The following is a 1,085,163-nucleotide window of genomic DNA, read 5'->3' as shown; positions in this document are numbered from 1 at the left end:
TCCTCATCATATGCTTCTTTGCACACCCCCTTCCTGGTACAGACTTCCTAAAAACTTCTGAGTTTTCTAAGGCGAATGATCAAGGTGTCTTTTGTTATGCTAATAAGGTGACTTTTGGACCTTGCCTGAGGATGGGACCTGATTGCCTACGATTAGAGGGTTGGACTTTTCAGTCCCACCCCCAAGACCTTCAGGCTGGGGAGAAAGGCTTCAATCACCAATGGCCAGTGATTTCTTCAATCATGCGTATGTATTGAGGCCTTCATAAATCCCAAAAGGACAAGGTTGGAAAAGCTTCCAGGTTGGTGAACACATGGAGATTCAGGGTGAGTGATGTGCCCAGAGAGAACATGGAAACTCTATACTCCTTGCTCATACCTTGTACTATGCAACTCTTCCATCTGGCTATTCCTGACTTCTATCCTTTTATAACAAACCAGTGATCTAGTACGTGAAATGTTGCTCTGAATTCTGTGAGCCACTCTAGCAAACTAATCAAACCCAAATGGGTCTTAAGAACCTTTGATCTGTAGCAAGTCAGAAGCCCAGGTGTCAACCTAGATTGTGATTTGGGAGCGGGAGGTTGGGGGTAGCCTTGTAGGACTGAGCCTTTAACATGGGATCTGATGCTATCTCCAGGTGGACAGTGTCAGAATTGAGCTGAATTGTAGGGCACCTGGCTGGTGTTGGAGAATTGCCTGTTGGTGTGGGAAATCCCTTCTGACACCAAGCTGGTATTAGGTACCAAGCCTTCTCTAAACTTTTCCTTTCTATAATTCACATATCTGTGACATAGAGGCATCCTTTCATGTAAATGAGTTTTAATTTTCTTTAACAATGACTAGAATATACCCATTATGGTGTCTGCCTCTATAGGATGGCGGCCCCCAAATGAGGGGTGACAATCAGGTGGAAGCCAGTGGCAGAGGAGAACAAAGGCAGAACAAAGGAGATAGATGTTTATTAAACAGACTGCATGGGAGCTGCAGGCAGTCAACAGAAGAGAGGCTGTCTGCAACCCGGCAGTGGGTAGGTGCTGTATTTAAATTGGGAAGGTGAGAAGGTATGGGGATGTAAGGAATGCTCCCCTTTGCTATAACTGTGCCTGGTTGTAAGTAGGGCCTTTGGATATTTTGAGGTGAGTCAACTGCTGGGCCTGTCTGTACTTAACCAGTTGGTCCCTGTGGGCCCTTCTGCCTTGATCAACTTTCGTTGCTCAAGCCTGTTGACTAAACATGGTCTCTCTACCCATGTCCTATACAGCACTTGTTCCAAATGACCCAGAATTCATTCCACCAGTTTCCCCTGGATGAAAGACCAACAAATGATAATGAAACATTCTGGCCTTTGTAATCTTTGATCTTTTGTAATTAGTGCTTTCTTTCCTCTAAAAGTGGGATTTGGGGAGGCTGGCTCATTCCCTCACCAGTGGACCATATAAGTTCATTTGGACTACCAGGAGATAAGGTAGTTTTACCCTATAAACAGTTATTTTGTCATTTTCTTTTATTAGAAACTTGATAATTCAGAAACTTTGCATAGCATTTAATCCTTATTATAAGAGAAATTAATATTAAATAAAAATTGACCTTCCTGCCTCTGTAGTTTCTGTCATGCATAAATATGTTGACCAGCAGTTACGGACATAATGGGATCTCAGTGTGTCTGGCCAGAATGATAGGCCAAGGTACATTGTGACACCCAAAGAGGCCCAGAGATTGTAGAAGTCATTTCTGATGTCTTCCTAAATCTGACTTCTCTTTCATTCATTTATGACACACAGAGATCACGGAGTGTTGTGCACTCACTACCTCTGCTGTAGCATTTTTACTGTTGGACTTGTGAATTCCAGCACAGTCTTAGGACAGAATGCCAGGAAATGTGCTTTGGAGCTTTTTTTCCCCTTCCACTGCCATCTCTTGAGATGTCTTTTGATTTAAGAACACTTTGGAAAGCGTATTTATCAGATAGTTCTATTTTCTACTTTAGTGATGTCCTAGCCAGCACCAATCTTATGTCCCTTCCTACAGATTCTCTGGTGAGATTCCTTTTACAGGCGTTAGTGAAAATACGCAATTTTTCCTTGGGAGCCCTGTTCAAGTACAGGATTAATTTTTTTTAGTCACCTTGTCTTCTGTGGATGCTTTCATCCCAGTGCCTGGCACATAGCAGGGCTTTCCATTAAATAATAGTTGAATGAATGAAATGCTAAACCTGAGCATTCAGATTTTCTAACTGCATGATGGTGTGTTATTCTACTTCTTCTAGTGGTTGTTTTATTTAAAAACTATTTCCTTCTCCTTTCTAGTCATAGTTATATGAACTTGGCCCCTCTCAAAAAATCATGAAAGGTACAATTTTTCTTTCTGATTTAAAAAAAAATTTTTTAAACTATTTTTATTTGATAAACATTGATTGTAACTTTTAAGTTAAGACCTCATGTTTCATGTTCTTGTCAAAAGGACCTCACCTGGCATTGCCACATAATTGCGTGACTTTTCTCAATTGAATTACAATATGATTTTTTAGGTATAATGCTCTTTTTACTTTCATATATTTTTGTATGTATGTATGTATGTATGTGTTCGTGTATATACGTGTATATATGTTCTAGGGTAATTGTCTGGCAAAAGAGTTCGTTAAAGGCTATGAATTTCTTTTGGAATATTCCATGTTAATGGCCTGCCGTGAAAGATTTGATCAAGTTATAACCATCAACAGTACATGGTACCCTGTAAACACATATAAGAGTTAAAAGATTACTATCAGAACATATAAAAAATTTCCACAAATCAATTAGAAAAATAACCAACCCAATAGAAAAAATAGGACAAAGACTAGTGATTTTCCACTCTGGCTGCACAGTAGAATCATGGAAGACTTGAAAAAATACAAATGCCCAGATCTGATTTAATTGGTTTGGTCTGAGACCCTAAAATCCGCATTTTCTTAAGCTCCCTGGGAGTTCTAGAGTGTATTTGGGGTTGAGAAACACACTGGTAGAAGATATATTTGCCTCCGGTCTTGAAATATCAGTAAATTCACATAAGGGAAAAAGAGGAATGAAGTATTTTGGGTGGGCATGGGAAGACATGACCAGGAATCATATAAATAAGTGAGCAGAAGTGAGAACTACTCAGCAGAGGCAGGGAATCTTGTAAAATTTTAGAATTGGAAGGAACCATCAAGACAACCTAATCTCTGCTCACTTCTCTTTCACTGCTACGCTTACTACTGCTGCCACTACAAAAGTTGTTAAAAGTATGTGTGGGTTGAAGGGCAGAATGCATCACCAAATATGTCTCTTTGGTAGGAGAATTATTTGGAGAAACTAGACACAAGAGTAGCTCTGAAAAGGGAGTTAAAGTTACCCTTTTGTAAGGGAAATTTATGTTAGAAAGAGGGCCTCTGCCAGGAAAAGAACAATTACCAGAGATAACTTTTTCACCTGAGAGACTTATCTGCTTTACAGGGCAACCTTTGTTTTTCAAAGTCTTCCTCTCACCTCCCCAAGAATTGCCTTACCTCACATTGAACCCTTTCCTTAGCTTGAGATTGTACAAGCCTCAATCACCTGGCCACCTTTTGAGTCTTATATCTTTATGTGGCTCCTGTACACACACACGTGCTCTTAAAAATGAGGCAATAGGCCAAAATGGAGTTGCTCATGCTAAGCACCACATCACGAAACTGAGACTTAATCAAAGTTTCTGCTCTCCAAGAAATGCAATCTTAAAAACCAATCAAACGAGAATCGCCTGCACAGCACTTTTTGGGTTATCCGCCTGATATACCCTGCCTTCCCCTAAAAGAACGTAACTTTGTGATTACCAGCCTGCCCTTTGCCTATATGACTTCCTTGTTCCCTCTTCTTTCTGCCTATAAAATCTTTCACTTCGGACAACTCCTTGGAACTCCCTTCTATCTGCTAGACTGGATGCTGCCCTATTCAAATCAATTTTTGCTCAAATAAACTCTTAAAATTTGTAATATGTCTCAGTTTATCTTTTAACAGTTAGTAATTAATTTTTTCCTCCTGTTAATTTGTCCTTTTTACAGTGGCATCTCAACCAAAAACAATGAAAAGTAGAAGAAAAATTATTCTCATATCTTTATGCTATATAATGTATTTACCATTTAAGTAACTTATTATATGTAAATATTATACACACACACACACACACACAGAAATTTGTTACCTAAAATTTACTGAGAACTTTTATTTTAGTTATCTTGAGTTCCATAATTCTATGAGGTAATGAAAATCATTAGCCTTATTCTATAGTTGAGAAACTGAAGCAACCTTTGACAGCTGTTGGTACTGAGATGCCAGTACACAAAAGTGGGAGAGAAGAAAGGTCATTTGAGGGATTTCCACTTCAAGTAAGGGTTGGGGTATAGTTTATTCAGATCAGCACTCCCACTGAGAAGATGTTGGAAGATGTCTGAAAACTTGTTAAAGCACAGAAGGATTGAAATATCTTGAGGAACGACCCGGTTAAAATCTAGAAGGCAGGCGAGCTCCCTGTGGGTATCTGCTGATCTGGATGGAATAGCTGTTACACCGGCCTGTTGGGAGAGGCTAACAGAGGTGAAAGTCCAAGGTGCCCTACAGAGAGAAAGACCACATGTGTCTCCCTCACAACCAGAGTGAACCCAGAGTCAGCCATTCCCCATTTACCATCTTTCTACAGTCTTCTTGTGGAGAGATGGAAGAGTCACAGATGAAAAATTGTCTCTGAGAATTGTTTATTTATTTATTTATTTATAAAAGCAGGACCCCCCCCCCCTTTTTTTAAAGTTTTATTTATTTGAGAGAGAGAGTACATGGAAGAGCACAAGTGGTGAAGAGGGAGAAGCGGGCTCCCTGCTGAGCAGGAAGCCCAATGCAGGGGCTTGATCTCAGGACCCTAAGATCATGACCTGATGATCCCAAGGCAGCTGCTCAACTGACTGAGCCACCCAGGCACCTCCTTTCTGAAAGTATATAAAGCTAATGCCTATCCTTCCTAGGAATGGTATCCTATTTATATAATTAGAATCGAACAGTGAATTTAAAGTGGTTGCAGTGGTTGTAGATTAGAAATTCCCCAGGAATTCAGCAAATACAATTGCAATGTTCAACAGAGGAAAGAGACAATTCTACTGGAGATGCAACAACTGCTCCAGGGTTATTAGAAATGAATCATCAAAGAAAACTAAGTTCATTTTGAATGAGAATCAGCTAAAAGAGCACAGGATATAAACTGACCTCCAACGGCTTTGAAAATTGAATTTATAAGACAAATTATTCTAAAGGATGATTATAATATTTTAAAATATAAGACATATTCAAAAATATTTTGAGAAACAAAATTATAAATCGAATCACAGCAAATCTGGAAAAGAAACTAAAAAAAAAAATTCTACAAAGGAAAAAATTCAGTAACTGAAATGTAAAATTCAAAAGTTGCAGATTTAGAAAATAGGTCACAAAGTATTGTCTACAACACCACACAAATAGCAAGATGGAAAATATGGTAGCACGTTAAAGAGACATGAATGATAGAATAAGATGGTCTAATATAACATTAAATCAAAGTCTCAATTAGAGAGGAGAGAGAATTTAAATTAATAAAGAATTAATGGCAGTGAATTCTCTAGAACTGATGAAAGACTCCAGTCACATATTCAAGTTAAATAAAATTTTTAAAAGCCATATCTAGCACATATGCTGCAGAAAGTAGAAGGTAATGGGAATACCTCAAAAGCAGTAAAAAGAGAGAGAGAAAAAAAAAAGATTCTCTTCCAAGGAGCAGCAGTGAAATTGGAAGCTGACTTCTCTGTTGCAACAGAGAGAATAAGGCCATCAGTAGGCTGGGGAAAAGCTGCCAACCTAGAACCTTTGTTGAATGAAATGTCTGTCAAACACATGAGCAAAATAAGGGCATTTTAGAAGTAAACAGGAGAATTCTTCACCTGTAGATTCTCATCTGATGAGAATTCCAAAGGATGTGGTAAATATGTAAGAAGATCTATATAGATGTTGACTTCATCAAGCAGAAAAATGTCATGAAGTTTTTTAAAAAACACTTAAAAAACCTAAAAGACATAAATGGAGAAATAACTTGGAGTGATAAATGGAGTTAAAGTATTCTAAATTTTTTATTATTGAGGGTGAGGTAAATAAATCAAACTTAGACATTAATAAATTATTAAAGCACATTGTAATTTCTTGATCACCACAAGAAAGAACAAAAATACATAAAATCTGTTCAAACAAAACAAAACAAAACAAAATTCAACCAAGTAAATTTGAAGAAATTGGCTTTATTAAATGATTCCAGATTTGAGAAGCATCTCAACTGGTAAGTAGAGAGGTGCCCCAAGGAGTTGTACAAAATAGGTTTTTATAAGGTGGGGCAAAGAAGTTATTGGCAAAAGAAAAGAAAAGGTTGCCCCAAGCAAGATCATTTTCTTTTGAGGGAAAGGGTAGGGATCTTATCATGCAGATAATTTATCTTCCTTTGAGGGATAGACAGGGCCCAGTGACAGATTACCTTATTGGTGCTCATCAAAAAATTCCTGACTGACCAGTTAGGGCCCTTTTCTGGGGGAGAAACCACAATTAGATTGGGTATTAGTTCCCAATTTGAGAACTTGGTATAAGTGACACCGTTTTGGGCCTGAGGTTTCCTTCCTTCCTTTCTTTCTTTCTTTCTTTCTTTCTTTCTTTCTTTCTTTCTTTCTTTCTTTCTTCTTTCTTTCTTTCTTTTTTTTTTAAATACCTCTAAATTAGTAAAGTGGGGAAAAGTAGATTAATAAAATATAATAGATGCCAAGTAAAGAACAGAGGCCAGGGGGAAAAAAAACAGAAAAACAAATAAAAAGTATAGCTTTTATGGTACAATAAAACCCAAATGTGTCATATTTTTACACTAAATGTAAATGGATTGTAACTCAAGGAAAATTTAAAATTTATTATCCAGTATAAAGAGATAACATTTAAAGCATACATGAAGACTGAGAATAAAAAGGTAGAAAAATATATACCATGCAAATACTAATTCTCCCCAAATCTGTATAGCTATATTAATATCAGACTAAATTGACCTAAAGGCAAAAAGCATTGTAAAAGATAAAGGAGATGTACCATTATGATAAAATGTTCAGATCACCAGATTAGTCTATAAACAAAAAGCAAGGCAGAGTTTATAAAAGCAAATCTGGAGTCTACAGAACAGTGACCCCCACATCCCTTATGTAAATTAATTGGTTTTATCAGTACCCTCCAGGAGCTCAGCTATAGTTGAACCAAGTTGAGTTGTTAACTCCTCACAACAAAGGAGAATTTGCACCATGGGGATCTGTGGGGTGTCCCAGTAAGAGGGCTAGAAAGGAGGCACAGGATTTGGGGTTGTGTGAGGGATTTGGGGAATGTTTAGGATGCAGATCTTTGCTAGGGATTTTGTAGGGCTTTTTCTATGCTTGAATATCTAGATATTTCATACCTAGAAGGTAGGAAAAATAGATGGTGGCTAATGCTGCAACTAGTCAAGGATCAGCTGTCACGCATTAACCAGGATAAGGTGACGTCTAGTCAGTTTTGTGGTTTGGATGACGTTCCTGTTTTGTCTGTGTTCACACGATTATGGAGCAGCCTTGGTTTGTCCTGATCCATCTCTGTCATGGTGTTTTTATTCTGTGAAACAATTTGTGTCAACTGGAGACCCCATGGCCTAGCCGTGTGTGCTCTTGGCTTCTGGCTTGGCGGCTGCTCCTCTGTCTCAGGCTGTGAGCTGGGGAAAGGAGCAAAGGGGAGGATAATTTCAGCTCTTTGTGGGTTTTCCAAGAATCCTTGTGATTTGGGCTCTGGAGTAGACATGACGTGTTTGTCTCTGCTAGTGACCTGCCTTCATCCCTTCTCTTTGGTTAAAGCAGGTCTGCACTGTTTCCTCATTATGATTCCTCAGTCTTAATTTTAATTTTTTTATTTTGCACAATTAGTGTGGTTTTTGAAGGTAATTTTCCTTTAACCTTAGATTTTTATTTATGAGGTTAGAGACAAGTTTGGTAAAACAGGAGATTTAATTTTGGGGGCTCAAATGAGTTTGCAAATGTTTAGTACCAGGGCCAATGCCCATAAAATGTCTTTATTCATACATTCCATGTTCTTCTTTAGCATGAATCACTGACTCACTGCAATACTCATGAAATGAACAAGGTGCTTGGTGTAAGTGAAGTGTTTTAATATCCTTTGATGGAAGATATATGCAAGAGTAAAATAAACTTAGTGTCTTTTTCCTTCTTTTTTGGCCAAAAGATCTATGCAAGATTTTGTTACTGTAGCTCAACAGCTGTGACTAATTTTATTGTTACCAGAAATTCCCTCCTTTTCCCTCCTCTGTCTTCGATTTCCCTCCTGGTGGTTGGAGTCTTCCCTCCTGGTCCCTGCTCCCACCAGTCACCTGGGCCATTTGCTGCTTTTGGGTGATGTCATTCAGGCCTCCAGTTGCCATGACAGCACCAAGACTTGGGAGGATTATGCTTTCCTTCAAGAAGTCTTGTTACTGTTAAAAGGCCTGAGCAGCTCTTCTCCTCAGGTGACAAACTCAGGGTCCTCCTGGTTAGCACTCACCTCAAAGACAGCCATTTAACTTCCCTGGCTACTCCTCCTCCACCTCTGTACCTAATCACCTCTCCCCCATGCCAGCCTTTCAGAGGATGTACCCATTACATGGTTTAAAATGGTTTAGACCAATAAATGTATATTGGACAACAATCCATCGCTTGCCCATTTCTAGATGCTCAAAAGGTGGTTGACTCTAGATTACTCATGGAGAGAATTCTGGGTTCTTGAGCTGTTGGGACTTCCCAGACCGTTGCAGACTCTAGATAGAGTGGCCCTGGAAAACTGGAGACTGTGAGGCCTACCCCTCCTTGATTCCCGGGACTGGCTGCCTGCTATTTCCCAACTTCACATCCCATCCTTCTACATTCCTCCATTGCATGACCAAGACAGGAATTTTAAGAACCTTAGCCTAGATCCAGACATAAAAATACACCTGCTAAGAGTACAAACCAAGGTTCATATAATTGCATATTTAAATCATAATTATTTAAGTCAAACTAAGATTTTAGATAAAATAAGTTCTATCTTCCTGCTTAGAACAATATATCTTCACAAAAGCCAGGTTCAGATTTAGAATTATGTGACTCCTGTGTCGGGGCCAAGGGCAGGCTGCTCAAGATTGGCCACTTTGACATGAACATTATTTTGAGTTAAAAGTAAGCAAAACCCAGCTGATGCAGAAGAAACTCTTCCTGGTCCTCAACTTCCTAAGTTTACATTAGAAAGGAGACCCTATATTGGGAAGAGAGCTAGTAAGGATTGCCCTTTACCTAAGAAACCTACCTGCATAATAGTGCAACCTTTGTTTTCCCAAGCATCCCCTTTTCCTTTCCTGCTGATGGCCTTTCTCCCTTTTGTATCCTGAGATAACCCTACTCCTCTCCTTAGCTCATATGAGCATCATGTTGCATCATCATCACCTTTGGAACTTCCATGTGTGTATGTGGATTCCTATTAAATTTGATTTTCTCCTGTAACCTGTCTCATGTCAATTTGATTCTTAGTTCAGCTAGGAGGACCTTGAGAGGCAGAGGAAGGTCTTCCTCCCTGACATCTGCATGGGGCAGGGGGGCAGGAAGGAGGAGGGAGATATCTTGTTCCAGTTTCAGGTTTGGTCCCCCTCTCAGCTCTGAAGTGCAGGGGACAGGGAAGGAGCTCATGCAGGCCTTCAAAGTGGGCTGTGTTCATTTATGTCGGTAGTTCTGGGGTTCCCGTGTCCCAGCATAGTTCAGAAGAGTGTGAATTCTGTGTGGACCTGTCCCCTTGGCATATGAACTCAACCTCCTGGGGAGGGGTGTGGCTGGAGGAGGCCCAAAGCAGTGACCTTCTAGTCAGGGCCCCGGGGCAGGGGCTCATCTTTCTCATATCTGAAGGTGATGCTGAGGGCAGAGCTTGGCAGAGGGCAGGAGCCGATCCCTACTGTGTTACATTCTTTTAAAATGGTTGCTTGGAAATAGACTGCCTCAGTGGATTCCCATCATTTTGCTCCTCTCAATTTTACTCGACCACACTCCTCCTTATTATTAGGATTCATGTGCTGACAATTGCTATACCCCAGTATAAGTGGGGAGGTAGAAGCCCAGCTCCAATCACAGGGACGGTCTGTGTGCCCGGGGAGCCATCAGTTCCCTGGCAGAGGGGCAGTCCCACATGCAGAAGGCCCTCAGTGACTGCAGTGCACATGTGGGGGTGATGCTGGAGGTAAGGGGGCTCTGCTTATGAGGAAGATGCTCCTTCCCGGACCAAAGGGGCCAAAGGGGTCTCCCCGGGCCCTATACTCTAACCTTGTAAACCCAGCTGCTTAAGGCAGCCTCCCTTGCATGTGAAAGACACTGTAAACCTAGAGAGTCCAGAAGGAACCTGCTGGTTTTCCCATCAGAATTTATTGTCCCTACTGTCTCCTGCGGGTCTTTCTACTGCAGTAAATGCTAGCAACATTCATTACAATGTAGTGGATCAGCCCAACACTGGGCTTCACCCAGATTTCTCTTTCCTCCAGTCCCTTCCTGGCACCTCTGAAGTCCTGACAACTTAACTTCCAGATTAGACTTTGAATCTGCCACCCCTCTTTATTTTTGCCACATGCTCTCCCTGGACCTCATGTATCTACTTCTGCTTCAAATCCTATCCTTCTCTACACAGTCACGGTGATGACCTGAGGGTACCAACTGGGTCATTTAGTAACCAAACTAACATGAAGTCACTCCTTGCTGAGTTACAGGTAGAGATCGCACCAGGGGGAGCTGTCACACAAAGTAACCTTTATTTGCAGCAAATAAGGAGATCATGGAGAATAACTTCTGAAGCCACAGCTGCCGAACAGGAGTGAGTGGGTTCTCTTTATTTAGGGTTGGATGAATATTCAGAAAGGGAAGTTTTGTTATGATATGTAGAGATAGGCATTAGGCCACACAGATATACTTAGGGAACGGGCTGGTCCATCATTATATATTACCTGAGGTCTGTGCTCCTCCTAGGGCAGAGACTTCAACATTACAGTGAGGTAGAGGTAAAGGTCAGGCACCCAGGCACCTGCAGGTGTGAGTCAGTGGTTGAGCTCAAACCGGTCTAGGCTGGCCAGATCTCTTCCTATTGTTGGCCTCTAAACAATAAGGTTAACATTCTTGTGAAGAAGCAAAGGGCTCTTGGGGGCACGTGGGTGGGTAGTGGGGTCTTGCTGGTGACAGTTTCACCCCAGAACTTGCAATTCTGTAATGATTTCTCATCACATTTTGAATAATCACCGCTGACATCATAAAGGTGCTGTGTGGTCTTTCTCCTGCCTGCCTCTACTTGCTTCTCCCCGACACTGTTCCTTCTTCCTGCTCCAACCTTCTGGCTTTCTGACAATCCTCAGAACAAAGGCACCACATTCCAGGGCCTGTGGGGATCAGCAGGAAAGGCCACCAAGAGGCTGAGGACTGGGAGTGATAGGGGAAACAAAGAAGAAGAAAAAACTTTAAATTTCCTTACTACCTACAGCCCATTGACAAGTTCTTAAAACAGGCAGAGTGACATTCCTCCAGGGACTCAACTGTCTTCATGTTAATACTTTGCTAAGGGCAAAAGGCAATTTTAGCCCCATCCCCAGGATCCTGTAAGTCTAAAATTCCTGTAGAAGTTCCCTTTATCTCTGAACCCTTCAAGATAGTGTTGGGCAATCATATGCTCCCAAGCACATCACCCACCGACATACATCTGAAGGGTCTAATGACTCAGGTTTTATTAGACGGTAATAAAAGACCTTTTCCCAACAATAGCTAGTTCTTTTAAGGTCCTAGAAACCTTGCTTCCAAATTCCTTAGAGATTTACACTATCTCTAACCCCCTCCCAACTTGAAAGTATATAATGGGCCACTCCTCATGACCCCAGGGCAGCTCTTTCTGCCCTTGGATCCTGTCCCTGTGTGTTAATAAAACATCTCTTTGCACCAAAGACATCACAAGAATTCTTTCTTGGCTGTCAGCTTGGAACCCTAACATCTTTCCTACATCTGGAAGACCAGGCTGCTGAGGCCCTCCTGCAAAATATCTTCCTGGAGGAGAACTAAAGTATGTATTTATCAGAGCCACACAGACTCTCCAGGAACGTTCAAGAGAAGCAATTGGAATGTTTCTGTTAATGGGACAGGGACCCTACTCTTCCTCTAAAATGGGATCATAAAGCAGAACCAAACTGTCACATGTTTGAGGACAGAGTACAAGTGATTTTATTAGATCTGATTTCATACAATCAGAAGAGGAAAAAGAAAAGCTATGACTTCTGGGATATTTGATCAGAGAAATAAAATCCAATCCCTGACAAGTGAAGGTGTAGAGGCCAGGGGAAGTCTGCTCAAGGTGGGCCACTTAGACATGAGCATTCTTTTGAGTTAAAAGTGATCAAAATCTAGAAGATACAGGAAAAGCTTACCTCCCCCCTCAACTTCTTGCTTTATAGGAATAGAACTATTAACAGAGATTCCTCTTCACCTAAGAAAGCTTTCTATATAATAACCTTTGTTTTCCAAACATTGAGTCCTCACCTAGAGTATAGCTAATGATCTTTCTCTTCTTTGTATCCTCAGTCTGTATCTCTCTTTGCTCATATAAGCATCATGTTGCCTACCTTTGGAATTCATGTCTGTGTGGATTTCCTGTAAGTACCCTATTACATTTGATTTTTCTCTGTTAATCTGTCTCATGTCACCTTGGTTCTAAGTCCAGCTAGAAGGATCTGGAAGGGCAGAGGAAATTCTTCCTCCCCCAGAAAGATCGGTACCTGAATCACCCAGGTAATTGCATCCATAAATTCTGCTATACTTGTATGTTGTCTTGGATAATTTTCTGGATTACAAAGTAATGTGAGTTCACTGCTTGGTGAGGTACAGATGGAGATTACAGGGAGTTGTCACCCAAAGGAAACTTTATTTGCAGGAAACAAGAAGATCAAGGGAAATAATTTCCAAAGCCATGACTCCTGGAGCAGGGTTGTGGGTTCTTTTTATTCAGGGTTGAGGGTGAATACTTAGGGGAGCATTATCATCACATGTAAAGGTGGGTATAAGGTTGTGCAGAGTACTTAGAAAACATGCCTATACATGCATTGCATATTATGTTAATGAAACTTGTGTTCCTCCTAAGGCAGATTCTAACATTATAAGGAAGCACAGATAACCTGGGAAGAGAAGCGGCCTGGGACTTGCTCTGAGAGTCTGTATAAACTGAATGGGATCCTGGGCTCCCTATCTGGGATAAGGAATGCAGAGCCTTGCCTACTTCTGCATCACAACTGATTTTTTTTTTTTTTTTCACAACTGATTTATTGTGTCTGATAGAGTTGGTCTATTTCCTGGCCTGGTAGAGACAGTTCTTGCATCTTGCATCTTCTTCTCCTAAAATCCTTAACTGCTGAGGTTTTTGCATTTCTTTGAAATTCTGACACCTCCTGGGAAGTTCTGCAAGAAGTGTGCTCTCAGGAAAGTAGGGCAGAGATCATGGAAAAGAAGTAGAGACCTAAAATGGCTTCTCTCATGTCATGAAAGCTGTGTCTTGTCTTTTTCTGGGGACCCCTAACTCTTTCTACTCAGCCTATGCCTATGTCTTTTCCCTGAGTGCATTATAACTCCCTTACTGAAGAGCACTGGAGGTGGGATGTGCGTAAGCATTAAAGACTACTCTTTTCTCTTAATTCCTTTAAAGTGTGTATGGGTGTGTAAAGCAAAGATTTAGAACTTGCACTGTGTGGTGTGGGACACATGCTGATGTACACCGGACAGTTACAGAATAGGGGAGAAAGGGTAGGAAATGGCCCTCCACAGGTGCAGGGTTCTTATATTTTATGTGAAGCGGCATAGAACATTGTTAATTCTAAGCAGACTGTGAAAAGCTAATGATGTATATTTCAATACCTTTAGAAACCACTAAATAGTAATAATAACACCAAGAGGTATAGCTAAAAGTCAATTCCGTAATCCAAAATGATCCACTAATCCCAAAGAAAGATGGAAGTGGGGGAGGGAAAACAAGACAACCAGCAAACAAATCACCTCCTTAAGGGTAGAAGACTTTGTTGAACAGGAGAGGTGGGGTAGACAGAATTAACATCACTGAGCATTCACATTAGCCTAAGGGGTGGGTGTTGCCTTGAGGGCCTCAGGATGCCCTGCCAGGGAGTTGGGGAAGCTTAGGGGGTGGGACTGCTCCCGGGCCTGTCCTGCACGGGTCCTGTGAACTATGAGTTAGTGCAGGGAACCCAGATCTATTACTAGTTGATGGACTCACATTTTCTGGGCTCATATGAGTAAATACAATGTGCTAATTAAACGTGATTAAGTCATCAGTGTGATCTGGACACTCTCTCCCTAAAGTCCTATTTGCATGGGAAACCACTTTATAACCAGAAGGGTCTTGAAAATTATGTGATTAGCATCTCCCAGTTATAGTCTGGAGAGAGCACAAATACTGAAGCAAACCCTGAGAACTCCACTGGGGGCTCAGGGGCCTGTAGGATTCTCTTTTCCACTTCTGGACTGTTATTCAGCTCTCAGACCCCCTTGCTTACCACCACACAGAATACTTGGTTGTAGATCTCCAGATCTTTCTAATATTTGCATTGAAAGACATACACACTTTTTGATACTTATTATAAAAATGAGATTATCAATATATTCCCTTATGTAATTTTATTTCTATTGAAAATATCATAAACACATTTCCAGATATGCATGTACATGTGGATCCTGTCACTTTTTTGTAGCTCTGTAATATTCTGGTGAACAGATGGCAGCAACAAAGGACTCTTTCTCCCTTTTGTTAATGGTTATGTAAGCAGACAGAGTAAGGGGTCCCTGGAAAAAGAAAGGTGAGACATAGCACCTTGACATAAGAAAAGTCATTTTAGGCACCTGGCCATCTTGTGATCTTTGCCTGGCCAGCACTACTTGCCCCAAACCCATTTCTTACAGAATGTCCTGAAATATGTTGAAATTGCAGAATAGACCTTACTAATTAGTAATTTTAAGGAAATAAAAGAAATAAGAGAAACAGGTACTCTCAGGCTAGGAGATAGCCCAATTATTTCAGGGACAATAAATTAGTGGTAAAATTCCCAGGGCTGATTCAAAAGTAGAGATTGACTTGAAGAACACTCTTGGGTTATCTTGGCAGGATCTAAGCCAACTCTTGCAGGCCTCTTGACTCCCATCTACTAAGACCTGGACTCTTTCACCTTGAGAGGACTTTTATCCCAGTTCCATGCTGAAGTCCTCCTTCTGCAAATCCCTCATGAATTTTTATGTACCCTTAGCTTAGAACTTGCCCAGTTTTGTTGTTCAAGGAGACATTGCTTTGGGAAAGATCCCGAGTGTACTCCTTTTCTTGTCATAAGTAAAACCCTCCCTTCTATTCTTTGGCTTAGTTGTGTCTTGGCTCAACACTCACCAAAGGTGAACCCAGTTTTGGGTAACAGTTACTTGTTTGTTACCCTGCCACTTTTACTGAAGAGCCTCTGAAAGGCCACCATGCTGGTTAAGAGTGTGAAGGAAAGGAATGCCAGCTCCATCTGTGGGAAGGTCATCGGGGCACAGGCCAAGAGCAACAAGGGGTGGGACCTCATTCCAGCACAGCCATGCTCTCTTGCTGAGATTCCAGGTGGGCTACCCAGTTTACCATCTTGGCCTGGGAGCTGCTCCTGTGGGCTCAGGGCTCTGCTAAGTGACATAGGGGTTAGACAAAAGTAAATCCTGTGGCCCTGGCCCTTGCAGACTCAGCATTGCTGCAGAGCCAGGACTGTCACACATAGCAATCACAGCAGGGCCAAGCCAGTGTTGGGACCAGAAGATGAATTCTTCAATAGATGGGTTGGAACAGTGGTTCAGCATTTGGGAAGTAGGGGAGCTGAATCCTTCCCTCTGTTATTACACTAATATAAATTATAGGTGGATCAGGATTGATGTGTAAAATGGACAGAAACTTAGCAAAGTTAGAAAAAAAACACAAAGCATTTTTGTCATAATTTACAATCAAGGAGGGGAACACTTATCCTAAGCAGGACAGGGATCCCAGAAACCACAAAAGAAAAGAGTGAAAAACTGGATCTCATAAAAAATTGACAACATCTGGAAGAAATAAAAAAAGCCAACCATAAACAAAATAAAAAGGCACTGTTTTGCAGCACAGGTAGCAGATAAATTTCTCAAATAAATGAGCAAAGAGGCTTATAAAACATTAGAAAAGGGGCAGCCCAGGTGGCTCAGCGGTTTAGTGCTGCCTTCAGTCCAGGGTGTGATCCTGGGGACCAAGGATCGAGTCCCATGTCAGGCTCCCTGCGTGGAGCCTGCTTCTCCCTCTGCCTTGTATCTCTGCCTCTCTCTCTGTGTCTCTCATGAATAAATAAATAAAATCTTTAAAAAAAAAAACATTAGAAAAATGATGAGCTCCTCCCAAACCCCAAATAAGCAGAATTCACTAAAGAGAATAAGCAAATTGCCAATTAACACTTGACAGGTGCTAAAAAACAGACACAGAATAAAATAGTATTGGGTGATTTTATACCTTATAGAGTGATAAATTATTTTTAAAGATTTCTACTTCCAGTATAATGATGAAGTGGGATTACTCATGATGACCAAGTGAGATTGATCCCCTGGATACAAGGGTGGTTCAACACTCATAAAACAATCAGTGTGATAGATCACATCAATACAAGGAAAAACAAAAACCATATGATCCTCTCAATCGATGCAGAGAAAGCATTTGACAAAATACAGCATCCAACCTGATTTAAACTCTTCAGAGTGTAGGGATAGAAGAAACATTCCTCAGCATTTTAAAAAAGCATCTTAAAAGAGAAAGTAATCTACGAAAAGCCCACAGCAAATATCATTCTAAATGGGGAAACACAGAGCTTTTCCCCTAAGATCAGGAACACGACAGGGGTGTCCACTCTCACCACTGCTATTCAACTTAGTACTAGAAGTCCTAGCCTCAGCAATCAGACAACAAAAAGAAATAAAAGGCATCCCAAAGTCCAACTCTCCCTCTTTGCAGATGACATGATACTGTATATAGAAAACCCCCAAGTCTCCACCCCAAGATTGCTAGAACTCTTACAGCAATTCAGCAAAGTGGCAGGATACAAAATCAGTGCACACAAACCAGTGGCATTTCTATACACTAATAAGGAGACTGAAGATAGAGAAATTAAGGAATCCATGCCATTTACAATTGCACCCCAAATCATAAGATGCCTAGGAATAAACCTAACCAAAGAGGTAAAGGATCTATACCCTACAAACTACAGAGCACTTCTGAAAGCAATTGAGGAAGACACAAAGAGATGGAAAAATATTCCATGCTCGTGGATCGGAAGAATAAATATTGTGAAAATGTCTATGCTACCCAGGGCAATTTACATGTTCAATGCAATCCCTATCAAAATACCATGAACTTTCTTCACAGAGTTGGAACAAATAATCTTAAGATTTGTGTGGAATCAGAAAAGACCCCGAGTAGCCAGAGGAATATTGAAAAAGAAAACCAATGCCAGGGGCATCACAATACCAGAATTCAAGCTGTATTACAAAGGTGTGATCATCAAGACAGTGTGGTACTGGCACAAAAACAGACATATAGATCAATGGAACAGAATAGAGAACCCAGAAATGGGCCCTCAACTCTATGGTCGACTAATATTTAACAAAGCAGGAAAGAATATCCACTGGAAAAAGGACAGTGTCTTCAATAAATGGTGTTGGGGAAATTGGACGGCCACATGGAAAAGAATGAAACTGGACCATTCTCTTACACCAAACACAAAGATAAGCTCAAAATGGTTGAAAGATCTAAATATTAGACAAGAATCCATTAAAATCCTAGAGAAGAACATCAGGAACAACTTTTCTAACCTTGGCCACAGCAACTTCTTGCAAGACACATCTATGAAGGCAAGGGAAACAAAAGCACAAATTAACTATTGGAACTTAATCAAGATAAAAAGCTTCTGCACAGCAAAATAAATTATTTTGTCAACAAAACTAAAAGACAACCTACAGAATGGGAGAGGATATATGCAAATGACATATCAGATAAAGGGTTAGTATCCAAAATCTATTAAGAACTTATCAAATTCAACACCCAAGAAACAAACAATCCCATCATGAAATGGGGAGATGGGGAGAAGACATGAACAAAAATCTCACCAAAGAAGACACACACATGACCAACAAGCACATGAAAAAATGCTCTGCATCACTTGCCATCAGGGAAATACAAATCAAAATCACAATGAGGGGCAGCCTGGGTGGCTCAACAGTTTAAGTGCCTGCTTTCCAGGGCGTGATCCTGGGGTCTCAGGATTGAGTCCTGCGTCAGGCTCCCTGCATGGAGCCTGCTTCTCCATCTGCCTGTGTCTCTGCCTCCCTGTGTGTGTGTCTATCATGAATAAATAAATAAAATCTTAAAAAAAATAAAACTTCCTAAAAAAAAAAAATCACAATGAGATTCCACCTCACACCAGTGAGAATGGTGAAAATTAACAAGACAGGATACAACAAATGTTGGAGAGGATGTGGGAAGGGGGAACCCTCCTGCACTGTTGATGGGAATGCAAGCTGTACAGCCACTCTGGAAAACTGTGATGGCTACCCTACGACCCAGCATTTGCACTCCTGGGTATTTACTCCAAAGATACTGATGTAGTGAAATGCTGGGACACCTGCACCCCGGTGGTCATAGCAGCAATGTCCACAATAGCCAAACTGTGGAAGGAGCCACAATGTCCTCGACAGATGAATGGATAAGGATGTGGGGTGTGTGTGTGTGTGTGTGTGTGTGTGTGTGTGTATACACATAGACACAATGGAATATTACTCAGCCATTAGAAAAGACAAATACCCACCCTTTGATTCGACATGGATGGAACTGGAGGGTATTATGCTGAATGAAATAAGTCCATCAGAGAAGGACAATAATCATATGGTTTCACTCATACATGGAATATAAGAAATAATGAAAGGGGTTATAAGGGAAAGGAGGGGAACTGAGTGGGAAAAATTAGAGAGACAAACCACGAGAGACTCCTAACTCTGAAAGAAACAAAGGGTTGCAGAAGGAGTGGTGGATGGGGGGATGGGGTAACTGGGTGATGGGCACTCTATTGCAGTTATCTGTTTAGATGTGTGTTGTCCCCATGAAGATGTAAGAACAGGCACAGATACTTGGGCAAGTCTTCTGCTGGAGTGGCCCATAGTAGGTGTGTACATGTGTCTTTTAATAAATGCAGGAAGGGGCAGCAAGCAATCTACTAACAGTGTTTTTTGGGTGTTTCCTCTCATGTTCGCTAGCCTGCCTTCTGCCCAGCTTTGTTGCTGACACCTGCATGTTCAGTCTCAAGATCAGCAGACCTCCAAAAACTTGCTGCTTGACCACATCCACCTCTCTCATTCCCACTCATAAACTACTGGGTTTTCATGTCCTGCCCAAGGCCTTGTGACTCTTTTCCAAAATAAACGCAGGCCACCCTGTCTGGTTGTGTGGGCTCTTGCTTAGTCTGGGTGGGGAGAGGGAGGGACAGGTTACTAAAAAAGGATCACAGATTGTAGATTAAGCAGGACCAAGATGTTGAGGGCATAGGGATCAGGCTCTGAGCAATGATGGGGAGACAGGAGTCAAATATCCTCAGGCCCATCACACATAGCCCTTCAAATGGTATTTGTGCATGGAAACTAGCTGGATCTGGCCTTCAGTGACAAGGGCTCCATCTGTGTCACCCCTTTCCTCTCTGCTTGTATCAGCATACTTATTTCTTCATATACAACATACAGGTACACTCATGGAAATGGAAAAGAGACTCTGCTGAATTTCAGAATACAACAGCACGTTGGCCTGACTTGAGTCAGGAGTCACAGCTTCATTTCTTTTGCAGCCCTCACAGAACTTGAGAGAAGGAGCTGGTGGACCTTAGCAAGGGTCCCTCTACACCTTCAGGTCTGTCTTTCTGGAGAAAGCAGAAAGGACTGGTCTAAACCAGGGAAGGACCAAGGGGTTTTTAGTCAGAGACACGGCATTTTCTTTGGATTTTACAGTTGCCTGACTCAGCACAGAGATGCAGTAGGGGGAAAGAGCAGCAAAGTGTTTTAGTCTCTGATTTTAGGAGAAAGAAGTTGACTTTATCTCCCCAAGGTGGCTTCTTCTCGAGCCAATCTCTCTTTGACACTACTCTCTCTCTAAAGCCCAATTTTTTTGGAAGAAGGTGTTGGAGTGTGCAGGGTGATGACTACATTAAGAGGCAGGCTGGGTTATTTCTCTGTAGTGTTGAACCATGTGGACTGTAGCCTCATTGTGGGTCCAGAGCAGCTGTGCCAGAGTGGTGGAGCTTGACCTCTTCTGAACTTTGCCAAGAATGGGCAAGGGGGTGGAAGTTTATATATTCATACATGGTTTTTTAAATCACTGTAAAACTATGGACCTCAATGTTTTTTTTTTTTTTTTTTTTAATCACCATAAAACTATGGACCTCAGCTATGAAAACAGCCCACTATATAACTCACTGGGCTCCTCTGATACTGGATTTGGTGAGCAGGGACTCCAACCACAGTGGTTTAGCTGTCTTCTTTTACTTGCCAACATTATTCTATTTCATTTGATTTTTTTTTTTTAAGATTTTATTTATTTATTCATGAGAGTCACAGGGAGAGGCAGAGACATAGGCAGAGGGAAAAGCAGACTCACTGCAAGGAGCCCAGTGCAGGATTCAATCCCAGACACCGGGATCATGCCCTGAGCCAAAGGCAGATGTTCAACTGCTGAGCAACCCAGGTGCCCCCCATTTGATTTCTTTTATCCTATTCTAGAAAAAAGTGTTTGCTTTTATTTGTCAGAATGTTAAATTCATTTGTTTTCACTAAAATCTTTCAAATACTACAAATGATTATAACACGGCCACCCTTGGGGTATGTGAGCCCCAGTAATTTTTTTTTTTTTTTTTTTTTTTGGTGTTCTATCCATATAAATAATATGATGACAAAATGTCGAAATATGGATAAGTCAGAACCAACTAGTGGATGGGCTCCAAGAGAACTCAAGCTCAGGGCTTAGTGGGGAATTCTCAGTGGTCAAGCCCTGAACTTACCCCCTACCCAGTGTCTGACTTGAGTGACAGTCACTCAAAATTAAGGTATCAGCACCAACTAGTGGCCTATTTCACACAATTCCACAAAAGAAATACCATATCAGCCTATGAAAACTATCTGTTCTCTGCTCTCTCTCCTGGAATGAGGACCCAGCCACGGGGCCAGGCAGGGATGATGCATATTCATGAGTCCTAGGGTTCCTTGGGGCATCTGATCACCCTGAGGGGAACAATGACAAGGGACTGGAGAGCATCTTGGGATCTGGCACCCTGTTGCAATGGCAATGGTTCCAACCGACAGGAGATGTCTCAGAAAATTTTGAAGACACTCCAATGCACAGGGCTTTCGGAGGCACAAGGCTGACCCAGGGCAGGGGCCCCATTTGCCTGGGTCTAAGAGTTATACTGTATCTGAGTTTTCCTTTCCACTCAAAAACTCTATTTCTGATTACAAAAAAATCAGTACCTGTGTACTGATTATAGAATATTTACAAATTACAAAAAAATCTCTGGGAATCCCATATTAAATATTAATCATTCATTTCTTCATCAGCTATTATTGAATAATAGTGTCCATGCTGGGCACTTTGCTGGGGGCTGTGACTAGAACTACATACAAGGTAGATACAGTCCCTTCCATGAACCTGACACTCTAGCAGGTTGGTAATATTTAAAATTATTAATTGTTTTTTCAACTAGGCAATTTATTTACATGGCTCAAGTTCAAGAGGTATAAAAGAATGTGTAATGAAAAAATTCTTTTTTAGGGCAATGAAAATTTCCTGTATGATATTATGATGATAGCTATATGCCATTATACATTTCTCCAAGTCCATACCATGTACAACACCAAGAGTGAGCCCTAAGATAAACTGTGAACTTCCAAGGATTGTGATGCAGGTTCATCCTTGGGGAAAAAAAAAAATGTACCTTTGAGTGAATGATATTGTTAATGATGGAGGCTATGCATGTGGGGACAGGGAGTATATGGAAAATCACTGTACCTTCCTCTCAATTTTGTTATAAACCTGAAACTGCTCTGAAAAATTAAGTCTTTGAAAAAAAAATTTCGTCTCTACTCATTTCCCTCCCCAAAGGCAACCAAAATTTTATATATGCACTATGTTAGAAAATATACATATTCCTTCTCCCCAATTTTATTTAAAGCAAATAGTAGCATAGAAAATCCAAACCATTTTACATATGTATCTAAGTTTTTTTCACTTAAAATATATCTTGGAGATGATTCCATATGAGTTTATAAAGTGTTTTCTCTATCTTACAGTTGCATAAACTTCAGCCACATGTCATAATTATTTAACAAGCTCTGATGGATGCTTTATTTTCAGGCTTTTCTGCATTCTGCTGCAGTAGTAAGGACACACATATATTATCTTCTCAAATGTGTGAACATATCATAATTTACCCTTGGAAGTGGAATTGCTGCATCAAAAGATATGTGAATTTGTAATTTTGATAGGTATTGCCAAGTTGTTTTTGTTTTCAATAGAGTTTGTACCAAATAACATTCCAGCCAGGTATGGGTGAGTTCTGATGGCTGGTAACATTTTGACATATTCTTTTCCAGGCTTTTTCTTTTTCTTCTCTGTCTCTCTGTCTCTGTCTCTCTCCTCTGTCTCTGTCTCTGTCTCTGTCTCTCTCTCTCTCTCTCTATATATATATATAGAATGTATGTATCTTGGGGTCCTATGGCACAGCTTTACTTTTGTATCTTTGTAAAACTATTTTATTCTCTAAGTAGAACAAAGTGATCTACTCTTTCCATCATATTCTTTTCTATGTCACATATATAGCTGACCCCACTCAAGATTATAAAAAGCTGAGCCCTGTCATAACTTCCTTTTATATTCTAGTTTCATGCTTTTGGAACGTTAGTGAGTTCAAATATATAGTAATCAGGATTTAGTCAGGTGACTAATCACATTTACACTCAAACTTACAGCCTATTCCCACAGCCTGGCCACCTATCTTGTATTAGAGTGAGGGAAATAGCATATGTTGGCTAGGGCAAAACAGTGAGAGATGGTGCCTCTGCTTGTGCCGGATAAATAATTTCCCAGGATAATAATAATCTTGGATGGAAATAGAGAAAAGAGAGGCACTGTTTAAAAAGGCAGTGATGGGCACCTTTCACTTAACTTTGCTCTTGTGCATGCACATGTACATACACCATAGGAAAACAATGGGGCTTTTGTTTTTGTTTTTTGAATACAAAGTGTTCAAGAATATGACTTATCCATAAGTTCTTCCCTGAAGTTTAAAATTGCATACTGTTTGTAATTCACTGTTTGTTGTTTAACGTAACAAAATCATTTTACTATGCCATTCAGTAGTCTCCTCTAACATTTTGTAATAGCTATAATGTATTCCACCATAGGATTAACATATAATTTTTTCAACCAATTCTCTAATGTTTTGAAGGTTTTTTTAAGTCATTTTAGAAACTGTGGCATCAGTGTATTATCTGGGACAAACAGGTCATTTTCCTATTCCTTGTAAGAATCACATATGAAAATATCTTTGGGTTTTTTATTATTCACAAGGGATAGCTCTACATGCAATATGGGAAGAAAGCTAAATTATCCACCAAAGAAGTAATATTCTGTTTAGAAAGACAAGGTATTTACCAGTTCAACAAGAGAAATCTTGAGGCATTGGGGGCTCTGTCCCTCCTGAATGATACAGTCAATAAGAGATTGGATTCAGAAGGAGAGACTGCTGTGTCTCTGTGGCAGGAAAGGTTTTATGTAGAATGTGATTCTCTGCCTTGATTGTACAGTAGCACCATCTGGACCTTACCTCCCAAGATTCTGATTAAATTCATCTAACTGGGGCTCACACTTCTGGATTCTTGTAGCCATTATAAGGACCACTTTATATAGAAGGTATACTTGTGTGAATCTTGAAGAATAGGTAAAGTTATATAGAAAAAAATGGTGCTGGGTATTATAAATGAGCAGAGGATGGTGAAGATGAGATTTATATAAATAAAATTTACATAAATAAGTGGAGATGGGAAATATTCATCAAAAATATAGACTCTTGGAGCAGCACGGGTGGCTCAGTGGTTTAGTGCGCCTTCGGCCCAGGGCATGATCCTGGAGACCTGGGATCCAGTCCCACATCAGGCTCCCCACATGGAGCCTGCTTCTCCCTCTGCCTGTGTCTCTTCCTCTCTCTTTCTCTCTCTCTCTATGTCTCTCATGAATAAATAAATAAAACCTTTAAAAAATATATAGACTTTTGGAATTTTAGAGCTAAGAACACACAGACCATCAAATCACTGTGCTCACATTCCTCCTAATTGTTCCCTCTGAATGACACTGTTTATAGGCACTTCCACCTAGGGTATCTTATTTGACTTTCACATTGACTCTGTGGGCTAGGAAAAAAATGATTAACCCCATATTAGAGTTGAGGAAATCCTTATGGGTAATACTGGACTGTGCAGGGACTTGATAGAAATGAGAAAATAAATAGAATGATAATTAGGGGAATTTCATTTTCTTTTTTTTTTTTTTTTAATTTTTTAAGTTTATTTATTTATTTATTTATTCATTCAGAGAGAGCGAGAGAGAGGCAGAGACACAGGCAGAGGGAGAAGCAGGCTCCATGCCGGAAGAGAGAGGCAGAGACACAGGCAGAGGGAGAAGCAGGCTCCATGCCGGAAGCCTGACGTTGGACTCGATCCCGGGTCTCCAGGATCACACCCCGGGCTGCAGGCGGCGCTAAACCGCTGTGCCACCAGGGCTACCCGGAATTTCATTTTCTATGACAGCAGACAGCAGGCTGTATTTTTTGAACCACATTCCTACTGAAGATGACTTAAAATGATAGAATATGAAAAACTTTCTTAAAAGTTACTGAAAAGATAATTTCTTAAAAGATCTAGAAAAGACAGTTCAAAATTTGGAAGTCAAGAAATAAGAGGTTACTGGTGGGCTACAGTTCACTCTGGCTCTGGAGGCATTTGCAGATTTGGCTGGAAGCAGGCAAGAAACTGAACTGAAACTGAGCTACCTCAAAAGGACAGAGACCAGAGTATGCCTGGCTCCCTTTTCTCCTCCTTCTCAAGTGAGAAGAGTTTGGGGTTGGTTGGGGAAAAGACCTGCCACTGAGTTTGAAAAACCAATGATGACCCTATGAACCTTTGCAGATCAAATTAACAATATCAGGCATGGAGACATATTTACTTCTAAATGGTTACAAGTTCCTAGTACCCAGGTTCTTGGCAATTACAAATGCAAAACCTCTCTGGTTGCAGAAATGTTCATCCTAGGCCTCTGGAAAAATCTCACAGATAAATTTTCAAGTGAACAAAGTAGCACAAAATTAAAGAGGTTAGCACAACAAAGGAATGAGGTACAATGAACAAGTACGAACAGAAAAGCCAGCATAAACTAGCCCCCAAAGACTTCAAATGCTATAATTATTAGCAACAGGTTATTATTATTATTTTTTAATTAAGTATGCTCCACACCCAACATAAGACCTGAACTCAGGACCCTGAGATTTAAGAGTCATGTGCTCTAATGACTTTGCCAGCCAGGTGCCCCCAAAACAGATTATTTTGAATGATAGTTATGCTAAAAAAAAAATACAAGAAGCGTGAAAATATCTTCAGGAAGGGTGCCTTGGTGGCTCAGTCAGTTAAGAGGTTGACTCATGATTTTGGCTCAGGTCGCGATCTCAGACTGGTGAGGTTGATCCCCAAGTCAGGCTCTGCACTCAGAGGGATGTCTACCTGAGATTCTTTCCCTCTGTCCCTCCTCCAACTCCCACTCTCCCACACTCTCTCAAATAAATAAGTAAGTAAGTAAGTAAATAAATAGATCTATCTTTTAAAAATATCTTCAGGAAACAGGAAACTATAACAAGTGAAATAACAGATTTGTAAAAGAACCAAATATATCTTCTTACATGAAAAAATAAAGTAAACCAAATTAATGTTTCAGTAAAATGGGTTTTAAAGCAGATTGAACACGAGGAGAAAATGACAAATCTGAAAGATAGGTCAGAAGATATTATACAGAATGAGAGAGAGAAAAAGATAGAAATTAAGTAAGAAAGGGTGAGAAAACTTTAAGGCAGAATAAGAAGTTTCCAGAAAGGGAGAGAGCTTTGGGAGAGGCTCTATTTGAAAGGGTTATGTCTGAGAATTCTCTGGAAAGGTTAACCATACCAACATACAGATTCGATGAGCCTAATGAACTCCGAGGAAGACAAACAAAAAGAAAGTCATACGTAAGCACATCACAGTGAAACTGCAGATAATCAAAATCAATGAGAATATTTTGAAAACACAGAGGAAGGAAGGGGGATGGAAGGGAGAAAGAGAGACAGAGAGAATGAATTACCTTCAAAGCAGCCATAGTTGGATTGACGGCTAACTTCTCATTAGCAAAAATAGAAACCAAAAGAATATGGAAGGACCTCATTAGTACATTGGAAGAAAAGAACTGCAAATCTAAATTTCTATACTGAATGAAAATGTATGTAAGAATGAAGATAAAGAGCATCCCTGGGTGGCTCAGCAGTTTGGTGCCTGCCTTTGGCCCAGGGCATGATCTTGGAGTCCTGGGATGGGGTCCCACGTCGGGCTCCTTGCATGGAGCCTGCTTCTCCCTCTCCCTCTCCCTCTGCCTGTGTCTCTGCCTCTGTGTGTGTATGTGTGTGTATGTGTATGTGTGTGTATGTGTGTGTGTGTGTGTGTGATGAATAAATGAATAAAATCTTTAAAAAAAAAGAATGAAGATAAAGACAGTTTTAGATAAAGAACAAGAGAGCTCATCATCAGCAAATCTCAGAAAATGAAATGATTAAGGAAGTGGTACCCTTAGCATAAAATTAATGCCTGATGGAGCTTTAAAAAAATACTTAAAGTAGAATGATGGTTGCCAGGGGTTGGGGGAGGGGAGAATGGAGAATTGTTATCTACAGGATACAGAACTTCAGTTTGAGAAGATGAAAAACTCTGGAGACAGTATGGTGATGGTTGCATAACAACGTGAATACACTTAATGCCACTAAACTTAAAAATGATACACCAAGGGGTGCCTGGATGCTCAGCCAGTGGAGCATATGCCTTTTGATCTTGGGATTGTAAATTCAAGCCTCACATTGGGTATAGAAGCTTACTTTAAAAAAAACCAAAGAATACATTTTAAAAAAACAATACACATAAATGTACATAAATTCTGTTTGACAACAAAAATAGAAGTCTGAGGAGGTGGGCAGGTATAGGCATTTACCTGTTGTTTTCTCTGTGTCTGAAGCCCTGGAGGGGCTGGGGAACCACAGCTACATCTCTGCGACCCCCTGCCTCTGACGTCTTTCTCCTCAATGACCCTCCAGCCACTGAGGTGCCGAGGGGGAGGTGAGGGGCAGCAGGAAGGACGCATTCTTTTCCCGCTTTTGGCTTCTGTGGCGGTTCAGAGCCTAAGAGCAACAGCAGACGCTGCCTACTTGAGGTCTGGCCCTCCTTCCATATCCTCAAGCTCTCTCCTCTTTTATCCTCTGTGTTCTCTAGTTATCCTTCTCTGTTTTTCTCTTCCTGCTTTTAAACATCTTATAGCAAATTTCTTATGTTAAATACCTCTACTTGGAATGCTCAGACTGACTCTGTTTTCCATGCTGCTTCATGGCTCTTTTCATACCCACCTTCCCTGCCCCGCCCCCAGCTCCATCTGGTGCCTCCTCTCATCATCACCCCTCTGCACCAGGATCCCCAGACAGCACTGCTGTTTTGCCCACCCTATTCTGTGTGGGAAAGGAGAGTTCAGCCCTCTGAAGGGCCCCACTGGGCTCCTCACACAGTGGGAGAGCCAGGTCTCTTTGGACTGAGACAATGGAAAAACATCCTCAGTAGTCTTTAATTTTCCTTGAAATAAATCTCAATCAGGATAGAACTTTGGCAACATTTTGTGAGTGTTGTTCTGAATGTTGGGGAAGGGTCTGGAAGGGACTCTATCCTGTGACCAGGTAGCACCCTATCTCCTGCTGTGGCTTCACCTGAGCTGCAGTGGACAACAGAACTGCTGTGTCCTTGGTGAGGCCTAGTCCAGTGTCTTTAGGAGCTTGTCTAGTTTTAGGGCCTGGTTTATGTCCTCTCAGTGATGCACATGAGCTCCTGATACCTGCATGCCCTACCATTCCAAATCTTCTCCACCTCCTCAGTTCCTCATCTTTTTATGCCCTCTTAGAAACTTCTACAATATCATACCCCTAGAATAGGAATCACATTTTGTCATTCCTTTCCTTAAAAATCTTTCAATGGCCTATTAGTATATTTTAAAATACTATCCTTAGTAACTTCCAGATAGTGGCCTTCTAAAAAGAAAATTGAAAACATCTAAAAGCTTTCTTAGGCAGAGTACTGTTTCTTTTTTTTTTCTTTCTTTCTTTCTTTTAAGATTTATTTATTTATTCATGAGAGATACAGAGAGAGAGAGAGAGAGAGAGAGATAGGCAGAGACACAGGCAGAGGGAGAAGCAGGCTCCATGCAGGGAGCCCCACATGGGACCTGATCCCAGGTCTCCAGGACCAGGCCCTGGACTGAAGGCAGTGCTAAACTGCTGAGCCACCTGGGCTGCCCAAGAGTGATGTTTCTTATGGGGAACCTGTACCATGGCACTACAGTCTTTAAAAACACTTACTGTCCCTTCTGGTCTTCTCAGGAGAGTTCACTCTTCTCTTTTTTTTTCTTAAGGTTTATTTATTTTTTTGAGAGGGAGAGATAGAGAGGGAGAGAGAGCACACACACGAGTTGGGGAGGAGCACAGGGAGAGGGAGAGAATCTCAAGCAGACTCCCCACTGGGCACGTGGTCTAAGCAGAGCTCTGTCTCAAAACCCTGAGATCATGACCTGAGCCAAAATCAAGAGTTAGTGGCTCCAGTGAGTGAAGGCTAGGGGCCCTGAAGTCCACTCTTCCTTACTGGCTGTAATTAAAAGCCCTTACCCCTCTCCTGCCTCCTATTGCATGGCTCCTATTTGCTCCACTCACTTCTCAAAGGTCCAGCCACACAGAAATGATTTTCCTTCTTCAAATACTCCATCCTGTTTTCTGTAGCTACAATATTATCCCCTCTCTTCTTGGTCTGGCTACTTCTTTCTCATCATATAGTTGCTCTGATATCACTGCCTCCAGGAGGTATTCCCAGACTCCAGATTTGAACCAGACACTGTAGGTATGTATCTAGAACCCTGTACCCCCTCACCACATTCTGCTGCAAAGTTATGACCATTGAGCATACAGTAGGAATCTGTTTAATGAATGAAATAAAGTTTGAAAATATGCACTTCACTATAAGCCCATGGTATACCACTTTCTAACATCCACATGATAGCATTAAGCTTTTAAAAGTACCTAATATAGGTATTAGGTGGCCCAGGAACATGGTGGGCTGTGGGATGACAGTGAAAGAAGCATGAACAGTGAGGAAATATGCATTTATTGGTGGACATTAGTTACAGGAAGTATGGGATATGACTGGTGGAGGAACAGGTTGGGTGTGTTTATTAGAAGTTTGTGGTAGATGAAATAAGGCCACAAATTCCTTGAAGCTTCTTCCATCAAGAAATACTTTTGATTTCCACACACCTTAAATACAGTTTTGACCAAAGGATATGGTAGAAATAACACTGAGCAAGTCCCAGAGCCAGGACCACAAGAAGACTTGCAACTCCCAGTTTTGCGCCCATGGGATGCAGCCCTGAGACCAGTGCTAAGGAGCTGGCCGAGCCTACGGGAGGATGAGAGCCCACGCGGGTGGCCCACATTGGCCCACCGACAGCCAGAACCACCTGCTGGCCACAGAGAAAGCAGCAGAGCAACCTCCACCCAAACTACAGCATCACGGGAAATTTCCACGATTTTCTTAGGAAATAGTCCTCATCTTACAAAGGTTTTTTTTTGTTTGTTTGTTTGTTTAAGATTTTATTTATTCATGAGAGACAGAGAGAGAGAGAGAGGCAGAGACACAGGCAGAGGGAGAAGCAGACTCCACTCAGGGAGCCCGATGTGGGATTCAATCCCAGGTCCCAAGGATCATGCCCTGGGCTGAAGGCAAGTGCCGAACCCGCTGAGCCACCCAGGTGTCCCTTGTCTTACAAAGTTTAAGGTGATTTGTTATGCAGCAACAGTTAGCAAAAACTGGGGTGTGTTTTGTTTTGTTCCCTATTTTTCTCCTTAGGGTAAAAGGCTTGAATGGAAAAGAAACAGGCAGAACTCAATGGCAACAACAGACCAGGCTTAGAGCAGAGGAGAGAAAGCAGGTCCCCAGGGGATCTTCCCTGGTCCTCTGCCAGTGTGCCACCCCTTCTGCTCCAGGCATGCCTGTCCTCACCCGGGGGACACTCTTCCCTGCTGCTCTGTTTAATGTGTAATAGCTTAACTGAATGTAATGTGATCACTTAAGATAATGGTTTCATTTAATTTGGTTTAATGTAATAGCATTCATTGTTCAACAAAAATTGGCCCAGACTCTTTTTTTTTTTTTTTTTTTTTTTTACAGGGGTGGCAAAGAAATGGTTAAATGAAGTACAACAAAGAATGGGTGCCAATGAAGGAGGGTTCATTGGAGCCCCAGGGTCTGGAAGAAAGATTAAAAGAAGATGCCAAGAAATATTTGCTAAACTTTTTACTGTGTGCCCATTGTAAATAAAACCACTGCAAACATCCTGCTCCAACCAGAGAGGCCAAAACATGTGCACAAGTAGCAATAACAAAGCAAAATAAAATAAAGCAAACCGGAAACCAAAAGATCTCTGCTCACTTGCCATCCTGCACATCATACAGGCTATCTTCCCAGGTGCGTGCAGAACTGGCTCCTTTGTATTGTACGGACCCAGTGCAAATGTTACCTTCTCAGAGACACCTTCCCTGACTCCTGGGTCAAAGTATCCCCCCATCATTCCTATCCTAGGACCCCATTTCGTTTGTCTTTGTATACTTAACAATGCTTCTCTGTGTTTTCTTTTCCCTCACTAGATGGAGCTGCAGGAGGCTGGGCCCTCACCTGTCTTGCTCCCTACTGTCACTCTGGCTCTTAGAAGTGCCTGGCACACAAGAGGTGCTTTTTCGACATTTACTCAACATAAGTGAATTAAAAATGAAAAAAAAAAGAATTCTTTCCCATGAAAATGCTTTTCATTCTCCAAAGCGAAGTCAAAGTTCACTCCCTGTGAAACCCTCTGTGAGGAAACTCTCTCGAAGCACTGCTGAGCACCCCTGCCTGTGAGCTCTCCTATACTCATATTTCACTATCCTTATCCTACTGAGCTCCTCTGCAGTTATATGTCTACATCTCTGTCTCCAGTGTGGGCTGGTGAGCAAGTGTAATTCAGCTGCCATGCAAGACTAGCAGGTTCTCACAAGTAAATAAGCTTTTGTCTTAGACAGGAAGACTGGCAGAGGGGTTAGGAGCCTGGTTCTATACCAGACTGCTTGATTTCAAATCCTGGTTTTGCTGTTTGCTAGCTCTGGGAACCTAGGTGAGTTTCTTGACCTTTCTCTGGCCCAATTTCCTTATCTTTAAAATGTGAATAAAAGTATTTAAGATATAGGATGATTATGAGGAGTTAATGCATGCAGAGTACTTTGAATAAACTCTGGTCCATAATGAAGATTTAAATGAAAGCCATTATTTTAGAAATTCTATTCTAAGGAAGACTATTCATTTAAATGTTTTGGAACTGAGTGGTTACAACTTTGGCATAAATCTCTTCCACATAAACAGATAAAACAGAATCTAAGAGGAAATAACCAAGTCGAGTGAGTGCTGTGGAAATGCAAAGATCATCTCTGTGATGACACAGATAAGGACACCCGCCCCCTGATGAGCTGGTTTGCACAGTCTCCACATGGGGGTTCCACAGGAACCTGTCCACAGCCTGAAGTTCCCTATAATCGAGCACATATGGGACTCCTGGCCACATGGGGGTGAAATCAAAATCCCCAAAGGCCTGCCAGCTTCTACCACAGAAGACACTTAAAATTCATCTCCTGCTAATCACACAAAACCATCACACAAGCTAACCATTTCTTAGAAAAGACTTAATATTTATAGAATTCCTAAGAGCTACCACACTGTCTTAGAACACTAAAGAGGATGGAGTCCCATAAAGATACAGAGACAGGCAGGCCTTCCTGTCATGGTGGGTACTGATCATACAGGAAGCTCCTGGGTGGGGAGGAAGGAGAGGGCAGGAAGAAAAAACTTTAACTGGGCATGGAATGGACCCCTGACCCAGGCCTGACTTACCTTTGTCTGTCCACTGCAAACATGTCTACCCAAGGAGCCTCCTCCCCATTCTAGTGCTGTCTTCAAACTCAACAATTACCCAGGAGGGCCTGTTGAAAGTGCAGATTCCTGGGCTCCACTCCACAGATTTTGGTTTAGTAGATCCAGAAAGCAGCCTGTGAATCTGTAGGATTGTGAGATAGGCAGACCTCACTTTGAGAAATATTGTTTGAGAAGCACACTATATCCACCTGCTGCTCCTCTTGCTGCCTGGAGTCTTTCAAAATGTCAGGTATATTTCCCTGCCTATGCCAGTCACTGCTGAAACAGTGATTCATATCTGGTCATTACTTAACTTTTTATCTATAAAACTTCAGTCCTTGTCCCATTTGGTTCCCTAATAACAGATAAAGAAACTAAGGCACAGAAGTTAAAGGTTTGTGTAGAGGCAACCCAGGTGTCCATGGAAGCAACCCAAGTGTTCGTCTACAGGTCAATGGATGACCAAAAGTGGAAATATACATACAGTGGAGTATTAGCCTTAAAAAGAAGGAAATTCTGATAAGAAATTATTACAGTATAGATGAACTTTAAGGATTTATGCTAAGTGACATCAGTTAACCAGGAAAATACATTCATTGTATGATTCCTCTTGCACGAGGTACCCAGACTAGCAAAATTGGAGAGATAATGTAGAATGGTGGCTGCCAGGGGCTCAAGGGATAGAACGGGGAGTTCATGTTTCATGAGTACAAAGTTTCAGTTTGGGAAGATAGAAAAATTCTGGACCTCAGCAGTGGCAATGGTTGTACGGTAGTATGAATGTACTTAATGTTTCTGAACTGTGCCCTTAAGATGGAATTTTTATCACAATTATCACAATTTTTAATCACAATTAAAATAATAGAAGAAATGAGAGGACAGCTCTTTGCAGCATCTCTAGGGTGAAAAGAGAGCTACTAGAATCCTGCTGGAAGTCTGTTTGGTGTCCTGGAGATTTAAAATGCCCTGGGACGCCTAGATGGGCTCAAAGTACAAGGCCATCCCATCATTAACCAGAACAAATATTCACAGCTCAAAAATGCTAAGCAAAGATGTCTCTGCTTGCTATGAATTTAAAGTGAAGAATTTTCTGTGTGGTGCCAAGAGAATATGTAAAGCCGTGTGTTTTGACAAGTCATTTAAGCAGCACTGGGGTAGCATTTGGAAAGGAATTACTGCTGGAAAGTCTGAAACTCTTCCTCTTGGATTAACGTTGCTGAGAAACAGCCATAATTTGGTTGCAGTTCATAGCAGATTGAATCTGTTGGTAATGCTTAGTTCTGTCCAATCTCCCTTGCCCAAACATTAGAGGCACAGCCAGGGCACTCCTGGGGTGCAGTGATGAGGGACCAAGTTTACATGGTGGTTAGGAGGGGAAATAGTTTCTGAACTTGGTTACCCAAAGGTGGATAAGCCAAAGACCAAACCCTACCATGGCATTGATCTCCCTTGGGAAAGGGTGGAGCTGGGAGCTGGAGGGGTAGAGGGGCTGTTGTAATCTTGCATCTCAAAACTACACCTCATCTCCTTTCTTGTACCAGGTTCTCATTTTGTGAGGGTCAAGGAGTCCCCAAAAGTGAACTCTGTGGTTTGGAAGACGTTTAGGGCAGGGATTTTCATCTGTTTTATCCACTGTTCTTTGTTTTTTTTTTTTTAATTTTTTAAAATTTATTTATTTATGATAGTCACAGAGAGAGAGAGAGAGAGGCAGAGACACAGGCAGAGGGAGGAGCAGGCTCCATGCACCGGGAGCCCGATATGGGATTCGATCCCGGGTCTCCAGGATCGCGCCCTGGGCCAAAGGCAGGCGCCAAACAGCTGCGCCACCCAGGGATCCCTCCACTGTTCTTTGTACAGAGCTCAGCACAGTGCCTGGTGCATAATGGGTGCTTCATATCAATATGTTTAAATGCATTAATGTAGAGATTCAAAATTATTGGGATGGAGAGTAGGGAGTCCCTGAAAATCAGAGGCACACCTATATGGAAGAAGGGGAAGTGGCATCAAAACTCACTTTCCAAAAAAGTCACTGTCACCCCCAGCATCTGGAGTCTGACAAAAGTTGAGATCTAAAAAAAAAAAAAAAAATGTTGAGATCTAAGGCTGACTTTGGTTTTCCCTTGTTGACTTTCCACTGGTTAATCCAGTGACCCTTAGCAGGTCAGAGGAGAATGCAGGGTGTTCTAAAAGAGCTCATAAAAAAAAAATCATAATAAACATTCTGAAGAACTGTCTGCATTAGCCAAAACCTTTGAGAGGTTGTTTCCAGTTCAGGGAGACTCACACACCAGGCACATTTACTGAGCCCGCAGTCAACTATTTTTAGTTTCAGGTTATTTTTTTTTTTACTGAGGCCAGCTGGCAGATGACAACTTCAATGCCTTAAGCTTTATTTTATTTTTTAATTTATTTTATTTTTTTAAAGATTTTATTTATTTATTCATGACAGAGAGAGAGAGACAGAAAAACAGAGACAGAGATAGACAGAGGGAGAAGCAGGCTCCATGCAGGGAGCCTGGCATGGGACTCGATTCCAGGTCTCCGGGATCACACCTCGGGTTGAAGGCGGCACTAAACTGCTGGGCCACCGGGGCTGCCCTTAAGCTTTATTTTTAAAGTCAGCAACATTTGTCTGACTTTGCCTTTCCTCATTCTGAGTGAGAGGAAGGTGGATGTGGGGAAGGTCTGGTTCCTCTGCTCAATGATTCTAGCAGGTGGACAGAGCATTCCCCTATCAAAAATTCCTTAGAGGCAAAATGCTGCCATTGGGCTTTTAAAACACCTGAAACTGGAAGGTTCTTTGGATTTGTTTCCCAAGGCTCCTTTGGAAAATTCTTAGAGAAATGTGAAGCCAGAAATTAAAACACAGTCCCAGCAAGATGTTACAAAATAAAAGAGAAAACACCTGTTATGTCAAATTGAGAGCTCTCACTTTCTTTAGCATTGATAGCTAGACTGATTTTAAAATCGGTCATTCAGAAGATCATCACCTAAACTCTTCCTCTGCTTGAAGGGTCTGAGGCTTTGGGTTTTCTGTGGTGCCTGCATTTTGCTCAACAGCTGTGTCTGTGTCTGACTTAAAAATCCCACAACCAGGACCTAATTCATTCCTCAGCTTCCAAACTGCTTCCAAACTGCCCCGCAGGTGCCAAAAGGAGGCCCTTATGTAGGGCTGTGTGACATCAGGCCTCCTTAACCCTCTCTCCCCTCCCCCTCCCTGGGTAAGAGGAGGTCAGCCCAGAGGATGGAGATGGAACAGCCACCTGCTTGCTGCTCAGAAAGAGTCACTTTGCTCATAACTAGTTCAAAATTTGTCTTTGCTAAAGAAATTAAGATTTACAATGTAGTGCCTAACATGGACCTATGGGCCTAAGCTAGTAATGAAGCAAGTTGACAATCAATTCCTCTTCACCCTGAAATATGTTGTTAGTGTTCACAGTAAGAAATAGATACTCCAGAAAGGTGGAGTGATTTGTCCAGATAAAAAGAAGTGAAAGTGGGTTCAAAATCCAGGTATGTTTCCCTGATGGCAAGTGATGCGGAGCATTTTTTCATGCGCTTGTTGGCCATGTCTATGTCTTCGTCTGTGAGATTTCTGTTCATGTCTGTGTGGAGGTTCCTCAAAGAGTTAAAAATAGATCTGCCTTACGACTCAGCAATTGCACTGCTGGGGATTTACCCCAAAGATACAGATGCAGTGAAACGCCGGGACACCTGCACCCCGATGTTTCTAGCAGCAATGGCCACCAAAGCCAAACTGTGGAAGGAGACTCGGTGTCCATCGAAAGATGAATGGATAAAGATGTGGTTTATGTATACAATGGACTATTACTCAATCATTCGAAATGACAAATACCCACTATTTGCTTTGACGTGGATGGAACTAGAGGGTATTATGCTGAGTGAAGTAAGTCAATCGGAGAAGGACAAACATATGGTCTCATTCATTTGGGGAATATAAAAATTAGTGAAAGGGAATAAAGGGGAAAGGAGGAAAAATGAGTGGGAAATATCAGAAAGGGAGACAGAACATGAGAGACTCCTAACTCTGGGAAATGAACAAGGGGTGGTGGAAATGGAGGTGGGTGGGAGGTGGGGGTGACTGGGTGATGGGCACTGAGGGGGGCACTTGATGGGATGAGCACTGGGTGTTATGCTATATGTTGGCAAATTGAACTCCAATAAAAAAAAAAGAATAGTTAAAAACAAAAACAAAAAACAAAATCCAGGTATGCATCAAAGTAGCATTAGTAGTAGGGCCCTGGCACATCTCCCACAGAGACACAACTGCCTTGCGACCCCTTTCTCACCTCTATCTTAGCCTCTTGTTTCCTTCTTCCCTGTTTCCATGCACATCATTCAACCAATCCCTTGTGCTGTGGGCTTTCCAAATGTGTTCCTTACTGCTCAGGAAGAGAGAATTCTACACATTCCATATCACCTTCACAAGGTTTCCTTCCATGGTTATCTATATTTTCCTTGAAAAAAGAATCATTACTATCATTTAATGACTTTGCAGTTAGAACAGGCTATGCTATGCTGCAGTAAGAAGCACACCCCAATATTCAATAATGAAACATAACAGGGCACCTGGGTGGCTAAGTCAATAGAGCTTCTGACTCAGTTTTGGCTGTAATCCTGAGATTGAGCCCTGCATGGGCTCTATGCTGAGCATGGAGCCTGTTTGGGGTTCTCTCTTCCTCTTCCTCTGTCCCTCCTTCTGGGTAGTCAGCATGCTTAAAAAAAAAAAAAAAAAAAAAAAAAAGGTGGAACAACAACAAAAGCTTGACTCTTACCACATCACAGCCCAAGCCCAACTCATGTGGGAGGCTTTCCTGTTTGCCTCTCTTCTGAAAGAAATTCAGGTTCACATGTGGCTTTACACTTGCAAATTGTGTCTTGTCAAAGTCCCTTGCTTCCACAAGTTCAGAGGAGAACACAGGTGACAGAGACACACTTGCTCTTAACCTTTTCAGACTCACAGTGACACCTATTGGGTATCTACTCACCTTCCACTGATGAACAGAAACCATCTGACCCTACCTATAGGGATGCTTCTATAATTATAAGCAGTAGTGTTCTTCACCACAAAGATTGTTATTTTCTCAGCAATTATTGTGTTCTTTGTTGGTTTTACATTTTAATATTGCACACACAAAAGAATGGGGGCTCTGAGAGTTATAACACTTGAGTTTGAACTTTGGATCCATCATCTACTGTGTGACGTTGGGCCAACTGATACACTCCTCTCTCTACCTCAGTTGCTTTATATGCAAAATAAAATAGTAATAATAATATATACCTTGTGTGACTGTGAGCATCAAATGAATTAGTTAATACATGCAGAAAGACCTGAAACAGTGGCTAGCACATACCACTCAGTGGTAAGTAAAGTTACTTACTGTTTTCACCATTTTGTTATAAAGAGCCTGAGGCTTAGAGAGGTGACACAGAATCTATGAAACAGACAAGGTTGGCCTGGACACCAGACATGACTTATCAACAGCATAAACTTCATCATCACTATTATCCTTCACTGGAATAGGAAGAAAGAACACTTGTGAATTGTTTTTGACATTGTGCTAATCACTACCCATATTTTCTCAGCTATTTCTTCTGAAAAAGAGAACTGAAGTTCAGAGACACGGATAACATGCTCTGGGTTGCACAGCTGGTGGGAATTGAACCACATAAAAACATTCCATTATCATATAATGTGTCCCATTCTTGATTTTTAAGCAGCAAACTTTGGGGTGGGAAATCTTGTGGTCTGTGCAGAACTATTTTCTGAAACAGCTCTCTAGCATCCCAGACTGTACCTTACACTGTACAGACCTTCAGAGTTCAGATCAAAATGGAGAATAAACGTACTATCCATTCAGACATGAAGACTATTTATTCTCTAGTCCCCAAATGTCCATTATAGATGGTCTTTTTAGAAACCATGCATCCTTTAGTGAAGGTGAGCAGACCACCCTCAGATCCTCTGGGGTCTCAGGGTGAGTGATTTGAGGTCCTGCCTCGCAGCCCCCATAACTTCCAGCCATAATCCTTGGTCTCCTTTCATGAATCTGCTTTGCCGGTGTTTGTGTCTTATCCATGGGGATTAAAAAAACGTGATATCAAAACATCTGTTAGACACAAGAGTAGGAAGGGGGAAATAAACCTAGTATGGGGGATCCCTGCGTGGCGCAGCGGTTTGGTGCCTGCCTTTGGCCCAGGGTGTGATCCTAGAGACCTGTGATCGAGTCCCACGTCGGGCTCCTGGTGCATGGAGCCTGCTTCTCCCTCTGCCTATGTCTCTGCCTCTCTCTCTCTCTGTGTGACTATCATAAATAAATAAATAAAAATTAAAAAAAAAAAAACCTAGTATGGGTCTGGAAAATAATCTGGAAACCCAGCTGGAGAAGGTGGCAGGCCTTGAGGGGAACAGCCACAGAGAGGGTTCCAAGCCCTTTCTAAGATTCTAAGCAAATTCTCTTTTTCTTTTTTTCTCTCTTCCTTCTTCCCTTCCCTTCCTCCCTCCCTCCCTTACCCTCCTCCCTCCCTCTCTGGTTAAATTTATTGATTGATTTATACAATAGTTTGTTCCAAACCAATTTGGAACTTGTGGGTCATCTATGCAAACTCTTGCTTTCTGCACCTCTCACACTTGTTATACTGTACTCCCAAAGACATCTGGCTATTGGCCCTTTGGCCTCCTAAGAAAGATATGTTTTTAGAGTTCTGGAGGTTGGGAGGAGGATACAGTGTCAGTCAGTCACCATGATCTGACGGTCTGGTGCCTTAAGAATTTTCCCAGCCTGACCCTAGCCATTTGACATGATTCAGAGAAGCTTAGTTATGAGAACTTTGGGAGCTGCATTAGTTGGCTATTATGGCATAACAAATTATCCTAAAACTTAGTGGCTTAAAACAACAAGCATTTATTATCTCACACAATTTATGTGGGTTAAGAATTCAGGAGCAGTTTAGCTGGGTAGTTCTGTCTTGGGGTAACTCACTCAGTTGCAGTCAAGATGTTGGCCAGGGCTCGAGTCATCTAAAGGACTGATTGAAGGAAGGCTCACTCACGTCTCTGGAAAGCTGATGCCAGCTATTGGCAGAAATTCTCAGTTCTTTTTTTTTTTTTTTTTTAAGATTTTATTTATTTATTTATTTATGAGAGACACAAAGAGAGAGAGAGGCAGAGATGCAGGCAGAGGGAGAATCAGGCTCCATGCAGAGAGCCTGACATGGGACTCAATCCCGGGTCTCCAGGACAAGGCCCTGGGCTGAAGGTGGCGCTAAACCGCTGAGCCACCTGGGCTGCCCAGAAATCCTCAGTTCTTTGCCATATGGACCACTTCATAAACGTCCTTGAATGTCATCAAAACACAGCAACTGGCTTCCCCTTGCTTATCTAAAGAGAACAAGGTGACAGTCACAATGTCTACTTTTCTCACAGCTTTATTGAATTATATTTGACATATAACATTGCATAAGTGGAAGGTATACAATGTAATGATTTGATATATCTATATATTATGAAGTGATGACCACAATAAAGCTAACACGTTCATCACCTCACATAGTTACCATTGTTTGGTGTGTGGTACCAACTTTCAAGATCTACTCTTTTGGCAATTTTCTTTCTTTTTTATTTTTAAAGACTTCATTCATTTGAGAGAGAGAGAGAGAGAGAGAATGAACAGTGGGGAGGGGGCAGAGGAAGAGGGAGAAGCAGACTCCCCGATGAGCATGGAGCCCAACGTGGGGATTGATCCCAGGACCCCAAGATCATGACCTAAGCCAAAGGCAGACGTATAACTGACTGAGCCACCCAGGTGCCCCAGCAATTCTCAATTACATAATATAGTCACCATGCTGTACTATAGATCACTCTAGTCACCATGCTGTACTATAGTTCACCAGAACTTATTCATCTTATAACTGAAAGCTTGTTCCCTCTGACCATCTTCACTCATTTCTCCTACCCTGCTGCTCCTTGCAATTTCCAATCTCCCTGTTTCTTGTTTTTTTTTTTTTTTTTTTTTTTAGATTCCACATTTAAGCGAGATCATACAGTATTTTATGACCTAGCCTCAGAAGTCATAAACTGTCACTTCTACACTGTTTTTGTTTGCACAAGTGAGCCCTAGTCAGTTTGGGAAAAAACTATGCAAGACTGTGAGTACCAGGAGACAGGGATGTTAGGGGCCATCATGAGGCTGGCTTTTTTTTTTTTTTTTTTTTTTTATGATAGTCACAGAGAGAGAGAGTGAGAGAGAGGCAGAGACACAGGCAGAGGGAGAAGCAGGCTCCATGCACCGGGAGCCCGACGTGGGACTCGATCCCGGGTCTCCAGGGTCACGCCCTGGGCCAAAGGCAGGCGCTAAACCGCTGCGCCACCCAGGGATCCCGAGGCTGGCTTTTTTTATTTTCTCTGAGCTTCTATTGCTTCTTCTAAAATAATGGAAACAATTCGAGTACCTTGGTAGCGCAGTTGGCTGGGCATTGGACTCTTGGTTTTGGCTCAGGTTGTGATCTCAGGGTGGTGAGATCCAGCCCCTCATTGGGCTCCACGCTCAGTACAGAGTTGTCTTGGGATTCTCTCTCCCTCTTCTTCTGTCTCTTCTGCTTGTGCTCTCTTTCAATAAATAAATCTTTTAAAAAATAATGGTAATAATTATTTTGACTCCACAGCAACATTCTTTTATTCATTCATTCATTCACTCAAAAAAAAAGTCGATGCTGAGGGTACAATGATGTTGTTGTTGATGCTGAGGGTTGATGCTGAGGGTACAATGAAGAGCAATCATTGTAGTTACATAGTCTTTCTGTCTTCATGGTGTGTACAGCTTACTGAAGAGACAGACAATAATAACAAACACACAAATCAACATAAGATCCCAAGTCTGAAGGCAGCTTGGGTGGCTCAGCAGTTTAGTGCTGCCTTCAGCCCAGGGCCTGATCCTAGAAACCTGGGATCGAGTCCCACGTCAGGTTCCCTGCATGGAGCCTGCTTCTCCCTCTGCCTGCATCTCTGCCTCTCTCTCTCTGTGTCTCTCATGAATAAATAAAATCTTAAAAAAAAAAAAGATCCCAAATCTGATAAACAATGAAGATAGTTAATTGGGGGTTGGGAGTGGATATTCAGACTGAACTAGCTCTTGGTCCACCCTTCCTTTTCCAACCCACTTACATGTAGGAACTGCTCACTGGAACTTCAGATTGAGGAGACAGAACAGAAACTGGCCATTCAGGAGATCTTCACTGCCTCTACTGCCCAGAGGTCAAGTCCAACAGTTAAGACCTTTGCAGTCTGAGCCCCTACCTGACACTTTCTCCCCCAGTGAAAGCCCTCTGATCTAGCTCAGCTGGTCTCTTTTCTGTAAATATACTCTATGTGCCTCCCTCCTTAAGCTTTGCTTACACAAAGTCCTTGTGTGGAATTCACTCCCCACCCTACTGCCTTTTATCTATCTCCATCACATACATTCCCATTCAAGTTCCATCAGATTGTAAATCCTACAGAGGTCCCAAAGAGGGGCCTATTCTTTTCTGCAGGAATATTTGCTGTAGATACAACTGATTTTACATTAATATTGTCAGACATGTTCATATTTAACTTTTCTTGTGTAAAGTTAAGCTTGGGTCTAATCCAATCTAGGATAATAACATACTTATAAAATGACCTCCCTGACAGGCAGGGCATCCCAGGATGATCTACATTAGGAAATGGAGTGAACCTAATGCTTCCAAGAAGGCTGTCAAGTGCTTTTCTCTTTTAGTCCCTTTTCTGTAAATTGAGTCTATATTTTTGTAGCTAGTAAAATTACTAAAATATTTTTGCCTTGGCTAATAAATTAACCTGATAGCCTTAATGACCATGAAATATTGTGAAGTTCTTCATTTGTTTCAAAATGCAGTACTGAAATATTTGAGGAAATGTTTGAATACTGGAAAAAAAAAGCCCTAAAAATCATTAAGAAATAAGTAAACTATGATATGTATTTTATGGAGTTAAAGAGAATAATTAAAAATAAATTAATGTATATTAATTGGAAAAGATATTTACATCACATGCGGATTTTAAAAAGTTACTTGCAAAAAAAATAAATTACTTGCAGAAATCATGCTTTAAAAAAACCACATAAAACAAGACATCATAAAAAATTACCCAATTGACCTGATAATAGGGAGAGGGGATTCGGATTGGCGGTACTAATCAAAAAAGACTTGAAGCTGGTCTATAATGTTAGAATTTTTATAAGTGAGAGTATATTTGTGCTCTATTTGTATCATTAAAAGAAATAAAAATAAAACATTGTACAAGATGACTTTTAAAATAGACTCAAAGATGCTTGCAGTCTCTTCAGACATTAAGCAATGTGGAGGGGCTGTCCTCTTGTGGAGCAGCCTTTAAGAGATTGCTCATGTTTCATTCACAGTATTTTGGAGTTGCAATTTCTGACTTACAGGTCAACCCCTCACATTTGTCGCATGAGAAAAAAGAGAACACACGTTCTGTGGTGTACCCAAAGTCACTTATTTTAGCCAAGTCACAATTACAGATTGAGTCTTTTGATTCGTAACTGGAAATCTTCAATTATTCTGACTCCCCTAAATCATAAGTCAACAAGTATTAAACACCAAAATTGTTAAAAAGTCATTGGGTGCTGTATGATGTACAGTGCCAGGTAACTAGAAATCATTTAATAAAGAGGGATGTGGGACACTGACCATGTTGCCAGGATCTTGCTAGGACTTGAGAAACAAAGGAGGCTTATGCTTTTATTGGGTAGTGGATTGTAAAATCTAATACAATTGCCGCGTTTAATAATAGCATTACCCTCAAGGCTGCACCTAGTCATTAAACAAACACCAAATAACCAATAGCAAATTGCCGGGGCGGCGGGGGGCGGGGGGGTGTAGGCAAGGGTGTGGAGAGAGACTCCTGAGCGACAGGTGCCCGAGGAAGGCTGACACCCAGGATACAGCAGGAACACTGATGAAAACAACAACGCCCTGGCACCAGAGCACCACCCAACCACACACAACATTAGAGGAATAGGACCTCCATGGTGCACCTACAATAATCACAGTAACAACAAATCCAACCCCATTAAACTCCTGACTAGTCTTTACCAATGCCTCACTTCCAGGCAGACATTACTTCAGTCACAACAGATGGCATTCAATCAAAAACTATGACACACACAAATAAACAGGGCAAAAGAAAACTGTCAAACATACAAGATACAGAACCAGACTCAGAGATGACCCAGATGTTAGAAACACCAGACAAGGAATTTAAAGTAAATATGGCTAATATGCGTTCTAGTGGGAAAAGTGGAAAACACACATGAGCAGATTGGGGAATGACACTAGAGAGACAGACACTAAAAGAGTAAAATAAAAACACTAGAAATAAAACCCAAAAACACAGTAATAAAAGAACCAAGGAAAGAACTGGTAAGCTTGAAAACGGATCTGTAGAAAAGACCTGAAAACAGAGAAAAACAGAGTAGAAAGTAAACACAACAGTGTTAAGAGGTGTGGACAATTTTGAGAGTCTAACAATATAATTGGGATCCCAGCAGGGAAAGTGAGAATGGGAGCTAAATAGGGAGATGGGGGGGAGGGGTCATACTCTAGCCTATACTCACGTCATTCCTTCTTTCCAGCAGCACATGCCATCTTTCTCCCCACTGTGTTCCAGGTCTTTCAGGAACAGAGGCTCTCTGGTGCTGACTGCCCAGAGAAAGTGTCAAGCCTTTGGGAAGTGAGTTTAGTTGCTGGATTTTGTGCATGAGTGACAAGATATCTGTGGTGTCTAATTGCCGTATGTCATCTATTCTAAGGTATTCTTTGTAACATTTTTGAAAATAGTGTCTTAAAGTGGACAGTCTCAATAGATTTTTTTATTTCAATGATAAAACTAAAATAATGGTGCATCTAACAATGAATTCCATCTTCAATGTGAGTTGCTATTTAAAAAAAATATTGTAAAACGAACAGAAAACCAAAGTAGTTAAAGAGCTTAAGTCATTATAGATTAACACTTTATAATATGGATAGCTTAATAAGCTGTTATAAGACAAATCCTGCTATACATCATAGCCATCAAGTAGAACTTTGCCAGCCACTTCCAGAATCCCCTCCATGTGCTTGTCCCTAGCATCAATCAATGCCTTCCTTCTCCTCTAGAGTAACTACTATCCTGAATTTTATAATCATTACTTCTTTGTATATCTCTATTCTTTTTTTATCTCTATTCTTTTATCAACAAAGTGTGCATTTCTAAATTATCTAGAGATAATTTAAATGTGTGCATCTCTAAATGATCTATTTTATCCATTTAAAGAAAAAATATGGAATTTCCCTCATTCCTTTCAATTTATCTGTTAAAAATCCCCGGGTATTGAACCTATGGTTTCCCAGTCCGGATTGTGCTGATTGCACACGTAAGCTCCACACGTTCCTTTATCCTCTTTGTTTCTGCATTTTGGCAGCTGGACCCAGAGGCATGATCAGACTCCCCTCCCATCCCTTGGCAAGGCTATAGAGGATGCAGAGTTCTTTCACTAAGGGGCATAACGGGTCTGGTTGTCTCTTTTTGGAATATTAATAGCAGCTGATGCTCAACGTCTGAATCCATTAATCCACCAGGTGCTGCAACATGGTGATATGATCTCATTTCTTTTTCATTATTGGAACACTAAAAAGGCTTTTTTCCCCCAAACGTCCATTTATTTTACCCCATATTACATACCTGTCTAACACTATCAACTACCAGCTAGGCCAAATATTTCTACATTTTCCTATTTTTTTAGTTATACTGTCTGTCATGTAGATATACAGCAATTGCATACTATATTCTCCTTTATAACTCTAAATTTTAATTGTGTAGGCTACACTTAATGCCCACCACTAGTCTTTATGGTGCTATTTCTCTAGTTACTGTTTTTTCTAATGGAGCTCATTTTCTGATTCCTCAAGAATTTAAAGGAACACTATTCCTCCAATTCTTGCATTTTCCCTAGAGTTATGTTCCAAATGTTACTCCATTTTCTTCAAGCACAAATGGTGAAGTCTGATAATCTTTTTCCTTACATGTCACTTTGTTTTTGCCTACCCCAAGATTTCATTTTTTTTAAGTTAACTTTGTTACTTAGGTCTTAGTGTTGCATGTTTTGGATCAATAATATTTGAGTACAGAGTGCATTATGGGGCACCTGGGTGGCTCAGTCAGTTAAGTATTCAGCTCATGTGGTGATCTCAGGATCGGGATCCCTGTGTCAGGCTCTGAACTCAGTTTGGAGTTGGCTTCAATTTTTTTTTTAAAGATTTATTTATTTATTCATGAGAGATAGACAGAGAGAGAGAGGCAGAGACATAGGCAGAGGGAGAAGCAGGCTCCATGCGGGGAGTCTGATGCGGGACTCGATCTCAGGTCTCCAGGATCAGGCCTCAGGCCAAAGGCAGCGCCAAACACTGAGCCACCAGGGCTGCCAGTAAGTAAACTTTAAGAAAAAAGCTTAATTTTTAAAATTAGTTTTCTGAATTTTTTTTCTTTCAGAGACTATTACTATCTGCATATTGGACCTTCTGTCCCTATCTTCAATATTTGTCACTTCCTAATCTTTTTTTCCCCCCACTTTTGCTCAGATTTCTACCTCCCATCTTTTAGGGCATTATCTATAGTATTTATTTGTTGTGTTCCTTCTGGTTTAGCTTTAACTTTTGAAATGTTTTTTTCTAATGCTTATTCGGAACTTACCCTATCTTTTTTCCAGTTCTAAATTTCCTTCATATACTGTTATCATTTTTTCTGTATCATTTCTTAATAACTTTTACCACATTTTCAAATGGACAGTTTTTCATCTTTGTGGGCTTTTGGTAATTTTCAGTATCTGTAAAGATATTATCCTGCTTTTTAGCATCATAAGACATTGATTTGAAAACTTTTCTTTTTTCGTAAAATTAGTTTTCTTTGAAAAGTAAGCATAGTTCACGGAAGCTTCTTGATCATCAATTTTTATTTTTATTTTTTTTATTTTTGATCATCAATTTTTAAAAAGATTTTATTTATTTATAGAGCAGTTGTGGGGGGGGGCACTCTGTGCTGATTGCAGAACCTCACTGGGAACTTGATCCCAGGACCCCAGGATCAAGACCTGAGGCAAAATCTAGTCCACTGCTGAAGCGACTGAGCCATACAGATGCCCCAAACATCTATTGTCTTTAAGTGTTCAGAGACAGGGTATTTTGCTGAGAGTCCTTGGTCACCTGTTCCTCCTCCTACTTGTATTTCAATCTCCTGTTCTGCTCAATTTTGATCTTCCTCTCACCAGTTTCTCTTCTGTGGGGGATCCTGTCCCATGAGCCTTGGACAACTCAGCAGATCAGTTCCAACAGTTCATGTGGACCAGACCAGTCAGTTCCTTCAGATGTGCCCTGTACTAATTCACTGTGGGAATGGGAAAGCCTTGCCTCGTTCCAACAAGATCTGCTGTGCAGGTCCAATCGATATCCTATTGCCTTCCTCTACATCTCTATCTTGTGGCTGTTGGTGGCTTGTCTTTACCCACTTATATTTTGTCATTTAAGGTTACCATCACCTAAATTTGTTGTGATGCAGTTCACAGGTTTTAAATTTTGTTATCTAGTTGTGGTTATATGGGGATTTGCAGACAGGAAAACTACAGCCCACTGCCATCTTTCCCTCCTCCTGTACTGCTTTTGAAAGTTTTCAGCCAGTTCCATTTTCAGACTCTGCTCGAGGCCCTGGCTTTGGAGGAAGCTGCAAGTCTCCATTTACTGAGCTCATCTAAACGTCTGCTTCCTGTTGGCTTCTACCACTACAGAATTGATCATTTCATTTCTTTGCTAAATCACTTACCACTTATCCATCTGTTTCCTTGCCTGATGTCTCTTCCTCTGTTAACCTTTATGGATTTATACTGTTTTACTCCTTTTCTGTCATTTAAGTGGTATTTTAAGTGGGTGAGGAGATAAACATTTGTAGACAATGTCTGAGTCACATTCTTAATTTGTTCTATAACAGGAAACATTCATAGAAAGCTCAAATTTACTTGTGTTCTTTGGGTCCTTTTCAGATTGGTTTTTATTTAGGAAACATTCATAGAAAGCTCAAATTTACTTGTGTTCTTTGGGTCCTTTTCAGATTGGTCTTTATTTCTTTTAACATTTTTATGCTGTTTCTTACAACTTATGTTTTTTGTTTCATTCTCTTTATCCAAGAGTCCTCTACTATCTTATTTAAAGATTAAAATACTCTGGATCCCTTACTTTATCCTCTGTATCTCAGGTAACACCTTTGTCTCCTGCCAGATCCATCCTTCCTTTCCTTCCCCTCCCCCCTCTGCTCTCTCTTCTCCCTCCCCATATTCACTTGCATGGCTGGTTCTCTTTCCAGGTGCCTGTCTATGTCTTTGCAGATTGTACACATCATAGACTCTTTAGTATCTTACAATCACACCTATAGCTCTAGTTAGGGGATTTTCAAGTCCATACTTTAAAAAGACATAGTAGGGAAAACAGGCTATTTTGAAGTTTAAGAATATTAACAACATAAATAGTTCTTTCCACAGGAGGCTAAAAGCAGTTTTCCTTCACTGTCAATCCGTAGCCCATGCAAATCCTTCAAGGAGAACAGAGCAATGTCCCACCACATGTTCAATGATCTTTAATCTTTCCAGCCACCCGGCCCATGCCAGCAACTTTATTTTCAAATCAATCCTGAAAGAGACAGGAAAGGCAAGGGGTAAAATTTAAAACTTGAAGAAATATAGTGATTCCCTCCAGGATAAACTGACTACAGAATTGTGGCTTTTCATTTATCATCCTTATACTTGACAACATGACAGAAACCTTTAGAGTAGATTTTTATAAATTCTAGGGGACTTGCCCCAAAACATCAAAACTTCCATAAACTGTCAAATATAAAATTATTTCTCTACTTAGCTTCTTATGAAAATATAAAAAGCTGAACAAATAATTATATAGTTAATATGTGAAATATACTCTATTTAAAAAATGGCATACATCTACAAATAAATCTTTCAGTCTGGTAATCGCTGCATTCCCAAACAGCACTTCAAATTGGTATTTTCTTGCAGGCAACAGCCTCCCAGCTGCTGCCATTTATTGGAATATTGCTCTCTGAACATGTATGCATTCAGGTTTGTTAAATATATCCTCTTCTGCTTCCGGAGTTAGTTGGATGTTATCTTTGACTGGTGACAGGGGATCTGGCTTCTTACAAGAAGGAAGCTTTTCAGAATCTCTGCAAAATATAATAAAAAGAATTGGTGTTTTTAGGGAATTATTATTATTAGAGAATAGTATCATTAGAGGCAAAAGAGAGGTATAGAAGAGGATAAGACCTTTCAATTTGTCTTAATTGAATATATGACACCTTCAGGTTCTCCTCTGAGTATCCCAATAAAATTTGAGTTTTCCTCAGCTCCCTTTTGTGCTTCCTAAATCACCTTTCAAGGCAGGTCCAAGGCCACTATTAAATATGTGCTAGCTAAGGCAGAATAATTCCAATAAAGAAACATTAGTTCCTTTGCCCTTAGCACCCTCAAGTCTAAGAATCAAGCCAAGTGAGGGATGAATAAGGTTTAAGTCCTTTTATTCCCCCCTCCTCCCAACTGTTTTTTTGGCTAGAAGGGAGTTCTAAGGCTACAAAATTATCCTATTATGAAGATAACACAGGTAATCCTAGCTCCTGTCAACAAAAATCCAAGAAAGTCTAATTTTCTAAAAGGCATTTAGGAATATTTTTGCACCTCAATTTCTCTTCAGTTAGCAGTTCTCAAAGTATGGTCCATGGGTCCCTAAAAATTCCCAAGACCCTTTCAGACTGCTTACAAGATGAAAACTATTTCATAATAATGTTTAGACTTTATCTGCCTTTTCCACTGGGTTAACATTTGTACTAATGATTCAAAAGGAAAATGGAATAAAAACTACTGGCGACTCAGCATGAATCAGGACACTAGCCTGAAACTGCATGAGAAATACTAGCAGCACTTGTATTTCTCTAGCTTCATGTATTTGAAGTTAAAAAGAAAAGAAAAAAAGTCAGTCTCACTTACGAATGTTCTTGATGAATAAAAATCATTAATTTTAATTAAATCTCAACCCTTTCAATTTCTTAGTACTCTATGAAAAACTGGGAAACACACCATGAGTACTGAAGCATGATGGTTATCGCAAGTAAAAAAAAACATGTCTGACACCATGGTTACTCAAATTTAGGTATTTGGCAAAGGGCTTCTCTAAAATGAACAAAGAGGGCCTGTTGTTACCCCCAAGGGAACAATTAACAGTATTTGTTGCCAATGATAAAATTCAAGTCAAAGTTAGAATTTTGGAAAACTTTGGAAAATTTATCCACCACTTGACAGCTTCCCAATACCTAAAGACTGTTGTGCTAAGACTGTGATGTCTTTATATTGTATAATGAAATGTGTCAACTTTTGGAAGATTAACAACTCAATAAACCAACATTTTCTAAATGACCAATGCACACATGAGGAAAAGATGCACTGAAGGTGTACTAAGGACCAAGACTGGAACACAACCCAGAATAGAAGTCTGTTGACTTGGTTTCATATCCAATTTACAACTAACTATGAAGAAACCATCACTTGTTGAATTTTGGTATGATATCAAAGTAGAAAATTTACAGCTGAATAAAATGTCTATTAAACTATACATTTCCCAACCACAAATATGTGCAGACCCAGATTTTCTCTCTATACTTCAACCAAAACAACCTATCATCAGATCAAACACAGAAGCAGACCGAAGAATCCAGCTTAGCCCTATTAAACCACAGTTAAGATTTGCAAAAATGTTAAAAAAAAAAAAAAAAACAAAAGACACTTTTCATTTTTTTTTGTTTTGGAAAGGTTATTTTTTTGGTAATAATACACTACTGATTTTAATATGGGTTTGTCATTGTTATTTAAAAATAAATATTTGAAAATGTCCACTCTAAATTCTAAGACAGTTAAATCAACTGTTTGAGAACTGCTGCTATATGGTTTAATCCCAGACCTTACACAACACAAAATAAAAATAACCATCCAGCACTCGTTTATTTATATAGTGTTTCCACTCGTACCATCTAATCTGACAGTGACATTTCTACTAGGTAAGGTTTAATCCCATCACCCATGTAACTTTCCGTTTCTCTATTCTTAGCACATTTGCTTTATTGAGAAGAACAGGAGAATAAATTAATCATACATACTTATAACTACAAGTACTTATAAATATACTTATAAGTATTTATAAGTACTTATAAATATAATACTTATAAATAATTATAAATCATAGCTACTCTGAGACTAACTTTGCAGTCTAACAGAAGGAAGTCCTGTGGTTCAAACAAGGTAGGTATATAGAGGTCAGCTCTTTTAAAACACTATTTGCCTCATGCATTAGAAATCTGACACATTCATCACCCGCAAGTGATGATTCTCCCCATTTCAGATGTGATCATTAAGAGAAACAAACTGCTTTAAATCAAGAAATATGAGACAGCATTACCTTCCCACCCCTATGTTTTTTTTTTTTAAATTTCTATTTATTATTTATGATAGTCACACAGAGAGAGAGAGAGGCAGAGACACAGGCAGAGGGAGAAGCAGGCTCCATGCACCGCCCACCCCTATGTTTAAGATAACTCTATTTTCATTACAATCCGGAGCTATAAAAGGAAGGAAGCCAAAACACTTAGACCAGAAAAAGTCACTTGCTTAACAGACCCCAAAGCCAGACCAAGAACTGAGGATTTTTAGGTTGTCATCTTTTCACTAAATGAAGGTATAGACGTTGAAGTTAAGTATACTTAAAAAGTGTCAGCTAAAGAGAATAAAGGAAAATAATTCTCAGGGTAAGAGAAAACAAAACTGACTCCTATGAAAACAGAAAGAATTGGGAAAAAGTGAAAGAAATTACAAAAAAAAATTTACCCTATCATTTTTTTTTTTAAAGATTTTATTTATTTGAGACAGAGAGTGAGAGAGAGAGCACAAGTGTCAGGGAGGGGAGAGGGAGAAGCAGGCTATCCACTGAGGAGGGAGTCTGATGTGAGGCTCGTTCCTAGGACCCCAGGATTCTGACCTAAGCCAAAGGCAGATGCTTCACTGACTGAGCCACCCAGGCGACCCAATTTATCCTTAGAGTAAGTAACAAGGAAACTCACTTTTTAAATCCAAAGTTCTTCCACAGCTCATTGATTTTTATCTGTAATCCTGGCCTGTTCTCAGCATCATGATGATTTCTCTTCTGGATGCTTGATGGCTTCTTGCTGAGCCCACTGGCTCGGGCAGGCACTAGAGGCTTGATCTTGGTTGTAGAAAGACTGTCCACAGAACTAGATTTATACAGCCCAGGAACCTACAGAGTAAATACCCCTTTTAACACTGTTCAAGTAATTACCTTTAGCTAATTTCAAACTATTCTCTGCACATTAAGATAGAAAAGTAACCAATAGGCAACATGTAAAAATGTTTTTCTTCAACCTAATATGTTTTGATTCTACTTAATAACGTATCTTGGATAGTTTCCTTTTCACATGCAGATAATTTTGTTTTGAAGAGGTTGTTTTTTTTTTTTTTAATTTTTAAAAGACTTTATATTCATTTATGAGAGAGACAGAGAGGCAGGCAGAGACATAGGCAGAAGGAGAAGCAAGCTCCATGTAGGGAGGGAGCCCGATATGGGACTCGATCCCAGGACTGTGGGATCACGCCCTGAGCTGAAGGCAGACGCTTAACCGTTGAGCCACCCAGGCGTTCCGAAGAGGTTGTTATTCAAACAGATCTCTACTGACAGTTAGCTTTTTCTATCCAAGGGCTACTTTTTATCCTGTGGGGAATATGGAGACATCAATGTTTTGTTGTTGTCATTAGGATAGTAAGAGTGAGGTACATAAAACAAGGCTTTCAAACTGACAAAGTTGATAGAGGAGGTATAAAGAACCGGAACGCCTGCATGTGAAAGATGGAATCTTGACTCAGGGTGTTGGTGAGAGGAAAGAGAGAGTGAGAAAGAAGGCAAAGAAAGAAACGTTAGAATTTGGTTAAGTACAGATGTGTGGTTGCTTTCCTTTACCCTCTGCAGAAGGATTGAGCTGGCAGTTACAAAGAAAAGAGACCCTAAGATTTTGAAACTAAATGACAAAGAGACTCTTTATGTAGTAGATGAAAATAAAAAATGTTCAAGAAGAACTGGTTTGAGATTTAACAACAACAACAAACAAGGTGAGTTTCATTGTAGATATTAAAGGTGGATATTGGGGAGCAAGGGGGAAGGTCCATCTGGGGAATTTTCACCAAAACAGATGTGACAGTTAAAACCCTGACAAAAACTCTTGAGAGTAATAATAATAATAATAGTAATAATAATAATAATAAAGAGACAACAGTTTAATGTCTAGGCATAACTTCTTTTGGGTAAGTACTTTCTACATCTCCAGTCCCATCACTGCAAATAATTTGGTATCTTTCTAGACCTTTTTCTATGATTATGTAAACATACAGTGTGCATGAATATTTTGAGTACTTAAGCAAAAATATGATGCCATACATACTGCTTCATGTTCTTCCTTTTTACTCAAAAATAATATGGACACCCTTCCAAGGCAGTGTATGTCTGAAAAAAGCCTTTAGCACCCAAAGATTTAAAAAATAGTCTTATATTTATATATTCTACATTTATATCTTTAATATATTTAGGATTTATATTTATATAGTGTGAGGTGGGGATCTTTTTTCAAATGGATTTGCAGACCATTTACTGAAATTTTAAAAAGGTTTTATGCTATTAGAAAAACAAAGTGTTCATTATGGAAAAACATGAGAAAACAAAGAAGAAAAATTCACCTGTACTCCCACCACCCAAGAACTAAAATCAATTATGTATTTAATAACTCCCTTATTTTTGGATATTTAGGCTAGTTGCAATTTTCCACTATTGTAACTACTATAACCAATATAAGATAAGTATTCAATGTACTTAAATTCTCATTATTTCCTTAGACTCAAGTTCTAGAATGCACTTACTGGGTTGAATTATTTAAACTCATTCAAATTGCTTTCCTGAAAAGGCAGAGCAATTTATATACAATTAATGTGTGATTATCTTCTCACTATACACTCATAAAGATGAGTACAATTAAAAATATTTTTTGAAAATCTGAGGTAAGAAATTCTATTTCATTATTTTAATTTGTATTATTTGACTACTAATGAGGTAAATATACTTTTATATATTAATCAACCATTTGTAGTTTTTCTTTTGTATTGTTTATGTCTCTTGTGCATTTCTGAGAAATAGTATATAAAATATGCTTTCACTTGTGAGCTTTTACTATGCAAAGAAATACTTATATATTTTAATTTAAAAAATACCCTAGCTTATGAGGTATATGGTTTCTAGCAGGTCTTTTGGCAACATATATCAAAGCTTTAAATTGTTATGTGCCTTTGGACCGGTAATACCACTCCATGGAGTTCATTTCTATGAAGCAATCAAGAATGGGCACAAATACCTATCCGCACGATCTTGATTACAGTACTGTCTGCTACAGCAAAATATGTTTAGGGTAAATGACAAACATAATGGAATTAGCTAAACTCATACAACTGCAACCTGTTCAGTCATTTTAAGTAATGCTGTAGAAGCACATAGAAAAAAGATCTTTCTATTGCAAGAGAAGATAAGGGTTTCACAACTTCACCACCTATAACCAGGCATAGACATGACCCTAATAGGATTGAAAGTAGATATTTTTTCTATAAATAAAAATTTAGGCATTTTAATTTTTAATTTTGTTGATATTTCTCAGTTTCTGATAATAAACATACAATGCTTTGAAAGTAAAAAAAATTTGTTTTACCTTGTTTCTTAGAAGTGTGTCTTTTTTCAAAAACTGAGATAAATGCGGTTTGGATTTTGGATTACCTAGATCATCAAATGACTTCATATTGCAGTCAGAGTCCTAGATTCCCCCAGATTAAAAAAAAAAAAAAGATTTTTACTGTGAATTTTTTATAATAATCCATATTCATCACAACATTAAACAAGTAAAACAAGAAAATCAGTATAAATAAAAATGTAATTTCTCAGAAAAGTATACAACATGGAGTAAGATGAAAAGAAAATGAATAAACTATGCCTGTGGCAAGAGATACAAAAAATGGTGATGCAGAAGTCAGAAATGTGGAAAAGTTCAGTCAGCACAGGAAGGCTTCTCGACAGCACAGGGCTAAAAGCTTATGAAGTCAGAGGAAGAGGTCTGTTGGAAAAAGGAAAAAGAACAGCCTGAAGGAGCTCACCAGACCTGAGAGTATTCTCCAGCATAGGGGGTGATGTGTTCTTTTTCTGCAAGCTGTTGACCACAGAGTAACTGTGGTGGCACCCGCATGGAGTCAAGAGCAAATGTAGCGTGAACCACCACATGAAAATGATGGTTTTAAAATGGGGGCACTTACATTAAGAGAAACAGGGGGTTCAGGACCAGTATGGATGAATCGAAGCCAAAGCAGGTGAAAGGAAAAAGAAAAGCCTGAGTCTCAAAGGCAGCCCTGGGGTTGGCTTGGCATACTCTTCAAAACTTAAATACCACATGGGACAGATTTTGGATTCAATATATTAACTGATTTCAGCTTTCTCCAAATGAAACCAATTTGTTCTCACATTTTAAGTTAGCTTTTTTCCCTTCAGTTTGAGTCCAATACAACTCAAGTTTCTCTTGGAAACCAGAATAAAATATTTTCCTTTTTGATAAATACAAGCTATCCAGATTTATTATTTACTCTTCAATGTTCAGGATAATCAAAGTTCTGCCACACAGTACTGTGGCTATCACTGTTCTTACAACTTGGTAATCAAGAGTTGGTGAAGATAAAACAAAGTATGTTACACTGGTAAGTCTGAGGTGACTCAGATGTGTAGGAAGCCAGTAGACCAGCATGTCATTTTAAAATAGAAGGTCATTGGGAGCTTATGGGCAGCACTTATCTGAAGCTGTGATTTAGGTCAGACTAGAAGGTATTTCATAAATAAGGAAAACAATGGTTAGGATGCTTTTATTGACTTAAAACAGAGTCACAAAGTCACATGTATTACTACTTTGTTTTGTTAGAAAGGGAAATCAGCAAGATTAAGAAGAGTAAACTGTAAACTGAAAACATATTTCTAAGTACTAAAGCTTAAGATGAACACTAGCAAATTCCTAAGGCCACTTCTTATAAGGTCTCTCTTTTTTTTAAGATTTTATTTATTTATGAGAGAGAGAGAGAGAGAGAGAGAGAGAGAGAGGCAGAGACACAGGCAGAGGGAGAAGCAGGCTCCATGCAGGGAGCCCAATGTGGGACTCAACCCCGGGACCCCAGGATCACGCCCTGAGCCGAAGGCAGATGCTCAACCACTGAGCCAGGGACACCTGGGTAGTCCCTCTTATAAGGTTTTTATGTTATCTCAATTCAAGAGTATATTAAGGAATTAGATACTAAATTTATTACAATGTATATCATTCTGCTTAGGTCTTTTCTTAACTGTGCACAACTTGAGATAGCTATTCATGGAGCACACAGTGACTCCAGAAATACAGTTAGGTAAACCATACACAAAAATGAAACATACAGAGAAGTCCTTAAGATGAAAAGAATGTGAACTTTCTACACAGTAAGATCTAGAATAAAAAATTAAGACAGCCAATTATTTCCAAAATGTAGGCAGGATTTCTCCAATTATCTAACACCCTATTTTCTCTTACATATGGATTTGAAAACAAAGGTTTCATAACATAACTTACCTCTGAATCCGAATCCTTACTAGAAGGCTGAGAAAGTTTTGATGCATTTAAACTGTGTGGCGATAATGCTGTGCTTTCCTGAGACTGTGGAGACCAAGCTGCAAGCCGTGAGGGAGGCGCTTCATCGCCTGACTCATCGCTCCTTGACTGGGACATACTGGACACCTCCCTCCGGTCAGGCAGGGTGGTGGGGGGATCAGTCCTCCTCCGGAACTGCTGCAATGCTGCGCTGGGAGAGGGGCTTGAAGTTCGTGAAAAATCTCCAAGACTTCCGGACCAGCTAAAACAATTTCTGAGTGTTCCCAGAGTGGGCGGTGAAATGGTCCTGGTGAACTTGCTGGTCTCAGAAGATAGAGACTCGTCAGCCACCACAGCTGCCTCGTCCGCAACTGGATCACGTGAATTAGGTGCTACGTCCGTACCAGCTGGCTTTGTGCCATCTACACAATCTGATTCACTCAGACTGCTTTCTTTCTCTGTGACAGCACTTTCACCTAGGGTCTCACTGCTTGCTTTCACAGATACACAGTCGGCAGAATCCAGAGAACTGCAAAAAAACCTAACAGGAAAAACAGCAGAAGAAATATATACATATTTTAGAGTTTCCTCACAAAGGCGATAAGACTCAGAAAATGAAAAATGTTCTCGATTTTTCAAGCAAAATCCTATAAATATCATAATTTCATAAAGACAAAAACAGATCTTGAAAGCTTAAATTTTGGTTGTATCAACATTTACACATTTAAAAATTTATTTACACAATGAATTTGTAGATAGGATTTCCTAAAAGCAGTCAGTCTCTACATACATGTACTTGGAATATCCAATGCATATTTTATCTACACCTAAACAGGACATAGGCCTTCTTCCCCCTAACCTTTATTTAATAAATTCCCAGACAGACTAGAAGCTCCCTGAGGACAGATACTATCCATGCTGTCAGGTCCTCCACAGCCCCTACACTAATGGCTAACAGTCAGATACTTGAAGAGTTACAGAGGTATGCAACAGAAGGGACAATTTACAGTTACTGTCTCTTATTCAGTAAAAGCAAAATAAGAGAAATTACACAGTACTCTTTATCTTAGCTTATTTCCTAGTAGCATATTATCTGGGAACTTGTACTGGTATATCCCCTACTGGCTTTTAAAATAAATACCTTATCAACTTTTATGTTATTTGAAATATTGAGGTTACGACTTTCACATCAATAAATTCTGTATTGATAAGAGGTATTACTGACAGTGTGGCAGCTTTAAAAAATCACTTATAAACACTCCAATACAAAAGAAAGATCAGTATCATTGTGGAGAAGATGTACTCAGAGTTTTTTGGTTAAAAAGGAAATTCTCAGATAAATCAGATAAATATGAAGCCTAAAGAGAATTTACTTCCTCAATAAGCATTAGTACGAATCCAAGATAATAAAGAGAATATGTACTACATGCTGGAGGGTAAAAATCCCCTCTCTCCTTTATCAAATCCCACAGTGAAGTGTGGGTATAAGCCAGGAAGGAAGCAGTCCATGGGAGGAAAGGTCTTACTAGCACTATTCACTAAGCACAAAACAGCAGCTCCTAGATTTGTCCATATAATTCATTTTTATATAAGTAAGAACCCCTATGATATCCAATAGTCCAAAGAGAAGTTATAGTGACAGTGCCCAAGATTATAAAATTAATCAACTAGAGAGTAGAATTAAAACCCAGAACCCCTCCCAGAAATATTTATATTTCTAGGTCTCAAAAGATAAACTGGCAGGTGTCTAGGATAAGTATCTATGTAATAAAGAAGAGTTAAAACAGACTTCCATAAAAGCAGACAAGATGGAGACAACCTTTGGCATATTACCTCCTGTTGCATTACATTAATGTAGTGAAGTGGAATATTATATTAACTATAAATCATATTACAGTGAGGTGATAATGAATTCACATTCAGGCCAATGAGACCATGTGTTCCTTTCAATCCACCATGCTGACGAGGCCTAGGAACCTCTGTGTCACCAGTACAAAGTAAACCATTCCGGGAAAGTTGTTTAACCTCTCAGAGTCTCAATGTCTTAACCCAAAATAGAGAAAATAACATCGACTTTGAATATCTCATAATTTTGCTGTGAGGACTAAAAGTATATTCAACAACTTTGAAAATTAAGAAAACTAATTTTAATATCCAGATGTTGCTATGCCACCCAGGTCAGAAAATTTTACATCAAAGACAGTTATTTCACAGGAAACTGATGGAGAAAAAAAAATCATTTCTCCAAGATCTCTTAACAATTTATTAGTAATACATCTACCTAAACCACAGAAAGCGGATTATGTGAAGCTTTGGACAGGTATCTCATTAAGCTTGTGCAGTGACCAGGCCAGTTGTATGGGCATGTGCAAATATGGCCCTCATCAGTTGTCCTCAGAGAAGAGCTGGACATCAAGTGACAGAAAAGGGAAATTTTATTTTCATCCACATGGAAAAATGAAATGCACGTTCCAAGAGTTCCTGCAAGTGAGGAAAGCCAACTTTCTAGAGAGGGCTTTCTTCATTGTTTGTAACCTCCTTTTTCATCATTTCACTGGGAGTAAGCATGTTCAACGAGAGTGAGCAGTACACGCAGAATCAGAATGAGCGTTTCAATTTTTCTGTTCCACTTCTGGCCTTTTAGAATCCACTGTTCACAGCACGCTTGGAATGGTCTATCAAAAGCAGGAATCAAATCATACTCTTCCCCTGACTAAAACCCTCCAAATATCTTCTATCACCTCTAAAGACTAGAAGCTCCTTTGCCTGGCTTACAAATCTTCCATGAACTGGCCCCCTGCCTATTTCTCTCTGTCAGCATCCTTTTGCAGACTTATGTTTTGGCAGGAATAGTGATAGGAGTGGCTGACAGCAATAGTTGCCCCCATGCTCCAAGCCTCGGCCCACAGGGAAGATAGAGGCTCCATTCTTTGTAATGATATTTGATATCTATTCCTTCCCTCTGACCCTTTCCAACCACCCTCTTTAATGCCCAGGAGCACCTCAGGCATACACTTGTCCCTGTACTTACCACACTGTACAGATTTTCTTTATGGACCTGTTTTTGCAACTACACTACAAGCTTCTCAACAAATACCATGCCTCTCATTTCGTAACTCAATGCTTAATATAGTATTATGTTCTCAATTAATATTAGAACTCTACAGTCATCTGTATTTATTTATTTTTAAAATATTTTATTAATTTGAGTAGAGAGAGAGTGACAGAGAGAGACTACGAGTGAGGAGAGGGGCAGGGGGAGAAGGAGAAGCAGGCTCTCCACTGAGCAGGGAGCCCAATTCGGGGCTCCAATCCAGAACCCTGGGATCATGACCTGAGCTGAAGGCAGACCCTTAACTGATTGAGCCACCCAAGCATCTCCAGTCACCTGTATTTAAGTGTATTTCAAAACTACTCTGATGTGATGCCTCAGTGGCTCCATTGATTGGCCATCCGACTTTGGATTTCAGCTCAGGTCATGATCTCAGGCTCTGCACTCATTGAAGAGTCTGCTTGAGATTCTCGCCCCTTCTGTCCCTTTCTCTGTTCATATTCTCTAAAATAAATAAATCTTAAAAAACAAAACAAAACAAAACAAAACCCGGGATCCCTGGGTGGCTCAGCAGTTTAGTGCCTGCCTTTGGCCCAGGGCATGATCCTGGAGTCTCGGGATTGAATCCCACGTCAGGCTCCCAGCATGGAGCCTGCTTCTCCCTTTCTCCCTCTGCCTGTCTCTGCCTCTCTCTCTCTGTGTCTCTCATGAATAAATAAAATCTTAAAAAAAAAAAAAAAACAAAAACCAAACCAAACCTCTTGCGAAATTATTTTTAGCTCTGAAAAAAAGCAGTAGAAACAATGAAGGGACCCTCCAAAACAACAGAATTTCTCTAATGCAAAATATAGATCTACAATTCTTATTTTGCTTTAGTATGAAGAGACGTTTAAGAGAACAGATGTGCGTTTACGTTGGGACTCTGCCAACATGATACTTGTGGTACGTGAAGCCAGGCTCCACACCGACCCCCTAGAGTCAACGTTTACTGAAGACAACTGGAATAAGTACCAATGTAGGAGCTGACACAGCAGACACACAATATCATGCAGAACTGTACCTGCTTCTGGTCCCTGGGACGACAACCGCACCACTCTCTTCATTTTTCCTCTGTAAAAATGCTGCAAATTTATTTCTTGTCGTAGGTGCTGTGCTTCCATTTTTTCTAACAGTGCTTCCATCTACCAGGTCAGATGTGAGCATTTCAGAAGAGTTCAAAGATTTAGGACCTTCACAATTATTTTTCTTGGTCTTCTTTGTAAATGAAAGGGAATACTGACTCAATAGGTCATCTTCTGACAGCTCTTCTAGATAAAAACAAAATGATCTATAAATCTTTGTTCCATGTGGAAACTTGGTCTTAATGTTACAGTCTACATCTCACTATTCTAAGGATGAAGTCTTATTTCTTTAACATTGCATCACAAGAAGAGAGATACAAGGATGACTCAAAAGAAAAAAAAATCCCTTAGCTGTGTTTTAGTTTCACAAATTAGTTAAGATTTTAACATCAATTATTTGTATGATTTTATGTGAAATTACGGAAACCAAAATTTCAGGATACAATCAATTCCATAAGATAGTTATTGTACTGAAGGCTTGATTTTGAATGAAAAAAAAAAAAAAGGCACTTTACATGTCAATGTATGATTTCCTGTTTGATTTTTAAAATGTTCTAATAAAACCAGCAGCCATTTATACATACCACCTATACATTACGGCCCCGGAAGTACATGTGATTGTCATATAGTAAAGTGAACTGCACTCCAGTTCTGATCCTCATTGCCCAGCTAGAGGCCCTAGAAACTTGTGTGACAAATGTATTCTATGGCATTAGAATAAACCATAAAATTAAATAAAATAGTTGGTTGACGACTGAGATAGTCAACAACATAGAGATAGCATTTTTGCTTTAAATTGATCCAACTACAACTAATTCTCAGCCTGAACAGCTTCCACTCACTAACTGCTCACTACCTATGATCAATAAAATGGCTGGGGGTTCCAAATACTAGAGAAAGAAGAAAATACCTCAAATTTAAAAATATACAGATTTTTAATAATTTACAGAAGAAGAAAATACAAACACGGTAGGATCCTGAGAAAGGTTTCTCCAAGCAGCAGCCACACCAGGCTAACTGCATTTTCCTTCTGTGATAAGGCTGTTGGACTAGCTATTTGGGAGAATTCCACAGGTTTAGATATTGAGCAGGGCACTTCGGTGTCTCTCATATTATGCTAGTGGACAAGACAGAGCAACACAACTGGATATTAGTTAGCAAGGAATTACAGCAAGTTGAAGAGTGTTGGAAGACTGCAGGCAACTAGCTGCCTGAATGGTCTGGAATCTAGCATAAGTACTCTTAATGTTGGTATGCTAAACATTATATAAACAAACACATTTTAATCAAAACTCTGAGATATCGAGAGCCATACTTCTCTCATTTCTAGGTGACACAGGTAATACTCGTACGTGAGTAGACAACACAAAGATTTTTCAAGAAAGGCAGAACAATGGATTATAACAAATTAAGATTATATCAATAGAATTTAATCCATATTTAAGTTTAAAATATAACTGTACCTGGCTTAACAACTAGTGTATTTTGATTATTAACTCAATAAATGCCAGCAAAATGACAGGAATGTTAATAAAAGCTATCTTATAGTTTGCAAAAATAAAAGTATGAGCTAAAAGCTTTGCAAAGGACTTGTTTTGTTGTTAGACTTTCACTCATTTGTGTAGAGGTCTGAGAAGGAGAGAAGGACCAGCTTATAATTAGCCTTTCCATTTCTACGTATCTTATGGATAAAAATAAAATACCTTTGCCCAACTTAGTATTCTACTCTCAGTACTTCTGTTCAACATCATATTGCAGGTTCCAGAAGACAAGAAAAAGAAATAAAAGGAGAAGAAAAAAATGATCAAAAAGCAAATAACTAAATATCATCCAGAGTGAAAAAGGAGACGCACAACTGTCTTTATTTGCTGGTGACATGATTGTCTATGCAGAATCCTGTGGAGTCTACGAAAGAGATGTTATGAACATGTGGGTTTACAAGGTTGCCAAACAGGATATTAAAATATAAAAATAAAAAAAAATGTAAAAATCATACAGTTGACCTTTAACAAGAGAGTTAAGGGTGCTGATTCCCTCCAGAGTCAGAAATCTGCATATAACTTGAATATAACTTGACTCTCTAAGAACGTTAACTAATGGCCTACTGCTGACCAAAAGCCTTACTGACAATACAACCAATTACCATATATTTTGTATGTTATATATGTTATATCCTGTATTCTCATAATAAAGCTAGCGACAAGAAAATATTAAGAAAACCACAAAGAGAAAATGAAAAAAGTTCCTGTATGAAAAAGTGCTGTATGAAAAAAGTTCCATATATAAGAGGACTTGCACAGTTCAAGCCCTTCTTGTTCAACAATCAATTGTATTTCTAGCAATGAGCAATTAGAAATCAGAATTAAAAATATCACTTGCGATAGCATCAAAAATCTGAAACAGAGGGATAAATTTAATAAAATGTGTTTAAGACACTAAAAACCACACGGCACTGTTGAAAGAAAACTTAAATAAGCAGATCAGAAAACTCAATCTTGGTAAGAAGTCAATTCTCCCCAACCTGGTCTATAGATTCAACTGGATTCCAGTCAACATCTCAGCAGACTTAACTGTTTTTAAGTTGACATGTTGATTCCAAAATTTGTATGGAATTGTGAAAAACATAGAGTAGCCAAAATAACTTTGCAAAAAACTTAGAGGACTTTTATTACTTAATTCCAAAATTTACTGTTAAGCTATGGTAATTAAGAGAGTGTCCTGGCATAAAGACACTGGGCCCGGGATCCCTGGGTGGTGCAGTGGTTTGGCGCCTGCCTTTGGCCCAGGGCGCGATCCTGGAAGACCCGGGATCGAATCCCACGTCGGGCTCCCGGTGCATGGAGCCTGCTTCTCCCTCTGCTTGTGTCTCTGCCTCTCTCTCTCTCTGTGAGACTATCATAAATAAATAAAAATTTATAAAAAAAAAAAAAAAAAAAAGACACTGGGCCCCATCATACAGAATGATAGAGCCCAAAACAGACTCATACAAATGTGCCAAGGCAATTCAATGAGGAGAGGGCAATCTTTTAACAACTGGTGGTGGAACAAGTGGATTGCCATATATAAAAAAGGTCAACCTTGATTCTTACCTCACACCATATTAAAAAAAATAATTCTAAATGGATCAAAGGCCTAGGTCTAAGAGCTAAGACTACAGAAGCTCTAGAAAAAACAAACAAAAGTCAAAAGAAAATCTCAGTGACCTTAGGTTTGGCAAAGATTTCTTAAATGTGATTGATACTCACTAATATTTCACAACATACACAACCGGCAAAAATACGTACCATTTCTTGGTCTTTTCACAATGGATGACTTTCTTGGAAGATTTAACCCTTTAATACTGATCACTTGTTCAATGCCCATAGTACTTGGATTTTCCTTCAATCTTGTAGCATCTGAAACAATATCTAGCTCAAGTCTAGGGCAATAATTCCCATGCCAAATGCTATTAACGTTAGATGATTTTTGACATGTTTTGTCATTCCAACTCTGACTTCTTGATTGGGCAGGCTAAAATAGTAAAAAGGAAAAGGATTACCTGAAGAAGGAAAATAATCAAATCATTTCCCTCTCCAGCAACATAAATTATAAGTAAATAATTTATTCTTTTCAACAATTTTTGATGAAATATCTGCTAATAACATTTTTTACTTTGATGGTAATACATTTTTCCATTAAATGTGTCTTGTATTCTTGGGTCTGTTTCTCTTCTAATGAAGGTCAAGTGACCTTGTTATCTCATTTCTCAGAAATAAAAAGTGAATCTTCCTAAGATGTACAGTGCAAGAAATTGAAATGCACTTGAAGAAATGTGGCCAGAAAAAAAGTACTTTCAAAATTTGAGTATTATTTCAAAACACAATACCAATTAGTTTAACAATCATCTGGAAATAAGCCTCTAAATAGTCATTTACATACACTTTATAAAGCGCCTGAAAGTTAAAACCATAAAGTTGTATATTTAAAGTAAACTACTTGGGTATACACGGAGTCTCACAAAAAAGTTTCTCTAAGAAAGAGTTTATTGCCAGGTAAGTGCTGGTAAACAATCACTCTCAATGCTAATATAAGTTATTCACAATTACAACATATTCTGGATGATAATGACATAGTAACAGGCTATCAATGACACTCTAACAGAGAAGAGGCAAAGGAAAAAATGAACAAAGACATAAAAATGTTGGTACTAAGGGCATGAATCCTACTTGACAAAAATCCCACCTGAACTTGGAATTTAATCTAAGCCTCTCACTTAAAGAAAGGATAAAAATAAATAAAACAAGGTGACATTATTCAGGATACATTTTAAGGATTAATAAGGACAGTAATTTCAAATAATTGAGTGAATGGTTATCAAAAACAGCTTCAGCTTAAGGATAATGGCTCATGGCATTAGATCCCACTGATTTTTCTTGTTTTTTTAGATTTTATTTATTTGGGAGAGAGCGAGAGCATGAGCAGAGGGGAGGAACAGAGGGGAGTGGCAGAGAGAGAGGGAGAGGCAGACTCCCCACTCAGGAGGGAGTCTGATGCCGAACTCCATCCCAGGACCCTGGGATCATGACCCAAACTGACAGCAGACAATTAACTGACTGAGCCACCCAGGGTCCCCTATTGATGGTTTTATTGCAAAAAGAGAAACAGACTGGGAAAACCAAATTTTAGATAAACAAAAAGGATTAATTAGTTTGGCACAATTAACCGTTCCTACAGAAATTTCTCTGATGGCCATCTTAGTGAGCCAACCATTCTTGTTAATGTCTGGATATATTTAATACAACCAACTATTTTAGTTTCTGAGCCAAAAAAAAAAAAAAAAAAAAAAAAAGGCTTAAGAATCATTCCTAATGAAATTATAATAGCAATAATTCAAATATGTAAAGAAGATTGTAAACCCTTTTCAGTCCTTCGATTATCATCTCCTAAAACAATAAACAAACATAAACTCTATCTGCAGTAAAATTCGGAGATACCTGTATTGTCCAAACCATAGTGAAGACAGAATATAGAGAAATTTTTGGAACCTAGCAGAAGAGAGATCAAGCCCAAGTGTCTGCAGAAAAGAATCCCAAAGGGAAGTCAATTTCACCTACAAAAACATGATAAAAGCTCAGGAATTTAAGGCACCAGGGACCATGCATGCCCCACATGGGGGAGGGCTAAGAAGAGGAGGATTATTTGACCCCTGGGCCCTCATCTTCTACCTGACCATATAGTCAACTCACACCTACCCCTTCAGAACCAGAGCAACTGTTTAGTTGAAACCCAGAAATATAACACAGATATAGTAGCAATTTAGAAGGTGAGAAAATCCATTGGTCTAAAGACAGAGGTCAAATGAAAGGCCCACTCCAACTCACTTTCCCTAATACCTGCTCTCAAAATGCAAACTGCCACATTTACACGTTAAGTAGAAACTGGAGGATCCCTCTTTGGAAAAATGGAACCGTGCAGAGAAAACACACTGACATTTGGTAATTCACAAAATCAAGCCAGCTTGTTGGCAACCAGATCACCCAAGAGTAAAGCCCAAGGCTATAAGCCCACTCAACTGCACAAATATCAAGCTTCTCAGTACCTCTCTCAAATAGGAACAAATGGACAAGAAACTTCAGATGCCTGAAGAAACGCTCCACCATGAAGGGGAAAAGGCCAAAACAAGTAGAAAAAAAAAAAAAAAAACCCATTCAGAGCAAACAGAATGCAGAGAACAGAAAATGTCAAGAGAATAAAATTATATTCTCAGAGAGATCTGTAATACAGAATCTTTAAAAAAGTACAATTAAACAATGTATCCTTCAATAAGAAAATGAAAGCAGAAAAACATTCAACAGAATTTTTGGCAATGACAGGGATGTTCCGGGCTGTCCATTATGGTAGCCACTAGTCCCTAAGCACTCTCAAGGTGGCCAATGCAACTTCAGAACTAAAATTCAAATATTGAATTTATTAATTAACAAATTAACATTAATTTGTTAATTTGTTTCAATTAACATTGAAAATGTTAATTAATTTGAATAGCCTCATGTAGCTACTGACTACTATACTGGATAGTGCAAAGCTGGAAGACAAACATTTCCCAGAGAAATCACAAGACAAAGACATGAATAAGACAGAAAAACTTGAAGATTAGGAAATCTAATATCTAATTAAGAGAAATTCTAGAAAGAGAAAACAGAGAAGAGGAAAGAGTGATCTGAGTGTAAGGTTTACATGATTTGAGTTGATAAACATAAGGTTCTTTCCTAGTGTCATTAGGGATTTCTGCATAGTGCATATGTGAGTTTTCTGGATAGATAAGATATAGTCATCAGAACTTAATGAAGGAATAAATATGAATAGGAAACAGTATGAGAAAGAGAGAATGGTGGTAGTGGTGGTGGTGGTGGGGTGTCAGAAAGAATATACACAATTGGGCAAAAGTAGAATAGGAAAGGTCTCAGAAACACAGCTCAGAGGCACTCAATGAATATTTGTGCAGTGGTGAGGGAGGGAGAAAACAGCTTTTACTTAATGGGAACATTTCTAGGCTCGAATCTTCAACTATGCTAAGTGTCAGAGGCAAATGGGGTGGGATGAGAAGGCATCAAATGTTTATAGATTCAGACGAAATGTTCAGGTCTGAAGGTCTGGTGATATATCATGAGGCTGCTTTTTAATTTAAGGAAATTCACCAATATATCTATGTTTTAAGACAGAGAATTTCTCCAGCATCAAGTTGTTTTAAACCCGCACTCCACACAGTGCTGGGATATAGAGATTCTTAGAAATGCTTACGAAATGAAGATTTGCCTTAGTCACAGTTCCTGAGACATAACTAAAACATGCTTTCTAAAAGTGAAGTCATTAAAAAAAAAAAAAATTAAGATGTTACCATAGCAGTGTCTGGATTGTAGTCATCAATCTGTTCAAAAGTGTTTATATCTTTATTTCCAAGGGCTATTTGAAGAGCTATGGAATCATCAAAATACCTAGGTTGGTAAGATTAAGGAAAAATGCTTTTATTAACAACCAAATAATAGTGTATTAAGATAGAAAAGTGTATTCTATGGTTACAGAAAATCTTCAGTTTCAGGACCTCAGCAGATCCTTCTTATTTTCCACTCAGCATGACTGAAATACCACATGCATTGTTTATCAGGCTCTATTTGTCACTGCAGGAGCTGGCCATTTTTGGAAGCAAAGCCTCAAGTCAACACTTCTTTCCAAGAGAGATGGGGAGGGAATCCTGGTCACCATCTATGTGACTCAGGGCTCTGAATCATCTATGTACATGTAGCCAGGGACTGTGAGCAGGGCATCCTCAACTGGTGTGCTCACGTGTCCACAACCCCCCCCCCCCAAAAGAATGGAGTGTGCTGGCCAAGAAAGAAATGCCACCTTTCAAGTACCTTAAGCGGCTGACTGTACATGTTTCTGTTAAGGCAACTGAAGCAATTAATTAGCACATTATCATAGATGAGCCTCAGGTTTATAAACAAAAAGGTGCTCTGAATTTTCACCAGCATGGTAATTAAAATGAAAAAAAACATAGAATTCACTATAAAAAGGAAGCAAAGAATAATCTGCAGGCTTTTTACTGAATGCCTCACTAAAAAATCATCATAAAAATATGGACGAAGTACAAAATTCCACCATTCTCATTCAGAAAGGATACTGCCCAGCGTAGCTTAGTGTTTCAGGATCAATGTCATCTTCATAGGCATTCAGAGGGATGAGTTTCCTTCTGACGGGATCAAACACTAGCTGATAAAGGAAGGTATTGTTGGCTCGAATAAATCCTTTGATGTAATCTTCTGGTACGGTTATATTCATCTTAAGATAGTGTCCAATTTTCTTGATTACCTAAAAATGGATGTAAAAATATTTACTAGTTATCTGCAAATACAGAATGCGTCATTCCCAAGACCAACTGGTTTACATCAGAGGCAGATGAGGAGAGACAGAAAATTGATTTATTTTAATGGCATTAAAAGCCTCTACCAGCAAACATGATCAGGTCACATCACTAAAACCTCTCTGTAACAGTATTTTCTTCAATTTTTCTATTATAAACCCAAAGAATGAACAAGTCAGTTACACATCAGGTTTATATTCCCAAGTGTGACATTAAGACACATTCCTTGCCCTCAAAGTCCCTTTCATCCAAAAGGCAAAGTACAAACATACAAAAGCCCCGAGAATTAAAAATGAGGTTGACAATCTAACTTCTGTTAGTCATAGGTGATTAAAGCTGGAAGTGATTTAAATACTTCAAATCACACTCGGAGAGGAAGAAGGGAAGCCAGTGGCCCTGGAGTCACCGGCTAGCTAGTGCATGTGGCTCCACGCCCAGCTCTGCCACTGCCTCCTCACCAGAACTACCCCAGGGGAGCAGGGTTGGGGTGGCAAAATGAGCTTCTTTAACATATGCTTATTTTTCTTAAGGTAAAGATATCAGAGAGATGATAGAGGTGATTCAGGTGTCTTAGTTTTCCAGAGGACACAGGGCACATGATGCTGCATCAGAGAAGTAGGTATGAAAACCCAGCTGTCTTCTATCAAGCCTTGTTAAGGAAATTTACATAAATGTGCAATTCCAGTCATAATTTTCATGTTTTCAGAAGACATGGCTATTTTTCATTAAAATATGCTATGTATGCTAATACATAAAATACATGAATTTATGATTATTAGCGTTAAAATTTTTTTTTTATTTTTTTTATTTATTTACGATAGTCACTCACACACACAGAGAGAGAGAGAGAGGCAGAGACATAGGCAGAGGGAGAAGCAGGCTCCATGCACCGGGAGCCCGACGTGGGACTCGATCCCGGGTCTCCAGGATCGCGCCCTGAGCCAAAGGCAGGCGCTAAAACGCTGCGCCACCCAGGGATCCCCGATTAGCGTTAAATTAATAAACAGTGTATCTTTGAATTTGATTTAGTAAATATCAACAGCTATAACCTATTTAACAAAAATTATTGTCACCATGAGCCTTAAAGAGTGGATCCTGAGACCAAAAAGTTTGAGAACCACCACCACAGAGAACAGGACAGAAACTGAAAGATTATACATTTTAACAATTTTATCTAGAACATTTTGCTTTTAAGTCTCTTTATCTTAGTCTTCATTTAAAAAATTTTGCCAATTACTTAAAGCAGGTCCGTCAGTTGCCAAAAGCTAAATTGTAGTGTTTCAGTCATTTTGTCCTTGTGATAACACAATATGGGCTACTGATAGGATAGAATATTTAAAGTTGTTATTCTGAAGGGCTTATCTATGATGTAAGAAACACTCCAGAAACTGACGAGGATGCTGGGTGATTCACTCCTACCTTTACAATGTCTGGATTATTGGCTAGTCTTAGCACTTTGCAGGCCTTTGCTAACCCGATCCCACGCAGTGAGGAGAGGTAGTCACAGCCTGAGAGAATGCACATGTAACGGAACTTCTCCTCCGTGAACACATCCCCAAGCTGTCTGCACATTCCCAGCCGAGCCTGGTCAATTTCTAATCCATTTCCAAACTGGTCCATTTTTAAAATTACCTTCAAAAGGAAGGGAAACTGTTAATATCTATAAGGGTCATTATAGTTTTTCATTAATTCACTGCAATATTTCTAAGAATTCTTTCTTGTTCTGTATCAGCACTGAGAAAGGAGAGGGAGGTAGGCCAGTTAATTACCGTGAAATCTGCAAATAAATTAAACTGAAGCACAGGCTATGACAGACAAGGTTGTGCACCAGGTCTCCTTTGTTCTGACTCTGGGGAAAAGAATGCCCTTTCTGTACCCTTTACCTCCTCCTGACATCCAGGGTTGTCATGGCAATCAAACAGCAATTCATACAAAAATCCTTCTTATTTTTTTTTAAAAGATTTTATTTATTTATTCATGAAAGACACAGAGAGGCAGAGACATAGGCAGAGGGAGAAGCAGGGCCCCTGTGGGGAGCCTGATGTGGGACTTGATCCCAGGACCCCGGGATGAAGACTTGAGCCAAAGGCAGATGCTCAACCACTGAGCCACCGAGATGTCACAATCTTTTTCTTAAAGCAATATATGCTCATTGTAGAAAATTTGGGGAACATGGAAATTCAGGAAGAAAACAGAAGTTGCCTGACATCTCTCATCTATCACTGTTACCCAGCATTAATCCTCTGACAGATCCTCCTAGTCGTCTATGAAATATACAGATATAACCATTGGCAGGGGCAGCCCCGGTGGCTTAGCGGTTTAGCCCTGCCTTCAGCCCAGGGCGTGATCCTGGAGGCCTGGGATTAAGTCCCACATCGGGCTCCCTGCATGGTGCCTGCTTCTCCCTCTGCCTGTGTCTCTGCCTCTCTCTCTCTAGCTGTGTCTCTATGAATAAATAAATAAAATATTTTAAAAAATAAATAAACATTGGCAGTAACAAAAATGAGATCTTGTAGTTTTGTATCTTAATTCCCCCTTACAATATCATGATAAAATTTCCATTAAACAGTTTTATACATAATTCTAAATAACTACAAAGCATTCCATGAGATAAGTTATTTATATCACTTAATTGAAAAATAAAGCATATTGAGTAATACTAATAACAAGAACAGTAAGTGCATGCTCTACTGAAGGATTTGGATAAAACAATAAAACCTTCTAACCTTAAGGGCTTAATCTGAAAAAGTATTCAGAATTGTCAAGCAGCAAAGCCCTTCTTTCCATTTTAAATAATTATTAGCATTGTAAGCAGGTATTAACTGCAAGATTAAATAAAATAATGATTCCTGGAGAGGAAAAATCTTAGCTCCTTGCTTTACACCACTGCTAACTGCACAGAAAAGCAGCATGTAGTAGTCGTAGTTAAGTACCTTTTTACAGCCAAAGGCGAGGAGGTCAGAGTCCTCTGTAATTATAGCTTGTACAATACCAGCTTTGTTAAGATAGGCCAACTGTGCGTCTGCTTCGTATGGAGCCACGAGACAATCTACTCCCTGGGACCGAGCAGCCTGCCAGAGAAGGTCATGGTCAATCTCCAACACAGAGTGTAGATCTTATTACCAGCCTCACGCTGCTGTTATTTTCTGAAATCATTTCCTTTGGAGCAAATTTTTCAACTCTGAGTCCTACGTATACTGAACTAATCATATAGCCACAAAGATTTCTCTTTTTAAAAATCAACTTATAGGAGAAAATACTGCTGCACCTTCAGAGGGAGAAAAACAACTACAAGCCAGAAAACTTAATTATTTCAAATTGTAGAAAGCTTGCATCTTAAGAATGGCTATGCTCCAAAAGCATAGAAGACATTAATTTGGGGCTCTGAATATATCTTCCCCATAAAAATAACATGTTTTCTTTTCAGACGACAAAAGTATCTGACACTGTTTTGATAAAACTACAGAACTTAAACACTATATTTATTTTCCCACATTTACCAAGCAATCTGAACAGAGGGCTGAGGAAGGGGAAGCAAGGGCTGGGATTGCCGGCCTCGGAAGATCTATGGTAGTATGAAGCTTCCATGCAGAAGCAGGCTGAAGAGACTTAGGGTCTGAGAGCTCCTGAGCAGGTGAGGCTGGTTTGACCAATCCCACAGCCTACGAGAGTGGAGGTGGTAAGTGTTGAAGACAACACGGCAGTGGGGTGAAATTGGCCCTCTAGGAATCATCCTTCCATCTCTATGGAGCAATGTGTCCACGGAGCTCAAATAGTCCCTTAATGAGAAAGGGAGAGCATCCCCTAGTTCTTACTCTTCTCAGATTTCCCGCTTGGAGAGTTTTGGACTCCTCTCCTCTGTTGAAGGGTACTGCTCCCTTCCTTCCTGAGCCCTGCCCCCTCCTCAATGTTAGGCCTGGAATCATTTCCCTCCCTTCACTTTCTTGCTCTCCCATCAACAAATGACTCCTAATGAGCTTTGATGGACTTAGCCACTTTTTATGTTGGCTTCATTTCTTCTTTGGCTTACTTTGATGACTTTGTGGGCCATCGCATGTGTGATATTAATAGAACGGCTAAAACATTCTCTGGCTTCTGAGACTTTGCCCTCACGAAGAAGCTGTTTTCCCTTCAGAAGATTGGCCTGTCGTCTTCTGCAAGGGGAAAAAAAAATCAAGAGTCTGACTCAAGAAACTGAAATTTTCCTAGAGGAGAAAAAGTTTGACTCCTCTGAAGTGTTTACCAGGTGCCTGAGAACATGAACCCAAATCTCTTGGGCTTCTAGGTAACAGATGCACACACAAGCGTGTATCCTCAGACTTCCACAGCAATGCTGTAGGTCAAAAGAAAATGAAGTAACACCCAAGAAAATGTGAATCAAAGCTTTTGTACCATCAAAACTAACTTTCAAACACAAAAGTGCACCTTTATCGACATAAAAAGGACTTGAGAAATACTGTTTCTGTGAGCTTTTCTGTGGGATCTACTAGAAAAAAAAAATTCAGAAAAACCAAAATAGCATCTGCATAACAACTGTCTATAACAAGCAAACGGTAATTTGTAGAATCAATACTAAATACGGTTAAACAGGGAGATGGTGAGAGTACACATTCTAAGAATATAGAAGTAACATTTTTAAAATGGGAAAAGAGCACATGCAAAAGAAGAAATTTTAACTGTTTTCAATAATCATATTGGAAGTGGTACTATAAGTATTTTATTCTGAATCTACTGTTGAGTGCAATAAAATAACTATACTTATTTTGTGATAAAACAAATGAGCAATTATGAGATACTGCAACTTCATCACCTCTATCTCCTTGAAAGCAAGGATCCTCGGTATGGAAGAACGGAGATAAAAATGCATTACAGAAGAAGTAGAAAGCCTGTAGTCTGAACTGGAAGAATCAGTCAGAACTCATGGGGTTTTAGCTTTAAGTAAATGTGCACATATACACAAATTCCCTAGTTCCACTTTTAGACTGGGTTCCACAGATGAGACTTATAGAAAAGGATTTTAAGTGCCTCTCCCACTGCTACAGTGGCACAGGGAAAGGTGATCCTACAAGGACAAAAAGAGTTCACAGGTCAGAGACAGACAGCTGTAATTTTTTTAAAGCCATTTTTGAGATTAACAAGAGAAAATTACTAAGTATCTACAATTAGAATTAATAACATGGTGCGGGGCACTCAGGTAGAATGTGGTTTGGATGCATCCCTTAGCCACACCACCTTGGGGCTGTCACCCATCCTTTTAGAACTGACCTAGAACCTATTCATTTTTCATTAAGAGCATACTTAGGAAACTGTACATTATTTGTAATAGAATGTGGACTCAGACAGTTTCAGTTACTCCTCTGTAAATAAACTTTACAAAGTTCTGGCTTTAAGAATCAGGAATCAGGGATCCCTGGGTGGCGCAGCGGTTTGGCGCCTGCCTTTGGCCCAGGGCGCGATCCTGGAGACCCGGGATCGAATCCCACATCGGGCTCCCGGTGCATGGAGCCTGCTTCTCCCTCTGCCTGCGTCTCTGCCTCTCTCTCTCTCCTCTCTGTGCATTCTCATAAATAAATAAAAAATCTTAAATAAAAAAAAAAAAAAAAAAAAAAAAAAAAAAAAAAAGAATCAGGAATCAGAGCCCTCCAACCTGAAACTGATATAACATTGTATGTTAACTACACTGGACTTTAAAAAAAAAAGAATAAAGAAAAAAAAAGAAGAATCAGAGCCCCCCAAGTCAACCAGGTTGAAAAACCTAGATCTGTAAAACTCTAAGCTGATTCTAGACCCAGAGAGAGCAAAACTAGGAAAGCAGCCCCTAAGAGAATGCTCCCTCAGTGAGACTTATTTCTTTCTAAGGTAGTGACTCACACTACCTTTGACAACTAAGCCCAGTGGTCTTTCCTACACAGAAACAAGGACTCCTAGGCCTAAAAACAAACACAGGAGGAAAAAAAAAAAAAAGAATGGATGACTGAGGTGGGATAGCTGCTTTATTAAAATACAGAAATTCTTTCTAAGGTCTGTTGTTAAAAAAAATGACTAGAATCTGTTAAATATGAATAAAATTTCTAGGATACCTATTAAAAGAGGAGAGAATGCATCATTTTTCAACTAGAAACAAGAGACAATACAATAAGGGTGGAAAAAGAAATGGTTCAGAAGTCAAGCAAGGTAGAAGTTACAGAAAAAAACAAAGAACAGAGAGAGGACAAATGTAAAATACCAAGTAAGAGAAATAATGTATTAAAATACATTAGTAATTAATGGTCAATGTAAAAGGAACGAACTCTATTTAAAAGATTTTTAAAAAGTAGCAAAGATTGACAGAATGGATAAAAATAAACAAAACATAGGGTACCTGGGTGGCTCAGTCGGTTAGATTGAGCCTCAGGGGGGGCAGGCTCCCCACTTAGCAGGGAGTCTACTCTAGATTTTCTCTCTCTCTCTGCCCTTCCCCCACTCACACAAGTGTTATATCTCTCTCAAATAAATAAATCTTAAAAAACAAACAAACAAAAACAAACAAACAAACAAACACCACCACACATGGCAATGTGTTATGAGAGGCAAACTTAAAAATCAATGGTGTAGTAAAGCTAAAGGTGAACAACAAACAGAAAAAAGTCATGGGTATGCTAATATCAGATAGAACAGACTTTAGGGGGAAAAAAAGCCTAACTAGAGGCTAAAAGAGTCATTATATATTGTTTCAGTTTAACCACAAAAATGTAATCAATTCTAAACTTGAATGTAACCAATAAAACCGCTTCAAAATAAAACAAAAAGTGGACAGAACTATAAGGTAAATGACAAATCCAACATCATACTTTTCTCCATGACTTATGAATTAAATAGACACAAATAAAAAAAACAGATGGAAAACAAAACAGTAAAGATACATATTTGAGCACCATAATAACTTACCGGACAGATTTACAATCTTCCTCTTAATAATTGGAGAATACAAATTCCTTTCTAGCACACATGGAACATTTAAAGAAACTTGGTCAATACTAGGCTATAAAGCAAGCCTCAACAAATTAAAATTTAAGAAAATTCGTATACAGACTATAATATCAGATCTTAATGCAATTAAATTAGAGTGAATAGAGAATCAACTTACTCTCTTCTAGACTTTTCCACTTCCTTCTTAGAAGGTAAAGTACAGCCATCAAAAATGAGAACAGGCTTGATCCCATGAGAGAGTAACATATTTACAAATTTCATACAAAATCCTACATACCTATGAAAATATAGAAACATGCATTAAGGTGTGTGGCATCTTGTAAGGTAATAACTCTCACTCTTTTTTAAAACCAGGTAAGACAGATTATGAAAAGAGAAGGTTTTTACCATGTAAAAAATAGGAGAAAGCAAATATAAAATCATAATAAATCTTACAGCAAATTCACATATTTTTTTTAACCTGACAGAACACAAACATCAGACACCTGAAGCACAAATCTTTTCAGGTCAGCATATTAGATCTTGAGCCTTACAATGGTCATAAAGGCTTATCATAACACTTTTCCAAATTTTCTGACCTTTTCTGATTAATAACCCCACCCAAAGGTGGATAAGAAAAGAAAAATAAACTCTATCAAATGTGACTTTTTAGTTGCTGTGAGGGAAAAAAAATTTTCAAGTCCATAATATGTCTTTGAAAGTTCTGAAACTTTTTAGTTCAATAAATTACTACATGGCAGGTCTGTGGAGTTCATCACTGACATCTCTAATAAAGGATATTTTCTGCATTATTTTTAAAGATTTTATTTATTCATGAGAGACAGAAAGAGAGAGAGGCAGAGACACAGGCAGAGGGAGAAGCAGGCCCCATGCAGGGAGCTCAACGTGCGATTCGATCATGCCCAGGTCTCCAGGATCATGCCCTGGGCTGAAGGCAGCGCTAAACCGCTGAGCCACCGGGGCTGCCCTATTTTTTGTATTTTGGACGACTCTTCCAATTAGTCGAAAATCTCAGAATCCTCAAGAATTGCAAAAACTAGAGAAATTTCTTCCCCTGTGAAGAACTATTCAAAGAAACATTGAAGATAGAATGAAAAACTTGTAGTCTTTAACTACAATTACAACTCTTCAAATTCAGTGGCAGGAAAGAAATGGCCTTCAAAAAAAAAAAAAAAAAAAAAATTCCCAGCAGATGCAGTGGTAGCAGTGTCCCAGTTTCCCAGTTCCTTCAGATCCCACACATACTATATTCGAGGTCACTTTTGATCACATTAACTTCATAAGACTGAAAGCCCAAAATTTTCACCATTCAATACTTTCCCCCTTTCCTCCAGGAAACAAACAGCATTAACACATTTTACCCATTGTTCATTGTGATTAACCAAGTCATATCAAGATCCAGGTGTCTTCCCTCTAGGACATAAATTACATATTGCAAAAAAGAAAATTCATTAATGGTGATCAAGTCACTCTGGAAAATCTCCATTCTGAAATTATACTTGTTTCTTTTTGTAATGTTTCCATGTAAAAAATAGAGAAGATATTAGTCCATTGAACACGTCTCCAATGAGGTTGCAGTTATGACTGGATATCAGCAAGGCCCACCACTCTGGGCCCCAAGTAAAGTAAACAGTAGTCAGAACACCTTGTCCCTTTGAAGCAACTGCTTTGTTCCGCAAACAGGGCTCAGCAGTGTGTTGTCTGTACCCAAGAACGTGGGAGTCTAAAATGGATTTTCAGAACGCAGTTAAAAAGTTTTTTAGGTAAAGAATAAAGGACACAGTCTTTGGTTTTTGTCTCCTGGTGCCTTGATACTACATCACAGAATGAAGTCTTTTCCTGATTTGGCAGTGTTCTCAGTCTCACTTCTTGGTAAACCTGGCATTGAATGAAAATGATCCCTTTCTGGAAAAAAAGGCAATACAAGTCTGATTCTCAGTTGGCAAAGAATTAATACAAGGTCCAAACTTACTTGTCAGTAGGTTCACCTCTGGCTAGTTTTTCAGCACAAGCAATAGCTCCTTTGTGAAGCCAGCAATATGTATCCACAGCTACTACCTGTCCTTTATACTTCCGCACGTGGATGGGCTCAGAAGCTTCTTTGATAAATTGCAGTAATCCATGTATTCCCATACTGCCAAGTTAACTATGTGACGTGAGAGGAGAAAGGAAAAACAGCAATATTTAGGAACAAAATATATTTACCCAAAAGGTTTAGAAAAGTAAGAAACAGAGCCTGGAAATGGGTATAGCAACTGTTATTGCTTAGATATTTGAGAATCCCTGCTCTTTACTACTTTAACCGGGCTCCTCCTTGCCAAGAATTCCCAGTCTGGAATATTTATGCTAATCACTAATTCTGCCACTTGACAATTCCTTAACGTTTATTCTTTCCAAAGTGCTTTCCCACCTGGAACCATAATGTGTGTTCCAAGCCGTTAACACACTACTATGCACACAGGAAGTGCTAAAGGAACATGAATGTCTAGCTCTCCAAAAAGGCATTGTTAGATCTACCCTCTTCCATTTAGGAAGAAGTCCCTAAGTTCCTCCTATACAGAAATTCTGAAGCTGGCTCAGACCTTTCTGAAGCAACTACAATTGACTCTTGAACAAGGAGGGTGGGGAGGGGTATTTGCTCTCACCCCTACCCAGTCGAAAATCCACATATTTTTGACTCTCCCAAAACTTAACTACTAATAGCCTACTGCTGAGAAGACTTACCAATCACATAAATTCAGTTAAGACATATTTTGTATATGTATTATATACTGCATTCTCAAAGTAAGCTAGAGAGAAGAAAACTGTATTAAGAAAACCACCAGGAAAATACATTTACAGTACTGTACTGCATTGATGGGAAAAAAAAAAAAAAATCCACCTAACAGTGAACTCTCACAGTTCTGATCCCAGTTGTTCAAGGGTCAGCTGTAGCACTCACCCCCACTCCTCAAGATAAAAGGGAAAAGCAATGGGGCCCAACAGCTGTTGGGCATTTCATGATATAGACCTCTTCCAGCAGACGTTAAGTTTGGGGGGCACGTCAGAAAGAACAGGTCAGAAGTCAGCCTCACCTTGATACAGTATCAAAGCTCTGAGCTCTGGGTCAGCGGTGCAGTCGCCAGTTGTGGAGCCCGGTGGAGGATTCGGACTCTTAAATACGGCAGGTAATTTGGATGCCCGCGTTACCCGAGCCACGGTTTGGGAATAACAATCAGCCTCCTACCTCTCCGACAACGCCTCTAAAAAGAGTTTTCTTCCCCTTTGAGGGAAACCGATGTAGTACACGTTTAGGAGACGCGTATGTCTCTTCTAAGCTAAGTAAACGCGCCCGCATAGACGTCTCCTCTTCTGCGCAGAATGAATGGGCCGGCGCCAGCGCTGGGCGGGCATCATGTCAGTGCGCCCACTGGCCGCACGGGAGCTGCAAGCACACGCGGCCTCACCGCTTCGCTCCGGTCCCCGGCTGTGCACGGGTGGTCCGCAAGCCCGTCCCTGGAGACACGCTTTTTTCCCGCCTGCACATCAAGAAGAAAATTCACTGTCCTTCAAGACTCGGGAGGCTGCTGTGAAAACCGGGCTGCTAGCCGGGGCGGGAGCCCGCGCACCGGCGACCCCCTCCCCTGCACCCAGCGCAGCCCAGCCCGGCCTGCTGAGCGATCAGCGCTCGGGACTCGGCGGCCGCGCGGCTCAGAGACGCGGCCCGACACCCTCCTCCCGGTCCCGGACCACCCGAGTCCCGAGAGGACGCCGCCCTGGGCCCACACACAGCCCGCTCCGCTCCCTCCCCGGGAAGGGCTCTCCCCATCCGCCCCAGAGCAGGCGGCCGGGGGGAAGCTCCGAAACCTGCCCCCGACGCCCCCAACTCACCTGGCCCGGCGCACCCGAGGCAGAACACCGGGAGCCGGGGAGCTGCGCGCACCGAGGACTTTTTAATTTGCGCGGGAGCCTGAGGTCCCGCCCCAGCGGAAGTGACGCCAGAGCGCTCCTCGGCGACGCCGGCTCGGCTGCTCGCGGCCTCCGCTTCCGGACCTGGGCGCCGCTCCTCGCGGGACCCCCGGCTGCCGCGGCCTGCGACCCCTTCTGGCGGGCGGGGCGGGGTGTGGGGGGGCCCGGCCTTCCGGACCTGCCGGCATACTGTGCGGCCTTCCGAAGGCGCGGGCGGACCTGGAGCAGCTGGCCCACAGGAAACGGTTCCCAGAAGTCGGTAGTTTCGCTCCCGCGGGGGCTGCTGGGAGTTGTAGTTCCCCGCCGATCGCCGCCTCAGGTCCGGGCTGCGGCGGCTTTAGGAGCGCCCTCGCGTGTTTGCGTGGGGTTTTTTAACACCCGAAAGATCGCTGCTGCAAGTTCGTCCCTTAGTCACTGCGAGGGGCAGTTGACCCCAAGGCTCTTCCTCGCGGCGGGCTCCAGGGAAATAGAAGAGGCGTCGAGTTCTATACCCACGGGACGCGTCCTGTAGCCCTAGCGCGGGGAGAGAGGAGCGGCTGGTATTGCACTGGGAAGGGACAGCCGCTCCGGGACCGCACTCACCCCCAGGGCCGTGGGCCCTGCTCTTATGGGGCCTCATATTTGGCTTATAAACGCTTGAGCAAGACTAACGCAGTTTCTCACAGCTCAAGGCACATCCCCTTTAAAGTGCCGCCTGAGCAGCCGCAGGGCTGCGACAATTACCGGTGTGTTCCAGCCACCGTCCGATGGCAGGAGGTCCGATGGCAGGAGGTCCGATGGCGGGAGGTCCGATGGCAGGGGTCCGATGGCAGGGTGACTGATGGCAGGAGGTCCGATGGCAGGAGGTCCGATGGCAGGGGTCCGATGGCAGGAGGTCCGATGGCAGGGGTCCGATGGCAGGAGGTCCGATGGCAGGACGTCCGATGGCAGGAGGTCCGATGGCAGGGTGACTGATGGCAGGAGGTCCGATGGCAGGAGGTCCGATGGCAGGGGTCCGATGGCAGGAGGTCCGATGGCAGGGGTCCGATGGCAGGAGGTCCGATGGCAGGACGTCCGATGGCAGGAGGTCCGATGGCAGGGTGACTGATGGCAGGAGGTCCGATGGCAGGAGGTCCGATGGCAGGGGTCCGATGGCAGGAGGTCCGATGGCAGGAGATCCGATGGCAGGGGTCCGATGGCAGGGGTCCGATGGCGGGAGGTCCGATGGCGGGAGGTCCGATGGCGGGAGGTCCGATGGCGGGAGGTCCGATGGCAGGAGGTCCGATGGCAGGGGTCCGATGGCAGGAGGTCCGATGGCAGGAGGTCCGATGGCGGGAGGTCCGATGGCAGGGGTCCGATGGCAGGGTGACTGATGGCAGGAGGTCCGATGGCAGGAGGTCCGATGGCAGGGGTCCGATGGCAGGAGATCCGATGGCAGGGGTCCGATGGCAGGGGTCCGATGGCGGGAGGTCCGATGGCGGGAGGTCCGATGGCGGGAGGTCCGATGGCGGGAGGTCCGATGGCAGGAGGTCCGATGGCAGGGGTCCGATGGCAGGGGTCCGATGGCAGGAGGTCCGATGGCAGGGTGACTGATGGCAGGAGGTCCGATGGCAGGAGGTCCGATGGCAGGGGTCCGATGGCAGGAGGTCCGATGGCAGGACGTCCGATGGCAGGAGGTCCGATGGCAGGGTGACTGATGGCAGGAGGTCCGATGGCAGGAGGTCCGATGGCAGGGGTCCGATGGCAGGGGTCCGATGGCGGGACGTCCGATGGCGGGAGGTCCGATGGCGGGAGGTCCGATGGTAGGGGTCCGATGGCGGGAGGTCCGATGGCGGGAGGTCCGATGGCGGGAGGTCCGATGGCAGGGGTCCGATGGCAGGAGGTCCGATGGCAGGGTGACTGATGGCAGGAGGTCCGATGGCAGGAGGTCCGATGGCAGGGGTCCGATGGCAGGGGTCCGATGGCAGGAGGTCCGATGGCAGGGGTCCGATGGCAGGGGTCCGATGGCAGGACGTCCGATGGCAGGAGGTCCGATGGCAGGGTGACTGATGGCAGGAGGTCCGATGGCAGGAGGTCCGATGGCAGGGGTCCGATGGCAGGAGGTCCGATGGCAGGGGTCCGATGGCAGGAGGTCCGATGGCAGGACGTCCGATGGCAGGAGGTCCGATGGCAGGGTGACTGATGGCAGGAGGTCCGATGGCAGGAGGTCCGATGGCAGGGGTCCGATGGCAGGGGTCCGATGGCGGGACGTCCGATGGCGGGAGGTCCGATGGCGGGAGGTCCGATGGTAGGGGTCCGATGGCGGGAGGTCCGATGGCGGGAGGTCCGATGGCGGGAGGTCCGATGGCAGGGGTCCGATGGCAGGAGGTCCGATGGCAGGGTGACTGATGGCAGGAGGTCCGATGGCAGGAGGTCCGATGGCAGGGGTCCGATGGCAGGGGTCCGATGGCAGGAGGTCCGATGGCAGGGGTCCGATGGCAGGGGTCCGATGGCGGGACGTCCGATGGCGGGAGGTCCGATGGCGGGAGGTCCGATGGCGGGAGGTCCGATGGTAGGGGTCCGATGGCTGGAGGTCCGATGGCGGGAGGTCCGATGGCGGGAGGTCCGATGGCAGGGGTCCGATGGCAGGAGGTCCGATGGCAGGAGGTCCGATGGCAGGGGTCCGATGGCAGGAGGTCCGATGGCAGGGTGACTGATGGCAGGGGGTCCGATGGCAGGAGGTCCGATGGCAGGGGTCCGATGGCAGGGGTCCGATGGCGGGACGTCCGATGGCGGGAGGTCCGATGGCGGGAGGTCTGATGGCGGGAGGTCCGATGGTAGGGGTCCGATGGCTGGAGGTCCGATGGCGGGAGGTCCGATGGCAGGGGTCCGATGGCAGGAGGTCCGATGGCAGGAGGTCCGATGGCAGGGGTCCGATGGCAGGAGGTCCGATGGCAGGGTGACTGATGGCAGGGGGTCCGATGGCGGGAGGTCCGATGGCGGGAGGTCCGATGGCGGGAGGTCCGATGGCAGGGGTCCGATGGCAAGGGTCCGATGGCAGGGGTCCGATGGCAGGAGGTCCGATGGCAGGGGTCCGATGGCGGGACGTCCGATGGCGGGACGTCCGATGGCGGGAGGTCCGATGGTAGGGGTCCGATGGCTGGAGGTCCGATGGCGGGAGGTCCGATGGCGGGAGGTCCGATGGCAGGGGTCCGATGGCGGGAGGTCCGATGGCAGGAGGTCCGATGGCAGGGGTCCGATGGCAGGAGGTCCGATGGCAGGGTGACTGATGGCAGGGGGTCCGATGGCGGGAGGTCCGATGGCGGGAGGTCCGATGGCGGGAGGTCCGATGGCAGGGGTCCGATGGCAAGGGTCCGATGGCAGGAGGTCCGATGGCAGGAGGTCCGATGGCAGGGGTCCGATGGCAGGAGGTCCGATGGCAGAGGTCCGATGGCAGGGTGACTGATGGCAGGGGGTCCGATGGCAGGGGGTCCGATGGCAGGGTGACTGATGGCAGGGGGTCCGATGGCAGGAGGTCCGATGGCAGGGGTCCGATGGCAGAGGTCCGATGGCAGGGTGACTGATGGCAGGGGGTCCGATGGCAGGGGTCCGATGGCAGTGTGTCCGATGGCAGGGGTCCGATGGCAGGAGGTCCGATGGCAGGGTGACTGATGGCAGGGGGTCCAATGGCAGGGGCGTCTGATGGCAGGATGTCCTATGGCTGGGCATCCAATGGCAGAAAGTTCGATGTGTAGGCGTCCAATGGCAGGGCATCCAATGGCAGAGCATCTGATGGCAGGACATCTGAAGGCAGGGTGTCCATGTGTCTCCCAGTGTCTGTGGGAGGCCAGGAGCCTGACTTCCACCAGCGCCAGTTCAGTCTCCCAGGTACACTTACTCTCTGTTCTCAGTTTTTGTCACGTGCACCCCCTGACTCTGCTGAGCCCTCATTCGTCCCTCTTGCTCCTTCATTCTTCCTTTAAAACAAGCATCCCGGGGGATCCCTGGGTGGCTCAGTGGTTTAGCGCCTGCCTTTGGCCTAGAGTGTGATCCTGGAGACCCCAGATGGAGTCCCACGTCGCGTTCCCTGCATGGAGCCTGCTTCTCCCTCCTCCTGTGTCTCTGCCTCTCTCTCTCTCTCTCTCTCTCTCTCTCTCTCATGAATAAATAAAGTCTTTTAAAAAATAAAAATAAAAATACCCCTGCCCCACCTCAGGGCAAATCAAAGAGCTGGACTGTTGTTCCCCGCTGCGATAGCGTATTGCTGTTGAAAACTGTCGTTACCGCTCTACCTAGTGTCCAGCTTCGTTCATCTTTGACCTAAACGGGGTGGAGTGGGCTTTGTAATCAAATAATCATGAAAATGAGCCTTATGGTGCAGAAACCTTAAAGACATATTGGACTCTGCTGGTCAGTGGGGTGAGGCTTCCTGTCTTCATGATGCTCTAGACCTTGTATCTGTCCTCTTCCCTTAGAAATGCTGTGGTAAAAAATTTGTAAAGTACTCTAGTTAGACCAGACCACAGAGTGCGTTCCGGGCCCAGGGATGAGCAGGAATGATAATAACTAGTCAACTTAAGGGGAAGGCTAGGGACAGTTCCTAACCACAATAGGGCAAAGAGGAACTTAAGTGTGAATGGAGTGTGTTTGTAGAAAAATGTCCTTACAGTCATTGGACTGCCCAGCTGTGGTAACGGCTTCAGTATATCAGATCCAACCAAAAATATGCCACACTTGTGGGTCTTAGGAAGGAAGCCAAACATCAGAAAGATGCCCAGCTACATTGCATCCATCCTGAAGTGAGCATAGAGGTTGCCTGTACCTTTACTGCTAATTTGATTCCCAAGTGTCAGACTGGTTTCTTGGCTACATTTGAAGCCTGAAACTTTTAGAAAACACCAGTTATGTTTCACTGAATAGAATCTTTTTTAGTTTTTGTGCCTGTCATACTAGGTGGTATGGGCAAGACGAAGAAATGGCTCCTGACCTCAAGCAGCTTGGATCTAGACAAAACATGTATTCGTTAAAAAGTTAAAGAGCAAATCATGATGGTGTATTATTAAGTTCTGCCATAAGTGGTACGGCCCATACGGTGTTCTTAGCTGGAGACTGGTAGCATGCTGCCAGCTTTCTGAAGTTTTCCCTGACATGTACCCAAACACCCTGTGATGACTCATTTGCCCTAGCACTTCTCATGCTCTCTATTTTAATTGACTTTGCCCCAAGATGTAGCAAATAATAATACAGACCCAATTAAGTTTGAATTTCAGACAAGCAAAAGATACATTTTTAGTATGTCTACTACAGTATTTGGGACATACACTAAAAAATAAATCCATGTTTTTCTGAAATTCAAATTTAACTTGGTATTCTGATTTTTATCTGGAACCCTTACCTTGGGGGCAGGGATCATGTCTACTAATTTTCATATCCCTGGTGTTTAGCACTGGCGTTGATAAAAACAGTCAGAATATGTAGACTAATAGATGAATGTCCTAGGTACAGCATTATACATTCTAGATTTTCTGGGCAGCTCTGATTTTTAATTTGTTGAAAGGTCATGCACTTTGATTTTTATTTATTTATTTTTATTTTTTATTTTTTTAAATTTTATTTATTCATTCGTGAGAGACACAGGGAGAGAGAGGGGGGCAGAGAGAGAAGCAGGCTCCATGCAGGGAGCCCGACGTGGGACTCGATCCCGGGACTCCAGGATCACACCCTGTGCTGAAGGCAGGTGCTAAACCGCTGAGCCACCCAGGGATCCCCGCACTTTGATTTTTAATTTGGAAAATACTACCTCTGTTATTAGGGAGCAGTGTTTTTATTTATTTATTTATTCTTTTTTAAAGATTTTATTTACTCATTTGACAGACCGAGAGAAAGAGAGCACAAGCAGGGGGAGTGGCAGGCAGAGGGAGAGGGAGAAGCAGACTTTCCACTGAGCAGGGAGCCTTATGCGGAACTTGATCCCAGAACCCTGGGATCATGACCTGAGCTGAAGGCAGATGCTTAACTGACTGAACCACCCAGACACCTCTGGAGCAGTGTTCTCTAAAATGTGGAACAGGAGTGATCATTTGTGGCCCCTCTGGGATGCCCCTCTACCTTTGTCTAGTTTCAGGCGGGAGTGCTCCAGCCACAGCTGACTAGCACATCCCCCTACTCCACATACTTCTACAAAAACCAGCACTTTCCAAGACACGATGTAAAAATGGGTTCTTTTCCTTGGCAGCACGGGAGGCTTTTGCTCAGCATCAAATTTCCCTCCAAGGCATGGAGACACGGAACTGAGAATGACCTAAAGTACTGGAAAAGTCAGTACAAAATCCTTTGTCATCAAGTTGTGGGGACTGTGTTGTCACTTCGCTTCTCTGTTGAATGCAACATCAATGTGTGAAAAGCAGGATGCTTACAGTGTAAGGGTAAAGATGATGAGCAATAGTGTGATTGTGATATAGACCTAGAACTGATGCGGGAAACAAAGGCAAAGCAAATGTAGCTTAAATTAAAATCTCCTTACAGATTGCAGCCCACTTGATAGATCCCTGAAATGTGCAGAGTGTGGAAGCCACTAAGGCAGCCTTCATGTTGAGAAAGAACCTTATCTTGGCAGCAACTGGCCCTCCCAAGGTCCTGAAAGCCTTGCTTCCAGATTCCTTGGAGACTTGCACTAGCCCTAACTCCCACCATTAAAAAGTATACAATGAGTCACTTCTCACAATCCCAGTAAAGCTCTTTCTGCCCACAGGTTCCTGTCCCGTGAGCAGCGAAGGGATGAAGGGATAAGCAGAAGAGATAGAGGCCCCTGACTCCCCTCACTAGGCTCCAAAAGTCTTTCTGGCAGGTAGAGACTCTTAGACAAAGCAGAACAAGAGATAAAGGGACAAACCAACACAGCACAAGAATCTCAAGGCCACAAGCTTCCAAGTCAGTTCTCAATAAGACTGCCACTAGACGCCCTCAGTAGCAGCCCATTGGGACCCTTCTCACTCTAGAGAGCTTTTTCTTTCCTTTCTGTTCTCGTCTTCACTTAGTAAACTTTCACTTAACTTCACCTTTTTGTGTCCTTGAGATGCATTCTTTGACCCTATGGAACAAGAACCCTGCAATCCTGCGACAAAACAGCACTCTTCTTTTCTCATGGGTCATTAAAAGCTCTAGTTTTCTGAGTAACTTATTTTTAGGTGTTCGTTTTTGAAGCTTAATTCGGCTGATTTTTGCTTACATTTAATTTTTTAAAATTATTTTAATTGAATGACTTGTTTTCATTGTATTTTTAGTTATTTCTGTTAGAGCAAGTGATACTTATGAAATTTGCTTTTTTAAAAATGAAAGTTAAAAATGAGTCAATGTAAAGAAAACCTATTTAGTAAATGATAGGACAAATATGAATAAGTGGAGTTTCCCAAACAGTCATTTCTCCCATCTTTAAGATACTCCTTTGGCTTTTGTCCCATTTCTCAGCTTCCCTTATGGTAAAATGTCTTGACAGAATTGTCTGGGGGGATAGAAAAGGATTGTTTTTCTCAAATTCTTCCGTTCACAATTGTGTATTTTTTAAGTGAGGAATAACTTATGCAGAAAGATGCACAAATGCTAAGCTGATTATCCCCCAAATGAAGGTAGCATGTTACCCCCCACTCCACCCCCCCAAAAGACCTCATTCCCCCTTTCCAGTTACAAACATCTCTGTCTTCCTCAAAGGTTACTACAATCTGTCTTCTAACTGCCTGTCTTAGTTTTGCCTTATTTGTAAAGTTTATGTAACTAGAGGCACACGGTTTTTATTCTTTAGCATTTGGCCTCTTTTACCTTACATTGTAAGACATCTATATTTTTGAGGGAACCTATATTTTTTTTTCTCTGTCATTTTTAAGTATGATTCAGTTATGGAAATACAATTCATTCATTCTGTTATTGGTAGATATCTGAGTTGTTTCCAGGTTTGGGCTATTATTACTGCTTCTGTGAATATTCTTGTGACTTCATGTGCATGTGACTTCAGTTCCTATTACTCTTACTTTTGCATATCTATTTTAGCCACACTAGTGTCCTTACCACTCCTTGAACAGTTACTACCATTGCTCTTGTTTATCTTTTTTTTTTTTTTTTGCTCTTTTTTTTTTGCTCTTGTTTATCTATCCATTTTTCATCTGAGTATAGTTGACACACAACGTAGTGATTCAGTTGCTTACTCTGTTTCAGCTACAGTAGTGTCCTTGCTATTTCTTGAACATTCCAGGTACATGCCGACCTCCAGGCCTTTGTATGTGCTGTTTTTTCTTCCTAGAATGCTCTTCCTCTAGATATTCACATGGCTCACTCCATCACTTTTCTCAGGCCTTTGCTGTTAGGGCACTTCTCAGCAAGGTATTCTCTAACCACTCTACTGACATTAAAATTAAATTTTTATCCCCACCCAGGGATACTCAATTTTTTCTCCTTGGTTTATTTTCTCCACATTACTTGTTATGATTTGACATACAGAAGCATTTTAGTTATCTATTTGATTATTTCTCACCCTACTACAATGAAATCTCTACAGGAGCAGAGATTTTTTTTTTTTTTTAATTTTCTAGAACACAGCTTGACACATAGTAGACTCCCAATTAATAATGATTGAATAAATGAGTGAGTAAATATAATTAGCTACTAGCCTGAACGTAAAATGGTCACTGACATTTTTTGAGCTTTGGATAATATATCTATTTACAAAGCTCTTTTATAGTCAAATTGAACAATCAAAATGTTATCAACACAAGTATTATTTGAACTATCTAGGACATAGGATGCAGAAGGAATAATGTTGGTTTTCATTCCCTACTATGGAGAAAAAATATTTTAAACAGCCTCCCTTTTTTCCTTTGCAAAAATCTCCAAAAAACTATGTAGTGCATTTACAGAAAATGACAATTCTAAAATTAATATCTCTGGCTCCAACATAACATTTTAGAGAAGCTAGCATAGATATTTGGCAAAGCTCTCTTTTGAAATTGGAATAAGCATGATCTACCTCTTATCAATTCATATAAAGAATAGTCTTACTATGAGAGTCCGAATTACAACATTTAGGAAGCACCTCTTGTATTTCGAGTTTGTTGTATGTTTCACCTGCTTATCTTGTTTAAATACTCATCACAATATTATGAGGTTGGTAAATTTATGATCCTATATTACAGATAAGACAGCTGAACTACCAAGGGATCTGAATCCCCTCATCACCATGGCTTAAATCTGGAACTTATGCTTTGACCACTACCTTTAGATGGCCACTATAGATGTTTATCCACATGGACACAGACATCACATTAATGTTCAAAGGTATCCATTTACTGATTTCCCTTCAGAATTATTTTAATTTCTTCTTTTTCTTTAGTTGATTTGGGAAGAATAAAGGAAAGGAACAACTTTTATTTAGAATCTACTGTGGGGGATCCCTGGGTGGCGCAGCGGTTTAGCGCCTGCGTTTGGCCCAGGGCGCGATCCTGGAGACCCAGGATCGAATCCCACGTCGGGCTCCCGGTGCATGGAGCCTGCTTCTCCCTCTGCCTGTGTCTCTGCCTCTCTCTCTCTCTCTCTCTCTCTCTGTGACTATCATAAATAAATAAATAAATAAAAATAGAATCTACTGTGTTTTGCGTGTGTTACTTCATTTAGTTCTCAAAATAGCTCTGAAAGATAATAATTATTGCCCCATTTACAGAAGAGAAAGCTTAAGCACAGAGAAGAAGTTATGCTCATCCTAGTCCTAATGCTATTATGTGAATCAAATGTGTATCAAACCAGGTCTCTAAAACCCCATACTCCTTACCATGACACATGGGGAGCAGAACAGGTGTTACCCACTGAACAGTGGAGACCCAGGAGAGGGGGAACTATAGTTCCCATTGTGAACAGGCAGTAATGGGGCTATGGAATCAGAAAGACAGGAGAGACACTCCTGTCTTTCCCATTTCTGGATCCAAGATGCCTTGTTCTCACTCTGGCCCTCTGGTCTACCCTGTTGGGTCAGTGTTAGGTGATGGGTTGGCGGGGCCCTGTGATCACAGCAGCGCAAACTCTCTATTCTCAGAGAAGGTCTTTAATTAGTCACAAGTCTGGGCTCAGTGGTTCAGACTGAGGAAGCTCCTCTTCCTGCTGTTGGAGCAGCAAGCACACCCACCTCCAGTGATTCTCAGTGTTACCATGACTTCTTCAGGGCCCAAGGTTACTTACTCATCTCAAAGCTTCAGTTCTTTGTTTTTGTTTTTTAATTAGAAAAACAAATGTGAGAGAATGTGAACCCCTTTTCTGGTGAGTTTGGGATCAATCATGCCTATGGCATAAAATATATATGGCTTTTACTTTAGTGGGAAGGTGTGACTTGCAATAGATGAAGGTGGTAAGCTGATGGAGGACACTCTTTCACCAGATAGCTAGAAGGGACACTACCATTGAAAAACTCAGTGAAATACAACCTGGAACAAGAAGCGGACGTCAATACATCAATAAAGTGAGAAAAACAACCAGTAAGAGCCTGCTTAGTGAGGAGAAATACAAGATGGAGAGGCTGAGCTTGAACAAAGGAGTCACATTGATTATGACTCGACATATGATTATGAGGCGACTGAGTAGTCCTTGTGTTGAGAGAGCCAGATTGTGCATGGAGCAGCTGCTCTCAGAATGAAAGAATAATGAATTCGTGTCCACTTATTAGTCTTTCAGCCTCCAGGGCACTTACTCAGCCAGCAGTTCTATTTTCAGAAGCAGAAGATAAACACGTACTTTAATCTCACCATTTAAAATCTAATAAATATTTTTACCAAACATCTGTGGCCAATTTTTCCATTGTTCTTTTGTACATCTATAAGCATATTTTATCTCTATAGCTGTCATCTGTAATCCCTTATGTACTGCCTCACTTGGTTAAGAGCTTAAACTCTGGACATACTTTACCTGGATTCAAATCTGGACTGTACCACCCATTAGGTATTAATTAGCTGACTTGGGAAAATTTACCTACTCTCCTCATTTTTAAGTATATCTGAAATTGAGATGGATAATGGATCTAATAGGATTGTGAAGATTAAGTAAGATGATGTATGTAAAGCAAATGCATTGTCTCAATATTGGTTAAGTGAAAAAAAAAAGCCCACTATATATATATATATTTTTAAAGATTTTATTTATTTATTTACAAGAGACACAGAGAGAGAGAGAGAGAGAAAGAGGCAGAGACACAGGCAGAGGGAGAAGCAGGCTCCATGCAGGGAGCCTGATGTGGGACTTGATCCCGGGTCTCCAGGATCAGGCCCTGGGCTGAAGGCAGCACTAAACCACTGAGCCACCCACCCGGGCTGCCCAAGCACACAATATTTAATAGTGTGTAGTGATTTATAGTGTGCTGAGAGCTTTCACACGTTTTTTATTTTGTTTTCATCACTTAGTGAGACAGTTCAGGTTTGTCTTTTTCATTAAAAAGGTTTTTAGCTCTGTTCAGGGGCTCATGTAATATATAACAAATGGTAGAGTCTGAATATTTTATCTAAAAAGACATTTTTGTCCTTAGATTAATGGCTTTTTATAGCTTTATGCTACTTCACTTTAAAATGAAATTGCTGTCGGGTTTTTTTTTTTGTAGTTGATTTAGCCAACTTCTATTATGAAAACCGAAGAATCAAAATTAGAACCCAGGTGTCCTCCCGCATTACCTCATCCTGAACCTCTGGTTCCCTCAAGTACTACTCAAAGGAACTGAATTGGTTAAATAAAAATTGTATTTATGCATACTGTCACCATTTCTGGAAACTTGCTGGGACTTAAAATAATAGTTATGCAAGGGAGGGAAATTGAAATTCACTGAGCATAAGTCTTTTAGTTGCAAATGACAGAAACCTGACTTAAACTAGCTTTTGTAAAAAGGGAATTTATTCCATTATGGGTTGAATTGTATCCCTCAAAAAAGATATGTTTAAAAAAAAAAGGTATGTTGAAGTCCCAACTCCCAGTACCTCAGAATGTGACCTTATTTGGAGATAGGATTATTATAGAGATAATTAAATTAAAATGAGGTCATTAGGGTAGGATCTGATCCAATGTGACTAATGTCCTTATGAAAAGGGGAATGTGGATATAGAGATGTATATAGAAGGAAGACAATGTAAGAGACACCAGAGAAGCTGACCATCTACAAGCCAAGGGGAGAGACCTGGACACATCCCTCCTTCACAGCCCTCACCTGCCAACCTGCCAACACCTTGATTTTGGACTATCCTCTGAATTTCAAGATACTAAATTGCTATTATTTAAGCCACTTAATTTGTGGCACTTTGTTACAGCAGCCCTGGCACAGTAGTGCACCCTCTTATACCTGAAGAGTTCAGGAGTAGCTTAAGGATTTAGGCAAGGGTGGATTTAAGAGAACAAACAATATCATAAAGACTTGACATGAAGTATTTGCATCAGGCTGTACTTGGGGGCAATCTTGGCCACTCAAATGTAGATATCTAATCACTTGGCAACTTCCATGGAACAAGGGATCCTTTTCTCAACTGTTACAGCAAAAGGCCCAGGATAAGTAGTTATTGGCTCTAATCCACCTAGCTTTGGTTATGCCCAAGCCTGGAAAACAAGGTTGGGAGAAGAGTCAGGGATTCTTAGCACCACTGAAATCACATGACTTAAGTGTGAAGGTAAAGATATGATATCCGAATGAGAAATTAATTAATGTTACCAAGAAAAGGAGGGCTTAAGTGCTCAGAAGGCCCGTGTCACCACACATATCTGTCTGTGCCAAGCACTGTCATACCACTCTTGCTTAATTGTCCTATCCATTGCACTAATTAGAAAACTGAGGCTCAAGGAATCAAGGCTTGTTGGTAGAGCTGAATATTACCAGATGGTTATAGGATGTTTATGATGTGTAAGACATGCTCCTAGGACTATAAATGCAAGGTCATGTATTGTCCTTGTGTGCAGTGGGGACAAGTAGGGAAATAGATCAAAACACTGAACAGCTTTTTGTAAAATAAAAGGGAGCCATAATAGGAATAGGAGCAATAGGAAATAGGAATATAGTACTATAAAAATAAATCTGCCCAAGCAGGAAGTGGGAGGGGGATCCGGTATAGTAGGCGGGTCGGGAAAGGTCCTTCTCACACTTGTCATAAAAGTCTTCTTACATTTGTGCCAGGTTAAACCATCAGAGCACTGGGAGGCAATGATATTATTAAACCTTGCAAAGCCTGGTACCTGGTGAGTATAAAGTATTTATGGAATGCGTAATGGGAAGGATGAAGTGGGCCTTATTTGAAGAAGCTAAATGTTATTAAGGTCTGGTCTTTATAGGTTCTGAGTCTTCAGCTCTGTGTCCATTTCCAGGGTCACTTGTGACATTTAAGTCTTCCTTCCTGCTCATTTCCATCCATTTTGCAAACAGAGGACTCAAAGCTTTGAAGTTTGCATGGTCTTTTCCTCTGAGTTTTGAACAACTTTCTTTGGTTCTTCTTACCCACGGTATTATGAATCATCTCCCACAGAACAATGTTGTCCAAACATTTGCTTTATTTAGCTTTCAAAAACACCTCAGCAGAGCATGATATAGTTCACCAATGCTCTGCTTGCTTAGTTTTCAGAAATAAAAAATGTGATGGTTTTATAAAATATGTAGGCCTTCATAAATCTTTGGGTCTCAGTCTAGGTGATATATAATTTTCATTTCTAGTCTACTGATTCTTGATGATCACATTTTCACAAAGACATGAGTAAGGGTACCTAACTTGTTCCCACACTGGTACCCTCCCAGCCTCCTTGCTCTTTCTTCTTTCCTCTTTCCGGGATCACTCTTTCCCACCTATGAGGTAGGTTGCTCACTGCCCTTAAACCTTTATGATGCCAGTGTCCTTCTCAGTAGGACCATGTCCACCACCACAGCTGATAATTTCAGTGACCTTTCCAGAATGCAAACTTGAACTCATTGACTCTCAGAGTTATTTAGGAGTTGGTTGGATTCCTTTTTTATGCACATTACCTACAGCTGGTCTCCAGACTGAGGCATTTCTGCTCACTGGGGACTAGATCATCAACTACTGAGGCTTGGCTCAAGAAATGTGTCATAGTGAACCCATCCCATTCCACTGGGAGTCTGTCTCCATTAGGCATAGCCTGGGTTTTCTGCATCAAAATTCCTATAAGGCAGTGTAGAATCTATAAATATTTTTGGCAAAAGCACTTCTGAGTTTGCATAACCCAGATATAGTACCCTGATCTCCGTGCCATTGTATCTTTATATATCTTTATGTAGCTCTTCAAGTGATAGAAATACTTTTTCTAAAACTTTGAATTTTCAGGTCTATCTGTAACTGGTACTGGTGAAATGCTGCTAGCAGCTTTCTAGAAATTATCAGACCTCCCTAAAAATCCCTTTTCAGTGGAAACTGCAATGGTATATAAAGCTTTTGTTTGGAAAGGGCACTGACTTTATCTATCCAAACTTCTCAGGTTGGGTGACCTTTTGATAGTGACCGTGAATGGACTGCAGACCATATGTTCCTTCTGTTTTACTCTGCCCATCATATCTCCTCTAAGTGATCTGGCTGTAGCAATGTGGGTCCTAGTGCAAGACAAATCCTGCTCAGTCTCTTTTTCCCCCCACTGTATACTTTGTAAAGATCTGGCTCCTAAAGTATAACATCCACAGAAATGCTCCTGGCAATTACTTTGTCATTCTTGGGTAGCACTTCTGCTTAGATCAGATGTCCTATCCTTCCTTAGATTACCTGTTCATGACAAGTCAAGCTGTCCTTGTGCATCTTAAATCAATATGTATGTTCTAATTATAATAGAAATACATATTTTTTCATTGTATATTTTGTAGTGACCTTAGGTAAAAACAAGGATGTGTGGAGAAGGAAACAAAAATCCTTAGGAAAACTGTAATATGACTATTTAAAGGTAACTAATGTTAATATTTTATGTATTTTTGGCATTATATATATGTATGTGTATATATAATCTCAAGTTTTTCTCATAAATTATTATATCATGAGCATTTCACGTATTACATAATTCCTCATTATGAATGAATCCTAATGACTTAACTGTTTACTTATTGAATATATTTTTTAAAATTTATTTTTAATTTATACTTATTGAATATTTAGCTTGTTTTTATCTTTTCTTGTAGATAGTAGACATATTTATATCTTTAACCTCTTATCCCATGACTTCCTTGGAATGAATTCCATGGAGAGGAATTGGAGAACTTGATTATCTTGATCCTTAATGTCCTTGTCATTGGCAAATGATTAGCAATCTAAACCACCAGCTCTTTAGAAGTGCCTCTTCCAATGTTCCCCTGGTGATGTAGGATATTTTCATTAAAAGACATTTTGATCACGTGCTAGGTGAAAGATGTCACCATATTCTCCCTTTACATTTTATTTCTTTGGCTACTAAGAAGTTGAGCATTGAGTCTTGTATGTTTTCCGTATTTGCATTTATTTTGTGTATTCACTCCTGATGTCCTCTGCTTATTTTTTTTCCTTTCTCTCTCTCTCTCTCTCTCTTTTTTGATGTTGGACCTCAGATGTAGAGTTGTGGAAGTGATATTGCTGTTTTCATGGACATTGCTCCTTTTCATATTGATTCTTGATTCCCAGCTTACTGTCTCTCCCCACACCCAACATAGGCAAACTTTCCAGGGTATTCATTCATGTATGTTGTAAAATATATACATTATAGGCATGTATTTTAGATTGATATATGTCAAATGGTATTGCGTATAACCTTTACTTCTGTTTCTTAGTTTCACTTAGCACAATTATATTTTTTATTTTTATTTTTTAAAAATTTTTATTTATTTATTCATGAGAGACACAGAGAGAGAGAGAGAGAGAGAGAGAGAGAGAGGCAGAGACATAGGCAGTGGGAGAAGCAGGCTCCATGCAGGGAACCCGATGTGGGACTCAATCCCAGGTTTCCAGGACCATGCCCTGATATGAGGGCAGATGCTAAACTGCTGAGCCACCCAAGGATCCCCCTCACTTAGCACAATTTTAAAGATCACCTTTGCTGCTCTATGTTTATGCTTTGTGTTTACTTCTAACTGCTGCGAAGTGATACATGATGGGCGAATATGAGTACATTCAACTGGAATGGAATTGCTAGGACATACCTAACGTGACTAATCACCCATTGCTGTTGAGATGGCTATTCAAGTCTAAATTCCCACCAGTAGTTCATGAAAATTCTTAAATCCCTACATTCTTTCCATACTTATTGGCTATTCTAACAGGTAAGAGTACTATGTTATTATTTTACTATATGTTTCTCTGATTGCTAATGAATCTGAGCATTTGGCTTGGGTTTTCTCTTGTGTATATTGCCTAATCTTATGCATTTTTTTAAAAAAATGTTTTTTGGTTTATTTGTTTTTTTAAGAGATTTCCAAATATCTCGTATGTTTTGCTCTCCTTGACATCATGTTTGTTAGCAGTGTTCCCTGCAGTTAATTTTAATTTTGTTCATATTATTTTATACATGTGTTTTAAATTTAGTGAGTAGTCAGATCTACTAATGGTGTTAGGTGATTTCATCCAATGCATTTATGATATTTGGCAAAATGCATTGTGTTTTGTTCTGCGCTAGCAGCCTATTTTATTGCTTTCCCCAAATATATTCTTCCCAATATGTCAGCCAGTTTAAAAAAGTATATTGTCACTTTTGATCCACTAGGGGCCAACACTTGCTTGAAAGAAACTGATGTCCTTTCCTAAAACTCATCCTTTCTCTCTGAAAGAGAGGAAAGTAGCTGAAATAAGCCTTTTGTAAAATTAAGTGGTCTCCATTTAAATTAAGTGATTAGAAATTAAATTATATAAAAGAATCTGAATAAAATGAAAAGGCTACCAGTTAGATAAAAAGAATTTCAAGTTTTCTTTTTTTTTTTTTTGTGAAAAAAATAAAAGCAGAAAATACAAATACAGCTGTTAAACTTTTTAACAAATTAACTTAGGAGAACATTTTTGTTTTAAAATATAAAATAAAAATGGTCCAGCTTCTATACAAAATCTACATCAAACATTAGTAAATAAAAGGTAGGTAATGAGAAACAGTAATGACTTTTTCTACTTTTCTTCCCCTCTTTGCTCTGAAAGGCCAGGAGGTGGGGCTCTCCGACCCTCCATATTCTTTAGGCTCCTATACCAAGTGGAAATAACCAAGTGGAAAACTGTCCTCAAGCAAGAAAAAAAAATCAGTTGTTTTAATTCAAATGAGGCAATCTGGACAAAAGATCCAGGCTGACCCTAAAGCAATCATTGAGAAGCCCTTCCTCTTGGAGTCCATTAAGGTTCTTAAAATCATATTTATGACATAGAAGTAGACAAATCCACAAGGGAGGAAGCAGAAAAAGAGAGAAGGAAGGACCAACTACCAAGGCTGCAATTCTCTTATCTATGAAAATACAAAGGACAACTGAAAACAGTTCTTTACATATAGATAGCTGCATCTATTTAGTCCTTAAAAAAAAGATCAAGATCAAATGGTGGCCTATATGCAAAATAATGAGGAAAGTAAGGCCCTATTATTGCTACAAAGATCATACACCAGCTTGGGACTTGGCTTCTGGGGTGCCCCTTCCTAGGTGGGGTAGCTATGTCATACCAAATATGACAGCACATGTTCCAAGAAGAGATTTGTACGTGAATTCTCTCTCTCTCTCTCTTTCTCTCTCTCTCTCTCTCTCTTTTTTTTTTTTTTTTTTTTTTTTGAGTGAGAGAGAACACGCACATGAGCAGGGGTTGGTCAGAGGGAAAGAGAGAGAATCTCAAGCAGGCTCCGCGCTAAGCACAGAGCCTGACTCAGTTTGATCTCACAACCCTGAGATCATGATCTGAGTGGAAATCAAGAGTCAGTCACTTAACCCACAGAGCCACCCAGGAGCTCTGTGCATGAATTCAAGCAAATGCATGAAAGATTTATGTTTGTATGTAAGCCAAGATAAAGTTTTAAAAATCAACTAAAACACATCTTAAACATGACAATTTACATTATAAAGAACTTTCAAATTAACATCTTTTCTGCTTACTTTCAATTTAGTACCTATAAAAACTGAGAATGTACAACAATAAGAACACATTTAAAAGTCCCCAAAAGGGATGCTTGGGTGGCTGAGCGGTTGAGCACCTGCTCAGAACGTGACCCTGGAGTCCCAGGATGGAGTACTGCATCGGGCTCCCTGCATGGAGCCTGCTTCTCCCTCTGCCTATGTCTGTGCCTCTCTCTCTCTCTCTCTCTCTCTCCCTCATGAATAAATAAATAAAATCTTTAAAAATAACTAAAGTACCAAGAAATACCACAAATTATTTCATAAAGTTTATTTTTTAACTCTTAATGGACAAGGTTCATTTTTTTATGTATGAGTAATATGCAGAAGGTGGAAAATGCAAATACTAGGAGTTTTCTCTAAAAAGCATGCTATCCTCCTATCTCCATTCCCAACCTCTGGTCTTCCAGTTTTGCTCTCCAGAGGTGGTGAAAAGTATTATTTTGTTGCCAGTTTTTTGCCATCTGATTCATACAAATATATATATGTAATATGGATTGTTCCATACCTTACTTTATTTATTTACTTATTTTTAAAAATATTTATTTAATTATTTGAGAGAGAGAAAGAGAGCACTTGCATACATGAGCAGGGGAAGGGGGCAGAGGCAGAGGGAGAAGCAGACTCCCCACTGAGTAGGGAGCCCAACGCAGGGGTGGATCCCAGGACCCTGGGATCATGACCTGAGCTAAAATCAAGAGTCAGATGCTTAACTGACTAAGCTACGCAGGTGCCTCCATAACTTGCTTTGAAACACCAGTCCACCACCACCAGAAACAATGATAACCACTTAAAATGATAGCTGATTTGAGCAACGTGGATCAGAAATGCATGTGTACACTTATCCGTGAACTGTTTAAAGTAAATACAGCACAGTACTGTAAGTGTGTTTTCTCTTCCTTATAATTTTCTTTTCTTTTTTTTTTTTAATTTTTATTTATTTATGATAGTCACACAGAGAGAGGGAGAGAGGGAGAGAGAGGCAGAGACACAGGCAGAGGGAGAAGCGGGCTCCATGCACCGGGAGCCCGACGTGGGATTCGATCCCGGGACTCCAGGATCGCTCCCTGGGCCAAAGGCAGGCGCCAAACCGCTGCGCCACCCAGGGATCCCCCTTATAATTTTCTTAATGGCATTTTCTTTGCTTTAGCTTACTTTGTTTTAAGAATACAGTACATAATACATATGCTATACAAAATTTGTGTTAATTGGCTGTTTTTGTTACTGGCAAGGCTTTTGGTCAACAGCAGGGTATTAGGAGTTATGTTTTGGGGAAGTAAACAGTTCTACATAGATTTTGAACTATGTGAAGAGTGGGCACCCCTAACCTCCGTGTTGTTCAAGCGTCAACTGTAGTTTGGTTTCATTTCAGGTCAGATCAGAATGAAGTATGTCTTATTCTTTTTAACAGTTACAAAGTATTCCATTGGTTGAACATGTGAGAGTTGATTTCTCCTCTCCAAGTGAAAGACATAGAGGTTAATTTCAATCACTGGCTATCAACACAATATTAAGTGATTTTCTGTGTACATACATTTCTTCTGTGGGAATGTAATTTAGGCATAGACACTTGGAAGAGTAATTGATGGATCAAAATTTATGGTCGTATCATGTAAAGATACTGCTGACATTGCCCTTCAGAGAAATGTGACACCACACTCTCACCAAGACTACTTTTTATCAATTTTTTTGTTCTTTTCCAATATGTTGGGTGAAAAAAAGAATCTTATTGTGATTTTAAGTTGCACTTCTCCTAATATGGGAAACCTTCAACATCTTCTTATTTTAAAACTATTTGTATTTTGCCCTATTTCTCCATTTTCCTCCACTTTTTAAAAGTGATTTGTAGATCCTTGTGTACTGTGAAAATATTTTCCCTGAGTTTATTCACAGAAATTAAAAATTTTTATGCATAAAAACTATTGATTTTTTTACATGGTGTTTGGGTGTTACATTGGGCTTTATTTTATTTTATTTTTTATCCCTTTTAGGGGCTGCACTGTTCCTGGAGGTACTGCAATACCAGGTTGATACAAGAAGTGGATGGAGCAAGCTCCTATTCCATCTCTTTGATCCAAAAGTCCACTCAATATACTATCCTCAGATAGAGATGTGTCAGATATTACACTGATAAGATGGTAGCTACATTTCTCTTGATCTTACCCAAATGGTGGAGAAGCCATGTCATGCCAGGCTTTAAAAAAACCCCAAGTCAGAGGCTGCTTTTTAAAATTCTTCCATATTTTCTTCCAGTATTTTCATTATCTCATTTTTTTCTTTTGTATACTTCATCCAGCTAAAACTTGTGTTGATGTAAGAAACGAGGTTGATAGAATATTTTTTTTCACTAGATGGCTCCCCAAAAGTCTCTGACTGACTTGACAATTCATCTTTACCTTTGATTTGAAGTGTTCAAAAAGTCTCAAACTGCCTTCATAAGTATTTGTATGTTTCTTGACTCTTCTGTTGATTTATCCTTATATCTCTTTGTGTGCATGTGGCAGACTATTTTGATTATATTGCATTTTAGTACATTTCAAAATCAAGATAACAGTGCCCATGGCCACCACTTCTGTTCAACTTAGTCCTGGAAGTCCAAGCCAGAGAAATTGGGTAAGAAAAAGAAAAAAGCATCCAAATAGGAAACAAGTAAAATTGTCTCTATTTTCAGAAGACATGATCTTACATATAGAAAATATTAGATTCCAGACACACACAAAACTTTTAGAACTAATAAGCAAATTCAACAAAGTTACAGAACACAAAATCAACATAATAAAGGCAGTTGCATTTATACACACTAACAGTAAACTATCGAAAAAGAAAATCAAGAATACAATCCCATTTACAATAGCATAAAAGAGAATAAAAGACTTAGGAATAAACAAGGAGGTGAAAGACACATGCATTAGAAGTATAAAACACTGGTGAAAAAAACCAAAGGAATAAACAAAAAGCAGAACCAAACCTAGAAATTCAGCTGATGGTTGCCAGACGAGGGGGACGGTGGTAGGTTGGGCGAATGTGTGAAGGTGAGTGGGAGATACAGGTTTCCAGATATGGAAGGAATAAGTCATGGGAATAAAAGGTACAGCATAAGTGCCTTTTAGTCAATGATATTGTAAAAGCGATGTATTGAGACAGATGGTAGCTACACTTGTGGTAAACACAGCATAATGTATAAGCTTGTTGAATCCCTAAGTCTTACACCTGAAACTAACGTAACATAGTGTGTCAACTGTGCTAAAAAAAAAAAAAAAGAATAAAACACCATGAAAGAAATTAAAGCAGACAAATACATAGAAAGAATTCCCACGTTCATGTATTGGAAAAATTAATAGTGTTAAATAACAGGTGCAAATTACTCCAAGAAATCTACAGATTCAATGCAATCTATCAAAAGTACCCCAATAGTACTTTTCGCAAATGTAAATTAAAAGCAAAAACAACCCTAAAGTTCATATGGAACCACAAGGCACTGAATAACCAAACTTATGTTGCGAAAAAAGAAAGCTTGAAGCTTTACACTTCTGATTTGAACAATATAGCACAAGTCTATAGTAATGAAAACAGTGTGGTACTGACATAAAGACAGACATATAGATCAATGGAACTAAATAGCAAGTTTAGAAATAAATCCACGTATATAGTAAATTGATCTTCTACAAGAGTGTCAGAATATACAACAGTGAAAAGATAGTCTCTCAACAAATGGTGTTGGTAAGAATGGATTTCTATAAGCAAAAGAATCAAATTGGACCATACACAAAATCAACTCAAAATGGATTAAAGACTTAAATATAAAATCTGAAACTGGGATCCCTGGGTGGCTCAGCGGTTTAGCCCCTGCCTTCAGCCCAGGGCATGATGCTGGGGTCCCAGGATCGAGTCCCACATCAGGCTCCCTGCATGGAGCCTGCTTCTCCCTCTGCCTATGTCTCTGCGCTCTCTCTCTCTCTCTCTCAATGTGTGTCTCTCATGAATAAATAAATGAAATCTTAAAAAAAAAAACCTGAAACTGTAGAACTCCTCAAAGAAAATGTGAGAGGAGGACTTCTTGACAATAATTTATTGGGTGACACCAAAAGCACAAGCAACAAAACCAAAATAAACAAGTGGGACTGCAAACTAAAAAGCTTCTTCACAACAAAGGAAATAATCAACAGATGAGAAAGATCCTACAGGATGAGAGAAAATATGTGTGAACCATCTACCTGATAAAGGGTTAATAACCAAAATACATAAGAATCTCCTATAACTCAATAGCAAAAAACAAATAATCTGATTTTTTTTTTTTGTGGGAAAGGAGCCAATTTATGAAATTAAATAAAGTCCATGGAGGGAGTGAAGAACACAGGCCGGACACCTCTACCCCGGCTAGGCCCAGCACAGCTGGAGCTCAGCACACCGTGCATCCCCTGCTTTTTCTCCCCTCCCGGGAGGAGGCTTAAATAAGCCAGGGCCCAGCCTGGCCAAGGTCCTGGAACCTACGGAGGGCAGAAGTCAGAGAAGTAGGGGTGCTGCAGGGCCTCTTCTGCCGAGATGCGCTGGACGGGGTTACACTTCAGGAGGTTCTGCAGCAGGTCCCGTCCTGTGGCATTGAGCTTGGGTACGACATTCACAGGGATGTGAATACGGGCAAAGGACTCAAAGAAGCATTTCTCTGTAAGGACATACAAATGGCCAGCAGGTATATGAAACGGTGCTCAAGATCACTAATCTTCAGAGAAATGAGGTTCAAAACCACCATGAGACCATATCACCTCACATGTTAGGATGGCTATTATATTAAAAAAAAAAAAAGACAAATGTTGGCAAGGTTGTGGAAACACTGGAACCTTATACACTGCTATGTAGAATAGTGTAGCCATTACTGAAAACAGTATGGAGTTTCCTCAGAAAATTAAATATAGAATTTCCATATGATTCAGCAATCCCACTTCTGGGTATATATTCAAAAGACTTGAAATCGAGATCTTGAAGAGATATCTGTGCCTTTCTATTACAGCACTGTTCACAATAGCCAAGATATGGAAACAACCCAAATTTCCATCAACAGATTAGTAGATAAAGAAGATGTGTGTGTGTGTGTGTGTATTCATATGAATATATAATGGAATATTATCTAGCCTTGAGCACTGGGTGTTATTCTATATGTTGGCAAATTGAACACCAATAAAAAATAAATTTATAAAAAAAAGTTGCTATTTGTGACAACATGGATGAACATAGTGGACATTATACTAAGTGAAGTAAGCCAGTCACAGAAAGACAAATAGAGCATTATTATTATATATGAGGTACTTAGATTAGTTAAATTCATAAAGACAAAGTAAAATTGTGGAAAACAAAGCAATTAGGGGTACCAGGGTTTAAGAGAGAGGATTGGGAGGAGGCGGAGAGGGAAATTGAGTTTTTCAATGGGTAGGAAGTTTCTGTTACACAAGCTGAGTAAGTTCTAGAGGTATGCTGTGCAGCATGATACCTATGGTTAACAGTATGGTATTGTGCACCTAAATACACTAAGAAGATAGATCTCATGTTTAAGTATTCTTAGCAATATCCTACCTTCCCCCCAAAACCCCCAATAACTCACACACACACAAAAAAAAACACAAAGAGATTTTTGGAGAGGATGAATATGTTCAGTATCTGATTGGATGATATTATCACAGGTATGTGCATATATCCAAAAACATCAAGATGTTTATATTAAAAGTGTGCAATTTTAATATGTCAATTATACCTCAATAAAGCTGAAAAAAAAAAACATCTGGAAGGGCTAGTTCTTTCTTTTTTAGATTTTTTTTTCCTGAAACATATAAAGATATGTTTTCCCTATGAACACTAGAAGTTTACTTTTAAAAAGTTTGTTATCTTTATTCATCATTTCAAGTTTATATAATAGTTTGGGGAGGATTTTCATCATTATAATGCTTAAGTTTCTGAGCCAATAACAAATACTATTCTATTTAACTATTTTATATCCCTCAGTTTAAATTATTTATTTATTTATTTATTTATTTATTTATTTATTTATTTATTTATTTATGATTTTGTTTATTTATTCATTAGAGACAGAGAGATAGAGAAGCAGAGACACAGGCAGAGGGAGAAGCAGGCTCCATGGAGGGAGCCCGACGTGGGACTCTTTCCCGGGTCTCCAGGATCACACCCTGGGCTGAAGGTGGCGCTAAACCGCTGAGCCACCGGGGCTGCCCCAGTTTAAAATTAAAAAAAAAATTTTTTTTTAAAGATTTATTTATTTATGATAGACATAGAGAGAGAGAGAGAGAGAGAGAGAGAGAGAGAGGCAGAGACACAGGAGGAGGGAGAAGCAGGCTCCATGCTGGGAGCCTGACGTGGGACTCGATCCCAGGACTCCAGGATCACGCCCTGGACCAAAGGCAGGCACCAAACCGCTGAACCACCCAGGGATCCCCCGGTTTAATTTTTTTTTTTTTTAATTTATGATAGGCACACAGTGAGAGAGAGAGAGGCAGAGACACAGGCAGAAGGAGAAGCAGGCTCCATGCACCGAGAGCCCGACGTGGGACTCGATCCCGGGTCTCCAGGATCGCGCCCTGGGCCAAAGGCAGACGCTAAACCGCTGTGCCACCCAGGGATCCCCAGTTTAAATTTTTTAATTGACATTTCTAAACTAGGATTAAAATTGTTTAATATAGATCTTGCATTTTTTTTAAGTTAATATCTTATTTTTTTTAATAATAAATTTATTTTTTACTGGAGATCTTGCATGTTTATTGTTAAATGTATTTCTAAGAAGTTAGTATATTGATTGTTGTATAAATATTTTCTTCTGGTACATCTATTAGTTAATTGTTGTTTGTGTACTGGACACCTACTGATTTTTTTTTGTATTAATTTTGTATCTAGACAATTTACTGAATTTTCTTCTTGTTTACAATGGCTCCTAAGTTAATCCTCTCAGGTTTTCCAGGTATATATACACAATATATGAGAACAACACATTTAAATTTTTTCTGTCTTCATTTTTAGAAAGCAAAGTAAGAATCTACTAAAAAATAAAGCTATTTAACTTTTTGATGTACATGGAACCATTATTGATAGAATAAACATCTGGGATACAGAGTAAAAGTTGTATATTTTAAAATAATTGGGGGGGGGGGGGGCTAGAGAGAGAGAGAGGGTGTGAGAGAGCAAGGGAATTTACCAGGAAAAAAAAAAGAGTGAGCTCTTGGCAGTCATAAGAGAATTAGAAAGCATAGCTAATAGCAAAATATGTATAATAAAAGTAATGGACATTAGTATCTGTCAAATCTGTTATATTATAGCACCTACCCTGAACCTTAGATTAAATTCTCCATAACATTGTGAGTAACATGGTCAAGTCATGTGGCATGTCCTTCAGCCTGCTACAGCAGCAGCTAATGAAATGTCAGGACCTCTGTCCCCTTTTCTGGCAACAAAGCTGCAACGAATAGACAGAGATCACCCTGATCTGCTTCTTCTTTTTTCCTCAGCCAGAGAGGAAAGAATTCTCACTGACTTTTAATAAAAGGAAGGGGGAGAGAAAGGGTATGAGAGAACCCCTGGATTCAGACTCAGTAATGGACTGTTAACTAATGATGACAACCCTTTTGCTGTTATCAGGACAGGAAACACTGAGCATCTCACTCTTCATGAGAAGAGTCACCTTACAGACAGGGCAGTTCCCTTCAGTCTTTTAGAGGTGCTTCCTGGCTTGTCTTGCTTGAAATTGGCATCATTGTATTGGCTGGCAGCCTGCTTCCTCCCTGCTAAAAAAAATTATTTTGCATTCAATTCATAGTTTGCCTCCTAATTTATTTTTACATTTTAAGGAAATTGGATACTCTATTTGCATGCTAAATAAATTTTATGTGCATTTAAGTATTGTCAGGCAGTCCAGTAAATTCTACAGACCTCTTTTTATACAGGCATAGAGGTAACCAACTTGAATGAGAAATAGAAGATATGCTGGTTGTGGAATTTCCCCTACATGAATGAGATTATGTGTTTAAATACACAAATGGACTTATCTGTTCAGACTTGCCTTTTTCACTTTAACAGTACAGTTTGACTTTTGATGTCAGTATGTATAATGTAACTCACTCTTTTTTTTTTTTTAAGATTTTGTTTATTTATTTGCCAGAGAAAGAGAGAGAACACAAGCAGTGAGAGGGGCAAAGGAAGAGGGAGAAACAGACCCCCTGTTAAGCAGGGAGCCCAACATAGGGCTTGATCCCAGGACCCTGAGATCATGAGCCTAAGGCAGATGCTTCGCCAATTGAGCCACCCAGGTGCCTCTAAACGTAACTCACTCTTTTAATGACCTATAATTATGCACTGTGTGAATGTATTATAAATGAATTGACCAATCCTTTATCAAGGGAAATTCGGGTTCTGGAAAAAATTCATTACATTATATGTACCAACCTTTAACTCATGGTAGCCATAGTAGTTGACTTGGTGAGTTCCAGTACCCAGGCTTAGTATCTGCAGTACTGAACAGAAATGACAATAGCGGTCATATTTACATTTTAATAATCCGAAATACTGGCACTAATGTTGGTCTTACTGGCAGTATTTTATAAAAAAGATTGTATGGTGCCATCATCTTCTACACTTTGTCATGAGACACTGACGAACATGGGAGAGAGCCAAGGACTGTTGTTCCTGTGTCCTTCCAGCCTAAATATTCTAGAAAGGGTAAGCTGGGAAGAAGTTAGAATAAATTATCCAATGGGAGAGCCATCTGTTTCTCAGAAAATGGGTTTGGTGCTCACGGGAAAGGAAGGGAAGATCGCTAATCTACAGCTTTCTCAGCTTTTCTCCTCTTCACCCCAGGCCACTCCATTTTCTGTGGGTCCCCTTCTTAAGACCCTATGCCCACCCTCACCCCCATTCAAAGTCCATCAAGGGCTTCTGGAAACTGTGCCCAAACTAGATCTGGGAAATAAAAAGCTATGAGAACAAAAAATACTCAGCTTCACTAGTAATTTAGAAATTGGAATTAATACAACCTAAGAACACTGTAGAACAGGCCTTAGAAGGGAAGCAATGTAGTGAGAAAGCAGAAAGCAAGTCTGATTTATTTATTTATTTATTTATTTATTTATTTATTTATTTATTTATTTAAAGGATTTTGTTTACTAGAGAGAGAGTGTGAGGTGAAGGGGGTGGAGGGAGGAGATGCAGACTTCCGGCTGATCCATCCCAGGACCCCAGGATGATGACCTGAGGGGAAGGCAGATGATTAACCAACTGAGTCACCCAGACACATCCAAGTCATTTCTATTTAATATAAAATGTAAATGCACTATAGAACTCTCTGGATATACCCCATACATAATACACATAATTTAGAGTTTTAATTTTTTGAAATACTGAAATAATGGTGCTACATTAGGAAAAATACCAGAAAATACTTGGATTTTCAAAAAAGTAGCACAATATCCCGGCACATCAGAATGCAGTTGACCACTGAACAATATGGAGTTTGGAATGCCAACCTCTGAGCAGTGGAAAATTCATGTATAACTTTTGACTCTCCTAAAACTTAAATACTAATGGCCTACTATTGACAGAAGCCTTACCGATATCATGAACAGTTAATTAACACTAATTTTCTATGTTATATGTGTTATAAATTGTATTCTTACAATAATGTAAGCTAGAGAGAAGAAAATGTTATTAAAATCATAAGGAAGAGAACATACATTTACAGAACTGTACTATGTTTAGCAAAAGCAAATTCCATGTATAAGTGGGACCCACACAATTCAGACCCGTGTTGTTCAAGGGCCAAGTATACTGCAGAACTATATTTCCATCATTTATTAGGTCAAGGCTGGAAAGACTGTACAAGACAAAGTATCAGGATGGGCTACCAAACTGACAATTAGAAGAAATCCGTGGAACTGAGTGGCGTAGCATCACATAGCAAAGAGCGCCTGAATTTGGAGCCAACAGACTGAGGCTAAGGTAAGTCCTGACTTACCGGGGCTGCTGGAGTTTGGACACATTCTCCCATCTCATTGGGCCTTACTTCTTTCATTGGTACAATAAACACAGTAGCATTGCTCTGCTTCTTCGGGTGCTGTAAGATAAAATACTGGTAACAAAAACTGTGAAAATAAGACGTTAGGCTCTAAGGATGGAATCATCCTTTATTTAAAAATTTTAATGTTGGGAAGGAAACAACATTGTATGGTTTTGCTCTCAAACTCTGCATAAAGGTGACTGCTTTCTTGAATCTTCTCTTATCCTTATGTAGATGTAAATTGAAGGGAAATTTTGCATTACAGGAAAAGTTTCCTTCCTCACTAACAATATTAGCTGGTACCTCTCATGAATATGTTTAATTTTTAGCTATTGTCATCTCCATTCAGAATGATGTATCCTGAATGAAAAAAGAACTTTTTATATCTTACTGTTTGGAGGGCCAGTCTTGTTTAGTCTGTACATGTGGGATCCTCTCCCCATTATTTTGAGGCAAACTTCAGATGTCATATTAACAGAACCTTTGAAGTTGATGTTTAATTTGAACTGTCTTTGATTCTTGCATATCTGTTGGCTTTATGTCCTGTGGCTGAGCTGGTCTTGAAGCTTCGTTGGGCATAAAAGCTTTTGCAGTTTTCTTGGAATGGGAGCTGGGCTCCTCCTGGCAATCATCCTATGCTGTCTTGTTCAGTTGTTCCTTGTTCCTGCTCTCTCAGCCCATCTTTGAAATCTAGAACTCTGGTTCACTCAGTCTTCAAGCCCCTAGTTGGTACTTGTTACCACTGAGCTGGGTTCTCACTGTCCTTAAGGGATAGGGGCTTATACTTTCTCTTCCAGGCTTTCCTGACTTTGGCTTTCCGAGGCAGTTCACACCAGCTCTACCCCTCCAATCCCATCCCTGGCAGCACTGGTTCACTGCCAGCCCAGCATGCTGAGAAAAGAACAAAGACAATATGTGACAGCTTTCCATCATGTTGTGGTGGCACTTCTCCTTCATCTGGTTCCTTAAAGTACCCTCCAATGGACTCTTCCAGGCAGAATTAGCCAGTCCAAATTTCCATGGTTTAGTCATAATAACTACTGGGAAGAAGGCGATAAGTATTCCATTTTGTGTTAAACCCTGCCATTCAGCAACCATCTTGTTTTTGGCCTTATGAGCCCACTTTTAGGTCAGCAGCTCTTTCTCTTGACTTGAAAGATTATGATTCTGATTCCAGTACCATTGTATGGGTTCCCACAACCAAGCAACACTCCAACACCAGCACCAGCTGGGTGTCCTATAATTCAACTCTACTCTGACATTAGCTACCTAGAGATAGTGTCCAATCCCACAGATTAATGGCTCAGCCCCACAAGACTGTTCCCACTTCACATGCCAAATTGTAGGTCTAGACTGTTCCTGTTTATAGTTGCTTCTGACCAACTATAAACCGGAGGCTCCCATGACCTCCTCCTTGGTTCTGTTAAAAAACAAAATCCAACCAAGTAAATCTGAAGATCAAATTGGCTTTATTCAGTGATTCATGAATTGAGCAGGATCCCATCTAGCAAGTAGAGGGACGCTCCAAGAAGCTGTACAAAATAGAACCTTAATAAAGAAGAGAGAGGCAGGAAGAAAGGAGTTTATGAGTGAGGAATGCAGTTTTAGGCAAGCAAGCCCTCCTAGGGGACTAGAAGGACACTCAGCTTCTCTGTGTCTGTGGATCCCCTTCCACCTGAGTGAGTGACTTCCTGATGTAGTACATGATGCTGGGGAGAAGGGGGGCTCATGTTTCTGACTGCCTTGGTGGGGCAGTGTTATCTTTGGAACCAATAATTAGCCCAGAGGTATTCAATATTGTCTCATTGTGGAGGCTAAGGCCCACAGGCAAACAATATGGCCAGCAGACCCAGAGCCTGCTTAAAACACCATGTGATAGGTGTTGTTCTGCTGAAGATCTGTGGCCATGTAGGGAGTGGGGGCCAGCACACAAAATTGGGAGGTCTGTGGTTGAGCTCTACCTCTCCCCTTCCCATTTAGTTAGTTCTAATCCATTCCGAAACGATTGTTCTTTTCGTTTCTACACTTCTGACATGGAAGCAGTGATTAAGCCCCAGGAAAGTGTTAGAACACAGGCAAGAGTAAGCTTTCCATGTGCAACTATCCCTCCCCCCAACACACACACACATCCCCTGACCCCCACCCCGCTCCCTGGGCCTTCAGGGTTAGATGCTCTTCACAAGAGCTCCCACCCTATTCTATTTTGGGTTAGACTAGAATTGGCCTTTGAACTTAATCAGGGTTCATAGGAGAAAGAATTTTTCTCCAGACAGAAAGCTATGTGGGTTTGTTGATGTTTTCTAAAAACATAGCAGAAGCTGCTCCTGCCACAGGAGCAAGAATCTCGGAATTCAAATTGGTGAAGAAAAACATTATCGGTTACCCAAGCTATTTTTACTTATCTTTTTGTTATTTTGAGCCACAGGGGAAATGTCAGAAGTACTTATGTGGATAAAATCGGACAGTTTCTAGGATGTGAGCTTTGTTTTCTCTCTTTCCTTCTGGTTAGATTGCTTCTGTTCACGTGGCAAATAGCAGTGCAGAATGAAGAATGAAGATGGGGGAAAAATCAGAAAATATTTAGTGTACACCATTGGCAAGATGAGAACAAAATGGGGTGAATGCCTGGGTGAAAGAAAACTGGAAAAAATATAAATGCACACACATCTCTCCATCCATAGTCTATATACATATAAATTGTACATTAACTAAGTATATATGTGTAATGTATATTTTGCTAAGCAGTTTTACATACACTATGCAATTTAATCTGCATAATAACACAATGAAGTAGGAACTATTATAAGTTCATTTTGGAGACAGATGGATTTGCACATGGAGATCTCAAAGGACTTGCCCCGAAGTGTCTGTGTGAAGTCAGGATTTTAACCTAGAGGGGTTAATTCCAGAACTTATGCTCTTTACCACAAAAATAAGTCTGATTTAGTTCTGTGAATTATGAAGAGCCCGCACTGACAGTTTCTTTGAGGATTCAGTGCTACTCAAGATAAGCGTGGTTGGCTAGTGATCTTTAGACTGGAGTTGATCCAGATAGTCAATCCCCTCCAGAAGAACCTTTAGAATAACCCAAAGACAGTCCTGGAACCCCAGGTCAAAAACATATTCTGGGTCTGGAATGAATTTGTCTGTCAATGTGAAGAGAAGAAGAGGGATTCTCTATATTGTATGTAATGTTTGATGGACTGTCACATGTTTATCATCTGTACAGGTGAATTTGAAGCATATATATTTTTTCTTTTTTTTAATTTTTTAAACATTTTTATTTATTTATGATAGGGACACAGTGAGAGAGAAAGAGGCAGAGACACAGGCAGAGGGAGAAGCAGGCTCCATGCACCAGGAGCCCAACGTGGGACTCGATCCCGGGTCTCCAGGATCACGCCCTGGGCCAACCCAGGGATCCCCCCATATATATTTTTTCTATTGTTCTGACTTCTGATCCAGTTTTGCAAAGAACTGTATGCAACATTTCTTATCATTCTCCTATTATACTCAGAAGAACATAAGTAGTAAAATTGATGAAATTCCTTATCTTTTGTTTCAGCATATAATTTTTGTCTAAGACTGTTCTAATAAAAACATCCTTTGTTGTATGTTGCAGAAACCTTTTATTTTTATTTTCTTCCCAACATGTTAATCTCCTTTTATTCATGAATGATTAATTCAGTATGGCAGAAAAATAATATTTCCAGACAGTGAACAGAAATGCCAAAGTTGAATTTACTAGCCAAGCACCAAATCTGAGTCATTATACCACAAATAAATTGTGTGTATGCATGAGCAATGCATTAACTTGTTCAATTTGTTCCGATAGCATAAGACATTTTAAGGAAATGTTAGAGACTTTTAGTTTATTTCTATTCATTGAAAAATTTTATTTAGCCACCTATGCCTCTGAGCTTTCTTGCAGTCTACAGCCTTTTATGTAGGAAAGTAATCCTAAAAGAAGATATGACATTTCTTTTAAAATCAAATGCTTCTTCAAACATATTGCCATAATAAAAATAGTAAGTGGTACAGATGGTATATGGCTGTAAACTAAAACTTATTTTGACTTGGATGCCATATGTAATCATCTATCTTTTCATAATATAAAATGGGGACTAGCTTAAGAATAAGAATCCTTTTCGTTGGTTCCTTTTATGTCCATTCCTCTGTATTTCCAAATCTTGCCGACCCTCATATGTATAGTTTTTTTGTCTTCCTGCCTTTAATGTGGTGTGCATTTCCCATAAAAATTGGAGAATGGCTTTCATTCAGCTTAAGAACAAATATTTCTTCCTTTCTGGCCCCCAGCACAGATGATAACCGTCACTGCAAGTACAGGTGTACATTTGTCAGAACTGGAAGGTTTCCTGTGTCCATGTGGTACCTGTACTGACTTACATCTTGGCACCTCAGTGCCCATATCTGATTCCATCTGTGTTTCTTCTCCTAGGCGATGAGTATCATAGAGATCATCTCTTATTTTCCTGGGTATCTCTTTTTTACACAATATTTGTTGAGAAAATTAATGTCTTTTTCTGTCCCTTACCTCCTTACTTAAACATACACTTAAAAACTAGTATCTCAAAGAGCAATATGAAGATAGGCAAGCTCATAAATAGGCAAGTTAAAATTTGGGGACACAGGGGTGCCTGGCTGCTCAGTCAGTAGAGCATTGACCTGAATATTCTAGACTTGTTCTTCTAAACCCTCACTCCTGAGGGCTTGTAATTGTGTGGCTCTGCTCCTTCCATGTTTTTGCCAGCTCTTTCCTTAGCACAAGCATGCATGCATTCATGTGTGTGTGTGTGTGCATACATGCCTCCTACCTACCTCTCCTACCTGACTTTATGTGTCTTATCATTGCTTTTCAGCCTTTTGAAGTGTCAAATTCTCTGACTAATCTTCATGGACGTATTCATGGAGAAGGATGAAAGTCCAGTCAGGGCAAAAGTCAATTTTAACATTTAGGCATCCACAAACAATGTTTTCACTGGATGATTCAAGGGGATGCCCCTCAAATGCCACTAAAGAGCAGATTGTTTTCTTAACCTACAGGTAGGGTTGGAAATCTGGATTCAAGAATAATGTGCTTGATTAGATACTAGAAGACTAGCAGTCTGAATAATACTACACACATTTACAAATAGGATTGATTTGATGGATGAAACTGATCCCTGTAGGCACCACTTACATGTAATTTGAATGAGACCATGAGACCCTCCTGTCTTGGCCTGAGTAATCTTGCAGGGAATCTGAATAATTTCAACAGTTGATTTTGCTGACAATGAGAACATTCTCAATTGTCATGAGATGTCTGTCCTTTCTTTTTGAGTAGGGGAGACCAATGAGGGTTCAAATTCTAGATCCCAAAGTCTGCATGTCATAGGTCCTTAGGCTTGGAACCCACCTTACAGATCACGTGAGCAGATTCACAGTCCACACAGAACTACCTCTACAGAACCTCTTCTTAGATAGCATTCTGCCAAAGCTGAGGCTGAGATGTTTCAGCAAGGAATATTTCATCCCAGGTGAATAAATAGAGCCTAATAAATCACCTTTTCTCTCTTAGATGGAATTTGTAGCTGTCATTCAGCAGCCTGTTATCCTGGCCAGGATAAATATTTACAGATTGTCTTTTCCAGGTTTTGTCTGTGTGCTAACATGCTGTGTAGAAGTTATGGTTGCATTATTTCATTTGCTCATCAAATTTACAGATACTTATTATATCTGTATCTACTGTTTCATGTGGTTTTCTGAATATAAAACATTTATGTTTTCCATTATTACATTTTCAAATCTAAAATCATTAGTTTGAATACATTTACTGGTTCTGGGTGGGTATGTAAGTAAATTTCAGTTGTCATGTACATATTTATTTCAAGGTTAGTAAATACAGGTACATGCTCTTATTAAATCCTTTTCGATGCTTGCTTAGGACAAGAGAAAAGGGAGGGAACACTTGTACCTGGGTACTGTGCTAGGCACCTTCCACCCAAGGTTCTGAGGGAGATTCTGTTTGAGGATATGCATGAGAAAATCAAATCCTGCAAAGGTGGAGTAATTGGCTCTGTCACACAGCTAGGATTGGAAACCAGCTCTACCAGACTCTGTGCAGGCTGTCTACCTGGGGCTTCCTGTTGGATGCTTTGTTCCTATGTAGCCTCCCCACTGTGTCTCACCTGCTCCTTCCATAGGAGAGACTCTTGGTGTTCTGTCTTTTTTCTTTCCCTATTCTATTTCCCCTTTCTCTTTGCATTTAATTTATTTTCCCTGTGAAGTCATATCCATGCCAGGGCCTCAACTCTCAAATATATGTCTTCAGTTCTAGACTTTCCTTGTAAAGTGCATACTGGGCATCTCCCAGGTGTGTCTCAAGATGCTACAGGCTTCTCTCCCCTCTCTCCCCATTGCCTTTCTCAGCAGACCCTTGGCCCCCAAACAGTTGGCTGTTCTGTACTTGGTGATAATGTGTTACCTTTAGATTCCTCTTGTATTACTTGATGTATTATAGTTATTTATTTATGCATCTGTTCCTCTGTGGTTGATTAGCTATGAAAGAGCTTATCTTCAATGCTTATAATAGTTTCTTCCATTTTTAGCACAGTTTCTGGCCAAAAGTAGAGGCTCAGGAAACATTTGTTGACTAAATGACTAAGACTGCAGATATGCCTTTATAGATTCAATTGAATCATTCTGCAATAAATCTGGAAGCACACTGATGAAACTCACCTTTATGGTTCTGTTTTCTGTGATCTATGGAGATAATCTGAATTATTGAGATAAAAATGAGGGCCACTTTTGTTGAATATTCTAAGCATCTTACTGAAGAACACTCCTCAGTTCCTGGCAAAAGTTGGTTTTAGTATCTCATCCCATTGTAAAGAGTTATATAATCTTTGCTATGACTGTGATGACTTCATACCAAAGCCCACCAGAGCACAGCAGAACATTCTAACTCAGGCCCAGATGTCCTGACCATGAGGCTGGATTGCAGAAACACCCTCCAGCTTTGCTGTCTGTGACACCTTCCCTCTTCTTTTTCAATCCTCAGTTCATGCTTATAATTATCCACAGCAGATTTGACTCAGCATCACTCTGGTAAGTTAGAAAGTTCTTAAGGTTTTAGGTGTAGCCATAAGAAGTTATGTAGACTGGATATTTCTTTACAATTTTGTATCTCCAACAAAAGTAAAAATATTATGGAGATGTTTTTCTCAGTCCCATACAGAGTAAAGCTGAATTGGGCAAGGTATGATGGAGCAGGTATCTCTGACTATAGCTAGTGGATAGTTAACTCTTAGAGTTAACTATAGTTAGCTCTTAGAGTGAGCAAGACATTGCATTAAACACAGTGGGTAAAAAAAAAAACACAGTAGGTAATAAAATGAAGAAAACATGTAGTTCCTATTTTTAAAGTGTCTGTATGCTGACTCATTAGAAATTGATCACAAGGATTATGTAATGTCCTGAATCAGTCTTAACAACCTAAACTTGTCTGTACATCACAATCACTTTAGTATCTTTAAAATAACTATGCTTTGAGTCCACATGACACAATTGAGTAAACATTTTTAGGGGATTAAGCCTGGGAATCTGTATTGGTTTTTGTTTTGGCTTGTTTCTTAAAGATTTTATTTTTAAGTAATCCCTATATACAATATGGAACTGATGGAGCTTGAACTCACAACCCAGAGATCAAGATTTTTTTTTTAAAGATTTTTATTTATTTATTCATAGAGACACACACAGAGAGGCAGAGACACAGGCAGAGGGAGAAGCAGGCTCCATGCAGGGAGCCTGACGCGGGACTCGATCCTGGGTTTCCAGGATCACGCCCTGGGCTGAAGGCAGGTGCTAAACCGCTGAGCCACCCAGGCCGCGCCAGAGATCAAGATTTGCATGCTCTTTGGACTGAGCCAGCCAGGTATCCCTGTATTGTTTTTTGTTTTTTTTTTTTAAAAAACAAAACAAAACAAAAAAAAAACAATTTATCAGCTGATTGTAATGCACCCAGTGGCTAGCTTTTAATTTTTTTTAATTTTTTTTATTTATTTATGATAGTCACAGAGAGAGAGAGAGGCGCAGAGACATAGTCAGAGGGAGAAGCAGGCTCCATACACCGCGAACCTCATGTGGAATTCGATCCCGGGTCTCCAGGATCGTGCCCTGGGCCAAAGGCAGGCGCCAAACCGCTGCGCCACCCAGGGATCCCAGTGGCTAGCTTTTAGAAGCTACTGGTCCATATTTCACCTAAGTAAAACTCAATTAAAGTGTCTGGATGTAGGAATAATTGAAGGAGCTGTGTTAATTTATCTCTTAATTTTTAGTGACATGATTTTTCAGAAACTCAGATAAAGGCAAATTTTTAGTTTTATAATTTGGTAAGGTGAAAGCTCAGAGAAAAGAAAAATTTAAGTCCATTTTTTTTTCTAAGTGAAATGTCTGCATTTTTTTCTTATGTGATTTATATATAATTTACTTGTCATGCTGGAATGGTTCATAATTCACCTTTGCTAATCAGTGCTAATAGGAAGAGCATCTGGCATATTGGAATGGAATTAGTTATGGCAATCATGAAATTCAAATCAAACAACAAATATTATCAAGTGCCAGCTATGTGCCAGGAACAATGTAGAAATCACCAAAAATATTTTTAAAATGAGCTACTAAGTAAAGGCAGACTATGGGAAAATAGTAAGTAACAGTGATTTCTAAGTAGTAGCATAATATCAGGGGGCTTATTATAATAATCCTTCTGAGTCAATCAAGGGCAAATTGAATTAAATCCTGTAGTGTTAGAGTTAATGCCATTGATGTTGGTTTTACTCATTTCATATTTTTAATATACATCAAAATGGAATTGAAAGATCTTCTGGTGTTGCATACATTCAGCTGGGTATTCATTGGTTACCCATGCTTAGGAACATTAATTTACTAACTTTTAAGACAGCTAAAAGAATATAGAGGGTAGAATAGTAGTTGGAGGGAAGTGTGAGAGGTATTTTGATCCATGACAATTGACTTAGAAGTAGAAACTAAATTATTCCTTTGGCAGAAGGGTGGGGTAGGGGAAGAGAAAACAAAGGAATAAATGAGGTTGGTTTTGGTAGAAGTCAAGTGTACGAAGTGAGGGAAATGTCTTTAAAGTAGAAGAAAATTATATTTGGAATCCATAATGGTATGGTATGCTGACCTTCTAGAATGTAGAAAGATGTGGTTCTTGGTCAGTGGAAAAGAGGAAGGAATGGTAGGAGGCGCTGGAAAGAGTCAGATCAATATCTAGGACTCTAAGTGTTTGAAGGAAGATTTAACTTCCTCCGTTGGCAGTACCTATCAAAGACAGTTTTGAAATTTTAATTGAGAACAATTTAGAAGTTAGGGAACCTTTCCCACATTTCTAAACAGTAGATTAGCTGTATGGTTAGATTTTTAATATAGCATCCCAAACTCCTGAAAATTCTTAAGTAATAGCAATTAAATCAAAAGGAACCTTTTACCTATTGACATAAAATATTTTTTTCTAATAGTTGCATATTTTCCAAAGGCCCTCTAAATGGCTTAGTGATAACACATTCTCTGTAACAATTACAGATCTTCCAAAACAAGAGGATTGTATTAATAAAAAAAGAATGCTTCATCAGTAATGACAAATGTCATTTATGCCCCAAGTTCTATTTTTGGTGGGTTTTGTTTTGGTTTATCATGATTAAAAGAATCATAAATAAAAAATAAATAAAAAAGAAAAGAGTTTTAATTCTTACTTATTTTCTCTTTCTCCTATATGCCTATTTATGTGGGAAGATCTGAGTTATTCTCTGCAATTCTAGAGGTTTCATGAGTCCCATTTTTGGGAGAAGGCACTCTTTTTTGCACAAACATTGGCTACTGACATTTGGATTTGCAAATAGACTGCTTTATCTGGGTTGTGCTTTATGGAAAACAGGTCAGTTTGGGGAGAAGGAATTTATTATTGACCAGAAGAACATCATAGAAACAGACAAGATCAATTCATAAAAGAGAACTAGAGACTTAGAAGGAAATTTAAAAACAAATTTCGTGCCTTTTTAAAAATTCTTTAAGTGCTGAAGTATAAAATATGTGTATGTAATCATCCATCCACACTCGACTTTATCCGATCAAAGGGCTAAATTAATTTATAAAAATATATACCATACAAAAAGTTAACATAAATTACTTAGACAATCTGGGCAAGAACATAAGATGTAGTAGTGTTCTAAAACAATTGCTAAGGAAGGATACAGATATGGCCCCAAACATTCTGAGCCATCAGAGAAGAGAGGAAACAACATTCACTTACAGGAACTATGGTGTTCTAAGATCAAAGCAGATCATTTCTCTGGGCAAAGCACAGCCTTCCCTAACCCTGAGACCTGAGAGCTCTCTTTGAGTCTTTGTAAAGGACCCTGTGTGATGTAGGCATGATGCTGTCATCTCTGCATCGCTGTGATGAGTACAACAGAGACTTCCATTTGGTTGTTTATCACAGTGTCCTTCAATTTAGGCCCAAGAGAGCCAAAGTACTATTCAGTAAAAGCAATTCAATGAGTGTTACCAAAATAAGGTAACCTGAATAGGTAGCTTTCAAACAGAATGAGGTGATACAAGGAACAAAACATGTATTTGAATTGCCTTTCGCATATATTGACATAGCTACACATGGCATGCACAATAAAACAGCTTATGATGTCAGTCCTGCTCCGGGCTGGCATCATTCTAGAACTTGGGGAAACAACAAGTCATGTAACCAGAGTCCCTACTTTTGGAGAGAGGGGAATAACAGATACTAAAAAACAAGCAAATGAATATTATCAACTGGATGCTAAGTGATATAAAGAACAGTAAGAAAGACAGCCAGGGAGTAGAGGTGGGTAGGGAAGGTGCCATTGCAAGTGAGAATCCTCAGAAAACGACTCTTAAAGGTGACACCTGAAGGAAGTGAAGTGCCTTGAGAGAAAATATTCTCCTTTTATGCCAGAGAGCTGGCTAAGATATATCACCCTCTTTTTTGATTACTTAGCTTATAATGAGAAGATGTGCTTTGGCCTATATATTTTAGACGTATATAAAAAATGTAAAAATTTTCCTTTATGTAAAAATTGCCATTGGTGATTATTATCACATTGGTAATTATTATGAAGTGTTTCCAGCTTGGTGGGAGTAAAATCTGCTAGACTGGAATATATCTAATTATGTCATCCTAAAATGTGGTAAGACATTGCCCAAAATATCCTGGCCACACACAGCCTCAAAACTGGGCTGAATCAAATAGCAGATGGAGTTTTAGGATTTTGTGGAGAAAAGATAGCCAGAATTTTAGGGCCAAGATTGTTAGCTTCCACAATGAATGAGTCCAATAATCCATTTCAATTGGAGTTTAAAAAATATAAAATGTCCCTAATCCCCAAAAGTTTGTAATTTAGTTTGGTTGAAAATAAGTGAAAGAACAAAGCAGATAAAACACAATGCATAAGTGAATTAAGTAATAGTAAATGCCATATAGCTGAGCTGGGCTTCAGTGGGAATTGGTAGACTCATGGATGCTGCTGAAGCAGCCAGTGTCTGGAACTGCTCTGGTTCATATTTCTTTCTCATTTTTGCCCAGTATCAAAGTGTTATACCACTTATTCTGTAATCTAGCACTTATTCTGTAATCTTGCATTGCTCTGTGAGTTGGACCAACTACATGATAAAGGCACTTCCTTTAGTCTCAGAAACTTTCCTGTTGTCCTTCACATCCCAGTTCAGTACTTCACAGCTCTGGCTGCAGGCAAGGGGATGTTATCTGGGAGATTAAGCTGGCAAGGACAAAAATGATGCCCGGGTAAAACTCTTCAAAGTGTAGGGATAGAGGGAGCATTCCTCAATATCTTAAAAGCCATTTATGAAAAGCCCACAGCAAATATCATTCTCAATGGGGAAACGCTGAGAACTTTTCCCTTAAGATTAGGAACACGACAGGGATGTCCACTCTCACCACTGCTATTCAACATAGTACTGGAAGTCCTAGCCTCAGCAATCAGACAACAAAAAGAAATAAAAGGCATCCTGATTGACAAAGAAGTCAAATTTTCCCTCTTTGCAGATGACATGATACTGTATATAGAAAACCCAAAAGCCTCCACCCCGAGATTGCTAGAACTCATACAGTAATTCGGCAGTGTGGCAGGATACAAAATCAATGCACAGAAATCAGTGGCATTTCTATACACTAACAGTGAGACTGAATAAAGAGATATTAAGGGACCCATCCCATTTACAATTGCTCCCCAAACCATAAGATGCCTAGGAATAAACCTAACCAAAGAGGTAAAGGATCTATACCCTACAAACTACAGAACACTTCTGAAAGAAATTGAGGAAGGTGTAAAGAGTTGGAAAAACATTCCATGCTCATGGATTGGAAGAATTAACATTGTGAAAATGTTTATGCTACCCAGGGCAATTTACACGTTCAATGCAATCAGTATCAAAATACTATGGACTTTCTTCACAGAGTTGGAACAAATAATCTTAAGATTTGTGTGGAATCAGAAAAGACCCTGAATAGCCAAAGGAATATTGAAAAAGAAAACCAATGCCAGGGGCATCACAATGCTGGATTTCAAGCTGTATTACAAAGCTGTGATCATCAAGACAGTGTGGTACTGGCACAAAAACAGACACATAGATCAATGGAACAGAATAAAGAACCCAGAAATAGGTCCTTAACTCTATGGTCAACTAATATTTGACAAAGCAGGAAAGAATGTCCACTGGAAAAAGCACAGTCTCTTAAATAAATGGTGCTGGGGAAATTGGACAGCCACGTGCAGAAGAATGAAACTAGACCATTCTCTTACACCATACATAATGATAAACTCAAAATGGTTGAAAGATCTAAATGTGAGGAAAGAATTCATCAAAATCCTAGAGGAGAACACAGGCAACACCCTTTTTGAACTTGGCCACAGCAGCTTCTTGCAAGATACATCTATGGAGGCAAGGGAAACAAAAGCACAAATGAACTATTGGGACTTGATCAAGATAAAAAGCTTCTGCACAGCAAAGGAAACAGTCAACAAAACTAAAAGACAACCTACAGAATGGGACAAGATATTTGCAAATGACTTACCAGATAAAGGGCTCGTATCCAATGTCTATTAAGAACTTATCAAACTCAACACCCAAGAAACATGAAATGGGCAGAAGACATGAACAAAATTTCACCAAAGAAGACACACACATGGCCAACAAACACATGAGAAAATGCTTCACATCACTTGCCATCAGGAAAATACAAATAATAAAAATCAAAACCACAATGAGATTCCACATCACACCAGTGAGAATGGTGAAAATTAACAAGACAGGATACAATAAATGTTGGAGAGGATGTGGAGAAAGGGGAACCCTCTTGCACTATTGGTGGGAATGTGAACTGGTACAGCCACTCTGGAAGACTGTGTGAGGGTTCCTCAAGAAGTTAAAAATAGAGCTACCCACGACCCAGCAATTGCACTGCTGGGTATTTACTCCAAGATACTGATGTAGTGAAACACCGGAACACCTGCACCCCAGTGTTCATAGCAGCAATGTTCACAGTAGCCAAACTGTGGAAGGAGCCATGATGTCCCCGACAGATGAATGGATAAAGAAGATGTGGTATATATTTACAATGGAATATTACTCAGCCATCAGAAGGGACAAATACCCACCATTTGCTTCGACATGGATGGAACTGGAGGGTATTAGGCTAAGTGAAATAAGTCAATTGGAGAAAGACAATCATCATATGGTTTCACTCATATGTGGAATATAAGAAATAGTGGAAGAAGTTATAAGGGAAAGGAGGGAAACTGAATGGGAAAAATTAGAGAGAGAGAAAACCATAACTCTGGGAAAACTCCTAACTCTGGGAAATGATCAAATGACTCCTAACTCTGGTTGTGAAAGGGGAGGTGGGTGGGGGAATGGGGTAACTGGATGATGGGCACTGAGGAGGGCACTTCATGAGATGAGCACTGGGTGCTATACTATATGTTGGCAAATTGAGTTTAAATAAAAAAAAAATGGTAGGAAAAAAAAAGAATGATGCCTGGGTCCCCTGGGTGATTGCAATGTAACTTTTAGCCCTTCCCTCATTGGTTTGTTTTCTATCACTGTAATGGTTTAAAAACAACACTGGGTATTCTATAAGACTGATGAATCACTGACTTCTACCTCTGAAATCAATAATACTTATATGTTAATTAACTGAATTTAAATTTAAAAAACACATAAAAAATAAAAGAGCACAAATTTATTATCTTATTGTCCTGGAGCCCAAACATCTGAGGCAGATCTTACGAGGCTAAAATCAAAGTGTCACCAGGATTGTGTTCTTTCTAGAGACTCCAGGATCAATGTGTTTTCCTGTCTTTCCCAAGCTTCTGAAGAAGCCTGCATTCCTGGGCTGGTGGCCCTTCCTCCATCTTCAAAGCACATCACTCCAGCCTCTGCTTTTATGGTCAAATCTCTTTTTATTAACTTTCACCCTCTTGCCTCGCTTGTATAATGACTTTTGTGATTACTCTGTGCTCACCTAGATAATCCAGGATGAGCTCCCCATCTCAGAATCTTTAATTAACCATATCTGCAAAGTCCCTTTGACATGTAAGGTGACATAGCCGCAGATTCTGGGGAATAGGATGTGGACACATTTGGGGGGAATTGTTCTGTCTCTCCCACTCTTCCTGTCCTGCTACAGACATATTGTGAAAGCTGCCCTCGTGATTCTATGAGAACAGTTGCCCTAGTTTACAGGTAGGATCTATACTACTTTTACATTTTTCTGAGCTATTGATAGGAGAGAAAATAATAATAACAATAATGAAAACAACAGGAAGAATGATGATAATAGAAAACACTTAAATAGTGCTTCCTGTGGGTGGGACATTGAGCCTTTCCTGTATATTCTCCCTTAATCCTCACACAACCCTCTACACTATTGTTCAAATCTTGCAATGGGTGACATGTCACACGACTCAGAGTCAACAGGAGAAGATTAGGAGTAACTTTATGTCATGGGCAAAGTTTGCAGTAGCAAGGTGAGGGAGGGACTACCCCTCATTCTTAGTTAGGTCAGCTTTGTTTGGAATTCTGGAAGTGGGTCTGGAGCTCCATGCCTTCATTCCCATGGTGTCTGGTTGGTCATGGATTTGTAAGATCTGTGGTTGTCAGATTCGTTTTTGTCTTTTATTAAAAAAGCTATTGCCACGTTCCAAAGGTTGTAACTACTGAAAAGTGAGTTTGGTGTTGCGAGTAATCAATGCTGCTGTATAAAAATGATAGAAAAGGCAATAGAAGTTCCTTGTTCAATGAAGACAGAAAGACTTCGTGCAGCGACTGGTTGCCATGTAGATCTAAAGGGTAGCTAAGATTTAGGAAAATGAAAGGAAGAGTAGAATTTGCTCTATTCCAGATCCAAGGAATAGATGCATAATGTGAAAAATGGTTCCCACTACTTTGATTTTCTCTATTTAAACTTTACAGAAACTAGAAGTCCAACAAGAGCTAAAATTTTTGTCCTGCCCCAAAATGGTGCAGCTTAGGGCATCACCAAGTAACTGTGCTAGCTCTCACTGAAATACCTTTATACAAATATTATAGTCAGAATGCTGATATTGGCCAATATTATTATTATTTTTTTATTTTTTATTTTTATTTATTTATGATAGGCACACAGTGAGAGAGAGAGAGGCAGAGACACAGGCAGAGGGAGAAGCAGGCCCCATGCACCGGGAGCCCGACGTGGGACTCGATCCCGGATCCCCAGGATCGCGCCCTGGGCCAAAGGCAGGCGCCAAACCGCTGCGCCACCCAGGGATCCCCCTGGCCAATATTATTTTATCTCTTGTTCTTGCTGTCCTTCACCCCAAATCCTGGGCCCTTCGGGTCACCTGTCCTCATTTATCCTTTATTTTAGTTCTGTTCTGCGCTTCCTCTCTCTTGGCTTGTCCCCATACTCCTGCCCTACTTGCTAATCCTTTCCACTATGCTTGCCAGATCCTCCATTCAATTGCAAACCATTCCATCCTTTTAGTACAACCCAAGGTCAGATGGTGACAATGACACATTCTAGCCTCCTGCCTCTCCCCCGTTTCTTTTTCAAAATCATTCCTTCTTTACCCACATACAAAATGGCTCAAAGTATTTTCATTCAAATTCAGTTCCACCATCTTCCTGGGCATCTTTTATATCTCATGGGAAATTTATTTAATACACATTTGAATTTCCTGATCTCAGTTTTAATGAACTTTACCTACACTTTCTTTCAGGGGTCCTTCCCTGTGGCCCTTCACTATACTTCCACATTAGGACTGTTCCGTTTCTGTAATCTAAAATTTCATTAACACACTCTGACTGGAAAACAACCTACAACTAACTCAGTCACTACTACTTTTCAAATACACTTTGAAAGTACTAAGTGATAAATGGCCACATACTTTCCCTGGGTCATCAGTACTCTGCTAGCTTCACCATCTTCTTGATCAGCCTCCATACTATGGTTCACCATAAAATACTGCTTTGCTGTTTCACTAAATCATTTACCCTGTCCTTCCCTTATGTTCATTCTGTAAAATCTCCAATCAAACCACAGAGCTTTTCAACTCTAATGGAGTTCTAGAGAAGATCCCATAACTCATAGATTAGAACCATTGCAAATTCACATTTTTAAAAACCCACTTGGACTTTTAATGCTACCTGGAAGTCTCTTCCATTCTTCCATCAATACCCAAGTTCCCTTTCAACCAGCACTAAAGCCCTTGCTCCAGTTTCACTACCGGTTCTGATTGGCTAATGATTTGGGCCTGGGAATCAGAATTTTATTCTCAATTACTTAATTTCTCTAAGTCTCTGTGTTCTATGTAAATTTATTTTTAAAATTTATTTATTTATTGTAATTTAAATTTTAGGTAGTTAATATACAGTGCCATATTTGTTTCTGGAATAGAATTCAGTGATTCATCATACAACTGCCAGCACTCATCATAGCAAGTGCCCTTCTTAATATCCATCCTCCATCTAGCCCATGTACCACATACCTCCTCCACCAAACCTCAGTTTGTTCTCTATCATTAAGAGTCTCTTTTGGCTTCTTTCTTTCTTTCTTTTATTTCTTTTCCCTTTTCCCATATGTTCATCTGTTTTCTTTCTTGAATTCCACATGAGTGAGCTCATATGATATTTGTCTTTGACTGACTTATTTTGCTTAGCATAATACACTCTAGCTCCATCTATGTCTTTGCAAATGCCAGGACTTCATTCTTTTTTAAAAAAAAAAATTTTTTTAATTGGAGTTCAGTTTGCCAACATATAGCATTAACACCCAGTGCTCATCCCACTAAGTGTCCCCCTCAGTGCCCATCACCCAGTCACCCCATCCCCCTGCCCACCTCCCCTTCCACTACCCCTTGTTCATTTCCCAGAGTTAGGTGTCTCTCATGTTTTGTCACCCTCACTGATATTTTCACTCATTTTCTCTCCTTTCCCTTTATTCCCTTTCACTAATTTTTATATTCCCCAAATGAATGAGACCATATAATGTTTGTCTTTTTCCGATTGACTTATTTCACTCAGCCTAATACCCTCCAGGTCCATCCATGTCGAAGCAAATGGTGGGTATTTGTTGTTTCTAATGGCTGAGTGATATTCCATTGTATACATAGACCACATGTTCTTTATCCATTCATCTTTCGATGGACACCGAGGCTCCTTCCACAGTTTGGCTATTGTGGACATTGCTGCTACAAACATCGGGGTGCAGGTGTAGGACTTCATTCTTTTTGATGGCTGAGTAATATTCCTGCAAGCATGAGTGTGTGTGTGCAAGTGTGTGTATGTGTGTACTACATCTTTATCCATCCATGAGTCGATGGACATTTGGGCTCTCTCCATAGTTTAGCTATCGTTGATAGTGCTGCTATAAACATCAGGGAGCATGTATTCCTTTGAATCTATATGTTTACTCTTATGTAAATTTAGATACTAAGAGCATCATTGTATTACAAGTATTCAATGAGAAAATCTATGTCTAGTGCTTAACATGGAGTTGATAGGTAATAAATACTAACTGTATGTTAGTTATTGCCACTATTCATGGGGGAAGCTGAGACAAATTGGCAGGAACTCCTTTGATTGTCCCATGGCAACTACTGTTTCATCTCTATTTGTACCACTGATTGTTTCCTGTTCCTTATAAAAGATAAGTACTGCCTCTGGTCTAAGGCAAATCTTCCTTCAACAAATATCACAGGCATCTCTGGTATCTTCAGTTTTTCTCTTAAATGTTTTGACTCCCTTCTCAGTCTTTATATATGTTTAAGCCTCTTCGCTCCTACAAGTCTATATCTGGCTACCCTACTTTCACAGCAAAAAAGATATTGTTTTTGAGAGTAATATGGGCGAGATATCTCAAAATTCTCAGGGCCTCAAGGAAGTTGAATAAAAACCATGAGCTAACACAAAGATCATCCCATCTTTTTCCTCGTTCTCATTGCCAAATGTCACACCATTGATAACTTCTTCTTTGAAAGTCTTGGCCTCTGTGTGTTCAATTCTCTTCTGATTTTCCTCTGACATTTCTAAGCAAGGTTTTTTTTGCCTCTTCATATTGATACTCCTTGGAGTTCTGTCCACTGCAGATATTTGGTTGCCAGGAGCAAGAGAAAAGGAAAATAAGCGAAAGTTTAGAGCTCATTGGGGAATGGTGAGTAGCCTGGATTGCCTAAAATTTAGCGAGGAGATAAGCCTGAATATTTAGTTTGGGGCTAGACTTGGCAGTGTAGTCTTCCTCAAGTTGTTAATGAACACCCATGAATTGCCAAAGGTGTTTTGGGGAGTTCTGTCATTAAAATAGTAATACTTTATATTTCAATTTCCTATTTTTTTAAAAAAAATGTATTTATTTGAGAGAGAGAGACAGTGCACGAGTAGGAGGGGCAGAGGAAGGGAAGACCCTTAAGCAGACCCCATGCTGAGGGAAGAGCCTGACATGGGGCTGGGTCTCATGACCCTGAGAACATGACCTGAGCCAAAACCAAACGTCAGATGCTCAATGGACTGAGTCACCCAGGCCCCCAATTTCCTATTTTTAAAAGTTTACAATTTAATACTTTAAATATTTCTTGTCTTTAAAACATGATGATTTTCAGAGATTAAAACAGTGTAGACACATGACAATTTGTGGAGATCACATTATTTGGCAGAGATCTCATAAGCTTTTAATCATTTTCATATTTTGTTGAATTTCTTCTCATAATGGATATTGACTGAAGGCAGGAATTGTAACAAATGTTGATGCTGAAATGCAATGAGGCAATGAAGACAATAACGTTTAATTCAGTAAATGTCCTCAAGGTCATAACTACATTCACATATTATATGTATTTGATCAACATTTTTAAATAGCACATCAATATGCCTCTAGCATTTCAAAGTAGAATTAAAGGAGAAAAAAATTCAGTGATGATTATAACTGTTTGGCTTTCTTCTTGTTAGAAATAAGACTATATACACCTATAATAATGTGTTATTTTCAGAGAAGAACTTATGATTAGCATTCCAAGCCTTTTTCTCATAGCTCTTTATTTAGAAATGAAACACAACAATTATTAAAGAAACAATTTTTTCATGTGTAAACTGCAATAATTCTAAACAAGTCCTGACAGCAGTTTTGGTCTATTTTGGCTGTAACATGTAATTTAATTATTTTTTTTTAACTTTTATTGTGAAATATAGTATAGCTGTAGAAAATCGGTCTAAAGATAGATGGAAAGCTCATTTTATCATTACAAGTCAAAAAATAAAATGTTCCTAGCACCCAAGAGGCCTCTTTTATGCCTCTTGTAGATCATCCAAGGTTTCTTTTTTTTTTTTTTAATTTTTATTTATTATTTATGATCGTCACAGAGAGAGAGAGAGGCAGAGACATAGGCAGAGGGAGAAGCAGGCTCCATGCACCGGGAGCCCGATGTGGGATTCGATCCCGGGTCTCCAGGATCATGCCCTGGGCCAAAGGCAGGCGCCAAACCGCTGCGCCACCCAGGGATCCCTCATCCAAGGTTTCATTACAGAAAATGATGAAGATTGCTCTACAATATGGGATTTATCCTGACAACTGTGGGAGCTAATGGTTTACATACAGCTGTTTCTTCTGTGTCTCATGTTGGTTCTGAAGTCAGCAGACCAGACAGTCTGGTCCAGGAGTCAGAGAAGCCGAAGAAGGAGGTTTGGGATAGTTGTAGCACAGGACTGCCCCATCTGCACTTCTGTGCATAGGACCAAGATGAACCAGGAAATCAGGAAAATATGCACTAAATGCAACCATACCTGGTACCCTGAACCACCTTTTGGGTGTAAAAATATATATAGTTACTGCTTCACTTTTGCCTTCCATATTGTACTCAAGTTCAGATAGCCTACACTAACCTAGAATTATAGAACAGAAAATTCTGGAAAAAGTAGCTACAGATAAGCTAAGTTGACACAGTACAAATTCCCCCCATACTATCCCCAAAACTACATTTTCCCTCTGCCTAAAAGGTAACCACTATCCCGATTCTATAGCAGCCACTTTCTTGTATTTCTTTTTTTTAATTTACAAACTAGAATTCATACCTAAACCACTATAGTCTCTTGTTTTTGTTTTTTAATTTATTTGAGTGAAACCTGTAGCTTATGTTAATTTGTATGTGGCTTCTGCTCAACATTATTCATGAGATCCATCCATGTTTTGTGTATAGGTAGTTTATTCATTTTTATTGTGTTCTATTATATGAATACATATGAAAATTTATTTATCCATTCCACCATGAAAAACATTTGGATAGTTTCCAAAATGGAGGTATTATAAGTAACAAGGCTGTGAGCATTGTTTAACATGTCTTTTGAGGTACATGTACACATATTTCTGTTGGGTATACAGACCTAAGAGTAGAATTTCTTTTTTTTCCTTTAAGATTTTATTTATTTATGAGAGAGAGAGAGAGAGAGAGAGAGAGAGAGGAGCAGAGACACAGGCAGAGGGAGAAGCAGGCTCCGTGCAGGGAGCCTGACATGGGACTCGATCCCGGGTCTGGGAGGTGCTAGGCCCTGGGCTGAAGGTGGTGCTAAACCACTGAGCCACCCGGGCTGCACAAGAATTTCTGAGTCATGGAATGCACATTTGTTCAATGTTAATAGATACTAAAAAGTTTTCCAAAGAGCATTTTACACTTCCACTTCCACCAGAAGTATGTAAGAGTTCTTATTGCAGATCTTTGCCAATACTTGATATTGTTAGTCCCTTTAATTTTAGTCATTCTGGGGTTTGTGTAGAGGTATCTCATATGGTTTTGGTTAGCATTACTAGGGAGATGGAGTGCCTTTTCATACATGTATCAGCTATCTGGATATCCTCTTATGAAACGTCAGGTCATGCCTCTTGCTTATTCTAGTGGATTGTCTGTAATTTTCTTACTGATTTGTTGGAGTTTTTCATACACTCTGGACGAAAGTCCTTTCTTGGTTATATGTGATTCAAATCTCAGCCATTCTGTGGCTTGCTGTTTTACTTTCTTAATAGTGCTTTTGAACAGAAATTTTAAATTTTAATATGGATCAGTTTTTCAGGATTTTTCTTTGTGTTCAGGTACTTTTTGTATACTATTTAAAAATTATTGGGGTACCTGGGTGGCATCCAGCTCTTGATCTCAGTTCAGGTCTTGATCTCAGGGTCATGGGTTCAAGCCCCATGCTAGGCTCCATGCTGATCATGGAGTCTACTTAAAATTATTTCCCTTCTCCCAGCTCATGAAAAAATCATCCTTTAATTCTAAAATCACTTTATATTTTGCTTTTCATTCTTAGAATTATCATGTGACACTGATTTCTATACATAGTGCAAAGTAGAGGTCATTTTTCATGTTTTTCAATAATTCTAATTCTCCTAATTCTCCCATGAACATTTATTGAAAAGATAATTTTTTAATACCTTGCTGCAGTCCTGCTTCTGACATAAATCAAATGTATAGATATGTGAGGGTTGTTTTCTGTGCTTTTTACTCCCATCTATTTGTCTATTCTTGTGCCAATATCACTTACTCTTAATTACTACAGGTTTGTCATAAGTCTTGATATATAGTTAAGCAATTCTGTATTTTGATCTTTCAAGAAGAATTGTCCTTTATATTCCTGGTTATTCTTGATCCTTTTTATATTCTTTTTTTGACTCTTCTTATATTCTTTTGTTTTAAACTTTTATTTATTTATTCCTGAGAGACACAAAAAGAGAGGTAGAGACATAGGCAGAGGGAGAAGCAAGCTCCTTGTGGGGAGCCCAATGCAGGACTCCCAGGACCCTGGGATCATGACTTGAGCCAAAGGCAGACCTCAACTACTAAGCCATCCAGGAGCCCCAACCTTTCTCATATTCTTAATTAAATATTTGAGAAGCTTGTCAATTTAAATCCTTATAGAATATAAATTTAAATTAAAATTTTTAAAATTTAAATGCAGAGATTTTGATTGAGATGAGATTACATTTAAAGATCAATTTGGTGAATGTGGTAGATCACAAAAAAACACAAATTTTTCCCATTTTTGTATGCATGCCCCTTTGTAATATTTCTTCCCCTGCCCTGGAATTGGGTTTGCCTTGTAACTTAATTAGGCTAATATAACGCAATAGAAATAACATTTTGTGAATCCTCAACCTAGGAAGCCTAGGTTTCCAGGGGTCTTGTAGTTTTTGTTCTTCTTCTGAAACCCTGAGACTATCCTGTGAAGAATTCTGGCCTAGCTTCAGTGAGAATGAGAGACCATATATAGAGAGAGGTCCATCATGAGATGTGCGAGGAAGCCACCCTAAACCATCTCCAGGATCACGCCCTGGGCTGCAGGTGTCGCTAAACCGCTGCGCCACCGGGGCTGCCCTAATTGGTCATTTTTTTAGAGTGTGTCAGACATATACTTGGAATAATGAAAACATAATTGAAGGCCTAAAATGATGTCATTTTTCATCATAGTACTTATTCTTGTTTCTGCAGGCTCCTGGGGGGCTTTATCAATTTTGAAGTACTTTAGTCCGATTTTAGGAATTGAAATAGTTGGAAGGTGAACTGTAGTCCTCAGTAAAGATCTGTCTACCTTCATGTCACCCATATTTCTAGGTTGTAGTTCTTGGGAGCCTCAACCCAAAGTGACAGTGCTTTACCCCTTGATCCTAATTCCACTCATTGTCCCCTTGGCCCTAATTACCACTTCAGCTTCTTAGCTTCCTACTCTTCCCTCCTGGAACCAGCACATGCTTGCATGGGAAAATTGACTTCAAAAGCTGGGTCCATCTACCTGAGCCTCAGTCTTCCCTGAGAATCTGGTGTCTTCATGCTTTACCACCTTATATGCATTCAGATGCCTTCACTGATATACCTTTTTATATATTGTTCATGTTTTCTAGTTGTCTTCAGTGAGAGTGATTGGTCCAAATGACCTAGCCTACCATTATCTGAAGCAGAAATCCTTACCTATATTTTAGTAAACATTTTAAGCATTCCACACCAGACATCATGCAATGAAATGATCTATATTTAAATTTGTCAATAAGTCTAGCCTTTTCTTAAATGATTAATCAATCCATCATTGGATATCTGAATGATAAAGTTTTTTAGTATGTGTATCATAAAAATTACATTGCTATAGTGTCATTTCAGCAACATACTAAAATGAAATCACTTATTATGCAATATACAAAAATGCTGAAATATATTTTTCTAATCTTAAGAAGTTCAAGAAACTGTATATTTGTTAAAAGAAGTTTGAGAGAATTCCTCAATCAAAAAGGGAAGGCAATGTCAATTGAGAGTCTTGAATGCTATGTTAGAGGGACTGAGTATGGGCAGGGTATCCAGTATGGTCTTGTTTTAGGATATATATGCCTAGGGATAAAATGACCTTCTTTTACAATGAGACTACAAGGTGGAAAATGGAATGATTTTCATAAACTTGGAAGTTTTCCTTTTTGCTTTTAGAATTCTTTAAAAAAATCTTCTGGGGCAAGATAGATAAAGCAAGATCAAAAGGTACAGACCTCCCCTAGTCATGGCATTGTAATGGACAGCATGGTGACTATAGTTATTAATACTGAATTGCATTTTGAAAGTTCCTAAAAGAGTAGGTCTTAAGGTCTTACAGGTCCTCAGCACAAGAAAAAAAGAAATGTTGTGAATACATATGGTGACAGATGCTAACCAGACTTACTGTGGTGGTGATCATTTTACAGTAAATACTAATATCGAATCATTGTATAATGAAACTAATATAATGTGATATGTCACTTATACCTCAATTTTTAAGAAAGGATCTTTTGGTTTTCTTAGGTATAGATAGATACTAATTTTCCTTAACTGTGCTGTTTTTCTATAGTCTCTTCTTTCACTTGAGTAAATTATTAAAATTATGTTTAAAAACTTAAAAACCATAATGTTCAATATTTTATCTTGGAACTTAAGTTTCTTATGTAATTAAGGTACATGAAGAAAAAAGTTAAACAAGAAAATTAGTAGGAGAAATTATCACGTTCCTACAAACACCAAAAATTAGTGCCTTTTTAGAAATAGACGTTTAAGTATATGTGAATAAAAATTTTATTTTATTTTTCCAAGGTTGTTAGGATCTTAAGAATTATAGAACCCTTTCAGAATGGAAAGGCAGAAACAAATACTATGAGACTATAGTTTTTTCTTACCAAGTGACATAGTGCTTTGGGTGCATACAACCCTTGACATGGGAATACTTTTATTACTCAGAGCTTTGAATCATTTCCCAAAGAGCCTTGGGTTAGCAAATCTGCAGGCTTCAATTCTGATACTATTCTCATGCCTTTGACTTATGTAAAGTCTCATTTATTGGGGCACCTGGTGACTCAGTCGGTTAACCGTCTGACTCTTAGTTTTGCTCAGGTCTTGATCTCAGGGTTGTGAAATCAAGCCCTTCCCTGGCTTGGAGCTCAGCGGAGAGTCGGCCTGAGGATTCTCTCCTTCTGCCCCTCTCTGTCATTTATTGTTGATCAAATTTAGATGCTTTCATACAAACACAAAAAAAGTGTAAAAATACATGAATATCCATTGGTAAAATTAACCTTTTCACCAAATCACTGGAATCAATCAATGAGAGAGTTAGTAAGAGATGAACATTGTTTTTTTTTTTTTAATTTGGAGTCATTTCTAGATGAAATTTAAATAACATCTAACTTTATCAAAGAAAAAGTTTCTTCCATATGAAATTTCCTTAAATGGGGAAGACAAAGAGCTAGAGGCTTGCTTGTCACGTTTTTCTTTTTAATAATTTTCTTTGCATAACACATAGCATGACACAAGTAATTTGCCTCTTACTGAATACATTCAAATAATAGTATTGGTTATGAATTAGGGTGAACAAGGAGGGGAGGCAAAAAGCTGACCATTGGTAACCATATTATTTTAAATCTACTAAATGCTATTGATTTTCTTTGTTTCCTTATGTGTCATTTTGCTGACAGTAAGCAAGAAATATTGCCTGTTCCCTAAGTGGATTTCCATGTATGAAAGAAGTTGTACACTTGGCTGCTTGCTGCTTGCTTGTTTAGAGTTGAATCCACCTGAGCTCCTTGAGTAAACTTCTCCATTGAAAGGATAGCCTGAGGATATGGATATGGTGACAGTGTCTGGCGACCCTCACTTTCATCCTGAAATTAAGACTGGAGTACCATTCAGATCTTGCCATTTTATATGCAGGTCAGGCCCCAGCAGCCACTTCTGATTTTTCTCTCTTCACTTGGAGATGGACGGGAAGAAAGAAGTCAGATTTATTTGTGGGACCAAGTTTCTTTTCAGACTTCTCTTCCGTGGCATCTGTGAAATAAAAGATATGTCAGTTAATAGCTGGCGTTATATGATAAATACAATTTTTCAGAGTCAAGTAGCACCACTAATTTTCTTAGAGATTTTAATCCTCCTAGTAAGGAAGTATCGTTATTTATTTAACTATCCTGTGTGCCTCAGGATAAAAATGTGGAGTTCCAGAAGGGTGTGATGGAAGAGCAGAAGCTTTAGACTAACTACGTGACTACCATACTGGGACTCAACTGCCCCATCTATAAAGGTTTGTTTAAAACAAAGCAAATTATAGAAGCTTGCTAGACTGTTGTAAGGCATAGAAATATTGTATGTTAGTATCATCAGAGTCCATTGACTTACAGGAAAATAAAATCAAGTAATGATCCCACAAATTAGAAATGTAAATTAGTTTTGAATTGGGTATTTTTGGAACACCCAAAATAACTTTTTATATTAGAGATTAATATAAAAAGTTAAACTCCTTTGGTTTAAAAATTCAAAATAAGAAGTATCTAATTTTTTCAGTAATATTCAGCTAATATTTACAGTACACATCAATTTGATATTATGGCTTATTATGAGGAAGAAGAAAGAAAGACAAAACGGGAGAGTTTTAGGTAAAGGTAAAATACAGAGTGAGCCCCAAGGTCAAAATTCAACCACTTAAAGTTCTGTTAGGCTTGAACATTTACAGGGAACCCAACTACTCCTTCCCTTTTGAATTATAAGGTGGGAAGCAGTTCCCCACACCAATCCACTAACCAACCCATGCAGTTTCCCAAGCTGCACTCATGTTTCTTTAATTTTCTATCCTTATTTTCCTTCGCTTTCTCTTGCTCTCTCCCTTCCTTCTTTGGTCTCTTTCATTCAGCAATTTTTTTTTTTTTTTTTTTTTTGGTATGACTTATGTGTCAGTCTGTTCTGAATGCTGGAGTCCAGCAGAGAATAAGTCATAGTGCCTGCCTTTGTGGATCTTATGTTCTATTGAGATGAATCATTACAAATAAATGAACTTTTCTAGATTGTAATGTCAGGTAGTGACAGAAGCTATGAAGAAAAATAAACTAGAGCAAGGGAATAAGAGAGTAGTGGGAAGGGTGAATCCGTCAGTGTTCATTACTTGCAGACTCTCATCCGGTTACTGCGACCAGGGGAGGCACAGCAGCTTACTTACCTCTGAATCACATTGCGTGTATTTAAGTGTCCAGGCTCTGAAGTCGACCTGCTGGGTTTAGATCCCAACTTTATTATTTACTTCTTTGAGGATCTTAAATTACTTATCCTCTGTGCTTCAGTGTTCTTAAATATAAAGTGAGGATGATAATCCTAGCTACCTTAATGTTATGAGGATTCATTGAAAGAGTATATATCGAACGTTCAGTATGTACTCTAAAAACAAATGTTAGCCATGATCACTAGCAATATCACTCAGATGTAGTTTATATCCTCTTTTACCTAAAATAAAATTGTGTGAGTTTTTGTTATTCTTTGAAAAACTACAGAGTATGCTATCATGTATTACTATCTTTTACTTAATCATTTTTCTATTATTGGGTATGTTTCTACAATTTTGTAAATGGAACATGTCACAAAGTTCATATTCTCCCACTCTCTTCCCACATTTAAACTAAAAAGGAACTACATTTGACCCTTGAGCAATACCCCACCCACCCAGAGTAGGAAATCCATGCATAGCTTTTAACTCCCCTACACTTCACTACCAACAGCCTATTGTTGACTGGAAGCCTTACTGATAACCTGCATAGTTTATAAGCACATATACCATATTGTTGCAATAAAATAAGTTAGAGAAAGGAAAATGTTATTAAGAAAATCATCAGGAAGAGAAAATACGGTACAGTATTGTATCTATTGAAAAAAATCTGCATTTAAGTAGATCCTCCCAGTTCAAACCTGTGCTGTTCAGCTGTATAAACTTATGTTCCGAAGTATGTTTTCCTGTACTATGGTTAATATTTTGTACTTGTTTATTTCTAGAGATTTAGAAACCACTTAATGACATTAATAGTTGGAATCAGCATTTTTGTTAATTAAAAATAATAAGTCAAAGAGATGAGGATACTTGTTTTTGGACTATGCTCAAAGAATTTTCTCTATACCAGGAGCTCCTTGATCTATGAAAGGCTTCTTGATGTCTAGCACAGTACAAGGCACATAGTAGGTAAATTTATTTCAAAAATTGGAATTTGAATATTAAACTTTCTGAGGTAAATTTATGCTCAGCTTCTTGGAAGTACTTTTTATGAAAAGAGGCATTTGATGAGTATTTATTGATTTGACTTCATCCACTGTTTTCCCAATTAGGCTGTATGGGTTCCTAAAATTGCAGACAATCAACATAATGGTTCATTATAACAGTTCCCAGATTTTATTGTCATATTGCTAGGTGCACAATTTTTTGAAAAGGACCTAATTTTATTTATTTATTTATTTATTTATTTATTTATTTATTTATTTATTTATTTTTGTCTCCTAATTTTATTTTGGAAACAGATTTTAGCACCTGACAACACTTAACCTTTTCTTTGTTAAACCAGAAGGAGTATTTTAAATTATGGTTTTGTGGTCCCCTTTCTGTAAGCAAATAGAGACATCTACTCCCTTTGCCCTTCTTGGATAATGATCTCTCAGAGTGTTAAAGACAAAATAAAGCATACATTAAAAGCAACAGATATATTGAAAATTCCTCTCCATTTGGACAAATAATTTATCATATTTCATGATCTTTGATAAAACTAATCATAGTGCAATTTCTGATTATCTAAATGTAAATTGTTCATTACGTACATTAACCATGACTAATTTTTAATTAAATTTTTTTCTTCCCCCTGGCATTTAAGACATATGTGGCTATCTTTTTTCTGTCACTTAGTTTGTATTTAGAGAATGTAAAGTATATTTAATATCAGATGAGGCAAAGCAGATAAGAATGCAAATGCAGGCATAAAATATGTGAATTATAGGATCCAAAACACTGTTTTGACTACTTTTTAGTTTTGGATTATTTATACCACTGTGTTTCATCCATTACTTAAAACAATTAAAATAAATTATAGTATCTTATGAAAACCCTTCTTTTGCCAAAAATTCTTAGAGTTGAGGACTAGTAGAAATCATTCATATTCTCATGATGTGCATGAGGACAGAATGATGGTCAAGTTTTCTATATAATTAAATAAAGTAGTGTTTTGTTGTTGGTGGTGGTTGTGATTGTTGTCTGTTATCCCGTTAGGCAGAGGCAATAAGAACCAGCTCCTCTCTGCTTTTAGTCTGACTTCATAGGATAGAGGCATATTAAATGTACCATATGTTAATAGATCTCCCCCTTAAGGTCTGATCTATTTTAATGATGGAATGAATGGCCACAGGTCAAGTTAGGCCCATACAAGCTTCCTAGAACTAGTACATGAGTGACAGCATTTGAATTTTCTAGGCTGGACATTTGATAAGATGAGCATGACATTTGGAGTCAGAGTCAACCTCAGTTTATCACTTAATTCTTATGTGATCTTTGGCAAGTCACTTACACTCTGGTTAGGCTCCACTTTCCTCCCACTTTTTTGAGTAATTACTGTGAAAATGAAGGGAATCATTTATAAAAATGCAATGTAAACCCTAAAGCATTGCAATGTAAACCCTAAACCCTACTCCTATTCATACATGAGAATACTTCTTGTCTGGTGAGCCAGAAACTTACCAATATCATGGCTTCATCTTGTACGTACAAGAATGGTTACACAGCCTTTACAGATATTATATCACATTGCCTACCTTTTAAAACTAGGCAGTAAATCTAAGTATTAAATTAGCTCTGGAAAAGTTTCATTTGTCAGGTTCAGAGGTCCGATTTGATTTTTCTCTCCATTCAGCAAATTCATGATTTCCATCTTACTGAGCTAAAATGCAAGCATCCTGGAATATTCATGACAAGAGTATGAACTGAGATAATTTCAGGCCGAGAATGATTCTGGGAACAAAGAAATAATTAGCAATCCAGACAGAAATAGGAAACAATCGAATATTAAGTACTAACTTTTTCATGTTGAACATGACTTCCTTTCTTTTTTCCTACAATGCCATCTGCAGATTCCTTTTGTGCTTCTAAACCAATGAATGGAAGGAATCTTAGGCTGGTAGGGCTTGGTACCTAGAAGCCATAAGTAAAGAGTTAGTAGGTCATACTAAAGGCAATTACTTTGTAATGTGAATTCAGGGGTGGAGAATAGGGAACTAAAAGCTCCAACTGCTTTAAAATATACCCTCCTTTCCAGATGCCCACTATTTCTTCTTGACACTTTGTTCTTAACATCATCTGCAGCTTAAGGTTTGATCCTGTTATAATGAACATGTTCTCGGGAAGGAGAAAGAACATTTTAAGAAATTATGAGTTAAAATTAAATTGAAATACTTCATCTTCAGTTAATTATTCTGGGTTTAATTAGTTCTTTAATTTAGCAGAGATTATCTGGAATGGAGACTAGAAGGATGAGTAAGGAGGAGAACACGGGCAAAGTCACAGAAGAAGGAAGAGCGATGATGCTTAAAAAATGCCAAGTAATTTAGCATAGCTGGAGTGTAGGGTACATGGAGGAATGTGGTAGAAAACGAGATCAGACAGTTCAGGCAGAGGCCAGATTATGAAAGGTTTGTACATCAGCCTAAAAGTGTTTGGATTTTATCTTGTAGGTGATGAAAAGCCAGGATAGAGTCTGAAATAATTTTCTGTGGTGGTGTTTAATGTGGAATGGCACAGACAAGTGATCGAGGCCTAGAACTAGAGACTTCTTTGGAGTCTGACACAGCATGCTCATAGCAGCAGCAGTTGGCTGGGTGACATATTGTCTTCAATCTTGTTTGGTAGCCCAGGGTCAGGAGTGAAATGTCAGATTCCCTATTGTTTTTTAGCTATTCTAGTCCCAGAAACCTCCAACTCACCCTATATATAGGAAGGGAACCAAATACAATCCCTGCCTCTCTGTTTTCCGTCATGAATCCTTCTAAGGCACATCGTCGAATCTGCAAAAAATAAGAGTGAAACTTTAAAGCAAAGGGCACATTTCATCAGTGGCAAAATTTCTGGGTTTAAAACCTGACTCTGCTGCTTATTAGCTGGATGATCTGGGGCAATTTTTCCCTTCATTGACTATTTATGAGGGTCCAATAAAATAACACATGTAGTGTGGTGCTGCTTAATGTAACACTTAGTATCATTGTATTACTATTACTGATTATGATATGTCAAAAATAAGTGAATGAATACATTTTATACAGTTGAAAAAGAAAAGAAATGGGCAAAACAAGATTCTGGTAAAATCAGAGATTCCTAAGAAAAAGGTGTTTTAACTCAACTTTAGCATTAAAGTTTTATTATTTTACCAACTAGTTGAAAAGACAAAAGTGTATTAAGGAGAAGGCAATCCTTGGGGCATTTAATCATTTCAAGAGCTTTAGAACTTTGCTAAAGATTTCCCAAAATGTATTTAATGCTTCAGTTAATTTACTTTAAAAGATTATTTCTTATCTTCAAATTGGAAGAGAATATTAAAAGTATACACCAATCTTTATTTTAGGTCATGCTATTTCAATCCTGTTCAACAAAATTAAGTATCTGTTACATGCTATGCACATGTCTTTGGCCATAAAGAGCTCAGGACTTAGTGGTGGGTGGGAAGTAAATGTACGTATACAAATACTCTAATTTTCACTGGAGAACATGGTAAATGAACTATGCTATAAGACACAAAGCAGGGAGAGACTGGGGTTGTCGGGGAATGTGGAATTAGCATTTATCGAGTATCTGTGATGTAACTGGTATACATTTTTCTCAATTCTCAAAGCAACACTTTGAGGGCTATCTAATGAAGAAAGGGATAAAACAATTTATCTAAGTTTAAACCTAAGTGTGTCACACTTCACATCCTGTCCTTCTCCTGCCTGGCCTCTCCCCGTGGGAGCAGCTGGGTTCCATTTGGACAGAAAGGTAGGGCTTATAAAAATTGTTTCATTTAGAAAATATTAAGTATTTATCAAATATGAAGTTGGTACTGTAAAACAATAATGGCATAATAGACATCCATGGACTCACTGCTTTGTTTTACGAGTTGAAACAACACTGTCAACTTTGAAGTTCTCAGTACATTTCATGTGCACTTAAATGTAATGACTGTCTTTAATTTTGTGCTTTTAATACTCTTGCTTTTATTTATATAGTTTTATATTAAATGATTTTTACCCAAACAATATTTTATTTAGTTTTGCCTCTTTTCGACTTTTATATAAATGAAATTATTACCTATATACTCTTAAGCAAAACTTTTTCATTCAGTAACATGTTGAAACTATTGTCCATACAGGTGAGTGTTATGTTGGTCCATTTATGTTCACTGCTCCATAGTATTCCAATCTATAGATACGCTGTAATTGTGTACTGATTATACTGTTCATAAACATTTAGGCTGCTTTCAGGTTTTTGTTACTACAAACGATACTGCTCTGAGCATTCTCGCGCCTCCTCCTGAGCCTGTTTATGAGTTTCCCCAGGGTATATCTCTAGTAGACTATACCTATTTTCAACTTTACTCATTAATGCCATATTGTTTTCCAAAGTGGCTCTATTAATTTACACTACTTCCACCAGCAGACTAGTTTCTGATTGTGCTAAATCCATACTCACCCTTGATATTGTCAGACTTTCTGATATTTGGCAATCTGCTGGATGTAAAACCATATCTTATCATGTTATTGATGTGAATTTCCACATTTACTAATGAGGTTGAGCGTTTCATTGTATCCTTACTGGCAAACTTTGTTTTTTTCCTTTTGTGATAGATCTATTCAAGTATTTGACAATTTTTTAAATTGGACTGGCTCTCTTACTGATTTTTAAGGCATTCTTTTGTATTCTAGATACTAATACTTTGTCAATTACAAAGGTAGGATGGACATGACAGACATAGATGTGGCAAGGACGGCTCAGGCAAAGTGTCAGGGCACAAGACAGTAATGCTCAGGCAACAAGGACTAACCTGATTTGTAGAGGGTGGGGCAATGGTAGATTAATATTGGGAGATATGGTTAGAAAGCTTAAGTTTGGTTTACTATGTGGAAGATCTTGAAATCAACTCCTGCTATATCCACTCTTTAGGAATATTAGAAATAGAATGAATAGCAGCACCCATTTCTCTCCTAATTCTACACTGACATGTGTCTGTGATAGGTAGAATCATGGCAACTAAAGATGTCCACACCCTATTTCCTCCACCCCCAATCTCTGACCACACTGCCTCACTGGGCAAAAGGAATTTTGCAGATGTGATTAAGGTCAGGACCCTTGAGATGGTTCATCCAAGTGGGCCCAATCTATTGAGAGACATCCTTAAAAGCAGAGAGCATTTCCTACTCGGTCAGAGACCTGTGATCATAGGAAAACCATCAGGGAGAAGTCACAATTCTGGGTTTGAAGATGAAGGAAGAAGGCCACAGACTAAAGCATTGAGATTCTCCCCTAGAGCCTCCAGAAAACGAACAGAGCTCTGGCAACACCTTAGTTTTAGCTCAGCAAGACCAAGGGCAGACTTTTGACATATAAAAAAACTGTCAGATAATTAATTTGTATCTTTTAAGCCACCAAGTGTGTAGTAATTTGTAATAGCAGCAGTGAAAAACTAATACACTGGAGAGATCTAAATTCAGGAAAACAAAGTGTTTTCTTTCATTTGTTTGTTTGTTTTTGTTCATTTGTTTTAAGGCTACCTTGGGAGAAGAAAGAGACTTGAAAAACTTAAAGTCATGATCCACTTCAAAGGCCTTGGGAGGTGTACGTTTGAAAAGCAAAGACATTGAGCTCATTTTTTTCCATCTGCATAAAAAGATACAAGGAAAGCTGTTCAGTGTGTACCCAAATCTTTTATTCTCTGCCTATGAAACAAATATCTATTATGTCCTTCTTTCTTCGGGTCCCCAATTCTCTGGCTCCCATGGCACCAGTCCTAATGATGCTATCTCTGCACTTAGTAATCATTCTCTATCTGTTCACTGGAATACCTTTTGAGTGTCTACTGTGTGTGAAGCATTAAGCTAACAACTTGGGTGTATAAAGATGTACAAAACATATTCTTATCCTCAAAGAACTCATAGAGTTAGTGAAGGGGATGCATATTACCAAATTAGAATATACTATTGTGAGTACTAAGATAGATGGATGGTCAAAGCTCAGCAATTACCCAAGGGAGATCAATCAACTTTGCTTGGTGAACTTTGGCACATCTTGAGTCTTGGCTCTACCACACCACCTCCCACATTTTGGCAAAACTTCTCCAGTGCTCTTGCTGGCTAGCCAAGGCAAGCCTTGAGCACCTCCATGGAGTTTTGTCCATCACCTGGAATGCTTGTTGATTTTTCTCAACTTGCTCCTGTCTTAATCCAAATTCTGTGTGACTTGTGTCTCTTAGTTTCAATTCCTAGTCCTACCAGCTGTTGGACTAGATGATGGCACTGAGTCTCTCCAGCTTTGACTCACTTAGGATTTCCCTAAAATACTTTATTTTAGACAATTCTTTCTGATTCTTCCCACTTTGGGCTCCTCTAGTCATTTCTCCCAGTGCTGATCTGCTCCATGTTGCCAGTCCTGGTTGGTCTGGTCCCCTGAGGTTATCCACCAGGCTTTGCTCATGTTGATCTCAAATAAGCACTTATCTCTTCCATTATGACAAAGATCTAACCACATCAAAAACAGGACTGAACATTACAAAAGCACAAAACACCTTCTGCCAACACTCCATTCCCTACTGAGAGCTGTTCTCTTCCTCTAAGCCTTTAAGCAACACTCAAGTGTCCCCGAGGCACAAGTGAACCCATGAATAAAACTCTTAACCAACCGTAGAGCTATCTGACTTCCTTACAAAGTAATCTATATGATTGTCACCTCATGTCTCCTATTTATTTCTCAAGCACCATCCTGTAATTTTAACCCATCACTCCATTGAAATTACCCTCTCCAGGGTCATCCCCTAAAACAATGACAAATCCAAGGTTTACTTTTCTCCTGTCCTATGTGACTTCATGGCTACCTTCTGCAAATGTGTCCTTGCTACCATTTTACTTAACAACTCTCTCCTCCCTTGACTGCCATCATACCATTTGCTTGTGGTTTTCTTTTCAACATCCAGACAGGCTTATTTCAATGCTTATTAAAGATCTCCACTTGGGTGTCCCACAAGCATCTAGACTTAAATCTGTCCAAAACCAAACTCACTATCCTTTTCTTCAGACCTTTTTTTTTTCTCTTGTGTATTCTATCAGTATGGTTTCTGTAAAGTTTAAAATCCTTATGCTAGCCCATAACAAAAGCTCATTGTGATTTGGCCTCTATAAACTTTTCTTGCTCTATTTCCTACCATGTCTTCCCTACTTGCTCACTGGGCTCCAAGTCTTGAAAAATTTTATGTATCATACAGTTTCATAATTTAGTGCTTTTACTTAAATAGGATTTAACTAAATAAAGAAGACCAAAATTATCTCTTTGGTCTTCTTTGTTTGGTTACATCCCATTTGCTTTTCTATGATTATCTTCAGAATTAAATTTTCTTAGAAGTACTCATATACAGAATTGTAGCTTTTTGTTTACATGTTTCTCACTTCTACTGGACTGCAACCTTATTGAAAAGCCCTGGACTTTTCACTTTGGAATTCTCCACATCCAGCACAGTGTCACAGTATCCTGAAAGTTTAATTCTTGTCTGCTCATCTAAAAAACAAAACAAAACAAAAAATAACAAAGGTCTTACTTTTGCCGGTCAAATACCAAAGGATATTCATATTTTTGCTTCTTCTCTGTGAACTTGTTTTCTTCTTTTATTTCTACAGGATATTCATTAACATCACATGGCAGAATGAAATCACTTATTTGTGATAGTTCAAGCAGTCTTCGCTGTCCAAAATATCCACAGTAATGACCACTGAAGGCATGCCAGAGCCTGAGGAGAGGCAAAGAAAGTGGAATTCAGTGGAAGTTATTCTGTTTATAAGATCATTTATATGGATTTTCACTGGTCCAAGAGGGATTTGAAGCTTGATTCTAGGACTCTTTCTATTAAATACATGAGACTAATCAGAGCATTGTCATGTTTTATTAGTTAATCATTTGGAATTCTAATCTACAACAATATTGGGAAGTATTGACTTGAATCTGTACTTCTAATACCTATTCACTAAAATCAGGAAACAAAGAACAGCTATTTCCCCAAATAGCCCTGCTCATTCAAGGTGATCAGAACCCATGTTGACCGACAGTATATTAGCTGAATTAGGCCTTTGAATGGGTTACATTTCAGCTGCCTACTTCTGTATCAGCATCAGTAGAATGTGTGGGAGGTGTTTCCTATGGATGCTTTTCCTATTACCAACATCCTCTCAACCTCCATCCATAACTCCTCTTATTATTGAAACACCATACTAATTTTTTGTCACTGAGTTCTGAAATAGGGTGCCAGAAGAAGCAGCTCTTTATCTGTATGCATTATTTCTCCAGCGGTTCACTGCAGGAGATTCCTCTAAGTAGCCTACCTGCTTTAAAGTACTACAGAATGTCGTTAGCAGGAGTATGTGCCCTGGGTATCAAGGAAAGATAAAACAGTATGTGGAAGATTTTTCTTTTATGTCTTGATTTCAACCTCAGAATAGCAAATGATGGAAGCAGTCATCATGACCCATAAGGAGGATGAGCTAAATGAACTAAAGAGTTAATTGCATAAAGTCCAAGTGGTTTCCTATGTCAAGGGGGCAGGTGTTGAGGAGAAGGCAGAGCAGAGGTATTCACCTAGCACTCCTTGCATCTGACAGCCTCCTAAGAATGTAGCATGAGCACTTTACATCCTTACATAGTTGACTTCCCCAACACTGCATAAATGCTGTGGCTTTGCCAGAGTCTTTACCAAAGTAAAATGGACTAGCCCTTCCAGCATGGAAATTAGAGGGTCAGGACTATCTTCAGGACAACTCTCAACTCTGTTCTAGGACAGGACTGAAGCACTGTCTGCTCTCTTTGTTTAGTGGAATTCCCCCAGATGATTCTTCCTACCTCTCAGCCTGATTTACTGGGCCACAGATATGGATCTTCACCCCTTTGATCCTCTGTCCAAGAGCTAAGCCTTTATTACAGTTTTTCCTATTATAAAATCATAATCTTTCTGACAAGAAGGATTTAGAGTGTTAAAATTGCCTACTCCTTTAGAAAGTGGAAGCTAGTGTTTGCAAAAGGACAGAGCTTAGTTATAAAGAGAACTGTATCTGAGATAGCTATTTATAGAAATACTTTTTCTGAACTGTGTAACTAGGGAGATCTTCCCTTGAAGGAATCATGGAGAAAGTAATTTCTCCATGCCAAGGGCAACTAGTCTGAGCAGAGAATGCTCATAACAACAGAAGTGTGTGCACATATGACGTGTGTGTGTGTGTGTGTGTGCGCTACCATGTTCAATTAGCACTTCTGCTAATAGGTAGCTGAAAATAAGCTAGAACAGAGACCCAAGGGACAGAGTCATGAAAAACATCTATAATAATGAAATGCCATGTCCTTAATTATTCCTATGAATAAAACAACAGATTCCCTTTCTGGTGGAGGAAGAGCTCTATTTCACCCTGGTGAGGTCCTCACCTCCATGGACTCACCTTTAACTCAACATTTCTAAAAGTTTACCTTCACCCTTCCACACTCAAAATATTTTCCTCTTTTAGTGTCTCCTCTCTTACTAAATGGTACAAATGTTCACTGAGTTGTATATGCTGGGAGGTATTCTTGCCATCTATCGATAATCTCCCCTTTCAGTTTACGTCTCCTGGATCTTACCTCCTAGATAGTTCTCAGGTCCAAACTATTTACTTCCAGCACAGTTACCACTGCCCTAGTCCAGGCCACTGCATTCAGCACAGACTTCAAACAGTTTTCTCTTTGATGCTCTGATATCCACTCCCTACATGTTATTTTTTAAAAATGTAAATCAGATTATGTTAGTCCTTCACTTAAAATTTGGGGGCTGTTTCTTTCAAAGTGAAAATCCAAACCAGCCTCAGGCTCACACAAGATCTTTTATGCAACGTGAAATATTCCTTCCTTTTTTAAATTCACTATGTTTAAACTTACCATACACTTTGAAGTCTCTTTGCCTCTCTCAATCTTACATGACTTTATTCTCCCAGGAGGATTATTCATTATCATGATTTTGAGACATTTTAACATGCAGCAATTTGTCTCAAAGAATGTCATGACATTTCCTTACTTTTTGTATACATATGCATTCAGCATTTTGTATCCTTAGCATTATCCAAGCAATTAAAATAAGTAGGCTTTGCAAAATCAATCACACTGTCCATGAAAACATTACCTTGCCTTCACTTTTCTTAGTTAAGTTGCACTTTGCTATGACTTTGTGACTTCTGATCTTGTGTCTCCTGTGGCCTTCCTTGGGTTTGGGTCTATCTCTCTGAGATAATCATCTTGCTTAATTTTTTGAAATGAGTCCACAAAAAAACACTTCTATTAAAGTACTTGTTATACTTCTAACATGGATGAGCAGGGCATCTCATCTCCTTGGGCAAGGAAAAGAATTCCAAACCAGTGGCCATCTTTTCAAATTCTTTGTGTGTGCTACCTTTTGTTTGTTTATGTATCTATTTTAATTACCCAATCAAGAGCGTATTTAGGGTACATAAACAAACTTAACTTAAAAATTTTACTTCTCATGCTCAAAACCCTAAATTCACAATATGAAGGTCCATACCTTACTGAGCCGTCAATGGAGGCAGTGAGCACCACTTGTTTGTCTTCTATATAGATTACTTGAATAATTTCTAAAGAATGAGCACGCCAGGCAAGCAGTTGCTTCAGTTTCTAGAAAGCAACAAGAAAGTGTATCCCGTGGAATAAGTGTATGCTGATCAAAATCCAATCTTGAGCAAAACCATTAACCATCAATGAGCCAAGCTTATGAGTGAATGGTGTGGACATCTGCGCAAGATGAAGTCTCTCTCCCTGTGACCTCTGCTTCCCAAACCCAAACTTCATTTTTAGGTGTTTGCTAACCTGCACACATCCTTTGGAGAGGAATGATCTTATGTCTTTAGCAATTTCTTATTTAAGTGAGGATTAACAATGAGGATTACAAAATGAGCAGATGAAAGAAAAGGGAAGGGCTGTAGGGGAGGTCAAGGCAGAGTGGAATCAGGAGCAGGAGGAAGCAGAGATGAAAGGTGAGGACCAAAAAATAGGCTGGGAAAACCTTCTGGTTTTCAAATTTTATCTAGAGATAGCCCTGGGTATTTTGTTCTCTTTTTTTCTTGTGGTGGCAGTGATGGTAGTGGGGTTATATATGATAACTATATGCCACAAGGAACTGACAAAAGGAACCTGCCTAGCTCGTTCTCTTTGAAAGGCATCAGGATGCTTGATTGGTATGTTCTTTCAAGATGTGCTTTATTCTCAAGTTTTCAGCCCTTAAACAGGAACTAGAGTTGTCCTGTCTAGTGAACTAGAGTTGTCCACTGGGGAGCTGACTCTGCAGCAACATTCCCTTAGAGCATGTTCACTCTCCATCTCTGATTAACATCGACCAAGCACTATGTCTTCCTGGGTCATCTACCTAGAGCATTTGTGTGGCTAGAATTCTGGCAGCTTGGAGTTATCCTATGAGTCTTCTATTCATTTAGACTCTAAAAAAGGTCAGACACAATTCCTCCTAAATTTGTTGGCCTTCTGACTCCGTTCCCTCTAGTTCTTAGAAAACCAGAGTGAAATCTGCATTCTCCTATTTCTTATTGTCTCATAGCTAGTCAAGAATATTATCCAAGCGTTCTTTCTCTGCCTTGGGATGGGATTCTCTAAGGCAGGGGTTTCCCTATCATGGGCCATATCTATAGTAAGAAATACACTGTACTTCATGATCCAATAAACAGATATAATACCTACACATGCATCCTGAATGAGTTTCAGTATCCTTCACAAAAGGATACTTAACTTTACTCTATGCAATGCACACTGGTATTGCCTATTCTATTCTATTGCATTTCATTCCACTCCATTTGCTTTTTTCAATGAAAATATGGTCACCACTCACTAAACTGATTTTATAACCCATAAGATGGTTATAGCCTATATTTAGAAAAACATTGCTCTAAGACTTTTTTCCTTGTAGTCATGGGTATACTATCACATGTATGATTTCTCTTTTCATGGACATGTTTTGACTATCCTATCTCTTAGAATACCTATACTATATGGAGCATTTTTTTAATGGTAATGTTGCAAAAAAAAAAAAAAAACAACCTAGATTAGCATCTGATGTATAGACTGACTTAATAGGTTTTCATTGTAGTTATAATCTATAACTAAACCTGGTTTAATTCATGGTATGTGTCAGTGTAAAAATAGGCATCTTATAATCAGATTCTGTTGTATATTTATAAATAGGCAGCCATGTACAAAGCAGAAATATAAATTGTCCAAATACAAAAAAGGTTGAAATGAGATTGAATATGGAACAACCTCAAATAAGTTTATTAAAGTCCTTGCTTTTAAATTGGTAAAAATGCTGTAAGTCTAATTTAATATTATTTTATAACTTTGTTTTTAAGGTTTTCTCTAAATGTAAATGTCTTGTTTGCCAGTTTTTGGAAACTCCACTTACAAAACTAGGCTTTGGGTCATATTTCTATGTCTTAAAATTAGTAATAGAATATGATAATTATCACAATTCAGAGAAAACATAACTTCCTGCCTCTAAATGTTTCAAGTATGTTATTTGCTTTTATTCCTCTCACAACATGCCTTGATTATAGGCCACTTATAGCTGTTGGTAAGTGAAACTTTGTGCCTTGTGAGTTTGAACGTTGTTTTCTATTTGAGGACAGTGACGGTTCTATATAGATGGAGTGCTGTGTTTGGGGATAAGAAGCCTGTTCTGGCCCAAGCTGAGTCACTAACTGTTTGCATGATCCTAGGCAAGCCAGTCTCTGATTTTCCTTTGACAAAGTGGAGATAATCATACTAAAACTAAACATCTGAACATTATAAAACTCTAACTGGTTCTTGGAAACAGAAAATTCTGTGGATCAAATGAAATAGTGTTTGAAGCAGTAACCATTCTGTGACACTCTGTGAGGAATCCAATCCTAATCTATGTAAACATATGTTACTACCTATGATCCAAAAGCAAAAAAATTACTACTTATTTGCCTTTTGGATTTGAAATATGAATTTAAAAGGAAATAAACCTAGGGTAAAATAGTGCTTCCTTTTTGCAACCCTTAATTAGTGTTGAGTCTTTATAATATATGTAGCTATATTTGTATATCCACATTCATGCAAAAAGTGCATGTTTAAATGGTTATGAATAAAATTGGTGACATTTACATTGCATTAACACTAAAAAGAGCATAAAGTATGTTTGAATTACAAGGAGGATTTAGACTAGTTGTAAGAAGGAGTTTGAATTACAAGGAGGATTTAGACTAGTTGTAAGAAGGAGTTTCTTTCTTTTTAATTGAAGTATATTTGACATACCATGTTATGTTAGTTTCAAGTGTACAATATACTGATTTAACAACTCCATACATTACACAATGTTCACCATGATAAGCATAGCTACCATCTGTCACAACACAAAGTTATTACAGTGTTGTTGAGTATATTCCCTAGGCTGTACTTTTTATCCCCTTGACTTATACATAGTGGCTGGGCACTAGATTAGACTTGTAAAGAAAAGTTATAGAATTTCTTTTTGTGAAGATATAGAAGCTATCTAAACTTGAAGGACTAGATGATGTGTGAACTCTTTGAAGCTCTGGGTTTCTACATAGATTCTCTCAAATATGTGGAAACATGAAAGACGCTATAAAGCAGCCCAGTGGCTGGCTCCCTCACTCCCTCACTCATCCTCTCTGTTCACCAGTAAACCATTGTTATTTGGCATATAGCTTGTTTCTCTTTTCTTTTTTTTTATTTCAAATATAATTAACATGTAATGTTATACTGGTTTCATGTGCGCAAATTAATGATTCAACAGTTCTATACATTTCTTAGTGCCCTGAGATAATAGTACTCTTAAGATTCAATAGTATCATATATGACTCCAGAGAAGGGAGTCTTGTCTTATTCTATTTCTAGCACAGAGAAATGATCAATTAATACATGCTGGTTCATGAATTAAACTAAAACTAAAGTTCTTACCTTTTCATCATGAGGTGGATCTAGGAAGGAACTGATACTGAAAAGGATAACATGTCCTTCTGTATAAAATGCAAGCATTGGAGTCTTTAGTTAGATATCCTATTGTCCAAGCAGATACTACCCAGACCACCAAATTAATTTGACTTAGGCACTTTTAACAGTAAATAAAATAGAATCTGAAAAACCAGAAATGAAAGAAAAAATTCATATCAATTTTTATATGTAAGAATTCTGTTTTGTTGAGTATACATAGCAACTTCATCATGACTTATTGTTGCCATGGATACTCAAAGTCAAAGTTCTTCTAGATGTCAGGATAGATGAAACATAAATAGAAATGAAAACATCACTAACAAATGGAGTCCAAACCGCTACAGAAATAATCATCCTACATTCCAAATGATAGTTACAAAGCTAGATTTAAAAATGCAATAGGGACTATATCTAGGCATATTCAAAATGCAGAAAGAAAAAAAAACAATCTTGAAAGAAACCAGAGGGAAAAATTACCTTATCTGTAAAGGACCAACACAAGAATTACATCTAAATTCTCAGAAGCTGTGCAAGCAAGAAGACGGTGGAATGAAATATTTAAGTGTTGAGAGAAAAACCATCCACCTAGAATTCTGTACCTTGTGAAAGTGTCTTTTGAAAATGAAGGAGAAATACAGACTTTCCCAGACAAACAAAACTTGAGGGAATTTTTTGCTAGTAGACCTGCCTTTCAATAAATATTAAAAAAGTTCTTGGGGTGCCTGGGTGCCTCAGTTGGTTAAGAGTCTGCCTTTGGCTCAGGTCAAGATCCCAGGGTCCTAGTTTGAGTCCTGCATTGAGCCCATATAAAGCTCCCTGCTCAGTGGGGAGTCTGCCTTTCCCTCTCCCTCTGCACCTCCGAATCATGTGCATGCTAGCTCTCTCTCTTTCTTACACATGTGTTATTTCAAATAAATAAAATCTTTTTAAAAAGTGAAATATCAGAAGAAGTTATTAAAAGAGAAGGAAAATTATATAGGTAAGAAATTCAGATTTATATAAAGAGAGGAAAAGCATAATAGAAAGAATAAGTGAAGATAAAGTAAAAATTAACAGCAGTTTATCTGAAGCAATAATAGCAATAATATATTTGATTATTGTAACTTATGGATATTTGAAATGAATGACAGCTATGACACAAGGGATGGGAGGGAGAAATTAGGAATACTTTGTTATTATAAGGTACTTGTAGTATCACTGAGGTGGTGTAGTGTTTGAAAGTTGACATGAATTAGTTGTAAATGTATATTTCAAACTCTAGAGAAAACACTCAAAAATTTTTAAAAGATGTATAATTGATATGCTAAGAAAAGATATGCTAAGAGAAAGTGGGATGATATAAAATGTTCACTTAAAACCACAAAGGCAGAAAAAGTGAAAGACAAAACTAAGAACAAGGATAACAGAAAATAGTAAGAAATATGGTAGGCATTAATGTAACTATATCAATAATCACTTTATGTCAACAATCTAAGTAAAACCACTTAGACTCACATCGTCAGAATGAATTAAAAAACAATACCCAATTATATGTTGCCTACAAGAAATCCACTTTATATGTGAGGACACGTATAGATTAAAAGCAAAGGGATAGAGAAAGATTTACCATGTTAATGTTATCCAAAAGAAAGTAAGACCAGCTATGCTTCAAACAGAGAAGACTTCAGAGTAAGAGAAATTATTAGGGATGACTAGGGGCATTGCATCACAATAAAGAGGTTAATTCTCCCAGAAGACAATGATCCTTAACATTACATGCCTAACATCAGGGCAGCCCGGGTGGCTCAGGAGTTTAGCGCTGCCTTCAGCCCAGGGCCTGATCCTGGAGTCCCACATCGGGCTCCCTGCATGGAGCCTGCTTCTCCCTCTGCCCTGTGTCTCTGCCTCTCTCTCTCTCTCTGTGTGTGTCTCTCATGAATAAATAAATAAAATCTTTAAAAAAAGAAACAAACATTACATGCCTAACATTACAGCGTCAAGGTATGTGGGATGAAAACTGACAGAACTCCAAGAAGAAATAGATAATGTACCTTTATAGTTGGAAACTTCAGCACCCTTCTATGAGAAATGGACAGATCCAGCAAGCAGAAAATCAGTAAGAACATAACTGAACTCAAAAACACCACCAGTCAACTAGATATAATTGATATCTATAGACCACTGCATCAAAAAACAGCAAAACACTCATTAATCTCAAGCTCTCCTGGAACATTCACCAAGATAGACCACATTCTGGGCAATAAACTATACCTTAACAAATTTGAAATAATAGAAATCATACAGTGAGGGCCTTCAAACTACAATGGGATGAATTGGAAATCAGTAAGAGAAAGAAAGAAGGTAAATCCCAGAATAAGTAGAGATGAAGCAACATACTTCTAAATAATAGATCATAGGAAAAAATCTCAAGAGAAATCTCTAAATATTTTGAACTGAATAAAAATGAAAATATGACATTAAAATTTGAGGGAAGCAGCAGAAGCACTGCTTACAGGGCAATTTATATGCACATGTTAGAAAAAAAGAAAGGTCTATAATCTAAACTTCCAGGTTAAGACTAGGTAAAAAAGAGCAAATTAATCCAAATCATCTTAAACAGAAACCATTAGGTCAAAATGGGTTTAATGATGATTTCAGCACATATTTAAGGAAGAAATCTTAACAATTCTCTACAAACTCTTTCAGAATATAGAAGAGAAAGGGAATACTTCCTAACTTAGACAATGAGGCCAGAACACTCTACTATCAAGACCAGACCAAGTTATTATATGAAAATTATAAACCAATAGCTCTTATGAGCATAGATGCAAAAGCTCCCAACAAAATACTAGCAAATTGAATCCAAGAGGTATTAAAAAAATTATACACTATAAGGGTGACTGGGTGGCTCAGTCAATTAAGCATCAGGTTATGATCCTGGGATCGAGTCCTGAGTTGGGGCTTTGCACTGAGCATGGAGCCTGCTTGAGATTCTCTCTCTCTCCCTCTGCTCCACACCCCTTCCCCCACTTACACACTATCTCTCTCTCTCTCTCTCTCAAAAAAAAATGAATTATACACTATGGCCAACATTTAAAAATTAACTAATGTAATTCATCACACCAATAAACTAAAGAAGAAAAATCACATGATCACATCAATAGATGCAGGAAAAGCAGTTAATAAAATTCAACACTAATTCATGATTAAAAACTCCCAATTTAGATACAAACCTTACACATTTCCTACACGTGCACACACACACACACACACAAACCAGCTCAAAACAACTCTAAGTGTAACCTGCAAAATCATACAACTAGAAGAAAACTCTAAATGACCTTAGATTTGGCAATGACTTCTCAGATACAATACCACAGTCAAAATACATGAAGAAAACCATTGATAAACTGGACTTAGTTAAAATTGAAAACTTTCAGGGGCACTTGGGTGGCTCATTGGGTTAAGCATCTGACTCGTGATTTTGGCTCAGGTCATGTTCTCAGGGTCCTGGGATCAAACCCCTCGTCAGTCTCCTCACTTTCCCCAGAGTCTGCTGGAGATTCTCTCTCTCTCTCTCTCTCTCTCTCTGTCTTCCCTTCCCACCCCCTTCCCCACCTCTCATGCCCTCTCTCAATAAATAAAAAAGCTTTAAAAAATTTGAAAGTTCTGCTCTGCAAAAGACACTGTCAAGAGAACTGGAAGACAAGCCACAGCCTGGGAGAAAATATTTGTGAAAGGCATATCTGATAAAGTACTCTTACCTTAAATATACCCAGAAATCTTAAAAGTCAACAATAAGAAAATAAACAACCTGATTTTAAAAGTGGGCAAAAGATCAGAACAGATAACTCACCAGGAAAATATACATATGTCAAAAAGTATATGAAAAGATATTCCACATTATATGTCATTAAAGAAGTGCAAGTTAAAACTACAAGGAGATACCATTACAAGCCTTTTAAAATGGCCCAAATCCAACACATCAAGAATACCAAATGCTGATGAGGATGTGGAGCAATAGGAACTCTCATTCATTACTGGTGGGAATGCCAAGTGGCACAGCTGTTTCAGAAGACAGTTTGGCAGTTTCTCACAGAAATAAACATATTCTTACTATATGATTCAGCATTGTGCCCCTTGGTGTTTACCCAAAGGCACTGAAAACTTTTTTCCACAGAAACACACACACACACACACACACACACACACACAGATGTTTCTAGCAGCTTTATTTATTATTTCCAAGACTTAGAAGCAACCAAGATGTCCTTCAGTAGGTGAATGGATAAATAAACTGTGGTTCATCCAGACAATGGCATCTTATTCAGTGCTAAAAAGAAATGAGATATCAAGCCATGAAGAGACATGGAAGAAACTTAAATAAGTACCTCTAAGTAAGAAGTCTGAAAAGGCTAGATACCGTATGATTTCCAATATGATGTTCTATAACAAGCAAAACTGGGAAGACAATAAAAAGATCAATGTATGCCAGAAGTTAGGAGGAGGAAGGGAAGAATAGTCAGGACACAGGGGATTTTTATTGAAACTATTCTATATGGTATGACAATGGTGGATGTACATCATCAGACGTTTGGCAAAACCCATAGAATATGCAACTCCAAGAGTGAACCCTAGTGTGAACTACGCACTTTGGATGATAATGATGTGTCACTGTAGATTCATCAGTTGTAACAAACATACCACTCTAGGATATCAAAAGTGAGGGGAGGCCAGGGGCACTGGGATGGTGCAGTCAATTGAGCTCCCAGCTCTTGATTTTGGCTCAGGTCTGATCTCAGGGTGGTGAGATTGAGCTCCCCTGTAGGGCTCTGCACTCAGTAGGGATTCTGCTTGGAACATTCTTTCCCTCTCCCTCTGTCCCTCCCCTCATATCTGCTCTCCTTTCTCTCTCTCTCTCTCAAGTAAATAAAATCTTTAAAAAAAAAAACCCAAAAAACAAAAAAGAGAATTCTGTTGCATGAAAGGACAACTGTATGAGTTATAGCAATCAATATAAAAGTCCCTTAGTGAGAACAAATAATCCTTTCTAATTAATGCCATTACTCCCTTTAATAATGAAGATTACTGCAACATAACTCTTTCAAGATTAAAAATAAAAACTTTACATTCTTCCCAATATGTAAGATGAGGGAATAGGTATTCCTGTAACCCCATTTAAAGGTGGAAAAAATAGCATGTCTTGCTTTAAATAAGGAGCTAGGAATGGAATAGGTTCTCATGACATTCATTCATTGTTCTATTTATTCAGCAAGCTATTCATAACACTCTCTCATGCTTAAGCATCCTTCTCATTCTTTTGTCTCAATAAATGTCATGTATTGTCCTACATCTATCTTTATGTCATGTAGGTTGTGGGGCTACTTGTGGCTGACTACCTAAGTGTGACTTACCCACATTGCCAGTCAGAAGTATCCTGGTACACGAATCAGTATACAGCGACGTCAGAGAAATGGCTGAATGTTTTGTGAAAGGCAGCATATTTTTCAGTAGTTTTCCCTGAATAGAGTATTATAATAAATCCTATAAAATACTAATTTTGGAGTTCAACTTTATAAATATTCCATCTAAGAATTATCTCTACTCCTGGAACATGATTCTCTTCTTTGTAATACAAACAAATTGAACCTATCTGTAGGGACTTATTTCCTTGAAATTAACTATTCATAAAGATGTAGCAACTATTAATTAAGAGCAACTAGACTCATTATTATAGACCATTGCTGTACTTGGGGATTGTTTGTGCACTTCCCACGACCGCTTCTGTGAACTTCCTCAGACCTCTTTTCCAGGTGCATGTTCTCCTTCTAAACAAACATTCTTTTCAGGTTTAAGTGTACTTCACTTGTTTCAAACAGTAATGTTATTGCATTTGCCTTTTCAGAAATATCTGCTGAATATTGGTGCAAAATAAGGAGATTGTAAGAGATTCAAATTCAGCAGATTGTTTTAGTGCTTAGGAAAAGTCAGCACCAGGAAGGACTATCATAGGCACTGCCTTGCTTAGAGAATAAATATCCATGCTTCAGAAGAAATAATTTGCGTCTGCTGCTCATTTCCTGAGATTTACTTGAATACAATCTTTCTTCTATTTTCTCTCTTTTACTTAGACATTGCTCCAATACCAAGATACACTCAGGGAAAGTTGTTAATAGTTCACATTTTCAAACCAAGAGTTCCCCACTGATAAGCTAAGAGCTACTGATAAACTTGGAAGTTTTATCCAGTTCTGTGATCTTGGGTCTCACTATCTGCCATATGAAATTGTTGTTCTTTCCTGGATTTCCCATTTGCCTCTTTCAACGATTTCATTGTCACCAAGTCTACTCAAGATTCTTTCTTCCATCATGTCTGTTTTCTCAATTTTAAACTCCACCACCCTCTGCTCCAAGTCATTTAAAATTTTCTGGTTATTTTTTCATTGTAAAATGTTTAAGGACACAGAATACAATGTAATAGCTTCTTCCAATACTTTGGATAAATAAAATTTTATAGATATTCAATATTTGAGTGTTCTTATATTCTTTACTATAGTACATCATTAATATCCTCTAATGATATTTACATATCCAGTGAAATATTTAGTGGCATGTAATCATAGCTCAATATAAAGAAAGGAAAGATTAGGGGTACCTGGCTACCTCAGTCCACAGAACATGTGATCTTGGGGTCAGGATCACTCCTGATCTTGGGGTTATAAGTTTGAACCCCATGTTGGATATAAAGATTACTTAAAAATAAAATCTTTAAAAAGAAAGGAAAAGAAAAGAAAGATTTAAAATAGTTAACTTAGTGGTTTTGACCTCTTGAGTTACAAAATGGTCTATGGTAAAGTTTGAGTAGCACTTTCAGGGAGCAGGCTGCAAAGCCAGCAATTTGTCTATAAGGTTGAAAAATACTAGAATTGGATGCTTTCTGGAACCTTAGAAGGCTAGGATTCATTCAGTAAGACTTTTTATCTTTCTCATTCTCTGCTGCTCCAGGTAAACAATAGGCCCCATCACCTCCATAGTCCACAAGCGAAGATGTCCATCCTCATGAGCAGTAACAATAATAGGGGGCTGAGCATCAATTAGATTGGTGCCTCCAGGATGTTTTTCGTCCACTGGCTGTTGCTTTTCTGCTGTGACATCAGTTTTCTCACCTAAGGAAAAGTTAATGAGCTACTATGTTTACAATACTTGGAATTCCAAATTTTATAGAACATAAAAGAGGAAGCAGGTAGGAAAATAGCAAAACAACACATTCTTTTCCCTAGAACGTGTTTTTCAACCCCAGAGAACTTCACTTGGGGCACAGAACAAAAAGGAATTAACAAATAGAATCTTGGCTCACTAGAGAACCTAAGAAGTTTATTTTTTATCCTATTACAAAAGCCTCTGCCCTGTACACAACAGCCAAAACTCAATATACGTCCCGTGTAAATCTTACATATCCAAAATGGCTTATGAATCCAGAGTAAATTTTAGGAAAACGGGTTGAAGACTAAGAAGCTCAGTAATGCATTGGATTTTTAAAAATCTAGAATTAGCACTTAAAAAGACATGATCATAATGGAAATTCTGCCTCTTAGACTACAGAATCTTATATCACCTCAACATTTAGTCACAAAAAGAATATACTGTGGGGTGCCTAGGTGGTTGAGTAGCTTAAGAGTTTAACTCTTGATTTTGGCTTATGTCATGACCTTGGGGTCCTGGGATTGAGCCCCACATTGGGCTCTGTGCTCAGCACAGAGTCTGCTTGTTCCTCTCCCTCTGCTCCTCCCCCAACTTGTGCTCTCTCTCTAAAATAAATAAATAAAATCAATTTAAAGATAGAATATATTGTATATTCACTAAGAATATTCTATAACCAAAACTCCCTATTGCAAAGGAATTGTTACAAGCCAGAGAGGTAATTTCATACTGACCTTTAATTTCATTGTCATGTATGCTCTGTTTGCTTCCCTGAATTAGGGGAGAAAAAGAGAAAGTATTTCTATGACATTGTAAGGAAATGAGATATACTGGATGAGTGAATTTACATTTTTTTTAATTTTTAATAATTGGAGTATAGTTGACACACAGTGTTACATTGTTACATTAGTTTTAGATAAATAACATGGCAACCAGACATATCTTTACGTTATGCTTATGCTCACCATAAGTGTAGCTCCCATCTGTCACCATGCAACGCCATTCCAATACCATTTGACTGTATTTTGTAGGTTGTGTCTTTTCTTCTCGTGACTTATTCATTCCACAACTGGAAGCCTGTTTTCCCTTCACCCATTTTTGTCCATTCCCCCACCTCTCCCTCCCCTTTGGCAAGTATCAGTTTGTTCTCTGTTAAATTTACACTTCAAAGCAATAATTTTAAAACTATTTTTGAATTAATTCTTCCGAAAAATGTATTGCAGAGATTGTCATGTTCACAAATAGGGGGTATCTGTAACAACATGCTAGTGGCTCAGGTAGAGTATAATGATGAGAGTAATTACATGTGTAATGCATGCCATATTCTTGGTGTACATGATCTCGAATTCTACTAGCAGCTTAGCAAGTTAGGCTTTATTATTCCCTTTTTACTGATGAAGGAACAAAAACTCAGGAATTAGGTGAAATCTCTAAATCTAGTGAGAAAATAAACAGAGCACTTGGATTGAAGTACAAGTCTGTCTGACACTTACAACACTGTAAGTTTATTCTTTTCACCATACTAGTAGTCCTAAAATAATTTTTGCAGTAAAAAGCTTCCTTTAAACAAAATCCTACCAGAGTTGTAATGTGTAAAATCTATAAAACTGAGACTGAAAACAGTTTGAAAACCAGTGTGTTACATTGTGTGTTGTCTCTTCCTCCTGTGAAATGTGTGTAATACTTTTTAGCAAAAAAGATTGCCTAGAATTGCTTTATTATTTCAGAAATGTGAAAATAGCCTATGTAATTTATTTTATTTATGAGTGTGTATCAATATGAAAGCCTTAAAAATACAGGAAATAAAAGATGAACACAGTTTAGACATTACTTTTTAGGAAGTTTTTACAGGCACACGTCCACACAGCATTTTTCGACCTTGACCTTCTATCAAAGGAAGGAAAAATCACTATTTTTGAATCAACATTGGATGTAATAGGATATTCTATTTCTTGCTTACCTTGCTACTCTGTGGACCTTTACTAGAATCACATTGGGACGAAGAGCACACAGAATCCTGACTTGATTTCCTACAAGGAGAGGGAGGAAACCCAAAGAAGGAAAGTTAAGATATTCCATCACACCCAAAGTGTACTCTTCTGTGTTTTAATTTCTGTAGATTACTTCTTCTATCATCTATGAATACGGAGCCACTCACTTAAGAAACAAATCACACCTTATATCTTGTGTTACAAATGTTCATGTGTCTGGAATTGGTAGATGCTTTGGAGAGCCTCAGTAATTAAGATTTATTGTTGCCTGGGTCTGGGAAATAAAGATCTGCCCTGTACCATTACTCAGGCTAGATTTAGTCTCAGAAGCTGATACTGAAATGGCAGGAAGCAGGCTAGAGGTGGGCACCTGAGAAGCTTGGCTAACTTCTGTCCTATAGTATCTAGTTGTGGCCTGGTCATCTTGGCGATGCTCTGCTAGATCGGGCTGGAAAGTGGCTTAGGTTCTGGTGCAGGCATAGATATGGAACAAGTTTTCAAAAATAGTCTCCGAAGGGGAACCCTCTTACACTGAGGGTGTGAATACAAGCTGGTCAATCACTCTGGAAAACAGTGTGAAGTTTCCTCAAGAAGTTAAAAATAAATCTATTCTATGACCCAGCAGTTGCACTACTAAGTATTTATCCCAGAGATATAGATATAGTGAAATGATGGGAGACCCTCATGCCAGTGTTCATAACAGCAATGTCCACAATAGCCAAACTGTGGAAGGAGCCCAGATGTCCTTTGACAGATAAATGGATAAAGAAGATGTGGTATATATACAATGGAATATTACTCAGCTATCAGAAAGGATGAATACCTACCATTTACATTGACATGGATGGAACTGGAGGGTATTATGCTGAGTGAAGTAAGTCAATTGGAGAAAGACAATCATCATATGGTTTCACTCATGTGTGGGATATAAGAAACAGTGAAAGAAACCATAAGGGAAGGAGGGGATTCTTAGTGGGGAAAAATTAGAGAGGAAGACAAACCACGAGAGACTCTTGACTCTGGGAAGTAAAAGGAGGGGTGCAGAAGGGGAGGTGGGTGGGGAGATGGGGTATCTGGATGACAGGCATTAAAGAGGGCAGGTGATGTAATGAGCACTGAGTGTTATACTATATGTTGGAAAATTGAATTTAAATTAAAAAATAAATAATAGTCTCAGAGTAAGGCAATTTCAAGTCAAGGGGTAGGGAGGGTGTTACCTAGGTGTATAGGTATACTCACTGCTCACTACTAGGTGACCTGAAACTAGCACAGAAGCTTTGGATTTCTTCTGAGATATGTTTACCATTACGTGTTGCCTGAAAACCAGAGCTCTCAAGTATATATAAACAGGAAAAATAGCTTTTCCTAAATATTTAAAAAACAATGCCCTGTTCCCCCAGAAATGGATGGAGATGGGTCAGTTTCAGTAGATGTCATATGACACCCGCTGCCATAGGGTCTTTTACATTTACCCTGCAAATGTTTCCTTCTGCCTCATGTCAGTGCTCATAGAATTAGATTTTGGCCACAGTGAGCACTTGATTTTGGTCAAGTGAGCATTGTCTATCTCTTCTACTGGTGTAGAGATTGTTTTGAGGCTGACATGCTAAAGGAAGTTACAACCCCACACAGCAAATTAGATCTCTGGGGACCACCCACCTACAAAAGACAGCAACAGGGAAGACAGCTTAAGCCAAGTCATGCACCCAGTTTATGTCTTCCCTCAGGTGTACCTTCCTTCGTGCTGCGATAAAGAGAACTCCTTTTACACTGCTCACCCAAGTCCCAGACTCCCAAGTATTTCTTGATCACTAAGTACTGAGTTACCTTGCACATTCAGGGGTTCGAAAAAGGAACAGTATGTCATTAATTTTAAAGCGTTTGGGATCCAAATCCGGGTCTCCGGTGAAGCAATTTTCAGGTCTGTACCTGGAAGTAAGCATGCATTCACATAAAAAACATTTACAACTGAGGCAACTTCCATTCCTTATAGCATACATCCCATGCAGAGCCAATTGACTCCGGCAATGTTGAGATCACTGAACATGAAGAGAAAACCCAGATCTTAGGCAAGTTTGAACCAATCTTCTTGAATAAGGCACTGTGTAACAACATGACCATTCAGTGTTTAAAAGTCTTTTAATCCAATAAATAAACAAACAAACAAGTAAATAAATAAATAAATATAGTCTTTTAGTCCATTAGCTGGTCTAGTCAGCCTATTTACAGGTTTGAAGGAGTTTATATATAACCTCCTCGAAGTTTTGAGAAGTTTAAAGAGTAGAATTATCCTCTTTGACTAAATATTTGAATGAAATAGGGTGATTGACCTCAAGTTGCTTAGAAGTGAGTGAAGAAGACAAACAGGTAATTCAGTGATTACACTGCACTAGTTGCTCATCTCCTGTTGACCCAGGTTCCTACAAACCATACACCTTTCTGGGCTGGTTCCTGGGAACGCAGGGATAGCCCCTAAACCACCCAAACTGGCACTTCATGCTTGGTTTCTAAAGTCTTGCTTAACATTCCTTACTGCAAATAGATCTTGTATCACAATGTTCCATTTCCTTTAGTGGAAATTGCCTCTGCTAACTTGGACTGATGATTGATGGAAGAAGCTCCTGGGGAGTGAACCAAGCTCTGAAGAAGAGCCTGTGAGCTTAATGACGTGTGGAGTTCAAACTTTTTAGATACTTCTGCTCTGTGGATAAGCCAAATGGTTAGTAATCAGCAAGAACAATTTCCAATTTGGACCCCAAAAAAGCATAAGGCTTTAAACAAGAAGAGAAGCCCTGTTTCTTCTGATTGGTGAAGGGTCTCAGGCAAGTTTGAGGTGGAGGTAGAGATGGCTTCAACTTTAGAGCCTTTTTAAGGGCTGGGCCCAAATTACATTAGACAGTTTTGTACTAAATTGTATGTTTTACAAAATACTAAAGTGATTCTAAATCAATTATTTTTGTAGAATCATAATCATCTTCTCATGGGAAGGGAATTCAATGTGTGGCTTGCTATACTGTTATTTTTCTCTGACTGTGTTAGGGTTTGCATGCATCCCTTGGCAAAGTGCCTAACCCTTCAATAAGGAGCATCTCCTCCTTCAAGTTGGGAATATTCTTAGAACAGCTTCCCTCTTTATGCTGTGGCAGCAAGACTAGGGTCTTTGCCTTTCTATCTATCTGCTTTCCCTTCATAGTGAGTCATGCACAAGCTGATACTTACAGTGTAAGAAGTGCTTTAATAAGAGAATAAAGAACTGCACAGTGCATATTGATATGGGTATCAAGTGACAAGCATACAGTCATGAGAAAGCCCAAGGGCAAAGGGTTGAAAGGGATGAACAGAAGGATGACAAGAATTCTAAGGGCAGTGCCCAAGAGAACAGAGGGTTGAGGTACAGAGGGAGGGCTCTGCAGAAATTGCTAATTCAACTAAAGTTCCAAAGGAGAATCAATCCAGGTCGAAGAAGAAAGGAATATGCCTCTTCAAAAGTTGGTTAAAAGTAATGATTCAGACTTAGGCAGGAAAGAGGCATGGAGTCCAGGTGGACCAGGAGTATGTAAGGCAGATGCATTCTGCATTTTCTTTTTTTCCTTTATCCTTTCTGTCTTCTTCCTCTTTTATACCTCTTCCCTTCCTCTGAATGCTTAGCTAGACTTGATTTTATATTTGTTCACTCATTAAGGTTCTTGACCATCTTGTACCTCAAAGTATAATATTACAAATTCCTTTGACATAGGATGTTCACACATGGCCCTTGCTTATAGTCCAATTAGACAACTGTGGAGAGCTTATTATTTATGACTCACTCAAAGCTAAAAAACCCAATGTTACATCATTTCCTTTACAACCAATGGCAAGAACATTTAAAAATGGATAGCAGGGGGCTCTTGTATGGCTCAGTCAGTTAAGCGTCGACTCCTGGTTTCAGCTCAAATCATGATCTCAGGATTGTGAGACCAAGCCCAGTGTTAGGCTCCAAGCTCAGCAAGGAGATTGCTTGAGATTCTCTCTTTCCTCTCCTTCTGCCCCTCCCCGCCTTCACGCATGTCAGCTTGTGCATAACTCACTATGAAGGGAAAGCAGATAGACAGAAAGGCAAAAACCCTAGTCCTGCTGCCATAGCATAAAGAGGGAAACTCTCCTTAGAATAAAATAAAAAAGAAATGATAGCAGGGACTGGGTAAAACTTTTGGCCATGGTATAGGGCAAATCTAATTGGTTGAGATTCATTTTTTTAAATATTTTATTTATTTATTCATGAGACACAGAGAGAGAGAGAGAGAGAGAGAGGCAGAGACACAGGCAGAGGGAGAAGTAGGCTCCATGGAGGGAGTCCAACCTGGGACTCAATCCCGGGACCCTGGGGTCATGCCCTGGGCGGAAGGCAGGCGCTAAACAGCTGAGCCACCTGGGCTGCCGGGTTGAGATTTATTTATTTGCATATGCCATCCTCTTGTTAGCACTGACCTCTAATACACTGAGTATGTTTGTTGAGGTGGTGAATAAAAAGGACAACCCATCTGGAATGCCACTTACCATTTGACTTTGGTGACTGAGTAGATGATGGTGGGAATACAGGAAGATATGTTGCATGGGGGAGGGGGAGACTGGGACAATATTTTGGGCTTTAATGGTGTTGCTGGTAGTAGTTGCTAGATATGTGTGTATAAAGCTCTAGGGAGGTTAGTGTTTAAAACATGTACTTTAACTTTTTTTTTTGTACTTTAACTTTTTGTTGAGGTTATAAATTTGGACAAGATCACGCATGAAAGTACTCCTAGAAGAGTGAAAGTCAAGGCATTTGAGAATATGAATACTTAAGGTTCATCTTATTCACATTATTCTGGGATTTGGACTTTCTGAACCAATCTCATGAATATAATTTCTAGAAAAGCCTCTCTTGAGAGTTATCACCGGTGTTATACCACTGTTACTTATTGCCTTAAAAAAAAAAGCATTGAGGGCTACTTTGGCTCTACTGCAGTACAACTTTTGTATTGTTTAAGGAAAAGATGCAACTTACAGTTCTTTGACAGTAGAGTTTACAAAATCCCATAAGATAATTGCACCATTTAAAGTTCCAGCAGCTATCAAATTATATCCTTCTACTTGTAATAAATCAATGCAGTTCACTTCCATATTGATGGCAGGATTCTGAAGAAGAAAGGAAATAGACTCATGGACCATCATGAACACAGTATCTAACCACAGTACAAAAGCTATGTGTACACTTCATTATTCTGTCATTAAAACAAATTGTCTTATTTTTTAAGTTACTTAAAATTACTATTACTAATTATTATGAAATTTAGTAAAATAGAGTTAGTTTTGCATTAAAGCTTGTTTTAACTTGTTGAATTCATTGAAAAAACAACAAAATATACTCTTCCACCTACTGGCTCCTTCCTCTCAGCCTTGATTTATTCTTCCTTGACCAACCAACCCTTAGATCACTTTATCATCCTTCTCTTCCTTCAAACTTTTTGAAAATATTCTGCATTGGCTGATTCTCCTCATTGACCTCCTTTTTACTCACTCTTTGCTTCTGCTCCATAGTACTCTCTGAAAACTTTTTCTTTCTTTTTTTTTTTCAGATTTATTTATTTATTTGAGAGAAAGAGAGAGAGCACGTGAGCAGGGGGAGGGGCTGAGGGAGATGGAGGGAGAGAATTCTCATACTTCCTATGGAGTGTGGAGTCTGACGCAGGGCTCCATCTCAGGACCCTGAGCCAAAATCAGGAGTCAGAGGCCTAACGGCCTGAGCCACTCAAGTGCCCCTGTGAAAACGTTGTGCTAGCCCTTTTAGCACTTTTTAATTGTCTTTCTTCAAGTTTCTGTTGGGCACCTGCTGTTAGGCTCCTGAAATACAAAGTCAAATAGAATGTCTGTGACCTGGAGAAACATAATATGATGAAAGTATTGAGATTAAGTCCTGTACAATTTGAAAGAGCTATATTGGAGGCAGGCACAAGACATTATAGGAACATGGAAGAGTGAGATCTAAATAAGACTAGAGGTCTATTATATAGATGGCCAACAGGCACATACAAAAAATGCTCAACATCACTAATCATCATGGAAATGCAAATCAAAACCACAATGAGATAGCATCCTACACCAGTTAGAATGGCTAAAATCAAAATGACAGAAATAACAAGTGTTGGTGAGTATGTAGAGAAAAAGGGATCTTTGTGCACTGCTGTGGGAATGTAAAGTGGCACAGCCACTGTGGAAGACAGTATGGAGATTCCTCAAAAAATTTAAAAAAGAACTACCATATGATCCAATAATCCCACTACTGGATAATTACCCAAAGAAAATGAAAGCATCAGTTTGAAAAAATATATGCACCTCATATGTTCATTGCAGCATTATTTACAATAGCCAAGATATGGAAGCAACCTAAGTGTTCATCAATAGATGAACAAATGGATAAGGAAGATGTAGTGTACACACATCTCCCCTCATACACACACCATCACTACCACCACCACCACCACACAGGAATATCACACAGCCGTAAAAAAACACGAAATCTTGCCATTTGCAACAACATAGATGGAATTAGAGAGTATAATGCTAAGCAAAATAAGTCAGAGAAAGACAAATGCCATGTGATTTCATTCATATGTAGAATTTAAGAAACAAAATGAATGAGCAAAGGAAAAAAGAGAGAGACAAACCAATAAACAAACTCTTAACTCTAGAGAGAAAACTGCTTGTTACTAGAGGAGGTGTTAGTGAGGAGATGGAGGAAATAGGTGATGGGGATTAAGGAGTACACCTGTCATGATGAGCACCAGGTGATGTAGGAAACTGCTGAACCATATATTGTGTATATATTGTACAACGGGAAATAATATAACACTGTATATTAACTGTACTGAAATTAAAATTTTAAAAAGGATGAGATCATGCCATTTGAGAAAGCATGCATGGACCTAGAAGTTATTATGCTAAGTGAAATAAGTCAGACTGAGAAAGACAAATACCGTATGATTCCACTCACAAGTGTAATCTAAAAGAACAAATAAACAAAAAGCAGAATTGAACCTATAACTACAAAAAACAAACTGATGGTTGCCATAAGGGAGGCAGGTGAGAAGTTGGCAAAATGAGTGAAGGGGAGAGGGAGACACAGGCCTCGAGTCATGGGATGAGTAAGTCATGGAGATAAAAGGCACAGTATAAGGAATACAGTCAATGACATTGTAATAGCAATGTATTAGGTCCAACGGTAGCTACACTTGTGGTGAACACAGCATAATGTATAAACTTGTCAAGTCACTAAGTTGTACACTTGAAACTAATGTGACATTGTGTGTCAGCTATATTCAAATTAAAAAAAAAAAGATTACAGGTGTATTATTCTCATCACTCTCAACTGCTCTCTCCTTCCTGAAACTTCTTACTCTCTTGACATCCTTGACACCAGACCCTGAATTTTGCTTGTTTCTGTATGACCCTTTCTTTTCTTTTTTTTTTTAAAGACTTTATTTGTTTATTCATGAGAGACAGAGAGAGAGAGGCAGAGACATAGGCAGAGGGAGAAACAGGCTCCTCGTAGGGAGCCCGATTTAGGACATGATTCCCGGACCCGGGATCACGACCTGAGCTGAAGGCAGATGCTCAACTGCTGAGCCACCCATGCATCCCAACCCTTTTCTTTTCCTATTTGATACCCTCTTATTCTGTCAACCTGTTAAATATTAATATGCTGAGGGTTTACCTCTAGCCCATTTGCTTTTCCTCTTTTCCAACTTCTTCTGGGCAATCTTGCCAATCTCAATGCCCTAATAATTTAATCAATCCCCTTCTATAAGCTTCAGGATTGTATATTTAATAACTTAGAAATTTTACAGGTGTCTCAAAGTTAATACGTGTAAACTTTAGCCTCCTTCAAGCATGTTATTTCATTCTATTCTGTAGCTCACTGGTAGCACCACATCGCAGTTCAGATTTCAAGTTAGCTCCACACTGTCCTTGATTCCTTCTTTTCTCTCAGGACCCGCCTCCCAACTGCATGACATCAACCACTAATGAATGAAGTCCAAACTCTGCTACTTTTGCCACTTAAATATTCCTTGAAACCTCTCCTTCCACCACCTTCCTTATCATGGTCTTATCTCCTTTAACCAAAACAGTGGATTATTGCCTGAACCTTCTGTCTGCAATCTTGTCCCATTCAAAACCATCATCAAAGCAACATCATAGGTGCTACCCACAACACCAGTATGATGTCACTTCTCATTTAAAGCCCTGCAATGGTTTTCCATTTCTTATACAATATTCATATGTCTTAATATCCTGAGCTCGATCCAGCCCTACCTATCTATCCAGCTCTATCTCCCTCACTCCCTGTCTTCCTTGAGCAATGCTGAGATACTTGCAGTTATCCCTTGCAAACCAAGCAATTTCTTACCTTTGTGGCATTTTTCATTTTATCTCCCCCACTTGACATTCACTTTGCCTTCTCAACCCCCCACCTTAGAAACTTCCTATCTGGGCTGAGCTAAGTCTTGATAATTCTTCCAAATCTAACCAGCAATTATTTTTAGGAACCTCATCTGGCCTAACCCTCCAAGCTCTCTGCTGTGCTGTCATAGTGCAGTGGTACAGGTCCCATACCTCATTAATCTTTGTATTCCTGGTGCTAAGAACAGTGCATGCTACATAGCAGGTGTTCAATAAACAGTGCTTCATAAATGGAAGAGTTTTAGAAAAAGAGAATTTCCAGGAACACCTGGGTGGCTCAGTGGTTTAGTGCCTGCCTTTGGCCCAGGGTGTGATCCTGGGGTCCCTGGATCGAGACCCACATTGGGCTCCCTGCATGGAGCCTATTTCTCCCTCTGCCTATGTCTCTGCCTCTCTCTCTCTCTCTCTCTCTGTCTCTCATGAATAAATAAAATATTAAAAAAAGAATTTCCATACACAGCTCATTTTTTTTCCCTAAGTGACTTTTGCAAACTTTCCATCTATAGAGTAATTTCAAAATATGTTGCAAAAAGAAGTGCTATAAACACTAATTATGATAAATACAAACCTTCAGGACTCAAAATCAGAGATAATTTACCTTTTTATTATAATGCTAAAAGGCACTTTCATTTATTATTTCACTAATTTATTACAGAAGTCTTTCCTTTTTTTCCCCAAAGCAAGCATTTATCATTTATCATCACCAATGTAATAACTTACCAACTGCATCAAATTTGAATAACTTGCATTAATCATCATCCTATTTTTATTAGCTCCTAACAAGGAATGTAGAACCAAATCTAGTGTTTCCAATTGTGTGGAGTTGGAAGAAATGGATTAGAATGACTGTTTAATGTGGAAGGAGCCATGATGTCCTTTGACAGATGAATGGATAAAGAAGATGTGGTATATGTACACAATGGAATATTACTCAACCATCAGAAAGGATGAATACCCACCATTGGCTTCCACATGGATGGAACTGGAGGGTATTATGCTGAGTGAAACAAGTCATTCAGAGAAGGACAATCATTATGGTTTCACTCATATGTGGAATATAAGAAATAGTGAAAGGGATTATAAGGGAAAGGAGGGGGAACTGAGTGGGAAAAGTTAGAGAGGGAGACAAACCATGAGAGACTCCTAACTCTGGGAAACAAACTGAGGGTTGCTAGAGGGGAGGTGGGTGGGGGGATGGGGTAACTGGGTGATGGGCACTAAGGAGGGCACTTGATGGGATGAGCATTGGGTGTTATATGTTGGCAAATTGAATTTAAATAAAAATTTAAACAAACAAACAAAAATAGAATGACTGTTTAAGGAGATGCATTCTGTTCTTCCACCCTGGCACGTGTTATGTGAAGATGTCATCATGACACAGTCACTGTGTATTTTTGATTTCAAATCCTTTGGCAAACAATGATTTAAACTAACAGTGATTGGAATTGGAATTGCAATGCTAAACTAACATTTAAATTTGAGGGAAAATAATCCAACATCTCTCTATAGCATAATAAAATAATTGTTTCCAGGGTTGCCTGGAGGCTCAGTAGGTTAAGCTGGTTTCAGTTCAGGTCATGATGTCAGGGTTGTGAGATCAAGCCCTGCGTTGGCTCTGTGTTCAGTGGGGAATCTGCTTGAGATTCTTTCCCTCTGCCCCTCCCTTCGCTCCTGCTCTCTCTCTCTCTCCCTCTCTCTAAAATAAATATATAAATCTTTAAAAAGTATTTTCCAAAATCTTTAAAACAAGCTATACCATTCATTCTCAAATTAACTTCATTTCTGTAATGACAGTGGTGAAAACAAGACTTTCTTTAATCTCTCCCTCTATAATTTGTAATTTCTTGCATTCTTTAGTCTCTGACCACTTATCTTTGCAAAAACTGAAAAGTATAAATGGTTTGAGCTAATATTAGAGTAAGCAAATAAGGTTGATAAAGTCTAAAAAAAAAATCAATTGACCTAAATTTTTATGGGAACAAAGAAGACAGCTTCCTTATGTCTCTGTTCGTTAGCCTGAAACATGCCACACACTTTACCCCTCAGGTGTGAACACATGCCCCTGCCATACTGAGTAGATATAAGCCCCTCACAAAAAATCCTGGAGATTTTAAATTAATTTATCTTCTTTTTAAAAGAAAGACAACCAGTCATTTTGTGAGTCCTGATGGAAGTATATGACAGCATCAATGGAGTCTTACTAAAATAAAATCAAAGCTCATGCAGAGAAGCCAGGTTAGAGGAAGTACACACAGAACTCCTTAAATTACATGAGGTGAGTGCAATTAACAAAATATAGAAAATGTGAAACTATGGCACCAACTCTCCAGTAACTTCAATAAATAAATTGCAAGAGAAAAAGAGAGAAATGGAAAGATATTTATAGATTAAAAGAGATTTAAAAGACAGCTTCCACTAAGTGCAACAAACGGACCTTGTTTGGATCCTTGTAAACTATAAAAAAATGAGGCAATCAAAGAAATTTGAACACTATTTAAATATGTGATGATACTAAGGACTTCTTAAAAATTATTTTAGAAAAAATCTTAAAAATAATGGTATGCCATTTTTTTGAGTCATCACATAGAGATACATTCTGAAATATTTAGGGATGAAATGACACAATATCTTGGATTTGCTTCAAAATAATTCTTTTATAGTAGTTGTAGTGGTAGGAATAAATAGGAATAAGTCTGGCCATGCACACATAACTTCTGGAGGTGCATGCTAGTTAGTATGTGTAAGTACAACATATTATTTTCTCTACTTTTGTATGTTTATCATTTTCCATAATAAATAGGAAAACATCAAGAAATGAAACTTACATTAACACTTTGAGAAAAGTTTTTCTCTACCAACTCGACATCTGGGAAAGGAATACGCAGGCTCCTATATTTAGGAGATGTCCTCAGATACACAGTGTGATTCCCATCTTGTAGGAAAGGCACAACATTGGGCAGCTCCCATATCACCATGAGATACATATCATCTTCTTTACCCTTCAATAGAAATACAGTGAGTACATGATAAAATTTATTTTATTTGAAGCTGTTTTAAAGGTATAGAGAAAAATAGAACATATAATGATGTACCCACCACCTGGCTTTATCAAATCTTAAGCCCCGTCCAGCCCTCTTTAAACTGTTTTTTTCTTCCTTACCAGAGGTCATTAGTAACCTGAATATGATGTTAGTTAGGGAAATCTTAATATTTCTACATAAACTTATACGTGTATTCTACGAATACATATATCATGTTATTGTACATATATACATGTACATTGTATATATGTAATAAACTGCTTTCAGGCTTTTTAGTGAGGGGAGGAGCAAAGGAGAGGGAGAGAGAGAGAATCTTAAGCAGGCTCCTTGCCCAGGATGGAACCCCATGCAGGGGGTGTTTGTGAGCATTTTTCAGGTGTTTGTGAGCCATTTGGATTTTCTCACCTGTCCTTTGTATATTTTCCTTGATCCCACAACCCTGAGATCATGACCTGAGCAGAAATCAGGAGTCAGATTGAGCCACCCAAACACCCAGCTTTTAGGCTTTTTACCGTCTTATAAGTGTCATCAAATTGTATGAATTCTTTAACTTTTTTTCACTAACATTACACATGTTTTTTAAAGATTTTATTTACTTATTCATGAGAGACACAGACATAGAGAGGCGGAGACACAATCAGAGCGAGAAACAGGCTCCCCGTGGGAAGCCCGATGTGGGACTCTATACTGGAGCCTGGATCATGCCTGGAGTTGAAGGCAGACATTCCACCACTGAGCCACCCAGGCTTCCCTTAACATATTTTTGAGATTTATACAAATTCTTACATGGAACTCTAGGTCATTTATTTTTTAGTGCTTTATAAGATTGTATGAATTTATTGTACAATTTCTTTATCCACTCTTCTACTGCTACGGTGTTTAGGTTGCTGCCAATTTTTCACTGCTTGTTTCATGAACAGGTGCATAGTTTCTGCAGCATATGCCTGGAGTAGAATTATTAAATTGTAAGATATGTGATTATTGACTTGACTAGATATTACCAGTGGCTCTTTGAAGCACTCTTACCCATTTCCACCCCAATGAGAGTCTTTTTAAATTTTTTTAAAAAGATTTTATTTATTTATTCATGAGAGACACACAGAGAGAGGCAGAGACACAGGCAGAGGGAGAAGCAGGCTCCATGCAGGGAGACCAATGTGGGACTCGATCCCAGGATCATGCCCTGGGCTGAAGGCAGGCGCTCAACCACTGAGCCATGCAGGCTTCCCATCCCCATGAGGGTCTAGATAAGAGTTCTCCCTTCTTCACATTCTTGCCAACATTGGCTTAAATTGATTAATTTTTTTTGGGGGGGGGGCTTATGATGGGTTTTAAAAGGGATATTTTAAAATGAAATTTAAAATTTATTAATTATATCAATCACATTTTCCTAATTTAGTGAGTTGAACATTTGTCAGGTGTGAGCCATTTGGATTTTCTCACCTGTCCTTTGTACAGTTTCCTCTTGCAGTGTTTTACTTCTGGATTTGTGGGATTCCTTTAGCAATTCTGTTTCCTAAAACTTTCTCATTTACCTGGGACACAGTCTGTTACCTCTTTCCACAGTGTGTGACTTGTGTTTTCACTTTGTTCTTTAAGACATGTTTATTTTTTTGAATGTAATAAAGAGATCTTTGTGATATCCCACCTGTGAATATAGTGTATCTTCCCATATATTTAGATTGTTCTTTATGTTCTTTAGGAATTTTTTTCATAAAGTTTTGCATATTTTTTGTTAAATTTATTTTAGGTACCTTTTATTTTTGTTTATTATAATGTGATCATTCTGTTTTCTAATTGGTTGTTATTGATGAGAAGCTATTAAGTTTTGAATTTTTATATTTTAATATTAAATATTTAAAAATTTAATTTTTAATTTTAAAGTCAAAATTTTAAGCTTGGTTATCTTGCTAGTAGAGCACAGATATTTTAGGTTGAGAGCAGCTGTGATAAAGTAGAGAGAATATTGGTATAGATGTGAAGACAACACATTTCCAGTCTCAATTCTAGAGAGAAACTGGGCAAACTATCTCTTTCCCTTTGGGCCTTATTTACCTTATTTGTAAAATTAGGACTTCAGCTAGTGGATAGGTAAAAGTTCTTTCATTTTTCAGAAGCTTTACGTTTCTACGCGAATGCCTCTGTTACCTCATACCTATGCTAATTTAGAAGTATGCTAGTGGCCCTCCTACCTGCTAGAGGGGTCTTTGGTTAGAGTTTGTGCCAGTGTGGAGCAGAAGGAAGCTCAGCAATAGCCAGAAAGTGGTCAGACATGGACATACTGAGTAATAGCTTGGCTAAGTTCATGTGCTACCTTGATGGACACGGTGGCTCTCAGACTTTCTAAATCCATGGAGTAGTAAAACCAAACCAAACCAAACAAAAACAAATTTTAGAATATTGACTTAGGATCACTAACATTTAATTTTACCAAGAGAGGACTTGGGGAGAGAAGGGGACTGGAAACTGTTATCATCATTTTATGAAGAGAGGGTATAGATTAATACCAACAAGTAGGAAATATACAACCTTAAATTATAAAAAGTAGGGATGCCTGGGTGGTTCAGTGGTTAAGTGTCTGTCTTTGGCTCAGGGCGTGATTCCGGGGTCCTGGGATTGAGTCCCACATCAGACTCCCCACAAGGAGCCTACTTTTCCCTCTGCCCATGTCTCTGCCTCTCTCTCTGTGTCTCTCATGAATCAATAAATAAATCTTTAAAAATATATATATATAAAGTAAATCTAGCTTTATGAAAAATTACCCTTATTTTTTTTCACAAGTTTCCTTAGTGGAAACTTTTTATCTCAGGTTGGTATTGGTAGGTAGACTTCAGGAATTGGTGCTCCCAGAAGATAGCAGTTCACATGATGCTATGAGCATGTATAACATTAATCATCTTGTAAAGGAAGATCTTTTGCTTTAAGGGAGTCACAAACAGGGCTATAGCACATAAAGTTATGTGGATGGAAAGACAGTAAAGGACAGTGAGTGAGTCTTCAGAATTTGAACTAGTTTTGGTTTAATTAGTCAAAATCTCTGAACTCCCACACCACTAGGTTCATGATGTTATGACAATAATATCTCACCAATCTATTTTTTTTTAAGATTTTGTTTATTTTAGAGAGAGTGTGTGTATGCTCCAGAGAGAGTAAGAGGTAGAGAGAATCTCAAGCAGACCCCCCACTGAGCATGAAGCCTTTCATGGGGCTTGATCTTACAACCCCGAGATCATGACCTGAGCTGAAATCATGAGTCTGATGCTCAACTGACCAAGCCCAGGCACCCCAGTCTGTGATTTTTTATCAGCAAGGGTTTGGAGGCAAATATATCCTGAACTTATACAAATTTTTATATTGGCAGGATGTAATTCTGACTCCTTAAAACAGATCATGAAACGATTATTGTTTCCTTGTCTTGTGGTCAGAACGTTGCATTGACTGGCCAGTGGGTTCATAATCTGCCTCCCCATGATATGGCCAGAAGGCCAGGCCTGAGAAAGCTCTTGCAGTGACATTTGTGACTGGACCAGGCAGTGGCACAAACAGTTTGTTGAGACTTGGGAAAATAAAATCAAGAATGTAAGGGCAAGGGAGCCACTACAGGTCAAGCCACTAAGAACTGGTCTGAAGATGTTAAGAAGAAATACATAAAACTTACAGGGACTTCACCTTAGTGAAGCACATCACACATTAGCAGAGTTCCAGAATATAACTGGCGAAGGAGTTTTTGCTTATTTGTTTGTTTAATGCAGCTGAGCGTCTGGGAAGATAGAGGTTTGTTGCATCTTTCCTGCATTCCACTCCCAGCTCTGACTCTAAGAAGTAACTACCTTCCTGCCCCCCAACGGCTTCCGGAGGCAAGCAGAGAAGGAAGGCTGGAGTCTGGGGAGGAAAGTTATGGCATTGTTACCTTTTGGGCTGAACAAAAGCTTGGGGACCCAGGTGGGGAAGACTCTAAGGGTAAGATTTGAACATGATGATTATTCTGCAAATATGATTAAATCCCCAGGAGAAGGGGGGTACAGGGAGCAATGCAAAGTATGGCATATAGCTAGTGTCCCTTGTCACCAAGGAGTGGAGGAGTAGCTGAACTGAGCCTTCTGTACTTCTCAAATTGGGAGACTGGGAAGCAGGAAGGCTTCCTGCTGTAGTCTCCACGGGGGTGTGCTGTGGGCACTGCAACAGCCAGCTCTCGGAACAACCTAGCCGAACACCTCACCCGCCCAGGACTGCCACCTCCTGTGTTTTTCTAGTAGCTGAATCCGAGAGAGCAGAAAAAGAAACGTAGCCAAGAGGGGCTAGTATCCAGAGAGAGGTACAGATAAAACATGTGGAACAGATCTGTGACTTAGACGACTGGCAATGTGATAACTTGAGCAAAATTGAAGAGTACTTGGGGAAGTTCAGAACAGAAGCAAAACAACAACAAAACATGGCCTTCAAATTTAAGTATTTGGCTGGTGAACTGAAGGAGAATTAATTTCTCTTTGAGATTGAACTGATAGCTTAGAACTAGAGAAAAGTATTTCAAAACAGTCAGCATGAGTAAAAAGTAAAGAAAAATATAAGAAATTTAGAGGAGGGGGCGGGGCAGGGCAAGATAGTGAAGATCGTGGAGGAGCAGGGTCCCCAAGTCACCAGGCCCCACCAACTTACCTAGATGACTTTCAAATCATCCTGAAAACCTATGAATTTGACCTGAGATTTAAAGAGAGAACAGCCGGACCGCTACAGAGAGAAGGGTTTTTGCTTCTAACAAGGTAGGAAGGCGGGAAAAAAATAAAAAAAGCGTCAAGTGTGGGAGGGGCCGGGCGAGGAGCCGGGCTGAGGCCGGGGGAGAGCACAGGGACCGGAGAGCCCTGCCCCGGAGAGGCGGGAACTTTAAAAATCCCACCGGGGATTCTTCCAGGAGGAGAAGGCGCTCAGCAGGGAACTGGGGCAGGACCGCAGGAGGGGCAGCGGGCCCAGTCCCCGGGGTCACTAGGAGAGGAGGGGCGCCGGGGGGAGAGCGCCCCGCACACCGCGGGCGGCGCGGTAAAGGGCTGGAGCCCCCGGGGGGCCTCGGGAGAAGCCGGGGGGTCAGCCGGGGGCTCGGGAGGAGGGGGCTGCGCCCTGCTGCCTTCAGGAGCCGCGGCCCCGGAGCGCGATGCCAGCAGCGCAGGCCCCCATCCCAGGGCGCCGGGGACACAGCCCAGGATCCCGCGCTCCCCTGGGACAGGCGGAGGCGGGGAGGGCCCAGGACAGCGAGGACGCCCCTGCTCCCGGGGGCCCCGAGCTGTGCAGGTCAGCGCCCCCGCCGCCCGGGAGCACCTAGGCCAGTGCGGACTGGGAGCTGCGGGAGATACTGTGGGAGCTGACGCTAGGGCTGGGGAGCTGGCCGCCGCCAGTGGGGCTGTTCCTCCTGGTGTCACCCTGTGCCTGGGACGGAGGGGGCCGCCAGGGAGCAGGGGCCTCACGGGGTCAACAGCTCCCACTGAGCCCGGCACCCGGCAGGGGGCGGCCACTCCCCCAGGTGCACACACCTGAGCATCAGCACAGCAGGCCCCTCCCCCAGAAGACCAGCTGGAAGGACGGGGAAGAGCAAGTTCTTGACCGAGCAGCGCTGGAAAGCTCCAGGGGAAGTCGAGAGATTTACAGTATATAGAACTAGAGGGTACCCCTCCTTTTTTTCTCCTTTTCTCAGTACAACTCATTTTTATATCAGACTATAAATTTCCAATTTTTTTTTCTGCTTTCCCACCTTAACTACAATATGTTACCACCTCTTCATTTTTAAGATTCTTCCTTTTGACTTTCATATTTCTACAATTACAGGTCCTGGATATATTTTCCACTTCTAGATTCCCTTCAACATACTCAACTTAATCTTGGGAGATATACAAGATATGTTTTTGTTTTGTGTTGTGTTGTGTTTTTTGTTTTCTCTGCCTCATTTTGTTCTACAATGGTGGAAGTTGATACCTTCTGAAACATGACCAGTATGCACCCAGAACCAAGTGGTATACCATGCTAGTTCATTCTGTGAGATTCCTCATTCCCATTCTGCCCCCCTCTTTTATCTCATTTATGTTTTGGTGGTCAGTGTTGGGGCCCTCTACAAGTATTTCTGGTTTACATAAATTTGGGACTGAGCATCTTCTAATATGTAGAACTTAATATACACAGAAACAAGAGGATAATTCTCTAGAATCCCTCAGGTAGACTACATTCTCCTACCACTACAACTTCTTCACAACCACCATCTCCCAGTACCCCCCTTCTTTCTTTTTTTTCTTTTTCTTTTATTTTTTTCTTCTTCTTTAGGATTCCTGGCCTTTTATTTTTTACTGCTTTGTTTTAAAATTTGTTTTTCATTTTAGTGTTCCTTTTGTTTTATTTTGTTCTGATCTTTGTTTTCAATTTCTGGTCTCTGACCTCAGCAGAATCATCTAGGGTGAAATTTACTTAGGTCATGGTTGATATTCTTGAGGCAGCCTGCTCATACAGCCACTCTGCACTGAGCAAAATGACTAGAGTTTCTAATGATGAGGGTTAATGAGGTGGAAGAAAGAGTGAGTGACGAGGAGACAAGTTCATGGCAAGGAAAGAGGCTGAGGAAACAAGAGAAAAATAATTAAAAGACCATGAGTAAAGGTTAAGGGAAATAAATGACAGCCTCAGAAGGAAAAATCTATGTATAGTTGGGGTTCCAGAGGACGCCGAGAGGGCCAGAGGGCCAGAAAGAATATTTGAACAAATCATAGCTGAGAACTTCCCTAATTTGGGGAGGGAAATAGGCATTCATACAGGAGATAGAGAGGTCCCCCTCTAAAATCAATAAAAACCGTTCAACACCTTGACATTTAATATGGAAGCTTGCAAATTCCAAAGACAAAGAGAAAATCTTTGAAACAGCAAGAGACAAGAGATCTCTAACTTATATGGGGAGAAATATTAGATTAACAGCACACCTCTTCACAGAGACCTGACAGGCCAGAAAGGGCTGGCAGGATATATTCAGGGTCCTAAATGAGAAGAACATGCAGCCAAGGTTACTTTATCCAGCAAGACTCTTATTCAGAATAGAAGGAGAGATAAAGAGCTTCCAAGATAGGCAGAAACTAAAAGAATATGTGACCACCAAACCAGCTCTGCAAGAAATATTAAGGGGGACTCTGTAAAAGAAAGAGGAAGTCCAAAGAAATAATCCACAAACACAGGGACTGAATAAGTATTATGATGACACTAAATTCATATCTTTCAATAGTAACTCCGAACTTGAATGGACTTAATGATCCCATCAAAAGATGCAGGGTTACAGACTGGATAAAAAAGCAAGACCCATTTATTTGCTGTCTACAAGAGACAGCAACATCTACAAAGAAACAAGAGCTTTAAATGATACACTGGATCAGATGGGTTTCACAGATATTTACAGAACTTTACATCCAAATGCAACTGAGTACACATTCTTCTCAAGTGCACATGGAGTTTTCTCCAGAATAGACCACATACTGGATCACAAATCAGGTCTCAACTGATACCAAAAGATTGGGATTGTCCTCTGCATATTTTCAGACCATAATGCTTTGAAACTTGAACTCAATCACAATAATAAATTTGGAAGAAGCTCAAATACTTGGAGGTTAAAGAGCATCCTGCTAAAAGATGAAATAGGCAACCATGAAGTTAGAGAAGAATTAAAAAGGTTCATGGAAACTAATGAGAATAAAGATACAACCATTCAGAATCTTTGGGATACAGCAAAAGCAGTCCTAAGAGGGAAATACATCACAAAACAAGCATCCCTTAAGAAATTGGAAAAAAACTTGAATACACAAGCTAAGCTCTCACCTAAAGGAACTGGAGGAAGAACAGCAAATAAAACCCACACCAAGCAGAAGAGAGTTAATAAAGATTTGAGCAGAATTCAATGAAATAGAGACCAAAAAAACTGTAGAACAGATCAACAAAATCAGGAGTTGGTTCTTTGAAAGAATTAATAAGATTGATAAACCATTAGCCAGCCTTACTAAAAACAAAAGAGAAAAGACTCAAATTAATAAAATCACGAATGAAAAAGGAGAGATCACAATTGATACCAAGGAAATACAAACGATTTTAAAAACATATTATGAGCATCTATATGCCAATAAATTAGGCAATCTAGAGGAAATGGATACATTTCTGGAAAACTGCAAATTACCAAAACCGGAACAGGAAGAAATAGAAAACCTGAACAGGCAGAAAATCAGGGAAGAAATTTAAGCAGTCATCAAAAGCCTCCCAAGACATGAAAGTCCAGGGCCAGATGGCTTCTCAGGGTAATTCTATCAAACGTTTAAAGAAGAAATAATACCTATTCTCCTAAAGCTGTTCCGAAGAGTAGAAAGGGATGGAATACTTCCAAATTTGTTCTATGAAGCCAGAATCACCTTAATTCCAAAACCAGACAAAGACCCCACCAAAAAGGAGAATTATAGATCAATATCCCTGATGAAAACAGATGCAAAAATCCTCAACAAGATACTAACTAATAAGATCCAATAGTACATTAAAAGATTATTCACCATGACCAAGTGGGATTTATCCCTGGGATGTAAGGCTGGTTCAACACTCATAAAACAATCAACATGATAGATCATATCAACAAGAGAAAAAACAGAACAATATGATCCTCTCAATAGATACAGAGAAAGCATTTGACAAAATACAGCATCCATTTCTGATCAAAACTCTTCAGGGTATAGGGATAAAGGGAACATTCCTCAGCATTTTAAAAGCCATCTATGAAAAGCCCACAGCAAATATCATTCTCAGTGGAGAAACACTGGGAACCTTTCCCTTAAGATCAGGAAAACTACAGGGATGTCCACTCACACCACTGCTATTCAACATAGTACTAGAAATCCTAGCCTCAGCAATCAGACAATGAAAAGAAATAAAAGGCATTCAAATTGGCAAAGAAGAAGTCAAACTCTCCCTCTTCACAGATGACATGATAGAAATCCCAAAAGAGGGCAGCCCTGGTGGCGCAGCGGTTTGGTGCCGCCTGCAGCCTGGGGTGTGATCCTGGAGACCCGGGATCGAGTCCCACATCGGGCTCCCTGCATGGGGCCTGCTTCTCCCTCTGTCTGTGTCTCTGCCTCTCTCTCTCTCTCTGTGTCTATGAATAAATAAATAAAATCTTTAAAAAAAAAAAAAAAAGAAATCCCAAAAGACTCCACCCCGAGATTCCTAGAACTCATACAGCAATTTGGCAGTGTGGCAGCATACAAAATCAATGCCCAGAAATCAGTGGTATTTCCATACATTGACAATGAGACTGAAGAAAGAGAAATTAAGGAGTCAATTCCATTTACAATTGCACCCAAAAGCATAAGATGCCTAGGAATAAACCTAACCAAAGAGGTAAAGAAAGGATCTATACCCTACAAACTACAGAACACTTCTGAAAGAAATTGAGGAAGACACAAAGAGATGGAAAAATATTCCATGCTCATGGATTGGAAGAATTAATATCATGAAAATGTCAATGCTATCCAGGGCAATTTACACATTTAATGCAATTCCTATCAAAATACCATGGACTTTCTTCACAGAGTTGGAACAAATAATCTTAAGATTTGTGTGGAATCAGAAAAGACCTTGAATAGCCAGGGGAATATTGAAAAAGAAAACCAATGCCAGGGGCATCACAATGCTGGATTTCAAGCTGTATTACAAAGCTGTGATCATCAAGACAGTATGGTAGTGGCACAAAAACAGACACATAGATCAATGGAACAGAATAGAGAACCCAGAAATAGGCCCTCAACTCTATGGTCAACTAATATTTGACAAAGCAGGAAAGGATATCCACTGGATAAAGGACAGTCTCTTCAATAAATGGTGCTGGGAAAATTGGACAGCCACGTGCAGAAGAATGAAACTAGACCATTCTCTTACACCATACACAAAGATAAACTCAAAATGAATGAAAGATCTCAATGTGAGACAAGACTCCGTCAAAATCCTAGAGGAGAACACAGGCAACACCCTTTTTGAACTCGGCCACAGCAACTTCTTGCAAGATACATCTATGAAGGCAAGGGAAATAAAAGCAAAAATGAATTATTGGGACTTAATCAAGATAAAAAACTTCTGCACAGCAAAAGAAACAGTCAACAAAACTAAAAGACAACTTACAGAATGGGAGAAGATATTTGCAAATGACATATCAAATAAAGGGCTAGTATCCAAGATCTATAAAGAACTTGTTAAACTCAACAGCAAAGAAACAAACAATCCAATCATGAAATGGGCAAAAGACATGAAGAGAAATCTCACAGAGGAAGACATAGACATGGCCAACAAGCACATGAGAAGATGCTCTGCATCACTGGACATCAGGGAAATACAAATCAAAACCATGATGAGATACCACCTCACACCAGTGAGAATGGTGAAAATTAACAAGGCAGGAAACAACAAATGTTGGAGAGGATGTGGAGAAAGGGGAACCCTCTTACACTGTTGGTGGGAATGTGAACTGGTGCAGCCACTCTGGAAAACTGTGTGGAGGTTCCTCAGAATTAAAAATAGAGCTACCTATGATCCAGCGATTGTACTTCTGGGGATTTACCCCAAAGATACAGATGCAGTGAAACGGTAGGACACCTGCACCCCAATGTTTATAGCTCAATGTCCACAATCGCCAAACTGTGGAAGGAACCTCGGTGTCCATCGAAAGATGAATGGATAAAGAACATGTGGTCTATGTATACAATGGAATATTACTCAGCCATTAGAAATGACAGATACCCACCATTTGCTTCAACGTGGATGGAACTTGAGGGTATTATGCTGAGTGAAGTAAGTCAATCATAGAAAGACAAACATTACATGGTCTCATTCATTTGGGCAATATAAAAAATAGTGAAAGGGAATAAAGTGGAAAGGAGAAAAAATGAATGGGAATTATCAGTGAGGGTGACAGAACATGAGAGACACCTAACTCTGGAAAAAGATCAAGGGGTAGTGGAAGGGGAGGTGGGCGGGGGGCGGGGTGACTGGGTACAGGCACTGAGGGGGGCGCTTGGTGGGGTGAGCACTGAGTGTTATGCTATATGTTAGCAAATCAAACTCCAATAAAAATATACAAAAACAAACAAACAAAAAAGGAGCAATGGTATTTTAGTTCTTCATTTACCTCTCTCATTCTCCACTTACACTAAAATTTTGATCTGATATTTAGTTACCAATATTGTTAGCTCTTTAATGCTAGTTGAGAATTTCAGTAAATATTTTTTCCAGAACTTTTCATTGTTTTCAGTGGAGGGTTGGTCTGAATAATCTAGTTCATAAATACCTTATTTTCCATGGAATCTTGGGATATGGAAAAATATCTAGCACATGTAAAGCACATAGTGTTTCTTGAAATAGTTTGTATTTCATTGGAAATCAGTGGAAAAAGAAATCTACCCCAACTCTGTTTTGGGTAGGCACTGCCCACCACAGTAAATTCATGTAGTACTTTGTGCAAGTATTCATAACCCTTGTAATAGTTAGATCAATATCAACCCTTCATATGAATTGTAAGTTCCTCATTGAAAGGGAAGATGTCTTTCTGGTCCATGAGACACATTTACTAAATGCTCATTGGGAAAAAAAGGAATGAATAAAAGTACATCCGTTGAACAACATGCAGGTTAAGAGTGATGAGCCTTACTCAGTTGAAAATCCACATATAACTCTTTGCTCCTGCAAAACTTAACTATTAATAGCCTACTGTTGACTGGAAGCCTTACCAATTACATACATAGATGATTAACACATATTTTGTATGTTATATGTATTATTAGCTTTATTCTTACAATAGAGTAGATTAGAAAAAATGTTATCAAAATCATAAGGAAGAGAAAATACATTTATAATACTGTTATGTAAAAAATCTTCATATAAGTGGACCCACACAGTTCAAACCCATGTTGTTCAAGGTACAACAGTATTCTGGAAAATAAATATGTAAATCAAACCCTATTTTCTTTTTAATAGGCAAATAATAACAATAAGGCATTAACAATAAATAATAAGTAAATGTGCACTTGACATTATGCTTATTATAAAGTTCTTCCCTCCAACATTAATAAAAATTCCCTAAAACTGCCCAAACATTAGGGTTTCTGGGTGGCTCAGTCGGTTAAGTGTCTGTCTTCGGCTCAGGTCATGATCTTAGGGACCTAGGATGGAGCCCCATGTCAGGCTCCCTGCTCAGCGAGGAGTCTGCTTCTCTCTCCTTCTGTGCTCTCTCTCTCTCTCTCTCTTTCACTCTGGATCAAATAAACAAATAAAATATTTTTTTTATCTTTTTTTTTTTTTAAAGAAAAAGTTTCCCAAACATTTACTATTGTATATTTTTATAAAAGACTTCCTAAATTTCTTCATTCTTTCAATCCTTGAGCACCTGCTCAGGGCAGAGCAAGAATGCAATTCATCAAGCCCAGCCTATGGATTTTGGACACTTGGAGAACCAGAATAATCAAAGTGAAAAATGCTGTGTAAAACCAAAACCGGTTTTGATGTGGGAGCAGCACCAGGCTGTTTTTTGTAGTCATTAAAAAAGGAGTGTTCGTAATAGACATCATCTGTTAGGAAAAGCATCCTAATGGTCAACTGCACTATCTTAAAGAAAGGAAATCAATACGTTGCTGTGTTTAGGGTATGTTACTAAGAAATCCCATTCTATGGTGCTATTTGGATTGCTCAGACAACATGGGAAGAATATATTGAATTAGGGATGTTTTTCACTCCTTTTTTCCAGCAGCAGGGCCATCAGTCACCTTAATCAATGCTGAGATTTCATGATTGCAAACCTAATTTAAGATTTTTTTTTCCTTCTGATCTCAGCTTTCAGAAGAGGAATAATAAAGTCAATGAGTCCTTGAGCTCTAGGCAGAGAGAGAGAGAGATCCACTCTGTAGCCAGGATAAATGATGTAGCCTTCATTTTAAATATGAAGTAGGCATTAGCATTCTTCGGTGGTAATAGACTCACAGAAAAAATAAATTAGACTACCTCAATCCTCCTGAAATGGCCCTGAGCAGATTGCATCATTAACCTTACAGTAAACAAAGCAATTTTGGTGACAAACTGAAAAAGTGACTTGAGCATCCCTGAATGCATTATGGGTTCTAAGGACAGAGAGGAATCACTGCTGCCTCTCACAGCGTCTGCTGGGGAGCAGCTCTGCCAGTGGATTATCCCTAGATGAGGGTGTAAACAATGTCAGAGGTGGTAGCTGTGGGTAAGTTTCACCTTTATGATACCTGCTCCAGAGGTTCCTGACTCATCTTCAGCAAACTCTGGGTGGGTGAGATGCTGTCATTAAGCAGCTACTCTTTTTTGCTCTTTGCTTGGACCTGGGCAAGGATGCTCTTAATTAAGAACCTTCTAGGAAGAATAGTGGAGAAATGCTATTCTCAGATGACTGGCAAGAGAAGAGTGAAATGGGCATCATCCAATAACTCCATTGAGCACATAGAGAAGAGCACATAGAGTACAAATATAAAACTGGGATTGCAAACCTGGATCATTTTGATCTTCCCGTTGCGCTCCAAGGTGAGGATCAAGTACTGGTGTTTTTCCTGAGCTTTCAGGAAAATCAGGTGCCGTAGCCAGTGTTCTTCCTCCTTCCAATCTTTCCCTTCTGGCAACATTTTCATCTTCTTCCCACTGCCAAAGTCCCAGATTTTAATTGTTCCTGAGCACACATGAAAAAGACTATGTAGATAAAAAATAATTTGTAGAAAGCTTGGCTTTTATCTTAGACAAAATTGATCTAATTGAAAGCTTTCTGCCAACAACTTACCCTACATTTATTTCCTACTAAGACTGACACCTGAGTCTCCTTAGCCTTGCTGTGCACAAAATACATTTCTGTATGCCTTGATTTTTCAAAGGCTGATAAAAATGAACAGGACTAGGCAATTTCTTGAAGTTTGCGACAGTTTTCTTGAAACACTCAGACTCCTAACTGAGCTTTCTGTCTGAAGATGTTTTCTGCCCCTATACTCCCAAACTCTTCAGTTTGCTAAATACTGCCCAATATCTTTCCATTTATCTAATATCATGCCAGAATAGTCATTCATAGTAAAAGATCATCCAATAACATCACATTTCCTAAGGTGCTGATGTGTTTGAAGACTTTTGCTCTTATTGGGTAATAAAACATTTAAGAGAATTCCAGCAGGTAGAAATCTATCAACTTTTGAGTTGTTTAGTTGGTTACATGGAAGGAAATGCAAAGGGGATATTGAGTTTCTTGAAATCTTACTTTCTTTATAGTTAATTTAAGTCATTCAATTTACGGAGCTTGATGAAGGGGCCAGGAGGTGTGATACACAGCATGGATGTTGAATGGTTGTTTCTAGATCATCACTCTGTGTAGGAGTCCTCTTCATGTGGCCACCTCAGGTTTAGAACCCAGTGGACTGCTCCTCACAGCTCTTTTCTTCCTTCATTTGCCTCTAATCCTACACCTCTGCCCCCACTTCTGATCCCCCAGCCTACTCCTGCTAGACATCAGGAATATTCTCACTGTGTTGTTTTTCTCCCCTTCTGCTAGGTTCTCTCTATCAGCAGTACTCACAACTCCTGCCATTTGCTCACAACATCATTAAGCACTGACTAAATTCTCCCTCTATCGTCAGCATTGCATGAGGAGCTGTGAATGCCAAGTGAACAGACATAATTCCTGCCCTCAAAGACTTTATAGTCTTGGAGAAACATAGTCGTATAAACAATTAAAAGAAGGAATGCTCTTATTCAGTCCTGGATATGTGGACCACAGTGTCACAGCCAAATTTCCTGCTACCTTATGACCTTGGCAGTCAGATTTAACAGGTCAGAGGTCAGGGAGAGGTACTGCTCAGGTTAGGTGGTGGGTGGGTGGGAATGAGGTGGACTGTTGGCTTGTGAGTAGAGCTGCTCTGAGAGTTAGAGAGAATCCTACTTTCCAGGGTATCCTAGGATGTCCCAGCATCTTTGTCAATTACCTCTGAGGAGGACAAATTGCCCATGTTTAAGAAATTCTAGACCCTGGCACTAACAATGAAATATGACTTGCTTGCATGAAAACAATACTATCTTAGTCATCTGTATGAATTGCTAATGCTTATGTCTAATAACAGTTGTGTGCATTGCTCAGAATTTTTATTATAACTAATTTTCATATGTATGTAGAATGTGCTCATAGAACAGTGAGACTGCTTTCTGAAGAACCGTTCCTCATGCAGAACAGGTACATATACTCACATCCCATCAACTTAGCATTCATGATTTCACCTCATGTGTATTGTTGTCTCTTACACTTTAAAAAAATCAGACTTTCACATCAGGATGTTCACTCATCCCACCAACTGGCTTACAAGCAAGAATTTCTTTAGTAAATGTATCCCTAGAATAAATAAACTATGAGCAGTGCATACAAGTTGGTCATATTGTCTAGATAAAGTAGTTCTTTCATGGGAGGTCAGAGCAAGGTGAAGTGAAAATTGAGGTAGGCTGGAGTGCTTAGTTCCAGAAAGTTCTACTCAGTGCTCTATAGCATGAGGAGGAGCAAGTGACATAACACTACATGAGCTTGACATCTTCTCAAGTTTGACATGACACCCCCCCCAAGGAGCTTAGATTTATAAACAAATCCAGTATACAATTCTAGGTGTTATATAATAAAGTGGGCTGGATTTTGTCTGGTCCCCAAACCTACTGGAAGTGAAAATATTATCAGCAAGCACTAAATCTAATATCCATCTCTTAGCTGGCGGTACCCAGAAGTAAAAGGACAAGAGGAGTCAGTGCAACACAAATAAGTCCCATCAAAGATAGAATGAGATATGTGTGAAAGACTTTTGCAAACATTAAGGCAATAATATAAATGTGATGTGAGGTATTGATATATGGACTTTGATACCCATTACAGAAGAGCCTGCTGATGTTCAGTCAGGCAGAGCAGTCTCTGGCATGCTGACATATTCCAGCCTGATTCATGCTCTCTCTAACCCATATAACTAATGAGTTCCTAGCACAAATTTTCAAGGCACTAAAGCATGGAAGTCATATTCTGGATATGAGTCTAACCATTACATGCTCCTGTGGCAAAAAGAAATCCACTTTCATTAATAGCTGCAGAGGTCAGTTCAACATTGAAGCCATGAGGGTCTAAAATCTGGTATATTTGGAGGCCAGTCTCGAGTTCCCAAACCTGTAGTAGAAAGAATTTTAAAAAATCAAATTATTCATATACTGTTTAGCTCTTACAGAAATTTTATAATATTTGAAACAGCCTCAGAATTGGTACTATGCACTTCTAAAATCTTTCTCAATGTTCTGCCCTGAATGTCAGTTTGATCAAAGAAAGTTCTAAAAGATGCAGTGCCATCTAGTAGGTACCGTGCTACCCTGGAGTATGTCTGCTGCATATGTAGACAGGCAATGACTATTCCAGGTAGCCCTGGCTGTAGATGAAGGAGCCAATTTTGCTACTGTAAGCAGGAAGCAAGATTAGCAGCAAGATCGAAATTTAACAATTACAAGTACGACGGACAAAAAAAACCATCAAACTGGATTCATTCCCTGTTGACACTCATCCAAATTAGTCAGAAGTCACAGGACAGAATCTGTGGTGAACAGCATGGCATCTAAGAGAACCCTGAGAAAGATGTTCACTGACCCTTCCAAGAAGTGTTCTGATTAGGGACGTGGGCCTCACTCTTAGGGGGAGAGAGAATGACTTCAGAGAAGGCTGGCTGTATAATCAGGCTGGGTGTAATCAGAACATTCAGAAATGTGTCAAGACACATCATTATCTCTCTTCAGAAACACAGTTGAGGCTCTAGACCTTCAGCCTTTTTTGTCTAAATCTCTCCTTTGTGGATCTGCCATGCTCACATGTAAACTAGACTGTCAGTGAGTTATGAAACTGAACTGGCAACACAGAACAATTGCCCTCAAGGTACGTGGGGCAGGGGCAGCATAAGCAAAGGGCCAGAGAGCTGAAAGACAGTGGTTGCAGCTGGAGTCAAAGAAGAAAGACAGGACGAGAAGGAGCTCACAGAATCATCTGGAGGCCAACCAAAGGCCACTGACTGATCTGAATGAGGCCAGTCTGGCCCTAGAGACCACATTCTCAACCTCTGAGAGCCCCCCCAAGTGCAGACAAGGTCCTCAAAAGAGAAGAGAAATGAGTGACACTGCCTGACTGGGTCTCAGAAGTCATCCATTTCCTGGCTTGAAGTATGATCCCTCTTCAACCAATGTCAGGTATGAAAACTCACCTAGATAAATTCCTTCCCTGCTTCTCCCCTTATAAGGAAGACATTTCCCCCCTAGAGGTCAGTATTTGTGAAAACGGAGTTGTTATTAGTGTTACTTTTCCTTTACTTATTCTGTAGACATTATCAGAGCTAGGTGATAATTAACTGAGCTCTGGAGATTTGGGCTTAAGAAAATCTCCAGCGGATGAGCACAGAAGGTCAAAGATCCAGAGGGGATTTAAAGGGTCTCCAAAGGATGTTCACTACTGCTCCAGATGTCTCCTTTTGGAGAGCGTGCATGAAATAAAAAGATGACCCTCTGAGGCAAACACTGCTGGCCATCACTGCTGGATGGCTTCGGTGATCAGAATTACAGATGCACTTAGGATGGCTGCGTACCCTGGCTCTGGGGAGCATGGTAATGACAGGGCAGTGGAATACAGAGGAACAGACACGGGTATCTACATTAGACAAACCTGGGTTCACATCCCAGCTACAATGCTTACTAGTTATGTGATCTGGGGGCAAGTTGCTTAATCACTATGAGTCTTACTTTCCTCATCTTTAAAATGGACTCCTTTATCTGTCCACAAGGAACCAATGTGAAGATTAAATAAGAATCATGAATTTAAGGCACTTGTTACATATCCTGAACCTATAGGGGTTATACTAAACATTGTAAATTCCTTCCCCTTCCTTCTTAACATATCCTCTGCTCAGAGCTTGGATTTAAAAATTATCTATCATCTATCTATCTATCTATCTATCTATCTATCTATCTATCTATCTATCCATGCTAGCTCTCTTTCCTTAGTATATTTCCTTTAAAGTTCCTTTCTGTTAGCAAAAACTAGCTTTATTTATTTATTTAAGAATGTAGCTTAATAGCAAGCAGTCTGAGCTGGCTTAAAATACTTGTTTTTCATGTGTTTGTGAGTCCTTAAAAATAGCTCTATTGTCAAGTCTCATCTTATGTACCTCTACATTTACTTAATCACTCAAAGACTTATCCATAAAAAGAGAAAATTTTGCTTTGCCTTTTTTTTTCTGAAGAGCCAATACATACTCACCTTAATGATGGATTCAGAACAGATAGTGAGTACTTGGTGAAAATAGCTGTTGTAAAGCATGACATTGATTTCTCGTTCATGAGTGTGAGGAACCTGTTTTGTATCTTGTACCATCCTAGTTAGAGGGTACATGTCCATTACACTAGATCCTGGAACAGAAATAGGAATCTCACAAATATCCAATATTAGAAGTTTTAAATCACAAAAGACTTTTCCCAATCAGTTGTATTTGGAAACAACTCATCGGTGAGATTAGTAATATCAATTCCTAGGATACCTAATGGAATGAAGATACACTTATTTTCTCTAAAAGCATTTTTGATAAATAAAGCCAATGTTATTCAGCAAGAGAAAAGCATACATTGAGGGCTTCATTAATTTTTAAGTGCAGGCCATTTGGATTCATTGATATCTCTCTTTTCAGTGATTCCTGTTTTTCTTTTTCTTTTTTTTTTTTTTTTTATATAGTCCGCATTTTTCCTTCTTAAGAGTGATTGCCACATACCTCTCCATCTGGTGTATAGTAATCACAGTGATGGGTGATGGTCAGCTTTCTGCTGCAGGTTAAACTTCCATTTAGCGATTAGAATTTATTGTTAGACTTTTCCGACCAACAAGTGATAAAGCAGTCTGTAAACATGGTCTTATTGAATGCAATGCAATGAATGAGAACAGTTACAAGCCAGTGCTTGCAGCATCAATATTGAATAAGATTAATTTCTAAATCAACATGGGGAAGTAGATGAAGAGTGGGTATTCCTTATCTTCATAAGGGTGCTGGTTTGGTTTTACAGGAATACTACAAATGTTATTTAACTCTCAAATCAACTATGTATTCTGCTTCAGTGTAATGTCTAGAAATATAAATAAGAATCTCTAAGTATTTCAAAGATCAAACAAGATGAAACTTCTCTGTTTTATTGATGTGGAGATTAAATTATCAAAGGTCAACTCTTTGTATTGAGTTTCTCATGACTTTCCAATTGCACCTGTAGAATATGATGCCCCAGGAGCTACTAAGCACTTTCCCGAGGCTGCTTAAATTTTAAGATAGAATCTATTCATATGTAAAGAAGGACTTAAAAGGTTTTTCTGGTGATATTTCTTAGTTCAAATATTCTTTTTTTTTTTTTTTAAAGATTCTACCTATTTATTCATGAGAGACACGGAGGCAGAGACACAGGCAGAGGGAGAAGCAGGCTCCATGTGGGGAGCCCGATGTGGGACTCTATCCCGGGATTTCAGAATCATGCCCTGGGCAGAAGGCAGGTGCTAAACCACTGAGCCACGCAGGCATCCCTCAGTTCAAATATTCTAATATGGAAATATGAGAGGAATATGGTAGCCAGATAACCAATACTAGGAGCTTCCTGGTAGATCCTCTAACATCATATTGTGACTAGCTTTAATCAGAACTGACATCAACAAAGCTAGATACACTTATGAACCAGTGGTAATTCTCTACATTTTTAGCTAGTTATACTACTGCTATGGAAACTATGCAGTTACAGAGAAAGAATGTGGTTTCAAGAGCCAGATGCTTTGGGAAGGAATCCCAGTTCTACCTTTTAACCTAGTGGAGTTTTGTTGTTATTGTTGTTGTTGTTTTATGAGAAAAAGAGAGAAGAGAGGAAAAAAGCAAGCAAGCAAGCAAGGGAGGGGTGGACGGGCAGAGGGAGAAAGAGAGAATGCCAAGTAGACTCCATGCTAAGCACAGAGCCTGACATGGGGCTCAATCTCACAACCCTGAGATTGCAACCTGAGCTGAAATCAAGAGTCAGACACTTAACCAACCCAGCCACCCAGGTGCCCCAAACCTGGTGTTTTCCTACTAGTCAGTTGAACTGTTTAATATTTAGTTTGTCATTTAAAAATAGGATAAGTAATAATTTCTACTTCCTGTGGTAGTTGTGCAGGCCAAATGAAATAAAGTACATGAAAGTACTTCATAAAAGAACTTTACAAAAGGGAGTTGTTGTAATAGAGGAATAATACAAGTAACAGTAACAATAACAATACTATATTCTACAAAGCATTTCCAGAATGCAGTCCTGCTGTCATTGCAGTTTAGAAGATAACTGTGGCAGCTCCTTTGGAATCAAAGCACGAAGTATGGGAGATAAGCTTCATGCAATTCTGATATCAAATTGATGGTTGCAATCAATGTAAGTGATACACGGAGCTGTATATTTTGTAAGCAAAGCACTATCAGAATTATTTAAAATTGAGGAGAAATCTTGATTATCTGTTCCTCCTCTTTCTTCACTACTTCCTCCTCCTCCTCCCTCACCTCCTCCTTTTCCTTCTTCTTTTATCTTAATATTCGAGTCCTTAGTAACTCTGGTGATAAATGGATTGGAAATGCTGAGCCCACTAAACCAACATGCAAATGGGGGCACTAGGAGAAAATATGCTTGCAGTTATGAGTATGTTATTTTTGGAGGAGCTATATAGAAGAAGAGTCCTTATACCTAGGATTAAGTTCTGTTTTACAGGGTGGGAAATTATCTATCAAGCATAAAACGCTAGTTTACTCCTAATCCAGAAAAAAAAAAAAAGGAAAGTTAAAAATAATTATATGCTCCACTAGCAGAGATAGCACTAATTTCCCAGCCCTAATTAATCCCACAGGAACTCAGAACAGGTGGTCAGTGAGAAAATGCTTAGGAAATGCATCCTGGGCTGGTGTTCCAGAAGGAAGAAGTATTGTTAACATTGTTCATTTTTCTTCTAAAGCCTGAAGGCATGCAGATGAACAGCATTTAACCTAAATGCCTAGCAGGATCTTTTGTGTCTTTAGAAATCATGTTTTCAAGAGGCAACAATAAATGGAGGTAACAAATATGTTGGCATCAGGACTGTGGATCTGTCATTTGGGACTCTATCCTCTCTCTCCACTTTACTGTCTAGAAGCAAAGGCAGGAGAGAGGGTTAGCACCTTCTAACTAACTGTCTCATTACCAGAATGCATGGGGCTAAATTGTCTCACAGAAGAAAAGGGGCATTGATGCTGGTGGAGCCCCTCAAAGATGGTTCATATTCCAGCTCCCAAGAGTCAAAACAGAGCTGGCTTTGCCTTAAATGCAACACATCACATCCCACTCCTTGCTTTACCCAAGCCATCTTCTTAGGCTTAAGAACTTAGAGGACTGACCTGGTCTTTTCAAAGAAGTACAATCACACATTTTTATCTACCCAGCCCTGGAGAGACCAGGAGTGGAACTGAATTACATATCTACTGTGATGAGTTACAGTTTACACATTCCCCTTCTCCTTTTGCTTTACTTCTAGTTAGTGCTCAAGTGCTAGTTAAAAAAAAAAAAAAAAGGTTAAGTCTAGATATGAGTTTTGTCTGCCATGAATTGGGTACACTTACCTGTAATAAGCATGCCATGATTGGAATCATAGACCATAGAGTAAATCTGCATGTCTCCTGGTCCTCCATGGCTGTCATGGAAGACTTGTAAGAGTGAAAGAGTCTGTATATCCCACACTCTGAAAACCTGTGAGAATAAAGAACACAGTTCACCACTTTTACTCCTTAGTTCCCCACTCAAAGCTATGTAGGTGAAGCATTTTCAAAGTCTGCAGTATGCTCTTAAAAACTTGCAACAAGTATGATTTATGTGACAAGCATACATTTGCCAAACTCCAATTTGGTTCTTGTTTCAATTACTGTTTGTCAATATCAGAGAAAAATAGCAGCAGTGATTAAGTTTGCTTAAAGGAACTGGATTTTTCTATCATTACAGAGCAATGTAATATTTATTATTCTTTAAGAATTTGGAGGACTGATCACTACTTACAGTTCAAATAAAGCCACCTTTCTACACTACTGGATTGGAAATTAGATAGAAGACCTATTTGAAGTGGAAAGTTTCAAATTGCTCTTTTATGACTTAAGAAGACAAAACTTCGGGACATCTAAGTGGCTCAATTGGTTGAGCATCTAACTCTTGATTTTAGCTTGAGTCATGATCTCAGGGTTGTGAGATAGAGCTCTGCGTTGGGCTCCATGCTCAGTGTAGAGCCTGCTTGAGATTCTCTCTCCCTCTGCCCCTCCCCCACTAAAGCTCGTTCAATAAATAAATAAATAAATAAATAAATAAAATCTAAAAAAAAAGAAAAGAAAAGGAAGATGGAAAATCTTATTAAATGAGGTTTTTAAGAGCTTCCCCCTCCTCCTGCCCAGGGATGTAAGAATTATAGAAAAAAGTTTTTAGGGATGTATTAGATATAGTAAGAGTTGGGGAAATAGGTTATTTAAACTCTCCTTTGAGAAAGGAAAGAACTATGTAATTACTCAAGTAGCACTTGGCTTGATATAAGAGAATAGAAAGAACAATGAAGTACAAATACAGAAAAGTAGGTCAAGTTTACCCCTTTGTCACTTGAAATAACTAGTCTGTCTTAGTCTTCTTCATTATTCTGTTTTGTAAGCAAGTTATTGTGTGACTGAATTTCAGAATAGGTGTCATTTAATCAAGGTGGCATTTTTTTTAGTATGCATCCTTAAGTAATATTTTTACTTTATAATAGATATTATTAACCTATTAAATTGGAATATTTGTTGAGTAAATGAGTGATCATTGTAGAGCTAGATATAAAACTTTAAGTAGTTTTGTTAACAGGGAGATACTGACCTCTTATTTGAGACGCTTGTTATTGAGTTAAATGAGTTCAAAACCTCACTGTTGCAAAGACAGTTTGATTCTTATATGTAGGAGCAAAAGGATGTTTAAGTCATGTGATTTAGGGAACACTGGTAAGGAGTTTTGCCTCAAACGCAGATCCTCGGTAGGCCGGTATTACTCAGAACTTGCACATTTGGAAGTTACTTCCTTTGTTCTAGTAACAATGCAAATTTGGGTGAGTAGCTACAACATTGAACCTTATCAGTCTGTTGTATCACAGGGTAAACAAGTATAATGGACTATTTATGAATTTAGGTTCAGAGCCCAGAATGAGAGACAAGTAGAAGAACGTAAAAGTGGAATCTAGGATTGCCAAAGAAATTTACCTCTATTCAAATTGGTTCTGATTGTATTGCTTTATCTGAGATGCATTCACGGTTGGCAGGTTTTTTGCCATATATACATGCTCTGAATTGTGCTCGCTGGAAAGAGCAAGGGATGAGGTGGAAGAGAATTTGGGTTTCAGTTTTAGCACATCACTTAAATTCCCGAAGCCTCAGCTTTCTTGTTTCTAGAACAGACTTACAACACCAGCACTCTGTTCTTCACTCAAATGCTATGAGCATGTTGTAAACTCTGTAATGTTTCTATAGAATAATACTCCCGTTTTCTGTTTTCATATTCCTCTCTTCTTCAGTGTTGGTGCTTTAGGTATTTTGTGAGATTTTAGGGACAGGGTGACTGTTGGGCTGGCAGATCCTGCTGCACCTGTCCTCAGGGTTTTCTGCTACCCTCCCCCACGGGTCGTCTTTGTTACTGTCATACCAAACTGCTCCCCATTTCCAAAACCCTCCTTCTCATTCTGGTCTCTGTGCATGCCACATACTTCCTATCACCTACCACTCCCTTTCAACATCTCTCGCTGTGTGGTTACTTGCTACTCTTTCCTCCAATCTGTCAGAAAGAGAATTAAGGAGTCACAGTTCAATAAGTTTATGCCTTGATATGCCATTTCTTCTCAAAACACAGAGAAATAGTAAAGAATATATATAAAAAAAGAAAGCAAAAAGAAACAGCAAGTCTTCAAAGCAAGACACATACCTCTACAGATCCAAGCAAGAGACACATATGAAGCAATGAAGAGGCTGCATCAGAAGGGCGTGCCCTGGATCTGACCTGCAGGGGCAGTAGGAGAGCAGCCCCCAGGCAGACGGGAGCAGAGGTACCTCAGCGCTCCATGGCAGAGGCCTGCAGGAGCTCTCTAACCAGAACAGTGAGACTGAGTAGCTATTGCTTCACCTTCATCTGGAGGTACAGTGTTTAGAAAGGCTGTGAGGCTGTGAACCACTGAGAGAGGAGGACATTCCCTTCTGACCAGGATCTAAACCAGAACTACTCTGGCTCAGGAACCTGACCAGTTTGTAGACTGGAGCCCAAAGGGCCAGGTGGGGGGAACGTTACAGATATGGAAGAGTGAGCCTAGAGACATATGTAAAGGAAACTATAATTTTTAGAAAAACTTAAGGGAGGATATCTTTATGAACTTAAGAGTTGAAAAACATTTCTTCAGTAAACACAAAAAGCATGAGCCATAAAAGATTGGTAATTTAACTAAATTAGAGTTAAAAATGTCTGTTTTTAGCAGACAGTCACAAAGCCACAGTCACAAAGCCACAAAGGATAGAAGCAGGTCCAATGTTCATTGGCCAAGTTGGATAAATATGAACTAGAGCTATATGTAATAAGTGGATAAATCTCAAAATATAGTGCTGAGGGGAAGAAAGGAAATTTCAGTAGGATTTATTCATAGAGAACATAAACATGCAAAATAAGGCTACACATAGTTTAAAGACACCCAAATATGTACCAATGGTATAAAAACATAGTACTTGTTCTAAGTTGAAAAATCTAAAAACCCCTCTCCTTTAGACAACTTCCACTGGTCATCTTTCTAATTCAGATGTCTCACCTGTAGATGCTCATGATCCCTGTCTACATTAACAGCAATTAGCAGTTGTCATATTGCTATGACATAGCAATGACATAAGGCCACTAAGTGGCCTTCTCTACTAAACTATAACTCGCTTGAGGGAGGAACCATGGACTATTTGACTGTTTCCCCAGTGTCTTATGCCTTCTCTTTAGTTAGGTTGGTTATTTAGCTAGCTTTTGGTCTGCTTGCTTGCTTATTCTCTGTCTTGGTCCAGGACCTTGAAGGAGTTCACAGAGGTGCACTGCATAGACAGTCAGAACTTACACTGTAATAGGATAAATTAATTCATAAATGGGACAGGATCAGAAAACATCATTCATTGATTCTGTTTTTAGGTGGTCTTAATATGTTAGCTACTTTGGAGGAAAGGAGAGGAGGGACATTAATTAGGCTGTGCTAATTCTAGTCCTCTTCTCTACTCATTTCGTTCAGAGGTTAACAGTGTTGCTGTGGTATTAGTGCTTCAAAGCCTGAGAGACAGAATGTAGCCAGGTCAGGCCAGGAGGGGGTTAGGAAGGGCACAGTGTTTCAGAGAGAGAGTGAGTTGCTATAGAAAGAAAATTGGAGAGGACAGGTGGCTTCCACTAAAGGAGCCCTGGGATACACAAGAGTATTTATTAATCAAATATTAAATATTACGTATGTGTATAAAACTTAAATTACAAAAAAATTTCACCTTCTAGTAGCAGTAAAAATAATGATTTCCAAACAAATTGGGAATGCAGGAGTTAGGTGGAAGGATTTTTTTAAAAAAGATTTTTATTTATTTATGAGAGACACACAGAGGGAGGCAGAGACATAGGCAGAGGGAGAAGGGAGAAGCAGGCTTCCTGAAGGGAGCCTGATGTGGGACTTGATCCCAGGACCCTGGGATCACAACCCGGGTTAAAGGCAGATGCTCAGCCACTGAGCCACCCAGGTGCCCCAGAAGGGTTGTTTTATTAACATTGGGATAAATTCAACTGAAAGGCTGCAAGTCTTTAGGATAAAGTTACCATTCCCCAAACATCAAAGAGAAGGAAAATAGAAAGCCCTCCCCTGAAGCTTTTTTTGTGAGGAATAATTAATAAATAATGATGAAGTAAAAACGTTTGAAAACTTTACATGTCTATGTGCCAGGAGTGAGGATTGTTTTGATTTAACCAAGTTTCCTGACTTTTCTTGCAACCTCGATACCAACCGCTATTATCCAAATGTATTAATAAAGTCTCTTTTTGGGGGGGCCTGCGTGGCTCAGGCAGTTAAGCATCTGCCTTCAGCTCAGGTCATGATCTCAGGGCCCTGGGATTGAGTCCCACATCGGGCTCCCTGCTCAGCTGGGAGTCTGCTTCTCCCTCTGGCCCTCTCCTCCCTTCCACCGCAGTGCTGTCTCTCAAATAAATTATTTATAAAATCTTTTAAAAAAAATAAACAAAGGACTCTTTTTTTCCATTGGTGAGTATTATAGAGTGACCTAGAGCAAAATGTCTGATATGTAGGAGTTGGTTTGAGATACGTGAAAAAGGATTATAAAAAGGTGCAAAACTAACATGACACACACAATTCCTTATACAGCAAATAATTCTAGAACTCTGAGCTAGGTGCTACAGAAGCAAAAGATCAGTAGAACACTATTGCTGCTCTTGATCAGACCCTCATCTGGTCAGGAGAGTATATGCAACACAAGTAGTTATCACACATTGTAAGAGTTATTTGAATAGAAGTTTGAACACTAAAACTTACATTGGAAGAAATGTTTAGAATTGAAGTATCATAGAAGGAGGGACATGGGGCATTCAGCATTTTTGACTTGTCAAGGGAATCTGGGATTTTGCTGGTCTTCCTAATTTTACCCAACGACTACAAGAGGTTAATTAGATTTTAGACACCAAATGAATCAAATTAGGGCTACATGATTTTACACTGGAAGAGCCTGAAGATATCTGATATTATGACACTTTTGAGGGTTGACATAATATTATAGACAAATATTGTATTTGAAAAGGGGTATGTTTAACAGTGCAGTACAAATGGTAGGCATCCAACCTTACTTGTATAGGGAACTCACCGTAAAACTGCATTTTTTAAATTCTTACAAATAAGAAAAATTTTTTTGTCATGTGGAACTAAAAGTGTTAATTTCGTTATCTTGTTCTCACATTTTTTCCTGTGTGATAACTGGCAAACAGAAATGAAATGAAGACAGCCAGCATGCCTTTTAAAAATTAACTTTTTAATTACCAAGTTATTATATGTGCCTGGTGGAAAATTTCAAACGGTACCAAAGCCAAAGTCCCCTTTCCCACCTACCCCCTCCTTCTGGGCTCTCTTCTACTTCTTAGGTTAACTACTGTTGGTAGTACTGCCTCTGGAGGGAGACAAGCTCAGCTGAATCCTCTTTCACCACTTACTAGCTGTGTGACCTTGGGCAAATCACTTAACATCTCAGAGCGTTAGTTTTACATTTGAGGGAGATTATACCAAAACTTCTCTCACAGGATTGTCACAAACATTAAATGAGATCACAAATAGGGGCATCTGGGTGGCAAATTGGTCGAGCATCTGCTTTCGGCTCAGGTCATGATCCTGGGGTCCTGTGATCAAGTCCTGCATCAGGCTCCTAGCAGGGAACTTCTCCCTCTGCCTATGTCTCTGCCTCTTTCTCTGTGTCTCTCATGAATAAATAAATAAAATCTTTAAAATTAAATTAAAATTAATGAGATCACATATAGAAAGAGCTTATATCTATATGAGGGTGCATTTAACTACTTAAATTTACTTCATTTTTGCAGCCATTAGGCTGCATAGGATTCTGTTGTTTGAATACTCTGTAATTTATTCTAATTAGTCCCCAGTTGATGGAGTCAGATTTATTTCCTTTATTTTCATTTAGTAAAGTAATAGTGAAACTTCTGTATAGGTAATTTTGTATAGTAGTCTAAATATACCTGTTTGATAAATTCCTAGAATTTATGTCAAAGGGTATGAGCATTTTAAGTTTTGTTAGGTTGCCAAATCAACCTTACCTTTTGAGAAGATTACAATTTTGTGACTTCCTGATTTCAAGTTGCAAAAACAGCTTTCACAATTAGCTCTAGTTCTCTAGGAGAACTGAACTTGATGTTTTTATCATTACTAGATTTTGCCATCAAAGATTTTTAGCAGTTTTGCCTCATTTACTCAACTAGATTTTTAACTCCTTGTGGGTGGAGATTATATCAAAAGATGTTTAGGCACTGGGCAGGATACAATATGAAGCACTTAGCAGGGGCTCGTATATTGATTGATTTATATTAACGCTGCAGGAAGTCAAGATTCCTAGTAGGAGAGCTCTGAGATACAATCATTTTACCAGCCAAAGAACGATGGCAGGCTTTTTCAAGAATTATATTTACTAAGAGATGAAAATTAATGTCCATAGTATACCCAGGTAGTTAGCTTAGGTAGACTGTAGTGAATCTGTACATGTGTCCATGCAAATGTGTGTGTGTATTTGTGCAAGGGGTCTGAGGTTCCTGAAAGCTGATGGGAGTGTGGGTGGAGCAAAGAGGAAATAGTCTCAAGGGCAAAACTCAGAAACATCATGGCTCACCTAAGCAAATTCGCAATGACAGCAAAGTGTCCCAGATTATATAGAGAATGAGAGCCACAAATGAAAGGAAGCTTCACGTAGGGACTGGTGCCCCAATGTCTCTGTTGACACATCAGCTCCTATGGCTCGGAACAATTAACAGGGTCTTCTCTTAAAGATGGTCAGTGAGCTCCAGACCTGGGGCTCCAGACTGGAGGAAAACAAAGCCAAGACATAAGCAAAAAGCTTACTTTTTTGCTTCAGACTCTTCAAGTTGAGTATGACTCCCAAAGCATGTGCCATCACCTTGTTTCTCCTAGTTTGTACTTTTTCTTCATGGGTGGTCACTTACATTTTATTAGCTCAAGGTTCCTAACACATATCTTCCTCAGAAAATAGTCTAACAGTCACTCTGAGGAAAGATCTAAGACAAGTAACTCTTATTCTTGAGGATGTTACAAATCACAGCTAACCCAAAACTAGAATGTCCCAAGCAGCAAAGGAAGGACAGAGGGTGGCAAAATGCTGGGAGTAGTAAAATCAGGCTCTCAATCATGGATGCTCCCAGTTTTCCAAAATGTAAGAAAAACCAACTGGAATTTAAATCATATATAATAATACCATACAAAAAGAAAGCATAAATATAGAACTAAAGCCAGAAAATAGTTCTGATTTTTACAACTTAAAGGTAACACATTTTGGGATGCCTGGGTGGCTCAGTAGTTGAGTGTCTGCCTTTGGCTCAGGTCGAGATCCTGGGGTCTTGGGATTGAGTCCCACATCGGGCTCCCTGCAGGGAGCCTGCTTCTCCCCTTGCCTGTGTCTCTGCCTCTCTCTGTGTCTCTCTCTCTATGTCATGAATAAATAAATAAATAATCTTTTTTAAAAAGTAAAGGTAACATATTTTAAAGGGTCAGCTTTTCTTCCTCTCCCTAAGTCTATTTCAAGCACCCTCATTTCTTACTCACCAAAGAGAGACGAACTCCATTTTTCTCTTGGTGAAGGCTTCATGGAGGATGCGATATGTCACTGAGTTTTGAAGGATGACTAGAATAGCTGGGTTATAGGATGAGAATGATTGTAGACAATGGCAGGAAAGCATGGAGATTGTGGGGAAGAGTTGGGTGAAGTTCAGACTATCTGAAGACAAATAAGTAGCAACAAAACTAGAAAGGTATCTGCTTCCTGACCATGGAGAACCTTAAACACTAGAAAAGAGAATTTGAACTTTATTTATAAGGCAAGAGGTGCCTTTGCAGATATGTAAGAAGATACTGACAAGGTTGTAAATGGGTTAGAGGATGATTAACATGACAGTGTAATATTTGGGTGGTGGAGAGATGGGAGAGAAGTAGGAGGACCACGAGTGACTTCTAATGTGCCTCCTTCAAATGGGCGTCTGTCAGTGGGTCTGAACCAAGGTCCTAGTGTGGGAGGAAGAATGAAGTGCCGGATATGAGAAACGTTTCAGATGGGCCAATGGATGGTGTTGGGGAAGCAGAAGGTTTAAAAGTGACTTTGAAGTTGGTCGTGGTTCGGTGGAAAACATATATCATTAACAGCTGGAGGAAGATCAGAAGTCAGAAAAAGGAGATTTGAAGAGGAAAAGTAATTTGGTTTTAGAAAAGCAGAAATTTTGTAAACGATAAATAAGAACCAAAAGGTCTTTCAAGAAACATTGAAGATTGAGACATTGAGCATAAGAAGAAGAGAGATGCTGGCTGATGAAAGAAGGTTCTGGATGAGGCAGTATTCAACTAGGAAAACAACAGCAGGGATTCGATTCAGGAAGTAAGAGAAATGTTTGTTCTTGGGTGGGAGGAAAAGAAGGGAAAGTAGCAAAAAATACAGAAAAACACAGAAATCTTTTGAGGTTGGAGAAGATGGAAGTTAATGAAGTGACTTGACATTCTCAACTCAGTAGAAGACAAGGTAGCTTGTGGAGAGTGAGGAGTGGTGTCAGGGGTTCAGGGAGAGTAGAGATTGTGTTTAACTGTCATGTAGACTTGACAGGTACTCAGCATGAGATGAATATAAATGACTGAGTGGTAAACCGTAAAAGACTCCTAAATACAGAGAACAAACTGAGGGTTGTTGGAGGGGAGTGGATGGACTAAATCATAATGGGGATTAAGGTGGGGGGCATTTGTTGTGATGAGCATGGGTGTTATATGTAAGTGATGAATCACTAAATTCTCCTGAAACCAATACTACACTATACATTAACTAACTTGCATTTACATAAAAATAGAGAGATTGATCTATAAAAATAAGAAATAAATAAATAACTGAGTAGCATCAGAAACATGGATTTTTGGAAAGCCTTCTCCTATCCCATGCCACAGACCACACCCATAATCTACACCTGTGTGGCCACAAAGGAGATTCAGTACCAACGCAGATAGATCAACACAAGTCCCATCCCCACTATGGAGCGTGGAGAGCAATTGCCTTTCTGATAACTGCTGACGTTTACTGAGGACTGGTTACATACCAGGCACTGTGTTGTGTGCTCACTTGCTCCTCTCATTTCATCTTCACATCAGCCCTATGAGGAAGGTACTCTGATAGCCTCTTCTGTGATCTCAAGTAACTCAGCCAAGGTCGCCATTTGTCACTTTCAGAGTCAGACCTCATTTAGGTTTGCCTGATTGTAGAGGCCATTCTCTTAGCCACACTGCCTGGAAGCAGGACAGTAGCATCATCTTCACTTTGGATAATATCTTAGACACGGTCAGCAGTAGGATGGCATCCAGCCAACCTGCAGGCCAGGTTGGCAACCCCTCTGGTTTGCTCTGACGTTATTCGCCTGGCACCTGATTTCAAGGACATTACTTCTGGCTCCAAAGCACACTCCCAGCCTTGTCAAGCTTCCCCCTTTCTTAGGCTCCCTCATATCACTTCCAAAGTGAAAATTAAAAAAAAAAAAAAAAAAAAAGCAACTGTTAACCCATCTGCAATCTGTTAGAAGTCATCAAAGCACATATATTTCTCTCTTTGGCAGAAAGAAGAAAAATAACCTTTGCAATCTAGGCTCATGGTTGAGAAAGTTGCCAGCCATGGTTCCCATTGGTTTTATTAAGGAAATGAAAGGAAGTTTTTATTTCTTCCTGCATCTGTCAGTGTTCGTCAGCTCTTCGGGAGCAGCAGATGTGGCACGGTGGTTAACACTTAAGCTAGAAATACAATGTTAGCCATCGCAGAGGTAAAGAATATCCCGCTGAAATGTCTGCAGAATAAAAAATAAATTTATTAAAAAAAAAAAAAGAAATGTCTGTAGAACTTTCTGCAGGAAGAAGTTTTTGCAGACGGCAAGGTCTGCAGGAGGAAGGATGAAATTTGCTTTAAGTAGGCATGTGACTGGCTGGAATTTATTAAAACCTGAGGTGATGAAAGCTGTTTATGAAGAAATTTGAAGAAATGTTAGATGTGTAAAAACGTCTGTTATTTTCACTGTTATGAATGATGCTCCCACTACTAATGGTGATGACAGTTCAGCCAAAGCACGTATGTGCCTTGTTTGCTGTTCTTTCTGCCTCAATTGCTTGTTTCTCAGATCTTTGAGGGGCCGGCTCCTCTATCATTCAGGTTTGCACTTTCATGTTCCTCTCCTCAGAGGTGATCTTCAGTCACAGCACATGATGGTGTTTTCTATTCATTATAATACTTATCCTGCTGTCTTCCAGTTTAATTGCTACTTTGTCTCTTCCCCTCAAATGGAAACTTCCTGTGAAAAGAGGCTTATTGCCTCATTCAGCATTCCCTTTCTGGAACCCAGAGCAGCACCTGTCACATAGTAGATGCTCAAGAAATAAATGCTTTCGAATAAGTCATGAATGAGCTCATTTAATCTTTATAACAACCCTGTGGGCAAAACTACATTATACACATGGAGAAACCCCGTGGAAATATATTAAATAATTTGTCAAGTGGAGCTGCTGGGATGCTTGAATGAGCATCATGTTAATACACTCATTACATTTACAAGAAATTGGAAAGCTGATCTCTTGTGTCTGTTTACCTCTGGGCATGAGTGGCCTAAATGTTTGCTAGAAAGATATCTTTGTTTTCTCTAGTTTCTCTAGATGGGACTCCAGGTCTCAATTCATAACATGGTTTAATTTTAGTGCCTCAAAACCTTCACTGTCTTTCCAGTACCATTAAAATTTCTTTTTAATTTGATTACAATTAAAAATAGTTTCCTTACTACAAAAACAATGCTTATTTACTGTTAAAAATGGATAATAAAGGAAAGAAAAAAACACAAAACAGAAATTAAAAAAAAAATGTATCTACAATCATGCACCCAGGTAATCATGAACATCTTGTTAATCACCCCTGGCAATGTAGAATAGCCAAAGTTAGATTTTTAAATGGGTTAATTTTGGAGCACCTGAGTAGCTCAGCTGGTTAAGCATCCAACTCTTGATTTTGGCTCAGGTCATGATCTCCAGGTCGTAAGATAGAACCACACATTGGGGTTCTCACTCAATTATGAGTCTGCTTGAGATTCTCTCTCTCCATCTGCCCCTCTTCCTTGCTATCTCTCTTTTTCTTTCTCAAATAAATCTTCAAAAAATAAAATGGCTTAGTTTCTTACGTACTGTTTCACTATATTTCACATAATATATTACTTAGATATTTTCACATCATCGTTCATCTATAAGTCAATATGATATTTCTATTATGTAAAAGGATACATCATAACTTACTGATAGGGGGACAGGGAATTGAAGGAAGCGGGGTAGAAGGCACAAAATTCCAGGTATAAGATAAATAAGCACTGAGGATGTCATGGACAGCACGGTGACTGTAGCTGACAGACACTGCTGTGTGGTGTGGAGGGAAGTTGTGAAGAAATGAGAGTTCTCATCACAAGGAAAAAAATATTTTCTTTCTTTCTTCTCTTTCTTTCTCTTTTTTCCTTTCTTTCTTATGAGATGGATGTTCACTAAACTTCTTATGATTAGCATTTCACAATAAATGTAAGTCCATACCCTAAACTTGCACAGTATTGTATATCAATTATATCTCAATAACACTGGGAAATGAATATGTAAAATAACTTCCTGAATCAAAGCTTTATTTTTAGATTTTGAATTTCTCATTCTCCTTCCCATTCCTTTTTTCCTTCCTTCCTTCCTTCCTTTTTTCTTTTTTTCTTAAACCAGTGTAAGTAACTGTGCAATGAACATCCTTTTACATAGATCTTTGGGCACTTATCTGATTATTACATTAGAATCAATGCCTACAAGTTGTTTGCCAGTTATATCCCAAGAGCACGGTGTACACATCCCTCCTCTTTTTCTTCCTGATTTGTGAAAATTTTTGTTTGTGTGAGGATCTTATTCCAGTTTCTGTCATTTTTGCTGCATTTTTGCCTGTCTGCTATCTGTCTTTAACCTTTTAAATAATGTTTAGGGAGACTGTGTGGGGTTGGGACAGATGGGATTGGCTATGTTTCTATGTTTACCGCCAGGTAGCTATGTGACCTCACACAAGTCACTTAGGTCTCATATGCTTTTTTATATGCAAAACTTGATAATTATTTTATAGGGTTGTTAATAGCATCAAATGAGTTTGAATATGTACCACAGTGCCTGGTATTTGGTGAACATTTGATAAGTGGTAATTATTTTTAAAATATTTTATTTATTTATTTGAGAGAGAGAGAGAGCATACATGCACATATGTGCACACAGGTAGGGAAAGAAACAGAGGTGGAGAATCCAAATCACGCTTGGGACCCTGCTGATCAGGACCCTGAGATCATAATTTGAGCAGAAACCAAGAGTCATATGCTCAACAGACTGAGCTACCCAGGTGCCCCAATAAATGTTAATTATTATTATAATTCCCAGGAAGTTTGAATGTTTGGGTAGTCATATTAATTTTTTCTTTAGCCACAGGTATTATATTTAGCAGTTATCCTAAGGCTATATGAATATTCACCTGTATTTTCTTCTGGAAAATTCTAGAACTTCTATGTGTTTTTTTAGTATTTTACATTTACAATCTTTAGTATATATGGGATATATTTTGTGGTTTATTATGAAGTGATCATCTGATTACATATTTTTTCCTTATATGATTAATCACTTTTCCCAACATTTAATGAATGAACTATACTTACTCACAGATTCGGAGTGCTACTTTTATTATATACAAACTCCCATACACACATGAACTAATTTTTGCCTCTTCTCATGGATGTGACTAACTAGTTCTGCATCAACTACTGCTTTGTTTTATTTATTGCAGCTTTAGAATATGTGTTACTATCTGACAGGGGGAAAAAGGTCAGCTTATAATGATATTTTCCAAAGCTTCTAAGATATTCTTGTATATCAGTATTTTTACATGAACTCTAAACTTGGCAAACAGATGCTTAAATAACCATATATAGCATTAAAAATAGCTTAGAACCATAGTCCCGTGCAGAAACACAGCATATCCCTCTGTTCATGTTCTTAAATAAAAATACCTCAGGAAAACTCCATAGTTATCTTAATATTAATAATGAATATTGCATAGTAAGGTTATTTCTAGGTATTTCACTTTTTTTTGCTCTTTGAATGCTATCTCTTTGACCATTGTGGTTACTGCTCTTATGTACTGCTCTTACGTAGAAACGTATTTTTTAGAAATTGCTATTGTCACAAGCTTCCTTACTAACTTATCTGCTTTTAAAATTTCAAGCTGATTTTGTGTCAACTGTACTTCAATTTTAAAAATTTAAGCTGATTTTTAAAAATTTTTCAAGGATACAATCACATTATTTGCAAATATAATGATTTAATCTCTTAGTATCTAATATTTGTAACTCATTTTTTCTTATCTGAATTCATTGGTAGGACATTTAAAACACTGTTAATGACATCCACTATGCCAGATGCCTCACGCTCTCTGTCTTTGCAGAAAATGTCCTGTCTGCAATGGGAGGGTGGTATTGGCTCTCTTCCCAGTGCTGCCTTCCTTAACGCTTGTCTTCCAATGTGCTCTTTCATGCGCCCTCGTCAGCAGAAACGGAACAGGACCAAGCTCATCATTTCCTTCTCCACACTGACAATATTTTTCTCAGTGACTAGCAGCTATTTCAGTCAAAGACTGTATATGTTCTAGATTTTTCAATAGTTCATTTTAGGGAAAAAGTGGTTGGTTTCGTTTATGTTGTTTTCTGTTACCTTTGAAGAGGAAAGGCTGATGACGTGTTGATCTTTCTCATTCATCACTATCTCCATGATGCTGAACATGTGCCCTACTAGTTTCCCCACTGGCTTGGTGCTGATGTTGGGATGCCACAGCCGGAGCACCTTGTCATCTCCTGAAAAGGAGGACATGGGGGGATTATTCGTTTTCTCAGGGAGCAGCTGGTCAAAGTTTAGAGTTCCTTTCACTCCCTCATATCCTTATCACTCTTCTAATATCAAACTACAGCTTCTTCCAGGATGCCCTCTGTGATTATGAAGAGGCTAGCCTTGCTTTGGAGCCGCTTCCTCTTGTCAAGGCTGTTTGGGAATAATTGTATTTACACACACAAATGTGAATTTTTATAAATATTTTATGAGTCCATTTCTTGATTCAGTATTTCCCACTCATTCATGCATTAATGTATTATTTATACTTTATTTACTTCTCAAAGTATCTTAGACAGCTGTTCTTTTGTTTTCACACTCAGAGGAAGAGGAAAATTGCACATAATCTCTACCATTATAACAAATCAACTGTTTCCCTGTCTCCATCTTTCCTTCTAGCACGTACCCATAAGCATGTATAATTTACATGTAGTTACTGTCATAACACACATACTATTTTTTAATTGTTAAAATCATATGGGTACACAGTAAAATGTTTAAACAATATAGAAGGGTATAATTTTTGTCAAAAATGTCTTCTTTCCCCTCAGAATTCCTACTTCCACTCCCTATAGGTAATCGCTGTTAACTTCCCCCTTTTCCTCTTTCTTACAAATAAACTTTTTATTGTCAGAGTTAAAAAAAACACTTTTCCATTCATATTTAAATACTTCGAATATTTTCAGTAGGTATTTAGATTACCATTTCTCAACAACAACAAAATCACTATCACTAACTTTTATTTTTGATATACGCATTAAAATATATTATAAATGTTGCTAAAATACAAAATCATTGTTCTTAAAAGGTTTTTTTTTTTAAGATTTCATTTATTTATTTGACAGAGAGAGAGAGAGCACAAGTAGAGGGAGCAGCAGATGAAGAGGGAGAAGTAGATTCCCTGCTGAGCAGAGCCCAGACAGCGCTGGATCCCAGGACTCTGGAATTATGACCTGAACCAGTCAGATGCTTAACTGACTGAGCCACCCAGGTACCCCTTAGAAGGTATTTTTACCAAGAAATCGCAGCATGCTATTTTGAGCAGAGAGAGACAGATCAAACCAAAATTTTATAGAATGGGTTTGTCACTTTGTTGTCCTATGTGGAGATTGCAAGGCAAGTCCCTTTGGGTTTTATCCAGTTTTATTGAGATATAATTGATATACAACATTGTGTGAGTTTAAGGTGTGCAACATGATTATTTGATATAAGTGTAGTGCTCGCTTCAGCAAGCAGCACATACACTAAAATTGAAATGATACAAAGAAGATTAGCATGGCCCCTGCACGAGGAGGGTATAAGTATATATTGTGAGGTGATTACTACAGTAAGGTTAGGTAACACATGCATCACCTCAGGGTTATCTTTTTTCTTATCATGAGAACTTGTAATATTTGCTCTCTTCATAACTTTCAATTATAAATACTATGTGTACATTACATTCCCTAGAACTTGTCTTCTAACTAGAAATTTGTACCATTTTTAAAATACAAATTTTCAATATCCAATATAATTAAAATAATAAAATATAATTAATATACATGCCCACCATTTTTTTTGGAATTTTGGAGGACCACAGGCCCACACCTTCATAATTATCATTTTGGTTGCTACATCAAAATTTCCTACCATTTGTCTATCGATAAATGTTCTTGCTAATTCTAGTTTTTCACTTTATTTAGCAACACTGCAATAAATAGTTATTTGTGGGTTTTTTAATCTTTTGGACATACACACTGAGGATAAATTCTCATATTGTTAGATTGCTTCCTAAAATGGTCATACCTTTTTATTTCTCCTCTTTGAGTATTCCAATCCATTCTTTAAATTGTAACCTGACTGTACCTCCAAGAATATTTCAGACTGTCTTCATATTCTTTAAAACCAAGTGCCACTGCCTATGTGCCCCCTGTCCCTGGCATCTTTTATAATTATTCAATTTTCTGTACTACCCACTTAAAAGCAGAACTTCTTTTTTATTATGCTATCTCAAGTGTGTAACCCACAGTAGGAGTTTAGATATTTATTGAAAGTTCACAACTTGGGATGCTGAATCCTAGCTCAGAGGTTTAACTATCTAGTGGCACAATAGTGGGAAAACATGTACCCAAACAAAAACAAATCTTTGTTGAATGTTTACCTGACTCCTTAATAAAGGTCAGCTGTTTCATTCCAGAGATCCTCAGGGCCTGGAGTCTTAGTAGAAGCAGGCTGAAAAATCTCAGGGCATGTCTCTCTCTTACTTTCCACTTCTCTGACAATTGGTATGGATTGAATTGTTTCCCCAAAATTCGTATGTTGAAGCTCTGACCCCTAATGTGATTGTATTTGGAATGAGGCCTTTGGAAGATAATTAGAGTTAAATGAAGTTATGAGAGTTGTGCTCTAATGATGAGATTAGTGTACTTATAAGAAGAGACCAGAGAACTTGCTCACTCTCTCCCTGGGGGGATATAGTGAGAAAACAGCCATCTGCAGGCCCGCTAGAGAGCTCTCACTGGACACTGACCATGCTGGCACTTTGATCTTGGACTTCCAACCTCTAAAACTGTAAGAAAATAAATTTCTGTTATTTAAACCCTCCAGCCTGTGGTATTTTGTTATGGCAATCTAAGCTAACCAAGACAACCAAGATATTTTAAGAACTATTGTCAGTGAGTAAGTGGGATTTTTTTTTTTCTTTCTCTTTCTTTCTTTCTTTCTTTCTTTCTTTCTTTCTTTCTTTCTTTCTCTCTCTCAAGATATTTTCTTAAATTTAAAACTTCTATGTTATCCTTACTAACAAGAAGAAAAATATCTTGAGAAATTACTGTAGACTTGGCATTTTGCTAGATGTTGAAGGTACAAAACAATTCTAGATAGTGACCCTACTGAAAGTCTTTTTCAGAAGACCAAAACTTATACTATTCCAGACTTAGTTCCAGCATTTCCTTCCTAATGCTGTCCCTGATCACTGTCCCCAGCCTCAGGTGGGGTTAAGGCTTCTTCCCATTCTGAGAGTGTTTTCTTCAGATTTTGTTTATAGCCTGAACTCTATTCAATTATAGTTGTTTGCATAATTATCTGATTGCCCACTATCTGGTGAGCTTTATATTTCTTATCTACAGCAGTGATTGACAAATAGTAAGTGCTTAGTACATGTTTGTTAAGTAAATAAGTTGGCTAATAGAGTAACTCATGAAGTGCTTTAAAAATCCTTATTTTGGGAAAGTCTACCTTGATTTAAAACCTGGCTCTGTCACTCATTAGCCTTATGGCTTTAAGTAAGTGACCTCATCCCTCTGTGTTTGGGTTTCCTTATCTGTATATATGATGGGGATGACTGGAGCTCATGTCATACCCTTATTGTGAGATAAAATGGAGTCATCCATGGATAATCTGAGCAGTTCCTGGACCTCGAGCTGACTATTCCTACTCTGCTCTTCTTCTTCAAAGTCCCTGCCATTTGCAACACATTTTATAAAATGTCTGGGGGAGAGAGAGAGAGGAACTGATAAAAAAATGTGTGAAACATGGGTCCTGCTCTCATGCATTTGTAATCTAGTGGTAGCACTAAGACAAGCATAAAAGATACAGAGGGAAAGTAAGTAGTCACAGACAATATTTCAAATCTGAAGGTAGGACTTAATACTATACATGATATACTATGGTTTATAAGGAGTTAATTCCTTATTGCTTTGTTATTTTCCATTTATTTTAGTTTCTCTCTTTTGCTCTCTCTCTCTCTTTTTTTTAACCAGGATTTAGATAAGGCCACATATAAAGATAGGATTTTCTTTCCTTATCCCAGCTGGTGAGTCAGTGGATCCAAATGCCTCACTCTTGATGAGATGAGCTGGCTCAGTGCAGAGAGAAAAGCAAGGGTGAGAGAGACTGTGTGAACCAGATTACAGTGGTCCTGGGGGTCTGGGCGGGGCGGGGGGGGGGGCGCGGGGTGTCCCGGGGAAGAGCAACAGGCTGGGAACAAAGAGAAAAGACTGGAGCTCAGTTCTCCTAGCTCACTAGTCACATGATGAGTTGAGGCAAATATTCTCTTTCCTGGAGTCTCAATTTCCTTATCTGTAAAATTTTGATCTCCCAAGATTCCTTCCAACTCTAAAGTTTTATGATTGTGTGCTGTGGGGGGCGAGGTTACTCTGGAATTATAAAGGTCATGAGAGAAACTCCAGATTATCAGTTACATGATTCATACTGAAGAATTCTGATAATGCAGTATCTTGCCTGTATTTGCTTTCCATTGGCAATGACTGAGAGGTCTTACCTTACTCCAGTATGTTCAGAACCAGAGCTTCCAGCCCATGGGTGGTTGGCCAGATTGTCTCCTGAAATGGACCTTATCACTCCTGGAAGATGAAGTTAGGCTATCCCCAGAAGAAAACCTGTGACTTGCATGCCACAGGAAGAAGGATACAATAGAAGACTGCCACTTGAGAAATGCGGCAAAGAGTTTTGTCCAGTGTGCATTATGAAGGAAACCAGTTTTACAGAGGGTTCCTCTTGTCTGTGACCAGAGGTTGTCCAGTGCTCCTTATTTTCCATTGATAACAATGGAATCCTCATATAGTCTGGGTGGTGGCTTTTTGGAGCCAGAATGATCAGAAAGGGACGTGACACTAAGCTCTAAATACCTATAATATTTTATCTGTATTGTTAGTATTATGATTATGAATCTGTTGACTCATGCTCCATGTTTTATTGTAGCTGTGTATTGGCATGTCTTACTTGTACCATTAAATTTTTAATTCTTGAAGGTTAAAATACAACCTGATCTCTAAAATTCATGATACCTCATCTGTAGCAGTTGTGCAAAAAATATTTGTTGAATAAAACATTAACAGATGTATGCAGAGCTCCCAAGTCATCTTGGGTGGCAGAGAATTGTTTGTATACACTGGACCTTCCAAAGTACGGGTTTAACTCTTAAAATGCCCAATAGAGACAACTATGACTGAAAAACAAATTCTTGATGGTTACCAAAATAAGGCTCAGGAAATTTGCAATTTTGTTTTGTTTTGTTTTTGTAAGTACCTTGTCCTGGTTTGGCTTTTTCTACCCACCCTGCAAGAACTTCTGTGTTTTCAAGCTCATCAAATGTCCCTGCATATTTCACACATTCAACTACGCCTAACAAAGTTGCTTTCATAGTATATTTTGAGTCATCAGCTGGTACATACAGTACATTTAGCAATGGGCTTGGCTGAGTCACTAATCAACAAGAGTATTCTCCTGAGGAAAACGTGTTTTTAGTCACTGAAGAATTGCATTTTCTACTAATAGAGGCTCTGTAACTGTGACAATTTAATACTTTTTGCATCTTGAAAAAGTATTAGTTGCTTGTTAGTCATACTGCAAATGTTTTGTTTTGTAAGAGAGCTAGAAAAATAAAATTTCAAGCTGTAGCTGGCTAGCTTACACTATAATGACCACTGAGGTTGATGAGGGTCAAATATCTTAATCTATACACACTAAAATGGTTTGAGTCCCAGAACTTTACCATAGACATGTTTTTTTCTCAGAAATGATTAAAATGCTTACGATTACAAAATATATGGAAGCCAGTCAATTCTTATGTTTTGCATTATTAATGTGTGAGAACAAAGGGCTATTCAGAGGACTTGGTTGGGATTAATGTCACAACTTGTCTTCAGATTTTAGAAATCAGATGTCACTTTAACTGTGCCCTTTTGCTTTTTCAGAGGGTTTCCTGTGGAGGGTTTGAGTTGAAGGAAGATAGAAGGCCACTATTTTCACAGAACTGAAGACCTGCCCTGCTGGGGGCAGCATCCATTGCAATTCGATTCTAGGGCAGGTTTGCTGTTTCCTCTCTCACAACCACTATGCTCTTTCCCTCATTCCTGGAGCAACCCCACCTCCTCCTGAAGAGTGGTCCAGGCCTTTTCTCTCACAAGGAATAAGCCATGACAGTCATCAACTCCGCAAAGGGCAATGGGTATCAAGAAATTGTAATACAAGCACACCATTTCTTTTTCTGAAAAGATGTAATTTTAGTATTTGTTTCCTTATGTGTTTTAGACCTCAGTGTGGAGCTCTTTAAAAGATAATCTCAAATAGCACAGCTTACAGATGTGGATCCCTGTTCGTTCTTAGAACCATCACTACCAGACACCAGGAAACTTGCTCCCAGTCCAAGCCATGACTCCTACATACTACTCTGCAGACTTCTAACTCAAATGCCTTGCTTTCTTTCCTTGATGTCTTTACTTGAAATTTAGAAGTTTTTGGACTATTAATGCCTCATTTTTCTGAGTACACAAAGCTCTGACTATATATTGAGTAACATCTAATTGGCAAACGGGATTCCAAATTTTCCAAAAGATATTTTAATTTATCTCCCAAAGAACAGGAATTTCTTTAAACAACAAAATTGGGATACTTTAAGGTCAAGGGGGATCTTGAAATTTATGAGATCCAGGGCAGCCCGGGTGGTTCAGTGGTTTTAGCACTGCCTTCAGCCCAGGGTGTGATCCTGGAATCCCAGGATTGAGTCCCATGTCAGGCTCCCTGCAAGGAGCCTGCTTCTCCCTCTGCCTATGTCTCTGCCTCTCTCTGTGGGTCTCTCATGAATAAATAAATAAAATCTTAAAAAAAAAAAAGAAATGTATGAGATCCAACTTCTTCATTTTACTAGATAAGGAAAGTGAGCAACAAGAGAAATTACGTGACTGTTGAAAACCATACAGTTGATTAGTGGCCAGGCTGTGACTAAAGCCAAGTCTTCTAACTTTTAGCACATTGTTTTTACTTGTTTCGCTTTCCAGTAGATTACTATGTAATTTCTTAAAAATAATATTCCAACCATAAGCTGGCTTTAAGTAAGTGTTGTGGAAGGCCCAAAGCTGAACAAATTTCAATATGAACTTCAAATGCATACTTTACTGGAAAAATTTTTAGCTTTATGTCCTCAGGGGAGATTATCCAGGTGTGAAGTGAGAGTATAACTATTTTTACACAGTTGACCCTTGAACAACATGGGTTTGAACTACTTAGATCCACTTGTACACAAACTAATTTTTGATAAATACACTTCAGAACTGTAAATGTGTATTTTTCTCCCTTATGACTTTCTTAACATTTTCTTCTCTCTAGCTTACTTTACTATAAGAATATAGTGTATAACATATAGAATATATAAAATACGTTGTGTTAACATAATCAAGTTTATGTTATCTATGCTTCTCTCTCTGCCTATGTCTCTGCCTTTCTCTCTCTCTGTGTCTCTCATGAATAAATAAGATCTTTAAAAAAAAAAAAAAGCGGCAGTCTGGGTGACTCAGCAGTTTAGCGCAGTCTTCAGCCCAGGGTGTGATCCTGGAGTCCCGGTATCGAGTCCCACATCGGGCTCCCTGCATGGAGCCTGCTTCTCCCTCTGCCTGTGTCTCTGCCTCTCTCTCTCTCTCTGTGTGTGTGTCTCTCATGAATAAATAAATAAAATCTTTTTAAAAAACGTTTATGTTGGGATCCCTGGGTGGCGCAGCGGTTTAGCACCTGCCTTTGGCCCAGGGCGCGATCCTGGAGACACGGGATCGAATCCCACGTCAGGCTCCCGGTGCATGGAGCCTGCTTCTCCCTCTGCCTGTGTCTCTGCCTCTCTCTCTCTCTGTGACTATCATAAATAAATAAAAATAAAAAAAAAAAAAACAAAAAAAAAAACGTTTATGTTATCTGTAAGACTTCCAGTCAATAGGAGGCTATCAGTAGTTAAGTTTTGTGGGAGTTCAAAGTTATACATTGATTTTCTACTGTTGGTTGGTGTCCCTGACTACTGTGTTTTGCAAGGGAGCTGGATGATCCCTCTTATTAATTCCAATGTCTTTCTAGCTTCAGGTTTTATGATTAATTTATTTCCCATGAGATTGGCTCTTTCTTTTGTTTTTCCATTGCACTTACAATAATTCAGACCCTTGCCTCCTCCTCACGACTTCTAGAACAGCCTCCCAACTGGAACTTCCAATTTCATTGTATTCCAACAAAACCTCCACACATTTGTCAAAATGACTTTGCCTATGTGTTGCAGATGGATTGAATTAATATTTACTGAAAATCTACTATGTGCCAGGCATACATTATTTCAATTAATCTTAAGCACCACCATATGAAGTATGTTTGTTTTTGTTATCGTTAATATTATTATTAGTAAATTTGTATTGAACACGTATTATGCGTTAAGTACTTTATTCAAATTTGTTTAACTCATAATAATATTTGAGTAGGTACTATTATAAGTCCCACTGTAGAGTAGATTGAAGCTTAAAGGAATTAAGTGACCTGTCCAAGGCCACACAACTTGCTAGAAAGACAACCAGGATTTGTACCCAGACAGTCTGATTCCAGAGTCCATGCTCAAAGCCATCCTGCTCTATTAGCACCCCAGGATTATAGATGACAAGTCTGAGGCTCAAGGAACATTTCCATCCTCCCTCCCCCTTCAAGCTGCTTCTTCTTCTTCTTCTTCTTCTTCTTCTTCTTCTTCTTCTTCTTTTGTATATTCTTTTATTGGAGTTCTATTTGCCAACATATAGTATAACACTCAGTGCTCATCCCGTTAAGTGTCCCCCTCAATGCCCGTCACCCAGTCACCCCAACCCCCCGCCCACCTCCCTTTCCACTACCCCTTGTTTGTTTCCCAGAGTTAGGTGTCTCTCATATTTTGTCACCCTAACTGATATTTCCCATTAATTTCCCCTTTGAGCTTCTTATATCATACTCTCCACAGATGACCTGTCTTATGTTCCACCCTATGTAACCCTTAAATGGTAACATGCTTCAAGGCTCTCTCCCTGGCTTCTCCTCTGCTAACTCTAAAACATTGGCCCTTGACCTTTTTGGCCATAGATCCCATTGAGGATTAGATAAAATTTAGGGCCATCTCTGCAGAAAAATGCACATAGACATGGAAGTGTCATTAGGCTTCTAGAGCCTCCAAGATTCCTTTAAAGCCCATACAGTGGCCCCAGGCTAGGATCTCATGCTCTCACATGTTGAAATAACTTGTAGAGAGATTAATATCTAAAGATAAACTATAAACAAAGCAATAAAAAAAGTAAGATACAGAAGAATTTATAACATATTCTGGGGCCAGGGAAGAACTTTCTAAGTGTGCCATCAAATGCAGAAGGCACAAAGAAAAAGACTGACAGATTTAACTTTATAGGAATTTTTTAATTCTCTAAAAAGTTTTCCCTAGGAGTAAAACTCTGTTAGCCACCATATCACTATATTAATCAAGGAGAACACTGTTTGTGAAGTAGAAAACCTTTGTACAGCATGAACTGCCCCCTTACCTCCAGTGACAATCACGTTTGCTTTGGTACAGTAACAAAAAGTGTTTGCTCCTCTTGGCATGGAAAACTCTCTGACAGGCCTAGGAAACACAAATTAGATGTAAAGCTTCTATGTGTTTCTTTATACAGCTAATTCTAACTTATACATAGGTTATGTTCAACTGGTTCACTTCTAAGCTGGTTATAAATCTATTTACCCACAGAAAATATTATAAGTAAGGAAGAAATCCTCACTGACCAACAGAGTCTACTTATCCCATAGTGTGGTGATATTAGCACAGCACTGTGTACTCTTTCTGCTGAACAGGAAATCCAGTCGTCTGCCCTGAGGTTGTGTTTATGCTGGTGGTAAGGATGGGCAGAGACTGATCATTCTTAATCCAGGAAGAATAGTGTATGGCTAACTGAGTCCATTTGGTACACACAATGCCAGGAATGCCTTTGGACACATTCTCCTCTCCCATCACCCACATCCCACCTGCTGTCAAGTCTTGTTGATTTTACCTCTAAAATATACCTGAAATCTGGCCACTTCTTCCCATTCCCACTACAGTGTCTAAGTTCAAGCCTCCATCCCCTCTCACCAGACCTTCTGCAATAAACTACTAACTTCTTAGCTTCTACCATCGTCCATTCTTCTGTCCACCTTCCTATCTCAAATCCTGCAGTCATGTGATAGGGTGATCTTCGTAAAACCTGAATTAGAGCATAACACTTTCTTCATGGGTTTCCTGACGCTCCAAAAGGAGCTGAGCTCCTTCATCTGGCCCAACAGGCCTACCTGGCCCACTTGGCCCTGGATGGGCCCCTATCACCTTTCCAGGCTGGCCCCATGCCTTTCTTTTTCCTCTGCTGCTGTGACCCAGCCATGGCAGTTCTAGTCAGACCCATTCTGGCTGCACTGAGCACTCTCCCCACTCAGGAGATTCTGTACAGGCCCAGGATATGCTGGCGCCAGATCCCAGCCTCTCTAGCAGCCATCCTCCCAGAAGTGTCAGCTCAAATGCTGCCTTTTCACAAGCCTTGCCTCAACTCTACCCTACTGCCTCCACTAGTGAAGTAGTGTCTTTTGTTTTATTCTCTCTCTTAGTACTGTGTTATCTTCCCTACAGCCTGTAGCACCTATCATATAATTTTAGTATATAGGTTTTGAGTGTTAACTTAATATCTATGAGTAGTACCATGCTAGACTTAAAAGAGCCTGGGCTTAAGTGAAAATGTGTAGGCTTAAATCCTGTGTTCATCACTGTGCCTCAGAATTTATTAAATGGGATAATAACAATACTGTCTTCAGATACTAGCAATAATTGAGAGCTGTTACTGCATCTGACCAGATAGGGTAAAGGAGGAGATGTTTTACTATGAAAGGGGACACCAGAAAGAGTCCTAGACTAGGAGGTAAGTAGACCCTGAAGCCAGGAGGGGAGGAGAGGGAAGGAAAGCAGGTGGCTTTTGTCTCCTCTTCACCTTGGATGCATGTGTGTTCTTTCCTTTCCTTTTTTCTTAAACACACATGGAAGCATATATTATTCTGTTCTTTGTTTTTTCACTTAATATTATTTCTTGAAGATCTTTCCAAATCAGCACATAAAATACTTCCTCATTCTTTCTTTCTCAGAGTTCATGAAAAGCCTCAATGTAGTAACATAAATCTAAAGTCAAAATTTAGAATTGTGACAATGTTTAAATGTCCTAGATAAGAAGTAGAAAGATCTGACTAGGGACTCATTTCAAGTTTTTCCAATGACACACTTGGTAACTATAGCTGGTTGAGCTAAGCTTAACTATAAACCAGGAATGGTATAATCTTCTTCTACCTTTGTCTCCAAACATGGCCTCTTACTGCATCACCTTGTACCAAGAGCATGGCCTCTTGGGCCAGCTCCCATAGCACACCTTCTACTAAGATACTTACTATGTCTCACAGGACATTCACGCAGGCTTACCACATGGAACAGTGTCAGTGTGAATGCAGTCTCTCCCTACTATCATGGGTCCCTCCAGCAAGGGAGGAAGGCGTCCATTAGGCATGGAAGGCACAGTGCCTTGGGCTTATAGTACTTTCAGGGTCCTATGCAAATGCTTTAATTGTTCTTAAAATCAGGAGGGGAAAAAATGTAAGTATAGTGTCATGAGAAATGTTTTCATTTGTTCTCACATCAGAAAAAAAATAAAAATTTCAGAAACCATGAAAATCTATTGACTTTTTTCTAAAACAGGAGAAAAATATTGAAATATTTAAAGTCATATCAAAAGTAATATGTAATATTGATAGTATTATGGTGGGAGAGACCTGTGAAGCAAATGCCCAGGACCACTAGAGTCATAATGTAGTCCATCCTGCTGTCTTCAGAATTCTCCATGGGGAAGCAAGTACTGGTCATCATGAGCAAGGTTCCCCACTTTTGGCTCTTTTGGAGCAGGTTCTCCTGGAGTTGGTTCTCCTGAAGCTGTCCTCAATTGGCCTGGAGTAGGGGGAGCTCTCCCTTCAAGCTCCACTTTCCACCCAGAGAAGGCAGTTGAATCACCCCAACATTCCCCTTAGTCCCACAGCTGTGTTCCTTGATCTTTCTTTGCAATTACTTTAGAATTGCTAGTTGTCCTCTTTTTGCTGGGGATTGACAATGGCAGAAGGGTCATCATGGGACTCATCTGACCACCTTGTAGTAATTCTGAGGATATTTCAGTATATCTCTTGGGAATGAGCATTAGCTGAAATCCCAAGACAACAGGAAAATAACCATTTGATACCCTGTTAGTTGATCATGAAAAAAAAAATCTATCAATCATTTTCTTCAATTTCTCAGCATGTGAAGTGGGACTTATACATACTTAGCATTTAACTTTTTTGGTTTTTGTTTTTAAATATTTGCCCAATAGAATTATACTCTTTATTTTTCACAATTAGATGGATTACAAATGAATGAACTGCACCTTTAAATAAAACTATTTCAACTAGAAAAGCTATATTTTATGTCAACTTGGGAAAAAAATTGGAAAAATGAACTGTTTTTCACAGGTATTTTACATACATATTCAAATGCATGACTTTGAATAGACTGCTTTTTTATTCTATTATTCGGTATATCTTACTCTAACTGGTACATACCAAAGTGTTCTAAGAAATCAAACCTTTGTGAGAAATCTATTATGATAATATCAGCTAGTATTTCTATAGCATTTTACATCTAAAGAGTGAAGAGCGTTCCTACTCATATCTTACAATGCAGGAAAATATTTGGTTTGGTGTTTGGGCTTAAGCCCAGGTCCTCCACACCATGCTTCCTCCTCAAGGATGAGGTGGTGGGTAAGAGGGACTAGGAGTGGGGCTGCTCCCTTGGCCAGGGTGCCTCAGTGAGCCCTCATTTGTAAACACCCCTCATAGCAGGATGGCACCAGGCTCAGTCTCATGTACAAGGTAGGCCATGTAGTCCATTCCATAGAAAATAAAATGTAAATACCATCGTACTTTGAGCATAGAATGCTCCCAATAAATATTTGTTTGAATATCCTTAAGAAATGAATACCTGATTGATAATACCTCTTTCCATAGTCACAGAGAATAGAAATGTATCCTGGAAAGTTCCCTCTTAAGTTTTCCCTGGTCCTCTTAAGACAACAGCACTTTTGAAAGGAAATATTTTCTAACAATTTCTTTACAAAAAAATAAAAACCCACTCTAGTGTCAAAAGGCCCTAACTGGGGACACCTCGGTGGCCCAGCGGTTTAGCACCTGCCTTTAGCCCAGGGAGTGATCCTGGAGACCTGGGATCGAGTCCCATGGAGCCTGCTTCTCCCTCTGCCTGTGTCTCTGCCTCTCTCTCTGTGTCTCTCATGAATAAATAAATAAAATCTTAAAAAAACAAAAAGGCCCTAACTGAATGATAGTGTCCTTCCCTTCAGCTTCCCTGCTGTTGTCACACAAATGCAAGCCTGGGAGAGAAGAGGTTAGTCAGATGGAAGTTAAAGGGGTACTCAAGGTGCATGCTACACCACGAGGGCAGTTTACCCATTGTAAGATGGTGCCCACACAAAAAAGCACGGGGGGAGGGGGTCCAGTTCCTGTGATTGATTGATAAAGAAGGGGCATTGAGAAAGAGGTGTGTCCTTCTATTTTTTCTCTCCTTAGGGGTGGGGGTCATTGGTGGAAGTGAAGTCAGGGAGTGAGGAAGAAGTCATTTTTATTTTCTCCTTGAAGAAGTGAAGTAAGAAATTTCAAAGTGCCTTACATTAAGGTATTTTTTAAAGTGGTCCACACTTTGCATTATTATCTACCATTGGATCCATATTGTGCCCATCCCCAAGGGACAAGGGAGAGTGCAACAGAAAACTCTAGATCAGGAGTTGGCAAACTTTTTCTTTGAGGAACCATATAATAAATATTTTAGACTTTGCCTACGGGCTCTGTTGTCACAACTTTTCAACTCTGCCACTGTAGCATGAAAACAGCCATAAATAATACATAAATGAGCAAGCATGGCTGTGTTCCCATATAACTTCATGAGCAAAGAAATCTGAATTTCATATAATTTTCATGGGTCACAAAATATTATTCTTTTGATTTGTTCAACTATTTAGAAATGTAAAAATAATTTTTGGTTTGCAGATGTTACAAAAACAGGTGGCCTGCTGGATGTGGCCCATGGGGTTTTATGTACTCTAGATGCAGGAGCAAGAAGCCCAAACCATAACAGCTCTACAATCACTCCACCTGTTCTCAGTATTCAAATTCATTTTTTGATACATTTCAGTATCTTTATGAAGGGAATAAAAAAAGGAATTTACACTTATTGAGTACTAACTTTATGCCAAGCATTAAGCCAGGCACTTCACATGAGTTAACTTTGGTACTTTTTATAAGACTATAAGTTAGGTATATTCATTCCCATCAAAAGACAGGAAAACAGGGATCCCTGAGTGGCACAGCGGTTTAGCGCCTGCCTTTGGCCCAGGGCACGATCCTGGAGACCCGGGATCGAATCCCACGTCGGGCTCCCGGTGCATGGAGCCTGCTTCTCCCTCTGCCTTTGTCTCTGCCTCTCTCTCTCTCTGTGTGACTATCATAAATAAATAAAAATTAAAAAAAAAAAAGACAGGAAAACAGATGAAGAAGAGCTAATGGTATTGTTTGTATGGTGTTCAGTGGTCACAAAGCTAGAATGCTCGGACAGAAACCAGGTCTGTCTGACTACGTAGCAACCCTACTGTGGGGGTACCATACACTTTCCAATATAATGACCTGCCACTGAATTGGGAAACTGAGAAAATTAATGCTAAATAGCTGCTCATCCCTGGGAAATTGTCAAGCTATCAAAGGGTTAAAGGTTCAACTTCTGTCTTGCAACAGGCCAACCTGCTTTACATGGCATAATTAATTGCAGATGTTCATTTCCTTGCTGGTACGAAACTCCATTTGTGAAATTACCATACAAAATTACAACCAAAATGGTAATCATGTTTGAAATGGAAAATTTTTTCAAGAGGAGTTTTTTCCTGCCTTTTTGGGAGCTGTGCTGGCTCCCATTTTAACAGCTGGCCAATTATGTATTAGTATAATTGCAGTTTCATCTGGTTCAACTTAAGACTCATTATAGGAAATTGCAGAAATAGGAATATGTTGAATCTAGAGATGAAGTGGACCCGACTCTCCTTCAATTGAGATGACTCTCCAGTGGAACTGGCAGTTCAGGAAAACATTATTATACTGTATCACTTGAGAAATCTCTTTAGCTTCTAGATTTAGGAGAGTGGCCCAAGGAAATAGTTGAAAAGCTCAGTCAGAATCTGACTGAATAGATCAATGATCACCGTTTGCTGAGGCTGTCTGAATATTTTTACCTCCGTCTCCTGACTCCCTCAGGCTGAATGTATCATCAACCACGTTCCAGGCATTATGGTAAATACTAGGAAGCTCAGAATTGGGCTCAAAGACAAACTCCTGACTCCTGCAAAATAGATGCTTTTCAGAGCAAAGACCAGAAAGTACTGGCTAGTTTGAAAAATAAAACCTCTTAGCTAATCTAAGTGTTTACAACTACTAAGTACCAAATCTGTGGATCCCTGTGCAGAGTGGGAATTTAAATTCCCTATGATACCATTATACATATTAGAAATACATATATATATATACATATTTTGAAGGAAACATATAAACAAAAAGATATACTAAACCCAATAGAATGGTTGCCTCTGTGTGTGTGTGTGTGTGTGTGTGTGTGTGCGTGTGTGTGCATGCACAGGAAAAATGGATTGAGATACAGGATAAAAAGGAAAAAAACAAGAGAAGGAGAATGTGAACAACTAAGTCCTCCTCTGGAGGTTGCTCCACTGGGGGGAAAAAAGGAATTAGATTTGCCTAGAATCATGCTAGTTGAAGGGCTTATTTTCCTTCACAAAAAGAAGGTATAACATCTAAATGAGATAAAAAAAAGATTACTATCTTGTTTAAAACCTAACCCAAGAATCACCACTTGAATGACAAATCGTAATGCTTAGAGAACGGGAATAGGGGCCCCATGATACCTCGTTTCCCAAGGAAAGGACTAGTACCTTTCTTTTCGCCCCAGTATTGTCATTATTATGGATTTTGATTCTTTAAATATCATTCTTTGTGAAAAAGCATGAATGACTATAAGCAAATAATAAACGTTTTAATTGTTACAATACTTTACAGTTTTCAAGAACCTTCTCTCAACTGAGCTTATTTGAGCAGCACAGAAGTCCCAGAGATGAGAAAGTATTATCCCTATTCATTAATGAGGTTATTGAGGTTCAGATAGGTACCATGCCCAAGACCACAGGGCCAACATAAGTGTCAGAAGTGATATTAGAACTCATTTTCTTCATTGCAAAATTATTCCCTTACTCACATTCTCTCTTAGTGAACAGCACAGCCATGCAAACAGTCCTCCCAGATGCCTTTTGTTGCTCTAAGAATTCCTCTGGATCTTGCATGATTTGATCTTTACCTCATTCAGCTCTTGGCTCAAAGGTTAGCTTCCCAGAGCAGTCTCTCCTGACTATCCTATCAAAAATACTGCCTCCAGTCACTTTATCTGGTAACCCTACTTCATTTCCTAAATTTATATCATTTATTGGATTATGTCTTTCTCACTAGAATATGTGCTTGAGGAAAGGAGAGAGTTAGTCTTCTTTGCATACCATTATATCAATTCTTGGAACAATTTTTGGACTATAATACACATGCCATAAATATTGTTGCAAATGAAAAATGAAACTTAAATTCTTCTCTTTATTCCTTTTATCCAATAGGTCACTATTTCTTATAAAAAATGAATGTATTCTCTCTCTCTCTCTTTTTTTTAAGATGTTATTTACTTATTAATGAGAGACACAGAGAGAGAGAGAGAGAGAGGCAGAGGCACAGGCAGAGGGAGAAGCAGGCTCCATGCATGGAGTCAGACGTGGGACTCAATCCCTGGTCTCCAGGATCAGGCCCTGGGCTGAAGGCGGGGCTAAACCACTGAGCCACCTGGGCTTCTTTATTCTCTCTTCTTTTTTACTTAAACTGATTAAGTTCAAGCTCTCATTAGTTCCTTTCTGAACTATTACCCCATTTTCCCAGTCACCTCCTCCTTTTCAATCTGCCTCCTCCTTTCCCAACCCGTTCTCTATCTCAGTGCTAGGGCAATCTGTCAAAAAACACCTCGTTTTGCCCATTCTATTGACCAAAGCATTTAATAGCTTGTATAGTTCCGCGGTTAATATTCCAGCTCTTCAGTCTGGTATGCAGGCCTTATCATATTGTCCTTGTCCCTCCTCGTCTTTCTTAACCTTTCCCCCTTTCTGTGCTTCAATCATATTGAACCACTTAGAGTGTCTAGAATTCACTCTTTTCTTTTCACTTCTATACCTTTGCAAATGCCACTTTTTTAATATGGCTGCTTATCCACTCTCATGCAATTTGTTTGCCTGGCTAACTCTTACCAGTTCTTCAAAACTCAGCATGAATGATGCTTTCTTCAGGAAGCCTTCCCCAGTTTTTCTCCCTTCAAAATCCTGTGTAAGATGTTCTAGGAAGTCTCTTCTGTTCCTCTCTAATATCTATATCATGACACTTATCCTCCTCTGTGGGAATCTTTTTGTTTTCTTCCTCATTAGACTCAAGATCAAGGACCTAGTCTTATTCATCTTTAAATTCCCATCACATAGAAAGGTGCGTCGAATGTAGTAACTCATCAGTAAGTATTTGCTAAACAAATGGAGATTCAGACTCTAGAACTTCTTCTGGGGTCATCAAATTGCTCAAGTTATAGGACAATTACTTAGATGATGTTGGATATATTAATAACTCTCAACAAGCTTTGTGTCTTGGAAAGACACACCCTTAAACATAGTTGAGACAATAAATAAAAAGATGGAGGCACAAAAATGATACCTAACCCACTTGGGAGATGAAGTACTAGGAGAAGGTCAGGAAAATTTCCTAGAGTTGGTATCATCTGATTATTAAAGGATTTATGGGGTCAATTATACCTCAATAAAATTGGAGAAAATTAAAAACAAAAAATTTCCCTCTTTTCCAAAAAAAAAAAAAAAAAAGATTATAGAGGTTGAAGGAAGAGAAAGAGAGGAAGAGTAGGAAGAGTATTTCAGACATCAAACATGTACAAAATCCTAGCATGGGGTATCCAGGGAACAACAACAAACTCAGAGTTATAGGAACCTAAGTACAAGGCACTGAAGAGAACAAGGTGGAGACACTGGCAGGACTAGACTATGGAATTGCTATAGTAGGGGGTGGAGAAACATGAAAAGTATTGAGGTAGTTGGATATCATCTTCATAAGAATACTCTGGGAGACTAATGGACAATAATTTTGGCAGGGATAAAGTTGAGACAAGACACTAGTTGGAGATAATAGTCTAGGGGGTTGTAGATACAGAAGATAAGACAGATTCAACAAGTGTTTGTAAGAGAATAGAGATGAATTTGTTGATTATTGGTTTATGGGCACTGAGGGAAAGGAAACAGTCACTTGGGGTTGCCAGATTTCTGTCTAGGATGATTTGATGGGTTAACAGAAATTAAAAGTCCTATAAAAGATATAGATTCAGAGGTGAGGGAGTTAAGTCCAGTTATAAATGTATGAGTTTGAGGGGCTATGAAATACCCAAGTGGAGATGGTAAGCAGGTATACTAAGTTCAAAATTCAAAATAACTCGGGTTTTATCAGCATATACGTGTTAGTATGCTAGAGAAGAGGAACATCACCCAAGAAGTGCCTAGAAAGTGAGAATTAAAGTTGGCTAGGCTTACTCTAGAGAAAACCCCATTTAACAGCAGACACAAAAGGAGGAGTCATAAGGAAAAAGACAAGTAAAATAAAAGGAGAAAACACTGCTTCCCAAATAGAGTTTCAGGGTGAGTGAGATCAGTAATGCTGAATGCCCCAAGGCTATCTGATATGTTAAGTTTCCATCAGTTTTACAATGCAGACATTACTGGCCAACTTGAGAGTCCCTTCTACAGGGTAAGAAGTGGGTAAAGCTGTATGAGAGGATTATAGGGAGAAAAAGTAACACCAAGGTAGTAGAGATAGTGAGTACAGAATACTTTTTCCAAAAGAGGTGTAGTATGATAGTTCACAGGAGATTATACATCAAGAAAAGCATTACTCACATCAGAAGAGACTTGAGTATTACAGGCAGAAGTGAGAGAGTGGGAGAAACTGAGATTAGCAAGATCCTAGAGAAGGAGTCAAAAAAATTAAAGGCCAATGATCAAAGGTTTGATGTTTCAACCTCTAAAACAAAAGGAAAGATCAAGGATAAGTGTGGATACAGAAAATTCCTAATGACCTGGAGTGCTGGGAATTACTCCAAAGGCCTCAGGGTTTTGTGGTCATGCAGGATGGGACATCTGTGGAGAGCGAACAGAGACTTGAAGCTGGGAATAGTCTGAGATCCTCTGAGATCCTATAAAGGCGAAGGGCTTGGCGAAGGGCTCTGCTGAGCAGAAAGGTTGGGATTCTGCTGACTGGTGCATGCAGAAGGGATTGCATGGCAGATGGGGATGCACAACAAGAAGAAGGCTAGTGAGATATGAGTTCAGATGCCGAACCTGTGGTCCAGGTAGGGAGGGAGAGAAGGAAGTCAAGGAGAAACCTGATGAAATTGGAGCTAATGGGGAGAAGAAGGATCAGAGGCCTCATTGAGGTCATCAAGAAGGCACAGAGGGAGTCAGAGCCTTGAAGAGCCAATAATGTAAGACACAGAAGCCAGAGAGAGATACTGGGGTTTCTGAAGACAAAAATTCTAGGTGCTTGTCAATATTGTTTGGAACAATGTTTTGATTTCTATTTTGCAATGTGAGATTGCCAATACACAGCCAAACACACCAATGTAAAGATATTCTTTAAGAAGAAATAAGCCACTTAATTCATTCAAAAGCCAATTTGGCATGCTTATTATTAGCTGCCATAACCTTTCTCATTTAATAAAATCCCTGCCAAATTTATTTCATAGTCCCCTATAAAAGACTTGTTCTCATCTCTATGGGCTTGCTGGAGTACTATCATTTATCACTCCTTTATCTGAGCTCCTATGATGCCTATAACCATAAACCTTTCAACTGAAATTTAACATGCTCTGCTTCACAAAGTTAATTATTCTATGCAATTGTATGCTGGTAAATGTTTAATATTCAGCAAAGGCCAGGGAAGTGGAGGTGGAGGTCATTGGTTATAACATTTGCTGTTTTCCATGGTATATTTATATACCTATATACCATATTCCTATGGTGGTCAATTTCAAACTAGCAATGTGAGTGACATCTCCAAACTTGGGGTTGGGAAAAGATATACAGTTGCACACCATTATATAGTATTCCTATATCCTTGAGGACATAAAATCCTCAGGCATATACATAAAATGTAGTAAAAAAAAAAAAGTGATGAGTTTTGAGTGTTTATTGCTTCTGTTTTTAATATACTGGAATTGTGAGCTTATATAAATTTAAATGATGGTCATGTTCAACAAGTTTGTTAAATTCCTGAAATCTTAGCAATGAGCTCTCATAAGCTGGTGTGATCTGACCTCAGCATGCCATTGATCTTATGGCTGTATTTCTTGTCTTCCCACTGAGATTTCAAGCATTTAAATGCAGGGGTCATGCCTTAAACATATTTGTATGTCCACGGTGCTTAACACATAGTGAGTGACTTAGTAACTATTTGTTGAATCACTGATATACTTCTGGATTAAAAGCTGAACTACATGACCTGTATAACTTTCTGGTTGCCATACTGACTGTTAGAATTACCCTGGTGAGTGTTACTGGAGATATATGTGTGAGTCATTTGTGTGGGTAAAATCATACTGTCTGTAGATTCATGTATCTTCAAGATGAAAATCCTTTCTCTGGATACTGAAGTAGAATATATATCTTTCATAGGGCCACAGGGCCTATTATATTTCATATGGTTCACAAATGTTTCTTTATGGTTATTAATTGCCAACATAATACAAGATCAATTAGAAATTAAGTTGCATCTATTTCTTAATTAAATGTTTCAGAAATGCACTTCTTTAAAATGCCAGAGTGTAATCACCAGTAGTTAATTATGTTACAGAAACTAAGTGAAAATTAATTATGCCATAGAAATGATATTTGTGGAATCAGAGCTAGTGTTAAGAAACGAAACTGTTTCTAATGTGCTGTGAAAAGTTGTTAGTTCATTTCTCAGTGCAATATGTTATACGTCAAGATAAACATTTTTATCTTTTTCTAAATGAGGGGAAAATATGTCTTTCACGAAGACTATAACTTTCAAGAAAATGTAGTCAGTCATTTTAGAGATGTGATATTCTTTTCTTCCATAAAATTTCTAATTTTGTTAGGCTGTTTCTTAAATTGAAAATGAATTTAAAGAAATTCTAGCTCTGTTATGTTTGGAGGCTATCTTTTCCTCTCACTTTTTTGTGAATTTCATTTAAAAACTCCATAGCGGGGGCTCCTGGATAGCTCAGTCGGTTGAGCTACCAACTCTTAGTTTTGGTTCAGGTCATTGCCTCAGGGTTGTGAGATTGAGCCCCACATCAGATTCTGTATCTTCCTCTGTCCCTCCCCCCCCCCCAGTTTGTGCTCACTGTCTCTCCTAAAAAAAAAAAAAAAAAAGAACTCAACAAGAAGGACCTAGAAGTTATCATTTGTATTTTGTTAGTGGGACAAATAAACTATTAACCATTTTTCCTAGTACATATATTTAGTTGAACTCAAGTCCTCCAGCTAAGACTCAATCTCACTGCAACTCACTGATCTTTAGATAGAAAAGCTGAAATTCACTAAAAATGATTAAAATCAAGCAAATGAGTTTTAAGAAATGGAATTAAGTCATCAAGGAGGGTTTTATAGTTTTAAGGTTGACCCTCAGTGTTTTGTTTTTATTTTATCTTTTCAGTTTTTTGGATCTAATATATGAATAAATTATGAAAGGATTTCTCTCCCATTGAATTAATTAACACATCCATTATCTCATATATTTATCTTTTTCTTTCTTTCTCTCTCTCTTTTTTTATTCTGAAAAAGTGGGGGAGGGGCAGAGACAGAGAGAAAGAGAATCCCAAGCACAACCCTGAGATCATGACCTGAGCCATAATCAAGAGTCCAAGGCTTAACTAACTGAGCCACCCTGGTGACTCTCCTTTCTTTTCTTTCTTTCTTTCTTTCTTTTCTTTCTTTTCTTTTTCTTTCTTTCTTTCTTTCTTTCTTTCTTTCTTTCTTTCTTTCTCTTGAGAACATTTAAGTTCTACTGTCTTAGCAAATTTCAGTTATACAATACAGTATTATCTACTATAGTCATCATGTTATACATTAGATCCTCAGGTCTTACTCATTTCTAACTGAAAGTTTATACATTTTTCCAACTTTTCCCTATTTCCCCCAACACCCAGCCCCCGGCATCTACTTTTCCACTCTTTGTTTCTATGAGCTTGACTTTTTTTAAACAGTCCTCATATAAGTAATACCATGCAGTATTTGTATTTCTTTGTCTGCCTTATTTTGCTTGATATAACCCTCCAGGTTCATCTATGTTGTCACAAATGGCAAGATTTCATTCCTTTTTATGGCTGAATAATATTTCATTGTACATGTGTACCAATTTTCTTTATCCATTCATCCACCAATAGACGTTTACTTTGTTTCTATATTTTGGCTATTGTAAATAAAACTATAATAAAATGGGGGTACATATATCTTTTTAAATTAGTGTTTTGTTTTCTTCAGATAAATATCCAGAAATAGAATTACTGCATCATATGGTAGTTCTATTTTTAATTTTTTTGAGGAACTTCTGTACTGTTTTCCATAGCGGCTGAAGCAATTTACATTCCCACCAACAGGACACCAGGGTTCCCCTTTCTCCATATCTTCAGCAGCACTTGGTGTTTCTTGCATGCATGTGTGTTTTATTAGTTTCAGAGGTAGAATTGAGTCATTCATCAGTTGCATATGATACCCAGTGGTCATTACATCAAGTGCCCTCCTTAATATCCATCACTCAATCATCCCTTACCCTCATCCACCTCCCTCCAGCAACCTTCTTTGTTTCCTAGAGTTCAGTGTCTCTTATGATTTCCCTCCCTTTCAATTTTCATCTGATTTTATTTTTCCTTCACTTCCCCTATGTTCATCTCTTTTGTTTCTTAAATTCCACATATGAATGAAATTATATGATCTTTGTCTTTCTCTGACTGATTTATTTCACTTAGCATAATACCCTCTAGTTCCATCTATCTATATCTATATATATATATATATATATCAAATGCAAATGGTGAGGCTTCATTCTTTTTGATGGCTAAGTAATATTTATATATATATAAATATGTATATATTTATATATATATAAATCACTTCTTTATCCATTCATCTGTCAATAGACATCTGGGCTCTTTCCATATTTTGACTACTGTGGACAATGCTACTATAAACATTGGGGTGCATGTGCCTCTTTGAATCACTATGTTTGTATCTCTTGGATAAATAGCTTGTAATGCAATTGCTGGGTTGTAGGGTAGCTCTATTTTTAACTTTTTGAGGAAACTCCATACTGTTTTCCAAAATGACTGCACCAGTTTGCATTCCCATCAACAGTGTAAGAGGGTTCCCCTTTCTCCACATTTCGCCAACATCTATTGTTTCTTGTGTTGTTAATTTTATCCATTCTGACTAGTGTGAGGTGGTATCTCATTGTGGTTTTGATTTGTATTTCCCTGATGCCAAGTGATGTTGATCATTTTTTCATGAATCTGATGGACATTTGAATGTCTTCTTCAGAGAAATGTCTGTTCATGTCTTCTGCACATTTCTTGACTGGACTTTTTGTTTTTATGGGTTTGAGTTTGATAAATTCTTTATAGATCTTGGATACTAGCCCTTTATCTGATAAGACATTTGCAAATAACTTCTCCCATTCCATAGGTTGTCTTTTAGTTTTGTTGTTTCCTTTGCCTTGTAAAAGCTTTTTTATCTTGATGAAGTCTCAATAGTTTTTGCTTTTGTTTCTCTTGCCTTTGGAGACATGTCTAAGAAGAAATTGCTGTGGCTGAGGTCAAAGAGGGAGCTGCTTGTGTTTTTCTCTGGATTTTGATTGATTTCTGTTTCACATTTAGGTCTTCTATCCATTTTGAGCCTATTTTTGTGTATGGTATAAGAATATGGTCCAATTTCATTCTTCTGCAGGTGGCTGTCTCAATTTTCCCAAAACCATTTGTTGAAGAGACCGTCTTTCTTCCACTGGAAATTTTTTCCTGCTTTGTCAAAGATTAATTGACCATAGAGTTGAGGATCCATTTCTGGATTTGAATTTGTATTCTGCAGTTTACTGAATTAACAGCTTTTGGTGGAGTCTTTAGGACTTTCTATATATAATATCATGTCATCTGGAAATAGTGACAGTTTTGCTTTCTTTCCAATTGGAATATGTTTTATTTGTTTTCCTTGTTACTTGCTCTAGCTAGGACTTCAAATACTATGTTGAATAAAAGTCGCGAAAGTGAGGGGCACCTGTGTGACTCAGTGGGTTAAGTGGCTGCTTTTGGCTCAGGTCATATCCTGGGGTCCTGGTATTGAGCCTTGCATCAGGCTCTCTGCTCAGCAGGGAGCCTGATTCTCTCACTGCTTGTGTTCTCTCTCTCAGTTAAATAATAAATAAATAAATAAATGTGGCAAAAGTGGACATATTTGTCTTGTTCCTGATCTTAAAGGAAAAGCTTTTTGCTTTTACTGAGTATGGTGTTAGCTATGGGTTTGCCATATTCCTTGTGGCTTCAATTTGCATTTTTTTAAGGACATATGATATGGAATATCTTTTCATGTGCTTATTGCCATTTGTATGTTTTCTTTGGTGAGGTATCTCTTTAGATCTTTTGACTTGTTTTTAATATTATGTTTTGTTTTCTTACTGTTGAGTTTTAAGAGTTCTTGGTACATTTTGGGTAAGAGTCCTTTATCAGATGTACCTTTGCAAATATTTTTCTCCCAGTCTGTGGCTTTTTGTTGCTGTTGTTCTCTTTCAGTGTCTCTTGCAGAGCAGTTTTTAATTTTAATGAAGTCTAGTTTATCAACCATTCCTTTCATGAATTATGCCTTTGGTGTTGTATCTATAAATTTGTTGCCAAATCCAAGATTATTTAGATTTTATTCTAGGAGTTTTATAGTTTTGTGTTTTATATTTACATCTATGATCCATTTTAAGTTGTTTGTGTACTTGTGTGTGAAAAATATAAAATCTGTGTCTTGATTTAGAGTTTTTATCATGGATAGATTTTGTCAAATTCTTCTTTGCATCTATTGATGTGATCATGTGATTTTTCTTCTTAGCCTGTTGATATGATGGGTTACATTAAATAATTTTCAAATGTTGAACCAACCTTGCATACTTAGTCATGGTGTGTACTTCTTTTTGTATCTTATTAAATTCAATTTGCTAATATTTTGTTGAGGATTTTTGCAAGAGACATTGGTCTGTAGTTTTCTTTGATTGTAATGCCTTTGTCTGATTTGGTATTAGGGTAATACTGTCCTAATTGAACAGGTTAAGAAGTTTTTCTCTGCTTCTATTATCTGAAGGACATTGTGGAGAATTGGTATAATTTTATCCTTAAATATATGGTAGAGTTCACCATTAAATCCACCTATGTCAAAATAAATAAATAAATAAATAATAAAAAAAATAAAAATAAATCCACCTATGTCTGATGCTTCTTGTTTTAGAAGGTTATTATTAATTCAATTTCTTTTTTTAATATTTTATTTATTTATTAATGAGAGACATGGAGAGGGGGAAGGGCGGGAGAGAGGGAAAGAGAAAGAGAGAGAGAGGGAAAGAGAGGCAGAGACACAGGCAGAGGGAGAAGCAGGCTCCATGCAGGGAGCCCGATGTGGGACTCCATCCCCGATCCCCGGGTCTCCAGGATCAGGCCCTGGGCCAAAGGCAGCGCTAAACCACTGAGCCACTGCGGCTGCCCATATTAATTCAATTTCATTAACAAATATAGGCCTATTCAGATTGTCTATCTTCTCAGGTGAGTTTTGGCAGGATAGTTTTACAGAAAAAAAAAGAATTCTGCTTTGGCATATTTTTTCTCTCAACACTTTAAATATTTCACTTTTGTCTTGCTTGCATGGCGTCCAAGGAAAAGTTCAATATAAATTTTTTCTTTCCTCCTCTAAAGGTGAGATGCTTTTGATTTCTTTCAAGATTTATTTTTCATCTTTGATTTTCTACAGTTTTAATATGATACTCTTAAGTGTAATTTTTTTTTGGCATTTATCCTGCTTGGTGTCCTCTGAGCTTAGTAGATATGTGGTTTGGTATCTGACTTTAATTCGGGGAAAATTCTGTCATTATTGCTCCAAATATTTCTTCTTTTCCTTTTTCCATTTATTCTCCTGGAATTCCAATTATGCATATGTTATAACTCTTGTAGTTGTTCCACAGTTTTGGGGTATTTTATTCCATTTTTTTCAATCTTCTTCTCTTTGTTTTACTATTTTTGAAGTGTCTATTGATAATATTCTCAAGTTCAGAAGATTCTTTCCTGAGCTTTGTCAGTCTACTCTTGAGGCAATGAGTCTTTATTTGTTATTTTTTCATCCCTAGCATTTCTTTTTGATTCTTTATTAAAATGTCTATCTTTCTGTTTATATTACTTTTTTTTTTTTTTTTTGCATGGTGTCTAGTTTATCCATTAGAGCCCCATATTACTGATAGTTATTTTACCTTCCTGGTCTACTGATTCCAACATCTCTGCTATATATGAGTTTCATTTGATATTTGCTCTAGCTCTTCAAACTGTGTTTTTGCATTTTGGTATGCCTTGTAATTTATTCTTGATAGTAGGACATAATGTATCTTGTAAAAGGAACTGCTGCTAATAGGCCTTTAGTAATGAGGTTGTAAGTGGGTGGGATGAAAGGGAAGTGGTCCACAGTCCTTTGATCAGATCTCAGTCTTTTAGTGAGCCTGTGCTTCTGAACTTTGAACTTTATGAGTGTTCTGCAGCCTCCCTTCTCCTTAGGTGGGTCAGAATGGCTAGAGCGAGCTGTATTTGGGTATTTCCCTTCTATGTGGAAAGCTAGAGTAGGCTAAAGTAGGCTAGAGTTGGATATTTCCCTTCTCCCAGGTCATTTAGTTTCTGATATAACTCCAATAGTTTAGGCTCTAGTAACACAGTTTTTCTCTTAAGGACAGACTTTGTTAAGAACAGAATGTTTGGGTATGTTTGAATGTGGTGCATTTTCTTCTGCCTCTGTTGGGCAGGAGAGGACTTTTCTCCGACATTCACTGTGAGAAACTGGTTGAGTTCCTGGAAATAAAATTCACAAAAGTGTAGGGACCCTCTCTAACTGGGTCCCTGGAGTTTTTAACTCTCAGATTTTTCTATGTAGAGCCCCCAGTGATTTGTCAGTCATAGTTCAGGTTTTCTTATCACAATATATTGGTTTCGCAGAGGTATCTCCTTGTGAATTTCTGCTCTGGTAAGTTGTGATTCATAGTATATGCCTGTCTCTCTCTCCAAATTTGAGGGCAGCAGTTTGGTCTGTGACCTCGCTTCTTTGATGGATTTAAGAAGAGCTGTTGATTTTTTAGTTTGTTTAGTTCTTTTCACCTGTTGTTAGGGCTGAGTGATGACTTCCAAACTTTACATGCTAGACTGGAAACTAGAAGTCTGTATGCATTTTTTTAACACAGTTTTGTTGACGTATAACATATAACATAAAATTCACACGTTTGTAAATGCACAACTCAATTATTTTTAGTCAGTTTATACAGTTGTATAACAATCACTACAATAGGTTTTGGAACATTTTCAATATCCCAAAAACCTCCCCTGTGCCCTCTTGGGATCACTTGCTCTCACCACCACCTCCTGGCATCCACTTATCTACTTTCTGTCTCTATAAATTGCCTTTTCTGGATGTTTGATATAAATAGAATCATTTAGTATGCAGTCTTTTGTGTCTGGCTTCTGTCACTTAGCATAATGTTTTGAGGTCTATCCATGTGGTAGCATTTAACTTAATGCATTTTTAAAACTGAAAATTAAAGATAGCATCTGTTTTATAGTTCCTATATATTATTAACATATAGGTACTATATAGTTATGGTTATGATTATTACATAATAATAGTTAATAATATTCAACCAGATAAAAAATAAGACTACATACTCTTTAAATTCACCTGTCTATAAGAAAGTAATTTCATGCATTTATTACACATGAAACATGATATTTGTGCTACAGACACTCATGGGCTTGCCAATTGACCTGTAAGAATGATTTTCAAAGTATAGAGTTTTACCCACAGACCTATACTTGGAAAATATAGCTATAGATTGACCTGTATTGACTTATTCCAATAGATTGTGGCAAAAAAACAACAAATTAGCAAAATTGCTGCTAGGAGGACACATCATATTCAGATTTGCATGAGTAACTTTAATTTATTCCTAAAAATCTAATTAATCTTGTCAAATAAATGGAATCATTAACATCTGAATTTTCTAAAAACCAGTTTGGAAACTCCAAGATTGTCATTGACTTAATTGTAAAAACTCTGAAATTCACAGAATGTTCATGTATACAAACTATTGTACTTACAAATTATCCTCAAGTCTCTTCAAGGATTCCAAAACCAATGAATGAACACTGTCTAAGGAGCAGGATCCAAAGCAACTTAGGGCTGTAATATATCTAATTTTCATAACCCAGTCATTATGCAACTTCCTTTTAACACTGGCAATTAAAAGAAGAAAAGGAGTGGTTATGTTAGACATACAAAGCTTGCACTTGTAATACCATCCTATGCTTATACCACTTTTAACTGTTTAACTAAATATTTATCATCTAGCATATTTAAAATGGAAAATAAAAATTAATCATCAAATATTAATCTGTAGGTGAATAATGTAGATGAATCCCTGTTCAATACAGACACTATTATCCTTACTTTACTGAAAAATTCTGGTCATCCAAAAGTACTGTGTTTCATATTGTTTTAGATGAATCAATTAGGGATGCCTGGGTGGCTCAGCGGTTGAGCATCTGCCTTTGGCTCAGGGTATGATCGCAGAATTCCAGGATCGAGTCCCACATCGGGCTCCCTGCGAGGAGCCTGCTTCTCCCTCTGCCTATGTCTCTGCCTTCTCTCTGTGTCTCTCATGAAAAAAATAGATGAGTCAATTCATTATCATATTTTCCATGAAGACTTTCAGAACTAGATAACTGGGAAACTTGTAGTCCCAGATCACCAGTGAAGCAGAGGCTGGGACAGTTGTATTCCTAGCCAAAGGCTTGCTAATCAATTCACAGGACATTTCAGTGAGAGCTTTAGCATTAGGGGACAAAACTTTTATAGTAAAATTCTTATCTTAACCTGTAAGAAGCCATCTTCATTTATTATATTTACTCATATTTTACAGTGTGTTTGTTTCCTCATTCACAAATATTTATTGAGCACCTACTGCATCCCAGGTAAAAGGACATAAAGATGACTGAGGTGAAATTCTCGTTCCCACGTTCCTTAGATTCTAGTTAAGGAATAGAGGTGTTGATAATTCAATCCCTTCAATATGGGATGAAACAGAGTAGAGAGATTTCTTTTTCCATATCAGACTGTGTTTAATTTTGCTCTCTGGGTACTGGCTATTTCTTTCTTTAATCTGTAAAACATTTTGCATGCCTGTATTTCCTACCCATATCTCTACTCCCACCCATTGAGTATAATTGAGTTATTAACTGAAGGGAAACATTAATGATGGCTCCAGAGTTTAATTACCCCTTTGGCCTTAATAACTTTCATTCTGTTAGGTTTGAGAATCTGTTGGTGTAAGAACGAACATGTCTCAATACTCAGCTTATCTATACAGTTCAGTCTTGAATAATTTAAGTCACATGCATGATGATCATATACATGATTAAATCATCTACATGTGCATAATTATCCAAAAGAACCAATGCAAATTTGCATGCATTTAGCTCAACTCAGATTCCTCAAATTCGTCAGATCTCCAAACTCATTTCAAACATATCCAGCTTAATGGAAACAGGGATGGAAGAGAGGCCATGGAATTTTCTACAGGTGATACAACTCTTAGAAAGAAAATTCATGTCTCAACTTCTATTCCAAGAGCCTATCATAATTGGAATGAAATACTTGATAGAGTATAGAGCAGCACATCACATGTTAGGAAAATGCCCCATCAGAGTCTAATACTTTGATGGGACTAAGTAGTATTGCTCATATATAAAGGATGGAAAATGGATTCAGTCAATTATTGTGCCATTTTTAGGATTCTAGCAATTGGCTAGTCTTAATTCCACTGTAGTAACAGCTGTAATGAGATTTTAATTGCATGTTCTAACTCTGGGATGAAATATTTGTTACTTTAATAACAAAGTATAATCCTGTATTTTTAAAAGTTGTTTTCTTATTCTATTTTTTAAAAAAAGATTTTATTTATTTATTTGATAGAGCACAAGAAAGGGAAATGGCAGGCAGAGGGAGAAGGAGAAGCAGGCTTCCTATGGAGCAGGGAGCCTGATGTGGTTCTCAATCCCAAGACCCTGGGATCATGACCTGAGCCAAAGGCAGATGCTTAACTGACTGAGCCATCCAGGCACCCCAAAAGTTTTTTCTCATCCTAAAAGAAAACTTTTCAGTGTACAATTTAGAACGTAGGAAAACATAAATAAATAAGGGGAATCCCTGGGTGGCTCAGCGGTTTAGCACCTGCCTTCGGCCCAGAGTGTGGTTCTGGAGTCCCGGGATTGAGTCCTACATCAGGCTCCCTGCTTGGAGCCTGCTTCTCTCTTTGCCTGTGTCTCTGCCTTTCTCTCTCTCTGTGTCTCTCATGAATAAATAAGTAAAATCTTTAAAACAAAACATAAAAAAGAAAATAAAAATCACCTCTCCGAAGTCACATAGAGAATCATAATTTATATATTGGAATATTTATACTCCATTTCCTTAAATAGAAATATACAGACACAGACACACAGATCTATGTATTCCTTTTTATCAAACTGGATTAAAAAAAACTGGATTCAAAAAAAAAAAAAAACAAAAACTGGATTCATATGTACATAGAGAAATTAATTTTTTTTACTTAATATTATATCATGAACATTTTCCATGTTATTAAATATATTTCAAAACGTTATTAAATGAGAGTGCATGGCATTCACTAATATGGTTATACTATGATTTACTGAATGCCCTTGGTACTTTACATTGTTAGACACTAGAGACTTGACTATTAGAAATAATGCTGTGATAACCATACTCATGGTTTTAAATGCATGGAGATCCTGGGTCAAAGGCTTATTAAGACACTTGATGCATCTCCCAGACTGCTCTCCTGAAAGGGATTGAACTCATACCTCCACCATCGATAGTTTGAAAATGCCCATCCACAGAATCTATGCCTTTTTCGATCCCTTCCAATGTTAGAAATGCGAAATTGTATCTGATGTTAAGTTGTGCTTCTTTAAGAGAATAAATTTTAATATTTTTTTTCTTTATTTATTTATGATAGTCACAGAGAGAGAGAGAGAGAGAGAGAGAGGCAGAGACATAGGCAGAGGGAGAAGCAGGCTCCATGCACCGGGAACCCGACGTGGGATTCGATCCCGGCTCTCCAGGATCAGGCCCTGGGCCAAAGGCAGGCGCCAAACCGCTGCGCCACCCAGGGATCCCAAGAGAATAAATTTAATACAGAATTTGTTTCTCTGCTAGTAAAAGTAATATATACTTACTTATTTATAAAAAAACTTCAAAGACAGTGGAATTATAAAGACAATAAAAATCACCTATAATCTCATCATTTGGAAATAATTGTTAGCATTTTTGCCTGATGATCACTTTGAAATGTTTATTGACTATTTGTACTGTGTGTGCCTGTGCATGAATTATCTTTCACAGTCTTTGCCCATTTTTCTTTGGGAATTATATTTTTAAACAGTTTATTTATTTATTCATGAGAGACACACAAAGAGAGGCAGAGACATAGGCAGAGGGAGAAGCAGGCTCCATGCAGGGAGCCCCATGTGGGACTAGATTCCTGCACTCCAGGATCATACCCTAAGTCAAATGCTCAATCGCTGAGCCACCCAGGCATCCGGAATTATTATTTTTTAATTGACCTGCAATACCTCTTAAAAAGAGTATTAACCCATTGTTTGCCATATTTATTATAAATATTTATTCTAGTTTGTGTCTTTTATTTTTAAGGCTTATTTCCAAATATTATTTATTTATTTATTTATTTTTAAGGCTTATTTCCAAATAAATATTTATTTATTTTAGAGAGAGGAAGAGAGTTTGAGAAGGGGGAGGGCTGAGCATGGAGCCTTAGGTGGGACTCAATCCATGACCCTGAGATCATGACCTGAGCTGAAACTAAGAGTTGGAGGGTTAACCGACTGAGGCCATCCAGGCACCCCTCTAGTTTGTTATTTACTTTTAAAATTTTCTTTTTCGATGTCCAGAAGCTTTGTTTTTGCCAAATTTCTACAATTTTTTCTTTGAATTCTGCATTCATTGCTTTTTTTTTTTTACCATTTTTTAATCATATTATTTATTTATTTATTTTTTATTGGTGTTCAACTTACCAACATACAGAATAACCCTCAGTGCCCGTCACCCAATCACTCCCACCCCCCGCCCTCCTCCCCTTCTACCACCCCTGGTTCGTTTCCCAGAGTTAGCAGTCTTTACGTTATGTCTCCCTTTCTGATATTTCCCACACATTTCTTCTCCCTTCCCTTATATTCCCTTTCACTATTATTTATATTCCCCAAATGAATGAGAACATATAATGTTTGTCCTTCTCCGACTGACTTACTTCACTCAGCCATTCATTGCTTTTATGTTGAGGATCTTCTTCCATATTCAAGTGCTAGTAAATAGTCACATATATGTTTTCTAGATTTTTCATGGTTTAATTTTTTCACTTAATTTGCACAGTTTAATTCATTTCAGTACCTATAGATTTTAATTGTCAATAGCGCTAACAATTGGAATTTCAGTGGCTAATTTTCCTATCTTTCTTCCCAATTTTACTGCAAATTCTTTGAGGTAAGAAGTATTCCTTATTTGGCTTTGTATTTCAGGTTACCAGGGGTCTAGCACATTGTGTTCGCTCATAAATACTTGAACATTGTCTGTATTAGAAAAATATTAACTGTTCATATACTACCCTTACCTTTTAAAGTTCTTTGAGTCTAAAACTTGGTTTTGTAATTTTTTTTTGGACTTTGCCTGCTTTAGTCCAAAGTCATCACTATTTACTGTGAATTTGTTCACAAAACCACCATCATCCCCTAAGAGGATGTCATCCCTGCAGAGCTGGTCAGGCAGAGACACTACACACACACAGAGGAGGCAGTGATCCATAGGCTTTATGACAAAATAGTTTTCCTAGGAACAGAAGAATACTTAATAAGTTATTATATTGCTCTAAATATCCACATATTAAATATCACCCTTTGATTTGATGAAAATTTTACTTCCTGATGTTTCTCATTTTAGATATTCCCATGGTGTTAAACTTGGAAAAAAAAAAAAAAACTAGAGTTAACCAAGTAAAAGTTAATGAACATTCACTGTGAGCCCAACATTGTACTTTTGGGTGCTTTGTGGGGAAAAAAAGTGAGGTACCTTTGGCTCAATACATTAATGAGATTTTCTGTTATGTTATTGTGAATGTCCCTCTCTTGGATTTGTAAGGCAATATTAATGGGAAGCATAATGGGACCTGTAAGTGTTATAGGCCCACTGATGTAAAACTGTATGGCAAACAGGAAAATAAAGTATTTACGCCCCAATTATGAAGTTATCAGGAAAAACATATCTTCATATCCAAGTTTACCCAGAAATATTCAGCAAGTATTTGTCAAGCTGACTCTGGGCTACTGTGCTGTGTTCACTGAACTATACAGCCAGTGCTCTCCCAGAATTCAGTCTCTATCTATCTATCTATTTACCTAAGATAGAAGAAAAAAATATTTAAAAATATTTTTGTCATTTCCTTTAGAATGAGTGAGACTTGAACATATTTAGAGCTTCATTCAGTTATTCAACAAATATTTGTTGAGCACCTATGATGTGCGTACAATGTGCCAAGAACTATTTTATGGCCCGGGCCATAAACTTGATGAAAAAGACAAGTTTCTGACTACTATTCTGGTGCAGGAATACTATATAAAAAAGTAGATCATTTCAGATCATGGGAAGTGCACTGAGGAAATAAAGGGTGCTATGATAAAGAGTGACTGGGAGGGGCCGCTATAGGTCTTGTGGTCTGGGAAGAGGACCTTTGATCTGGCACATGAATTGGTTGATGGAAAGATTCAGAGGCGGTTGAAAGGAGGAGCCCAGAAGAAGCGATGAATGTTAAAAAGATGAAAAGGGAAGGGACTTGTCCTGCGCGAGGCAGGAAGGAATGGGAGTGACAGTTGCGAGGATAGTTTGCCTCCAGAGAAAGGAAGGAAGAAAGAAAGTAGGGCGTCCTCATTGAAGCTGTGGGTGGGAAAGCTGGAGTTTGGAAGAAAACAAGCCTCCTAGACTCAGATTTCTCAGGAAAATAGAGGCAAGTCCATCTGCTGAGAGGGAGAGAGCCCGAGGACAATAATGGCCTTTGCCAGGAATGGGAAAGCCATTTGGCAGGGACAAGAAAGAGGATGACAGAAGCCAGTGAGCCCTCAAATGAGTCTACAGACCCTGAATTTGTAGTGATGCCCAATTGTGGTGGCTTTGTGTTTTCTCCAGGAGGGCTTAGCCACCATGAAGGAGCAGAGATAGGCCGTCACATCTAACCAGGACTAGAGTTTCAAAGGATTTAAGAGAATGGAGGGTGAGGATGGCTTCAGCCCAGATGATCCACCCACGTGGTGCAGGCAGTCAGGCAAAGAAAGGAGAGCCAAGAAGCCAGAAAGTGAAGAGGACTCTCTTAAGGACCTGGGGGCTTCCACGGGGCTGAAAAAGCAAGAGTGATAACTAGAGAGAGCTGGACATTGAAAACGTTGCAATCAAACTGCAGACTGGGACACAGTAACATACCACATAATAAAGGACATGAGGCAACAATCTGCCTTCTTTAAAGTCATCCTATATCACTAGCTGGTTACAACACTGGAGACAGGAATGAGAACTTTGGTTTTTCACTGAGCCTAGGGACAAGTAAGGCACAGAGAAAGGCTAATTATTTCTTAATCCTCCTCGTTCAAAGTCAGCCCGCTTTCTGAGGACATTTTTTACAATCTTGCCTCTTCCTGAATTCCTATTGCCCTTGTTTGTTGTTGTTGTTGTTGTTGTTGTTGTTTTGTTTTGTTTTACTATATAGTTTGCTGTCCTATTATATATTATGGGTTTTTTTTTTTTTTCATGAAATCCTTCAAGATTTAGTTTTGTTTGAGTACAGAGAACATGTTCATTACTTCTATATGGCTGCAAATGCTCAATAAATATTGTAAATTGCTTAAGTGGTAACATCCTAGCCACTGAAGGAATAACATTGGCATCTGTCCCACTAGATATTTTGCCAGAATTAGTCATTTGATTTTTAGTTATTTTCTTACCAAATGAAACTGAACTGGAAAGAAAGGATTTGAACTTGATAAAATGAGCATAATCAAAAAGCTAACACTTGGATTCAGAAAAGGTATAAAAGAAGGAAGGAATTACCTTCTCTCTCAAAAACAGAACAAAACCAATATAACCAAATTAAATATGCACTCAATGGAAAGAATATTCCTTTTTAATCATACAGAATATTAATGCTGAACTTGTTTAATGATGAAATTGATTACTTAAAATCATTTTATGTATATAAGGAACTGACATTCAGTGGAGGAAGTGGATTGCTCACATCCTACCATTCTGTCTAAAATTGGAGTACTTGGAGTATTTCTCTTGGCACAATACCTGGCCACCGCCTTGAGCTTTATAATCCCAGACAATCATGGTCCTTTCTGTAGTGGCAACGATTCTTTTCAACTGTGAGAGGTAATCACATCCTGTGATCCAGGAGGTATCCTGAGAGAAAAACAGAGAGTTGGGCATGGGGGCATAATATATTTTGGTCTATCACATGGTAATGGTTACTAAAGAGTAGATTCGTTACATTAAAAGCCTCATTTTGCCCTCCTACTTGCAGGAGAGCCTTGCGATGTCTGTTCTTTGATGTCTGGAGGAAAGGCTCTCATCTTTTGCCCTTTGACTCCTGTCTTGAGTTTCTCAGCACCATCAGCTGGAGAGTAATGAACTGGTGCCTATTGCAGCTCCTGGAGGCCCAGAGCCACCAGCAGAACGGGCATCTTTGTGCACCCTTCCCTTACATGAGAACAGCTCTTCACGGGGGCACCAGGAGGCTGGATTAAGCCAATTCTCTGGCCCTGTCCCCATGCACATTTTTTTTTAGCTAGAAAAGACCTTAGTGATCATCTGGTTAATAACCAAGTTAGAGCCCAATGAGTTGGTCTTGCCTTGCCTAAAGTCACCAAGTTGGCATGGGTAGGAGCTGTTATGTCAACGACATACAACGAAGCAAGAACAATAGCTCCCATTCAGGAGCGCCTACTGTTCCAGACACTGCTGCATGCATTTCAGACCTCTGTTAGGAATGCTAATGTGTGTGGGTTTTGGTTTTTTTGTTGTTTTTTTGTTTTGTTTTGTTTTGTTTTCAGCCTTTGAAGCAAAGGCTCAGAGGCTTGGAGAGAAGGCAGATTCTTCTGCCAGGTGGCCTGGCACCCTCCTGTGCAGTTCAGGGCAGTCAGGGCATGGAAGCAGGCTGAAAAGGCAAGCATGTCCCCATGTCTCACGAAGCCACAGTGGGACTCTGAAAGCAAGTCATCATGGCTTTTCTCCAATTAGTGATAAGGATTAAGTAAATTACAAAATTAGACTCAATTTTTATATGCTATTTTCAAGTTTACAATAAAATGTTTTCAAAGTATTTCCCTTGGCCATTTCCTTGTTGTTCTCCCAGCTTGGATTTTGTCCATGTTTTACATTCCTCAATAGTAGGCACTTGGAAAAACTTCAATGAGACTTTTAAAATGGAAGCTTCTAGGGACACCTGGGTGGCTCAGTGATTGAGCATCTGCCTTTGGCTCAGGGTGTGATCCCGGGATCCAGGATCGAGAACCACATCGGGTTCCTTGCAGGGAGTCTGCTTCTCCCTCTGCCTGTCTCTGCCTCTCTCTCTCTGTCTCTCATGAATAAATAAATAAAATCCTTAAGAAATAAAAAAACAAAATGGAAGCTTCCAGGGAGTAATGTCTCCAAGCACTTCTCCAAAATAAATTTAGCTTCATCTTATTCTTAGAGCCTATTCGGCACTGCATTGAGATTGTGATTAGTTATGGAGGAACCATCACCACAACCCCAAATCGGACTTCATTAGGAGTTTATAACATGTACTTACCGTGACCTTGGTGCTGGTCTGTACTCTCATCTATAAGCAAAGGAAAAGAATAATGAAACCTAACTAAAATTAAAATTTAGGCACTACAATTAAAATCGGGAATGTTAGCACTAAAAGGACACGTTATCTCCGTGGTTTAATCTCACTTGTCATTTCTACCTTCTGTGAAAAGCCTGGCTCTGTGGAATAATTCTGTGGAACCTCTTGCTTTGGACACGGTTAGGTGCTTCTGTGGCTTGTCCTTAACCTTGACGACTGTGCTCTCAGAGTCTTATACTGTACTAATGATTTTTCCCTATTTGCAAACTACCTCACCTTCTTTAGTTATTCAGAGCAACATAACTTATCAAAAAGTGGAAAGGTGAAATAATACTAACTGCTAGAATAGTCCAAAAGAAGGCTAAATAGGTCAATATGGATACAGCTTAACGTGGGAAAAAAAAGTACTGCCTCATTTGATAGTTATCTCTCAGGTTCCTGAGAGACATAAGAACATCCTCTCCACTGGGCTTCCTCTTTTACTGGATAAGTATCTATTGCATGAATCTCATGCCTGGGTCGTGTGCTGGTGGGGAATCATAGATTTATTCCATGCAGAGCTATAATGTACCTGAGAAGTCTCTTTTCCCCTTAGGGCATGTTAATTGCTTCTAAGGTCAAGGTATTTGAAGTATATTAATGACCTAGTTTCTCTGGCATGGTCATGTAGTCTTGGGAAAAGTACAGAAAATGGCTGCCCAGAAGGAATAGATTATGTGAAAAAAGGGAAAAGTAAATTAGATCACTAAAACTGTTAGTCCTGGTCATCTCAGACTGTCTTTCATCTGAAGAGTTCAAAGAGGCTGAGCAGCCCAGGTGGCTCAGCGGTTTAGCGCCGACTTCAACCCAGGGTGTGATCCTGGAGACCCGGGATCGAGTCCCATGTCGGGCTCCCTGCATGGAGCCTGCTTCTCCCTCTGCCTGTGTCCCTGCCCCTCTCTCTCCCCTCTCTGTGTTTCTCATGAATACATAAATAAAATATTTAAAAAAAAATGTTCAAAGAGGCTTTTCCAATCAGGAACTTTTTTCCAGGTGGGAAAAATTAAGTGCCCTCAGGAAATTGGTGAGCAGAGAATAGAACGCCTGTGGTTTTCCTCTCCTATTTTTCTACTTCCATCCTTAGTGGAAAGCACGTGTTTAAATTTCTTTTATCATCTTTAAAAATTGCATAATCCGTATAGATATCTCCTGAATTTTGAAAATCTAGCCTTTTTTGCAGGAATTTTTATTAATAACATTTACAGTCTATATCAGGAAGCTCTCTAGAGAGCACTCTGCAAATCCTTAACTGTGTTTATTTTACTTTATACAGAGCCTAAATCATGGATTAACATATTATATTTTGCATTACTAATGACTACCTTTTAATAAATTTTTCCTGTGACCCACCTTACTGATTATTTTTTCACAGAATGTGTCATCGTATTTGTAAGACATGCAACATTCAAAATGCCATTTATTCTTGGTGTATCAAATCTTCAAATAATTTCTAGCAATTTTTTCTCTCCAATTACATGGTTTTAGTAAAAACAGATGTGTTTGTGATATGCATGTGTGCACCTAGAAGCACATGTGAATGAATGTGTGTGGGTACACACATGCTCATGCACGGGATGTCTCTGGAAATATGAAAATGCCACCTCACTTGTTTTATATAATTCTGAGCCATTTCATTATGAAGATCATTCTTTTCCTTCTTGTGTTTTTCTTTACATTCCATCTTAGTTCTAATTTTGAGGAAATAGAGGTAAGGAAATAAGGCACCAAGGAGATAAAAGGAGGAAAGTTTTCATCTTTATATGAGACAATCCAGTTTTGTTTTCACACCATTTGTCCATAATTGCAACTGCCAATGTTTCCTGAGTGCTTACAGTGATGCTAACTAAGCACTTTGTGAATAGTAACTCACGTAAACAGCACAACCGTCTTGGGAGAGAAGCTCTCTGGTTCTGAATGACAGGAGCCAGGGCATGGAGATGAATAAGTAACACACAGGGCTGGCAAGTGTCCAAGCTGGGCAGGGAGGCCAGGCTCCATTCCATTCCACACCAGGAACCTTCCACCACACCTCCTGAGGCAGCCTGCTTCTCTGACAGGATCCAGCTACTCTGATCCCTGAAGGGCTAAACATTACTGTTGCAGTTTTAAACATGTGATTATTTTTTTAGTTTACTTGTAAAGCTTGTCTCTAGTTGCAAATCAACTAATAATTGGAATTATTTGTTTTGCTATTTAACACCAAATGTTCATGTTTACTTTCATAATGAAATACTGCATAGTTGATAAAATCTCTGATAGTTTGAAAGTGGAAGTCCAAAACTTACAAATTTAGAACTAAGTGACAATAATAGTAATACCCTACATGTATATGGGAATTGGATAAAGTCCTTTTACATTCATTGTGTCATTTACTTTCACTACAGCCCTCTGAGGGAGAGAGGACTGGTTCTGCTGTCCTCATTTTATAAATGTGAAGAGGTGTGAAAACATGTAAGCCAGCTCATTAAGTTCCCTATTTAACAGAATAGCTAGTAAAATAGAGGAGCCAGAATGTGAGCCGCCTTTTAACAAGTCCAAGGGTGTTGTCGGGACCTTCTATACTTGTTAGGATTATGACAAAATCACTTAGCTCGTGAATTTTTCTGATTTTATCTGAGAAGTTATCCAGGATCATCCTTTAATTATGCTGATGCCACATGGCTCAGTAAGACTCCTTGAGGAGTGCCTGGGTGGCACTCTTGATTTTAGCTCAGGTCTTGATCTCAGGATCATGGGATCCAGCTCCGAGTCTGGCTCTGTGCTCAGCACCAAGTCTGCTTGAGATTCTCTCTCCCCCTCTGCCCCGCCCCCGTTCATGTTCTGTCTCTCCCTCTAAAACAAATAAATAAATCTTAAAAAAAAAAGACTCCCTGAGGAACACTGCCAAATGCAGTTACCAAAATCTCAAAAATTGCTCCAGGGCTCAGCAATCTTCTCATTTTAGCAACATCTGGCTTTATTTTTTGGAATAACTCTGAATATGTTTATGTTTTCTGTTGCACCTGATAAATATGCATAATGCATAGGCAAAAGAGAAGAAAGGAAGGAACAAATAAATGAACTAACAAAAGGAGGAAGGAAGGACGGAGGGAGGGAGGGAGGATGGATGGAAGGAAAGAAGGAAGAGGGAGGAATCCAAGCTTTCAAATTACCTGGCTATTAAAGACTGTTATTAATCCTTTCTGAGAAGCTGTTATTAGTAAATCCAACTGAGGAATCTTGACGATACATTTAATCACATCCCGTCTTCTACTACCTGTCAACAGCATAATATTCATTTCAATTCCCAGTAGTAAAGATCTTAAAACTCATTTGTTAGGTTTGTTTTTAAAGAAAGGAGTAAGAAAACAACCTTTTTTACTTTTTTGCTTAAAATGTAGAGTAGAACCAGCAACTCTTGCTTTTTTTTTAGCAAAAATTTTTTAATTTAAATTCAATTAGCCAACATATAGTACATCATTAGTTTCAGATGTAGAATTCAATAATTAAACAGTTGTGTATAACACCCAGTGCTCATCAGATCAGGTGCCCTCCTTAATGCCCATCACCCAGGTACCCCATCCCCCCACCCTCCTCCCCCCCAGCAACCCTGTTTGTTCCCTATAGTTAAGAGTCTCTCATGGTTTGTCTCCCTCTCTGATTTATTTCCATTCCATTTTCCCTTCCTTCCCCTATGATCCTCTATGCTATTTCTTATATTCCACATGAGTGAAACCATATAATTGTTTTTCTCTGATTGACTTATTTTGCTTAGCATAATACCTTCCAGTTTCATTCATGTTGATGTAAATGGTAGGTATTCACCTTTTCTGATGGCTGAGTAATATTCCATTGTGTATATATATCACATCTTCTGTATCCATTCATTTGTAGATGGACATCTCATTGCTTAATTATCCCCATAGATACGAATCTGAATCTATGATACTTTCCAACTCAGTATGGTACATGAATTCACAGAGAAAATTACACTCATGCTCCTGTCACATATTCAAATAGAAGGCATATCTTACAGAGAATGTGCTTTCCAAACATCTTTTTGTCATTTTATTTTGAGATTTCTGCATCTCTCAGGAATCCTTTCTTTGAACTGTCACCATCATGGTTTACACAGAACAAAAGCCTAATATGATCTCAGGCTTTTGGGCATAAAAGAATGAAAACACCGCATTTCATGGTTGGTGGTGCAGGCTCAGGGTCTCAACATGGCGGGCCCTGTGGGTAGAGCTGGTTTCAGGTGTACGATGACGTCATGATTCAACAACTCCGTGTTGTACAGTGTTCACAAGTGCAGTTACCATGTCACCATGTGGTGCTGTGAATGGTACACATCATTGACTACACTCTGCACTTCCTCCTCCTGCAGCTGGAAGCCTGTACCTCCCACTCCCTTCTCCACAGATTGGAATTACGATGTCAAATGCAAACTACATGGTTCACATTTTTAGGAAGTGCCAGAGGCCCCACCATTTCACATTCCCTCTACCAGTTTCTCCACCTCCTCCTCCACTCCTGAGGGACTGCTTACACATGAGACGGACTACAGAACAGCACGTCCCAGAGGTGGAAGTCCAAGTCAAACATAGAAGGACAGCCTCACTGAGCAACCAAGAATGTCAGCTGTACCGAAGACAATCTCAGCAGCAGCAAGTCCCTGTGGTGGATTTCCAGAAGGAACTGAGACAGGCATTCTTGGCTGGTGTTCCAATTCCCCAGGCTCCTGCTGGGTTAGCAGGTCCTGTCTGAGGCGCTGGGGGACCATTCCAGCTGGTAAAGACTCCACAGGGAAGAGGAACTGTAGCAGCTGCTGCAGTTGCTGCTACTGCCAACATTTCTGGGGCCCCAACTCAATACTTACCAGGACAGGGGACCCCACCCACTCCTGTGGGGTGAACAATACCACCTCCAGGCATTATGGCTCCTCCACCTGGTATGAGACCACCCATGGGTGCACCAATTGGGTTTTCCCCTGCTCAAGGGACACCTACAGGCATGCCCCCTCCAGAAATGAGACCACTCCACCAGAAATTAGAGGTCCACCTCCCCAGGAATACGTCCACCAAGACCTTAGGATACTGTTGATCCTTCTTAAGTTAATTTTTTCCCTGCTATGTGTCTTGTGAAACTGTGTAGATTGTTTGTGAGCTTTTGTTCACTCCTTGTTGCATTAATATTAGCTAATAAATGCACAAAGCAATTAAACTGCAAAAAAAAGAATGAAAACACCTTAATACTGTTATTAAGGGTTTGTTTTTGTTTTTAATTTGTGCATTTTGAAAAAATATTGGACACCATTTTTTTTGCCTATGTACTGAATTGATAAAACCACATACATGGGACCTCTTTCCAGCACAATTAGTTTTTATAATTGAACACTCTTAGGAAAAGCAAGTGGATGGATCTCATACTCCAGTGATATCAGCCTAATACATGCATTCTCAACAGACAAAATATGATCCTCAAGTGCAGACTGGTTCTTGGGGGAATAAAATGAGTCTTGTTCTTTTTGTGTATAAAGCACAGCACAGAGACACAAACTTATGTAAACAGATACATAGTATATCTGACATATTAAAATGTCATGGAGTGAGGGAGGGGTGCAATCAGGTAAAAAATGTCTAAAAGACTCCTTAGTGACTCCTATAATGAAAAAATATGAATATAATGAAAAACTAATGAAGGTTGAGGACACTATCCTGTTCCAAGCCACTACCATTCTCTCTACTTGTGTCCCCCCTCACCCTGGAATATTTTCAACTTGGAAGCTGTAATGAACATCTTTTTTTCCTGAAGGTTATTTATTTATTTATCTGAGAAAGACAGCAGGTGAAAGAGGGCACGAGCAGGGATTGGGGCAGAGGGGAAGGCAGATTGTCTGCTGAGTGACGATCACTACTCAGCAGGGCTCCATCCCAGGATCCTGAGATCATGACCTAAGCCCCATGCGCCCCCTAATGAACATTTAAAGTGTAGCTCAGACCATGCCTCCCTTCTGTGCAGGCCTTTTGCCCTCTCTGCTCCTCCACCCCCAAGCCCACACACCTGACCCCACACCTGCCCTCTCTTCTTGGGCTCCCCTACCCTATATCCCCCACCCCCCACTCTCAGCCCTCCCTCCCAGGTCTCCCAGCACCTGCTTGGGGTGGTCTTCCCCAGGCCCTCCTTCAAATGTCAACACCATGCTCCTATCTCCAAATCAACTTCTTCTCCCCACACTCCTATACAGAGCTTCTTCTCCCCACACTCCTGTACAGATCTGAACCTTTTCAGAATAATGTGAATTGTCTCCTCCTCATATTCCTTATTAGTGTCCTTCAGAGCAATGATCATATTTCAAACAACTGCAGGTATAGGGACACCTGGGTGACTCAGAGGTTCAGCATCTGTCTTTGGCTCAGGGAGTGATCCCAGGGACTGGGATCGAGTCCCACATTGGGCTCCTTGCAAGGAGCCTGCTTCTCCTTCTGCCTGTGTCTCTGCCTCTCTCTGTGTGTCTCTCATGAATAAATAAATAAAATCTTAAAAAAAAACCTAATTGCAGGTATAATTTCTGTTTCATTCCCAATTTTTTGAGAAAATATTAAAACCCATATTAATTTGGAAAGGAAATAAAAAATATCACCTGAAATTACAACTCGCTGTTTTCTAGAAACAAGGAAAACCAAATTTTCTTCATCCATCTGGGAAGCAAGAGAATCTTCTTCCGAGGAGAAGTATCCAAAGATCTAAAATGCCAAACAACACACATAAACATGTACAATATCTCCAGGTAGGCTGTTGGTTGAATTTAAAATTTAAATTTTAATTTGGATGAATGGTCAATACGTAGCTTTCTAAATGCCAGGGGATTGCCCGTGGCAAGAGAAGGCAGTTAATTATGTTTAACACATCACATGCTGATAGTGCATAATTTCTGCACAGCTGCTGATCCTTCTTTCTGATGGATGAATCGGTGTACCAGCCTAGTGTCTTTGCTTACACTGATAGTTCTTTTAGGAGCTAACATTTGTTTGGAAATCAAATCAGCCTTCATCAGACAGGCTCCCCACTGACAATCTTGACATTGAATTTGGTGACTCTCAAATGACCTGTCCTACCCATTTTCCATAAATCTTCCTGGGCAAGTTTTTTTCATCCCTACTAAGGAGAGTTTGGGCATTTAAGAGATAGTGCAGTTTCTCTATTTAACAATTCCAAATCCTACTCTGAAGGCATGGCATGAAAATAAATTATTATGAAGGAATCCCAAGAAGGAAAAGTATTCTATGTGAATAAATAGTCAAATTCTGTAATTCCAAGGAATTTGAAGAATAAGGTAGCTGTTCTTCAATTGTCTTACAAATATGCAGAAACAAAATTCTCATAAATTAATGACACAATTATTTCTCATACTGTTGAGACTAAGTGGTGCTTGTCAGTGAATGAATGAATGAACTGTAGAGAATGTCTGAAACATCAATGTGTGTATAAACCACTGGGGACCCTTTTATTTTATTTTATTTTTTTTGCGGGGGGGGACCCTTTTAAAGTGCAGATTCTGATTTAATTGGTCTGGGATGGGGCCTGAATGTCTGCATTTCTAACAAGTTCCACAGGGACCACACTTTCAGTATAAAAAAATCTGGAGACTAAGTCTATTGAAAGTAATAAAAACCAGCTATAAATATTTGTTTATTTTGATGCTAGTTTAGCATCTTAGGTTAACATTTCCTTTCATCAGCTGCTTCACAAATGGTGCTACTTCCTCCTTTACCTTCCCCACATCCAGATCTCCTAACACACAGTGAAAACTTTTATCATTTCCTATAATTAGATTTCATTGTGAGAAGTTCAAGATCATCTAGACATTCTCTCTTCCCATCAGCAAAATCACTCTCTAATAAGAGCTCAAATAATTTTTTATCTTTTCAGAAATCACCTCTCATTTTCCGTGCATACAAAACCTGTGGATTTAGCATCTGGTGCCCTGGGAAGGATTGAGAAAGGAGAAGAGTGCTTTCAGTAGACCCATGTTGGAATGGACAGGAATCTTGTATCACTGTTGTTTCCTCATCCTCACTGATTGGTGTAATATCCAGTTAACAGTCATGTATTGGTCTGCAACTTATTTATTTATTTATTTTTAAAGTAGGCTCTGTGGAGCCCAACATGAGGCTCAAATTCATGATTCTGAGATCAAGACCTGAATTGAGATCAAGAGTTGGACGCTAAACCAACTAAGCCACCTGGCACCCCTAGTCTGCACCTTAGCACTGTGTCATTTGAACCCATGATATGGCCTCTGGCAAAGAGCATATGCTGTGGAATCAGACAGCTCAGTGTTTTGAGTTCAGTCTCTATAACTACCTGGCATTCAGAACTTGGATAAACACTTTCACCTCTTTACGTCTCAGTTTCCTCATTAGTAGAAGAAAAGGACAAACTTCTTTTTTTTTTTAACTGATGTCTAAATGAGGTGATGTGTGTAAAGCATTTTGCACTGTGTTTCGGACATAATAATTGTTTAAGACAAATATTAGCTAACACTACCATTAGAAAGCCTAGATTAAGGCCGCATAGAAATAATAAATTATATCAAGACCACAACTACTCATGAGAAAATTGACCTCTCTGGAGGATAGTACTTTAAAACTGTCAGTCCACTTAGGGTTGGAACTAGTTCTTTTCATAAAAAACACTAGTCAGGTGGGCACTGCAATAAATGGATAGTGTGGGAAAGGGTTACTGGGAAGAGTTTACATGACTTCCCCAGCCAACTAGAACTAGGAGGGAAACGCAGCGCCTTGCCCTCCTAACCCATCAGGTCCTTGTGGCCTGCGCTTCCTTTCTTACCCAGTTTAGAATCGTGATGTGCCACTCACTCATATATCCATACAACGGTCCTTCCTTTCCCGCCACTTTGCCCTGGCTTGGCAAGAACCCCCAGTGCAGGGTAACACAACCGCTTGTGTGGCTTGCACCCATGCTGCTGTGGCTGATAAGCCTCAGAGGAAATTGCCCATTGGAGGAGCTCCTCAATCACTCAGGTGCTCCATCCTTCTAGGGCTTCGGTAGCCCCAGCCATCACCCATGCTTCCCTGGGTGATCTCGATCATGGTGCACAGCAATAGTATTGAATCTCTGCATTCCTATCCTACATGTGTGCCCACCTCCTTGTCCCTCTCACAACTTACCTCACTTTCCACTTTAGATGAGAGTGCAAGCCACAGATGAGAGCTTCCTTGGCATTTTTTTTGCCACTCTATTTACAAAACCAACCTGGATTTGGACACACCCTTTCTTCCTTCTATCCCTTTCAGAGGAAGATGTGTTTCTCTTTTCCTAATCTCCATCTGCTCTCTGTCCCATCCCCTTCATGCTATCCTCAGAGCTTGTCACCTTTCCCCTCAATATCTCATCTATCTCTGCTTTCTTCTTACTTGCTTCCGGGATGTTCATATCTTGCACATCCTGGCTGGCTCAGTCGCTGCAGCATGTGATTCTTGATCTTGGGGTTGTGAGTTCAAGCCCCATGTTGGGCGCAAAACCTACTTAAAATTTTTTTTTTGTGCATCTTAAAGACAAAAATACAACAAGCCTCCCAAAGGCAATTATGGAAAATAATCCTTAGTCCTTTTCTTGCTTTTCTGTCTCCAGCTTCATGTTCCAAGTGTTGTAACTTGTCCCACTGCCGTGGAATTTGAATTCCTCTTATAGCTACATTTTGGGTTGTGGTGGTTGTAACCGCAGACACACTCTTCTTGAACTTGACACTTTGCCCTCTATGTTAGTTCTCTACTGCTACCAAAACAGAGAACCGAAAACATAGTGACTTAAAACACTACCCATTTCTTAGTTCACAGTTCCATAGAAAGCCAACATGGGTCTTGATGAGCTAAAATCCAGATGTCAGCAGAGACATGTTTTTTATTGAGACTTGGGGAAGAATCTGTTCTAAGGTCATTCAGGTCGTTGGCCTGAGATCCCCTTTTCCTTGCTGGCTATGCACTGGGGCTGCACTTAGCACCCAGAGGCGTCTCTTTGGGCCCTCTGTCTCGCACCAGCAATGGCCCTTCAAATATTACACTGGGCCCATGCAGATAATCCAGGATAATCCCCCTATTTTAATTCAGTTTATTAGTAACATTAATTGCATCAGCAAAATCCCTTTGTAGCAGTACCTAAATTAGCGTGTGATTGAATAACTAGGGCATGGGAATCTAGAGTTCTGCTCTCATTTTCAAAATGCAGTACAATATGATTTACATCACTTGTGCAAAATACAACACAAAACATGCCAAATGCTAGCAACTGATTTAACTCCAGACAATAGTGTGAGATAATAAATTTTAGATAATAATGTGAAATGATGATGTTAATGATGATTATTTCTGTCTTAATAAATTTCATTGTTTTTCAGGGGTGTGAGAACTACACACCATATGTGTTGTCACAAAATTTGAAATAATGTTCTATATGTCTAGGACACCTATATTTTAAAAGCAGTTTACAGGCAGCTATTTGACTCAACTTGCAATTTTGGAATATTCTTACAGTGAGTGTGACAGCATGTCTGTTAAATGTCTGGTCATGGATATGAGAGGATGTTCTTTGAGAAGCCATATTGGTGCTTCAGACTAGCACTTAGGTCCAAAGCCAGGTTTCATACCTACTAGTCACATGACCTCAGGCACATTCCTTAATTTCTCTGCTCCTGAGTTTTCCCCTCTGTAAGAAATAATTACCCCAACCTTATGCCTTAGTGTCAGAATCAAATGAGGAAATCATGATTAGATTACTTAGTAATTAGGAAGATTAGAATGTACCTAGATGGCATGAAGTACCAAGTTGGAACTCAACCGATGTCAATATTTGAGTAAATACAATTCCTGATTTAACAAGAGACAGTACAGAAAACAGTGCTCAGGTGTGTCTTCTTTGCTAGTTCAAAGCTGTCCACCAGGCACCTCTGCCCCCTGCCCAGACAGCAAGGCATTGTTCATGCAGTCTGTCCTACATGCGATATATAGTCACATCTATAGGTACCTGCCATCCTGTAGGACATCTGTTCTTATGGAAATGACAAATTTTTACTATTCTTACTTACAATAACACAATATTCCAATGTTTACCATAAATAATTTCCAAAGGATGCTAAAAACTACACTTTCTTGAGGAGAGATTTAAGAGCCTTTAACCAGATAAACTCCTTCAGAAAAGACAGCTAAAGCTTTACATGTTAAAAGGAAATGTTTCAATTAAGCAATATTTTTAAAGAGCACAAAACATCTTTCCTAAGATGAACTATAGCTTCAAGGATCTCAAATTTCTCTTTCAATCATTTAAATTTCAGGGAAGTAATTGTGCATGTGACATGCCTGGAGTACTTTGTAACTAGTATCAATAGTGCATTAGATATTAATTTTCTTTTAACTATGTTATTTAAAGGACTTGCTCCATGCTTTAAGTGATTCATTTATTTAACTACACTTTTTTCCCCTAATTACATAAGGAACATGTAGAACATTTGAGGAAAAGAAAAAGCAGAAAGAAGAAAATAAAAACCTGTATTCAACCTATTTTTTAACCTACCCTGGAACATTTTAAATATATTTTTGAAGTTAGCAGATACAGTTTTAGATTTATAATAATTCACTTTAAATTCACTATGGAGAGAACACAGTTAAAGGCATCCCATGGGGTGGTGCATGCCTCTTTTTAAAATTAGTTCGAGTATGCTCCTAGAAAAAAAAATGTGTTTGTGAATTGCCTCTGGAAACATAGAGTAACATTGTATTGTAGGCAAGTGGGTTGTATCTACATCAGGATTCCCACTGACTAGTTTTATAAATTTAATATCATTACATTCCCTTGGATCTCTTTACATCTAATTTTTCTCCTTATAGATTAAAAAGGCAGGTCTAAGTGATGTTTTAGTTAAGTTATAAGGTTTCATTATTCTATAAACGTCCATTTTTCCAAGTCCATTTGCATCTGAAACCTAGAAAAAAAAGTGCACCTTTTGTGGCATTGCTACAACAAAAAGATTTATATTCAGAATCTGTTTTGGGCTGCCTGGGTGGCTCAGCCGGTTGAGTGTCTGCCTTTGGCATGATCCTGGTATCCTGGGAGTGGAGCTCCCTGCTCATTGAGGAGTCTGCTTCTCACTCTCCCTCTGCTGCTCCCCTTGCCCCACTTGTGCTCTCTCTCAAATAAATAAAAGCCTTAAAAAAAAAGGAATCAATTTTGTACATTTGTGTCTGACTTTAAAAGAATAAACATAGTTCTTATTACCTGACAAGATTAACACTGACTGATTGAAAAAATGGTAATCCGTACTGAAACAAAGTTAGTCTCCCAGCACTGAATCTCCACTTCACAGATGATGGATCTGAAGCCCGAAAAGTTTAGGTCATACAGCTTGGAATAGAAATGCCTCTTAGGAGCATTGGCACAGATAGTTTGTGAGGGAAGTGATGGAACAGAGAAGGAGAAGCTTCCTGCAATATTTTCTCAAACCTCATTGTTCTTCATGTACATACAGTGTGCAGAGGCTGCTCACCAGTGTTTCTGTTAAATTTGTGTGTAATTTATGAGAAGCCCAAGTAATGTGATAGAATAATGTCATATGGAAATACTGCAGAGAGGAGTAAGTCTCAGCTCTAGGACCAAAACCAATTCTCTCTACGGCTTTCGGTAAGTCCATGAACCTTTCTGTGTTTCATGTTCTTCATCTATATTACTGTAAAACATTGTCTGCCACAATCTACATGGGGAGGGGGGAGGGTTGTTACAGAGATTAAATGAGAAAATAGAAAGGACACGTCTGAAAAAAATAAATGTAAGATAATTATGGTGTTCTAACTGGAAAGAGAAGGAGAAGGAGAAAGAGGGGGTAGAGATGGGAAAGATACAGGGCTCTATTTCCTCACTCACACAATGAAACAATCTGGATCTACTTCACTCATTGCTTCATCCATTTATTTCAAAGACAAAGAAGTGTTCTGTTTATCAGCAAGAAAACATTTGTAATATAATTCTCTCTCTTCAAAACAGGGAACCCTATAAAATACACAGAGGCCAAATTCTCAGTTAACATCGTGAAACTCCAGGTAAGCGGATTTACCAGAGTGCTGCGTCTCATTTGTTGGTGCCATGGGACATTTTTAGGGCATTTGTTTTCTGAATCCAAGGGTGTAATAGAATATCAACAGACTTCTGTATTTCATGAAAATCAAAAATTATTTGATGTTGACATGAATCATTTGTTATACATGCATTTTCATATTTTTAGTGACCCAAAAATATTATGTTAGAAATTCAAGCACATGAACAGTTGAGCATGTGAGAAATATTCATTAAAAAACTGAGAACAGTGAGGATATGTGATTCTCAAAATTGTGGCTACTCCAAGTTTAGTGACACAGAATTCAAGTTATCAGTAGATGAGATGGAACAGTATTCAAAGGATTTACACAGTGTGATTGAGCCCAGATCCTTGAAAAAAATGTTCATTTTGTTTACTTACAAAATGTAGAAAAAAGACAGCCATTTCTGTATCCCTACAAAATTACTGATTTTTCTCTTTCATTTGATTTCTTAAACTCTTCTCATCTTTGGGGGGGTTATGGGATTTTGTTGATATATACATTATATATATAATAGAATACATATATGTATATATTTTATTCCATTTTCTTGAATCAGATATATAGAAAGATAGATTTGTGTTCTATTTTATTAAATCAGTGAATTAAAAAAGACAAAAAGCACCTTTGCCCTTGCAGACTCACTTTTAGGTCCATGCCCTGGGACCTATGCTTGTAGAGCAGCTCTGTCCAGTTGAACTGTCTGCAATGATGAGAATCTTCTTTTTTTTTTTTTTTAATGAGACTCTTCTATCATCTGTCCTATCCAATATGATAGTCACTAGCCTCACTGGATATTGAACCTTTGAAATGTAGTTCAGTTTAAGTCAAGGAGTTGAACTGCTAATTTAATTTCAGTGTAACTAGCACTTGTGGCTAGTGTCTACTGTTGGTCAGCTCAGGTTTACAGGGTCCCACTCTAGGTCTTTCCATGGTCCCACTCTAGTTCAGGAGGTTAAGGGATCATTGTCCACCAGGAGTTCATGCCCATGCTTTTAAGCCACATTCTAGATTCCTGGGGTCCCAGAATCCCCTGCCTAAAGGACTCCAGGCTCCCCTCCAGTTCCATGAAGCCTCTCATCCAGATACATCCTCATGGGGGTGAGCCACACACCACAAACCAGGTGCACCTCTAGGATTGAGGGGTGTCCAAGGCAGGGTGTTGATGGTGAAAGAGTTTAGACACATGGGCTGGGGTGTCTGCTGTCTGCACGCATGGTCCCCCATGATGTGGGATGAGACCATTAGTACAAAAAGAAGAAGGTGTTCCAGGGCTAGCTCTTCCTCTGTCTCTATGTTTTAGTATGAACTGCAAGGTGTGAGATTTTAAATTCTAACTTGGACTTCCAGGGCCTTATTAGGGCATATTTGTCAAAATTGGAGGATAGAACATATTTGATTTAACAGTTAGCTGAATTTATATATAAAATATAAAAATATTTATATATTTGATATATGGGCCTCTATTTATACTTTTGCTCAAATAAACAGGGGGATTTTGCACATTTGACTTATCCGTAGAACTCTTTGTAAAGAATTTGACAACACTTTCTTCACAATGAACACTTTTGATCATGGTGGCTAATTGTATCATTTCCTTTGATCTTCTGATATTTAGCCACTCTGTGTTAAATTCTTTTCTCTTATGTTTGTGCTCTTGAAGAACAATGCCAAATGTCCTCTTATACTGTCTGGAATTGTTCCCAAAGAACAAAGTTGAACTCTTTCTATGGAATGTGGTCTGTCCATCTTTCAGTTGTTTGTCAGCAAAAATCTATCTTTGCTAATCAGAAGGAATTCCTTTTATGTCTATTTTGACATTTTCTGTGAGATTTTGTGTTGTACCTTCACTAAGAATAAATTCGATATTTCTCAGTCATTCTTTGTTTTATTAATCCAGCTGTCTGGTTTTACCTGCACCATTGAAGGAGGGGGCATATCCAGATTCTGGTCCAACCTTTGCTCAGGTGGTCTACTTTTTTGGTAAGCTCCATCAGTTCCTTTGAAGTTCTGTGTAGTGTATTCTGACAAGATGACTAACATTCACTGTAATTTTTGCAACACAAACATTAACTCAGGATAGTTCCAGAAAAACAGGTCACCACTCTATAGAACCACACTGCAAATCTCAGAAATCTCTAGCTGAAAACCCAAGGCATATTGGAAAGTTGACCATTGAATATAAGGCTAAAATATTTATAGGGCAAGCTCTGCTAAAACACTTCCATGGGCACAGCGGGCTCTAAAAAGAAAGAAAAAGAAAAGAAGGAAAGGAGAGAGGGAGAGAAAGAAAGAAAAGGACATATACCTGAGAATCATGATTCATTGTCTTTCATACATGAACCCTGTTCTCTGGTAATCCCTTTACACTTCTGCTTAGATTGTATGCGTATTTATATACGGTGCTTTCGTATTTTCACTTTTGACATCATAATCAAGTAAATATCTAAGAGAAAATCATACTTTTACTTTTCATTTCTTGCAAAAAAGAACAAGCTTTAAAAATATGCTCCACAGTAGAATCTTCATGCTAATCTACAGGTATCTAGGGCTTGTTAGTACTTACCAGAAGTTTGTGAGAATGTTTTTCAATTTCTATAAGCAACCTAAAATATTTATAAGAATTATTAATTTGAGGGGCACCTGGGTGGCCCAGTCATTTAAGCTCTGATTCTTGATTTCAGCTCAGGTCATGATCCTCAGGGTTGTGAGATCGAGCCCTTCCTCAGGCTCTGTGCTGGGCATGGAACCTGCTTAAAATTCTTTCTCCCTCTGCCCCTCCCACCTCTCTCTCTCTCAAAAAAAAGAATTATTAAATTGACATGGGATGTATTAAAATTCAATTTGTGGTGTGTTGGGGCATTAACTCCAAAGATCTGTTTTATTGGAATTCTATTAAATTTATAAATATTAACAATTACTGGGGACACAGTTGATATTTTTGCAAATTGAATCCCTTAATTACTTTCCAGATCTTCTCTTACTCCTTCAGTAAAGTGTCATAGTCTTATACATTCCTTAATAATTTTATCTCATGGCATTTTCTGTTATTTGTTCTCGTGAATGAAAACTTTGTTGTTGTTGTTCCCTGATAGTTTTATGTGCATACGTCCAGGAGAGAGTTCTTGCTTATGTTTGTGAAAGGTATTGAATCTGACAGATTTATCTTCTTTGAATTCTCTTGAACTCAGTTCTGATAGTTTGCTATGTGATTCTCTTGTATATTCTTGGCAAAAAACTACATCATTTACAAATAATGAAATTTGCATTTTTAGTTACTATTTTTTACATTTTTTATTACACTTTATTACATATCACTTCCTTTTTGTTTTTGTCTTTGCATTACTTACAATTTCCAGTAAAGTGTTGAGGAGTAGTGAAGATAATAGGCATCCTTTTCTTGTTCTTAACTTTAATGAGAGTGTTTCTAGTATTTTACCATTGAACATGACCTTGGTTAAATAGGTTTCTAAAAGTCTCTATAGTGAGTAAGGTATACAGTGAGCTAAGTACTAGGAAGGAAACCAATAGGGCATTGTGATAGGATTATCTGTCAGTGGACCTCAGGGAAGCTTCTGTAAATACATGAGTAAAATAATTAAGCTGAGACCCGATAAGCAAAAAGGATTCAGCCATGTGTAAAGCTAGACAAGAGCATTTTAGGTGGAGGCCAACAAACACAGACTTTAAGGCTGGACAGATTTTGTCTTATAACTCTCCTCCCTTCGCACACAGTGAGTCACACCTTTGCAGAACCCTCGTCCCTTGAGTATGTCTAGAACCTGTAACTTACTTCTAACCAAATGAATAAGGCAAATGTGCTGCATTATTTCTCCCATGATTATGTTACATTATAGAAGACTGTTTTCAGGGACTGTGGAGAAAGAGATTCTCCAGCCAGTGTTGAAAAAGCAAAGCTGTGAACTGTCTATGTATTGGGTCATATGGCAAAGAACTGCAGAGAGCCTGGGAGATATGAGGGCATTTTCTAGTCTCCAGCTTCTAGACAATAAGAAGCTGAGTCCCTTGGTCATACAACAAGGAAATGCATTCGCTCAATGAAAAATGAGCCTGGAAGGAGATTCTTCATAAGTCAGGTCTCCAAATGAGAATATCTTGACTGCAGCATTATGAGACCTTGAACAGAGGACCCAGTTAAACTGTGCTCAGAATCCTGATCCATAGAAACAGTGAGATAATAAATGTGTTTCTTCAAGTTGTTAAGTTTAGAGAGAAAGAAATCTTGCCATTTGCAACAGTATGGGTAGATTTTGAGGGCATTAGGCTAAGTGAAATAAATCAGACACAGAAAGGCATACTATCACTTATATGCAGAATCAAAAGAAGCTGAACCCAGAAAAACAGACTAGAATGGTGGTTATCAGGGGAAAAGGGACATGTGCTTCAAAGGGTCCAAACTTCCAATTATAAGATGAATGTGTTCGGGGATCTGATATACAGCATGGCAATTATAGTTAAGAATGCTGCATGATATACTTCAAAGTTACTAACAGAGTAAGTCTTTAATATTCTTCCCACAAAAATAAAAGGGTAATTATGTGACATGATGGAGGCATCAGCTAATCCTATGGAGATGGCCATTTTGACATATATGAATATACAAATTAATACATTGTACACCTTAAACTTACACAATGTTGTATGTCAATAAAGTTGAGGAAAAAGTTGCTAAATTTGTGGTAATTTTTTACAGTAGCTACAGAAAATGAACACAATCCTTTACCAAGTTCAGGGAATTATCCGTCATTCCTACTCTAAGATTTTTTTTTTTCTTTTTGAAAAGAAGAATGGCTACAGGAATTTGATTTCTATCAAATACCTTTTTTATTTCTGTGTTTGTTTAAAATCAAGAGTCAGCAAACTTTTCCTGAAAAGGGCCAGGTAGTAAATATTGTCAGCTTGCAGACCATTCAGTCTCTGTCACAATATTCAGTTCTGTACATGTAGCAGAGACACAGCCACAGACAGTATACAGACGGGTGAATGTTCTGTGTCTCAATAAACCTTGTTCACAAAACAAGTGGCTGGGATCCCTGGGTGGCGCAGCGGTTTAGCACCTGCCTTTGGCCCGGGGCGCGATCCTGGAGACCCGGGATCGAATCCCACGTCGGGCTCCCGGTGCATGGAGCCTGCTTCTCCCTCTGCCTATGTCTCTGCCTCTCTCTCTCTCTCTCTCTCTGTGACTATCATAAATAAATAAAAAAAAAAACAAAAACAACAACAAAAAAAACCAAGTGGCTGTAGAGTTTGGTCCATGAGCTTTAGTTTGCTAACTTCTAATTAAGATTATCATATTATTTTTTCTCCTCTAACATGTTGAATGAAATACATTACTAGACTTCCTAATATTAAATTGCCCTTACCTTTCTGGGGTTAAGTTCTACTCAAAAGTGATTTTTTTAATGCACTGCTGGATTTGATTTGTTAAAATGTTACTTAGGATTTCAGCATCTATAGTCATAAATAATATTGGCCTATAGTTCCCTGACATTTTATCTTTGTTCAGTTCATGTAGTTTCAGCTTCATGAAATGAGTTGGATAGCTTTTCAGTTTTTCTTAAGTTGTATGAAAATGTATATATTGAGGGAATTATGTATTCTTTAAAGGCTTAATAGGCTTTTTATTTGCAGTCTTTTTCCCAAAATTAGTTGATTATTTTTTTTTATTTGGTCAGTTCTTAGCAATTTGGGCTGTCTTTTATTATTGATTTCTAATTTGATTATATTGGAATTTATTGAAATGTCCTTTTTAGCTTTATACATGCACTGTTTTGTCATGGCCCTATATATAATTGAGAAAGATAGGTCTTTCTTATATCTTGGGTTCAAGTTCTATTTATCACATCTACATATGTATAAATAGAACTATACATATCTTTGCAAAAGTGATAGTCAAATCCTTTAAATCTTTGCTTTTCCTTTTGTCTACTATAGCTAGTGAATTTTTTTTTTTTTTTTTTTTTTTTTTGAGAAGCGGAGAGGCAGAGAGAATCTTAATCAGGAGCCCGATGCACGGTTTGATCTGACAACCCTGAGGATCATGACCTGCGCCAAAATCAAGAGTCAGATATTTAACTGTCTGAACCACCTAGATGCCCCTATATCTACTGATTTTTGAAAAAGAGCCTGATAATTTTTATTATTACTTCAATTGCTTTGCATGCATGTATGAAATTTTTATAAACATTTTCTTAAAATGTAAGTTACTTCAAATCCTTTTAGAATAGGAAGAATCTGGTTTATAAACAAACCTAGATAGTCTTCTGTGAGTTCAACAAAGATCAGAGGCATTTCTTTCTCCTTTTCCATAGCCCATAGATCACTTAATCAAACTGCATATCTATATGTTCATCCAAGAAGAACAGAAGTTGGTGGAAGAGAGACAAAGCTACACGGACAAGGAAGTGACTCAGAAAATGTAAGAAGTGGTCAATGATAGTCTTTTTCTTCTTTTATATGATATTTCTACATATTGAAACTATTGAAAAAGAATATGTCATTGATAATGCAATGAAGACAATTAACAACTTGGTTGTTGTTAATGGCATGTATAGTTCTTCCATTTAGCATCTCAGTCTAAAAGTATTTAAGAATTACCCACTAATAATATAGCTAAATCTCTGTCTGTCTTATTCTCAGGAGTGGTGGCCATGTCTTTATGGCATTCATATGTATAATATACTCACTGTGAGAATCACACTTTGATTAAATTATTTATTCTGACCAAGGAGAAATAATACCTGGATTTCTTGTGATAAACATGAAAAGTGACTACCTCACACCAGTCTATAGATGCATCGGGGTTGTTGCAGAGCTTCCTATAAAAGCTTTTCGCATCTTGATTCTTCACTTCTGGACCAAAGAGCTCCTGCACAGCCGCATAAAACTTGTCATAATCGATTGCATCTGCATCATAACAAAGTACAAGAACATTGTTACCAAATTCCAAGGACTGTATTGTTTGCTCAGCTCCTTTTCCTCTCTTCTAATCTATTTAATCATTTCAACCTATTAAAACTAGATTGTGCTGCATTTTAAGATTACATTACAAACATAACTCGGCCCTTGACTAAAATATTACTTAGAAGAAAATATTTTGCTTTGGTCCAAAGCTTATGTTTCAACTATTTTAGGAGTTTTGTTCATGAGTACAAAGATAAGAAAGTGGATTGCTTCTTTCCTATTGTGAAAAGTTTTACCAATCAGGAGTGTCTGCTAGAACTCATCTTAGGGTGGAGGGGGGACGGGAGTAAAGAGCAATTCTTGATCCGTTCTTTGACACCATGTGAAAACACACACACACACACACACACACACACACACACACCATGTTTGAATATCAATTTTGCCAAATTTGGTGATTCACTTGGGAGCTACTATTGAGTCTAAAGACAAGAAGGAGTTAGACACAAAAATGCATTGCAAACTTGTTATGTGTAAGAACTGAGCTAGACACTGGGCTTAGAACTAAATAAACAGGTTCTCTTCTTGGGAGTTGATGCTCTAATAGGAGAAACATAAAATCAACAAGTAAACAAACAGAATATTTACTGATTGTGACAAGCAAGACTATTTACTACAGCTAGACATTAGATGAGTGGTTATCTGTATAAGGTGAGAAGAGATGACGGGACTCTTGGGATGCTAGGAATAATCTTTTGATCTGCCTGGTAGCTACAGGTATGTTTACGATGTCCACATTTATTGTGCTATACACTTAAGATTAGTGTGTTCTACAGGCTCTACTGTATGTGTGTCCATTAGTAGCAAAGTAAACATTATTAGGTATACAGTGAGCTAAGTACTAGGAAGGAAACCAATAGGGTGTTGTGATAGGATTATCTGTCAGTGGACCTCAGGGAGGCCTCTCTAAGTACATGGGTAAAAAAATTAAGCTGAGACCCGATAAGCAAAAAGGATTCAGCCATGTGTAAAGCTAGACAAGAGCATTTTAGGCAGAGGCCAACAAACACAAAGACTCTAAGACTGGACAGAGTTTGGCATGTTCTGAGAAGGTCAGTAAGTACTGAGTATAGTGAGGACAGGGAAAGCATTTTCGGGTGAGATTTATCAAGAAGGAAGGTCAAGCTGGAGTCAGCAGTTTGTATTTTACTTTAAGCATGATGGTAAGCATCCTGGTAAGGTACTGCCTTAAACTTTCTTCAAGGCAAACTGGCTACTGTGAGGAGGTAATAGTGACAGCGATAAAGCCAGAAAGGCTAGTGCATTAGTTTGGGTTTTATATAGTGGAGGCTTGGCAGACAGAGCAATGCAGCAGTCGATTGCATATCTTGGACTGTCATGGAAAGTCTCATTTATGCTGATTGTCTCAACTTAGTTATTAATAACAACCCCTATTGCTCTTGAAAATTTCCTCAATTGGATGATATATATAGTCACTGAGAAGTAGCCCTGGAGATGGCAAGATATAGTTGGAAGTGGAATGGCAAAGAATTGTAATGGATTGGATACTGTTGAGGGCAGGAGTGGTGAGTGAAGGACAGGCAGGAACCCAGAGTGGTGGTTCTCATCTAAGAAGGGGTTTGCCCTCTGTCTCCCACAAGGACATTGGCAATATCGTCTACAGACGATTTTGTTTGTTAAAATTGGGGATGGGAGTGCTACAGCATCTAGTAGAGGCCAGGCTGAAAACCATCCAATGATGGACAGTATACCTCCTGCCCCACCCCACATTCACATACACAGAACAAAGAATCATCCAGCCCCAAATGTCAGTAGAAACAAAGTTGAGAAATCCTGTTCTGGAATGACACTCAGGTTTCTGGTTTTAAAACTCAGCAGATTTTGGTGCTATTACCCAAACAGGGGCAACTGAGGAAGAACCATTATTGTTGGGGAAAATAAAGCAATCCATGCTGGTCATATTTTTTTTTTTTTTTTTTTTTTTTTTTTTTTTTTTTTTTTTTTTTGTTTTTTTTTCATGCTGGTCATATTAAACTAAAAATTCCAAATAGATTATCTGCTTTAAATTCACACCATTGTGGGTATAATGTATCTTTATGTAAATGTGTCTCATTGTAAATGCGGCTAGATGAGGATGATGAAACTTTTCTTTCCTGGGGTGATTTTAATTCAATCAGGTCATTGACAAGAAGATTAAAGAACAATACTGCACAGATGGATTCTTGGATCAATTCCTTGACATAATTTTTGAGCTAGACACTGTTACATTAAAAACATACTCTCAAGAAATAGTAAAAGAGACCATAAGGGAAAGGAAGGAAACTGAATGGGAAAATCCATGAGAGTCTCCTAACTCTGGGAAATGAACAAAGGGTTCAGAAGGGGAGGTGGTGGTGAGGGGATGGGGTAACCTGTGATGGGCATTAAAGAAGGTATGTGATGCGATGAACACTGGGTGTTATACGTTGGCAAATTAAATTTATATAAAAATATATTAAAAAATCATTCTCTCTAGTTCTTAGCTTCTTGCCGATAGTGAGTAGGTCCTATTTTCCAGTATTTATGAATGAATATGAATGTATGCCAGTATTTACAGTCTGATAAAGTTAAGATTAAATTTCTCCCTCCCAATCTTTCAAATCAGTCCCTTTGTCATAGAAGGGAATTTAGCATTAATTAGTTTTTAAGGAATCTATACTATATACATATATACACACACACACTTATATAATACATAGTATTTTGTATGTCTACTATACATTATGCTACTATACATCATGCTGTAGTATATTATAGTACAATATTCTATAAAATAAACATCACATATATATCTATAAAATATATATGAAAATATATATTTACCATAACATATGAACTATAGAGAAAGGAAGTTTTTCAATGTGACTTTGTGACGACAAGGTCTAAGCGAAAGCAAGATTAGCTTGTTGGTTTAGCACACTTTTTTTTTTTCTTAAGTAGGCTCCATGCCCAGCTTGAATTCATGACCCCGAGATTAAGACCTGAGCTGAGATCAAGTGCCTGATGCTTAACTGACTGAGCTACTCAGGCGTGCCTGCTTAGTACATACTTAAGGAGCACTTCTGGACTGAGCTAGCCCTAGGGTTACAAAACCTTCAAAGCATTTGTAGTTCAAGTGCTGTGGGCAGGAAGAGACACATATACATCGATTTCAGCAGGTCAAGGGAAATCTTCCAGATGGCAAGAAAGAGCATTCACAGTGTTAAGGATGGCTTCATCTGGGGAAAGTTTTTACAAGATGACATTTGATTTGGGTCTTAAAAGATAAGCAAAGTTTACAGAGACAAAAAAGGGGAGGAAAGGCACTCTACATTGGGAGAACGACACATGCAATATTAGAGTCATTACCAGTATGAGGTGCTTGGGAATGCTGAAAAGTTCATATTAGAACAGAAAGTTCACGGAGGGAAGTTCCAACAGCTGAGGCTGGAAAGGTAGATTGAGGCATGGCTGGGAAGAGTCCCAATTGGCAAGGTCACATATGTGAACTTTACAGCTGAGTTAATAAGCCGGGAATGTGACAGTTAAAAATAACTTTTTAAGGAAAAAACCTTGGCAAGAAGATGATTATATCAAAAGGCGGTTGTAATAACCCAAGAATAAGAGTCCAAGAAATACAGATTATAGCAAGATATTCAGCTTAGGAGACTAGGTGGATGGCATCTGTGCGACTGAGAGAGAACACGGGTAAAGCTCAAAAAATAAAAGAGACAAAGAATGAGAAAAGGGAAAAATAAGAAGAGAGGGGTGTGATGAGAGACACAGAGGAGACAGTTTCTGGAAGCAGAGGAGTGAGCTCCTAATGCAGTGAAAGAGCCAAGAAAGCCCGAAAATAAAAACAATTGATTGAATCTGGCAGCCATATTAGGTGCTGGGATACCTCAGTAGGAACATTTTCAGCAAAGTGATGAGAGAAGTCGGATTGAGTAGATTGAAAATTAAGTGGTGATGCTGTGGGGAGATTTAGTGGAGAAGCATGGAAAGGCATATGGTCGTAGGTTATAGGGAAGAGAAAGTCAAGGTCAGGACATTTGGGTATATTTTAGTTTGAGAGGACAAAGCGAATGGAAAGCAGACTTTGAAGTTGTTGCACCAATGTGATAGCCTTAGACAGGAGGATGGATGGATAAAATGACAGGTGCTGCTTTGTGGAAACTCAGAAGTAGAGGAAGGGGATTTTGAGGGAATTCTTGTCTTTTGGTCTTGCTTTTTCTTATGATGCTGGAAGCCTGGCTGAGAGAAGCTGAGATCCAGAGGGTGGTAAAAGTTTGGAAAATAAATTATAGAGACAGGTAAACAGGCTGACTGAGGAAAAGAAAAGTTCTGTCTGGTGATTTGGAAAGCCCAGCCAAGTTCACACTCATCTAAAAAGCACATCTCGAAGCTCCGAGTCTTAGCTCTAACACATAGAGGTTGAGTGATTCTGGCAGATATTTTACCTGTACCTGCCATCTTTTAACAAATAAAATGGGAGTAATAGCAATGATAGTAATGTTTGTCCATTAGAATAGTCAACAGAATCAATTAAATTATATTAAGGTGATTTGTAAATTCTTTTTTTAAAAATGATTTATAAATTCTTAAACACTAGTCAAATAATACCAGCTTGTGTTTGAACATCCAAAGTCAACCATTTTACTCATTTGTGGCTCTACAGTCTGGCACATTAAGAGGCTGGCCCTGCCGACCTCTTTGCAGCTATATGGGCTCTGCTCTTTTTCTTAGAACAGCAGGCTTTGTTTCATTAGTCTTTTATTCTGCTGGTAAGCCTTATTTGTCACTGCTGTCCTCAATGCCCTGAAGCTGTCCGCTTGAGCCCTGACCCTGGTGGTGTACTCCATTCTGTGTTGATATTTCTGCTGTTAATATCCCTGGCAGACCACTGCCTACCTCATTCCCCTTACCATGGCATGTTCAAAATCATTCCAGCCTAGAGACATGAGGAGAGGCCCAGACAGTGAAGCAAAATGTCAGAAAAAAACTTTGTCCTATTTATGAAAGTCTTTATGGTCTCACAATACTGTTAAGAGATGGCAAGGTGGCTTCCATGGCTTGCTAATGGTTATTGTGTACTTTTGAGAGTCCCAGGTCAACAGCAAGCCATCAGATGTAGATCCCATGGAAGAGCCCTAAGATGTCACTTAATCCAATCTTTTAATTTTACATTTGTGAGACAATTAAGGTTGAGAGAAGTGAACAAAGCTTCCCCAGAACCACTTAGCTATTTAGAGACAGAGTCAGAACTCCGGTCCCTCATTTGATGTCTTTGCTATTAAGCTATGTTGCTTCTCTTTGATGGATTGAAACATTTCACGGTTCTAATCAACACACCCAACTGGTCTGCCCTTCATTACTGATCTTACCTTCTTTTTGGATAAACAGGCCTGCTCTTTCATCTCTTTTCTGGGCTGCTACACGTTCAACCAATATTTCAAACTCCGTCAAAGCTGTCCTGAAATTGGTAATCTGAAGTGCAATGCTTAAGCGCTTTTCCTCCATGATATCCATGGGGACATAGGGAATCTGCTATTTCTGTATAGAAAGAAATAGCACTAATTTGCCAACTTGAAAAATCTTCCAGCTGTCACAGTGCTTCCCTGCTGTCTCAATGTTTGTCCCAGCTCTCATTCCTTTGTTCTTAAAATCTCATACTGTGGGGAGGAGTCAGAGTTGTCAGTAGGAGAGTTGCCATTAGCAGAGAGGAACCTTGGTTTAGTCTAATGCATTTCATATAGGCAAGCATTTCAGTAAAAATCCTGACCTCATAATGTTACCAGTGTCTTTCATATGGTCCTCATTGCATCATAATATCTCTGTAACCTCCCCTTCCTTCAGAAGGTGTGCATTGAGTTTTCTTTCCCCACAAACTGTGTAAGTGATGTGTGTGTGTGTATACACCCTGAGAGGGAAGTAAAATTGGTAAAGGCCAGGGAAGGAAACTGGGCATTACTTTCTCTCTCCTGTATCTCCTCCCACCTCAAACCATTTGCCTTCCTCAAGATGATGAGGAGAGTCAAGTTGACACTCATTCCTGCAGCTGTACTGGATATTGAATCACAAGCTCCTAAAGATGAAAGTCTGTATTTCAGCATTTGTCATTTCTGTCCTCAAAAAGGTTTTTTAGAGGTAGTAGGGAATAAAAAAGTTTCTTCTTCCTTTATGAACTGATCTTCAATTAAAATAATAAAGTGAGGCAGGGATGGGGAAGGAATAGTTTTTGAGTGAGAGAAAAGTTCTTCAAGACGTTATTAGTTGAATACAGTATAGGGAATATAGTCATTAATTTTGCAATGACGTAGGGTGGTGACAAATGATACTATACTTATTATGGTGAGTACAGAGTAATGTATAGAATTGTCCAGTCACCATGATGTACACCTGAAACTAATATGACATTTTTGTCAACTATACTTCAATAAACAAACAAACAAAAAACCCTGACCAGTACTTCTCAAACTATCAAGGTTGTGAGAAATGAGGAATGCCTGAGAAGCCAGGAGAACACTAAGGAGATTTGATTACTCAATGTAATGTGGTATCCTGGTTGGGACCAGGAACAGAAAAAGACATTAGGTAAAAATTAATGCAATCTGATTTATTGTGTGTGGGCTTTAAGTGAAGAGCAAAGTATAAATATTCATTCATTAGTTGTAACAAATAAACCAAACTAATGTAAGATGTTAAGAGAAACTGGGTAGGGGCCACTGGGTGGCTCAGTCAAACATCTGCTTTCCACTCAGGTCATGACCCCGGGGTCCTGGAATGGAGCCCTTGAGTTGGGCTCCCTGTTCAGCCGGGAGCCTGCTTCTCCCTCTCCTTCTGCTGCTCCCCCTGCTTGCATTTTCTCTTTCTGTGTTAAATAAATTAATTAAACCTTTAAAAAAAAAGAAGAGAAACCGAGTGAGAAGGTATATGGGAATTGTCTGCATTACATTCTGTTTTTCTGTAAATCTCAAACTGTTCTAAAGGGGCACCTCGCTGGCTCAGTTGGAAGAACATGTGACTCTTGATCTCAGGGTCATGAGTTCAAGCCCTATATCAGATGTACAGATTACTAAAAAATAAATAAACTTGAAAAAATAAAGTTTATTAAAAAATAGGTGAAATGGAAAAAAAAATAGGTGAAATGGTTTCCCTGAGCTAGTATAAAAAGATGATACAAAAGAAGGCATCCTGATTTCATTCTTCTACGTGCCTGTCTCTTGAGTCACATTCCTGCAGCCTGGGCTGATGCCATCTGTGTGTCAGGACATAGCTGCTATCCCCCTTTGCCATCATTTTGGGAATTCTCTTATCCTCCCTATTATGTCCTTTGCCTTTCTTTTCCATGACTTATTCCTGCATTTTGGTGGCTTACATCCAGAAGTAGTGCCTGGAAGATAAATTTTTGAAATACCTTGCATGTTTGAAAACATTCTTAATCTTCTTTTGCATTTGATTGCTATTTGGTTGGGTTTAGAATTCTAGGTTGGAAATCGCTTTCGTTTAATATTCTGAAGATACTATTTCATTGTCTTTTTGCTTCTCCTGTTGTTACAAGAAGTCTTTTCGGATCAGCTTCTGCTGCTAATCATAAGCTATTCAATCCCTGATCCTTTGTACATAACTTGTTTTTATTTCCCCTGTGCCCTGCCACATGCATGAGCTGAGAATGCTATTTCACCCCAGAGAGTGATATCTTCATTGAGTTATTCTGATTTATCCTGATTATATATAAATCATGACTTCACTAACCAGTTCTTTTAAGAAACTTAAGTATTTACTCTTTCCCAACTCCATGGTCACTCACACTCTGCTTTTAAGAGCAAGGTTGTAAATGAGATTTCATTTTTAAACAAATATATGCATTTTGGGGAAGGAGAGTGTGGATATGTACACAGTTTATACATTAAGCTGATTGCTACATATCTGAGGAGCTATATGCACCAGGAGAATTGACATTCAGAACCACCCCAGATTCTCTCTCTCTTTTTAAAATTCAATTACATTCACTAAATGTTTTGTAAGGCAGGAAAAGGTACAGATACATTTGGCAAGATTTTTCTGTAGGGATTTCCTTCCTACCAGGGACAAAGTTTAGAGAGAGGGGAGATGTATGCATCCCAGTCTTTGGAAGTTTACTCAATTATATAAGGGTCGAAGTTACTTATCAGGTGACATGTGCCTGATGCAGAAGGCTGGGGATTATCAGTGTTCCCATGCAAAAACGACAGCTAAAACCTGTCTCCATTCCCCCTCACCGACCCCTTGTACCTTACAAAGGACTTGCTTGAAATAGAGGGACCCGGATGATTTAATACTTCAGTGAGCAGGATATTAAAAGGGATCCCTGAAGCCTTGGGAGATGCCCTACAATACGATTGAAGAACTCCCCCCAGTCTAAAAGACAGGGCAGCACGGCCCATACAGGAGGAGGCACAGAGATTCTGGGAAACCAGTTCTGCAGGTAGTACCTTATTCTCCACTTCAAACTACTGAAGAGAAGGCAGTGTCTTGGGAGGTTGAGGAGAGCACTAATTAGCACTTCCTTGGAATTTTCAGAGTAGTCAAGGGGCTGTGACTTTTCTCAACTTCTTTCCACACAGTGGACACTGGAGGGGAGAGACTGTGGCCAGCCAATTCTCCACCATAGTCCACATTCGAAAATTGGTGGGATAAGTATTCATACATTTCCAGAGGGCCAGATGCTAGACTCTGAGGGCCCCTACTGAAGATGACTGCCTGCAGGGTCTGGGGGCCTTAAGTAAGGTGTTAGAGGGAGGTTCAAGCAGCCAGCTGATAAAAGCATTGCCCCTGTCAAGGAACTTGTGAGAGAAAGATCTCTGTGACCTCAGGTCTTCAAAAGAACCCACAAATCATCCTAGAAGACAGTATTTAAAATCTGCTATAATGAGAGGGTCCCAACATTAGAGGACAACTTTACCAATCAGGGAGGATTTTTGCTTCAAATCCCAAAGGGGCCCAGAGTAGCATCTAAAGGTAGTAGATTTAGGGAATGGGAGCAGCTAAACTTGTTGTCCCCTCCACACCTAACATCTGAAGTTCTCCAGGCCTGAAGCTGGCTCTGTTTTAGAGGGTGGACAAATGAGTTTTCTATGAGTTTTGATGTTTCAATATTATAACGTTCAGGATGTTATATTAATTGAAAGTCACTAGTAAGGCCTTGGGACTTGATAAAATGCCATTCAAAGGCAGTTAAAGAACAGGTGCAGAGAAGACATTTGAAATCAGTAATGGGGTAGAGAGTAAAGTTACTTTCTGCTTATACATGCTGAGTCCACCTTGCTCAAAAAACTGATTACATATGTTTTCCTACTCTGTTAGATGCAGGCACAATTTGCATATACTTATTTATTGTGGTAAAATATAAAACAAAATATATGTAACATAAAAGTGTACAATTCTGTGGCATTAAGTACATTTACAATGTTATGCAACCATCACCACTGACCATTTCTAGAACTTCTGCATCATCTCAAGTTGAAGCTCTGTGATCTTAACCACTAACTCCCAGTTCCTCCTATCTCAGCCTCTGGCAGCCATAATTCTGTGTCCATGAATTTGCCTATGCTAGGTACCTCACATAAGTTGAATCACACACTTGTCCTTTTGTGTTTGGCTTATTTCACTTAGCATAATGTTTTCCAGGTTTATCCATGTCATAACATACTAGAATTTCATTCCTTTCTATGATTGAATATTCCATTGTATGCCACATTTTATTCATCCATTTATCTGATGATGGGCATTTAAGTTATTTTCACGTTTTGGGTACTATAAGCATTGGTATACAAATATCTATTCAAGTTCCTGCTTTCAATTCTTTGGGAGATCTATATCTATACACACATATATATGAGTGGAATCACTGGATCATATAATACTTTTAAGTTTAACTTTTTGAGAAACTGTCATACTGTTTCCATAGTGGCTACACTACCATCTTGCATTCTCAGCAGCAGGAGCACACCAGGGTTATAATTTCTCCACATCCTTGCCAACACTTATTATTTTCCTTTTTTTTTTTTTTTTGGTTTAGAGTTTAGTTTTTGAGGATAGCCATCCTAGTCTGCATGAAGTGATATTTCATTGTAGCTTTGATTTGCATTTCCCTTATGACTGATGATGTTGAACCTCTTTTCATGTGCTTATCGGCCATTTGTATATTTTTGTAGAAATGTCTATTTGTCTTTTGCCCGTTTTTTAAATTGGGTCCTTGGGGGTTTTTTGTTGTTACTGTTGAGTTGTAGGAGTTCTTTTTATATTACAGATACTAATCTTTTACAGAGCTATGATTTGTAATATTGTATGAGTTATCATTTCACTCTCATGATACTACTGTCCCTTGATGCACAAAAATTTTAAATTTTGTTGGAGTTCAATTTATTTATTTTTTCTTTTGTTATCTGTGCTTTTGGTGTCATATCCCAGAAATTATTGCCAAATCCAATGTAATGAAGACTCTTTTCCTGTATTTTTTTCTAAAAGTTCTATAGTTTCAGTGCTTAAATTTAGCTGTTGATCCTTTTTGAGTTAATTTTTCTATATGGTATAAGAGAAGGGTTAAACTTCATTTTTTTTTTTCAGGTGGACATCCAGGTTTCCTAGCACCCTGTATTGGAAAGACTCTCCTTATCAAAAATCAATTGATCATGTGCATGAAGGTTTATATTTGACGATTCTGTTCTGTTGGACTATATGTCTGTCCTGATGCCAGTATTGCACTTTCTTTTTAAGTTGCAGTATTTTGCCATCATCTTATCATTATTCTGAAAATATATAAAAAATATATATACCATTATTAGTAATTTCAATTATATTTGTGGTAATAGTGCCTATTTCTCTCAAGTATAATAAATACCTTTAACAGTTAATAATTTTGTAAAAATGACTCTACCAGAATTCTTACACATTTGCCAAAAGCCCCTTACTCCTCTTTTTTTCCCCCTACTATTATTCCTCTCCCATAGCTGTTACTCTGGACTTTTTAAAAGCCAAAGTCTTTTTATTAAAATGGCCATGGCCTTGCATGATCTGCCCAGTCATGGCTCACCCACCTTTCTGCCCTCATTTCTTAATTCCCCTTCTGCTACCACCATATTGGTTTTCATGTTTTTTCTCTAATATGCTAAGCACAGTCCCAACCCAGTACATGTTCTCTGTGCCTGCAGAACTCTGCATGGCTATCCATAACCACTTGTATAAAATAACCCTTTTCCCTCTCTCCCCCATATCCTTTCTCTGCCTTATTTTTCTTGATGGCACAGCACTTGACACCCTGCATACATACTTATTTGATTATTGTCTGCTGTTCCAACACAGCCAGAATGTAAGCTTTGTGAGGGCAGGGAGTTAGCACCGATGAAAGAAAGAAAGAAAAAAAAAAAAAGCAAGCAAGCAAACTTTGGAGACAATATACTGAGTTCTCCTTTATTCATTCAATGACTATTGAGAACTTACTGTAGACTGGGCAGGAAGTGTGATGAAAGCACAGTAAAAAACATACAGAACTTGTTAAATGGTCGCATACATCTAAAACAGAAAATCATATGAATTTTTTAAAGGTCTGGATGGGTTAAATAGTCTCATAGATGACAAATCCAGACTGGAATCTTTAGAGACAAATCAAGGTTTTGAGGGCAGAACACACTGCCCTTCAGCTATTGCTCAATGTCCCAGGGTGGAGAGATCACCCCGCCCCATTTGATTCTCTAGGTCCAGGGAATTTAGAATGCGGGTTCAGTGAAGCTAGTCATGCTCTGTTGGTCTTTCGAACAGAGGTGAAAGGGACAAACATCCTTGTAAAGGACAATTCCTTTGCCCTTCCACACAGTGTTAGTCACCACTTCCAGAGCTTCCTTCAGGTCTGGCTCGGGACTGTGGTCCTCCTTTGGGACCTTGTTAGGGGCCGGGCAGGGACAGCAGTTGCGGCCCTTGCAGACTGATCACGTTCACAATCTATATTTGAATTGTACTATATTTTCATCACTACTGGGGAAAAGGCCTAGCGGAAAATGTGTGCTGTTCTAAATATAGCACCTACCTCTCTATACCTGCTAGATTTAGGTTGAAGCTTTGAGGGCACTGCCTGGGCAGCCACTGCCAGCGAAGGGCTTTGGCAGGCCGCAGTAAGAGGACAGATGCACCGCTACCCTGGAGCCCGACGGGAAGGTCAAGGTTGGCAGCCTCGGGTCGGCCTGGGCTCACCTGCGTTACCTGTGTGAGATGCGAGAGGCGCTGTGCGGGGCCGCGGACGGTTACAGCCTCCTGGGAAGCTGAGGGGCCCAACATGGCAGGCCCTCCCTCCCCCTCTCCTTAGCACGTGTTAGTGCAGGCGCTCAGAAATGTCAATAAATGAGTGAATGCACAACGTGAGTGAACGGGTGCGCGGGCCTGATGCTTTCCCGCTGGGTGCAGGGAGATGGGGTGCGGGGAGCCACTGCGGTTGGTTTGCCTCCCGACTGACTTCTCTCCGCCGGCTCGACGCGCGTCCACGCGCGCGGACACACGCCCGGGCAGGGGTACAGGGCTCTGGAGAGTCTGGGGCCGGAGGAGCGAGCAAAACCGTAGACGCGCCAGCGGGAGGGGCTGGAAAGCCCCCGGGGAGCGGCGGCCGGGGTCGGGGGAGCGGCGGGAACGCGGCGCGCGGGGGAAGGGGCGGGGCTACGGGGGCGCCCAGGGCGGAGGGGGCGGGGCTACGAGGGGGCGCTGGGGTGGGGGGAGCGGCGGGAACGCGGCGCGCGGGGGAGGGGGCGGGGCTACGGGGGGCCCAGGGCGGAGGGGGCGGGGCTACGGGGGCGCCCAGGGCGGAGGGGGCGGGGCTACGAGGGGGCGCTGGGGTGGGGGGAGCGGCGGGAACGCGGCGCGCGGGGGAGGGGGCGGGGCTACGGGGCGCGCCGGGCGGAAGGGGCGGGGGAGGGCGGGCCCGGGCGACGCGTCGCGGTCTTGGCGCGCACAATGGCCCGAGAGGGCTGCCGAGCCGGAGCCCCACCCAGTGCGGAGCGCGCCGCGGGCGTCGCGGGAGGCTGAGCGCCTCTTCCGCCGAGCGCGCCGGCGCCGGGCCATGTACTCGGGGAACCGCAGCGGCGGCCAGGGCCACTGGGAGGGCGGCGGGGCCGCGGGCGCCGAGGGACCGGGACCGGCGGGGACGCTGAGCCCCGCGCCGCTCTTCAGCCCCGGCACCTACGAGCGCCTGGCGCTGCTGCTCGGCTCCGTCGGGCTGCTGGGCGTCGGCAACAACCTGCTGGTGCTCGTCCTCTACTCTAAGTTCCAGCGGCTCCGCACCCCCACCCACCTCCTGCTGGTCAACCTCAGCCTCAGCGACCTGCTGGTGTCCCTCTTCGGGGTCACCTTTACCTTCGTGTCCTGTCTGAGGAACGGCTGGGTCTGGGACTCCGTGGGCTGCGTGTGGGACGGGTTTAGCAGCAGCCTCTTCGGTGAGTCGGGCCGGGGGGGAAGCGTTCCCCGGAAACTTGGCGTTCCCTGCAGCGCCGCCCTCCCTGCGCGTCCCCCGCCGCCCGTCCCGCTGCGCTCCTGCTCCTCGGCGGGCGGCCTCCCCGGCCCTCCCCGGCCCTCCCCCGCCCTCGTCCACCCCGCGCTGCCTGGCCTGCCTCCCTCCGACTGCCCCTGCCGTCGCCCCCGCCCCTGGGGCCACTCCTCTCCCCGCGGCCCCCCCTGGACCCCCAGCCCGGCTTCGGCCCAGGTCCTGCCCGTCGCCCTCCATCCGCTGTCCAGTTCATCTCATTTCTGTTTTCATCCCCGGATACAGTTCGACAGGGCACGAAACAAGCGGCTTTACACTTTGATGAAAGAAACGAGGGGCTGTAGAGTCAACAGATTCAAGGAAAAGAGTGACTAACTCATGAAAGCTGGAGAGGGTGATGCGAAGAGATCTAATTCGATACTGTTTGTTGTCCTAAAATGAGAAGTAGAAATGTGGCAGAGTGGCAGTGTGTAATTTTGTTTTCTTTAATTTTGCTCATTTGAATGCTTTGAATGCTTCCTAGGAAGTGAAAGCGCTTCATTCAGGTCTCAAGAGTGCAAATCGGCATGTGGCCTCTAAGCCGTTTTTTACTGTATTTTCCTCCTCAGTGGTTCCAGCACACCCGAAATCTAAGGTGAGATGACAGCAGAAAATCCCACCCTAGATGGTCAGATAATTAGCTCTGCAGCCAGGAGATTTCATTAAAGTAGAACTTGTTTGTTAATTGAAAATTTGTTTCAAAATAGTCCTGATCCTGTAGAAGGTTCAAGTCTCACTGAGACTTGACATTTTGAAGGATGATCCACTCAATGTATCATTGAAAGCGTGATTTTTTTTTTTTTTCTAAGCTTGGGAATTAGCTTTCTGTGCGTGTTCCAGGAATTTAATTTGCACAAGATGTGAAATAGGGATGTGTATTTCTCAGGTCTTAAAGTTCCTTGAAAAAAATAATCCTGAAATGTAATGTTAATTTATTACTGCTTTTATCTTAGCACGTATTTGAGAACAAAACCTATGTAGCATTATCGGAAGTTGTCTTACCAACCTCATATGTTGTGGCAAACCCAAATATGATGATATTTGTTATAATTCATTCTTGGTATTTTGAAGGAAAGAAAAAATGTCCTAGAAATCATGGTTTCCTTTATTTGATTGACTCATTGATTCTAATATTCTAATACTACTCCCCCCCCCCCCCCAGTAAGCAATCTGAGAATTTTGTTTATACAAAGATTTGAAACTGGGTGGGGTTTCTAAGTGTATGTAGGTGGTGATATAGACGGCTATGTGCTTATACTCTACATTAATTTAAAATACCTGTCAGGCAATGTTTAAGGCAGGGCTAAGTTTTCATTTACGGAGGGTGATTGAAGCTTAGACCTGAAGTGTCCTCAGTAATGCTCCCTGGGGTGGGCAACAAGTGTTTGATCACAGAAGTGAAAGTTGGTATTTCCAAGAAGTGCTTTTTCTGTGCTGGGCAGTTCTGTTTCTATTTGGACTCTGTGCCTGGGGGTTTAAAAACAAGGGTATGTTGACTTCTTTATTAGGACCAGCATTCACCCTCTTCCTCATCTTTGCCTCTGTGACCTCATTCTGCTGCTGTGTCTCCTTCCATTGCTTCCTCCTCCTTCATTCCTCCCTGCTCAGTCCCATCCTAGTCCGAAGGGATTTCCAAGACTGCTAGAAATGCTCACCACACAGTGTTTTGCCTGACAATTGCTCTGTTTCTCTATTTCTCTGGGCATATAGTTACTGCTTTCAACCATGACTTTATCCCTGTTTTTAAATTAGAGGTGGAAACTCTGGGGTAAGAGGTTCAAAGACTTTGTTTAAGTCCTGGGAAACAAGTCAGTAGCGGGATTATGAAGGAACTGAAAAGTGCTTAGCCAAGATTAAGAATTTCTTTGCCTGAAGTAAATTCCAAGGATTGTGCTTCCAGATAAGGGTTATAGTTGAAGAAAGGGAAGATGCTTCCCCTGTAGTTATCCCTGAACAAGAACTAGCCAACCGTGAAGTGTTGAAGGAGGATGAAATTTGAAAATTTCAAAGAGGCTGCTTGTTCCAGAGGTTCCTGGAGAGGCTGCCCATCAGGTGGGAAGCGTACTGGTCTGATGACATGAGAGTGGGTTCTACTCCATCACCTGGCTAACCTGCTGTGTGGACTTTCCCAGTCACTTAATCTCTCTTGCTATCAGTTTTGTTCAGTTTTGTTACCTCTTGTATGGAAGAGTGAGCTAAGTGTTAAGATTGTTCTGTCCTATGTGCTTAGTATTTTGAGGACTCGACATCTGTAGGTTAGAAGGTGCCTGGTTTTTGCACTTACGGTTTATATCCTTTGCTCTATCTCCTAAGCCAAGAATAAACCCATGCTGCGGTTACATTTCTTTGTATACCTTCCTGGGTTCTGTCTTCCTCCGCACACCCTGCTAGAAGAAGGCAGGATAAGTAATGCAGACATACTTACATATGTGTATGGGGAGGCCAGGCAACTGCCTCATTCAGTGCTCAATTCCTGGTTTTTCAGGGAATGCTGAAAACAAGTAGAATCTCTGATATTCTTGAGGCTGAGGCTTTGACTAGACAGGACTTTTAAGATGGCCATTTCACTTAAGCTGACCAGTCAGTTTGTTCAGGGAGCCAGTCAATTTAATCCAACTTTCATTTGAATGGTTTTACAGATGTCCAGGCTAATTCATCATCTTACCCTAGACAGGCCCAGGTAGTACTGATCTAGATTTCAGCAAGTGTGATAATAGGGAAAAATAGAGTTCCAAGAACTCTCCCTCTTAACTGCACAATGACAGCTGATAGGCGCCCTTCACTTGCTGTGTATAGTGCTTTAGCCTAAAGACTTTCAGGTGAGTATGCCTTTCAAGCCCCCTTCCCCTTTATCTGTTGCACCTCTAGCCGCCCCTAGTGCCACGCAAATGTTGTGTGTGTGGTATATGACCAGTATTATGCCAGAAGTTAACAGGAGAGCCTTTCTACACTGCTACCTCCTATCCCTTCAAAAAACAGCAAAGAACGTGTTAATCTTAGCAGAGGATGTTGAGACAGGCCTTTATCTTGGGATACAGAGATTCAAGGTCATAGAGCCAGAGTCTGGCAAAATGCAAGTCACCCTATGTTCTCTTGGATTTTTTTTTTCTCTTGGATTTTAGAAGTAGGTATTTTTTATGTTAAGATATTTTAATTTACAAAGGTAGGAATTTTCTGTTTTAACTTAAACCTAAAAAAAATACATGTGCATATGTACATTCATATGAAGATTTGTTAAAAATGCCTATTTTCTTCAGTAGACCTGTTTGCACCTAAATATCTCGAAATGCCAGTTGTTTTAATGAATTAATCCTTTTGCAATAATCTGGCTGGTTAATTCAGTTGAAATGGTCTCATGATGCTACCACGAGATCCTAAGGGTGGTTGTGGCATGGAAATATCTTTCATTCAACTGTTCTAAAATCACCCACAGGCTAAATTGGCTGCAGAAATATTCCTCATCATGACAATGTGCACATAGTATGTAGTCTGTTTCCATAAACACGGCGGAACCACACATTTCTTACAGTCTAAGCTCACAGTTCTGTATAGTTTGTTCAAATATTTTATTAAAAGCAAAAGTTACAGAATTATATTATGGAAATCCTTTGCTTAATGGGACATCATGATGTCCCTTCCTCATTATTGCGTGTTTTTGGGGGTAAATCTCTTTTGTCCATTTTTGAGAAATTAGAAAATATGTAAGAAAGCATTTAATGACTTGCTTTCCTAGAGGCTTATGTCTTGATAACAAGTCAGACTCCAATGGAGTAATTGTAATTGCTGTTGCATGAAATTATTTTTCTCTTAATATTGTTTACAACTGTATTCTTTCTTGAATTTTCTTCTTTCAGAGAAGAGTTCCAGTCACAAATGCATGTGTGATGCATTTTGACATTTACTGCTAAGATGAAATGCAGGAATGAAAACCACACATCCGTTTTAGTGTTCTCAGATGTGATTAGATATACCTTACCTATTTTTATGCTACTGACTTATAAGGAAAACAATATTAAGAAAGGGTAACTGTTAAACAGTTAGGACCTGCAACCTCAGGACTTCTGGGATGAACTGGAGTATCACAAGGAGAGATTTTATTACAGCATATTCACACCTCCGCTGAGCCCTCAGCCTTGACTCACATACATTTCTTTTATCGACGGTTGTCACCAGACCCTTTATCTCCCAGAATGGCGGACAGTCTTCCCACAGAGTTCGATGTGGTCATAATAGGGACAGGTCTACCTGAATCCATCCTGGCAGCTGCATGTTCAAGAAGTGGTCAGAGAGTTCTTCATCTTGATTCAAGAAGTTACTATGGAGGAAACTGGGCAAGTTTCAGCTTTTCGGGATTGCTCTCCTGGTTAAAGGAGCATCAGCAAAACGGTGACAATGCAGAAGAAAGCACTGCTTCATGGCAAGGCCTGGTGCATGAAACAGAAGAAGCCATTGCTCTTCGCAAGAAGGATGAAACCATTGAACACATAGAAGTTTTCTGTTATGCCAGTCAGGATATGGATGACAATATTGAAGAGATCAGTGCTCTGCAGAAAAATCCTTCCGCAGTAACATCTAAACCTCTGGATTCTGTGTGCTTGTCCGAAGAAACAAACTCATTACATGTTACTAGCTCTGAAACGCATGCCAAAGACACTCCAAAAAGTGATGAAGAGATTTCACTGGAAGTAACTGATGTAGAGGACATCTTGGCAGAAGAAAAATGTTGTGGAGATAAAACCTGTATAAACACAGCTTCAGGTGGAGATAAAGATGAAAACAAACCTATAGAGGAAGATAACACTGATCAACCAAAGAGAAATAGGATTACTTACTCTCAAATAGTTAAAGAAGGCAGGAGATTTAATATTGATTTGGTATCAAAGCTGCTGTATTCTCAAGGATTGCTAATCGATCTTTTAATCAAATCAAATGTTAGTCGTTATGCAGAATTTAAAAACGTCACTAGGATTCTTGCATTTCGCGAGGGAAAAGTAGAACAGGTGCCTTGTTCCAGAGCAGATGTCTTTAATAGCAAAGAACTCACTATGGTTGAAAAGAGGATACTGATGAAATTTCTTACATTTTGTTTAGACTATGAACAACATCCTGATCAATACCAAGCTTTTGTGCATTGCTCATTTTCAGATTACTTAAAAACTAAAAAATTAACCCCCAACCTCCAACATTTTGTGCTGCACTCAATTGCAATGACAGAGTCCTCTTGCACCACAATAGATGGCCTTAAAGCAACTAAAAACTTCCTTCGGTGTCTTGGACGGTTTGGCAACACTCCCTTTTTATTTCCCTTGTATGGCCAAGGAGAAATTCCCCAGTGTTTCTGCAGGATGTGTGCAGTTTTTGGTGGAATCTATTGTCTTCGCCATAAAGTTCAATGCCTTATAGTTGACAAAGAATCTGGAAGATGTAAAGCAATTATAGATCACTTAGATCAAAGAATAAATGCTAAATATTTTATTGTGGAGGATAGTTACCTTTCTGAGGAAACATGCTCAAATGTGCAATATAAGCAGATCTCCAGGGCAGTGCTCATTACAGATCAGTCTATACTCAAGAAGGCAGATTCAGATCAGCAAATTTCCATTTTGATAGTGCCTCCAATGGAATCAGGAACATGTGCTGTTCGTGTCACTGAATTATGTTCTTCAACCATGACATGCATGAAAGACACCTATCTGGTACATCTGACCTGTTCATCTTCTAAAACAGCAAGAGAAGACTTAGAGTCAGTAGTGAAGAAATTATTCACCCCATATACTGAAACAGAAATAGACAAGGAAGAACTCACAAAGCCAAGACTCTTGTGGGCTCTTTATTTTAATATGAGAGATTCCTCGGGAATCAGCAGAAGCTCATACAATGGCTTACCTTCCAATGTTTATGTCTGCTCTGGGCCTGACTGCGGACTGGGAAATGAGCACGCAGTCAAGCAAGCTGAAACACTTTTCCAGGAGATCTTTCCCAATGAAGACTTCTGCCCCCCACCTCCAAATCCAGAAGATATAATCTTTGATGGTGATGATAAGCAACCTGAGGCTCTTGGAACCAATAATATAATCATGGCCAAACCAGACTCCTCTGAGGAAAATAAAAACCCAGAAAGCCCAGAGAACCACCTTCAAAACTAGAAAGGAGCAAGCTGGAAATGCTCTTTTGGGCCTTCATCCTGACATCAGAATATTTTCATTTAAAGAACCATTTCCTATGTGATTAATAAGAATTGGTTATATGATGAATGCTATGCAGATGTTGTCTTTACTTCTATTTGAGACATTCAGTCACGGGATCTTGTTAACTTATCAGCAACTGATTGATTGATTATTGGACAAGGTTAGCTCTATTTTAGTATTGAGTATATAAGTGTGGGTTCCAAATTAGCAACTGTGCGTACTGGGAGGTAATACATGTCTGCTAATGATCTTCAGATTTATTAGTCTATAAAAACAATAATATCTAAGGAATAGTTTAGTTATTTTTGTAATTATTACAGTTGCTACCATGTCTGAATAGTTAAACACACAGAATAAATTATGTGGGTCTTTTGTATATAATACAAATGTACAGACATGGTGGTAGCAATAGCAACTTATGCAAGTGCCAAGTGTTAAAAGATTAGCTTTGCATGATCCTTTATTTGTGAAGGTGTAGTGTTTACAACACATTGTGCAGTTCAGTTCCCCTACTTGACCCTTACAAGCAGCAGGGCAGTGACACCACCAGTCTTCTGTATTACAAAAAGTGTTGGACAGTTCATCTAGTCATTGAAGAGCTCATTCTTGGAAAGTTTGTCCCAAAGGAAATCTAAGGGTAAGGTTAGTTCTGGTTTAATACTTCAGAAAATTCCTGCAGAGCCTTGTGCTGGCACCTAAAAGAAAAGAACTTCCAACAACTAATTCAGGTCAAGAGAAAAAAAAAAAAAAAAAAAAAAAAAAAAAAAATATATATATATATATATATATATATATATATATATATATATATAGAAAAGGTACCTCAGGTTGGCTGTTTTGAAATTCCTAAGAAGAAATGGAGTGAGGCATTTCTAACCTGGGATACCAATGGCTTTTCAAAGCCATCCATAGATTTCCCAAGGTTTCTTAGTGTGAGTTATATCACCTTGTTGGTGCTACCACTTTAATTACAGCACCGACTATAAGGGGTAGTAGTCAATCAAAGGAGGATTTAACCATGTCCCCTCCCTTTTGTCCCACCTCAAAACTAGTGAGGTAACTGCCTCTGTGATCACTTCTGCCTCTCAGCTGTTATCTAGAGAACAAAACCCTTTTTTTCCAGAACCAGCAGAAGTCAAAACTGTTGTACTTCAGTGGAGTTGTCAGAAGAGGTAAAATGCCCCCTTCAGTCTCCTGTTTTCCGTTCCTCAGAATGGTAATCCTATAGAAGGGAGCCCTCCAGAGCTAATTTTTGTTCTGGAAGAGAGCATTTACTATGTGCTAGGCACTTTTGCTTTCTAGTTACAGTTTCTCAACCACGCTTTGAGGCTGATAGTATTGAATACATTTTTAAAGAAGAGGTAAAGAGTAAAGATGAGTGTTAATAATTGTCCAGGGTCTGATATGTAGAAGAGCCAACATTGGGATCCAAGTTTTGAAGTCCTTCCGCTAACATTAACTGTTAGAAGAATGCAGGTGCTGCTTATGAAAGTTCATGCAGTGTTGCCAGTGAAGCAGAGTAGACAGACTCCAGTCTTTCAGCTTATTCTCAGATCAGGAAATGTGAAGATTAGGATTAATTAAAAATAAATACACTTTAGAGGTAAGGAGCTCACGGAAAGCAGAATTTGGCTAAATTTTAACTAATGCTTTTTAATAACCTATCTTTTAATCTGAACAACATGTTCTAAAAATACACAGATGTTACTAGGCCAAAATAAGCTATGAATAGTCTTTTGTTGCTCTTCTATATGTGAGGAAAATGAAACCAAGATTTAAGTAATTTACAGCTTATTGAAAATAGAGAAGTCATGACTTGGTATTAATATTTACGCATTTTTTTAAAATGGCAAAGTGGTTTTATTGGTTATATCCTAAGATTTGAACCTATCAAAATAATTGCACCATCTGTAAAACAAATGATATTTGAAATAGAATTTTTGTGAAGATTGTTATGTAATGTGTTTGAAATCATATCCAAAGGAATGCCACTAGGTGACATTAATAGGTAGATTTACTACACTTCTGCTTAACATTCCCACTGATATTTTATATAATTTGACAGAATTGTGGCAAATCAAGAAAATAGGCAAGGAAAGATAGATTTATCTTTTTAACTTAGGAAAAAAATGAGAGTCTTGCCCTTTAAATCCTAAAGTAACCTTTTTAAATATACTATGCTATGTAGGAAGCTTAAGACTAATAAACCAGTTGGAAAGAAATAATTATGTGATAACTACCGGGTGGAAAGACTAACTGGATGTCCGTATGAAAAAAAGAACTAGGCCCACTTTACATGTGATAAGATAATTCATTCTGTATGAATTAAAATGTTGATTTTAAAGATAAAAATAAAAATACTACAATTCTCATCCCAGTATTACTAAAGGAGCTTTATGGCAGTGAAAAATATTGGCAAGGAAGGTGAAATCAACTAAAGAAAAATGAAAATTGGACACTAAATAGGAAAAAGATAAAAAAAGAAGAGACTGGATTTAAAAAAGCTACTTGCATTCTACATGGATAATGTGCTTAATATTTTTTTTAAAAGGAGATGCAAAACCATAAAGTTTCTACTCTTTATGAAGCAAATTTAAGAAAGGATAGAGTACACATGAGAAGATACAAATAAAAGTCAATTCTTGAAATGATATTCAGGTTTACTAGTATTAAAAATACAAATTGTAACAACTTTGACGTAGTTTATGCTATTAACATTTTAAAGCTCATGTGTTTCTACCAGCAATATTATTTTAGTAATTTTTAAAAGAACTATTTAGATGAATATAACAGGAGCTTTGTAACCAGTTTATTTTTTGGCTAGATGAAGTCATTTTGAGCAGCATACACCCAGGAAAATATTTAGAAGAGAAAATAAGCTACATGAACAAAGATACTTTTAGCAACTCCATTCATACGGGTTTTTAAAAAGTCTAGTAATTGGGAAATGGATAAGTAAATTATGATGTATTGGTATTGCTGTTGTAGATTGTTACGTAGTCATTAAATGATATTGATATATGTGAAATTGTATGAAAAATGTTAAATGAGATTAAAAAGTGTTAAAACATTTTATGTACTGATTATATTTGTGTAAAAATTTAGGTGTCTACATTGAAAAGAATCAGAAGAAAACATGTAATTAGAGTTTAACAATAAGGGGTTCTTTTTTTCTGTAAAATTTGATGTGTATAATACAAATAAAAGAATAATTGGCAAAGTGATTACTTGAATTGGTGAGAAAGTTACTTTTTGGAAACAAGATTCTTCAAATTAAAAAATAGTATTTTAGAAAATTTAATTTCAAAAGGTAATCTCCAAAAATGTGGACAGAAAATTTCACAACTTTTGATGGAAAGGACTTCTTGGTTAAGATGGATTTTATATCTTGTATCTTTTCTCAGTTGCCCAGCATTAAGAAATAAGGTAGATTGTGACAGCCACTTTTAAAAAAAATGGAAAACCCAGAATCAGTGGGTTTATAGAAATAGTATTAAGGCATCCTAGGACATCAGTATGAAAATATTACATACTAATTAAAAAGTATGGCCCCAAACCCAGGAATACAGTCATCATTTGGTAGTCTTGGAGGCCAAGGAAATGATGGATTTGGATTCATAGACATAGCCAAGCCTCTGAGGAGTGTTCTCAGGGAGACCAGCTAAAGACAGATCTCAGGTCTGAGGAGACCTTTCTTCCTGTCAGCCTGACAGGTCTGAAGCAAGGTGACTGAATTCAAATATCAGTTGAAGATCAACTGTGAGTTATGAATTGACATTCTAAGAATTCAAAAGAGAGAAAACGAGTAAGTTCTGTACCTGAGAACCATTCTGTTGGAGAACGAACATGCCTTTTTACCTTAATGAGAATATAAGATGTTTTCCATCCCTTATACTCCCTACTATAACTACCACCATGCCCTTCCCCCAAAAGAAAAAGAAACAAATCTGATTTGAGATGCACAGCCTTCCTTTCAAGGGTGTCCAAGGCTTGTACTGCAGTCAGAAACAAATAGCGTAAGAGTTAAAAGGTCAGTACCTTCTGGAGTCTATTTCAGCTGCCATTCAGTTAATTAAGTTTCTCACATTAATCAGAGGGGGTTTTTGTGTTGCTTGGGGGAAAACATGAAGAGAAGGTACAAGAGATTGGATCCCAGGGACCCAGGGCACTGAGAGCTCAGGGTGTCAGTAGTGTAAATAAACCAAAACGAAACAGAAGGTGAAGTTCCAAGGCCAAGAAATTCTGATTAGGATGAGTTTTACTTCCTTCCTCGGAAGATTTTTAAATTTTTATGCCAGTTTTACCTTCATTATAAAGAGGCATTGTGTCTAGTATAGTTCTTACTCTCTTAATCTAATGTATTCACATTTCAACAGCAGGGGACACAGTACGGCCAGCTCTCTGTAAGGTATGAACAAAGACCCTGACTGAGCTGAAAGAATTGGACTCTAACATGCATGTTATGAGAGCAGTTGTGCCACAGCACTGGTAGGAACAATGCCTTTTCTCTTGACAACCACATTTCCTTTCATGAACCTCAGGACCACTATGTCAGGTAAGAAGGGACAGGTATTTATGCCCATTTTTGAGGTAAGACTTGGAGGAATTGAGTGAGTGACCTGGACCACCCCTAGCAAGTATGGAAATCCACTGATGAGGATTGCAGTGTAACTGCCAGGTTGCCTCCGTGTCAGCAGAGCTGTGTGTTGCATGTATGAGTGTGTCACACAGAAACCACTACTTTTTAATAAAAGTGGCTCCTAGAATTTTAGAGTACATGTATTTTTCAACAAATAGCAAACTCTTCCTATAAATTAAGATTTGTGTGATTAAAGTGGGTTCAATGGTTTGGGAGAGGGCAAAGGGAGTTGATTATTTGAGGTCATACCCGAAATCAAAGCAGACTATGTCATTATCCCAGCATTTATTTCAAGAGCTTCATTTCTTTATAGGCAGTGTCTACTGGTTCCTGCTGCTGTCCTATGATTCTGACATTTTCCTGTTGCTAAATAGGTATTTAACCCTGACACACTCTGAACACCTAATATGAATAAAGGTGCGTACATCATCAGAGGAAACCATGAGCGGCTTCAGAAATACAGGGTTGATAAAGTATGATAGGAAGATAAAATACCTGTTTGTAGTTCAGTTGGGAGATAATCTTTAGGCACATTCTAATTTTAAAGAAATAGGAATCATTGGGCACATTACTGCTAGTTCTTTTTATTACTTAGCATATGATTAAAGCCCTGCCTGGAGTACCCCATTGTCTGAGACTTATTTGTTCCTTTATTTATTCATCCCTTATACTTCAAAATAACAAATATTACTAATGCAGTATGGGGAAGTATTTTTTTTTTCAGCATTAAAAGTTAATTTTATCATTATGTGTAACTTTAAAGTTTTTATCCCAATTTCAGCATCTCTATTACCATTATAAAGAGAATCTGGGACAGGGGGTATCCTGCTAAGGAAGACCAGGGAATCTTGTCTTCAGGCAATTAATTTAACTTAATTTCCCAAAATGACTTCAGTGAAGTACTACAAGAAATGAGATGTATGTTTGTCTGTTCCTTTCTTTATAATGGCCTCTGTTGAAACATCAACCAGGTGTTTCTTAAACAGAAAAAGCAACAGGTGTGAACTACACTAGAAGTCATTTGTCATGAGATTATAATCTCCTTTAAAACAAAGTCTAAGTGTGCTGTAACTCTACATGCTCTACAGATTTGCTGGTTGAAAGGCCAGCTGGCACCTTAGCTTTAGGATGTCCCCCAGTTGCTGTGCTACATCTTTCCATGTCACCCCTTTACCTTCATCACCCCATTCCACACAGAGGACCAGTGGGGCCAATATATGTCAGAACCATGGTCCCGGGTTCTTTTTAAATACTTAAAAATAGGGAACATTTAAATAATCTGTAAAATCTTCCACCTAATACTTTTACTAATTTTTTCCCATCAAAGCAGTCATTCCCTTTGGGAGAATTTTGACAATGTCTGGAGACATTTTTGGTTGTGAAAAGTACAAAACTAGCAAGGGGTGCCAATAGCATCTAGTGTGTAGAGGGCAGGGATGCTGCTGAACATCCTACAATGCACAAGACAGCACCCCTCAAGAAAGAATTATCCAGCCCCAAATGTCAATAGTGCTAAGGTTGAGAAACTTGTTATTAAAGTTTTGAATAATTATAATGAATCTGTTTTTCTTTCTTTTACCTTTTTTCTCAACATCTGAGTATACATGCTTCTTCAACAGGGTCATTGTTGGTAGGAACTGCTGTCTTGGCTGCTCCTCTACATGCTGCCTCCCTCAATTATCAACAGTAACTTCCTTCTGAAGCTTTATGATAACTCAAACTCCAAAATAAAATTCAGAGAATTAGGCAATGTATCTCATCCTGCCCCAATTGTCAGTATAGATTAGATATTTCATGGGTTTTTTAAAAAATTCATTACATCCAGAAATAGAATACTGCAAAGCATTTCTAGAAATGAGAGGATGACGTCTTGTTTATTTTAGTGTTTTTTTGTTAATACTTCCTTGTTATCTTTTTAGATGATATCTTTATATATATTGCAAAAATATAGCTCAAAATCAATGTAAACATATTTTAATATACATTTCTTTTGGAGGGGTACCTTTCTCTTGACAGGCTATAGGCAGATTAATCAAATTACATGTATACAATAATACCCTGTGAGTTTCAGAGAATCCAATCCAAGACTAAATAAACTACCCATAATTGAGTTGTACCCACAATCATCCTCACTAATGGTTCACCAAGCAATGAGACAATGTAGCAGCTGGACATTTTATAAACAGAGGTTGTCTATAGATGATACCTAAATTACGATGGGATGGGTCAGTATTCTTAATGCAGGGAAGAACTTTACATAAATTGCACTGCAGAGAGAAACATAAGGTTCAGTACAATGCAGCATTTCTTGAACATTGTCCCCCGGTTGCTGTGCTAGACTCTGGGAATGCAGACTTAATAAGTGTAGCTAGGACTCTCCTCATGCCAAGCACTGTTCTAAGTGTTTGCTGTATTTATCTTACTTAATCCTCATATTAGCCCAGTTGGGTAGGTTCTCATTATCCTCGTATTGCAGATGGGAAAACATACTGCGAAGACAAAAAAACACACAGCTGGTAAGTGACAGAGCTGGGCCTCAGTTCCAGGAAGTTCGACTCCAGAACCACATGCTGCGACAGGGATGTGACGTGGGGTCTTCAGAGAGGGCTCAGAGCAAGTCCAGGTACAAGTAACTGCTCATGTGCCAGGAACTGTTTTAATTTCTTTATACATATTATCTCATTTTTAAGATAGGTATTGATGAGGCAGGTATTGATGTTCCACATGTAGATGAGAAATCAAAGATATAGAACTGATAAGTAGTGGAACTCCCACTTCATTGGGGCTGACATTGGTGCACATTAAGCACTCCATTAATTAGGCCATGATCATTTTTGTGATATAGACCAACTTCAGTGGATGCACAGAGTATTTTGTCTTACTAGGGAAATCTAGGAAGCCTTCATGAAAGAAAAATCTGGGGCTCTTAAGGTTGAGTAGGATGTCTATGGGCCAAAATGGAGAACATTCTACATAGAAGAGCAGAAACAGGCATGGGGGCATTGAGGTCGTTTGCATAGCTAGAGCAGTGGCCTGGTGTGGGGAGCTGGGGCACAGGGGTAGGGCCCAGCACATCAGCCATGTTGAACCATACTCATTATCATAGTCTTAAATACCAGGAGACTTGTATTAAGTGGATAAAAAGGAGCTGTTGAAGTTTTTCTAGGTGAGGCTTGTGTTTAAAAGCATACATGTTGGCCATGTGAAGGGAAGCTGGGAGGGTGCAAAGATGCTGCAAATGGCTGGGAAGGAGGAAGAAATGGTATAGCCTGGGCAGAGCAAGGTTGTAAGAATGCAACAGGCAGAGAAAAATGTGGACATAGAAATGTAGGACCTGGAAAATGAATGCTATGGATAAGTAGAAAAAGGAGCTGAAAATGACTAAAATTTCAGCATTAGTACTTGAATGAGTGGAACACATTTAACCAAAATTGGGAGTAGGTTTTAAGGAAAAGGTTGGTTGTGCAAGGTGATCAGGAGGCAAGAGGTAGTTCTGGAAGGTCTTAGAGGATTTTTCATGCAAGGGAGGTTTTTTTTTTAATTTTTTTTATTGGAGTTCAATTTGCCAACATATAGCATAATACCCAGTGCTCATCCCATCAAGTGCCCCCCTCAGTGCCCATCACCCAGTCACCCCAACCCCCTGCTCACCTCCCCTTCCACTACCCCTTGTTCATTTCCCAGAGTTAGGTGTGTCTCATGTTTTGTCACCCTCACTGATATTTTCACTCATTTTCTCTCCTTTCCCTTTATTCCCTTTCACTAATTTTTATATTCCCCAAATGAATGAAACCATATAATGTTTGTCCTTTTCCGATTGACTTATTTCACTCAGCATAATACCCTCCAGGTCCACCCACATTGAAGCAAATGGTGGGTATTTGTCATTTCTAATGGCTGAGTAAAATTCCATTGTATACATAGACCACATCTTTATCCATTCATCTTCCGATGGACACCGAGGCTCCTTCCACAATTTGGCTATTGTGGACATTAATGCAAGGAAATTTTGACTTTGTCCTACTGGCATAGCATTTCTTGTCATTAAACAAGAAAATGGGCTACATCTGGGTATATATAGAGGGGGAATCCAAGAGTGGCAAAAATGTAGAAAGGAGACCAGACAGACAGCTATTGAAAGATTTGAGCAAGAGATGTTGAGTCTGAACTGGGATCCTAGCAGGTAGGATAGAGGACAGAGTTGAGAACGACTAGGCACATTAAATCATGACTCAGTGATTGATTGGATTGATTCTCAACTGTCTTCTGATTTCTCTTGCTTTCTTGTAGCACTATTGGATGTGAGAAGGAGCTGGTAGATAGGGACATGTTGGGAATGCAAATATGGCGCTCTGCTGGGTTTGATGTAGTAACTCCTGCCGCTGGGTTAGTCCCAGACTGGGAAGATTCCTTTTCTAGAATTCCTGGGTATACATGGGCTTGTTAAGCCTCAAGGATGTGTCAAAGACTGCCAGTCCATTGATTACTGGAGAGTCCATCTAAGAATTAGGCCACATAGGAGCAACCAAGCGAATGACGGAAGGAGAGAGACAGCACTTTGATTAATTATTTCAGGTCCCTAGTTTACATGGCTTGTGCTTTATTTCTATTGGACAACATGCCTGCAGCCAGTGCCACTGTAGACTTCTCAGTTACATGAAATAATCCAGTTTCTTTTTCCCTAAAGGAAGAAAAAAAAAAAAAGGTGACATAGAAGTAGGAAAAGAGGTATGAGAGGGGTTCTAGAAGCCAAAGGGAGTTTCAAAAAGATCCTGGTCTAAAATGTAGGTATTACAAAGGGGTTGGGTAAGTGAATGTTTTAGCAATTGATTGATTTATTGGTTGATAAAATTCTAGAACAATAGTTTTAAACTAGACTATGAATCAAATGAAAATGTCTTTAAAATACAGATTACCAGGCACCACTCTTGTTTTCTGGGTTGATGAGTATATAGGGGGCAACTATAATTGATTGCTGGGTGGGTGGTGGGTTGTCATGCATTGTGACATAAGTAAGTGGGAATAAAACAAGTATCTGATGATACAGTAGGGGAGATTTAATGTATCTTCTGGTGTATGTTTTGGCAAGTTGTATTACAAACATTAAAATTTTGTGCACCTTCTTAACCAACAATTACATTGCCAAGAATTTATCCTAAGGAGGTAATCATAGATGTAGGGAAATTTATAGCTAATGGATTATAATGTCCATGGCTAATGCTTATTAAGTGTGTACCACATGCTAGTTACTGTTAGAAGTGCTTCATGTGTATTAACTCTTAAACTTTTTCCCAACTCTGGATACTACTATTGCCCCATTATTCAGTTAAAAAGAGTAAAGTACCAAGAGATTAATTTGTTCAAAGTTTCATAAAAAGTGGAGTATTCAGAGCCTGAACCCAGCACTCTTGATGGTTATGTCATACCATCTCTCCTCACAGCCTTGTTAGAAAAGTCAAAATCTGAAAGTAATCTAAAGACCTGTAGTGTGACATCTAAGAGCACTGTTGATTCTGAAATCAACACAACAGCAAGCAAATCATCCAGGAATCAGACTCTGAAAGCAGTCTTTACCTCCTCTTGACCCTATTGATGATCACAACAAATCCCATCATACCTCACATCCCTGGTGAGGTCAGCTGGTGCCGAAAGGGAAAGCCTCTTCAGCCCACGATGACTCACCTCTTTATGGCTCAATGCATTTCTTGATCTGATCCAATCCTGAGCTTCTGCCATGTGTGCTCAACCTCCCCTCATAAGCAGCAAACTCTTCTGTATCTTCAGCATCTTCTCTGAACATTTTTCTTCACTTCCTTAGTTTCCTTTAACCCTGGAAGACCCCATGGGCCCAGATTTCCCACCACCAAGCAGAGCTGGGGTTTTTTCCCCCTAATACTTTATTATAACATTAAATTAACATTTGTTACATTAAATTAACATTTGTTAAGTGGAGTATGGGTGCTGGATGGTAAATCGGGGTTCAGCAACAGATCCCAGGAGAAACTGAGATAGTTGTTACTCACAGTCCTGGAAGAGGTACATGGTACACCTTGAGAGGGGTCTCACTAGGAGTCAAGGCAGGATACAGGCAGAGAGGCTAGACCCAGAGTGCATGCTTTTGTTAGGGTCCATAGGTAGAATGCTTCAAGGTTCCTGGGCCAAGGGAAAGTTGGTCAATCCAACCAAAAGGAGTGAGGTTTTAGTACGCTACGTGGAGATCCTTGTCTGAGGGGTACACAAGGCTTGATTATAAGGGCTGTTGGGAAAAGCCCAATGGGGAGCATAACATTTGCTTGTGACTGCAGGATACTCTGTAAGGCTTGCCTTTGCATGAGGGGCTAGTATGAAAGGCCCTGAAGGCTGTTTGGCCAAACAGAGTAGATGCTGCGACTGCAACAGTATGGTGTAGCTTAGCTAAACTTGACTACCCCAGAGACCCCAGGGCCAGGTAGTTGAAAAGTGACCCAGTAAGTATCACTGTGCCTTCCAAAGTATTACTCCCTCATTTCCCCCGTCAACGCCTGCCTGCCCACAGTGAGTTGGCCAAATTGGACTCAGGCTGTGACAGAGATGTGCAGGGAACCTTCTCTCTCCCTCCTGGGTCATCCTCACCAGTTTATGGTCTAGCTGCCACCCCCAGCTGTGTCTTGACTTGGGACCAGCCTATTCTGCTCTTGGTTTAAAGAACCCGTTTTATGAATGCCTACTCCTTGCTATACCTCTATATCCTCCATGAGTTTTGTAAACTATTTAAAGGTTATTAAATACAGAAAAGTGCAAAGAATGTCACAGAAGTGCCCATGTACCTGCCACCCACAGTGAACATACATGAACTTTCCTATATTCATTTTTATTTTCAAAGAATTGAAAATTGAAGATAAAACTTATATCTATGCATATCTCTCTCCATTCCATCTCCTTGCTCCGGGAGGTCACTGCAGACATGAATGTAACATGAAACCAAGCAATGTTTCAGTTTCTTTGCTCGAGATTTATTTACCCATTTCCCCTTTCAGTGGACATTAGTTATTTCCTGTTTTTCACTGTAATAAACAGTAACTCAAAGTATATCCTAGTATACATCTCTTTCTACTCAACATACAAGAGTTTCTCTAGGTCCATGCTGTCTGACACGATAACCGCTACTTCTATGCCTCTTGAGCCTGTGAAACGTAGGTAGTCTACATTGAGATGTATAAGTGTAAGAAACTCCCTGGCTTTTGAAGCTTTAGTATGAAAAAATACAAAATATTTCATGAATAAGTTTACATTGATTACAAATTGAAGTATTTTAAATATGTTGGATGAAATAAAATGTCATTGAAATTAATTTTATCTGTTTTTAAAATGTGGCCACTAAAAAAAACGTGAATAATATATGGCTCATATACTTCTATTGGGCAGCATCACTCTAGGGTATATAAGTAAATTTGGCATCAGTGGACATGGTGTATGCTGGGTAAATTTTCAAAGTTTTTTTTCATTATGTTTCAGTCCCAGCCCTTTATATAAAGCACCCCTCCCACACACACACTCCCCAGGTTCTTGGTAATCTTTCCTATCCCTGAGCTCCTATGGCACTTAAGTCTGAATGTCTCATTTGGAATGTCAAATACACAATTTTATATTTTGGTTTGTCTTTTCAGGCTGCCTTTTCCCCTTTACATCAGGGGCCATATCTGATGACTTTGCTTCCCCAGCAATAAGCTCAGGACCCCACAGGTTAGAGCCACTTAAATATTTCAGGAAGGTTTAGATGCTCCTGGTATGGGACCTGTCTGCTTTTAAGCTGTGACTCGTCCTGAAATAATTTTATCTTATTCACCTAGAATATGCCTCCAGTTTCTTGTGCATCCAGGCTTCACTCTGCTCCTCCCTAATATGGGTAAATTGCCTGGGAAGTAACATGAGTCTTCTCTCTGCTTCCCTTTCTTTGAAGTAACTACTGCCCATGTCTTTCCAATAAACTTCTCACTTCTAATCGGTTCTGGAGTCTTGGTAACTGGTGAGGCCAGGACCAGTTTCACATGTACAAGGTCATTTAATTTAGTCAGATTTATAAAAAGCTGCTTGTCAAATGACATCACCTTCAGCCATTTTCCACCAGGCTGTACTTGGTTCTAGGAAACATGACATCATGACAGCTTCCTGGGATATAGGAAGCAGCAGAACTGCAAAATACAAGGGCAGAGAGGAATTAAGCTAGAGGTAAGTAAACTGTGATGAAAACTCGAGCTGTCCATACAACATAGACAAGTCCCTTCCTCAGAGCTGGAGCTTTGCATGTCCCTGCAGAATATCATTTGGTGAAATGAAGTAGTGGTTTGTGTTCCTCCACTGGTGTTGGTTCTGGAGGAAAACCTGAGAAATGAGTAAATAGCCACAGAAAGATTATATTAAAGTTGATTTGATTTTTATCTAGACCTACCAGTTGGTCAGAATTGTCTGGGTAGTCTCTTAAACATACAGATTCCCGGGTTCCATCCCAAGCCTACTAAAGCAGAATCTTCAAGGGCAGGGCCTTGGAATCCACATTTCAACAATTTTCCCAGAAGATTCATTTGTAGCTATTTCAAGAGCTGGCATTTGGAGTCACTATTCCTACCCTGGGAGACAGACTCACTGCTCAGATATAGAAGGTTTAAATTAAACATCAAGGGAGAATCCATATGAAGCCCAAGGGGACAATGTGGGATAGAAGCTGGGAGCAGTAGCGTATGAATGGGTCTGGAAATCAGCCCGGGGAGCACCTGCTTTAGCGTCCTGGCCTTAAGCAGAATGCTTCTGATCTGTAAAGCTTCCCTACCCCACCTCCAATCTTTCTTTAGACTTTTTCCATTTGACACTCTCAGCCCAGGATGACTAAGACTTTCAAGAAAATGATTTTTCCTTGCCTATCCAAACTGCTCAACAGTAGTCACTGAGCTGGGTTTTACTTTACATGCCGACCTCCCAAATGTGCCTTTTAAACCTCCAGCATTTTGTCCCATCATCACACTGCCCAGGACACAACTATATTGGTCCCTAACACATTCTGGAAGCTTATTATCTTTTTTACTCATTCTCCTTTCATGGTCCCGAGGTGTATAATACCACAGTTTTTTGTGATTAGTTACTTAAACACACACACACACACACACACACTTAAAGCTGAGTATGTTCTATTCATTCTTTTTTTTTTTAAGTTTATTTATTTATTCATGAAAGACACAGAGAGAGGCAGAGGAAGAAGCAGGCTCCATGTAGGGAGCCTGATGCGGGACTCAATCCCAGGTCTCCAGGATCATGCCCTGGGCCGAAGGCGGTGTTAAACCGCTGAGCCACCAGAGCTGCCCTGTTCTATTCATTCTTGAAAGAAAAGTGATACTGGTCCTTGGTTGTATCTCAATACTTTTAACTTTATTTTTTTTTATTTATTTTTATTTTTATTTATTTATGATAGTCACAGAGAGAGAAAGAGAGGCAGAGACATAGGCAGAGGGAGAAGCAGGCTCCATGCACCGGGAACCCGATGTGGGATTCGATCCCGAGTCTCCAGGATCGCGCCCTGGGCCAAAGGCAGGCGCCAAACTGCTGCGCCACCCAGGGATCCCTACTTTTAGCTTTAAAATGGAGTGTTACCACCTGCTATAAAACCTTAACTCTGAGCTCCTTTGAGAGTTTTGTAAATTATAAATAACTAAACTAAGATTTAATTCTGTACCTCTCAGATTTCCTCATATTTTTAATTTTTTCTTCTGGGCTATCTCAGATTTTCATCTCTTGGTGCCAGGTTAATAATCCAGAGAGTACTTAGAAACCAGGATCTTCATTGCAGGCAAGGGGTCACATGGCTATTCCACAATTTATTCATGTGTTGAATTTTTCCATAGAATTAATAAGACTTCATGCTTCCTTATTGATCACAACTAACTCAGTCAAATCTTTCTGAGGAAAATCCAAACAGAACTCTGGACTCACAGCCAGAAGATGTGGGTTCTCCTCCAAGTGAGACCTTACTCATCTTGTGACCTTAGGCTCATCCCAAATCCCAACGCCTTTCTCACACCCTAACCAAATGAAGACATGAGCTGTTCCTGTCTCACAGGTCTGTGAAGAACTGATGATAAACGTACACAGGGCAGTACTTTGGAAATTATAAAACACCATCTGAAATAGGTGTTATAATTTGTTATTGTCATTGGAGAACAAGAGATGACAAATCTAACAGGAATACTATTTGACTTTATGTCATCCATAAAAATGAGTATAGGAACTTTTTAATAATCAAATTACCATGTGGTGACTTTTAAAAAGTATTTTGAGATGAGGGGAATCCCTTAGGAAAAATATCAAGAAGCTCGTCTTGTTTTATGGGCTTCTGACCCATATGTTGTATTTTCCTTTAGAAACATTTTCCCTTTCTTTGAAATCTGACTGTGACTATTTCCAAGCATCATTTCATGTTAGTGCTTGTTTAATTACAGGGGTAGCCATGTTTACTTCAGGGTTTTTATTCCTGATTTGAGAAGAAATATGGTCACATAGATGTAACTTTTATCATCAACAGACATATAGTAATCTCTTGTTAACTATTGCAGAGGCCAGGGAGGGTATCAAGATTCAAAAGACATGGTCCCTATTTCTCTGGCATTTATAATTTAACTGAAAAAATAAGACATAGAATTGTCTGAATTGGCTGAGTACATAGAATTGTGATGAAAATACAGGTAGTAAATAGCAGCTATGAAGGTATGGTCTGTGCTGTGCATGAGCAGAGTGTGGTGCACACTAAGGAAGTTAGAAATGGTGAAAGAGGAGGTGGACTAGGGAGTGGAAGTCATATGCAGAATTCTTTGAATGCCAGTACACTGTCAGCCATAACTTCCCCAAAACGGCTTATTGCTCCATCCTGTGGGACATCTTCAGAGAGGCCATATGAAACTAGTGCATCTTGAAATGACCCATGGAATGGTTAGGGGGTGCAAACAATTTAACTACTGGACCCTTCCTGTCTCTTGACTCCTATGGTCCCAGTCTGCTCTGTGAGGTGTTAACATCCCTCCACCTCTGAGTTGGGTCAGCTGAGTCAGAGCAGCAGCTGGAGAAGCTAGAGCCTCTACATGCATCCAGTCCAGTGAGGGCAAAGGAGCAGGTTGGTACTGCACATGGGCCTGTGGTGGCTGTAGCAGCAGCAGGTGAGCTTTGTGACTATAGCAGAACCACTGCTGCTGGGGAGCGAGGCAGATGGTCATGGCCTACACTGGGGAGTGGGGGCTTGCAAGCTGGCTCAAGGAGATCTGGGAAGGCACATGAACTGAATCCAGTCTCAAACCGGCATTTGGTGCAAAAGAGGATAGATGCTGGACAAAGAGGAAAAATATATCAATCAATTAGGAATAGGTTAGAGCAATCACTTGTGGGATGTGAGCCTCCATGGGAATAATGGGAGGTAGGAGGCACAGAGTTGAACTTGGACATATTTCAAAAGAAAAGCCTTCTGTGAAATGAATATTCAAGGTAGAGGAAAGAGGAGAGAGAAGATGGAGCAAGTATACATGTTCCTAGAGTGGACCAGAGGCAAGGTCCTTGAAGAGGATCATTCTCTGATGCAGCTCTTCTGGATACATTGGATTATTGTAAGCTCTAGATTGCTGTGTTCAAGAAGTCATTTTGACTAAGTGGTAAAAGCAAAGAAAGTGCATCCTTCCCGTTTTACTTGTGGTGCCCATACCCACTTTATGAGTGCAGTTAGGATTAGGATGTAGAATATCTCAATTCCTGATAAATCCTTCCACCAGACTGTTTTCTGTACTTTGGTCCTGCTGTATTGTGTTATCATAAACCTTCAGTAATAACTGCAGAGCTGTTCCTTTATATTCAAACCATTCTTTTGCACTGGGCCTGTAAGCTCTGGTCACAATGGGTATTTCTTGGGTCTTCTCTGGTGATGATTATCCATTTTTTTCCCCATCATGATCTATCTTGTTCAATATCCTCCCCTGACAAGCAGACATAAGTATAAAGTAAGTTCTAATGAGCTCTTATCCCCAAGACTCTCTTTCCCCAAAAAAACAAACAAACCCTAAAACAGAGGCAAGGTAAACAGTTTGAAACTGGGCTGTCTGTCCAAATGGAGCTACAGGAAGACAAGGAGCCAAGTTTGAAGCCCTAGAAGGTGAGACAGGGGTGCCAATATTGAAAGAATCAAAGATAACATTGGAGAAATGAATCTGGGATGATTTCCAAACTATGCGGATGCCCGAGTTAATGTAGGAGGATAGGACGCACAACTGTAGACAAACTCCCCGGTACTTAACCAACAGAATCAACAAGTATTTGCTCCCCACTCCCCTGTGAAAAATTACTAGATTATTAGGGGGAAATGCACTCCCTTGAAACCCTGGTGAAGGGCAGCATGAGCAAGAATGGACTTTACAGTGTGGACATGGTGCACTGTGTGGAGCTAGCCCACAAACTACATGCCAACAGCTGCCTGACAGATTCCCCCTCTTTGGAGGGTTCACAGCCCTTTCGTTCAGGTGATCCCAGTTCTTAATGTACAACAAGCATTTTTGTGGCTAGGTTTCCACGTGGTGGTCAAAACTAAATCTCTGTGTAAGCTGCTTACCTGAAATCATCATAATTTTCTGACCCACAGAGCTGTAGCTTTCACACTGGGCTAGATTTCTGTGGAACCAAGTTTATGTACTAACCCTGAAGAACTGTAACTTTGGGGAACAAATGACTGAAAAATTGAATTTGAAAAGAGGAGGGAAACAGATATGGAAGAAAGAATTATTTTTTTTTAAATTTTTATTTATTTATGATAGTCACAGAGAGAGAGAGAGAGAGAGGCAGAGACACAGGCAGAGGGAGAAGCAGGCTCCATGCACCGGGAGCCCGATGTGGGATTCGATCCCGGGTCTCCAGGATCGCGCCCTGGGCCAAAGGCAGGCGCCAAACCGCTGCGCCACCCAGGGATCCCTGGAAGAAAGAATTATTAACTAGAACTAAGTTTCTGCCATAATTGATAGCTGGTGAATGCCTAAAATATGTGTACTAAAGATCATGCATCATTTGGGTGTTTCTGAGAAATGCTCTTATTGATTGAATGGGAACTGGGCTTTCCAGTGTTGGGGGGAACTATTCCAATGAACATGGTCATCTCTAATTTCCTTTAAAACTCTTCAGCTTAAAAAATTACCTTTTCAAGGGGCACTTGGGTGGCTCAGTTGGTTCAGTATCCACTCTTGATCCCAGCTCAGGTCTTGGACAGGGAGCCTACTTTAAAAAAAAAAAAAAATGACCTTGTCGATATATGGTAGGTAACACAGGGATTGTATATGTTTTCTGTAGTGTCCACTTCACTAATACAAATTTTTTTTTTATTCCATTTAGAAAATGAGTCTATCCTAGTGTGGATTTTGGAAGCAGATGGATTTGAATATCAGCTCTGTTTTTCATTAGTTTGAGACCTGGGCAAGTTACTTAACCATGTTTATTTCAGTTTCCCCTACAAAATGGGAATGATAATAATTTATAAGTGTGTTATAGAGTTGTAAGAATTAAATCAGATAATACAGGCAAATGGCTTAGAATAGTATCTGACACCCAGGAGGTACCACCATGTGTTACTGGGCTGAAATTGGCCTTGTTAATTCAGTAAAGGGGAACAGGAAAGATTACTCAACTAATAAGCAGTGTAAACAAGATTTCAAAGAAGAATTGGTTACTTGCCTAAGAGAATAAGCTGCTTCAAGCATATTAAACATATTATTTTCCTTATTTAATGTTCAAATATGAATAGAGGTCACTAATTAATAAAGAAGTATCTTTATTAAGCAACTTCAAATAGCTTTGTTTCCATTGCTATATGTAGATGAAAGTAATTAAACTCCATGTTTAGAAATCTTCTACAAATCAATACATGTTTCTAAATGAACAAAATTAGAAATTTCTTTGGATGGAGAAAAAGTATATCCACTCAGTTTGCAAGATTTTAATGCCTTATCTGTAAGATTTTATCTGCTACAAGGCTGGTTTAACAGTCCTCTCATTTTATAGGTAGAGAATTTGAAATACAGACAATTCAGTGACTTGTTCAAAATCACCCTGGGGATCCACAGTGAAGTGCACTAACCCCCAGTCATCTTCCCTCCCAAATCCATCTCATCCATTTTCATTCCAAGTCACTGCACCAACCATTCATTGACCCAAGCCAGTAACACAAGACTTCCTTTGATTCTTCATTCATTCTCATGTTTAGCAGAGATTCATGTCCCTAAAATTTATTGGACCCTCCTTGTGTCTCCTCCCAGTGTCACTGTGTTGGTTTCATTCCTCATCATCAGAATGGTATTTCTCTGGTAGGATTCTCAGTAATCAGACTTGTCTCTCCTCACAATCCTTTTTCCACATCACAGCTGGAGGGAACTTTCCATAAGGAAAATCTGCAAAAGCAAAACCAAAAGAAAGTAAAACAAAATTCTCTAAAATAGTATAGTAATAGAAGAGAACAGGAACATTTTAATGGCTCCCTGGAGCCCTCAGGATGTATTCCAAACTCCTTGCATGACATTTAAGGGTCTTCCTGGGAGAGTCCCTAGTCTTTCACTTCTCTCTTTCTAGAATTCTCTGCTTCCACAATATTGAATTATTTGCAGGAATCCATATGGGGCAAGCTCTGTCCCCTCTCCATGTGTTAACATCAGCTGTAATAGGATTGACAGTCATTTCCCCGCTAACCCCTCCTTATTTTTCTGGTTAAAATGTATTTAATGTACAAGATTCCCTCAGGTAGTGCCTGCTTCCCAGAGAAAATCATCTGAACCGGGTAATCTTTCTCCTATTATCAGATTTGGAGTTTCTCCTCACACCCCCTTCTCTGGAGTGTGAGCTTCTTGAAGGCATGGACCATTTCATGTTAACTTTTTAATCTAACAGACGGGTATTAACAGGTCTGGAACCTGGTTCTGGCAGTATCTCTTCTAAGCTCTTCTATTTAAACTTGCTTAAGCAGAGTCTAGAAGCTATTCAATGTGGACATCTAGTGGCCAAAGGGGGAAATGACTGTTCTTGAGTATTTGTATATATTGTTAATACACATATATTTAAGCTTCACATATGTGCCTTCTGTAAAATTTCTATCACTTAAAGTAATTTTCCCCTGATAAACAATAATAGTGCCTTAATATAATAGTGCCTTAATATATTACCATCTTACTAAATACATTTATATTCTCAAGTAATACATATACACATGGCAATGAGAGAACATTTTGGTACTATTCTTTCTATTTTACTCTGAGCAAATTGAAGTTCATAAATATTAATTAATTTCCCCCAAATTATATGTATCTATGTGTAGAAATTGAAGTTGAGGGGCACCTGGGTGGCTCAGTAGTTGAGCATCTGCCTTTGGCTCAGGTCGTGATCCCGGAGTGCTGGGATCAAGTCCGGCATGAGACTCCCCGTAAGGAGCCTGCTTTTCCCTCCACCTATGTCTCTGCCTCTCTCTGTGTGTCTCTCATAAATAAATAAACAAATCTTTAGAAAGAAAGAAAAGAAATTGAAGCTTAATCCAAGACTGGCCTTATAGATATTCCCCTATTATAAAATTTATCACTCTATTATGATTTCTTTTATAGTTTATCTTTGTCCACTTCCTAGTAAAGTGTCCTGGTATATTGTATGTGCATGATACTGGATTGTTGATAAATGTTCTAAGTGAATGCATAATCATCAAGTTCTATCACAAAGAACTTTCCTTGACTCAAGTTGATGCACAGAGTTAAGGCTTGGATACCCCTTTTTGCTTCCATGCATTTTATATGCTTTATCTTTGGTCTTGAAATATCCTCACCCTTCTCAACTTGATAAACTCCTTTCCATACATCAGTTCAAATACTGCTTTCTCTTATAACCTTCCTCAGTATTTCGCTAGGCAGAGGTCAGTGCTTCCTCAATTGTATCCTTCAGCTCACAGACACAGTTCTGGATTAGCACATATCACATTCCTGTAATTACTTCTTTACACATCTGTCTTCTCCTCCAGGCTGTGAGATCTCTGTCAGCATGTCAGGCAGAGTGAACAGTGGTGTCAAAGCAGCCAGCTTTGAATGTGACTGGCAATTTGAGGCATGCCATCTATATCCCAGGGATGCAGCAAGATTAAAGCAGAGTTTCCATAATATGCCAATGAGAATAGTTTTTATAGACATCTGTCTTCAAATTGGCATATGCATACTGCTTGAGATACAACTCTTCCTAAGGGCTATGCAAGGACAGTTTTAGGAAAATAAACTCCTAAATTCTCAACTTTACTTGTATTTTCTCATAGAAACCAACTCCCTGTGATCCAGACCCTCCCTTTCTCCATAACCCCTCTCCCACATCCCACAGAATAATACACTCCTTACCTGTCCCAAATCTTATGGTGGGAAATTACCAGGAAGGGGTGGGAAGAAATCCCAGGATGCCAAGTTAAAATATTGATGAGGAAGCTGGGGGAGTGAATGACCACTCAGGTGTTTCCAGTTATTTGCTTTTAACAAAGCTGTTAGTTGGTAGATCATTAAATATAATTTTTTGATAATCACCACTCTGTGATTTTTGGTATATAAATTCAGGACAGTTCAAATAATTGAATATGGAGGGTATGTTCATATAATCAATAAGAATTGAATATAACAAAATTCCTTCTATTGCATCTGTATATATGTGTGATAAAGAAATCATTAACTTTATAAACAGGAATAGCAAGAGAATGTATCCTTTAATCTCACATTGGTAATAGTAATTTGTGCATAGGTATATTCTTTGTGGTGAAGGAAAGCTACACTGATCACTTTAAGAGATATATTTCAAATTAAGTTTTTCACTTTTAATATTTAAAAAATATTTTGATCAACTAATAGCTCAATCTATAAGATAATTTTGTAAACATTTAGAACCTTGTTATCCAAGAAATTTAAAAATTTCAATATCTAAGTACATTTTTTGTTGAAAATAATAAGGCAAAAAATTTAAAATCTTTCGGCTAATATATTACACTAGAATAAAATTTTTAGGGGAAAAGTTGGATGGAAATGTAAGTTTAAATGATTGATCATTGCTTGTGTGTGTGTCTGTTGATATATATCTGTATATATACATAGACACACATATATACATACATATACATATATACACATACATAACTTGGGATATAACTATGAAATCACTAACATATTTATGAATTACTGAATTTATTTGAAAGAATAAGGTGAGAGTTTTATTTTTAAATGTTTATATTTATATTATGCAACCCTTTAAACTTAAGGTGAAAAAATTTAGAATAGCTTTTTAAATATATGGGAGTGCACAGTTTTTTCAGAATTCCATCAAGGAAAGCAATAGGAAAGGAAACTGAAGATTTTTGCTGTGGCCCACAGCCAGCCACAGAAGGCACGGGTAGGTCTGGAGCAGACTTGGTCATGCCTGACTTTTGTGCCTCTTCACACATCTGGAGTCTGACATGCTTGCCAGAATTCCAGGAGGGCTGCTTTGCCTTTGTAGAAATTCCTCCTTCCTTCACCCCTATTCTATCTTTGAAGATCCAACTTAAGTATTACCTCCTCTGACACCATCCCCATAGCATAATCCACTGGAATTTTGCTTTTTGGGGTTTTTTGTTGTACAGTAAACATATGATTTTGTATCATCTTTCTTTGTCCTCAAATGTTGCAGAGTTGGTCTTGAATCTACAAGAATGTTCAGTATTGTAGTCTCCTCAAGGGTAGGCACCACATGTCTCTGGTGTCTCCTAGAAGACCCTACTTGGCACAGGGAGACACACTTAGCACATATGTGATCAGTCTGCAGCTTTGCAGGGAGGGCAGGGACATCATACTGCTCCTAGTAGAGCTTGTGTGAAAAGGTGGATAAAGGCAAAATTATGGGTTGCAGACTCAGCCAGTTCCAGGTTCTCAAAACTCTCTACCTCCTATTGGTTCCTTATCCCTGTGAGCCACAGAACTCCCTTTCCTCAAAGAGGGATACTGTATATAGTGTGATTATTATGAGGCCTCACCTACAATGGGCGCTCCTTTTGGGGCAGACCCCTTCCCCTTCCCTGTCCACAGTGTTAAGGAAACAGAGAATTAGGCTCTACATCAAGTACATGTATGTAATTGCATGTATGTATGAAGTATGTATGTATGTATGAAGTATGAAGTACATGTATGAATTGTATGTATGAAGTAGTTGTAAAACAGTCCTGTCATTCACATTCTCCAGCTTACAGCAAATAATTTTGACTCAGGCAAGACCAAGTCTTGAGTAAATAAGTGTTGTTAAGAGGAAAAAAAAAAAGATGTAGTTTAAGTCTGCTCAAATGGGTTACCCTAGAAGACTGAGTCAGTCTGACTAATAAGCTTGCCATTTATTCCTGTGCAGTAGGGAAGGCCTGAGAAATTCAAGGACCATCCTAACTGGTTATGGTACTGAATGTCACCAGCTGAATTCATGCACTGGAAACTCATCATGCTTGCTATGATATAGGCATAGTCAAAAAGTGTATTATATTTAAAAAATCTCTTACCTCTTTGACCTAAACAATAAGAGGAAAAACTCACCACACTCCTATACCCTGATGGATCCTCCCTCACATCTCTGCACTGTCTCTCTCCTGGATAGCATGCTACTAGTTTATTTGTTTGACTTGATTACATGATCTTTCTTATCCAGTGGACTGTCAGTTCTAGGAGGTGCTTGTGTCACTCCCTTCTTTGTACTTACTTGCTAGCACACTGATTGACACATATAGATAAGCAGTAAATAGTTACTGGATAAATAAAAAAAAGAATGAATGACAACTAAAATTATCCTGGCTTATTGCTTTAATAATAAGGGCTTATTTATTTATCTGTAGAGTATAATAGGATTTGCAAATACAACATATTTGCAGCAAGTTTGTCCCTAAGAAGAATTAAATCATATTCAAGGTACATTAACTAAAAGTTGAAGGCCAAAAACTATATTCTAACATTTAAAGGTAACTATATAATTACCATTATATTTGATAAGAATGTAAACTACATAAAACCAACAGTATCTAATCTCATTAGAGTCTCATTATGCTACTATCTTTAGGTTTTTGGTTTCCCTCTGGGAAAATTATCAGTTAAAGTAATGACAGTATCACTCTTTAGGTAAAAATTTAGTGAGGTGAAAGTTGATGCTTAGTTCTGAAGGCAGCATATCCAACTTGATATTTTCCTTGCCTTCAGAATTACTTAATATAATCTGAATGTAAGTCCATTATTTGTTGCTATAGCACTACTTCCTGAAATATTTCCTTCTACCATATTCCAAAACCCTGTCTTCTTCCAGTCACTTACGTATTTATTAAATATTCATGTATTCAATGAACATTTATTGAATACCACAGGCATCAGACACGGGGAATTATGGTGCTCCCCTCCCCACCAAATAACAAATCTGTCCTGGTTTATAAATGAATATTATCTGTATTTTGCCAAAGGCTTTTTTTTTTTTTTTTTTAAGATTTTATTTATTCATGATAGTCACAGAGAGAGAGAGAGAGAGTCAGAGACACAGGCAGAGGGAGAAGCAGGCTCCATGCACCGGGAGCCCGATGTGGGATTCGATCCCGGGTCTCCAGGATCGCGCCCTGGGCCAAAGGCAGGCGCCAAACCGCTGCGCCACCCAGGGATCCCCTCCAAAGGCTTTTTGAATCTAGAATCTCTTCATTTCACACCATTACAGTGAAAATTTTATAATGCGAAGGAATTTTCAATTTTATGAAAACAAAACTAAAGTCTAAAGATATTGTATGAATTGCCAAAGTCACAAAGCTATTTAGTGGGGAACTGGGATCACTCCAGGCTTCCTGGAGCCCCACTCCAACACTCCTACCTACTTATCTGGCACAGGTCTTATTTTCTTTTTTTTTTCTTTTTTTTAAATTTTTATTTATTTATGATAGTCACAGAGAGAGAGAGAGAGGCAGAGACACAGGCAGAGGGAGAAGCAGGCTCCATGCACCGGAAGCCCGACGTGGGATTCGATCCTGGGTCTCCAGGATTGTGCCCTGGGCCAAAGGCAGGTGCCAAACCACTGTGCCACCCAGGGATCCCCACAGGTCTTATTTTCATTCTCTGTTAGAATCACTTTTTCTACAGTCTATCTTGATTCACTCATTCAACAAATATTTATGCCAGTGTGTTCTGGGGTGCTCACAATTTCATTTTCTCTCCAACTTCTGCTCATGACACCTCGTAGTTTTAATCTCTGTTAATGTCATCACTCTCAACCCATCACATAGGTTAGAAATCTCCAAGTTATTCTTGACTCCTTTCTCTCCCTCCCTCTTCACATTCAATAAGCTGATGGGTCTTGTTGATATTAATCACCAAATGTTCCTGGAATCCAGACTTTGCCATTCATATCTTTAAAAGTACTCTAATTTAGGCCCCGTCATTCATGCTTGGACGACTGTAGTAGCCCTCAAGCTGGTCTCCATGCACTGGCCTGGGATGGGAGTTCTATACCACTGCAGGAATGAGTATTTTTTCAGAGTAAAAAGGAGGAGGAGGAAGAAGAGAACTTAACTGTTGTCACTTCACACTTAGAAAACATGACAGTAAAAAAAAAAAAAAAAGAAAGAAAGAAAACATGACAGTAACAGGTTTATAATTCATCATTTTATACAGGAAAAGTGGTTTTAATTTTGTTTTTTAAAGAACAAAGAAACAAAAACCTTTAGCAAGAAATCAAAAGCCTTTCTCCAATGGCTTCATTGGCTCCTTCTTATTATTTCTTAAGATATTTTATTTATTTATTTATTTATTTGACAGAGATAGAGTGAGAAGAAGCAAGGGGAATGGATATAGGACTTGATCCCAGGCCCCAGGGATCATGACCTGAGCTGAAGGCAGTTGCTTCATGGACTGAGCCACCCAGGGGCCCTTCATCTGCTCCTTCTAACCTCCTTCTTTATATCCTCTGAGCCCTGGTACCTCTGAATCCTGCCATTTTTAGACCCTTACATGTTCTCCATGCTCTGGTACATAATTCTTAATTATTCCTGGAATGCTTCTCCGGCCTGGTTCACAAAGGCCCCCCGTTCTGTGACTCCCATGATGCATTTACACCTCCCACCTCTTACTGTTGTTTTCACAACTGGGTTCCCTCCAAGCATCTAGATTTCTGCATTTCTGTTATCCCTAAACCTCTGGTGTTGGCAAAGAGACTGGCACATAACTGTAGATGCTCAACAGAAACTTGTTGAGTGAATAAATTACTCTCTGGAAAGAGACAGGGAAATAAATGAATAATGCTGTTTAAGTATACGCAGAGAAGTCCTCACTACCTTGTCAGCAATCTTGCTCAAGAACAATTCATAGGCTGACATCTGCTTAGCAGAAAGGCTAACCCAGCCCCCTGCATACTTTTACCTTAACTTTGTCAGTTCACTCTTTTGAAACCCACTTCAGTTTCACCTTTAATCCTGAGTCAGATGCAACTGAGAAAAGGTCAAATCAAATGAGACTCAGTGACTCTGTTGACTGTCTTCAGAGTTTCTCTCTGGCAGAAAGTTTAACACAGTAGCTGTATCATTGGGGCGGTGCTGGCTTTAGGGCTTTTATTTTTGTCCTGCTGCAATCCATCTGCCATTTGTTTTCTTTTCTGGGTAAATGTGTTTCCAATAAAAGTTCCTGGGGACTGTGAGGCATTATTCCTCTTAGATATGTCACTCTTAGAGCACCTTGCTAGTTCCAGACACTCTAAAATATCTCCAGTGGACAGTGTATCCTCTGTTCTGTCCATCTGCCCCTGCGCCATGTTATACTGTCCCACTTTCTCTTCTTACAGGGATCGTTTCCATTACCACCCTAACCGTGCTGGCCTATGAACGTTATATTCGCGTGGTCCATGCCAGAGTGATCAATTTTTCCTGGGCCTGGAGGGCCATTACCTACATCTGGCTGTACTCACTGGCATGGTCAGGAGCGCCTCTGCTGGGCTGGAACAGGTACATCCTGGATGTACATGGACTAGGCTGCACTGTGGACTGGAAATCCAAGGATGCCAACGACTCTTTCTTTGTGCTTTTCTTATTTCTTGGCTGTCTGGTGGTGCCCATGGGTGTCATAGTGCATTGCTATGGCCATATTCTCTATTCCATTCGAATGGTAAGTTGAAACTGCAAATGCCCCTCCCCTAAACCCTTTTCAGGGTGGAAAATTCTGTGTGGAAGAGAACCAAACTCTTCCTACACGATTAGTGGTTGTCTGCAACTAGAACAGTTCTAGGGACTTCCCACTCGATAGAATTGTGCACTGAGTCACTCTAAAAGACCAATGAAGAATAACATCTACTCTTTCTTTGCCACTCTCTAAACCACAAGGAGGAAGGAAAGGTATTCTAGACAGACAAAATCAGTAACAACCAAGAACACCTGCATTCTCTAGCACTCTTAGAATTAAAGAACTCTAACCAAGGAAATTCCACACTTCCCATAATTTTATTCATTCAAAGGTCACATAAACCCATGAGAGCTTAGTGCCCATATTTTGTCCGGAAATCACTTCTGAATCGTAAAGCACAAGAACAGACCATAAGCAGGTTTCCCACTGAGTGCTAGCAAGGAGTCTAGAGTGACAGTGTGGGGCACACTCCACATGCCAGTCTCCTGCTTTGGCCATATATGTTTTTCTTGCTCACTCACTGTGTCTTCCTGTTTGTGTCTTCCTTCTTGAGAACCTCTGCTCATCCATCTCCTGTGCACCCTGCTAAGCGCTTACCTTCTAACTTCCACCTTTAAAAAAAAAAATCAAACTTGGCCACATGCATCACTTTAAATCATTACCCACTGCCCTCAACTTCCACATTTGAACTTACTTCAAACACCTATTTTGTAAAAATAAAAAAAAAAATCCCCACATCAATCTAATGATTGTTTTTACCCATGCCTGTAGTCAAGCTACAAAGAGGAGCTGGAGGAAAGTCCCTCCTCTGCCCTGCCCCAGATTCCCAGTGTCCATACCCAGATGTACTCTCATCAGTGTTTAGTACGTTTGGATCCCTAGATGGTCCACTCTCACTACAAATCCTCAGTGCTCATTTTAATCTCTTGTCCTATCCCCCATTCATTCTAACCAAATAATCATGCTCATTTATTGGGCAAAAGAAAACCATTATCAAGAAATTTCTCAATTCCCTGTCCCTCTTTATATAATCCTCTCTGTTCAGGCTCATTCTTAGGTCTCTCTCTTCAGTTATGGGGTCATGGAAGAGATCTTAGGACCAAGCTGACCCTAGATTCTGCTTTTCCCCCCAATCCCATTCTCTGCCCTAGGGACTGCTCTTAAATAATAGTTTCCTCTTTAAATCACATCTCCAATCTCTCTCTTACCTCTGGCTCCTTCTCTTTAGCTAATTTAATACAAAGCAAAATCTACTTTTGACTCCATCTGGCTATCAATTTATTGCTCTCCTCACTGGGGCCAGGCCGCTCAAAGAACCATTGGTGGTTTTGATGCTATATTACCACTCAATAAGCATTCATTTGGCCAAAATTTTTGAACATATAGAATGCACCAATTACTTACTATTATGAGCTGAATGTTTCTGTCTCCCCAAAATTTATATATGGAAGCCTTAACCCCCAAATGATGGTATTGGAGATGGGGTCTTTGGGAGGTAATTAGTGTCATATGATGTCATCAGAGTGGGGTTCTCATGATGAGATCAGTGCTCTTATAAGAAGAGGAACAAAGACCAGTGGCTCTCTCTCTTGTTTCTCTGTGTTTCTTTTGCCTCCTTCCATCCATCTCTCCATCCCTCCCTCCAACTCTCTTTCCACCATATGAGTACACAGAGAGAAGGAGCAATCTCAAAGCCAAGAAAAGAAGTCTCATACTGAAACCTACCTTGCTGACACCTTGACCTTAGATTTCTCAGCTTCCAGATTTGTGAGAAATACATTTCTGTTGTCTGAGGCACTCAGTCATATCATTATGGAAGTCCATCCTGACTAAGACATTTACTAAGCTCTGAGGGTACAATGTATATAAGATATAGCCCCTGCTTCAAAGAGTTTGTAGTTCAATAAATTTCACCTAACATATATTTTCTCAACTCCTTGCAAATTGGAGCCTCCTTCCTTAAGCACACTGTCATAGAAACATCCACCATTAAGGCAATCGATGATCTCTCAAGTGTTAGATCCAGTGGATACATTTCTCTCTCTTTTTTCTTTTCTGGTATCCATGGCATTTGACACTTGTGGCATTATTAACAACTTCCACTGAATTGTGTTTTTCTCCTCTGTTTCTAGGACCCCATTCTCTTCTATTGCTGTTGCTGACTTTCTGGCCCATCTTCTTGGTCTCTGCCAAGGGAGGCTTCTGGTGGGCCTCCCAGCATTCTGAGTGTGTAGATTTTTTCTCATACTACACACTGGCCTTAGGCCTCTCATATGCCTTTAGGATTTCCCCTTCTAACGATAGGTTGGTGACTTTGGAATCTCTATGACCCAGGGTGTTCTGACCTCTGTCAGTTCCCATGGTCAGATGCCTATTGCACACCTCTACTGGAATGGGCCCCAGACTTATCAGATTCTATGTGCATAAAGACAAATTGGTCATCTTTCCCCCCAGATCTGCTACTCCTCCATTCCCTTTCTCAGTGAATGGTCACTATGCCTCAGCCAGAAATGAGAAAGTAATATTTGACTATTCCTCATCCTAGTGAGTCTCCCCCTACACTCAACCAATTATCTATTTTCATCTATTCAACCTTCTATTTTTCATTATATCCTTTTCCCCCTTCTCCTGTTGCCACAGGCTGAATTCAAAAGGGCCTTAGTTTTTCTTTCTTTATTCTTGCTTTCTTCTAATCCATTTTCTCCATACTTCCATCAGAGTAATTGTTCTCAAATGCAAATTTTCTCCTATCACCGCCCAGCTTAAAATCCTTTAGAGGTTCCTCTGCTTTGATGATTAAAAATAAAGCCTCCAAGTGTGACTACCAAGGTCCTGCATGGTCATCTCTTGTCTGTGTGTCCAGCTTTATTTCTTCACATGCCTTCCCTGTTGTCACCTCAGGCTCCAGTCAAGTGCAATATTTCTTGTTCACAGAACTTGACACGTGTACTTTTACCACTTTATCATAGCACACTTCCTGTCCATGGAACACTCTGTCCTTCCTCTTTACTTGGCTGCCTCCTGCTCACCACAGAAGGCTGAGCTCCATATCTTCTTGACTTTACCTATGTCTGAATCCATTACCCATCCTATATATTCCCATAGCCCTTTTTGGTCATCTCCCTCATGACATGTATCACCTATGAAAGCAGTCTGTGTGCCTGTTGCCCTCAACATACAGTGAATTCCTTAAAAGCAGAGACCCAGTCTTATTTATCTTTTGTACTTATAGTTGGAACAGTACTTTCATACAATAGTTGATCAGAGATTATTTTTGGAATGAGTTACAGTGTCCACAGGAAGGGGAAGTGGTACAAGTGTGATGAGATTTGACACTAGACCACAATATTCTCCACTCATAATCTGGTGACACCAGTACTTCTCTTTACTTATCCAGAGGGGTCACTCGTAGCAGTGATCAAGACATAGCTTTTCATATGAGAAGAGGACTCAGAGTAAAGTTTTTGAAAATCTACAGGTGTCCAGATCAATAAGCACTATTTATATAGGCAGAGAACACTTTTTATGGAGAATGCTGGGGGATTTGTTTTAAATGGTTCATCCTTTAGAACAAATTAAACTGTGCATATGCTTTTGCTTCATCCATAGAAATTTTGAAAAATACCCACAAATCATTGAATAAATAGGGTGAAGTAGAGCTCTTTATTTGGAAAATGTTGAAAGAACAGAGTAAAGTAATAGAGAATGATAAAGCAGAGAGGCCAAAAGAGATAAATAAAAAATAATGAAAACTTCACATATACAAATCCAAATAATCCAAAATGTTAGTCAGAACTGTATCCTTATATCAAGAAGAAACTGGGCTTTCCCAGCCTAATATTTCTTTAAATTAACTTCTCTAGCATGCATGTAATTCCAAGATGATAAATGAGTGCTCTGCTTTGATAAATGGTGAGAGGATGGGGACTGAATTGCCCAGAAAGGGTAGAGACTGTGGGGGCCCTTGATGGTGGGGAATTGGGCTGATGATTGAGCCCAATTGAGCTGATTGAGCTGTGGTTATATTACTCATTAACTGAAACTCTGAGGAGCCTAAAATCATGATTTCAAATATTCTGTAATATCTTAAAAGTACAAATGCAGGTAAGTATGTTATTTTCAAATATAACTCCAATGTAAATAAATATTTAATCTTGAACATAATCCCTCAATGTCATGTGTGTAGAACTGGGACCCAACTTCTGTTAGGTCTAATTCATTTGAACCTCCTTTAATCTTGACTCTTAGAGGAAGTAATTGATTGCTTAATGTCACACAGGGGGCAAAAGTGGTGAATCTGGAATATGGGCCCAGACCTAATTCCAAATTGAAAGCTTTTACTACAACTCCGCAACACTCCTAAAAACTCTAGGGAAAATCTCCCACCCCCAAAAAAATGCTGTTCTGAAAATAGAATAATATCCTATCACATTAAATAAAATTTACTTTAAATAAATTTTTAAAAAATAGAATTGCAGGGATGCCTGGGTGGATCAGCGGTTGAGCACCTGCCCCTGGCTCAGGGCATGATCCACGGTCTCAGGATGGAGTCCTATGTCGGGCTCCCTGCCTGAGCTCTGCGTCTCCCTCTGCCTATGTCTCTGCCTTTCTCTCTCTGTGTCTTTCATGAATAAATAAATAAAATCTTAAAAAGATAGAATTGCACACATAGGTAATAATATCTGACTTTGCAACCATGCCTATACATCCCCTCTACTCTATAGAAATTCAATCATTTTAATTATCCATATTCTATTCTGTAAATATGAATATGTGATTCTACTAAGAATATAGTTTCTTTTTTTTTTTGAGATTTTATTTATTTATTCATGAGACACAGAGAGAGAGAGAGAGGCAGAGACACAGGCAGAGGGAGAAACAGGCTCCATGCAGGGAGCCTGACGTGGGACTCGATCCGATCCAGGGTATCCAGGATCATGCCCTGGGCTGAAGGCTCAGCGCTAAACAGCTGAGCCACCCGGGCTGCCCAGAATATAGTTTCTTAATATAATTTTAGATTATATCAATAATTTAACTATCGATTCAAATATACTTTTAAATATTATAAGCACATGTTCTACCTGATTTATTTGGAATTTTTTCCTTAATTTTTATGATAATGCTAGAAATAAAAGGAACACTTAGAGTTTGTTGAAATAAAATTTATAATAAATTTTATTATAAAGCTCCCAGTTTAAAATTACATACTAAGTACAATCAGTATCCAAGATACCTTATTTTAAATATACAAAGCATTGGTATTTTTGTAGCAAAATTAGCTTTTTAGAGTGGTCAGAAATAACCATTTTATTTAAGAACATACTTTTGATGTAGAGGAATATTATCCATTTCCCCTTACTAACAAGTATATCATAGAAGGAACTTCTAAAGAGCATTTGTCTGAGAAACCCAAACAACTTTCAGACTATATGCCATTATTCCTTAGTGCTTAATAGGGACAAATTAAGAGCAGATATGCTGAGTTTATAGGAATGTGGCTACAAGTCTTTTCTGCATCTCAGCCCTGATAAAACCAAACACAAGCAAGGCTCCATCAAATCCCACTTTGTAGTCGTTAGCTGTAAGTTGGAAGTTACCATAGTTTCCAGCAAGAATTCACTTAGGAATTAAATTTCATCGAGACCAGCTTAACTTTGCAGAACTGATAGCACATATTTGCTGCCTGGTTTGAGATGTTGAGAATTATGGTCTGGATAAGTGTTTCCAGGACCATGGAGAAACTGTTTCCAATTTATCAGGACTCTTTTGGGCTATCTTTAGTGACTGGAAGATCTAGGCGAAATAATTTATTTTATTCTTTTTTTAAACAGATTTTATCTATCTATCTATCTATCTATCTATCTATCTATCTATCTATCTATCGAGCGCAGTGAGCAGGGGGAGGGGCAGAGGGAGAGAGAGAATCCCAAGCCTACTACACACTAGGTGAGAGCCCAATGGGGTAGGGTAGGGGTCTCAATCTCACAATTGCAAAATCATGACTTAAGCTGAAATCAAAAGTCTGATGCCCAATGAACTGAGCCACTCAGGTGCCCCCATTTTATTCTTCTTTAAATAAATTGGAAAGCAGGGCGCCTGGGTGGCTCAGCGGTTGAACATCTGCCTTCGGCTCAGCGCGTGATTCCCAGGTCAAGGAATCGATTCCCACATGAGGCCTACTTCTCTCTCTACCTATGTCTCTGCTTCTCTCTCTCTGCATCTATCATGAATAAATAAATAAAATATTTTTAAAGTCAATTTAAAAATAAATAAAATTAATTGGAAAACATTAAAAATCCCTAAAGGATCGAAGAGGCTCAGTGGCTCAAGATACTATGTTAAAGATGCATAGACTGAGACCCAAAGAAATTAATCTGGCTGGGACCAGCTGCAGATTCTTGGATCAGGAATTGGCCCCAAGGTACTGTTGAGTTGTCCTTCCACTAAGGTGGGCCCTGGAATATTTTCTGAATACATATCATCAAAACAACATGAGAAAAGGGTTCTTTCATTTTCAATTCTTTCTTTCTCCTTTCTGCAGCTTCGTTGTGTTGAAGATCTTCAGACAATTCAAGTGATTAAGATTTTAAGATATGAAAAGAAGGTGGCCAAAATGTGCTTTTTAATGATATTTATCTTCCTTATCTTTTGGATGCCTTATATTGTGATCTGTTTCTTGGTGGTTAATGGTTATGGACACCTGGTCACGCCAACAGTATCTATTGTTTCATACCTTTTTGCTAAATCAAGCACTGTATATAATCCGGTTATTTATATCATCATGATCAGAAAGGTAAGCATGGTAAAAAACACATTATTTTCACTATGTAGATGTGGTTGTTGGAAAATACACTTTTATAGAGATTAATCAGAACAACTTCAATGATAAAAACCTAAATCAAGAATTTTAAAGGAAAATAAAGGACTCAGGAATAAGATATTCTCAAAGAAAATAATAACAATTCTAAGATCTACCAAAAGATCTTGTTAAGTAAAATTCTATTAAAATTAATATTTAATTCATCAGGAAACACATCTAGTGAAAATAATAGCCACAAAGTTAATAATTTGCTTAAAATTCTTACTATATTATGGAAGTTATACCCATTATCTTCGCAAAAATACCATAAGATAGGCATTAATATTATTTATTTATTTATGAATTATAACACAGGTTCAAAAAACTTAAATGACTTACCTGATCAAGGAATTGTTGGTGCCTGGATTCCATCCTAGTTTGCTTGAATACCAAAGTCCATGTTCAAAGCTACCTGCTTAGGGTTGCAGTTACCATTATTCACATGCCATTGCCAGTGTTTAGCTCAAATTAATTCCAGAAACTCCTCTAGATCTAATGGGAAGCTTATAATCTGTTTTTGTGGTAGAAAGGTTTTGACTTGATGTCAGTCATGACTATGAGAACCCCCATTATGATTGCTGTCAAGCTAAGTTTCTGTTTCAAAGTTTAAAGATCAGAGAATTTAAAAGTTATGAATAATAGCTAATTATTCTATTGGAATTTTTTTATTTTTTTAAAGATTTTATTTACTTACTAGAGAGAGAGTGATAGAGCACAAGTAGGGGGGGGAGGATCAGAGGGAGAGGGAGAAGCAGACTCCCTGCTGAGAAGGGAGCCCTCATGGGGCTTGATCCCAGGATCCCAGAATCATGACCTGAGCTAAAGGCAGACATCTAACCAAGTGAGCCACCCAGGCACCCTTATTTTTATTTTTTAAGAGTTATTTATTTATTTATTTTAGAGAGAGAGAGAGAGAGCACAAGAGTGAGGGGCAGAGGGAGAGAAAGGGGCAGAGGGAGGGAGAATTTCAAGCAGACTCTGCTCTGCCAGGGAGGGCCCAACTCCAGGCTCAATCTCACAATCCTGAGATCATGAACTGAGTAGAAAGCAAGGGTCAGATGCTCAACCAACAGTGCTACCCAGGAAAAAGTAACAGGTCATACTACTAACAGCCAATAATAGCTGCTTTGGCTACTAATGCTCAAGAGTTTGGAATAAGAGCATTTTCTTAATTAACCTTATAATGTTCACCGCTAAATCTCCCTCTTCTTCTTTTTTTTTAATTTTTTTTTATTGGAGTTCAATTTGCCAACATATAGCATAACACCCAGTGCTCATTTCCCCCTCATTGCCCATCACCCAGTCACCCCAACCCCCTGCCCAAATCTCCCTCTTCTTACTTTCATATAGCTTTAATCTCTATTCACTGATGGTATTTCTTTCTCTTTAATATTGCTGTCATTATTTATCTATTTACTTAAAACCAGAGAATTTTAACTTAGAGTCCTTAAAACCTGAAAATTACTTGAATTGGCTTCAGGAGAGCCATAAGAATCCTTGAAACTGGTCATAACACTTTTTAGGAATATGCACATGTGCATTTTTCTAGCAAGATAGTTTGTAACTTTAATTTTCTGAATACAAGTGTAAGACCTCCATATTTTAAGAACTACCACTTCAACAGGCAAATAATTACATTTTAAATATATTACCTAACAGTCATTTTTTGTGTTCTTTCTCTGGACCAGTGGGCCATATGTCAGTTCTTTTAAAATTTTACTATATATACACCATACCAGGAGAGTTTGTAAACAAAGTGCATATTCAGATTTGGTATGCCTGGGTGTCTAAGAGTCTGCATTTTATTTTATTTTTTTCAATTTTTATTTATTATAGTCACACAGAGAGAGAGAGAGAGGCAGAGACATAGGCAGAGGGAGAAGCAGGCTCCACGCACCGGGAGCCTGACGTGGGATTCTATCCCGGGTCTCCAGGATCGCGCCCTGGGCCAAAGGCAGGCGCTAAACCACTGCGCCACCCAGGGATCCCCAGATTCTGCATTTTAATAAGCTCTCACATGCTCCCCGTGTTTCTGGTTCTCTGAAGCACACTTTAAACAGGAAGTCTAAAAGACACAATAAACTAACAAACAAAAACAAATAAAACAATGGTCTTTATCCTCAAAGAGCTTAACATTTATGTGAGAAAACTTTGGCATACTCTATAATAATGTATCTGTAGCACTTCGCCTGATATAGCAAACACTAGCTTGATGAATAGACAGTCTCAAGCAAATACTTTTAAATGTGAATATAAAGTAAATGCTAACTTTATGTATAAATGAAGTTTAAAGAAGACAGAAATCAGTGTAGCTAGTTATATTCTTCATTGATATTTCCTGATCTGGGAAAGCCCATGTATTAAGCTTTTGTTTTTAAGGGGATAAAAGTTAAAATAAGTAACTTTTTATTTATATGATTTATTGGTCACGACAGACTGACTATTGTAACAAGGAAATTTACCATTTCAGTGGATTAATAAGAAAAAGGTTTTGCTCATTTATTTTTTAAATATTTATTTATTTGAGAGAAAGTGAGCAATTGCGGGGAGGGGCAGAAGGAGAGGATTTCAAGCAGACTCCCTGTTGACCACAGAGCTGCCCATTGGCCTCAATCTAAAGACCCTCACATCATAGCCTGAGCCAAAACCAAAAGTTAAAAGCTCAACTAAGTTAGACAGGTACCCCAGGGTTTTTTGCTCATTTAGATCTGGGTCCCAGGGATCCTGGAGGGCAGGGGATCTGTCTCATACAGTTCTGTAGGAATCTAGGTTCCTTCGTGTTGACTTAGACTGACCTCTAAGGTCCAATAGGAGGGCAAGAGCAGGGAGGAGCCCCTGAAAGGGAGCTGAGAAATATGTTTCAGTGCTGTGCCCAGGACAGGGGGAGAATCATGTGTGTAGTATTTTTTCCTGCAAATGGCTTGTAATCTCTATAGAAAAAAAGAATTCTTTACCTAATCCAAAGAACTTTAGTGAGTACGACTGTGAACTCTGCAGTAAGGGCCCTGTCAGTCTTTGCTGACCACTGTATTCCCAAATTGTAGCACAGTGGCTATCACCTAATAGGTGCTCACTGAATATTTGTGGAATGGATTAATGTTCAAATTCCTTAAAGAAAAAAAATTTCTTAAAGAAACAAATTTAGTTGCCCTCAAAGATGGTACATGCAACTTGATCCATGGAGATTATAAGGTATTATAATATTTCCATATGATTTTTTTTAAAGAGAATTATAATAAACATAAAACTCCAGGGTTATTTAGGTACATATGAGCACTGCTACCTAACCAATACCCATACCAGCTAACAATAAAAAAGAACAACCAAAATTAAAGTCAACTAATTTTATTGAATATAAATCCAGATTAAGGGCCAAATTTTTACTTAATATTCAACTTTATTTTCTCTCTGCCCAGTTTCGAAGATCTCTTTTGCAACTGCTATGTTTCCGACCGCTGAGATGCCAAAGGCCTGCTAAGGACCTACCAGCCAATGGGAGTGAAATGCAGATCAGACCCATTGTGATGTCACAAAAAGATGGGGACAGGCCAAAGAAAAAAGTGACTTTTAATTCTTCCTCCATTATTTTTATCATCACCAGTGATGAATCAGTGTCAATTGATGACAGTGACAAAACCAGTGTGTCAAAAGTAGATGTAATCCAAGTTCGTCCTTTATAAGAAGGAATAATGGTAACATAAGATGAGGCCTTATACTGGAAATCACTTCTAGACTTCCATTATAAGAACTGTTTTGGAATCCTCATTCTATGTAATAATTGTTGGGGAGCAAAAACTTTCCTCTACCCTAAAACTTTCTTCTGCCTGGTGTGGGAATTAAATTGATATATGAGACAGATTAACAAGAGAAAAAAAAAGTTTAATTCTATGTGCATGAGGCCCAACAATAAAATTGAGACCTGAAGAAATGAGCAAGCATGTAGCTTTTATACATTTTAGACAAAGAGATATAAATCTGTAAGAATTGACGGGACAAAGAAAACTCATGTTTAGGAACTTCAATTAGTAAAGAATTCTAAGTAGGATTTGAACTGCAGTAGTAATTTAATAAAAGTAACAAGATTTGTTTATGTAGGTTTTTTTAGCCCTCAGTTCTCTGTCTCTGATGACACAGATGTCTCTGTACCTCATGGTGTAGGGAGATACCTTTCACATAAGAGATTTCCTGCTTTCAGGGACACAAATGAAGGACAGACTGTCCTTTTTGCATTTGGTATTTCTTAAGTAATTTTAATTCAAATTTGTGGCATACTTTGAGGCAGCCTGCCCCGGGCCCCCACAATATTAACAGAACTTTTGTGGCCCAGCAGAAAATCTGCATTACCCATATGCTTTCTGGACTCTGGAAGTAACTGAGCAAGACAAATTGTTTTAATTCAATGGGTGCTTTCCATTATGAAAAACCACTTATGGCACAAGATGGGCATCTGATACCATCAACTTCTAACATGTTGGAAATTTTCATCTCAAATATATTTTTTTAAATGACACTTTTTTCCAAGGCACATAATACATTTTTCTCAAAAATACTTAGGTGTATTTATAGCTCAAAAATAGCTGTAAAAATAACTTTGTGTCATACATGTGTGAAATCACTAGGAAATTTCAAATTTTCTGTAGTGTTGGATCCTAATCACTGTCACATCCTATGTTGGACCAATCAAATTTATCAAAGAGAAAATTTCAGGGTGAAAAAGAAAATCAGCACCCTGGCTTCCTCTGAAACAAAAGACTTGCTATATATGCAATGTGATAAAGAGGAGCTTCAAGATGAATGTGCTGGTGAGCAAGCTCCAGAAAGGATATTATATTAAAAGCAACCCAGCAAAGAAAAGGTGGTGAATTTCAAAGTAATCATGGAGGCTAGGGAATCATACATCAGCAGAGGATGTACATGGAAAGGATATGTTGATGGCAGATATGTATTTCCATATGTTTCATTTCAAACATAACTTGGTTATGAAAAGATTATTCTCTTTTTGACAATTTGCCACAATTTTGTCAAGAGTTTTTGGTTTGGAGAAGGAATTCCAAGCAAAAAATGAAACAAACCTACATTTGAAGGGATGAAAATAACTGTAAAACTGTACTCATAAAATGTATTATTTATCTTTTTGCTCTTCAATCAGTCTACTGGTTAATCAATGCTCAGTGTTAGTGATGATGCCATTTTCCCATGAGTCATTGTTTAGACTAGACACAGCTTATTAGAACTCAAAGATTTCTTTGACAATATAAAAAAGAAACTAAATCATTTTATTTTATTGCCTAGTTTTTATTTCTTAGATGACTGTTACTGGTGTAGTATCATCATAATTAATCATGTTTGAAAGACTTCTGAATGATTCAGTTGGCCTATTGAAGAAGGAAGAACCAAAGAAAATGTGCTCACAAAAAGAACTTTTCAAAATCAAGTTTATTGCTGGTTAGTAAACTGCTTTGAGAGTCTCAAATGAAATAATTTCTATGAAAACAGTCTTCCCTTATTTCCTTTCCACTCTGTTGTATATATCAATGTTTAATTTGTAAATAAAACTCTTCTTATTCTTCACTTAGTTTGGCATTAATAGCCCCCCCCCCCTATTTTTTTAATCTTCAAAAGTTAATACTGGACTTTGAGGACTGTGAAGTAAAATTAGTTCATTTTGTAACTCTCCAGAGTGCCCTAAATGCCTCATTTATACTTCCAGTTTTGGTAAATGAACCGAGTTCTATATTGGATAAGTTCCATCCAGGTGATCAAAAGTGTACTTAACATGTTAGGGAAATCATAGTTTTTAGTTTTTAGTCCTATCAATACTTATTGATTCAGTCCTATCATGACCTTAATTATGTCCTTTAAAGAGAAGATGTGATCAGTGTCTTCCTTGAGGCCTCTGGCACTTTATTTTTTGAGAAGTGAAAGTGTTCTTAGTCATTGCACTTTTATATTTAGAATGACCACACCGATGTGTAGGTTGTGGGAAACCTGTGCTTTCCAACTTAAAATGGTAGTTTGGGGTTGTTGTGTCCCCCCGCCCCCCCTCCCCCAATAATCACAATAAACACACAGAGAAATTCTATACTGAATTTAATTATAAGCTGACATACTTTTTACTAGTGAATTAAATATGATGACGGAAACATGGTTTTGACCCTTAGTTTTAGTTACAAGAAATCCAACTATTTGCCACTTCAGAATCTTTATATTAACTGCTAATGACATTGGGAATTTTCTCTAGTGACCCCATGGAGTTTGCAGGGAAACATGTCCTGTTTTCTGGAAGTGAGCAAGCCAGTCCCATGGTCTTCTGAAGTAGTGTAGGGGTCTCAGTGACATGGCGCACATAAGTAGGTATGTACTACCAATGGCTATAAGTGTTCCAAAGAAAAAGAGTCCTTTGTTTATCACCTGTAAAAACAGCAAGAAATCTCATTTTATTTTTCAGAGACAAAAATCTTAAAAGACTTCATTCTTGAACAACCAAGGGGTTTACAATGTCTTCTTTGTTCTTTAACCTAAAACAGCAATTTAATTGCATGACCACTACAATGGTTGGTAAGGCCAGGAATTTGGAGATTCACTCCACTGTCTTTATCCTCTCTTACCCTTCCCAGAAATAACTGAATCCATGGGTTCTGTATAATGAATTCTTAGCAATCCACCTTTGTATAACCATAAACACACACACACACACAGAGTTTAGAAAAAAAAGAATTCTGAATGCTATCTTAGAAGAGTACTGTGCTGAAGCCACAAGTGATTCAGTCACTGCTCAGACCCTGCACAAAGTCTCCATGAGAAGAGTGATTGGCTCGGTGATACTAAATGTCCTGCACTTTCACTGCCTGTCACTGTCTTTACTCTAGCAGACTTTTAACTCCTTGAGGGCAGAGTTTGTATTTTATTCATTTTTATAGGAATAAATCTAGATTCCTTCTAATCTAGTCTCCACACAGCAAAGCATTCTTTCTAAAATCCACACCTGAGTCTATTAGCCTCAGTTAGTCTCTCTCCTTCTCTAGACATAATAATCAAAATGCCTGAGGTCCTTCTTACCCTTCCAGCTGCATCACCAGCCATTGTCACACACCTGCGCTGCCTTCCAGCCCCACGAGCCCCACCCATCCTGTCCATTGCCATTCTCCTCCAAGGCAGTTGTGCCTCTTCACCTTAGCTGTCTCTGCTCCACCAACTTCTGAACTACATGAGGAAAGGGGTTGCTGCTGATTCATCACCATGCACAGCTCAGTCTCCAGATATTAAATAAAATGACTTGCTGAATGAATAAAGTTGTTGGATTTCCAAAGTCAAAGGTTAGGAATCTGAGTGTCTATTTACTGGCATCTCTGGGTCAATTGCCCAAAATGAACATGTTATGGCAGTAAATTGGAATTATATTATATGTTTTATAAGTGATTCAATTCTGTCCAATTTTACAAATTAAACCCATAAGAATATTGCATGAAGCAAAGGTCAATTACTAAATAAAAGTAAAAAATCGCATTGCTAAAATAAAGTAAAATGTTTAGAAATATTAGCATCAGGGGCACCTGAGTGGTTCAATTAGTTAAGCATCTGACTCTTGACTTTGGCTCAGGTCATGATCTCAGGGTCTTTGGATCAAGCCCTGAATCAGGCTATGAGCTCAGTGTGGAGTCACCTCTACCTCTTCCTCTACTCCTTCCCCCATTTGCATTCACATTCTCTCTCTCTTAAATAAAATCTTTTAAAAAAGAGAAAGAAAATCACTAACATCAGTTTCTTTTTTGAATTTCTTCACTTCAGAAGCACTCACTTTCTCCCTTTTCCTCTTTCTCTCTTTCTTTCTTCCTTTTTGTAATTTTGTTCTTAGACATTTTTCCCTCTGTGTACCAAGGACAGTTTTTACTTGGAAGCAAACATTTGATGTCTGTCACATCATTTCAGAATCCACCTGAAGAATCATAACCATAACACAATGAACTTCAATTTGTTCTGACCTTTTTCTGCCAATGCCAGTGCAGCAGTGCCTCATGGTATCTTATTCTAGAAAAGGTGATCTGTAAAGAAGTTTAAAAAAGTATTATTGGGATTCTTTGATGACTAAACAGAAGAATAAAATGAAAAGTTGTCTTAAATTCAGACCTTACCATGGTATAGAGAGGGATAAAGGTAGATGGCATAATAGCATGAAGAAATTGCTCCATGTTCTTTTGGAAGATGAACCACCTCGAGTTGACATGTGCTCGCATCTGTAATAATGTAAGAGTCTTAAAGAACACCTCAAATGAATGACCTTTATTTCTTTGCTACAACGTTATACTTCATTCTTATTCACTGGAAAACTGATCACAAAGTAGTCAAATTCTTATTTCTTTAATAGTCATTTCTGATCCTTTTTAGTAAAAGTATAGGAGATTACCTTGAAAAGGTTGAGCAATTGCACAAAACCTCTTAGAGAACTCTATTTTCCTCAAGAGGCAATACAGGAACCTAATTCAGTGAAAAATTTGTACAACCAAATCTGAGGATAGTCTGTGGTTCCACAGATTTGACTAACTGCCATTGTTTCCTAGCTGGTTTGGAATCTTCTTCATGCCAAGAAGGGATCTTTCAGGCGACATCTGTCTTGACTTACTTCATATTGAGAACTAATACTGTGTTATAGCTGTCACAAAAACACAAAGCAGGTTACATCAGTGAAGCTTTTCAGTATCTTATAGAACTTCCTTCACCACATATGAAACAATTCTGCTCAAACTGAAATCCACTGTTTTTTTTTCTGTCTTCAGGACAGATGGAAAATACCTAGACTCTTTTCTTTAAATTTATCTTGTAAATTTTTTCATTTGATCATTTAAAAACTGTAACCATAGTTATTTACTGTGAACTTTTCATGTAACTGACTCAAAATGTAATTGTGTTTTTCTTCTGAGTATTAATCTTCGAACTATGTATTTCTTTGGTATATACATATTTTTTTTAGTGCATAAGGCCCCAAAGGATATCTAAAGCTACTCCAAATTTGTAGCTTATAATGTTAAGAGTGTTAAGGTCATTTAAGGTTTCTTAAATCTTCCAAATATGTTAATACATATCAAAATTATAGTTTCCTTAAAATAAAATATGATTAGCTCTACCAAATGTCTAAGTTTTGAGCCTGTGAATTATCAATTATTGAAGCCAGACATTTTGTCATCTTTGTTACTTCCAGATGTCCCTAAAATGTAGAGAGAGATGATGTGTGGGGATCATTGTCACATCTACAGTCACAATCCACCCATGTGCGAGGAATGCTCTGTGGTGTGTGTGTATGGGGGCGGGGGTTTGGTACCTATTTTTATTAGCATGTATGTGATGGGTCAGGAGCAAAGAAAAATTAAAGAACATTTATGATTTCTGGCGAATATCACAGAGTAGGAGGATCCTAGGGTCACCTCATCTGATGGATACACCTAGATAACAATGACATCAGTGTAAAAAATCCAGAAAATGTCCTGAAACTGGCAGAACAAATTTTCCATAGCTGAATGTAGAGAGGAGGCTACATCAAAAAAGGGTAGGAAGGGCAGAGACACAGTTAGGAGCCAAACTTCCCCACAGGACTATACACAGGAGGTAGGGATACTGCTGGCATGGAGCGGGGTGAGCAGGACACTCCACACCAGGCACCTTAGGCATAGGGCATCCACACTGGGAGGACAAATCCCCATAACATTTGGCTTTGAAAATCAGAGGGGCTTAATTTGGATATTTCCTACCATCAGTGGGGCTTAACACCTGGAACTTCAAAAATCAGAGGGCTCTGCTGGAGGAGAGCTGGAGGGTGAGAAGAAACTGAGTCCCTACCCCTAAAGAGACAGTGCAACAAAAGCCTTACTCTATACAATTTAGCATAGAAGCAACAGTTTGAAAAGTGCCTGGGAAATGTGGGAAGATTTATTTACTAATCTCAGAGTATGTGCTAGAGGAACAAATATCTTTGGGAGACTTCACAAAACCCCAAAGAGCTGGCGCATGCCATTCGCACCTGCCCCCAGCCTCAACACACAGAACCACTGCAGCACCAACAAAATAACAGCATACCTACTCCCACATTTTCCTGCAGACTTGCCCCCTCCAATACACCCTTGGCAGGACTCCATCCAAAGCAGTACCACAAGCTGGGCAGTGGCAAGCAGCCCCAACAGGGGCCAGCACCACTGCAAAGTGACTCCTGCCCTAGGGAGAAAGAAATATAACCACACATACCTGTCCAGACATCTGGTCTGACTGCAGGCCCTGCTCACCAACAAAAACTTTACAGGGGAAAACAGGGAGAGTGTGCACTTTGACGGCATCACAGCTCTGACCAACACCTCGTCTGAAGGTAATCCCAGTTTGGCTCACTAACTACATAGGAAAAAACTCTGTCCACAACAGGCAAAGACAACTTCTGCAGATGCTTGGATTGAAGGCAAATGTTGGTCAACATTTGGGCACAGGCGACTAACAGAGGAGACTCCCCTGAAGTGTCAGGTGCTGGTTGGTGAACAGGGGACACTGCACTACAGGGCACCGTAGGACCTCCTCTTCAAAGGGGTACTACTTTCTATGTTTGAGCAGAAGATGTAGCTGACTTTCCTAACACACAGAAATAGACACAGAGATTTAAAAAAACAGAGAGGAATGAGTCCCGAATGAAAGAACAAAAAAAATCAGAGCAAGAGACCTAAATGAAATGGAGATAAGAGGGGTGCCTGGGTGGCTCAGTAGGTTAAGTTGTCTGCCTTTGGCTCAGGTTATGATCCCAGGGTCTTGGGATCAAGCCCCACATTGGGCTCCATGCTCAGTGGGGAGTCTGCTGCTCCCTCTTCATTTGCCCCTCCCCCTCTGCTCATGCTCTGTCTCTGGTTTTCTCTCTCTCAAATAAATAAAAAATGTTAAAAAATAAATGGAGATAAGTAATGTGCCTGATAGAGAATTTAAAGTAAAGGTCCTAAAGTTATCCATTGGACTTGAGAAAAGAGTGGAGGACCTCAGTAAGACCTTCAACAAAGAGATAGAAAACATACAAAAGAACCAATCAGAATGAAGAGCTCAGTAACTGACATTAAAAATATACTAGAGGGAATAAATAGTAGACTAGAGAATGCAGAGGAATGGATTAGTGACCAGGAAGACAGAGTAATGGACAGCAATCAAGGTGACTAGGAGAGAGAGAGAAAAAAATGAAAATAGACTAAGGGAACTCTGACACTATCAAGCATAATAATATTCAAATTATAGAGATCCCAGAAGGACAAGAGAGAGAAAATGGGGCAGAAATTTATTTAAATAATGGCTGAAAACTTCCTGAATCTGGGAAAGGAAATAGATACCAACAGAAAGCCTCCAACAAAATCAACCCAAGAAGGTCCACACCAAGACATGTAGTAATTAAGAAGGCAAAAACTAGTGACAGACTGTTTTAAAAGCAGCAAGAAAAGAAATCAGTTACACAACAGGGGAAACCTCATAAGTCCATGATTTAAGTTTTTAGCAGAAACTTTACAGACCAGAAGAGAGTGCCATGGTATATTCAAAGTGCTGAAAGAAAAAGCTTGCAGCCAAGAATACACTACCCAGCAAGGCTATTATCCAGAATATGAGGAGAGATAAAAAAATTTCCCAAACAAAAGTTAAAGGTATTAATGACACTAAACCAGCCCTACAAGAAATGTTAAAGGGGAGTCTGAGTGAAAAGGAAAGACCATAAATAAGAGTAAGAAAAGTAGGAAGAACAAAAGTAGTAAAAATAAGTATATCTATAGAAATCAGTCAAGGGATTCATAAAATAAAAGGATATAAGTATACCCATATAACCTAAAATGTAGGATGGAGGGAGAGGAGTAAAAAATTAGTGCTTTTAGATTGGGCTCAAACTTAGGTGACCAACTTAATATAGACTGCTGTAAGCATTCTTTGTTATATATAAACTACAAATGAAAAACCCATAATAGATTTCCAAAAATAAATGAATCCAAGTATACCACTAAAGAACCAGCAGACCATGAGAGAAGGGGGCAAGAGAAGGAAGGAACAGAGAAAAATTACAAATTAACCATAAATGAAGCAACAAACTGGTAATAAGTACTACCTGTCAATAATTACCATGAATGTTAATGGGCTAAATGCTACAATTAAAAGACACAGGGTTACAGAATGAATAAAAAAGTAATACCCATTTATATGCTGCCTACAAGAGATTCATTTCAGACCAAAAGACACATGTAAATTGAAAGTAAAGAGATGGGAAGAGATTTATCATGCAAATGAAACTGAAAAGAAAGCCAGGGTAGCAATACTTATATCAGATAAAATAGTCTTCAAAACAAAGACTGTAATAAAAGATGAGGATATATATAAAGGGAATGATCCAACAAGAAGATAGAGCAATTGTAAATATTTATGCATGAACATTGGAGGACTCAAATACATAAAAAAGCTAATAACCAGCATAAAAGAAGTAACCAATAGTAATACAATGATAGTAGGGGGCTTAACATCCAACTCATATCAGGGGATAGATCATCCAAACAAAATCATCAAGGAAACAATGACTTTGAATGACACATTGGACCAGATGGATCAAACAATTCAGAACATTCCATCCAAACACACATGGAACATTCTGTAGAATAGATCACATATTAGGCCATAAAGTAAGTACCAATAAATCCAAAAAGATCAAAGTCATACCATACATCTTTGCTGACCACAATGTCCTAAAACTAGAAATCAATCACAAGAAAAAATCTAAAAAGAACACAAATACATGGAGGTTAAATAACATGCTACTAAATAATGAATGGGTCAGCCAAGAAATCAAAGAAGAAATAAAATACTTTATGGAGACAAATGAAAATGAAAATGAAAACAAACAAACAAAAAAAAAAACACAATGGTCCAAAATCTGTGGGATGCAGCGAAACTGTTCCAACGGAGAGAAATTGATAGTAATATAGGCCTACTACCTTCAGAAGCAAGAAAAGTCTCAAGTAAGCAATCTAACCTTACATCTAAAAGAACTAGAAAAAGAACAAACAAAACCCCAAACCAGTGGAAGGAAGGAAATAATAAAAGTTAGAGCAAAAATAAATGAAATAAGAATTTTAAAAATTCTTGGGCGGCCCGGGGTGGCTCAGCGGTTTAGCGCCGCCTTTGGCCCGGGGCGTGATTCTGGAGACCTGGAATCGAGTCCCACGTTGGGATCCCTGCATGGAGCCTGCTTCTCCCTCTGCCTGTGTCTCTGCCTCTCACTCTCTGTATGTCTCCCATTAATAAATAAATGAAATATTTACAAAAAAAAAAAAAAGAAAGAAGAAGAAAGAAAGAAAGAAAGAAAGAAAGAAAGAAAGAAAGAAAGAAAGAAAGAGAAAGAAAGAAAGAAAGAAAAAATAGTTTAAAAAAAGAATTTTAAAAATTCTTGATCAATGAAACCAGGAGTAAGTTCTATGAATAGATCAATTAAATTAATAAGTCTTCAGTCAGGCTCATCAAAAGAGAGAGAAAGAAATAGATATAGAGAGGACTCAAATAAACAAAATCAGGAATGAAAGGAAAAATAACAGCTGACACCACAGAAACAGAAAGTATGATAAGAAAATATTTTGAAAAAAAAAGAAAATATTTTCAAAAATTATATGTCAACAAACTGGACAACCTAGAAGAAATGGTAAATTCCTAGAGGCATAAAACATCACAAAACTGAATCAGGAAGAAGTAGAAAAATTTGAACAGGCTGATTATGAGCAATGAAATTGAGTCAGAAATCAAAAAATCCTCCACAAACAAGTCCAGGACTAGATGGCTTACAAGTGAATTCTACCAAACATTTAAAGAGTTAATATATATTCTTAAACTATTCCAAAAAATAAAAGAGGAAGGAATGCTTTCAAATTCATTTTATGAGTGCAGCATTACCCTAATACAAAGCCAGGTAAAGACACCACAAAAAAGACAGCTATGGGCCAATATTTCTGATTAATGTCTATGCTAAAATACTCAACATAATATTAGCAAACCAAATCTGACAATACTTTAAAAAAAGTCATTCACCATGATCAAATGGGATTTATCTCTGGGATGCAAGTGTGATTTAATATTCACAAATCAATCAATGTGACACATCACATCAATAAGAGAAAAGATAAGTATCATATGTTCATTTCAATTGATACAGAAAAAGCATTTGACAAAGTACAACATCCATTCATGATAAAAACCCCTCAACAAAGTAGGTCTAGAGGGACCATTCCCCAATATAATAAAAGCCATATATGAAAAACCCACAGCAAACATCATACTCTAGTGAAAAACTGAGAGGTTTCTCCCTAAGATCAGGGACAAGATAAAGATGTCCACTCTTACCACTTTTATTCAACATATCACTGGAAATCCAACTATAGCAATCAGAGAAGAAAAAGAAATAAAAGGCATCTGAATTGGTAAGAAAGAAGTAAAACTTTCACTGTTTGCAGATAACATTATACTAGATATAGAAAATCCTAAAGACTCCACCAAAAAACTACTAGAACTGAGTTCAGTAAGGTTGCAGGATATAAGATTAATATACAGACATCCTTTGCATTTCTATACATTAATCATGAAGTAGCAAAAAAAAAAAGTAAGAAAACAATCCCATTTACAATTGCACCAAAAATAATAAAATATTCAGGAATAAATTTAACCAAACAGGTAAAAGATCTGTATTCTGGAAACTATAAAGCATTAATGAAAGAAATCGAAGATGACAAACAGAAAGACCTTCCATGCTCACGGATTGGAAGAACAAATATTGTTATAATGTCAATACTATAAGCAATCTACACATTTAATGCAATACCTATTAAAATACCAATAGCATTTTCCACAGAACTAGAAGAAACAATCTTAAAATTTGTGTGGAACCACAAAAGAGCCCCCAATAGTCAAAGCAATCTTGAAAAAGAATAAAACTGGAGGTAGCACAATCTCACACTTCAAGATATACTTCAAAGCTGTAGTAACCAAAATAGTATGATACTGGCACAAAAATAGACATAGATCAATGGAAGAGAATAGAAAGCCCAGAAATAAACCCACAAGTATATGGTCAATTAACCTTTGGCAAAGGAGTCAAAAATATGCAATAAGAAAAAGTCTCTTCAACAAATGGTGTTGGGAAAACTGGACAGCTACATGCAAAAGAATGCAACCGTACCACTTTTTTATACCATACACAAAAATAAACTCAAATGGATTAAAGATCTAAATGTGACACCAGGGACGCCTGGGTGGCTCAGCGGTTTAGCACCTGCCTTCAGCCCAGGGCGTGATTCTGGAGTCCTGGGACAGAGTTCCACATCAGGCTCCCTGAGTAGAGTCTGCTCCTCTCTCTGCCTATGTTTCTGCCTCTCTCTCTCTCTCTGTGTGTGTCTCTCATGAATAAATAAATAAAATCTTAAAAAAAAATAAACATGAGACCTGAAACCATAAAAATCCTAGAACAGAGAGCAGGCAGTGATTTCCCTGATATCAGCCTTAGCAACATTATTCTAGATATGTCTCCCAAGGCAAGAGAAACAAAAGCAAAAATAAACTATTGAAACTACATCAAAATAAAAAGCTCCTGAAGAGCAAAAGAAACAATCAACAAGACTAAAACACAACCTACAAAATAGGAGAAGATATTTGCAAATGACATATTCAATAAAGGATTCATATCCAAAATATAATATATACACCTCAACACCAAAAAGCACCAAATAATACAATTAAAAATGGAAAGAAGACATGAACAGACATTTCTTCAAAGAAGACATACAGATGGCCAACAGACATACAAGAAGATAACCAACAGACACACAAAAAGGTGCTCAGCAACACTCATTATCAGAGAAGTACAAATCAGAGCCATAATGAGATATCACCTCACACCTGTCAGAATGGCTAAAATAAAAACACAAGAAAGAACAAGCATTGAGGAGGATAAGGAGAAAAAAGAACCATTGTGCGCTGTTAGTGGGAATGCAAACTGGTGCAGCCACTGTGGAAGACAGTATGGAGGTTTGACAAAAAATTAAAAATTGAATTACCACATGAATCAGTAATTCCACTACCGGGTATTTACCCAAGAATATGAAAGCACTAATTTGTAAAGATATATGCACCCATATGTTTACTGAGGACTTATTTACAAGAGTCAAACTATGGAAACAGCCCAACTGTCCATTGGTAGATGAATGGATAAAGAAGAGGTGGTATATATGATATATATACTTGAATATTAGCCATGAAAAAGAAGAAAATCTTGCCATTTGCAACAAGATGGACCTAGAGTATACTATGCTAAGGAAAATAAGTCAGTCAGATAAAGACAAATACTGTATGATTTCACTCATGTGTGGAATTTGAGCAACAAACTAAGCAAAGAAAAAAAGGAGACAAACAAAAACAGACTCTTATTACAGAGAACAAACAAGTGGTTACCAGAGGGGAGATGGGTGAGGGGGTGGTTGAAAGAGGTGATGGGGATTAAAGAGTATATTTCTCATGATGAACATTGAGCAATGTATAGTATTGTTGAATCACTGTATTCTATACCTGAAACTAATATAACACTATGTATTAATTACACTGGAATTAACATTTTTAAAATTTTGTTTAAAAAGAAAAGACTATTTGTTAGGCTATTAAGAATGATCTCATGGAATAGAGCTCAGCTCCCTCACTCACCTCTATATAGTTGTACATGGATAGGTCTGAGATGGCATGGTCATCTGGAATTCTCAATCTTGAATATTCCGGAAGACACATACCTAGGAGCCAAGTGAAATAATACATCATTTCCAATACAGTCTATGAAAATGTGCCAGGCTCTACACAGATCAAATTAAATGGTATATAATCTACCACTGTTCTAATCTTTTAAAACTTTGGGTAACCATGTAAAGTGACCAATAATCTATGAATACTGAACAATAACACACAGGCATTTCCTATTGTGATTAAATAAAACTTATGATAAAGTTAATATAATATATACTTACTGGTTATCAAATCATTGTTTTCTTTATTTCACAAATGGAAAACAGCTCCTTAGAAATGACTGTCAGTGGGCCCCCCAGTCCTGCTTAGAACCTGCTCTTCTCCTTTCTGTCATTTCTTGCCACCCCATACACATTTGTTTCACTGCACACAAGACACCTTATAAACTAACCATCAGCTCCATCATTATTCTGTGATCTCCCAGAGGCAAGCCTCATGTTTTAATCATGTCCAAAATCTTAACCAGGTAAATGGTAAATACTGAATAAATACTTGATAAATGAACGACTAACATTATAATATAACCCTCATATGGCCAATCAACACTGGTTATTAAGGATGCTATTTAAAAGTCAGAGAACCTGGCTGCCAGTCCCTGCTTCAACACTTGTAGCTATATGACTTTGGGTGAGTTACTTTAAGTCTCTGAGCTTAAATTTGCTCAGTTGTAAAATAGGGACAAGAATAGTGCCTATTCCCCATGCTTTCCATGAAGACCAAATGCAAAAACAGGTTAAAAAATATAGCAAGTGGGACGCCTGGGTGGCTCAGCAGTTGGGCATCTGCCTTTGGCCCAGGGCGTGATCCAGGAGTCCTGAGATCGAGTCCCACATGGGGCTTCCTGCATGGAGCCTGCTTCTCCCTCTGCCTTTGTCTCTCCCTTCCTCTCTATCTGTGTCACTCAAGAATAAATAAAATCTTTAAAAAATATATAGCAAGATACCCAACACATATGAAATGTTCAGTAATGCTAGTTATGGGTATCATTGTCATAATCAGTTTTGTTATCTTTGTTCTGTAGTAGCTGAGACCGGTGTTGATAGTATGTTCTGATGTTCTGATATATGAACCCTCCATTCCTTCCATCATCCCTATCATTTGCAGATTAATCCCACAGGGGCTGAGACGGGAGAACAAATGCCTCTGGAGCAAAATGACTGGAAAAGGAAGCCAGAAAACCAGAACTTTTCCCTGGATCCTCTAGTCTTTGATCCAGACATGAGTGTCCATGACTTCCTGTAACACCATCACAAACATTTACTGTGAACTTCACTTTGTGCCAGACTTTTTAAAAATAAGCTTTACTTAGCATAATACCCTCTAGTTCCATCCACATCTTTGCAAATGGTAAAATGGAGCATATCTTGGGCAAATATTGGTCCTGGGAACTCTTTTCTTTGTGGGGATCACTACACAGACCTCCGGTTCAAACTTTAAAAGAAACTACATTTCCCTCTCTGAGTGCTCCTTGTCTGACATGGGTAACAATGGCATAGGCTGCTAACAGAAAAGTTTATAATCCTGAACGTGAAATATGCATCATAGGCTTGTGATCATCCAGGGTCAGAATTAGGTCCCAATTAACCAACAGGACTGGTCTATGCCCATTTGAAAAATTTTACTTACTAAAGTCATTATTGAATTTATCCATTAACTCATCAAATACCAAGCAATCTTCGAAGCCCTAAAATAAGAAAAAATGGGGAAAAATAAACTGGAAATAATTCAAGCTTTTGAGTAATTCTGAACAGACTTTCCATTGGTAAGTATAATTCATAGGATGTTTGCCTTCAACCAGCACACAACAGCTACTTAGTCACATTTGGCATTAAATTATGATTACAAAAGACCATCAATTGCATACTTTATGGTTTGTTCTTGCCTAATCATATTGATTATAATGACTTGGAATTTGATAAAAATTTTAAATTGCTCTTATAATGTGGATTGGATTCCATTGCTTCTTTAAGAAGCAAGAATAATTATATTAGTCTATGGGTATTTGAATCATATTTAAACTATTCAGTCTTTAAGGTTCACATTTAGAGCAATTAATGAAAGGATAGAACTCTTATATTAATTTAGTTCCTTTAAGCCAAGATTAAAGCAAGTTTTCAACATCAAGAAGTTCACAAAATTAACCCTAAAAATGTTCTTTGCTGAATGCAGTGGGGAAGAAGAAAATCAAAAGCTAGATTTCCTACTTTCTAGGAATTCGAACTATAGTTTTAGAGACAATATAAAAATATGTAAAAGTTAATATTTTCACATCAGTTATAGAGATTACATCTAAAGCATATAAATATACTTGTCAGCTATATAAACTGTTAATGCTATAGGAAGTTAGAGATTCAAAATACCATATTGGCTGTGATAATAACACTTATAAATTCTTTACTTAATTAATTCGTTTATTCCCAAAGAACTTCTATGCTATAGTTGCTATTGAAAACCCATTTTACAGACAAAAAGTAGGGATAAGTTAAGTTAATTGCATAAGAACATATTCTAATAAATTCTGGAGCCAGGATTTGAACTGGGCCTTATAACTGCCAAGTCCCTTATTCACTATGCTAAAATGGGTGTGTTCTTATGTTTTCATAAAACAAAGTGTTTACCACTACTTTGTAGAAAATATAAGTGATTAGGGTTATAGCTTATTTATACTTGGAATATATCTCCATCACCAAAATAATAGAATACTGTGATTATAAAGCTATTCATCAAACATACACAGAATAATTATATTTAGAATTCCTTGAAATTACTATTTCATATTTGAGCACTATTTCTTTTCAGAAATATTTTTGTCTAGCCAGAACAATTAAAACTTCCATGAAAGCGGTAATTTTCAATGTGAAATCTATTTCATTTTCTTATTCAACTCTGTCAGTTGCGTTTTCCTTTCCTTTGGAAAGAAAAAGTGGAGAAAAAAACAGTTTGGGCTCTTTTTCTTTTTTGAGCCTAACATTTATATATTTATGCATAATCTCTAGAAAAAAATTCAAATTAAGTCTTGAATTCTTGACAGTAAAATTCCCAAATTTCAAGCTATCGATACATTTTCTAACTGCACAGAAAACCATCTTATGCTTTATGCTTTTTCCTACTTGAAATTACTGGATCAAGCAACCCAAGATTTGACCTTAGTTAGTGATCAATCTAACTGCTGGTAGGATTGTGGAATTGATTGTTTTCTAAGAGATTATGCGGGGATAGTTTTAGATATGACTGTTATTTAAGATTTTTTGGTTGAGGCAGACTTACTTGGGGAGAAAGGACTTACTGCATTCATTCCTTGCCCAAAAAAGGGCACTATGGCATGAGCTGCGTCCCCCATCAGCACACAATGTGATTTAAAGTGAAAAGAAGAGCACTTCACAGATATCATGGACTGGGCCGGCAACAGAAAGAAATCTCGCGCCAGGGCTTGCCTTCAGAGGGGAACAATTAGAATGCAACCATGTTAAATTGGGTGTTAAATCCTGCATAATTCTTTCAGCTGTACTGACTTCATTACCGTTGGATTTTACTGAGAGACACACAAAAATGCCAGAAAGAAAACAGGAAAAAAAGAAACTGAAGTCCCTTCTAGTTCCTGAAATTCCATTGTTCTAATTACCTATACTGTTTGCAACCATGTTAATCACAACCAACCAGGACAAATTTGACTGCATTTTGAGAACTCAGAATACATTTGTGTGTGTGTGATGAAATTTTATTATCATGCGTAAGGGTCATGCAATTTTCAACTATTCTGGTGTGTTTTAGGTTTTAATGGAAAAATCGAGATGTTGTGCGTCTGACTAAACCACACAAACCAAAATTAAAATGAACACTAATTTATATATATTTGGAAGCGGACAATTGATATTCAGCTCATGCTCACCAGGCATCTACAGAAGTTTTTGGCAGCTGTAAGTAGAGAAACAGTGTATACCCTCAAGAATTTTAAGTCTGGTTGGAGAGGCAAGAAATAACCATGAACCATTAGGGGTACATTGTGGTGTGCAGAGATTTCTCCTCAACATTAAAGAAGGAGAGATCAGGGCACACTGAATTTGGAGGTAAAAATGAAAATCAACAGTTTTAAAGAGACTTGCTGTGGGCAGAGGCACTTAGTGAGATCAAATAAGCCCTTGGGGAAGGTGGGGTTGACAGGAGCCAGAGGGGCCAGAGGGGCTGCAGGTCATAAACCAGACAGATGACAAGCCGGGGCGGCTCTGTAAGTGCCAGACCCTGTGCTGAATGAATTATAAGCATGAACTCCTGCAGTCCTCATCAACTTTTGGGAGCAGATATTGCCATCTACTGTTATGTTACCGTGAGGGCCTTGAGAACTAGGAAAGTGAACCCAGCTAGTCAGTGAGGAGCCAGACGTGGCATCTGCTGGGCCTTGGACCTGTGTGTCCACCAGCATCAGGAAGCACAGCCCTGCTCTGCAGCTCACCAACGTCCAGTGGCCTGAGTAAGCCTACTCAGGAGGCAGAAGGGTGGGGGGACACAGGTGACTTGTTTTTCCTGGGGAAACTGACCATGGCCTGGGGTTTTCAGAATCCCTGCTCACAACACAACATCCGCTTAGACTTTTGCTCTAAGGCTGGCTTCCTGTCCAGGATCAGTTACGTTTAATCAAAACTAAAGTAAGGTGCATGATCTTTATTTGAATTTTGAATAACTCAAACCAGTAAAGCAAAAGGTATACTTGCACATCTTGAAACTTACTCTCCAATTAGAGGGATGGAATCTGGAAAGTACTTCTTGAAGAAATTCAGCACATCACTGCTGGTTAGAAGTTTTTCAAAGTCTTCAAAGGGCATGAACAAAGTACACGTGAAAGATTTGTTCTGCGAGAAGAGGAGGAAGAGTGTGAGAGAATCTAGTCTCAGGTTCTAGCTGTAGCTGAGGGGCACCTGGCACGAATGTACAGACCATCAGGAAAGACACACTGGCTTTCTCCTCTCACTTCTAAAGAAAAACCCCACCAAGCCCCAGAAGCTGCCCAGATTCCTGCTTACTAGAGTTCTACCAAGCAAACATTTCATCAAGCAAACACTATACTCTTTGGATTACTAACTGGCTAGTTGGATTGAATTTCTCCTTGCTTTTTCTGTCTCTTGTTCCTTTTCAGATAACACTAAGAGGCATTGGATCCTAGCATTGCTACCAAGGGACAGAAGAAGATCAACTAGAGAAATACATAGTTAGATTTATCGAACAAAAGAAGTTTCTAGGGTCTAATGGAAGAACAGCCAAGCCTCTTTTTTGACAATCTATATTCCAATGTCCCAGACACCTCAAAGACTAGAAGGACTTTCCTTGTGTAGAGCCGGAATCTCTCTGGCTTTATTTGAAGGCCATTTCTTCCTACTCTGTTTTGGGGGAGATGACAGGCACTACCACATACAACGTGCCATTTGTCATTTATATATGTTCAATCTCCTTTCCACTATAAATAATCAGGATTCTTCCAGGTTTTTCCTTAGGAATCCCATAGTTTCAATGATATAATCAGTAAATAGACTAAACAATGAGGTTAGGTACACATATGCTAAGTATAAAGGTAATTGGGCATACATACAAAATACAAAAGTAATGAAAAACTTTAATTATAGATGCAAAACTACATTTAAAAATTTTAGATTACCATGTTAGGCAGCGCAATCATCATAAAGGTATTTCTAGGCCAAATATGCAGATAATTAGGTTCCATGGCATACTGTAGGGGGAAAAAGTATATTTGTGTTAGATTGGTACATTAATGCAGCCTATCTATAAAGCTGACTCTGCTGGTATTGTAATTGTTTCCATAGCAATTCAAATAGCATCATACACATGGTGATATGCGCACCTACTGTTATTTTTTTTAAGATTTTATTTATTTATTCATGAGAGACAGAGAGAGAGAGAGAGAAGCAGAGACACAGGCAGAGGGAGAAGCAGCCTCCCTGCAGGGATCCTGACATGGGACTCCATCCCTGGTCTCCAGGATCATGCCGTGGGCTGAAGGAGGCGCTAAATCCCTGAGCCACCCAGGCTGTCCACACCTATTGTCATTTAAAGTAGGTGCTTTCTGTCCTGTCTTTAGAAACTCATATTACTTAGGTGGGTTCGAAATACCAGATAAAATTCAAGATTTGAACAAGTTATGAAGTGTTCTCTCTCTCTCTCCTTCTCTCTTTATGTCCATGCACATAATCAGACACCCCCCACATACATACATACATACATGTATATACATACACACTATATACATACACATATAAACTATATATATGTACATATATTTGTGTGTGTGATATTTTTAAACTTTATTTTTCACATTACTTGGGGACTTAGTTGTATGAATAGAAAGGTCCTAAGTTTAAATTTCATGGGCAAATATAATTTTACAAACAAGCATCTTATCCTTGTTTGCTTGCTTCCTACTTGCTTCTTACAACATAAATAATAGAAAGAAGTCTACTCTTTTTAGCGACCCCATGACAACCCAATAGCAGCCTGAGTGAGTATTGATTGCTTGGGCAGATCAACTAAAGCCAAAGACCCAACTGATCCTAATCCCGGAGATTCCCAGGGGTATCATGCACATATAATCAGTTTTTAACCATTTCAATGTGCGTTTGTTACATGGTAAGAAGAACACAGAAAGCACAGCATAGGCTTCTAGCCAGCATTTTCACATTCTGTTAGAGTTCTCTGTGTCTTCCTTCCTGCCTTTTGTTCTCAGAGCCTCAAAGAAAGCTCAATGTGCAGACACAGGAATGAGTCAGTGCATAACTCTCTGGCCTCAAAAAGGTTACAGTGCAGTTGAATAGGCAGACGTTGAAGTAGAAGTATAGGAAATAAAAGTTGGGCAGGTAAGAAATTTGTAGGGCTGGAGTAGTCAGAACTACAAAGGGATTCATAGGTTAGATAAGAAGTGAAGGACTTCTGGGTGAGGGTGAACTTGCCAAGCAAAGCAGTGTTTTAGGTAAGGAGTTTAGAAAGTGTGAGCAAGGAGACCAGCCTTGATTAGGCAAGTGGTCCTTGCTTTTCCCTCTTGCTATCTTTGGACCACTTCTATGACCTTTTAGAACTCTAAAAGAGAAGAGTGAAGCTGAAACTGATTTAGTTTCAGTTTTATTGAATTAGTGAAGGTTCAAACGGCTGATAAAAAGTTTGGGAGACAATACATACCCCAACTCCTATCCTCACCATTGACATAAATAGTGGTATATATGTTGTTTTGATGTAGCAGCTATGATGCCAAGAATGTGTTGGTGTTCATTCATATTTCACGACTCTAGAAAATAATCCCTTAAAATTTCAGCTTATTACCAGGTCATGCTCTTAATAGATATCTTTATTCAAGAGCAGGCCCAAGGTCAGTCTCCAATAATCCATTGGGCCTTTACCTCAAGTCTCTCCAAATGTGAAATGTGAACAAAATAGGTGCTTGCTATGCAAAAGCAGGTTTGAGATGAGCTTCCCATCTAATCCTTGAGAGCAATCCCCCAATATTCAACCATGGTCTCCCTCAACCAATCTTTCTCCCCCACTCCAACCCCTGGAGATGGAATGAAGAATCCATTGTATTAAAGAAGGGAGAGGCAGAAAGACAGAGACAGATGGAAGGAAGGAAGGAAGGAAGGAAGGAAGGAAGGAAAGAAGGAAGGAAGGAAGGAAGGAAGGAAGGAAGGAAGGAAGGAAGGAAGGAAGGAAGGAAGGAAGGAAGGAAAGGAGAGAGAGGGAGGGAAGGGAGTTTTCCTAGGATTATTTTGCGGCCATGTTAAAATACTCCTAGGTCTGGATCCCACTGGTAGTCAAAACAGTGTTTCTTTAAGGGTAGATAGTTTTTGTAAACCACTAATCATCTGTATTAAGTATGAACACCTAGAACAAATATATGACTATCTTAGATCTACATTAGGAGGCATGATTGCACTCACGTCTGGGGCAATTTTTCAACAGAATCCTATTATCCTACAACCCAGAATGATCAGATCCTGGGCAAGGAGAACAAGGCTCACCTGAAAACATAAAATTAGTACTTCAGAATTACCAAATAATTTTGTGACCAGGAGGAAGAAATAGACAATGATTTAATGTTAAAATATGGATTTGACTGGTTGATACAGTTTGGTATATACCTGTTATGTAACAGGTGTTAATTAACTATTTTATAGATGTCTGAATTTCAAATAGGAAAGATTGCATCTTACCTTAAAAATAGACGTTTTATATGCAAATCAAATTTTAACTAACACTATTTATCTTTGCCTATAAGCCAAGATCCTTATTGCTTCCTTTAAAAAAAAAAAGATTATTTATTTATTTATTCACTAGAGACACACAGAGAGAGGCAGAGACATAGGCAGAGGAAGAAACAGGCTCCACACAGGTAGCCCAATGCGGGATCTGATCCTGGGACTCTGGGATCATGCCCTGAGCCAAAGGCAGACACCTAATGGCGGAGCCACCCAGGCGTCCCTTCTTATTGCTTCTGTTGGTATTTTAATTTCCCTTAGTAAGTTCCTGCATTTATTTGCTTCTGACAATATAAAACATACCTATGATGTTTGCCTCCGACCACATAGGGTTGAACTTGAGAATCAGGAAGTGCGAAAAATGCAATGGACATCTCTTTGCAACAGCTTGCTTTTCACTTTATTTAATAACTGTTATTTGATATAATCATTAGTATAAGAGCTCTGGATTACTAATACACAGAAGGATTCCCGACCCATTTTTTTCTCCCAGGAAAAAAATAGAAAAAATGACATGACTATGTCAGACTAATTCCCTGTGCATTTCGAGTAGGGTAGCTGTGATGCCTCTTCTTCCCTGCCCACTGAAAAAAAGCGTATCTTGATGGCAAAGGAGAGAAGTGATATTATTAAAGGGATATTTCCACACCCAACTTATTATGTCTTACAAAGGACTATGACAGACCTCAGAATTCATCCAGACATGTTGCCAAGAATGAGTGCACTGGAATATACGTCTTCGCTAGTCCACAGGGTGGGAGGACTGTGGGAGGAGCCAAAGAAAGGAAAGGACTTACATCCCCATTCTTGGGTGGAATCGTGAGCTCCATGTACCCATGAGGAATATACTGCTGACTGTAATCAAAACGAGGTTTCTTCATGAGGTAAGTTCTGACAGTGGAATAGGCTCCATCACATCCTACAATGAGGTCATAAGTGATATCTACAGGAACTTCGTCAGATCTGAAAAATAAAATGTACTATAAAAAAACAGTCTCATGGTAAAAATGATGATGGATATAAAAAGTAGCAACTCAGAGGGCCACTCCTTACTTGTACATATCTTTGAACTTGAAGTCAATAGCTATAGAATAAAGATGACAGCCGTCATCCTCATGACAGTATTGCTCACAAGAATAAAAATAACACCACCGTACTGATTAATAAGGACATGCCAGGCTACGGAAGTGTGACTAAAGCTTGAGGTCTCTGCACAAAGGGAGGGAGTCTCAAGAAGAAAGCTGAGTGAGGGAAGGGGTGGATCACAGCAGGGACGTTCTCAGGACTTGCCAAGAGCAATATGCTTAGCTTGAGTGGAGAGCATCAGAAGATAAACTCAGGAAAGGAATACAATGTGGGGATGGAAAGGAGGAAGGAGAAAAAGAGAATTTTAAATGTTAAGACAAAAGGTTTAAACACATTCTTCTGACAAAAGAGAGAAAATAACGTTTTCCTTTGAGGGGATGATGTATGAAGAATAGTAATTTAGGAACTGGCACTGGAAATATTGAACTGGAGGCAGAGTGAAGGAGGGAGGGGACAAGGAGAGGAAAAGGTGACCACAGCAGTCTGCATGTGTAGGTGTGAGAGCCCAGAAACGCAAGGTTCAGGAGAAAGACATAGGCTCTGAAGCCATCAGCTAGTACGACAGACTGGGCAGGGGCCATAGATTTAATGGGGGGAAACAGAGAAGAGGGCGCACCAAGAATGATTCTAATTATTTGGGTTAGCACTAGGGAAGTCAAGAGTGGACGTGTTTGGAGAGAAATAGATGGTGAAGTTTTAATATATGTTTGAGATCATGGCAAGAGATACCTATGATGATGTCGAACAGGAAAATAGCATGGAGTAGGATCGAATGAGGATTGAGAGTGAAGAGACTGAAGATAGAGACACGGCCTCGAGAAGTTCATTTTAGCAAAGTGAATTTATAAGTGGTTGCTGAACGGACTGGGAATCCATGACACAACCCAAGAATGGGACACGGGGCTAGTAACTTTAGAAGAAACAGAGGCAGCCAAGGAGAGTCAGTAGATAAATAGCTTCCAGAGAGAGGAGAGGAAACGCAGGGCAGTGGAGGGTCATCTGTGTCAAGGGCAGAGAGCCTTTGAAGAGGGCGGTCACCAGAGTGGAGCATGGTAGGACCCTGAGCCAGCCTGAGTATCAAGAAGAATCACTGGTGTTGGTATTGAGAAGGCATCCAAGGCTTTTTTTTTTTTTAAAGATTTATTTTTATTTATTTATGATAGACAGAGAGAGAGAGAGAGAGGCAGAGACACAGGCAGAGGGAGAAGCAGGCCCCATGCCGGGAGCCCGACACAGGACTCGATCCTGGGACTCCAGAATCGCGCCCTGGGCCAAAGGCAGGCGCCAAACCGCTGAGCCACCCAGGGATCCCCCAAGGCTGGTTTTTGATCTGAAATTCTTTGAATCCCTTTTAGTAATCATTTAACGCTTTCAAATAAGCCAGAGAACAAAGTTTACAAATGCAGTTCCCCACCCCAACCCTTCACCTCTGCTGTCAACAGACTGACTGGTAATTACCCAACCACTGTGATGACTCCTTCCTCAGGATTACATTTCAGCAGCCTGTGGCCAAAGTGCACCTTCACGTTGGGATATTTCTCAACAGCTGAGGAGACAAAGAACAGCAAATAGAAATGGAATTCCAATTCTTGTTTCACTTATTCAAATTGAAATAGTAATCATTTTCTGAGAACAGTATGTTAGAGACATTTATTCTTTTTTTTTTTTTTAGAGACATTTATTCTTAAGAACATAAAAATGAATTAGTTAAAATGGTAATTTGACCACTATTTGGCAAATGTTCCAGGACAATTTGGTAGTAAAAGTGATGAATACAAATCAACTATCCTCATCCAAAAAAAAAAAAAAAAAAAAAAAATCCAATTAATTCCATTATGCAAACTCTTACGTTGCTGTGATGATTGTCACCCTGGAAGAGAAGCAGGCATCACATATTTTTTAAGTTGCCTCTAATTTAAGACTTTATGCTTAGAAATACTTAGCCAAACTCCCTTTTACATGCTATGCCTCATTCTTTATCTCTTTTTAGTAAGTCTCTAGACTTCTGAGTCACATCACAAATATAGATTTTTTTATACTAATTATTTTTGTAATCAAACACCAGAACACTTAGGGGACAAAGAAATGAGTAAGAAGATTTAAAACTTCTCCATAAACAGAATCAAATTATTTTAGTGCTTTTTTATATTGTCTGCTGGCAATCTATAGAAGGTAGTGAATTCATCATATTCTTGTTGTAACAGTAAAAAATTATTTTTGTCCCCATTAATTCTCATGGATAGGATGCCTATAATTACAGGCTATTTATTGTTCTTAAGGCTACAAATCAGATTTATTTATGTGTAAGAAATCTTTTGGAAAATAACTTTGGAGAAATCAGCGTTTATGTGAACCACTAAGGATATCTTTTATAAACACAAAATGTGTTTGTGGAATCAATCTTTTAAAAAATTAAATTTTTTAGATTCATTTTTAATTTAAATGTATACTAATATATCCCAAAGAATTTTCCACAAACACTAGTCCTGGAATATGCCCCCTAACAAAAACCAGTTTGTAGTCAAAGCCATTTGTAAAATCCTGACACTTGGAACTTTCTTACTGTGCAGTCCTGGTCCTCAGCCATATGTGGCTAGTCTGAATGGAGATGTGTTGTGCACATTGGGTTTTGGTAACTCAGTACAAAAAAAAAAAAAGTTCTCACGAATAACCATCTTCTATTGATTACACATTGAAATGATAATATTTTGGATATATTAGGCTCAAATATATTGTTAAGCTCAACTGTTTCTTTTCTGTTTTTAAAATGTGGTAAATATAAAGTTTTAAATTACACACATAGCTGGCTGGCATCTGTGGCCATGTATTAGACAGAGCTGCTCTAGAAAATCCACCACACAGGCCAACAGCATAAAGAGCCTGGGAAATACTGTAAGAAAACTTTTAAAACTTATTTCGTGCAACATTTATCAAATTTACTTGCCCACATGTCCTTTTCCTGCTTGCTTTGCTTTACAATTATTAACATCCCCTCAAGTAGTGAACCATGAAACAATCCTACAGGAAGTACAGGGCAATGATTTTATCCCCATGTCTTTGGTGGGGGGAGGTGTTGTTCAGCCAGGAGCAAGTGTTTGCACGCAGAGCGGGCAGTTCACACATTTGTGTAAAGGAATGACAGCTGTGTGAAAGAATTCATATGTCAGACAGCGTTTAAGAGCGAAGAGAGTCCACGTCCACTCTATTCACATATTAATGGCATTTATGAAATTGCTCACCATGCAGCACATTTCTAAGGAAAAATAGGTCCAGGAGCTTCTGGTCTGTCTACCAAGATCAGCTCTTTCCAAATTGTAGTTCCTACTGTTAGCGGATGTTTCATGTGTAATATTGGAGGTACAGACTCTATGGGATAAGTGCATGGACTTTGGAGTAAGAGCTCAAGCTCCAGCCCAGAATTTAACACTTATTAACAGTGTGGGGTGCTACTCCGGGGAGCTCTGGAAGCCTCCTTCACCGTCTTTAAAGCTGAGGGAAAAGGAGTTCTCAGCTCCAGGAGCTTTTGAGATGGTTATATACATTGATGCATGTATAACACTTAACATACTTCCTGGTGAATATTTGCTCTCATTTTTATCTTAATAGATTCAGAGGATGCTCTAAAGAAATCGTCTTAGGTCTGCTATATACTACTTTTAAAAAAGCTGTTTGGGGACTTCTTGAGATCAATGAGTATATCCAGCAACCTATACCCCCTCCCAACATCTACCCATCCAAAGGATAGTCTTGCGAATATAAGTAAAGAAGTAGAATTAAGAAAAATACTAAGCCATATTTCTGAAGTCCCTGGTGGATCAGCAGGAGTGAGCTTCACAGGCTCCTCCTGCCAGTTCAGTTAAATTCAATTCAACAGACACACTGCAAACTCATGCTGGGTAGGGGCTGTGGAGAAACACAAATAAACCATGTAGAAGCTCTGCTCTCTACAACTCAGAGGCTGCTGGATTGCACAGAGGAATTGATTTAAAAGTCAGTAGAGTGGGTGGCTCAGCAGTTTAGCGTCTGCCTTCGGCGGGCTCCCTGCATGGAGCCTGCTTCTCTCTCTGCCTGTGTCTCTGCCTCTCTCTCTCTCTGCGTGTGTGTGTGTGTGTGTGTGTGTGTGTGTCATGAATAAATAAAATCTTTAAAAAAAATAAAAGCAGAAGTGTCTTGCCCTATGGGGCAAGTGTCTTGCCCTATGGGGAATGGATCTGATTAGCACACATGCTGATGAGAAGAAAAAGTGTTATAACCAAGGGCTACAGGGCAGGTACTTGAGCTGATTATCCAAGCTACAGATTTAATTTGCAATCCAGTGGCTTTTCCATTAATGGGTGGGTCTGTAACACATTGAAGTCTTCAGGGCATATTTCACAACTTCCTCTTTTTCAACCTCTTATACCCTCTACCTATTGGGTCTCCTACAAATACCCTGAGCTTCCACCCTCCCCTCTGACCCCCATGCTCTAGCTTTAGTCCAGGGCTTGGTTCACATGCAAGGGATTATTCCAAATACTCTAAAGACCACATCCCTCCAACGTCTGCTTTTCATCTTTCTGTAGTGTGGAGCTAACTGTGTCACTTTGCAAGGTGTTCGAGAGTGTCTTATCCTCTAGTCCATGAGTTCTTTAGGGAGTGAGCACTCATTCATCCCAATGCTGAGAAGACAATGGGAATTTAATGTGTATTGAACAAATGATTTTTATTTAGATCAGTGATAATATGCAAAAGAGACACTGGAGCATGTATCACTACAACTTTTCAAGGACTTTGTATTGTACATAGACTTGCACTAATAATAACCCATGAATGATCCATGAAAAGCAATAGTAAGCAGATCCCAGCAAATCATGTGACAAGGTTGGACTTTACTGAAATGACATTTGCTGGATAAGCATTGGACTTACCAGTCAGCAGGTCCTTGTTAAGATTTTCTCTGCTTATAGAAAGAATATACTGCAAGAAAAATATAACAGATACTGTAGGCTTCTGGGCAATGGACAAACATACCTCACATCATTCACTCAGCAACAGGAAATAACTAGCAGGGGGTTGCAAGCTTAGTTTTGTAATCATCTAGCTAAGTAGCTTTTTAAAAAAACAAAACAAAACACTATAACCAAATACACATAATAAAATGTTCAATATTAAACTTAGGTTTTTTTCAAGGTTTGATGCCACAAAAACCAAATCCTTGTCTTACAGCAAAAATGTTATTTTAGCTAAGATAGTTTTGTTTTAACAACATCTCATACTTTCATGTTAGGTCTCCAAATGAGCTGTTAATGACGACAGTATCACTAGAATAAATGTGCAATTTCCTAAAGAGAATACTTTGAAGGTATTCATTTCAATGTGAAAGCACTGTGTGTGGGGTTAATGGCGGTGGTGGTGAGGAAAATATTGATAGAAGTGTAGGGTCAGTCCTCACTGGGGCACATGTTCTTTTTTCTCTTTTTCTTTCTTTTTTTTTTTATAGGACAATTCAGCAGGCTGACTGTTCCATGAGGCACAGTGGGCCCAATGCCTAGGGGGTCACATACTTTTTGGGGCCCATGAAAAGTTTCTACTTTTAGTTGATACTAAAATTAGAAGAAAAAAATAGATTCAGAGGATGCTGAGATTCATTATATTCGTATATATATATATATATTCATATATAACAAATATATGAGAATGAATCTAGCCCGGATTATTTAATCTTTATACCAATGCACTTATGAAATCTAATTTCTAGTACCTATTGTTTCAGAGAGAGGGACCCACAAAGGCAAAAGTGCCTTTTCAGAGCCCCGGAAAGTCATAATGCAGCCTTGCCATTCAAGGATATGAGTGTATTCCTTAAAAATTTAAGCATACATTTCCCAAACTTAGAAGCATCTCATCATTTAATGCAAATATGGTAATTTATAAATCTTCACCTCACCCAAAAGTAGACATTTATTATTAACAGCCAAATCTATAGTTGGTATAAAAATAACTTGGTCATGCTACAAAGACAATGACTGAGAAGAAGCTTCCTGTGTCTTTGCTATAAATTAAAATTAATAGGACTTCTTCATTCTCGGCATCTTTGTTCTGTTTTCCAGTCTTCTGTGTCATTAATCTCCTCGTTTCGATGGAAACCACACTTGTTATTCAAAGTATGTTAGGAAACATTTAAACTAGGAAGGCTCATTTATGTGGGGAAAATATTCTGTCCATATCGGTTGCCAGGCTGGGTTGACACTTGCATCATTGGAAACCGATACGCACACTGGTCCTGTGGAGGGAGTCCCTGTCCATTCTACCCAGAGTCCGTGGGCAGCATTGTGTCATAAGCAAAAGTTAGAGCCTCCCCCACCAAGTCTCACTTCTCCAATGCCTATTCTAAAAGGTTGATGTTATGAAGAAAAAATATGAATGAGAATAAACAAGTCTTCACAATACATATAAATCAAACCATCATGCTGTTCACCTTGAACTTACAATATGATGTATGCCAATTATTTCTCAGTAAAACTGGGGGAAAAGCCCTCATGTCTGGTGAGGGCTACAAAGAAATAATTCTCATATTCTAGCTCCAGATTTCCTATGTGGATAGCTTTATCAAACTTATTTAATTTATCATAACAAAATAGAAACAAAAAGAACTCTGGTTGCCAGCTGGCAGCCACAAATTTCAAATGACAGTTCAAATGACCACAATTTAATCTATTTTATGAGTCATTATTCAACTGTCCTTACTCATCATATTGCATTTTTATAAAATTCTGTGTATTCTTCCTAGACATGTAGTAGCATAATTATAAATGAATTGTACTTTATTAATCCAACACTGAAATTGGCTGCTGTTGCTGCTTAGTGATTCAATTATATTTGACAGACTAAATTGTTTCAAATGGACCTTCACAAAAGTCCTTAATAAAATTAAAGTTATTTTAAAACTGCAAAAAAAAAAAAAAGAATAAATAAGTCAGGAAGTATAAAGTGGTCCTGGTAACCAAAACATTAATAATAAAACCTAAAGGAAGTTGGATTATCTCCTCTGGAGATTTGTAAAACAGTAGTTGCAGTGCTTTTTCAAATATATTAGAAAGCATGTTTACATTCTATATCCCAAAAGCCTTCAAATGAGGATGTTTGCTAGTAAGGGGGTGCTATTTCTCTGAGGCATAGGACATTAGGGGCAAGAATTGGGGAAGTAGAGAAGGTGGATGGGGGGATGGATGAAATAGGGTGAGGGGGATTAAGAGTGATGAGCACCTTATAATATACGGAATTGTTGAATCACTATATTGTACACCTAATTTTTTTAAAGATTTTATTCATTTACTCATGAGAGACACAGAGAGAGAGTCAGAGACACAGGCAGAGGGGGAAGCTGGCTCCATGCAGGGAGCCTGACATGGGACTCGATCCCTGGACCCCATGATCACACCCCGGGCTGAAGGCAGAGCTAAACCTCTGAGCCACCCGGGCTGCCCTACACCTGAAATTATATAACGCTGTGTGGGAACTACATTGGAATGAAATAAAATAAAAAAATATTTTTCTGCATCATTAAAAACATTAGGGGAGCTCTGACCTGCTCTCTATATCAGGGAATATTTTGATAGTTCCCAGGGCAATTTGGGAGGGAGACAACAGGAACCAGCAAGACTGGAAGAGCCTGGACCCCGCCAGGGAGAAAAGGCAGAGAAAATGGCAGGTGGAGAAGAGAGGCTCAGAGAAGGAGGGAGGCCAGCAGAAGGTAGGCTGCCTGGGGCCATGGGGAGGCCTTTGCCCTTCACAGGCTGTGGAATTGAGCGACCCAAAACAATTTTATATAGCTCTTAAAGAAGGTCCTGTGTTTAACCTCATTATAAAAGTAACAGTGCAAACCAAATAGAGGTGGCTGCAAATTTAGCATTAATCAAGTTCTAAGAATTGAGAATATGGGATCGGTGAGCCAGTGAGCATTTCCTCCCTCTTCTAATGTATTGAAGGCCCCACATGGGAACTCCCCCCAACACCTTCCCCTTCTTGGGCATCAGTGGGGATGAAGCTGCCCCCTTTCGCTTCCCCTGGTGCTGGGGGTGAAAAGGCTAGTTTCAGGCTCAAGCCCACATCACTCTGCTCATCTAACTTCCCTGATATTCTGAACCATGTCTTTTTTTTTTTTTAAGATTTTATTCATTTATTCATGAGAGACACAGAGAGAAACAGAGAGAGGCAGAGACATAGGCAGAGGGAGAAGCAGGCTCCATGCAGGGAGCCCGATGTGGGACTTGATCCAGGTCTCCAGGACCAGGCCCTGGACTGAAGGAGGCACTAAACCGCTGAGCCACCCGGGCTGCCCTGAACCATGTCTTACTCCTTGGTTTACTCATACTTTATTGGCTCAATCTCTGGGGAGGAGATGATGTCAGAATTGGCCTACTTGGCTAATTCCCTGTGAATCCAAGACAAAGGTGGGATGGTTACTACGGTCACTCGCAATTTAGCAAAATCAAGATTGCCCAACGCTCCTGGGCGCACCTCCTACACCAGGCTGCACTGGCCACTGTGCTTGAGGACACCCATCCTGAGTTCCCCTTGGTGTTGACCTCATGTACCCATGCAGCCTCTTTCTTCATCTGTAAATCAAAGTGGTTGTATTAAGAGTCCAAGGTTGCTGATTACTGTAAGGTTCTGTTATGTAAAAGTGCATTACAAGTTTTCTTAGCCAATACACAGTGCTTAAAAATTTACATTCTTTCAGAATTCTAGGCTCACCCAACTGCCTGCCATAGATGGATGTGGACACTCATTTAGTTGGGAAAATGATATTTTGGTGCCAATTTAATATTTAAATGAAATGTCTGTCTCAAACTTCACTTTCTTTGTGAGATCTTTTCGGAAAACTAAAGCTACCTCCTCTCTGAGCCACACAGCTGAGCGCTCTTTCACTCAGGAGAGTTCTTCCGAAAGAACTTGATTACCACGTGTCCTCACCAGGCTGCCAGCTCCTCTCCTGGTTCTCAGCAACTCACACTAGCACGGGGGTTGGCACACAGGAGGACAGTTATTGCTCATGGAAGGGATACAGTCAGGATGCACAGCTTACACTTGTCTTGCATGTGCAAATCTTGTGTTTCTTTCCTGCAGCACCAAGCCCAGTTTGGGGCCGATTAAACAGGACATATTAGTTACTCAATTAAATAGGACATATTAATCATACAAAAATGTTTCTCTGACTATAGATGGTTGGTAGACTTTCTTCTGCTCCCTTCTCCTGCTGGGATCATGCAGTGAGATTCTGTATCTATGTTTTTATAAGGCCAAATAAGCGGGTTATTCTTTTAGAAAGTCACTAAATGGAAAATTTTGATCCTTCCCCACCCTTCTCCCATCCTCATAGGCCCTTAGTTGTTGGGATGTTTTACTTTTCAGCAGCTTTTTAAATGAACTTTAATTGCAGTAAACCACACATAATATAGCTTTAATCATCTTAACCCTTTTTTAGCGTACGGGTCAGTGGCGTTAAGGACATTCACATTGTCATGCAACCATCAGTATCATCGAGCCCCAGAACTCTATATCTTATAAACCTGAAACTCTATACCCATTAAACAATTGCTTCCCATTTCTCCCTCCCTCCAGGCCCTGGCAACCACCATCTACCCTCTGTTTCTATGAACTTAACTACTCTAGATACCTCACACAAGTCTTATATGGTACTTGTCCTGTAACTGGCTTATTTCACTTAGTATAAAGCCTTCCAGTTTCAACCATGTTGTGGCAGGTGTCAGGATTTCCTTTTTAAAAAAATTTTTTAAAGGCTGAATAGTATTCCAGTGTACATTGTATAGAAAACTTCCCCTTCTCCTCCGGTGAGTGTTTTCCTCACTCTCACATACTACTCTGACACCAGATGCGTGTGTTGGGGCAGTGGGGCAGGGGGTGTGGGGAGCGTCCTCCACCAGGCCATTTCTCAGTGACTCAAGCTGGCTGACTTACAATTGAACAATTCTAACACTATGTGCCTGGAGTTAGCCTCAGATCCCAAAAGTTAAGATAGTCACAGTCTCACGGGAGACTCACCCACCCCTCCACACACACACACACTTCAAAGGCCAATGGCAATGCAGCTTGGACCTGGGCCCAATTGGCTATAAATCAAAAGTTCCCATGACCTTCTCTTCAGGTTCAATTGACTTGCTAGAGCAGCTACCAGAACTCAGGAAAACAGCTGGCTCACTGTTTATCAATTTATTATTAAAGGATATGATAAAGGAAGGGTACAGATGAACATCTAGTTGGAAAGATGTGTAGGGCAAGATATATGTTTGTCCTCTATTGGTGTGCTACTCTTCTACCAGCATCTCTATGTGTTCATGGACCGGGAAGCTCTCTGAACTCCATGCTTTTGGGACTTTTATGGAGATTCCTTCCCATGGGCATGATGGTTCATTAACTCCATTTCCAGTCCCTCTCCCCTCTCTGGCAATGGGTGGGGCTGAAAATTCCAAGCTTCTAATTATGGTTTGGTCTTTCTGGCAACCAGCCCCCATCCAGGAGCCCACCAAGTTACCTGATACCTCATTAGAACAAAAGAAACTCTTATCACCCAGGAAATTCCAAGGGATTTAGGAGCTCTGTGTTAGGAATCACAGTCAAAGAACAAATATTAGAACAAAAGATCTCCTAGTGCTCTTATCATTTAGGAAATTACAAATTTTAGGAGTTCTGTGCCAGGAACTAGGGGCAGAAACCAATATATTTTTCTATTATCTTACATATTTATATACTATATTTTGTTTATCCATCCATCCATTGATGGACATTTGGGTCACTTTTGCTTTTTGACTACTGTGAATAACGCTGCTATGATCATGAGTATTCCAATATTTCTTCAAGTCCTTGCTTTCAGTTTCCCTTTCCCCAGAAAGGGAACTGCTGGATTATATGGAGATTCTATTTTTAATTTTTGGAGGAATGACTACACTGTTTTCCATAGCAGCTGCACCATTTTATATTCCTACCAACAGCACACAGGTGTTCTGATTTCTCTGCATCTTTCCCAACACTTATTATTTTCTGTTTTTCTCCCTGTTTTCTGATAGTAGCATCCTAATGAGTGTGAGGTGTTTCAAGCACTTTTACCATCACAAGGTCTACACAGACCTTGTTCCCATGAGCACCTGTGTTTTATCTCTTGCTGCCCAAGGTGTGTGGTCCATGGACACCACCTGAGTGTGTTTAGAATGTGTAATCTTGGCCTCCATCCTGGCCCTACAGAATTAGACTCTGCATTTTAGCATAATCCCAGCAGAATCTGAGAATAGCTGATCCACCTGCAATGGGAGCTCAGTGGGAGCAGAGACTCAAAGAATATAAACCTCATTTGGGTTCTGCACTTAATAAAATGAAGCCTTGTTGGATAAAGCAAGTTGGGTTTTTCTTTGGTTGATAGATGTTTGGTACATCCATTCTCTCTCAAATAAACAAACTTAGAAGCTATAAATATTATTATTATTATTATTTTAAAGATTTTATTTATTTATTCATGAGAGACACAGAGAGAGAGAGAGAGAGAGAGAGAGAGAGAGAGGCAGAGACACAGGCAGAGGGAGAAGCAGGCTCTATGCAAGGAACCCAACGTGGGACTTGATTCTGGGTCTCCAGGATCAGGCTCTGGGCTGAAGGTGGCGCTAAACCACCCACCCATCTAAGTTATAAATATTAGATAAAAATACATTCTTCCCCCCAACTCTGTTACAATGTAAAGACAAGAAAAACACAAGGTAAGATAAAGGATTTTCTTTTGTAAACTACATCACCATCTGCCTTCTGTTGTTTTAGAAGTCATACAGCACTGAAAACATTTCTGGTTCATTCTATAAAGTCCTTTATAATTAAATTTGGGGCAAGAGAGTCAATTTGGGGAAAACCCTCTAGAGTTGCTCTTGCATTTTATGCTTGATAATAAATACATGATAATCCTCTCTATGTAATTGGAAGGAGATGGGAGAGAAAGGGTGTCCAGGCCACCATGAACAATGCATATAGGCAAAAAGAGCTTCAGAGGGATGAAAATTTAACTAACTCCTATTGAGTGTTTATTAGGGAAATTGGAACCTATCTTAAAGTCTCCTATCAATTAACATCTTAACTAGTATATGTTTCCAAATTGTAGACTGATCCAGGCAAGGCCAAAGATAGATCTAGAGAGGAAAGGAGGGGCCGATGTTAGACTCAACTGAAGCAAACACGATCTTCAGGGTAAACCCACCTGTGACTTGGTCCCATAGGGAATTGCAGACTTTTTTCCTGAAAGAGAATGAATCATTCTTGCTCTCATGGGAATGCCTTGGGATACAATCTGAAATAAAATCAGAAATATCAAGTTCAATTACCATAACATGGCATCATCCAAATAAGATATACACCAGTTTTAAAATGAGATTTTTCAAATATTTTCAAAAAATTAAAAATTAACGCAAAGGATGATGGAAGTATGATGGAAACAATGAAAATTATGTTCCCGCAAATTTTAGTTTTTGGTTTTTTTTTAACTTTTAGATTTTGTAATTGACTTAGATTTTATCTGCTCTAAATCACATATTATCATTAAAGAAAATGGTTCAGTGTTGGAGAGTTTATAAGTGATTTTTTTTCATGATCACAGAAGAGAGTAAAACATTAGGAAGAAAACTTAGGATGCCCAAACCTCCATGAAGAGTGTTTTCCTACACACACATCTAAGGAAAACTGTGGAACTAGAACTGGTACCTGTACTGACCCATATTATCACTTCAAAGACACGTTATCCACAAAAGTATTATCAGCAAAATATATTACATCTGTTCACACTTCCAAGCTACATGTGAGACAGTGAGAAGTTTGGCAGCATTGAGACCACATCAGGAAAATCTACAGACCTACAGTACTTATCCAAACCCTGGGGGCACATTGGTTTCAGGGTTCAAAGTTTTCAAATTTTAGATAGGTAATGGAATGCATATCCAGATATCACAAAACACCCCGTGGACTGTGGGGGCACCACCCCATATCGGAGGATAATATATCTGTAGCAAAACATTTTACACTAAATGAGAATTTTAAAAAGGCCATAAGAAGCCTCACATCAGGTCAAGTTTGCTGCTGAATGGGTGATGAAAAGCTTTCTGTTTCCAGAGTTTTTTGGAGTATAGAATTGTGGACAAGAGACTATGGAGCTGTATGGTCAAAAGAATGGGATTTTCTGGCCTCTTCTCATTGGGATGCCTCCTCAGGTCACACTTTCTGTAGGCTGAGACCTACCCTCTCACTGAGAACTCAGTGTCAGAAGAGATCATTAGGGGGGTTGTAGGATCCCCCTGCTCCGCGTCATGCTCCAGGTCCCCCAGCTGCCTCAAGTGTCAAATGTTCATCATCTTGCCAAATTTAGAAGTTTGAAAACCTTTGTAGGATGCATTTTCATGCAAAGTTTCTTGGCATCATATGGTGCTTTGAATTAGGCTGAAATCAAGAGCATGTAATTGTTGGAAAATTACAAGTATGATCTTTTATAAGGAAAATATGTTAATAAGGTACCTGATCTTCCAGGCCAATGGCATTCAAGGCTTGTCGTCCTCTATAAGAAAGGGCCAGATTAATGCTTCTTCCACGTGCAAATTTAGCCACTCGGATATCTAAGACATGGAAAGTAGACTCCGTATTACAAAAAGCTCCTCTATCTTAGAACAGGGTAAGCACACAGCATCTGAACAACTGGCGCAATCAGGACCAAGCTAAAAGACCCTGTTAAGTTCTTTAAAGCAAACACTAATCATAGATTTTGTATTAAAATAATTTAGATAGTTGAAGTTGTTAAAAAAATTTAAGTTCCTCTTTCTAAAAAAATTTATTTTTAAAATTGTCAGAGAATCAATTTTCTCATAATTTTCAATATTTTCTTACCTTCCCTAGCTTCGTATACATCAACTTGGAAATTCTTCTTTGCAAGGAAGCATGCATTTAATGATCCAACCTAGGAATCAAAGCAATTTTTTTTCATATTTTTATCTGATTCCACAATTCTAGAGAATTTTTGGCAGTATACAACATTGAGTGTAATTGTACTTGTACTAGCCTTGACTGTCACATTGATTTACTTAATCACTAATAGAAAGCATCATTTGCAAAAATAATGGGATTAACTCAAGATTAAACTGTATGATTTTCAGAAGTAGCTTTGGTATTTTTCTTTTTAAGTTTTTTATAGTGAGATATAACTTTCCTACAGAAAGATAATAAAATGTGTACAGTTTACAGAATACTTAGAAAGCAAACATCCATATAACTACCACTCTGGTCAAAAACAGAATATCACTGCCAATCCTTCATAGTTCTCCCCATTTGTTCTCCAGTTATGATCCCCAATCTTTCACCCAGCAAATGTTATTATGACTTTTGTAATAACCCATCCTTGCTTTTGAATCAGTAATTAGAATCACACTTGTATATATTCTCTTTTTTAACTCAACAAAATGCTTCTGAGATTCATATATGTGATTGTACATAAACCCCAGGTCATCCACTTTCTTTACTGTATGATTTCTTCATTGAGTGAAATCTCACAGATTATTTAGCTGTTCTACTGTTGAAGGACATTTGAGTTGTTTTGCTCTGAGAATATTTTTTCTCACTTTTATTGAAATATAATTGACATATAATATTGTATAAATTTAATGTATACAATATAATGGTTTGATAAATGTATACATTGTGAAATGATGGTCTGAGAGCATTATTAATGCTGCAGGGATGAGATAGATACCACCTCATACCAGTCAGAATAGATAAAATTAACATCTCAGGAAACAACAGATGTTGGCAAGGATGTGGAGAAAGGGGAACCCTCTTACACTGTCGGAAGGGATGCAAACTGGTGCAGCCACTTTGGAAAACAGTATGGAGGTCCTTCAAGAAGTTAAAAATAGAGCTACCGTATGAATCAGCAATTATGCTACTTGGTATTTATCTAAAGGATATAAACGTTAGTGATCTGAAGGGGCACCTGCACCCCAATGCTTATAGCAACAATGTCCCCAATAGCCAAAATATGGAAAGAGCCCAGACGTCCATCAACATGTATATATGTGTATATATATATATATGAACATATATGTATACATGTATACCTACATACACATATATATACAATGGAATGTTAGCCATCAAAAGAATGAAATTTCACCATTTGCAATGACATGGATGGAACTAGAGGATATTATGCTAAGTGAAATAAGTCAGTCAGAGGAAGACTAGTATCATATGATTTCATTCATATGTGGAATTTGAGAAACAAAACAGATGAATATAGGGGAAGGGAGGGAAAAATAAAATAAGATGATATCAGAGAGGAAGTGAGACAAACCATAAGAGACTCTTAACTATAGGAAACAAACTGAGGGTTGCTGGAGGGGAGATGGGTGAGGGGATGGGAAACTGGGTGATGAGCAGAAAGGCAGGCACTTGACGTCATGAGCACTTAGTGTTATATGCAACTGATGAATCACTGAAGTCTACCTCTGAAACTAATACTACTCTATATGTCAATTAATTGATCCTAAATTTAAAAAAATTTTAATGCTACAGGGGCACCTGGGTGGCTCAATCAATTAAGTGTCCAACTTTTGATTGCAGTTCAGGTCATGATCTCAAGGTCATGAGACTGAGCCCCACATTGGGCTCCACATTGATCATGGAGCCTGCTTAAGATTGTCTCTGTGCCTCTCCCTCTGCTCCTTCCCCTTGTGCTCTCTCGATCTAGAAAATTAAAAAACAAAACAAAAACAAAACAATGCTGCAAAACCCAGTTTTGTACCTGTATCCCATATACAGTTGCAGAACTTTTCTCTAGGGTTTTATACATGGAAGTGGAATCCCTAGTCAAAGGTTTATGTATCTTCACTGTAATAAAGGTCAACCTGTTTTGGAATTTTGTGTGAATGTGTTTTCTTACCAACAGCTTGTGAGAGTCTTTCCTTGTCAGCACTTGGTGTTCTCAAACTTTTAAATGTTGTGATGGATGGGTAAGATAGGAAGGTATGTGGTTTTAATTTGTATATGACTGATTGCTAAAAAGGTTAAACTCTTTTTCATATACTGACTGGCTATTTGGATCTCTTGTGTAAAGTGCCTGTTTGTCTCTTGCCCATTTTCTATTGGGCTTTTTTTCCTGTAGATTACTTGAGTTATTCATAGATCTGAGTACAGAGTCCTCATCATTTTCAAATGTTGCAAATATTTTCTTCTGTTCTGGGGCTTGTTTTTAAACTTTATAGTATCTTTTACAAAATTTTGTTATTATTGAAGTACCATTGGGTTGACATATTGCTATATTTGTTTCAGATGTGAAACTCTACAGTAGCTTTTAAAGATGAGGAGCTCTTTATTTTAATGCAGTCACCTTTATCCATCTTCTACATTATTTTTTAAAATATATTTATTTATTTTAGTAAGATAGAGTTGAAGCATGAGGGAGACGAGCAGAGGGGAGAGAGGGAATCTAAAACAGATTCCCCACTAAGCACAGAACCTGACTCAGGGCTCAATCTCACAACACTGAGATCATGATCTGAGCCAAAATCAAGAGTCTGACACTTAACCAACTGCACGACCCAGGCGCCCCCATCTTTTCCATTATTATTAATGCATTTGGCATCTTGTTTAAGGAATGTTTTCCTGCTCTGAGATTATGAAGAATTTTTTGCTGTTGTCTTCTCAAGACTTTGTAGTGTTGCCTTTGAACAGCTTTATGTAGGTCACAGTGATTTATTTGCCACCTCATCGCTTGCAACTTATATTTGGCAAGATCATCCATATTCAATTATCACACTAGAATTTTTAGCAGCACTGAATGGTGTTAACTAACTTTTCTTCTTGAAACACTAAACTTCCTTTGTTTTCTGATTTTCTTCATATATCTTTGGTCATTCCCTCTTTCTCTCTTTCATCCTCATAAGAAAGACAGACCCTGGAGTTTCTAAAGCTTCCAGTCTGGTCTATCCTCCACCCATGGGGATGCACTGACTTTCATCTCTTACACAGACCTCCTTTTTGGGCTCATGCATACAAATGCTTCATTGCTGTAGCCTCCTACAGGTCTCCAAGCTCCTCAGAACCAATAACTCCAAACTGAACCTTTGACTCTTGCCCCACATTATGTCAATTCTCTGCAAATATGTAAATGAATAATATTCGGATGGGATAGAAACCTAAGCATCATCCTTGGGACCTCTCTCTCTCCCTCATCTCCACATCCAATCCATTCCAAGTTCTGCCAATTCTACCTCTTGATGTTTTTTTACCCATCTTTTTTCATTTTTACCATTATGCTTCTATCATGTCATCATGATCACTATGCTTGACTAATGTCAAGCTTCCTGTCTGTTCTACCAGCATTCATCTGACTTCTTGCCAACCGATTATCCATGAGCAGCCATTTGGTGTGATGGCAAAACAGGTCATTTGAACTAAATCTTCTACGAGATAAAGGAAACAGAAGAACGTAGCATTTGGAGCCATGTCTGATGGTATCTACTGATTGCCAGACAGGCTGAGAACTTCAGCAGAGTTTATGACAGACTCATGAAGCCAGAGGATAAAATCTGGAATTCAGGACAGCAACCCAGATTCAGAAGGGTTAGTAAATCCCCAGGCTTTGAGTCAGGACCCTAAACAGGTACATCCTGGAAGTTAGGCAAACTGGAAATGAACCAATGATGGAAGGGACAGTAGACAGCCTAGAGATCATCTGTAGTCCTGATTGGATCACGCTCATCCAGGACTGTTATTAGCCACACCCACCTGACAGAAATAAACATAATACTCTCTAGAGAAAAATGCCTGCATCATAGGTCTCAAATTTTCTCCATGATATTTAAAAATTACGCAGATCATATCACTCTTCTGCCCTAGCTCTGCTAGCCTTCTTTCAATTGCTTGTACATACCATGCTTTCTGCTAACAGAGGATTTACCACATACTATTTCCATAGCTAACAACCTTCTTCCTTTCCCTCTTTACTTGGTAAACCCACATCCATCTTCAGAATTCCATGCAGCTTCACTTGTTGAGGAAGCTTCCTTGGCAACACTACCTCAAACCCCTTCTTATGGGTTCTCATGGTGCTACAGACTTTTCCTTTGAAAAAATGTTAAAGGTTAAATTGTGCACCCCCAAATTCATCTTCTGCAGTCCTATCCTTCACACATTAGAGTATGACTTCTTTGAAAAGGGGGTCTTTACAGAGATAATTAAGTTAAAATGAGGTCTTTAGGATGAGCCATAATCCAACATGATTGGTGTCCTTATAGAAAGGGGACTTTGAATACTGATAGACACACAGAGGGAAGATGATATTAAGAGACATGGGGAGAGGGATGCCTGGGTACCTCAGTGGTTGAGCTTCTGCTTTTGGCTCAGGGTGTGATCATGGAGTCCCAGGGTCAAATCCCACATCAGGCTTCCTTCATGGAGCCTGCTTCTCCCTCTGCCTGTGTCTCTGCCTCTCTCTCTCTCTCTGTGTGTGTGTCTCTCATGAATAAATAAACAAAATCTTTTTTTTTGAAAAAAAAAAAAAAAGAGAGAGAGATGGGAGAAGCTGGCCATCTGCAAGCCTAGGAGTGAGGCCTGGGACTCATCCCTCCCTCATACTTTCAGAAGGAACCAACCTGCTGACTCTTGGACTTCTAGCCTCCAGGACTATAAGACAATAAAAATCTGTTCTTTGAGCCACTTGGTTTGTGGTACTTTGTTATGGAAGCCTGCAGAAACTAATACAAAGAACTTATCACAATTGAAAGTTTACATCTTTAGGGTGACCGTATGGCCAATATCTGTCTACCCCACTGGGCTGCAAACTGGTTTGCTTGCCATTTTATCCCTAGCCTCTATCATTGTGTTTGCAGCATAATAAGTACCTGATTAGTACTTGTCAAATGTATAAATAAGTGGTAGAGGTTACATTTTTAAATAAAATTTGTAACCAAACCAAGTCAAAATTTATTGAGCATCTATTATGTATGAGTTAAGCTACTAAACTTTAGGGATCGAAAGGTTATCAAGCTAAGTCCTTGGGCTCAAAAACATCAATTCAGTTAAGAAAAGACAAACATATAAACCAACCAATGCTTAGCAAACCATTTTTGAGTATAAAGGCCCACTTTTTACATAATAATTACAGTTGATTCTTGAAAAACATGGAGGTTAAGGGTGCTGACCCCAACCACTGTCGAAAATCCACCTATAACTTTCGACTCTGAAAACTTAACTACTAATAAGCCTACTGTTGGCCAGAAGCCTTACCAGTGATATAGTAACACATATTTTGTTTGTTATGTATTATACAGTATATTCTTACATATAAAGTAAGCTAGAGAAGAGAAAATCATAAAGAAGAGAAAATATTTACAGGACTGTACTATATATATATTGAAAAAAAATCAGCACATAAGTGGACCCACACAGTTCAAACCCTGTTGTGCAAGGGTCAACTGTATATGTTTGGGTCACATAGTTTTATTCCATTTACCTAATGTTTTATATGCCTCTAGATTGAGAGGCCTATCTTAGCAAAATAATTTTGGGCCCAGAGGTAGAAATCAATGTTAAAAAAAAACAACGGAATAAACACCTAGAGAACACACCAAGAAAGGATAAATTTTGCCCTGAGGGATGTGGCAGACTGTATTTGTCAAAGATGGCCAAAACAATATTTTCCATCTTATACAATCTTTTGCAGTTATGACCTTGACACTTTTTCACCAGAGAATGGAGTTCATTTCTCTACTTTGAATCCAGGAGGGCCTGTGATAGCCTTGATCAATAAAATGCAGTAGAAGTGACACTTGAGTTATTTCTAGGCATAGTCCTTAGGCTAGCCTGGAAGGGCCTGTGTCCTGCCTTTTGGAAGCCAGTGATCATGTGGGAAGAGTAAATATCTGCAGGTGCTGTGTAATGAAAAACCCAAGCAACAGGGAAGGCCACATGAAGTTGTTCAAGTCAAGAGCCTCAACTGAGCTCTTTACTCCCCAGTGGCCCATAGCAACTGCCTGCCATGGGACCACGCCATCTTGGACAGTTAGCCTGGTCAAGCTCCCAGATGACTAGGGCCATATGACAGACCATTGTCAGAGCTGTGAGGCATAGTGATAGAGTATCGTTTTAGGCCACTAGGTTTTGGAGTGCTTTGTTACATAGCAATAGATAGCCAGGACAAAGGGATTGGAAAAAACACAAAAAAACAAAAAATAACTTCCTGGAAAACATTACTTTTGAGTTGAGCTTTGAAGGGTGAGACTATTTTGACATGTAGAGAAGAAGCAAATTGATAAAGAGTAGGAATCCTTTTGGATATTTAAAAACAACTCTCAAGAAATCCAGAAAAATTATTATTTGAAAAATATTGATTTCCAAGTATTACAAGATTCCTGGCTAGACATTAAAAGTGGTCCAGAGAGGGCAGCCCCGGTGGCACAGCGGTTTGGCCCTGCCTGCAGCCCGGGGTGTGATCCTGGAGCCCCAGGATCCCTGCGTGGAGCCTGCTTCTCCCTCTGCCTCTCTTTCTCTGTCTATAAATAAATAAATAAAATCTTTAAATAAAAAAAAAAAAAAGTGGTCCAGAGAAAATAGCGGCCCTTAGGGAGTTCACAGTCCTGTCTAGGTCTTCATTTTTTTTCTAATATTATTTATATATTTATATTTAACATATATATGTGTGTGTGTATATATATATATTTTTTTTTTTTTTTTCCCTATGTGCCAGCCCTGTGCTAGGTGCTAGGGATACAACAAAGAGCAAGATATACCCAGGCCTTTTGAGGTGATTATAGTTAATTATAACACAAGGTGCTCAATAATAGGAGAGTACAGAGAAAGAACCCTCAAGCCAAATTAGGGGTATGGAGTGGGATAGGGCATGATTTTCTGGAAAAAAAAAAAAAGAAATCTAAACTGAGACCAAAAACATGTGCCAACTAAGAGTGAATGGATCACTAGGAGAGTTCTAAGTAAAAGGAATATGTGATAAAGATTAAAAGTAACTACTAAAAAGAATGAAACAGAGAAATCTGATTTAGAAAATAATGCTCATGTACAATACCCATGAAATGGTTGTTATGTATATTGCTCTACTCCATTAATCTTTACTGCAGCCACGTGAAGGAGGTACAGTTGATCTTGTCTGATGGGTACTGACATTGAGGTGCAGAGGAGCGAAGTGGCTCATCTAAGATAACACAGCTAGTGAGAGCTGGAGCTGGTATGGGGATTCAAATGGATTCTGTCTGGGTCTAGAGCATGAGCCCTTTACCAATAAATTAGAAATGTGTCTGAGTACCATTGAAGATACAGTTGAAGATGAAGACTGTGAATTTATAGTGGCACCAAGATGTGAGGTTATGTTATGTTATGAGGTTATGTTAGGTTATGTTTTTTTCTTATAGCACTGGACAGCCTGGGTTTCTACACAGAGGAAGAAACTCATTGGAACCAAGCAGGGTGGGTTTTGGCCACTTGGATGGGGTGAAAAGCAAGAACTTGAAGATTTTGGTTGGCTTGATAGTAACACCAAGTTGGATGAAATGGAAGGAACATAGAGGGGTGCTCCTGAACAGCAAGAAGTAGGAGGTTTCTGTGAAGAGCAGATGTAGCAGAAGCAACAGAAGGAATTAGGTTTTTAATCAGAGTCCAAGGTCTGACTCTATTATCTTGGATAGGGCAGTTCCATGGATGACAAGGTCTAAGTCCAACAGGAGTCATGGGGCTGAGGTATGGTGGAGATGGAAGATAATGGAAAGCATGCAGTTCAAGGACAAAGGGGTTAGAGAATTGCATGGGTCAACAATGTGAGCTTTGATAGTCGCTTAGGGTGATGGCAGTGCTGGAATATACAGAAAAGATGTTGTGAACATGCTGAAGTCTTCAGGAAAGAGGGGAAGTGGCTGAGAGGTAGATTGATGACAACAGAAAGGAGGTAGAAGGGAATATAAGTAGATGACACAAACCTCAAAGAGCATGCACAGAACACCGAGGCTTACAGGGCTGGAAGTTGCAGCGTAGAGTAAGGATACCAGGCTAGATTCCAATCCGGACATACCTGAGCCATGAGAGAAGGCTGCAAGGTGTAAAATAAAACCAGGAGTTTGAAGGGGAGAGTCAACAAGTAAAGTGAAAATGCTAGAAATTTTGCTTACCATAAAACCGGGGTCTGGAGAACCCTGAGGATGGCTTTGGAAGTAGGATTGAGGAATCACAGAGCTAGATGGGAGGCCTCAGAGGTTCTCAGCAGCTCCCTGGTGGATGTGGGGGCTAAGGAGAGGGTCACACACCCGCTCTGTGTTTAGGGTCTATTTGTCAGTCCCAGATGCAAGCACAGAGAGACCTGATTCCTCTTCTATTTCCTGCAGTGTTTACTCTTCTGCTCCAAGGCACCTTCACATCTAAGCACCTATGTTTTTTGGGTTATTTTGTTTGTTGGTTTGGTTTGGTGTTTGTTCCTTTGTTGTTTTTTGTTGTTTTGTTTTTTAAATAATCTAGTGGTTCAGGCTTGAGCTCCTTTCACCATTTATTGATACTGTGACCACCAAACTTTCTTCATATCATTCAATTTCTGTAGACTGATGATAGTTATTTTAAGAACTTAGTCCCTATTTAAACGATTAAGTGTATGGAAAGGTTTCAAATTTAATTTTTGCAAAGCAATTCACACATTTAATATTCTGTAAGGTCAACCAAGAAATCCATGTTCAATTATTTTGGTAAAATAAATATACCAGAGTTGGGGTGAGGGATGAATAGATGGATCACAAAGGATTTTTGTGATGATACCCTAATGGTACATACATGTCATTATACATTTGTCCAGTCTCACAGAATGCATCTCAATGTACACTACAGACTTTGAGTGATGATATGTCCATGTAGGGTCATCTCTTGTACCAAATACCCCACTTTGGTAGGGGATGTTAATAGGGAACACTATGCATTTGTGGGAGCTGGAGATATTGGGAAATCTCTGTACCTTCTCTCTAATTTGCTTTGACCCTAAAGCTACCCCAAACAAAAGTCATAATAAATAACCATCTTTTCCTGTGCAGCCACTACTGAAATTATGAACACATTGTTAGCATTTGATGCAGCTGAAAAGATCATGACCAGTTGTTCTCTTTTTAATCCTTCAATCTGATTGCCTTCCTCTCAATTCCTCAATCTGAAGTGACTTCCTCTGATTGCTGGTGTTACTTTCTCAACAGTGGTCAAGCTGTCTCAACTAACAGCATGACTTGGTGCCTGGCACAGAACAGTGTGTCTCCACAACTTTTCCATCACTTTTCACTCCTTTCCAGCACAGCCCTAGACCCTATTATGTTTCACTAATCACAGCTCCTTTGATTTCACTGCAGGTGATTTCTTCCTGTTAAATATGAACTTCTTAAATCTCTATCTTCCTTCTCTGCTTTTTTCCAATTTATAAAAAGATGCTTGTCTATCTATATTCTTTCCATTTGTATGTTAAAGAATATCTAGCCAGGGCAGTAGCAGAGACAAGTTCGCATTAGGGAAAGGAAAACTGAAAGGCTACAGTGAAGTTGATACAATCAAATTAATTCCTTCCAAAGGCTAAATTGTTCTGTGGCATTTAGAAAACAAATGAAGAAGCAATTAAAGGCAAAATGGAGTAAGTTTCCCTGAAGGAAAGGAGAGGCTTGAGAAACTCCTCTGTCTTTCACAGCACATCATTCTCACTGCTCCTTTTATGGTGGAAAGCAGGACCTGGAAGGATATTGATCAGGAGACCAACAGGGTCGGGAGAGTTGGAATAAAGCTAGATGAAGTAATTTGGAAGTGAATCTTCCTTACTGGGAAGACAGGCCAGGGAGAAAGACAAATAGTACCCAAAAGCCACAGTCCAGGTGATGAACGATCAGTGAAAACCTAATGCGGGGAATGATCTAAGAGTAGAGAAAGAGGCAAGAAATCCACTAATCCATTTCTGGGAACCCAGCTACAAGAAGCCACGGACAAACAAGTCTCAGTGGCTGTGCCCAGAATAGACTCGGTTCCAACTCAAAGGTGGGTCTGTGGTCTACTTTCATGGTTTTCTTAGGCTCCTTTTCTTTGACTAAAACTGTTTCCAGGATCTGGGGAGAGGAGGTGGACTCAAGTGGATAATCTGCTTTAGTCCTTTCTAAGGCAGGTATTGATTTCTCCTTTTCCCAACCCCCCAACATTTCTTGTGTGTTTGCCAACTGAGTGTGTATACATGGCTCCTCATGGGGCAGAGGAGAGAGGTTGTGAACACGAAAAGATTAAATATAATCCTGGTTCATGAAAAATCAAGTGTTAGAATGAAGGCCAGGAGGAACTCTGATGCATTACTAGGGATGTTCTTGTCAACCACATCTCTCAAATCTCTGCCAAGTCTCCTCAGCAGAGGTCTGAGGAAATTCCTTGGTTATGTAATTACGGATTGTCCTAGTTGTTTGTTTTTCTGCTTTCTTCCCCCTCCTTCCCCCATCCTTTTACTTCCTTCTTCACAAGTATGTGCTTTGACCCCACCCTGGTCTACTGTATTGACACCAACTTACCATTTAAAAACATTGCTTGTTTTTATGTAAATGCTGAAGTATGCTTCTTTGGTGTTTCACTGGCCTGATTTATTTTTTTTTAAGATTTTACTTATTTGAGAGAGAGAGTGCAAGAAAGAGAGAGCACAGGAGCAGAGGTGGAGGCAGAGAGAGAGGAAGGAGCAGACTCCTTGTTGAGCACAGGGGCTTGTTGGTCTTGGGGCTTCATCCCAGTACCCCATCCCAGGACACAATTCCAGGACCCGATGCCAGGACCCAGGGATCACAACCCAAGCCAAAGGTAGATGCTTAACAGAATGAACCATCCAGGTGCCTCATTGCTGGCCTCCTTTTATCAAGAGGATTCACCAAGTTTCTATGGATTCCCAGGTGACCTCTGCAGCAATGATCGTTCAAATGTCTAATGATAATGAGAAATGAGAAAATTGTACCTTTTAATTTACAAATGCTGACCCTAGTAGGAAGGGGCATCGTGACTATAAAAATGTCATGCATTTTATGCCTCTTTATTATAATGTGTTTGAAATTAATCTGGTAGTGTAATGTTAAACATATGTCAATTACTTTTGACTTAATGAAACATATAAAACTCTCCCTAAGACTCACAGACCTTACTGAGTTTGTCACCAAACAGAAAAATCTTTATATACCTCCCACTCATCCAACTATACTTTGATTTCTCAAGAATTTGATCTTTGAACACATCAATGTAATGAAAAGAAACAGATTGTTAACTGCACTTACTATGAAATAAGCACATAAAAATGTCTTCACACTTTTTAAGTAATGATTCCATCTGCTAAAATTGCATGTTCTTATTGCATATATATTTTAATATGTATTTTATTTTTTTAAGATTTTATTTATTTATTCATGAGAGATATGCATAGAGAGGCAGAGACACAGGCAGAGGGAGAAGCAGGGAGCCTGATATGAGACTCAGTCCCAGGACCCTGGGGATCACGCCTTGAGCCAAAGGCAGATGCTCAACTGCTGAGTCACCCAGGTGCCCCTGTTTTAATATTTAAACCTTACCCTGAACTCGCCAGATTGTATCATCTGGATTTGGTCTCTGAGGCCAAGCAGTAGTCTCGATCTTCCTCCTTTGATGATGATGACTTTCTGTAGAGGTTCCTAGGGTTTTTTTCTAGCCTTGATCTCTCTCTTGCACTCCTCTCTGACTAATGAACCTCTTACTACCTGGCGGTCTTGGAGGTATCTCCATCTCAACATGTCTCAAATCCAACGGATTGCGTTCCCTCAACCTTCAAGCCTCCTCCTTCTGTATTCCATTTTTTAGAGAATGACCACTCTGCCCACTAGTTCACCCAACCAGGATACTTCGGAACATGATTAACATCCCTTTCTACTTAGCAATATGCATTTAATTAGGCAACAAGTCTTTTTGATCCCCTTGAGTCTTTCTCAAAATAGGCCTCCTATCCATCCCTCCATTCTCTTTTCAGGGCTCTCACAGCCTTTCACCTGAACTATTATGACAATTTTCCAAAAACTCCTTTCTCCTCAGTCTCCACCTACTCAAGCCATGCTCCACACTAGACTAGGTGTCTCCTAAAACAAAAATTAGAGGATGCATTTTCCGTCTTAAAATCCTTCATTAGCTCCTCATAAGTCTGTAGGAAAAGTCCCAAATTTCAACATGACCTAAAAGGTTCTTACATGTGACCCAACCTCTCTTTTCAGTTCATTTTTTGCCATTCTCTGTCTGTAACAGGCATACCAAAGTGACTATTTCCTGAACATGCTAGCATTTTGACACTTATATGCCTTTGAAAACAATGTTTCCTTTGCCTGAACAATCCATTCCTTCTTTCTCCATCTGGAAAATGTTTAGCCTTCTTTCAAGACTCATATTCTCGGTGCAATTTTTCTTGATACCTCTCCTCCTCAAAAAGACTTATTTGCCTTTCCTTCTGTAATTCCACAAATGTCTGTGTAAATATATGTGTTCCAATATTTCTCACAATGAATTGAATTAGTAGTTTACATTCCTTTCTGGCTTTCCCACAGGCTGTAAGTGCCCAGAGAGTAATGATATTTGTAAAACTTGTATTTTATCATTCTTTCTATTTCTTTTCCAAACCACAATACCTGTTACTTAGTAAGAACTCAATTAAAAAAAAAAAAAAGATAAAATTAGATAAACTTAAAAAAAAGAAAAAAGGCAATGTTCCACAATCTTAGCACCAGGGAGAACCAGTGTTAAAAATTTTTATGTATATGAAACACATAATATTTCTTTTAAAAAATAGCACCACATTGTGTTATTTTATGATTTCATTTTTAAAAGATGAATAGGATACTGTGAATATATTTCCATGTGAGAAAATATTTCAAGCCAAAATATTAAACAATTACATTTCATTGTATGCAATGTCCTTATATTTGGACACTGAAGTTATTTTACTTTTTTGGATTATGAACAATGCTATAGCATTATGAACAATCCTATAGCACCCACTAATTTCTTTTGATAGGAATTGCAGTAATGACATGGTGTCCCATTAGCTCCTGGGCCTTAGCACCAGGGAGGAATAAAGATAACAGGGAATGAAAGAGGACAGAGAAGAGAGAGGGAAGGGAATCCGAAATAAGCTGGAGAGACGATGCTGACAGCCTTGAGCATCGGAGGAGTTGGTCTGATCTCTGGTTTTGTTTTTGGAATAGCTGCACATCAGGCAAAAGACATCAGGAGTGTGTGGGACAAATTATTTTTAAGGATTTTTTGTGAGTACTGAATATCCTCCAGATTTGCTGTTTCTGAGAGACCACATTAAAGATTCTTCATTGCTTTTTATTTCTCCTAGGTTGAAGGACAGGTGTTTCTCTCAAGGCAATGCCTCACTGAGGCCAGCTTCAAGAGAAGGATAGCTGGCCTCTTTGAGTGGATGGACTCATGGGTAAATGTACGTGTAGATCATGGACAAACTGTCTGAGAATATCTGGGGACAAATGACAAGGAAAGAAAAACAGGTAGTTATGCTTTGAGCTGCCTAACATCCATGGTTCCATTTCAGATGCTGCTCACAAGGCAGTAAATGAAGCAGATTCTGAAGGGTGAGTTCTCTTTATTACACAGGTAACAGCAGAACTTATGAGGTACCTTAACAGTTTGTCTGGGTGGCAAAATCATCTCAAAGCATTAGTCAAACCTGCTAAAGAAATAGAGATAACAGCTAAATAATCAGGGAGATGGCTAGAATAAACTTGCTGGATGAGAAGAATCAGAGCACACAGAAAATTACAAAAGAGATTGTGGAAACCTAGAGCATGGGATCAAAACTTGTCCCTAGGGATCTCTGGGTGGTGCAGCGGTTTGGCGCCTGCCTTTGGCCCAGGGCGCGATCCTGGAGACCCGGGATGGAATCCCACATCGGGCTCCCGGTGCATGGAGCCTGCTTCTCCCTCTGCCTATGTCTCTGCCTCTCTCTCTCTCTCTCTGTGACTATCATAAATAAATAAAAATTAAAAAAAAAAAAAAAAAAAAAAACTTGTCCCTAGCATGGAGCAAATTCAGGAAGACTTCTACAGCCACAGAGAAATCCACTCCACTTGTGTTGGTAGAAGGTGCTAGATAAAAAAAAAAAAAAAAAAAAAAAGACGGTGCTAGATAATAGTGCAGAAATGGAATGAGCGTTTCTCACATAAAGGGCTCAGTGCATGGGGAGTAGAAACCAAGAGTGGAGTAAATAGAGTTTTATTTTCTTTCATATCAATACAATATGGAAAAGAATAAAGGCTCTTGGTAATTACGCTACTTACATGGTTTGTCTTGTTAATATTTTCAGAAGAGAAAATATAGGCCTTGATGCAAGTATAAGACATTTGATGGTTTATATATGTCTAGGATATTTACTTTGACAAAAGTGAAAATTCTGGGTGACATTTGATTTCTGCTTTTGTAACGACTAGATTGAGAACAAAGACGGAGATGTAGATAAGGCAGTGTGAAAAGGAGGCAGACAAATTTTAGAACTAAAAGACATAGCAATCTGGTTGGTGGTCTGAGTGATTTCCTGGTCTTCCAGGTGATTACAGTCCCCTCTCTATCAGATGCTGCTTTGTCCCATTCAGGTGAGTAAAGAGAGAGCAGTGAAGTGGAAAGATCCTAAGAACACAGGACATAGACACAGTCTGGGGCCAATACAGCATCAAGACCACTCTGACCCTATAAATCCTCGAGGGAATCTAACATCTATAGCTGTGACACACAGCCTCTCCCAGAGTCAAGGTTAAGTTGCTTCAAAGGCCGTTTCATGAACAGAGGTCACCAACCTGACTCGCATACTAGGGGACAGGGTGTGATTATGGGCAACAAATAATAAAATTCACAAGTCTCCTCATTCTGATGTTTTGAAGGACTTTGCCCTCTAAATATCTTTTCAAGGAGAATTTTTCTGGTTAGAGAGAATAATGAATGACAAGACAATGTGTAGTGGGGTTGCTTGTTGGCAGGGGAGACAGAAGAAAGGCCTCATTACTTCACAGTGGACACACTGCAGCAGCGGGCGACTGCCGAGCCTGGAATCCTCAGTAGTTCTTTCAGCTAATGCTCTTGGCTTTCCCCCAAAAAAGAGGGCTCAAAGAGCCATAGTTGTCACTGAAAGAGTGCCCTTCTGCTCCAGTCATCTCTACCATAGGGGTAAACACTGCAAACAGTCATCAGAAGCAGCATTTCTGAATACCAAGGACCAAGGTAGCCTGTGGCAGTTTTTCTTCCCTGAGGCTACAGAATCACAAAGCTACACTTGTAGACCTCTTTCCAGCCTGAAAGGTAGAGGTTGTTTTTCTGATTCTTTTTCAAGATAGTCCTTCAAGGACTACATTCTTTATGACACTCTTCTCATGGAAAACATTGTCTTTCTTTCAATTGCTCACAACTTGTAAGCACACATTGATATACATGGTTTATTTCCCCATAAATGGTATCTAATTTTCTAAATCTTGAAATGATCTTATGGTTGAGTCTTGCTCCTTTCCTTTTTAAAAAGCTTATCCAGTGCCTAATACTGTCAAACACACTAACATATTTTGTGTGCATGAGTTTGCTTTCAGAAGTGGGGAATTGTGTGCTCATGACCCTGAGATCAAGACTAGAGCCAAAACCAAGCCACCCAGGTGCCCCTCTTTTGGACTTCAAAGGAAAAGTTCTCAACTCTGTTGCAATTTCCCCTTAGGAGACAGGGAGAGCCTTTGATATGCTAGACAGTGTAAGGTACTAGGATATGGCTCACAGGTGAGAAGAGGATGGGAAAAGTGAACAAAAAGATGCAAAAAAGAAGATGGGCAAGAAAATTAATTTGTCCTCTATATATTTAATTTAACCTTCTTGAATTGCTTTATTTAATACTTTTTCTCATAATGTGATCAGTATTCAGGGTTTTGTTCATTGTGACATTTCCTTCATTTTCCTATTTTTTCATCCCTCTCATTCATTCATCTATCAAATACTAACTAAATAATAACAACAAGTAATGCTGGGCATGTCTCCAGCCACTGGAATACATTGGTAAATGTAAGCTTGTATTCTAGTTGAAGTAGATATTTAATCAATAGGTCAAAACTCAAAGACAAAGAATACATGTGATTTTAGGTGCTGATCGATACTATTAAAAAAACACAAAACAGGAAAATGATGAAGCTGGGCAGGTGTATAGGCTCCGTTCAAGTAGGGCCTTTGGTAAAGTGTTGGGTTTTATTTTATTCACAATGGGGAACCATTGGAAGGCCTTAACAAAGAGTAATAATTACCAGACTTATGATTTAAAAGGACAGTTGTGGCTGTTATGTGGAGAATGGACTGTCCGTAAGAGTCAAAGCTGAGGGATGACACAGGAGGCAGATGAGGGATGATGATGGTCTGGACTGGGTTGGTAGCAATGGCCAGATTTGAAATCAATTTTGGATATAGAGTCACCAAGGCTTACTGGTGGAGTAAAAAAGGACTGGAGGTCTACATAAAATGAAAAAAGGAATCAAACATGATTCCTAGGCATGAGCCTGAGCAATAAGGTGGATAGGATTCCTTTGCAGAGGAATTTTAGTTGTATGTATGTATGTATGTATGTATGTATGTATGTATTTATTTATTTATTTATTGAGACAGAGAGAGAGAGTGTGAGCAGGGAAAAGGAGAAAGAGAATCTTAAGTAGGCTCCACACTCAGCTCAGAGCCCAACTAGGGGCTGGATCCCTTGAGATCATGACTTGAGCTGAAATCAAGAGTCAGATGCTCAACCAGTTGAGTCACCTAGGTGCCCCAAGTTTTAGTTGCTTCTAATACATTTCTTCTATGTTTCAGCACACATATGTGCCCAGATAATGAAGTGATTCATGACAAAGAATTTTAGTGTTACTCAGCGAAAACCCATGGATGATACCCACATTTTTATGCCTTCTAAAATCATATATGCAATCACATATTTGTTATCTCCCCTTAGCTAAGAGGCATTTTAACAGGTGTCACTGCTGCTCCTCCAGTCCAAGTCTTGAACAAACACAACAGTGTCTTAACTGATCTATTTTGTCTTAAAATTTTCTGCTCCTTCTCCACATACTAGCTTGAGGAATCTTTTAAAATCACAGCTCGCTTTCCTGCCTAAAGTCCTCTAGGGGTTCCCCATTATGCTCAGAGTAAAATACAATCTTCTTGCTCTGCCCTCTAAGACCCTAGAGGATCTGGCTCTCCCAGCTCTCTTGCCATAGGAACTACCTTCTCCAGCCTTGTCCTTTCTGCCTTTCTGTCTACTCCTTGAACACTTCAGGGTTCCTCTTCTGTCTCTTCCTTCCTCCTGGAATGCTTCCTGAAGTCCCTCACATGGGTGCTTCCTTCTATTATTCAGATCTCTGGTCATATATCTCCTCTCAGCGAGGCTGTCCCTGACCATACTTTAAATGAGTGCCTGTGAAGACTTTTTACAATACTGTCCTATTTGCATCTCTTTACAATGTCTATCTCACACTGAAATGATTTATTTGTTTTCTTCTCTGTTCTCTTTCAACTCACTGGAATGCTCACCACTGTACTTCTTGTAACTAAAACAACGTTGGCAGATAGTGGGCACACAGTAACATTGTAGTGAATACATGAATCTCACTTTATGCAAAATGTTGATAGGAAAGAACTGGACGGAAGCCCAATATAAAGAAATGACACCATATGCCACATGCATTGACCAACACGGCATGTGATAGCATTCCTTAGTGTTTTGAAATTTAGAACCAGAAATGTTAGAGGAATTGTCATAGTACTTTGGGGGAAAAGATCATAAGGAAGGCAGAACAAAAGACAAAATTAGCATATACTATATAAATAAATGTGTGGCATAAACTATACTAATCTCTATATAGCCTTTTTTTTTCTATATAGCCTTGAATAGTGTCTGGCACACATTAGACTCTTAAGAAATTTTTGTTGAAAAAAGAAAGAAATTTTTGTTGAGGAAATGAATGAATGAATACCTATGAGCTAAAAGCCTACAAATGAGTACAGCAAAGGTGAAAATAAAATGATGAAGCTTTTACCAATGGTGATATTTTTATTCCAAAATAGGAATTCTATTGAGGGTGGAACCTACAGTTTGCTTGAGGCAGCCCCACATTAAACAGACCACCTTTGGTAAGATACAATGGCAGCAGAGGAAAGACCCCTCCCACATCTAGGTGTGGGGCGAGGCTCTGCAGGTTCATCTCCTATACTCAGGGAAAGGGGAGCCCCTCACCCCAGAACATTATGTGCTCCATTGGACCAGCCAAGTAAGTCCAGTGACAATTACTCAAGTAACTAGTGAACATCCAACGCAGTGATTTTGCATTAGCTTTTATTCTTACTATTATTAGTATAAACTGAGTTATTCACCAAATAAATATTTGGATTAAAATGACTACTTACACTAATATCTGTTTAAAAACATAGCCAACATGGGGATAAATCAAATTCAACTTGTTCTGTTTTTCATTTTTAAGAAATGGACCAAAAGGACAAGAGTAAAATAGACAATTTTGTATTTAACGGAAATAAAAATACCTTTCCTAGAAAAGAGCAAATATCCATAAACATCATATTTAAAATAGATTTATTTAAATATCAGAGAAGTTTCACAAGAAGAGGAACAATCTGAACAAGAGATTTGTAATAATTATTAAGACTAATGATGACATAAACCACTAACAGGAATAATATATCCAAAGAGAGTCTTACCAAGCCACCACCAATGACAGCTATTTTTTTCCTTTGAACGTCTGATGACTCCATGACTTCCAAAGTTGTTGTATAACTGTGGTAGCTCCTGTCACAAAGGAAACTGTTTCCTGGCTGCTGACTTTCCTCCCTTTATACTCCCCAGAGCCCTGCCTTTGTGAACCAGCCTAGCCTGCCGCAGTGTTTGAGCTGGGCTAATTCCCCTTGAACTTAGAAGACAGCATTTAACTCCTTAGTAGCCTGAAGCACAATGGGACCGACTTTAAGAAAAAAAAAGAGAATTCAATAACCAAATTTTGAAAAATCCAGCCAAGTGAAGACATCTACTCTCTGTCTTGCGTATAAGACGGGAAATTTTGTAAAAGTACAGTGTTACCGGCTTTTCTTCTCTTTCTACAGCATGTATTCTTACTTCCTTTTTCATTCATGATTAACAGTGAATGCAACTGCCCTCATCTGAAGTCCCAAAGCGTCTTGCACTTGCCTTGGACAGTAAGGTGACTTTGGGGCACAACTGATGTGCTCTTGTTATTAGGACCAGTCAGGAAGCACACCTCGAGGGTCCTCTTGGATTGTCTTTAACAGACCACCAAGGAAAACTATGTTAATACTTCCCGAGCAAGATTTTGAATTTGTCACTGACCACACTTCCCTTTTTTTGCATTAGCTTCTAGAAACCTTAGAATCTAATTTGTACATTAAGAGTGCTTCTTTAAACTCATCCCTGAATTCATATTACCTCTCCACTTCTTTGTCTTCTTTCATCCCATTTTACATGCATATTATTTATTTTTGGTACATATTTGTGAATTGAGGGTTTTGTTTTGTTTTTCCTGGAACATGATGCGTAAAATAAAGTAAGAATGGGTGGCTCAGCGGTTAAGCGCCTGCCTTTGGCGTGATCCTGGGGTCTCTGGATGGAGTCCCATGTGAGGCTCCCTGTGAGGAGCCTGCTTCTCCCTCTTCCTGTGTCTCTGCCTCTCTCTCTGTGTCTTTCGTGAATAAATAAATAAAATCTTAAAAAAAAAAAGGGATCCCTGGGTGGCGCAGCGGTTTAGCGCCTGCCTTTGGCCCAGGGCGCGATCCTGGAGACCCGGGATCGAATCCCACATCAGGCTCTGGGTGCATGGAGCCTGCTTCTCCCTCTGCCTGTGTCTCTGCCTCTCTCTCTCTCTCTGTGTGACTATCATTAAAAAAAAAAAAAAAAAGAATGTAAGTGAGGAACCTTCCTCACTTCCTGGCGAGAGCAGAGAGCACACAGGTTTCTCCATGGTGAGGACCTACTTAAACATCATTGAATAGCGGCCCCTTGTGGATAAGTACTGTTACAGTTGCCAGAAAACTTCTTTGCTGTTAGATATTTTTATTCATTTATTTTGAATAGGTAATACATTCATATGGTATGAAACTCAGAAGACACAGCAAAAGGGTCTTAAAGTGAATAAGTCTTCTGACTCTGGCTCTTGGCCACCTATTTCTTCTGCCCAGAGACAACCACTGTTTTGGTGTTTGGGTGACTTTGTTCCTCTAAAGCCCCTGCCCCTTCCATCCCCTTCCCTAAATAGTAGCAAATTTGATACATTTTTACACTTTTCCACACCCTTTTTTCCCACAACATATAGCTTGAGAATTCCTATATGCTCTCTTGTTCTTCTTCTTCTTTTTTTTAATCATGGGCTGTAACACAAAAAAAGTAAAGTACACAAAAAAATATATACAGTAGTACAAGAACTTATTGTAAAGTAGACATCATTCAGGACCAGAAAAAAACATTGCCAGAACCCCAGAAGTCTACATGTGGCCCTTGCCTACCACCCCTTCTTCGTGAGGCTTTTTTTTTTTTTTTTAAGATTTTGTTTATTTATTCATGAGAGACACAGTGAGAGAGGCAGAGACACAGGCAGAGGGAGAAGAAGATCCCCTGCAGGTAACCTGATGTGGGACTTGATCCCAGGACTCCGGGATCACAACCTGAACCAAAGGCAGACGCTCAATCACTGAGCCACCCAGGTGTCCCTCACTTTCTTGTTTTATTTATAATTTTACTGACATACATGCATCCCTAATATAGTTCAGTTTTATCTCCTTTTGAACTAAAATTTAAATAAATTCATGCTTTTTTTTCTTTGCAACTTACATCTTTTTCTCAATATTATGCTTCTTAAGATCCACCCAGGCTTTTGCATGTGATCCTAGTTCATTTTTATTGTTGTGTATTATTTATCCATTCTATTGTTGATGGATATTTGTGTTTCCAATATTTTAATATTGTGAATAATGCTGCCACCCTGATTAATTTTGCATATACGATGCAGTGCACTCATATATAAGTACCTTTAGAAATAGAGGCTTGTTATGCATATTTTTAACCTCTCTAAACAAACCACAGTTATGTTCAGAAGTATCCCACTCATTTTTACTTGCCACATGGAAATTCTAGTTTTTGCATGTCCCACAAGTTCGTGCTCTATCTCACGGTGGTTTTAATTTGTTCTTATTGTTGATGAAGGTGAGCACCTTTTCATCCATTATTCACCATTTGCTGTTCTTCTTGTGCACAGTGCTTCTTTTCTTGAGTAGTCTTTTTTTTTTTTTTAAGTGACACTGGATTTGAGTTTTATTCTTTATATATGTTGCAGATAATTTCTTTCCTTCTTGTACTCTTGTATGTTTTTCCTTTCCTAAGAAAAGGAATTAAGAATTATTCCTTTTGATGAAAAGGAATTTTCATCATATTCTTTTGATGAAAAGATATTAATTTTAGCAGATGCAAGTTTATCAGTCTGGCTTTGTGACTTTTGCTTTATGTCATGTTGTATAAATATTTTCATAGCCCAAGTTTCATTTTATTTTCCAAATGAATATGCAGTTTTCCCCAGTACTATTAAATGAAAGACTTTTCTTCTCCCACTGTTGGCTTTGTCCAGTGTTCAGTATATATGGGTATGGTTCTAGATTTCTGTTCTATTTCATTCCATTTACACTACACATGCCTATGCCAGGGACAATGCCACTGCCAAATTACTGTAGCTTTAAAATAAGCCTTTGATGTGTTAAAGAATTTCGTCTGCTTTGTCCTTCTTCAATAATTTTCTTGACTATTCTTTCTTAGTGCTTTGCATTTCTATCTAAGTTCTAGAATGAGTTGGTGAATTCCAACAAGAAATAAAAACAAAGAACCCTGTTGGGTTTTTGGTTTTGGGGGGGGGTTGTTTGTTTATTTGTTTGTTTTTACTGAGAGGTTATCTGGAAAGCATACCATATTTAGCACACGGAGTTTTTCAATCCAGAAACACTGCTTATCTCTCCATTTGTTTGAGTCTTCTCCGAAGTCTCTCCAATTTTATATTTTCTCTCAAAGAAGTTTCACCTTTCTTTTGTTAGATTTATTTCTAGGTATTCTTTTGTTTCTCATTTGATTGTATGTGATATCTTTAAATTCATTTTCTGTTGATGGTATATAGAAGTACAATTCATTTTGGTTTGTTGAGTTTGTATCTAGCAATATTGCAAAACTCTTTAATACAAACTATAGCTTCTTTTTTTTCCCCCCACCATGATCATCATGATAATGTTTTATTCTTTTCTTTTCTTTCCTATCAACTGAATGACTGCCTACTGCTTTGGCTAATTCCACAGTTCAATGAAATAGAAATGTATTTCTTCCGTTTTAAATAGATAAGATTTCCTAGTTATCCTACTCATAATGGTTTTTAGCAAACTTTTACTGTAGTCAGAGAATATGCTCTGTGCATTCTTCAAATATTTGAAATTGGTGAGAATTGTTCTATGGTCAGAAAGGGGTAAATCTGTATAAATGCTTTATTTGCCTGAACAAAATGTGTGCTCTTAGTTAACAGCATGAATTTTCCTATACCTATTCATTAGGTCAAATCAAGTAATCATGTATTCAAAACTTGAGTGTTCTTACGGATTTTTGGTTGGCTCATTTGGTCAATTACTCAAAGAGGTATGTTTGAAAATCTTACACTTAATTAGTATTTGTCTATTTCCTCAAGAGTTTTGCCCTCTATGAAACAATCCACATTTAAAATTGCTATATGCTGGGGTACCTGGAAGCTCAGTTAAGCATCTGACTCTTGATTTTGGCTCAGGTCATGATCTCAGGGCCGTGAAACCGAGCCTCACATTGGCTCTGTGCTGAATGTGGAGCCTGTTTAAGACTCATTCTCTCTCTCTCTCTCACCATCTCTTGCTGCCTCCCTCTCTAAAAAGTAAAAAAGTAAAATAAGATTGCTATATGCTACTGGCAAAATAAAGCTTTTATCATTATGAAGAAATCTTTTTATCTGGGGATATGATTTTTGCCTTCAAGTTTAACTGCTTGATATCAATCTTACTTCTCTGTATCTGTTTAGTATTTATATATTATATCTTTTCCAGCCTTTCAATTTCAGCTACTTTGTATCTATGTGTTTTTAATGTGGCCTTTGTGAACAGCATTCATTTGAATTTTAAAAATCCAATCTACAATCATTGTCTTTTAACCTGAGTCTTTGGTTTTCTATAGTCTCACTAAGATGTATGGAGGTAAAGATTATGTATCCCAGTAGTTTTCCATGTTACTTATCCTTTCATCTTTATTTTTATTTTTGCCTTTTTGTGCTTCCTTATCCATAGCTTCTTTTAATATTACCCAATTTATTGATTCTCTCTTCTTCTGCGTCTAATCAGGTGATAAATCCATCCAGGGAGATCTCAATTTTAATTATTGTAATTTTTAGTTCTGGAATTTTTATTTGGTTCTTTTTCATAGCTACTACACTATTTTTAGCTTCTAGTATCTGTGCCAAAATTCTCAAGTTTGTCTTTTGTAACTTAACATAACAAACACGATTGCCTTAGGAGCTGTGTCTATAATTCTTATTGTGAGTTTGTTTTGACGATTATTTACTTGTTGACGGGGGGGTAGATACCTATGATCTCTAATTTCCACGTGCACATTTATTTATTTTTCTTAGAGAGAGGATGCATGCAAGTGCAAGCACGGGGGAGGAGCAGATGGAAAGGGAGAGAATTCCAAGCAGGTTTGGTGGGCAGGGTGGAGTCCAAATGTGGGGCTCAGTCTCATGACCCCAAGATCATGATGACCCAAGACAAAAATCAAGAGTTGGATGCTTAACTGACTGAGCCACCCAGGCACCCCTCCATGTGCACATCTTAAACTGAGTGCTCAAAAAAAAAAAAAAAATTGAGCGTTCAAAATTGTGTTTGAAAAAAAATAGGGATAGTTTGAAGCCTATTGAGCCTATTATCAATATAATGCTTTAGAGAGGATTTTTTTTGCTTCTGCCATGTTCCTGTGGGTGATCCAGCACTTATTTGCTGGGTAAAGTGAGCAGGATCTGTCTATCTTTAGAAAAGTTATTCCTTTGGTATCTATACTAGCCCAGATGAGGGTCAACTGGTGACCTTCACTCTGTCTGGTCTCTTTCAGCCTAGGAATTCAAAGCTTTTTTCACAATACATGATGTTCTCTTTTTTTTTTTTTTTTTTTTGATGTTCTCTTTTTGAATGTTATTTATTTGGAAGACAAACTCATAGAAGTACTCAATTGGCAGTTGGGCACAGATAAGATATACTGATGTTTACATGTAATTCTCTGTTGAGTAGCTAGAAACATACCCTTTCTCTTTTATTCAGGGAAGCACATCTGATAGTATATTATTTATGAGTACCATTTAATTATTAATTTAATTATTTAAAAATAACTTTTAAATTTTGTTAATTTATTATGGATGACATTACCGACCCACCTCACAAATGATATAGTTAAAACCATTTATCACATTGAGATTGACTCTGAGGATGCTGATAGCTGTTGTTCTAGGGCATTTCTACAGTATTTATGAAGTGGGTCAAATTACTTTCCAGTTTTGGGCCAAAAAACATGATCAAGCAAGTAGATGAGATAAAAAAGATTAACAGTGGGATTCCTGGGTGGCTCATTGGTTAAGTGTCTGCCTTTGGCTCAGGTCATGATCCTGGAGTCCCAGGATCGCATCCCATATCGGGCTTCCTGCATGGAGCCTGCTTCTCCCTCTGCCTATGTCTCTGCCTCTCTCTCTCTGATTCTCTCTCTCTCTCTCTCATGAATAAATAAAATCTTTTAAAAAAAGGAGATTAACAATGAGTTGTACATTTCTATGCAGCCTGCAAACGACATGCTGATAGATTGATGGGTAATATTTACTATTATTTTGCTATAAGTACCAGCCTTTTCCTCATTTCCCTCTTAGTGGAACAGAATATTATATGACTGTTTCTCCTGGTAGGGGGTATTTTCAAGTCTCATCTTGCCTTTTTTTTTTTTTTTGACAATCCAAATCTAAATGAAATTTGAATTTATGAAGTAGCCATATTTTATAACAATATCTGAATAATGTGGATTTGATATTCCTTGGGTTGTAAGAAGGAAGAGATAATTAACTTTTTATATGAGGTTGGAAGGAGAAAACAGATTTGGGTAAAATGACATATTGATGACTTTTAGAAATTGAAGGACAGCATGAGGGCTTGGGTGGCCAGTAAGAGAAGAGAGGATTAAAAGCTTGAACAAAGTTTAGTGATTATGAAACAACATCTCTGAGCATTGTCATTTATCCCTCTATTGCTAAAAGTTGGGTAGAAAAAGTTGCCTTAGAAAGGCCTCAGGAAAGTTAAAGATTTATCACACCTTCTTTCTCTGGAGCTTTCTTGAGGCTGAAGAAATTAAGAAATTGGTTAATTTCCTGCATCCTCTGAGTTTGAAGAACTTGAGACTATGGGATGAACAAGGTACTTACAAGGTAACTGCTGTGTCAGGAGCAGCAACAGTTCATCCTCATGGGGATTAAGTTACTTGTTAATCCCTAAAATAGGTCCTTTCCATCAGAAATTACTCCAAGAGGATCATACTTTATAGTATGCTTTATAAGAGACACTGACTATTTCCACTTTTCTCTGCATTTATTAACAAACCTAACAAATTGGTATTATTGGAAAAAATAAGGTTGTAAAACATTAAAATTTAACCAAGACTAATAAAATATTTGCTTTGCTGTTTTCGTCATTCTTCTATGGTTGAAGTTGACAGAATATTGTCTTACTTTGTTTGATGAACTCGGCTTGCTCAATAATTGTTTATTCATTTCACCAGGGCCTCTACTTGGAGCCCTCTGCCTGGAACGCCCCTCTGTCTGCGTGCCTACCCTTCAGTGTCCAGGGCTCAGCTCAAACACAATATCCTCAGGCTGATCTCTCTGCATAAAAGATGAGCCCCTCCATCTTTCTTTAAACATCTTTCAGCTTACTTCCTTTGTTACATTTACTAGTGCATGAAATTTACGATTATATGAACTAGTACATGAAATTTACGATTATATGAAACCTGGTATATTTATTTACTATTTTCTTTTTTTTTAATTTTTATTTATTTATGGGAGTCACAGAGAGAGAGAGAGAGAGAGAGAGAGGCAGAGACATAGGCAGAGGGAGAAGCAGGCTCCATGCACCGGGAGCCCGACGTGGGATTCCATCCCGGGTCTCCAGGATCGCGCCCTGGGCCAAAGGCAGGCGCTAAACCGCTGCACCGCCCAGGGATCCTACTATTTTCATTAGCAAATAAATAATAGTGGAAATGAGCAGGGAGGAAACGAGATGGACTCAAGATATAATTTTGAGGTAGAATGGCCAGGGTTTGTTGGTAAGTTGGGGCATAGTGTCTTCATTGGTCAGGGAATAGGAGCAGAGTTTAGGGATCAAAGAAGACTCCCAGGTTTCTAGCTTGAATAACTGGTGATACCATTTACTGACTACAAAAAAATGTGCTGGGCATGGCCACTAAGAGTTTTCCTTTGGGGTATTATCAAGTTTGAGATATGAGTATTGAGTTAGGTAAGTAAATAGGGATATTAAGTCTACAGTGGATACATAAATCTGGAACACAGAGGAAGAGTCTAGTCTGGAAAAATAAGTCTGGAGGCATCAGTACCTCAGCATGAAGATGGTATTGAAAATCATATGAATGGAGAACCCCTCTCATGAAAGAAGAATGGCTGGAGAGATGGCTGAGAAAGAGACTAATGTGTGTATTTCATTACTATTTACATAAAATTTTAAAAACACACAAAACAACCATACATATTTTACAAGAATACATATGAATAAAATGAAAGAAATAAACACATTATAGTAATTTTCTGGAGACCAAAATGAAAAAAAAAAGGTGTAAGAAATGAATAGAAAAGGAAAAAATAGTGAAATCAAATATGAATGGACCTTATACTCTCTAATGTGCTATAAAGTTAAGAATATGGTTAACTCAACGCTCTCTATGGTAGATTTACTAAAAAATTTTAAAGAAAAAGGTTAACTAAGGTCATATCGGACAGAGCCCTGAGTCACTTTCTCATTTACAAGTGAAAGGCTGGCAAAGAATAGTATGAAGAAATAGCCAATGAAATTTGGTAGGGGGAGAGATTTCCAAATTACAAAGATCAAGAAAGATATTTCCAAGGAAAAGGCATGTCAATTGCCTTTCAATGCTGCTGAAAAGACAGAAAACTGCCCATTGGACTTGCACTATGGTTAGTGCAAGGCATTGGTAACCTTGACAAGAGCAGCATCAGTGAAGTAATGCTTACTGAAGGTCGCTGGTGCCTGGGACTGACCCGCTTATTGAAGAGAGAATGAGAGCTGAAGCATTGAAGATGGTGCATAAATACAGTGTTTTCTAGAAATGGGGATGTAGTTGAAGTGAGATGCAGGGTTGGGGCTGGTTTGCTTTTTTAAACACAAGAGATAATACAGGGAGTTTCGGTATCAATTCTGGCAATGGTTCAATAAAGAGAAATAAACTGATGATAGAGGGTAAAAAGGTGGAAAATTTAAGGAGCAATGTCTTTGTGAGGGTGTGGGTTCCAGCACATTAGTAGAAGATTTGATTTTTTTCCCCTTTATTTTTCTTAGAGAACAGAGGAAGTGTAGGTTAATTTGTGTTCTTATTCCTAATTTTAGTGTTTTCCAACGTTATTGTACATGAACATACTTTAAAGAATCAAGAAGTTCTACAAGACATTCAACATAAGCAGGGATCCCTTTCTACCTCTCCGCCATTTGTCCCCACTCAGATCCACCATTTCCAGCTCCAGGTATATGTCTGTGTCTCTCAGTGACATGCCAGTACAGTACTATTCTTTCTTATTTCTTTTAGTTTGTGGTTTCAGGTCATGACTTCCCACTATCAGAAACGAAGATTAATGTGTTTTCATATCCTTATTCTTTTAATATAACATTATAATTTTGGTTAGGACAATATTCAATTTTTGATTTATTTTAACTATGACCACTCTAATTTAATAATGATCATTTTTCCTTTCCTGAAAGATACAACTGTTTTTATTTCTTCGTTTAATAGTTGTCTTCTTTTCTTTGCTGAATTTCCTAAGGCATTAGAAATTCATTATCCAAATTCTCCCCTAGTTCTCTAAATCTTTCATGAATATATTCAAGGCTTTAAACATTTTATATTCTGGAAGAAATAACCTCCTGGAGGTTCGGATCTGCTTCAGTCTGAAGTGGTTGCTCTTTATGCTAAGTGCAAGCTGTCATACTTTCATTTAGGGAGTGTTCCAAGTCTTTGTTGCTTATGTTGGAGACTTTTCTGAAGCTCATGCCTGCCTCTCCCTTGGTTTACTTCCTAGTTTCAGTGGAGCGCTTTCTCTGGAGGTTTTCCGAAAAAGGATAGATGGAAGCAAATTTTTTGAGATCTTGATCACATGAAAATATTTTTATTCTATCCTCATACTTGATTTGGCTGGGTATAGAATATCAAGTTGGAAATAATTTTCTTTCAACAATTTGAAGACATCAATCAACTGTGCTCTAGATTCCAAGGTTGTTGTTGAGAAGTCATAAAGATTTCTAACCCTCTGTAGGTGGCTCATTTAATTTTCTCTCTGGAAATTCTTCTTTTTGCTCCAAGGGTTGTAACATCTCTCAATGATATATCTTATTGTGTCCTGTGTTCCCAACTGTTCTAGACACTTGATAGGCTTTCATTCTGAAACTCATGTCTGCTACTTTTAAGATATTTTCTTAAATTTGTTTGTTTAATGGTTTCTTGTACATTGTTTTCCAAAATTATTGAGATGTTGGACATACTGGATTGTCCTCTGGTTTTATTAATTTATGTCTCATATTTTCCTTCTCTTTGAATATTACCTCTACTTTCTGGAAGACTTTAAAGTTAAATCTTCCAATCTTTCTATCAAGTTTCTGAGAAATTCCTCAGTAATCTTCCAAGCTTGGAGGTATACTGAATTAGAATATTCAAAGTCTTTATTTAGAAGGAGGATATTTAGACTGATAAGAATAAGGAATTAGTATCAATTTTGTCAACTATGTTAGATTTGGAACAGAGAAAGAGAAAACGATTGCATTGTTCACTTGGCTTTCATAGCAAGGACAGTGAGTCCTGTGACTTGAGCACAAAGAAAACAGAAACACAAACAAACCACACAAATATCAACAAGAAAGCAAGTCAATATTATTATAGACAAAGTTCAAAGTAACAAACAACAAAAAAAAACCCATCTACATAAAATAAAAAACATTTCACATAGATAAGAGGTTGTATCCTAAAACTAAAATATAGTGTCAATGATTAATTTAAAAGTAATTACATTATTTTTCATTATAAAGTAATGTAATAAATGAACTAGCCATTGTTTCCCTAATTTCAATTATTGCATAACACCTTTATAATATATTTAATATTTTGTTTCAAATTGATGTATATTTTATTTAAATAAAAATGTAACTTTATACTATGGCTGCAAATGGAAAATCAATTTCATTGATGAAAAGAAGGGAAACATATAAATTGTAGCTGAGGGGCACCTGGGTGGCTGAGTCAGTTAAGTGTCCGACTCTTGGTTTTGGCTTAGGTTATGATCTCAGGGTTGTGGGACTGAGTCCTATATTGGGCTCCATGCTGAGTGCAGAGTCTCCTTGAGATTCTCTCTCTATCCTTTCTCTCTCTCCCTGCTCCTCCTCTGCTTATAGGCTCATGCAATCTCTCTCTTTAAATAAATAAGTAAAACCTTTAATAAAAAAAAAAGAAAAAAGAAATTGTAGCTAAATTCTATACCTACAAATTAAATTTCACCAAAGACTTTCCCTCTACTTTTACAAAAGGATATTAACAAGTGTTCGAGAAGTATAAAATATACACTTGCACCAAAAAAAAAAAAGAAAAAAAAAGACTCTTTCTTACTAAATGGGTAGGGCTAGAAGAAAATTAAAAAATAGGATAATAATCAATATTAATTAATGTTGCATTCCTGGCCCACCTACAATCACCAAGGTACCAAGAATGGTATATATCCCACACTTACAGAAACTCTGAACTAGATTTCAAGTCAGGAAATTGGGAAACACACCCATATATATGAACAAAATGAATGAAATGAAAATAACAAGATATGAACCAAAGAAGCACATTAAAAAAAAGTTGATATATGAAGCCATAATTCCATTTCTCAAAAATTCAAATTGTCATTGGAAGAGGAGCTGAGCTCCTTCCCCAAAAAACTCCCAAGTGATGATTGCCTTTTCTCTACTCTGAGAAATAAGCTTACTAGAAGTCATAGGAAATTTAAAAAGTATCTAGAACAACCAGTTACCTTTTTAAAATTATTTTTAAGAGTTCAATAAAACCAATATGCAATATTTCCAGGGATTAAGAGGAACAGCTGGGATCCCTGGGTGGCACAGCGGTTTGGTGCCTGCCTTTGGCCCAGGGCGTGCTCCTGGAGACCCGGGATCGAATCCCACGTCGGGCTCCCAGTGCATGGAGCCTGCTTCTCCTCTGCCTGTGTCTCTGCCTCTCTCTCTCTCTCTCTGTGACTATCATAAATAAATAAAAATTAAAAAAAATAATAAAAAAGAGAAAATTTTCTGGATTGTAACACATATCAATAGGTGTTTATTGAAAGGGATTACAATAGACCATTTATTTAAAGTCTAGCAATTTGGATTTAAAAACATTAAACTGTGGTGAAAACAGGAGATATGCTCAAAGTAAAAATGAAAGAAAATTATCCAAAATAAAACGAGAAACATACATCAAGCAGATAATAACTAGGTGGCATAGAAATATCATTATTGATAAAAGAGGTTAAAATAATAAGCAACGATAGGAGTACAGAGTGATGTCACTCCAGGAAGTGATGTCACTTCATGACCCATGAAGAAACCATAAACTTACGTTCACTGAGCATTGTGTATAACAGCAAAAAATACTCTTGAGAAATTGTATAAATAAAATGTTTAATATTTATGCGACAGAATACTCAGTAAAAATTTTTTTAAAGAAAGTGTGCTAAATTGGGGATCCCTGGGTGGCTCAGCGGTTTAGTGCCTGCCTTTGGCCCAGGGTGTGATCCTGGAGACCTGGGATTGAGTCCTGCATCCGGCTCCCTGCATGGAGCCTGCTTCTTCCTCTGCCTGTCTCTCTCTCTCTCTCTCTCTCTCTCTGTGTCTATCATGAATAAATAAATAAAATCTTAAAAAAAAAAGAAAAAAGAAAATGTGCTAAATTCATGTGATAGGAATACTATTAAGTTAAAAAGATCATGGATAGATCTCAAAAACAGTTCGGTTATAGAAGAGCAAAACTTTAAATTTTTAAAACCATCGTTTTTGCAGATCAATATGCAAAGCAAAAAATACACAGGTGAACCGAAAGGATATGTAGCAAGATAATGATAGTTTCTGGGATGATGGGAAGAAAATGCCTCTCCAGTATCAGTAATTTGTTCTCTCTTTTCTTTTACAAGGGATGTGGAGCAAAGCATCAAAATGTTAGCATTTCCTAGGAAGTGATAGTGATCGTTAGTAAATGTTCCTGTAGTTTCTGTCAAACTGATGACAACACCAGTACTACTATCTTCACCCTAAACTTTGTATTGTTTGCCTGTTAATGGTGGGACACCTAAGTATGTGGGAATAGGTGGTTCACTGGTTCCTAAACCCACTGTGTTATCTTTTGCTTCTGGGTTTCTTTTATTCTGACGCTCTAACTTCTACATAGCTGCGGGGCTCACTTTTTCATCACGTATTCTGGTAATTTCTAAATCATTGGTTGACAAAGATATGAAGAGTTCAGGTGAGCCTTGGGAGTTCTGATTGTAGTTCAACGATCATGCTTACTCATTCAATTCTTCATATTTTAAATATAGGAGTGAAATTCATAAGCCACAAATAACATAAGCAGCGTTACCCAGAGGGTTGACTAACTCTCCTAAGTCCTGGACGTTGGACTCCTGGACATCATCCAATGGTTCCCTTTCATGGTCAACTGCCATCTGGTTTCAAGCTATGGACAGGAGAAGAAGAGATAAACTGTGTTTCAGATGCAATTTAGTATCAGCTCGTGCTTTTCTGTCATACCTATCCTACTAAAACAATAGGCCTTTGATGTGAATATGTAAATATTACCAATGCAAAAAAAAAAAAATCTTGGAGAACATAAATGTAAATAACAAAAATTCCTCAATCACCTATAATTATGGACATCTTCCTCACTAACCCTTTAAACACTTCTTGAGCGCGCCCGTTTAGAAGAGAAAGCAAATTGCAGAGACCTCAGAATGACTTTCTTAGGTGTCGGGCATCATGGGCAATTATTGGACTGTCTCTGCTTTGCTTCGATTTCCACAATTTCTGAATGGAAGATGTAATCTGGAAGAAGCCTTTAAAAGAGTCCAACACGGAATGAGTGATTCCGTGATACATGAACGCTCCTTTCTAGGATAGGTCCTTGACCAAGCCCTGATTCAGTCTCGTTCATCCGCTAACGTTCCCGCCCTCCCGCCTCCCGCGGCATCCCGGCGTCCGACTCTGCGGAAGAACCTCCCTCCCCAGAATGCCCTTCGCACTAGTTTCCCATGAATCCCAGGGCTTCCAGGCTCCGCTCTACGACAGGGAAGTTAAGCCCGCCCTCCTCACTCCTTACTGGCCATTCACGATTGGTCCCGCCCCACCCCCGGGTTTGAGGCTGTTGATTGGATAAGAGCGAGGCGCCGTGGGAGGGACGGGTTCTGACAGCCCGCGCGGAGGGGGCGTGGCCTCAACCCCCCCCAAATTCTACCCAGGCCCCCGCTGCACCATGTATCGCGCTGTGCGGCTCCTCGCGCGCTCGCGTCGCCTGGTGCGGGCTCCAGGCTCAGCCTCCGCCCCCGGCCTCGGAGAGGCGGCCGTGCTTCTGCTGCGGCCCCCGGACGCCGCTCGAATGGTGAGCGCGGGCCGCCAGAGCCCCGGCCTCCCGGCGGTGACCTTCAGTCCTGCGCTCGCCGGCCGGCGGGGCGGGCGGGACGGGTTCCCGGGGCGTCCCGGCGGAGGGCGGGCTTCCGGGCCACGCGGCGCCGCCTCCGCCCCGAGCGAGCTCCGGGGGGCCGGGGCCGTCCGGGCGAGGAGGCGGGCCGCAGCCGCGCCTTGTGCTGCACCCCTGCGGGTGCGGCGGCCCCCACCCTGGCGCCCCCCACCTGGCGCCGCCCTGGGGTCCGTGCGGGGGGCGGGGGGGCGAGGACCGCCGCAGCCCCTGCCCCTTAGCAGGCCGGGTGCAGCCGGCCGTCCTCCGACCTGCAGCTTCTCTTCACCCGGGTGCGGCGAGCTGCTCTCGGGCCTCCGGGCGGGGCGGGCTGAAAGTTCTTAGGAGCTTAAAAGACTGCTTTTCGTGAAATTGCATTTCGTCCGTTAGGCTGACTGTGGTTTCCCCCCCCCTTTTGTAAAACTTGGAACGTGTAGGCGGGGGACATTGGAAAGGATGTGGCTGTAGCTAAATCAGTACTTTGTATTCGGAAAGGCCTAAGGAATTTCAAAGTCCAGTTCGAGTCTTTTGGCTCTTTACCGAGCGTCGCCTTCAGTAACTTGGGCTTTTAACGAGCATTTTCAACACTTAACGCACGCACGCGTGTTGTTAGGAAGAGTTTGGAAAATAAACGATAGTTGAGGAAAAGTGAACAGTTCTGCACAGACCACTGGGCTGTCGTGTGGGCTTTGCAGTCAGAGATGGGGTTTCAAATCCTACTCACGGTTGGGATTTGGGGCAACTTGTCTTTGTGACTCGGTTTCCACATGTAAAATGCAAATGAGAACAGGCCCTCAGCAGGATTGCTCCTGCGAAAGTACTTTGTGATTGCCAAGTAGTGAGCGCTCATTAATGCCTCCATCTAGTGTATTTCAAAGGCTCAAGTTATTTCTGAACTATAAGTAAACTTCAAGATAATTTCATGGCATGACTATGCCGACACTACAAAACGAGGGGTACTTTATGCTCATGCAGTGCCCTTCTGTAATAGTTTTAGTGCATGTTAGAGCCTTTTAAAAATTTATGTTTTTTTTTTTTTTTTTTTTTTACTAATTTAGTGCTTTGTGAAAGGGAATCGGAGACTGGGGAATCTGCCCTGCTCTAAATGTTCAAAAAAAAAGAGCACTACCTTGCTTTTCCTGTTGTGGTGTTAGCTAAGATCAAATGAAAATAGATTTTTTCCCCCCTAATTCTAAATATATCTTCTGCTATCTAAGCTCAGCTCCAAAATCTTTGTGTTGACTTTATTAAAAGTTTTTCTTATTGCTACTATTGAGAATTTACATGACCCTAAATGCCCTAAGTTACCTTTTATCTAACAAATGTTTATCTAACAGGAAGATAACATATTTATTGAATGCTTTCTAAGTATTGGGTGGGCCAGCTGAAAAAGTAACTACGGGAAAGAGTTTAGAGGCTAGGAGGGTGGGGGAGGGTGGAGATTAAATAAGCAAACAGATGATGCACAGTTAGTTACAATATGATAAAAAGGATCCAGGAGAAATAGTGCAGTTGAGAGTGAGAAACTAATGGAGAACAGCTGTAATAGTGTAGCTATGATACTGCCTTGCTAGCATGGCAGATAGGGAAGCCCTACATCTTTTAAATTCACTTTTCTTTATTTCCTTAATGATGCGCAGGTGGCTCTAAAGTCTGGAAATCTAGATGATATTCTATTTTGCAGTGTAATATCAATAAAACATTTATTATATATTTGTCAGTACTGGAAGACTTGATGGTCACCCTACACTTTAAGACCAGACTTTTACAGAAAGAAACTGAAAACCTGAACACAATGATGTCATATTTTGGATTTTTATCTCTTGAGGTAGTCCTTTTATGTGAGAAATGATTTGGATCTTCTTAAGCACTGAAATATTCTTTTAACCCACTTTAAACTGAGAATCTGAAAGGCATCTTATTTTTTTAGGAGATGCCATGGTTCAGTTAATGGTTATCTTACACATGAATGTACATGGGGGACATCGTAGAGGCTCAAGGTCTGTATTTTTTTACCTTTCTGGTCTAGAAGGGCGTACAGATTTTGAGACTGCCTCATCAATTTCTGAGGTTTCTGGGGTTAGTGGCTGCTAACAGTAGTACTTGGTATTTCTAGGACCTAATGGCATTAAGACTGCAGTGAACATAACCATTATCCCACACATGCTCCTCGAGAAGGGGAGGCAATTTTTTTTTTTTTTTGAGATTTTATTTATTCATTTGAGAGAGAACATGAGTGGAGAGGAGAGAGGAAAGGCAGAGGGAGAAGTAAACTCCCCACTGAACAGAGAGCCTGAGGCGGGGCTCAATCCCAGGACCCTTAGATCGTGACCTGAGTGGAAGGCAGATGCTTAACCATCTGAGCCACCCAGGTGCCCTGAGGAGGTGATTTTAAATAAATGAGCATGAATCTCACAGGGACCCATGGGAAGTCACACTTTGTGCCTGCCCTATGTCTAGTGGGTTAAACTCTGTTAACCTGAAGTGATACACTGACTTTGGCTAGAAACCCTTTTTGGATTGTGGCATATAAAAGCACGGTTTTCAAAAACACTAGTTTTTTTTGTAACAGTGGTTTATATTGTACGAATTAAAAACTTACAGTAAGAGATACCATTCATCATTTCATTTTTCATCAGAAGCACTGATCATTTTCCCATTAATTCAGGATGAGTGTCCCTCCTCTTCTTGCCCAAGCCACTGGAAGAGTTAATGTACATGATAATGTGAAAGATTTTGAAAACCACACAGTGCTTTTCAGACCTCAGGTGGACTTGTTATGTAGTGGGTAGTTACGAACATTATTATTATTTTGAAAGGATAGATTGGCATAGAACAGAAAATATTCATACTGTCTCATGAAACTTTTCTTTCAGCCTTTTGTTCATATAAGCATGTGTTTTTATATGTACCAGATCACTGTATAAGGGTTTTTTCTGTAGGTTACTGTAAAGAACACTTAAAGGGATTTGGTTTCTGTAGGTTTTTGAAAAGAACATTTAGAGATTTGGCAAAGTTACCTGGTTCGTTCCTCTGTCCATACATATATGCACTTATCTAACAGATGCATAAGCATCTACATAAGCATAACCACCTCTGACATAGCTTTTCTCTAATTCCTGGTGCCTTACAAAGTGTTACAGCACTGCTTCTGTTTCTGTTCTACAAGTTTATGCAACCTGTATATATCCTGGGTTTAAAATAAAGGATAACTTTGGCTTTTTGCCATAGTTATTACCTACCTAAGCTGCTGCAGAGAATGTTTATTGTTTTAAAGTTGGAATGTTGATTTTTATTATAGGGACAGTAAGCATATTTTTTTAAGTTTTTCCTGAGATTGTGATTTCAGCCACAATTGACTTCTGTACTTTTTTTAATGATTACTGTCAAGGTCCTAGAATTTGATTTGTTTCCTGATTTGGAATTTAAAAATTGTTAAGGTTTAAGCTGAAAAACAAACATAGTAAAATATATTCATCTAGATCTTTTCAAGTAACTTTGAATGGATCTGAGTTTTACCATAGAAACCAGTTGGTTAGGGGACAAAGTTATTGCTGTTTTATGATGACAGTTTAATACTTTTGAATACAGAAAGTGATGATGTAAATCTAAGGAGTTGAACCTGATTTCACAAGTGACTAATTGAAACTGATCTCCCTTTGGAGTTGGCATCTTGTTGATGAGAGGAAGAAAACCTGCCTCACGTGTCCAGTGCCACTGCTGTCATTGCTGGTGTTATTGGGCCAAAGTATACTTTAACATACATGGATATTTCCTTACGCTATCTAAAACAAAGATCATAATACAAAATATTTTTATTTGTGCATTTGAGATACAGAACCCCAGGTGCTTTTGGTCTACAGGGTAGGAAGCAAGTAGGTATACAGTGGTGTAAGTGTAACCAAGCTCTACTAGAGAGAAATCTAACTACGCATCTTCAGACTTCCTTTCTTCTTCAAGGTTTGGGGTACAACTCAGGGGCTGGTTGTGGCCAGTCTGGAGTTACTCCCTCCATTTCTTGGCTTATGGAAGTGGTAACCAAAAAATAGTAATCTGAACAGCTTTTGGATGTGGACAGTCCAGGGTTTGAGAGTTTCAGGCCCTTCCTCTTACTAACTGAGTGATCTCCTGAGATTATTAATCTCCTTTATCCTCAGTGTTTCCTCTAAGGTGGAGATGATAATAGTAAAATCTCCTAGAGTGGTTGTGAAAGTCAAATAAGGTGATACTTGGAATTTGTTACATAGCACAATAAATGCTGAAGTGTGATTATTAGCTGCTGCTTCATTTTGGCTTAGGCCAGTCCTCTGCAGACTTTTTTAGACATAGAAAAAAAAAGGACCTCATTGGTAATACTACTGTATTTCTACCTACATGCTTTTCTATTTCTGCAACCTCAAAGGCTTTATAGCATATAAAGGGTTTTTTTTTTTTTAATCCGTCTAGCTCCAGACATTTAACTACCAATTAAATTTTTCATAGGACTATTTACTAAAACAGAATTACTTGGCTAGGGATTTTTAAATCTTCTGAATCATCTGGCCATGTTTATTTCATAATTAATTCACATTAATTAAAGCTCTGAACATCTATCGTCTCCTTGACATAAATTATCACATGTAAATTCTAACTTTGTGTTTTATAACAAATCTTTTTTTTCTATAGTATTCTAAAATATTTGTTGAGGAGTTAACTTTTTTATTAGCATAATTTAATGTACTTGGTAGAATCCTAAGGTCTCCATAAAAGGTACTCTGGATCATGGGTTCTTATTCTGGGTGGTGGATTGATTTCAAGATATAAACTCTCTAAAATTATAAGTAAGATTTTTTCGTATATGTATTTGTGTTCATTTTTCTAGAGAAAGGATCCATAGCTTTCCTCATATCCTCAAAGGGTTCCATTGCCCAGAAGAAGTTAAGAACTGACCTAGCCCATCCTCTTTTATCTCTACATTTAATTTATAAATGAGGAAAACTGATTTGCTGAAGGTGACACACCTACTAAGTGGGGCACTGTTGACTGCAAAGCCTGGGTTGTTTATATCGCACTATGCTATGGCTCATGATTAGTATTTGTAGATCATGGCTAAACTCTGCTTAAGTATCTAGTATTTACAAATTTTAAAGTATCATTCTTAGACCATTTCTAAAGTTCTGACTTGGGTACTCTGAATTGGCCAAAGCTTGACCAATAAGAATTATACTCCTGAATTGGAAAAGATTACTATTTTTACTTCAAAGGAGTTCCTTTATCTTCTGCATAGTGTATGAATTCTACAGTTTGTCTTTAACATCTGCATTGTTTGCAAATGATATCTGATAAGGGGTTAATATCCAAAATATATAAAGAACTTCTACAACTCAACACTAAAAAACCGCAAATAATCTGGTTGAAAAATGGGCAGAGTACCTGAATAGACATTTTTCCAAAGAAGGTGTACAAATGGCCAACGGAGGCATGGAAGGATGCTCAACATCACTAATTGTCAAGGAATTCCAAATCAAAACCACAATTATATATCACCTTACACCTGTTAGAATTTTTTGACTAGAATCAAAAAGGTGTAAGAAATAACCAGTCTTGGTGAGGATGTAGAGAAAACAGAACCCTTGTGTGCTGTTGGTGCAGCCACTGTGGGAAACAGTATGGAGGTTCCTCAAAAAATTAAAAAAAAAAAAGAACTACCATATGATCCAATAATCACACTACTAGTTATTTACCAAAGAAAGCAAAAACACTAATTCAAAAAGATAGATGCACCCTTGTATTTTTTTTGTAAATTTATTTTTTATTGGTGTTCAATTTGCCAACATGTAGAATAACACCCAGTGCTCATCCCATCAAGTGCCCCCCTCAGTGCCCATCACCCAGTCACCCTCACCTTGCACCCTTGTATTTATTGCAGCATTATTTACAATAGCCAAATTATGAAAGCAGCCCAAGTGTCCATTGATAGACATATGGATAAAGAAGGTGTGGTGTGTGTGTACGCATGCGCACATGTGCGTGCAATGGACTATTACCCAGTCATAAAAAAGATGAGATCTTGCCATTTGTAGTGACATGGATGGACCTAGAGGGTGCTCTGCTAGGTGAAATAAGTCAGAGAAAAACAAACACCAAATGATTTCATATGTGGAATTTAAAAAAAAATGAGTAAACAGCAGAAGCAGACCCATAAATACAGAGAACAAACTGATGGTTGCTAGAGAGCAGGGGGATGAAGGAACAGGCAAAATGGGTGAAGGGGTGTGGGAGGAAGTACAGGCTTCCAGTTATGGAATGAAATCATTCATGAGGATGGACGGTACAGCATAAGGAATATAGTGGATGGTATGGTAATAGTGTTGTGTGGTGACAGGTGGCAAGCATAGTATGACCTACCAGGGTTGTTGAAACCCCATGTTATACACCTAGGGCTAACATAACATTGTTTGTGTCAACTATATTCAGATTAAAAGCAGAAAAACGTGACAAATTTCTCAAGAAAGGAACTGGAGAGTGGAATGAGAACCAATGGGATTTTTTTGTCTTTGTAGAGTGCCTATTAAGGTTTCTTTCCCCTCACACCTAGTAGGATATTATTGTTTTGATACTCTGTTTCTTTTCAAGCTATAACAACGTCTTACTTTTCTCTGTAGGCAAGCCAAAATTCCTTTAGGATAGAGTTCGACACCTTTGGTGAACTCAAGGTCCCGAATGATAAGTATTATGGCGCCCAGACTGTGAGATCTACGATGAACTTTAAGATTGGAGGTGTGACAGAGCGCATGCCAGTAAGTGGTTTTATGGAAGCATTGGCTTTATTCGAATGAGTCCTTATTTTATAAATAAATATTTTACAGAGTTAAATAGGAAGCTACTATGGAACTGGCCTTGTAATAACATGTTTCTCTTTAAGATATCAAAGAACTTTTTGAAGTTTAGGACTATTATTTTGAGCTGTGAATTTGGATATTTTAGAGTTTTATTTGACAGAACTAAGTGATTTATCTTTTTCTTTTTTTTTTTTTAATTAGGCTCCACACCCAGCATGGAGCCTGACTAGGGGCTTGAACTCTCCAAGGCCTTGAGATCAAGGCCTGAGCTGAAATCAAGAGTCAGACACTAACTGCCTGAGACCCTCAGGCACCTCATGATTTGTCTTTTTATTCTTGCGGAGTTTTTTCAGATTTTTTCCAGAATTTTGCAGTTTAAACATTTTTAATTTTAATACCTAATTTTTTAAACTGATTCAAGACTGATTTTTTAAAAACTAATATAAAAGAAAACTTTTTTTAAAATGTTATACTTTCTGTCTTGGTTTTAGTTTCCAGAAAAGTATACACAAATACATAAAAATATTATTCTTCACCATATCTGCCATGTAATAGACAATATATATGTTCAAAGCCACATGAATGATTCAGTGATTAGAAATCTTTCTACCATATTTCATTAAATCTAAGACGACATCAATTAGAAGATGCACCAGTATGTAGCACTAAGAAAGAAAAAGGCTATCAGAGTTGTGACCTGTCATTGGTTATGTGATGCGTCTTGGTTTCAGAGCTGTCAGAGTGTTAAAAGAATTGATGGAATAGATTACATATGCTGTTGGAGCCCAGCTGCAATGTGAATATTAACTAGTCTGTGCCAGAGTGCAGGATAGGCTAGGAGCCTAGAAGTAGCCAGGCTTCATCCGGTGAGATATTGTTTAATAGCTGTCTTCTAAATATACTTTTTATCTTCTAGTAATTTTAACCTCTATATTTTAGTTCATTTCTAAGCCTTTACAACTGAATCTTGACAAGCTTCTATGATTTTACAACTGACTCTTTGAAGAAAATCTTTTTGTTATTGCCACTGATGGCTGAGTGGTGAGGTAGACCAGGACAGGGTTAGGTGACAAAGGGTAGCACCTGATCCTAGAATGTCCTCATCTAGTTCAACTCCTGGGACTAAGGAGATCAATCCTAAGCACTGTTGGTAGAGTAAGCACAACTCAGTTTTAATGGTCCTGCTTCAGGCAGCAAGGGGTGGGTTCAGGGGTGTGTGATTGCTGCCACTACTCCAGAGATGGGGCAGCTGTTGACATTATGCATCTGTAAGAGATGAACATGTGGGGTGTCTGTTTTGTCACATTTTGCTTTATCTCAATGAATATCCTGAACTTTTAAAAATACAAAGAAGACTATGATGTACCCTGACCTGGGCAGTATGAATAAACCTAGCCCTTTGTACCTGAGGTCCAAAGGAAAACAAAATAAAAAAAGATTATGAGCTTCTAATATGAGTAAATTAAGAATAAGAAGAGCCTTCTTTTCGCCCCAGTGACATTTTCCCGTTTTATTGTAATTGTGGTCAGTGAAGCTGTGCTTTAATTTTTCTCCGTCCACAGACACTAGGATTGGTCGCTTCACTCAGATGGCCGGAGTGGACAGGCTATCACTTACGACCTTGGCAGTGGTTTCAGCCAGCACTGCAATGTGCTGCCATAGAAATTTAAATTCCCGGGCAGCCCCGGTGGCGCAGCAGTTTAGCGCCACCTGCAGCCCAGGGCGTGATCCTGGAGACCCTGGATGGAGTCCCACGTCGGGCTCTCTGCATGGAGCCTGCTTCTCCCTCTGCCTGTGTCTCTGCCTCTCTCTGTCTCTGTGTGTGTCTCTATGAATAAATCAATAATAAAAAAAAAATCTTTAAAAAAAACCCAAGATATTTAAATTCCCATCCATGCCGTGTTTAAAGTTTTCAAGTTTCTAATGCTGTGTGCCATTTGTTTCTATCTCATTTGGGTATACTTAAAAATGTTTTAATTCTTAGAATTCAAAATACAAATGTTCCCTTGTTTTATTTCCTTTTCTCTTTGTTCCTCAGCGTGTCCTCTCTTCAGCCCAGGTTCAGCATGTCCTATTCCTTCCTTTTCTTTGTTTCTCCACCTTGATTCTCCTTGAGGACCGTGGCTTCTATGTAATTCCTTCCTTTTCCCTACTCTTCCTTCCTCCTTTACACACTTTACCCTTTCATTTTTTTTTTTTTTCACTTTACCCTTTCAAATCTCATGTGGAATCTAGACTACAATCTCCATTATTAATTTTGGCAAGAACATGTAATTCTCTCTTCTTACAAAAACCAGATTATTACTTCATTGAAATGTCATAAAAAGTTGTGCCATTTCATCCCTTTAAATTTGTTGAGGTGATTTAAAGCAGGAACTGAAAAGATCTGCAAACTGAATGGGTTTGAAATAGGATTAGATGCATCAGAAGCCATCAGCCCCAAGGGTGTACCCTGGGTTTAAAGAAATATTCTGAGGGACATTCCAGTGACATATGAGGAGTGTCAAGACCTCACTGACTAACTAGAATATCATGCTTTTTGGCTTTAGGATGAAACGATATCCTTTAGTAATGGTTGTTTTGAACTTATCAGCAGTTAAATATTTATTGTTTTTAAAGAGAAGAAGGAAAAATTATAAAGTGACCTGAGTTCCAGTGAGGGAAAATAATGGTGCTTGCTGGTGAAATGATTGAGTGCCATTTGTGTTTATATGTATGAAATAAACACACGTCCATTACAATGTATTGTAAAAAAGTAGAATGAGTTACATTGTGAGTGCCTGTGTGAACAGATACATGATGAATCTTGGTTCCTTACATACCTCTCTGTAATCTTAATGTTACTATAACGTTACTTACCTTAGTGTTTTAGGTATAATTTTTGTACCTGCGTAAAATAATAATCTTAAATTTTTATGCTTAATGAAACTTGCAATTTTGAGATATTTTTCTGATTTATTTTAGATCCCAGTTATTAAAGCTTTTGGCATCTTGAAGCGAGCAGCTGCTGAAGTAAACCAGGATTATGGTCTTGATTCAAAGATTGCTGAGGCCATAATGAAGGCTGCAGATGAGGTAGGAGGTGATAAGTGTACTGTTTACTCAGTGGCATCAGACCCATGTCTCCAGTGGATGAGGTCAGGCTCTGGCAGGAAAAAAGGACACTGAATTCCTGAGTTAATGAATTTCAAGGCAGCATTCTTGTTTGGTGAGGATATTAATATGGTACTTAAAATATTGTGACAAAACTTCTGGATGATGTTATACCTTTTATTTTTTTATTTTCTATTTATTTTTTAAAGATGTATTTATTTTAGGGAGAATGAGAGAGCAAGCATGTGGGGGGAAAGGGCAGAGGAAGAAAAAGACGGAGTCTCAAGCAGACTCTGCATGGAGCCCAATGTGGGGTTCTATCTCACAACCCTGAGATCACAACCTGAGCTGAAACCAAGAGTCGGATGCTTAACTGACTGTGCTACTCAGGTGCCCCATATGTTTTATTTTTAATTCTCTTGACTTTTCCTTTTAATTTATATAGTTTGAAGAAAACTTGTAGAGATACTGTTAAACTTACATATTTGATTTTTTATTTTATTTGTAAAGGATTCCTTTTAAAACTAGTCAGTTATTTGTTTTTTGTTTTTTGTTTTTCCCTAAGATTTTATTTATGTGAGAGAGTGAGGGGAGAAAGCATGAGCAGGGGTAGGGGCAGAGGGAGAAGCAGACTCTGCTGAGCAGGGAGCCTGACGTTGGGCTCTATCCTGGGACTCTGGGATCATGACATGAGCCGAAGGCAGATGTCCAACTGACTGAGCCACCCGGGTACCCCACTAGTCAGTTATTTCATGATATGTATGGAGAATGTTATTTTACTAATACACTTTTTATGTAATCTTAAAGAAATAGTCAGAGATAATGATTGAAAACCTGTATTTACAATGTTGTTCATCGCAGTATTATTTATGATTATGACAAGTTAGACAGTACCTGACCATAGCAGATGCTTATATAAATTATATTATAGAGCTCTAGAAAATTAGTTTCTTAAAGAATGTCCTACGATAGAGCCCACTACATAAGAAATACGTGGTGGGGAAGGTAGCAAAATGTATGTATTTTATGATCTTAATTGTGTTTGGAAAAGATGGACAGAAGACATGTGTTTTTCTGTGTGTGTATATATGCACACGAAATGCTTGGGGCAAGCCTAAAAGGAAAAGCCAAAATATCAAGAGTCTCTGTTTCTGAGGGGTAGGGGTATTGTAACTTTCACTTTTCTCACTTCTCAAAAGGTTCCACATTGAACGTCTGTTATAAAACCAGGAAAAAAGTTTTACTAGTTGTCTAAGGTGGTAATGTCTTAAAATGTGGACTGATTTATTTTTTTAAGCTGAATCGTTCTAGAAGATGAAGTTAAGCACCTACCCTCTTAGCTTATAATTAAAAAAAACTTACAGATAACAATATGACAAATAGGGACAAATCTGGACTGTGTTTGTCTCTACAGTTGGCATTTGATACTCATTGGACATCTGTGCAGTGAAACAGCTATTAGAAAACTCATTTCCAAGTAACTCATTCATTATCATGCTGACTCCAGCTATAACATCTGTTGGATATTCCTTCTGAGCAGCACCACAGTAAATGTATCTAGAAACACGTGTGCCAGTCTTAACAGGTGGCCCTACCTGGATATTATTAGAGGAGCAGTTGAAAATACAGAAGAAAGATGGCCTTGCTTCAGGTTTCATGTGAAATCCATGAAATTGTTATATCTTTCAGAGTAGATAACCTTTCATTTTGTAAAGTTAGCAATGGTTGGAACATGTGTTGCAGAAGCTTGGACTTGCTGGACAACACAAGTTGTGTGGCACCATCTATAAATCATTTAGCATATGAGAAAAGTGAGCATCTTTATAGGTGACTACTGAATCATAGCTGATCACAATAACTAAGTGAATATTGAATATTTCTTATTTTTAAAAATTCATTTTTTCAACTCTTTCTGCAGGTAGCCGAAGGTAAATTAAATGATCATTTTCCTCTTGTGGTATGGCAGACTGGATCTGGAACTCAGACAAATATGAATGTAAATGAAGTCATTAGCAATAGAGCAATTGAAATGCTAGGAGGTGAACTTGGTAGCAAGAAACCTGTGCATCCCAATGATCATGTTAATAAAAGCCAGGTCAGTATATGATCTTTTCTTTGTTAAAATTGAAAAGGATACCTGAAATTATTCTTGTCAAACAGGCATTAGCTTTTGGACAAAGAAAGTTCATTTGGCTTATATTTTTAGGTGGAAAGGACTTCTTATATGTTCTTTTAGGAATCTCGAATCAATGTCTTAAACTTACAAAAATCTCTATTAGAGCACTTGAATTAGTATATATGTATATTTGTATTGTTTGGTTTGTTTTTTAAAAATGCTTTATTTCTAAGTAATTTTAGAATTTTAAAAGAATTACATAGATACTTCACAGAGTTCCTATTTCCCCTCTCCCAGCTTCCCTTAATGTTAAATATTTTTTATAACCCTGGTACATTTATCTGTGAAATTAACATGGGTATACAGCACTCTCAACAAGACAGACTTTATTAGGATTGCCCTAGGATTGCCCTTTTTTCTTCCAAGATACTATACACACTACACGCTACATTTAGTCACTGTGTTCCCTTAGTCTCCAGTCTGACAGGTTGTCTTTTGTCACCTTGACAGTTTTGAAAGTAGTGATCAGGTATTTTGTGGAACATCCCTTAGTTTGGCTTTGTTTGATGCTTTCTCATGATCAGATAGAGACTCTGGATTTGGAGAAGACTGTTCAGAAGTGAAGGGCTTCTCTTACTACATCATGGCAGGGGCACCTGATAGCACCAGGACCTGGTACTGGTGATGTTAACTTTAATCTCTTGGTTAGATGGGTCTCCTGGACTTCTCCACCCTCTATTCTCTGTTAGAAGGGAGCCATAGAGGCTGCCTGCACCCAGGTACTGCGTGTAAGCTGCTCTTTCTAAAGGGAGGAGTATCAGGGAATTTTGGGTCATATGTTAAATTCAACACAGAACTACTAGGTAACTTTGAGGCTGTGCAAACATCCTCTTTCTCCTTAAACTTTTGTGCACAAATATTACTCATTAGTGGGTCTTACCTGTGGCAGTTAGGACTGTGGTGTCTTAGTGGTGATTTTGTACTTCCCTTATTCCTTCTATTGAAACTTTTAAGATTTGTCCTTTTCTCTCTCCCCCAATACTTACTTAATTCTTTATGTATCCATGGATTCATGAATATTTATTTTATTCTTAGGGTTCTAATCCGATGCTGTTATTTATATTGTTGTTTAGAGTGTTCTAGCTTCAGGAACCCCCTCAGTTGGCTATGTTCTTTGGAAGTATCCCCATTCCCCCTATTTTTCTTTCCTTTTTTTCTTTCTTAAGGCAGTTCTTTACTTTCTTCAACTACCAGGTGCTCCAAGCTTATCATGTTGTTTTCTCCCTGCCCCAGCACCTATTTTCCTAGGGAACTCTTGGAGGATCATACTGGAAAATATTTAGAAATCAATATCTGGCACTAGGTGTAATTTAATATATTTTTAAATATTAATGGGAAGCTTTTTCACATAAGTTTACTACTGTATGAAGGATTTTTCAAACTTAATACTTGCATTTTATATAAACTTATCTTTTATGTATACCATAGTCTGAAATCTATGTGAGAGTAATCCAGAATGTACAGTCAGGTGGAGGAGTGGGGTGGAGCTACATGTGAAGCATGATTGGTGTGCACCACTAATTGTTTGAGTTTAGGTTATAGGTACAAGAGTATTCATTATACCAGTTCATTCTACTTTTGTAAATGGTTTATTATTTTCCATAGTAAGAGGTTGTAAAAAATAATACATCTTTTTAAAATAGCATAATAATTTAAAAGTATGGGTCTCAGTTGAATGCAGAGCATGGAGTATGGACTACCTGGGTAGGTCCCAGTTCTGCCAATTCCTAAATGTTTTGGCAAGTCATATAATTTCTTTGAGAGCTTGGCTTTCCTAGTTTTAAAATGATGAACTACCTCACAAGAATTTTACTCAAATTTAATAAAAGACTATTTATACTGTATAACCGTAAAATATTTTACTATTGCTATCCTTACATGCACCTGTTAATTGTACTTCTTTATCTTTTGCTGTCATTTTCTAGCAGATATAATAATAATAGTAGGTGGCATATAGAATACAATTCTGAGTTCATTAAACTATGTTGCTGCTTATTTGACCTTAAGTGACCTAGAAGTTGCCACATATAAATGGAATTGAGCACTAAAATCTCACTAAGTTAGTGAGACTTTTTAATAGAGACATTTAATTTGTTTTTTGTTCCTTCTGATTTAACAGTTTACATTTTTTGTAATTTTCCAACAGAGCTCAAATGATACTTTTCCCACGGCAATGCACATTGCTGCTGCCATAGAAGTCCATGAAGTGCTGCTGCCAGGACTACAGAAGCTACATGATGCACTCAATGCAAAATCTAAAGAGTTTGCCCAGATCATCAAAATTGGACGCACTCATACACAGGATGCTGTTCCGCTCACTCTTGGGCAGGTAGAGGAGTGTGACTGGGTTTGATTCAATTTAGGGATTGGTACAAATAGCCAACACATTATCCTCTAAATCACACTAGTTTAAAAGGCCAAATTACAACAGTTCAATTCAGTGGCAGTCACTATTCTGCATTAACCAGCCAGTAGTTTTATTGACACCTTCTGAGGGGAAGAGCGCAGTATATGGACTATGAGCCATTCTCGGGGCAGTCGGCTGGGGTTGAGAGCTTAGCTTTGCTTTGTGGGACCTTAGGAAAATGAGTTAGCTTTTCTGTGCCTCAGTTTTCTGAGTTTTAAAATGAGGAAAATAGGGCAGCCCGGGTGGCTCAGTGGTTTAGGGCCTGCCTTCGGCCCAGGGTGTGATCCTGGAGACCCCGGATCAAGTCCCACGTCGGGCTCCCTGCGTGGAGCCTGCTTCTCCCTCTGCCTGCCTGTCTCTCTCTCTCTCTCTCTCTCTCTCTCTCTCTCTCTCTGTGTGTGTGTGTGTCTCTCATGAATGGATAAATAAAATCTTTTTAAAAAAAATGAGGAAAATAGCATCTGTATCCTAGCCTAGTTGTGAGTTTCAAATAACTGGTTCACGTAAAGGGCTTAAAACCATACCAACATGTAGTAAGCACATATTGGCGTTAGCTGTCACCATGGTCTTCCTCGTCACCAAAATCATCCTGTCTCCCTTTGTCTCTTACTCTAGATTAGTGGGTTCTATAAAAATTACTTCTAAATTGATTAAACAAGGCATATCTGCCTCTAAGATTGTGTTGGGCCACATAGGAAAGAGGTATTACTCTGTCCCCCAAAATACCAGAAAGCATTTTCATGTTTCTTGATCAATGCCTCACAGAATGTCTAATAGCAAGTGCCATGAAGGAAATGAAAGGAATGCAGGCAATAATTTTTAATAGCAAAACTCTCCTGTAGTTAGGACTTGCACAAATCCAGTATCAACAGATGGTTGTATATACCATGTGTCAGATGATGGTGAGGTGAGTGTTTGCTGCTCTCTTGAGAAGATTCTCATCTGTAGTTTTGTTCAGATGAACACTGCAAGAAGCTTAATTCCTTAGCTTAATTTCATTACAGAAGGAATGAGGAAAACGAAATGATTAGTTGGGATATGGGTGCTATGAGTGAAGGAAGCTCCCTAACTTCAGTTGTGTCTGAAGTCTCTTCTCTTTGCATCGTTGGTTCTTAGTGCCAGGCGTGGTTTCTATGGAGGAGGAGTGTATGTCTGAAACTCTTGAGTATCCCTCTGGTTTCTAATGTTTTTTTTTTTTTTTTTTAAGAACTATTCTTTTTTTTTTTTTTTTTTAGATTTATTTATTTATTCAGAGAGAGCGAAAGAGAGGCAGAGACACGGGCAGAGAGAGAAGCAGGCTGTACGCAGGGAGCCTGACGTGGGACTCGATCCTGGGTCTCCAGGATCACACCCCGGGCTGCAGGCGGCGCTAAGCCGCTGCGCCACCGGGGCTGCCCCTAATGTTTTCATTGTGTTGTATGTGTTACATGGTGCAAAACTATTGTGCTAATACCTGTTTGGGCCAAGACAGCCTCCTGTGTATCTTCACTGTAACTATTACATCAGAAACATGTTTCTGTTCGACTTTACCTTTACCCGAGCACCTACACTTGCTTTTATTGGAATTGTCTTCTGAGTTTATGCAGGTTTTTCCCAATAAAATTAAACTTCTTCAGTGATTCCAGCTGGTGTATGTATTAGTGACATTAGATTGGGTGGATTAGGTCTCCCTGAAAGGAGTTATATCTTCTAAAATGTTTTCTTTAAAATAGTAAGATATCCAGTACTAGTTACAAGTATTCATGGTTTTTCAGTGTCTTTAGGCAGGAAAGAAGATAGCTTTAGTGTAACCATATGTTCTGGCTTGCTCAATTGAGTTGTGGTTTATACCTTTTGTCCCTGCATAATTCTTATAAGGGCCCCTGCTGTGTTCAGACAATACAGCAGGGCTGTGGCTACCTTTCTTAAAGTGTGTCATATTCTGGGAACCCATGTGGTGTTAATAGCAGAATTAACTTACATTTTGAAGCAGTGGTCTTACTCTGGCCTGTTACCTTCTTGTGCTATTAATTTTCAACCTCTTGAATATTTTTAGGGTCCTCCTGTTCTCTATTAGGTTTTTAAGCTGAAATTGTGTGGAGAAAAGGTCTATGTTTGCATTTGTCTTAGAGAAATTCATGGTTTTTTCCTTTCTCGAAGTTGTCTGGGATACAGCAAAAAAATAAAAATTAAAAAAAAAAAAAAAGAAAAATCACCTGCAAACAAACCAATAATTTAATGTACTCAAGTCTTTCTTTTTTAAAGTTTATTTCCTGTATTGTTTTTCTTTGATTTCTGTTTTAAAAAGGGTGTTTTAATAGGCTGCATATTATTCTCTGTGGCATTGTCCCACCTTACAGGTTAGTAAGTCTTCATTCTTCTGTATACTTTGTTCATGGTATGAATTAAAATGGTATAAATACCACTTGGTAGCTCATAATTTAGTACCTGAAACATATTTAAAAGAACTTCTGTTTAACACAGAGAAACTTGTAAACTGTTAGGAAATCACATGTTCTCACCTTAATTTCCTTCTCTTTCCAGGAATTTAGTGGTTATGTTCAACAAGTAAAATATGCAATGACGAGAATAAAAGCTGCAATGCCAAGGATCTATGAGCTCGCAGCTGGAGGCACTGCTGTCGGCACAGGCTTAAATACTAGAATTGGCTTTGCAGAGAAGGTTGCTGCCAAAGTGGCTGCACTCACAGGTCAGTGATAATATGAATTATGACTTATTTTCATTATACTAGTCTCTATTTTCTAGGTGTTTCTGTTTTGAATTCTTATGAATTTAAAGTTAAAAATAATATTTTCCCATCAAACGTGTTTTATGTCTATTTCAGAAGCTGCAGTGTTAATCCTTTTGCTTTTTAAGTTTCCCATTTATGATTCATATAGTATGCAATTAAAATCCGTCAATGCAGGCTTGTTTACTATATGGTGATATTCAGTTACTTTCCCTTCAGAGCTGTTTCAAATACCCATTTTTCAAAGCAGGCAAAATCAGGGGATGGTTGTGACATATTTCTTTCAATGCTATATGTGGAGATATTGACAGGCTTAATTTCTTTTTTTTCCCGTATTATACTGTGATATTTCTCTGAGTTAATGGCCTTTTTGAATCTTGTTCTTCCTTTAGTAGAGAGAATGCTGTGTTCTCAGTAATAACTGTTATTACAGCTGAGTTGTCAGCTCCAGAAAACTTTTTTTTTTTTTTTAAAGATTTTTTCATTTATTCATGAGAGACAGAGAGAGAGGCAGAGACACAGGCAGAAGGAGAAGCAGGCTCCATGCAGGAAGCCTGATGTGGGACTCGATCCCGGGACTCTAGGATCTTGCCCTGGGTGGAAGGCAGGCACTAAACCACTGAGCCACCCAGAGATACCCCAGAAAACTCTTCTGAAGATAAAGATGTTATTCACTGATCAGAGCAGACATAATTAGATAGTGCTCATTGTCTAATTCTCTGCTTTCTAGCAGAGAATTGTTTTTTAGTCAAGTTTTAAGTGAGAAGAACTGTCTTATAGGGATTAAAATATGTGATCGTTAAAATTTTGAACACAGGTGACATTGAGTTAAAATGTCTAATTCTTTTTGGCCCCCTGTCTTCTCAGGATTTGTAGAGTCCTGGCTAATAGCAGGACTAGTATAACCTAAGATGGGGGAAAATTGTACTAGCAAAGGAGTGTGGAATAAAGTGAACTTTAACTACTTTTCATCTTTATTCAATAGTAGTTAGGTATCGGGCAGCCCGGGTGGCTCAGTGGTTTAGCGCCTGCCTTCAGCCCAGGGTGTGGTCCGGGAGACCCAGGATTGAGTCCTGCGTCGGGCTCCCTGAAGGGAGCCTGCTTCTCCCTCTGCCCGTGTCTCTGCCTCTCTCTCTCTGTCTCTCATGAATAAATAAATAAAATCTTAAAAAAAAAAAGAGAGTAGTCAGGCATCATACATGTATTTGCAGAAGAATAGTTTTTTTTCTTTCAAGGCATTTATTGTATTTGTTTCTTTATTCTTTAAACACACTGGTATCACTAGATTCTTCCTACTTGTTGAGGACTTCTTAAGGAAACCTAGACAAAGCTTGAAATCATAAAATAAGCATATTTTCTTGAAGTAAAATTTTTCTTCTGTTCCGTTTTTGCTTTTCATACCCTGGAACTTTCTGTTTAACTTGCTGATATTAGAAAAAAAACATTTAATTTTACCTGTTATATCAGAAAGTTATTATTTTTTTTCTTCAGGCTTGCCTTTTGTCACAGCTCCAAATAAATTTGAGGCTCTAGCCGCACATGATGCTTTGGTTGAACTCAGCGGAGCTATGAACACTACGGCCTGCAGTCTAATGAAGATAGCAAATGATATTCGTTTTCTGGGTTCTGGTCCCCGGTCAGGTCTGGGAGAGCTGATCTTGCCTGAAAATGAACCAGGAAGCAGTATCATGCCAGGTAATAACAGAGCTGATAAATATTAGCTCTGGAACTTGACAAGAACCTGGGCATTCTTATGAACAGAGCATGTCCCCTTGTGTTCAGCATGATCCCAGACATGGGTAAGGATATGTGTGGCACACTTATTTCAGAATGTCTTTGCAGCCACCTTTGATCTGAACTGGCAAGATCAACGAACAATGCAGGAAAAGAGAATTTTAGTTGGTACATGTATTTTGATTCCTACGTTAGAGAATATGTAATAGTTCCATCTTTCATAATCCAAAGCCAGAAGAATTCTTAGCCAGCTGCTAAAGTGTTCAGCATGGGTTGAATAAAAATGAATTATTCCACCTGCCTGTTATTTCATTTTTCGCTTTGGGTTTTGGCCTGTCAGATAAGAGAAGTGACAGACACTGGCTTTCTGGATTCTAGCAAGTCATTTGACAGACTTCTGTGACATTCACGGAATCCTGTGGGGACATGTGGGTAGCCCTGTTAGACAAACGTATTGGGTGAACAGTGACACTTAAGTGACACTAATGAGTTGACTTCAGACTGGAGGTGTGTCTTGATCGCAGGCCAAATGGCTCTGCCCCTCCACCACTTTGCTGCTGGCTGAGGGTAAAGGCAGGGAGTACGTGTGGATCACATCAGCAGATAAGGAAACAGTGGTACACCAGGTGACAGGATCAAGATTCATAAAGAAGGGCCTCTGTAGGTTTGACTAAAAAAGTGACTTTTAACAGTGAAAAAGAAAGACCTGATTATAGATTCTTTTAAAGCTATGCACACGTATAGAGTGAGAAGGGATCTGATTTGAAAATAGTTCACATTGCAAAATGATACGAGTTTAATTGACTGCATATTCAAGGTGATTGCTAGAAAAGGGAAGCCCAGATTCACAGATAAGGAAAGAACCTTCCCAGGGTGTTGCTTTGTACTGGTCAGAGGAATCTGGGGTGTCTTGTTCAAACTTGAGTTTGTCAGAGGGGTGCTCCCGGGGTGGCAGGGCTCTGGAGACTCATGACAATGAGTAGGAGAATTTCAGCATAACATCAGCTTCCTCTGTATCAGTGAGATGCCTCTTCTATAAGTATTCCTGTAGCAGCCTACTTCTCTGTATTTACCCCCATGTACTGTAATTGCCTGCTCTCTCTCCGTGGTCTCCAGATCCTGGAGGGCAGAGGCTGCATCACTCACTACAGTAGGTATGTTCAGTGCTTAGCTCTGTAAATGTCAACAATGAACGAAAGCCGTGGAGATGGAGAGGGCCGTATTCAGCATGTGGGTGCGAGTACTCATTAGCCATTGAATGAATGGTTCATGGCTTGTGGCAGCCCATCCCTCTTTATTCACCTGGTTTGTTTCATTATATCAGCACGGATGCTTGGGGACTTGTTTTACTGAATGAAGTTAGATTTTCTTCTCATGATTATTTGACATAATACCTAATCTTAATGACACTTGAGTCCATGAGCATGTTCGATATGGAATCTTTTCTTGGTGGCTCTTTTAAAGGCAAGGTGAACCCTACCCAGTGTGAAGCACTGACCATGGTTGCAGCCCAAGTCATGGGGAATCACGTTGCTGTCACTGTGGGAGGCAGCAATGGACATTTTGAGTTGAATGTGTTCAAGCCAATGATGGTAAGCTTTACATTCGATTTTTAATGTTTTTTGACTAAAGGCTAATTGTGAGCAGGGTGGCATCATCTTTATCTTTTCATCCAGTTTCCTCAGCTTCAGATAACAGAGCTGTCATCATTTGGAGTTCTTAATTTGTGTAAAGTGTCGTATCTAAAATATATTAGAGGCTTATTATCAGTTTGCGTCTGGCGTGAAGTCTCGTTTTAATCTGATAAGGACACGCAAATGACATATTAATATTCATTCAATATATTTGTCAAATCTGTATCAGGCACTGAATTGGGTACTAGTGATAGAACAATAAGACATATTTTTTTTGCCCTCACAGAATGTACATTCTCATGAAAAATGAAAGACAGGCCAAAGCAGAACTTGGATATCGTAGCCTTTGCTTTCATGTCAGATTCCAAACAGTTAATACCAGCTGCCTGGCAGATGTAGGTGTGTAACAAATGTAAACAAAAATCTGTTTTTTGTCTTTAGTAGAAAATATATCAAGGTAATCAACATTTGCCTTATATTAAAGTCATTAGTATCAAATGAAACCTGGAAGTTCTGAGCCTTCTACTGGAGTCTATTGTCAGGACTATAGTTTTCAGAGGTTTTAGACCAAAAGAGAGTGTGATGTGGGTACATCTTTATACATATTGGAAATGATACCAAAAAGGAAAGAAAAAGCTAAAGCAAACAAATTGATTTTATGTTGGTTTTAAATATTGTGTGAAAGGTTACTTTAAAGGGTCTGAGGAACATTTGTTTTATAAAGCATGAAAAATATGGTGACCATTAAGTCCTGGGAAGCCCTCACTGCATGGCTGCCTCCAGCTGCTGAACCTTCTAACCTCTACATCTTCACTTCTCTTCCAGAAGATTCTTTTTCCATCTCTGGTTATCTAAGGCCACTCCATCAAATAGGACTTCACCGATTCCTACAACTGGGATTAATTTCTCTTTCTTTGTGCTAACATTTCATACCTGTGTTTTATCACACTATAGGGTCTCTTGGGTGCCAGTTATTTGTATTTATGGCTCTTACCTCTTTTAGATTTCAGTGTCCTCAAAGGTTCATAATTTCTTTCATATTTGTTTCTGTGGGTATAGTCCTTTCAATTTGTAGGAATGCTATGCTATCAAATTACATATTCATTTTTGAACCTGCACATAATATGTTATTGGACAGAAAAGGCTCAATAAGCAGTTCTCTCTCTCTCTCTCCCTCTCTCTACCCCCTTCTCCCCGCCACATCACAGATCAAAAATGTGTTACACTCAGCCCGGCTGCTGGGAGATGCAGCTGTTTCCTTCACAGAAAACTGCGTCATGGGAATCCAGGCCAACACAGAGAGGATCAGCAAACTGATGAGTGAATCTCTAATGTTGGTGACAGCTCTTAATCCTCATATAGGTAAGATATAAGGAGTAATAATGTCATTTTGAATACAAAATTAAATGGTTAAAATACATTTTTTAATGATTTTATTTAAGGCTCCTAAGCAGGGAGCCTCATGTGGGGGCTCAATCCCAGGACCCCAAGATCATGACTTCAGCCGAAGGCAGATGCTTGAACCAACTGAGCTACCCAGGTGTCTGTCCCAAGCTAAATTTTTTTTTTAATGTTTTTTAAATTTATTCATGAGAGACACAAAGAGGCAGAGACATAGATAGAGGGAGAAGGAGTCTACCTTTGGGGAACCTGATGTGGGACTCGATCCTAGGACCCTAGGATCATGACCTGAGCCAAAGGCAGAAGCTCAACCACTGAACCACCCAGGCGTCCCCAAGCTAAAATATTTTTAAGAGATTATTGGATCAGGAAGGGTAGGAGATTCCTTTTCAGACATTGTTTTAGTAAAATCTCATAAAATATTTGAAATTGTGTTGAGGGATCCCTGGGTGGCGCAGCGGTTTAGCGCCTGCCTTTGACCCAGGGCGCGATCCTGGAGACCCAGGATCGAATCCCACGTCGGGCTCTCGGTGCATGGAGCCTGCTTCTCCCTCTGCCTATGTCTCTGCCTCTCTCTCTCTCTCTGTGACTATCATAAATAAATAAAAATAAAAATAAATAAATTTATTAAAAACATGAAATTGTGTTGAAAGACACTTTATATATTAATATACTGTTAGTTATTCTTCATTTTATTTGAAGTGTGATAAACTCAGAAGTTCAAACTTACATAAATCTTAATGGTATTGAGATGCTGAACCTTCTGTGCAGATTACCTGGGAGAGGTCCCCTCGGTAATGTCAGCGTCACTAGGTGGCACTGGCCGATTAGCAATGTGGGATGAATTCATTTTTCTGCCTTCTCTAGGTGATCTACTACACTTTGTAGTTTTATTCAATTCAGAAATGGGAAGTTACCAATAAGAACAAAAGGGAAAAAGGCTAGCACTCATTGCTTATAGGGAAAGGGGGGGGAAATGTAAATATTTTATCTAAAACCATGATTCATATTGCAAACCTTTTCCAGAATTGTAAATATTTTATTATGTAAATTCAAACTTACCGACTTGGGATTGTGGAGAGACTATAGTGATCCTCACTAAAGGTACAGTTTGACTTGTAGTTTTAAGGTATTCACTGCATTGTTATGACACCTTGAAAGCCTTTCCTTTCCCACTTTCTTATTGCTGAGCTGAGATTGTTAACATTTTATTTGATTTTCTATTTTAAAATAAGTTATGATACAGTCCTTAGCATGATATGATTGCTGTTTAAAATATTCTTTTAAGTTCCCAAACTTTCAAGGCAGATTTTTCTGTTTATTGGCTTCACATCAAACAATTTCAGTTGTATAAAGTTAGAGCTCATTTGATTGCTTCAGGTAGCTCTGAGCCTAGTATGATATATATCGTTTTCTTTGGTGTAGTATTGAGATTGGTAATAATATTTTGATCCTTTTAAAATTATTGTATATTAGCATTCAGCCAGAGAGCTACACAGGGGAACCCAGAGGCTCATGTGAGAAATGTTCCCTCACATCTGTGCTTTAGAACACTTAAATGAGGGGGGTGCTCCCAACGCTGAATGATTGATTGATTAGTCTTTGTTGGAGTCAGTTTTCCATGAGGTAAAGGCCATACAAGGATAAAGGGACAGCGTGAACCTTGCAGCTGCTCATCAGGGGTGCTCTGTGCGCTCATTATGGAGCAGGCTAGCTGCTAACAGGCTCTGTAGGACCTGAAGAGAAGAACTGAATGGTTAGTTTAAGACTTACACTCTAACGTCATCAACATAAGAGTACACAATACCGAATAATGGCCCTGATCATTTGATGAAAATTCTTTCTCAAAGTTACTCAGATCAGTAAATGCCCTTTTCAACACGTTTAGTGTTCACAGGTTCAGGTGAGTACTAAAATTGCCCATAATTTGCTGCATAGATGGTTAATGGTTCTGTGCTGATATGTAACATCTTGCCTGGTTGACAATCGTGTTGCCTCAGCAGGCTTTTGTGTCTTTGACCGTAGTCCTCTGATATGGGGATATTTTGGGGTTTTTCTTCCTCCTCGTTGGTTTCATTTTTGTTTTTTCTGTTTTTTCGCTTTTTTAAGATTTCATTTATATGAGGAGGGGCAGAGGCAGAGGGAGAAGCAGGCTCTCCACTGAGCAGGGAGCCCTACTCGGGGTTTGATCCCAGGACCCTGGGATCACGACTTAGCGCAAGTCAGACACTTCACCAACTGAGCCATACAGGCACCCTTTTCTGTTCTTTCTTGCTTTTGCCTTCCTACCTTTTTCTCAATTGTGTTAAGTCAAGACAACTTGCAAAGCTGCCCTACCCTTTAATTGCAGAAGCAAATAACTGAAGCAAACAGTATACCTCTGGTCTTTGGCAGGAGAATAGATTTATGCTAAAACCTCCCCCCCCCCCCCCCCGTATCCTTGCAGTGTCTGGGAGGCTCCCCCACCGTCATGCACCTTGCCCCCCTCAGAGCCAGTTCCCCCCACAGCTCCTACCCAGTGGTGCTGTTTGCTGGGGCACTGTAGCACACAGCTCGTTATGCTGTGGTAGAAAGATTGCTTCCAGTTAAACATGTTTTTAGAATCAACACATATTTTGACTTTTCAGATGTATATTTTCATGTCTTCATGCTATTTTGTTTTCTTGTATTTTCCTCTCTGAATATAGGAGTTATTTTGTGGTGTAGTAATAATGTTTTTGATCCTTTAAAAATTATTGTACGTTAGCATTTAGCCAGAGAGCTACACAGGGGAACCCAAAGATGATTGAAGTGATCAATTATACTTAGGAACAAATCTGCTATAGAAAGTGAGGAATGTTTAGTCTGTGTCACTTAACAAATGTAAAGGTTTTATTTTATATCAGAAGTGACAGCTCTTGGGGATTTCTGGGTGGCTCAGTGGTTTAGCACCTGCCTTCGGCCCAGGGTGTGATCCTGGAGACCTGGGATTGAGTCTCACGTCGGGCTCCCTGCATGGAGCCTGCTTCTCCCTCTGCCTGTGTCTCTGCCTCTCTCTGTGTGTGTCTCATGAATAAATAAATAAAATCTTTTTAAAAAAGAAATAACGACTCTGAAGATCATGACTTTAATATTTTTAAGATTAAAAATGTTACTTAAGAGATCAGTAGCCTCAGTATCAAGTAAATAATGATGACCTTTTGTTTTAGAAAACCAGGTTTCACTATGAACACCTATATTGCCTTTTTATTTTCTCTTCAGGGTATGACAAGGCAGCAAAGATTGCTAAGACAGCACACAAAAATGGATCAACCTTGAAGGCGACTGCCATTGAGCTTGGCTATCTCACCGCAGAGCAGTTTGATGAATGGGTGAAACCTAAGGACATGCTGGGTCCAAAGTGATTTAAATAAATTTATAATAAAAACAATTATGTTCTAAAAAAAAAGAGAAAGAAATGGAAAAGACTTCTTATTCTTAAACAGAGATGGATGAATGTGTAAGGAAACTGCTTCTGAACTCGACTGTGTCTAGCAAGCAACTTGGTCGACCTAAGAAGCCCTAGGATGTGCTGAGTCCAAAGTGAATTTGAAAAGTGTAAAATGAAGCAATTAAATGTGTAAAGTCAAAGGAAACACTCATTTTTCTTCTATGTTAATTGACTGTACTATAGTCGAATCTCATTTTGGTGTATGTGTGTCCATTACTTCACATTCTTTATAAAAGAGCCATATACATTTTTAAAGAGTTTTAGTTTTTTTGCTTGGTGTTGTTTTCAGTTCCCCTATAATGAAAAAGTACCTGTTGTTTTGTTCCTAAGTCATATACTTCCATTTCTTTTCTTCTGTGATTTGGGAGCATAAGCTCACTTGCCCCTCAGATGTATGCGCATGCACACATGTGTGCATATGAGTATATATGCGTGTGTGTGCCTGAGCATATGTCTGTCAGGAAATGGGGCAGGTTTAAAATTGGGGCCGACATATTCCATGTGCTGCGGACACACACACCCCCCTCCTGTCCTTAGCTGAATGACCACAGAAGAGCTGCTGCCTATGGGCCAGGAATTGTAGGGTGTGCATGAGCAAGGACCAGGGTGCAGGCTGGAACTTGGGAAGAGAAGGGAGGGGGTTGTGATCTCTCTGCGCCAATGCCAGGATTTTTCAGCAGGAATTTATTGGAAACAACCACAGGGGATTTTGAACAAACCGGTCTGGGGAGATCAGGCCTGATTGAACTAAAACTGAAGCTAAAGGCTTGATTGAACATAGAATCCGCCTCCATTATGGAGGCAGTAGGACAGTTTGGTTTGTTATTTTCTTCATTCCTCATGTGGTAAATTATGGGATCGTGGAGACAAAATCCCGCCAGATAAAGCATCTCATTTGTAAGTAGTGCTCTATCAAGTGTTTTTTTTTAAAAAATGGGAAGCGCCACCTGATACTTCTTGGAAAATTGGCAGTCAGCACCCATTCCCTGTGGTATTTAGAAGGCAGCATAGATAGCATGTAAAATTGTAATTAAAGTTCTAGAACCTTTGTGATGAAAAATAGAATTATGTTCTTATAATTAATCTCTTAAGTCTGAGTGGGCACTCTTTTTTTTTTATCATAAAAAGGATTTCAAGCTTTTTTGTGGAACTGGAAACTATCAGATATACTTTCCATCCCATCAGTAGTCGTTTTTGCCAGTGTTCTTCACATGCTGGTGATATGATGCTTGCACAGTTTGCTTTAAAATAAAGCTTGCATTCTCTTTGTCTACTTTGTTTCAGAAAATATTTTTACTGGAAAAAAATCATATAAATTGCTTAGTAGTGCCTGGAAGTTGACAACCCAGCTGGCAAATGTGTCGTGGAACTTGGTGTTGTGGACGTTATGCCTTGGCAGGCATCCTCCGTCTAAATAGGCCGTCATATGAGGGCTCAACTAGAGACGTAAGCAGTTATGTAACATAACAGCAGATTGAGTTGCTCACCTCAAACAGTCTTTGCGCAGCATATCTCTCCTCACATATTGTACGCCATCACTGAGTCTTCTGAGCTGACAGTCATCTTTGTGTGATATTTCTGAAGGAAAACTGCTTTATGATATGATCCTAAATAAGTGTTTTAGAATTCCCTGGTGGGGGGTTGTACTGAAAAGTCCACCTCAGTGTTTTGTCTTCATGGGATGTTTGGCAATATTTAGAGACATTTTTGGTTAAAATGTCAGATAAACATGTTTAAAATGGACACAAAAACAATCCATTGATTGTGAACAAACGTAGAATGAATGACAGGGGCTTTATTGAGCAAACTAATTTCAGAGGAGGAAAGTCATGGGATTTATGAACTGATCAGTCTGGAACTACCAACATGACACACAGAAATATCAAGGAAATGAATAATAAGTCATGGGGCAAATTTGCTCATTTAACTGTTTAATTTGGTTGACAGAAAAAAAACTGTATTCACAAAAATGTATGAGAATATTTCATACCCAAACATTTTAAACAGCATGTTCTTGAATAGGGCTGTGTTATGCCTCTTTCATTTCCTCTTCAATTGTCCTTTTGATTTATAACCGTGATAGTGAGAAATCTGGGAGAGACAAATTTATTTTTTAAAAGATAGAAAGATTAAGCTTAAAATGGTAATTTAGAATCAATTTGTTGGTAGGGAGTAAGAGGTACAAACTCCCAGTTATAAATAAATCATGGGAATGCAGTATACAGCATAGGGAATACTTTAATATAGCAATAAAATATAGCAATATTGTAATACTTTAGTGACAGCCAGTAACTAGACTTGTGTGGAGCATTTTGTAATGTAAATATCTAATCATTCTGTACACCGGAAACTAACAGAATATTGCATTTCAGTTATACTTTGATAATTTTCTAAAAGTTTGGAAGAAAAACTGTGTCATGCATCATAGAAAAGGGTTTCTTATAGCAAATTTGTCAAATTTAATTCAGTAACTGGCTTTTGAGCAACTGATCCAGAGCAACTTGTGTGTGTAATTTTTGTGAGGAGAAAGAAGCTGCTGATTATTTCTTATCATTTGTGAGGTCAAGAGGCAAGGCACTGAGATCATGCAACTCTGTGTCAAGCCAGACGTGAGGCCACTGTGTTGGGGTCTTCTGACACTCTACCCTTCACATTAGGGTCCCCCCGACCACTGCCAAAGACTGACTATGGGTACCCAGCTACAGACCAGGATGCTGAGATGAGCACCAAAAAGCTCATAGTACCAAGCATTTCCACTCATAAGCCTCTGGAATGAGAAGCCTTCCGTCCCTGGGATTGAAGGGTAGAAGAGAATGAAGGTTTCCCATACCTACCATTACACTCTAACGGATGAGCCTCCTCTGTAAGAATCTGTCGTCGAGAGTGTTCATTTTGCCTCCATCCAGTGAGTAGGAATGTTCCGTTCTTGATGAGAGCTGCATGTTTTCATCAGTAACTCAGGGCTATTCCTCACATCAGATGTTTAAGCAGAGGTGAAATGTGAAGCTGTATGAAGAATGGCCAAGCAAGATGCAGAAGGAAGATGAGAGGTAACCACTGAAGGAGATAGATGTGATCATGGAGGTTAATCAGAGTGGCTCATGCTCTAGACACTTGGAGGAGAAGAAGGAAGCAGGTAGATTCAGTGGAGTCCAATTCCACCTCTGCAGCCTCCTGGTTAGCTTTCTGGCCACTACTTGATGCCTATGAACCCATATCCTTATCATTAAGATGGATTTCTTGATACATATTTGTACTTATTTCCCTAAACTCATGTATATACATGAAGTACCTAGCACAATGCCCACCCCAGTTAGCATCTCCATTTCACTCCTTGAAGACAATGGGCAAAATTGCCAAACATTGGACAGATTTTTAAAAGGATGAGACTGAGGTGAAATAAGATTCAGCCATTTTTTCCTTCGAGTTTGTTCAGCTTTATAATTTACCTAAGTGGGAGCACTTTGCAGAATTAAAGGAGTCGATAAAATAATTAAAATTGTACTATTTTTGAAACGTTTATGCACCAAACAATTGTTTTTATCATATTGGTGGACCTATAAGTAGTGCTACTCAAAAGCTAATTTCAAAAATAGAATTCTCTCCAAAATAATAACACATATGTATGTACATTAAAAAGCAAAATTTAAAAATAATTCTATTGATTGAACATTAAACATTGCAGAAGCAATGACTCTTGGTACCTGTTCATATAATTTGGTCAGTTCCTTATTAGTTTTCTCTAATAAAGTGTCATTCTTTTTAAAGAATGTATTTTTTCCAAAAGGGTCTTATTATTTTCAGTTTTTATATGAAATTGTCCGTAGTCTTTAAAATTGCATTAATGTGGGAAACTTAGGTGGCTCAGCTGTTGAGTGCCTGCCTTCGGCTCAGGTCGTGATCCCGGGGTCCTGGATTTGAGTCCCACATTGGGCTCCTTGTGGGGAGCCTGCTTCTCCCTCTGTGTCTCTGCCTCTCTCTGTGTCTCTCATGAATAAATAAATAAAACCTTAAAAAAATAAAATTAAATTGCATTAACAGTTAATAAATGTGAAATTTTGACATTTTCAATTTACTCTTCTTTGTATACTAATATTTTTAATTGCCCAATTAGTTTCTATAGCTGCGGATATACATGATAGGCTCAAAGCAAATTCTGTTAAATGGAGGATACTTATAGTTCTATTTTTTTGGATTGAAGTATGTAAATTTTAACCTAATACTCTTTTGCTTGCTATTTTAACCTAATATTCTTTTGCTTCCATTCAGACTAATTTCAATAAGTGTTGTTTTAATTTTAAAATTTGAGTATAGTTGACACACAATGTGACATTAGTTTCAGGTGTATGACGCAGTGATTCAAAATCTCTATACCTTATGCTGTGCTCACCCTGCCTCCAACACTATTATATCAACTACATTCCCTGTGGTGTGCCTTCTGTCCCCATGACTCATTCATTCCTCAACTGGGAGCCTGTACCTCCCACTCCCCTTCACCCATTTGGCCCATCCCCCAACCCCTTCCTCACTGGCAATCAATGGTTCTCTGTATTTACAGGTCTGATTCTGCTTTTTTGTTTGTTTATTCCTTTGTTTTGTTTTGTTTTTATTCCACATATGAGTAAAGTCATAGGGTCTTGTCTTTCTCAGCCTTACTTATTACACTTAGCATAATAGATTAGACATTAATAAGTCAGGCTAAGATAAAGAAGTTGTTTTTATTTTTTATTTTATTTTTTAAGAAGTTGTTTTCATTTATGATTTGTTTGCCATACTTAGATGCTGTGAAGTAGATGTTTCTATTAATCCTATTCCAAAACAAAATATTAATTTGCGCAATTATAAGTGGGAATTTCATACAAAGAGTTTTCTCAAACTCTTTGAGATGCTTCTAATGAAATCATGCATGGTTGGAGCTCTCATCATGTAATTTGCTTAGTTTTTGTTGGAACAAATTTCAATGTCTTACTGTTTGCAAGCTTTGTTTTCAATCATTGCAATTCAAATTAAAAGCTGCAATACCTAAAGCTGCTGGTGCTCCATTCATCAAATATCTTAATCAAAAATCTCCAACTTTATTCATTTCCCATGGCTAATGTGACAAATTACTGCACATTTGGTGGTTTATGACACAGAAATTTAGTTCTAATTGCCTAAAGTCTGAAATCCATCTCACTAGCCAAAGTCAGTGTCTATGGCCACACCCCGCCTGAGACTCCTGGGGAGAATCCCTTCTTGCCTCAGCCTCTGGTGGTTGTCAGCAATCCTTGGACTGTGTCTGTATCATGCCCTTCTCTGATCTCACACTCACTTGGCTTCCTCTTCTGCTTGTGTCAAATTTCCCTCTTTCTCTTTTATAAGAATGGAGGGTCTACCTTTAGGGTTCACCCCGATAATCTAGGACAAACTGACCACCCAAAGATCCTTTACTTAATTACATCTACAAAGTCCTTTTTTACTGTGTGAAGTAACATTCACAGGATCTAGAAATTAGGACCCAGACATCCTTGCAGCCATTATTCATGATACTAAGCCAAATAATGTTGAACAACATGCAATTGCAATTTAGAAGGTGCATTTATAAAAAATTTAGTTCTGTTGTATGTCACTTAGGATGATTTATGAAGTCATTCTTTAAAAGCTTGAGGAAATGTGTGCACCACCAGTTTAAATTATTTTCAACATAAGCTTCATTGATTTTTTTTAAGTAAATATGTAACATTTATATATTTTGGTAAAGACATCTTCTATTTCAATTGGAAGAATACCACAGCTTGTTTGAATTGTGTTTAGACCTCAAACAGTTCTAAACACACTTTTGCTTTACTGGTTTCTTAATTTAGTGAAATCATTGTTTTTGCCACCACACTGTCTTCCACCAAAATAAGTATCTGTATCACAAGATCAATGTTGAACTTTTTAAAAGATTTTATTTATTTAATTGAGAGACAGAGAAAGCTGGGGGGTGGGGAGCAGAGGGAGAGGGAAGGAATTTCAAGCAGACGCCATGCTGAGCATGGAGCCCCACGTGGGGCTTGTTCCCAAGACCCTGAAATCATGACCTGAGCTAAAGCCAAGAGTCAGATGCTCAACCAACTGAACACCCAGGTGCCCCTCAATGTTGAACTTTTAATAGCATTTACAATAATATTCATGATACTGTTTCACCTCTAACACACCAACAAAAATAGTTTTCAATCATTATTGGAGATAATGGACTTCCTGTTTGGAACAATTAGTGAATGATATAAAGAAGGCACCATGTAACTCTTTGATTAATGAACCCAACTTTGTGGCTTCACTTTTTTTTAAGACTTTATTTTTCTTTGAATAGTGTTAGGTTCACAGCAACATGAGAGGAAAGTATGGAGATTTTCCATTTACCCCCCCACTCCCACCCATGCACAGCCTCCCCCATATCGCTGTCTCATACCAGATGGTACATCTGTGCCAATGATGACCCTACAAGGACACACTATTATAACCGAGAGTCCATAATTTACATTAGGTTTCCCTCCTGGTATAGCACATACCATGGGTTTGAACAAATGCATAGTATTATGGCTTCACTTCTGCTATGCACACAAAAAACTTGCAAGCCAAAACACATGAAATTCATTTCGCAGGATAGTCATTGAAGGTAAATGAAAAAGCCATGCTTCACAAAGCAATATGTAAATGCACTTTCTACAGCTGCATATTTTAAATGATCTTTGTGCATTGTCTCTTAAAGTAACTATTAACTTTTGAAATAGGTACTCAAGCTTCTTCAGCAGATTTATGCCTTCTGGTTTTCACATCATCAGTGATACCCTGAAGATAGATGTAAATGTGGACAAATATTTTGATAAAGTGGCATATTCATCCTTAACTTCCTTGATAAATGAAAGGCAGTACTTTTTTTTTTATTATTAAAAATGTGCTTCTTGGGGCATCTGCATGGCTCAGTTGATTAAGTATCCGACTCCTGATTTCAGCTCAGGTGTTGATCTCAGGGTCAAGAGTTCAAGCCTCATACGGGCTCCACACTGGGCATGGAGCCTACTTAAAAAAAAGAAAAAAGCTACTTTTGAGTTTATTACTTCTGACAAGGCTTATTAAAATCTTTAAAAAATATTTACCAAATAATTGAATAATTAAACAGGTGTAGATTTATGGTATACAATAAATATTGAAACTATTGCGGCAAGAGTGCTCCAACCATTCACTATATGCTCTATGGCAAAGACTGCTCAGTCTGTATTTCCTACCACGTGTATGTAATATAGGCCTGTACTGGCTTCCTTTCATTGCAATAACAAACTGCCACAAAATTAGTGGTTTAAAAACCACGCAAAGTTATTCTTCTATAGTTTTGGAGGTCAGAAGTCCAAAATCAGTCTCTCTTGTTGGCAGGACTGATTCTTTCTAGAGGTTCCAGGGAAGAATCCATCTATTGCCCTGCCTTTTCCAGCTTCTAGAGGCTGCTTGCATTTGCTTTCATCTCACATTCCCTACTGCTCATTCTAGCAGGGATGGCTGCATCAAATACACCTTCCCACCAGCACTATTTTTAATTTTTATTATTTTAACACTGTCATGAGCTCCTGGCCACCTTTCTAATTATTTTTCTAGATAGAGCAGTGAGGGGAGGTTTTGAGAGTCAAGAGCATGGACTTGTAAGAGTATTCTTGATATATTCTCATTTTTCCTGGCGGTTATATTCTATAAAGTCATGACGAAGACTGAGCTAGCAAATACTGAAGCGTTGCTCCTGGAAGAAATACAAAGTTAGGATCTTCAGGACTCTGATCTAAACATTTCATTAACTGATCAATACCTTGTGTCATGTATTTAGGCTTGAAAATCTTGTATTTAATATATGTTGTTGCTTCATTAATATGGAACTCATGGCCCACAGCGCTGTAACTCATGCCGAGACTAAGCATGCCTCACTTCCTCTGGGAAGCACATCACAGCCTCTTGTGATTGGGGGCTCCAGACAATGCATTTGGGGGCCATTTTAAACAGCAAAGTCAGCCACAAAAAGCACAAAAGTGAGAAAAACATAGGGCTAATAGACCATGAAAAGAACACTGTCGGGGAGGGAGAATTCGCTCTCCACTCTCAAGGTCTTCCAGCTGGACTAAGAGTTAAGTTGATGGGACAGATTAACAGGAGAAAAAAAAAACACAAATTTTATTACATGCACACAGAGGACCAATAAGGAAATTGAGGAATTCTAAGTCTAAGCTGCTGTGGTAGTAGATAGTAAAAAGTAACAAGGTTTATTTCTGCAGCCTTTTTGACTTTAATTTTCACTATCTCTGGTGATGAGCTTGTCTTTTTACTTCTTAGTATAGGGAAGATATTTTTCATATGGGATATTTGTTTCCTGCTTTCAGGGGAACAGAGTAGGGTCTGAGTGTCTTGCACTGGTTGTTTTTAAAAATATTTTATTTATTTATTTGAGAGAGAACACTCATTTGAGAGAGAGCACAGGTAGGAGGGTGGGGGAGGGGCAGAGGGAAAAAGAGAAGCAGATTCCCCACTGAGCAGGGATCATAACCTGAGCAGAAGGCAGATGCTTAACCAACTGAGCTACCCAGGAACCCTGCACCAGTTGTTTCTTAACTAACTTTTATTTTAGATAAATAACATGCTAAAGTTACACATTTTGGGTGCCTGCCCTTGGCCCCTACAATGCTTTTTGCAGAACGAGAGCTGAAATGAGAAGACAGATTGCCTTGTCTGAACGCGGCAGGACTCAAATTTTGTATCAATCTGTTTATGTCCACAAATGACCTCAAAAGGGCTGGCAATACTGACTTGGGGGTAACAAATACATTTTAGCCAAGAGGTGAATTAGTAAAAATGGAATCTGCAAATAATATAGATTGTCTGTATTATCAAACTGTACAAATGGATGCTGCTGGTAGCAGTTGTGTGAGTATACTATTTCAGCTGACAATAAGCATTGCCATTTCAAAAATTGTTGAATTTTTTTAAGGTACCTCATTGTTTTAGTTTGAATTTGTTCCATTAATATTTTTTCAATGCGTTTATTAGTCAATTGTTTTTCTATAAATTTTTTGTTCTTAAACTTTATTGGTTTTTCTATTGGAGCTTTTGTGTCTTCCTATCAATTTGGACGAGCTTTGTACATATCAAGTTGATTAACCTTTGACATATTTTATGTAGATATTTTCTCCCAGTTTTTTGTTAGCCTTGTAGCTGAGTTTCTGAATGTTTGGCATGCAAGAAATCCATCAACTTTCCTCTTGAACTCTTTAGAGATATTTGGAAACAGAAAAAAAGATAGGGCTGTAATTTGAGAGACAGAGAGTTGAGAGACAAAAGAGACAAAATTAACAATCCTTCCTAAGACTCGCTTGCAGGATTTTAATTCTGTATTGCACACTGGATTGCTGAGAAAACCACCACCCAAAATTCTGTGGACCAAACCAGATTGATTTATCGCATTAAGCAGGTCCTATACACTGGACAGGGAAGATGTAAAGGCTTCTTTAAACAAAACCTGTATGTTCTTGCGATTGTCAGACCAACAGCAATGATAATGGAAATAGTCACCTTCTCACAACAGCAGCTAAAAATGTGTTAATTTTAATTAAATCTATTTCAAATATGTTTCATAGTTTTTACAAGGTGAGAAGTGCTTTACAAGCAAATAGCTCAGTAGAGGATTGTGTGTGTGTGTGTGTGTGTGTGTGTTTAATTATTGATGCATTAATTAAGAAAATTACCAATATAGGGGATGCCTGGGTGGCTCAGCGGTTGAGCGTCTGCCTTCCACTCAGAGCATGATCCCAGTCCAGGGATTGAGTCCCACATCAGCCTTCCTGCATGGAGCCTGCTTCTCCCTCTGCCTATGTCTCTGCCTCTCTTTCTCTCTCTGTCGCTCATGAATAAATAAATAAAATCTTTAAAAAAAAAGAAAATTACTGATATAAGTTCTGATTTCTTGATTTGGGATTATGTAACTACATATTATTCTCTTTGATATATAGGTAGACACACAAAAAATACAGGTTTAGATTCAGATACTATAGTCGTTTTGGGAGGGGGATGCTGGGCATTTAAACTGACCACATTTTTTATACTAAAAAATCTTAAATGAAATAGGGTTAATTTTCATTTTACTAGGATGAGGTGATGATAAACTGAATTCTGATTGTAATCATCTTTAGTCATGTTTATACTTATAATTACTTAGTTTCAATTTTTTGACATTTTCTGGTATCCACTTTTATTCAAGTCCAAAAATACTACTTCAAGAGTGGAATTATGATATATCTTGCTAAATGTAATTTTTTTGCCAAATGTAATTTCTAATTATAATACTTATCTTGTATATGACATTCAATTATATTTGAACAAAAAGTAACTGTAACAGTCATTCTCACTCCAGCTGCTGAGGGAAGGGCAGCACATTAGAATCTTTGAAAAAATTTTTAAAATACTAATGTCTTACTCTGTTCTTCATGAATTAAATCAGAATTTCTGAGGAGGGACACCAGGCATTGACATTTTTATGAAAAGCTTCCCAGGTGATTTTTATGGATAACCAGGACTGAGGACCACCAATCTGCATAACACAATGATAAGTTTTCAATACATAAATAAGCAATTCATTATACTCCAGATAAAACAATAATCATTTTTAGTATGTCTAAAGAATGTGCCTTCCTGTTATGAAGCTGTTTAAGTCATCTGGCAAGATTTCATACTACCAGTCACTGTTGTTCTAAATTCTCCAGTTATTTCTTCTTTATTTCCTCAAAACTTAAAGGACTCTGATTCTTTTTTTTTAGATTTTATTTATTTATATGTTTGTTTAGAGAATGCAAGCAGGGGGAGGAGCAGCAGGAAAGGGAAAGACAGAATCCCAAGCAGATCCGTGCTGAGCGTGGAGCCCAATGCAAGGCTCAATCCAATGACCCCGACATCATGACCTGAGCTGAAATCAAGAGTAGAATGGTCAACTGACTGAGCCACCCAGGTGCCCTGATTAAAGGACTCTGATTACTAAGGGAGAAAATTTCATGGCCATTTTATCTTAATTATTAAATGTGTTTCTCTATATCAGACTAGTGATGAGAATAGTAAGATCATAGTTTCTTGGGATTTTGTAATATTTTCCCAAAATAAAAAGTATTCTAATGTTCTCAAACTTAGTACATACTGTCTATGGTTATTCTGATTTTAACTTAAGCAATATTTGACTTTATGCTTTCATAATTTTTAGATGCAATTTTATTGACATTCCTCATCATCCATTTCAATGCTCCCCAATCATAAATGAACATGTATTACAGGAAATCACCCCAATTTTACATGCACAAAAGCTAAAATACAGTAAATAGAGCACATAATATCTTCCCATTTGTATAATTCTCCTTGTCATAGGGAAAATGAGGGACTCCATAAAAATCCACTTTTGCTCCTTTTTCTACTTCTCTTCTTGCTTGGACCTGTACCCCCTGGGTCCTCCGACCAGCTGCCTCCATTAGTAACAGTCAAACCTGAGCTAAAACTAGAGTATTTGTGTCTGGGTTGCTTTGGTTAAATCACAGGACATCTTTATTTCAATTTTTTGAATTGGAAAATTGAATCAAAACCTTCTTGTCATCCAGCTTCAGTTCATGTTTTTCAGTTCTTTCACTAACATTGTAACTCACTGACCAATACTATTTGGATTTTCCTTTTTTTTTTTTTTTTTTTTTAAGATTTACTTATTTATTTGAGAGAGTGAGCGAGCACACATGTGTGGGGGAGAGGGAGAGGGAGACAGAATCGGAAGCAGATTCTACTCAGAGTACAGAGCCCAGCATGGGGCTTGATCTCATGACCCTGAGATCATGACCTGAGCTGAAATCAAAATGGGCACTCAGGTCACCCAGGTGCCTCTATTTTCCTTTTATTATTATTATTATTATTAAGCTTTTTATTTTGTACTATTTTAGACTTACAGAAAAGTTGAGGAAATAGTATAAAAAGTTATTTACATCCCTCAACCTGCTTCCCCTAATGTAAACATCTAACACAACCACAGTACAGTGCTCAAGATCAGGAAGTTAATATCAGTACAGTATTATTATAAACTATAATCTTGTTCCCAAATTTCCCCACTATGATCCTTCATCTGTTCCAGGATCCTATCTGACATCCCAAATTGCATTTAGCTGTTAATCCTTCTTAGTTTTTTTTCTAGTCCGTTTCTCAGTCCTTTCTTCTCTTTGATGATCTTGATACTTGGAAAAAGTATAGACCAGTTATTTTATGGAATGTTCTTCATTTGGATTCTTCTGATATTTCCTCATGGTTGGAATGAAATTATGCATTTTTGACAAGAATAGGACAGAAAGGACGTGGTTTTCCTCTCAGTACATTGTATCAAGGGGTTCGTGATGTCTAGGTCTTATTACAAATGCTATTTACCTGGATCATTTGGTTGAGTTGGTGGCTGTTGGTCTCTATGGTAAAGTTCTTGTCTCTCCCTTTGCACTTGTTACCTTGGGGAGATATGTTGAAACTATCCAAATGCTATTTCACCTCAGACTTTCACCGACTAATTTTTGCATCCATGATGGATCTTACCTGCAATGATTATTATTGTGGCATTTGCTTAATGCAAATGCTTAAGCTACTTTTATTTCCCTTATACTTTTGGTAGTTGGAATTCTATAAGGAATATCTGTTTCTTCCCCCCCATTTACTTTCTTATTTATTTGTAACAGTATGACATTATGAATATTCTATGTGTTAAAATATCTACTATTATTATTTATTGTGTGATTTGGTTTGCTCTAAATATGACCATTTAGATTGGCCCCAGTGTTCTTTTGACAAGCCGTCAGATTTTTCTGAGTGTTTCCTTACTTTCCTGGTACCACAAGATATTCTTCACTTTGTGTCTGTATGATCCTCAAATATTTCTTATGATGAAATAAGGCTGATCCTATGAAGGCAAAGTGTTGCCTTTGAAAATTCAAGAACCAACTCAACTGGTGATTGTTTACTCCTTCAATTAGTTCACTTCTATGTTTTAATCAACATGACTGTAAAATAAAAATTGTGTGCCTCTCAGTGATGACAGCGCCACACAATACTGGTAGGTAAATAAATATTACCAAACACCACTCATATATGAAAATAATAAACTGAAATAATGTCTAACTTATGGAATTGTTTGCATGGTGTGTGTGTGTGTGTGTGTGTGTCCAAATGAACCTAAGAATACTTCAGATTATATTAAGGGAGTTTAAGGGATTTGGGAGAAAGTCAAGGAAGGAAATGACCACAAGGTGGCAGTAGTACACACAAGTCTTGCTGGGTGACCCTGACAGATTTGCAGGGAAGGAAAGCCCCTCCTGGGTCTTAGGTTCAGCGGGCCACCACTCAGAAAAGGAGGAGTGCAGGAGGGCCCCAGGGGGTGGGTAATCAGGAAGGGGGCTTCCATGTCCAGGGGAAGCTACTCAGAGCACAGCAGGAGTCTTTCAGTCAGAGAGCTCCAAAGGGCAGCTTGAGGTCTTTATGGCCCCAGCTTATCTTATCTATTGCTAGCAGATGTTGGGTGCAGTTTCATGCAGTACACAAAATAAGCAAGCTCTAAATGATGAAAAATCTGCTTTTTTTGGACTTTGTTTCAAACAATTGGATGTGTAAAAATTTGAGTTTGGTGCTGGTAGGCTTTTGAACTAAATGGTGTTTGTCTTCAGTGAAGAAACAAATAACCTAGGTACCAAACAAAATGCAGAAACTAATTTTGGCTTATTTATAGAATACATATAAGGCAGTGCCATGTTCTTCCCATGCTTCATCAATGTGCCACCAATGTGATGCATGATTATTGAGGGTGAGCTGGGGGACTAAGCTACTTGTCAATCAGCTGACATAAGATGAGGATGACTAACGGATGATAGATTTGTGCCTAAAGTACGAGGCAGGAAAAAAAACAATCACAATTGACCCCCCAGTGCCCTATTGACACTTTGGGGGAAGACATGGGAATAGAGTGAGTTAATATATATAAAAATAAATGAGGTAAAGGACAAAGAAGGTGCTAGCTGGATGACTCTAGCCAGAATATTTTATACAATAAGAATGACATGTTAATAGCAGGGGGCTATTGCATAGTAATAGTTTAAAACTGCCTTATAGTCTTATCTCTCCAATGGGAGAGAATGGTGTGCGAACAATGAGAAATGGAAAACGGCATGTGATTCCTGATTATGTACCAAGTACATATGCAAGTGACCTTGGGACGGATCTGAAGTGACACTTATGGTGGAATGGACAGTGGTGGCCTTCAGTTACAATGTATTCTCCAGGTCCTGATACTGCTACTTGCTTGTTTTGTGACCCTAAGTAAAAGGACTTAACTCTGGGAAGTCAATTTCCTTTGCAAAATGGGAGTAGAGATTTCTGACTCACAAGATTGTTGTTTGTGCTGGTGTAGGTCCCAGGATGTAAATGCCAACAAGAATGACCAAAATTGTCTGCAGTTCATGTGGTGACCACCTAGTTCATCCTACAGGACCATTCAGACATACTTCATGTGATTCAAGAGGTATGAGAACTCTACAATGTTGACTCCAAGACCCACTACACCGTAAGACTCCATGAAGACAGGGACTAGCAGTCGTGTGCATTTTGTCTGCCTCTGGATATCCAACATCATAGACAACACCTGGAACATAAGTACTTCATAAATATTTGTTGATCAGATAAAGACTTTATTTGAATCATTTCTTTGAGAAAACCTTGATTTTAGGTGACAATCCCTGAAAAATACAAACATTATCTATTGAATTATTAATGGTTGGCTTGTAGTAATCAACCAAGTTAGCTTCAGTCACAGAGCAGTATCTTAGAGGAATGAGACATAATTTTTAGGAAAAGAGGCCAAGAGTGTGGGGTATTATTGAGTAAGGGAGGCATGGCTGTGGGGTTGGGGCAGGCAGTTGATGAGCAGCCACTAGGGAGCTAGAGGAAAGTAAATGCATTGGAAGAGTAACATTCAAAACAAGGAGTAGGTCATGAAAACAGCCCCTAAAAGCAGGTATGGACAACTTCCCAGGGATGAGCTCTGTACCTATACAACTCTTTTTAAAAAATATTCTATTTATTTATTCATGAGTGACAGAGAGACAGAGGCAGAGACACAGGCCGAGGGAGAAGCAGGCTCCATGCAGGGAGCCTGATGTGGGACTCGATCCCAGGTCTCCAGGATCAGGCCCTGGGCTGAAGGCAGCGCCAAACCACTGAGCCACCCGGGCTGCCCTGCCTATACAACTTTTAATGTGTTTGAGTCTCAATCTTACTAAAAATAAGGTGCTGTGGCACTCATCCTATCCTGAGCATGGTTAGCATTTTCTAAAGATACAATCAGATAGGAAAGACACCCATTTTTGCAGGTCCCACATCCAATTGACTCTGAGGCATAAACCTCAGAAAGTCAATATACACAGAAAGAATGCAGAGAAAGAAAGACAGAGGAGGACAGGAGAAGTGAGAGACACTCAGATTGAGCAGAGGAAGGGAGAAGCCAGGGGAAACAGGGGAAAGAAAGAACAATGGGATGTGGGATGCTAGCCATGCCCAGAACTGCGTGCCATTAGCTACGTGAGCTGCATTTCAGAGTTTCTGCTCTACTCAACGATTTCTTGGCACAAGCCAGAGTCCTCAATGTTTTTCCATCTTTCTCACCCACAACCTCAACTACAATTGCCTTTGAAAGGTATTCATCTGCTTCTCAAATGTTGTTCCTACAGAAAAAAAGCCTTGAGAAGCTAAATATCATTGTGCGGCTCAGCCACCCAAAAGAACATTTGTGGAGAGTAATTGGGCAGATTGAGAGTATGAGCCCCAGAAGAAACAACGTATTTTGACAGGAAAAATTGGTTGGCAAATGTTAAGGTATTTCTGAGTAATCATAATGATTCTTTAAGTAATTATAATTTGTTCTGTACTCTGTCACAGTTGTTTCGATTTGTGGCTTTTACCACTGAATCAAGTTATTTAGTTGTCTTTATTTTTAGGAAGAGTTTCACAGTATTGAAATATTTCAAATGCCAGTGATGTTAAGTCTCTTGAATATTTTCCCTTTCTAGTGCCTGTGATGAGTCATTGGACTATCATTCTGTCCCAAGAACATTATGGTGACACCAGTCTTAGTCACAAAACCATTACTGAGGCAGGGTTTGGAAGGGGAGAATATGGGGAGAAATCTACACAATGCAAAGAATCCAGTTTAATCTGAAATTTGGAATTATTATCCACATTTTTCAAGCAAACTTATTTCAAAGTAGATTTCCAAATACACAATTGCTTAGCTGCCCTGTTATAATTCTATCCCCAGATTTATGAATCTTGTGTTTCAGGAACAGGCAGTTTGAATGCTGTCAAGTTTCATAATTCAATTTTCTTTTCACCACTGTGATAAATAGGGTTTGGGAGGATTTTCTCACAGGGAGACCAAGAGCAGTCATTGAATGTAAGCCCTGGTATGCTCTGTTCTACTATAGAAGCACAAAGCTGGAATGCATCCAAAGGTTATCTGGTTCAGTCTCTTGTTGAAATATGAAAATCATCTTTACAAGCCTCTCATACTCTGTTATACAAGGGAAACCGACACCAAGTGTTAGTTGATTAGTAAGGCATTTGCATTAGTAAAGCACTGCATACTATTGTAAAATCTAAACACAAGAGCTATTTTCAAGCCTGATAAATAGATCAAATAGTTCTGTGAGAATTAAAATAGCTTCCCTAGTTACAACACATCAAAATATAACACAATATTGTGACTTTCATTTTTCAATGGGAAAATGAATTACAAGTGGAACATCTAGTAGTGCTGACTGTTATTCACCACATCTCAGAGCAGGAGTGTTCAAGGGTTTGTTACTGGCTGAGGAAGACAACGTGAATGGCGAATGCTGGAAACTTGTTTCTCTTATTAATACACACATTCACACTCAAGGGAACTGGTGAGGAATATATACGTCATGTAGCAAACATTCTTTCAACAATAAGTGTTTAACTCTTACTAGGTCTTTAGCTCTTCATTAGCCCTAAGGTTTAAAAGATAAACAAAACAGTCTTAACCTAAAGGATAGAAGGCTACTCCAAACACACACAGTGATGGGAAAATATCTCTAGCAGACAGCTTGGCACATAGGGAGCTGAGGGCCAGTGCCTCATTATATTTTTAAACTTTACTTTTAAAAATATCAGTGAACCCTAAGTAAGCCATGCACTTTCAGTGATAATGATGTGCCAATATAGATTCCTCAGTTATAACAAATGTACTGCTCTGGGGGAGGGGAGGACGTTGATAATGGGAAAGACTATGCATGTGTGGGGGCAGGGTGAATGTGGGAAATCTCTGTAAACTCAAACATTTCAGTTTTGCTGTGAGTCCAAAACTACTCTAAAAAATAAGGCCTATTTAAAAAAACAATATTAAATAGTTAAATATCTACTATAATTTCTGTTCTTTTACTTCTCCTCATATACTTAATTCACTTTTAATTAATTATAAAAACTATTAGGATTATCTCAAACAGTGTCACTGACATAGACATATATTTGACATATAGCATTTTGATTCATGTACACTTGAAGCAGCCTGAGAAATAAATCACATGCCTTTAGTTTTATTTTATAACAAAGAAATTTGTGTAAAACTAAATCTCACCTCATCCCTGACCTCTATCTATAGCCACAGATGTAATCAATTAGTATTAATCTGAGCTGAAAAGAGGGAAATTATTTATCTGACTGGTTAGTGACTTCACATTATAAGAAGTTTTCTGGTGCTCAAAAAAAAATCTCATCTAGGGTACTTTACAGTGGAGAAAACTGAAATTCATTTCTTACTTAAAGATTATTTTAATTTTATTGTTAATGCAAATTTCTGATTCTGATGAAAATTATTTATACTTTGTCAATTATTTATTATTGCTGTGTTGATTATTTCATTGATTATTTTCTTTGCTGTACAGAAGTTTCTATTTTGATGTAGTCCCAACAGTTCGTTTTTGAAATGTTGCTCTTGCCTAAGGAGACATACCTAGAAAGAAGTTGCTATGGCCAATGTCAAAGTTACTGCTTGTGTCCCCTTCTAGGATTTTTATGGTTTCAGGTCTCACATTTAGGCTTTTAGTCCATTTTGAGTTTATTTGTGTGTGTGGTCCAGTTTCCTTCTTTTGCATGTGGCTGTTCAGTTTTCCCAGCACCATTTGTTGAAGAGACTGTCTTTTTCCCATTGGATATTCTTTACTGCTTTATTGAAGATTAATTGAACATATAATTGTGGGTTAATTTCTGGGTTTTCTATTCTCTTCCATTGACCTATGTGTCTATTTTTGTGCCAGTACCATACTGTTCTGATTACTGCAGCTTTGTAATATAATTTGAAGTTCAGAATTGTGATGCCTCCAGCTTTTTTTTTTTTTCAAGGTTTCTTTGGCTATTCAGGGTCTTGTGTGGTTTTAAAACAGTTTTACTTGTGATTTCCAAAAATTAAACACAATCAAGATGTCCTTTGTTAGGTGAATGGATAAATAAACTGTGGTACATCCAGACAGTGGAATATTGTTCAGTGATAAAAATAAATAAGCTACCAGGTCATACATACAAAGACATGGAAGAACTTTAAATTTAGTGAAAGATGCTAAGTGAATGATGCTAAATGAAAATGGAAAAGTGCCAGTCAAAAATATGAATATGAATTCAACTGTATAATATTCTGGAAAAGACAAAACTATGGAGACATGATAATCCTTTAGTAATCCTGTGGTTACCAGGGATTTGGGGAGAGGGAGCGATGAGTAGGTGAGATATGTTTAGAGCAGTGGAACTGTTCTATATGATTCTGTAATGGTGCATACATGACATTATGCAGTTGTCAAAGCCCACGACTATATAACACAAAAAAAGAACCCTATTGCAAACTGTATACTTTACTTAATTAATAATGTATTAATATTGATTTATCAATTGTAACAAATGTACAACAACAATGCATGATGTTAATAATAGGGGAAACTGGGGATAGGGAAGAAATGGTATATGGGAACTCTGCTCGATTTCACAAATTTAAAACCTCTCTAAAAATCTATTGATTAAATTTTTGTAAATAAGCAAAAATGTACAGAAGATAAATGGATTATATTAATGGATTTTCACAGAGCAAATACTATAGAATCACCAACTGAAGAATAAACTTCTTCTAGAAGATTTAGTATAGAATAAGTGATTAATTAAAGTATATGATTGAAGCTATTGGGTGTGACACTCTGGTTTGCTCCTGAAATAAGGGAGTATCCTGTCTAGATGAGCTTATACTTTATTTGGGAAGACCGGAGGGTTTCTGTAACCATATTTTTTCTAGTTCTAAGTTGCTATTTTAGATAGATATGGTGTCTCTAATATATACATAAAATATTATGTGTGTATATATATATCATAGAATAGCATTCCTAAATATATATTATATATCTCTAGTATATACATAATTTATAGTAGCATCTGTAAAATTAGAATACATCTCATCATTAATGGAATTTTATAATTGGCAATCTTTCTTTTTCTTAGTGGTCCATAAAAGTTATGAAAGCTTGAAATTCAACAAAATGTGGTAGCTCCTCTTAAGAGAAGACTTTGTCTCCCAACTTAAGCAGAGCTATTTAGAGATCTAGGAGACCAGGGGCTGGGCTCTGTCATTAATTAGGTGTTGATTTTGGCCATGTCCATCGATTTTTCTGATCCATGGTTTCATCACCACTAGTTAAAATAGTGCTAGCTCAACATTTGAATCTAGGCCACTTGGTAGAACAGGGCAGGGAAGGTGCCAGAGTAATACAAATGAAATTGAATTGCTCTCTCTTCTCTCCCTGTGAAGCACCTGGGCTGTTTCCAAATAGATAATGCAGCTTAGTAATTATAAGCAAGAAAGGTCCTCGCCAAGCTCAGTGAGGAAATAGCAGAATCGCAGGACTCAGGGGATACGATCACACATTTTATATATTTGGCACCACCTTGGACTCATATGAATAGAAATAAAAGACTTTTTAGTTTTCAAAAATAAAATGTTTCAGATTTGATCTGCCTCTGAATTATACTTAGAAATAAGGAGGAGCTAGCTCTGTCTCCAAGGCACCCTCCAACTCCCCATCTGCCCGCTCACCCCCGTGCCTTCCCAACACCCCCTGCGCTCCTGCACCACCCTCAGGGCCACCAGTTATTGTTCCAATGCCCCCACCCCCTTCTCCAGGCATCTCCCTGGGCTCCAGGGCTCCAGTCTCTGCATACAAATCTATACTCTGCAAACTGTGCCACTTAAAGCCACTTGGAGCGAGGACTCCATCCCTGCAAACCCTCCCTCAGCAGGCCTATGAATAATATTCTAAATGTCTTAGCTAATATCACAAGCCAGCAAGCCTCCTCTAGGGCCAATTATGTAACTCTGGATTTTGTTTCCTATAGTTGTGATTTGTGAGCAAATTAACAAACCCAGAAAGGCTGCTAATCTTTGTTACTTGCCTGTATGATACTGTTAACAAAGGAGGGCATTGTATGACTTGTTAATGATAATCATGTGTTTTGATATGGTAATGATTCTTTCAAATTAACTCCACAAGGGCATTAGTCTAGCCTCTAGTCTTGCCTAAATCATTCAATTAAATGGCCAGAGGTATCTGTGAAAGTCAACCACTTCACCCATCACTGAAACCTAACAGCTGTCTCCATGACACAGAACTGTTGATTACTTCATTGAGAATCTGTCTCCTGACAGTTCTGGCCAGAAATGAAGATGAGTAAGATAATGAATAAGCATCAAAAGGGGAAATTTAGGGGAATTTTTAAATTAAATAATTTCTGTTTTGCCGAATTTGCCTACATATTGTGTGATAGAGAAATTAATACATGATTTTAAATACTGGAGACATGAAAGCCTACTGTTTGCTTTCTAATCAATCAAGCCTTGAGAAGAGATATAAAGATCTGCCTTCTTCTTCAGCTTACTGTTATTTATTACTTTATAAATCCTATGCTCCTTGGTATCTTGGTTTGGGAAGATAATAGATATTGAGGAAAGCCAATTACTTCTGCTTTCAGATCTTCCACCCCCCAGTCCTTGGCAGTTTCAGCTGAATACAAAAATGATCACTCATTCCCTTCATTTTTCTCCATTACCTATCCATAATTACTCCTTTAGATTTAGATGATTACAGGGATTGAGATACACGTGTCATGGTATTTATGAGTTCACAACCAAAATTGATTTGATAACAGCATTGAATAATCAAGCTGAGCACTGACTCCCAGAACTGGTTCTCAGATTTTTCTTTTCTTTTCTTTCTTTTTTTTTTTTTTTTTGGTTGCTACCAAGTAGAATATAAAGAAATCACTTTTGAGCAAGATGGTGATGTGAGGAAAAGGCATTTTTATTTTTCCTCTCAAAATTCTATTTAAATGACCAGTAAAATATAGAAAAAATATATAGATCTATTTAAAGATTTATTTATTTATTTTAGAGAGAGGCAGAGAGAGAGCACAAGTGGGAGGGGCAGAGGGAGACATAATCCCAAGCAGACAGCCCACTGAGTATGGAGCCCTACATGGGGCCCAATCTCATGACACTGAGATCATGACCTGAGCCCAAACCCTATGAATTGGACATTTAACCAACTGTGCTATCCAGATGCCCCAGAAACATATTTTTTTAAAAGTTGAAAACTAGAGACAAAAGTCACCCTTACCCTGTAAATTCTGGTTGGAGAAATGCTGTCATGATTGTCTCTTTTTTTTTAAATGAACTAAATTTATTTATTTATTTATTTATTTATTTATTTATTTATTTATTTATTCATGAGAGAGAGAGAGAGAGAGAGAGGCAGGAGACACAGGCAGACGGAGAAGCAGGCTCCATGCAGGGAGCCCAATGTGGGACTCCATCCCAGGACTCCAGGATCACGCCCTGGGCCAAAGGCAGGTGCTAAACCGCTGAGCCACCCAGGGATCCCCTGATTGTCTCTTTTTGAGAAAGCAGAGCTAGAAGCGGGTGGTGAACTCATTTGGGATTAGCTCAGGAACTAAAGGCAGCGGTTCTGGGGCTTTAACCTCTTCCTGCCTTTTCCTACAGGGAGGATTTGGGTTCCATAAGTAAATCCATTGTCCTGTGTTTGTTTGCATTTCATAGGAACTGGAAAGTAAGGATCTGCAGCTCAATTTGGCTCCCCATCCTGTGAGTGTAGAAGGAAACCAGGAGCAAGGACTTCTCTCCAGGGAGCTGATATTGCTAGTGGCACCGCTGAATGTTCATTAAATGACAGTCTATGATTTATTTTTTATTTTTTTTATTTTATTTTATTTTTTATTTATTTTTTTTTTCAGTCTATGATTTATGTTCCCTGTCCTCACCCCAGGCCTTTAGACCATGAGAATGGTTTGTATCTGTGGACTTTTCCTTGAAGGGTATATGGACTGAGACCAAAAATATCCATCCTAGTTCTTGCTTGAGTCAAAGCTTCACTGTGACATGTGTGAACTGAAATATTTTAGGATCCATGACAACATACTACTTTACATGAATGGGTGGCTCAAGAATAATTAGATCCTATTGCCTTCTTCTGAAATAGATTTTCTGCCTGACTGAGAAGGAAATTCTAACTCCTAACACAACCATGAGTCTATCATGTGTGATTTTATGATAAGTCTTTTTGATATAGGAATGACTACATGGGGATGGTGAACATAAATATTGAAAACCCTGTGAAAACACAGGGGAAAAGTTACTAATCAATGATTGTAAATAATTGGGGGAGGGGGATCAAGTTAGTCTTTCATCCCTGATAAGAGAATCTGAGAAACTACAGAACGAAGAGGGGAGAAATAGTTTCCCAAACTCAATCCATATAGCAGAATATGAAAAAATAAGAGGAGAACAGATATCTTTAAAACAAACAAAAAAAAGCCAAATGTATGATAATTAATACAAGTTAAATGTATCAGTCTAACAATGTAAATGGATTCACTTTCTATTCCTTTAACGTGAAAAACTTTCAGGTTAGTTTAAAATGGAAACAAAACGTAAATCCCATAACAGATTGTTCACACGGACTATACTTAAAATAAGGAAAATGAGTTGTTAAAAATAAAGAAATGAGAAGATTTATTAGATGGACACAAAATAAGGGAAAACAGAGGCCCTGATATTAACAGTCATTATGTTTCTCTTCACTCACTTCCATGTTTACATCCTTGTCTGTGGCTGGTGGTTTCCTAGACACTGATGCTGTAACCCCGTAAAACAAAATTCACACCCTAATTGAACGCACTTTGTTCAACTGAACTAAACAAATAATTACATAATGTAAAGTTACATAATGGTCACAGCTAAAGAGGAAACCAAAGTGAGGTAAAGGAGGCTGAGGGAGACAGCCGTGCAGGAGGGAATGTTCTGGGAGGAAGTGATACTTGTTCAGGGAGCTGCATGAAGTGAATGAGAGCCGGGTAGTTATTTGTGAGTGAGCTGATGGTCTAGAACAGTACTCCTCGAAGTGTGGTCCACGCAATGTTTGCTTCCAGATCAGAATAAGGTAAGGAGACTGTTCCAGAGTGTAAACCAGCCGCATTGTGAAGCACAATCTTCAGGCTGGCTTGCATTTTGTTTCTTATTCAAGGCTGTCTTGTGGGGCGAAGCAGTGTGTCTGGTTGCATTCTGGCTTGTTGTCACTGATGTTTACCGTGTTGCGCTGTGGGTGACACCGGGAGACAGAGGGGATGAAGGACAAAGGCCTGAGGCAAAAGCATAATTAGCATATCAGGCAAAGGAGACCCGTGGAGTAGGCAAAGCTAAATATGTATACTTAGCTACACAAAACAAATAGTTATTTGACTTTAATAATTACATTTTAATTATTTAAATAATTAAGGTTAGATAATAGATAACGTCGGATATTAATGTTCAAAATCTGTAAAGATTTTTGTCTCAAATTCACGACTTGTATGAATATTTGTAATTTTCACCTAGAGCTCCACTTTACGTCTGATAAGCATACAAAGCATGACATCCTCCAAACCCCAGCTCCTTGGGTCCTGCCCTCTTGGGCTATAATCTGTCACCGCCGTCTTCCTACTGCAGGGATTGTTGTGCTAGTTCCTTAGATGTTTTCCCTGCTTCTCCCATTCCTCTCTCCCAGTCTGTTCTCCACTTGGACTCCAGAGTATTTTTGTGTTAAAATGTTCTATGAAGTGTTCAATCACAGCAATACTGCTCAAACTCCTTGTTGGTTTTCCATTTCGTTCAGAGTAAAAACGGAAGTCCTTGCACTGGCTTATAAAGCCTGCATGGTCTAGAACATGCCAATTCTCGAATTTTATCTCCTACCCCATGCTTCCTGGGTTCTAGCCACTTTGGCCTCTTGGCTATTCTTTGAACAGCCCAAACACACCCATAGTAAGAAGGCATCTGAGAGTATCTCAGAAGTCAGGCTGAAAGGACTTTTCTTTTATGGGGAGAGGTAGTGAGGGCTAGAGAGAAGTGGATGTTTGGGGGTGGGGTGGGCTAGCAGGGTGTGTGAAGTGACCACTTGGGCAGGAAAGAGCCTCTAAAGGGGAGGATGTTCTGCATGTCAGTACTCACAAAAGCCTGCTGCGGCTTAGAGGCAGCCAAAGTCCTGGAGCTTGGGGGAAAGGAGGGATGCCTGATAGAGTCTAATCAAGTTAAATTAGTGGGCAGTTTTCCAGATTGGTCAGTGGGGACCACCAGTTCAGCTAATCATTTGTGGGAATTGGGAGGGTCTGTATCTGGCCGGGCCACAGGTCCTCAAAGAGGTCGTCCAGAGCCCTGTCTAATCCTATCACATAGAGCTGGGGTGGTTCTCTGAAGGCAGCAATTTCCGAGAACACAAAAGGGTGGGAGGGGATTTCTTGCCCTTCACCGTTTTCCAGATGCCCAGACTAAAGTTCCACCTTGTTAGCCCATGGGAGATTGGTCCCAGGGAGGCTGAACCCCAGCTTCAAGACGGAAGAATGACGGCTTTAGGACGATCCCTGAGCTAGCTGCATCCTCCACAACGTGGTGCCCCTAGAGAACTTGAGGGGAGGGCATCCTCTAACATTCTGCTCCCAGATCTGAGTCACCTGGAAGCATTAGCCTGCCTCCTCCACCATCCTGACTCTCACTCTGCCCCCTTTTCCTTGGGTCACTGAAAGAGACAGATGAAAGGTGATTCAACAGGGGGAGTCAGAATACGTATTTCTTATTGTATTCATTGCTCTGCCAACCAGCGTCATATGTTATTACTAGAGCTAAAACAGTGATGATTTGAGTCTTAAATCATTTACTCTACCAAAAGAAATCTGGAATTAAGTTGGTTATGTTTTCTTCCATTTAAATGGCTCGCTCGGGGAGCCAGCCCTGTTTTTGAAACCTAGTTTGGCACCAACTCACAGGATTCTGTAGATCTTATTAAATACATAAATCTTCTGTTTTCAAAAGCACTGCTTTCTGTGAACAAAGCACCTCAGGTTCTGACCCTATATTTTAAAGGAGAAGAATCTTGGGAAATGCTAGGAGTATACTGATCTTAGCTAGAAAATATTGACATTTGAAGCATGGAGGTAGTGGAGAAGCCTTATCCAGGCCACATCCAGCTGACCAGGTAATGTACAAGTTGTATTTATAGAGAAACACCTTGGGGCATCAGTGCCATGAGCATCCTCTCCTAGGCTCCCCTGTGATGATTCTGAAATATGTGGGAAAGTCAGGTGGTCCCAGAAAAGAAGGGTTGAACTGAACCGGCCTAATAGTCTGGCGCTTGGCAACGTTTTTCAACGAGCAATAAAAATAGTGCCTTACACTTGTCTGGAATTTATACTTTACAAAGTGCTTTTAAATATACCATGTCATTAAATTTCACAACAATTTGGCAAGAAAGAAATTATCGTCTCCATTTTGTTGATGAGTAATAAGAGCTATTATCTATTTCACACTTATTTCTTGCCAGGCACCATGCTAAGCACTCATTTAATCCTCACAACGATCTTATGACGTGTGTGCTATTATTATCCCGCTAATACACAGATTGAAATTTAGGCTTGGAAAAATTAAGGGATTTGCCTATGGTCGGGCAACTCGTAAGTGGCAGAGTGGAGATTTGAACCCATGTTTTCCTAACTTGTAGTACTCTAACCTGTGGCCTTCACACCCTTTTGTGCCACATAATTTTAAAATTATCTATGTACCACTGTAGTACCATGTACATTAAAAACATACAAAAAAAAAAAAAAGAAATTTAAAGACAGAAGACCGAAAAACTAAAATGCAGATAGAAGTCCCGATAGTTTCTCCTCACATGCTAACGGAATACCTGGTACTTCACCTTGACCAGTGCACTCTTCTAGGGAGGCGCCCGGGCTGAACGTGAGGAGGAGAAAACAAGGCTCACTGTACTGGTCACTGGCCCACGATCCACAGTCAGTACAAGATTTAGTGGCATCTCTGACTCTGCCTTATAACCTTTGTCAGCAGGACCTTTGTCATCATTGTATCCTACTGCCTTTCAGTCGCCTCTAGCCATGGTATTCATCACATTCTTGCGCTTGGCTGGATGCATATGCCCCCAGCATGGGCCCAAAGACCTACCCCTGTCAGAGTAGCTCCCTCTTCAGACTCTGTGAGGAGTAAGAGATGCTAGCAGTCTAGCTACTGTAATTATTTGTATGAATCAGGCCAAAGTTCTCCTTAAGGCCAGTTTCTTTGGGCAGAGGACTTTTTCTGCTTTCACTGGATAGTTGCTAACCTCTCCCCAAATGGGTTCTCTGGAGGGCTACCTGTTGAGCATGGTTCAACATAGATTTATGATTTGTTTTGGGGGATAGAGTTTGCATTTGACTAAACTTTTCTTTGGGGCTGAGCAGTCCCAAATTTCATGTCTATCACTTTACTTGGCGCTTTTGCAAAGTTCCAGTGATTCTATGAGTTTACTTTCATATGAACAGTATAGACTGCGGCTCCAGGCATTCACATACTCAAACAAATGTGATTGTGCTTAAGGTGCAAGTGTCCTCAGCCCACAGAATTCTTTGTTTGGAGCCTTCAGGGCAAGGTAACAGAGTGGAGAAGCCCCTGGGCATGGGACAAAGCACCTGGAATTGTGCTTTTTCCAGAAGGGCATCTGAACATGAATAAACTATATCTCATCCCCAGGTGTCCTCAGCCAATTGTCCACTAGGGACTGCTGCACACACAGTGGAGACAGCAGTCTTCAAGTTTCGGACTCCGAGAAGGCCACCAATGGCCTGCTATTGCTTTATCCAGCTTCTCATTCCATGGGCTCCAAACTTTTACCTTCAAGAGTCATTTAAAAACCTCCCAGCTCTAGCCATTTATTTTCTCAAAGCAGTGCAATCTCACCAAACAGAATACAAAGCAGATGATAACAGAAGTAATATAATCATTTCTTACATTTCATTTGCGTCAAGGAGTAGTTTATTGAGAAGAGGAGCCACTAGTGCTGCAAAATGTTTGACTTGATCCGGTCTAGTTTGTTCAACAGCATATTAAATTCCCTCCATGGGCCAAGCACAATGCCATGCGCTGGACAGTCAGATGAGGAACAGACAAGGTCTCTGTCCTTCAGGGTCTGGAGGTGATGACAGTCTGGGAGAGAAGGCACTCATAGTCAGTTGCATTACAGGGCAGGTGTGGTGTGTGCTGGCAGCGGGTCAGACCATAACCCTGGGGAAGTTCATACCAAGTGCTTCCTTTGTTAACTCCCTTTATGTCAGCCACTGCTGACACTGAGGGTGGGCCAGACGCTTCCTGCTAGAGTAAAAATAAATTCCTGTGGGTACTCTGGGATAATAACACTGGGGTCTCAGGATAACTAGAACGGTGCCTTCCCCCTGCCCTCCTCAGGGCTTTATGCTTGCATCACTGTTGGAAGATGTGTCATGTCTTCTTTAGCGATGGGCCTCTTAATCTAATAGCAGTGACAATGACTAATCCCTCACTTGGCTTCTTCAAGTGCTCTCTGGGGGAAGCTGAGTAGAGGCCCTAAAGAGCTGGCCTATCTCCATGGTGCAGAAAGGGAGTTTTCATATTTATTCCTTTAGAGCATCCAGCTCCAGCCATCTGCTTCTTTTTCACTGACCCTTGGGAAATGTGATTTGTCATGCTTTAGCTCATCCTGTGGGCCTAACCCACACCAGAATGATAATAAACACAAAATATATGTGATCCCTCTGACCACCTATCTACACTAGCACCCACCATCCTGTGTTTTATCTCTTCCCTGCTGTGCCCTGATGTATGATATCTTTATGTGTTTCTGTGCTTGTGGTCTGCCTCCCCTGCTAGGGTGTAGCTGCCTGGCAGCAGGGTGCTGATCTGGTTGGGTCCACTGTTGTGGGTTCATAGGACCCCACCTGGCCCAATAACTGTTGGTTGGTTAGTTAAGTGAATGGACAAAGGAACAAACAGATGAACATCTTACTCTGTGATTATCTTGCACAGAGGCTAATCCTATTTAATTCTTACCAGAAAGGAGCTGTGATATTCAAGGAAATCCAAGGTTGCCTCTATAGTCACAATCCTTCTTTCACTTCATTGAGTTGCATGTCCACAAAACCATGTAGACCATTCACTAGTGTTGTCTGGGGGACTCTGAATTAACAGAATGACCTTCATATGTTCCAGACATCAAGGCTCCCCCAGAGGAGGCAATTTTTCTGGGTGACAACGTGTTCACAATATTAGGATCACTGATAACCCCTCAGGGAAAGGTCTTTCCATCGTGTTTTAAGCAATCTTTTTGCTTTGTTTTGTTTTTGTTTTTTAAACAAGAAACAATGACTCCTCGTGTTATTTCAGGTAATGATGTAAGTGTGGAGGAGGGTGTGTTGTTGTCATTATATATATAACTGAAGAATGTAGTGAAATATGAACAATCAGGGCTTAAACGAATGGTTCTGGATGGAAGAAAATTGCTACAGCAAAAAATGGTGGATTTGCTCAGCTAGTTGCTACATGCATATATCTATTGCTCTCTCATTTCTCCTAACCCTCAATTCTAGATATCAATGTAAATATGAATATTGGGATAGATGTCTCTGTCTACCTTATAGCCTCTGCTGACTCATTTGTTCTTTTACCACATCACTTCATCTCACACAGGTCCCTCATGATGATCCTCCCAACCTTTTTCTCTCTACATCAGGATCTTTGTAAGGACACACAAATTGAAAGTCTTCATTCTCTCATTGAAATTAGGAAAGATATTTCCCTCGCTTACTTTTTCTTTGAGCATTTACTTCAGAAAACTCTAGTTATAAGGGCATTCATTCTCTTCTCCGAAGTGGATGTAAATCCTTTTAATTTTTTTTTTTTTTTTTGAGAAAGAGAATGGAGAGAGGCAGAGGGAGAGGGAGAAGCAGGATCCCTGCTCAGTGGTACTCTGGGACCATGACCTGAGCCAAAGGCAAACATCTAACCCACTGAGCCACCCAGGTTCCCTGTATGTAAATCGTTTTGAAGATGGATAGGACTTATGTCAATTTGCGGACCAGGCGTGTCTTCTGCAAGGACCAGGGAGCCATCTCTCCTGGTTTCTGTGACAGGTTAGAAGCCTAACTTCAGTGGGTTCATTGACCCATATTTCCAATCTCCCTCCTGCCATAAAGATGTGAGAAACTTGTTTTTCCTTTGGAGAAAGCCAATTAGCTAACACAGATGGTTACCCCAATACCAAGTACAGTTAGGATAAACTCTGGATAACAAGTGGTGCTGGCAATTTGTCATACTGAGGACTAGTTACTCTTTATCTTGAGAACATCTGTGCAACAAGTTGTATCTGCTTAGCTATATAAAAGGGTAAGATTTCTTTCTATCTTTGCAATCTCTGGGTGGGTTGCCTGTGGTGCTCCTCCTTCTGGCTTAATGATTAACAATAACAAAGGTGCTTTCTTTCTCTATTGTCTTTGTAAAGAGGTTTTCTGCATTGGACAGAGACTTTGTTTCTTTGGGTTTTTAAAAAATATTTATGTAATCATGAGAGACACAGAGAGAGACAGAGACATAGGCAGAGGGAGAAGCAGGCTCCCTGTGGGGAGCCCAATGCAGGACTTCATCCCAGGACCCCAGGATCATGTCCTGAGCCAAAGACAGACACTCAACCACTGAGCCACTCAGGCGTCCCTGAAGACTTTTTTATTTATATTTTCCTTAGCACCTTTCACTTTTACCTCTCTCATGGCTACCTGCCTATTTTCCTTTTCCTCATTCAAATTCCTTTGAGAAAGACTATTATTATCCAGCTCTCCTTTTGGAGCAAGGCAACCAACATACAAAATGGCTGCCAAAGGGCAAAGTGCCTGCCCTTACTCCAACTGGGAAGCCGAGGTAAAGCTGAGTCTTCAGTCCACTTATTGTATGATGTCTACTCCATTGTGGGGATTGTGTTTGAGATGGATTCTATTTGTGGTGGTGTGCCAGCAAATATTTTTGACATGAACACATGCCTACTGGCTTATCACCTGAGGCTCAAGTTGGCAATTAGAATTTAAACTTTAGACAGGCTTACCCAATTTCTCACAGAGAAAGAAATCCAACTCAGCTCTAGAATTCGGGTTCTACTCATAGCGTTAGGGAGCCAACTTATAACCTAAGACACTAGCTACAAAGAAGACCATGAGGAATGGGCAGGTAAATAGGACCCCATCCGGGAAAATCACTCAATGAGCAGCATATTGTTCTGGTAGCAATAGTAGCATTTTTACAGGAAAGGGGAACATTTGGTATATAATATTCACCAGGAAAGAAAGGATGTAGATTATAGCAGAGAAAAGAATGGAAACTGGGAGGAAACACCAAGTACACTATGGAGAAAAACAGGAGGACATGAGACCCAGAAGATGAATGAGCAGAAGCAGCAGAAAGTGACGTTCTACATTCAGATGATGGGATGGGAGGAGGGAGCCATTGCCTGGGTCAAATCACCTGCAGTGATTTTAAGTGCTATGGATACTTAGCATGTATTTTAAAGGTTTAAGTAGAATCATGTTTCTTTAACAAAATATTCTGTGATTCCCTCCTTTGATGGCATAGGTTTTGGGTTATGACCACTGTGCTCTGTGAAACTTCCCTCTCTAGAAGAACCTCATGCGGTTTCATAAAATTGTTTTTGTCTCTGGGATGGAGATTTATTGGTTCTCTGCATGGCCGGGAAATCATCCTGTTTGGACTATGGAGAGTCTTGATTACCCCTTCCAAATTAGTTTGTTCTTTCTCTATTGGAACTTTCCATCAGTACAGTTCACCAGGCATAAGGCTGTTTATCCAGAAAGTGGAATGCCTCCAGGCTGTGCAGACAGCCATCTCCCAGAGGGCATATCATTCCTTACTTTATCCTCACAAAGGAAATGATGGAGAAAGGAAACAAACACATATTGAAGCGTACTATGTTCCGGCCCTTATATGAAGTGCTTTTTGTGAAATGCTTCATTTTATATGATGTAGCTACCATTTTATTTATTTATATGTTTATTTATTTATTGAAGTATAGTTGCCATGCAATGTTTCCAATCTAGGACATAGTGATTTGGCAGTTCTTCCTTTTTTAAAAAAATTTATTTGAAAGAGAGAGAGTGGGGGAGAGGAGGACGAGGAAGGGCAGAGGGAGAAGCAGGCTCCCATCTTGCACGGAGCCCAACGACAGGGAGGCATTGGATTCCAGGACCTGAGCTAAAAGCAGATGCTTAACCAACTGAGCCACCCAGGTGCCCCATAGTGATTTGCCAGTTCTATGTATTATTCAGTGCTCATCACTATAAGTGTAGTCATGACCTATGACCATACAACTTTGTTATAATATAGATGCCTTTTTAAAAAGGGTACCTGGCACTCAAAAAGACTGAGTAATTTTCCTAAGGGCTACACTGTGTGAAGTGCTGGGACTTGGATTTGAATCCAGCTCTGACTCCAAATGTTTGCTGTTTGCAAGACAGCTGATTAATATTCATTAGCCTACAGTTAGGCTTGGACTAAAGACAACATATGTCTCTTCTATAAACTTCTGCATTAGTGAGACTAGTCACACACCCTGACCGTGAGGACAAGGATTTTATTTTGTTAACTGCTGTGTCCCCTGCACCAGTAGCAGTCTCTAACACATACTAAGGGCACAACGAATACTTGGGTTTATTTGTGATTGAGTGAATCTTTGTACTGTTAGCACAGCATCCAGGACAGAGTGCCGTTCAATATGTGTTTGTAGAAATAAAATGTCATTTCCCATCCAATATTGTGAGCATTTCAACAGAGATTTTCTATTTTCTAAGTAATGACCCCACCATCTCTAGACTCTTTCTATTTTTCCAAATGAGTTCGATCTACTTTTATGATTTTGTCTTATTAAATATGTGAGCCCAATTATTGGTGTCAATCATGAGAAATCATCTAAATGGAATTTATTTTCTTTGATGTTTATGAGGAAACAAAATAGTACTCTTGATGGAAAGAAATGTATCTAGTTCCCTTAAAACTGATGCCTAATAGCCTAAAATGGTCAGTTTGGAGATAACGGGTAAACTGCAGTCACTCTGTTGAGAAAGCCAAATGCTTTCTACAGACCGTTAGGGCAATGGCAGGAAGATCTATCTATTCATTCCTTGAATCTGTGACTCCCATTTACTCTTAGATTGTTCTTCCTCAAACTTGTTTTTCAGTCTTAATCAAATCCAAAATACAGTTGAGGGGTACTGAAAAGTCCTTCACGAACAGTATAAAAAGTATATATCTCAGGGCCACCTGGTTGGTTCAGTCAGTTAAGCAACTGCTTTCAGCTCAAGTCATAATCCCAAGGTTCTGGGATAGAGCCTCTGTGTTGGGGTCCCTGCTTCTCCCTCTCCCTCTACCCTTCCCCACACTTGTGTGCACTCTCTCTCAAATAAATAAAATATTTTTTAAAAAAGTATATATCTCATTAGGACTAGAAAGGAAACCTATGTTTTAGGAACCAATGTGAATAATGACAAACATCTGAATCATATTGTGCATTTATTAGAACAACAACTTGCAAAGTTATGTGATGGTTCAAGACTTGAACCTGAATTTCCATTCTGTCACTTTCTAGCTGTTGACTTTGAGTATCTTGTTTAATTGTTCTGAGTTTTATTCAGTTGTTGATCTTTTTTTTTTTTAGTTGATTTTTAAAATGAAGAAAGTAACGCTTTTTCCTCTGATTTAAAAGATTTTTCTTTTCTTTTCTTTTCTTTTCTCTTTTTTAAGTAGGCTCCATGCCCAATGTGGAGCCCAACCCAGGGCTTGAACTCATGACCTTGAGATTGAGACCTGAGCTGAGATCAAGAGTCAGATGTTAAACCAACTGAGCCACCCAGGCACCGCCAAAGATTTTCTTAACAAGAAAGAAGGATGTGAAAATGCCAATTAAGTTATTAAAAGATATAAATTATCATTTATATAATCCAACAAACAGGCCTCGTGTATTATTGCTTGTGTGTATTTGTGTGGCGGTAAGTCCTACGTGCTCTATGTTAAAAAAAAATACCTATGGTTAGACAAAATGAACCAAAATATCCTCTTGTTCCTATTATTTTTACCTCTAGAGATGTGTCAAGATGGAAGAAAGCCACCTTAAAGCTAATTAGGTTACAATAATTGCTTGCTGTGTTGAACAGGCTTTGGATAAAATTTGAGTTAATGATTCTACTAGACACTGGATTTTTTTAGATTCCACATGTATTTGCTTTATTTTACTTAGCATTATGCTTTCCAGATTCATCCATGTTGATGCAAATAGCAAGATCTCTCTTTATGGCTGAATAATATTCCATTATATGTATCCTATTTTCTTTATCCATTCATATATCATAATAATCAAGATTATGAGTGATGATCCAAAGAACATGGATGTGCAGATACCTTTCTGAGATACTGATTTTAGTTCCTTTGGTTATAGATCCAGACGTGGGATTGCTAGATTATATGGTAGTTCAATTTTTTAATTCTTTGAGGAAATTCTATACTGTTTTTCATAATTATACAGATAATGAATTTGAATTATTTCAAATTCTCAGTTATACAAAGAATAAGTGCTGAAAATCTACTGTACAACATGGTGACTATAGTTAATAATGTGATATTACATATTTGAAAGTTGTTGAGAGTACATCTCAAGCATTCTTACCACAAGAAAAGATGCCTAATAGCCTAAAATGGTCAGTTTGGAGATAATGGGTAAACTGCAGTCACTCTGTTGAGAAAGCCAAATGCTTTCATAGCCAACCAACTATGTGAGGTGATGGATGTGCTAATTATCCTGACCTTGGTAAATATTCCACCATGTGTATATATATCAAATAATTACATTGTACCCTTTAAATATATAGCATTATATTTTTCAATTATTCCCCAGTAAAGCTATTTTAAATGCTACTAGACACATGGAGTGAAAATCCTCAGAGATTAGAGATTTGGAGAAAACATCCTGCTTCTTTTTTAAGAACCCGACAAAATTTTCATAGACTTATAGGGTCAGGGAATATAGATCATTGGCTCTATATATCTCTAAGGAAATGAGTGTCTTTCCCTAAAAAGAGTCCGTAGTGTCCTCACTACATTAAATTTCTAGATTCCACAAGAGACCAATACAACTGACTTTCTAAAAGGTCAGTAGTGTAGACTTTGTTATAAAGTGTTCTAAATGATAGATTTCACTAGTTTTTAGTTACCAACCAGGTGACTGGTTTTGGGGTGTCAGATATTTGACTTCAATCAGAATATAAATTTCCGGAAACCCTTTAGAAGAAAATATTTGATCCCAATAAAATTCTACAATTGTACATTTCCTCTGCTCTGGAAATGAGAGGTGAGAGACTATAGAAACAAACGCTAAAATGGGAAAAGTCTTTGGTGTATTTTAAGTTTGGATTACTGCTGAGTTATATTTTCACACCGTAGTGAGGGAGTGAGCATCTCATTTTGGAGCCAAGCACCTCATCAGTAACCATTAATGTATAAGTGGCAACTGATGATTCATTTTCTATATTGCAGATATATCTTGATTGACACTGGAAGAAAATATTCTCTAAACATTTTAGGAACTAGTTGATGCATTTTATTTGGCTTTAACCCATGTGTAATCATCAATAAGCAACAGTCTAATGCCATGGAGCAGATATTTACATGACAGTTCCTCTTTTTACAAGTTACAAAAACTTTTATTAGAACATTGAAAATGTTTCATTTAGTCTTTGCAAAAATTCTATCAGATTGGTACTTTCATGAGCTTCAACTCGTTAAAATATGAAAAAATCGAGGCACAGAAATTACAAGAGAACAATCAAAGCGTTTATTGTATGTTTGTGACAGGAAGTTAACATAGATACCCAAATACACAGTAAGCTAGCCCTGTCTGGATGCTGACTTCAAAAGTCAGCTTGGGAACTGCAGTGGGTTGCATGATGTTTCTTCAAAATTCATGACCACCCAGAGCTTCAAAATATGACCTTACATGGAAGTAAATTCTTTGAAATATAATTAGTTAAGGAGCTTGAGATGAAATCATCCTGGATTTTGGTTATTCTAAATGTAATGACTAAATCTAATGACTGTGGTCCTTAGAAGGAGAGGAAAAGACATAGAGTAAGACACATAGACAAAAAGTCCATGTGAAGACAGAGGCAGAGATTAGAGTCATGCTACCATAAGCCAAAGAGCACTTGTAGCCACCAGAAGCTGGAGGAGGCCAGGAATAATTTTTCTCAAGCCTTTAGAGACAGTGAAGCCCTGCTGTCACCTTGACTCTAAAATTCTAGCTTCCAGAAATATGCAAGAATAAATTTCTGTGATTTTAAGCCACCATGTTCATGCTAATTTGTTATGGCAGACATAGGAGACTAATCCACAAACACAGAGGTGGGACTTACGGTATAGTAGAGAGAGAGATTTGGCAAATCTCTTTCTAAAAAGCAATAACTGCAAAAACTCATCTTACTACTCTAGAAATTTATAGAGCCATAAACTTTGAGAAGCAGTTATTCATGGAAAATGACTGAACTTTGGGAAAGAATAATCTGAGGCATGCCTCTCTCCAACTTGGGCTTCATAGTCAATTTGAGGTAATAGAAGAAAGAATCAGTAAAATTGAAGATTGGTAAATAGAATTTGCCAATCTGAAAAATCACCAGTAGAAAAAAAGAATGAGCGATCTGAATAGATCTTCAGAGGCTTATGGGAATTTCAGAAAGCAGTGAAAGAGACTAAGGGGCAAACAAAAAAACATTTGAAGGGATAACAGCTAAAAAAATTTCTTGAATTTGATAAAAAACATTAATGTACATATCCAAGAAGCTTGACAGACTCCAAGTAAAGCAAACACAAAGAGAGCCACATCTAGAAAATCATAGTCAAACTGCTGAAAACCAAAGACAAGGAGAAGATCTTGAACACAGCAAGACAAAACTGACTCATACACAGAGGAACAATAATGTGACTAACAGTTACTTGGCTTGTCATTTAAAAAAAGTCCTGAAAGCAAGAAAATAAAATACTCAATGTGCTGAGAGAAAAAAAAAAGTCATTGACTAACAGAAGAAATATTACTAGAGACAGGGGCTTCTGGGTGGCTCAGTTGGTTAAGCATCCAACTCTTGATTTCACCTCAGGTCATGATCTCAGGGTCGTCAGATTAAACCTCATGTTGGGCTCTGCACTGGGCATGGAGCCTGCTTAAGATTCTCTTTCTCCTTCTCCCTGTATCATTTCCCCCCTCATTCTCTCAAAAGAAAGAAAGAGAAAGAGAAGAAAGAAAGAAAAGAAAGAAAGAAGAAAGAAAGAAAGAAAGAAAGAAAGAAAGAAAGAAAGAAAGAAAGAAAAAGAAAGAAAGAAAGAAAAAGAAAATAAATATTACTAGAGACAAAGAGGGACATTTCATAATGATAAAAGGGCTAATTCATCAGGAAGATATAATAACTGAAAATATATATGCAACTGATAATAGAATTCTGAAATCCATCAATCAAAAGTTTACAGGATTAAAAAGGGAAGTGTACTATTCAATTTTAATAATTGGAGACTTCAAAAATCCACTCTTAGTAAATGATAGAACAATAAAGAAAAATAGCAAGGATTTATAAGACTTCAACAAGACTGTTGGCCAACTTGTACTAATCAATATTTATAGAATGTTCCACCCAATGATAGCAGAAAACACAACCTTTCAGGAGCACATGGAACATTCTTCAGAATAGATAATATGCCAGGTCTTAAAACAAATTTCAATAGACTCAAAAGGATTGGAATGAAATAAATTATGAGAAAATTAGAAATTAAGAATAGAATGAAATTTGGGAAATCCTAAAAAATTTGGATGTTTAACAACACTTTTAAATAATCCATTGCTCAAAGGAGAATTCACAAGAGGAAGTAGAGGATATTTAAATTGAACATAAACACAAAGACTATATATGAAATTTTATGAATGACTTTAAAATGATACAACTACTTTGGAAAACAGGTTGACCATTTCTTAAAAAGTTAAATGTAATTTCACCATATGACCCAGGATTCACTTCTAGGTGTCTAGAAGAAAAATAAAGACATATGTCCATAAAAAGAATTACACATAAATTTTTATAGCAGCCACTGCTCATTATAGCCCCTCAAATGGAAATAAATCATATGTACTTTAAAGGGTGAGGGGATGTATACAAAATGTAGTGTATCCCTTCAGTGGAAGGCCATGTGGTAATGAAAAGAATGAACCTCTGATACATGATATAGAATAGATGAACCTCTAAACATTATACTATGTATTGTATGATTCCATTTATATAAGATGTCCAGAAAAGGCAAATCTATAGAGACATAAAGTGAATCATTGGTTACCTATGTTTAGGTTTGAAGTGGGATTGAGTCCAAATGAACACATGGGAATTCTGGGGAGGTGATAGAAATGTTCTAAAACTAGATTTGTGTAGTGGTTGCAACCTTATAAAATAATTATATTATGCAGTAGATGGGTAAATTTTATGTTATATTATATATTGTAATATTGTAATATGTTATAGTAATATTGTAGTTGTAATATGTATATTGGGGTATAAATTATATCCCAATAAGGCTGTAAAGAATAATAAACAGCAAGGGGTAATAGGTGAGGAGGATAGATATAATAAGATGGACAGTGTATTTATAATTGCTGAAGCTTATTGATTCTTGTGGTAATATTATACAATTTCTTCTACTTTCATGTATGTTTTAATGTTTTTTATAATAAGATATTTTTAAGTCAATATTAAAACAAAATTAATAAAATATAAACTTGGCTTTCCACATTTCTGATGTCTAAAGTACATCTACTGCTTTAAACAGACAGGAGATAGTCCTCAAGTGTCTCAATCATGACTTAAGTCAATTCCACTTAACAAATTTTTTTTTTTCCATTTAACAAATTTTGACTGAACATCAACTATATGCAGAGTTTTGTCTTGATACTTACAACATTCTTTTACTCCTCCAGTTCCTGATTGGTTTAAGCATATCATTGTTTTAAATTTGGTGGGGTTTTTTTTTTCTTTTCACTGAACTTTTATTATTGTCAATCATATCAACTTAGACACATTCTGTTCTATATCTCTCACTAGATTATCTTCCTTTCACATGTTTTATCTATATGATAGCAGTTTCTTATAAATAATGGGAGTTTTTACACCCACAATTCAAAACATCTAATTGCTAAAGTAAAATACTTTGCAATCTGCTATGAGAATTGGGTTTTAGAAAAAGTAATTAGCCTCCTCAGGTGATGTCCAGCAGAGACAGTAATTCAATGCTATGCTCTGAGTGGCAACAAAGTCTTACTCTGTAAAACTGATTTACTTTATCTAGAGATACATGGGTGATTTCCTTCCATCCAAGGGTAATGCACTCAATTAAAGTGGCCAATCATAATTCTAGCATGACCTATTTGAACATCTGAAAAGGAACAGAGGAGAGGAAGTATAGTTTTACAATACTTTGCATTATCTGTTGCTTATTTATTTATTTTTTTTTATCTGTTGCTTATAAAAATAGACTCACCCTTAGTTGGAAATTGGAGATACTATATCCACAGACCTTATTGGAATACATATTTGGGGGCAATGGTTAGAGCCAAAGGAAGTTAATTTCTTTCTCTTGACAGTCCTAGGGATCATCAGGCTGGAGTAGTCTTAACTTTTAGAAATGTCAGAAAAGTCAACATTAAATGAAACAAATTAACTCTCTGTAATAGTATCTAAACATAAGAGACAAGATTTTGAAATCTTACAAAAGCTCAGTAGAAATGTGAGAGAATCTCTGAAACCTTTATCAACAAAACAAAACAAAGCAAAACAAACAAAAAACCCTCAGGTGTTTCTGAAATCTCCGCCCTTCTTAGGACCCAGTAAAAGAGCACCAAGACTCCAAGAGCTCAGTAAAAATGCATTGAACTGAATGTTGAATTTATCAGCAGTAACAGTGACTAACGTAAGATAAATTATATACCTATTAATGTTATACCTCAAGTAATATCAAAACCTAAGTATTGTGGTATGTATAATCAAGGACAAAGAAAATTAAAAAAAAATATATATATATAGTGACTAAGGAAAAAGACACCATCTCTGATGTCTATCATCTATCATCTATATCTGCTGTATATGTATATATATATGTTTTTTTACATACACACAATTTTTATGTTTAATTTAATTTTGTATATATGTATATATGTACATATAGTGACTAAGGAAAGATATCTCTGAGAGATATAATAATTTATGCCATAGGAAACATAGAAGTAAAATAGGAAAAAAAATCAAAATTACACCACCACCTAGATGAAATGTTTGATCTGTTTCACCAAACAACCATCTGATTATTTAATCTGTATGAGAAAACTTTTCAACTTAAAAGGAATAAGGGGATCCCTGGGTGGCGCAGTGGTTTGGCGCCTGCCTTTGGCCCAGGGGCGATCCTGGAGACCCGGGATCAAATCCCACATCAGGCTCCCGGTGCATGGAGCCTGCTTCTTCCTCTGCCTATGTCTCTGCCTCTCTCTCTGTGACTATCATAAATAAATAAAAATTAAAAAAAAAAAGACATTAAAAAAAAAGGAGTAAGGTAACAGATACAAGTACATTGGTCAGTGGAAAGATACATGCCATTGAAAATTAAAATTGAAATTCTATTTTGTAAGTCAGTGTTTAGCCTTTTTTTCCTTCACGATTTATTTATTATTTATTATTTATTTATTATTTATTTATTTATTTATTTATTTATTTATTTATTTATTTGAGAGAGAGAGCATGCATGAGCAGGGTTAGGAGCAGAGGGAAAGAGAGCAAGCAGGCTCCATGCTGAGCATAGAGTCTAATGGGAGGCTCCATCTATGACTCTGAGATCATGACTTGAGCTGAAATCAAGAGTTAGAAGCCCCCGCCCCCCCAAAAAAGAGTTAGAAACCCAAATGACTGAACCACCCTGGTAGCCCAGTATTTAGTCTTAATTTATCTTGTATGAGTTGTATGACCTTGAAGAAATAATTCACTTCTCTGGGTTTCAATTTCTTCATATGTGCAATGAAAGCAGAGTAGGTCAGCATTTTCCCAAATGTCTTCCTCAAAATGAAAGTTCTAGAACAGAATAGTGCTCAATCTGTTAAAATAACTAGATATCTGCATTTAAAAAAAGGAAAAGAAGAATCTAGACACAGACCTTATTATACCTTTCACAAAAATTAACTCAAAATGGATCATAGACTTCAATTTAAAACACAAAATGATAAAATCCTGAGGAATACATAGGAGAAAATCTAAGTGACCTTGGGTTTGGCAATGACTTAGATAAAACACCAAAAGCACAGTCCACTTAAAAAACATTATAAGTTGGATTTCATTCAGATTAAAAACTTCTGCCCTGCAAAACAACAACAACAACAACAACAACAACAACAACAAAAACATTCAGAGAATGAAACAAGGCACAGACTGGAAGAAAACATTTGCAGAACACATGTCATAATGGATAAGTATCCAAAATATACAAATAACTCTTAAAATTCAACAATAAGAAGAAAAACCAAACCAATTAAAAAATAAGCAAAATATCTGGATATTTCACCAAATAAGATATAGAGATGGCAAATAAGCATATGAAATGATGCTTATTTTATCTTTATGCTTATTCTACATCATCTGTCATTAGGAAATTGCAAATTCCAACAACAAAAATATACCACTACACATTGACAAATACTGGTAGAGCAACAGCCCATTTATTGCTAGTGGGAATGCAAAATGGAGCAGCCACATTGGAAGACAGTTTGACAGCTTCTTACAAAAATATGATCCAACAATTGCTCCCCTAGGTATTTATGCAAATGAATTAAAAACTTATGTCCGTATAAAAACCTGCACAGAATGTTTATAGCAGCCTTATTCGTAGTTCCCAAAACTTGGAAGCAATCAAGAAGTCCTTCAAGAGATGAAAGATAAACAAACCATGGTGCACTCATACAATGGACTATTATTATTCAGTAATAAAAGGAAATGAGCTGTGAAACCATGAGAGACCTAAATGAACCTTAAACACATATTACTAAGTAAAAGAAGCCAACCTGAAAAAGAACATCTTGTAATGATTCCAACTGTGTGATATTCTGGAAAAGGCAAAACTGTGGAAGTAAAGTTATGGAGTAAAAAGATCAGTAGTTGCCAGAGGTTTGAGGAGTGGGAAGGAGAGATGAATGGGTAGAGCACAGGAGATTATTAGGGCAGTGAAACTCTTCTATATGATGCTGCAATGGTGGATAGAGGTTATTATACATTTGTGAAAACTCAGTATGTACAACCCAAAGAGTGAAACTGAAGGCAAACTATAGACTTCAGCTAAGAATAATGTGTTGTTACTGGTTCATCAATTTTAACGAATGTACATCACAAATGCATGGTGTTAATAATAGGAGAAACCAAGGCAGGGTTTTTTTTTTTTTTTTTCTTAGAAAGCAAGATTTAATGCAATATTTTTTAAACATTAAGAAGGGACTACATTAACTAAATGGTAAGTGATATTTAAATAAGGGTCTTTCTTTATATTCCTTAGCTTCAGAAAATCTGAATCTGTATAGATTATATGTCCCAAAAGATCAAAGAGCTTATTTACTTAAATGCAGAACATAAACACATCTGTGATTCCTAAGCAAAGCCTAGATTTAGCAAGAAGGGAAAGCTACATTGTATGGCCCAGGATAACTATTTATTCCCAGAATACACCTATCAGAGCAAATGCAATTCTTGCTAGGTTGCTCTCAATAAATGCATAGATCTTTCCTACCCATGCTCATTATAATGTATAAGAAAATTTGGTCAATGCCTCACTTTGCATTAGCTCTGGATTATGTCACAAACACCTTTAAAATTCCTTTGAAAGAAGTCGAACCTTTCAGATGATAGCAAGTCCCTTAAAAACAAAAGAGACAATGTAAACAGACAGTTTTCTAAGGCAGAAAAGCACACCCCATCTACCTTTCTAGAACCACATTAATTAAAAAAAAAAAAACAGAGAATATATGGGAACTTCATACTATTTGAGATTCTCTTTGTGATTCAAATAGAATTTTAGATATGAAAGACTGGGAAGTTCTGTGATAAAGAAACATGTTTAACATTGTTTATCCTAGAATTTCCTAAACTTATTTGACCCTGAATTTTTTTCCCCTAAGGAAAATTATTAGCATCTTGAGGAACTAATGTTTCACAGAACATTCTTTGTAGATTATTTACTGAAATAGTCATTAAGATTCTTCCTAAATCCAAAAGGAATATGTTAAGGGATTCTAGATTGTTTGCTATTAAATTTATGTGGCTGATGTCCAAAAAAAATTCTTTGTAAATTTGAAAATCTGAATTTGCCTGTTTTGTGAATTTCTTTAGTGGAAATCAATCATCACCAGATGATCCTATAAAGTCAAGTTTCTGACCCTGCTGAGTGAGAGCCAGCTCTAGACCCAGTAGCCTCAGGAGAGGATGTTGGTGCTTTGTGAGCTCATTGTTCAGCTCTCTGACAGGTACCTGGTTTTACTACTACTAGTAGCAGTGAGTTCATTATTTTGTTAATGAATTTTATAAAACTTAACTTAAAACTTAGCTATTTATTAAATATAAACAATATCATATTCATATCTAAGATTTAAAAAAAAACAGTAACAATCCCCATGTTGCACTGATTTATTGAGAGGATTTCTCAATCAAAATCACTCCTAATGTGGAACTCAGACCTGGAAGTGGTGTTTGCATGACAGGTGTGAAGCATGGCTGTATATCTTGGGGGCATTTACTCAATAAATATTCATTCACTGATTGTTCATTATGTCCATGAACAAGGATTAAAATTTACTGTATTTTTAAAAACATATTTTCACTTTAATTTCCTTTCTAACTTCAGAGTATCAAGTAATATTCTCTCTGATTTGAGGAAGAAAATTAATATTCCCTATCCTGCCTCTTTTTCTAATTTCTCCAGGCTGAAAGTCTTTTTTAGAAACATCAGAACAGTGCCAGTGAAGAAAAAAATTCCCTAGGCTGTCATTATGTGTAGGACTTTCTAACAGACCTGGGCCACCCCCTTCTAGAAGCACCTTATCCATTTGGCCCTCTCAATGCAGCTGTAGGACATGACCACTTGCAATGACTTTCACTGAATCCATTTCCCTCTAGCCACTTTCAACCTTCTTATTCTTGACCCCTTTTCCACTTTCTTTGACTTAGCTTTTGGTTTCTGACTCTGGGTTCAGGCTGTTTTTGCTTTGAATATGTTTGGTCAGGTTTCATGGCTCTGAGTGGCCAGCATTTTCCACCACCATCTTGTTCATGCTCAGCCTAAAACTTCTTCCACCACAGTCATGGCTAAGGTATGCTCCTCTTGTCTGTCCTCATTCTCAGTACCCCCACTGGCCAGGCCTTCCAGTGAATGAGGGCTTGAAGAGGTTTGATACCTGCCTCTTCACCTCCCTTCAATCTTCTACACAATTTCCTGTGTAGAGAGGTTTGGGGACTCACTATGGATCTCTGCAAGTGCTTTTGACTTTCCTTTTTGCATCCTACCTTGTGAGAATTGCTGAGGGATTAGAGGAAGAAAAAATTAAGATTCATATTTATCATGTGCCCATTGCACCAGGAACTGTGCTCATCACTGCCATTTCACCAAGGGATAACTAGAGTCCACAGAAATTTACTTAACTTTTCCCTATGGAGGAGCACCAGGGTGGCTCAAGTCAGGTAAGCATCCAACTCTTGATCTCTGCTCAGGTCTTGATCTCAGGGTAATGAGTTCAAGCCCCATGTTCTACTCCATGCCCAGTAAAACAAAATACCCCAAAACTTTTCACTATGGAAAAAGTAGGAAGGGGTAGAACTGTGATTTGAACTGTGATCACCAAGCCTATTTCTTTCCTCTGCATCTCAGTGGAACATCTATTTATGGACATATGACCCAAAGACTAGAGAATCATATATAATAAAATTTGAGTTTCATATTATTTTTATGATACCTCTTAATAAATGACAATCAATGCTGAACATATTCCTCCCTTCATTTATCAATAAATATTTATTGAATAATTCCTACCTATATGTCAGACACTGTTCTAAGCATTTGGGTATATCAATTTTTTAAAATGACAAAAGTCCCTGCTCTTGTAACACTCATATCTAAGGGGTGCAGGACAGAAAATAAGCAATAAACATAATAATAAAAAAGGTATAAAGTATATTCAAAAGTGTAAATAAACTGGAGAAAAGAAATAGAGCAAGATAAGGAGGATTGGCCCAGGCTGTGGTTTGGGATGGTTACCTTTTAAATGGGGTGGTCATTGAGAAGATGACATTTGAACAAGATTCCAAGAGACCAATTGGTTGGTAGAAGACTACCTAAGGATACTGGCGGGACTCGAGCACAGCAAACAGTGTGGAGAGGGAGAGAAGGGCAGGATACAGATACAGAGAGGCACAGTGAAGGCCATCAGAAAGGTTTTACCATTTCCTTTTCTGCAGGAGGGAGCCATTGAGGGTGTTTGAACAAAAGAATCATTAAATTCAAAAGAGTGCCATGTTGAGAATAGACTATCTTAGTCTAGTTTAAACATCTAATGTTTAAATTTCCTTTTACATTGAAAAGATTTATAAATTAACCCAGTATATACAGATATAGATTTAAACAATAATAAGTCAATTATTGATTATACATTATTCATTGTGCATTCATGATATCTCATGCAGATTAAGGTTAGGTCTGACCTAACCAGATCAAAATCTTGGCAAAATTTCATTATCTTCAGATGCACCACTGAGAAGAGCTGGCTGCTGTGTGAAGTCTAGAGTCACTGTAGACATGGGATGTAGAAGACACAGGGCAGAGCAGCATTTAGAGGAGGAGAGTGTGCCTCTGACTTAAGCATCTCAGCTTGTTACCTCAGCCTTATTTCCAAGTTTGTTTTCTTTGATGTGCAACATTCTTATCTCCATTTTGTGGAATGATATCAGTTTAAGAAATTGAATTCGCTCTAAAAGATCCCACTTTCAGTAACATATAAAAGTTTAAATTACAGTGTAAATGACAAAAGAAAAACCACTTTGGGCCCAATTCAGATTTTTAAAAATATTTTTTGAGCATATGCCAGTAGTTACATGAAATTCTTACTGTCTGTTGATTGATTCTCTTCTATGTACTGTATTCCTTCTTTTGGCCTTTCTAGTTTCACTTGAAGTCAAGACAAGATATTCGAATTCCAAATATTAAGATTATTTCAAATAAATGTGAAAACATGGGCAGCCCAGGTGGCTCAGCGGTTTAGCACCACCTTCAGCCCAGGGCGTGATCCTGGAGACCCAGTATCGAGTCCCATATTGGGCTCCCTGCGTGGAGCCTGCTTCCCTCTGCCTGTGTCTCTGCCTCTCTCTCTCTCTCTCTCTCTCATGAATGAATAAATAACATTTTTAAGAAATGTGAAAATATTATCCTTTCTATTTGTACTAGCTCTGTCTCCTCAAGTAAGAATTTAGGATGTGGAAGGAGAGGTATTCTCTCGAAGGGCCACATGTGGTACTGATAGTCCTTTCCTACTTGTCTAAAACATGAATCATATTTATATATTAAAATAAGTTAAAAATATGTATATAAAGCACCCTTTAAATTCAAAGCACCAGGCTGAGAAATGAAGTATGAACATGGGCAGGCATATCCTCTGAGATCAAGGAATTCAAAATCTAGCAGCTGTCACTCTAGTGGGAATTTTATTATAGAGCCATTGTTAAAAGTATTCTCTAAAACTTGAATTCTGCATGGCCATTGATGCTGATTGGGGCATCAATCAGCCCCTGGCATTAGGGGATACGTCAGATAAAATGTTAGAAATCCTTGCTAGTCACATTATAGCCCAGAGTCACCTTACACTCTTAATGACTTCCTCTGCTCATTTTGCTCATAAAATCACTATTGGGATTCAGACTTGTAGGAATCCTTTTACATTGGAAAGATTTATAAATTAACCCAGTATATACGGATATACATTTAAACAATAATAAGTCAATTATTGATTATACGTTTTACCAAAAGATTCATAATTGATTACCTTAAGAGGCAAGGTCCTTTTATACATTTAAAAATATCCAATTCATTAAACATTCACAATTGACATGGTACTCTTTAGGGATACAAGTATTACACAGAGATATAGTTGTATTGGGCTGCAGTAATAACTCCTATTAGCTCTGTGAAGTGAAAAGATAACATTATTGGAATGGAGGATTTCACAAAGATAAAAATCTGTGTCGCAGAGACTGAAGGCAGTTCATTACACCACAGGGCGGTGGCAGGGGGAGAAATTCATTGTCATTTCCTCAAGGGTACACCAAGGAGAAGAAAAATGAGCTGTACTTTTCCATTTCCCTCTTACCAGAGGGACAGCTTTTAGATGATATTATATTTTTAAAATGCCTTTTCGGTTCCCTGTGATTGTGTTTATGTTTGCATATGTATGTATGTACATAAAAACATACTTTTAGTAAATATTGTTAATATACAATACTGTCTATATTCTATTATATCTGTCATTTTTATCATATCTATCTATTGATATGGCCACTTACTCTCTACCCATAAAAACTCGGCTTAAGATAATTACGTTTTTCATGAAAATCCCTCCATTATTAATTCTAGCCCACTCTGGAATCTAGAGTTGTAATACATAAAAGTCACTTCAAAGGTGAAAGATTATTATGCGTCTTTTCCTCTTTTCAATATATCCGATTTCTGGGTATCTAGTAAATCAAATGGCAAAGCAGCCATGGCTACATTAGAGGTCATGGAGGAAAACCACACACAGTCACTCACAGATCATGACCTGTCTTAGGTTTATCATCTACAGAAGAGACAGAAACCCAAGATATGATCCAATCACTTACCAGGACTACATTTGGGAAAATCAGTTACTGCAGTAGGTAAGAGAGGTTCAAGGACAGGGAAGTGAGTGTGTCCTGGCCGACACCACTCTGCATTCTTCACGCAGGCTGAGCAGAACATCCTGAATTAATTGATTGGCAGTGTCCAGATGGGGATATTCCTCTCCTTTTTTCATGCTTGTACTGTATTTGGAACAAAAGAACTCTGCCTTGATTTCTTCTGAAAGAGCTGTGGGTTGCCCCCAGGGATTTGGAAGCCACTGCCCCTTATATCCAGCTCCTCAGGACACTGAGTTCCAGGCTACCTGTGACCAGCGTGGCTCACGGCCAAATGTCCTTCCCATGTACTATTAATACCACTGCCAGGATGCCCAGGTCCTGGGAAGCTATGAAATGTCCACAGTACATCAATGAAATTTATCCCATGTGTGCCATCCACCACCTTTTGATTAAAAGGTATTGTAGGGGAGAAGCTTAACAATTCAAACCAAGAAAATGCAGTCTATTTCCAAAGGGAGCAGGAGTCACAGTTTGAGAAAACTAGATTTCCAGGCTCCACAAGGGCATAGCTGGGCAGCCCCCAAGGGTAAGAAGAATGTGAAAACACTTAGCTTATTCCTATTGACCTCCTCAGGTGGGCGTCTTGCTCAGGTGCCCAGGTACTATGCCCTGAAGCCATTCTCTTACTATGGCAATTTGTTTGGCTTAAGAATGAAGCATATGCTTGGAAGAGCCTGACTCATTACTTTCGGATGTTTGTATCCCGAGCAGTCTATTCAGATAAAAAATACTGTGTGTTTGGTGGTGGTGTTTGCATGTGGCTGTGGCTCAGTGCTGGAGGGCTGGCTTTGTTCTGTGCACATGAAGGACTCACTTGGTTTCCATCACGTAACCACCGTATCAATGCTATCATGTGGCAGCTGACTCGCAGTAGAGTTCTTTTGGCCTTCAATGATGCAGTTTTACCCAAACACAGATTAAATGATTTAAATGATTCAATGATAAAAGACACTGGCTTTTGCAACATTCCAATCTGGATTCAAATCCCTGCTCTGCTACTTAGAAAATTGGTGAAACCGAGCAGGTCACCTAGACTCTGAGCCTCAATTTACTCATCTATAAAATGAAGATGCTAACATACCACCCATTGCAGAGGATTATTATGAAAAATAAATTAGATCATGTACCTCAGCTGCACTTCAAAGAAATTGGCAAGGCCAGAGTGTAAGAAATCCTACTTATTACTATTGGCAAATCTGTCTCCAGAGCTCCTTTCTGTGAAAAGACAGAAACACAGGTGACTGTGTTTCTGCAGTTTTTTTCAGTAGCTGCAGCTGAATCCATTCTACCTGACAGGATATTTTAGCTGGGAAGCAATGCTGCCAGTAAGATTCTAAAATATGGAATTGACTGAGTGGGGCTTTGGATAGTGAGGATTCAGTTTAGGCAATAAATCTGGTGACCCTTACTAGGTGGTAGCAACATATTTGTTCAGGTGGTCACCTAGTGTTCTTTGGGATACAGATCATATGCCATGACATCTTTGCTATTAAAATAACTAGTGAGATAAATCCAGAGCCTTGTTATGTGGTTATAGATTCCCTACCTCTACCCTGATATTCAGACTAAAGTTAGCCAGTCTATCATCAGAGACAGACAAGAGAGGTATTCATTTTCTTTTTCTGTTTTAAGATTTATTTATTTATTTATTTATTTATTTATTTATTTATTTATTTGAGGAGAGGTAGGGAAGAGGGAGAGAGAAACCCAAGCAGACTCCACACTGAGAACAGAGCTCAACGCGGGGCTGATCTCACCATCCAGAAATCACTACCCAAGTGGAAACCAAGAGTTAGGCACTTAATAGATTGCACCATCCAGGTGCCCTGAGAGGTATTTTTTTTTAAAGATTTTATTTATTCATGATAGAGAGAGAGAGAGAGGCAGAGACACAGGCAGAGAGAGATGCAGGCCCCATGCCGGGAGCCCGATGCAGGACTCGATCCCGGGACTCCAGGACTCCAGGATCGTGCCCTGGGCCAAAGGCAGGCGCCAAACCGCTGAGCCACCCAGGGATCCCCACCTGAGAGGTATTCTTTATCATTCAAAATTGACTGAGAGTCCTATATTTTGGATACATGCAGAATTTTAAAAATAAATGTATTTTTACCAAATTGAGACAGGCAAGGAGAGTGGCAGTGAAGCAAAGACTTGGTATCTTAAAATTTTTGTGTATATAGTCTCTTAAGACTTCTTCAGACAAATGTCAATTAACTGAGATCATATTACATTTGATATCCCCCTACTAATAATGCCTATTATTTTAAATGAATTCAAGGCATTGTCCATTAAGCTATAGAACAGAGGACTGAGAAAAGCTTAGAGACCAGTAGGTAAGGGAAAGAAATCTTTAGGCTAAGTACTGTGCCTAGATGAGATATTGTCCTGTGGTTATTCACACATGCAATTAACTGGCCAGGAATGTTGGAAGTGTAAATTTTTGAGGGAAATATACTGCCAAAAGCCTAATAAAGGGCTATACTTATTAAATCTTCTAAGTTTCTTCTTATACCTCAAATTCAAACCAATAGAAGTGGGGCCAAGAAATCTGCACCTCCAAAAGAAAGTCATTCTCCATGATGCCCACTTAGTATATAGTCTTCAATGACCATAGTCAAGAAAGGATCTCCCAGGGAGCAGAACATGAAGATGGTGGATTGGGTAACCCAGGAAGGTACCCTAATGATAGAGCACATATTCTTTGGGTCTTCTGCTCAGCAATGTTTGGTATTTACCCTAGAATGGTCTCTACTGTAGGCTTTCCATTGTTCTTTTCCTAATATTGCTGTTAAACTGGTCTTTTTTTCTTTTTACCATTAAATAATGAGTATCCTGGGGAAAGATATGTTGTCTTTCAGTTTTCGGGTCACTAGACTGCATAAATTCCCATTTAGATCTGATGGAATTCCAGAAACTCTGACGAGTTGAATGAAGCAAATAAATTAGGCTTTTGGGTTGTTGCCTTTGGGGAGCAGTGCTAAGCATGTCTCCCTAATAGCCATTCTCCCTTCTTACTTAATAAAGGAACTCTAACTTTGTTTGTTTTGGCAAACAAACCCACTTGCCAATTACCTCTCATGTACCCATCACCAACCCAGAACTCCTTGTAGCTAGAAATGGCCATGTAACCCAGTCTGACCAAAGAGATGCAAGATGAAATCTAATGGCTAGGTCTCTGGAGCTTTTGTTTACCTGATAAAAAAAAAGATAGACTCATTTTGCATTTGTTATTTCACCCTCATCCTTCTCTTTTTTATCTCAAATAAAGACTTGATGTCTAGAAGAGAAGGAGTCATCTTGAGATCATTAAAACAGAGGCCACATGCTAAGGCTAGTAGAAGGAACCTGGTTCCCCACATGACTTCCTTGAGCAATTGCACCAGCTCTGGACTGACTTTTAATCCCTTATTATGTAGGAAAAGAATCCCTTATGGTTTAATCTCCTGAAGTTGAGTTTTTGTGTAAATACACATACATGGCCACATTTTAATAAGCAGTGCTTGGCTGCCAAGAGAACTCAGAGGTCATGGAAAAGAGAGGAAGGTCAGACATTCTTAGTCTTGGGAAGTCAGAAGAAGCAGCAACTGGACTGTTGGAAATGGTAGTGGGGTAACACAGAAGACAAATGTGAAGTTCAGAGGGTAGAGGTGATGATGCCCGAACAAGGGAGGAGGCAGAAGAATGTGACTGTGCCAGAGACCAGAAAGACAGATGTGGTCAAGGAGGGGGCAATAGTAATCTTTTATCTAGATAAAAGATGCTCATGGCAGACAAAGACTTGTGCCCAGCAAGGTATGCTCTGCCTTGGCTCAGGTACATTCTAGTAAGCTTCACTTAGTACAGGTCAGAGCTCAGAGCTGGATGAAATCATTTGGATGATTGATTATTAGGGAGACATGCCTTAGGGAGGCATGTGCAACATGCATGTGCAGTTGGTCATATCATGAGTCTTCTGCTTTTCTGGATTTTTTTTTTTTTTTTTTTTTTGGGACAAGCATGAGAATAGTCATTCAGGTGGCTAACAGTCTAGGTTTAGGTTTTATGCTAGGGGAGTTGTCTGGGCATGCCACTTTTGAGCATCTGGTTAATCTGAAGTAAGCTGGGTTAGGGAGGCAGGGGGTGCTATCATTCAGGCCCCCCAAATCATCCTCAGTTAATTCAGTTTGGCTCTCACAGCCTGGGAAGATGCCCATTTGCCATCTATATCTATATCTATATCTATATCTATATCTATATCTATCATCTATATCTATCTGTATCTATATCTCCCATCCCCTAATTATCTGAGATATGATGTTAGGAATAGTCTCCTTCTCTAATGAAGATAAAAATGCCTTGCAGTCAGGAAAAACCATTACATCTTGGTTACCTTATAAACATCTAAATCATTTTACTGGTCTCTGATCTTTCCTGATTTCCATTCTTGCATTGTAAGAAATTATAAAAGAAAATTCCCTCTAAGACACATCAGCCTTCCAAGCTCCAAGTGGATCTCGATCTGGAATGGCTAAAGTTGAAAGCACTGATAACAGATTTGTTCAAATTAAGCAGAATAAAGTCCTCCCTCCTAAGATGAATATAAATTATCACAATATTTAAATAGCATGCACTAGATATTGTAATTCTCTACTTCCTTTAATCTACTGATAAAGAAAGCAATACGTGATATAAAGCAACTAAGAAGGGGGAGGTTCATTTACCCTGCTACATCCCTTTTGTCTTCCTTGTTACTAGCATCAACAGAGATCAAAAGGCTATAGTGGTTTATAGGCCAGACTTGGCTCCCAGGCCTGTTATAGCAAGGATGATTTTACTGTGGAGAAACTTCAGGAATATCTGGGGAAGGGGTTGTTGAGAAGGTCTTCTTTTGGAGGTTGGATGATTCTGAGGAAGAAGTGGGAAGCAGAGACTCACTTTGGATTTTGGACTACTAGGAAGCTAGGTCAGCTCAGACCCTGAGTATCTTAACCATTCACACCTAGGAGGCAGAGACACTAACATGAGTCTAGACATATGTTTTCAGCAATATGATCTGGGAGCACTGTGGTCTGCTTCTCAACAGGCGTAACTTTTTAGTGTCTCATTATCAACATTTAAAAATCAGGAGATTTTCACCTAAATCCAAGTTTTCTTCTTTTGAAAAACAAATGGAAATATTGGGCAATGGTGGCCTTTTATTTCCAGATGACACTAATTGGCTATCTGATTTCCAGTTGGCTACTCTCCACTATTATTATTTGATACCAGGCATACTTTATTCTTTTATTTTATCTCCCTGGCCTTTATAGACATACACATTTTACACTTCTGGCCTAGATAATTAGCTAACTACTGTTTTGCAATGGCCTAGATCTTTCCAATTATTGGAAATGTTTAATTCTTAAATTTCATCACAGTTATGAAAGTGAAAGTATCATCATTTAACTAAATCACTGCATTAAATTTTGGTCTGTATTACTTTTAGGAAAATAAAATGAAAACCTCAAAGTATCATATATCCCACTTCAATTAATTGATCAGCTTCTAAATGGCTCAGCTGATTTATGTTGAATTTAAAAAATAGTAAGCTGAAACATACTGTGCTTCTTTCTAATTAAATCCCATAGCCTTTAACTTGCCTATCAGTAGGACACTTGAGGACAACTGACAAAATAATCTCACTCAATCTAGCTTAAACAAAAAGAATTTGTTGACTCATATAACTGAAAAGCCAAGAGGAAGATTTGTCTATGCAGCTTAAACTAGGCACGTAAATAAAGCCATCTCTAGATGCAGTCTTTTATCATTTGTTGTGTGGTCTCCTTTACATTGGTTTCATTTCCAAGTTCTGCATGGAAATGGCAAATATATATGAAACTATACAAATACAGTTTAATGTTTTAGTGTCTGTTTTCTTTTTGAAAGCTGTACATTCATGTTTTGAAAGTTCTCAATTTAATTTATCTGTTTCACCCCTCCTGTGAATAAATTAATAAAAATTATTTTTTCCCATATTCTTCTCCCTTCTCCTGTCCCCAGAAAAAAATTAATTTTTTTATTAATGAAAAATTCGCAATGTTGGTTATATTTCAGACACTGCTGAGTGATAGGATTGCTGAAGAAAACATAACACATTCCCTTCTTTCAAAGAGCTCATAGTTCATTAGGTGATTCAGACAAATAAGCAAATCATTACAATCTAATGTGATGAATGCTATTATAGCTGTATGTGAGTGAGGCTAAGTAACCATAGCTGCTAGATCTAACTCTGTCTGCAGTGAGGATGAATGGGCAGGGGAAGTTGCATATGGCAAATACTCACTGAGCAACTATCATGTTCCGGATGGTATGCTGGGGGATGGGGCCACAATGGTGATAAGAAAGCCTGCATAGACACCACCATCCTTAAAAGATGGGGAGGAGTTTATCAGGTAGATGGTTGTTGGTGACATTCCTAGCAATGGAATACTAACATGTGGTAGGACATGGGGATATGGCTTGTTTCAGGAATGCCAAGAAGTTCAGTTTGCCCAGAAGTTGAGAATGGATAGAAAGAAACCCAATCACAAAAAGGCCTGAATGAATGGATTATAGATCATAAGAGATTAGGAATATTTGAAGTGTTTTAATTAGGAGATTAATGTCATCAAATTTCCATTTTACAAAAGTAATTCTAGCATTGGTATGGAAATGGATTAGAGGAAGCTGAGATAGGAGGATGCAGACTAATTGGAGACCATTATATGCATTGCCTTTTGAGTTGAGGGTTTGGACTAAGGCATGAGAAGTGGAGGGAAATTTCAAGAGATATTGTAGAAGTAGCATTAATGAAATTTTGTGAAAATATTAGAAGTTCACAAGTGAAGGCTGAGCTGATTCTTGGTCTTTGGTTTCTGATGACCCGATGATTAGTGATGCCATTAATAAAGACAAGGGAAAACAGGAGCAGAGGATGGATGGATGGCATGAGGAGAAAGAATTAATTTCATTTTGGAGATATCAAGTGTGATACATGCCAGAAAGCAACTGGATGCATGGATCTGGAACCCAGGAAACTGAAACTAAGATCTATAGATCTATTTATAGCACATCAACTAGGGAATTGAAGACAGGGAGAAGTTAGGATTACTCGGAGAAAGTGTTTAGAAATTTTAAAGGGAGACGAGGATGATGTCTGGGTTACACTACCATTTTGAATGTACTGGTTGGGCAGAGAGAATCTATGGAGAAAGGGAGATAATAGTGCCAACTGTTGCAGAAAAGTGAAGTAAAATCAAATGAGAAGTAGTTTTTAGATTTGGTCCCTTGAGGACTATAATAGTTTGGGGCATAAGTAAGGAAGTAAGTTTAAAAATCCAGAAGGGGGGATCCCTGGGTGGCGCAGTGGTTTGGCGCCTGCCTTTGGCCCAGGGCACGATCCTGGAGACCCCGGATCGAATCCCATGTCGGGCTTCCGGTGCATGGAGCCTGCTTCTCCCTCTGCCTGTGTCTCTGCCTTTCTCTCTCTCTCTCTGTGTGACTATCATAAATAAATAAAAATTAAAAAAAAAAAAATCCAGAAGGGTTGAAGGATGAATGGAAGATGAAGAAATTGTGGGTTTAGATTGCTTTTTTCAAAAGTTAACTTAGTAAGGAAAAAAGCAGGATGATAACTAGAGGAATTTTCAGGGCAGAAGACTATTTGCATATTTGTTTGCTGTTGTTTGTTTCCTTCCAAGTGGGAAGAATTTAATGTGTGTATGTACAGACAACATACAGCCATGGAGAATAAGCTCTTCAGAGGTGTGAAAAGATTCATGGAGTAAGAACAAACTGGGAGCAGGAGATGATGAAATGTAAAGAACACCCAGAGGAAATGGCTCACTGATTAACAAACCTATTCTGTGCGTTAGGTTCACCTTTGGAGCGCTAATGAAATACCAATGCTGAGACTCTGTTCTGGCCTATTAAATCAGAATTTCTGAGAGTGGGGCCAGGGTATTTTCTAAAAGGGCATTTTCTAAAATTATTTTTTTTCCAGATGACTTCAACATATCCTCAACACTCCCTAAGACAAATAAAACGTATCCAGCCTTGTCAGAAATGTTAAAGGGTGAGGAATATCTTTGATTATGACTAAAATCACTAAGAGAACTGGAGATGGTCCTCCCCCAATCCTGGACACTCATCAGGCTTTCTTTTCTTATTTCTTCCCGGCATCAGACAAGTTATGGAAGTAAGATATGAAGGCCATGAGTGGTCCAGAGGAGTGCCAGAAGATGACAAAGGTGAAGTATTTGTTCTTCTGGGCCTGAGTTTCTGGGAAGTGCATTACTTTTGCCAAAAGAGAAGGCTGAAGAGGCACTTATTGTGGTCACTGAGGAGGGATCAGCTTTTACTCAAGGGAGGTGGGATGTCTGTTCACTTTATTCACTGAGGACAAAGGAGAAACATGATTCAGCAAGATGTCAATGAAATATTGAGAAAAACCCTCTGCTCATTTATATGGTTTTGAGATGATGGAAAACTGAAGAGGATATTTTCATTAGAAAATGTAGGCAATATAGACAGAATAATGGAGTAGATGAATTCTAGGAATCCTTTGATCCTTGGGAAAACTTTTATATTGAAGGAATCTCATAAACTGCCTGTCATTTTTGTGAAGAAAGGATAAGACAGAGCTGTAACTCCTTCCACAACATTTTCCTGATACACACACAGGACACGCACACACACATATACATAGACATATGTGCATAAGTGCATGCCCACACACACAAACACGGAGAAAGGCAGCTAATTTTTATTAGTTATGTATATGTTTGTCTGGGGCAGTGGAAAATGTGACTCCTCATGACTTAACAGTCAGGAATTGTTGACATGATAAAACTATGGAAGCAGCTATTTGTGTTGGTTCAATGACTTGACTATGACAAGGCCACAAACCCTGCGATTCACTTGCCTTTGCCTTGCATCCCCTGCTTATCACCCCGTGCTGCAAGATGGGCACTCCGCTTCTTGTCCTCAATGCATATTCAAGGCTAGAAGAAGTAAGGGCAAAGGGATATGCAGGCTGCAACTTTTCTATTTTGTCAAGAAAGCAAAAGATCTCCTGAAGTCTCCCTCGGTGACTTCTGCTAAGGGCGCCCTGGCAGGGATTGCTAGCTGCTTACCCAACATTCATTCGCCCATATTCCTCAATAGCAGAACCCAATTTTATTTGGGGTGTCACTGTGCTCAGTTAAAAGACTATGTTCCTCAGGTTTCCTTGGAGCTAGGCATCTTCAGGCAGAGGGCAGGGAAGATGGGTAATTTCAGGAAAATTGCTTAGGAGCTGGTATGTGGTTTTCTTGTGTCCTCTTATCCTCCTCCGGCCCTCAAAGTCCTGCCTGTAATGTGGCATCCTGGCCAGAGCCTCAGAGACTTCCTCATTCAATCAGAAGCAGTGGTGACATGCCAGAGGGTTATCTTTCACTTTCTGATAGAGCACGGAGAAGAAGGAATGGTTCCTGCTGGCAGCCACATCCCAATTCTTCAAAAGTCCATCACTCTGCTTCACAGTTGGAAAATTTAGAAACAAACTAATTCCCAGCTTCGAGAATAGTTAATCCAGGCAGAGTTATTTTCTGACAACCTCATTCTCAATATGGCCAAAGATCAGTGGCAAAATCTCAGTAGTTTCAAAGAGAAAGAAGGTATATGGAGGAAATAATTTTGGATTTAGACATTTTTATAGGTATTGGGTGATTAGAATCCAAAAGGTGTGAATTTAAACTCACCTGGGAGACAAGTACCTGAGTGACTCAGTTGGTTAAACATCCAACTCTTGACTTCAGCTCAGGTCATGATCTCAGGGTCCTGGGATCCAGCCCCACATGGGGCTCCACACTCAGCATGGAATCTGCTTGTCCCTCTCCCTCTGCTCCTCCCCTCTCCTCTCCTCACTCATGCGCTGTCTCAAATAAATAAGTAAAATAAAAAAAATTAAAAATAAACTCACTTGGGAGAAATTACCCAGCAAGAGGTTAATATTGACACAATGTATATACTGCCACTGAGGTTGGGGCCAGAAGCCCTGAGATGCATCCCAGTTTTTTTCTTTCAGAGAGAGTAGCATTTGAGGTATTTACATTTATGCAAAGTTGAGCAATTTGCCAGGGTGATCACCAAGGGACCTGGTCTTATCTCAGGCACTGTTATTTACTAGCCAGCATATTCCACACACTTTTTTGGAAGCCCCTCTTTCTGGTTGGAATGTTAACCTGAGTGACACTCCAGGTTAACTGGAGTGCCCTGTGGCCACCACTGTCTCTAAGGTGTCACAGGGCTGCCTCAAGAATTGTTGGATCCCCTGAAACCCACTTCCCGTGGAATGGGTTTTCCTCCTCCCACCCTGTCGTAGTTGGACAGTCACTCAGCAGCTTCTGTGGATGTTTGGAAGCTTAGGAACCTAATAAGAACTGAATTTTCTTCTGTGTTGCCCTAATATTCCAGGCTCTAAGTAGATTTCCTGGGACACCTTTTTCTGCAGGAGTGGGACACAGCTCTGCCCATTGTCTTCTTTTCAGAATTGCGCGGCTATGTTTTAACGCTTTAGCTTGTTGCTTTTTATTTTATGCTTGTTTCTCTAAAACATGTAGGCACCTCTTGGCCCAGGCAACACCGAAATGCTCAAGCTGCCCCTCCTTGAAAGCTCATTCAGTTCCCTTGCAGTGTTTTATTTTTATTTTATTTTATTTTATTTATTTATTTTTTTTTTCCTTGTAGTGTTTTTAAAACCCTTTCAGCCTTTGGACAGACTACATACATTCAAGGCTACCTATTTACAGTTTGCTCCTTAACCCTGAAAGCGGGGTGGAATCTGGGCAGTGGTGGATCTAGCATTTCCTTCTAGGCTTAACGTGACTACTTTAGGGTGGAATGTAGGTGCCTTCAGGTTTGAAAGCAAAAATGATTTTTTTTCTGCCCAACAATGTGTAAAGGGCTGTAGATGAAGGGATTCTGTGTGTTCTAAAGTTGAATCCTTACTTCAGCTATAACTGCTTAGAAAAATTAAGCCTTTTTTCAAGGTCAGCCTGCTGATGCCAGCACCCCACCTCACACTGTCTCTCTGCTGAGGCTTTTACACTGTTTTCTGAAGTTCTGGTGCATGCAGCTTGGTCTCTATAGAAACAGCAGCTCACTGTGGGCAAAGATGATGTGAACAAGCAGGATGAGAAATCCCATATGGCTGTGCCTCGGGCCTAAAGCCACAGACCCTGGTAATGACAGCTAAAGGCTAAATGAATGTGCAGTTGTAGGAAAGGCCTACACAGCCCAGGATAGCCTCTGTATTTTGCCAGGGTCAAAGCTGTGCTCATTGAAGTCAACACCTGAATTCCCATGCCCTGGCTTCAACTAAAGACTCACCACATTATTTTGGTTGGGTTCTCAGATTTTTGGCTCAACACAATAGGTATGGTACAGCAGATGTTATACACAGTGTGTTTCTTCCTACCCAAATATTGAACCAATTGAGAAAAAAGAAGTAAGAAAATAAGGCATGGTGAATAAGACTGAATGTGTCCCTCCAGAATTCATATAGCAAAACCTAATCACAAACATGAGGGTATTGGGATGTGGGGCTTTTGGGAGGTGATTAGGTCATGAGAGTAGAACTCTCATGACTAAGATTGGTGCCCTTGTAAAGAGGCCCCAGAGGGCTTCCTCACCCTTGTACTCACTTTGCTGTGTACTACATGAGGACACAGCAAAAAGATGGCTATGAACCATGAAGGGGCTCTCACCAGGCACTGACTAGGAATGACACCTTGATGTTGGACTTCTCAATCTCAAGAACTGTGAGAAATAACTTTCTGTTGTTTACAAGCCACCCACTCTATATTTTTCTGTTATAGCAGTCCAAATAGGCTAAGACAAGGCATATAGGAAACACATAGTTGTTCTGTTATGGGTAAACCTATATATTACATGTAATTGTGGCACATGCTTTCAAATAGTACGCACCCCGAACCTGAAAGGGGAGACCTCTACCACCATCTGGCAGGGAGAGGAGCAAATTCCTGGAATCAGCAGGCAGCCAGAAGCAAAGAAAAAAGAAAGAGGAAGGGGGCATTTGTTTGCTTTATGTCCCAAACTCACCAATTAAATTGTTACTTCTTTTCTGGAGAGGAATGAATATTACATCAAGGGACCCCTTTCCATTAGGAAGGAGACATTAGGCTCAGAGAGATGAAGTAATGTGTCCAAGACTGCAGCATTAAGTAGTATTAATACTGGAATTTGCCACTGTCCATTGTGCCCTAATATCTAGGACATGGCTAACCACTTCTTAATGTGTACACCTCTATTCCTTGTACTTAGAGCTCTTCCTGTGTTTGTAATTGCACTTTGCTGTAGTTGTTCACAATATCACCGACTCCCCTACTTGGCAGAGACTGTAACTGTACGATCTTGGAATCTGCAGGTCCTGATACCCTGCATGACACATAGTAGAAATTCAATACATGCTTGTTGAGCTCAATTGAATGGAACCATTGTCTTTAGAAGGAACTCATGATTGTTTCTGTTCCAGTTACAATTGCTGCATAACAAATTATCTCCCAAAGCAAGAACTTAAAACAAGCATTTTAGTTTCTGGAGGATGTTGTAGGTCAACAATTCTGGCAGGATTGGGTTAAACTGTGCTTGTTGAGGTCTGTTGTGTAAGCTATATCAGATGTTGGCTTCAGTCATCTGAGGGTCTGGCTGGGTGGTGGTCCAAGATGGCTCTCTCTGGTGGCTGGCAATTGATGCTGCCTGTTGTATGGCTGGAAGCTCTGCTGAGACTGCTTCCTCTCTAGTCTGTTGCTCTAGAGTAGTCTGGCTTCATTCATAGTGGCTGATTTCCCCTGAACAAGTGGCAAAGACAACCAGGTAGAAACTACTTGGCCTTTTCTGAGCTAGCCCTGGAAGCCACATAGCTGGGAAGACATCGCTGCTGCATTTTACTGGTATAATTTCATTATTAAGCGCAGCTCTCATTCAAGGTGAAAAAAAATAGACCCTACCTCTTGATGTTTTTTCCATCAATTAATTTGTGGACCAATTTTGAAATTGCCACATGACCTTTCCCATTCAATTACATATCCTCCTCTCTCCACTAACCTTCTCATAGGCAATCCATAATTTACCTCCTTTGAGCTGCATTCCTCACTTAAATGATAAATTAACTAATTTTTAGCTGTTTTAATGAACTTTGACAAATAAATATATTGTTTCTTTAAAGAAAAGTATTCCCACCAACAGTGCAAGAGGGTTCTCCTTTCTCCACATCCTCTCCAACATTTGTTGTTTCTTGTCTTGTTAATTTTCACCATTCTCACTCATGTGATGTGGTATCTCATTGTGGTTTTGATTTGTATTTCCCTGGTGGCAAGTGATGTGGAACATTTTCTCATGTGCTTGTTGGCCATGTGTATCTCTTCTTTGGAGAAATTTCTGTTTGTGTCTTCTGCCCATTTCATGATTGGATTTTTTGTTCCTTAGTTGTTGAATTTGGTAAGTTCTTTATAGATCTTGGATACTAACCCTTTATCTGATATGTCATTTACAAATATCTTCTGCCATTCTGTAGGTTGTCTTTTAGTTTTGTTGACTATTTCTTTTGCTGTGCAGAAGCTTTTTATCCTGATCAAGTCCCAATAGTGCATTTTTGCTTTTGTGTCCCTTGCCTTTATAGATGTATCTTACAAGAAGTTGCTGTGTCCAGGTTCAAAAAGGTTTTTGCCTGTGTTCTCCTCTAGGAGTTTGATAGATTCTTATCTCACATTTAGTTCTTTCAGCCATTTTGAGTGAGAATGGCAAAAATTAACAAGACAGGAAACAACAAATGTTGGAGAGGAAGTGGAGAAAGAGGAACCCTCTTGTACTGTTGGTGGGAATGCAAACTGGTACAGCCACTCTGGAAAACAGCACAGAGGTTCCTCAAGAAGTTAAATATAGAGCTACCCTATGACCCAGCAATTGCACTACTGGGTATTTACTCCAAGGATACTAATGTAGTGAAATGCCAGGACACCTGCTCCCCAATGTACATGGCAGCAATATCCACAATAGCCAAAGTGTGGAAGGAGCCAAGATGTCCTTTGACAGATGAATGGATAAAGAAGATGTGGCATATGTGTGTGTGTGTGTGTGTATACACACACACACACAACGGAATATTACTTAGCCATCAGAAGAGAGGAATACCCACCATTTGCTTCAATGTGGATGGAACTGGAGGGTATTATGCTGAGTGAAATAAGTCAATCGGAGAGGACAATCATCATATAGTTTCACTCATATGTGGAATATAAGAAATAGTGAAAGGGATTATAAGTGAAAGGAGGGAACTGAGTGGGAAAAATTAAAGAGGGAGACAAACTATGAGAGATTCCTGACTCTAGGGAACAAAGGGTTGTGGAAGGAGAGGTGGGTGGGAGGATGGAGTAACTGAGGGATGGGCAATGAGGAGGGCACTTGATGGCATGAGCAAACATATAGTATATGTTGGCAAATTGAATTTAAATTTAAAAATGTAAAATAAAAGTAAAAAAATAAAGATTTTCCCTTTATAATAATTCAAAAAAAATTTTTTAAGTTTCAATGAAAAATATAAAGTATTCATTTTACAAAGGGCTTTCAGAATTCAAAATTATAGCTTAAACTACCATAACTTTCAAGAATGATCCTGTGTGTAGAATATATTTTTGAGAAGACAAGGCTTTCAATGGGTCTGAAATCACACAGCATCTGTAAATAATACATATAGGTGCACCAAAATGTGAGGATTATGTCCTAAGTAAATAGATTTATGTGAAGTCCCAGAAAATCAAATGCAATTCATCCATTGCCATACTTAACTGAGGTAGAATTTATTGGTTATAGTGTATTAGCTGCCAACCTAGATAGCTACTACTTACCTGAAAGTGTGGAAAATTCTCAAAAAACTCCACTTTTTAATTTGAGAAATACATATGGTGCAGTACTCTTTAGAAAAGTATAGGTGGGGCCAGTTTAATAGAATGCCATGATGTTCTAAATCCCTGTAATGGTTCATTTAGGTTGTTTGGTGATCAGGAGCAGAGCAAAGGGATCTAAGATTGAGGTCATATTCAGCAAAAGAGGGAAGATGCTATTTTGGAGAGTGGAAAAACTAATTTATATTTTAATACAAAAAGGTGCCTGTAGGTTTTCCATTGGGGGCTATGTATCAGACTAAATGTGTTTTTAAAGAAAAATCTCCTGATAAAAAAACCTAATACAAAATCTGTTTTGAGGATATATTTTTATGTTGAGATGTATATACAGAAAGTGCACAACTCATAAATCTATATGGCTCTAAAACTTCTGCATTTGGTATATTGAATATAACACCAGTGAGATAAAAAACATCACCATCATCCTAAAAGCCTGCCGTGTACCTCTTTCAGGCTATTATTCCCTACAAAGTTCATCAGTATCCTGATATCTATAATCATAGGTTTGTTTTATTTGTGTTTGAAGTTTATATAGAAAGAATATTATAGGACAAGCCCTACTGTGTCTAGGTACTTTGGTCCCCCTTTTTTTGTGATATTAGCCTATGTCATTAAGTTATTTTTATTGATATGTAATATTGTAAAGAATTAATATGCTCCCATTATTTATCCATACTACTGTTGATAGGTATTTAGATTATTTACATTTCAGGGAAATGGTTTTCAACTGGGGGTGTTTTGCTTCCCAGGGGACATTGGCAATGTCTGGGAACATTTTTGGTTTTTATGATGGGGTGGGCGGGGTTGCTACTGGAATTCAGTGACTAGAGTCCAGAGATGCTGCTAACTATCCTGCAAAGCACAGAGAAGCTTCCCACAACAAAGAACTATGCAATCCATTATGTTAATAGTATAAGGTCAAGAAACCCTGGTTTAGGCTTATTGTTGCATGGTTTTTTGGTGAATTAACATTACATTTCTCTTGGGTAAATACGTAGACATGGAATTCTTGGCTAAAAGAGTAGGTTAATGTTCAACTTTAGAATATATAACCAAGTAGTTTTCCAAAGGGATTTTCGTGTAAATCCAAGTCACAACCCAACAAATAGTACAAAATGATTTTTAAAAGGATTTTATTTATTTATTCATGAGAGACACTGAGAGAGAGGCAGAGACACGGGCAGAGGGTATTCCCACCAGCAGTATAGAAGAGTTTCAGTTCCTCTATATCTCACAAACATGGTTTTTCTAAGTCTTTTAAATTTTTTTTTAAGTCTTTTAAATTTTGATTTTTTTTTTTTTTAGGATTTTATTTACTTATTTGAGAGAAAGAGAGAGACAGAGACAGTCAGAGACAGAGATATGGAGGAGAGGGAGAAGCAGGCTCCCTGCTGAGGAGGGAGTCCCATGTGGGGCTTGATCCCAGGATCCTGGGATCATGACTTGAGCCATTCAGGTGCCCCAAATTTTGGTATTTCTGGTGGTTGTGTAGTCATATCTCTTTATGCTTTTGATTTCCATTTCCATGATGACTACTGATTATGAATACTTTCTTATATGTTTACTGGTCATTTATATATCCCCTTTTATGAAGTACTTGTTCAAACATCTTATTCAATTTTCTATAGGATTGTTTGATGTTTGCTTACTTATTTCTCAGAATTCTTTATACATTTTGTATACCCATCTAGACCCATGATTTTTCTCTTGATACCACAATGTCTAGACCCATGATTTTTCTCTTGATACCACAATGTGTCTATACATATAAAATCTAAAAGTGCAGGGAGTGCACTTTTGGGTAACATTTTGATCACTGGAGAGTGAGTTGATGTATTTTTTTTTCCTTTTTATCTCATAGTGAACAAACATCCTGAAAGCATACTATATGTTTACTCAGCCCATGGAGTTGAGCAACCAGTTGTCTGTGTCAGAGGCCAACTTAATCATTTATTTTTAAACTCCAAAATGAAACAAAAATCTTCAAAATAAAAATCACTCTTCCAAGACATTTTTAGAGTTGTCTTCTGCCAGAACTCAGCTTATTTCTTTGTTGAACTGCTCTAAATATCATATAAAATACATTTTTTTAATGAAGAACTCTAACTTATTCACCTTTAACTTCCACACATCAGTAGGTAACTTTGGCAGTACATTTGCTATATTTACAGCACTGGGCTAAGCCCTTTATATATATATCAATAAATCCACAGACATACACACAAAATAATTAATATTATAAGCTCTATTTTACAAATGAAAAGATTGCACATAGGAGTTTAGCAACTTGCTCAAGATTATGTAGCTAGTATGTGCTGAAATGAAAGCCAAGTCAGATCTTTTTGGTTCAAAAATCCTGTTTGACTCATTTTATGAGGCCAGAATTATCCTGATAACAAAGCCAGAAAAAGACACTATTAGAAAAGAAAACTACAGGCCAATGTCCCTGAAAAATATAGATGAAAAAATTCTCAATAAAATATTAGCAACCTGAACTCAGCCACACATTTAAAAGATCATTCACCATGATCAAGTGGAATTTATCCCTAGGATGCAAGGATGATTTAACATATGCATATCAATCAAAGTGATACACTGCATTAATAGAATGAAATTAATCAATCATCCCTCATTAATGAAATGAGGGATAGATATATGATCATCTCAATAGATACAGAAAAGGCATTTGAAAAAATTCCACATCCATATATGATAAAACTCTTAACAAATTAGCCATAGAAGGAGCATATCTCAATGCAATAAAGGCCTTATGTGACAATCCCACAGCTAACATCATAATTGGTGGTAAAAGATGAAAGCTATCCTGCTAAGATCAATAAGGTATCCATTTTCACCACTCTTATTCAACATGGTACTGGAAGTCGCCACAGCAACCAGAAAAGAAAAAAAATAAAAGGCAGTTTGAATTAAAAAAGGAAGAAATAAAATTGTCTCTATATGCAGATGACATGATGTTCTATGCATAAAAGCCTAAAGACTCAACCAAAAAGCTGTTAGATCTAATCAACAACTTCAGTAAAGTTGTAGGATACAAAATTAACCTATAAAAATCAGTAGTGTTTCTATAAACTAACAATAACATTTCTGAAAAAGAAATAAAGAAATCAACCCCATTTACAGAAGCATTGGAAACCATTAAACCTTTGATAAATTTAACCAAGGAGATAAAAATTCCCTTGAAACTACAAGACAGTGATAAAATAAATCAAAGAAGACACAAATAAATGCAAAGATATCCCTTGCTCATGGACTGAAATAATTAATATTGTTAAAACGTCTATACTATCAAAGACCATCTATAGAATCAATGAAATCCCTGTCAAGTTTCCAATGGCACTTTTTATAGAAGTAGATAAATTCTTCTGAAATTTAAATGGCACCACAAAAGAACAAAAAAGGAGGTATCACTCTTCCTGATTTCAAGCAATACTACAAAAGCTACAATTACCAAAACACTTATGGTACTTATAAAAACAGACAAATGCACCAATGGAACAAAATTGAGAACCAAGAAAAATAAAAGAATTGAGACCCAGAAATAAATCCAAGCATATATATTCAACTGATATTTGACAAGGGACCCAAGAATAGTCAATGAAGAAAAGATTATCTTTTCAATTAATGGTGCTGGGAAAATTGGATATTTACATGTAAAGGAATAAAACTGGACTCTGTTTTATACCGTTCACATAAATTAACTCAAAATGGATTAAAGACTTAAATGTAAGATCTGAAACCATGAAACACCTAGAAGAAAACAGGAATAAACTCCTTTACATGAATCCTGGTAATGTTTTGAATATGACACACAAAGCACAAGCAACAAAATAAAAAATCAACAAGTGGGACTGCACCAGACTGAAAAGCTTCTTTCTGCACAGCAAAAGAAACCATCAACAAAGTTAAACAATGTATGGAAAGGGAAAACATTTTCAAGCCATATATCTGATAAAAAGTTAATATCTAAAATACATACAGAGCTCATACAATTCAATAGCAAAATAAATCAATTCGTAAAATTTTAAAATAACCCAATTTAAAAATGGGCAAAGGACCTGACTAGATATTTCTCCAAAGAAGATCCATGAAAGACCAATAGGTACATGAAAAGATGATTGATATCACTATCAGGGAAATGAAAACTAAAACCATAATGAGATATCACTTCATGCTGTTAGAATGGCCATCATCAAAAAGACAAGAGGGGGGCACCTGAGTGACTCGTCAATTAAACATTTGACTCTTGATTTTGGTTCATGGTTGTGAGATTGAGCCCTGCAACATTCTCTCTCTCCCTCTTCCTTTCCCCTCCCCCTAAGAGAAAAAGAAGGAAAAAGAAAAGAAAGAAAGAAAGAAAGAAAGAAAGAAAGAAAGAAAGAAAGAAAGAAGAAAGAAAGAAAGAAGAAAGAAAAGAAAGAAAGAAAGAAAGAAAGAAAGGGAAAGAAAGAAAAGAAAGGAAAAGAAAAGAAAGGAAAAGAAAAGAAAGAAAAGAAAAGAATAGAAAAGAAAAGAAAAGTGATAACAAATACTGGCAAGGTTGTGGAGTAAAGGGAACTCTTGCAGACTGTTGGTGGGATTGTTAATTGGTGAAGCCCCTATAGAAAGCAGTATACAGAATTCTCCAAAAATTAAAAACAGAACTACCATATGATCTAGCAATTCTACTTCTGGGAATATATCCAAAACTACAACAGTGTTTTGAAAAGATACCTGCATCTTCATGTTCAAAGAAGCATTATTTGTAATAGCCATGTTGCAGAAATAACCTAAGTGTTCATGGACTGATGTCTGGATAAAGAAGCTGGGATACACACAATGGAATACTATTCAGCCACGAAAAGGGGAAATCTTACTATTTGTGACAACATGGAAGGACCCTTGAGGAATTATACTAAATGAAATAAGTCAAACAGAGACAGACAAATACTGTATGATCTCACTTATATGTGGAATAAAAAAAAAAAACAAAAAAACCCCATGACCAACTCATAGAATGAGAGATAAGACTTGTGGTTCCCAAGAGGTGGGTGATGAGGAAACAGGAAACTGGAGGAAGATGGTCAAAAAAATACAAACTTCCAATTATAAGATAAATAAGTAGTGAGGATATAATGTACAGCATGGTGATTATGGTATACAGGAAAGTTAAGAGAGTAAATCCTAAGAGTTCTCATCGCAAGAGAAAAAAAATTTTCTTTATCCTTTTCTTCTTTCTTTTCTTTTTATTGTATCTGTATGAGAAGACAGATGTTAGCTGAACCTATAGTAATCATTTTACAATATATACAAATCATGCTCCGCATCTTAAGTGTATACAGTGATATATGTCAATTATTTCTCAATAAAACTAGAAAAATATTTTGTTTGGTTAACTGCAGTGTTTCATTGCTTCACTGTGATCATAGTTCTAAATCCAAACACGTTGAATCTGCTGCTGCTATCATTTGCCATAATTTCACACGTATGGAAATGGCCATCATGTTGCTCCTTAAGGCTTTCTCTTGGTGTTTTAATGTTGATGATGATTAGAAGGAGGAGGAGGATACAGATGAGGATGGTAGCAATGAATCACCTAGTCTGACTTCCTTTATAAAGTAAAAAGTAGGGATATCTCAGGGGGGTGGGGAGAAATTCACTCACTTCGAGGGGAACAGATGGCTCAAGTATAGATAGAGTTAGACAAACACAACAAGGAAACTAGAATATGTTCCTGAGCATACAATGGGCTAATAAAAGGAAACAAACATTTAACAACCAAATGTTGAATGAGATAACAAGAAAAAAAACAGTAGCCACAACAACAGGGCAAGCCAGGAGACCAGAAAGGGGAGTCTTACCCATGCAACCGCATCCTATTTACCTATGTTGAAAATGTTTAATCTCCATTTTCTTACTGGTGACCCATTGAAGGCAGAAATGGGAGTGAATGAACCAAAGGCTTTGGGGCTGCACATGTTTGGGTTTAATACCAGGACTTTGCCACTTACCAGCTGTATGTCTCTAGAGAGGTTCAATTTTCTCATCTACAAAATGATTGTTAAAAACTTTCTTTTCTGGGATTTTGTGAGGGGTAATTTGCATGCAAGAGTTTTATTTGGCTCCTCTTGGGATCACACCTGTGGGGAGGGAAAGAAACAAAATTGGGTTGAGTGGGAAATTGGCCTGCTGTGCAGTTGTAACAGAAACCTCAGCTGATCCTACAGGGTCCTGGAGCTGGGATGATCCTTCTGAGTTGTCCTGCCCAAGGCAAAGCATTAGGCCTTTAAAGCCTTCCTCATGGACCAGACATTGGCTATGGATTGTTTCCAGGGAAGATGGTTACCTTGAGTAGGTGGCTTTCTTTACATTAAGCAGGTTTCCTGAGAGCTGCTACCCTCAAGGGCTAGGGGGATCTCGGTAGCGGCACACCGTCTCCACTAGAGTAGGTACAGCCCTGAAGCTATGATTCGTAGACGCCTCTTTACCTCAGCTCCCCTTCCCAGCATCTCATCATGCTTTTCCTTAAGATGTTGTAACCGGACAACCAGTTGCCACAATTTTGCTCTACCCTAGGGTTCATCTGACTTCCTGGTCTGCATCTCAGCTTTCTATCCTGATAGCCATTTCCTGAGGTTATAACATGCTTTTCTGGCAAGACTCAGCCACTTTATTCAGAGGTTGTCTTTGAGAGGTTCCCAAGAGCAGTCAGATTTTCAAGCCTAGGTTCTGGATCTGTTTACCCTGAGACATTTTGCACATTTATGCTCACTTCTGCCGTAGTCCAGATACTAGAGCTTAATCTCCATATGTCAGTCTGGCACTAGTAGGACAGGACAAAAAAGTACCAACAGCCATTGGTCAAGTAGTAGTCAATAAAACAGGTACCACTGAAAGTAGTTGCAAGATTGGGCTCTTAATTCCTACCCTACTTTCACCCCCTTCCCCATACTCTGATTTAGAAAAATCTTTCCAATCTTTTCTTTCTTACCTGGAAGCAAGAATGAAGACAGTGAAACTAATTAAGAAACTTGTAATTTTCCAGGTAAGAAACAATACACACTTGAATGAAGGTAGGAGTAATACTGTACAGAGAGTGGCTTGCAATATTCAGGAGGTAGAAGTTAGGTATGTGAGTTGATCTGCAGTAGAGATTGTTGGGAGAGATGACACCTAGTTATGTGTCTTGGCAAGTGAGTAAATGGTGGTATTCTCCTTGGCTGGGAGCACAGGAGGAGAAGAGATAGCTTGAGCATAGACAATGAGTTCAGTTTGGGACATGTCAATTGTACCTCCACTCCTGTGGAGATGTTCAGTAGACAGTTGTCTAAATGGTTTGTATATTAGTATCAATTTTTACGTCTCCCAGATTTGCATGCCCTCTCCTGTTTCTCAAACACGTGGCCACTTGCTTACTGGAGAACACCTAGACTATTGCCATTTTAACTGTCAACACTGCTGAGAGTCTCAGTCACCCCAAAAGGGACCAGCCTCTGGCAGCCTCCATTGTCCCCAGCACAGCGGAAGCCACTATAACTCTGGCCTCCAAACCTGGACTGAAGGAATCCAGAGCTGCTGGCTCCTTCCACCACTTCTGGACTCAGATGAAATGTTACCCTGGGAGACTGGCCTCCCTAACAACTTCTCATAACCTGGAGATACAGGGGAATAATTGTTCCATGTAATAAGATTTGACTAATAAGAGGCAAAAGATGGAGGGAACCAGCAGAAGTTCTTTCTTCTTCCCTATGATAGGAGAAATAGTCCACACACACACAAAAAAATAGTTCCAATATGCTTGAGACATCCAATATGAATGAGCAAAAGAACAGTGCTTTCTTAGAGGCTGTAGCAACTTGTCCATGTACCACTTTGTTTTTGTTTTCCCTCATTTTCTTTTACCTTCATTCTTAATTTCCTGAATTGTGCGTTCTACAATTTCAAAGCATTAGTTTGTAAACTCAGCCTTTGGCTTTGTTTTCTGGGAGGCTTGGGTTATAGCAATTGGTATAAGGAGTGGCTCTAGGAATAAGACACTCAGCAAGGGTTGCTTTTTTTTTTTTTTTTTAAGATTTTATTTCTTTATTCATGGGAGACAGAGAGAGAGAGAGAGAGAAAGAGAGAGGCAGAGACACAGGCAGAGGGAGAAGCAGGCTCCACCCAGGGAGCCCGATTCCAGGATCACGCCCTGGGCTGAAGGCAGGCTAAACCGCTGAGCCACCCAGGCTGCCCAAGGGTTTTCCCACCGATCTGAGGCCTTTTGTGATGCTACAACCTCTCTAGCAGCTAGAACATAACAAATACTAAAGCTTTCATATACATTTAATTGGGAGAAGGTGCAGAAGGAAGGGGAAGAGACCAGATCAGTAGATGCTATCCCAGATGGTATAATAACAAGAATAATTATGAGGCTTGTAATAAGGGTAAGTATTTTTGAAAGCACTGAAGATCTCGCAAAAACATAAACAATAAGCCCAGATAATTGCTAATTTAAGAAGCACTGTAAATGTTAGGGATTTTTCTTTTTGTGGCAGCTTTTAAGGGGAATATCATCTCCAGCCTTAGGCCATGCTCTGCTAAAATATCACGTCTGGGATCTGATTCCAAGTGTGGCTTAATTGCAAAGGAGGCTGATTTCATAACTCACCAAGTTTCCTGTGTCAAAGTCAGGGCTATCGTAAGGGAACAGTAGACCCTGAGACCTAGGATGGAGACAATTGGGTGGATTAACCTGAGCATCTTCTATCTGTAAACTCCCCCAAGCCCTTCTGGCAGGCAAAGTGGACTTCTTTCCTTTGCCATAGAAGAGTAAATTTTCCTTACCTGGGAACTGTCTCATCTGAGTGAGGCAACTTACAATATAATGTTAAGGTCCCAAATTCCACCCTCTAGACTCCTCATTGGCTGAAGCCAATAAAGAGGGTCAGATTTCAGCACAGCCTGAGCAGGGAAGAAAACATGTCAGAGAAATGTAGCACATGACTAATATGTACTAGTAGGAATTGGGAGAATATTTATGAATAGGGAAGAATTTATTGACATAGAGTGTACTTACTCAGGACTTAAAATTTAATATTCTGTCCTGGAAAGTAATGCATGCCAAATATGGGATATATACCCCATGAAAATTGTTAGGGCGGACACTATTAGGGTGAGGATACCTGCCTGAAGCTGGTTCTTATATTTTGTTGGGATGATCCAGGGTGTGACAGTGATCTAGAACAAATGAAATAGGAATGCCAAAATCCCCTTGGTTTAAGATTAAGGAAGGGGTCAGAAGGCTCAGGGAAATAGAGTAGTGAGGGTGGATTTATATGTAAAACCCTAACCCATCACTTGGCAATGTAATCAGATTATGGTCATTCCACCAAGGCCAATGCATTTGCAAAGTAAAGGAGGGAATGAAATCTTTGAGAAGCTTGATGGCATTCTCTTCTGTAGGTCAGGGTTGACACTGGGACATGCTGGCATGGAACTGGACTCCCTTTTATCAATGGGTATGATGGGGCTCTGGAAAGTCAAAGACCAGATGCAGCATTTAACTCTCAAGAGCTAAGTAGACATATGTGTCAGTTACATTTTGCTAAGTGTATTTATTAATTTTAGTAGTTTGCAGATTCTTTTGTTTTTTACACGTAAAATCATGTTGTCTGTTCATAATGAGTCATGATCCTTCTTTTCCAGGGCATATTGCCTTTTATTTCCTTTTGTTGCCGTATTGCTTTGACTTGAACCTTTCTTACAATGCTAACATCTTTGTCTCATTCCTGATCTCCAGGGAAAAGATTTCAATATTTCATAATTAAGTATGCTTGCTGTTGATTTTTTGTAGATGTCTTTGTCTAGGTTAAGAAAGTTCTCCTTTTTATCCCAGTTTGCTAGTTTTCCTTATTATCATTGTCATTATTATTAATGGATGTTGCATTTTTATCATTTAAAAATTATCAAAATGATTTCTTCCTTCTTCTAATGTAGTGAATTATCTTGATTGGTTTTTAAATGTTAAAACACTCTTACATTTTGGAATAAATTCAATATTATTGTAATATATTTTTGCTTTGTAGACTGATTTAAAATTTTTTTTGAACATTTGAGTTCATTTAATTGACTTTGGTTTTTATATTTATTACTTACTTTCTCTGATTTTTAATTTTTCTAGTTATTGTGATAAAATGCTAGATTATTTATTTTATGCCTCTCTTCTTTAATAACATATACATTTAAATCTATACATTCTTTTTTCCTAAGCACTGCTTTGCTTTATTCCATGTTTTGGCATGATATATTTCCATTGAAATTAAATTCAAAATATTTTCTAATATTCATTTAAATTTATTTTTAAATTATGTGTTATTTAGAAGCATATTGGTTAATATTCTTAACATTTAGAAATTTTATGGTTTTCTTTTTGTTGATTTCTTTTTTAGCATAATTGCACTACAACTAAAGAATGTACTCTCAATTATTTTAGTTCTCCGAAGTGTATTGACACTTGCTTTCTGATAGAGCATAGGAAAAGTTTTGGTAAATGTTCATGTGCATTATGTAATTCTTGACATATTGTTATCTATATGTAAAGTATATAAGGTTCACATTTTCTATACTATTTCCATTATCTCTTAGTACTAGCTAAGGAAGGTATGTTAAAATCCCCCAATTTGGGGGGGCCTGGGTGGCTCAGTTGGTTAAGTGTCTGTCTTTGACTCAGTTCATGATCTTGGGGTCCTGGGTTTGAGATCTGCATGGACTCCCTGCTCAGCAGGGAGTCTGCTTCTCTCTCCCTCTGCCTTCCACTCATGCTCTCTTTCTCTCTTAAATAAATAAATAAAATCTGTAAAAAAAAAAAATCTCCCAATTTGGTTGAGGATTTATAAACTTATTTTAATCTTCCTTTCTTGTAATGCTTTTATCTGCTTTTGGTAATAGGGTAATGCTGGCCACATAGAATGAGTGAAAAAAATGTTCCCTCTTTCAACTTTTTTTGAAAGTGATCGTAGAGAATTGGTATAATTTCTTCTTTGAATATTTAGTGGAATTCATCAGTGAAACCATCTGGGCCTGGTGCTTTGTTTTGCAGGGTTATTGTTTATTCAATTTCATTAGTAGATAAAAGCCTATTCAGATTTTCTATTTGTTCTTGTGTGAGTTTGGGTAGATTGTGTCTTTCACGGGATTGGTCCATTTCTTTTGAAGTTATTAAATTTCTGGTTATGGACTTGTTCATAATATTTGTATTTTTTCCTTTTAATGTCAATACTAGTAGTACCAACGGCCCCTTTTTCGTTTCTGATATTAGTAATTTATTTCTCTTCTGTTTTCTTGATTATCCTGGCTAGAAGTTTATCAATTTTTATTGATCTTATCAAAGAACCAGTTTTTGGTTTTGTTGATTTTCTCTATTAGTTTCCTTTTTTGATTTTACTGATTTCTGCTCTGATTTTCATTATATCTTTTCTTATTTTGGGTTTTTCTTGTTTCATATAATAGAAGCTCTAAATAAGTGATTTTAGATCTACTCTTTTTTTAGATAAAAAAAATTAAGTAATCTCTATACCCAATGCAGGGCTCAAACTTACAACTCTTAGATCAAGAGTCCTCTGTCTTCTGCCCCAGCCAGCCAGGCACCCTAGATCTATTCTAATGTATGTATGCAATGTTATACATTCCTTTTGCTACATTCCACAAATTTTGATAAGTTATATTCATTTTGATTTAAATGACTTTTTACTTTCTCTTGAAACTTATTCTTTGTCCATGTGTTATTTAGGGGCAAACATGTGGCTTCATCAGTTAAGTGTCTGACTGGATTTTGGCTTAGGTCATTATCTCAGAGTTGTGAAGTATAGCTCCATTTTGAGTGTGGAGTCTGCTTAAGATTCTTTCTCTCCCTACCCCTTTCTCCCCATGCCTCTCCCCTTTCTAAAAATAAAAATAAGAAGGATTTTGTTTAATTTCCAAATCTGTTTATATTTTTTAGCTTTCTTTCAGTCATTGATTTCCATTTTTTCCCTCATTGTAGCCTGAAAGCATACTTTGTATGGTTTCTATTTTTTCAAATTTAAAGTGTGTACTATGGTTTAGGATGTGGTCTATGTTTGTGAATGTTTCATGTGAGCTTGAGAAGAATGTATATTCTACTGCTGTTGGGTAAAATATTCTATAAATGTCAGTCAGATCCAATTGATTGATGGTACTGTTTGGTCCAGTGATATCTTTATTTTTTTTGCTTGCTGTATTGGTTCATTACTCATAGAGAGTTGTTGAAGTCTTAACTATAACAATGAATTTTTCTATTTCTATAATCATTATCATTGCTATTATTTCTTGAATGAACTTAATGAATAAGAAAATAAAATATTTATTTAGCCTTTATTTACTCCTTCTCTAGCACTCCTGTATGTAAATTTGAGTTTCTGACCTGTATCATCTTTCTTTTCTCTAAAGAACTTCTTTCAACTTTTCTAACATGTCATATTTATTGGTAATAAACTCCCTCAATTATTGTTTGTATGAGGAAGTCTTTACTTCTCTTTCACATTTGAAGAATAATTTTGCTGCATAGAAAATCCGATTGGTGAGAGTATTTTCTTTCAAAACTTTAAACATTCATTTCACTCTTTTTGATTGCAGAGTTTCTAACAATATGTACAAAATAATTCTTATGTATTTATTATTTAATATTATTTTTATTATTTATTATTAAATGTCTATTTCTCTTGAGTAATGCCTTTTGCTTAATGTGTACATTTTTGGATTTAATATAGCCCTACCACCTCTTATCTGGTTGCTAGTATATATTTTTCCACCCCTTTATTTTCATCCTTTTGTTTTTATATTTAAGGTGTGTTTCTTGTAAGTAGCATATAGTTAAGCTATTCTCTTTTTAATCCAGTTAGACAACCATAATCTTATAATCTTAGTATGCAGTCCATGTGTGTTTTTGCTATTATTGATGGATATAGATTTATTTTATCATTTTTTGAAAAAGATTCATCATTTATTTATTAGAGAGAGAGGGAAAGAGAAGGGGCAGAGAGAGAGGGGGAGAGAATCTCAAGCAGACTCTATGCTTAGTGCAGAGCCCAATGTGGAACTTGAACTCAGAACGTTGAGATCATGACCTGAGCAGAAATCAAATCAGAAGCTTAACTGACTGAGCCACCCAGGTACTCCTCAGTTGTCATTTTTAAGTAAAGTGTTGTGTTTCCTTTGCTGACGTAAAGTCTTTTCCTTTATCTTTGGTAAGGAACTGCTTTTCTTTTCTTTAAAGATTTTATTTATTTATTCCTGAGAGAGCGAGAGAGAGAGAGAGAGAGAGAGAGAGAGGCAGAGGCACAAGCAGAGGGAGAAGCAGGCTCTATGCAGGAAGCCTGATGTGGGACTTGATCCCAGGTCTCCAGGATCAGGCCCTGGGCTGAAGGCAGTGCTAAACCACTGAGCCACCTGGGCTTCCCAGGAAATGCTTTTCCATTAGATGTATTAAGTGCTTACATCTTAGTTGAGTTATTTAGTTTGTGGCTTGCAGTGATTTCTCTATAGCACTTTCCTTCTCCCTGAAGAACTTTCCACATTTCTTGCAAGACAGGACTACTCATGAGAAATTTCATTAATTATTGTTTCTCTGAGAAAGTTTATTTCTTTTTCACTTTTGAAGGCTAATTCTGATGGCTGCAGAAGTCTAGGCTGGTAGTTGATCCGTGGGTTAATGTCTTTGATTCATTCTGGAAAATTCTCATACCTTTTTCCCCCTTAATATTGTTTCTACTCCCCTTCTTTTATCTGCATATTATAACTTTTCACTGTAGCTCAAAACATCCACCACTGTTTTCTATATTTCCTCTTCATTTTTTTATCTCAATGCTTCTGTTTGATTATTTTCTGTTAACATGTCTTCCAGTTCACTAATCCTATCTTCTGCTGGGTTAAAACTGCTGCTAAGATACACATTTGGTTTTCTTTTTTTTTTTTTAATTTATTTTTTATTGGTGTTCAATTTACTAACATACAGAATAACCCCCAGTGCCCGTCACCCATTCACTCCCACCCCCCGCCCTCTTCCCCTTCCACCACCCCCAGTTCGTTTCCCAGAGTTAGCAGTCTTTACGTTCTGTCTCCCTTTCTGATATTTCCCACACATTTCTTCTCCCTTCCCTTATATTCCCTTTCACTATTATTTATATTCCCCAAATGAATGAGAACATATAATGTTTGTCCTTCTCCGACTGACTTACTTCACTCAGCATAATACCCTCCAGTTCCATCCACGTTGAAGCAAATGGTGGGTATTTGTCATTTCTAATAGCTGAGTAATATTCCATTGTATACATAAACCACATCTTCTTTATCCATTCATCTTTCGTTGGACACCGAGGCTCCTTCCACAGTTTGGCTATCGTGGCCATTGCTGCTATAAACATCGGGGTGCAGGTGTCCCTGCGTTTCATTGCATCTGTATCTTTGGGGTAAATCCCCAACAGTGCAATTGCTGGGTCGTAGGGCAGGTCTATTTTTAACTCTTTGAGGAACCTCCACACAGTTTTCCAGAGTGGCTGCACCAGTTCACATTCCCACCAACAGTGTAAGAGGGTTCCCTTTTCTCCGCATCCTCTCCAACATTTGTGGTTTCCTGCCTTGTTAATTTTCCCCATTCTCACTGGTGTGAGGTGGTATCTCATTGTGGTTTTGATTTGTATTTCCCTGATGGCAAGTGATGCAGAGCATTTTCTCATATGCATGTTGGCCATGTCTATGTCTTCCTCTGTGAGATTTCTGTTCATGTCTTTTGCCCATTTCATGATTGGATTGTTTGTTTCTTTGGTGTTGAGTTTAATAAGTTCTTTATAGATCTTGGAAACTAGCCCTTTATCTGATATGTCATTTGCAAATATCTTCTCCCATTCTGTAGGTTGTCTTTGAGTTTTGTTGACTGTATCCTGTGCTGTGCAAAAGCTTCTTATCTTGATGAAGTCCCAATAGTTCATTTTTGCTTTTGTTTCTTTTGCCTTCGTGGATGTATCTTGCAAGAAGTTACTATGGCCGAGTTCAAAAAGGGTGTTGCCTGTGTTCTTCTCTAGGATTTTGATGGAATCTTGTCTCACATTTAGATCTTTCATCCATTTTGAGTTTATCTTTGTGTATGGTGGAAGAGAGTGGTCTAGTTTCATTCTGGTTTTCAATTTTAGTTATGTTTTTCTATTAAAGAATTTACATTTTTAAAGAAGTTACATCCTTATGATGAAGGTCTCCATCTTTTTATTTATTTTCTTCACCTTTGCCTCTATATTTTTGAACATACTAATCACTGCTACCTTGAAATTCTTAATTTTCAACTTACTATCTTTATTGCCTTTGGGTCTGTTTATTGTTTTGTTCTGCCTTCTAGCTTACAATAATTTGTCATGTGTCTTGGCATGCCTAGTAAAGTTTTTTAAATAAAAAGATAGACTTTGTACATAAAAACAATTTTAGAGGTCCCAGTTCCTATTTTTCCAGAAAGACTTTGCCTTTTTTTTTTCTGCTGGGCTTAGAGAGGAGGGGCTTAAATTTTGCCCATTTATGTTTAAAAAGCATTGCTCTGAATCTCAGGGGATGTCTGCTCAGGGTACAACCTCCTAAGATACTCAACCTCAGAAACAGGCAATTCATAGAGAAAAAGTGGCTCTTCACAAGACTCAGTTTCTGCTGTTCCCTACTCTGAAACACCACCTCCTCAAAATTCCAATGTTGTCTCTCCAGTTGTTGAGACTTACATAGTGTCTTCTGGTTTCTGTCTTTCAGCTGTGGCCCCCTGCCAGGGAAAACCTTAAATTATCTGCCTTTGGCTCACAAGTAAAATTGATAGGGGCCCTCAATTAGACTGGCTACTAAACACTAGCTTACATTTCTACAGTTTTTGCTCTCCAGAATCTTGGCTGCTTTGATCCTTTATTATCTGACAACTGTAGTAAACTGTTAAACAAATACTTAATTTCTAAAATTTTTTCTAGTCATTCTCATAGGGATTATAGGTCTGCTGTAAGTTGATCTGTCCTACTTAGTAACAGAAATCAGAGTTAGCTTTAATTGGAGGGGAAAGGGATGATATGGGTGTCTCTAAGAATGTCTCTGCTTTTTCCTAAGAATTTAGAGTGTAGGAAGATATCTTAGGTGCCTGACTGGCTCAATAGTAGAGCATCTGATTCTTGATCTCCTGGTCATAAGTTCTAGCCCCACATTTGGTGTGGAGATTACTTAGAATATAGGAAGATATCTTAACAGAGTGTGAATGTTGAAATAGTTGGTTTAAAAAGGAAAGAAAGTGATCTCAGATTCTGTGTTCAGGGAAAACTGTCATGAGTGAAGATGAAATGAAGAAGGTAAAATATGGTATGAAATTAGAAATAATTTAAAAGTCTATCACACTAAATGAATAACATTAGACTGTAGAATGTATATACCCCCATTATTTTTGCTAGAATTATGATATACTTTTGAAATATAGTAATAATTGTTGTTTGATTTTTATAGAACTATATTAGACTAGATCTAGGACAGGTACCATAAGATAAAGAGTAATGGGTCATACCTAAATCCTAATGACCTTATCTTAGTGAATTCTTTATGATTTTTAACTGTAGCAGTTGAACATTATTTTGGAGAGGGGTCACAAATCAAACTGAAGAAGCCTTCTCTTACAAAGCTCACTGAAGTTTCCTGGTTTTCCATATGCAACTCCTTGTAAAGGTATTTATCTTATAAAGACAATTTATGGCAAGAAATGCAAAGGAAAAAGTCTGAAATGATGGCTTTTCTAGTACTCTGTAGTCTTTCAAATTTCTCTAAGTGTATGTAAAGTTAATTCTGTTCATTGGTTTGAAGGTTGTGTTTGTGTTTGCACACAGGGATGGGGATGGGTCTAGTTTGTTGCCTTGCATGGCAAGCAATCTCATTTCCCCGAGATAGAAGAAGTGTATTTATTGTCTCTTGTTTTTCTTCCATTCCCTTGCTACCTAACCAATAAAAACATTCTTGCCTGGTTTTCTTTATAAGGATAAAGTGTAGTCCTAAGGGACTGAAACGGTGCTTGGCTTGAGGTTAATGTCTAATTGTGATACTATTGCCTTGAAAAAAAGAATTTGGAGCTTTTGAGTTATTGGAATCTATTACTAAATAAGAGAGCTGTGGCAGAGTGTAGAAAAAATCAGCATGATTGAGGGCTATTTGTAGATTTTCACCTTTTTATTGCTAAATGTCTAAAGCTAAATTACTTAGAAACAATATGCATATATAGAATTCATTATCAGCTGTTACATGATGTATCAAATACATAATTTCAATGTTATGGTGATAATTTTATGGTAATTTGTTAAGATTTTTGAAATCTTTTGAAATCATAAATTTGAAGAAAAAATATGGCACAAACTCATTCCTACTCTAAGGAAAATATCTCAATATTTTCATCTTGTGAAAGTTGGTTGGTGAAATTATTCTCCTACAACTAAACAAGAAAACTATTTTTAAGTGTTTACAGGTTAACTTAGCTCTATATATGATATTTAACACGAATTTTGTGGTGATTTCCTCTCAATCATTTAGTCATCCATCTATGTAATTAAAAAAAGAAACTGGCTGATTACTGTCAGAGGTCTTATAAAACTCCTACTCATTTAACAAATGCAAGTACTAAGCCCAAAGCAGTTAAATGGCTTATCAAAAAATACACAGCTGGTTTGTAATAGGTAGAGAGGTTGAAAACAATAGAAAGAGCTATCTCAGAAGATCTCCACCACCTCCCATGGACTGTGGTTCTAGACCTTGGGCAGCTAGATAAATCTCCATCTCTTACACGAGCCACTTGTTTTTTCTTTATCTGTTGTTAGCTTCTTAGAATAATTTGTCATTTACGCTCTGGGTGACACAATTTGATAAAATCTATTTTATTCAGGAGAATGCCTGAAAATGACTAATTTTTAACGTAATGTTCTAAAGTATTATTCACTCCCTTAGTTAAAATTTAAAAATATTTGAACTATGTTGTGGAAATCCTCCATGCCACCCTATCACTCAGCCACCTGATTCAGGTCCCCATGGTCAACCTGTGTTATTAGATTCTTGTGTAGCCTTGCAAATATATTTTATGTATATGCAGGGAAATAAACTTCACACATACTTATTCATTTATTTTTTTTGATAGCAGCTTTCACTGTGATAATAACTCCAAAATCAATAGCTTATACCAAGGAATTTTTGCTAATGGATATATGGGTCAGCTGTGGCTTCAAGTAGCTCTGCTGGTACTAGTTGGACTTGTCTGCATTTGAGCCAGGTCTGTTCCACATGTCTCATTCTGGGCCCTGAGCCCAGGCTGCAGTAGCTATTTGTACTTCTTCTCATGGCAGATGGCAGAAGCTCCAGAGAGCCCAGCAAAAATATACAATGCCTCTAAATCCGTTGCTTACAAATGTCACTCTTATTTCCATCCATATGCCATTGGTTAAAGGAAGTCACATGATCCAGTCCAGAGTCAATGGGGTAGGGAAGCAGATTCCTCACACAGGGTGGTAGGAGCAAATATTTAGTGATTGATGATGCTGATTATTAACCTAATATAAGCTTGCATTATATACACTGTATTTTTATTTAATGTATCTTGGGCAGATTTGAGGTATCAGTCCATAAACAGCTCTTTTCCCTTTTTAAATATCTGCACAGTATTACATTTGATGGACATCCATACTTTAATCAGTTCTCTATTGATGGACTTTTTAAAATTATTTACAGCATTTTGTTATTACAAACATTACTACAACGGGTAAGCTCATAATACATCATTTTGCAGTATGTGCAAGTTCTTTATGCAAAATAAATTCTATGGAGTTGGATTGTTGGGCCCAAAGACAGCTATTTAATTTTGGTAAACACTGCAAATTTCCCTTTTATAGACACTATGTTTACATGCATCTCTACCAGCAATATGTGAAAGGACCTGTTTCAACACATGTCTGCCAACTCATTGTCACCAAGCTTTTGAATCTTTTTCAATCTGGTGGAAACTCAGTGGTTTTGTTGTTGTTTTGTTTTGTTTTAACAACAGCTATGTTGAGATATAATTCATTTACCATAGATTCACCTCTTTAAAGTATATAATTCAGTGGGCTTTAGCATATTCACAGAGTTGTGCCAACATCAGCACCATGTAATTTTAGAACATTTCATCATCTAAAAGAAACCCTGTATACATATTAGTTGTTTCTCATTCCCCCATTTCTAGGCGTTGGCAACCACTAATCTACATTTTGTCTCCATGGATTTGCCTGTTTTGGATGTTTCCTAGAAATGGAATCAGATCATTGCGGCTGGGTTTTTATACTTAGCATACTATTCTCAAGGTTTGTCCATTGAGCCTTGCTGTAGTGTGTATCAGTACTTCATTCCTTTTTGATACTGAATAATTTTCCATTATACAAGTACATCACATTTGTTCATCTATTCATCAGATGATGGACATTTAGGTTGTTTCTACATTTTTGCTATTATGAAAAATGTTGATATGTACATTTATGTCCAAGTTTTTATATAGACATATTCTTTCACTTTCTTGAGTAAATACCTATGTGTGCAATTGTTAGGCCATGTGCTAATTCTGTGTTTAGTAATACGAAGAACTGCCGAACTGTTTTCCAAAATGAAAGCACAATTTGACAACCTCTTAGCAATGTATGAATGTTCCCATTCCCCTCATCTATACTAGCACTTCTTATTAGCTGTCTTTTTAATTTCAGCATCCTAGTGGGTGTGATGTTATAACTCCTTATGATTTTGATTTGCATTTCCCAAATGCTAATGATGTTGAGCATCTTTCCATGTACTTATTGGCCCTTGGTATATCTTCTTCAGCAAAAATCTATTTTTTTAAGTAGGCTCTACATCCAATGTGGCATTTGAACTTATAACCCTGAGATCAAGAGTCATGTGATCTACAACTGAACCAGCCAGGCACCCTCTTTTGTCCACTTTTAAAAAATCTAAATTCAACTAGCCAACATATAATGCATCCTTAGTTTCAGATGTAGAGTTCAGTAATTCATCAGTTGTGTATAACACCCAGTGCTCATTATATCATGTGCCCTCCTTAATGCCCACCACCCAGTTACCCCATCCCCCCCACCTCCCTTCCAGCAACCCTCAGTTTGTTTCCTATAGTTAAGAGTCTCTCATGGTTTGTCTCCCTCTCTGATTTCTTTCCATTCAGTTTTGTCTCCTTTCCCCTATGATCTTCTGCATCATTTCCTATTTTCTGCATGTCAGTGAAACCATATGATAATTTTATGATAATTTTCATTCTCTGATTGACTTATTTTGCTCAGCATAATACTCTCCAGTTCCATCCATGTCAATGTAAATAATAATGGTAAGTATTTGTCCTTTTGGATGGCTGAGTATATATATATATATATATATATATATATATATATATATATATATCACATCTATCTATCTATCTATCTATCTATCTATCTATCTATCCCACATCTTCTTTATCCATTCATCTGTTGATGGACACTTGGGCTCTTTCTACAGTTAGGTTATTGTGGACCTTGCTGCTATAAACATTGGGGTGTAGGTGCCCGTCAGATCATTACATTTGTATCTTTGGGGTAAATTCCTAGTAGTGCAATTGCTGGATCTTAGGGTAGCTCTATTTTTAACTTATTGAGGAACCTCCATACTGTTTTCCAGAGTTTGCCCACTTTTTAACTGGATTATTTATCTTATTGTTGTAGAATTGTAACTTCTGTTTATGTATTAGGGATAGCAGCTCCTTATCAGACATATAATATCAAAATATTTTCTTCCATTCTGTGGATAGTCCTTTCAGTTTCTTGATGGTGCCCATTGAAGCACAAAAGTTATAAATTTTCATGAAGCTTAAGGAATCTATTTTTTCTTTTTTAAAAAAATATATTTAAATTCAATTTGCCAACATACAGTATAACATCCAGTGCTCATCATCATGCCTTCCTTAATGACTGTCACTCAGTTATATATGCCATTCTCTGTTCCCTTAAAAGAATTAGGCAGGCATACTGGTATTGTGGTACAGGATAGTTCTGATTAAAACAACCAGACCCACATTTCAATTAACAAGAAAAAGGTGGTTCTTTCTCCTTTTAAAGAAGACAAAATGTATTTTTTATAATGTCCACAGATTGAAAAATGTTCCAAAATAACTTTCATCAAAATTGTCAAACATCTCATATGTAGAAGGAAGTCATTTCATAGGGCAAGTCAATTTATTTTTATTGTATATTTTTCTTCAGTTTTTTTCATATGTTTTATTTATCTGTTCTCCATGGAGGGAATTTGTAGAATTCTTGCCCTCTCTGTTTTGAAGGAATTTCTCTTTAATTTTTTGTATATTATTTCTCTATTCTTCTTCCCTTACCTATGGGCTTGTAATTTTTCATGCTTGTCTTTCATTTTCCAGTTTTCTTTTTTGATTTTTTTATTCATGATAGACAAAGAGAAAGAGAGAGAGAAAGAGAGAGAGGGGCAGACAGGCAGAGGGAGAAGCAGACTCTGTGCAGGGAGCCTGAAGTGGGACTCGATCTCGGGTGTCCAGGATCACGCCCTGGGCTGAAGGTGGTGCTAAATCACTGAGCCACCCAGGCTGCCCACATTTTCTAGTTTTCTAACTATAATCTATAGGTCTTACATTTAGTCCAGTCATTCTCCGTGGAAGGAAAAAACCTTAGGCATATAGCTACATCTTGGTTAGAGAAACAAATAACTCCCAGAAGTGTCAAGGCCAGATAACCAAGCATCAGCTAGAGACACACAATGATGGAAGATCAGAGGAGCATCATCCCTCATAATGATCATGGTCATTTGGCAGCAATTTTGCTGTTCTCTCAACTATTCTATGAATGAGATCATAAGTTCAGGTCTTCAAGAGCTTTTGTTTCAAATATAAAGACTTCTTATTCTATCCCCATGAAATGCTAAAAAGGTGCATTTTCATTCACTCCAAACTGGTTCTCAATGCCAATGGGCATTAATCAATTCTAGATCACTAAAGGGATCTGACTGTCCTTGAAAATGCATTAGAGAAATGAATAAGGCAATGGCATTATAACATAATTAAATTTAACTCATGAGCAAGGTAAGATGACCATGCGTTTTATGTAAGTTTTCTCTAAGAGCCTGCTCTTGTCGAGCTAATGTTCACCATCTGTCCAGTCTCTCTCACCTCTTTATTCTAAGTTGTACCATATTGGATCTCATCATTATTTGTATTGACAGATACATCTTTTCTTTTCTTTTAAAGATTTATTTATTTATTTATGATAGACATAGAGACAGAGAGAGGCAGAGACAAAGGAGGAGGGAGAAGCAGGCTCCATGCCGGGAGCCCGACGCGGGACTCGACCCCGGGACTCCAGGATCGCGCCCTGGGCCAAAGGCAGGCGCCAAACCGCTGAGCCCCAGATACATCTTTTCTAAATACCATCCTAGGGCTCCCCCAGATACATCTTTTCTAAATACCATCCTAGGGCTCTCATGGGGACATGGCTAGAAAAAAATAAAAATGCATTATAGAGTTTGAATGTGGTTGAGCATGGCATTGAAGCATTCAGAGCATGGCACTGAAAAATGGAATTTTGCCTGTGTTTAATCTTTCTCCTAAGGAGCTCAAAGATCTTTATAAGTGTGGCTGCAAATTATCTTTACATTGCTCAGAAACACTGGCAAATTTGGAAAACTTTTCATGGCACTAGTACTAATAGACAGCATTGACATTTGCCATTTCTAGTTAACCATGTTATCTAGGCCTTTCCAATTTAGTTGTTTTAGAAGATAAGATTTTATTCAGGTTGGCTAAGGCTATTTTATCAAATAATTGAGGAAAGAAAGGAACTAACCTCTATATAGTTCCTCATATGTACCAGCTGCCGTGCTAAGTAGGCCAGTACCATATTGACCCCTCAGCAATTTTATGAAGTACGATTTATTATCTCCACCTATTTCAGATAAAGAGATTGAGGGTTCTAACGTGGCAGAAGAGGGATTTGCATCCTGGTCTGACCCGACAGCCTGAACTTCCTCTTTCTTGCTCGCCAACCCACTCTTGTGGAGGCTGTATGGAGGGCCTGCACTCAGCACACAAAGGAAGTGGACTTTGCTTTCTGGCTAAGAGACTCCCAGGTCCCTCCTGTTCCAAATGATTACGTATCTGTTTTGTTCCAATGTGGCATTTTTCCATAAGGTTTTAGAAAATGTTTTTCCTTTACCTTTTCTAGGACAGGGACTATTTCTCACACTCCTAGCCAAGTTCACCAGAAATGAGCATTTTACCAGAAAAGGCTATGCATGAAAGAAGCCCCTGTTACAAGTCAGCTTCACTGAGGATTACTTATGGATGGCATTTCTGGGCCACATCACTCTTTATGAATGGATCCAAGACTAAAATATTTACTTGTGGGAAGTCTATGCTTTCTGCTGCTCTGTAAGCATGGCCAGAAAAATGAACATGGAAGTAGCTTAGACTAAAGTCGAAAAGAATTAAAAAATCTAAATGTGCTGGAAAACTGATGGCTCTATCATGTCAGCTCCATTGCTGGTGCTGAGGCTGACACATTAGAGCTTGTCAGAGTTGGAAGGAAGCTTACAGGTGATCCAGTCTAATCCACCCATTTCTGCAGAAGGGAAAATTGAGCCCCAGGGAGATTAAATAACTTGCCCAATGTTATACAACTCAGGTCTCCCAACTCATGGTCCAATGCTCTTTCCATGACACCACAATTACTTCAAGGCTGTAAAATAGTGGGTGGCTTCTAATTTTTCTATATTCAGTCTATGATGCATTATCAGTAAAGTTATATATTATATAATAGATATGCATATATATTATATATGTAACATTTATGTATAACATTTAATTTACTAGCCTGGACTTTTTTTCTCTTTTTCTTTTTAAAAGATTTTTATTTTATTTATTCATGAGAGACACAGAGAGAAAGGCAGAGACATAGGCAGTGGGAGAAGCAGGCTCCCTGTGGGGAGCCCGATGTGGGACTCGATCCCGGGACCCCCAGGATCACGACCTGAGCCAAAGGCCGAAGCTTAACCATTGAGCCACCCAGGTGTCCCTAATCTGGACTTTTCTTGATAAGAAATAAACCCTTCTTATTTTAAGTGATTGAGAATTTGGGGCTTGTCTTATCAGCACAGCCTGCCTCTCCTGGATAATATATACATCTATTAAGATGATTACACATTTTTTCTTCTTGCATATATTTATTGGTGTGTTATATTAAAAGATTTTAGGATGTTGAATTTGCCTTGATTTCTTGAGCTAACCCCTAGATTATGATATAGTATATAGACATGATGTGTTTTATATATACTACATTTAATAAATTATTATTTTATCTTTTTCCTGAGTCTTGGACCACAAATGAGATTGGTTTATCTTGTGCACTTTTTGTCCTGTCCTTGTTCAATTTTCATATTAGGTTACACTAGATTTACACATTGGCTGACTTTTCCTCTTTTTCTATTCCCTGAAACAGCTTGTATAAAAGGGAGATAATTGAGCACAGTCCAAGATGGTAGGAAGACCCTGAACTTCCTTCCTTTTGTAGTCACACAAAATATACACCTACATATAGAGCAGTTCCTCCTGAAGGAAGAACTGAGGGCTGATTTAGCCAGTTCTGCACATCAAATAATGGAAGAACCACAGAGAGAAAGGGTAGGACAGAGATACACTAATGATGGGAACCTCACTGCCAATGCAGCAAACTACAGTAGGGAGAAATATCACTGAGGGGCCCATGCACAGACTAACCCAATCTTAGGGCACAGCAGGAAAAAAAAGTGGCTTAAAAGGCAATTAGCCTATAAGTGAAGAAAATCTATTTATTAACCCTATAGCATTGGGCACAAGCAGATGGGGTACTGCTGGAACTCTCTCTCCAGGGTCTCAGGTGCCAACCATCACTATTTATGCTTCCCCTCCACCTTAATAGTGTGATTGGGAACAGAGTCCCAGGAAATGTAGCTAGCCTGCTAGGGCACCCTTGCATGCCTCGGCCCCTGGCCCACACTAGATTTAGTTATGCCTCCAACATGACTACAGTGTGGTATGACCTATCCCACCCCCATCTGTGCCAGTCCTATTCCAGCCATCCTGCCAAGGTGGCCCTAGTGTGGCTCACCCTATCACCTGTCCACTCCAGTTCCAGCTATCTTGCTAGGACTGCTCTGGCACAGAGTGTCCCAGACTCCCTAGCCTGCACCTGCTCCAGCTCCAACTATCCTAGGTATGCTCTAGGAATCCCAGACTGTACCAGTTCCAACCATCCTGCCAAAGCAGACTGGTGCAGTGTGCTTTGGGACACCCCCTACCCCCCACCCCAGATTGTGCCTGCACCAGCTTCAGCCTACTCACTAGGCAGACCATAGCACTGTGTGCCCTGGGACCTACCCGTCCATTACATGTCCCTCAGCTCCAGCTTGTCTGTCAAAATCACCAAGCACATGCAGTATACACAGGAGATACTCCTACACAAGGTCACCATTTCCAGACCAGGAGATGTAGATGTGCTACCCAATTCATAGAAGCAAACATAGAAACAAGCAAAATAAGAAGACAGAGGAATATATTCCAAATAACAGAACAAGATAAAGCCACAGAGGGAAAAAAAACCCTGATGAATCAGAGATAAGTAATTTAGCTGATAAAGAGTTCAAAGTAATAGTCATAAAGATGCTCACTGAACTTGGGAGAGAAGAATGAAGGAACACAGTGAGAACCTTAACAAAGAAGTAGAAATTATAAGAAAGAATCAGAGGTGGTGAATACAATAATTACATTGAAAAATACACTATGATGCAGAAGAATGCATTGACAATCTGGAAAACAGATTGGTGGAAATTACCCACTCAGAATAGGAAAAAGAAAAAAGAATTAAAAAAAAATGAGGTTAGTTTAAGAGACCTCTAGAAAAACATCAGGAATAACAACAGTCATTATATAGGGGTCGCTGAAGGAGAAGACAGAGAAAAGGGCAAAAAAACTTATTTGAAGAAATAGTAGCTGAAAACTTCCTTCAGCTGGCAAGGGAAACAGACATCCAGGTCCAAGAAACATAGAGTTGCAAACAAGATGAACCCGAAGAGATCCACACCAAGATAAACAATTAAAATGGCAGGGTGCTTGGGTGGCTCAGTTGGTTAAGCATCTGCCTTCAGCTCATGTCATGATCTCAGGGTCCTGGGATCCAGCCCCAAGTCAGGCTCTCTGCTCACTGGGGAGGCTGTCCTCCTTCTCCCTCTGCCCCCTCCCCTTGCATGCTCTCTCTCTCTCACACTGTCTCTAATGAATAAATAAAATCTTTAAAAAAATTAAAATTGCAAAAGTTAAAGAGATAATCTCAAAGGGAAAAACAAATAGTTACATACAAAAGAAATCCCATAAGACTACTGCCTGACTTTTCAGCAGAAACTTTCAGGGCCAAGAGGGACTGCCAATACATATTTAAAGTGCTGAAGAGGAAAAACCTATAACCGAGAACACTCTACCTGGCAAGATTATCATTCAGAATTAAAGGAAAGATAGAGTTTCCCAGGCAAGCAAAAATTAAAGGAGCTCTTCACCACTGAGCCAACCATACAAGAAATGTTAAAGGGTTTTATTTAAGTAGAAAAGAAAAGGCCATAACTAGAAATATGAAAGTATATGAAACAAATACATCTTACTGGTAAAGATAATATATAGCGAAGGCAGTGGATCAACAGCTTGAAAAGCTCATATGAAGATTAAAAGATAAAAATAGCAAAATAGACTATAACTAAAACAAGGGGTACATGATATAAAAAATGTAAAATATGGCATGAAAAAACATGGAGGGGCAAGTAAAAATATAGTGTTTTTAGAATACATTCAATCTTAAGCAACTATCAGTTTAAAATAGACTGTTAGATCTATCATCTATCTGTCTATCTCAATATATATTATTGTCCTAGTAACCACAAACCTACACTAGATACACAAAAATAAAGAGCAAGGAACCCAAACATAGCACTAAAGAGAACCATGAAGCCATCAGGAAAGAGACCAAAAGAAAAAAAGGAACAGAGAAGAGCTACAAAAACAATCAGAAAACAATCAACAAAAAGGCAATAAGCACATACCTATCAATAATTTTTAAAATGTAAATGGACTAAATGCTCCAATCAAAAGACATAGGGTGGACAAGCAGATTTAAAAACACAAGACCCATCTATATCCTGTCCACTAAAGACTCACATAAGATCTAAAGACATACAGACTGAAAGTGAAGGGATGTAAAATGATATTCCATGCGAATGGAAATGAAAACAGAAATGGCAATACTAATATCAGGCAAAATGGACTCCAATTTGGATGTTTTTTATTTATTTCTACTTCTAGAAGCAATGAATAAATTCCCAGGCTGAATCATAAAGAAATAAAAATCTGAATAGGCTGATTATAAGTAATGAAATTGAATCATTAATTTAAAAACTGCCAAAAAAACAAAAGCTCAAGACCAGATGGCTCCATAGGTGAATTTTAACAAGCATTTAAAGAAGAGTTAGTATCTATCCTCAAATTATTCTAAAAGATTGAATAGGAAGGAATGCTGCCAAACACATTCTTTTTTTTTATTTTTTTATTTTTTTTAATTTATTTTTTATTGGTGTTCAATTTACCAACATACAGAATAACCCCCAGTGCCCATCACCCATTCACTCCCACCCCCCGCCCTCCTCCCTTTCTACCACCCCTAGTTTGTTTCCCAGAGTTAGCAGTCTTTACGTTCTGTCTCCCTTTCTGATATTTCCCACACATTTTTTCTCCCTTCCCTTCTATTCCTTTTCACTATTATTTATATTCCCCAAATGAATGAGACCATATAATGTTTGTCCTTCTCTGATTGACTTATTTTACTCAGCATAATACCCTCCAGTTCCATCCACGTTGAAGCAAATGGTGGGTATTTGTCATTTCTAATGGCTGAGTAATATTCCATTGTATACATAAACCACATCTTTTTTATCCACTCATCTTTCGATGGACACCGAGGCTCCTTCCACAGTTTGGCTATTGTGGCCATTGCTGCTATAAACATCGGGGTGCAGGTGTCCCGGCGTTTCACTGCATCTGTATCTTTGGGGTAAATCCCCAACAGTGCAATTGCTGGGTCGTAGGGCAGGTCTATTTTTAACTCTTTGAGGAACCTCCACACAGTTTTCCAGAGTGGCTGCACCAGTTCACATTCCCACCAACAGTGTAAGAGGGTTCCCTTTTCTCCGCATCCTCTCCAACATTTGTGGTTTCCTGCCTTGTTAATTTTCCCCATTCTCACTGGTGTGAGGTGGTATCTCATTGTGGTTTTGATTTGTATTTCCCTGATGGCAAGTGATGCAGAGCATTTTCTCATATGCATGTTGGCCATGTCTATGTCTTCCTCTGTGAGATTTCTGTTCATGTCTTTTGCCCATTTCATGATTGGATTGTTTGTTTCTTTGGTGTTGAGTTTAATAAGTTCTTTATAGATCTTGGAAACTAGCCCTTTATCTGATACGTCATTTGCAAATATCTTTTCCCATTCTGTAGGTTGTCTTTTAGTTTTGTTGACTGTATCCTTTGCTGTGCAAAAGCTTCTTATCTTGATGAAGTCCCAATAGTTCATTTTTGCTTTTGTTTCTTTTGCCTTCGTGGATGTATCTTGCAAGAAGTTACTGTGGCTGAGTTCAAAAAGGGTGTTGCCTATTCTTCTCTAGGATTTTGATGGAATCTTGTCTCACATTTAGATCTTTCATCCATTTTGAGTTTATCTTTGTGTATGGTGAGAGAGAGTGGTCTAGTTTCATTCTTCTGCATGTGGATATTCAATTTTCCCAGCACCATTTATTGAAGAGGTTGTCTTTCTTCCAATGGATAGTCTTTCCTCCTTTATTGAATATTAGTTGACCATAAAGTTCAGTGCCAAACACATTCTATGAGGCCAGCATTATTTTGTTACCCAAACCAGACAAAGGCATCACAAAAAAATACAATTAGTAGCCAACAACCAGGAAGAACATAGATATAAATATTCTTAACAAAATATTATTAAATTGGATTTAACAATACCTTAAAAGGATCATATACCATGATCAAGTGGAATTTATTCCAGGGATGCAAGGATGATTCAACATCTGCAAATCAATCAACATGAAGCACTACATTAACAAAATGAAGGATAAAAAATTATATTAAGGATCAATTCAACAGATGCAGAAAAAGCATTTGACAAAATTCAACATCACTTTATGATGAAAACTCTCAACAAAGTGGATATAGAAGGAACGTAACTCAATACAATAAACACCTTATATGATAAGCCCACAACTAACAATCATAGTCAACAGTGAAAAGCTGAAAGCTTTTCCTCTAAGATCAGGAACAAGACAAGGATGCCCACTCTCACGACTTTTATTCAATATAGTACAGAAGTTCTAGCCAGAGCAATTAGGCATGAAAAAGAAATAAAAGACATCCAAATTGGAAAAGAAGAATTAAAATTGTCAGAATTTGCAGATGACATAATATTATATATGGAAAACCATAAAGTCCCCACCAAAACACTATTAGAACTAGTAAATGAAATCAGTAAAGTGACATGATACAAGAATAACACTGAGAAGCTTGTTACATTTTTATACACTACGAATGAGCCATTGAAAAAGCAGTTAAGAAAACAATCCCATTTATAATTGCATAAACAAGAATAAAATACCTAGGAATAAATTTAACCAGGAGGTGAAAGACCTGTACTCTGGAAACTATAAGACAATGATGAAAGAAATTAAAGATGACAGAAATGAATGAAAAAAACATACATGCTCATGGATTGGAAGGATTAATATTGCTAAAATGTCCATACTACCCAAAGCAATCAAAGATTCCACACAATCCCTATCAAAATACCAATGACATCTTTCGCATAACTAAAATAAAGAATCCTAAAACTGTATGGAACCACAAAAGATCTCAGATAGCCAATGCAGTTCTGAGAAAGGAGAACAAGCTGCAAGCATCACAAGCTCTGATTTCAAACGATACTACAAAACTATGGTAGCCAAAACAGTACCATACTGGCATGAAAACAGACACATACATAAATGGAATAAAATGGAGATTCCATAAATAAAGCCACATATATATGATCAATTAATCTATGACAAGGGTGGTAAGAATATACAATGGGGGAAAAGGCAGCCTTTTTAATAAATGGTGTTGGGAAAACTGATCAGCTATATGCTGTAGGATGAAACTAGACCACTATTTTACATTATATAGAAAATTACTTCAAAATGGATTAAAGATTTGAGTGTAAGATCTGAAACCATTAAAACCCTAGAAGAAAACATCAACAGCTCTTTGACATTGGTTTTAGCAATATTTTCTGAGAGCAGCCTCAGGCAATGGCAACAAAAGCTAAAACAAGTAAATAGGACTAAATTTATCTAAAAAGCTTTTGCGAAGTGAAGGAAATCATCAACAAATCAAAAAGGCGACCTAGTAAATAGGAGAAGATATTTGCATACATCCAATAAAGAGTTAATATCCAAGATATGTGAAGAACGTATACAACTAAATATCAAAAATACAAAAGACATTATAGAGTAGATAAAAGATTTGAATAGACATTTTTCCAAAGAAGACAGCCCACGGACTGTGAAAAGCATCTTTTCATGTTAAAGGATGCTAAACATCACTGATCGTTAAGGAAATGCAAATCAAAATGATAATGAGATATCACCTCACACATGTCAGATTGGCTATTATCAAAAAGACAAAAAATAACAGGTGTTGGTGAATATATAGAGAAAAATGAACCCTCATACACTGTTGGCAGGAATTTAAATTGATGCAATCACTATGGAAAACTGTATAGATGTTCCTCAAAAGATTAAAAATAGAAATACCATATGGCTGAGCAACACCGCTTTTGGGTATTTTGCAAAGAAAACAAAAACACCAGTTTGAAGAGATATGTACATTCCTGTGTTCATTTCAGTAATGTTTATAATAGCCAAGATATGGAAGCAGCCCAAGTGTCCATCCACTAATGAGTGGATAAAGAAGATGTGGTATATATATGCAATGGAATATTAATCAGCCATAAAAAAAGAATGAGATCTTGCATTTGTACTAACATGGATGGACCTGGATGGTATTATGCTAAATGACATAGACGGAGTAAAACAAATACCACATAATCTCACTTATATATGGAATCTAAAAAATAAAACATGAATAAACAAAACAAAACAAAAGCAAACCTGTAAACATAGGAAACAAACTGTTGGTTACCAGAAGGGAATGGGTTGTAGGAGTGGTTAAAATAGGTGAAGGGGACTAAGAGGTATAAACTTTCAACTATAAAATAAATAAGTCATGGGGATGTGGTGTACAGCGTAGAGCACATAGTCAATAACATTGTGATGACTTTGTGTGCTGATAGATGATAACTAGGTTTCTCATGGGGATCATTTCATAATGTGTAAAAATATTGAATGGCTGAAAACTAATAGGATATTGTGTTCCAATTATACACCAGTAATAAAAAGAAAGAATATTGAACTATTTGGGAAGTTCTGGGGATTTTCCACCCCCAACACCAAATAATGGATGGAAGTAACATCTTACTTCTAGGTGCATGGTTGCAGAGTAAGTGGTGGCCTGCTTCCATGCCTATGGGAACAGGGGGAAAAGAGAATTGGAGAGAAGTGGCAGGTGGAAAGTGGAGAAGCAGCAGCAGTTTGAATTCTCAGAATTTGAAGAGTGAGATAAGGATATGCGGATTTCTCATAGAGCAGTCAGTAGACATGACAAAAGTAGCCAGGACTGAGCATTCTTGCAAACATGTCACTTAAAAGGGATGGCCACAGGTAAGGGAAACTTACTACTGGGCAGTTCTGGAATAGACCACCAAGGTGGGACCTTATGGGAGTAATTCAAGCAAGAATGAATTTCCTACATCAGGGAACTCGACGGGTCAGAGACCCCTTCCAAAAGGGCCTTGCACAAGACACACACCATGGGCCCCACAGAAAAGCCACCATCTGAGCACTCACTACACAGACAGCCACAAAGAACCAGCAACCGTTGCTTATGAGAGGACTGTAGCGATGTTGATTCCTAGCACACTAGGAGGGAGAGTGACTCTGAGCAAGGAGAGGAGGGGTATACAAGAGAAGCCCAATCCCATCACTCCTGGTCCCTCAGGTCTAAATCAGTGTGGGCTAGGAGGAAGTGAGTGTTAAATTCAATGTGATTACAAAGTTTTTTTTTTTTAATCTTTTTTTAAAATTTTAATTTATTTATGATAGTCACACACATAGAGAGAGAGAGAGGCAGAGACATAGGCAGAGGGAGAAGCAGGCTCCATGCACCGGGCCCGACGTGGAATTCCATCCCAGGTCTCCAGGATCGCGCCCTGGGCCAAAGGCAGGCGCTAAACCACTGTGCCACCCAGGGATCCCGATTACAAAGTTTTAAACCAAGGCTTTGGGTCTGCCTGTGATTTCACTAAGGGGAAAAAAATGGGAGATTTGTCATAGAACAGTTGAAGGCAGAGTAGAGGTTTAAAAAAATTGTTTCTAGCAGATTCAGACTGTTCAATAAATTATTCATAAGCTTAAAGAATTAGGAAAATAGATTAGGAAATCTGCTGCAGGACAAAAATCATCTTTCAAACTGGTTTCTCTGTTCTCCGCCAAATCCCACAAATGTGTTGGTATGAAGTTGCCACTATTATCCTTGGTCTAAAGAATTCTCCAGTTAGTGGAAAAGTGTTTCCAAATTTTTGGTTTACTAATCAGAGTGATAGTAATGAAAAATAATGCTTAAGAAAATGGATGCTTTTAACTTTTATCATATTTAAGCCTTTCAAGTATAAGAGAAGTTCAATTGGTTAAGTGGTGGCTCTTGATTTTGGCTTAGGTCATGATTTCAGGGTCCTGGGATAAGCTCCAGGTGGGGCTCCACATTAAGTAGGGAGTCAGCTTGAAGATTCTCTCTCCTCCTTCTGCCCCTTCTCCTGTTTGTACTGGTGTGCACGCACTCTCTCCTCTCTCTCCTTCTCTCAAAAATAAAGAGATACATCTTAAAAAAAAAAGAATAAGAGATGTTAAAATATGCAATAAAAAGATACAGAGATGATAACCTCTTGAGTTTTGAGCGGAAGGGAATGAATGTTAAGATGAACTCGGAGAGGTTATGAGGGGTCAGATGACTTGTAAATTAGAGGGAGAGGTTTAGAGTTTATTCTAAGGGAATTGAGAAGCTATTGAAAGATTTAAGCTGCTGAACATCATCATGATATATTACATATTTTAGATATACCACTCTGGTTTTATCTGGAGAATGCTGATAAAACAGCCAGTCAGGAGGCTACTTAAGTAGTTTATGTAGGAGATACTAATGTCTTAAATGAGGAAGTGGCAGGCAAAGTGGGAAAATTGAATTATCTTGACATGATATTTATTTTGATCTATATTGACAGAACTTGTAAGTGCAGAAAAAAGAAGGATTATGACTTAATTGAATCATTTTTAGATTTTGTGTGTGTGTGTGTGTGTGTGTGTAGCTGGGAAAAGACTGCCCTACTTACTCATATGGGGAATTCTGGGAAAAGAAAAACTGGGGATGTAGGTTGGGAAACTAGTTCTTTCTTGAATCTCTTTAATAGGAATTAAGTGTCGCAGTGAAGATGTCAAGTAAATAGTTGGAAATGTGTTTAGAGCTCTGAGGTAGGAGAAATCAAGACTGGCTGTGTAAATTGGAGTGTCATCAGCATATCGGCATTTAAAACCATTGAACTGGATGAATTCAGCATAGGATAGAGGAAGTAGCCAGGGCAGCAAAGGTGAGCCAGGAAGAGATGCCCTGTGGGGCACTTGAGTGGCTCTCTGGTTCCTGTTTTGGGTCTAAAGAATTCTGCAACAACTTGGGCTCTGGCATTCATTCAGAAACTTCTCAGGCATAGGGTAGATGCTTAATGAATAAAGGATTGAGTGAGTTGGAAAAATACTGCTATATCTGGGGCAGATATTGGGGAATATTCAGGAGTTCTTTTGGTGGCTGCTCAGCTTCCCTCTACCTGCAGTGGTTGAGTTGAGAACTTTGGGTCTTCTCCTAAGGGACTCCTAGCAAGACTGTTCTGTCCTTGGTCAGGTAAGAATTGCGTCAGCTGTCTTTGAGTCCAACTTATGCTTCTTTGGGATGGAGGTTTGGGTGTTTAGTTTACATGGGTGACTTGAATGTAAACTCACCTATGGGTCTGAAAAGAGAGGAAGCTCCTTAGACCAGATCAGTCTGCAGGCCTGGAGTGCCATAGCCCTTGCGAGGGGCAGGGTTGCACATTCTAGCATTCCTTCTGCTGCTCCCTCAAGTGGTCACCTCTTTCTCAACATGCAGAGCTCAGACATCTGAACAAAAACAAAACTCAAAACTTTTTTGCCAATCAGGAAATAGATAGATGTTAGATTTAAGAGTTGAGGTATTTGGGAGGCTCAGTGACATGTGTTTAGAAGTCTGAGGGGACTGAAAGAGATGGACCCAGGGGCTTGGCCTGCTGCTCAGGGGCCCACTGGTTACCCTGGGAATCTTGAAAAAAAAAAAAAAAAAAAAACAGCTTTGTTTTCCAGGTATCTAGTTAATGAGCTCTATTAATCAAAGGTAAGTAATATGGATTTTCATACCTTGAACAATTATCCATGGAATAACCCATGATAAGAAATAAAAGGGTCTAATATTTAAGGAGATTGTAGAACACTACCCTGTGCCAAGTAGATTGAAAGCTGAAGAGAAGACGACTAATGTAGTATGAGAGAAAACTACACAGCATGCAGAGAATCTTAATTCAGGTGCCAAGCTCTTTACCTTAGGTTGCTTTACAGTCTTTGAATTACAGTGTTATTCTTCTCATCAGACTTGCCTTCTTATGATATTCAAAGTTGGACATAGCAAACTAACTTAGGGTCAAGTTCCTGAATGTATTTTTAAAAATCAATTATAGAAGTGTATTTTGTAATTTAAGTAAGGCTTTCCATTCCTTCTTTTTATTTTCTTTCACTATTTCTTCTTAACACAAGGTAGATTTATTTTTATTTTTTTAAATTTTTTTAAAATTTTTATTTATTTATGATAGTCACACACAGAGAGAGAGAGAGAGAGAGAGAGAGAGAGGCAGAGACACAGGCAGAGGGAGAAGCAGGCTCCATGCACCGGGAGCCCGACGTGGGAATCGATCCAGGGTCTCCCGGATCCGGCCCTGGGCCAAAGGCAGGCGCCAAACCGCTGCGCCACCCAGGGATCCCTACACAAGGTAGATTTATAAAAATTCAGTAATGCTAATGCTTGGCTAGCTGGAAGTTCCAGGCAATATATAAAAGAAATGATGGAGAATCAGGGAATTACAAGTGAGGCTTGGCTTCAGGTGAGCAGGTGCCCTCTTGCTCTGAGCAGGATAAAATCAGCATCTCCTGAGGACCTCTAAGCATCTGACCGGCAGGTGCATTTAAAACAATCATGTGGTGCAGACCAACCAAATGAAGATAGGTAGTAAGTGTTCCTGCGTATGCAGCCTCCGTCATGGTCATACTTGAGCAGCAGCCACTATGTTCCCTTTCCATCTACCCAATGTTCACAGCTAAGTAAGTATCCTTTCTCACGTGAGGTCTTCCCTGACACCGCTGAAGCCCAAAATGAACTCAAAGAGAGACTGTGTTATTGGCATCACTCAGCAATCATTTTAAAGATCTCATGTCATTCTTGTCTCAGTTTAGATCAAAATCACTTTACATCGTCCTAAGGAAATGGTAGTGTTCAGTTTTCAAATCACTTCCTTCTATGCCATCTCATCTTGTAGTCAGACCACAGGGAGGTCGCCTAGACCAGCATTCTCAATGTAGCAACTAGCTCTTGCAGACTGGAGTCAACCAGGTGCCCTCAGATGCTTCCAAGGATGTGAGACTGACCTCCTTCTTAAGGCCAAACAACTTTACTGTTAGAAACTATTTCCTGCTGTTGAAATGAAATCTATCAGCCTGAGACTTCTACCCATTAGATTGAAGTTTGTCCTCTGGGGCTTGAAAGATTGTTTGATTCTTTCTCCACCTGAAGGTCCTTTAATGTTTTCAGATAATTATCCCAAATCATTCAAGTCCCTTTTTTCACCAATAAAATGTCTCTTTCTTCCAGTCATTAGAGTAGCTTTTTGGGGGGCAGATGCGTGCTCTTTTTGAACAATGTTGAGTTTGCTTTCAAGTACAACCAAAACAAACAAAAACCTTGTGTCTTTTTCATTTGAAATGATGTTCAGTCACGCCTTGTCCATCCTGTATTTAGTGCTAATCCAGCTCTCTTCCATCTGGATATGAGGCTTACTATTTCTCCATGTGATTTTCCCTTTTATGTGGTTCAGCCCATCATTCTAGTCTGCCTTGATCTCTTTGGGTCCCACTGCCATTATCCAGTGCATTAGCTATTCCTCATAGCTTTGTGCCACTTACAAACCTGATAAGTGAGTTATTTATACCTGTCATACAGTGACTATACATATGCCCAGTCAGAAGAGAGAAATTCTAAGGTCAGAATTCTCAATCTTTCCCACAAAGTTCTCCTTCTGGGTGTGTCTTGGTCAGTTAATCAGTGCTCTTGTTGCTGATCTTATTTAGTCTGTTATGAGTTCAACAAACTGTTAAACTGATTTTACCATCACGTTTACAAAGTTATCACAGAAGAACTGTTGCATACCATATATTTTTGTCATATAGCCCAAATTCACCAGTCAGGAGACCATACTTACAGAGGACATGAAGCTAATCTGTGTGACATGTGCTTGGCGGGCTCTCATTGACTCTTTGTGATCACCACTTTTCTCTTAAAGTTTTCAAAACTCATCTACTTTTTGATTGCTTAAAGCTCAATCTTCCCAGCATGAGCTGTAGGTTCTTCACAATCTGTCTCCAATTTATATACCAACTTCGTCTCTATCAAAGGCATTCCCTCTCTTTGAAACCAGCCATAGTGAACAATCTGCTGTTCATCAAACATTCCTCCTTACTCATGTTTCTATAATTTAGCACATGTTCTTTCACCCACTTGAAGTGCTTCTGTGCTATTTCTCCTCTTTGTCCATCTGGAAGATTCCCATCAGTTTTAGAGACTGATAAAATGTCCTTGACTCTCATCTGTGTGCTTTCTTAACACTTTGTATGCACATGCACTGAACATATCACACTACAGTGAGTGACCCATTTGTCCCTTCTACTGGACTCTGTCTTGGGAAGGTCTGTTCATTACCAGAGACTAACATAGTGCCTGGTATTATGGGGACTTAATAAACATTTATTGAATTCTATGATAGAACTTTCCTATGGATAGGGTCTGTGTACCAATTTGATTTAGATATCCATTTTCTCCCTTATTTCAGGCAAGTGGGCTCTATTTTGCTGTTATCTCTTCTCTACCACACTTTAGAAGTTCCTGAGAATTTCACTTCCAAATTCCCCCAGGGCAAATGACTGGAACTGCTCTGACTCTGGAGGCAAACTTTTTACAACAATCAAGTACCCTTCCTCCTTTCCCAGAGTCCTGGTTGCCTTTTAGAGGCAACATCACATAATGTGAGAAGCATAAGATTTGGAATGTAAGACTGGATTTAAGTTCTGGCTCTAACTCTGCTGAGCTGTATAAACCTTGAGAAAGAAAGTTCACTTCATCGAAGTCTGGTTTCTGTGTTTATTATTTGAGGATTATCCCTCCCACTTTTATTATTTATTATTCTAATCATGTCTTCTATCATTTCCAATTTGAAGACTGTTCCCAGATAAGTGGTTAGAAACCACATAGGAAATGAGTTGCTCTGTGTTTTCCCACCTTCTGGGGTCATGACCATAGTGGCCCTCATCTGGCTGGGGATGCTGTGCTCCCAGGCATCCCAACACCAGCCCTGCTGCCTAATGAAAGCTCCAGATGTGGCCTGTTCTTGCCATGCTTAGCCATCCTGCAGAGGTACTAAGTTTGATCTCTTGTTGTGCATTCTGATCCTGTCACTTGGTTTTCATTACATTCTAGATACCATACGCTGCCTGTTGGGTGGACTGTTTTCAATTACTGTAACTATAGCCACCCCTGGTGTCAAAGCAGCAGAAGTGATGGTCTATTTCAAGGCGACTGCTTCTTCTGATGTGGTCAATATGATCACTACCAGGCTGTCTTTCCAAATACTTCGTTTGCCCTGGAATAAAAAGATTTTCACAGTAGAGTAAGAGAAAGCAAATGATAGTTTTGTAATTAAGGAAACTGGAGCTTGGGATGGTCAAGTCACTTGCCCAATGTGATTTAGCTTTTAAGTAGTGGAGTCGGGGCTAACACTCAGATGTCCTGATGCTGTTTCTACTTCTAGTCCACCATTCCAAAAATGAAAGTGCAGTAACAAACTCAACATGTATCGTGTTTCTTTCCAATTAGTACATGGTGTCCCACTCATAGTACATGCTCAGCTAATTTTCCAATTAACCGAAAAATATATAACATTTAAAAATGGTGTCATTCTGGAAGTAATCTAGATCAGAGTTTAAACATTTCAACAGAAAGGAGAGAGGTATCATCTCCTGATAAGGACACATTTTGGTTTGTACTCTTCTTCTTTAGCCCTCTGACATTGCTATGGAAGCTCTAATTAGCAGGAAAATGGTCATAAAATGGACAAAAGCATGGTAAAAGTGGAGAGCAATTCATTAATAAGGGTATTGTGCTATAAATAATTGACTACAGCAAAGAAGGCATTTTTTAAAAACCTGTCCTTGGGGTAAGATTTCTCAAACCACTTTTCTTTTTTCACTCTGCTTATATCAGTCTCAAATCAATTATCTCTTAAAACGCCAGTGCCATATTGTGAACAGTGTAATCCCTTCAACATTGTTCTCCTCTTTCTGCATGCTCCTGTGTCACTTACAATTCTTTCATGTAATAAAAACCTCAAATTAATAAAATGCTTTCTCCTAGAAATTCAAAATGCCTTTTCCACATTACCATTTAATTAATTCTTAACCATTCTTCTGTAAAGTGGGTGTGTGGTGGGGAAAGGAATAATTCTCCCCCTTCATAACACACAGGAAACAGGTCTGAAAGGTGGATCATTTCAATCCACAGTGAAACCTGATGCTTATTCACTTTCATTAAAGCTGTTAACTGGATTCTTCTGTCCATCCAGTCTTTCAACAGAATCATGTTCATGGATTTATCCACAATAAATCAGCAAATAATTATTGGGTGCCAACTGTTTGCCATATCCTGTTCTAGACCCTGGGAATACAGCAGTGAATGGGAGAGGAAAAATCCATGACCTCACAGAACTTAATTTCTTTCAGGGGGAGACAGACACAAACACAATCAATAAAATATTACAGTATGCTAAAAGGTGATAGATGCTTTGGAAAGCAAATAAAACAGTGTAATGAGAAAGGGGAGTGCAAGGAGAGTACATAGACTTTTTTTTTTAAGAGAGATAGAGAAAGTGTGAGTTGGGGGGCAAAGGGAGTGGGAGAGAGAGAAAGAGAAAGAGAGAGAGAGAATCTTAAGCAGGTCCATACTGAGCATGGACTTGGGGCTTGATCTCACGACCCTAAAATCATGACCTGAGCTGAAACCAAGAGTTGGATGCTTAACTGATTGAAACACCCAGGTGCCCAGGAGACTACATAATCTTAGTTAAGGCATGTAGAATAGGCTTCACGGACAGGGTGCCATTTGAGTAAATATTTGAAGAAAAAAAGGGAGGAGCAGGAGGAATAGCCAGAGAAAATATCCTGTGGCAGTTTCATGCCTGAAATATTTAAACAATCAAAGAGGGCACTGTGACTGAAATAGAATGAGTAAGGAGAGTAGCATACATTGAGGTCAGAAGAGGTAACATCATGTCAGATCATGAGAGTCTCACAAGCTTTTTGAAGATACTTTGAGTGGCATCCGGTGTCATTGGAGGATTTTACATGGAGAAGTGACATGACTTCATTTTAAAGTGATCACTGGCTACTATGTTGGGAATAGATGTAGATGGGAAAGGATGGGAGCAGAGAGAGCAGTTGAGTCATTATCTTCACCCAGGAGAGATTAATCTTGGCTTAAACCAGGGTGGGAGCAGAGGAGGTGGTGAGAATTCTGGACATAGTTTGCAGGTAGAGCTAAATGGATTTGTGGATTGGACTGCGTGTAAACTGAGAAAGAGAAATTTTATCCTCTGAACTAGACTGGAAACTTCTTGAGGGCAAAAGTCACCTATTATATTTATATTCTTCATATATATACTCCATGTGTACATGTTATATAACATATATGAGAAGACTTTTTCATGTACAACATGAAAAAGTGTCTGTTTAATGGAAGGAGGAAGGAGGTAATTCACACTTCATAAATCCTAGAGCTCCATAAATATTTGCAAAAATAAATGCTGTTGTTATGGGTTATATTGTGTCACCCTCAGAAAAGATAACTTTGGAGTTCTAACCCCCTATACCTCATGGGGTGACCTTGTCTGGAGATGGGGTCTTTAGAGAGGTAATGAGGTTACAATGAGGTCAGCAGGGTGGGCCCAAATCCAATATGGCTGGTATTCTTATACAAAGGAGAAATTTGGACACAGAAAAACACAGAAGGCAATGTGAAGAGACATAGGAAGAGGCAGGCATGTACAAGCCAAGGATAGTGGCCTGGAACAAATCTTTCCTTCAGAGTCCTCAGAAGAAACCAACTCTGCCTGCACCTTGGTTTTGGACTTCTAGTCTCTAGAACCATGAGACAATATATTTCTGTTTAAGCCTCTTGGTTTGTGATACTTTGTTACAACAGTCTTAGCAAACTACTACAACTATGTCCAATATTTCAAAAATATAAGTCAAATTCTCCTTTTTTCCAAGATAAGATTGCTGAAGCTAAAAACAAACAAACAAAACAATAACAACAAAATCCTTAAATATCATTATTTGGGGTGGAATTATATTTACCTAGTGAAGTAAAAGGGCTTTTGTCTAGTACTCAGAAGTTCTATGTGGCATAGAAAAATAGATGCATTATTACATTCCACAATTTAGTTTGTTTGACAGAAATATCACAAAACATAAGATCCATAAGGAAAATGGTTAAAAAAATGCTTTTGAATGATGATAGCTGAGGACCACATATTTACATGGTTTTGGAAAGAAAAGAAACAGCAAAACACCCCACAATATCCATGCTGTTTGCTGTTTATAACATAAAGGGACATTATGTAGGAGGAAAGTACAAAAGAGAACATATTTAAATCTTATGTTCTAAGATCCAATTGGGTTTTGAGAGATGATCTAGTCTAATTCCCTCAGGTTATATATGGAAAAAATGTGAGTCCTAGGAACATTAAGGTGATGAACATAATTTTGGTCCCAATGCACAATAAACAAACGATGAGTTGTCAAATAAAGCTTAACCGTAACAAAGGAAGAAATGGTGAACTATGCTATTCCTCGAATCTTCCTCCATATTTGCCTTGCAACCATAAGTAGCCATAAACTGCCTTGAATCATTAATGCCCAGAAAGAAAGGTTTGCATTAGGGCTGTGGAGGAAAGACAGGTGAGAGGAGAGATGAGACAGATAATAAATAGAATGACAAGAATCTTCATGGGAGATCCTCAGATTTTTAAAAATTCATTCTGTTGCTAGAAGCATTTTACACCCCATGTTTTTCAGTAGGACTTTGGAGTCACACAGCAGTGTGTTTGAGTGTAGACTCTGATATTCAGAAGGCATACAATCCAGGTCAAGTTTCCTAACTTGAACTTTAGTTGCTTGTGGGGTAAATTTTGTCAGAAATGGTAAGAATATCTGAATGTGTTTAAAGATAGTGGGACTTCAAGAAATGGTTGTCTTATGATGGTAATTGTCTTAATGGGCTTCAGAATTGGTCTTTGGGCCTTACTAGAAACTCCTCCCTTTGTCATCTTCCATGTAGACCTCCTATTAGTCCTTGAAGAGCCTGATTGGAATGTCAACCCCTTTGATACTTTTGTTGTTCAGTATTTCACTTTCATGTGACATTGGCTTTAAGGTTTTTGTATCTCTAACTTGGATTTCTCACGGAATAGTGAAAAGGACTGGAAGACTTGGATTTGATCTCTGCCAGCCATTCAGTCAGAGAAGTAGAAGCACTATGAATACAATGGAGTATGAGGTGTATTATTGGAACAAGACCCTACATAATTGTGAGGGAAGCTGGGGAAGTTATTTTCTAGAAGAAGGAATTGAAAGATCTGAGAAAAGACTCTACTAACCGCTCCACCTCCCCGGGGTCTTAGGCAAGTGGATGGGCTTACTGGGGAAGCTGAGGAGCCATGGAGGGGGACTATACAGGGGAGCTGGCAGAAAAGTCGATGGCAAGCTGTGGTCTTTGTGAGGCTACTGCCCCTGCAGGTCCACATTCAGGTTTTTGTGAAGTGTGTGGTGCTGCCCTCAGGAGGGTAAAGAATTTGGAACATCTGAACATGAAGTGAGGGAGAACAAAGACATGCTAGAGACTTCTGGGACTCAGCACGTGCCAACACACAAACTGCAAAGACCTTCAGAGAGGAATAGGTACCGTCTCACTCTGCTTTCCCAGTCTTGCACAAATTCCTCTCCTCACTTTAATACAGGGAGGTGGATCCTGGGAAATGTAGTTCCAGCTAATTAAGTTGCCACAGTACAAACCATCACAGCCACTTAGGGGTTGTGTGGGTGGAATGGGGGCAGTTTACTTAACCTCTCAACTTCCCCTCCCTTGTTGGTGTATTGATGTATAAGAGATAACAATTACAACCAGGATTTTAGGGGGTTAAATGAAATAATAATGTAAACTATGTATTACCAAATATAAAAATTATGTGTCAGATTATTGCCATTAGGTACATTGATTCATTTAGTTAACATGCATCTACTGTGGGCGAGAAACCTTACTATGCTTGGGATACATGACAATGAGCTAAACAGACAATATCCGGGGAGCCTGGGTGGCTCAGCTGGTTAAGCATCTGCCTTCGGCTCAGGTCATGGTCCCAGGGTCCTGGGACCTGCCCTTCATCAGCCCCCTGCTCAGGGTGAGTCTGCTTCTCCCTCTGCCCTTCCCCTTGCTCCTGCTCTCTCTTTTTCGCTCTTGCTCTCTTTCAAATAAATAAAAATAAAATCTTAAACTGATATTATCCTTTTTGTTATGAAGGTGACTCAGACACCAATGAGATATCCAAGTAGAGATGTTAATTAGGTAGGTGTCTGGATTTCAGAGCACAGACCTACACTAGAGTATACATTTGAAAGTTATTAGTATTTAGGTAGCATTTAAAGGTAGGAGTATGATTTAGCTTACTTAGGGAGTACGTGTAAGTTGAGGAGAAGAGGCCCAAAGACTGAGCTCTGAGGCACTCCAAAATTTAGGGATGAGAAAGCTAAAGAGTAACTGAGAAATAGCAACCAGTAATGCAGAGGAGAAATAATAGACGTTGGTGTCCTGGCAGCTAAATGTAGAAGGTTTTTGAGAATATGAAAGAGATGAACATTAACTTTTGCTGAAAAGTCATTTGATATGATAATTGAGAATTCACTATTGGTTTAGTAACATGGAGGTTGTTGCCAGAATAGAATGAGCTCAAGACAAAATAAGAGGAGAGGAAGTTCTTGGTGCCAAAGAAAGCCAAAAACTAGAGCAAGAATAAGTGGAAAGTGTGTCAAGGGAGATTTTATACATGGCTATATCTACATATAGATACCTTATGCAAGATTATATATATGTAGATATACATACACATATCATATCTATACGATGGATAGATGGATGGGGTCGTCCCATGCAGCTGGGGTGTATTTTACACCCCATGTATAAAATATATACAGTTGCCTCTCTATTCAGTTAGTTTGCTCATTCGTGGGAAAGATCCATCAGTGCTGAGCATGGGGGGTTAGAACCTTTTCTAGTGATGCAAAGGAGAAAACCTGCTTCCTTCAGGCAGTTTCCCCTTAAGAGGAAAAATGGTCAGGATGAGTTAGCATGTCCAGTAATCCTCCCAAATTTATTAATTCCATTCATGTCAACTTCCCAGAAGTAGACTGAGCAAAGGGGAAGAGGTAGGTCCCGGCTACAGCATGAATATTAAGGAAAGAGTAGAGAAGGATTTTTTTAAATGGGAATTTTTATGAAAAACAGCATACTTTCCAGAGTACACATTGTAGAGATTTGGGGAACTGGTGGTGGTGGTGGTGGGGGCGGGGAGTGGGGCATGGGTCAGACTAGGGTGTGTGTAAAGCAATTTGGGATGGTATCCTTTGCCCTGTAGTATTCAGAACAGAGGATACGTTAGATAACTCTGGTCCTTGGGTGAAACCTTCCTGCCTGGGTGGACCTGGGGAAAAACGCATTGGACCCTGCGGCGCTGGGTGTGCTCTGAGCAGCTGTCCCTGCCAGGGGTACCTTCTATTCTGTTTAGGTGTAGGGGGTTCGGAAGGGGCTGCCTCGCTTATCTGCTGTCTCTCCTCCACACCTGGCACAGCTGAGGAAAGGGATTTTCAGATATTTATAGCTTCCCAAACCTGCCCCAGAAAGCCAGAGACCCAAGTTTCTTTACCATAATTGGGACAACAGCGATTTTTTCCCTTCACGTCGTTGTAATCCTTACAGAGGAATCAGTGACATGGACCTGAAGAACAATTCCTTGGGATCAGCACCCCAGGCCTTCTTGGAGACCCGCGACAGGGGGAGGGCGGCGCGGGCAGGTGGGTCCCCGCAGCGCCGCCCTCCCGGGAGGCGGCGCGCACTGGGGACGGCCCTTCGGTGTCACAGGTGCTGAGGTCTCCAGCTCCAGCCCGCAGCCTGCCCGCGCAGCGCGTCCCGTGTCTTAAACTTGGGAGGAAGCTGTGAACGCCGCAGGCAACAGGCTGGGTGGCTCCACTGGTCCTGGCCATTTTCGTCCCTCCCGGGACTCTCCGGGATCTCTGTCTTCCCGTCAGTTAAGCCCGGCGATCATCAATCATCTGCTGCCCTCGCACTGTCGGCGGCGCCAGCAGGCACGTGATGAAGCGCTCCGGCGGCGCGGGGCTCCCTGCATCCCTCCGTGCCTCCATCCCTCCATCCCTGCATCCCTCCATCCGCCCGCCCGCCCTGCCCTTCCGGCCGCCGCCCGCCGCGCCGACTCCGCCGGCCCCGCGGCGAGTGCCCCCAGGGGCCCGGGCGGGGCGGACGCGCACAGCCCCGCGCCTGCGAGCCCGCACCTCCGGCCGCCGGGCCCACGTGACCGCCCTCCTCCCGCCTCCCGCCTCCCGCCTCCCGCCTCCCGCCTCCCGCCTCCCAGGCGCGCGCACGGGCCGGCGTCTCGGCTCCCGCGCGCGCCCGGCGGGTCCCCGCGCCCGGAGCAGAGCGGCGGAGGGAGCTGCCGGCCGGGCGGCGGGGCGCGGGGGGGAGCGGGCGCGAGCGGCGGGCTGCCGGGGCCGCCCGTGCACGGTGGTGGCGGCGGCGGCGGCGGCGGCGGTGGCGGCGGCGGCGGCGGCGGCGGTCGCCCGGGCGGCGCGGTTCCGCATCCGCCGAGTGTGATGAGGCTGCCCCCTCTCGCTGCTCCGCTCGCCGCCAGCTGACAGCGCCGGCTCCCAGCCCGCCCCGGAGGGCAGACGCCGCGGGGCCGTGACCTTGGCCGAGGAGGTAAATCCGGGCGGCGGGAGGGGGGAGGCAGCGCCGCCCCGCGCGCCCCGCCGCCCCGCGCGCCCCGCACCCACCCTCCCTCGGCGCCCCCGCCGCGCGCCCGCCCCGGGAGCCCCGCGCGCCCCGGCCGGGCTGCGGGCTGCGGGCTGCGGGCTGCGGGCTGCGGGCTGCCGGCTGCGGGCGCCGCGCTCGCCCCGGTCCGCGGTGCTGAACCTGCTGCCATCTGTGCGGCCGGGAGAGCGGGGCGGCGGGAGCTGGGGCTCCCTGGTTTTCCCCCTCGGGCCGGTGGCCGCGAGGTTCCTGCAGGCAGGCTGCGGCTCCCCACGGCGACCCAGGTGACTGCCCGCGGCCGGGACGGAGCCCGGTGCCTCCTGGGCGGGGACCGTCCTGACTTCCCAAGTGGAGTGGAGAGCGGGAGCGGGGCCGGGGCTGGGGCGGGGGCCGGGCAGCGCCGGCAGGTGGAAGTGGGCAAGGCTCCTCGGGCTCCGTGTGGGACACACACACACACACACACACACACACACACACACACCCTCCGCGCGGAGTGGGCCTGCCTGAGGCGCTCGCTGCCCGTGGGGGAACGGCCAGATACCTGGGAGCCCGCGTCGGCCACAGGCTGCTGCTGCCTTTCCGCCCTTTCGGGAAAACACCATCAAGTCGAGATGCAAGTGTTGGGAAACAAGAGAACTCTAGCGCAGACATGGTGACCGTGGGGGTTTTCTTTCTTTTTTTTTTTTTTTCTTTCTTTTTCTTTTTGTTTAGGTGAGCATCAGACACTTTTTCAAATGAGTATCCAGAAGATCAAAGTCAGTTAAAACCATTGCCAAACGACTATTCTAACTAAAACATTGTCATTTCTTACAACTTCCTGAGGGTACTGTAGGTGTAAATTCAGATTTAAAAAAAAAAACAAACAAAAAACCAAACAAACACTTTCTGTGCCACTTCCTCCAGCTAGCCCTGACATGTAAGTATGCTCCATGTGGGGTGGGTGCTGTGGATTCTGAAGAGGCTTCAAGTCACCCCTCTTGAGCACTGCCGTTTGCATTTCACTGAAGTCTCCCTAACCCTTTGCACCCTTTGCAGCGCAGACCACTAATCCCAGTATTTGAGAGCGCACCAAGTGTGGGGTGACATGGCCCAGGGGAATAATTACGGGCAGACCAGCAACGGGGTGGCAGATGAATCGCCCAACATGCTGGTGTACAGAAAGGTAAGAATTTCTTCACTTTCTTGGAGAGAGGGAAACTTTTGGCTTGGGTTTTGTTGCCCCCCCCTCCCCCCCGTCTAGTGTATGTATCTACTTTGTGGCCTCATAGATTTCCCAAATTACCAAATACAGCACAAGTATAGCACACAATACTTGAAGATAATCTGGTATTCCCTACTGTGTAGAGACCCAGTGAAGTACATGAGGCCAGCCTTACTCTGCCCTCTTCTTTCCCTGCTGATTTCACACAGATTAAGCTGCGATCAGCAGTATCAGCAACTTTGGGCATCCCACATATTTTGTTAAATGTGTGATTTTATGCATCCATAATAGTTTTTAGAAGCTTTTTCATAACCCCCCCCCAGCATTTGGGTTGTAAGGATTATGTAAATGTGTAACATTTTAGAAATGAAAAGACCACTTTGCTGTTCTGCAACAAGAGGGGATGTGCTTGTGAATCTATGGTTGGTTTAAAGATTTTACTTGTGACTAAACAACTCTCATTTTTCTTTCTTTTTTTTTTTTTGTCTTAGCCTAAGTTATTTTTTACTTTGGGTCATTTTATTTTTATGATTTTGTTTATGGGTATTTAAGTCCTAGTGGCATATGACCATTAAATAAACTTTTATACTCAGTTTTTTTTTCCCAGAAACTCATCTGACAGTTTTATACATGCTATCAGCAACAAACTTCTAGACACTGAGCCACCATAATAAAGGTGCATTTGAATATTGTGTGTGCTTTAGAGTGGTTGCTTAGGTAACTTCATTCTGGTCACAACCAACCATGTTACTAAGATAAAGGAAGCGATATTCTTTAACTTCTGTACCAATCGTTTCTATTGCATTTTATGCTGGGATTATTATTTTTTTTGGTGTATTATCTGTAGTACTTATTGGGCAAGATTTCAGTGTAAATGTTAGCAGTGACAAAAAGGAAATCATACCTTGGAATCAAGAAAATTGTTAAAGGTTTAATTAGTATGAGCTCATTGAGGAGTTCAGGATAAGTTTGTATATGTTCTTTCATGAATGCAATTGTAAAGCTATATGCTACCTTCACCTGTACTAAATCTAAACTCTCCTGCTATGTGGGCCAAAATCACTTAGAGGTGGTGACGAATATGTGTTTGAGGGAATATTGTTATTGCTTTACTGTGAAGGTTCATGAACATCCTGACACAATGTTAGCAATTTTTTTCTCTAGCCTTACAGACAGTACTAGGTTGTATACCTGTGAATGCAGTTTTATGTGTCTGGGACAAAACAGTATGATAGGAAATAAAAATTGGAGATTAGTTGCCTATTTTAGATCTAAAGCATCTGAACTGGATAAATTAAGAGCATAATCCACTTGTGCCTAAATTGTTACTATCGTATTCCTACATGAATTGAAATAACTGGATATTTGCCCATTCTGTATAGAGTTTGTTCTGAGAAGAGCTATTTGGAGGGCAGTTATGTGTTTTTTAAATAAGTTTTAATGTTTTTATTGTTTGGTATGCTTTTACTATTTTAATATGCAAGAGGTGGCAGTTGTAAATTCTATCTTATAGGTGTGTACCTGTGAAGAGCTGGACTTTTGGATGTAAAATTACAATAGTTAGCTGCTTTTATTCAGTCATACTATATTTTTCTGGTTCCTTACAGAAGATTAAGGCTACGTTGATTGGACACCTAATGCTTATCTTGATTAGAAATGAACAGTGTGACATGTATCCGCGTGTCTCATTTAGTCAATTATTATGAGAATAAATGAAAAAAATGAGGCTAGGGGTTTTAGAAATAGTTATTAGGTTATATAGTATACCTGAGCTTCTTATTGCTAATTTTGAATTTATTCTATAAGGTGTTGTAAGGCACCAGATTGCTGCTAGTGCTACTTATAAGTTGACAGTATTGCTTCAGGATGAGAGTATAATACCTCATTTTTTAAACATAATTTTGTTGGTTAAACTTGGAATTGCTTGTGCTACTTATTCTGTCATCTTTTTATTAGCTCTTTGTTTAAGTTGACACAATTTATTTTTAGAAATTATTTCTCTGATAAATCGTTAGTAGAAAAAATAACTCCATTCAGTAATTCATACTCCCAATTCATAACTATGGATTGCCTGTCTATTCCTTTTATTCCCTATGCTTATGTATTTTGTGTTTTTGATACAAATAATCATGTATAAATACTAGATAATTCATGTAATGAGACACACATCTGTCTGTGTGGAGACATACAGTCCGACATCATGGTTTCATTTGACCATTTTACCCATTTCTTGTGTCTTCTGTGTTCAATGGGCTTTACATTTAATGTATTTTCAGTAGAGGCCAAATATTAATATGAAGAACAGCAAAATAGTTGGAGAGTGGTGTAGACTACTATATGTTGCTAGGATATTTCATCTGCTCCAGCTGCTTAAAGGAAGAAGCACTCCATTACAAATGCTTATCAATCATGGAGTCAATCATGTTTAGAAAAGAACTTCGGTACCAACAGCACATTGCTCAGTAACAGTGGAGAGAGTGGATTAATTGCTGTCTTATCAATTCATGCCAGTTTTCTACTTCTGCTACACTATTGCAGCGTGGTTCTTGGAAGTAGGCTCTAGGCTGGAAACATTCATAGTGTTCTCACCATTTCCCCTCCCCCCACAGGCCATCTCCTGTTTACTGTAAGGATTCTGGTGATTTACACGCACCTAAGATATGCATGTGCTGTTTCCATTTTGTCTGGATAGGTTATGAATGACGCATAGTAATGTTCCTGTGAGAGAGAGGAAGTAGTGAATGGTTAGCAAAGTGGAATGCACAGAAAAGAGCTGAGATGCATGCCTTTCTTGTGTTTGTCAAGTGTCCCTCTCCCTAGTATGATTATCCTCATACAGGTTATAGGATTTCTCCAAATGATAGAAAAATTTCAAAGGTCTCTTTTCCATGGAGAATTCTGTAGTGATGTTAGGGGAAAAATGTACAGTGTGTAAAATGATCATGCTCCAAGCAGAGTGAGTGCCACTGTGGTGCAGGCTGTGGTCAATAGTAATGCTGCCTCATGGTCAAGGTTGGCACCTGCAGGTAAGTCTGGGATATTCATATTTCACATGAAGCTTCTTGGCTTCATGTGAGGGATCTCAGGTGGAAAGATGGATGAACTAGATAAATGGGATTAAGAGATACAAACTCCCAGTTATAAAATAGAGATGAAGAGTATGGCATAGGGAATATAGTCAATAATATTGTAATAATATTGTATGGTGATAAATGGTGATGACACTTACTGTGGTGAGCACAATTCCAATATAGAATTGTATCTGTATGTTGTACACCTGAAACTAATATAACATTGCAAGTTAATTATACTTCACTAAAAGAATTTTAAAAGTGAAGGGTCTCTGTAGGCTTCATTTGATGTTGTAAGTACAAGTTAAAAATCCATATGGACAAAATATGTGCCTTATCAATTTTTCAACTCATCATGCTGTGTTTTTTTTTTTAAATAAGGATGTGATTAAAGTTAGAGTGGTTATGCCATTTTATGTATTTGAGAACACCTTATTTAAAAGCTCATTATATGCAGCCCAGCCACATTTAATTTTGGGGCTTTCTAGGCTCCCTTCAGATAAGCCTTAACTAGAATGGAATTAGAAGTAATCAACTTCTTTAAGAAGAGACCCACCTATCTCTAACTTGCCTTGGCTTTAGGCTAGCTTCTAGAAACATTTGTAGAGGTGAAGGCTTAGAACTCAGTTTTGTTTTGGGTTAATGAAGCCCAAATACTGCTTGCATTCTTGCTGTGTTCTGGGCAGAGTCCTCGTTCCAGGGTGTGGCACTGGCTGTAGAGGATGGCTGAGCTGGAACCAAAAGTACGGGGAGACACATTCCAAATTTGGTGTCTGGCCAGCATGCTGCCCACTAGACAGTATACATCACTTTTTGTCCAGCAGCTGACATTCCTGCATTTGAAAAACAAAATATCTAGGGCACCTTGGGGCCAGTTTCTCAAATTGGCTGGAATGCTGACTTCTCACTAGCAAGAATGCTCAAAATGACCAATAATTTCTGATATTACTGCAGCAATCATTTATGCTCCAGGTGCCAGAAGAAAAAATAAAAAATGTTTTCCTTGTTTGCTACCTTAGTGGGAGGAACATGTTTTTGGAGATAGCTAATCTGCATGTCCACCACACCTGTGCCCTCACCTCACGTCCTCGTCTCTGCCCACCCTCTCCTTTGTCCTGTGTTCATCTCTTCTCTTCATCTTCCATGTACTCACAGTCTTTCCAGTTGCTTCTTTTAATTTCTTCTTTTCAAAACAGACCTCAGAGTGAAGGTAAGTTTTCCTTGTGATCATGCTTAGTTTAGTTGTAAAAGAAAAAATGATGCCTTTTGGAGAAGATAGCAGATTCCAGCCTTGTTTGGGTACCTGTTAGGCACAGGCTCTTGGAAGGGTGCTTTTAAACTTGGTCACATATGTGCCATGAGGTTCAGTATGTTGCTGTGTATGTGGTGTGGCAAAAGGTTAGTCCTTGGCGACCAACTGCTCTGTTCTTGAAGAGCAAGAGGGGCCCACTGGCCTTTCCTGCAAAAAGGTGCCATGGGAGATGTCACCCTAGTAGGACAATCACCTATGCTGATTGACTTTATCTAGACCTTGCCTTTGAAAGCTATTCGTGAAGTCCGTCTGTTCCATGAGAGTACACATACCCATAAGAAAGGAGAGGGACTTACTGCTTCTTTGGAAGGAATCGAGCCCGTTCCGTTCTTAGTCTTAGGGGTGGAGTTGGCTGACATTTTTTGCATTAACTCAGTGCTTTTGTCTCTTTAGGATTTTCCAATCTGGTTAACCTTGGGTGTCAAGGACAGGCTATGGATAGTGGCCTTGAACTCCATTATAAAAAAATAACCAAACCGCTGCGCCACCCAGGGATCCCTTTTTTTTTTTTTAATTTTTATTTATTTATGATAGTCACAGAGAGAGAGAGAGAGAGAGAGAGAGAGAGAGAGAGAGGCAGAGACACAGGCAGAGGGAGAAGCAGGCTCCATGCACCGGGAGCCCGATGTGGGATTCGATCCTGGGTCTCCAGGATCACGCCCTGGGCCAAAGGCAGGCGCCAAACCGGTGCAGCCACTCTGGAAAACTGTGTGGAGGTTCCTCAAACAGTTAAAAATATACCTGCCCTACGACCCAGCAATTGCACTGTGGGGGATTTACCCCAAAGATACAAATGCAATGAAACGCCGGGACACCTGCACCCCGATGTTTATAGCAGCAATGGCCACGATAGCCAAACTGTGGAAGGAGCCTCGGTGTCCATCGAAAGATGAGTGGATAAAGAAGATGTGGTCTATGTATACAATGGAATATTACTCAGCTATTAGAAATGACAAATACCCACCATTTGCTTCAACGTGGATGGAACTGGAGGGTATTATGCTGAGTGAAGTAAGTCAGTCGGAGAAGGACAAACATTATATGTTCTCATTCATTTGGGGAATATAAACAATAGTGAAAGGGAATATAAGGGAAGGGAGAAGAAATGTGTGGGAAATATCAGAAAGGGAGACAGTGCGTAAAGACTGCTAACTCTGGGAAACGAACTAGGGGTGGTAGAAGGGGAGGAGGGCGGGGGTGGGAGTGAATGGGTGACGGGCACTGGGGGTTATTCTGTATGTTAGTAAATTGAACACCAATAAAAAAATAAATTAAAAAAAAAACATTGGCACTTTTGAACCTTTCTTATCTTGGTCTTTCTAGGTTTAGGGTGCTGGGGAAGAATATTTATAACTGATAAGAGAAAGGCCCATGAGAAAAGTGGGGGATGTTTGCAAGTAGATCATCACAGAAGCCTTTAAGCCCTCAGATTTCTAAATTAGGGGTTTCAATGGGAGGCAGAGACCAGGAGATATGTCTTGCCATTGCTGAAAAATTCCAAAATGGAAGGTCGTCTATGTATTAGATTATTTGAAAGTACCTTTCTGGACTAAGGGATATTATCTACTATAAATACGAATTTAATCTGTCTGAATCAAATGCCGACCGATTTTCCTCTCAGTTACATAAATACTGACAGTTGCCCTGAGATAGAATAGGACTATCATCTGTGATGTTTTTGCTGAGAAGTAGACATTTTATGAGTAATAATTCAATGATGGATTTTGGATAATAATTAACCTGCGTTCAGAGCAGGAAAGCCTTCCACAGTTGAGCTTTTCCCTCACCAGTTGTTGCTTGCCAGTGCTATTTGTGGGATTAAGATAAGGATTTGTGGCCTAAATTTTATTTCCTTTATTTCCCACCTCCAGCCTCCACGAACCTAATTGATCAGAAGAGAGTGAAGATGTAGGAAAGAGAAGCTATCTAGGGATTTTACTGCCTCCTAATAGCCTTTGTGGTTCTACTGAGTGATGGAAAGCAGGGTATTTTTAGGTGGTGTGGGTGATGGAATGTGATCACTGCGGAGAATATGGAAATATTTTGGATTTGGATAGTTTAGTGACATAATAAATATTAAATCTCCTTGAAAAATAGAATTGTGAAGAATAAGTAACACAGATACTTGGCTCTCGCTCCCCCTTTCATAGCAGTGAAAAGGAGGCATTAGAAGGTCAGGGTGACAGGGACTTCTGTTTTACAAAATACCAATCTAATTATAAAATAATTGTAAATGATAAAGTGGGTACTCGGTTCCTTAGGGAAAAAAAGGCCCACTTCTTTCTGCCATTTGCCCAAGGCTATATGAAAATTTAACTTATCCTCTTTTCAATTCCCCTTGTTTTGTGTCTAATTCAATTAACAAAGGTCTCAGGACATTGGAACTCTAATAGACATTCATGAACTTGGTTCCAATTCCATTAAAATTGCCACCTGGTCTAGGCTGAAATATTTTGTCTGAGGAACTCATCCAGAGAAATAAGTTGCTGTTCTGTCTTCTGAAAAATATGGAGGGAAATGGCAGCTTTGTGCCATTAGCTGGGTTCTTAGGAATAAGTGTAGGAGCCTTCTCATTTTATGTCCTTTCTGGTGATTAGCAAGTAAATGTTTTCTTAGGAGCCAATGTGCTGAAGCAGAAGAAGCATGTGAAGTACAGTTGGGTGGTCTTGGTTTTAAATCTTGCCTCTGCCGATGTTTACCTGTATGGTTGTGGGTTAGCAACTAACTCCTTTCACCTCAGTTTCCTTATCTATAAAGTAATGTAAACCAAAGATGCTCCTTTCATAGAGCTGTTTGATGGTAAAATGAATTATCTCAGGAACTGTCTTGTAGATACCCTAACATATATTAGATCCTCAATAAATACTATAACAACAATAATAGTAATTATGATTCCTGTTTATTTAGTTAAAATTATTAAACACCTTATGTGTGATGTGAACCACTAGGTTGTTAAGTTTTTTGACAAAGGGAAAAAGGTGAACGTTTTCATAATATTTCATGTTATTTCCTTGATAATTAGGGAGGCAGATTCTGTAGGATGCTTTGGTAGTACCATTTTCATGACACTTATAACGTCCTTTCTAATATTATTTAGTAGCTAGTCTCTCCTTTTTTTTTTTTTTTTGCCAGCTTCTACTTTTTAATAAGTTTTTTGATATCTTATGTATCTCTGAAGTCTGTGCAGTTCTTTGGATATTATATAAACTAAATAAAGCCTTTGAATCTAGGAATTTCAGAAGTGAAAAGGAACTTTGAATTTGTCTACTTTTTCATTTTGCAGATGATGAAATTTAGGATTAGATAATTTGTCTGCAGTCATACAGCTTGAATTTGGGACTTTGTCTTTCGATGGCTTTTTCTTTTAACATTATTATTATTATTTGTGAAACTGGGTTATTTTAATGTTTCTTTTTAAATATTTATTTATTTATTTTAGAGCGAGAGAGCATGTGCTGGTGAGTGGAGAAAGGGGCAGAGAGAAAGAATCTCAAGCAGACTGTGTGCTGAGCACAGAGCTGTCTGCGGGCTCCATCCCAGGACCCTGAGATCATGACCTGAGCTGAAACCAACAGGCTGACACTTAACCAACTATGCCACCCAGGCGCCCTTATTTTAATTTTTTTTTTTTTTTTAACAGTAGGATAAATAGGTCTCTTGATGACTGCAGATATGTAAGGCTGTTTGGTGGTATTCAGAACCACCACAGTAATGGTGGCTTTCCTGATTGGTGTGTAGTCTGCAGTAATTATAAGGAGTTCTGTTTTGTAAGCTGCTGTCAAAGCAGCAAGACTACAGTCATGCATCCATCATTTTCAGGATTGTTGGTAACCTGCCATATTTTCCCCCAAATAACCTTGCCTCCTTGTGTCGCAAGGCCCAACTCACTTGTATTCACCTATTCACCTCAAGGACAATACCTTTGGTAATAACACCTAAAGTTGTATAATATGGAGATGAGGGATCCTTTTTTTTTTTTTTTTTAGATTTTTAAAATTTATTTATGATAGTTACACACACAGAGAGAGAGAGAGAGAGAGGCAGAGACACAGGCAGAGGGAGAAGCGGGCTCCATGAACTGGGAGCCCGACGTGGGATTTGATCCTGGGTCTCCAGGATCGCGCCCTGGGCCAAAGGCAGGCGCTAAACCGCTGCGCCACCCAGGGATCCCGAGGGATCCTTTTTTACACCAAACACTGGCAGGCAAATGGTGGATTTCCTTTTTTTTTTTTTTTTAAAGATTTTATTTGTTTATTCATGAGTGATACACAGAGAAAGGGAGAGACATAGGTAGAGAGAGAAGCAGGCTTTCCACAGGGAGGCTGATGTAGAACTTGATCCCAGGACTCCAGATCGTGACCTGGCAGATGCTCAACACTGAGCCACCCAGGCACCCCAAAAGGTGGCTCTTAGTTCAGGATGTGTTACATGGGTCTTTTTGACACATAAGCTCATTGTCCTAATGAATCTTTTATATTTAGGTGGTTTTTGAGTAAAGCCATTACCAACACAGCAGGCTTTAGTAACAATCCTCTCCATGCTTTCTTCTTTCTCTTTTCTGTTTGAATAAATTTTAATACTTCAGTTTCTTCCTTTGGGGAAAGGAACTTCCCATATTCCCACTTTCTCTTTTTGTTTTTCTTTAATCATATTGGAAAATATTTAGCTGGAGACTGTCCCTTCCTGTCCAGTAGATATGCAGGTACTGCCCCTTGTGGAGTCTTTCCATCATTCTTTTGTTTGGTGTGTCTCTTTTCATGCATCTTGATAGTCTTTTCGTAGATATATTCTCAGTATGGCACTGTTTATGGTAGAGCTTAGCTTTCTGGCCAATCATCTTTTTTTGCCTTCTTTGAATCCTCATGAGCCTCTTGATGGTCCATCTTTCTCTTTTTTTCATGGTAATCTGAACAATAGCCATAGCATAATGCCATCCATGGAGCCACTGGGTACACCAAAAAGCTTTCAATGTTCAGGTCTCACAGACCCATGAGCTGACTCCACATATCTTGGGATAGGAGAGACAGTTCTAAAATCACTGGTGCCAGAGAAAGCACAATACATTGCTTCTGAACCTCTGTTCTTCACGTTTTCTCTCTCTCTCTCTGTCTCTGGACACCAAGAAGCTCTCAATGTTCAGGTCTTACAGATCCATGAGCAGACTCCACATAACCTGTGACAGGAGAGACAGTTCTAAAATGACTGGCACCAGAGAAAGCACTACGCGTTGGTTCTGAACCTTTGTTTTTTATTTATTTATTTAATTTATTTATTCATGAGAGACACAGAGAGAAGCAGAGACACAGGCAGAGGGAGAAGAAGGCTCCATGCAGGAAGCCCGACGTGGGACTCAATCCCGGGTCTCCAGGATCGGGCCCTGGGCTGAAGGCGGCGCTAAACCGCTGAGCCACCCAGGCTGCCCTGAACCTCTGTTCTTCATGTTCTCTCTCTCTCTCTCAACAAATACAGTAAGTCCTTGTGTTTGTATCAGTGTCAGTAAGGAATCAGCACCCTGGTTACTCTGTGGCATCCTTGGGTTACCTACCACAGGATGCCTGACCACTCACAAGACATAGATTATTAGATTCCTTTTCCCTTCCACTATACTCTAGCTTTTGGAACCCCAGGAATGATAAGGTCAGGAGCTTGGTCTGCCCCACTCTGGGAATAGCTCTGTTATTGATTTGATTGTAGCTAAAATTCTAGGCAGATGAAGACATAGAACATGATGCTCTGTGGCAGCACTGTCCAATAGAACTTCCTACCATGATGGAAATGTCTTTACATGGACTGTCTGATATGGTCACCACCAGCCACAGGGGGCAGTCAGACACTTGAAATGTGGCTACCTGGGACCTGCCATTTTAAGTTACACTTAGTTTTAATTTAGATTTAAATAACCCCATGTGGCTAATGATGGTTGTATTTGACAGAGTATAAGAAGTGAAGACTTTCAGGGAAATAGCATCAAACCCAAGAGAAGAGATAAAAGAATATGCTATACTGAGTCTGACACTTGACACACACAGTGCTTGCAAAAAAGTAGGGCTCCCCAAATGATTTTTTAAGAGGACAAAATAGCAGTGACGTTTTGAAGGAAGACGATGGCCTCTTAAAGAGATGGTAGATATTATGATAAATGACATCAGCTGCTTATCTAGTTTATTTTCTCATCCTGCAGAAACTTTCAGTGTCTGGAGAGGGTGGCTCTCCTAAGGTGAGATGATGCGGTTGTAGGACTGAAGCCTGTGGATACCATCCAGGAAGGGCTCTCACAGGTGCTTGGTTGATTTGCTGATGTCGGAGACATTTCAGCTAATCTCCATGTTGTTGCACCTTCGAGATGTATCACAGCCATTCCAGTTCCTAACAAGACTGAGAAAAAAACCAGAAGCTTCCAGATAAAAGAGATTTAAAGTGCTTGGAATCCTTGTTGAGAATTTAAAATGGGGGTATAGGGAATCCTTTTTAAAAAAGTCTATTTATTCATGAAAGACACAGAGAGAGAAGCAGAGACAGAGGCAGAGGGAGAAGCAGGATCTCTGTGGGGAGCCCAATGTGGGACTTGATTCCAGGACTCTGGATCAGGCCCCGAGCCAAAGGCAGACGTTCAACTGATGAGCCATCCAGGTGTCCTCCACCTTTTATTTACTTATTTTATTCTTTTTAAGCTCACATCTCTTTCTTATGTCTCAGAAAGTTCAAAGAGGGTGGATAGCCTGTGGGGAAGTGGCAGTGGTGTGCAGAGTCTTCTAGTCCAAAAGGCTGGATGTGGATTCCTCTACTGTCCCTCACAAGCTGTGCCGGCGTGGGCATATTTCTTACCTTCTCTGAGTTTCATTTCTGTCATAGAATTGACAGAGACTACTTCACAGAATCTTTGAGAAGATGAAATGAAATAAAGTGAAAATGCCTGACTGAGAATAATTGACAATACTTGTGGACTCTTTTTGAGAATTGTGGAAATTACCAAGACTCCGTGAAAGAATGAACTTTGCAGGAGGCTTCCTGATAAGTCCTCCCCAGCTTGCCAAGTGTCTCTATGGCTGTAGGTCATTTAGAAGCTCAATTGACATGTTTTCCCTGGTTTGGTCATTGCTGGAAGATGTCAAAAACAATATAAATCTACATGACCTTCTTGGCCACACAGAGCTTTGGAATGTCAGGCAAACTAATTCAGTAGATACCTTTCCTTTTGTACATAAATCTAGGGAGATTTTTCACCCCTCTTTAAGATGACATATCCCAAACATTTTGAAGAAAAATAAGTACCACATAGAAAGAACATATTATTACCAACATTTCTTTTTTTTTTTTTATTTTTTATTTTTTTTATTACCAACATTTCTGTCACTGAACTTTTCTAGGTGCATTTCCTTTGGAATTTAATGCCATAGGTCACTTGCTTTGCCTTATGCTTAGTATTTTGTTTCAGCTTTTGATTTATTGTTAATTAAAATAGTTGCATTTATTGAGTGCTTAGCCTGTATCTACTTCCTTACATATATTATCCATTTTCTTTAAAATGATATTGCATGTTGGTTATTAGTATCCTGTTTTTCTAATAAGACAGCTGAGACTGACTAATGCAGACTGGGTGAGTGCCCAGGATTGCTCAGGGATTAGTGGCAGAGCTGGTGTGCTTCATAGAGACTGAGATGTCTATCTTTCAGCCCATGTGCCCAGCACCTACAAAAATGGCACATAGTAGATGTCCCAAATACTGATTGCATAAATGCACAAATGAGTGAATGAACAAATGAATGAAAGCTTGGTCCAAAGACCCTACTCTTGCCTCTTCACCATATTGCTTCCAGCTTTATTAGTGAAAAGTCATGGCACTCAGATTTTACTTCCTCTCACTACACGTGCACTGAGCCTTGGCTATGTCTCAGCACCGTGATAAGCACTGCAGACAGAGCTATCTATAGACAAGGCAGACTGTGTCTGAGCCCTCACTGAGCTTATATCACTGTGGCAAAGACAGATGTCAAGCAGCTCATCATAGGGCGATTAATGACATAAGAGGGGAAGAAGTGGGTGATATGGAAATTTATTTATTTTCAGGTCATCTGGTTTCTAAAATAACTATTAGGTTGATCTGTATCTTCTTGTTGCAGTTCTGAGTGCCTAGCACAGTGCCCAAGGTCATATAGACTCTGACACTTAGTGAGTACTCAGTAAATGAACTGAATAGAGCTAAGCTAGTGTTGAAAATCCTTAGGGCTTTACTGAGACAACTGAGACAAAGGTGTTGATCTTATTGCTTAGAAAACTAAGGAATCAGATCCTTCCATAGTTTCTTAATCAGGCATCTCCGGTTCTGGCAACTCAGGATTGATGAGACCATCCTTAGCCAACAAGAAAGGGGAAAGAGAGTCTTGTAAATAGAGAAAGGCGCTTGTTAAGCTTAAGGCTTTGCAGTTAGATTCCTGGGTTAAAACTGACATAATACTTGGAAGATTGAATCAGATTATTTTGCTTTTTTGAATCTCAGCTTCCTCGTCTGTAAAATGGGGATAATAATAGGTTATTATGGGGATTATTTAAATAGCACATATAAAGCCTGGATGAGTAGGAAAAAATTCAAAATATTTTAACTATTACTTGTAAAAGCCTAAAGAAAATGAACTGGGTTTCCCTATGAATGGATGTAGTAATATCTAGGGAGCACATCCCTTTGAAAATTGTCTTTCTTACATATATTTTAGAATTTGCCGCTCTTCAGTGACTCAATAATTTTGTTAAAAATCATTTCATATGGTAAATTACAGTAAAAATTACCTAAAATGTTCAGTTATGGTACAATTGAAACAGATATAGCAGTAGAAAAAATAATAGAAAGGATCTTCATGTGCCCATGACATAGTGTAGCAGACATTAACTGTGGGTAAATCTTGTTTCATTTATACTTCCCCACGTATGCTATCCCTCAGGTGATTATTTTGAGGCAAATTTCAGAAAATGTATCTTTTAAGATCTAAATACCTTCATATATGTATAGCATACTTTTTAAGGAAGATAAAGATAAATGAAATGATTATTCTTTTATTCATCTTGAGTCCTTTGTATGATGACACATCCTACTCCATGAGGTTTTTAAAATTTTTAAAATATTTGCTCAAATAAATCTATCACTTTTTTTCTTTTTTATTGGAATAAAATATACATAACATAATTTACCATTTTAACCATTTTAAGTATACAGTTCAGAGACATTAATTATGTTTACCTTATTGTGTAACATTGTCACCCTCCATCTCTAGAACTCTTCTCATCTTGCAGAAATGAAACCTATACCTATTAAACACCAATTTCCTATTCTTCTCTCCCAGCCCTGGCAACCACTATGCTGCTTTATGGATGTGACTGTCCTTGAGACCTCACATCTATGGAATCATAGCATATTTGTCCTTTTATGTCTGGCTTATTTCACTGGTATAGTATCATTAGTGTTCATCCATGCTATGTTAGGTGTCAGAATTTTCTTTCTTTTTGAGCCTGAAAAATATATTTTTTTTTGTATGGATATATATCACATTTTGTTTATCCATCATCTGTCAATGGGCACTTGGGTTACTTCGACCTCTGGCTATTGTGAATAATGCTGCAATGAACATTGGTGTACAAATGTCTACCTGAGTCCCAGCTTTGAAGTTCAGAATTAGAATTTCTGGATCATATGGTAATTGTATTTTTAATTTTTTTGAGGGACTGTTTTCTATAATGGCTGCAAAATTTTACATTTTGCAGTACATAAAGGTTATAAGTTCTCCATATCCTCATTAACACTTGTTATTTTTTTTTAGCACTTGTTATTTTTGATAAAAGTGATCCAAATAGGTACGAAGTAGTATCTCATTGTGGTTTTGATTTACATTTCCATGATGACTGGGCATCGTTTTATGTACTTATTGGACATATTCATATCTTCTTTGGAGAATCCATGAGCTTTCAAATTCAAAATAGATTGTTCTCAGGAGTAGTTTTGACCTATGAATTATGTGACCATTTAGATTTCTGTCTAACCAAAATTCTGTTTGTTTGTTTGTTTGTTTTTTGAGTTCTGAACTAGCTTTTTTTTTTTTTTTTTTTTAAAGATTGTATTTATTTGACAGAGAACACAAGCAGGGGGAGCATCAGGCAGAGGCTCCCTGCTAAGGGATGCAGGACTCAATCCCAGGACCACTACCTGAGCCAAAGGCAGACACACTTAACCGACTGAGCCACCCAGGTGCCCCTGAGCTAACTTTTTAATGATGGGGAGATCTTTAAAGTCCTTCTATTCTTAGTTTCCTGGTTTTTAGCTAAGAGTGAAACCTCTATAACTGACTCTTTTGGGTGATGGTAGTGATGTTAACTAATTAAGAAAATAATAGCACATCTAAAAATAAATTCAGTTTTATTTGTTTTGAGTCTAAAATAACTGCATTTGGGGGTGTTGCGATGGGACGGGAAGTCTTACATCTCTTAGAGAATTTTGTAACTGCTTTAAAAAAATATCCCAGACCCTCTCAAAATTATGATAATTCATTGTTTTTCTTTGGCTTTTATATAGTCTCCCATACTTTTATTCCCAATGCATTAAGTTTGAATAATGTTAGTGAGACAGATGTTTTCACGGTTATAACTAGAAAAGATAATTCCAAATGAATCTCTCTCTCCATCTTAAATCTTGGCCCTATGTAGTTATTTATTTATTTTCAGAATATTTCTTTTAGTTTTAATGAAGTCTCAGCACAGGTCATTTGGGCTGGGAGTTTTAATGGCTTGAAAACAAAGCAGTTTTTCTGTTAAGAGGTGGGTTCTGACTCTCCTCACTAACTAGCATTGTATTACATAAAGCCTTAAAACTCCAGTGATATTCTTACTCTGAAAACTTATTAGAAGTGAATTAATTTATCTGTACCATATTTGTTGACTCAAAGCTCATTGTCACTTTATAAAACTGTGGTAAACCTCTCTGTCCTTGACATTTCTGTAGTAATAGCACTAATAGCACTCTGCATTTACATGTAGGCACATGTAGAGTAGGAGTAATGATTGCATTCTAGGCTCCCAAGGCCTGCTAGGCATGGCCATGTGATGCCTTATGGCCAATGAAAGGTAAATGGAAGAGGTGTGCATAGTATCTGAGAAGTGCCCTTTAAAAAGAAGGATATATGTTTTTTTTTCCCTTTTCTCATTTTCACTGGTTGGCATCTAGTCATCCTGGCCATGAAATAGAAGGTGACAGATATGAACAGTAGAACAACAAAAGGGAGTGAATCTGGGTCCCTGATCACTGTAGAGTCACCATACTGATCTGACTTGCCTATGTGCATTTTTTTGTTGGAGAAAAATTAACTTATATCTTCTGTTGTTTTTAAGATTTTATTTTCTAAAAAGATTTTACTTATTTATTCATGAGAGACACACAGAGAGAGCAGAAACATAGGCAGAGGGAGAAGCTGGCTCCCTGTGGGGAACCCAGTGTGGGACTTGATCCCAAGACCCTGGGGATCGTGACCTGAGCCAAAGGCAGACGCTCATCCACTGAGCCACCCAGGTGCTCCAAGATTTTATTTTTTTAAAGTCATTATTTGGTTTAAAACAAAATGGAGAGGAAAGTATAGAGATTTCCCAGTTACTCTCGTCCCTATGTAGAGTCCCCCATTATCAACATTATTCACCAGAGTGGTACATTTTTTTTTTTTTTTTTTTTTAACAAGGATGAGCCTGCACTGACACATTGTAGTCATTCAGAGTCCACAATTTACTGTAGTATTCTCTCTTGGTGTTGCACATTCTGTAGGTTTGTACAAATATGTCATGACATGTGTCTATCATTATAATACTGTACAGAATTTTTTCATTACTGCTCTTAGCTTCAAGATATTATAGTTTTCTGTCACTTGCAACAAACCCAGATTCTAACTAATTCAACAACTAAATCCAGTGCCTTTTATTTTGCACCCATAAGATGGTAATAGGGCTCAAGTTTTATTTGAAATATAAGTTTCATGTTTTATTTTAAAAACAATCTATTTGCTGTCTAGGAATAAATCTAGTTTCTTTTAAACAACTTAATTGAGAAATTTGGACTTTGAATTAATTATGCATATGGTTCATTTGAATTTAGCAAATGCTTATTGAGCAACTATTATGTGCAGAGCAATTTACTAGAAGTGTCAGGGGATAAAGAATCAGTGATGACGGTAATATGTTCTTTATCAGAGCCCTTTACAGTGTCAAGATTGGAGGATCAACCAATTCACAAGTAATTTAATACACACACACACACACACCCTTCATAAAATTGACAGTGGAGTTATTCAGTATTTATTTATTTATTTATTTATTTAAATTTATTTATTTATGATAGTCACAGAGAGAGAGAGAGAGAGAGAGACAGAGACACAGGCAGAGGGAGAAGCAGGCTCCATGCCCCAGGAGCCCGACGTGGGATTCGATCCCGGGTCTCCAGGATCACGCCCTGGGCCAAAGTCAGGCGCCTAACTGCTGCGCCACCCAGGGATCCCGAGTTATTCAGTTTTTAAAAATTTCTGTTTTCCTTTAAGGAAACTGAGTCCTGGGAAGTTTATTTGCCCATGTCAAAAAACAAATGCAAATGAAAACCATATTATTTATTTTACTGCAAATTAAATATGGTAAGGGTAAGAGGAAAATGTTTAAAAATATTTAAACTAAGTTCTTTTTTTTAATATTTTATTTATTTGAGAGAGCGAGTGAGGGAGAGAGAACATGAGAGGAAGGGCAGGAGGGAGGGGCAAAGGGAGAGGGAGAAACAAGACTCCCCCGCTAAGCAGAGAGCCAGATGCTCCCAGGACCCCAGGATCATGACTTGAGCCCAAGGCAGATGATCCACCGACTGAGCCACCCGGATGCCCTGGAACTTATTTCTTTACCCTAGAACATGGTTATTCATACAGCAGATCCTATAGCTGAAGGTGCTTTTCTTGGAGTATCTTTGCTTACTTGGAAATTTGGCTAATTAGAAATGGAATAATTAAAGCTACTTAAAGTTGCAGAGATAGGCCAGTACTGTATAGATTTATTTGAACACTCCATTTTAACCTTGTTTTATACTTAGAAGCATTTTGTTGAGCATATTTATGAAAACCAGTATGCCTACTTTGGTAGCATCTTGATAGAAATTGCTCATTCTTAACCATAGGAATGAGGTGCTGAGTTAGATTTTAGCAAAGAGTTAAGTAAGTGCAATGAGAACACTTTATTTGTACCATTTAGTCCATCAATTCATGGTACTTGAGTACATAAAGAATAACCACTCAATGAAGCAAAATATGGGCATTTCTGCTGTAGGACAATACATTCTTTAAAAAGAAAAACCCACATTCTGCAAAGTCACACACTATAAATAACTGCCATTTTAAGGAAAATAGAATTGGAATAGATCACTCTAAACATTTTAACCGCTCAAAACATTTACTGTTATAATTAAACATTAGCCAGAACAGTAGTGATCTTATTAAAAATAACAGCACAACTGTAATAGCATACTTACTTCCTTTTAAATAAAGGAATCACACACTGATTCAAGACTTTACCTTTAAAGGAGGAGGTAGCTTGGTGGAGGAGTGTATAAAGAAGTATTGGGTCTGCCAAATTCTAAAAACAAGGACGGAGTGACATTAGCATCAGAATTTGCAAGTAGAGGAGCAGTGAAAGGCTTTGCACAAAATGGTCTGGCTCCTTCTCTAGTCTTTGCTTTGAACCAATATCTGAGAGAGATGTGCAGTAAACCCTTTTGAAAGCTAGTGTGTAGCTGGGTTGAGCCAAGAGGCAGGGCAGGCCACATGGGCAATGCCGCACTCTCTCACGGCCTGCTGCACCCACCTATGTGTGTGAGCTTCAGGTTCGGCTGCTGTATCGTGAGAGCACAGAATATAATGTGCTGAGAAAAATTGTGCATGAGCCAGTGGGACTTCTATATAGACTGACACATTTCCCTGATTTACCAATTGTGTGTGGACTAATTTTTGTTACAGAAATACACTGTGTGTAAAGCACACCATACGTCAAAGGACTATTGAACTGGGGAGGCCTTCCCAGTCAGGGCAAGAAGCAAAATGCATGTGTTTGAAATAGGGTGGTACAAGGGAAGGAGGCAGAGGAAATGAACAGCGGGCCAGGGCAAGTTTGAAAAGGGAAGGTGAATGTCTTAAGAACCCACCATAAGCTGAGTTTGGTTTTGTTGATTTTCATAACAGCTCCATGAAATGGGTATTGTTCTCCCATTCTCCAATTATGTTAATGAGGCCCAGAAAAGGTGAGGACTCTGCCTAAGGCCACAGGGATGGAAAATGATGATGTCAGGATTTGAAATCAAATCTATATGGGACGATTCCCTATTGGATTGGAATATGGAACCTGAAGCCCATGTGTTGAAGGCAGTGGGCTGGCCTCCTGTGGCTGTGGGCACTTGAAGGAATCTTATAAACTCCCTGAGCTTCTTTCCCATCATACAGAGGTGCGATGAACAGCCACTTCAGAGGGTTATTGTGACAATGATATATGATAAGACACGTGGAAGTACTTTGCAAACGTTCAAACATTATGCAGTAATAAGGCATTTTTTGTTTATAAGGTTTTGTTTTACTCCACAAAACTTTCAGCTCTTTATATTAAAAATAGTAATAAATATCAATGGTTTTTAAGATTGTAGGCTTAATGGTTTATATAGTCACAAGTGAAAAAGGAAAAAGAGAAGGGTTTTTGGGATAAGGCAAAATTGTTTGGTTCCAAAGCAAAATCCATCTGTATATTAAGAAAGCTGAAGGAGGAGCCATGGATTGCAGCTGCAGACACTGTTGCGAATTCACCATAAAACTAAACAGGTGGCTTATCATTGAAGGCTGTCTAGGGGGTTGGCAGAAGCAATCAGGTTCTTGCCGGGATCCCTGCACTTTATTTAGAGATCCTTCTCCTCCTCGTGTACCCACTTCCCTCTCCTTCTTCCATATATATACATTGATGACTGAATGCTTAAAATCACTGAGAATGTTCTGTGGAAGTATTTTATAGGGTGAGGATCAGGAGAGCTCAGGGCGGAGGGAAGTCTTTCAGGCTCTAAGTTAGACACTCTGTAAAGTACCTTTGTTAGTTTTGCCAAGACACGTTGCTCTAAAGCTAATCTGATGTGCCTTTGAGATGTTTTGGTATTTCTGCTCCTTGGATAATTTTAGCAATGCCAGGACTACTGCCTAGAAAAAATGGTCTGGGATGAGGAGATTGGTGCTAATACTGATCTAAAAAATATTCTTTTTCCTTTATTTTTTGTGTCTATGTGAGATGATGGATGTTAACTAAAGTAATTGTGGTCATCAATTATGTAAGTAACATCATTATACTGAATACCTTAAACATACACAGCGGCACATGTCAATTATTGCTCAATTAAAATGGGCCAAAAAGTTAAAAATTAAAAAAAATACTCTAAAAAAGATTGGATGTTGAAAAAACATGTAAAGAAGAAATAAGATCAACCATAATCCCATTGCTTTAAGATAACAGTTGTAAGATATTTGGTTAGTTCTTTTATATATATGCATGTGTGTATACATTTACACAAATATAAATATAAATCTATAGTAATGGTGCACTGGAGTCAGCTTCAACAAGCTTGTATGTCCATCTCTCCCCAAGGCTACATTCAGTGATGGCATGTTGGCAGATTGAAATTAACCATGGTAGGAGTATTTATAGCATGAGAAATGCTGTAAATCAGAGTAAATGCTATAAATCAGAGCTCTTTCAACCTCTTTTTTCCCTTCTTAATTATTGCTAAACATTTACCAGCGCATCATTGTATGTATATGTGTGTGTGTTTAATCTTTTGAGCTCCTTAAGACCAGGATCTGGGTCTGGTTTCACTTTGTGTCCCTACAGAAACTAACACATCACTTTACATATTTAGTGGATATTTAATAAGTGTTTGACAGATGGTATGAAGGAAGGAAGGGTTAGAATTGTGGTTAAAATTTTTATAACAGAATCAATACATTTGCTTACTAACATTTTATTAGTAAGTAGATCTGTAAACCAAGACAAAAGTGACAGTTTTGCAGTTTGCTATGTAACTTGTTGAATTAATAGCAATGACATTTGCTCCAATTACAGGAGCATTAAGCAGCCGACTAAGCCCCTGCAGAGTAGAAAGTACATTGGACTAATCCGGTCCCTGGTCTCTTCTTGTCGTCAGTGGCTGGTTGGCTTAGACAGTAATTCCCCGGTTTGTGCAACATGCATGTATTCTGTGCATGTAGGAGGGGATAGTTGATGTAAAGATGATTTCCAAGCAGTGTTGAGTTTTTTTTTTAAGATTTTATTTATTCATGAGAGACAGAGAGAGAGAGAGAGAGGCAGAGATATAGGCAATAGGCAGAGGCAGGCTCCATGCAGGGAGCCCAACGTGGGACTCCATCCCAGGTCTCCAGGATCACGCCCTGGGCTGAAGGTGGCACTAAACTAAACTGCTGAGCGCCGCCCCCTCCCACCCACCCCGGGCTGCCCAGTGCTGAGTTTTGAAGATCTGTGTCAGGGTGCCAGAATAACTTCTCACTCTCTCCCAGTAACTTGAGAGAGGTAGTTCATCTCCTGAGGTTATAACCCCCAACCCCTGCCCCCTGCCCCTTACGAGTGGGCTCAGTCTTTAGTTTCTCAATGCACTGTTTAATTTTATTTCATTTAGCCCTACTTATTAGTTTGGAGATTGGAATAATCAATGTGAAGGAAATTAATTGCCCCATGGATATCATTTTTGATTGTTTGGAGCATTAGACTGGCAGAACAAAATGCCCCTGCCTGCTGATTGTTAATGACTCCTAATATGCCATAATTTAATAATGCTTGTGGAAATGTTTGCTTTCTTTTGTATCTGCATATGTTAAAGCGTCTTTGTGTAACTCAGCTGATGATTCTTGAAGTGATTTTATAACTGGAACTACTAGTAGGGCCTTTTGACAAGATATGTCCCTTTTTATTGCAATTTCCTGTTTTGTAAAAGTACAGAATGGTCATAGTGTTCAAAGGAAACAGAAATCCGTGGACTTCCTTATGTTACTTTAAAAAATCTACATCATGGAAGGAAAGTTGTGTCAGTTGAATGAGTTCTGCTGTTTGGGGGGAATGCTCAGTTTGTTCCTCCCTACCAACTGCCCTATTATATACAAAAGAGCTTTTGACTCTAATGCCAGAGGAGGTTTCCTCTCCTGAGAGGGACACCAGTTCAGTGGCCATAAGCATGTGCATGGTACGAGTGTCATGGATATTTTTAAAGCCTTACAGGCATGGTCTAGAATGATCTTTGTGACCCAGCCAAGCTCATGACTGAGGATGAATCCTGTTGTCTCAACCACTGCCCTTGCAATTAGTGGAAACTTTAATTACTTACATTTATTATTTATTTATTATTATTTATTTATTTATTTATTCATTCATTCATTCATTTATTTAATTTCAATTAAATTTGCCAACATATAGTATAACACCCAGTGCTCATCCCATCAAGTGTCCTTCTTAGGGCCAATCGCCCAGTTACCCCATCCCTGAGAAAGGAAAGGAAAGGGGAAGGATTTTTAACTCTTCAGTTCACTGCTGTCTTCATAAAGTCAGTCTAGAAGCTGAGAATTCAGAAGAACTTTTATTTTTCTCATCTGTCATCTAATTACTCAAGATAAACATTTGATCTCTGGTTTACCATTTCTTTTGAAGGGATTAAAAAACTTTCCAAAATATATGAATTATATATATGATGTACGTCACTGACATATTCCACCAATAGATTTCTGAGCAATTCCTTTGTGGTTTTGGCTTTTGTTTTGCTTAAACATTGCAGAGCCAAACAGTGTTCATGAGAACATAGTATTATAATTGCCATTTATGTCAAACTTTCACAGAAACTTATCAAAGCAGAGAAATATCAAGGACTACTTTTTGTAAACATAAGAAAGCTAAGATACAAAATAAAAACAGTTTTGCACTAATAAGGAAATCCAAAACCCCAAGTGGCCTTTTAATACTCTTGTTAATAGATCCTACCACCTGTGCAGCTAGTTTTAATATTCTTACACAAAATTAAGAAAATATAGAGTATTACTTAAATCATTGCTAAATTATAAAGATTTGAAGAGTCAAATCTTGATTATTAGGCATAGTGAAAGATTGCCATAGCCTAATATTTAAGTACACTTCAAACTTTACAAAGTGGGACGCCTGGGTGGCTCAGCAGTTGAGCACCTGCCTTTGGCTCAGGGCGAGATTCTGGAGTCCCAGGATCAAGTCCCACATCGGGTTCCCTGCATGGAGCCTGCTTCTCCCTCTGCCTGTGTCTCTGCTTCTCTCTGTCTCTGTGTGTCTCTCATGAATAAATAAATAAAATCTTTTTTTTAAAAAAAACTTTACAAAGTGCTTTTACAGATATCATTTCTTTGAAGCCCTCACTGGTATCCTGTGGGAGTTATTATCCTCAGTGTATAGGGCAGATGAGAAACCTCAGTCTCAGACTTAGCCAAGATTACAGATGTGGGGACATGAACTCACGTTTTCTAATTAACAAGGTAGTTCCCATTCTCCTATTCCAGGTCTTTTCTTGTCCTTCAGTCCCCTAGATGTAATTTTGAATATATCTGTTCTAATGGACTCCAAGTAAATAAAAATTGGAAGGATCCAGATGAGACACATCCAGTTATGACTAGATTACCTGTGGCAAATTTTCACCTATGAAGACACAGACTTTGGGAAGTTACGCTCATCTTAGTAATCTCATCTCACCAGCTCAGTGTTTTTCTGTCAAAACCAGGAGTTTAGCAGGCCCTGAGATGGAAATGGCAGAGACCTGAGGGACGCAAATGAGTACTGTAGCAATTGATGCCTTTGTGGAGTGTCTGGATCTACCTGTTTGTTGACTTGCTTTGGAGATTCTTTCTAAACTATAGTTACTGAGTTCCCTCTCTGTGGAAGATCCTTCAAAGCAAAATAAAACCTTGTGTTTGTTATCTGGGGAATGAACTGAGGCAGACATAGGGCATGCTCCGAGCCATCACCACTCACCATTTTGGAATGAAATTCTCTGTCCCTGGCAGGAGGCCATAAAAACAAAAGCTGGTAGGAAAATGGGCTACCTACTGCCTTACTGTAATGTCAGGTACTCTACTATATGGTTCAGAAGTTGAAATTTTATTTTTTTTCCCTTGGCCCTATACATGTCAATTTGTGGGGAGGGTTCAGAGGCTTTATTTTATTGACATTCCAGCTAAACTCTCCAAGGAAGGTTAAGCCTTCAATAAGTTTCTGTTTCTCAGTTGCTTACAGATATGCAAATAGGAGAGATACACTACTATCAAGTTTTGATATTGACTGCCCAATTAATTAGGTTTTCTCTAAAAGGAAGCTGTTTCACTGTCTTGAGACATTTTATAAACAGAGTGTGAAGGGACCATGAAAGTTGTCTAACTCACTCCTCCCTCCCCAGCTCCCCTCTAGGTGACCTCCATCAGTAGAAAGGAGTCCACTTCCTCTGGAGGAAGCCATTGTTGGACACCACACACCATGATAGATTAGTTCCTTACATTAATATACAGTCTCATTTACATTTCTGGATTAACATAGCATACCCAAACCCTCTTTCACACAAGAGCACTTTGCTATATGAAAATAACAGTCCTGGCTTCCTAAGCCTTCTCTTTTTTCAGGATTAATGTTTCTATCTCATTTAGCTCTGATGCACATGATGTGATTTGCAGATCCATTTTCCTACTTGTTGATCTGTGGACAAGCTCCAACATGCTGATGCCTCCCTTAATTCCAGCCCTGTGCTTATAGTTTTCATGACTGTGTCTCATATGGTTACCTTTTAAAACCACCTTGTACTTTTTGGAATAAATGTTTAAAAGTCAATCCCACAGACACATTAGGACTGGAGTAGAGGCTGAGTGCCGCAGGTGGGAGGGAGACTCAGCATGAAAGTAACCCCAGAACGATTTTCGAAACTAGATTGCACTTCAGTCCATTACAATTGAGCCAACACAATTCTCCTTCATCTGCTGAACTCCTGCTAGCATTTTATTGATGTTTTTCTTTGACACTGATCATTTTTCATCTCTGTATTGCCATAAATCTTTTTGCTGTGTGTGATTGAATGAATAATTACCTTCTAACTTCTTAACTTGGGATACCTGGGTATAAGCTGTATTGTTCATTTTGCTGCTTTGTAAAACATTGCTGGTCACACTCCCAGCTGGCCAGTAGAATTGCCTGTAAGTAGTTGTTTATTCACTTCTCTCCTGTTAGACTGTGGATTAGGTGAGAATAGTTAAAAAAATGCAGAAATAAAGTAGCAGAAATGATTGCTAGGTCCTACGTCTAAAACTTAGTCTCTTAGTACATAAAGGGAATAAGTAATAGTAATAATAATGACACTAGTAAGAATATCAATAACGACATAATAGCTAAGCTGTAGTTTTCTTTACCATGTGTGAGGCATTGTGCTAAGCACTTTATATATGCTATATAATTTAGTCTTTTAAAAAAAATTTTTTTTTTAAATTTTTATTTATTTATGATAGTCACAGAGAGAGAGAGAGAGGCGCAGAGACACAGGCAGAGGGAGAAGCAGGCTCCATGCACCGGGAGCCCGACGTGGGATTCGATCCCGGGTCTCCAGGATCGCGCCCTGGGCCAAAGGCAGGCGCCAAACCGCTGCGCCACCCAGGGATCCCTATAATTTAGTCTTTAAACTAGTTACGGATTTGAGAACTTAAGGAACATGCTAAGACCAAGCTGCCTGTTGCAGAGCCAGGATTCAAATCCAGATTTTTTTTTTCAAGTTCATTCTCTCAACCGTTATGTTATAATGCAGTACATCCAATAGGTCATCAGTGAAGTTTCATTAGCATACTTTCCTCTGTCAAAAGGAAGCTAAGAGATTCTGCAAACTTAATGATGACTTTCAGGCCAATAAACAGAAGCACAGTGGGTAAGTGGCTGTTTGGCTGAATATAATACCTTGCTTCTTGGATTAGACTCTCATTTCTTTTAAAGATTTATTTATTTATTAGTGCATGAGTTGGGGGAAAGGACAGAGGCAGAGAGACAATCTTAAACAGACTCTCCACTGAGCTCAGAGCCTGATGCAGGGCTCCATGTAGGTCTAGATGCAGGGCTTCATCTCATGATCCTGAGATCATGACCTGAGCTGAAATCAAGACCTGGACATTTAGCCAACTAAGATTCTCTCATTTTTGATAGAGAGGACCTGAAGTTGGCAACAAAATAATATGTATATTTTAAATGTCTCTTTAGTTGTAGGGCACCTGGTTGGCACAGTCGGTTGAGCATCTTTCTTCGGCTCAGATCATGATCTCAGGGTCCTGGGATCGAGCCCCACATCACACTCCCTACTCAGTGGGGAGTCTACTTCTCTCTGTCCTTCTGCCCCTCTCTCCACTTGTGTTCTCCCTCTCTGCCTCTTTCTCCCTCACTCTCATAAATAAATAAATAAATAAATAAATAAATAAGTAAATAAATAAGTAAATAAATAAAATCTTAAAAAAATAAGTGTCTCTTTAGTTGTTTTTTGATATCTGCTATAGGAAATAGTTTAGAAAAACAGAAGGAAAATCCTCTAAAGAAGAACACATTTATTTATTTATTTATTTTTAAAAATTTTTTATTTATTTATGATAGTCATACAGAGAGAAAGAGAGAGAGAGCCAGAGACACAGGCAGAGGGAGAAGCAGGCTCCATGCACCGGGAGCCCGACATGGGATTCGATCCCGGGTCTCCAGGATCACGCCCTGGGCCAAAGGCAGGCGCCAAACCGCTGCGCCACCCAGGGATCCCGAAGAACACATTTAATATAGGAATCATGGAAAAGCCAAACTAAATAGAGATGAAGTGATGGATTAATGAAAGCATTTGTTGTGTGCCAAGAGAAACAAGGTTTAATTTTGCTCTGTATTGTGGAAGAATGTGCCTCTAGATTCTGGAGTGAAATATAGTTTCCATAAGAAGATTCAACTACAGGGGTGGCTTGACTAGTAGAGAGTACAGTGAAATGTCTGCCACCTTTTTCTGGATATTATAATTCTCTTTTACGTGAATGTTTTCAACAGCTTTTCATTTGATCAACTCCCTTTCCATTTAGATCATCTTGAGCTTGCAATTAAAGGAAGATTCTGGAGTCTCTTTTCAGAGAAGCTGCTATATAACTGGACCCTCTTCAAGTTCTACTTTGGTGATTTGATTATTTAAACCCAAACCCTGGCCTTATGTTTAAATCTGTTTAATTATGGTTTATTAGATGCCATTCAGTTTTCTATAATGTTGGGTTTTTTGATGTGCTAGATTATATGGTACATTTCCTTTTACTCTCAGGTGTGTGACATGTGCCACTTGAAACTCATCACATCAGATGACAGAGCTGTGAGGCCTCACTTTAGTTAGAAACTTGGTACCACCTTTTAATTGACTTATTAACCAGTGTTTTCTGGTGTACAGCTGTAAAATCTAATTTTGAAACACTGTGTATCTTTTCTATCTACATTTCATCTTCAACTTTGTCAAATGTGTTGCAAGATCTCACTCCAGTTCCTAGAGCTCAGGAACATCCTCCTTTTATCTAGTTCCAAGGACTACCACATGGTCCAGCAATTAAGGACCCAAGGGAACCTGCTCCTTGCATAGCTATTGATGATTTTTAGCTACCTCATGCTCATTATGGAACAATATCAAAGGGAACATATGGTATGCTGACATCACCAAGCCCTGTGTGGAAGATTAGCTCTGCATTGCATTATCACAACCATTAAGTCTCCTGTGAACTATTTTGTATGGGACAATGCTGAAAGGAGACAAGTCTTTCACCATTGATGATGGGCATTCTGTCTGTAAAGACCTCCAAGCAGCCATAACTGGGTTTTTAAACATTTAAGTGTTTAAATCCCCCTTTGCAATGGAGTGCATGTTGCACACCTTTTCATTTTCATCGACAGAATGCTTTTCCTCCCTCTTAAACATACTTTCTTTTCTTTTCTAATGATATTGTCTTTGGATACTGTCAAGGTAAATTTGGAAATGATTCTGTTATTCCTTGATCTCAATTGATTACATTTGTAACTAACTAGTGGACCTTGGGTATGGAAGGTTTTGATGTGGATGCAGGTTGCCGTCAAACCCCTGAAAAATTAGGGGATAAATGACAGTACCATAAGTTGGCCAATGAGGAAGGATAGACTGGTTGCTAGTGAATTCTATGGATACGCTTTTTATTAAATGGAAACATATCAAGTACTTAACAAAAATGATTCTCTTCATCCTTTATGTTATCCATAAGGAAAATGAAAGTATTGTTTATGAAGGTAAATGGTAATTACTTCAACTTCACATTTACTGATGATTTTTAGATATGAGTCTGTATAGGTGCTCTGGAGGAAGAAAAAAAAATCTTTGTATTCCTGGTAGATCAGTTGCCTAAGCATCATCTTTGTTTCCAGGATATTTCCACAAAATAAATCACCCAACTACAGATTTATTTTGGAATAGTTAACAAGAGGTAAGATAGCCTTTTCTGAAATGTTGCTATAAAGACCCAAGATTTAAAAAACTGAATGCTACAAGAAGGCAGCATAAAGTATTAAAGCAAGCATCCTAGAAAGTAGTCCAGCCTAGGAGATGAGCAAGCATGTGGACAAGAGGTAATCGTGATACAAGTTGGATCTGGTGCATATGAAAATTAGAGGTGAGAGCAGGCAAAAGTTTGAAATTCAGTCAGGCTAACCTGATCTTTGTTAAAAATTAAAGTGTAGCCATCAGAAGATGGCTGTAGGAACTCACCCTGGTACAAGAACTTGATTTAAACCTGCCAGGGCCTGTGGTTTCTGGTAGTTAAACATCTGCAACCTGGCTTAGAATTGGTGAGTGACTGCTAGTCTTTTCAAAAGCCTACAGAGTCACAAAATTTTAAGGATATGATGGACCAAGTAGTGAACACTTTTATTTTACACATGAAGAGATGAGACTTTCTAGAAGCTAAGTGATTTGTCCAAGGTTGCTAGCTAGTGGCAGAGCCAAGGCTCTGAGCACAGCCACCCACCACATATGAAAGACATTAATAGGGATAGATTTTTGTGAAAAACTAGGGTGGGCTCTTTTTAACTGCTTGAAAGTGGGTCCACCATTGGCCAAATATACATTCCAGATTTTTCTGTGGCAGTGCTGACTTTATAAATTTTTAAAAAGGAATCAAGTCATTAAATAGAAAATCAAATTAATTTAGTATGTATTCAGATTATAATCTTTTATACAAGTAAACCTTCAAATTCAAACATTTTTCAAGCCACATGCCCTTATTTATGCTTTGAAAAATCTGATTAATTAGCTTTACAGTCTGTGCTGTAATGTGATAGTTGTACCTTGAGAAACCTTTTTATGTCAAAACCTTAGTTACAAGAATGATAATTTCATTGGGAAAATGATATTTAAGAGTTTCAGATCTCTAATTACAGTTATTTTCTTCCTGTAGGAATTTCAATAATAAGAGCTTTAAAAATACCTATAAAGATATGGCCACAAAATCTAAACACATCTAAGCCAATTTATCCTTGATCACTTCTACCTTCTGCTCAAGTAATGGCCTGTCTTTTCTTTGCACTATCGATTCTATGATCAGCACAGCATTCCTTCCCATTCTCATCACATTGACCATGAATGGCACAGTCTCACTGACAGATGTGCTGTGGGGGCCTAGCTCTTGATGCTGCTAGTTCTGTCATTATAACAGTGACTCACATGATGGATTCATATAATAACTGATGTCCACCTACATGGTTCAATTATGAAAACTTATGCTACAGGGTTTTCTTCTTGCCTGTTCTGTATTATTTAACAAAGAATTCCATGCAAATATGGTTTTGTTTTTCAGGATGTTTTGTTCATCTCCTTCACTATTGTAATATGAAAATACCCACACCTAGCAGATGAAATCTTATAAAGTTTATTTATGACACTGTATGTTCTATAATCAATTGCATTGCCTCCCTCCCCACTGCCACATACACTGGGATGTTCAGAGGCCTTCCTTGAACAGAGGTGTATGAGATGACAAATAGGCATTATAATTATCTGACTGTATATAAGACCTGATCTTACCTTTTCTGTTATTTTTATTTCTCTGGGATTTTCTAGTCATTGAAATTTAATGTATCTTTGTAGTTAGTTAACCGTATATATATTTTAAAAATGAAACATGATATAAACAATTTAGATAAACTTCAAATACATTTTCAAAGCACAAGCAATAAATAAGAACAAAATTTGGTAGAGATTTTGTGGGCAAATTATTGCTGTTGGTTTGTGCCCTCAGGGGTCCCTGGCTGAAATCTGAACTTGCCCTGGTGCACAGAGAGCAGGGAAGGAGGAGGCAGCCACTCCAGGTGGCAGATGGCAGGTATAGTAAGCTAGGGAACTTACAGTATAAGCCTTGATAGGGTAGCCACAGTTGAGTCAATTCCTGCATCTGCCCAGTAGAATTTTAAAGTTTATATAGCGGTCTTAATGAGGTTCAGTCACAAATACCCTACAGTGATGGTCTCAATGCCTCATTGCTATCTCCAGGCTATGCCCTTGAAAATGGCTCCCACTGTGGGAACAGAGGATAAAATGTACATTCCAAGAACCAAGGAGAGGTGAGGAGCCTCTGGCTGCCAGGAGCCAGCTCATGGGTCAACCTGTAGTCATATCCTCTTGATGACCTCTTCCAACAGACACCTGGAGAAACCCTCTGATACAGAAAAGAAGGTGATGGCTGGAGGAGTCTGTACATTTAATAAGCTGATGTGCAAATGAAGAAGAGGCCAGAGATGCCCAGAAGACAGTCTGGCTTATGTAGAGGGTCCCAGCGGAGGGGGATTTCATTGTTCCTTACTTGGGACTTGATGTGGTAACACAGCTGGAGTCCCAGAAGAAGCATTGTAGGGGGATTTCTTCTTTCCCTGAGTCTTTTCCAATTAGTGGTGAAACTGGAGATGAGGCTCCCAGTGCTTCTGGGTATGAATCCTGAGGGGGAAACTGAAGTTGCCAGTGCTTTGAACTGTTTTAGGATTTTCCTGAGGAACCTCTAGCCCCTGGGGAAGCTGACCTTTCCTGGAGAAGGTGGCAAAAGGATTATTCTGTTTCATCAGTAGATCCTTGTTACTCTGTATTTTAGTGTATTCAACAGTGTAGCCTGTAGAGTAGAGGGTACCTGGGACATAATAAGGAAAGAATAAAAAGTAGCAGTTGTTACAAGTCATTCTGTTTGCCTGGAGAAGTAAGAAAAATTACGTTTCCCCCTAATCAGTTTACAGATATGCCACCCTCCCTGTGTGCATGTGTGTGTGTGTGTGTGTGTGTGTGTGTGAATACTTGATGCTGACTTAAACACATGATAATGGCTTGTGAGCAGAATGTTGTCCTGTAACTTGAGACACATGCACAACAAATATCAGATCTGAAATCCATGCATGATGCCTTGGAGTCTGCCAAATGGTCTCTATATAAAGGTTGCCAGTGACCCAAATGGAGTGAGAACCTCTTGCCAACAGGCATATGTTGTTACTTTCTGATAGTAATGAAGTGAATGTCAAACAAGATTTATTTGGGAACAGGTTCAAGCGTGTGCACCTGTGTCTGGCAGTATGTTGTGCACACATGAAAGATGCCTTGAAGCTGTTCAGATTCTTTAATTTTCTCCTACTTCCAACTCTCACATTATCAACATAAATACTCTTTTTACTGTCCTGTGGTTATTTTGCAATTCTGTATTTAAGTAGTTTTGTGCAAGTAACTTAGAGAGTCATATTGTAGACTCTAATCAAAGTCATAATTATTGTATTTTTAAAATTTTTTCCATTTGAGATATAATTTACATATAATATCGTGTATGGGTAAGGCGTACAACACAATGATTTGATATATGTATATTGTGAAATAATTACCACAGTTAGTTGAGCTAACATCCATAACCTCACACAGTTATAATTTTTTTCCTTTTCCTTGTGATGAGGAGTTTTAAGATATGTTCCCTTAGCAACTTTCAAATATACACTATAGTATTGTTAGCTGTAGTCTTCATCTATATCATATCCCCAGAATTTATTTATCTTGTGACTACAGGTTTGTTCCTTTATCACCTTTTCCCAGTCCCCCTTCCCCTGTCTTCTGCACTGGCAACCATAAATCTAATCTCTGTTTCTATGAGTGTCTTTTTTTTTTTTTAAGATTCCACGCAAGTGGAATAAGTGAGATGATACAGTATTTGTCTTTCCCTGGCTGACCCACCTCACTTGAAACAATGCCCTCAAAATCCATCCATGTCATTACAAATGGCAGGACTTTCCTTCCTCTGTAACTAAGCAGTATGCCTCCACCTATGTAACTGCATACTTTCTACCTAGACACTCAGGTTGCCTCCATATCCTGAGCAATATAAACAACAAACACTGCAGGAGGTGCGGATATCCTTTTGGGATAGTGATTCTCTTTCATCCAGAATTGAGCCACTTGACCACATGGCAGCTCCATCCCTAATTCTCCGTACAGTTGTCTGTGGTGGGTGCACAACCCACATTCCCACCAACAGTGCACAAGGCCTGCCCCACACCCCGCCAGGTCTTGCCATCTCCCATCCCCCTAATGAAAGCTATTGCAACAGGTGTGAGGTGACACCTTACCATAGGCCTAATCACCTCCTTGATATCTGGAGATGATATGCACCTGCATATCCTTTGTGCACCTGTAGGCCACCTGAATATCTTTTTTTTGGGAAAAATGTCTATCAGTATTGTATGAGTTCTGTGTAACTGATATGTACCTGAATCCTCTGCTAGTTTGGATCACAGTAATAACTCACTAAGAATTATTTTAAAAGGCCTGATAGTTCCTGACCTCTAGCCTTACCTGTTGTGCTCAAGGGCACCAAGAAGGCTTGACATTGTAGTGAGTAGAGATGCTATAGGTGTTAGGAGAGTTAGTCACATTGTTGTAGCTACAACAAAGAGACAATCTTTGTTGTATAAATGATTGTTTTATCCTAGTTCCTAGAATCCTTTTAAACTCCTTAGAATGAGGTTGTTGATGGAGACATGTGAATATTAATAATATATGATGTGGAAATTTCAAACATGTTTACCAATATTTTTCTGAAGCCAGTTACCTTGTTGACAAAATTTATGATCCCTTTTTTTCATTCCTCTTCATTTGAAATGTAGTGATAGCTTTTTTTTTTTGTAGTGATAGCTTTTTAAAAAAAATACAATTATAGCTTTCTAGTAGAATGTGATGTGTTAAAATAGAAATACACATTAGCCTTTGACCATATAAAATATTAACTCTTAATAGGAATTAGATATATTTCATGAAGAAAAAAACAATGAGCTGAGGTTTACAAAATAGGTCAGATTTTCACCTAGACTTATAGGTCAGAAGTGGCCTCTAGGCAGGGAATAATAGCCAGAGAGAATGAACATATTAGAAAGGGCTATGGAAAGTTGGTGGGTAACAGAACGGAATGATTCCAGGATCTGAGATCACAGATTATGAAGGGTTGTAGTGATCATTATAACACAATTTAACTTTTATTAGGCATATAGTGGTGCTCTATGGAAGAGGTTTTAGTTGGAAATGACCATGAATTAGGAGGATCTTCTGAAGCAGTGAAAAGGATGCACATATGAGAAGGCAGGGGGCCCTCATAAAATCCCCAGGAAGATATTGAGAGCATGAGTTATACTGTTTGCAGAGAAAATGGAGGAAGAGGGCATGACTTATATATGAGATCTAGAATCAGTGGGTTGTGATAGAAAAGCAACCATAATCTAGGTTATAAGGAAAAAACAGTTCTGGGTTTCTGCTTCCATATCTATTCTTTTCCATTTCAAATTGTTTCCAAGGGAATGCATCCAGTGTTTAAAATATTAACTATAATATTTAACTATTTTAAGTGAACAAGCTGGTGGTAAGTGGCTAGAGAGTTGGTTTAAATTTAAAGCTCATTTATTTCTCTGTTGAGATCTTATACCAGTGCACAAAAAGAAACTCATTATCAGTATCATCATCACAATTGTGTTCATCATCCAACAACACTAAAGGCTATCTGTGCTGACCACTATGGTTCACCATGTCACCTATTGCTCATAATAACCCTTTGGGGCACTGTGATTGTACCCATTTTACCCATGAGATCTAAGAGGCTTGGAGAAATAGAATAGCTTGTCTAGGGCCACACAGGTAGTAAAGGACAGAGCTGGACTGTGGGCTCAGGCAGCTTGGGCTTTAAAAAATTGCACTGTTTTCCTGTCACTTTGCTATAGGAGTCTATCAAGAATAGGTTAAATTCTTTTATTATGAAGTTCCAGAATCTTTCTAAATTATTTAGGCAATTATGACTGAGTTTGAGGTATATTTGAGGAAAGTTGTAACCCAGTGGGTTGCCTGGAATCAGACTCTTAGAGTATCAGGACCTCAGACAGCTCTCAGGCCTGTTCCTGATTGGTAAAGGCTTCTCTGACTTCTTCATTTGCCTTTTTTCCTACTGATTGGCCTTCATTCTGTACTTCACCTTTTGTACTTCCTTATAACATTAAATTACACTGGCTCACTCTCCTGATTTTCTAACTCCGAATTTTTGAGTTTGGAATATGATTGCCTTGTTTATCTTTAAATACTTGGGCATAGGTTTGTTACAGCCTAGTCTGTGCATTGGCTGTTCTTGAGTGAGGGCTCACTTTTTTCCCCCAGTACCTGGACCTAGGGGGGAAGGAGAAGACGGGCATTAAGCCTGCTCCCACAGGCCCGCCCCTTCAGCAAGATGCTAGGTGACACAGGCTTAGACAGGTACCTCTTTGGTTTAGAGGAGGTATGTGATGTGCCTTGCAAGTGCATCACTATTTAAATGAAAGAAATTGTCACCACATCTACTATTGTTTAAAAAATTGTATATTAGCCAGAACTTGGTCTATTCCTTGGCACTTAATATAGCTACAGGAGAATATTATCAAGAAATTCTGTTATCACAGAATCAGGTGCTTCACTTTTTAAAAAAATCTCTTGTTTTATTTGTGAGTGAAAATACCACTTTTTGGAGACTATGTAGTATAAGAAAATAAATATGATATTTAAATGATCAAATAATAAAAATCCCTTGGTTTTTGTTTTCTACCTTGATAAATTTATATATCTGTTTCTGTCAGAAGAATTTAGAAATCATTTTATTTCCCAGCCCTACCAAATTGATTTCTGTCCTTCAGAATATTCCAGGGCTGCAACATAAAAATTCAAGGTCTGAGCAATATCCGTGATTCTATTTTTATTTCCCTCTCATGTGGGAATTCATGAATTATAATATCTTTAGCTTGCATTTTATAGAATATTTTGCTAGGAGAAAGTAAGGCTATTGACAGTATGACCACACAGAGCTGACACTTCACTATGGTACCATCTAACAGGATTTTGAAAAGAAGCCTCTTCAATAGTAATTATGTTGGTATTTATCACTTAATACCAAGAAGGCTTTAAAATCTTCTGAGGTTGGAACTTAAAGAATGTGTGCGGAGTTGCTTAGCATCAAGGCTCTCAGTTCACCCATAAAGGTCAATTCATGCAGCTGATAATTAAATTCAGGGAGGCAAATAATAGTACATTCCTGTTTCAGTTGAATTTATACATGTAGGATATTAAAATATCAGGTTTTTTTCAGGATCTTTCTTTCTGTGAGCAATAAATAAATGACAGATAGGCTGTTATCTGTTTTCACTAATGATGTCAGTTATGGGGAACACAGCCCCCAATATCTTACAACATCTGAGCCTATCAAATAATGGTAGTGGATATGTGTGATCATGCAGAGGAATGAAATAATTCTGGAATGTCTTCTGAATAATCATTTTAAGTGATCCTTTTACTTGCTTACTGTAGTTCTGTGATTATACACCCACCGTGTGCTAACTTATGTGGAAGTCTGTAAAAATGAGTAATACATGACAGAGGTGGAAGAGCGACATAAACCAGAAAGGTAAGAGTGTGGAGGACAGCGACACTACCCTCAGATGGAAAAATCTGGCAAGCTCCATAGAGGAGGGCTTTGGATGAGTCAGGTTTGAATAGGTGAATTGAGAGGAAGGCTGGTGCTGTGGAAAGAATAGGGAGAGGGGGATCCCTGGGTGGCGCAGCGGTTTAGCGCCTGCCTTTGGCCCAGGGCGCGATCCTGGAGACCCGGGATCGAATCCCACATCAGGCTCCCGGTGCATGGAGCCTGCTTCTCCCTCTGCCTGTGTCTCTGCCTCTCTCTCTCTCTCTCTCTCTCTCTGTGACTATCATAAAAAAATAAAAATTAAAAAAAAAAAAAGAATAGGGAGAGAGCATACGTGGAGGTGCAAGAGGAGCAACACAGGGTCTTTTAGGGAGGGAGTATCAATTTTGCTGGGATATGGATAATTAGTGAAGGAGGTGGACTAGTGTCAGCTTGTGAAGAGCTTGAATTCTAGAGCCAAGGCTTAGACTTTATTCCACTAATAATGAGCCAGAATTATACAGTTTTAATCAGGGACACATTTTTGAGCTTAAAATATTTTGAGAGGTCTAATCTGGCTACCGTGTACAGAATATACTACGGAAAGTTGTTTAGGATTATGGCTATTAGTTCTAGGTATGATTTGTTCTTTATGGTTGGTAGTAAGTATAGGATATATGTGGTAATTTTCAGAACTGAAGTAACCACAACCTCCTATCATTGTGTTGTTATGTATCAATGACAGTATTCTATGGTATAAAGTAACAATCTTAGGAAGAAAACTTTGAAAGAGTCTGAATTGAAGTAGTTAAAAATCTGGCTTGTGATTCTGAATTCAGATGAATGTTTTTCATTATGTCTTTTGAAAGTAAATCTGATGTGTTCATTCACCCAGCTTTGTATGTGTGGAATGATATGGAGGTATAGTAGCTGGCTGAGGTGCAAGGGAGATTGAGTTCAAATCCAGTTGGGCACTCTGAATTACTTACAAGCTATAGAAACAAAAAGACCACTCGTGCTTAGTTTTTTGATATCAAGGCAACTTCATTTGTTTGGGAGACAGGAAGGACAATAATGTTTAAAGTGGAGATGGCAAATGTGAACTCTAAAATTCTGCAACAGTTTGATCCAAAAGAATTTCTCCCTGTGGTGGAACAATTTAAGGAGAAATTTAGCCATCTCCACCCCCTAATAAATTAATATAAGATTTAAATATTCATAAAATCTTCATAAAATTCCTTTTTCCAGAAAAGATTTCTTGCAGTGAGTATCAGTTAGCATGTCTTCCAATAGTCTATTGTGAGCCCATCCTAATAACTATGGGGTTTGCCATTTCCTTTGTTCAACTTCCAGAACATTGGGTGTTCACACTGATTATAATACTCAGGTATTGTCCAGTCCAATCTCTATTTTGCTTTGTGTTGTAAACACAGCTGCATTTTAATTTAATACATTGTTGGAACAGAGAAGGCTTGTCCCCAAACCACACACCATTCCTTTTTGCTGCTGCTATAGAAAGTGCATGCCTCAGTACCCCTCTTCTATAACTGTATGTCCACTTCTATCTCCACTAGTGTAAGTTTGCTGAGAGAAGTGTAAGTTTGCTGTCTATCCCTCCTATATTCCAGTGCTTAACACAGAACCTGGAACCTGCTGTGCCATCAATTAATGTTTACCAAAGAAGCACTATTAATTAAATTAATGAATTGAATTAGCACAAATCACTATACATAAATAACTTTTTAAGGTGTTAAAACACCTAGTTGGTTTAACTACTCTAGTCAAAGAGCCAGTCACTTAAGTGAGAGAACAAAGGCCAATCATTTGCTTAAATTATGGAAATATCAAAGTTGATTGTGATTCATTCATCTCTTTATTCAACAGGCTCTATGCTAAGTCCCTTGGGAATAACACACTTTCTGCAGTTATTACAATGGGATAGGTGCTTACTCTTGAATGCATAGAAGACTCTGTCCATTAAACAGAAATGATGAATCTTTATATTGCACTGGTGAGCCCAAAAAGTTTTCCTGGAGAAAGTGATACTGAGCTTTGAAAGAAAACTAGGAGTTAAATACTTGAAGAACATAGAGAAGGTTATGTTCCTTAAGATATAAGGAACAGCATCCAAAAGGGCACAAAGTTGGAGTCAGCACAGTGCTTCAGTAAACTACAAATAGTTCAGCATGGTTGGGAAAAGGCTAGGAGAGTAATTAGCTTCTTTTTGACGTTTAAAACTTTTTATGCAGAAATTAAATTATAAAATACTTTCTTAAAGATATATAGCAAGTGAAATGAGATAGGATTATGTTCTCTCTCTTTTCATTTATTCTATTAAAAATAAAACTTTCTGGAACATCTGAGTGGATCAGTTGGTTAAGCATCTTGACTCTTGATTTCAGCTCAGGTCATTAGATGAAGCCCTGCCTCAGGCTCCACTCTGAATGTAGAACCTTCTTAAAATTCTCTCCCCTGTGCTCTCCCACCACTCGCCATGCATGTGCTCTCTTTCTCTCTCCCTCCCTCTCTCTCTCTCTCTCAAAAAGAGAAAAATCTAAAAAATAAAACTTATATAAACTAACAAATACAACTACTTGCTGAATTAATAAAGTGATTTTTATGAATAAAAAATTAAAAAACAAAACAAAACTTTCTCTAATTCATTGGTAATACATAATCATTTTGAAATCTTGGACAACACAGAAAAAAAAAGTAAAACACCATCTGTAATTCTTCCATTTGGGGACACTACTGCCATTAATTTTATGGTGTATTTTCTTACAGATTTTAAAAATGTCAACATTTAGCAGATACTATTAACAATAATACTTTGATGTGTTCCTATATGTTTTTTCTTTAGTATCAGGACTTCATATCTGCATTTTATGGATTTAGAACATGGGAAAAATCAAAGTCAAGTAATAAATCATCATTACATGGCTTTTGTTTTAGAAAGGGAGAAGAAAGTTAATATTTATTGACAACCTACCAGGTTTTCATATTAAATATTATCAGTCAACCAAGTTAAAGCTACCATAGGGACCCAGACCACAATCTCTAGGAGATAGGAAGTGCCTGTGGGTGCTCCTTTGTCTACATTGATTTCTTGTTGTTGCTCTAGTTGTTCACTTAATCATTTTAGCAATCCAATGAACCATTTGAAAAATCACAGATGACCCGGATGTCTTACTTGAGTAATTTATGGATCAGTGCCCTTCATTTGATCATCTGTTTCTACCTTCTGTGTTTTAAAAAAAGGGAAATGCCATGCATTTTTTAAAGGGTTAATTAAGCCTATGTGACTTTTTATAAATGAAGCAGAGAATTGAATAACTAAATTGTTATTTCTTTATTATGATTAAAAAAGAATATAAATGTTAATTATTTCTGTTTATAAAATAACTCTCCCATACTGAAAGTCTTCATGATAGAAGCACTTAAATAAATGCTGGCAAGTGCACAAATATATTGGAGGATACTTTAAAATGCCACCAATATAGAAACCGACTTTTCAAAGAGGAGAGTCCTTTAGGACATCCACTGGATATATTCGAGCCAAGTCTAATTTTTAATGTGAAATACTGTAGATTTGTATAATTTTATTGTTAAATTTTATTATGAAAATTGTGGATACTTCCCTAAGTGTTTGACGTTTGGATTCCAGTTTGGACTTAACTAATGTCAACCTGCTGTCCATATATATGTCTTTATATGCCCTTTTCTATCAGAATGTTTATGCTTTGGCATACTCCAGTGTGGCAGGGGGTATGTCTGTAAGATGTAGACAAATGTACTACATAAGGAATAAACGTGCTCCAACTCTCCATTGAGAAGGTGAAGTGATTCCCCTGTGGCATCAAGGAAAGTGGCAGGAGATGGTTATCATGTGGAATACCCAAGAAAGGATTATAGTTTCTATAAGGAAGACAAGGCCTTGAAAATGAATCTCAGAAGAACTGGGGTGACATATGAATCAGTGTTTACTGCCAAATGTAATCTTTTGCTTTAGCAAAGGAGGTGATGATATTATTGTCCTTGTGAGATATGTTCAGAAACTAAAAATATATCCAACAACAGCAACTGATAAGTGGCCAAGAAGCAGAAGACTGAAACCTTGATAATCCAAGGAGATACATTTATAATGTCAACAACCGAGATGTTTGTTTCATGAAATTTTCTAAAGAGTGCATAGTGGGGCATGTGGATAGCCACTGATGGTCTCTCCTTCCCAAACCTGTTATCAGAATTCTAGGTAGGTGGGCATATGGTCCTATGCGTGGTGAGTTTCTGGGTGAGAAGCCTGGCTCAAGATTTAGGTTTGATTCAGCAGAAGAGTTGATAGCTGTCCTTGGGCACAGTGAGATACCCCAGAAAAGACAAATGTAGAAAGTAAGTGGTATGTCTTTTCCCTACATTAGGCTCCAGGTCATTCTAACGAGTTGTTACTAGTGGTGTTCTAGACTGGTGTTCTTTCATAGTAGCCCATTGTTAAGTTCTCAGGAAGTCTGTATGTCGTTAATATAATTCAATAAGTTGTGTTAAAAGGAGGTAATAAATACTCAAAACTCACCAATCCCTAATTGTTTTCCCACATTTTGTTATTACCTGTGCTCCAACGGTTATTTAAATCTTGTAAATAAACTTCTCCTCCCTTCTTAACTTTGGGTTCCATATCATACATTAGAAGCTTGAAATCAGCCACATTGGGAGCATTTGCACCACAGAAATCAACAAACAGTACAAATCAACACTTGCTTGATTATTTTATTTTTATTTTATCTGAAGTCTAGACTTCAGAAAGTGATGGAGGAAACATTAGCAATGCAGATATAAATTTATAAGTGCATTGTGTCTGTAGCTGATGCATTGTAAGTAGCCAAAATAAAGGGGGGGGGCTGTTTTCTGGGTATTTGAAAACTGCTACCTGAGTCAGCAAAAGATGGTTGCTCACATCGTTGATAAAGAAATAAAATTTGGACATTCACCTTTATTGTTTTACTTTTGTCTCACTTATTAATATAAATAAAAATAGCAACCAGCATTCATGCCACATACAAAATTATGACAGTAACTTTATTGGGAAAAGATATATGGATTGGAATACAACTCTATTTGTCAACTCCTGGTTGGATTGCAGTCATGGGTAGTTGGCTATGGGTATACGAATTAGATGGAACCTGGTATAAGCATCCTGGGAGTATCAAATAATTGTTTTAAATTTACAATAAAGAGGTATTGTCTATTTTATTCTTGATAAATTATATAGTACACATTCTTAATATCAGCATACAGTATACTTTATAATAAACATATTTATTGAACATACATTTTCATGTTTATATACACATACCTTTTTGGAGGGCCAATTATTAACCATTTGCCAAACTAGAGGCCAACAGCAAAACTACCTTTCCCTTAACTTTCTACGTTTGGGGATGCTTATGATATTGTGGAAAAGCCCTTTCTCCTCTTTATTATAGAAGAATAGAACTCTTTTTTTTTTTTTTTGGACTTAACATTCCTAAGATGTTAACATTCTTGAGAAAAGTGACACATTATTTATTAGTCATTTACACCATAGTATGCTTGAATTTGTTATATTGCTTCATTGATTAGAGAGGCAGGGATATTGTGGATAGTGAAGAGGTTCAGAATGGGGAGTCAGACCTCAAAGATGAATTTTATCCACTTCCATATTTTGTCTAAGGCCAGCAAGAAATTTAGAATTGGAGTTCTTTATGACCACTGGTCACAGGAGAGTTTACATCCCTTGTGGGATGGTGGTCTTAAATAGTTTGCTTCTTTTATCAGGGTCTTTTCTGGTCGCCCGGTTGTGTGTGACGGTCCTCAGCTCAGGAACAGGGAGGTTAATAAGGTAGGAATTGTTGGTATTGTTGAAGATGTATTTTAGCTGAATTACCAAATAGAGATCCTGTTAAAGAATACATTCAGATCTTTGGTACCATGAAAAAGCAACTCATTGGTTACTGACACATTTTTTTTTTTAGCAGTTAAGTTTTGGAAACTTTTTTTCTCCTATTCTGAAATTTTAAAGCAGTAAGGCTTAACTATTTTCAGACATCAAACAGTTAACAAGGGAGGAAATGCAAAACTTAAGGCCACTTTAACTAGTTAAAAAATGTATGTAAAGTTAAATCCTTAAAATTCCCCTGATAAATGAAACAAAGTAATTGACTTTGAGATTGATCACTATGAAATTTAAAATAAATCAGTGTGAGGCTTCTCTGAGGTTGAATTTTGGCTACTGCTAAATTGATCTTGATTTCTAGCTCCTCTCCACTCCCAGCTCCAACCCCTGTGCTTGCCATCATCTGCATCTCAAACAATGGTACCACCATTCATTCCACCGTTTAAATTGAAACCTCAGAGTTATTCTTGATTCTGTCCTTTTTCTCACCCTGTGTTCAATCCGTCAGCAAGTTCCCCTGTTTCTACTGTTAAAATACATCATGACTCCATGCACATTAAGCCATTCCACAGCTATCACTATCATCTCTTGCCCAGACTGTTGCTATCTACCATCTATTCTCTGTTGCACAACCAAAATGATCTATTAAACATTTCAATTAGCTTATGCCATGGTGTACTCCAAACCCTCAGGGTATTGTAGGCCCTTGCCTGAGTCTCAAAGCCTGTGGGGTCCTGGGCCCAGCCATTGCTCTGCCTGCCTCTCTCACCAAATCTCCTACAAGGCTCTCCCCTGGCTCTTTGCTGCATCAGTAATGGTGTCTGGATGGGGTTAGAATGCACCAAGTTCATTTTCCTCAAGTGATTTGCACCTGCTGTTTTTCTGTCTGAAATTCTCTTTTCTCCATGTATTCATGAGAACTGTGATTCCTCTCAGCTCAAATACCAACCTTCCTGAGCCCTCTCTTTAAGACAACCGGCTCCCCACTCCCTGCGTTACTCTGTTTTCACCCTGCTTTATTCTTCCTAGCATCGATCATGACCTGATACTATATTATATATGATTTTGGTGTTTATTGTCTGCTTTTCAGTGAAGATTCCTTGACCCCCATGTAATAATACTCTAACTGTTCCTTCCCTGATCTTCTTAGTTCCATTACTCTGTCCTCTACTCTTGTTTGTGGCATTTATTACCCCCTAACATTAGATGTAATTTCTGCATTATGCTATCATCCCTGATCTCTTTCTTTCACTAGAATGTAAGCTCCATGAAGTCAGGTGTCTTCATTTTGTTCGCTGGTGCATCCCCAGTGCCAGGAATAGTGCCTGTCATATAGTAGGTGCTCAATAAATAGTTACTGAATAAATAAGGATCAGGAATAAAAATTTATTGAGTGGCTGGTGAAAGAAAGAGCTTCCTGTGGTTAGTAATCTAGTGATCTTAATTTTGTAGTCAAACCTCCATTGTGAGGCTCCAAGTTAATATTTTAAGGCAGTCCTGGTCAAAGTGAAGTTCACTTTTGAAACCTTTAACTTTCCAAAATATCAAATGTTCATCTATTTGCTGATAGAGGAGAGAGGCTCAGAGCAGTGCTCAGCAGTGGCTGCTGTGTGTTCTTCTCTTAAGCATCAGGAGCAGAGAGAATCAGATGGTTTTCTGTTAACTATTTTGGGGTTCTATTTTCCATTTTAGGTACACATTCCACAATAAAGTCAGTTCTGCTATAGCACTTATTTGAAATTGCAACTTAATTCCAACACAATTGATATGTTAGGAAGCAGTTTGCATAAGCTGCAGGATTCACATTAGTTACACACGATTTCATTTGTGAGTGGATTAAGAAAACCACACCCAGCTGAACTGAGCCATATAGAAATTCATAAAACATACTTTTCAAACCTCTACCAACTGCCTCACAGTTCAGGCCTACGTGATGAGCCACATCCATATCCATCTGGTGTTAAAAATTCCTGGTTTCAGATGACTCTCTTTCCTCCACTTTGCAGTAGCTCACAAGTTGTAACCTTGCCATGCCCCATGCCCACTTGCATTAGCTAGTCAACATTAGATCTTTTTCAAGATGGAGACTATGTATTATCTTGAAAATACATCAATAGTACAGTGTATGGTATATACTATTAACCAATAAACATGTAAAAGCCTGTGCTACCATTTTTATTAGGTTTATATCTTTTTTTTTGTGTGTCACAGAGGCAGTTTTTGAGTGTTGTGCCCTTACCTATATTTACCCCCATAAGCTCTGTGATCTTTTATTGTACAATTTTGCATTATGCATGAGTTTTGGGAATAATTAAGCTCTGTGTTTTAGCAGAACTAGTTATCTTCAAAAGGGACCAGAAGACTGCCTGTAATAAGGGTACCGTATGGTTGTGTTATGCTCTGCCACATGTAGTGTCCATGTTTGTCATGTCAGTGTTTGTTTTCTTAATGGTTCTTTGAGGGACATATTTTATAAGTGAAGAATCAAAACTTAGGAGAGAGTGCTTGTCAAGGGTCAAAAATCAGTACATTCTAGAGTGATGGTCAAACCCAATACTCTGTCTCAACCGCAGTTCTTCTGCACCACCAACTCCATAGGACCATGATGAGAGGATGCTGGCTCATTTCTTTGATCACTGTCTTGCAAATATGCATCCCATATCCATCTGTGAGAAAAATATTTCTGGTGGCCAATGAACACCTTTGAGCAGTGAATTTTAAAAAGCAACACAAGAATATTAAACAGAAGGATTTTAAAATTGCAGCTAACAGTAGACCAAATAGGCAAGAGCATTTCTGAATCAGGCGGGGGAAGGGTTGAGAGGCTCAGGGAGGGTGCTGTACTCACCAATTGCTTCTATAAGCTCCCCTTCATGGGCAGTCACTGGCCCCCTGGGAATTTCATGATGCCATGACTTTGTCCTGGATTTGGTAACCTTCTTGACTATATGGGTGATATATTGGTAAAAAGGACATAGTCCTATCATCCTGTTGTATGTCTCTTTCTCTCAACACACACACACACACACACACACACACACACACACACACTGCTTCTTCATCTGGGTCTTAATTTACATTATTTCCTGAAATAAATGATACATTATTTCCTGAGATACATTATTTATCCTGAGATAAATACATGTAGTGGGAGATGGTTGACTTGACTAAAGGAGAAGATGGGTTTGCTACCAGGAGGTTCTTGACGTTTTATGTGGAGAAGCATTGGTTTCTTGTTCTTCTTAAAATTAATATTAATTCTTTGTATAAAAAAGAAAAGGTCTAACTTTTAGACATCAGGAAGAAGCAAACATGCTGTCTTCCTTGTACATATGCCTTATTAACTTGGAATTACTGACAGGACAACATCGATGGTGTTTTGGGGCTGGATGCATCTTTTTCCTTGTTCTGGAATGCTATCATGTTTTTGGAGTAGAATTGACCATGATGTTACAACCCAACTCACTAGAGTTCTTAAGGATACTTATGCCAGAATGACAAATGGATTCTTTTAAACTGAGTTAATAAGAATGTGAGCTCTGAGTGGTGAATAGTTACACTGAGGCAGCCGGGGCGATCTGTGAATCTGTGCTATTTCAATTCCCACGTGAAGTGCAATGTTGTAATATGAGATTGATTCTAACATTTGCATTTTGCCTTGTCTCCTATGCCAAAGAAGCAAATGCCACAATCTGTATCCCTTTCCACAACTCCTTTATAGGAAAATGCACTGTAAAGTATAACATGATAACATAATGTTCCTCAGATCTTTGGTGTTATACTGACTTTACCACATACAGCATTCTAGTGATTCTCTAAAAGATGAGTGTATTGTCTAAATCCTCTGTATCCAGTGGCAAATGTCAGATGCCTGCAATTTTAATACCAGATGCCATGACACTGAAATAATTCTTTTGATAGTGGACTTTCTTTACAGCAGCTTACAATATGACCAAGGTGATTGAATGATTGCTATTCCCTGGGTTGTTTATTGTAATTTTCTGTTGACTGCCTGCATACCTTGAATGTTACAGGAGAGGTTATTGTGACATAAGCAAAAGAAACAAAATGGGCAGATTTTGAGCTGGTTTGCTCAGATATTTACTGATTAATGCCACTCAGACACAGGCGATGGTGGTCCTCAGTGTGGAGAGGATGGTGGAGAGTGGGAGGACAAAGGACACCAGACATTATAAGGGCCAGTCATGCAATTTACATAATTCTAAACATTTTTAGTTTAAAAATCTGTATTAGCTAGCTTTCCCTTAATAAATTCCCATGTCTCTCCTGTGCTATTTTCCATATGCATTAAGCTCAGAGGACCCGCACATATTCTATGTGCTATAAGTTTTTGTGGTGTGGACCAATGAACAGGCCTGAAAAGCATTCTGTGCAAAGCAGCCCAGAGTCATGGTGCAACTACTAGACTAAGGAGACTTACATTTAGGCTATGATAGAAACTTTAGAAAATACTTTGCAGCTGTTTTGCCCAAGCTCCCAAAAGTACTTACATAGCTGAGCATGAGCCTTTTTGGGTCTCTCTAGGAAATGGACCAGCTGATAAAAGACAGTTTGCTCTCTCTGTCTGGCTTGTCGCTGTCTTCTCTCAGGGCAAATGTCTAAAGTGGAATACTTTCTTCAGGTGCTAATTCACATCTTTGTAAAAATATAAGGCTGCTTTGTCCCCCCCCCCCCTTTTTTAGCAAATGACAAATTAAAACTGAAATATGAGAATGTAGCTGAGTTTTATGCTAATATTTTAGCAGTTCTGTTTTAAATACCAAAATGCGATCACAGCTACTTCGATCCTCAGTGGACTATAAGGGATTTGATTGGGAGGCCGGGCTGGCCTTGTTTCCCCATTCTGGTCACTGTGCCCTGGGCTGCAGGCTAAAGAAAGCACTTAGTGCCTCCCTACCCCGTTCTCCTCATCTCCCTAGCAACTGCCTGTGGGGCACTGCTTCTAAGTGGCATCATTGCCTGAAACAGTCCTTGACAAAGAATAAAGATCATTGTGTCCAAAGTTATCCCTTATTTCCCCTAGGTAAGGATATGTGCATCCACATGTGTGTTTTAAGCATAGAATTTTAATAGTGAAATCAGTTTTTGGGGTGAGGTGAAGAGCTGAGTATCAGCATGCAGCTGAAATACTCATTGAGCACATTTCCTTATTGCTTCTTGTATCTGTACCCTGAGGCCAAGGGAAGATGTGACTTCTGTCAAGGGCACCTGCTGAGTGCTGTGGAGCTTTAGACTGGCTGCTCCTCTGGGAAGACATTCCATTCATTCAGTCTTTCATTCAAGAATATTGACTGAACACCTACGTGTGTCAGACACTGCAGGTGCTGGGAGATACCGCAGAGACACAAAGCAAACAAGGCTCCTGCTCCTGTGGGATTTCTGTTCCAGCACAGAAACATTCATGTCTTGATATAACTCAGAATAGAGCCTAGCAAAAGCGTGATCAATGACTAGCACCCTCTTGTTATCTTCCTCTTATCTAGATTTTAATTTTACTAAAGGACACCTATGTCTTGTAATGGTTTGCATGAGTAACTAAAGCTCTTCTAGCGGTTTGTCGAAATCCTTTGGTGAGTTAATAGGAATGTATTTGAAAGGCCTATTCACTGCCTTTGCTCAATGGAAAGTACCAGGATAATTGATGCACTCAAAACAATCTGATGTTTATTTTTATATAATATGCATTTGTTATTTATTTCCTTTGGCACTTGGTTACACAGAATTTCCATTAGAACTTTCTTCAGTGTGGCATTATTAATGGGTCAATGAATTTAGTAAGTTTGCCTTTAACCACTTTTAAATTCATTAGGATAGAGTGGAAAGCATATGCTTTCAGGTACCACTCATGGTATTTTGGATATTCTCAGGACCCTCTCTAAAAATGACTCAACCAGTAAATTGCAAATAGAGATTGGACAGGAACAAGAACATTTTCTCTGGTCACTCTTACAACAAAGCTGAAAAAATAATTCCTAAATCATTAGGAAACACAATAGAATCTTTCAATAAAAATCTATTTAAGCAAAATACATCCAACAGGTGAACAAATACCGATCTGCCTGCCAAGGGCTTTGATTTCATTTTGCAGCCTTTCTCCTTTACAAACCATCTCATTATCTTGTTGTTAGTGTGCTAGGAAAGGAAACACTGTGACAACCAGTCATATAACATCTATTTTGCCGGTTAATCTCTTCTCTTCCAAACTAGGTTCCCAGTGGTGTGTGTGTGTGTGTGTGTGCACGTGCGTTTGTGTGTGAGACACACACACACAGAAAGAGAGAGAGAGAAAGAGAGAGAGAGAGAGAATATGATGTTCTCTTCTAGTTAATCAGGAAATATATTAATCTACCTTTGTTCTGATCTGAGTTCCATGCTTTAAGACCCATAAACCATTTCCAACCTCATTTCCCCTGCATAGTTACAATGACCTCACTTGAGATGAAGTCACTTTACCTCTCTACATCTTTTTCCTTCTATAAAAAAGAGGGTAAGGTAAAGAGAGTGATGTTTGTCAGAAGAATTTTGGAACTCATCCAGTTATAAGATTATTTTATTCCTTTTATAAATGCTTTGTGGAACATGTCTCCCATAGGTTCTCAGCACAAGCCCTGTAACATCCTGGCACACCCATTGGGGGCCATGTTAGAGCCTGTTGGGACCGTGATGGTCATTGAGATGGAAATTGATCTAGAAACATGAGCTTGAAAACATTGAAAACAATGTGGGGTTGAGCACCAGTTTTATATGAATACCTGTTTTTCCAGTTATGTTATTTTTTAATTAATAAGTTTGAGAAAACTAGTCAGTGGGAATGGAAATGCTTACAAAAATATATATACTTTTGTAAATTATATCATTAAAACTTAGAAAAGGAAATTAGAGAACATAGTTAAAAAATCCTAAGAGAAACTACCAGAGAAAACATGAACTATCCCCAGAGAAATTAGGCAATTTCTGTGTATGAGTGGTACAATACAGGTCTGAACATTTAAAATCTTTAAATAACACACCAGATGAGGTTTACTATAAAATTTGGTTGTTAGATAATGGAACACTTTTTTTAAATATATAAATCAAGAGCATTACAACAGACTAATTACTACAATTAGTCATTGTATTTTAATTCATGACATACCTAAATATAGGTAATAAATAATAAAGAGTGCTGGTAATGATGTGCAGTTAAGTACGTAAATCTTTGACACTGCATTCCCAGGACCTCCTCAAACCTCATATGTTTGCAAATACATCATTTTCTCAGCCTTCTTCACGTTTTATTTTCAAACCAGCACTGTAACTATTAGTAATGTTTGCTACCATCTTTCAGAAATAAATATCTATATTTTTAAACTAACTGCATATTTAGTGATAGATAGGAAACTTGAGTAAGATAGGAAATGTGTATGGTCAGTTCTTCCTTCTACACACTCCACTTCTCCCCTACTTCACCCTCTGGCTGAGTGCTTGGCCTTTATACTCAGAACTCAATTCCTATCTTAGCTGTGTTACACATTTCAACCATCAGGTACTTCCTGGACCATGTGCAAGTAGCAAAAACCACAACTCCAATCCAGTGAGAGCTGTCGTTGGCTGCACTTCAAGACAGATCTAGAATCTGAAGCTTCTCGCACTTACAGGGTTACACCTGAGTCTTAGCTATGACAGTGGCTCACACCTAACTTATCTGTTTCCACACTTGTCTCTAGTCTTTTCTATGCATAGTAGTCAGTGATCCCATTAAAATGTAAATTCACCAAATGGTTCATGAATGCAAATTTCTCTTATAAAACTATTCCAAGTAATAAGTGAAGGAAAAGTGATAGAATACAAAGTGTTATCATCTTGAAATAATCATTAGTAGACTGTTACCACCACAAAGTAAAATAACCTGCATTACTGTTGTTCCAATGTGAGTACTCTTCTCTACCTATGAAGTTTTGTCCAAAAATATGGACCCTGAATCGGAGCAAGCCACTTGTTCTTACTGCCAACTTGTAGGAAGCAGAGGAATATGTTAAGTGAAACCACCTGCATGTAGTCAGCAAAATCCAGACTGTGGAGAACACTGCAGGACGAACAGCCCAGGTTCTTAATTGTTGCCTAGTAATGACAAAGCCATGCAGGAAAGAAAAGCGAGATGTGGGAGACCTTACAGATTAAAAGGGGCTTAATAGATAATGAACTAAATGTAGATCTTATTTTGATCCCTTTTCAAATATACAAGCTAAAGAAGTTATAAGCTTACTAAGGAATTGTGACCCCACGGAGTGGACATACTGCTATCAACAAGCACTGTTTAACTTTTTAAGCCTGAATCAGAGAGGTGAAGTAATAAATATTTAACAGTTGGATCTCCAGGAATAGAAGCTCTGATTTGAGTGTTTTTGGATTTCCCTGGAGTAATACTCCCCCCATAGCCAAATTTCAAGTTACCAATGAGAAGCCAGGGATCCTGAGTGGAACAAGTTGTGCACACTGGTGGTTGCAGGCCAGGCCAATATGAGCTGCTACAGCTCACACTGAGGGTGATAATTATATCACAGTGGTGTTGGGAAAAAAAAAAGGGGTGCCTGTATTTTGGAGATTCCTACTGAAATGCTTGTGGTTGATATAACAAGATGTCGTCTGAGGTTTTCTTTAAAATGATCTGGGGTGGGGGTGGGGTAGGGAGTATAAATGAAACAGTATTTCAGACGAAGTCTTAGATACTCTGGGGTTTCTTACACATTTTTCTCTACTGCCCATATGTTTTAAATTTTCTAAAATAGAAACGATTTTAAAAGTAAATTGTTTCTTCTAACTGAAACCTCTCCAGGGGCTTTCTATCTAAGTAGAAGCCAAAGTCCTGCCTATGACTGAAAAGGCCTGTACCTGACTCTCTCCCGTCACTCTGTTCCACTCACACCGGCCTCCTTGCTGGTCCCTCAGTGTGCTGGACCTGCTTGCTCCATGGGGCCTTTGTACTGGACACTGTCTCAGCCCAGAATACTTTGCCCTAGGGGACCACAGAACTCACTCACTTCCTTCAAGACTTTGTTTAGATGTCACTTTCCTTTTTATTTTTTTAAAGATTTTATTTATTTATTCATGAGAGACACAGACAGAGGCAGAGACAAAGACAGAGGGAGAAGCAGGCTCCTTTCAGGGAACCCGATGTGGGACTTGATTCCAGACCCCGGGATCACACCCTGAGCCAAAGGCAGACACTCAACCGCTGAGCCACCCAGGTATCCCAGATGCCACCTTCCTAACAGGGACTCCATGTCGTGCTCTGTTCTGCCTGCAGCGCCAGCTCAGCCCTCCTGATTTGTAGCACTCACCACCTTTTAACATACCATATTACAGAGTTAAATCAATGTGAACTTCACACATTTAAGTAGTTAGAACAGTGCCTGAAATGTAGTGGTTACTCAAAATAATTTTTTATTTAATGAATGAATGGATGGAGGTGACATCCATGAGTATCACTGAATTTTTCTTCCCTTTGCTTGACACTTCTCATGTATCACCCACACTGTAACATTTAAAGTATGTTTTTCAAAGACTATCTGCTGGAAACACTTTTTGGTATTGATTAAAGTAGTGCAAATTGTGTTAAATTTTCTTCAAAAGGTCAATGTAATTATGTTTATACAACAAAAATGCAGAGGTAGAAACTTTTTAAGAGACTATAATATTTTAAATATCTATAATATCCTAAATATCTTAAAAACAAAATCAATAAGCTTTAAGAGGAAAAAAGAATGATAATTCGATTAGTTCCAAAACATCTTGGCCATTATTTTAAGGAGCTTACAGTTTTTAGTTAGGATATTGGCTCTTTTGAATTCTAGTATATTTACTTAAATCAGAATGCCCCTCACCTCAGATTTCCTCATTATCCTGTAGTATATACTTAGATAGCTTAACATCTTTCTTTTTCTACAAGTTCATTTGGAAAAGTTAGCCTTCACCCCTCCTGCTCATCATCCCTAGGTGTTCAGGGGATCACTATTTGAGAATTCCAAGGAAGAACAAAATCTCACTTTTTGGACATCCAGGCAAACACTGATAATTTTAAATGAAGTCCCCGTATGTCATGGCTTAAGTAGAGAGATTGAGAGCTTGTTTGATTATTTTTTATATGTGTAGTTAGGATGCATGGATCCAAAAGCTGTATTCAAATTTCCCAGTGTTTGCATTATTTTTTTACTTCTGCACAGCTTTCTTTGCTCCAGCAAACAAAATTAGCTATTTTTAGTGATCCAGGAAGATGAGTGTTCCAGTGTAGAATGTGAGAAACCATGGTTTCTTTGCTTAAATCATAGCCAACTGATCACTGAAGGGCTTCTCTTCATTATCTTGCACAGCATTCAATGGGACATTAAGGCTTTGGCATATGAAATGACTAAAAAGAAAGGCTTAGGAAAATAAACATATGAAAAGACGTTCAAAATCATGTCTTCAGGTAAATGGAATTTAAAACAACAATAGGTTAACACTACATACCTATTAAAATGACCAAAATCCAAAATACTGACAACACGAAATGCTGGCAAGGATGTGGAGCAATAGGAACTCTCATTCATTGCTGGTGGGAATGCAAAATGGTAAAGTCACTTTAGAAGATAATTTGGTGGTTTCTCACAAAACTAAACATACTCTTACCATACAATGCAGCAGCTATTTTCCTTGTTATTTACTCAAATACATTGAAAACTTCTGTCCCCACAGAAACCTGTGCACAGATATTTGTAGCAGCTTTATTCATAATTGAAAAACTTGGAGGCAACCGTATGTCCTTCAGTAGGTGAGTGAACAAATAAACTGTGGTGTATCTAGACAATGAAATATTTTTTACTACTAGAAAGAAATGAGCTATCAAGTTATGAAAAGACATGAAAGAACCTTAAATGCACACTACTAAGTGAAAGGAGACAATCTGAAAAAGGTGTACGATTCCAACTATAGGGCATTCTGGAACAGGCAAAAGTATGGAGACAGTAAAAAGATCATGATTGCCAGGAGTTAGCAGGGATGGAAGGATCAATAGGTAGAGCACAGAGGATTCGAAGGACAGTGAAATCACTCTATATGCTACTGTAATGGTATATACAGCTCACTATACATTTGTCAGGACCCATAGAATATATAGTATCAAGAGTGAACCCCTTACATAAACAGTGGACTTTGGGTGATACTGATATATCAGCATAGGTTCACCAGTGGTAACAAATGTACCACCTTGGTGAGGGATGTTGATAATGGGGCAGGCTGTGTGTATGTGTGTGTTTTTGTGGGGGAAGGGATTTGGGAAGTCTGTATTTTCAGCTCAGTTTTTCTGTGAACTTAAAACTGCTATAAAAAAAGGAGTCTATTAAAACAGAAAAAGAGAAAGGCTCAATAAAACTGAGATGCCTTCATGTGACTAATTAAAGAATAAAAGGCTCCTCCAGGGCAGCCCAGGTGGCTCAGTGGTTTAGCGCCGTCTTCAGTCCAGGGCCTGATCCTGGAGACCCGGGATCGAGTCCCACGTCGGGCTCCCTGCATGGAGCCTGCTTCTCCCTCTGCCTGTGTCTCTGCCTCTCTCTCTCTCTCTCTCTATCATAAATAAATAAATAAAATCTTAAAAAAAATAAAAAAAATAAAAGGCTCCTCCATTGTGCTGGTCAGTGTACTAGGTTGTTATCTGTTGATTTGCAAATAGGAGCATAAATAGGTTTCAGGAATGAAAATTGAAGCTGTATTTTGAAATTTAGAGTGGATTAGATCTCATAGTCTTTTCTGTTTCCTGCAAAAGATGCTGGATATGTAGTGATACTCACTGCAAATCATTTCCGAAATATTCCAGTTGCCATAGCAGCCGAAGCTGATGATGGAATTTATATACAGAGCTCTCAGAAAAGAGATTTGCCAAAAAAGTCTTTAGAGTTGGCTTTTTCGTAGCTCACTTTCAAACATTTCTTTGCTTATAAGTTCTTTGCATTCTAGAAACAATGATAGTATTTATTGAGCTTAATGTATTTACCTATTATCTAAGTGACACTCATGACAAGGTCATTGTGGTAACTGGACAGAATAATTGAAACAGACTTTCCTGAGAATATAGAGACTAGTAACAAATCTGTGTGTGTCAGGGAAGCTCAAGAGTCTGCAGGACTGCATTAGCTCAGGTTTGTTAGTTTTTCTTTCTCTTTGCACATATGATCCTCTATTTAAGCTTGTCCACAATAGAATTAAAATTAAAACAGGGTAAGAAGTGTTCATCATGCCTGCAGAGATCAGTGTACCAGCTCTGAACTCCTTTGCACATGTAGTTTTGGAGCTTCTTATTCTTTGTCTGCTGGATTATGTGATGGTAAATGTGCCCCCAGACTTGGGTGCAGCTCATTGACCTCATTACATTTGTTTTTGCATTTCTTCTTTAGAAGATTATCATAAGGTCACCAAAATATTGTGGAAAGAATCAAAACAATGAACATTAAACTCTTTCTCCATGATTGTGTAATTCTCCTTGGAAGATTGGATGATGAGAATTATGGAGACTCGAAAGAGCTTCACCTTTTTTTGATATTGCTACTGCCAAATAACATGGCTTTCCTGTGGCTGGTACCACCCAAGTTTTTGCTTAGTGTTTGACATACATAGAAAGGAATAAACTTTATTTGGGGAGGCATCTTTGTAAAGTACTTGTGGTCCACTCTCTGAAGCTCTAGAATTTTCTCTAAATTTGAGTCTTGGTTTTTACTTATGCTAATAAGCATCTCTTTAATAGCCAGTGAGAGCGCAGACAACTGTAGCTGGGTACTATAATGGAGCAGTAGATGGTGCCATCAGGAATGTTTGGAAACACTTGTAGTTGTACGAGTGAGAGAATGAAGGTCTCCTTGAAATAGTAACATTTAAACTGGAACCAAAAGAACAAGTAGGTGTCAATCAAGCAAACCCTACTGGGACTTACTGCCCTTATTTCAACTTCAAACAATGCAAGCTTCATCGTCATGGTCTGCACGCAGGCTGCTTCACATTGGCTTGGGATGCTGCTCTTCTCCTTGTTTGTAAGTAATTCTTTTGTGGTCATCCATTTTGCATTGATCTTCCCTAGTAATCAGGAGGTTAGATTTTTTTCTTTATCATCTGGATTTGAGTAATTTTGGATTATTTTGTGATTCTTTTTCTATATCCCATTGGTCTGTCTTTACTCAGCTTCTCCTTTAAGGGGAGTGAATTGATGTACTGGTAGTGAATCCAATGGGAAGTAAATGAGTCTTGGCTTGAAAATTTTCTGTGCTGCTCAAGTTCCTTTTAATAATTTTGGTAGTTTTCTGATTGAATCTTTTTCAAAATGTATTAATATATTACTTTTTCTTTTATAGTGATAGCACACCCCACTTCAGCGTTAGATTTAGGTCTAGTAGTAATTAAATTTTACAGCATATTAGAGTTGTTCCTTCACCATTTCATTGGACACTTTCAAATGAATGTAAGTGCCATTTCAAGGTAGTTTGATTTTGCTTTCTTAGATGCTATTCATTAGAGAGAATTCCCATTACCTTGTACACTTACCTCTTGGGATTAGACACTTTTAAAATGCTGTAACTCCTTAAATCAACTAGGTATTAAAGCTTTGATTAATTAGGGACTTGAGGATTTATGAAACTAAAATACATCTATGGTTTAGTACTAGAATTGTTTTCATGTTAAGAATTCAGCAATGTTCCCTTTATAGACTTCACAGCAGCTCATGCTTATCACATAGTTCTTGCTAGTATTGGCCAATTACATTGTTGGATTTTTACCTGGCAGCAATTCTCCTAGTGACAAAGTCATTCTTATTTGCTAAGAAATTACTAAAATTCCAAAATGAGGTTTTTAGAATCACAAAATTTATTATTGATTTTTCTCTCAGTGGTGCTGAGTAATCAAAGCCACATTCATCTAGATAAAAAGAAAACTGATTTGATTATATATTCCTATACCTGATTATAACAATTCACATCTCCTCCCTATATTGGTAGAGCATTCCTGTATTCTCTTTGTATTTAATCCACTCACCTTAATCAGGTTCTAAGATGGTGCTGTTATCTTTCTGAAGATTCACTTTCATAATTTATCTGTACTTCCATCCTTCCTACAAATTCATTCCAAAGGCATCCATTGAGCACATTCTGTGGGCCAGACACTGCTCTAGGTTCTGGGGATGCACCAATCAACTGAAGACACAAAAATCATATGGAGTTCACATTTTAAAGGGCTAAGACAAATGAATAAGAGAAATAAGCACAATATACAGCATGTTTGTTGGTGATGTGTGTTGTAGAGACAAATAGAGGAAAGATGTGGAGTGTTGGTGGACAAATTGAAGTTTTAAATAAGATGGCCAGGGAAGAACTTTGCTGAGAAGCTAACTTTTGAGTAAAGATGTAAAGGAAGTGAGAAGGCACTATCAGGGGAAGAGTGTCCAAACAGAAAACAGCAAGAGGGAAAAGCTTAGGAGGAGGAAGGATGCACAGGATGGTCAGAGGACAACACGTAGCCCAGAGGGGCTGGAGTGGAAGGGCCAATAGGAGAGGGTAAGAGGGTAAAGTCAAATATGGAACATGTGGGCTACCTCAAGGACACTTTGACTTTTACTGGGAGGGAGATGGAAATTACCTGGAGTTTTGAGGAGAGGAATGACACGATCTGATTTACATATGGATGAATTTACTCTGGCTGTACTCTGGAAACTAGTTGGTAAGGGATATAATTGGAAACAGGGAAACCAGTTAAAAGGTGATTGCAACAATCCCTGCAGGAGTAGGTGGTGGTTTGGATCAGAGTGGTGGCCATGGAGGTGGTGAGAAGGAGAAGGATTAGGGGTATATTTGGAAGGTAGATCTAATAGAACATGGTGACAGATTGGATGTGGGATGTGAAAAAAGGCAACAAATCAGGGATGACCCAGGGTCTTTTGGCCCAAGCACTGGAAATGCATAGTTCCTATAAGGAGAGATGGGGAAGACTGAAGGAGTGTGGGTTTAGCAGAAAGAAGATCAGTAGTCTGAAACAAGGCATCCCTCTTCTACTCTTTGTCAGTAGCCAAGGCCATTTGTAGGCTTTCCTCAAGCCTGACCCCCACATGCACACTCATCCTCCACTGAAAGCAGTCTGGAAGGTGTCCAGTGGCTAGGGTCTCATTTGGTACTGACCTGAAGAAGGGTAGCAGATATATGCAGGCAGATTTTGCTGTTTTAACATTTGAATTTTGGATGGATTCCTAGAGGGCTAGGGACTTGAAGAAAAATAGAAATTATATAACAGTCATCTTTCATGTTAAAATGATACAACCTCACAAGGAATTAAATAAAGAACTTTGGTTGTAGTTTTCTGATATGTTGGTAGTTTCCTCTTTAATATTAGCTTTTTATCTCGAGTTAGAAACCATTGTTCCAGGGTTTCACATTTTCTAATTTCTCCTATGCCATCTCTAATCATCTTGGGCCCCTCCTGCCTGGTTTTATGTCTTATTCTCAGACCTGTTGGGCAGGAACCATATCTATTTGTTCACTGCTTGCTCTTTTCTTTTCTTTCTTTCTTTTTTAAAAATATTTTATTGCCCTTCATACCAAAGCGTAACTGGTGAATTTGTTGAATGAATGGGCTCCAGATTTTATCATATGACTTGTGCCTTGAAAGGCTCTCTGGCTATAGCAGATTATCCTGTCATTTGTAATTGGGTTTCCTTTCCATAAGGATTTCACATTGAGATTGAGCTTCACTAAAAAAAGGACTCATTGAGATATGGGCATATAGGCTACTTGAATGATAAAGGAATAACATGCTGTGAAATTTTCAAGTACAAGAGTCAATGTTTAAGATTCAGAACTCTCAGAGGTATGAGCATGTCAGTGGTTTGATAAACTCATTTTGTTTGGACGTGTTTACTTGTTTTATACTGTAAGGTCAGTTGTGTTATTACTTTGAAAAAGGCTCAGCCAAAAATTATATAAAGAAAAATTAAATAAATATAGCACAAGAGGGTCACAATTATAGCAGAAATTGTAAAGGTGGGATATATGTAAGTTTGGGAAACAGAGTTCTAATCTAAACATCCAGTTGACACTTGGAAATCCTTTTCCACATCTCTGTTTAATGGTGGTCCAGTCTGGATCATTCTATACATTGAGGGCTGGAGATCTTGCATGGCACAAGGTCACATTCAGACAGTTGAGAATTATGAGAGTTCTATACTGCATTAGTGGTATTTTTCTACTGAATGTCTCTAGTAATTGTAAAAAACACAATACATGGATTTTCAACACTCAGTTACCCTGGACTGCTTTTCAAGTAGGTTTTGTTTGTTGTTTTAGTACTATTATTAACAATAAATAGATAGCATGGATTCAAACGATTTTAAATACAGTTGATCCTTGAACAATGTGGGTTTTAACTGCATGGGTCAACTTATACGTGGATTTAAAAAAATAAATACAGCATAGTACTGTAAGTGTATTTTTTATTCTTGATGATTTTCTTAACTATGTTGTTTTCTTTAGCTTACTTTATTATAAGAATACAGTATAGAATACGTATAGCATACAAAATATACATTAACAGTACATATGGCTTCCAGGCAACAGTGAGCTATTAGTAATTAAATTTTGGTGGAGTCAAAAGTTAAATGAGGATTTTTGACTCTGTAGGATCTGATACCCCTAACCCCTGCATTGTTCAAGGGTTATCTGTAGGGACGCCTGGGTGTCTTTTCGGTTGAGCCTTTGGTTCAGGGCGTCCAGGGATTGAGTCCCACATTGGGCTCCCCACAGGGAGCCTGCTTCTCCCTCTGCCTATGTCTCTGCCTCTCTGTGTCTCTCATGAATAAATAAATAAAATCTTTATTAAAAGAAGAACCTATAAAATTGTTTTAAAAAATATTTCTACTTCAGCATATAGAAACAGATAAAAGAAAAATCAATTTATGTGAAAAAGAGAATAGATCAAATAGCTGATTTTTGTCCTTATCCCAAGCTGGCCCTGGGGGGCATAAGCAAGACCCAGTCAGTTTGCTTTTGCAGGGATATTTAAATGAAAATTTCCTCTTTAATATTAAGGAAAAGAGTCAGTTTGATGAACAAATTGCTAAAACTGTGACCTAAAAACAACTAATTAAGACAAATCTAATTAGACTTGATAAATATATATTTTTAGTCCAGGAAGCTAGGAATGAATTGGTCTCTCCCGCCTGCTACCTAGCCGCATGACAGATTTCATCATTCCAGTAATTACAGAAAATACCCTAAATCAGGAAGTGTTCACAGACACCTGCAGTCAGGCTGAGTACCACACAGCGATGTCTGGAAGAACGACTTCATCTCCATGCAGGCCATGGGCTGGAATGTGGTTGGTAAAGGGCAGAACTGAGCTCCAGCAGCTGTTCTGTTAGTTAAGGTGGTACTGGTTGTGGCCTCCCAACTGTGATAGCACTCCAGAGATGAAGAGCGCCAGTGCATTTAGAGGAAGTGGAATGATGTGATGCCTAAGGTATGGGGCCTCAAGTGTGATTTTGTTTTATTTTATTTTAGTATTATTTTTTAAAAAAGATTTTATTTATTTGAGAGAGAGAGAGAGGGTGCAAGCACACGTGGCAGGGAGGGGCAAAGGAAGGAGAAGCAGTGCCCTTCCCCTCTGATCAGAGAGACCCATGTGGAGCTCAATCCCAGGACCTCGAGACCACGACTGCAGCTGAAGGCAGACGATTAAATGACTGAGCCACCTAGGCACCCCTCCAAGTGTGTGTTTCTGGAAAGACATGTCTATTTTAATTATATAAGACTAGATGATTTTAGCTTTTATTTTTCACTCAAAAATGTTTGTTACTTGACCTCCTACTCACCATTTCCAACAGCCGTTACCTAGTGCTCAGCGTCTTTGAACTTTGTACAACATTTACCATAGAGGCTGACTCTCTGGATGGCATCCTCAAGCCATTCTTCTGTGGCATTTCTTTTGGCTCTGTCAAGTGCCTGCTTTTCTTCTCTTCCGAAGTGTGTTCCTCCCATCTGTCCTCTGTTCTAACTCCTCTGTGTCCCTTCTCTATTCTCGCTCTCCTTCTGTTCTTCATCTCCCTCTGTTATCTGACCACTTCTCATGTCCACACTGATGATTCCCGAATCCGTATCATCAGCCCAGGCTTCTCCCTCAAGTTGCAAATTCACATTTCTAATTCCCAGTTAGAATTCTCTCCAGATATTCTGTGGGCACTTTAAACTCAACATGTTCAAAGTGAACTTTTACTTCCTCAATTTTCATGACTAATATGGATCTCTAACTAGCCACTTGGAACTGAGACTTTGAAGCCATCTTCAATCCTCCTCTATCCTAGGTCATCTGTATTGAAACATTGGTCGAGTCTTATACTGACGCTCAGATCTATTACATCCTGAAAGGATGCCATGGAGACCACTCATTCCAGTTACTTTCTAACACTTGGGATATTAGAATAGCTCCCCACCTCTAATTTATTCAGAATGCTACTTGCTGGAGTAATATCTAAAACTTAGCTTTGGCTCAGCCTTTCCTAATACTCAAAATATGTGCTGTGAACAAAAGAAAATCTCTATCCTTGAGTGTGATGTTCAAGGCCTTTGCTGTCTGTTCTTGTTTCCTGCCTCTCCACAACTGTTGGTGCTCACACACCCAGTCCTCTGGCCACTCTCAGGACGTGGGTTGTATTTGATTATGGACTTATCCTTGTTGACATTTTACCTTTGCTTTGAAGACTTTCTCTGAACCTCTGATCTCTTTATTTTTTTAAATTTCTCTAATTTTCTTAACACATGACATATTTTAAGTCATAAAAGTAATGATCTCACAGAAACTTTGGAAGACAATAGGAAAATCTTAGGAAGGAACTAAAATTCTTGCATAATCAGATCACTCAGATGTGATATAATGTAAACTATTTATATCATTCAAATTTATTTTAATTGATATATATATGTACCACGTATGCAGAGTTTGTGATATTGGTAAACACTGTAAATGCAAGTTTTCATTAGCTCTTTTCACTTAATATTACATTGTAAGCATTTTCTGTTGCATTAAATGTCCAGAACATATGTCTAAATGTCTGCAAAATATTGTATCATATTGATCATATACTGTAATCTATTCAAAATCTTCTGTCTTTTGTAGTAAATAATTTTATTATTTTAAAGATTTATTTATTTATTCATGAGAGACATACAGAGAAAGAGGCAGAGACATAGTGGAGAGAGAATCAGGCTTCCCATGGTGAGCCTGATGCAGGACTCAATCCCAGGACCCTGGGATCACAACCTGAGCCAAAGGCAGAAGCTCAACCACTTAGTCACCCAGGCATTGCTGTAGTAAATAATTTTAAAGAGATATAGTTTTCTACTGACTTTTCTACTGTTTTTTTTTTTTTGGACACATGGTTTATTTCCCTTATTCCTTTCTCCCCTCTCTTTTTTGCCTCCTTATTTTCTTTGGGGTGAGGGGAATTTTATATAGATTAAGTATTTGGCTATAGCAAGGTAGATAGCTTGTTCATGGATCTACCCACTCTTGGCTTTAGTGCCCGTAGTGTTGTCTTAGACACCTAGTCTGGGGTTGTGGTGCTGTGACAAATCACATGAAAATCCACAGCCCCAGTGTCCTCTTGCTGTCTAGGTTCTTCTCTAAATTATTACACAAGACATCATATAGCATTTTGCTTCTTAGGATCACACCCCTTTCCAAGGCATAGTTTATTTTCAAATGACCCTCTGGACATCCTCCCTTTTTTTTGACGTTATGGGGGAAATTAGTTTCTGTAAGAAGCTGTAGAGTGAATAGAATGGTTAAACTAGAAGCCAGGACACAATTTCTTTTGGTGGTTGCAATACAGATGGAGAGCTCCTAGTGCTTTGGTTGAAACATTGGGAATGCTCTGGTTCAAAAGGAGAAGAATAAAGCATGATGGACCTTCCCTTAGGTTGTCAGTAGTGCCCTATTTTAGGCAGTAAACTATATTTTGCTCAAGGTGATCCTCAGTTCAGCTGCACAAGTTGGTGACCAGTGGAAATTCCTCCAACATTCTTTACCAGAGGGCCATCTGTCTTAGCTTCAATTTCTTTCTGTGTTACCATTTATATTTCAGTGTGAGGCTTAATCAAGGACTGTAAATAACACCTCAAGAAGATCCCTTCCAATTCAGTGGGGCCCATTTAAAATGACCTCTTCACATTCAGGGGAATGTGGCACATCAGCTTCCTCTTTTGTATTCTCATAGCATTTGGATTATTCTGCTGTTAAAGTGTATATTCCATTTGGCATAGCTTGTGTACATTTTATCTCTTTTACCAGTTTAAGTTCCTTAAGAATGTGGACGTGCCTTGCTTACCTTGCCATTTCTCACTAGGAATCTGATAAGGAGGTGGGATGGTTGGAAACAAAACCTAAGTGTTCACTCTGCAGTAGATTATATGCAGGATACTTTACTTGTGCCGTTTTATGCTGCCATTATATTTTGTTTAATTGAATACATGTGTGCACATCTTTGTTTTTTAAAAAAATTTTAAAAATGTATTTATTTATTCACAAGGGACACAGAGAGAGAGGCAGGGACATAGGCAGAGGGAGAAGCAGGCTCCATGCAGGGAGCCTGATGTGGGACTCGATCCCGAGTCTCCAGGATCATGTCCTGGGCTGAAGGCAGCACTAAACCACTGAGCCACCCTGGCTGCCCATTCTTTGAAGTTCTAATGTCACATTAACAAGTAGAGATCACATATGCAGATGTTTGTAAGTGACTAGTGTATAATCCATCTAGCCAATCCATAAGTTGTCTACTGTCATCCCCATTGGCAGTTGAGAAAACTGAACTTTCGGAAGTTTATGTGATTTTTATCCAGCTTAATAAAGCTGGAAAGTGAAAAAGGTGATATCCAAAACAAGATCAAGCCAATTGTAAGGACTCTTTGCCACCCTCCCACACCACTTCCTTTTTACAAATTTATGCTGAAGGGTTCAATTAATATGCAATTGTAGATAGAGTATTTATTATTCTAGGAGAGTCCCTTCGCCTTTTTAAAAATCTTTTTTATTTATTTATGATAGGCATACAGTGAGAGAGAGAGGCAGAGACACAGGCAGAGGGAGAAGCAGGCTCCATGCACCGGGAGCCTGACGTGGGACTCGATCCCAGGTCTCCAGGATCACGCCCTGGTCCAAAGGCAGGCGCTAAACTGCTGCGCCACCCAGGGATCCCCCCTTCGCCTTTTTAACCAATCAAACAACCTAAGTTGGGATAAGAACAGGCCAAAATTCCCTTTCTATTTAGTATAAATAAAAATGAAACAATTTTTATTTTGAGCCCTGAAATAGTGGGATGATGAGAGAGATATTTGGATCTCACGAAACCATGCTAATTTTCTAAGACAGTGCTATATTTTGGTAAGCTTTTGTCATATATCTTAAAAATTCAGTCTGTTGGCTACTGGGCCATGTCTGAAGGAGATTTGCACATGTTCTTCAGAATGCCGTTTAATTTTTGAATCCTCTGAATCACACATTTGGCATCAGCTGTTGCTATTTTTCCTCTTGATCGTCTTGCCTATAGCAGTTCTAGGTGAGATGTTATTACATATGCAATCTCTAAAATGCAAATTTCTCATTTACAAACACCTGTATGTATGAACCTACTTCCTAATCTGGCGTTCAGGTTTAAAGAGAGATTTGCACACATAATGCAACTAGCTAGAATGTAAAAATACTGAGGTAGAAAATGCGGTGTTGCTTTAGCCTTTGCATAGATATGAATGGTATTGTCCCTAGTGTGATAAGGAGTTCTACAACAGAAAATTTCTGCTAAGCTAGAATAAGTGATGGCATAAAGATCTTCTTCCTCTTTCAATGTGAGTATATGGGGCAGTATGGTGGAGAGCATCCCTTTGCCCTACCTTACCTTCATGGATCCTCTTCCCACTGAGGTAGCAGTAGGCAGTCATGCCCTACTCTGTCCTCCTCCTTTCCATGCCCTATTCCCCCCAGGCAGGTTGTATCAGTCTGTTTGATCTATAAGGCACCTGAGAGAGTAAGGTGATGAAAGCTTTCACAACTTAGAATCAGTGCTCAGGAACCCTAGTGCTTTCTAAATATGCTTTGTGGTTACTCCATAAATATTTTTCAGTCAGTGAGTGTGAGTCAGGTGCTCCATTCATTAAGCACTTGTTTAGCAACTACTGTGTTCTGGAATCTGGAACTATATAACTAAACAAGAAAACTTCCTCAAGTTACATAGAATCTAGTTGTGGGGAAGGGTTGGTCAATTCATTAGTTGTTACTGAACTCCCATTGGTAGAAGGAACACAGTGGGAGGACAACTATGTTGAGCTTGTGGATCAGGGCATGTTTCCCAGGGACTGTGCAATTGGACCAAGTGGGCATTTGCTAGGTGGACAGCGTCCATCAGGCAGAAAGAGGGAAACTTTTATGCCAAGGAAAATGCAAAGTTAAGGACAGGGCGATGTGTTTAGGGCCCTACAATTAGTTTGAATCGACTGGAGAAGTAGAGTTGGGAGCTGAGGCTTGATAGAGAGGCAGGAGTCAGACCATGAGGGCCGTGTGTGCTAAGCATCTTATGGGAAAGGTGACTTACATTTTTCTGGGCATGGGGGCTGCTCTGAAATCAGGACCCCTCATGGATGGGAAGTATTGGTGTCATAGCCTATTTTGTGTATTGAACCTTGTACAACCAAAACAACAGCAACTAAAAATGGTCTGGGCATTTGCAGAAGCTGAATGGATTTATACAGTCACTAAGCAGTCAGGTTGCTTTGGTTTTGGCTGGCATCTAGTATCAGAAGGATGTGGTCACTGGGAGGCATCCTCATAGTAGTGGTTCTTGTACTCCAGAAAGGCTTATTTCCTGATGAATAGCTGGAGGATGGGGATGGAGTGGTTCCTGGGGCCAGAACCTCTAATTAAATATAGAACATAAGTTCTAGAATTCTGTCGTGAAAATACTCAATTTCTTGACCAGATGCTTTGGGAAGGGCTCAAAGAAGATGATTTTTAGGACTTCCCAGAAATGAATATATTCCTTTAGAGGATTTTTTAGGAACCCTCAGTTTGAAAAATGGATGTAGACATTTGGACTATTTTACTTTTACTTGCTGACAGATAACCTTGGCATCTTCAGCAATACAGCTTCTAACCTGAGGTGATCAGAAGGAAGGCTCCCTTCCTTTGCATCACTGGCCCCCGAATACTTAAGCACATTGACAGCAGATTCAAATGAAGTCATGGTGAGAATGCACTGAGCACTTTATAATGCTTGTGTCCTCCAGAAATCCTTGTCAGAGGGAGAATAAACACATGCTGGTCTGCTCATCTGCTCAGCGATGAAGGAGCCTGAACTAGATACATGAGAAAGAACAGGAGCTTTGGAGCAGGACAAACCTGGAATCCAATTCTCAATCTTCTAATTTCTAGGCATGGGATCTCAGGCAACTTGTTTTACCTCAGTTTTCTCACAAGTTTATACATCAAATAAAAAATTAATTGATCTAAAATTGGTGCCTTGATTTTCTTTTTTTTTTAACATTTGGATTTTTTAAAAGATTTTATTTATTCATGAGAGACACAGAGAGAGAAAGAGAGGCAGAGACACAGGCAGAGGGAAAAGCAGGTTCCATGCAGGGAGCCCAACGTGGGACTCGATCCCGGGTCTCCAGGATCAGGCCCTGGGCTGAAGGCGGCGCTAAACCGCTGAGCCACCCGGGCTGCCCTGTGCCTTGATTTTCTAGAGGAATTCCTCTTTCAAATGATTTGACCTCTGTCATATATCTTGATTTTTTTTTTATTCAGGAAATGTGGCCACCACAGATGTCTAAGCCTGGTGGTTATTTCCCTTAGAACAGGGAAGGCATTTGACCCCTGGCATTGCATGAGGGGTCCATCTGTCACATAACAGATGTGTTTGCAGTAGGGATCCATATAAGTAACAATAATTGGAAAAATATTCCTTTGCCTTGGATCATTTTACGAGGCAAAACACCTCTTTGGAAAAGTAGATCCAGGAACTTATATGTCATACACTGTACTGGTGACCTCACTGTCACATAACCTTTATGCCCTGAGAGTAGGGTTCTACCTTTACCATAATTCTTTATGTTAAGAGGCAGATAGCAGTCCTTTTGTGTCCCCTGGACACATTGCAACTTTCCTAAGCATTGATCAGTTTATATTAATTTTGCAATAGCCACATGTTTCAGGGTTCAATGGATTTTTAAAAATACTGTAGCTTTAACTTGAGCATTAATGCCCGGTTATTTCATCATGATATACAGAAATTTATATCATGCAGCCTGTCACAAAAGTGCATTCAGATGTTGGAATCTGCAGGTACTCAGCACTAATATCTAGATGCCCTTTGTTGATTGTGGTGGGTGGTGTAGATCATGAAGCAGAAGAAGGCTGCAAATGGTATGTTTATGGGACTGTGAAGCATCTTTAGTGATACTGCCTTTCTTGAGCAATGTGACATAACTCGAGACTTCTGGAAAATTACAGTAAGTCAGGCCGGCAGCAGCAAAGCTGCAGGGGGCTGGCTCTTATTCAGGATACTGCAAATACCTGATAGGAAGATCCTAGTTTGGACCAGATGGAGAAAAGGAGAAGAAGCTCAGATGTTGAGTCAGACAGATTCCTGGTGAGGATAATCTGTCTGTTATTGAACAAGCAGACTGTCTATGCATTCAGACTTGCTGATGGAATAACACCATCATCCACCGCCCCCCTCTTTTTTTTTGGAGACAGTGGGAATTCTTCCTGATAGTGTTTCTGGATTAGGTTGTAGAAGGAAAGGAAGTGGCTTGTGTATGAAATAATAGGAAAGCACTTCACACTCCTTTACTGGAGCTGAGGAAGTGGGCCAGTGTGCTATGGTAGAAAGTGGACTGCATGGAGGCCATGTGTTTCAGTCTTAGTTTGACCATGAAGAAACAGTAGGAAACTGTCCCACTCACTTAGTTACCTTTTCACCTGTGCAGTGATCACTAAGGCTCTTTCTGCCTCAGTGCAACTATGTCTTTGGTATGGGAAAAGGTGATACAATTAGTGAGGTTGTATTAGAGGGAATGGGGATGATGGAGATGAAGACAGAGAGAATAGAAGTGACCTGAAAAAGAGAAAAGAAATTACCTTTATGTGATCAATAAACAAAAGGATTAAGATTACACTTTCAGTTGTTTTCAGGTTGTTATTAATGCTCATGGTATACCTTCAGAAATAAGGGGTGTGACCGATAACTTATTTTGTAAGAAACCTGAACCTCTTAGGTTTGGTGTATATTTGTGGGTGAGGGGTGGGGAAAGTCTGGGGCATGTAACCTGGAGGACTGTGTTCTGCAGAGGGCCCTCCCAGTGATTGGAGGATGTAATCAGGGAATCCAGCCCAGCAGGAAGAGGCCAGCCAAGACCAATAAGGGGCCTTCTCATGAGCATTTAGTACTTGAGAGGAGTTTTAAGATATTGTTTGAAGGCACTGACTATGGATTCAAGCTTCTTGAGTTTGAGATTTGGCTCTGTCACTTTTAGCTGTATGATCTTAGGATACTTACCCTTTCTGTGACTCAGTTTTCTCATGTGTAAAATGAAGATGATAATAATTTTATTTCAGAGGGTTATTGTGGAGGTAACATGTAGAATACCTAGGGCAGACTTTTGTTTTGAGGATGATGAAGTACTTTTCCCTCTTAGATCTTCTAAGTACAGTTATAAACCTTGGACTCTATATGTAAACAAACATAAGGAGATCATGAAGGGAGGAGAGCAGTCAGGCTGGCTAGTGACTTTGGGGCATGAGGAATGATATAGCTAATGAGTTCTCTAAGTTTTCTTTTTTTCACACACCCCAGACATGGTATAGGAAGAAGCCAGTGACCCAGATGTGCCAATGAGCACAGACAAGGAAAAAAAAGAAAAAGCCCAACAAAAACCTCATCTCATTAGTCAAAGGAAGAAAAAGGATAACCCAGAAAGGCAAATACTTTTGGGTAATAGTTGCTCTGCTCCAGCCAAACACCATAGAAAAAAAATGTAGCCTCACCCAAACCATGCCAGCAAAGGCTTAAGTGGGGAGGCTAGACTGCTGTCCTCACAAGACTATACTGAGGTGACCAACACCCTCAGCAAGGTAGTGTCAGAGAAGAACAAGCAGAGAGTTGGGACTTCCCTCCACCACCCCACTGTCAGTGGAGACCAGGTATGGAGTCTGGACAAAAACAAGGCCCCCCTTGGGTGGTGTTAAAGGAGACCTAGTGGGGACTCAGGACTTTCCCCTTTTCCCAGGGGTAGCAAGAACACCCCCACTGTGCTGTCTGTGGGCACCATGGGAGGAGCTGGAAATACCACCCCACTGAAGAGTAATGAGGAGTTTCCCCCAACCCTGGGTATTAATGGAGACCAGGTTGCAAAACTGCACTGTTGCCTCCACCTGGCAGTAGAGAGGTGGCACCCTTCCTCTTTCCTTGCCAGAACAGTGTCAGAAAAAGCCAACTAAAACACAATACTTAAATAAGAGTCTCCTAATGTGACAAAAATATCTAGATTTCAGTGTTTCTGTGCAGTGTTCTGTGCAGTATGATGAAAATCATTCATCATACTGAAGTTCAGGAAGATCTCAAACCGAATGAAAAAAGCCATAGATAGACACCATCATGAAAATGCTAGAGAATGTTAGAATTATCTGACAAAGATTTCTAAGCAGCCATGATAAGAATACTTCAGTGAGCAATATGAACACACTTGAAACAAATGGAAAAAAAAAACCTTCAGCAAAGAAGTAAAGATTCTCAACAAAGAAATAGAAGATATGGAAAAGAATTGCATGACAAATTAAAAACTGAAAAATGTAGTAACTAAAAGAAAAAGCTCAGGTGAGATGGGCTCAACAGCAGAATGGGAGGAGGGAGAGGAAAGAATCAATGACTGGAAGATAAAAAAATAGAAATTAGTTAATCTGAAAAGCAGGGAAACTAGACTGAAATAAAATGAACAGATTTGGGGTCTGTGGGATTATGACAAAAGGTCTAATATTTGTGAGATGACAAAGAGAGTGGACTGAAAAGGTGATCAAAGCAATATTAGCTAAAAACTTTCCAAATTTGGCAAAAGATATACACCTATAGATTCAAGAAGCTGAATGAACTCCACACAAAATAAATCCAAAGTCATGCAAAAACACCATAATTAACCTTCTGAAAATAAAAAAGAAAAAAAATCCTAAAAGCTACCAGAGAAATATAATATTTTACCTATGGAAGAAAAAATTATATTTCTCACAGAAACATTCATTGGAAACTAGAGGGAAATGATATTTTTTAAGGGCTGAAAAAAAATAATTGTCAATCCAGAACCCTATACGCAGCAAAAATATCTTTCAGGAGTGTTGGGGAAATCAAAGCAACCTTCAAGATGAAGGAAAACAAAATTTATTGTCATCAAAACTACCTTAAAAGAATGGCTAATGGAAGTTTTCTAAACAGAAAATAGTGATAAAGAGGAAACCTTGGAACATAAGGAAGGAACAGAGTATATGGTAAGTAAAAGTGGTAAATAACTGTTGCTTTTCCTTCTCTTGAGTTTTCTACAGTATGCTTGACGGTTGAAGCAAATAGTACAACACTGTCTGATGTGGCTCTAAATGTTTGCAAAGGACATATTTAAGCCAATTATATTATAAAAAGGACAGGTTAAGGGGACATAAAGGGAGTTAAGATTTCTAAATCACTCAAACTGGTAAAATAATGACACTGATAGGTTGTGATAAATCATCTATAATGTAAAACCTGAAGTAACAAATAAAAAAAGTTATGCAAAGAAATTGGCTTAAAAAGGCTATAAATATATCAAAATAAAATTCTATAAAATGTTCAAATAATCCATAGGAAGATAGGAAAAAGAAAACCAAGGTACAAAAAACAGAGGTAATATAAAATAAAAGTAACAAAGGCAAACTTAAGCCCTGACATATTAACAATTACATGAAAAATAAATAGCCTAATACACAAGACAAAGACAGAGTTTGGCAGTGAATTTAGAAACATAACTCAAGAAAAGAAAATTAAAAATATCCCATTATGATCCCATTTATAATTGCTAAAGATAAAAATAAAATATTGCGTGTAAATCTAAACAAAACTTATACAAAAATTAAATGTTGAATCACTATTCTATGCTGATAAACACATAAAAAAGATTTAAATAAATGGAGAGACATACCATGTTAATGGATTAAAAGACTCAAAATAGTAATGATGTCAGTTCCTCCTAAATTGATACAAAGGTTCAATATAATTCCTGTCAGAATCTCAGAAAGATTTTTTGAAGATATAAACAAGAATACTCTAAAATTCATAATGAAAGGCCAAGGAACTAGAATAGCTAAAACAATTTCAGAAAAGAATAATGTTGGAAGAAATAGTCTTATCAAAAAAAAAAAAAAAGAAATAGTCTTATCAATTTCAAGACATTATATAACAAGTAATCAAGATTGTGTAGTATTGGCACATACATAGATCAATGGAACAGAATAGAGTAACCAGAAATAGACCCACAGAAATATGACCAACAGAGTTTTTCACAGAGGTGCCCAAGAATTTAATGGAGGAAAGAGCATTTTTAACAAATGTGCTGAGGCAATTGGACAGTCATGAGGAAAAGTGGATCTTCATCTCATACCTCACATAAGTCTCACATCTTACATAAAAATTAAATGAAAGTACATCATGAACTTACATATAAAGTGTAAAAACTATAAAGCTTTTAGGAAAAACATAGAAAACCTTTAGGATATAGAATTAAGGAAAGAGTTCCAGTATTTGATATCAAAACCATAATCCCTAAAAGCAAACATTAATAAAATGGACTTCATCAAAATTTAATTTTGCTCTCTGAAATACCTTGTTCAGGGGCAGCTGGGTGGCTCAGTGGTTGAGCGTCTGCCTTTGACTCAGGCTGTGATCCTGGGATCCTGGGATTGAGGCCCACATCAGGCTCCCCCCAGGGAGCCTCCTTTCCCTCTGCATATGCCTTTCTCTGTATCTCTCATCAATAAATAAATGAAATCTTTTAAAAAATGAAATACCTTGTTTAGAGTTTGAAAAGACAAGCTATAGAACAGGAAAGGATATTTGCAAACCATTTATTTGAGAATGGACTAGTACTTAAAATATAAAAGTGTTATCAAGACTCATCTGTAAAAAAACCAAACAATCTAATTATAAAATGGCACACACACACACACATACCCACATGCACACACATACCACATGGAATATTACTTAGCCATCAAAAAGAATGAAATCTTGCTATTTGCAACAACATGCATGGAACCAGAGTGTATTATGCTAAGCAAAATAAGTCAGAGAAAGACAAATACCATATGATTTCACTCCTATGTGGAATTTAGGGAAAAAACTGATGAACATAGGGGGGAAGAAGGAAGAAGGAAAAATAAAATAAGGTAAAAACAGGGAGGGAGGCAAACCATAAAAGAATTTTAACTGTTGGGAACAAACTGAGGGTTGCTGGAGGGGTAGGGGTGAGGGGAGCAGGGTAACTGGGTGATGGATATTAAGTAGGGCACCTGATGTAATGAGCACTGGGTGTTATATGCAAATGATGAATCACTAAATTCTATCCCTGAAGCTCATAACACACTATATGTTAACTAAATTGAATTTAAACAAAATCTTAAGGAAAAAAGGATGACTATGCAGGTATCAGAATGACTGAAATAAAGAACAGCAACAGCCAATACTGGTGTAAGTACAGAAAATTGAATCACTCATACATGACTCCTGGGAATGTAAAGTGGTGTTGGCATTCTGGAAAACAGTTTGGAAGTTTCTTTAAAAAGTAAACCTGAAACTACCATTTCATTTTCCAGCATTTGCAATCCTGAGCATTTATCCCAGGGAATTTATGGCTTATATTCACAGAAAAACTTGTACACAAGAGGTTGCAGCAGGCTTATTGGTAATAGCCTTGTATTTATTTGCTGGAGCTTTCATAACAAAGTACCAAAAACTGGGTGGCTTAACCAACAGATAATTATTGTCTCACACTTCTGGAAGCTAGAAGTCTTAAATCAAGGTATCAGCAGGGTTTCCTTCTGAGCTGTAAGGAGAATCTGTTCCATATTTCTGTTCTAGCTTCTGGTGGTTTGCTGGCAGTTGTGGGTGTTCTTTGGCTTGCTAATGCATCACCCTGATCTCTGCTTTCATGTTTACATAGAGTTCTTCCTGTGTTTGTGCTAGTGTACAAATTTCCTCCTTTTTACAGACAGACGTCATATTGGATTAGGGGTACACCCTACTTCAGTATGATTTCATCTTAACTGACTATATCTGCAGCAATCCTATTTCCAAAAAAGATCACATTCTGAGGTACTGGGGGTTAGCACCACAACATATGAATTGGGGACATAATTCAACCAAACTGGAAACAACCTCAATGTCCTTTAACAGGTGAATGATTGAACTGTGATATATCATACCATAAAATACTACTCATCAATAAAAGGGGGACATGCATACCTGCAATAGTCTGGATGAATCTTTAGAAAGTTATGCTGAATGAAGAAAGCCGATGCTGAAAGTTTACATATGGCATAATCCCATTTATATTCCCAAAATAATATTCCCCAAATGACAAAATTATGGAAATGGATAACTGATTATGGATTGCCCAGAGTGATGAAGTAGGTGGAGCATAGAGAAGTGTGTATGACTCTAGAAGGAAGGGCAGCATGAAAGATCTTTGTAGTAATGGAAAGACTCTGTGCTTTGTACCAGTATCAATATCCTGATTGTGATATTGCACTATACTTTTGCAAGGCACTATCTTTAGGAGAGATTGGCTAATGGAATAAGATTCACAGAGTCTCTGTGTGTTAGTTCTTAAAACTTCATGCCAGTCGACAATTATCTCAAAATAAAGTTGTAATACCAAAAATATATAAGACTTAAGTGCATGCTACATAGCTACGTGCTCTATAAATCAGCATTTACTCAGTAAATGAGTAAATTAGCACTAAGTGCTCAGTTATTACCTTTGATAAATACCATTTTTCCCTGTAACTCCAGCACAGGGTGTGTCTACACATATGCGTTTAGCATTACCTTCCCTTAAAGAACAAACATAGAAATGTAAGAAAATCATAGGAACCACAAACCACTTTTCACCAGAACTGGGCTCTGCTCTTCCTTTCAGTTCTAAATGGAGCTCGCTGAGCTTTCTTGGATACTGAAGGAAGTAACTTCTTTGTCCTAATTCTTTTTCATGTACTCCTGTGTATTTCTTGCTCAGTCATATTATAGGGAAGTTTGGTGGTCTCGCTGCCTTCCACATTGCCATGATTTCCCATGGTTTTCATTGATGAATGAACCACTGAGAGCAGACACTAATTGTTGCATCCCACCATGAAGAAGGCATGCATGTTGGTGAAGGCCCCCAGGTGAAGGTTGTGGGTAGATGTTCCTTTTGTGGTGGAGTAAAGAGAGTGCTGCTCTTGTTTTTTCCTCAGGAAATAAGGAGATTGGAAACAGCAAACAAGATCCATTTTCAGTGGAACTATAAGTCATCTGGCACCCAATGCTACAATGTATGAGGAAGGGTGGGCAAGTCAAGGAGTCAAGGAGAAGTGTGCAGAGACACTGACTCAGGATGCTCACAATGACAGTTTATAGACAAAACACAACCTGAGGGGCAAAACTACCATTTACTGTTGAGAATAGCAGTACTGAGGTGCGTGGTGTGGTGGGGGAAGGATTGCTGACTGTGGGCAAATAAGAAATCATACAGATGTGCCACAGTTGTGAGCTGAGGTAGTGAGGGGGCGTCTGTGCTTGTGAGTAGTCTGCAGCTGCTGGAAGTACCCTCACCGAGCCCTGTGTCCCAGAGAACCTGTCCAACAACCTGCCGATATCTGTTCCGAGAAGAATTTATGTTCAGAGACACATGATAAGTTATAGGGACAGATGAAAGAGATAAGGAGAAGAACCAGGAACAGGTTTTGTACAAAAGTAGTGCAGAAAAGATTAGACGAAGCAAAAACAAATGGCAGATGGAGAATGTACACCTAAAATTATTCCCTGAACAGAATGGTGTTTGTATTTAAATTTTTTTTTAAAGAAAGCAGTAACTTCCAGAAAATAAAAACTTAGATTATGTATATAAGAGGCCATGGAGGATGTGGTGAGGCAGTAGGAGAAAGTGAAACATGAGCTGATCAAGCCCAGGAAATAGTGAAACAAATAAAATCATTAAGTATGAAGTCATGCTTGATAGCAGCATGAAGGAATTTAGAGATTATTGAAAATGTGGTAAGAGAAATGGGGGAGTGTTCATCAAAGAGTACAAAGTTTTGGTTTCATAAGATGAATAACTCCTAGAGATCTACTATATAGCACAGTGGCCATAGTTATCAATACTGTGTTGTATACTTAAAATTTTGCTAAGATGGTAGATCTTAAGTATTTCTATGATAAAAAAGTAATAAAGAGGGAAGTAGGAAACATTTACAGGTGTTGGATATATCATGGCAAAGATTTGGTGATGGATTCATGATTGTGTACTTATCTCTAAACTAACAATTTGTATACATTAAATATGTACAGCTTTTGTGTGTCAGTCATACCTCAAAAAGTGGTTTAATAAATATGGCTACAGATACGAGTGTGACAACATCAACTAAAGCAATCATAATGAAGATGATATAAGCAAGGGGTTAAAATGATTTGAAAAAATGATAAAAATGTGGCAAAGTGGATCAACATATAGATATTTACTTTTCCTGAAGAAGAGAATCAAATAATGAAATTGAAAAAAAAATCTCAAGATGCAACTCAAGAAAAATTTCCATAACCAAAAGAAGTCTTGAACCCAGGACTCAAGTGCACGTAATAGTTAAAATAGATCTATAACCTAGTAAATTAAATGACTTCAGAATTGAAAAAAAAATATTTGGGCATAACAAAATGAAGAAGCTGGGTCCAGCCTTACATCTTTCCACAAAATTATTTAGAGCAGAAATAGAAGAAATTGGAACATTGCTCCCCCAAATTGTTTTTAATAGCAAGAGAATAAAAACAACCTAAATTTCTATCAATAGGGAACTATTTAGATTATAATGTTATAGTATATGTATACAAGGGGAGATTATATGGCAGTTAGAGGAATACAGCAACTCTATGAATTGTCATAATATAGAGGTTTCCAAGATATATTTCAAGGGAAAAAAACGATGTATTGCTACTTTGTATGTATATTTTAGGTTATATTTTTTAAAACCAGTAGTAGAGATTGTCAGGAGGCAGCAGTAAGAGGAATGCCTTTCCCCTCTTTTACTCTCTTTTTGTACTGTATGCACATAATAATTAAGATAAAGAACTGAAAAGAAAAGAAATATACTTGTTTATTCAAAATATTGTCTGCACTAGAGCCTGAAAATTCACTGTTAGCGTCACTCTTCTCTTCTCTGCCTTCCATTTTAAGATGCAAATATTCATAGGCCAAGTAGCAAATTATGAGTCCCTTGGGAGAAAGAGACCATTATAATTCTTTTGCTTTTCTTCAGACTACTTTTATGAGAGAAGATGCTCAATAAACACTGATTTTCTGGACATTCACTAAGCTAAAATGAAGTGACAAAAGAGATTGCTTAAGAAGATTCATATTGTTGCTTGAGTGTGCAAATCTTACCACATTGTCAGCATTATTTCTGTTTAGCCAAATAAAATGGGGAATTGAGAATTGGAAATAAAATTAGCACTTCCAAGCCATTTCTTACTCTTCTTTAAGAACTGTATTTTTCCTTCTTGGGCAGAAAGGTGTATTTGTGCCTGTGAAAAAAATCATATTGACTTTTCAGGCCTTATCAAGAACTAAATGTACTAATGGCAGGAGTTGCCCCAAGTTAATTGTGTTTAGGCTAAACTGTTTACAGAGTATTTTTGAGATCCCCAGATTCTTCTGCACTCTGATTCATTCTGAGCCAATCTTAAAGTCGCTTATTTCAGTCATTTCCAAGATTTTTTGGAATCTCACTAATCCCTGTATTCCCAAGGTGATAAATCTAATTGGATCCCCCTAGTATCTCATGCACAACCACATCACTGTTTTTCAATCATTAGTGTGGCACATTTTGATCATGATTACATGCAGGCCTGTAAAGAGCACCTACGTAGATTCATTAAAAATTTCAAATGATTAAGTCTCCATTTGAAATATGAGTACTTCTACTAAACAAATAGGTCTTTATTTTACTGATTTGGTTTCATTTCCTACTGTAACTCTTTGCAAGAGGTACATACAACTGGCAGAACTGAGTGAAAAGTAGCAGCTGAAATGCCATGAGAAATGGCGGTGCTTGAGCTGTGGCTGGTAAGAAGTGTGCATGCTTCATTCTCTCCCTGTTGTCAACTAGAGCTCTGTGATATCAGTGGAAGGAGTTCCCTGACATGCTTTTATGGATAAATACCTTGCTTTCTCTTAACTCTGTGTTTCCATCTGGGGCCATTACCAAAGATCTACCGCTGATTTTAATTGCTACAAGGGAGAGAGATTCTCTCAAGGTTGGCAACGTTTCCTACCACAGAGGGTTTTAAAGAATCAAGTCAATATCTTAAACTACCATAGGACACAAACAGGAAGCCAGCATACTCCCAAGGTAACCATGTTTAAGAATATCTAAACAAGTGTTCTGTTAAGGGTGTGTTATCACATGTATTTTTACAGATGCAAGTGACTCATTGCACAAACTGTTCCTACTAAATACTACCTTTCCTGAGACTGAAAAAATAGACAGCCTTCTTGGCTCATTATCTGAGTTAGTAGGTACTGAGAAATGTCTTATCAGTCCTTATCATTATTGCTGGACTGTGGCTATTAATGTGTGGTCCTAATAACCCACTCTATGCCCCCCAACTAGAGCTGAGTGGAGGTGAGCTAGCTATATTCAGTTGGTGTAGTGGGGAGGTCTAAAAATTGTTCTGCTGAGCCAGCCCTTGATTGCCTATGATATTAGATGCCATGAGTACACTCATAGTACACTGACTGTTCCGACCCTTGCTTCTCATTTCTGCCAGCAAAACAAAGTAGCTATCCAGATAATATAGGAGCATGTCTACTCTGCCAAAGTTAATTTGAATAGTCAATCCATCCTGTATAAGGAAATATTTTCTCAGTGCTCTGGTTGTGCTATAATCTGAAGGGGGATGATGCAGTTAGTTAAGCTTAATATGAGCTAGGAGGAATGTAGGCTTGCAATTTTCCATAGTCAATCATGAGATTGGGAGGAAATACTGAATGTACCCTCAGGGCATTTCCATGGGCAGTAACGAGTTTTTACTAATAATATAATTGTATTCATTTTTTTTTTATTTATTTTTGTTTATTTATGATAGTCATACAGAGAGAGAAAGGCAGAGACACAGGCAGAGGGAGAAGCAGGCTCCATGCACCGGGAGCCCGACGTGGGATTCGATCCCGGGTCTCCAGGATCGCGCCCTGGGCCAAAGGCAGGCGCCAAACCGCTGCGCCACCCAGGGATCCCAATTGTATTCATTTTAAACTTGGAAAAGTCATGAGTAATAAACCAGTTCAAACCTTCCATTAAAACCTTTTTTTCTAACCTAGCTTCTGTATTTTCCTTTTAAATACATTATAGTTTGTGTTTCCCTTCTCAGTTAATGTCATAATCATATCTACATAGATTTATTAATGTTTCTTCATCTGCACAATCTTCATAGCTATCCATGTTACAAAATCATAATAAACAACATTACTTTCAAGTATGAAGTTGCCTTAGAATGGCAACATTACTAAAAATGTTTAAGCAGTTCTGTTATTTGTGTAGTCTTCACATCCTCAAACAATTCAGGTTAAGTTTAGTTTAATTAATCTTTGTTCAGTCAATACAACCAATTTACTGTCTCATTAATACCACCTTTCTCTTTTTACACATTCAACAAGAATTTGATTGAGTGGCTGGCTATCAAGTATCAGCACCAGTCTAGATGCTGAAAATACAGAGATGAACAAGACATGATGATGTCTCTACTTCCGATGGATGTAGGAAATTATGAAAGACTATCATTCTCACTCTAGTCTTGATGTCAAGCCAGATACTCTACAGTATTATAGTCTTTCAAACCCATCAGAGCTCAATATGCAAAATAAACAAACAAAAAACCCCCAAAACCAGAATTAACTACATTGCAGAAAGTAACAAGCCATTTCTTAGAGAAGAGAACCACAGTTACTTTTGTTCCTGATGGGTCAGTAGGAGAGGAAAGTTTTATCATAGATGAAAGGATAAAGAGAAACCACCTCAGCATTTGACAATTGTGTGTGAATTGCCATGAAGGATTAGAATCTCACATTCTAATCTCAGGTGCAGCATTTCTGCATCCATCTGCCAGCTCTTTTCTAGGGGTTTTCACTAAATGTACAGAAGAAGTTTGATGCCAAATTATGGAATCAGAATAGGTTTGCTGAACTAATTTACCCCTAAAGTATGAGAAGCTTTTCTTAAATACAAGGCAGAGGACTACTGAACGCTAGTGGTAGGGCAGAGAGATGAGACAGATCTCTCTTAAGCATTTTAGGACTTCATCAAATATACTACAGCAGTCCCCCAAAGGCTGGGAAAGGGAGCAGGAAAGCTGAGAGTGAGAGGCTTCATAGAATGTACTCCGTAGGCCTTCCAGAGGCTAGGGATCAGGCAGCGTGCTGGGTTATCTTGAGGAATACTGAAAGCCAGGGGTGGGATTGGAGGAAGAAGAAAACTCTCTAGAGACCAAAAACAAACCACCCAAAACAAGACAAAAACAAACAAACAAAACAGAAAATGGGCTGAAAAGTAAATTGAGACTTTTTTAGAGCTCGACAATTTGACGTCTAGGTGATATAGCTGAGCAATATTTCCAGAGACTTGCCAATGACCCGATCTTACTAAAGAGAAGATCTTGATCATGTTTTTAAATTTTTGAGACCAGCAGATAACTTAATCTAACTAAAGCTAAACTAAGTTTAGAATCACCTCAACTATAGGTTAGCCTAACTCAGCCTTGATGGAATAAGGAATGCATTCTTTCTGGGAATTACTATTATTTACTTTAGTTTCTAATATTATTATCTAGTAAATATTTAATGTCTAATAGATTATTATTTAATAATCTAATATTATGTATTAATATATATGATATATTAGATAATATATATTATCTAACAATTACCTAATATATATTATATAATATTCTAATATCTAGTATATGATATATATTATCTACTATATTAGATATATTTATCTATTATCTAGTATATCTAACTAATAATCTAATACATAATAATTTATATTATCTAATATACTACCATGTCTGAACCACAATAAAAATTCATGAAGTATGCAAAGAAACAAGAAAGGAAATAGTCAATAAAATTCCAAGGAATGGACTAGATTATGCAGTTATCAGAAAAACTTTTAAAAACCCTATGATATTTATGTTAAAGGATCATTGGAAAAGTAGACAATTATGAAAACATAGGAAATCTCAGCAGAGAGATAGAAATTTAAAAAAAGAAAGAAAAAAAGAACCAAGTGGCTATGCTAGAAATGAAAACTGCAATATCAGAAATAAGCAGTTTATTTGATGAGTTTAATCACAAACATTCACAGCAGAGGAAAGGATCGGTAAATTTGACTAAGTGAACAGGTGAACAAATGACTCAAATGATAACACAATGAAAAATAGAATGAAGAAAATAAAACAGGCTACTTGGAACCTGGAGAAATATAAAATGATCTAATAAAAGGTAATTAGACCCTATGGAAGGAGAAAAGAAGAGGAGAGAGAAAAGAAATATTTGAAGAAAGAATGGCTGAGAATTTTTCAAAGCTGATTAAAGACCTCAACTTTGGAAAAAGAGCTAGAGAAAGACTGGGTATAGATGAGGTCAAGGACTGTTTTTCAGATTTTCAGATTGGATGTTCAAGGAATACCTATATGAGGTTAGCATAATTTGAGCAGAAATCATAAGCCACAGTAAAATATGATTAAGAGCCTTCAAAGGTGAAGAAACAAGTGCAAAAGCCTTAACTCGATAATAATCCTGGGGTGTTTGTGGACAGCAGAAAGCCAGTGAGGGGGAAGATGTAGGAAATAATTTGTGAAGGTCAGAAGGAGTGAGATTGTATGTGACTTTGAGTAGGTTGTTGCAAGAAGTGTTGGGCAAATATCACAATGGGAAGACATCAGAGAGAAAATGCATTTGATGGCAGTAGGTTGAATTAAGGGGATACTTGGACAGCTTTTCATATCTGATTCCTTTTATTCCCCCTCTTAAGACACAAAAATGTTAATTTAGGAAAGATTCTCTAGTGGTCTGTCTAGTCAAGTATATCTGGAAGCATTGAGGTCATCTGGGTGAGGATTATAATACTTTTAAAGGTTATGAAATATGTTTACAATTTTGGACTTTTAAATTCATATTATAAAAGAGATATTTTAGCTAGGTTAGTTCTTACCAGTGGAAAACACACAGTTTCTCTTTTCACATAGGTCAGAAGGGAGATGATGAATGTTTTAGCCACTGCAATGACATTTAGAGTAGGAGCCAAGCAGAAGTCAAAAGGGAAGGTACATGACTGGGCAGGGAGTTTTATTTGTATGAATGTTACTTTGTAGTCATTCTGAATGTAAGGTCTTCTGTATTTTTCATGGTGTAGGGCAGTAACCTCGCTGAGAAAAATAAAGCAGACTCACCAGAGCTCTAATTGATCCCCCCCCCTTTTTTTAAGACAGATACTTAGTTCTGAGTTATCAGTACACTTTCTGGGGCATCAGAATGGAAAATATTGCTTCAGTTTTCCTGTAAACCATGGGATTATGGCTTAAATTTTGTCCATTAAAAAAGAAGTTCAAGTAGGTTTAGGATGAAGTTCTATCCTTATAGGGCTTATAATGTGAACAACAAAATAACCCCCAAGATCATTAAGAGAGGGGCATTTCTGCACCCAGAGATGGACGGAGGGAATGCATTTTTTTTGTTCCATTTGTCCAATTTAAAATATAGTGCTTTAGACCAAGGATATGGGCTTGCTTGCACCATAAACTGTCCTTCGCCCCACTATTACCTGCCCACCAAAGTGGAGAAGCTCAGTGGGAATTGGCCCCATGGGAGAGGGAACACCCCTGTAAAGCTAGGGGATTGTAAAATTAGGGAATTGTCAAGGAGGCAGAGGCGACATTCATCAGTGGAGACCGTGGAGTCAGGTAGGGCTGGCACCATAAGCCTCCCAGAGTAGGTGAGGCTTATGCCAGTTCTGAAGGAAGTGAGATGAATTAACTAAGATTTCATAATATTTAAGGTTTATGAGCTTATTTTATTTTATATTTATTTTTAAGATTTTATTTATTTATTCACTCATGAGAGACACACAGAGAGAGGCAGAGATATAGGCAGAGGGAGAAGCAGCCTCCCTGCTGGGAGCCTGATATGGGACTCCATACTAGGACTTCAGGATCATGAGCTGAAGGCAGATGCTCAACCACTGAGCCACACAGGCATCCTTCTGAGTTTATTTTAAAAAAACATATCTGCTCCTGTGTGCTATCCAGCTCATTTCACTTGCTGACAAATGCACTGCCAGAGGTAATGACATTCAGAAAGAACGAGCTATATTGTATTCAGCTTCATAATGCCCTAAGTTTGCCAACCAATTTTGAGTCCACAGCCCTAAGTGGCAAGGGTGATGATGTACACTGCAGGCTTTGCTGTTGTATTGTTTAGGCAGTAGTGTAAAATTCCACTGGAAAATCTACAGATTAAGTTTTGAAAACCTGACTGGTCTAATTTGGGATACCTATGGTGCATCAAGATCGAGGACATATATTTATGGTTCAAAGAGTAGCAGATCTCCTTCTCGTCATTGGAATCACCTTTCTTTCTTTTTCACTTTCTTTCTGCTTCAGGCTTTCTCTTTCATTCTCAATTTTTCTGACTTGATATTTTTTCTTCCGTTTTCCTTGCTATCTAAATCTGACCAGAAGCTTGTGGACATACAAGCTAAATGCACATTTTTGGCAATTATTCTTTGAAAAAGCTGTGGAAAATTAGGTGATGAACATATCACCACTCTTACCACCTACTGGAATCTATTATGACACAAACAGTTAATTGGGCAGGAGGCCTTGCTTGAGCTCTCCCCGAAATGGAATGTGTGATTGAACCCAGTCCTCTTTCAGATTTATTTTTACTTGCTGGCATCCTCAGACATTGTTGTATATGTCCACCAGAAGGTGTCTACCCACGTTTCCACAAAATGCAGCATTGTGTTACAGCGTCACCTCCACAGTCCTCCTACCATGTTCAGCTAAGGCTTTAGGCTAGTTACAAAACAGATTTTTATAAAAGAGACCCAGGGTTCTGTCAACTATTCCATTTTCCTTAAACTATTAAAACTCTGGAAACATGAGATGGTTGATTTGAGTTAGGGAAGAAAGTGGCAGGGATGGTCAGTGTTACTCCATATAATTAAAATCTCTAAAATAACTGTAATCAATTCCTTGTGTATTTATTTAAACAAACAATCAAATGTGTAAAATACAGGTTTCTAATTGAACACGGACCATTGAACACATGGTTCATCTTAGCTCCCTTCTAAAAGTCTATGTAAATGCCAGTAAAAGACATAAAGATAGGTCAGTAGTGAAGAATGGAGGAGTCGGGAGTGGGTAAAGGTGCCCATTGCATTTTTAAAATATGTAAAGAGGTTGGAGGTGTGGAGATAGGGGAAAGAAAGCTGTAACTTATGCTTGCAGATGTCATCAAGCAACTCTGGCTCTGGATATCACAGAGAGGATGAGGCAAAATCACAGGAAAATCTGTACATGCAGTGTTTAGACCTCCACTTTCTCTCCTGTAGCCACCCCTACCCTTTCTTCTGTAGAAGCCCAGAACCCTAAACTGGAGAAATTCTGGCCTCAGGGAACCAAGGCACACCATTGCCATCATTCTCAAGCAGGGACTATTCTCCCCACCTTTCCAGGGGATATCTGTCCATATCTGGAGACATTTTTAGTTGTCACAACTTGAGGATGCTTCTGGCATCTAACTGTTACAGACCAGGGGTCTTCTAAATGTCCTATAATATATAGGACAGCCTTTGCAGGAAAGAACTCTCTAGCCCAAGTGTCACCAGAGTTAAGGATGAGAAGTCCCCTGGTAAGGGAAGCCCCCCGGTAAGGTGAGGAGAGGGCGAGTGCTGATTCAGAGAATTAAACTGGAGTCTGCATGTTGAACAGTGAGAGCCCCAGCTCCCCTTCCCACTCTGCTCCTAAATGCCAAATAGAAGGCAGGAGCATGGATGATTCTCTATGCAAGAGATAAGAAGAGGTCTTCATACAGGGGCTTTTGGGGCATGCTGGTAAAAATGCCTCTCATTGCCGAATTGTTCAACATTGAGGACTGACAGCTGGCAAGATCACCAATATCCACAAAGGTCCACTCAGCTTATTAACATATTAGTTTTTTTTAAATTTTATTTATTTATTCATGAGAGACACACACAGACACACAGAGGCAGACACAGGCCGAGGGAGAAGCAGGCTCCATGCAGGGAGCCTGACGTGGGACTCGATCCCGGGTCTCCAGGATCACACCTGGGACTCAAGGTGGGGCTAAGCCACTGAGCCACCTGGGCTGCCCAACATATTAGTTTTAAATATGAGTGGCAAGAAAGAATTTTAGAAGTATTTCAGAATCTGACATTTTAGAACAATCTCTAAAGGGAAAGACACCTAAATAAACTGAAATTTAAATTCGAAAAAGTATAAATACAGGAAACAAAGTATAGAAAAAGGAACTCTTCAAAACCTCTAATAATATCCTCAGAGATAACAAAACAGTGTATTCTATGCTAAAAAAGGAATCATAGAACAGAAAGAACATTTTGAAATTAAAAATATGTGGCACTAAAAAAAAATTAGAAGAGTCAAATAAAAAAGTTGAAGAGCTTTCCTAGAAAGAAAAATAAGAGGCAAAGAAATTGACAATTGGAGAGAAAACAAAAACTGGGGCTCTACTAGGACTATGGGAAGTCCTGTAGAGAACATAAATAACAAGGGGGGAAAGGAGTGAAATAGTGATGTTAGAATAATTCCCCAAACCAAGGAATAGGAGTCTCCAGAAAGAAACACCTGCCAAGTAGCCAACACCAAAAATTGAAACAGAATAATCCAGCCAAATCATTGCAGATTTTTTAAGAAAAATAGGTCCAAACAAAGGACTGGGAGTAGAAGTGGTATTGAGCTTCTTAGCAGCACAGATCTCTAGAATCTCATGGACCAATCCCTTTGAGTCCTGAAGAACAGTAGCATGACTTAGTCACAGTGATCTACCTAGGAATCTGGCCAGTCAGACCCTTAATTAGGCAAGGAAGGAGTTAAGACATTTGAAGACAGACAGAAACCTCCAAATCTACTTTCTATCCTTGTTTTCGAGTAGGCACTGGAAAAGAAAAGGAACAGAGAGATGGACTTGGTATCCTGGAAGCAAGGTACCAGCCTCGGTGAATGTCTGAGGACAGGTGCAGAACCACTGTGTAGGGGATTAGTGAGCATGCAGGCTAGCCTGAAGATGAAGACAGAGGTCTCCAGGGAAAGAAAAATGAAACAATGATTTCCTGATTTGTTGGATTAGTAGAGCCCAGGTTTTAACTTAGGCTGGCTCAGACCTGACTGACTTAATTATGACACATACAGAGAGGAAGAGTCTGAATTATAAAGCTCTTCTCATAAATACAATCCCAGATCCAATATCTGAGGAGGTTTTAGGGAGAGGAAGGAAAAAAGAGAACTTGTCTTGTTGTCACATTTTCTATCCAAAAGACATGCTTATATTACTGAAAATAAAACTGTGCCTCGGGATCCCTGGATGGCGCAGCGGTTTAGCGCCTGCCTTTGGCCCAGGGCGCGATCCTGGAGACCTGGGATCGAATCCCACGTTGGGCTCCCGGTGCATGGAGCCTGCTTCTCCCTCTGCCTGTGTCTCTGCCTCTCTCTCTCTCTCTCTCTCTGTGACTATCATAAAAAAAAATGTGCCTCTTGTTATGACTCTGAAATCTCTATTCAACGCTTAGAGAATGTTAGATGTGCCATAAATAAGTATTAGATGAATAAGTGACTGAAGTTTTAAATATGAACCTTAGTACCACAAAATGTGGAAGAACACATAAGATCATAAGAAACCCTTAATACGTATATTGAAGACAGATAACATGCAAGCAAAATAAGCATGTCTCTGTATGAGAAAGCTAAAGAAATGAAGGGATGTTCAGCAGTGACTAAGAAATGGATAGAATTTTTAAGTTAAAGGAAAAGGAATGGAGAGATTTAGCCAATTATGGAGCAAAGATAATCTGATAAAAGCCACTTTCAAAAATTAGAAAGTAATGGAGTCAGTGTGTGATCTTGACAATACCCAACTCCCCAGTCTTAGGGGTTTAGCTAACAGATTTAATAGGGCGCTTCCAATTATCTCAAAATCATGGAAACCTGGCATGAAACCAGAGCTATGCATTAAAGCTGCAAAATAGTTTTTAAATAGGTGAATAACAGTCTTAAGAATTTGGTGTTAATCCTCAGAACACTAACATGGTTACAGTGAGGTAGGGCAGAAGAATGGTGTATGGTTCTGAGGCTCTCAGTTCCCAAGTGAGAATTTTGGATTGTTTCATGGCTCATGCTTTTCCTCGAGTTCTCCACAGGATCCTTGTACAGAACAGCTCTAATCCAGCTCCTGGAAACCAGGCTGTCTTGTACATTGAAAGGCAGCGAGGAGAAAGAGGGAGGTGGATGTAATTTGCTCTAGTGTATTACTCAGATAACTTGGGATCGAGGTGATGTGGGTGCTGCTATTTTTCCTCATGATGCAATCAGTAATCAAAGTTCTAGTTTTTCCTGGAACTAAATGCCTATCTCATGTGTACCATTGACTCATTTATATGTGGTTCTCTATGCCTCAGTCCTTGAATTGAATCTAGTCCGAGTTCATCCTTTTCCTTGTTCAGCCCTCTTGGAGCCTTGTCCCCCAAGCCTTGCTCTTTCACCCTAATTCTGCATTGTGAGGATAGATGTTGATCTTATAGGACTGCCTCTAGCTACACCTCTCATGGCTGTTGTCTCCTTGCCTATCAAAAATCTCTCTGCATCTTTCTTGGCGTCTGATGCCTTCCTGGATGCCCTGTACTACACCACCTTCTGGATACTCAGAATCAGCTGTATGCTTTAACTTTGCACATGAACAGCTCTTTTTAAATTTTTAAAATTCCCTTCTCTTTGTCTTGGTGAGGGAGAAATTCCTATCCCAGAGTTATAAGATGGCCAAATACATGGCACCCAGTACTGGAGGATGAGTTCAAGACAGTGTTTTAAGCACATACACTCATGGCCCAGGGGAGAACACTACAATGCAGAGTCACACGTAGCTGTACTTAGGAACAAAGTGAACAAGCAGGGGGTATGGGAACCAGTATTTGAAGTAACAACAAGTTGGGGTAACTGGTTCCTAGGGGGGTATGTGATTGGCTTCTTTGAATAATTCTGTGGGCTGGTAGGGAGCTGAAACCCACTACTCAGGGATAAGCAGGAACTGTGCCCATTCCCCCTGGAAAGGAGGGCTGTTTAGCTAGGTGTCCTTATCCATAGAAGCACAATTGGGAGGGGAATTTGTGATTAGTCCTTTAGAGGCCCTCTTGGTTTTAACCAGCTATCAAGACACATATAATACTGGGCCTTAATACCTCTGTCCTTTATCTCCTGCCCCCTTCACTGCATTAACCTTTCCCTCTCCTGGAACATCATGGGAGAAAGTGAATGCACATTCACTGCACTGATCTCCTTAGTGTTAGAAAATAAAATAGCATGGTGGAAACCTCCAGATATCTGCCTGGATAACTTCATTTCATAGCTGAGGGAACCAAAGCTATGACATGCCCTGATCAAAGTTACATAGTTATGACCAGAAAGTATATTCTCAAAAAGTGACTGTAAAGTTTTAAGGATTTTCCATCAATAAATAGAATCAAAGCCATATTTTTCTAAAGACATGTTCTTGTGAGAAACTATTTGTCTATAATAAAATTTATAGAAATTTAAAAATACTCAAAGCAAGATATTAAGAGCTAAGTAAATAATGCTATATATTAGATAAACTCTTAAGATCTCTCCAAATTCAGGGTGTTATATTGTGGCTACTAATAAGCAACTTTAAGATTATCCATTATTTATTTTAGTTTAGAAAGGACAGTGATTTCTTGGCCCCTCCCTTTAAAACCATGGAGGCAGCATTTATTTGAATCCCTCACATGAAGTTCTGTGATCTTTGACTTGTTATGGCAGCATTTTCTGTGGATATTAGACCACAAAAGCCTGTTTCCCCTTTTCTAGGTTCTAGCATTTGCAGCATCAGGATTTGCAACAATTGGGGAAATGTAAGTTCTATGGGGGCAGGCATCATGGACTCTTATTCTCTGATGCATCCTCAGTATCTGGGCACATACCAGGCTTTTTTTTTTTAAGGATTTATTTATTTATTTGTTTATGATAGACAGAGAGAGAGAGAGAGAGAGAGAGAGAGAGAGAGAGGGAGAGAGGCAGAGACACAGGAGGAAGGAGAAGCAGGTTCCATGCCGGGAGCCCGACGTCAGACTCGATCCCGGGACTCCAGGATCACGCCCTGGGCCAAAGGCAGGCACTAAACTGCTGAGCCACCCAGGGATCCCCTACCAGGTTTCTTATAAATGTCTGCTCAATAATGAGTAGACTGAGTGGTTTCCATACTAGTCCAACCTGCTTCCAGAAGCTGCTTCCTGGGTTAAGGAGTATACAACCCACCCAGATTAGTGAAGGCTCCTCTGTCTGTTGTATATTTGAAAGACACTGACAGATGGACAGTAATGCTCTAGTTTGTGCTTGTATAAAATAAGAAAGAAGAATTCCAGGGACAAGCTCTATTGGTTTTACTCACTCTGCTCTACCCATCTTGTCTAGAACCATTCCAATGCAAATATTCCTATATGTTTACTGTGTTCCATTACAGGTTTCCTAGACAAGGGCTTTTGACTAGAAGTCGATTGGAGGAGCTGCAAAAAATGTGCTCATTATGAGATGTTGGTATTTTATTTTAAAGACATTTATTTTATCTTAGAGAAAGAGCGCTTGCAAGTATGCAAACACCAGTGGGAGGGGCAGAAAGAATGGGAGAATCTCGAGCAGACTCCATGCTGAGTGCAAAGCCCAGAGTTGGGTGCTCAACTGACTACACCACCCAGGCACCCCAAGATGTTGGCCTTTTAAATAAATGAGATAAATATTGTGATATATTGGATTTCTCTATGAAATGTGAATAGCAGATATTGCATAAATATCTGGAAGAAGTGCAGCATCTCTGTAGAAATTAAGAAATATAAACTTGAGGAAGTATCATTTAGGAATAACTAGCCTACAGATCTCTAAACAACAATAGTAAAATGTAAAAACTGGTCATGATTTTGAAGTAATGATTCAGAGATTAAACTTAGTTTCTGTTTTGCTTAGTGCTATTTTGCTTTAAAGGTCACATAGGAATCTCTATTCCCACAGGGCTGTTCATTAAGAACAGGTAAAACAACCTCTCTCATGAGAGTTATTGAGATTATTGATAGTGTCCGTGAACTTCTGGCAGCCCTTTTGTTGAAAGGTATTACTGCCTTGTGTATGATGTTGTTAAGATAAAATATTCATTTACTTCACTGACAGTGAGACACTTGGCAATTTTATCCAGGAGCCATAGAATGCTTAGGTTCCTACCAGCCAAAAAGTGACCCTAAATATTTTAAGAATTCTAACAATGGGACATTAGTTATAGGCACACACATATCTCCTACAGTCTCTTTGTAGTACTTGGGACCCATTCAGAGATGTCTCCTTCCCTTTCCCTTGCCAGGCACAGTGTGAGTTACCAAACATTGCAAGAGAAAATGGGGAATGGGGTGGGGGAGAGTGCTCCAACCTTATGTTTGGGGGTCTGAAATTCAGACTTTGAGGATATATAAAGTGTGCCCTAATGTTGACACATGATTTTATTTCATTCAAAAAAATCCCCTTTCCACCTATGCTTTGAAAATAAGTTATTTTCTCTGGCTTATCCGCATAGTATATATGCAGTTCAAATTTATTATTTTTGTTTCAATCATAAAATTACCCTAATTTACCTGCACACAACACACTATAAGGAATCAGGGAAAATAGCATTTTTGATTTCTTGCTTTAAAAGTCTTCTGTTGAAACATATATATCTTAGGAAGGAATCCCATCTTAAGCTGATTTTAGTTAACTGCTTAGATATTTGCTAGACCTATACAAGAAATTAGTATAGTAATTAGTAATTATACAAGAAATTAGTCGAATGAAAAATGGGATAGATTTCGTTGTAGGGACAGGAAGCATTGGGATGGACAAAATGGGAATCAGAATGTTTTGTGGTTGAACTTCACAATTGTCTTTAATTTTCACAATATTATCTACTTACAAGGTAGGCATTTTTATCTCCATGTTAGAGATGAGGAGCCCAAGATTCAGAGAAGTTAAGTGGTTTATGCAAGTTCACATATGGAGCAAACCCCACAAATCTCTGCCATCTAATAAACTATAATATACTCTACTTTTTTTGCCTTTCTAAACCTGAGTTGAATATCTTTTGAATTTTGATGCACAACTGCTTAGATTGGCTGCCCTGTGATAAAGCAAGAGTGCTACTTTGAAGAGAGATGTGGCCTTTTCAGGTAATAGCAGGTTGTTGATATATCCAACATAAAGTGGACAAAAATGGTTAGGTTCCATTAAATGATGACTCAACCATTGAGGAAGTATTTAGAGCTGCCTTGTTTGCGCCCAACAGAAGCCAGGAGCAGAGCAGCAGTGCCAAGTAACCAGTCCATACTTTCTAGTCACTCAGTCTTGGGAGTTTCCTATAGGAAACAATAGAATGTTCAATAAATCAGCCGTGTGGCTTAGCTTGTGGGAATAGTAGGAGCTCAAGGAGGAGTGAGACCAGAAAAGCCACAGTGGTTGGAAGAGCTCATGGTGATAGTGGGGCTTTTCAAGGACCAAGGAGTGAGAGTTCCAGTGAGTACAGGGAAAACTGCATATGAATGGGAGACAGTGTTTTGTAGCTGGAAGAGCACAGAACTGCCAGATGACTTGCATTCATTCTGGTCTCTGGTGTTCAACAGGTTGTGGGATTAGGAACCAAAATTTTAATCTCTAGACTTCATCCTAAAATGAGGGAATAAAACTAGAGGAGCTCTAAGGTCCTTTCCAGTGCTAATATTTTACAATTTTAAACTGTACCAGCTGAGTGGTATCAGTAGAGGCTGGGGTGCTAGGTAAGGAGGAGCAATGGTGAAGACAGATGGGGTTCCCACAAGGACCCAGTGTCCTGCTTGCTTTTTCTTGGATTCTTTTATTCACTGGTATCAGAAATGACTCTTGTTGCTATTAGATTTAGTATGTTAGTGGTATATAACTTGTTCCTAATCTTTGTGGTTTCTTTTTAGTCCTTGTATTTATCATACTTTTATACATCACTTTTTGCAGGCCCATTAACTGGTAAGCTCCTTGAAAATAGGGCCATGCCTAATTCATTCTTGTCTAATACGATGTCTGCCATAGATTTGCTGCTCAATAAATATTTGTCAGATGGGATTAAGCAGAATATTTGAAGTGCTATTTTCAATATTTCACTATTTCACTATTTTCAACTTTTTAAAACATGAGAAAAATAGCAGTAGGTCTTAAAACTGATGTTAGAAACTGAGAGGAGCGGAAGTGAATAAAGAACAGATAGGTGGCCTTGATTATGTGGACCAGAAAGCAAAAAAAAAAAAAAAAAAAAAAAGGAATTGGGTTTCATAGCTCTTTCTGTATATAATTTTCCTACTGTGTAACATGGTCCCCCATTGTGACTGGCATTGCCTACAGACTTGGAAATTCATCATCTATTTAGATGTAGAAATAAAAAAATGATGGTATAGATTTAGACTAATTTTTTTTTTTTTTTGAGGTCCTATTGGATAGCACTAGGGAAATGTGAATTACCGTGTTGCTAGGCATAGTTCTATTGATGCAGGAGACTTTCCTTGTGTCTTGCCTCCTGCAGATCATTTGAGTAGTCCTCCCCACCTCCTGAGTTTTTACTTGTTAAAATTCAGGCTTCAGTGATGTTCACAGAGTTTCTAGCCAAAATCAGTTCAATTAGAACTTCCAAAGGGTTGTCTGTTCCTTGCTAGAACTGTAAGTCTGACTTGTGTGACCTTGGTCTTTGCTCACATAGACATAGATTAAGAAGAACCTGGCTACCTGGGAAAGAGTGTTGCAATTTATGATTTCCTCATTTTATCTACTTAATTCTGTTCCTTAAAAGACATGGCATGCATGCTTGACTACTGAAACAACCTGCTGTAGCTCTCACTAAACATTTAAGTAAATTAATTGCCTTGGAAAAGGTCACCATAAGCTCTAAACATTATAAGTTATGAAATTCAGTGAACTAAATTCTACCACTAAAATTCTTCTATTGCTTCTAATGTCTGAAACACACAAGAACTTAGTCTAGAGTAGATTTCTCATTTCTCTGCCACCCACATTCACTGTCAGTCTGCTTTATCTGTTTTTTGTCTAAAGCTTTACCCTCATTTTCACAAGGAAAATGGGATTCATTGGGATTACAGATGTTCTCCAATTAATTCCACTTCTTCAAAAAAAGGAAGTCTTCCCAGTTTCCATAAATCAAAATGAACGGAATAAAATGAAAAAAAAGAATAAACCTCTTGCTAACCATATATATTAGAATTGTCAGAGATAGTCTCATTTGATAGTTAAACTTTTAAAAAATTGTACCTGAGATTTTCAGGAGATCTAAATTTTAGAAGGTTGGGCTCTATGTCTTTAAATATACTATTTAAGGGGTGCCTGGGTGGCTCAGTTGGTTGGCATCCGACTCTTGATTTCGGCTCAGGTCATGATCTCAGGTTTGTGAGATTGAGGCCTGAGTCAGGCTCCATGCTCAGTAGAGAGTCTGCTTGAGGTTCTCTCTCTGGCCCTCTGCCCAGTCCATTTTCTCTTCTTCTCTCTAAGATAAAAATAAATAAATCTTTTTTTAAAATTTAAAAATATACTATTTAAGTTCTTCTACCTACATGATGTTATGGATTGTTCATTTTCAGTAACAGTAAAGGTAATAGGTTCTTCCTACTTATTTAATGATTAGTCTAATAGAATAAAAGGTAATTCTAGTAAACACTTTCCGCATAAAATTTGGCAAGGCATTTTAATTCCCTGTGCCTCTGCTTCCTTATCTGTAAGCCAAGAGCATAGCTTTACTTTTTTCTCCTTTGTGTGCCAAAAGCTGGTAAGAGAATGAGGGGTGGGAAGCAAAAGGAGGAGGAGGGTTGGGGGAGTAGCCTAATTGTTAGCCTACTGAATTAAAAATTGAGGGGTGCCTGGCTTAGTTGGTAGAGCATGCGACTTTTGGTCTTAGGGTTCTGAGTTCAAGCCCCACAATGGGGACCTACATTTTATTTGCTTAAAAATAAAATATTTAAAAAATTGATGTTTTACTTCCGCTTGGACAGAATTAAATTCCTCAAAGGGATGTGTGTTGTTTTCTCTTCAATTAGATTAGAAGCCTTTTGAAGATAGGAACTTGTGCCTTCCCCATATTGCCCAAGATTATACAAGGAAGCCTCAAGAATTGCAGACTTTTACCTCATAGATTTGTGCGTTCTGGCACAATCTTGATTGGTTGTTTAATGTTTTTGGAAAGTGTTCCAAAATTTCAATCAGGAGATAGTAGTCTTAGAACAGTAATGTGCACATATATTATTCTAATAACAGTTTAAATGCAGTTGGGATTTCGATCTATTGAAGAAGTTTGAGAATCTGCTTGTTATAGATTGAATGTTTGTATCTGTCCAAAATTCATCTGTTGAAATCCTAACCTCCAATGTGATGGTATTTGAAGATGGGACTCTTGGGGCCTGCAAATTAACTCATGAGTGTGTGGCCTCCATGGTTGGGATTAGTGCCCTTTAAGACCAGAGACCAGAGAGATGGCTCTTGCTCTCTGTCATGTAAAGATACAGCAATAAGACATCCATCTGCAGACCATGAAGCATGCTCTCATTAGATTCCAAATATAACAACATCTTGAGCTTGGATGTTGCTTGTCTTCATAAACATGAGAAATAAATTTATGTTGGTTAGGCCACCCAATCTATGGTATTTTTGGTATAGCAGCCCAAACTAAGACAGTCATTTGAGAGAATAATGCTGATTGTAAGTAAGTGGTCAACAAGAATACCTCATAATTACAATGGATCCTCCTCCTTAATGATTGACTGTTATGTGTTCAGTAGGTACCAGTTCTTTGATAGTTCTCTATGCAGCAAGGCTTTTTGAAACCACACCAGGTGTTGGACAAACATTTTGTTCAGAACATAAAAGCATTTTTGGTAATTTCTATATCTATGAAGGATTAATGTAAATTTTTACAAACACCCACAACCACTCTAGAGATGAATATATTTTAAAATTTTGACACTCTAATTGACTAAATCATCTTACAGAAACCACATGGTTTGATGGCCTAGGCTTACTGCAATGATTTTTTTTTTTTTTTTTTTGGTTTTGGGAGGCTGTAGGATTCTAGAACAGGGGTTCCTAATAGGTAAAGGTCATCAGAGATCTTTAAACTACCTCATTCATATCTACTTGTATTATTTTTTTTTTGTTTTTTTTTTTTTTTGTTTGTTTTTTTCTCTACTTGTATTATCCTAATATCCTCTTTTTAGTGTCTATAATTGTTCAGGGACTTAGTCTTCTTTTCTCAACCTCTAACATCTTAAAATTTCAATAAATATAGATTATTGTAATAAAAATATTTTGGATAACCAGTCAGAATTTGTTTTCTTTCACTAATGGAATTACTCATGTCCTGTTCCACTGTGCATATTTACATCATGAACTCTCACTTGAGAGTTTTAGTGAAGTGCAGAAAGATAAGGAACATCTTCCTCTAGTCAAACCAAAATTCAGAGCTCACTCCTCTTCACATCCATCTAAAGAAGGAAGCACATCACAAATCCCTTAGGGATGGAACCCTATTTGTTTTTACATTTGTGGACAGTGGTGCCCCTAAATGCTGTTGGCAGTTTTTCTTCAGCTCCCTCACGCAGTTTAAATGTAGAGATAATTATCATCTTAGCTGCCTCAAATTCAATGCCCACTCATTTTTCTATCTGCCCTTAGAATGCCTTTCATATTAGTGTTTTCTGCAATGGACAGTTCCAGGAATTCTGTTTGGTTCCATTTGAACAACATTGTATACAGTCTTAGGTATTACTAAATGCATCTATTGATGACATGGTGGAAGGTTTTTAGGTGGTGATTAATGCCAGTCATTACAAAACCTAGTTTCAGGAGTGAAACAATAGAGGTATATTTTCATTCGCAAGAGCAACTCAAAATGCATATATTTTTACCAGTGCTACTCTGCTTGTTGTTTTTCACATGTATCAATTGGATAAGTTGAAAAACAGTAGTTGCTGACAAATAATTATGTCAACAAGATCAGAGAAAGGTATTGTTTATTTATTTAGAAGAATAATGAGAACTTCAGCAAGCTACTTCATCTTCCATTCTTCTTGAAGCCTACTTTCTTCCCCTTTTAAAGGAATGAAGATGAGATAATTGGATAGCATGATCTACCTACCCTGAATTCTGTGATGCTGTGTTGTGGGTGTTTCTGCATAGAGTTGATGAGTTTTAGGATCAGTTTTTGGAAAACATGGAGTATTTCTTGGAGAATATCAGAAATGTTGGTTTTTAGCACTTTCTGGGTAAAATGCCAGACAGTATAATTTTTAGTATATCATTATTGGTTTGCAATTTATTCAGTTATTATTCTGAGAATATTCTGAGGTTAGCCAGTATTATTCTGAGAATTGTTGGCATCTTGTAACTAATTCATGGGAATTATAAAATAACCCAAAGCCCAGCTTCTCAAAGCCCAGCTTCCTATGGACTGAAAGTTTGTATTCCAAAATCATGTGTTGAAGTCCTAATCCCCATTGCAATGGAAGTCAGTATTTGGATGTAGAACCTTTGGGAAGTAATTGGGCTTGGGTAAAGGCAAGAGTATGTCTTAAGATGGAATTGGTGCCCTTATGAGGAGATGAGCAGTCTAGAGCAATTTCTGTCTCTCTACCATGTAAGGGAACAGTAGTAAGGCTATCTGCAAACTAGGAAGAAGGCCCTCACTAGAGTCCAACTATGTTGGATCCCTGATCTTGGGCTTCCCAGCCTCCAGGATTGTGAGAAATAAACTTCTGTTATTGAAGCCTCCCAGTCTATGGTATTCTGTTATAATACCTGAATGGGCTAAGATACATCTCAAAAAAGTCTCTCCCCCTCTTTGGATTACATTATTATAAAATGATCTTATAATCTCCTTGAGCTTCTCCACGTTCTTCTTATCCTTTACAGCATAGCTGTAGCACTCATTTCTTACCAGTACCCATCAGCCATCAAAACCAAAGGCCTCGGTGTACTGTGCTTCTCATTTCTTAACCAAGTGGGACATTGTCTTCCTTGTTCCCGGAATTGTGATTTCTTAGGTCTATCTGAGACGGCTCCTTTTCTACCTCTTTGATGGAAAGAAGAGGTGCCTTTTCTACTTGTAGCCTCTAAATCATTAGTTTTGTACCAAAGAAGAGAAAGGGCTACAGAATCAGGGATCCTGGGGGAGCTTATCAACTCCTCATGCTGCACATTATTCTCAACTTCATGCCCCATAAATCAGAATTGTAGGGGGGAAAGAAGCATGTGCTTTGGCCCATGTGTACAACTGGCACAATGGTGGGAATGAAGTCCTCAAACAGTAATTCTAATGCCAGGTACTATTTGCTGGAATGTCAAAAGGAATGGTGTTTTTTCATCTTTGCCTCTTACGCACTTAAGGATGCATTTTCATGTCCATTTCAAGTAGGAGGTGATTCTTCTTCTCGAAAGAGGTTTAAGCCCTCCCTTCTATCATCAGAATGCCCCAAAGGGTGCTCACATCATAGAGATCTGCAGCCACCAGGGAGACATCAAGAAGCAAAGAATGTGTCAGCTCCACATCAGACTGTATAGAACAAAGCCCCACAACATGGAGATCCAAGCCAGACCCAGAACATTTTTCAAGCCATTCTGGCTTTCAGTTCTCACCTGTCTCAGACTGAGAGGAAACCTGGAGACTGACATCAGTCTGCTGTTTATCTCTTACTTATAGTGTGTTATGTAGATGTGCTTAGTGGTGCATTTCTCCAAACAACATTTTTTCCCTCACATTTTAAAGTGCTTTAGTTACAAAGTAACTAAAGTAACTTTGTAGGAGGTAGGTGTCAAAAAAACTACAATATTAAAATGTTTACATTGGTGACACCAGCTATTATTTAGGACATTACTGTGCAGTTTATAGGTCAAATGTAGAAAGGTATAAATAATCAGTTACATGATTTTAAAAGGAAAAGAACTCAAGTGTTTGCTGTGGACTGAATATTTGTTTTCCTCCCAGACTTGTATGCTGAATCCTAACGTCCAAAATGTGATGATGATGGTGTTGGGGTGATTAGATCATGAGGTTGGAGCCCTCATATATGGGATCAGTGCCTGTATGTAAGAGATCCCAGAGAACTTTCTTGCCCCTTCTTCCATGTGAGGAGCATGGAAACAGCCATCTGTGAACCAGGAAGCAGACCTCACCAGACAATGAAAATGTTGGTACCTTAATCTTGGTCTTTTCAGCCTGCAGAACTCTGAGAAGGAAATTTCCATTGCTCAAAAGCCATACAGTTTATGGTATTCTGTTGCAGCAGCCTGAATGGACTAAAACCATGCTTTTGTCCTCTTTCACTAGTGTTATTTTAGTTTACCATTATTTCCCTTCTAATACAATTACTCTTTCCTTTAAAAATGAATTTTTAATTAAATATTAAATAGAAAGGCATAGTATAAAATATATGTATACTGTATAGAATAACACTTTAAACAACACCTATGCACTTACTATTAAGAAAAAAATCTTTGAAGCCTTCCCAATCTCATCACTTTCTCCTTACACTAATAAGTTACCCATATCCTAAAATTTGTATTTATCATTCTCTAGCATTTCTTTATAATTTTACTACATATGTTTGCATTCTTAAACAATATGTCACCAGTTTTACAGATCTCTTTGTGTAATATTAATAGAATCATACTGTATGGAATGTTTTTTTAAAAAATTAACCATTATGTTTAAGAATAAATTCATTGTTAACTGCCATATAATATCCCATAATTTATTTATGTACCAATACACCACCATTTATTTATCCTCTTTGCAGATGAAGAAAAAATTCTAGTATTTTTCTGTCACAAGCAGTAAAACTAGGATCTAGGTGTGTTGTCCAAGAGCTTCTAAGATATATTCCTAGGAAGAATATATGTGTCATAAGATAGGGATATGCTCAGAAGATATAATATTATTATACAATGGAATATTACTCAGCCATAAAAAATGATGAGATCTTTCTATTTATGACAACATGGATGGACCTAGAAGACCTTATCCTAAGTGACAGACACAAATATGATATGAAAGACAAATACCATATAATTTCACTTATATGTGGAATCTAAAAAACAAACAAAAAACAGACTCTTAAACACAGAAAACAAACTGGTGGTTGCTAGTGGGGAAGTGAGTGTGGGGATGGGCAAAGTAGAAAGAGAGGATTAAAAGGTACAAACTTCCAGTTATAAATAAGTCACAAAGATGAAAAGTACAGCGTAGGGAATATAGTCATTAATATCGTAATAACTTTGCATAGTGACAGATGGTAACTATACTTACTGTGGTAAGCACTAAGTAATGAATGTATAGAAATGTTGAATCACTATGTTGTTCACCTGAAACTAACATAACACTGGGTGTCAATAAAAAAAAAGAAAGCACAAGATTTTAAGTATTTAATTTTCTCCAGAAGATCATAGATTTAATATATTCTCAATCAAAATCTCAGGAAGTTTTTTAGATAGACAATGACATATTGATTCTAAAATATACATGAAAATGCAAAAGGCTCAGGAGTGTAAAAACTACTGAGAAAGGGGGGTCAAGGTTGAAGAATTTACACTACTGATTTCAGGACTTACAAAGTAGACAGAATGGTGTGTTGGTATAGACAGATCAATAGAACAGAATAGGGGTCTAGAAATAGACAACACTCATATGGTAAAAAAATTTTTTGATGAAAATATTAGGGCAATATTAGGGCAATTCAGTGAGGAAAGGATAATCTTTTCAACAAATTGTGCTGTAACAATTAGGCAGTCCTAACCAATAAAAATGAACTTGATTCTTACATTATACCATGTAAAAAAATTGACTCAAAATGAATAATATACTGAAAAATCAAAATCTAAAACCACTAGAAGAAAATTTTAGAGTCCTCTGATTTGACAACATTTTATTACATGCAACACAAAAAGCACAAACTGTTAAAAAAAAAAAAGCCAATAAGTTAAACTTCATGAAAGTTGAAAATGTTTGCTCTCTGTGAAGTCTTGTGAAGAACATGAAAAGACAAACTATGGACTGAGAGAAAAATCTTTTCAAAATAGATGTCCAACAAAGTGTTTGTACCTATGTTATATAAAGAACTCATAAACTCTTACAACTCAACACTATCCAATTAAAAATAGGGTAAAATGGTTTCCTTGTTATAGGCCATATTTAATATCCCTAAAAGAAAGAATGCTTAAAACTCAATAATAAAAATAAAAGAATGCCATGGTAGAAAAATGTGGGTAGTGTAACAGTAGGTAGTAAACAAGAACAACAAAAATGCAAATGGACAATAAATTAGTTTATTTAAGTTCATAAATAAAGATGCAAATAAAAGCATGTTAATATTTTTTTCATCCACCAGGTTTTCAAAAAGTAGAAAATCTCAACAAACTGAGTATAAAGCAAAACAGGCAACCTCAGGTACTTCTGATGATATATATTCATAGAACCTTTTCAGAGGACAGCCTACTAAATATGTATGGACATCTCAATGGTATTCTTTTGGACCTAGCAATCTCACACTTAGAAAATAATTGCTTATCTTTTAACATACATTTACAGTGCTGTGGTTTATATTAGTAAAAATTTTAGAAACAACTGAGGATTAGTTAACTGTCCATTAATTGAAGATTAGTTAAATAAATTAGGAATATGCATAATGTGGAATATGTAGCCACAGAAAATGATGATTGACATATTTCTCCTACTTTCAACCAACCAACCATCCATGCATTTATGCATGTGTCCATCTATCCTTCCATGCATATATCCATCCATCCACACATTTATCTGTGTGTGTGTGTGTGTGTGTGTGTGTGTGTGTTGTATAACCAGGTGAAGTTTCTTCTGAACTAAGTGTTAATATTAAATGTTCTGAGATAGGAAATTAGAGTTTTTGATAGATAAAAGAAAACTTCCTCTGATTGAGGTGGGGTGGGAGGCTTAGGAGAGAGAGATGGGGGATGCCTGGGTGGCTCAGTGGCTGAGTGTCTGCCTTTGGCTTTGGACGTGATCCTGGAGTTCCAGAATCGAGTCCCTCATTGGCTCCTGCATGGAGCCTGCTTCTCCCCCTGCCTATGTCTCTACCTCTCTCTATGTCTCTCGTAAATAAATAAATAAAGTCTTTCAAAAAGGAGGAGAGAGGAATGGGTCTAGGAAAAGGTGAGAAGATGCTCCTCAACAAGTGACAATGATGAAATGGTGGCTGTAAGTCATGACAGAATGTTTGGCACAGCCCAAGGTACTCCCTGTGGTTATGTCTGCATCTGCCCCATGGACTTAGTGAGCCTCCCTTCAATGAGTTTTTAATTAAATATTAAAAACAGAAAGAATCTAGAGAAAGAAGACAGCCTTTTAGGAAGGAAGAGAAAGATGCAAATATTCAGAATTAATACCTAATTTAAAAATTAAAGGAAATGTAAGGTTATTTCATTCCCTAAATTGCTGAAGTAAAGCATATGGGCTACATCATGTGTGCTTATATGAAAAGATGTCTTGAATACAGTTAGTTACTTAGAAGTTCATGTGGTTGTCACTGGGAAGTGAGATTTCTATGACTTTGATTTTCTTCTTTCAACTTTTTTATGTTGTTTGATATTTTCCCAACAAATATTACATAATATTTAAATAATATAAAATATTATTTTTATAAAATCCAAAATATTATTTTAATAAAATGCTATCAAATTTTGCATGTTACTTCATTAAGGAAATGGAGCTAATTTTAATATGTTTAATTAGCTTTTGAACATTGAAAATGGTTTCAAGTATCTACAGGTACTCTTGTACAATATTTTTTTCTTTTTTTTTTAAAGATTTTATTTATTTATTCATGAAAGACACAGAGAAAGGCAGAGACACAGGCAGAGGGAAAATCAGGTTGCATATAGGGAGCCCGATGTGGACCCGATCCCGGGTCTCCAGGATTACACACTGGGCCGAAGGCAGGCGCCAAATGACTGAGCCACCCAGGAATCCCCTACCCTTTTATAAATTACCATAAATAAGTTCAATAGGGTTGCCAGAATTTCTGAAAATTGTGTTTTTTACAAAAATTTATTTTCTGAACTCAGAGATCAGAGATGACCAACTAGTAGTTTCTTTTTATTTTTTTAATTTTATTTATTTATTTATTTATTTATGATAGTTACAGAGAGAGAGAGGGGGAGGCAGAGACACAGGCAGAGGGAGAAGCAGGCTCCATGCACCGGGAGCCCGATGTGGGATTCGATCCCGGGTCTCCGGGATCACGCCCTGGGCCAAAGGCAGGCGCCAAAGGCAGGCGCCAAACCACTGCGCCACCCAGGGATCCCCAACTAGTAGTTTCTAATCTACGAAGAAATTGTCTTGAAATAACTTTTAGCAGGTATGTCAATAAATATCAGAGATTATTTTTATTTCTTTTATTAAGTTCTTTAAAAGCCAATAGACTATTTAAAGCAAAAAGTAGCACAGATTTTGAGATTAATATTACACATGAAATTAAAATATATAATTATAACATTAAAATATATGATAACAAGCTATGTAAATAATATTACAGTGCTTTAAAGATTCTTACAATATTCATGACTTAGCATGATATTAATTAAAGGTAGATTGTGACAAGTTAAGGATATATACCTTTATTCTTAGAGCAACTAAAAAATGCAAAGACATTTAGCTTAAATACAGTAGATCAGCAAAATGGCCAAATAAGATGTCCTTGACTTGTGCCCTGCTACCCTCCCCAACAACAATTTGGCATCCACCTGTGAATAAAATTGTCTTTGTAAAAGCTGTGGAATATAAAGAGTTCTGAAACTCTGTTAGAGTCCATGAATGAAGAGAGCCATGTTGAGAAGATAGACCTCAACCATGCAGATGACTTAACCATTGTCCTAGCTATAGACAGGAGAACAACTATGAAGATGTTGCTATAGCCCCTGTTGGCTTTAGTTCCGTCACTAGTACCACATGCCATGAGACATGGGAGGAGTCTTTCCCACCAGTGCATTGGATGACAGGCACACAAGCCTGAGTCCTGGTTGTAGACTCTGAAGTGACCTGTGAACTCGCTCCAGCTTCTCTTGGCCAGATGAGTCAACACGGATTTAGATGGCCATCCATTGATAAGACAGTGTTGGTGGAAGTCCAGGAGTCTAGTGGAGAAGTTTCAGCCTACCACTGGATGCATCTGAGAGGATAAGAAGAATGGTTTGACTTTCACTTCTGTCACCCTCCCTCAGCTCAGTGCCAAGGAAGACCATGTTGGCCCATGATTTCTCCTATGGGGGAAAGTGACACTATGTGAGTGAGCACCTGGCCTCCCCAGTTGTGACGGATGTTGGGAGAAAGATCTTTTTCTCTCTTGTCTCATCCAGAGGACTGATTCATAAGCTTCATGACTGGGAGGCAGTGAGTGGCAGCTAGGGCTTGGGACACAGTGTATCAGAGGAACATGTACCCTGTTGACCCTGGCATAGACTCCACTGGGAAGCCTGCCCATGAACCACTGGGAATGCTTTGCCTGCAGGTCACTCCATTAGGCCCACAGCACTGCCAGTGCTCCTTGCATCTCATCCAGACATTCTCTGTTCTATACCTGGTTCGTGTACACACTCTCAATGGCAGCAGGAGCAAGATTTTGCAGATGGCTAGAGAGCAAGTGCAGAAAGCCGGCCTGGGAGAGACCACAAACTTGAGCATTTGGCATCGCTCCTGGGAATACAAAAGGGAGGATGTCAGCACTTGAACTCATTTGGCAGGATGAAAAAAAAAAGGTATAAAAACTTAGAATTCTGCCACAAGATAGAGCAAGAAACGTGGAGCAGGTGAATCCATAGAAGATCTGAGGAAACCTCAGCACACCTAGCAGGGCTAATAGAAAATATTTGTCTACTGAAATAAATCAGTAAAACTGGTGAAATTGACTGCTACTCTCAAATGTGAATACAACAATGCAAGACTTTAAAGCACCTGAAATCAAGGAACATAATGCTACCAAATGAACACAGTAGTTTTGCAGTAACAGGAGATCTGTGATTACCCAATTACAGAATTCAAAATAGTTACTTCAAGGTAGACAGTGAGCTACAAGAAAACATGGAAAGAGAATTCAATGGAAGCAGGGAAACAATGCATAAGAAATTTAAGAAAGATCTAGAAGTGATAAAAAAAGATCAAACAGAAATTCTGGAACTGAAGAATACAATGAATGAAATGAAAAATACCATAGGTAGCATCAGTAGCTGAATGAGCTGGGCAGAAGAAAGAATCTGTGAAGTAGACAATAGGACCTATGGAGTTATTCAGTAGGGAAGAAAAAAAGATTGAAGGAAGCCTATATTAACTATGAGATAATACCGAGAGAGACAATCTGTGAATTATTGGGTTCAAGGAGAAGAGAGTTAGAAGGTGGCAGAAAGCTTATTTAAAGAAGTATTGAGTGAAAATTTCCCAAATTTGGGGAAAAATTTGGACATCCAAGTTAATGAAGCTCATAGGTCCCCAAAGAAATTAATTCAAAGAGATCTTGTTCAATACACATTATAATAATAAAACTGTCAATGGTTCCATCAAAATCCTAGAGAAGAACACAGGCAACACCCTTTTTGAACTCGGCCATAGTAACTTCTTGCAAGATACATCCACGAAGGCAAAAGAAACAAAAGCAAAAATGAACTATTGGGACTTCATCAAGATAAGAAGCTTTTGCACAGCAAAGGATACAGTCAACAAAACTAAAAGACAACCTACAGAATGGGAAAAGATATTTGCAAATGACGTATCAGATAAAGGGCTAGTTTCCAAGATCTATAAAGAACTTATTAAACTCAACACCAAAGAAACAAACAATCCAATCATGAAATGGGCAAAAGACATGAAGAGAAATCTCACAGAGGAAGACATAGACATGGCCAACATGCATATGAGAAAATGTTCTGCATCACTTGCCATCAGGGAAATACAAATCAAAACCACAATGAGATACCACCTCACACCAGTGAGAATGGGGAAAATTAACAAGGCAGGAAACCACAAATGTTGGAGAGGATGCGGAGAAAAGGGAACCCTCTTACACTGTTGGTGGGAATGTGAACTGGTGCAGCCACTCTGGAAAACTGTGTGGAGGTTCCTCAAAGAGTTAAAAATATACCTGCCCTACGACCCAGCAATTGCACTGTTGGGGATTTACCCCAAAGATACAAATGCAATGAAACGCCGGGACACCTGCACCCCGATGTTTATGGCAGCAATGGCCACGATAGCCAAACTGTGGAAGGAGCCTCGGTGTCCAACAAAAGATGAATGGATAAAGAAGATGTGGTTTATGTATACAATGGAATATTACTCAGCTATTAGAAATGACAAATACCCACCATTTGCTTCAACGTGGATGGAACTGGAGGGTATTATGCTGAGTGAAGTAAGTCAGTCGGAGAAGGACAAACATTATATGTTCTCATTCATGTGGGGAATATAAATAATAGTGAAAGGGAATATAAGGGAAGGGAGAAAAAATGTGTGGGAAATATCAGAAAGGGAGACAGAACGTAAAGACTGCTAACTCTGGGAAACGAACTAGGGGTGGTAGAAGGGGAGGAGGGCGGGGGGTGGGAGTGAATGGGTGACGGGCACTGGGTGTTATTCTGTATGTTAGTAAATTGAACACCAATAAAAAATAAATTAAAAAAAAAAAAACTGTCAATGGGCAGCCCGGGTGGCTCAGCGGTTTAGCACAACCTTCAGCCCAGGGCCTGATCCTGGAGACCCGGGATCGAGTCCCACGTTGGGCTCCTTGCATGGAGCCTGCTTCTCCCTCTGCTTGTGTCTCTACCTCTCTCTCTCTTTCTCTCTCTCTCTCTCTCTCTGTGTTTCTCATGAATAAATAAATAAATAAATAAAATCTTTAAAAAAACTGTCAAAAATATAAGAAAGCTAATCTTAAAAACAGCAAGAGAAGATTGTCACATATAAGGGAACCCCCTGATAAGTTTATCAGTGAGTTTCTCATCAGAAGCCTTTACAACTCAGGACAGAGTGTGGTGACATATTCAAAGTGCTGAAAGAAAAAACTGCCAACCAAGAACACTTTATCCAGAAAAGTTGTCCTTCACATATTAAGAGAATAAAAACTTTCACAGACAAGAGCTGAGGGAGTTCATTACCAGTATACTTGCCTTATAACAAATGTTGAAAAAAGTTCTTCAAACTGAAATGAAAAGATTCTAATTGCTAACTTGAAAGCAGGAAAATATACAGCACATTAGTAAAGGAAGGTATATAGTCTCTCTATACCGTAGTTTGTTGATATATAAATCATTTGATCCTCATATAAGTTGAAGAACAAAGGTATTAAAAATAATTATAGCTACAATAATTATTAGTGAATACACAATATAAAAAGAGACAAAGTATGACATAAGACACATAAAATGGGGTAGAAAGTGGAGTTTTTGTATGAGATCAAAGTTATTGGTATAAAAATAGTCTACCAGCAGGGCACTTGGCTGACTCTGTTGGAAGAGCATGTGATTCTTCATCTGGGAGTATTACTTAAGCCCTACATTGGGTGTAGGGATTGCCAATTTAAAAAAACTTAAGCTTAAAAAAACCCAGACTATTATGTAAGGTGTTATATGTAAGCCTCACAGTAATCAAGAAACAAATACAGTAGAAACAAGATAAAAAGAAGGGAATCAAAGCATAATACTACAAAAAAAAAAATCAACAATTCACTAAGGAAGGCAGCAAGAGATGAATAAGAGAATTGCAAAACAGTCTGGAAACAATAAGATAACATTAGCAAATCCTTACCTATCAATGATTAAAAATAAATGGATTAATCTTCAATCAAAATGGCATAATAAAGTGGCTGAATGGATAAAAAAAAAATACCCAACTCTACATTGCCTATAAGAGACTCACTTCAGACTCACATAGGCTGAAAGTGACGGGGTGGTAAAAAATACTGTATGCAAGTGGAAGCCAAAAGAGATCAGGGCTGCCTATTAGACAAAATAGACTTTGACTCAAAAGAGACAAAGATCATCATATAATGATAATGGGTTCAACTCATCAAAAGAATATAATAATCATAAATATATATGTATCCAACATTGGAGTGCTTAATATATTTAACCATTAACAGAACTTAGAAATTGATTAACACTATAATAGTTGGGGACTTCGGTATCCCACTTTTAATGATGAATCGATCCTCTAGACAGAAAATTTTAAGGAAACATTGAATGAACTTGAACTATACATTAGACCAAATGGACCTAAATGACATATACAGAACATTCCGTTCAACAGCAGCAAAATAAACATTCTCCCCAAGTGTACCTGGAGTATTCTCCAGGATAGATCATATGCTAGGTTACAAAACAATTCTTAACAAATTTAAGAAGATTGAAATCATACCAATGATCTTTTTTCAACTACAATGGTATGAAACTAGGAATCAATAACAAGAGGAATAATGGACATTTACAAATATGTGGAAATTAAGTAGCAACAACCATGAGTGAAAGATAAATCAAATGGGGGGCACCTGGGTGGCTCAGCAGTTGAGCATCTGCCTTCAGCTAAGGGGATGATCCCAGGTCCCAGGATCGAGTCCTGCATCAGGCTCCCTGCGAGGAGCCTGCTTCTCCCTCTACCTGTGTCTCTGCCTCTCTGTGTCTCTCATGAATAAATAAATAAAATCTTAAAAAAATTTTTAAAAAGATAAAGCAAATGGGAAACTTAAAAAAAAATCTTACAGGGGTGCCTGGATGGCTCAGTCGGTTAAGTATCTGCCTTTGGCTCAGATCCTGATCCCAGCCATCTTGGGATCGAGCCCCATGATAGGTTCCCTGCTCAGTGGGGAGCCTGCTTCTCCGTTTCCACTGCTTGAGCTCTCTCTCTCACTCACTCTCTCTGTTAAATAAATAAAATCTTTAAAAAACTCTTAAATGAAAATGGAAACACAACCACCAAAACTTAAGAGACTCAGCAAAAGCAATTCTAAAAGAGAAGTTTATCTTGATAAAAGGCTCAGCAGTTGATCCTTGAACCACTTGGGAGTTAGGGGCACTGACACCCACCTATACTCAAATATCCGCATATAACTTTTGACTCCCAAAAAACTTAACTACTAGTAGCCTACAGTTGACTAGAAGTCTTACCAATAACATCAATAATTGATTACCACATTTTAAAATATAATATATACTATTTCTGTATTCTTATAATAAAGTAAGCTAGAGAAAAGAAAATGTTATTAAGAAAATCATAAAAGAAAATAAATTTACAGCATTGTAATGTATTTATTGAAAAAAGTGCATATAAGTGGACTTGTGTAATTGAAACCTGTGTTGCTGAAGGGTCAAAGTTGTTAAGAAAAGAAAAAAGCTTAAACAACCTACCTTTGTACTTTAAGTAACCAAAAACAGTAGAACAAACTAAGCCAAAATTTGGAACAAAAGAAAATATATCAGAGCAGAACTAAATGAAAGGGACCAGAAAATAATGGTCCAAAACTAAAACATTTTATTTTTAATATTTTTAATATTTTATTTTTAAAAATAAAAACTAAGAGCTTGTGTTCTGAAAAGATAAACAAAACTGACACACCTTTAGCTAAGCTAAGAAGAAAAAAAGGAAAGACCTAAAGAAAATAAGGAATGAAAGGGAGACATTGTAACTAATACCACACAAATTCCCCCCACCCAAAAGGGCATTGTTACAAGAGTACTATGGGCAATGTATACCAGCTGGCAAAACCTGTAAGAAATGGATAAATTACTAGAAACATACAACCTACCAGGACTGAGAAAGAAAGAGAAAATCAGAACAAACTAATAATGAGTAAAGGGATTGAATCAGTAATCAAAAACCTCTCAACAAAGAAAAACCCAGGACCAAATGGCTTCACTGATGAATTCTACTAAACATTTAAAGAGAAATTAATACCAATCCTTTTCAAACACTTGCAAAATTTGAAGAGGAAAAAGCATTCCCAAAATCATTTTATGAGGCCAGCATTAGTGTGATACCAAAACAAAATAAGAATACTATAAGAAAAGAAAACTATAGGCCAATGTCACTGATGAATATCTATGCAAAAACTTTCAACAAAATATTAGCAAACTGAGTTTGTCAGCATATTAAAAGGATGGTACACCATGATAAAGTGGCATTTTATCCCTGGGATGCATGAATAGCTCAACAAACACAAATAAATATATATGATACACTACTTCAATAAAATGAAAGATAAAAACTATCTGATAATGTTAAAAAATACAGAAAAAGCATTTGACAAAGTACAGCATCTTTTCATTATTAAAAACAATCAACAAATGGGATATAAAAGAAACATACCTAAACACAATAGAGCTAACTCAGCTAACTTTGTACTTAATGGTGAAAAATTGACAGCTTTTCCTCTAAGATTAGGAACAAGACAAGGATGCTTAGTCTCATCAGAGCAACTAGGCCAAAAAAAAAAAAAAAAAAAGGCATCTGAATAAGAAAGGATGAGGGAAAATTGTCTCTATTTGCAGATACCATCTTTGATATAGAAAACCTTGAAAAAAAATGAGAAAAAAAAAGGAAAAAAAGAAAACCTTGATGATTCCACCAAAAACTGTTAGAAGTAATAAACAAATTCAGTAAAGTGGAAAGACACACAATCAACATAAAAAAGAATTTGTTTCCATATACTAACAATGAAATGTCTGAAAAATAAATGAAAAAAACAATCTCATTTATAATAGCTTCAAAAAAATAAAATACTTAGGAGTAAATGTAATCAAGAAAATGGAAGATATGTAAACTGAAAACATAAGATATTGATTTTTAAAAATGAAAAAAAACCCCAGAAGCAAATAGAAAGCTGTCCCATGCTCATGGATCAAAAAAACTAATGTTGTAAAATGTCCACACTGTTCAAACTTATCTATAGACTCAATGAAATATCTATCAAGATTCCAATGGCATATTTTACAAAAATAAAAAAAGAACTTTAAATTTTCTGTGAACTACAAGACCTCAAACAGCTAAAGCAATCTTGGGCAAGAGATCAAAGTTGGACACATTACACTACCTGACTTCAAACTATATTACCAATCTGTTAGTAATAAAGTGTTATTGGCCAAAAAAAAAAAAGAAAAAAAAATATAAATATATAAATATTCTTTGATATATATATATATATATATATATAGAACATAATTGAGAGCCCAGAAATAAATTCATGCATAAATAGTTAACTAATATTTGATAAATCCAAGAATACTCAATGGGGAAAAGAGAGTCTTTCCAATAAATGATGTTGAAAAAACTGGATATTCACATATAAAAAATGAAACTAGGTCCTTAGCTTGTACCACTCACCTAAATTAATTCAATATGGATTAAATACTTAAATGTAAGACCTCATATCATAAAAAATCCTAGAAGAAAATTGGGATAAAGATCCTTGACATTGATCTTGGCAGTAAGTTTTGGGATATAACACCCAAATCACAAGCAACTGAACCAAAAAATAAACAGTGAAACTACAGCAAACTAAAAAAAAAAAAAAAAAAAAAAAGAAACTACAGCAAACTAAACAGCTTCTGCATAGCAAAGCGAAACATCCAGAAAATAAAAATGCAACAAACTGAAGGAGAGAAAATATTTGCAAACTGTATATCTGCTAATAGGTAAAATCCAAACTATATGAGGAGGACTCCTATAGCTCAAGAGTAAAACAACAAGCAACCCAATTAAAACAAAGGGCAGAGGAACCGAATAGACATTTTTTCAAAGGAGATATATAAATGGCCAAGTACATGAAGGAGATGCTCAGCATCATTACTCATGAGGAAAATGTAAATGAAAACAACAATGAGATATTTCCTCACACATTTTAGAATGGCTGTTATCAAAAAGATAAGACAAAAAAAAAAGATAAGACATAAGAAATGATGATGAGGATGTGAAGAAAAAGAAACCCTTATCCCCTATTGGTTAGAATATAAATTCAGATGATCATTATGGAAAAGACATTTTGACATTTCTAAAAAAATTAAAGATAGAACTGTCATACGATTGAGCAATCTGACTTCTGGATATATATCCAAAGGGAAAGAAATCAGGATCTCAAAGAGATATCTGCACTGTTATGCTCATTGCTGAATTATTTACAATAGTTAAGATATGGAAATAATATGTATTCATCTACAGATGAATGAGTAAAGAAGTTGTGGTGTATATGCATACATATACTTACTTATTGGGAGATTTTAGTCAGTGTTCAAACTTTCAGTTACAAGGTGAATAAATTCTGAGGATCTAATTTACAGCATTGTGATTATAGTTAACAATACTTTATTATATATTTGAAAGTTGGTAAAAGAATACATGGTAAGTGTTCTTACAACTTAAGAGCAGGCTAATTATTTAAGGTGACAAGAAATGTTAATTAAGCCTAATATGGTAGTCATTTTGCAATATATATGTGTGTCAAATCATCATGCTGTGTACCTTAAACTTATACAATGTTATATGTAAATCATATCTTAAGCTAGAAAAACAAACAAAAACTTTAAAAATAATATTTAACCCAAAAGAATACAGGAAATGAGACAGAAATGAAGGATAAAGCAACAAAGGTTAGGGGAACAAATATTAAAAAACAAAACAAAACAGCAAGATTGGAGACTGAAACACAACCACATCATTATTTACATTAAATGTAAATGGACTAAACACCTTATCTAAAAAGCAAAGATTGTCCGAAGATTAAAAAAAAACCCTCAGGATCCATATGGTGTCTATAAATAAATATTTTATATATAAAGACACACATCAATTGAAAGTGAATGAATGGAAAAATGTATATCCTTGCAAACACTAAGATAAAAAGCTTGGTTGGTTATGTAAATATCAAAGTAGACTTTAAGACCAGGAATATTACCATAGCTAATAACAATTCTAAACGCTTATGCACTTAATAATGTAGCTTCAATATAAACAAAATAAATATCGTCAGAAACAGAGAAACATATTTGGACTTTGCTTTCTCAGTAATTGACAGCACAAATAGATGGAAAATCAGGGAAGAGATAGAAGACTAGATCAACACCATTCATCAAATTGACTGTATTGGCATTCATACAATAATAATCCAATTCATGAGAAATACACATTCATTTCAATATACATGGATAATTTATCTATAAAGCCTATATATTGAAGCATAAAACAAATCTATTGATACAAGACACTAATTCTTTAAATTTTAACCCAAGGAAAAACATTTTAACATTGTTTTTCTTATTAAACTGTCATTTAAGAGCAGAGATTTAGCACCACTATCCTATTTTGTTTTTTGATTTTTTGTTTTTCAGTTGGAGAAAAAAAAACTCTGTTAGTTCCCAGATTACACTAGCTAAGTCCATTTTAGTTCTTGTTTCTGATAGTGACACACACATCACTTACATGATTGCATTATATTAAGAAATTTATTACAGGGACTTAGCCTCTGGACCTCTTTGTCTAGCTGTCTCTTGTACTATTGGTAAAGAACAGTAGCATGTGGCTATCTCTTTCATCTAAATGATTTATGCACAGAAAATCCCTGTCTTCCTGATATTATAACTTCAAGCTCATTTAAAAGCAGATATTTCATAACATGCATAACAAAGGAATTCTTGGTCATACAATTCAAGAAGTATGACTTGGTGATGCTTTAAAACAAATTGAGCTGTTTGAATTAAATGGTTTAATTAAAGATATCTTTAGCCTTTCATTCAGAAATAATTATCAAGTCTTTCTTACCTGGTATATTCTTGGTTTGAAAGAGCCTACAACCTAGAAAAGGATATAGTCAATGTTCAAGAGATATCTCATTTTCTAGACAAATTGAGGACACATTCTCTTTTAAATACCAGATGTACAATAGCTCCAACATCCTGATCATCCTGAGAGGATGGTTACTATTAAATCAATTCCTCTGGTTGCTGCCCTGTGCCTCAGTTAGCTGCCATCTCAATGGTGCCTAGGGGCTACAGCTTGCATTCTTCTATGGTCTCATTTTCTGGAAAGGCTTTCTTTGGTCTGCTGATGCTCTCTCCTGTGATGCTTCCTCCAAGTATGGGCATTTAATTTTACAAAATTTACAATACATTTAGGAATAACAGAAAGAAACAACCAAGAGAGCAATTTATAATGGCTATAGATGTGGCCATCATTAAAGCTGACATGCACAGATGCCTCAGATTCTAGCCTATTACCAACCTTGAAAGGACTGCTCATATGCAGTTATTGCTCACTTGTCATCCAGAGCCATGGATCCTCCAAGTCTCCAAGCAATATTTGTTCTTATCGTCATTCCTTCTAGATAAAGACATGCCTTCCTAAATCTTGTATTGGTACAAGAATGAATCTCTCCATTGGAAAATGGGCAGCAAAAATACTTATTTCCTGCAGAAGAATTTTCATCTTTGACCTCTACAGGGACATGGGCTGGCCCCAGTGTTAAAAGCATATAGTCATACTAAACCACAGTGGTGAAGCACCAGTATATATTTCTCTATGTCTAAGTTATTGTCTGGAAATACACAAGTGTAAAAATAAAGGTAAATTTAATCAAGCCAGGTTTCATTCTTTTTTATGGTCATGTCTAACTTTGAAGTGGATTCTGTGGCCTACATATACTTCTTGCTAATTCAGGGATATTAATTTCTGATCTCTTCTGAGATAGCCCACCCAATCTTTGTCCATGCCCTATCACCAAAGACATGCACACATTTTTAAAGAAAATAGTATATAATTTTTTAGGCCAGTCTAAATCCATACTTGGGAAAGGAATTTTTCTCTGAAAAAAAAATCTGCGGATATTCTACACTGCCCACCACAAAGGAGCTCTTTTACGTCAGTCTGCTCTATTATTTTTGGCTTTTAACACCTTTGCATCCAGAAAAATTTCTGCTGTGTATTTGCATATCTCATGGTCCTTCTGAAAAAAAAAAAAAAAAAAAAGTTCTCTGAGTAATGAGATGTGCTGCCTCCAAGGCAAAATCAAGTGTTTACTTCTTGTAATAGACAATCTCTCTACTGGATGCTCCAGTGTCATGACACTTTCAGATTCTTGCCTTTCCACTAAAAAGAGATGACTATTTTCATCTCATTTTTATTTGCTTGTTTAGTAGGCATCTGGAACATAATGTGGCTGATAACAGAACTCTTGATTTCCTTTCCTCTCCCAGACTTCTCCTATTCCTCTGTACTTATCTCATTAAAGGCAACCTTTTTACTTTGGTTGCTTAAGTGGATCCTATTTTCTCATGGCCCTCATTGTCTCTTCCTTCCAAGCTATTAGCTATGGCCTTGTTGACACCACACAAAATGTATCCCAAATTTATCTATTTCCCTCCTCCTCAACAAGTGACTTTGAAGTTTTGTACAGAGCCTCTAACTGCTTTCTCTGCTTCCATGCTTGTACTTCTTAGAAGCCAGGCCATTCTTTTTAAAGTGAAAACCATATCATATCACTTTCTTGCTAAAACTGAACTATGGTTTCCTACTGTATTTAGAGTAACATTTAGATTCCTTTCCATGTCCTCTGAAGTCTTACATGATGAGGGAAGGATTCTTGATTCTTGGTGACTCCCTGGTAGGAAGATAAAGAGATTGTCAAGATGGAGCTATGTTTAACGAAATGTGTGACATAATTCAGTGGTACTTATTAACTCTATTCTCTTTAGTTCAAATACTATATATAGGTTTCTGATGAAATAGCCTTCTCTAGGATAAAGAGAGAAATCAAGATTGGGTTGGGGAGTAGGAGTGGGAGAGGAGTAAGCAAAAGACAGAAAGGAGAAGAAAAGATCAGGAAAAGGTATTACAAATGTTTACGAAAGAAATTTCAAAAAGCAAATGTATTGACACTTCTAAGGAAACAAAATAGACTAGATTCGCCCTAGGTTGCTGTTTCTCAGGTGACAACCCTGTGAAAGAATAGGCTTCATAGAAACATGGGTAGTAGAGATCTATTAATATACACGAACATATGTATTAGTTCCAGGGTCTGAGTCATTAGTAGTAAAGTTGGGAGTGTAAGGATCATATATGGCTCATGCACACCTGAAAGGTGGATAGTTCTTCAAGATCACCAAACTCCCAGAGGTATTTTTTTAAGTGTGGAACAGGTCTGGTTGCTATTCCATGAGATTGCCAAGCACTCCCAGGAGCAGAAGGGTGAAGATCAAAGCAGCCCTACCTTGAAAGGATATGTGCTGTCTTTGCTCTGTGATGTTTAGCCCATGGAATGTTGAGGTGAGAATAGAAAACAGCTTCAAAAAGTTTATGTTTAAGAAAAATTGAGCCAAATTTATTTTGCTAATAGTGTTTATAGAAAAATAAAGCAATTCTTATTTTTTAAAGGATTTTTATTTATTTATTCATTAGAAACACAGAGAGAGGCAGAGACAAAGGCAGAGGGAAAAGCAGGCTCTCTATGGGGAACCTGATGAGGGACTTCATCCCAGGACTCTGGGATCATGACCTGAGCTGAAGGCAGACTGTCAACCACTGAGTCACCCAGATGCCCCAAAGCAACTCTTATTTGAAGTCAGAAGACTAGGCATGGGGCAAGGTGTCAGAGAAGGACTGTTCCCTTTATTGTATTACCAGGTGAAAGGAAAATTTCTCCTCTGTTGCATAAATAAGACTCTCTTGAGGCTGTAATTCTCCCACTACCTCCCTCACCGGAGACAAGCAGGGAATCTTCCTGCAGAGGATCTGGAAGGAAGCAAACAGATCATTCTAGCTGATTAAGAGTTCTGGGAGGGCGAGCTGAGGCTATCCTCTTAATTAGCCCTGACCTCCTATGGACGGTAAATGGGCTACCTGTAATGAAGATGAAAAAATGATGACATCTGTCAGAAGAAACCTAAAGACACTTGGATGTCAGGTTTTTTTGAAGCCCAAGAGGCCAGTGTGAGTCCTCAGGAAAATGCTTAACATCAGCAAGAAATGGCTCAGGGAGTGGGGCACTGATTTGTGGATACTGATATTTGCCCCCAAATAATAGCATTTATCTATTTTTTATGTTATAATTTTAAATTGTAATGCTATTAAAGCATTATAATTTAATGTTTAATATTATCATTTTAATCTCATAGCTATATATATACTCCTAATTATATCTATAATTCCTGACTCTGTCTTTATATATATATACACATACACACAGAGGAACTTAAAATATAACATATGTATAATATATAATTACATATGTATCATTCCTAAATACATACAATATATGGTTATATATATTATGCCTTTATTTATACTTATAAATATTCATGTACATTCTTACATGTATTTATCTACATCTCAGTGTACATATTCATAGACACTGTTTATATATATTCAGTATATTTATTTATATATACTCACTATGCTCCTGAGTATTTATATATCCACTTCATATACACAATGTATTTATTTATATATGTATACATACAAATTATATATATATATGTGTATAAATAAAACACATTTGATCAACCCATGTTTCTCTGAGATCTTTTCTTTTACATGGTTACTGTAGCCTTAGAAGCAGCAATGAATTGACTTTGATAGGCCCTCATTTCTTACAAGTAATGTCCACACACATACATTTATATGTATAGTATTTGTGTTCATGATTACAGAACACCTCACTCTTATCTATGACTTGAGTCTGATGCTGGTTAGAATCATGTCAGCATAACTGAGTATCACTTTTACCATCAAAACTGCAAGATCACTGAATTATTTTGAGCAGCACATGTCATGCTTCTCATTCTGCCTGGGTGGACTGTGTCAGGGCCATTAGATGACTCAACTGTTTTGCCATGTAGTCTCTTCTTCCTACAACACATTTGTTTTAGTTTTTCTCTGACCATCTGTCTGACCCTCGTAAGCCACTCACCTTTTGAGGCCTCATGTTCATTCTCTGTGAAATGATGAGAGTGGACAGTTTGACCTTCTAGGACTCATGAGGCACTGAGTCACTGCTTCTCTAATGTTTATCTGACTCCTCAAGTCCCAGGGCCCCTCTCATTATCCATTTACTCTCCTTAAGCACTTCTGTTTTAGCTTGAACAAGTGACCCGATGGTTTTCAATTCAGCCACGTGGATGCCAAAGTGCAGACAGTGTAGTAATTGATGACATGCTAGTTCTTTTTGCTGTTATATACTTCCTATCTTCTTAGATACAAGCACACCAGGTGGAGGTATAGATATATAATATCTATTTATAGATTGCTGGTCCCACATCCCAAACTCTGAGTCAGAAGTCCTGAGTGAAGGCAGATATTTTGAAAATTTTACAAGTTTCCCTTGTTGATACTGCTGATATTCCTTGAGAACTACCAATCTAGACTAAGTACAGGGGCAGATAGTCCTTGGCAAGAAGAGTGTCCAGTAAAAGTGATGGAGCCACAGAAAACCATGGGATGCGTGAAGTTTAATAGATAGTTCATATGTCTGGAGCATAAGCAACAAGACGATCAAGTAACAAGAGAAGAGTCAGGTTATGGAGAGTCATAAAAAAGAGTAAAATGTATGTACCTTATCCTACAGGCTGTTGGGAGAAGTCATTGAAGGGTTTTAGTAGGAGGGATGCCATCACATTTATAATTTACAAAGATCATTCTACCTGCTGGGTTGAAGGACAACCTGGGTAGGATCCACATCCACAGTAGAAGCAAGGAGACCAACCAGCAGGTGTTGCCATCTGGATTGGAACAAGAGAGGTAAATAGCATGGAATCAATATGGTGACCATAGGATTAAGAGTGAGAGAGATCCAAGAGCTATTTGGGGAGTTAGCTGCCAATTAAATCTGGAAAACAGATTAAAAAATGTTTTATAACAAATTTCAAAAACTCATCAGACTCTTTAGTGCTTCATTATCTTATCTTTCCACTTTTAATATTTCTAGACATTCATATATTTCATAAAATTTTAAATTTTATTTTCTGGTATTGCTTCTTCCTGGATTGTTCAATAGATTTAGTGCAGTGGGCTAAGAGAGGGTTAGCAATGGTGCCATGAGGGAAAATGGTATTTATTAAAATTCTTGAGGCAACTATATAGGTAATAAAGCTGTCCTTGGGGCCTGTTTTGATGCAAAGTCACTGGCCCCAAAGTAGCTCGTCCTAAATGGCATATTGAAAGCAAAGTCATGAGATATTTACAAAAATGTACCTGTATGAATTGTAATATCTTCAGGTAGAAGTTGCAATCATCTTTTTCTTCCTTCTTCTCCCCAGACATTGAAAGAGATATGCACATACACACACATGCATGCACACACTAGATAAACACAGGCTGGCTGGCCCCATGTAGCTCCCTCTCCTGCCCCCAGAGCACCTGGAACTTCATTTCTGTTACAGCCTTTTCTGTACTGCAGTCTTGTCTTCTCCAAGTGCACATGGGCCTCTGGTGGGAAGGGACTGTTATGAAGAACAGGAGAAGGGAATTAACCTTCAGCTCCCAGGCTTAGTCCCAGAAACTAACTATCTTGGTAGATGGAATTTTAGGCTCACACAGAAAGACTATTGATTTCAGGATATCTGCAAAGCCCATGATATATCTAGTCTTGCTCAAGCTATTTGGAAATCTCTGAGGAGCCCAAGAAAAACCTTCCTTTCCCAGAGGAATTCTAGAACAGAGTAAAAATGTGTATTAACATCTTTCCTGGCCCAAATTATTCTTGAACACTATGTCTAGGGGTTTTACCTTGTACTATCTTTTCCTCAGAGAAAGTTTAGAAACGATATGCACAATACAGGTGGAGCTTCTCTGGTTAACTGGTCCTGTCACCCTTGCTTCTGTCATCCAATACGGAAGAGAGCATTTCTTAACATTTAAGGATTTGGAGTCTCTCAATGAAGTTTTCTCAGTTTATCTTTTGTGTATTCATTCCTCTGGAGAAGGATTGGTGGAATCTTAGTTTTTGTGTTTTATATTAGACAAATGTAAGAATAAAAAATAGACTTCTAATCATAGAGATTCTGAAATAGAGATTCTGGTGGGGGTTCCTAAGGAAACACCATCACTGTGGGTGGAGTTTGAAACGTGCTGATCCATGGTCATGTGCACAAAGCCTTCAGTTGGGCAGAACTGGGTGACAGTTGCTTGCCTAGTGTCATTTTTATTATAACCTGAGAGACACTCTACATTTTATAGTTTTCCTAAGTTATACTCTCTGTATGTAAATTAGTTTTAAATTAAATATTCTGACCTGTGATTAAGAATTCTATAGTCCAGAAATAATGCCATTGTGTTAAGAATGTGGCAAAGATCTCTAGGTTTCAATTTTGTTGTACTTCCTTAATAATTGGATTATTGGCTAACTTTCCTCCCATATTTTTTGTTCTTTCCTTTCTGATTTATACCATCAGCTTTGACCAGCACTTGTCTGTGCACTTAAATCACTTTCTTAAAAGAACATTATCAAGTGTTTGATGTACATTTTCCTTGGCCTGCTCTCCACAGAAAATACTACATAATGCACTAAAAAGGACAAAGCAGAACTTTTGGGAAGAAAGGAGGGTTTTTCTTTGTAGCATTAACAGGTCATAGATTTTGCTTCAATTTATATACATTGAAAATAAGATGTATTTTTTTAGACCCTAGAATTATGTTCAGTTCTTGAATTTTCTTCCTGTAGGTTTTCTGCTCAGCCCTATGTTCAAGTTTTAACCAATGTCAGCCTCAAATTCAAACAATAATCATATTGCTTCTTTAGTGAATGTAACTTGGGCATGATAATAATGCTAGGACCTTCCACTTGAATTTACTTAGTGTTAGATTGTTCATATTCTGTCTATTTGAATTATGCTCTGCCCAAGTTTGACTTAGCTTGTGGTTTAGTGGCAGATACCATGCACAATTTAATAAGATAGGAGGTCTTTTTTGTCTGTAATCAAAGCTCGAAGTTTAAAATCAAATAAACACTATACTATACATGTAATGGGTGCGCAGAAGTCCTTACTTAGGGTCAATGACAAGGTATTAACAAGAGAAAAAAACATCTGTGGGAGATTTAACTGGGTCATTTGATATCTGTAAATTTGTTTCATGGAGAATTCTACATGCCACGGAAAAATAAAAACCTTGAATTGCAAAATTTCATATTATGTAACATATTTCTGAGTACATTTCACTTTTTACTTGTTTTCAGATGAAAAGACAAAGTGATTGATGCGTTTCTAAGTGTTGAAAGGTATACATTCATGAAGTAGGCAGTTTGCTTTGTGATAGTCATGTATCCAGTTATGTTTCTACAATGTCAACAATTGAGAAAGCATATATTAGGGACATTTATTTTGGGGGTTCTACTTCCTTCTCCCCTTCCCCACAGCAGCTCAGTGGGAAGGCATACTCTGGTGCTTGGCTTCACGCTGGTAAACCTGGATGATCCTAGAGGCTCCTTCCACTGGATCGTCCTTCTTACTGCCCCATTTCCACTCATGAGCAGGCACTGAATCCCAAGTTGGCCACTCAGACCTTTTGTCCATGGACTTAAAACCCTGAGTGACATATCAACTGGGATGCTTTGTGGCTGAAAGCAGGAGATGAGCTGCTTATCATGCTCTAAGCAATAAATATGTGATCTCACGTAACTAGAGATCTGTACGGAGGTAGTTGGTGGTTGAGGGCTGAGTGGTGCAGTAACACCACAGGAGACTCAAGCATTTTACAGCTTTTCCTTTAGCTGTCCTCATTGTGTTGGCTTTCATTCTCTACCTTGTCATCTCATGGGCCCAAACTGGAGACTTTTCTTATTCACACCAGCACAAAGGAGTACATAAAAACAGAAAGTGAAGGGGAGCCGGGAAACCAGAAAACTCTCTCTCTTTCTCTCTCTGTGTCTCTGTCTCTCAGAAAACAAACATTTCCCAGAGCACCTTCAAGAGACTTTTCTTAGATCTTATTTCTCTACACCAAGTTAAGGGAAACAGGAAAAATGGATACCTGGCATCTTTAGTCACTAACTTGGGAAGCAGATTAGTCAGCAAGGAAGGAACAGAGGAATGGGAAAAATATATGTGTATATATATGATATGCATAAAAAGATATGTGTATGTGATATATATGAAAAAGTATGTATATATCTTCCACAAGCAAAATGAAAAAAGAACAGTAAACATTGCTGGAGTTTATCCATTCATTCCATTGGTCACATCAACATGAGCTCTGCAGCTGATATTGCCATGGAAACCTCATAGAACTGCCTGGTTCCTGTCTGTTCCAAGTTTTTGATCTTGTAAATTCCCAGGTTTAGAAAAAAAAAATATTTCCCTTTTTGCTTAAATTAGCCAGTTTGCTCTTCACAGCCAAAAGACCCCTAACTGATTCAAAGAATACCAAGTTGGAAGTCAAAGGATCTGAGTTCTGACATCAGCCCTGTCATTCAGTGTTTATTTGACCTGGAATTAATCATGGTACCTTTCTGAACCTCAGCTTTTCATCTGTGGCATCCAGCTGTTTAATGGCTTGTACGCTACTGTCACTAACCATTCTGATTTTGTGAGATCTATTATTATATTCAATTATAGGCCTTCTGTCTCTTGAATATCTGTGGAGTCATTGAATAAATTTGCTATTTTATGCTACTTCCAAAAAAACAGTACCCCAGCTTATTAGTATCATGATAAGTAAATTAGAATAGAAATTAGATCTAAAACTGAGAAGTTTCTGAAGGTCATATTATATACCTAAAAATTAGGAGTTTAGTACCCTGGAAATGGATTTGGTGACTATATGGTGCAGCATGGAATTCAAAGTTGATATCCTATGAAGGTTCCCCCCTACCACTTTTGCTTCTCCTTTGGAATACATAACTAAATATCACCTCCAGTGATAGCATCTACAGTGCGTAGGCACTACAACACCACACCACATCCAGTAAGGTGTGGTGTATATGTTTGCTTTGAATTTGGCACTAGGTAACAGACACCCAGAGAAACAACAGCTTAAATCAGGAAGAACTGTATGTTTTTCTAATGGAAAATATGAAACTAGGCAGTCCAGGGTGGTGTATGGACACCCAGACTCTTCCCATATTGTTTCCCTTGTGTGGTCCTCTGTTCCCAAGGTCACCTCATGGTCAGGGTGGCTGCCCCAGGGCAGCGTCAGCTATCAGGTCTGATTTAGGTAGCCAGAAGGAGAAAGACATAAAGGAAGAAAAGAGAAAAAAAAATGTACTTTGTCTCTATTTAGAGAAGATCTCTGCAAGCTGCCTCACAAACCTCTGCTCACTGGCCACAGGGAAGTCACATGGCTACATTTAATTGCTGGGAGATACAGTCTTCAGTTTTTTGCTATATGCCTAGTGGAAATTAGGAGTTTTATTACTTTGGAAGAAGGTGAATATTGATGAACAACTAACAGATTTTGCTGCACATGGTGTCTTAGTATCTCAAGATGTTCATTTAAGTACCTAATTAAAATGCAATATAGAAAAAACAATGACATCTCTATTTTTAGAATTTTGGGAGCACATAAGAGGAACTCCACATGTATGTATGTGTACGTGTATTTCACAGTTCAAGGGGAGTTGTAGAGCAGGTAGAAAGAAATTAGGAAAGGTTTCTAGGCTAATGTGTAGTCTAGACTTGAGACATAAGTTGAATTTAAGTAAGGAACATCACAGACTGTAGGATACTACTGAAGGTTCAGCACTAAGGAGATGAGCACCATGAGCCATGGACGATGAGAAAATGATGCTAAAATAGCAGACGGAGACTGGGGCATGAAAATCTTTTCATACCATCATATGAATTCTGTAAAAAGATTGTAAGATTTTATTTTATAGAGAACAGTGGTTTACAAATGTAATTATGTTTCTGTATGCTAGCAACGGAAGATTGAACAATGAAAATAAAACCATGATTTCATTCACAATAGCATCAAAAAGCCCCAAATACTTAGGAAGACATGTAACAAAAGAAGTGCAAGATGTGTACACCGAAAGCTATAAAATATGGGTGAGAGGTATTAAAGAAGATCTAAATAAATGAAAAGAAATTATATGTTTATGGATTGGAAGATCTATTATAGTCAAGGTGGTCATTCTTCATTTGACCTGTAGATTCAACACAATCTCTAGCTAAGTCTTCTCAGGCTTTCTTTTTTCTTTTTCTTTCCAGAAGTTGATTTTAATCCTAAAATTTAGATGGGAATGTTAAAGGACTCAGAATATCCAAATCAGTTTTGAAAGAAGAGAGTTGGAGGACTTACAATACCCAATTCAAAGTTTATTATGATTGATCCTGTATTAATTAGTGTGGTATTGTATTAAGAATACACATACAGATCAATGAAACAGAATTAAGAGATTCAAAAATAAATCTTTATAGTTATGGTCAACAAAGTTTTCAACAAAGGTGTCAAAATGATTAAAGGCATTAGGATAGTTTTCTTTTCTTGTTATTTTTCTTTTTTTTTTTTTTTAACAAATAGTAGTGGAACGATGAGATATCCACATGGAAAATGGTAAATTTAGATCCTTACCTCCATCATGCATAGAATTATTGTAAAATGGATCATAGATCTGAACATAGAGCTAAAGTGATAAAACTTCTAGAAGAGAACATAGCAGACAATCCTTATGATTTTAGGTGAGGCAGTGAGTTCCTAGATATGACAAAAGCACAGTCCATGAAAGAGAAATGAATATATTTGGATTTTGTCAAAATTAAAAACCTCTATTCTTCATAAGATACCATTAAGAACTGAGAAGACAAGCTACAGCCTGAGAGAAAATATCTGCAAGTCATTTATCTGATAAAGACATGTGTTAAAGATATATAGAGAAGTCTTACAACTCAATAATACGATAATTCATTTAAAAAGTAGAAAAAGAGGAGTGCCTGGATGGCTCAGTTGGCTAAGCATCTTGATTTCTGTTCAGGTTGTGATCTCAGGGTTGTGGGATCGAGCCCTGTGTTGGGCTCTGCACTGGATGTGGAGCCTGATTAAGATTCTTTCCCTATTTCTCTGCCCCTTCGCCCCCATCTCTAAAAAAAAACAAAAAAAAATGTTTGGAAAAGAACTGAATAGATATTTTACCACATTTACCATGTGAGTGGCCATTAAGCACATGAAAAGATGCTCAACATCATTTGTCATTAGGGAATTACAAATTAAAACTACAGTGGGAAACTAAACTCCCCCCCGCCCCCCAGAACGGGTATCATCAAAAAGACAGACACTTACCAGCATTGGTGAGGCTGTGGAGAAGATGAAGCCCTCATGCATTATTAGTGGGAATCTGAAATAATTCAACCACTGTGGAAAACAGTTTGTCATTTTACCCCAAAAGTAAAATATTAACTTGAAATACAGCTCAGCAATTTGACACTTAAGTATTTGCCCGAGCAAATTAAAAAAAAAAAATATGTCCAACACAAACATATGTACTCACATGCTCAAAGCAGATCTATTTAAAGTAGCCAAAATGGAAATAATCTAAATGGTGAATGACTAAAAAGAATGAGGTATATGCATATCATATCATATTTATAGCAATAAAAAGGAGCAAACTAGTGATAAAAGTTATATCATGTAGGAACTTCAGAAACATTATCCTAAGTGTAAGAAGCCAAACTTAATAGATGATATTTATCTGAAATGGCCAAAATGGGCAAATCTGTAGAGACCAAATGTTTCCTGGTGCTGCGGTTTGGAAGGAGGCTTCACTGTGAATGGACACAAGGAATCTTTTAGGGGTTATAGAAATGTTCTAAAAATGGATTGTGGTTAGGGTTGCCCACCTTTGTAAACTTACTAAAAATCATTGAAATTAAAATGGTTGAGTTTTACAGTATGTAAGTTGTATTTCAGTAGTGCTCTCAAAACAGGACACAGTGATCTGAATCAAACTGGTTTATGGTCTGAATCAAAGACACAAATCAGAAACCCTGAGAAGATTTCTGAATGTATACATGTTCAGACCTTGTGCGTATCTGAGAATGGAAACAGGCCCCTTGGCTGTTCCCACTTTGGGTCTGGTCACTCACTGTGCTCGAGAAAGCAGAAAGCACACTTCTGTTGGCTGAGATGGGCATAGTAGTGGATGTAGAGAAGCAACTTAGTGCTAAATAAATTCTTGTTCCCTTATCTTTTCAAATTTTACCTCTGATCATTAACACTAATGTCCTTGTGACTAATCTAGAATTCACTACTCCTTGAATTCTCTGCACTAGTGTCTTTTCCTTATATTAGAGCTTTCTCAAGTCATTTTTGATGAAACTAGGTCTGAAATGGCCTCTATTTTAGTCATTTGTTCATAAAATAAGCTGTATGACTGGTCAAGAGGATGACATAAATGTCCCTGAGGCCAAACAGGGAAGACTCTGCCAGTATTCTTGCATTGTACAAAGCAAAAGAGCATCTATTTATTTATCCCTTTTGAGGACATAAGACATAACAGGCTATTTAATAGTATACCCTCTTTAGTTCTAATGAAAAGTTTGCTTATTACTATAATATCTTTATAGATAGGAGGTGTCTTCCTTTTAATGATTTTCTAGAACTGCAGTGGTGGAATCACATCTTGCTTCATATTAACTCTGAGAGATAGTTGGGAACAGGTATAATGCAGCCTGAACAGGTAACTGTAGTACAGACCAAGAACTATTACTTGTAAGAGTAATTTGACATCTCAGGGAGATAGTAAGATGGGAGCTAACTTCATAAATAATAAAATCATTGAAGAAATAAAGGTATAAAAGAGAGATAATTTCTCTCAGTATATAAAGAAGTGAAGATGAACAATAAATAATATTTGTATAATGAAATAGTTTATCTAGTATGGTTGGAGAACAGTGAATTCTAGTTATGTATGATTCTGATGCAGAAGAGATTTCCATATAAATCCAAGGACAACTAATTTTCAAAGAATCAGAATAAAACAAGCATATTGGACCCTATGGCTTTATTAAATATCACTGAGTTTTACTTAATCATTCAGAAAATGCTCAAGCATTGTGTAGGCCTTGGGGCCAATATCATTGCTCACTCAGTATAGAATTGTAAGAGTCCAAGATGGGTTCATAGTTTATGTCTATACGGCATGCCCAGAAATTTTTTCTAGAAAAGTGAGTTTTTATGCTCCCAAATTAGATTTATTTTGTCACTACATGGACTCATATCAAGTAGAAATTTCCAAAAATGATAAGACAAGGCCTTTTGGTAGAAAATCAGCCTAATATTAGAAAAACCATAGAACACTATAGAAAGAACTTCAAATATGGACGGATGGAGGTTATTTGTTTTATAAACTGATAAAAGTTGATCATCTTGTCACCGAAATTCTGGCTATTGAGTAGAAGCCATTCAGCTGAATTGTGGAGGTTATCTATTTCATGTCATAGACCCACAATAGTATATTTCAGAACAATTAATCCCTGTGGTTTGAGGTTGGAGGCCAAGCCCATTGCTATTCTGTTTATTCAGTATCTTTATCTTCATAGATAAGTTTTATGAATTTTCCCAGGGTTTGAAGATTTACATTGGTGAAAATATTTTAAAATGATTCTGATAATTTCCCAGAAAATTTCCTTTCAGTCTCCTGTCCTGATATGGCCAGGTTCCCAGACTAGTCAGGTTCAATTCTGATGTAAACAGATAAGATGCATATTTCCCTGAGGAGGAAGAAAGACGGAAGTGGCTAGAAAAAAGCACTTTAAATATTTTATTAGACCATCTTTGGTGCAGCCCCATTTCTGTCTCTTCAAATATTTAGAGCAGCTCAGTTAGCTTTAGAAGGCTGTTTCAGAGAGCTTTCAGCTAGCTCATGGCCACAGACAGATGGCATTGGATGACCATGGTATGGAGGATGTGTAACCTCCACATGAGGGCAAGTAGATGTGGAAGCTATATGTGTGAGGATTCTTGGCTGGAACAGAGTTTGTCGCTGCTGAGCAATCAAAGGTCAGAGAAAAGGTTTAGAGATTTTACTACTATGGGAGGAAATCTCCCATTTCCTATTGCCTACTTCCTAAGTTAATTTTCTCAGAAATGTTCTGGCTGCAGTGTGCTTGACTAGAGCTATGGTATGTGAGGACAGGGCCTCCAAGAGTGAGACCTGAACCAGGAATCAGACCATCTGTTTTGGCTTTATTAGCAGGTTGGGATGGGGTAGCAAAGGGAAATTTTATTTGAATGCCTTCTAATTACCGAGCATGACATTTTCCAAACACTGTCTTAAAAAAAAATCTCACTTGTTAGGTATTGGTTGTTTTTTTTTTTCTTTTTAACTTTTTATTTAGATACAATTTTAGACTTCCAAAAAATAGTACAGAAAGTTCCCATTTATCCCTCACAAAGCCTCCTTTAATATCAGTATCTTATATAATCATAGCTGAATGATCAAAACCAGGATATTAACATCAGTACAAATCTATTAAACCACATACCTTATTCAGATCAGTGGTTTTTCTACTGTTGATCTTTCTCTGTATTCTTCCTATTTTAAATGTAAGGACACTGAGGCATTAAGTAAGGGTATAATCAGCTCAGATCTGATTTCAAAACGTGTGATCTTTTTATTGTATTATACTTGGTCTAATATTTTGGAAAGATCTCTGGATTCCAGGAATCTTTAGGAAATCTAAATTCTTTTCCTGAAACTGCCTTCAACAATGTGACTTGATCTAAGTCATTTTTTTCTCTGGATTTCAAAGTCCTCAAATGAACTTTAGATTATCATTTGATTGCTTTGATTATATAATTCTATTTATGATTCTGTGATCTAATTTCTCTTTTGTTCAATGGGCTCAATGCCCATAATAACTTTTAAATATGTATATATATATATATGTGTATATATATATGTAAATGTAACCTTACAAACATTCATTCCAATAATTTCTTTCTGTGTAACAAATCCCTTTAAGCCTACTGCTTTTATTTATATTTATTATATTATTTATTATATTTACACTATAATTTTATTGTGCTTATAGTTTCTATAAGTCAAGAATTTATACAGGGCACTAGAGGTTGTTTTTCTGCTTTGGGATGTCTAGGAACTTAGGTGGGAAGACTCAAATGGCTCAGGGCGGGAGGTCACTTCTAAAATGGTTCCTTCATTCTCAATATATGGCATCTTGGCAGGGATGGATGGAAGGCTGGGCTCACCTGGACTCACTACCAGCTGGAGGATCAGTATGGGGACTTTCTCTGTGGCAATTACAGGATGGGCAGACTGCTTCCATGATGGGTGACCTCTCCAGAGTAAATGTCTCAGAAGAGCCAGGCAGAGGCCCCATGGCCTTTCTCGATCTGTCCCAGAGCATTGAGTGTCACCAGCCACATTCTGCTGGCTGCTAGCAAGTCAAGAGGTAGCATATATTCTAATGGAGGTGAATTGTACTTCACCTCTTGATGAGGGCATTGCAAGGTCATATTGTAGAAGAGCATGTGGGATAGGAGATATCATGGGGAGAGCTTCAGAAAACAACCTGGCACCACATGAAATAAAATAATGATAATAAGAGTTCTGAGCTTAGTGCAAGATTCCCTCAGGGTACCTGGTTAATTATATCGCTATTGATTGTTAAAGTGCTAATAGTTGGCTGTACCTTTAATTTGACAAATGTCTTTCATTGACCCCGAAATCTGGCTTTTTGCGTAATGTAGTCAAATAAAACTGTCCTGGGCTTTGAGGCTCCATACCAGTCACCTGCTAGGTAGACTTTACCTTTTCCCTCTATCAACACATTTCTACACAGACCTTGATTTACCCTGGATGGATTTCATGGCTTTCTATGGATGGTGCCATTGGCTGCCACATTGACCACATTGGCTGGACCTGGGAACAGTCTGTGAGCCTTCTTCTGAGTTATGGGGAATCAGGCAGATGGCTCCTGTGGTCCTGACAGCTCTCATTCTCACTGCATGTATGCACAATGAAATACCCTACATGTGGCTCTTGCTTTACCATGCTGGATCCCCCCACAGAAGATGTTTCACCAGCTGACCAAAGTGGATTTTAACATTCTTGGAATTCCTTGAAGAGCAGACCTTCATGTTGTCAGTTCATAGTCATTGCTACACACAGATCCCGGGCTGCCTTCTGGAAGCAAATGCCACACACATCCTTGTGCATTTGAAGGTTCATGTAAGTAACATGAAAGGATGATGACAATTTTCTCTGGTGTCATCCAGGAACATAAAACCTACTTGTCTAAAGCTTTTCAAATCTTAGAATTAAAAGAAATAAAAAAAGTAAAAATAAATAAATAAATAAAAGCTACATGCAGAATAAATTGTTAATGTAAAGAATTTTGAAAAATAATTATTTGCTTTTCCTCTCAAGTGTGATGATGACTTTCTCTGATCAATTCGTGCTTATCTTTCAATATTCAGCTCAAATGTCGCCTCCTCATGCAAGTGACCAGGTCACATTTCCCTGTTACATAAATTCCTGTCACCTTGGTCTCCATCACATGGGTCACAAGTGCTATGTAACAGAGTAATTTTTATTTTTATTTTTTTTTCAGAGTAATTTTTAGGTAAGTGAATAATATGTTGTTGATTATCTCTTACCTCTACTTTTGTAAAGCTCCATGGTGACCTGACCAATTTATTCTGTGCCCTGTGCCTCCTATACTGCCTGGCCACTGATAGGTTTTCAGCTGGGGTTCACTGTATGGATGAAGAGTGGGAAATGCACTCATTCTTTTAGGTTGAGATAGATTACATTACACACCAGACTCTGTGAGACTTGCCTTTTCCAGAGCATGCCTGGAACAAGTGCTCACAGATGAGGACACAGGGCTTCTCCTGCCCTTCTTCCTACTGTGATGTAGGAAGCCTTTTATTTCACTGTTTTGGAGGAGCAAAACTTTGATATTTTGGCAAAACTTTTGATGTTTCTCACCTGGAGAATAAGATGGATTTCCTTATTCTCACTTTCCTTTTCTTTTTTTTTTTTTAGATTTTATTTATTTATTCATGAGAGACACAGAGAGAGAAGCAGAGACATAGGCAGAGGGAAAAGTAGGCTCACTGCATGGAGTCTGATTCAGGACTCAATCCCAGAGCCCAGGATCATGACTGAGCCAAAGGCAGATGCTCAACTGCTGCTAGGTACCCCTCATTTCCTTTTCTGAGGGAGCCTCTTCATTTGGCTAACAACCTCTTTTGTTAATGAGTGTCTTAGGGATTGTGAGGGACTTAGGTGCTCTCTCTGTTCCATCACTCTTCGTTTGAAATTAGACACTGGGCTGCCCTTGTAGACAAATCCGTGCCCTTTTGTCCACCCATAGACTTTCTCCTGGCTGTAACTCAAGTGTTGATGGCTATTGCAAAAGACTGTACTCTGGAGGAGTTTTGAAATGTTTAGCCCAGTGGACCCACTTTCCCTAACTCCAACCACCGCTAAATGGCACTCTTTTCTCAGTGGCAGCAAAACATAGCCGACACAACATGGAAACTGCAATGAGGGAGTTGGCATACAATTCCTGTTTATATCCAGCTTGGGCTGGACTGTTATCACTGCTGTTATCAGTACCTAACAAGTCAGAAATAACTGAGCTTCAAGAAGTGTGCGTACTTTCACCTTCTCTGTCAACATGAACTTTAAGGTGCTAAATAAGTCATATGCTCCAAGAGAAGCTTGGTGGAAATATCATAGTCACTCAGAGGCCTGAAATATTTCTCTAAAAGGCATATCAAGCATTTCACATCCAAAGCCTGCTCATTCACTCATGTATTCATTCATTCATTCATTCATTCATTCATTCATTCATCCAGCCAGTCTTTGTGGAGCAGACATCCTGTTCTAGGTGCTGGGGTAAGAGAGGCTGAACATGAGGGAGGAATCTCTCCTGCCCTCAGATGTCCTGGCCATTTATGAAGGGGGGAAGTAGAGCACAGAATTTGAGGATTTTCTAAAATTCTCATGTTAGCAATGAAGTCAGTTATAGTGTACCTTAAGACAGTTGCTGCATGTGTCTTTTTTGCAGAATTACTTGAATGATTTCCATAATATAATCCCCCTTCTTTTACTTTTCCCTGAATTATAGGAGCCTATCTAAAATGTATTTTTCCCAAATCATACATTTTCCTCAGTTCTCCACTATGATCTGAGTGCTGGACCACAAACAATAGTTTCTACGGTCTAGGTCATTTCTAAATAAAACTTTTGTTGAAAGCACGCTATGCTACTTTGATACAGAGTGTAACACACTGTGCTACACACTGTGCAGGCTTCCAAATTGTGATGCCTGTTTGAAAAGCTTGTCCCAGAGAAGATGAGGCAAAGCACAGATGCAGAAACTAAATGGAATGATTGGTCATGGTACCTTCCAAAGGGGAGAGACATGGGTCTCCATTCTGTCTCTGGAAGTATTTTATCTACTAACATGTTCTGTGGTAATTATATTTAGATGTGGTGAGTGTTCCATAGTTAGCCTTGTGTTAGGGCTTCATCATGCTACAACTGTGCAAAGTATTGCTGTGAATCTTCTTTAATGTTAGTGATGGAAAGTAAGAGACTGTATGTTTTTGTAAATGGCTTTGGAAACCATAGACTATAAATGTAGTGTGTGTGCTCTGTTTACTAGTCATTAGATAAGGAGTTTCAGAAAACATCTTTTCTTGGGATTCCCAAGACGTAGAAAGATGGACTTTCAGGACTGGAATGGGCCTTGATTATCTTTTATCTTATTCCTTTCTAGTGCAGAACCGCCATTTCAGTATCTACTTGGATGTTTCAATGCCTGGAAACAAAAATACCCAGAATTTTATATGCTTTTACAAAACATATTTCTCATTAAATTTTCATAGCAACATTGCTTGTTCTTTTTAGAACAGCACTAGTGATTGGAAAATGTTCTTTTAAAATATATGTTGGAAAAAAAAAATAAATTAAAATATATGTTTGAGAAAGAGAGATAGCGAGCACATGTGTGAACAGGGGGGTGGGTGAAGGGAAAGGGAGAGAGAGAATCTCAAGCAGACTCCCTGCTGAGTGTAGAGCCCAACGCAGAGCTTAATTTCATGCCCCTGAGATCATGACCTGAGCCCAAATCAAGAGTCAGATGCTTAGCTGACTGAGCCACCCAGGCGCCCCTGGACAGTGTTCTTCATATCAACTAGAACTTTCTTTTTTGTTACATCACACTTATGATCTACAGATTTAACTCTCTAGAGATAAGCACAAAAAGCTTATTTTATCTGGTGATAAGCATAATAATATCTTTCACATGATAACTTCTCTAGTATTTGAAGGCACTCTCATGTCTTCTTTTTTCCAATAACTTTTTTTTTCTTATCAATTTAATTTTGTCTTTTCTTAGTCAAAGTTTTCCATATTCTTTTACCTATTCCTTGTGGGACCTGCTGGCAGACTCTCCAGTCCCGTGGTTGTACCTCTCTGAACACAAATTTACTATTGTCTTTAAACTGGGATTTGACATAAAATACAGTATTCCAGGTATCTGGTGTATTGCATGGTGAGATTCTTGCTTATCTTCACCTGGACATTTTCTTTAAGTCAATAGGAGGTATTGTAGCCTGGGAGAGTAGGACTATGGGTTCAGCCCGATTACTCTTTAAAATGTAGCTCTGCCCTTACATGTATGACCTTGAGTAAATTACCTAGCCTCTCAGGGTGAGCTTTGGTTCTCTCATCCAAAACATGGGAATCATAATTTTTATGAAGTAGCTTTATTGAGACATATGGGTATATCTTCTTGTTACCACAAATAACAACAATGATAATATAGCTCAAGAACTTTGATGTGGGGCAAGCACATCACACTTTTCACTTATATCAAGTTTTTCACCCTCTTGGCTTCTCTTCCATATTACTTTGAAGTCTGGTCTCTGTCATCCTGCACATCAGTGGTTCTTCAACTTAGCTGCATCGTAGAATCACCTCAGGAACATTAGGAAATTCTAGTCCCAAGGCTGTATTTCAGAAACCAATGACGATATACTTTCTGAGAGTGAAGAGCAAGCACCACCATTTCTTAAACCTATAAGATTTTTTCATATGCAGCTAACTTTGAGAACTGCTGCTGTAGAATGTTAGAGAATCAAGGGAGCTTAAATACTTTACTTTCTACTTCAACATCTGCTATGTTAACTAGAGTAAGTAATGCTAACAACTGTAACACGTAAGCTCACGAATCTGCACTGTGAGGGTTTCTCACTCACCCATGTTCAGTGGACATTCCCAGTTGTCAAGAGGAGTTCTGACATAGAAACCAAGTTTCTATGGTTTCTACTCTTTTTACTCTTCTCTAATTCTTCATGTTCTTCCTAAAAAGTCATAGTATGAGTCAGGGCTCTGCAGAAATGGAACCGATAGGGTGTGCACATACATGCACACACACACACAAACACACACACAGATTGATTTATTTTAAGGAGTTGGGTCCCATAATTAGGACAGCTATCAAGTCTGAAATCTTCAGGGTGGCCTGGCAGGCTGGAGACCCAGAGAAGGGCTGATGCTGCAGTGTCCTCTCCTACCCAGAGGAGGCCACTCTTTTGTTGTGTTCAAGCCTTCAACTGATTGGATGAGGACTCCCCATATTATGCAGGGTAATCAGCTTCACTCAGAGTTCACCAATTTAAATGTAAATTTCTTTGTAAACACCCTCCCAGAAACCTCTAGAATAATGTTTGGCCACATATCTGGGCACCGTGGCCCAGCCATGTCAACATATAAAATTAACCTTCATAGTCTTGCAGGAGTAGTTTTCATTAATCAGGCCTAGATGTAGCATTTGTGGGATCCCTGGGTGGCGCAGCGGTTTGGCGCCTGCCTTTGGCCCAGGGCGCGATCCTGGAGACCCGGGATCGAATCCCACATCGGGCTCCCAGTGCATGGAGCCTGCTTCTCCCTCTGCCTGTGTCTCTGCCTCTCTCTCTCTCTCTGTGACTATCATAAATAAATAAAAATTAAAAAAAATAGATGTAGCATTTGTTATATCTGTCTATACTCCACTGGCTAGAACTCAGTCACATCACTACAACCAAAGATGGGGGGGGGGGTGTTGGAGAATCTAAGTCAGGTATGTGCTTAGGAAGAGAGGAAATGGGTGACCATCTAGCCAGTCTGTGCTGCTTCTGCATTTAAGAAATAGAAAAATAAATGTTAGCTTTTTCATAGAAGAGGATGAGTTTTTCTTTCTTCTTCTTTCAGTGAGGTGCAGAACATTATGTTTGTATATATTTTTTAACTTTGCTCCATTTCTTCTTTTTACTAGAACCTCACTCCCTAATATACTTGTAAAGAATATTAACAGTATTAATGATACTAATAATCACACTGTTAACTACAGGAAGAGTCCACCAGTCCCAAAATGAGAATGGTCCTTCTGAAAAATCAGTAGGGTTCATAAAAAAGTAACCACTTCATATAATTAGAACATCCCTCTTACAGTATTTTCTTTCCTTTGGCCCTAATTTGAGAGGCATTTACCCCTTTCCTTCTTAAGAAAAAAAAGAGGGGGGAGGGCAAGGAAACAAAAATAATTTTCTCTCAGGAATATACTCTACTTTCAAAGGTGCTTAGCCCTGGCTACACAGCAGAAATACCTGGGGAGTTTTAAGAACATTCTATGTCTGAATCCTACCTCCAGACATTTTAATCAGTCTTTTAAAAAAGATACCTAGGTGAATGTGATGGGGAGTAAGAATTACTTCTTTAGGCTAACAGTTGTTTCTTTTCATATTTCCTTTTGTTGGCAGGAATCATATATATATATATATATATATATATATATATGACAAAATAAAGCAGTCCCATAGCAATCAGGTGGAAAAAAATAGATGACAGAAGCTCTGAAGTAGAAATTTATTTCTTATTTACCAATCAGGTTAGAGATTAACAAGTATTCTTGGCATGGAATTCAGAGGTTTCATGTGGTATAATATAGAGTACATAAAAAATGTGCATTATTATGTGAATGTCAGTGTAAAATCAAGGATGACAAAGCAAGTCACCTTCTTCTTTCATTGCCCTGATCATTCCAACTGGTGACTTGAGATTCAGCTACATCAGGACTGTAAAATGGAGAAAATTTTGGACATAATTTATTTTTCATTTTTATTTAGTTTTTAAAATAGGAGTATAATATGAATAGAGATATGTATGCAGTGGGCAAAGGTGAACAAAGCAGTCCTTTTCCCTTCTGCATGAAGATTTGGCCTTCACTCATCTTCCTGGCTGTTTCTCTGGAAACATGTAAAGATGGTTGGGTCAACTTTGTTACTGGGCAACATCGTCAAGTTGACCCCTGATTAGTACTGATTGGTACTGCCCTTGGACAGGGAGGCCTATAAATGCCTGACTGGAAGCCATAATTTTGGTCCCAGATGATGACTTGAGTAATCAACATGTCCCTTTTGGGATTCCTGGAGTAATTTAAAAAAGATGTGAGGCATGTGGTCTCTACACCAAGATGCCTGCTCACACCTACCAGATGTGAATCTTGTAGCTCCTGACAACTGGATGGCCTGCTACAAGGCCTCTCCCAGGAAGGGGAACACTTGATGCTTTCCTACTGGCAAGTTATATCTCCTGTCCCCTAGCTTCTAGTTAGTGGTTCTCAAAGTGTGATTTTCCAGTTCAACACCATTAGTATTTCCCAGGAAACATGTTAAAAATTCAAATTCTGGGCCTTACCACAAGACTACTAAATTAGAGACCCAGGTAGAAGGGGAGGGATGGGGAGCAGTGATTTAACCACCAAATGATTCTGATGCATGCTCAAGTTTGAGAACTGTCACTCCAGGAGAACCTGATGGATCTTATTGTTTAATTTAACCTATAAATCTTCTCCAGTGAGCATTGTGCATTACCTATATGTGAAGGCATGTCAAGTGAATGAATGTATTTGTCTTCCTAGTCGGTGAGAAATGGTTTTAGCATTTACTGAGGGCTTACTTCAGCATATATATTATGGATCATAATGTGAGATAAAGTTCCTATTTGTGGTGAAACTCACTGGGAGTCACTTGACCCATTAAATCCCATTTCCCCTAGAACAAAAGTTCTCACCTGAGGAAGGGGCAGAGAGGAAGCATGAAACAGATACTTGAGACTATTGCAGGAAACACATTTGTGCTCTTCATCAATAGAATATACCAAAATTTGAGGGTAGAGAGGATTGTTATTCAAAAATACACATACACATGTACACACATACACATGGGCACTCACATACACAAACAAATGAATGTGTTTATTTATTTAACCAAGTATTTAATTCTCATGTGAATCTTTTTATTAAGGCCTCGATAGAAAAGAATACACCAGCTAAGTGGTTAGCTTTGCTGTTTTGAATTTTAGAACTTGCAAAATCAATTGAAGTCCATCTGAGTGCTTATCCTTCAGTAGAGAATTTTTTATAACCATTTTCCATATTACCCTCTTGTGTGTCAAGTTGAAATAATCATGAGTGGCCTGCTCTGAAATGGCTCTGGTGTGAGGGGAATGTAATTAGCTTAGGCTTAACACATATGTAGTTAAATGAATAATTGGTGCCAATCATGAGATTCGGAAAGCCCTTTAAATTTAATTGGATCTTGATTTTTGCAAGTGAGCCACTTGGAAAGGTAAAAGGAAAATTTAGAAAGTGCTTTTGTTGGCACAGAGTGGATTTTCAGTCTCAGTGGGGTCTCTTGCTAGTCCCAGTATGGGTTCTTTGAAATCATTTGGGTTTTAATTGAAGGGAAGTTTTGTCAGTGGAGTGAATTGACATGACAGGGTTGCAATACAAATTTACTTCCTGTATTATGTAGGGACCCACAGCTTTAAGTAACTCTAACTATATTAGTCTACTTGGGCTGCTGTAACAAAATACTGCAGAATGGATGGATTAAACAACATGTATTTTCTCACAGTTCTGGAGGCTAGAAGTCTGTGGTAAAGGTCCCAGCAAATGCTATGTGTGATAAGATCTCCTCCCTTCCTGGCTTATAGGCAGCTGCCTTCTCATTGTGTCTTCACCTAGCCTCTCCTTGGTGCATTCTCATGGAGATGAATGGGGAGGAGAGAGCACTTTTTGATGTCTCTTCTTATAAGGACACCAATTCTGTGGATAAGGGAAGGGTCCCAATCCATGATCTCATTTAACCTTAATTATTTCCTCAGAGGCTTATTTCCAAATGTAGCCACCCTGGAGTTACAGCTTCAACTATAAATTTTGGGGGGCGCAAGTAGTTTGTAACACCAACTTAACTGAAAATGTCTTAAGGACAACTGGAAGGTTCAAGTAACTGAATGTTCACGTATATCTCCCAGAGTTGCAGGATTTGGGTTAATGAAGTTGCCAGGACTCTCCCCTTCTTTATTTCTAAGCATTGATTTTCATTCTCAGGCAGACTCCAAGAGGTGGCAGGATGGCCACCACCAGTTCCAAGTTTATGTTTTACTCAGTGAAAGAAAGCTTCATCTTACCATTTGTTTTGTTCAGATTCCCAAAATTATATCTCTCAATTTATTTGGGCCTCAAGCTTATTTCTAAGTCAATTACAGTGATCAGGATGCTAGGATGCTGATTGCTCAGACCTGGGTTATGTGGCTAGAGCAAGGTTTGGGGTGGACATGGCCAACAGCTGAGAATATCTATGAGAGAATAAAGGATAATAAAGGAGAAGTTACATGCAGGAAACTATATGTTACTGGGGAAAGAAGAACCCATACTTATCAGCAGAAATAACATACCCATCACACTTCCTTGGCAGAGTGGACTTTCTCCTAGAAAAGCCTCATCTGTCTTATCACAGATTGGCTGGTGTTGACAGGATCCTATCTCAGTGGTTTGTATTTTTTCTGAAAATTAGCTGGATTTAGAGTAAATTCACAAATACTATTTGAAAATTTAATATGGTAAATCATCATCTACTCAGGTGTATTTTCAATCTATAGAAATAAACTGGCAATATTTCTTTTCTTTTGTAAAGTTCAGTGAGGTTCCCAGTTTTCAAATGATGTGGGGCATTACTAGTTTTAATTGGTAAAATTCTCTAATATTCTACTCAACATTCTTATGTCTATAATATGTGTGAATATTGATGCTTTTCCTTCTAAGTACTTTGGAAAAGTAAAGTTCAGTTATTTTATGAATTTTATTTTCTTTTTTTATATATATATATATATTTTATTTTTTATTTATTTATGATAGTCACAGAGAGAGAGAGAGAGAGAGAGAGAGAGGCAGAGACACAGGCAGAGGGAGAAGCAGGCTCCATGCACCGGGAGCCCGACGTGGGATTCGATCCCGGGTCTCCAGGATCGCGCCCTGGGCCAAAGGCAGGCGCCAAACCGCTGCGCCACCCAGGGATCCCCTGAATTTTATTTTCCATTAGCTTCACTTTACTTATAAATTTGTAAATTATATTGCAGTCTATTCTTGCAGGTAGATGAGCTGAAAGATGAAGGATTTTAATAATGCCAGTTTTGGGAGAATGCTCTTATTAGGGATTTAATTATCTTCCTCACTCATGAGAGATGAGAGGCTCAGGCATTGGAGAGTAACTGACTGATATGGAAGATGTAAAAGACGTTATAGGATTGTACTCATGGGCACTGGTGAATAGAAAGCCATAGTTAAGGTATTCCCATGAAGGGGTTTACGATCCAGTCTGAGAGGAAATCCACTGAAGAGAAATGCAAAACCATCTCAGTTTTCTTGGGTGGAAGGAAAAGGAGAGGCTAGTGCTGAAATCAAATACCCTGAAATAGCTCTGTAATTAATTTTATGAACTTACACAAGTTACCTAAAATTTTTGGGCCTTAGTTTCCTCATTTGTAAACTTACAATGATATAATCTACCTCATAGGGTATCATGAGTCACGCCTGGGTGGCTCAGTGGTTGAGCGCCTGCCTTCGGCCTAGGGCGTGATCCTGGAGTACCCGGATCAAGTCCCACATTGGGCTCCCTGCATGGAGCCTGCTTCTCCCTCTGCCTGTGTCTCTGCCTCTCTCTCTCTCTCTCTCTCTGTCTGTCTCTCATGAATAAGTACATAAAATCTTTTTCTAAAAATATTCCCATTTCCATTCCTGTGGCTAACTTTCACCCTCTGTAATATGTGGTTTAATTTTACATGATTAGCAACAGCCTGAATCAGATAACTGGATTTGAATTTGGGATTCATTCAGATTTGTATATGATGAACATAGAGTAATGATTGGAGCAAAAGGTATTTCAATGCTTAGCCATTGCAGGCAAGATTTATGGCTGGTAATGAAGCTGCATAGATAAACAAGACATTATCTATCAATGAGTCCTCATTCTTCAGAAACATTTTAATAGATAAATAACTCAGCACCCTGAACATGCTCTGAATAAGCAACATCAGCACAGAGCCCACAGTATTATTTGTGTAAAGGTTGTTCTCAGGCATTTCACCCACAGGCCATTAGTTCTTGAGGATAAATAGGAAAGCGAAAACCAATAACACTCAGATTAATATAAGAATCAGCCCATTTTCTCAGTGACTGGTTTTAGGGGCTTTGCAGAAAGGCAAGTTACCAACTAGATGATAGCTGTGACCCACAGAACACTTACCCACAGAGTGTTATTATGAGGGACACCTGGGACACAAAGCCAGTCCTGTAACCACACCTGCTTATTTCGGGGCAGGTCATTCATTAGACAGAAAGTAGGCAACACACCACTGATGAGCTGGGGAATTTGGATGAGTTGCTGCAACTCTGGAGAGAGGCCTCAGTTTCTTCAAATGAAATGAAAGGGTGAGTCTGAATAATTTCTAACGTCCCTACAATTTGGATTCAGTGCTGCAGTCAGGTGCAACTGAGCTCTCTCCTTCTTGCACAGACAATTGGGAGCTTCCATCACTGAGCCTGCCTTTTCCTCAAACTCCTCTGCCTCTGGTAGCTTCAAATTCAGTGTTTGTTCCACTGGCAGGATCAGCTACAAAATTTGTAATGTCTTGTGCAAAATACAAATGAAAGGGTCCTTGTTCAAATACTAATGAGAATTTCAGGACAGAGATGGCAGAGAATTAAACCAAAAACACGGCCTTTCTAAGTGTTGAGACCTGTGTGACTAACTGGGTCACCTGTGTAGGAAGCCATCTGTGCTCTCTGGGATTTGGCTATGAACACTTAGTAGTGATACAGAATACCCCAAGTGACAAATATGCAAGTATTACAGACTTGATGTTGGAATATTAATAAACTGTAATTGTATACACCTGCCTCTTCATAGCACAAATTTGTTACCTGGCATATTAGAGAAACGGCAATCATGGTGAGCCATAATCATTATAGACTGAGTTAACTACTAGTAATGATACTGCTTTAATAAGAGACTTTATTTTTTAGAGCAGCTTTAGCTACAGCAAAATCAAGCAGAAGGTATAGAGCTTTACCATATACCCCCACCCGTACACATGCACAGCCATCCCCATTTATCAGCATCTCCCACAGAGTGACACATTTGTTAGAGTTGATGACACTACACTGACACCATAGTTTGCATTACAGTTTACTTTTGGTGGTGTGTATTTTTTGAATTTAGACAGATATATCATGATATACACCTGTCACCACAATATCATGTAGAGTAATTTCACTGGTCTAAAAATTCTCTGTGCTATACAGATTGCTTCCTTCCTTCCTCTTAATCCCTGGCAACCACTGATCTTTTTACTGTCTGCATAGTTTTTGTCTTTCCCAGAATGTCATGGAATTGTAATCATACCACATGTAGCCTTTTAAGACTGACTTCTTTCACTTAGTAATGTGCATTTAAGTTTCTTCTATGTTTTTTCATGACTTGATAGATCATTTCTTTTTAGCACTGTATAATATTCCATTATCTGGATCTACCACAGTTTATTCATTCACTTGCTGAAGGACATCTTGGTTGCTTCCATATTTTGGCAATTATAAATAAGGCTACTCTACATATCAGTGTGCAGGTTCTTGTATGGACATAAGATTTCAATTCTTTTGGACAAGTATCAAGGAGCACAATTGCTGGATTGTATTATAAGTGTGTTTAATTTTGTAAAAAACCACCATACTCTCTTCCAAAGTGGTTGTATCAATTTGCATTCCTACCAGCAATGATTGAGAGTTCCTGTTGCTTCATGTCCTTATCAGCATTTATTGTCAACTTTCTGGATTTTGGTCATTTTAACAAGTGTGTAGTAGTATTTTGTTGCTTTATTTTGCATTTCCCTGATGAAATAATGGAGCACACATTTTCATATGTTTATTTACCTTCTGCATGTCCTCTTTGGTGAGGTGTTTCTTCAGGTGTTTGGCACATTTATTTTTTAATTGGATTGTTTTCTTGCTGTTCAGTTTTAAGAGTTCTTTGTATATTTTGAAAATAATCCTTTATCACATGTATCTTTTGCAAATATTTTTTCCTAGGAAATGTCTTCTCATTTTCTTGATAATGATTTTTGCAGACTACAAAACCTTAATTTTAATGACATCCAGTTTATCAATTCTTTTTTTGATGGATTGTGCTTTTCATGTTGTATCTAAGATGTATTGTCAGGGCAGAGGTCACCTAGATTTTCTCCTACCTTACCTTCTAGGAATTTTATAATGATGTCAATTTTTTTTTTCTTGTATAACTTGTTACCGTACACAGAATGCTTTTCACTTAACACAATTATATTGGATTCTTATAATCCTGTAAACAATATTTTTATTTTCTGGGTTTAAGAAACTGAGGCACTGACATAGAACAATGATATTTTTTTTTTTTTTTTTTTTACTCTTGGTCCAGATTTCCTTCTATGACACTGTGATACCCCCATTACATGACATCCCTGCACTAAAGTTTGGTAGGACATAATGATACTTCCATTTGGAAAGTTCAAGCTGTTCTAGGTACAATTTCACATGGAAGATTGATCTGACTGCTTTGTATAAGTAGGGCTGGTACATCAGGTAAGAAGCTAGCCTCTACTCAGCAAACTTTCATGAATACCAATCATATGGTGGACAAGCCTTGGCTGCAGAGTCTTTTCTGATGTCTTCTTTTGTCAGGTACAAAGGAGACCTACCTATGAATAGGTTTGGTCCCCACTGCTTTGTGTTTCTTGCTATTGAGCTAAACTGTTGGAGTCTTTAATTATGAAGTTCAGGGACTGCTACACTTTACAATTCAAGACTGAGATAGCATACTTCCCAAATAGTTTTAAAACTATTATTTACTTGATACTGCACTATGCCACCTGTTATTATTTCATGGTGGAGCATGGGGTGGGTAGAGAAGGATAGCTTGGTGACTTAATATACACGGTTGGAAGTTTAAATTCTAGCTCCATCACTTCTAATTGTGTGACCTTGGGCAAGTTATTTAGCCTGTCTGGTCTACTAAAATATTGGAAAATATTTGTATAACTAAACAGGATTATTATGCTCCCTAAAAGTTACATAATTTTTTTTAGAAGGAAGTGAAGTGAAAAGTTGATAGAAAAATGTTCTAAGAGTAATTTGGTTTTTTTTTTTTTTTAATAGTGATTCTGTTAACCACTTGATGACACACCCAGGAATGGAGATGGGCCAGGTGAACAATATTCAAAATGGGGATGTGTGAGAAGGACAAAAATGGAAGGAAAATGATAAAACCAGAATTTAGAGAAAAATCACAATAGTGAGGGAACTAAAACAACAAGCCAACAAAAACAAAAAGCTGAATTAAAACCAAAAAGTATCTGAACTTCAGAAAGGCAAAATCAGTCAAAGAAGATTATACAAGAAAATAAGAAATACAGTCTTTAATTCAATTAATTTATTTGCCCAGAACATGCATTATACTGAATAGCAATTTAAAAATAAATGCAAAAATGGGTTGAGAAATTATTGAAAGCAAATACAGTTAAGCTTTCTGTGGCCAAATTCAAATTCATATGGATATAGTTTGCCTTTATGTCAGTGCACTGTTGAAATATCTATTTGTAGCTTGTTTCAAAACAATAGGTGATAGTTCTTTTGATGTAGCTATTTCTATTCAGGGCAAAATAAGCCGTAAGCTTCTAAATAAGGCATGATCCCTGCCTTTGGGTAGTCAGACATATAAAAGTCAATAAATATTTGACTTTATTTAATTGAATACTTAGAAGTTTCAGGTAGAGGCTTTCTCAGAGGACTTTTAGTTTGGTTACCATAATTTACCTTTAGCCTGGAATTTACTTATGTTGATGTGTTACCAAAATAGTGTCTGCAGTTGATTGCTTTAGAATCATAGAGTAAAGATCCTTGACAGTCACTTGGTCCCATGTCATCTGCTGTCCATTGCTTGTATATTTGTCAGTGAGTGGTGATTCCCATCTTACAAAGCAATCTCACTAGGAACATTTTTATTGAGCACATATTTATTCTCTTTTGCTTCTCATTCTTATTCTTTATAATCTGGGAAACTGTGAGTAAATAGTCTATAGAATGTGTTACCGTGGTTCCCATAGCCTACCTTTGGAACAGCACAGCCCAAGTCTAAGGCAGTCCCTTGGGTTTGAGGACCCCCACCGGCTGTCATGTTCCTCTCCACTTTGTGTTCTTTAGGTACAGATTCACCAGTCTTTGCCATTTATTTTGTTTCTTTCAAAGTCATTACTTTTCTCATAGCTCAGAATAGAACACAGTAATTTAAGTGTAGTCTGATGTCATTAATCTCTTGTTCTGGGCACTATTCTTTAACAATACCTAAGATAACATTAATATGTTTGACATCACATTACATTATTGATTAATTTTGTTATTTTATGTCTTTGTGCTTCAGTTTCTTTTTTTTAAAGATTTTATTTATTTATTCATGAGAGACACAGAGAGAGATAGAGAAAGAGAGAGAGAAAGAGAGGCAGAGACACAGGCAGAGGGAGAAGTAGGCTCCCTTCAGGGAGCCGGACGTGGGACTCCATCCCAGGTCCCCAGGATCAGGCCCTGGGCTGAAGGCAGTGCTAAATGGATAGGCTGCCCAGGCTGCCCCTGTGCCTCAGTTTCTTCACCTATAGACTGAGGATGCCAACAGTTTATTTCAAGGGTATTATACAGATTGAATGAGTTAATAATACATTTTAAATGGTTAGAACAGTGCCCAGTAGATGGTAATCCCTCAATAAATGTTAGCTGTTGTTACTGTCATGATTATTGTTAATAATGATCAATTAAAACTCCTAAGTCTTAATTGTGCTGATGTTCAATCACGTTCTCCCCATTCATTCTTACAGGGTTTTTGTTTTTAAGATACGTTTTGGATTTACTAAATATTATCCTGTTAAAATTCTGCTATGGTCTGTTATCTGGATCAAGTTGCTCTTACTCAATTTATGCTGTGTTTCTCTAGGCTGTGTGTTACTCCACAGATGATAAGTGTGTCATCTGTGTGCCCCAGGTTGTCAACGTCACTGCTGAAAGTGTCAGACTGGACATTGCCTCACACAGTGCCCTGCAATGGACCACTAGAGACATTGCTTCAGGTTAACTCTGATTTAACAATTAGTTTTCTTTAGGGATAGATGCTCAACCACTAAAAAGCCACCAGAATTTATTATCATTCAGCCTATATTCTGTAAGAAATGGGTTCTGCACTCAGAGACATGGTGTTGGTGAAGGCAGCATCTTTATCTACAGAGGAGCTCCTATCCTGCCTGAGTATTCACAGGTTTCTAGCAGTGGCTCCATGTCTTCAGCAAGTTCTTTTAGTGCCTGATAATGTGGTTAAAACAACCAAGGGGCCCCTTACCCTCCTGAAGATCTCTCTGTTAATTATTTTTTTTAATCTCTCAGGGCTTCCTCCCTTTGTCTGATCACAGAGGCTGATTGGAAAAGAACAAGAGTATTGCAGTGTTGTAAGGATATTCTGGATCTTGTTTCTGATTTTGACAGGGGGCTAGGGAGGAGTAGGGAACATACAGTATACTTTTCATCTGAAGTGTTCCTCTTTGTTATGGCAGAGCAAACTGCACGGGGACCAGGCCAATTGGGAAGGGCTGAGGATTAAAATTAGACCAGCTCATTGAGGTGCTCATTGTCACTGAGGCGGCAAATCTGAGACAGGTGTTGGGAGGAAATTCAATCTGTCAGGAAACACACCTACACACAGCATGGCAGACAGAATCAGTGCCCTTTGTCCATCTTCCAACATCAGAATCCTGGTGTGGTTCTGCAAATGCCCTCTGGTCTGTGGACATCAGTAAGCCTTTTACGCAATCCCTTTCCAATGGCCAGTGTTGGCTCAGACATGGATATGAGATATGTGGTGTGGAGTAAGGGCTAAATTAGAAGGATTATGTCCTCAGCAAAATGCAAGAATTATTACTTTATTTTAGAGAAAAAAAAAACAGAAGGCAAAGATAATAGGGGTTCTACTCAAAACCTTAAAATAATCAGTCTGCATTCTGATCTTGAGCATTGAGCCATAATTTTTTTTCCAGTGGCAGCAATTCAGTGAATCTTCCACTTGAGCATAGAATATGGACAATTAACTGCTTCTGTTTGTGTTGGAGATATAGAATAGGATATAAAATTCTAAAACACTTGAACATCTCACTAGATTATTTGGTGGGTTCAGCTAATGAACCCTCCTGAATGAGTCCATCATAACTTTTTTGCTATTACTTTTAAAATTTGATTCTCAGCAGTTGTCACAGCCTAAAATTTTCTTACTTGTTCTCTGTCTCCTCTAGCTAGATGTGGGCTGCATAAAGATAGTGACCTTGTCTGTCTCGTATTCCAATGCCTGGATACATAGGTGCTTGATAAATATTCACTGAATGAGCAATCGGATTTTCTAGCCATCTCTATGACATCACATGTAAACTATACACACACATTTCTAAGTGCACAATCTGTTCCTGGAACAGTGGTGGAAAAATAAAACGCACACACATGCATGTCCTTTAACCTTTAGAAGGGAAAAGCAGAAAGGAAAGAGGAGGAAGGGAGGAAGAATGTTGGGAGGGAGGGAAGGTGGGAGTGAGGAAGGTAGGAAGGAAGAGCAGGCCAGCTTGGGCTGCCATATTAAAATACCATATGCCAGATGACTTAAACAGAGAACATTTCTCAAGACTGAGAGATTTACGATGAAGGTCCTGGCCAGTTGATTTCATACTGAGGCCTCTGCCTGGCTTGAAAATGGCTGCCTTCTGTTTTCACTTTGCCTTTTCTTAGTATCACACTGGGCATTAAAGCTTCAGTGTATGAAGTTGGAAGTGGGAGGCATGGGGTGTGCACACAGACATTCAGTCTATAACAGCAAGGAAGGAAGGTAGGAAGGAAAGGAAGGGAGGGGAGGGAAGAAGGAAGGAAGAAAAATTTGAGATAGCATTGAGTTCTATGGAGACAATTAAAATTGAACCATGTAACGTGACTAGAAAATTATGTTAAATAGGGTGGTCACACAACCTCTCCAAGGTAGTGACATTTAACTAAAGATTGACTGGTAAAGGTGATGAAGGAGGAGAGTTCCAAGCAGAGTGATAGGCAGTCCAAAGGTCCTGAGGAGGAGGTAGGATCAGTATATTTGAAGAACTGAAGGCCAGTGGGATGAATATGGTAAGATAAAAAAGGTGGTGATGAGAGGGATAAGATTGGGCAATAGTTGGAAGTTTCATGAAGCAAAGATTTATAAGTCAAGGTAAGAAATTTCTAATTTACACTGAGAGTATGAGAAACCACTGAGAAATGTTTAGAAGATAAGTGAAACCATCTGATTATGTTTTTAAAAGTTCATTCTTGGCTCATGTGGAGAACAGATGGCTGCTGGGTAATAGTGGCAGCAGAAGAAAATTAAGCTGGCATTAAGAGTTAATTCCCTAGTAATGGTGTGTGGAATCAGGGCGATTGTAGTGAGAATGGGAAGAAATAGATGTCTTTCAGGTATATTTTGGAGGTAAGTCAACTGAATTTGCTAATCAGTTAGTTATGGGAACATGAATGGAGAGAAACTGTCTAGATTTTCAGATTGAGCAACCAGTTTAAAACTGTGAGAAATCAGCTGTCTTGAGACCTACTCTTCCATCCAGACTGTCAATTATCAAGATTCTACTGGTGGGCCTTGTGATGCTTTTCTAAGGAGTTTTCTCGAAGTTAGTGTCAGAAAAATATTCAAGATAGGAGATTCTATAATACTTTTTTTTTCATTAGATAATTCTCATTTGAACTAGCAAAAATTTTCAAAAATAATGACTAAAATGAATTTAGAGGGCTGGAATTAATCCACTATTGATTCTTGAATTTTATGGTCATAGATAAAAGAGATTAATCTATTTTAAATAATTTTACTTTTGTGTACCTACATGTCTATATTATTAATGTGGATATTATTTTAAACTCAATATTTCTGATACCAAGATATTCAAATAAGAATTTTTAGGGTAAGGCATCTTAAAGCTCTCAGAGTATTTCATTAATGATACAGTATATTATCTATTTTTATAGCTCATGTAATTGTTGCTCTATAAAAAACAATTTGAAACATTAGTGAAAACTCCAGAATTTTCTACCATTAGCATTTCCATTAACATACTCATTCTTTTTTTATAGAGGATATGAAGAAGAAACAACAAAAAGATAATTGAGACAATAGTGTCTTCTCTTTGTTGATAAATCTGACTTTAAAGAGAGTTCTCTAAATTGGATTCTTTTGTTTTTAAACATTTCTATTCTAAATTGGCAGACACCACAGAAAGGAAAAGAATGCCATCATTACCTTAAATTTAAAATTTTTCCAGATGAATTTCTCCTTGATCCACTAAGGTTGTACTATACCCACCTCAAATATACCCACCTCAAATTTGTAGTATGTGCTATATATTTTTATGTATTTTAAGAACTTGCTCATCACATCTCACCCGTTCCAATCCCTCCCTATGGCCTATCAGATAAAAGAATATTCCAGAAAAACCAAACCACACTAAAACCACAATATTCTAGAGCTTGGCAGATAAACACAATGCTTTGGCCTTCTTCTTCTCCAACTTTGTTTTCCTCTGGGATCCATTTCACAACAACCAATTATTTTCTTCATTGTGTGTTGACTCTGATTCTTTAGCTCCCATATTTGTGTTGTTCTAAGAGTATCTTACTATGTGTGGCTCCATGCCTTCCCCTCCACAGATATCTAAATTCTTACCATGTCAGAATCATTGCCCTCTAAAGTTTTTCTTGAATTCTGGTCTACCAAACTTTCTCCATTTATATATAAATATAAATATAAATATAAATATAATATAAATATAATATATATATACACACACATACATACATACATATATTTATACATATACATTTGATATTTAGTCTGCGTGTTGAGATTGTTGCCTTTTAAAAGAGTAACAGTAAGTCCTATTAGGCTTGACCCTTTAGGAAGTTAAAAATCTGTTTCCAATTAACATCCACATCTGGACTATATGTGTTATATCCTTTGGTTGTCAACAACAAAAATATCAAAGGAATTGTAAATTCTGTGAGGGTTAGCACTTGTTTTATCCTGCTACTACTGTATCTTCATTATTTAGAAATGTACCTTCCCTAAATGGATGAATTAAGAACAGAGGGAAGGTTATTTTTTGGAATTAATTATATTTTAACAGAAAAAAATAGAGCTGTAGGATTTTTTGGCACACTGGCTTGGTGATTGTCCTGTATATGTCAATCAGAAGATTGGGATTGTATCAGACAGGATTCTTGATTTCAAGCCACAGAATCATACTTTGGTTTAAGCAGAAAGAAATTTGTTGAAAGGATATTATTTGGGGCATTCAGTGTTCACATAATCAATGGAAAACTGGAGAACCAGCTTGAAAAGAAGCAGGCACTAAGGTTCCTGTAGATGATTATGACAGCTAAAACTGCAGATGCCTTCTAGAGAGAGGACGATATTACAGAATGGAAACATGGCTTGGGTTTGAATGAGAATAATACACAGATAAAAGACAGAAAGATTACATGGTAAGTGTTTAGAACAAAACATTTCAGGAGGGACACCTCCTTTTTCTAGATTCCTTATATTTTTGGTGCTATGGCAAAATAATAAGTTGTCATTATTCTGGTAGAGACCTGTTTTCTTATTAGGGAAAAGAGAAAACGTATTAAAACATATTGTCTCATGTATGAGCTATTCTACTAGATGAATAATTATGCCAGCTGATGTTATTTTACTTTCGTTGTTCTCTGTTTGTGAGTTCCACAGGGCCAGAGCCAGATACAGCTTTTTTTTTTTATCATTAATATCTATCATTAAGGCTGAGTAGGTATTTGGGAATGTATCCTGATAATGTATCCATTCATTTGCTCAGCATTTACTGAGTCAAATTGTTATGGGAGAAACATAGATGTGTGTGTGTGTGTGTGTGTGTGTGTGTGTGTGTGTGTGTTTGCTGAATTGAGGGAGGGGACCAAACTAAATAATTCACATTCTCAGAAATCTGAGAACTTACATTCTCCCTAGGGAGAGATGTATAGACAACCACTTTTGGAAATTATTCTGAAAAAAGAAAGAAGAAAGAAAGAAAGAAAAGAAAGAAAGAAAGAAAGAAAGAAAGAAAGAAAGAAAGAAAGAAAGAAAGGAAGGAAGGAAGGAAGAGAGAAAGAGAAAGAAAGAGAAAGAAAGAAAGAAGAAGGAAGGAAGGAAAGGAAAGAAGAAAAGAAAGAAAGAAAAGAAAGAAAGAAAGAAAGAAAGAAGAAAGAAAGAAGAAAGAAGAAGAAAGAAAGAAAGAAGAAAGAAAGAGAAGAAAAAAAGGAAAGGAAAGGAAAGGAAGAAAGGAAGGAAGGAAGAAAGAAAGAAAAAGAAAGAAAGAGAAAGAAAAGAAAGAAAGAAAGAAGAAAGAAAGAAGAAATGATTCTGCAAAGTATAAAGAAAATTGAATTTGAAGTCACAGAGTTCTGAATTTTAGTTCTGTCTCCTCTGTGTGTCTGCCACAGTAAGATCTGGGCGGTGAATTCTGACCTGTTCAGTGTGATTGCAGTGCTTTTCCTCAACTGAGGTTCAGAATGCAATTTTGACACTGACTAATATCTGTGAAAAACAGCATAGGTATGTATATTGTTAATACTTAAGGACTGCGAATCATTAAGAGAAATGTAGTGGACACTTGCTCTTGTTTTCATTCTCAGCCTTCTTTCTCTTTTCTTCTGGAAACAATACCCTGTTTTCTTTTTGGGAACTAACCATCTGTCATTCTGTTTGGCTCTTGTGAAGTTGCCAATTATCCCCACCTCACTCCTCACCCCAACTCTATGAGTGGAATGTGATACATGTAGTTTTAGCACCTGTTTCCCTGGGATTTTAAATTCTGATGCCAGAAGAGACAAATTCTCTCATTTTGGGGAGCCTCACTATCTGAGAAGATACAAGCCTGAAGTCTCTGTAGCCATGGCCATTCTTCTCCCTCCCTCACCTATGGGAAATGCATCTGCAGTAGAAGAGATGGAGGCAAAGACCTGGAAAGACAGGAAGGAATGAAGAGAGGTCGGGGGGAAGGGGAGAGAGAGAGAGAGAAACTATTTAAGTCATAGATATATGCTTATTCATATTTTTATATTTTGGGGGGGTTATTTTGATTAGCTTATATTTTTCTAGGGATTTGCCATTTTGCTTAAATTGGCACACAGCTATTCATATAGCCCCTTCTTAATCTTTTTCATGTTTATAGGATTTGAACTAATGTTTCATCTTTCATTGTTAATAATATTTATTTTTGCCTTTTATTTTTTCATGATTAATGTTGCTAAGTGTCAATTATATTAGTCTTTTCAAAAACTATTTTTGCCATCCTTCTATTGCATATTTGTTTCAGTTTTATTAATTTATACTCTTATTTTGTTTCATTTAATACTTTTTTGCATTGAATATACCCTTTTAAAATTTCTTGATATTGTTTTATCATTGATTTAAGCCTTTAATGTATTTTTAAAGGTTGTAAATTTCTTTGTAAGCACGTTTGTGCAAAATATCTAAGTGTTGAGATGCAGTACTTTCACTATTATTTCATTCAAACTATTTCCTAACTCCCCTTTGTGATTTCTTCTCTGAGTTATCAAAAAGTATAGTCTATTTCCCAAGCCTATGGTGTCTTCTAGTGATATTTTTACTCATTTCTAGCTTAATTCCACTAGGGTCAGAAAATATGCTCTATAATTTCAAAGCTTTGAAATGACATATGGCCCATTATTTGCTTCATTTTGGTAAATTGTATGCTTGGAAAGGATGTTATTATATAATTATTGATTGCAATGTTCTATGAATGTCAACTAGATCAAATTTGTGATTACATTTTTGTTATCTTGTATCTCTTTACTCCTTATTCCTGTGTGTCTGGTATATTAGCTACTGAGATAAAGGTACTGAAATCTCCCACTATACTGTGAATTTGTGTATATCTCCTTTTACTTCTGACAGTTTTCTTTTACATGTTTCAAGGCTGTTTATTAACTGCATACAAATTTTAAAATGTTTATCTTCCTTATAGATTCACTCTTACCGTTATGAAAAGCCATTTTATCTCTAGTGGTTCTTTTCACATACAGTTTACTTTGAGACTGATCAAACTACGTTAATGAGTATTTTTATGGTTATATATTTCCTATTTTTACTTTCACCCTTTGTATATTCTGCTTTTTAATGTGGGTCTCTTGTAAGCAGCATATAATTATTTTCTTTTTAAACCAGCCTGAAACTTTTAAAATTGAGTATTTAGTTCATTTACATTTGATCTTATTATTGATATATTTAGTTAAAAACCGTTTTTTTTCTAGTTATCCATTCTGTTCTATATTTTTCCTCTCTTGTATTCATTTAGGTGGATTTGGTATTATTTATTTTCCCATTTATCTCCCATATTAGATGGTTAGATACACATTCTTTTACCATTATAACATTAGTTACCTTAGTTTATAAAACACATCCTTGAATTATTGAAGTCTAATATAAATTACTCTTTTTTGCCATTACCGACTCAATGAAAGAGCTACAATACACTTTAATTCCATTTGCTTACATTCTAGTTTATATTCTCATGTATTGTCATTTTCTACATATTTAATACTCCACAATATATTCTTGACATAACAATTATTATTGTTAACACAAGTATTATTATTTTATACAATCAATATTCAGTTGGATTTATTCACATATTCATCATTTCCATTCCTTGTCATTTCTTTTTGCATAATCAGGGTGCTGGTATAATCTTTTTTCTTCTCAAAGAACAACATTTAGTATTTTCCTCAGTGTCCATCATGCTGATGGTGTACTGAATTTGTATTTGTGTGAAAATATCTGTATTTTGTCACTTTATTGAAATACATTTCCAATACTTTTTTTGAAGTATGTTTCTAACCTTTATTATAGCCTAGCACTTTTCCCCAGTGGCCCCCAATCCTTTAAAGATATCTTTCCATTGTCTATCAATTCATCTGTCAATGAATGGATAAAGAAGATGTGGTACACACACACATACACACACACACACACACACACACACACTGAAATGTTACTCAGCCATCAAAAAATGAAATCTTAACATTTGCAACAATGTGGATGGAACTAGAGGGCATTATGCTGAGCAAAATAAGTCAATCAAAGACAATTATATGATTTCACTCATATGTTGGAATTTAAAAAATAAAACAGCAGACCATAGGGGAAGGGAGGGAAAAATAAGATGAAATCAGAGAGGGAGACAAACCATAAGAGACTCTTTAACTATAGGAAACAAACAGGTTTGCTGGATGGGAGATGGGTTGGAGATGGGTTGGGAGATGGTATAACTGAGTGATTGGGCATTAAGGAGGGCATGTGTTGTAATGAGCACTGGGTATAATATGCAACTGATGAATCACTGAACTGTACCTCTGAAACTAATTAAATACACTATATGTTAATTAATTGGATTTAAATAAATAAAAAAATATTTTTCCATTGTCTCTGACTTCATTGCTTCAGCTGAGAAGTCAGCTCTCAGCTGCATTCTTACTTTCCATATCACCTTGTAGATAATATACTTTAGCAGGTAGAATAGTAGGTCTAGTAGGTAGATCTAGCCTCCCTGCAGGTTATATACTTTTATTATAGATCTTATTTTATGGCTTTCTCTTTGACTTCGGTCTTCAGCAATTTTACTGTAATGTTCCTAGCTGTGTTGTTTTCTTTATATCGGTTTTTATTAAAGCTCACAACACCTTTTAAAATTAGTAGCTTGCAGTATTTGATCAGTTTTTGAAAATTCTTAACAATCATCTTTTTTTTTTTTACAATCATCTTTTAAGATACTGCCTGTGCCTATTTTTCTTTCTATTCTTCTGCTGAAATTTAAATTACATGTATGTTCATCTTTTCATTGTGCATATCCTACAAATTCCATATGCTCCTCATTTTCTATCATTTTTTTCTCCTTTTCTTTTTCTTTGGGTCTTAACATTTTCTTCTGACTCATTTTCCAATACACTGATTTTTTCCCTTCAGTTCTCCCTATGTATAACCTGTTATTTATATCTATAAAATCCTTAATTCAATTCTAGGATTTACATTATCTTAATTTTCATCATTTTTTTGCTCTGATGAATTTTATCAACTTATTTATCTCTTCAATCAGTTATTTTGAATTTCCTATCAGACAAATACAATAATTAGATTTCTCATGGGTCTTTATGTAGGGTCTGTTTTTCCCCTCCTTGTTATTTGGTTAGATATTTTTAATATGCTGACTAATTTTTACTGAGTATCATATACAGTAGATGAAAACTTCTAAGATATTTGGAGACTTAATGATCTTTCTCTAGGTAGGAGTTAGATTTGCTTCTGGCAAGTAGCTTGGTGAGATGCCAATCACCTTAATCCTTTAAGGGTTTGAGCTGACCTAAAGCTTTTCTTAAGTTCTTATGATGGCTGATCTGTTCTCTGTTAACACTTACTCCTAGGCTGAAATGCCCTGGGGTCCCTCATGTTATCCTCTGTCTTTACCCAAAGCTATTCATCCCTGGAAGGCTCTGCACTCAAGTTTTTGTTGCCTTTCCCTGTACAACTTTTAAATATTTCATTCTGTCTCTAAGCCTTTCAGCTGCTGCTTTGGGGGTAGACCTCTCTTGGCTCCCCATTCTCTCAGGCTCTTGGCCTTGAAGCTTTTCTTTATCTTGATGATTGTCTGATGACTTCATACGTATAGTTTTATATATTTTGTTCATCTTTTATAGTTATTTTTAACAGGAAATTGGTGAGAAAATGATTTCCATTGCCAGTAGCAAAAATCTGCTTCATTTTTGAAGAACTAAAACTTTGTCTTTGAATGTTTGTTAGATTGGCCATTTTCTGAAAGTCACTGGCTTCATTGTAATGAAATGATTGACAGTAACTGCTAGAGGGAAACAGTATTTGGAAACCCCACTAGCTATTTTTCATGATCCAGGATGTCAGAAGATATCATTGTAGGAGACCTGATCAAACATGGCAGGAACCAAGCCCTCGTGCTGATACGGGAGGGTGGTAGAGTGAATCTGAGACTCAGATCAGCAGGGCTATCCAGGACCATCCTGTGGTGCAGCAAAGGATGAATGAAGTTCTGCGGGGAGTTTAGGAGGCCAGCATTCTTGGATTAACTGTCTCATTACAGGCTTAAAGAGGATGAATTCTCAATTGATATACTTCTAGCCTCAGTCAGAATTGGCTTAAGAACTGATGTCTAATTTTATGGGTGTTAGATTTGGTTATAAGGAGCAAGGAAACTTGAGAAAAAGAAAAATGTATGATTCCCAGTACAGACATTTATGTCATATTTAAATAACATATTTAATCCTATTCTAGCAATGTGGCCCATTTTATGTCATTCATTAGAACTTCATCATTATTATAGTATTTTTTTGTATAATAGTTTTTAAGGGATTCTGAGAGAGACTGCTTTTGTGTCTTAATTTTCTCTATTGTGTTCAGCATGAAAGTACCTAAAAATAAGTGCTTAATGTATGTCAAATATAGATAGATACATACATAACTACATAGATGAATGATCTCTAGAGGCTAGATTGATGCTGAATTCAGCCTTAGGAATTGCCTGAACTCTTGGTCTTTTGGGATCATACACTTGTCTTGAGAGTAAGGTAGGAGTAAAATAAGGAGCGACATACAGAAACTCTTCCATTTTCTCTTCTTTTCTTTCTCTGTTCCTCTCCTGAGCTCTCTTCTCATGAGGCATAGCAGACTGTCCACCAAGGGGCAAAGGATTTATTTCATAGGTAAAGATTTATGCTTTAATCAGGCTATTTAATGCACCATAAGTTCATCTCTGTCAATTTATTTAAAACTAAGCCCTGGATGACTTCTGTTTCTGGGAGGTAGAACAGTCATACTTTTCCCAATTCATTCCACTAAATACAACTAAAAGTGTGAACATTATGTATAAAACATACATAAGAAGACTCTGAACAGTGGAGAAAATAAGCAGACTGGCTAGAGTCTTCGGGACCTGAGACACAGAAGGGTGGTGAGCTTTTAAAGCTGAAGAGCTGGCATCACAGAAATGTCACAGGCACAGACAACAATACAAAACCAGAACAAAACCCAAGGCAAACCAAAACAGTAAGGAAGGCCCGCTCTCTCTAGTCAAAGGACCAGGAAAGGGCAGTCTTCTAAGACAGAAATTTTTTAGTCAATAACCTCTCTACCCCAGCCAAATACTACTACTCATGTCACTAGAGGCCAAGGGGAAAACCTAAACTTTCACCTCATGAGGCAGTGACCAAATATTCTCATCAGCCTAATGACAGAGAAAGCCAAGTTGGGAACCTGAGTTTCTAGCACCATTATGGTTGGTAATAAAGCATCCCTTCTCACCACTGGAGCAACTTTTATATACAAATTCAGCAACTGGTCCAATTTGTCACAAAAACTACTACAACTATCCCAATATGGAATAGATAATTTAAATGGTGCTATAACAATTAAGGAATTTAAATTTATAATTAAAAACTTCCAAAGAAGAAATCTCTAGACCCAGCTGATTTCATTGGAGAATTCAACCCAACATTTAAAGAAGTAATACCAATTCTATATAGTCTCTTCCAGAAAACAGAGTAAGAATCAATACTTCCTAATTCATTTTATGAAGCTAGTATTATCTTGATGCCCAAAGACAAAGACAATTAACAACAACAAACTATATACCTGTATATTGAATGGGTACAGGTGAAGGTATCTGTAACAAAATATTAGCAAATAAAATTCAGTAATATATAAAAAATTATACTCTATGATCAAATAGAGTTTATTCCAAAAATGCAAAGCTGTTTTGATATATGAAAGTCAGTCAGTGTATTCCACCATAGTAACAGGCTAAAGAAGAAAAAATATTATGTGATCATATCAATTGATTCAGAAAAAAGCATTTTAAAAATTTGATAATTATTTATGATAAAAATTCTAATAAAAATAACAATACAGGGAATTTTCTCAACTGATAAAAACTTTTACCAAAAAATCAAAACAACAACAAAAAAATAGAGGCACACAGAACAGGAGAGAAGAAACAAAGCTGCAACTATTCACAGATGCACTGACTGTCTGCATGGAAAATCCCAATGAATCTACAAAACAATTCCTAAAACCTATTAGTGAGTTCATTAAAGTAACAGGATATAAGATAAACATACAAAAACCTATTTTATTTCTCTATCATAATAATAGATACATGGATATGAAAATTAAAAAGTTAATACAATTTACAATCATTCAAAATTTTAAAGAAGTAAATATTTAGATGTAAATATGACAAAATGTACAGGACTTATATATACTAAAAACTACACAATGCCCATGAAAGAAATCTAAATAAATGGAGATAAACAGTTTTTTATTTGTTTTTTACTTAAGACAACAAATTTATTCTGTCACATTTCTGGAGGCTAGAGTCTGAAATTGGCGTGTCAACAAGGTTCATTCCTTCTGTGGCATAGTCTACTCCTTGTTCTTTTCCTAGATTTGTCCTTAGTGACAGCCCTTGGCATTTTTTGGCCTGTAGAATCATTAATCTATGCCTCTCTTATCACATGGCTTTCTCATCTCTGTGTGTTTGTATGCATTTTTTAAAAATTTATTTTATGAAGATGCCAGACCAGTCATTGGATTAGAACTCATGATTACATCTGCTAAGACCCTATTTCCTACAAAGATCACATTTATAGGTTTCAGAGTTAAAATTTTGACATATCTTTTTGAGGGACAAAATTCAACCCATAACAGTATGCCTTACTTTTAATTATATTTTTATGGGTTGAAAGACTCAACATAGTAAAGATATGAAATCCCTCTGAACTGACATACAGATTTAACACAGTTCCCAAAAAAAAACTTCCAGAAAGATTTTTATAGATATAGAGAACATTAGTCTAAAATTCATATGGAATTCAAAGGAGCTAGAATAGCTAAAGCAATTTGAAAAAGAAGAATAAAATGGGAGAATCAGTCTACCTGATTTTAAGAGTGTATTGCTACATTATCCAGACCGTGTGGAATTAACAGTGGGAAACACACATAGATCAGTGGAATAGAATAGATAGTTGGAAATATACCTATACAATTAAGACCAATTGATTTTTGACAAACCTTCAAACACAAGTCAATGGAAAAAAGATAGCCTTTTCAGTAATTAACACTGGAGCATTTGGATGTCCGTAGACAAAAAAATAAGTCTCAACCAAAGTCTCATAGCTTATACAAAACTCAAGTATATTAACTCAAAATGGGTCATAAACTTAAATACAGAATGTAAAAGTATAAAACTTTTTAAAAATGAGGAGAAAAGCTTCAGTATCTAGGCCAAGGCAAATAAGACTTGATACCAAAGGCATGATTTATAAAATTAAAAAAGAATAAATTGAACTTCAGCATTTAAAAAATTTTGTTCTGTGAAAAGCCCTGTTTTTTTCTTTTTTTGTAACCCTTAAGAGGGTAAAAAGACAAAAACAAAACAAAACAAAACAAAACAAAAAAAGAGGGTAAAAAGACAAGCTATAAACTAGGAGAAAAAAATTGCAAACTTCATATCAGACAAAGTCCTAGTATCTAGTATATATAGAGAGAGAACTTACAAAATTCAACCATAAAAAAAAGGAAACAGTTCAATTAGAACATTGGCAAAGATATGAAGAGACATTTTACCAAAGATGTACAGATGGCAAATAAGCACATGAAAATATGCCCAGCATTATTATCCACTAGAGAAATACAAATCAAAACTGCAATGATGTATCACTGCACACCTATCAGAATGGTAAAATAAAAAGTAGTGATAATACCAGTTGCTGGTGAGAACAAGGAGGAATGGAAAGACATGCATGTGTCATGCTTGTAATAATATAAAGCCTTTTAAAGGTTTTATTTATTTATTCATGAGAGACACAGAGAGAGGCAGAGACATAGGCAGAGGGAGAAGCAGGCTCCCTGTGGGAAGCCTGATGTGGGACTCAGTCCCAGGACCCGGGATCATGACCTGAGCCAAAGGCAAATGCTCAACCACTGAGCACCCAGGTGCCCCCAGTTTGGCACTTTATAAAACTAAATATGCGACTAGTGCACTGCTGGGCATTTCTTAGAGAAATGATACTGTATGTTCACACAAAAACCCATATGCAAATGTTATAGGACCTTTAGTCATTTGGGCTCCAAATGGCAAAAAATTCAAATGTCCTTCAGTGTGTGATTAAGCAGAGAGTGGTACATGCATACTGTGGAATACTACTCAACAATAAAATGAAACAAATAATTGATACGGACTACAACCTGTATGACTCTCCAAAGAGTTATGCTTGGTGAAAAAAAGCCAATGAAAAAGTGACATATATTGCATTTACATAACATTCTTGAAATGCCAAAACTAGAGAGATGGAGAATAGATCAGTAGTTGCCAGGAGTTAAGGAGGGCATGTGGTGAAATGGGAAGTGAATATGGCTATAACAGGGCGACCTGAGTTTGGTGGTGATGGAAATGCTCTGTAGCTTGACTGTATCAATGTTAATATCCTGATTACATTATAGTTTTGCAAATGTTACCAGTGGGGGAAACTGATGCATGGCATCTTTCTGTATCATTTCTTACAGCTGCATATGAATCTATGATTATCCCAAAATAAAAATCCTGATTGAAATGTAATAATTAAATAAATTGTTAAGAGGATAAACTTAAACCTATTGAATACATTGATTGAGACAACTACTTGCAGATGGATTTCCTTGATCTTACCTGGTTTCTACTTCATTGCAGACCATTTCTTATTCTTTATGCTTGTTATCTCAGCCTTCTCAACTGGACTATGGGCCTCTTGAGCAGGAGAACATGTCTTTTATATGATTTTGGCAATATTCTCCACAACTCCTAGCATAATACTGAGCAGGTGAAAGTGGGCCTCAATTAATGTTTTTGACAGCTGGCTAAATAACCAAAATAGAGGGCATTATCACAAAAGCCCTATTATTTCATTCAGTTGGAAATGTAAAATTAAGAATAATAGGGTATTTCTATTTTGTTTTTTTACCTGTAAGAGACAGAAAAGGATTAAATTTGTATAGCAAGGCATTTTGTAGGTTTGTTTTGCTGGTAGTTTGAATTTCTCAATATTAAAAGTATCTTTGTAGGATGCCTGGGTGATTCACCAGTTGAGAGTCTGCCTTTGGCTTAGATTGTGATCCCAGGGTCTGGGATCAGGTCCTGCATCAGGCTCCCTGCTTCTTCCTCTGCCTATGTCTCTCTCTGTCTCTCTCTTTCTCTCTGTGCAACTCTCATGAATAAATAAATAAAATCTTTCAAATAAATAAATAAATAAATAAATAAATAAATAAATAAATAAATAGTGGGGGATTAATTTACTACTTAGGATCGCATATCAGTGTTGTTACTGAACTATGACATCAGTCAATACCACTCCTACCACTTTCTTTCTGTTTTTAATGATTGCCACTAACGTAATTCTTACTGTTCCTGTCACTGATTTATACTATTAAACATGGTTTATTTGTAAAGCTTGTGAGAAGAATTAGTAAAACTATGGTCATAAAATTCCTTAAATAAAATTTCCATGGATTGAAAGCTGACAATCATATTTTTTATTACTACTATGTTATGATACTTTGCTATAAAAATATCCTTATAATTGGTGTTAACTTTTCATTCCTGTACATATTTCATGCTTATTAAAGTTAAGTATCTTTTTCTTCCTGAAAACCTACCCAAGTATTAAAAAGCATATTGATTATGTCAATAATTAACATATTCACATGTGAAAAACATTCTGCATAATTACTTAAGGTCTGTCTCTGTTTTTGTTAGCACTAAGGTGCTTACACAAATATTGTTTTATTCATTTTTTTCCTGAATAGTAAAATTTACTTTTTTGCATTACAGTTCCATGAGTTTGGTCAAACATGTACAGTGATATAACCACCACCACAATTAAGATAGAGAACTGTTCCATCATCCTAACAAATTCCCTCATGCTACCCTGTTATGGTTGGTACTTTTCCCTGCTACCAGTCCCTGAAAACCTTTTATCTGTTTTTTTGTCCCTATATTTTTGCCTTTTTCAGAATGTCTTATTGATGGAATCATACATTATAAAGTCTTTTTAATCTGAATTCTTACACTTAATATAAAACATTTGAAGTTCATTCATGGTGTTGCATGTATCAGTATTCTATCCATATTTATTGCTGAATTATAATCTATTTTGTGGATGTCCCATTGTTTCTTTATTCACTAGATAGAGAGTCTGTGTGGTTTCCAGATTTTTGAAATTATGAATGTAAATCCTGTATAAACTTTTATGAACAAGTTTTTGGGTGAGCATAAGTATTTTGAGTAGTAGGAGTGATTTAATATCTAGTTCTCAACATTTATTTATTGTTTTTTCAATACATATAGGATCTATTGTGATGGTCCCTTCCATCATCATGCCCCGATACTGGTAATTTGTTTCTCTTTTTCTCGTCGTCAAACTGACAAGATGTTTGTCAATTTTACTGATTTTTTTTTTTTAAGAACTAGGCTTTGATTTTCTCTATTGGTTTTCTGCTTTTGATTCCATTGATTTATCCTCTTAACTGTATTTCCTTCCTTCTCTTTAAGTTTAATTTGCTCTTCTTTTCCCAGCTTTTAAGATGGAAACTTAGATTTTTTTCTTATTTTCAGTGTTTAATGCTATGAATTTTCTCCTAGCAATGTCTTGGATACATCCCACAATATTTAATATGTTGGATTTTCATTTTAATTCAATTCAAAATATTTTCTAGTTTTCCTTGTGGCTTTTGTTGTTGGTTCATGGTCATTTATTTTTTTTAAGATTTTTAAAATTTATTTATTTGGGAGAGAGAAGAGAAAGTAGGCAGAGTGGTAGGCAGAGGGAGAGGGAGAAGCAGGCTCCTCACTGAGCAGGGAGCCCGATATGGGCTTGATTCCAGGACTCTGGGATCATGACCTGAGCCAAAAACAGACGTGTAACTGACTGAGCCACCCAGGAGCCCTCGTTCATGATCATTTAGAAGCATGTTTTTAAATTTCAAAACATGGGAGGCAGTTTGCAGCTATCTTTCTGATACTGATTTCTAGTTTAGTTTTATTATGTTTAGAAACTTTGTATGGTTCTAATTTTTATAATTTCTTAATCTTTGCTTTATGCCCAGAATATGGTCCAGCTTGGTGAATATCCCAAATGTACTTAGAAAGAATGTGCATTCTGTTGTTGTTCTAGAAACTTTTGTCAGGTTGGCTGGTAAAATTGATCAAGTGTTCTATATTCTAGTTTCCTATTTGTTATATTGATTACAAAGAAAGAATTGCTGAAATCTATAACTACAACTGTGGATTTTTAAATGTCTTCTTTCAATTCTATTAGGTTTTGCTTTTTGAATTTTGAAGCTCTGTTTTTAAGTGAATAGAGATTTCATATTAAAATAGGGTAGAGTGGGCATCCCCGGTGGCGCAGCGGTTTAGCACCGCCTGTAGCCCAGGGTGTGATCCTGGAGACTTGGGATCGAGTCCCATGTCAGGCTCCCTACACGGAGCCTGCTTCTCCCTCTGCCTCTGTCTCTGCCTCTCTCTGTCTCTCTCTGAATGAATAAATAAATAAATCTTTTTAAAAAATCCCTATGGAAATATTAAAAAAATAAAATAGGGTAGAGTAAATCCTACAGGCAAGGAGAAACAATAGAATTGTCTTTTAATTCCTCTTTAGGAAGTTACTTTAAAAATTATCTTCACATGTAGGTGCACATGAGTGGCTCAGTCAAGCAGCCAACTCCTGGTTTCTGCTCAGGTCATTATCTCAGAGTCCTGGGATCTAGCCCTGCTTTGGGCTCCATGCTCTGTGGAGAGTCTGCTTGTAGATACTCTCTCTCTCTCCTTCTGCCCCTCACTGGTACTGGCATGCTTTTCCTATCTCTCTCTCTCAAATAAATACAGAAATCTTTCTAAAAAATATCATGCATAGACTATGTAGGCATAGTTTCTCTCATTCTGTCCTTTAGATTGACTTGGTGATTATCAGGCTTTAAAGTTAAAAACCCTACAGGATTGTAGACTCAAATCCATATATACTTCATGGATGATTTTAGGGATATATAAGGATAAATTTTACTCTTATAGATTTTTTTCTCATGTACTTACTTTAGAGCCCAATCTCCTGTAAAAATGCACCTGTACAGTATTGTCATTCTCTTTATTATACTTGGGAATATCCAAATTAAAGGTTACTTTCTCAGACAAATTTCTGTGAACTATTTTTTTCATAGATTAATCTAGGTTTCCATATCTCTTCAATCATGTCTCTATCATGCCATCTGAAATTCTATTATTTTTGATATATCTATGAACTTCCCTCCAAGAATAACTTAAACATCTGTTTCTCTATTGCTTGTCATAGCAACCTGACATGTGTTTATGTTTTTAGGGATTATTTTTAAATAAATAGATGAATACATTAATGTAATTTTTTGTTATCTTCAACAAAGTGGCTAGTAATTTATATTTTCTTGGTTGTTGACCTCATTTAATAATTTTGGAGTCATGATCCTTAGCAGAACATTTCATCAATATATCTTTTGCTGATTAGCCAGAGCTATTTATAATCATTGGGTATACAAATTATCCAGTCAACTACTAGGTGACATCCATTATGTCTTTTCTCCTTTCTCTGTTTACTGATGCAGAGTTGCATGAAGTGCCATACCCATACTTATAATCCCCAGAGGTGAGCTAATGCCAGTGAGCAGCTTCTTCACTCCCATCATTCTTTGCTTTGTCCACCTACTTCTACTAGGCAACATTATCACTTCTTTTAAGTACTTCTGTCTTTTCCTTGAATGATGCCACAACTGTGCTTGGGTTTGAAGATGCCTATGAAATGTCAAATTCTTTGTCCTTCATCTGCCAAGTTATACAGAAATAGAAGAATGCTCTTCTTACATTAATGTTCCACTTTTCCATATGATTTCCATGTAGTTCTCTGAAGTTTTTCCATGTTTTTTCTACATATAACCTCTTTTCCACTGCTTTATGGAATTTAGACAGGAATACATGGGAAGACAGGACTGGAGGATAGATTTGAACTTGTAGAATCAGTCCTTTTCTCTACAGTTTAACTTTGTACTTGACCCAGCTTGAGTCCTTCCTTGAGAGCGGTTTTCCCTGCCAGAAGACTTCAATACTAAATGTAGATAGACTTCCTGCAGGCCTGACTCACCTGTCTTCCACAAACTTAGATCACTGGATTCCAGGGCCATCACAGCTGTGATGGAGCATGGTTTATTGTACTTTGGGTATCTATAGGGCATAGTTAGTTATTTGCAAAACAATGGGCCAGACCAGAAAGGTCCAATCCTGTCTGCTGAGATGGAATGAAGGTGGCTGGGCCAAACCTTTTGCAGGTGCTGGTAGTAGAAACTGGCTACTATAGAGCACACACTCAAATCATACTGCAGTCATTGATAGGGTAGTCGGCATATGTATGAAGTCAAAGGACTAGGAAGCTGTAACATGGTTTACTTATATGTCCAAGCAGAAAGGCAAGTGGTCTTTGGGTGCTCTCTCCTAGAGAGCAGGGCTTGGTTACAACACTCAGTTCTTAGTCTGGGCTTCAGGCTTTATTTAAGGGGCCAGTAAGCACATGGCAGGGACCTAGTGCTAGCAGAGGATTATCAAAATGAGAGCAAATGAATGCAGACCAGAGCATATATGCATACACTTATTCATCCCTTTTTTAAAAAGACATTTATGGGAACTTAAATGTGCCAGGTGTTCTGTTACAAAGAAGCTCATTTATAAGGCCTAGCGAACTAAGGCTCAGGAATGGAATGCAAAGTCAATTTTCAGAGCAGGGATGTAATACCAGGGTCAGAATAACAGCAAATATAGTTCGGTGCTGGTACCTAAAAGTGTGAGCTGTCATTTAGAAAGCATTCCTATCCAACCAACACTGATGTAGCACCTATTATATGCTAGGAGTTGTGTGTTCTAAATGATTTATATGCATCATTTCATTCAATTCTCTTAACTGCCTTGTGAGGTGCATACTGTCTCCATTTTTAGAGTTGAAGAAATTGATCATCAATCCTATCTGTGACAAATGGAGTATGATTTATTCTGTGGATTTCTCTGGGGCCTACTTAGCTTTTTACAATAGGATGGGCCAGGCCAGAAAGGTCCTAGTCCTGTCTGCTGACATGGAACAGACAGAAGCTAAGCCAAATCTGTTGATGGTAGGGACCCAGTGCAGGGTAATGAACTTAGTCAAGGTCTCAAAATTATGGAAGTGAAGGAGAGTGAGAATTTCCAACCCTACTTCTCTTACTTCACAAGGCCATTGATTGTGTTGCTGGTCTGCTAAGATCCAGAGCATTGTGTTCCCTGTGTATAGTCTTCACACAACACTTTTGGAATTCTTATGCTTCCTGATGTCATTCTCCTGTGCTCTCATGTAATGTCTTTTCACTATTTGTGTGGCTCCTTCTAGCAGTTCTGACTTTTCATTCTAGTCAGCAGCTTTAGATCTTCTGTTGGCTAAGAAACAAGATCATAGTAATAGGTGATATTTATTGAACACTGGCTACCTGGCAGGTTTTGTGTAAGTCCCTTATGTGTTTCATCTTGTTTAATTCTTAATACCCTATGGTAGAAGTACTATTCTTTGTTCTACACAGACTTTAGTTTTTAGAGCAGTTTTAGATTCATAGCAACATTTAGAGAAAGGTGCAGAAATTTCCCATATACTTCCTTTCCCACACATATACATAGCCTCCCACATAATTAATATTCCCCATCAGAGTGGTACATTTGTTATGGCCTATGAAGGTACATTGATCTGTCACAATCACCCAAAGTCCATAGTTTACATTCGAGTTCACTCTTCATGTTGTACATTCTGTGGATATAAACATATAGTGACATGTCTCCACAATTATAGCATCGTATAGAATAATTTCACTGTCCTTAAAAATCCCCTGTGCTTTGTCTATTCATCTCTCCCACTAACCTGTGGAAACCACTTATCTTTCTATTGTCTTCAGAGTTTTACCTCCTCCAGAATGTCATGTGGTTGGAATCACACAGTATGTAACCTTTTCAGATTGGCTTCTTTCACTTTGTAATATGCAGTTCAACTATAGAGGTACTATTCTTCCCAATTTATAGATGAAATAAATAGAGTCTGTGAAAGCTGAATGACATGCCTGGGGTTACACAAAAAGTGAGTGGCAGATGTGCCTGACTTCAGAGCGGGAGAAAGCTTCTGACTCCTTATGCTCCTACAGCCCCCTCAGAATGATTGTGGAAAGGACACATATCAAGTTGGTAGCAGAGTCAGGAAGGTACAACCCCAAACACTTTGACTCCTGACCTACAATGCCATTCTTCTTCTCAAATGAGGTGTTACTATAATATAAGAGGGATTATAGAGATAGAAACCTTATTCTCTCCTTGGAAACATTGTACCATACCCAAGCTATTCTCTAGAGATCTGTTTGCAGCGTTGCACTTCCTTGTGGTTGCCATGCAACAACAAATGGGTATCCAAGTGGGTTTCTTATAGGTGATGCTCTGGAGCTAATTTTTGTTTTAAGGGAGAACAAAACACATGTATATACACTTTATGTTACTGTGTTTATTTTTTCACTTTCTGTATTTACCAAAAATTCTACTAAAGATCTTATCCACCTTATATCTGAACCACAGTGTTGAAGGGATGATTGTGAATTATATGTAACCTCATAACATTTTATTATTTCCCTATTATTGTAATGTTAGACTATTATTTAACATCCCACATAATGAAAGGCATCTCCTCAACTAGATTTTAGGACCCCTGAAAGTCAGAAAGTGTATCTGTGTATCTTATATTCCTTTATGTCTTTCATAATGCCTATCAGAGTGCATCCTATGAGTATTTTTAATATATATTTGCCAGTTAACCTATCACAAAAACTAAATGGTACTAATAACACACATACAAGAAGGAACTCTTGGCAAAGTAATTCTTGTGAGTCAACAGACTATGATGTCATATTTTTCTGGAATTTGGTGGGAAATTGGAGTAATGTGCTTTTTTAGATAGACTATAAATCACTAGACTTTCTTTTGATAATTACTGTGTTGAGGGAAACTCTGGGTCACATGTCCGTCTGAATCTGTGTAGTAATGAATCATGTGTTTGTGGAGATTTAATATGTGGTAATATTATGAATAATGAAAGACCTTTGCATCTAGAATGGGATTTACCTGCCTACAAGACTATGCTTAGGGGACGCCTGGGTGGCTCAGCAGTTGAGCATCTGCCTTCGGCTCAGGGTGTGATCCTGGGGTTCTGGAATTGAGTCCCACATTGGGCTTCCTGCAGGAAGTCGGCTTATCCTTCTGCCTGTGTGTCTGCCTCTCCCTCTGTGTCTTTCATGAATAAATAAATCTTAAAAAAAAAAAGACTATGCTTCATTGTAGCTGCTTTGTTCCAGTATGCCAAATGGGAGTGGTAGTAGTTCTTTCCTTGCCCAAATTTGGTGCTGCCATAACTCATAACATTAATTGATTAATGATAAATCACCTCATCAACCGAAGTTTTTGAGAATCTACAAAGCACCAGACATTTGTTAAATTCTAAGAGTGAACATATCAGGCATGTTCCCACCCTCATAGAGCTTATATCTCAGTAGAAATGTAGCCAGTGAAGTGCCATGGTGGAAGGTAATTATCATGTGTTTTTAGGTCGAGCTACAATGGAGTAGGCACCTTTAGAATTCTACCCAGTGAGCACTGAAGATATAGTCATGTGGGTGCATATGAATCTTACACTAGGTTCTATAACAGTTGCACAAGTAATAGAAATGGTGATGAATAAAAACTTTATTTCTGTGATTCCAAACATCTGGTGTGAATAAATGGAATTGTTCCTACCTCAAGGCCATTGTAACTCCTATCCTTCTTGCACCAATGTCTTCACCTGGCCCTTTGCAAACTGATTCTTTATCACTCCAGGTTCACATGTTGCCTCTTCAGACAACCCATCCATGGCCTGCTCTAGGAAGTAGGCTTCCACTTAGTTACTTTAAGACAGGATTTTATTTTATTTATTTCACGCCCCCTTTCATTTTCTCTTTACAGACTGTTACAGGCATCTTTATCCCTGCATTAGAACATAAGCCCCTTGAGAGCATGTGCTTATCCATATTGCCATCCTCTGCTTTGTCCTGGTCAGTCAGAGTGTGTAAATCACTTAGCTCTGTGCCTGCCCTCAGAGTTCTCAGCTTGGTGAGTTAGTGGCATGTGAACTTTACTTATCACCCTTTTAGAACCTGAAAGGCAAAGATGCATAGAGTTTTTCACTGGAGAGTGCCTCATGCCCAATCCAGAGTTGAGGCTGTTTTCATTATAAAGTAGATAATATAGTTAGTTAGTCATATCAAAGGTACACTATATCATATAATGGGGAGACTACACAATGTGTGAGTTTTGGCTACCTGAAGTGCAGCTTCTTTCTATCTTCATGTAAAATACAAGCCTCAGGCTTCTCTATCCTGCCCTGTTGGTTGAGCACAAATCTTAGACCCTCACTCACTATCAAGTTTAGAACTCTCAGCCAAATAGAAAAGTTGATCTGACTCTTCAAGGTGATTAATGATACTCCAGATATGGGAGAGGGTGAAATAAGCATTAGAAAGATACTGACTCAGAAATAACTAATCATTCTTTCCTCCATCCTTGAGGTGAGCTTTTAAACAGGTAAACTAAAAACCCAAGTTTTAAAATAGTTTTCTGGGCAGATTTAGTTTTTCCAAAGCTCTACTCCTGGTTTGATCCCCCCTTCCAAGGCTTTCTGTAACTCACATATCTTATTTTAGGATGATATTCAAAGGCTCCTAATTTCAGACTGTGACCCCTTCACAGCCTTATCTCCCATATCTTTATTTCAAAGGACAGCTGAATAACAAAGGGAGCTGGGGGCAGGCTGCTTGGTGTTCCTTGGCCATTTAACTGGTTAGTCTAAAGTCCAGTTGTAAAATGGCAATAATGATAGTTCTTGCCTTCTACTCTTAGTACCTACTTTATAGCACAGAATAAATAAGATAATTGCACGTAAATCATTTAGGATAATTCCTAGTAAAGAATCACTGTTCTTTAAATGTTATTTGTTTTTATGTATCCACTATGCCTCTTAGCTAAATGGGTCACTAAAATGGACAGATGCATTCTTATTTCAATGGTTTGTTTATGGCTGTTATCTCCCACCCCCACAGTGCCCTCTTTTGTGTCCTCCCCAACTATCACTCCCCTCACTAAATAAAATTCAGTCTTCTTAGGCATCTGATCTTCCACGTTTAAAATTACTGACAGCTTATGCGCCTCTGCCTTTTCTGTCATGGATTCCTGCCACTACGTGGCTTGGCATACTCCTTTCTTTGAATTCTCACATTTCTCTACTGCCTTTTTACCATACGTACCATACTTTGCTAGCATTCTGCCTTTTGTGCAGTGTCCACTTTCCTTTTCAGACTGCAAGTACATTGAGATCTATGGAAACTCATTAACCTTAGACCAAAGCCTGGTCTTCCCTCTGGAGAGGACGTCTTCCACACATGTGGAGTCTGGGAGGCTACCCAATGAGCATTGAGTGAGAAATCTGACACGCAGCTAGAGTCCCCGCCAAACTGGTGATAACCAAAGTGTCTCTGCTGTGACACTTAACTAGTCTCCATCTACTTTCTCTACAGTTTGCTTGCAGTGATGGTACCCCTGATTGGAGTATTCTTCCTGTTGACCACAAGGATGTGGAGGAGAAAGAAGGAGTTATCCTAGTATAACTTTTTTGTTTACTTTTTAAAAACAGTTCAAGACTGTGATATATTCTAGCTTTGGATTTACCACCAACTAGCTGTTTTCCTGATGTGTGAAATGGGAAATAGTGATAGCCTCATGTATCATTTTGTTTTAAGGATTAATTAAAATACTTCATACAAAGCTCTTGGCCCAGTGGCAAAGAGGATGATTGAATTGAGATCTTAAAAATAAAAGTGTCCCTTGGGTGTGCTATAATACTTTGCATTCTCATCAATATTAATGGCTCATTCTAATTCTGTGGATCTGAACAAATCAGTGTCTTACCTGGCATTGGGAATAAAAGAAATGGTGGCAAATTTGCAAAGTAAATTTAGACAACACAAAGATTTTCTATCCTAAAGCTGCCTCTTGCTTTCTGACTTTGATTAAAGCATGTAGAAACTGCTTTTGTGGAATATAACTAAAGCAATGAAATGCTTCCATAATGTGGTACCTGGGATAATGCCCTAAGCTCACCATTTTTTTTTTCTAAAATTTGGATACTGTCTTACTAATTTCTTAGGATCACTACAAATGTTGAGAAAGTTCTTAATGCAGTCATGAAAAAAGATAGACAAAATATTTTTTAAAAGTTTTTATTTTTCTTTGTTTTTTCCTTCGGCAGACTGCAAGGTGGGTAGTAAGTGCTGAGACTCTTATTGAACATATGAAGTCGATGCACTTGGGAAAAATTTGCATCCTTAAAGAGTCAAACTCTGTGTACACTATGAGTGTTAGGTTAAAACTGACTCAGAAACATGAGCAGTATTTTCTAACTCATCCTTCCTCCAGGATAAATATGAGTAGGTGTTGTGGCTGAGCGTGTTCTAAAAGGATGAGAATGTGGACCCTTGTGGCCCAGTACTGCCTCAAGAAGTATGTCTTACTATAAAACTGGGATTCTCCAGCTTGACTAGTGGAAGAGCAGTAGTGGGGTGGGAGACAAAAAGTGCGCATTTTCAAATTACCATAAAAGTTATTTAGTTAGTAGCCAAATAGCCAATTTTCTCTCAGATTAATCAACCATACCTCCTGCATGCTTTGAAGTAAAAACTTATGGCAATTAAATTTCTAAAATACATTTCTATATATTATGATATTTGATATTCATAACAACCCTGTAACCTAGGTAAGACAGGCGTCTTTGTACAGAAAGGGAAAGGAGGAGTCAGGTGATGAAAGTATTAAAATTCACTGAAGAAGGGAACTACAGTAGAGGCCTAAGTGTATAGCCAACACTATGATTCAAATCCTAGATCTGCCCATAGGATGGTGATTTTTGCCAAGGGATATAAGACCTCTGAGCCTCAGCTTATTAATCTGAAAACTGAAGATACTGTAATACTATATTACAAGGACTATAATTTTGAAGCTGTATTTAAGATACTAAGATGGTCTCTAATAATCTCTAAAGGAAAAAAATGCCATGGCCTATTTATGCTTCCCTTTCTAGGACCAAATAGCTATACCAAGCAAATTCCTTGGCTCTGTTTTATTGCAATAATCTGACAGAAGGAAGTCCTGACTGTTACATGTATTCTTAAATTTGCTTGCCTTTTGTGTTCTTAAGGGAGTATTGTGAATTTTTGGGAAAAAAAAAACAATAGCATAGTTACTGGTAAATAATCTCTACTATTTTTTGCATACTCTCTGAACTTTGAAAATAAAATTTCCTTCCCTGCTGATTTTGTCCTTATCCACCTGACAGAAACAAATGACTCATTTCTCAAGGTTTGAAGATGACAATGATAAAAGTTTTCAAAGTCACCAGTGAATTAACTGGCATCAAAATCAAGGCTGAGTTCAGATACGCAACCAGATTTCCTTTGTCCTTGGGTTGTCAGTTCAAAACCTGGCTAATTCTATCTAATGTGAGTCTAACTTGCTGTCCATATATCATTAAACTATGTGTAGTACCTTATTTTTAGTCAGTTAGAAAAAGACAAATTTCAGTAACTGGATCCTATTCTTTGCCCTCCTCTTCTTGTTAATTATTGGATTTTAATATATTTTTTTTTTCTGTGAGCAAATGTCATTATTCAAATCTGAATATAGTACATCTTTTTATTTTACCAGTTTAATCTTTATATTTTGTCTTCTCCTGTCAAAGTCAGTGTGTTCATTCATCCAGAAGCATAATTAACGATGTCAGGAAAGACTTTGGACTCTAGATTGCCAGATAAGCTGTGCCTTTTTTTTTTTTTTAATTAATAACTTGGCAGAATCAGAAAACAGAAGAGAAAACCAGCAAGTATCTTGACAGCACAGAAGTGATTGTATAATCAGTGGTAACAGTGGAAAAGCAGCTTCGAGTGCAGCTGAGTCCTGGTGGAGAAACTCTAGTTTGCTAAAGGCTCATCTGAAACCAATTCGATTGAGATTTCTACTCCACAATTTTTCACTTATTAGTTAAATGCACTTTTTACTGGGTTGCTAAGTGGGATATTTCAAGAAGGGTACATACACAAAATCTACACAATATCAAGAGAAATCCATTGAAAAACAAAACACATTTGTCTACAGATGCATTAACTTTGCATTATTTTCACTTACTGAACTGAATGATTAACAAAGCATTACAAAGTTGCTTAAATTAACTAATTATCTGATGAATATTTGGAGGAAGCTGTAATCCTTCCCATTTCATTTACTTATGTCACTTGGGGGTTAGGTATAGAAATAATCTGTTTCTCAAAATACCCAAGGTATTCCCACGTGTAGCTCCATGATAGATTTTATAAAGTAATTTAGAAACCTCTTGAATTCACTTCTTGCTATAAAACCAACCTCCAGAGGATCTTAGAATCAAATCATACCTATAATTATAGATTTACATTCATACTTAAACTGTCGTATGTTTTATTTCATGGAACTGTGGGTGATATCAATGCTCAGTAAATATGTGCTGAATTAATGTATAGATGGGTTAATGAAGGACCATTAATAAGAGTTAAAGAACAGAGTCGTTGGCATGACTAAGTTTAAGTGACTGCATCTCAATGAGTCATTGGCACAAGGGGAATTACCTTGACTTATGGGATTATGATGAAACAGAAAATACATTGGAAACCATTAATAACTATTCAAACATAATGTGATGCTTCATTTAGTATGGTAACATTGGATTTTTCCAACATTATGAGAAAATGACATATTTGATGAATGAAATTTCAAGGCATTCACCTATTTAGGTAGCATTAAAAATAACTAATTTGATGGAAACATTTCTAAATATAGTACATGTTTCTTTCCTTTATTAAACAGAACATAATGAACGTGATTTAACTTCATTTTAATGACTCATGGCTGTTATTACAAAGTGGGCTCCAAAGCAGCAATTTTTTTCTTGATTATTAAAGTTCATAGAAGTGATAGCTGCTACATCCGGTGGCCCCAGCAGGCTTGGCTTGCTTAATTAGGTTATCCCTCTCACTTGTCACTTCTCACTATCCTAAAAAGATGACATTATTGCTTCTAATCTTGAGTTCTTTGTAGGCTTGGGTGACATCAGATTTACAGGAGAAAATAGGAATATAAGCCTGTTAAGAGTAATATTGGTTTACCTAACATGAAAAATAAGTACTGCCCCACCTCCACCCCCGTGCCCGCCCCAGAACTTCAGTGATTCTCTGTGCCACAATGGAAGAGTGAAACCTTCCCTACTGCACAGGCAAAGCCACTCTGATGGCTTTGCACACTGGCCCACATTTGTCTCTGCATAATTGCTCTACCAACCAGTCTCTTCCTCAGTGGTGCAGTAAACTGAAACAGGAATCACAAACTTTATATTATACCTCACACCACAACAGTACCTCACATATATAATAAGTTTAAAATAAATGTTTGTCAGGTCACCTGGCTGGCTCAGTCAATGAAGCATGTGACTTTTGATCTCCAGGTCATGAGTTCAAGCCCCATATTGGGCCTAGAGCCTACTTAATATAAATAAAGAAATAGCTTAAAAATAAAATAAATGAAGAAATAAATGCATCTTTTCAGGCTGATTGCAAAGTTGTCTATAAAAATATATTAAAAGATAATTATTTCTGATTATAATATTCCATAATATATTCTGATATAATATTCTGATTCATTAAAGTTTCACTTTTAAAATGACAGTTTTGGGCAGCCCAGGTGGCTCAGCGGTTTGGCACCTGCCTTCGGCCCAGGGCCTGATCCTGGAGACCCAGGATCGAGTCCCACGTCAGCCTCCCTGCATGGAGCCTGCTTCTCCCTCTGCCTGTGTCTCTGCCTCTCTCTCTCTCTCTCTCTGTCTCTCATGAATAAATAAATAAAATCTTTTAAAAAAATAAAATGACATTTTTTTGAAAGACATTATCCATGTGATTAATAAAAGAGGGGTAGGTAAGAGAGAAAGGAATATAAATGAAAATTAAATTTATTCATTATTTCAAAATATTTAGAAATTAATTGAGAGAAAAACCTGAGTAGTTACTGAAGTATAAATGGTCTCCCTGACACACTGTGATGAAGAATTGGCCTGTCAAGGGAATTCCAGAAAACCTGTATGTGAGGATACTGCTATTGTTTGTATTAGTTAGCTGCCATAGTGGTTCCCTTCATGCTGATCAGCCTTTCTGAAATGAAAGCCACAGGTAACTATCTGACAGAGTCATTGCAGAATTTCATTAGGGATAACACAAAGAGACCAACTGAGATTTGGGTAGATTCCTTATTGCTACAGCAAATACCTTATTTATTCATAGCTGAGTTAATGCCTAAAGAAACACACATATACATGCATACATACATTGCCATATTCAATCACATATTTGGATGAAAAAGACTTTTGATTTTCTTAAAGAGCATAAAGTTAAGGAGTATAGGCGCATATATATATGTATATATATATAGTTTTGTACATAAATTTCTTTATGAACATATATAACATTTATGTGTGTATATATGTATAGTTTCCTATAGCTGCAGAACAAATTACAACAAATTTTCTAGTGACTTAAGGCAGCACCCATTTATTATCTCCAGGGTCTGTGGGTTTGTCAGGAGTCTAGAGACAGCTTAAGTGGTTCCTCTGCTCAGTGACTCAGAAGATTAAAATCAGGATGTCATTTAGGCTGCATTCTCATCTGAAGGTTTGACTAGGGAGGGATCTGCTTCCAAGCTCCTGCAGGTTATTTGCACCATTCACTTCCTTTTGGCTGTGGAACTCCTAGTGATTTGCTTCTTCCAAACCAGCAATACAGAGTGAATGTTTGCTGCTACAAGTCTCTGACCTTTAGATGCTTTTAGTATATGTGCTGCTGAAGCGAGCACCCTTTAGATGCTTTTAAAACATTAAGTCCATATGGGATAATCTCCCTTTTGATGAACTCAGTAGGGGCTTTAACTACAATCTGCAAAATCCCTTGACCTTTGTGATCTAGCATAACACAATTATGGAGGTGACATGTCATCACATTTGCCATATTCTGTTGAATAGAAGGAGGTTGCAGGCTCAGCTCACACTCAAGAGGAGGGGACTTTATATAGAAAAGGTGTAAATTCCAATAACAGTATCCTATTCTTTGCCCTCCTCTTCTTGTTAAGTATTGGATTTTAAGATACTATTTTTTCTGTGAGTGAATGTCATTATTTCAAATCTGAATATAGTACATTTTTTTATTTTACCAGTTTAGTCTTTATATTTTACATTCTCCTTGTCAAAGTTAGTGTGTTCATTCATCCAAAAGCATAATCAGCAAGGGAAGACCTTGGACTCTAGATTGCCACATACACTGTGCCTTTTTTTTAAAAAAAAATTAATAACTTGGCAGAATCAGAAAACAGAAGAGAAAACCAGCAAGTATCTTGACAGCACAGAAGTGATTGCATAATCAATGGGAACAGTGGAAAAGCAGCTTTGAGTGCAGCTGGGTTTTGGTGGAGAAACTATAGTCTGCTAAAGGCTTATTTATATAAGGGCTCATATATCCCAGATAAATTTCTTCAATGAATTTGATTGAAATAAGTATCTTTTGTATTTTCCACAAGTCATAGGCAATATTTTATTTTTCTTTTCCTTTAGTCTCTTCATCCAGTTCATCAAAAAGTACTGGATTTTATCTCTAAAACATATCACTAATGTATCCCCTTCATCCCACCTCCATCCTTACTGTCTTTGTGCAGGCCACCATCTTCCCCATGGACTGCACTCCTGTCTCTCTTTCCCATCATTCGTCACAGTAATGGACATAAAATGTAAAGTGAGTCCTGTTGTAATTGATGCCTGAAACTCTCTCATGGGTTGCTAGTGCATTTAGGGTAAAATCTAAAGTCCTTATAATGATCAAAAATCTATATTGATTACCATTTTATTATCTGCAAATAACAGAAACCCCAGATTGACAAATACATTTTATTTCTCTCACAAAAATCTTGAAGCATACAGTCCAATGCTCTGTTCCAAGAGTTTTTCCATTGCCTACCCTTCTTCCAGCTCCCACTACTATACCACCCTACAGTATAGCCCTGGTTCTCTCTGTCCAAGGTAACATTTGGGTAATAGCAGAATCAAGGAAGGGAGAAAACAAAAGGAGTCAAATCATGTAACTTGTATTTCTATGGATGGCTCTTGGATGATGTCACGCAACATTTTTGTTTATATCATATTGGTTAGAACTGAGTCGCAAGGTCCTGCCTGACCTCAAGGAAGGCTAGATAATGTGGTATTTACCCTGGGTGGCAATATAGGTGACATTTTAATATGTAAGCAAATTCCCCATTGTTATTCTATAAATTCTCCATTTTGGCTTCTTGTTTCCCTTATGCTGTCTTCCAATGGATGATGTTAAAATTTGCTTTCTGTAGTGGGTTGAGTAGTGCCCACCCACTCCCAACAAATTTATATCTACCCAGAACTTCAGAATAGGATATTATTTGGAAATAGGAACTTTGCAGTTATAATTGGTCACATATCTTGAGATGGAATCATTTTGAATTTAGGTTGGGCCCCAAATCCAGTGGCTGGTGTCTTCACAGGTGGAGGAGAAGGCACAGAAAGTCATACCAGGAAGAAGGCCGTGTGAAGATGGAGGCAGAAATGAGTTATGTTGTCACAAGTCGAAGAATGTCAGAGGCCACCAGGAACAGGAATAGGCAAAGGAATATTTTCCCCTAGAGCCTTTGGAGGGAACATGGCCCTGCCAATGGATTTCAGGCATCTGGACTTTGGAACTGTGAGAGAGTCAATATTTGTTGTTTTAAGCCAGCAAGTGGGGGTTATTCATTATGACAGCCCTAGGAGACTAATAAACTTTCCTTTTTGTTTTTTATTTTTTATTACTATTTTTTTTACTATCCTCTAGAATGTTGCGTCTCAGACATGAACCTATATCAGAGTCACCACAAAGTCTTAGTAAAACAGATTGCTGGATTCTACCCTCAGTGTCTCTAAGATGGGGACTAAGTATTTACTTGCATTCCTAACAATTTCTCAGCTTATGCTGATGCTTCTGGACTGGAGGTGGGGGTAGGGTCAAACTTTGAGAATCCCTTTTCTTAGGTACAAGTTTTTGAGGGTTAGGACTAGATTTGTCTTTTTCAACATTATGTGCTCAACGCCTGGCATGGAGTCTGGCACAGTGTACAACTACTAAATACTTGTTGAGTGGCTTATTAAACTGATAGGGTAGGAAAATCCTATCTGTATATATTATTCATCCAACATATTCCATTCCCAGAATGAGCACTCATTAAAAATATAGACTTCCGTGCCACCAAATCAAGTTATATACAAATTTAGTACCTACCTCCTGCTATAACAAATAACTAGGTCTCCTAGCTCTTTACCAAAATAAGTCCCTCAGATGATGAAGATTCATGCACAGAAGGAGGAAGCCCTTTACACAGAGGATGCTGAATATTTGAATGGAATGGAAATTTGACCATTGAGATTGCATGTGAATAGCATAGCTCAGAACTATGGTTATGGTAATGGCCATTTGAGTTAGATGTTTTTCAGTGGTGTTCAGGTTGTATAAGACTTTATTGGCAACTCTAAGAATAGTTCCTTAAACTCAGACTCCTGAGGATAAAAAAGGTTTCCTCAATAATAGAATTTATTGATCCCAAGTACATATTAGCATGTGCCAATTGGCAGCCATGGGCAGAATCTGCCTAGCAGATGTGTTTTGTTTTGCTTGCAGAATGTTTTTAAATGTGGAAATGTTCACATACATTCTCAGATATATAGTTTCTTCAGAAAAGTCCTTGTAAACCGTCTGCTGGATTTAAATAGCAGCTGCCCCGTTTAGTTCGGTCAAGGGCTCCTTAGAGTGACAATCCCCCCACTGCTCATCTTACACCTAGCTTTCATTCAGTTCCATTACATCCTTGGCCCTCCTATAGGCAACTGAATTTTCAACCTGTTATGTTGTATAACAAATGTCAGCAAACATGTGCTGTGTGTTAGGAACTGGAATTGAATATGAAGAGATGATTAAGACAGCCCTAGCCCTCCAAGCACTCATGATCTGCTGGGAGAGCCAGGTGCTGAAGGAAATCATTATAATAGTAAAAGCATTATAATGGAGGTTTGCATAAAGTATTATAGGAAATACTGCTAATTACTGCAAAGAATCAAGAGAGAGAAAAAGACAAAAGAATCCAGAGGTTTTTTGTTCTTTCTTAGATAAAATGCCATAGATGTAAAGAAGATTAAAAAAAAAAAAAAAAGAAAAAAAGGGATCCCTGGGTGGCGCAGTGGTTTGGCACCTGCCTTTGGCCCAGGGCATGATCCTGGAGACCGGGGATCGAATCCCACGTCGGGCTCCCGGTGCATGGAGCCTGCTTCTCCCTCTGCCTGTGTCTCTGCCTCTCTCTCTCTCTCTCTCTGTGACTATCATAAATAAATAAAAATTAAAAAAAAAAAAAGCAATGCAGAATGATTCCCAGAAAAGTGCATGATTTCCACCGGGATTTTCCTTCGCTTTTTTCCCTTTTTGTATGCAACTATTCTATTTGTTAAAAACATTTAGTTGTACTCTTCTTATCTTTGAATATTGTGGTATGATTACAAGGCTACCGATTTTGGTTTTTCCTTTCTTCATAGTGTCAAGCACATGATAAAGTATTTCATTTCAAAATGTTGCTTTTTCAGTGCCACTAGAAACAAATTATAATAAAAAATAATGAAATAGGGACATCTGGGTGGCTCAGCGGTTGAGCATCTGCCTTCAGCTCAGGGCATGATCCCGGGGTCCTGGGATCGAGTCCCGCATCAGGCTCCCTACAGGAGTCTGCTTCTCTCTTTGCCTACGTCTCTGCCTCTTTCTGTGTGTCTCACATGAATAAATAAATAAAAATCTTTAAAAAAATAATGAAATAAAACACTACTGCCACCACCAATGATATGTTTTGTACTGGCTAACAACATTGTTTCAGTTTTAGCTAACTCCAGCCTACAAGCTTCTCTTCATCAATGACTTGTTTTACTTTCCATTGGAATTACCATTCTTAACCTGGATATATGGAGCAGGATAACTGCCTGGGTAGTTATGACAGAAGTACTATTTCATGTAGGATTTGGCACAGGAACACCGGGATAAATGCCTATATGTAGTTTGTGATGGCATTCATGCATCTTTCTGCTTGTGACCTCTGCTCAAAAGAATTTTTGTTGCCTCTCAGGAATATGCATCTCATTATCTGTGTTAGTTACTGGTGGAAAGAAAACAAAACACCAGGACCAACACTGAGAGAGGAAAGGTTCTCAGACTAACTTCCATAGATTTTTGTACATGAATATGATCTTGAACAGCATAGTAGGGTTCACCAACAAAAAATTTTCACCAAAATTAAAGCTGGATATTAAGTATAATCACTATGTCCAGGGATTTCAAGGTAATCTCAAAGTGACTAACCATACCAATCATTTGACTTTGTAAGAGTCTCATTTCTTGACTATGTGTGCTCCATACTCCCTGCACTAATGCTCCTTCTGACTCTCTCTCTACTTCTCTGCAGTTCTACTCAGTATTTCTGCCAGTGTATTCTTTCAGTCAAGGATACTTCAGTTATCTTTGCTGTATGTTTTTTCTTTATAAAAATAAATATTTTTTTGCCTCATGTAAAAAGGTAGTGATTAGAATTAATCTGATAAAATGCAGAGAAGAATGAAATATACATTATTATCAGATTATTTCAACCAAATAAACACCATCCTTAAAATTCCACAGAAGTATGGCAAATATTTCTTGAAAGTCATACTCTCAAAACATGAAAAGCACCACACATTAATTTGTGCTTAACATGTTTAGAGTAGTGTGAATTCATTTGGTGTGGAATATTTCTTTAAAAGGTAGTATCGTCTGATATGTCTGGCTACACTGAGGATTTGGAGCTTGTCAGTCTGGTAAGGAGATCCTACTGAGTGTGTTGTTAAAACTCCTGCTGTGCTTTTCATCCTTTGCCTTTTCCTGGTCCTGGCCTCTGGGTCAGCACATGGGAAGGATTGTTATGACTAGAATTGGCTACTATGTTTAAATTTCCAGCAGAGCCAGTGTTCTTTGATTTTCTGCTGGCCAATCCACATGTTACTTGTACCATACCAAAATGAAATTTTATTTAAAGAGTGGTAAGCCTCAGAAAAACTCTAAAGAAAGTATAGGAAAGTAGTTGGTAAAAATCATTAACCTTCAAGATAACTATCGTAGTGTGTTGGAATCAAAGTTCTAATTTGATCTGATTTGGTTTTAGGAATTTTGAATATGAAGCACAAGGGAAGCTCTTAGAGTCACCAGGCTCTGACTTTGTCCTGTTCCCAGTCACTGAGCATGATTTTATTGAATTCAACCCACAGTGCTCCAGGGGCTGATCTGGCCTGGTGGACTCAGAGACCTGATTTGATTGGCACAATCCAGAGTCAGCCCAACCCTAGCATGGAAATACATTTCATCCTAGCTTCTAAAATTGGACCTAAAGCAGAACAGAGTTTATTAATTTGCAGTGGAAATTGGCAAGAATGCTGCCAACTTATGTTCTCTAGTCAATTCAGATACTCTTTATAGACAAAATACTTAAGAAGCCAAATTACAAATGGAAAGCTGGTTGTTGACCTTGTGTTTCAAAAGAAGGGTGTTGCCTTGCTATCTCCACAAAGCCACATTTAGCCTTAGTATGGAAAGGGTTGAGCTAAATCACCCTTCTTTTTCCACCGGAAGGGTTGGAAGGTCACTGGAAAGGTTTGCTTCAGGCTCCTTCTTTTCCTGGCTTCCTCTGATTAAGCCCTTTTGTCACTGCATTGGCTATGTTAAGCCTCAAGTGGTTATGCTTTCCTGGCCATGCAGTCAGGAGACTTTGCACGTATCTGTTCTGATCATAGGGTTTTCATAGTGGTAAATCCCAGGACAACCTAACTCATCTTTTTCAAGTTTTTGGAATGTAATACTGTCATTTCTAATATACCAACTCTAGGTCTGCATTCTCAAAGTAAGACAGGCTTAACAAAGGCAGCAATGATCAGAACTAGAAACCAGTTTAAAAGCAGCTTCAGATTCTCTTAATTCAAGTAACTACTCCACTATTTACTGGCTGTGTAAACTTGGCAGAGAAACAACTTTAAATTTCAGTTTTTCATCTGTAAAATGGGAATAATAATAATACCTGCTTAGTAGAATAGTTATGATTCAGTGAGATGATGTACACATGATGTTATCAAATTTCCTGGTGCATATTGAAATAAGCATTATGTTCAATGTTAGTTATTATTACTAATACTGTTATTGGTCCAAGTCATTTGTGTAAACATTTTTAAATCATGTTTTATTTTATTTATTTATCCATGAGAGACACAGAGAGAGAGAAAGAGAGAGAGAGAGGGAGGCAGAGACAGGCAGAGGGAGGAATAGGCTCCATGCAGGGAGCCTGACATGGGACTTGATCCTGGGTCTCCAAGATCATGCCCTGGGCTGAAGGCAGTGCTAAACCACTGAGCCACCCAGGCTGCCCCTAAATCATGTTTAAAAACACCATTCAGTGAAAATGGGCTTGCCATATCCAAATGAGGATCTTGGTTCTGTAAGGGCAGCGAGCTCCCTGTGTCACTGGCAGAGATTTCAGGAGTCCTGTGACCACTACTTATAGGCACCGAGTTAGCTCTGGCCCCTTTCACATCTAAGTCCTATCAAAGGTTGTATTTTAGTTATTCTGATACACCTGTATATACAGACACAATCTCAGAATTATGTAGTTCTTATTTTGGAACTCCTCCTGAAAGAGGGTGCTATATTTTATGATGGTTTCTTAATCACTTTAACAGATTGTTTGGGTGTCATTAATTCATGTCTAACCAAACTCCAAATGCATCATCCACCATAATTGTTCTCTATTCCTTCCATATTCCATCATCTACCATAGACCTTTCAAACAACCAAAATATGGCAACAGTATGACTCTACTTTGAAAAGTCCTGCTGTAAACAGCAAGGCCTAGATGGTTTGACAAGATCAGGAGAGAAGAAATTGAATTTAAATTAAAAGATTGAATAAGCTGGAACTGTGCAACAGAACATGCTACTCCTCCATAATTCCAAGACAGTTTAGATGTCAAATTAACTAATCACCATTTTAATTCTGAATTGATTCATTATCATGATGAAGCAGCTCTTATTTTATTAGGTATATTGATGATACATATAAAGAACCAATACATAAAACTCACAGAATTTTTTGAGCATGAACGTTACAACAACACTCTATTTTAAATTCAGATACATCTTCCACATCCCAATTTTTTGTTGCTACTCATTTTACCCATTTCATAGACCATTCAGGTGATGAGTCACTCACTCTCCCTCATTTGGAAGAAGAATAAAGTAATGTCTATCATTTAACATCTGACATGAATTTTGTAAAGAGAGTGAGAATCTTACCCAGAGTTCTTTGGACTGTTAGAAGAAAGGTATTTTGTCGATCTTGAAGGCTGAGTAATGGTTTGCATCACAAGATGATAAGGCAAAAATGATGGGACATTGTTTTTCCAAAATCACTTCCAGGACAATGACTAACCCAAATGCTTCCAGATTGATACTGTACATCTGACAAGTTATAAAAAGAAGAGCTAAAATAGGAATCTCAGGTCCATATTACTTAATGAGAACATTAAATTCTAAGTGCTCTGTCAAAAGTATGACATAGTGGCCCCAGGAAAAGGTTTTCCTCCTACCATGTTCACGTAACCTTTTCCAGAGGTTTCGTGGCTTCTCACCTCCTATACCTTGGCCCAGAATACCTTCTTTGCTTCCATCCCTCATTCCTGCATGTACTTAACTCAGCATCAGCTCCTCATAATGATGTTTTCTACACTGGTATACTTCCAATCTGACTTATGTGTCTTTCTTCTCTGTTCTTTTTTGATCTCATAACACTTTGTTCATATTTCAGTGCTCTTTTTTAATTTATTTTTTATTGGTGTTCAGTTTACCAACATACAGAATAACCCCCAGTGCCCGTCACCCATTCACTCCCACCCCCCGCCCTCCTCTCCTTCTACCACCCCTAGTTCGTTTCCCAGAGTTAGCAGTCTTTACGTTCTGTCTCCCTTTCTGATATTTCCCACACATTTCTTCTCCCTTCCCTTCTATTCCCTTTCACTATTATTTATATTCCCCACATGAATGAGAACATATAATGTTTGTCCTTCTCCGACTGACTTACTCAGCATAATACCCTCCAGTTCCGTCCACGTTGAAGCAAATGGTGGGTATTTGTCATTTCTAATAGCTGAGTAATATTCCATTGTATTCATAAACCACATCTTCTTTATCCATTCATCTTTCGATGGACACCGAGGCTCCTTCCACAGTTTGACTATTGTGGCCATTGCTGCTATAAACATCGGGGTGCAGGTGTCCCGGCGTTTCATTGCATCTGTATCTTTGGGGTAAATCCCCCACAGTGCAATTGCTGGGTCGTAGGGCAGGTCTATTTTTAACTCTTTGAGGAACCTCCACACAGTTTTCCAGAGTGGGTGCACCAGTTCACATTCCCACCAACAGTGTAAGAGGGTTCCCTTTTCTCCGCATCCTCTCCAAGTGCTCTTATTAATCAAGCAGAATTATCTCATTTTCTTGTCTATTTGTGAATATATAGTAGATGCCCAGTATGTTTTTCCAATAAAGAATAAATTAATGGATGAGTGGAAGTAATGTTTATTTATCCTTGGAGAAGTTGGAAAGTTTCTACACTTGGATTGCTCTAGAAGGATGGGTAGGTGTTTGTCAGTAAGGAAAGAAAGAGAAGAGGATTCTGGAGAGAAAGAACAAAGGACATAGAGTTAATGAAGACACATGATGAATAGGGGAAGGACCTAATGGTTTGGTGTATAGTGGGGCCAATAGATGAAACAGTGTGGAATCAGGTAGGTAATAAAATGTAATGTTGGACAAATCAGGTGAGATTAAATTATGAAAGGTTTTTAAAGTTAAAATAAGCAGACAAGAAAGCATTGTAACTTCTAAGGTAAGCAACTGACATAATAAAAATAGATTATGAGTTCACAAAAATGTAAAAGATAAAAACTATTTTTCATTTCATTGTGAACTCTGACTCCCTGAAGTTCAATATACCTTGAAAAATGAGAATAAATATAAGCTTCTAAAAGCTCTTTTGAGAAATACTGGATAAATGTATTGATGGGTGGAGAGACAGATAGATGGCTTCATGGGTAGATTTGTAACAAATTGATATTTATGATTTGCAGTGCTTAAAGGAATCCCAGATGTTTTTGTATTTAATTGACCTTTAATGTGGCCTTTGGGATTGAACATCTCATTTCTAATCTTCAGATATCCTTGACTACATAATTTTTGGAATTTAAAGAGTAAGTGCTATCGTGTCAAAGCCATTAACTCCCAGGGATGAATTAAAATTTTGGAAATGTTAAGGAAAAGGCCAGGGAAAATATTTTCTACCTTACTTTGGGAGGCAAATCTAAAATATTCTTTAGACTAAAACAGGCATCATCATTGCTGGCATGCTTCCCCATGTTGGAAGATGCAGCCATTCATTCATCTCTTCAACATTAAAATGACTCCCATTTATTTGACAAATGTTATATTTCCATCTCCATACTGAATGCAGATATTTTGATGTGAAAAGATGTGAAGAAGGGCAGCCTGATTTGGGATCTGTGTACTACTGTGGAAGGTGGGTAGTGTTTTGTGAGAGGCTAGATACTTACATGTGTAAAGGTAGCAAGTATATCTATGTGAAGACCCAAACTGGGGCATTCACCAATAAGCAGGTATGTGATATTTTGCCCGTGGACTCCTAAGTCATATAGTTCAGGAACAGGAAACTTTTTCTGTAAAAGGCCAAACTGTAAATATGTTTCTCTTTGTGAGCCATATGTTATTTGTCATAACATCTCATCTCTGTTATTATACGGCAAAAGTGGCCATAGAAAATATGTAAATGAATAAGCATGACTGTGTTCTTATTCAAACTTTATTTATGGATATTGGAATTTGAATTTCATGTAATTTTCACGTATCATGAAATACTATGTTTTTTATTCTTTTAAACCATTGAAAACTTTTTAGCTCATGAGCCATATAAAAACAGGTGTCAGGCCAGATATGGCCCATAGGCCAATATTAGCTGATCCCAGACAAAGAGGATCATCTCTGCCTCTAGAATGGCCATCTGGATCTGCTGGATGGATCTACTCGTAAGCTGTATGGTTGAGAAGCATCCCTTTCCTGGAAACCAGTTTTTACTTAAGTATTTGTAGGAATGATTCTCACACCAGCTCCTAACCATTTTCTATAGCAGGTGGTTTACCATGTGGAGCAAACCAAGGAATACACTCTGAGTTGTGGAGGGAAGGCAGTGTGGGAAATCCTCTTGCCTACTTCCAAAGCTTTCCTACCCTCAACTCCTCACCTCTAACTCATTGAGCAACAGACTTTTCAGGATCTGGTGCTAGGCAAGGGTCTTGGAGGCAGGTAGAAGCAGTAGAAAGGGATGTTCAGCAGGAGCAGGGTGGCACTTGTTTCTGGGTGCCATTTTTTCCCCTTTTTTTTCTCTCCTTTCAAGACCTGCCAATGGTATAGGGATTCAAGTTGCCCTGGAGGAAGTACCAGTCCTAACAGCTGAGTGATAGATAGCATGCTTATCTTTGGTAAAGATTTTTAAAATATGTGTGTACACTCACACAAATGTGTGTTTTTGTGTATACATGTATGCATGTACAGGAAGCAGACTGTAGTCAGAAATTGGGATATGAAACACTAATGATTAAGAAGTATTCTTGGGACCAACATCTGGAGGGAAAGAGAAGGAGGCAAGAGGCAGGAGAGAGAGAATTCAGGCTGCAGTGCAGGCCCAGTGACAAAGGACCCCCCCCCCCCCGCCCCGCCCCACCGTGGGGAACCGGAATTAGAATGACATTCAGAGTTGTCCCAGGTTGGGCCAAGAAAAGGAGGTCTTTATGCCCTCACTTGATTGTGTCATTAGATTTTGAGCCACCCAGGAAGGGGTATGACTATGCATGAGGCAGTTCTCTGCAGTGGGGGCAATCCTTGAAGTGGTTGACAGCTGACCTCAGACCAGGGCTGCATGTCCTTCAGTGCTGGAATCTGTCCACTTGTCCATCTGTGCATCCATCTATTCATCTATATATCAGTCTAGAGTGTGTGTGTGCGCATGTGCAAGTGCATGTGTGTAAATTTGAGAATTCTAATATTATAGATACTAGCATAATGGATAGCACTTGGAATGATTTGCTGGAAGGATTAACGATGATTGCTATAGGGGTGACTTCAATTTAGTCATATAGGAAGGACTATGAAGTAATTGAAGCTTAGAAAAAAGAAGAGAAAACTCAAAAGAGGGATTTCTGACTCAGCCTGTGATCCATTTGGCCTTTTCTAAAAGCCAGAATATTGGATTTGAAGAGTCATACTACCTGAAACGCAGTGTTCAGTTGGGAGATTAAGTGTCTTCATCTGTGTTTGTTTTTCATATTTTTAAAATAGAATGCTACTGGAAATCTCATCCTGAGACTGGGGAAAGAATTTTACTTTAAACATATGTATTTTAAACCTTATTTTAGAGGGTTTGGTTCTTAATTGACTAGGCAGCACAGGCCATTTAGATTATTTTTCTTTAAATGAGCATAAATTTTGGAGAATGTACTTCTCAGGGCTTTCTGGACAGTATTCAAATTTCTTGGTTTTTCATTGGGCCCTGAAAAAGACAAAAGAAGCTGTATTTTGTTTCCTATTAACAAATTAATCTATGCAAATCTTCTCCACTGTTCGGGATACATAATTAAAATGGTTGTATTGTAGTATTAACTAGTTAAAAGTATTTATTTTGTTTTCATTACTAAGCATGACATTTGTCTTTTGGCAGCTTATCTTGAGGTTGGTGAATATGTAATAAATTTTTTTATTACCTTTATTTTGATTTTCTTTTTTGCATCTTTTCTTGAAAAAAATTTAGCTGTTTGGACAATACATTTTTTTAGCAAGTTACTGTCATTGTTCACTATCTCTCCCTTTGGAATGATCATTTATTAGAAGCCCGTATGTCCCATCTCTGCCATCACTGACAGTGAAATCAGGTCAGTAACCCTGACTTGTCTGTCATTTCTCTCTCCTCTTTGCCCTTGTCATCTAATATGTTGCCAAGATCTGCTAACTTTATCTTAGGATGAGTTTTCAGATTTTGGCATCTGCAGTAACTGCCTAAGGCTAGGTTCTAATCATCTTACACCTGAAATATTTTAATGGGCTCTGGCCAGTTTTCCTGGCATTTCTGGAGACACCCTACGCCCAGCAGCAAGATTTTCAAGAAGGTTCTAATCATTTTGCTTTCTCTGGGCACTGTCCCGGCTGTCACTGGCCCTTTCTTGCAGTGTCCCTCCTGCCGCTGCCAGCCTATTATCCCATATGTTCTGGGCACCACACCCCTTCTTTTGCTCTCAGGCCATCGTGGCCTCCCAGGAAGCCAGATCAGTTTTCCCTCAGCGTGTGTACAGCTGCTCTTTCCTGTGTCTGAGATTCTTCTCTCTCCATGTCTCCTAGGGACTCTTTCTGTTTCTGCTCAAATATCTTTCTTGCAGACCAGAGTTCCCTAACCACCTGTCCAAGAAAGCCAGCCCCAGTATTCTCTGTCTTCCCACCCTCCTTTATTTTTATTCATGGGATTCATTAGTATCTAAAATGCTTTATATACTTATCACCTGATTTTTTCTGTCTTCCTCTGTTACAGTGTGGCCCACAAAAGCAGGACCTCAATCTGTGCCCTTCACTGTTAATCTTGTGTCCCTAGAAGAGGGCATGCAGTCCTTACACTGACCATCTGGAAAATTATACATTTCTATCATGTATGTGAAAGCACTTTAGAGAACTGAAAATATATTCAGCTAAGAATATTCATCCTTGATTTTGTGCAGCAGTACTGCACCCTGGAATATTCTGCACCCTCCTCACTTCCAAAACATATTTCTTGTTTCCTTCCAAGCTCAGCCTAACACTGGTCTTCTCCATTAGACCTTTCTGTTGCTGCATTTGAGGGGCCAACAGCAGTGCTCCCTTCCCCGCCCAGATTCTGGACAAATAGAGGCACAGAGGAGTGAGGGCAAGGAGATCAACTTACCACCATTACTACTGATAAAGGCCACATGGGAAAATGTGGATCTGCAGGTGAAGTGCTATTTAGGGCCTGCTGGACCACAGACTGTGGTAGACTGGGCCATGCCCCTCATCTGTTGAAGACTTCCACTGAAGGAACAGAGCAGAATATTTCCTTTAATGTGTTTTTCCTGTAAGCCCTTTGTGACTCTAACCACTTTATGTATTTATGTATTTATGTATTTATTTATTTATTTTTAAAATTTTGGGGTCAAATCATATGATCTTATATGTGTAACTTGAGTAACTCTTTCTTTAGCAAATTGTAGGCACCTCATCATGCATGTTATGTTGCGATACTCATAGAAAACACTTGGTGATTATTTTAAATTTTAAAGTAGATTGAGCCAAATTGTGTGCAGCTTGCAGGCAGTGGGTGGGTCTCCTAGGAATGCTCAGTCCCTCACTATGGCTGTCAACTCTTCTGACATCATTCTCTGCACTGCTACAACTCTCAACAGCCTGACAAACCCATCTACCTTCTATCCTACAACATGAACAAAATCCATCTGTGGATTTTGTGTAAATCCCCAATGACTGTTCATTATTAGCTGATGTTTATTTTGAGTGGCACTTAAATGGCAAACATATTATCTACATTACCCTGAATTCCAAGATCTTTACAAATTCCATAGATATTTACAAAATAAAAATATGCACCAGCCTGCAGTTCAGGCATATTTAGTAAGTGACCTGGTCAGCAAATATCAGTAAAGAGGCAATAAGACATTTGTTTCAGCAAGAGTAGCTTAAGATATGAAAACAAATAACCTCAGCTTCTCAGTGACATAAAACAAAGTTATCTTCCGTACTCTTGTTACATGTCTGCACAGGCAGCTGGAGGTACTGCCTGCCTGCATTGTCTGTATCCACTGGAAACTGGCTGCTGAGGTAGGCAGAAGAGAGCAGATATGGAAACACCAGCAGATATGGAAAAGGCATGGCAGGAGTGACACATCCTTCCCACTCACAGCTCGTTGGCAGAGCTACCACATGGCTCCATTTATCACAGGGATCCACCTTCCATTTTCTTACTATTTCCCTGGATAGTGGAGAATGAGAAATACTTGGTGAGGTACATTAGGGACCATGTCAGTGTTGCTGGCTACACTGAGTCAGCAAGACCAAAGCACACAATAGCATGGCTGAAAGAATCTAGAATGTTCAACAGGTTTTGCTATTGGTGACGTTCTCAGTATTTTTGAACAACTTGAAAGAGTCTTTACTCATGTACCAATGGTTTGTCTTCAACAAATAATAACATTTTGAACTCTGAGTACCTCAGTCATAATTATTTTTTTTCTGACCATCTTTTTTTTTTTTTTTTTTCCAAATCTTGGGAGGCCTTGGTGCTTCAGGCAAAACTGAGATAGAAATAATTCCATTTTAAATGGAATTTAAATTTTAAATGGGGAGAGTATTAGTTCAAGGGCACAAAGTTTCAGTTATATAAGATGAGTAGGCCTAGAGAGATGTATTTGACAGTATAGAACCCATAGTTAATAAAATTTCATTGTATACTCAAAAATTTACTTAAAGGGTTAGATCTTATGTTAAGATTTTTTTTAAAAGATTTTTATATATGTATTTGAGAGAGAGAGAGAGAGAAAAAGCACAGAGGGAGAGTAAAAGGGAGAACCAGACTCCCTGCTGAGCAGAGAGCCCAATGCAAGGGCTTGATTTCAGTACCCTAAGATCATGCTCCAAGCTGAAGGTAGACACTTAACTGGCTAGGCCACCTAGGTGCCCCTGTTAAGGGTTCTTATCACACACACACACACAAAGAATCATCTTAAAAGATAAAATACATTTAGGAGAACCTTAAAAACATGAATGGTGGTAAAATAAAATCTTAACAATAATATATATATATATATATATATATATATATATATATATATATATAAATTCTCTTTTTTAAGAAAAGATTTTATTTATTCATGAGAGACACACAGGAGAGGCAGAGACATAGGCAGAGGGAGAGGCAGGCTCCCTGCAGGGAGCCTGATGTGGGACTCCATCCCAGGACCCCAGGATCATGACCAGAGCCAAAGGCAGATGCTCAGGTGAACCACCCAGGTGCCCTGCATTATTGAATTTATAATACCTTGGGATGTCTGGGTGGCTCGGTGGTTGAACATCTGCCATCAGCTCCAGTCATGATCCTGGGCTTTTGGGATCAAGTCCCACACTAGGCTCCCAGCGGGGAGCCTGCTTCTCCCTCTGCCTATGTCTCTGCCTCTCCTGTGTGTCTCTCATGAATAAATAAATAAAATCTTTAAAAAAATAAATTCAATAATGTTTTAAAGATTTTTTAAAAAAGATTTATTTATTTATTTGAGGGAAAGAGAGAGCACGAGTGCAAGTAGGCATAGCAACAGGGGGAGGGAGAGAGAGGATCCTCAAGCAGACTCCCCACTGAGCCCATTTCAGGGCTCAGTATCACAACCCTGAGATCATGACCTAAGCTGAAATCAAGAGTCAGATGTTTAACTGACTAAGCCACCCAGGTACCTCCTCCTTTTTTAAAAAAAAGATTTATTTTAATAATGCTTTTAAATACTACTCATTTTCTTAGGCACAAAAATCTACATATATGTGAAACTGTTCTGTTATTCTGTTATTATGTGTGTATGTGCATATGTGACAAATAATGCATTAAGTCTTTACATAAGGCTTAGAATATATATGAATTTTTGGGTCTTTACAGTAACTCCAGTTTTGACCCAACTGGTTGAGAACCACCAGCCTGTCTATCTGTATCATCTTGCAGGTGAGGGAGACATCAGGTGAAGTGAGCTGCATCAGGTTATATACAGTGAAGGGACTATTGCCGGTTAGCATTCTGATTATTTTTTATAGTTCAACTAATACCTAAGTCTATCTTGTGCTAGGTACATGCTGAGCACTGGGAATAAAGTAATGAGATCTAGTGCATGAGAAGTTAAGATATACATAGGGATATCATAAGGAGTTTCTATCTTATACTGACCCTGATTATCAATAGAACCTATACATTATCATTTGACTAAATAGAAGGAAAGTCAGTAGAAAATTTGAAATCACCATATAGCCAAAGTCATCTTGTCATCAGACACATAGATATAGTGATAGCCTGTGAGGCCCAGCACATTTAGACTGGGCCTCACAGGCTACTGGAAAAATAGTAGTCTCTCAATAAATATATGTTGAATGAGCAAGTTGAGAAAAAGTAAAGAAGAGTGAGGAAATAGTATATTGTGTAGGTATTAGGTTGATTTCCTACATGTATACACTTAATCCAGATGGTATCTTTCTTTAATCTGCCAAAAAAAGGGGAAAAAATCAGAATTCTATTGCTTTGTGGAGTGACTCTCAAAATGATTTAAAGATGTATTTTTCTGGCACCTTACATAGAAATTACATGTTGAAGCTGTGTGATTTACCTACCAGTATTGGCACTGTTTTCTTAATCATTTATATCTATCATTATCAAACCTTTTTCTGTTTTTTTTTTTCCTTTTTCTGTTTTTATCCTTAATCATAAAATAATGGAGAAGGGAAAATTCATTATGTTTCATAGATGGCAGAAGAGCAAGACAGGGAAAGGTAAGTGATTTATCCAAGGTCATATAACAAGCATATTCAACCTAAACTGAGAAAATAATCCTACTTCTAGGCTATGGTTTGTTAACCAAAATGAATGATAAAGGTGGTCTTAACTTACAACCGATTGAAATTAATTAGGATTATGCAGTTTTGGCATAGAAGGGATTATTGCATGGGATACAAATGAGTGAAGGAGGAAGGGATAAAGGCATGACTTTCTTTGCATTATTCATTGCCTCTTCTGATTTTTATAATGATCTCTGGATCAGCTGAAGAGCAATTTCTTTTTATCTCTGTCTCTCTCCTTTTCTTTCTTTCTCCCTCCTTCCCTCCCTACTTCTTTTCTTTTCTTTTCTTTTCTTTTCTTTTCTTTTCTTTTCTTTTCTTTTCTTTTCTTTTCTTTCTTTCTTTTTCTTTTCTTTTCTTTTCTTTCTTTTCTTTCTTTTCTTTTCTTTTCTTTCTTTTCTTTTCTTTTTTCTTTTCTTTTCTTTTCTTTCTTTTCTTTTCTTTTTTCTTTTCTTTCTTTCTCTCTCTCTCTCTTTCTCTCTCTCTCTCTCTCTCTCTCTCCCTTCCTTTCCTTTCCCTTCCCTTCCCTCCCTCCCTCCCTCCCTCCCTTCCTTCCTTCCTTCCTTCCTTCCTTCCTTCCTTCCTTCCTTCCTTCCTTCCTTCCTTCCTATTTCTTTCTGGAGGTGCCTTTAGTGGAAACCAGAATCTATGTGTATGTGCTAATCAGTTCCATGTGGCAGGCTGGAGGTGGTGATTGGCAACACCAGGGATGCTTCAAGTGTGAAATAAATGTGCAAGCAGGATGACAAAACTTAGCTAGTTAAGAGGCAGGGGGTTGGGAGAAAAAAAAAAGCACTATGTTCTTGGGAAAGACAGTGGCTGACCTCGGGGGAGAAAGAAGGTAATTTTTGTTTTTCTTGCTCTGGCATATATGTAGGTTGGGACTCTTGTCCCTAGATTATCTGTGGTCAGAATTCAGCTCTTGTGACAGGACACAGTTTTCCAGATATTTCCTCTGATGCTGACATCTTACTGAATAAGGGTAAGGTAGCAGTTGTATGGCTGCTCTACTCCTAGGTCACTGGCTTCTGGAAGTGCTTCAGCCCAGAGTACACTTGTCTTCCTTCCTCAGCTGCCTTCCCTACCCCCATAGAGTAGACCTGTGATTACCTCCTTCTCTTTAGCCAACAGATAAAGAGAACTTACCCTCTCCAAACTGTGACTTTTCCCCTTCAAGGAGAACTTAAATGAGAAACATCTTATAACTTGTATCTTCCTCAAAATGAAGAGGAATATTAGGAAATATGTAAAGTTGGAAAATGCAAATTTCACTCTGATATCACCATTAGAAGTGCTAATTAAACCGGGAATAAGACCATGCAATCAGAATTTTAAAATGGCAGAAGACTTTAAAGGTTATTCAACCAACCTTGAACCAGAAGTGGAAACCCTTGTCAAAAGTCCTGCTTGAATATTTCTAGAAGTGGTATGAATGATCTGTTTCAGGTCAGCAGGCTCCCTTTATAGAGATCTAATTGGTATGAGCTTCTGCCTTTCGACTATGCCTGGAGCTCCTTCTAGGGGCTTTGGTTGGGGCTCTGCTCCTCTCTTGCCCTCACTCCTCATTGGTAGAGAAGTTTGATGGTCAACAATCCACAGTTCCAATCTAGGTAGAGAGCATCTATTGTAAAAGCACATGGGCTCTTAAGGTATTAGGCTCCTTTAGGATGGAGAAAGCTGCGCAAGAGACTTTACGGAAACCAAAGTGTGGCTTTCCCATTTTTATGCCACTTAGTGTGGAAGTAGCGGAATTGTCTTCTATTGTGAGTGACTATAAAGCAAGACAGAGAGTGACAAGTCCTTAAGAGAAGCCCAAGATACTGTGAGATTAAAGAGGGTTGGACACTAATGAGTAACTGCCAAATTTGGCTGACGCAACTACTTTAAGATAATTGTTAGTATTATCTTTTATTTATATGAATCTGTGTTGCTAGTCTTACATTTAAATGAGTTTTGCTTACTCTATGTATCAGTCAGGGTGCAACAGGAAGGAGAATACACACAGGGAAGGGCGTACTTGAAAAGAATAAATGATGCTCTATCCAGAGGATAGCAAGTTTAAGGGGTCATCAGGGAATGGAAAAGAATAAGGAGAAAATCACCACAAAGCCCTTCCCACCACTGGAACTGAAAGAACAAAGGTAGGGATGTCTTAATGGGAGCTTTCAAGAACATCCAGCCACAGGAAAGGACCTGCCTGTCAGGACTGTCCTTAAGAAGGGAAAGACAGAAGCCACTGCCAAACTGTAGCCCACAGGGAGGGAGCAGAGGGAAGATATTCCCCAGTCCCACTCTCTTCTTGCCCATGTCACAGGTAGCTTGGCACAGAGGCCACCCTCCAGAGCACAGAGTGGGGAGGGAAAGAGCAGGGCAGACGTGGAAGGCCAACAAGACATCTGCAGGTCTCTCTGCAGGGTTGCTCAAATAAGGGGCACCTCAGAAACAAGATATTTATTGTATAGAATCTACTCAGGCTGGCACCAAGATCATGACTGTATATATTAGTTGAGGCAAAACGCCTAAGATAAGGAGAATTTCTAAGGTGGGTATTTATAATAACAAGAAAAGTTTAGTTGAGAGTAGTCACATGAATGTTTTCAGAAATGAACGCTTTACTTGAAAGCGTGGCATAAACACATGAAAAGATGCCAAACATCAGTAGCCATTAGAGAAATGTAAATCATAACTACAATGAGATACAGCTACACATGCAGTACAATGATTGTCATCAAAGGGACAGACAATAACAAATGTTGGCCATGATGCAGAGAAATGGGAGTCTTTATACTTGCTGATGGGAATGTAAAATGGTTCAGCCAGTTTGAGAAACAGTTTGACAGTCTCTGAAAAAGCTAAACAGAAGCTTATCTTCTGACCCAGCAATTCCACTCCTGTTCTATCCACAAGAGAAATAAAATATATGTCCACCCAAAGAATTGTACATTAATGTTGATTTTAGCATTATTGATAATAGCCCCAAAGTGGAAACAACCCAAGTACCCATCACAACTGGTAAATAAACAAAATGTGATTTATTCATACAATGAGATGCTACTTGGAAAAAAAAGAATAAAGGAAGCAAGGAAGGTAGGAAGGAAGGAAAGAAACAATCCTCTGATAAAAAAAAAAAAAAAACATTATGCTGAGCGAAGAAAGCCAGACATATATTGTACAATTCCATTTTTATGAAGTGTGCAGAAAAGACAAATCTGTAGCTTCAGAATTTTTTTGTTTTAATATTTTATTTATTTATTCATGAAAGACATGGAGAAAGAGGCAGAGACTTAGGCAGAGGGAGAAGCAGGCTCCAGCGGAGAGCCCAATGTGGGAGTTGATCCCTGAACCCTAGTATCATGCCGTGAGCCAAAGAAAGATGCTCAACCACTAGGCCACCCAAGTGTCCCAGCGTCAGAATTTTGAACCATTTTTAATTTTGGATGGTATTTCACTTCTCCTTGGTCCTAAAGTTGAGCATTATTAATGACTTATATACTGATTACAGGAAAAGGCCAGGGTTAGTACTCTGCTTAATGTCAGGTGCATTGATTTGGCCCAAATCTCAATTATGAAGGTTTATGACTTTTTTAAAAAGCAAATTATGGGGAATAACCCCACAAAGCTACTTAAGAGGAATGGAAATAACCCCCCAAAATTTTGGAGAACTGTAAAAGAAGTATTTATGATGAGAACTTCAAGCAGTAAGTGGAAAGAGTGGAAATAACTTCTTTTTTACTTTTGTTGGAGATGATGTTTTAAATGAGGGATATAGACGATAAGCATGATAACATGAAATATAGAGGATATATAATTTAGAAATTATATCAAATGCTAAGCATCTGTGACTCTGGTATTGCTCTATTAAGGCAATAAAATAATCCTTTTTAAACATTTGTTTATTATTTTTTTAAGTAATCTCTACACCCAATGTGGGGCTCAAACTCATGACCATGAGATCAAGAGTTACATGGTCTTCTGACTGAGCCAGCCAGGTCCCCAAATTCAATATATATATATGTTTTTATGTAGGCTCTACACCGAGTGTGGAGCCCAACAGGGGATTCCAGCTCAAGCTCTGAAATTAAGACCTGAGCTGAGATCAAGAGTTGGGCACTGAACTGACTGGTCCAGCCAGATACCCCATGATGTAGTACTTTTAATAACCAAATTCTACTTACTCTGTTGTCCAGTTGTGCTCAGCGTGTTCTGTATCCTTAACTCTCTCCCTTTTCCTGTCCCTCTCCCTCTCTCCCCATCTCCTCTAATGTCTCCCTCATAGTTTTGGTTGACTGTGTGACACTTCCCTTTTTGGGCCCTGATATCATGTATTATCTGTGTTATAACGTTGGCTCCTAATAATATTAAATTTAGGGCTTGGTTACATTTTACTTTGTTATTATTCTCTAATTGCTTTGTATTGACTTTTATTGTCTTTCCAAATGATAGCATTTGAGTTTCTCTTGGGTAGTGTATAAACACACTTCTTTGTGACCCTGTGGAAACTGTGATGTACTGGTAAACTAGCTCTCTGAAGAAAAAAATCCCCTGATTTGTAGAATTGGCCAATTTCTACAGTATAGAAATTGCCATGGCCAATTTCAAGCTATTAATGGTTTAAGATTCTCTTACACCACTTCTGAAAATTTATTGAGTACTGCAAGCAGGTGTGTGCCAGCTCCAGCAAACACTAAAACTAGTGTATGGTCAAAAAGGTCCAGCAGCCCTGGGAGTCTGAGTTGACTTATGGTGCAAGTTGTAGCAGCTGAATCTTTAGGATACTATCATGAATATAAAGTTTGGGAGCCCAAAGTCATTAAAAAGATCCCTTGTAATATATTCATACTTCCTAAACCAATAATAAAAGGAAACATAATAAAGATGTCAGTAACATTCTATATATATTAAAGAGGCCCAGAGTTTTTAACTTGGTTATAATTCATTATTTGTTTACTGAAGACTACCACTCTCTGATTTAAACTCTAGAAATATGAAGACCAAAGCAACATAACCACTCCCCTCAAGGAACTAACAGTAGGAAAGAGAACAGTAAAAAGAAATGCCAGTAAAATGCAGTCTTTGCTGGTGATTGAGGAATATCCATTTCAGATTGGGGGTGAGGGTGTGGGGGGAGAATATAAGGATAGAGAAAATTGTTCTGAAGCATGATTTCCGAACAGAACCCTCAGAGACCATACATCATTTAGAACCGATCCTCTTTGGCCAACCTGGCCAGAACAGTTAAATATAATAGACATTGTATTAATAATTAGGTTTATAATAGAACTTTACATTTGCTTTAGTGGACATTAAGCTGACCCCGATGACCAATAGGTTACTGAAGGCTCATCTTCATGGATGCTTCGGGGCCCTTCTAGGTGTCACATATGAAAATTATGCATTTTTTTTTCACAAGGGAAAGAGATAGTCTAGATGCTAACATCCTGTGAAAACTAAGCAAGGATAGTATGATTCCCCATTTCTAATTTTTTACACAAGTCGTTGACAAATGCACTTGAGCTGAGGCTAGGGCAGTCCTCAAACTAGTTGGAAATGAAAACAAGTGGAAAATAATTTTTGTTCCTTAAAAATTGAGATTATAGCCATTTTCAGGTAACCAGATGGTTATGTTTCTTCTTTACCCCAGCTTTATTTCCTAACGGGCTTTGTAGCTGAAACTCAGTACCAGACATCACATGTACCATACGGGCTGCTCACCATGAAATCGAGCGGGGTCTCTGTGGGACTTGACAGTGCTCTAGGCTTTACCCTGCCTCCACACCACTAGAACGGGTTTTCACAAGGGGCTATCCCAAGAAAATTCCATCATGATCACTTGCCTGGAAAGGGAAGGTTTGCTGTATCCCCACCACTTTTCTGGGATATCTCTTCCCCTTTTCTGCAACACTCTTTTGAGAGAATACTGGCACTGTGTTTGCCTAGGAGAGAGGACACCTAAGCTCCAGGACTCCCAAGTTTGGACAAGGCTCCTAGGAAGAAAAGCTGAGTAACTTTCCCTTTCTAATTCTGGCAAATCTTTCCCTCTTCTGGGCACCTGCTTTGTTTCTACCATTCATTGCCTGCCAGCCACTCTTCTCTCTGGGAAGATTTAGGATGTCTCAGAGTCTTTATAGACCTAAGGATAACTTCTTTTTCTAAGGAGTAGGTGTGAGGTTGGGGTGAGGGTGGAAGAAAATGAGGCCAACATCTGTTAAGTTTTCAGAGTTCCCTGTTAGTATATCTATGTGCCCTTATTCCAGAACATCCGTGGAGACATTTGTCACTTCCTTCTCTCATTCACCTTAGGAAATAAATAACCTTTTTTGTTTTTCCTAACACAACTCCATCTCTTCCAACACACACACGCATATGGACATACACTCTGCATCCATCTGCTACTATTGTTTCCATTAGTAAGAAAAAATAAATGAAAAGATTTATCAGGGCTCCCAAGTAGATTTCATTGGTAAATCCAGAACCAGAAATTGGACTTTTGTAGTGAAACTGATCATAAGTTAAGGTCAGTGCTATTAGTGTGAGACCCCAGAAGTCCTACCTAGAGTCCCAGCCTCTAATTTAATCTGCATTTTTTCCAATTTTTACTCAGAGAAAAAAATACAATTTCACTCACCTTTATTTTGAATAATTCCAACATTCAGAAGTGTTGAGGGAATAATACAGTGAATATCCATACATCACTTCAGTTCAACATTTGTTAACATCCTGTATCTTAGTTTTCCAGAGCTGCATCACTGCAGTCTTCTTAGACTGGAGCAGCATGCCTTTCTTAGCACAGTTCTGTAAGTTGGCAGTCCAGGAGGCTTAGCAGGATTCTTGCTCATGGTCTGTCAAGGCTAGCCCTGGCATCACAGTGTTACACTCTGATATAATGACTTTTGGGAAGAATTTCCTTCCAGGCTCATTCTGGTTGTAGGCTGACTTCAAGTTCTCATGGTTGGAAGGCACTTGGGAGTACTAGCTCTCAGCCTGTCCAGGCTGAGGGGAGTTCCCTGCCCTGGGCCTTCTCAGAGGTCCTTATCAATGTCACTGCCTTTGCCAGGATCCTCAGGTGCAGTCCCACTCACCTTGATGATTAGATGAATAATCTCCCTCTCCTGAGGTCACTGATTGTTGGCCGTTAATTACATCCACAAATTTTTTTTTTTTTTGTCATATGATCATGACACAATCAAGGAGGAAGAGATCCTGGGAGTTATCCTAGGATGATTGGGGGAACAGAATTTAAATTTATTTAACTTAAATTACTTTAAATCTAAATAGTTACATGTGGTTAGGGAGTGTGGTATTGGATAGTGCAGGTTGAGATGCTTGGTTAGATTTTGGCAGGAATACTTCATACGTGATGTGGATTTCTTATTGCTTCCCATTCTTTCTTGGCTTCTCTCTCTCCTTCCCTCCCTCTCTCTTATTGTGAATTCATGGAAGCTCTTTAAAGCTCCTTTGAGTCCTTTGATATTGTTTGATTAGTTTTTGTTGTGAGGAATTGTCCCAAGTTCACCTTGTGCAGACTAAAACTTGGAATCCACGGGCTCTTCATCTGGCAGAAAATGTATTCAGAAATGAGAATCAGGGAGCTCAATTTTCTCATTGCTACTGTGTCAATGTTTCTAAACTTCAGTAGAAAGAATGGTGAGAGGAAAATATGTATATATTTTTTAATTCACAGTAATTTAAAACTTTAAAATTTTTAAATTGTGAAAAACAATACATGGGAGAAAATTAATATTATAAGTCTTCTTTTCTCACTTTGTTTTCTGTTCTTTTTCTTGCTTTTTTTTCTTTTATATTTGTATTTCCTTTCCCTTGGAGTAAACATCATAGTTGCTAATATCAACACATCTGATTAGTTTCTCCATTGTACAATATGCACCAAAAAGTCTAAATATTAGAGTATCAATATTATTATAAATAATAAGCCCACTAATAAAATGTAGAGTATGTTTTCAGACTTTTTTTCTTGCCTTTAGACTTGTAAATCACTAAAACTGGAGAAACAACTATATTCAAAAGTTATTTGAAATTATTATTTGTTCTATGTGGTTGTCAATTTGAAATATAGGTAATCTCATTACTTTCCATTTATAGTCAATTTTAGAGGGAAAAAACCAAAGGTTTTATTTTTCTTTTAAAATGATTACTCTCAATACTCAATTTTCTATTCTTTACTAAGGTAAATAAACACTATTTGATTTATGACTTCTAGCAATGTATTAGAATATAATTATAGTATTTCACTATTTTTTAGAGCTTTTTCTATAGAGAATCCATTCTTTTGAGTTATTAACACCTTTAACAAACTGATTTTTAACTTTGAGATTGCTTGTGTTCTATGAAATTTTGGGCCAGTAATGTATCACCCTCAAACACAAGTATCTCTTCTCACAAATTTGTACAGTGGACTCCATGGTGTCTTGTCCTTCTGGAAATTGTATTTAGTTATTTAGTGTGATAATTTTTTCCTTTGATTAAAAAAAGCATTGATTGAAACTTTGCCCTTTACCAGTTGGTGTAGTTTTGTTAATAGTTGATAGGTTGTGAAATCCATTAGAACAGGGATGTGGTTTTTTTTTTAAGATTTTATTTATTTATTCATGAGAGAAAGAGAGAGAGAGAGAGGCAGAGACATAGGCAGAGGGAGAAGCAGGCTCCATGCAGGGAGCCCAACGTGGGACTTGATCCCTGGTCTCCAGGATCACACCCTGGGCTGAAGGTGGCACTAAACCTCTGAGCCACCTGGGCTGCCCAGAACAGGGATGTTTTTGCCTGCCCAAAGCACAGAGCTGTACCAGTGGAAGTGCTCTGTAATGATTACTGAGTGATTAATGAATGAACATTTCTCCAGGCTCCACTCTACATGTGGAGATGGGGGACCCATTCCATCAAGTCTATGTGACCTTCTAACAAAATTCCCATGCATTTCTGCCTAAAGAATAAGTCACTTCACTAAATTCTCTGCTTTTTAATTATTTCTGTGTATGACACATAAGAGCAAGTATAATCATGTCTACCATCTTCAGGCTTTTAAAACGGCTTGAACTGTGTCCATGGGAGTTTCTCATTAATTAAAAAGGAACAGAATCTGTGGCTTGTGAGCAGTGACAGTCCTTTCAGAGGTATGCATCACACATTGCTGCTCCTTTCTTTCCTTTCATTAAATCCAATCCATCACATTTTCCAGTTAGCATGGATGATGATGCTACATTTAGTTTGCAGTATTTTTAAGCATCATCTATTCTTAACAGGATATGTAATGTGATTCAAGTTGATGTAATGAACTAGACCATTAGCAAAATCTTTCATTCTCTGCTTGGCTAATAACTATTTCCTCTACATTTTATTATGGGATGGCTAGCAAAGGGAGCCAAAGTTTTTTATTTCCTTAAAAAATAATTAGTGACGTTATATGGATGTTGGGCAAAGTCAGGTCCAGCTTGTACGTTTTTACTGCTTACATTAGGCAAAAAATGAGGACTGAATGTAATGATATTCAAACTTCCTTATATTTCCAAATAACCATTTGGCTTCTTTCCCTGTGTGCTCTGAGTGCTTAGTATAATTTGACAATCAGTATGACTCATGTGTGACTCTGGAAAGGTGTCTTTATTTTTTAAGTTACAGTGAGTGAAGTCTAAGGAGAAAAACATATTTTGCTCAATTTTTTAAAAAGTGAATCATGTCATTGATATAAAGACGTCATTCTCCAAACTAGCATTAAATAACTCTGTAATTCAGTTAGTGTAGCTTTCTAAGTCACTGCCATCACTATTATGCCACAACCAAGTTACCTTTCAGAGCAGAATTATCCTGACCTTTTGTTTTCTTTCATTTTGTAATTAAATCTATTTTTACGTTTAACTGCTTACCAACACCTGTCTCCAAAATGATTGAGACAGAGAAAGGAGTTATTACCTTTATTTTTTTAAAGATTTCACTCATTTATTCACGAGAGACACACAGAGAGAGAGGCAGAGACACAGGCAGAGGGAGAAGCAGGCTCCATGTAGGGAGTCTGATGTGGGACTCGGTCCCGGGTCTCCAGGATCATGCCCTGGACTGAAGGTAGTGCTAAACCGCTGAGCCACCGGGGCTGCCCAGAGTTATTACCTTTAGATTATGTCTGGAAAGAACAGTGAAATACCAAATCCAAACCCTCAATGGATCAGGTAAGAAAACCAGTGCTCAAAGTCAAGTGAATTCAGGTCTTTGATGGTTTAGCCAAGTTGCTGTTTAGCCAACAAAAATCCACTGTTTATTGTTAGCAATTCTTTTACATAGTTAGAAAAAAGATTTTGAAGAGATACTAAGAAGTATTTATTTTTGTCCTCTCCTTTCTTAACAGACATGAACAATTGAGTTTCCTGCAGGATTTGTAGATGTAGTTACTAGGTCAATATTGCCAAGCAGAATAGCAGATTCATTCCAGGACTTTTCCCCTTCTCCTCCTCCTCCTCCTCCTCCTCCTCCTCCTCCTCCTCCTCCTCCCTCCTTTCTTCCTTTTTTTTTCATGTCAAAATGATTCCAGTTCTTAAAAATGCAAATGAACAATGGTCCATAGTACAATTAAAAGCATCAGCACAGAGCTTAGTATTTTTTTTCTTTGTTGTTGTTAATCACTTAAAATGGATAATTAACTCTTATATTAAACCCTGGAAAATTAAAGGAACATCTGGTGAAGGCCATTCTTTTGGACTTTTGATGTAAAAGTGGTTACCAAGTGGATGCCTGCTGGGCTAGAAAAATTTTAACTTCTACCTCCTTTTTTCCATTGCTTGCTTGAGTGATCGATTTTATTTATTTGAAAGAGAGACAGAGATGAGAGAGAGCACCAGCAGAGAGGAGAGAGAGAAGCAGACTCTCTGCTGAGCAGGGAACCCAAAATGGGGGCTCCATCCCAGGATCCTGGGATCATGATCTGAGCAGAAGGTAGACACTTAACTGACTGAGCCACCGAATGCCCCTTTTCCACCTTTTTAAAGTCAGCCAAACAATATTCATTCTTATTAGAAGTTTTAGTAGCACCATCTGCAATGACACTGACAATCTGAAGAATGCACTTGTTGAGCGGTGATAGTAAATTCTTGACAGTATTTTGCCCAGAAGAAACATGGTTACATCATTAATTTGATATAATAGTTGTTAAAAAAAAATCCAACTGAGTAAATATGAAAAATCTAATTGGTTTTATTAAGCGATCATCAGCAGCCCATCTAGCAAGTAGAGGGGAGCTCTGAGGAGTTGTATAAAATGGAAGATTTTTATAGGAAGGAAAGTAGGACAAGGAAGTTGTAAGCAAAATAAAAAGGATTGTTCTTCTAGGCTTGGTCACTTTCCCTCAGGGGGCATGTGCACATGTTCTTATCATGGAGATTAACTCTTTGAGGAATGGAAAGGGCCCATGTGACAGATTACCTCCTTAGTGCTTGTCAGAAGATTCCTGACTGATCTGTTAAAACAACGTTTGAGGGAAGATTGAAACTGCAATCAGATTAGGTTTGGTGACTCAGCCTAAGTGACACCATTTTAGGCCTGTGGTTTGCTTTTTAACATAGCAATTCTTGAAAAACAACTTTAAAATAATGCTAAGAGATCTAGGATGAACTTTAGTTGGTTACTTGAGTCATTGCCCCTGCCCCTTTGCTAACATACCTGGATTTTTATGTTTCCACATGCTATGGGGCAGTGCAAGGCATGCTTGAAAGGACCAGAATCCCTGGGAAACTTGTTAGAAATGCAAACTCAAGAGCCCTATCCTAGAGCCACTGCTTTCTGGGAGGAGCTCGTCTGTCTGTGTTTTAGTAAGCTCTCCAAGTAGCTGGTGCACACTGAGGCTTGAGAACCACTGCTTTTTTGGAGATTGATTATATGTAGTCCATTTACTTTGCCAGTAATTGGCTCAGGAAGCACATGTAGCCCAAATCTGGTTGATCTGACCTAACGTGATTTTTTTTCTCTGTGGTTGCTAGGAAAATGTCTTTGCTATTTAAGGAAGCAAAAGTAAAAGATGGACTTTTTTTTTTTTTTTCTGCTGTCTTTGAGCTTTGGTATGTGAAAATGTGACTCCTGGGGCTGCTACAGTCTTCTAATGTTGAAGGTCAATGCTGATAGTATAAAAGAGAAATGTGGAAGGACCTTGGTTAATGAAATCTGGTCACCCTAACTCAGGAGTTTAAAAAACTGCTTAAAGAATTTTCGATTTTTTTTTTTTTTTTTGGTGTACTTGCTCATTTGTTCCTATTAGCCAATAACCTCTAGGTACACTTTACACAAGGTCGTTTATGGCATACTATAAGTCAGTCTTCTGGGCAATGTGACTGTTACTTAAGGGAGAGATGAAGGGTAAAAACTCAACTCCTTCTGTATCACTTCTGTTTTGAAAATTCTTTTTCAAAATGTTAGAAAAGTATAATTTTGAGAAATTCTTTGCAGTTATGTTTACCCTTTCTCCACAATGCTGATCGGCATATAAATAGTAGTTGTCCTTCTGTTATTATTTCTGGGTAGGAACATCAATCTAATTATTTACTTGTTTAAATTATTTAATTTGTGTTCTCTCTGGCCTAAGAGGGTCAGTCCAGATGGGAGGAAAATGTGAGCTGTATCTAAGGCTGAAGATTCTTAAAAAAGTTACCACCTCTTTATATAACATTCCCTACTCACGCCTCAGAAGAGCTGCTTTTTTGGCTTATTATTCTCATGTCCAAATAGCATTTACATAATCAGTTCCTGAGAAAAAGCTTTACAAAATAATTTTGAAATAGCTCATAGGGATGCAAGTTATTCATACATACTTACATATATACATGTATTCCATAGTTCAAAATTTTGTGTTGTGAAATTTTTTGAACTTTTTTAATAATATACCCCTCTATATTTACCCCTTCAAATCTATTCAGCTATACTTTTGAAAGCTCAGTTTTGTTATTTCCATTTGAAAATAGTATTTTTATATATTTATGAAATATGTTAAATTATTTGAAGAGAACAACTTCTAAAACTATGATTTATATTTAAATATATCCCCCTAGATACACAACAGTACTAATATGTGTAGTCTGTACTATTTCAATATTTACCTATATTTTTTAATTGATAAATATCGTGGAAATTTATTTTTAAATGGCCATCTAATATGCATTGTTAATTGTTTTAGTAATTGATTTATAGCTTAATAGAATTGTGCTTTCTGTATGATTTCAATCCTTGAAATGTGTTGAGATATGCTTTATGATCTAGTATATGGTTGCTTTATATTTGTTGCATGTGAACTTCTAAAAAATATATGTATTCTGGCAAAAAATTCCCCCAAATATTGCAAATATTCTTTATTTGGTAAACTATCTATCCTTTGAGATTCAGCTCTATTGCCTCCTCCTCAGAGAAGGCTCTCCTGCTGGTTTTAGGTACAATTAGATACTCCTTCATCTGTGTTCCTCCTATAATTACATTGAGAATAAATTATCATTTACACACTTACTAGATCTTAAGATCCTAAATCAAAATTACCTTCTAGTTTATCTTTACTACTTATCTAATTTAATACTGTACCATTGTTGCATAGAAGGCATGGAGGAAATATTTCTGGAAGGAAGGAAGGAGGGAAGAAAGATGGAAAGATAGAGAAAGAGTGGGGGAAAGAGACAGGAAGGGAGAAAGAGAGAACAAGAGAAAGAGGAAGGAAAGAAAGAAAGAGAGAGAGGGAGAGAAAGAGAGAAAGGAGAAAAGGAAAGAGGAGGGAAGAAAGGGGAAGTGAACAATAGAATGGTAATATATTGGAGTTAATCATATGCTCAGGATTCTTCAAGTTTGGTTTCTATAGTTAGACAATGCTGTCACCCAGACAAAAAAATCAACTCAAGGTTACTAAATAAAGAATGCACAATTTCAAAAGAAGAAATAATTATAGCTAACACTTTTGTGGTGTTTCTCTGAACCAGACACTTTCCTAAGATCTATATTGAGTGGATGGGGGGCTGGGAGTAGGAGGGTGTAAACTCATTTAATCCTTATAATAACCTTGTGAGGTGGATACTATTATTTATCATTTCTACTTTTCAGATGCTGAGATTGAGACACTAAAATGTCAGCTAATGTACCCAGGATCAGATGCTGGAGAGTAGTAGCAGAATCGTGGTTTTTACCCCAGCTGTCTTGTTCTAGAGCATGTGATTTGAACCCCATGGTATACTACCTCAATAAGTACAAATGGGAGAAGCTCAAGTTTTAGCATTTTTGAGAGCAGGAGCAAAACTTGAAAACTCTTTGTGAGGTAACATTGTCTTCTAGCCTTGGACTTGGGTTTCAAAAAACTCAGGGTCCTTGGGACACCTGGGTGGCTCAGGGGTTGAGCTCTGCCTTTGGCTCAGGTCGTGATCCCAGAGTCCTGGGATCGAGTCCCACATTGGGCTCCTTGCATGGAGCCTGCTTCTCCCTCTGCCGATGTCTCTGCCTCTCTCATGAATAAATAAATAAAATCTTTAAAAAAAAATAAAACAAAAAACTCCGGGTCCCAGCTGAGGTTCTGTCCTGTGCTTCCTGTGGGCAAGCTTGGGAGTCCTAGCTCACCTCCATCTGTGGGCTCCACCTGTACATGGGGGACAAGGGCATTTATTCTTGCCTTGGGAGTGTGGGGATTAGTGAGATAGTGTCTGAGAGTACTTCAGGTACCTAAGAGGGAATAAGATCTATGTAGTAAAGGGGATTCGATATATGCCTGTCCTAATCCCTTAAAAATTAGATGGGGAGCATAAAACTCTCCCTCAGCTCAAGGCTGCTCCTTGCTAGGTCACAGTGAAAAGGACTCTACCCAGAGCAATTTATGTACCTATCATATTCTAAGCACCTACTATGTGTCTAAATTACTTTAGTTCAGAAAACCAGGAAGATTGTTTTATCCTTTTAACAGCTGACAGAACTTTTCTTAAATACAGAATGACTCTGGTGGGGACATTCTTTACCAATCATACTTAGCGTAGAAGCTAGAAGCTGGCTGTGGGGAAGCTGATCTCAGGAGACCAGAGGAGGTTGGGTTCTGTGCGGAGGAAGGGGAGGCCAAGGTCATTGCTTGCGTGTGCCACTGAGTATCTGGACACAGAGAAACTAAAACACTGCTGTGGGATGTAGGCTGCCACTCCCTCAAATAGAAGACGATCTCACATGATCCTGGAGTAAGAAGCATTCTTACTTACTCTCTTATGGAGACCCGTGTAAAGGCTGAGTTTGAGCTCAGAACGATGTAGGCACAGAATAATGACCCTGGTTTAGACAGAGCTGAGCCAGAAAGGGAATTCACAGAAATCTCAGGGTGGCTTGCAACCTCCTCAGATTGTTACTGGAGGGTCAGAGCAATCCTCCATGTAGTCAAGGACACAGAATCGCAGCTGACATCTGGCTTATGGTTCATGAAGCAAAAAGGCAAGACCATGCAAAAATATGGATGATCTCTGCAAGCATATTCTGTGTGACATCTTGGGAGAGGCCAAAGCTTTAGTTTCTGAATAAGACCCCTCATCTTCATGTAACTAAGCTTCTACAGGCCTCACCAATCTGATGGTACAGAGAGAGGCAGTAATCAGCAATAGTCTGGTTTCCAAGCACTCCTGAGGAGCCCTGAGGTGTGTTTCGTGTGGCACAGGATCAGAGTTTGTTAGGTTTGTTAGGGACCAAATGGACCCTGACCCTTCTGCTAAGCATCTCCTGCCATGGTCCAGGTCCTATAACTCTTGGAAACCATAGTACCAGAGGTTGAGATTGGGTTTCTCCTAACGCTGTAGTTTTAATGAAGAACAACTTTTTATTATTTTGTTTTTCTTTGAGTGCCCTCCTACTCCGTACCTTAGCCTCCTGTAAGAATGAAACAAAAATCTAAAGGGAAAACCAACTGTCCTCAGAAACTCTCTTCCCACCAGTTGACTAATGCTTTGATAAAGCTTGGTAATAGAAAGTGCCTTTTCTTTATTTCTGGTTCTTATAAGGAAGCATTTCTCCTAGCACAGCCCTTGCTTATCACCACCCCTTTTTTCATTGTTGGCTTGGGAAATCAGCATGATTGGTGTGATCAGTAACTTTTAGAAGGATGACTAAGAATCCTAGGTCCAGCTCCACCTTTATTCTTTCTCTTGGGATCAAACTTTCTACAAGGAGCATAAGATATCCTGCTTCTCCAGGAGTAGGCAGGAGGGTGGAGGGAGTAGGAGGATGCCCAGTCCAGTGTGGCCATCACTTTTTGGGCCTGAGCCAGGAGGCTGTGAGGGAAGAAAGGAAGTGGAGGCTGTTGAGAGTCTGGGGCCATGAGCTCAGCACCTTCACGACCAATCCTACCCAGGCTCTCATAGGCTGGGCAAGCCCCAGAGGACCCTACCCCCTGCCCCTTGACTCCACTACTCATTTCCTAGTGAGAAGTTCTTGGGTCAACTTGAGGACAGAAGGTGGAGAGGGAGAGACAAATCCTTAGAATGAGGACCCAGAGGGCACGGGAGGGAACAAGGCAGGAAGCTGCTGGCAGCTGTTGGCTACCTCACTCTTGCCTACATCCCCCTCTGGCCAAGCATGAAGCAGAGCTGAGCTCTGGAGAACCAGGACATCACCACTCCCTTGCCTTCCCTCCCAGCAGGTGGCAGAAGGACAGAATACAAGCACAGAACAAAAAGGGCTGGAGGGGGGAGGGGATGGCAAAGAACAGAGCTCCTTGGGCTGAGGTTTGGGAAGGGGTTGTTGGACTGGATCTAGCTTGGAGAAAGGGAGGGATCTCAGATGAGGCGACTTTGGTGGGGAAGCCGTTAAACCCAGTTCTAGATCACCCCCCCCCCTAAAAATATGTACATCCATCTGTCAGAGTTAGCATGATGCTGGATCAGGTTCATCAGCACCTCCCATGTGGGGCATGCAGGGGGGGATGGGCTGGAGGCTCAGGGCACTGGAGGTAGAAAGGGGCCGTCCCACCTCCCCTTTCCCTAAGCCAGGAAGGTCAAAGACACATCTAAGGCAGCCCAGATTCCAGCATGGCTAAGGTCAGAAATACTGGGCTTCCCAGGGGTGGTCCAGGTCCTGGCTGACTATGACGCTTCCCCATTCCCCACCCACTACCATCCCCCTCAGATCTGGCAAGGTGAGAGGGACCCCCAGAGCTGGTTCCCTCCAAACAAAAGAATATGGTCACCAGCAGCATCTGCTGGGGGCTGGTGGCAGGGGTAGGGCCTTCTCCCTGGGCACCCTCCTATCCCTTCTCCCACCTTGTCCAAGAGTATGGACCTCAGAGCAGAACCGAGCCCTAGAGAACAGGTCTGGCCAGGCAGATGGGTAAGGTCTGGCCAGGCAGATGGGTAAGGGAGAGATAGGGATGCTGGTCACTTTGGCATCTCCAAGACAGACACTTGAGGCTTCACCTTGAAGTACTGGTGAAATCAGATCCCTGCATACCTAAGGAAATCAAGCTTGATGGTGGAGAACTGGTTCTGGATGAGGGCCCACAGTGCCCAGAAAAAGTGAGATACCAGGGCAAACTTGTTGACTTGCATGTAGAGCCTCTCCACCTCCCTGGGGTTCATGGCCATCACTTTTTGCGCCTGCAGGTAGTAGCTAGGGGAGTAGAGGGTGAAAGAATCCCAAGCAGACTCTGCACTGAGTGCAGAGCCCATCTCAGGGCCCCACATGGGGCTTCATCTCATGACCCCTGAGATGATGACCAGAGCTGAAACCAAGAATTAGAGACTTAACACACTGGGCCACCTAGGCTCCCTTTCCCCCAGATTTTTATATTGGAAATTCAAACCATAGTTTATCACATTTGATGTATGGCTGCACCAGCTAAGATTTATTTCTAGGCAGATTTTCAAGACAATTTTATTATTGCTGCTTCCTGGAAAAATTATGTTTTGTTCCATTTTCTTTAGTTGTTCTTGTTAACTTTTACCCACGCATACCTCCAAGTGTCTTCTACTAAGTATTAGTCCTTGACATTCTCCTACAAAATAAGCTTCTGCAGTCCCACTATTTTGGAAGCACTGCATGCCACAGTCCTCTCTTAGGGATCTTGGTGCAGGTGAGAAAAGTAAGACCCCTGGAAACCTTATATTGGAGACACCTATTTAAAACCTTTTCCACCCAGTATTCCACAAACAATTTGTCTCTGAATTCTATGTCCTGACATTATCTACACACTGTCCAAACCACTAGTGACACTTGTGGCCTAGGGGAGACACTTGAGGCCTAGGCAAGGTGTTAAGTGGAGTCATGACAGTGGTGTTCATGGGGACACATTATCCTAGGATCACAGCCTTCTCCAAAGGTCTAAGCACGTGTGGAATTCTGGCCTCTAAGTCAGTCTCTCTCCCAAATCTAAAGTGGTGTGAAGCAGGCTCACTCAATCTGTATAAAACATGCTGATCTGGTGCACCTACACTTCAAGTCTTCCATGTGTGCACTAGACTCCTTCACTTGCTGCTTAGTGTCTGGAATAGCCTCTTTCTGCTCAGCCTACTGTCCTTAGGCTTATGTGTTTTTAGGTCTGAGATGCATTCTGTCCATGAATGGGAAGCAGAAGGGAATGCATGGGATCTCTGACTCACTCATTCATTCGACAGGTACATTTCAGACATATTTATGTGTTAGGTAAAAAGATTTCTGTACAAGATGCAATTTCTGTCCATAAGAAATTCACAGTCTATGGGGAGAGACAGATCCCAACAAATACAATATCAGGTAATAAGGACCATGATAGAGATCAGGTGCATGAGAGAAAGTGCCTCCTAGTCATGGACATTTGAGCAGAATCTTGCAGGATAAGCAGAATTTCCCCAGGTAGGCAGGCATGCCAAAGACCACAGACATGAGGACAGCTTACTCGGGGAAGTGACTGAAAACTGTGATTTGGGAAGGAATTGCAGTATGAGGAGGGCCTCATACAATGCCAACCACTTTGAGTCTAAACACAAAGACAAGGGAGAGACACCAAATTATTCTTAACAAAAGCAAATGATTACATTCATTCACAACACATCATTCTACCCACAGTGTGGATGGAGGATGACTTTGAAGAGGTTGAAGCTGTATACCCAAGTACCATGGTTGTCTCTGGGAAAAGCACAGTGCCACCCTTTAATGGACAAGTTGTGCTAGTCTCCCTTTTCATGGAACATCATTGTTACTTGAAAGAATGACTAAAGGACAGATTCTGTTGTTTCAGACATGAGTATTTGGCAGACTGGTTCATTTTTTTTAATGAACAAAATGAGGAAATTCAATTCAATTAAAAGGAAACAACAGACAGTATTAGTTGCCCATAACAAACATTAGGCTTTTGGAAAACGTATGATTGTCATTCATGATGAACCTTGCAGCTTCCCCAAGTGAAGACTTCTCATTGGATTGGTGGTGATATTAACAAGTGTCATTTTTGATATTGTATTATGGAATGTGTCAATATTTGAAAGATCTTCCTAATTCATTGAACCAGTATTTTCCAAATGACCAGTGGCACTATATTCCTGGGTAAAAGACCCATTCAAGGTGCAAAATAGATCAATGGACTTTAATATAATAGAGAATCAAAGTTCACGGATAAGGTTTTAGATTCTACAGCTCAACTAATCATTAAGAAACTACTCTCTAGGGGATCCCTGGGTGGCTCAGCAGTTTGGCACCTGCCTTTGCCCCAGGGTGTGATCCTGGAGTCCCAGGATCAAGTCCCACATCAGGCTCCCGGCATGGAGCCTGCTTCTCACTCCTTTTGTGTCTCTGCCTCTCTCTGCCTCTCTCTCTGTGTCTATCATAAATAAATAAATAGATAGATAGATGAATAAATAAATAAATAAATAAATCTTTAAAAAACTCTCTATAGTGTTTGGTGTATTATTAACTGTGTTCTCCTTTGTCTAAAAAGGCTATTAAAATATCTCTTATTTTTCAAAGTATCATTTATGTGAGGCCAGATTTTCTTCAACCAAAAAATATATTGATGGTTGCCGGAGAAGAGGAGAATGGGAAAAATAGATTATGGAGATAAAGGAATGCATTTGTTGTGATGAGCACCAGGTGATGTATAGAATTGTTGAATCAGTATATTGTATGCCTGAAACTAATATAGCACTGTATGTTAACTGGGAATAAAATTAAAAAACCTAATTAGGGGATCCTTGGGTGGCTCAGTGGTTTAACGCCTACCTTTGGCCTAGGGCATGATCCTGGAGACCTGGGATCGAGTCCCACGTCGGGCTCCCTGCATGGAGCCTGCTTCTCTCTCTGGTTGTGTCTCTGCTTCTTTCTCTCTCTGTATCTCTCATGAATAAATAAATAAAATCTTAAAAATAATTTAAAAAACACTGGTATCTTAAATATATATGTATACATGTACTGCAACAGATTGAGTGCAGTATATGAAAATCCAGTTGTTCTCTCCTAAGCCAAACTTTGAAAAGATTTACAGAAATGTAAAATAATGTCACTCCTCTCACTAAATTGCTTTGGTAAATGCAGTTACTTTTTGATAAACATTTACGTTAACATGTAATGGATTTATTATAATTTTGATGAAATAAGCATGTATATGCATATACATATTCTAGATTACTCAGTTTTAATTTAAAATGGTAAATATTAATATATATAACCCATTTGATCACAAACTCTTTAGGGTTCTCAATAATTTTTAAAAGTGTGAAGGGTCCTGAGATTAAAAAGTTTCAGGACTGTTGGGTTGGTCAACTCTTTCTAGACGGTAGGAGGTTTGACTTTAAATGAAATGGGATAAAATAGTGGCCAGAGGAGGAAGGAATGTTTGTTTGTTTGTTTGTTTGTTTAATTTTTGTGATTGAGTGGATCTGAAGGATAGAAGCTACATGCATATGTGTACTTTCTCATGGAGTACACCTGATAGAGTAGTATTTTACAAACTACCAGTTTAAATGTGCTCTATTAGTAGGTGTGAAAGCAACTGAGAAAGTTGTAACTAGTGTTTTTATTTTAATATGATGAAATAGAATGGAGAATGCCAGAGGGTATGGTAGGATAAGTGTTGCTTTGTGGAACTTTTGTTTCAATTAAATCTATGTATTAGGGAATAAGCATGTTTGTACTGAGTCACAATGGAAAATGTTTATCCTACCATAGGTTGCTATAAAAGTGTGAAAGCCTTTGCAAGAGCGAATCTTTTATCCCTCTTATAAATCGTCACATTAGCCCAGCCTTGGCTTGGATTAGACCTCATGCTGTCTTCATTCTCTGCAGTACTGGCTGTTTTTCCCAAAGCCATTACCCATTTTCTTGCCCATGGTCCTTTCTGTCTTTGTTGGCTTCTCCATCAAGACATTAGATTATCTAGATTAAATTATATTGCAGCTTTTCTTTTTCCTGTGGTTTTCTGTCACCCCTGTCAGATTTCCACTCAAGCCTGTGTGTAATGCTCTTCAGTTTAATCCTACAGATAGCACCGCACAAACTCTGTTCTGGTCAAGTTCATCCAAAGTCTTGTCATAGCTGTAGTTTTGCTGCATCCCTCCACACGGTGTCTCTGATTTGTATTCAGGGTTAAAAACAACTCAGCCCCTTCTTTGGGAAATCATCCCTCATCTCTTCTCCTGTCACAAACCACAGACCACAAAAGTCATTTAACCCTTTAACATGATAGATTCACAATAAATACCAGCTACTTTAGTGAGGCATTTTGAGAGAATCATTACACTTTTGTTCTAACAACTGCCATGGAGATTAAATAACATGGATTCTGTAGTTTCAAAAATTATATTAATCCTAGAAGCACTCCCAGGAAATGTATTGAGAACAAGTAGAACTTGAAGTGAGAGCATTTCATGGTCTCGATTGAAGTGCAAAGGATTGCTGTCATTGTGTGCAATCAAATGGAAAATTTTCAGGATGGTATAAATCTTTTCCCCAAATTTCCCTAAGAGGAGACTATATATTCCAAAAACATTTATATTTTACTTGAAGAAAAAAAAAGACATTCATTTTTCTTTTCTCAGCAGTGTAGGTTTTTTCATATTCCTTATTGTCCCGCTCTATAAGTGTGCCTTACTAGGGGTCCGTTTCTTAACAACATGTAACCTTGAGTCTATCCTTGACTCTATTGTTTGACTTTCCAGACCCTTAGTTCCATCATTTGTACAAAGGAGTTAATAAAAATTATGTTATCTATGAATGTATATAAAAGTAGACTATAAATTTTACTTTATTAGTATATGAAATATTCTTTCTTGCTCATTAAATAAGGTCACATCTGGTGCTAAAGTATCCACAGTGGTAAGAGACTAGCAGCTGAAGCATGTGACATGAACCCAGTCACTTTTTTTTTTTTTTTAAGTAGGCTTCATGCTGGGCATGGAGGCTTGAACTCTTGACCCTGAGATCAAGGCCTGAGCTGAGATCAAGAGTCCGACACTTAACCAACTGGGCCACACAGGTGCCCTGAACCCAGTCACTTCCTATGTGAGAAATTCACCCTAATTGAAAAATCAGTATATATTTACTTAAATAATATCTTTTGCAAAGGGAATTTATATTCCTTTTAAGACATAAATTGGTGTAATAAATTGATGATTGCTACAGCTGAGTGATGAGTACAAGGAGGCCCAATGTATTCTGTTTATTTGTGTGTCTATTTTAAAAATTCCATGTATATTGCTAATTTTAGAGCAGTCTAAGTATATGTCATATAACATTAAATTTCATATGACTCCACTTTCCAAGAGCACAGATTTCCTAGACAGAATATTTTCATTGCCTCCCTGCCTGTCGATCCCTAACACCAACTACAAAGACAGAGACGGCCCGTTAGCAGGGAGAACAATGTTCATACTCCCCAAGGGAAACTGATCCAAAACAAGTAGCCAGGGCTGGTGAGAAAATAAAGAGAAGTCAGCCTAAGCCACACAATACAAACACAATGGGGAGAAAGATTGTTTTTCTCCACTAGGGTCTGAATTCATTACTAGTGCTTTCACTCTTGCCTCTCCATTTGAGAATTAGCATTCAGGGCCCTCAAGAGTAGGCAAGTGGATTTTTGAAAAAATGAATTGGTATTTATTTAGTAGAAGGATAAATGTGTCCTGGAAGAAATCATATAACTTTTTATCATGGCTCTAAAATGAGAAGTACAGCATTGCTGGGTTTGAAGTGGTTGGAGTTTAATCTGGTCTTTTAGAACTTCTAAGGTAAAACCCTTTAAGCCTGCAACTTATCTTCAGATTCAAAGCAGCTCATTGTTTTACATAGAAGCAACATATTTATGATCAGTTGCTTAACTATATACCAAATCAGTATTTTATTTGACCTGAACATCTTGCTGTTAGTCATAGAACATTAGAACTTAAAAGGGACTTTGGTTTTATAAAAGGCTTCATTTTGGACAAGAATTTTATTCATTTTGGACAAGAATATATATTCAGACATGCCCTCGTGAAAGTTTTGGTATGTGGAGGCCATAGTTGAGCATCTTGGCTGATTGGTTGAGGGATCATAGTTAGCTCTCTATGGTTGATTCTGAGATAGATGCAGGAGTAAAAATTAAGGAAGCCAAATAGTGATTGCCAAGGTCCTGACTATTTTGGGTTCACTGATTCTATGATTTTGGTTTCCTGGGCTGGATGAAGAGGTTGGTGGGGGCAGAGTTTCATCGTCGTGTGTGGTCCGGTCATTTTCTCTTTGTGTATTCAATCTCTCAAAAGGGGCTGTTCACGATACATATACAGATGTAATTAAATCAGTATTTATCCTCAATAAAAAGGGGCAGAAGAAATAAGAGATGTACAGAGATGACTATAATATAATACAGACTGTGACATAAAAGTATATCCGCAGTAACATGAGCTCATTCCTTGGTGAGTTACAAGGAAAGACTACACCCAAAGTAATCTTTATTTGCAGCAAATGGGGAGATCATGGGGAATAATTTCCAAAGCCATGACTCCCTGAGCAGAGACAAGGGAGTTCTTTTTGTTTAGGATTTAGGATGAATATTCAGAAAGGGTAGCTTTGTTATCACCTATAAAGGTTGTGCAGGCATAATTAAAAAAGAGGCCCATATGTACATCAAACATTATGTTAATGAACCTTGTGCTCCCCCCTGAGGCAGAGACTTTAACATTAAGATGAAGCAGAGGTGACTGTTGGACAAGGAGAAGGAACAATGGGCATGTTTTGAGAGTCCACATAAACTGGATGGAGTCCTGGTCTCCTTATGTCAGATAAGGAATGTAGGGCCTTGCTTGTTCATAGGCTGTCAGCCTATCAGTTGACCTTGAGTCCAAGCTTCTGCAGAGAGAGCTAGTAGATTTGTTCATGGGATCTGAAAAGAAACAATAACCTGTTAGAAACAATTCACTGAAAAATGAGCTTTAAGTTTTCTGCTACTTTCAACTTCATTAATCCTGTGGGTATTAATAATTATTATTAATTAATAATCAAAACGGAATAAAGTCATTATAGCCACTCAGGTAATAGGACATTTTCACTTCAGAGTAGGCACTTCTGGAAATAGTGTCATGTCAGAGTTTACACAAGAAGAGGAAAGGGAAGCAAACATTGACAAGCATACGTTTCATCAAGGAATTAGAATTCTCATCTTATGGGAAAGGAGGTTAAGGCTCAGAGAGGTGAAACTACAGTTGACCTTGAATAACATGAGTGTGTACTGTACGTGTCAACTTACATGCAGATTTTCTTCAGTAAATACATCCAGTGCTGTAAATGTATTTTTGTCTTCTCTGTGATTTTCTTAGTAACATTTCCTTCACCCTAGCTGACTTTATCATAGGAATACAGGATATAATACATACAACTCACAAAATATGTGTTAATCAACTGTTTATGTTATCGGTAAGGCTTCTGGTCACAGTTGGCTATTAGTAGTTAAGTTTTGAGGGACTCAAAAGTTATATGTGAATTTTCAACTGTGTTTAGTGGAGGTGTAGGTCAGTGTCTGTGGCCCTCATGTTGTCCAAGGGTCAACTATACTTTCCTAGAATTGTTCAGCAAATGATAGAACTGAGAGTTCCACTTGGTTCTCCTGGACAACAAAGGTCATAAACCTCCCCCTCCTAGATCCCAAAGTTTTATATTCATGAGAGTATCAAAATGTTAAGGCAGCAGGTACAGTTTTAAGAATATATTCAATATTTTCATTTTTCCTTTAAAACAATAAAAGTCAAAGGTGTTGTTTTCTTTATTCCAGCTACAAAAAGTAAAGTTCACAAGCTATTCTTGACTGGTGGAGACCTGCAGAAATTGATGATTCCCAGTGGAGGGTGTTTCAGACTATCTTGGAGTCCCTGTGGGGCTTACACTTGCCAAAGGGGGAAATTACTGTCAATAGTTCAACATCATTGTGGTTTAGTATAATCGTGCAGATGGATTCACAGCTATGTATCCTTGGGCAGGTCCCAACCTGCTGAGTCTCTCTTCTCCCTCAGTAGCATGAAGACAATACCATATGAGGTAAATTTTGAGCATAACTATCTCCCCTCACCCCCTCAGCTGACTTCTGGTGAATATTTATACTTTGGAAAGAGTTACCACTTAGTATATTGTTTAAAATATGCTCTTTACAAGTTTGTTTACAATACCTAATATTTAAATTGTAAGTAATTATTAAATGTATGTTAAGTTGTATTTGCCTCTTTTAAAAATTCTGTTACATAACCTACATAACCTTTATAAATATCTGCAAGTAGCAGTGATTAAACTCATGTCAGCACTTTGTGGAGGACATGTTATTTCTACATTATCAGGAACTTAATAAGGCTTCATGTATAAGAACCCCCTGTCTTTTCTGACTGATAGTTGTTGAGGAGCTATCACTTTATATTTAATCATATTGAATAATCCCTAATTTTCAGTTGTTGTGGATATGTAATGAAATAATGGGTATGGAGTACCTATGCTGTGTTTAGTGCACAATAAATGTTATTTTCCCCTTTCATGTATCAAGCCTAGTTAAAAGTTCTATAGACTCCTAACACTTAAGATTAACCCCGTAAGTATTATAGTCCATGTTGAGGTGGTTTTTGAGTATATGTGTTTCTTGTTGGAATACCCTTAGCTATAATTCTTACTAAGGTCCTTACTATTTGTCAATAGACATTTGATTACACAAACAATGAAACAACAAAAAGACTAAACAAAAATTGTGTGTGTGTGTACGTGCACATGCACATACATACATATGTATTGTTAAAGATAAACTGAGGTGTGTTAAAAATCTTAAGAATTTGAGCAAAAATCGATTCTGACAGGCCATTGCCAAACCAGAACTGGCAGCACTCTGCAGATGGAAACTGGGAAAGACATACAGACAAGGTACAGAATCAAAGAAAGGAAATAGATCAACTATAACTTAAAGCCTACTTGGCTGTTTGTGATTGGCTGTCCTTAGCATTTGCCTTATTTAGGAGAGGGTAGTTGGCTGACTGTGATTGGTTGGCCATATGTTTCAATTTCTTAACACTGAGGTATTTACAAGCTTAAGTTTTGGTTTGCTTACATAGGCCACCAAAGCCATAGGGCCACTTTGGTCTAATAGCCTCCTGTTTAATTATTAATTAAGAGAATAAATATTGACTAATTAATAAAATTGATATTAATTTAAAAGGTTCTTAATTATTAATTAAGACAATAAATTAACATGCACATATATAGACGGTATGTCAAATCCCAAACACTTGGAGATAAGAAACATAATAAAAATTCTAAATATTGTATTTATTTGAGAGAGAGAGAGAGAGAGAGAGAGAGCGCGCGCATGAGAAGGAAAGGGGCAGAGGGAGAAAATCTCAAGCAGACTCCCTGTTGAGCATGGAACATGATGTGGGGCTTGATCCCAGAACCCTAAGATCATTAACTGACCCAAACTCAGCCACTTGACCAACTGAGCCACACAAGCACCCCAAAACATGATAGAAATTTTAAATCATACCTAATTCAGTAGGCAGTGTGGAGCCACTGAAGGTTTTTAAGTGTGTGGTTAGTGGTAAGGGTACATACAGTGAGCCCACTGGTGTGATTTGACCTGTGCTTCAGAAAAACTGATCTGGCAGGATTATCCAGAAGGAAATGACTGGAGGAAGCGGTGGCTAGAAATGGGAGAGTAATCAGGAATGTATAGCTGCGTGTGGGTGGGTTAGTGACATTTATGATGGCACAGTAGTAAGAGAAAAGGGATCAGATGTGAAAAAGTGTGTGTATTGATGTGGGGGTGAAGAGGGGTTGTCAGAAATCAGACTTCCCTGAAACTGCAGCAGGGCTATTGGACAGTGGTGTATGCACATAACAGCATGTATGTGAGTGTGTGAGTGTGTCACGGGGCACATTTTTAAGCCATCACTGAAATGTAGATTTGTGTATTGTATGGAAACCCATCTACTCCAGAGTGGTTCTTCTTTACCCTCATACTACTCACAACACTACTAACTCACAACACTACTACACCAGATGTATGTTTTTTTTCCACATCAAATAATTCTTTAAGACATCAGCTGAGTGTTCTGCAATTCAATTCAACTGTGACACTAACTGGAGTTAGTGCAGACCCCACAGGTTAAGGAGTCAGTCCCTGGAGATTGCCACTACCTTAGATGTTAATCACAAGTAGGGGGTCCCAAGGTTACTCACAACTTCTGAACTTTGACCTTTCCCCCTTGTATTCAGTTATTTACTAGAACAGTTTACAGAACTCAGGTAAATTCTGTCCTAAGAACAGAAGCCCCTGTCCCCTTGGAGTTGAGATGTGCTATATTCCCAGCATGTAGATCTGTTCACCAACCTAGAAGTTCCCTGAACCCCATACTGCTGGGGTTTTTGTGGGGGCTTCATCACCTAGGTATGGTGGATCATTAACTCCATTTCCAGCCCCTCTCCTCTGAAGAGTAAGGGGGTGGAACTGAAAATTCCAAGCTTCTAATCATGGCTTGGTCTTTCTGGCAACCAACCTCTGCCCAGGAACCTATTAAGAGTCATCTTATTAGAACAAAAGATACTCTTTCACTGGGGAAATTCCAAGGGATGTAGGAGCTCTATGTCAGGAACCCAGCGCAGAGACCAATATATATTTTTTGTATTATTTCATTCCTGTGCTTTAAAAACACGAACATCTCATTAACAACCATCCACCCACCAAAAAGATGCATACAAATTCCCATATACATACAATGTGGAGGAAGATCTTGTTCTCCTCTGTAGCTGCAATTCCCAGTTTATCACAGCTGTCCCCTTAATGGCACCTCCACTTTGATTACCTTCACCTGAACTCTTTTTTCCATTCATACAACCATGTGTTGCATAATTACACTAAGCCATATTTTACCTTCCTTCTTTGTAATGCTAGGTAATTGTCCAAGGTTAATTTCTATTTTCCCTGCTTGACATAGAGCTCTGTTGTTACCTTGGCAACATATGCATTACACAGCATGTGATACTGTGCTTTGTAATAAGGAACATTGGCTTAGAGGAGAAAAGTGCTGTGTAATGAAAGAATGCATCCTGGCAAGGTTTAAACACATAAAGGACATTGAGATCGTTCCCAGCCTTTTAGGTGAATTGATGTTTTTAGCATTTATATCTGTTTCATCAGTATTTTCTATCTGCACTTTAGCCATATTCACTAGAAGAAATGGAATGCATTTAGGAACTGAATAAGTTAGTCAATATGAATGAAAAAAAAACTTCATCATAAATTTTATATACACATTTCAATCAATCCTATTCCATTTCCCAGGAATGTGACTTAGTTTTTAGCAGTATATGGTGTTATACATGTGCATAACATGCAAGGAAGCACATTACAGGTTATAGAGAATAGACAGTTTTTGCCTGTGAGACGCTGTCATAATGTGGCTCCTTTTTGCATATATTGCAGGTCAGTTAAACCCCTGAGACCTTAACAGTTGTAAACCTCACACACCTTATGGAGTCTGGAAGGGAAATGTGGTTGATCTAAGGACTATTCCTTCAAACCAGTATTAAAAATGATTACATTCCAGGGCACCTGGGTGGCTCAGTCCATTAAGCTTCCAACTCTTGATTTGGGCTAGGTTGGGAGCTCAGAGTCCCTGCTCAGCAGGGAGTCTGCTGGAGGTTCTCTCTCCTTCTCCCTCTGCCTCTCCCACTTATACTCTCTTTCTCTCAAATAAAGAAATAAATCTTTAAAGGAAATGATTACATTCCATAATTATGTTAGACACACAAATATAAATAATATAATAATTAATTATGACATTACTTGAACTGTTTTTGGAACAGTGCATGTGCTTCTGACAGTAGCCAAATACATTTAGGATTTCAGATTAGGATTTCTGACTAGTGTCATGAAAAAACTACAAGCCAACCATAGTTGCTGAGTCTGCTGTGACTTTCTGAAGTCCAAGTTGTCTATACACAGGTTATCTAGCAATAAGTAAGACAAGCTTCTTTTTTTTTTTTTTTTCATTTATTCATGAAATTGTTGAGAACAGTTGTCAGGAAGAAGGCATCCAGGAGTTCTGATTTCCTTGGTATGGAGAAAATAGAATCATGGGGGATATAAAAGAAAGTTACTGGACTAGAAGTTATCCATTTGCATGTCTAGGCTTAGACCTACTTTGCTTAAGGATTTTATATAAACTAATCCACCATGCATCCTAATTTCTCTTTTGAGAGTATAGAAGAATGAGTGAGCAGTTGCACTAAGCCCTGTATATGGAGCTTTCTTTCATAGATGGATCAGCCAGGAGGCAACTTTGCCAACTCCCTATGCCAGCCTTGTACATGTAAAGGATGAACCAGAAAAGTCACACTTAAGTTTTCTCTTCTTAAGAGCTGACTGTTCAGTGGGTTGGGAAGATCAATATGCCAGTTCTGAAAAATAAAGTCCATTTCAACTTTATAGTGCCTTGAAATGGCAGCACTAGTAAAGGTACAGTTAAAGGGGAAATTCTTTTCCTTTTGTCTTTCTACAAGTTACTCATAGATCTCAAAAGAATTCTAAGAAATTGAAATTTAAAAATCAATCTATGAAATAAGTAAACGAAGGAATATTACACAGAGGAAAGGGTCAAGCTCCACGGCAGCAAAAACACATTTAAAGCCTTGAAAAGCATGAAAAACATAAGGCAAATAGCCAAATCACCAGTCAGGTATTTATTTTTAGTGTGTGCATCTGAAGTAGATGAACCATCATTGGCATGATTATGCTTTTGTCCTTCTAAAGTGCTTTTGCCTTAAATTCAGGTTATGATCCTTTTTAAAAAATGTTTTTGAATGAGAGTCACAGTCAGGATATTAATTCTTAGACTAAGCAGACTGGATGAACCTCTGCTAACTCTAATCCTATACAGGTATCCCTGCTTTTAGAAAGTTCTTTTTATGCCACTTTGCTCTTATGAAAGACCTACATTAGTACCTGTTTTTACTAACCAAAATAAATCTGAAGATGATTTTTGCTTTTGCCAAAAAAGGCAAAAAGTGAAGTATTCAGCACCCTTTCTGCAGCAAGCCCTTACAGAGGCAGCAGTCACCCCAGGCAGCAAGAGTGGCACCACCTCGTGCCATTCTCGGAAACTGCACCATCACACCACCAGAGGTTTGAATTTTATCTGTGACCATCTATGCTTTATGTTCATTTATTTTGTATATCTGTTGGCAAAATGTGGGCTAAGTTTTCATAAAAGCCTAAGAGAGGTTACTTTGGGGGTCTGGAAATGTTCAAAAAACTTTCCTGATAAATTAGTGGTAATAGTTTCTTCACTTAAAGCCATTTCATCTTACAAGAGGTTTTGTAGGAATGCTACTTTCTGATAACAGAGGGGAACCTATATGTGGTGGAGGTGACTAAAGCTCATCCTTTCTATCACTCCTGGCAAATCTACACTAAAATTGTCCCAGAGACATCTCTGGGCTTCCATTTTACAAAAGAACATACCATAAAGTAATTTACTTAAGTAATATATCATGGTATCACATCATTATAAATATTTTTTAGCCCTTTTGTTTACACTTAATGCAAAGCCCTCGTGTTTCTTCTCAGTGGAAGCAGAGCACAGCTATTGCTTGTAGCTCCAAAAATAGCACACCATGCACTAACTGAGGGAGCCCATTGTATGTGATAAATTAACTCTCTGCTATGCATTGGGAATGCTACTAGTCCTCTACTAACCTTGAGAGAATTGAGAAAATAATCACATATTCTGAAGGCTTAATTCTCTTACAAAACTCCTGTTGAGAAAGGAGGCTGGGAAGAGCATGACTTCATCTTATATTGTCCTTTGAATTTTTACAAAAGAAGCATCTAACCCAGGTGAACTTGCACATCAATGAAACCACTGGATGAACATCTTTTCCTCATCCTTAGAAGGGACCTCAAACCTCTGTCTCCTTGTCCCTGGCAAGAATGTTTATACTCGAGGTTTTCAAGAAGACGTATGGGCAAAGAGCTGCCCAGTGGTTCCAGGTTGGAAAAACAGTGCATTCCAGGGTGAACACAGGTCCCTTGTTTCTCTAACTCAGAAAGTTCACCATGTTTTCCCACCATGATCAGTGTCTCTTATGTTCCCTCACTCAAAGGGTCCTTCTGGTCTTGAACCTCTTGATTATTTTCTGTATCTGAGCTCTCCCTGATGGTGAATGGACTCTGAGACCCCTTCCCCTCACATTCATAACTCTAACCTGACTAAGGGGATATAAAGGACAAAAAAAAGTATAAAATTAATCAAAGATCAAGCTCCTACTTTTTACTTTACCACTCAATGTTTGATTTTTTGAAATCAGAATTCAACTTCACTTAAGAAGACTCAGGGACATGTATGTGCTCAGTGACTTAAGGATGATATTCATAATTATACTTGATAGTTTTTGTAACTATATATCATATACATATAATCTATTTTATCCTCATTGAACATGAGAGATAAGTAGAATTATTTCCATTTAATGAATAAAGATACAAAGATTTCAAACAGGAGGCTTCCACATGAAAATTGAAGTAATATGTCTCCCAGCTGAATCTCTAACTTAGCCTCATTTTATTGTTTCACATTTGGACTGGACTACTACATACACCCTCTATTGTCTCTAGAGCCTGGGCTAACTATGGAGCTTTACTTGTTCAAATTAATTGTACAGACTTCTTGCCTCCTATGTTCTATCCCAGTGTTCCCAATATTATTCCACATAATGCCAAGCATCATTATTAAAATTGTGTAGTGATGAGAGACCTTGAAAGAACTTTCAGATCTTTCTCTGAGAACCTCTATAGATTCTTATGGTATGAATAATGAATGTGTGGTAATATTTTTCATAGAATGATGAAACACAGCATCCATATTCCTATGTTTACTTTTACTAGGTTGATTTCTACACTGTTATCCACTTTATCCCCTAGCCAAAAATATTGTTATGTAGGCTTCATAATATGAGAACTCCTTAATGAGGCTAAGAGGAGGAAAAAGGAAGGTAAAATAAAGTCAGTTTTTATTGTCTTTCTTGTTATTTCAAATTCAGTGTCATATTAATGACATTTTTGCTCACAGATATTGGATGTTTATTGAATTTGTGGAAGACTGGACTTCAGTGCACTTTAAAGTTTATAGATAACTCCATGTTGAAACTGAATTATAAATTAAATAATTTATGTTTTAACATAACAGCTAAAATGAATCAACGTCTCATGATTTAAATTCCATCTTTCTTTCATAACCATTCCTGTCTCTGTTACTCTTATGAATACTTATGAATTTATAGTCGTCAAATCTTTTTGAAGCCATTCAGCTTTTTCTGTATCAAGTGAAGATTTCAATGACTCTGATAATTTTAACATAGATTTTTTATCTAAGAACTCAAAAATATATCAGAGGTGATACCTCTTTGAGCAAAAGGTATGAATGTTCTTAAACTATGCTTGGAAACTTTAACATTAGTGATCCCTGAGAACATAGGTACCTAGAAAACAGTGCTGAGTGGATTTCTCCTGAGGGATAAATCTGAGAGGTGAACAATCATTAGCAGAGAGAGAAAAGATGAAGGGCAAAGTCAATGATGGAAGCATCATTTGTTTTAACACGTTCTAGGCATGAAATTTGCAACTTTGTGAGGTGTTTATAGAATCACAGGTGCATTCCAGGCCTTTAGCAAATGTGGCATTTTCTGAATCACAAAACACCATGAAGAGAGCTTTCTTTCTGCCACTGGTTAAATCTCTAATCCCAATCACTTTGTGTGGTTGGCTGAGATGCTGTACAAGAGTGTTCTTAATCTCTGGTTTTCAGTGAAGGAGAAAGCATGTATTTCTGTTCTCTCAAGTGTGAAGGTATTGGAGAAAGGGAGAGTTTATTTCATAGGCTCCTAGGAATGGATCTGTGGTACCTAGTGGCCAGCAGTCAACCAAACTTTATAATTATCAGACAGGGTTGGCACTGCTGAAGGAGGTGCTCTATGCAGAGCTATGCAAGAGGGCAGATCTCCTTATCTCATAAAAGAGATGAGACAGGGTCAGAATTTATACATTTATGTACTATAAATATGATAAAGTCTTAGTCACTAAATTCTGGAACTTTATGATGAGAGCATGTATTTTATTTTATTTTTAAATTTTGTTTTGTTTACTTATTTTTTTTTAAGTAGGCTTCATAGTGGACTTGGAACCCAACATGGGGCTTGAACTCATGACCCTGAGAGTAAGACCTGAGCTTGAGACCAAGAGTTGGGCACTCAACCCACTGAGGCATCCAGGGCGCCCCAAGGGCATGTCTTTTAAACTAGAGTGAAGCAAATATTGAATAATAGGAACTATGACTTCAGGTAGTAGGTAATTTAGTTACAGAATTTATTACCCAAGAAGCCATGAAACTTAAATGGCTTCAAAAAGATTTGAATGAATTTATGAATAATGATGGCATTCATGGCTATAAAGAGAAGCCAAGATTTAATCAAAGAACTGAAACACTAGAGTAATTCTTACATTCCAAAGCCATTGTTGAGCTGTTGTACTCTGTGACAGTATTATGAGTCCCCTTCCCTTAATGAGACTATGTTAAAATGGCAAGCTAGGTGGAGAACCCTTTGGCATCTCTTGTTGGCCCTTCCTGCTAAATATCAGAGGAACTGCCTTTTTCTCTCACACAAAACAATGGCTGTCTTTAGATAATTTGTTTCCTAAGTATTTACCAACAAGTTATTTTAAGAGAATGAGTATCCTATCTTTGCTAAACCCTAGAGGTTGAGGTATTTCAAGTTAATTCCAGAAGCTAAAATAGGGAAAGAGCTCATCTGGAATCAAGGATCTGCATCAATGAGAAGGTTATCATGAAAGACTTTCCACTTATCAGGATTTCTCCTGTGCCCTGAGTAAGGGCTAATGATGAAACTATTGATTCTGTCTACCAGTGTGATAAGGATGTGTGACTAATTTAAAAAGAATCTAAACAGTTTAGTCCATTAGCTCTGAATTTAAAAGACAGGGGGGTGGGGGAAGGTAATTTCTAGGTAGACCAGTTTAGTTGCTGAAGACTATGAGCCATTGCACAGAATGATTATATATAGTATATTATAGCAGGAAGCTGGGGACATTTGACCCTTAAATGAGTGACAATAGATGTTTGAATAAAGGGCTTGCAGGATAAGATTTTAATCCCATTAAAAGTGAGCATTCTCAATCCAAAACTCTAATGAGAAAAAATTGTAAAGGTAATACACGCTCATGGTTAAAAAACAAATAGCATACAAATAGCACAGAAATATATACAGCAAAAAATAGAGGACCTCTGGCACCAATTGTTTATGGTCTATACCCCAAATGGCAAAATAGCCAAGGAGGGCTCATCATCAAAATATTTATACTCTAAAAGGAATGATAAATAGGTACAGAATTAACATATATAAGTCATATAAAGTAAGGTGGGAGTAAATATTGAAAAATAATTATAATAAAGTTATCTATGAGTTCCAAAGGAGCTATGATTATATTCAGTTGAGATGACAGAGACAGATGAAAGTATTAGGAAAGAATTCAGTAAGAAAGTTAACATTGAAATTATCCTAGAAGTTTAACCAGATTTCCCAAGACAAGCTAGGAAAAAGAAGAACATGGATGGCAGAAGGAATAGTATGGGTGAAGATGAGGCAGTGACCCATGGCCAGGCATGTGTGGAGCATGAGGTGTGGTGAGGAGAGTAGAGTTACAAGGCTGGAGTGATTGTCTCGGACCTTAACTGTGGAGAAAGTTGGGTTCATGGGGTTGTCAGGTCAATCAAAATTTTTAATAAAGGGTGACATCCTCAACTCATTCCTGAGTTAATTTGTCAGTTGAGTGGACTAGGGTAGGTGCAAACAGGAATCCATTACAGAGAAAATATCAAGCAGGCTATCCATGAACTAAGTGATGACAGCAGTGGAAATATATTTGGGAATTACTGCAACCTTTAGAGAGTAGGTGGAGAAGGAGAAGGATTCCTGTAAAGGTCACCACTGTCAGCAAGAGTCCAGCTCATCCTCATCTTGAAGCCAGGATGAAGCAATTGATTTCAGATTCGAATGTCCTGCATCCTTCTTCTCTTTCCATCACTTTATCTTGGTTACCCTCTAGGCTCAGCTCAGTCTTATCTTTCTCAATGAAGCCTTTTCCGGTATTTCAGGAGACTCTGCGTTTTTTACCTCATGAGCAAATACTGCCATGGTCAAATATTATATATAAATTAGCCAAGAGCTTCTTTACCTCTTACAGCTGTGAAAACTACTTCTGTTGATTTGCTTGTCTGCCCCATGATTCTTCTCTGCATCACTTTTCTTTGGCTCTCTATTATTACGAGAGGGTATCTCTCTTTCGCTCTCTCTCTCCCTCCTAAACTACTCTTACATTTTTTTCCTACTATATAACTCTATCCCTCTGCCTTTCAATAGGTTTTTCTTATTGAATAAAGCTATCGTGAACACCATTGTTTTGTCTGCCAGCACCCCTCCCAACCTCAGTCCCCCAACATTATAGAGCAGAATTTTGGCCCAAAATTCAGATATGGGAATGAGAGGGAGAAGCATTTCTTCTTGGATATCTGGGGTGTAAACTATAAAACTCAGAAGGTTGGGGCATCAGGTTTCCTGCTCTGTGCATTGGAGAACTAGGAGAAGCTTCTAGTCAGTGGAGAAATGTGAGACAGACATGAGAGGGGCCAAGATGGAATGCAGAGAGAATGTTCTACAAGTCAGTTGTGCCTGAAACCCGTTCACATTCTGATTTTTCAGTTACACAAAACATCCCACAATGCTTACAACACATTTCCTTGTTTGTGACATTTTATTTATTTTTTATTTTTTATTTTTTTAATTTTTATTTATTTATGATAGTCACATAGAGAGAGAGAGAGGCAGAGACATATGCAGAGGGAGAAGCAGGCTCCATGCACCGGGAGCCCGACGTGGGATTCGATCCCGGGTCTCCAGGATCGCGCCCTGGGCCAAAGGCAGGCGCTAAACCGCTGCGCCACCCAGGGATCCCTGTTTGTGACATTTTAAGTCAGAATTCTATCACTTGTAAGCCAAGTAATCCTAACAAATCTAATGAGCATAGGTTTTAATTTATCTATTTATTTATTGAGAGATTATATTCCTTTATATAGATGAGAGAATTGCTTTACTTAAAAATAAATGAAAATGGCATCCATAAATCAGAAAAAAATACTTCCTGGGGCTCCTGGGTGACTTAGTCTGTTAAGTGTCCGACTCCTGATTTCGGCTAAGGTCATGATTTTAGGGTTGTGAGATCAAGCCTGGTGTGAGACTCTATGTTGAGCATGAAGCCTGCTTGAGATTCTCTCTCTCTTTCTCCCTTTTCCCTCCATCCCCCGAAAAAAGAAATAAAAAGTCTATTTCTGTAAAATCACAAGTATAAAATCTCTACCTTTTTAAATTAATTACTGCTTTTGAAAAAAATAAATCTTCATTCAAGATGAACTAGGACAGATTTACATGTAACTAGATTTTATGTGTGCATTTTTTAGTCATAATTATTCATGAAGATGGTAGCTTTTTCATAGGAAAAAGTAATTAATCCTGAGTTGAGATACTGACTACCGTCAACAGTAACATGAGGGAAAATCATACCAATTAGAAGCAGCTTTAATTGAATTATTGTAGCAGAAAACAGTTTGGGTTGCAAATTTTAATCTCATTATTCTTATTTAACCTTCATTAGAGGCTGACTCTGCTTTCTCGCTGTCACCACTGAATTCATAAGTGAAAATCATATTCTTCTTTAGCAAAGCTTCTTGGAGGAGGAAGAATTATAGGGAAGTTTAAATTATGTAATACCTGCCACCACCTAGTTGTCTAAGATATCTGAGAACCACTTGACTCATCGTTTCTTCTCATAGCTAGCACTTAAAATGATGGTGGCACACAATAATTTGAAAGTATGTGCACACAGCAAAAAATCCATTCAATATGCCCATTCAAGCTCTCATTTATGTTTCCAAATGCCTGTGCTTAATGGTGAATTACAATAAGTAATTGGAAAACTTCCTTTGAGATTTTGATTGATTCATTTCTCTTTCAGAACTACAGAGTATGAAATGTTTTAACTTTTTTTCATACAAATATTTCACCTACAGTCAGGGTGTCTCTGTAAAGCTATTGGCTGATTGAAATCAATTGTACTGATATTATCATAAAGTGATGCAAATATAGCTACAAGTAAATTTAATTAAACTCCTTTCATTGTTTAGAACATTACAAAACTAGAAAGGTTTTAAGGCAGTAATTTTTCTTTTCATAGGGATGTGGGAGTCTCCTGTCTGGCGGGCCCCTTTTGACTAAATAGTAATACTCCTCAAAGATGTACCTGCGTAATCTGCTTTCTCTTTCATTCTACCAAGCGTGAGGGTGGGCACTGTTTAACCTGAGCAATATTTGAAATACATCACAAGCATTGAAGTGACATCTCAACTATTCCAGAGGAAAGGCTAATTATGAGATCTTGGAAAAAGAGCAGTGTGTTGAAAGCAGTGCCTTTCATCTCAAGAGCTTATGCCTGACAGTGAACTTGAGTGTCACATCTACAAGTAGGAAGACAGCCTCATAAACAGCCTCTGATTTACCCTCATGTTTTGAAGGGAGAAATTCCTCTAATAAACAAGCTAAAGAATCCCTGCAAGAAATGAAACAAAAATAATAATATTTTAGCTTATTAATATTAAGCTTTTCTGTTCTAGTATTTCTGACTCAGCCTATTTTTTCCAATATTTTTCCTATTTATTTAAACAAATAAATAACATGTTCAATATCCCAAGATGAAGTCTTGAAACAATTTAACTTGCACTTTTGCTTTGGGTCTCAGAAAAATCAAACATGTGCTATAAACAAAGATTTAATGCTTCTCTCCCCTCCTATGTATTAGTAATGCAAAAATGAGTAAGATGAGATTTCTTTTTTTAAGAAGTTCACATCTGAGGGAGAACAGACAGTTATAATAATGAAAATGTGAGGGTTTTGTAATAGAGGTATAAAAAAGTTTTGAACAAGTTGAGCCATAGATATTCACAAAAGTACTTTGCAAGAGACAATTATTTTACTCTTTACACACATAGAGGATTAGTTTGTATACAGGAAAGATTACTTTTGCAAAGAGTATGCAATCTCAATTCAATTTTTTGACTTCAAGAGTCAAATTCATCAAGAAAATATGACAGCAGAGACATTTTCACTTTGTCAAAATGAATGCAATCTCATTTCTCCCTTTCTTCTAAATACTATTTTCCCATAGTTTACATAGTCTTTGCTTACATGCAAAAATATTCTTCTTGACAGTCCCCTATCTTTTGAGGGATAGCACAAACCCAGTCTTCTTTTTTTTTTTTTTTAAGATTTTATTTATTTATTTGAGAGAGAAAGAGAACAGGTAGGATAAATGACAGAGGGAGAGGGAGAGGGAGAAGCATGCTCCCTGCTGAGCAGGGAGCCTTACTGACTTGGGGCTCTATCCCAGAACCCTGGGATCATGACCTGAGCTGAAGGCAGAACTTAACCAATTGAGCTGCTCAGGAGCCCCAACAAACCCAGTCTTCTATAAGAAATCTAAAACAGAACTTGTCCATAGGTATCTTTTTCTACTTCGTGATTCACAATAGGTTGCTTCTAATAAATATTTGGCATTTAGCTACAACTGTCTTTGCTAGCTGACTTGTCAATAAAAGAAAAAGGGCATGTGGCTTCCTAGTACAGTGATGAGGGAAGAAACATATTGATGAAGGTGAAGATGATGATGATGATTATAATGATAATATTATGGATAAACCTTTATTTAGCATTGTTTCATCAATCCTCACCCCAGATAAGATGTATAATGCTATTATCTCCATGTTACAGATGAGAAAACTGAGTCTCAGAATTTTAAAGTAACTTACCTGTTCATATAATTTGCAAGTAACACAACCAGAATTCAAACTTAGATTTGTGTGGCCTCAGTGGTGTTCTTAATCATGTTGTTATTTGCATTGATGTTTATTAAAATGTGCTGGGGAAGCAATTTGTAAAAGATCCTGATCAATTTAATGGGCTCATCTATTTGTCTCTGATAGGGAACTGGCTCTTTGACTTAAGTGAGGAGATTTGCCCAGTTCTGATTATTTCCAGATTTCAGTAATTTTATAGCTAGAAGAAATCTTACTGATCAGATCCCTCCAACTTCTTATTTGAAGGGTGAAGAAGACTCAGAGCGAGCCTCAGTGACCAGGCATGCCCAGTTGTCCTGTCCATAGCTCAGCATTCTGTCATCCTGTGCTGAAATCTTCCTCACCCTAGAAATAGGCTTATGAGATTGAAAACAGTCTAGCCCTTTACAACTCAATGGCACCTTCATGAAGATGACAGATGATAGCTTGATCAATCAATAGATGTGTTTATGTGTAAATATCTTCTTTGGGAATGTTTGAGATATCTGAGTCCTTTGGCCTTAAATTTAAATTGTCCCAAAGAGGGACACCTGGGTGACTCAGGAGTTGAGCATCTTCCTTTGGCCCAGGGCATGATCCTGGAGTACCAGGATCGAGTCGAGTCCCACATCAGGTTCCCATTATGGAGCTGCTTTTCTCCTGCCTATGTCTCTGCCTCTCTCTCTCTCTCTCTCTCTGTGTCTCATGAATAAATAAATAAAATCTTTTAAAAAATAAATTGTCCCAAAGAGTTTTAGTATTTATTGGTGTTACTTTGTACAGTGTCTCATCCCTCTTGCTGCCCAGCTTGCTCTATTAGTTTGTCTGCTTTTAATTCTCTCTCACTTGATTTGCTATTGCAAATAGTGGGAAAGCAGATAACCACGTGTTAAAACCATGCTTAAGATAAAAATAAATAGACTCCAAGTGAATTTAAAGGAGGCTTTATTAAATAAGATGGATTTAAAAAATTTATTAATTTACATTTTTTAAGGATTTATTTATTTATAAATAAATATACTCTTTCTTCAGAGGAAGAAAGAGTCCTAAGCAAGCTCTGAGCTGAGTGCGTAGTCCAACGCAGGGCTCAGTCTCACAACCATGAGATCACACCCTGAGCCAAAACCGAGAGTTGAACACTTAACCAACTGTGCCTCTCAGGGACCCCAAGGATGTGTTTTTATATTTAAACTTTGGGACCATTTCAGCTTTTAGAAACTAGATTGTTTTTGTCTTGGTCTTTGCTTTTGTTGTTGTTGTTGTTGTTGTTGTTTTGTTTGTTGCCCATTCTAGACCATGGTAAGATTCATGAATAAATCATATCTGCATAAAGATAAAAATACCTGAATACATTTTAATGACCACATTTTCAGTTTAGAACACAAATCCTCTTTCACATGGAGTTTTTTTTCTATTGTGGAAATTATGGCTCAGAACGATTGAAACTTTTAAAATACAACCACAGAGCTCACTTTCAGTTCCCAGATTCCTAACCTCATTCCTTTGGGAATCTAATAAACTGAGAGGCAGTATGACTTTGCAGAGAAAATACCTCTCTTCTCATAGCAACCAACCTTAATTGAGTTCCAACCAGAGGAGATTGTTGCCACATCCTGGGGTGTGCAGTTAGTAACGGGGTCAGAGAGTATTCCCTCTCTGTCTAATATGACTTGGTTTACACTGTTAAACTCATAATCCAAGTATTTACAAGCTGCCAGTTGACAAGGTGAAGCAGCTTTTTCTTCATTCCTGGACACTGTGACAGGTGAATGAATGAAAGGCAAACAGTAACAAAACACAACATCAGAAAAGTTTAACTATTTTCATATTTCTATACTTAGAGAAGATGTGTTTATTACATGAAAAGATTTAGCTATTAGTGGGATCTTTGGAGGGCCAATAGAAAAAAAAAATCCCTTCATTTTCTGAATTCCGAACTTGTTGAGAATCACAACCAAAGCCTAAGGCAGAAAGGCATCATAATATCTCCTGTATTTGCTGATGTATTATTGAAGAATATTTGCACACACATAAACTTTAAACCTGAAACTCAATCCTGACCAGTTGTACTCACTCACTAGGACAGGTTTCTCACACCAGCAGAGTTGGATGTAGCCTTCCCCATGAAAGGGGGATGGGCCCACAACAAATTTCTCATCCCAGCTCTTTCACCTGGTAAGTCAGCCCAGTTTCCCTGGAGTGGCAGGTGTGAGGGGCAGAAAGAGGCAGAGAGTGAGACAGTGGTGCTTCCTCCACATAAAAAAACAAAATAAAACAAAACAAAAACAAAAACAACAAACCAAAAAAAAAAAATAATAACCCTGAGGAGTGGGGAATAAACATCCCTAAGCATTGGGGGTGTATGTGGACATTTGTAGTCCAAGGCTTATTGTCTATGTACAGTGTTTTATATATGTTGTATCATTTTTTTATTTTATTTTTTATGTTTTATCATTTAATCTTAAAATACATTATCCCCCACCCAGGCCCAACTCCACCGTATGAACATTGTGAAGGTGTTACTATAAATATTATTAACACCACATAAAGGTGAGAAAGTGGACTTAGAGAGGTTGCTCACCTTGCTCAAAAGTGAACATGAATGGTCACAAGAAAAGCCAAGTCTCATGCAGACCTATCTGACTCAGAAACCCATTCTTCCCACATCTCCAGTTTCCTGTGAGCAGTTTCTTATGTTAATACATCTGGAAACACTTATCCAGGCAAATAAGAATTCTTAGTTGAAAATCCTTGTAAAGCTGTGTTGTTGGGAATTTGGTAATTCACCAATATAAAGTTTAGACTGTGATTTTAACTTTTTTAAACATAATTTTAAACTTACAGAAAAGATGCAAAAATAGTTCAGAGAGTTTCCAGATGCCCTTTACATAGCTTCTTGTAATGTAAACATCTTATAGAATCCTAGCAAAATTACCAAAAACAGAAGATTGATAGTGGTACAACACTATTAGATAAATGACAAACGTTACTCAAATTTTACATTGTTTTCAATATTGACTCTGACATCTTTTGAGGACAGTAACTGTATTCTATTCATTTTCATATCCACAGTGCCCATTGGTAAGTCTGATCTAGAGTCGGTGATCCATAGCTGTTTGTGGAATGAGTGAATGGATGTCAATGAGTGAATGGTTGTTGAGCTCCGTAATACAACTTCTATGTATTTGTGTGTATTAGGCTTGCCACAGGTATAGAAACACACAGGGATTATGATCTGAATAAATGTTAGATCTAAATTCCACAATAGGCTTTGTAAAGTATGATTCTTTAAAACTGTGAAAACTTTTCAAAAGCAAAAGAGAGTGTACTAACTGGATTGAAACAGATACAGCAGAATTTACTAAATGGGCAGAAAGCTACAGTACTACATTCATTTTATCATGAGTGTGTGTGTGTGTGTGTGTGCATGCATGTGTGTATTTCATATCACATTTCAGTAAATGCCCAGGCAAGAGAAGCAGCAGTTGCTAGCAGTGGGTCCTGCATTTCTAGGCAGGTAAAAGGATTTCTCATTGAACCAAATCATAGAAACTCTCTTTCTGGAAGACGAAATCTACAGAGATGCTTTTAAGGCTTCTATTTTCTTCCTCACTGAGTTCCACAGAGATAACATTGACAAAAGTGAGAGTTTTGCTATGACAGTGAAGCTGACAGCTTCAAAAATAAACACTCTTTTATCTCAACCTTTGTAACCAAAGAATATGAAACCAGGAGAGAGGTAATATTCAAAGCACAGAATTCCTTTTGGTAGCTTAATGGACCTTAAAATGGCCACTTTTCATACTCTTTTCTCTTATTTTAACCAAACTAAAAATATTAACGTGACAAAGTATAGGAAGGCAAAGATACGGCATTGTACTTAGTTGGGCAAGACTGGTATAAAAAGTTATTATGAAAACTGATTTTTCTCAGAAAGTTCAACTTTTAAAAGATTTTAATTATTTTATTATTGTTATTTAGATGGAAGACGTCATAGCTCGCATGCAAGATGAAAAAAATGGAATTCCTATTCGTACTGTCAAAAGCTTTCTTTCCAAGATACCTAGCGTCTTCTCTGGTAAGTGTGCATTCAGTGCAGCACTGTTTTCTCTAGCACCTTTGACATAACTATTTAAAATCAATTCTAGTCACTCAGTATTGAAATTTTCTCTCTAATTATTCAGTAACTCCTTGTGAAATAACCCATACCATGTTCAACATCATGTTGGACCCTTGGAGTAATAGTAAAACAAAACAAAAATCATGACTTGACTTTACTCTGGGTCAGTTGCAGAGACATAATGAACAAATGTGAAATAACAGAAGATGATATTAAAGGTGGATGAAATAATGTGGTATAGATTATATAGAAAGATTAGGAGGATAAGGGATGCCTAGGTGGCTCAGTGGGTTAAGTGTCTGACTGTTGGTCTCAGTTTTGGTTTTGATCTCTAGATCATGTGTTTAAGCCCTTCTTTGGGCTCCATGCTAGGCAATGAAGCCTACTTAAAAAAAAAAAAAATAGGATGAAAAAAATCAGTCAGGAAGGGGTTCCTGAACAACAGTGGTGAGCCCAATTTGAAAAGTGAAAAGTCAAAAAAATAATAATAAAATAAAATTTAAAAAAAGAAACTTGAAAAGTCATATCAGCTTTAAGACCACCAACTGTATAGAACTGGAGGTGACCAGGGTGAGAATATGTAGACATAGAAGTGTGCAGAGAAGCTGTAGAGATGGAAAAGAAAGACTTGGGTCAGGATGAGAGTCTTTGAAAGCCAACCCAAGAATCTAATTCTGTTGCATGGAAGATGTGGAGATGTGTCATGCTCTCGCAGAGCATGTTATGATGAAGGTGCTCGGGGGAAATTGGTGTTGAGTGAAGGCTGTTGTCACCATGGTAGGTCCAAGGTCTGTGTAGGAATAGTTCGGGTACCAACGTTCCATTATCTGAGGAGTGAAGGAATACAGAGGAAGAAACATGAGCATCTGTTAAATAACTAGACATATAGGCTATAAGAGGACATGACCCAATATTGTTTGGTTTTGTTTTTTAATTGGATGACTGTGAGACTAAGGGATCATTAGTAGAAATAGGGAAACTCCATAGTTTGATTGGAAGTGACTGGAGAAACTCTAGAGAAAATGGTAGTGATGAGTTAGAAATCTGTGCTCTGGCTCCACAAGGCTGGGGATGCCCAAGCTGTGGGACATAGGCATGCTGGGCCCAGGCTAGCATGGCTTGGAGAAGAAGCAGAATCAGACCAGAGCCCTCAGATCTGGTGAGTCAGCAGGGTAAGGAGGCTGGACTGAGCCTGTGGAGGAGATGCATGATGGGGTTCCTGAATGAGGGAGGGTTCTGTGATGCTTCCTTGTGGACAAGGGTTGAAGGAAGCACAGTGGCCAACAGGTCTTCAGCCTTGATGAGAGGTAGTGATTAGGACCAGAATACAAAGAGGCAGGCCCAGATGTTGGTGTTTAGTGGCTGCATTACTCTTTGATGAAAGGGAGAGAGAACAAGGACCAGGCAAAAGCTGCAGTAGGAAGACATTAGCTCTCACAAAATATGCCCTCTTTTTCCTATTACTGCCTTTCATGCCCACTTTGCTCCAGTTTCCGGCTCTTCTTTGATGATAGCCTGTATTTTCTCACATCTGGGGCTTTACTCCATCTCTTACTTCCTCTCACTGACTCACTTCCTGACTTCAAGGTCATTCTGACTATGAAATTCTGTCCATTCCTTAACAGTTCAGAGAACTCTTTTGAGAAAACTATCCTGAGCCTTCATTCTCTGTGCTCTCACAAAAACTTGTTTTTGCTTCTCTTATAGCAGTTATTATGCTCTATTTTGTGCTACATTTTTGTATAATGTCCTATATCCCCTAGGAAATATTAAGCTCCTTAGAGTCAGCAACTTAGAGAGTTAACTTTGTATCTAAACACAAATATGAAAATCAGTCATATTTTAATGACCAGTGAGAGAACTTACCTCCTTAAATACTCTAATGCAGAAGTTGCAAACTTAAATGCCATCAGAATCCAGACATATAAATGCTGAGTTACCCACCCATCTTCCTGGGAACTGTGGTCAGGTCAATAGTGCATGGCCTGTGTGAAGGCATGGCAGTTCAGGAGTTCTTAATGACAATATCCATAAACAAAAATGACTGAGCAAAAAAAGTTTTGCTCAACAGATTAAGCTGGGCTGCAAGTTTGAGTTATCTGCTCTCATGGTAAATCTAAAATTTTTGGTTGAGTTCTTCAAGTAGCAATACCTCATACAATTCCAATACAGTACCATAATTTTCTACAGTTCTGATGTAGCATCCTACTGGAAGAATGCTTAATTGACAATATTAAGATCTTAAATAAAAGATAAGATTGGACACATAGATGCAGAATGAACCATGAAGTGCCTGAGGCTTATTTTAATGTTGATTAACATAAGACAACAATGGTAGTTATTACATAAAGAGAATATCAATGACATTTTCATATTAATGTATTTAGTTTCTAATTACCATTGTGTGTTTCCTAGAAAGTTTTCAGGAGGTCTCTGCGTCACAGGTTTAATTACCTGTTTTGCTGTAGATTTAATTGACATAATAGTATTGTGTCTAGTATTTACCAACCTCTTTGTTGTAGTATCACCAAATTATAATGGTCTGAAGCCCCATCTACTTTGCTAGCAGATTTTGATCTTCTGAAGTGATTTTCTTCTCCTGATATTTCTTATAATTATTTGGGATTAATCCTTCTGTTCTTTTGTGATCCCACTTGCCACCTGCTGCTTGATCTTCTGCCTCTCTCTGCCTTTCCTTCCTCTCTCTAGGCATGCTTCATGTTCTACTGCAGAGCTCCAAAAGAAACAATGATCTGCTAACTTCACTGCCCTTAGCAGAATCAGAAATCAATTGTGATGAATGAGTGATGTCATGTGTGAGAGGAGGGTGATGTGATTCTCAGGAGTCTGTCTTGTTGTGGGCTGTTCTACAGGGGAAAAGAGTCTCAAGTATTGTGTGTCCAGCTCTTTCAGGTTACCCACTAAAACTCCCTAAAGTCTTGATGCTCAAAACATGTCCATGGACCAATAGAATCAGCATCATCTGGAAATTTATTAGAAACGTAGTATATAAGCCTACCCCAGACCCACTAAATCAGAACCTCAATTTTAACACTACAGCTTAAGAAGTACTGCCATAAGCAGGGCAGCAAGGCCAGACTGGGTTCCAGACCAACACCTGTGTTTTACCCAGAGTGTCGGGTACAGTGGCCAACTGGCTTATGCAGATTTTTCTAGAGCTTCAAGGGCTCTGATTATTCTTATTGTTGTTTTTAAGATTTTATTTATTTATTCAGAAGAGACACAGAGAGAGAGGCAGAGACATAGGCAGACAGAGAAGCAGGCTCCCTCTGGGGAGCCTAATGCAGGACTTGATCCCAGGACCCCAGGATCACACCCTGAGCCGAAGGCAGACTCTCAACCACTGAGCCACCCAAGGCATCCCTTATTATTGTTTTTTCTTTTTAAATTTTCTTTCATCTCACCTCAATCAAATCCATCCCAATCCATTCAATGTTTTTTTTGTTGTTGTTTTATTTTTGGTTTTGTTTTGATTGTTTTGTTCATGGAAAGGAGAAGGGATTAGGAAGAAGAATCTAGTTCTTTTATTCTCTACCTAAGAACTTCCTCAGCATCTAAAATTGATGAATGTTAACAGCCATCTGGAGGGAAGGGCACTATCCAGTGACACCTGGAAGGACCTATGCATAATATATATGTAAGGGTAGCCAAGCAGTTCCCCCACCTGCCTCTGGTGAGAACAGCTATATTGTGAAAGTGATAATGCAATCCTGTCCTCTCCCACTATCTAAGATCCAGATCCAGAGTCATGTCAAAGAATATCATTACACAGATAATATAAATGTGATTTGGGCTTTCAGGTTTTTGTTTCATGGCTTTCCCCCTCCTGATAAATGTTTTCCCTTCAGCTAAACATCCAAGCCTTTTTCTAACTATTTAGGTTTTATAACTGTTAATTTCGGCCTTCTGGTTTCTGAGGTGCCAAGATCAGAGGAAAAGTCTTTGGATGAATCCTCCATGCTGATCCTTGAACCGTGGGGTAGGAAATATCTTTGGGTGGATCCAGTCACATTGCTTCTCACAAAATTACTTTCTCACCTGCAGAAGTAACTCAGGCAGTTCTGATTGTTCTGATTGTGGTATGTGACTGGACCCCTCCAGTTTAGCTCTGGCTCAGCTCCCCAGAGCCTGGCCTATCAGTTCTCTTTCCTGGGACTCTTTCTGTTGACTTTCCCAAACTTCAGTTCATTTGTGTGTGTGTCTGGCACTGAGATGATGTAAAGTTGCAGGCTGGATAATGGGCATGGGCATGGGCATTTGCAGAGAAAAGCAAAGCAAGCCTGTCTGCAGATTGAGAGCAATGGAACAGAGGGAGAAAAGAAGCAGAGGACATGAGGCAGAAAGTCCTGGCTTCTGGTTGGCTTTGCAGCCCTTGCCCAGTCTCCTGGGAGACAATGTTGCAGTCATACACCTCCTTTGGGGGTGCACATCTCCCCCAACACACACACAGTAAAACTTCTACCTTTTGTTTAGCTGTGTTCTCTTTCCTTTTCTGTTTCAGACTTTTCCCGCATTTGAAACAGATTCAGTGGGGGAGGTTCTTAGAATGCAAATTTCCAAACTCTAACTGGAGATATTTAGGACTGAGATGTAACCAGGGAATCAGTATTTCTTAGCTAAAAAATATGTATTTATAGGATTGACGTCTTCTAGTCTTGAAGGCCTGATAACCTTATTTTTCTTTAGGATTTTTATTTCAGGCAAATAGTGATCAAATACCTGCTGTTTTATCTACTATACTGGGTTTTGAAGGCTAATATTTTAATATTAGTGGGAAAGAGACATATTGTATATATGTTGGTGCTCAAGTTTCAATTAAGTACAATCAACTAAGGTGAGTTCTCTTCACAAGGGTTTAGTCAGTTGTGGGAGCATAATTGTTTAAATGCCTTTACTATATAATTGGATCTTCAATCAAGAATGCTAATTACATGTCCTTACCTGCCAAAAGAAATAACTTTATGATGTTTGAGCATAATGATAAGCCTTTAAAGTAGGCAGGGAAATGATTATTTACATACTACTTTGTTAACTTTTGCAAATGTAAATCAAAGATATTTACCTCATGTTCATCAAATTGCTTATGAGAGGAACCATGGCATATGCTTCTTTGATCATAAATACTAAGAATATTTTTTCTTTGAAGATAAACTTGGCTTTTCCTTTTATAAAACAATAAGTAATGTATAAACTGTATTTTCCTTTTCCTGTTTTCTCTAGTTTCTAGGAAGTTCATTTGCTAAATATAACATTTTATTGGTACTTTCTCACCTTACTCCTCACTGATGTATTATCTTCTTTTTTCTTCCAATTGTTTTGTTTTGTTTTGTTTTTTTGGCTTTTATTGCTGTTGTTGTTTTAATCTGGTGTGTGTGTGTGTGAGAGAGAGAGAGAGAGAGAGAGAAACGGAGAGAATGGGAGGGATTAATATTGTAAATTGCTTCAAGTCATGTTTTGAAGGTAGATAAGGAATAAATCCAGAAGTATCTGAGGAGTGGGGTTTTCCCTAAATGAATCTCAGAAGCCTTATTCCTATGAGGTAACTATTGCTCTAGAATTCATATCCTGTAACTTACAATATTTATTCATCTCTTGCCTAAAATTCTTTGGTAAAGCAAACTATGACACTCATATCAGCCATAAATCCTTTGTATTTAAACTCTGAGTGGAAGCAAAATATAGATCCAAATCCAAATGGAGCACAAGTTTGTGGACAAGAGGAAATGATTAATTTTACATTTTTCATGACATTTAGTTCATCTTTGATAGTATTTTACTACTATACCATTCACCTTGGCTATATGCATATTTGAATGAATTAAAACTGACAGTGTAGTTTTCAGTTGCTTAAGAACAAGATGTTGAGGGATCCCTGGGTGGTGCAGCGGTTTGGCGCCTGCCTTTGGCCCAGGGCTCGATCCTGGAGACCCGGGATCGAATCCCACATCGGGCTCCCGGTGCATGGAGCCTGCTTCTCCCTCTGCCTCTCTCTCTCTCTCTCTCTCTCTCTGTGACTATCATAAATAAATAAAAATTAAAAAAAAAAGAGCAAGATGTTGAGATAGGGCTTTTTTGGTGCTTTATTTCTGGAAAATACATTATATCACAATAATATGGAAAATTTTTTGGATGTAGATTTTCTGATGATTCACAATCATGGACACTTGTAGAATTTAGGAGTCTAATAAACATAAAGTAAATAGAGTGTAAGTCCTGATGAAATAAATGTTTCAGTAGTTAATGTTTTAAAAGTTTGAATCAGGGATCCCTGAGTGGCGCAGCGGTTTGGCGCCTGCCTTTGGCCCCGGGCGCGATCCTGGAGACCCGGGATCGAATCCCACGTCGGGCTCCCGGTGCATGGAGCCTGCTTCTCCCTCTGCCTGTGTCTCTGCCTCTCTCTCTCTCTCTCTCTCTCTCTGTGACTATCATAAATAAAAATTAAAAAAAAAAAATAAAAGTTTGAATCAAACATTGGGATTTTGTTTTTAATAGTAATAGTTTTATAAGTGTTATTTTGATTCTCTATATTAAAATGTCAGCTACTTATATATTATATATAATTACAATAACAATTAGTTTTATATTAGATAATTATGTATTATATATTACATTTTATATGTTATTTTTATATTACATATCATGTATATAATGGAGAAAAACATTTCTTTCTACTTTAGAGGAAAATATTAGTAATTTAAGAGCCTTCTATATGGTTAGTGGCTTTTAGTATATTAGTTTTATTCCTTATAGCACTTCAAAGTAATTATTGTTTATCTCTATTTCTTTTTTTGTTTGTTTGTTTGTTTATCTCTATTTCATAGGGAAGGAAATGGGAGGGGTCAGAGAGTTCAACTTTTTAGCCCAATTTTGCACAGCTTATTGGTATTCAAACCAAGATCAGCTCAATTCAGTGCTTCTGTTTTGCTAGCACTCTGGATTGTTCCCATGAGTTCTGTCCTTTGCTGCAGCCTGTGTCTTTTCATCATGATGAATGAACACATATCAGAATCTGTAGAATTATAAGTACTGGAGACCCTTACATTTATCTCCCAACATGTCCTCATTCCAAGTAAAAACTAGAATGCTTGACAAAAAGACCTGGCTTTTGTTTTACCTCTCTGATGACTTCATAACCTGGGGAAAGTGGCCATGGTTTCTTTTCCTCTAAAATAGAGAGATTATGCATAATGATATCCAAGTTTCCCTTCCATATACACTCTGTGATTCAGAGAAACCAGAGTGTGTTTTGGGGTGGGGAGGGGAATACAACAGACTAGACTATTCATGACATAGCTAGAATGACAAAGCATTCATGGAAATCTTACCATAATTTCTCCCTCATCAATGCCTCCATGCCCATAGATTTAATTATAAACTTTATGCAAATGTGTATATTCCTCTAGTGTAGCTCTCTTGTTGGAACTTCAGTATATTCAACTCCTTATGCCACAGATGTCCCAAAGAATCCTCAAACTCAATATGTCAAACAAATTCACTTCTCTTTCTCAGCCCCTTCCTGTGCTCTGTATCAGGAAAGAAGGCATATGGCAGAAAGTACTGGAGTTACCTTGGAGTCACCCTGACCTCTCTTTTATAGCCCTTTCTTTTCATAACTGTTACATCAAGTCTTGTCAACTTTTTCTTCTAAGCAGCCATCAAATCTATTAGCTTTTTGCCATCTGCTCTTGCATTGCTGGAGTCCACTGTATAACCTATGCTCACCTGAATTATCAGCTTGATTCCTAACTGGTCTCTACGTCTACTCTGCATCTTATACTTTCTTTTTCTTTGAATAAGGTTCCTGACTGTGGCATTGTGCATCCCCTGCCTGCCTGTCAGACCTCATTTCACAGAGAACTCTCTCTTATTTCTTTGGTTGTGGCCACAGGGGCCACTTTCATCTCTTATACTTCATCATGCTCCCTCTTGCTCTGGGGGCTTTCCACTGTTAGGCTTTTTCCTCTGTTTTTTGGAATGCTTCTTCCCTTTCTCTGTTTGGTCAGTGTAGACCTACTCATCTTAGGTCCAGGCCAGTTTCCTTTCTTATGTATTCTCATAACATGACATTACTTTCTTTTGGAGTACTTTATTCCAACTTATAAACTCATTAATGGTAGTATTTGATTAATGTCTATCTTCTAGACATTTATAGTACTACATGTAAACTACAAGAAGGTTCCATACTCAGTTTTGTACCCCTGCACCAAAAACAATTTCTAACATAGGAGATGTTAATTAAATATTTGTTAAGTGAGTAACTAATGCTTGTAATTTTAGAGGAAATATTGGCATTCATATGGATTGTGAAAGTAGTTACACTATTGTGTGGCTTTATCAACATACATAAGTTACTTGGGTTAAAAAAAACTTTTGTCAATGTTTTTGGCCTTGAAATTGTGTAAAAAAATTTTTTTCCTCTGGAATCTAATGTTATTATCCTTATTTATAATATAAATCACATGAACAAGAATTTGGGCATTAATTTCATGGTGTTTTGAGGTAGTTCTCTAGAGCAGGCTATATCTCAGGTTCTATAGATTTCTATTTGTTAATAATAAATTACACATACCTCAGGAGCCTCCTGTGTTGTGAACATTTTGCCAGGCTTGGAGATACAAAGAAGTAAGACATGGTCTTTGACCTTGAGGAAACCACTCTCTAGTAAGCAGACAGACAAATAAGGTGAGATAATTTTCATGATATTTCAACACCCAGAGTGCTGAGGAGTGTGTGAAGTCTAACCCATGCTCTTGGGGTCAGAGGTATTTCTTGGAGAAGGTGACATCTGAAATTCATTGTAAAGGATGAATCAGAGTTAGTCAGACAAAAGGGGAACAGTTGTTCAAAAACTCAAGGTGTGAAAGGGCCCTTTAAGCTCAGGGAACTTCACAAATTGCAGTGACCTTGACACAGGATGAGGCAAGCGGAGTCTAGAGCAGAAGTTAGAACTGAAAGCAGTAGTAAGAATCTTGAGGAATTAGACTTTTATCCTGTAAAGAGTCAGAAGCAATTGATGACTTTTAAGCAGGGAAATGGGATTATAAAAATTTTTTAATGGCAGTTTCTCTGGGGAAAATGTAGGAGTAAATGCTGATTTGCAGAGAAGGGAGACAAGGATGGGAGCTAGGCTGCAATCTGCAGCAGATTACAACAGCCTGACCCATAGGGTCAGTGGAATTGAAGAAGAAATCTGATGTATAAGAAACCTTAAGAATTTAGGAGGGACTTCATTAGCAATTCAGGAAGGGGCCCATGGTGGTGATGAGGAGGGAGATTAGTGAGAGTTCAGATTGGTTAATAAAGAAGGCACTGCCAACAAAGACACCTGTATTTTTGATCTAACAATGAATGCACAATGATGCCTTTTACAAATGAACTGATAAACAGAAATTCTCTCTCTCTCTCGCTCTTTCCATGGAGATTATGAAGAAGATATGATAGGTTTTGAACATCTTGAGTTTCAGATCTTCACAGAACAACCAAGTGAGATGTCCAGCTATTGAATATATATGGGTATTTAGTAATACAACAAGTAGATGATACAACAATCTGGGTAGATTGTTGGTTAGAAGCTAAATAGATAAAATATCTTTTCAAGTTTTGCATAGGAGAAAATCAGAGGACCAAAGATGGACCCCTGTGGAATAGAATCACTTAGGAGTGAGCAGAATATGTGGTTCATATATGCTTGCTCTTGAAGTCCTGGCGTGTAGGACTGTTGCCTCAGTTCACTTGGAACAGCAAGGGAGATGGGCCCAAGGTGAACCATCAAGTCCTCATGTAAGTGACTAGGAATCACATTGTTCTGTGTCTGGAGATCTAGTATTCAGGGGATAAAGACTCCAGTGGTTTTCTTTGAGAACAAATCAGCACATGAGGTTTAAACTCTCCATTTCTCTGCTTTATACAAGATGGATCATGGTCTGTGCACTATGGAAGATTGTGGGGGTGATGCCATCACTGTGTTTATGATAGATAAACTAAAACCAAAGCTTGACCAAACCTCAGGTAATATCTCTAGAAATATCCAACACCAATACCACCCTACTCCCCACAGATTAATCTAGCTGAAAATGAAATGTATTTCTTGTCATGACACTCTGTGATTCTTTAGGGCATTCAGATGTTCTTGTATTCTGGATATTCAGAATTTCAATTATTCTAGATCATGGTGAAATAAGCCTTCACCTATTGGGTAAGTTGCATTTCCTTGAATTAATTGACTGTGAAATTGCTGTTTCCCATGTTATTTTCTAAGCAGGAAATAAACCAGAATTCTCTTCTCAATTTTTTGTAAATGGTGTAGTTTCAAACTTGAATTGGACCATGCCTATGAAACAGCCTACTGAGGTCAGAAAAGTCTGGACTGCCTGTTGACAGTTATCAAATAAAAATACTATTAATTCAGGTTATTTAACATATTTGAAGATTGAACTTATTGAACAAATTCTCAGGAGCCAAAAAGCTGGTGCCTGTTCTAAAACACCAAGCACTGTAAATAGAGGAGAAAATGGTAAAAATTAAGAGGGAGTTCTGGTCAGCCATTCCTGCATTTCATATATTTCTATCTTTTGTCTTTTATTAGCTTGAGAAGGTTATCCATCACAAATGTTGATAATTAAGGTGTTGAATTTCCTTACTATTCTTCTTTTGTAACTAATTCCATTCCTCATCTGAAATGATTACTTTATTTTTTTAAGATTTTTAAAAATTTATTCATGAGAGACAGAGAGAGAGAGAGAGAGAAGGAGAGAGAGGTGCAGAGACACAGGCAGGAGGAGATGCAGGCTCCATGCAGGGAGGCTGACATGGGACTCCATCCTGGGTCCCCAGGATCATGCCCTGGGCTGAAGGTGGCGTTAAACTGCTGAGCCACCTGGGCTGCCCTGAATTGGTTACTTTAAATGTGCTCTTGTAAAAAGACTTACCACCAATTTGCAAGACCAAAATTTGTGATCAGAAAAGGTGTATAACAGTCTGTGTGGGTTTGGCTGGCCTCAAGTCTTTTTTTCATTTTAAGTTACTTTATGTATGTAAGTATTAACATAAGAAAGCTAGGGGTACCTGGGTGGCTCAGTGGTTGAGTGTCTGCCTTCAGCTCAGGTGGTGATCCTGGGATCCTGGGATTGAGTCCTGTATCAGGCTTCCTGCAGGGAGCTTGCTTCTCCCTCTGCTTATGTCTCTGCCTTGTTCTCTGTGTGTCTCATGAGTAGATAAATAAAATCTTTATAAAAAAATCAGAAAGGTATACATATTTAATGTATACAATTTGATGACTTTGGAGATAAGTATAAACCAGTGAAACCATCAGCAGTATCTATGCCATAAACATATCATCCATCACCTCCTAACCTTTCCTCCTGCTTTATTTATTTATTTATTTATTTATTCATTCATTCATTCATTCATTCATTCCTTTGGGGGTGATAAGAACATTTAACATAAGAGCTACCCTCTTAGCAAATTTTAAAGTTATACAATACAATGTTAACTCAGGCACAATGATCTCTAGGACTTACTCATCTTGTGTAACTGAAACTTTGTACCCTTCCACTATACCTCTTCATTTCTCCCTTTCCCCAGCCCCTGACAACCACTGTTCCACTCCCTACTTCAAGGAGTTTGGCCAGTTTAGATTCCTCATATTCATGGCATCATGTATTTGTTCTTTTGTGTCAGGTTTATTTAACTTAGCATAATGTTCTTCAAGTCCATGTGTATTGTCACAAAAGTCAAAAGTCTCTTTTTTCAAGGCTGAATAATATTCTATTAGTCTCAAGCCTTAAGGCTCAGAAAAGTATTTTAATTCTCTTGAATTCATTCTGACCACATTTTTTCCCTCTCTGTCCTACTCATCCTCTCAACATGCTTGGTATCAAAGGAAGTGACATGTTGAGTTACTCCAATTGCATAGAAATAGGAACTGTGATAATTTATATCACTGGATATGGAATCACTTATTATTAATTTGATCATCTAACAATGTACACAGTTCTCTGTGATGCCTTGCTGTTTTCAGTCATGTATATGAAAACTAGGCAGTCTAAATGTGCTTAAAAATCAAGTTGCTTTTTGGAGTACCTAGGTAACTCAGTCAGTTAAGCATCCAACTCTTGGTTTTGGTTCAGGTCATGATCTCAAAGTTGGGAGATCAAGCCCTGTGCTGGGCTCTGCACTCAGCATGGAGTCTTTTTCAGATTGTCTCTCTCCCTCCTTCTCTCCACCCTCCTGCCCCGCCACCCTGTTTGCCCATGCTCACCCTCTCTTACTATAAAATAAATGAAAAAAATATATCTTTAAAAAATAAAGTTGCCTTTGAATGTAATAAGTTAAGTATGCCCTGCCTCTTTTCCTTTATTCCTCTAAGGGTTGTGTGCATATTTGTTAGTATCATGGAGGAACAATCTATGTAGGTTTAAATTTGTCATGTGGATAGTTGCAGAAATAAGAAGAAAAAAGAGCAAGCTTGGTCATATGAACTAGGCCAATGCAAGTTTTAGTGAGTACATATTTTGCATCTAAATATTTTTGAGAGCAGCATTAAAGATGCCTTGTATAACTTAACCCTAACTATATTTGGAGTCAATTTAAAGACAATAAAAATGAGTAATCTGGAATGTTTCTCTGTGGAGCTTGTAAGGTAATTATAAGATGCTTCTTTTTAAAACTGACAGCTTACTGTAAAATATTTTTTTTACTTTTTTTTACTTTTTTATCTACCATTGGAATGGCTATCATGGAGTATAAAGAAATTCAGAAAGAGATTGATTTTGAAAATAATTCTAAAATATGTTGGCAGAAATTATGCCTGTAATATTTTGATTTTATGCTATCCCAAAGAAAATTCAAGAATGCAGAGGGGAAATTTATGAGGAATAAATTTTTTTAAAGTACTATAAAAATATTGGCAGTTCTTAGAGTTTAGTCCTGAAAAAGAAATTCTTGTAGAAAACAAGAAATGCTAACTAGATCTGCAAACCTGAACATGAACATTTACAAAAAGCCCATCCTTTCTTTGAAATCTTCTTGCTACACCTCTCTGACAAAGTGACAAAGCAACTGGCACATAGTAACTACACAGTCAACCAAACTGAGGAACAAGAGGAGAAGATGAATTGTCTGTCACATAATCAACTAGGTATTTAAATTATCTTTGCTGTGAAAAGATTTTTTCACTCTCTCTTGGTTGTCACTCTTCCTTGTTATAAAATAGAACCAGTAAGTGATTAGAAATAGTAAAGAATTCTAATCTCAGCCACTTGGACTTTCTGGCATATATTCTAGATAATTATTTTTTTAATAGCTCAGTACTACTGGGAAATGATAAGCTTAGACTTTTATTGGGCTCTCCCTATATTTGTAGAGAAATGATTTATTTTATAATATGGTTGGATCAAGTTGATATGACCAAGATGAAAGGCAAGCTTTTGCTTATCTTATTTTCACCAGAATGTTGGAAGAAATACTGCAAGTTGAGGAATATCCAAGCACTTTGATTTTAGCTTTGGCTTTTTGAATAAACATATCGACAAGGACTAGGAACTGTTTCTCTTTCCAGGTAACTGGGAGATAGTGGTTCTGCTTCCCTGCAGCATTTTCTGAACATCTGATTTTGCTCTTTTATATTTCAAGTGAATATAATTGTAATTGGAGTTGATTTTGTTCTCCAAATAACTCCATCCCAGGTCGGGAAAACTCTGTCCAAATACAAAAGTATGTCCATCAAAGTCTACAAATAAGACTTCTCTCTGACTGCCAACCATGTTGGTTGTCTGGAATAGTTCTATTACCTTATCTTTTACTCAGAATACCACAGCTTCTCCCTATGATGTCCTCCCTAGAGAAAAGCTTCTCTCTAACACAACTGACCCATTTCATTGCTGTATGGCCAGCAGCCATAAATCTCTGGAGATGGATTTCTCTACTTCAAGAGTAAAGCATTAACAATGGGCCAAAATGCATAATTTACTGGACAAACACCCCTGCACCTACAGAATACTGAATTTCTATTCTTAAGGAACTTTCTAGAAAAGAACCATGTGGATGTACCTTTAGTTCCCCTCCCCCTCCCCAGAAATCTGACAGGATTCCTAGTTAAATACGAACATATAACCACGATTCTATGAGGAAATATTGAGACTTACTGATATTGTAACTTCTTTTTTTTGACGTCATGAAAGGAGCAATTGGTTCACTATTTTAGGATTTCCAAAAGTCATCACTACATTTCTTTTTTTTTTTTTTAAAGGACTATACATGGCAATGTTGGGAGTATTTTGGCATGGTTAAGGGACAATAGAAAAGGAAGAAAACATAGTGCGGTCATAAACAGTGTTTTGGAAGTCTGGGGAATCCCAGCTTGTACTGCATTTTATCTTAGCATTTAAATGTTATCTTTATAGACATCTGGACTCTTCAGATTTACAGATGATTCCAAATTGTACTAAAAGGTGAAAATTCAAGCCAAGAAGGGAAAAGTGCAGAGATGAGAATACCAGGATATGTGAAATCTCTGAAAGTTATCAATACAGCTAAGATTTTAGCCACATAGAAAATAATACCATTTTAAGAAGTAACACAATATCAATCTTTTGGAAGACAGGTTCAGCACTAGAGTTGAGACCCATGAAAGGAATGAGGACCACCAATAGTCTAGTATCCTAAAGTCACTTCAGTCTGCTCCTTTTATAAACAAGACCACATGCAGTTTTGAGGAAGGTATTTCATATAAAAAACAGGAGGAATTTGGACAGAAAGAGAAAACCATCTTACCCATGTTCAAAACCAAATGAATATGAACTCCTCAGAGTTTGGACCATTTCATGCCATTAATCCAACATCAAGGTTGACTTAACAGAGTTTGAAAAGACTCAGTAAAAGGGCATCCCTTAAAAGGCAGTTTTAAATGAAAGTGATATTAAGAATTTATATGGTCTAAGTAATTAAAAGGTATAACTTGTTACTGGTCCTGTGTTAAAAATATAAATAGTTCGGAAAGGGTTAGATAATTAGATATAATACATGCATAAGAGATGAACAAGAAAAAAAGAAGGGATATTTAAGGTTTTTTTTTTTTTATTTTGATGTTACTGGGAAATTCACTATTTCTGCATCTGACACAGAAAAAGTGAACAATAAATGGAAACATCATTATAGTTAACTACTGTTACTATTATAATTTTTATTACCCTTCCAGAGGTTTGGTTTAGGCCCAGGTTTGGAATTTTCTTCCCTATTAGGTAGTAGCTAATCTGTTGTAAGACTAAGGAATGACCTATGTTGGATGCTTTGTAGCTTTCCCTAGTAGGTGCTTAAAAGATACTAGTTTAAGTCCTATTACTTTCATCAAATAATTATCATTGTGCACATTCTCAAGGTACCTTATAGCCTTCAGTACTTTTTGATATGTCCTATCTTTTATTCCTCACAACAAATAACTATGCATATCGAAGTGAAATCTTCTAGGGACATAAAGTTTAGTTAATATCTCTTTTCATATCTTATTTAAATTTAAGATTATTACATATTGATATTGGTTTTCTTCCTTAAATAAATCACATTTTTACTGTCTTAACTAATTTCTGTGTTATTATAATGTCAACACTCAGTGGGTTGTGCCATCTGGACAATTACTGAAAGAATAAAAAATAGTGAAAGTCATAGGCAATCTTGCAAATTTATCTTGGGAGATTTCAATGGTGCAGACATATTAAATTTTCATTTTATAGTAATCTACCCTGGAAATTATTTCTCACAGTGTCAACTTGTCTTTAAGTCAACAGACCTGAAAAGATTAATTTTGTTCCTTGGTGAGTTATTTTCTAAAATCCTAGAAATGATAGGTTGCTAAAGAAAAACCTATTAAAGAAGAGCTTTACTTCTTTGAATTAATCCATTAACATTGCTTTCTTTTGAAAGAAGATCCAAATTAACCCTAGAGCTAGACATTTAGTTAAGATGACACTAAAGTCTTAATTATCCCCAAGTGTGAATAAATCTTGATGATTGAATTGCTAGTGTGGATATGTTTTTTGAAATAATGAATTAGTACACATGTTCAAGGTGTGTCTATCATCTACTGTTTTGTGCTTTTTTATCCTGATGACATCTGGGTTTTCCCTTCATCTCTTTCTCTCTCAGAACAGATGTAAAATGGCTCTAAGTTAAAAACAAAACAAAAGAAAAAAAAATGGCTCTAAATTCTCACTTCCCAGAATTCTAGGATAGAGAGTTGTCTCATCCTTACTCCCTCCCATCTCCTCCCCATCCCCAGGCCAGCGTGCATTAATCATTCGTACCTGTGGATTTTCCTAGCACTTCGTTCTTCTTCATGGAATTTATTTTACCTGACATTTTATCCTCATGGACATGTGTTATGATTCTTACTAGAGGCTATAAGCATCTGGAGAACAAGAATAATCTTTCATTTCAATTTGTATCCTCCATAGTACTCAGTGCCTGGTACATAGAAGACACTCAGCAAATGTTAATGACTTCTCATAGGACAGTGGATGTCCTGGGCATTCAGGTACATTCACAACAAATTTCACTTCTTGATTCATTGGCAGCGGAAAGAGCACTCAGTCTAATTATTTGCTCTGTTGGCATTCAGCGCTGTACGATGCTTTTATCTCAGTGGGGAGCACTAGAAAGATGGCAACTCTGCTCTGCTGTCTATTACTAGCTTAGATGGGTATCAAGATGGAGAATCAGGAAATTGAACACAGTTTTCAAATTTCTCTAGAGTCCAAAAACACTCTCAATTTAAATTTTATTATTTGGTTTAAAGCAAGTTTTTAGAATGTTGGACATTCCCATATTCAAATGTAAAAACATCCTTCAAAGTCTGTCTGGAATAGTGGAAAGAGTATAGACTGGTGGGAAAGAGACCTGGATTTTAGTCCTATTTCTCCAGTTTCAGACAAGAACACTATACGCTAAATGACAGTTCTGGTTCTGATATGTATATGAATATGAATCCATTTGGGTCAGAACAACTATTATAGCAACTACTAGCATTCATCGAGTGTTTAAAATGTACTTGGCATTCAGTAAATAATTAACTTTTTAGATGTATTATTTTATATATCAGTGTCCTTACAAAGATAAATAAAAGAACAGGTAAATAACTTGCCCCAGGTAATACCATTAGTAAACAGGAAAGCTGACATTTGAATCTATGTTAATTTAATGATGTGTATATATTTCTTTGTATTATTATGTATATCATATATGTTATATGTCATATTATATAAAATACAGCTAAATATTATATATAATATATATCATAATCTGATTCCCTAAAATAATCTGAATTATTTATCCTTCCTTATTTCATTTTGCATTCAGCTTGGAAAATGTCTCTTTCTTTATTGAGAAATCAGTCCATTAAGAGACTTCTCACCGTGAGGTGACATGAGTAGTAATCAAATGGCCTTTTTTTTTTTTTTTTTTTTTTTTTTTGGTTTTGAGACTTAATTACAAGTATCAGGTTGTTTACCGCAGGACACTGGTGCCTTACTTGGTAAGAAAGTTCTGTGTTTACATAGGAGACAGGATCAGTCGGTAAAGGAGAAGAGAAACAACATGCTGACCTGTGCTGAAGAAGTATGGTGTGGTGCAAAGAAATAGAACAAGACAGAACAGTGGCTGCTTTCATAAACTTTCCTGGGGACCCATCACTGTACCTGAAGTCCTCTCCCTTTTGCCTTCTCTTCCTCCTCTCTCCTCCACTGATGGAGCAGCAGACAAAGGAACAGAGTATCAAATGTTCCCAGAACCTGGCCAGATCTTGGCACATCCAAATTCCACAGCGGGATGCCCCATAACTTCCCTCCAAATAATCATGATTAGCACATTATACAGCTTTCAAACTTGTTCTTATCACTCATCACCATGGAACACATTTGTAGCCTTGTTAGCCACTTTGTCTTTTTCATTTATTCTCTGGGTCAGATTTCTGCTAACTCCTATCATTTGCATAACTCTCCTCCTGTTTCCAGGGAAACAACTGTGCTTGCTGTGTAAATATAAGATTTTGTCCTAACTCCGCTTTGCCACATTTTGTTACAATGAAATGTTTTGGGTAGTTGTTTGCTTTTCAATTTCTTCTTCCAAAATTATGTACTAAATTATTTTTCTGTGCCAATCCCATTTTTTCTCCATACCCAGCACTCTATTGAGAAAGGAGAACAGTTGATTTAAGAGGGTTTGTTTGGTCCAGGGAGAGTCAGAAGAGGAAGGTTATGGGGTTGGACTTTTAATTTTGTCTCTAACCTGTGCTGTGGGATGGACTTAGAGCATAATCTTTCTCTTTAGCTGGAGATTTGGGAAATTATTGAAACAAGGTCAAATTTTACCATGTGAACAAAAATGACAGTTTTTAAAACTACACCCTTTCTTTTACAGTATTAGAATTCCTCACTGAGCATAATTGTCCTCAGTGTTTACTGCAAAGGGCTGAATTCTCCTGTGAAAGTACCTAATGTGCAAAGAATTATCAGATGTAAATAAAAATCAATTGGCCATTAAGTACAGCATCAGATGAAAGATGTTCTTCCTTTAAACAGAAAATGTATACTCAGACTCAAACTAAATAGACACTAAATTAAGCCCAAAGGTCACTTTAATGTGATTCTTACCTCATAATAGTACTAGGGATTTAAACTTTAATAATCATTCAAACCTAAATATATAGTGAGAATGCCTATGTATAGAGCTTCAGTTTGTTCAGAGATTGTTCAGATAAGGTATCAAAACAGAAAGTATTAATCACAACCATACAAAAGTTCCTGTGAGAGCAAACTTCAACATTTGAAATAGTTAGGGAGGAATGTAATACAGTATATTGTTAAATGCTGAATTGATTGTGTTGTGGGGTTCAGGGTGGAAGGGAGCCATCAAGAAGGGTGGGACGGTCAGTGAAAGACTCATCAAGGAAGAGGAGAGAGATGTGGAAACAAATGAAGAGACTCAGTCTGAGAAACATCACACTTGAATCAAATGGAACCATCTTTCCCACACATCACAGCAGCTATGGTTCTGCCTCTGTAGGGTCCTCCAGGTGAGCTGCCCCATGCTCAGTATAATCTTAGTCTTGTATGTTAAGTCACTGCAAGTTGAAACCTAAATCTGCCAACTTCAAATGAATTTGGAGCAGAATTTGGTGATGGATGTACCATTCCAAGAGTTGACGTAGAAGATACATTTTAAGGAGTTGTGCTAATGATTTAAAATGTTTGCAAAGCAAAGCCTGACAAAAATTGGATGCAAAGAATCATTGGCCTCTTGATCACTCTTGCTCTACAGATGGCTATCTTAAGGTGACACACTAATTTAGCAGCTTTTTAAAAAAAGGATAGTTTTCATGGCCTGTGCATCTGTCTTCATAGATCATGTACTTTGCATGACCTTTCTCTCTCAGAACAAAATCCCTTTCAGAAATCTTCTAGGACCCACATATGGACAATACAGAGGTTAGAGAGGACTGGATTGCATGTGGAATGCCTGCTTTCTTGTTTCCCCCCTTTGTCAAGGACTTGTTAATATAGGGTTAACAAGCCCTAGGTATAAAACCTTTGGTTTTTAAAGCTTTTTGCTACCAGACCTATTTCTCCTCTTAGCCTAAGCCTTAGAGAACCTAAAAAGGGAGTTAAAAATAGAACTAACATTTTCTTTAGAAATTTAAGGAATCTTCCTCTTTTGGATGAGAGCAAGGTTTCCTTTAATATTTGACTTTTTCCCCTTCTCTTTTTGGCAGCCTTCAGATGTACAAATCTCATTGAAGTCATTCCAGGCTGAAAGCATTTATGATCAAATACCAGAAAGCTAAAAATAAGCATTCTACCCTTCCTCTAGAGGTTACTGAATATTTCTCTTAACCTTTCTGGTCAGGTGGCCTTTTAGCAAGAGAGGGATGTTAATGGTTGATGGGGGCAAATGCAGTGGAAGATCAGTAAATAATCCAAAAATAGCTGCACTCAGAACCAGCCCTCCATGCTGAGGTCTGGCTTGTTTAAGAATTTCAAGAGTTTTTGAAAAGGGTGATACAGCCAAAACTCGAAGGCCAGTGTTGTCTTATACCAATGAGTAGCTATCATATCTGATGGCTTGAAAGCCATCCCTGCTTTTCTTGGCACCATTGACTTGGATTTCCTCTGGGTAGCCACCTCGACATGCTCTTGGTGGTGTGAGTGGGACAACCTAATCGTCGCATAAAGGGTGAGGGAGCAAACGTGACTTAGGCTTAGGAAATCAGAGACTCGTGGCTGTTGGTCTTGCTAGAGAAGACTCTCTGTTCCCGCATGTTGCTAGGCTGGCAGGTGTAAACCTGAAGGTGAAAAATGTCTAGAAGGGAATCTAAGACAGAAGAGAGCAGAGCCATTTCCTCCTGACAACAACTTTTAAGTGCCTGGATCCAGTGGTTCCTATAACTTTTCAGCTACTGAGCAAGTAAATTCTCTTAAATTAGCTTAACCTGGGCTTCTGGTCATGAGTCCAGAATAATATATTCCTTTTAATTGTTCTAAATCCTCATCTGTTTCCCAGAGGTTCTTTAAGTCTGGTACCAAACTTGGTTATTTCGATTTTCTTTTTCCTTTGGGTGAAAATTTCTGTAAAGTGGCATTGTTTTTCCTTTAGGTTGAAAGACCAAAATAAAGCATCATTTTTCCCCCTATTAATATTAAAACAATCTAAGACACAAAGCCAACTAATCATCTACTTCTGTCCCTGAGATCTTTGGTCATCCTTGATTTACCAGTTGCAGGGATTGAAAGGAGAAAGACGGCATTTCTAAAGGATAAATCAACCCGGCAGGGTATTGTCCGTTAACTTTAAATTATCTAACTGTAATTAGGTTTCCACAGCTTTCTCTTCCTCCCAGATGCTAGAAACCAACACTAGGAACAAGCCTGGGTGATGCATACTCTTGTTAGCCCTGTAATTTTGCACATTTGAAATTTTGAAACTTTCCAAGGGGTTTCACCACAATATGGATCACAAGAGGCAAGAGTTGTGTTTTGTTTGTCCTCATGTCCAGTATCCATGGTCCTGGCATGGGATATGTGCTCAGAAAATATTTGTGGAATCAAACCAGTCTATCTAACTTTGTAGTTAGAGCATACATTTGTCCTCCACAGCTGCCTCTTTTTTTTTTTTTTTTTTTTTTTCACAGCTGCCTCTTAATGATAGTTTCTTGTTGAGCACCTTCTCTAGTCAGGCACTGTGAAATGCATGGTTGACACAAAAATCAGAAGGCTTACTCCACCCAATTGCACTGGGAGTTTCTCATTATACATGGAAGACTGGCCAGTAGAATTTATCTTCTGTTCTTCAAACCCACAGAAGTGGCAATAAAGGAATGTTCAAAGGTGTTAATCCACAAGGACAAGGATAACAGGCAAGAGAGAAGGAAAAAAACAGGTGAGATATGCAAATATTATTTTTGGTTTTGGATAAGGAAAGTGATGGTAGAGAAGTAAGCGTCCACTCTTAGCAGAGTAGATAGAACTATAACCCAGCTTCCAAGAGAGGACACCAATAGGAAATGAGCCAGTTTGCCCCACAGAACTCTGTACTGTGAAAGACTTAGTTGAGGTGCTGGGCTGAAAAGAGAAGGATTTATTGAAAGAATGGATCTAGAGCAATTGGACCTCATGCGACCTTTCAATGAAGTCAGTTTTATTTTCTGGAAATTTTGGCAATCTCCTGATATGAGAATGTCAGGTACAGTAAGGAGGGCTGGGGTGTAAAAGGCAAATAAATGCACATTTGTATTACTGAACTCAGGAACTTTGGTCCCCTTTTCCCAGCCTGCTTCCAGAATGCTGATCATCATATGCACATTACCTAGCTGGGATCTTAGGGGACATCATTCTGAAGGAAATTACTAGCCCCAGTGCAATGACCTTCCTGTACTAGTATTTGTTTTAGTCCTAAACTTATTTGGAATATATAAAGGAATAACAGTACACAGGAAGACAGGTGCACACATATACATATCTGGAGAAAGGCAGTGATTCAGATTCAATAATTCAGCAAATATTTCTTCAGAGTTGGTAATAGTGCACATATAGTGGAATCATAGGTACCTATAGGTAAGAGAGTTTCCAGGACTCACCAGGAAGGAAGTATATTCTCTTTTTGAATCAAGAAGCAAATGATGGAACTTAAAACCTGTTTACCTGTACATCTCCAATAATTTTAAACTCTAATACTTTTATTCTGAACTTTTACCTTATAGATAGTATAGTTTTAATTGAAAAAAAAAGTTCTGGGTTTGCATAATTCAAAGGTAACTTAAGCCTTATATACCTTTTTTCCTGTCTCTGGAACATTTTTTATGCATTGCATTTTTCTTAAAATTAAAAAAAATTATCATCTTCTTATATTTATGATCATCTCTTTCTAATTTTGAGAGTCCAGTGTTCATTTCTATTTCATTAATTTTGGTCTGTGAATTCCTTGAGATTAGGACTAGATCTCACCTACTTCTATATTTCCACACACAGAGATGCCAAGGGAGTGCTTGTTAACTTTTTAATAAATCTACTGTTGAGACATTGAGCAGTCCTTAAGCAATAGCACAGTATCAGCTACTAGTATGGTATATTAACCATGTTTTTATTTCCTGTACTGGGGTCTTTCTACCACTGAGACAGCACAACCTTCAGAGTACCTTTCATATGCAAATCAACCAGTCCAAAACCCATACCACTAACCACCACCTCTATCTGGCTTTCACAAGCTTTTCCACTCCTAGGCCACTACCCCCTGATGACCAGGTACCAGAGAAATCAGGACAGCTCCTATTCCTCATAGCCTCCTGAAATTATTCAAACCAAGCAATCCTAATTCTGCTAATCTCATTTTACCTTGACTAACCTCTGAATATGACAATGAGGTTGCTCATGCTTTCCCCCTTGCCCTCTCTGCCTCCTGATTGATCCTGGTGCTTCCATGTGTGGTCTTATATGACCACCATTTCTGTGTCTGCATATCTTACTATGCCTGATTAAAACAAAACCCAGATATATTTTAAAATGCTTGGCTTGCCCCATGTCCATAGATTTGGCTAGTAAGGAGACAGCAAGCCTAAATGTATGCAGAAAGTTTCTATTTACACAGAGAGCAAAAGCAAAGTTAGCATGGTGTCAGCTCCTGACACCCCTGTTCCCACAGAACACCATCGAACTCAGTGGACCAGATGACACATGGCATAGGTGGCAGGTCATTTTATAGTTGAGAAGTCAATCCTACACTGCAGCTAAGGGGTTTAGATCTGAAGCTCTGTCCAGAGAAGGACAAAGTGAAAAATTTCATGCTTCACTGGAACTAGAGAGGTGGATAGAAAGCAGCCCCATGGCAGCCTCTTGTGGGACGGAGTTTCCTGTGGCATGGACAGCCTTCTGCAGGATGGAGAGTCTACTGTGGGATAAGCCGTGTGGAAGCTCTTCACAGCCCAGCATCCTGCCATGTTCCAGGTAGAATCACAGAGAGCATTCCACCAGACAAGATTTAGACTGCAGTTGAATGAGCCTTTGCCTGTAGGGTCTGTGTGGGCACATGCCAGGTCACAGGGCACTCTGGCAGAGCTGTTCCCTATGCTTATCACTTCTCAAGACCTGGGTTTTCAGCACTGTGATATTTTAAGGAAAGCTTTAATTTTACCTCTACTCAGCTTAACTTATTGTGTACTATGGGTTTATTAGATGCCTTCCAAAATGTCATAAACACTATCTTCTAGTTCTATCCATATCTTAAACTAATAAGAGATTAGTAATTAATAATTAATAATTTTGCATTTTACTCTTTTTGTATAATGTGAAAGTGTTAATTCTTCAGGAACTGGAGAATGCTAATTGAGAATAAGCATCATATAGCACTTCATTTTCAACATGAAAATCTTCCTTCTTTCCTTTCTTCCTCATTTCTCCTTCCTTTCCATCCTTACCCTCTCCTTTATTTTTGCCTGTAGTGGGGTAGATAATGTAGTCCCAAGTTCATCCAGGGAATACTTCAAAATGGGATTTACCTGACTTTAGAGAGTGAGAGTTAGGATGTATGCTTGAATATCTATCTTGTATTCCTTGATTGGACCTTTGATTATTAATTGTTTTTTTTCTTTTTTGCCTTTGGTGCATATAATCAGATTAGGAAGTTAGGGAATATGTGGAAATTTAAGTAGCACAGCATGTTTTCATGCATACTTAAAATATGTACCTTAAAATTATACTGTAAAATTAATTTAGGACCTAAATATTAACAAGTGAAGCACAGCTGAGTTTTTTTGCCATTTTACAGCAAAATAAGTGAAAACCGGAGGACAAAACTGTCTTGACCACACTGTTAGTGAATATAGGAGTAAAACTTGAACATAGGCTTGGCTATAATTACTTAGTTATAATTATCCTTAATCTCATACATGTCCTCTAAGGCACTGTTTTGCATGATTGCATCACCTCCAAATTCATAGTTTGAAGTCCTAACTTCTAGTACTTCAGAATATGACTGTGTTTGGGAATAGGGCCCTAAAGCAATGATTAAGTTAAAATGAGGTCTTTTGGGTTGTCCTTCATCCAATCTTATTGGTATCCTTATAAAAAAAATATTAAGACACACACACACACACACACACACACACACACACACACACAGAAACACCAGGGACAGGTGCATACAGAGAAAAGTCCACCTGAAGACATAGTGAGGCAGCCATCTCCAAACCAAGGGGAGAGACCTCAGGAGAAAATACATTTCTGTTGTTGAAGCCATCCAGTGTATAGTATTTTCTTATTATAGGTTTAGCAAACTAATACAGGCAGAACAGCAACTGGGGAATTCATTAGTTAAATCACATTCTATATTTCTGTTAGACCGAACCAGCCTTCTATTTAGGATCAGTTCTTAACACAAACCATAGAAGATCGATAAAATTAATTACAGGTGAATGGATATATTTTTATATTTGTGATGATTTTCAAAAAGTGCCACTCACAGCTGTGTGGAAAACAAGTGTTTCCTCAGCTTGATGAAGCATTTTGTGAGATCATTTTTAGGTCAAAGTGAATTTAAAAAGCATTTTGCATAGGAGCTTGAAGACAGTTGCTTGACTAACATTGGAAAACCTCTAATTCTCTAGCTTCTAGAAGTGACAGATCATAAATGAATTGATTTTGTTTGGCCTCCTCTAATGACTTCTTGGCTTGAGCCTTTCTTAAATTTCTGCCAAGCTGTGGAGAATCCCACAGGTTTATTTGGATTACTCAGCTGTCCAGAATAAAATTGCAGATTATCAATAAGCAACTGATCAATTTACCTTTCATAAAAGTGGCCAGTTCAGTGTGCCTGGTGAACTTTCTTCTCCAGTTCACTTTTCCGGATGTAACAGTTCCTCTTCATTGTCTTCTCCAGTTCTGCCCACAGCTTCTGGGGTTGCGGAGTAGGTGTGCTGGTAATCTCCCTGTAAGTAGAGAGAATGCCGTCCTTCTTTGGATGGCCCTGTGTTACAGTAAACAAAGGCCATCTGAGCCTCTTGCTGGGCAAAGTACATAGTTTACCTGAGACTCAATTTTATCATCAGTAAGATGAAGGTAAGAATACCTTTCTCATAAAGTTGCTATAAACATTAAATGATCATATATGTGTGCATGTGTGTATATAATGTAGAGATATTACACATAACTATGTAAATATAAATACAAATATATACATACCCAGTAAATATAAGATACTCATGATATGTTAATTACTCCTAATATAGATTCTATTTGATTTTTTCCTGTCATCTATTTTTATTTCAATGTAATTTTCCAGTATCCTGGTTCTGGTCCTGGTCTATTAAGAACACTTTTTATTTCAGTTTCAGTTTTATTGAGTTAACTGTGTAACTGACATTCTACAGCATTTTGCCCATTTCTGGATTCAACTTTTCCCCCCAGGTCTACCTAGGAATGATGCAGTGAATTAATTTCATATGTAATGCTAAACCCATAACTTTACGTCAGAATAACTTCTTGTTAATTTCTGCCAAATCCATCCCTACATCAGTGATTACTTTTTAATTGATTTTCGTATGTTTTTTAATTAAAGAAGTTATTTGCTCTTAAAGAAACACATTTATCATTTACACCAGTGGGGCAGTACTCAGAATACCTTATAATTGGTATTGTACAGGCATCTGACCCTCAAACCAGAAGCTGGCTATCTCTGATGTTCAGCTACTCTGCTGGGGAGGGACTCTCTGGGTTGCATCTATTCACCTACCTACCAGTGGCCAAGTAAATGACAAGAAGAAGGTATATACCAGTGCTAAACTTCAATAGCTTTACCCACATCAAGGGCAGTTTTGGTTAGCACAATTTCACATGTCTCAGAAATAAGTGAGCAAGATACTCAAGTATGTTTCTCTTACATTTTCATACAGCCCATAATATCATTTTCACCCATGTTCTCATGGATGATTTACCATTTCAGTAGTACAAAACACCACATATAAAAAATTGAATGAATGGGATAGGTGTTATGTTCTCTCCTCTTCCCAAAAATGATCTGATGTCAATGTGTAATTTTTCCTTAGTAGGGTGGCCATTCATGTAATTCTTTCACTTCTCTCTTATTGATTCATATAGGGAAGATTTACCAAGATGTAAGTGGTTTTACTAGTAATTTGTATTAGCATATTTTCTCCTGTTACTCTTTATTGCTCTGAGGTACTAAAGTATCTCTGGAGTATCATGGAATATTTTAAGGCATCCACTATTTTAAATTAGTGTTTCTGCTTCTTCATCTGCAAAAAGGGAGTGAGCATAATTATCATAAGGATATGCATAATATATTACTGTATCATCTGGCTTGTTGGTAAATGCTCAGGAGATTTTAGGTATGGTTATTGGCTATCACAGAGCAGAATAAGGAAGAGAAGACAAATGAAGTCCACAGTGTCCACATTTCTTTAGCTTTGATTATCATATGGGTCTTTAAAAATTATTAGATTAACAAGTAGTATTCAATTAGTATATATAGCATATAAATAGAATCAAAAGCTCACTCTCTGGTAAAATTCTGACCTACCCACTGAATTAGTATTGTGAAGACTGTGTTAGCTTCTCTATTAACTTCAATCTGCAATGGGCTGCTAGAGAACAAAACTCATGAGTTGCTGTCAAGCCTGCCCCATTCTATACTGTTGCTTTTCTAAAAACCTCAGTGTGAGGCTTCACTCTCATGATTCAATCTTCCTAAATTCAGCATGTCTGTTCTACTCTGTCTAGATCATTTAGATGGAAGCAGTTACCCTTGCATCTAACCTATTGGCCAGAAACTAGTTACAGAAAATGTACAGTTTTATTTTTCTTATTATAATGATCCCTGTAATTATTAACCTATTTGCAGATCTTGTTCTTAGAAAAAAATTCTCATTTCTCGGTTTTCTTCATCAATGTTCACTAACTGGATTATGTTGGTGTTCAAAATTTTCAGTGCTCCTCACACACTCTGCTTATTTAACAAACATTTTTTGAGGGTCCACTAAGTGTCAAAATAGGATCATGGGAATAGAGTTAAGTCAGGTGCAATCCTCTTTGTACCTATGGATTTTCCAGCTAGTGGGGACAGAGAGATACACAGTGATCTTCACAATACAGTGACACAAAAATGTTATAATAGAAAAGAGAACACAAGTCAAGCCCCAATACATAATAGAGGTCATTCCTTTAACTTCATTTAACTATTGTGGCATTTCACCATAAAAGAGAACATTAAGGGGCAGCCTGGGTGGCTCAGCGGTTTAATGCCGCTTTCGTCCCAGGGCATGATCCTGGAGACCCAGGATTGAGTCCCACGTCAGGCTCCCTGCATGGAGCCTGCTTCTCCCCCTGCCTGTGTCTCTGCCTCTCTCTCCCTCTCTGTGTCTCTCATGAATATATAAATTTAAAAAAAAGAGAGAGAACATTAAGGCTTAACACTCAATAGCAACTTCACACAGAGGTTACCAGTTAAGCCCTTTGGAAAACCCAAACCACTGATGCTAAGTTATGCATAGTTGGAAATACTATATTTAAGTCCAGGAAGGAAACATTTCTTCTCTTCCCACCACAAATAAGTTGATTATTTCACTGATTCCAGAGGTTCCTTAACAACCAATGTTGTCCAAAGATTCTTATTTTCTCCCACAACAAGAAAAGTAAGGGACAAAAACAGTTCAGTTTCACCTTAACTGCCAGGAAGTCTTACAGTAATAGTCCATACAATAAAATAGGTTCTGGTTTTGGTATTCTTGTTCCTGAGTTAATCAAATATCTTAATTTAAAAGCTCCTGTGAGTGTGTTTAAGGGGTCTCAGATATGATGGTGATTATTATTTAAGGAGCAAGATAAGAGGAGTAGATAGTTGGGCTCATCTAAATAGATGAACGTCCTTAGGAAAAAGAAAGAAGGCTGTAAGAACTAAGTGTTGAGGGCACAGTGTTGCTAAATGAAAAAAAAAAAAGATTTAAATTAAATTTGCCAACATACGGTATAAACCCATTGCTCATCACATCAAGTGCCCTCCTTCATGCCCATCATCCAGTCACCCCATCCTCTCACCCACCTCCCCTTCTGCAACCCTTTGTTTGTTTCCCAGAGTTAGGAGTCTCTCATGGTTTGTCCTCCTCTCAATTTTACCCACTTAGTTTCCCTCCTTTCTCTTATAGTCGCTAAATGAAAATATTAAATCAAGATCTCACATTGAGATTTTTAATAGTAATGAACCTGGAGTGTGGGTAGAGAGAAGCAAATAGAAGTGAGCTGTTCAGCTAACCACTTGACCATAAGAGTCCTGTGAGTGTAATTCCTTCATTTGCATCTCTTATGCTAGGGAGACAGAGAAAACCAGAACTGAAGGTGTCTCCTTTTCTTCAGGATGATCTGTTTGAGTGGAGACCACCCTAGAATGGACTAGATGCTTCAGAAGTCTAACTGACCTTCACAACACGGATCAATGGAACATGGATCAATTCATATCCATTTCTGATTGCTCATCCATTCACTCATGTAGACAGTCTCAAGGAGGGTAAATGAGAAATACTTTTTGGGTAATGGATTAGAGCTAGCAGTGATATCAAGATCAATATTATATAAAGCTGGTAGTTGAGTTTTCTTGCATGAAATGAAGGAAAATATCATTTACTATATTATTCATTTATAACATAGGCATTATATTACACTTATTTTCATGTGAACTTTGAGGTGGTTTATATGCCCTTTTACCATGTATCTTTAGTAACTCCTCTTTGTGTGGTAAATAATCTTAAATAGCATTGTTAGAGTGCATACCAAACTGCCAGATAGCTTTCTGAGTGCTATATATAATTTGTTTTATTTAATTCCCACAACAATTCTATGAGATATACTATTATTAGCCTAATTTAATACTCCAGGAATTTGAGGCTAAGAAATAGTTCATCCAACATCACTCAGCCAAGAAATGAGGTTTATTCACACCCAAGCTGTTCCACTTGACAATCTACCCTCTCAATAAATCTATTGAATGGCTAAAAAAAATGTTGAATAAATATATTTTAAAAAATAAATGCAAGCAACCTAGAGACAGTAAGAAGTGTTTCTGTTATTGAGTATTAATATTGCATCCAAACTTTGTGGTAACTTAAGGTAAAAGAAAGTGTGGTGGTTTAAATAATTCCTATTGATGTTAAATAGAAATAATGTTTAACCAAAACAATTAACTCAATCCTAGTACCTCATTTATAAGAAATTTAACATTTGATTTTTCATAACATAAAGGCCAATGTCTTCAAGAACAGAATTTTATAGAACATTTACAAAGAATTTTTGTATGGCTACTCTAGAAAAGCTGGCAAAATTGGGGAGGCGTGAGGCTTAGAATCTGGAAAGCACCCAGTATAAGCCAGCTTCTTGGTTCAGTATTTAGCTATCAATCTTTTAATCTGAACAACTACCTTGTCATCATTCCCTGCTATTCCCCAGTTTCATAGATGAGAAAGCCAAGAAAGATCAATTAGCTTGTCAAGCATGCACAACTAGTAAGTAGTGCAGGTCTGATTCTGAAATCCATGCTTACTCCACTGTATGATGCTTAAAATATGATGGGTCAAACTAGAGTCTCATATATATGACTTTCTGGTGACGTTACACCTAACAGAAGTGATTTTCCAAAAAGCTCTAGCACTGAAATCCATTTTTTTTTGAGACTTTAATCAAGAACCCCAATAAAGACTTAAGAGTGGAGGTACTTCTGTGGAAAGCTGTGTGTGCAGAGCTCCATCCACCAGGCCTTTTGAGGAGGATTCCTATGACACTTTAGGTGTACAAAGAACACCAGGAGTACTGGTGGAAATGGAGATTCCTGGGCCATGACCCGAGATAATCTGATTTGGGCCTAGGAGTCTGCATCTTAAACACACATTTCAAGTGATTCTGAAACAGATGTCTTTGAAAAATACTGACCTACAAAATGCACAGCCTGCCCCTTATCTGATTTCCTTCAAGTATCTGTTGTTTTTGATAAGATCTCTTAGATTCTTCAGTATAGATAAATTTTTATTGGATTGCAAAAGCAAATGATGATTTCATTTATGATACACACTATTATTTGCAAATATAATATAAAGCCAGAGCAGTGTCTGACTGTCAATATTTGCCAAGTGGATGGATGAATAAATAGTATAATTGCAAGAAATTATTCCATGTCGTAAAAGAGGAAGAGACTCAGTACATCAGTTCAGTGAAAAAGAATATTAAATTGAGTTGGGATGCTAAGACCTGAAAGCCAAAGGTTGCCATGGATCAACATCTGAGGTTTATATCCATGATTTCTTGCTAGTGAGTATTTTTCTATTTTGAATATTTGCAATAATTTACAGTGAGATTAATAACCAGCTTTACTGAAACTCGAAATTCTATTAATTCTCTAGATATTTGTTACGTTTAAGCAGCTTCTGGAAATAGAGGTGGCATCAAAAGAAATGAAAGGCAGATGAAAACAGGCTGTTTAAAATGGCTATCAAATAAATAAACCTGTGCCTTTAGAGAGACCAGTTCCCATGTTTAAAATAGTTGCTTTGGGGCCTATTGACTAAATCACCTGCCCCCTGGGATCCCTGTGAGAACCTATAATTCTCTGAATCTCTGTGTGGGAGCCTGAAGTTCTCCTGGCAATTGGCTGAACCCTAACCCAAGCCATAAACAAGACTCTTTATAAAGGAGAATATCAAGTGAGTGTATGGTGATCCAGCATCCACTTTGTATTCACTGTCAACCCAATAATGAAATGTCTGCTTAGATTGCAGCACTATGGTTCAGTGCTAGTGTTTCCCTTTCATAGAATTTCTATGTTTTTTATTTTTGCTTCTTTTTCATTCAAGCAGTAACTGCTACAATTGTAAAATTGGAATAAACTCCACTAGATTATATAAGTAAGCACTTAGCATTGAAGAACTGTCTGGTCTGTGCTTGTTTACTGTGGTTTAACACAATAGACATAAAAAAGATATTTGCTACTTTAAGCTTCTATATAAAGTCAAAATAAATGCTTCAGACTACACAGCATTTATCTGTCAGCCTATGAAGTCATTGGAGGGAACAATATAGGACAGCATTTCCCAATCTGATATCCCATGCAGGAGAGTTTATAGGGATATTGTTGGGGGAGAAAATCTAAGTCTCACTTACACTTGTGAAATGAAGGGTTTAACAAAGTAAAACTAGGCTATTTACTGAGATACAGATATCTTTAACATGCTACTTTTCATTGTGCATCTCCAAACCAGGGGTATCCAATGCAGTGTTTCCCAAAGTTATTTCTAAAAGAAGCCTTTTCTCTAGAGGACCTCACAAGATCAGTGGTCTATGGAATATCCTTCATAAAATATTGCTTTTGTATTCCTAGGGGAGTAAAGAGTGATTGAGGAAAAAGTGGATTGCATTTGCTTATTTTCCTTTTCAAAAAGAGCATCAAAAAATATTAGCAGCCTCAGGAGACAATTCAGGAACTGCAGAATCTGGGGGAAACAAGTTTTGTTTCAGGTCATCTATTTTGATATTGTTCCCATATGAAATACTCTAATTCTTCAAAACTATTAAATTCCATCAAGAGATTTAAGTAATTTCCTACTCTGCTCACTCTGATCAAATTTTTGCCAGTAATCTAATGTTGGTGAGAAATTGTGATGGAGTAATGCTAAATAAAAACTAAGTGAGGTTTTTATGCGCCATTGTGACCGTACAGTATACATGCACTACCAGGCATTTGAGATGATAAGACAATGGGAAGCAATGAGAGATTGGATACCTTCAGCTGAGAAGTTTACAGTCATGGTTAAATGACATTAATTATCATTGGCAATGCAGATACCTATTGTCTTTGAATATATATTTATGAATACACAATTCTAAATGCTATGTATTTATCACTTTTCACTGGAAAGAAGGCCGCTTGGGGCACATGGCTGGCTCAGCTGGAAGAGCATGTGACTCTTGATCCCAGGGTTAGGAGTTCAAGCCCACATTGGGTGTAGAGATTACTTAAAAAACAAAAACAAAACAAAACAAAACTAAACAACAACAAAAAAAACTTAAAAACAAATTAGAAGGAAGAAGGCCTTCAACTGCATGCTTCCATCCACTGTGAAAGACTCCTTAAGGAAGAGAATTTCAAATAAGGTTTTGAAAGAAGTGATAATACAAGCTGACATTTGTTTAATGACGAAAAGGAGTGCAGGTGATTATTGACAGATAAGCAAAATCCCTGAGCAGGGATCCCTGGGTGGCGCAGCGGTTTGGCGCCTGCCTTTGGCCCAGGGCGCGATCCTGGAGACCCAGGATCGAATCCCACGTCGGGCTCCCGGTGCATGGAGCCTGCTTCTCCCTCTGCCTGTGTCTCTGCCTCTCTCTCTCTCTGTGTGACTATCATAAATAAATAAAAATTAAAAAAAAAAAAAGAAAGCTTTAAAAAAAAAACAAAAAACAAAAAACAAAACTCTGAGCAGACCAGCCTCACTGGGATGGATGTTGGGACACAGCCAAGCAAGCTGCAAGCTACATAAATCTCAGAGGTGACATAGACTTAGCAGTACTCAGGGAGGAAAGATTCAATGTGGCAGATTGAATAGATAATAGAGAGATAAGGGATGATGGTCTAGGCTAGGAAGAAGTATTGAAGATCTGATTAAATGTGATGAAAGAATCTTACCAAAAGGTTTGCCTATGTCTCCCAGCTCCCTAAGCCTTCACCTGGTTCATTTGTCCCACAACACTTAGCTCACACATCACTTCCTCTAAAATGCCTTCTCCTCTTCTGTAGCCTATCCTCCCCTGCCCTAACTGATGTGATTGTCTTCTTGTGTGCTGCATAACATCCTATTTATGTCTCTATCTTAGCACTTATTAGAGATGGATTGAGGCTCTTAGAGGCCCTTTGTATTGGATGAGACTATTGTGTAATCCTCCATGTAATAGAAATAAAAATAGTATTAAATGATAATATGAGGTTAAGGAAGTTCACAGAGCTCTGCAGTTGTTTATTGGTGCTTGTTTTGTTTCTTTTATACCAACTATATCAAATTTGTCCACTTGTTTTCTCAGTGTCCTTAGGGCTGCACTATGCTAATATTCCTAATTACAAGTTTTATCTTCCTGTCAGAGAACACTTTTTTACTTAAATGACTCATTTGCATATACATTTCCACTAGGGTACTGTGATTTCTTAAAGGGAGCGCATGACTTGTTCATCATTGTATTCCAAGAGTTTGTCAATCGATATTTGTTGAGCTGAACTTAACTGAACCTTGGTAGACAACTGAGAATTTAGGCACTAAGTCAATCAATAGGCTTTCGTGAACTGTGTGAGTTTTGAGGTTTGGGACATTTCCAGTTTTTAAGAAGGAAACTAGGTAGTAAAGGAGGAATGAGAGGGGAAGAAAGGAATTATACACTTCCCTAAAGAGACAAGAGAATGAGACAGTGAAATGGGAATGTGGGGTTCAGTATCAGGACTACAAAAGCAACAGGTGTGATTTAGTATTGAGCCTAAAAGTATTACATCACTGCTTCTTAAATCCACACTATTCCTTACCCCCAACTTAGATTGCAAATTGATTCTAGAAACCAGATTCTAGGACTCTGGTTTCATTTGTTCAACAAGAGTCAATCATATATCAAGCTAAGTGCTAAGGATACAAAGGTTGACACTGACATACCCAATCTACAACACCGCAGAATTTACAGACCATTAGGGGATGAGATCACACAAATACCCTGGCTTGTTCAAAGTGGTATTTACTACAGTTTCTCATTGTTAATGGGTTGACATTTGTCCTGACTAGTTGGTACTATTAACAGGTATTTTGAATGTAACCCACATTTTGTGCTGAGTAAATACAGTATAATTAGAATACAGATTGACATTTTATGAGTCATTGATGTATAGAGAATGAAGTAGAAGGAAGTAGGAGGGGCAAGACAGGTGACAGAAAAAAAAGCACTTAGAAAGTCGTTGTAGTAACTCAGGAGAGAGAAGAGTTGGTGGCTTAGATTTGAGAAGGGCCTGTGAGATGGAGAGAAATGGGTAGATTAGAGATTAGGTAATAGAATATATGGAACTTGGTAACCGGTTGAATGTGGGAGAGGAGGGAATGGGAGAAGTTAATGGTAATATCCAGATTTCTGATTCAGACCCGAGTGAATGTAGGTACATTCACTTGAGTATGTAAAAGAACCTTAAAGGGAGCAGCAAGTTCACACAAAGATGATCAGTTTGGTTTGGGAAATGTTTAACTTAAGATACAAAGGACTATCCAGTAGGTGTTCAAGATACATGAAATCTATCTTAAATTTTGTGTCTGGTAGGACCAGTCAGTAGGGTCAAGTCAGACGACAATATTTTTTGCGAAAGAGGGAGACACAGGTCCATTAAGGCTAGTCCTTGAGTGATGCTTCAAAGGAATAGGCTACTAGGTTTGCTGGATCTTTACAGCCAAAAATACAATATGTACATCTCTCATTTCACAAATAAAATTTTATTTAGAACACTGGAATCTAATTGAGCCCTCTGGGATACACTGTTACAATATGAAGCAGCTATGAAGCCACCACTGGAATGGATCCTTGATTAACTTCAAATGTTAGTTATCCATCCCTAGATGATGGATTCCTTATTTGGATGCTTCAGATGCTAACCCACTCCACACATACATTGCACTATCTATATGAAAGTATTCTTACAGTAAATTATCAGTTTTTACCATTATACCAGGTCTTGAGCTCTTGAGAGAGATCTGCACTGGAAGCATAGATTTAAAAATTATTAGTGTTTAGATGATGGAGCAAAGCCAAGGAAGCAAATGCAGTGTTTAGAGGATAGCGTGTAATGTGAGAAGAGAAGGGACCATGACAGAGTCTTGGGAGATAATGATATTGTAGGTATAAGGTAGTGAAAGTAGATCCTGAAGTGGAGACCAAGCATATAACCTTGAGAGGTGAGAGAGATGTGGAGATGGCTCTGTTTCACCCAATCCAAGAGAGATGAGTGCTTTAAGAAAGACAGGGTAGTCAAAAACATCAAATGACCTCAGAAGAGATGGTAAATGAGGAGAAGAAACTATTTTGAAGTTTGTTTTTTACTTTGGCAAGAGCAATTTCAATGGCATGAATGGGGTGAAAACCATATTGCAGTGGATTGAAGAATAAGTCAGAGGTGAGTTCATGCAGACTCAGCCAATCCCTTCAAGAAAAGGAATTCAACACCTGAATTACAGACTCTCAAAAAGGACCTTAGATTTGATCTAGTTTATCTCAAAATTGTGACCCGAATCCATCTCCATTACTGGCAATTTTTAAAGTAACTATTGAATCTTACTGCATGCAAGGCAGTAAGCTAATTGTCCCTGATTATTCACATATGGGCATTGCCTCTACATTTAAATAGTTTACAATCTGCTGGATGAATGAAGTAAGTATACAATAAGCTAACATAAGATGCAAGGATTCAAAACTTGTAAATTTACTCTTAGAGATGGGCAAGCTTATAGATCCTATAGAAACATAAGTGGATAAGTGTGAGTTCTGGAATCAGACTACCCAGGTCAAACCACCTCCACCATGTAACTTCCTGTGTTATTTATTCTCTCTGCTTCCTTTTCCTCATATGTAAAATGGAAGGATTAATATAACCTACTTCAGAAGGTTTTTGGGGAGGATTAACTGAGGATCAATTTAAAATAGCTCTTGGAGTACAGTAACTCCTGATGAATAGTAGGATTTTTCTTTAACCTAAATTGGTGTCTTATTGTACAGATGAGAAAAGTGAGGCTCAAGGAATTTAAGTGACTTATCCAAACATTTCAGCTAGTTAAGATTAGAGGTAGAACCAGAGCACCAAATAACTCACCTCTCATCTGCTCCTATCAATTTTCAATGAACTATGTTCCATCTACTTTCAATGAAAATTCAGGGAATTTCAATGATTATATAATGCATATGATATAGAATTATCAATTTGGCTAATTCTCTACTCTGACTTTAATGAATCAAAAAACTACTTAGTGCATAAAATAATATTAACTAAATAATAAATAAGTAATGCCAGAAAAGAAGTCACTGTCTTGGAAGTAAATCACTAGAATAAAGAGTTATTTTGATCATAGCAGTGGTGTGCATGTTGGCATGAGCTAGGAAATCAACTGAGATGAAGAGCACAAAAGGACTCCTTATTCTAAGCAGGTAGTATGCATGAGAGTGAATAAAAGACAAATGGAACCTATTTAGTCAGTCTGTCCTAGTTTTAAATAAATAGCTTTATTTATGTATGTGTTTGTGCAATTAAATAATGATTGCTCTGAAAGAAATCATTGCCTATTAAATAATTATTTTATAATAACTATTTATCCTTTCTACATAATGGAAGAGAAGGCAGGCCCCATAATTAACAGTTTAACGTGCTGAAATGAATGGCCTCTTGGACTGAATACAAAGCCAACTTTACAAAGCCAAAGGGAGGAGTTTTGAATACTAATCCCACGCTTCATCATCTCTAAATGGAGCCCTCAGAAGCCCAGGAGAGATCACAGATCTCCCTTCCTCTGCCTCCATTGAGGAGAATTGGTCTTCAGTCTCCTTTATTTGTTTAATAAATACTTACTGAGCACTTACTGTATGATACACACTGTTCTTTGCACTGAAGACAAAGTAGTAAATTAGACAGGTGTAACTAACCTCTGCAGTCATGAGGTTTATAGTCTAGTACAGAGATGCAGAAAATAGGTACAAACAAATGAGTGAATGGATAAGATGATATGCATACAGTATCAAGGGGAGGTTAAATAGAGTGATGTGATAGTCACAGGGGACAGCACAAAAGGTACCACTTTAGATAAGACACCTATTGGGGGTTGACTCTTGAATTGAGAACAGTAATAAGAACCAACCATGTAAAAATCTAAAGATACATCATTCCAAGCAGAGGAAGTAGTATGTGCAAAGGTCCTGAGGCAAGAATTGCAAAGGTCCTTCAGGCAAGTTTGCTTAATTGAAGACTAGAATGAAGGTCAGTGGGGCTACAGTGAAACAAGATAGAGTGTGATGTGAGAAAAGATTGGCAATGTGGATATGAGCCAGAGCATGTAGGTCAGGGACTTGCAAACATGCTCTTTTAGATGCTACTCATATTAAGAAATATATTTTAGGGATGGGGGGTGTTGCAGTCAGTTAAGCATCTGATTCCTTTTTTAAAAAAGATTATTTATTTGAGAGAGAGAAAGAGAAAACACAAGCACAGGGAGAGGCACAAGGAAAGGGAGAGAGAGAATCTCAAGCAGACTCTACACCAGCACAGAGCCTGATGTGCTGTCAGGGACCTTGAGATCATGACCCAAGCCAAAATCAAGAGTTGGACACTAAACTGACTGAGCCACCCAAGTGCCCCGAGCACCTAACTCTTGGTTTCAGCTCAGGTTGTGATCTCAGGGTGGTGAGATCAAGCCCTGCACTGGGCTACAAGTTCATCATGGTGTTTGCGTAAGATTTTCTGTCCCTCTCCCTCTGCCAACCCTCAACCTCCTCCCCTTTCCCTCAAATAAATAAATGAATAAATAAATAAATAAACCCTTTTTTAATAAATCATTTTTTTAAAAGGAAATATGTTTTGCATTGCAAACACATATGTATATAGTCTACATATGATATACATGGCATTTTTAAATCCACACTATTTTTAACACAGGTCATAATGTGCCAACTGATAGGATTAATGGTTCATCATTTATTAGAGTGGGTTCTTATAGAGCATGGTAAGAAAGTTTGGATTCTTTTGTTAGTGATCAAAGATCAGTTAGAATATTTTAAGTGGAGTGCTGATTTAAGATTTTCAAAAGATAACTTTGCTTGGTGGGTAAGCAGGCCTGCAGAGTAAAAACAGAGAGACCAGCTGAGAGAGAGAATGGTGACTTGCACAAAGTGGAGACAGCAGACAGGGTGAGAAGTGATTGGGTGAGTTTGATATGAGTGCTGACAAATCTACTGATGAAGTATGTACAATAAAGAAACGGATGAGTTCTAGTTTCTGGTCAAAGCAACTGGCTGGACTTTGGTATCTTTAATGGATATGTGGGGTACTGAGGAAGTATTGGGAGATACTGGTGAGATACTGGTGACATTTGGGAGACTTTAAAAGTTCTGCTTTGCATGCGTTATACATCTGAACTGCCTATTAGATGTGGAATATGGAGCTGTCAAGTAGGTGGTCAGATCCTTAAATCAGATGCTCAAGGAGGAGGTTGCCATAGGAGACATTGGTATGCTCCATGGAGGAGAGCAGATAGAAGTGAGAATGATGAAGATTTAAGCCTAGAAATCTCCAGCATTTGGAGTCTGATAGAAGGAAGGAGCAAGCTGCGCCAGAGCTTGGCCACCTTTGGTACTAGGGATCTTTTCTTTTACACAGTTATCCCTCAGTGTAATTCCTTCTGACTCTTCTGCAACAGGTGGTCTACCCCTTTGCTGAGCTACCCTAACCAAATAACACGTTAGCACTCAGTTGTATTTCTGTTGTTCTGGGATCAATTATGAATCCTCAGTTTTATATATTCTCTTCCTAACTTTACTATAAGTCTAATGAGATCAAGGACTCTCTTCTACCTCTTTTATTTCTGTCATACCCATTAAATCAATACTATTTGTTAAGCAGAATAGCCATAGGTACTAGAACATTTCTGAGCACTGAAGGGTAGATGCTTAATATATATTAATATATATTTTATGCATCAAAAAACTCATGTTGACAATAGTGAGCAGTGAGCACCTTCTTACTATGTAGGATCCCCAAGGTAGAATTATTTAAATATATTTGCAGTCAATCTAGAAATAATAGGTGGCCTAAAGGTATATTATATTATAACCGGCATTTGTTATATTCTTTGACAAATAATGATGAGAATTTCATTTTAAAATTGCCAAAATTAACTTTATAAATTTTTAAAAATTTGTCTAGGGAAACCTATACAGATTCCCCAACTTCTAGGGCAGTATGGGCAATATTCACAAATCAAATTAAGCAGAAATCTACAAGGTCACAAGGGAGAGTATCCAGCAAGTAACTGAGCAGGTATCTGCTTATCCTATAAGGCAGGTGTCTTTCCCGAATAACCTTGCTATAAATATTTGAGATAACAATTGAGGTTTTGTTTTGTGTGGCCAAGAAAGTAGGAGGGAGGTCTAAGAGCAAGAAGGAGGGGTTACTATTTTGATTAGAAAGTTTTTTGGCCTCAATTTTCACTGAGTTCTGGTGAATTACTTCACTGTATGACATCAATCTTCATTTTATTCCTCAAAGTCTAAATATATGTCAAGAGGTATTTTCAGTGCTATTGCTTTATGATAATGGATTTCTCTTTCAGATTCATATGCCTTTAGGAAGAGACAGTATACATTTTTGAAACACCTGGAATTTAGTCAAATATATGTAGGTGTCTTTCAAATCAAGCGGAGGATGGTGTGAATTAGGGTGAAAAATTGTCTTATTCTGGCAGATGACATGATTAGGCTGTTTAAGCTCAGCTGTGCAGCTTCCTTCTACTCATTTTCAGAAATCAGTGTTCTGTCAAAAAAAAAAAAAAGCACGCACACTATGCAGTAAAATTCAAGTTTTTAAGACCATTTCTACTGAGAGAACTGCTTTGTCTCAGGGGAGAGCTGTTAATTTAATACTTTTTCTTGGGAATTGCTAAGAATTAGGTCAGGTTTATTGTAGGATCCCTCAGGTTAAATCATCTCAACCAATTTTGAAATAAAGTAGATGGTTTCTAAACTTGACGTGAAGCATCGGGGTGGGAGGAGGAGTGACTTCATCATTTATCTAAATAGAGAAGGTGAAGCTGAGACATTTGGCTTTCCTGAGTGTGTATGGCAAAGGATTCACATACAGCTCCATGTGTGGGATGTGCTTCCCATACCACTGGGCCTCAATGGTGCCATTATCCCTGAGTGGAAATACCTTCCCTTCCTTCTTTACCTTGTATTCAGCCATTAAGATCCATATTGACTGTTTCTTTACCTGGAAACTTCAATCCCCCCACTACCCGATTCCTTTCTCCTCAACAATGTTGGCAGAGTACCTCTCCATTCGGCTTCTGTAGCACTATGCATACCTCTGTCCTAAGCCCTTAATACACTGAATTAACATTTCATAATATTTCCATTTTCCCTAAGAAACTGTAAGATTTTTGGAGCATGGGTATTTGCTTGTTTACATTTGTATGCCCAACATCTAATTCAGGCCCTGGTACACACACGTTAGGCTCCCGGGAAACGTTGAACTGATTTGAACCAGCTGGTCATGCCTGTTGAATATTATATGTTTGTGGAGGATGTACACATCCCTGGGGAAGCTCAGTGAGGATTCACAGGTAAGATTAGAGTGAAAACATACATTGTGAGCCTACAACATGGCCATGAGGGGCTGAGTGTGGGAATCTAGAGGGTGGTTTGAGGACTGACTTCTCCAGTTAATACTCCATGTGTGTGATTGCAGTCTAGTTATTTAACTGTTCCAAGTGTTTTCATCTGTGAAACGAGCCAAGTGTTATAGTAGTCCCTATTGGATAAGGAAACTAAGGAGTAAGATAACACACATAAAGTGATTAGAAAAGTATCCGACATCAACACTTAACATACATTAGCCATTGCGTTATTTAGCAGGTAAAGTCATGTATCTTGGTTCTCTGATTTCCTGTGTGACTTAGAAAATCAAGTCCTAGAGCTTATTGCATTGACACTGTTCTCTCTTGATTTTTCTATACAAAGTTTAATAAATGTTAAAAAAGGAAAATCTATTTAGTTTTTGTATTTGTCTTTTAAGCTCTCCCTACCCACAAAAGCTACTTAAACAGTTTAAGTTGGTAGTCTAGTTAAGCCTATGAGGAAGAGGGAGAGGAGAGGAGAAGGATGAAAGAGAGAGACACAGAGAGACTGACATTTTATTTCACTGAGGAAAGAATCAGTGGACAAGGGCTTGGTCTTGGAATCCTTGCTTCACTTCTTCCACCCCTCTCTCTTGCTGTGAGGGCTCCTGTCACTGTCACCACAGATTGTGACTCATCCTCTGCCACCTGGTGATGCACCTGAAGGAGTACTGGTGACTAAACTGTGGGTGGCTGCAGCCTGTGGTAGGCAGAATCAGGACTCCAGGGCACCTGGCTGGTTCAGTTGATGGAACATGCAACTCCTGATCTCAGCATTGTGAGTTCTGGCCCCACGTTGGGTGTAGGGATTATTTAAAAAAATAATAATAAATTCTTTTTTTTTGAATAAAATCTTTTAAAAAAAGGAATCAGGGCTCCCTAATTAGTCTGGTCCCCAGTCCCCAGAACCTGTGATACATTGGGTTACATGGCAGCGGGATTAAGGCTACTAATCAGCTGTCCTTGAGATGGGAGCCTGCAGTGTCCTGGGGGGGAATAAGGGGGTGAAATCACAATGATCCTAACAAGAGAGAGGTGGAGAAAAGGTCCTGTGACAAAGAAGCAGTAGGAAAGATGCGATGATGAAAGCAGAGGTCAGAGTGGTCAGGGAGCTAAAGCAGCCACAAAAATCTGGAAAAAACAAGGAAATAATTTCTTTTCTGCATCTCTGGAGGGAAAGCAGCCCTGCTACGAACTTATTTTTATTCCCAAAATACCAGCTTCAAGTCTCTACTCTCCAGGCCTGTGAGGAAATAGCCTTGATTTTCTGTAAGCTCTGAGTCTTGTGACCCTTGGTCTGAGGCAGCTCCATCTGTTGAATAGAGGCAAAGCTTTGCTGTCAGATCTGGGACTGAAAAGACTGTCACTGTCTGCTTTTTAAAACTGAAGTAGATTATTAGTCTTTTAGTATCTCAGTTTCCTCAGTTATGAAATGAAGACGATAGTGTGTAACTTATTGGGGGGATTAAACAGTACATGAATCACCAGACACACAGTGCAAACATTTTCCAGTTTCCTCCTGCTATGGAGTGGCTAATTTGTCAATGCCAGCCTTTCCATGGAGGGGCCACATGTCCTCACGAATAATGATCATTTTATCTCCTGGTTGTTGAGGACTAGTGGCTTTACTTGAACATGGATTTGCTAGGCTAATGCCAAAACTTCTTTTACAAAACAGATCCAAGTTTCTTGTAATAGAGGAAAAAAGAAAACTTGGTATCTGAATATAATGTATTTCTTAGGCCTACTTTATTTTCCCCAATATTTCAAAGTCAAATAGTGGCTACTAGACTCTAAAATTAAAGTAATTTTCTAAATTTCTTTTTTTTTCTATATTTTCTATTAATACCAAATTTGTTCAAATGTTAGTGAATGTTGGCTGGGGATATTTAGGGCATCATTAAGGGGCATCATTCTAGTCAAGATCAATTTGGATCTTATTAATAACATTTAGTTTTTTTTTTACCTTAATATGTTACCATTATAAAAAAAATTCAACCCATGTATTAGCAAAATGAAAAATGGGAACACTGTGAAAGGTTTCAGTGAAAACAACCTGATAAGATAAATAAATAATAAAGCCAAATCTTGTCTTTCTTAACATGTATCTTTTTCTTCAAAAAAAGGGGGGGAGCATATTTTCCTAAAGATCTCAACAACTTCAAATTTAAAGCCAGGCTCCAGTAAAAGCAATAGTGAGGGGAGTGTGAGAGGCTGCAGAGCTCTGGGGCATTGACTTCTGTGCAAATCCCAATTCCATGGCCCCTGAAGTGGGTGTGTCTGAATGGTTCTGGCAGGTCTTCCCAGAAAAGTCAGAACAGCATCAGTTTCAAGAGAAATAGCTAGAGCTCCATGATGATTTGAGTGGTTTGTGTGAATTATGGAATCTGGTTAAGATAAAAGGAAATGAAAATCACTCTTCTAAAGTAACTTAATAACACTGCAGGGAAAATGTTGGCTGGAGATGTGAACATGATTAACAGCTATTATTTTCTAATAAAAGTGATGACTAAAGTCACTATGAGATGGTGAGACACCATGATATACAATGAGAAGAAAGAACCCCAACTAATTCTAGACTTTGTAATACAAAGAAACTGGAATGCAGTGTAGTAGATCTGCATGTGGATCCTATCTCTACCCTTCACTAGATATGTGACATGGGACCAATGACCTGACCTGACTTCACTAACTACTGTTTGGTCATCCAGACTACTTCCCTGCTGCTCTCTGTTCTTCCTTGGACCTACAATTACTGCCTCCCTCCCACATACTTTTTAGGGGTACACTCTGGTGGAGGGGCACCTAGACCCACCTTTAACATTTGTAGGGCAGGAGGGCAAATAGGGACCCTCATAATCTAGGCTTAAATATTTGAGTTATGAGTCAAAGAAAATGTTCAGTAATATATGTTCTACCCTCCCATCTTAACAAGTTTACCTCTATAATGACCAGGAAGGCCAGATTCATATTTGCAATTCTTGCATTCCTCAGACTCCCATAATGGATGGAATGCCTCTTGCTCTCCTGCTGCCCACTCCTGCTTCTCTTTTTACCTGTGTTTTTCTCTTACAAGCCAAGCAACCTCATGGAAAAATGTATGGATGCTCCACTCTGCATATCTTTTCTTTCTTTCTTTTCTTTTCTTTTTTTTAGAGAGAGAGAGCAAGCATGTGGGAAGGGGCAAAGGGAAAGAGACAGAATCTTAAGCAGACTTCATGCTGAACACAGAGCATGACACAGGGCTCAATCTCATGACTCTGAGATTATGACTTGAGCTGATATCAAGAGTCAGATGCTAAAAAAAAAATAAAATAAAAAGTCAGATGCTAAACAAACTGAGCCACCCAGGTGCCCCCATTCTGCATATCTAATCACTATCTTTTTTTTAAAGATTTATTTATTTATGAGAGACATAGGGAGAGAGAGAGAGAGAGAGAGAGAGAGAGAGGCAGAGACACAGGCAGAGGGAAGCAGGCTCCATGCCGGGAGCCCAACGCGGGACTCAATCCTGGGACTCCAGGGTTGTGCCCTGGGCCAAAGGCAGGCACTAAACCGCTGAGCTACCCAGGGATCCCCTATCTGAGCACTATCTACACCACCTCTATGAATAGCCACCACCAGCCACCTTTCAAGCCTGTTGTATGCATATTGCATAAGCCATCTGCCATCAAGATGAAAAAATGGGGGACTGGACCTGGGAAGGCCATAGACATAGAATCAAGTCTATTTGGGTAGAGAATTTCTGAGTACTAAAAGCATGGTCTAGAATTAAGAGCATAAGCAGTAGATGAATCCATTCCCTTAGCTGTGTGGAACCTTCACCCTATGGAGATCCAAAGAGGTGGGCTCCCGCCTGATTAAATCAGATACCAGGCCCCTTTTGCCCAGGTCTAAGTGAAGTTCTGGATATATCCAAGTAACAAATCCTTTCTGTGCCTGTCTTTTGGAGAGTCTTAGTGTTCATAAAATAGTTCTTTTGACCAATAATAAGTGAAACACCCCGCCCCCCCCCCCCCCCCCGAGTACCACAGATCTCAGACTTCAGTCCCAAGGGCCTGGAGACATACCAGAGGCATTAAACAGACTGAGGTATTCAGCAACTCTCTGGCCTTTGTATGACCACAGCTTTTTTTCTGTGTAAGTTCACTGAGCCAAGATTCATGTTCCCCCACAAGAATTTCTTACAGGAAGAATCCCCTGCTTCCTGGTGGTCTACCAACAGTTTTCAGATAGATCATCCTTTCACTTATAGTCAAGCTAAGTCTTCTGCAACATTGAGATATGACCCATTACAAGAGTGTGCACAGTAAATTATGATTAAAGGGGAAAGGGAAAGCCCTTTTTATCTGGCCTCCTATTATAATAAGATATTTGAGACACTTCAATAGAAGCATGAGGACTAAAATGCCTCTTGAGATTTGAGCCAACTGGGTAGTCTGTCTATTTTTAGATGTATTACAAAGGTAAAGAAATGTCTAATAGAATAAAAATTGCTTCTAAGGCATCTATGTTGTAAATGAGAAGCTATAAAGATAGCTCAGAACTCTGGAAACATGTATATGGGATACCATCAGTAATGATCAGTTCATTGTAAAAGGCATAAAAATCAGATATTGAGGAACACATTCAAATATATTTAGTTCAATGATACCAGTTTTCCAATCTTAGTGAATATTGTGGGTTGAGTTGTGTTCCTCAAAAAAGATGTATTAAAGATCTAACCTCCGGTACTTATGAATGTGGCCTTATTTGGAAAGAGGGTCTTTGTTGATGTAATCAAGTTAAGATGCGATCTCTGGGGTGGGCCAGAATTGAATACACCTGATATCCCTATATGAAGAGAAGAGATATAGGCATAGAAACAAGAGTTGAGACACCATTATGACAAAGACAGGTTGAAGAGTTGTAGCTGTAAGCTAAGGAATGTCAAAGATTGTCAGCAAAGCACCAGAAGCTAGGAAGAGGCAAGAAGAATTCTCCTATATGTTTCAGAGGCAGTATGGCCCTACTGACATGTCAGTTTTAGACTCCTAACTTCCATAACTATAAGACAATACATTTCTCCTGCCTTAAACCCACCAGTTTGTGGCATTTTGTTATGGCAGTCCTAGAAAGGTGATACAGTCTGAAAAATGGGATGAAAAAACCAGAGACACACAAGACCTTGCATATACCATTCTCTTAGAAACATAGAACATTGCTCCACTGCTCAGAAGGACAGTAGCAGTACTTTCCCTATACTTATTGATTGATTGGTTACCCCAGAAAGTAAACGACTCACCCAGGTGATGAGCTCATGGTGTATCAGACAAATGCTGCTGGAATTCAGGTGTCCTGACCCACAACTGTTATGCATTCTTCCATTTGAGCAATTGGCATTTCCCTTCAGTAGATGTTATTAAATAACCCTGATGACAAGTAAGGAGCTATGCAGGTGCAGAGATTTGCTAAATGTTATTGGATATGAATGTGATTTTTTCCCCAGTGAAATGGGGCATAAATTTAGTAGCAAACTTTCTAGCTGCATCCAAGATGTTATAAATGATTTGGCATTATTTAGCAAGTTTAGAAACAAATTTGCAGCAGACTTATATAACATCTTCCAGAGAGTTTGACTAGAAAGGGGACACAACATACTATTACTAATAATAGTACCATCACAGTGACACCATGACCTATGGGTAAGAGGCTCGGAGGCCATGCTTTCCTGGTGGGCTTCTCTCTCCATATTTATTCAGACATCAACTGGAGGTTGGGGCAGGGGAATTAGGAGGAAAGCAGATTCCTTTACTTCTTAGGAAAATTCTCTAAAAGTTTTTTTAATCCTTAGTAATTCTTATGAGATTATAAGAGTTGATATTGGCTCATTCGGCTCACATATGAAGAAAGTTGAGTCTTGTTTCCAGATTATTGACCCTGTCCTGGGGTTATTGCATATAGATAGACCTAAAGCAGGGACATGGGAACATCATATGAACATTGTTCTGAGATTTGGTAGTGACTCCTACATGCGTGCGTGCGCACACACACACACACACACACACGCATACCATGATGGTTTCTACAGGCCATTCACAGACGACTGGGAATTGTAAACAATTATTTGAGAAGATTTGAATGGTGCGTAGTTTTTAATGGCTTGGATATTTGTGTAACAAGTTGACTTGTTCATATGAGAATGCTCCTCTTCATCTATTAAGTGGTAAGTACTATTGGTGACAATTGAATGTAAAGACCTCTGTCTGATGTACATTAGACAGTATAATATATAATACAAATATTTGAATGTTATTGTGATAAATAAAAGCACGTTTGCCAGACCATGGTACAAATCTGACCCTAGGGGAAAGAGGAAAAGAAAGAAGGAAGGTGGGAAGGAAAGTAGGAAGGAGGCAAGGAGGAAAAAAGAGAAAAAGGAAAGAGAGGGGTGGAGGGTTGAATGAAAATGTCTTAGATTCCAGTGCAGCTCTATGAAAAGTTCAACAAGGCTATTTGGAAGGGCTTAAGTTAAAATCATAGTCAGAAATGCACTGTGTCTCCCAGGAATGCCCTGTTGTAGTAACCCCATCATCTCACTCATGGTTTGGTAGAAACCTGGGGTGGGAAGCATATGGCTGCAGTGCAAAGCTCAGAGTAACTTGTTTTCTGAGCAAAAAGTAATCAAGACCATAAATACAGACTTTAAATCTCAACAGCCCTCTGCCTCTAGGCAGATCTGAGTCTGAGGCCTGTTGGCTACTCAGAAAATTTGCTGCTATTGGAAGAATAAGCCATTGGAGGAACACTAGCATTTATCTTCATCCTGATTCTTCTGAGCTCATCTGAGATTTAGGGGTAGTAAAATTTAAACTGTGAATTTTCAACCACACAACTGCCTGCTGTGCATCCCTTTCATAGGGAATTGCTAGTTTGAGAAGAGATTAAAGAGGAAGAAAAAAGCCTAGTGGCTAAAGAGTAGCATAAAAACCTGTCTATGATTTGAGGTATGGACCATTTGAGTTACCCTCCCAGGGAGAATTAATCTTTACACAAAGCACCTGGACATTGAGACTACAAAGATCAGTAGAGGAGATCTCACCTCCTACCATAAGTGAGAGTTACAGTTTAGTGAGAAAGACATGTGTGAGCAGGTGATTGCAAGTACCGTAGGGAGTGCAACGACAGAATCATACAGAGGGTGCTTATGGATGCCCAAAGGACTTGACTTAATCTGAAGGGTCAGGGGTAGTTTCTAGGAGGAAATGACTTCTCAGCTGTCTTCAATGTTTTAAGTCAGTATTTTGCTTTTTATTGTTTTTACTTGATAATTACTATTTTTGGAAAATATTTTTATACTTTTTCCTCTTAAAGTCCAAAGCTTCTTAAGTATCTTCTTGCAGTGAATTTTAAATATTCACTGAAAGATGATCCAAGCTCTTTTTGGCAACTGGAAATCACTACATGGCTGTCACCTGACCTCATTTTTCTTGTAATGGTAGAATTATTGTTAAATGAACGAATTAAGGTAATAAGATGATAAGTAAAAACTATTATTAAAAGCCCCTTTAAAAAGTAGCCCCAGCTCTTTAGAGAAGTGATTTTCCTGAAAAGTAAGTATGGATAATTGAAAGAAAATGGGGATCCCTGGGTGGCGCAGCGGTTTGGCGCCTGCCTTTGGCCCAGGGCGCGATCCTGGAGACCCGGGATCGAATCCCACATCGGGCTCCCGGTGCATGGAGCCTGCTTCTCCGTCGGCCTGTGTCTCTGCCTCTCTCTCTCTCTCTCTCTGTGACTATCATAAATAAATAAAAATTGAAAAAAAATACTTAAAAAAAAAAGAAAATGAGTATTTTCCTTTTAAAAGGCTTACAAATTATAAGAGATAATAATAATACTCACAAAACAATAGCATAATACAGACAAGTGCCCAATTATTATTAGGTTTTTTTTTTTTTTTATGATAGTCACACAGAGAGAGAGAGAGAGAGGCAGAGACACAGGCAGAGGGAGAAGCAGGCTCCATGCACCGGGAGCCTGACGTGGGATTCGATCTGGGGTCTCCGGGATCGCGCCCTGGGCCAAAGGCAGGCGCCAAACTGCTGCGCCACCCAGGGATCCCTATTATTAGGTTTTATTTCTAAGTTATTTTGTCATCTATTGGATAAAATGCGTTCCCCCATAATGTGTCATTAATAGAATTTCATTTTTTAAGGCCAGTCCACAAAATGGCATAAGATGGCTAAATGTAGCACTAATAATCCTGATCCATAATTGTTTCAAAGTCCTCAGATGGTAACTGACAGGCTTATGTCAGTGGCACGGCAGAGTTAGGATCAGGAAGAAATTTTCCAGAAGAAACACTGGGTTTTAGACTCCAGATCTGTAGAAAGGATGCTGGATTTATAAAACGGCCTATTTTCAGGGACAGTTGAGGTCAGATAAAACACTTCCAGAGAGAAAAGGCAGGCAATAAGTCCAACAAGCACTGGGGGTTAAGAGAGAATTAGAAACAGTTTGGCTTCCTCAACAACTCTGGAGCCACTGTTCTTAAAAACTTCAGGCTTCAATGAAACTTTCCAACCCAGTTGTCTCCTCATTTATAAAATTTTCTTAGTATTAGGAAATCTCAGACAGACTTCCAGGAAAAATGATAATTTTATACTTAAGTTTATGGTGTTCCACTCTTATGAAGCTATGAAGCAATAGAAGTAATATAAAATCTTTTTTTAAAATGCATTTTCGTCTTTAAAAAAAGTTCTCAGTAACATGCTGTGCCCTTTCAGTATCACTACAGAATAATTTATACCAAATTGAAAGGAAGACATGAGCATTTAGGAGATCATTCCTATTTGGAGAGATTTGCAGTATGAGGGGAGTCTCAGGAAAGAATTCTGAATACACTGTCACTGGTATTCTTTAATTTTGAGAGGCTGAAGTATTCAAGGTGTGGGCAGTTCAAGGAAGATATGGAATAATTCAAAATTCTTCCTCCCCACTAAAGACAAATGGTTTGTCAAGGCCTTCGCTTAAATGGCACCACTTCCCTCCTTTGGCAAGCCAAGAGACATATCTTTAAGGGATCAAATGTCTCTACCCAAAATGTCAGGAGAAAATGAAATAGTTGGGAGAATATGAGAAAATATTGAATCACAAACCACAAGGATATCATAAAATGTTTGGCCACTCTACCCCAACTAGAGAAAGAAGTCAAAATCCTAAAGGTACTTTCTACAAAATTCCATGGCACACTTTCAATTTTGTGGAGCTGGTCCATGTTCCTGGGGATTCAAACTAATTGGTGGAGGAAAAAGAAAACAGAATCCCTGACTGTAACTACTCAAGGCCCCTTTCCTTTCCCTTACAAACGCCTTCTTAAAAAAAAAAATTTAAAAAGAGTAGAAACCACAAATTCTACCCTCTGGCTCATGTTCTAAAGATATTTTCCAAATAACATACAGAGAAACAAGAATTAGTTTCAAGGAGAATCCACCCATTCTAGTTTTGGGCAAAAGCCAGGTTTGCATAGAATAGCCCTTACTATTCAAATATATCTAGACATAATATGCTTCCTTATTTTATGAGATTCAGCATTATCCTGATACCAAAATCAGACAAGGATACTACAAGAAAAGAAAATTACAGACCAATACCCCTGATGAACATAAATGCATAAATCCTCAATAAAATACTAGCAAAGCACATACATCAACATAGTAAAAGGATTATACACTATGCTCAACTGAGATTTATCCTTGTGTTGCCAGGATGTTTGAACACACAAAAATCAATAAGTGTGGGGGCACCTGGGTGGTTCAGTAGTTGAGCATCTGCCTCATGATCCATGGGGAGCCCGCTTCTCCCTCTGCCTATGTCTCTGCCTCTCTTTCTCTCTCTCTCTCTCTCTCTTTGTGTGTGTGCGTGTGTGTTTCCCATGAATAAATAAGTAAAATCTTAAAAAAATAAATAAATAAATGATACACCATATTAACAGAAACAAAGGATAAAAATCATGTGATCATCTCAACAGAGATGCAGGAAAAGCATTTTGCTAAATTGAACAGACTTTCATGATAAAAATTTTTCAACAAATTAGATATAGAAGGAATATATCTCAATATAATATGTCAAGCCCACAGCTAACATCATACTCAATGATGAAAAACTGAAAGCTTTTCCTCTAAGATTAGGAACAACACATTAAAACCCATTGCTACCACTTGTGTTTCACATAGTACTGGAAGTTGTAGACACAGCAAGTAGATAAGAAAAAGAAATAAAAGGCATCCAAATCAGAAAGGTAGAATAAAATTTTTCATATGTAGATGACATTATCTTACATATAGAAAACCCAAAAGACTACCAAAAAAACTGTTAGAACCAATAAAATAATTCAGTAAAGTTGTAGGACACAAAATCATTGTAAAGAAATCAGTTGCAATTCTATATACTAACATTAAGTGTTTGAAAGAGAAATTAAGAAAATAATCCTGCTTGCAATAATAATAAAGAAAATTAAATACTCAGAAATAAATTTAGCCAAGGAGATGTTGAAAGATCTGTACATTAAAAATTAAAGATGTTTATGAAGAAATTTGAAGAAGATACAAATATATGGAAAGATATTCCATGTTCATGGACTAGAAAAATTAACATTGTTGAAATGTGCATTATACCCAATACAATCTACAAATTCATTGCCATCCCCATAAAAATTCCAATGGCAGTTTTTCACAGAAATAGAAAAGAAATCCTAAAATCTGTATTAAACCACAAGACTCCAAAAAAGCCAAAACAATCTTCAGAAAGAACAAAGCTAGAGGCATCACACTTCCTGATTTCAAGCCAGATTAGAAAGCTATAGTAATAAAAACAGTATGGAGCTGGAATGAAAAGAGACATAAAGAGCAATGGAAGATAATAGAGAGCCCAGAAACACACACACACACACACACACACACACACACACACACACTGTCAACTATTATTTGACAATGGGGAAAGGATGCATTTCTTAAATAAATGATGCTAGGGAAACTGGAAATCCACATACAAAAGAATGAAATCAGACCCCTGTCTTACACTATACACAATAGTTAACTACTTGAAATGGATTAAAGACTTAAATGTTAAGACTTGAAAATGTGAAACTTCTAGAAGAAAACACAGAGCAAAAGCTTCTTGACATTTGTCTTGGCAATCATTTTTTGGACACCACACCAAAAGCACAAGCAAAAAAAGCAAAAGTAAACAAGAGGGACTATCTAAAATTTAAAAAGTTTCTGTATGGTAATTAATCACCAAAATGAAAAGACAACCTATGAATTGGGAGAAAATATTTGCAAACCATCTCTGATAAGTGATAAATATCCAAAATATATTAAGGAACTCACAACACAGTTCAATAGCAATAAAAAAAAAAAGATGATTGAAAAAACAGGCATAAGACCTGATACTTTGGTATTGTAGACCTTCTTGGTATTTTCCATTTTAGATGTAACATCTTCCTGTCTGAAGTGCGAGCAGTCCAACCCTGAATAGTGCAGGCATGAGAACCTAGGCTGCAAGCTTAATTCCGGGAGCAATCCAAAGGTACTTCTTGGTGGAAAAAGGGATGCTTAGATACTCACCACCTGTAACCATCACACTCTTTGATGATCAGGTTTACCACATGACTTTAATCCACATTTCTCATCTCCTTCCCTGTTTGGATGAGCTGAACAGACTTTCCAAGAGCTGGAGAACATGAGAAGGTGCCCTTGCTTCTCCTTGCCTTCCTCTTTTCCCTCCTAGAATAAGTCTCACTTACAACCAGAACACCTAAAGCCTGCAGGCTGACTTCATCTCCCTGGGCTTCATTCACACAGCTAATCACGGACAGACCAGAACCACTTACTTAACATTTGCAGAACATAATCAGTGTCAGAAAGATAGCCATCACTTAGGGTAATAAATCTGAGTTTTGCTTCTGCTGTTTCTATCTGTAGTTCATTTGTGACTTAAGGATACTTGGAACTGAGGAGAGAAATCAAGAGATTATGGCTGCCTGATTTCTAGTGCCTGATTTCTAGGCCTAAGACATTTTTTCAAAAAAGGTATACAAATTACCAAAAAGTATATGAAAAGATGCTCAGCATCATTAACCACCGGGAAATGTAAATTGAAACTACAATAAGCTATCGCCTCACACCTGTTACGATTGCTAGTATCAAAATGGCAAGAGATAAGTGTTGGTAAGGATGTGGAGAAAAGAGAATCTTTGTGCACTGTTGGTGGGAATGTAGATTGGTGCAGCCACTATGGAAAACAGTATGAAGGATCCTCAAAAAATTAAAAATAGTACTACCGTATGATCTAGCAATCCCATCTCTGGGAATATATCTAAAGGGAATGAAATCAGGATCTTGGAGAGGTATCTGCACTCTTGTGTTGACTGGAGAATTATTCACAATAGCCAAGATGTGGAGACCTAAGTGTTAATCACTAGATAAAGAAAATTAAATTTTAAAAAAAGAAAATGAAATAAAATGGAATGGAATGTATACACACACACGCACACACACACACAAGGTGATATTAATCAACCTTAAAGGAAATCCTGCCATTTGTGCCAACATAGATGAACCTGGAGGACATAATGATAAGTGAAAGAAGCCAGAGAGAAAAAAGGCAAATACTGTATGATCTCACTTATATGTGGAATCTAAGAAAAAAAAAAAAGTGAACTCTCATAGAAACAGAAAGTAGAATGGTGGTTGCCAAGAGCTGAGGGTATGAGAGATGAGAAGATGTTTATCAGATGGAACAAATCTCAGTTATAAGGTGAATGAGATCTGGAGATCCGATGTACAGTGTGGTGATTATAGTTAATAATACTGTATAATAGGGGTCCCTGGGTGGCTGAGTCAATTAAGCATCCAACTCTTGGTTTCAGCTCAGGTCATGATCTCATGGTTGTGAGATTGAGCCCCACATCTGATTGAGCTCCACACTAAGTGTGGTGCCTGCTTAAGATTCTCCCTCTCCCTTTGCTCCTCCCCCACACTCTTTCTCAAATAATAATAATAATAATAATAATACTGTATTGTATACTTGACATATGCTAAGAGAGGAGATCTTAAGGGTTCTCATACATGTAACTTTGTGAGATAATAGAAATGTTAAGTAACTTGATCATGATAATAATTTCACAATGTATGCATATATCAAATCACATTGCTCATATATACAATTTTATTTGTCAATTATACCTCAGTAAGGCTGGAAAAAAAATAATTGTGGTAGGTTATTGTGATGCAAAGATCTATAAATATTTCTACAAGCATACACATAAAAGAAATTATAAAGGAAAAAACTACCTTGGATTCAGACTTTTTCCTCTGCAACATTGTATCACAAAGACAATGCAGCAAGATATTCAAAATTTGAGGCAAAACTGTATAATCAAATTATGGAAAGAAAATAGAAGTACACAAATTCAAAGACAAAGTATTTCAAAGACTCAGGAAATATTCTAGAAGGTATAGTTTAATGGACTGAAAGTGGATAATTATTTTAAAAACTCATTTGTAGAATGAATGGACTAATAATGAGCATTTTAAATCATTTGAACATATAATTTTTCACAATGTCTATTAGAAATACTAACTATACAAAAGAAGACAATGTTATAATACAATAATTAATGATAATTTCTCTAGGGTAAGAGGGTGTATAAATCTTGAAGCGTGCTACAATGAAATGGAGATGAGAGGAAATATAAGTAAACTAGCCTTAGTCTTTTACATTTTTTTCAATAAGCATTGTTTTATATTTGAACTTAGTAAATTAAGAACTTTATTAACATGTACCATTTAAGAACCAAAACAGATGAGCAAAGGGAAAAGAGAGAGAGAGGGAAAGAGAAACCAAGAAACAGACTCTTAACTATAGAGAACACTCTGATGGTTACCAGAGTGGAGTTGGTTACAGCAGGGATGGATTAAACAGGAGTTGGGGATTAAGGAGTGCACTTGCTCTGATGAGCACTGGGTGATGTATGGAAGTGTTGAATCTGTATATTGTACACCTGAAATTAATATAACACTATCAACTACCTTAAATTAAAATTTTAAAGATGTACTATTTAAAGCTCCAAAAGTGGCCACTAGTAAACTAAAAGAAGATACATATTCCCTTTCATTTTACAAGAGGAAGAGAAGTAGAAACCATACAGCAAAAACAGAAATAAAAATAAATTCTAGGAAGCATAAACACAGACAACCTAAAAAGACTTACCTAGAAAGATGCATACACAAATGTTGGCAGGAGTGTTTTTCTGAGTGATAGGCTTTTGGGGGATTTTTACTTCTTTATTATCTCTTCTTGTGTTACCTGAATTTTCCATAGTAAATGTGATATATCTTTGCTAAACAAACTAAATGCAGAGATTGTAGTTACCTGTCCCACACACATGACAGGATTCACTTGAAGAAACTGCTGCCATTATCCTTTCCTCATAAGAGTTTTCTGTCTCTGCATTATATGGGGGATTCATATCATTTTAGGTAATTTAGAAATAGCAAATGTTGCATTGTGATATCTTAGTCACAATGGTTGGTCAAGGAAGTCTTGGCTTCTTCCTTATTTACTACATCGAATAATCTCACAGACATTTTCAGACAGTCCACCATGTCCCAGTACTTGATAGAATTTAGGGATACAACAAATAAGACATGCTTTTAATCCTCCAGAAGTTCAAAGTTCAAAGTCTAGCAGGACAGTATGTTCTCAAAGGATATCATCTGGGTAACCCCGGTGGTGCAGCGGTTTAGCGCCGCCTGCAGCCCAGGGAGTGATCTGGAGACCCTGGATCCAGTCCCATGTCGGGCTCTCTGCATGGAGCCTGCTTCTCCCTCTGCCTGTGTCTCTGCCTCTCTCTCTCTCTCTCTCTCTCTCTCTCTCTCTCTGCATCTCTATGAATAAATAAATAAAATCTTTAAAAAAAATCAAAGGATATCATATCTCCTTTATCAAAGGTGGTACTAAGTTCACAGCCAGGATCCTGAGCTTTTGACAGTGAGTGCTGGGAGCCTCTAGAATCCTAAGTGTAGTAAGTAAAGTGGTTCTCCAGTCATTGTGATTAAGAGTTTGTAGCTGTGACATCAGGCTAGTTTAGGGTCTGATGCCTGGTGGCTTCATTTCTGCAGATGATATCTGCATGAAGGGATTAGGGAAAGTCAGAGTTTTGAGGTCAAATATAATGGGGGGCACCTTTGCCACTGGAGGGAGAACTCTGCAGAAAATATCGAATTTTGGGGCTTAACCTCAAAATAGGGGGCAGAGCACCATTCTAGGGGTCATTGCTATGTTAAGTGTTCATAAGAGAGATTGACTGCACATCACCCAGGGACATTAAGTCAGATAAGCTTTTACAGGTAGTTCTTTCAGGTCTCAGCATATCAAGTTACTACAGTAAGAAATGAGGTGATGAGAAAGCATAGCATGTAATACCAAACTCTGGATTTTGAAGTGATTGGAATGAATTTGATGTCAGTGAAAGATCATTATAGTAAAACTTAATTCCCAGTAATGCCAGAGGATTCATAAAACTAAAAACTGAAGCAGTAGAAGTAAAAAGTCCCTTGTCAATTTTTCAAAAGTGTGACTAGTATAATCTATTTTTTTCTTTCAGTTCCCTTTCAAAAAGTAATAATCAGAATAAAAATATGCCTTTAAAAGCATGTTATATTTTCAGTCTCACAATTAAACTTTGAATCCATGAATTCTAGCACAGACTTCTATCTCCATTTACTTCTGAACTGCATGTATAATTGAACTAAACACACAAGCACACACACACACACACACATACACACACACACCTGTTGGATAAATATGGCAGCTTTACTAAATGAGAGTTTCAGAGACATGTTCCTATGGAGGTGTGATATGTGCTCTTGGTTATTTAGAACAAGATTTATAATAGCTGGAGCAAGATATCTGAGAACAGAAGTTTTTAAAAAGGTAAAAATGTGAATCTACATATGTTTTCATAGTTATCTACACATGTCAAGCTACTTGCAAGAAAACCTTGGGGAAAAGGGCATTCAGTAAAAAAAAAAAAAAAAAAAAAAAAAATGTTCATTAAATAACCCCATTGCCTGTGCATGTCACATGTATTTAGGGACACATTTGTCAAAATCGGTAAAACTCTTTGGAATAGGACCTTAGTCCAGTGGTTTGGGCACAAATGATGCCTCTTTACTTTTCTGATGTCTCTAGTTCATAGAGATAGTTGGAGGTTTTCTAAAGAACAAATTTGATTTACAGCACTGAAAGACCAAGAGTGGCCTCAAGAAGATATGCCACCTTGGGTTATTCATCACAGTTGTTCTGCAGGTGAAAATTGTCTTAAAGAGTAAGTAAGTGTGACTAATTTCTGTCCTTCCTGGTGCATCATCATAGTTAGATTTGGGGATAGGATATAGAAGCAGCAATTAGGCTCTTGAAATTGTTTTATGTTTAATTTTCTTTAACACAGGTATGAATATATTGTTAGGGTAATACTGTCAGTTGTAACAGCAAAGACTCTCAATCTTAGTGTCTTAATACAATAAAAGTTTATTTATTGCATATATAGTCCAAAGCAGGTGTCTTCAGTCAGCAGGCAGCTCTCTTCCAAGTAGTGATTCATGGATCCAGCATTCTTCCATTTTATGGGTCTGTCATTGTCACCAGGTTGCTTTCAAGGTCTCTGGCTTTTCTTCATCTTGCTACAAAAGGAAAATATGCAGAATATTATGTGCAGGCCTAGAAAGCAGCACATATCACTCCACTATTTCCTCATGGCTGGAACTCAGTTATACACCACAATGAATTGCAAAGGATCATGAGATCTAATCTACTGCATGCCAAAGAAAAAGATGTGCCAACAACAGCCAATTGTGATAAATACAGCTGTGAATCTATCTTTCCATATCCACTCCCCAGAGCACTTAGTTGACCTTCATGTCATTGTGCATGATGGACTTAAGTTGTCCCCAACTACCACAGATCTCCATCTTTCTAGCTTCAGATACATATTTCCTAGCCATGTACTCTGTGACTACAAAGCTGAGGGTTTCTATTATAGCAACATCTCACTTGTAGGTGCCAAGTTCTGTGTTAGTTAAGGTACCTTAGCTGCTCTAAAAGATAAATTCTCAAATATTAGTTCATTAGTTACTTCATTATAATAAAAATTGTTTTCTTATTCATATAAAGTCCAAAACAGTTGTCCCTAGTCCTCTTTTTGCCAGGTTGATTCAGGCACTCCATCTTCTTCTATCCTGTCCTTTTCTTTGACTTAACTTTGTGGCTCCTGTGATCACCATGTTTGTCTATGGATTCAAGTGGGAAAATGCCCAAAGGTCCATACATGGGAAAATTTTATGAGCCAGGCATGTGAATTTCTGCTCAACTTACACTGGCTAGTTCTCAATCACATGACCATAACTGCAGGGGAAGCTGGGCATGTGTGTCCCTGTGTTAGTCTCTAGTACAGTACACATATTCAAATCTTTGGATCCCTGCTCCTTATTATCCATATTTATAAAATGGATCAGTGAATCACTTATCAAATAACATAACAAGTTTCTTTGGGAAGTTGTATTGGTTACTCAGATCAAACTGGGCAAAGGCATTTTTGGAATGAAAAGTATATTAACTTTGTATGTGTTTTAGAATTAAACAGATTTTTGATGTATAAGCACCCAATAACTACAACAATTCTAGATGACACTTTTTTGCCCTTTATACCTTTGGTGGCATGACAAATGAATAAAAATTGTTTGCATATCAAGAAAATGATGTATAAATATCCAGAAGCACAATTGTTCTGTGTTTCTTTCAATGTCGTATGTATTTGTACCCCTAATATGCTAATGATCAACCCATACTTTGCTATCATAATTAACATAAGATTCATTTGTAATTTGTTCTTCATTTTCTGGGAATTTTGAAGATACACAGTCTGACATAGGTAAATTAAGGTAATTTATTGACCTCTTTGAATGATCTATCCAAAGGCATATTTGTATTTCAAATGACAATGAATCTTAAAAATGTTAGATCTTGAGGCATTTAGTTTTACTTTGCCTATTTACAAAAAAAAAAAAAAAAAAGTTTATTGTGGGATTACCAGTAGTTGGGTAAAGGGAGACAAAAGGTAGAACCAATCACAATATATCCTTTAAGAAGGTAAATAAGTAACATATTTGTATCACAGTGTGGAGTTATATTCTTTTTCATTAAAGAAATGAGTTTATAGAGGAAGAGAAAATCTCATTGAAGGAAGAGAAATGGCATTTCAGCTGAAATTTTGAAGAAAGTTTACATTGAAAGAGCTAATTCATGTAAAGGGTTAAGAATAATGATAAACACATATTAAGTATTCCATCTATGTTAGTTATAATGATGACCAGGATGATGATGATAATGGTGGTAATGGTAGTGTTGGTGATTAAATAGGTTGATTCAGCTATGACTTTTTGTTTTTTGTTTTTTTTTGGCTATGACGTTTAGGAAAACAATTGGTATATCCATAGAACTCTCAGTCACTGAGAGATGCCATTGAGAAGGCACACTATGAAATTGTCTTGAGTGTATTTTGTACCCCCGTTCTGAAATTTTTCCTAATCATCCTAGAAATGATTAATTATTTTGGATCCTTCTTTGAAGTGATCTTAGAGTGTTGTTGTTGTTTAGTATCCCTCTATCTGATCTCTGTATTCAAATGCTAAAGATAAATGCATTGTATGCATACCTGGAGAAATTCTGCATCCCTGCCTTCTTCCATATTTTAATGAACTATATGGCCTGGAAATTTGAGAGGTGAACTTAGACATTCCCTTTACATCACATCACTTGACTTCAGAGCAAAGACTGAGCTACATATGACCTGATGCCTATCTGCTGTGATCTAGCCTTGCTGTTCTGTTTCCCTGCCACCACACACTACCCCAACAAGAAAGGATGATTTCCCCCCTGTATCCTGAGACCTACAGCCATGCTTGCGTCCTAAGTGTGCAGCAAAACCACTTCCCCTCTCCCAATAATCCATCCTGTTCAGTGCCTTCTCTCTTAAAATAGTGAACATTATACCCTGAGTATCTATTAATCATAAAAAGAACTGCAGGATTAAAAGGGAACAGGATGGGTGTCCCTAAATGAGTATTGCTTCATACTTTCATTTTCTATCAGTGATACAGATATTTATTAACATCCATCATTATACTGGATTTTATTCTTTGCCCATTGTCCAGTCTACTTAACATTAGTTTATTGCCTCCCTTACTTCTCCATATGGCCTCAATAAATTCTGAGTGAATAAATCAGAAGCCTTTTTACCACTCCATGCATGACACAGCATAAGACTTCCATAAGCTAGTGCTAATTATAAAACTACTTGTGTCCTCTTATGTAACCAGCATGGCTTTACAGCAAGAAGCGTGTTATCTGGTGTTTTTAAAAGTATTTATTGTTTCCTTTTGTAGAGTTGCTGTGTAACTGTCTCATGATTCTTTGTCATTAAATTGACCTTGTTAGCTCTAATCTACAGGTACCGGAATGATAGTGTTCTAACATCCTTTTCCATCACAAGTTTCCAAGCCTCTTGCTTTGTTCAATGCTTGATACCTGAAGAAAGATTTTTTCCCCTGCTTTCCCCTGCCTGGTGATACTTGATAGTTACTCTGGCAACAGTAACACAACTTCAGCAATGGTCTAAGGATACTGTTTCAGATTTATACAAAGACTTCATATTTCAGTCATTTGGGAAAATACAAGCATATGGGTGAGAGTTAATTTTTTTTTCTTTTTTCTTTTTTCTTTCTTTTTTTTTTTTTTTTTACAAATGTGCAGACCAAGCTAAGAAAAGACTATTTTGAAAATACTAAGGTTGTTGTCAAGGGTGATATGTTACTAAGAATTTACATCTTAATTTCACTCGTGTTTCTTAGTTTCCTCTTTTTATAAAAAATGTAATGATGCCTTTATATTTACCAGCAAACATCAAATGTTTGATGAAGTATTTCGTGTGTCTCTAGACTAGCAGTTCCCAGGAGAAGTATCTCAAGATGACTCTTCATGAGAGAATTCCTTTGTTAAGTAATTGCGGGATATACTATATACTGAATCTTTTTTGGGAGGGATTCACAATATGTACATTAGCATTTTTAAGTTTCTGAGAAGTCCTGTAGGAGGATACCTTTTTTTCTTACAGTATTTTTTTAACCTAGAACTTCTGAGCATATCTGACAGTAAACCAATAAACTTCTCTTATCCTTTTTTAGCAGGCAACCTCAGTTGCAGTTTGAAATGCACTTTGGAAATGTGTGCTCTAAATTAATGATTCACAAAGGTTTGGATATTATGAAAAAGTGAAATTAAATAATATATTTAGGGATTGTCAGTGTTTTATTTTGCCAAGTAAAGACATCAAAAAATAACTATAACTGCTATTGCTATAATTTATTAGAAGGAAGGGCATTTTATCACCAAAAAATTAGAAAGAGGTGTAAAAATACAGAAATATTTAAAATTTGATAATATTTAGCTTTATAAAAATTTCAAGGCAGGGGCTGCCTGGGTAGCTCTGTGGGTTAAACATTCAATTCTTGATTTTGGCTCAAGTCATAATCTCAGTTTCATGAGATTGAGCCCCACATCAGGCTCCACAGTGAGCCTGGAGCCTGCTTGAGATCCTCTCATTCTGCCGCTTCCCCATCCCATATGCACTCTCTCTCTCAAAAAAATTTTTTTTAATTTAATGTGTCATATTTGTTTTTCTCATTTTGAGCCAGTGAGAATTTCATCATGAGCATATAATACCTATCCATTATTTTTTATTATGGAGCATTTCTTTCCCTTTTCTTTTGATATCAGAACACCCCTTCTCTATAAGAAGAATTCATTCAACATGGTTAGTTTGAGGTGTTGTTGGGGGCACTCACTTTATCTATTAGTCAAGGGGTGAGGTGTGACTTGGGCTGGCCCAATTGGGCCCACATCCCCTGATCACAATCTTGGAGTGTCAGCTTCTATCTTTGGTAATATGTGGAGAAGATTTTCCAAAGGAGCATTTTTAAAGATTGTTTTGTCTGCTTTGTGGAGAATGGCTTTATAAGGAAGAGTGGAAGCCAAGAGACCATTAAGAGACCTATAGAGAGATGATGGTGGTTTAGACTAGGGTCGTGACAGAGAAGGTGAGAATGAATCAGGTTTTGAGATTCTTGTGCTGACAAAGCCAATAGGACTTGATGATGATGGGGGCAATGAAGAAAAGAGAGACAGAACAGGGACTCTCTAGATTAGGATTTCTACAGCTGGATGGGAGGTGGAGCCATCTACTGATGGGCATGTGTCTGTGTACATTTTTATTTTTATTTTATTTTATTTTATTTTGAGAGAGAGAGTGCATGGAGGAGTGGGAGCAGAGGGAGAGAATCTTTTTTCTTTTTAAAATTTTTATTTATTCATGAGAGACACACAGAGAGAGGCAGAGACATAGGCAGAGGGAGAAGCAGGCTCCCTGTCCTAGATCCTTGATCCTAGAACCCCAGGATTATGACCTGAGCCAAAAGCAGACACTCAACCACTGAACCACCCAGCTCTCTTGGTGTCCCAAGAGAGAATCTTAAGCAGCTCAGCACAGAGCCCAACTCAGGGCTCAATCTCATGACCCTGAAATCATGACCTGAGCTAAAATCAAGAGTCATATGCTTAACCAACTGAGCCATTCAGGTGCCCCAGCACATTTTTAAAAATTATATAAGTTGTGACAATACCAAACCAACTTAAATTTATTGCAGTGCCCTGGGGAAAGTAGAAATCCTCATCTCTTAATCAGTATCGGATGTACCTGTTGTCTCAAAAGATGCAAAAGAAAATAGAAACCCCTCGGAAGCCTCGCAGTCCATCCTGTATTATCATTGCCTTGATAACAGGAGGAAAAATACTATTTAAATAAAGTGCCAATACCAGTGAGAAAGTGTCACACTAAGAAGAGTAATCTTTTTTTTTGGTATGTTTTATTGGAGTTCAATTTGACAACATATAGTATAACACCCAGTGCTCATCCCGTCAAATGCCCCCCTTAGTGCTTAGAAGAGTAATCTTTATGCTCAACATAATAGTTTAATCAAACGCTCTTGGGCAAACATGGATGCTATAGCATGTGTCATGCATCATTTGGGAATGCCTTCAGCAAAAAGCTGCAGAACCATCATCAGTATAATGGAGGTGTCTGTTGTTTGTGCCTCTCTGTTTCACATATTGCCACAATCAATTATATTTAAAAAGGTGAACACCACCAAAGAGAAATGAAATAAGATTAGGCTAATGCAGTCTTTTTGGCAGCTGTGGCTTATATCAAACCTGGTGTGCATAAGCAACTGTTTCTGTAAAGTATATTTGTGTATCAATGCTGTGAAATCAGGGAGTTTAGGGAAAAGTTGTCAGTAAAAGTATGTTATCTCCTTTTGGGAGAATTATTCAATTTACCTATAAATAGATTAGCATGCTGGGAAAACTGTTGGTAAATAAGACCCAGGGATGCAAGGTAATGGAATAATCATGGCATTTATTCATGTTCAGATGTAACATTCATCTTGAAAGCTTGAAATATTAAATCTCTTATTTTGCACTTAGAGTATTCTGCTCAAATGGCAACAACAGGTTCTATAGCAAATGTGTGGGAACTTATTTCTAAAATGTATTATGCTGAGTGAAATAAGTCAATCAGAAAAGGACAAACATTATATGGTCTCATTCATTTGGGGAATATAAAAATTAGTGAAAGGGAATAAAGGGAAAGGAGAGAAAATGAGTGAAAATATCAGTGAGGGTGACAAAACATGAGAGACGCCTAACTCTGGGAAATGAACAAGGGGTAGTGGAAAGGGAGGTGGGCGGGGGGATGGGGATGACTGGGTGATGGGCACTGAGGGGGGGCCCTTGGTGGGATGAGCACTGGGTGTTATGCTAAATGTTGGCAAATTGAACGCCAATAAAAATAATTAAAATAAAATAAAATAATAAAATAAAATAAAATGTTTGATTTGCCACCTAAATTGTCTTAAATCATAATCACAAGACCTTTGTCAGCCTTTTTTTTCTTTATTAAAAAGCTAGATTCTTTTTTTTAAAAGCTATATTTGTGGAGTGGGGGCTTTGTTTAAAATGAGTGAATGTAATGACATTGTTTTTTTTTCTTAATTTCATAAAACAGCACTGAAAATAAATATTGGTGTCTGTACCTGAAGCTGAAAGAAATTGGATGCTATTCATTATACTGCATTGCTACTCTTCCCCTCCCCACCCCATGGCAAGTGTTGTATCAGTGAGAAAAACATTGGATTTGTGCCACCTTATAGAACATCTTTCTTTAGTTTCTGCATTTTTTTTCCACTTCAAAAACCCTGCCCTAGAACCCTACTGACCCACCTCAAGAAGGTTGTCCCATTGATCTCTGCCTCTTCGGTCATATCTTCCATTATCCTGAGAGGAAAAAAAATCTCTGTTGCAATCCAAAAGATCAAATGATTTTTACCCATTTTTTCCACATTGATCAAACACCTTGTGTAGAATATCCTTTCTCCCTTCTTTTGTCATCTAATTACTAATTTCTTGAAAAGAAGGATCAAGGCTTGTATCCTTGGAAGCTCTCCCTGGCCACCCAGGCTCATCCTTCTCTCTGGCTTTCTGGATCATTGATGGCATTTGGCTATAATTGCCATGTTTGTTTTAAAGTTTGTCTCATGGATATGTCCTGTCTTGCTTCCCAGATTGTAAGCCCTACAACGACAAGAATATTGTTGTTGACTTTGTTGTCCGTTTTGTGTCTCTTGTCCTCTGCTTTTCTACCTATCCAAAGTCATCTGTACCCTCAACAAAACTCACCATGCCTGGGGGCACCTGGGTGGCTCAGTTGGCTAAGCATGGGACTCTTGATTTGGGCTCCACACTCAGCTTGAAGTCTGCTTAAGATTCCTCTCTCCATCTCCCTCCACCCTTCATCCTGCTCATGCTCACTTCCATGCACATGCCCTTTCTATCTCTCAACTAAGTAACTAAATATGATCTTTTAAAAAGAAAAAAAAAAGCTCACTGTATCTGTCTGGGTTCTCACATGTATCTACCTTCTTTGCCTTCATCTTACCTGGCTCATAAGCATATCTCTTGGCAGAAGCACTTTTTTTGGTTGGCCTTTGTAATGCCATGCCCTCCTGCCTCCCCTATGTGTCATCTGCAGTCTCCATTCCTGGCTCAAAATCTAATATTGATGTGAGCTCAGGGGCACAGGGCTGTGTACTATGCTCTTCTTTCTCATTCTCTTATTATGCATAATCTTCAACTATATAACAAGTATAATATTACAACATTTAAGCTTTGTCTATGCACACACTGTAATTTTATTTGTTTCTATAAACTGGGTATGCATTCCAAACTCTTTCCTATCAAACAACTTAATGTAGACACTTTAAATTCAATAAAGTGATTTCTTGGCTAAAGGGAATATTATTATCATACCTCCCTTACCTTGTGATTCCTCTCAGAGTATCCTTTTGATTTTCTTCACAGTATTTAATATCTGAAATAATTTCATAATAATTTTTATACAAGATTACCGTTATCTGTCTACCTCACTATAATATATGTAAGCACTGTCAGAGCATGACTTTGCCTGATTACTGTCCATGGTTACTGTCCATCCAGAGCTTAATTTCAAATGAGAGAAATAGACATTAAACAAATAATTGGTTAATTATTTATGAATTGCTGAGTGCTATAAGACGTTAAAAAATACATTAAAGAGATAACTTATATCCACTCTGTGCTGTTACTTTAAGAATGTATTCCTATATCACCATATGCAATTCATTCTATGTGCTGAGTAAACAGCCTGAGAAATTTAGGCTGTATTTCACCTGAGGGATTTGTCATCCTATTGTGATTCAGTTTTAACACCAGCCTGCCCTTGCATCCAGGAGGTTAGTGTACTTCAATTATATTTATAGTATTGACTTTGTTCATTATCTAGTAGACATCTGATTGTTTACATTCTGTATTCCCCTCCAGCAGCTCCACTAGGTAACTGAAGAATCACTGGAAATGATCCTTGTGATAGTTATGTTCTTACCATGAACTGTCATATCATCCACTCAAGGAAAAGCTTTTTTTTTTTTTTAATTTTTTAAGATTTATTTATTTATTCATGATAGATGTAGAGAGAGAAAGAGAGGCACAGGCACAGGAGGAGAGAGAAGCAGGCTCCATGCCGGGAGCCCGATGTGGGACTCGATCCCGGGACTCCAGGATCATGCCCTGGGCCAAAGGCAGGCGCCAAACCGCTGAGCCACCCAGGGATCCCCAAGGAAAAGCTTTTTTAATTTCCCATACTTCACCTCTCTGGCTTTCTAGGCACAGATAAAAGGAAAGGACAATCCTCCATCCCACAAATTTGTTCTTAATGATATTCAGCAATACAGAGCATGAAATGCTCCAGGCCATAATCCCAATACCCCTAGGCACTTCAGTGGTCAAAAGAACACGAACCTAGTATCAGCCTGTGAGTTCAGATCTCAGTTGTTTAGCTGTGTGACCTTGGGCAAATGACTGAACTTCTCTATTTTACTTTCCTTTGTTGTAACAAGAAATAGTGATAGCAACTAAAGGATTGTTATGAGAATTAAAATCCCGACACATATCAGGCCTTTCAGCCAATCATAAGCACTTAGTAAACATTCAATAAAGCTTAGATTGCACTAAACAGTTGCAACTACTACATACTTACCACTGGCCTATCATCTTCAACTATTGTGTATTTTTACTTTCCTTAAAAGCTAGTCTCCTCAAATCTTTTGTGCATTTGAAAGTACATTCCATGATGTAAAATAATTTGCCTTTCATAAGTTGAAATGTGTTTTCTCCACCAAGATGGCATTCACTCTTCCTGAGAGTATTTTAGACTTCCTCATAATAGAGCCTGAAACCAATTTATCCTTGAGGCAAACTCCTGGGGACTCAATAGAATGAAAGCTACTGAGGCACTTGAAAGTTTCTAAAATCAGTAGCTCTCAGTAGGAATATATCAAAAATTAAAATGGGTAGAAATTAGCATTTTAATTTGCAATCAGTGGTTGCTTTGACTTATTCTCGTTCTTGATAAAGGGATGGGAGTGTCACATTTGCTTTTCTAATATGGGCACAATACAAAGCTTGCCTAAGCTATCCTCAATTGAAATTAATACATAAGCATTTCAAATCAATGAGCTACAAGGTCTTTTGAACATAAATAAACATGTCTCTCCACAATTTCCTTTGTTCTCTGTGTTCATATGCTAGTTTCTTGACTGAACTTGACTTTGCATTCCATAATTTAGTCTTCCATTTGGCATCCTTAAACCTATCAAATGACATTTAGATTAGATTTGATTGTCTTTAAAATGGGCCATTCCCATTTCTTTCTTGACCTTAGTAAGTAATATAGTGAGATACCACTCAGAAATGTCATACATACTAGCTCATCATCCCTCAATGGTGTTTGTGCTTCCTGACAGATGGTCAAGAGAGTGGAAAAGCCAGTGGAGGTAACGAGGGCTCTTCTACTCCCACTCAGTCACAAGGACAGACAAACACAAACATCAGGAACTGCTACTATGATCACCCAAGGCTTCCAGGTTACTGAGGGGAACCTCCTGATCTGAGCCAGATCTTCTTTATTTGAATCATTTTTCCCTTCTTGCTCTTCCTAAGAATGGCTCTCAGCTTTCAAGTACCTATTATATGATGGCATATATTTTTCCATAACACTGTGAATATTCCATTTTCCTTTGAGTATAACAATTCATGCATGACTCTAAAACTAGACCGCCTGAGTTCTAGCCCTGACTTTACCCATCATGTGATCTTGGAGGAATTATATCATCTTTGTGCTTCAGGGTTCTTATCTTTAAAATGGGGATCAAAAACACTATCACACCAAAAATTGCACTGGAAAAATTTAAGTAGGCAAGGAAAACTGTATTCAGGCTATTGCAATAGGGAGAGAAACCAGAAAGCAATCTGAACTCAACTCCACTGAAACAAAGGTGGGAGAGTTTTTAAGACCCGGGTGAGCAGCTCATAGGTCATCTGGGTTTGCCAATTGGCCTAACTCAAAGAGAAAGTCATCTTTCTTGTATTTTTCTGACAGGAGATAGTTGTACAACTTGGAGCAAGACTCCACCAAGGTTAGGTTCCTGTCCTCTCACAGAGACTGGAACTTAGGGGGTGCTATCTCTCTTGATAATTACACTTTACAGGGATGGCTCTCAGTTCCTTGAGAAAGGTAGTCCTAACTTATAAAACAGACAAGAGGTGTTAAAAAGATTTTTAACACTAAAAGTTAAAGAAAGGATTTAGAATTACAGGTTATCAAAATTAAATGCTCTAAAAAAAGAGAAGTCAGAGGCTCAGAGTCAGGAAGAAGCCTGTCTAACTTTAGTCAAGCTGAAGAAAATGTCATGGCCATCTTAGTCAGTACCTATCTTGGTCAGTACCTATATCCTGTAGCTGTTATACTTATTAAATGGATAAAACCATGTAAAATACTAAAAACAATGTCACAGGTGGTTAAAAAAAAAGTATAACCAATTATTCATAATCAGTATTACATCTGTGGTTTAGAGGATGGGGTTTGGAGTCAAACAGGTCGGCCCACAAGTTCTGGCTTAGTGAGGCCATTGGCAAGTTACTTGACCTTTTAAGCCTTTATGAGATTGAAAGTATTTACCTGACTGGGCTGTTGTGAAGATTAGCAAACTCTTGAATATTAAAATATTTATGTATAATCAGTTCTCAAGAACGGGCAACTAATGTTGCCATAGGTCCCTGCACTGCACCTGAAATGGCTTCCTTAAACAGTACAGTGGAGCATGCAGTTGTCAGCTAGAACCCACAAGGCAGATGGCCACCTCCCTTGTCACTGTTCTTACCCCCACCTCAAGCCATCCTTTCCCACCATTTTTCTCGGGTTGAACAGAGCACATACTTGTATATTGAAAAGTAAAGTAGGGCTATGGTGATGGGATACCAAGTGATTCATGATTAATGGAAACACATAGGTTTTCATAAGGTATAAAACTTTGATATTATCATAGCCAATAGGAATGTTTCCTCCTACATTTTTAATAGTAAAGAGAAAAACAGTAGGTCCTAGTTAATAGTGTACCCTCCACTTCCTTTTTTTTCCTATATAGGTTGGTAAGTTATGGAGAGAGAATCTAAAGGTGTCCACATGCCACTGATTCAGCTAATACCTAGTTCTTACTCCGAAATTGGATATTCTTGTTCATCCATCCTTCCAGTAAGCTGCACAATTTGGCGTTGCTCTGCACCAATCAGAGGTGTGCTGCTGTCCAGATGCTATGTATATTCTCAGAAAGGAAGCCAAAGCATTACATCCAAGAGAATATCTAAACATTTTTAAAAAGAACTACACATCTTGGAAATTAAGTGGCTGAATTTTGAAACAACCTTTTTTATTTAGAAATGGAATGCTGTTGTCTCCTTGCTCTCCTGTTTACTCAGCCCTCCACCCCACCCCTGGCATGAGTACTGAACCAGTGAGGAAGAAAACAGCAAACCTGCTTATCACAGTAGAATGAGGACTCCCAAGCAGCTGCTGTGGTTTTACAGACGAAGATAGCTAAGTGTAAATTGCTCATTGTTACTGATGCATGCAAAATAGAACTTCTTTGGTTCTGGAGCCCAGATTAAAATTCGAGAAAGAAAATAAGAAGATGAGGCGGTACAGCTATGTTGACAGCACTAATAGGGAGCTCTACCAACATGGCAAGTCTTTCTGTCAGCATTTCTAATTAAACTGTAAACATTAACTGGATTACCCTTCCGTCTTAATTTTCCATTTACAGCATAAGAGCCATATTATTTGCTTCCTCTGTATTCAAAGGAATCATCTAAAATTGCTTCTGGAGATAAAATATTGTGACCCACTCTGGGAGAAAAAACAGTAAATTGATACAATTGATCATGTTCCTTTGAGGATCTGGCCTGATAATTGTGTCACAGAATCCATTGGATTGAAAAAGGAATAAAAACATCCTTCTCTGTTCTAGGGTAATCTAGGACTCTACTTGGAACTTTAATTCTTTCACCAAACTGATAGGTTTGCCCAGGGCAACAGCTAATTTAGCTAATGCATTTTATTGGGTCAAATGGTTGCTTTCCCCAAATATGACCATACCCTGAGCCCCAGAACTGTGAATATGAACTTATTTGGAAAAAGGGTCTTTGTAGATGTAATGAAGTTAAGAATCTTGAGATGAGATCATCCTAGATTAACTGGGTGGGCCATAAATTTAATGAGAAGTGTGCCCTTGTAAGAGACAAGAAAGTAGAAGACCAGGTGGAGATGGAGACAGAGACTAGAATTAGGCAGCCACAGGAATGCCTGGCACTGTCACAAGCTGAAAGAAGCAGGGAAGGATTTTCCCAGAGCACCTTCAGGGAGAGGATGGTCCTGCCAATACCTTGATCTTGGACTTCTGGCCTCCAGAACTCTGAAAGAACAAATTCCTTTTTATTTAAGCTGCCAGGTTTGTGATAATTTCTATGGTAGCTCTAGAAGAAGGCATATTTTATTGACTAGACAGACAGCATCACTGGAATGAACAATTCATTGGATTATTCTGTTTTGTTTAGATACAGCTTGTGAGACAATTAATATACTATCATAAAATAAAATACACTTGGTTATAAAAATATGTCATCTTTATATAACTCTAAATCAAGGGAACAAATCAATAGTTCATTCCTTTCATTCAGTCAAACTGGTTACATGGCATTATGGTGGATGGAGATAGCATTGATTGAGGCACTACTTCATGCCATGCTTTGTGGTTAATGTTTTCTAGAGCTTAAGTCACTCTGCACCCATGCTTTCAGATGAAAAAAAAAATGATGCAAAAAGAGATTTAGAAACTTGCTAAGATTCTCACAGATAAGAAGAGATGTGATTTCCACTTTCATCTCCAATATGTAAAAAGCTTGGAATTCATCAGTCTTGTCCTTACAACAGAAAAAACCTGAGGAAACTGAAAACCAATGATCTTTCTTAGACTCTTCAGAGAACTAAGGTTATAGATTGGTCTGCTACCCTGAAACCTGCAGATATAGATTCATCCAGGGAAACACTGCATGGGGGTGGTGGTAGGGACACAGACTTGCTTATAAGGAGCAGAAGATGCTAGACACCACAAGCTGGCAGGAACATTTAAATAGTAACTGCAATAAATTGCTGGAGGCTGAGGCAGACTAGCATGAAAGCAAGAAGCTCCTTGGGTCCAAGTAGGACCCTCACACATTCTGAGTTTTCCCTTCAGAAATTGGATCAGGTCCTAGGGTTAGGCTCTAAGAAAGATTTCCACATGTCATTGGCAATGGCTGTCTCAAACTCTTTTGCCCAAAGAAGTTCTTGTCTCCAGGAAGAAGGAATTTTCCAGAGGGAAGTTCTGGAAACTTATTCTCACTAGGGGAAGATGATTCTGCCCCACTTTAAGCACTATCTAACTTGAGGGGGGAAAAGAAAAACAAAAACCATAGTCACCAAGGGGCAGGACTTCAAGGAAATATATTGGAAACACTGCAGCTAAGGAAGGGAACAGGGACCCCTTGGGGAGCGAGGGACAGAAAAACATGTAAAGACCATAGCCTCAAGTACCAGTCCCACTGAATGCCCAACAATTGAAAGATTATAGAATGCCCCCATCTGCTATACCCTACCACCACACCCATAATATTCCATTATAGCAGTATATTACCATTAGAAGATGTGCCAGATCTGTAAGGCACAGACATTACTGAAGAATAGTATCAAGAGTAACACTCAAATCAAGAAGGAAGTCAAAAACAAAAACAAACAAAAATGGACACTAGGGGGAATTTGAAACCTCTGGTCCTACAGCTGCAACAAGTATGAAATATAGCTGAGCTTAGCCATATTCATAGAAATCATCATGGTAAAACCCTGTTTACTTCAATCCTGATTACCTGATAAAACATGTATGGCTTTCATCAAAAAATTACAAGTAATGCTAAAAGAGAAGAAAAAACACTTGTCTAAAAACACAAAGTAATCATGAAAAGCAGAATAAGATATAGCAACAATACTGGAATTATCAGATAAGGAATTTAACATAACTATAACTAATATGATAAAGAATGTAATGGAAAAAATAGATAACATAAAAGGAGGAGTAGGATTTTTTTAAGCAAAACAAAAAATAAAATCTAGATATAGCATATTCAAACTGCAGTAAACCAAAGACAAAATCTTGAGGGAAGAAAGAGGGGGATAAAAACCAATGTATCTATAGGAAAATGCATGAGAATTACTACAGACTTCTCATTAGAAACTATGCAGTCAAGAAGAGAATGGAATGGAATCTTTGAAGTAGTAAAAGAAAAATCTGCATCCTAGAATTCTGTGTCTAGCTAACTTATGCTTCAATAATAGAGGAATAAATATTTTTCAGACACATGAAAATTGAAAGAAGTCACCACCAGCAGACTTACCTTTGAAGAAATGTTAGAAGTAATTCCTCAGGCAGAAGTAAAATGACTTAGATCAGAAACTTGCATGTACACAAAGAAAGCAGGAGCATCAGGAAAGACATTAATGAAGATTAAATAAAATTGTTTATTTTTCTTGTTAATTCATCTAAAATATGACTTTTTTATAAATTTATTTTTTATTGGTGTTCAATTTGCCATCATACAGAATAACACCCAGTGCTCATCCTGTCAAGTGCCCCCCTCAGTGCCCACCACCCAGTCACCCCCACCCCCCGCCCTCCTCCCCTTCCACCACCCCTAGTTCATTTCCCAGAGTTAGGAGTCTTCCATGTTCTGTCTCCCTTTCTGATAAAATATGACTTTTTAAAAGCAATAATAGTAATAATACATTGGGTAACTATAGCATATGGATAAATGAATTAAATGACAGCAATGTCACAAGAGACAGAACAAATTAGGAATTCTCTGTTATAAGGTACCTGCATTTCTAATGAAGTGGTATAGTGTTATTGAAAGTGGATCTAGAGAATTTCATTTACATGAAAGCTCCAAAATAAGCAAATCTGCAGAGGCAGAGAGGCAGTTAATCATTTTCTAGGGCTGTGGATGAGGGTTGGGTATAGATTTAGACTGACTGATAATGGGGATGGGATTTCTATTTGGTGTGATCTAAATGTAAAATTGTGGGAATGGTTGTCCAACTCTGACTAAAAACTACTTAAAGTATAAACTTCATAATGGTGAATTTTATGGTATGCAAATTATATCTCAATAAAATTATGAAAATTAAAAAAATGAGGACCTGCAAGAAATATGCCCAAACACTAATGAAGTCTATGTTGTTAGAAGTAGTATAACTATGAATAGTGTTGACACTATGCCACACACTAAGAGCTTTAAAAAAATTTACTCATTATTCATTACAACTCAAAGAAGTAGGTACTATTACAATATCATTTTGACACAGGAGAAATCTAAGTAGAGAAAGATACACAGTGTGGATTTGAGCCAGGAAGACTGGCCCAGAGTGCATGCTCTTCACTCTGCACCATGTTACGTCAGCACCAAGATCTTGAGTATTATCTTTCTTCATCATCTCCAAAATTTATTTCTCACAGTTATGATACAATTATAGGAAAGATGTAAATAAAACTTAGTTTGTCCTTTCAAAAAAGTGGATTTAGATTCTTTAAAAATGTATATACTCTATTGTAGAGTAACCACTAAAAATTAAAAATAAGCATCAATTATAAACACCAAGAGAGGAGATAAAATACAATCATATAAAATGTGCAAGTAAAAGAAGAGAAGGCAGTAAAAGAGGGAAAAAAAAAAACAGAATAAATGCAATGAGTAGAAAATAGGTAGGTACAAAGATGGTAAATTTTAATCCAAATTTATAAATGATCATTTTAAACATTATCAATAGTATGAAAATTCAGGTAAGTACAGAGATTGTCAGATTGGACTTAAAAAATTAGACCCAACAATATGTTGTCCATAAAAACCCACTGAGAACATAAAGACTCAGAAAAATGCTGCATAGCAGGAGAGAGATTCTTCTAGTCTGTGTTCTCTCCCTAAATTGGAGTGCAGTAGAAAGTCACTTAATCTTTCTAGACTTAATTTCCTTATCTTTATTTATTTTCATGTTATGAATTTTCACATAACATTTTTACTGAGTAATTTTAGCCTGGTTTGGTAGGACATAGGCACCAACTCGTTATCATTCCCCGTGTTATCCCATCCTGCCTCATACCCTACATGTATGTAGTCTTCTGAGCTTGTTCTGCCTGATTCCTGGTTTATTATTTTTAGGGGAGTACTTTTCGGGTAATCTTATAAATGAAATAATAAATTCAGACCCACTTATGGATTGGGCAAACAGCTTGACTAAATTACATAATGGTCTTAAAATTCTGTGATTCTATCTATATGGGAGTTTTCTAACTATAGTACAAGTCAGAACTTGGTTATTTTTCAACTTGAAGAGACAACTAAAATGGAGAAAATAATCAAATGTCTTATTCTGATCTGACTCAATTTTTGGAACAGATATTATCTTAGTGTTAATCACTGGAATGAAAGAAAAATAATTGTTCTTAAAGAGATGAACTATCTAAATGAAATTATCCCAAATATTTAATGTCATTTCTTTAATTAAATTAATTTAAATAAATTCAATTGATTGTAATTGACCAAAATTTTGAGGAAACTAACATGAAAAGAATGGATGTTGACATTTGTTCAGTACTTTCAATCAGTATAAGATCAATCATTTAATCAACAATTTACAAGGATGCAACCTTCTGGGAAGCAGATTTAGCTCAAAGCAGGTGCTTTGGTTCTAAGTATCTCTGTGAAATCAGGCTATAAATGTCAATGGATTAACGTGTTATTATTAGATTTTTTAATTGTATGAATCAATATTAGGCAAATTGAATACACTTTACCTCTTTAGCAACCAAGTGGTGAAAATCTTAATTCAGAATGGGAAGTTGTATTGAATAATTCTTGCAGTTTATTTTGTCTTCTAAGCTATAGCAGAACAGTGAGCCTAGAAAGTATGGGACAAATGAACATAATGAAATTTAACATTTCAGGTAAGATGAAAGTGTATCATTGAAAGTCATGGCTTTCCCTCCATTTCCAAAAGATTGCTTGCACTTTCTGCAAGAGCCTAGAGATGAAAAATACAAGGCTTTTAAAACTGTGGATCTTTGTATTTAGAGGTATCTTAATCATGAATAAGAACATAGGAGAAATTTTCAACTCACTGTTCAGTGATTAGAAACATATAAGAGAGGGCTTAGTGGGTAGAGCATATGACTCTTGATCTTGAGGTTTTAAGTTTGAGCCCACGTTGGGTGTAGAGATTTATTAAAAATAAAATTTAAAAGAAAACATACAGATGGGGGCACCTGGGTGGCTCAGTGCTTAAGTGTCTGCCTTTGGCTCAGGTCATAACCTCAGGGTCCTGGGATCAAATTCCATATCAGGCTCCCTATGGGGAACCTGCTTCTCCCTCTGCCTGTGTCTCTGCCTCTCTGTGTCTCTCATGAATAAATAAATAAAATCTTTTTTTAAAAAAAACATACAGATAAATGAAGGGATCTTCTAAAATCTGTCAACTTTTTAAGTTTTATCTCATACTCTATCCCATCTAAATTGAACTATGTGGCATTTCCATTAAAAATTTTGCCTTTAGTGCAAGCTGTAGAACCTGCTTTTTTCCATGTGCTGGTCTCATCTCAGTCTGGTGAAAACCTATTCACCCTTCAAGCCCAGCTGAAACGCCTTTTCTCATCACCAGAAGCAGGAAGAATTTGTTTTTCCCAAGATTTTCATAGTTATTTCTGCCACTCACATGGAAACTTCCATAATGTATATATGTATGTATATATGTATGTATGTATTTCCTTCATACGACTATAGGAATCTTAGTATCATGGTGCTTCCTGGAATATAATATATATTTAAAGAATATTAATGAATATACTAATGAGTTGAACCGTTTTCCTGTGTAGGAAATTACTGTATACTTACATAGTTGCCCAGGAATTTTTGCTGTCTTTGTCTTATAACAAGATTTAGGTCACAGCCAAAATGACTAGAAGCAGCTTGCAAAAGTTTAATTTTGTACATACGTATATATAAGTAATAAAGAGTGCATTTGTCCAGTGAATTTAAAATTGATAAGTTCTGTGTGACCTGTTAATGTTTAAAATTTGATCTTTAGATAGCATTGCATGAAATGCTAATCTCATAAATACATATGATACTATCTAGACAATGCAATCTGATATCTGATTGATGGATAGACTCAAGTTTTGTATGCTGAAGGGTGGATTTAAACATAGAGCATGCACAGAAGGAAATAATTTTGATTTTCTATATTAGGTGCTATAGTACTGTCTAGACTTTGCATTTTAAGACTTCAAATTAGTTAAATGTAGAACATGAAAGATTGTGAAGGAAAAGAGAAATTATTTCACTGAGAAAAGAAGGAGAAAATGTAGGGTTGATGTTGGGAGTGTGATATTTGACAGCTCAGACCTTTTTAGAAACTGTTTTATCTTGGAGCAAACCATCTTAGAGTCTTCTATCTTGGAGCAAACCATCATTGCCATTCCTCAAGTTAATGCCCTGATGCAAGTGAAGTTATTTGAGAAGGACATTCTTAGTAGCTAGCTCTCACTCCTTGGAATTTTACTGAAAGTAGGATTTAAGAAGGTTTAGTTACATTATCAGGCAGAAAGGTCCCATTAATATTCTGACTCTCAGAAGTGACATTGACTTACTCTGTCCCCTCCTGCCATTATGTCTTTTACTAATACGATATGGTAGAGACGTTTTAATTATGCAGTGTAACACAAAGGAACTGGTTATAGGTAACATTCCCATTGTTCCATTTTAAGGTAATAATTTCTTAAATCCACTGAAAAGGGTCATTTCCTTTGGCTCTGCATGAGTGGGAAGAGGCTCATTTATTGAGCTGGATTTTCTCACCAGCAGATGGGAGGCAATAGTCAAATCTTCTGAGCTATGAAATGGAAAGAAACTTCCCTTCCAGATCCCTAGTGTAGCTTTTTAAAATTCACCACAACACAATGATGTTGAGCAGAGTATACATCTTTTTATTTCTGTAAAACTGACCTGAACTTCCTTATGAACCTTATTTCTACTTGTAGTTGAAGGGTCAGGAAGAGGGATAGAGACTGGGACTGTGGCTTAAATCTTGTCTATTATATAAAGCTGAATCACTTCCTCTTTATACTGTCACTTCCCTGGAGACTTGCGGTCATTTGGGTAAAGTTTCTAAGTCCCTTTCCCTTTTTTCCTTTTCTTAGATGACATTCTGATCCAGCCCCCAAAATGAACATCTTCCCACTCATGCAGAACAAACAGAAATGACCCTTGTTAATTGATTTAAGAAATTATTACTGTAAAATGTAAAAATAGAGACATTACCTACATCCAGTTCCTTAGTATAACACTGCACAATTAGGTTACAGGACATCATGCCTTCGCAGGAGGGGCCTTGAACCTCTCACAGGCTTCTTGTCCTTGTCTGTCCCTCAGGCTTTCATTGGTCTTCATTGAGATGTCTTGTCCTCAGTCTTGGTCTTTGGGTGTTGCCCTCCAGTGTGGCTGCACCCACAGTTCCCAGCATTGGTGCAATTAATGGTCTATTCTATGGGTATGATCAATGCAAGGAACCCCCTTTCCCACCACCACCACCAGCACCATCACTACTGCCTGTAACTGGTTACCCTCACCTACAGTTACCTTATGTCACATTGGATAGAACCCCAGTAAGCAACATAATTCTTAATTCTCATCTGGCTCCCATGCTCAGCACCCCAAATCTCAAAAACTTTCTAGATCTCTTTCACCTCTCCTAGATACTCCTTGAGCAAACAAGCCAGATGCTGCTATTTCCCTGCTGAGGCTATTCCACTTTGCAATCAGGCATTCCATGAGCCTGTCCCCTGCCCTGGCACTAAAAAGTGGCACATGCAACATTCTGCCTTTGGATCCACAAGCCTATCTGAGCTATTCTTGAATGATGGGTTCTGCCCTTTTGTGCCAGTCAACTAGTGCTTTATGTTACATGTTGCAATCCAAGAATTGGGAGAAAAAAATGTTTTTATGTTTCTTAGACTAACTCAAAATGACTAGCTCTCCCAGGGAGCATATTCTTTTACAGGCTTTTCTCTGCTTTGAGACAAAACAAACCTTACTTTTATATCACCAGAGTTATGTATTCAGTTTTAGTTAAAATAAAACACATACAGTTTTGCTTAGAGGTCAAAACAATCTATTTGTTGCTTACATATAATTTATGAAAACTGTCTCATTATAAAGATTTTCCAGGCCTAGGGGCCAGATCAAGAGAGGGGAAACCCATGTGGAAAGAGAGGTGGTAGCAACATTTCTGATAAGGGGATCAAGACCTGGTGGAGCTTCTCACTTTTCCTCAGGAGCCAGTCTGCACATTTTCCCTGTCATGGCATCTTAGATGCACAGATTCCCAGATAAGATCCATTGATAGGGTCAGCAGGAGATTGGAGCATTGGCTGAAGAAAGACATTGACTTAAAAGTTGCACAACCACAAACACAAATGTTAACCAATGTGTGGATGCATTTCTGGAAGACAAATTAAGCTTTTTGATCTATGGGTTTCTTTTTTTTCTAAGATTTTATTTATTTATTCATGAGAGACACAGGCAGAGGGAGAAGCAGGCTCCCTGTGGGGAGCCCAATGCGGGACCCGATCCCAGGACCCCAGGATCACGACCTGAGCTAAAGGCAGGCACTCAACCACTGAGCCACCCAGGCATCCAGATCTGTGGGTTTCAATTTAATTTCTGCCTTTTGGCCTCCTCTCCTGGGAAGGAGGACAGAATAAAATATTCTAAAATGCAGTTATATTCTTGGCATAATACAGATTATCAGCAATTGTTCTTTCCTAGGTGTTGAACTTGCCATAGAGAGATCATTACGAAACAGGTTTCTTAATCCATTTGGGACTTTCTCCTTGTGTGTTGGGTTAGAAACACAAAAGCATAAGTTGTTAATTTTTTCACCTTAAACATTTACAGCCACATAAATGTTTGTATTTTGCTGCCAGCATGAATCGCTAGAGGAGTCTCAATGCTTTGGCTCTTCAACAAACACATCATCAGAGATTTATCACAGCACCAATGGGTAACCGCTTCAGGGCTACATCCCCTTCAGATCCCCCAGACCAGAAAGACACATGAAGCCTCTTACACCATTATTCTAGGCCTTACCCAAATACCTTCTAATCTTGCTTGGGCTTCCATAATAAGGTTTCACAGATTAGCTGCCAGTGGCAATAGAAATATATTGTCTCACAGTTCTAGAGGCCAGATGTCTGAGATCAAAGCATCAGTAGGGCTGTTTTCAGGTGAGGCTTCTCTTTGGATTATAAATGGCCACCTTCCACCTGTCTCCACATGGTTTTCATCTGTGTATGTCTGTGTCCTCATTTCTACTTGTCATAAGTACACCAATTATATTGGATTAAGGCCTACCTTAATGACCCTACTTAATTTTAACTATCCCTTTTTAAATGCCTCAGGTCACATTTGAGGTACTGGGGATTAGGATTCCAACATAGGAACTCAGGGGGACACAGTTTCAGCCCATCACATTGACTGAACTCTTCAGTTTTGTGCTATACTCTGAACCAATCCTTCTTCCTTAGAGTCTGTGCTCCTTTACTGTCTCTGCTCCCTGCCATTTTCAGTAAGCTTTCCAACATGCCTACTCCATTTTAAAGGTGACTGAGATGTCCACTTCCCATTTCTTGGTCTACTGTTATATGTTAGTCCACCCCTGGAGTACTGGCTGATGCTGCCAGTTGTTCTCAACTCAATAGCTACTGATATATTTGCAGATGGCACCTCCTATTGGAACTGTAATCTCCAAAGCTATTGAACAATCTTGGAATTCAGCTCAGTGTAGACTCCTGCACCATAGAGACACAAAGGACCTGCTATGTTCCTTTTGTTCTTCCTCTGAAATCTGGCACCTTCTCTTCCTAGATTCTCAAACACAAAAGCCCCATTAAGTCACTCAGCATTGATTCACACTTCTCAAGTGGTCCAAGCTATTGCTATTCAAGCACTTGCTGTAAGCAACACAGGTTCTTTGTAGGAACTTGTTAGAAATACAGAATCTTAGGTACAAACTAGATTTACTGATTCAGAATCTGCATTTCAAAACATGATTTTAACAGTCTGATTCATATATACATTAAAATTTAGGAAGTGCTAGTTTAGGTAACTTTCTATCATTCAAGAGGAGACCAACTAGTTTTATTTCAGTTACTGAATCTTGCTTACAAGTTCAGTCTCTTTATCGAAGATTCTTATAGATTCCTGGCTTTAACAGAAACTTGGTCTTTCCTAAAGAACACTGCATTCTTTGCCACTGTATACAGTAAGGGTTGACTATTCGCCCATACGTTACATATTTGAGTGTTTGCTATGAGCCAGGAAGAACGAAAGAATTTTCCAAACTTTATTATCACTTTAAGACTTTTGAATCTCCCATTACTCTTTCAGCAGTTTCCCTCAGCCCCCCTCAACCAATGAATGACTTCCATGGTTTGTCCTTGCGCCATATACACCTTGAAAACCTCCTGCTGCCTCTGAACTGAGGGGTGTGTATGTGGGGGGAGGTGTGATGGGGAGTTGATGGAGTGGGGGGTAATGGGGGAATAATGGGAGGTTTGGCAGGGTGGCAGGGGAATGGGGGGATAATGACGGGGAGTGATGAGGGGTTGGGAGGATGCCCACAGCCCAGATCGTATGCTTCCCAACCTCACCCAGCCAAGGCCCTCAACTAACTCTGCACTGCTCCTGTATCAGTAGCCTCTCCTGCTTCTCTTCTTGTACAAGCACTTCCAATTCCTCACATCTTTCTTCAAATTCCAAATGTCACCGACAGCTGACTCAAAAAATTGTTATGCTTCTCAATTCATAGGAAAAATTGACACATAAACATACCAGTTTCCACACTTTGAAAATACTTTCACTCTCTAGTCACACTTTTTCTTTCCATCTCAGAAAAAGGGTTTTGCTTCACTTCCTGCCTAAATCATATCACTTGTACTTTGATTCTGATTCTGTCCTATCTGTTCCGGGGCCTTTCTTCACTGTAATTCTCCCTTATATGTAGTTCAATGATTTCTATCCAAGTGCTCAGAGAGAAGCCTCCCAAGCTTGCAACCAGGATCTTTCATTTTCTTCTTTCCTTGTTCCCTTGACTTTGCATTCACATTTGTCAATTCATATATTTAATTGTAAGATTGTTAGTGCAATATCTTCTCACTTGCTGGAGTCTGAATGCCATACTGTTGTCTATGAAACTTCATTTTTTTAAGTATGAAAAAGACTTGAGGGCAAGAGTACAATGAAGCTCTTGGGGGAGATGGAAGACTAAAAAGATAAGGAGGGGTTTGGCTTGGAAAGGGAGGTAGAACCCTCTTCCTCAAATTGGGAGGAAAGAAGAGAAAGGAGCTTTAAAGATAGACAGATTATACATGTGGATTCAGTAAGTTGATGGAGTTGATATTTGTTAAATGCTGTATTTTAATTGAAGTGAGAAGCAGTGGAGGTTATCATTTAGGCCACTTGAGTATCAGATTGAGATTTTTTGACCCACTGATACCACGGCATTTTCATTCCCACCTTCTGACTTCCAAGGTTCAGAAATACTACATTATGTATTTGTCAAAAGCAGGTGGAAGGTACTCACAGAAATAAAAAAAGAAAATAAAATGAAAACATATGTCCACATTAAGACATGCACATGAATGTTTACAGCCATTTTATTTACAATGACCAGAAACCAGAAACAATGCAAAGGTCTGTAAACATACTGTCATATATTTATTCAATGGAAACAACTCGGTTCTTAAAAGGAACACTGATACATGCAATACTATGAATGACTATCAAAAACAGTTTCTTGAGCCAAAAAGAAGCCAAGCACAAGCAAGCGCATACTGTGAGATTTTGTTTTATAAAGTTCTGGGACAAAGCAAAAATATGGTGTTAGAAATGAGAATCCTAGTTTTCTCTGTCAGTGCATGGGGTCATCTTGACTGGAAATAGTAATATGGGTATTTAAGTTAGTGTGATGATGCAAATGGTCTGTATCTTAATTGAGGTGGTATGCACATGTGTCAGAATTTACCAGATTTTATACTTAACATCAATGTGTATAAATTATAACTCAGTAAAAGTAGGGCTATACAATTTAGTTGACTTAAACTTCCATCTTTTGCTTTCATTTTGAGCATCCTCAAGAGAAATTCGAACAAGCAGTTCAAGATTGGAACAGCTCTATAAAGAATGGGATAAGAGCTGACCATGGTATTTCTTCTCTTCCTTTTCTCTCAATCCATGTTAGGTACCCCATGTCCTTGCTCTGTAGAGGGCTATTCTTAGATCTATCAGAACATTTACCACATTGTAACATTTCCATCTGTTCCTTTGCCTCAACCACCATTCAGTTAGTTGTTGCAAATTACCATCGTATTCGTTTTACTTTTTCTTTCCAAGGTATCAGTGTTTCCTTTATTACATGGTACATATTCATGATTATGGAATGAACAAATAAATGAATCACTGAGTACCAGCAAGGAAGGCTGAGGTAGAGGCTGTAAATATGTAATGGAGCTCTACAAGTTACATAAGTTCTTCAGGATTTTCATCTCTGAATTGGAGTAAAGGCCCAGGGTCAGAGTGTTTCCATTTTTTTCCTCCTTACCTTCTCTTACTATGCAGTGAGCTTTTTTCTGGGTAGAAAAAAGGTTTTTCTTATGTTATTCTCATGTTGCCTCGAAGAGTGCTAAATGAATTTTGTTTAATAATCAAGTGAGTGGATTGTTGAATGCTTTCCTTGGAGGCAGGTGCAAAAGTGAGAGGGGGAGCCCAAACCAAAAACAAGAGATAGAAGTTTAAGTTTGCTATAGGGTACAAGAATAAAATGGAAACAGTAAAAAGTGGAACAGTAAGGATAAAATCTAAGCAAGGTACAGTCCCTAGAAGCTGTAAAATAAATGACTGATAAATATAAATTCATGTAAATTTTAAAAATCTAGAAACATACAACTTCCCAAAAATGAATCATGAAGCAATAGAAAATCTGAAAAGAATTATTACTAGTAAGGAGACCAAGTCAGTAATCAAAAACTGTCAACAAACAAAAGTCCAGGACCAGGCAGCTTCACTGGTGGATTGTACCAAATATTCAAAGAAGAACTAATACCAATCCTTTTCAAACTCTTCTCCAAAAAAATGAAAGGGGAAGGAACATTTTCAAACTCATAAATCGCTTTCATAAAATTAACATTACTCTGATATCAAAACCAGACTAGGATAACACAAGAAAAAAAAAGTTGCAGGCTGAAATCCCAGATGAATATAGAAATCCTTAGCAAAATACTAGCAAACCAAATTCAACAATACACTAATAAATCACACTCAATGACCGAGTGAGATTTATTCCAGTGATGCAAAAGATGGCTTAATCTGCAAACCATTCAATACGACACACAACATTAACAAAATGGAGAGTAAAATCCATATTTTTTATTCAACACAGTATTGTAAGTCTTAGCCAGAATAATTAGGCACAAAAAACATAAAAATTAAAAGCACTCAAATTGAAAAGGAAAAGGAAAAGTATCCCTGATTTCAAACTACATTACAAAACTATAATAACTAAAACAGTGTGGTATTGGCATAAAAACAGACATATAGATCAATGGAACAGAATAGATGGCCCAGAAATGAACTCATACATGTATATGGTCAATTAGTTTTTGACAGAGGAGCCAAGAATATACAGTGTAAAAGGCCAATCTCTTAAATTAAAGGTATTGGGAAAATTGAACAGCCATATGTAAAGGAATGAAACTGGACTATTATTTTATACTCCTCACAAAAATTACCTTAAAATTGATTAAATACTTAGATATAAGACCTTAAAACAAAAGGAATATAGGCAACCTCCTTGATATTGGTCCTAGTGATAAAGTTTTATGGATTTGACACCAAAAGCAAAGACAGCAGAATCAAAAATAAACAAATGGACTACATCAAATAACTAAATAACTCCTGCACAGCAAAGAGAAGCATCAAGAAAATGAAAAGGCAGCCTATTGAATGGGAGGAAATACTTTGCAAATCATATATCTAATAAAGGGTTAACATCCAAATATAGAAAGAACTCATACAACTCAATAGCAGAACAAATAAACAATGCATTAAAAATGAGCAGAAGACTTGAATAGACATTTTTCCAAAGAAGATATACAGAAGACCAAGATAGTCAATATCACTAATTAAGGAAATGCAGATCAAAACCACAAATGAAATATTACCTCACACCTCCTAGAATAGTTGTTACCAAAAGAAGTAATGACTATTGGAAAAAAATCTAGAAAAAGACAACACTTGTGCACTGTTAGTGGGAATGTAAATTGGTGCAGCCTCTGTGAAGTTTCCTCAAAAAATTAAAAATAGAAATACTGTATGTTCAGCTATTCCACTTCTGGGTATTTATCTGAGGAAACCAAAAACACTAATTCAAACAAATATATGTACTCTCATGTTCATTTCAGTATTATTTATAGTAGCCAAGGTAAGGAAATAACCTAAGTGTCCACTGACAGATTGATGTATAAAGAAATTACAGGATAAATATTGGTACAGATATAGATATCATTCAGTCATAAAAAGAGAATGAAGCCTTATCATTTGTGACAACACGTATGGACTTTGGAGCCTTGTGCTAAGTGAAGTAAGTCAGACACAGAAGGACAAGTACCACATGATTTCACTAATATGTGTAATCAAGAAAAGAAAAGGAAGAGAAAGAAAAACTCAGAACAAATTAGTGATTGCTAGAGGCAGGCATTAGGTGTGGAGTGGAGGGCAAATAGGGGAGACAATCAAAAGGTACAAACTTCCAGTTATAAAATAAATAAATGTGGAGAAGAATGTACAGCATGGTGATTCTAATTATAGTTAATAATATTCTATTGCATATTTGAACTTTGCTATAACAGTAACTATGCCAACTCTAAGATATCAGAAAAGTTAGATTATCTAACAAATATGTGGAGAATTTAAACAAAAATTTGAATAAGTAGATTTGATAAAATCAAATCTTACAAAGATTTGAAAAAAATTCTTCAATGAGTAATCATAATCATGCTTTAAACAAATAAAAAACTAGAAAGCTTCAGTAAAATAGAAATTCTCAGCAAAGAAATATAAGATATAAAGGCTCACCAAGTGCAAATTTTAAAACTGAAAAATATGATATCCATATGAAAAATATAATTGATGTTGAAATTATATTACATACATAAAACTTAACATGGCTGATTGTCATCATTTTACCACTTTGAGTGAGGATAAAAATCTTGCATTCCTTTATATCCCTTTAATCTCCAGTTTATAATCTTTCCTAAGCAATTATTCTATATATATTTATAACCACATCAAACTTTGTCTTATTTTTTCTTCAACAATCAAACAATTTAGAAAATTGAAGAGAAATAAAACCTACTGTATTTGCCTGTGTGCTCATTTACTGTGTATTTCTTTTCTAATCTTTCAAGTTTCCTTTTTTATTGTTTCCTTTGAATTTAGAAAACTTCCTTTGGCCATTCTGTTGAAGTAGGTCAGCTGGTGACAAATTCTCTTATCTTTCCTTCATTTGAGAATGTTTTTATTTTACCTTTATTTCTCAAGGAAATGTCTGCTGGACATAGGATTTTGGGAGAACAATTACTTTCTTTCAGCTTTGAAAATTTTTGTTATTTCTTCCTGTCTTCCATAGTTTCTGATGAGAAATCTGCGGTCATTCAAACTGTTTTTCCCTTCCGACAAAGGAGTCATTTTTCTCTGAAAGCTTTCAATTTTTTTCATCAATTATGAAAAGCATTACAAAATGATCCCCTGAAAAACACTTAGATAAATCAAAATATAATTCCAAGATAATGTTAATACAACCCACAGGAAGGTAAGAAGAAAGAAAAAGAGGAAGGAAGGAAGGAAGGAAGGAAGGAAGGAAGGAAGGAAGGAAGGAAGGAAGGAAGGAAGGAAGGAAAGAAAGAAAGAAAGAAAGAAAGAAAGAAAGAAAGAAAGAGAGAAGAGAGAAAGAAAGAAAGAAGCCATATATTTAATTTATACATATAAATTTATTTATTTATATAAATATAAGTAATTTATTGATTTATCAGGAAAAAATAAAATAGCAGACCTAAGCCTTAACTTATCAATAATTACATTAAATGTAAATCATCTAGTACACCAATTAAAAGACAGATTTGCACAGTGGAAAAAAGCATGACCCAAATACATGCTTTCTACGAGAAACTCAATTCAAATGTAATGACATAGGCAGGTAAAAATGAGAAGATAGGAAAAGATATATCATGCAGGTGTTTAAGCAAAGGAAAGCTGGAATAGATATATTAATTTCACAAGGAAAAGCATAGATGTAAAGAGGAGTATTGAATAAAGAGTTTAATCAAACTTAAGTGTGTAACTAACAAGAGAGCATCAAGATACATTATACAAAATGGATAGAACTGAATGAAAAATTAGACAACTCCACTATTACATTTGAAGGCTTTGACACTCTTTCAACAGTAATTGATAGATCAAGGAGAAAGAAAATTAGTAAAAATGGATAACCTTGAACATAACATCAGTCAACTTGATATAATTTGCATTTATAGAATATTCCAGCGAACAACAGCAGAGTACAGACTCTTGTCAGGCTCATATGAAATATTCACCAAGATAGACCAAATTGTGGGCAGCATAATACAGCAGAGTAAACTGAAAACTATAGATATCATATAAAGTATGTTCTCCAACCGTAGTAGAACCAAATGAGAAATCGATAATGAAAAGCTAATAGGAAAATCTGTAAATAATTTCAAATGAAACATTCTGAATAATCAATGTGTCAACATGGAAGTCTCAAGGAAAATTTAAAAAATAAGTTGAATGAAAATGCAAAGTGACAAAATTTGTGGGACATTGCTAACGTAGCACTGAGAAGGAAATTTATAACCTAATTGTAACATCACAAAAGAGGAAATATTTCAAATCAATAATTTGGACTCTCAACTCAAGAACCTAGAAAAAGAAGAGTAAAATGATCCTGAAGCAAATAGAAGGAAAGAAATGAGGATAAATGCATTAATCAATGAAATTTGAAATAGAAAGAAAATAAGAAAATTAATGAAACAAAGAGCCGTGGTTTTTGTGTATTTGTTTATTTAAAGATCAATACAACTGACAAATCTATAGTAAGGCTGATAAAGAAAAAAGAGAGAAGACACAAATTACCATTTTCAAGAATTAGCTGGGAAATTAATACAAACTCTGCAGACATCAAAAGGATAAAAGAATACTACAAACTATTCTGAATATATAATTTGAAAACTTACAATAGATCAATTCCTTAAGAAACACAAACTATCATAACTCAGTCAATGTGAAACAGATGATTTGAATAGCCTGAAAACTATGAAGAAAATTTAATTTATTATTTAAAATTTTCTTTTTTAAAAAAGATTTTATTTATTTATTCATGAGAGACACAGAGAGAGGCAGAGACATAGGCAGAGAGAGAAGCAAGCTCCCTGCAGGGAGCCCGGTGTGGGACTTGATCCCAGGACTCCAGGATCATGCCCTGGGCTGAAGCCAAGCACTCACTTGCTGAGCCACCCAGGCATCCCAATTTAAAATTTTCTTAGAAAGATATCTTCAAGTCTAATGGCTTCACTGGAGAATTCTACCAAATATTTTTTAAAAGAATTAATGTTAATTTTATATAATCTCTTCCAGAGACAGAAGAGATGAAAACCCTCCCCATGAATTTTATGAAGATAAATTTACAAAACCAGAAAAAGAAAATACAAAAAAACCACTACAAATATTTCATGAATATAGATGTAAAAAAATAAAATAAAACACAAAAACCCACTACAGACAAATATTTCATGAGTATAGATATAAAAATTCTTAGCAAAATTTTATCAATGTATAAAAATAATTACAGATCATGGCCAACTGGGTTTATTTTAGTCATGCAGGCTGGTTAAATGTGCAAAAATTAATCAATGTAATCCACCATTATAATAGGCTAAAAAATCACATATTAGTCAATATAGTAAGGTTTTCAGACAAATTTCAACATTCATTTATAACAAAAAATTAACTCAAAAATAGGACTAAAAGAGAAAACTCCCTCAAATTGATAAAGAGCATTTACAAAACAGACAAAGAAAACTACAGCTTGCATTTTACATAATGATAAAGACTGCATATTTTTCCCATAAGATTAGGAACAAGGCAAGGATTTATTCAATATAATGCTGTGAATTCTAGACAGGACGATGAGAAAAGAAAATGAAATAAAAGACATATATATCCAAAGGAAGAAATTTTAAAAAATTTTTCTTATTGCAAATAATATGATTTCTACATAGAATAACCCAAGGAATCCACAGAAAAGCCAAAAATTGAATCCAACAAGTTTATAGGATATACTATAAATATGCAGTCAATCATATTTTTATATGTTAAGAAACACCATGTAGATCCTGAAATTAAATATATAATACCACTTACAAGCACTCAAAAATTAAATATTTAGTTGTAAATTTAATAAAATATGTATAGGACTTGTACTCTGAAACTGTAAATTCTGATAGAAAACATCAAAGATGTAAATACATGGAAAGACATACTATATTCATAGACTTGAAGACAGAACCTTATAAAGATGTCAGTTCTCCTCAAATTGTTATAAAAGTTTCGTGCAATTTCTATCAAAATCCCCAAAATATTATTTTGTAGATATAGGCAAGATAATTCTAAAATTTACATGGAAAACAAAGGAAATAGAATAACTAAAATACTTTTGATAAAGAAGAATAATGTGAGAGGACTTTATGAAATATTTATATCATATAATCCAGACTTATCATAACTATAGTAATCAGTACTGTTTGGTATTGGTGGAGGGAAAACAGATCAATGAAACAGAATTGAGAACCTACAAACAGACTCCACCAGTAAGCCCAGTGAATTTTTGACAAAGGTAGAAAATCAATTTAATTGAAGAAAGATCTACTTTTAAACAAATAATATTGGAGTGATTAGACATTCAGAGGCCAATTAAAAAAAGAAAAGAAAAGAAAAAAGAAAAGAAACCTCAACGTAAGTCTCAGACCTTATTCAAACATTAACACAAAATAATTAATGGACTTAAATATAAAATTTAAACTAAAAAACATTTAGCAAAAAAAAAATAAAAAATAAAAAAAACATTTAGCAAATAAAGAAATTTTGGGGTATCCAGGGCTAGGCAAAGAGTTCTTAGATTTGACACCTGAAACATTACTTAAAAAAACTTGATAAGTTGGATTTCATAAAAATTGAAAATCTTTGTCCTGCCAAAGACCCTGTTAAAAGGGTGAAAAGGAGGGTGTCCAGGTGGCTCAGTCAGTTGAGTGTCCAACACTTGGTTTCATCTCAGGTCGTGATCTCATGGGTAGGGGATGGAACACCATGGTGGACTCTGTGCTCAGTGAAGCATCAGCTTCAGAATTCTTTCCCTCTGCCACTTCCCCCTCTAAAATAAATAAATAAATCTTAAGAAAAATAATAACAAGAGGGTGAAAAGACCAGCTACAGAATGGAAAGGGAATATATGCAAGACACATTTCCAAGATTCTAGTATCTAAAATATGTAAAGAACTCAGAAAAATCAACAGTTGAAAAAAATCCAATTATAAAGTATGTCAAAAGACATGAAGAGACATTTCACTGAATAGGGTATGCCTATTTCAAATAAACATATGAAAGTATGCTGTAATTATTAGCCATCAGGAAGAAACAATTTAAAATGACAGTGAGCTATTGCCACATAATTTGACAGAATGGCTGTGGAAAATAGACACTATGGAATATTGCTTTAAAAAAATGAAAAAAAAAAAAAGCAATACCATATAACCCAGCAATTGCAGTTGCAGGTATTTATCCCAAAGAAATAAAAAACTTATATTCATACAAAAATCTGCCCAGAAATGTTTATAACTTCTGCATCTTTATCCATAATAGCCAAAACTGACAAATATGTCCTTCAACAGATGAATGGTTAAACAAAGTCTGATACACTCATACCACAGTGTAATACTCAGCAATAAAAAGGAATGAACTATTAATATGTGCAACAACTTGGGTGAATCTCCAGGGACTTATGCTGAGTAAGTGAAAAAGTCAATGTCAAAAGATTGCATATTGTATGACTACATTTAATAATACCCTTAAAATGACATAGTTGTAGAAAGGGAGAATAGATTCATGGTCACCAAGGGTTAAGAACAACTGAGTGTGACTATAAAGAAAGTGTATCATAAGGGACACTTACAATGATGGAGATGTTTTATATCTTTACTGTATCAGTGCCAATATCCTGGTTGTGATATTGTACTATTTTTTTTCAAAATGTTATCTTTCAGTGGAAACAGTATAAAGGATACGTGGAATCTCTCTGTATTACCTGTTACAACTGAATATGAATCTATAATTATTTAGAAATTAGAAGTTTAAGAAAAACCTTAGGTATAAATCTAAAAAGCATGTGTAGAAGATCTGTATGAGGAGAATTAAAACTCTGATGAAAGAAAAAAAGAGCTAAATAAACGAGGAGAGATTCCATATACATAGATAGAAAGATTCAATACTATTGGGATATCAGTCCTTCCCAATTGGATCTATAGATTCAGTGGAATCCCAATCAAAGCCACAGCAAGTTATTTCATGGTTATAAACAAATTGATTCCAAAACTTATATGGAGAGGTAAAAGATCCAAAGTAGCCAACACAACATTGAAAGAAGAGAACAGAGTTAGAGAACTGGCACCTGACTTCAAGACTTCCTATGAAGGTACAGTAAGTTGGCAGTAATGATCAATGGAACAGACAGAGATCCCAGAAATAGATCCATGTAAATATAGTGAACTGATCTTTGACAAATTGGTAAAGGCAATACAATGAAAGAAAGTCCTTTTAACAAACAAATAATGCTGGGACCATTTGGATATCCACCTGCAAAAAATAACAATAACAACAATAATAATAAATCTAGACACAGATCTAGAAGGGTGTGAAGACACACCCTTCAGAAAAATTAATTCAAAATGGATGACAGAACTTAAAAGCAAAATGCAAAACTATAAAAATTCTAGAAGATGACATAGGAGAAAACCTAAATGACCTTTGGTAGGGCAAGGACTTTTGAGATACAACACCAAAGCCATGATCCATTAAAGACATTTTTGATGAGCTGAAAATTATTAAAATTAAAGACTTCTATTCTGTGAAAGACAAAGTCAAAAGAATGAGAAGATAATCCATAGCCTAGAAGAAAATAGTTGCAAAGACACATCTGATAAAGGACTATTACAATATACAAAGAACACTCAAAATTCAACAAATAGAAACAATCTGATTAAATAATGAGCCAATGACCTTAACAGATACTTCACCAAAGAAAATATACAAATGGCAAATAAGCATATGAAAAGGTGTTCCACATCATATATCATCAAAAAAATCCCAATTAAAGCAAATTACCACTATACACCTGTTAGAACAGCCAAAATCCAGAACAGTGATAATACCAAATGCTGGTAACCGGATGAGGAGCAATAGGAAGTCATATTCATTGCTGATAAGAATGCAAATTGGTACAGCCAGTTTGGGAGATGAGCTAGTGATTTCTTACAAATTAAACATGCACTTACCATACAATCAAGTAGTTGTGTTCCTTTGTATTTACTCAAAGGAATTGTAAACTTATGTCCACACAAAACCTGCACACAGATGCTTATAGCAGCTTTATTCATAGTTGCTGAAACTTAGAACTTGTTATTCATCTTATTTAGGCTCAGTTACCATAAACTGGATCTCTTATGAACAGCAGAAATTTGTTTTTCACAGGCCTGGAGCCTGGAAGTCCAAGATCAGGGTGCCAGATGGTTGGGTTCTGATAAGAGCCCTCTTCCAGGCTGCAGACTGCTCACTTTTTGCATCCTTACATGACAGAAAGAGGGTTAAGGAGTTGCTTGTCCTGTTCTTATATTTATTCTTCCCCATAAGCTTTTTATTGATATATAACTGACAAAGATTATATATATTTAAGGTGTACAGTGTGATCTTTTGATATATATGTGCATTGTGAAATTATTATTACAATCAAGCTAATTAACATATCTATCCCCTCACATAATTGCCATTATATGTTGTGAGAACACTTAAGATATACTCGAGCAAATTTCAAGCATATAATACAGTGCTATTAGCTATAGTCACCATGCTCTACACTAGTATTCATAGTGTATAACTGAAACTTTGTACACTTTGGCCAATATATTCCATTCTCCCACCTTCCATGGTCTAGTCACTAGCAACTACCATTCTTTTCTCTTTTTTTTCTCTTTTTCTCTTTCTTTTTTTAAAAGATTTTATTTATTTATTCATGAGAGATACAGAGAGAGAGGCAGAGACATAGGCAAAGGGAAAAGCAGGCTCCCTACAGGGAGTCCATGTGAAACTTGATCCCAGGACCCTGGGATCATGAACTGAACTGAGCACTCAGGTGCTCAACCACTGAGTCACCCAGGTATCCCTGTTCTCTACTTTTTTGAGTTCAACTTTCTTAGATTCCATATGTAAGTGAGCCCATACACTATGTCTCTTTTGTGTCTGGATTATTTCACTTATCATAATGTTCTCCATTTTTATCTGTGCCATTGAAAATTGCAGGATCTCCTTTTGTAAGACTGAATACTATCTATCATACCTTTTCTATATTCATCTATCAGTGGACACAGGTTGTTTCCATGCTTTGGCTATTATGAATGATGTTCAATGAACATGGGAGTGAAAATACCTCTTTGGAGTACTGATTTTATTTCCTCTGGGTGTATACCCAGAAAAGGGATTGCTGGATCATATGGTACTTTTATTTTTAATTTTTTGAGGAATCTCCATACTATTGTCCCTATTGGCTATACCAACTTACGTTCCCATCAATAGTGTATAAGGATTCCCTTTTTTCCACATCCTTGCAGACTTGTTATATTTTATTTATTCATTTTATAATAGCCATCCTAACAGTTCTGAGGTGATAATCTCATTGATTTGTATTTCCCTGTTTATTGAGAATCTTTTTTTGTATACTTGCTAATGTTTGTGTATCTTTTTTAGGAAATTATCTATTCTGGTCCTTTGCCCATATTTAGTCAGATTGTTCCTTTTTTTTTCTATTGAGATATAGGAGTCTCATATATTTTGGATATTAACCCCTTATGAGATATATAATTTATAAATATTTTCTTCCAATAAATATATTGTGTGCTCATTTTTTAAATTATTTGCTCTGCTTTTCATATATTTATTAGTTTGATATATTTCCACTTATTTATTTTTGCTTTTCTTGCCTGAACTTTTGGAATCACACCTCAATAACTATTGCCAAGGCCAATGTGAAGGAACTTTTTCCCTATGTTTCCTTCATTAGAATTTTTATGGTTTCAGGTCATGTATTCAAATCTTTAATCCATTTTGAGTTGATATTCATGGATGTATAATATTGGCATCTAATTTCATGTTTTTGCATGTGACTATCTAGTTTTCTAAGCATTGAAGAGACTATCCTTTCCCCCATTATGTTTCTTGGCATCCTTAAGCAATATAACAATAATCAGGGCTAAGAAAAAAATGAGCTATCAAGCCATGGAAAGACATGAAAAAAAATTAAATGCATATTACTAAGTGTAGAAGTCAATCTGAAAAGGCTACCTAGTGTATGATTCCAATTATATAATGTTCAGAGAAAGGCAAAACTATGGAGACAATAAAGAGATCATTAGTTCACAGAGGAGAGGTTGAGATGAAAAGGTAGAACATAGAGAATTTTCAGGGCAGTGAATCTACTCTGCATGATACAATATGGTGGATACATGCCGTTATAAATTTGTCCAAGCCCATAGAGTGTAGAACACTGAGAGTGAACCGTAATATAAACTAGGGACTCTGGGTGATAATGATGTGTCAATACAAGTTCATCAACTGTAACAAATATAGGACTGGGATGTCTATACTGGGAAGGGCTATGCATGTGTGAGGACAGGAGATATATGGTAAATCTCTGCACTTTCTGCTCAATATCATGTGGACCTAACATTTTTCTGAAAATGAAGTCTGTTTTTAAAAAGTTTAATTAAGAAGAAGGGCAAGATGATGGAAGAGTAGGGGTCCTCAACTCATCTGGCCCCACAAACACCTAGATAACTTTAAAAACATACTGAACACCTACAAAGTCGACCTGAGAGTTAAAGAGAACAGCTGGAATGCTATAGAGAGAAAATTTTTTGCTTGAAACAAGGTAGGAAGGTGAAAAAAATAAATAAAAAAGAATAAAGTGAGGGAGGAGCCCCATGAGGAGCCGGCCTAAAGCAGAGCAGCGAAAGCCTCCAGGGTGCAAAAGCCCAGCCCTGGATAAGCAGGAACTTTAAAAATCTGTGCCAGGATTTTCCTTGATGGAAAAATGCTTAGCAGGGAAATCAAAGAGAATCGCAGGAGGAGCCATGAAGCCTCAAGATTCCCGGAGTCACTTATAAGAGTAGGGGCACCCGGGGCAAGTCTCACCGCAAACCGCGTCCTATATCGGTAAAGGGCTGGAGCGCCACAGCTCTCGGGGGCATTTGGGAGAAGCCAGTTGTTAGGCTGGCTGGCTGCAGGCATAGGTGGCTGTGTCATGTTCCCTTCAGGAGAGGAGGCTCCCCTGGGAGCACGGGTCGAGCAGCACAGGGCCCTGCATCCCAGGGCACCCAAGCAGACAAAGCCAGAGCTCCTGTGTTCCCCCTGGGACAGGTGGAAGCAGGGAGGGCACAGGAAAGCAAGAACTCTCCTGCCATTGGGCACCCGAGCCTGCCCCCAGGAGCATCTAGGCCAGTGTAGACTGGGAGACTGCAGTTAGTTACTCACGGGGAGCTCAACTTCAGAGCTGGAGATCTGGTGCTGCCATTGTTGTTTTTCATCTTTGTTTCACCTTGTGCCTGGGAGAGATGGGGCCTCTAGGGAACAAAGACCTCACAGGATAAACAGCTCCCACTGAGCCTGGCATCTGGCAGGGGGTGGTGCATCTCCACCCAGGCATACACACCTGAGAATCAGCACAGCAGACCCTGCCCCTAGAAGACCAGCTGGAAGAAAAGGGGAAGAGCAAGTTTCTTGACCAAGCAGTGCTGGAAAGCTCCAGGACTGAGGGGAAATAGCATATAGAACTAGAGTGTACCTTTTTCTTCTTTTTTTCTCTTTTTCCATTACGACTCGTTTTTATATCAGATTAAAAGTTTCCAATATTTTTTCTCTTTTCCCACCTTAACTGCAATATTTTACCAGCTCTTCATTTTTAATTTTTTTTCCTTTTTGACTTTTGTATTTCTATAATTACATGTTTTAGATATATTTTTCACTTCTGGATTCCCTTCAACATATTCAATTTAATTTTGGTAGATATATGAGATATGGATTTTGTCTTTTGTTTTTCTGTCTCATTTTGTTTAACTCTGGGAGTTAGTACCTTCTAAAACATGACCAACAAACAACCAGAACCAAGTGGAATACCGTGTTGGTCCATTCTGTGAGATTATAAACTCTCTTCCTTCCCATTCTGCCCCCCATACTTTATCTTGTTTATGTTTTTGTGGTCAGTGTTGGGGCTTTATATAAGTATTGCTGGTTTATATAAATTTGGAATTGAGCATCTTCTAAGATACAAAACAAAATACACTCAGAACCAAGAGGATCACCCTGTAGGACCTCTCAGGTAGACTACATTCTCTCTCCACCATCACTTCCACCACCATTCCCCCTTTTTCTCTTTTTCGTCTTTACTTTTTTTTCTTTTTTTCTTATTCTTTGTTTTTGGTTTTTGGCTTTTTATTTTTACTATTTTGTTTTCAAATTTGTTTTTCACTTTAGTGGTCCTTTTGTTTTATTTTGTTCTGTTCTTTTTCTTTTATTTTCTATTCTCTGACCTCTTTGTAATCATCTAGGGTGTATTTTACTTAGGTCGTGGGTAATATTTATGACTCATCCCACTCATATAGCCACTCTGCACTGTACAAAATGACTAAAAGGAAGAATTCACCACAAAAGAAAGAACCAGAAACAGTATTCTCTGCCACAGAGTTACAGAATTTGGGTTACAATTCGATGTCAGAAAGCCAATACATAAGCACAGTTATAAAGCTACTGGTGGCTCTGGAAAAAAAGCATAAAGGACTTTAGAGACTGTGTTACTGAAGAATTGAGATCTAATCAGGCCAAGATTAAAAACTAGATTAAATGAGATGCAATCCAAACTGGATGTGCTAACTGCTAGGGTTAATGAGGTGGAAGAAAGAGTGAGTGACATAGAAGACAAGTTGATGGTAAAGAAGGAAGCTGAGGAAAAAAGAGAAAAGCATTAAGAGCCCATGAGGAAAGACTTACGGAAATAAGTGATAGCTTGAGAAGGAAGAATATATGTCTAATTGGATTCCAGAGAGGCCAAGAGAGAGGACCACAAAGTATGTTTGAACAAATCATAGCTGAGAATTTCCCAAATCTGGGGAAGGAAACTGACATTCAGATCCAAAAGATAGAGAGGAACCCCCCCAAAATCAATAAAAACCATTCAACACCTTGACAGTTAATAGTGAAACTTGCAAATTTCAATGATAAGGAGAAAATTCTTAAAACAGTGTGAGACAAGAGATTCTTAACTTATATGGGGAGAAACATCAGATTAACAGACCTCTGCACAGAGATCTGGCAGGCCAGAAAGGGCTGGCATGATATATACATGGTACTAAATGAGAACATGCAGCCAAGAATACTTTATCCAGCAAGGCTGTCATTCAGAATAGAAGGAGAAATAAAGAGCTCCCAGGATAGGCAGAAACTGAAAGAATATGTGACTAGCAAACTGGCTTTGCAAGAAATATTAAGGGAGATCCTGTAAAAGAAAAAGGAAGCCCAAAGAAATAATCCACAAAAACAGGGGTTGACTAGGTAATAGAATGACACTAAATTCATATCTTTCAATAGGTACTATGAGCATGAATTGGCTAAGTGATCCTATCAAAGGATGCAGGGTATTGGACTGGATAAAAAAGCAAGACTCATCTATATGCTGTCTACAAGAGACTCATTTTAGACCCAAGGACACCTCCAGCCTGAAAATGAAGGGGTGGAGAACCATTTACCATTCAAATGTTCCTCAAAAGAAAGCTGGGGTAGGAGTCCTCATATCAGATAAATTAAAGTTTATACCAAAGACTGTAATAAGAGATGAAGAAGGACACTATATCATACTTAAAAGGTTTGTGCAACAAGAACTAACAATCATGAATATCTATGCCCCTAATGTGGAAGCTGCCAAGTATATCAATCAATTAATAACCAAAGTAAAGAGATACTTAGACAATGATACACTAATAGTAGGAGACTTCAACATGGCACTTTCAGCAAATGACAGATCTTCTAAGCAGAACACCAAAGTAACAAGGGCCTTAAATGATACACTGGACCAAATATATTTCACAGATATATACAGAACTTTCCATCCAAATGCAACTGAATACACATTCTTCTCAAGTGCACATGGAACCTTCTCCAGAATAGACCACATGCTGGGTGACAAATCAGGTCTCAACTGATATCAAAAGATTGGGATTGTCTCTTGCATATTTTCAGACCACAATGCTTTGAAACTAGAACTCAGTCACAAGAAGAAATTTGGAAGAAACTCAAATACAAGGAAATTAAAAGCATCCTACTAAAAGATGAATCGGTCAACCAGGAAATTAGAGAAGAATTAAAAAGATTCATGGAAACTGATGAAAATGAATATACAACCATTCAAAAGGTTTGGGATAAAGTAAAATCAGTTCCAAGAGGGAAATATATCACAATACAAGCCTGCTCAAAAAATTGGAAAAAACTAAAATACACACATTAATTTCTCACCTAAAGGAACTGGAGAAAGAACAAGTAAAATATACAACAGTCAGAAGAAGAGAAATAATAAAGATTCGAGCAGAACTCAATGAAATAGAGATCAGAAGAACTGTGGATCAGATCAACAAAACCAGGAGTTGGTTCTTTGAAAGAATTAATAAGATAGATAACCCCTACCAAGCCATATCAAAAAGAAAAGAGAAAAGACTCAAATTAATAAAATCGTGAATGAAAGAAGAGAGATCACAACCAATAACAAGGAAATACAAACGATTTTCAAAACATATTATGAGCAGCTATCTGCCAACAAATTAGGCAATCTAGAAGAAATGGATACATTTCTGGAAAACCACAAATTACCAAACTGGAACAGGAAGAAATAGAAAACCTGAATAGGCCAATAACCAGGGAGGAATTTGAAGCAGTCATCAAAAACCTCCCAAGACACAAAAGTCCAGGGCCAGATGGCTTCCCAGGGGAATTCTATCAAATGTTTAAAGAAGATATAATACCTATTCTACTAAATGTGTTTCGAAGGTTAGAAAGGGATGGAATACTTCCAAACTCATTTTATGTGGCCAGTATCACCTTAATTCCAAAATCAAAGACCCCACCAAAAAGAATTATAGACCAATATCCTTGATGAACACAGATGCAAAAATTCTTACCAAGATACTAGCTGATAAGATCCAACAGTACATTAAGATTATTCACCATAACCAAGTGAGATTATCCCTGGAATGCAAGGGGATAAAACATAAAACAATCAATGTGATAGATCACATCAACAAGAGAAAAAATAAGAACCATATGATCCTCTCAATCAATGCAGAGAAAGCATTTGACAATACAGCATCCATTCCTGATTAAAACTCTTCAAAGTATAGGGATAGAGGGAACATTGCTCAATATCTTAAAAGCCATTTATGAAAAGCCCACAGTGAATATCATTCTCAATGGAGAAAAACTGAGAGCCTTTCCACTAAGATCAGGAACACGACAGAGATGTCCACTCTCACCACAGTTATTCAACATAGTAATAGAAGTCCTAGCCTCAGCAATCAGACAACGAAAAGAAATAAAAGGCATTCAAATTGGCAAAGAAGTCAAACTCTCCCTCTTCACAGATGACATGATACCATATATAGAAGACCCTAAAGACTCCATCCCAAGATTGCTAGAACTCATACAGCAATTCAGAAATATGGCAGGATACAAAACCAATGCCACTGATTTCTCTGCACAGAAATCAGTGGCATTTCTATACACTAACAATGAGACTGAATAAAGAGATATTAAGGAATCAATCCATTCACAATTGCACTCCAAAGCATAAGATATTTAGGAGTAAACGTAACCAAAAAAGGTAAAGAATCTATACCTTAAACACTACAGAACACTTCTGAAAGAAATTGAGAAAGACACAAAGAGATGGAAAAACATTCCACACTCATGGATTGGAAGAATAAATATTGTGAAAATGTCTATGGGCAATTTACACATTTAATGCAATCCCTATCAAAATACCATGGACATTCTTCACAGAGTTGGAACAGATAACCTTAAGATTTATGTGGAATCCGAAAAGACCCTGAATAGCCAGAGGAATATTGAAAAAGAAAACCAATGCAGGGGCATCACAATACCAGATTTCAAGCTGTATTACAAAACTGTGATCATCAAGTCAGTATGGTACTGGCACAAAAACAGACACATAGATCAAGAGAACAAAATAGAGAATCCAGAAATGGGCACTCAACTCTATGGTCAACTAATATTCGACAAAGCCAGAAAGAATATCCTCTGGAAATAGGACAGTCTATTCAATAAATGGTGCTGGGAAAATTGGACACCCATGTGCAGAAGAATGAAACTGGACCATTCTCTTAACACCATACACAAAGATAAACTCAAAATGGATGAAAGATCTAAATGTGAGACAAGAATCCATTAAAATCCTAGAGAAGAACACAGGCAATAACCTTTTTGAACTTGGCCACAGTAACTTCTTGCAAGATACATCTATAAAGGTCAAGGAAACCAAAGCAAAAGTGAACTATTGGGACTTAATCAGAATAAAAAGCTTCTGCACAGCAAAAGAAACAGTCAACAAAACTAAAAGACAACCTGCAAAATGGGTGAAGATATTTGCAAATGACATATCAGATAAAGGGCTAGTATCCAAGATCTATAAAGAACTTTTTAAACTCAACACCCAATAAACAAAAAATCCAATCATGAAATAGGCAGTAAACATTAACAGAAATTTCACTGAAGAAGACATACACATGGCTAACAAGCACTTGAGAAAATGTTCCACATCACTTGCCATCAGGGAAGTACAAATCAAAACCACAATGAGATACCACATCACACCAGTGAGAATGGCAAAAATTAACAAGACTGGAAACAATAAATGTTGGAGAGGATGTGGAGAAAGGGGAACCCTCTTGCACTGTTGGTGGGAATGCAAAGTGGTACAGCCACTCTGGAAAACAGTGTAGAGGTTCCTCAAAAAGTTAAAAATAGAGCTACCTATGACCCAGCAATTGCACTACTAAGTATTTACCCCAAAGATACAGATGTAGTGAAATGACAGGACACCTGCACCCCAATGTTAATAGTAGCAATGTCCACAATAGCCAAACTGTGGAAGGAGCCACAATGTCCTTCGACAAATGAATGCATAAAGAAGATATGGTATATATATACAATGGAATATTACTCAGCCATCAGAAACAACGAATACTCACCATTTGCTTTGACGTGGATGGAACTGAAGGATATTATGCTGAGTGAAATAAGTCAATTGGAGAAGGGCAATCATCATATGGTTTCGCTCATATGAGAAATATAAGTAATAGTGAAAAGGATTATAATGGAAAGGAGGGGAACTGAGTGGGAAAAATTAGAGAGGGAGACTAACCATGAGAGACTCCTAACTATAACAAAGGGTTGTGGAAGGTGAGGTGGGCAGGAGGTTGGGGTAACTGGGTGACAGGAACTGAGGAGGGCACTCGATGGGATGAGCACTGGGTGTTAAACTGTATGTTGGCAAATCGAACTTCAATAAAAACAAAACAAAGTTTAATTGAAAAGTAAAATTGCCAAAATGTACTTGTGGGCTCCCTGTAATTCCTTTTCAACTCTGAATATATTGACTTTATTCACCAAATGTGGCAAAATAGCAGTGCTTAAATATAAATATCGTCTCTACAGGACACACCTATTTATTTATATAGTATTATTCTTATTTTTCAAAATGGAGACTTTCTAGTTTTAAAGGTACTGTTCAAAATTTACATTTTTAATTTTATTTAACATTTATTAGAAGTATCTGATTATTTTACATGACATTCTTAATCCAAAGATATCAAATGATTCTTAATTTTATAGTATTGAAAACTTAAAGCTTGTTTGGGTAGTAACAGCAGCTAAAAAATCCCAATAACTAGCTCAAAATACAATATTCTGAAGTGCGAAGGAACACTATATTCTAAGTTTGGTCTTTGAGAAAATCAATTCAAATTGTTACTTGTAGTTCTTGAGACTCTACCAGGTACTGTACTTAGGTCCTTGAGGATTTTATAATCTAGTGATACGTGTATAGGTACTATCTGTCCAACGTGGTAAGTTGTAACACTAGAATGGACATGGTGCTGTGAAATCCTAGGGGAGGAATAGGTGCAACAGAAGGTGAGGGACATAATAACCAAGACAACTTCCAGGAGAAAGGGTTACTTGGGCTGTGTCTTAAATGGAGGAGGTTATTCCAGACAGAATGTACACTGTCTGTAAAAGCAAAGAGTATAAAACATCATGCTGTGTATGGTTAAGGAAGATCAAGTTGATGCTCCTGTTTTAAGTTGTAAAATCTGGGAGAGGGAAGGGTGGGATCTGAGGCTGAGAGGTATAAAAGGTAAGCCGTGAAAGGATCTCGTATGCCATGCAAGTTGTCAGACTGTACCCAGGCACCAATGAGAAGATCATTGCAAACTTTTCATTAGGAGAGAGGCATATTTAAATATACATTTTGTTTTATTTTTATTTTTTTTATTTTTTTATTTTTTTTAATTTTTTATTTATTTATTTATGATAGTCACAGAGAGAGAGAGAGAGGCAGAGACATAGGCAGAGGGAGAAGCAGGCTCCATGCACCGGGAGCCCGACGTGGGATTCGATCCCGAGTCTCCAGGATCGCGCCCTGGGCCAAAGGCAGGCGCCAAACCGCTGCGCCACCCAGGGATCCCTAAATATACATTTTGGATGATTCATTCTTATTTTGATTCTGGACGTTTTCATTTGTTGTATTTCTGAGAAGTTACTATTAAAAGCTAAAGGAGAGGTTTTAATGGGAGTTTATGTGAAATATCATATTCTGCAACAAAAGCTCAATAGATTTTAGTTTACTCTTATTTCCTATTGCAGCTATAGAATGCACTAAAGGAAATTTTTTTTATCAATCAACATATTTTCTTCATCCCCTATGACCCTCACAGACACAATTAGACAATTAGACATGGCTTATGTCCAGTTTTAAAGAGATTATGTATTCAGAACAAGAATGGTCTTTGAATCTCTTCTTTATGCCTAGCAGCTAGCATATAGAACTGATTAATCAATTAATCAGTCACCCAATAGTTTAATTTACTGTTGGTGAGTTCCAATGTATTAGCTAACTCAGAATTCATAGTTGTATTTGAACATTTTACACTTTTGTTACTTATTTTTTGTGAGTCTAAAGAACTGTAAAACCAGAAAAATGCAATAACATTTTAAAAATGTTCTTTAAAGGGATCCTATATCTCCATTCTGAGGAAACATTGCAAACTCACCTTTCTCTTGATTTTTCACAATGTTCTTTATCACAATAAAGACAACATCAAGGAACCACTTTTCCCTTCCTTTGCCTAATTCAATAGCATTCCCAGATGTATTCATATCATCTCATACACAAGAAAAGTTGTGTTGCTCAGAACACAATTTGGAAAAAAGCTTCTCTGACTGGTCAATAATTATCTTGAATTTTGTGAGAGGGAGGGAAACAGTCCTTAGAATCATCTCAATATTCTTGTATCCTCTGATTATTATCATCTTTGCTGCTTTGCTATTTCTGTTGCCTTTCTTTAAAGCTTCTTAGGCTTTGAAGAGGCACAAAATCTTTACTTTGTGTCTGAAGAAATCTTTTTATGGCTTATGGAACTAACACAACAAAAGTTTTAAAAAAAACAGATAAATTGTCATGATCTTAATTAAATATCTACTTGAAAAACAACCCAGGAGCTTTACCCTAAGCAAACAGCCTATTTATTTTCCTAAAAGAGAAATATTAAAAAGGTCAATGTCTTTGCCTCAGGAATATTTGGGCCTCTTCCACCGATTAAGAGCTAAAGTTTTTGTTAATGGCTTTAGTAGACCTTACAAAAAGAGATTATTTTTGCAAAGGATACAAATCAAAAGTATAACATTTTGTTTGCTTACAAAATCCTCATATATCATATGTACAAAAGTTTCATAATATTTTCCTTTTTGTGACCCTCCAATTCAGGTTTAGGATATGGATGGCTATAGATGACAGTTGTAGCTGAGGATGTGCTCTAATCAGTAGAGGCAATGTGGCTGTAATGGAAGCAATACAGGCACAGGACAGGACCTGGTTCAGGCCTTGTCATTCTGCAGTACAGCAGAGTTGGGGAAGCCCCTTTCCACTCAGGTCCATAGCATGGGTGAGGAAATAATACTGATGTCTTTCACTGATTTGCTTAAATTATGGGTGGAGGTAAAGTGATAGCATTGAAATGGGAACTTTATCACTGCAAAAGGTGATTATGGCAGCTGAAAATTATATGCTGGCCAAATATTCTTTGTATGATGGATGCCATCCTTTTGTACATTTTTTTAGAGAATGATCTGGAGAGGGAAGCTTGCTGTCAATCATCCATTCTTTTAACATTTACTGATCAACTTTTACATATCAGGCACTGGTCTGGGTGTTTGGGATCCAAAGATGAATAACACTCCCTTGCAGGTGGGGTGGGTAGAGAAGGCTTACTGGAGTCATCAGTGTGTGTGACCTGAATTATATGGACTGAGTTGGAATTGGATGAAGAAAAAAAAATGGGGTTAGGATATCATCAACAAAGTCATGGAAGTGAAAAACAATACAGCATGTGGGCAACTATAAGCAGTGTATGAGGCACTGTCTTGTTTGTTTTGATTGTTTTCATTTTTCAAATCATAGAAAACTGGAATTACACAATAATAAAACCTTTACTTCTTCCAAGTAGAGGGAACACATAATTTTGTAACTGTGAGAGTTACAAGAGTAGCTTCTAAGAATTCAAAGCCAGAATATAGACTCTGCTCTGGGCTCAAGTTCCCAGTAGCTATAGTCATAGAGGAGGTTTTTTTTTTTTTTTTAATTTCTTGGGCTTTAAGATACTATTGCATTTCTCAACAAGTTTCACATTGTAGCTATTCAAGAGCTCTTTTGCTATTTTTTTAAAGAAAGGAAAAAAGTACCAAAAAGCAAAAAAGAAAACAAAAAAATCTGCATTTTATTGTGAGGCCCTGAGAATAAAGATGGATGGAAGTCTAAAATACTCTGGATGTGTACATTTACACAAGTATATTAATTTATTCATTAAGCAAAGGTTAAGACATTGCTTTGAAATGTGCCATTCTTTCCTACACTCCTCTTGGCTGTAATGCACCCTTTTAAATTTAAATTGTAGTTCTCAATGTGACTATGATGCACATTTTTATTTCAGTTTTCTGGTTCCATCAAGATGCTGAAATTTTTCTCTCTGTCTCTACCTTTCTCTGGGAGTTAAGGTCTTGTTGTCATACATGCAGAATAGGTAAATATGGTAGATTTGGGTATACATTTAACAATAAAGTAAATTATAATGTTTTAACTTAAAACCATAAATATACTGAAGTGACCACACAACAATAAAACCATTGTAATAGCATTTGCTAAGTGATACTGACAAGTAGTCCAATCATCCTTTTTCAGAACTGAACTGAGAATATGACCATAACAGATATACTCAAATCTAGACTAGAAAAAAAGTTTCTATTTTCTGAGTTAAATGTGGTTTCAAATTAGGCTTCTTTGTATTTCTTTCTGTTCAGAAATAAAAGAAGAAAACTTAAAAAAAATTTCTCCAAAAGCATTTTTAAATCATTTTTCACACTAAGAGAAAATTATAGTCTTGGAACCAATGTTTGGCTGTCTTCAAAATGATGGAAAATTTCCAATGGCTGCTCACATATGTTCTCCAAGTCGATGCTCAAATGTGGAAAATGAGCAAGGTACCTGGAATTAGTGCATAAGATTTGGGTACCTGGAATTCTTCATTGGTCAAGTGTCAATACATACATACGTATTTGAAAAACTGAGTCCCCCTTCTCTTTTTTTAAAAGGATGACCATTCCTCAAGATAAGTTAGGTTATAAGGCTGAACATGACATTTTGAAATACTTGCATTCTTGTGAGTGGTTTCCCTTCCTTCCTTCCCTCAGAGCTACTTTAGGATATAGGTGAATTCATCTTCTTATATGTATTGAAATCAATGGCAGTTGTAAAAGTAACAACTATAAGGGAATACAAGTTAGATTCAACACATGAAGTCATGTTAAAAATGCATACATATGGAAACCAATGTTGGGTATGAACGTTTTCATAACTTTTAGGATATTGTTGTCAAGTTTGATAAAAAGTTTATTTAATTTTAATTTTAATTTTTAAAGATTTTTTTAAGTAATCCTTTCATCCAACATAAGGCTCAAACTCATTACCCTGAGATCAAGAGATGCATGCTCTACTGACTGAGCCAGCCAGGTAACCCTAGGTTTATTCTGAAGATTTGCACTATTTTGCATCAAGCAGTGAGAATTATTTAGACTTTGTTAACGTCAGTCATATGCTACATCTCAGGTGCAATGGAAGCCAGTCTCCAAGAGAGGTAGAAGTGGAATCTCAGGTCACACAAAATTTCATCCATGCAACCCTAATGCAGTTTACTATGTATACAAAACTATTTTCATACATATTTTATGCTATTTTATCTAGAAATGAATGATACTGAAAACCAAATGTAAATAGAAATGAATATTTCAGGTAAATCAAGTCCTCTTCCTGAATCTCCCATTTCTGCTCATAATTCCACCATTCTTTTCATCCATGATGCTCCTATGTTGGAAACCTTGAGTTATCTTACTGTTCTCCCACTGGCCACCCACATACCTAATTTGTCACAAAGTCCTGAAGCAAGCTTCTAATTTTACTTTAATTCACTTGTACACTGAACTAGTTCAGTACTTTTCCTTTCAAAATGGGATCTCAACTAGTAGAAATGTTGGCTGCCCTGCTTTCTATTTGACTGGCCAAAGGCACTCCACATGTATTGCCTATCAAATTCCTTTAACTTGTTTTGATAAGGTCATTCTTCTGTTTAAAATAAAACAGCAGACATACCATGTCTCCCTTTCTCTGCCTGACTTACAGAAAAAAATTTAAATTCTTTCACCTGGAGTTCAAGATCTGCTGAATACACTGTGAATACATTTATTAGTGTCAAGTTCCTATTATTCTCGGCATTTGTTATATAGAAAGAATGCTATAAATAGTTCTTATTGACTATTGCCCCCCTTTTAACTTGGACATAGGCCTTCAGGAACTAAGTTTTGTCTTTTTCATATATCAAAATCTAGCTCAAACATTACATTTTCTGCAGACCCTCATTTTATTCTGTATGAAATGAAAACCTATATTTACTCATGTTTTTTATTCATCACACATTATCCAACACTTGCTTCAATCCAAATATGGAAAGATGAATATCCTTCCCCACTTCAAGGTACTTACTAGGTGGCTTTATTCAAATAAACAGTGGCACTATTGTGTGATCTGCACTACAATACAAGACTACACAGAGACCAGTGTGTTTTTTTTAAGATTTTATTTATTTATTTATTCATGAGAGACACATAGAGAGAGGTAGAGACATAGACAGAGGTAGAAGTAGGCTCCCTATAGGGAGCCTGATGCGGGACTCGATCCCAGGACCCTGGGCCAAAGCGTCTGAGCCAAAGGCAGACGCTCAACCACTGAGCCACCCAGATGCCCTGAGACTGGTGGGATTCAATGGAGGTTGTTGTAAACTCAGCAGACAAAAGTGAGGGTCAAGAAAAATTCTATTGTGTAAATGAATCTTGAGTGTCTTGAAAATAGTGATAAGACATTTCAGTCAAAGAGAATAGTACTATAAAGGCGTGGAGACTTGAAACACATAGGAGTGTTCAAAAGCTAATAACAAGTCTGGCTTGGCATAAGAGAAGATGAAAAGACCATCTTACAAAATATTGGTTATGACATCCTAAGAATTGTGCTTCAGACATAGTGATCACTCAATAAGAATTTATTCAATGAACAAATTAATGAATAATTTTATTCACTACAGGTATATTGAACCTTTGTGTTTAAATATTTAATATTCAATAATTTACTAGTTTTCACCTGGGCTAATCTTGCCATTTTCAACAACATGAATGGACCTCCATGGAGGTATTACATTAAGTGACATAAGTCAGACAAAGGAAGAGAAATGCCATATGATTTCACTAATATGTGGAATCTTAAAAACAAAACAAAGCAGAAACAGGCTCAGAGAAATACATAGAACAAACTGGGGTTGCCATAAGGGAGACGGAAGGGGGGAATGGCAAAATTGGGGAAGGGGAGTGGGAGATATAGACTTCCAGTTACACAATAAGTCATGGGGATGAAAGGCATAGCATTGGGAATATAGTCAATGACATTGTAATGGTTTTGTATGGTAACAGATGGTAGCTACACTGTGGTGAGCACACCATGACATGTAGACTTGTTGAGTCACTATGTTGTATGCCTGAAACTAATGTAACATTGTGTGTCAACTATAATAATAAAAAAGATATGTGCAAAAACATAAAAAAACATTCCTGCTAATATGAACGCCAAAAGTTGAGAGTTCTTAAAGTTAACATGTGTATACAAATGTATAACACAAATATTTGTGTTTTTCTTTTTTCTTTTTCTAGGGTCAGACATTGTTCAGTGGTTAATAAAGAACTTAACTATAGAAGATCCAGGTAAATCAATCATTTTCCCATTGATAGAATTATTTACTTTGTGGTTTTAAGAAATATGTTTCTCTTAGGGCTAATATGGCAAGCAAGCAAATCTAAAAGATAATTACTATTTAAACTATGCTTTTAGTATTTATACAAATTTTATGGTAGTCAAAATATATTTAACTAAAATCTAGTTAGTATATTTTAACAATTTTTCACATATTTAATGTTCCATTTCATAAAATTTGATTCAGGTAATTGATTATTATAGAATGGGTAAATTATACATGTGTTCATAAATAATTATAGATATAATATATAACAAATGATTATGAAGTAATGAAATTTCCCTTCATAAAACACATAAAGGTAAATTTCATTAATTTATCATTTTTCCCTAACTCTGTTTTCGCATGAGGTTTGAAAACGATGTTATTTGTAATTTTTGTTTTTTTGATCATGACTACATGATTTTTTAATGATCTTATTAACGTCATGGAGCCATTCACTGTGGTGGATGTTACGTCTGCTGTGTAGCATTAGCTAATTTCCAGAGTTTGGGAACAGTTGCTGCCAGCCAATGTTGTACATTGCCTAGAACAAATTCCTACATGTGAAGGACATTTAATGACTTTTTTTAAAATGTCACATAAGAGCTTTCATATGCAGCAAAAAGTTTACATCCCTGAAGTGAATATAACATGTATTTTGTTTAGAGAAGATGCAAAGAAAACAAACGAAAAGCTTATTAAAATTGATATTACAAGTGACTGAGAATGACATACATAGTAGGGATCGATGGCAATACACCAACCACACAGCAAACTGTCAAGTCAATTAGAAAAGAATTCAGCATGATTTTTGTTCTTGCCTCTGTTGGTTACCACCTTAGAATGGTTTAGAAATAACAGTATATTGAAAGGCAAAGTTTCTAATTTTCCTCATTCAGAGCTAACTTTATAAAGCCATGTTATCGGAAAATGTAGATGTAATTCTATCATAAATGCCTGTGCACACCCCCTGCTCATCTGCTACATGAGCTTTTAGAATACTTATCCTAGCAGGTTAAAAAGGATGAAAACAAGTAAAGATGAAGCACCTATTGTCAGCATCATATTGTTACTAAGTAAAAAAAGAGATGATTCCTGGGACAAGTAGTCACAGTCTTAACAAGTTTACCTTTTGGTCTCAACTCAGGCTGACTTTACAAACTGTAACACCAGACAAAATCCCCCAGTGCTAAAAAACAGATTGACATAGTCATGGACAATCAGGGAACTATGAATTTACAAAAAAAAAAAATGCTGTTGCTCAAAGGGTGAAGTGGATTCAAGAGTATTTCTTGTGAGTTAAGACCAAAAAATGTACTTTAATCCTTTAGTCCTTTTTAGTCTAAAAAGCAGGGGAGATATGTGATTGTAAGAAACAGCTTATAAGAGATAGTCATTGTTCATAATTTACACCAGATAACACTTTAGCTATAACGTGTATGAAAAACTGATTTTATTTGCTTGCTCCGCAGTTTAAGGAAGTTGTAAATCTTCGTTAGAAGCTATATGGAAAGTTAAAATCAATCATATCCAGGAAGTATCATACATGTTCTTTGGTTCATATTTATGACTGGCCAAAAAACTAGTTGTTGTTGGTTGTTTGGTTGGTTGGTTGGTTAGTTTGAATGAACTAATTCAGCTTCTACGAAGTAAAACACTAGATTTTAAGAAGAGCAGGAAGCATTGGTGACTGTTCTGAAGTTATAACAGATTTACACACAGAGATGTATCAATCTGGCAGCATAATTTTCATGAAATATGGCCAAGGACATAACTGACATAATTAAAGTTACTCTAATAGCTGCATATATGAAATTAATCATAGCATTTTGTAACTGCTCATTAAAGAGAGACTAAATAGTTATTATAGTAACAGGTTTAATTTTAACCCTATAAATTTTCTAAAAATTTAAAAATAAATTATGCATCATGCCAGGTTTGTATCTGGCTGTCAAGTAGTTGTTTGAAGACCTCTAGGGGTCATTGGAACTTCCAGATGTCAGTCATTTGTTGAAAGAGGATTTTGTGACAAGTTGGAAGACATCAATGTCTGAGTGTAGGAACAGGTTCTGTGGCCCATCTGGGGACAGGGGGAGAAGGTTGCATGGTGTTCAGGGTCTTCATAAGACCAGTAAATCCACATTATTTGTACATTTAGTGTTCAATATTTTGTTATTGAATATTTAATACCTTTCCATTTCTATTGTAATTCAGTGCACGTTTGGTTGTATATTTTACTAGAGATTTTGATACTATTAGACAAGCTGGCTTTATTGTATTATTCTTTTTAAATAAAGCTATATTTAGACCTTTAATTAGAATTTAGGATTATTTTGACATTTATACACACATATATCCACATATCCATGTAATACACATGCAGGATTCATCTAAAAGTTTTGTTTTCATTTACATCTTGGGTCTATTTTCATGATTAATAGATTTTCTAGAAGAAATTTATTTCTTCATTGATCTATTCATACTTTTATCCATTTAACACATATTTTCTGAATTCTTACTATAGGCTAGGCACTGGGAATATAAGAAGAAATTCCCTCCCTGATTGATGTGATTGTCTTTGGCTTCTAGGGTGTCACACTCATGGCTTTTGTTCCTTGTCACTGCCCACATAGCCTTCTGTGACAGTCTGCACTCCTAGATAATCTATGGAATGTTGGAATGTCCAAGTTTCTGTCCTAGGTGCCTTTCTTTTCTCCATATACACACTTTTGCTCAGTGGCATATGTGGGGGACTCACAGGTTCATAGCTTTCATGCTGACCTCTCCATGCTGTTCCATACTGGTCTATTTGATGCGTATGTGGCCTCTCTTGGGGGCTAGTCTCAACATGACCAAGGTAGAACCCTGATTTATCCCCTCAAACCTGCTCCTTCTGTCTTCCCCAGACCAGTTACAGACTTCGATTGTTCAAGTTTGCTTTGTGAGTTCTTTCAGGAGAGTTTCTAAGTTTCCTCATAGGGATTTTGCATGTTTCATATTAAGCATGTTCCTAGTTATTTTATGTTACTATTATATGCAAGTTTTTCTCTTCACTTGTATCTACTAACCAGTTATTTGTACATATGAAAAATTTTAATTTATGTACGCTAATTTTCTATATCACTACTTTACTAAATGTTATTTTTGTTAGTATTTAAACTAATTTATTGTAAAGCTTCTTCCAGCAGTTTCTCAGGATTATATGTATTTGTTCAATTCCTGAATCCCTGTGTATCTGACATTAACTTTTGTTGCCTGTGTGTATGTTGACAACTTAGCTAAATATAATGTAGGTGAGATAAGCTTTTTTCTTTAAAACTCTGTGGATATTATTTCATTGTTCTCATTCATTCACTATGGTAAAATCTGAAAACTGATTTTTCATATATATGTGAAATATATATACAATTTTTCATATATATATGCATATGTATGTGTGTGTTTTCCCCTGCCTAGATCTCTGTGATGTCTTCCCTATCTTTGAAATTCAAAACATAAGTACACAACTGCTAGGGGTTTGTTTATTTGTTGGTGTATTTGTATGATCTGCTAAATCAGTTAAGTCTGTTGATTCATGTTTACTTAAGTTGAAAACCAATTTTCCTGATATATTATTTAGATTTCATTTCTTCATGCCTAATATGCATACAATAATGATGTCTACTACTTAGTGCCTTCCTGAAAATTAAAGAATTAATGTATATAAAGCAGTTACTACTAAAAAAGAAAGTAACCAGGAATTTATTACTATACTTATTGCACAATAATTGCTCAGAAAATATTAACATTTATGGTTGGTATTATATTCATTTTTTATTTTATTTAATCATTTTATTATATTTAATCACTTTCCTGTTTATTTATTCTGGTTTATTCTTTTGAAATAACATTTACTAATATGTTTTATTCTACCTTTCACCCATTTATCATTTTCTTCTCTTTCTCTCTTTTCTTAGCTCTTTCCTTTCCTTCTCCCTCTAGGTAAACTTGTTAAGTTTGCACATTATAGAGTTCATTCTATTTCCTCCACTGGCAATTCAGATCTTTATTGCTATTAATGGAGAATAAATCTATTACATTTCAAGTTTTCATCATTATGTCTAGTTCTGTATTTCCACCTGCCTTTGGCATGCCCCCTTATAGTCACAGCCTCTTGTCTTGTGAGTCATCTTTCATCTCTTCTTTCATGACATGAGTGTCATTCACTTTTACTGTTTTAATTGAACATAGAAGAGACTGTTGTTAAGCTTACTTCATGCCATTTTATGTCTTAGAAATGTCTGTGAGTTTGTTTTATGAATTGTTTTCCCATTTATTTTCCTCAAACATAAAGGATTCCTCAACAGATGTTTGACTTTTGACAGAGTGGATGGATTGTCTTGGACAACTCAATGCCATAGTTTCCCTTCTTTACAGCAGAAGCTGCAGTGATGGTAATATTAATTTGCATTAATAAATAGGTTAGTTTTAGTTTTTAGTTAGACTGAGTATAGTGGAGAAGGAGTGGAACTGGGAGTGATCCCAGCCTCAGGACGTCTTCACGGTGCCATACTGTCTCTGGATGTGATGAACCCTTTTCATTGGCCACACTTTCACTCTGTATTCTGCTTTGTCAGTTGCCAGTCACCTGAACACTGGGGTCATGCCAGACTTCCATGTTATGTGCTCTTCACATGGTAGAGAGAAGCTACTGTTTAGTGACTCCATGAACAGCATCCAAAATGGTGTGTTTCCTTCTCTTCTGTTCTGACCTTCCCACTGCAGACTTGGAGGATTCATTAGTCTTCCAGTCTTCTCCACTTAGTACTGTGGTGCTTTCTTAGGAGGGTTTTGCAATCTGGTCTAATATATAGTATATTGTTAGACTTTGGGGGCATGTGTTTTGGCACCCTTCCCAAATTTTTAATGTGGATACAGGTGTCTGTTTATGTGATTTCTTGTTGATGATGATGATTTAATTTACAAACTTTGCTTATGTTGTAATGCAGAGAGTTAATAATTTTGTTAATACCTTACAACTCTACTACTGAGAACACAGAATATATGTGAAAATACAAATCAGAATAAATTGCACTAGCCTCAGAGTTAAAGCCTACCTGATAAAAGTGAAGTGGGAAAGTGTGCTGTGCTTCCCAAGGCCCTATGGCATTTTTCTATTTTACTCTCAGTTGCACAAGAATATTCTGCTGCTCTCCTACCATTAGAGGCATAGGATTTTTGGAGGATGCCCAAACTCTTTCTGCCTGAATACCACACAGTCCTTGTAGTATGATTCTTCTGGATTACCAAGTCTCTATTTGGAAAACAAGGATGTATACCTTTTGTTTGTTTTTCCCATTGCTTGAAATGGTGTTCTAGCATATCAAGTAGCTTTTGCTGTGTAAACTTCTTGGCTTAAAATAAACAACTATTTATTTAGCTTATAATTCTGTGGATTGACTGGTCATCTCTTCTGGGAGTTTGCTTGATTTTTTTTCTGTTGGGTTTTCTTCTGGATTATAGCCAGGTGGATGAGTGGATGATCTAGGATTTGGGGATATATTGGTATTTGATAATTTGTCAGTTAGGTGCATCTCATTCTATCATACTCCAGCCTACTAGCACTGGTTTCTGACTATAGTGGTTTTCAGATTTCCACGTACAACACAAACACTCTGCCAAGGCAAGTACCATGGCCAAGTCCAGAACCAGTGTAGGGAAGGACTATCCAAGACCATAGGTGCAGAAATATGTGAGAAAATTTGGGTAGTTACTGCAAAAATCTTGCACATCTAAATTTCTTCTGCCTTTCAGATCTGCCTTTCTATGATATGTACTATTAGCTTTTAGCTTAGGTGCGCAAAATTTATCCTCCAGAACCTATTCATCATTTGTTAGTAAATATGTTTTGTGTCTAATATCATGTCATTAATTGTGGATGATATTTTGAGATAATTTATGAAAAGACACGGTTTCAGTGAAGGTTGGCACCATTTACAAAATGACTGACAGACATTAATAACTTCTTGACATCACCTTGCTCATTTGTGATCCTTGCTGCCTCTCATTGGAAGAGTCATTCTTGCCCAGCTTTTGAAGTGATGCTGACCAATGTAGGGAGTATTTTAAGATCCTCAGTCTAATGTGGGCTAGAATTTGAAATGAGCCTCACTATGACTCCTGGATACTGAAGAACATTAAGTATCTCTGTGTTCTCTGAGTGCTACCCTGCTTGTTCCACCTTTCTCTTTCTCTCTGTTCACTTATGCTTCTTGATATTCCAGTATTCCTTGATAGGCATCCTGAAATTTGAAGTTGAGTCATCAGCTTTGCAGAACTACTTGAGCTCGAATCTTGGTTTGGTTACTTACTGGCTATGGGCATTGGACAAGTTGGTTAATTTCTCTCTCTCTTTTTTCTTCATCAGCAAAATGCTTTTAATATGGTGTTTTGTGAAGCTTAAATGAGTCAGCATTCAAGTGTGCCCGAATCTTGATTTTATTTTTAAACAGGCTGGATTCTTTTAAAATTCTGGACATTTGCAAACACATTTAGTTAAATTGAATTCTTTAAAATGCATGCAATTTTTTATACTAGCCTTCAAACACAAACTATTCTGTGAACACTTCTCTCCATTATTCAGCTCCCAATTGCTTTTCTTTACCATGAATTATTTACATTTGCTGCTACTCAGTTTGTTGCTTAATTTTATCTTTTATTTCACATGATAGTCTTATTGCTTTAGTCAAATCTAAACAACATAATGGCAGAGAACACATATCTCCAATCATTGACTGAAGTGCCAAGATCAAACAGTTCTCAATACTCACTTGATTTTTACTAATGAGAATCCATTGAAGTGATATTAAGTTTATGGTAACCAATGATTCAGTTTATGTTCTCCTAAATAGGTGGGGAAAAGTGAAGAAAAAGAAATTTAAAATGAACTTTTATCTAAACTACACCCACTGTGAAAGAAATGGTTTAAAGTGCAGATAGAAGAATAAGATTAAGAATAAATACAGATTTATCCAGAATAAAAACTTAATGCTGAATAGTTGCAAAATTTCTTCCTCTAGAGATATTATCTACTGTAAAAATATCTGGAAAATTGAGATTCAGACAAATCAATCAGATGTTTTGTTTACACATCATTCAACTGGATTGAGTATCTTAATTGTCACTGAATTAATTAACATAACTATTATGTTCAACATTAGAGTCTGTCATCTACCTCCTAACCCTCCACAGTCTTCTAGAGAAAGTGACCAAAATTCTGTTAATGAATATAATAAAACTCTGTTACAAACAGCCTTCATATCTCATGGTTTTGGTTGACTAGTCAGAGAAATCAGTCTGAGGAATATGAGTATGTATCAGAATTGAGAAAGTATAGAATTATTCCATCATTCTTGATAATGTTTTGTACCTGAAAAGTATTTCATGCTATTCCAAATCATTTTAAATATATTATTTTATTTGATTACTACAACAATATCATGAAGTAGTCGTGCAAGATATACTCATTTCACAATTGGAAAGTCAACTGAGAAAAACACAAAAAATCAGATTAGATTTTTCACAAAAACAGTATCAAAGATATAGAACCTTGGTATCCCAATCCATTGCCTTTGTGTCTTCTTTTGGCACAATTATTTTAGGCTTAGATTCTGCTTTTCCTTAAGTGTTTGACAACCATGAGTGGTGCATGGATCCACCTGACCAAATGGTCCTTTACATTGTGTTTTTTGGAATAAAGTAATTGATTTTCATAGATTTGATGTTATATTTAGATACTACATCCTGGGCACACCTTTTGTTAGAGGTGTTTTCTACATAATCCAATGTGTATCTATTGAGTCAAAATTTTAAAAAAATCTTTTCTGTATGTTCTTCATACTATTTCAAACAACAATCTTGCTTTGGTGGCAGGAGGATAGGAGCTTTTAAAACACTTGCAAATAATCAAGACCCTCATGTAAAAAAAAAGCTTTTAAAAATACACATTTTATTGTCCATTCTGCAAGCTATCATGTTAATATGAAAGAAAGTGATTTCTTTATTATTATTCTAATGCCAGTGAACTATTATAGGAATATATTCTGGGTTTCTAAGGCATCATTTAACATTCTGGTGATAACATGCAAGAAATCATAGATTAGAACTATCACATACACCTCTAACAAGATTGATTAGTTTGATCTAGTTTAGGATAATAAACATTACCCAAGCATACATCTTTCAAATGTACATTTTCTGTTATAAATAACAGTTAAATTTATACTCATATCTTTAAGCACCTGCTCCCAGCCCATGTCTCTGCTATTGCAGCCAAATCTTCATAGTTATGTACACAAGGAATACTATATGCTATTCTAATTATTTTCATGTGAGATGAGCAGGAGCCATGGTTTCCTTTATGTATTCATTTCAGTGTGTTATTAGTTTCTCCTCACAAGAGAGCAGTAATTCTTTTTTGCCTGTATTCCATTAGTATCCACCTTTTAAAAAATGGCATCTTGTACATTTAATATCATCAGGAACCTCTCACTTGATGACCATTGGCCCTTAGGAATACTCTATCAAGGCAGAAAGTGAAAAAGTCTGCAGATGCTTGCTCCATGATGTCTCCCATTCAAAATAATCAGTACCAACAATTAAAACTCAATCACACCCAACCTGTTAAGACCAACTGTCTCATTTAACTTATTATCTGAATGTACCGATTTCTTCATTATGTATCTATATGTGTATGTTTTACATTTACATTTAAGTACTATACTTCATAATGGAATAAGAGATTGCTTTTATTGTTTGACTAATATGACTATGCAGTTCCTCTATACAATTAAAACTCAAAACCCAAAGTATATACTGAAAAGTCTTAATAAAGTCCAAAAATAGAAGTTTTCATTATCAGAATAGGAGTAATTTCTCCCAATATGTCTCCTATGGTTTTAAGCCAACAAGAGGCCATTTTCCTGTTGATAGAAGTATTTTCTGCTTGGGCTTCTGGCTGCCTTCATATTCCCTCTCCATGAGGAAATAACAATGGAAAAGAATTACAATATATTAGCATTAATTAATCGGTTCCTTCCAGGTACCATGCTGGATGATTTCATCTTATTTAATTCTTGTAAATAGGAAGGAGACAAGAGAGTTCACATGTACTTAACACCAACAATATGCCAACACCATGTTGAGAACTTAATATATGTTATTCAGTCTTAAGGAAAAAAGAGAAAGAAACTTCATGAAGTAGGTGGTATATCAGAAAACTTAAGTCTCAGACCATGAAGCTACTAAAAGATAGAACCAGTATTCAAATCCAGATACATTTGATTTCAAAACATTAACACTTTCAGATCCAGAGAAGGAGTATCAATTTCATTTTACTGCTGAGATCCCTAAGGCTTAGAGCCAAGTTGAGATATGGAGCTGGGATTCACATGTGATATGTATCAGACATGATGCCAACATACATGCATTTGTTAGAGATTCAGTAGGTGCCATTTCTTTATACCAATACCCTCTTTTGGTTTGTACTGGCCAGCACATGCATCTATAAATACCAGTTCCAGAGTTTTATAATCTTTCCCATTTATACCTGATTGGCAGATTTTTTTATATACTACTTATTAGAGTTTCCAACAATTAAGGAAAGTACTAAAAACAGCTGGGAATCAAATTAGAATTGCCATCTTTTTGCTTGTAAAACTTGAACAAGCATAATGATGCCAGAGTTACTTTCAAATAGTTGTTTAACTTCACTTAGGCACATTTCATATCTCAGCAGAGATTGATATTTCTATCCTATGAACGAGACAAAAACAAAAATAAAGACGAAATGGAAAAGCTCAATTGCCCCATAGCATTGTCTAATTCTTCTGGCAACTGGTTGATGTCTTTGTGGGTTTCTTCTTTTTAGGTCTTCACTGTCTATTTTCATTAACCCTTTGTGTACACATGTTCCTTTTATACGCCAACTTGAATTTTTTTGTTTCAGGAAGAAATAGCATACACATTTTTTAAAAAGTAGGAGGCTTGGAGGAAAGGAAAGGAAGAAAGGAAGTAAAGAAAGAAATTATAAAGAGGAAAAGAAAAGTAGAAAGGATTTGATAAAGTTAATAAGGCCTGGAGCATAGGGCATCACTGAAAATAGGCCAATTCATCAGGATTGGCTACTCAGAAAAAGGACAGGGAAATGTAGGTGATTATATTCGTTATCCAGAGGTAGCCATAGACTGTTGTGTAAGCGCTGTATGAAAAGTCAGGCCCCTTTATCTTTTATTAAGATAACAGTATTTTTTATTTCCCAGCTGAAGAATGAGTTAGGATTTTCTCCTCTCTATTTGAACTGAGAACAAGCCTACTTGTCCTATTCATAAAGCTTTTCCAATTGTTATATCTAAGAGTGGCAGGAAATGTCACAAAAACAGCACAGAACACATGATAGCGATTCTCATAGAAGCTTTTGACCAGAATGTGATCCTACCATGGCATGAATGTACCTGTCTCTTCACTATCATTTGGTTGCAAACCATACATTTTTTTCTGCTTTCACAGAAAAAAAAAAAAAAAAAGGCCTTTTTAAAATAATGGGGCCAAGAAACTCAATGTAACATACAATATGAGTTTTATATTTTGAGAATTCCCCTATATGCAAAGAAGGCTTTATGTCTAATAAAACTAAAATGCCTTTTAAAATTTGCAGTTATTGGGATGCCTGGGTGGCTCAGCGGTTGAGCATCTGCCTTTGGCTCAGGGCATGATCCTGGGATCCATGATCGAATCCCACATCAGGCTCCTTGCATGGAGCCTGCTTCTCCCTCTGCCTAGGTCTCTGCCTCTCTCTCTCTCTCTCTCTCTCTCTCTCTCTCTGTCTCTCATAAATAAATAAATAAATAAATAAATAAATAAATAAATAAATAAATAAAATCTTTTAAAAAATAAAATAAAATTTGCCGTTTTGCTATAATCAAGTCATCTCTGTAACTACCCAGAATTGCTCCTTTCCAGTGTGTAGACATTTGAGACCCACTGGTGTGCACCATGTACATCATGTAGAATTCTGATTAACTCTATTTCATGTAAGGCACACACTTGGGCTGTGATTTTGTCACTTTCTATAAATAACTGCTCTTTTAATTTTAAAAGGGATCTGCCAGATGTTACTAGCACTTTGATCTTATGGAATAGCCACGAAAAGAGGGGGGTGACAGATTTTCAGGCTATCAATAGTTGCATGGCTATTTCAGCAAACCTGACATTTGATTTTTCCTCTGCTGGGGTTCATCCATGAAAACATCTGTGATCTGGATAGTTGTGAGCCTCTTTCTAAGCAGTGATGGACACACACTTGTTTATTATCCTCCTGAGAGCTTCACCACTGAAGCCTTAGCCTTCACTAAGTGATCTGCCAGGTGTCTCTTGATTATTGCCTCAGGGACCCCCTAAGAACTGCTTGTATGTTGTTCAACAGACTTTTTGTGGGGATAGATGTCAGATGTCACATATAGTACCTTATAATGCACACAGTTTTCTTAAAACATTTTGAATTATATAAACCATTATAAACCCACTGTAGGTAATCTGGGAAATATGAGGAGGAGAGTAAAAAGCATTCACAAAAAGCACTCAGGTAGCCACAACTAAAATTCTAGCATATTTGCCAGTCCCACTCAGTGTCTTCCCCTCCCCGTATGTGATCATTTTCCTGGACCACTCATGAATCAGCATCTCATATCCCTTCCTCCCACCTATTTATGATGCTCACATTCTTGCCAGAGCCTCCATTGCCCTTTAGAAATTGCTGTATACCAATGACCCTCTGTTGCTATCACTTTGACCCCAACCATGGGCACCACTCCTACCTGGGTGGTGGGAAGCCTGTACTTCTTCACAGACTTCACTTTCACCTACCAGACTAACTTTTCACAAGATGTTTTGAACCTCACAGGAAGTAGAAGGAAAATACATCACAAACAGTAACCGTTACCCCCTTCACAGTCCAGATCTGTCTGTATCTCTTTAGAAGCTGTTTCCGTGTTGCCCTCCTCAACTTCTAGGGACAGTGGCCAACATCCCCAACACTGAAAATCCTCCAGGCATATTGAGGCCCAGAGTCTGGGATTAACTGATTCCTAGTGAATAAGAAAAGGGTACAGTTTTCCTTCATCCTACTGGTGGCTACAGTTTCTGAATTCTCATATCTGACTCCAGGATTGATCTCTTCTCAGGACATCTTAGGACTGACCTCTTCTAAGGATATGTTTGAGGATTGACCTCTTTCAAGGGTGTATTGACATAACACTACCCTGTTGACAGAGGCATGGACTGTCCCTCCATTGTCACATGATGGTCTCACTTTAGGACATTTTACAAAGTCTGGGGCACATATTCACTAGAATAGGTGCTTTATGAGTAGAAGGTCTTCATTTTGCCCTCGTTCTGTCTCTGGCATTTTTAGAGTGCCTGGCACATATTGGGCATTTAAATGTTCTTGAATTGAATATTTTTAAATAAAATGATTAGTAACATAATAAATAGCCTGTTTTTATCTTTTATATTTCAATATTCATGGTTCATACTCTAGATGGAGGTTTACCTCAAAGTGAAAACCTGTAGGCTTCCATGTTCCTCCATGACATACAGAGTGTTTAGCTATAGAACAGAAAGAGAAACTTCCCAGGGTTGTCAATCCATAGGTTTCAAATAATCTATTTTTATCTAAGTAAGGTCAAGAATAGATGTTATCCAACCACAGCTGTAATGTTCTAAAATAGCCTAAGGAGGTTGCTTTTATTCTATGGAAAAAATGAGTTTTATGAGCAAATAGTAGCTCCTATTAGAAACAAAACATGATTTAGTGGCTGAAATATCACAACATGCTGGAAAACCCAAGCGAAAGGCATAGCAAGGATAACAGAGTCACGTAAAAAAACAAATTTATCATTTGGACATTTATCTTTAGGCCTGAAATGATATTATATTAAGTGAAATAACTGCTTTAGGTTATGCTTTGATTTTTTTTCTTTCCTGAGAATTTTTCAACAAATGTAAAGCCACTGGAAAGTATCCTGACACCCTGCAGATATCCTGTCTTTTCTAACATGATTCAAGGTCAGACCATTTGCTTCCAACTTAGAAAAGTAGCAGTTGTAGACATTTATTTTCCTACAGTTTAGGGACAGAAAGTAGGTCAGCTTTTCTGGAATGACACTTTTATGCTGGCCAATAGCAGGAGATAAGATGGAGGTGTTGGGTGGTTGGGCATGAAAAGCTCTGATTTCTCTTCTGAGACATTTCTACAATATCTGGTAAGCAATGATCAGCCATCAAGGAAGGAGAGTATCTTGCCCCCCCTAAAAATAGGTAAATTTCCATCATCTTGCCTTTGTATAAATATGAACCCTAAATTTTATTAATGTTTTCCAGCTCCTGGCTGGGCTCTCAAGTTGATAAATAGACCTAATTTACAAACATATGGGCAATGGTAGCCTAATAAGTTTTTGGTCACTGATGCAGTACCATAAACAGAAAGAAATTATTGAAAGTGCAAAAGACTTCTTAACCCAGTGCCTTAATTTTCCTTTCACCACACCCCAACTGTTCTATCCAGCTCTTTCCAAGAGAAATAAAAGCAAAGATTTGGGTATGAATGCTTGGCAGCTGAGGGCCCTTTCTTCCCTGGGATTGCTGAGAACAGGAGCTCATGCAGCTCCTTCTCATGCCCTTGCTCATTACCCACCTGCATCTCCTGCAGTTCTGTCAAATGTTCCCACACATTACATATTCTCTCACTGAAGCAAATCCCAGGGACATGGCTTGCAGGGGCTGCCACTAAAAGTTAAATAAGGCTGCGCGGTTGAGAATACCTCTGTAACTAGTAATTGAAACATTTGAGCAAACCATCGATTGTAAGCACAGCACCTCACGGGAGAAGGTGCAAACACACTGACAGGGATGTAGACAGTTTAAAAATAAAGTATAGGGAAAAAATAAATAAAGAATGGGGCAGAAGTGTAGCTATTGCTTAGCCTAGATTATATCATACAAATTTCTCCCATCATCTTAAATAAGACCTCTGTGGAATATTATATTCTGTGATATATGAGGATGGTAGAAGCCCAGGCTTCTCTCTGTGATGTGATGCTATAATAAAACAGTAACAGGAGAAACCAGGCTTGCAGATAGGATCATTCATGCATTTAATAATTATGTACACACAAAATGTGCTTGTCCCTGCATTGGAGGCGCAGTGATAATCAATATACCCATACTGTCCCTCTCACGGGAAAAATAGACATCCAAGGAATCCTTATACCAACAGCAAAACAACCAGCCACTTCAACTCACAAATGCTTCCAATTTTCTCTCGGTTTGTCCTTCTAGTAATACACCGACTCTCTAGTCCCTGGTCAATCTCACTATGTTCCCATCTCTACATGAAATTGTGCATACATTATGAAGAAATTACTCAATGCTATAAATTATTGCCCCCAAGATGTTCACAGCTTCCAGCCTCAATCAGACCTTCGGAGTCTCCTGGCAATCGTGTTTTCCTAGTCACTGCTTCTACTCAGTGGTAGTGATTATTCAAAGCTTTCATTTTCCTGAAGTCTCCCAAGCGGACACATTCTCTGTCATTCTCAGCATTAGACCATAACTTGTTAGAGAAAATATAAATCAAAGAGGAAATTTGTCAATTTTCTGGCTTTGTGCCTCACAAAATATATGACAGTGTCTACAGCCATTCTTGCCTCCTTTCCCATCTGGTTTAGGCTTCCTGTGCTTACTATCCTTACCTCTAGCACCACCTCAGGGTTTTTGTTTCATCCGTCCTATTTCTCTTGTCAAATATATGGCTGAACTACCATATACTTAGTGGTTTATTACCACTATTTTTTCCCATCACAAAACACTCTTGCGTTGATAGATAGTCCATCCTAGCTACTTTCCTCTCTTCGTTTTACAAACTCAGTTGTAATTTCTGTCCTAATCCCTCTCTCTATAATTCCTCTCTCACTTCACTGGAATCTTGCTTGTATCCTCCACTTATAATCTGAAACTTTATTCAGTACAGCCAGTAATATTCTTCTTGTTGCTAAATTCAACTATCATTTCTCAGCCCTTAATCTGTCCTCTTTTAGCATTTTTTGCTCCTTCTTGTCTTCCATTACTCCATCCTCTGGTTTGCACTAAAAATTTCTCACACTCCAACTTAGTATTCTTAGTATTCTTCACAGATTTCTCTACTTGCCTCTTTACTCTCAGGATTTTTGAGACCCAAACATTATCTTTCTCATTTATTGACTTCTTTATTTTCCTCATGACTGGTGCGAATACACATTAGAATTCCTCCTGAGCTCCTGGTCTATAGATCCAACTCTCTTGTAGAGATTTTTCACTAGGATTTTTAACAGGCTTTTCATTTACTCAACAAATCAAAAATTGGACTCAATTTTATCCCCAAATCTGTGTAGATTTCTCTTTAATATCCCTCCACTGCTCTTCCTGACATATTTCCTTGCTGCCATCATGGTGCAAATGAATGTTCTGGCAGATGCTCTTAAGATCATTAGCAATGCCAAAAAGAGAGGCAAATGCCAGGTTCTTATTAGGCTGTGCTCCAAGTTCATTGTCCAGTTTCTAACTATGATGATGAAACATGGTTAGTTTCATTGGTGAATTTGAAATCATTGATCACAGAGCTGGGAAAATTGTTGTGAGCCTCTCAGTCAAGTTAAACAAATGTGGAGTGATCAGCCCCAGTTTTGATGTACAATTCAAAGATCTAGAAAAGTGGCATAACAATCTGACCCTATCTTACCAGTTTGGTTTCATTGGACTAAGAGCCTCACCTGGCATCACAGACCATGAAGAAGCAAAGACAAAAACACGCAGGAGGGAAAATTGTGGGATTCTTTTCCATAGGGATACAATACATATGTGCATATAAAATGCCTCAAAGAGAAAAAAATATCTCTGCACCTCATTATAACCAGTCATATCTTCTGGGAACAACCAGTCTTCTAACTCATACACTTTTTTCTTTGTCCCACACCCATAGAGTCATTGCCCTGGGTCTAAAATGACCTTTCCAAAACTCTACTTGTGCGTGCCTTCTTCAGAGATTTCATAACTCCAGTTGATCCCCCATTGCCCATAGGATGAAGTCCAAGCTTTTTAGCTTGAATATGAAGCCTATTTTTATGTAGCTATGTTTGCCATTGTGTCTGCTCAATTCAGAACTTTTTGCCCCGCACTGTGCCTCGTAGCCACCAGATTACTGGCTGTTTGTTAAATGACACTATCCTCTTGATCACAAGCATTTCCATGTGCTGTTTTTCTTTGCTTGCAACCTCCTCTTTGCTTCATAGCTCCTGTCTTTTATTTAGGATTTGAATTATGTATTAAAATTTTCAGAAAACTTTCCTGGTCTCCCAAGATTGGATTGTATATCTTTTTAATGCTTTTTCCAGAACACTGCACTTACCTCATTGAAATTCTTATTCCACAGTGTAGTCTAGTGCCCGTTTATTTGCCTGTTTTGCCTATTAAATAGACTACACACTACTTAAGGAAAGGACTGGCACTTTCTTTGGTACTTTTCCCCCATGTATTGAATAAACGAATGAATGAGCTATACAGTTGGAAATCAAAGCTTTGAAATTAGATGAGCTTGACAAAGAAGAAAGCATATAGAAAGAGTAAAGGCAAATAGGAACCATAGCAAATACAGATTTCAGGAGACTTCTTCACTGTAGCTTTTGGGAGGACAATGGCAGAGAAGCGTGTGGGAGCCAAAGGGAAAGACAGCAAAGTAGATTAAGTGTGGAAGGCATCAGATGGAGGGTTTCATGAAGAAAGATTCATCAGTGGCTTGTTAAGGAGAGAAGACTGAGAGAGTGAGGGGAGGCTGTAGTACATCTACATTGACTCTTTTCAAATTACATTTTTAATTTTAATTTTAGTATAGTTAACAGACAGTATTATATTCATTTCAGGTATAAAATATAGTGATCCAACAGTTCTATACGATACTCAGTACTCATCATGATGAGTGTACTCTTTAATCCCCATCACCTGTTTCACCCATCCTCTCACCTCCGCTCTGGTGACCCAGTTTGTTCTCTAGAGTGAGAGTCTATTTATTGGGATTTTTTTTCTCTTTATCTCTCTGTCTCTTTCTCTCTCTCTCTCCCTTTTCCCCTTGTTCATTTCTTTGTTGTTGTTGTTTCTTAAATTCCACATGAGTGAAATCGTATGGTGTTTGCCTTTGACTGACTTATTTCACTTAGCATTATACTCTTTAGTTCCATCTATGTTGTTGCGAATGGCAAGATTTCATTCTTTTTTTGTTGTTGTTGTTAAGATTTCATTCTTTTTAATGGCTGAATTATACACATAGACCCCCCCCCACACACACACACATCTTTTTTATTGCATTCACCTATTGATGGACACTTGGACTTGCTTCCATACCTTGGGAATTGTAAATAATGCTACTATGAACGTAGGGGTGCATGAATCCCCTTGATTTAGTGTTTTCATATTTTGGGGGCAAATACCCATAGTTTGATTGTTAGACTGTAGGGTAGTTCTATAGTTAACTTTTTGAAGAACCTCCATACTGTTCTCCATCGTGGCTGCACCAGTTTGCTTCCCACCAATAGTGCAAGAGGGTTCCTTTTTTTACACATCCTCAGCAACACTTGTTTTTTGTGGTTTTGATTTTAGCCATTCTGACCAATGTGAGGTGATATTTCATTAATAACCGTTAGATTTTGGGGCACCTAGGTGGCTCAATCAGTTAAGTACTTGCCTTTGGCTTAGGTCATGATCCTAGGATCCTGAGATCCAGCCACCCCTCAGGCTTCCTGCTCAGTGGGGAGTCTCCTTCTCCCTCTGGCCCCCCACTCCTGATGCATGTGCATGTTTTCTCTCTTTCAAATAAAATCTTAAAAAAAAAAAAACGGTAAATTTTTAAAGAGCCCACTTAAAGCTAAAATGAGTTCCTGATTTATAATAGATTCTTTTGATATAAGGCAGATAGAATGATGGTGTTCATTCAGACACCTAGCCTGGTTGTACCCACATATTGACATTGCTGTTGTATTACCTAAAAGAAAGGAGGAAGTGGCAGAGAAGAGTAAAAAGGGAAACAGATATTACTCTGAAGCTTTTATTTCTCTGATATAGTATGTTTCCCTACCATTGCATACTTGTTAACTTTTAAAAAAGGATGATGTTTTAATATCATTGATACTAGTATTATTTTTAGCAACTTTGCTCTCTTCTTATTAAAGTTGGCTGCATTTGGGGTGCCTGAGTGGCTCAGTCAGTTGAGCCTCTGCCTTTGGCTCAGGTAATGATCCACGGGTGCTGGGATGGAGGCCCGCATCAGACTCCCTGCTCAGTGGGGAATCTGCATCTCCCTCTCCCTCTGCCACTCCTCTGCTTGTGCTCTTTCACTTTCTCTCTCTCTGTCAAATACATAAATATATAGGGACGCCTGGGTGGCTTAGCAGTTGAGCATCTGCCTTTCGCCCAGAGCGTGATCCTGGAGTCCTGGGATTGAGTCTCACATTGGGCTCCTCACAGGGAGTGGGGACCCCCCACAGGGACCCTGCTTCTCCCTCTGTGTCTCTGCCTCTCTGTCTCTCATGAATAAATTTTAAGAAAATAATACATACATACATAAATAAAATCAATCTTAAAAAAATAAAGTTGGCTACATTTATATGCCGTACTTTACAAATTATTTTTACTACTTCCACCATTTTAATCAATAAAAACTAAACAATTCAAATAATTAGTTCTATTACTAATTATTTAAATAAAAATTTCTGGACAAAATAATTAAAAATTTCTGGAAGCAACCATTTGTTATTCGTAGCTTTTGTCTTTTTTCTCTCAATTTCAAAACTTATTTTAATATTCAAATTCAAATTCTGAACATGCTGGGATCCCTGGGTGGCGCAGTGGTTTAGCGCCTGCCTTTGGCCCAGGGCGTGATCCTGGAGACCCGGGATCGAATCCCACGTCAGGCTCCCGGTGCATGGAGCCTGCTTCTCTCTCTGCCTGTGTCTCTGCCTCTCTCTCTCTCTCTCTCTGTGACTATCATAAATAAATAAAAATTAAAAAAATCTTTAAAAAAAAAATTCTGAACATGCTAAAGAATTAATATGATTAAAATGGATTCTACCTTTCAACATATTTTATTCATAACCACACTTCACAGACCATTCCAGTCAGACAGTTTTGTAATTAGACTGAAATTCTTACTAACATTTTTTTCATGTGAATAAAATATATTTGCATTATTTAGCATAGTTAAGGCTCAAGCTGTGTTGCTTTTATAAAGTTTTCATATTCAGAATTTGTTTCAGTTAGTTTCTTCTAAAACTATGTTTTCAGCTCACTGTTAAGCAATGCAGCATCACTTCACGTGGGCAAAATTAAGGGACTGAGCCTCTTTATGTCATTGATGGAGAGATGGGTAAGGTTGCAAATTCCATGCGTCTCACCTCAAATGCCATTAGTCTCCTGAGTTTTTTTCTTGATTTTTAAAAATTGGGTTCAAAGATTTTTGAAAGAAAAATAAATTGTGTTTAACCATTAAAATAATTTTTGTGCTCACACTAGGTGTTAATTAAAAACAGAGAAGATGTCTTTGAGGTTTTTCTATCCTCTATTGCTTTCAAAATTTAATAAATTCTCAAAGTTTCTTTTGCACTATGATTTTTAGATGCAAATAACAAATTTTAAATCTTTTCATACAAGTTACAATCTATGGCCATACCACCCTGAACACCCAATCTCGTCATACAAATTACATATTTTCTTCTTATTTATTCTTAGAGCAACTATTAGGTGTGTGGCTTCAACCAAGACATTGACTCTTAATTTAGTCTTTTAAAAGCAATATATCAGCCCCTGAAATGCAAGCTTTAATCATATCTATTATCAGAGAAAAGTGGGTATTTATTATAAATATCAAAGAAATACTCAAAAATACTTTTTAAAGTTAAATTCATTTTCCCTTACTTTGTTTTCAGTACGAATGATATATTCCACGGGTAGCAAGTGTAAAGTGCATGGCCAGGGAAACAAAAGAGTTTAAGTAGAGTCCCTATCCTTCAGGAGCTTTGTGAAATAATAGAAAAGACTGATACCAGAACACAATTAGTTACAATAAAAGATATCAGGCATTAGGAGTTCATTGGGAGGAGAGCTCACTCGTGAGCAAATTAGAAAAGCCTTCAAGAGGGAAGACTGTATTTGAGTGGACCTTGAGAATTGCACAGAATTTTGCCTGGTGAAAGTAACCCAGAAGGCTTTTCTGGATGTAATAAATACTAGAGTAAAGGCATAGAGGAGAGAACCAGCCTGCTTCAGATCTAGTCTGACTGCAAGAATGAGTGAACATAGTGTAAAAGCAGGGCTTGGCCAGGATGAGTTCTGAGGAGTAAGTTTGCTCTAGAAGAGGATGTAACTTGCTCCAAGGACATCATTAAGGAATAAGCTGAGTGATGGGGAGAAGTTGTAACCTTACAATAGATTTAAGTTGGAAAGTAACAAAATAATTGCCACATTTGTTTGTTTCTACTATGTTCCAAATACTATGTTAAGTAACTTTAGCTGCATTATCTTTGATCCTTAGAACAAATGCAAGGTTAGAGTTTGTTCTTTAGAAGATCAAAGGACAATATTATGGAACATAGATTAGAAGACAGCCAGGCTGGAAGCCCTTTGGGGAGGTGACGGATACATCTTTCATCTCTCTTTTTCTATTGCCTTTATTCAGAGTGCTTGAAAACAATATAAACTCTCCCATATTATTGAATAAAATTCCATTGATTGCTGTCTGCCCATCTCCTATTCCCCTTCCCTTGTTATTGATGTCTTACATTAGTATGATATATTTGTCACAACTAATGAACAAATATTGATACTTATTAACTAAAGTCTATACTTTATTCAGATTTTCTTTCCTTTTTCCCTAATGCCCTTCCTCTGTCCCAGGATCCCGTCCAAGTTATCACATTACATTTAGTTGTCATGTCTTGGTAACCATCTCTAGACTGTGAGAGTTTCTTAAACTCTCCTGTTTTTGGCGACCTTGACAGTTTTGGGTAATTGTCAAATATTTTATAAACTGTCTCTGAAGTGGGAATTTGTTTGATGTTTTGTTTTTTGTTTTCTTTTACATGATTAGACCAGGATTTTAGGTTTGGGGGAGGAAAACCAGAGATAAAATGTCATTTTCATCATATCAGTCAACAACTGATCTATTTACCATCTCATTACTTTGTCTTTTCCAGAATGACATATAGATCATACAGTCTACAATCATTTTAGACTGGCTTCTTTCAGTTAGTAATATGCATTTAAGAGTACACATAATAATGGACAGATGCCAAAGTGACACAAGGAGCCAACTGAAAAAGTTCCCTTCCCAGTAGCCAAAGATGGAACAATTTTTGCAGCAAAATAAATCAAGTAGCATTGGATTATATCTTAAAGTATAAAAGCTACATCCATAGGTTTATGCTGATATAAATAAATGGATAAATAAATAAATAATATAATATAATATAAACAAAGTTTCCTCTGCCAAAAAATTCCAAATAATTTATGTATATATTTTATCTTGAATGAAATTAAGCATGACTCCTTATATCTTTAAGTTTGGGCTATGTTTAGTAACTTGTTTTCAGAGAATAGTATGAAAGGGGAGGGGACGTCACTTTACAGTGAGCTTTACATCATCAGTGATAAAGTGTGTGTCTAGGTTCATTTGGTTTCTTTGTACACAACAATTGGTTATGGAAAATAACAAATAATGCTGGGAAAAAAGTATCCTTTCTTCTGTTAAATACCCCTTGCACCTTGGTCTAAGATTAAATACCTATATTTGTGTGGGTTTATTTCTGGGTTCTATATTCTGTTCTGGTCATCTGTTTGTCTATTCCTTCACCAATACTATACTATCTTTATTACTGTAGCTTTATATGACTTTGAAGTCATATAATGTGAATCTTCCAACTTTGTTTTTATTCTTTAGTATTTTGTTGGTTATTCTGAGTCTTTTGCCTTTTTATATGAACTCTAGAATCATTCTGTCAGCATCTACAAAATAGCTTGCTGGGATTTTGATTGATATTGTAATGAATTTTAGGGCAAATTGAAACAAAATGGCACCCTAAAAATAGTGTTCCAGTGCATGAACATGAAATATATCTCCACTTAAAATTTTTATTTGATTTCTTTAGTCAGTGTTTTCTTATTTTTTTTCAGATAGATCCTATATATATTTTGTTAGGTTTATCACTAATGGAAAGAAAAGATGAAGTGATGCTCCAAGTAAGTAAATCGGGCTGTGTCTCTGAAGGAGCCTATCTCCACAGATTTTCAGGTTGAAGGTGTGTCCTGCAACCTCACTTGTCAGAATGCTCCAGGAAAAGTTCATCTTCACCTTCAGCTTTTCCTTCTTGTAAGGATAGAAGTGATACCTTCTAAGCTCTTTATCATGTCTCAATTGAAACCAGAAGTCATTGTTTGCTTTTTAAAGCATAATTATTCTACTCCATTGTGATTTTTGAAGATAGAAACAGAGAGAATGTGATATACACTTTTGTGTCCATGGAATGAAATGAAGCAGAAAGTAAAAAATTATATGTTAGATGGATAGCAAGATGGATGGATAGATGGATGGTTGGATGAATGGATGGATGGATGCATGAAGAAATGAAGGCTCATGGAGTAAATTGCTAAAAGATACTATGAATCAATAACAGAAAAAATGAAAGGAAATAAAAAGGGGCTATAATTTAACTATTTAAGATATGTAAGTGTAGGGAACAAAGTGAAGAATTAGAAAGGAAAGAATTTTTAGGAGAATGGAGAGAAATTGTAGGACATCACTCTTCCCAGAAGTCTAATACCCTTCCATGCCTGACCCAACCTTTCTCAAAGCCTTCACCGGTAACTCTGGACATATTTTTCCTTCACTCATACTAGATATAATAAGACTTTGCTTTAGCTAAAATTCAGTATGTAGGTACAACTCAAATTGATTCAAACTAAAACAAGACACCATTTATTCCAGCAAATGAAGAATGAGGAGATAAATCCTAATGCTAAATGGTCCACAACTTTACATTTATAACCTCCTGGTGAGAATTTAAATTATATGCATTTTTAGAAAAGAAGTTTGCAATATATAGCAGTGCTTTAAAAATGTCTGTAACGTTTGACTCCATTATATTATTTCTAAGAATTTTTCTATGAAATAATATAAGATTCATGTGTCTGTTTTTGCTGATATATTTATTTTAGATGCTTGTAATATTACAGAAAATTAAGGCATTGATACAATAGCAAAGCAAAAAATTAAATAAATGAAAAACAACTTAAAAATGTTCCAGCTCACACGGAGCTTACATGTTCATTTGAAAAGATTAATAATAAATAGATAAATGTGTCATACGATAAGTGGTGATGAGTGCCGTGAAGAGAAGACAAAGTAGTAAAAGGATATGTAGAGATATGTAGAGAGTGAATCCTGTTTTATACTGTGTCAGGTATGGAATGTCTGATGTGGTGGCTTTGACAGAAGATCAATTAAAGGAATGAAGTGGGATGTTTAGTTCTTTGGAGGAAAAGTGCTGGCATTCCAGGCAGAGAAGACAGGAAATGCAAAGCCTCATGGCAGGCACGTGCCTGGTATATTTGAGGTACAGCAAGAAGGTCTGTGTGCTAGAGCAAGCTGTGAGAAGGGGTGGATAATACAGAAGAAAGAGAAGTAACTGGTGGCCAGATCATGTAGGATTTTCTAAGGCCAAGTCAAGGAATTTGAGCTCTATTTTGAGAAATATGAAAACTTATTGGAAGGTTTTACTAAGAATAACATGATCTGATTTACATTTTTATTGAAGAATAATGGACATACACTATTGTTTTAGTTTCAGGTACATAATGCAGTTATTCAGTATTTATATACATTAGAAAATGCTCACCACAGTAAGCCAAGTTACCATCTGTCACCATACAAAGGTGTCACAATATTATTGACTATTTTCTCTATGCTGTACACTCTACACTATATTTCTGTGTTGTATTCATTTTATAACTGAAAGATTGAACTTCTTGCTCACCTTCACCAATTCCATCCATCCCCCAACCCCTTCTCTCTGGTAACCATCACTTTGTTCTCTGAATCTATGAGTCTGTTTCTATTTTGTTTTGTTTGTACATTTGTTTTGCTATTTAGGCTCCACACATAGATGAAATAATATGGTATTTGGCTTTCTCTGTCTGAATTAATTTCACTTAGTGTAATATCCTCTAGGTCCACCCATGTTATCACAAAAGGCAAGATCTCTTACTTTTTTGTGGCTGAGTAATAATATTCCATTATGTCTGTGTGTGTGTGTGAGAGAGAGAGAGAGAGAGATCACATCTTCTTTATCCACTTATCTATTGATGGATACTTGGGTTCCTTCCATATCTTAGCTATTGTAAATAATGCTACTGTGAACATAGGGGTATGTATGTCTATTTAAAGTGTTTTCTTCAGATAAATACCTTTAAGTGGAATTGCTGGATTTACATTTTAAAATAATCAATATGACAAAGAGCAGGGCATGAATAGAAAATAGTCTGAATGTTATCTCAGTGATTCAGCCAAGAGATACAAGCTTGGATTTGGTGAGGGGGATGTGTAGATTCTGGGTTCACAAGGAATGATTATCAGAATGTGCTCCTGGACTGGATGTGATAAGTGAGGGAAAGACAGACATGAAAAACAATTCAAGTGTTTTGGCTTGAGAAGCTGAATGAAAATCTCTGACATCTACTGATATGAGAAAGACTGCAAGAAGAGCAGATTTGAGATGAAAGTCAGTGGTTCAATTTTGCCAAGATAAATACAAGATGCCTATTCAGTATTCAAGTGAAGATGTCACAGAGGCTCTTGGAAATACAATATGGGAATTCAGGGAAGAAGTGGAGCTGTAGATATGTGCAATGACTATGTTGTAAGAATATTTATCACTTTGGTGTTCATGATAGTGAAAATTTTTAAAATTCAAATATCTGAAACTAGAGGATTTCTAATATGCAGCAAAGCTAGACAACATTGCTCAAAGTCTGTGCTCTGACTACTGCCCCATAAACTGCTTGGCTCTGTCCAGCAGGTGCACGTACAGAATTCTGGCAGTAGAGTTATCTACATACTTTATTTGAAGAAACTTATGGAGCCATATATTTTTAAATTTGATTTTAATCCTTTAAAAACATCTGGTGTTTACATTCTGACTTATTGTGTGAAAATAGAGACTTTTTTCCTAAGGGGTGCTAATCCTTTAATTAGCTCATCTGTATTTCTTCATTCTGGTTTCTGAACCTGCCTTATTCTCACTACTGTGCAGTAGTCACAGTAGCCAATAGTAGTAGTCACTATTGTGCAATAGTCATGATTTTTTTGTGGTATTTAAAATTAAAATCAAATTATTGATGGATAGTTGTGCTGTTTTGAAACAGCAAAAAGAGCAATTACTTTAATGAATGCATCTCATTTAATAAATTTACCCCCTTTGGTTTCCAAACTTGTTCCTTGCAAAGGACCATCTCTATTGATTATATCCATGGCATGTATTGTATATTAGAATTCAGGTATTCCTAGAAGTTGCTTATTTCCAAGTTGTTTTCCAACACACACATAAACCAACATATAGACACAAACATAAGAAAATGAAACTGATAAGTGTATGTGTTTTTAGAAACTAGGTTTTTTAATTTAAAAATAAAGTAGAGTGCCTCTGCTCAGTCAGTTGAGTGTCGGACTCTTGATTTCAGCTCAGGTATTGATCTCAGGGTTGTGAGTTAGGCCTTACATTGGGCTCCACACTGGGCATGGAGCCTACTTAATTAAAAAAATAATAATAAAATTAAAATTAAAAAAGACATCAAGTGATAAAGATGATCTAGAGAGTTTCAGACATCTGTACTGGTGTTCCAAATTTCTCTCCCAGTGGAAGCATTGACTTCTGCAAAATATATATTAAAGGAAATTACATCTGGCTTTGTTTAGAAATTTCATAACTCTATTTCTATGATCAAGGCTGTAGCTTTGAAATTAGTCCTAATCATGGTTTAAATATGTTTAGAGAAGCTGTTAATGAGTATTATCAGAAGACTATGTTGCTTATTCTTTGGGAGTGACTTTTGATTTTCAAACCAAATGCATTCAGGGCATCTTGTTACATTGAGTGTGTTACTGGTTATTCCCATATCATGCCGACATTTTTACAACTAGCTTTAGAAAATATATAAATAGAACACACATATCAATCCAGTTCATGTCTATTTAAATAAGTATGTCATTTGCACTGTGCACATGAAATTATTTACACATGATCAGCCCTAGATCATCATGAAGATTGAGTTTTAAACAAATGAAATTCAAATCAAGTACTGTATTTTATAACATACATTTCTAATTTTTGGAATATTGGCCATGGACATGGCACGATTATATATGAAAGGAAGAAAAATCGATTTCCCTTTGACAAGAGGCAAACTAGGGAGGCAGCATTTTTGCCATGACTTCCAGTTTGAAGGTTGGTTGCACACTGTAGAATCAGAGTTGGAAAGAATTTGGTGATCCAGCCCTGCATTTATGGATGCTGACTCTAAGGTCCAGAAAAACAAAATGATTTACTCAAGATATGCAGTCACAGAACTAAATTAGGATTAGAATTTAATCCCATGACCTGCAGTTGAGCATGTATGCTGAATTTTAGAGGGAATGTTGCTTTCCACAATAATTTCCTTGCATACTGTTGGGGATTTACCCCAAAGATACAGATGCAATGAAACGCCGGGACACCTGCACCCCAATGTTTCTAGCAGCAATATCCACAATAGCCAAACTGTGGAAGGAGCCTCGGTGTCCATCGAAAGATGAATGGTTAAAGAAGATGTGGTTTATGTATACAATGGAATATTACTCAGCCATTAGAAATGACAAATAGGGCAGCCCGGGTGGCTCAGCGGTTTAGCACTGCCTTCGGCCCAGGGTGTGATCCTGGAGACCCAGGATCGAGTCCCACATCGGGCTCCCTGCATGGAGCCAGCTTCTCCCTCTGCCTGTGTCTCTGCCTCTCTCTCTCTCTGTGTCTCTCATGAATAAATTAAAAAAAAAAAAGAAATGACAAATACCCACCATTTGCTTCAACGTGGATGGAACTGGAGGGTATTATGCTGAGTGAAGTAAGTCATTCGGAGAAGGACAAACATTATATGTTCTCATTCATTTGGGGAATATAAATAATAGTGAAAGGGAATATAAGGGAAGGGAGAAGAAGTGTGTGGGAAATATCAGAAAGGGAGACAGAACATAAAGATTCCTAACTCTGGGAAATGAACTAGGGGTGGTGGAAGGGGAGGAGGGCGGGGGGTGGGGGTGATTGGGTGGCGGGCACTGAGGGGGGCACTTGACGGGGTGAGCATTGGGTGTTATTCTGTATGTTGGCAAATTGAACACCAATAAAAATAAATTTATTTAAAAAATAAAATAAAATAAATAAAATAAAATAAAATAAAAAATAAAAACATTTTAAAAAATAATGATTTCCTTGCATAGTTTTTGGATGAACTCAAAGTGATTTTCTCTCATCTGGATACCTTTCTATGCACCTCTCACATATATAAATATAAAGTCTTGTTAAGATTCAGTTATTTTTTACAATGATAGAACTACTGGTTATATGGAAAGATATACTAGCTGTGAAATGAACATCCTGATACCATGTAATAATTACAGAACCTAGATTTTTAAAAAGATTTTATTTGTTTGTTTGTTTGTTTGTTTGTTTATTTAAGGAGGGGAGGAGCAGAGGGAGAGAGAGAATCTCAAGCAGACTCTGCACTGAGCACTGACCTCACATGGGGCTTAATCTCAAAACCCTGAGATCATGACCTGAGCCAATATCAGGAGTCAGAAATAACCTACCGAGCCACCCAGGTGCCCTTTATGTGGACAATTCTTAAACCAGTTCTTCACAACTTTGGTCTCTCTCTCTCTTTTTTTAAAAAAAATTTAACATTGCTCTTCATATTTAAATAATTTCTTAAGGTGTCATATCTGCTGATATTAGGCAACCAGACTGTTCCACTCTGTGTGTATGAAAAGGGTCACTGATTTATGATCATGCCAATTGGTTTTTCTTAAAGGGATTTTTTTGAGTCCTGAGCAAACATGCTTCCCTAATAATTCATTGTGTTCTGGCTGCTGTCTCTATGATTCCTCTGTCACCATTATTTATCAGCATTGTCAGTTCCTCAGCAGTCACCTCTGCCCACCTCTCTCCTGAACCATGAGCCTTCCCAGTGATGTCTGGCATTGTCAGATTTTGGATTGTAAACCCAGTGTGCAGAATATATTACCTTTGGAAATCTTTCTCTTTAATTATAATACCAAACCTTTGGAATTTTTGGTAGTGTTCTTTGCTGTCTAGGAAAAAAATGGAAATGTATTCCAGAGCAGATTAATCGTCTGTACACAAAAGACCCCCAATCTGATCACCTGGAGAGCTTTAAAGATGTTGAACTGTAAGTGTTTAACATGACTGTTAACATGTTAACATGTAAAATACAAGCTTTAACACTAGCTACCAGTTCCCTCATTGCCTTAGCACTGGACTAAACTACACTAAGTGCTATTGAAAGCGTCCTTTTGTATCAACTAACTGATAATAATTCCAGTTTTGGAACACTTCTATGTTAGGGGCCTTATTTTAAGTACATTACACATATTATCTCAGTTGATCCTCACAACAAAATTTTGACATCCATATATTATCCTCATTTTACAGATGAATACACTCAGGCCCAGGGAATGTAAGTCTGCTGCCAAGTCATGTAACCAACAAGTGAAGGAGTCAGGATTTGAACCCAGGCAGCAGGCTTGTACAGCTTGGCTGCTTCACCTCTGTACTCTGCTTCTTTGTTTGGAAATATTATTTACTTGTCTTCATTACTTAGTGCACTCCCCAAAGTTAATCTAACCTATGCCTCTGTTTTTATTTCTTCCAAATGGAATCTATTTTACCTTAATTATTCTATATCACCATATTATTCACTGCTACATCCTGATTATGATTGCTAAAAAGCAAGTACCACTTGATTTTTCTATGTGGAAATGGTGCTTTAAAAAAAAAAAAAAGATGAAAGCCCAGATACTTACTTCTTTAATTAACTCTTACTATTGAGAAAATTTACTTACCTCAGAAATTCCTAAATATAGTAACAGTTTACTTTTATTTGGCTTTGGAGAATAAAATGTGTTGCATATTTAATTTTTCCACATGACTAACCTTACCTTTCCAAGTGCCAATTCTAAAAAAAAAAAAAAAAAGTTATAATATTTTAAAGTATTTCTAAAGTAACCACTTCTGTGTCTTCTTAAACAGAGTAATAATCTCAACAGAATCTTTATGACTCAGAAACATCATGATGAATGCCTGTTATTTTACTATTTAGTAACTTAACCTCTGTCTGCGTTTTAGCTCTTACACTCCCTAATATCATATCATCAGATGTCATTTTTTTCTGAGTGGGTTTCCTTCTGAAATATTTCTCCTCACACACTAGTAATATTTACCACATCAAGTATGCTGTGTGCTAATAATGAAACAATCCCAGTTGCTAATGCATATGCAGAAAATAAAAATAAATAATATGATAGGAATAAAAACATAATTTAGTGAGGTTTTTTATTACTATTTTCTTGACTCATTTTCCATCACTTCAAAATTATGGACTGTATTTGGGGGTCTGACAAGAATTGGACCTCTGGATAAGAAAAATATTATTGAGTTTTGAAATGTGTTGTAAGTATAGAACTGAGTATAGAATTCTAATCACTGAACAATACAAGCCTATTTTATAATATGCTTTTCATCCTATTAACTTTCTCAAGTAGTTGTGATTCAAAAGTAAATTATGTTATGCAGAATTCTCTTTGCTTTTAAAGGATTTTGATAATTCTATTGCTTCAGGGTTTGGGGTGAAGTAATACGATGAATACATCAGGCTTAACAAAGCTATACCAGGCTGTTCACATAGTAACAGTTATTTGGAGATAGATTTTTCTCAGTTTATTCATGGCTTGACTATCCAAAAGAAAAATAAACTAGAATTTTATGGTAGGTTTGTTGAACTTTATTTAGCTGTGTGGGTGACGTGAATAACACATGTACAAGATTAATTAGTGATTATTTTGCCGAGAAGCATAATGTTGTGAAGCCATCTGGTGTGTCATTATTGGGAGGGCGATCTTGATGGATTACTCATTAAACTCTTTCAACACTTTGTTCCAAGACTGTCAGCAGTCCTCTGGATTCTTATTAGGTTAAGGCTATGCTGGGATTCAGAAGCAGAAGGACCATGGGGAAGTGTAGCTTCATCTTTATCACCAGCAATAAACAGTTCAGCCTTGAGAACACTACCTCATGCTCTCTCAGATCGGTTAGTGGTGCATAGGCCATTAATCTCACTATTACCTTTTCTTCCAATAAAATACCTATCACAGCCCCACCTCAATGGCTTATAAAAGAATCTTGAAATAAGATCGTGAACATCTGCATTATCTTGGAAGAGCTGAACAAGCTGCTCATCATCACAGCACAAAATAACTAGTTTCATCTTTTGTCATGCAGCACTCCATTTTTCATATTTTTGTGTGTCTTTGATTCATAAATTTATTTACTTATTTACTCATTCAGAGAATATGGTTTCGATAGCTACTTTTACTCATGATATGCTAAGTTCCAAGCTTACAGTCTGAAATAAAGCAGACAGTCTACCTTGACTCCCTGACTTTTCCTCTAAGCATTTTTCCTGTCCTGGAGCCACATTGTCTGGTGGTCCTGTGACAAAGCATATGACTTCTACAATCTGATCACGTATGGTAGTGAGGTACCTGAGGAAAACTGGCACATGTGCATCCAGTCCTCTAAAAATGTATGTTCTCTCAGAATCGGTATCTAATGGATGCAGGAAGGTAAGAACATGCTTATGTTTATTTGCTTCTGATTTTTTTTTCTGCAGCTTTGCTTTATTTACTTCCACTATATTTTCTTAATCCTCTTCAGCCCTTTAGCACCCCACTGATTTTTGTTGTTTATTTTATTTTAGTTACACTCATTCCTATGATTAGAGTTCAGAGTCTTTTACTATTTATCTTCTGAGCATCTCAGTTTTCCTTTCTTGAATCTATTTTCTGCAAACTTTCTCATGTGCCATAACTCAATTCCATTTCTGGAAAGCAGTGCTAATAATATTTTCCTAGGCCACAGACTGCTGGGAATAAAACAAATAAAGATGGTTATAACAAGATAGTTGGGCCACCTGACTTGGAAATTCTAAAACAGATATAATGGGTTGATCTGACTGGTGGCTACCTGACAGGAGCATCCAGGGACTCAGAATATGAGCAAGGCTGTAAGCATCTGCTCATTGTTATGGGCCACAAATCCTTATAGACTATTCACTATTTCAATTTTATAAACAATCCACACACACAAAATAATATTTAAGTGGCTATTTAGGATGCTGTTTAGGACTGCCAGCTTCTCTCCCTCAGCCTAGTTGAGGCAAATTTTATGCGAGTGGATTTCCTAATATTGCTTTGGATAAAAGTGACATGAATTCATGTGTAAATAATGAAGCACAACAGCTACCATCTATTGAATGTTTCCTATGCATGGGGCACTTTTCCAACTTCTTTACATATATTCTTGTTTGATTCTCATATCAACCCTGCAGAGTGGGCTTACTACCTTTATTAATAGCACAGAGTTTAAGAACAAAAGTTAGTGAGTATCTCCAAAGGTTTTGTTCTTCCTGTAACACCCAACTAGCTCCTGAGTTTCAGCAAGAGTCATGGAACATTGGGTATATACCTGTAAGCATCACAGACTTTGATAAGGTCTTGACTTTGAGCTAAAAGAATGCAGACATGATAAATATTACATACACAATGTATGTAATTATATATATATTGAAATATATATATATAATTATATATTGAAATATATATATATAATGAAAAATTATATATATAAGGTCTTGACTTTGAGCTAAAAGAATGCAGACATGATAAATATTACATACACAATGTATGTAATTATATATATATTGAAATATATATATATATATATATATATATATATATATATATAATGAAAAATTGCTCCTTTGTAACAAAAGAACATTCTATGCAGGAAGGGACTCTATTGGAAGTTGGATAAGAGGATGGCTGAGACCCTTAATAACAGTCTTCCGAGGGCATGGCAGAGAGGATGATTGACAATTCTTCTTTATTATTGACAAGACAACACAATGAGAGTCCAGAAGTAGAAGTTACCAACTGAAATATTTGCACGATACTAGATGACAATTAAAAGGGGCACTGTAATACCTCATGGTGGATAAAATTTAATGATTATTTTATTATTGGCCCACATAGACATGGGAGGATAGAGGGGAGAGGCAGATTTCTTATGCTTAGCTGCACCATACCAAGCAGTTTAGTGACTTGGTACTGGCTGGAGTATCAAAGCTCTGCAGAATTGATAGCTGGAAAAACAGATAGATCCACCCAGTCCTGGAACTACTATAAGAATTCTAGAGTTAAGGGACGCCTGGGTGACTCAGCAGTTGAGCGTATGCCTTTGGCTCAGGGTGTGATCCCGAGTCTGGGGATCTGGGGATTGAGTCCCGCATCAGGCTCCCTGTGAGGAGCCTGCTTCTCCCTCTATGTCTTTTTTTTTTTTTTAAGATTTTATTTATTTATTCATGAGAGACAGAGAGAGAGAGAGAGAGAGAAAGAAAGAGAAAGAGAAAGAAAGAGAGAGAGGCAGAGACACAGGCAGAGGGAGAAGCAGGCTCCATGCAGGTAGCCCGACATGGGACTCCATCCGGAGACTCCAAGATCACGTCCTGGGCCAAGGCGGGCGCTAAACCGCTGAGCCACCCAGAGATCCCTCCCTCTATGTCTTTGCCTCTCTCTCTGTGTATCTCATGAATAAATAAAAAGAAGTCTTTTTAAAAAAAAAGAATTCTAGAGTTAAAGAACCATTTTTACTTGTCTAAGAAACAGAATAAATCCATAAGTAAATTGTAAATAAGGATACAAAAAAGATCAATAAATCCAACTTCCTGATGGACTGAAAAACTATTGTGCACATAGTTCCATGATTTCCAGACTCTAAGTTAGGAAACGTTATATTGTTCCTGCACAAATGTAATAGTAACTTTGTTGACCAAATTTTATTAACCATTTTATTGGAAGAAATTGGTGACTGCTATGAAAGGAGAATGAGTATCATAGTGTTATGTTCCAGCTGTTTCTCAGCCCTCTGGAAGAATATAAGCTTTTCATTGTCAAATGAACCTCTCCATGGTCCATATCTAGAACACTGAATATAGAGTAGTAGAAGCTACAGCAGTCCAGATGATCACAGGAGTATAAAAGTGTCATAAGTGATTGCTTAGCACTCACTTAATGTAGCAAAAAATGGTTTTGGATGCCTTAACTTTCCCTGATGACATCATGTAATAATAATACATACCATTAGAAAAATTGCTTATAATATCAGATTATCCATTATATAGTCTGGGGAGTGATGCAAGTGAGAACACTTCTAAAAGTTTAAAGTGCTATATAAATGCCAAATATAATTGTTTGTGGAAGACTATTAACATAGCAAAAAAAAAACATAGCAAAATATATCCCATCTATAAAATGAAGGCATCAGGTTCTGTGACTTCAGACTAACCTTCCAGTCTCAATGTCCCATAGCATTATGGTCTTGTGCACTGGTCATCATGCTGTGTGGTTGGTCATTGCACAGTTACTACTAGGAACAAGAGCTGCCTTAGTACCTTCTGTGAAAGAGCTGGAAAAAGAAAAATTTCAGAGCCAAGTTGTTTAGGATGCTAAGAATTTGTATGTAAGAATGTGCTCAAAAGGGAACAAGATAAAATCCTATACTCCTGTAAATTAACGTTTAAAAAAAAAAGATTTTTGTATACATTTTTGTTTGTTTGTCTTCATGAAACAGTGGAGGCTCTCCATTTGGGAACATTAATGGCTGCCCATGGCTACTTCTTTCCGATCTCAGATCACGTCCTCACACTCAAAGATGATGGCACCTTTTATCGGTTTCAGGTAAGTTTAATGAAAATATTCCTTAACGGTAAATTAGAAGTCTGCATTTTGTTTGTTGATAGTTTTTACAAAAATTTTGAAAATATGACCTATTGTATTTGATTTATTCTAGGTTAGAAACTAACAAATGTTAAATATAAGACAGGAAAAAATAAGCAGGGAAAAATAGAATGTGCTTGGTTAAGACGATTTGTGAAAGCTGAATTGTGTGATGATTGAAGTTATGTTTTATATTAAAGCTTGAGAGAAATTCAGAGTGACTTTCTGGAATTCAGGACATGGAAGAGTTTTCATGCATAAGCTGCATTAGCCACTGGGAAGTTGAGAGGTGTAAATGAATTGATTATACTCTGGACCCTATCCATGGTACAAGACTGTCTTCAGTCCAAGCAAATTCTCATGGGAATGCTTGAAGATCCAACGCAGAATTTAGCTAATTATACAAGCCCTCTTCATGTTGGTATCTGAGGCCCTTGTACAAGAAGACTGTGAAACCTGATGTATATGATGCTTTGTGTGTGTGCATTCATCTGAGACAGAACTATACCGTAGATGATATGTGAACTGAGAAGAGTTGTTTAGGTTAGTTTCAAATGAGACAGTTGCTATTATTCTTTCAGAAATGATTGTGGACTCTGATTTTGGTCCTCGAGCATGTAGTTGACACTTAATCTCACAATGATATCCCTGAAGTATGTTCTACATTTCATTAGGCAATATGATTCATTAATAAATGAGTGATGAATTCTAGCTCATAAAATTAAGGCACATATAATACCAGAGTTCAGAGTTTAGCTCTAGGTATTTTTAGAGGATTGTCCCCATTGTCAAACTCGTAGACATTGGAGCATTTTTTTTTCATTTGTTCTAAATATCATTAAATGTTCTATATCTACAAATGACAAAATAGTAACTTGGGTGCCAAAGAACTTGGTTGAACAAATAGAGAACAAAGAAGAAATATGTTTTTAAAACATATAAATATCTTTGTCTTCCTATAACACTCTCACTGCCACTTCCTTAGGACCCTTTTTATCCAAGACAAATAGAGAGCTTTATGCACCGAATAGCTAGGAGATAAAACAGTCTCCTGAAATCATGAACAATATAAATTAGTTAAATTAATTGATTTTAAAGGGCTTTAAAATAAAGAAGCATTATCCTATACAGTTAAAGTAATGGTAGCTTAAAATAGCTTATTAATAAGTTAAAGTAACCTGTAGTCCTAAAGGTAACTTACAATAAATAAAAACTATTAGTGATTAGCAAACGCAATATTTTGTAACACTTTTTTATTTTTTAAAGGAGTTTTTTCCTACTGCAGGATTATATTTTCCATATAATCTCACTTTCTCTGAAAATTTTTTCACTATAGAGACTATAAGTAAACTTTAGGCCTAATAAAAATCTCACAAATTCTGAATGAAAGGATTTTTCTTTTTACCAGTATAACAATTTTTATCTATCTTTGCAGTCAGTATTACAAGTAAAATCATCTCTGTGTAAAAGAACATATATCTATGAGAGAAGCATTGAATATAGTCTGTTTATCTCTGGAGAATTATCTAATTTAAATTTTTTCCTTAAAGCAAACTAGCTCAGAAATGGATCAAAGTTGATGATGATGTCTTGAGTGAGTAACATAATTTGCAATCTTTAACTCTGCTCTTGTCATTCCCAGACTGAAATTAGTAGGCAGACAAGGTTTACATGTCTTAGTCATGGTCATGGGTCAAAAATATGCAGAGTTGGGAATGGGCCAACTATATTCTAGAGAAAGGAAAGACAGTTTTTAAAGAGCTTTAGAACAAGACAAGGGAATGGGTACAAGTGGTAGATGTATTATGTCACTAATATTTTAATGACCTATTCACATTTTAAATAGGATCTAAATGTGACATATTTGTAAATCTAATAATCATAGGATCTTAAAACCAAGACTTTAAAAAACAAACAAAAGACACTCCAGAAAAGTCAGGAATAATTGAATTTCTGCTTTAATGTCTGTGAAGGCATTAATCAGTTTATATTTCAACAGCTCTAATAATAGAAAACACATTATTGTTCAAGGTGTCCACTTGCATTTTTGTGTTGGTTCCAAGCAGCAGAAAGTTCTTTATTACATTGAACTGAAATTCAGCTCCCAGGCAGGATTTTTAAAATCATGAATTAAAATAGGAAACTTGCAATCTCATGTTTACTATTCCTCTAGTGAATAATTGAGATTTAACCATCATTAGGAATCTGAAGAAGCTTCAGGGCATGAGTTTGAGACAAACAGAACTCTTCATTTAATCTCATTGATATGCTGCAGTATGTAAATTTGTCTCAGTTTCTCAGCACATTTTAAATCTTGTGATTTCTGTATTTATTGTAAACTTGCAATTGTCTAATTATCCTCTAATAGCTAGCTGGAATTGAGATCTGATATGATTCTCCAGGTCCTAATTTCATGATTTTCATTACATTAGTATATGTGACAAAGGTTATTGAGCAGCTGCTGGATCAGTTTTATCATAACTAAAGAAGCCACCTGTGAAAAGAAAAGAGAAATTCATACATTAAAATGTCCTAAAGTCTAGTTGGACTTTAAAAATAAAGTTTTAAGTTTCCATAAACTATTAGCATGTGTTATTCTTTAAGTTCTTTTTTACTATAAATTAAAATACCTTTCCTAGAAAGAATATCTTGCAATGTTAGTGAAGAATGTTGGTTTTATGGCATTTCCACCTAATATCACAGCATAAAATAACTTCATTCTTTTATTTTTAGTCAGGAGATTCTCACTAAAGTAAATGATAGAAGAATAAAGAAAAATATAAGAATTCAGCTAAGAACATTCCTTATGGCTTTGAAGAAAAAAAGTATATGTCTGACCTGTCTGACTAGAATAAATATTTTATAAGTTAGATAGATATGTACAAACATACACGCACTCACACACACACACACACATACACAAAATAAAGGGAATAATGCTTTTGAGAAGTATCTCAAAAACTAGTGGCCACAAGATTTTAACTACATTGTCCCCTCTGGTTCCCCTAGATCCTGACCCAATTTTACCCTCAAAGCTCTATTTCTCAAAGAGTCAAGTGGGATTCATGTGAGAATGGGGTCATAAAAATCCTCAAATGTCTTCCTTTGTCTAGTTTTTCAACTCTCCCCACCCCACCTAAGTTATTGTCATTTTGTTCACTTGTGTACAAACTAACATCAGTAGATTTCTTTATTCTTTATCTTTAGATTTCTTTATTCAGTAGATCAGCAATTCCTAAGAAAATTTAGAAAATAGATCACATCCCCCGGAAGTCTTGCATAGTTTGAAAACGCTCAGAGTTTCAAACAGTTCTCCCCAATTGTCCTTTCCCCATTATTGAGAATCCCTCTTCCAAAGGAAGGATTCTTTTGGAAGGAAGGATTCCCAAACAGTTAATCAGACTGCCTCAAATATGCTTAATACACATGGATAGTTAATATAACTGACTAATAAATATAATTAAGCCCACAAGTTTGATGTCTGTACTTACTTGTTTCATTGAATCCTGGAATCATCATCAAAGTTTGAAAAAGTAGATATGTGGTCATCCAGTTTCCTCATGGTCTGAAGCTATACATATCCATCTGCAGGCATGGAAAAGCCTATGAGAAAATACCAAATGCTGATGATAACAGGGTTTCCCGATAAGACAATTTCTTTGTACTTTTGTCAGTCAGTTTCTAGAACTTCACAGAATGAGATTTCTGTTGATTGTTAATCACATCAATCAAATTGATTAAAATTGAAACAATTAAAATCAAGTAAAATTAGTTTTTAAAAAAATCACCTCTGGTTTGTGCAGTTTAAAAATGCAAAGCAATAATAAGTGTTTTATGGAGAAATATTTTTTAAAGTGAGACAGAAAAGTCATTTAAATCTAATTGGATAATGTTAAGAGCTGTATGATATAATTAACAAAGCCAGACAAAAATGATTGCCAGATTTTAGGGAAAATTTTGATGGTTGACTACTGAAGGATCTACTGAAGGTAAAAATGAGATACATGAATCATAGAAAACAATTTGTTATATTTAAACATATTTCATCCTGAGTCCTGCTGTTTTTAGTGTTTGTGGACTAACAATTTTTTTAAATGATGCAATCAAACCTTTTACCTTTATGTCACTCGACATAAAATTGCAGCAAATTTATGACATTTTAAGTACCTGCTTGTGCTGCACACATTTGGAGACTGAACAATTGCTCAGCAAAGTAAATATATTAGTAAAGCCTTACAATTCCTCTTCGGGTTATTTTCCTGTATTAAAAAACATACATCATTAGCAATCTGTTCTGGATAATTGATGAAAAGGAACACAGCTCATAAACCAAGAACTCTACTCATTTTGTATGTGTTTAACCTGGGTTCCACTTCTTTTTATTCCACAGACACCCTATTTTTGGCCATCAAATTGTTGGGAGCCAGAAAACACGGATTATGGTCAGTGCAATATCTCCTCATTTTATTATTAACAGCCAGTTTATATGAATGAACACATGCTCACATTTTATTGCTCTGTAACTGAGAAAAGAAAACCACAGTTATCAGTATAGGGCTGATACTGATAACTATCAGTTATATTTCTAACATTAAATTTGTGGATGGCTTTGTTTGGAAAGGCACAAGCCTGGTGGCAACTTTTTCCATGGCATAGCGCCCCTTACAATTATTTTTTTTTTAAAGTTTCTTCTGAGTAGGTTAAGGAGCTATAAACAAGCTTTAAAAAGTTTTAATGATTATTCTCATAGCACCATGGTCCATTAGAAAGAGTAACCAGGGAGCTCAGAGTTCCAGAGTTCTGCTTTACTCTCCTACTCAGCTATGTGGTTTCTGTTAAGTCCCTTGACTTTCTGGGGCTCCATATTTCTCACTGTTATTTCAAGCACCCTATGATTCTATAAGCAGAAGGTATATTAAATGTAGAGAAGCAAGCAGAGGAAAAGATATAATAGGAAGTTTAATTGTAATAGAAAATGTTTAGTGAACGCAGTTCAGCAGCTGTGATTTTAGTTAAGCCCTTGAAAGAAGTAGGCCCCTAACAAGTATCCATCTTTTTGCATCTTTCTGAAAGCTAGTGTTCAAAGATAAGACTGAATGGTTTTAAAATGTGATTTCTATGAAAATTTTTAAGGATTTTTTTCCTATGCCAAGTATCTTTATAGATGCTGGACATCATCTACATGGTTAGGTAACTCATATGCTAGATGAGAAGAAAAGAATGATGCAGAAAGAGTTCCTGTAAAGTGCTGAGTGACTATAACAGTGGTGGGTGCAGAATTATACAAAAGTTTAAAATAATGAGAGATTGACTTTACTTGGGGCATTACAGAATTATTTCACAAAAGAATTGAGAGCCATTTGAGTTGGATTTTAAAGGAAGAGGGGAAATTTGTCAGGAGACAATGCAGTGAATGCATTTGAGGTGGAGGCCCAGCATATGCAAGGGCAGTGAGAAGCCTTATAGCAGTCTGTCTTTCTTTGGCATTGCTCTTAGAGAAACCTTTTTGTAAGGACACTGTAGAATAATCCATAGAAAACCAATGGATCTATCCTTTATGTCATTTCAGAAATTTGAATTTAGTAGTTCATCCAAGATTGATCAGGTACCAAAGATTCAAACTAACATAGGAAACAATAAAAACATGGGAATACTTATAAATTAATAGAATAGATGATTTCAGTATAAGAATACTGACATTAATTCAGGGCACAAACTCTTCAAAACTGATGCACTTAGAAAAAAAAAAAAAGGTGTTTTTAAAAATAACTGCTGATTTGTGGGTCTGAGCGGAGAATATTGTGGAGATTTTGCCTAACCTAGGATGTTGCCTGAGAGTTATCTCACTAAAAAACATGAAATTCTGGTGGAGGAAACATTTGGATGGCTGAGAAAGAATATTTTCTTTCACTATATTAGCATCCCAATCTCTGTTTCTATGGAGAAAGACCCACATCCTGGAGGCAGACAGATCTGACCTCAAATGCTGTCACAACTTCATACCAACTGTGTGACTTTGGATGAGGCATATGACATTTCTGAGACCCAGTATGCTCACTTTTCAAGCAGAAATAATATTAACTTTCTTTAGTTGTTTAAATAATCCAAATTAATATGCCCAAGGTCACTGATATTGCTTCTCTCATATTCAGTAAATCAAAATTGTTTTGTGCTCATCATCATTATTGTCTGCCAGATATATTGCCTCCATTCCTTGCAGAAAAGCAAATTTTTATCTCAGTGTTCTCTCTAGACATCTTTTGTGTTTTTCACAAATATGTTAGTGTTCACAATAACAGTTCATGTTTCATTTCACAGTAGATTGATGTTTCAATGCTAAGCCTGCGGAAATGGCATGGCCTACACAGCAAATCATTTACAGAACATCCCTCAAAGTCAGTCATCTCAAAATGATTAATGTCATTCAGTTTCACATTAACTCTTACTGTGTCCATTTCAGAGAGGGTCACCCTCTATTTTCTACCCAAAGATGGAGTGCCTGTAATTTGTTAACTAACCATAGACGTAGCCTTTGATTGTTAAATTAAACCCTCCTCCCAAATAAACATATACCTGCTTGTGTCTAGCTTGCTTTGGTTATATACAAGTGAAGAATAAAATAGTTATTCAGTAGGAAGTTATGAAAAAAGAGAGGAAGTAAATAATAGTGATCTCAGACACTCCTGCAGGTGGTGATGCTGCATTTTCTATGATTTTTCTTTTTAGGTACAATAAATCATACCAACAATACAAATTACCCAACTTTGAATTTCCTATCATCATGTTTCTAGAGAACACTGTTATGAAATGTGGACCCCTGTTTATAAAGATAATATTGATGGTGTTATATAGTTGGGCTATGGAGCCCAAAGCACAATGATTATTTAGGCTGTCATTTCTAAGACAACTTGAGGCAGACAGGAGTTTCATGCCCAAAACAGGTTTAAAGAATGTTTTCATTTCCTGTATTAGCAGCCCAACCTCTGTTTCCATCAACAATTTGAACTTATCCAGTATCCAAACTGCAAAATATAAACCTTTACAGGTCAGTTTATGTGGAGAAATGCTTTTCCATGCTTACCTTCGTCTTGTAGGAAAATAGAACACATTTGTCATGTTTAGTGCCTAAAGCAAGCCAGTATGGACTGCAGGACTACATATCTATGAACACCATCTTTTGAAAATCAAATTAGGTGATATTTCTGGTATTTTTCACCCAAGTACAAAAAAACATTCCAAGTCAAGCCAATTAAAATAAAGTCAGGAATGGGCAGCCAGGTGGCTCAGCGGTTTAGCGCCGCCTTCGGCCCAGGGCATGATCCTGAAGACCTGGGATCGAGTCCCATGTCAGGCTCCCTGTATGGAGCCTGCTTCACCCTCTGCCTATGTCTCTGCCTCTCTCCCTCTCTCCCTCTCTCTCTCTCTCTCTCTCTCATGAATAAATAAATAAAATCTTTAAAAAGAGAAATGGAGTCAGGAATGGACTTCCTCAGGTGTACCTGCATCAAAAATGATCTAGTGCAACGGGCTCACAGTAAAGGGGCACAGAGAAGCTTAAGAGAACTGTTCTAAGAAGTAAACACAGTAGCAGTGTTGCAAACTGAAACAGACACCATGACAGGATGTTTACTGCTATATCTAGGCACACACATTGCACACTGACGTTCCTATAAATGAACGCACATTCAATGTCTTCAGACAGACCCCTTTTGAGGGTGGAGTCTTCAATGTTCAAATATGACTAGAACCCCAAGAAATCAAAATTTCCAATAAAGACAGGAGCTGATTCTGTATTTGTATGAATAGCCCTGTTGAAACCTGTCTTATTTAGTATTTCTATATTTTGTTCAAGATTTTCTGCATTAATTTTTATTCTTCTAATATCATATTATTTTTTTCCTGATTTCTGAGTGTTTTGGCACTCCCTTAACTTCTTCCTCCTAGGGAACTATCTCACTCAAGCTACCCTAGGGGTAATGCAACTGAGACCAACACATGGTAGTTGCAAACAGACATATGTATTCTCAGCATAAGGGCCTTTTAACAATGGATTATTGACAACTTTGCATTAAATTGTAGGATGATGATTTGTGCCTTAGAAGATACCAACCAAAGGTCAGAATTTCTCCAGAACAATGGAGAAAAGACTTAGGCCTACAAAAAGAGAATGTATTTATTGACCCCTAAGAAGTAGACAATACTCAATTCCATTTCTCAAAGCCATGCTAAAATAATATTAAAGAGATGCAGAGAATTCATATACTTTTCATAGAAATAATAAGAGGCCAGCAAAAAGAAAGTGTTCTAGTTGACCAATCACAGCAACTAATTGTATGCTGATATAAGTCAATCGGAGAAAGACAAACATTATATGGTCTCATTCATTTGGGGAATATAAAAAATAGTAGGGGGGAATAAAGGGGAAAGGAGAGAAACTGAGGGAAAATATCAGTGAGGGTGACAGAACATGAGAGACTCCTAACTCTGGGAAATGAACAAGGGGTAGTGGAAGGGGAGGTGGGCAGGGGGATGGGGTGACTGGGTGACGGGCACTGAGGGGGGCACTTGACGGGATGAGCACTGGGTCTTATGCTATATGTTGGCAAATTGAACTCCAATAAAAAAATTAAATTAAAAAATAATAATTACAGCAGCTTTGATATAAATAGTAATTTTTCCTTCAGGGATAGATTTTAAGTTGATCAGTTAACATTGGTAGAAAGATTGCTATATCAAAAGTTCTGTGTTTTGGGGAGGAATTTATGATTAATTAGAGAGATCATATAATGTTTGTCCTTCTCCGATTGACTTACTTCACTCAGCATAATACCCTCCAGTTCCATCCACATTGAAGCAAATATAAATAATAGTGAAAGGGAATATAAGGGAAGGGAGAAGAAATGTGTGGGAAATATCAGAAAGGGAGACAGAACATAAAGACTCTTAACTCTGGGAAACGAACTAGGGGTGGTGGAAGGGGAGGAGGGCGGGGGGTGCGGGTGAATGGGTGACGGGCACTGGGGGGGCACTTGACAGGATGAGCACTGAGTGTTATTCTGTGTGCTGGTAAATTGAACACCAATAAAAATAAATTTATTAAAAAATTTAAAAATAAAAAAAATTCGAGAGATCAAATACACAATGATGCAATTTAAAAGAACTGTGAAGTAACTGCAGAAACAAAACCAAATAGCACAATGGCTTCAGAACTGTCTCTTAAATCATGAGTGACTGACAAAGTAACAGTGCCTTAAATTATTGTATATCAGTGCAGTGATCATTCTGTAGTGTATAATATTTAAATATGGAGAATTCAAGATGCTGGGGGAAATGGAAGAACTCCACTTTTTAAAAAGTAGGCATTGTTTATTTCTTGACTTAAAACATTGCAAAGCTTTCCAATGAATCCATCCTATTAATGAAATTGTAGAGGGGAAAGTGAGTTGCTCCAGCTTCATTTTTTTGGTGCTTAATTTATATATTGTTTATTTCATAAAAGCTTTAATTGAAGAGCCTCTACAGTTCTGCTTCAGAGTCCTCCATAGAACTCCCAAAGTCTTTATCATTTACTTTTGATGCTGTCCTGGTATATCTATTTTTGAAGCCAGATGTTAGTTGCTGTTAGTTAAATAGGAGATTTTTTGAAAAATTCATAGGTTTTGGAGTAGAATTAAAAAATCAAACAGAATGTACAATTCCAAAACACCTCAATCCTACTCACACTCTTCCATATTATTAATACCTTACATTTAATACCTTACATTAGAGTGGTACATTTAGTATTATTGATGGACCTATACTGATGCATTATTATTAACTGAAGTCCATGGTTCACATTAGAGTTTAATCTTTGTATTGTACATTCTATGGGTTTTGACAAATGTATGGTGACATGTGTCTATCATTACTGTGTCCTACAGATTAGTTTTATGACCTTAAAAATTTCCTGTGCTCTACTTATTCATCCCACTGTTCTCCTTCTGAACCCCTGGCAACCACTGTACCTTTCCTGTCTCCATAGTTTTTCTTTTTCCGGAATATCATGTAATTGGAATCATATAGTAGGCAGCCTTTTTAGATTGTGTCTTCTACTTCATAACATGCATCCAGGTTCCTCTTAGTCATTGCATGATGGGATAGTTCATTGCTTTTTTTTTTTATCATGGAATAATAGTTCATTGTATGAATATACTACAGTTTATTTATCCATTTACCAACTGAAGAACATCTTGGCTGCTTCCACATTTAGTAATTATGAATAAAGCTGCTGAAAGCATAAGTATTCAGGTTTTTGTGTGGGCATTAGTTCTCGACTCATTCAAATAAATCCTTGGGAGAGTGATTACTGGATTTTATATGGTAAGATTATATTTAGCTTTGTAAAGTACACCCAAATAATTTTCCAGAATGGTTGTACCATTTTGCATTCTGACCAGCAATGAATGAGAGCTCCTATTGCTCCATGTCCTTACCAGTATTTAGTGCTATAGTATTTTGAATTTTAACCATGCTATTAGACATGATGTCTCATTGTTTTAATTTTTAATTCCCCATTAACATACAATGTTGAATATTTTTTCATACGCATATGTGCCAAGTGTACATTGTACATCTTTTTTGGTTGAGATGCCTGTTCAGAGTTTTGCTCACCTTTTAATTGGGTTGTTGTTTTCTTACTGTGAGTTTTAAGAATTCTTATTATATTGTGAATATCAGCCCATCATCATATATGTTTTGCAAAGATTTTCACTTAGTCTGGGGCTTCTGTTTTCATTCTGTTAATGGTGTCTTTTGCAAATAAGTTATAAATTGTAATGAAGTCCAACATCAATTTTTTTCTTTCATTGATTGTGCTTTGGTGTTTTTTTTGTTTTGTTTTGTTTTGTTTTGTTTTGTTTTGTTTTGTTTTTGGTGTTGCATTTAAAGAGCCATCGCCAAACCCAAGATCACCTAGATTTTCTTCTATGCTATCTTTAAGGAGTATTATACTTTTCTATTTTACGTTTAGGTTTATGACTCATTTTGATTTAACACTTGTGAAAGTTGTTAGGGCTGTATCTAGTTTTATTTTTATTTTCTTATGCAAGTGGATGTCCAGTTTTTTCAGCACCATTTATTGAAGACTATCCTTTCTCCATCGCATTGCCTTTGCTCCTTTGTCGAACAACAGGTCACTATATTTATATGATTGTATGTCTGGGCTTTCTGTTCTGTTCCATTGATGCATATGTCTATTCCCTCACCAACATCATAGGGTATTTATTACTGTAACTTTGTAATGGGTCTTGAAATTGGTATTATCAATCCCCTAAACTGGTACTTACCCTTCAGTATTGTGTTATATATTCTGCATCTTTGCTTTTTATATAAAGTTAAGAGTCAGTCTTTTGTTATCCACAAAACAACCTACAGGGATTTGATTGGAATTGCAGATCAAGTTGAAAAGAATTGACATCTTGACAGTATTGAGTCTTCCTATCCATGAACATGAGTTATTTCTCTATGTTTAGTCCTTTCTCCAATATTTTCCATTAGAGTTTGCACTGTTTTAATAAATATCTGGCATTTGTCTCAGTTCATCTGACTTATTCCACTTAGCATAATACCTACTAGGTCCATCCATGATGTCATAAATGGTAAGATCTCATTCTTTTTTTATTGCTGAGCATTTCATTTACAGGTTTCTAGTTTTAGAATGAATAAGTTATGAGAATAAAAGGTACAGGGTAGGGAAGTGGCCAATAGTATTGTAATAGTGTTGTATGGTGATGATGGTAGCCATGCTTGAGAATATAGCATAATGTATAAACTTGTTGATTCATTATTTCACACACTTGAAACTAATATAATATTGTATGTCACTATACTTTAAAATCTTTCCATTAGAATATAAAATAAATGTCAAAAATAATTTTATATTAACTAAAAGTTAAGATAGTAATATTTTGGATCATTAGTCAAATGAAATATATTACTAAAAAAAACTGAAAAAAAAACCTCTGGTGCTCATTTTGTTAAATTCTTACCTAAGTATTTTCTTTTTTTAGCACACTGTTTACCTTTGTATGCTAATGCCAATGGTACTGTATATTTAATTTCTAATTTCATTTGTCATTACTGGTATACATATATATTAACATATATATTTATACATATACATATATAGATGTCATATGATGTTAGCTGTAGGGTTTTTGTAGATATTATTTACTAAGTTGAAGAAGTTTCTCTCTATTCCTGGTTTGTTGAGAGTTTTTGTTGTGTTTGTTTGTTTTTTTTTTTCAAACGAATAAGTGCTAGATTTTGTCAAATTCTTTTTCTGCATTTGTTGATATGATTATATGTTTTTTATGTTTTATTCTATTGATATGCTGGGTTTCATTAATTGGCTTTTACATGGTCAGCCAGCCTTGCATACCAAGAATAAATCTCACTTGGCTATGGTGTATGATTCTTTTTTCACAGTATTGGATGTGAATTAATATTTTATTGGAGATATTTGCATTTTTGTTCATGAGAATATTGATACATACTTTTCCATTTTTGTAATGTATTTTTATGATTTTTTTATTTTTGTGATTTTTGGTGCGAGGATAATACCAGCCTTATAGAATGTTAGGAATGACGCCTTTTGCTTCTATTTTCTGAAGAAATTGCGGGGAGTTGGATCATTTCTTCCTTAAATGTTTGATAGAATTCACTAGTGAAAACATCTTAGCTTGCGCTTTCTGTTTTGGTAGATTATCAATTATTGATTCAAGTTATTTAATAGATACGAGCCTATGCAGATTATCTTTTTCTCCTTGTGTTTTTGGTAGATTGTGTCTTTCAAAAAATTGGTGTATTTTATGTAGATTGTCAAATTTGTGACGAGTTGTTTTTGATATTCCTTTACTATCTTTTCAAAGTCCATGTATCAGAAGTGATAGCCATTTTTTCATTTATTATTTTAGTGATTTGCATCTTCTTCATTAGCGTGGCTAGACATTTATCAATATTAATCTCTTCAAAGAACCAACATTTAGTTTTGTTGAATTTCCTTGTGGTTTCCTGTTTTCAAGTTCATTGATTTCTGCTGTAATTTTTTAGTATGTCTTTTCTTCTGCTTGTTTTGGATTTAATTTGCTCTTTTTTTTCCATTTCCCATTTTGGAAGTTCAGTTTATTGGCTTTAGATCTTTTCTCAAATATGTGCATTCAATGCTATAAATTTCCCTCTAAGCACAGCTTTCACTGCATTACAGATTATGATAACTTCTATTTTTATTATCTTTTAGTGAAAGTATTTTTTTTAATGTTTCAAGATTTATTTGACAATATGTTATCTATGTTGTTTAACTGCAAGCATTTGAAGGCTTTCTAGCAATCTTTCTGTTAATAATTTCTGGTTTAATTTCATTGTTGTCTGAGAGTATGCTTTGTAAGATTTATGTTTTTAAAATTTATTAGAACGTGTTTTATGGCCTAGAACATGGTCTATTTTGATGCATGTCCCACGGGAACTTAAGATTATATGTTCTGCTGTTTTTGGATGGAGTATTGTATAAATGTCAATTAAATCCAGTTGATTGATGGTGCTCTTTTGTTCATCTTGTCTTTACCAATTTTTTGGCCACTGGATCTGTCAACTACAGTCTTTAATTGTAATAGTATTTACTTACTTCTCCTTGAAGTATCTCAGTTTTGCCTCATGCACTTTGAGGTTCTGTTGTTAGGTGCATAAACATGGATTTTTATGTCTTCATGAATAATCCCTTTATCACTATATAACATCCCTGTTTATTCTTACACTTTTTATTTTTTCTGAGATATGTTTTGAAATTAACTAGTGTTATTAGTGTTAACATGTCAAGTTTTTATCCTTCCCTTTATTTGTAATCTATCTGGTTCTTTATTTTTATGTGGGTTTTGTAGACAGCATATAGTTAGGTCCTATATATTTGTCCACTCTGAGAGTCTTTATCTTTTAACTAGCATATTTAGACCATTCACATAGAAAATAATTATTAATATAATCAGATTAATATCTACCCTATTTGTAACTATTTTCTATTTATTTTCATTTTCCTTTCTCTCTCTCTCTCTCTCTCTCTCTCTCTCTCTCTCTTTTCTTCTATCCTTTTCCTACCTTCTCTGTCTTTTTTTTTCCTTCTCTGTCTTTAATGGAACATTTTATGATTCCATTTTCTCATGTTTCTTAGTATATCAATTATACTACTTTTTAATTGTTTAAAGATTTGCCTAGAGTTTTAAATATACATTTACAACAAATCTAAGACCACTTTCAAATAACACTATACACTTTATGAGTAGTACAAGCACCTCATGAAAGAATATTCCCACTTTATTCCTCCCAGTCTTACAACATTGCTGTCATTCCTTTCACTTAATCATAAACTATAATCACTGAATATATTGTTGCTATTACTATTTTGAACAAATGATTACCTTTTAGGTCAATTAAGAATAAGAAAAATAAAATATTTTGTTTTACTTTCATTGATTCCTTCTCTAAAAGTCTTCCTTTCTTTTGTAGATCTGTGTTTCAGCCTATATCACTTTCCTTTTCTCTGAAGAATTTCTGTTAATATTTCTTATAAGGAAGGTCTACTGACAACAAATTCCCTCAATTTTCATTTGTCAAAAAAAATCTCTATTTCTTCTTCACTTTTGAGGGATAATTTTGCAGAATAATGAATTCCAGGTTTGTGGGTTTTTTCTTTCAAAATGTTATTATTATGTTATATTATCTCAGTCCACTCTTATTGCTTATATGGTTTCTAATGACAAACTTGATGCAATTCTTATCGTTTGTCCTCTATATGTGCTCCCTCCTATCTCCCACCCCAGTTTCTTTCAAAGTTTTCTCTTGGTCTTTGGTTTTCCGCATTTAGAATACAATACACCTAGATATAGATGATATAGATAGAAGTATGTAAAGAGATAGATAGATGATTGATAGATAGATAGATAGATAGATAGATAGATAGATAGATAGATAGATTCATTCATATTTTGGTATTAATCATATTTGATGTTCTCTGACCACCGTAGACTTCTGGTTTGATGTCCGTATTAGTTTGCTAGGACTCCCAGAATACCACAGACTGGGTAGCATAAACAACAGAAGTTTATTTTCTCATAGTTCTGGAAGCTGGAAGTCTGTGATCAAGATGCTATCAAGGTGATTTTCTCCTGAGACCTCTCTCCTTGGTTTCCAGATGGCTATCTTTTCACTGTGTTTGCTCATTGTCTTTTCTCTGTGCATCCCTGGTGTTTCTTCTTATAAAGACACCAGTCATATTGAATTAGGGCCTCAGGGCAGCGCCAGTGGCCCAGCAGTTTAGCGCCACCTTTAGCCTAGGGTGTGGTCCTGGAGACCTGGGATCGAGTCCCACATCAGGCTCCCTGCATGGAGCCTGCTTCTCCCTCTGCCTGTGTCTCTGCCTCTCTCTCTCTCTCTGTGTCTGTCATGAATAAATAAATAAAATCTTAAAAAAAAAAAGAATTAGGGCCTCACCTTTATGACCTCATTTAACCTTAATTATTTACCTAAAGGCCCTATCTCAAGTCTCATACCAGAGTCTACACTACCTGGGGTAAGGAAAATACCAAGCTTCAACATATGAAATTTGAAGGGATATAATTTGATCCATAGCACTGCCTATTATTAATTTGGAGCAATTCTTAGTCCTTATTGCTTCAAATATTTCTTCTACACTTTCTTTGTTCTTTTCTGATATCCATTACATGTATATGACATATTTTGTAGTTGACCTACAATTCTTGGATATTCTGCCTCTTGTTCTCATTCTTTTTTCTTTTTTTTTTTATTTTTTTTTAAATTTTTATTTATTTATGATAGTCACAGAGAGAGAGAGGCAGAGACACAGGCAGAGGGAGAAGCAGGCTCCATGCACCGGGAGCCCGACGTGGGATTCGATCCCGGGTCTCCAGGATCGCGCCCTGGGCCAAAGGCAGGCGCCAAACCGCTGCGCCACCCAGGGATCCCTCATTCTTTTTTCTATTGGTATTTTAGTTTTGGAAGTTTCTATTGACATATCTTGAAGCCTACTGATTCTTTAGAAGCCCATCAAAGGCATTCCTCATTTCTATTACAGTGCTTTGATTCCTGGTGTTCCCTCTTGATTTTTCCTGAGTTTCCATCTCTGCTTACAATGCTCATCTGCGCCTGCATACTGCCTGCTTTTTCCAGTACAGCCCTGAGTATTTTAATCCCAGTTGTTTTTGATTCCATGTCTGATATTTCCCAAATCTCTTCTATATCTGAGTCAGCTTCTCATGCTTGCTCTGTCTCTTCAAACTGTATTTATTTTTGTCTTTTTATACCTTGTAATATTTTGTTGAAAGCAGGACATGATGTAAAATAAACTAAGATAGATAAGCCTTTAATGTGAGGTTTTATGTTTCTCTATCTAGGATGTAGTCTGTGTTTACTGTTGCTGTAGCTATAGGATTTAGAGGCTATAATTTTCTCTGGTGTCCTTGCTTTTGTCTCCCCTGTTGTCTTTGGGTTTCCTTAGATACTTCTAACATAAGGCCTGAGACATGCAGGGGTTTTCTTTCCAGTTGCTTCATCTTCTATAGTGGAACCTTATTATTGTAGTAGTAAATTTTGTATATGTGTGGGGAAGGAAAGCATTGTATAATCCTATGATTAGGTCTCCATCTTTTAGTGTGCCCCTGAGCTGTGACCTTCACAGATGCTCCTTGGTTTTATTTGTTTCCCACTTCTTCCCTTAAGTGACATTGGAAAGGTATAAGGGGCTTAAATTGGTAATTTCTCTATCTGCAGGTGGAGGACTAGACTGGGCTGGGCCTGGTATTTCCCTTACCCCAGGTAGTTCAGACTCTGGTATAACCTCAGTTTACTAGATACTGATAGTATAGTTTCCCTTGAGAAAAGCTTTGTTAATAAAGAATAGATGTTATGGGTGTATTTCAAAATGGTTTTTGTTACCTTCCTCTTATTGGAAGCATGAGGGAATTTTTCTGAGATCCTCACTGTGAGAAGCTGTGAGTGCTCCTGGAGGTAAAATTCGCAAATGAGTGATATTCCCCCACCCCTGTCCACCACTCCCTGGAGTTTTTGATGCTCTAGGTTGTTCACACTGAGCCTCCAGCAATAAGGCAGTTACAGTTTTAGTTTTTCCTACCCCAGATGGAGGTTTCTGTTCTTGGGAAAGTGTCATGATTCCAGTGTCATGATTCTCCATATATGTCTGTTTGTCTCTCCAGTTTGGGGGCAGCGATTTGCCCTCTGGCCTCCATTCTCTGATGTCTATAGGGAGAAACAGTTGCTTTTTGCTATATTCAGCTTTTTCAGTTTGTGAGGATGGATAGGAATAATAATTTCCAAGCTGCTTACATGTTGGACCAGAAACCAGAGAACAGATTTTTATCACTACTAAGCAAGTTGTTTCTATTTGTTTCTGCTTTTATTTCATTTTTTTCTTCACTATTTCATCATGGGATAGTCTCTAAATCAAGATCTGAGAGAAATGGGAAACAAAGTTGGTTGTTTCTCCTCCATATGTTCTCCACTGGCCTTTTGAGAATGTCTAAAGTCCAACCATCATTGTCATGGAAAATTTGCTGTTGTTATTTTCCCTTTGATTTCCCTGTAGCTTTGGAAGTGGCCTAAAACAGAAAGGAAGAGGAACCTGGCATGCTTGATCGGCAGACCTTGACAAAAGGGTAGAAAAACAAAATAAGTGTACATCTAAGCTGAATTCTAATAAGACTTGCATGGTTTTAAACTTTATATATGTTCCACCATAAACCTGAAAAGAACAGAATTTACATTTTAATATTCCAACATGTTTTCCCCAAAGCTATCATGATCAATGGTCATTTGTAAATTAATTTTCCCTGAACCAAGATCAGAGGTGCATCTAGAAAGAAAGATAAAACATTATATCCCACTAGGAATATCACATTATCATTCAAAATTACAGATGCTCTGGGACAATTAAAATTAGAATTTTAAAACATAAATTTTTTTAAAAAATGAAAATTTTTCACTGATTCAGCCAAATTACAGTAATCTCCTAATTTATGGAAATGATGGACTCCTCTACATCTCATAATAAAAAAGAAAAGTTATACTATATTTTTATTACTGTAGTTATAAATGGTAATGTTGATATTATAATCTATTTGGTAAATTAAATATTCACCATGAACTAGTTTAACCGAAACAAAAAACAACAAACTATATCCTAAAAACAAAACACATTTACCCAATATAACACTGAGAACTAATTCATCATACAAGACTATTCATTAAAAAGAACTAAAGCATTTATGGCATCTTCAGAATACAAATATTAGCACAAATCATTGTCTTCCTTTATAAAATGTCCCAAACTTTTGTCAACTCAGACACAAAACTTGCTGATAAAGAGTAAGCCACTAAACAGTTTGGCTTTTACCTGACTTATGCCAAGAGTAAGACACCTGATATTGACATGTACTTATATACTAATGTGTGTATATGTGTGTGTATATATATATATATATATGAATATTGCACATTTAAGTATATTGTATGTATACTTGCATCATGCCTACATACAATACACAAATGGAAATGGTTATCCAAATGGGAAATTTAAATATTCCTAAACATAGTATATATATAATAAAATTAAGACTACATTGGTATTTTTTAGATGCATCCCTAGTTCATAATTTCAATCTTTAGAAAAATGCTGTCTGAAAAAAAAAAAAAAAAAAAAAAGAAAAATGCTGTCTGTTGTCCTGAAAATAATTTCACATATTAACTGAGCAACCAGCTTAGAAATACCTTGCCTCTTGTCTGTCCAAGTGGTGAAGCAAGTCTGTTGAAAAGACTAGTACCTAATGTCTTAAGCTATTTACTGGTTTCTGGTTTGGCTCCTTCCTTACAATTCCCTAGGCCTCTGCTGGCTTGTAGTCTTTTCATTATGCCACCTATAAGCAACAATATGAAAAGAGAAAGAGAAACAATTTGACATTTTATAGCAATGCATAGTCAACTTTTAACTGCCTAATTAATGTCTGAATTTTTATTTTGTGTCTTTATTCACATATTTTCTATTAATTGAGCTATGATACATATATGTAAATATATTATGTATATGTTTTTGTATATATATATATTGGGAGCGGGTGATGGGTGATTGCTCTGTACCGAAAGCCCAAATATGGAAGCCTTGAAATTCATTATAATATGAAATATGCAATATAAGCAACATGCTCCTAATAGGGAACTAGTCTGGGTGCCTTTGAAGGAGGAAGAGGTTTGGAGGACCTGCTGTCTCTAAAGTGCCTTATACTTCACTGCTGCTCAAAGTATGCCCACTTGTATCAAGTGGGATAATTATAAAATGCAGATTCCTGGCCTCTTTCCCCAACCAATTGAGTCTGAGACTCCTAATCTAAGAATTGACATTAACAAGCTATTTCAGATGTACACTAAAGTTTGGAAACCAGGCAGTCAATGTATATTTAATTTATCAAGTCAGATTAACTTGATATTTGCATTCCTGATGGTTTCACATTTTGTCTCATTTTTTTAAACATTCTATCTCATTTTGAATGAGTATTCATGTTTGTCCAATGACATTTCAAATAATAGTATGTCAGACATTTGAATAGCACTTAACAGTTTATATTGCATCTTTACATGAATTATCTGGTTTAATTCCTCACAAAACAATCTTCAAAATGGTACTAGCCATAATCAACAGATGGAAAAAGAAAAAAGATTCAGAGAGTTAAAGAATCCATCCTATTTGCTAAAAATGACACCCTAGGATTTTTGACTGAGTTTTATGCTTGCCCTACTATCCCATACTTGCCTTACTTTCATGATCCATTTATAAGACTTAGAACTGGGGATACCTGGGTGGCTCAGCGGTTTAGCGCCTGCCTTTGGCCTAGGGCATGATCCTGGAGTCCCGGGATCGAGTCCCACGTCGGGCTCCTGGCATGGAGCCTGCCTCTCTCTCCACCTGTGTCTCTGCCTGCCTCTCTCTCTCTCTCTCTCTCTCAATCTGTCTATCGTAAGTAAGTAAATAAATAAATAAATCTTTAAAAAAAAGGACTTAGAACTATCTGGATGTTTAGCTACACACGATCAGTGTGCAGCTGCCAATGCAATTCTGGGGTAAAGGACAGAGGTTGGTGTCTGACAGGAAGATTTTTGAGTCCTAGTGTCTATAATGTAGTTCAAGGCATCACCGTGACAAGGTAAGTCAGGGAGGACATGCAGAGTAAGACAAAGTAGAATTTCAAGAATATCAACATGTAGGGAGAAATTACCAGAGGATGAGCCAGCAAAAGAAAATTAGAAAGGGATGTGGAGATCAGATTCCAATGAGGAGACATGCAACCAGGAAACAAAGACAGCTGGGACTGCTTTCCCCAGTACTTGGCAATGGATTGAGAAGAAGAAAAAGAAATGAATAGATAAATGAGAGGAGAGAAAAGAGGTAAAGAGTAGGCCTTCTCGCTGAATGGAAATGATGCAGCAGGGACAGTGGCATGGTATTCAATATGGAAGAAAGTTGAGATTATTTGGAAAACAAGAGAAAGGTTCAGTGAAGGAGAGATATTAGAGTAGGATGAGCAATACATCTATCACTGATGGTTAGCTTCTTGATCAGAATAGAGTAGGAAGAAGAGGATTCTTACCTCCGTCCAGAATCTAGACTTCTCCCTCTCTAGGATGCTGATCCTTAATGGATTATTCACTGGGCTCAATCCCAGGGCCCTGGAATCATTACCTTAGCTGAAATCAAGAGTAGACTGCTTAACCAACTGAGCCACCCAGGTGCCCTTCATTTAAAGTTTTGGGAAAGAAAAATAGCTCATCATGGTGGCCATGATAAAAACAAAAATTATTTTGGAGTCCCCATGGACACTTTTTGAAGACCAAAGAGTAAAAAGGAAAATTAAAGAATAAAGAAGACTATTGGCAAGATCGTTTATAATTTAAACAAATACTGGGGACACCTGGGTGGCTTAACGGTTTGGCGCCTGCCTTTGGCCCAGGGCAGTGGTCCTGGGGTCCCGGGATTGAGTCCCACGTCGGATTCCTTGCGTGGAGCCTGCTTCTCCCTCTGCCTGTGTCTCTACCTCTCTCTCTCTCTCTCTCTGTCTCTCTTGAATAAATAGATAAAATCTTTAAAAAATGCTAATAGACATGGGTTCTATGACTTAGCAGTGCAATTTTATGAAGACTCAATTTTCTTAAGTCTAACAATTGAAGCTAAAAAGATAGTCTGGATAATAAATATATGAACAGGATAGGCATTATTTTTTATTGTTTTAATATTGAGTGGCAGGAGAAAACAGACTTTTGTAGTCACTTAGTTTTTTGGTCTTTGAAATTTTGTCAAACTGAGAAGTTAGGTAAATAGTCTACACTGTGTGAGTCTCTGGCTGGGTAACAGAAGTGTTTTAGACCATGAGCTGAAAGAACAAAACAAACAAAACTACTTCCAAGTCTACGTGATCTGAAATTTTTTAAAAATCTCTTATTTAAAACCTGCTTAAAGGAAGACTTGAATATCTGTTTTTATATTTTCCTTGAGCAACAGGGGATAGGGGGACTTTAGTATTTTGTTTCTATATTCTCTTAACAGAAGGGAGATCTAGACAAAGGCTCTCATGAGAACCCTGGAGAGTGAAGCAAGTAAGCAAACCTGAGGACCCCCTGTAGGACCATGACTTCTTCCAGCCATGGAATGTCAGAGCTGGAGGGAGCCTGAGAGATGATCCAATCCATCTGTCTCAGCTAATGATGAGGCAGCAGAGTTCCAGAGAATGGCAGGATTTGCCAGGCCAAGGTCATGACCCTCATTATTGGCCAAATGTAGAGCACACTTAAAAAGTGAGATAAGTAGGAAAATAGCTGAATCCCTTTTTAGCAGAGCATTCAATAAAGATTTTCAATAACTCAGTTTTATATGATTGCAGCTTTTCTCAGGCTACTAAGTATTCCAAATCTGCTCTGCTGTTGTGTTTCTATTACTGTTGTAGAGAAAATACTGGCAAGCTGAATTTTCTGTGATTGACCTGGTCTATGCTTTCATGCTAAGTTTGAGGTGTCAGATTCTTGTTAAAGAAATTTCTCTTTAAGCTAAGAAATATTTTTCTAAGGCTGCCCAAACTCCTGCTGTTGCATTCTGGTTTCTTTGTAAAGTGTTGGCCAGCATCCAGCTGTTATAAAGAAAAGTGATAACACATTATATTCCTGGATCACTTTGCTATTTATCAAGTTCAGTGCTGTACCTCAGGCTGTTTCCCTGGGCAGATGGGGAGCAAAGAGCAAGACTCTCAAACTCTTCTTTTTATTGTTGTCGCAAACCCTTTTTAAGCATATTTCTGTTTTAGACATATGTTGCTAGCTGAGGAAGAACAGTGTCTTTGCTTAGTTTATGGGGAATGGGGGAGGACCGAGAATTCCCCTGCGCAAATGACTATTCCAATTTGCTGTTCAAACCGCCCCGTGAAATCCCCTGAAGGTAAAATGTGTCAGAAGTGGATTCGAGGAATGGAATCACCAGGACACTACTTAGCAATTGCTAGGTGCATTTTAGAGATTAAGTCCAACAGGACACACAGTTGGTGTAGTACCAGAAAAGGCATTTAATAAGATACTGGCAGCTTGTCCAAAGCATAGATACACAGAAACACAAGGAGGTATCAAAGTGAATAGTTCTACAGCCTCTTTCCAAAGTGACCAGCACAAATTTGGAGCAAACTTTATAGACATTTGCTCAGAGATCCAGGTCCCCATGTAGTATTTCTGTGCCTCGGGCCACTGTAGAGAATGCAGACACAGAGGACTTCCCTACTGAAGTAAGTCTGTGTCACGGTGTAAGTACCAGCACCATGCCAGATGTCAGATGGACACTGAGAAATTAGAAGTTGAAGATTCAAAGCCCCAACTGACATTCTCACCAATTGATTTTATTTCACACCTGACACAACCAATTCTGTCAATGCAATTCAACAAATACTCACGGAGCATCTGGTAGTGTGCAAGGCACTGGGCTTATGCAGCAACAGGAACAAAGGTAAGTAAGAGATACTCTCTGATCCATGTCAGCCAACAGTTAAGGAGAGGGAACAGGCAAGGTCCAAAAGTGAACTTTACCCTTCAGCATACCTCCAGCATGACCTTTCTCTCACCTGTAGCTCTTTATCTAGGACATACATTAGCTCAGAACTTAGAACTTCCACTGAGTACCCTGAACACATTACACTTTGTGTGCCATTCTTTCTGTATGATGTACTGGGAAGACAGTTTTGGAATCAGAAATACTGCTTCAGGGGCGCCTGGGTGGCTTGGTGGGTGAGCATCTGCCTTCAGCTCAGGTCGTCACCCTGGGGTCCTGAGATCGAGTCCCACATCGGGTTCCCCACAGGGAGCCTGCTTCTCCCTCTGCCTATGTCTCTGCCTTTCCCTCTGCGTCTGTCATGAATAAATAAATAAAATCTTTTTTAAAAAAAGAAAGAAAGAAACACTGCTTCATATCTTTACTCAGCATTTAATGGATGTTGCCTCGTGTCAGTGATTTAACTTTTTAGAATTTCAGTTTCCTCATCGACAAAACAGGATCTCAAAATCAAATCTCATTTTATACCTAGCAGAATATCAGTCATAAATGTTTATTCAATTAGTACTTTTCTATCTTCCTATCTCTTTGCATCCCCACAGATTTCTTTTTGATCCCCTTAGTCTTTCTTTTTTTTTTTTTTTTTTTTTTTTTTTTTTTTTTTAAAGATTTTTTATTTATTTATTCATGATAGTCACAGAGAGAGAGAGGGGGGCAGAGATACAGGCAGAGAGAGAAGCAGGCTCCATGCCTCGGAAGCCCGACGTGGGATTCGATCCCGGGTCTCCAGGATCGCGCCCTGGGCCAAAGGCAGGCGCCAAACCGCTGCGCCACCCAGGGATCCCTCTTTTTTTAAAGTTTAACAAAATCTTAGTCTAAAACAAAGAACTCTTTTACATATTCTTCATTATATCTGAAATATGTTAACAAAGCAGACAGAGAAGAAAATGAGGGTTGATGTTTCAGTTATTGCAGGTTCATGAATATAAGATTTTTTTTTCTGGCTTTCTAAAAAAATGTGGCAAGTACCAATTAACACATAATGCTACGACAATAGTCTTAAGTGGATTATGATTTGCAAATCACATTAATCTTGTCTTGAAATATCTTCATTGGTTTCCTTGGAAACTTTGAAATTGATTTTAAGGTGTGCGTTCTGAGTTTCAAGACTCATAACCATAGTGATATGGATCATTTTAGCACCTCATGGTCTTTAATTCTTCTGCCCTCTGAGCTGGAAAAAAGTATTAGCTTCTGGTAATCTTTAATAGTAGGTGCACTGCAGTGTTTTAGTATCATTTATGATATTTGTATATTTAACAGTGTGTGAAACATTTTAAATAATGTGAATTACACCCTGAAATTGGAAAGAATCTGAATTGTATTTCATTCAGTGTTTTAAAAATAAGTGTATATCCATTTGCCTATATTATTTTTCTACAGTCTAAGCTAATATCACATATTATCCAGCATGGTTGACTAATGGTCAGTATTGCCAAATAGTGTTAGGCAATGCACATAAACTTTTCTAAACCTTCTTTGCCCAGCCCCCAGGGGAAGAACAATTTACACCATAACAGAATAATAGTATTCTCTTTTAAAGCAGATTTTCTAACATTTAGATTTCTACTGCTTAATCATTCTGAGCAATTTGAGAGGAACCAGAAGTTAGAGAATAGGAAGACATAAAGAAAACAAATGTTCTCTTTTTGTAAAACTACAGGTGACAAAAAAAAAAAAAAAAAAAAAACTACAGGTGACAAACATATATTCAATAAAAATGCTCAGGTTACTCTAAATTTTAGACTTACTCCAAAACCACAGAAGAAAGTATGTTTTTTTTATACTTCTCACATATGGATATGTGTATATTAAAGAGGAGCTGTTACATGTGGACCACATAAAAAATGTAGCAAAATATGCTTTAAGAAATGTCAATGCTTTATATCATTAACAGGCTCTGTCTTTTCTGGGAGAAGGTTATGCACTGCTTGCTTTATTTCGTGTATTATTTTGCTAACAAAAATTCAGTGAATTCTGGTCTCTTCTCCACTCTGACTCCCCTCTTCCAAAAAGAAGGAATGACTTACATTTATATCTTGGAAATTACACCAAAAAAAAAAAAAAAAGAATGAAATGCAAGAAGCAGTGATAAGAAATTGATAAATGCCAAGATAAACACTGATTTTTTTTTTTTTTAATAATTAACTTTAGGAGCACCTGGGTGGCTCGGTATCTGAGCATCTGCCTTTGGCTCAGGGCATGATCCTGGGATCCTAGGATGAGTCCCATATCGGACTCCCTAGAGGGAGCCTGCTTCTCCCTCTGCCTATGTCTCTGCCTCTCTCTGTGTGTCTATTGTGAATAAGTAAGCAAAATCTTAAAAAAATAATTTTAGAGTTTAAATCAAGGTGGAATTAAAATGATAGACAATAATGTATCATTTATGGAAAAACTCAAATATCTCATGTTTGACAACTTAAAGTCATTCTTTAAAATGATATTCTCAGGGGAGAAAATCACAATGGAAATTTTAAAACAGCAAAGGGCTACATTTTCCTCTGGAGGTATTCCCAGACTTCTCAAGTTTTCTGGGGGACCATAGATTTAAAGGATGTTTCCTCCATTTTTTAAAGTAGTATTTCTAAGTTTTCCATTAAGAAAAGGCTTTTATATTAAGGGAACATTTTACAATAAAATTTCACTGTTAAAAATAATTATTTGGAAATTTTGTAACATATTTATTTTCATAAACTATAGATCAATAATAATTTTAAAGATGACTGAGGTCTGAAGAAATTTTTCATAGAAGTCTTATGCCCATAGGGAATTTTAAAATTTCAACTAATTTATAAGTATATTGTTATAGAGAAAACTAACAGGTGATCAATTCTACAGGGATAGTGTAAATAACACAGGAGTTCAAGAAAAAAAAGAATAATTCAAATTCCTCTTACAGAAGAGCTTGTCCATGTATTTTCTTTGATATTTGGAGCCCACTGGATACATTTAAAAGAATAGTTTAACAGTTATATTTTTAAATGTGGATGCTTACATTTCAGAATTCTATGATCATGAATATTTAAATTTATGGTAAAATTTTTAGTCAAATTAAAAATAATGTTTTGTTTTGTTTTGTTTTGTTTCGCCTGAGGTAAGTGCATGTGCAAAAGCATCCATCCATTCATTCATTCATTCATTTTTGTGCGAAAGTTTTATTTTTTTATTTTTTTAAGATTTTATTTATTCATGAGAGAGAGAGGGAGGGAGAGAGGCAGAGACACAGGAGAGGGAGAAACAGGCTCCATGCAGGGAGCCTGACGTGGGACTGGATCCCTGGTCTCCAGGATCTGGCCCCAGGCTGAAGGCAGCGCTAAACTGCTAAGCTACCAGGGCTGCCCTGTGCAAAAGTTTTAAAGTCCACACTTCCATAGAGTGCATCTTTGGAGCAGTGCTGGGCATGACAAAGTTCAAATAAAAGGATATTAAGACTTACTCAAAAATAACACCCAGAAAAGCATAGTTAAATATTTGTTTCAAGTTCTATTATGGGAGAAAGATGTAAGATTTTAACATAAACTAAATAAATAAAGGAAAAGAAAGGGAATTGAGTCCTACTGAACTCCTATATGTAAAATATCCATCTGCTGCTTTACCTAGAAGCAGATTTTTTTCTTAAGAATTTCCTTATGTATAACTATCATAATTTACTTATTCCCATAATGCAAAGGAGAAGAAAATCAAAGAAAAACGGAGTCATGTGAAAAGTTCATGGCTAGATAACACAGCTGGTCCTTTAAGACTCAGCAAATGTATCCCCACATTAGGGAAACCTTCCCCACCCTCCACTCCACCCAGATGAGAGAGCAGTCCTGTTGTATGGGCCAGGCAGCTGTCTTTCGCCCCGGACTGTGAGTCGTTGAAAAGTTTGAAGACAAAAACCTTCTTTCACTGTGTCTTCCCTGTGCCTAGGAAAATATCCATAATTTCAGTAGGTGCTCAATAAACATTTACTGAATGAGTGAATAATTGAGTGAATGAACAGTTTTGATTCCTAGGATTTATAATGTGGTCCAATGCATTACATTTAGCTTTAAAGACGCCAACTATCTATGCTCAAATTGGTAGTAAGAAAACAATGTAAAATTGTCAACAATTTTTGAAATGACCAAAAATTGTGAACAACAACCATCTCTGAATTGAATACAATGAGTACCTTTATGCTTGTCATATGGAGCTTAAATTACAGATAGATAGGCATAAAATAGCCCTTGTCCTATAACATCGAGAGAGATTTTAAGGGACAAATTGTAAGATGTCATAAGCTTATCAAAATTTGTCAGATGATGAAGGCAATTTAGAATACTTGGTTTTAATTTTGTATTCTAAATGGACATATAATCATTATGAACCTCAAAAGAGAATAGAAGCCAACAGTATGAGAGAAACATAAGATATGTTGGGGAACCATTTACTGAGAAATATAGTATATGTTATACATACTCTGATCTAATTAACTTACATGAACACTAAATAAGGAAGAGTATATGGATTTTTACCACAAACTACCACCACCAGGGCTACCACCTTGCTAGATGATAAGACTCTCCCATTCTTGCTGAGGCTTTGGGGTACACTAGGTATCTTGTCCTAAATCCTTGAGCTAAGCCCTGCCTCTTCTGTTTGCTAGCTGAGAACTTTAGCTAAACTCTTCCATCCTGAGCCTTGTATATATATAAAACCTATGCTTTGTAGCTCACATCATTACTGTCAGGCACAGAAGAGATGGACAGGAGATACATGGAAGTTACTTGTACACTAAATTGGCTTGGGAAGTAATGGTGGTTATTCACTTACCTATGAGAGAAGTTTTTGCTATAGGAAAACATTAAAAATAATTGTTTACCTAGGTATATTTTTCTACTCCCAGTTTAACATAAGGCAACTAGGAACATTGAATTGTCTATCTCTGTATCTTGGTGCCTAGAATCTTATCTGGTATATTGAATGAAGAAATGAATACATTTCAGTTACTATAAAGTTATATCCTACATTTGAAAAAAGTGCATCCATTTTTAATATAGTTTGGCTAGTCATAGCTTAAAAGAATGTATGCATTACAGAGAGATTCTAAACTCCAGTATACTGTTGAATATTTAAAATGGAATGCCGAGGTCAAGAAGTCAAATTCTAATTTATTTCTAAAATTATATGTTCCTTTGAATCTGAAGTATACTTAGAATTTTCATCAGACTTGACTGAAAAGCTGATTATCGGTTCCACTGCAGATCCATTTAATCTTACATTTGCATAATGCCTTATAAGTTTTCAAAGGCCTTTACATTGATAATTTCCTTCAATTTTCAGAGCCATCCTATGAAGTCAGAAAAAAATTTATTAAAATTCGCAATTGTCAGGAATCTGACTCAGAAAGGAGAGAAAACTTTGTCACCCACCTAGGAACAGGCATTACTTACTGACTTTTGAGATTGATGTCTCATCTATCCATCTGTCAAAGCCCTGACTTTTACCTATTGTGTGTTTTTCTTGTGTTTGTGGAACAATCTGGCTCACTTAATTTCTTTATAACCTTAATTGGGATAATTTACCATTTGCAGACCTGTAGTACTACTCTGGTCACAGATCCCTTTTGTTAATATCCTGTTAATAATCAGGACACCTCTGGGGGAGTTCCATGGAAGGAACCTATCAGAAGTTCCAAAGGAGAGGGAAAAAATACAATAAACAGATGAAATTGAAGAGCAAAATTAAACTTTATAGAATTAACGAAGCAGGTCCTTAGATGTTTAGTGAAGTTCTCTCACCCTAATCCTGTTCTGCCTTGATCAGGCCACTTTATTGTTCTCACTTTGTACTGTCCTCTCATTTCAGCTGGGAGATGTATAAAACTGTTCTCCAAGATACTTAACATTTTAGGATACACCCTTGATTCAGGATTTGCACTGAATATTTCTCCAAATAGAATGCTTCTTTCCAGACAAGTAGGTTCATATTCCAATTCAGCTGCTTAGTAGCTATATACTTGAAAAAGTTAACTCTGTGCCCAATTTTAACCATAAAACCCCCACCTGATAGGGTTGCTTGAAGGATTAGTTGGCCAAGGTATAAACCATTAAAATGGTGGCTTGCACATAGCACCTGGTACATAGTAAGTGTTAGCTATTACCATTAGTATCAGTATTTTCATCATTATTGTTTTCCTTATTTTTATTATTTTCAGGCTTTTATTACTATAATCATTATCTCTGCTCCTAAAAATAAGAGAAAGGACCTTAGAGATCATTGTAGTTCTGTCAGTCAGGAAGCAGATGGTTTCATTTTATTAAGGCTACTTTATGCAGTGATGAGGAGGGGAGTATGGGGGTGGTGAGGGAGCCAAGATGCTCAAAGCAGTTTTTGTTTTGGCAGTTAGGAAAAGTGAAGAAATAAGAGATGGAAGGAAACTTTGAGAGGGAATTAAAAATAAGTTAGCCATGCCACTTTTAAAAATCAACTTTTTCTACGCTATTGGCTGCTTTCCTGAGCCACCATCAATCTCCAGAGCATATTGGGAGGGATTACCATGGAACAGACCCAGGCCATTTTGAGATTCACTGTCATGTAGAGGTGTTCTGGGTTCGAGTTCCAACCATATCAGATTGCTGTCTATTTATTTACTTTTAAGATTTTATTTATTTATTCATGAGAGACAGAGAGAGAGAGGCAGAGACATAGGCAGAGGGAGAAGCAGGCTCCCTGTGAGGAGCCCGATGCAGGACTCGATCCCAGGACCCCAGGATCACACCCTGAGCCAAGGGCAGACGCTCAACTACTGAGCCACCCAGATGCCCCAGATCGCTCTCTTTTTAGATAAATAACAGAAAATAGGTGCATTATTTTCTTTTTTTATTTATAAATTTATTTTTTATTGGTGTTTAATTTGCCAACATATAGAATAACACCCAGTGCTCATCCCATCAAGTGCCCCCCTCAGTGCCCATCACCCAGTCACCCCCATCCCCCCACCTCCCCTTCCACCACCCCTAGTTCGTTTCCCAGAGTTAGAAGTCTCTCATGTTCTGTCTCCCTTTCTGATGTTTCACACTCATTTTTCAAAAAATGTATTTCAATCATCAAGATAGCAATTATGTTGTTTTGTTTTTCTATTGCACTATTATTATTAAACATTGTGCTATCCACTCTCTCATTTACTATCCATTTGCCTCATATGAGCTTGAGCAATTTTTAAAATATGAGTAAATTTTTTAAATGTGAGTGGCACTTCATACTATTTCTGTGTCTTACAATCCTTAGTTCTCATTGGACTACAGGCCATGCCTCAGCCCTGGCCAGAGTTCCTGCCTTCCCTGGCCCAGCTCAGTACTCACCCTCACCACCTCCCACCCTCTCCATCCTCTGGCCTCTCTACCTTGAGGACACCCTGCTTATGTCCTGCTCAGGGCAGTCCCCTTGCTAGACTCTGATAGGTGCCCTCTATCCCCAGATCTTTCTGGAGCTGGTTCCTTTTCCTAATTTAGGTTGCAACTCAAAACTGATCACTGCAGACATGCCTTTGTTGATCCTGTGATCTAAAGAAACAGCCTTCCACACCCTTCTGCCCCTCCCACCTTTACTCCATCTCTGCATCTATCACAGTTGGGTGACTGACCAGTAGTCTTTTGTGTCTAATGCTTGGCTTTGACTCTTGCTTCAACCAAGAATTAATTAATCTCATCCTACCTTCATTGCTTAATCTGCAAAGGAAAATTAATAGTATCTGCTTGTTAGTGTGGTCACACTGCTTGGACAACATAACCTATGTGAAATATTTGAATAATTCCTGGTACATGGAAAGCATTCAATAAATATTGGCCATTGCTGTTACATTATACTGTATATTGTTCATCACACTCTAGACCAACTTACTGTAAGCTAAGAGCAATGATGGTCCCCTGGGCATATCACTGTATCCTCAGGGCTTTGAAGAAGCCTGGCACACTCTAGGCACTCAAAGAACATTTGCTGAATGAAAGAATAATGTATCCAATATCCATACACATCTGTCACACTTTTCCTTCTTAAATCCTCTCCCCATAAAGGCAGATTCTGTTCTTCTCCAGGAACTGAAGATACTTTGGAGCCTCATGTAATTACTACACATAGACCCCCTCTCATTGTAATATTCTTAGAATCTTTGTAAAACCCTCGATTTACCGGCTGAGGCTGGGTCACTGATACCATGTGGCCTCCTGTGGGTAGAAAACAGTATTACAGCAAATCCAGCTCCAGGCTTCTGACCAACCCCCCACCCCAATCACCCTATTCTTGGGCAGTTGGAAGCTCTGTCTTCTTTGCCCTCTCCAGGCACTCTTCTATTTGAATTTCTTTGGAATGTAAGCTCATTGAAAATAGAACCCTTGTCTGTTTTGTTCACAGCTGTACCTCCTCCACCTAGATCAGAGCCTGGCACATAGCAGGCATCTAGTAAATGCTTGTCAAATTGAATAAATAACTGAATTTTTAAAAATAACTTTCTCTATTTTTCCCCCCCTGGTGGCTCAGAAATCTGCTGCAGCTATTAACAGAAAATATTGGCCACTTACTCAGTTGTATATGGAGTTTCAGTATCAAGATGATGAGATATAATAGGAGTAAAAAGAATGAGGAAGTAGAGTGAAAAATGAAATTAAAAATATAATTTAATGATACCTAGCTGCCTATTATAAACAAAAATAATCATATGTTTAAAGTTGAAGTATATTTTAACATAATATTTGGAAAAGATAAGGTCACTGGACAGTGTACTCAGATGTAACAACACATGTACTTAATATTTATTATTTTAAATTCTTGGCAGTGCTAATTTATGGTTGTTCTGCAAAGAAGAATTAAAAAAAAATCAATAGCCCTTTCTGCAGTGTCCCATTTGAAGGAGAGCAGTAACTTTATATAAAAAAACTATCCCCAACAAGGCTTTTAAAAGGATATACTTTTAAAAGTACTCTGTAATTTTCTTTTAAGTAGAAACTTCTTCAGTCAATATAAAGGACAATATAGCTAATAATTCCATGCATTACTTTCCCTTTGGAGTTAACACAGCACTCTCCAATATATCGTGTCCTGTAACCCTAACCTCAGTCCTGGAATAGATGCACCAAATATTTTCATACTCATTACTCAAATGAGCAATTGGAGTCTCAGAAAGTTTAAGTGACTTTTCCAAAATCACAGTTAATGAGGATGGCCAGAACCCCAGATCTGAAAACTATACTCCATGGCCTCTTCTAGGATATCTGTGAATTTGTCTTTCCACACTGATGATCAGGGGATTAGACAATAGGCATAGTATGAGTCTTATGTCCTAAGTAATTTAGCCAGTAATTTCTGATGTCAGTCTCATCCTTTTATAGGTTCTAATATTATTTTATAACATACTGCCTATACCTCTTTCTTTTTTTATCTAAGAAACCAAGAAAAGGGAGTAGGGAGGATAACAAGTTCAGATATACAAAAGTACTGTTCATGATTATTTTGATCCCAATTCAATGATATAAATTACTTGAATTGGGATCACAATGAATATAAAGCCCTTTGGCATTATCTGTTAGGTTTCATATTCCCACTGGATGATTTATTGATGTACTCTTGTGAAAGGTGAACTCAGAATTTATTGCTTAATTTGATAAATTTAAGTAAAGAGAAAGAAATTAAGAACCCTTCACGTGTATTATGGGAAATTTGCTTGAAAGTTAATATTTTTATTATAACAGTGGTTCAGAAATATCATGAAAGTTAAATTATGGCATTTCTTATTATGCTACATTAAAAATATATATTGATTTAAAATTCTACTAAATGCTACAAGCATTTATAATAATGCTTGTAATAATGCCACATAAGAAAGAATGGGAAGTCAGGTACTACTGCAGATAACTAGCTGAGCATCTGAAAGTTTTGTAGGTATCTTTGTTATCATAGAAAAGATCTGTTTTATTCAATACTATCCAAGAGAGGGAATGACACAAACACATGCAGTTGATTCCTGTTCTTTGAGGTAGTTATGTTCTATAAATTTACCAAAATATGGAATTAGTGACTACTGAGCCATTACTTCTAGGAGAAATATTGTGTTCAGGTCCTGCAAGTCTCTGGAGACATGTTTTATGTAGGTTTCTTTCAGCAGACAACTTAGTTCATATATATTTTTAAATTAAAATGTTAAATTAACATTGACCTTACAACTAACAGCATCCTAACTCATTCATAAATGAAGTTTATCCAACATATATATCATCTCCAAAAGAACATCAGAGTCATCTTGCACTTAGGAATGCTAGATGCCACTATAGCACTATCCCTGGGGTTCATTTTAGACAGCAAAACCACTAAGAAAAAGTAAAAAAATGCCAAAAAAATAAAAAAAGGTGGTACTAAATACATCATAAAAGGGGCATTTGTTTACAGAATGAGCTGAAACAGGAAGGTAGAGCATTGCCTTGTTCCACCTCAACTGAGACCGTGTGCATTAGCAACTCTAGTTTTACTGCTCTAAATGGCTGTGAACCATCATAAAAACACCACAAGCGCTGATTGGGGAGCTACAAATAAATTTTAGCAAGTATGCAAATTTGCAGATATGGAATCAGCAAATAATGATAATTAGCTGTAATTTTTAAGAGAGAGAAAGAAAGTAAATTTGGGGAGAATAAAATATCCACAGCAATGTAAGGAATTACAAATCGCCAAAACTCATGAGCCTTAGAAAAGCAATCAAACCTTTTAGGAGCCATTGATATATTTACAAAGGAAGATAAATTAAACAGCTCTGTTTCATTTGTTTAGCAATTTAAGTGGTTGGAGCTTACAATCTGTAATATAATTTGTGGATGAATGCACAGAGAACTGGATTCAAATAAGATTCACAGTGACAGTAATAGTTCTTACATTTAGGAGCAACATTCTCAGAAATTAAGAAAAATGGATGCATGTAGAAAATAGATGCAAGAGAGTTCTGCTCTTCTCAGCACTCTCTGAGAGTCAGTGTAATGCTCCCACTGCTGCTGCCTTTGTATTTTATGTGTGATAAGCATCTGCTGTGTGATCACAAACCCAAGAACCCTCTGACTCACCTAGTTATTTGTATGGTTGTGGAAAAGGATTTCACTTACTGCCAATTAAATAAAGATGACAATACTTTTTTTTCTGAGATAACTAGATAACTTAAGTCAACTACTTAAGGCTCTGGATAAAATAATACATGTAAACACCTTAACTTGCAGCAGTCTACATGGTAGAGTCATCAGAGGACACTTCCTTTTCCTTTAGGAGGAGGTACGAGTCCACAGCTCTAATTCTTTTCATCCTCATAGTGGTTCGCTATTATCCCACAGGTATCCTACAAGAATTCCTTCTTCTTAAGACCTTCAAGGCAGGTATTTGAAGATTTTCATGGTCCAAGTGTTCAGTTACCATAGTAGATCTTGCTTATCTTTTTTTAAAGATTTTATTTATTTACTTGAAAGACAGAGGTAGCACGATCACAGAGGGAGAGGGAGAAGCAGACCCCCATTGAGCAGGGAGCCTGATGCTGGGCTCAATTTCAAGACCCTGGAATCATAACCCAAGCTGAAGGCAGAAGATTTAACTAACTGAGCCATCTAAGTGCCGCAGATCTTTCTTATCTTGATTAATCTTCTTTAGTCGAGGTATTTGATCTCATACAATAGTGTATTCCTTCTTCTACTTTATAATAACATGGTCTTCATTAACATATATCAGAAAATTTGGGTCATCTGGGTGGCTCAGTCAGTTAAGCAGCTGCCTTAGGCTCAGATCATGACCCTAGGGTTCTGGGATCGAGCCCCACATCAAGCTTCCTGCTCAATGTGCAGCCTACTTCTCCCTCTCTACTGCTTATACTCGCTCTCTCTTCCAAATAAATAAATAAAATCTTTTAAAAAAATACCTTCAAATTATTATTTTGGAAATACTGTTCTCGAAGATAATTATCTCTTTACTTTAGAGTGAAATTAAGGATAATGTTTTGGTTTAAGTTTTTTATATTATAAAAAAATCCAAAAAAAATCCAAAAATCATTGATTTCTTAAAGGAGCATTCACTCAGCATAGATATAATCACAAAACACATTTGCATCTTGAAGTGGATGTAAGAAGCAAGAACTGACTCACACACCATACTTACTGGACACTTTCCAGAATTACTCCCCCTGCCCCTGCATGGAATAAGAAGAAAAGAAAGCAAAACTGGAGTAGAAAGAATTATTAGGACAGCACAGAAATTGGAAAATGGTGCCACAAGCCACTCACTTGAAAGATGTATTCTTTCTGGAATCAATAGAATTTAGCCAAAAGAAAGGAAGATGATGATATCAGACTTAAAATTTCTCTTCTCAAGAAATTAGGGCAACTTTACAGAACTGGATGAAGTTCTGACCAATCCTATGAATGATTCGTCAATCTACATGAGCTGGAGTGAGTAAGTCTTAGGAGGGTAGAGAAAGACTTGCCCCATCTTGGATTAAGGTTTCTTAGGCTTAAACACAGCATTCAAAGAGACAGCCCTATGCCTTGCCTGATGTTTTGTCTCTGACCTAGATTTCATAAAGCAGCTCAGGCTCTCTCCCTCTCATTCAGGGAGCAAGTCTAAGAGTAAAGGGGAGGAACCGGGAGGAACAATGTCATATCCTTGCAGAATTGTTATGCTGCTGGCCAATAGTTACAACAGCAAACCCAGGATTTTCTAGGTCAGCTTCACCAGTGAAGTAGCCTCAGTCCAAAATGAGTGAACAATGCCAAAGGAAACCAGAAATAAAAAGGATAGTCACAATAGGTAATAGCCCTCTTTTTTGGAAGATCTGAGCCATGATAGAATAGTTTTAGCAAATCTAAATTTTTTAAATGTGCCAAGGCAATGTTTTTTCTCACTCTGATTTTCCAAGACAACAGCTTTCTCTCCATGTCCTCCAGGATCTAAATAATTGTGATTAAAGCAATCTCCAAATGGAATGTGAATACTATAATTAATTTTTTAAGAACTAGAAAAAATGGAGCATACAATAAACTCCAGTCACTAAAAAATTAGAAAGACAGAGAGTGTGAAATACATTATGGGGGATAACATTAGGCAGTATTTATGGGAGATAACATTTATGGGGGTAACAGGCAATGTTTAATTTCTGAGACTAAAATTCAAGGAAAATATATTAAATAGTTATTTAATGGCCACTGATGGAATGGTAACAAGTTTTATTACTTTTAAATAATTGAAAGAGGAATTAAAGAAAATATATATCATGTAACAAAAGATAGAAAACAAAGAAAATACAATCATGAGAGAGAGAGATGAAGATATAAGAAAAGGAAGAACAAATATAACTTATAAGAATGAATGTAAATATTTAAGTTTATTTCTTAAAGTAGATGGTATCTTTAGGTTAGGTCATAAATAAAATCCAGTGATATCTGTCTGCAAGGAAGATGAGCCAAACATGCTGACCCTTTAAAGTAGGTTGGTAAAGCAAAGAGATACCAGGCAAATAAAAGAAAATGAAACCAGGGTTTGCAATATGAAAAATAACCCAAGGTAAAAAGTGTTAAATAGAGCCAAGTTAGTGAAAGTGGCAATCCATACATATTTTTTCATTAAAACCAGTCATTAAATATAAGAAAACAGATTGGCATAATGAAATTGTCCCACTTGAACATACCACTCTAAAAGTAAATAAGCTAATAAGCTACCTACATAAAAGGATACAGAAGATGTATGTCAAGAGGTAGAAAGTTGTGTAGAGGAAGACAATGGGGAAAAAAGGGCTGTTGGGTGGAGGTAGTAGGTGTCACTGAAAGCATAGGTCTGAAGGAGAAGCAGCCACCATCTGAGTGCAGTTGGAAGCAAGGTCCAAGGATAATGAAACGGGCACGCGAGGACTTTGGCTTTTACTGGAAGTGAAGTAAGATAGGAAGTGGTTGAAAAATGGGAAGTTTAAATACAATGAAATCTGATTTGTCTTAACAGAATAACTGATTGCTTTGCTTAAAATGGACTCTTCAGAGTTGGAGAGGATAAAAGACATATTCATGCTTAAAGTCTATGGAATTTGGTTACACAGATCATGTAAAATCACATTCATGATTTGAAAGGTGAACACACCCTCATTCAGCAATGACACTTTAGGAAATTATCAAATATCTAAAAAATAAACATACAGCCATACATACATGTTTGCAGAAGAACTAGTAAATAATCACAAGATGAAGGACATAATCCAAGTGTTCAACAATAATGCCATATTTAAATAAATAATAAATGGATTATAATGAAATAATTTTTCAAGATATTGTGGAATAGCACTTACTGACATGAAATTGTCCAAATAGAACATTAAAGGTAAAAGCTCATAAGATAGCATATGTAGTACTGTTTTAAATAAATATATGCAGATAAAGTTTTGATATAAATACAGTCATGTGTATGTTAGTAGATTTGTATAGAATGGAAAAAGCCAGAATATATGCAAAATAATGACAGAAGTAAGATTAGAATGATTTTTTCTTTAATATTTATACTTTTTTCTGGGACGCCTGAGTGGCTCAGTGGTTGAGCATCTGCCTTCGACTCAGGGAGTACTGGGATCGAGTCCCACATCAGGTTCCCTGCATGGAGCCTGCTTCTCCCTCTGCCTCTGTCTTTGCCTCTCTCTGTATCTCTCATGAGTAAATAAATAAATAATCTTTTTAAAAAGATTTAATATTTATATTTTTTTGAATTGCCTTAACTTTTACAATGAGTAATAAGGATTTTAAAAATTAAATTATTTCAACTTTAAAGTAAAACAATTTGTGTGAATCATTTTTAATGATGATACAACATGTTATTGAAGAAATACACATGAATTCCTTGCCCCACTGTGTTCCTATATTCTGTATCATGAAGACTTACACTTCTGTATTTCATGCTATTTCCTTGGGTTACATTCTCAGAAGTGCAAGTACTGGAAGAATGCCCGTGATTACTCATTGTCAAAATTCTTTAAAAAAAGACTTCACTGTAAAAAAAAAAAAAAAAAAAAAAAAAAAGACTTCACTGTTAGGTGCTCACACTCAGTGCTGTTTCACTTCTTTATGGCCAGAATGGATTATTGCCAATCAGTAACATATCTGCTCTTCTGATGAGTGGAAAGTGATTTTCGTAACAGGATGCTAAAATGGAAATCCAGCCAACGTGTTAAGTGGATCAACACCAGATGTGAAAGTGCTGAGCTAGACTGACATACAGATTGTCACACTAGCTGCTGTCAGCTCCCATTGAGGGCATTAAAGGGTAAAATGTTGGCTTAAAGACTGATTTTGTAGCTGTTAGGATGTCAGGAGTCATTGCCCCCATCAGTCCCAAGTGGGAAGAATGAGTGAGAATGTCCCTCATCTCAAGCCCCATGACAGAAATTTCAAGGGCTTTCTGAGAGTGCTTGACAGGAGTCACCTAGTCCTGGGAACACAATGGATCATGAACTGCAGGCCTTGGAATTACAAGGGGCAGGAGACAGGCTATCCAGTTATGGGTGGAGGAATTGAAAGGGAAATGGCTATATTCCGTGACCTACTTTTAGGACAAAAAGTGCATGAGTGTTTCTCTTGTGTGCAATCTAAGCCAGATATGACAGAGTCCTCTCCTGGAGAACAGCCTGGACAGAGAGAGGCCAGGGGTATAGTCCAAGGGCTGTGGCAGTGATCAGCCCCTATAAAGACGCTACAGATGAGAGATTCCCAGCATTGGCACCGTGTGATTTCTCCAAAGCATCCCACAAAGTAATATGAAAAACATAATCTGCCTTACAACTCTGCCAAGACCAGAGAATGGCAGCATTAGATCACCATGCTGCTATCAGTCAACAAAGAATGGCAGCATCCTGTTTCCTCCCTATATTCCAACTTCATAAAGTTAGAAGCCTTGGTCAGCAATTCTTGGTGGGGACGCAGAAGCACAAGGTGGACAAAGAAGATGGTCACATCTCTCTCACCACAGAAACTGGGGAAAAAGGGAAAGGGGAAGACCTCAAGACTGTAAACCAGGCTTGAATTTTTTGATATTCCTTGGGATAGACACCCTTTTTAATAAGTTGGGGCTCACTCTTTGAATTACCCGAGTGACAAGCAAGACTGAGGATGCTGCTTGAGTTTTTATTCAGGGACTAGGGAAGAATTTGCTCACACAATGAACTTGGAACAATAAAAAAGTTTCATGACAATATGTGTTATATTTGTATGACAATATTCACGTGGCAATTGTATTTCTAATCTTTGTGAATTATACAGTTACGTCCTTTCCATGTTTAGATATTGGGATCTTAGTAATTTTCTCACAGACCTCTGTGATTCAACTCTGCACACTTTTGTCATAGATACTAGTTTTGGGGGCAGCCCCGGTGGCCCAGCGGTTTAGCGCCGCCTTCAGTCCAAGGTGTGATCCTGGGGACCCAGCATCGAGCCCCACATCGGGCTCCCTGCATGGAGCCTGCTTCTCCCTCTGCCTGTGTCTCTGCCTCTCTCTCTCTCTGTGTGTGTGTGTGTGTGTGTGTGTGTGTGTGTGTGTGTCTCATGAATAAATAAAATCTTTAAAAAAATAAAAGGTACTAGTTTTTGTTCAACAGACTATTCTACCTCAGAGAACTTTAGGAAATTTCATGGAAAAAAACTCATGCCAGTATTCACTTTCTGTTAAGTTAGGTGTGTGATCCAGAAACTTTGATACCTCAGTCTTAAGGTGTATTCACACCAGATTGTATGCATTTACTATACAGCTATTTTAGCCAAAGTGATACGGTAGGCCTTCTCAAACTTTCTTCCACTCACTGGCATACCCTCCTATTAAATTACTTGTTTGTTTGATCCTCAAAATTGTATCATATGGTCTGAAACTATTGCAGAAAGATATATTTAAACTTAAGATTTAAATTAAATCTTCAATAATGGAGAACATTAAAAAAATCCACCAATGGCTTTTTTAGTTGTTCTCAATATGTTGGCGCTGCAGAAAAAACACAAGGGTTCTGTTAAAGACCACTTGCACTCAGGCCTAGGTCCATATGGGACGCCCCATAGAGCACTTTTGGCACCTAAGAAAATAGGGTTTAGTACAAAAACACTTGGCCTGAGTCATAGTTTTGAAGATGCAGAGCTACTCTCATTTTTTAAAACTTTTGGTAAACTGTAAAATCACTGGAATTGAAACCCTCTTTTATTTACATGGACCTCCTTCTCATCTGCATCCCATTCAATGCTAACACTCTGCTGATAAAGAATAAAAGGATCATCTGTACCTGTCTACTGTCCTGTGTCCACACTGGATTGGTGACGTTTGGGACCTTTTCGTCATAATTGTATTTGCAGTGCCTTTAACAGTGTCCAGAATGTTCCCTACTTGCTAACCTAGCTTTTTCCTTCTTCCTCTTTACCAAAAAGACTAGTAGAAATCATGAATTGTTTTAACTGCTAAATATCTCCTTCTAAAAAGATCCCATTCATTTATTCATTCATCATTCACTCATTCAATGGATCCATGTGGAACAACTACTGTGTTTACTGTATACCCGGTGCTGCCTGTCCATACCTTTGTTTTGCTTCCTAGAGAATTAAGAAAAATCACATTAAAGGATAGCAATATTAAAGGGTGTGTAACTTCTTAGTGAACAGCCATCTAAAAAACATCACTCTGCTCCTGATTAGTTTACCTAATGAGGGTAGAAATATGTTTCCCAGAGGGGGTCTGATTTTGAAAAGAGCAAAGATTAGATGACCAGAATCAATGGAACAAGTAGTGGCTGGTGCAGCAGGACACATGGAGGAGGGCTGACCCAAGGAGTGGGTAGCTCAGGCGTGAAATTTGATTAAAGGTAAGCTAGGAAAGCTGAAATTATTTAATTTAGATATTTAGGCAGACTTTATCTTTCTTTCATGAAGAGATACCCTCAGGGGGATTGCACAAACTCTACAGTCTCTTTTACCAACTGCTGAGAACATTTTAGATATCTTCTTAAAATCATTGTCCTCTACAGTAAGAGTCTCTTCAAGGGTGAGTGAAAACTATGGCCAATTAGAAAATTAATGCATCATGTCATTTTTGTTTTTGAAGTTTGACTTTTACTAATTTCGAGAATTCGTGATTTTGAAAATTACTAGTATTAGTGAAAAAATAAAATTCCCATGATCAGTTGTAGAAAGATGTGTTCTCAGATTATCTCCTGGGTTCTTGGTGTCTGTAGTAATGTTATCATAGGTTCATGGTTGGCTTTCTCCTTGGCTTTGGCCTTCATAAAGGAAACTTTAGAGCAAATTGAATACACAGCATCAGTGTTTGCAGTGATTTCAGGCTTTCTGTGTAAGATAGTTCCTTAGTGATATCAGCTGGACTTCATAATCAAAAATTGAGGATGACACAGGTTACTTCAATGGTGGTAATTACAAGGACGCCCCCAGAACTAACCTCACAAAAAGTAGTATTTGACAGTCCTCATCCAGCAGATTTATTCAGCACCTAAAATATATAGTTTATCTTGAATTTCATGAGACTCAAATATCACATTATGGAAATGTCCTGGAAATCAGGACTGTACCAGAGGGCTCTGAATGTCTTGATATTATCCTAAGAGTTGCTAAAAATCCTGAAATAACTAAAGAAATATGATTTTTCAATGACGGTGCTGCTGTAGCCCTCTTCTCTCCCTCTGGCACCCATCTCATAAATCTGCTACCCAAGTGGGCTTTCCCTGGCAGCAAGGATATTGAGTCTTCAGAAAAATGGAATTAAAAGGTAGTCATATTGTAGTTACGAAAGATATTATAATTTCCTCTCTCCTAGTGGCAAAACAAATGATGATGGCAAAATATAGCAAAGGAGATGCCAAGAAGCCTTCAGTTTACATTAATAGAGTCTTTCAGTTGACAGAAGAATATGAAAATAATTAAATGTGCCAGTGATTCCCTCTTCATGCAATTCTTTTTAACACAGTAGTGTTATTTGTATATCTAGATGTTTAAGTTCATTTAAGGTGCTATTTAGAGGGCTACATTTTCCCCTTATTTAATAAAAATAAATAGTTACCAACTTTCTAAACATAGCTAGTTTCTCATAGGTACCACTGTTTGAGTTTCAGTAAAAATGCTACCATTATTTATTTTTGTCAAAAAAATATAAAGATAGAAAATTATGACTGAAAAAAGTGATAAAGACCAAGATGTCTTGATTTATAATGCTATATTTTTATTTTTAGTGAGTGCCTTCAGTTAATAAGCAGGCAAGAAATGATTCATTTTTTTGTTTCCTTACAGCGGTTTACCTATGCAAGAGAACAATGCAAAATAAGGCAAGGCTGGAACTAGCAGACTATGAAGCTGTAAGTACCAAGGGCTTTCTGGCAAAGAGAGTCATAAAATGAACAGGAATAAAGTCTATGGTCATTTCTGGAGATTCTGTTGACTTTTCACCCCTGGATTTTAAGGACCAGATTCTAGGGATCAGGCGTCAGAATGGCTCAAATCCCTGACCTGCTTGCTTCGTCTCATCATTCACACTGGAGACAGTGAACTTCTAGATGCACAAACTCACAAGAGAAGGGACAAACATGTTTTGCTAACCTTGACATAAGGGTAAAAACATTAGATGTGTCCTATATATAGTGAAGACATCCAAACTTAGAGAAATAAAGAGCATTTGCTATGGGTAAATAGTTTTTGCAAAACCTTCAACTTGACCACCATCAGCAGATAAAATTAATCTGATGTAATTTGTTCAGACAATTGCTATTTGTGATTTACTGACTTTGAAGCACTGACTAGAAATGGCAATAGGCTGCTGAGGGTTTACATTCTTATCAGGAACTGGATAGACTGACGGAATCGTTAGTAGAAAAGTATTGCTTTCCTGTTCCTCACTAAAATGGCACAGAAAAATCCAATGGATTAGTCTTGAGCACTTTTTTTTTTAACAAAATAATGTTAGTATTTTAGATGTTTACTGGGTTCTCTAAAGTCAATTATTCATAAAATTAATATTTGTGATAGGTTTCCATGTTTCCTCTGTTAATATAAATGAAGATGAGCTACATTCAGTAAGCATGACTTATCATTGAGAACCAAAGTATACATACTACGTTAGAATTTGGTATTTGTTTTCTTGATAAATGCACACAGTAGATAAATGAGAAGGGAGTAGTGAAAGTGAATACCAGAACATCTTCACCTGTGGTATATTTTTCAGGAGAGCCTGGCCAGGCTGCAGAGAGCATTTGCTCGAAAGTGGGAGTTCATTTTTATGCAAGCAGAAGCACAAGCAAAGTGAGTCCTTGTGAGTCTTTTGGAAAATTTGTTCAAGTTGTGTTGTGACCTTTGTTCATAGAGGGGCTACAATTAACATTATTTATTATTCATTGTTACGATGTTGACAGAGTGGACAAGAAGAGAGACAAGATTGAAAGGAAGATCCTAGATAGCCAAGAAAGAGCATTCTGGGACGTCCACAGACCTGTGGTAAGCAAATGTGCAAACATTATCTCCACTTCATAATCTGAGCATTTGGGAATTGAAGGATGCCTGAAAAAGTGATGGAAGAATGTGGTAGCCCCATCACTCTTCCCCAAATCTTGGTGATTTAGCTAAGAAAAGATTGCCACTTTTGTGTAAGATAACCAGAACTCAGGAGTGTAATGTTTAATTTATAAAGCTATACATTTTTTCCACCACATCACTCTTGGCATTTGAAATACTTGATACTTTTATATCCTTGAAAGAAAAAAGACTGCAACAAAGCAAGACTTCAACAAAGCAGTCTTACATAAACCATGTGACTCAGAGTAACAAGTAATGAATGTCCTTGATTAATACCAGAAAGCTATGTGCAAGGAATTCAACACTGGTTATGGGCATTCGTAAGAAAACATGTCTAATCTCATATATTTCTTTCTATTTTGATATTATGCATTTGTCTTCTACATACTTCTTTAAATACAGACAGGGCATTTGGGAGTAATATTTACATAAATATAGAATAAATATCAAGTTCATAGCATTGGACAAATCAAGGTTGATGAGAATATTTTAAAAACTTTCCTCTCAACTACCTTCAGGATCAGACCAAAATATATCTGCTTTCCAAAGATTTCTTGATATGTGTGTTTCAATTTCAGATAGCAATGCAATTGTTAAATTCTATATTATTGAATTTTTCTGTTTTTGAATACCCAAAGGATTAGAATTAGAATTAAACTGGTTTCCCTATTCAATATTCAGATCGAGTTTTGTTCCTCGTGGTGAAAAAGGATTATAAGGTCATGTGCAGAAGTGTTACAAGAATATGAAGTAGGATTTTTGTTTGCTTGTTTGTTTGTTTTAAGCAATGTAGAAACTACTCAATACATTATGTTCCTGTGTTTATCCACTATATGCCTCTGGACATCTGGTGGCCCATCTCTAGCCTTGTTCAGCTTTGATGGCCTGCATCCTCCTGCAACCCAAGAGAATTCACTCCACAACTTCCTGCACTGCCTATGTCCATCCTATGGCAATTGCTCAAGCTCACAGAGCATGTCAATTGATCCCACCTCCATGCACTCCCCTGCTCCATCCCCTATAAGTTACTCAGCTGCTCCCTGGCCTTCTGTGTGCCCTTATTGGAGGCAGAATCTGTTTACAGTTGTTTTTGCTCTATCCAGTCCTCCGTGTCTCCCCTCAGCAAGGAGCACATATGAATGCTCTCCAGGGGCTTCCCTGCTGCATCCCTCACTAGGCTTACAATCAGAAAACCATCCCAAGGAGCACCTAGAGGGAGAAACCACCTGGGAGCCATGGGCTTCATCTCCGTTATTCAACTTCTATTTGCTGATGACATATCGCAGGTGCAGATGCTGAGGAAGCTAATCTGTGGGATCTCTTTGAGTATCAGTCTTTTATTTCTAAACTCTTTGTTTCTGCTATACTTTCCATTTTATTTAGGCTATTCTTTAGGAGCTTGGAAACTATGTCCTAGGTTTAGGCAATAGGAGAATTACAACAACGTGGCCTTCCTTGATGTTTACCAACTAGCTTACCTAGGATGATCTGATTGTGTTGACTCTCCTCTTCAAAGAGGTTATTCTCTATTCACCTCTCCAACTTTTTGAACTGAGTGGTAGCCTTTGTCCTCAACTTTTTTTATATATCAGTCCTGTGGCCATCTGCCAGTACAAAGACTAACCACTGTTTCCATAAGAAGCCATATCTGAACATGGCATACCTGTGCAACATCTTATGAAAATACCATTTATTCTGTATCAATATGTGCCAGACATTGTATTGCATGGAATGTTGATTAAAACAGTCCTTGATTCCTAAAACTCACATCCAATGGAAGCATTTTAGTCACAAACCCTTTAAGATAGATATGACCACATATTTGTTTTCTGGAGGAAAATACACATGGTCATGGGATTTACATGACTTGCCCATATACACATAGCTAGTAGTGACAGAGCCAAACCTGAACCAACTATCTCCTACTCCAGAGATTGAGTCACAAAAAAGGGGAGCACTGAAGAAGTAGAGTAGCTCTAGTTAAAGAAAGCAGCTATAGCAAGAATGAGACCCTGCATGCCTCCATTCTGCAAAAAAAAAGGGGGGGGGGAGATAAAGAATTAGCAGCACTGCATATGTGATATAGCTATGTTTACAAGTGTCTTGTTATATGTATATTTTACTTTTATATTTTATTCATAGTTTTTGAATATTCATTTTCATTCATTTTGCTGTTTTCAAGAGCCTGGTTCAAGCCATCTTTCAAACATTGTAGGCCACACATTCCTGATCTAGGGGAACCCAACTGCCATATAGAAAACACCATGGTCAGGTGTAGTTATACAATATGAACCCCAAAGGACCAGTTCCAGTAGTGTTGCTGCAATAAGTCCTATCCCCTATATTCAAATAGAATAATCTTGGGTAACCTATATACTATTTCAAGAAAAATCTAAAATTTTTATAAAGATATAAATAACTCTAGTTGGCATAAATTATTAATACATGAAAGAGATCACAAAGAATGCCCTTATTTTTATTTTGGTTTTGAAATACTAGTTATAAACATATGAACTGACCACTGTAAGTCTTAAAATCTGGAGGTCAATATTTCCATTAGAATAAAAAACACTCTATTCAAATTTCACAGATTTATAACACAATTTAATTGAAAGGCTTTTAAGTTACAAAAAGTATATTTTCCTGGAAGGATTTAGTTTCATCAGTATATAAAGTATCTTTGTTTTCAAAAACCAGAAATGGAGTTATTTCATTAGTAATATTTATGGAGTTTTTCATTTTATTTCTTGTACAATCCTACTGATAATGTTACAATAAAAAAAGTAACAGAGAACAATTAATCCTCATGAAGCTTTATCTCAAGTAAAGGTGATCTGCTACATTGTGTTGTTTGCTTTGCTTTGCTTTCATCTGGTTCTACTCTGGCATTTATGTAATCAAAAATAGATTGGAAGTCATTAGCTAGAAATGTGGTAAGGAGAGGGGAATCTCAGAAAGCATCTCAGAGTATATAAAGTATACTTTAAAAATAATTTAAAATACTATATTATATTACGTGAATTTCCACTTGAAGATATAGAACATATGTGTATATATATATATATATACATAAAATATGATTTTACTTTTTAAAAAGCCATGAGGTCATGTAACACAGTGTAATCAATCTATTGCACTTAATGCCGTTATGAAAAAAATATAGTATCTCTGAGCGTGCTCATGTTTACTCCAAGAAAAATAAATAAATGAAGTCATTAACACCGAGAAGGACTCTTCGGTTGTCAGGGATTCCAGATAGAATTGTCAAAAACTCACTACTCAAGAAGATAGTGGGAGAAATACACCAAATTGTAATAAATGTCAAAGGTAATTTGGAATTTGGGTTAATTTGTGTATTTGATGTTTCAATATTTTTCTGAAGCCCCTTCAAGAGCTAATGCATTCATGGTCTGTATTAATAGAATTTTAGCAACTAGTTTAATTGAAGTAAAAATTATGCTTGTCACAGCGTTAAGGAACTCAGTTTTAGAGTGTGCCCAGTTCTAGAAACTATACTTTTAAAAAATTGCAGTTGGGGCAGTCTGGGTAGCTCAACGGTTTAGCACCGCCTTCAGCCCAGGACGTGATCCTGGAGACCCGGGTTCATGTCCCGTGTTTGGATCCTGCATGGAGCCTGCCTCTCCCTCTGCCTGTGTCTCTTCCTCTCTCTCTGTGTCTCTCATGAATAAATAAGTAGAATCTTTAAAAAAAATTTAAAATGCAGTTGAAAAAAATAAAATAAAAAATACAGTTGAACTATCGTTGAGGTGAAGAGTGAAGGGGCAAAGTCAAAAATAAGAAAAGAAATTGTGAAATTATTAAAGAGATTAGTGTACTTAAGAGTAGGAAGATTCAAAAAAGGTGTCTTCATATTTTGGAAATTTAATTTGGTAGGATTGGAATGAAGCTTATTCTTTTAAGCCATGTTGGATTCTGGGTGACCAATGTGGAAACAACTAGAAAGTAAAATTTCAGTATAAAAAAGAACTTATCTAACTCAACACCCAAAAAATAAAAAATCCAGTTAAGAAATAAGCAGAAGACACAAATAGATATTTCTCCAAAGAAAACATACAAATGGCCAACAGACCCATGAAAAATGTTCAACATCACTCTGCATCAGGGAAATACAAATCAAAACCACAATGAGATACCACCTCACACTGCTCAGAATGACTAAAATGAACTACTTAGGAAACAACAGATGTTGGTGAGGATGGGGAGAAAGCAGAACCCTCTTACACTGTTAGTGGGAATGAAAACTGGTGCAGCCACTCTGGAACAGTATGGAACTTCCTCAAAAAGTTAAAAATAGAACTACCCTACAACCCAGTGTTTGCACTACTGGGAACACAAATACCTAGTGTTTATCCAAAGGATACAAATATAGTTATTCTAAGGGGCACCTATGCCCCAATGTTTATAGTAGCAATGTCCACAATAGCAAAACTGTGGAAGCAGCCAAGATGCCCATTGGCAGATGAATGGATAAGGAAGATGTGGTATATGCATACAATGTAATATTACTCAGCCATCAAAAAGAATGAAATTTTGCCATTTGCAGCAGTGAAATAAATCAGTCAGAGAAAGACAAATACCATATGATCTCACCATATGTGGAACTTAAGGAAAAAAACAGATCGAACATAGGGGAAGGGAAGGAAAAATAAAATAATGAAAACAGAGAGAAAAGCAAACCATAAGAAACTCTTCACTATAGGAAACAAACTGAGAGTTACTGGAGGGGAGGTGGGTGGGGAATGGGGTAATTGGGTGATGAACATTAAGGAAGGCACTTGATGTAATGATATGCAACTGATAAATCACTAAATTCTACCCCGGAAACTAATAATATAGCATATGTTAACTAAATTGAATTTAAATTAAAAATTTTAAAATGAATAAATCGAAATCTATATTTGCAAGGAAAAAATAGTGACTTGAAGGGGCACATGCACCCCAATGTTTATAGCAGCACTAACTGCTATAGCCAAAACAAGGAAAGAGCCCAAATGCCCCTCAACTGATGAATAAATAAAGAAGATGTGGTATATACATACAATGGAATATTACTCAACCATCATAAAATGAAATCTTCACTTTGCAAGGGTGTGGATGGCACTAGAGGGTATTATGCTAAGCAAAATAAGTCATAAAAAGACAAATACCAAATGATCACTCATATGTAGAATTTAAGTAACAAACAGATGACACATGAGAAGGGAAGGAAAAATAAAATAACGTAGACAGAGAGAGAGGCAAGCCATAAGAGTTGGCTATATATAATATATCACCCTTCCACTAACCTGGAAAATTCACAATTGCCTAGTGGGAGCGCCAAAGTTACACTCTGGAGACAGTACTATAAAGGAACATCATTTGTACCACAAACTGTAAAGCACAAGACCACAATTACAAATACTCCTGCAGACATGCTATGGGAGGCAGCACTGGTTCCTGTAGAGGCTATGTTTACATATATAGTAAGAAAAAAACAATAGTAGTTTTGAAAAGAGAATCAAGACTTTCAGTCCAGCATATAAAGACCTTGGAAGCTGTGACTTCAATTCTCATTACAAGAAAAAGCTGAAGATCAGCAATTGTTCTTAGATCCAGCAAGGAATGATGTCTTAGGGAAAACTAGTGTCCTCAAAATTGGAGAGCCAGATAAGTGGTTACAGTAAATCATAACTGACCAGGGCAGAATCCTGGGAGCAGAAGCCTGTACAGGAACCAGTGCTGGGGTAAGAAAACTTGAGGTCAAATGGACAAATTGCTGCAGGCTCAGTGTAGCCAAACTTGACAATGAAAACTCCAAAGGAGCCCAGTTTTAGGGGCAGGCCCCACATTTTTTGTGAGTGTTAGCTCCAGAAGATTTACTCTAAATTGACACCACAAAGATCTGAGAAAAATCCTGTCCTGTTTCTCACAGAGGAAAGGGAAAAGGAACTATTTTTAGATCTGCCCAGAACATTATCTTCTTCATAAAAAGACTTGCCTTCAAGAGAACTTGTAAATGTTACAGCCCAGGGACCACAGGTTCCTTAAAAGAGTAAGATTTAATTGTAGCATCATAGAGTTTCTCCTCACTCAGGCAAAACCACCACATCAGTAGTGCTCCTAAGTAACGACACGGGATTCCAAGGAAAGAAACTGTACATCTCAGGTCTTGTTTAAGATGTATAGACTGTTTCCCCAAGACAACTGAGAAGATAAAAACAAGGATCTCAGAGAAAATTTTAGTGCCTAATAACTACAGAAACAGAAAACAATAAACACAGTCTAACCCCTAGTCAGATAAACATAAACTACACACTGAATGCCTACTTACCTCAGTTCCTTTTACTCAGTGCATCATGTCTGGTTTTCAAAAAGAAATTGCAGATATCATGAAAGAAAAGAACAGTTTGAAGAGACAGATCGAGCTCTAGAATCAGACTCAAATATGTCAAAGATATTGAGATAATCAGACCAGGAATTTGAAAAAAAAGTATGATGAGTAAGCAAAGGCTTCTAATGGGAAAAGTGGACAATTCAAAAGAGCAGAGGTAAGATATAAACAGAAATAGGGAAACTCTAAGAAGAAATCAAAAGGAAATGCTAAAGACAAAAATAAATAAAAAATACTATAACAGAAGTGAATTAAGAATGCATTTAATGAGCTCATCATAGACTGGACATGTCCAAAAGAAAAAAGTTTGAAGAAGTATTAATAGAAAATTCCAAAACTAAACTAGAGAAGAAAAAAAAGACTAAAAAAAATTAGAACAGAATATCCAAGAACTGTGTATTATTAAAGGTGTAATATACATGTGATGAGAATACCAGAAAGATAAGAAAGACAGAAAGGAAATAATTGCAACAATGACTGTTGATTTCCAAAAATCAGTGCCAAACCATAGAGCCAGGAAGCTCAGAGAACACCAGAGTAAATAGAAAATCTGAACATAGACATATTGCATTCAAACTGCAGAAAATCAAGACAAAGAAAAAATCTTGAAAGAAGCCAGAGGGGAAGAACTCCTTATCCATAGAGAAGAGCAAGTATAATAATTACATCAGATTTATTTTCAGAAACCATACAAGCAAGAAATGAAGTAAAATATTAAGTATTGGTACAGCTAATTTGGAATAAAGTTCTGTGGTTTCCTACAAAAGTAAACATGCTCTTACCTTATGATATAGCAGTCACGCTCCTTGGTATTTACCTAAATGAGTTGAAAATATGTCCACAAAAAAAACCTGCATACGAATGCCTATGGAATCTTTATTCACAATTGTCAAAACTTGAAAACAACCAGAATGTTCTTCAATAGGAAACCATGGTTCATACATTGGAATGTTTTTCAGCAATAAGAGGAATTGAGCTATCAAGCTACAAAATGATACAGTAGAACCTTAAATGCATAGTGCTAAGTGAAAGGAGCCAATCTAAAAAGACAAAGTACTGTATGATTCTCTGAGACATTCTGAAAAAGGCAAAACTATACAGATAGTTTTTAGGGGTTGAAGGAGAGGCAGAAAGTGGTGAATAGTGGAGCACAGGAAATTCGGAGAGCAGTGAAACTAAACTGGAGGATATCGTAATAGATACATGTCATACATTTCTCAAAATCCTAAAATTTACAGCACAGGTGTGAACTCTATTGTCAGCTATGGACTTTAGTTAACAATGATGTATCCATACTGGCTCAATGATTGTAACAAAAGTACTATGCTAATGTAAAATAATAATGGGGGAAATGGGTGAGGGGTGTGTGAGAGAGCATTCAGGACATCTCTGTACTCTATACAGTTTTTCTATGAACTCAAAGCTGGTCAAAAAATGTCTATAATTTTTTAAAGCTCAGATAAAAACATATTTTTTAAAGTGAAACAGAGGGCATGTCACAGAAGCAATGAACAAAATGTCTGCTCACAAGGACATACCAGTGTTACATGACGGTGGAAGATAAAAATGAATTTTATCTACTAAGTCAGGTCCATTCTTGGAGAAAATCTACTAGTTCTTTCACTGTGTATCTTTGTTCACTGTATATACATGACCTGAATTAGAATATGATGAAGCCTATTTATTGGTTTTCTGTTTTATTCAGTGTACTTAATTTTATTTGCCTTATATGTTGGATGCATTTTTGACATATGCAATCAGAGTGGTAAAAAGTAGAGTCCCACAAAAATGACTTGCAGGCATTTTTATATCTTTCAAAGGATCAAGCTAATGCTCTGTAGGCCATGAACATAGTATTGGGAAATCTCGTCATTAGTTTCTCCTGGATGGGAATAATTATATTCAAAATAATTTTTTAGAGAATGGGAAAAATTCACACTTGCATTTTTAAAGAATTAGTTGTACTGCTATAATGTGTACACTCCCATGCTATTTTGAGGCAAATTATGCTTTACTGTGCACATTAAACAAACAAGTACATCATGAGATTTCATTACTCCTATAGAATACATTTTTCTAAATATACTATTACTAGAAGAATTGATTGGCAAGAAAAAATGGAATAAAGTAAAAGCATTAAATTTTTATTGCAACAACTTATTTCCTTAATTGACTCATTCATTTGGTATATCTTTGAACCAACATTTATGGAAGCTTACTGTAAGGTTAAGGACACAAAGATAAATAAGATACTGTCCCTGTGATAGAGAAATTTTTATCTTGAGACAAGTGGGATGAAGACTTACATCAATAATTATCATGAAAATGATGAGCTAAGAATATAGTGCTCAATGAAGTACAGGAATGACTGGAATCATTGGTCAATTATGATTATCCCAAGGAAAAAGGACTTCAGGGAACAGAGATCTTTTTCTTACATATGAAAGGCTATCCAAATATGGGGTGGATTTGACATAAATATGCTGAAGTTAAAATGGTATGGTATATGCCAGTGATTGTAAAGAAACTTTATTTTAGGTTCCCATTTTTCCCTTTAAATATACCTTGTCATGCTAGTTCTCCTACAGCCAATAAAAAAATAAATAAAAAATAAAAAATAAAAAAAAAACATGATTTCTCTGTTCACTCTTAGGTGAAATATCCTAGAGTTCCAGTGATTCCCAAACATAGTTTTGATCAAATATACAGTTATAAGACATACTCAAACTACACATCTAATCTGAACTTGAGGCTTCTTTTTCCTAGGGTCCTAGATGTGGGGAAGGAGGCAATTGTTAGTTTCTTCTGTCTTTTCCTACCTAGCTTCTTTACTCCTTATTCCCATCTGACTAGTCCTGATTTCTGACACATCCAGAGATGGAATGGAAGGAGCTGGAGATGCTGAGAACAGCCGTCTTCTTAACTGACTCGACTGCTAAGTTGACTTAAGCTCTCATAACCTCTGGACTTGTTCATAACCTCTGGACTTGGAGACGTGCAAAGCTACCTTTCTCTTCTAGGAGTTTGTATAGGCTTTGGCTGACCACACCCCTATCTCTGGGGATTTACTGCTTGCAACTGTCTTTGATTAGAGAGAAGAGATCCCTAATCTGGCTAGCTATGTAATTCTTCCTCAGCCCTCAGGATTCCAGCAATATCTATAATAAGTCCCTGCTCAAGTGTGATTTGATTTTCTACAGTTTCAGTTACCCACAGTCAACCATGTGTCCAGAATCAGATGATCCTCCTTCTGATGGATTGTCAGAAGGTCAATAGTAGCCTAATGCTACATCACAATACCGACATCATTTTGCCTCACCTCATCTCATCATGTAGGCATTTTATTATCTCACATCATCACAAAAAGGGTAAATACAGTACAGTAAGGTAGTTTAAGGGAGGGAGCAACCACATTCACATTGCTTTTATTACAATATATTGTTATAATTCTTCTATTTTATCATGAGTTATTGTTGTTAATCTCTTACTATGCCTAATCTATAAATTAAACTTTATCATAGGTGTGCATGTATAGGAAAAAACATAGCACATACAGGGATCAGTACTATCTGCAATTTCAGGCATCCACTGGGGGTCTTGGACTATATCCCCTGTGGATATGAGGGGATTATTGTATTGCTTTTCTTGGCTGCCTCTTCATCCCTCCACCAGGAGGACCTCTTGGATAGGCACTTTAGAAGACCCATACCAGCTCTCTCTTGTCTGGACTATGACTGGCCCTCTGGAAGCCCATATTCTCTGTCCCATTGAACCCTAGGAGCACACTCACTTGCAAAACTTCAACTCTCTCTTTTCTTGTCACGGGCTGATTCAACAGCCTTTTGTTCTGTTTTCTCAATATTGTGCCTTCACCAATCTAGCTGTCCCTAACACTATAGGAAACACATGTTAAAGTCTCACATGAGTCTCCTTAAAGCCCTTCTCTCCTGACTTGAGCAGAGACAAAGCGAGACTTACAGAAGTCCCCACTTGTTCTCTGACTCCTGACGGATTCATTCTGCCTATCCATCCTCACAGTTAGCAAGGCATTTAAGATTTCTCCGTTGCAGTAGGTGGTACATCCAGTCCAGTGTTGACAAAACCATTTTACCTAAAATTAGCTAAAATTTCGATTCTCAAAATCCTGCTATACTTGGAAGTTACTGGAAGCATATACGTCTGTTTATTCAAGTTAAAATTTTGTTTTCATTAGCTCTATACATTAAGAAAAGATAAACCATAACTATATGCTGTAAGTGCAAAAAAAGGATATTATGTGTGCTATCCAGGAAGGAAAAAAATGGTTAGCTACATACAATTAAAATTGAGTCTATGCTGCAAGACAGTGAAACAACCTCTATGTAATTTAAAGGAGTAAGATTACATGTACGCAATTTGTCTTTCATGTACAATGGAAATACAGAAATTCTCAGGTAAAATGAAATTGTGTTACTATATTACCCACATACTCTCTTGGAGGAAAAAATCTTACTTGAAGCTACTCCAATTGACCAAAGGTATATGGAATTAATAATTAAAATAGGTGAAAACCATGATCTAAAAGATTGGGGATAAATGTGAAAATCATTTTAAGAGGCAACAAATAAGTCAATAAATATGCAAGAAATAAATTCTACCATTATGATAATGGTAGAATAGATAGTTCTAAAATGAACATAAATATATTTAAGCTCTTAGCATATAATAAACATCACACAATAAATAGAACAAGATTGATTATTCAACAAATGCTCTTAAAATAAATTAGTCAGAAAAAAGTAATTTATCACTTTATTATTCACATCAAAACACTGAAAATTCATTTAAAAGGCATATCTTTTTTAGAAATGAAATAAAAGAAACTGAAGGAAAGAAGAGAAAGAAGAAAAGAAATCAAAAGAAAAAAGGAGCAAACATCCTACTCAAAAACAGGTTTACATTTAGCTAATGTTAGGATAGGGGAAACTTTTACGCATAAGAACATCAAAAGAAATCACAAAGATAAGTGGCAAATAAATTTAACTTAAAAATTTGTTTTTATGTTTAAAAACATAATCAAAAGAATAGGTAATCCTTGAAAAATATTTGGAGTAAGCATGATAAATAAATATTAGTATTCTTAATGTATAAAATAACTATATAATTCAGAAAAAAATATTGTGATTTCACGTAACAAGTAGACAAAAGATGGGGCATCTGAATGACTCAGTCAGTTAAGCATCCAACTCATGATTTTGGCTCAGGACGTGATCTCAGAGTTGTGAGATCAAGCCCTGAGTTGGACTCGTGGATGTCAGACCTGCTTAAGATTCTCTCCCTCTCTCTCTGCTCTTCCCCTGACTCTATCTCTCTAAAACTTAAAAGATAATTAAGTAGTTAATTAATTAGAAAAAAGGCTTAAACTGACAATTCACACAAAAAAATACAAATAAGAAAATATCCTTTCTAGTCATGAAAAAAGCAAATTAAAAGAAAGATATGCCAATTTTCTTTAGTCCCTTTTTTTTTAAACTTTAAATTAATCCTAGTAATCCTGGCAAGATCAGTAGGAAGAGAATCTCTGCTAAATGTTATGGTAGATGTGTGCATTGACATTGCATTCCTGAAAATTAATTAAGCAATATGAATAAAAAGTCAAAATGTTTTGCACCAGTATGTTAACTTATCCAAAATTTCTAATTTCTAATTTCCATGCAAAGAAATTAGAGTGGTTAAATACATAAAGGTAGATAAAAATCTGAGCTAGCATGAGTATTCAGCAATAAGGGGTGGTTAAATAAAATAGATCTACAATATAAGCTGTTACCTAACCATTCAGGATGAGAAGTTCAAAGAATTTTTAAAATGTTGAGAAAACCTAGAGTGAAATATGAAATGCAATTGTCTGAATATATAATTATATGTAATATGATCCCAGGTTTGCTTTAAAAAAAAATAGCTGCCTGGAGAAACAGGAGAGAATATGCCAAATATTGATTTGTAGTAATCTGGGGTATTTGATATATAGGTAATTTTAATTTTACAAGGAGCATGTGTCACATTTATACTTGACAAAATATTTTAGAACCTCTTAATTGACCCATAATGCCCCAGATAGGGAAGGCACACTTCTTCCACACTCTGAGATGGTCAAAACACACTTGGGAGAGTGGTATCCCACCCCTGGCACTGTACTCTCAGGGGTAACATTAGAAATCCTGGCCATCTTTTGAGCAGGCTGAGTGGGATGATGGGGGGTGAGTAGGAAGGTGTGATAAGATATGCTAGAGTGAGAGGATTTGAGAAATTAAGCTTAGGGCACAAAAGCTGGATGCTTTTAATCATCCATTTTCAAGTATTTGAGCAGCTGTCACTGGAAAAAGAGTAGATTTATCTTACTTCATTTTGGATAAAAGGAGACAGATTTTGTCTAAATGAAGAATGTTTTCATCCTTGTTCAGTGGATGGTATCAGAGGGCAGAGAGATCTCGTGTTCTGAATTGTCCAGGGTTGCCAGCATAAGGATCCCTTCCCTTGGGTCAGTGCTTGGACCACCCTTTATGCCTAAGATTGATTTAGTGCTTTCCCTAGGAGAAGACTGCAATCGGAAAGTTATTGGTTAATGGACTTTGGACAGAAATTTGAAAACATCATGTTTCAGTTAACTTAATGAAAAGAAATGGTACATAATGCTTTTTATCAATTCAGATTTTAAATTCCCTATATTATAGATTATATGGATAGTAAGCTCTCTAGGAAATGAGGAGGAAGAGGGTGGAAGAAAGGCTGGAGGTTTAAATTCTAGGTGTTATATTATCAACAGTGAAGGTCACTCCTTGATTGTACATTTTTTTCCATGATCAAAGTCTATAACTTTGCACAAGGAATTAATAGCTGATTCCCTTTTAGCCTGTGAGGTGGTATTGAGTAGGACCAGGGTGTGATTTTCACACATTAGAGCAATCATCTAAATTGTCTCGATTCCACTCAGCCTCAGAGACAGAGAGACCTGACGTCTCTCTGGAGTGACTCCAGAAAGCAGGCTGGATGCATTCCCACAGAGAACTTGACTGAATTTTTTTTAGTATGTTTTATAATCAGCATAGCTTTTCATACATTTTCCATTTCTAAAATAGATAACGTGCTTTTGAAATTTAGTGTACATTAAGTGACTGCTCCTTTTTCTTACTGGATGAAAAACTGAATAGATTGTGCAGGCTATTGTTATTGTGAGGAGTGGTGTTAAATTTTCAAATAATTTCTGTCATTGGTTTCATTAACTAGAATGTTGAGAATGTTGGTATTTTTTGTGTGAATCTGGACCAAGAAGCTGCATCTTATTTTATGTTTGGGGGAGTCTTATCATGATAAAAATAATATAACTTGTTATAATTATTTCAGGTTCATACCATCTTTGATTATCTTGAAGAGGAAGTTCCTCTAAAAAGGTTCCATTCCACTATAGTAATTTATGATAGGACCATCCTTTATTTAAACTTTATTTTTTAATGAAATTTTTTTTTATTTATTCATGAAAGACACACAGAGAGAGGCAGAGACATAGGCAGAGGGAGAAGCAGGCTCCCTGTGGGGAGCCTGATGCGGAACTCCATCCCAGGACCCCAGGATCACGACCTGAGCCAAAGGCAGACGCTCAAACCCTGAGCCACCCAGGTGCCCCTACTTACTACTTTAAAGAAATGGTTACAACTTGGATACACTCTCCGCCTCAGACAATACTTTATTCAGGAGAAAATATACTTAGTATTTTTTCTTTCTGAGAAAACCAGGTCTAGAAACCTCTTAAAATGTGCAGGTAGTTATCTTATTTCTTCATATGATGTTCTACATTTTATCTCTTCATTTTAAATTACTTAAAAATGAACCAGGAAAGAACCACATGATTGTGTGGTTATCCTCAGCAACTTTCATTAATGCCTGATATTTCACCACACTAACAAGGGTAATAGCAGACAATAGTTACCTGTCGTCTAGGTGACCTAAAACTGGTCTTTCCTCTCATCAAATTTCAAGTTCCTGAAAAGTAGCACATTAAAGCAAAAAGCAAACAAAACAAAACAAATTTAAAAATAAAGCAGCCATCCCTGAGACTGAATGGTTGTTTCTGTGCTTTAGAAACAGGGAGATGTGACATTGATATTAATTATTTTTTCTTGTCTTGGTTGGTTCTTTGGTCTCCTTTAATTATGAAGGAAGAGAATGAGGTCCTGTACTCTTGGGTCCTGCAGCTCTCTCCCCAGAGGGAAGGCAACATTGAGAGAACCAATACCTCTGTTTTCCCAATGATGGGAAGAAAGATGGGCAGTAGATAATAGCACTCAGAGAGCATTCACCAGGGGCTGGTCACTGTTCTGAGCACTTTATATACATTAATTACCTCAAACAATACTCACAACAACCCCAAGCAGTACTGTGATGTTCTCCTCCTACTAGACGAGGAATCTCAGCCACAGGGACACTGGAGTTGCACAAGATCCCACAAGGAATAAGTAAGAAGCTAGTACTGAATGCTAGGTGGTCCTCAAGACACCTTTGCATCTCTGAATAAATCTGATATTGGCAAGGAACGTGATTGCTTACACATTTTCTTTGTAATCTTCACATAATTCTTATAGAGGAGCAAAAATCATTTTTCTTCTACTCTTTTTTTTTGTTTTGTTTTGTTTGTTTTTTTTTGTTTTTTTTTTCTTCTTCTACTCTTCTGAGCTCTCAGCTGAGATCTCTATAACAAAAGACAGATTGAAAAAATAAAAACAGAAGTTTGTTAACATATATACCTCATGCAACTGTAAAAGATACCCAGAAAAAATGAGTAACTTCCTGAGGTAGCTTGGAATACAGACTTAAATATCATCTTGATAGGGAAAAGGAAGGGGATGTAGGCCTCTTAGGGAAGAGTAAATGATTTTTAGGGGAGGTGACTTCCACGGAAGTATAGATAAGAAGTTTGATAGTTTGTGACTGGGTTTATCCGGGTGTGGTGAGGACCTCTAGTGTCCTCTCCTGTGATAAGAGTCAGTGTTCTTGATTGACGAAACTCCCAGGGAGGGAATTTATGACACTTTATATTCTTTTGGAGGATATATCCTTAGGCAGATAAAAGAAGTTTAGAGAAAGCTGTTTTTTAAGTGACCACTGCTCAAATATGCCAAAGTGAGATATTTTGGGGTGGTATATTCTACTACCATTCACTCTGTTAGTTTGACATTAATTTTAGCCCTCATTCACAGATGAGGAAATTGAAGAGAGGTTGAGTTTTGTCTTGCTTTTTCCTTCCCTTGGAAGGAGCCAGAAATGAGCTCTTCCCCATAATAAGCCAGGCCCTGAGGTTAACAGGACAGTTCAGGAAGAGAAAAAAAAAAATAAGATAAGCTAGGGCTTACAATAAACCAAAGAAAACAAAAGTTGTAACTTGTTCAATGAAACCAATTTTATTAAAGGTAAAATAAGCCTTTTTAAGAGATGAACACATCTGGAAATCCACACCACAAAGTAGAATTATGCTGGAAAAGTGAAAAATGTGAAGTGAAGGAAAAGAGACAAAACAGGAAGTATGATCATTGGACATTGGATACCAGAGAGCCATGCAGGTGGGGAAACAAAGTATAACTTAGATAACTAAATGGGAGGAAGATGTCATCCAGGCTGGGGATCTCACCTTCTGCACCACGATGTTTTGATTTCAGTCCGTTGCAATGTTGGTGAAGCTGGCTCCCTTCACCCCTACTGCACTCCTCACTTAGTGTCCTTCATTTTAGTATTTTCCTAGTTATTTTTCCATAGAGCTTTGGAACCATTCATCTGGAAAAAAAATTAGGGGATGTTAAGTTTATATAAAATTTGGGAGAATCGCCTTCTTTATGAAGCTGAGTCATCCCATCCATTCCATTTATTCATGTCTACTTCTGTGTCTTTCACAAGCATCTTAAATTTTCTTCATGCAGTTTTTACACATTTTTTTCTTAACTTGCTTTCAGTTTTTGGTGTTACAGTGTTTTCTTTTGTATCTTAAAAAAAACAATGTATATAATTAAGAAAGTGGACTTTAACTGGTATCTTATATAGGTGTTATTTTTCAAACATTTAGGTCTTATGACTTCTTTTCAATCCTAAAAATTACTGTGTACCTTAAAAATTTTTTGTCTATATGAGTTTTATCTGTTGGAATTTACTGTATTAAAAACTAAAACTGATATATTTTAAAAATATTTATCTGTTGATTTATTTAAAAGAACAATAAGTAACAAATTATGTAATTAATTATATACTTTTGGTGAAATATGGCATATTTTATATACTAAAGAAAAATTGGTGAGAAGAGTGGCACTATTTTACCCTTTTGAAAATCATGTTAATCTTTAGCTCAATAGAAGACAGCTGTGTCCTCATGTCTGCTTTCCCATCAATCTGTTGTTTTATCATATGCCAGTAACCTCTGGGAAACTACTGAGCACTCTTGAGAGAATGACAGTGAAAAAGGACAAATAATGTCATGGAATTTCATGAAAATATTTTTGATCTTGTAGAACCCTTGAAAGAGAACTGATATAGAGTATTCTTTTGCTTTAAGTAGGAATAATTGAAGAATTTTTTCCCTCAGGCTTTTTTACATGTTTTTTCTTTACATTGTTAATAATATGTGAATTCTATTAATAGAATTCTTAAAGTTGATTGAACCTGAAATCCCAGAATAACCCTCATTTGGTTACGATACATTGTTTTCTTAATGTGATACTGGATTTTGTTTGTCCTTATTTACTTAGGATTCTGACATGGACATTCAAAAGTGAGATTGGCTCATATTAGATTTCTTTTTGATTTCTGCAACAAAATCTTTACTATAAAGAAGAGCAATAGTATTAATTTGGGCCTGCTTTTACATAATTTAGAAAAGCCTGATAAGGGATTATGTTAGTTCTTTGTGTGATGAGAGAGTAGAGCAACATTTGATTGTGAACTAATTTCAAATGATGGATTACATAAAACTTGACAGACAGAAACGTTGTGCTTCTCACTTCCATCCCCGCTCCTCCTACAAGCAAAGCTCTACACACCACAGCTTCTCTCCAGTTATATTCTTTCTGTCCTAAATGCTGAGGGCCTGGGGGTAGCTAGCATAGCCACCCAGTTTGATGGAGAATCACATATCAGGAGAACACTGCATCTAAAAATACGTGGCTCAAATACCAACTTGCCAAGGTATGTGATTTTATTAAACACTTTGGAGTCTCAGGCTTCTCATTTATTAAAGATGGATAATAATACCTGCCTCATAGTCCGTTGAGAATGCACTGAGATAAAGTGTGCAGGTTGCTTATATGTACATAGCACATAGTCATTGTTCAATAGTTGATGGTTCTTTTAGCAATCGTGCTTTAGAAGGGAGACTAGAACACAAAGGGTAAGGTTGTGAAGAAAAGTTGGCAGATAACTTTGACCCAGTGGAATCACTGAAGACTTTTGGGAACCAAAGAGCTGGATTTGGGGTTTGAAGCTTGAGTAAATGTACTGCTGCATAACAAATTACCCCCACTTAGCAGCATGAAACAACATACATTTATTATTTTACACAACTTATGAGGGTCAGGAATCTGGGAGTTGCTTTCCTGGTTGGTTCTGATTCAGGGTCTCCCATGTGGTTGTAGTCAGGATGTTGACCAGGACTGTAGTCAATGTGAAGGAGTTGGGGAATCCACTTCATTCACATGGTGATTGGGAGAAGGCTCCAGCTCCTGACCATAAAGAGCTCTACAAAAGGTTACTCAAACCTAGCTCTCCCATGGCTCCCTAAGATACAAAGGCATGTATCCTAAAGATACATGCCTCAAGTCAGAAACTGTACTCCTTTGTAGCCCAATTTCAGAAGTATCATATCATTACTTCTGCCATAGTCTGTTATTCCCACAGACCATTGGTGTTACAGTGTGAGAACTGCACTGGAGTGTGAATACCAGGAGAAAGAGATTACTAGGGACCATCACCTACAATCTTGGAGGATGACTACCATAGTGGAATCTAAACAATGGAAAGAATTTGGAAATTGGATGGAAATGAGGAAACTAGGTCAGACCATAGCATGAATGAAATTCCTGTCATTGCCATGGGTGATTCATGCCAAGTGCTGATGGAACCATCTCCAGTAACCTCTAAGCAGGAGGTGGAGACACAGAGCTCTAGGTCAGTACGGGAGGGCTGACCATCTACACATTTCACAGTTGTGCCAGGTGATTTCCTTGCCAAATCCCCAGAGAAAGAACATGAAGGTGTAATTCCTAAACTAAATAATGCATCTTACTACCCATGTTAACTTTTAAGGCAGTTAAATATTTTCAACAGTAAGTTTGTATTTTTAAGAGAGAGCTGATAATCTCTCTTAAAATACTAAGCAACACAAAACTTTAAAGAGTAATATGAAAGCATCTTATACAAGTGACTTTTATTACTGGGAATGAGATGGCAGGCATGCGTGCAGTAGTATCCATCCTCCGTAAGAGGGCAGAGTCTTCACTCTTACAGTTAGCTTGCTCCTCACTATATTCAGCACAGTACCATTTAGTGGACACTAAATGCATATAGTTTGAATTTATGAGTGAATTAATAATACCTGCTCTCCTTCTTTCCTGCTTACACTCTTTTGGATGACACTCAACATACTGATGCAGGACACAGGTTTAAAAATTACACAGGTTTTGGGATGCCTGGGTGGCTCAGCATTTGCATGCCTGCCTTTTGCCCAGGGGTGATCCTGGAGTTCCGGGATCAAGTCCCACATCGGGCTCCCTGCATGGAGCCTGCTTTCCTTCTGCCTATATCTCTGCGCACCCCCCATCCCCCGTCTCTCATGAATAAATAAATGAAATCTTTAAGAAAAATAAATAAATAAATAAAATTGCACAGGTTTTGCTGTCACAGGACTCTGATATTTGAGAGCATCAGTGACTAGTCCTGAATCAACAGAACTTTGTCAGCTGTCACAAAACTCATTGATTTCTGGCATTGTCTGTGAGCTCCAGATTCTTAGCTATACAAGCTGTGTCTCTGTTCAAATGTACAGTATTCAACTGAAACACGTGTAAAATACATGCCACATGGACTTCTGTCTACAAAATGTAAGCAAACAATAATTGTAGATTTCTGTCAATAACAATTAATAAAACGATTAGTACCTTTACACCAAAGCTCCTTACATTCATTATGTCATTAATTATTTACAGAGATTTTGTAGGGTGGGTAATTATTGTCCTTAATTTATAAACAAGAATCTGAGGAGTTGAGTTTTCTTAACTATCATAGGGCTTAGACTCAAGTCCTTACTTAGGACTAAAAGCCTAGCATTTGCTCTAAAATCTCATGCAATCTCTATTTAAATAGTGTTCAATTTTTCTTTGTAAATTCATAATACATAGCTATTTTATTGCATCAGGGCCACCTTTGTGTACATCAACTAGTTTTTTATTTTACAATAGTAAAATGCAGTTAAATGATTAATTGAACTTTTCATTCGTTAGGTTTTTTGGTGCCTTTCAAGTGCCCTTCTTTTTAGCTCATCCTCTACCCACCTCCTCTCTGGTAACCTTCAGTTTGTTCTCTATAGTTAAGAGTCTGGTTTTTTGCTTTACCTCTCTCTTTTGTTCCCTTTGCTCATTTACTTTGTTTCTTAAATTCACCATATGAGTGAAATCATATGGTATTTGTGTTTCTCTGACTTACTTTGTTTAGTGCAATACTCTCTAGCTCCATCCATGTTGCAAATGGCAAGATTTCATGCTTTTTTATTGTGCTTTGTATATTTGCTTTATCTCTGAGGCAGGCAAATGGCACTATATGTCTGTTGTCACAACATCTTTGAGAAGGAACTGAATATCATCACCCATATTAGGCTGCTGGAAAGAGCCACAGTGTGAAATGTGCTGTGTAAGTGGGACAGGTATCAAACCTAGAAACCCCCAAGGCTAATTCTGGACTTGAACCAGCAGATATAGTAATCTATAGATTGTGTATGTGTCAGATGGGTAGCTTTTACTTTTGTACTGTATGTATAATTTACATACATAATTTCATGTGTTCACTTGGAGCTTTGTAGCAGAATGTTAATATATTTCCCAATATTGTTGAAAAGTCTCAGTAATATTCCTATTATAACTTTTGGCATTGTCAATTTTGAGATGTCCATGAGAAATTATGCTGAAGTCAATAGAAATGTTGCAGTTTTCTGTCTTTAATGCTCAAATAGGCCTGTGCTCATGATGCTGCCTCCTCCTCTACCAATAGTCCATGATCCAGCTATTGATTCTTAACTGTTTTAGGAAATCCAAGATGTGTTCATCCAAATTTAAATCTCCTTTTGTGTTATGAAAAAAAAAAAACAGCGTTTCTGTCTATTATTCTGATCTGTTCCTTTGGATTAAAAAATATTTTGACAATGTAACTATCATGAGCCTCTGTGAGTGAAACTGTTTCTTTTTTGCTCCCTAGTTACATCTTTTATCCTTTGTGTGTTCTTTCTATCCCTGAATAGTTTTGGAGATACAGTGTCCTATTATTATGTAATATCTGATGCTATTTATGTGAGCCATGGGTAGAGTGAGAATAAAAACTGTTTTCCCCTTTATTAAATTGGTGTTCCTACAGCTTGTGGGTTGGCAGCTTTTCAAAATGTAGTGCTCAGATTTCTGTCTTATTCCTTCTGAAATGGTGAAGATATGGTTGTGCCTGGGGTGATGCTGGGAGCAAGGTCCTGAGGACCAAAAGCCAACATCTCAAGGAGGAGAGGAGAGGAGAGTATTGATCCCAAATACTGATGGTATCTTGCATCTGCTGGGGGTCTGGGCAAATGCTGGGAAGAAAAGAAAAGCCTTAGCTCTGCTGTGCTACTGAGAAACCAGCCTCTTGGACCATTCCTACGATCGCTGAAGTCCTGTTTGCTAGCAGAAAGGGTCTATAGGCAGAGAAATTGAGTAAAAATAGTTGGAGAGTCTGGGAAAGAATCTGTGGAGTCCTTTGAACTTTCATGCAATTTTTTCTATAGATTTGAAGTCAAGTGAAATTAAAAAGTTAAAAACATGCATACACAAACACATGCACGAGTGCACATAGTCTATAAACCAAGCCAACAAAAGTGGACTCAGCCTGCCAATACTGACAGGACCAGCATGAATTCTGATTCCATAGGGAGCAGTGATTATTTGGGCTCTGTTTTTGCTGTTCATTTGATTTTCCTCAGATACAATTTCCCCAAATTGTACTGGGAAAAAGAGACAAAAGAAAGGCTGTGTTCTCTTAATCTGACACCAGGTGTCCGCTTCAAATGAACTTTCCTGAGAAAAATAAATTAAAATTAAAAACAATCTAAATTAATGAGAAAAAAACAAATTCTCTCTCAAACCCAGAAAGCTCTAGAAAATTTCTCCTTAGCTCTTCTATTTCCCCCAACAATTTTACATACCTTCTCACAATTAAAAACTGTATTTTTCAAAGCAAATTACATTTCATTATCATCAACTTCAATATAAAGACTATTTGCCAGTACATATTTTCAAATGTTAGAAGTTAGCCCTTTGAGAAATGAAAAGTTAAAGCAGCCATTGAGGAAATGAAACTCAAGTGTATTAATCTGGTGCCTGACTTGATGTAGCTGAAGGATTTTGAACTGAAACAACTCTCTACAGTCTTGCCTCCCACACCACCATATAATTAGTCCCAAAAAGGTACTTACTTATTTATTTTTAAAATATGATATCTCATTTTAAATTGCTAAAGTTTGTTCATTTTGTTTATTTTTTTACTTCCATTCAGTAGAGTTCAACTTGTTTTTAATTAGTAGCTTCCTCGAATCCTACCAATCTGAAAGACCCAGTTCCTTGCTATGTGATTATTTTCTGTATGTCAAACTTTACTTTCAATAATAACAGTAATTAACATATGTGCTTTATATATCAAAATATGCTAGTCTTTTTCCACATTATTTCATACAGCAGTGAATTTGACACCATTACCCTTACCTTCACTGTTTAGGAGAAGACACGCAGGCTAACCCAAGGGTTCCTTATCTTCCAAGAATATATAGCCCATGATCTTAACGATTTTGTATTCATGCTGTTTTGTTCTTTTCATATAGTAGTAACATTTTAAAACATAGCATAACTCTTTAAATAAGTGACTCACAAAAAGATTTTCTACATTCTAAAGAATGTGCCATAGATGGGGTTGTTTTAGGGAAAGAAGGATGCCCATTGCAACAGCTAAAGTTGAATGACTTCTGTCATAGAAATTATCAGAAAAAATCATGAATTGAGTGCTAAATTTGACCAGATTAAGATTGATGACTTCTTCTAATGTGCAAGTCTTTGATATTATGTTTCAGTAAAAATTAGGTTCAGAGTGGCTGACCTGTGTAGTTTGTGAAATGTTTACTAAGCTCAAATGGGATAATATTTGGAAAATGACAAAGTAGTCCACCATGTAAGAACTGCTATTATTATCTGTATTCTTTGAATTGCTTTACATCTTGAATGTGGTTTTTTTCTAGAGATTTTGGGGTTTAAGATTATTTATTTATTTATTTACTTACTTATTTTTTTATGAAATAGAGCATGGAGAGCTGGGGAGAAGCAGAGGGAGAAGCAGACTCTCTGCTGAGCAGGGACCCAATAGGGGGCTTGATCCCAGTACCCCAAGATCATGACCTGAGTCAAAGGCAGATGCTTAACCAACTGAACCACCACGGTGCCCCATTCGTAGAGGTTTTAATCTTTAATTTCATAATACAGAGCAAAGAAGAACAGTGGTAATAACAAAATGAGTCCTTTAGAAACTAAGTTCTTTTATTCTATGTCTAAAGCTCACATTCTGTTTAACTTTTTATTGTGGTAAGAATACTTACCATGAGATCAGATCTCTAGAGCTTGTTCATTTTCCTTAACTCAAATGTTATGCCTGATAATTAGCAAATCCTATTCCCCACCCCTACCCCTAGCCCCTGGAAACTATCATTCCACCAGTTCAATTCTGTGAATTTGACCATTTTAGATACTTCATAAAAGTGCGGTCATATAGTATTTGTTTTGCTGTGACTGGCTTATTTATGAATTTATTTCTACTTTATTTTATTTTTTGAGTATAATAGCTGATACACTATGTTATATTAGTTTCAGGTGTACAACTTGGTAATTTGACAAGTTTGCACATTATGCTGTATTCACAAGAATAGCTCCCATTTGTCCTATTACATCACTACTACAATATCATTGACCATATTCCTCATGTTCTGCTTTTTATTCCCATGACTTAATCATTCCATAACTGGAGGCCTGAATCTTCCTCAGCTCTTCACCCGTTTTGCCCAACCCCCCACCTTCCTCCTCTCTGACAGCCATCAGTTTGTTCTCTGTATTTATAGTGATGATTCTGCTTTTTATTTGTTTATTCATGTTTTTTAGATTCCACTTATGAGTGGAATCATATGGTATTTCTCTTTATCAGTCTAACTTATTTCACTTAGCTTGATACCCTCTAGATCCATCCATTTTGTCATAAATGTCAAGATCTCATCCTTTTAATGGAAGCTTAATATTCCATTGTGTATATATGCCACATTTTCCTTATCCATGGTTAAGTTGTTTCATGTCTTGGCTACTGTAAATAATGCTCCAATAAACATAGGGTGCATGTATCCCTTTGAATTAGTGTTGTTGTATTCTTTGCATAAATACCCAGTAGTAATTGCTGGATCATTGGGTAGTTATATTTTTAACTTTTGAGGAACCTCCATGCTATTTTCCTCAGTGGCTGCACCAGTTTGTATCCCCACCAGTAGCGCATGAAGATTCCTTTCTCTCTGCATCCTCACCAACACTTGTTGCTTGTCTTTTTTATTTTAGCCCTTTTAACAGGTCTGAGGTGATATTTGATTGTGGTTTTGATTTGCACTTCCCAGAGGATTAGTGATGTTGAACAACTTTTCATGTATCTGTTGGCCATCTGCATGTCCTCTTTGGAAAAATGTCTATTCAAGTCCTCTGCCCATTTTATTATAAGATTATTATTAGTTTTTTTTGGTATTGAGTTGTATGAATTCTTTATACATATTGGATTTTAACTTCTTATTGGATATATCACTTGCAAGTATCTTCTCCCTCCCTTTCAGTAGGGTGCTTTTTTATTTTTGATGGTTCCTTTTGCTGTGAAAAAAGCTTTTTATTTTAATGTAGTCTTAATAATTTGTTTTTGCTTTTGTTTCTCCTGCCTTAGGAGATTTATCTAGAAAAATGTTGCTATAGCTGATGACAGAGAAACTACTGCCTGTATTCTCTTCTAGAATTTTTATGATATCAGGTCACATGTTTAGGTCTTTAATCTATTTTTGCTTTATTTTTGTATATGGTACTAGAAAGTAGTCTGGTTTCATTCTTTTGCATGTATCTGTTTCCCCACCATCATTTATTGAAAAGACTGTCTTTCCCCCCCATTGTATATTCTTGCCTCCTTTGTCATAGATTAATTGATTTTGTAAATGTGGGTTTATTTCTGGCATCTCTATGCTATTCTGTTGATCTATGTGTCTATTTGTGCCAAGACCACACTCTTCTGATTACTATAGCTTTGTGATATATCTTGAAATCTGAAATTGTGATACCTCCAGCTTTGTTCTTTGTCATGATTGCTTTGACTATTCAAGGTCTTCCAAGATTCCATACAAATTTTAGTATTATTTGCTCTAATTTTTTCAAAAAATGCTGTTAGCATTTTGGTAGAGATCACATTGAATCTGCAAATTGCTTTGGTAATACAGATGTTTTGACAATATTAGTTCTTAAAATCATGAGCATGAATATCTTTCCATTTGTTTGTGTCATCTTCAATTTCTTTTATCAGTGTTTCATAGTTTTCAGAGTACAGGTCTTTCACTTCTTTCGTTAAGTTTATTCATAGGTATCTTAATCTTTTGCTGCAATTGTAAATGGTGTTGTTTTTAAATTTCTCTTTCTGCAACATCATTGTTAGTGTATAGAAATGCCACAAATTTCTACTTCTGTATCCTGCCACTTTACTGAATTCATTTGTTACTTCTAGTGACTTTTTGATGAGATCTTTAGGATTTTCTATGGATAGTATTATGTCATCTGTACATAGTGACAATTTAACTTCTTCTTTATCGATATGGATGCCTCTTATCTCTTTTTATGTCTTATTGCTGTGGCTAGGACATCCAGTACTATGTTGAATAGAAGTGGCAAGGGTAGACATCCTTGTCTTGTTTCTATCCTCAGGGACATCTTGAAGATGATGTTGGCTGTGAATTTTTCATCTATGGCCTTTATTGTGTTGAGGTGTATTCCTCTCCATTTGGTTGAGAGTGTTTATCATGAATGGATGTTGAATCTTGTCAAATGCTTTTTCTTAATCTATTGAAATTATTGAATTATTTTTATCCTTATTTTGTTGATGTGTTTGTCTGACATTGATTTGTGAATATTGAACTATCCTGAACCCACTTGATTATGATACACAATTTTTTAATGTATTGTGGTATGTGGTTGCTGATATTTTGTTGAAGACCTTTGCATGAATGTTCATCAGGGTTATTGGCCAATAGATATTTTTCTGTGATGTCCTTGTGCTGTTGTAGTATCAAGGTAATCCTGGCCTCACAGAATGTATTTGGAGATTTTTCTTCTTCTTCTTCTTCTTCTTCTTCTTCTTCTTCTTCTTCTTCTTCTTCTTCTTCTTCTTCTATTTTTTTGGAATAGTTTAAGGAGAATAGGTATTAATTCTTCTTTAAATGTCTGGTAGAATTCACCTGTGAATCCATCTGGTTCTGGACTTTTTATTCTTTGGAAGTTTTTTATTACTGATTCAGTTTCATTAATTGTAAATGATCCATTCAGGTTTTCTCTTTCCTTCTGGCTCAGTTTCAGAAGACTGTATGTTTCTAAGATCGTATCCATTTCTTCTAGGTGGTCTGGCTGATTTAACAGCATAATGACCTCTGGGTTCATCCATGTTGCCATATATCGCAGGATGTTTTTTCTTTCAGGCTGAATAGTATCCTGTCACATGTATTTACTACAATTTATTTTCCTTCCTTTGTCAGGGGACATTTAGGTTGTTTCCATACCTTAACCATTGTGAATAGTGCTGCAGCAGTTAACATGAGAGTACGGATATCTCTTGTAGATTCTGATTTTAGTTATTTTAGATAAATACTCAGAAGTGAGGTTACTGTGTTTTTTGGTAGTTCTATTTTTAATTTTTAGGGAAATGTCCATACTGTTTTCCATAATGGCAGCACCATTTTGCATTCCTATCGATAGTGTGCAAGGATTTCCAATCTCTAACCACAAATTATCTGAAAGGGAAATTAGGAAAATAATCCCAGGACACACAGAAAGAACAAAATACTTAGGAATAAACTTTAAAAAGGAGATGAAGGACTTGTATATCGAAAACTACAAAATATTGATGATAAAAATTAAACAAGACACAGACAAATGGAAAGACATACCATGTTCATGGATTGAATGACTTTATATTGTTAAAAATCCACATGCTTTTGAAAATCAAAAACTGATTCATGAGATGTATTATAGTGTCCTGTAATTCAGTTGTTTTCTCTTAACTCTGCTGTACCTTAAACATCCAGGTGAGGAAAATGCAGAGAGGCACAGTTTTTTTACTTGTCTTTGAATGTTTATACGTCAAAATGGAGATAAGTTTGAAACAAAATTATAAATGCAGAGGCAGAGGAGCTTGCTCATATTGCCTTCTCGAAAACTGAACCTTTGTAAGTTCCCAGTGTACTCCTGCTTTTTAAATACTCAACCCCCATAAAATCTGGAAGCAATATATTATTAGCCATATATACTTACCAAGCAACTACTTAAATTTCAAGAGAAAAACATTTGAGCTAAATTTTATTGTACCAGAATTTTTTCTTTTAAGTCTAACTGAAGAGTTAGACCATATGTTTCTGGCTCAATTAATGCATGATAATAATGATAGTTAATGACCTATTGGTCTGAAAGTTATAGGTACTAGTAGTCTCAAACACGCACACACAGAGAGACACAATATACCAAACATGGTAAATAAAACTCATTTTATATATTTAACATGAGTAGCGTTCAAAAATAAATATTATATATAATCTATGATTTCTCTCATTTATTTATTCATTCATTCATGAAGTATTCATTAAGCACATAGTAGGTAACAGAAAAATTCAGTCTCTGGTGATAATATTAAACAAAGCAGACAAAGTATATTTGAGGAGCTTACTTTTGGTAGAGAAAAAATAAACAAATATAATATACAAGAATATTCCAGATAGAGGCAAGTGCACTTAAAAACAGGGTGATATGGTTAGGAGGGTTGAAGACCAAGTAGTCCAGTAAAGGCCTCTCTCAGACCAGAATAGAGTACTGGGGAAAGAAGTAGCAGTCAGTCCAAAGGGAAGAAACTGACACATGTGAGGAATAGGAAGAAGGCCAGTGAGGTTGGAGTGAAGTGAGCAGAGGCAAAGAGATACCAAACAGATTTGGAAAGGTAGACAGAAGCCATTATGTAGCAGAGAGTTTGCCTTTTATCTGAAATATGGTGAGAAGTATGCAGAAGTTTGAAGAGGAGCATGATGACATGGCTATAGTTTTAAATGGCCAGTAAGACTGCTGTACAGAGAACAATTTGGGAGTCGGAAGAAGAAAGCAAGAAAGGATTGATATAGAGAAATCAAAAGGCTGCTGAGAGAGTCCAGTGGGAGATAATAGCAACTTGGACCAGGTTGGTGGCACAAGGAGAGCAGATAAGTTCAAGATGTGTTTGGAGGTAAAGTGCACAAGACTTGCTGTTGAATGACGTGGGAAATAAGGGAAAGTGAGGGGTCACTGATGACTTCCAGGTCATGACATGAACATCCTGGTGGATGCTGATGGCCTTTGCTGCAAAGGCAATGAATAATGGAGTGAGGGAGGTGAGAGGAGCTCTTGGCTTGTCAGTGCCCTTTCTGAGCAACTGAACTAAAACTAGTGCTGTATCTGGAAGGCTTTCCCCACAGGTGGCTGGTATAGAGCAGGGTGCATGATTGTTCACTTGCAGAATTTGGGGCAGACACTCCTGTAAGATGCCCAGTCTCTCACTGCACATATATTTTCCTCCCACCCCTGAGAGCACAGAATGAATCACCTTCTCCCTTTCCCTGTGTCTTCCTGTATCTCAGAACTCCAGACAAATGTCTCATGTCATCTACTCTTATCCACTCAGTTATAGCTTGTAGAATATTTACGTCCTGATAAACTTTCCAGGAGATATCATGAGAACTTGTTTGCACTTCCTTTGTCATCATTCTTATACTTCCTTCCTCACATATCCAAACTTTTCATCATTCTATCCAAAACTTAGCCAAGAATAAACTCCTAAACTTATGCCCAAAGAATTTGTTAAAATAGCTACATTCTAACTTGGGTAGTTTGTTTGGCTCATTCGCTAAGATGTAAGATACTGTGTTCAAGAAGTATTTGTCTAGTTTCCTGACCGCTGTCAGAACCCAAGTAACAGATAAGAAGATGATGGGGTGGTGCTTGGGGGCAAGGACACTGAGAGCAGCAAAACTGACAACTGACAGGCAGAAGGCAGAGGCATTTTAAAAATGGCATAAAATGACAAAAAAGCTCAAAAAACATTGAATTAGGGCCATCTAGCCTCATAGACATACCATCTTAAGGATGGCACAGTGTCATTCTCAATAATGACCTTGAATCAATAAGAAAAGATTGCATTGCTTTGGATATAATTATGTAAGAATGTAGAAATGTGTGGGAATTACTTTAAAAGATCATTTTTTAGTGATGAAAACAAAATTGAGTTTTGGCTCTTAGTGATAAATATGTAATCTGGAAAATAACTTTATAGGAACTTCTCCTTTCTGACACCACTAGATAAATAAAATACTTATCTTTTCCTACTTTTGGAAATCAAATTTTATGCAACAGAGTGTGTCTTTGAAATTCATCTTCTTTATAGAGGTCTTGCTGAGCTGAAGTGTGTGTTACAGACAGCCTTTCTCTGTGTGTCTGGCCTGGAAAAGGAAGTATGCTTTTTTTTCCATTTGGGAACATATGGCTTAGCCTCCCTTATCCTTTGTAATGCAAGGCTATTGAATTCAAGGCCACTTGCAATATCCACTGATTTTCATGAACTTGTTATTTTCTACTTGTCCCACTGTTATTTGTTATAACAATTATTATAAGCCTTTTGAACTTATTGTGAGTTACTCATATTATTAGGAATTTTATTTGGTTCTCTTCACTGGTTACAGCATGCTATTAAATCACCAGTACTAAAGATAGTAATATCTATAAAACCATTTTCATAAATTCAGTTAACTGACCCATTTTCCTACTTTTTGGCTCTTAACTTTTATGCTAGGGTAATTTCCATTGCCATTAGAGAGCTAGTTTAGGTTCATGCCCACATTTAACAAACACCTCAAGAATTAAAGTCAAAAGTTTTAAGGCATTTGATGATAATAAGCATATGTACCAGGAATCCCAAAATGTTGTTGCTGCTCACCTTCCCATGAGTGAGATCCGAGAGGAACAGTGACATAATGCAAACCCAAATGCCACTTCACTGAAGGTTACGGAAGTGCCCTAGATGCCAACCCAGGACTCCACAGTGTACAGCAAGTTGGAATGTGTGTTTTCAATCTTAGGGGGCTCTTTTATTTCGCCTAATTGAAAATCTTTGTATGTCCTCAAATTGTAACCAGCATAAAAAAAATAATAAAAAATCAACCACTTGTGTGAATGGCAGACCCAAGGGTAACAGAAAAGAAGGGTTCATGCATGCCTGCCTCAGAACTTTGTCACTTTCTGAAAGAGCTCATATTTTATTCAAGGTAAGTGTGACAACTCAACCTCTACCGAATGATTTTTTTAATTCCAAAGCAATTCTAATTGGGAATATTTTAACTATTTAAAAGCTGAACATGAAACAGAATTGCCAGAGATAACCAAGGAGCCATAACAAACTTACTCATTGTAGTCTTCTTGATAGCTTGTTGAGAACTGTGACAGTCTGGCTGTACTTGTGCCTGTGTGGCAGCTGCAAGTTTATAAAAAGGGACTATCACGGAAGGATGAACAGACAGTTACTAGATGTTAAGTGGAAGTAGTCTGATTTCAACCAGAGCTGATTAGGAGAGTCTGGTAGGATGCATTGGAGGAGAATTTAGAGAAGTGTAGTAGAGGCTCTGAGTGGGATGGCGCTCCACCAGGTTCTCCATAACTGACCATCAGATGTTGCTTTTTCCATTCAGTGATATGCTTATATTGCCAGTAGTGAAGTAAAATGTCAAAGACACAAAAGGATGGGCCAGAGACAGATTATCATACAAGCTTTAATGCTGTAATGTTCTGAGTCATGAATCTTGACAGTGACTGCATAGAGAGCTATATTCTAGTTGGACAACTTAGTAAAGATACTAAAATTGTATGTAAATGCAATCCAGGAGCCATCCTTGATTTTTCTCTTTGTTTACATCTGTTTCTTTCCCAAGCTTCTTCATCTCAATAAATGGTACCATCTCACCCAGTTGCCAATAACTAGGAATTGTGGTCGACTCTTTTCCTCCCACTGTGCTCCCTGACCCAGTCCATCAGCAAGTTGTATTGATTCTAGCTTCAAAATGCATCCCTCACCAGAGCAGTATCGTTGTTGCAATCAATGAAACTGCACAGACACATCTTTGTCATCAGGAGGCCATAATTTATTTACATTAGGATTCACTCTTATTATTGAACATTCAATGGCTTTAAACAAATGTATAATGATATGTATCCACCATTATAGTATCATACTGAATAGTTTCATTGCCCTAAATATTTTCTGTGCTCTGCCTACATCATCCATCCCTCTCCCTAACCCCTGGAAGCCACTGATCTTTTTACTATCTCCATACTTTTGCCTTTTCCAAAATGTCATATAATTGGAATCCTACAGTGTAGCCTTTCCAGACTGACTTCTTTCACTTCATAATATGCATTTGAGGTTTCTTCATGTCTTTTCATGGCTTAATTGCTTATTTCTTTTTAGCCCTAAATACTATTCATTGTGTTCCATACTACAGTTCATTTATCCATTCACATACTTTAGGACGTCACGTTCTGGCAATTATGAATTACTTATGTACAGAACCCGGTAATTACATGGCACATTTAGCACCACGTAATGAGGTTGAGGAGACAAGGGAGTACATGGGCCTGGGGTAATACTTTTACTGGGGTTGAGACTGGAGGCCTAAGGTTTCATCGGCTCCCTTTTTATTGATGAATTTAAAAGATAAAAAGAACAAGAATTTAAAGCCCTGGAAGAGAAAGACCAAAAATAAAACAAAAACAAGTAACCAAGGTTATCAGTTGTTGAAATCAATCAAGATCTCTAAAACAAAGGAACTTCAGTGTGGGAGGCAGCCTGCCTCTTGAGTGGAGTAGCTGAAGCTGTGTTTCTTTGAGATAGCAGGTCTTTGAAGTGGGTGCCTCTTTGAAATGGTTGCTCAGTCATCAAAGCCTGAATCAAGCATTTGCATTACAAAAAAAAAAAAAGAAGAAGAAAAAACACCAGTCTCTGGCTTCCAGTACAGGGCTGTACCATTTTGCATTCCCACCAACTAAGAATGAGAGTTCTTGTTGCTTCATATGCCCTGCAGCATCTGATGTTGTCAGGGCTCTAGATCCTGGCTGTTCTATTAAGTGTGTAGTGGTATTTCGACTTTGTTTTAATTTGCAATTCTCTAATGACCCATAATATATAACATCTCTTCATACACCTCTGCCATCTATATATCTTCTTCAGTGAGGTGACTGTTGAGAACCTTTACCCATTTTTTTTCCTTTTACCCATTTTTTAATTGGGTTGTTCATCTTCTCATTGTTTAGGGTTATTTTTTTTAATATTTTATTTATTTATTCATGAGAGACATAGAGAGAGGCAGAGCCATAGGCAGAGGGAGAAGCAGGCTCCTGTGGGGAGCCTGATGTGGGACTCCATCCCAGGACCCAGGGATCATGACCTAAGCCAGAGGCAGACACTCAACCACTGAGCCACCCAGGCATCCCTCATTGTTGAGTTCTAAGAGGTTTTTTTTGTATATTTGGGGTAACAGTCTTCATCGAATGCACCATTTGTAAATGTTTTTTTCCCAGTGTGGCTTGCCTTTCATAGCACAGAAGTTTTTAATTTTAATGAAGTCCAACTTATCAATAATTTCTCTCATGAATCACCAAACTTGAGGTCACCTAGATTTTCTCTTATGCTTATCTTCTCGTAGGGTTATAGTTTAGCATTTACATTTAAGTCTGTGATCCATCTTGAGTTAATTTTTGTGAAAGGCACAGTGAGTTTTTAAAAATATAAATCATATCAAGTCACTTACATTATGACCTCCACTTATCTTTAGACTTAAACTGAAATCCTTACCATGGGCTGCAATTTCTACCTGGCCTGACCACTATCCACAGCTCCAAGATGTCATGGTACATTTCTCTCCCTTTTGCTGCCAGAGCCTTCCTTCTGTCTGTGGACTCTCAGAATTCATTCACAGCTTGTACTAAAGCAGAATTACATAATCCAGAATCTGTGCCCAGCAAATAAGGTTGATTAGTAACCAAATGAGTAAATATTATAGAGGAGGTTGAATGGAAAAAATTTTGGAGCAGTTTCCTTCAACAACTTCCTTTGCATGGAGCATTTAGTAAGCCTCAATGACCCGAGGACAGAAATAAAAGCATCAATTCAATGTTTAAAAATTATCCTGAGATAAAACACTCTAAAATCTGTAATCACTTTATGTAAGGGTAAGGAATCATTTTCACTGAAGTACAATACATTGAAAATTGAACTTTTAAAACTTGTACTGTGTTAGTTACAAAATGACAAATCTTTTCCAGTAACTTAATCTCATTTGAATTAATAATTATTCAAAATATCTCAATATTCAATATTCAAAAGATTAATTTTCCCAGATCACATCTTTTTTCTAATTTCCAGGAATATGTGTATCTCTTATTATCAGTTCTGTCTGCCACCTCATTCTTAAATCTGCATTCATTTATCATTTAGGACATTGTTTGCACCAATTCACTTCAGCCACTGGGGCTGAATTCAAGAGAGTGGTTCTCTATTATTGTGTCTTCATGCCGCTCCTCACTCAAGAGTCCTCAACTTTCCCAAGTTATCCTGAGCACAGAGTGCCCTCTGCCACAACTAATAATGGCATTTTGCCATGATGGGAACTGAATAGTATTCAGATTCTTTTAAGTAAAATATCAATGATGAAACCAAATTTTCAGCTCTGGTTCGCAATTCATTAAGACACTTACATGAGCACTATGACAGTAATATTTCTCAGTAATATCCTTTTGTTACTTCAGGAATGGATTCCAAGGCATTAAACTCTACTTTTTAATAAATAGGGTTACAGTAATGTCACAATACAGCCTAATTCTGTTGAAAATAAATACACCTTTGAATGACTAGAATAACTTGCGATTCTTTTCTAGGCTAATGTAAATATTACTTCATTATTATTCCTTAAATTGAACAATACTATGAACTTAATATTATATCTGGCCAGTAGCACATATTTGAACATTTTTATTGAGTGCTTACTTGGTAATGGTAATGTTATTTATTTCTCTTTGGGAAGCTGTGTTTAGTAGTACAGAAAACCAATTTAGGTATAACACTTCACATGGATCTGGTGCCAGCTAGTGGTACCTGTTATATATGCCTTAAAAAGATGACTGCCTTTTTAAAATAACCAAAGACCACATGGTCTTATTGAGATAAAATTTGCTCAAATACCAAAAATATATATTTATCTTCCATGTTGGTGGGAACCAAGAGGATGTACATAATAATGGAAGTATGAAATGTTCTGTTGAATAATGCCCATGCCAACTTCTCTCCAATCCTGTGCTCCCATATTGTGATGATTCACATTTTGTCATGCTTATTAGAAGATTGTGCATTCATCCTTGTATTTCACCATTGGTCACAAGATCTGGCAATTAGATGCAGAAATAAACATTTCTTGAATAAAAAATAAATGGTCTTTTTTTTCTCCAGGTCATGTCTTCTCTTTCCTCTATATCATATCCTCATTATTCCCACTCCTTAACATGTAGAAGAAGATCTCTATAATCTGTCTCACCATACTTGGCTCTTGAATCAATAACAGCTTAAAGAATTTCAGTGTTTCCTAATGGACTGAAGCTTACAGATGGAAGGCTGCAAGGAAATGGAAATCTAATAGGAAATGAAAACATTTTAATGTTGCTTTAATGTTTTCCTGACATTATCTTTGTTACATCTAGATCATGGTTGTGAATCCTGGCTGCATATCAAAATCACTGGGGGTCTTTTTAAAAATATTCATTCCCTGACCAACCACAGAAAAATTAAATCAGATTATCAGATATTGATCAGTTTGATGCTGGGGTAGCTAAAGTGAATTGCTGAGTGTCAGTTAGTAAATACACCCCACCCAGGTAAGTGCTCTTCCTCCTATATTGCCAAGCAGACCATAGTGCTAAACCAGCTATTTCTATTTAGATATGCAAACCAAATTTGTGATTTATTTAACATTTTAGTGCAGTGTGTGTGTGTGTGTGTGCACATGCATGTGTTTATGTGTTTGTGGTTGTATATTTCATATGCAACATATGTAGGAAAAAAATCAGGAAAAAAAGGCTTTCCTTACTTACTCCTTTATCCCTTACACTCCTATAGTGGCATTTTGCCCCAATGGCTGTGCTATCAGGACAGGGCACTTTAAGAAAATGCCCTATATCCTCCCTATCCAGAGAGTGAACCCCCTTGCCTGCCAGTGGAGAACAGCTTATTTCTGGAATCACGCCAGTGTTACCTTTTTGCCCCTATGCCTTGCACAACATCCCAACTGCGTGAAAGTCTTTTCCACATTTGTAGTTTCTCTGAAATCACTTTCAATTATATCTGATGTTTTAATGATCTTGCAATCTGTGGGGGAAAAAAATAGAGAAACTGAGCAGAGTTGTACAACATAATACTTTTTACTAGCACCAGAGATCCCTATATCTAGTACCAAAACTTGAAAGTTAATGAAACACAATCCACATTAACCACTACCTTGCAGTCACTTCTAAAGACTAAATGATGTCTAAGGACCTTTCCAGATATAAGGTCTCCTGTATTCTTGTATCTCCTTTCTTCTTTTTTTTCCTGATTTATCATCTCCATCTCTCTCCCACCACCCCCCTCCTCCCCTTCCCCTTCTCCCTCTTCTTCTCTTCACCCTCACCATCTCTCTCTTCTTCCTCCTTTCCTCCTCCCCTCTCCTCCTCCAAATACAAAAACAAAGCTTTATAGCTCTGTGTTTCTGTGCAATAGAACAATACATCCAACGAAAAGATACTTTTGAGGTTGTCAGAGAACCAGTAGCAGGCTGCCCACACTCCGATTCTATGTATGGAAAACAAATATTCCCCTGATTTCATGAATCATTGTAAAAAAAATTCATTTTGGGACTTAGCTGGGCCAACAGATTGTATTTTTCCAACTTGGGAAGCAAACAGCTTTTTAATAACAGTGTCACCTCACATAGAAGGGCACTGTGAGCAGGGCTGTGTGCGGGTACCAGCTGGGCTATGATCCACTTGGTCTTTGGACACCCTTGATATGAGTCTGTTGGGTTGGCAACTACTAATGTCAATACCCACTTTCACAGGCAAAGACCATACATTTCTTTTCCTATTTTTCTGGAAGTTTTTCGAGAATATTATCTGAAGTCCTTTTTATGCAAAGAGTGAATGTATAGTATATATATTTTTACTGGCTCTGCTGAGAGGGTGGTTGTAGCCATTTAGAAAGAATAGTCAGGTACATGGATGGCACATCATTAATGCATGCATCAAAAACCTCACCACCAAAGATTCCTTTGTTTCTCTGTTTTTCCATTTCTAGCCTGGATGTGTAAATACCACTGAAGTGGACATTAAGAAGTCATCCAGAATGAGAAACCCACACAAAACACGGAAGGTAGTATCCACGTTTGCTGCGCTGATCTTGGTATGGGTTGCACTGCTTGGAGGACAACAGTCATAAAAACCTTCTCCCGCTTCCTGGAGTATCTTTTAGCATCTTCCCCTGCTTGTCCTTGTTCTTGGCTGGAAGAAAATCTGGGAGCTTAAGATTTTCTGTCGGTCTGTCTGTCCTGAGAAAGAACGCCCATCATGGTTCTCCAGTACATGCAGGTCCCAGGGCAGGCGGGTGGCTGTGATGGAGGGCAAGGATACCAAGGGCTCCTCCTCTCACCATCGGAGGGAAGGATCATCAGTTAAGAAAGGCTTCTCTTTCAGAGCCCAGGGGATGAGGAAACACAGATGGGGATTATCTGAGAAAAAGTGATATTGATGAAAGAATGGTATTTTTTGGAGAAAATTATGAGGGGGAAAAGGGACATCATAAAGGTGTATAACTACAGAGTTTGTGTGAGGATCCCCTTTTAACACCAGAATTTTGTGTCACAACATAAGATAGTGATTATATGTTTGTTTGGGGTCTGCTATGTGAGAGAATACATAACAAATAAACAAACAAAAAGCTATCCAGAATTCAGTGGCATTTTAAATAATCTGTTAAAAATACACACCAATAGTACTTCTATATTTTTTTAAAGTAACACATACACACAGAAGGCATTTTTATTCATTCCATGGAAAACACTTGATGCACATCAGTATTTCTGGGCTGAGGACAAAGACCAAGGTTGGCACCTCTGGATTAAAGCATTCCACAAAGTTCAAGACCTTCCTTTTCATGGCTTTTTCCTTATGTAGCATTAGAGTTTTCCAATAGACACTAAACGTTTTTTGTAGTCTTATTTCTTGTTGTCTTTTTCTTATATCCCTAGAAATATAAACATCATGTTTCAGAGGCCCCAATATAGCCAAGTACCTTTTCTTTCTTTGAGGCAGTTTACCTTGATGTCAGGATAAAGAACCCACAGGAAAAGTGCCACAGAACCCTCTCAGGTGCAGTGCTTCAAAGCTTTTGCCTCTAGGAGCTCTCTCAGAGAAAGAACAGGTTTGTTGTCCCTGCTCTTCTGTGACTGGCCTCATGCAATTCCTACCATCCTCTGTACACAGCATAGCCTGAGTGCCCTGGGGACTGGCTTTGTGCTGTGGAACAGCCTTCAGAGCTGCAATCAGCTCTCCAAAAAGCACATTCAGCCACCCATCACTACTTCTAAATTTTGAAGAATTATTTTTCATAATACCTTACTTTGTGTCAGGTTTTCCCAGCAGAAGAGAATATATGCTCTGACTCAGAAGAGAAAGCACATGGATGGACAGATAGGACTTAAAGATAAGAAAGCCAAAAAAAAAAAAAAAAAAAGATAAGAAAGCCATCATTTACACTGTGTTCTTAACTCTACACAAGATTGATATCTTACCATTGCCACATATGGCATCATGCTTTTTGAAAGCTTAAAAAGCATTAATGAGCAATGCTGTGCTTCGCATATCATCAGCCCTCACTTAACGATGGGAAAACACTAGGCCTAGCAAGGTGAAATGCTGTAGAGGTGGAATCACAGAGTTCTGTCTCAGTTGTGGTCTAATTTCATATGAATCAATAATGGTAGAACTACAGGACCTAGCTACAGAGCTCTATAACCTAAAATTACCAGAGAAAAACAAATATTCTGAAGAATACTACAGCAAGTAGCATGTATGCCCTTGTTTTCAACAATTAAAGAATGCTTGGTTTTCTTTGTTTTGTTTTATTTTGTTTTTACTTTTATATATATAGCTTCTCTGAGAAATATTGAATTTACTAGAATCTTCACAAATAATATTATTTTACTTAGAAGGCTCTAGGACTCTAAGTCACATACTGGTTTATCTTGTAGAATTATGGCCACTACTACATTAGCTCATATTTGGTTACTATTGAAATTACCCATCCAATTAGATTTAACAAGTCTCTACTTTATGCCAAGTATGTACTGGTTTTTAGATATCTGATGGTAAATGGAACAGGGATGACCTTGCTTGCACAACTTATGGTCTAATGAGAATCCACACATTGAACAAGTAGACAAATGTCTATACATGTATCACCACGTAATTGTGTTAAGTGGTATATATTAATCTGCCCAAGCAACCATAACAAAATGCCACAACTTGGATGGCTTACATAATGGGAATCTTTTTATTCACAGAAGTCCCAGATCAAGTTGGGTTTTTGGTGAGAGCCCCCTTTCTGGCCTGTACACAGCTACCACCTTGCTGTATCCTCACATGGCAGATAGAGCTCTGGTGTCTGTCCCTCTTATAAGGACACCATCTCCATAGGATTAGGTTTCTACCCTATGAGCTCTGTTAACTTTAATTACCTCCTTCTGGACTCCATCTCTATATACAGTCACATTGAGGATTTGGGCTTCGACATGAATTTCAGAGGGATGCAACTAAGTCCATAACATATTGTCAAGGGAAGTTGAATGATTTGGGATTCTAAATCACCACACCATTTCATTACCAAAAAACTACACGGTAAATAAGAAACTGTCCCATCATCCTCTGAAGCTTTCACAGTTCTGTCCTTGTGGAGTGGGCAATTCTGTGGGGTTGCAAGGCTTAGATAGAAATGGCAGAGGCCAGCCTATCACCTTTGGAAACTGTCTTTGCCTTCCACAGCTAATAGGCTGTGTCCTTTGCTCATTCTCTTAGTGGTATGACCATCCTCTGTTTTAAGCTACTGCTGGTAAGAAAGTGGAACCCATGGATTATAATTCATTTTTACAAATAGATGCTGCCCTTAGCAAAGAGAGCTGCTGTTCATTTCTTTGGCATTCAGTTGCAATAATATTTCTCATGATTATATATCTTAACAAGAATAAGGGACCCAGTAAATCCCTAAAGCAATAATCCATCACATGTACCTAAAGAATGTCAGGGATTAGAATGCTATATTTAATTGTTGCATTTCAAATATGTTTATCGAATATGTGAAGAGAAGGCTTAGAAGTACATCTGATTTGAGATATTTTTAAGTATTTAGGATTAGTCAGTTTTTAAATCTGTCTTTACTAAAATACAAAGAAGTAGGCGGAATGTATTTCCTTATATCTCTGTGAAGGAATGATAATATAGCATAGCCAGAAAGAAATCAGCCTAATATAGGCAAATTTCAAGTGGCACTGTGTACCTGATTTTCTCCAACCTGTTTCTGAAATTTTAATTATAATAGGTCAGGTTGTGTATTAGTCAGGTTTCCCCAAAGGGGTCAGGAGAGAAAGAGAGAGAGAGATAAAGATTTATTTTAAGAAATTGGCTCATGCAGTTTTAGAGGTTTGCCAAACGCCAAATCTGATGAGGTAGGGCAGTGGCTAGAGTCCCAGGGAAGAATTGGCATCTGCTGACAGAATTTTTTCTTGCTTGGAAGAGGTCTTTTGGTTCTCTTCAAGCCTTCAGGTAATTGGATGTGGCCCACCTACATTATGGAGGGCATTTGGCTTTATTCAAAGTCTGCTAATTTAAATTTTAATCTTATGCAAAATACATCCTCAAAGAAACATCCAGAATAATGTCTGATCAAATATCTGAGCATTGTGGTGCAGCCAGCTTGACACATATAATTAACCATCACAGGATAGATCCATCTGTAAGACAATAGTAGAGGAGCCCTAGGACAACACAAAACCTGAGGAAAATGAAAAATCATTTGTATATACATGACTAAACCCCCACTTTGGATTGTTTCCTATAACTTCAGAACCCATGTTTCAAAACAACAGTAAGCTGTTTCTTATTTCATTACTTTTCTTTTTTCTGTCACCTATTTAGGCATTAAGACACTTCATATTTTAGGTAATAGCTAATGTGCAGGTTCTGGAAAAACAGTTACGAAATTCATAATTAAATGTCTCTGTGTCCTGCTTTTAACCCAGTGGCTATAGCTGTTTATACATAAAAAGATTGTCATTTCCTTGCTTCTATATGCATAATGTGGAATTTTATTTTTAACAGAAGAAATTATTCATGTCTTAGATTAACACAAATGGGTTTTAAATAAGAAGTACAATTAAGTGACGGGCAAGAGATATTCTGCTCAAAATAGCAAAACTCAGGGCATATACTAAACTCTTGGGAGTTGGCAGAGGTAGAGTTAGCCCTCAGAGGTGATGGACCTAGGGACTCATCAGAGTTCTCTCTCACTTTCGCGTGCCCTCTTTTCTTGGCCCTGGCTCTGCATTGGCTTCTTCCACATGGCAGCAGATGTGGTCACAATCCATTCTCTAGTTGAGCTGAGAAATCCAGAAGAAAGAGAAATATCCCCTCCCTCCACCACCAGTTGAAAAAATCCCAGAGATTTCACTCCATATAGAAAGGCATAAAAGCTTCCTGCACTCTTTACTTTCTGTTTTAAAGCCCTCTCTCCCACCAAAGATAAAAGTAGGAGACCATTTTCTTAGACTTCTCCTAAGATGTGAAGGGAAATCATATTGAACAGGTTTATGTAGAAAGTCAGATCTGTTTCATTTTATGAATAACTTACCCAGTATTCATTTGGATGGTATCCTATGTGAAAAAAAGCTGTTTTGGGCACGTTGAATTTGAATAAATGGACATATTCATCAAGTCAAAGCATCTTGATTAATAACTAGCTTTGCTAACAACTCAAAATGGATCCCAATTGGTTATTTTCCCCCACAGAGACAATGTCATGTCTCTTCCTCTCCAGTCCTATCTGTTGCTAGCTCTACTCCACCCAACATTGTAATATATTTCCTTTTTCAAAAAAGATTCAAAGCCTTTTACATTTCAAATGATCCTCATAACTTGTCTGCCAGAATAGGATCAATTTCCTTACCTCCTTTGTCCATAAAATAAGTCATGTACATAAAACTTTATTAAACATGGCCATTTGCACTATGGCCAAGAACCAAAGTTAAAAGCTATCACTGGTCCCTAGAAAATGAAAGGCACTCTGACTGATGAAAGAGAGAACTCTTGTTTACCTGCATGTATGATAAAGAAACATGTAGGAAACTCCACAATAACTTCAGAGCCAGTAAGCTGCTAGAAGACTGTTTTAAACACCACTTCCCAGGGATTTAAATCTTACATAGACTGTCATGAGCCTATGTGCTATGCATGCTTACTGAATCAAAGAAATGTAGAAACATAAGATAGCTTATAGATCATTTTACTTCCATGATACCATAAAATGCAGTATTTTTCTAGCAGTCATTTTAATTCTTTTTAGTCTTAACCTAAAAACTTACTGTTAAAACAGTCAGCTATCTTACCTTATAAGCATTTTTTACATGAGTGTAGATTCTTATTAAGAACTTTAAGTAATTAGGGTACCTGGGTTACTCAATGGTTGAGCATCAGCCTTTGGCTCAGGTCATGATCCCAGGGTCCTGGGATCGAATCCCCTGAAGGGAGCCTGCTTCTCCCTCTGCCTATGTCTCTGCCTCTTTATGTGTCTCTCATGAATAAATAAGTAAAATCTTAAAAAAAAAAAAAGAACTTTAGGTAATTAAACTAAGGTAGAAAAGAATGCAGTGTTCAAGCCATAGAGTCCTTTTATTTTCTTTATCAAAAATTAATGACTAGATGGTATGAGCACTCGGTGTTATGCTATATATTGGCAAATTGAACTCCAATAAAAAATAAATAAATAAATAAATAAATAAATAAATAAATAAATAAATCAACTGAAAAATTGTAGACATTGGAAAATGTCTACAGTTATTGAATAATTGGTTATCTTCTACTTGCCTAATTTTTAAGTCAACCTCAACTGTTCCTTCAGAGTTCAAAGTTCAAATATGACTATTAGTAGTTCACATAGGCCTTTTGTTTCTTTGGTGAAATTTAAGTCTCCTTGTACTTCAGGCCCTATGCTCCTATTATCATCTTCCTTCATAACACTTAGCATAGTTTTAATCATGTGTTTATTTGTGTGATTATTTGTGTAACATGCTTCCCCTCCACTAAGTTGTGAGTTCCAATGGAGGAGAAAACATATCTATCTTTATTTACTTCTATATCCCTAATGCTCAGCATTATATCCAGCATATAGTAGGTGTTCAATAGATGTTGAATGAATAAATGAAAGAACAAAGAATATCTGAACCATTCAGTTCAATCCTATTAGTAATTAATTCACAGCATATGTGCTGCTTATTGGGTTGAAATGGTTGCCTTGTACCAGAACCTGCTTTCACAGAGGTTGAGGCTAGGTCAAGAGGGGGCGGATTGATAGGCTTAGTAAAGATAGTCTAAATTGGATGATTCAGGTAAGTTGAAGCCAAGTCAAAATCTATTGAAGAAAGCCTAAGAACAAAGTAATGGGGAGTTACAAGGGAAAAACCAAATCTGTCTAAAGGGCCCAGGTATAGATCCGAGAGGTGAACATTAAGAAAAGATAGAATCTGAGCGAAAATAGGTCCAGAACAGAATATATTTGAATTTAGAGAATTAAATTGGCTCAGTTAAGCATCTGGATCTACCTTCTTCTGATTTCAAGAGTTTCTTCCAAACCTATCTGGTAACTTTAATTTTGTGGGCTCATAAAGTTTTATTATGTCCTTATCTTTCATCTTCATGTCCAAAAAGCCCTCTGTAGCTCATATCAAATCCTTTATTTTAAAATAATAATTCTTTGATATTAAAAAGTTATTTGGCTTCTCCCTTAAGTTGACAGATGTCTCACCCTCAGTTAAAAATTGTTTTGTCTCTTTAAGTCTCCAGATCTTTATTTATACTTACTAAGCAAAGGTCTTTAAAAAAAAATTATTTATTTGAGAGAGAGCTGGAACAGGAGGAGTGGCAGAGGGAGAGGGTGAAGCAGACTTCCCACTGAGCAGGGAGCTCAACTCCGGGCTCCATCCCAGGCCCTGGGATCATGACCTGAGCCAAAGGCAGACACTTAACGGACTGAGCCATCCAGGTGCCTTTGTAATACATCTTTCTCAAAAAAGAACATTCCTAAGTAGTAGATTTGACCTTTTGACAAAATACAAAAGAAGCACTAGGGCATCAAGATTTCCAACGATATATAAAAACTTTGGGGCCCTTGTGTTTACAAAAGGCACCCCCAATGGTACTGAATGGCAAGGCCAGTATGAGTAGGAAAACAACCCAGTGCTGAGTTGGGAAAGTTGGAGCGCTCTGGGGTGTCTTTGATCACACTAGCAGAGACTAATTCAACAATGGAACTATTAACTAGTCTCTTTCCTCAGTATCCCATTCTGTAAAACTCAAATTACTTTCATTTTCTTTTAGCTTATTACATTTTTATTCTATTCTATTTTACTCTAAAATCAATACCTATTAAATGTTATATAGTGTTGTTGTTCCCCAACTTAGGAGTCTCAGTCCATCCCCAAATCTTATTATCAGACTTACCATGTTCTTTCCACATAATCAGTTTTCTGTCACAGTTAATAATCTAACCACATATTTTTTCAAAGAGCTATGCTTCTATTTTATATTCATATGATATTTATGATAGCAGTGCCTTTGAATTTTAATGAGAAGTTTCATCAAATATGCAGCAAAGCTTTGAGTTACCTTGCTAAATATGTAACGCAAAATTACCTTTTAGAAAGTCTGTGACTATAAATGATATTTTGCCCTAATATATTTCTTTTTTATTTTAATATAGTCTGTCTATGGTTTACAAAATGACATTAGAAGTCACAGTCCTACCCACACACCCACACCAGAAACTAAACCTCCAACAGAAGATGAGTTACAACAACAGGTGGGTCTGCCTATAAAATGACCTGCCCATGGTTTCAGAGTAGTAGCTATGAAAACTACATGGTGAATGTCAATAGCAGAGATTTTTAAAAGGTTATTTGTATGGTTAACTGTTTCATAGAGAAGATTTGCAGTTAAAAGTTAGTGAAATCATTTAATTTTAAGATGTATCGATCAATCTATGGAGATGGTTTTCAAATCTCTTTACTCTTTAATTCCCCAACCAGTTTTTTAGAAGGATGTACACTGATGTTTAAGTATCACCATTTCAAGAGGTATTTTGTACTCTGGAGCTCGTCTTAAAGAATAAAAAGACAAGAAGCCAGTGACGTTAAGTCACATGCTTTACGAATGCTTCACAGAGTGCTTTTTCTTATTTTTCCAGAACTGCTCTCTATAAGCCTCTTGAGGTTTTCCCTCATTAACAGTGGTGTACAGTTATTATATACATCATTTCTTGTTTCACTAATTGATCACTAGTATTGGCTCAACTAATATTTCAAAGTAAACACCAGTGTCTCTATATCAAATAATAGTGAAATCTCTTAGTCAGCTTTGGTTATGGGGCTTTTTCCCCTTGAATTATTTTCCCCTGATATTTTATTGTGTTTATCAATAGTGCAATAATACTTTTTCTAGTATATTTATAATCACCATGAATGGAAAGTAATTTTGAAAGTTCTAAGTTTTCCATATGTGATTATACCTAGGTGAGTGTTTGTCCTGAAATGTTGATAAAATTATTCCTAAACACATAGCATTGATGTTTTCTTGGGCTAGTGGTAGGAAGTAGGATTTACTTTGAAATTATAGTACAAATAACAAATATACTTATTTTCTGAATTTAATATTTGGGGTGATTCTGATCTGGTCATTCATGATGAATAAATGTTTATAATCTCTACAATACATTTAAAATAAGGTTACATTTTGCAAAAGCACGCAGAATGCTCAAAATCATTGCTGTTCTAAAGTGATATTGGCTATGTTTATATTCAAACACTTGAATTTTCAGAGCCGTCTCATTTGATTTTTGAGACTTTGAAATTTTACTGACTTAGAACGTGTTCTTATTTAGAATTGTCCAGTCTGTCAGAAGTTAGAGTTGAAAATTATGAGAATGTCATTAATTATTTAACTACTTCTTTAACTCTTTTCAGATTAAATATTGGCAAATACAGTTAGATAGACATCGGTTAAAAATGTCAAAAGTTGCTGATAGGTAAGTATTTCAAGACTCCCATATAAATAAAATAATTTCATGTGACAGTCAAATGTGCTAAAAATGGAATCCTTTAAGAGAAATGTTATTTTGTTTTCCCTTTTCATACATAGAAAACTTCCAAAGAACTCTTCTGTTGTAGTTTAAATGACAGAATGATCATTTCTGTCTTCAATCTGTAGAGATCCAATCCTGCGCAACCAGAATCAGATACAGAAGATAATTCCAAGGAGTTGAATTTTTCACTCCTGAAAAAGAGAAATGAAGCTTTCAGTTCATCAAGTTACTTTTTGGCAGCTTAGAGCCTCTCTGTAAATTCATCTTAACATTCACACTTTTCAGTTACTGCAAGACTTCAAAATTTGAATTAAACACAGATATTTAATTTTAGATATTTTCCTTTTCTTCATTTAAATCTGTTATTAATGGCACGTGTGTTCTTCACTTTGGAGCATTACCAAATCCTACCTGTCCAACTTCTTTCCTCTCCTCTCCATCCTTTTCTTTCTTTTTTGAACACAGATTTTTTTAAACAGTTAATGATTCCCCCTTTATCTAACTCCTATAAATACTTTTGACAAAAATTCCCATTTAACTCATTCTCCAAGTTGGCTAAAATCAGTTCAGCTGCGAGTGGATTGGTTGGCCAAGGATTAGAACTGACTCTTAGCGCTGCTTTTCACACTCTGACATCCTCCATTTTGCTTCTTTTGAATGGAGAGATGTTGCCTCACTTGACTTAGGCATGGGCAGACATGGACTCCTTAGCCACGTCTGTCTTCCAAAATGCACAATAAGTTGATGCATGTAAGTTATTGAAACATGAAAACTGCTGTTGGGTTTTACACTATAAGCAAGCAATTCCTTGACCAGACCTTTTCATATTATATCCTTATTTTGGGCTGGGTATAACTTCAGCCAAAAAAAAAACTAAGGAAGATGAAAATATTTTTTCTCTCTAGCCTGTTAAGTTACACGGAACAATATTTAGAATATGACCCATTTCTTGTGCCACCTGACCCTTCTAACCCATGGCTGTCTGATGATACTACCTTCTGGGAACTCGAAGCAAGGTATGTGACATTTTCTCTTCTCTTCAAGTATTTCACTTATTTCAGGGCTTAGGTGAAATAGAAAGAATTCCATAGCTGATAACTGTAAGGTCAGTTTCACTCCGTGTCTCTATTAGCCCATGCTATAAAGTTCTCATTCAAGATAATGTTTTTTGAATCTTAAATACTTGGATTTGCGGTCAGATTTGCATTTCTGGAGGACTGGCACCAAATTAGAGGACCAAAAGTTTCAGAATAGGCTATTCAGAGTTGAGATCTTCAGTTCTTGAAACTTAATACATTGTTTTTAGCTTCTTTGAAAATGGACAGGGCTGCAAAGCCCCCTGTATTCAAGCAAAATGAATGTTAAATCCATACTTATATAAGCCCAATACAAATATGTCTTTATAAATTCAATTTTAAAACAAAATGAACTTACCATAAACACTCTTAAAACATCTGACAAAAAAAGACTGACTTTTTCAGAAAACCAAAGCATAATTTAAGACGTCCTGGTTTCCTTCCCTTATATAAGGGAAGACTTAGATTACTGATCCTGACAGAGTCATGAAATGAGCAGTGCCTCTTACTTTACAGAGTGAGGATTTTGTATCTAGTGGCACCTCACTAGACTGTGTTTATGGACCTTTTCTTTCTTTTATTTCCATCAGGTGTCCTTAAATGCTTGACAAGTGCAGACTCTTCATCCATAAGTTCTAGATTTTATAAATGAGGAATCTGCGCCCCAGAATCTTGTGACTCAGCTAGGATTAGGTCACATATTTCTTCAAAAGCAGATGTATAACCAGAATTGAGGCCTTTTGGTTCCCAACACGTTTTCCCCAAGTATAACATACCACCTCAACACTGCATCATACACTGGCTAAGAATTGAGCTGTGAGGTCAAAATGTCTAGAATATTGCCCCTTATTACCTGCCAGACATTGGCAACTTAAAACTCTCTTTGTGCTTTACTTTCTTCATCTATCTAGTGAGAATCGTAATACTGCCTGTCTCATAAAGTTGCAGAGAAAGATCTAAAAGAGAGAATCCATCTAGAGCACTTAGCACCAAATGCTCAATAAACATTAGATACCACTGCGAATGCCTAACTTATACCTCAGTAATTTCATACAGAACCAACCACCAGTCAGATTTTTTTTCCTGAAAGATGTTAAAGATGGGAACTTCAAGGTATATATGATCCTAAGGGGAAATGTAATCGCAGATGATAGAATTGGTAATGAGAGGAATATATATTTGTCTTTGTTTTATCTCCTATAGCAAAGAACCAAGCCAACAGAGGGTAAAACGATGGGGTTTTGGCATGGATGAAGCACTGAAAGACCCAGTTGGGAGAGAACAGTTCCTTAAATTTCTAGAATCAGAATTCAGCTCAGAAAATTTAAGGTAAGACACATTGTTTGTATCTTATTCTATGTCAGACTTACTGTAATATGTCTGATTATTTTGCACTAAATAGATCAGTTACTCTTACCAACATGATGATGATATGAACCCACTGAATTTCTGCCTCTTGACGGAAGGAAAAAAGGTAACAAAGGCAAAGCCTATCCAGCATTATCAGTTCCTATGATGGTTTATTTTTACACTATCTTTTGATCTTATAAGTATATAAATTTGATGCATTTGAAGTGAACTCCTTAAAGAAGTGTAATAGTTGGACTAATGTATGGCAAAATGAAGTATGGTCAATAATATTTATGTAGTTAAATTATCGATATTTAAAGAAGACTATTATCAACATTAGTCTTCTTTAAAAAAATATTAGTCTTCTTTGCATATTGCTTCCTAAGGTCTAGGAAAAGAAATTTGAGGGCCTATTACAGAGAACTTGAAACAGAACTATGGGGCAGCTGATCCACTTTGCACATTTAAGTACAGCCTCAGGACATGTGAGAGCCACACCACACTGAGCTGTTAGTACAAGACGGCTGTGCATTCTACCCATCTGTTGTGAATATCATCCTTACATATTTTTGAAATTTCTCTAACTTAAGAGGCACCTGGAAATTGAATTTTTAAATGTGAGACACTGCAATAGATTTTAGTGGCTCTGTTTAAGATTACTGAAATGAGTGATAACTTTCCACTACATAAAAATGTTTTTCCATGAACTCTTCCATTCATTATTCTTTTGAAACATGATACCCTAATTTACTGTCCCATGACTTATGCAGTCCTGTGAAATTCATTTACAGGGAGGCCTCAGCATTCATTTATTTTCATTGGAACACTACAGCTCCAGGCATTGTCACATTCTTTTCAGGTGATTTAACAGATACCAATACCAAACCATTCAGAAATATGTAGAACTTTGACAGATGTCCTATGGTTTAAGCAAGATGACCACAGACAGAACCTGGAGGAATGTTATTGTATATGTGTGCCTGTTGTGAATTGTTGGGATTCAGCCTCTTATTCAAGTTTATGGGAACCCTTCTTGACAGGGCTTTTACAAGATCTAAAGTTGCTAAGGATTCTTTTTTATATTGAGGCCACATCATCAATTATTAAGTATAAGAATGCATAAAAAATAGAGCAGAGATAAAGGATATGGTTAGCCTTTTAGTCGAAGGAGAAGTGGAATTTCCTCTAATTCTCTAAGTTTTTAAATAAGTGCTGACATCATTGGTATCATGATGAAGAAATAAACAAGTAATGAGCCCCACCAGTATCAAATAACCAAATAAAAATGGTTCCTGATCTCATTAAAATTACAGCCTAGTGGTGGATACAGAGAAGAGATCAATACACAAAATGATGGTTATTTGGCTTGGAGAAGTATAGAGGGATAGCTAACCCAGAGCTGGAGGTCAGCAGAGGCATCCCAAAGAAATGGCTTCAGGCTATGTCCTGGTTGTCAAAAGATAACCGGGCCAAAATTCCACCTCCCCATCCACTAAAAGGAAGAGGGAAGAAGCATTGGGCAAAGGAAATAGTATGGGCAAACTCTGTTTCAAGAATGGATCACTGTTAATTCCTCAGTTCAAGCCTTAACCATTTCTTATCTTGATAATTCTATGTAATGCTAGTTTTTTAGCTAAGTCATTTCATATTAGAAATATGATATATTTTATATGTATATTACATTATGATTATATCCACCACTGTATAAGTATGCCATGCTATATTTCGTGTTTTCTATTTCTGATTATCACACATCTAATCATCACAACAAAAATGAAGTGTAAATATTCTTGCCCCATTTTCAGATAAGTGAAATAAGTTTGGGGGAGGCTAAGCATCTTGTCCAAGTCAGATTGACTAGTAATTGGCATTCTCGGCTTTCTATAAACCAATATATGTTATACCCTACTGCTCCCCAAATCTGAGCTCCACTTCTTCTGCTTAGGTATCTGGGATTAAGATAAGAGAAACAGAACAGATTAATAGATTAAGGGAAACAGAACAACCCAGTTTACTGGCAGGGCTAATAGAGTTTAAATAAGTCTCAGTGCATCTTATCAAGCAGCTGCCTGCAAGCACCTGCTCTTTATAGAAATATGATGCTCATATGAGCATTTTCTTCAAGTATTAAGACAGTAAAAAGACGTCAAGAAATAACTGCTTATTGATCACTCCTTATTCCTCAAATACAACCTCTGCTATCCATTGGTGTGTTTTTGTTCATTCTTTTTTCAGGTAAAGCATGTAGCATAGCATAAGTACTAATTAAACATAGTAATGTGAATTTTATTGTTGAGTGTCTAAAAATATGTCAAGCCCTCAAAAGTGCCTTTTACATAATTTATCTTATTTAATCTAATGGAAACCTAATAAGATAGACATTATTACCCATTTTACTGATGAAGAACCCATGGCTCAAATACACTTACTTCCTCATATTCCAGCTACTATGTATTAAGAGTAGATGGGATTTTACCAGAGCTCTTTCCATTCTACTGTTACCATAGCACCTACAGTAAGGCCAAGAATAAGAAAGGTGATGATGCTGTTAGGGAGACATTCAAGGGAGTGGTTATGAGCATGCCGTCTACTGCAAATTATCCAGAGGCAAACCCTAGCTAGGACACTTATAGTGGGCAACCTTAACTTAATCTTCATATCCTCAGTTATCTCTTCTTGAAAATGAGAAAAATAATAGTAGGTACTCTAGAGTTGTAGGGACTGCATGAGTTAATATAGTTAAACCACTTAGAATAGTGCCTGCACTTACATATTAGTATAGATGTCATTATTAATACCTCCTCAATCCTTTATTAATTTTTCTGTATTTTCAGGTGCATTAAGACATCATTGCGTCTATAACGGCTTTCTAGAACTCCCTTTTCCAGTCCAGTGCTTGCCCAGCAGAAGGTTCTTTCTTGCTCTGCACTCCCACACTGTATAGTTTGAGCTATTCCTTGAGAGCTCCTCCTGGGCTTCCTAATATTAGGCAGCCATTTGAGTGGTATATCTTTTTCTCTAGTGGTTCCTTGAGGACAAAAATGTTCTTTTGATTAAGGTGTTAAAAGCATGCTGGAGTGAACTTGAATGAGCATGGATTACAACATTTGTGCTCCCTCAGATGGCACATGCCATTCCTATTAGATTACACAGTGTCCAAATCTTTTATTTTTGGAAGAAATGGTCTTGAGCCTTCCCCTTCTGAAAGCAGTAATGGTAGTTTCATGTGTAAGACATTGTCTAAATCAACTGTTACATCTATCTACAGGAAAAGGGTCACTAGAAACTAGAAACTCACTAGATTGAGTAGTATTTGCTATTCTAACTCTAATTCAATTGCTTGGTTGCTTATTTATGACCTTTCATTAATGCCCAAATTAAAACTAAGTACTTATGAAAGTTCTTCTTGTCATGTACCTCTCTTAAGACTCTATAGCCTACAGTGCCCTTCATCTTTGTGGCCATTTTCTCATTTTGTGCATGACTACATCTGCCATTAGAGCAATAATTGATGATGTTGAGGATAACATAGACCTAGTAGTTTCTCTTTTCAGGTACTTTTTCATTTTAACAAATTATAATGATATACATATTCATCTTTTCAACATTATTTCTAGTTCTAACCAAAACATATAACTTAGAGCAAAATTTAAAGAAATTAAACCCATTAATACAATGTGGCCCTTTATTATTAGACTTTTCTATTTGCTCTTATCAACCAAAATATGTTCTAGTGTTCTTTGCTTACAGTATATATATATTTTGTATATATATTCTATGCAGAAGTATATAAAATATATTTATATATTTAGAAATAACTCAGTATATATTTGTTTTTTTCAGAGCTTCTGAATTGCTATGATGTCTCCACAAATTTAAACCTTTCAAACAATGGCATGGGAAAGCTTGTTGCTTCTGTCATTTCATAACTCTCTGAATTAAATAGCCTAAAATTAGTTACTTACCCTGATTTCTCCAGCTAGGGCCTTTTCTGATCTTGTATCCAGTCCTCTTTTAATTCCAGTAAAGCTTCACTGTAATTCTTTTGCCAGATAGAGCAGAAAATCCTTTCCATAGGATTTTCTCATTGCTCAAATGGACAAAAGATCCAAAGAATACAGTATAATGCCCTACTTCATCCCCCCAAGCAGATGCTCTATGTCACCCACCCTAATTCCCTTCAAACTCCTCTCCCTTTCTAAATGATTCTTTAGCAGTGCCATTTTGCTCTACTAAAAATTAAAGTATAAGAATCAGGGCTCTGGGAGAACTGGTTTTAACAGCAAACACTTAAAAGAGATTGTTTTCAACATTTCCTTTTGAAAAATTTATATATTTGAATACAACTAATGAAGAAAAGGCCATCTATGGGAAGCCCTCAGAAAAAAAGGAACTCATTATTATGCATTATCGTGAATAGTATGATCAGTCAATATGTTAGAATTTGCAGATTATGAGGCGTCACAGTAAGTGATTGGTGTTTCATTTTGCATAGATTCTGGCTAGCAGTGGAGGACCTGAAGAAAAGGCCTATTAGAGAAGTCCCTTCCCGAGTTCAAGAAATATGGCAAGAATTTCTGGCTCCAGGAGCCCCCAGTGCCATTAACTTGGATTCTAAGAGCTACGATAAAACAACACAGAATGTGAAGGAGCCTGGACGATACACATTTGAAGATGCTCAGGTTGGTATATGGGTGGGCCTCACCACCGTAAGTCACAGATGTGCTCCTGGGAAGTTAACATTTGACATACTTTTGCTTTATTTTCATTTAATTGGCGACTAGGCTTAATATTTTCAATTTAGATAACTATATGTAAATAACTCCAATTGACTTAAAAGAGAACAGACACGTTAAAAAGAACAGTTACTAGAGCCTGAGAATGCTTTGTAAATTTGAATGTTTTTACCTGAATATTCCTTAAAGGGGAATGGTTGAAATATTGGAACAATTTTACTTCATTTTCTACTTTGTCACTCAGTATGTTAGAAAACACTTATCTAATGGTGGTCCCACCTCAGTAGCACATATTTGAAATCTTAAGTTGTCTTCCAATGTGGAGATTTTAAGTTTCTGGCATTCTTAAATTATTCATTATGATGACTTATCAGAACTAAACTAAGTAGCTTAGAGTTATGTCACACTCAAGCCAGTTTTGTCTCTGATGATACAATAAAATGATAGATTTAGGCATGTATGAATTTTCCAAGTTATCTTTTTAATCTGTGAAAAGAAAAAAAAGGAAATTTATGTTAGATGTTAATTTCCTTAGTGTTTTTTTTTTCTCAAACTGGACATAATTGCCTCTTTAGACATAATCTGAATTTCTATTTTCTCTAAAAAATTGTGCTCAAGAAGAACAATAAACTTGAAATGAGAGGATATTATTTTCCTAATGATATGCTGAAATTGGCTTTTAAATCAGACCATTCATACTTCTTAATTTCTTAAACCTCTTCTGGAGAAGAATATTAGTTCTAGAAAGTATTTGGTTTTGCAAATAACAACATTACTAATATAAAATATAGAAGATGAAAAATAAGATACACACATGCCCTTCCTTGTTTGCAGTCTCAGTGGAAAGTACATTTCTCCTGGCTTTGGTTAAAAGAAAAGAGCCATCGTATAGAAAACTAACAATAAGTAAGTAAGTGCTCAGATCTGCTTATTAGGCTGAAACAGCTAACCAGATACCCAGTCTCTCTGGCTCTGCCATGTCCTTCTATTTGGAAATAATTACAGATACACAGAAGAAAGAGCAGGATGAAAATTGTAGCCCTGTTGCTTACTTCTCTGTTGATTTATCTTTCTTTCAGTTCAAGATAAAATTTCAAACATTTTTCTAGAGCCAACAATGTATAAAATGTTTGGGTTAACCTTCCTAAAGTCCTAAAAGGAACATTTCTTTGTTATCTGTGGCATTAAAAATATTCTTGTTTATTAGGCGTTCAATAAAATGAAAAGGCATAGGGCACCTGGGTGGCTCTTGGTTAAGCATCTGCCTTCGGCTCAGGTCATGATCCCAGGGTCTTGGGATGGAGTCCTGCATCAGGCTCCCTGTTCAACAGGGAGTTTGCTTCTCCCTCGCCCTCAGCCCCTCCCCACCACTTGTGCTTGCTCTCTCTTTCTCTCTCTCTCTCTCTCTCAAATAAATAAATAAATAAAAATCTTTTTTAAAATGAAAAGGCATAATTTTCTACAGAAAACATTACCACCTGACCCTGTACTTCTTTTTCAGTTAAGTTCAGCTATTTAACTCCAGTTTTTGCTAGTTTTTTTTAAACCTCTTCTTCAAAAATATAGTAATAGAAATTCCTGGCATTATTTGAGAAAAGACCCAGTGTAATGGCTAAGAAAGCCATTTCTAGAGTCATCATTGGCTGAGTTCTAGTCAGAGCTCTGTTGTGTGTCCTCTTCTTCATATTTAAAATGGACATAATAATGGTTCCCAACCTCACTGAGGTTTTGTGAAGATTAAATTTACTAATATAGGCAAGCATTAGAAGTGTGACTGACATATATTCAAGCAGATCTGAGCACTTACTATGGATAACTCCCTTACTTTGCTAAACGTAAGGCCTTTGGGCCTCACAACAACCTTTTTTATGTATTAAAAAAATGAGAGTCAGAAAGATGAATAAATTGGCCTAAATGTATATGTCTGTAAGTGGCAGATCTTGAGCACAGTAAGATTTGAATCCCAAAAAGCTTGACTCCAAAATAGGACATCACCCCACTTTTCCAACAACAAATTCTGATAGGGTCCCAAATGTACCATACTCTTGGAGATGAGCCTTAGGCTAAATATTGAGCAAGAGTAAATCCAGATTATTGCCAGTATGTTTGAGATCAGGGAAATGAGTCATTTCCTAAAATATATATTTTCTGCAAACAGAGATTAGGACATCCAGGATACTCTCTGCATCTAACTGGTATTTCACTAGACTAGAAAGATGAAGGAGTTTTTATGCTCCATTGAGCTGCAGTGGGCGAGAGCAGAATCTACCTCGATTGGGCTAGCAGTGAATTGGATGAATACACTTTTTTCCTTGACTTCTTCATCTACCAATCTTCATCCTCAAGATAGAGCACTGCAGACTGATTAGGATTAAATTTTAAATATTTACCTAATCTGTCACTGAAGGAGTTTTTTAAAAAGCATACAAATCAGGAGATTTAGCAATTAAATATCCCAAAACTTATTTTTGGACTTGTGCTCTGGCCCAAAGTGGACGTGGATGACAATTTTCCATATAATTTGCACCAAAGAGATGACTCATCTGGTAAGTCTGCATCCTCCAAGAATATGTAGATGCCAAAGGTATCTAAGATGATTACTCAATCTTGACTTCACATCATTCACTTTTGGCCTGGAATAACTTTAAGAGAGAGCAGATTTATATTCTCAAATGACCTATATAAATCAACCACTTGATTAAAATTATTTCATGACATTCCACTAACTGAATTCCATTTTTTTTAAAGGATTGGATGTGATTTTTCTCCTCTGTAGCTCTCAAACCAGTTCAAATATTGATCCATGAATAAAACAATAAATTTGAAGATTTAGGTGTTCTCTAAACACAAAATATTAACATTGTCAACTTTAGCTGCCTCCAGATTTGTTTTTGGACCATATCCTATATTCCTATCATAGTATTTTATTTTCCCTGAGAAATAATAAAGAAGCACTTCAACCATTATTTCTTTTTAGGAGCACATTTACAAATTGATGAAAAGTGATTCATACCCACGTTTTATAAGATCCAGTGCCTATCAAGAGCTTCTACAGGCAAAGAAAAAGGTATTGGTTCTTTGTGACCTTTTTCGATCTGGTTCTCAGTTATAATTATATGGAGTAGTTCCCTCTGCTGAACCCAGGGTATTGGACAAATGGTAAGTGAACACACTCCAAGACCTTCCCCAAACCTTTGCATTTTATAAGGGCCATTTAAGGTGTTTTTGTTTTGTTTGTTAATTGCTTATTTTCTTTTTTGTTTTGTTTGTTTCTGCAGATGTTCATGCTTTACAACGTTTTTTAGAAGCTGTTTTCTTGTTTCATGTTAGTCTTCTGTATGTCTAGTTTAAAGAAATAAAAATTACAATAATGAAAAGGAAGGAACAACATCATTAGGTCAAAAACTTGAAGAAGGTTTTCTTTTTCCAGTAAGCTTAAGTGTATATTTTTAGCCACATGCCCCATAATTAACTATAGACTCATTTTTTTCAATAATAGCTGTCAAAACAGCTATATTATATATAATGGTTGCTTCAGAATATTTTAACTTGGCATTTATCCTGGACTTCTTAGTATCCCTAAGTGATAAATTTTACACACCTAACAAGGTAGCCAAACATTTTGGAAGGGCAGCAATATACCTCATTATTCAATTAATATTTATAATCAATATAAACAATAAAGCAGGATATGGAAAATCTGAATATAAAAATCAACACTCTTCATTATTTTTAATGTTAAAATAGTCCATAACTTCTTGAAATTTTGAGATTAAATTGTAATTTTGTGTGATTCATGATTGTCATCTAGGCTAATGGGATTTTTCAAAGTCCATGGCCTTTGCAGCTGGAAGCAGATACTCTCTCGTTGCAGGTGTTTAGTACAGCAGCCACTAGCCACATGGGTTATTTACATTTAAATTTAAATTAATTATAAGCACATAAAATTCTAGCCAGATTTCAAGTGCTCAGTGGCCACAGCTAAAGGCTTCTGAAATACTGGACAACATAGAATGAAATTCCCATCTTTTCGGAAAGTTCTGTTGGACAGCAGTCCTCTACAGAATCGATGTAAGCAACAGAAATCTAGTCCCAACAGAAAATTATGAGGAAATTTGGAAGATATTCCACTAGATTTTCAAATATGTAGGATTTACACATCAGCGTAAAACCTTCACATATCTATTTCATTTCAATGTCATTTGATTTTGCTTGAAATCATGCCATTTTATTTGCATAGGAAGTGTTTTGGTATTAAAAATAAAAGTACTCATAAAAACAGAGGCTATGCCCTGTATCTAGAATCCTTCCTTGGCAGCTTTCTACCTTCCTGGTCCCTGTGATTTAGAACATGGATTTGCTGTCGCATCATTTCATCGTCCTGTCTTTTTCTGTTCTGTTTTCTTTGCTTTCTTTTTATTTATGTTCCCTATTTCCCTTTGCCCCATCCCACCCCACTCATGTAAGTCGGAACACTCAATGGATCGCAGAACACCTTTTGAGAAATTTGCACAGAATGTGGTAAGTTTTATTTTTTTGAGGAATTAGAAATCATTAAGTCCAATTGGGAAAGTTCCCCAATTTCTAGCCCCATCGCTCACCTTGCATCCTTTGATGTAACAACAAAAGCATTGCCTTTATTCAAATTCAGAACTTTGTGCTTCCTGCTTATCTTTCTGTCCCAACTCTTTCTAGAGTAAAGATGTCATCCATGAAAAGCCACATGTATCAAACTAAGGTTTGGAAAGAAGTGTATATTATGACATATAAAATGAAGAAATGATTATTTTTTTGTATTTTAATTTTTATTCTATTTATCCCTTTCTTAAAAATAGTGCATGCATTTCTACATGCTCTTTCTCTTAGCCCTTCCTAAGGCTTAAAAGATAAAGAACAATGAGGGTTCTGTGCTTTTTACCTCTGCAGGGAGAAAATGACCTAATGAGCAGTTTAAAGCCAAAAACTTGTATGAATGGTGGTCGGTGACAAGATATGCCCCACCAAAGACCCACCAGCATGCCTCTCTTATGCTTTATTTTTCAGGAAGGTGTTGAAAACTGTTGCATAAATCATCCAGGAAACCAGTAGTTTTCCTACCACTGTTTTCCTAGTATCTTGCCATGTGTTTTGGTGATATTTTGGTGATATATTTGTTTGTGGGATTCTTTTTTTTTTCTTTTTGTATTGTGCCAGTGCCTTTGGAACTTTCTGACGTTGTATAAACTCAAACTAAAGCCTTCAACACATTTATTTTTATAGGGCAGAAACATCCCTATTTTCCCATGCCATAAAAACTGTACACCAACACTGAGGGCCAGCACTAACCTGTTATGAAAAGAGGTAGAAAAATCTTGGTTTATACTCAAGTTTGTCTGCATTGTCTGTTGAGTTGTGTGGTTAGCTCCATGCTGCTGTGTGTGTGTGTGTGTGTTGTGGCTTTTGCTGTGATGGCCAGTTAAGTGGAGTTATGTGTGTTGAAATGTAAGCAGATTGGATTCAACAAAGATGCTGTTTTTGTTTTTAGTTTCCTTCAAGGATCTTTGTGGTGGGGAATGTTAATCATTTCTATTTATGAATTGCCAGTTGTGACTCGGCACAGAGTATTTGAAAGAGTTTAAAAAGCAGTATATGCTTTGAACATTCAATGTGATTGCACAAATTAAAGGGCTGGAAAATGAAGGACTCCAGGAATTAATCACTCTATAAACTTCACAAAATTTTGGCTGGCTTTATTGGAATCTCTGACCTTTAAAATAAAATTTTCCTAAACATGCTTCATAAGTCACCATGGGAAGATAAAGACAATATTTTTAAAAAGCTTCAAGATTTTTCTGGAGAAAGTAGACATAAGGCTGTTGCACAGTGGTCTGTGCAATGTTTAAGAATTTTTTTCTAAATTCGTCCCTTTCTAACATAATGCTGACAGAATATTGTTTTAAAGATTGGAATGGAAGTTTCTGTGGTATAATTTAAAATAATAACACAACATAAGGAAGATGGAAAAGGGAAGCAAAATGGTTGTCTTTCCTCCAACACCATCCCCAATTCTAACTTCCCCAACTCTTAAAATAGTACCCCATTGTCACACGCTGCAAACTTTAAGAAAAGCTAGGAAATAAGGGGAAGACAGGCTCAATCATCTACAGCCTTCAGTCAAAATTCATACATGAAATGACAGCCATATTCCAGCCATTGTGCTATTTCTCAGGAGCATGTAGAGGGTAGAGACTTTAACTGCTAAGGAGCCTGGAGGTATAAACAAGATGTGACACACAGGAGAAAGATAAACTATTTCTACTTGGTATTGGGGTAGGGAGGAAGCACCAACAGATAATGTGAGAATTCTCAGAGGAAATTATATTTAACTGGACATATTGGATTTCACTAGAACAAGAAGGGCAACCATCCTTTTAAGGGGAAGTGGAGAAAAGGCTGGAATTACTGGAGAAAGAGAAGTTGTGTAGCATCTTCTTTCATACAACATACAAATAAGTTACAGATAATCTTCAGACACCATTGTTCACGGTCACTTTTTCCATCCAGGAAAACAAAAATTAATAGTTTTAATTGAATATTTTGTTTCTGTCATACTTCTGAAGAGATGGAGTAAGGAATTTAGAAAATCTCTCTGATTCCCTCAATAGAATACAAACAAATATATTTATGAGTCATGAGAAGTGTCTATCCTGAAAATTATCTAAATACAAAAACAAAAATTGATGTATTATACAACATTAAATCTTAGGATGGTTAGTTTCTATTTAAAGTTCCCTTTAATTCTTTCTATTCTTATTTCTTTTGCTTATTAAAGTTCCCTTTAATTCTTTCTATTCTTATTTCTTGTTTTGCTCCATGTTTATGATCACTTTTATGGTCAGCATTATGTAAGTACTACATAATAAATTAAATAGGATATCTTTACAGGATCAATAAAGTAATTCTTACACAAGATGAAGGATGAGTGATTTTATTATGACCAGGTAGACATAATGAAGGAAATTTGTAGTTTAAATAAACATTTTAAAGGACTCCTATGTGCAGGTTAGTCTGGTAAATTACAGGGAGGCTACAGGACAGACTATTCAAAAAAGAAATATAGTAGGGAACATATAGGTAAATAAGTATGTAGACTATGAAAAGAACATGGCAAAGTGAGATCATAATAGTTCATGTTCACTGAGTGCCTGCCACTGAACTAGGCTCTGCCCTAGGAACTTTATCTTACCTAACTTAATATAATCTGACCCTGCAAGTTAGGTATTATTATACCCATTTTATTGTATTATTATTGTTATACTCATATTATTATACTCATTTTATCAGTGAGAAAACTGAAGAGTCAGAGGAGGTGCATAATTTGCCCAGAATCACACAGCCTTAAAGGAGCTTACACTGACCCAAAATTCATTTTTCCCAAATTCTTTCTTTTTCCATTGAACACTTTTCTCCTTAATATTCTTCCAATAGCAATATTTAATAGCTTAATAGCATCACTGTTTTGTTACATACGAGATCAAAAATTTTTTGCTAGACAGTTCTCAATACCATTGGAACTTCTGTTGGTTACTGAGAGTAACAAACTCTTACCAGCACCTTGGAGAATAATTATAATAAACAGTTAACAGTTGCATGGCATTTTGCAGTCTTCCAAAGACATTCTTTTTTGTTTGTTTTGTTTTGTTGTTGCTGTTTACATACATGGCAGTCTTGGGAGATGACCAGGCAGGTGCCACTACCCTTTCACAGATGAGCAAATTAAGAAATAGTAAGATGAGATCCCTTCACCAGTATCACTTAGTTGTTGAGTATAAGACTCAGAACTAGAAGCAAATTCTGATTTTAAATTCATTACTCTATTGATTACTCATTTTCGTTCATTATGCCCAACACTGGAAGGAAAAATAAAACTCATATTTGTGTAATACCTTCACCTTGCCCTATTGTCTCAAGACATCTCATTTCCTGTGATTTACTTTTTTATTATTTTGTTTTCCTTGTCATCAGATAAGACCTTAGGGGTAAAGTCTTTCAAGATTTACTGTTCTCTCATGCCTTTAAATGTTATTAAGTTGATGTCTCCATCACCAAATCTGACCCCATTTCTGCAACCACTAAAGTCTCATGACATCTGCCTGCCACACAAACCTCAAGTAGAACACACAGAAAATACGAGGAAAACAGGCTATGAGGATTGATTGTCCATGCCTTCAACCAAAATTCATAAATCAAGTCCTGGCAGTACTACTCACCTCCTTTCCTCAGTTGGTGTGAAGGGGAAGTTAAATCAGCTGGACTCTGGGCTAGAAAATGAGAAATGAGAAATAGAGAGTGTTCGCTATTGAACTCCCAGGAACTCAATAATCCAATTGCTTTTAGGGAAAAATTTTACCCTTTCTCAATGAAGCCCAGTATCTGCAGAGCCTTTAAAAGATATCATGACCATTTGTTATCCCATTTCCACTGCCCTGATGGGGAAGGTGTGCTCTGGAGATGGCCACAAATTACCAGAAGTTGTGGAAACTCTGTGAGAGAATTTTAACAAAAGCACTGAGTTGACCCTGAAATCAGTTGACCTTTTGGGATCAAATCTTTATTTAACTCTATAATTGATTAGTATGCATATAGATAAGAAGAAATGTAAATATAAATCCTATAACTTGCTTGGAGTGTTAAAAAATGTGAAAGATATAACACTTAGTTCTTTTAGAATGTTCTTTTTGGTTACATCTAATTAAATTCTTTTTTAAAAATACAAATTTAGGTTTTACTTTTTCAAGTCTTTTAAAAAAAATTTTATTTAAACTCAATTTGCCAACATATAGTGTAACACCCTGTGCTCTTCTCGTCATGTGCTCTCCTTAATGCCCATCACCATCTAGCCCATCCTCTCCCCATCTCCCCTACATCAACCCTCAGTTTGTTCTCTATAGTTAAGAGTCTCTTACGGTTTGCTCCCCTCTCTTTTTTTTTTTTTTTTTGTTTTGCCATTCCCCTATGTTCATCTATTTTGTTTCTTAAATTCCACATATGAAGTAATCATATGATTTTTATCTTTCTCTGACCGACTTACTGCAATTAGCATAATATACTCTAGCTCCACCCATATCATATATATCTCACAATGTCTTTATCCATTCATCAGCTAATGTATATGTGGGCTCTTTCCTTAATTTGGCTATTGTTGATAATGCTGCTATAAACATCAGGGTGCATGTGCCCCTTTAAATCAGCATTTTTATATCCTTTGGGTAGTGCAATTGCTGGGTCATAGGATAGTATCCAAAATCTATAAATATCTTATCAAACTCAATACTCAAACAATAAATAATCCAATTAAGAAATGGTAGAAAACATATAGAGACATTTCTTCAAAGTAGACATCAAGATGGCTAACAGACACATGAAATGATGCTCAACATCACTCATCATTAGGGAACTACAAATCAAAAACTGATGAGATGCCACTTCATACCTGTCAGAATGGCTAAAATTAACACAAGACATAACAGATGTTGGCGAGGATGTGAAGAAAAGGGAATCCTCTTACACTGTTGGTGGGAATACAAACTTGTGCAGACACTCTGGAAAACAGTATGAAGGTTTCTGTTATATAATGAAGTCTTTCATTATATTTTTAAGATACTGTCAATGACCCTATGGGTTGTTTCTAGTCCTGATTAAATGATTTTTAGCTTGGTTTTCATCAAATGTGAAATCTAGCATAAAATATTCTCTAGGTCTCCCATCAGAGGTGGGACTACCTCTCTGGTAGCTAAGCATCTGCTCCTCAGCAACCTTCATGAGGATCTCTGTCTTTGGAGCATCTGTCCGTCCCTCACTCTCTGCACCTGCTCCCTGGTGCCCGTGCCCCCTTCTTCGCACCCCCCCTCCCACCTCCCTGAAGGTTCCCTGCAGACATTAAAGTGGTGATTCACCTGGAAAAAATATTCTCTAGGTACCCCAACAACCATCAGGATTATACACTGAGACCACCCTGTCACTTCAGTACAACCCCATTAATAATACAGATTCCAGGTTTGGGAAATACAGCCCCAGATGAGCTGTGAGCAATGCTAGCTAGGAGTAGGTCAATGCAGTGTCAAATCTATTCATGTGGACCCCCATTTGGAGTGGACACTGGCTCTGCTTAAACCATGGCACTTCTGGTCAAGTGCTCTAGATTTTGCTGTTTGGGTTTACAGGTACATTCGTGTAGATAAACTTTGTTGGATCCCAAAGCACCTAAAGGGAAAATGTATAAACTTATCACTTGCCACTTGTTCATTTTTATTTTTATTCACCATGAATAATACCAATAGGGAAAATTGACCTAGTAATCTAAGATCCACTCATATGCTACATTTTTATCATTGTTTTATATACCATTTTACTGGGTCCAGATTATTCATTCATTTAACATACATTAAGTTTTACTATACTACAGCCTATCTTTACTTTCATTTCCTTTGATAGCAATTTCTACCACAATGAAGTCTCTACTTATACAAATCTTATAGTATTCAGAATGGTCATTCTCTACATTGTGTTTATACTAATGAAGTTGCATTATAGTAAGACCTCCATGGAGTTAGTGAGATCCTTGATTCACATATACATCCCTCATAATGAAGCAGATAATCTTCTTCACATAAACGTCTATCATGATAGGATTATGAACTATGAGAGGGTAGGTTTTGATTTTATATCTGTACATCTTTGAATTTACCATAAGGAGAACTTTGTGCATATTTTTTTCTGGTTGAGTTCTGTAGACTTTGTTGCTTGAGATTACAGGTATGTTCATAGAGATCTGTGATAGAAAATTCCTAGAACATCTTAGGTAACTATAATTTATAAACTGGGTATTGGCTTTCCCACCATAGATATTATCAGAAAACCTAAAATCAATCCGCTCAAGGATGAACCATTTTCTCCTCTTTCTTTTATGGACCTGGAACTCACCTCATTTATCATTTTGTTATTGGCATATATGGCTATCCATCTTCTTTTACTGAAACTATTTACGGTGATAACTTAGCTTAGAAAGCAATTTCAGGTTCCCTGCAGCATGATGTAAATTGATCGGTGTGGAATGTATCAGACTATGTAGCCTATTTCGTTTGGACAACTTATCTTTATTTTCCCCTAGTAACATCATTAGATCTTAAATTGCCACTCAAGTTCTATAAACTGTGGAGTATATAGTGGTTTTTGGTCAGGGAGCATCCAGTGCAACCCTGGGGGTTTCTAGGGAATGATCTGACACTGCTGAGTAGGAAGTCCCCAGTGGGAAATTTCCCTGTTGCTAGCACATATGTCAGAGGCAGAAGTTTAATAGCATTTCCCAAAGTACTGTTTTAATATACTGAAGGCCTTGGATTTACACCAATGGTTACAAGGCCCCAGCTTCCTGTGTAGCTAGAAACCATCCTGGAGGCTGTATGTAACAGGTTTATAACCCAGTAGTACCCATGTATCCAAGCACTATTGAATTCTTTAATCCAATAATAACAACAGCAACAACAAAAACAGTTATTAAGCATCTACTATGGGTCAGACACTTTGCTCCTTATCTTAGAATACATAGATAATAGCTGTAAGCCATTCTGATGGCTTAAACATTCTGATATAGCCACTGCTATTAGGAAGTTTACAGTTCATAACAGATAAGATATTAATGGAAATAACTACTTTTGGGACACCATTAACATGTGCACCTAAGTTGGTTCATTCTCAAAAAAAGGTAACTGTTCAATGAACAGATATTCCTACTAGCTTTCTGCTAGCTTACTTCATGTAAATCATGACCGTTTCTCTTAAAGCAGCACAGAAGAGGCAGGGAGAAAGAAAGTTAAGGCCTAAGCAAGAGACCCACTTACTGTATAGTTGGGGAATGGCTCTGAAGGAGAGGGGACAAAGGTAGAACCAGAAAGAGTTCTGAGGACCTGACAAATGCAGTAGTGTTGCAGGCAAGGACTGCTATGAGGTCTCCAACTTAGAGGAGCATAGTACAAAAGAAGGTAATCAAGGAGACACCGTGTATCCTGGATCCACACACTGGGCCATCTTCATCTCTGCAGAAGATGCAGGTAGAAAGCAAATTAGGAGAACCTAGAGACAGGAGGACATGTCATATGTTAATTATTTCTAGATATGATGTCATTACTAGGCAGCCCTGTATCATCACCAAGTCATATATTTCTTCTTTTCAGTTACCCATTCTAAAGCACATGTACCATCATTACGTGTTGTTGGTATTCCTTTCTGAAACATTTTTCAGAAAAGAAAGCCATTAAAGAAAAGAAAGCCATTTTTATGCTGATGTCCAGCTATGCATGTGATTTTTACTTTTCTGTAATTTTTGCTAGTGTTTAGAGGCAATAAAACTAAAATAAACAATTTAAAATACATAAACAATAGACATATTTATATAAATTGTATACATGTTTAGATATAGATATATTATGTTCAATTCTACAGACACCCTCCTGCATTTTCTTAGGCACTTGCCAAGTACCATAGTGCAAGCCCAAACTGGACAAAATCCCATATCCTCTGCATTATGTGTCACATTTTGATGGCTGTTTTTTTCATTGTTGTTTTTCAATGGCCAGGATCTAAGAGTAATAACAAACATTGAACAACTCTAAATACAATACTTGTACCTGTAATTCCAACCAGAAAAGACCATTATTAAGATAGTCTTGTGATAGTTATTGGAATTTTAAAATACCATTTTAAAACTACACTGACTATTGTTTCTGGAGAAAATTTCTACCATTTTTTTGGTTTATCAAGTAGTTTCAGTTTATTTGCTTTGATATGAAAGATTCTTTTCCCATCTATTTCATCAGCAATAGAAAGAAAATTACCCAGTAGACATGGCTGAGATACAAAGGGGAATACAGGCATCTATTATCAAGACTATTCACTTGAAATATACTTATTAATATCTAGAAGGAACATATTTCTAATACCAGACAGTAAAGGCTGTTGGGAAGTCTTTATCCTTTCTAATTTTAAGAGTTAAGTCTTCAGGTACTTTGTGAAGATACTGAGAAAGATGAATTTTTTGGAGCCTCCAAATTGAAAAAAAAAATGTAGAGGCTCCAATTCCTGCAGGTCCAGCTTCCAGCCCATTGTGTGAACCTCTTCTGTGGACTCAGTGACAAGTAGGCATCTAGCATTTGCTGTCTCCCAAACTCCAGAGATGTGGGAGCCCTAGATGTTGCAGACACTCCACACCACCTTCTAGAAATTCACTTCTTATTTTCACCCTAATCTGCTTTTCTGTAACTTCCATATAATGACCCTACTTCTGTCTCCAGAACAGGACAGAATAAACCAAGCACTCATCTAGATCTAGACAGCTGTCAAATTACTTGAAGGTGTGATTATATCAACTCCTCTCAAGTGTTCCTTTTAATTCCTTTAGTTAAAAATCTCTAATTCATTGTTTTTCTGTGTGTCAACTACCCATATCCCATATCTCAAAATCGCCAGGGACTTGGAAAACACATATTTCACGACTTCATCACAGATAAACTGAGCCAGAATCATTTTCTCCACCCCCTCCTCTTTTTCTTTCCCTATTTGCATTTGTTACAAACATATCAGAACAAAATAATGTTTACAAACTGTGATCCAGGTAGAAGCATTCCTACCGGACCTCTCCTTACCAGGGATCAGTGGTTCTCACATTTGACTGCAGCAGAAACACGTGGTAAGACAGATTGCTAAACCTCTTGCCTCTTATGAGGTCTGATTACTATTTTTCTGGTGAGATCCAAGAATTTTCATCTTTAATTCTTAAGTGATACTATCTATTCCTACTGGCTTTGATACTACCCTCTGAAAACCATTGCCCTAGACTAACTGATGGATGCTCTCTTCTCTCCAGTGATAGATGCCAAGGGCACACTGTCACAGCTGAGAGGCTACTCTCCAGTTGTGCCCATAGCATTTTGCAACCACCAGTTGAATTATATGATGAAGAGTCAATTGTGTTTGTTCCCATGTTCAGTTTATAATTACTGAATTGATAGTAATTACATAATTTACTTAAATATATTAGCTGCTGAAATTTGAGTATGAAAAGAAAAATAGATGTTCCTATGAAAACTAAGCTAAACACAATAAAACTAGATAAACACTTAAAAATTGCTATCAAACTAAATCTGAGTGAGACTTGCACAGGAAAGTGTATTTCTAATGTTTCTAATTTAATAATCTCCTGTTCTTTTATCATCTTAGTTGCTTACTTCCTACACTTGTCTGTGAATAGTCCTCCAAAACAACTGAACACAATACTCAAGATGTAACCCAACCAACAGACATTGGGAATAATGTCTTCCAATAGGAAAGGAAATAGGAGGAAAGAACATGTCATGTAACTTTTACAAACCAGCCTGAAAATTGCATCAGTTCCCCCACCCTAGCTTAACGCAGCCATGTCAAAATGGAGAGTCATTTGGAACTTAAACTTAAAAAAAAAAATTGTTTTTCTCATGAAATGAGATCTCCTCAATCTTGTCTTTTGCAGCTAGAATTTTGGTTTAATGTTTACTTATTTTAATCTAAGTTTGGTTTTTATCCTTCTTTTCATTAAACTCTATCTTGTGAGTTATAGCTTTATAAAATAAGTTTTCAGGGATCCTTGGGTGGCTCAATGGTTTAGTGCCTGCCTTTGGCCCAGGGCATGAATCCTGGAGTCCCCGGGATCGAGTCCGACGTCGGGCTCCCAGCATGGAGCCTGCTTCTCCCTCCTCCTGTATCTCTGCCTCTCTCTCTCTCTCTATGTCTATCATAAATAAATAAATAAATCTTTTAAAAAATAAATAAAACAAGTTTTCACGGCATTTCTTTGTTACCCAGCCTTTTAACCAAGGTTGCCAAATTTGCATCATACATACATTTTATCAGAACTACATCAGTTTAATGGTGAAAATAACTGATTAAAATGCCATAAAGAACAGAGAGGAAGGCAGATTTCCACTGCTCCAGTAACTAGCACACCGTGAAGATAGTTGTTTGTTTAGTTATGAACTCACCCTTCTCTGTCTTGGCTACAGAGGTACCATGAAAGAGCACTACATATCTTATTCCATAAACCTTTGTTTTAGCGACCTCCTGTCATCAGGTCTGGTGAACCCATGAGCATGTACATGACAAAGATCTAACATAGTTTACATGAGGAGTTCTTTGCAAACAAAGAATTAGAAGGACAATATGCCATTAGAAAAATGAACAAAGCACTTGAACAGTTTTAAAAGGATACAAATAATAAATACATGAGAGAACAAACAGAAAACCTATCTTCATTAGTAGCCCCGTATAATTTAAAAAGCAACAAAATAACTTTTTCCTCCAAGTAGCTTATTTTTAGTATTTTTTTCTAGTGTGAGAAAAGGGGTAAGTAAATCAGTGATTTAATACACTGTTAATAGGAATATGAATTTCTAAACACTTTTTTCAACAAAACTTTACAGAATGTGTCAAAAGTTTTAAAATTCTTCTTGCACTTTCAGTCAGTAATTCAACTGTTAATAATTTAATCTTAAGAAAACCTACATGCATACAAGAATATGCATTGCATCATATATAAAATATAAAACACAACCTTAATGTACAATTGTGAATTTCTTAAATACATTAAGGTAGATATACCCGATGGAATATTATGCAGTTATTAAAAATTAGATTTTAGAGCAGTGACTGTCATCTTTTTTCCACCCACATTTGACATAGGAATGCATATGTGTTTGTGTTTGTATGTATATGTAATATATTGTATTACTATATAAATGCTTGTGTGTGTTTATATGTGTAACTAAAATAACATTTCAGAAACAGTACATTCCTTTATTATATGTGATACACTTTGATATATTCCTATTTATTCTATAATATTTAATTTTTTTTCTTAATGTTGGTAGCATCTATCTAAATTGATCTTGCCCACTAATGCAATGAATTTGAACAAAACAATATTTTAGAAAACACATGTAACATGAATAATTGACCAAAATATAATCATTTTAAGATGTCTGTTAATGATAACAAGCCAATGCTATGCACAGTATAATTTCATTTCTGTAAAAAAATGAAATTAAAATATTTTTATAAAAAAGGATACATAGTAGGTAAATAACTATTCAAGTAACATTTATTTCTTCTCTATATTTTTCTATGTTTTCCTCATTTTTTCTAAATATTTTAAGCTAAGGAAATGAAAGTATTTGGCTTTAAGTTTTCTTTCTCAGTCTAAACAGGAAGCTAGTAATAGATACTTAAATGTAAACATGTTCATAAACATGAACATAATACATAATACATAATATTATATTTTTAGTACATAATAATAGAACTTTTTCCGTGCTCCACATTATACATACCAGCTCCCAAACTATCTATAGTTTACCTCCTTACCTATAGTACCTCCTTCCTTACTTCTTCTCAACAATTTGAGCTTATCTTTTTTTCATTTGTTTTTATTGAAGTTCAATTTGCCAACATATAGTATAACACCCAGTGAATTTGAGCTTATCTTTAACTTTCTAGGAACTGACACTCTCCATAGTTTTGTTAAAATTATTCACACGTTTAGTAAACTCAGCTACAAGGTTGCCCAGGAGAATTGGTTCCATTTCCAGCAGGGAAGAGATTTCCAAACACCTACTTTCGCTTCAATTCTTTCTTAACACCTTCCCAGCTAGTGTTCTTGATAGGAACAACCAAAGCAAAATGAGTTAAACAGGCCCAGATTCTGTCAATTAGTCTATATTTAGGGTGTGACCAGTATTCCCCATATGTCACTCCACTGTGTCTCTCTTCCCTTAAGGTAAAAGTTACTTAACCCAAGATATTTGAGTCTTGTTACCTTAGTTTCCAGGAGCTTATTTTTTAAGTATAATTTCAGCCAAGGAACTCAATCAGCTCAGGCAAAGAATCAAGTATGTATTGAGGGATTCTATAATGTGAATGTTGTTTAACAGCTGTTGATTGTTTCACCAAGCCAGTTGACCTAATGAGTTATACCAAATGGCTTATAAATATGTGAGGTCTGATTCTCTGGGCAAGACAGTCCAGAGAGAATCACCAGAGGAGTTTAGGGGGCAGTTAGAAGGCTCTAGCAAGGACATGGATAAGAAGGTCATCTTTGAAAAGTGAGTACAATCTGAACAGGTAGATACATGGGTAGGTGACCAAGCTGATAGAGTATCAGGTGCAAAGGCCAAAGAATCATTCATTTTGTGGAGTGACAACAGGCAGTTTGAAAAGCCAGGAAAGCTAGATTTTGGAATCCAGGCAAAGGCGATAGTATTTATAAGTGAAGCAGGGCATTTTCAACATGAGAGTAAAAGAACAAACAGTATCCTTAAGTTCAGTGCCTCTAATTGCACTCCCTATCTCTAGTCCAGCAGTATCACATTATCACCAAGCAATCAGCACCTTATCATGTAGCAGTGGGCCTGGGCCTCTCTCTGGTCAGACAACTGGATCACGTACAACAGACCCTGAGATGGCAAAACTTGCACTTTCCTATTCTTGGTCTGTGGCCTCTGGAGCCTCTGGAGCCTACAGGCATTCTAGAATGTACTTCTGAGTCTACAGCAACACAAAACAGAGACTAGGAGGCAAGGACAGGAAACATACAAGTTGGAATTATAAGAGAGCGCAAGAGTTAAGAGGTTACCTATTTTTTTAATCCCAAAGATGCTGATAATCCCCTATTTTTCTCCTTAATCTTTTCTTTGACTATCTTCTAAACATTTTTTTTAACTTTCTTTTTTTTAATTTATTTATTAGAGATACAGAGAGAGAGACAGAGAGAAGCAGGCTCCAGGCTGGGAGCCTGACATGGGTGGGACTTGATCCCAACGTGGTGGGACTCCATCCGGAGTCTCCAGGATCACACCCTGGGCTGAAGGCAGCGCTAAACCGCTAAGCCACCAGGGCTGCCCTCTTCTAAACATGTTATCCCTTCGTTTCTGTTTGGTGTCCTATAGATCAGGAAAGACTGATGTGTGTGTTTTTACAACAGTAATAAAACAAGTGGCTTAATTGCCCAAGAAAATCCAGCTTATCTCCACTACTTTTGTGGATAAGTGTCTGCAGGAAAGGAGGATGGAGAGTGGCCTTCATCTCCCTAGTGCCCCAGGCTCTCAGACTGGAAGGAAGAGCCTGGCTTTCATGTTCGTTTCTGCTGACTCACAGCTCCTTATTGTCAACTTTCTGTTACTACTTTAATAAGAACAAGAAAAACTTTAGAGATGCATGGGTGGCTCAGCGGTTAAGCATCTGCCTTCAGCTCAGGGCATGATCCTGAAGTCCCAGGATTGAATCCCCACGTTGGGCTCCCTGCATGGAGCCTGCTTGTGTCTCTGCCTCTCTCTGTGTTGCTCATGAATAAATAAATAAAATTAAAAAGAAAGCAAGAATTTCTAAATCATGTAAAATTCTTAACTATTGGTAGTTACCTTGGAAGAGCTAAGAACAAACACATAGGTTGCTTGTTCTGGCGGCTTTCTCTTTTTTCTTTTTTTTTTTTTTTTTTTGGTCAGGGGAGGTGAATATTTTCCTAACTATAATAAAATTTCTATGGAGCATTTAAGAAGTCAAATTCTACCGTGAGAGACCAGAAAGCTCTCTTTGTTTATATGCTTTTATAACTATATTGCAGATTAGGTAGATGCTCTGCATTCACTTAGATGCAAGAAAATCTGAGCTGTATTTTTGTCCTGAAACTGATTATGTGCTGCTTTTTTTAAGCTTTTTGCCCAATAACTGGATATTACAAAATCTCATAGAATTTTGAATTTTTGTCTTGTTTTGTTCCGAGTTTCTGTCTTTGTCTTTCTCTATGGATTGCTGTTTCCAATATAATCCTTTTTCTTTAGAATCTGACAAGAAAAGGTATAAACAACATAACACATATATAGTGATTTGGTTAAAAATAAATATTATTCATACAGAATTCAGTTGTAAACAATTTAGTAAAAAAATAAATAAATAAATTTAATTGGTAAGGATTTTTTTAGCCCTCGGTTTCCAGAATTAAGATTTTAGAACCTAGCTACAAAAATTTCTTAAATTCTTCAACTTGGGAAAATTATGAAAAGTTAATTGGCAGGGGCTGATTGCATACAGCCTCCAAAGGAACTACACTGAAAAGGAGTTTTACAAAACAACAGGTATGTAAATGCACACTTCCCTAACTACAAGAAAGGATCTTCTTTTTAATATAAGGTTTGCCAATAAAATAAGCAATGTATTTCCTTGTGCACCAGAATAGTGCCTAGTTTTTCCCCAGTATGTAAATAAGGCAGGCTTTTCACGGGATTTACAGAACAGATCCCAATGATCTAGATCTTCAAATCCACATGACTAATTGGCACCCATGCTATTTACTTTGACCCTAGACTGGGGCATGTAATTTTTTTTAAACTGTTAGCTATACCCAAATTTGCCCTTTAGTTTTCTCAATGCACATAACAAATTTCCTTATTACATATTTGGTCAGTCCTTATCACGTACAGTGTTTCATCGTGTGACTGTTTCCCATTTCTGTTCATTTGTTTTTCTATCATCATAAATCCCCAGGTTGACTATAAGCCTGTGCTTTTCTGTGAAGTTCCATGAATGAGTATTTTTTAATTATCTCCTAGGACAACAGCCTGTCAAGCTAACCTTGTACCTCACCCTCTTTTAAATGAAACCCATACCAGGCCAAGTACTAATAGCATCAAAGATATTTCAAAAATCTGTAGAAAGAGAGCCGTGGTAATATTTATTAGATTTACAAAAATGACACTGGTTTTCACAGTCCAAACAAAAAATGATTATATGAATTTCAAATGACTATTTCAACATGACTATTTCACACTTCTTCCCAATAGTTTTTAACAAATCACACTAATCTGCAGTTTTAGAAATAACAATTTTATATCAGCATCTTTCCCCTCCTCCTCTGCCATATAAGCATTCACTTTTATGCCTCAACCAATATGGCATTTTCTCCAGCCCACAAATGGCATTAGAAACAGTAAACTCTTTTTAAAAATACATTACTATTTCTCAGAAGAAATATATATAAACTCATATACACACTTATATTAACAGCACAAGAAATGAATACAGTAGTAAATGTAGGAAATAGTGTGGTCTTCAAATGTAGGATGGTAGCTTTTAGATTCCAACATTATTTAATCAATCTATTGTCTAGGTTTGGGATAGAAAAGCAGTATAATTTTAGATTCCAATTCATTAGCAACTTTATGCCTTTTTAGAGTCAGAATAGTGACTTTGGGTGTCAGTATCCTAATGAGAAAGCATATAACAATAAAAACAATAATAGTAATAGTATAATGAGATAATAGCCAACATAAACTTAGTACATAGAATGTTCCAAGAATAGTTTTAAGCAATTTAGTTTCATTATTCTTTAGAAAAAGCTTTTAGTAGGTACTGTGATTATATTCATTTTATGAATGAGAAAACAAGCACAGGATAGGTAGCAAGAAGGAGCAAAGTATATCTTATTTATAAGGCCAATATATAATGTAAAATAGGGTGTCTTGTTAACAAACTGCTTTTTTTTTTCTTCCATAAAGTATCTAAAGCATAGCCAGCAATGAGAGGCATCTTTTACTATTGCTAAAAGCTAAGTTTTGAATCATTTTCCCCAATTAAAAGAAAATAGTGCTTGGTTTTCATTGCTCCCATTCATGTCAGCCACAGGGCCCTTGTCAGTTACTGTGAAGTGTGTAAAGAAAGCTTGATTTTGAAATTATTGATCACTTCTTAAACATATTGCTCTCTTCCCAAAACATGGCCAAGAGTGATAATCTCTTTCCAATACCACATTCCCTTTTATCAAACTCTCATATTACGTAGTGAATCAAGACTATTGTTATGACTAATTTATTAATAAAATATTATATTTCTCAAAAAAATCTCTTGGCTTTACCTTATTATTTTATCCACTCAGAAAGACAAATTCCATTCAAATATGTGGATGACCATCTTACTTTTATTACTAGAATGTATAAAATGAGCTATGAAACAGAAACCACAAATTGAGGATCTGCAACCCTGATCAGAAATTCAAATTTTTTTCTCTCCAGAGTACTAGTATTAACAGGGACAATGTCAGCTTTCAAGATTTCAAAAGAGTGAATATGTACTCTAGGTATTAACACAATATATGGAATCAGAATATATGGAATTTTTCTGGGGTTGGGGTTGGAGGAAATCAGGTGGAAAAAGATAGGGAGATGTCTATGGTTTGAAGTAGAGAACAAATAGAATTTTATCTGTAGATGTATAATTGGCATTATTTTCTCCATTATGTAGGATGGAGGACAAGCCCAATCTTGAATTTCTATCAATTACACCTCTAAAAATGAATTCTGTTTAATTAAAATAATATTTTCTGCATTACTAGATATTTATAAACATGACACTAATTCCAGCAATTGAACAAGAATGCATTCACATTGCTACCTTTTAGAGCAGTTTACTAAGGTTTGTTTTAACATGTTTATAACCAGTTGCAAATCTAGGTGTTGCATCATTGCTAAGCCTTGATGAAATGTTTATGGACATGTTTTATTATTTGCTAATCTGTGCTGTGAACCCATCAGTCTGTTTGCAGTGGGGAGGAAGTGGGTAGAGGGGTGGGCGGGTGGAAGTCATTTTGTTTAATGTGTTTGAACTAAGAGAAAGTTTGAACTAAGATGTACTTAAAGGGTTTTGTTTTGACCTGTGCACAAAACTCAGCTGCAATAAATAAATGCTACTCATAAGCAGGTTTTCAGTGATCATACTCTGTTTTTTTTTTTCCCTTTGTTTTATATTCTTTTTCTCAGGGGAAATCTCTCACCTCAAAGAGGTTAACAAGCCTCGTTCAGTCTTACTAAAAGGATCATCCTGTAGCATGGAAGCAGACTGGAGTCATTGCATATACTTTGTAGCTCTTTGTTGTTACCTGGAGCAGAGGACATTAGACCAAGATGTTGCATGAGCAAAGGACCTGAATTGTTCTCTTTGTGTACATTAAGGCATTGCCATTCCAAGTGACTCTACCATCTCAATGCCTCCATTTCAAAATGTTGTCTGCTTACTTTCTCCTTGTATTAAGCTGGATCTGTGTCTTTTCCTTTTTGATGAGTTCAAGTGAAGTACACCTTTTTTTTCTTTCTCTTGCTCTTAAAACTTCTGCTAGACACACAGTTCACTGAAAATTCACTGTCAAAAACTGGAAGAATTGTAAAAGAAAAAAACATATATCAATAAGTATACATATGGCTTCACATTTATTAAACAATAAATTAGCACAGAAAGTTTCATTTTCACCAATGTGTTCATAGTCAGAAACAAGCTCATGTCTTTGTCTGTTGTCTGTACATTCTCGGTTGATGTTTCTTGCATTTATTTTTATACCATATTTAAATAAGAAACACCTTTTACTCCAAATGTATTAAAGTTGATCCCTTCTCTGTAAATTTGTGTATGTTTATATTGTTGTTTTATCTTTCATTAAAAGATGCAGAATCTCGTTGTTTTTGTAACTTTTGACTTCTACATGCTGACAAGATAATGTGAGAAAGCATCCACAAATGTAGATTTGCAATTTAAACTATCACCCCGCACATTTATTTCAGGGCTTCAAGGCAAGCTTAAATGGCACAGTGGTTAGGAGCTGACTGAAAGTATTTCATCTGGAGACTAGCCCAGAACCAGGTAAATGCTTTTTCTCCCATCCAGGAACAACACAAATGGGCCTTCCACATTTTTAGACCTATTTCCCAGACCTTTCCAACGCATTATGAATATGCGTCACTGTTTTGCTAATGAATAGTTCTATGAGAATTAGGTTTGAGTGTGACTTCCCAACTCAGGAACTGGTATTTCTCCTTAAAGTGTAATTCTCAAAATACCTTAAGTCGCTTTTACCTCTATGGTGGTTACTAACTCTTTTGAGAACACAGTGGTAATTACTAATCTTTAGTGAATGCCTGTCACAGTACTGTGGGTTTTACATGCCCATAAAATCCTCACATTTAATCCTCACTTCAGCCCTATAAGATTTCTGCAATTTTGAGAATATTAAAGCAGAGAGAAGTTAAGTAACCTGTTCAAAGTCACACAGCCATGTAGTGAGTTGATATACTAATAAATCCATATACACTCTCACATAGGACGCATTTACACTGAATTTCAGGGCACTGACAGAATACCCTCTGAAACTCCTCTATGGACCCCAGATAAGAAACCTGACTCCCTTTAAGAGTTTGGTCAGTGACAGAAAGTTCGTGCAGTAGGGGAAACGGGCCTAACTTGTTTATTTTTGCATCCATGCACACATTGCAGACTCTGGATATTTAAAAAAAGAGAAATGTAGTTATTGTAATTAATGTAATTATTAGTTGCTGTAGGTAAACTTAAATTCTGAAAAAAAAAAATACCCACAACAGTGAGAAATTAGTTGTGAGTCTGTGAGCTAGTGTATAGAACTGTCACAAAATGGGAGAGACTTGGTAGGAGATATTTCTATATGGGCAATAATCAGAACACTGTAATTACTTTAAGATTTTAAAAGTGATTTAATTATAGGCCCTATGACTTCTTAAAAAGAAAACATAAAATGCACATAAGTCTAAAACTTAATTCAGGATAGCCTTGGCCAGATGGCACTAAAACTAGGTTGAAACACTACATAAAAAAAAAAAAAAAAGAAACACTACATAAGAGAAACAGTATTTAAAAGAAAGCAATAACCCATTAGAAGAATAGGATGAATAGACAACGAATGTTGCACAAATGGGATTGGTTATTTTGGAGGCTCTTACAAGTTATCATTCCTTAGGTGTCCATCCTTACTAAAAATTTTAAATCACAAATTTATACAGAAATAAAAGGCATAAAATGGCAATGGAGGACAAGAAAGAGAAATATCCAGGCAAGTATTCCCAAGTCAGGAACTCCTGGTAGACATGTAAGTCAGGTTGAATTCAAATACATAAAACTTTTAATAGTCTAATGACTCTATTTAAGATAGTTTAGAAAGGCTTAGTTTACAAAACAGTGTATTTCAGGAGAAGCATATAGAAAAATGTTGACATTCTTGCAGTTCACTCAAATAAGCACATGGTAACTGTCTCCCACCCTACTCTGGGATAATTTGACCTATAAGGCACAGAAAAAAAAAGCTCTCAAGCCTATAATGAATAAAGTGGTTTTTAAGAAGCCTTTTTCTACCTTAACACAACTTAAAAAGCTACCCACTGAAGAAGTGGCCCAGAGTTTCCATACTCAATCGCAAACTGTTTAATTCATCCTCTAAATTGCATTTACCTGATTCTTCCCTTTGCAATGTTCACGGCAATGTTTCCTGTGGATCTACAATGGATTATCTGCTTGAACAAGAGTAACAGAACTATGGTCAGCAACTCTACCCCTGTCAGGTGCCAGGAAAATAAATGAAGGCAAAAATGCTCCCTCTTAATTATTACAAATGTGTGAAGGGATGTTCCTACTCAGGATTTGCACATGCATCCCCCTCATTCTCCTGGCTGAGTGTACACTTCTCTTTATAGATGTATGCTGGTTTATGAATAATTTTGGTCTATGTGGAAAACGAGTCTTGGCAACTAGTATAAATTTGGTCCAGGTACATGCGCTAATTGATTCCATACATAGGATTTGTGTGTTCTTGATTACACACTTGAAAGACCACATTAACAATAGCCAGTGACTTTTCTGTTGCCAGTGACTGTCTCCTTGCATATTCTAACCCCCTCTAAAACATCCAAAGGAGGTAACCAAGGGTACTCATCCATCTTCTAAGCCATCTTAAGAAAATAGAAATAGTGAAGAATTTGATGGATATAAAGGATGGAGAGAGATCTAAAGTTGTGTATCACACACAAGTATCCCATATATTTTGTTGATGATGATGGTACATGTTTTTGTATCTTTTTATTCAGAATTTTGTACTCCAAATTACCTTTAAAAAGATACCAAATTATGTATCAAACATAAGACATCATTATTTAACAATCAGCTCAAGACAGAAACTGTTGTATATGCCCTTGAATACCTGGGGAAGTTTCCCCACAGCTGAAATATAATGCATTTGCAACTTCATCTTTACAAGCTCTTTAGTTGCTGGGTGGACGTTAGTACTCTTTGCTTGATAAACTGATTAATAAACCTTGACATCTTTATGAAGTTATGAGATCTTAATAACTTCAACTTGTTTGGAAATCAAATAAATTGGACTGCGTTTGTTATCTTTTTTTGTATATTTTTTTTGTATATTTTTTTTATTGGAGTTCGATTTGCCAACATTATAGTATAACACCCAGTGCTCATCCCATCAAGTGCCCCGCTCAGTGCCTGTCACCCAGTCACCTCATCCCCCCACCCACCTCCCATTACACTGATCCTTGTTCGTTTCCCAGAGTTAGGAGTCTCTCATGTTTCGTCACCCTCCCTGATTTACCCCACTCATTTTCTCTCCTTTCTCCTGTAATCCTTCACTATTTTTTATATTCCTTGTATAAGTAAAACCATATAATGATTGTCCTATTCTGATTGACTTCACTCAGTATAAAATCCTCCAGATCCATCCATGTTGAAGCAAATGGTGGGTATTTGTCATTTCTAATGGCTGAGTAATATTCCATTGTATATATACACCACAGCTTCTTCGTCCATTCATCATTTGATGGACACCAGGGCCTCTTCCACAGTTTGGCTATTGTAGACATTGCTGCTATAAACATTGGGGTACAGGTGTCTCAGCTTTTCACTGCACCTGTATCTTTGGGGTAAATCCCCCGTAGTGCAATTCCTGGGTCATATGGTAGCTCTATTTTTAACTCTTTGAGGAACCTCCACACTATTTTCCAGAGTGGCTATACCAGTTCACATTCCCACCAACAGTTCAAAAGGGTTCCCCATTCTCCACATCCTCTCCAACATTTGTTTCGTGTCTTATTCATTTTTACCATTCTCACTGGTAAGAGGTGGTATCTCATTGTTGCTTTGATTCGTATTTCCCTGATGGCAAGTGATGCTGAGCATTTTCTCATGTGCTTGTTGGCCATGCGTATGTCTTCTTTGGTGAAATTTCTGTTCATATCTTCTGCCCATTTCATAATTGGATTGTTTGTTTCTTGGGTGTTGAATTTAGTAAGTTCTTTATAGATCTTGGATACTAGCCCTTTATCTGATATGTCATTTGCAAATATCTTCTCCCATTCTGTAGGTTGTCTTGTAGTTTTGTTGACTGTTTCTTTTGCTGTACAGAAGCTTTTTGTCTTAAGTCTCAATAGTTCATTTTTGCTTTTGTTTCCCTTGCCTTCATAGATGTATCTTGCAAGAAGTTGCCATGGCCAAATTCAGAAAGGGTGTTGCCTGTGTTCTCCTCTAGGATTTTGATGGATTCTTGTCTCACGTTTAGATCTTTCACCCATTTTGAGTTTATCTTTGTGTATGGTGTAAGAGAGGTCCAGTTTCATTCTTCTGTAGGTGGCTGTCCAATTTTCCCAGCATTCCCAGCACCATTTATTGAAGAGACTGTCCTTTATCCAGTAGATATTCTTTCTGGCTTTGTCGAATATTAGTTGACCATAATATTTTGTCAATATTAGTTGAGTACCCACTTCTGTGTTCTCTATTCTGTTCCATTAATCTACGTGTCTGTTCTTGTGCCAGTACCACACCATCTTGATGATCACAGCTTTGTAATACAACTTGAAATCTGGCATTATAATGCCCCCGGCTCTGGTTTTTCAATATTCCCCTGGCTAATCAAGGTCTTTTTTGATTCCACACAAATATTATTTGTTCCAACTCTCTGAAGAAAGTCCATGGTATTTTAATAGGGATTGCATTGAATGTGTAAATTTCCCTGGGTAGCTTAGACATTTACACAATATTAATTCTTACAATCCATGAGCATGAAATATTTTTCCATCTTTGTATCTTCCTCACTGAAGAGTTCTGTAGTTTTTTTGGGTATGTATGCTTTACCTCTTTAGTTAGGTTTATTCCTAGGTATCTTATGATTTTGGGTGCATTTGTATATGGGATAGACTCCTTAATTTCTCTCTCTTCAGTCTCATTGTTACTGTATAGAAATGCCACTGATTTCTGGACATTGATTTTGTATCCTGCCACATTGCTGAATTGCTATATGAGTTCTAGCAATTTTGGGGTGAAGTCTTTTGGGTTTTCTATGTACAGTATCATGTCAACTGCAAAGAGAGAGAGTTTGATTTCTCCTTTGCCAATTTGAATGCCTTTTACTTCTTTTTGCTGCCTGATTGATGAGGCTAGCATTTCTAGTACTATGTTGAATAGCAGTGGTGAGAGTGGACATCCCTGTCATGTTCCTAATCTTAGGGGAAAAGCTCTCAATTTTCCCCATTGAAAATGATATTTGCTGTGGGCTTTTCATAGATGGCTTTTAAGATGCTGAGGAACATTCTCTCTACCCCTGCACTCTGAAGAGTTTTGATCAGGAATGGATGCTGTATTTTGTCAAATGCTTCTCCGCATCTATTGAGAGGATCATATGGTTCTTGTTTTTTTCTCTTCTTGATGTGATCTATTTTGTTGATAGTTTCACAAGTGTTGAACCAACCTTGCATCCCAGGAATAAATCCCATTTGGTCATGGTGAATAATCTTCTTAATGTACTGTTGGATCCTATTGACTAATATCTTATTGAGAATTTTGGCATCTGTTTCATCAGGGATATTGGTCTATAATTCTCCTTTTTGGTGGGGTCTTTGTCTTGTTTGGAATTAAGGTGATACTGGCCTTGTAAAACGAGTTTGGAAGTATTCTGTCCCTTTCTATCCTTCGGAACACCTTTAGTAGAATAGGTATTGTTTCTTCTTTAAATGTTTGATAGAATTCCCCTGGGAAGCCATCTGGCCCTGGACTTTAGTATCTTGGGAGGTTTTTGATGACTGCTTCAATTTCCTCCCTGGTTATTGGCCTATTCAGGTTTTCTATTTCTTCCTGTTCCAGTTTTGGTAATTTGTGGTTTTCCAAAAATGCATCCATTTCTTCTAGATTGCCTAATTTATTGGTGTATAGCTGCTCATAATACGTTATTAAAATTGTTTGTGTTTCCTTGGTATTGGTTGTGATCTCTTTCATTCATGATTTTATTAATTTGAGTCTTTTTTCTTTTCTTTTTAATAAGGCTGGCTAGGGGTTTATCTATCTTATTAATTCTTTCAAAGAACCAACTCCTGGTTTTGTTGATCTGTTCTACAGTTCTTCTGGTCTCTATTTCATTGAGTTCTGCTCTAATCTTTATTATCTCTCTTCTTCTGCTTGATGTAGGTTTTATTTGCAGTTCTTTCTCCAGTTCCTTTAGGTGAGAGATTAGCTTGTGTATTTGAGTTTTTCCAATTTTTTGTGGGATGCTTGTATTGCAATGTATTTCCCTCTTACGACTGCTTTTGCTGTATCCCAAAGATTTTGAATGGTTGTATCTTCATTTTCATTAGTTTCCATGAATCTTTTTAATTCTTCTCTAATTTTCTGGTTGACCCATTCATCATTTAGTAATATGCTCTTTAATCTTCATGTGTTTGAGTTTCTTCCAAATTTCTTCTTGTGCCTGAGTTCTAGTTTCAAAGCATTGTGGTCTGAAAATATACAGGAGACAATCCCAATCTTTTGATATTGGTTGAGACCTGATTTGTGACCTAGTATGTGGTCTATTCTGGAGAAAGTTCCAAATGCACTTGAGAAGAATGTGTGTTCAGTTGCATTCAGATGTAAAGTTCTATATACATCTGTGAAATCCATCTGGTTCAGTGTATCATTTAAAGTCCTTGTTTCTTTGGTGATGTTGTGCTTAGAATATCTGTCATTTGCAGAAAGTGCCATGTTGAAGTCTCCTACTATTAGTGTATTATTATCTAAGTATGTCTTTATTTTGGTTATTAATTGATTGATATACTTGACAGCTCCCACATTAGGGGCATAAATATTCATGATTGTTAGGTCTTCCTATTGGACAGACCCTTTAAGTATGATATAGTGTCCCCTCTTCATCGCTTACTACAGTCTTTGAGATAAACTTTGATTCATATGATATGAGGATTGCTACCCCAGCTTTCTTTTGAGGACCATTTGAATGGTAAATGGTTCTCCAATCTTTCATTTTCAGGCTGGAAGTTTCCTTAGGTCTAAAATGAGTCTTTTGTACACAGCAAATAGATGAGTCTTGCTTTTTTACCCAGTTTGAAACCCTGCATCTTTTGATGGGATCATTTATCCCATTCATGTTCAGAGTAACTATTGAAAGATATGAATTTAGTGTCATCATAATACCTATTCAGTCCCTGTTTTTGTTGATTATTTCTTTGGGCTTCCTCTTTCTTTTACAGGGTCCCTCTTAATATTTCTTGCAGAGCTGGTTTGATGGTCACATATTCTTTCAGTTTCCACCTATCTTGGAAGCTCTTTATCTCTCTTTCTATTCTGAATGAGTCTTGCTGGATATAGTATTCTTGACTACATGTTCTTCTCATTTAGTACCCTGAATATATCCTGCCAGCCCTTTCTGGTTTGCCAGGTCTCTGTGAAGAGGTCTGCTGTTAATCTAATATTTCTCCCCATATAAGTTAAGAATCTCTTGTCTCTCACTGCTTTAAGGATTTTCTCTATCTTTGGAATTTGCAAGTTTCACTATTAAATGTTGAAGTGTTGAATGGTTTTTATTTTTCTTTTTTAATTTTTTTTTTAATTTTTATTTATTTATGATAGTCACAGAGAGAGAGAGAGAGAGGCAGAGACATAGGCAGAGGGAGAAGCAGGCTCCATGCACCGGGAGCCTGATGTGGGATTCGATCCGGGGTCTCCAGGATCGCGCCCTGGGCCAAAGGCAGGCGCCAAACTGCTGCGCCACCCAGGGATCCCGAATGGTTTTTATTGATTTTATGGGGAACCTCTCTATGTCCTGGATCTGAATGCCTGTTTCCCTCCCCATATTAGGGAAGTTCTCAGCTATGAGTTCTTCAAATATGCTTTCTGGCCCTCTGGCCCTCTCAGCACTTTCTGGAACCCCAATTATATGTAGATTCTTCCTTCTGAGGCTATCATTTATTTCCCCTAACCTTTCTTCATCCTCCTTTAATTGCCTTTCTCTTTTTTCCTCAGCTTCCTTCCTTGCAATCAACTTGTCTTCTATGTCATTCACTCTTTCTTCCACCTCATTAACCTTCATTGTTAGGACCTCCAGTTTGGATAGCATCTCATTTAATTGGTTTTTAATTTCGGCCTGATTAGATCTAAATTCTGCAGTCATTAAGTCTCTTGAATCCTTTATGTAAAGCTTTTTTCCAGAGCCACCAGTAGCTTTATAATTGTGCTTCTGAATTGGCTTTGTGACATCAAATAGTAATCCATATTCTGTAACTCTGTGGCAGAGAGTACTACTTCTGATTCTTTCTTTTGTGGTGAGTGCTTCCTTCTAGTCCTTTTGCTCATTGTAGAGTGGCTGTATAAGTGGGCTGAGTCAAGAATACCAACCATGACCTATGTAAATTTCACCCTAGATGATTCTGATGAGGTCAGAGACCAGAAAATGAAAACAAAGATCAGAACAAAACAAAACAAAAGGACCACTAAAGTGAAAAACAAATTTTAAAACAATGTAGTAAAAAATAGAAGGCCAAGAATCCCAAATAAGAAGAAAGAAAGGGAAAAAAGCAGAGGAAAAAAAGCAAAAGTAAAGAGGAAAAAAGAAAAAAATGGAGAAGAAAAAAAGGAGGTACTGTGAGATGGTGGTGGTAAAGAAGTTATAGTGGAGGGAGAATATAATCTACCTGAGGGGTCCTAGAGTGTCATCCTTTTGGTTCTGAGTGTATTAAGTTCTATATGTTAGAAGATGCTCAGTCCCAAATTTATATAAACCAGCAATACTTGTAGCCCCAACATTGGTCACTAAAACATAAATAAGATAAAAGAGGGGGGCAGAATGGGAATGAAGAGAGAATATAATCACGTAGAATGAACTAGCATGGTATATACCACTTGGTTCTGGGTGCATGCTGGTCATGTTTTAGAAGGTATTAATTTCTGCCATTGTAGAACAAAATGAGGCAGAGAAAACAAAAAACACAAAACAAAACAAAACATATCTCATGTATCTCCCAAAATTAAATTGAGTATGTTGAAGGGAATCTACAAGTGGAAAATAGATCTAAGACATGTAATTGTAGAAATGTGAAAGCCAAAGTGGAAGAAACTTAAAAATAAAGAGGTGGTAAAATATCGTAGTTATGGTGTGAAAAAAGAAAAAAATTGGAAATTTATAGTCTGATATAAAAATGAGTTGTACTGAGAAAAGGAGAAAAAAAGGAGGGGTACCCTCTAGTTCTATATACTGTAAATCCCTCGACTTCCCCTGGAGCTTTCCAGCGCTGCTCGGTCAAGAACTTGCTCTTCCCCTGTCCTTCCAGCTGGTCTTCTGGGGGAGGGGCCTGAGGTGCTGATGCTCAGGTGTGTGCACCTGGGGGAGCGGCCCGCCCCCTGCCGGGTGCCGGGCTCAGTGGGAGCTGTTAACCCCGTGAGGCCCCTGCTCCCTGGCGGCCCCCTCCGTCCCAGGCACAGGGTGACACCAGGAGGAACAGCCCCACTGGCGGCGGCCAGCTCCCCAGCCCTGGCGTCAGCTCCCGCAGTATCTCCCGCAGCTCCCAGTCCGCACTGGCCTAGGTGCTCCCGGGGCGGCGGGGGCGCTGACCTGCACAGCTCGGGGCCCCCGGGAGCAGGGGCGTCCTCGCTGTCCTGGGCCCTCCCCGCCTCCGCCTGTCCCGGGGGAGCGCGGGATCCTGGGCTGTGTCCCCGGCGCCCTGGGATGGGGGCCTGCGCTGCTGGCATCGCGCTCCGGGGGCCGCGGCTCCTGAAGGCAGCAGGGCGCAGCCCCCTCCTCCCGAGCCCCCGGCTGACCCCCCGGCTTCTCCCGAGGCCCCCCGGGGGCTCCAGCCCTTTACCGCGCCGCCCGCGGTGTGCGGGGCGCTCTCCCCCCGGCGCCCCTCCTCTCCTAGTGACCCCGGGGACTGGGCCCGCTGCCCCTCCTGCGGTCCTGCCCCAGTTCCCTGCTGAGCGCCTTCTCCTCCTGGAAGAATCCCCGGTGGGATTTTTAAATCGCCTCTCTGGGGCGGGGCTCTCCTGTCCTGGAGGCTCTCGCCGCTGGGCTTTAGCCCGGCTCCTCGCGGGGCCCCTCCCCCACTGGATTCTTTTTTATTTTTCTCCACCTTCCTACCTTGTTAGAAGCAAAAACCCCAAAAACCCTTCTCTCTGTAGCATTCCAGCTGTTCTCTCTTTAAATCTCAGGTCGAATTCATAGGCGTTCAGGATGGTTTGGGAATTATCTAGGTAAGTTGCTGGGGCCTGGTGAGGTGAGGCCCCTACTCCTCTGCCATCTTGCCCCGCCCCTGCTATTTGTTATCCTTTTAAAAGTTAATGACATCTAACTCCAGTACTGGTTGGAAAGATTTAGACAATGCATCTAAAGTACTAAGTCCAGAACTACATATATAATTAGAAGTAAAAAAAAAAAAAAAAATTTACCTTACTTTCTCCCTTTCTTTTCCTCCAAAATTTCATTTTTCTAAAAAGATAAAAGATCTGTTCAAACATCACTCTCACACAAGTGGAATCATTTGGTTTGAAGTTCGGAAAGCCAAAGCCAAGTGCTGAATCAGGATACCAAAACCAGGGTAAAGACCTGAAGAGCAGTCAGTTGTGACTGTAGGTTGGTAACCAATCCTATGGAGTCAATAAAGCATTGGCATGGAAAGGGTGACCAAAAAGTGAAACTTGGCTAAGTCAAACAGACTGCATTCTGAACAAGTGAATTTTAGAAACTGCATCTCTGGAAAATAGGAATAGTGCTTGTTAGAAAGCAGCTGTGGCCTCACCTATATGTATGATGGAAACTTTTAAAGGAGTCAACGGGATGGCGGGGAGGACAGGTGGTAGTGATAAGGTAGCAGGAGTAAAATCATCAGTCTTTATCAGTGCAGGATGACCTTTGTCTAGCCTCAAAGTACAAGTAGAGGAACTTCTCCTTCCCCATACACTAGATATCGAGGTCTTCTAGACCAAAAATTGGTATTAAGTATAAGCAAACTGAATGATTTGTCATGGGAGGTCTTAAAGATTCTGCAATCTCTTGATTCCACAATACAAGGTTGGAGTGTTTGCCAGATGATCTCTCAAGTCCAGGCTGAGTGATAGTCCCCATTAAGTAAAAACTGACTATTTGGCAGGTGAGATTGCAATATACAGTCTACAGAAAGCTTGGTTTACAAGATAGAAAGTGGATCTAGAAGAGTTGCCATTGGCCACAGAATTTGAATCGACTCTGTGGGGTGACATGACAATGAGGTACACAAATCCATTCTACATACCAGCTCTTATTCTAGTTGTATGCCCTGGCACTTTTGGGACTGCAGACATATAATGGAACCAAATATATCATGGTACCTACTGCAACTTGCAGTGCTCAGTCTCTATCCCCTTTTCCTAATTTCTTTCTGCCTTTGACCTTCCCAAACTTCTTCAAGTGTTCAGGCACAAAAGCCCCTCTTTCTACTTTTTTTTTCATAGTAAACCTTAATTGCCCTAGCACAAGTTTGACAGGAAAGAGTCTCAGCCTCCTCTAGGCTAAGATCTAATATTTATGAAGATAAACACATTCTACATTCACTCCAAATGGAAATGATTTTTAAAATTTCAAAATTAACAAAGATGTAGTTTCTTATGAAAGTGGGAAAGGGAACCATTTCTTACAAGAAAATAACCAAAGGGAATATTTGGTATTGTTGGAGACTAAAGTCAGCTGGCATTCGATAGTTAGGCATAGATCCAAGCAGAAACCACAGTGGGAATAGCCAGTTAACACACATCCATGTCAGCAGACCCAGTTAATATTATCTTCAGGGAACTTAGAGTGTGCAACACACACTCTGCCATGAACAGAGACTAGGAAAGGTTTGCACAATTCCCAAGGTTACCAGAGAACTAAACCATTTTCAATGGCCATAGTGTCCAGTATCATTCTGCATACCTGAAGGGTAGTATCATGTCACCAGCATGTGCAGGGCAGGAAATGTATCATGAATGCAGGAGCATTCCCTGACCATAAAAAGCACCCTGGACTGAAGCTATGAAACAGATTATGATTGTTTTCTATGAGAGCAAATATGGGAGAAATGTGTGGAATATGAGCTTACAAACTATAATCATAAAAATACTTAAAAGGATAAGCATTGTGAATGACACAGCGAATGGAAGAATTTACACCAAAGGAAATAGACAAGATCAATCTGAAGAATGCCTCAAATAAGTAGTTCTTAAATGTTTAAAGCAATAAAGTATGTAAACAGGAGAAAAGAGGAGCAAGATTATTTTTATAAATGCATATCAAGGGTTTCATAGTGAAGCTTTAGAATATTAATGAAAAAGAATAGAAAAAATATCACAAAAGTTGCCAGGAAGCAAAGAAACATAAGTCTGGTTGACATTGTATTTATTTTTAGAAATGTAAAATGTCAGAAGTCAGCAGAGTAAACTCTGATTTTAAAATTTTATATTCAACTGGACTTCTGAGCAAGATGGTGGAGTAGGAGAACCCTAAGCTTATCTCATTCCACAGATATGACAAGATAATACTCACAGCATGGTAAATAACTGAGAAAATCACCTGAACACTGGCAGAACAGACTCTCTATAGCTAAATGTAGAGAAGAGATCACTCAAAGAGGGTAGGAAGGGTGGAATGTGGTGAGGAACTAAATGAACCCACAGGACTTTCCTGGGGAAAGAGGGAAAGAGATATGCCATGGGAGCAGAAAAGTAGATCCTCAGACCAGCCACTCCAGGATCCCTATAACATTTGGCCTTAAAAACCAGTGGGGCATAATTTTCAGTTCTTACAATCATCAAGTCTTAACTCTTTGAACTATAAAAAGCAGGTTCAAGAATGGGAGAGTCAAGAGGGTGAAGGGAAATTGAGTCTCTGCACTTAAAGAGACAGCACAAAAAACAACCCCAAGGAGATAGAGCATGAAAGCAGCAGTTTGAAAAAAGCCTGAGGTATATGAGAGGAAGTTTCTTTACTAATTTTAGAGCCTGTGCTAGAGGAGTAGGGAACTTTGGGTGACTTCTACAGGAACAAAAGAATGGTGGGTGTCATTTCTCTCCCTACCAACCTAAACACACAAACACCTGTGGGAACCAACAAAGTGCCAACATTTACTACTTAACTTGCTAACACTACTACCCCCACCCTTGTATTCTCCTGTGGATATGCCCCTTCCCACCAGGCCTCAACCCCAGGTCCCCTCCCACAGCAGACCTACACAAACTTTGTTAACACCAGGTACACCAACCTCACATCCTCCTTCAGATCTACCTCCCAATATGCGCTTGACCAGAGCCCATTGAAACCAGTATCACAAGCCTGGCCATGTGCAAGCAGCCCTAACAGGGACCAGAACCACTCCAAAGTAACTCCTGCCCCAGGAAGAGGGGTAGATAACCACATAAACCTGTCCAAATCTTGCTGTAGCAGTGGGCTAGGGGCACACAGGTGATTGGACTTCAGGGCCCACCCAACAAAGAACGCTTCTGAGGGGAAAATACTGGGAAAGTGCCCTGCAGTTCAGAGCTACTGCATTTATGGCAAATACCTGGTCTGACTCAACTCAAGCTCAAGGAGTCCCAAGACTGGCCCACTATAGCACAGGGACCAAATCCTGCCCATGACAGGCAAAGGAGCCATTGTAAATGACTGGATTGAAGGCAAAAGCAGCTCAGCCACAGTTGTAGGGCACATGCAACACATGTAGGAGACACTCCTGAAGCACCAGGTTCTGGTAAACAGGGAATATTGCACTACAGAGCACTACATGACCTCTTACTTATAAAGCCGCTACTTTCAAGAGCAGATGTAATGGACTTTCCTAACATAGAGAAACAGACACAGAGAGTTAGACAAAATGAGGAGACAGAGGATTACGTCCCAAATGAAAGAACAGGACAAAATCACAGCAATTTCCATCACGAAATGGAGATAAGTATATGCCTGATAGAGAACTTAAAGTAATGATCATAAATATACTTACTTGACTTGAGAAAAGAATGGAGGCTATCAGTAAGACCCTTAGCGAAGAGGTAGAAAACATTTTTTAAAAAATCAATCCAAGATGAAGAACTCAATAAATGAAATTTAAAATATACTAGATAGAATGCATAGTAAGCCAGAGGAAACAGAAAAATTGGACCAAAGACCTGGAGGACTGAGAAATGAAAAACAATGAAGCTGAAGAGGAGAAAGAAAAAAAAAAAAAACGTAATAGAAAATGAAATAGACTTAGGGAACTTAGTGACAGCCTGAAGTGTAATAACATTCACATTATAAGTATCCCAAAAGGAGAAGAGAGAGAAAGGGGGTAGAAAATTTATTTGGAGAAATAATAGTTTAAATTTTTTTCAAATCTGGGAAAGAAAACACAAGTTCATATCCAGGAGACAAAGACAGCCCCCAACAAAATCAACTCATGAGGATCCACACCAGACCCATAGTAATTAAAATGGAAAAATAGTGATAGAGAATTTTAAAGCAGCAGAAGAAAAGAAAAACAGTTATATACAAGGGAAACCACATAAGATTAAAAAGGCCAGAAGGGAGTGACATGATATATTCAAGGTGCTAAAAGAAAAAAAAAAAACCTGCAGCCAAGAATATTCTATTCAGCAGGGTTATTATTCAGAATAGAGGGAAAGAAAAAGAGTTTCCTGGAGAAATCAAAAGTTAAAGGAATTCATTATCAATAACCAGCACTACAAGAAATGTTAAAGGGGATTCTTAGAGAGGAGAAGAAAGACCATAAGCATAAGATGTTATATACAAACCCAATAGTGTAATAGGTATGCCAAAAATAAAAAGAAAGGAATCCAAGTGTATCACTAAAGAAAGCCAGTAAACCAGGGGAGAAGAGAGAAAGAGGAAAAAGGAACAGAGAAGAACTACAAAGACAACCATAAAGCAAGGAACAAAATTTCAATAAGTACATATCTATAAATAGTTAATTTGAAAGTAACAGGACTAAATGTTCTAATCAAAAGACAAAGGTGACATAATGAATAAAAAACAAAACAAATTTATATGTATACAAGAGACCCATTTTAGACCTAAAGACACCTGCATATTGAAAGTAAGGTGGTAGAGGAATATTTCTCATGCAAATGGATGTCAGAAGAAAGCCAGAGTACCAATACTTATATTAGACAAAATAAACTTTAAAACAAAGGCTGTAACAAGAGACTTTATAACAAGATGATATACAATCATAATGGGAAAAATCCAACAGGAATATCTAACGATTGTAAATATTTGTGCACCCAACATGAGAGCGCCCAAACACATACAGCAGCTAGTAAGAAACATAAATGATCTAATTGATAATAATACAATAATAGTAGGGGACTTTAATATCCCACTTACATCAATGGACAGATTGTCTAAACAGAAAATCAACAAGGCAACACATTGATTAGAATGACACATAGAATAACACATTGGACCAGATGGATCTAACAGACATATTCAGAACAACCCATCATAAACAGCAAAATACACATTCTTTTCAAGTGCACATAAAACATTCTCCAGAATAGATCACATGTTAGGCAATGAAACCAACCTCAAAAATTTCAAGAAGGTTGAAGTCATACCATAGATCTTTTACAATTGCAATGCTATGAAACTAGAAATCAATCACAAGAAAAAAAAGCTAGAATGACCATAAATGCACGTAGGTTAAATAACACACCATTAAACAATGAATGGGTCAACCAAAAATTCAGAGGAAGTTAAAAAGTACATGGAGACCAATGAAAATGAAAACACAACAGTCCAAAATCTTTGGGATGCAGCAAAAGCTGTTCTATGAGGAAAGTATATAGCAATACAAGCCTACCTCCAGAAGTAAGAAAAATCTCAAATGAACAACATATCCTTACCCCTAAAGGAACTAAAAAAGAACAAAATACAAATCCAGCAGAAGGAAGGAAATAATAAAGATTAGAGTAGAAATAAAATATGAACTTAAAAAAAGAGATGAATGAAACTAGTAGTTGGTTCTTTGATAAGATCAACAAAATTCATAAACCTTTATGCAGATTCGTATTTTTCTAATAAACAAAATCAGAAATGAAAAAAGAACAGTCTTCCTACTCCTCCCCTTTCAACAGACATCCACATCTTCTGGCGTAGTGCCAGCCACATCCCTGAGACACAATGGTGAAATCAGAGGAAATGGATTTGGCCATATTGGGTGCCCAGCACCAGGGCTACTTTTAACTCTGGTAAAGTGGATAATGTCACTATCAGTGACTCTTTCATTTACCTCAACTACATGGTCTACATGTTCTACTATGATTCCACCCATGGCAACTTCCACAACACAGACAAGGCTAAGAATGGGAAATTTGTCATCAATGGAAAGCCCATTTTAGAAGATACAGATCTTCTAAGAGTGAGCTCCTACTGGGTTGATGTTGGTGCTGAGTATGTTGTGGAGTTCCCTGGGGTCTTCTTTACCATGGAGAAGGCTGGGGCAAACTTGAAGGGTGGAGCTGAGGGGGTCATCATCATTATCATCCCTTCTGCTGATGCCCCCATATTTGTAATAGGCATGAACCATGAGAAATATGACAACTCCCTCAAGATTGTGAGCAATGCCTCCTGTACCACCAGCCACATGGCCCCTCTGCCCAAATTCATCCATGACAACTTTGGCATCACGGAGGGACTCATAACCACAATACATGCCATCTCAGAAGACAGTGGACAGCCCCTCTGGGAAGATGTGGTGTGATGGCCAAGGGGCTGCCCAGAACATCATCCTGTCCTTGCTTCTATTGGTGCCACCAAGATTGTAGGCAAGGTCACCTCTGGGCTAAATGGAAAGCTCACTGGCATGGCCTTCTGTGTCTCTACCCACAATGTGTCAGTTGTGGATCTGACCTTCTGTCTGGGGAAAGCTGCCAAATACAATGACATCAAGAAAGTGATGAAGCAGGCAGTAAAGGGATCCTTGGCTACACTGAGGACCAGGTTGTCTCACACAACATTAACAGTGATGTCTACTCTTCACTTTCGATGCTGGGACTGGCATTGTTCTCAATAACAACTTTGTCAAGCTCATTTCCTGGTACAATAGTGAATTTGGCTTCAGCAACTCAATGGTGGATGTTATATGGTCCATATGGCCTCCAAGGTGTTAGAGCCCCCAGGACCACCAGCCCCAGCAAGAGCAAGAGGAAGAGAGAAGCTCTCAACTATGAGGGAATTCTGGACCCACTCATTTCCAACACACCAAGAACCTCCTGACCTCCACAGTTTCCATCCCAGACTCTCTGAAGAAGGGGAGGGGTTTGGGAGGCCCCACCCTGTCATGTACCATCAGTAAAGTATACTGTACTTCCCAAAACAAGAAATAAAAGAGGAAATAACTGATACCACAGTAATAAGAAGAAATATAAGAAAATATTAAGAAAAATTATATGCCAACAAATTGGATAACCTAAAAGAAATAGATAAATTCTTAGAAACATAACCTACCAAAACTAAAGCAGGAAGAAATAGAAAACTTGAACAGACTGATTACCAGCAATGAAATTGAATCAGTGCTCAAAAACTCCCAACAAACAAAAGACTAGGACAGGATGGCCTCACAAATGAGTTCTACCAAACATTTAAAGAAGAGTTAATAGCTATTCTTCTCAAACTATTCCAAAAAATAGAAGAGAAAATAAAGCTTCCAAATACATTCTCCAAGGCCATCATTACTTAGATATCAAAACCAAATAAAGACACCACAAAAAAAAGAAAAGAAATACAGTCCCCTATATCTGATGATGCAAAAGTGTGAAATAGATGCAAAAATACTTGACAAAATATTAGCAAACCATATCTAACAATATATTTTTTAAAAATTATTCACCATGATTAAGTTGGATTTGTTGCTAGGATGCAAAGATATTTCAACATTAACAAATCAATCAATATCATATAGTACATCAACAAAACAAAGGATAAAACCATATGATCATTTCAAAAGATGCAGAAAAGCATTTGACAAAGTAAAGTATCCATTCATGATTTAAAAAAATCAACAAAGTAAATTTAGAGGGAAGATAACTCAATACAATAAAAGCCATATTTGAAAAACCCACAGTGAACATCATCTTCAATGAGGAAAATCTGAGACCTTTTCCCCTAAGGTCAGGAATAAAAAAAAGGGAAGTCTACTCTTACCAGTTTTATTCAATATAGCACTGGAATTTCTAGCCACAGAAATCAGACAACAAAAAAGAAATAAAGGGAATCCAAATTGGCAAGGAAGATGTAAAAATTTCACTATTTGCACATGGCATGATACTCTATATAGAAAACCTGAAGACTCCACCAAAAAACTGCAAGAATTGATAAATGAATTTAGTAACGTCACAGGATAGAAAATCAATATAGAGAAATATGTTGCATTTCTATACACTAATGATGAAGTATCAGAGAGAGAGAGTAAGAAAATAATCTCACTTACAAATGCACCCAAACCAAAAAGATACCTAGGAATAAATCTAACCAAAGAGATGAAGACTTGTACTCTGAAAACTATAAAACACTGATGAGAGAAATTGAAGATGACAGAAATAGGCATTCTATGCTCATGGATTAAATATATATATATATTTTAATATATATATATATAACTATATATATAGGGATCCCTGGGTGGCGCAGTGGTTTAGCGCCTGCCTTTGGCCCAGGGCACGATCCTGGAGACCCAGGATCGAATCCCACATCGGGCTCCCAGTGCATGGAGCCTCCTTCTCCCTCTGCCTGTGTCTCTGCCTCTCTCTCTCTCACTGTGTGCCTATCATAAATAAAATAAATAAATAAATAGTCATATATATATATATATATATATATATATATATATATATAGTTTAAATTTCTATACTACTTAAAGCAATCTACACATTGAATGCAATCCATATAAAAACATTGGAATATTTTTCACAGACCAAGAACAAATAATCCTAAATTTTTTTTAGGAACCACAAAGATCCCAAACAGCCAAAGCAATCTTGACAAAGAAGAACAAAACAGGGGGGATCATAATCGTGGACATGAAGCTATGTTACAAAATTGTAGCAATCAAAACATTATGATACTGGCACAAAAATAGACATATAGATCAATAGAACAGAAGAGAAGTTCCAGAAATAAACCCATGATTATATAGTCAATTAATCCTTCCACAAAAGAGGCAGTAATGTGCAATGGGAAAAAGAAAGTCTCTTAAACAAATGGTAGTGGGAAAACTGGATAGTTACATGCAAAAGAATGAAATGGTACTACTTACCAAAAATAAATTCAAAATGGATTAAGGACCTAAATGTGAGAGATCAGTCAGTAATCTCTCCTCAAGCAAGAGAAACAAAAACAACATAAAATATTGGAACTATATCAAAATAAAAAGCTTCTGCACAGTGAAGGATAATCAGCAAAACTAAAAAGCAACCTACGGATTGGGAAGAGATATTTGCAAATGAAATATCTGATAGGTTAGTATCCAAAATATATAAAGAACTTACACAACTCAAAACCAAAAACACAAATATCCAATTAAAAAATGGACAAAAGACATGAAGACTTTTCTCCAAATAAGCTCTCCAGATGGTCAACAGATGCATGAAAAGATGTTCAACATCACTCATCATTACTCATCATCAGGGAAATGCAAATCAAAACCACAATAAGATATCCCCTCACACCTGTCAGAATTGCTAAAATCAAAAACACAAGAAACAGATGTTGGCTAGGATGTGGAGAAAAAGGAACCCTCGTGCACTGTTGTTGGGAGTGCAAACTGATACAGCTGCTGTGGACAAAAGTTTGGAGTTTCCTCAAAAAGTAGAATTACTCTATGATCTCATATTTCTGTTATTTACTCAATATAAAAACACTGATTGGAAAAAATATAGGCACTTCTATGTTTACTGCAGTATTTACAATAGCCAAATTATGGAAGCAGCCTAAGTGCCCATCAACAGAAAAATAGATATAGAAGATATGTTATATATATATATATATATATATATATATATATATATATATATATACACACACACACAATAGAATATTATTCAGCCATAAAAAATAAAAAATCTTGCCATTTGTTATAACATGGATAGATGTAGTGAGTATAATGCTAAGTGATATCACCCAAAGAAAGGCAAATACCACAAGATTTCATTCATATGTGGAATTTAAGGAACCAAAAAAAGATGAAGGAAGAAGAAAGAGAGACAAACAAACAAAAAACAGACTCAATTATAAAGAACAAAACGATGGTTTCCATAAGGGACGTGGGTGGAAGAATGGGTAAAATAGGTGATGAGGATTAAAGAGTGCCCTTGTGATAAGCACTGAGTAGTGTATGGAATTGTTGAATCTCTATACTGTACACCTGAATTTGACATAACACTATATGTTAACTGTATTGGAATTAAAACTTTTAAATAAAAAAGAAATCTACATTCAACTAAAGAATTGTGCAAAGGTGTCAATTACCAACAATTTCAGACAAGTCATATTTTAGACTGCTTGCCTCAGCTACTTGACAGAACTAGCAAAGAATGGATTCTATAAAAAGACAAAAAAGGAGGTCTAAATAATATATGTGGATAGAAGAGTGAATGATGAGCAAACAAATTAGTAAAAAATATTAGTGCATTAAATAAATATGTTTTATAAACAATATTATAAAACCAACTGTGTTTTGTCACAAGCTGGGAAGCAAACTTAGAAGATGAAAGATGGGAGAGAGTAGGGGGAAATAAAATATTTCAACTTTTATTTGTGAAGAGGATTGAAATATAAATTAGCTTTCTATGTAACTAGAAAATACATTTTAAATTTTTATTAACTGTTTTTATACAGTATAGAATTTAAATATAGAAATGAAAAAATAACTTCTTATACATAAAGGAGGGAAACAAAGAAAACTAGACATACAAATTGGAAATAAGAAAGAAGAAGGGAAACAAAGACCATATTAAATAGCAAACACAAAAGATGGCTGTGGAGTAGGAGAATCTTAAGCTTACCTTGTCCTGTGAACACAATTAGATAATTATCAAATCATCTTAAATATCCCAGAAATCAACCTGAAGACTGACAGAACAAATTCCACAGCTAAAGCTGGAGAAGAAGCCACATTGAAGAAGATAGGAAGTCCAGAGGTATATTTAGGGGAGAAATAGATCCAGGCTGCTTTGGAGGGCAGGAAGTCATGGTTTTAGAGAAGGGCAAGAGAGAGGGGAGGACCCAGGGGAATGCACAGAATGTCTCTCCATAGACACTAGCATGGAAAGTGAGAAGGCCTGAATTTTGTGAGTTTTTGCAAACAGGGATGCTTAAAGCCTGAAGCTTTAAGTGTTGGCAGGCTGGGGTCCAAGAGAGTCTGAAAACATTGGGCTGCTCTTGGAAAGAGGCAGACAAACAACCTGGGGACATACAACCTGGAAACAGTGATCTCAAGAGCATCTGGGGCACACAGTGGGGAAAATATTTGCTCTTCTTGGAGCATGTCCCAGAAAGCAGTATTCATGGAGAGACCCTTCTGGGAATAAACCACTTGGCAGTACCATTTCCTTTCCCACCCTTTGGCATAAGCATAGGACCACCTGTGGGAACCAGCACAGCACCAACACTGGATGACTAACTTGTTTACACTGAGCCCCACACTGACTCTGATGGGACAGTCCTTCTCAGTAAAACTAGCCTCCAGCACAGAGGGCCCCCCTCTCCCAGAAGACCAGCAGAAAACCCTCCCGACACCCCATCTTCTGACCAGAGGTTGTTCTGCAGGACTTCACTTCTACTGGAAGTAGTATCATGTTTTATTTAACAAGCTGATCAGAGCACACCTAGTTAAAACTTGCCATACTCTGGCCAAGGTCCAAACTTTGCCCACTGCAGGTAAGGAGAATCTCTGAAGACAACTGGCCTAAAGGAGAGAGCAACCAAAACACAACAATGGAGTGCATGCAGCACACACCAGAGACACTTCTTGAAGCACCAGGTCCTGGATACTACATGATCCCTTCTTCAGGAAACCATTACTCTCAGGAGCAGGACACATAGTTGGCTTTTCTAACACAGAGAAAAGAAGCAGAGACTTAGGCAAAATGACAAGACAGAGGAACTCATCCCAAATGAAAGAACAAGACAGGGACTCCTGGGTGGCTCAGTGGTTGAGCATCTGCATTTGGCTAAGGACATGATCCTGGGATCCTGGGATCAAGTCCTATAACAGGCTCCCTGCAGGGTCCCTTTGCCTATGTCTCTGCCTCTCTCTGTGTGTCTCTCATAAATAAATAAATAAATAAATAAATAAATACATAAATACATAAATAAATAAATAAATCTTTTTAAAATTAAAAAAAAAAAGAAAGAACAAGATAAGGCCAATGCCAGAGATCTAAGCAAAACAGATATAAGTAACATGCCTGATGGAGAATTTAAAGCAACAATCATAATGATACTCACTGGACTTGAGAAAAGAAATGAAGACATCAGGGAAACCCTTCTCATAGAGATAAAAGAGTTAAAAAAGAATCAGTCAGAAATGAAGAGTGCAGTAACTGAGATTGGAAACAGGCTTGATGCAATAAACATCAGGCTGAAAAAAGCAGAATGAATCAGTGATATGGAAGGCAAAATAATGGAAAATAATGAAACTGAACAAAAAAGAGAAGAATTATGGAACATGAGACTAGAAAATGAATTCAGTGATTCCATCAAACATAATAATATTCATAGTATAGGAGCCCCAGAAGAAAAAGAGAAAAAAGAGGGCAGAAAATTTGAGGAAATAATAGCTGAAAACTTCCTTAATCTGGGGAAGGAAACAAACATCCAGATCTAGAAGGGACAAAGAACTCCCATCAAAATCAACAAAAGCCCATCAAGACCAAGACATATTGTAATTAAAATGCAAAATATAGTGATAAAGAAAAAATCATAAAAGTAGTAAGACAAAAGAAGTATTTAACTTACCCAGGAAGATCCATAAGGCTACTTGATATTTCTCAACAGAAACTTGGCAAACCAGAAGAGAGTCGCATGATATATTCAAAGGGCTGAATGGAGAAAACCTGCAGCCAAGAATGCTCTATCCAGCAAGGTTATCATTCAAAATAGAAAGAGAGATGAAGAGTTTCCCAGACAACAAAAAACTAAAGAAGTTCATGACCACTAAAACAACCCTGGAATAAATATTAAGGGGGACTCTTTGAGTGGAAGGTAAAGAGCAAAAGTGGCAAAGACAAGAAAAAATCAGAGAAAATCACCAGAAACAACAACAAAACAAGTAATAAAATGACACTAAATATATATTTCTCAATAATTACTCTAAATGTCAATGACTAAATTCTCCACTCAAAAGACATAGGGTGTCAGGATGGATTAAAAAAAATAAGACCTCTCTATATGCTGCCTACAGAAGACTTATTTTGGACATAAAGATACCTGCAGATTGAAAGTGAGGGGATGGAAAAACACTTATCATGCAAATGGACACCAAAAGAAAGCCACAGTAGAAATACTTGTATTGGAAAAACTAGACTTTACTTTTTTTTTAATTTTTATTTATTTATGATAGTCACACACAGATATATAGAGAGAGGCAGAGACACAGGCAGAGGGAGAAGCAGGCTCCATGCCCCGGGAGCCCGATGCGGGACTCGATCCCAGGTCTCCAGGATCGCGCCCTGGGCCAAAGGCAGGCGCCAAACCGCTGCGCCACCCAGGGATCCCGGAAAAACTAGACTTTAATACAAAGAATGTAACAAGAGATGAAGGGCATCATATCTTCATAAAGAGGACAATCAAACAAAAAGATTTAACAATTGCTCCCAACATGGGAGCTCCCAAATGTATAAAACAATTAATGACAAACATAAAGGAAATAATTGATAATGATACAATAATGGTAACAGATTTTAACAGCCCAATTCCATCAAGGGACAGATAATCCAAGCAGAAAATCAACAAGGAAACAATGGCTTTGAATGACAAACTGGGCCACATGGACTAACAGATATATCCAGAACATTCCATTCTAAAAAAGCAGAATACATATTGTTTTCAAGAGCACATGGGGCATTCTCCATAATAGATCACATATTGGGTCTCAAATCAGGTCTCGACAAATACAAAAAGATTGAAATCATACCATGCATCTTTTCTGACCACAACACTGAAACTTGAAGTCAATCACAAGAAAAAAATTGGAAAGACCACAAATACATAGAAGCTAAACAGCATGCTCCTAAACAATGAATGGGTCAACCAGAAAATCAAAGAAACTTAAAAATATTACAAATGAAAATGAAAATGCAACAGTCCAAAACTTTTGAGATGCAGCAAAAGTGGTCATAAGAGGGAAGTATATAACTATACAGGCCTACCTTAAGAAGCAAGAAAAATCTCAAATAAACAACCTAACATTACACCTAAAGGAGCTAGAAGAAGAAGAACAAACAAAACCCAAAACCAGCAGAAAGAAAAAAACAATAAAGACTAGAGCAAATCAATCAATGTGAAACACTATATAAATAAAAGGATAAAGACCATATGATTATTTAAGTAGACACAGAAAAAGCATTTGACAAAGACAATATCCATTCAGGATAAAAATCCTCAACAAAGTGGATTTTAGGAGAACATACCTCAACATAATGAAGGCCATATATAAAAAATCCACAGCTAATATCATCCTCAATGGAGAAAAATGGAGATCTTTTCTTCAATGGTCAGGAACAAGACAGGGATGCTCATTCTCACCACTTTTACTCAACATAGCACTGGAAGTTCTAGGCACAGCAATCAGAAAAAAAGAAGAAATAAAAGTCATCCAAATTGGTAAGGAAGAAGTACAACTTTCACTATTTGCCGTGACTTGATACTCTATGTAAAAAACCTGAAAATTTGCTAGAAAAATTTGCTAGAAAATTTGCTTAAAAATTGCTAGAAAAGATACATGAATTCAGCAAACTCATAGGATAAAAAAATCAACAGAGGGAATCTTTTGCATTTCTATACACAAGTGATGAAGTAGCAGAAAGAGAAATTAAGGAATCAATCCCATTTATAAGAGGACCAAAAACTATAAGATACCTAGGAATAAACCTAACCAAAGAGGTGAAAGACCTGAACTCTGAAAATTGTAAAACACTGATGAAAATTGAAGATTATAGAAAGAAATGGAAAGACTTCCATGCCCATGGATCCAAATAACAAATATTATTAAAATCTCTATACCACCCAAAGCAATCTAAATATTTATTGCAATCCCATCAAAATACCAAAAGCATTTTTCACAGAGCATTTCCTAAAATTTGTATAGAACCACAGCAAACCACGAATAGACAAAGCAACCTTGAAGAAGAAATGCAAAGATGGAGACATCACAATCCAGATTTCAAGTTATATTGCAAAGCTCTACAATGATCAAAACAGTATGGTACTGTAACAAAAAATAGGCACATAGATTAATAGAACAGAATAGAGAACTCAGAAATAAACCCCAACTGTATGGTCAATTAATCTTTGATAAAGCAGGAAAGAATATCCAATGGGGAAAAGACAGTCTTTTCAACAAATGATATTGGGAAAACTGGACAACACCATGTAGAAGAATAAAACTGGACCAGAAAAGCAAATAATCAGCAAAACTAAAAGGCAACCTACAAAATGGGAGAGGATATTTACAAATGAACATCTGATAGAGGGTTAGTTTTCAAAATTTATAAAGAGCTGATACATTCAATACCCCCCAAATGAATAATCCAATTAAAGATGGCAAAAGACATGAATAGACATTTTTCTGAAGAAGACATCCAGAAGGATAACAGACACATGAAAAGATGCTCAATATCACTCATTATCAGGGAAATTAAAATCAAAACCACAATGAGATATCACCTCATACCAGACAGAATAGCTAAAATCGACAACAAAAGAAACAACAGATGTTAGCAAAAATATGGAGAAAGAGGAACCCTCCTACCCTGTGGGTGAGAATACAAATTGGTGCAGCCACTCTGGGAAACAGTATGGTGGTTCCCAAAAAATTTAAAAGTAGAACTACCCTATGATCTAGCAATTACACTACTAGATACTTACCCAAAGAATACAAAAATACTAATTCAAAGGAATACATACACTCTGATGTTTAAAAAACATTGCCCAAAATAGCCAAATTATGGAAATAGCCTAAATGCCCATCAACTGATGAATGGATAAAGAAGATATTAGATAGATAGATAGATAGATAGATAGATAGATAGATAGATAGATCTCCAATATATATTGAATATATTTTAATATATCCAATATTCCATTTTTTTGTATATATAAAATTGAATATTACTCAGCCACCAAAAAGAATGAAATCTTGCCATTTGCAACAACATGGATAGAGCTAGAGAGTATGATGCTAAGTAAAATAAGTCAGAGAAAGACAAATACTATATAATTTCATGCATATGTAGAATTTAAGATACAAATCAAATGAGCATAGTTTTCTTAAAGAGAGAAAGGCAAACCAAGAAACAAACTCTTATGTAGAGAGCAAACTGATGGTTACCAGGGGGAGGTGGGTTAAAGGATGGGAGAAATAGGTGATGGGGACTAAGGAGTGCATTTGTGATGAACAGTAGGTGTTGTAGAGAAGTGTTGACTCACTAAATTATACACCTGAAACTAATATTACACTGTATGTTAACTAACTGGAATTCAAATAAAACTTTTTTTAAAAGGAAAAAAAGTTTGGTGAGGAGTGGGACATTTACATAAGTTCAGAGAACTGTCCATGAAATCCTATTAATTGCAAAAAGAAAGTGAATGACTTTACAATGGAGAAACCTGATAAGTGCTAATCAAATCAAGTTCCTACTTTCTTGGATGCAATGAAAAGAAATTTATTAAATGAAAAGAATCATTTAAGTTCTATTCCTACCAAAGATACACAACCTGAATCCAATACAGGTGGAAACATGAAGTTCAAATTGAATAACATTCTACAAGTTACTGACTTGTCATGTGCAAAATCACCAGGGTCAAAAAATCAAGGGAAGCCTGAGGAACTGTTCCAAATTAAAGGAGACCAAGGCAGCACAATAAGTCAGTGCAATGTGCAGTTCTGGACTGGATCCTTCTGCTATGGAGCACATTCCTGGGCAGTTGACAAAGCTTGAACTTGCTTTGTGGTATAGATTGCAGTAATAAATCAATGATACTTTCCTGACACTGATGGTTAGTTACATTGTTGGTATGTAGAAGAATGTTCTTTTTTTTTAAGATTTATTTATTTATTTATTTATTTATTTATTTATTTATTTATTCATGAGAGACACAAAGAGAGGCAGAGACACAGGCAGAGGGAGAAGCAGGCTCCTCACAGGGAGCCCATTGTGGGATTTAATCCCCAGACTCTGGGATCATGCCCTGAGCTGAAGGCATATGCTCAAGGGCTGAGCCACCTTGGCATCCCAGAATGTTCTTATTTGTAGGAAATAAACACTAAAGTATTTGGGGGTGATGAGGCATCAAGTCAGAAACTTACTCTTGAATCATTCTTAGGGAAAACATTTTTTGTGTGCTTTCTTGCAACAATTTGAGACTTTAAAATTTTAATTGTTTCAAATAAATATAAATTTTTGTTTGTTTTAGAAAAATAAGAGAAGCCCCTGAATAACTTTAATACTTACCTGAAATGGATGAATTTCTAGAACATGGTGAATAGGAATTTTCAATATTATTCTGATAGATTTTTTGCAAATTAATTTAAAAATTAAAAGCAAGCTCAATTGGGGAGGAGTTCAGATGACAGAAGAATAGAGAATTCTCATTGCCTCTATCCCTAGAATTTAGCTAGTTATCACACCATTCTGAGCACCAGAGATCTGAGAAAAGAATTGCTACAATTCTACAATTAGAAAAGGGACCATTTTTTGCAAGGTAGGAGGTGTGAAGATGTGAATCTGGGGCATTTTTTTTGTAGATAAGCTGAGGAGAGTGGGGGAAGCCAGCTTAAGGAGGCTACTGGAAAGTATAAACAGCAGAGTGCAGGGCAGCCCCGGTGGCTCAGCGATTTAACACCGCCTTCAGCCCAGGGCCTGATCCTGGAGACCCGGGATCGAGTCCCACATCGGGCTCCCTGCATGGAGCCTGCTACTCCCTCTGCCTGTGTCTCTGCCTCTCTCTCTGTGTGTCTATGAATAAATAAATAAAATCTTAAAAAAAAAAAAAAAAAAAACCAGCAGAGTGCAAAACGGGAACTTTTAGAAGTCTGCTCTGGTAGGAGACGTCCCTGCCTGAAAGCTGCTCAGGTGGTGAGGCAGGGCGGGATCTCAGTGGGAGAGCATAGTCTCAGGATTCCCAGGGTCACAAAAAGAAGAGAGGTGCCTGAGTGAGGCAGACTTCCCAAGCATCTGAGCAGGGTAGCTGGCTGCAAATAGTGAGTCTGGGTGCCGGCTTTCTGCTAGGTGTTACCATAAACTGCAAACCACTGCATGGTCAGGTGACCCCTCTCCAAGCAGGGCCCCAGCAAAAGGCAGAAATGCAGTGAGATACACACACGTGTACACTCCTCCCAGGAAGGAATGGCATGGATCTACACCATAGGAGTCCCCAGAGTTTGAAGACTTTAAACAGGGTTTTGTGCCTGAGATAAAAACACATAGTCACAGGCTAGGTGAACACAAAGTTTGAACAGAAATCAGGGAGACAAGAGTGATTGACTGCTTTTCTGTGAGGACTCACTAAAGAATAAGGGGTGTGGACATTTAGCTGCAGGGCTAGAGATTGGGGCCTCACCATTTTCATCACCCCCATCAGTGCTAAAAGCCTTCAGGTGAGCAAAACAGCACCACATAGTGCAAACTGGAGCCACTTACACTGAGCCTGGCCCCCAGGCAAGAGTGGTGTAATTCTGCCCTGGGCAAAGACACCTAAGAATCAGCTCAACAAGCCCCTCCCCCAAAGACCAACAGGAACATTCATCTAATACCAAGTTTACTGATCATAGAAACTTGCAAAATTTCAGCTCTTGGGGAAAACAGTATTAGTGGTTTTTAAGTTTTTCTTCTTCTTTAGTCTTTCAGGGTTTTCCCCCCCCCCTTTTCAGCTATTTTCTTATTTTATCAATTCTTTTTTGAAGTCTTTTTTTTATTTTAAGTTTTACATTTATGTTATATATATATTTCAGTTTCTTTTATTGTATTCAGTTGTATTTTTGTACATATACAAGTTTCTTTCTTTCTTATTTGAGGATCTAGTTTCTTCTAACAAACAGACCAAAATAAACCAAGGATCCAGTTTATTATTGTGTTCTGTTTTACTTCATATTTGATTTTTTTCTCATTTTTTTCCTGGTTTCTGTTTTCTTCTGATTTGTTTTGAGGGTATTTTTCTGGTGTTGATATTTTTGTATTTTCTGTCTCTTTCATCTATGCTTTTCTGAACATAATGACAAGATGGAGAAACTCCAAGAAAGAACAGGAGGCAGTACTCACTGCCAGGGATTTAATCAATATGGATACAAGATGTCAGAACTAGAATTCAAAACAATTATAAAGATGCTAGCTGAGCTTTAGAAAAGCATAGAAGACACTAGAGAATTCCTTACTGTAGAAATAAAAGAACACATGGAATATTCTCCAGAATAGATCACATACTGGGTCGCAAATTAGGTCTCAACTGGTACCAAAGATTAGGATTATCCCCTGAGTATTTTCAAATCCCATTTCTTTGAACTTGAACTCAATCACAAGAAAAGATTCGGAAGGAACACAAATATATGGAGGTTAAAGAGCATCCTACTAAAGAATGAATGAGTAAACCAAGAAATAAAGAATTTTAAAAGTTCATGGAAACAAATGAAAATGAAAACATAACTGTTCAGAACCTTTAGTATGCAGCAAAGGCAATTCTAAGAGGGAAGTATATAGCAATACAGGCCTTTCTTAAGAAACCAAAAAGTCTAAAATACACAACCTAACTTTACACCTAAAGGAACTGAAAAAGAACAGCAAATAAAGCCTAAATGCAGCAGGAGAAGAGAAATAATAAATATTAGAGCAGAAATCCATGACATAGAAATCAAAAGAACAGTAGAACAGATCAACAGAACTAGGAGCTGGTTCTTTGAAAGAATAAGATCAACAAACCCCTACCAGGTTTATCAAAAAGAAAGATAAAGGACCCAAATAAATAAAATCATGAATGCAAGAGGAGAGATCACAACCAACAACAAAAGAAATACAAACATTATAAGAACATATTATGAGCAATTATATATGCCAATAAATTAGGCAATCTGGAAAAAAATGCACATAGTCCTAGAAACATATAAACGGTCAAAACTGAAACACAACGAAATAGAAAACCTGAAAAGTCCCATAAACAAAAAAGAAGTTGAAGCAGTAAAAAAAAAAAATCTCAACAAGAGTCCAGGACCAGATGGCCTTCCAGCAGAATTCTACCAAACATTTAAAGAAGAATTAGGGGCACCTGGGTGGCTCAATGGTTGAGTGACTGCCTTTGGCTCAGGTCATGATCCCAGGGTCCTGGAATAGAGTTCCACATCAGGCTCCCTTCAGGGAGCCTGCTTCTTCCTCTGCCTATGTCTCTGCCTCTCTGTGTGTGTTTCTGATGAATAAATACATAAAACCTTTGAAAAAAATAATAAAGAAGAATTAATATCTATTCTTCTGAAACTGTTTGAAAAAATAGAAGTGGAGGGAAAACTTCCAAACTCATTCTATGAAGCCAGTATTACTTTAATCCCCAAACCAGACAAATATACCACCAAAATAATTACAGGCCAATATCCTTGATAAACATGGATGTGAAAATTCTCACCAAGATACTAGCTAGTAGGATTCAACAGTATATTAAAAGGATTATTCGCCATGACCAAGTGCAATTTATCCTGGGCTACAAAGGTGGTTTAACTTCTACAAATCAATCTATGTGATATGCTACATTAATAAAAGAAAGGATAAGAACCATATGATCCTCTCAATAGATGCGGTAAAAGCATTTGAAAATACAGCATCCTTTCTTGATTACTCTCTGCAGTGAAGGGATAGAGGGAACATACCTCAATACCATAAAAGCCGTATACAAAAAACCCACAGCCAATATTATCTTCAATGGGGAAAACTTGGGAGCTTTTCCCATAAGATCAAGAACATTACAGGGATGCCCATACTCACCACTGTTGTTCAACATACACTAGAAGTCCTAGCCCCAGCAATTAGACAACAAAAAGATATAAAAGGCATTCAAATCAGCAAAGAACAGGTCAATCTTTCACGCAGATGACATGATACTTTGTTGAAAATCCGAAAGACTCCTCCCAGATATTGCTAGAACTCATACAGCAATTCACCAAAGTGGCAGGACATAAAATCAATGCACAGAAGTCGGTTGCATTTTTATACACTGAGACAGAAGAAAGAGAAAGCAAGGAATTGATCCCATTTACAATTGCAACAAAAACCATAGAATACCTAGAAATAAACCTAATCAAAGAGGTAAAGGATCTGTACTCTGATAATTCTCATGAAAGGCATTGAGGAAGACACAAAAAAATGGAAAAACATTTTATGCTCATGGATTGAAAGAACAAATGTTGCTGAAATATCTGTTACCCAAAGCAATCTACACATTCAATAAATACAATCCCTATCAAAATACCATCAGCATTTTTCACAGAGCTGGAACAAACAATTTCAAAATTTGTATGGAACCAGAAAAGACCCCGAATAGCCAGAGGCATGTTGAAAAAGAAAACCAGGATGCCTGAGTGGCTCAATGGTTGAGCATCTGCCTTTTGCTCAGGTTGTGATCCTGGAGTCCTAAGATCAAGTCCTGCATCAGGCTCTCTGTGGCGAACGTGCTTCTCCCTCTGCCTATGTCTCTGCCTCTTCTGGGTCTCTCATCAGTTAATAAACAAAATGTTTTTTAAAAAAGAAAGGAAAAGAAAACCAAAGCTGGTGGCATCAGAATGCCAGATTTCAAGCTGCATTACAAAGCTGGGATAATCAAGACAGCAAGGTACTGGCACAAAACCAGACAAATAAATCAATGGAACAGAATCCAGAATCCAGAAATGAACCCTCAACTGAGGTTCAGCCAATCTTCAACAAAGCAGGAAAGAATATCCAATGGAAAAAAGACAGTCTCCTCAACAAATGATGTTCAGAAAATTGGATAGCCACATGCAGAAGAATGAAACTGGACCACTTTCTTACACAATACACAGAAATAAGGTCAAAATGGTTGAAAGACCTAAATGTGAGACACGAATCCATCAAAATCCTAGAGGAGAACCCAGGCAGAAACATCTTCAACCTCAGCTGAAGCAACTTCTTATTAGACATGTCTTCAAAGGCAAGAGGAATAAAAGCAAAAATGAACTGCTGGGACTTCATCAAGACAAAAAGCTTTTGCACAGCATAGGAAACAATCAACAAAACTAAAAGACAAACTACAGTATGGAAAAGATATTTGCAAAAGTCTTATTAGATAAAGGGCTAGTATCCAAAATCCATAAAGAACTTATCAAACTCAACACCCAATAAACAAATAAGACAATCAAGAAATGGGTAGAAGACACAAACAGACATTTCTCTAAAGAAGACATACAAATGGCAAACAGACACAAGAAAAAATGCTGAACATCACCGGGCATCAGTGAAATACAAAGCAAACTCACAATGAGATACCCACCTCACAGTAATCAGAATGGCTAAAATTAACAAGTCAGGAAACAATAGATGTTGGAGAGCATGCAGAGAAACAGGAACCCTCTTACAATGTTGGTAGAAATGTAAATTGGTACATCCACTCTGGAAAATAGTATAGAAGTTCCTCAAAAACTTAAAAATAGAGCTACCTTACCACTCAGCAATTGAACTAGTAGGTAGGTATTTATCCAAAGGATACAAACATAGTGATTCAAAGAGGTAGCTGCACCTGACTGTTTACAGTAGCAATAGCCAAACTATGGAAAGAGACCCCTAATGCCCATCAACAGATAAATGGATAAAGATGGTAGATAGATAGATAGATAGATAGATAGATAGATAGATAGATATTACTCAACCATCAAAAAATTAAATCTTATCTTTTTCAATGACTTGGATGGAAATAGAGGGTGTTATGCTAAGCAAAATAAGTCAATCAGAGAAAATTATGATATGATATCAATCATATGTGGAGTTTAAGAAACAGAACAGATGGACATAGAGGAAGGGAGAGAAAATAAGATGAAATCAGAGAGGAAGACAAACCCTAAAAGACTCTCAACAATAGGAAACAAACAGAGTTGCTGAAGAGGTGGTGGGTGGGGGATGTGGTAACTGGGTGATGGGCATTAAGGAGGACACTTGATATAATGAGCACTGGGTGCTATATGCAAGTGATGAATCACTAAACTGTACCTCTGAAGCTAATAACACACAATATGGTAATTAATTGATTTAAAATAAAGTAAAACATAAGCAAAGAAAAGAAAAAGAAAGGTAAGTTCAATAACTAAATATGATTATCTGTGGAAATTTTCAAATGGATTCTAAATTTGTATGGAAGGATAAATGTACAAAATAAATAGGATGAAAATTAAAATGAACAAATGCCACTTATTTTGCCATTTAGCAAAAACCTTTATAAAGCTATGTAATATTATGGAAGTAAAATTAGCTGAGGCATAGAAGAATAGGTAAAGACAGCAGAAAAGAGCCCACATATAGACAGAAGGATGTATGTGTGATAAGGAACCATAACAGATCAGTTGGGGAGGGAGGGTTTGGATTATTAAACACATGTTACTGAACCATGTCACAGTAGCCATGTCACTGTTCTGTATCTATGAAAAAAGTAAAATCATGAAATACAAAATAATGTCCAGATAAATAAAAAATACATATAAAAAGATGAACAAGTGAGTTAAAAAGACTAATTTTATGAATTTAGGTTAGAAAGATATTAATTAAATTAGCCCAAATTATGAAAAATAAAACAAAAAATTAACAAATATGGCTATATTAGAATTTAAAACTTCTACTTAATCAGAAATAGCATATACAAAGACAAAAGCAAATTACCTAAAACATGTAAGGTATACCAAGAGACATGTATACCAAGAGAACTCCCAAAATTCAAGAAGACTACAAAAATCTTGTGCAAATATATCAACAGGCAATTTACAGAATCCAAATGATCAATGAACATATAAAAAGGTGATAAAAGTCATTGCAGTCAAGCAAGTGTAAGTTAATGATAATTATTTATTATCTTTCAGATAGGCCTATATTTTAAGATCTAACAGTGTTAAATATTGGTGAAAGTATAAAAAATACACATTCTCCAATACTTCTCTAATGGGAGTAAAAATCATTAAAACCATTCTGGAAGGCAATTTGGTTGTATCCGCTAAATGTGAAAATGTACATAACTAATCTATCAGCAATTGTCCTTTCAGGTCATAATGTTAAAGAAATACATATGGATAGAGAGATGGAGACAAAGGTGAGTATTGCACATGCTTTATTATAGAAAAGAAAGTAACCACAGAATGCAGTAGGGAAATAATGAAATGAAATAAAATGAAATATCAGTTGTTATAAGAATGAATTATGTCTGTATTTACCAATATAGAGAGTTCTCAAAAATCATGTTGAATACAAAAGTAGGTTGTTAAATAATGTGTACAATTATTTTATATTTTAAAAACTCAGAAAAAAATCACTTTATCTCTGTGTGTGGTGTGTATAAAAGTGCATAGGAATATTCTTAAAAAGCAATTGTCTCTGCTTGGAGGTTGAATCAATACGGATCATGACAGAGGTCAAGGTGAAGATGCAAGTTTACTTCTAAATGGGAGTAACACCCTAGTTTTTAAAGAAATGATTGTATGTTTATATACAACCTGTGCTTTATATATATATATATCTTATGTTTATATGTACATATAATTATATATAAAAGTTATATACAACTTTTTTTAACCTGAGGGGGGGTGAAAAATAGAAGTAAATATGCCAAAAAGTTAATACTGGTTAACACCATTTGGTGAGACTGTGGATGAGTTTTCTTACATTTCTTTCAAAAAGTACTCTCTTTTCCCTATTCCAGTAAAAGTGAAGTTGCTCTGATTGAAAATATGTAATTACTACATTCACTGGTTTAATTTATAAATTCTTTTATGCCTAAGAGATTAAAATGTCTGTAAGTCCTGCCCTAAATAAAAAGTCTGAATTACCAAAAAGTTCCATTTACTTTGGACTCTTCTTTTTTGCCATATGTTTCCACTAAAGAAGATCAGTTTGAACATGAATGTTAAAGTATTCAAATACATTGCATTTCAGATTAATTATAAGAATGAAAAAGCAGAATTCTTTATTACTAATAAATATAAGTTATCAGCTGTTACAAGAAGAAAGCATGGTATTTTCAAAGGGGTTGTGGGGAGAGAATCAGGCAATTATTTCTGAAATGTAACTCTATAGAGGAACAAATTAAACTAGTAGAGATAAAGGAAGATATGTCACCTGCAGTTTTTTCATTCCATTTATAGGCACTTGAGTACTTAATACAATGAATCTTTGTGCTGTATAATACCCATTTTGCTCTTGGGTTCTGGCTGTAAAAGATGAGTGATAAACTAATTGTGGAACCAACAGAGCTTCTTACAGGCTTCAATGGCATGGTGTATCCAAATGCAGACTAGTCTCAGGGATGCCATATCAGTTGAGATTAATCTACAACCCTCTCAGTCTCTTGATGGTTTTTGCCTGAGATTTGAAGCCTAAAGCCCTGAACTCTGATCTTCTAGATTACTGAGTGAGGAAAAAATATCCCAAAGGCGTAGAGCCCCAGATCTGTGTGCATGGATTTGCACTCCAAAGACTGAAAACACTGCATGTGGCTGCTATGTCTGAGTAGCATCTATGACATGATGGCCATCAGCCATGAACTGAAGATCCTGATCAGCAAGTAAGGAGAGAAAAACTTCTGACACACTTATCTACTTTCACTATAGATATGATATCCAAGCAACCAAATAGAACACAGACTAGAAGATGTATGCTTATTGGGAGAACATGTGCTGGCAAGTCTCAATCTTGTGGGGTTTCTTAGGCAGGTCTTGTTAATACAAAATCCATAGCAGAGAAAAACATGTATTCTTTCTGTATCGTATTTAGACAGACCTCGTTTTTTCCCCTATATCCATCATCAACACCACTACCTATTTGAAGAGCTAGTTTTTAATCTTGTCAAAATCAGAACCATTAAATATCATGATATATGTGAATTGCTGTATATCCTGTGCATTAACAGATTGAACACCAGTTTGCTGCTTATAAAACTACTTCAAGGGGCACCTGGGTAGGTGGCTTAGTTGGTTAAACATCTGCCTTCAGCTTAGTTGTGCTCCCAGGATCCTGGAATCAAGTTCCACATTAGGCTCACTGCTCTCCAAGGAGTGTGCTTCTCCCTCTGTCTCTGCCTCTCTCTCTCTCTCTCTCTCTCTTTCTTTCTCTCTGTTTCTCATGAATAAGTAAATAAAATATTTTTAAAAAAATAAATAAAATGCCTTCAATGTTCAAAGCCCTGATCCACTGTTTCTTCTATCAATGATGCCTTGAGGAAATAGACAAGCTGTACCATGCAAAAAGACCAGTCATGAGCCTGTGGCTTACTTTGTCTTGTCTGTTCTCAGATGAAGCAAGTATAACTGGAAAGGCCTTACAATTTAAAGGTATAGTGAAAGTTCTGTCTTTAATTTCTGGGTCCCAAGTTTTAATTTATGAATACACATGAAGGTATCACAAATTCAAAACTTGACCATGTGCTTCTCTAACCTTCAGACCTTTGGACAATTAAAAATTAGGCACCTGAATCAAAGAAATCATTATTGATTTTTTTCAATAATGTCACCACAAGATCCCCTCATCTTCCCTTCCAGAGCTCCCTACCAACAGAAAAAAGATAAACTCAAGGTATGTATATAAGCAAATAGAAAGCAAATGCTTTCTATTCAGGATTAATGACTAATAAATTAACCAGGAAGAGTCACTGTAAATTCTCTAGAACCAGGACTTTCAGACAAATGATAGAATGGAGAAAATGAGTTAATAACTGGGCCATAGTGTGGGCATTCTAAGTCCAAACTCAAGCCATGGGAATCACATTCTCCATATGTCTGTAGGAAGAGTTAGGTCTGCAAGGTGGACTCTAAGATTTCTTTTCTAGCCAGACTCTAAGACCTCAGATTGCTTATTGTAGCCACTTGTACGTAAAACAGAAACAATAGAATCATTATTTCTCAAAGGAAGGCTATGCCTATGTGAGTTAAACACAGGTGGACAGAAAACAGAGGAGGTACCCATACTTGCTTTTGAACCAAGGTAATGCCTTCCAAGATTTCTAGTTTCTCAGTTTACTCTAACATTTTCTTCTCAGAGGATGAGTAGAGGCTTAGAAGATCTGCCAGAGTCACTGTATGGGGAAGAATACGTTTATACTTCTGTAAACAGCCTTATCCCAAAAAGATTTGTCACTCTTGGATCTGTCTGGCAGCTTCCTGAAAGGCTCATTTTTTTGACCTGACTCAGAGTTTGCACTGTGAGGAAAGATGATCACTAGGTGTTGGCCAGAAACAATCAGTGGTGATTGCTTAACATCACAGCTGCCTGGGGTGATGATTCTGTTGGGTCTTATAAGATGCTGACCAAGAAACATAAAAAGAAAATCTGAGGAATGAGATGTCTTTAGAGGGCTTTGAAAAATTCTGATATGGTCCTAGGAATCAAAGTCATATGCAAGTGCAGGGCTGGACACATGACCAGGAAAAAACTGAGAAGGTCCTAATTTCTCACCTCTGACTAACGTTCAGCCTCTGTGAAAGCAAGGAAGAAGAGTTAAGACAGAATTGTAAGCCACCTGCCAGAGCATTAAAAATATGCACAACACATACATACACACACGCAGACACAAAACGCCTCTCAGCAGATGCTTGGACATTTATTCAATATATCTGTCCAATTTTAGGTAACCACTAAACTTACCTAGCAGAGACATGTCTACACATGACAAAGAATACAGACTTAACAGAACTAGCCCAGAAAAGTCACAAATAAACAGCAAAAATGATGAAAAGAATAAACAACAAACTAGGGGAAGCTGATTTCCAAAATTGCCCCATTACATTATATAAAATGTTCAGTTTTCACTAAAAATTATAAGACATGCACACAGACAGGAAAGTATGATCTATATATGCGGGTGGGGAACAGCAACCAATGGAAACTGTCCCTGATGATGCCCAGACATTAGACTGACTTTCCTAAGTTATTATAAATATGGTCAGTGACTAAAGGAAACCATGACTAAAGAATTAACAAGAAATATGAGAATGATATCTCATCAATTAGATGATGAAATAACCAAAATAAGCAAATTCATAGAGACAGAAGTTACATTACTGGTCACCAAGGTCTGTGGGAAAGGGGGAACATTGAGTGATTGGTAATGAATTTCTTTTCTGGGTTATGAAATGCTTTAAAATTAGTGGTGATGGTTGTAATATTTATGAATATACTAAAACCCTTGAAATGTTAAAGGAACACTAACATTTAAAAGGACAAATGTTATGATGTGTGAATTATATATCCATAGAGTTATAGTAAAAAATCATTTGTGTTTCTATATAGTAGCAACAAACAATCAGAAATTGAAACTTAAAAGAAATACTATTTACAATGGCATCAAAAACAAGAAATCCTTAGGAATAAATAAAATATGTAAAAAATCTGTACAGTGAAAACTTCAAAAATCCCTGAGGGAAATCAAGGAAGGTCTAATTTAACAATGAGGTATGATCCATGGGTTGGGAAAAATAGACCCACCTATGTTGATAACTGATTTTTGATAAAGATACAGAGGCAATCCAGTGGAGAAAGGATAGCCTTTTCAACAATCATTGATGGAACAATTAGATATCTATATGCAAAAAAAAAAAAATTTGAACTTAAATCTATACACAAAAATTACCTCAAAATGGGTCATAGACCTAAATTAAAACAAACACAATAAAACTTCTAGAAGTGGGTGGCTCAGTGGTTGAGCATTTGCCTTTGGCTCAGATCATGATCCTAGGGTCCTGGGATTGAGTCCTGCATCAGGCTTCCTGGGGGTAGCCTGCTTTTCCCTCTGCCTGTGTCTCTCATGAATAAATAAATGAAATCTAAAAAAAAAAAAAAAAAAAAAAAAACTTCCAGAAGTAAAAAAAAGGAGGGGATTTTTTTGTGACCTTGTGTTAAGCAAAGATTTCTTAGATATGAGACCAAAAACATGATCCATGAAAGAATAAATTAATAAATTAAATTTAATCAAAAATTAAAACTTCTGCTTTTCAAAGTGACTGTTAGGAGGATGAAAAGAGAAGTCCTGAAATGGGAATTTGTGCTTTACTAGTGAATTAGTAAAACCACTTTCACAGCTAGTAACTAGTAGAAGCTAGGATTTGAACTCAAGTGCACCTGACTCCAAAGACCTTATTCGTCACTGTATTCAGACATGTCCCCTCATACAGGAGTTACTACTGTATCCTGCCCATGGTGTATGTTTAATAAATGATGCTGCATGAATGACATCTATGTAGGAGGGAACTCATTTGTATGAATATGATCTAAGACATTCAGGTAAATAATAAATGTTGAGAGACAATAAAGATTATAGTGTTTATTTTATGGTTCAAAAAGAGAAGTGCTTAAGATACAGTAAACTAAGAGGCATTCCAGGAATAAGATCAGTAGAGAGAGCATGCAAGAGAGAGCACAAGCAGTGGGGAAGGGCAGCGGGAGAAGGAGAAGCAGACTCTCCCCTGAGCAGGGAGCCTGACTTAAGGCTCCATCTCAGGACCTCGGGGTCATGACCTGAGCTAAAGGCAGATGTTTAACCAGCTGAGCCACCCAGGTGCCCCCAAATCACTTACTTTTATATTAGACTGAACGAAGAAAGGTAGTTTGTAGGGGGAAGTAACTATGCGGAGAGGCTAAAGGAAGAAAAGGATTATTTTGACAATGTCTGTGTATATAGAATTCTCTCAGTCTCAAATTCTCATCTTTGAATTACTTTCCTTTTGGTTTAGGGAGAACATCTTTCATAAAGGAATTTCATGCACTTTTAAGAAAAAGAAGAATAATTTTCTTATGTTTATTGTTTTTCCTGTGCCTATAGCCCCAAATGGTATATATGGCAGACAAGGCTGGGAGAATTATTACTTTTTTAAAAATATTGTGTAGATGAGAGGAGGAGGAGATGGTGGGGGAGTCCCACAAATACAACTAGATAACTATCATATCATCCTAATGTCCCAGAAATTGATAAAGTCTGGCAGAAAAAGCTCCACAACTAAAAGTAGAGAAGAGGCCACATCAAAGAAGGTGGGAAGTGTAGAGATGCAGTTTGGTAGGAAATGGATTGTGGCTGCTGTAGTGAGGAGGGAGTTAAGGTCATGGAGAAGAGCAGGAGACAGACTAGCATACAAGGGGCTTATGGGTTAGATGATACCCCATAGCAATTGACTTGGAAAACAAAAGGGGCTAAAATTTCTTGACTTCTGGCAACCAGTGGGTCTTAAATCCTGGAATTGTAAAGGTCAGTGGGTTTGGCTCAGATAGAGCCCAGAGACATTGTACTGCTTTTAGAGAGAAGGCAACCAAACAGCCTGCAGACATACTGTGTGGAAACAGCAATCTGAAAAGCACCTGGAGCACACAGTGGGGGAGGTCATTTGCTCATCTTGGAGCATGGTCCAAAGAGGCAGTGTTCATGGAGAGGCTTCTCTGGGAACAAAGGATCTGGCCTGTGCCATTTCTCTCCCACTACTCAGGGCCAACTGTGGGAACCAGCACAGCACAGACACTCACTACTTACCTTGCTTACACCAAGCCCTGCTTCCCCCAGGCTCCAGTGGAACTGTCCTTCCTCGTCTGGTTTGCCTCAGTCACAGAGCAGTGGACCCCATCCCCCAGTCCAACCCAAACTCCTCCAACACATCTCTTGACCCAGGACTTTTGTGGTGACTCAGTCCCAGTGATGGTGGTGACAGATCGCATTTCACAAGCAAATCAGAGCACATCTAGTTAAAAACATGCCACATTCAGGCCAGGGACCACACACTGCCCACAACAGGCAAAGAGAGCCACTGCAGGTGACTAGCCTGAATAATAAAGCAGCCAAGACAAAAGAATAGAGTACATGCAAGCATACATTGGAGATGCACCCCAAAGCACCCAAAGCTCCCCAAAGCACCAGGCCCTGAGGAGTACAGGACACTATATGGCAGGGCACTATAGAACCTCTTCTACATAAGGCTGTGACCCTCAAGAACAAGAGATGTAGCTGACTTTCCTTACACAGAGAAACAGGCACAGAGACAGGAAGACAGAAATGGATTCCAAAGAACAGGACAAGGCTACAGCCAGAGATCTAAGTGAAACAGGCATATGTAACATGCCTGAAGGAGAATTTAGAGCAATGATCATAAGAATATTCACTGGATTTGAGAAAATAGTGGAGGACATCAGTGAGACTCTTAACATGGAGATAAAAAAGAAAGAAACAGTCAGAGGTAAGGGGTGCAATAAATGAGATTAGAAAAAGGCCTCATGCAATGAACAGGCTGGAAAAAGCAGAGGAATGAATTAATAATTTAAAAAACAGAGTAACAGAGGGGCCATGAGTGTCATAGTTGGCTGGGCATTTGACTTTTGATTTCAGCTCGGGTCATGAGACTGAGCCCTGCTTTGGGCTCTGTGCTCAGCATGGAATCTGCTTAAGATTTTGTATTCCTCTTCCTCTGCCCCTCCTGCTCATGTGCTCTTTCTCTCTCTCACTCTAATAAATAAATTCATCCTTTAAAAAAAGGGAAAACAGAGTAATGGAAAACTATCAAGCTGAAACAATAGAGAAAAAAGAATTATGCAAAAGGAGAATAGACGGGAGCTACTGGGTAGCTCAGTGGTTGAGCATCTGCCTTCAGTCCAGGGCTTTCTTCTGGGCTCTCCATTCTGGATTGGTATATTTATTTCCTTTAATGGATAGATGCTGGCCTTTTCTTGATCTTACCAGAGAGTGTCAGTGGAAGGTTTTTCAGGCAACAACCAAGTCTCTTACTCCTTCCTCAAATGGTCTTTACGTGTATGTTGGCTGAAGCATTCCAATCCTACACCAGGAATAGCAACTGAGGGCTGCTTACACAGGCAGTGACAGCTGAGACAGGAGAAAGTGATTGCATGATGCTGTTGGTTATAGGATGCATCTCAATTTCAGAGCAGTAAAATACACAAGAAATGTATGTCTTAGAGCCCTTGGGCTGCTGCTCACTATTTGTGTCATCTTGGGCAATAGAGGAAAATTGTTTAGAGCCAGTGTTTGGAGTAAGACCCTCATCAGCCGTGGGACTTTAGACAAGGTATTCAATTTTCTACAGATTCAATTAACCCATCAATTAAATGAGGATAATGGAAATATCTGGCTGAAGTATTATGGTGAGAAATTAATTCAAGATACCTAATAGAAGTTCAGCAAATATTAGATAATTATTATTAATATCTTTGAGGCTGCACTTCCTCATTTATATCACAGGAAAAATAATGATGACATTTATCTTACTCTGTCCACAGAGTTGTTCAATGAGTATCAAATGAGCTAACATTTTTAAAAATCACTGCCCTAGGCAAATATATAATATCAAAGAATTAGTATGCATTTATCTGCATCTCCATCACCTTATCCATTATTACAGAAATAGTCTGTCTGACTTACAGGCAAGGGACAGAAAGAGATGAACTTCCTTCCACAAGATGAGACCCTCCTTGTCACTCTTGAAATCAAAAAGAGCTAAATACTCAAAAGTATCTTAGTAAAACATTATGCTTGAGAACAGTTTCATCTTTAAAATTACACCTAATTTCATCCACTTGAATGTTAGAATACAGTGAATCACAAAATATTAAAAAATTAGAATATAAACAGAATGTCCCTTTTTATAATATAATAGTGCTTATATATCATATATATATATATATGATATAAAACATATATCAGAGTAGTTTTATTTAAATGTTGTAGGGACAAGAGCCTGGAGGGCTTAGTAGTTTGAGCATCTGCCTTCGGTTCGGGTCATGATCTCAGGGTCCTGGGATTAAGCCCTGCATTGGACTCCAGGGAGTCGCTCTACCTCTGCCCTTCATCACCACTCATACTCTCTCTCTCTCTCTCTGTTCTCTCTCTCTTTCCCTCAAATAAATAAATATCTTAAAAAAATTTTTAATGTTAGGAATGGGCATCATCATTATTATTATATATTATAATTATCACTACTTGTCCATATTAATGGTGTATCTCTTCAAATATGATACAGACTTTTCACATTTTTACTTTCAAATCTGAGGGAAGAAGTGCAATTTAAATATACTTTAACAATTAAATCTAATTGCTATTCATTTTAATAGCCAGGAATTTTGGAATATTTGGAAGCATTGGAAGGGAACGTATTCCCTATTATGCCAGTTGAAATTTAGGGTTGATATTAAGAATAATTTTCTGTGTAAAGCAGAGAAAACAAAGCAGTATATGTGAATCACTTAGTCACTTGTATAAAAAGAATATGGACTAATTCATTATATTATCTTTCTTCAATGCCTTAAAAATCTTTTTTTCCTTAACATCTTAAATAACTTAGAACATAAGTTTGGGTTTTTTTTGTATATTTTTTATTGGAGTTCGATTTGCCAACATATAGCATAACACCCAGTGCTCATCCTATCAAGTGACCCCCTCAGTGCCCGTCACCCAGTCAACCCAATCCCCTGCCCACCTCCTTTACCACCACCCCTTGTTTGTTTCCCAGAGTTAGGAGTCTCTCATGGTCTGTCACCCTCTCTGATATTTTCACTCATTTTCTCTCCTTTCCCCTTTAATCCCTTTCACTAGTTTTTATATTCCCCAAATGAATGAGACCATATAATGTTTGTCCTTCTCTGACTGACTTACTTCACTCAGCATAATACCCTCCAGCTCCATCCACGTTGAAGCAAATCGTGGGTATTTGTCGTTTCTGATGGCTGAGTAATATTCCATTGTATACATAAATCACATCTTCTTTATCCATTCATCTTTCGATGGACACTGAGGCTCCTTCCACAGTTTGGCTATTGTGAACATTGCTGCTATAAACAGTGGGGTGCAGGTGTCTTGGTCTTTCACTGCATCTGTATCTTTGGGGTAAATTCCCAGCAGTGCAATTGCTGGGTCTTAGGGTAGCTCTATTTTTAACTCTTTGGGGAACCTCCACACAGTTTTCCAGAGTGGCTGCACCAGTTCACATTCCCACCAATAGTGCAAGAGGGTTCCCCTTTCTCCACATCCTCTCCAATATTTGTTGTTTTCTGTCTTGTTAATTTTCATCATTCTCATTGGTGTGAGGTGGTATCTCATTGTAGTTTTGATTTGTATTTCCCTGATGGCAAGTGATGTGGAGCATTTTCTCATGCCCTTGTTAGCCATGTGTATGTCTTTTTTGGTGAGATTTCTGTTCATGTCTTTTGCCCATTTCATGATTGGATGTTTGTTTCTTTGCTGTTGAGTTTACTAAGGCCTTTATAGATCTTGGATACTAGCTCTTTATCTGATATGTCATTTGCACATATCTTCTCTCATTCTGTGGGTTGTCTTTTAGTTTTGTTGACTGTTTCTTTTGCTGTACAGAAGCTTTTTTCTTGATCAAGTCCCAATAGTTCATTTTTGCTTTTGTTTCCCTTGCCTTCATAGATGTATCTTGCAAGAAGTTGCTGTGGCCAAGTTCAGAAAGGGTGTTGCCTGTGCTCTCCTCTAAGATTTCGATGGATTCTTGTTTCACATTTAGATCTTTCATCTATTTTGAGTTTATCTTTGTGTATGGTGTACGAGAATGGTCCAGTTTCATTCTTCTGCATGTGGCTGTCCAATTTCCCTAACACCATTTATTGAAGAGACTGTCCTTTTTCCAGTGGATAGTCTTTCCTGCTTTGTCAAATATTAGTTGACCATAGAGTTGAGGGCCCGTTTATGAGTTCTCTATTCTGTTCCATTGATCTATGTGTCTGTTTTTGTGCCAGTACCACACTGTCTTAATGATCACAGCTTTGTAATACAACTTGAAATATGGCATTGTGATACCCCCAGCTCTGGTTTTCTTTTTCAAAATTCCCCTGACTATTTGGGGTCTTTTTGATTCCACACAAATCTTAAGATTATTTGTTCCAACTCTCTGAAGAAAGATCATGGTATTTTGATAGGGATTGCATTGAATGTGTAAATTGCCCTGGGTAGCATAGACATTTTCACAATATTTATTCTTCCAATCCATGAGCGTGGAATATTTTTCCATCTCTTTGTGTCTTCCTCAATCTCTTTCAGAAGTTAGAACATCAGTTTGGATCCTTCATTTGCAAGCAACAGAAATCCACTATGCTAACTTGCAGGAAAGGGGAATATCGGGGAAGCTGTTTGGCACTCACACAAGATCACGGGAAGCTGGAGTATCAGGCTTGGAAAAGAATATTCCTGGTGGTCTGGGCAGTGCGAATACTGGTCACGTCAATCACAGGGCAATCAGAGGACTCCAGCCATCCCCCTACCCTCTGTTCCTCTATGTTACACTCCTGGTGGAAAGTTTCCAATGTTTTACATAGAAGTCAGAAAATTGCTGGATGGCAATATGGGGACTAATGAGTGGAGACATTTCTTTAAAACAATATGGGGAATAGCATTTTTGCAGGTAACCAGGTAAATCTCCCAAAGCGAGTGACCTAGATGAAGCCCTGCTTTGATCAGGCAAAGCTCCTCCATCTCTCCCCAGCTGGCATACCCCCAACCACTACTTTTGGGCCAGCTCCTCCAGCCCACATGGCCAGATGCATGTGGGTGGGAGACTTCAAGAAGCACCTAATATGAATGTATGACTTTCCTAAGAAAAACCTCTTAATAGCCTTCTGGGTAAGAATCCAAGCTCCTTATCTGGTCATTCATAGTCTCTGGAGTCAGAATCTTTATGGCTCAAATTCTGGCTCCAGCAATTGTTATCTCACTTTCTGTGCCTCACTTTTATTGTCTGTAAAAGGAGTATAATAGTTGCTCTATGATTAAAAGAATTAAAAGACATATAATGCTGTTAGAGCAGTGCCTGACACTTAGTAAGACCTCTGAATGCATGATTATTAATCTTGCCAGTACTGTTATCTTTATAACTATCTATTGAAAAAGGCATCCAGTCTTAGTCTCAGCAACAGGATTAAAGCACCTGAAGTCCCGCTGTGAAAGATGGTGTATGTAATATGTTTGCAGTATTAGTGAAATAATTTTCAGAAAATACACTGAGTTGCTGTTAGGAAGGAAAAGTAAATGTTAGATGGTCAGAGTTCTCCAGAGAAACAGAACCAGCAGATTAGATGATAGATGATAGATACATAGATAGATGATAGACAATAGATGATAGGTAGGTAGGTAGGTAGGTAGGTAGATGATAGATAGATAGATAGATAGATAGATAAAAATATATATGGGTAAATAGGTAAATGGATATAGATACAGATATATAGAGAGAAATTGATTTATTATAAGGAATTGATTCATGCAGGGATGGGGGCTGACAAGTCCCAAGATCTGCATGGTAAATCATCACCCAGAAGATCTGATGGTTTGGTTAGAGTTCAAAAGCAGGGGAAAAAAACAATGTTCCAGTTTGAAGGCTATTAGGTGGGAAAGAATTTTCTTACTTAGGGGATGGTCAGCTCTTTTGTTCTAGTTAGGCCTTCAATGAATTGGATGAGGCCACATGAGGGAGTGATTATCTGATTAACTCAATCTACTCCTTTAAATGTTAATCTCATCTAAAAACATCCTTACAGAAACACTCAGAAGAATGACCAAACATCTGGACACTCCATAGTCCAATCAAGTTGACACATAAAGTTAACCACCACAGGTGGCAAAAATATAAATAGAAGCAATGTTCTGCATACAGAAGTTTGATTTTAGCACCTTGACAGAATATTACAATGTATTTAAGTAGCTCAAATTCATAGGCAACACATCATTGAAATGTCTTTGTTTAAGGAAAGTGGTACAGGCGGGGTGGAATTAAATATACTAGCTATATCAACAAGGCTAAAATTTGGATATATCACAGATAGCTTCTTTTGGAACTGCAATGCATACCAATTTAAAGTTCATTTATTAGGTATTAGGAGCCAAAAATGTTCTACGTCTAAATGTGAAATGTTCATAGGGTTAGTAAAAAACCCATTCCGAACTAAACTAATAATGATGGAGTTAACTAAGGTAATTAATTATGAAATTAGGGATCCCTGGGTGGCGCAGCGGTTTGGCGCCTGCCTTTGGCCCAGGGCGCGATCCTGGAGACCCGGGATCGAGTCCCACATCGGGCTCCCAGTGCATGGAGCCTGCTTCTCCCTCTGCCTGTGTCTCTGCCTCTCCTCTCTCTCTCTCTCTCTGTGACTATCATAAATAAATAAAAATCAAAAAAAATTATGAAATTAATAAAAATGAATAGAAAGCCACTATTCTATTGGCTTTCAGTGAAAAGCCACTGTCAAAACTGGCTGGGACACTGATAATGTCTCTGTACGAAACATAGCAGGGATCACATAGGAAATGGTGCACAGTAAGGTAGAGGTGTGTGACATTGCCAGGTGTTAAATATCAACAAAACTTCTCAACCTGGACAATATGATCTAAATCTGCTAGATTTCAGTAACTGATGCTTCATGCACAAAAAGTAAAAAGAAGTGTAACTTCATGCCTTTTCCAACAAGAACCAAGGAAGAACTTGAATTTTGGCCTCAGTTTGAAGTGTATCCGAAATAAACTTTTTTCCCAACAATAGGCAAAACAGATTTCCCACATGCCTGTTACGAGACTTGGGGAAGAGGATGTAAGTGGCTGAGTCAGACTCACTTTGTATTTCAATATATCACTAGGACTGTTAGTTCAAGAAGTAACAGACAATTAGTTTGAGTACTTTTGATACATTTATGCTTTCCCCAGTATTTGCTGTTTGTATTGGTTATTAGCAAATGAAACCTAAAGAGAGGGAGGACAGGGAGGAGAGAGGAAGAAAAAACAAAAATTGAAAAGGAAATGAGAAAAAAAAAAAAAAGGCAGGAGAAGGGAGAGAGAGAGGGGAAAAGGAGGACAGGAGAGGGAAAGGTTCTTGCATTTATATCACTGACATCAGGAAGGCCTCTGGTAGGAATCTTGATATTACTGCTTCCTCAAGGAAGAATTTAAGCAGGACTATTAAGAATTGCCATAGCATCCACAATAGGGCAGCTCCCCAGATTTCATCAGGAGTCATCCGGGGGTCGGGAGACAGGCCTCAGGGTTCCCTGAAAGCCTCATCCATTTATATCCTTTATTGCATACCCAGCTCAAAAGTCCATTTTTTTATTTAAAATTTTTATTTTAGGGACACCTGGGTGGCTCAGCAGTTGAGTGTCTGCCTTTGGCTCAGGGCATGATCCTGGAGCCCTGGGATCCAGTTCTGCATCGGGCTTCCTGCATGGAGCCTGCTTCTCCCTTTGCCTATGTCTCTGCCTCTCTCTCTGTGTGTCTCTCATGAATAAATAAATAAAATATTTTAATTAATTAATTAATTTTAATTTTAACTCTGGGTAGTTAACAGACAGTACTATATTAATGAAACCCTTCTGATTTTCTTCACCAAAGTAATCACTTCCCCCAGAGCTTTCAAGCAGGTTTTTGCTCTTCTATTATTCAACATATAATGAGAATATTTTTAGAAATAAAAATCCCCAATGAGTTTTTACAGCATTTTCATGTGTTTATATGCAAATACATAAGGACATGCTGACTAATACAGCTAATTTTATTTTACTTGTAGTTATGTATTTCTATAAGCCATTTTCAGTTCCTTAGAAAAGAAGGCTGGTATAAATTAAAAATCCACACACAGAAGAAATCTTACAGAGGTATAATAATACTTAACATGTAGTTACACATTTAATATATTCTGTTACATGAAATTTCACACTGTCCTGGAAATCCAGAAGATGATTCCTCAGATGATCTGTTACCATGTTTTATGTTGAATGAGTTGTGCCCATGCGTGTTTTTTCCTTCCAAATTCTGAACAAACTACCTTTCATTCTGACTGTAATAATAGGCTAATTGAGCAGTTTGGATCTTAACAATTAATTTCCCTGACACTCAGAGAATTAGCTCAAGGCTGATTAACAAGTCATACAGGCTTTAACTCAGGCCATGCATTCCAAATCCTGTGTTCATTCCACTAACCTACAGAATTTTACTTGAGCTCCTTTGAAATGGATCTCCACTACAAAGTTATGATCCACCTGTCCTTCCTCCCCCATGTCACCAGTAAAGGAATAAACCTTTTAGCAAGAGTAAGTTGAGTCTGCCAACTGTTCTCAAATTCTAAAGATTCATAGTACGGTTCCCCTTAGCCACTATTATTAAGAGATATTGTGCTATATCACACCAGGGAAGCCTCCCTCTTCTGCTTGCTTTGTGAAATGTTGAAGAATCCTTGTCTGATATGACCAATAAAAATGTTTATAAGACAGAAAAGAATTCCAAAAATTCAGGCTGACCAAATGTAGTGTCTTGAGCAGTTAATAATAAGTCCTGGATATATTTCCTTCTCTTTGAGATATCAGTAATTGGAATGGATACTCTCTAAGTTTCCTTTACCAGAACAACAGAAACACCAGAAGAGTGTTTTCTAGGATTACTTTCTGGTGTTTTGAGAACTAGGTTGAAATACAAGGAGAATGATATGGCCTTTTAAGGGACAATGTTATAGCTGCACTGAAGTGTGCTCTGTGGGGTTTTGTGGTATAATGGATAGTTCTGGACTATGAAATGCACTGTAAGTTTGGGTATGACTGTTCATAAATGAGTAAGCTATATTTTTAATTCACAGCTTATACACATATATAGGGAATAAAAGTAAACTAATATGAATAACTTTCTAATCAAATTTATTTTTTTTCTTGGTTCATGTACTTCTAGACCCTAGGAACCTACATAATTTATTTTAAAAAAATTGTGTTCCTTGGCAAACATTCTTGCCTCAGAGGTCTTTCTTCTGTCATTCATTCTTCTTTTTACTCTTTCCTCAGTTCTAACTCATTTCCATCATTATAATCAGACAACTTTTAAATACCTTTTTGAACCAGACACTAATGTTGTTAAGCAAAGGCACTCATGCAGGTTATCCTCTAAGCCAGTTCACTTTTCAGCCCCTCATGATTCCAAACTCACACATGTACTGCCCAGCTTCAGGGCCCCATTGCAATTAATGGAAAAGAAGACACCTTTTATCCCACGAGTCTTGATATCTAAAACATAAAATTTGATGACTTAAAAAAATCATAATAGTTGTTATCTTTCAGATGCAACCTCTGATTGTCACTTTCTTTGGACCATTCTCCAAGCCTAGTCTCTTGTCACCATTTTATTTCCTTAGGACTTTACAGTGGTGTGTATTCCTCAACATAATTTGAGTCCAGGGAAGCCTGGGTGGCTCAGTGGTTTAGTGCCTGCCTTCAGCCCAGGGTGTGTGATCCTGGAGACCTGGAATCGAGTCCCACGTGGGGCTCCCTGCATGGAGCCTGCTTCTCCCTCTGCCTGTGTCTCTGCCTCTCTCTCTCTCTCTCTCTCTCTCTCGTCTCTCATGAATAAATAAATAAAATCTTAAAAAAAAAACATAATTTGAGTCCATGCATGACTGTGTGTGTCAACTGCTTCATCACATGGGCACAAAAACAGCAGAGTCTGTCCTTAAAGTTTTATCTTCGAACAAAACAAATTATACTGGCATGAATCATAGACTCACAAACTCAGAAAAAATTGATCAGCATATTGGAATATTCTAAAACAGCGAGAATGTGACCCTTGTAAAAAGGTTGTCAAAGTCACTGAAAGTTTATTTAAAAGATAAACATTAAAAAGAAAAAAAAATGTTTCTGTGTCCTAGGGGTGAAAAATGTAGTACATTTTAACTCTTTAACAAGCCTGACATCTAGTGGTCAATTCGTATTTCCCAGGTAACTGAAGGAGACCTGATCCGTTCCGGTTCACTAATAGAAGCGTTGGGTAAAGTATAGTTCTGATTGACAGAATCAAGGCAACTTTGTTAAAAGGTGAAGAATGGAAATTGTGAAAATCACTCCAAAGTCTGTTATACCAGTCTATAATCAAATAACTTAATTTATGGTGAACTCAATGATACAAGTTCTAGGGGGTCATTTTTCAAGGAAAAGAGGGACAGAGAAAGGATATATGCACAGGGTAGGACATATTAGTTACTAATAATCTCAATAAAAACTATTTTACATGATATTATGTGACAGGCCTCATACCAAATGTTCCACACATCACAGACTTCCTAGCAACCTTGAAAAATAAACATTACAATATTTATAGCTGATAGAACTGATAGGCCAAGTGACTTTCTGAGTTGCCCAACTTTTTATAACAACTATTAGTGAAACCAAATAACTACTCTAAATCCTTTACTTTCCAGCTGATGTATAATAGCCCAGCACACTATAACACACAAAGAGAGGAATTTTTCTTCTCTGAACTGGTAAATTATTATGGGGTCATCTACCCATAAATTGAAGAGAGCTAAAGGGGGGGTGGGCACTCTAACATAATGCAGAGTTCTTGATTTATATGCTATTCAATTAACACATGTATGTGAATTAGATTCTCTTTTTTATCCTATCTTTTTCCTTTAGGACATCATAATTTCCAACTTGAGACTATATTTGAATAGAAAGGACAATCATAGAAATCCTTACTCCCTTCCTAACCGCATTTTCTGACCAGAGGGTAAATTTCAACGAGACATGGATTGCTTGCCATTTGAAATATCACCATCCCTTCCCTCTTGCAGAAGCCTTTGGCAGCTCCTTGCCGCGCTGTATGGCTGCCAAGGACAGTGCTCACAAGGCCCAGTGGCCCCCTCTAAGATTTTAAATTTAGAGATTATGGGCCCCAGATGATAAGCACACTGGGCCCTAAAGTGATTTGTAGGCTGAGATTTGTTTTTTTAAGATATATTATTTATTCATTCATGAGAGACACATAGAGAGAGGCAGAGACATTGGCAGAAGGAGAAGCAGACTCCTCACCAGGAGCCTAATGCAGGACTCAATCTCAGGACCCCAGGATCACAAAGCCAAAGGCAAACGCTCAACCACTGAGCCACCCAGGCATCCATGTAGACTGAGGTTCGAATCACTATGAAAGAGAGATGACATAATTCAGTTTGTAGCTCACAGTTTCTGGGAGAACTCCTCTGGATCCCTGAAACGTCTGAGAACCTACTTAGATGGTCTTTCCAGATCACTTATCTGCATCAGAAATCCCTAAAGAGCTAGAGTGAGGCTTCCAGGGACATCATCATGCAAAAAAGGCACCATGCAAATGACCTAGAACATGTGCACACGTGTGATAACAAGGAAACGGTGGGTGGTGACATGCAGGAGGAGTCTGGGGGCAGGTGCCCACAAAGTCATTGAGCTAAGGTGCTGTCACTGTTTATAGCAGTGTTAATTTTGTTAAAATTAACAAAATTAATTGTTGTTAATTTTCTTTTCCACAGAAAGAAATGCCAGGTCAGGAAATTGGCAGGTCTGGAGTCAGGATAGACATAAACTTTCTCTCCTGTCCCAGGCCAGGATTTGCTTCATGTGAGAAGCTGACTCTGGGTGCTGGTCTGCCACCTGACTCGAGGTTGTGCCTCGTAGATAATGTCTGTGAACCTGTTTGCTTGAAGAGCAGTGTGTGCAAGCTCACGCAGTGGAAGCCCAGCCTGGGGTCAGGGAGCACCACTAGCTGTTAAATACTAATAGAGAGGGGCTCTTTGACTGCTACCTGCTGCACAGTGATCGCCGACCCAGCAGCGGCTGTCCAGGCCCATTGCTGCCAGCTGCAGCAGACCCCTACACCTCTGGGAAGCCAGGGGGTGGCGTTAGTTAGGTCACCTGTGGGCAAATCAGGCTGCCGGAGATGGTTTCAACAGCCAGCCTTTGTGGCAGCAGCAGCCACAACACTAAAAAACATCAACATTGCTCTGATGAAATGGGAATTATCTAGGAATAAGCCTCTGGACTGAGAATTAATAATGAGGCTTTGGACTGATAATCATGGTAGGTTGGGCTGGGCTCTTAAGAGGATGAAAGATATTCTCACAAGAACAACAAAGCAGCTTAGGTAAATTTTATTCAGATGTATACATAGGTCAGTTTGACTTCCTGCCTAGAGTAAGTAAAGTAGGATTATAGTTGGAATCCCATGATATGCTTGTTAAAAATCATCAATTCACTTCGATGGGCCACTTCAAACTTTCTGTGTTCCTACGCTCGCTCACAAGAGTTACAACTGAGAAGGTGCTTTCAATTTAATTATCATGTAACTTCCAGCTATGAAGGGGGGCAGGAATTAGACCCTAGGACTGGAGGTTTTCACTCTAATAACAAGTTTTAAGGAGGGGGTGTATAAATATAAAATTTATTTTTCTGGATGTATTTGTTTTCCTCAGCATTTTTAAGTTTTTTTTTTTCCCATTCATTTGAAGTATATATCTTTTAGGTGGGGTATATAGGGATATATCTTCATTCTTGGAGTATTTACCTCTGACCCTGGCCTCTGTCCTGACCAAATGTTGAAAAAAAAAGTACTTTGAAGAAATTAAGATAAAGTGAAAGTTTCCTCTGTGGTGTAATCCATATTTTCTTCCCATTTACAGTGACAATACGTGGTAGCTGAGATTCGCAGATCTGGGCACTTGGTTACCACCATGTCTCCCTCTCCTATCTAGCTCTCCTTCTTTTCTGCAAAGAGCCTGAACACTTGTTTCCTTACATCATGTTTTGTTCTCTGTAGCTCCTTTTATCGGTTCTAAGTTCTTTCAATTCCCTATTTTTGCTATCTAGTATTTAAATTGTGGAGGTAGTTTAAATCTTAATTCTAAGTGTTTCATATGCCTTGGTAAGGAAAATAAATACATAGTTGAATACATGCAAATTAGTGAGGAAGTTTATACTGAACTTGGACTTCATCTCTTCTCTTCATTTCATTTCTAGGTGATCTCATCATTTCCTGGCTTTAATTTAAACTGTATGTGCCAGTGACACTCGAATGTATAATCTCCTGGCCAAACTCCAGCACCTCTCCCCTTGCTCCCCCTTCCAAGCACCAGTTTCTAACTTCCATGCAGATGTCCAAAATATCCCAAACCCAAACTCTTGATTCCCATAGGGCAAGGGCTACAGCACGTCACCCTGGTGACCTTGCATGTATCCAAAGAGGCCATGTAGGCAAAGTCTTAAACCACAGCTAATCTAAGTCTTGGCAGAATGCCTTGTGATTCCCAAGAACACAAGATAATGGGAGGCCTGGAAGTTGTGACTACAAGGCCATGCCTTACTCCCTCCCCATATCCCCTGAGAGGCTGTCATGAGACAGTTGCTCATTGCCTCCTGGGTTCTGATGAGATGTGGAGTTTTCTGTCTACTTACCCTGAAAATAGAGTTGCAGACTATAAAACCACTTTGCATCTGTCAAGATGCAGCTTGAGCAAAGGGTTGTTTTGTGTGGGACATGGGTCACTGGGAACTGGCATCTTAAGACTTTTCTTTTTGCTATGTAGGTAAGTAATGAGCAGTTGAAATCTAAAAGTATGCTTTACCAGTAGGATCAGTCTAATCCAAGCCCAGGTCTCGGCCTCTCTTGTGTGAATTTCACGGTTCTCACACCACCCTGGCGGGCCTTCTTCCCCTGAAATCTCTTCCACCTCAATAAATTGGGATATCAACATTTGAGTTTCCCAAGCCCTAAAGTGTAGATTCATCTTTGTTTCCTCCTTTTCTCTTGCAGTCCACATTCTATTATTCAAAATCCTATTGGTTCACATTACAGAATGTACTTAGAATCTGGCGATTTCTCCCCAATATAGCCAATGCAAGTCATCAGCTCCTCTTCCCAGGGCTGCAACATTAGCATCTTACACAGTCCCCTTACTTTCTCCTTGCTCCTCTTCAGGCTTCTCCTCACAGCATCCAGGATGTTTCTTTTAAAACATAAGTCAGAGCCACCTTTGCCCTATTCAGAACTCTGTACCTTCCTACCCCATCACCTAAAAGTCTCTCCATGATTTGACTTCATTCTCTCTGATCTCATCTCCTGACACAGTCTCCTCTTACTGGTCACTACCCCTCCTACCCTCCTTCCTGTTCTTCAGAAGCCCTGTGCTCTCCTCAGGACTGTTGCACTGAAGTATTCTTTGCTGGAGCATTTGCCCTATATTGGCAGTGGCCAACTTCTTTAGCCTTTGTGGATGTACCTTGCAAGAAGTTACTGTGGCCGAGTTCAAAAAGGGTTTTGCCTGTGTTGTCCTCTAGGATTTTGATGGAATCTTGTCTCACATTTAGATCTTTCATCCATTTTGAGTTTATCTTTGTGTCTGGTGCAAGAGAGTGGTCTAGTTTCATTCTTCTGCATGTGGATGTCCAATTTTCTCAGAATCATTTATTGAAGAGACTTTCTTCCAGTGGATAGTCTTTCCTCCTTTATCGAATATTAGTTGACCATAAAGTTGAGGGTCCACTTCTGGATTCTCTATTCTGTTCCATGATCTATGTGTCTGTTTTTGTGCCAGTACCACACTGTCTCGATGACCACAGCTTTGTAGTACAACCTGAAATTTGGCATTGTGATGCCCCCAGCTCTGGTTTTCTTTTTAAAAATTCCCCTGGCTATGCAGGGTCTTTTCTGATTCCACACAAATCTTAAAATAATTTGTTCTAACTCTCTGAAGAAAGTCCATGGTATTTTGATAGGGATTGCATTAAACGTGTAAATTGCCCTGGGTACACATAGTACTGGAAGTCCTAGCCTCAGCAATCGACAACAAAAAGACATTAAAGGCATTCAAATTGGCAAAGAAGAAGTCAAACTCTCCCTCTTCGCGTGGCCAACTTCTACCCTTCTGTGCTTCTGCCCAAATAACCCCTAACCCATGAGGTCTTCCTCGTTCACTCTACAGCAAGCCCTGACTTCCATCCCTTGCATTTCTTTTCCTTCTTATGCTGTCTTATTTCTTTCCACAGAATCTATATCATCTGCCATAGGATTCATTGTCTGACTCTTTAAAATAGAATATAAGACCCATGAGGTCAAATTTTTTTATTATGTCTCTATTGTTTCTCCGGAGACCTAAATCAATTATTAGGTACCTGTCAGGTGCTCAGTTAAGTGTGACAAAATTGAGTCACAAAAAAATGGGAACAAATTCTTGAACAAAACAGCAATAGATTCAATGTTATAGAGTTTATACTCCAGATGTGTGAAGTTGAATGAAACTGCCATGGTCTTGACTAAATTTTCCCATTTTGAAAGGATAATATCTCAAAATTTCAATGACAAAACTGTCAATGTTGATATTTAACTCCATTAACGTTGGATAGGTGTATATTATAGCGTATCAATCACTGATCTCAGGAAGCCCCAATATATTAGGGTAAATAGACCCAGATAAAAATAATTCAATTTTTAACCAGGGAGTTTTTTCCCATTAGAGGGTGAGCATTAACCTTATCAGGTACATGAAGTGCTGGCATATGCTGGGCACAAATGATAGCAGATATTCTACTTGTTTGGGATTAGAGGACAGATGAATTGTTCTGAGAGGTAAGAAAAACAACACCTTGGGCCTTCTTTTTTCTTTTTTTTTAAAGATTTTATTTATTTATTCATGAGAGGCAGAGAGAGAGAAAGGCAGAGGGAGAAGCAGGCTCCATGCAGGGAGCCCAATGCAGGACTCGATTCCGGGACTCCAGGATCATGCCCTGGGCCGAAGGCAGGCGCTAAACTGCTGAGCCACCCAGGGATTCCCCTTGGGCCTTCTTTTTGAACTGGCCTCCTTGGGGAAAGGTCAGGGAGCTGATGTGGTTTCTGGATGCCAAGTCACACTGCCTGAAGACAGCCAGTGTGTAGCAATAAAGATAGAAACTGTCCAGGTGTGGGGTTGAGTGAAAGTGGGAGATCAGAAACAAACCTTAAATGTTTTGAATTTTTTGTCTTTGCTTTGAAAGTAGGATTTCTGAATTGCTTTTTTTTTAATTCACACACAAAAAATAAGGATAAAATTATGTCAATGGAGAATCTGTGTTGTTCACATGACAACTTTCTACTGAGTGAGAAAATATCATCTTTCTTTAATTTCATTTCCCTTGAAAATAGTGGTTTCAATTAAGTGAGGAAAAAATAACTTGAAGAACTTAAGCTTCAGGAAATAGATTTTTTTAGAAAATAAAAATATACAAAGTAGTTTGGTGAAATGAAACCTTTACCAGATTCTTTCTTTTCCTCCTAAAACAGATTTGATAGTTAATCTAATTGGCTATTAAATATATTCTTCTTATAAAATCCATTATGTGGTACTCTGTTTCAAAGCTTTGGAAGAGAAATATAAATAGCATTTAATCCTAAGTAAAATTAAACAAGCATAATTTTATTTGGAAATAAATACTTAGGAAAACTTACAAACGTTCAAAAAGGCAAAATCTATCAAGAGTCTGACAAAATTGTCCACAGTAAGATGGCAGCCTCAGGAAGAAAGACTACCTCCTGTCAAACTGGAAAAATACAATTAAACAAGAGACATTTTCCTGAGAAAAGAAAAACATGAATTGTGAAGAAGTCAGGGGAAACAAATGATATCATGCTAACAATAGGAGAGACAGATCCCTCTGTAAAAGATGCTGTCGCCAATAACAGACATGTTTTTGAAAATAGCCTGTTTCCTCCAGTTTACATTTGTAAAATATGACAGTTGAGCCCACTAAATTCCTAGCCATTGCCTTGGGGAAAGAAATGGAGACCGTTTCCCCACTTAGCAAACATCAGACCCTCTTCTGCCTCCTGAACTAACACCCCAAATTCCCATCTGCCATGTAGGACAACGGGACTTTTCTTAACCTATGTGTCAGACGAGCATCTCACAGGCCTTAAGATGTCCTGGAATTCATCCTACTGCCTTGATATGTAGTGTTAGGTGGCTTTACATGTTCACTACTTCTCCTAAGAATACATTATTCTAATAGTTTCCAACTCTTAATATTAGGAACTCTTCTGAAATGTTTACCATGCTCTGGAGCTTCCAGCAAATCATTCCTTTATGCTCAGGCAGTGGTGGAAAGATAAAAAACAAAACCTTAGCACAGCCTTCTCAAATCCTACCCTTTCATGTACGTTACTTGGCTTTCCTCAACCCTAGGCTCTATGAAAGCGCTCATGTCTATCTATCCTTAAATCTTCACCATCATCATTGATCTCCTTTAAACTGATTGTAATCCACTTTTTAAAAATTAATACAAGTTTTAATTAATTAATGCACTAAAGGTGCCTAACATTAGGTCCTTCATGAAGCCACTCATCCGAGGCAGGGTACAGCCAGCTCCTGAAGTAGGAACTCCTGAAACGAGTAATTCCAAATATACTCAGAAGAGTAGAAGATAAAACTTTCTACAGACTAAAACAGAACTAAATGGCCAGAATTCACCAAGACAAAGCCACTCAGATGTGGGTTCAGGAAGAGACAATGACTCTTGATTCTAAGGAACCAAAGATTTGTGTGGGTACTTTTGTGATCTCGTGTGTGTGTGTGTGTGTGTGTGTGCTGCTAAGAGGGCTCCTAAGTCCTGTCGAGGGCCAAATGACTCTTACAAAACAATATTTTGATGAGTTAAGTGTAAATGAATCAGAAACATACGGATTAAATTTCCCTTAATGCACATGGATTTAAAAATTAAGGGAAAAATGCTTGGTGAAGCCAATTTTGGCTTTTGCCAACCCCAAAGCTTTGGAAAATAGTTGGAGATGTCCAATGATCCAACTCAGGAAAATGTGGCCCACTTCCCCCTCTTCCTTTTATAAAATCTTTATTTGTTCACACACATGGTATCAAAAAAAGTCCATGGAGACATTTCTATTGGAGGTGACGCCTGGTTCTAAACAAGACTTTATGAGAAAACCCTTTGTTTATTTGTGAATTTGCCATGCATTTGCATTTATAGTGCATAATTAATTCAGGAATCTCCTGAAGAAGTAGTGCTCTTGCTTATCCCTCAGGAGAGAAGAAGCAGCATCCGTTTCTGCCTGTGTGCTAGTGTCTGTCTGTCTCTACATCATAAATATATTTCCAAAGGATTCTCAATGGAAAAATATCTTCTCTTAATTTTCTCCAGATGTTGTTCTTAGTAGGGATGATTTTTCTGACTGAGTGTCTCCTAAATCCTGCTGGGTAATTCTGCACATGGTCATGGTTAACACAAGCGTGTGACGAATCCCAGATGTGGAAGTAATCAAAGTGATGTACAGATCTAAGGCAATACTCTGGGGAACAAATGAGGGCTGTTGTGAGGTCAGAACAATTAATAAGAGTCACACTGAAAGGTTTGGGAGTTGTGGGGTGGGAAGGAGTGTGAGCAGAAAGTGGGGGTGAAGAATGTGAATCCTTCCTATTAGAGAGTCTCCCTTTCTGTCTTGTAGAACATGGATGGGTAAAGGAGAATGAATATGAAAAACCTTTATAATTTAGTTATTATGTAGGTAGGTATCCTTCTACATGTGTTCTGAAGGAAAGATAACTAAGTTTCTGTTCCCTATCCAGAAAGCATTGATTGATATGATTGTTTGAATGAAAACCACTAGACCACTGTATATAGATATATAAAATAAGAAGACTCAAAATGGACATAAATAGTTGGGGAAAAAAAGAGTCTAGATAATAAATGGCAGAAGAGAAACCCAGCAGAAATGTCTAAATGGTTTGGGATGGCAGAAAGTGGATGTGGAATGGGAAAATCTTGGATGCAAAAGTTGGCAATGACACCTATTTGTAGAAAAACAGGGCACAGTTTTTTCACGTATAAAATGAATATAATATTACATATCTCAGATATTTAGATTGAAGGAAAAGAAGTCCTATTTCAAATGTTTACTCAGTAAGAAGTGCCATATATAATTGATTTGAGGGACTTTACTGAGGAGAAATAAAGTTGTCTTGAGTATTTTATTTAATGTTATCCTTCTTAAAGAAATATATAGAATTTTTAAAAATGAAAAAAACATATAATATATGTATATAATTATAAGTATATAATGTGCAAAATATATATTATTATATGTATTTCTAGTCTAGTAGGAACAAGAGACATTTTAATTTCATTCCATTTGGCAAGAATTAAGTTATTACTTGTGAATATAGATGCAAACATCTGAATTAAATACTATAATAAAAGAGTAATACCATTGTAATTTAATTAAAAATGCAACGGTGGTTCAATATTAGTTAATGTATTTTCATCACATTGATGAATTGAAGCAGACAAACCATATGTTCACTTTGAAAGATGGCAAAAATTCTTTTGGTAAAATCCATCAGTTTATAATTTAAAAATATCTGTTCATAATCCATTAACAGAAGGATATTTTCTTAATATGATAAGTCATATGTGTATCAAATAATAGGCAGCCTCATATTAAATGTCAAAAACAATAGCCTGATCTAAATATCTGAGGAGGAATATAGAGATTTTTGCTGTTACCACTTTAATATTTTCCTGAAAGCACGATACAATGCAATGTGAAAAAAATGAAAATGCTCATATACAAAAGGAAATGAAATGCTATAAAATTCTGGGACACCTGGGTGGCTCAGCAGTTGAGCATCTGCCTTTGGCTCAGGGCATGATTCCAGGGTCTGGGATCGAGTCCCACATCGGGCTCCTTGCGGGTAGTCTGCTTCTCCTTCTGCCAATGTCTCTGCTTCTCTCTCTCTCTGTCTTTACCTGTATCTCTCATGAGTAAATAAATAAAATCTTTTAAAAAAAAGAAGTGCTGGGATCCCTGGGTGGTGCAGCGGTTTGGCGCCTGCCTTTGGCCCAGGGCGCGATCCTGGAGACCCAGGATCGAATCCCACGTCAGGCTCCCGGTGCATGGAGCCTGCTTCTCCCTCTGCCTATGTCTCTGCCTCTCTCTCTCTCTCTCTGTGTGACTATCATAAATGAATAAAAATTAAAAAAAAAAAAGAAGTGCTATAAAATTCTGATTGTCTTTTTAAACTTAATTTTTCCTAAGCTCTAGAAGAATAAATGACAGCTTCCAAAAAAGAAAGATTGGCATTATTAAAAGAACTAATATTCAATAAAGGAGGAAAGACTATCTATTGGAAGAAAGACAGTCTCTTCAATAAATGGTGCTGGGAAAATTGGACATCCACATGCAGAAGAATGAAACTAGACCACTCTCTTTCACCATACACAAAGATAAACTCAAAATGGATGAAAGATCTAAATGTGAGACAAGATTCTATCAAAATCCTAGAGAAGAACACAGGCAACACCCTTTTTGAACTCGGCCATAGTAACTTCTTGCAAGATACATCCACGAAGGCAAAAGAAACAAAAGCAAAAATGAACTATTGGGACTTCATCAAGATAAGAAGCTTTTGCACAGCAAAGGATACAGTCAACAAAACTCAAAGACAACCTACAGAATGGGAGAAGATATTTGCAAATGACATATCAGATAAAGGGCTAGTTTCCAAGATCTAGAAAGAACTTATTAAACTCAACACCAAAGAAACAAACAATCCAATCATGAAATGGGCAAAAGACATGAACAGAAATCTCACAGAGGAAGACATAGACATGGCCAACATGCATATGAGAAAATGCTCCGCATCACTTGCCATCAGGGAAATACAAATCAAAACCACAATGAGATACCACCTCACACCAGTGAGAATGGGGCAAATTAACAAGGCAACAAATGTTGGAGAGGATGCAGAGTAAAGGGAACCCTCTTACACTGTTGGTGGGAATGTGAACTGGTGCAGCCACTCTGGAAAACTGTGTGGAGGTTCCTCAAACAGTTAAAAATATACCTGCCCTACGACCCAGCAATTACACTGTTGGGGATTTACCCCAAAGATACAAATGCAATGAAACGCCGGGACACCTGCACCCCGATGTTTATAGCAGCAATGGCCACGATAGCCAAACTGTGGAAGGAGCCTCGGTGTCCAACGAAAGATGAATGGATAAAGAAGATGTGGTTCATGTATACAATGGAATATTACTCAGCTATTAGAAATGACAAATACCCACCATTTGCTTCAACGTGGATGGAACTGGAGGGTATTATGCTGAGTGAAGTAAGTCAGTCGGAGAAGGACAAACATTATATGTTCTCATTCATTTGGGGAATATAAATAATAGTGAAAGGGAATATAAGGGAAGGGAGAAGAAATGTGTGGGAAATATCAGAAAGGGAGACAGAACGTAAAGACTGCTAACTCTGGGAAACGAACTAGGGGTGGTAGAAGGGGAGGAGGGCGGGGGGTGGGAGTGAATGGGAGACGGGCACTGGGGGTTATTCTGTATGTTAGTAAATTGAACACCAATAAAAAATAAATTAAAAAAATAAATAAATAAAAGACATAATAAAGCCATAATTATCAAAACAGTGCTCAATATTGTAGTCTTCCAGAGACAGGCAGAAAGTAACAGGAGAACATGGATCGCTCAGGAAAAAAACCCATTTATACTTAATATTGTGTTAAATGCCAAAATAACATTTCTAATCAGTAAAAAAACTGTGGATTATCCAATAATTGGTGTGTACTTACTGGCTAACTATCAGAAAGAAAGAAGGAAGGAAGGCAGTAAGCAAGGAAGAAGGGAGAAGGCAGAAAGCAAGAAAGTTTGATCTTGGACATCAACCACAAAGTCAATTGCAGATGCATTCAAGTTTTTAATAGCGAACTGAAAATCAAAGAGGCATTTGAGAGAAATTCAAGAGAATATTTTCCAATATTGAGGCCTGAAAAACTTTCTTAATTCTTAACGTAAATTAACAATGGAAAGAATGGGTGAATTTAGCTAAATTAAATTTTTAAGCTTCCTGTATATATAAAAAGGACAAACAAAAACACAAGTCAATATTTGCAGCAATGATGATGGCTGGTGAATTTCATTGCCATCTCCATTTTTGAGCTCTAGGATCTAGTCATGGTAACCTTCTTTCCTCTCAAATATGCTCCATACTCTGTTGCTCCTCGGTGTCTATGTAATGTTCTCTTTTCTGATAAGGAAATGCCATTAACTTTCCAAAGTTTCTTTTAGAACGTATCACATGCTCTTATACAGCTCTTCTTCCCAAATCTTCCTTTCCGAAGAAACAGTCTTATAGACACACAAAGAGATTTGTTTACAAAAATATACATTGCCACTATGCTGAAAAAGTGTAGTGTTCAACAACAGGTGATTATGTGTTTTCTATTTGAGTACCTCCCCAGAATAAAGTGTGCTGTCATTTAAAATGCTGTTCTAGTATGAAGGTTCAACCCTGCATGCTGTTTTTGTAAATAAAGTTTTATTGGAAAGCAGCCAAGATCACTCATCTACATATTGTCTAGGGCTGTTTTCTATCAACAACTGCAGAATTGAGCAGTTGGGGCAGAGACTTTGCGACCTTAAAAGTAAAAAAATATTTACTATATGTGCCTTTAACAGAAAACATTTGCTGACCATGTTACAGTAGAATATTTGGTGGCAATATAGATGTTAGCAAAAAAATGTAAATTTAAATATATATTAATATACACATTATATTTAATTGCTATTTAACTCTAATATGAAATACATGTTGTATCACATTGGAAGACCATCAATGAAAAATGTTACTTTGAGATCTTGGGATTACCCAGTATTTTTTCTTTTCTGTTTTATTCAAACTTTCCATAAGGAATATATATTATTTTTAAGGCAGTAAGGATATTAATAAATATTATTTAAAAGCAGAATGTCCATATTACATGAGAATACCAGTCTCGATTAGCAGTTCCCCAAGATTCATTTTTTTGGACTTAATGAAACCCAACTCCAATTTTCATAGTGTATGCATACCTAACTACCCCCAATTACACACACACACACACACACACTGGGTCCAGCAGTTTGCATTTGCGGTTAGCATCACAAGTTGGGGCTTGGGGGGGGCTCAGAGGGAACAAGAAGTTTCCTGTTTTCTCTTAATTTAATTGTTGCTCCATGCCTCCACCTACCTCAAGGAAAGAATTGGTTTTCTTCGTATTTATGGACTCAGTGTTCATCTACCCTTGGGAAGACAAATTGCTTCAATGTTTCTGGGGTTTAGTTTGGTAACTTACATCAAAAAGGTATTCCATTAAGTTGATGGTGAAGAAGAAGAAAACAAAACTAGTATACTAAACTATGGTAACGGGTGAAACCACAGATCTTAGGGGCCTCATCCTCCATAGCTAGTTTTACTTTGGGGTCATTGAGTGGAAGCCCACTCCTCACAACTAAGTGGTAGAAAAGCTAATTCTATCCTCATTCTCCCCCAAGTTCTCAAGAAGACAGTTTCAGAGTTGATAATTAGCTTCTTAGTTTTTCACTGAAAGGGAGGAGTTAAATAATTTGCCTCATAGCTATTAAATACTTATTAAGTAAGCACTGAATTGAGTATCTAAAAATAAACTTATTTCTCTCCTGGAGACTAATGTACTTTAAGTTTTTTAATGTATTAATGTTTTAAATTTGCATAAAAATCTTACATCCCAAAACAGTCTGCATTTCCAAGTTTTTTTTTTGAAATGCCAAGTTGAATTTGGCATCCATTTAATAATATGCAAGACAGAAATGAATAATAATAATATGTGCCCAGTTATACAGCAGAATGTGAGATTAAGAAAGATTTTTAGCTTTTTCTTCCCCTCAAGAAAACAGAGCTAACTCCTCATTAGAGTTAGGAAATGGGTGAAAATCTGAATCCTTCCAATGATTTTGCCAGTACTTTCATCTACACCTGGTTGGAGGGGAGACTTCCAGGGAAGGTGAAATCAACTCGAAGAATCTGAGACCACTAGAGCTGAAAAGGGTGCTCACATGCTCTCCAACCTTATATTTCCAGAAGGGGAACCTGACAATCAGAGAGATGATATCAATTGTCCAAGACCACTCAAAGAAGTGGTAGTCTACTGAGCTCTTGAACAGAAGGTTTTTCTATTTCTCCATATACTGCCTTTTCAACTAACCTTCTCTTCTCCCCTC

The 1,085,163-nt window shown here is 37.9% G+C and overlaps 7 protein-coding genes, 7 long non-coding RNA genes, 1 other non-coding gene and 3 pseudogenes across 38 annotated transcripts; 7 read left to right on the top strand and 11 right to left on the bottom strand.

The window, feature by feature from the left end:
• Positions 1 to 32,519: 32,519 nt before the first annotated feature.
• On the bottom strand, positions 32,520 to 37,259 carry LOC125755370 (uncharacterized). Its single transcript, XR_007411712.1, has 3 exons — positions 37,117 to 37,259; positions 36,837 to 37,004; positions 32,520 to 32,668 (listed from the first exon to the last, which is right to left on the bottom strand). It is a non-coding gene; the product is annotated as an uncharacterized LOC125755370 (long non-coding RNA).
• A 10,429-nt stretch (positions 37,260 to 47,688) lies between these two features.
• Positions 47,689 to 79,432, bottom strand: EXO1 (exonuclease 1). Of its 5 annotated transcripts, XR_007411951.1 has the most exons (16): positions 79,302 to 79,432; positions 78,506 to 78,949; positions 77,404 to 77,577; positions 75,589 to 75,708; positions 72,493 to 72,616; positions 71,396 to 71,533; positions 69,882 to 70,094; positions 68,223 to 68,410; positions 67,440 to 67,536; positions 63,850 to 64,075; positions 60,505 to 60,751; positions 56,375 to 56,933; positions 54,455 to 54,556; positions 51,758 to 51,951; positions 48,580 to 48,820; positions 47,689 to 48,273 (listed from the first exon to the last, which is right to left on the bottom strand). XR_007411951.1 is itself a non-coding variant. In XM_025430521.3 (15 exons), the coding sequence occupies exons 3-15, from the start codon at positions 77,562 to 77,564 to the stop codon at positions 48,679 to 48,681; spliced, it is 2,511 nt and encodes an 836-aa protein (XP_025286306.3). In that variant the 5' UTR covers positions 77,565 to 77,577; positions 78,506 to 78,949; positions 79,302 to 79,432; the 3' UTR covers positions 47,689 to 48,678. The 5 variants fall into 5 exon arrangements, 4 of the variants coding, with proteins under 4 accessions (XP_025286306.3, XP_048968328.1, XP_048968327.1 ...); XM_025430521.3 differs by having other exon boundaries at positions 47,689 to 48,820; XM_049112371.1 differs by having other exon boundaries at positions 47,689 to 48,820; positions 60,505 to 60,748.
• Positions 79,433 to 99,414: 19,982 nt separating this feature from the next.
• Positions 99,415 to 99,608, bottom strand: LOC112648999 (U2 spliceosomal RNA). Its single transcript, XR_003129433.1, has one exon. It is a non-coding gene; the product is annotated as a U2 spliceosomal RNA (small nuclear RNA).
• Positions 99,609 to 115,180: 15,572 nt separating this feature from the next.
• Positions 115,181 to 118,134, bottom strand: LOC112648276 (uncharacterized). The gene is made up of 2 exons (XR_007411711.1): positions 117,798 to 118,134; positions 115,181 to 115,409 (listed from the first exon to the last, which is right to left on the bottom strand). It is a non-coding gene; the product is annotated as an uncharacterized LOC112648276 (long non-coding RNA).
• Positions 118,135 to 118,227: 93 nt separating this feature from the next.
• LOC112648724 (uncharacterized) lies at positions 118,228 to 143,491 on the top strand. The gene is made up of 3 exons (XR_003129250.2): positions 118,228 to 118,364; positions 133,537 to 133,636; positions 143,257 to 143,491. It is a non-coding gene; the product is annotated as an uncharacterized LOC112648724 (long non-coding RNA).
• On the bottom strand, positions 132,818 to 275,833 carry WDR64 (WD repeat domain 64). Of its 5 annotated transcripts, none has more exons than XM_025430516.3 (28): positions 275,694 to 275,833; positions 263,463 to 263,593; positions 250,162 to 250,264; positions 246,692 to 246,795; positions 243,462 to 243,491; positions 241,961 to 242,071; positions 239,241 to 239,455; positions 234,637 to 234,771; positions 215,507 to 215,586; positions 206,034 to 206,173; positions 192,049 to 192,175; positions 188,673 to 188,821; positions 186,428 to 186,551; positions 183,874 to 184,049; positions 170,114 to 170,287; positions 163,837 to 163,967; positions 160,641 to 160,742; positions 158,783 to 158,852; positions 157,557 to 157,593; positions 156,649 to 156,788; positions 155,038 to 155,143; positions 149,612 to 149,670; positions 146,169 to 146,278; positions 143,178 to 143,366; positions 141,145 to 141,250; positions 138,328 to 138,408; positions 137,426 to 137,539; positions 132,818 to 133,386 (listed from the first exon to the last, which is right to left on the bottom strand). In XM_025430516.3, exons 3-28 carry the CDS (start codon positions 250,217 to 250,219, stop codon positions 133,306 to 133,308), a joined length of 2,949 nt encoding a protein of 982 aa, XP_025286301.1. In that variant the 5' UTR covers positions 250,220 to 250,264; positions 263,463 to 263,593; positions 275,694 to 275,833; the 3' UTR covers positions 132,818 to 133,305. The 5 variants fall into 5 exon arrangements, 4 of the variants coding, with proteins under 4 accessions (XP_025286301.1, XP_025286299.1, XP_035575285.1 ...); XM_025430514.3 differs by lacking the exon at positions 275,694 to 275,833 and adding an exon at positions 269,014 to 269,391; XR_007411944.1 differs by lacking the exons at positions 132,818 to 133,386; positions 141,145 to 141,250; positions 275,694 to 275,833 and adding an exon at positions 269,014 to 269,393.
• LOC112649037 (U6 spliceosomal RNA) lies at positions 207,421 to 207,534 on the top strand (annotated as a pseudogene).
• A 754-nt stretch (positions 275,834 to 276,587) lies between the features above and the next one.
• On the top strand, positions 276,588 to 322,622 carry OPN3 (opsin 3). 2 transcript variants are annotated; one of them, XM_025430519.3, is made up of 4 exons: positions 276,594 to 277,086; positions 309,858 to 310,177; positions 316,734 to 316,985; positions 320,468 to 322,622. In XM_025430519.3, exons 1-4 carry the CDS (start codon positions 276,714 to 276,716, stop codon positions 320,729 to 320,731), a joined length of 1,209 nt encoding a protein of 402 aa, XP_025286304.1. In that variant the 5' UTR covers positions 276,594 to 276,713; the 3' UTR covers positions 320,732 to 322,622. The 2 variants fall into 2 exon arrangements, with proteins under 2 accessions (XP_035575292.1, XP_025286304.1); XM_035719399.2 differs by lacking the exons at positions 309,858 to 310,177; positions 316,734 to 316,985; positions 320,468 to 322,622 and adding an exon at positions 281,027 to 281,165 and having other exon boundaries at positions 276,588 to 277,086.
• CHML (CHM like Rab escort protein) lies at positions 281,095 to 290,628 on the top strand. The gene is made up of 4 exons (XM_049112365.1): positions 281,095 to 283,520; positions 287,737 to 287,915; positions 288,313 to 288,416; positions 290,476 to 290,628. The coding sequence occupies exon 1, from the start codon at positions 281,363 to 281,365 to the stop codon at positions 283,316 to 283,318; it is 1,956 nt and encodes a 651-aa protein (XP_048968322.1). The 5' UTR covers positions 281,095 to 281,362; the 3' UTR covers positions 283,319 to 283,520; positions 287,737 to 287,915; positions 288,313 to 288,416; positions 290,476 to 290,628.
• A 502-nt stretch (positions 322,623 to 323,124) lies between the features above and the next one.
• KMO (kynurenine 3-monooxygenase) lies at positions 323,125 to 376,939 on the bottom strand. The gene is given in 16 exon segments (XM_025430518.3): positions 323,125 to 323,328; positions 323,331 to 323,462; positions 325,034 to 325,093; positions 325,184 to 325,285; positions 333,771 to 333,853; positions 335,490 to 335,547; positions 337,150 to 337,297; positions 338,589 to 338,710; positions 339,511 to 339,582; positions 342,910 to 343,075; positions 344,657 to 344,744; positions 348,106 to 348,154; positions 355,434 to 355,523; positions 356,738 to 356,835; positions 357,104 to 357,173; positions 376,001 to 376,939. Coding segments are annotated over 16 exon segments (1,461 nt in total). The 5' UTR covers positions 376,055 to 376,939; the 3' UTR covers positions 323,125 to 323,259.
• A 7,263-nt stretch (positions 376,940 to 384,202) lies between these two features.
• On the bottom strand, positions 384,203 to 390,102 carry LOC112648719 (uncharacterized). Of its 2 annotated transcripts, none has more exons than XR_007411950.1 (3): positions 389,566 to 390,102; positions 389,286 to 389,381; positions 384,203 to 387,910 (listed from the first exon to the last, which is right to left on the bottom strand). It is a non-coding gene; the product is annotated as an uncharacterized LOC112648719 (long non-coding RNA). The 2 variants fall into 2 exon arrangements; XR_003129241.3 differs by having other exon boundaries at positions 384,205 to 387,910; positions 389,650 to 390,102.
• A 13-nt stretch (positions 390,103 to 390,115) lies between these two features.
• FH (fumarate hydratase) lies at positions 390,116 to 417,110 on the top strand. The gene is made up of 10 exons (XM_025430513.3): positions 390,116 to 390,299; positions 397,019 to 397,153; positions 400,160 to 400,270; positions 402,207 to 402,383; positions 404,611 to 404,793; positions 407,395 to 407,560; positions 409,091 to 409,294; positions 410,798 to 410,925; positions 412,176 to 412,329; positions 415,609 to 417,110. Exons 1-10 carry the CDS (start codon positions 390,174 to 390,176, stop codon positions 415,749 to 415,751), a joined length of 1,527 nt encoding a protein of 508 aa, XP_025286298.1. The 5' UTR covers positions 390,116 to 390,173; the 3' UTR covers positions 415,752 to 417,110.
• A 22,138-nt stretch (positions 417,111 to 439,248) lies between these two features.
• On the top strand, positions 439,249 to 1,020,259 carry RGS7 (regulator of G protein signaling 7). Of its 7 annotated transcripts, XM_025430510.3 has the most exons (18): positions 523,963 to 524,122; positions 525,209 to 525,335; positions 758,511 to 758,607; positions 866,954 to 867,004; positions 901,155 to 901,261; positions 905,691 to 905,742; positions 943,775 to 943,839; positions 944,703 to 944,779; positions 944,890 to 944,971; positions 981,438 to 981,512; positions 989,163 to 989,261; positions 990,421 to 990,482; positions 991,445 to 991,555; positions 992,819 to 992,944; positions 997,461 to 997,647; positions 1,000,679 to 1,000,768; positions 1,002,961 to 1,003,041; positions 1,019,571 to 1,020,259. In XM_025430510.3, exons 2-17 carry the CDS (start codon positions 525,258 to 525,260, stop codon positions 1,003,033 to 1,003,035), a joined length of 1,434 nt encoding a protein of 477 aa, XP_025286295.1. In that variant the 5' UTR covers positions 523,963 to 524,122; positions 525,209 to 525,257; the 3' UTR covers positions 1,003,036 to 1,003,041; positions 1,019,571 to 1,020,259. The 7 variants fall into 7 exon arrangements, with proteins under 7 accessions (XP_048968324.1, XP_025286295.1, XP_025286296.1 ...); XM_049112367.1 differs by lacking the exons at positions 523,963 to 524,122; positions 1,002,961 to 1,003,041; positions 1,019,571 to 1,020,259 and adding exons at positions 439,249 to 439,443; positions 1,002,169 to 1,002,264; XM_025430511.3 differs by lacking the exon at positions 1,002,961 to 1,003,041.
• LOC112648712 (ribosome biogenesis protein NSA2 homolog) lies at positions 533,536 to 534,691 on the bottom strand (annotated as a pseudogene).
• On the bottom strand, positions 758,467 to 761,440 carry LOC112648713 (uncharacterized). Its single transcript, XR_003129233.3, has 2 exons — positions 761,159 to 761,440; positions 758,467 to 759,476 (listed from the first exon to the last, which is right to left on the bottom strand). It is a non-coding gene; the product is annotated as an uncharacterized LOC112648713 (long non-coding RNA).
• On the bottom strand, positions 816,201 to 873,180 carry LOC112648714 (uncharacterized). Of its 7 annotated transcripts, XR_007411947.1 has the most exons (7): positions 836,186 to 836,492; positions 835,271 to 835,426; positions 833,668 to 833,771; positions 831,215 to 831,273; positions 824,177 to 824,228; positions 823,082 to 823,135; positions 816,201 to 816,372 (listed from the first exon to the last, which is right to left on the bottom strand). It is a non-coding gene; the product is annotated as an uncharacterized LOC112648714 (long non-coding RNA). The 7 variants fall into 7 exon arrangements; XR_003129236.2 differs by lacking the exon at positions 831,215 to 831,273; XR_003129235.2 differs by lacking the exon at positions 835,271 to 835,426.
• LOC112648715 (uncharacterized) lies at positions 991,432 to 1,015,278 on the bottom strand. Of its 2 annotated transcripts, none has more exons than XR_003129237.3 (7): positions 1,015,153 to 1,015,271; positions 1,009,581 to 1,009,775; positions 1,007,174 to 1,007,282; positions 1,005,951 to 1,006,001; positions 1,002,303 to 1,002,434; positions 997,874 to 998,187; positions 991,432 to 991,878 (listed from the first exon to the last, which is right to left on the bottom strand). It is a non-coding gene; the product is annotated as an uncharacterized LOC112648715 (long non-coding RNA). The 2 variants fall into 2 exon arrangements; XR_007411949.1 differs by having other exon boundaries at positions 991,433 to 991,878; positions 1,009,581 to 1,009,812; positions 1,015,153 to 1,015,278.
• Positions 1,020,260 to 1,030,699: 10,440 nt separating the features above from the next.
• Positions 1,030,700 to 1,037,037, top strand: LOC125755493 (glyceraldehyde-3-phosphate dehydrogenase-like; annotated as a pseudogene).
• The last annotated feature ends 48,126 nt before the right edge of the window (positions 1,037,038 to 1,085,163 follow it).

The sequence above is a fragment of the Canis lupus genome, chromosome 7, assembly GCF_003254725.2.
Source record: "Canis lupus dingo isolate Sandy chromosome 7, ASM325472v2, whole genome shotgun sequence".
In the NCBI taxonomy this organism is placed as follows: Eukaryota; Metazoa; Chordata; class Mammalia; order Carnivora; family Canidae; genus Canis; species Canis lupus.
This window is presented reverse-complemented; position numbering and strand designations above follow the sequence as displayed.

Coding starts and splice junctions, on each gene's coding strand:
- FH (XM_025430513.3), top strand. CDS start 390,174: ATGTATCGCGCTGTGCGGCTCCTCGCGCGCTCGCGTCGCCTGGTGCGG. Junction 390,300..397,018: donor CCCCGGACGCCGCTCGAATG/GTGAGCGCGGGC, acceptor TTTTCTCTGTAG/GCAAGCCAAAATTCCTTTAG. Junction 409,295..410,797: donor AGGAAGCAGTATCATGCCAG/GTAATAACAGAG, acceptor GCTCTTTTAAAG/GCAAGGTGAACCCTACCCAG.
- EXO1 (XM_025430521.3), bottom strand. CDS start 77,564: ATGGGAATACATGGATTACTGCAATTTATCAAAGAAGCTTCTGAGCCC. Junction 64,076..67,439: donor ACAATCCAGACACTGCTATG/GTAACATCTTAA, acceptor TTACTATTTTAG/CCTGCCCAATCAAGAAGTCA. Junction 60,752..63,849: donor TGTGAAAAGACCAAGAAATG/GTACGTATTTTT, acceptor GTTTTTATCTAG/AAGAGCTGTCAGAAGATGAC.
- RGS7 (XM_049112367.1), top strand. CDS start 525,258: ATGGCCCAGGGGAATAATTACGGGCAGACCAGCAACGGGGTGGCAGAT. Junction 990,483..991,444: donor ATGTCAAAAGTTGCTGATAG/GTAAGTATTTCA, acceptor TTTTCTCTCTAG/CCTGTTAAGTTACACGGAAC. Junction 991,556..992,818: donor TTCTGGGAACTCGAAGCAAG/GTATGTGACATT, acceptor TATCTCCTATAG/CAAAGAACCAAGCCAACAGA.
- CHML (XM_049112365.1), top strand. CDS start 281,363: ATGGCGGACAGTCTTCCCACAGAGTTCGATGTGGTCATAATAGGGACA.
- WDR64 (XM_025430514.3), bottom strand. CDS start 269,158: ATGGATATCATGGAGGAAAAGCGCTTAAGCATTGCACTTCAGATTACC. Junction 246,796..250,161: donor ACAGCGAGTTGTAATTTCAG/GTGATATTTTTT, acceptor TGCTGTTGACAG/GTAGTAGAAGACGGGATGTG. Junction 156,789..157,556: donor ACATGACAATGAAATTAAAG/GTCAGTATGAAA, acceptor ACTTTTCCTTAG/GTGAGAAAACTGATGTCACA.
- OPN3 (XM_025430519.3), top strand. CDS start 276,714: ATGTACTCGGGGAACCGCAGCGGCGGCCAGGGCCACTGGGAGGGCGGC. Junction 310,178..316,733: donor TTCTCTATTCCATTCGAATG/GTAAGTTGAAAC, acceptor TCCTTTCTGCAG/CTTCGTTGTGTTGAAGATCT. Junction 316,986..320,467: donor ATATCATCATGATCAGAAAG/GTAAGCATGGTA, acceptor CTCTCTGCCCAG/TTTCGAAGATCTCTTTTGCA.